We start from the raw sequence: 1,153,433 nt of genomic DNA on the forward strand, positions 1-1,153,433 counted from the left end.
ATTCAGCTGCAACATGCCTACATGAACACTTGCACTTCAAAAATACACAAGTGTCATGCTCCAACACGCGCTATACACAGATAACTGGGAAAGGAAGTAAGGGGGGCTTGATAACTCTTACTTCTACCTGCATTGGCACACCTTGTCAGGAGTGATTGTCAAAGGTATTGCACTTCAGCCAGGCAATGTTAACACCCATCCACACCAAGCCGATTGTTTACGGTCATCCTGGGCCGCATAAACACAGCCCAGTATCAGACCCCTTGGTTGCCAGTGTCGTGAACTACGCAATTCAACTGAACAGGAGGCGTGACCGTGGTTTACACTAGCAGAAGTTTGGGAGTTCAAGACTCCACCTCGGGGGTGGCTGGCTGAATTTGATGGACTAGTTCAAAATGTTCACAGCAACTGCACGTGGGAGAGTGTCAATTACCTGTGCATAGTTGATTCAGATACTCAGTATCATATTAATTGAAATAATCGCTGCAGTTGAAAGTTTCAAGCGTAAGATTCCCTCAATGTCAGCAACTGCTCACATTTTCGGCAATAAAGCTGCCTGGGAAGTCTGGGTGCCGTCACCACAGATTAAACTGAACAGGCAACAGTCTGGCAGGGAAGGAGGAATGTTGAATTTATTGCCTACTTAGCAGTTTGACTATTGCACAGGAGGATGGATGGTGATTCAAGGTACACAGGTGATATGACGTCAATGCAAGATTGTCAGCTTATGCATGGTCGGAGGTTCCGTATCGCCAACCAGAAGGGTGCCAAGTGGCAAAACCAGTAAATATGTTTAAGATATGTGTGTCTCTGGCCTTACGGGGGTGTAGAGCCATTATCATTTAGAGGTACGCCCAGGTGAAAATTGTGTGCTTAAGGTTCTAATGACAAAATTGTGTGCTTAAGGTTCTAATGACCAATGCGGTTTGTGGTATTTTTTCAAGGGGAAGAGATATAAGTTAGGCACTTAATCATTTACAATGTAGCACATTCAGGTGGGCGTTGTTTCTTTGCAAGTTGCAACTGGAAGATTCCCTCATTACGACAGCAGCTGCGGCCAAGACGAGCAGTACGCAGCCTGTGAAGTCAGGGGGGCAAATACCACAGATTCAACTGTAAAGGCAAAATTACTGTACGAAAGGAGGGATAAATCGCAAGTACACGAAGACTCCCTTGCTTAATGTCACATATTTAGGCCTTCCTGTTTTCAGTTTCTATTTTGGGAAAATTCTGGTGGTGTTTATTCAGTGTTTTCCAGTGATTTCCATTCCTTATAAAAACAGTGCTTTTCAGTAGTAACCCATTTTCGCAACATAAAAAACAACTGTTACAGTGTTTTACCGGTGTTTATGGAGCGCTTCGCTTTTATTATTGCTTTTTCCACTTTCTTCAGAAATTGTATTCTGCTCTACATTTCAAAAGTTGATACAGTCATGAAATACTTTCCATTGTCCTTTGATCTGCAGCTCAGATTTAACAAGCATTTGCAATGCAATAGGTCACGCATTTATGCGAGTTTAAGCTATTGGCCTTGTAAATGACAAAGCCTTTTATTTATGTTTTAAAAACGAAAACAAAAATAAAAGGCATTGTTATTTGCAATGTCAACAGCTCAAACTTGCGTAAATGTGAGTCCTATTGCATTGCAAATGCTTGTTTTAAATGAAAGCGTAAATTGGTCACTCAGTGTTTGTCAATAAATATACGTAGAGAAAAAGTCTTCCTCTAGCAAAAAGAAATAATAAGTATTTGGGTCTTAGTTATTGCACTTGATTTATTTTGTCCGACAGTGATGGTAGCTTTTGCTCTTTTGACTGCTCTCCAACAGGATTGTGTAGCAAGTGCTGAAATGCAATAAGGTACTGTTAGGTGCACCATGCCAATAGGTCTCGCCTTTGGGACCTTATTAGTATTTAGTCATGCAGCACAATATCCTTGGTGCAACAACATTAACTGTTGCATGGGAAAACAATTATAAGGTCCCAAAGGCTAGACCTATTGACTATGCCAATGCTGGTTTTTAAACCCATGTTCTTGTTGCTTGCCCAGTCGTTTTCTGACTGCAGATATACACTGAGTGTTATACATGGAGATGTTAGCCAAAGTCAAATGTGATATAACACAACTACATATATTAAAATCCCGCTGCCTACCTCATTTGCTCCTGATGAAGCAAGGTGAAGAACAAGATTTTGTTCAAACTTGTGAAGTTAATCTCCCGTAATAATAATTGAATTAATAAGCATGTGGTGAAATTACTAATCAACTTAGTTTAAGAAATATATTCATCAGTACACGCGGGATAAACTAATGTGCTTTATGTTGCAAATGCAAAGAAAAATAATAAATTAACCTTGTCAATTGTCTTTGTCAGTATTAAATGCGGCGGTTTAACTAATGGCATGTGCTTATTTTGTGTGCTTATGTTATGTCTTTTCTGTGACAAAAGCTCAAGGAGTTCGTGCAGTTCCTTAAGGAGAAGTAAATATAATGCTGCCTGATTGTGCTTTTGCTAGGTAACATAATTAACAGGATTATTTAGTAAAGGGGGTAGGTAACAGAATGGGTCTCAATTCTTTAATTAATTGATGTCTTGTGTTTGTTTAATTATAGTTTCCGAAGTGAGGCCTAAAGGTGGCTCAGAAAACATGGCTGACAGAACTGCAGATGCTAAAAGCTTGTCCAGAGTGGAGCCTTCGCACATGCGTAGCTGTGAAGATTTTACTGCATTGTCATCGTTAATTGAAAAAGCAGTTCTTTGGTCGAGTTGAACGTGCCCAGAAAGAAAAGGCTCAAGGACAGGAACTTAAAGTGTCTGCCAAAGCTAGGAAGTGAAATGTTCAAAACTCGAGGAAAAAGTAACTTTCTTGAGGAAGCTAAATGTTGTGGAAGTGAAAGACAATAGGGCTTATGTGAAGCCTGGACTGGGTCAAGAATCGGAGATGACCTAATCGTGGGCTGACTTCAGACAGCCAATGAAAAGCTCGCATTTGTCCAAAAGAATGTAAAATGTAGAAAGTTTAGTTAGAAAGAAAGGTATAAAACCTGACACCATGAGCAGGGAATTATCGCTGCTCTCTTGCTTTCCGATTCCTGAATGACGTGACATGCTGTTGGACCTTTGGCGCGCGTAAGGACAACAGACTTGAAATGATTTTTCCTTTCTAGGTGAAGTGAGAAATAGACAGGGAAATAGATTTAGGGAATGGAAACTGTTATTCTGCTAATATTTTATGTTTCTGAGCTTGCTTTGATAATGTCAGTTTATTAAATCACTTCCTTATTAAAATGCTGCTTTCTTATTTGCTTATAAAATAAAGATTCTAAAACGTAAATGCTATTCTTCTTTATGAAAAATAAAGTTAATAAAATTAGATTTGTTTATTCATGGTCTAGTTTCCATCAGTTGATCCAATCGCCTTTAGTGGCCTGATTAAATGATAATTGTTAAAACCATGGTAAAAATAGATAAACTGCAGTTGTATATAAATTTGTAATTAATATGTGAATAGTTTTAATTAATCAGACCACATGATTCAGTTGCTCAAAATTGTCTCATAGGTGGTATGGGCCTTTATATGTGTTTCATGATTAATGGTGAGTATTGAGGTGATAGGTAGTGTTTTTGAGACAGTTTTTCAGTCAGAGCGCTGGATCAATTACTTGGTAGCAGAGTTACGGTTTCTATGGTAACTAGCATGTTACATGGTAATACATAGGATAGATGTCTAAAACATGTTGAGTTTGTCCAGTTGTTATATGTAGTCGAAAGGTTTTTTCCAGCAGTGTGAAAATTCCTGGTTTGTGGCGGCATGAGAAGTGTGACAGGTGAAGTTACACAGTGCATTTGTTCTGTTTCAAAATAGTGGTATCGCCGTATATCACAAGTGTTGTTGTCGTACAGCACAAGTTTAGGGATTTTAGGTGTTTAAGGTAAAATGCATAGTGAGGATTGTCTATGAAATCGTAACTTTCGAGTATAGGGACTACTGTCCTGTTTTAAAACTCACTGTGAAAAGAGTAGTAGAATTTATCTAAGCTTGAGTGAAGGGTAAGGAAGCGTCGTCTATCTTACTGGCGAGTGAGGATTTCTACTAGTGGGTTAAAGTCCTACTAAAGATTTATACATGCATGGTTAGGGATTTTTCTGTATGGATGTGCGTACATGGATTTGTAATGAACGATCGAGTTAAACTCTGAATCGTCTAAGGAGGTGTAAAATATCTCTGTATGTGCATTTAGAGAGAAACGAGTTCGTTATTACCTGCTAGAAGGGTAAAGTAGCCTTACTTTATCAACGAATTTAAATATTCTGTGAAAATAGCGTTGTCTATTTCACGTGAAAAGAATACTTGAATGTTTGGGAAAGCTATCACTTTATTTTAGCGAAACAGACAAATGGTTTGTTTTTTGTGGAGTTATTAACTGAATTCAATTGAAAATTTTGTAAATATGGCGCTTTGAATTTTTTTTTTAAAGAAGGTGTTAGTTTAAGGAGTGGAGTGAGGGACATAGAAGCTGCAGCGGTAGCATACGTCACAAGTGTGGCGCTGTGATTGGCTAACATACGTCACGGTGTTCGCGCACAGATTGGTTCATGTGACTACGGCAAGCTTATAGCTGATTGGCTCATCCGAAAAACTAGTAATTCTATTGATTGAGCAAAATAGTGACGAAGCTTAACTTGATTGGTTTGTTGGTGAGTTTCGCGCACGGATTGGTTGGTGTTGCGGAATAACAAGGAAGTTATGATCTTTACCCAAGTAAGGGAAATTGTTTAAAAAGATGGATTATTATTACATGAAGGAGAAAAAGAAACTTTCATGGTTTCAGAAATTGAAAAACATAATTAAACCTGACAAGAAAATTTCAACGCGAGGTGGAAGATTAATTCATAAGTACAAAACACCTGCAGCTTATATGTTGGGTGAATATGGTTATCATACTTGTCTTTGGATTGAGAATTGGATGAAGTATACTGAAAATGATGGTGTATTAGCATGGCCGGAAGATGGATCATTTAATATGGCAGTCTTGAAAAATGTAAGAGAAAAGATGATGAAACTCGTACCAAAGCCCAGACCTACTCAATTTTAAGCTTTAGTTGAATGGGAGGATGAAATGTTTGAATTACAACGAGAGAGTAGAGGAAAATTAAGGGGAACAGGATTAGGTCTTGATAGAGAAACACATGAGGATAGAATGCGTCGATGGAGAAGTGCAGACATGTGTGATGGCTTGTACCCAGTGAGACTAATTGATGAGGTTACTGGACAAAAGAGTACCCAAAAGAGAAATAATAAAAATAGTGAAGAAAGTGATTCAGAAGATGCGGTATTAGAAGAAATTTATAATAGAAAACCGCCACCTTATCAACCAGTTTGTACATGGACTTCTCCAAGTGCCACTCCAAGAGAAATTATTGATGAGACATCTCCTAAATTAATTCCGAATAATAGAAAAACACCTGAAAGAGTAGAAACAAGATGTAGTTCAAATATATCAGGAGAAAATAGAAATTATACTGAAACCCCAGTTCAAAGAAATGAAACCCCAAGAAATGGAAAAAGAACAGAAAGGTGTGAGGAATTACCAAATACCTCAGAATATTTTCGTTCAAAGGATGAATTAATACAGCAGCTAACTAAAAGCATGGAAGCAGTAACAGTACCTGTAACGATTGGACCTGTTCTTCCAGTATTTGATCAAAAAGAAGTTAGGCATTCAGCTTTAACTGTTCCATTAAATTCAGAAATACAGAAAGTGACTGAATTATTTTATTCAGACTTGTCTGAAATACATCGAGAGAAAATAATGATGCCTGATTTAACTTTTAATCAAAGTTTGTCATGTAAAACTCCATCTGGTGCAGTTTATTAAATCACTTCCTTATTAAAATGCTGCTTTCTTATTTGCTTATAACATAAAGATTCTAAAACGTAAATGCTATTCTTCTTTATGAAAAATAAAGTTAATAAAATTAGATTTGTTTATTCATGGTCTAGTTTCCATCAGTTGATCCAATCGCCTTTAGTGGCCTGATTAAATGATAATTGTTAAAACCATGGTGAAAATAGATAAACTGCAGTTGTATATAAATTTGTAAATAATACGTGAATAGTTTTAATTAATCTGACCACATGATTCAGTTGCTCAAAATTGTCTCATATGTGTTATGGGCCTTTATATGTGTTTCATGATTAATGGTGAGTATTGAGGTGATAGGTAGTGTTTTTGAGACAGTTTTTCAGTCAGAGCGCTGGATCAATTACTTGGTAGCAGAGTTACGCTTTCTATGGTAACTAGCATGTTACATGGTAATACATAGGATTGATGTCTAAAACATGTTGAGTTTGTCCAGTTGTTATATGTAGTCGAAAGGTTTTTTCCAGCAGTGTGAAAATTCCTGGTTTGTGGCGGCATGAGAAGTGTGACAGGTGAAGTTACACAGTGCATTTGTTCTGTTTCAAAATAGTGGTATCGCCGTATATCACAAGTGTTGTAGTCGTACAGCACAAGTTTAGGGAAAAGAGCCTGAGTAAAATAGATTTAACACAAACCCCAGAATGTAAATTACTTGATGTTCCAAAATTGAAAGCAGATATAGAGGAATTAAAAATTGGAACAATTGGAACTGACAGTTTGAAGGCATATCAGGATGATGAATTATTATTTATTTGCAAAAGCATAACATGGAAAACGAAAAACAAATATGATCAATTAGAGGATATGGCTGTTGAATTAGATGTAGATTTAAGCAAGCAGAAGAATTTGCAGAAACATTATAAGGTAGATTTCTCAGAAAAAGATATTGAAAATATGAATACCACAGGAAGAATAATTCATATAAAAGACTTAATTGTGATTTTGAGAAAATGGGGTGAATTAAGCAAATGGAGAATAAAATGGGCAAAGAAAAGAGATGAGGACAGAACAAGTTTAGCTTTTCCTATCAGAGAAAAGGAAAATGTTGTAAATGAGTTTCCAATGAGAGAAATACCGGGAGGAGGGTATGTGCATGTTCCATGGACAAGACAGGACATTTTACTGTTCACAAATGATTTTCCTCGATTAAGAGAAAAACCTGTAGAATGGTATCGACAGGTAGCCAGATTTGTGAAAGTTTCAAAAGTGTTGTGGGTTGATCTTGATGGATTCTTTGAAATAGTTGTCCCATCAGATCTATGGACAGAATGTAAAATTACTAAAAATTGGCCTACAGAAGAATTTCCTCGACATAAAGTAACAGGTGCTCCTTCACCAGAGGTAATGAGAAAGTACGAACAGGTAATTGTGTTTTTGAAAAATAAGATTCCCCCAAAAGAGGTAGATTGGGTTAAAATAGATAGAACAACCCAAGAGCCAAAATAATCATTACATTCATTTTATGAAAGATTACTGCTGGTATTTAAACAATACAGTGGTTATGAACATTTAAGTGAAAAAGACATGAGCCATTTTATATACAGATTTGTATATGGCTTGAGACCTGAAATTAGTGAAATGGTAAGAACTGGAATAATTGGTTGGCAGTCAAACACAGTAGATGATATCTTGAGAAAAGCAAAATACTGTAGTGATGAATTAGATGCTAAACAAAAGAAGCTAAAAGAAAAGGCTATGTGGGCACAAGTAAAAGTGGCTGAGCAACAAATAGCAACTTTAGGAAATAAAAATGTTGATCAGAATCAAGGAAAATTTAAAGGTAATTATAATAAACCAAAATTGATGGGAAATATAGAAGAGTTAAAACAGAAACTCCCATGTTTTAATTGCGGCAAAATTGGACACTGGAAGCGTGAATGCAAGAATCCGCCCAGAAATTATTTAAAAAATGCATCATTAAATCCACAGATGCAGAATGAGATAAATCAGCAGCAACAGCTACAGCGGCAGGTAGTGATTCAGCAAAGTCAGATACCACAACCGCCATTGCCAAACTGTGTAAATGTGCAGAGATACAGTGCAGAAACAGGATTCAGCGGAGGTGAACAGGTAAACAGATCGCCAAGAGTGAATGTGTCGAATGTGTCTCAACATTATTGGTTGAAAGAAGATGGAGGGAGTGAATCTGAAGATTACTTCTGACGGTGCCTGAGAGAGGAGGAAGAGTGTGTGCTTGGAGCCACTCTTGAGGTAGATCAATCTGGTCCATTTGTGAATGGTAAAGTGAATGATGTAGAAATTACTTTCCTAGTGGATACAGGTGCTACCCGTTCTACTGTTAGATCAGTGGAAATAGAAAACCTTCCTCTCTCTGGAGATAAAATCCAAGTAGTAGGTGTAGCAAATCAGCAAATAAAAACAGATTTAACTGAAACAGTTGAAGTTGAAATAGGTAAATTTAAAGACATGCATAGATTTGTAGTTTGTGATAGCAGTCCTGTAAATATATTAGGTAGGAATATCCTGTGCAAAATGAATTGCAAAATATATTGCTCACTGGATGGTATAGAGCTTCAAACTCAAGAAGAAGATGGGCTTTACAAATTAACAATGTCAATGGTTGAGGCAGAAGAAAGTAAATTATTTCCTGTGTTTGATAAGAATAATCTACCTGAAGAATTAAAAGACAAGTGAATGTAAAAATTTGGTATTTCACTGGAGATGAAATGGGTTTGATAAAAAAAGTAGACCCAGTAAAAATATCAGTAAAACAAGGAGCAGATTATCCAAACATTCCTCAGTATAAAATGAAAGCAGAAGTGATTGAAGGTGTAACTCCTGTAATAGACAAATTCATAAAACAAGGAGTTCTAAAAGAAATTGAGTAGCCCATGTAATTCACCGATTATGGGAATTAAAAAGCCAAATGGAACTTTCAGGATTGTTCAAGACCTGAGAAAGGTTAATAAAATTGTTGTTCCATGTTGCCCAATTGTACCAAATCCAGCGGTAATTTTATATCAGATTCCGCATGATGCAGAATGGTATACGGTTATTGATTTGTGTAATGCATTCTTTACTGTTCCATTGCATTAGGAAAGCCAGCAAATGTTTGTGTTCCGGTTCAAAGAGCGTATCTTAGCATGGTGTCGAATCCCTCAAGGGTACACTGAAAGTCCATCTATTTTTAATCAGTTGCTAAAGAAATCCTTGGAAAATCTAGATTTACCTGGAAAATCTACGTTAGTGCAGTATATTGATGACCTTCTTGTGGCTGCAAAAACAAGAGATAATTGTGTAACAGATACCATTACTCTTTTAAATCATCTGGCAGATGAGGGACATAAAGTATTTCCTGCAAAATTACAGTTTTGCAAACAAGAAGTAAAATATCTTGGTCACAGAATTGCAAAGGGTGTTAGACAAGTGAGAACAGAAAGAATAAAAATGATTCAAGCAATGCAACCTCCAAAAACACAGAGACAGGTTAGAATGTTTCTAGGAATGGTAGGTTATTGTCGTCAATGGATTAGTGGATTTTCAGTAATCGCAAAGCCACTGCAGAGACTGATAAAAGCAGACATAAAAGACCCGATTAGCCTAACAAATACTGAATTAGAAGCTTTTGAACACTTGAAGAAAAGTTTGTGTGAAGCTCCAGCATTGGGAATGCCTGATTATGAAAAAGAATTTGAGCTGTATTGCAGTGAAAGAGAATGATGTACATTATCAGTTCTGATTCAAAGACATGGAAGACTGAGAAAGCCAATAGCATATTTCTCAGCTGTTCTTGACCCTGTTGCAAAAGCATTACCAGGTTGCTTAAAAGCAGTAGCTGCAACAAGTGTAAGTTTGGAACAAAGTGAAGGAATAATAATGGGATTTCCTGTAAAAGTATATGTACCACATTCAGTTGAAATTCTCCTCACTAGAAGTAGAACACAACATTTGACGAATAATAGGCTAGCAAAATATGAAAAGGTTATCCTTGGTTCGGACAATGTTTCAATTGCGAGATGTGTGAATTTAAATCCTTCCACATTACTACCTGATGGTACTGAAACAGAAATCAGGGATGAAGTTGATCATGAATGCCTGGATGTATTAGAATGTTGTACTAAGCCAACACAGGACATAAAAGATGTCCCATTAGCTGAATCAGATTATGTTTTATTTGTTGATGGTTCATGCTTGAGAACAGATGAAGGTGTTCTGAGTGCAGCATATTCAGTATGTACAGTTGCAGATGTAATTGAAGCCTCCTGTCTCAAAGGAATTCGTTCAGCTCAAGTGACAGAATTAATTGCTTTAATTCGTGCATGTGAAAAGGGAAAAGAGTTGAAAAAAATACCTTAGTGACTGATAGTCAATATGGTTATGGTGTAGTCCATGACTATGGCCAGCTCTGGTCTCAAAGAGGCTATTTAACTTCTGCGGGTTCACCAATAAGAAATGCTCAGTTGATTAAAAGATTGATTGATGGAATTCAGCAACCAGACAACATTGCAGTAGTAAAGTGCACTGCACATAAAAAAGGTGAGGATTACATAACAAAAGGAAACTCATATGCTGACTTAATAGCAACATTCTGTGCAAAACATAATGTGTCCATCAATCGGGAAAAAGAAAATGAACATGTTTTGAACTCACTTATGCTAACATCTGTAGTTGAGACTTGGCAGGGAGTAAAACAGTTGCAAGATGAGGCAAATGATGAGGAGAAAGACACATGGTTAAAAGCAGAATGCAGACTGAGAGAAGAAGATGAGGTTTGGGTTTACAAAGATGACAGACCAGTAATGCCAGATAGTATGATTTCTGACATGGCACGCATGTACCATGGTCCAGGACATATTGGTAGAGATTCAATGATTAGATTATTCAGACAAACATGGTACAATCCAAAATTCAGAATAATTGCAGAATCTTTTTGTCAGAGGTGTCTTATCTGCCAACAGATCAATCCATACAGAAAAACTGTTGTAAGCATGGGAACCATAGGACGGGAGGGTGGTCCATTTACCAGAATACAGCTTGACTTCATTGACATGTCACCTCACAACAAACTCAGATATATCTTGGTGATAATCTGTCTGTTTTCAAGATGGGTAGAAGCATTCCCAACACGTCACAATGATTCAGTTACTGTGGCAAAATTGCTTTAGAGAGAAATCATACCAAGGTATGGATTTCCAGTGACGGTCGAGACAGATCGTGGAACACATTTTGAAAACAGATTGCTAAAATTGATTTGTGAAGCACTGGATATAAAGCAAAAATCACATTGTGCTTACAGACCAGAAGCATCAGGCAAGTGAATGTTACAATAAAAAACAGAATAGCGAAGATGTGCTTAGCAACAGGAATGAAATGGACAGATGCACTTCCACTTGTTTTGATGTCTTTAAGAAGCGTTCCAGATAGAAAAACAGGTTTGAATCCTCATGAGATTCTAATGGGCAGGATCATGAGGCAAGCATGTGTTCCAGTTGATAAACTGTTGAGCATTAATGATAGCGTCATTATGGATTACTGCAAAAATCTATCTGATGTGGTGACTTCTGTGTTCCATCAGGTGGGAACAGAAGTGATTACAAAAGAGAAAGAACAAGCTCATGATCTGTTACCAGGAGACCGAAGAAGAAATTGCCTAGTACCAAGGTGGCAAAAGGCAAGACAGGTGATATTAGTCACAACAAATGCAGTAAAGTGTAGGGGATTGAAGAGATGGATTCATGCTAGCCACACCATACGTGTGCCAGCACCTGAAAATCCTGACGAAGGAGAAACAACAGCTGATTCAGATTCAGAAGAAGAACCTGAAAGAAATCCAGATTCTGAAGATCGACAAGAAAGTCGACATCTGGAAAATTCAAATGAGAATGAAGCATTGAATGAAGAAATTGTGATACAAGATTCTGAAAATGATGAAGATCTGCTAGATCAAGAAGCAGAAAAGGAAATTGAACAAGAAGGGATTCAAGATCAAGATCAGGAGAGTATTGAAAAGCAGATTGGAAGCTCTGGAAGAAGGAACGAAAATTCTGAAACTGGTGAATTGGAAGTAATTGAAGAAAAAGAAGAAGAAGAAGAAATCCCAAGTACCAGCTATAAGGATGATGTTCCTAACAGAGTGAAACTGCCGAGTAAAGAAGTACCTGAATCTAAAGAAGAATCTGATACAGTAAAACTGATTATTAATGAATCAGCTAATAACACAGAAAGTGAAACAGATGAAAGTGGGGATGAATCAAAAGTGAAAAGATCAAGGAAAAGAGCTTGGAGAGTGGAGTATAATTTAGCGGAACCGAAAAGAAAATTATCAAGAAAAGGTGATAATTGGCCAAATGAAAATGAAGGCCTAAAATTCAAATTAGTGAATAATACAAAAGAGCAGGCGAATGAGATCACAAGTCAAAAGGAAGAAGACTCAAATAGAAAAAACAAGCAGGAAAGAAAATAGAAGTGGTAAACAGCAGAGCAAAAAGAGTAAAAGCCAAACCAGAAGTACAAGTCTCCTGAGTGGACCTACATCATAATTCCACCAGTAGTAGAAGTAAATAGTAGTCAAAGAAATTTTGATGATGAAAGTGATAATGATTGATTTTGTTCATTAGGTGACACAAGGTTGAAAAAATTGTGTTCAATCAATCAATCATAGCATTTATATAGCGCGCTACTCACCCAGGGGGTCTCAAGGCGCTTGGGGGAGGGGGGACCGCTACTGCTCGAACAGCCAGGTCTTGAGTTGCTCCTGAAGGAGAGATGGTCTTGGGTCAGGCGGAGGTGGATGGGGAGGGAGTTCCAAGTCTTGGCAGCCAGGTAGGAGAAGGATCATCCTCCCGTGGTGGCTCTTCGGATGCGAGGAACGGTGGCGAGGGCGTGGCTGGTCGATCGAAGCTGGCGGGTGGGGGTGTAGAAGGTCAGGCAGTTGTTGAGGTATCGGGGCCCTGGTTGTGGAGGGCTTTGTGTGCTTGGGTGAGGAGACGGAATGTGATTCTCTTGCTGACGGGGAGCCAGTGCAGGTCTCTCAGGTGTCCGGAGATGTGGTTGTGTCGGGGGATGTCCAGGATGAGTCGCGCGGAGGCGTTCTGGATGTGTTGGAGTCTTTTCTGCAGTTTGGCTGTGGTTCCGGCGTAGAGGGTGTTTCCGTAGTCCAGTCGGCTGGTGACGAGTGCCTGGGTGACCGTCTTTCTGGTTTCGGTGGGGATCAATCGGAAGATCTTACGTAGCATTCGTAGGATGTTGAGGCATGACGAGGAGACGGCGTTGACTTGTCTGGTCATCGAGAGGGAGGAGTCCAGGATGAAGCCCAGTTAGAGATCCACAGTGTGAGGTTGTTGGCAGCTTGGCTGGGGTTCGTTGAGCTGGCGGGAGGGTTCTGGCTCAGAGATGTGATGAGCTGGTCGGTGGTGATCTTGTTCCAGCTCCTGCGGGGAACCTGCTGCGGGTGGTGGTTGGTCGTGGTTCTTTGGAAGCTGATGTGGACGCAGCTGTGGTCCGTCCAGTGAAGTCCGGTGGCGTGGCTGAAGGAGATGTCCTTGCTGGAGGAGAAGACGGGGTCAAGCGTGTGTCCAGCGTAGTGGGTGGGGGTGTTCACCAGTTGCTTGAGTCCGAGGTTGGCGAGGTTGTCCAGCAGGGTGGTGGTGTTGCTGTCATTGTTGTTCTCCAGGTGGAAGTTGAGGTCTCCTAGGAGGATGTAGTCAGCGGAGGGGAGGGCATGCGGGCTGATGAAGTCTGCGATGCCTTCATTGAATTGTGTGCGTGGTCCCGGGGGTCTGTAGATGAGGGTGCCTCTGAGGGTGGGCTTGGGGTCGGTGTGTATCTGGAAGTGCAGGTGTTCGGCGGCGGTGAGGGTGTCGTCGGAGTTGGTTGTGATGCGGATGGTGTTCTTGTGGACGATGGCGATGCCTCCTCCGGTCTGGTTGACGCAGTCCCTCCGGGGGATCTTGTATCCGTCCGGGATGGCAATGGCGATGTCGGGTGCTGAGGAGGCGTTCATCCAGGTTTCCGTGAGGAAGGCGACGCCTGGAGATGTGGTGTCGAGCAGGTTCCAGAGTTCCACGGCGTGTCTGTGGACGGGGCGGGTGTTGAGCAGGATGCATTTCAGGTGGTTGCTGCTGGGGCTCGGCTTGGTGGGTGTAGTGCAGGTCCGGTGGCAGGTGAACTTGCAGGCTTGGCAGGTGAAGGGTCCGTGGGTGCGTCTCGGGGTGGACCGGTAGCAGCCGGGGATCCGGCCGGTGCTGAGTGCGTTGAGAGTGGCGGCGTCATAGGTCCGGCGGGAGGGCTGGCATCTTCGGGGGCAGGGTTCCTGGCGCTGGGCGCGGTCCAGGCGCGGACGGGCGCAGACGGGCTTGCCTTTGGCGCGCCTTCGGCGCACAATCGGCGCACCCGCTGCGTGTCAACGCTGCGCGTGGGCGTGGGCGTCATAAGTAAGGAGCCGCTGGGTGGCGGGAGCGGGGCGGCGAATGGGCTGGCGGGGGCGGGGCCGCAGGGAGGCAGCGGCGGGAAAGTCTGGGGCGGGCGGGCGGCTCAGCGGCGGCTGGGTCGCTCGAGAAGCGGCAGGCAGAGAAAGGCTACAAGCGGCGACAGCGACAACAGGAGCAGGGGGGAGACCAGGCCTTGTTACAGGCACAGTGGTCGCTCCCAAGTGGTGTCCGCGGTCCCCTTAAGGAAGGAGCCGGGAGGGCGGGTCAGCTGGGTGGCGGGAGCGGGGCGGCGAATGGGCTGGCGGGGGCGGGCCGCAGGGAGGAAGCAACGGTAAAGTCTGGGGCGGGCGGGCGGCTCAGCGGCGGCTGGGTCGCTCGAGAAGCGGCAGGCAGGCAGAGAAAGGCTACAAGCGGCAACAGCGGCAACAGGAGCAGGGGGGGGCGACCAGGCCTTGTTACAGGCACAGTCAGAATATAGAAATGTATATAAAAAACATAACTGAATTACATGATGAAGTAGAACCTTTAGAAGACGAACGTTTTTCAGAACGTTTAAGTAAAAGATTTGCAGTAATTAAAAACTGGTTTCAAGAGATTGGTAATTCAATTATAGGTAAAATAGTTTATCCTTTAATAGACATAGCTATAGTGATACTTTTGTTAAAAATTAGTTGCATGATACACAAGAGAAGAAAACATGTAATGGAAAAGAAAATAATTTACAAATTGAGAAAAGAAAAAGAGAAAGAAATAGAATTAGAAGAGTTTCGGAGAACTCAATATGAAAGTTGCAGAAAATTAGATGAATCTAAACTTTAGAAATACTAATATTAAGAAAGTCCAAAAGATGTTCAAGGGTTGAAAATTTATAAATTTTGGGTATTATTTGGTGATTTAGAAATCACCAGATGAGGGAGTTGATGAAGCAAGGTGAAGAACAAGATGTTGTTCAAACTTGTGAAGTTAATCTCCCTCCCGTAATAATAATTGAATTAATAAGCATGTGGTGAAATTACTAATCAACTTAGTTTAAGAAATATATTCATCAGTACACGCGGGATAAACTAATGTGCTTTATGTTGCAAATGCAAAGAAAAATTAACCTTGTCAATTGTCTTTGTCAGTATTAAATGCGGCTGTTTAACTAATGGCACGTGCTTATTTTGTGTGCTTATGTTATGTCTTTTCTGTGACAAAAGCTCAAGGAGTTCGTGCAGTTCCTTAAGGAGAAGTAAATATAATGCTGCCTGATTGTGCTTTTGCTAGGTAACATAATTAACAGGATTATTTAGTAAAGGGGGTGGGTAACAGAATGGGTCTCAATTCTTTAATTAATTGATGTCTTGTGTTTGTTTAATAATAGTTTCCGAAGTGAGGCCTAAAGGTGGCTCAGAAAACATGGCTGACAGAGCTGCAGATGCTAAAAGCTTGTCCAGAGTGGAGCCTTCGCACATGTGTAGCTGTGAAGATTTTACTGCATTGTCATGGTTAATTGAAAAAGCAGTTCTTTGGTCGAGTTGAACGTGCTCAGAAAGAAAAGGCTCAAGGACAGGAACTTAAGGTGTCTGCCAAGGCTAGGAAGTGAAATGTTCAAAACTCGAGGAAAAAGTAACTTTCTCGAGGAAGCTGAATGTTGTAGAAGTGAAAGACAATAGGGCTTATGTGAAGCCTGGACTGGGTCAAGAATCGGAGATGAACTAATCGTGGACTGACTTCGGACAGCCAATGAAAAGCTCGCATTTGTCCAAAAGAATGTAAAATGTAGATAGTTTAGTTAGAAAGAAAGGTATAAAACCTGACACCATCAGCAGGGAATTATCGCTGCTCTCTTGCTTTCCGATTCCTGAATGACGTGACATGCTGTTGGACCTTTGGCGCACGTAAGGACAGCAGACTTTAAATGATTTTTCCTTTCTAGGTGAAGTGAGAAATAGACAGGGAAATACATTTAGGGAATGGAAACAGTTATTCCACTAATATTTCATGTTTGAGCTTGCTTTGATAATGTCAGTTTATTAAATCACTTCCTTATTAAAATGCTGCTTTCTTATTTGCTTATAAAATAAAGATTCTAAAACGTAAATGCTATTCTTCTTTATGAAAAATAAAGTCAATAAAATTAGATTTGAAAAGACAAGCTAGTCTTGTTTATTCATGGTCTAGTTTCCATCAGTTGATCCAATCGCCTTTAGTGGCCTGATTAAATGATACTTGTTAAAACCATGGTGAAAATAGATAAACTGCGGTTGTATATAAATTTGTAAATAATATGTGAATTGTTTTAATTAATCAGACCACATGATTCAGTTGCTCAAAATTGTCTCATAGGTGTTATGGGCCTTTACATGTGTTTCATGATTAATGGTGAGTATTGAGGTGATAGGTAGTGTTTTTGAGACAGTTTTTCAGTCAGAGCGTTGGATCACTCCCCACACTAACCTATCAATAACACATTAATTTGTGATTCTCAGAAAGAAAATAGAAAATAATTTATACCTGTACACAAATAAAACTACTTGAATGTTAAAAAAAAAACACATTGCAATTTACGTGGTGCTTGTTTGTGTAATTAGCCATTTGACTTCGTCCCAGGCCAAAGATTATGGCTCAAGCTCTCACTGTTAGACCTTTCTCCAGACCTTTCTCCGGCCTACTAAGATTTGAATCTGCAATCTGCAGCTTGCACATAGAAGGCTGCGTGCAGCAGAAACAGAAACTAAATGAACTGAGTTTGTATTAAACACTAGGCAGGGCACAGGAATACAGAGCAGGCAAGGACACGAGGAAGGCAATGTACAGGACTACAGGAGGCAGGCATGGCACGGAAACAGGAGGCAGGCACAGCACAGAAAGAGGGGCAGGGATGGAACTGAAAACTGAAAGAGGAGGCAGACACGGATCAGAAAGAGGAGGCAGGTGTGGAACAGGAAGAGGAGGCAGACACAGAACAGAAAGAGGAGGCAGACACAGAACAGAAAGAGGAGGCAGATATGGAACAGAAAGAGGAGGCAGACATGGAACAGAAAGAGGAGGCAGGCGTGGAAGAGAAACAGAAGGCAGGCAATATACAGGACTGACACACCAGAGGTGTAGCAAATGGGGAAGGGAGGGTATGTATCCAGTGCTTAATTTGAGCAGGAGCTTTCAGGTGCTCAGCACCTGCACTTCTTTCACAGAGCTGGGGCTACAATTTCTGACCCTGCAGGTGGTGGTCTCAATATTAATTGTTCAAATTCAAAATAAAAAGAGCAACATACATTGCATGGTTTTTGGCTGGTAAATGTTCATAGACAGGCCAGCATACGCCTGTCCAGGCAGGCATGATTGTGTATCACCAAGTTAGTAATGATGTCATCTCACTGATCACAAATCCAAGAAGTCATCGACCAACTATGACTTGCATTCTATTCCCAGAGTCTGCTGCACCATGCCACTGCCTGAGCCTAAGCCTCCCATTGGATAATTGTAGCTGGGGGCTGGCACAAGACGGAGTTGAGGCAAGGAAGCTGCAAGAGTGCATTTGGAACTCGTGAGTGAGGGCTCTTGAGCAAGAATACACGAAAGTAAGTGTGTACTTTCCACTTGTTGTGTAACCTGATTAGCATATCCTGCAGCCCTGCATTGCTGCTATCCTCAATGTGCTCGATGCGGCTGTGGCCCAACACAACTTTTGTGCGCCATGGCGTCACCTGTAGAGTTTGTATGCTGCACCCCAGCTTGGTAATTGCTGAGCATACGTGAGTCCAGTAGGCACCACAGCCATACTTACCTGCATTGGCAGCATTACGGCTGGGGACAATGCCTGTGCTGTAGCAGGCAGGGTCACAGCAAGCTGAGCAGTGGATGCCAATGCCGTCGCCATCCCAGGACCTACTAATTACGGGCAGCACTAGTAGTGACATCACCTGCTGTGCTCGAGAAAGTACCTGTTCTGCAAATAACCCAGTTCTACTGCACTGATTAATATTTGCAAAAAAAGAATTTTCATTTGGTGTACATTTTGTTTTTGCACTCGGTGTAGGTAAGAAAGTAAAACACATGTCATTTTCCTCTTCTTTAGGAAAGACAACAGAAAAACACAGAGTTCAAAATAGCAGGGACATGTACAGGCTGATGACAGGGGTCACAGTCAGCAGCAGTGTCATAGATGAGAGAGCAGGAGTAAAGAGGAGAAAAAAACAACAGGAGAGAAGAGAGATAAGACGGAGCTAAGTAGAAGTAAAGGAGAGCAAATCAGATACAAAGAGAAAGCAGCCATGATGTGAAGAAGAGAGCATTACGAAGAGAGAAGATAGAATGAAAGGATTTAGAGGACAGGAAAGAAGAAAAAAACAGTAGAATGATAAAACGGAGACACAGCTAATCACTGCTAGAAGAGTGATCGGAAAGAGCCAAGATCGAGGGGAGAGAGAGCAGAGCATGGATAAAAATGAAGAGGAAAAAGGGCAGGGGTAGAATGAATAGAGGGCGAATCAGAAATGCAGGGAATAAGGTAACACACCAGGTGTTACAAAGATGATAGAAAACAATTAGAGAGGTGAGAAGTTAGACTCTTAGAGCAAAGACGTGGGGAACAGACAACAAATCAAGGTTAGAAGATAGAGACTGAGGCAGTGAGAGTGTTGAAAGTGGGGCTCACCAAAGGAAGAAGTGAACTGTGGCCTCCTTATCAACATTTTCAGCACCTGCACTTCTTTTTTTACAAATTAAGCACTGCATATACACCTGGCAAACAGTGCACAGCACTAGCACCAACCAGGAAAAAGACACACTTGGCAGCCAGAGCACAGGACCAAAGGGAAGACTGGCTTTTGTGCACTGATTGAATAGGTTACCAGATGAAGCCATCTCATCAGGTCACGTGATCTGTAGTCCTGCGACTTATCTTATCTTAGCCTTATGGAATCACGTGATGGGGCATCGGGATTATACCTCCAGTGCCTCATCCTTATTGCCAGACAAGCGTGGCACACGCATTCCATGTTTTGTATATATTTTTCCATAAAGGAGGCTAAGTAACCATTATCGTGGCTTCTGTTCACAAGTTAAAACAATAAAGTTTTTCTTTGCTGCATCCGAACGGTTAACGCACTAGTTGTTGTTAATGTCACCAGTGAGACACCAGTGAGACAGGAAGCACGTCACACGTTAACTCACGCTATCATGTGACAGTGCTTCGTGTATTTGTAACAGGAAGTCTCATTGTACGCTAATATTCGGGCCGGAGAGGACCAAACTAGGTCCACAGCAGGGGCGTACATAGTGGGAAGTGAGTATGAGCTTGATTTCGGTCGAGCTTCCCTATCCTTATTTTAAAACCGGAACGGGCTTGCAAAACATTGTTTGCTTTCCATTTCTCAGATACCCGGGTGTGCGTTCTTCCTCCCTTGTGGACCCATGATGTATTCTACGATACGAGCGAATGTAAGCTCCCCTTTTCTCTCCATAGTGTTAGGTTCTGTACTCGTTATGTGTTTTGGTTACCGTCTTACTAGACGGGATTGGGTTGTATGTTTTTTCAACGAACTCCGTTGTAACGCATGCCTTTACCACGCATGCGTTACTACGGAATACTATTTACACGCCTATCTTTCTCCACGTATTTTTGCGTGGTGACGTCATACGTAGGAGAAAAAAACGGCCGTTTCCTTCATCTGCGATGCCGATTGCCTACCATCTCGTCTAAAGGTGAGTGTTTTTTTGGGGGGGGGGAAGCCCCCCCAAACCCCCCTTTTTTATATGTACCCTTTACCACACATGCCTTTACTAGGTACCTCGTAGTAAAAGTATGCGTGGTAAAGGCTGTCGTTGTAACCACGCATGCGTTGTAATGCATGCGTGGTTATGGTTTTCGTTGAAACGGCCTCATTGTAGTGGCCGTTTCCCACGGGATTGCTATAGCGAGTATGTTTGAATGTTGTATCGCTCTTTTTAACTTTTCTGGAGCATTTGTGAAATTGAGCCACTCATCCAAAACTGGATGTTTAAAATCGTTTTTCCGCATCAGCTAACATAAACGCTATACATAACTTTTATCAGATTAGCTAATTAAGCGGAAACCCTATAAAATGTGAACTTTGGACAAAACTCAAATACCAGTTCAGTATGTTTTGGGTTATTCTTTTTGAAAATAGTTGTTCAATTGATTAATGCATTCCTCTGAACATAATTATAGCCTGGGCTTCACCCCATTGTTACAGAATGTTTGCCTGCTACATAGGTTTGCGTTTATTTAATGCTGAATGAGTATTTTTCTTCTTTCTTTTTACTTGCAGGCTCTAATGGTCTAATGAAAACAAGAAATGGCCATACTGGTATAAACCGTATGTTGTTTACCATTTATTGTTCCTCAGGTTAGGGTGCGCCTTAGGGTGGTCATACCGCCGAGGAACCACAGATAGGTCCTGATGAATGCTTAGCGATTTGCAAACAAAAGCAGAAACATGTTGACCAACTTTTCACTTTCAAATCGGGTGAAACTGGTTACTTTATAGATCCAGTCTGTATCCGTCCACCCCTCTTTAATGACGATTGGCCAGCTTTGAATAAAGTAGTGGATAGGCTAGAGCCAGTGGTCTTTTAATCTTCACTTTTCTTACACAAGCAACACCTTTGTTTTTCTGCTCCGCTGTAACAACTAGCGTTGAAGCACACCAGGGAGGCACTAGGCCCTCCTGGTGGAACCCTATGATGAAGCATGTCACCGACTAGGTCAGTGAGTGAGGGTTCTTTTTTTAAAACACCGGTTTGTGCCTTGAGCTGTTTCTGATGTGTCAGAATCTTTAAGCAATAGTCAGAGTGCAGCTGCAGGGGCTCTTAGAAGGGGTGAAACAACAACACTGTCTCATTAATATGCAAATGGTCTTTTAAAGATCTGTGAAGTACTCCAGTACGGCTGTGTGTGTGCCCGGGAAGCTGTCTCATCCCAAGGCTGCCACACAAGACGGGGGTGGGGTGTCTGAAGCCCTTTGAGTCCAATGGGCATTGTGCGCCTGGCACAGAGTAAGCATAGCACAAAACACAGTAGGCGGTTCATTGAACTATAAGACGGGCAGATCAAAAGGTTCAAATGGCTGGAAGAGGACAAGTTGGGTAGACGGACACCAGACAGCCAAGGTACAAGTGTGCTATTATTTGATTTGATTGATTGACTTGATTAGTGCATTTGTAAAGCACACAAATGCCCGAGGGCGTCTTGGCACTAAGACAAGGGCACAGGCACGGAGGGGAAGGTAGGGCATGCGTCCACAAGGAATAGGGTGGGATGTACATTGTTACAGCGCATGCTTTTAGCACGCATGCTGTGACAACGCGGTTTTTATAACGCATTCTTTTACAACGCATAACAGAAAGGGGTGTTGGATAGTGAATATTTTAATTTACTATTCCAACACCAGTCCCCGTTGACACTAGGGAAGGTGTTGGATAGTAAATTAAAAGTATTCCCTATCCTTGAGCGCCCCCAGAGTCATGCGTTGTAATAGAATGCGATTTAAAAACCGCGTTGTAATAGCACTGCGTGCTAAAAGTTGCGTCGTAAACGACGTTCCCCAATAGGGTCAGAGCTTCAACTCACAACGATGAAACTCTTCAATCCTGGGATCGCCTTTGACAAAACATTGTTTCCATTGTGTTAAGCAATAAGCCCATTGATTCAATTGAATGGACCTAGGTCTTTAAGTTACAGAATAAACAGGTGTGTTAAATTAAAGTTTGGGGGTAGAAAAAACACATATCCCGGTTGGCATGGAGTCATCGAGTGACCAGTCGGGGAGGACAGCTGACCAGAGGGCAGGCGGGATGCAGGCACATAAAGCAGGCAGGACAAGAGCATAATTACATAAAAGGAACAAAATATAAAGCAAACTGAGTGACATGTCCAGAAGCACACTGAAAACAGTGAGACGGCGCAGGCACAACATAGAGCAGGCAAGGCTTGGGCACCCCTGGCAAGTAGGATACGGGAAAATCAAGGAGGCAAGCACAGCAGCAAGACTCGGCAGGATTCAACATAGATAACACAGAAGACAATCGAGGAACAGGAAGATGGGCACATCAACATATGCTCCTTGTACTGCGGAAACAGATCCACATCAACCTTACTCTACAATTCTGCGAGCAGGAACTCTGTGGCGTTGCGAACAAACGGCCGCATTATCCTGGCTGCTTGAAAATGTACTTAAACAGAAAAAAATAGCCAGACAGGTTTACTTTTTTGAATTTTATCACATCCAGCCAAACAGTTCTGGGTGATCGACTATTTTATTTGAGTCTTTTTGTCTTTTTTTATAGAAAAGCTTTTTTCATTAAATTTTCATATGTCATCAAAAGAACAGTCATCAAACAATAAAGAATACATGCAGACATAGAAATGTACAATATATGCAAGTGTTCAATATACACAAAATCAATACTGTGAGTTAAGAAACACCAAAAACACACTAATATAATGCCTCAAATGATTTCTTCACTGGGCCCCAGTCCTTCATATTATATACAAGAAGCCAGGGGGACAAAACAGTTCATAGATACTGCCTACCTGTCTTACTAAGCCAGAGAATAAATAAATGCTTCTGGGGTTGCACTCCTAGGGGTCGGAAGTGTGGTACTATTTAATAACCCTAGTTGCACCCTTCTTCTTTTTCCCAGGCTCGGGGTCAATGCGTTTCGAACCACAGTGTAGTTATGGGTTCTCCTCAGGACACGGAGTGTAGATTGCCAAGACTGAAAATAATAATAATAATGGTATTTGGTGTCAGTATTGTATTCACAATTTTAATACTCTCTCAGACTCTATAGGTGGTATGTATAAATACCTGTATGTAGCACTCTAGACCACTTCTGTTGGAAATTGCCGCTCAAGTAAACAGATTCTGCAGTTGGACATATATATTAATAAAGACCTGTCACTGAGGCTCTCTCCACACACTGCCGCAATTGTTGTTACTAACCCCCACAAACATGGAGCCTACCTTAGACCTTGGCGGAGTAGTGTGTTTGAAGGGAGGGGCGCCGGCCGCTCTTCGGTCCGGGACTCTTTTGAACATGTTTTCAATTCAATCAGTTTAATTTCTGGCTAAACCGAAGATACCAGAGATTACATTAGATGTCCCGTCTATTGGGTTTAGTTAGGCTAAATATAAACTTTATAGAACGATTCTGCTTACTTGTTCGTTCAGCTACTCTCTCCGCTTGTTCGCACACGGCGTCTGGCGTTAACACGCCGCGAGCAAGCTTAGATCTTTTAAAGGGACCGCGTGTTTTTGGAACGTACATGCAGCACGGCAAGGAGAGATGGTACTTGTAGTGCATTAACCCTTATAACGAGCTAGCACGGCCATAGCAGAGGCTCGTCACAGACAGTTTCTCACATGATGTTGATTGCTTTTATAACAAACTGAAACCAGCACGGCCATCGCCGATGTCAATCACGGACAATAGCTCACACATAACCTTCAACGATGCTTCACTTCTCATAGGTTACTTAGTTCAGACAGTTCATTCAGCCCAGAGGCAGCTTAATCAAAATTTCAATATCAGGTACGCTTCTTTTTGTGACAAGCGTGTTTATGGGTCACCACCACCACAGACTTTTATCACTGCCAACACAGTCCATTTCAAATCGTTCACCGAGTGATTGTGATGTAGAAAATGCGACACCAATGGTGCTGTCAGGATTTTATTGTTAATACGAGAACGGTGTTGAATGATCCTCTGTCGCACCTCCTGTGTTGTCTTTCCAATGTAGACTTTTTTACATGGACACTGAATCGCATACACTGCATACTTCGTCTTGCAGTTAGTGTGTTCTTCATGACGCCAGAATCTCTTTCCGTCCGTAAACAATGAGCCTTCCATTGTGAGATTACACACGGAACAGGTGCCACATTTCCGATGTCCCTTAACAGGGCTCATTCCAAAGATAGTGCTCTGAGTGTCTCTTTTCCTTGAAGGGCGTGTAGATGTAATTTGCTGCCCAGTACTCCGATTTTTCTTAAGAGCAAACAGGGGTGATCCAACATCAGACATGTGGAGTTGAATTTGTGGAGGGCAATCATTCTAGGGATAACAGAGTGAACTAGGTTTCTAGCTGTAGTGAGCTCCAAGGGTGACGTAATCGAGCTTCAGGTAAGCAAACCTGGCAGACAGAGGAATTTGACACTCTGAACAGGGTGCTGTGACTGCATTTGGGTACGCAATATGAGCATTCCTGGTCACCATGATTTAACAATCAAAAAGGTCTGGTGCAAATGTCTGGTCAACTGCAATGGAGTATGTGCCTGCTCTATAGACAGGTTTTAAGTTGCTTCAGTTAAGCACAATATTTGTTGCCCTGATAGCCTCAGAAGATAGGCTGGTTGGGAAGCGCTCATGTAACAATGGTGCTGCTGTCCCATAATATAGCTATGATGTCTGGATGGGGTTCCCCGGAATGAGATGGAGCAGCTCAAAACAGATCAGAGCAGAGACTGGCTGGAGGGGAAGGTTTTATTAATATCTTGATGATCCACTTAGGAGGCACCAACCTCACTGCCATGGGTAGGGGGGCATTGTTGCAAGCCATGAAGGCTGACTTAGGTGAGATCAGCAAATACATGGGTCAGTGTGAGCTTTGGTGGTCTGAGATTATCCCCCGCAGGCTGTGGCACAGGGCTACGTCAGAGGAGGCTGTTGAACATTCCTGAAAGAGAGTGACAGTTCGATGCTTAAGTTCGCAGATCAGAATGGTCTGGGATTCATCAGACACTAGCTGATTCAGGCCAATGTTAAAGGCTACTTTAATAAAGATGAGTTCCACTTGTCACCTGTGGGAATGGTCCTGTGCCCCTTGGATTTCAAGGAGGCCTTGAAATTGCAGATTGCAGGTGAGAATAGAGCTGTGTTATTGGGGGGGCTCTGGCAACGATGGGGGCCACCTCCAGAGCTGTGGCGGAGTTACAGGGCGGTCTGGAAGCAGATGGGTATGGAAGGGTACCTCTGCACAAGCACAATAGGGGTGCCTGAGCCAAATCCCAGGAGCCACAGGGCAGGTTCCTAGAAAACTGCGATGGAGCCCCGTTAGTCCTTCTGGCAGTTAGGGGTCTGACCAACTGTGGACTTGCCTTGCTACGTTCCGCCCTGAAAGGGGTGTGAGTAATAAGGGACCAAGGTGTCACGTGATCCAGGAAGAGGATCACCCAAAAGGTGTAGCACTGATTGGGTTAACCACAGTGCAGGCTTATTAGGCGGGCAGGGCAGCATAGGTTGGTTACAGCTGCCTGCCCTTGGATCGCCCGTAAGATAACCCACCATATTGCATACTTTTGTATGGAATAAACCTGCAGCAATATTTTCCCATAACAAAAGTTGTTGTGTATTTATTTATTCATGCATGCTCAGACTGTGGGTGGGGATTGTTAAAAATGGGGTCTCTAGTTGGCAATGGCTTGCCACTGTCCAAGTAGGGACCCTTCTTCCTAAGTCAGAGTTAGGGGGATACACCCTTTGATAACCCCTGCTCAACCCTGTGGTAACGTAGCACGAGCAGCTAGGCTTATCTCAGAGGCAGTCTGTGAAGCATTTATGGTCATACATAATAACACAGTGAAGAATACTAAAAAGGGACACCACACAAGTAGTTATAAAACATAAGTATCTTTATATATAGACTTAACACAAGACCAATAATGATAAAAAGCCACAATACTGGAAATTAGGATCAGTCTTGGAAGGCTATAAAAGTAGTTCAAAATGTGCCAATAGGAGTTCAGTTCAAAGCAGTGGTCTCTGCGACCCTTTAATTACAAAGTACCTGGATTCTTGTCAGGGACTGTCCGGGACTATGTGGGGAACACAGTCAGGGACTTGAACAAGGACTGGGAACTGGGTAGAAAACATACAAAGGAAGAGGAGTACAGCGCTGCCCAGGATCATGCAGAGAGTTAGAGGAGAAAGAGGGATCCAAAGGGGAAGCCTGTACAAGTGAACAAAATGGGTAAGACAAGGACAGCAGTAGACTTTGAAACTTCACAACAATCAACAGAACTAAACCTTGGATTTTGTTTACACATGCTATTAGTGGTCTGTGTTTTAATAGGTCTTCTCTCTCTTTTGATAAACTGATCACAGTTTACTTTGAAAGTAGTATTTAACAAGGTTCCTCTAGTATTCGGGACTGTGATTTTTACTGGACTACAAGACTGGGTAACATTATGTGAATGGAAAACAGAGGTTATGAAATGGATCTGCTCTTTCTTTGGTTGTGTGGTTGAACATTGTATTTTACAACCACTGTCAGCAGACATGCGAGAATCAGAATTCTTGTTCAGCAAACTGAGTAAGGTATTATTTTCCTTTTGCAATTCTCACACAGACATTGAATCTGGATCAGAACAGAAGAGCAAGTCAGGATCTGGCAAAGAGGTGTTTGAGAGTCAATGAGTAAAATATTCAGAACGTAAATGCCCATTTTTCATAAGAGGATTAATTGTTTCAGGACTAGGGTGAACATTTTCAAACTGGAAAGCAGATACTAAATGTCTCTCATTGGTGAACACTGGGGAACTGCCCTGAACAAACTTAAATGATGCACTGGTGTGTCTCTTTCTTAAACCTCTCATTATGACACACTTAATATTTGCACACACACATGAAACAGAAAAAGGTAGCTAACTGAATACAAATAAACTTCACAAGTGACCCTGGAAATGTGGGTTGGTCATTCTGTCAGGGACTGTCCGGGACTTTGTGGGGACACAGTCAGGGACATGGACAAGGACTGGGAAGAAAACTTACACAGGAAGAGGAGTACAGCGCTGCCCAGGATCATGCAGAGAGTTAGAGGAGAAAGAGGGATCCAAAGGGGAAGCCTGTACAAGTGAACAAAATGGGTAAGACTAGAAAGGAAGGGCACTCACAAAGCAATTTAGCATTCAGACTAACTACACCCAGGACGGACGTGCAAGACATATATATAATACAACATTAACAATAAAGGGGGGTGTGGGGAAAAGCACTCAGGAGCTCCACATGGTAAGACTGAAGCTCAGTAAGTTTCTTACCCGCAATTGCTGTTACAGATACTGACTGCAAATACCCAAATGTAGGATATGCATGCAAAGGCAGGGTCTGTGGAGCTTATACCTATAGTGATGTTATAAATGTAACTCAAAGACAAAACTCACAGTGAACAAGAAACACCACCTAGGTAGTCAGCTGAGCCCACGGATCCTGGCGATCAAACAGAAACGCGCAAGGCAGTAACAGCAAAGGGGTAGAACTAAACACAAGCACAATAGACAAGGAGCTAGCAAGGAGGAGTGCTTAACAGGAAAGGAAGGAAATGACAGGGCACACTTGGCAGAAAGCAGGTAACAAACATACAAGGTAACATAAGTAAGACAGCAGAATAGAAAGGCAGCAAACTAGAACTGGAACCAAGGAAATGGGAAGCAAGGCAGGAACTGGAAACGGATATACAGAAGGGGAGGCTACAAGGGTATACTAGAATAGTGCAGGTTAAGGAATAAAGAAAACAAAGTAGCATAGAAGGCAGTGCTGGGGCAGGAACAAGAAGTGAGCTAAGGCTCGGGAGTCAAGGTAGCACTGCAGGCAGTGCTAGTTCAGGAACAGGGAAATTACTAGAGCTCAGGAGTCAAGGTAGCACTGCAGGCAATACTGGTTCAAGGAAACAGGACATAGCTACTGCTCAGGAAACAAGGAGTCAAGAGAGCACTGCAAGCAGTGCAAATCAGGAACAAGAAATAGCTAAGCCCAGGAACAAAGAATAACTATAGCTCAGGAACTCAGGAAACAAGGTAGCACTGCAGGCAGTGCTAATTCAGGTACAGGGAATAACTATATCTCAGGAATTCAGGAAACAAGGTAGCACTGCAAGCAGTGCTAATTCAGGAGCAGGGAAACTGCTGCAGTTTAGGAACAAGGGATACTAAGGCTATGGGGTCAGGGTAGCACTCCAGCCAGTGCTAATTCAGGAACAGGGAAAACAGCAGCAGGTCAGGAAAAAGGCATAATTAAAGCTCAGGAAACACTGGAAACAAGAATAGCAAAAGCTCAGGGAACTCTGGAAACAAGGATTGGTCTCACCGGTAAACAGCTACAATGACCAACCTTTGCCTGAATGGAGCTGGGGCTTAAAAGAGCTCACAGTAATCACATGCAGCTGGTGTGAGCAGGCTAGCAGCAGCCAGCCACAGGTGAGCTGAATTCCTCCACCCATCCTTGGCCTGCAGGGGTGGAGACAAAGCAGTGAGCAGGGAATTCTGGGTAATGGAGTTTCAGGCATGAGTAGGCTGGCTTTAAGTCGAAGCAGGCTGGCTTTCACAAAACCCGGCATGGATTGGGAATGGATGTCAATTCCCAAATAGTGTCCAAATGGCTGGAAGTCAAGATATGCATGCTGGGGAGTGTCAGGAAGCATATTAGAACACTGGAGAGTCCCACAGTTCAGCCCCCTGGTGGTGGACACGAGAACACAGGGAGCGAATCGTGACAATTCTGTAGCAAAACAGACAAAATGTCACAAACGAGCAGTAGCAATGATTTTCCTCATGCGAGGCCGGCGATGCGTTGAATCCTGGCCGCAAGGGAGAATGATGCGCCGATCTGCAGATGCGTGCGGGACAAAGCGGCAAACTTCTTCACGCTAGGCCAGCGATGCGTTGAATCCTTGCCGCAATGGAGGGTGATGCACCGAGCCTGTTCCGTGTGCGACCCTGTTGCGATGAGAAGAAATGGCGCTCGCGAGGGAGCGACACTCCGGGCGTGATGCGAGGAAAATGGCGGATGCACAGCGCCCACACTGCGATGTCGTGATGCGATGATCTCGATGCGAGGACCCGGGGTTAGCGAGCACTCGAAAGCCCGCAACGTGCGATGCGATGATCTTCGGGGTTTAGCGAGCACTTGGTGGCCCACAAGCGTGCGATGCAAGGGCTTTTGGTTTGCGAGCTCTCGGCGGCGGCAGCGCAGTGGTTTTCCTTACGCTCTTCGGCTGCGACGGCTCGCAAACAGGCGTTTAGCGACAATTTCAGCACTCTCTTCTCTGTAGTAGCACTAGAGGCCCTGGAACTCATAGAAATCCTTGCTGGTAAGAATCAGGAGGCTGGTGGGGCTGTCAGATGTGCCTGTGACTCCAGCAGGAGGTTAGCTCTCTTCTAGCCCTTGGGTGATTGCTTTAGCAAGTTGAAATAAAAATGGTCTCAAAGTCCTTTTCTCTCTTCTTCCAAGTGCAGGGGAAACTACTGCAGGCCAATCCAAGAAACAGCACACAAGCACAAGGACAGTCCTCTCCTGCAGATTCCTTCAGTGACACTGACAAAGGTTCTTCTTGACATCCAGCAGCAGTACAAAAATCCCCTTCCATCTCGCTTCTCCCCTTCCCTGCAAAAGTCATCAAGAAAACCATCAACAAACAGCTGAGAGCCTTCCTGGAGACGAACGGCTCCTTCGACCCATCGCAGTCCGGATTCCGAGCGAACCACAGCACCGAGACCGCCCTCATCGTGGCCACCGCGACATCCGGACCCTGCTGGTCAACGGAGAAACCGCCACCCTCATCCTGCTCGACCTTTCGGCTGCATTCGACACGGTCTGCCACCGCACCCTGACAACCCGCCTCCGCCACGCCGGGATCCAAGGAAAGGCCCTGGAATGGATCACCTCCTTCCTCTCCAACAAAACCCAAAGAGTCTGTCTCCCGCCCTTCCTTGCAGAAGCCACCAAGATCATCTGCGGCATACCTCAAGGCTCCTCGCTCAGCCCCACCCTCTTCAACATCTACATGAGCCCCCTCGCAGCCATCGCACGCAAGCACAACCTCACCATCATCTCCTACGCCGACGATACCCAACTGATCCTCTCCCTCACCAACCACCCCACCTCCGCCAAAGCCAGCTTCCAGGACGGAATGAAAGACATCGCAGACTGAATGAAGCTCAGCCGCCTGAAACTGAACTCAGATAGGACGGAAGTCCTCATCCTCGGCCCACCCATCTCCGCCTGGGACGACTCCTGGGGGCCCCCTGCTCTGGGCCCCCACCCAAGCCCACGGACCACGCACGCAACCTGGGCTTCATCCTTGACTCCTCCCTCACGATGGCCAGGCAAGTTAACGCCGTTACCTCGTCCTGCTTCAACACACTCCGCATGCTCCGTAATATCTTCCGCAGGATCCCCACTGGAACCAGGAAAACGGTTACCCAGGCCCTCGTCACCAGCCGTCTGGACTACGGGAACGCCCTCTACGCTGGGACCACCGCCAAACTACAGAAAAGACTCCAGCACATCCAGAACGCCTCGTCTTGGACATCCCCCGACACAGCCACATCTCCGCCCACCTGAGGGACCTGCACTGGCTCCCCGTCAGCAAGAGGATCACGTTCAGAGTCCTCACCCACGCACACAAGGCTCTCCACGACTTGGGCCCCGAATACCTCAACAACCGCCTCACGTTCTACACGCCAACCCGCCAGCTCCGCTCCGATAGCCTCGCCCTCGCCACCGTCCCACGGATCCGCAGAACCACCACCGGAGGAAGATCCTTCACCTACCTGGCGGCCAAGACCTGGAACACCCTCCCCACCCACCTACGACTCACCCAGGACCATCTCTCCTTCAGGAAGCAACTCAAGACCTGGCTTTTTGAGCAGTAGCAGTACCCCCCCAGCACCTTGACACCCTAGCGGGTGAGTAGCGCGCTTTACAAATATTCATGATTGATTGATTGATTGGTTTGGGCACAGATATTAATACCCCAAAAGTCTTTGTTCTAAAAAGTCACTAGTCACTGAACCCAGCCAAAACCAGTTCTGCTCAGGCCTGGAGCACTTTGTTTACCAAGCTGCATCATTCCTTTCAGAAAGAGGGGGGTCTGCCATCAGTAGGAGGTGGAGCCAGTGTAGTGTAGCTCCTATTTTCCCAATAGGCTCTGCGCATTGGAATAGTGCCTACAGCAGTAAAGGCCTAGGCCAGACGTTAACTAGGTCTACTACTGTCGATACTAGACTTAATTTTTGGGTTTGCCAGCTAAGCTCAGAGTTCGCTAGAAACTTTCTCGAATGTTCAAGGAAGGATTAACTCCCCTGATTAGACAAGAAGGGATTTAGTTTCTGACAACCATAGAACATGACAACTTTGCTCTCCCCTAATCAAGAGTCAATCTCGAGAGTCGTGTGAGCACAAGGCAATTATTTTACTCAGTCAGTACGTGCATTCTTAGTCTCATCAGAATGTAGAGAAAAGGAAGAGACGGGCGTGTTCAATAAAAGATGTTATTTATTGATCAGTCTCTTTTCTCGTACAAGAGAAATGGATCGATATTATTGCAATACTTATAGTTAAGTAAAGTGCATACATTAGAAGCAATAGTATAAAATAATACTGTAAAAACATTGATATGGTTTCTGAGCCATATGATGTTTAAAATGATTAAAATATATTTACATACACATATACATTTGACTAAACGTACTCAACTGGTGTTTCTAAATACGCCTACCCCGTGTACCTGACCTAAGTCTAATGCGTGGGCGGGAATAGAAAGTTACAGTTTAGTTTAAGTTTGTTTTTGCCAAGTGAATAACTAAAGAATTCTCTAGGAGGGGTTATTCAGTTCTGTACCTGGAATTTAGGATGAATGAGGAATGGTATCTCTTTCTCTGCTCTCGATATTCCAGGCTGCCTGCGAGGGCTGCCCAGAAGCGCCGGTGCTGGGTCTCTCGGCTTGAGATAGCAGCGCGTCTCTCAGCGCGTCAGGAAGGCGGGGCTGCTGCCTGCGGGGTCTGCTTCTGCTCTCGGCTTCGGCAAGTATGGCTGCTCCGTCTTGTCACCACGCGTGTGTTTGCATAGGGCAAGGTCGGCAATATTTATACCTTAAAGGTGCCGAGATTGACGTAAGGATGGACATAGGTACGTCAATAAAGATGTCATACGACTTGCTCGTTAGCACATTCTTTACTAAAGTTCTCTGTGAAATCAAAACAATGGCCGCACGGATTATCCAGGTTGTCATAGGTTTGATTTGTTATGAGAACGTCGTATGCCTTATCAGGGGCTGGAGGAATGTCGCTTGTCTAATTAGATCTCAAGCGTTATGACCTAATCAGATAACACGTTCCTGTGCCGTAGTGTGACTGCGTCAGATAACGGTATCTGCATCATGGGGGTTTTCTTGCCTCATGGGCTGACTGTTAGTTAACTAGCTAGTAAGTTTAACCAGAATAGGGTCAGGAATAGGGGGATCGAATCAGAACCTATAGAAATACACGACACCCACTCCACGCTAACTATGGTCATATCTACTAATCTATGCATAGTATAACATAGTACAACATACTATAGAGTATAGTGTATACCTTACCACCCCAAAATACATAAATGCATTTCGAAATTTTCAAATATACTGAAAAATTGCAGTCATATATATTGTATGCACTTAAGCTATGAATTAAATGCAAAAGTAAACACGCATTGTTATGCATTATTGCTTGTTGGTATATGAGAAATACACATGAAATGGCTCTTAATATGGCTATACAGAAAAAAAGTCGAAACCATTTCATCACATAAAATCTATTGCGAACATACCAGCGGGCAGCTAAAGTCTATAAAGTCTATAAAGTATCTAAAATAGAAATCTTAGTTCTCTAGGAATAGTCTCTTACTTTAAGCAGAAAATCAGTGTCCCGGGAAAAAATATATAGAAAAATATTTTAGGGGCTTGCTGAAAAAAGTTGCTGTCCGTGAACTGGATTGTAATTGTTCATGTGACTTTATTTTTAAAGTTGAAGGCCGAATTCAGGGAACGCCGTGTGCGAGTTTACTCAAAAGTCTCTATTTCTGTTCCGGAGAGAACATCATATCATTCAGGCTTTCGAAAAAACTGTCAACAGCTTCATGGGAAAGTTCCTCTAAGTCGGAAATAGGGGTAACCATGCATTCATGCGCATGATTGTCTCCATTGACATTCTGATTTGCATTGCTGACAGAAGGTCGTACCTGTTCGATGCTGCTTTCATCTTGAACTTCACTACTCTTCAATCGCAGTGGTGAAGATTCCAGGAATGCCGTCATCAGAATTGGCAGCCTTTGAGGGCAGCACAGTGCGTGAACCTTGGTAGGAACCAACAGTGTATCTGCATCCACCGGCGCATCCGATTGTAGCGTCAGACAGGTGTCTAACACGCATTCTTCTCCGCATAGCAGACACCTTAGTACAGGTAAAACACACCTTTGCCACATTGGTCGAAATGATAGAAACCAAGTCATGTTTAGGTCTCTAAGCCGGGATAGTCCCAGGATTTTTGATATCCGGTCCCGGTATCCAATGGCTAGGATCGTATCTTCCATTGTCGCGAGAGTTTGATCTGTGACATGGGTTGCCATAACGAAAAATAAGGACTAGGAATAGGATTCCTGCAATTAGTCCCAGGATCAGGGGAAGTCCGCCAAAAATCGAATGGACGAAATCTGGAAAAATACCCAGTATGGCTTTGAATGGTGTTAATGCCATCGAAAATACTGTCTTAAATACCTTTGAGACCCCTGTGGTATCAGAAATATTTAAGATTTCGCTTAGGATTTCCGCGAAATGTACGGGGGAATTAGTTGATAATAATGTATGTATCTCTGCAGTCGTCCTTGCGACTTGTAGATCATACGTTTCTTTAGATGACGTGAGCCTTGTAGGCGTCTGAAGAAGCACTGTTTTCATTCTGCTTAAAGTATCTATTCGAATAGAAGTAATTTTCAAACCGGGCCATGCCCTTGCCTCCCTGTCTGGAAAGGAGCTGGGAAACAAAGAACGTCCACAGCACTTGACCTTCGCCGTCGTAGTGACGAGATAAGGAGTCCCGGGCATAAGACTACAGCATCTGCGGTCTACAATAAGAATGTAACTCCCATTATAGAGTCTTTGAAAGAATGGTTCTATTTCAGTTGCAGGTGCGCCTTGCTGGTGACATGAAAGGTTGTATGAATTCCCTTCACAGGCTCCGTGCAAACTAATACCGTTACACAGAAGCGTGCCGCTTAGTGACATAGCACAATTGTTGCCACTAAGAAACACTTTCTGTCCTTTGTTACTGACACATGCATGTGAATAGGGCAGGTTCCATGTTGTTTTAAGGTACCCCTTTCCCAATTTCTCGTACATGCCAGCCTGTATATATTTTTGGCAGTATTGAAACCTGAAGGTTGAGATTGGAATATTTATGATTCCGTGGATTATCCATTCACTGACAGGTCGTTCTGACATTGTCAACGGTAATCTTTCTAGTTTTTCAATGCTCAAGATTGTATAATCAGCACCCTTCTGAGCCATACCGATTTGTCTATCAGTAAGGTTAAAGATTTGGAATAGTGACGTTGTGTTGATTAAACGCCAAGGCACATAGCCTGAACGCAGATTTTGTAACGTCCAGCCAAGCTGTACAATAGAACGCAATTGTGACTGACCATGTTGTAATAACAGTAAGTCTTGCGATAATATATCGATTGCTGAAGACACAATGCTGTCCAATGAAAAAATTCTGGAGGACAGAGTCATTAACCCATTGTCCACTACAGAAAGTGATTTTTCCAAATTAATACGGTCAATTTCCCGTATTCTTTCTGCTGTCTCAATTTGAGTAACCTTCCAGGCCTCATTGTATGCTGCATATACAGAGGCTGCTATGAAACGCTTTTGACGCTGTTTGCGTGGTCCCATTATGAAATCACGCAAGTCAGCACCATCAGTAAGTAAAGTTAGGTGTTGCTTAATTTCAGGCAGTGTGGAAGACTGTAGCCATTGAAGGCATAATTTGCCCACACTGTAGGTTGTTATTATCCCTGGGTGATGTCTTTGGGGATATCTAGGGTCTGGCCTGGTCATTTTGAAACCCTGTGTTTTATTCAGGAATCTATCTTGACAGTTATTTGTATCTGTGGGCCAGATCAACCATTGTTTCCAATCAGGATGTGTTCTGTTTTGGTTAAGTATATGGTTTATGTCTATTTCTTCATCTGTATCAGAGTTATTGCTAAACTTTGTTGGCTTTGGAATAGACGGGTTATTTAAATCTTTGATTTTGGCTAAGCCAAGACAGGTGGTTTGTTGAACAGTGTCATTTAAAAATATCATTTGTTCTGGGATCATGCAGGCTCTAGACAAAGCTTCTATACCCTGTACTTGCCATTCTTTTGTACCCCAAACACTTTTCAAATCAACATTTTTGTCCCAATAATCGAATCCAAAAGTATTCATTTTTTCAAAGAAAGAATCTGAATATATCAATTTTGTGTTGGTTATCATGGTTTTCATCCCTGTCTTGTTTGACAATTTGTAATAAAATGTTTCAGCATTAGTTATGTTAAAACCTGAAAAATATGAATATTTGCCATACACGGTTCTAGAGCTCCCTTTTGGAGGTGTAGCACAATGTTCCCATTGATTATAATTTAAAACATTTCTAGGTTGTGCAGATTTATGCAAGAAATGGTTACCATAATGGTTATAGCAGTACATGCTGTCATAATTTGTAGAACCCTGCAAATAATCATGTTTTGTAAATTTAGCAGACATTACTAAGTCAGACATCATATTGTTTATACTTTCAAAGTCCCAATCATCAGCAAATGAGTTTGGTTTTGCAAAGTCACTCAAGGAGATCTTGATTTGGTGTGGATATTTCAGGATCTCGACCGGACCATAAATTTCATAGTCAGTGTTGTCCCAGGCTACCCCACCAGGTATTGGAATTGCTGTGAAGTTGGCTGAAGAAAGTTCTGAAGAAAGTTCTCTTTTCTCGACGTGTGAAGATGTGTGTGGTTTGAGGACCAAGTTGATGTTCTGACTTGCTGTGTCCATTTTAGCATATTTTCCCTCAATGAAGCGTCCCAAGGTAAATACCATGATGAGCCAAAGTATGAGGATAAATGCACCAAAACCCACCCAAAATTCAATCCATGGAGAAACTAGATATGTTTCTTTCAGTTGTTTCAAAAGTTCCTTAGCTTTGTCTTTAAAGGATTTTGATGATGGCTGTGTCTTTTGTTCGCTGAAGCCGTCAGAGGAATCATCGAAGTTGATGAAGTAACCGGATGCAGTTCTGTCAATTGTTCCAATTGGTTCAGGATTTTTGTTTCTCGCATTTTCACTTGGTACTTCTGTATAGATTGGTGTGTCTCTGCTAAATGTCTTTATTTGGGTTTTCAGAGGTCTAAGTCCTATTGCATTGTTGCATAGTCCTTGTTGTTCTTCCGTAGGCGTTTCGAATGTGATGAGCCTCTTTGATAGGACCTCTGTACTGGTAGCAAACCTTGGTGTTCTGCTACTTATTGGGAGTCCACTTGGCCTACTGTTGGTTATCGGCCACATGTTGTGGTTTTACCAGGTCGATGGATACAACTCGGTTCTCCTTTTTTCCAGCAAGTGGCGGTAGTACAACTGATCTTGTCCCGTTGACAGACAATACAGGAACTGCTTTTCTGTAAGAAGGCCCAAATTCCTTCTTTACCGCGATCTTCTCCCTGACTAGATCCCCGACTTTTGGAATCCAGACAGGTCTTGCTGGGACAGGTGGTGATTCTTCAGTGGTCGTTGGCTGTTCTTTCAACTGTATGTTGCTCAGGTCTTTTCTTGTTTTGTTTAAGTCCTGCAAAATAGCCAAACGGTCTTTGACATCAAAGCTTTTTTCTGTTACCACTGAAGTCTGACTATCAAGGTCAGAGATCAACATCCTAGTTCCGAATAATAATTCGTACGGACTGAATCCCTTCAGAGAATTTCTTGGCAAGTTATTAAGACTACGTTGGACACTTATTAGATGTTTGACCCACCCAGCTCCCGAACCTAATATCCTTTCTATTATAGATTGCTTTCTGTCTTGGTTTTTTCTTTACACCATCCCATACCCTCAGGAAGGAAGTGAGAAGATTCCCGCTGGGCTGTGCTCATTTGGCCATTCTTTCCCCCCCAGGCTGGATTGCCTGAGAAAAGTAAATAAAAAAAAATGGTCGAACGTAGCATGCTCTTAGCGTATATGCCATTTAGACTCGCAAATCTTGTATAACAGTCCGGACGTCAGCCGAGTGTTGTGGATCTACATTATAAGTGGGAACTAGCCTGTATATGTTAATCGCAAGCCATTCTTTTTAGTGGTGATGTTATCTGCCTTGATACGACGAGGTATTAAACTGCTTCTCTCCCCACTGCGATCTCTGTTGCAGTTTGGGCAGTTTTTTACAAACATGGTGTAGTGCAGGCTCATGCCTGGCCACCAGTACCGTGATTGTAATTCTTCCAGAGAATCCTTTAATTTAAGGTGTCTGAGACCCTCGCCCATGTGTGCGTCTGCGATTAACAAGTTTCTCCTGTCCATGTTTGGAATCACTCTATCCCCCACTCCAGGGATTCGAGCAAAAGGAATGGAGTTTGCATCTATGATGTATGTGTAATTGAGTGGATAGTTGATCGGTAACGCCGAGCAGTCGCCTTTTGATGACGTTTTTACTGCCAGCAATGTTTCGCCGTCAATGTATTTTAATGTACGCTTTTTTCGATCTACGGGAGCCGGTTTACTGGCTGCCGCTGCGGCTGTTTCAGCCAATGAATTCCCTACAACGTGAACGCCATCACGCTGGTGACTCAGTGAGTGTGTCACGTGAGTCTTTGGTAGTTCTTTTTTCAAAAGAGCTACTTGTTCCCAGAGAAGTCTCTGCTTTATTGGTGCACCTGTGTCATCTTTGTAACCGTTCTGAATCCATGTCTGCAAATCCTTGTTATATGCTTTGACGCAGAAATATGAATCTGACACTATAAGTGTCGGGAATTCGCGATCCGCATTATCTAGCGCCATTTTCAAAGCTAATATTTCAGTTTGTAGTTCTGAATTAGTTTCTACTGAGTGTGATTTTGTTAATAGAGGTCTTAGTTTACCTCCGTGCCACACTTCTTTTGTAATCTCACATGTGGGATTGTATGCATGTTCTCCCCAAACGGAGGGTTGAGCATGTCCGTCTGTATAGATTACACAGGCGTAATGTCGTAGAGGCAGAATGTCGATTGGCAGAGGATACGTTTTTTCATATTTTAGATTTTTTAATTCTTCTAGTTCTGGATCAAAGAAGTAATATACTTTGTCCGTTGTGATTGAATTTACCCATTGTAACCATTCTGGATCCAATGTTGTTGTTGGTAAATTACACGGTGTTGTTAATGCCTCAAAAGCTGATTCTGCTGTTCTGACTGTGATATGTCTACCGTCAGCTATGTCTTTTTCTCTAGCTATTGTGGTTTGAACTGCTTGAACAATTTTTCCTTTGTTGTTGAATCTCTGTTCAGCTTTTGTGTACAAATGTGATTTGAATGCAATTGGTACCTTATCTCCCTCATTAGAGGTTAGGTATGTGAATCCGTATCTCCCTGGGATGACTCGGATCACAAGGTTGCGTGTATTATCACGGGTTTCTAATTTTGTTTTAATTAGCATGTCTGTTTGTAAGGATCTCAAAATTTCTGTGTGTGCTTGAGTCCAACTGGATCTTTTAAAGTCTGGTTTAATTAGATCGTAAAGGGGTTTGACCCTTTCTGCGTAATTTGCAATGTAAGTTCTTCCGAAATTTAGGAAGCCTAGAATTGACTGTAGGTTTTTTAGTGTTTTAGGAGCTTGGATTACGGCACATTTCTCTAGGAAATTGTCTGCCAGGCTTTTGCCTTCACTTGATAACTCATATCCTAAGAATAGGACCGTCAGATGGGCAATTCTGGACTTTTTGAAGTTGAATTTGTAACCCTCTGCAGCGAAACCAAGTATTATGGTGTTCACTCTTTTCAAGTGAGTCTCCAAGTCATCATCTGTTAAGTAAATGTCATCGACATAAGATAATGCTTCATCATCATATAGTTGTAGTAATTCTGTTACTCTTGCTGAGAATACCCCCGGGCTGTTCTTGTACCCCTGGGCTAACCGACAGAATTGTTTTTGAGTGCCATTTACTGAAAATGCAGTTAAATATCTGCTCTCTGGTGCTATGTTTTGACAAAAGAATCCGTTGGAGATGTCCAAGGTTGTTTTGTATTTTTTGCGCACTATGTTATTCATTAGTGCAGCACTGTGTGAGTTTTGCACTGCAAAAGTTTTGCAACATGTGTTAAGGTGTCGGTAATCCAAAACTAGACGGTACGAATTGTCTGGTTTGGAGACCGGAAACAAAGGATTGTTCATTTGTGAGGTGCAAGTTTCAATCACCCCTTGGTATTCTAGCTGATCTAGTATTTCATTTACTTGTTTTTTAGCTTCTTGCTTAATTGGGTACTGCCTTTGTGCAGTAGGTTGTGATTTTAACTGGACTTTGTGAGGAGGAGAATCCTCATCCCATCCTACATGATTTTTATATAAAGCAGGTGCTAAGGCCACTGCCCACTTTCTAGCAAGTGTATATTTTTTATGAATCGGTATTTGATTCGAGAAGGCAGGCATAATTACTTCTTCGCCATGAGGGCACTCCCTGACAAACTCCGGTGGCCAGTCTTTTTCAGCTAGAAGGATGTCATAGCCCTTGGATAGGTTATCCCAAAATAGTCCCCTTATTTTCCTAGTCTTATCTCCCTCTATACGTAATGTTATCTCGTATATTTTGTGGGGCTTGCTAACTCTGGTATCTGCAGTTTCCACTTGAAGGTATTCATTCGTGTCCACTGTCTCCAGATGATTCATAAGGACTTTGCGAGCTATGCTCACCTCTGCTGCGCTGTCTAGCATTGTCTGAGCCCATTCTCCGTTTTTCAGTTGTGTCCTCAGTATTCTCGGCATTGTTAACTACCTTGATACTGGCTACCTTCTTTTTTGGAAATTGTGATTTCTTTTTCAGTTGAGCAGGTTCCTTGTCTTTGGACTTGGCGTGCTCTTCTGATCGTCCTCTTCTTTCCGATTTCTGCGAGGAATTCTGAAAAGATTGAGACGGACGTGTATCAATGTCTTGATATCTATCAGGTTTTTTAATATTATCCCTATTTCTAAGGTTATATCTATTCCCAGAGGGTTCACTCTGAGGTGACCTTTGTCTCGGGTTCGGAGATTTCTCTCTTCGCCTAGGAGACCTTCCTCTGGACTGGAATTTCTTTTCTTTAGGATTGGATTGTTTATTTCCATCCCAGTTCTTTTTTGGTGAATTATTATTAAAAAATATTTTTTCTGGACTTGTAGTCAGTTGCGGTTTTACTGGTATTCCACCTAGACTATCTCTGCCTAGTTCTTCATAGGATTTTTCTATGATTCTGGCAATTTCAGCTGGTTGGTCTGCTATATCTGTCTCTTTTAACCTCTGGCGGATCGCCACGTTTGCTGCTTCACCCTTTATGTTGGCTAGTAATATAGCCGAGACCTGCTTGAAGTCTTTCAGTAATTTCATACCAAGAGTTAAAGCAGGTTCTGGACCGTATTCATCTTGAATTTGTTTTAGCACATCTGGTATCACCGAAATGGATGGAACACCGTGCGTTTTTGTATAGATGGAAGCAAAGACTGTACCCCAAGTGTCACAGTCCTCAATGTGTGGTGCGATTCCCATTGGGAGACATATAGTCAGAATCCTGTGTTTTTCTAATGGGGTGGTGTCAGGAAACACCGCCTCTATTTGGGTAATTTTCTGTGCCAACCAGAATGGTATTTGTTCCCGTTTAGCTGGAACTTTACCTAGGCAGGATTGGATGTTCTGTGGTGTGATTTTATTTGTGTTCCCCTGGTGAGGGGTCAGCTGTGGAATTTTAATCGCTGGCTGAATTGTTGAAGTCCGCATTACATACTGAACTAATTGTCTATGAATTTTTAGTAGTTGTTTTAGCTGTATTAATAGCTCTGCTGCAGGCATTCTTTCGATGTCTGGATGTGGTGTGTATCCGGCTAGGACCGGCCACGTTGCTCCTGGTCTTCCTAAAGGACCGAGTCTTGTAATGTGATTGTTATGTATTAGGGCGCCATCAAATAAGAGCAAATGCTCTTGGAATTTGAGTGGTACTTCCACCTCCTCGAAAGGAGTGTACGTTTCAGGAGGTTCCTCTACTTTGTAATAGTGGAAGTACTTTGTTACAGCATTTGCTGCTGGAAAATGTATCCATGTATAGTATACCTCTGTCTGCCGATATTCGTGTGCCTCAATTACGAATATGACTGTGCCACCTCTAGGTGTCAGTCCATTTTCTATAAGTTTTAAGGTTATAGATCTCCTTTTAATGACCGGAATAAGTATTATATCCGCGTCTGCTGCTTGCATGGTAGCATCAGCATCTGCTATTTCAGTAGCTAATCTAATTGCCTCTCTTTCTCCATCGCTGTCTCCCATTTTACTGACAGGATGGTATTATTTTGTTTGCAGATCAGGTTTCTTTATGGAAACAGAGATTAGGTGCACAATATTTTGGAACTGTTTTATCCTTCAACGTTGACTAGACCAAGAACCATACATAGGAGTTCCCTCCTGCGAGGTTTTGGAGGATATTATAACCTTTCACCCACTCCAGACGTCTTTGGAGTATTTGGGAAAAGGGGTCTGAGTGAGAAAGCACGACTGAGTTACTCTAAATGTCTTACGTTAGTTTTATCGCCCTTTCCAAACGCGTTGGGCGCCATGTAGTGTAGCTCCTATTTTCCCAATAGGCTCTGCGCATTGGAATAGTGCCTACAGCAGTAAAGGCCTAGGCCAGACGTTAACTAGGTCTACTACTGTCGATACTAGACTTAATTTTTGGGTTTGCCAGCTAAGCTCAGAGTTCGCTAGAAACTTTCTCGAATGTTCAAGGAAGGATTAACTCCCCTGATTAGACAAGAAGGGATTTAGTTTCTGACAACCATAGAACATGACAACTTTGCTCTCCCCTAATCAAGAGTCAATCTCGAGAGTCGTGTGAGCACAAGGCAATTATTTTACTCAGTCAGTACGTGCATTCTTAGTCTCATCAGAATGTAGAGAAAAGGAAGAGACGGGCGTGTTCAATAAAAGATGTTATTTATTGATCAGTCTCTTTTCTCGTACAAGAGAAATGGATCGATATTATTGCAATACTTATAGTTAAGTAAAGTGCATACATTAGAAGCAATAGTATAAAATAATACTGTAAAAACATTGATATGGTTTCTGAGCCATATGATGTTTAAAATGATTAAAATATATTTACATACACATATACATTTGACTAAACGTACTCAACTGGTGTTTCTAAATACGCCTACCCCGTGTACCTGACCTAAGTCTAATGCGTGGGCGGGAATAGAAAGTTACAGTTTAGTTTAAGTTTGTTTTTGCCAAGTGAATAACTAAAGAATTCTCTAGGAGGGGTTATTCAGTTCTGTACCTGGAATTTAGGATGAATGAGGAATGGTATCTCTTTCTCTGCTCTCGATATTCCAGGCTGCCTGCGAGGGCTGCCCAGAAGCGCCGGTGCTGGGTCTCTCGGCTTGAGATAGCAGCGCGTCTCTCAGCGCGTCAGGAAGGCGGGGCTGCTGCCTGCGGGGTCTGCTTCTGCTCTCGGCTTCGGCAAGTATGGCTGCTCCGTCTTGTCACCACGCGTGTGTTTGCATAGGGCAAGGTCGGCAATATTTATACCTTAAAGGTGCCGAGATTGACGTAAGGATGGACATAGGTACGTCAATAAAGATGTCATACGACTTGCTCGTTAGCACATTCTTTACTAAAGTTCTCTGTGAAATCAAAACAATAGCCGCACGGATTATCCAGGTTGTCATAGGTTTGATTTGTTATGAGAACGTCGTATGCCTTATCAGGGGCTGGAGGAATGTCGCTTGTCTAATTAGATCTCAAGCGTTATGACCTAATCAGATAACACGTTCCTGTGCCGTAGTGTGACTGCGTCAGATAACGGTATCTGCATCATGGGGGTTTTCTTGCCTCATGGGCTGACTGTTAGTTAACTAGCTAGTAAGTTTAACCAGAATAGGGTCAGGAATAGGGGGATCGAATCAGAACCTATAGAAATACACGACACCAGCATTCACCTTGCCAGGCATAGCCCTATTCAGGTCAAGGAGCTACCCCTCCCCAGTACTCAATGCAGACCTCTCTATTCAACCCAGGTCTGACTCAGCCTGCCTGCCCCTCTAAACCCAGACAGCCAATACACATAACAGCAGAGCACACTGGAAGGCTTAGGCAAGAAAATGCCTACTTTCTAAAAGTGGTATTTTCAAACACAGAATATTAAAACCAACTTCGCTAAAAGATGTATTTTATCATTCTGAGTTCTGGAATACTAAACTTGAATTTCTACTGTGTTTCCTGAGTCAGTTAGGACTATAAGATGTAATAGTCAAACTGCCCATTCTAGCCTATGGAGAACAGGTAGCCTTGCAGTAGTGAAAAACAAAAAGGGGGTAATTCACTACCAGGACATGCAACACATATCAAGCCATGTCCTACCTTACACACACAATGCACCCTACCATAGGGGTGACTGATATGATGCCAAGGGAAGGTTCAGGGGCTGGGAAGTGTGGGCACTTTACAGCCAAGATGGCAGTTCTGGACTGCACACAGACACTGCAGTGGCAGGTCTCAGGTACACTTTACAAGCTGCTTCTGTGGGTGGCGCAAACCAGCCCTGCAGGCCCACCAGCAGCATTTGGGGTACCAGCCCTGGGCACACACAGGCCACACTACTAGGGACTAACAGGTAAACCAAATAAGCCAATCAGGGATATACCAATTCACAGGCATACTTACACAGGGAGCATTCACGCTGTGGCACTGAATGGCAGTGGCACTGCGCCCAGAGCACCTAATACCAGCAAAAACAAAGGACACCACAGATGAAAATGGAAGGGAGACCCACGCCAATGGTGCCAGGTCTAACAGGGATGTTGCCAATAATGGCACTATGTGGCTGCCTGCTGCCCCCACAGGGGGCCACCTAAAAGGGCGACCCTTTAGTGACATTTGGGCACAAACACTACCCCTCTCAGTAGTTGGACTCAGGGAAGGAGTCCCTTTTGCCTTAGCACGCTAGGCGCGGTACTTCCGGTGCACAGAGGTTGGGGGAGGGTACTTATACTCCCCCCGCCTTTCTGGCATCCTCTTTGCACCAGACAAGCCGTTTCCCACCCTACCACTTACCCGGCATGGGGCTGGCAGGCAAAGAACATAGAACGTTGTAATGTTGTATTTTGTCATTGCAGGCGCAGTTACAGGGCGATCTGAAGCAAAAGGGTACAGAAGGGTACTGTCACACTCTGAACAGCTCCTCAGGACTGGAACGATCCTCAATGATTCCACCTCCTGATCTCCCCAATTGCGCGATCCCCGGGTTGATAACTGGGACCGTCTCTACGATGCGTATCCGTCCATCTCTTGTACTGTGACCTGAACTTTCTTGTGTATGCTATGGATTTTCTGAATACTTTTTTTCACTGTCGGTTGCTCTTCAAGATCTGGTGGCATGGTTATAGGAAGGATTTGGGCATTTTATCCATGGTTTGCGTAGAAAGTTGAAACCCCTATGGAAGAATGCCAAGCGTTATTAAAGGCTTCTTCAGCCAACCATAACAATGAAACCCAGGATTACTCCGCTTCTTTGGCATAGCAACATAAATACTTCTTTAATGTTTGATTGAGCCTCTCAGTCTGACCATCGGTCTGAGGATGGAAACTCGTGGACAGATTTGGTGTAACCTGCAAGGCCTTACACCACATTTTCCAAAAACGCAATGAACTGGGGCCCCCTATCTGAAACGATGACATCTGGCAATCCATGGAGAGGCACCACATGTTCCAACAATAGCTGTACTGTTTGACCTGCTGTCGGGAGATTAGAGCAAGGAATGAAATGCCCCATTTTTGTAAGGCTGTCCACTGCGACTAATATGGCAGTATTGCCATGGTTGTTTGGCAGTCCTGTGACAAAATCCAGACTTATGTTCTGCCAGGGTTTTTTTGGAGTAGGCATAGCTATTAAACTTCCTTTAGTTTTCGTTGCCTCACCCTTAGACCTGGCACAGATCTCACATTCAGAAACCCAAGTTTCAATATCTTTGGTTAATGTAGGTCACCAAAAGGATCGTTGTACCAATTGCTTGGTCTTGGTTACTCCTTGGTGATCAGCCAGAACAGAACTGTGACACCATTCGAAAGACTTCAGTTGAATGGCAGCTGAAGGGAATTTGTGATCAAAAAAGGGCAAACCTTGTTGGATACTTCTGCGTTCATGTGTCTTTACCCACTCTTCCCAGGTTTCTGAGGGGTGTGCTTTCTTAACTTCTTCCAAAAAGTTATTGACTGTTAGAGCGCAGATTACCTTGGTAGATGGAATGATCGCTCATTGAGCCCCTTCCTTTTACAACTGTTAATGCCTTGCCTAGATAAAGAGTCTGCCTTTCTGTTTTCGCTTCTTGGCCAAAAGGTAATGATGAAGTTATGGTCAGCAAAGAAAAGCACCCACCTTATCTGTCGCTGTGACAGCTGTCTAGCTGTTTTCATGTATTGTAAGTTTCTGTGATCTGTGTATACGGTTACAGGATGGCCGGAACCCCACAAGTAGTGTCTCCATTCCAAAAAGGCTTGTTTTATTGCTAGTAACTCTTTTTCCGCAATAGTGTAATTTAACTCTGCAGCATTGAGTTTTTTTTACATATATGCCACTGGATACATCTGTCCCGTTTGTTGATCTCTTTGTGAAAGCACTGCCCCTATAGTTACATCCGAAGCATCCGCCTCCACTATAAAGGGGTTCTGAGGTTGAGGATGTGTCAATACAGGGGCTGAAGTGAAAGCCTTCTTTAACTGAACAAAAGCTTCTGTAGCATCACTGGTCCACACAAACGGTTCCTTTTTTCTCTATAGTCTTGTGATAGGGGCTACCAAGTGTGAAAAATGTAGAATGAACCTTCTGTAATAATTAGAGAATCCCAAAAAACTTTGTGCATCATGCACATTCTGAGGGACCGGCCATTCCAAGACAGCTTTCACTTTTCTCTCAGTCATGCTGAACCCCGCTGGGCATAACATTACTCCCAGGAATTCTACCTCACACAGATGGAAGTCGCACTTACTCAATTTACAAAATAGGTGGTTCTCTCTTAATTTCTGTAACACCAACAAAACATGATGTTTGTGTATTGTATTGTTTTCGGAATATATCAAAATATCATCAATATAGACCACTACAAAAGAATCCACATATTCATTCAACACATCGTTCAGGAAATACTGAAATGCCGCCGGGGCATTACATAACCCGAACGGCATAACAGTATATTCATAAAGACCATAACGAGTCTTAAAAGCGGTCTTCCATTCATCCCCCTCTCGTATCCTAACCAAGTGATAGGCACCTCTTAAATCCAGTTTAGTATACACTGAAGCGTCCTTCACTTGATCCAACAGTACAGACACTAGGGGAAGAGCATATCTGTTCCGGACCGTGCTTTTATTCAAAACACGGTAATCAATACACATTCTCTGCTCTCCGTTAGCTTTCGAAATAAAAAGTGGAGCGGCAGCAGGAGAACGTGAGGGACGTATAAACCCTATGTCTAGGTAATGATCAAGATACTTTCGAAGGTGCTTGGTCTCTGGTACAGACAGTGCATACACTCTACAAGAAGGTAATGTGGCCCCTGCCACCAGGTCGATCTGACAGTCATGTATTCTGTGGGGCGGAAGTATTTCAGCCTGTGACTCACTGAACACATCTTGATACGACTGATATTCAGATGGTAACTCAATCATTTTTTCTGCTGCAGTGACTATACAAAACGGATGGGCCAGAGCAGCTGCCTGTGATGGTCAACTTTGCAAACCACCCTTCTGGCACTCTTCTGATAAAAAGTGCACTGTCTTATTTTTCCAATTGATGGTGGGGTTGTGGTGCCACAGCCATGGCATCCCCAAAATGATCTTGTATTGTGGAGCTACTATGATATTTAAGGAAAGTGATTCAACATGGAACTGCGAAGCATCAGGCACCGATAGTTCTATCAACTCTGTCTGTTCTGTCACTGGTCCAGATTTCAAAGGTTTTCCATCAACAGCCAGTACTCTCTCTGGAATTCCTCTGGGGACACGAGACAGGGATAGTTTCTGCACCAATCCTTCGTCTATAAAATTACCCGTGGCCCCTGAATCAATCATCACCATTACCTGATGCGAAAGGCCTGGAGCTTTTAACTCCATTTGAAGCACTATATGGGACTCTGTGTCTCTAACCTCAGATACCAACAAAAAAGGTACTTTTCATTCAATTCCCTCTGTCTCTGATATCTCCATAGCTAATGACCTATGATCTATAGCCCCAGGTCCCTCCTGAAAAACAGTGATTGCCACCTTTTTACCAACATTTAAGGGGTTCTTAGGCTTGGTAGGACAGTCATGTACAAAATGCCCCTTCTTACTACAATACATACATTGTCCATTTATCCTACGTGCATCTCTTTCATCTTTAGAGTGAGGTGATCTCTCTTCACCCCAACTACACTTTCTCCGGCCTGTTAGTCTATCGGCCATTTGGTCCTTCGAACTCGTGGGCATTAGCATTTCCTAACCTTATAGATTCTCTTCTTATGAACTCATGCAACTTTTCAATCTTGGGCGACTTAAACCTACGCCTAGAGGACCCACAAAATTCTACCAGTAGTAATCTGATAGCTGATTTAGCGGCTATGAACATTATACTCTGTAATTCAGGACCTACTCACAGGGCCGGCCATCTTCTTGACACAATTTTTTCCAACATTCCAGATATCTATTGCTCTCCAGCACTTCCTCTGCACTGGTCGGATCATTTTCTATCCAAATTCAGTTTCACCCACCCCATTGTTCCTTTCACCCCCAGCCGTCCCCTGAATGTTTGCAAGAGAGATTGGAAAAAATTAGATATTAATGCTCTCAATCTAGCCCTAGATTTCTATCCCCCCTCAGCATGCTCTAATGCTGGTTCCACTAAGGGTGATATAGAAATGTTATCAGGAAAGGTGGATGTTTGGCTCACGGATGCTATTAACTCCTGTCTCCCCTTGTCACAGAAAAAACAGAAGGTCCACAGAAATCCAGCCCCCTGGTTCGATGAACCACTAAAATCTGTAAAATCCAAATGTAAGCGCCTAGAAAGGAGCTGGAGGAAAGACTACTCCCCAGAATCCAGGGACGCTTACAAGAAAGAACTAAAACAATATCACAAATTATGCAATATGGCTAGAGCTAGCTATGTCGCTAAAACCATCTCTGCGGCTACGAACCAATCCAAAACTCTTTTTGAATTGGTGAAAGAATTAGCTGGTTCTAAAACTACAGTTAAACCACCCACCCTGAATAACAACCAGTGCGAAGAACTTGCCTTATTCTTCACACAAAAAATCGAAACTATTTACCTGGACATAGCCAATCTTCAATCTAATACACCCCAGAACTTTCAGATATCCACTCTGAGCACTAATATTTGCCCTGTTACGCTAAACCTGTCGTGCACCCACGAACACCTGAATTTGTGGCCACTTTTAAACCTGGATGACTTGAGGATGATCTTGGGCAAATTGAAATCTGGCTCACCCAAAGATCCACTTCCCATCCCAATATTAAAACAACTAGATTGCTCTCACCTATCCATGATTTGCAATACCCTTAACCTTTCCCTGCAAGAGTCAACTGTCCCGGCTAGTTGGAAACACGCCATGGTGACACCGCTTTTAAAAAAGCCTACAGCGGAACCTAGCGTTTTTTCCAACTTTCGCCCTATTTCGCTGTTGCCTGCCTTCTCTAAAATTCTTGAGAGGCACATTCATTGCCATCTCGTTCAGTTCACTGAAACGAATCACATCCTCCATCCCTCACAATCTGGTTTTCGTCCTGGTTTCTCTACTGAAACAACACTATTGGGAGTCACGGAGAACCTGCGGCTTCACCTTGATAAAGGAGAAACTGTTGCGCTTATACTACTTGACCTCAGCGCAGCATTCGATACCATCTCTCACACCATTCTCATACAGACCTTAACCTCAATGGGCATTGGTGGTTCTGCACTGAATTGGCTTTCCTCTTTCTTATCTCATCGCACGTTTCAAATTTTCTCCAACACAGCAACTTCCAAAGTTCATTCATCTCCCTATGGTGTTCCGCAGGGCTCTGTGCTCAGCCCCCTCCTCTTCAACTTATATGTTAAACCACTAGCCCTTATCGCAGAACAAGCAGGTCTCACCCTATACACATATGCTGATGACTCCCAGATTACTTTTTCCCTTTCAAACCCGGCCCTGACTCCACATCCCTCTTGCAGTTAGGCTTAGGGAAAATTGCCACCTGGATGAATAACAATCTACTTAAACTGAATGGTTGTAAGACCGAAGTCTTGATCCTGGGTCAAAAACAAGATCTATGGAATGCTAAGCACTGGCCCACCGAGATGGGTCCCCTTCCTATTCCATCAGAACACGTACGAAATCTGTGTTTCACCATTGATAATGCTTTGACCATGCACCATCAGGCTAGCAAGGTCTCGGCCACCTGCTTTACAATCTTGCGGTGGCTGATGAAAATTATCTGGATGCTGCCATACGACACCCAACACACTGTGGTCCATGCCCTTATAACCTCTCGACTGGACTACGGAAATGTCCTCTATCTTGGGGCGAACAAGGCAGTGAAAAGACGATTGCAGCTGGTTCAAAATGCCGCCGCAAGGCTGCTACGTAAAATTCCTAAAACAGCAGATCCTTTGCGTACATTGGACCAACTCTTTGAAATTCTCTCCCCCTGAATATTCGCTTAGAAACCAGCTATATCCGGTTTCGCATAGCCGTCAAGACCTGGCTTTTCAATCAATAACGCTATACCTGTCTGCAATGTTAGGTCACTAAGCACCTTACCTGTTCAGCGCGGGAAACCCTTTTTGGGTAGCTGTCACGCTTAAAAAGCTTAATAAATAAATAAATGATTTAATGGCTCCCACTTCCATTGGCTCAACCACCGAGTCCTGTTCCACTAAAGGCTTTCGAAACCCCCGATCGTATCTAGGACTAAATCTCTCTCCCTTTCGTTTATCTCCTCTGTCTGAGAGACGATGATCTAACCGAAGGGTAAGGTTCATCAAATCAGTGCAGTTAGTAGGTTGTGGGTCTATTTGCGCAAGCACGTCTTTCATGTCATCGCGCAACCCCTGATAATATAATGACATTCTCTTCTCTTCAGGCCATGCTGTTTCTGCTACCAGATGGCATTCCATGTCTGGATTAACAACAGACATAGGGATATAAAATTTTCCATGGAGACAAGTACCACCAAGATGACATTCTTGGACGTAGAGGTCACCTGTGAGGAGGGCAAACTAAAGACGTCCTTACATAAAAAAGCAACTGACAGAAATACCATTTTGCATCACAAAAGCTATCACCCCAGAAGCCTGAAAGCTAACTTACCATATGGGCAAATGTTGCGAATTCGGAGAAATTGCTCAAAGATAGCTGACTATGACCACCATGCCCAGGCGTTCTGTACTGAAATGTCAGACAGAGGCTACCCGCGAAAACTCTTGAAGAATTCCCTCAAAAGGGCCAGGTGTACCCCTCGAGAAACACTACTACAGGTTAAAGAGAAGAAAGAACTAGATAAATTAGTTTGTGTCACAACTTTCGGGCCAGATACGCACAATCTTAGACAGGCGGTGCTCAAGAACTGGCACCTGCTCGAAAATTTGGAATGCCCCTTCCCGCGACCCATCTTCGCGTACAAAAAGAATAAAAGTGTGGGGGAACAAATAGTGAGAGCAGATCTTCCAAAGCCTAAGCCAAAACATGGCCTTCGAGCATTATGGGACATGAAACCATTAGAAGGCCACCACAGATGCGGCAATTGTGTTGCATGTGGAAACACGATCGAAGGGAACGAGTTTCAGCACCAAGGGGTAAAGTGGCGACACACAAGCTTTTCAAATTGCAAAACTAAAAACGTGATTTACGTGATTGTTTGCCCCTGTCAAAAAATTTACATAGGCAAAACCAACCAGCAGGTGAACCTCCGAATAGGACAACACAGGTCTAGAATAAAAAAGAAAATACTTACAGCCCCGATGGTGGAACATTTCGTGGAGATGTCACACAGTGAGACTGACTTCAGGTGGTCTGTCCTCCATACCATGAGCAACATACAACGCCCCGCTGACATTGAAAGGATGCTACTCGAGAAGGAAGCATACCTTATCCTTAAATTCAATTGTACTATGACTGGTTTAAATAATATGACCGAATTGTCAAGAATTTGAGACTTTCCATCATACTGCCCGGTTATTTCCGCAAAGCTTATAACAATATCCTGGTTTAAAAAAATTCTTTTAAAAAATACATTCCTTAAAAGCACTAATGACATGACTTATGTGAATTCTTTTAGTTATATAGGCATCTATCAGGCATCCACGCAATTTGACTCAAGTCCTCCATTTCCAAATACACTACAAATCCCATAATCCAATGAGCACACAAGCAGATCGTTTTTTATAGATTGACAGCATGGCGGTCAGCCACACACTCGAGCTAGCAGCAACCGAAGAGTGGAACAGAAGCAGAGCGCACCGCGCATGCAGGTAATGAAAGCGACGCGCCAGTGCAGAATTCTTTTTCTCCACCCGCGCTGAACGCCATGCGTTTAACAACGCGTATTCTTTTCCGAACAGATCAGGAGATTAGATATCCAAAGCGGAACCCGCCAAGCACTAATCAGAAGGCGAGACCGTTTTTCTGCAGCCCCGGACGGGGCGGTAGACAAGAGGCGAGGGGCGACGCCTTGCGCTACCAAAGACTCAGGTAGGCAGACCCGGCTCTGTAGTTAGGCTGTCACTTATGAAATGTGAAATTTAATGAATTACATGTACTCACAAGTACGTTGCATAAACAGGTAGGCGTGGAGGACCCAAAAGGACAGAAAGAGAACAAAGACCCCTGATTGCCACCAGTACACGAGTTAAAGGTACGAGATGGGTGTGAGAAAATACGTACTGATTTGTCTCAGTGGTCAGTCAAGATTTAGCTAAAAGCAGGTTACATGTCATTTAATTAGGAACCCGTGAATAAGGAACAAGACACTTTCCCGCCCCCCGGTGAGACGCAAGATAGCACAGTCCAAGGTATGACTAATAATTTTTACAAGTAGTAGTAGGTGGCCCTTAAATTTCAGGCACCAGAATGATTGAAGATAGGCAACATGTTGTTTGTTTTACAGACTGTTGCTCGTTGAACATAGAGCACTGCTTGGCAGTTGAGTAAAAGAGTCGTGCCTAGTGATAGAAGTGAAACTACATAGCACCACACAGGTACAATTGTTTTTATCCAAACGGTTAAGTAATTTTATGAATAGAGGCCAATTGGTTGTATTAAAACCACGTTTTTCTGCATCCTAAACAGAATAAAACAAAGCCCTGAAGATGGTTTGGATACTCACGGTCCAAACTTGAAACGCGTCGGCTATTCCAACAAGAGCGAATTATAAATCGTATGCACTAAGGTGTTTTCAGGATAATTGTGATACATTCCTTTACTCTTATTTGAATGTAGTAACTTCTGTTTAGTTTCGAAGTTAGATCATTGATTTGATCTTGTATATTGCAAAATCTCGTACTGCAATTTATATTGAATGTTGGATGTAATATGTGTATCCATTGTTTGACAATTTTGTAAATATGTGTTTGTGCCAATTGTTTACCCAATATGTTTTGTAAGTAATTGTTGGTTTGGTGTATTCTTTTTCTGCCATTTGAAACAGTGTTTGTACAAAAAGAATATAATTAAAAGGTATGAATAAATATACCGGACCGGATTAAAATAAGAGTGTATTTGGTCCTTAATACAAAATAATTTGAGAGGGGGCAATCTGTTGTGTTTTACAATTATATAGGGCCCAGCCCTCCTCAAGCCCCACCAAGGGTCTACCTCCTTTTTGTGTTCATACCAGATGGTTAAAGGCAGTTAAATAAGTCACCAATTCTTTCTTACCCTGTCTTAACTCTAGCAGTTCCTTATCGGCACTAAAAGTAGTAGATCTTCTGTCGAATACCCTTTCTAACTCCCTGCGAAACGCATCCCAATCTTACAAAATTGGGTCATCGTGTTTGACTAACGCCACGGCCCAATTAACGGCATCCCCTATCAAATATGATATGGCAAAAGCCACTCTTGGATGGTTATTGGGGAACGAGGAAGGTTTACAAGAGAAATGTTGCATCACTTGCGTCAAAAATGTTTGAATTTTGTGAGGTTCCCCTGAAAAACGTTCTGGAGTAGCTAAGGGAATGGGTGTTGGAATGTGTACTTGTATTTGTGATGAGGAAGGGTTGACATCAAAAGGATTGCTTATCTGTCTATCTAATCTCTCTATGAGAGCGGCTGTTTTGGCTTTAGATGTGGCTAGTTCTTGCTGGACTAACACCAAAGCCTGTAGGACATCATCTAAAGTGGCCATCCTTGACACAACGGGCCAGCCAGGAGGAGCTAATATCGTGGGTGCGTAATTCTGTCACTCTCTGAACAGCACCTCAGGACTGTAACGTTGCTCAATGATTCCACCTCCTGATCTCCCCAATTCCGCTAGCAAATACACACGGAATAGTGAAGTGATCAAGCGAGGGATAGGGGTTAGGAAGGGTACAGCAGGGAGAAGAACCTGGGAAGAAACAAGAGGATACAATGTGAGTACTAAAACACCACAATTCTAATCTCAGTATATTTCTCGCTAAGTGTTTAGCCATATACCTGTAATAAACATATAGCAGACATTCTCCAGGTTAACCTCAGAGTTACAGTCACTCCTTGTTTGACATTCCTGCATATACCTAACAAAATAAAAGGATACAGGTTATCACTCTTATGCTCTAGTATACACATGCACACATTATACACTGAGTCATGCCATAATCTCACATACGTACCCCTGCTGGCAAATGGAAAGAATAAAGAATAAAGGTTCAATTCTGATAGTGAATATTGATGTGCTTCGGAGGAAAATAGTACTTCAAATATAACCAAATGCTGAGTATATCAAAACAGGAATAATCCAATAAATAATTCAATCGTGCTCATGCACGTCTTCACGTTCACAATGAATGCTAATCCAATTAGAGGGCAAGATCAACAATCACTGAGGCAGAACACCACTTCCTAAATAGAAGTCAAAAATAAGGCCATCCTCCTTGCCTATACAAACTAGAACATATAGACCGTTCAGGAGAATGACTCTTCTCCTCTGTAAATACGGTATGCTGCACTCCAATCCTTCGTGCGCATAAGCATAACAAAAGTACCTTTGGGCTTCCTGTGAGTTGCACCTGACTGTCGCTGAAAGCAGAGAAGACACCCGTCCTTCCTTGAGTGAAAACAGAGCCCTGCTACACTCCTGCAAGTGCGATCTGGATGCGCTGAGACACAAGAACGCCACCGATTCCTTCTTCCAGCTCCCAACTCCAATTCCGGTGAAACAAAGAATTACGCACACCCGCCGGCGTGCGTGCGTGATGTCTAGAAATACCCATGAGCCTCGATCTAGGCCTCATGGGAGTTATAGTTTTCTGTGCCTTTTCCGTTTATAAAGTCAGTAGGCGCCGAGGCCGACCGAACCTGACAGGTACCTCTGCACGAGCACAATAGGGGTGCCAGAGCCAAATCCCAGGAGCCTCAGGGCAGGTTCCTAGAAAACCGCATTGGCGCCCCGTTAGTCCTTCGGGTGGTTGGGGGCCTGACCAACCGGGGGCTTTCCTTGCTACGCTATGCCCTGAAAGGGGCATGAGTAATACGGGACCTATATGTCACGTGATCCAGGAAGAGGATCACCCAAAAGGTGTAGCACTGATTGGGTTACCCACAGTGCTGGCTCATTAGGCAGGCAGGGCAGCATAGGTTGGTTACAGCTGCCTGCCCTTGGATCACCATATTGCATACTTTTGTATGGAATAACCTGCAGCAATATTTTCCCATTACCAAAGTTGTTGTGTATTAATTTATTCATGCATGCTCAGACTGTGGGTGGGGATATTGCCAATAATGGCACTATGCGGCTGCCCGCGGCCACCGCAGGGGGCCATCTATGAGGGTGGCCCTTTAGTGCCATTTGGGCACAAACACCACCCATCTCAGTGGTTGGACTCAGGGAAGGAGTCCTTTCGCCTTCGCATGATAGACGTGTCACTTCCACCACACAGAGGTTGAGGGAGGGTACTTATACGTCCCCCCAAATTTTTGGCGTCCTCTTTGCGCCGTACACACCATCTCCCACCCTACTGCTTAACCGGCGTGGGTCTGACAGGCAAAGTACGTAGAACATTGTAATGTTTTCTTTTGTCATTGCAGGCGTAGTTAAAGGGCGATCTGGAAGCAGATGGGTACAAAAGGGTACCTCTGCACAAGCACATTATTGATGCCAGAGCCAAATCCCAGCATCATCAGGGCAGGTTCCTGGAAAACCACGTCTGCGCCCTGTTAGTCCTTCGGGCTGTTGGGGGCCTGACCAACCGGGGGCTTGTCTTGCTACGCTTGGCCCTGAAAGGGGCGTTAGTAATAAGGGACCAATGTGTCATGTGATCCGGGAAGAGGATCACCCAAAAGGTGTAGCACTGATTGGGTTATCCACAGTGCTGGCTCTTCAGCCGGGCAGGGCAGCATAGGTTGGTTACAGCTGCCTGTCCCTGGATCACCCGTAAGATAACCCACCATAGTTTTATATAGTTTTAATTTTCCGAATGTTTTTATCTCTCTTTTACGATACTTGTATATGAATTCTAGGGCACAAATTATCATCAATAAAACTAACATTGGGTCCTGCGAGGTCACTAGAGGCACGCGACAAGGATGCCCCTTGTCCCCAATTTTATTTGCATTATTTATTGAACCTCTAGCGATCGCCATTAGGAATATCAAAGCTGACACTGCCCCAATTTTAGGAATGACAAATATAAAACTATATGCGGATGATATCGCCCTTTTTTTAGACTCTAAACCCTCAAGTCAATTGAAGATTCTAAAAATCTTCTCTGACTTTCAAAAGCTAGGGGGTTATAAAATCAATGTAAACAAAACGGAAATTATTCTACTCAACTGCACTACAGACACTTTAGCTCCTGAATTCAGGCAGATATACAACACAGATCCAAAGAGATATCTTGGTATATTTATATCGGATAGCCTAGACGACCATTACTTACAAAATTTTCTACCTTTATTAAAAAAAGTGGGCTCACTTTTAGATCGTTGGAATCTACTACCCCTGTCCCTCATAGGGCGGGCATCGCTAATTCGAATGTCGGTATTACCCCTTTTTAATTTTCTTTTTAGTGCGATTCCCTGCGTAATCCAGGCTTCTTATTTTAAAAAACTAGAAGCTCTGATCTCCTCTTTCTTATGGGCAAAAAAATCCCCTAGACTTGCACTGAGCACTTTATATTTATCTTCTACACAAGGAGGGTTGTCCCTCCCAAATATCAAAGAATATTACTTTGCGTCTTTTGCACATTATAGCCACAGTTTTTTTTTTCTAGATTCTCATGAGACAGATAATTTTTTTATGAAAAGGATGTTGTTGGAATTGAAAATCTATGACCCGGTTAGAACTACGAAAGACCCAAAAAAAGTACGATATAAAACTCTGCAGTGGATTTTTAAGGTGAAAACTCAGTTTTTTAAATTTTATGACTTACCCATTTTAAGCAATAAGACGAATTTAATTAATTTTAGCTTGGGAGAAACTGGTTGTATGGACAAAAATATAATAACTCTTTGGAAGGAAAATGGTTATGAGAAAATTGAAGACTTCCTGCTGGGAAATAGGTGGAAATCCTGGGATGAAATTCACAGCCAGTTAATCCACTCGCACTTAACGCTGAACTGGTCCTTTATTAGGATAAATCCAAAGCTTAGAGAACTTAATATAGGAAACTTATCCCACAAAGAAAATATTTCCACTATCCTTAATAACAAAATACAAAAGAAAATGAGTACCTGGATTAAAATATTAAAAGAAAGTAAGGACCAGGACTTCTACAGCAAGATAATTGAAAGATGGAAAAAAGGGAAGGTATTATAATTAATCAACAGGTATGGGACAAAATAAATAAATTCAATAAAACCATCTTTCGAGGAGCAAACTTTAAACGTATTCAATTCTACAATAAATGGTTAATATATAGAACCCCGTCCTTTTTACATAATATCTTCCCCCAAGTAGCCGACAAATGCTTTCGATGTGAAGAAAAAGGCACTTGGAAACACATTGTTTGGGAGTGTCCAAAAATCCAGGTATTATGGAAGGAAATAGAAAAATATCTTTCAATCGTCCTTAAAACAAATATTATATTTAACGACCTAATTCCCCTCCTGGGCTGCTCTTCTACCCACACCCAATATGATGAGCCCCTTTTTTATAGCTTCTCTAATAGCTAAATCCCTTATATTACAGTCCTGGAGAACAGATTCCGTTCCATCCTTCCAGGCATGGAAGGCAAAATTACTGCGCATCCAGGCTAGGGAGAGAAAATATGCCCTTAGATCAGGGGCTCTCAAAAAATATGATAAATATTGGAGTGTGTTTGACGTTTAGATTCATCTTGCTATTACTTAACCTGATTCATATTTTATTGAAAATATTTATTAGTCTATTATGACGGTTTTGTCTCTGCACGCTGCACTTTAGAATTCAGCTTTGTAATATTAACTGTGAAGATGCTTATTACATTTGTATGCTACGTACTCTTTCAATTCTAACAAAATCTTTTGGTTATCTGCATCAGTCTATTAATTGTTTGCTTTTACACAACCTTGCACTTTATAATTTAAATAATTTAAATGTTAAAATGACAAATTGTATGAATGTTTTTCAGTATTCTCCTTCCTCGTACTGTATTAATTGGATTTCAATTGTATTGTATTGCTATATTTGAACTCTCAATAAAAAAAAGATAACCCACCATATTGCATACTTTTGTATGGAATAAAACTGCAGCAATATTTTCCCATAACAAAAGTTGTTGTGTATTTATGTATTCATGCATGCTCAGCCTGTGGGTGGGGATGTTGCCAATAATGGCACTATGCTCTTTGTGCCTTTCTTTAGAAATAACTTTCTTTCAACTTCCCAAAGTGTTGTCAAAGTTTGAGTAAAGCATCCATTGTAGAAATGTGGATACATAACAAAAAAATGGCAGGGTTCCGGCTCAGGAGAATAGACACAACTTTTTATCTTACTGAAGATAGTACCATTGAGAAGGGCAGTAAAGTTGTCTAACCTGCAAGCGTCTACAATCTAGTAATCTTGCGCATTTTATAGATAATACTGCTTTTTTGAGCTTTTCTAAATTAAACGTAGTTCTCCTCATTCTTACTTTGCTTTTATTTTTTGGTTTAGCTTGACAGCACAGCTTCCTGCCTAACGTATTGTTAAGAATTCTTTAAAATGTAGATGGGGTAAGTTTTGGGTCTGCCAAGAGGACTAATACACTTCAGGCTATTGGTTATTTGTTGTGGCTTCCACGGTACGCTTTTATTGGGCAGTACGAGGGACTATACTACATCGGGAAATTACACTGATTCATCGTGTCGTTTTTAGGTCGAGCGACCTATCTCAATGCGCATGCGCATTGAGCGGGAGCTCGATATATTGCGGCTTAAACAGAGCTTACCGACATCAGGCGATTCCCAGGCGATTTCTTCCAGTGCACGTGAAAGCGCGTGCACAATGCCACCAGCCGCTTGCCTCGCATTACCACATCAAAGGCAAGGCGGCCTCGTCTCAGGCCCCTGCTGCTTCACACCCTCATGCCGCTCTCCCCGCTCCGCCCCCTCCCCTGCCCGCCGTGTCCACTTCACTTTGACGGCCGCAGGCCGTCTCTCGTGTTTCTGCTTGTTTCTTTTAACCAACATCCGAGCCTTTCAGAATCGTAAGGTTTATGTGACTTGCCATTATCTAACGCTGTAAACTTTCAGGGACATTTTTTTCTTTTAACCAACATCCGAGCCTTTCAGAATCGTAAGGTTTATGTGACTTGCCATTATCTAACGCTGTAAACTTTCAGGGACATTTTTTTCTTTTAACCAACATCCGAGCCTTTCAGAATCGTATGGTTTATGTGACTTGCCATTATCTAACGCTGTAAACTTTCAGGGACATTTTTTTCTTTTAACCAACATCCGAGCCTTTCAGAATCGTAAGGTTTATGTGACTTGCCATTATCTAACGCTGTACTTTCAGCTCCAGCACCTCCCCTCTCTCCCCGCACACAGCCTTCCTTGGATTTCTCCTCCCCTCCCCAGCCAGCTTCCCCCAGGCCGTGTTCCCTCCCCTGCTACCCCATCCTCACTCATCCCTCGCACCCCCTCCTCCTTCAGGCCCCCACCATTTGCTTTTGCTTGTTTTCCTTTATCGCTGTCTCCGTGCGTGCATTTATTTACCTCCGAGCCTTTCAGAATGTTATCCGAGTTTCACTGACGTGATGGAAGGAGTCCAGCTCCAGTAAACTTTCAGGGACATTTTTTTCTTTAAACCAACATCCGAGCCTTTCAGAATCGTAAGGTTTATGTGACTTGCCATTATCTAACTTTACTTTAACTTTACATGTGATCCTGGCACGTGGCAGACTATCCCTTAGTTTTGCTAGAATTACCACTTGCAACTGTTAATGCTGAAATGCGATAGGTTGCTGTCATAGTCTGCTCCCCTTTCAAATGTAAATTTGACAGTGCCGTCCAGTTGCCCCATACCATATATGGCCTTTTACCCAGCAGGACACTACTTTCTGTAACTTGTAGTTTTACTTATTCCTACCGAACTATGAGCTCCCATGTTTTATCATATGAAGTGTTTATGAAGAAGCCAGTATTTGCTGCAGGTTAAGCACTCAGCTAAGCATTCGTGTAATTGGCTTCTCCCCAGCGCTGCAACCCATTTGAAGGCAGGTTAGTGACAATCATGCATGTAATACATTTACTGGTTGTGTTAATAGCAATATAGGTCTGACATGTACTGGCTACTCGAACACGGGGCTTACTAAAATGTACACAAATGACAAATTTGAGCTTGATTCCGATGCTTAATCCACAGAGTTTTTTTGTGTGTTTCTTTTCAACACGTAAAAAACAAATACTGAAGAGGTCGATTCACATCAGCTACTTCATTTCATGCTTATTTTGTTAATTTACTTGACCAGAAGTTAAGAAATACATTCCATGGTATTAACATTAATGTCTCGATTTATACTTGGGTCCCAGCTACATAAGTGACTTAAGTATACTGTGCTGTTCAAGACTATTCCGCCTACTGGATTGGAGGGGGTATACATCTGGCAGTAAGAACTGACAATATAGAAACCAGATGTTACCTCAACTTTGTAACCAGGATTAAAAATGCATATTAAAATTATCAACCATTTGAACATAATCGGAATGTTACAGTATCGTATGCCCAGCCTAATTGTTGATAGTCAAAGCATGTTTCAAACAATGAGCAAGAACATAAGAAAAACAAGCACTGGCGTTGCCAATAGGTCTCGCAGTAGGAAAGTTGGAGCTATTGGTTTTGTAAATGACAAAGCCCTTTATGTTTTTTAAATGAAAACAAAAATAAAAGGCATTGTTATTTGCAATTGTAATAGCTCCAACTTTCCTAATGCGAGACCTATTGGCAACGCCAGTGCTTGTTCACGTTCTACTCTCTATTTCTAAATACATCCTATACAGAAAGCAATTATTTTTCGTTACTTCCCCCCCCCCCCACCCCCACCCCCCCAGCATTGTCAAATCCAGAAGGGCTGTCTTGAATGTGGTAAACAACATTTGTGTGTGCGTAACATTTGTACAGGCCTGGGTATAAATGTGTACCTGTGCTTGCCACTGTTTAGTACCACTGAGGATAATGGATAGAATCGCCAAAGAAAAACGAATCGTGCGGGGAGAAAAACTTGTAGCAGACGCTCCCGGTTTTCGAATCTCGAAAAGGGGGTGTTAGCTAAGTGGAATGCATAATTGAGACGGCGCATCTCGCTGACACTCCTGCTCTCTAAACACAGCCCTGATTGTACAGGCAAAATGGGGGCCTGCTGCGCACTCTCTGGCTGCCTGTGGGGCCTCCCAGGGGGGGCTTTTGGAACGCTTTGTGATGGTAATGCGAGCCCGGACAGCTGCTGCTGTCGAAGAATGGATCCCGAGGCCGGTTACTTCAATCTGTGTTATTAAAAACAGAGACATGCCAAAAATGCCTCAGGCTCACTGACGTATTCTAAAGTCGTTTTACAACCCCTCTTTAACGTCTAAGTGCATCTGAAGACGAAGGGGGTACGGCTAATGGAGCAAGCGGCGAGCTTCGCCTGCAAGGGACAGTAAATGACAAGCAACGTTCAGTGACCGAATTCCAGCAATTTGCCCGCCGTTGTGAGGAGAAAGCGAACGAGTGGGTTCCTGGAAGTCCCCATTCCTGTGATTTCCTGCTTCTTGAGATGTCTCTGGTATCCACTAGTCCGGCACAAATGTTTTGCTCGGGCCCAGCGACCCGGAATGGACCAGGTCCTCGGCACTAGCGTAAACCGTAACTGAAAGCCAGATAGTTTCAAGTGGGTAAAAAACAGAATGTCAACGCTGGGAAGAGAAAATAAAATAGAATCGACAACACCCCTGCTTGCGTGGGAGATTCATGTTATTTATTTGTCAGGGTTTTAAGCGGGATGAAAAAACTCGGGGGTCTCTCAAAGGGGCGTGACCAATGGAATTTACGGCGTGGCTTAAAAACACGTAAACTAAAAATCTATGCTTAACATAGTGTGACACCCGACTTGTATTTTGCTGTTTCTGTCATTGCATCCAGATGTATGATACAAGTAACGCCATATGTACAACAAGTCAGGACTATTGGCTTTGTCTATGGTTGTTAGTTACCTAAGATCAGGGCTTTAAGTGGGGGAAAACAACTGGGGGTGTTCTAAAAGGGGCAGAGCAAACCTCTTAAAGGGGTGTGGCCTATCCACGTAGGGGCGTGGTCTAAATAAAGGTAACTAGTGTAGCTGTGCCCCCTGCTCTGACAAGCCGTCAGCTCTAGGACTCCTCAGAGGGTCATCAGATTTAGAATTCCCCACTCAGGCTCGCTCTCTCCCCTCCTTATTACAGCAAGGCTGTGTATGGATAATGCCATACACCCTCCCCAAGACCGGTGTCGTCATCCTGGGAAATGCCCAAGCGGACACCTCCTGTATAGGGTGGCTTCACGTGAAGCTGAGTGTACTAGAAGCACTGCTCCCACTAGGCAACGCGACTTCACAGGGGTGAGTTTTAACAAAGCCACCACCCCCTTCAAAACATGCCACAGAGTCCTCTTACAACGCGGTTCACCTGGCATGATGTCATGCTTTGACCTCCACTACTCGGTAGTGAGCAAAATGAGCATGCGCACATCGATGTGCATGCTCTCACTGAAGTCCAAGAAAAAAAAAAGAAAACGGACTATCTCTGCGAGGCCTGAAAATAGAGCCCGATAGAGACTCGTTTGGAGGCCCCCTAAAAATAACTGCCAGTGCTCAGTCCCAGACAGACCCGGCCCACTAAAAGCCCTGAGTTTAGTAGTAGTTAGGGCATATACCGCAAGCAGCAACATAACACCGGCACATAAGACATAAAATGTAGACTACAAGATAATGCAGTGGGGTGAATATACTGTGGAGAGATCTGGGGTTAACCTCCAGGTCACATGGTCAAATCTCTGGACAGCCACTTATCTTTCCACGTTTAATGAATTAAACGGCTGGCAGTCACAGCTGTTATTTAAATAACCTGGTCTGGCTGCTCTCGTGGTGGTAGATTTCCCAGTCAAGCACGCTAAAAAGTGCTCAGGCAGTCATGAGCAAGGCGTAAACGTGTGGGCGCTATAGATATTCTCTTCTGGGTTGCTCGCGTGATGGCTCTGCGTTATGCTGAAAGCAGTGCTGTCTTCACCCGAAAATACTGCCTGCGCCATTTTTCTCCGTGACCTATCTTCACCCTGAATACAAGAGGTCTCATTTATGAAAGCCTTGCGCCACCGATGCGTCACTTTTTCCCATGTTAAAAGTGACGCACCGACGGCGCAAGGCCTTCATAAATAAGGCCCAAGGCTGTGAGCCCTAGGGTCACGTGACCCGGCATGGGGCGACGTTGGAAGTGCAATCCTCCTCCATTCCCGTCACAAAATGTTCCTGCTGTATTGTTTCAGCACCCCCTTTCATTTTTGCGAAGCAGAAGGCTTGTCATGTAGGCAGAAATCCGGCAGTTACCTTTGACGGCCGTGCATTATTTGTGAAAGAAAGGACACACTCTGGTTTGATCATCTCGGAAACCACAAACAGGATCTGCTTTATATTCTGCTCCCCGAGGATGCCAGCATTGAGCTGTGCACATCGATGTGCATGCTTTCACTGAAGTCCAAGTAAAAAAAAAAAGAAAACGGACAGAAAATAGAGCCCGAAAGAGACCCGTTTCGAGGCCCCATAAAAATAACTGCCGGTGCTCAGACCCGGACAGACCCGGCCCACTTAAAGCCCTGCCTAAGATAAATAAGCAGCAACTATGGCTTGTATATTATATTGAGAAAGCTTCAACTTAAAGGCCTGGTGATACTACGGCAACGTTGTTGCACTTGAGTTTTAAAAAGAGAAAGGAAGCCCAGAGAGAAAATTACTCTCTTTAAAGGATTTCCCTTCTCCTACAACTCTCACATGGCATGACATCATGCCATAACTTCACCACTAGTGAGAAGTGAGCAGTGTGAGCACACGCACATCGATGTGCCTGCTGTCACTGAGTCTGGAAAAAACGGACCGCCTGTGCCAGGGCACAAAACAGAGCCCGATAGAGACCGATTTCGAGGCCCCCTTTATAAAACTGCTGGTGCTCAGACTTGGTGAGACCCGGCCCACTTAAAGCCCTGGCTTTAAGAGAGATGCAAAAATGGGAGGGGAATTCCTGTAAGGAGAAGTGCCTATTTAATTAAGGGCGTGGCTTAAGCATATACACAAACATTCCCATAGGGTGCCACCCCACTCACACATTTTCATCTAATCACAACTGCAACTGGCATATGTACCCATTGCACTATGAGGAGAGGCCAAGGGTTGGATACAAATTCTGAATACCTTTTTACCCCACTGGAAGGTATTGAGAGAAACTCATACTGCGCTCAGCTACAACTCGATTGTGCCGCGTTATAAACACCTAGATGCGGCTTAGTCCAAATTATGCCTTAAACAAAAGCAATATTCTGCCAGAAAACAAATCTGCAACACAGCAGTCTGGAAAAAGTAACACTTGCAGTAGGGAATGCACAATTAAGTAAACCACGTGAAATATGGGCAGGAACGACATGGATTACATTCCTGTTTTTACCCTCAATTGTTCAGAAATAGATCAATGTTTATGCTTGGAAAGGTTAAGACATGAATACAGGGCCTAATCGGACTGGTTTCAATGTCCGTTTGAAAGTACTACCTGGATGAATACGGGCTACTTAAAGTACTATCTATTATCGTATGTGGCGCAAACTCCACACAACCAGGTATCAAGGCGCTGCGCCATCGACATTTAAACAAGCGTTTAAACAAACAGCCATTATTAACTTTGATGGCATAGAAATAACCAGTTGCGGCACATATTGTATACAAAAAACAATGTTTCACAGTTTTACAAGGGACAGCAGCTTACTTAGGACCTCATATACAATATGTTGACTCACAGAAGCACAGCAAGCCTTCCTGCTGTGCTGCTGTGCGTCAAAAGATACGGCGCATTCATGTCCTTTTCTTCTGCGCTGGCACACAATGGGCTGCCAACCGCCAATGCAGGCACCCATGCACCATCGTGTAAGGGTGTCTGCGTTGTAGGGGTGACATTATTTTTTGCAGGAAGAGACACCTTCCTGCACAAAAACAATCACTAGAGGTGTTTTCCTCTTTCTATGTGTACTGCAGAATGTAGGACACATAGAAAAAGAAAACAGTTAGTAGAAATGAAGGTAATTCTCCTCATTGTGCCTCCCTTCTGCCTCCCCTCGGGAGGTGTGGGAATTTGACGCATTCCCGGGTTTACAAAATGTTGCAAATCTAGGATAGCGTCAGGTTCCATGGACGTTGAATGGGAGCAGCGACAGCAACACCTATGGAACGCCCCTTTCATGCAGAGTAATACGTGAAAGCGGGCCATGTTTACAAGGCCATGAAAAGCCACACAGGGTGGCTTTAAGTGGCCTTGTAAATATGGGCGAGCACACTGCGCTGCAGGTGCATCAAAACATAAAAACTGGAGTACAATGTTATATAAGTAAAATATCAGTGATATTTGTCTAATAAGGCTCAGCAAAGAGTGCACCACAGATACAACCAGGAGACAGAAAACAAAAGAGAGATAGGCTAGAGAAGTAGAAAATATATATGGGGACAAAGACAGTAGAGAGAGATGTGAGAGTGTGAGGCCGGCTGTCTGTACAGTGAAGGCTCAGGGTTCAAATCTGAATATTAATCATAATATACAATTAATCGCCGCCAAAAACTGGAGTAAACTTTCTCAACATATCTGAACTACTACTCCACTACTGAACTTCCGCAAGAATCTGATGATCTGGCTGTTCAACAAGGAACACTACCGGGCCCAAGCTCCTGCTCCAGTTCCTGGATACCCTATCGGGTAATAAGCTGCACCATACAAACCCAGCTATCATAACATAGCATACCAGAAAAAGAGCTGTATATCAGGCACCATTTAGGGTCCACAGACCCTATTTGTGGATGTGATGAAGCTGAATTCCTCTTGCCTATTTTCTAAGTTTTGATGCTAAGTTTGCCTAATTGTCATGGCTGCTGGCTTTGAAACTGGGGAACCAGGTTCGGGTCCTGGCATGGGCTCAACATCCTGTGCCTCTGAGTAAATTACTTCAAGGTGCCTGCAAACACATACAAATAGTGAGCATGATTTTATGTAATATAATCTGGTGTTCTTGTAAAGCGCTCCTATTCCTTTGGGTCAAGTTTGCACTATATAAAACTGCAAAAAAATAACAAATGACCTGAAAATGGCAAATTTTCTTTGCTGTATATGAGCATCCCCATACTGAACACGTTATTCACAGTGACTAGTTGTTTTCTGAGCTAATTTAATTAGATAATAAGATTTTTTTAAATATTTCAGTGAAGGGGGATGGCTATTTTTCTCCTATATTTATACTTATCATTCAGCAATTACATTTTGCCTCAGATACATTCCGAAGGACAGGATGCTATATTCATATTACAACTGCAAGAATCAGACATCCAAGTGTAGGTGGTCTTGTGGCTGCAAAATTAACGTCTTCCTATTTGGTTGTTAGAAACATGTTACTTTGTACAATACAAATAGACTATATTACAATTCTTACACCTTTTAAAGTACTCTGGTTGTATCTGCATACAAAATATTCGGAAGGTTGTCTAAAATCCTCATAAACCTTTAAAGAGTTTCTCATCTGCGATGTAGAGGTCCTATCAAAATCTGTGACAGAAATCTGAATCTTGGATTGAATAATATTTTGGGTAGATTTGGGGCCTAAATGCGAGTTTGGCGGTCCGAATCTGTGGTGGAGGTGCAGTGGGGACCGGGGACCTCCACACCGGTGGTCCGACCACCACATTATAACTATGGCGGTCGGACCACCATAGGGATGCCTAAACCGCTAGGGATTCACTATCCATGGCGGTGGTGCGGCGGTCTGAGGCCGCAATATGCATGGCAGTGTGACTGTGGCTCTTCCAAGAAAACTACGAGTTTCCTCAAAGTGAGCGTTCTCATGGCGGTGCTCATGCCATGAAAATGTTGGTGGTGAGGATTTTTCTCTGGGCCTGGGAAACATGCAGGGGGGACATTGTCTGCCCCCCTGTGTACATGCACCCCTTTTCCTGCATGACATGGACTGCACAGTCCATGCCGTGCAGGAAAAGGATTTGACGCTCCCATTGCGGTGCCTTTCAAATAGGCACCACTGTTGGACCGCCAAAGGACTGCCTGCCAGAACACAAGCAAACTTGTAATCTGGCGAGCGATCGAGTTTGGTTGTGTGGGAGTGTAGCGCTGTTGTAGCGGCCCGATCCCACACCGCCAAACTCATAATCAGGTACAAAGACTGTGACTGACATACGCTTTTAGAAAAATCTTGTTTCCTGTCCTAAGCGTGATGCCTAAAAAAGGCTATTTCAGCTTATCTTCTGGTCATACTATCAACAGTTAATCCTAAAAGAAAGCCATTCTTCAGGTGCTTGCACTCTTTTCACAGTTACCTAAACAGATGAAATTGCTTAGTCAGAAAATGCATTCGCTGTAGACACCCAAATTAACCCAGTGAAACATATAATCTGTAATTTACATGTCAGGAGCCCATACAACTCTACTAGTAATCACTACACAAAACAAGATATGTTCTGTAGCATTAGGCTAGAGCACAGACCATTATCTTTTCTTGGTCTTTTGCCCTCCTTAAAAATAATGAAGTAGCTTATTTAAGGCAACAGTATTCTTGCATGTTAGTTGTGATTACTGCAGTTGTTAACATCCAAGAAGAATTAATTTATGCACAATAGACAATACTTTTTAAAGGATGCTGCCTTTGCCAAATGCAGCCCTTAAACGTTATATATAAATGCGTATGAAAACTCTACAAGGAACCAGAGTCTGTTAGGTTGTCAGTGCCACTAGATGAAAACTACTGCTGTGGTATTACAAAAATGGCCTACAGAGACTGTCACTGCAAAAAGAGGTTCCAGAAAAACAACTTTTTAAGAATCAATGCAAGTTTGTTGCACTTTCGCATTATACATCATCTACTACATAATATTTGTAGGTTTTATCAAAAATTGTATTCTAGGTAAAACAGATTAAATGTTATTGTCAGTCAGTCATATTCTTTATTTTGATCAACCAAGGATCATAAAAATACAAGTACAAAAACATATTAAAACCATCCGATCCGAGTGGGGAGACACACAAGGGTCCTAGCTCGACACTTGTGGGCGCGTGCTGCCAAAGCGCACATCGCCAATGTTCAGACGGGCGACAGCACACGGGCTACCACTGAAGCGGCTAAAAGCAACGCCTTTTATAAGTATTACTCAGCACTATATGCCAAGGACATGCCACCTCCGGACAGGGTGCAAGCCGTTTTGGACAATTGCCCCATGTCACCGATCAGTCAATACCATGCTCAGTGCTAGAAGAGCCCCTTACCCAAGAGGAACTTGTGAGCGCTCTGAAGGATCTATCCCTCGGGAAAGTGCTGGGCCCGGACGGTCTCCCCCTGTCTTTCTACAGATTCTTCTTACCGCAGCTCCAGATGCATTTATTGCGTCTTTTTAATTCGTTTACTGATACTGAGGAACCGTCCCTCTTCATGGGGCTAGCGGAGATAGCCCTCATCCCCAAACCAGGCAAGAACCCCACATTTTGCTCTTTGTTTGGTCTCATAGCCCTTCAGAATTCAGACCTTAAAATATGCACTAAAATCTTGGCTAAACAGCTTGACCCTCTTCTACCCGGCCTCATCGAACCAGATCAGGTTGGCGTCATTCGCAATTGCTAGGGAGCAGATAATGTGCGCCGTGCTGCACATCTTGTAGGGAAGGCCCACCACTGGAAGATACTTGCATGTTTACTATCGCTCGACGCGGAAAAAGCGTTCGACCGAGTGGACTCAACCTTCCTTCGAGCGGTGCTGCACAAGATCGGGTTGGGTCATGCTCACGATAACCCGGATCATGGCTCCCTATATTTCCCTGCAGGCACGAGTATTGGTAATGGTCAATTCACAAATCCCATATCTATTCACAGAGGCACACGGCAGGGCTGTCCCCTCTCCCCCCTGTTGTTTGCCCTCGTGGTGGAACCTCTGGCCATGATGATCCGGCAAGCCCCTGACGTTCACGGCATTCCTCTTGGGGTCCAACAGCACAAAGTGGCGCTTTATGCCGATGATCTGATTCTTACGCTGTCCCGCCCACACACATCTCTCCCAGAATTACTCTCCTTGTTGCGGTCCTTTGAACTGGCATCCGGCCTTAAAATTAACCACGAGAAGTCCTGGGGCTTGAACCTTACGATCCCAAGGGAGGAAATCCCCACACTTCAATCCCTTGTTCCTTACAAGTGGGCTACTAGCTCCATTCGCTATCTGGGGCTCCAACTGACCCCTTCACTTGACACGCGGTCCCAAGTCAACTGGCGGGAATGCAGGTGGGTGGTTTTGGAGGACATATGCATTTGGAAACCTCTCACCCTCTCTTGGCTTGGCCGCCTGACCACCATCAAAATGTCAGTACCCCCAAAACTTTTATATCTCTTTCAATGTCTCCCCAACCCCATCCCGCAGCACCAGATTCAAGTGTGGGAATTCAAACTCTTCAGCAAAAAATCACAAACTTTATAGGGGGCGGACGCAGACTGCGGTCCTCAAACAAAATTCTCATGCTCCCAAGGGATAGGAGCAGGCTTGCGTGCCCAAACTTATTAGAATACTATTGGGCCTCCCACCTTCGCTTCATCTCTGAGTCGACGGTGAGGAAGAGCGAAAAGGTATGGTTCCCTATGGACAGGGCGGTAACTGGACAAACCATTTGGGACCTCTCCTGGCTCCCCCAGGGCTCCCGCTCCCATAGTGCCTATATTGCCCTTCCCACCAGGACGGTACTGGACATCTGGGACAAGGTGTCTGTTTCTAAAGGACTCACTACCATTCCATCATCCCATACCCCCCTCGCTGGAAATTCACTTTTCCCGCCGGCTGCCAACCCCCAGGTGTTTTCTGCTTGGTTGGAGGGTGGTTGCAGAACGATCCAGGATCTGTTTCTAGGCAACGTCTTCAAAACTTTTGTGCAACGCAAGGAGGAGTTCCAACTCTCGGAAGGAGCAAGACTCCAGTACACGTAACTTCGTCACTGGGTATTCATGTCCTCTCTAACACAGGCCGCCACCCGTGCGTTCACTCCATTTGAACACCTAGTGAGCTCCTTCGATGATTCTAAGGGGCTCATCTCTCGGACTTACCAGGTTCTACAGCATCCCCCACTCGTGAACCTCCATCCATACCAATGTCAATGGCAATCGGCAGCTCCCTCTGCCATCAGCCCCACCCAATGGAGCCACCTGTGGCGAGACATCCCGAAGGTGTACCGCAGCGCCTCTCAATGGGAAACTGCGTATAAGCTTATGACGCACTGGTATTACACTCCCCTTCGACTGCACAAGATGTTTCCTACCTCCTCTTCCCTGTGTTGGAAGCTCCTCAGGAGATTTTATCCATATATGGTGGGCCTGCCCGCTTTTGACTCTATTCTGGAAAGAGGTTCCTAGTCATATTAAGGTGGTGCTTGACTTCCCCCTGTACTCCACTCCAGTTACAATTCTCTTAGGCCTCAAATCTGACAATCTGCATGCACTCACCCGTAGAGATTAGCATATTGCCCTCCACATGCTCGGTGCCGCTAAACAGCTCATAGCCTTGTACTGGAAAAAAACTGAGCCCCCTCCCATTAATATCTGGTTTACACGTTTGTGGCACATAGTAACTATGGAATTACTTACCCCACACTTGCAATCTCGCGACACACACTTCACCAAAATATGACAGCCACTGGTCACCTACCTTGGTAAAATGGAGCACGCACGTCTTTTGCCCCCGAAGCTCCGGGCTCTACACCACTTTGAGGACGTTGTGTACCCACCGGACTCTGACAGAGCTCCTACACAATCAGTCTGGTCCTTTCCCTTGTCTGTTACAACATTCATTGAGGGGCAAGTTGAATGTCCTACACCTCTATCCACCCCCCTCCCCAACCCCGCTGCTCTACCTCTTTTAGATACTGTCTTGGATCATAACTCTTGGACCTCATGATTATTATGGAATCCACCCCTTGCCCCTTCCTACATGTCCTTGACTCCCCCCAGAGAAGCTCCTTTTCGCTTTCTATTCTGTACATCCCCCATACTCTCCCCCCTGCAAACTGCCTCTTCTCTCTTTCTTTTTTCAGGCTTTTCTCTTTTCTTCCTTTTCCATGTTGAATTTGGGTCTTCTTGTTCTCACTGCCTAGAAGCATCTTCACATTTGAGCTCTCATGTGATGCCTCTTATCATACGCTGCCGGCCCGTCATGGGTTGTAAGCGACTTGCTGTGTAACGTCTGCATTGGTAATTAAAATCTGCACTTTATATGCCTACCCTTAACAATGCGGCCGGGTTGTAGGTGATAAGCTGTGTACTGGTAAACCCTACCTCTGGTTTTCACCCCAAAATAAAAACAGACTTAAAACAAAACCATACGATCGATATTCATGAGTGTTCTACAGATCATAAGGTGTCAGAGTGCAAACGTTATTCATTGTGATCCACAATATTTACTGCTAACGCATCATACAGAATCCCCTTGACCCAATAAAACTCCTGCGTAATTTAACTGAGAATATGTTAGTAAGATACATAAAGCCAGCATTGCAGTGTACCTAGGGGCCTGGCAGACTCTCCGGGTAAGAGAGTAGTGCACCATGGGATCAAGGTTCAATAGTACAACATATCCTGCTAGTCCATAGCTCGTCTATGCACAATACAGTAGTGTAATCTGTTCGAATAAAGTACACATTCTTTTAGTACCCACATAAGGTCCTGGTTTATTTGACCTTTTGAACCTGAAAGGGTGTGCAATATTGAAGTGGGCCGCTAGCCTTTAAAGTGCAAATTTTCCATTCAGACACTTCACCGGTGTTTGACACAATACCACTATATTTGAGTTAAACACAATTAAACCATTTTGAAAGTTAAAATCAATATTAAAAATACAGTCACAAACGCATGGAAAGAAGTGCAAAAAGGTTAAAGTGCTAATAGATTATCTACTGGATAACACAGCAATGTTAAATATAAAAGGTAGAAAGCTGATCCGATGCATCCCACATAATTATCGTAGAAGATTCTGTTCACTTGCTTGTCTATACTTTGAACGCCAGATCCAGGCAGCAAAAAGGTATATCGTTACAGTGAATACTGATCCAGCGCTACATTAATCAGTGATCGATACTCATTAACTTTTCTTACAAATGGCACATACACATTCACGAACTCATGAAATCCTCGTTGTGCTGGGGGTCAAGTTTTAATGACGTGAAAAATTATTTCCTTCACAGGTTCATGTGTAACATTTCTAAATACATAACTAGACCTGTATATCAACTCTTTCCTCTGGTAGATGGACAAATTAGTTGAGTAGTTGATAGTAGTAATAGTACTATCTAACTATCTAGTCAGCTAAATAATCACAGACACTCAGTAAGATTAATAAAGTTTATCTCAAATAAATGTGAATAATTAATGCTCCTCGCATACAGGTTACAAATGCAAACAAAGAATCTCATAAGAGGGAATTAAAAACATCAACAAAATGCAAACAGATTGATACTTATCATCAAATGAACGATATGCGTATGAAGGAGTGGATAAATGAAGAGACATAAGTTTCATCAAAAAAACGTGGCTGAATTGGCACATCTACACATAGATGGGTGGGAGAAGTAGCACCTGGGTCTGAATAGGGCTGGGCTCGCCTTCCACAATGCTGGCTCCACCTTCTGTGGTGCGTCTGAGGACCCTGGCCCACAATGACAAAGAAAGAAGGTGCACCCTGGCAGAGTGCACCCCAAACTGGTTTGAACTAGGCCCAGGCCCTTCTGCCTTCAGAACACAAAGGAAATGGTGGTATAAATATTGGGGCCCTTTCCCCAAGACTTTAGATCACGCTAGAATCAAGGAACCTGCCAAGAAGAAGAGCTGGAAGAGCTGCCAGGAGGAGTACTGCCCCTTCGCTGTGTTGTTGCTTTGTTGAATTAGCCTGCAGTTGCTGCTTCTGCCTTGGGAAGTGAAAGGACTGGACTGAACTTTCTCTACTTGTGCTGAGCATCTCCAAGGGCCTGAAACCAAGCTGGCCTCCTGTTAAGAAGTCTCAGGGACTGCAAAGACTTCACCAACCTCTGGGTACCGCTCCTGGAACCGCTGTTTCAGTTGCCACAGAGAAGAGGGAACTGCGACCGACTCCATCAGCCGACTCCATCAGCCGACTCTGTCAGCCGACTCCGCCGTTGGCCTTGTGTCCTGAAGGCACTGCATGCTGCACCGACTCGCCCTGCACCGCACGTCTTGGTCTGACCGACGCCGTCTGCACGATCATCACCAAGCCGTTGCCTGCACCGCATTGAGAGGCACTGCAACCAGCACCGTCTCGCTTCACTTCGCTGGCCTGGTCTCACCGACTTGGTCGCCACTGGCTTGATACCCGTGGCCGCCTCGTCACGTACAGCTGTCCGGCTCGGCCAGCACCGATTCCCGCCAACCGGCTCTGTCACTGCATTGCAACTTGCCAGCACCGAAACAAGCACCATCTCGCCCTGCACCGCCCGCCCTAGTCTCACCGATGCCGTCAGGATGATTGTCACGGAGCCTCTGCTCGCACCGCATCAAGGGACACCGCACCGTGCACCGCTTCCACTTTGCACCATAACCGCGACAGACGCCACAACCGGCTCTGTCACCTGCATCTCAAACTGCCAGCACCGCATTGAGCACTGTCTCGCCCTGCAACGCTCGCCTTGGTCTCACCGACAACTTCTGGACGACCGTCACCAAGTCGCTGCTCGCACCGCATCGAGGGACACCGCACCGTGCACCGCTTACACTTTGCATCGCAACCACAACAGATGCCAAGACCGACTAGCACCTATGTGTGAGCCGCACTAAAAAATTTACTGTTAACGAGTCTGTCCCACTGTTGCTGGCCCGTACCGACGAAGTCAGCTAGAACTGTGAGACTCTTTTTTTTTCAGCATCGCGGTAGAGTCGGACCGAGTTACCGACTCGTACGAACTGTGTTTTCAACGTATTTTTGCCATTTAAAAGACATCTGGTGAAGCAACTACTTTTTTGTTGTCAAGTCTTTTTTTTATTTCACCCCCGTATCCAGGGGCAGCAATGAGGTGACTAATACACAGCGTTAAGCCTACAACCCAACAGGGCCGGCCGCGTGGTGGCATAAGAAAGCGAGGTAAGTTTGACAGTGCTCAATCAGGGATTTATACACAGCGTTTCACCTACAACCCAACAGGGCCGGTCGCGTTATATTCAAACAACAGTCTCCGTGCAGTCACCGTCTAAGATGGCCTGGTCTCAAGACCATCTGGAACAAGTAAACCAATAAGGTAAAACCTACAGGACCAAGAGGGTCCAAACTTCAAGAAGATAACAGGGGAAGAGACATCAGAATAGAGAGGACAGTAGGAAATAGGCAAAAGGAGAGGACTAGAGAAGAGAGGGGTCATAGAGCACCGAGAGGGGGGCAGAGGGGGGAGGAGAGGGACAGGCTCTGCATCAACCAGCTGAGCGGTTGATTTCCTCGGGAGTGGTCAAGGCCTCACACATTTAAGCCTCACGCCAACAGTCTATCTGGGTCAGGGGGAACCACTGCATCCTCCACCAAGCGCAGCGCCCGGAGTTTAGGGGGCATGTGACGCGCGTGCTCTACTGCGCATAGATACTTCACCAAGGGCTGCCACACCGCTTTGAAGCGCGCGTCTCGGGCCTGCAGCCGAGCCGTGAGAAGTTCCATTGTCAGGACATGCCAGAGGCGCACAAACCACGCAGCAATGGGCGGTGCTTCCGGTTTCTTCCAATACAGAGCGATAAGCTGCCTAGCAGCTCCCAGCATTTGAAGCGCCAACGCCCAGTCGCTCCGGGTGAGGGCCCTCAACCCTGTAGGCTTGATACCCAGTAGCAGTGTGCAGGTGGCGTCAGGCAGAGGGAACCCCAGTACCCCCCTGATGTGGCTCAGAACCTCCTTCCAGAAGAGGGTCAGCTGAGGACAGGTCCACCAGATGTGCAAGAAATTGCCAGTCGCTGATCGGCACCTCCAGCATACAGGGGATGAGGTCGGGAACATTTTATGTAGCCGCTGCGGCGTGTAGTACCACTGAGTCATTATTTTATATGCATTCGCCTGCTGTGAGACACTATGGTAAATTTGGGGTATATCACGCCATAATCTGGACCACTGTGCTGGAGTGATATCTACCCCTGAGAGGGAGTGCCAACGTTTCTGGTAGGACTGGGAGGGCGGGGTGCGTGGGTGTTGTAGAATCTGATAAATTTTTGAGATCAGTCCCTTCGTTTCGGTGAAGGAGCGAGCTAACAGCTCAAACGGGGTGAAGGCGCGGGTAGCCGCCTCATATGTGTCGTCTGTCAGCACCCAATGTTTCAGTTGAGCATATTGCAGTCCGGCCTCGGGAGGCACTCAGAATTCCTCCCTGCAGTCCGCAAAGGTCTTAAGAGCACCCCCTGCAAACAGATCCGTGAGTACCCTACAGTTGCCCTGGGGCCACCTGCGGAAGGCCCCTGTCCGATGCGCCGGAGGGAAGCTCGGGTTTCCTTCGATAGGGGTGTGTGGGGACGGAAAGGTCGTAAGGCCCTTGCGCACCGCTATCCTGTCCCAGATCTCCAGCACCGTTTTCGTAGGCACAGCTAAATATGCGCTTGGAGACCGCCCCGCCCTGGGTTTCCACGCCAGGTCCCAGATGGTACGCCCAGTCACGGCTCTATCCATGTGGAGCCATCCCTTCTCGCTCTCTGTCGCACCCCATTCCACGACATATCTAAGGTGCGCAGCCCAGTAGTACTCTACCAAGTTGGGACAGCCTAAGCCCCCCAAATCCCGAGGCACCATCAATAGAGCCTGAGAGAAGCGGGGCCGCTTTCCCCCATATAAAGTTGGTGAGGTCGCGCTGTAGGCCACGTATGCTATGCAGCGGTATAGGGGTAGGAAGGCACTGAAATAAGTACAGGATCTTAGGCAGGATGGACATCTTACCGGCGTTGATTCTGCCCAGCCAGGACAGCACGAGTGGTCTCCACCGCCGTAAGTCCTCGAGGACCAAGCGCCGACACTCTCTCCAGTTGGCTTGCGTCCAACCATCCAACGAGGGGGTGAATTGCAGGCCCAAGTACCGGATGTTCTGAGTCGACCATTTATAAGGGGAATTTCAAGTCGGGAATTTCAGAGTGCGGGATAGTAAGGTTGAGTGCCCAGGACTTGCTATTGTTAATTTTCAGACCAGAGGCACGCTCGAAAAGACATAATGCTTTATGCACTGCCGGTAAGGACTCACTGGGCTGAGCAAGCTCAAGGATGAGGTCGTCCGCAAAGAGCGCTACTTTGTTGTCCTTGCCGCCTAGAGGGATGCCATGAATATTGGGGTCCCTCTGTATCATATCTGCTAGGGGCTCCACTGCCAGCGTGAATAAAAGGGGCGAGAGCGGGCAGCCCTGCCTGGTTCCCCTCACGATGGAGATCAGCTCCGTGAGCTGGCCGTTGACACGTATCCTGGCTCGTGGTGCAAGGTATGGGGCCATGATCCGAGCGACCATCCGTGGGCCGAGTCCCACCCTGCACAGCACTGCCCGTAGGAAGGACCAGTCCACCCGATCGAACGCCTTCTCAGCATCCAGCGAGAGAAGGCAGGCCGGGATCTTCCAATGGTGGGCTTTCCCCACTAGGTGGGCAATCTTGCGGACATTATCTGCCCCCTGGCGTTCGTGGATGAAACCCACTTGATCAGGGTCTATCAGGCCCGGCATGTGAGGGCCCAGTCGCTTCGCTAGCAGCTTGGTGTAGATTTTAAAATCTGTGTTCAGCAGGGCAATCGGGCGGTACGACGCGCACAGTGCAGGGTCTTTCCGAGATTTCAGGATTAAAGCAATTTTGGCCAACCCCATGTCGGACCCCATTTCACTCTGTAAAAGAGTTGAACAGACGCAAGAGGTAGGGCCCGAGCTGCGCCTGAAACATGCGATAGAAGGATAGAGGCAGCCAATCAGGCCCTGGCGTTTTCCCCAGGGGAAGCTCACGGATCGCTGACGTTATCTCCTCCTGCACTATCGGTTCCTCTAGTTCCTTCGCGTAGTGAGGGTGCAATGTCGCTCCCCCATATCGCCCCAGCACCTCCTCCTCCAGTTCCGGAGGCGGTTTCTCCTCCGTGTAATAGTCCCGAAAGGCTCGACACTTATCCTTAGCCGCCATGACTCTAGACCCATCCGTCAGTTGAACATTCGCTATACGTGCTTTTGCGGCACGGGCTCTCAGTCTCCTCGCCAGCAGCTTTCCAACCTTGTCTCCCCCTTCAAAGTACCGTTGCTTCAGTGTCAGGAGGGATTTCTCCGCCCTATTTGCTCGCAACAGCCTGAGCTGCCCTCTAAGGTTCGCGAGCTGACGTCACGATCGCCGAGTAGAGCAACCCTGATCGTGCTTTTCGGCCGTCTTTAGGTCCCCCGTAAGCTTGTCCTCCAGTGCCCGCGCCTCGCGTGCCCACGCAATTGAGAGGGAGGTGATATGCCCCCGCATGGTAGCTTTGAAGGCGTCCCAGACCACCGGGAAGGGCGTCTCAGGGAGATCGTTATTCTCAAAGTAAGAGACAATGGCCCCCCTAATGTCCTCTACATCCGTCGCATCCCGAAGGATACTCGGCGGGAGGCACCATCTCCGTTCCCAAGCAGGACAGGCGGCCGGGTCCTGTAGCAGCAATTCAACGTGAGCATGGTCAGAAAGAGAGATATCAGACATATCAACCCCTAGGGTGTCGTGGAGGAGGTCAGTGGTAGCAAACAAATAATCTATGCGAGAGTAGGATCTGTGGACATGCGAGTCGTACGAGTACTCCCTCTTGTCCGGAGTGAAGTACCGCCAGGCATCAAACAGCCCGAGGTCAGCCAATTGTTTCCGCAGAGCCACCGACATTGCCCCCGCACCGCTGGAGGAGTTCGCACTCCGGTCCATCACCGGATCCCATACCAAGTTAAAGTCCCCCCCTACGATGAGCGATGAGCCGTCCTGCGGCACCCACCCCCCCAGAAGGTCTCGAAGGTAGCGATCCTGTGCCTGATTAGGGGCATACACATTGCACAGCGTGATGCGACGACGCCCGATCTCCACACCCACACGAAGAAAGCGTCCATCACCACCCCGGAAGGGCCTATCGCTCCCCCGCATGATGCCAGCCCTGCAGAAAATTGCCACTCCCGCTGTCTTGGTGTCCGCTGTAGACCAGAACTGAAGTGGGTAGCTAGGGTGTGCCATGCGCGCAGTGTCAGCCTGCAGAAGGTGCGTCTCTTGGAGAAATATGATGTCAGGGTGCTGCCGAAGAAGGTAGTGCCATACCTGCTTACGTTTGTTAGGCGAATTAAGGCCCTTCACGTTAAGCGTCAGGATCTTCAAAGGGCTAGGTGCGTTTACCGCCATTTCAAGATCCTATCGCTGGCCCACCACACTCTCGCCACACACACCCCGCACACCCCATTCGCACCCCATTCACTCAGGCTCACAGTCGCGCCCCAAGTCGTCGCCCCCGCCCCACGCCCTCCAGGGGAGAGAGAAAGGGGAGAGCAGAAAATAGCAAGAAACAAGAAAAGTAGGACAAGGGAAGAGAAAGAAGGAGCAGCCAGAGGGGCCACTCACCGTTAAACAACAACTGCGGCCAACGGGGCCTCGATACACTGTCCCCGGTACAGAGCATCCTGCACCCGCAGGTTTGGACGCGCTCTGGGATGTAACTCCCTGAGGGACAGACTAAGTGGGGTTGTGGCGGTCGTAGAAAGTCAATACCCCAGGAGCTCCCGCATCCACTCTACCCTGCACATCAGGAGCCAGGGTAACAGGAGAGGAGCTGCTGATCCTAGGTGGGGGTCCCCCACCACAAGAGAAGCAGAGGGGACTTGTAATGGCCCGTAGATCAGGGTGTCGGGGAGCGTCCGTCGCGACCTTCTTTATCACCCTCAAGGGAGCGAATATGGGCAATAATGTCTTGCTTGGCCTGCGAAGGCGATCGCTCAGCGTCAGACGATGCGCGATGTTGCCGGCGCACCGTAGTCCAGGACGGTGCAGCCGCTTTCCTTTCCCGCCTAAGCGATGGGGCTGGGCTCGCCGGCGGGGTCGTTGACAGTCGGATAAGTTGTGCCCCTTCTGTGTACGTTTTTATGACTCTACGCTTAGATTCCCACTGGAAGATGAGTGCGAACGGGTGACCCCATTGATAGGCGATGCCCATACTGCGCAGTTTTTCGGTCACCGGCCGGAATGCCCGTCTCCTCTTCAGGGTGTTTGGCGCTAAGTCTTGGAAAATTTAAATGCTGTGACCCTTGTAGCGGAGGTTCGGTTTGTCCCGCGCGGCTTTCCAGATCGCCTCCTTTTCAGTAAAGAAATGGACCCTCGTCAGGATGTCTGGCAGAAGTCCAGATCGGCCAGCCCGGCCGGACACGCGTTGCGCGCTATCTAAAGCCGGAGGGGAAGCGTTCTCATCCCCCCCAGATGTCATGAAGGAGCTGCATCACATATCCCATGATGTCCTCCCCCTCTTCTCCAAGTGGAATTCCCCGAATTCGGAGGTTGTTGCGACGGCTTCTGTTCTCTAAATCTTCTTGCTTCACTTGGAGCTCTATGTTCTGTTCCTCCAGGGCCGCCAGGCGCTGCCATAGATGTTCCTGGTCCTCCGTGCGCACATCCATCGTCCTCTCCAGCCCGTCTACTCGGTCCCCGAGCTCTGTGACCTCCTTCCGTAGTTCCTTCACGCACGTGTGCACTTCATTCCGCAGCGATCCTATCTCCGACTTCAGTTCGGTCATGAAGGTGGACATGAATGCCTGGGTGACCGGCGGAGACTCCTCGGCACTCCGTGAGAGGCCATCCCCAGCGGCCGAGGCCCCCGTCTTCCCCCACATTGCCACGACAGGGTTGTCCTTGGGGGCGGCAGACGACTCGGCTTTGTTCCCTTTGTTGGAGCGTGTCATTGCAAGGTATAGCTGCGCTCAGCCAAGAGACACGGGTGATCCCCAACGCGTCTCAGAGGGCAGATGAGGGCACAGAGGGCAATAGTGAGGTGGAAGCCAGGGTCCGCACCCGCTCCCACTCCCTCTACTACACACTAGGCCGGTAAGACCTCCCCTCCACCCGCAAGGCCCAAGCCCACAACTCACAGTCACCAGCGCCGCTCCCCAAGGTTCAGGGGGAACAGAGTCAGGGGAGGGGCTCAGACAAATGGCACCCCACCAGGTAAGACACCAGCGGTAGCCTCAACGAGGGTGTCCTGGCGGCGATAACCTCCCGCCTATGATTATAGTAAAGGCCCTGCCGCTACGCTTATAGGCGCTCCAGTGCCCAACGCCCAAGCGCCCCACTGGTCAGCCACCCACCTGTGAGGACAGAGGTCTGCAAGCAGGGAATGAGGGACAGCCAAGAGCCACTCCACCCCAAGATGTGCGCTCCCAGCCACCAGTCTCACCGGGCAATCCCCAGTCTCAATGGTAGAAGGTGGGTCACGCCGGCCACTGCCACGCGGTCCCCTGGGTCCACGCTGCTCACCTTTTAGATCGACGCAGTCTCAGGTGGTGCCCAGAGTCAATGACCAGACCTCGCTCGCCTCTTCAGGCCTTTCCACCGTCGATCAGGGCCCCAGGGAGGCGCACACTCTACAGGCCTCCCACGTACCTGCAGAGTCAGCTGCCACACCAGAGGCACCAGGCCACCACCAGCAAGGGCCCACACCACAGGGTAGTGCGACTGCGTCCACACCAGCATCGCTGCAGCGAGCTCTCAGCTCCGCACGTTCTAGGCACCTCTAGACAGCACCACAGCTCGGGGGGAGCGCCTTCCGCACCACAGGGCCCCAAGCGCTCGGGCCCGCACCACAGGAGTTCAAGCTGGCGATATGGCGGGCCGCAACACCCGCTCCCCCTTAAGGAGGCAGCCCACCGGCACCAGGCCCACAATCGCAGGGTGCTAGGTCAGCGCCGCTCACCTGGAGGGTCAACACCTCCTTGCGTGGTCAGAGTCAGCAGTGCAGGTGCGGCAGGGGCCCGGATAGTCGCCCACTCCACAGGCCTGCCAGCAACAGGACCCCTGGATCATGCACCACAGAAGGAGGCCTTAGTCCCCGGGGCCGAGCCAGCAATGTTCCACGCCGCCAGTCTCCTCCAGCAATTCAGCGCCTCCGGTACCTTCCGCCGCACACAGGAGGGCTCCACTCCCTTCACAGGGGCCCCCAAGCGCGCAGGTCTCGGCCGGGTGACCCGCCTCACAAAATGGCGGGTCGCGGCCCTGCCGACTCACTCACCAGCTGGCCACTCAAAGTCAGTTCGGGGGGATGGTTCGGCAGCTGGATCGCCCGGGGCCGCCCCACAATCGCCGTTCCCGCACTTCCACGTCCTGCAGGGGGGGGAGCCGGCCAATCAGGCGCTCCGCTTCGGGCTAACAGGGAGCGGGCACAGGCTGGAGCACCCGCAGCCGTGGCTCCAGTTGCCGCTCCTCACCGCCTCCCAGAGCAAGGGTCCGCAGACACCCCAGAGGCTCTCCAGCAGGAGCCACACCTCCGCGAGGAGCCCCGGGCACCTCACCCGCAAACGGCCCTCTCAGATCGCCACAGCGGTTAGGGGCCAGTACGTTCCGGAGGCGGGAAGAAATGGCGGGCTCCGTCCCAGATCTCCGATGGGGCCCAGCCAGGCATCTGCCGCACCACGGGGGGCCCAGTCCCTCTCGCCTCCCTGCCGCAGGGTCTCCACGGCGAGCGGTCACTTCAGGGGCCAGCCACGTGACTCTCCCGCACTGGACGGATCCCCAGGACCCAGGGCTCAAAATGGCGGCCGCACCGTTCGGGCCGCTGCACCTCCTCACCCCGGCGACCACTGTCACTTCGCAGGGGCCTGGTCACTCCGTCCTCCACAGCCAGGGTATCCACAGGGCACTGACACCTCCCGGATGGCAGGTAAGAACCCTGGCTCCGCAATAATGGCCTATAACAGCGGTGGGGCTGCGGGAGCTCCTCCGGAGCACGTCTCACCGCATCGCTGCCCAAGCCACGCCCATCGAAGCAACTACTTTTAAAGTACTGTATGGTGGATTTTTATTGTATTTGGTCTGTGAGAAGTTGGCCTGGTATATGATGTTCACTATTCTAGTGAGCACCTTGTACCAGTCCAAACAACCCTTATGGTGATGGTTGTAAAGTCAAACTTATAGACCAGCTATCCTAGTGATAGCATGGACAAAGCAGTCTTAGGCTAAACTCAAGAGGGCATGTGAAGCCAGCTGTTTTACCATATGCAATCCATTTAATACCAAATGAAAGGACACCACACAGGTTATATATCAAAATATATATGTATTTATTTCTAACACAATCCTCTGAACTCTTTATGAGGTCAGAGGCACAAGTACACAACAAGATACTCAGTTATAATACAATAAGTTGCACAAAATACAGTAATGCCCTAGGGGCACTTCGAATCATATACTAAAATAGTGGTATAAGAACCACGTCACGAACAAAGGAAAGGCCTAGGGCCTGGAGAATCGCTAGGGCTACACTGTACTACCAAAGGATAGGGAGCAGGAGGCTCAGGGGATGCGCGTGCAGTGTCTTTACACGCACGCGAGTTACCATAGAGTTAGAATGGGAACGAAAGAAATGGAAACTAGTTCTTTTAGGACACTTCCGGATGCACTAGGGAAAAGCTACTTGAAACTAGGACACTAGGATAGTCAATACCCACAGGAGTACCGAAATACTCACGTTACCTCACCCACAGGAAGCTGGTGCATAGGAGTCAAAGTGTGTTGGGTTTCGTCGCCGATTCCTATGGAGCCTTGGAGAAAGATGCTGCAGGCGACCAGGAGATAAGTGTCCAGTTGGATCCAAAGGCGGATCGAGGATGACGAGTACCTGAAAGCAGAGGGGACAGATTCTGGGTCACTAGCCAGTGACCAGGATGGAACCAGGAAGGAACCAGGCGAAGTCGCAAAGCAATCAGGTGATGTCGTGAAGCTTGTCTCTGCAGCCACGTGGACCAGGAGGTGTCAATGACAACCAGGAGCTGGATACAGACTCTCCCACAAAGGCTCTTGCTATCAGCGGTGTTGGCTTCCAGATTGGAGTCAACAAGCCCTGGCAAAGGCAACTCACGCAGGATTCGAAGATGGCTTCTTGGTCAGACCAGCAAGGTCTGAGGGGCTTCTCTTTTTCAGGGAAGCAAGGGCCAGTCTGGAGCAATCAGACCAGTGGTGTAGATTCAAGGTTTTGTTGTCACAGAGGCCACTAGCCAACGGGCAAGTGACCAGACAGACGCGTCGAGCAGGAAAATGCAGAAGGGCCCCACGCAGAACTCGTGGAGAGTGGAGGGCTGATCTTCGGTGCAGTTGGTGCTCGGGGCTGGGGCTTCTCAATCCCCAATGCACAACTTCGAGGGTGCCTCAAAAGTGGCACAGAAAGCAATTTGCTGGCTTTCCAAGATGGCCGGTCCCACGTCTCTCGTCGCCTCCACGGGTCTCAGCTCTGCTGTGACTGTGGATCAGGCTGTTGGATGTCTGGAAGTCTGGGTCTTGTCAGGCTCTGTGCTCGGGCTCCGGCGGGAGCATCGACAAAGCAAACCGTTGATCGCTTGATGATGCCTGCTTGTGCAGGGTGGTACAAAAGGGGGTGGTGATGGACGGACCATCTGAACCAATCAAACACTCACACCCAGTCAACAGATCTGGGTTAAATCCATCACCGTTCTTTAGCCCACTCTGCCACCCCAGTTCAGACATGGCCATATGCAAATCAGTCTGACCCTGTGCCTCATGGGAACAGTCCAGCCCGAACTGCCTAGCCATGCCTTCCCTGGACCGGATTCAAGCTTCCTAGGACCGGTTACTGGCATTACAGCCGTCTTCAGCCAGGCTTGCTTGAATCCAGTGGCAAAGTGAGCAAGGGAATCACGTCTGAGCATGCCCTGCCAACTTATGGCGGCCAAAGCGGTACAAAAGGGGGTGGTGATGGACGGAGCATCTGAACCAATCAAACACTGCTTGTGCAGGGTGGTCACTCCTTGACCACAAGGGAGATTCTTTAGTCGTCTTCTTGCAAAGTAGATCGTCGAAGGTCCAGAGTTTCATTTCAGAGTTTCAGTCAGGATAAATCTAAAGTCTTGAGACTCAGCTCCTACCTATATACCAAATTTAAGGGCTGGATTACCTGCTAGGTCCCTCCTATGGGTGTGACCCAGGAAGGGGGTGGTTACACCCCTTTCCCTTTGTCCAGTTTCGCGCCAGAGCTGGGGCTGGAGTGCCCCAGCACCGGTTTGAACTGGACTGTGCATGGGACACCTTGTGTGCCCCAGGCAGTGTCTCATTTCATTCAGCCCTCCCTGCCCCAGTACACTATGGCCTGTCTTCGGTGGTGCTAGCACCTCCCAAGACGGGAAACCTATTGTCTAAGCCTCCCTCGCTGGAAGGACTCCCAGCAGCAGGAGGTCAGACTTGTGTCTGTGGCAGCAGCATCCATTTTGTGATGCTGAGGCTCTGGTTAACTTTATCCCGGATTAGTAGGAACAACATGTCTTCTCCCTCTAGAAGGGTGGAATGCTACCCCTGTCGCCAGAAATGGCAAGGGGGTAGTATTTCAAAGCATATGACACCTTACACGACATGTTTTGATAAAGCCAAACCAAAGTTAGCATTTAACCGCGAGGTTCATAATGCACTTAAGAGTATATGGTATGGCTATATCCTAGAACAACTATAAGGACATGATTCCAAAAGCTGCAGACAGGCTCAGCTCATCTCACATAAAACCAAGCACTCTGCCTCCAGGATTGTTAAGGCCTGCCATAGGAGTGACTTATAGGTGTATATGTGTCCAGATATAAGGTTAGATATAGATATACTATATCTAAGCAAGGGGTGATTACACGACCTTGCCCCAGCTGAGTGATCAGCCATTTGTGTCAGTTTGGATGGACAGCCAGGGGTGGCAAAAGATATGCTGTAGCCCCTGGTAGGCCTTGGGTGCACCCATGCCCTGGGTACCAATGGTACACTGTACAGGGACTCACAAGAGTGACCCAATTCCCAATTGGTGATGTACCTAAAGTACATGGTGTGAATTTAGAGAGAGAACAGCAGGGCTGTGGGTCTGATTAGCAGGCCCACAGCCACATCTAAGTCGAAAACCAGTGAAGCAAAAAGCAAAAAAGTGGGGTGACCATAGGAAAGCAGACCCTACTCTCCTACATGGTCTTGTTTAAGTATGTAAAAATATTGGACATTTTTCTAAACTGGTGTGGTGTCTTTTTGTAGTGCTTACATTGTATTACTGTTGGTTTTGTGCAAATGCTTTACACACTGCTTCTAGGGTAAGCCTGACTGCTCGTGCCAAGCTACCAAGTGGGTGAGCAGGGGTTATTTTAGGAGTGTAACTCCTTTATCCTGACTAGAGTGGTGGTTTATGCCTGGCTTTGGTGCAAACCTTAGCCAACCAGAAATCCCATTTCTAACATTGGTGAGGATAGGACTTGGGTTTGCACTTGACTTACAGTGATTGGTGTGCACTACACCATATTGCAAACCATTACGTACCACATACAGGTTCTTTTTCTTTTTGGCCTATTTTTTATCTTACCAACTTTGAACTTGCTACTTCAACACGCCTGAAATCATTACATCATCTGTTGCATTAGTAGAAATTGCCTTTGAGGAGGATCGATTGGAAGTCTACAATGTCAAGGAGTTGAAATCGATTTGCAAAAACCTGAAAGTCCAGGTCAGAGGCCTCACCAGGAAGCATGAGCTACAAAAGGCGCTGAGGGCCTAGGTAGCAGCCAGACATGCCAGTGGGCAATCTTGTAATCTCAGTGGAGAGGTGGATGAGCTTGGCCCAAAGGGAGATGTGCTTTTGGGAGGAGGGAAGCCCTCCAAGCCAGGCAGCAGTAGCTTGTCCCCAGAGGAGCTGGAGGACAGGCGTGAAGCAAGAAAGTTTGAATTAGAAAAACACAGGATAGAAAGTGAGAGGGAAGACAAGAGAATAGCCATGGAGGAAAGGAAGATGATACTAGATCATGAGAGCATGATTAAGGAGCTGGAGCTAAAGAGTACAACCGGCTCAGATGGTGGCAGCAACTCTTCAGCACACACAGACAGGATTGTACATATCCACAAGAATGTAGGTAAAGAGTACAAGAAGGGTTATGACATACAAAGGTGGTTTCAAGGGTACGAGTCGTCTATTCATATGAATGGGGTCCCTGAGAGGAACTGGGGAGCGGGGTTGTGGCCTCTCTTTCCAGAGGAAGCTAGGGATACTCTGATAGCTTTGAGTAAGGGGCAGGACCTCACCTATGCTGACATGAAAGACACTCTCCTCACTAGGTATGGACTCATTCCTGTAAAGTACAGGGATCAGTTTAGGTCCAGTAAAAAGTCTGACACCAACACTTGGTTGGAATGTGTGGATATATTCTGTAGGTCGCTCAGTGAAGGGCAGTGATGTAACTGATTTTCAGGGGCTCCACAATTTGATTGCATGGGAGCATTTGTCTAGTCTATGTTTTGCAGATCTGCGCCAGCACCTAGTTGACAGTAAGCTAACTGATCCCAAGAAGCTTGCTATGGAGGCGGACCGCTGGGTGAGTACCCGGGTCCACAAGAAAGCATTTGTGGGAGACTCAGCCAAACGTCGGTAGGGTCCCCAGAAGAAAGGTGGGGGGACAAGAGTAAAGTACAGGACTTCTCTAAAAGGCCCCAAACTAGTACCCAAGGTAAAGGTTCCCAGCCCCTAGGTGATAAGAAGAAAGGGGTCTCTACAGGAAAGCCTGCTGAGACCGGCCTGCAATTGTTATGCATGTGACCAGGTGGGTCACATGAAGGGGGACCCCAAGTACCCAAAGAGGCCGCAGCCACCTACCAGTGGATAGTTCAAGGTGTTGGGTAGTATGGCGCCTGGGGAGGAGGGGTGCCCACAGGAGGGTGGGAATCCAGCAGAAATGACCCTCGTCTCACTAGGGGACAGTGAGATGGTCCCAGGAAACCGGGTGCCCCGTAACACAAAGAAATATAGCACCTGGGTGACCATTGATGGGAAAAGGGTAGAGGCTCTCAGAGATACTGGAGCCAGTGTGACCTCAGTCCGGTGTCACCTGGTCTCTGAGGAGCAGGAAGTCCCAGGGGCATTCCACCATGTAGTTGCTGTAAACAACTCTGAGCGCCAGTGTAGGGTGGCACAGGTTCCCTTTGAATGGGGGGGTCTCAGGTCCCTTGAGGGTGGTTGTGAGCCCTTTCATGCCTGTAGATTGTCTGCTAGGTAACGACCTGGAACAGTCCTTATGGAAGTATGTGGAGTTCAGGTCTCACTTGGAGATGCTTGGGTTGCCAGAGTGGGCATGCATGTCTACTCGGTGAATGGCAGCCAGAAAGGGTGATTAAGAGAACTTGGAGCCTGAAACAGTGGCCCAAGTCCCTACCAAGAGAAAGGGCAGGGGGGGCGGGAAACCGGCCCCCGAAGTTCCCATGGACCGGGAGCAGGCGAACCTCGAGGGGGACACCCCGGTGCCTACAGGGGAGCAGGTAGCCGACTGGGAGACATCTCTGAGCTGACCCATTGGCAGCAAGAAGGGGGTCCCAGCAGGTAGGAATTCTGCCAAGAGCAGAAAGAGTGCCCTCTTCTAGAGGGTCTGTGGTGGCAGGCTGCAGACCAGGTAGCTGGTAATCAGCCCGTTTCACATCTGATCTACTGGGAGAATGGTCTCCTATACAGTGAGCCTAAGGTCGCTAAGCCTGGGTCAGCCTGTGTGCTTGTGGTACCCCAGTGCTTCAGGACCTTCCTACTGGGTTTGGCTCATGACGTACCTTTGGCAGGACATTTGGGGCAGGATAAGACCTTTGACAGACTTGTCGCCCACTTCTTTTGCCCCAAATGCGATGGCAGTCAGATGCGCACTGTAGGTCTTGCCAAACTTGCCAGGCAAATGGTAAAAGTGGGAGGAAGGTCAAAGCTCCTCTCCAACCTTTTCCTGTTGTTGGTACACCCTTTGAAAGGGCAGGGATGGATATTGTGGGGCCACTAGATCCCAACACAGTCATGGACATCAAGTACATCCTGGTCTTGGTGGATCATGCCAGCTGGTACCCGGAAGCAATCCCTCTCAGGACAACGAGTGCACCCGTGGTGGGCCGGGCGTTAATGGGGATCTTTTCCTGAGTGGGATTCCACAGAGAGGTGGTTTTTGACAAGGTGACCAACATCATATCCAAGTATATGACATCCCTGTGGAAGGAGTGTGGTGTAACCTAAAAGTTCACCACTCCTTACCACCTCCAAGCAAACGGTCTGGTGGAGAGATTCAACCAGACATTGAAGGGCATGATCGAGGGTCTATCAGAACCCATGAGGCGAAAGTGGGACGTCTTATTGCCATGCCTGCTCTTTGCATACATGGAGGTGCCTCAGAAGTCTCCTGAGTACAGCCCCTTTGAGCTCCTGTATGGCCACCCTGTCTGAGGACCTCTAAGTTTGATGAAGGAAGGCTGGGAGGCAGCTCCCAGGAAAACTCCCCAGGATGTGTTTAGTTACACGCTGGCCTTCCGAAACCAGACTGCCCGCTTCAGCAAACTCACTCAGGCGAACCTAGAAGCAAGCCAGGAAAAATTGAAGAGGTGGTATGAACAGAATGCCACTCTGGTCAAATTTCAACCTGGGCAAAAAGTGTCAGTCATGGCCCCAGTGGAACCTTGTGCCCTGCAGGACAAGTGCACTAGGCCATATGAGGTGGTGGAGCGCAAAAGTAACGTCACCTACCTTGTGAATTTGCAGACTCCAAGGAACCCTCTGAGGGTGAATTGCCTCAAGCCCCAATTCGAGAGCTTTGAAGTAAGTTTGCTCTTGGCGACAGATGATGAGGCGGAAGAGGACAGTAAGCCTCTCCCTGACCTCCTGTCTACCAAGGAACATGATGAGTCAGTGGAGGGTGTGATCCTCTCTCCTGCACTGACTCGAGAGCAGCAGGGGAACTGTCGCCAGTTGTTGGGACAGTTCTCCCCACTGTTCTCTCTGACCCCAGGTGTTACTCACTGGTGTACCCATGATGTGGACACTGGTGACAGCCTCCTTGTAAAACACAAGATTTACAGGTTGACTGACCGGGTCCAGAGGTGTCTAAGATGTTGGCGTTAGGGGTGATTGAGCCCTCCAGCAGTACTTGGGCCAGCCCAGTGGTCTTGGTCTCAAAGGATGCTACACCCAGGGCCACTGCAGAACTGCGGTTTTGTGTGGACTACCGTGGGCTCAATGCCATCACCAGGACAGACACGCACCCCATCCCCAGAGCTGATGAGCTCATTGATCAGTTGGGAGCTGCCCGGTTCCTCAGCACGTTTGATCTAACGTCTGGGTACTGGCAGATTGCCTTAACCGATGGGGCACGGCGAGATTAGCATTCTCAACCCCAGTAGGTCATTACCAGCTTAGAGTGATGCCCTTTGGGTTGAAGAATGCACCTGACACCTTTCAGATGTTGGTCAATCAGGTGTTGGCTGGACTGGAGAATTTCAGTGCCGCCTACCTGGATGACATTGCTGTGTTCAGTTCGAGCTGGGAAGAACATTTACAGCACCTCCAGAAAGTGTTGAAGGCTCTGCAAGGAGCAGGCCTCACAATCAAGGCCAGTAAGTGCCAGATCGGGCAGGGTTCTGTGGTGTACCTGGGGCACCAGGTAGGAAACGGCCAGGTGGCGACCCTACAACCCAAGATTGACACCATTCTGGCTTGGGAGCCCCCCAAGACCCAGACAGAGGTGAGAGCCTTTTTAGGTCTCACTGGCTACTATAGGAGATTTGTTAAGGAGCATGGCACCATTGTTGCCCCTTAACAGAGCTGACTTCCAAGAAGCAGCCCAGGAAGGTGATCTGGACGGAGTCTTGCCAGAAAGCTTTTGATGCCGTAAAGGCAGCGATGTGCATGGCACCCGTGCTCAAGGCACCCAACTTCTCCAAGGAATTTGTTGTGCAGACGGATGCTTCAGAGCATGGTGTGGGAGCAGTGCTCTCACAACTGAACGAAGAGGGCCTAGATCAGCCTGTAGTCTTCCTTAGCAGGAGACTACTCCCCAGGGAACAGAGGTGGAGTGCCTTAGAAAGGGAAGCTTTTGCTGTGGTCTGGGCACTGAAGAAGCTGAGACCATACCTGTTTGGGACTCACTTCAAGGTTCAGGCAGACCACAGGCCCCTCAGGTGGTTAATGCAAATGAGGGGCGAGAACCCAAAACTGCTGAGGGTGTCCATTCCCCTACTGGGGATGGACTTTACGGTGGAACACCACCCTGGCACAGAACACGCCAAGGCAGATGGTCTGTCCAGGTTCTTCCGCCTTAGTGATGAGAACTCCCAAGAGGGTGGGTAGTTCTCCCTACTTTCAGCTGGAGGGGACATGTGTTAGACTTGGCATCTTTTGGCATGTTCCCCTCACTTTTTGCTTTCTGGCCTCCCGTTTTTTACTCTGTTTTTGCTGGTGTAATGATTCTGCGCACTTTCCTCACTGCTATCCAGTTGTAAAGTGCCAGTGCTCCTGTATAAAATGTGTTATGGATTGGTATTTCCATGATTGGCTCATTTGATTCATGTGTCCCCTAGTAAAGTGCACTGCGAGTGACAGGGCCAATAGATCAAATGCTGTTGGTGAGCTGCAGCACTGGATTGTGCCACCCATGCAAACAACCCGTAAAGTATAACTCTGGCCTGCCATTGTCGAGCCTGTGCGCAGCCTGGGGCTGCCATGTCGACTTGGCAAGTGCACACACTTGCAAGTCCCTAAACCTTCCCTTTTCTACATGTGAGTCACCCCTAAGGTAGGCCCAAGGTACCCCCATGGGCAGGGTGCATTGTATGTGAAAGGTAGGACATGCCCTGGTGTGTGTGACATGTCCTGATAGTGTATTACAGCCTACTTTGTTTTTCACTATTGCAAGGCTACCTGTTCCCCATAGGCCAGAATGGGCAGTTTGATCATTACATCTATGATCCTATGTGACTCAGGGAACATGGTAGAAATTCGAGTTTAGTGTGCCTGAACTCAGAATGATAAAATACATATTTTAGTGAAGTTGGGTTTAACATTCTTGGTTTGAAAATACCACTTTTAGAAAGTAGGTATTTTCTGACCTAACCATCCAGCCCGCCTCTGCTAGCTTGTGTATTGTCTGTTTGGTTTGTGAGTGACAGGGGCTGGGGGAGAAAGGGTGAGTCATCTGGGCTGAATAGGCACATCTACACATAGTTGGGTGGGAGGAGTAGCACCTGGGTCTGAATAGGGCTGGGCTCGCCTTCCACAATGCTGGCTCTACCTCCTGTGGTGCGTCTGAGGACCCTGGCGCACACTGACAAAGAAAGAAGGTGCACCCCAAACTGGTTTGAACTAGGCCCAGGCCCCTCTGCCTTCAGAGGACAAAGGAATTGCTGGTATAAATATTGGGGCCCTGACCCCATGACTTTAGATCTCGCTGGAATCAAGGAACCTGCCAAGAAAAAGAGCTGAAAGAGCTGCCAGGAGGAGTACTGCCCCTTTGCTGTGTTGTTGCTTTGTTGATTGGCCTGCAGCTGCTGCTTCTGCCTTGGGTAGTGAAAGGACTGGACTGAACTTTCTCTACTTGTGCTGAACATCTCCAAGAGCCTGAAATCGAGCTGGCCTCCTGTTAAAAAGTCTCAGGGACTGCAAAGACTTTACCAACCTCTGGGTACTGCTCCTGGAACCGCTGTTTCAGTTGCCACAGAGAAGAGGGAACCGCTACCGACTCCCGCCAGCCAACTCCGTCAACCGACTCCGCCGCTGGCCTTGTGTCCTGAAGGCACCGCAGGCTGCACCGACTAGCCCTGCACTGTATGCCTTGGCCTCACTGACGCCGTCTGCACTATCATCACTGAGCCATTGCCTGCACCGCTTCGAGAGGCACCGCAACCAGCACCCTCTCGCTTCACTTCGCTGGCCTGATCTCACCGACTCGGTCGCCGCTGGCTCGACACATGTGACCGCCTCATCACGTACAGCTGTCCGGCTTGGCCAGCACCGATTCCCGCCAACCGGCCCTGTCGCTGCCTGCAACTTGCCAGCACTGCATCGAGCACCGTCTTGCCCTGCACCACCCGCCTTGGTCTTACCGACGCCGTCTGGACGATCGTCACTGAGCCGTTGATCGCACCGCATCGAGGGACACCGCATCGTGCACCACTTTCACTTTGCACCATAACTGCGATGGACGCCACGACCGGCTCTGTCACCTGCATCGCAACCTGCCAGTACCGCATCGAGCACCGTCTCGCCCTGCACTGCCCGCCTTGGTCTCACAGACGCCATCTGGACGACCGTGACCGAGCCACTGCTCGCACCGCGTCGAGGGACACCGCACCGTACCGCTTCCACTTTGCATCGCAACCGTGACGGATGCCGAGATCGACTCGCACCTCCATGTTGCTGGCCCATACTTACGCGGTCAGCTAGAGCTGTGAGACTCTGTTGTTTTTAGCATCGCGGTAGACTCGGCCCGAGTTACCGACTCGTACGAACTGTGTTTTCAACGTAATTTTGCCATTTAAAAGACATCTGGTGATGAGCAAGGGTTATTTTAGGAGTGTAACTCCCTTATCCTGACTAGGGTGGTGGTTTCTGCCTGGCTTTGGTGCAAACCTTTGCCAACCAGAAATCCCATTTCTAACAGCCTCGATGCGCTGCGATTATCCGGTGCGATACGATAAGATAAGATAAGATGGTGCCCTTGATGCGACAACGTGAAGACGATGCGTGCACGCCTGGAGGCAGTTCGGCAAACTCTGTAGCTCTGGAGCCGCGACAGGCCCTACAAAATGCTTCTCCGGTAATGCGTCGGGTAACAGCTTTGACGAAGGCACGCTACTCTGGGGATGCAGCGGCAACCTCTGCGGTAGAGACACGCTTCTCCGGTGATGCGACAGCAACAGCTGCAACTGCGACACGCTTCTTTTCGATGCATCGCGCTTCCAGCTCCCAGCGACACGCAGGCTTCTGCAGACAGAATTCCCAGCAAGGAAATTCTGAGGGAAGCTGGTGGTGAAGCATTTTGTCCCTGACACTTCAGCAGGAGGCAAGCACAAGTTCAAGCCCTTGGAGTATTATTCTGCAAGATGATGAAAGTTCTTTAAAAGTTCCTTCTCCTTTCCAAAGAAAGAATGAAACCACTGCAGGTCAACCCAGCAGCACAGCACACTGGCAGGGGGACAGTCCAAATTCCTACAGCTTCCTTGGTTCTTCTCCTTGGCAAAGGTTTGTCTTGTTGTTCCAGAAGTGATCTAAAATCTTGGGATCTGGGTCCCCATATTTATACTGGAAAATCATTTGTCCTCTGAAGGCAGAGGGGCCTTTGCCTAGCCCATACCAGTTCTGGTCAGTCTTGGAGCACTTTGTTGACAAGACTCCTTCTTTCCTTTCACAGTGTAGGTCAGGAACATCAGACATACCACAGGAGGTGGAGCCAGCATTGTGGTGGGAAGGCACAGTCCTATTCAGGTCCCAGGTGCAGCTCCTCCCACCCATCTACATGCAGCTCTCTCTATTCAGCCCTGTGCTGACTCACCCTGTCTCCCAGAATCCCCCCGCCCCTGTCACTCAAACTCCAGACAAGGAATACACATCCTAGCAGAGGCAGGCTTGGATAGATAGGCAAGAAAATACAAATTTTCTAAAAGTGGTATTTTCAAACACAGAATGTTAAAACCAACTTGACTAAAATGTTTATTTTATCATTCTGAGTTCAGGTATACTAAATTCAATTTTCTACCATGTTCCCCGAGTCAGTTAGGATGATCAGCAGTTATAATCAAACTGCCCATTCTGGCCTAGGGGGAACAGGTAGCCTTGCAATAGTGAAAAGCTAAAATGGCTGTAATTCACTATTATGACATGCCACACACATCTGGGCATGTCCTACCTTATACTTACAATGCACCCTGCCCTTGGGCCTACCTTAGGGGTGTCTGATATGAAGAAAAGGGTAGGTTTAGGGACTGGCAAGTGGGTGCACTTGCCAAGTCGACATGGCAGTACAAGACTGCACACAGGCTCTGCAATGGCAGGCCTGCGACACACTTTACAAGCTGCTTCTGTGGGTGGCACAACCAGGGCTGCAAGCCCACCAGCAGCATTCCAGGGCACACATGGTGCACTGTCCGAGGGTCTGACAAGTAAATAAAAAAACCCAATCATGGAGTCACTAATCAATACATCAATTTAACAGAGGGAGCACTTGCACTGTGGCACTGAATAGCAGTGGCACAGTAGTGAATAGCAGTGGCACAGTGCCCAAAGTGCCCAAAGCATCTAAACAGCAAGACAGATCAAAAACAGAGGAGGCAATCAGTAAAAATGGAAGGGAGATGCACGCCATGATACCAGGTCTAACAAGCAGATCTGCACTTGTTCTTCCAATGTCCATACTTTCCACGCGCATGACAAGGAAATTTCTTCCTAGCCTCTTCTTTACTCATTTTAATTCTACCTCTACCTCCACCCTCTACCTCCACTGGGTACCTGTCCAATTTGATTCTGATTATTCATCTGATAACCTGCTTGAGAATCATTGTTTACTTCTTGCTGCTCTGCTACCTTCACACATCATTTTCTCTTTTAACTTTTTATGTCTTGATTCAATGTCATCACTATAATACTTCGCATACCCTAAAATTTCATTAATTGTTTTGCTCTACCAACAGATCAAATGCTGCTGTATCATGATACTAATCTCTGGTTTCAAATGATTCACAAAATGTCCCATATCTTTGTCTCCAATATTCTCAAACCCTTTGAATACCTGCAACAATCTTTCATAGTAGGCATGTACTGCCTCTTTTGGTTCTTTGGTTGTCCTGTCTATCTTAACCCAATCTGTGTTCTTAGGGGAAATCTTCCCTTTCAAAAAGGCGATTACCTGATTTTACTTTCTTATCACTTCATCAGATGGTGCACCTGTTTTAGGATCTCTAGGATATTCTTCTTTTGGTCAATCAACAGTGATTTTACACAAAAAGCTGGAACTACAATCTCAAACAAACCATCTAAATCCTTTAACAAAACCTTTGAAACTTTCACAAACCTCTCTACCTGTTTGTACCACTCAACTGATTTCTCCCTTCACCTGTGAAAATCATTCGTAAAGGATAATATATCCTGTCTCATCCTGGGACAGTGAACAATCCACCACATGGAACTTCTCTCATCGGACACGCCCTCTCAACTTGTTCTGTCTCTCTCAACTGAAACAAAGATGCTCCTTTACCAGCTGCCTTTATTTTTCTTTTTTGTCCATCTGCCTTTTCATTGTTCTACATCTCCCCATTTTTTCAAAATATTCATCAACTCCCTTATCTGTAATCTTTTTCCAGACACATTCAAAGTTTCCAAATCCTTATCCGTAAAATCCAACATGTATGTTTTCTGCAACACCTTTGACTTCCCTATGTCTACTTCATATTCACTAGCAGCCTCTGCTATTTTCTCATGAAGATTTCTCGCTCTCCAAGTAATATTTTTACCCAAAAACAACAGCTCTTCATCTCATTAAGTCCCTAGTTCATCTGGACTTATTGTACCAATATTTATCTCTTCCAAATCTACTCTCAATTGACTTACATTTATACTCTGTGGTTGAGGTTTCGTTTTTCCATTCCCTTTATCCAATCCTCTAATTCATATAATGAAGGACCTACTGAGCTCTCTGTCATTGGAGTTACATGTGTCCCTGTTTTCCTCTGGTCCATTTGTGTAATTCTCTTAGGGGTTTCAGTTATCATCTCACAAACCGGAATATCTAACAATGAAGTATTCCTGTTAGCCTGTCCATCCTCATCCGCTACTGTAACCATTTCACTCCTTACACTACTCCTTGGAACTGCCAACGTGTGTACTTTTGATATATTCTGTATATTTTCTCCATACAATGGAATTATGGGACCGATTGTTACCGGTACTGTCAATGCTTCCGCTTAACTGATTTATTTCATCGGTCAGTTCTTCTCTTGACTTATCCACCATGTCTTTGTCACTTTCTCATACAACTCTAGGTATTTTCGGGACTTGTGGAATTAATGGGATTCCCATTAGTGGTACATTTGGAGTCACTTCACCTGAAGTTTCTTGATATGGCAAGGTCTTTTGGTCAAAATGTCATCTAACAACTCATCATCAGAATCGTTTGGGTCATAGCCTAATCTCGAGGTCTCTATATGTTTCTTTTTCTCTTTACATTTACCTCCTGTCTGGTCTTCTGCAACTAAAGCTGGGTACAAACCCTCAGTTACCACAGCTCTCCTTCATGTTTTCATGTTATCTTCTCTTCTCTCAAAAGGATATCTAGTCATTATATCTCTGTATCTCCTGCCGCCTCAATATTTTTCTCTTTTGAAGGCTTCTACTTCCCATTCCTCTAACACTTAATACTCTGTAGGTCTGGGATTCGGCTCAAGGGAATTCATTCGATCCCTCAAATTCTGTAAAATCCTTACATTAAACGAACCATGCTTTGGGAAAGCTTAAACACCATCATCCTTTGTGTATTCCACCCAATTCTCTAACTAAGTACATGTATGGTATCCTCGCTCCAACATCATAAAAGAAGCAGTCGTTCTTGGAGGTTGAATAGGAATTATCTCTCTAGTCACTATTGATTTGTCCTTTTTAAAAAAAATTTATTTTCTTAAGCAACTTCATTTTCTGACTCTACGCTAATGTATCTCAGCAAAACAAAAAAGAAAACCTTTCCGTATTCTACTTATTCTATTTGTCAGTTCTCGTCCTATACCAGTGCGACTCACACCAACCGACCAATAAGAGCTTCACCATGTAAGCAATGTCTCAACCAATACAAATGGAGTACACATAAATCAACGAATCACAGCCCTCTATCTGACCAATGCCAGCGCAGCTTTTTCTGACATCAGTATTACTCCTTCTACTGACCCTCCCTTTACAAAATAATACTGCAATATAATTCTTAATCAAATTCTTGTTAGTGACAACACAAAACAATGCTACTTTGTCTGCTCCACTAAATAAAGAGATAGTTTTTCACTTCGAAATGAGATTCTTTCACTTCAAATAAAACAACGACCAGCGCTATTTCATGTCCAAACAAGCTACTGGTGGACTTAATACTCCTCTAGGGATAAGGCCAAAGTTTCACAAGGGGATTTTATTTAAAGAGGTCTTGTTACTCCCAAGGGGATAAGGCCAGAGTTTTGGAAGTGGACCCTTCGCTAGTTCAGACATGCTACTTACATACAAAATTGTCCCTAAATATAACACCTACCGCCTTCCGCTGTACAGTACTATAACAACAGACAAAGGGTCACATGCATCAAAGTTTGCATTTGTGATTCCTAAATTGCGATTTTTAAGAAATCGCAATGTATTAATCGCAAATGCCTATGCATGTAAGAATCGCAAATAAAATTGCGATTCCTACATTCCCTAATTGCGACTCGCAACTTGCGAATCGCTATTAAGGACTTGCTTCCCATTCATGCCTATAGGCCTAAAGGCCCATAGGAATCAATGGGAATTGCATGCACAATTTGCAAATACCAAATAAGGACTCGCAAATTGTGCATGCAAATTCAAGGGTGCCAAAAGGACACCCTGATGCACCCCTGAAATTGTATTGATATCACATGTTGCACACACACATGCCCCAAAGGCATGTACATGTGCAACATGGAACTTTGAAAAATGCACTTTTGTGCATTTTTCAAAGTTCTCGCAAATTACCATCAACTTGGAATTGATGGTAGTTTGTGTTTCCTAATTGCAAAATCGAAATATTTTTGCTGTTAATGCATTGCATTTAGGGAATCGCAATTTGTGACACCCTAAATGCAATCGCAATTTAAGTGATCGCAAATTTAGCAATTACTTAAATTGCGATTTTTGCATTTGGGATGATGCATCCCAAATGCAAAAATTCTGGTCGCAAAGGGGCAGATTCTACGAATCTGCCCCTTTGCGACCGGTATTATCAATGATGCATGTGCCCAAAGTACTTCTCCAGTGTGATAACTTATCGACACTCTTCTTCTGCCTATTTCAGGCTAAATTTCCATCCCGGGATCTCTCGGGTAATTCTGTACCCATACTAGTCAACTTAGAACAGGACACACATTTTTCATGTTAAGAACATATAATCAATAATCAATCATTATTACCAAACTAATCAATAATTAAATTGTCCTCTGCTACCAGAAAACTGATCCAGCGCTGCACTTTATCAGGAAACGATACTCATGAACTTTTCTTACAAATGGCCCATACACATTCACCCAACTCATGAAATCGCTGTGCGCTGGGGGTCAAGTTTTGATGACGTGAAAAATGGTTTCCTTCACAGGTTCATGTCTAACATTTCTAAATACATAACTAGACCTGTATATCAACTCTCTTTCCTCTGGTCGATGGACCAATTAGTTGAGTAGTTGATGGTAATAATAGTACTATCTAAGTATCTAGTCAGCTAAATAACCAAAGACTCTTGGTAATATCAATAGTGTTTATCTCAAATAAATGTAAATAATTAATGCTCATTGCATACAGGTTACAAATGCAAACAAAGAACCTCATAAGAGGGAGAGAAAAACATCAGCAAAATGCAAACAGTGTCATACTCATCATCAAATGAACGATATGCATATAAAGGAGTGGATAGATGAAGAGACATACGTTTCAGCAAAATAACATGAAACAATATGCATATGACGGAGGGAATAGATGAAGGGACATACATTTCAGAGACAAAAATAAATTTACAAATCATTATGCAAAGTACGAGTCATGAAGACAATACTAACCCAAAGGATCAGTGAAATACCACCCCCCTGGACACGGAGGTAGTGGGGGTCCCCTGAAATAGAGTCAGGGAACAAAGATTTCAGGTTTCAGGAATGGGACAGAGACAGGAACAGCTAGGCCTCTCTGCAAACTGACGGACAGCGACAAATCACCCCTCTCTCCTCTCCAGATGACCTAACTCCTAAACCACACCCCCAAAGGTACCCCAGTTATACCCTAAAACCTACATGTCCAACCCACATTAGTTGAAACAATTTATGAAACGGATTCTCCTATTGGATTGGATGGTTTAGAGGGTGTTCAATCACAACACCATGATCACATTCATAATTCTGCATGCTCATTGTTTTACATCCTTTCACATGACATAATTCTTAACTGGTTCATTCATTTTATTACTTGTAACTTTTTCATTATTTCACATCAGTCTTTCAGCTACATCCACTGAAGAAGTCTTGGGTCCCAAGGCCAGTCTCATCTTTTGGCAGACAAACAATGTTCTCTGTAGCTGATTAACCTTGACTATTTTAGGCACTTCTGCAGCACTCAGCTTTTCTGTCTATTTGTCGAGTTATTCATGGTCTCTCCAGCCCCCATCTATCATGTCAATTTTAGGAAAATGCAGGCCCATTCGGCTCACTATGACAAATAAAACATAAGCATTCATTAATTACATGGAAATGCAATTTTCACTGTTTACCATCCACCTTTGCACTATCCCATGTTAATATTTTTCTTAGCAAAGCTTAAAGCAAAAGCAGCATTATTTCCTATTATTTTTAAAGCGAGATGCAAGATGCTAAATGCGGCCTAGTCATGCATTAATTTTGTTCCTTTCGAAGCACAATGTAAAATGCGACCTAGTTCTTTTTATGCATTAGTTCATATTATTGCACGCATACGCAAAGCGGTTTCCCATGTATTTCATGTGATTTGGATATTAGTTTCCACTGCACACTGTTAGTATGTATTATGGGGGTGTCAGTCCAAGCAGGTTTCTTTTTGCAAAACCCTGCTCCATCAATACCACTGTCCAAGAACGTTCTGCCTTTAAAATCCTAAGTGCCTCCGGATGCCTCCTAGTGCCTGCACATGGGCAATAACCATTTTTTCCGCTAAAGGATGTAAGCAGGACGAAAACATTATATGTGGGGTATGGTCTCTGAAGGCCCTCTACATGCTGGGCACTTGTAGCCCACATATTGTGCATTAGCCCTTTTAGGATTGAAAGCTCTAGTGGGGAGAGACGGGTACTTTCATTGTAAGAACAGTTATCTAGCCAGAGGGGCCATGAATTCATCAATTGTCTTTTCATACACAGGGAGCATTTTCAAGTTGATAAATTCTGCAGTTAACAGGCCTCTACTGCTACAAATGGTTTCAACAGATAGGTACTCCCATTAGGCCGATTTCAAATCCTTTTTGGATATGGAGTTAGATTCCACCGGCCTTGCCCAAAGTTTCTCCAGCCGCACCTTCCTTAGAGTAGTTCTAATGTGAATGAGCCAAGGGATTTTGGGGGCACCAGATGTGACCAAGAGATCCAATAGGGATTCCCTGAAGGCCCCCAAGCCAGATGAGGCCCAGAGTCTATGCCAGTAAAGCAAGGGCCTATACTCAGTTTTCCGATAGATTTTCCTAAATGCCATATTGAGATGCAATGGGATCAGTGGCAAGCTCTAGGGATAAGCAAAAAGGGCCCTAATAAAATTGTTTTCTGTTAATGTCAGACTGTTACAGTTAGAATGACCCTAAATCTCGGAGTTGTATATGATGGGTCCGAATAGCTTCGCATTGTAGATCTCAATGGCTGGGGTGAGTCTCTTTGAGTTTGAACTGGTTTTATTATAGATCTTTAGAAGCCTTGTAGAAGGGTGAAGCAAAGGTCAGTGTGATTCATGCACCTGCATTGACCAATCCAGATTTGGTGTTGATTTTATCCCTAAATAGTCAAAGTTGGGAACCTGTTCTATAGGCTCCTTGCTGGAATACAACTCATATTTTCGATTTGCAGGGTTAAATATCATACATTTCGTTTTAGAGCTATTAAGCTCTAGCCCACACTATTTTCAGAAGTTATTGAAATCATTAAGGAGCTTCTCTAGACCTTTGAGTGATTTAGAAATCAGCAGACTGTCATCTGCAAAAAGTAGAGCTGGCACTCTACTATCTGCCACATTGGGTGCATCACAACCATCTCTGTCCAGCCTCCCAATACGTCATTTATGTATATTGAGAACAACAGGGGGCCAAAACACAACCATGCCTGACCCCACAAGATCATTATGGGGTCAGGAGTTGCCCCCGATGTCCCCACCTGACCCTTGAGTAGTTATCTTTGTGAAGCTGGCAAGAATTGCCAGTAGGTTTCACGGAATGTCTGACTTATCCAGAGTTGAGCAAAGGGTTGCCCTAAGGACTAAATCAAAAGCTGCATGCAAGTCAACCAAGGCTACACATAGTCAATCCCTGTTGACTGCTACAGCCTTCTAGAATAGGCAATTGAATTGGAAGATCTGATCGATCGTGCTTACACCACTTCTGAACTCCACCTGGAGTTCAGATAATACATTATTCTCCTCAATCCAGTTCAGGAGGTGGGCTAAAACCTGCTTACAGAAAATGTTCTGTGAATCATGAATTAAGCTTATTGGGCGATAGGAACTCTGCACACTGTGTTGGCCCATCTTGTGGATTGGAATGATCTCTGCCGTGAGCCAGGTGGTGGGGATCTTCACACCATTTAGGCTAGAGTTTGAAAGTTAATTCATATAGGAGCCCCAAACTTCCAGATGTGAAATGAAAAACTCATTTGGGATCTGGTTAGGACCTGGTGTTTTTGCCAGGGACTCTACCTAATTGCCTCTAGCATCTCCCTGTGCTCAAATTCCATAGTATTTTGGTCTTTTAGCTTGTCTGCCAGCAAAGGGTCGGTACCCACCCATGTTGAATCCTCACTGCGAGAACACAAATAACTAAAATGAGACACTCACTCTTGGGGTTGCACAAAGAATTCTATTTCCTTCTTACCACCATTTTCTCTCAGTGCCAGAGTGGACCAGAACCATACATGGTCCCTGGTGTTCACGACAGAAGACAACTCGTCCCAAAGTATGTTTTTCCAATCCATCTTGGCATTTGTCAGTTCCTTTTTATAATTTGCCCTAAACAGCACAAACTGGTGCCTGTTTTTAGTTTTATCTGCTGACAGAAGCTCTGTTTTAGCCACCCTGAATGCTTTGGTGCACCAGGGAACTTCCTTCTGGCTCCTCGCAGGACGCTTATTATCCTGAGCCAAAAGATCTCTTATACTGGTGAAAAGCACCTCATGGGTCTTTTCCTTCGTCAGGCTACTCTCCTCTGAAGACAGACTATCTAGTATCTCTACTTGCTTCTTAACCAATGACCCCAGGACCTCCGGGTGCTTTTCAACCCATCCCCACCTAATACCTTCGCAACGTTTGAAAGCGCAGCGACCCCATCTTGTGCACACCTTTGGGTACGAGGGACATTGGCTATGGTACTCAGTAACGACAGACAAAGGGCATAAAAGCAGCGCGGTGAGGCGGTGGGGCCGGCTGGGGGGGATTCCGACAGACGACAATGAAGGAAAATTATCGATTTTATTTTCCCTAATGGTCGTCTGTCGGATCCTCCTCCAACCCGGCTCCACAGCTCTTACCTGCGTGGGCCGCAGGAGACAAATGTGTTACATAATTCAAACATGGGGCATAAATATGTTTTTCGCTTTTTACCCTCATAGTTACATCACACCACTGTTGGAGCATCAGAAATAACTACAAGAAGGCACAGGAACTTAAAATCACAGTTTTTAAAGCTTACTTGCCTTCCGAAGTGCCTCCTTGTGAAACACATTCATGGTAAGAATGAAGTGTCATCTGCTCTGCAGGACTGTCTCTTATTGGAAACAATTGCAGCAAATAACAGAGGCACACATTTTATTACAAGAAGTGTGTTCTTGTATGCATGTTTTCTGCTGAGTGAGACATCCTTTTACACAATTTATTTAGCTATGGGAAGGAGACACGGCAGTGTTAATAAAATCCCATGCGTGTGCTTCCAAGCAAGACAAAATCATTAATTGCTGGTGCATAACAGTTTAAATTGCATCGACTGAATGTGCATAGTCGACGTCCTTCAAGTTCAGGCTTGTGTGAAGCTTTGCAATCACCTTTGTATTCACGTTTGCTAAATTGGCAATTTAATTATTTAATAATGCCTCTGAATATGCTGAATCATTATGTTGCACAATTTTCCTTTCTTTGTCCATTAATTGAGCCAGCCCTGACACATCTTCAGGTCTGTAGTTGGTATATAATTCCAGTGGCCTCACAGGGTTAGTTGGATTCATTAAGGATGCCATCTTTACCAAGAGAGTGCTTCTGTCACTCTGCATGCACAGTAAAGCTCCACTTGGGTGTAACTGTGGCAAACTGCTAAGCTTCATGCAAATGGCTACTTCATCTCTTGGAACAAGACTTGCACCATTGCCTGAAACAAGAGACTCTACACTTGTTCCCATTGCTGTCCTGTACTCTGAGGACAGCCATCCGAAGTGACACATACTGGAGGCATGAATGGAGCTGGCTAGGTTTGCAGCCGCTGTCCGTGAAGGTAACAGCGGTGAGCCCCACCGCTGTTACCTGCACGGACGGCTGCTGCACATTTGTGTACCCTTGTGTACTGTGCTTGAAATAGAAAAATAGAAGTGCAGGTACTCTGTAACAGAGTACCTGCTTGTTTCTGAGAAATGGCGGTACTCTCCAATTAAAAGTATAGCATTTCTCTTGAGAAGTGCTGGTACTCTCCCTCTCAAAATAGAAAAGTGCCGATACTCTGTACCGGACAGTACCGGCCCATTTAAAGCACTGCTTGTGTACCCTTTTACCACCTTCTTGCATGTGTAAAATTCTACCATTCACACTCCTACCTATGTCCATTCATCAACCCCAGCTCATTACTATTAGGATCAATTAGGCAAGCTGTGTGCCTCAGAAAACAAAAGTCAGACCAAGTACACAGCAACATCTACTCAGCTGTGTGGCCTAGGAGCATGCAGTGTGCACTAATGCTGGTGACGGTTAATCAATGGGTCTGGGAACCTGCTGCAGAAACCTCCATGTAAACTATAGCCAAACACACTCATTTGCCAGTTGAGCTAACTCAGGCGTTTATGTCTCCTGAGTTGATAACATAACTTCTTTTGAACTGATATCCTAGCAACTACAATAATCTACTGGTCCTCCAGCTACATCACAATAGGACAGTGCAAGTATGAATTATATGAAAATGTGTGTGTTCAACATGATTGTTGAGATTGCCAAATTGCCTTTTAGGGGCTTATCCAAATAGCGCAGTAAAAAAATTCCCATAAAGCCAAACATAAAACTTTGCTCGTCATTGTAGCCACCAAATCCTTAGAACGCTGTACAAGATTGAATGATGTTAAAGTTTTGTACAGCTCTCCCCATGAGTTAATTACTTTACTGATGCTTGATAGATGCAGCCGAGGTCTTTATCTAATTGGATTTGAGAACTGAAGCTGTAATTTTTCCTTCTTTCTCTCGTACATTTTCTGAAGATTTTTATACTTTATTTGAGAAGATCGTATGTAATTGTAACCGTGTATCCAATACTGGCACAAGGTACACCATCAAACCAACAGATACTTTCAGACAGAGGTCGAAGTGGGTGGGATGAGAGGGACCTGTCGGCAGTGTTCGACATGGTGCCACATAGGAGGCTCCTCAATAGACTGGAAAAAATGGGCTTCAGGGGAAGGGCTCTAGCCTGGCTCACTTCCTACATGGAGGAGAGAGAACAGGTTATTTGGATGTTTCCTCTACCATGCCTAGCCTTCAAGTGGGAGTCCTCCAGATCTCCTGCCTTAGCCCAACACTTTTTAACTTACATATGTCCCCCTTAGCAACACTGGTGGAGTCTTATGGTGCAAAGATAATTTCGTATGCTGATGACACTCATCTGATTTTCTCCTGCAACAGGCAATGAGTTTTATGGGGATGTGATTAGATCCTGCCTCACTGACGTCTTCGGGTGGCTGGAGGAAAACCAGCTTTAGTGCAACTCTGGCAGGTCAGAAATTGTTTCTTTCGGCCTGCCTGTGTGCAACGACTGGAGTCAATGGTGGCCGTACGAATTTACCCCTCCAAGTGTGGCATATCCACAGCAAGAAACTTCCTAAATTTTGGCAGAACATACATTTTGGATTACGCAGAAAGAGTAAAACCTTTCTACGACTTTTCAGTTAAACATTGAACACAGGAACATTCAAACATCCTACGTTCATTACAAGAAGACATGATTGCTTCTAAACACTTACAGACACGCATAAATGAACGCAACTTGGTGATCCGTGTTATAGTGGGTCAATACGGGTACACTTATTTACCCTTCAATGAAGGCAAAACAGTACTATCACATACAAAGCACACCTGTGCACAAACGCAGAAATGTGTTTCACTTCAACTGAAAAAATCCTGACAGTAGTTCAAACTGCTGTAGCAAGAGAAAGAGCACTGGCTCAGGGGAAACGCATAATTGTCGTAACCCCAGTACCAGCTTTAGAAGCTGTTACAAAGGCTAGCTTTCCGAATGAAAAAGCCTTACATCCAAGATGGATACAATGGGCTAATTCTCTTTCAGCAATGGACGTTGAATACAGATTTGATCCAAGTTTAAAAACACAGGCATTCCTGCAATACGAACAAGAATATCCTCCACCAAATGAAATATTGCCTCTAGATCAGTATAAATATATTATTTACACTGACGGATCAGCTCAACCGGCCATAGTAAGTAAGCAGTAATACAGCGCAGCATGCGCAATCGTTAAAGGTTACATGTGTGATGGCAAGTTCCCTGGATCCAAGCGAACCGGAAATGACGCCAGCCAAACAAACATACAAGCAACAAATAAATAACTTTTTTCACTTTCTTCAAAAGACATACCTGGTATCACCTTGGGTAGAACTCTGGGTAATTTCTGGGATATTGTTTTTTCTTTTCTGGCTAGGCTTAGTAATAACGTTTAATATGCTTATTAATGGAAGATACCTCCAGCAAAGCTTTACAGCCCAAAAAGTCAACTTGATTTTAAAGCCACATCAATCACACGGTGAACAAAGAGACTTGTCATCAGTGAACATTACAGCAGTTCCTATACCGGATGGTATAGTTTGGGACAAGGTTGATTTTTTCTATATTTTTGGCCTGACTGAGCTTTTAAAGATTCCTCATTTATTTAAAATTTCATTAAGTGAAATCATTACCTCCAGTACTTTTTCTGATGATTGGGACACTGATACTATTAATAATATGTTGTCTGATTTAGAAAAAACTGCTGCTTTTCTGAACACTGAAATGTTAGAAGGTAATTCAGACTAAGACACTTTGTACGGTTATCAATAATATGGTCATCATTATCTACACAAATCAATTTCACCTAGAAATATATTTGAATACCATCAATGGGAGCATTGCCCGACACCACCAAACAGTAGTTCACATACCTTTGCACAGAAATGTTCATATTTTTCAGGGTTTAACAACACTGACCCAACCTCATATTATTATAAGGTTACACCAACATCTGCACTGAAAATTATGCTGACTAACACTAAACAGATTTACTTTGCTTCCTTTATTGCCCAACTGTCTGAACAGGGGTTTGACCTATGGAAAGACACAATAAACTTAAAATCAGTCTGGGTATCTAGGGGCTGACAAGTCCAGGGAACAGAAGCGCTATTTAGAGCATGCCTCATTTCACAGAAGATAATATTTCTAAACGAAACTGTGCAACAGACATCCTGTGTTGGAGTAGTCAAGATGAAGGACCTGAACACACCTCGGTTTCCAACACATCACTGGGGTGGCAAAATTCTACTACAAAGGAAGGGGCAACAGTAGATGACATTTTACAGTACAACTGAACAGACCCTAATTGGAAATAATGGGTGGTTTGGCCCTTAGACACGAACATATATCATAAAAGATTCTTGGGTATCACCGAAGGGTTAAGAATCCACAGGTCAGACCCACGTTATGTACAACGAGAACACCCGGGGGTTGTGACATCCTATAGTGTTGATACGTTGTGCCTTGATTGGCTAGAAACTTCAACACTAACAGAAGTGAAACAACACTTATCTTTACTTTCACAAGACATGGATCTTAGGGATTTTTTTATTAGGTCCCAAAATGACACGTCAGAAACGTTTCATATATGCTGGCATTTACGCAGCCTATAATGAAATCTGGAAAATATCCCAACAAGAGGCCGCAGAGAGAATACGCAAATTAGACCGTATTAACTAGGAAAAATTGTTAGCTGTGGTAGACAATGGGTTAACAACTTTGTCCTCCAGAATATATTCTTTAGGCAACATTGTGTCTTCTGCGCTGGACATCCTAGAACAAGATTTGGCCATATCACAAAACGGGTAATCTCAATTACGTTCTATCATGTTATTGAGCTGGACGCTGCAATCTTTGTGTGCAGGCTTTGTGCCTTGGTGTTTTATAAACAGTACATCTCTGTTGCTGTATGCAAGTATTGTTTCCTCCGACAAATACAGTCAGGGAGGCGACACTATGGCCTTCGCTGAATGTTTCGTTTATACAATTTGATACTTTGAGCAGACAGAAAGCCATGCTTTTACAGTAAACTGTACTCTTAACCTTGGCTCGAGAAACCTTTGATCTTCAAGTAGCAAGGACCTCGACTGAGATACAGGCACTTTTATGTACAAATTGCCCTATTCATTTGGCAGAAATGGTGGGTAGTATCTTCAATATGTCTGATACGAGTGGTATTGTACACCTATTTAAGACCATAGGGTCAGGATTCCTTAGCACCTTTCAGACAATCCTCTGAGTTATTCCAAACTTTATACACTCCGTATTTGGAAGCATTTTTAGAGGTCTGCCTCTGATCCTGCTCTCATTTGCTGGAATCCTGATTGGGCCATCCATTGCGTAGCAGGTAAATAACAATCACCAACGAGATGGCTAAAGCACTCCTTGAGTGGAAATGCAGTGTGTGAATGGTACAACATCTGGGCACACCTCGCCGACGAGAACTAAGTGCTTCTTGGTTCCTATAGTTTAGACCAGTTTGGATGGACTGCATCTTACCTGTTCTTTGAAGCCTGTTTTACGGTGACGAATGCGTGTTCGACCTCTGTATGACACTAGCGACCGACACGCCTGCAGACTTAAACACGAGACTGTATCCCTTGAGGTCCCATACTCTGCAATGTCCCCTGCGTATTCCTATCTTGACAACTGCATTCCTCGAGAACCCGCAGGTGCCTTTTACAACTGGGGTGAGCTTCAGCTCCACCATTAGCACTGAGCTATCGACTACAGCACCGGCTGCCTCTCCACCAGCTGTTGGCAGCACTGAATTTCATCTATGCTCCTTTGACGTGCTCTGCAAGGTGTTACAAGGTCCTTCCCCTGCGGCAGCAAGCAGCTATGATGTTGCGTTTCCCAGCCGGGACATTTAACCCATAATTGGCTCATCGTGTGCTGGGAAAGAATTCAGATTTTCCTTTTCATTTAAAAAAATCTGCTAAAATTGGAACACGTTCTAAAAATTGACACTTTCACTAAAAAAAAGCATTGCCTTCTAAAAATGCTTGTAGTGGTTCAACTTATATAATCAAATTCATTTAGGACAGTGAATTACGGAACAATTAAAAAATATATATATTTCAGAGAAAATTTTTTACCTCTTTTTTAATTGTTTTTAGAACTATTTTATGTTTTTTTAAACATATTTTAAATGGCTCATTGATAATTGCATTCGCTGACACCTAGTAAAATGAGTATCACGTTTGCTTATTATTATTGTTGAGTATTAAGAGGAGTGGGTGTTATGTGTCATATAGGTACCCTAATATAGGTCCATGGAACATCATACCCTTTCACCTACATCATCTCCCCTACATTACACACTAACGAGCCTTTTAAGGATAGAATGCCTTATGAGGATTGAACGCCTTTTATGGACAGAACCTTCTCCCTAGTTCTAGGCCTGGGTGCAGAAGGAGGGTTTTTCCAGAACAATAGTGTTCTATGATTTCATCTTTAGACTGACACTGCACAAATGAATATTCATGAAGCTACTTGGAAACCAGGCAGGGGCTATACACCACCTTCTTACTATCTACGCACAAGGTTCATCTCATACGTCATCCTCATACCCAACAATGGCTAACACAAGGGACAAAGGGACTCTATATACTTTTCTGTATAAATACAGCACCTCTTGCTGTCAGTAGTTAGAGGGAACCAAGACTTCCAGGCTGACACACTGACCAGAGACGCTGAGGCTCCTGCATGCAGACACTCCAGCTGACAGTGGTCTAAACATCCCTTGCGGGGTGTCCAACTCGAGACCAAGAGGGGCTCCAACATTTCTCATGCCTCAGGTAATGGGGTTCAACTAAATCCTAGAAGGATTCCTGGCTTCCACACCTACTCATATGCTAGGTACACTTAGGTACCTCTGGATAGGCATTGTAGGAGTATGCGCACTTTTATCATGCATTTTATATTCATGTATTTATTCATGCTTATTGCAAGATGGTATAACTGTACTATCCTTTCATATTCATAGTACTACTATCATATATCTCTGCTACTGTCTAAAGGTTGTTGAAGCTCATATATTTTACACAAGAATAACATGCAGACACTCCAGCTGACAGTGGTCTAAACATCCCTTGCGGGGTGTCCAACTCGAGACCAAGAGGGGCTCCAACATTTCTCATGCCTCAGGTAATGGGGTTCAACTAAATCCTAGAAGGATTCCTGGCTTCCACACCTACTCATATGCTAGGTACACTTAGGTACATCTAGATAGGCATCGTAGGAGTATGCGCACTTTTATCATGCATTTTATATTCATGTATTTATTCATGCTTATTGCAAGATGGTATAACTGTACTATCCTTTCATATTCATAGTACTACTATCATATATCTCTGCTACTGTCTAAAGGTTGTTGAAGCTCATATATTTTACACAAGAATAACAACCGTTCAATAAATCTTTATCGAAACGCCCAGACTGTTTATTCTGTGTATCTTTGAGACAATGTAAGTGAGCACGAGTGACTGAGCGCAAAGCACTACATTGTTTCTACGATCTTGAGGGGTCAGGGTTGTCAGGGCCTAAGGTTGTCAGAAACAAATCTCTCCCGAAAAGAGGAGAAACTAGTGGCACTGTGAGCTAGCTAATGCGAAAACCGGTTAACATATTCGGTGGGGGTGCTCAGAGTTAGTCTGCCACCAATCCTACAGTTTATGTTATCCAAACACGCAGGTCCTGCAGGGGCACTATAGGAACTACACGACAATCCAGTACCATCCTGATTAGCCACTTCATGAACGATTGGCCCCTGGAAGAAGGGGACACTACAAGTTGAAGGTGTGTCATGACCCGATAGCTGCCAGAGCTGATTCTGGTGACTGGCAGGAGCGGGCGAGTAATTAAAACAAATGGCCACCAACTGAAAACTCCCATGAGCCGCTGAGGAAGCTAGCCCACAGCAGGTGAGCGCTGACTCGGGTTCACCCTGGGGGGGCCCCGATGGTGCAAGAAGAGAGTGGAGGGAAAGAGGAAGACCGGAGTCGGACTGGAGCGAGCAGCAGGGGAACCTGAGGACTGAAGCGTGGGTGGCCACTGGAGACAACGGTGCCCACGGTGTGCACCTGGGACATGCCGGGTGCGCCTCTGCGAGGCATGAAAGACCGGAGGCTTCGGCCTTTCCACTAGACTTGCAGTCAGACTTAGGGAGATACGGCCCACTGCGAGGGTTAGCAACAGTACGAGTGAAGGACTGGATCTCACCACGAACACCCAGAAGGAATCACCTGGGAAGGGAGGATTGCAGAGGCGGACCCTGAGGCCGCTGAGACAAGAGGACGTACAGTAGCTTGAAAACAGAAACCTACTGGGCCAGCCGCTCTCACGTGGATGACGTGCGTGAGCAGAAGGTGCCCTACACAGCTGGCGAAGACCAAAGAATATGGGTGAGCTGACATATCAGATGGACCGAGGGGAAAGACCAGAGAGCTGCACACCTGCCATACAGAGGGGCCTGGAGTAGAGTTCACTGATGGAATTAGGATCAGGGAAGCAGGGTCCCCTGGGAGTGCACAGTTGCCAAAAATGGAAGACTGTTCACTAAGGTGATAAGCGGAGGGCCTGCACAGAGACTTAGACGGTCGGCCACGTACTGGGATCAATGTAATTCAGGAACCAGACCCATATGGGGAAGATACCAAACTATGACCCAGGAGCCACGCAAACACCGGCCACTCATGAAGAGCCTGACCTTCCTGAAAGGCCCCCACAGCCCCATGATTGGGAGAGATCAGGTGATGAAGCAAGCTACGAACCCCGCATGCACTGCTTCCCGCTCTGAGAAGATGAGGAGTGGGGCCATGAATTAGGGGCACAGGGGCTTATAAGGAGATGAAGAGGGCATAAAAGTGAAGAAGAGGAGCTCCACCACGGTGAAGACTACTAGGAGAAGGGACCCAGAACTACAGGACCCCGATAACATGGGGGCCCAGAGACACAAGGGAAAGGACACACAGATCAACAAGAAACCTCCCCCTGGCCCGATGCCCCAGGACATACTCTAAGCCATAGGACTTCAAGGATAGGTGTGGGAAGAAAAATAGACATTCTAATGGAAGACTTGGGACTCACTAAGGCAGACTATCGATGCCTGGCGGAGTGGGTTGCCACTAATGAGAGCGACATCAGTCACATGAAGCTACTGATAACAACCACAACAGACAAGGTAGCAGAAATTGTAAAGCGGGTGCACACCCTGGAGCTCAGAGGGGAGAATGCAGAAAATAGATCACACCGCAACAATCTGAGGAGGGTGGGCCTTCCGGGAAAAATTGTAGGCAATGACATGGTGGCATACCTAAAAAGATGGATCTGAGAAAATGTCACTGAGGAGGACCTCTCCCCCTATTTTGCCTTGGAAGGGGTGCACAGAGTTCCAGTGAGACCGCCCCCGCTGGGGGTCTCCTGCAACCCATGATGGCACCCCTCTGGTTCTATAAAGACCAGGATTATGTGCTCCGCCAGGCAAGACTGAAAGACCGCATAGTGGTGGACAGTAGCACAGTCAGAATATTTCCTGACTTTGCCCGAGAAGTTCAAAAACAACAAGCATGTTTTCTGGTGGCAAAACGAAAACTGTGCCAGAAGGGGATCCAATGCTCAATGATATTCCTGGCTAAGCTGAGAGTGAAGAGCACAGCAGGGGTGCAGTTCTTTACTATGCCACAGGAAGTATGGGACTGGATTAACCACTAAGCGCCCGTCAGGCAAGGCCGGCTTCCAATAGAAAGACAGGAGAAGCCATTTGGACCCACAAAAGAGTAGAGGGGGAATAACCGGAGGGCCCATATGGAAGCAGGAACCCAGCTGGATAGGGACAGAGCGGTGGCAGCGATTGCATCACTGAGTTTGTCAGCCTCTGGAGACACATCCTCACCGACAGGGGTGAGGTTTAGAGACTCGGACTCGGACCATAGCTCCAGAATGGTGGGAGGTCTCAGTCAGGAACTTCCAGATGTGACCCCGGGGATGGCAGATGACATAATTTGAACGGTATCCTGCAAGCAAGTATCAGAGGGGGGAGTGGGGGAAGGCGAGGCTGCTAGAGAGGCTGCACCCAATTTGCTTCTGGTAAGGTCACACACCATGTTTATGTAAAGCACTGTATGGGGAAGGCACAGGAGATCAGGTGGGATTGGCTTACCTTCCTCCTAAGTGACTTCCACAGCCCCTCAAGCATTACTCTTTTTGTTTCATTTGCCCAGTTTGCATAGAGCTTGGATGAGGGAGAAACATTCACATGTCCCGAGGTGTAGGAGTTCAGAGATTATAAATTGTTAGTTGGGAAAACTGCAGGGACCATACATCAACCACTGAGATGTTAGAAATTGGTGAGGGCCACACAGATTTCTGCTGAGGGTATACCTACAGGCGGGAGCAAGGCCAGTCAAGAACTGTACTAATGGATAATACCATGACCTATAAGCTTCTGACCTGGAATGTGAGGGAAATGCACACAAAGAGGAAGCGACATAAAGTTTTCTCCTATTTGAACAGGAGGGTGGTTCATATAGCCCATCTTCAGGAGACGCATCTCCTTGCTCCCGTGGGAGATGTACTACAACGTAGATGGCGGGGACAGGCACATTACACTTCATTCTCTGCATTTGCTAGAGGAGTGCTGATTTGGATATGGGCGGGGGTCCCCTTCCAACACACAGGAGACTGGGCCAACCCGGAGGGCCGATAACTAGTGGTCACTAGAAAACTGGATGGCCAGGATGTGATGATCATCAACCTATATGGACCGAATTAAAACCAAAATACATTCCCAGTCAATACGTCTGGCATGCTGGCACCCTACCTGCTGCATTCTACAGTCCTGGGGGGGAGAATTCAGTTGTGCAGCGGATCCGACACTGGACCGCTTCCACCCTCTGCTTAGGGATGCTCCAACCATAAGGATATTGAGGGCCTTCACAGAATGGTAAACATAATGAGGGTTGGTGAATACATGGAGGAGTGCACACCCGTCGATTAGGGACTATTCTCATTTCTCACATGTACATGGTCTATACGTTCTGCTACTCACCTTCTCGTGCTCCACTGACAAACATACCTTGGTAAAAGGAGTGGACTATTTGACACAACCAAAATCGGATCATAACGCAGTCCTGATGCGACTAATATGGGGCCATGCCGGAAGCCCATTCCTACCTGACGGCTTAAACCGGAGGCGCTGGAGGAGGAACTATTCCTCAAGGATAGTAGAGGCCACTTTTTACACAACTTCTATGTAAATACAGACACAACATCATCAAGACTGACGGAATGGGAAGCCTTTAAGTAAGTGGTCCGAGGTCGGTGCATGGCGACTTTCATGAGGGTGCGTCACACGCTGGTGACAGACGTGAAGAAAGCAGATCGGGCATTACGCAATCTACAGAAACGGAGGCCTGAACATCTGGAGATCCAAAAGGATATCTCCTGGATGCAAAAGAGAACGTAGTCACGCAAGAAGAACGGCTGTGCTGTTTTGACTATAAAAAGTATATGGAACGGACCCTTGCAGAGAGGGACAGTATGGTATCCCTCCTGCCCTAGCTGGCCAACCCCACTCGTATAGGTAGCGCTGATGTGTAAATAGCAGATCAAGCCGGGCGTCACCTGAATAGACAGGAGGAGATAGATGTCAGGTTCATGGAGTATTTTTATTTTTTTTAAATAAAATTTTATTGAAATTAAACAGACATACAAAAAACCCAACAAAACTTCACGAGGCAAAGGCACAGCGGAACATTACCATGAGGTCATGCGAGCAGAGCTCCAAAAGTACAGAAATACATAGTTATCAATGAAGACGGGGATAGGGGCGGACAAGGAAACCAACAGAATCAACAGCAATAAGTGAAGGGTGAATGTCAATTAGGGGGACGAAGACGTATCAATGGTGACATCCTGTGGAGGGGTACATATATTGCCACAATAGGCATTCCATTGGGACCAGATTCTGCCCCACTTCTTGGGCCGTCCCCGGGAAAGGTAGACAGTCTTCTCCCGGAACATGCACCAGTCCATGTTTTCTTTCCACTTGGATAAGGTGGGCGACCTATGTGAACCCCAGAGCTGGGCATTGTCTCGTTTCGCGACCATATTTCCAAGGGTCGCCCATACAATCTGAGCTGAGCTGTAGTCATTCGGCTCCCACACATTCAACAGACAGGACCTGGCCTCGGGTAGCAGGGACACACCCGTGACACCTTCCATAACAGCATGCACTCGGGACCAGAACGCAACCATCTCCGGGCATTCCCACAGAATGTGGAGAAAGGTACCAGACATACCACAGCCACGCTTACATAGCCCATCCAATGAAAACCCCATTCGAACCAGACTAGGCCCGGTGACATACACTCGGTGGAGTATTTTAAGCTGAACGAACCGCAAACGAGCAGGAATGGCGACTTCCTTAGGCGAGGACAGAGCAGCCTGCCATTCCTCGTCATCCAACTCCAGGCTGTCAGCACACCACTAGGCCCTGAGGCGAACCAACAAGTCAGCTCTGTTGTTGATGAGTTTTTTGTAGATCAATGAAATAGTGCTGTCGGGAGGTTCATGGAGTATTAAGTGTCTCTTTAGGGGGAGACGTGAGGAGATGGCTTTGATTGACTTTCTTGATTCGCTCCCCTCCTCACCCGGACAGAAGAAAATGTCGCGGTATTGGGGCGGACATTACTGAGCAGGAAGTGAGGCGAGCTATTAAAGACAAAGCCATGGGCAAAACCCCCGAAATAGACTGGCTTCCTGCCAAATTCTACACTACCTATGTGGAATAGCTAGCCCAAAGATTGGTACAGCTGTATGAGGCAGTGAGAGTGCTCCCAAGCACCACAAGAGAAGCACTTGTAATATCACTGCTTAAACCGGATAAAACACATCTAGACTGTATGGCCTATAGACCATTATCTATTCCTAATTTGGACTTTAAAATATTAAGCAAAATCCTAGCAATGAGACTCCTCTCATTCATGACTACACTAGTTCACCCGGATCAGGCAGGGTTTATCCCTGGTATAAACACAGCTCTCCACATTAGACAATTGTAGTCTATACTGGAGGCAAGCAACTGGGGAAAAAGAGATGGAGCTGTCTTTGCCCTCGATATAGAGAAGGTTTTTGATAGCCTTGAATGGCGATATCTATATGGAGTTTTGGAGCAATTGCGACTGGGCAAGGCTTCCTAAGATGGGTACAGTTGCTAAATATGAAGCCCCTGGCAAGAGTGCGAATGGGGTCATTCGATTTCTGGCAGCATGGAGTGGAGAAGGGGACATGCTAGTGGTGCCCCCTCTACCCCCTACTGTTCACACTGGCCATGAAGCCATTGGCTTACTTGCTCATCGCGGGGAAATACCAAGGCCTGCAGATAGGAGGGCATGCCCATCACATTGCACTATATGCAGATGACCTGCTCCTGTTCTTGAGCGATTTGAGAAGGGAAATGCATGGAGCGCGGGAAATGATGACGGACTTCGCTGTGCTGTCGGGGCGCAAAGTAAATTGTCAGAAGTCTAAACTTTTCCCACTAGTGGGGGGTGGAGAACCACCGGAGGGACTAGGAGAACTTGTGTGGGAACCCACTGCCTACGATATCTGTGTGTTAAGATATACCATTCCCAATCAGATCACCAGGAGGGGAACATGGGCGGGATAGTGCGTTCCTTAAAAGACAGAATGGGATATTGGGGGACACTCCCTCTATCTGTTGCCGGCAGAGTGGTACTACTAAAAATTATAGCCCTCCCGCGCCTATTACACTTGTTTGCCACATTACCCATATGGATACCGAGAGTGCAATTCACTGAGTTAGATACATACCTGGTGTCGTACATCTGGGGGGCGGGCTGTTTGAGAATCGCCCTGGCGACCCTAAAACGGCCAACAGAGGAAGGGTGACTGGCTGTCCCCAACTTTGAATCACCTACTTAGTGGGACAACTGCAATGATTTACACAATGAATAGAGAGGAGGCTGACACAGGGGGAAGTGGTGGGCCTTTCCTCCCTGAGTGAGATATGCTCCTACGGAAGCTACTGAGGGTTGAGGAGCACCACTGGAGTGTAGCAAAGAATTTCAAGTGATACAGCGTTGCTGGGAGAGATGCCTGCAGAGGACACAAACTCGAGTGCCCTACTCGCCATACCTCCCAATGATGGTGCTGCAGGCGCTACCACATGGGGGCCAATGGAGAGGTCTTAAGGACTGGGTACAGGTAGAAGCCACTAAACTGGGGGATCTATATGAAGAAGGCAAGCTCCTGCAGTTTAAGTAATTTCAGGCAGATTGGGACATCCCCTGGGGCAAGTGCCTGTTGCATGGGCAGTAACAACAGCGATCATGGGGCACTGGGGGATGGGTACCATAGAACCCAAAAGCCACGCTACAAGCAGGTATATAGGCACGGCGGGGGCAAGATCAAGGAGGTAACACGCCTATGTAGGGCGATTGGCAGGGACTCTCTCTATATAGGGTGATTGGCAGGGGAGCCCGTAGCTGCTTGGGGGACATTTTCTGCCGCAACTGCCTACCTGCCTCGGTGCCCTGGCGCTCCAGCACCATCCTTTCACGCGACCAAGAACTAAAGGTCCCAGTGGGCCCTGCGGCCGGAACACGACGCCGCATACGCCGATCCAGCGCCCGGTGGCGCATAAGTAGCAGCGAGGGCTCCGGTGGAGCGGGAGCCCTTAGCTGCTTGGGGGACATTTTCTGCCGCAACTCCCTACCTGCCTCGGCGCCCTAGCACCCCAGCACCATCCTTTCACGCAACCAAGGACTACAGATCCCGGCGGGCCCTGCGGCCGGAAGACGTCGCCGCATACGCCGATCCAGCGCCCGGTGGCGCATAAGTAGCAGCGAGGGCTCCCACGTCGCGGGACGCACGCGGGCGGCACCGGGAGAAGGCCGGGACAAGGGCGGGGCCGTCTGCGGCCGTCCAAGGCCAAAGGAGGCCGGGCCACCTCCCTTGGTTCCCAAGTGAAAGACTTGTGATCAACAAGACTAGGTACACTACACTGTTGAGACTGTGTTACCAGCTATTGATTCTTTCTGATTATTAATACCAGCTCTTGCTAGACTAAAAGAGGGGGTGAGAGGATATATTATATTGTGCTGCTCCTGTCGGTAGACTAGCCCAAAGTGTTTCCCCCCTGCTCCTAGTATTGTTCATCCAAGGTGCTACTGATTCATTACTTTTAATGTGTCTATTAATAAGTACTTAGAACAACATGAGTAAGCAGAAATGCCTAGCAGGAACCCTCAATGGCTTTATTTCAAGAGCGGAATCATTATTAAGCCACAAAATTGCTCTCACTGAAAGAAGGCTATCCTTGGATCCATCAAAGTTACAAATATATAGTGATTCTGGCACACCACCCCTCATAGATGTATCTCACAAATCAGTGAGCGCGCACATTACATCTCCTGTGCATACATTAGAGAATCCTAGGGTGGGTCATGCTTCAATTAATGATAGAAATCAGTCGGAGTCAGATGAGTCGCGGAATGTGTCTCCAGCTCCTCCAATGGCAACTAGACAGCGTGGGGCAAGACAAGGGACGCAGGAAAAAAAGTAAATTAAAGTCTTTATCGCAAGGGAAGAGAACCTATAATAGAAAGGGAGGAGTGGGTGGGTCTAAGGCTCGCCCCACAAATCATACAGGATTGATTGATCATACGAACATAGGAAGTAGATCCTTTGGCACCCAAACAGGGATAACCTACTCTCTTCCTTCTAACGGAGCAGACAGTATGGTGGAAATGCTAGAATTTATTGTTGCAGACATTTTTAAGACCACCTTAGAGTCTGTACAGTTGAAAATAAACAATCTTATGACCACTAGATTGAAGGACCTGGACGATAAAATTAATTATATAAACCAGGCTGTTGCTAAGTTATATATTATGATAGAAGAAGGGAGGGAGAATCTTGAGAATTGTACCAAATTACTTGCTGATCAAATAACAAGTTATGGCAAAAGCAAAGAAGTGACCCTAAAAAGGAATCCTTTGACTCAGACGGGTTCAGATACTATGTCTGAAATAGATGTTGTAGAAGGGAGAGTCCAACCACCAAAAGAAAATGAACAACGAAGTAATGCCCACGGCCCAGGTGAAATAAGGACTGACCAGACTATAGGGAGACGAGAACATTCTAGCAATAGTAACCTAGCAGTACCCACATCAAATCTTCACGAACTTAATGTAACTCCCAACAGTGACAACTTAAGACTACCCCCGCCGCATGCCCATATGTTCTAATATTAACCGGCGTACCTGCCTTATGGAGAGACCAATCTGAAACATGGTATAATCTCAGGAACAAGATTGTGGATTGGCTCCAAAAATATAAAGGATTCAGCCCACAAAAAATAAGTGAGATTATCATGGTTCGTAGGGTGGGCTGGGTAGGAGAACAGACGAAAGATATTGATGGGGACTGTATAGTTGTAAATTTTAAACGTCCCAACACAGTCCGCCACCTATTGAGAGTATGTGATGTGACCCAGAAAGGCAATACGAATATCCATGCCCTTCCATTAGGATATTTCTATAGACCCACTAGTGAGAGAAAGTGTAAGAATTTTGAAATTCTTTCTCCTTTCCATACCTTTAATAGATTCCAAGATTTATCAACTCTGGAAATGGTTGACTGACTACTACTAACAACGGTCATAGATGTTGGTTTAGAGCTTGCCCCAAAAGAAATAGGGGAAAAAGAGAAGAGTGTTCTATCAGTAACTTCACCACAAATTTATGTCCAGGAGTTGGAAATTGAAGAATTGGGAGAAGTGGTCACAGAGAGGCAAAATACATCACCAGCTATGGGTGGTGTCGGAACATTATTTAGAGCAAACTTCTGTACAAATGATGTAATTATAGATGACCAACAAATAGATAACAGTGGTGGCACTTCCTTAAACCTAAAATTAATATCATGGAACATAGCGGGCCTATCGAAAAATCTAAGTGACCCAGATTGGTGTAATTATATAGAATCAAGTGATATCTGCTTTTTGCAGGAAACCTGGGCGCTTAGTACACCACACGGAGTAGGATATAAGACCTTTAATATTGATGCAGTCCCCTCTGTTAGAGGCAGGCCCTCTAGGGGACTCACAATATGGGTAAAAATAACACTTAAGGTCCGTATAACAATTTTAGATACTGATTCAGTGGATATACTTGGCCTGAAAGTTATTACGAACGAAGGTAGGGTGCTATATCTATTTAATGTATATAACAGACCCTCCCTTTCGTCCAAAGAGTCAGTGACACTGGAAAAGCTGGATAGCTTTTTAAATAGTATGGAAGAGAAACCAAGCATGATATTAGGTGGAGACTTGAATTGTAACTATGAACCAATCACATGTCTTGGTGATATTTTTGATGAGGAGGATAGGGCTAATAACATTCCTCTATTAGACAATATTGAGCAGGTGCATTGCACCGTACTGGCCATCCAAATTATGAGGTTGACTGCCGCGTACAGCCTGAGGGCATGCAACTGCCGCCTTCCATCAGACCTACTAAAAGCCTAGACCTTTGTAAGGAACAACTCATAAAGTAAAATTGATTACATCCTGGTCTCTGTGGATATTTGGCCCTATTTAACTGACTTAGAGATCATGCCTAGGTTTGAAAGTGACCATTGTCCACTCCAATTGTTATTTGCTCCAAGCTTACTTTTCTGTGTAAGCACTGATAATAAGGTGTCAGACTCCCTAAATACCAACAACGATGTTATATTGGCCAGTAATAACCGTCGATCACTAAAATGGGCACATACACTGGAGTATAGAGAAGTGCTAGCAGGTATTTACTTACTCCTAGCTGACACTTTCTCTAGTTATATAAGTGTACCATTGGAGGGCAACATTTTTATTGATTTACACAATGGGTTTTTTGAATCTTTAATATCGTTGGTAACGAAAATGCCAAAAAAGAAAACACCAAAAGACAAATAATCTATCACACAGTAAACCATGGTATGTTAAGGATTGCCGTTCTGGCAAGGCTAGACTTTTAGTGGCAATAAAAAGTAAATCCCCAGAAGAGATTAAGGTGGCGAGAAAAGAATATAAGCAAATTCAAGAGAGCGCGAGAAGAAACTGGGATGAGGAAAGTTGGTCAGACTTGTTAATGGCAGCCAAAAGTATGGATCAAGCTAGGTTCTGGAGATTGGTGGCGAATGGGAACCACATAGGAAGAGTGGTCAAGGATGTGTACCTTGACGAATTGACCTGGGTTGACCATTTCTCACAATTTTATAAAGCGCCAAAATATACAGGGGCACGGGTCAAGGACATACCTTGGTTTACCCCCTGTGAAAGTATGCTAGAATTTGATATAGAGGAAACTGAGCTAGCTATTAATGCAGTAAAAAATGGCAAGGCACCAGGCTTAGATAAAGTCCCAGGCGATCTTTATAAACATGAAATCAGCATCTGGGCGCCTTATATAAATCTTTTGTGTAATATACTAGCAGCTGGTGCAGATTTTGCGGAGAGTTGGAGGGGTGCGGAAATCGTTTTAATTTTTAACAAGGGCGACAGGACTGAGCCATCCAATTACCGCCCGATTAGTTGAATGGATATTTTACAAAAAATATACGCAAGGCATATTTTAACACGTATGAACTTATGGATGGAAGAAAATTCGGTACTCACCAAGTTCCAATCTGGTTTTAGGTGTAGAGTAAGCTCTATTGATCAAGTTTTTTAGATTTTGCTGTCTTTATTGGAAGTATGTACATATAAGGAAAGGGCACCTTTATGTTGCTTTTGTAGACCTCAGGGCTGCATTTGATTTAGTTGCATGTGATATTTTATGGGAATCTTTATACTCACAAGGGTTACCAGCCTGTTTGCTACAACAGATCATAAGGTTGCATGCAAATAATTTAGCAAAAGTGCGATGGGGACCCAATGGCGAACTTACACAAGCTATTCCGATTGAGCGAGGAGTCCGCCAAGGATGTGTGCTGGCCTCTACGCTATTTTCACTATTCGTCAATGATATCCCATCTCACTTAGAGGGCTGTAATAATGATTCCCCCAAGGTGAATGGTGAAAGGGTTTCTGCCCTTTTATTTGCAGATGATACAATATTAATTTCCCAAACTCCCAGAGGCCTGCAATCCCTTTTACATTAATTCCAATTTTATTGCAATAACAAGGGCCTAGAGATTAATACGAAAAAAACCAAATGCATGGCCATAAACCCCCATAAAACTTTTAGGGGGAACTTGTTATTAAATGCTCACAAATTAGAATTAGTTCAGAACTTTACCTACCTGGGAGTTTCCCTTGACTCAAAATTCTCATGGAAAACTCAAGTAGAGAAGAGTAAAATGATACTTACACAGAACACCATACCGATCTTAAAAAAGCACGGGGCTAGCTTTAGCAAAGCTGTTACCCCGGCATTGGAAGTTTTTAAGTTCAAGGCTCAGTCCGCAGCATTGAATGAGGCCGAAATATGGGGGCCAATGTCTAGGAACGCTTTTACAATTAGCGAAAAAAAATGTATAGGAGCCTCCTGAAGTTGCCAAAAGGTACTCCTCTGATACCCGTAATGTTAGACCTAAACATGAAGCGCACAGATCATTATGCCATCCTATGGCCACTATCTTTTTGGGTGAGGCTCTGGTGTACACCTGAGCTATTAGACTATAGAAATGGATTACAAGAAATAATGAGATTGGATTTGCTTAATACCAATGTTTGGTTAAAACATGTGCGCATTTGGTTAAACAGAATTGGGTTGTCTCAGTTTTGGGAAGATCCGTCAAGTTTGACACAAAGCTCAAAAGAACTGGTGAAAACAACTTTTTGGGGCTATATTACACATAGCTTGATCAATGATCGTACTGGCGGAGCATTGATAAGTAATTTTCTTGATTTTAAGGATACTCCCTGTTTCGAGGACTTCCTAGATGAGGTCCAACCACCTCTGGCTAAACGTTTATACATGAAATTTAGCTATGGATTGTTGAAAACCAACTCAACTTTAGCCAGGTGGTGGTCTAGGACAAGTGAAGCAAGGTCCAGTGAGTTATGCACACTGTGTCAAAATTGTACCAAAGAGGATGAACAACACATCCTCTTCTTCTGTCCAGCTTACAAGATAGCCAGGAAAAAATGGATAAAGCCATTGTGTAACATCTTAAGAGTGTGATCATGCAAAGAGGCGTTGAGGATTATTAAGTCGGATACTAGACAAGTGATCGTATTTGGTGTTAGCAGATTCTTATTTGCAATTAAGCATGGGCGGATTTTGCGGATCCACGATTCACGGATTTGCGTATTCACGGATCGTGGATCCGCAAAATTCGCGTATTTGCGGATTAGCGGATTTGCGGATTTGGGGCGGGGCTTCCATGCGAGTGCACATGCCTCTTGTGTGTATATAAGGTCAGAGACCGATCAGAGCAGCGGATGAAGAAGATACAGAAGCTCCTGGCCACAGGAACAGCACGAGGATTGCGCTCGTGAAAGTCAAGGATGCAAAGGCCTCTGTCCAGCATCACAGCCGATTTTCGATGGTATATTTGGGAAGAGGGCACAGCTGCCCAGCCTTGACAACGCTCACGATTGCTTTTTGGGCCGATGAATGAGTCACTGAATTTAAGCTTCAACTAGGGCACATGCTTAAATGATATCTGTAAGTGCTTCCGGTTGAGGTTTAATTTTTGTGCCAGGACCATCGTGCCAGAATGAACCCTGCCCTTCATATTTATTCAAGAAGACGCCACCGTTTTGTGCCATACCTCGTTGGCTAAATGTATAGTGCTTTCACTACACTACACTACAGCTGCCTAAAGTGTCAGAGAGTTGTCTACAGCGACCAGGTGTGTGTTACTATGCAATAGCGCCGAAGGGCGCAGGGGTCCCTTGAGTGAGCTATAAACGCTACAGTCCCCAGGAACAGCACGAGGATTGCGCTCGTGACAGTCAAGGATGCAAAGGCCTCTGTCCAGCATCACAGCCGATTTTCGATGGTATATTTGGGAAGAGGGCACAGCTGCCTGGCCTGTTAACTATTTTACAATGGCGCCGGCAAGCTGCCAGCGCCATCCTAAAATAGTTACTAAATTAGCTTCAACAGGAAGCTCGAATAGATAAAATAAAGCAGATGCACGAGCGCCTGCTTGATTTTATCTATTAGTGCTTCCTGTTGAAGCTAATTTAGTAACTATTTTACGATGGCGCTGGCAGCTTGCCGGCGCCATCGTAAATTAGTTACAACAACAGGCCAGGAAGGCTTGAACTTTTGGCCTCGGAATCCGCCGCTCGCGGATTGCGAATTTTCGGTAAATTCGCGAGAGTTCGCGGATCGCGGATTTACCGAAAATTCGCAAAATCCGCGAGCGTAGCGGATTTTGCGCTCATGCTTATTTGCAATAAGTTTTGTACGCAATAAGAAGGGATTAAATCTATAAAACCAATTTGAATCTAATGTGCTGTACTCTGATTTTATCAATTGGTTTGTATATACTTATGATTTTTTTTAAAGAATAGTATTTTTGGAAATGGTGAAATTACATTTTATAAATGCCTTTTTTAAATAAATTATAGATTTTATTGATGTTTTCCCAACAGCATCTGTAAAATCATTCTCTCTTCTATGTACAAAACAAATCATGTATTGTTATTTATAAAATGAATCATGTACTGTTGTTTTATGCATCTTTTATGGCCTGAAATTGTGCCGAAATAAAGATTATAAATAAAATGAAATTACTCTCTCCAACCTCTGACTATACTGAGGTACAGATAGGAGAAGGACTTGGGCACTCCAGTGGAAGATAAAGACTGGGTAAACAAGTTTGATAGACCTTATAAGATTTCGAGAAATGCTCAATTTAAACTGATTAATTTTTATGTACTGCATCGGGCCTTCCTCACCCCGGATACTTCCACAGGGAGGATGCGACCTGCCAAGATGTGGAGAAACGGGAGCGGACATGATGCACATGTCCTGGAGCTCCCCAATTGTGCACATATATTGGCGGCTGTGGAGTTTAGAATAATTGAATGAGTGGTTCACTGTGAACAGGCACATGTCCTCCTTAGTCTATTTCCCCAAAATTCTAAATTGAGGTTTACCGATAGATTCCAAAACCTTGCTCTCATACTGGCCAAGCGTGAAATCAGGAGACGCTGGAAGTCACCAGGGGGGCCCTAATTAGTTGGGTGGAAAAGAGAGCTAGGAAGCTGGGCGGGATGTAAAAGTAGGGCACCACTCGGGAATGCACCCAGGAGGATAGGGACAATGGAACGAGCCAGAGCATGGGAGACACTGGTGGAGGGAATGAGAAACCCGGAGTCAGACTCAAGCAGGTCCTCACCTTTGACATGATCACATCAGGGGAGCCCAACACATCAAGATCATGAAGGGGGTATAGAATGAACACACTAAAATTAACGGATACGATTAGGGTGACGTCATGATAATAAGGTCCGAATACCATGGGGGGAGTAAGAAATGTGACCCAATCAGAATTGTGGAAACTCAAATAGCTGAACATTAAATGGAACCTGCAGTAAGGTGACGGGAGTGGGGAGTTAGTAGAGGGATGTTTATGAAAGAAATAAACAGTACTTGGTTGACACAATGGTGATCATGACCGGAAAAAAAAAGTATACTAAAAGAACTGATTATAAAAAATGCGTATGACAAAAGTAGTATAAGTTGGAAAAGCAATACAATCTATTTAGAAAAAAAACAAATCATATGCAATTACATCACAAAAACAATCTTCGTAAAAAATCATCATATGTACCTCACACTGACACACTATCATTCACAGGTATTGCATCCTCAAACAACACACACACTCATACACCATCCTACACACACTGTGACGCACAGGATCATGCATGCACTGAGAGAAGGTTGCACTGCTGCTGCCTTTGCCTTATCTCTTCTGTGTTTGCAAGGGATTTCAGCACTACAGATGTACATGTTGTTCATGTTTTGTGTATGTGTGAAAACACATAGAGGAAGAGAAGGGGGAGGCAGGTGGAGGACAGACTCCTGCTTCTTGTAGTACAACTGTTCTGAGCAGGCTAGGGACGTTTGTTCTGCACCTCCATGTGTTCTACATTGTGTGTGTGTGTGCATGTGAGTGTACTTGTATTATTAACCCATGCTCTGAGGACCGCCCTGATCCTCACAGGGTTGGTAAGCCCTGACAAAATTAGGCAGATATCAAACATACAAAAGGTGATGAAAAGAATGCTCGCAAACAGCCCTACCAATGGCAACCACTCAAGGTAGTTTTTCCAACACTCATCGTTCCTTTGCCCACCATTAGTCTTGACACCCCTCCGATAGAAACAGCCCCAACGCGAACTGCCAGGCCAGGACCTCCTGGATTCCGAACACAGCCACCCAAAAGACGGTGTCACCCTGATTGGGGCTTATCAGTCAGGTGCAGCTTGGTTTCAGTGGCATCGCGAGCACAGCACCCACGTTTGGGCATCCCATTGCCTTTAAAGGGTTACATCAAACACACAAAAGGTGATGGGAGGAATGCTTGCAATAAGTCTAACCACTGGCAATCGCTCGGGGTAGCAGTCCAAGTCATCAACAAACAACATCTCTGAGAGGACTTTGTGGCTACAGGGACCAGTACCCTTAGTGTGTTTACTTACTTTAGTGCAAGTGCATCAAAAAACTAAAAGGACAGTTATATTTGCTTTGGTCCACTCCATAACCAGATAGCAAATACACACTCCATTTAGGTCAATGGCCAACTCATATATAGGTATAACATCTTGGATGTAGGGCTGGGGAGAGTGTGTGTGTGCACTGCTGCAGCACATACTTATTTAAAATTTAAATAATTTGATTAGCATTCAGAGTTTGTATACAGAGAACAAATACAAACAGAACGCATAATATAAATGTATGCAGCATTTAAACAGTAATCAGATTAAAGTAAGAATAAATGCTTAAAATTGTGTTAACAATAGCATAATATGGTTGAAAATCTAAAGGAAGCAAAGGACGATTGATGAAATGGATTGAACAGGCAGAAGAGGAGGGAAAAAGAAAAGGATTATAATCTAAAACGATCGGGGGAATATTTAAATACTCAAACAATAGGATTCTATCAACTGGTGCTTGTATTTTTGTTTGTATTTAGTATTTAATGTGAAATGGGTCTAGTGTCTAATTGCTAGTCTTTGTAGATTACAAAAGCAAGCACTATGTGTTTTTAAAATACCCCTCACACACTATGATTCCCATAGTGTCATGCTTCATCATTGGGGTCTTCCCGTCCCTCTACGGGGAGGGACGTGCTGCGACCTATGAACTACGTGCGAGCACTTTTTATTTTGAAGGTAGGCTATGTGTTGTGTGACAGATGTGAAAGAGGTAGGGGGTGTAGGGATATAAGTGCAAAATATAAAAAATAAAAAAATTCTTGGCTAGTAGAAAAAATAATTTATTCGCTTCTCTTGCTAGAAATATTAAAAAGGGTTTGTGGTAGGGCTACATATTGCGCCCTACTTGGGCGACATGTTTCGTTAGCAGTCCCCTACTGCTAGATGTAATGCCCAGCACAAGTCAGCATTCTAGTGCTGAGCCTGTAACTACACTGAACACCCACCCACCACTGATGTCACTGGTCAGGTGACACAGCTTGAATAAAAGAGGCTGAGCCCACGTGCTCTGGGCCAGTTGCGCCAGACCTCCAGTGTGTCCTGCGTCAGTGTATGTCTGCTTGCCAGCATGAGGGCCTAGGGCCCATCACAGACCCTTTACACTAAACTCATCAGGACCTTTGTTAATCTCTACTGTACTCAATAACCCTAAACCCCCTACCACTTTCACATCTGTCACACAACACATAGCCTACCTTCAAAATAAAAAGTGCTCCCACATAGTTCGTAGGTCGCAGCACGCCCCGCCCCGTAGAGGAACGGGAAGACCCCAATGATGAAGCATGACACTATGGGAATCATAGTGTGTGAGGGGTATTTTAAAAACACATAGTGCTTGCCTTTGTAATCTACAAAGACTAGCAATTAGACACTAGACCCATTTCACATTGAATACTAAATACAAACAAAAATACAAGCACCAGTTGATAGAATCCTATTGTTTGATTAACTAGTTCAGGAGGTTGATTCTATCGTCTATACCTCTACTCTCCCTCCTTTGTTAAATTAATGAATATTTAAATACAACACATTATGTGTTGATCCAGCGGGCTATAGAAAATATATCATAAACTACGCTACCCAACTTCATAACCTATAAACAAAATTCTATACTAAATATGGACCCATTTATGAACCTGATATATTTTGGGCCTACTGAATCAGGTGGTCAGAATAAATCTATATACACATTATTTACAAACTATAAACATTTTATACATTTGCAGCAAGAATATTGTCATTAGAATAAAACTCAACCATTTAAACGACCACCATAGGCGACGTGATCTAGCTAATGGTAACCTATACTTCTAAATAACCAAGACCAGCTTGTTTGTCAAAAGTAAGATTTTATTTTCTAAATTATGGTATATATGTTGTAAGTTTTATAAATGAAATTTATTTGCAATAAAGCAAGCATGATAGTAAGAAATAAGAAAAATACAAATTAAGCAATTGAATCAATTTAAAGAAATTATATAAAGTTTAGCATTTCTAAAACCTATTTCCCTAACTGAGCTAAATAGACAGAAATTAAAGTAAAGTTCTTTGAGGATTCTTACGTGCTCCACGCAAAGTCCAGCAGCACATCACCCTCATCGGAAAGTCAGAAAGCAGCAGCCAGCCCAACCCTAAGGGCATGACTTTTTATACCTTTCTACGCTAACTAAACTAGCAAAGGAAAGTTTTCAGAAATACTCGACGTCCCATTGGCTGAGAGTGACAAGTGACATGTCACCCGATTCTTAAAAAGTTCCACAAAATCATGTCTTTACAAAGACCATTGTCTCTTCCACGTGAAGCCAGAGGCTTCCTGCGATTGCAACTTTGTTTTAAGTCATCCTCGCAGCTTCCATAGTCTTACAGTGCAACTTCCGCGGATGCCAAGTTAAGGACTGACAAAAAGTTCACTTTCGACCTTGGCCATGTCCGACAGAATGATGTCAGCTCATCAGTTTTTGCTTTGTGAATGCAGCTTCAATAAACGTTTTAATTCAGAATGGGCGTCTCGTGACTTTCTGCAGAATTATAGTTCAACTCTCATTTTGCGGCTCAAATAGCTAGGCCTCAAAAGCAGGCAACTTATGATTTCTAGTATAAAACAAACACAAGAAAAGTATTAATGTAAGAAATAAAGTATTTTCTGTATCCACCCCATGGTTTACTAAATAATTAGCCCACCCGATTAATCAAAATGTTACCTAGCCATTGCAAACAAATAAAGCAGCGTTTATATTTACCAGTCTCCGTTTTTCTATGAGACCCATATGCACCTAGAATAGTAGAAATGACATCACACAGACAAGAAAAAGCAAAACAAGCACATGCTTATTTTAAATATGCAGCAGTTAGTAATGACAAAAACGAAAACAATAAATTATTTTATTATTTTGCACGAACAAAAAGATGCAACATTTATGCACGTTTATGAGCACACATGTTAGTCCCCCCACGTGTAAAGTTTAATCTAGGTTGTATTAGCACGACATATCACAAATCATTAATAATTTTATTCATGTTATGGAAATGTGACTTTGCGAGTTTAAACAAAATTTTGTTTTCTATCTCGCTCCATCAACTCCCTCATCTGGTGATTAACAAATCACCACACCAGCACTCAAAATTTTGGTAAATTTAATTTATAAGAAATCGATTCAAATTCATTGTATTAGTAAACCTAAAAGTCTGTTTCAGCATAATCTTTACAATTAACATGACGCTCTCTATGTAACTCCTGCAACTCAATCTCCCTTTCCTCTTCTTTTCTGAGTTTATAGATTCTCTTCTTTTCTCTCATATGCTTCTTTCTTTTATGCAACAGACAACCTACTTTAGTCAAAATAAAAATGAATATAATTATAATCAAAGGTGCCAGAATCTTGCCAAGAATTGAACTTCCGATATTATGAAACCAGTTTTTAATTGCTTGAAACCTATTTGAAAGTTTCCCAGTAAAATCTTCTTCTTCTAAAGGAATTATTTCAGAATGCATTTGTGTAATATTCTTAATATACATTTCAATATTTTTACTTTCATCCGGTATATATGTACAGCAATGTTGGACATGTAAAATGCCACAGACTCCTCCCTCTTTTGCTAGGAGTATGTCTAAAGCAAGACGGTCTTGAATTACCATGGATCTAATTGCAATAACTTCAACATTCACTAATTGAAACCCATCAGCAGTGTCAGTTGATAATCTATCAACTATAGTGGACAATTTTCTGATTCTCCCTGCATTTAGGGTTATACCAACAAAAGGTATTACAGCTTGGAAAATATCTCCCAGAACTTCAGTAAAAGTTTCTCTTTTAGCTCTATTTACATAATTATGAATTTTAAATAATCCTTCTGAATCTCTGTCAACATGAAACACTTTAGGAAAAACAATTCCCACATAACAAGTTCCATACCAATGGTCTGGAAGGTTGTAGTAGGCTTTGTCACCACAAACAAAATAAATTCCAGGAAAGATAGGATCTTTTCCACCTTTAAATCCCCAACCTCCCATAATTTGATAAGTATCTTCACAGTTGCTTACACCTACAAAATAATTATCAAAAAGTGTGTTATCTCTTCTAATGCAAAGCTTTCCACTAACAAGTTTGTCTATGTGAATTGCAATATTTTCAAGCATTTTGCCATTTAGTTTCTCATCCTCTTTTTGCCAGAATGATGACTTAGTCTGCTTGACTAATTCATTTCTCTTATAAATTGCTCTTCTCTCCTCAACCATATTCAGAAATTCCTTCCCTTCAGCACTTAATTTACATGTTAGATTATTCTTGTAAGCATACTCATAAGTGAGTTCGTTAGTAACAAGGAAATATTCTCTCAATTGTTTAGCTTTCTTATGCTTATTTAAAGCATTATCAATTTTAACATTAGCAAAAATCTCATCATAATTTGAATAGTAATATTCTAAACGACCAGTTTGATAAAATAAACTAGTTAATACACTACATGTAACAGCATAAGTGAGAGGAAGCATATTATATGTTACTCCCTCAGAAACAGAAGCGGGTAACTTAACGCACACATAACAATCCTTTGCATCCATTACCTTTACATATTCACTCAAAAGCTTTGTGAAAGTATTGCTTGAAAAATCACCTATTGATTTATCTTGATGAATGTTAGGCTGATGATCAATTACTTTTGCAGATGCACTATGTTTAGTTTGGCTAACCAGAGCTTTGCTTGTTAAGTTAACTTTATGTAATTCTCTATTCATTTCTAAAGGTATAATCACAGCTAGTACCAACCAGAGCAGAACTAAAATGAGCAGACACACCAGAGTCATCTTACAGCATCTTTTAAAAACAGAGCATTTTGAAGTGCTCTCCTTAATGTAAGGCATTTTTAGGTTAGTTTTAGCCTCAAAAAATAAAATAAAAATAAATTTTAAAATTTATATACACCCCCCTTTTAAAATATATTTTTCTTTTATAACCCTAAACAAGATTTCTTCGACCTTATGTCATACATAAGTTTTCTTCTATTAGACAGTTTTCTTCGACCTTGTGTCAACTAACAGGATTTCTTCAGCCTTATGCCAATTTAATAATTCTGTACTTCAATCATTGTCACTAATTTCTTGGATTTCGTTTTCTTCTTCACTACTATCATATATGTCAATAACGGGTGGAATTACTAAGTAAGTCCACTCAGGAGACTTGTATTTCTGGTTTGGTCTAATTATTCTCTTCCCTTTTCTTGATATCACTTCTATTTTCCTTCCAACTCCAACCTCTTTTCCAGGACTCTTTTGACTACTGATTTCTTCAACTTGTTCTATTGGCTTTTTAATCAATCTGACTCTCAATCTTCCACCAGGCCAGTAGTCTGCTTTTCTCACGTACTTTTTCTTTGGTTCAGAATTATTCGATTCAGATTTCCAAGTCCTTTTCTTTCTGCTTTCACTTCCACCTTCCACGTCACTTTCCTCAGTTTCGTAGTCTGAAATTTCAATTGACTCAGGAACTTCTCTATACGGCAATTTCACTCCTTCAGGAACTTCACTTTGTCTTCCATCACTGGTACTCGGTAATTCGTTCTCCTCCTCTTCCTCAATTACCTCTAGCTTCCCAGATTTCGGATTTTTGTTCCTTACTTCAGAGCTTGCTCTCTGCCTTTCGATACTCTCCTGGTCTGAAACTTCTTTCGGTTCAGCTTCTTTGTCTTCAATAGAGACAACTGAATCTTCAGTTATCTTTCCTTTTAACAGATTCTCTTCACCTTCAGAATCTATTTCAATTATTTCTAAGTCTTTTCTTGTCAGATTTCCATTCACTGGCACAGTTTCCAGATGTCGACTTTCTTGTCGATCTTCAGAATCTGGAATTACTTCACCTTCTGTTCTGTCTTCTGCTTCAGAATCAGAGTCATCTGTGGTATCACTTTCAACATCAGAATTCTCAGGAGTTGGTATTGGAATAGTATGACTTGGATGAATCCAGCGCTTCAATCCTCTGCACTTTACAGCATTAGTAGTGATCAAGATTACCTGCCTAGGTTTCTGCCATCTAGGAGATAGACAATTCCTCCTCCGATGTACTTTCGTTCTGACCCAGTCTCCAGGTCTCAGATCATGTGTCAAAACTTTGTCATTTGATTGTGCTTCAGTTCCCACCTGATTAGACACAGAAGTTACCATATCAGATAACCTTTTACAGTAATCCAAAATCGCACTGTCATTTATGCTCAACAGTTTACCTACAGGTACAAAAGCTTGCCTCATAACTCTTCCCATCAAAATTTCATGAGGACTCAAACCTGTCTTTTTATCTGGTGTACTTCTTATTGACATCAAAACAAGTGGAAGAGCATCAGTCCACTTAACTCCTGTCTCTAGACACATTTTTCCAATTCTGTTTTTGATAGTTCCATTTATTTGTTCAACTACACCTGATGCCTCTGGTCTGTATGCACAGTGTATTTTCTGCTCAATACTCATAGCTTCGCAAATTAACTTCAACAGTTTGTTATCAAAATGGCTTCCTCCATCACTCTCAATGGTGACTGGAAAACCGTACCTTGGGATGATTTCTCTGAGCATTAGTTTTGCTACTGTAATTGAATCACAATGTCGTGTAGGAAAAGCCTCTACCCACCTTGAGAACAAGCATACAATTACAAGTACATATTTCAAACAGTTGTGTAAGGGCATTTCAATGAAATCTATTTGTAACCTGGTAAAGGGACCACCCTCTCGACCAATTATTCCTGTCCCCACCACTGATTTTCTGTTTGGATTCATTTGTTGGCATGATAAACACCTTTGACAAAAAGATTCTGCAATGGTTCTAAATTTGGTATTGAACCATGTTTCTTTAAACAGTCTGACCATAGAATCTCTTCCTAAATGTGCAGGACCATGATATAATCTGGCCATGTCAGAAATCATGCAATTTGGTAAAACTACTCTGCCATCTTTGTAAACCCACACTCCATCTTCATCACGTTGTCTACAATCTGATCTTAACCACTGATCTTTTTCTTCATCATCTGCTTCGTTTTGTAAATCTCTAATCTCATTCCATGTTTCTACAATAGTTGTTAGCATTAATGAATTTGAATCAGTTTCTGTACTTCTATTCCGATTGTAAGAATAATTTTTCCTTGCGCAGTACTTTGCTGTTTCATCTGCGAAGGCATTTCCTTTGGAAATATAATCAGTCCCTCTAGTGTGTGCTGCACACTTGACTATGGCAATTTCCTTTGGCAATTGTATTGCTTCAATTAATCTTCTAATGAAAACTGCATTTTTAATTGGTGATCCTGTTGATGTCATGTATCCTCTCTGTGACCAGAGTTGTCCATAATCATGCACAACTCCGTACCCATACTGACTATCAGTAATGATGGTAACTCTTATATCTTTTGATATTTCACATGCACGAATTAAAGCAATCAATTCAGCTACTTGAGCTGAACGAACTCCTTCAAGACATGATGCTTCTTTAATGTTTTCAACTGTACAAACTGAGTATGAAGCTTTCAAGACACCACCTTCGGATCTTAAGCATGAGCCATCTACAAAGTAGACAAAATCCGATTCAGACAAAGGTCTGTCTTTGATGTCTTTTCTGGGTTTAGTGCAGAATTCCATGACATCTAAACATTCATGTTCTGTCTCAATGTCATTAACGATTTCTGAATCAGGCAGTAATGTAGAAGGATTCAGATTCAAACATCTTGAAATCGAAACATTATCTGCTCCTAGTATGATTTTCTCATACTTTGTCAATCTGCTACTTGTTAAATGTTGAGTCTTACCTCTTGTCAGTAATATTTCAACTGAATGAGGCACAAAAACTTTCACAGGAAATCCCATAATGATTCCTTCACTTTGTTCAAGACTGATACTTGTAGCTGCAACTGCTTTCAAACAACCTGGTAATGCTTTTGCAATTGGATCAAGAACTGCAGAGAAATATGCTATAGGTTTCTTTAGGTTTCCATGTCTCTGAATTAACACAGATAATGCACATCCTTCTCTCTCACTGCAATACAGTTCAAAATCTTTCTCATAATTTGGCATACCCAAAGCAGGAGCTTGGCATAAGCTCTTTTTCAAGTTTTCAAAAGATTCCATCTCAACATCATTGAGAATAATTGGATCTTTTACATCTGATTTGGTCAGTCTTTGTAGTGGTTTCGCAATTACTGAAAATCCACTTATCCATTGTCGACAGTAACCTACCATTCCCAGGAACATTCTGACCTGTCTTTGTGTTTTTGGCGGTAACATTGCTTGAATCATTTTTATTCTCTCTATTGTCACTTGTCTTTTTCCCTTTGCAATTCTGTGACCAAGATATTTCACTTCCTGTTTGCAAAACTGTAGTTTTGCTGGGGACACTTTATGTCCTTCTTCTGCAAGGCGATTTAACAGAATTATTGTGTCTGTTACACAATTTTCTCTTGTCTTTGCAGCTATTAACAAATCATCAATATACTGCACCAACGTAGACCTACCTGGTAAGTCTAAATCTTCTAATGATCTTTTTAACAGTTCGTTAAAGATTGAAGGACTTTCTGTATAGCCCTGAGGGATTCTTGTCCATCCAAGGGTCTTACCTTGGAATCTGAAAGCAAAGATTTCATAACTGTCTGGGTGTAGAGGAACAGTAAAGAATGCATTGCAAAGGTCAATGACTGTGTACCATTCAGCATCATATGGAATCTGAAATAGAATCACTGCTGGATTTGGAACCACAGGACAACATGGAATAACAATTTGATTAACCTTTCTCAAATCTTGTACGATCCTAAATGTTCCGTTAGCCTTTTTAACTCCCATAATTGGTGAATTACAAGAGCTACTCTTCATTTCTTCCAATACACCTTGCTTGATTAATTTTTCAATTACAGGTGTAATACCTTCAATTGTCTCTGTTTTCATTTTATATTGTGGAGTGTTTGGAAATTCTATTCCCTGCTTCAATGCAATTTTAACAGGATCTACGTTTTTCATCAGACCCATCTCATTCCCAGTAAAATCCCATATTTCAGATTTCACTGTTTCTTTTAGCTCTTCAGGTAAATCTTTTTCTTCAAATGCAGGAAACAATTTTGTTTCTTCTGCTTCCATCATCATCATTGTCATTCTGTACAAACCATCTTCCTCCATTGTTTGTAATTCAACTCCTTCAGGAGAACAATATATTCTGCAATTCATTTTACATAGGATGTCTCTACCTAATAGATTTACTGGACTACTATTACAAACCACAAATCTGTGTTTGTCTCTGTAATTTCCAATTTCAACTGGTACTGGATCAGTTAGGTCTGTTTTAATTTGCTGATTACTTACTCCGACAACTTGGATGGTATCCCCAGAGAGAGGTAGGTTTTCAATTTCCACTGATCTAACAGTAGAACGGGTAGCACCAGTGTCCACTAGAAAAGTGATGTCTACATCATTAACTTTCCCGTTTACATAAGGACCAGACTGGTCAACCTCAAGAGTGGCTCCAACAACACACTCTTCCTCCTCTCTCGGGCACCGTCAGCAATAATCATCAGAATCACTGTCTTGGCTTTCTGTTAATAAAAATTGTTGTGAAGCATTTTGCATTTGAACCCTTTGCTGCTTTTGCTGTTTTTGTGGTTTTATTACCTGTTCACATCCCTGAAATCCCACGTTTGGATTATATTTTTGAACTCCCCCACAATTCGGAAAAGGTGGTTGTGGCAACTGGTCCTGACGATTATTCACCTGTTGTTGTTGCTGTTGTTGTAATTGTCGCTGAATATTAAATTCATTTAACCCCTGTTGCATCTGTAGCTGTTGCTGCACGTTAACACCATTCTGCATCTGTGGATTCAATAAGGGATTCTTTAAGTTTCTAGGAGGATGAGGACACTCGTCCCTCCAATGTCCAATTTCGCCACAATTAAAACAAGGTAATCTTTGTTTCAGCTCTTCTATCTTTGGGCTAAATTTCTTTTGGAAATTATTACCTTTAAACTTTCCTTGTATCTGGTTCGTATTTCCAGTTTGAACAAAATTAGTGTTCTTATTTCCCATGCTGGCAATCTGTTGCTCAGCCACTTTTACCTGTGCCCACATGGCTTTCTCCTTCAGCTTCTTCTGTTTTACTTCTAATTCATCGCTACAATATTTTGCCTTTCTCAGAATATCATCAATAGATAGTGCTTGCCATCCGACAATACTAGTTCTGATCATTTCTCCAATTTCAGGCTTTAGTCCATAAACAAATCTATAGATAAAATGACTCATGTCTTTCTCATCTAATTTTTCATAACCACTGTATTGTTTAAAGATTAACAGTAGTCTTTCATAAAAAGAATGAACTGATTCTTTTGTTTCCTGCTCTGTTCTTTCTATTTTAACCCAATCAACTTCTTTGGGTGGAATTTTGTTTTTCATCCAAACAATTACTTTCTCATAAAAATCCATTACGAGTGGATTTGGGGCACCTGTTTCTTTGATTCGTTCAGGTTCTGTTTTTGGCCAACTAATAGATATTTTACATTCTGTCCAAAGATCAGATGGAACAACAATGTCAAAAAATCCATCCAAATCAATCCACAGAACTTTTGATACTTTGATAAATCTATCGACTTGCCTGTACCACTCAACAGGTTTCTCTCTTAATTTCGGAAAGTCATTTGTGAATAACAGAATGTCTTGTCTCGACCATGGGACATGAACATATCCTCCACCTGCAACTTCTCTCATTGGAAATTGTTTTGACATTCTTTCTAATCTTTCATCTTCCTTCCTTTTAGTCCATTTCACTCTCCATTTGTTCAGTTCTCCTAGCTTTTTGATATAAACAATTAAATCTTTAATGTGAACTATTCTTCCCATTGAGTTCAAACTCTCAATGTCGCTTTCTGAGAAATCTAATCTGTAATGTTTTGCAAAATTCTTTTGTTTACTCACATCGATTTCAAGTTCTGCAGCTAGATCCTCTAATTGATCATATTTATTTTTCGTTTTCCATTGAATACTTTTGCAAATGAATAATAGTTCATCATCCCGATAGTAATTTAAACTATCTGGGCCAATTGTTCCAATTATTAATTCTTCAATATTTGCTTTTAATTTGGCCACATCAAGCTTTGGTGTAGTTACCCTGACTTCAGGACTTCCTACATCTGACATAGCACCCATTGGTGTTTTTGGAGATAAATCCTCATTAAAGGTTAAATCAGGCATTCTTGATCTAGAAGTGTTTAATTCTGTTAAGTCTGAATAAAATTTTTCAGCAGGCTTTTGAATTTCTGTATTTAAAGGAATAGTTAATCCAGTTTTGTTTGTATTTCTTTGATCAAATACAGGCTGAACAGGACCTATTGTTACTGGAACTGTGACAGCTTCCATGCCTTTTGTCATTCTTTTGATTAATTCTTCTTTAGACCTTAAGTATTCATTATAATCATCATCCTCAACATTTCTTGTTTCTCTTGTATAATCTTTTGGAGGTTCCCTTGTTCTTGGAGTCATTGAAAAATGTCTACCCTCATTTCGAGCATTCTCAAATTCTGGTCTTCTAGGAGTTTCAGTGATTTCACAATTATTTGGATAAAGTTTAGGAGCTTCATTAATTGGAGGTGCACTCGGTGAAGTTTCAGTAGAAACCACCGGAGTAGACCATGATCTAGGAGGTCTCAAAGGCTGATTAGGCTGTTTCTTTCTAGCAGTTGTATATATTTCTTCCATAACTGCATCCTCAGATTCACTTTCCATAGATTTTCCTGTAGGAGAACCCATTACCATTTCATGAATTAAATACAATCCTTCACTCATGTTTCCCTGTCTCCACATTCGTAATCTATCTTCATGAGTTTCTCTTTTCCATGATGGATTTTTAGAAGGTCTTTTAATTCCACTAGCTTCTCTTTGTAACTGATACATTTCATCTTCCCACTCAACTAAAGCTTCAAATTGAGTTGGTCTCGGTTTTGGAACAAGAGCATTCATTTTCTCTCGTAAGTTTCTTAAAACTCTTACATTAAATGAACCATCATCAGGCCAAGCCAAAACACCATCGTTTTTAGTATAACGTTTCCAACTGTCGAACCATAAGACAGTATGATATCCGTATTCACCTTCCATGTACGCTGCAGGTGTTTTATACTTATGAAGTAGTTTACCACCTCGCGTTTCGATTTTCTTGTCAGGTGAAAATAAATTCTTAAATTTCTGAAATAATGTTGTCTTTTTCTCAACATGTTTAAAATGATAACTCATTTTCAAAAGTAAAATTTATTTCACAAAATCGTTCGTAAAATATTTCCGGGATGTTCCGCAAAACAACCAATCTGTGCGCGAAACACACCAACAAGCCAATGGCAGTTGAGCTGCGTCACTTTTCAGCTCGACCAATAATTTTGGAGATTTTCCTAAGGACCAATCAGCTCACAGGCCGTCAGAGACTCAGGAGCCAATCAGAATACAGCTTGTGACGTAGGTCACCCAATCCCAGCGCGGCTCTGTGACGTACACAGCAGCTGCGGTTTCTCGCTTCTCACTCCTGGCGCTTACCCCTCCTTCACAAAATCTTTTCACAGCGCCATTTTAAGAACACTTTTCAGTGTAAATTAATTCTTAACAATGACTTATAAAGACAACATCTGTTCGTTTCACTAATTAGGATAGTTTACATACATTCAAGTATCCACACTTCGGAATAGACGGCGCTATTCACACTAAGGATAATATTCAATTGTCAGTAGAGTAACCTTACCCCACCCTTCAAGCAAGTATAATTATGAACTCGCTTTGCTCTGAACCCACCGCGAAGTGAAAGTTCTAAGAGTTCCACTTGAACATAAAATACAACTCAAACTCGCACTTTTACACGGAAAATTCCCTAAATTCAAACACACACGAAATCCGTACAGGACTCTCACCTGTTTATAGAAATCATGCACCGTTAGCAAAATAACGACGTTATCCGTACAGGGCTCTCACCTGTTTATAGATATGAAACATGTACCCGTACAGGACTCTAACCTGTTTATAGATAATCATGCACCGACGCTAATTTTACCCTTCACTCAAGCTCGGATATAATTAATACTCTCATCACAGTGAGTTTTATGGAAGGCGCTTTGTCCCTATTCTCATGCTGCTTTGATTTCTTAGAAAATCCTCACTATACAAGAATCAGACCTAGCCCTAAAACTGTGCTGCTCGGCGACAACACTATGGTACACGGCGATACCTCTTGTGATACTCGGCGATATCACTACAAACGAACAGATGGCTTGCGTGACTAATTTCTCGCCACACAATCTATACCGGTATAGCTTACAGATAGGCACGAAAAACGAACTTAACAAGTGTTAAAACATTAATCCTATTTTCATACCATGACGCAATCCTTAGCAACCAACATGTTACCTTGGTTACCCCTTAGCAACCATCAATTTCTGCTACCAGATAATTGATCCAGCGGGCTATAGAAAATATATCATAAACTACGCTACCCAACTTCATAACCTATAAACAAAATTCTATACTAAATATGGACCCATTTATGAACCTGATATATTTTGGGCCTACTGAATCAGGTGGTCAGAATAAATCTATATACACATTATTTACAAACTATAAACATTTTATACATTTGCAGCAAGAATATTGTCATTAGAATAAAACTCAACCATTTAAACGACCACCATAGGCGACGTGATCTAGCTAATGGTAACCTATACTTCTAAATAACCAAGACCAGCTTGTTTGTCAAAAGTAAGATTTTATTTTCTAAATTATGGTATATATGTTGTAAGTTTTATAAATGAAATTTATTTGCAATAAAGCAAGCATGATAGTAAGAAATAAGAAAAATACAAATTAAGCAATTGAATCAATTTAAAGAAATTATATAAAGTTTAGCATTTCTAAAACCTATTTCCCTAACTGAGCTAAATAGACAGAAATTAAAGTAAAGTTCTTTGAGGATTCTTACGTGCTCCACGCAAAGTCCAGCAGCACATCACCCTCATCGGAAAGTCAGAAAGCAGCAGCCAGCCCAACCCTAAGGGCATGACTTTTTATACCTTTCTACGCTAACTAAACTAGCAAAGGAAAGTTTTCAGAAATACTCGACGTCCCATTGGCTGAGAGTGACAAGTGACATGTCACCCGATTCTTAAAAAGTTCCACAAAATCATGTCTTTACAAAGACCATTGTCTCTTCCACGTGAAGCCAGAGGCTTCCTGCGATTGCAACTTTGTTTTAAGTCATCCTCGCAGCTTCCATAGTCTTACAGTGCAACTTCCGCGGATGCCAAGTTAAGGACTGACAAAAAGTTCACTTTCGACCTTGGCCATGTCCGACAGAATGATGTCAGCTCATCAGTTTTTGCTTTGTGAATGCAGCTTCAATAAACGTTTTAATTCAGAATGGGCGTCTCGTGACTTTCTGCAGAATTATAGTTCAACTCTCATTTTGCGGCTCAAATAGCTAGGCCTCAAAAGCAGGCAACTTATGATTTCTAGTATAAAACAAACACAAGAAAAGTATTAATGTAAGAAATAAAGTATTTTCTGTATCCACCCCATGGTTTACTAAATAATTAGCCCACCCGATTAATCAAAATGTTACCTAGCCATTGCAAACAAATAAAGCAGCGTTTATATTTACCAGTCTCCGTTTTTCTATGAGACCCATATGCACCTAGAATAGTAGAAATGACATCACACAGACAAGAAAAAGCAAAACAAGCACATGCTTATTTTAAATATGCAGCAGTTAGTAATGACAAAAACGAAAACAATAAATTATTTTATTATTTTGCACGAACAAAAAGATGCAACATTTATGCACGTTTATGAGCACACATGTTAGTCCCCCCACGTGTAAAGTTTAATCTAGGTTGTATTAGCACGACATATCACAAATCATTAATAATTTTATTCATGTTATGGAAATGTGACTTTGCGAGTTTAAACAAAATTTTGTTTTCTATCTCGCTCCATCAGTGTCAGCCATAACAACAAAAAAGGGAAAAATTATTAAAGATGATAGTCTGTTGAACCGCATTCCTACTGGACGGTTAACTATTTAATAAGTATGAAAAGTTGGGCGCTGCACTGCTTCTATCTTTCCACTTGCCTGATCATGCACTCGTGTTACCTTTGTTGCATTTTCGGTGTGTGCATTAGAGTCTAACTACCTTTTCTTACTACTCGTGTACCTGTTCTTCGTGGTAGGCAAACGCTGAGATGGTGTGTTTTGTGGCATTTCAGTATCAAAGGCCAAAATGAAAGGCTTTGTGAGTGTTTTGTTAGCTGTAGCTGAGCTCACTTTCATTTGCCATCGTCATGTGATACCTCTGGCAGCAAAAGACACATTGTGGCTATGCAGTGTATAATGTTTCATAATAACCCAACCCCTGTGAAAGTGCTGGCTGCCATCTGTCGAGCTCATTTGTATAAACCATGTGTGCTTCCGGGGTGAGCAGAAAAACACGTCTCTACTGTATGCTAAAGGTAACATGGGGATTCCGGTCAAAGAGTCAATAGGAACTTTGGCATCTGTTCTCAGAGATAACATCTAATAAATAGGTTCTTAGCATTTCAAAGCTAAAATGTGCCTGAAAAATCACGACACAAAATACAATGAACATGAGAAAATTCTTCATGGATGTTCGACGTGCACTTTAATTCATTATGGCCAAATTTAACATATGAAGTCAATACAAAGAAATCACAGTTTTGGCCTGGGAGTGGCTTTAGGCAGCATGGCATATAAAAAGAAGCAGTTAACATAAAAGCAAACATCTGAGTTGCCCTTTCCATCAAAAAGCAAGTGCCCGTGTGCGGTTCCCAATGGGTTCCTCTGACCACATTAAGAAGGAATGTTCTGTACCTCAGGCCAGCGTCCTACGTCAAAATAATATAGCATATAACCACTTAAGGGATATACTCGGCTCCATGAAAGGAAACAGAAAAGCAGGTGAAAGCCAGCAACCACGGCGGCAACTTATAAACCCAGCCATCTCGTGACCTGCGCTCTTAGTAGTTGAAAGGATGCCTTTCAGGAAATTCAGGTGGATAAGTGGCATCAGCTATAAAAGTGTGGAGCTAGCCTCCCTTATCCCAGCTTTCGGGACTGCAGAAACAGAAAGTACTCCCATGTCTATTTCCTTCTTGGACCCGAAGAAAGCTGATATTTGGGGCTGAATGACATGCCACTCCTGTTGTATATGACTGTGGTGACCTTTAAGGAAACCTGGTCTAAAAACCTGTTTCCTCGTCTTACTGGGGTTTTATATTTGTAATTAAATTGCATTGCCAGGATGTCTAACCCATTTAGTTTGTGACGCTCATATTAGAAAGCAAGTATTTGCAATGCAATAGGTCTCAGATTCGCAAGAGTTTGAGCTATTACAATGCCTTTTATTTATGTGATTTGAAAACCTGCAAGCCGTGCGTAAACACGCACTTTGTACTTATAGTCGTTGCTTAGGAGAAGCAAGGCTGGCAGTAACTGCACCTCATTTACTGCCAGACTTTCTTCTTGTAAGCAAGGGCTGTAAGTACAAATTGTGTGTTTACACACCACTTGCAGGTTTTCAAAACATATAAATAAAAATATTGTTTGTCATTTACAATGCCAATAGCTCAAACTTTCGAAAATGTGAGACCTATTGCATTGCAAATGCTTGCTTAGCCTGTCTCTTCTCTCCGTTTCCCCCATTGTTAATGTTTTTCTTTTCCTCCGTTTCCTTCTCTGTGCACCCCAGCCCACCGCCCTCTGTCATGCTATTCCTTAACAGTGTCATTTATAAGCATTTTGTCTGCAGACAAAAGAGGCCCATAAATAACACATTGGGGGCCAGGGCTACCAGCCCATCACCCAGTGGACCGTAGGCAACTTCGGTGGGGGTTCCATATGCAGTAGGATAAACATCTTCGATATCCTTAGAGACTTTAAACTCAAGCCAGAAGGCCCCTAGGAACAACCTAGCGTGGTGTTTTCTATCCGCCATTTGGGGTGGAGGGTTTGGGGGGGTTGAAATGTGGACTTAGGGTGTCAACCGTAGACCCCAGTGACATCTAATGCCACGTACTGGTGCCGTTTTGATAACAAAATATGAATGTATCCAGCCAGAATTCCTCGCCCTGTGTCTGGTGAGAGCCCTGTGGCGTAAACTTGCATATGTGCCCCTGTTTATCCCTTCCCTGGGCACAAACAACCCCGTCTGTTTAATAAAACTCTCTTATATCTTTAATGTCACAAGGACAGACGTCACTTCCGGCAACCCTTCTAACCATCTCTCAAGGACCCTGTGATAGAGAATTCAGATTCTTGTTTTACTCCTACATGAACGCAGACTTACTTTATTTGCCTATGTGTTCTCTTATGAAGTGCTAACCACACCTGAGCAGGTTTCAGAACGCCTTACTGAGGAACGGTGTGAGAACAGGTAAAGTGAAGCATGCATTGAGTGGCAACATCATAAAACAGGGGGCTGGGCTGCCAGGTGTGAAAGGGGTGTGTAGTGCACTGAGTGCGCACACCGGTGACCAGGTGTGTGTGAGTGTGCAGTGGGAGACAGCGAGTTCAGCACTGCCATGCATGGACACATAGCAGCAGAGCAGGCAAAAAGCAGCCAGTCAGCAACAGAAGGAAGAGAAGGCCAGATAATCAAGTCAAGTCAAGTCAAAAGAAGTCTTTATTCGATTATTCATCATAAAAGACATGCTACACATCCGACATTATATCTCATTTTCTAAAGTGCAAGCATAGTTGTTAAGAAAATAATTTAGTGTGAGGTTAAAAACATACTAAAACAGGATTAAATCATTTTTACACGACTTCATTTAACACGACTTCATTTGCAGATTTAAAAAGTTAAACATAATGGAAAACAGTTATAACAAGATATCGCAGTCTAACTCGAACCTTGTAAACTGTTTAACTAGGACCTTGATGCGAGTTAATCAACCTCAAGCGTAAAGTCCAAGCCCAACCGAGGTATTTAGCAACCCCAATTACTATCAATGACGATAGATCAGATTTTAAAATTCTACAGGCTGTAGATGCTGAACGGGTGCCCAGACTTCTACACAATGGGCGTAGCCACTTTTTTCTAGGGGCAACATACAGGGGGCATACAAAGAGAAAGTGACACACACTTTCAGCCTGCCTGATACACAGTGGACAGTGCTCAGGCCCTCCCTTACCCCAGGATGTAGTTAAGCACCTCAGTGGTAGCGAGCCAACTCTCAGTTGATGGAATAGTTTGCGATCCAGGGGCTTGGTGATGACATCCCAGTACTTTTCAAAAGAAGAAACATCCTTCAGAAGAACAAATGTTATTGTGAGAGAACTTCCTATCAAATCCGAATGTCTTTTACCAACAACCCATTCCCAATAGCGATTTCTCAGCTCTTTTTTGGGAGGAAAGGTGGCCAAGTCAGGGTTATGCCATAATTCAAATAGCATGACCAATTAGGGGTGTACCCATAGGTTTGCGTATTTATTGTATTTATCCTTTTATTTTTGTAGTGTTACATTGCTTTATTCTCATGTTTTGTTTAGACTGATTTTCGTATATAACACTTTTTGACTCCATTTTTGACTGTGTTGTAAATTTAGTATTCTTTCCACCAGTATCCATGTTTTTACGCCCACCTTTTTATTTTACATCTTTTTATTTTACACATTTCACCTTTTTCATTGTATCACGGGATGTTTACATTCTACTTAGGATTGATGCATGCTTCTTTTTCTTCACAAGCCCATCGGGCTATTTTTATACATTTGCACGCCGTTTTGGTCTCTTTTCCATGTTTACTGTCCGACATTCTTTTTCAATGCGCTACTGCGCATGCGTGGCGTCTTCCGGGTTCCTGCTTCGCACGGAGCCGGGTCCTCGCCTACACTTTTGTTACCTGATGCGGTTCCTTTGAACTTTACATTAATCGGGTAAGCTACCGTGGATCTTGCGATTTCTATGCTTATACCATTACGCGAGCTTTTGACACTTTGACGGCTTGATTCAAGTGCATGGGGAAGCACATCTTATGGTTCTGGTAGTCACTATACTTATGGTTTCTTAACTTCGTTTTTTTCTTGAGTCACATACTCGTGTCACTCTTAACTCATAAACAGTCACCACTATGTTTCTTGACCTCTGTTTTTTGTTGTAGTTCTTTTTCGGCGTTTTAAACACTGAGGGCAGTCTCTCTGAGCACATGCATGATTTCCGGTCGGGTTCTGATGTATACCCTTCGTTATTCATTTTTTGATCCATTCACTCTCGTTTTGACTTGACTTAGTTTTTAATCACGCACATTCAGTTGTATTGTACCGCCTCCTGGAAAAATACTAGTGTACCTACTCTTGTCATTTCTATTTATTACAGACCCCCTGAGGAAGCGCACCTTTGTGCGAAATGCATTGGGGAATTTAAAAATTATGTGGATCAGTAACACGTTGTTTGAGATTCAATAATGAAAACGAATTGAAGATGAGAATATTTAATCATATGAATGGAATATGATGATCAACAAATAAATGATCTAAACAAACTCAAACTGGATTGTATTAAAATTCTTAAACTACACTGGATTAACTATGTTCACAAGAGACAGCACTATTGTGAGTTAAGTGTACTTCAGGTTATTCCTACTCGCCGTAGGATTTCCCGCAGCTATAATTCACCAATCCCCATGGCGCAAAGAGTGGATCTTACCCCTTTGAACCATCCTATATTGTCAGAGCCCAGGGAATCCCTTACCTCTAGACAAGCTTTAGCATAAAGAAAAAGCTCTGGAGTAGTCCACAGACGCCGCCAGAATGCTAGGGGTCTGAATCTCGCTAGATCTTCAACTGGTTGGCTCCCTAAATCGTACAGAAGCGGGATACGCGGGGTAGATTTCGGTAATCCGATCGCCGCCCTGAGAAATTTATTTTGGGCTACCTTTAAGGGATCCAGATTGCTGTAGCCCCAAAGCTCTGCTCCATAAAGAACAGAGGGTAAGATTTTTGTGCCATAAATTCATGAGCGGGGACATTGGCCGGGTGTAAGAACTTTTATGTTCTTTGAGGAGGGCTCCACCTATTTGCGCATGTTTTAGTGCCAGGAGCTCGACTTGCGGTTTCCAACTAAGGTTTTCACTAAAAGTGACACCTAAGTATGTGAATAACGTAGTCTGCTCAAGGGTGGTACCACCCATTGTAACCCTGGCAGCAATTGGAGAAGGTCCTCTCAGTACCATGAACTTTGTTTTGGACACATTAACCTCCAGCTCATGCTCGCGGCAGAACAACTCAAATCTAGACAGGGCCTCCTGGAGACCCTGCCTCGTCTTAGATATTAACAGAGTGTCGTCCGCCAACATGAGCAGAGGTACTTTCATCCCCGCCAGTGTAGGAGCATCCGTAGGGTGGTTCACAAAATAATTAGTGACCCCATTATTAAATAGGGAAAACAAGGTAGGGGCCAGAACACACCCTTGTCTAACACCTTTGGCAACTGGAAATCTATCCGTAACCTCCCCAGGCTTGCCCCAACGTACTTGAGCAAAAGTGTGGGCATGTAGATTCACTAAGAGTCGCACAAGAACGGCAGGCATTCCCATTTTCAATAGGCATTTCCACAGCTTGGCCCTAGGAACAAGGTCAAATGCGGACCTTAGGTCCACAAAGGCAGCATATAGCTTGCCCTTGCCAATAGCAACTGTCTTCCAATATAGGAGCACAACACGAAGTGCTTGGTCAAGAGTGCTCACATGGGACCGGAAACCTGCCTGCAAAGGTGTAAGGATATCAAAATCATTAATCCATTCCTGGATCCTACCTAAGACGAGGCGGGCTGTTATTTTTTGCACCACGTCAATGAGGCTGATCGGTCGGTAGTTTGAGGGAACCGAGCGATCGCCTTTCTTGTAAATTGGTAGGATTTCGGCCCCGTACCAGGAATCGGGGACCTTTGTTCCAGTAGCAAGTGCATTTACCAGATGGAAAATATATGGGGCCCAGAGGTCTTGATCCTGCAGAAATACATCGGCAGGAATGCAATCAGGGCCAGGTGCTTTACCTCTCGGAATTGTTTTCATAACATTTCTAACCTCAGGAATAGAAAACGTGAGTAATTCCTCAGGAACAGAGCATGGGAGATCAACCAAAACAACATTGTTACTCCTGAATTGTTCCTCAAAGAAGCTTACCCACTGTTGTTGACCAACAGATGCTGGGCTAGGGTGATCATCCTGGCATTTCCCCCATTTTAGTAGATGCCAAAACTGTTGCATATTTCGATAACCACATGCTTCGGTCAAAGTTAACCACCGATCCTCATCCCAGTTAGTTTTAGCCTTGCGTTTAGCATCATTGTAAGCTTTTCTACAGGACCTGATTCGTCCGTGGTTTTTGGATTTAATTGCTAAAAATAAGTCCCCTTGTGTCCGTCGGCACTCATCATCATACCATGTAACTGCTCTAGACTTCATCATCCTAACCTGTTTGGGGATAATCTTAGTAAACAGCTTTTTGAGGCCCAGAAACAAATCGGTATGTATACTTGTGAGATTTACATTAATCTCGTCCTGCGACCCACAATTATTCAAAAGCCCCAAAGATCTGGACACTAATGTTCTAATCTCCTTTCTCGCCCCTTCATCCACGGCAATTTTAGGCCAGCGCACCCTTCTCATATCATTACTTAAGGTGACCTCAGCTGGGCCTACATTTGTTTCACAACTCATGGTCCTTTGAAAGCTAAAATCCCTTAAAGCCAATACAAGCGGGTCATGATCACTTTCGGGGCGTTTCATGATTTCCATATCAACAACCGCTGCCCACAGCTGTACGTCGAGTAAGATATAGTCGATACGACTACTGTGTCTGCCGTTGTTGAATGTGTGCCTACCCATCCTGTCAGATTTTACCCTACCATTAGTTGCCCTTAGGCCCAAATCTAGGCACAGCCCCTTAATAAATGTGGCTGAGCTAGACCATTTCCCGATCGGTGGTAACTCGAGCTGTGGTATACCCCACGACATATCTTCTTCCTCTGTAAGGGAACCATCTTCTGTACCCAGGGGCTCAAAGCATGTATTAAAATCCCCCAACATGACCTTGTGCCCTTCTTCGGATACACTAGAGAGGAAGTCGTCCAGAAGGAGAAGGGTAGGTGAGACCCTTCCACCCTGGACGCCCCTAACATAAATTTTAACCAAAAGGATATTTAACCCTTTGGAAGATCTAATCCTAATTATCAATATATCTGGACTGTCTATGGCAATTTCCTCAGCCCGTACACCCTCACATTGGCGAACCCATGTTGTCAGCCCTCCAGCGGGGCGCCCTTTTTGTCCTTTTACAGCGGGTTTGCTGAAGTTTAAAAACCCCACCCGAAACACCGGCAGAAGTGCCCAAGTTTCTAGAAAAGACCAAACGTCCCCTTGATCTATAAAATCCGTCCCGTCCGGGATACACAAGCGGGACTCAAGCCCAGCTATATTCCAACCTACACACTTAGTGTAGTCGGAGTCCAACAAATGAGGGTTTAATACTGCAAGCTGGGCTGCCACGGTAGCTGAGGGGATAGGTGCAGTATTGTCTTGTGCCGTTGATGTACTAACACTAATACTGGTTTCAGAGCACTGAGCAATGGATAAAACCTCCATACCTAAATCAACTGGTGTAGAGCCCCTCTTTTCCCCTGTATTACATAAAACCTGCCCCGCAGTGAGTCAATCATTTTCGTCAAGATGAGACAGTGGAGCATATCTCCCAGCGGAAACCAAAGACTCAATGCTTAACAGGTTTGTCCGACCCCGAATAGGGATGTTGTTAGGCCTGGACAGCAAGGGTGTCACATTAGTACTAGGGCGGGCTTTAGGATAAAAGTCAGAGAGCTCCCATATTACAATCGGGCCATCACCACCTTGCGGACACCAGCCTCTAAGGAATGGAATTACATGAACACTCCCAAAGTTGACAATGACCAGATCGCCCGATGTATCTTTAGTCATGTGACCGAGCCACCCCACCCTTCGAACATTTAGAATTCGACCATCTATAGTAGAGGGTAGGGGTCTATTCTTGGAGAGCCAGAAGGCTACTTTATTTTTTAACTCTTGATAGCTCTCTGATTTCCCTTGTTTCAGTTCAGGAACCCCTGAAAGTATGCACACAAAGGGTGCAGCCTCAGGGGGAGGTCGATTCTGGGACTTCTGCTATCATTAAACTCTATGGCAATGGGATCAGGTTTTTTGCAACCAAACGGCCCTTGAGTCACTAAAGGTGTCTGAGTTTGTGTGGGCCTCTCTTTGGTGGAAATTTCCACTCGTTGCAATAAATGTACAGGGCTATTTCCATCCTGATGCTGCCCCTCAACGGGGCTTTATCTGCAACCTTACCCACTTCAACCGGAATAGACTGAGTATTAACAATAGCCATCAGTCTATCAACTTCTAAGGTAAGTGCATCTATTTTATGCAACAGTGGAGTAATAATTTCAACCACTTTTGTCTCTAGTTTAGCCTCAAACGCACCCAGTAAAATTTCAAATTGTTCCATGTTGTTTCTACAGCCTGCAGCAGTATCCGGCAATTCATGTCCCCCATGCTTGCCTTTATTTTTGTGAGGGGAAAGCTTACACTCTACTACCTTTGTTTGCCTCCCACCACCCCTTTTGGTTGAGACTTTCCTGCATGCCCTGACTGCTCTTACTAATTTGGGGCTGTTCTCATCTGGCCCAGATGAGCCAGCAGGACTCGCAGCAATGTCGGGAATTACTTCTAATGGGGGTGGGTGTACCTGGGCGTCCGTCACTACCATTCCCCTACTTCCTGAGTCGGCGTTAGCCTCAAGGGAAATCACTGTTGTATCGGAGAGGGAGCTGGGGAGCAGTAGCCCCGGAGAGCCTGATTTCCCTAGTGAAGCTCTCCGATCACTATTGATCTTGGAGACCACTTTTACCAGGTAGTTGTCAAGTGTAGATACTCCAGGGCCTTTGGTAGAATTTTTACAGTTGGACATAGTTACACAACGTGAATAAGATGTAAACCAAACAGCTAACAGTATTGAATAACAACGATCTACCTGATCGAACACTTCCGGAAGCACAAATAGCCTAACACACTAGTAGGTTACAGGGCGAGGAATCAATGGAACTTTAACCTTATTAAAATCGCGCATAATAAACCTATACACGCCTAAATATGTAATAAAGGAGGTATTTACTTTCCGACCAGAATCCGTTGCCCAGTCCAGTCTCTTTAGGCCTCTGAGGGCCACAGAGGGCCCGCCCTTTGCCCGGGCTTAGCCCGGCGCTGGCCTGCGCGCGGTCCCGCGGCGCGGGGACTGCAGGGATTTTAAATGTCCTCCGGGCGCAGGGATGAGGTCATCAGGCGGCGCCCCAGCAAAGGATCCTGGGCAATGGAGTCCCCCGCTCGGCGGCCGCAGGTGACAGAAAGCGGCAGCGGGGGGACTCTCGAGTCAGCACAAGCACAGGAACCAGGAGTAAAGGGGAAGTACGCTCAGGGCACCACAAGGTAGGCAAAGGAGAACACCACCCGCTCCACCGGGACTGCAGGGATTTTAAATGTCCTCCGGGCGCAGGGATGAGGTCATCAGGCGGCGCCCCAGCAAAGGATCCTGGGCAATGGAGTCCCCCGCTCTGCGGCCGCAGGTGACAGAAAGCGGCAGTGGGGGGACTCTCGAGTCATCACAAGCACAGGAACCAGGAGTAAAGGGGAAGTACGCTCAGGGCACCACAAGGTAGGCAAAGGAGAACACCAGAAGGCCAGATAATATAGGGTTAAGGGACCGGTGTGGAGGAGGCTTTCAGCCGAGGCAGCAGGGCTGGGGTGGGGACAGCAGAGCAGCAGCTGAGACAAACAACAGTCAGTCAGCAACAGAAGGAAGATAGGGCCGTATATTAAGGTTAAGTGTCTGTAGTGGAGAAGGTTTTCAGCAGAGGCATCGGGGCTGGGGCAGAGACAGCAGAATAGCACAAGGGACGGAACTAGGGATAGCGCGGAAAATATGCCAAGTTGTATGTTAGATTCATTTTACATTTATAAAGAGCATGTGCAACCCGTTCACCCCTGACAAAGAACTGGTGCAATTTATGGAAAAAAAATAAACAAACCAGAGGGTCACTGGTGAACTAAAAAATAAAAATATAAACAATCCTAGTGCTAACTAGGGGTCTATGGGAGGGTGCGGGCTCCGGCTGCTGACCGCCAAACGACAGGGAATCTATCTGCACCCCCATCGAAGGGGGGTTGCCAAGAAGCAAAGGTGGACTCTGCAGACTCATCCCCAGCAGTTCTGACCCCCCAGAAAGCTGGGTTAGTTGATAATTGCCACAAGCCCTACGAAGGGCCCAACCATCGAACCCAGCTGGTGAGGGTCTCTAAACCTTCTATTTCTTTAAAATCCAAGAGGGAGGTGACCACGGCTGAGAGACCAGCCCTGTCCTCCTTAGGACTGCTTAAGGCAGCAGCCGCACCACCATCAAGTCTAGAGATTATGCCATCCGCTGAGTTCGTGAAGCAGAAATCTGGCAAGATGGCCGACGGAGCAGGAGCTTGCTAAGAGCTCCCTGTGATGGGGATCCCACTTGTTGGATTTATCCCTGTCAGCACCCACCGCTCCGTGAAACCGACTACATGAGAGTAACAGGATTGTAACCAGCATATTTTTATTTATTTTTGCTCTTTCTACCTCGAACGGCGGAGGGCTGGAGCCAGCTACTAGCCACTCGTCTCTCAGTCCGGATCGACTGGAGACATCACCACCCTCAACGGACTGTCTCGAGCCTACGGAGGGTCGGCAGAGGTTCTGAAGTTCACCCCCTCCCCTGAAGTTCACCCTGCACCGGACTGTGGAGCCTGCACGGAGGGCCAACGGAGGTTCCGAAGCTCGCCCCCTCCCCCCTGCACCGGATTGAGGAGCCTGCATCGGACGGTGGAACCGGCATCGGATTGGGGACATAGTGAAGGACTCCTGCTCTCATTGAGTCTCCCCCCTTCCCCCCCTACACCGGAGTGTGGATACCCTGCAGGGCTCTTGCTCCCGACAAGCCTCGATCCTATGGAGGCTCGGCGGTCGGCTTGGAGTTCATCCCCTCCACCGGACTGTGGATACCTGAAGGGCTCCTGCCCCTGAGGCCGACGACTTCACCCTGGCCCCACCGGCTGCCGGATGCGGGACGACGGCGCCGTCCTCGTCCTTGCCCCACCGGCTGCCCGCCGCTAGCCTCTCGCCTTTCACAGTGCCGCAGTGGAGCGCAAACCATAGAGGCGCCGGACTTGGCATCTTATGACCTCGCTAGGAGTGTTTGCTGAGGGTGTCTCGCGGCGCGGTAAAGCCGCTGCTGAGGGTGACTACCGGCTCTGAAGCTGACCCCCTCCCCCTCCCTTGCACCGGAGTGTGGTGGGCTTGCACCGGAGCTGGTGACACTATATGCAGAGCGGTTGTCCTCGCTCTGCGCAACGAAAAGGACACCGGACCCCTCCCCCACGTTCGACCTGAAGCAGGGACCTCTTCCTGAAGGCAGCGGAGGACGCAGATAGCAGCACCGGGACACGACAACGCAACCCCCCCTCCCGCCCTCATCCAACAGAGGAACGCTAACGGTCTTGAGGGCTGAGAGGGGCCTGGGACGCAGGTTGCTAGCAAACACAGGGGCATCACATTCTCGAGCCGCGGACCCGCGAGAGGAAAGCACAGCTCAACAAACAAAAAAAAAGAAGAACTTTTTTATAGGAGTGAATGAAATGTCACATCTACGAAGCGGAAGGGATCATCATTATCATGGGCTAAACCATTGCTCCTGCATAACTCTACGGGCAAAATTAACAGGCACACAGAAACTTAAGGTATTTACTTCTCCCACCCGCCTGCTCTCTTTTAAAAACTAACTCCTTTTGTTCAAAATGGCTGGAGCCATAAAACTGTAGTAATAAATCCCCCACCTACCTCTGTTGTCCACGAGGCCCCTTAGCTTAACTCCCCCACACAGAGATAAGAATTCCTCCCAGCTAGACTTGAGCCCTGCCTGCTTAAACAGAAGGTGTAATCCCATCCCCGGTGCTCAAAGTAATAGCAGCAGACAGAGGACTAATGTCTCTATCTCCCCTTGCCTGCATGGTTGTGAAGGGAAGCTGCTCTCCCCTGCTATCGAAGCAACAGCAACAAACAGAGGACTACTGTCTCGATCTGTACTACCTGGCGGCCATTTTAGACTAGTCTCTATTGGACTTTAGTATTTTAGACTAGTGTGAAAGATTGTCTACCTATTATTGTAGTATTATACTTCTACCTATATTTTGAACATATGTATCGCGCAGATTGCTACCTCATATATGAAAGAATGTCTGCCTATTATTGCAGTATTACACTCCTAGCTTTATTTTGAACATTTGTAATGCACAGAATGAGAATACTTTTTCTGCATTTGACTTTTGTTTGCAATTGTATTTTGTTACTGACACATGTACCTCACATATTTTTGACTACTCACTACTGTCACTTTCGATTCAGGTATTTTACTGCCTGCCTAGGTATTCTATTTTTATTCCAGTATATTATTTATATTATAGGCTATCACTAGTGACACTCACTAGTGTCTTCCTTGGCCCTGTAACTGGCGGCTGACAGTTTGTACTATCGTCCTAGTTCCTACTTCTAACACCACAGCCTCTCTAAAATGGAGCTCAACGGCAAGCACACTTTTAGAATTACCTACCCCTCCACTCCTCTCTCCAAAAATGCCACTAAACGTTTTAAACACAACTTCTTGAGGTCGCACCCTGAAACACCCTTTGCCGACACTTACTTCTCACTGGGCAATGGAGCCCTGAATACTGATATCATCTTCCACACCTCACGCAGAGCCCAATGGAGAAAAACTTTCCTATCCCTACTCACAGTCTCCACCACCAGGAAAACAACTCATGGCCTAATTCTCACCATCACACCTTCCCACCTCTTCCCGGGCAGGTCTACCATTACTATCTACAATAACGGGATTGTCCTAATCCAATCCACGGACAAGAACCTGGAATTACTAGACAACCTGTTCCCCAAGTTCAAAGAGCACCTCTCCAAGCTGAGGACCCCCACCCAGAACTCCGCCAGCACTATCACCCCTGACGTCGCATCCACCACCTACTACACTTCTACCCCTAGCACCCCAGTAAATGGCCCACCTGCTGTTAACGCCCCCCACTCCCCAAGTACAGTCACAAATAACTCCACCGCACATACTAGCAGCCCCTCTAACATGACCCTTCTTATCCCCACCCATACCCCCTCCATCCCTCCCCCCCCGGACAGAACATCCCCCGCCCACAACACACCACCATCTGAACAAGCCACCGCCCAAAGTTTATCCACCCCCCCTCCCATCCCCCCCACGACAGACACCTCTCCCTCCCCATCTCCCTCCCCACTCCCACCCACGAGTCTCTCACACCTGACACAACAACTCCCACCCACAACACGCCTACATCTGCACACACCATCACTCGGAGTTTATCCACCCATCCCCCCCACGGCAGACAACTCTCCCTTCCCTGCTCCCTCCCCACTCCCACTCACAATTCTATCTCCCTCCCAACAAAAGATACAGAACATACCTCCTCCCTTACCTTAGCATCCCCCTCTCTCCCACCTCCTATTCTCAGCCCTCACTACCCTCCTATCTCCCCCACTGTCTTCAGCCTTCACTCACTCTTCTACTCACCGGCACCGTCTCCCACTGAAGTCACTACCTATGCTTCCCACCCACCGCCTGTCTCACCTACATCACCCACACCCCTCGCCCACAAACACGTTCACACCGTGAATACCATCCCACTCATTAGCACCGCGGAACCCCTCAACAAGGCTAGTATACCCCCCCGATACCCTGCCTGCTCTCCAGCACACTACTCAACCACTCACCAACGGCTCTCTCCACCAACACCTTCCCCAATGACCCTCCTGACCTGACTTTATCCACCCTCCAACAAGTCAAAGAGGAAATCTTACAAATCAAAAAAGACATCCACGCAATCAAAAACCTTCTCTCCTCACAGCCCAGTCTACCTCCCACCATCCCACTACCCTACAAACGACGCACCCTCCCTACATACCCTCGCCCCCGACGACACCAGCAATGGCCTACTATCCCCGTTCGCAATAATTCCCGCCGCCCCTGTCGTGTTCTCAACCCCTTGTCGGACCGCGACCTATGCTCTCTCCTACGCTCTTATGGCCCAGGTCCGGTAAAAGACTTTTCCAACTCACACATCCCCATACCCACAATTCTTACAAACCCTCTAAGGCTCCCAACACTCAACAACAGAGGCTCCGTCCCTAACAACCTCAGAAAAGTTCCCCTCACACTAGAAAGCTCGACCACCCTTCTCTCTCCCAAACTCAAATGCATCCTACTAAACTGCAGATCGGCCCAGAGACATTCCTCCGACATCGCGGATCTCGTCTCAAATAGGGATCTGGACCTAGCCATTCTAACGGAAACGTGGCTCACTGAAGCCTCTACCCCGATTATGGACATACTAGTCCCCCCCAATTATCATATCATTAGGCTGGACAGGTCTCCTGGCAAGACGGGCGGGGGAATTGCATGCATTTTTAGGAGCAACCTCTCCGTTACTCAAGTCACCTCCCCCTCCCCTTCCTCCTGTGAACTACTCTGCCTCGACATCACCAGTGAGGGCAAACAAGTCTGTGCTTTACATCTTATCTATCACCCGCCTGGTGACAATCTCATATTCACCCAACAATTCATGGACCTGATAACTTCCAATGCCGGTCGGCAGACCACTCAAGTCTACCTGGGTGACTTCAATCTCCACTGGAACGATCAGAAAGACACCGTGGTGAATAGTCTCAAAACTTTCCTCAATGCGCTTGACCTCACCCAACTATGCGATAAACCAACACACGACAAAGGCGCGATACTCGATCTCATCATTGCCAAAGAGAACGCTATTCATCTGGAGGCGATTCTACCCTGCGACTGGTCAGATCACCACATTATCACCTTCTTTATCAACGAAAAAGTTAAACCTAACCCTACTCAACCAATCAAAACCAAAACATGGAAAAGGGATTTGAAGAATCTCAACCCCTCTACCCTACCTCCCCACATCGGCAACCTCCTCCTTCCCCCTTCAGGGGCCTCAGATGTTCAATCACTGACTGACCACTACCTTGACTCTATGAATACAATAGTCAATGAAGTCGCCCCTCTGCAACTGAAGAGAGTCTCCACCAAAATTTCTAACCCCTGGTATGATGATAGACTCAATGACGAAAGGCGTAATATGCGAATGGCAGAGCGCACCTGGAGATCGGACCCCTCAGCACTGCATCTCAAAAAGCTTAAGAACAAGAGAAATGCCTACTTTAGGAAAATAAAGCGCACAAAGTCGGAATTCTTCAGCCGCCAGTTGGACCAAGCGAAGAACAGGCCAAGAAAGCTGTTCGAGCTAATCAAGACCCAACAAAGGCACAACCCACACAATCAAACAGCACAACAAATGACACCCCACACTGTGAAGCCTTCTCTGCTTTCTTTAAACTAAAGACTGACAACATAAGAAATGACCTCATCATGGATGTAAGCCGATACCCCAACCACACCAGAATGGCAGACACTCAACCTAAAAACAAGGCATCCTGGCAGCACTTCGATACCTATTCGGAAGAAGCAATACACAAACTGCTCTGCACCTTGAAGCCCTCTAATCACCTCACAGACCCTCTACCTGCTAATGCTGTAAAAGACTTTATCCCCTTGCTCCTCCCTCTCTGGACCAAGATCATCAACAGCTCTTTGCAACAAGGCCACATTCCAGACTCCCTTAAGGTGGGGCAAGTCACGCCTATACTCAAGAAACCTACAGCTGATCCGTCTGACCTAAACAACTATCGGCCCATCACCAATATCCCCACCCTGGCCAAACTGCTGGAGAAATGTGTCCAACTCCAACTAACAAAACACATTGAGCAATATGACCTCCTCAACCCTCATCAATCAGGCTTCAGAGCGAAACATAGCACGGAAACAGCTATGACACACATAATTGATGATGCCCTCCAAATTCTGGATCGCAATGAGTCCTGCCTCCTCATCCTTCTTGACCTCTCGTCAGCATTTGACACGGTCAAACATGAGAACTTGCTAGAGCTGCTAAGTACTAGAATGGGGCTATCGGGAACTGTTCTCAAGTGGTTTTCGTCCTTCCTTCACAATCGGTCTCAGAGGTTCAAGATCGACAATGTGCTATCTACACCTGTACCTGCAGATCTAGGTGTTCCACAAGGATCCACCCTCTCCCCTACACTGTTCAACCTCGTTATGGAACCGCTCGCCACCTTGCTTCAAGCTTCCAATGTTCAATTCCATATGTACGCCGATGACACACAACTCTATCTAACGTTACAATCCCCGGAAGATATCAAACATCTGAATTCCACACTTATTAACACCCAATCTTGGCTGGCCGATAATCACCTCAAACTAAATGCCCTGAAAACTGAGTTCCTACTCATCTCACCCCCGGCGAAAATCTCCACCACCCAAACCTGGCTCAACAACCTAACAGCACTCAATGTCCAACCTACCATCGTGGACTCGGCGAAATCCCTAGGCATCACACTCGACGCCAAGCTCAACATGCAGCAGCACGTCAGCAAAGCCACAAAAGCAGCTAATTTCCAAATTAACACGCTGAGGAAAATTAAACCCTTCCTCCCGGCCAAAGATTTCCAAACTGCTGTACAAGCTTTAGTCATCCCTCGAATAGACTACGGAATTGCGGCCCTCAGCGGTCTCCCGCTATCCACAACAGCACCCTTAAGAGCCTCCCTGAACGCTGCCGCGAGACTCATTACTGGCTCTAGAAAGCATTCGCACATATCCCCAGACTTAAAGTCTCTAAAATGGCTGCCTTTTGAAGCCAGAATACAGCTAAAAATTGCAGTTATGACGCACGCGGCCGTGCACCACAAGGCACCCAACTACCTCGCTCAAAAGCTGTCTATATCAGGAGGTTCGAGATCCAATAGGAGTACAAAAAATCTACTCCTGAAACCTCGTAGATTCCGGAAAGTGAAAACTTACAAGCGCTCCTTCTCAGGAATGGCACCCAGGATCTGGAATGCGCTCCCTCCTGAAACCAGACTGATCTCCTCCACTGCACTCTTCAAGAAAGAGGTGAAAACAATCCTTCTGGCCAAGATCTCCTGATCGTTATAGATGTTGGTTCAGAGACTCTGCATTGCCTTCTACCACTGCTCACCCTATCCCTTGGCACTATACTCTACTTGTTGGGGGCACTACGACGCTACTCTCTCACTACCGACCAAGATATGTTACACGTTGGTTTACTGATCCACCTAAACACCTCTGTAGTGGGATCAATGACTTGTGCTGTCCTATATTACTTCCTTACCTGATTGTATATGGATTGGTTTTATGTATGTTTTTATTATCCATGTTATTACCATGCTATTGACTATTATATTGTTCCCATTATCTCTGTTGACTCCTACTGCCCCTACCCTGTCTTTGTGAAGCGCTCTGATATCTGTAAGGATCCTGTTCGCGCTATATAAAACTTTGAATAAATAAATTAACTCTGCAGGAAACAGGCGCCAATGCTTGTTTCCATCCTATTCACTTTCTTACTATTCATCACCCGATAAAAAATAATCCTGTACCGAGGACCTTCAAATTCAGCCCGACGCTTTGCTGGCTTTGGTGTTAATATAAACAAGCCCGCCAGCTTTCCAGAGGCCCTGCTTGTTACACGTCTTCACTTTGCAGTTCATCTTACAAAGGTCGATAATAGTGCCACTGATTCATAACATAGAAACACCTGGCGCTGCGGCGATATGATGGCAAGTTTATATTTTTAAAAAAGCTAAAACAAAGCGCGATGTCCCTGAAGCGGACGCCACTTTCTTATTAAAAGTACTTTTTTTTTAAAGTGTTGCCATTGCACTGTGGAGGTAGGGGGCAGCTACTTTTAAAGTTAGAGCTGCATAACGCTCCATACAAAGCGGCTGCCATTGTCCTCTGTGGTTCTGCTGCATAAACAACAAAAAGCAGCTGCCATTGCCATTGTTAGTTGGCAATAAACAAAATAGTGCTCACCTACTTATAAGACACAGAGTAACAAGCCAATCACCATGGGAGGTTTGACGCAGCAAGGCTTTCAAATAACACTCACAAACATCTCACTAATCCAGGAGCAACTTATTTTATTTGTCGGTGGGGCCCATAGCACCATGAATCACACACTCTGCCCATGAATCAATGAAAAGTAGACGAGCTGCTGGATAAGCGGGGTACCTTATTAACCTATATTCTAATTTTGTACATTATATACATTAGAATTTCAAATACTCAACAGTCATAAGGAATAAACATTAAGGTACTCCGCTATTTGGCAGATGGACAAACTAGTAGGAATCGGTTGATGGCGATTAAGTCCAGCTCAATCACAATATTCCCATAATTTCTTAACATTAGATTGTCATGACTTTTTATTCTAATAAAAACAGGTTCGAGTTTATATTTTACAGAATTTTATCTAGATTCAATAGGAAAGAAATTTTTATATTGCAAAATTTTATTAGACAAGCACATTATAAAACATTCTTTAATACATTTTAAGCAAGGAAAATTGAAAAATACGCATTAGCAATCTGCCATAAGAAGATGACAGAGCTGCATAGAACAGGTTCCTAAGCTGACTGTCTTTCTAACCTCCTCGATGTCTCCCTTCCAACATAAAATCTCCGCGACAGCTCTCATTTCTTTTCCCCAGTCCAAAATTATTTCCCCAGTCCAAAATTATTTTAAAGTCTCTTGTACCATAGAAATTGTCCAAACCAACAGCATGTCGTGGTGCTAAAAATAAAATTCACTGAACCCTCCTAACCCTCATTCACAAAGGCTCTTTTATTTCCTTTTCACTAACTATCTAGACTCAAATTGAAACTTTTAGGGTCCACACTCATTTCTCATTGGTCCTTTAGCGGGGAGGTGAAGATCATCTCATGTCCTCCTTGCTTAAGCCAGTTCACGAATTTGCAGAGTCACATTAACTTTTTCTCATGACTTAATGTTCATATTCGTACTTGTCTATTATTTCTTCTATCCATTTCAAACATTCAAGTTTCAAAACTTCTTCCTATCCCAGACTTTTAATTGCAGGCAATTTTGGCACAACTTCCGTACAGAGGCCAGGCTGGCCTTCACATCTCTTGCTTCGGGCATAGCCATACACTTGTGACTCGTTATTTCCTTCGCGCATGCGTTGGGGCCATCTTTGGATTTCATTTCCACCATCACGTTTAAACAGCCACTTTCAGACTAGGCCGCGCAGGTCACAAGGGAACTAATGTGAAAACAAACAGACCAGAAATTAGATAGAGAATTTTAGCCATTATGTTTACCTCCCACCATTCTAATTTTCCTATGTTAGGAGTTACCTAGCGAAGCAAACATATAGGCGATATTTTACTTACCATCTGCATTCTTTTTGCCCCAAAAATACCTCTAACATAAGCACAAAACACATGTGTTTACTCTGTTATATCTATGTCATCATAGCTCTATATTAGTTCGACTCATGGTTTTTATTAACGAATTTGGGTTATGCAAAACAGCAGTTAGTTTTTCCCACGTATTGTGTTTAATTCAGGTGCATTTGGTTGATTAGTTTACATGCTTCATACAATGAATATTATTATTGTTATGAGAGTATAATTTTACAAGGGTCCAAAAATGTTTGTCTCTCCCCTGCTCCGTCAGGTTACAAATGAAGACAAGCCGGTACTAAAGAGTGACTAACAAGCCTATGTACGAATCAGAAGCCAGCATTTACGAAGGACAATGACACAAGCCAATGACAAACATGGGCGGGGAGTGAGCGGGGCTGCTATTCCAAACTCCAGTACAACAAGTCTTGCAGAGCAGCGCATGCTCGCTGACTTTAGGCTCGACCTAAAAAGCACTGAAGTACTTTTTCCGTGGGTCACATAGATCCCTTTTTTAATGAGGTAATCCTCCTACCTAACTTGTTCACCTCCCTTTCTGCTCTTCTTCCAAATCCCTCTCTACTCTTTTTTCTTTCTTCTCCCTCAATATACTCCAATCTGTTTGCATCCTTCAACCTGAACTGTTTTATTGTCTTTAATCCTATGAAATACTCCTGCATATACGCATACGAAAGTACCTCTACCCTGAATGGGAAACAGCATTTACAACATTGTCTCCACAACGCTGTACCTTTACAATGCGGTCGTTGTAACGACCGTGTTGTTACCAATGGTACCAATACATTGCAAGTCATTACAACGATTTGCTGTAGGTGGCGCGCTGGTGTTGGATTTACAATCCAACACCTTCCCTGCTGTTGCACGAACTGGAGTAGGAATAGTAAGTAATATTATTCCTAAGTCTAGCGCGCCCCCTACAGCAAGTCGTTGTAATGACTTGCGATGAACTGGTTCACGTGGTAACAACGCAGTCTTGTAACAACTGCATTGTAATGGTTTGCGATGTTTTTGCATGCGTAGTAAACAGTCAAATTCCCCTGAACTACACCTATATACCTTTATTACTGTCTATGCCATAATACCTCGACCACTGTCTATACTCTAATATCATTATTCTTGCCTGCACTTAGTACATCTGGCTCTACCTATAACCTAGTTTCTTTACTCCATCCTATATCTCTGCATACATATGACCTCCACTGCCTAACCTAGCACCTCTGTCCCTGTCTTTATCCTAGAACCGACCCATATCCATACCATACTGCTTCTATCCCTAACTATATCCTAATATCTTTACACTTACCTATACTCTTGAATGTATGACGTTACAACGCATACATTCACAACGCATGCCATCACAATGCAACTTTTACAACGCAAAATCCATTACAACGCATGCCATTACAACGCATGCCATTACAACGCAGATGCTATTACAACGCATGCCATTACAACGTAAGTATCGGTAAGTATTTAGTTTTATTAATATTAATTTAATTTTAATTAAATTACAAACATTGTTTATTAATTTATTTAAATTATTTTTTATTTTTATTTAATATATTTTAATTTACTATTCTCTCCAGGGGGGTGTAATAGTAGGGTAAGTGTTGGATAGTGTAGGGGTTAAAATTACTATTCTAACTCCAGGGGGGTGTAATAGTGGGGTAAGTGTTGGATAGTGTAGGGGTTAAAATTACTATTCTAACTCCAGGGGGGTGTAATAGTAGGGTAAGTGTTGGATAGTGTAGGGGTTGAAATTACTATTCTAACTCCAGGGGGTTTAATTTAAATAACTGAAATTAAAATTAAATTTAAATTAAATTTAATTAAAATGTATTAAAGTAAATTAAATTATAATAAAAAAATATTAAATGTAATTAAAATATTATAATTATTTTAAATAAATTGATTTAATTTAAAAAAAAAATATTAAATAAAAAAATATTTAAATATTTAAATTAATTAAATTAATTTTACTAAATTAAAAGATTAATATTTAAATTAAATACTTACCCATACTTACGTTGTAATAGCATGCGTTGTAATAGCATCTGCGTTGTAATGGCATGCGTTGTAATAGCATGCGTTGTAATGGATCTTGCGTTGTAAAAGTTTCGTTGTAATGGTAGTGCGTTGTGAAAGTTGCGTTGTGATGGTTGTTTCCCATACTCTTTTACTGCTACCCCATCTCTAACATAGCAGCTTTACCCCACTTCAACTATTGCCCATACACAAATACTGATAGCCTTAACTGTAACTGTACTCTTTTTGTGCTACCCCTACTTATACTCAAGTACTTCTACCCGCCCTGTAAATCTTCCCCTATCTATACCCTTCTACCGTTAAAATGAGCACAATTAGAGCAACCTTCCGCTCTCAGCTCGGCCCAAGTACTTCAAATCCTACCTATACCTTGATATACCTTCCCATTTCCATTACTACCAGACCTTTTCCTCCCACCACTTTTCTGTTTTTCCTTCACGTTTTCTTCTCGTTTTACTGGCGTTTTAAAATTAAATTCTTCCATTTTTTGAGAAAACTTAATTCTGCATCTTGGAAATTTACCAAAATGGAGATTCCCTAGCCTGAGTTAGTCAGGTCTATATTCTTAATTTTGGATTTTCTCCTGAATGAATCAAAGCTGCACATTGCACAAAATAGTAGCTTCAAAATAGAAGCTTTCACAGTTTCAGAATGTTTAACTGTTACAATAGAGCCAAAAAGAGTTTCAGTTAATTGTTTTTAATAAAGTTAATGGTTTACCTCTCACAAAAACTCCAAGTTGTTTACAGTACATATGTGTAATTTTGTCACCAAAGTTTAAGAAGTTGATTGGGAACCTTCACGAGATTCACTGAGTTTCAACTTATTTCCCATCTGAAATATCACCCAAAATAATAGGAGATTTGTTAGGCGTCAAAATATTTAGAAAGCTAGATTGTGCAAAGGAGCATGTGTTTCACCAAATCTGTTTGCAGGGGTTAGTTCTCTACAAATGGCCACTGTCAATTGTATTACTAATAGTACTGTTTCTATGTATTTGACTTCTCAAATAGGGCTGTGGAGAACACAATCTGCAAATTTCACATTAGTGTATTTTTATATACAGGGGCGGCTACCCCTTTATAGGGGAGGAGTGTTGCCCCACTGGTCAGTGCACGGATATAAAAAAAATAACATGATAATAAAACTATTTATTATCATTTTATTTTTTGCTGACGCTGCTGACTGACTAGAGTCTGCTATCATCTTTGATGATAGCAGGCTGAGCAGAGAGGAGAAGAGTTGCATACTGTCAGTGCGCATGTCGGTTTGTCCAGCTGTCTTAGGCCGGCAAAACCCACATGCGCACTTGGGTTCCTTCAACCTAACTCAATCGCACAGCTAGGTTGAAGAAATACCATAAGCTCCCAGGCACTGTCAGAGTGACAAACCAGGCCACTCACACCAATCCTGGCGCTGCTTTCATGCTAGGTATAGCATGAGAGGAGCGCCGGATTGGGTGGGGAGACTGGGAGCTTTGGGACAGGCGTGCGAGGTAGAAGCTGTATTCTGGCAATGGCAGGGCCAGGTAAGTACTTTTCTGTTCATTATAGATTATCCCCCCGCCCCTGCCTTGCCCCTTCACTTGGTTTCGGTAGCAGCCACTACTGTGTATATAGCCATACATGAGTTAGGTCTAGTATGGTTGATCATTGCTCACACAGGCCCCATTGTCCTCTTAAGTGGCATTGCTGGGCCAATTCTGGTGCTTGGTCTCAATCTTATTTCAATACCTTGGCTTGACAATTTAATTTTTATACAGATACTCAAAATGTGTTTGCCTTTTTGAATGTGGCATTAGTGAAGACCTTTTTATTGCTAAAATTCTATGTATAATATACTTGTTACAGGGACTTTCAACCAGCCCTCTTCACCCACTGGACTATTATTGTGTCATTCCCACATCATGGGCAAGGTTCATCCCATTTCAGCCATTGACTATTGTCAGAACCGCTTTCATAGGGCCAGTAGGGGTTACTGGGCCCAACTGTGGGATTTGAGGCCTTTTACTCTTGATGTCGCGGGGCCCGACCTACCTTGGATTCTGAGCAACTAGGCCAAGTACATCATCTGCACTTAACTCTCAGCAGTAATGTGGTTGAGCAGTCCAAGACTCCCTCAGGAGGGAGGTGTGGATACAGGAGAGTGAACACAGGCTCACAACTCAAAATGCTCACAGCAGCAGCAATAAATCATTGTCGAGCCAAAAGCTTACTTTTATTAAAAGAGAGAAGTATTTTATTCCTACCACAATCCACACAAAGGTAACATCCACAAACAACTACACAGTCTCACTGAGGTCAGGGCTCTAGTGTTTCATTAAGTGGTTCCCTGGGTCCCACTTCCTCTTCACTTCAAACGGTAGCAGCTATTCCCCATTTACTATAAACAACATCCATGGTAAGCCCCATTGTACTTTTAAAGTCAACAGTGTTCCAGAATCTCAGCACCAAGTAGCAGGAAGCTCCCACGGAGCAAATGGACCCAAAAATAAGTCTTACCCGCACCTCGCATGATTGGAGCAACCAGAGTTTCTGATGGGGCTTTTCCATATGTACAGGAGCAGCAGCACCCGATTCAGGTGAGTTTGCTGAAAGAAGCCCAAGAAGGTTGCAATTAATAGTCAGAGAATCCACACACGCAGTTATGCCTCCACAGCCGCTGCAGGTTCCCGAAGTCTCCTCTTTGAAGGGTAAGTCTCTGGTTCCTCCACCAGTGGCAAAGAGTGGGTGGTGATATGAAGCTCCTGGTGCAAATCATTTGCAGCGGGCAGGTGCGCAGGTCCCACAGCAGGCTCACTCATTACGGCAATGACTCAGATCACTTCACTAGTTTTGCTGGTCCTGGTAACCCAGTCTGGCATACAGGCTGTCTCTGTCTTCATGGTACACGGGCTTCAGCCCGATCACCACTGTGAAGTCCTCGGCGTCTGCCCCTCCTGGCTATGTGCTTACTACCACACATGGGCTATTTATTTTTAGAGGTTTTATATAGCGCTGGCTGGACCCAGAGGTATCAGAGCGCTTTACATGATAATAATAATAATCCACATTTGTAAAGCGCACTATCACCCGTAAGGGTCTCTAGGCGCTGGGGGTCGTCGGGAAGATTAAGCAAGCTATGGCCCAGAGTCACATGGTGCAGGGCTAATCTGCCACCGTCACCGGGGATCGAACCGTGATCTCCAGATTCCAGAGTCAGTCACCCTGGCCGCAGTGCCACACCTCTTCCCAGACCTAGATCGAGCTAGTTAAGGTAAGAGACAAATTACAGCATCAAAGAATAACAAAAACATCAGAGCGCTTTACAAGACTGAGATACATATGGTAAAACAAAATGACATTTACAACATCATTATAGGATAAACAGCAGGTAAGACAGAAAATAACAAAAGGCTTGAGGTTATACATATCTTGTAAACAGATACTCAGAGAAAAGAGCTGAAATACCTATAAGATATGGAAGAGCGAGTTTAAGGCACAGGTAGAGACCCCCAATATTTATCGAGGAGGTGAATTTTCAGATCTTTTTTAAAGCTGGTGTAGGGAGGGTTGCATCGTAGGTCTTTGGGGAAGGCATTCCAGATGTACGGGGCATTTCCGGAAAAGGAGCAGGATTGAGCGGATTTCTTTTTTAGCCAGGGTGGGACAAGGAGGAGAGCGTTAGTGCTTCTTAGGGGTCATGTGCTGCCCGCTTTACATAGTTTATTGGCAAGGTAAGGTGGTGCATTTTGATGGAGGACTTTGTGTGTGATGCATGCGTTTTTGTAGGCGGATCTGCCTTCGATGGGGAGCCATTTTAGAGTTTTGAGAGCTGGGGAAATGTGGTCAAACTGTTTGCAGCCATTGATGAGCCTGGCTGCAAGGTTGATTACAGATTTGAGTGGAGCTAGTTGGACCTTGGGAATTCCGGTGAGGATGGCATTGATGTAATCGATTCTTGAAAGGACCAGGGATTAAACCACTTACTTAAAATCTTCAGTTCGGAGAAAGGGTTAGATTTTCGTGAGATGACGGAGAGTGAAGAGGGCTCCTTTAGCCAAATTTTTGATGTGGACATTGAGGTTTAGCCTGTTATCGATGGAGATACCAAGAGATTTTACTGAGTTGGACAAGGAGAGAGAGCAGTTGAAGGCAATGAGGTCGGAGATCCAAGTTTGAATGGGGAGACGGTTGTTTTGGGGGGAGAAGATGATGATTTAAGTTTTTTGGGGGTTGAGTTTGAGATGATTAAGGTGGAACCAGGATTGGATTTTACTGAGGGTGTTATTAAGGTGTATGATGTCAGCGCGGGTTTTGATCTTGTAATAGAGTTGGGTGTCATCAGCATAAAGATGGTAGTTGACACCAGCTTGATTTAGAATGAGGGTGAGGGGTACCATAAAGAGGTTAAAGAGTGAGGGTGAGAGAATAGATCCCTGGGGGACTCCTAGGTTGACTGGAGTGGGTTTCGATAGCCAGTCTTGAATTTTAATTTGTTGGGTTCGATGTTGAAGATAGGAGACAAACCATTTGTGGGTAGTACCATTGAGGTCAAAGCTATCTTTGAGCACATTAAGTAGGGCAAAGTGGTTAACAGTGTCAAAAGCTGCGGAGAGATCAAGGAGGATAGGGAGACATGTCTCACCATTATCAAGGGAGTGGTGGATGTCATCAACAATGTTTAATATGGCAGTTTCAATGCTGCAGAATTTTCTGAAGCCTGATTATAAGGGGTCCAGAAGGTTGCATTTTTCGATGTGTTTGTCTAATTGGAGCAAGACACATTTTTCAAAGGGCTTTAGAAAGAAGGGGGAGGTTAGTGATGGGGCGGAGGTTATTTAAGTCATTAGGATCAGCATTAGCATTTTTGATAAATGGGGGAGATTTGACCAAGTTGGAGGGAGGTAGGGACACTTCCCCTAGCAAAGGAGGTGTTGATGATTTTGTTCCAGGATGGGACGATGATGTGCTTTAGGTCGTGGACAATGTTAGAAGGGAGGGGGTCTTTGGTATGGGAGGATGGTTTTAGTTTAGTAATAATGCTGTGGACTTCGTGCTTAGTTACAGGGAGGAAATTATGCCAGGAGGCATTGCTTTTTGTTTGTGAGTTTGGGAGGTTGGGTACGAGAGGAGTAGGGGTGGGAAGGTATGGGGTAGTTTAGGGAGGGAATTGGAGAAGGAATGTGTGATGAGGGGTTAGGGTGAGGTGAGGTAGGGGGAGAGTATGAGGGGAGACCTAGGGGTGTCAGGAGGGGAGGGTGGAGTGTGAATTAGAGGAGATGTCAGGAGAAAGTAGGGGGTTGAGTGGAAGGATTGATCTAGTTTGGCAATTTTTTCGGAGAAGAAGTGGTCAATTTCTTCACATCTAGCAGTTGAAGCCGTTGGGTTAGGCAGAGCTGAGGAGGTTTGGTGCCGGATATTGTTGAACAGTTCTCTAGGTCTGTCTTTGGCCTGATCGAGTTGTGTGTGGAAGAAGGATGCCTTTTGGTTAATAATGTGGCTTTTGTATGTAGATCTAGCTGATCTGAGGAGGTTAGAGTGGGAGGGATGCTGCCTCCAGGTTCTTTCCATTAGTCTTAATGATAGTCTTTCATTGTTAAGTTCGAGGTTAAACCAACATTTGGAAGGTATGTTTCTTAGAGTTTTAAGTTTAGGAGGGATCAATTGGTTTAGGACATCCTTTAGGGCTTTATTAAAGTGATCAGTAAGCTCCTTTGCATTTTGTGTGAGAGGAGTGAGGAGCAGTTGAGCTTGTAGTTCGGACTCAAGTTAGCCAGGAGAAGTTTTAGATTTCTGGTCCATTTCATAGGTTTAATTTGTTTCGAGGTGAGGGGAGGTGGCGTGATGGAAATGGTGAACAGTGTGAACAGTATGAGGTGGTGGTCGGACCAGTCAATGGGGATGATGTTGGTCAGGAAGTCTATGTCACTGTTGGTAATCATGGCATCCAGGATGGCTCCTTTGGTGTGGGTGGGGGACTGACAAAGTTGTTTGAGGTCATTGATCTCGAGAAGGTTGGTAGAGAGGGTGGTAGTGGGATCATTGGTGTGATTCAAATGGAGGTTGAGGTCTCCAAGGAAGAGATTTTTTGGGTTGGATCATGAGGAGTGTGTAAACAATTTTATAATCAGAAGGGGGAAAGGATCACTTGTCCTGCTTAAACCTTGGGTTCACAAGTCGAGGAACTGGTATCTCCCAACAAATATGACTCTCATACACGTGTATTCAGATGATCTCTCTTCAGCGGTATATACTGGGTACCCGCTTTTCTACACGTGCGTGCGTAATCATTGAGTCATTTTTTGTATTGTGCACCCTCCACCAGGAGGTTTCGCCTTAGGTTTAAGGCAGTAGTGACCGTGGAAAGTGGGGGGGTATAGTGGTGGTGTCGTTGTTAAAAATCCGGACAGCCAGACTGAGACAATTTTAATAAGTCTGGATTCGGACTGTAAGTAAAAAATTAGGTGCACTTTCTGAATTAGTTAGGGATTCAAGTGCATATTGTATATAGGGTTTAAAAAGAGGTCAACATGTTTCAGCCTTTGGTAGTCAGAGGATCTTAGGCTTTCGTCAGGACCAATGGGGGTGAATAAATAGTGAGAAAAATCGTTGTGAGAAGAAAAAAGGTATATTGACCTGATTCTTCGTGATTCAAGGTTTCATTGTACCTGAAAAATAAAGAAACACACACACAGACAGCAACAAACAGGGAGACGGGGTGCGGGAAAACACATATTATGTACAATAGTACCTTTTTGTTATTAAGGAACTAGAAAATGGCAATACTTTTCTTCATACTCATTTCAGGCGTCAACTCTTCCTTTGTCATACTTCGATGGGCAGGAAAGACTAATACTGTATTGAGGTGCCCATAGTTTTAACATTGTACTCTCTTAGTGCGTGTTCTATAGTGAGAACCGTTGTAATTTGTGGCCGCTTTGTGGTTGCATTCACACTTCAGTCATACAATGCTTACTTTCACATATCATTCAGGTGTGTGATTTTTCGTGCTGAAATGAATTATTCACATGCTTTTTTGACCAGAAATTGTCCGTGGGTCATTATCTGGGGAGTGCGTTATGCGTGACTCGAGTGGTGCCCAATGCACTATATGCGCTTTTGTTCCTCGTGCATACCTTGGTATGTTTTGAAGAATTACTTCCTAGGGGATTAAGGCTGATCGAGAGAGGCCTTACTAGAGGGGTATTAAAGAAAAAATGTTACAGGGCGCGGTCTTGTACTTGCGGTTTGCTCTCGTGCTCGGTGCGCTCGGCTGTCAGCGTTACCTTAGTGCCTTCTTACTCGGTCTTTGCCGCATGTGCTGGCTCTGCCTGTCATCTCCCGGAACTACAGGGCGGTGTAGTTCCGGGTGGATTTAAGCGTAGTGATGCTAGAGATGGAAGAGTTACTTTCCGCTCGTTCTGTTTCACCATTACTACTTGCCCATAATCTACACGGGTAGACATTAATGAAATAAAATAAATAATATTTGGTAGCGATGGGATTACTAAGATTGATTGTGCAAAGGATTATTAGAGGCACCAATTTTAGAAGAGATACTCCACGATCGGTCTAGGTCGATGGTTATTACTATCGTTCGGAATCTCTAATACATTTGTCATTTTGACTTTTTGGGGGGGATAACTAGGTGAAGAATTCTATCTCTAGTAATTATGTTACGAAGGTGTATTGCTGAGTGCAGCCATTTTGTGCCGAGTTTGTGGCCCAAAGTGCACGTATAGGGAATTTTTAAAAAAAAGTATGTTTTAAGTTGGCATTGGATTTACCAAGTCTTGTATGAAGGCACTTAAGTTCTATTATGCTCTCATAAGGCACTGCCAAATAACACGGGTATGTGGTGTGAGCAGGATTAACAGGCCACACGTGTTCTCTACTTGAGGTACAATGTTACAGACGGGCTTGGAGTATTGGTTATCTGTTGAGGGACAACCAAGGAACAGAATCGTTAAGGCCCTGGGTATCTGTTTTGAGCCTGTGGACCCAACGTTGTTCCTTTTCGAACAGTATCTTTGCGGCGTTTCTGTCTACTGTGTCTAGACATTCTAGGATTACCCAGTGCAGGTCATTGGCTGTGTGTTGTTTCTCTTTGTAATGCGATGACATCTTTGTCGTGCTTTTCTTACAGTTCACATTACTCCTGTGTTCACAGAGTCTCTGTTTGGCTTTTCGGCATGTCATCCCAATATATCGCATGTCGCAAGGGCATGTGATCATATACACAACGTGGCTAGTGTTGCAGTTGGTGTGTTTTTTCAGTTTCCATGAAAAGTCTGGAAGTAGCTGCAGTTCTTTTGTTGGTACTGTGGTTGCACACACTACGCAGGTCCCACAGGGGTAGTGTCCAGTGATTGGAGGGTTATTCCATAGGCCTGGTTGTTGTTTTTTCTTTTTCGGAGGTGGTCTTGTGTGGACCAGAAGATCTTTTATATTGCTGCTCCTTTTGTTTGCAAATCTTGGTTTTGACCAGGTCAGGGTGTTGGATGTTATAATCCTCCAGTTACGGTTGATTATTTTTTTCACGTGGTTTGTTATTGGACTATAGGTTGTAACACAGGTAGTCCTGTCATCGGTCTGTTTTGGGTGACTTTCAAGTAGAGATTCTCTTGGTTGATTTCTGGCTCGTTTAGCACAGGAATTGATAATTCTTTTGGGGTAATCTCTAGCCGTTAGTTTTTCACAGAGATCAGTAGCTTGGGATTTGTAGTCTTTTATGGAACTACAATTTCTCCTCAGTCGTAAGAACTGACTGTACGGAAGGTTTTCTCTCAAAGGGCGGGGGTGAAAGCTATTGAAGGATAACAGACTATTCTTGGCAGTAGGCTTGAAGAATGTTCGTGTTTGTAAGGTGTTTCCTTCGGCAAAGATTGTTATGTCCAGGAAATCAAGGCTCTGCGCATTGGATGTATATGTGAAATTGAGGCATTCATCCTGATTGTTCAACCACCTATGGAAATCTGTTAATGATTCTTTGTTTCCTTTCCAAATTAAAAAGATATCGTCAATATATCTCTTCCAGAAGAGTATATGACGAGCGAAGGGGTTGCTTACATTATGGATGTAAGTCTGTTCAAAAGTGCTTACGTAGAGACCTGCCACGCTGGGAGCAAAGGTACTCCCCATAGATGTACCATGTTGCTGGAGATAGAGGGTGTCTTTGTATTGGAAAAAGTTTTCCATGAGGGCCAGTCTGCAGCATTCCAGTACAAAGTGTCTTGGAGTTCGATGGTGCCATTCGATGTTGAACAATATTGATTCGAGAGTCTCTAAAGTTTTCTGTTGTGGAAGGCTTGTGTAGAGGCTCTCGACGTCTAAACCTACTAAGAGCATGCTGTTTTCTGAGTACTAAAAGTTCTCTAACTTATTGATCAGGTCTCGTGTGTCTTTTAGGTAGGTAGGCGTGGTTTGGACCAGTGGTCTCAGGTACTGGTCCGCAAATTGTGACAATGGCTCTAGAATGGAATTGATCCCAGAGACAATTGGTCTTCCTGGTGGGGGCATCCTGTCTTTGTGTGTCTTGGGTAGAGAGTAAAAATATGGCGTGACTGGTTCTTTTGTTACCAGATAGTCCGCCTCTTTTTTAGATAACCAGTTGTTACACTCTGCTTCCTCAATCATCAGGGCTATTGTCCTTTGTAAACGTGGTGTTGGGTCAGTTGTAATCACTTGGTAGAATTTGGTATCTGCTAATAGAATCATACATTGATTATCATATCCTTCCGCTGATAGTAGGACTACACCTCCGCCTTTGTCCGCAGGCTTGATGACTATGTCATGATTATCTTTCAATTCAGTCAGAGCGATTTTTTCCGCTTTTGTTAGGTTCTGGAAAGGTCTCGGGGGATGTTGATTTAGTTCTTCAACTTCCTTCATGATGGCCTGTTCAAAGGTACTAATCTCAATGGGTACTTGCGAGTTAAGTGGGCAGAAGGTGGACTTGTTTCTTAAAGAGGTGTCTCCTTCTTGAGGTTGTTGTTCTCCTTTGAAAAACGCTTTCAGTTTCAGTGTGCGGCAAAAGTTTGCAAGTTCGCACTTTGTTCTGAAAATATCTGTTTTTGGGGTTGGCACGTAGCCTAATCCTTTGTTCAGGACACTTGTCTGGTTCTCTGTCAATTCTAGTCCTGTTAGGTTGACTATTAGATTGTCGGACCTTGTCCTGTGTTGGCTTTGGTGACGCTTCTGGTTTGAACCTGTCGCGTCTGGTCGGACCTTGTTATTCCTTTTTGCCTGGACCTCCGGTTGTTCTGGCCATTCCCTAAAAAAGGACGGCCTTGCTGGTAATTTTGGGCACCTTGTGGGGGCATTTGGTGGTTCATGGGTATCGGGAAGTATGGGTTTGGCCACCCTTGAAACTGGGGGTTAAATGGATGGAATGGTATTCCTTGTCCATTGTTTTGAAAATAAGGGGGGCGCCAGTAGTTGCCACGGCCTCTTTGTTGTCCTCTTTTGTTCCTGAAGTTCCCGCGACCTCGTGGTGTGGTATCATCCCCGCTCTGATTTGAGCTGTTGTCTGATGACATGCTGTTTGTGTCTGAGTTATCATTGAGTTTGTAGTCTTTGCTACTGTAAGGATGAATGCGTTCCAAGGAGAACCTCTTCAATTCTTTTGCAAGTTTCTGCAATTTTGTCTGTGTTAGATATTCTTGACTGTCTTTCATTTCTTTGTTTATCTCGTCTAGACGAGTTTTGTAGATGGTTATGTTGATTGTGTTGTTCAGTTTTGTTTCCAATATCTCGATCTTGATCGCGAGTTCGTCCGTGAGTCTTGTCGCAGTTTTTATTATTAGCACTAGGTAGTCTCTGGTGCACTTCCATGATATTGAAGACCAATCTTTTCTAAACGCTAGATCTTTCAAAAAAATGCGTGGTGCATTCGTCACCCAAAGGCCTTTGGGTGCAGCGTTGACTCGGAGATACTCGGTCATGATTATGCCATGTACTGCTGTTCGTACCTGTTCTTTCTTTACTTCTGTTAACTCGTCCCATTCTGCTGTCGAAGACAGAGTCTGGTTGAGGTCACCTTCCATGAGTAGAGGCGGTCTTGCCAAAATTTCATCGATGTCCTCAGTTGTGTAACTGAGACCAAAGCTTCCTGCCATGATGGCAATGTTCTGTTAGGCAGTATGATATCACAGGCTCTTGTGGGTGCCTATGAGATTTTCTCCCACAGCTGTTCGCTGCTTGACATGTATAATCATGGAAATGGGGGAGGTAGAGTGAAGATCCTTTCAGTCTCCGAGGTTGACTTTTATAATCAGAAGGGGGAAAGGATCACTTGTCCTGCTTAAACCTTGGGTTCACAAGTCGAGGAACTGGTATCTCCCAACAAATATGACTCTCATACACGTGTATTCAGATGATCTCTCTTCAGCGGTATATACTGGGTACCCGCTTTTCTACACGTGCGTGCGTAATCATTGAGTCATTTTTTGTATTGTGCACCCTCCACCAGGAGGTTTCGCCTTAGGTTTAAGGCAGTAGTGACCGTGGAAAGTGGGGGGGTATAGTGGTGGTGTCGTTGTTAAAAATCCGGACAGCCAGACTGAGACAATTTTAATAAGTCTGGATTCGGACTGTAAGTAAAAAATTAGGTGCACTTTCTGAATTTTTTAGGGATTCAAGTGCATATTGTATATAGGGTTTAAAAAGAGGTCAACATGTTTCAGCCTTTGGTAGTCAGAGGATCTTAGGCTTTCGTCAGGACCAATGGGGGTGAATAAATAGTGAGAAAAATCGTTGTGAGAAGAAAAAAGGTATATTGACCTGATTCTTCGTGATTCAAGGTTTCATTGTACCTGAAAAATAAAGAAACACACACACAGACAGCAACAAACAGGGAGACGGGGTGCGGGAAAACACATATTCTGTACAATAGTACCTTTTTGTTATTAAGGAACTAGAAAATGGCAATACTTTTCTTCATACTCATTTCAGGCGTCAACTCTTCCTTTGTCATACTTCGATGGGCAGGAAAGACTAATACTGTATTGAGGTGCCCATAGTTTTAACATTGTACTCTCTTAGTGCGTGTTCTATAGTGAGAACCGTTGTAATTTGTGGCCGCTTTGTGGTTGCATTCACACTTCAGTCATACCATGCTTACTTTCACATATCATTCAGGTGTGTGATTTTTCGTGCTGAAATGAATTATTCACATGCTTTTTTGACCAGAAATTGTCCGTGGGTCATTATCTGGGGAGTGCGTTATGCGTGACTCGAGTGGTGCCCAATGCACTATATGCGCTTTTGTTCCTCGTGCATACCTTGTTATGTTTTGAAGAATTACTTCCTCGGGGATTAAGGCTGATCGAGAGAGGCCTTACTAGAGGGGTATTAAAGAAAATTTTTTACAGGGCGCGGTCTTGTACTTGCGGTTTGCTCTCGTGCTCGGTGCGCTCGGCTGTCAGCGTTACCTTAGTGCCTTCTTACTCGGTCTTTGCCGCATGTGCTGGCTCTGCCTGTCATCTCCCGGAACTACAGGGCGGTGTAGTTCCGGGTGGATTTAAGCGTAGTGATGCTAGAGATGGAAGAGTTACTTTCCGCTCGTTCTGTTTCACCATTACTACTTGCCCATAATCTACACGGGTAGACATTAATGAAATAAAATAAATAATATTTGGTAGCGATTGGATTACTAAGATTGATTGTGCAAAGGATTATTAGAGGCACCAATTTTAGAAGAGATACTCCACGATCGGTCTAGGTCGATGGTTATTACTATCGTTCGGAATCTCTAATACATTTGTCATTTTGACTTTTTGGGGGGGATAACTAGGTGAAGAATTCTATCTCTAGTAATTATGTTACGAAGGTGTATTGCTGAGTGCAGCCATTTTGTGCCGAGTTTGTGGCCCAAAGTGCACGTATAGGGAATTTTTAAAAAAAAGTATGTTTTAAGTTGGCATTGGATTTACCAAGTCTTGTATGAAGGCACTTAAGTTCTATTATGCTCTCATAAGGCACTGCCAAATAACACGGGTATGTGGTGTGAGCAGGATTAACAGGCCACACGTGTTCTCTACTTGAGGTACAATGTTACAGACGGGCTTGGAGTATTGGTTATCTGTTGAGGGACAACCAAGGAACAGAATCGTTAAGGCCCTGGGTATCTGTTTTGAGCCTGTGGACCCAACGTTGTTCCTTTTCGAACAGTATCTTTGCGGCGTTTCTGTCTACTGTGTCTAGACATTCTAGGATTACCCAGTGCAGGTCATTGGCTGTGTGTTGTTTCTCTTTGTAATGCGATGACATCTTTGTCGTGCTTTTCTTACAGTTCACATTACTCCTGTGTTCACAGAGTCTCTGTTTGGCTTTTCGGCATGTCATCCCAATATATCGCATGTCGACATGCGATATATTGGGATGACATGCAGAAAAGCCAAACAGAGACTCTGTGAACACAGGAGTAATGTGAACTGTAAGAAAAGCACGACAAAGATGTCATCGCATTACAAAGAGAAACAACACACAGCCAATGACCTGCACTGGGTAATCCTAGAATGTCTAGACACAGTAGACAGAAACGCCGCAAAGATACTGTTCGAAAAGGAACAACGTTGGGTCCACAGGCTCAAAACAGATACCCAGGGCCTTAACGATTCTGTTCCTTGGTTGTCCCTCAACAGATAACCAATACTCCAAGCCCGTCTGTAACATTGTACCTCAAGTAGAGAACACGTGTGGCCTGTTAATCCTGCTCACACCACATACCCGTGTTATTTGGCAGTGCCTTATGAGAGCATAATAGAACTTAAGTGCCTTCATACAAGACTTGGTAAATCCAATGCCAACTTAAAACATACTTTTTTTTAAAAATTCCCTATACGTGCACTTTGGGCCACAAACTCGGCACAAAATGGCTGCACTCAGCAATACACCTTCGTAACATAATTACTAGAGATAGAATTCTTCACCTAGTTATCCCCCCCAAAAAGTCAAAATGACAAATGTATTAGAGATTCCGAACGATAGTAATAACCATCGACCTAGACCGATCGTGGAGTATCTCTTCTAAAATTGGTGCCTCTAATAATCCTTTGCACAATCAATCTTAGTAATCCAATCGCTACCAAATATTATTTATTTTATTTCATTAATGTCTACCCGTGTAGATTATGGGCAAGTAGTAATGGTGAAACAGAACGAGCGGAAAGTAACTCTTCCATCTCTAGCATCACTACGCTTAAATCCACCCGGAACTACACCGCCCTGTAGTTCCGGGAGATGACAGGCAGAGCCAGCACATGCGGCAAAGACCGAGTAAGAAGGCACTAAGGTAACGCTGACAGCCGAGCGCACCGAGCACGAGAGCAAACCGCAAGTACAAGACCGCGCCCTGTAACATTTTTTCTTTAATACCCCTCTAGTAAGGCCTCTCTCGATCAGCCTTAATCCCCGAGGAAGTAATTCTTCAAAACATAACAAGGTATGCACGAGGAACAAAAGCGCATATAGTGCATTGGGCACCACTCGAGTCACTGTGTCACGGGGTCCAGTCCTGCCCCGTAACGAACTCTGAATCTCGGTTGCAGGAAGGACGCGGGCCCTTTAACAACTGGGAGCCCTGCGAGGAGGATTACCCTCCTCCGATGACGTGGTGGCCGTCCCGCCAATCAGAGAGCGGATCAGGTCCTGAAAAGGGAGAGCCGGAAGACGCCGTGGTGTGGATGGTGCGGAGCTCGCCGGCACCGAAGCCCCGTAGAGGAATCACCCACCAAGAGACCCGGACAACGGAAGGAGGACGAGAGCGAGGTACGGCGGAAGAGGAAGGCAGCGCGAGTACAAGCAGTCGGCTTTCCGACCAGGCGGACGAAGACGGCGCGAGGACACCGGAGAAGCCAGGAGGCCACCGTTCCCACGCACCGCCCAGCCACGCGCAGGAAGACGCGTGGCTACACCAGGTACGTGAACGTTTGCGTACCCTGTTACCCTTTAAACGGGTCGGGAAGGGGCAGCAGCGGGAAGAGGGTGGAAGGCAGGGGCACGGGGATTCCTGAGCACTCACGTGCACTCTTTGCGGTTGGTCTGCTTTCCTTGGTGACGGTAGCCTGTTCTCCCCTCACGCGTGTTGCCCTCACTCCCCTCCCTGACGCTATAATTTTGACTATCAGCTGTGAGCTAACAGCCACCTGTCTTTCTTTTGTTTTGGGGCTGGCGAGAGCGGCAAAGAAGCAGAAGACGGAGACGCGCTGGGAAGACCTTCCTTTTCTTTCATGGACCTGCCGCCTAGACTTTGTTGTGTAGTTGTGACTTATGAGAGACGCTGACTCTGTGTCTAAAATAAATATCCATAGACCCTCACTACCTTTTGGGCTCATTTTCTTCTTGTGCACCCCTAAGGTGACAAGTGGCGAGCCAGATAGGAGTATCCTTCTGACAAGATGGAGACCTTGATAACCCAGATGAGAGAAGGGCAGTCCAAAATGGAGTGGGCTATTGGACAATCTACGGAGCAGGCAGACAGTGACCGTGCCACGTTTACAGCAGCTATTCAGCAACAGGCAGAACAGTTAACAAAGCTAGCAGAGGGTCAGACACAGCTCCTAGCCACGTTGGGCCAACACCGAACGGCTGCACCCCCCGGTGCTGTTGTTCCCCTGCAGAAACATGTGGCCGGTGACGACCCTATCTCGTTTTTTTTGAACTTTGAAAGAGCTGCCAGAGCTAGTGCATGGCCCGGAGAACGGTGGCCTTTCTATTTGGCCCCCCTGCTAACAGGCGAAGCACAGGCTGCTTACCAGCTGGCCAACAAAGATGGGACCGCTACATATGGACACGTCAAACAGATTGTCCTGGATAGGCTTGGGGTGGACGATGAGAGCCATAGGATACGGTTCCGCCAAGAAAGGGGGCAACCTACTGATGTCCCAAAAACCCTCTTTTACAAGATAAAAGACGCAGCAGATCGTTGGTTGAAGCCTCAAGAGGGAAATTTAGTTGAGGTGATGAATAAGATCTATTTGGAACAATTCATAGAAGCCCTACACTTTGGGACACAAAGATGGCTCAGGCAGCATGCCGGACTCACGTTGGAACATGCCGTCGAAATGGCCAATTCCTATGCACGGGCTCAAAGCCGTCCTATGGTTCGAGAACCAGAAAAACTCAACAGCAACAAACTTCCCGTAAAATTAGATAGAAAACCAAACAAGAACCCACCAGAGCCCTTCCTCAAAGCCCGGCCTGTGAGAGTAGACACCCCCCTTCCGACTACTCCTCAGTGCTATGAATGTGGAGAGTGGGGGCATATCGCCCGGTTCTGTCGCAAAAAGAAAGAAAAGGACGAGGAACCCATGGAGGTTGGATACATGCCACGTGCCATCATGTATGCACATGAAACCGGCCCAGCCTTCTATGTAAGTGTTCAACTGGATCACAAGAGCATAAGAGCGTTATTGGACTCAGGGTGTCGTCATTCAGTGGTTAGAGCCGACTCCCTTTCTGACTCTTCCACGATGCTGAATCGCTCAGTTAGGATCAAGTGTGTGCATGGGGACATACGGACGTATCCTTTAGCTCGCGTGACTATCGTCACCGAAAAGGGTACTCAAGTACAGTGCGAAGTAGGTGTACTCCCGAAATTACCTGAAGCCCTCATAATAGGTACCGACAACAAATGGTTCACCACCCTTATGTCAGAAGTCCTAAGCAAGAGTAGTGGGGATCCTGAAAGCAAAAGCGGTCTCTTAGTAGAAGAACCCTGGGCCACTGATAGAAACTTCCATGCGGCTCAACTAAACGATGTCTCTTTGGCCTCAGCATGGAAAAACGCCCAGGACAACCAGGGACGAGACCCACTCCCATATCCCTGTTTTATAGAGAAGGAGGGACTCTTGTACCGAAAAGCAGACGCCCAGGCCACGTACCAGTTGATAGTGCCCACCTCCTTTCGCGACCAAGTCATGTTTTTTGCCCATGCACATCTCCTTGCTGGTCACTCTGGGGCTGAGAAAACCACACAATCCATTACCCAACATTTCTATTGGCCAGGGATATACGCCCAAGTAAAAAAATACTGCCAGGAGTGCAGTATTTGCCAAAAGCGCAATCCTTATGTGCCACCCAGGGTTCCCCTTGTCCCTCTTCCCATCATAGGAAAACCTTTTGAGCGTATAGGGGTAGACATCATCGGCCCTCTTCCTAAGTTCACTCGGGGATACCAGTATGTCATGGTTATCGTAGACTACGCCACCAGGTATCCTGAGGCCTTCCCTTTGCGGGCTGCTACGACAAATGCCATATCCCAAAAGCTTATTGAATTGTTTTCCCGTATGGGGTTCCCCAAAGACATCATAACCGATCAGGGGACCCCTTTTGTCTCTCGACTCATGAAGCAGGTCTGTACTTTGTTACACCTGAAACATCTTCGTACCTCAGTGTATCACCCCCAGACTGATGGGTTGGTCGAACGTTATAACGGCATGATCAAGACCACCCTAAGAAAGTTGTTAACCGGAGACGGGAAGCAATGGGACCAATTACTACCCTTGGTCTTGTTCGTCCTACGGAGCCAGCACCAAAGCAGCATGGGGGCCTCACCCTTTGAACTTCTTTTCGGGAGGAAGCCCCGCACTCTGTTAGAAATAACAAAAGAGAGCTGGGAAAAAGACGGTGCCCAGGATGCCCAAGACTTGTTGGATTATGCTCAACAGTTACGGACCAGGTTACACAAATTACGTACCCTGTCCTTTGATACCCTAGAAAAAGCGCAAAGCAAACAGAAGACCTTTTACGACAAGGGAAAAAAATGGAGAGAATTGTCTGTTGGAGACTGGGCTCTTGTTCTCCTCCCAACCTCCACCCACAAACTACGGAAAGAATGGCAAGGGCCTTTTCTCGTCCTCCGGAAGATAGGGAGAACCACATATGCCCTGAAGTTGTCCCCTAATCGCACCCAGATTTACCACATCAATATCCTTAAGAAGTGGTTGGGGCCTTCCCCTCGGACACCCCCCTCGGTGTCCCTAGTCCGGACGGCCCCGAATACCTCTGATCAGCTGGTGATAAACCCTGACCTTACCAAGGTACAGAGCCAGGAACTGACGGATGTCCTCTCTGAACACCATACGATCTTCTCTGATCAACCCGGGAGAACGACATTAGCTATGCATCACATACCCACTCCAGAAGGTGTGGTAGTAAAACAAAAGCCTTACAGAGTGCCAGAGGCACGACGGTTGCTGCTCAAGACAGAGGTGGAAAAGATGTTAGAAGCCGGCATCATAGTCCCGTCCACCAGCAACTGGTCTTCCCCGGTGGTATTAGTCCCTAAACCCGACGGCAGTACCCGTTTTTGCATTGACTTCCGGGCCGTCAATAGAGTGTCCAAACAAGACGGGTACCCCCTACCTAGGGTTGATGAGTTAATTGAACGCCTTGGTGAGGCTCAATTCATAACAACGATCGACCTCACCAAAGGCTATTGGCAGGTCCCTCTCTCTCCAAAAGACCAAGAAAAGACGGCATTCACCACACCTGAAGGGCTGTTCCACTTCACGGTGTTACCGTTTGGGTTGCACGGCGCCCCTGCGACGTTTCAACGTCTCATGGACACCGTCCTTGCCCCACATACCAAATTTGCGGCTGCTTATTTGGATGACATAGTGGTACATAGCCCAGATTGGGAGACACATATGACACATTTAGACCAGGTGCTGTCGGCCCTGGAGACATCAGGACTACACATAAATGCGAAGAAGTCCCGCATAGCCTTTACCAGGGTCAAATATCTTGGTTATGTCTTGGGGAACGGACAACTGTACCCTCAAGAGGAGAAGGTGAAGGCCATACAAGCACAACCATTTCCTACAACCCGAAGAGATCTACGAGCATTCCTAGGCCTTGTCGGTTACTACCGACGCTTCATACCTCACTTCGCCTCCATGTCAGCTCCTCTAACGGATTTACTGAAGAAGACAGCCAGTTCAGTACAGTTTAGGAGCCCTTCTCCCCAAGTTAGAGCAGCCTTCCAAGACCTAAAGAATGTCCTCTCATCAGCCCCTGTCCTGACCACCCCAGATTTTGTCAAACCCTTCCTCTTGCAGACCGATGCATCTGGAGTTGGTATCGGGGCTGTCCTGTCGCAGTTGGATGAGGAAGGTCGGGAGAAACCCATCCTGTACCTCAGCAGGAAACTCTTTCCTCGTGAGTTAGCTTACCCCACTATAGAGAAAGAGTGCCTAGCTGTTAAGTGGAGCATAGAGAAATTGAGGTACTACCTAGAGGGCCGTAGATTCACACTGGTCACGGACCACGCCCCTTTGACTTGGCTCCACCCGAACAAAGGCCGGAATGACCGCATTCTCAGATGGTTCCTTGCTCTCCAGCCTTTCGATTTCGAGGTCCTACATAGGAAGGGGACCAAGCACACCAATGCGGACTTTCTATCCCGCTATCCTCTTTCCCCCGAACGGGTAAAGTCTGGGGGGAGGATGTGTCACGGGGTCCAGTCCTGCCCCGTAACGAACTCTGAATCTCGGTTGCAGGAAGGACGCGGGCCCTTTAACAACTGGGAGCCCTGCGAGGAGGATTACCCTCCTCCGATGACGTGGTGGCCGTCTCGCCAATCAGAGAGCGGATCAGGTCCTGAAAAGGGAGAGCCGGAAGACGCCGTGGTGTGGATGGTGCGGAGCTCGCCGGCACCGAAGCCCCGTAGAGGAATCACCCACCAAGAGACCCGGACAACGGAAGGAGGACGAGAGCGAGGTACGGCGGAAGAGGAAGGCAGCGCGAGTACAAGCAGTCGGCTTTCCGACCAGGCGGACGAAGACGGCGCGAGGACACCGGAGAAGCCAGGAGGCCACCGTTCCCACGCACCGCCCAGCCACGCGCAGGAAGACGCGTGGCTACACCAGGTACGTGAACGTTTGCGTACCCTGTTACCCTTTAAACGGGTCGGGAAGGGGCAGCAGCGGGAAGAGGGTGGAAGGCAGGGGCACGGGGATTCCTGAGCACTCACGTGCACTCTTTGCGGTTGGTCTGCTTTCCTTGGTGACGGTAGCCTGTTCTCCCCTCACGCGTGTTGCCCTCACTCCCCTCCCTGACGCTATAATTTTGACTATCAGCTGTGAGCTAACAGCCACCTGTCTTTCTTTTGTTTTGGGGCTGGCGAGAGCGGCAAAGAAGCAGAAGACGGAGACGCGCTGGGAAGACCTTCCTTTTCTTTCATGGACCTGCCGCCTAGACTTTGTTGTGTAGTTGTGACTTATGAGAGACGCTGACTCTGTGTCTAAAATAAATATCCATAGACCCTCACTACCTTTTGGGCTCATTTTCTTCTTGTGCACCCCTAAGGTGACACACGCATAACGCACTCCCCAGATAATGACCCACGGACAATTTCTGGTCAAAAAAGCATGTGAATAATTCATTTCAGCACGAAAAATCACACACCTGAATGATATGTGAAAGTAAGCATGGTATGACTGAAGTGTGAATGCAACCACAAAGCGGCCACAAATTACAACGGTTCTCACTATAGAACACGCACTAAGAGAGTACAATGTTAAAACTATGGGCACCTCAATACAGTATTAGTCTTTCCTGCCCATCGAAGTATGACAAAGGAAGAGTTGATGCCTGAAATGAGTATGAAGAAAAGTATTGCCATTTTCTAGTTCCTTAATAACAAAAAGGTACTATTGTACATAATATGTGTTTTCCCGCACCCCGTCTCCCTGTTTGTTGCTGTCTGTGTGTGTGTTTCTTTATTTTTCAGGTACAATGAAACCTTGAATCACGAAGAATCAGGTCAATATACCTTTTTTCTTCTCACAACGATTTTTCTCACTATTTATTCACCCCCATTGGTCCTGACGAAAGCCTAAGATCCTCTGACTACCGAAGGCTGAAACATGTTGACCTCTTTTTAAACCCTATATACAATATGCACTTGAATCCCTAACTAATTCAGAAAGTGCACCTAATTTTTTACTTACAGTCCGAATCCAGACTTATTAAAATTGTCTCAGTCTGGCTGTCCGGATTTTTAACAACGACACCACCACTATACCCCCCCACTTTCCACGGTCACTACTGCCTTAAACCTAAGGCGAAACCTCCTGGTGGAGGGTGCACAATACAAAAAATGACTCAATGATTACGCACGCACGTGTAGAAAAGCGGGTACCCAGTATATACCGCTGAAGAGAGATCATCTGAATACACGTGTATGAGAGTCATATTTGTTGGGAGATACCAGTTCCTCGACTTGTGAACCCAAGGTTTAAGCAGGACAAGTGATCCTTTCCCCCTTCTGATTATAAAAGTCAACCTCGGAGACTGAAAGGATCTTCACTCTACCTCCCCCATTTCCATGATTATACATGTCAAGCAGCGAACAGCTGTGGGAGAAAATCTCATAGGCACCCACAAGAGCCTGTGATATCATACTGCCTAACAGAACATTGCCATCATGGCAGGAAGCTTTGGTCTCAGTTACACAACTGAGGACATCGATGAAATTTTGGCAAGACCGCCTCTACTCATGGAAGGTGACCTCAACCAGACTCTGTCTTCGACAGCAGAATGGGACGAGTTAACAGAAGTAAAGAAAGAACAGGTACGAACAGCAGTACATGGCATAATCATGACCGAGTATCTCCTAATCAACGCTGCACCCAAAGGCCTTTGGGTGACGAATGCACCACGCATTTTTTTGAAAGATCTAGCGTTTAGAAAAGATTGGTCTTCCATATCATGGAAGTGCACCAGAGACTACCTAGTGCTAATAATAAAAACTGCGACAAGACTCACGGACGAACTCGCGATCAAGATCGAGATATTGGAAACAAAACTGAACAACACAATCAACATAACCATCTACAAAACTCGTCTAGACGAGATAAACAAAGAAATGAAAGACAGTCAAGAATATCTAACACAGACAAAATTGCAGAAACTTGCAAAAGAATTGAAGAGGTTCTCCTTGGAACGCATTCATCCTTACAGTAGCAAAGACTACAAACTCAATGATAACTCAGACACAAACAGCATGTCATCAGACAACAGCTCAAATCAGAGCGGGGATGATACCACACCACGAGGTCGCGGGAACTTCAGGAACAAAAGAGGACAACAAAGAGGCCGTGGCAACTACTGGCGCCCCCCTTATTTTCAAAACAATGGACAAGGAATACCATTCCATCCATTTAACCCCCAGTTTCAAGGGTGGCCAAACCCATACTTCCCGATACCCATGAACCACCAAATGCCCCCACAAGGTGCCCAAAATTACCAGCAAGGCCGTCCTTTTTTAGGGAATGGCCAGAACAACCGGAGGTCCAGGCAAAAAGGAATAACATGGTCCGACCAGACGCGACAGGTTCAAACCAGAAGCGTCACCAAAGCCAACACAGGACAAGGTCCGACAATCTAATAGTCAACCTAACAGGACTAGAATTGACAGAGAACCAGACAAGTGTCCTGACCAAAGGATTAGGCTACGTGCCAACCCCAAAAACAGATATTTTCAGAACAAAGTGCGAACTTGCAAACTTTTGCCGCACACTGAAACTGAAAGCGTTTTTCAAAGGAGAACAACAACCTCAAGAAGGAGACACCTCTTTAAGAAACAAGTCCACCTTCTGCCCACTTAACTCGCAAGTACCCATTGAGATTAGTACCTTTGAACAGGCCATCATGAAGGAAGTTGAAGAACTAAATCAACATCCCCCGAGACCTTTCCAGAACCTAACAAAAGCGGAAAAAATCGCTCTGACTGAATTGAAAGATAAGCATGACATAGTCATCAAGCCTGCGGACAAAGGCGGAGGTGTAGTCCTACTATCAGCGGAAGGATATGATAATCAATGTATGATTCTATTAGCAGATACCAAATTCTACCAAGTGATTACAACTGACCCAACACCACGTTTACAAAGGACAATAGCCCTGATGATTGAGGAAGCAGAGTGTAACAACTGGTTATCTAAAAAAGAGGCGGACTATCTGGTAACAAAAGAACCAGTCACGCCATATTTTTACTCTCTACCCAAGACACACAAAGACAGGATGCCCCCACCAGGAAGACCAATTGTCTCTGGGATCAATTCCATTCTAGAGCCATTGTCACAATTTGCGGACCAGTACCTGAGACCACTGGTCCAAACCACGCCTACCTACCTAAAAGACACACGAGACCTGATCAATAAGTTAGAGAACTTTGAGTACTCAGAAAACAGCATGCTCTTAGTAGGTTTAGACGTCGAGAGCCTCTACACAAGCCTTCCACAACAGAAAACTTTAGAGACTCTCGAATCAATATTGTTCAACATCGAATGGCACCATCGAACTCCAAGACACTTTGTACTGGAATGCTGCAGACTGGCCCTCATGGAAAACTTTTTCCAATACAAAGACACCCTCTATCTCCAGCAACATGGTACATCTATGGGGAGTACCTTTGCTCCCAGCGTGGCAGGTCTCTACGTAAGCACTTTTGAACAGACTTACATCCATAATGTAAACAACCCCTTCGCTCGTCATATACTCTTCTGGAAGAGATATATTGACGATATCTTTTTAATTTGGAAAGGAAACAAAGAATCATTAACAGATTTCCATAGGTGGTTGAACAATCAGGATGAATGCCTCAATTTCACATATACATCCAATGCGCAGAGCCTTGATTTCCTGGACATAACAATCTTTGCCGAAGGAAACACCTTACAAACACGAACATTCTTCAAGCCTACTGCCAAGAATAGTCTGTTATCCTTCAATAGCTTTCACCCCCGCCCTTTGAGAGAAAACCTTCCGTACAGTCAGTTCTTACGACTGAGGAGAAATTGTAGTTCCATAAAAGACTACAAATCCCAAGCTACTGATCTCTGTGAAAAACTAACGGCTAGAGATTACCCCAAAAGAATTATCAATTCCTGTGCTAAACGAGCCAGAAATCAACCAAGAGAATCTCTACTTGAAAGTCACCCAAAACAGACCGATGACAGGACTACCTGTGTTACAACCTATAGTCCAATAACAAACCACGTGAAAAAAATAATCAACCGTAACTGGAGGATTATAACATCCAACACCCTGACCTGGTCAAAACCAAGATTTCCACACAAGACCACCCCTGAAAAAGAAAAAACAACAACCAGGCCTATGGAATAACCCTCCAATCACTGGACACTACCCCTGTGGGACCTGCGTAGTGTGTGCAACCACAGTACCAACAAAAGAACTGCAGCTACTTCCAGACTTTTCATGGAAACTGAAAAAACACACCAACTGCAACACTAGCCACGTTGTGTATATGATCACATGCCCTTGCGACATGCGATATATTGGGATGACATGCCGAAAAGCCGAACAGAGACTCTGTGAACACAGGAGTAATGTGAACCGTAAGAAAAGCACGACAAAGATGTCATCGCATTACAAAGAGAAACAACACACAGCCAATGACCTGCACTGGGTAATCCTAGAATGTCTAGACACAGTAGACAGAAACGCCGCAAAGATACTGTTCGAAAAGGAACAACGTTGGGTCCACAGGCTCAAAACAGATACCCAGGGCCTTAACGATTCTGTTCCTTGGTTGTCCCTCAACAGATAACCAATACTCCAAGCCCGTCTGTAACATTGTACCTCAAGTAGAGAACACGTGTGGCCTGTTAATCCTGCTCACACCACATACCCGTGTTATTTGGCAGTGCCTTATGAGAGCATAATAGAACTTAAGTGCCTTCATACAAGACTTGGTAAATCCAATGCCAACTTAAAACATACTTTTTTTTTTTAATTCCCTATACGTGCACTTTGGGCCACAAACTCGGCACAAAATGGCTGCACTCAGCAATACACCTTCGTAACATAATTACTAGAGATAGAATTCTTCACCTAGTTATCCCCCCCAAAAAGTCAAAATGACAAATGTATTAGAGATTCCGAACGATAGTAATAACCATCGACCTAGACCGATCGTGGAGTATCTCTTCTAAAATTGGTGCCTCTAATAATCCTTTGCACAATCAATCTTAGTAATAAATCGCTACCAAATATTATTTATTTTATTTCATTAATGTCTACCCGTGTAGATTATGGGCAAGTAGTAATGGTGAAACAGAACGAGCGGAAAGTAACTCTTCCATCTCTAGCATCACTACGCTTAAATCCACCCGGAACTACACCGCCCTGTAGTTCCGGGAGATGACAGGCAGAGCCAGCACATGCGGCAAAGACCGAGTAAGAAGGCACTAAGGTAACGCTGACAGCCGAGCGCACCGAGCACGAGAGCAAACCGCAAGTACAAGACCGCGCCCTGTAACATTTTTTCTTTAATACCCCTCTAGTAAGGCCTCTCTCGATCAGCCTTAATCCCCGAGGAAGTAATTCTTCAAAACATAACAAGGTATGCACGAGGAACAAAAGCGCATATAGTGCATTGGGCACCACTCGAGTCACGCATAACGCACTCCCCAGATAATGACCCACGGACAATTTCTGGTCAAAAAAGCATGTGAATAATTCATTTCAGCACGAAAAATCACACACCTGAATGATATGTGAAAGTAAGCATGGTATGACTGAAGTGTGAATGCAACCACAAAGCGGCCACAAATTACAACGGTTCTCACTATAGAACACGCACTAAGAGAGTACAATGTTAAAACTATGGGCACCTCAATACAGTATTAGTCTTTCCTGCCCATCGAAGTATGACAAAGGAAGAGTTGACGCCTGAAATGAGTATGAAGAAAAGTATTGCCATTTTCTAGTTCCTTAATAACAAAAAGGTACTATTGTACATAATATGTGTTTTCCCGCACCCCGTCTCCCTGTTTGTTGCTGTCTGTGTGTGTGTTTCTTTATTTTTCAGGTACAATGAAACCTTGAATCACGAAGAATCAGGTCAATATACCTTTTTTCTTCTCACAACGATTTTTCTCACTATTTATTCACCCCCATTGGTCCTGACGAAAGCCTAAGATCCTCTGACTACCAAAGGCTGAAACATGTTGACCTCTTTTTAAACCCTATATACAATATGCACTTGAATCCCTAACTAATTCAGAAAGTGCACCTAATTTTTTACTTACAGTCCGAATCCAGACTTATTAAAATTGTCTCAGTCTGGCTGTCCGGATTTTTAACAACGACACCACCACTATACCCCCCCACTTTCCACGGTCACTACTGCCTTAAACCTAAGGCGAAACCTCCTGGTGGAGGGTGCACAATACAAAAAATGACTCAATGATTACGCACGCACGTGTAGAAAAGCGGGTACCCAGTATATACCGCTGAAGAGAGATCATCTGAATACACGTGTATGAGAGTCATATTTGTTGGGAGATACCAGTTCCTCGACTTGTGAACCCAAGGTTTAAGCAGGACAAGTGATCCTTTCCCCCTTCTGATTATAAAAGTCAACCTCGGAGACTGAAAGGATCTTCACTCTACCTCCCCCATTTCCATGATTATACGAGTGTGTAAACAAGTCAGAAACTTCATCAATAAAGGGGTGTGGATCACCAGGAGGGTGGCAGATAGTATGTAAACGAATAGAGTGGGCACCTAGAATTTTAAGTTCAGCTTCAAGGTATTCGAAGGTGGAGTGGCCAGAGTTGTTAAAAAGGGAGAGGGCTACTGTGCTTACCGCATGGCAGTCTTCTCACAGCTGCCCCACCTTCCATACAGGGTTGCTGCTCCTCACTACACAAGGGCTCCGTCCCGATCAGCACAACAATCCCCACAGCTCAATTTATAGTAGCCCTCCTCTAGCAAACAAGTGTCTCCGGCTTCGTTCTGCACATGGGCAATGACCCGACTGGTGTAGCATCCATCTTATTATACACACAATGGGGCTCCACTCAACAGGACTCCCTGCTGAACCTCGGCCCTTCCAATGCTCTCCACTTCCTCACAGGGCATACTGGTCTTGGCATAAGCAGGCAGGCACTGGTGCTCCAGTCTTCAGGGAGGTCGTCTTGTGTTCCTAGGGTGATGTCCTCCCACCAGCAGGGAAACTAGCAGGCCATAGATCACATTCCTGGTCACAGGCAGAAGTCCTGCAGAGCTTACCCTCCTCACACAGCCCATCTGGCTGCTTAGCAGCTGACAATTTGTGGGGTCTCAAACGTACTGTTATAGTCCAATTCCATACACTTAGGGCCTTATTATGAGTTCCCGCGGTCCTGGAGAAAGCGGCACACCACCGCTTTGCCCCAGGACCACTGAAATTCACTGCTGCCCGCCAGCCCACCATGTTACAAGTAATTTGTTGGTCTGGCAGGCGGACCATTTGGCAGTCCCACAGTGGAGCTGTTTAACAGGTCATTTTGAGCTTTAAACAGCACTGCCACAGGACCACCAGTGCCTGTTCCTACATGGGAAGGAATGCACCATGTAGTATATTCCATTCTGTGCAAGATCTGGAGATGCAAAACTATAGGAAGACACCATGTCCCCCCTGCATGCACCACTCAGCACAGAGGCATAAGGATGCCCTTTAGGGCCCCCTTTGTTGCCTCACCGCCACCCTTTTTATGGCTGTGCTACCACCATGAAAGGTTGGCGGCGAGGCAACTCAAAATATAGTCGGTGGTACCACTGCTGCACTGCCAGCATATTTTGGCATCAAAACACTGCCAGAATGCCGAAAGATCCTTGATCCATGGCGGTAGCAGTGGTTCAGTGACGGTCCAACCGCCACACTTAAAATACTGCAGGTGCTCCCACAGTCTGGTGGTGGTCGGGCAGCCACCACAACTATGGCGGTCCATAGTCAAATTAAGGCCCTAAATGTTATTTAGAGACTGTTGTTGAGGTTTATGTTGGGGGTCTGTTTCTTTTGAAGTGCCCACTCCTCTGCTTTTCCCTTCTTCTTGAAAGTAGTCTGCCACTGCAGGAGGGACTCTAAAGCTGATACCCCCACAACACAGGCACTGGGAGTAACTAAAGTTAATTCTTGGATGTTTGCCACAGTGATATGTGTATCAGTTATGGCCCCAGCCCAGCTCTTTATGATTCTCTTAATAGCCCAATTTCCTTACCAAGATGTACCAAGGCCACCCAGGTCATGTATACAATCTACACACACTGCAAAGCACTGCATCCTTCATGTACTGTACAACTTATAGGCACACATGCATCCAGCAGATACATTTAACATGTACACACTGCACAGCACTATATTCTCCATGTATTGTATCACTCACAGGCACATATACATGCAGCACATACACTCACCATGCAAACAGTTATCAGTACTATATTATCCCTGTATTGTACCCTTCCTAGTCACACATACACCCACGCAGGTACACCACTCTTGCGCTACTCACAACTACACGCCAAACCAAGGAAGTCCAAGAGTGATTTAAGCACACAGTAGCAGTAGTTTAAAAAGGAGTGAGCCTGTAGTACTCACTCCAGTGACTCAGGTTAAAAGGGACTTTTTTAACCCTGCTGATCACTATGCTGCCATCCCCATGCTCCTGCTACTTAACTCCTGGTGAAGGCAGTAGCCTCTAACCAGCATGAAGAGAGCGATTTGGACGCCCCTCCCAGTCCAACAAGACTGCAACCCATGAGACAAGCCTATGTCATGGCACATACTCATGATCTGTGCTTGCCTATGACAACAAAAATCAGCATTAGAGATCCAGACATCAGTGCAGTTGGGCACTAAGGGCAAAGGTGCACATCCATTACCATGTAGAGGCCATTTCCGTCCCAGCAGCCATGTTAACTGTGAATGGTGGCATTCTGCCCTTTCACAATTAGAACATCCACACACCAGGGACTGAGACCAAAACATATTTTTACTTTTAATCGGGGCATTCCAGCTTCTCCAACAAGAAAGTTTAGCAAAAATCATGACAAAATAAAACAAGCATTGACAAAGTGGAAAAGGCAGACAACCACCAGGGTATCTATTGGCTTTGCAATGTTTGTCTGTTAATTGCTTCTAATTATATTTTTGGGGAGCTTGAGTCTTCATAATGATTGTTAGGAGCAACATTTGGAGAATGGATGAGCTGTCTCATTCATCCTGCAGAATACACCCTACTAGACCTAAGGCCATATAAGCTAAAATAACAAAGATGATAGAAAGCATCACTGATGTATAGTTTTTTAGCAAAGGTCTAGTTACCTGTGGAACAATACCGTATACCGAAAGCCAACATGCTCTGAAATGCCTGTCCCTATAAATGTCAAAGTGAGAGCAAAATGTTCAAAAAACAGAACCCACAGGCACAATCGGTGCAAATAGATGTTTTAAAAGACCAGTCAAATAAGCAGGGTCAGTAGACTTTTTCCGTTTCACTTATCCATAAATGATATTTCTAGTTTCCGTGCAGTCTTATTTAGTGAGTGTCTGTGTGTGTTTGTCCCATTCCTGAAATCTCCATACACTTCTGTCTCTGTAAAGTTTTCTTTTCAAAAGAAACTTAAAACAAAATGACGCTTTTTTTCATTTAATGTGAACACTTTTGTTATAAAATACTGTAAAAGTGTTGAGGAATACTAATGGAGCAGCATAATTATAGCTCCACCCTCTTTCATTTTGGCCATATATACGTACACATGGTCTCATGTATTTGTGTGATTTAATATCATTAACGTAATGTGGTGCACTTTAACAGATACAGAAGGTACATTTACTGTAATAATCTCGACATTCATATGACTGTGCATACTAATGTTTTCCTTATAGTGTCACCAAATTGTAGTTCTCATATATGTATATCTGCTTTTGGGTGGTTTGAATAATATTGCTATTTCCAGTAAAATCAGGCGTTCATTTAAATGGTAATCAGTTTTTGTATTATAAGTATACATGTACCCATAACCATGCAGTTACACGTGTACTGAATGATTGCCATGTTAACTTGAACAAAGGCCTTAATCATTTGAATTTTAATGTTTAACCTACAAACTGAAAGCTTGCTTGGTTGCAATGTTTTTCTCTCATCTGCAGGTGCATTCATATGATCTCATGGTTAGTGAAAGGTACATTGTGTTGAGAGATAGTGAGGCTCAAAAGAATTATCATTGGCAACGAACAAAGGGAGGATGACGGTCCATGCTGTATCAGGAGAAGGAAAGAATCCAAGGACATTCTAATATGCGGATCAGAAGAAGGGAGTTTCAAGCGTAGTTGCCAAAGTTTTACCGTGAGAAGGTGGACGAGCCATGAGACACGTGATGCGAGTTTCTCAATGGTTCTTGTGTGTATTTAATTGGTGATCATGTCTTAGCTTTACACTGATTCCTTTTAGACTTTGAGGGGTACAGACATCTTTGCCTTTTCTCTGTTGTCTACCTTTATGCTATATGTTTGCAGATGACACTCTTTTAATTTCCAAAACGCAGCAGGGCCTTCAACGAGCCATCAATGTGTTTGAGGTCTTCTGCAAGGATCACGGACTTGTAGTAAACGTTAGCAAGACCAAGTTTATGGTACTTCACAAGTCCAAACATGTTAGAGGCAATGTGGCATTGAATGGGGTCAGGCTAGAACAGACTCAGGTTTATTCGTACCTGGGCATTACCCTTGCATCCAAACTAGATTGGAAACCACACGTAACACAGTTGGTTACTAAGCATGCTCAGCTAACAGGAGCTTTAATTAAGGAATTATTCCTTTCCCACACAAGGCCAATACCACCCGCATTGAAAATTTATGACGCTAAAATAGCCGCAGCAGTTTTATATGGGGCGGAATTGTGGGGATTCAGCAATTTAGCTCACTTGACTAGGTCCCAAAACAAGTTCTTACGTGGGGTCACGGGCCTTCCAGTATCGACCCTGCTGATTCCCCTCTTCTATGATTTAGGCATCCAGTGCCTGGAGGATAAGGCCCACTAGAGACCAGTGGCGTACTGGAGGAGATTGTGGGTTACCCCAGAACTCTCCCAGTACGCAAGGGCCTTCCTAGATGTTAGAAATGCCGATAAGGCTCACAAAATTCAATGGCTGTGCGAGGTAAAGTCTATCTATTCTGCCATGGGCTTGGTTGGCTTATGGGAGGACCCTACAGCAAATATCTTCCCCCCCAGGTAACCCTTAAGAGATCTTTATTGGAGCCTGGTCACATTGAAGAGATTTGGTTCTACCATCGGTCCGTCATTGACGGCGGATTTTTTGGAACTTAAACACTCACCTGTGCATGAGGGTTACTGGGACTACATTGCTGTCCCGGAGGCTAGAAAGAGATAACACCAATTTAGGGTGGGAACCTTACCAACAAATTCCTTCGCTTCTAAATGGAGAGAAGGACTTGTTCCCACCTGTCCTTTCTGCCCCACTCAAAAGGAGACCACTGGGCACATTTTATTCATTTGCCCTAAGTATAAAGTTCCTAGATGGATATGGTTGAAACCTATCTGCCTACAGCTTAGTCTCCAAACTGACTGTGAGGCACTAAGAATTCTTAAAACTGATACTACCCAGTCTGTGGTTATCGCAGTGGCTAAGTTTTTACATTGGAAATGGAGAATTCGTTTAACCAAAACATGTCCAAGATGATTATTTTAGCCTCCCTCTGTATATATATTCTATCTGTAGTTCTTTTTTAAAATAAAAATGATCTTAACTTTAGTCTAATGTGTATAATAGAAGCTTGAATGTATAATACCTTATACTCAATTGAACTTAAATTATATTTTTAACTTGTGGGACGGATAGTTGTTTTGTTACAAAGCCCTGGGATGTTTTTACCTATATTGGAGTTTGCAATTAATGATTATATATCCTTGATTATATTGATCTTATTTTTAACTTGCTGAAATTTTGTATTACTATTGTTGTCTTTTATGATTCATCATCGAAATAAAGACTTTTGATTGATTGCTATACAATACTTTTGACTTGAAATAGCTTCTACAGAATGTCTCCACAATGTTGACACCTATCTGCTTTATTTCAGCAACTTAGGGTTTCCCCACTGCAGGAAAGTGCCTCTTTTTGACATGGTTAGCCCCCACCTTTTGCCTGCTACCTGATTCCGAACTGTGTGTGCACTGGGTCCCTGTTAAACAGGTTCCCAGTGCCTGATCTCTTTCCTAATCACTGCACCACAATTGGCACAACTTCTGCTACCTCTGTAAGTCCCTAGTAAATGGTACCCCTGGTACCTAGGGCGTGAGTACTAGAGAGGGTCCACTGGGGCAGCAGCATGTTGAATGCCACCCCAAGGACAACTCATCAAGACTATACATACTGCCATTGCAGGCTGCATGTCTTGGTTCAAAGAAATTCGAAGAGTTAACAGGGCACACAGCCCTGTTTGCTATGCCACCCATACACGGCATAAGGTATAGGTAAGTCACCCTTACTGCTGGCCTTAAGACCTGGGGGGATATCAGCATGAGCAGATATGCCCCTTCAATGTCTTTTCTACTTTGAGCTATTGTAAGTAAACAGGGAAGCCATAGTGAACATGCACTGGATACTTGTCAACACAAGTTTACTAGTTCCATGATGGCTTCACCAATTTCTAAGGTGTTTGGTACCAAACATCTTGTGTTAATAAATCATCACTGATGTCAGTGGTGTTCTTTTTATTTCACACAGGAGACCCTTTTAGAGGGTCCCCTGAAAACCTACCAAGCACTGGTGTGGTCTCTGACTTGTTTTCACCAGTCTACCACCATCAGACATGTTTCTGACCTCATGTGTTAAGAGCCAGTGCTTTCAGAGGACAGTGACAAAATCAGCTCCGGGCAGAAGTGATTCACACATTTCCTCCAGGAGAGGAGACCCTTCCTGGGTGGGAACTTCAAAGGCGATGCCACCTTTGAAATTCAACCCAGGAACCTCCAGATAGTGGGGTAGGCGAAGCCCCGTTTCCTGCTCCACTGTTGGAGGGAGGAAAGGTGGAAAAATGTGTTAGATTAGGAGCTAGGTCCACACTTAGCCTGCACTACCCTTAGAGTAGTGCAGGCTAGGCAAGGTGAACCCCTCTCTTGAAATTCTACCATTTTGGGATGGTGAAGAAACAAACTACCAGGGCTAGGTGGTCACTAAAGGGTCTGTGCACCCTAAAGCTACTACCTGTCGCCCCTTGTTATCCCCTAAATTCAGTATTTAGGTGGCACCCTGGGACCTGAACATCAGATTCAACGGATAAGAGAAGGAAAAGGACAAGGAAGAGTGGCTGCCCAAAGACTGATGCCCTCCTACAGAAGAAATTGGCACTAAACCCTGCCTGCTGCATGGAAGAGTCAATAATTGGGGTGTGCTGTCTCATCCTGCAATTGTGAGGCCACCAATAACACTGGACCTCCTCCAGCTTTCGAGATATTGCCAAGAAGCTCCCTTCGAGTTAAGGTTTCACTCCCCTGCACACCTCAAACACCCAATCCATGAAGTATGGGTGGCTAACTTGCTGCTTCACAACAACCTCAATGCAGCGCCAAAGCAAGGAAAGGTACAACAGATTTGGCGGGTCAGATCTGTCTCCTCACCAAGTTTGGAGACACCAGGACATACCCGAGGTGCACCGTACCAATATCCAGGGTACCGGACCCCAAACTTCAAGCCCTGAGAAGAAGTGTCCACTTCGGATTCCAACAAACCAAGAAGCAGGGACCCATTGAGAGATGTTGAGAGCCTGAGACCCACTTCTGGAGTGGCCCAACTGTCCGGAGAACACCTCTTCAAATTGCCTGCTCCTGACCGCGAGGACCTCAAGACGCACAACGCCCGGGTGGCCTATCTACTCTGCACCCGGCCCCACCAGCCCCGGGAATGATGAACCAGCTGTGCTCTCATGGTCCCAAGGCCCTTGTGACCTCCCTCCTCCAAGGAGGCCCACAGCGTACCTGTAAGTCCGCCTGCAGTGTGTTTTCAAGTGGACCCCTTTGTCTTTGCGCACCACCTTCCAAGACCTTCAGCACTCTGCTCTTGGCTGAATCGGGACACTCACAAACTTTTCCTGTTGGAATTTTGGACCTGATCCCGACATCGACCTAAAACGAGAAGGCAAACTTCGTGAAAGCATTGCCTGATTTTATATGCATTTATTTTTTTAGCTTTTTCCTCAATGTCTTCAATGGTGGGTAATTGTGCACTGTGATATATTTTCTGAAATTTGAAAAATCATAACTCTGAAAGTACTTACATTAGATCTGTGTTCTTAGTCTTAAAAATTACATAAAAATTGATATTATTTTTCTAAATTGGTCTCAGATTTACTTTTAACAGTGTGTGTCTCATTTATTGCCTTTGTGAGTATAACAAATGCTTAGGTCTACCCTCTGATAATCCTAACTGTTCGCCCACACAACCACAGAAAGAGCATTAGTATTACCTAATTTAACCTCTGTGTACCAGAAAGGGATCCACTGGACTCTCTGCACAGTATACTTTGTTTTAGTACACCATATATAGAGCCACCTTCCTACACCCAGTCATACTAACTAGATTAAAGTTAGTTAGATATTCTGTCTTAACTCATGCATAGGCAAGGAGAACTTGAATCCTATTCTGATCATCACATTCTTTTCCTAATTTCCGGCATTGCCATTACTAAATGTCGTGTATGATTCTTGTTGTTAAGACTTAATTATGTCAGACGGTTTAGTCTGCCAGGAGTAATTCTGTATTTTTACAGCGTATTCTTAAGACTGGCGTATATCAGCTTGACCCTGAATTTGTATTACAATTATAGTTTGTTAGGTTTGAAATGTTCTTTCCGTAATGCACAGAGTTAAGCTGCTCCCTTTGCCATGTTCTAACCTTTGCCTTGGACTAAAGTTAGCATACATGGTGCAATCTTTATTGACGCCATGTTGTTTTGTGACCAAGATCCAGTGTCTGTCTCAAAATGCTTGCCTCAGCAGGGAGGCTGCCCCAGCACCCTTCAGCTCGTACTTCTCAAGGTTGACGCTCTGCTGTACTAATGAATGAACTATTTACTGTTAAATAACTTTGCTGTGAGATACACTCATTCCCACATCTTTACATGGCAGAGAGCTGCCAAATAACCTTGGACTAGGATGTCTTCCTATGTGCCTTCTTTGTTCTCCTTGACGTGAGCTGAAAAATTCCAGTTTGGGCGGGACCTGAGAGGTGTTGGGAGTGTATAATTTGTACTATCATATGGAGGGAGACCAGACCCCCTCAGCCGTCCCCTCAGGAGACGGGTCAGATTGGGATCCACTGCAGCGTATAATTAATAAACTAACTGGTTTGTATTCTCTACTGTTTGATCGACTCTTCATTTTTAGGAAGGCATAGAGGTGGTCTCACGTGACCCTGGTGGTCCATTTCAGGTCACTTCCTTCATTTGGTGCCCGAACAGGTACTCCTCCATCGGGTGTCTGTAAAGGTCTGGGGCTAGAGCCTATCTCCTTGTCTTGGTACAGTCTTCGGACTGTCTCAGTTTTGGTGAAGTCTGCGGCTGCCTCTTGGTCTTGTCTCGGTATAGTCTCTGGACTGTCTTGGAATTGGTACAGTCTGTGGACAGATTGCTGGGTTGGGGTGTTTTGTCAGACGTTGGTAGTGACTTTGTTTTTTCCTTGTTGCCAAAAATACCTTGTTTTAGCAAGCTTTGCTGTTTTTGATGTAGTTGTTGCTTTGCTGGTACTCGCATAGAGGAAAAGCAGCCTGCGCCACCGGAAGGTACCCCAAACTTTGATATGTACGTAAAATATGGCCTTGGCCCTATTATATTTAGTACATTATGGCACAAGTATAAGAGGGACAACGCTGAGTTGCAATTGCCTTTGACCGGTACTTTTGATAAACAGAAATTGAATTTCAGGATAAATTGTTTCAAAAAAGGAGTAGGCAGTCTGTGTTTGACTATCTTCAGGTATTGTAAAAGGAAGCTAAGGAAAGACGGTTAAGAGCGGAAAAGGAGGCCCGGAGAGGAAAGACACAGACAGTTACGTACAAGGCTATAGCATATGGGAGGGGGAAGCTAGAGAAGGGCATAGAATGTGCTGATCGAAGGTTTAGGCTGCAATGCGATAAGTCTTATGTTGCACATAAAGAAGGCGATCCTTTTGTGGAGGATCTGTTAGACACGCAGCCCCCACCCCCTTATGCTCCACAAAGGGTGCACACCTCAGTCCCGCCAACACCCCACACTGCTGCATCTGGCACCCCTGTCCTTCATTCAGCGGTTGTAGATGGAGCATCCGGCGATTACCCTTTGACTTCAGTGACTGGAACGCTGGAAATTGTGGACCGGCCCACTGTGCTCGTTGTCCCAGACTCTGCCCACTCTTCCCCTCACACACCTTCCCTGCAGACATCACAGTACCCGCCCCCTGTTACACCAGCAAGTGCGCCCTTTCTGTCCTACCTCTTCCCCGCCTTCGCTGTATGTGGGAACGCCACTGAGAGGGGCGAGTGATGGACCACGATAGGCTGCGAAAGAATGGATGGGGCGAGCTTTGATTCGGTCTGATGTGGGTGATGAGGAGAAGAGAATGGTGGCAGACCATGCCTCTCAGTGGGCTCGAAGCCCGATCTATAGTGTGGAGGATGTATGGAGTGTTTTGAAAGACTATGAGCAATTTGTACAGCAGCATGCCCTTAAGCATATGTCGGCTACATTGATCCGGTTATGAGAACAGTGTTTTAATGGTGTTTCCCCTCAAATTATTTATGACATTTGAGATAGTGTGTACACAACTGGCATGGCTCCTAATGATGTTTTCAGTAAGGTTGCTACATTGATTGGATACCGGGGCAGATTAATTCAAAATACTCCGACAACAGTGTCTCAGTTTCCAATGAGAGCGGTGCATCCCATTTACAACCCTAAGATACCGGAGCTGTGAAATGCACAGGACCGAGTGGTCAGAAAGCGAGTGGAAGGCCGTTTTCAGGCACAGTGGGTTTATACCCCTGGAAAAGAGGTGAGGTGTTATCTCTTAAGTCTCAACTGCCTGACCCTTGAAGGAATCCTACTGCCTATTATAAGGAACTGATGAGACTGCGCCGTCAACGGTGATGACGCTAGCTGATGTAGAGATGTGTTTTGATTTGCTGGTGCCTGTTGATATCTGGTGGCAAGTTCATATGCAGGCTACCACTAAAACAAGGGGGCCCTTGAATTTCAACAAATGTGGAGACGCAGGGGAAGGCAAGAAATATAATGTACAATAAATTTGGTCTATTGACTGTTTTCTCTTGGGAGGGAGATTGTATCCTTGGTGACTTTACCAGCACCTTTTTATTTATTTCAGGTGGAGACATCTCTGTACATTATATTAAGTGCATATGCAGGACCCCGCAGTAGAATTGAGTTGCACGTGGAACAAGATTAGGCCATGAGATCAGGAGAGGAAGCCTGGCGACAAACCGAGGGCTGAGATATTGGCTTTGCCCGGCCTTATTATAACGTATATGCACTCTTTGATCCCACAGAGAAGAGTGGATTGGGATAAATTGACAGCATGCCGCCAGAAAAAGGATGAAAGCATGTCTGATTTCTTTACTAGGTTTGAGGGGGTGTTCTTGGATTTTAGCGGTGAGAAATTGTCAATGGAGGGACGTATTCGATTGTTTGTTTACAGATTTGTAATGAACCTGCTTCCCGAGATCGAGTCTTGGTTGCAGGCTTCGGAAAGTACTTGGACTTCTTCCTCCCCATCAGTCATCCTAAGTATGGCTCAGTATTATGAGCACCGGGAGAATGAAGAGAAGGAGAAGGTAGAAAAGAAAAATAAGGATTTAAAGATGAAGGTGTAGATGCAGCAGGTATTGTGGGGTGGCAGAAGAGGAAGAGGGATTGGTCTGGCCCGGCAACTGCCACTCACCAGCCAGAACACCGCACCCGTGGGACCCAACCAATGTGCATACTGTAAAGAGGAGTGGCATTGGCGTAGCAAGTGCCCAATGTTGGTGCAGAATGTTGAGGCTCTGAGTGGGAGGGGGGTCATGAGGGAGAGGCAGAGGAGCAGCTGGATATGGCAGGAACGTGGGAAAGGAGGAGCAGCCACAACGGTCAGAGCAGAATTATTTTGATGATCCAAGGGGGTGCCAGTATTACCAAGATGAATATGATTTTGACGACGTGACAGGACTTAGTCATGGCTAGGACAGCCAGGGACATGGTGGGAGATCAGTTTGGATCCCTGTTGACCAGTGAGAACCCTACATCACCACTGATTTACAGGGCTCAGAGAAGAAGTTATTGGTAGACACAGGCCCAATAAATAGCTCTGTTTCTCATTCACTGGACCCCGGTGGATCCCTTTCTGGCCCAAAAAATATTTTAGTAGGCTTTTCCAGCGTACCAGTTGTGAGCCCCAACTCCGAACCTTTGGTTTTGACTATTTGTCCTTTCACTGTAGACTCCCCTTTCTTATTGACATCAAATTGCGTAGAAAATGTGCTGGGTTTGGATTTGTTCAAAAGGATACACACCGCTATTTTGTGCTCTCCAGATGGTATCTATATGACAGTTGGACCCAATATGGTGAACACTAAGCAATGTTTGTCAGAAGATGAGCCTCTTCCTGCTGAGTTTAAGGGGGTGTCGTCCAGGTTGTGGGCTATGGGTGACACAGCCGTAGGGATGCTGCAGATACCTCCAGTTTCCATCAGAGTCAAGGACCATGCCATCCTGCTTCGCATTCCTCGGTATGAGATGCCACAGGCTGGGGAACAGGCGCTGCTACGGATAATACAGGACTTAGTTGCATCTAGTGTGGTTGAGGAGACGAATGCTAATGTGTGCAATAGCCTTATCCTTCCCATTCTAAAAAGAGCACCTCGAAGACCACATCGATGTTTATCACTTTGCAATTGATCTGCATACTGTGAACAAGATAGTGGTTCTTCAGTTCCCTGTCGTCCCTGACATTACTGCCTTCCTAACAATGATTCCCCCTACTGCCACCTAAATCTCCATTATCGATTTGAAGAATGTCTTCTTTAGCATTCCATACACCCTGACAGTAGACACCTATTTGGGTTCTCCCTGGCTGGCAGAAGCTTGAGGTTCTGTCTAGCTCCTCAAGGCTATACTGAAAGCCCTAGTATCTACAGCCAAGCCTTGAAAGCCCAACTGTACTCCCTCATTCTCTATTCATGTAATTGTTTTCTCCAGTATGTTGACAACCTCCTCATTGCTTCTGACACTGAAAAAGGATGCAGAGAAAGCACAGTTAAATTGCTGAAAAATCTGGCACAGCATGGACATAAAGTGGCCCTCTCAAAATTTAAATATTGTTGACAGGAGGTCACCTATTTAGGTCACCTACTGTCGAAGGAGGGGAGGAGACTAACACCTGAGCGTGTGGCTGCTATAATCAAGATGCCCCTCTCTAAGAAGCAGCTGGATGTGCGAGCGTTCATAGGCATTACTTTGTATTGTTGCAGCTGGATCCTGAACTTACTACTAACAAAGCCCCTACTGCACTTGGTTACTAAAGATGTGCATGAACCTCTGCCTTGGACGCGTGAATGTCAGCATGCTTTCGAGCAATTAAAGGTAGCTCTTTGCTCTGCACCTGTGCTTGGCACTCCGGACTACCGGAAGCTGTTTGTATTATACATACTCAAAACGTCTGGCAGCGCGCTCTCTGTCTTAACACAGGCCTCTTTGGAGGTAAGCAAAGGCTGTGTCCTTACTTTTCTGCTTTGCTAGACAACGTCGCCACAGTTCTCCTGAGCCGCCTGAGAATGGCAGAGGCAGTGGCCATATCTATCTGACAATCGGCAGGGCTCGTCCTTGATACTGATCTCACAGTCATAGTACCGCATGCTGTGGACATACTTTTGAACAGAACAAAGACACAACACCTTACCAGTGCACGCCTGACTAGCTATGAATTGACCCTGTTTGAACCACATGTCACCATCAAAAGATGTGCTACTCTGAACCCAGCCACGTTACTACTCCTCCCTTCTGGAAGTGAGAAGACAGATGTGCACGATTGCATTTATCGTAGGGAGGAGGAGACAAAGGGATGCATAGGCCTGACTGATGTTCCCCTATCTGAACCCCAAGGAGAGCTATATGTCGATGGCTCTTGTTTCAAATTACCGGATGGCACTACGACGGCAGCCTATGCCATGACCACCTTACGCACTATAGTTGATTCATCACGAGTTCCCGACCAATCAGCACAAGCTGCAGAGCTCGTGGCCCTTCTTTGCGCCTGCGAGTTGAGTGGGGGACTGGTTGTGAATATATACACTGACAGCCAGTACGCATTCGGCGTGGCTCATAATTTTGGGCGGCTTTGGGCAGAAAGGGGTCTTGACATCTCATGGCATGAAGATTCAGCATGGCCTCCTAATACATAGTCTCCTGTCGACCTTAGCACTCCCTAAGAGACTAGCAATAGTGAAGTGCAGCGCTCATAAAGCAGTAACTGATGATGTTGAGAGGGGGAATGCATTTGCGGACCAGACAGCAAAAGAGACAGCTCGGACTAAAATGAAGAGGATGTTTGTGGCAGGACCAGCTAGATGGGTGCCTGAGAACGGGATGTTTGAGGATACTCTAGAGAGTGTAAAGGAGATTCAGAGTGAGGCAACAATTGAGGAGTTGGCAATATGGCAAGAGAGCACGGCGAATTTGGATAAGGATTAGTGTTGGACAGACAAGTCCGCGTAGCAGCGATGGATGCTGCCAAATGCAAATGTCCTCCCTGTGGTTACTATGGCACATGGACCTGAGCACATTAGTGCAAGAGGAATTTGCAGACTGTTAGACTCCGTATGGAGAAATTACAACATTCTCAAGGTTGCAACTCATTTGGTAAAGTACTGTATGGTCTGCTTGATGCACAATCCTGGAAAAGGTACTCCTGCGCCTGTTGGCAGCTTTGCCCCTCCTTCCTTCCCTTTCAAGGTCCTCCAGATGGATTACATTGAAATGGAACAAGTCAACAATTTGAAGAATGTTCTGGTGGTGGTCTGTGTGTTCAATAAAGGGGTTGAGGCTTACCCTCAAAAGAGAACACCGCCATGGTGACAACGAAGGTGCTCTTGAAAGAGTTTTTTTCCGCGCTTTGGTTTGCCCGTTTGATCTGGAGTGATAACCACAATCACTTTACTGCCAAGGTTATCCAGTATCCATTTGGTGTGTGATGGGCTCCACATTAGGCAGAAGTTCCATTCGGCTAACCACCCCCAATCAGCCGGCTTGATTGAGAAATATAATGGAACACTCAAGGTGAAAATGGCCAAGATTAAAGAGAGCACAGGATTAAGTTGTCCTGATGCTTTACCCCGTAGCTTTATTGTCTGCAAGGGTCACTGCCCATTCTAGAACAGGATTGTTCCCTTACGAGGTAGTGTTTGGTCGCCCGGCGAATGTCTGGGGCGTCCCGCGATCTAGGACGTTTTCAGAAATAGAATACCCCCTGTTGATCGATTACCTGTATGAGTTGACTAAAGATCTGCAATTCTCTTCACCAACAGATCGCAGACACCCTACAGCAACACTCAGAGACCCCTGGCCACAAGATTCCACCCGGGGATTGGGTCCTGGTAAAGAACTTCCAGAGAAGCAACTTGGAGCCACGCTGGAAGGGCCTCCTTCAGGTCCTTTTGGCCACCAGGACGGCAGTGAAAGTCGACGGTCGAAAGAACATGATACACAGCACCCACTGCAAGCAGGTACCCCTTCCGCTGCCCTATGACCAGTGGGTCGCGGACGGGATAGGGGACTGTGAAGGAGAGCAGGTACCACTGTGTGGCCAAATAGGTTGCACGGTAAATTGAATTGATTCTAACTCCTCTTTATTCTTCAAGTACCTAGAAAGTTCCTTTGCAGGGAGATTCGGTCAAAGTGCTCTAGCACTAGCAACAATTCTAGCAACAAATATTTGGAAGGTGGTGTGACAACATGTTACACTTAACAACCTAACTGACATTGACAATTTTATTGCAGCAGTGATGAGGCATTATGCTTTCCTTAGTTAATCAAGTACATTTTATTGCACCGGAAGTGGCAAATACCTGTGTAGATAAATTCTGTTATATCCCTCAGACGTGAACATGGGGTGGCTTTTATTTACACATGAGATGCTACTGCTTAGGAGGAACAATTGGAGACTCCCTTTTTGATAGGACAAGGGCGCCACGAGCAGGAAACAACAGAAATAGTTGTAGACTGTACTGGAGTTTTTGTTTGCACAGGGGCACTGTACTAGAAAGAGATAAGAGGAGGAGGAGAGGGTCAAATGCTGAGTAATAGACCAGTTCCATTGGCTATACAGCACTAGGACAATCTGACAGTACTCAATGGCTATCCTTCAGCTAGCACTGCACATTGATGGGCACCATATTGGGTTATATGGTGTTCTTTGTTTCGTCATGTGGGTTTGAAAATATTTAGAAATGGTCCAATATATGGTTACATTCCTTTGTAGCTTGTCACTATTTAAGAGTAAATGTTCCTGTTTTTAGAAATATTATATATATATATATATATATATATATATATATATATATATATATATATATATATATATATATATATATATATATATAAAAAGTGGTGCTCATCCCTAATTCATTGTCTTGTATAGTTGCTCAGTACTATGTCAGATATAGTTTGTTTTAGAATTGCCTCATATATGCGGCATATACTAATTCAAATACTAGAGTGACAATAATATTTGGTACACCCTACCTTGCCCACTAAAGCAGTGATTAGCAAAAAAGGTAGTTTAGTCATCAGCATAAAAAAGCAGGCAACTTAACTAACTTCATGATAACTAGAAATGGGGATATCGTGCAGCTCAGCAGGCTGGAAAAATAAGTATGTACAATACTATTTTACAGACTCATAAAAAACATCATCAGAGATGAAATTGTCATTTTATGTTTCCCTGCTGTAGCAGCTTTGTGGGTGGGTGGGGCTGCTCTGCTCACAGAGCAGGACAGGGGAGGAGTGGTTTGGTCTCCCAACCTGTGCATGAAAGTTTGGCCGGCCCACATTCATGCGCACCTTCCCTATTTTCAATGCAGACTGTATTGAGAACATACCCAGTACCCATTCCCTGGCTGAGCGCCAATCCACGGCTCTCAGACCAATCACACTGCTGTTTTTTTTTATTTTACCACCTCTCCATCCTCTCCCCTGACTCTCCATCCCTGCCAGCCGCCACTGCCTTTTTCTAAACTAACCCACTAGTCCCTATGTGCTGGAATGCACTTCTTGTATCATGATGGCTATTCAGTGACACAAAGTCAATGGTTGCATTCTAGCCTCAGCTCTGGCAGGAGCTGCACAGCAACCTCTGTAGAGAAAATTTGAACAGCTTTTAACCCTCTGCCGTTTATGGTTCTCAGCAACACCTTCTACACTATTTCAAAAGTAAAATTGAAATGGAGACAACCAGCTTGATGAGCTGATGAACTTCAAAATTAGGAGACCAAATTTCCATAACCACTTTGAGGAGATTCAATAATAAAACACCACAGAAAAGGAGGCAAGAAAACGGTCCAAGAAAACAGCGAAGGGGGCAAAGGGGCAGGAGTAATGTAGAAAATTAAGGCAGGAGATGTACTCTGATGTAGATTGGTGTGAATGTAGGAAGGTGGATATCTGACTATATGGTTACCCCAACTTTTTGCCTAGTGTTTTGCTGGTATTCGACTTAATTGGCCTGGGATCCTGCTATTCAGGGCCCCAGGCTATCTGCTCTCCCTATAAAATGAACCCATGTACTTTAGGTTCATACTTGATTGGTTATTGGGTCACCTTTGTGAGCCCCTGTATAGTGTACCATAGGTACCCAGGGCATAGGTGCATCCAAGGCCTACCAGGGGCTGCAGCATGTATTATGCCACCCCTGGCTGGCCATCCAAACTGACACCACTGGCTGATCACTCAGCTTGGGTAAGGTGGTGTAATCAACCCCTACTTAGATATAGTATATCTATATCCACCTTATATATAGACACATAGTAACCTATAAGTCACTCCTATGGCAGGCCTTAACAATCCTGGAGGCAGAGTGCTTGGTTTTATGTGAGCGGGTGCCCTAGCATGAGCTGAGCCCCTCTGAAGCTTCTGGAACCATCTCCTTATAGCTGTTCTATGATATAGCCATACCATATACTCTTAAGTGCATTATAATCCTCGCGGTTAATGCTAACTTTGGTTTGGCTTTATCAAAACATGTTGTGTAAGGTGTCAAACACTTTGTAATACTACCCCCCCCCCCACCAATTCTGGCGGCGGGGGTAGCATTCCACCCTTCTAGAGGGAAAAGAAATGTATGTTACTGCTTTACCCGGTTAAAGTTAAACAGAGCCTCAGCATCACAAAATGGATGCTGCTGCCACAGACACGAGTCTGACCTCCTGCAGCTGGGGGAAACTCCAGCAAGGGAGGCCTGAACAATAGGTTTCCTGTCGAGGGAGATGCTAGCACCTCCCCAGACAGCCTACAGTGTATTGGGGCAGGGTGGGTTGAATGGAAAGATGCTTTTCCAGACACTGCCTGGGGCACACAAGGTGCTCCGTGCATAGCCCAGTTCAAACCAGTTGCTGGGGCACTCCAGCCCTGCTCTGGTGCGAAACAAGGGAAAGGGGTGTAACCACCCCCTTCACAGGTCCACCCATAGGAGGGACCTAGCAGGTAATCCAGCCCATTTTCTTAGTATAAAGATAGGTGGTGTGTCCCCAGGTCTTTAGATTATTCTCAAACGAAACTCTGAAACAAAACTCTTGAACCTTCGACGTTCTATTTCCACTAGAAGACTGAAGACATCTCCCTTGTGGTCAAGGAGTGACCACCATGTGCAAACAGGCACCACCGGTAACTTGCCAGTCTGCTTTGTCGACGCTCCCGATGGATCCCGAAGATTCAGCGACTCAGGAACTGGACTCTCAGACTTCTCTAACTCTGACCCACATCCACAGCAAAGCTGAGACTCGTGGCGGACACAAGAGATGTGGGACCGGACAACCTGGACAGCCTGCATTTTCCTAACAGTGCAACTACCAAGGCACCCTCACAGTTGTGCATTGGGGTACGAGAAGCCCCAGACCCGAGCGCCATTTGCACTGAAGCTCGGCCCTCCACACTTCACGAGTGCTGCGTGGGGCTTGCTCTTGCATTTCAGCTCAATGTGTCTTCCCAGTTGCTATCTCGCTGGCTAGTGAGCCCCCTGAAGACAAACTTTTGAAACCAAACTGCTTTCCTGGTTGCTCCAGGCTTGCTCCAGCTTCCCTGAAAAGGAGAAGCTTACCAGATCTTGCTGGTCTGACTCGGAGCCAATCTTCACTTCCTGTGTGGATTGCGTTTGCCTAGGCTTGTTGGGTCCAATCCGGATACCGACACCGCAGTCAACTAGATCATTTGTGGGAAAGCTCGAATCCAGCTCCTGGTTGTCGTTGACACCTCCTGATCCTTGTGGCTGCAGAGACAAGCTTCACCTCTTCACCTGAGATCATCGCGTTATCGCCTGGTTCCTTCCTGGTCACTGGCTAGTGACCCAGACTCTGTCCCCTCTTCTTTCAGGTTCTTCAGTTCTTCGATCCACCCAGACACTCTACCTTTGGCCGCCTGCAGCACTTCTTTTGCAGATCTCCATTGAAAGCATCGATGAAACCCGACACGAATAGACACCTATGCACCCGACTTCCCTGGGTGAGGTAACTCGAGTACTCCGGTGCTCCCGTGGGTATTGACTCTCCAAGTGTCCTAGTTTAAAGTGGTTTTGTCATAGGCCATCCGGAAGTGCCCTAAAACAGTAACTTTGTAACTTCTTCGTTCTCCATTATGTCAATGGTAACTCGCGACTGTGTTCACACAATCCACGCGTCTCCCGTGGGTCTCCTACTTCCTAACCTTTGGTTGTTTAGTTTAGCCCCAGCGATTCCCTCGGCCCTAGGCCTATTCACTATTCCTGAAGTGGTTCTTATACCACTTACTTAGTATATGGTTTGTGAGGCCCCTAGGGCAAAACTGTATTTGTGCAACTTATCGTATGCTAATTGAGTAACTTGAGATGTACTTCGACCTCTGACCTCATAAAGAGTGCAGAGGGGTTGTGTTAGAAATAAATACATATATTTGATATATACCTTGTGTGGTGTCCTTTCATTTGGTATTCAAGGGATTATAATTGGTAAAACAGCTTGCTTTACATGCTCTCTGAAGTCTTAGCCCATGACTGCTGGTCCATGCTACCACTAGGATAGCTTGTCTATAGGGTCGACTTTACAACCACCATCAATAAGAGTCGGTTAGACTGGTGCAAGGTGTCCACTACAATAGTGGACATCATATGCCAGACAAACTTCTCACAGGGAAAGTACTAGGATTAAGTATTGGCACTGTTACTAGGGCTTAGATAGGAGGGACAATGATAGGCTCTAGGTAGTGAAAGAGGTATGAGGATGTAGGAAGGAGTTGCACTATAGGTATGGGAAGAGGTTCCTGGCTATAAATAGGCTAAGGGGTAGATATTGGGGTATAAATGAGGCTATATATTCTAGAGAATAGGTAGTGGTAGAAGTTTTCAGCTATATTCAGAGTGGATGTTTTAGGGCATAAGTACTTGTTAAGGACTAGGGTAGAGGCAGGGTGTATATACTAGAAAATAAGTAAATGAAAAAGTAGGGGTATGCAACTGAGTAGCAGACAGACATGTGGGGGCATATGTAAGACTAGAAATACTGGGGCGTAGACAGGGAATCCATACTGTTGAATAGTTAGGGTTAGAGGTACTATACTACATCCAGATTGTAAATGCTAGCATATAGGTAGATAGAGAATATTGCATTGTATTGTATAGCATTGTACTGTAGTTGAATTTATACAGTGCTTACTACCTATGACAAGGTTTTGTAGCTCTTTAATCTGGGCCACAGAATGCTCCGGAACCAAAGATTAGTGTTTTTTCAGTGTTTTTTAGATTAGTCTTGTGCTCTTAATGTGCCATTCTGTGCATTTACTGTAATTTCTATGTGATTGTTTAATTAATGGGAGTTAGGTGTGATCTTTAGTGGGAAGGGGTATGTGAATTCATGCAAGTGTTTGGCTGAATTAATGGATGAACTACAGAAAATCAGGTATTTTTATGTTACTGAGGTATGACTTTTAAAGGATCAATTGTGATCTGTGAAATGAGGAGTGTGAATAAATGCTGAAATACAACAATAGGGATTAAGGCACGCATGCATGTGAGTTAAAGTAGGCTGTGCTCAGAGAGAGAGGAGGATGCAGAGGATGGAAAGTAAACTTAGGAGAGGTTCATTTGGAAGAAGCAGAGCGGCAACAATTCTAACTTTTAAGTCAAGATCAAATTTGCATGGAAATACAGTAGAGGCTTTGAGATTGCATGCAACAATCTTGTGCAGGCAGTGATAGAGAGCAAGGGTAATAACACTATTTGGGAAGAAAGGACAGAGGACCTGGCATGGATGTAGACAGAGGGTTCAAGAAAGAATGACTGAAAGGAGGGGAAATGTGTGGGATGGGGATACAGAGAGATAAACGGTTAAGGGGGGGTCCGAGGGGAAAAAAATTATTATAGACCTACTGGTACCTAGTCCCCCAACTAGACACTAAAACACACGGAAGGTACAGAAGGTCTCAGAAATACAGAGGGAGAGAAAAGAAAATAGCAAATCTCTCTATTGGGACCTAATAGTGTCCTCTTTACATGCCCAGAATACACAGTTAATCTGGAAACAACCAAGAAAACAAAAACAAGAGAAGATGCACAAGGAGAGGAAAAAGATACCCATCAGCCCACTCATAAGTGGAATCTCGTCATCTGGGTATATGTTGGTAAATGGTGTCCTCTAGGGTCTGCCTTGGAAACAATCCATAGGACTGCCTAGTGATGGACCCAGAACATTTCACCAACAGATGACAGTATATGAGCGGGAGGGGTTGAGGTTGCAGTGCTCAAAGAAAAAGAAGAAGAAAAGGAAAATAATCCAAGTGATTCTAAAAATACCTACGATGATGTCATGAAATACTTTATTAGGGCTGACCATCAAAGTGGTATGGTTAAAAACAGTATGCTGATAGCATGTAAGGAATTGCTACCCACCAATGTTGTTATTCGGTCAACATGTTTCAGCCTCAAGGGCTTTCGTCAGGACCTATGGTGCTACTGCAACACTTACTTAAGTGATGTGAAAGTGGGATCTACATCTGCTTTCCAAACTGAAAAGAGTGTATCTTCTCCTGCATAGACACAATACAAAAGACAGAAACAGAGACATGGACAAATTATGTCAACAAAAAGAAGTGCACAGACTGCAAACTCTCGTTTCTATGGTCTTTATAATATGGCTATGAACACTTGAAAGACACTCACCCTTATTGTGGGGAGAGAAAACCTCACCTCACCTGGCCACTGCTCAGGAAGAAAGGGAGGCCACGCACTGGAAATAAACAGAACACTTAGAAAGTTATAACCAGTGGTAGTAGAAACACAATCTACAGACAAGAAAAACTGGATTCAAAACACATAAATCAGAGACACACATGGTGACACAATGGCCAGACTGGTTTCCTCTTGCATCAGGAAAGTATACCACAAAGCCTCACTGACTGCACTGCTTGCACAAACCTGTAGACCTATAAAGTACAAAGGCCCAGGTAGCCAGCCGCAGTCACTGGGAATAGAGGCGCCTACTCCTGTGCTTTCCACCTAGTACTCAAAGACCAAAGACCAAAGCAATAATGCTATTGACTGTACCACCACCACTGACCTCTCCGTCGTTGCCTCGGAGTGAAAACTGAGCCGAGGGGGAGGCGACGACTGATGGTCACACGCGATGTTAAATACACTGCAGTGGACCTGAAAGGAAACTCCTTTGTTTCAAAATTTGATTGGCTCATGTGTAGGCCAATGGGAATCGGCTCACAGGCAGCCAACCGTGACCTACACTGATAAGCCTGCAGTAAACCTGAAAGGAAATTCCTTTGTTTCAAAATTTGATTGGCTCATGTGTAGGCCAATGGGAATCGGCTCACAGGCAGCTAACCGTGACCTACACTGATAAGCCTGCAGTGGACCTGAAAGGAAACTCCTTTGTTTCAAAATTTGATTGGCTCATGTGTAGGCCAATGGGAATCGGCTCACAGGCAGCCAAACGTGACCTACACTGATAAGCCTGCAGTGGACCTGAAAGGAAACTCCTTTGTTTCAAAATTTGATTGGCTCATGTGTAGGCCAATGGGAACCGGCTCACAGGCAGCCAACCGTGACCAACACTGATAAGCCTCAGCCACATTAACAGGCCGACCGTGAGATATGCACACCAGTCAAATCGTAAGGCAGTAAGATGGTGTGTTGTGTTCTATCCAAAGAAGAGCCATAAGAAGAGCTAGGTGTGTTTATTTATTTATACTGCTAGAGGGCAATGTTTAGAGGTCGCGCGCTAATTTAGCCGTTTGCCAACTTCCAGTCGGATAGTACCGGGGGCTTAAACTGATATAGACACTGGCTACATATATTCAATATATATAGAACATGAGAAGGGGAACCCTACCCAGCGAGGGTGTTAGAGCTCAGTGGAGGTAACCCTTATGCCAAAGGCTGTTAGCACAAGGACTCTGTGTTCGGAAAAACAATCTGCGCAATCACAGCTGCATCCAAGGAATGTCATCATTCAATCCTTCTGTGTCACTATGAAGTTTGAAAACCCACTTCTGTTCTTTCCTCAATAGGAAAAGTGAAACATCCGTGACGTGACTAGGTATGTAAGGTTGTTCTAGAACCAACCATCTCAGTTCATCTGGACTATGTCTCTTGTCAAGGAAGTGAGTGGTGAGCCGTGTTGCCTGTTTTCTGCGTCTCATGGTGCTCATATGTTCCTGCACGCGCAATTTGATTTTTCTTGCGGTCATGCCGATATACCTTAGTCCACAGGGGCAGGTAATCTGGTATATCACTTTCTCACTGTTGCAATTAGTGTGGTGTTTCAATTGCCATGGTCGCGAGGTCCCAATGTCCACTTCAAGTGTTTTGCTGGTCAGTGGGCATACTGAGCAATTCCCGCAGGGATGATGTCCTCGTACCAAACTTCATAGTGACACAGAAGGATTGAATGATGACATTCCTTGGATGCAGCTGTGATTGCGCAGATTGTTTTTCCGAACACAGAGTCCTTGTGCTAACAGCCTTTGGCATAAGGGTTACCTCCACTGAGCTCTAACACCCTCGCTGGGTAGGGTTCCCCTTCTCATGTTCTATATATATTGAATATATGTAGCCAGTGTCTATATCAGTTTAAGCCCCCGGTACTATCCGACTGGAAGTTGGCAAACGGCTAAATTAGCGCGCGACCTCTAAACATTGCCCTCTAGCAGTATAAATAAATAAACACACCTAGCTCTTCTTATGGCTCTTCTTTGGATAGAACACAACACACCATCTTACTGCCTTACGATTTGACTGGTGTGCATATGCGCGTGAGGTATGTCTCACGGTCGGCCTGTTAATGTGGCTGAGGCTTATCAGTGTTGGTCACGGTTGGCTGCCTGTGAGCCGATTCCCATTGGCCTACACATGAGCCAATCAAATTTTGAAACAAAGGAGTTTCCTTTCAGGTCCACTGCAGGCTTATCAGTGTAGGTCACGTTTGGCTGCCTGTGAGCCGATTCCCATTGGCCTACACATGAGCCAATCAAATTTTGAAACAAAGGAGTTTCCTTTCAGGTCCACTGTAGGCTTATTAGTGTAGGTCACGGTTGGCTGCCTGTGAGCCGATTCCCATTGGCCTACACATGAGCCAATCAAATTTTGAAACAAAGGAGTTTCCTTTCAGGTCCACTGCAGGCTTATCAGTGTAGGTCACGGTTGGCTGCCTGTGAGCCGATTCCCATTGGCCTACACATGAGCCAATCAAATTTTGAAACAAAGGAGTTTCCTTTCAGGTCCACTGCAGGCTTATCAGTGTAGGTCACGGTTGGCTGCCTGTGAGCCGATTCCCATTGGCCTACACATGAGCCAATCAAATTTTGAAACAAAGGAATTTCCTTTCAGGTCTACTGCAGGCTTATCAGTGTAGGTCACGGTTGGCTGCCTGTGAGCCGATTCCCATTGGCCTACACATGAGCCAATCAAATTTTGAAACAAAGGAGTTTCCTTTCAGGTCCACTGCAGTGTATTTAACATCGCGTGTGACCATCAGTCGTCGCCTCCCCCTCGGCTCAGTTTTCACTCCGAGGCAACGACGGAGAGGTCAGTGGTGGTGGTACAGTCAATAGCATTATTGCTTTGGTCTTTGGTCTTTGAGTACTAGGTGGAAAGCACAGGAGTAGGCGCCTCTATTCCCAGTGACTGCGGCTGGCTACCTGGGCCTTTGTACTTTATAGGTCTACAGGTTTGTGCAAGCAGTGCAGTCAGTGAGGCTTTGTGGTATACTTTCCTGATGCAAGAGGAAACCAGTCTGGCCATTGTGTCACCATGTGTGTCTCTGATTTATGTGTTTTGAATCCAGTTTTTCTTGTCTGTAGATTGTGTTTCTACTACCACTGGTTATAACTTTCTAAGTGTTCTGTTTATTTCCAGTGCGTGGCCTCCCTTTCTTCCTGAGCAGTGGCCAGGTGAGGTGAGGTTTTCTCTCCCCACAATAAGGGTGAGTGTCTTTCAAGTGTTCATAGCCATATTATAAAGACCATAGAAACGAGAGTTTGCAGTCTGTGCACTTCTTTTTGTTGACATAATTTGTCCATGTCTCTGTTTCTGTCTTTTGTATTGTGTCTATGCAGGAGAAGATACACTCTTTTCAGTTTGGAAAGCAGATGTAGATCCCACTTTCACATCACTTAAGTAAGTGTTGCAGTAGCAACCATAGGTCCTGACGAAAGCCCTTGAGGCTGAAACATGTTGACCGAATAACAACATTGGTGGGTAGCAATTCCTTACATGCTATCAGCATACTGTTTTTAACCATACCACTTTGATGGTCAGCCCTAATAAAGTATTTCATGACATCATCGTAGGTATTTTTAGAATCACTTGGATTATTTTCCTTTTCTTCTTCTTTTTCTTTGAGCACTGCAACCTCAACCCCTCCCGCTCATATACTGTCATCTGTTGGTGAAATGTTCTGGGTCCATCACTAGGCAGTCCTATGGATTGTTTCCAAGGCAGACCCTAGAGGACACCATTTACCAACATATACCCAGATGACAAGATTCCACTTATGAGTGGGCTGATGGGTATCTTTTTCCTCTCCTTGTGCATCTTCTCTTGTTTTTGTTTTCTTGGTTGTTTCCAGATTAACTGTGTATTCTGGGCATGTAAAGAGGACACTATTAGGTCCCAATAGAGAGATTTGCTATTTTCTTTTCTCTCCCTCTGTATTTCTGGGATGGGGATACCCCAATTAAACGCAAGACAAATAAAAGACAGGCAGGGAAAAGGAAGAAGAAGGGAAACGATGGAGGTCATTATTTTAAAAGTGAAACAAGGGAAGTGAACATGGAAAATTACTTTAAGGTAATTGCTCAACATGACGGTCGTTCATTAGGAAGGATCTGATAAACTGTGAATTCTATTCATTTAAAAAAACTAAAATTAGTTGTTGAAGAAAATGTCTCCAGAACAAGTTTCCTTAAAATGTCTGTTCTACAAAATTAAATTCAATCCTAGAGACAACTTAAATGCTCAGGGCAGTAGAAGTCAGCTGAGTGACAGCACTATGAATTTACCAAAATCTTAATCTTTAAAGTTCCACGGTCTAATGGAATGTTTCAACCGAAAATGAAGACTAAAAAGTGTTTGGTGGATTACCGAGAACCCTCGCAGTCCTCTTCCTTGATATGCGCCTGGACATAAAAAGGGACACAGGTTAGCAAAGAAAAAATAGTTACTTGAACACCAGATGTCCTAAGGCATATATATGGATGTATTTGGCCGAGCAAGTGTTGCCAATAGAGTACTGTTTGACTCACAAATAAAAAGGGTTATCAACACTGTAATAGGCCCTTAATACTCTGAGCCCTCCTCTGCAGAGTAATTTGTACACCATACATGTTTCTCTTTTCTATGGTGTTTTTTGTAGGGCTTCTTCAGAAGTAATGGTCTGTTTTTGTAATGTTTATAATTATAAAATTGCTTACCATATTTTTTGAAGGAAATTACCAAAGGTTGGGCCACGTCAAGTCAGATATTAGTTGCATCTGTCTCTCAATTTTCATAAACGGTGTCAGCTTACTGTCAATAATGTGAAATGTAGAATAAAATAAATAAAGCATTTGCATGATTGAAGCAGACTACAATGTAAAGTGTGGTGCAACATGTTTTATTCTTGCCGCAATGCCCACTTGAAGTGTGATGGCAACATCTTTCACCTTAGCCATTGTCCACAGTGCCTATTGCAAGATGCTCAGAAATCAAGGGAGATACTGGGACCGAAAGGAATGACTTGGGCTAGTGTCTCCGTCCCTGAATCCTTCCTTTTGGTAGGAGTTAAGGACCCCAAAATTAGGAATAACATGCGGACAGAGAACCTTGATCCTTAACTCTAAGCTAATTCCCAGTCCCACAAATTATACCACCAACATTTTCCACCTGCTCTTTTTTTTTTTTTATTGAGAATTCATGTAACATAATAACAAAGCAATATGAATAAATTTGACTGAAAAAGACTTGATACAGTATAGACAAACCACAGAAAAATTGACAATAAAGAATAAATAAAACAAAAACATGTTGTGTAGAGGTCGGTTAACGAATTACATTGCTAGTATCTGATTGAAATTGATGGCTGTAAATCATGAAATGTTATTGATATAGATATTGATATTGATATTAATATGCGTATGGTAAACATAGTGCCGGCTACCACATACAGAAAAAGAAAAAGTAAATATAGCAAATAAGAGCATTAAGAGCATTGCCGTAGCCATAATCCTGAAAATCAATAAGTTTGCTACAATCTACTAGTACGCCAAGCAGCCACTGGTGCCCATATCTTCATCCCCAATTCTCTTAATTTTTTACCTTTGAGTTGATACAAAGCAACCTCCACATTATGTATACCCAATAATCTGGATAACCACATTTGGAAGGTTGGGGCCTCAGTATCTTTCCAAGCTGCTGAAATTAAAATTCTGAGTACAGCTGTGGAGATAAAAATTAAAGCTTCAGTCTCAGTATTTAATTTCAATTGACTTTGGCATCCTATAATCATGAGTGTCGGAGACAAGGTTATCTGAGCATCCAGCAGTCATGACCAGAATGATTCGATCTCTATTTTGATTGATTCTAGTTTCTCGCACTGATAAAACATATGGATAATGTCAGCTGGGGCTTTGCAGCATCTGGGACAATTACTGTTCTCCCTCTTGCCCCAATCATAAAGTTTAGAGGGGGTATAATAAAGATTGAATAATGTTTTAAAGTGTTGAGCTCTTAAATTGGAGGAGCGTAGGAATCTTCTATCCATTTCGAGGGCTCTGTCCAGGTCAATATCCGGATCCTCCAGCTTTGAAGCCCAGACTGCCTCGGTTTTGCACATGTTGTCCTGGGATTCCTCCAAAAACAGCCTGTACACACCATTAATTCTAGGTTCACCCACCTTCAGATAGTCCAATATCTTACACCTCTCCCTTAAGATGATTCGGGCCTTATTGATCTGATTGTACTGACCACCTGAGCATATTTATAATCTTGTATACCCTGGAGGGAGTGCCTTTGTCTTAATTCTTCCAGAGTTCTGCACTCATCCCTGACAATAACTTGCCCCAGTGTCAGGATACCTTTTCCTGCCCAGTGTCTCCAGGACCCATCATTACTTAAATTGGGAAAGAGGCCAGAATTCCAGAGTGGGGTGTGGTGATTATATTTGGGGATTGCCAGTGCTTTCTGAGCTGCTGCCCAGACCCCCCATATTCCTTCGAGTGTCTTAAGTCTCGACTTGCTATAATATTTCCTTTCTGTTCTCCTTAATAATACCCCGGTAGCCTCGCTGCCAAATAGTAATTCAAAGATAGATGGAATCGCGTCTTCTCTTCTCGGGGAGTTTGAGCTGCTTCCCACTCGTTCAAATAAAATAGCCATCTGCGTAAGTAGACAGGACCAATGATAGTATCTAACATTTGACATTCCCAGACCACCCCTTTCCTGAGGCAGAGACATATATTTCATGGATCTTCTAACCTTACCATATTGCCACAAGAAGTTCATAAAGATGGATTCTATTTCTTTAATAATTTTCCCCTCTATTTTAAAGGGGATCGACCGAAATTTATATAACACCTTGGGGAACATAGTCATTTTGATAACATTGGCGCGACCAATTATTGAGAGTTGTAGCGTGTCCATTCTCTTCAGATTCTCCCTCATGGATTTCATAAGAGGAATAAAATTGTCTCTAATTATCAACTCCGTTTGTGCGTTGATCGTTATCCCCAGGTAAACCACAGAGTCAACGAATCTGGAGTCTGACGTGTTTATGTTCTTGGAGCAGAGCACCTGTGTCTTACCCACATTTAGACGATAGCCTGATTGTCCGCCAAATTTGCTCGTAGTACCCACTACTTCTCGCATAGCTGCTTCGGGATCAGTAGTAATGACAGCTAGATCATCAGCATATGCCAAACTTTTTGTTTGAAATCCATTCGTAACTACCGGTTTAATTGCTGTGTTGTTGATTATTTGGCGTATTAGAGGATCAATATATAGTGCGAATAGAATGGGTGAGCATGGGCATCCCTGCCTCGTCCCCCACGTGATAAAAATCTTACCTGAACTCTCACCCATCATTTGAATTTCCGTCACTGGGGTGGCATACATGGCCTGAATAGCCTTCATAAACCTTGGTCCAACCCCCCTTTCGGCGAGCACACTCCACAGGAATTCCCATCTGACGCGGTCAAAAGCTTTCTCCGCATCTAGGAGGATCATTGCGACCCCTCCGTCCCCGGCAGCATGGATATCAAACAACGTGATAGCTCGTCTGATATGATCTGTGGTTCCCCTACCAGGAATAAAACCATGCTGCCAGGGAGAGAGCAGGGACCCAATGATCCGTCCCAAGCGGGTTGCCAAGATCTTAGCGTATAATTTATTGTCCGCATTTATTAGAGATATGGGTCTATATGAACCTAGATTTTCCGTGGGCTTGCCTTTTTTATGGAACACCACTATATTGGTGTTTATCCATGACTCAGGGATTAAACCTGTATTTATAACCCTGTTGAAAAGGTCTTTCAGAAGTATAGATGTTTCTTCAAAAAAACATTTGTAGAACTCAATTGGTAAACCATCGGGCCGGCAGCCTTCCCTGCTGCTAATTCTTGTATGGCCTCCGAGAGTTCATCCATAGTAATGGATTGTTCTAGAATTTCTCTATCATTCTGAGCCACTTTGATCCCCAATCCTGTCCACTCAGCCATTGGCTCCTCTGTCACCACATCTTCCTGATACAATGTTTGATAGTATCTTTTGAAGACATCTATAATGTCCTTTGGCTCCTCATAGATCCTGCCCTGCTCTACTATACGTGAAATAATATTTTTCGAGGTCGCTTGTCTAATACGTAGTGCCAATGCTTTCCCAGCTTGTTCCCCCGTCTCATACATATTCCTTCTTTTTGTTTGATATTCAGCAGCAGCTTTTTCGGCTAATTGCTTTTTTATCTCAGCTTTGATAGTGCTCACTCTTTCTAGGCTTATGGTGTCCGGCCTTCTCTCAGATATATCTTTCCTATGCTGTTCCTCCGCTGCTGTTAATTTATTCATTAATTGTTCTCTTTCTAAGTTGAGTCGTTTCCAATTACGAGAGGTGTAGCTGCTGGTTTCTCCCCTTAGGGCAGCTTTATAGCTGTCCCAAACAGAGTTTCGCGATGCGCTCTATCTATTAACATCAAAAAAGGCCTGTGACCAGTTCTTCATATATGCTATATATGTGCTATCTGTTAAGAGCTTCTCATCAAAAGTCCATGGTCTCAATGGTTTAGCTGGTCTATTCGAAGCTATTGTTAATAACAATGGATTTTGGTCTGATATTATCATAGGTAATTTGCTGATTTCTACTGTGCTAATCTCAGTGACATTTTCCACCTGCTCTAAGTAGGTTCAAAATGTTCGCGAATCCCAGTGTTGTTGCATAGGTTGTGAAAATGCACGTAACAAATTAGACTCATTATTTCCAAACCCAGAATTTTAGACGCAGGACAAAGACCCACCCAGGATCGACTCTACACCCGCTTGGCATACTGCGCCAGGAGACTAGAAATACGGGCCTAGGAAACAGCCACAAACAACGCTGATATTTCAGACTTTCGATACAAATTTAAACCTTTGAAAGTATTCAAACACCATCAGTTAAGGTCACTCATCTTAGAACTGTCAAGTAACATTTGACACAGTGAATAATGCTGGGTATTTTCAGTCTGAAATTCTGAACCTTGTTTATAAACTGAGCAACATAAAGCTATTATCTAGGTGACCTCATTGAATAAGCCACTTGGTTCAAACGAGAGACAAGAGACTGTAAGAAGAAACTAGAAAGTTCCATTGATTTGAAATGGTAGTTAACAGAGTGTCCACGGAAATACTAGGTCATTTCCTGTGCTTTTTCCTCCAGATTCTGGGGTGCGATTTTTCACAAAAAGTACCACTGTAATTGAAAACGTTGGCATCTAGGCTTTAAAAATTTGACCTCAGAATGATGTGAACGTTTTCAAAATAAATTGCCAAGTCATAATAACTCGAATTGTCTCTTTTAAATCGATTATCTAACAAATTAATGTGGGGGGAGGGGAAGTAGGATGGCAGGCAGTACAACTGGTTTGCAAACATTTTACTGTCACTTAGGAAATATAGCAGCTCCTCCTTTCTTTCTGACATATCCAGAAGAGCCCTCTGTTAAATGGGCAAAATGGAAAAAGGAGCTCTAAATTATGCCTGTTTATTTGCTATCCTATGATTGAATTTATAGCAGTTTTGTGCAGGCGTGGGCGGCCAAGACCTACAATCTGAGGAGTTTTCTTAATAAAATGAGTGTGAGATGGAATTTGTGAAAACGACAAGGGATATGCAAAGGGCCCCTAACATACAGGGGTTTTATCCTTGGCAGGGATACCATCATGGTTACGGATGCCATTGCCAATTGGTGCAGCTCTGGTGCAGAAGTTTAAAGATTGTGATGATATAGTTGCCTTTCCATCCAGGTTCTTGGGGAAGAGTGACTTTTCTGCGGAGTATAAAGTTCACCGTAACCTTAGGCCTCTGTATAGAATTTTTAGGTCTATGGTTCTGGACTCTGTGTCATTTAGGACTAGGCACTAATTAATTGATCTTCAGGAATTTTGCTTTATAATTGAATATATACCTGGAGTATGCAACAGTGCTGCTGACTGTTTGTCGTGGTTAGTTGAACTGAACATGGAGGATGAGGCAGGGCCTGAACAGGATGATGTCATGAATGTGAGCATTTGTGAGATTACATATGGGTTAGTCACAGAGAGAGGATGACTGGAGAGAGGGAATGGATGGACATACATGTCTGAGGGGGGTAGTAGTAAGTTTGAAGAGTGGTTGCGATGGTAGGGCAAGAAAGGAACAGGGTGGTTTTGGAACGTGTGAGAGGAACTAAGTGAGATATCATGTTTACTTTTCAGAGGAGGAGTCATACGTGCTAGCATACTGAGAGATAAGATTGTGAAGGTGGGGCATACAGGGGCCTGGGTATTGTCAAACCAGGGAAGAGATACAACAGGACATTTGCTGGCCTAATTTTGATTACTGGTGCATGAGTATGCTGAGTGCTGTAATATCTATAAAGATTTGAAAGTAAGGAAGCCTTCCATGGGAAGAAATGCACTCGGCTTGGTGGTTCCTTCACAAAGAAAACATGCCATGCAATATCTCCTTATACCGATAAAACCATTCTCAAAATGGCCAGAGGCAAACTGTGTTAGTGATACCAGTTTGAATTGTGTCATTAAATTAGAAAAGAAGGTTAACCCAAGTCGTTGTTATCTGATTTTGGATTTCAATTTTTTGCTCAAGTGAGGACGGAAATTTCGGGTGCAATTTAACACAATGCAACATATTGATTAGATGAGCGTTTTGACAAGACCCTGAAGGATAATATATGTATAACAAGGGTAAATGGCATCTCTTGGAAGGGCGAACTGAAGAAAATATGTTTTGCTTACAGAATAAGCACCAAGCTGAGAAGTGGCCGATCCCCTTTTGAGTTGTTCAGAGGCAGGAGACCAAGCACATGGATACTCCTTGGTGGATGTCCTGGTCCAAAATAAGTGTTAGTGTGGCTTGTAAGTATGAGTGGAGAAAGAAAAGAAGTAAGGTTTTCAGACTTAAAGGGGAGTGCGAATAAGATACCAGGAATGCTACCGAACCACACCAGTGGGCATGGGTGAACAAGTGAAAACAAGAATGCCTGTGTGGTGTGCCCCCTGGTCCAAGTTATTCCATCCTATGAACGTTGTGAAGTAGTTCAAAAATACTATCAAAATCAATAATATGATTTGGAACTTGAGCCGTATAACCAAGTGTCCAAGACCAGTGGGGAGTTGTGGGACTAGAGAGTCAGGAAACGGGGATGTAATCTGTTCATCACAATCCAGGGTTCTCAAAGGACCAATCTCTACAGAGAGAAGGGTTTGCAAATGTTCTAGATTAATGTGGATGCCAGGTTATCCAAAGGATTCTATGTGATTATCGGCTATACAAATGATGGTAATTTCCAAGCTGGTATATCTTATCTTGCCCTACAGATTTTGAAATCATTTTGGAAGAACTTCTTTATGTTTTCTAGCATTTGTTTCCTACTCCTCTTTATTAACTCTGTTTTCCTCTCCTGGGAGGTTTTATTGTGAAAGGGGAAGAAGCATGATGTCTTAGAGTGTGGGATTGTGACACTGTCTTATGGAGCGCTCATGTTAGTGGAACTCTAGCACTGGGAGTCTCTCTGGGTGGCAATTGGTAGCTTGTAGGCGGGGAGGTCTTATTAAATGAAGTTCTTACCTTTTCATCATTTGACGGTCTCTGTGCTTCATTACAAATAGTTTATGTGTAATGTGTATGTTTAATGCTACGTATGCTGGATGGTGTTTTCTGATTGACTTTGATGTGTGGGATGAGTTGATATTATGACAAGTGTGTGCACGTATATGTGTAGGTTGTGCCATGGTGTTTGCTTCAATGGAATTTAGTATGGGTGTATGTGAGTGAGTGAGAATGAATGAGAGTGTATGTGATACATGCAATGCTTTCTGTATGAAAGCATGTTATCATTTAGCATGTTTGAGGATACCACTAGTAGCAACACACTATATAAATGCTAAATAAAATACAACTACATTACTTCTGCTGAAAGGACACAAACAGTAATAACATAGGGCCATAACTTGATGGTGCAGAGCAAGATGCTTGGTAACTATTCTAGAACATACTGAAATATTATCACAGATTTTGAGTCCTCATCTGTATTGGCCAGGCAGGTGCACAACGTGCAGAATTGTGTGAGAAATACAGAATTTCCTGTGCAATTAGCACAGGGGCAGTTTAAACATGTGAACTTTTTTGAAACTGCATGTTGTTATTGTTAGTGTTATGTATTTTGGTAAAGTGCTCTATCACCTATATGGGTATCTTAGCTTTGAGCAAGTGTGTGGCCTAGCCCAACCTAAGACAGGTTGATTAATTGAAAAGCCAGGTATTCAGCTACTTCCATAATTCAGGAAGAGAGGTGGAGGCTCTGATGTGCAGTGATAGGTCAGTCCAAGCTTTAGGGGCAATGTAAGAAAAAGCTTGTCTCTTGATCTGGTTCTGTGTATGAGTGGGATGTGTGTGGAGCAGAGATGTATGGGTCATTAGGGGAAGAAGCTGTGACTGTTCAGGTAGGGTGGACCTAAGTTCTGTAGTGTCTTGAATGTGTGTGTGAGGAATTTCAAATGAGCGCAATTGTATCGGGGGCCAGTGGAGCTTCCTGAGGTGTGGTGTGATGTGCTGTGAGTTCTGTGTGGGAGGTGGAAGATTAATCTGACTGCAGAGTTTTGGAAGGTTTGTAGTCTTCTGGTGAGCTACATGGTGATACCAGCATAGAGGGTGACCCATAGTCCAACGTGCTTGGGGCCAAGGCACGAGTGACAATTTTGCTGGTATTGCTTGGAAGCCATTTGAAGATCTTCCTCAGCATCTTCAGGCTGAGGAATCAGGATGCAGTGATGGTATTGTCTTGTGTGATCATGGCCAATTTACTGCTGATGATGATTTCGAGGTTCCAGGAGTTGGTTCTGGGTATGGGTCCGAGTCCCATGGCAAGGTGTTCCTGCCAAAGATCACTACATCTGTCTTTTCAGTGTTGATCTTGAGATCATTGGCTTTCATCCAGTTAACACCTTCAGTCATGCAGGCAAGGAACTTGTTTCTTGAGATTAGGGTCTTGCAGAAGAGGGAGAGTATGAGCTGTATGTCAGCGGTGTAGGAGAGGATGTTGAAGTTGTATCTATGGATGGTGTTGGCCAGAGGGATCATGCATAGATATAAGAAGAAGGGGCTGAGCGATAAACCGTAAGACTCATCAGATGAGTTTGCAGGCTTCCAAGGAGTAAGTTGCCAGGGCCACAGCTTGTGCTCTACCCAAGAAGATGGAGCAGATCCAGTGGAGCGCGGGTCACTGGATGCCAGTCTTGTGCAGGCGCCTGCTGAGGATGGGGTGCGAGACCATGTCAAATGCTGCCGAGAGGCCCAGGAGAATAGATCCATCCATGTCTTCTCTCTCAAGGAACAAACATATGTCATCTGTGGGGGCGATGAGTGCTGTTTCTGTACAGTGGTTGGGCCTGAATCCGGACTGTGTGGCGTCAAGCAGCTGGTGGTTGCTGAGGTTATAGGTAAGGCTTCAGCAATAAGTTTCTCTAAGACCTTAGTCTGGTATGGTAGGAGAGAGATGGGACTGTAGTTGGAGGGCTTGGCTATTTAAAGAATGGTTTATTGAGCAGGGGCGTGACAGTGGTGGGTTTCCAGATGTCCAGGAATGTGGCTGAGTCAATGGAGGCATTGAGAATGGCTGCTAGTGCTTCGCCCATCGGTAGGGGTGTCCTTTGGTAAAGGCGACTTGAGTGCAAGGGTCAAATAGGGCCCCTGAGTAGATGGTCTTTATGGTAACGGTGGTTTCCCCAGTGGTGACCATGGACCACAAGTTCAGACTTTGTTCTTTATCCCTGATGGGAAGCTGAATTGTGACAGTGTTAGGGATGGGTTGAGGGTCATAGTTGTGGTATATGCAGGTGAATTTGTTACAGAAGAATTCCGAGAGCTTGTTGCAATAGTCTTGTGAGGGGAGTGTTGCTGGAGGCAGCATGGGGCATGGTGAAATGTTTGATGATGGCAAAGATTTCCTTGCTGCTGTTTGTGCCAGCATGGATGTGTTCTGCATGAGTTGTGTGCTTGGTACTCCGTATCTGCTGGTGGTAGCGCCTTAGTGTGGAATTGATGATGTCTTTATCCCTTGTAACTTTATGTGTTCTCCATTTGTGCTCCAGTTACTTGCAATGGCATTTTGTCAGCCTGAGTTCCTCTGTGTAACAGCTGGCCTGAGATCAGACTGGCTGTCATTGGGTTGCACTGGAGGCATGGGCATCCGCAGAAATTTTTCCAGGGGGGCTAACCTGGCAAATGAAGGGGCATGGCTTGTTGACACCCCCACCCACCTTGCCGGACACACGCTTGACCCTACCTTCACCTCCAGCAAGCACATCTCCTTCGATCACACCACAGCTCTCCATTGGACGGACCACAGCTGCGTTCACTTCAACTACAAAAAGTCCACGACCCACAACCCCCCACAACCTATTTCCCGAAGAAATTGGAACAAAATCACCACCGACCAACTCTTCACATCGCTTCACCAAAACCCCCCGGCCATTTCATCGGACCCTAACCAAGCAGCCACCAACCTCACTCAGTGGATCATCCACAGCGCTGACGAACTAGCACCCTTGAAAAACCATCTAATCAAGCAAGGTAACAAAAAAGCCCCATGGTTCAACGATGACCTTAAAAAATCCAAAAAGTTCTGTCGTACTCTCGAGAAAACCTGGAGAAAAAACCCAACCACTGACAACCTAGCCACTTTCAAAAACGCCACCCGCAAACATCATCAACTGATCCGATCCACCAAGAAATCAGCTTTCAGGGATCGACTTGACAACAATGCCCAAAACAGCAAGGAACTATTCAACATCGTCAAAGAATTCACTAACCCCTCCACCGGCACTAACGACATCACTCCCTCCCAAGACCTCTGCGACTCCCTAGCCTCGTTCTTCCACAACAAAATCGCCGGAATACATAACAGCTTTGAAAACCAGTCCGAAGACCAGTCCACTCCACCCACCTCCGAACCAATACCGCACTCTAACAACCTCTGCGCCTGGAACCCTATCACCACCGAAGACACCATCCGCCTGATGAACTCCATCCACTCAGGATCACCAACCGACCCATGTCCCCACCACATTTTCAACAAAGCAGACTCCATCATCGCACCCCATCTCCGCGATGTCATTAACTGTTCCCTCAACGCCGCTAACTTCCCGGAAAACTGGAAACATGCCGAACTCAGCGCCCTTCTGAAGAAACCCACGGCAGACCCAACCGAACTTAAGAACTACCGCCCCATCTCGCTCCTCCCATTCCCTGCCAAAGTAATCGAAAAAGACGTCAACAGTCAGCTCGCCACCTTCCTCGAATCCAACAAATCCCTCGACCCTTCACAGTCCGGCTTCCGAGCCAAACACAGCCCCGAAACCGCCCTCATCGCTGCAACAGACGACATCCGAACCCTACTGGACAACGGAGAAACAGTCGCTCTCATCTTACTTGACCTCTCCGCAGCCTTCGACACAGTCTGTCATAGCACCCTCATTCAACGCCTCAGCAACGTCGGAATAGAAGGAAAAGCACTGGACTGGATCATCTCGTTCCTCACCGGAAGAACACAGGGAGTCCGCCTCCCCCCTTTCAAATCAGAGGCCACCGAAGTCATCTGCGGCGTACCACAAGGATCATCACTCAGTCCCACCCTCTTCAACGTATATATGAGTCCCCTCACCTCCATCGCACGCCAACACAACCTCAACATCATCTCATACGCAGACGACACCCAGCTGATCCTCTCCCTCACCAAAGACCCAAACACCGCCAAAACCAACTTACACGAAGGAATGAAAGAAGTAGCCGAGTGGATGAAGATCAGCCGTTTAAAACTAAACTCGGACAAAACAGAAGTCCTCATCCTAGGGCCATCCCCCTTTGCCTGGGACGACTCATGGTGGCCTCCAGCCCTCGGAACCGCACCCATACCTACGACCATGCACGGAACCTAGGCTTCATTCTGGACTCCTCCCTCTCGATGACCAGACAAGTCAACGCCGTCTCATCATCCTGCTTCAACATCCTACGAACGCTCAAAAAAATCTTCAGTTGGATCCCCACCGAAACAAGAAAGACGGTCACCCACGCTCTGGTCACAAGCCAACTGGATTACGGAAACACCCTCTACGCCGGAACCACAGCCAAACTACAGAAAAAACTCCAACGCATCCAAAACGCCTCAGCCAGACTCATTCTGGACATCCCTCGGCAAGCTCACATTTCCGGCCACCTGAAAGACCTCCATTGGCTCCCTGTCAACAAGAGAATAACGTTCCGTCTCCTCACCCACGCACACAAAGCCCTTTACGACCTAGGACCCGAATGCCTCAACACGCGTCTGTCCTTCTACACCCCCTCCCGACATCTACGATCGTCCAATCAAGCCCTCGCCACAATTCCGCGCATCCACAAATCCACCATGGGGGGAAGATCCTTCTCCTACTTAGCGGCCAAAACTTGGAACTCTCTCCCCACCCACCTCCGCCTTACACAGAACCACCTCTCCTTCAAAAAGCAACTAAAAACTTGGATATTCGATAAGTAAAAACACCTCCCTCCCCCAAGCGCCTGGAGACCCTCTGGGTGAGTAGTGCGCTATATAAATTTTGGAACTTGAACTTGCTAATGTTAAACAATAGGGGCGGGGCTAAAATGCCAGACAATCAGGATCGGGTGATGCTCAGGCCAAGCTAAGAAAAAAAAAGTGGTGAATTCTGCATTTGAAACTGGACAACAATTAGAGCACACATATGAACCCTAATATTACCCCCTTGGCCCCTTAAAACGTATGCATTCACTAATCCCTAAAATTAGCCCCCTGGCACCCCAAAACCCATAACCCATACCCGTCCTAACCCCTAAAATTGTCCCCTGATACCCCAAAACCCATACCCGCCCTGAACACTAAAATGTCCCCCCCTTGCAACCCAAAACCCATACCCACCCTGAACCCTAAAATTACCGCCCTGGTACCCCAAAACCCATAGCCACCCTGAACCCTAAAATTACCCCTGCCCCCCCAAAACTCATACCTGCCCTGAACCCTAACATTACCCCTGGCACCCCAAAACCCATATCCACCCAGAACCCTAACATTTCCCCTAGCACCCCAAAACCCATACCCGCCCTGAACCCTAAAATTACCCCTGGCACCACAAAACTCATACCCACCTTGAACCCTAAAATTATCCCTTTTTATTTATTTTATTTTCAAGAGTTTTATATAGCGCTGGCTAGACCCGGAGGTATCAGAGCGCTTTACATGTGCATCAGATCATAATAGCAGGTTACATCATAACAAAGGGTACATAGTTCTTAGAGCATGGCCACATAGTTACTGATAAGGTTGAGATAAACAATAAGCAAAAAATACGTAAGGGGAGAAGCAGGCAAGGTGAGAGATTAAGGCGAGGGGGATGGAGCAGGGGAAGTAGATAGATAAAGAAGGCGGAAAGAGGAGGTTAGGGTGAGAGACACAGCATGGAAAGAGGAGGGGAAGGGTGACTGGTACACAAACCGGAAGACGAGTCAAGGCAAACGTCCAAAGTCCAGTAGTCTGTGATCCCAGGGGAAGTGGTATCACTTCCCTATCTCTGTTGCGAGAGGCTCCCTTTGACAGTGGACTCTCTCAGAGAGGTCTCTGAGATTCCAAGGTCTATATACTGGATCCTTCCCCAGAAAGGGGAGAGGGAGCGCTTTGGCAAGGGATGCCATACCATACCTCAAGTGTGAGTGGCTCCCTTGGCGCAGTGGACTCACTCAGTGGGTTCGCTGAGACTCCAGAGTATAAATGTTGGATCTATCCCCAACAAGGGGAGAAGGAGTGCTTAGTCGAAGGGCACAAAGGACAGGGTGTAGGCAGAGTAGCAGGCAAGGGGAGAGAAATTCGGGGGAGAGGGGATAGGAGCTAGAGACGAGACAATGAGGAGAGACGAAAAGAAGTCTGTCTAAAGACCGACTGGGTAGGTGATGACCAAGGAGGGAATCCATGGCCCATCTCCCCTATAGCTAAACTAAGTAGCTCCATCGGGCGTCAGACAGAATAGTTAAGTCTCAATACATTAAGAGAGGGGGGAAGGGGAGACATAAATGGAGGGCGGATGCGGTAGGAGTCGAAAGGAAGTGCAACAATGTGGTTCAACAATATATAGGAAAAAGAGTAAACAAGAAAACATTAAATCAAAACAGGCAGCAATACATTAGGGGAGGAGAGAGGGGAGCGAGAAAGTAGAGGGGGGGAGGGGAGGAGGGAAAGTGAGGTTGGCTAGACCCAAAGGTAGTAGAGCACTATACATGAGGATCAACCATGTATCAGATAAAATCAACACTTACACAATACATCAGAAATAATAGGCAATATATTAGGCGAGGAGAGAAAGGAGAGAGAAAAAACATTGGGGGGGCGGGGGAGGTGGGAAAGGGAGGAAAAGAGAGAAAAGACAACAAGGAGAGACAAGAGGAAGTCTGTCTAAAGACTGACTGGGAAGGTGGCGACCAAGGAAGGAATCCACGGTCCATCTCCCCTATAGCTAAACCAGGTAGCTCAATTGGGGATCAGACAAAATAGTTCCGTCTTAGAACAATTGAGAGAGGAGAGAAGGAGAGATAGAAATAGAGGAAGGATGAGGGAGGAGAAGACACGAGAGGGAGTGGAACAATGTAGATCCGCAATATAATAGAAAAAAAAAGAACAAACAATTAAACATTACATAAAGCAATCAGCAATACATTAGGAGTGGAGAGAAAGGAGAGAGAAACGTAGTGGGGGGTAGGAGGGGTGAGAAAGTGAGGATAAAGGAAGAGACAGTAGGGAGAGACGAAACGAAGTCTGTCTAAAGACCGACTGGGTAGGTGACGACCAAGGAGAGAATCCACATCTCCCCTATAGCTAAACCAGGTAGCTCCATCGGGCCTCAGACAACATAGTTCAGTCTCAATAAAATGGGATAGGAGAGAAGGAGAGTCATAAAATAGAGGGAGGATGTGGGAGGAGGGGATAGGAGAGACGAAAGGAAGTAGAACAATGAGGTTCAATAGTATAACAAAAAGATCGATAGTTTAACATTACATCCGGCAATCAGCAATACATTAGGAGAGGAGAGAAAGGAGAGAGAGAAGTAGTGTAGAAGTAGTAGAAGTAGTCAGATCGATGACCAGTTTTTTTATTGTCCAGGATTTGCAGTATATCGTGATGAGGTCGACTGTGGTGGCCATCTTGTGGTCAGGCATAGTTCATTCTTATTTAGTCAACAGGCTGGTCTGGTTCATCTCAGTAGGTCAGAAACCAATGATAGTTGTTTCAATCAATTTTGCAGTCTTTAGGCTGAGAAAGCAGACAACAGGGCATCCCAAGGTGAGTAATTTAGACTCCTGGTGCCGATCGGCGGCAGGCGCCATTTTGAAGTCAGGCGAGTTTCATAAAGGAAATTTGAGGGATTAGAATTGCTGGTTATGCCCAGAGGGTTATTATAGAAAATAATCAGGAGCCCCCCGCCCCCTAGGTTCATCATTGAGTCCTCCGGTGGTTTTGGCGATGACCAAAAAGCCCTCCAGCTCATCGAACTCTGTTTCGCAGTGGGAGTCAGCAATGGCGGACATTGGCATCCCGGGAGCGGAGTCAGCTCATTTCCAGTCCCGATGGATGCAGGGCCTGTAGCGATCCAGCCCACACCACAATGTCAACACGGCCGTCGCAACGAGAAGTTCCTCCCGCCCTGCGAAGCGAGATCTGGGCCGGGCAGAGGAAACTTACCATGCGGCTCTCCAAAGTGCGTGTGCTACCACCCGCAGCGCCGTTCGCGGGCCGTAGTCAGAGCCCCACTGAATGCACCCGGTTCCCCTTGGCTCCTCGAAAGTTTGTTTCAGGCAGCGCTCACAGGCACCCGCCGCTGACTCGTGGGGACACTGTGCCCACATCCCCATGCATAGGTCGCCCGAGGGGCCGATCCACAGGATCCCGACAAATAGACCCCGCAGCTTCAAACAGGACTGTCGTAGCCGATCCAACTGGCGTTCACCATGCCAATCCGCGCACCTGTACCGAAGTGAATGGAGGCCCAGAATTCCCGGCGATGGCCACAGGTCACAGCGGTCTCCGTCCCGGTCGTCGATTTCAGAGATTCGCCAGGGGAATCTTCACGGCCAGGGAGCAGCTCGGAGCTGCAGAAGTGGAAGAATCTTTTTTTAAGCGATATGGAATAGGGCTGGCCCAGGAAGAGATAGGCATGCATGTATAGTGGGAAAGGAAGCAGCTGTGGCTCCTCGGCTAAGGCGGAGGAGCAACGCCCCACTGCTCTCAGAGCTCCAAGAGCAGTGGAAAAAGTAAAGATAAAATGATAATGACAAAGTTATTATCATTTTATTTTTTGTACCTGCGACAGGGCTATGTTAGGGCAGGGCTGGGCTCACAGGGAGTAGGAGTGCTTTGTGCACCATAAGTGCGCATGACAGTTTGGCGGGCGGTCTTGCGCAGGCCAAACAGTCATGCACATTTAGCATTTCTCCATGTGGCTGTGTTTCTTTTGCCGTCCCTCGGCGGCCGATAGAAGAGCGGGGGAGGGCGACTGCTGCTCCTAGATGGCAGGGAAGAGTGGGGGAGTCTGCCGGCCCTAAAATATGTGCCGCCAGGGGCGCACCGCCTTGATATGCCACTGGACCCTGGGAGAGGGAAAACATGCACACTGGAAGGGGTGACGTGCGCGCACATTGGCACACAGAGACAATGATATGTAAACCGGGACAGAGGAGTCACTGGCATGTATAACTGGTAGAAGGAGACACTGACATATACACCAGGGCATGCAGACACTGACTCACACATGAGAACATAAAAACTGGTATGCTCCATGTACTGGAAATTCCAAAATGCACTATTGGGCAGTTAAACACTATCACACACCCAAAAACCCATACCCACCCTAAACCCTAAAATTACCCCACTGGCATGTCAAAAGCTGAACGCTATGGGGCAGATTTACAAGCCCCTGCGCCACTTTTGCGTCACTTTTAACATGGGAAAAGTGACACAAAAGTGGCCCAATGGGCTTGTAAATCTGCCCCTACAAGCTTACACCACATTTCCATATTCGGATGGGACTGTCCTCCTTGAGGTTTCCATGCATGTAAGTCTAAAACACTGTAACCTAGATATGCAGCCAGTAGGTAATGCTGGCGATGCTGAAGAATGCTTTAAAGTTACTGGAACTTACTTAAAAATTGCTGCCTGCTCTTCTGATACTATTCGGTGGAGTCGGGCTGATCAGCAGCACTGTCGTCGTGGCATCCAGCCCCTCCCGAAGGTCTCACTTTCTAGATAGGTGTGGGTCAAATGTCTCCTGGATTCTCCTTGCCTGGGCCTCCTCTGCTTCTTCGTCTGTGTCCTTGGATGCAAAAAGAGACAGATCCATAGCCCTGTTCACCATTTATCTGGTGAGCAGCGCCATGGATGTGTATTCCATACAAGTGCACAGACAGCAGGGTGGAAGGGATGGCAGTGCAGGTGACGCTTTTCCTTTGTAAAGTCATTCCTGCTGGTGTCATAGCCCAGGGTTTGCTGTCTGTGCACTTGTATGGATACACATCTATATAAGTGCACGGACAGCAAACCCTGGGCTATGATGCCAGCAGAAATTCCTATACAAAAGAAAAGCGTCACCTACACTGGCCATCCCTTTCCCCCTGCTGTGCACATCTTCCCACTCCCACCCCATGACCAGGCAGCTAGAAGTGGTGATTTGTCATTCTGAGGGGTGTGAATGTTATAAGAATGTGTGTGCCCAGCTGAGACAGCTTCCCGGCACACCACTCACACACAGCCGCACCCGAGTACTTCACACAGGTCTTTAAAAGACCATTTACTTGGTAATAAGACTTGGTTGTGTTTTCACCCCTACTTAGAGCCCCTGCATCTCCACTTTGCACATGGCTTTGGCTGGATGAATTAGCCCCCCCTCCCGAAATTTGAGGGAAACGAGTTGACGTGAGGCTTAAAAGAGGGGTGAACAAGGGATTGAAGACACGGAGTGGTGACCGTGATGGGGCAGACATTTAATGCAGTTTCTTTTACAAATGGGTTTATTGTGCAAATCTAATTTGACAGACTCACAGACAGCAAATGCTGCTGCCTTTCCATGGCGTATGAAAGTTTTTTTCAGGAAGTTGGGTCGACGAGCTGATCGGGTTCTTTTCTTCCTTCATGTGGTGGTGATGAGTGGGTTGGAGGGTGCCTGCACTTGCCGCCTCTGTCATTGGTAGCCCCTTGCTTCCATCTGAACGCCAAGGATCACCGCCCCCCCCAACCACCGGCACCTGGAGGGGTCGCTGTGATGTCTAGGGTGAGCAACTGGCATTGGTGCAAATTCAGGAGAGTGAGTGTAAAAATTCAGGACAAAGGGTCAAAATTCAGGACAAAAATTCAAGACAGGAGGTCAAAATTCAGGACAAAAGTTAAGGTTTAAAGACACATCAGAGAAGGGTGCATAATAGTATATAAGTAAGTAAATAGACAACCACTAAAGTACAAGTGAAAATAAGTTTATATTAGGTTGAGACAATTGTGCACTTCATGGGTTGTTAGTATACGTGCAGCTTTAAGCAAATGTGCAGGTCTTTTTATGGTACCAAAACCGCCCCCACCTTTCCAGCTCCCAGAGAAAACGCCTGATGCCCGTTCTGGCCAGTCTAGCCTTGATACCACCCTCCAATGGCGCCCCTCATCTTCACATAGACCCTCTCTCATGCGTATTTAATTTCTTCTATAGTGCTACTCATCCCAAATATGTGGGGCAGAGTTTTGGAGTGCGTTACAACACACACATATTATATAGAGACAATAACTCATATAAATTGGAAAGTCAATATATACGAAATGGTGCTTAAGATAATGGGGCTTACAATGTGTAATCATGCTTTCATCCATCATTCAGTCTTTCACGATTCATTCTGTCCTTCCATCTGTGTGCCCATCCATGTCCATATTCATCCATTTACAAACCTATCCATCATGTTTCCTTCCATCCATCTGTACACTCATCCATCAACTCTTCCACACATCCATCCATTAACTCATCCACCCGTTCAGTCATCCATTTACCCATCCCCCTTCCTCTTTCAATTCCCTTTTCACTTAGCCATCCATCCTTCCATTTACCCACCCATCCATCTACTCATCCACTCACGAATCCATCCATTGAACCTATCATTCATCCATCCTTTCACTCATCCAGCCACCCTTTCACTCCTTCACTCATCTATCCATCCTTTTGTCCATCTACCCGCCCTTTCACTCACTCATCCAGCCTTACATCCACCCTTTCACTCATCCGTCCACCCATTCACTCGCCCGTCATCCACCCTTTCACACATCCATGCATCCATCCATCCATCCATCATTTCACTCATCTATCCAGCCATCCATCCATCCACTCATCCCTTCACTTACTTACTCACCTTTTCACATTAATTATGAGACCCATCAAGAACTCCACCCTCGCTGTAGTTCCTAAAGCAAGGGGTGGGGTGGAGCAGGGTTCACTATGCCCCTGCACATAGGCAATCTGAAAAAGTGGAAGGCATGAGTCATGCATGATGCGCAGGGCCTTGACATGGGGCGACTGTGACATGGTGTTGTTTACAGAGCCTTTAAGTGGGATGAGAAAACTAGGGGGTCTCTTCAAAAGAGTGTTTGATGTAACAAAATCCGTGCCTTAAAACATATAAGCTAAAATTCTGTGCTTAATATAATGTGCCGCCCGACTGGTATTTTTGTTGCTTCTATCATTGCATCCAGATATATAATACAAGTAACGTTACACCTACAACAAGCCAGAACTATTGGCTTTGTCAATGGTTGAATAAAATAAAAAAGCAGCAACCATGGTTGCTATACTAAAACTATAATCCTTTCCTTTCAACGCCTTCCTTTGGCTAACTGGATTCTCACCTAGCAGCAGCATGGGCGATTTTGCACTTTCATGTGACAGAATGCCCTGCCCTGGACCTAGACTGGAGGAGGCCACCACATTCTGTACCAGCCCAGGCTGACCCATTGTCATTCTGTATGTGGCAATCAGCCCCACACAGAAGGACAATGGGCGGGGTGGGGCTGCTCTTTTTTTTTTTTTTGCAGAGTTTTATATAGCGCGAACTAGACCCGAACCGAATCAGGTATCAGAGCGCTTTACATATTTTCCAGTTACGTTACATGAGGACACACTTTCATTTTAGGCACAGGGAGATTAAGTGATTTGCCCAGAATCACAAGAGGTTTTTTTCGGCGTCGTTACCGAGACTCGAACCCAGATCCCCAGGTCCGAGGTTGAGCGCCCTAGCCGTTAGGCCAACTCCTCTCCCCTCTTGTGCTCAGAGGAGTGCGAGGTGCCCCATCAGGGAGCCGAGGCCTTTTGCAGGGGAACAGCTCTGTTCCCTGCAATGCCTAAAAGCCCCAGCGTCAGGCCTTACTCTGGATGCATTTGTACAGATGGGCTTGCGCAGGGGGGGCAAGGAGAGGCGCTCCGGGGGGGCACGCGCCCCTCCTTGCCCCCCCTGCGGACGCCCCTGACTGGAGGGGAGAAAGGGTGTCAGTGCATTTAGTGATCTAGAGGGGCAGAAGCCCAGTCCTCATCTATGATGTTTTCCCAGGTTGGGTCAGGAGGGTCCAGTAGTGGTAGGTTTGTGGTGGTGTGGAATGGCTATGCTGAATCTGATGAGGGCATGGTCTATCCAAGTCATAGATGTTGGCTTGTCTACTTTGATGCTGCTGATTCAGGTGAAAATAAGATGATCTCATAGGTGTCCGGGGGGGGGGCTTTGAGTTCAGTATTATAAGGGCTGTAGATTAAGGATTGATGCGGTCTTCTAGGTGAAAGTTAAGGTCTGGAGGAGGTTGAAGGTGCTGGCACATTGATGATGAGGGGAGTGACCTAGTCTGTGATGTCGCTGGTACAATTGGTGTGAGGTCCTGGCGGTCTGTGTACGAGAAGATGGAGGTGATTTGTATCTTGTACCTGAGGTATCCCATGTAGGTGGTGGAGGTGCCTGAGTGGGTGGTCCAAGTGATGGTGTATTTAGATATATGATAGCAATTCCACCCCTGGGCTTGTGCTGATAGTCTTGCCTGGTCATTTTGTAGCCAGCGAGGATGGCTGTAACAATGTCCAATGTAGAGGTTGGATTTAGCCATGTTTCTGTGAGGAAATGCAGGGCAGGAGGGTTTTCGTACAGTAGGTCCCATATTTATGTGGCGTATTTGATGAGCAAGCAGGTGTTGAGGAGTATGCATACTAGTGTGGCATGGTGCATGGGTGGTGGTCCATTCTGACTACTGTTCTTCTAAAAGTAATATTACAAGGATCTGCAGGTAATTTCAGTATCTGGTAGTTTGTGTCTGTTATCATTCACTCTTCTTTATTGTGCTGCAACTTTGCGATTTTTATGGCGTGCTTTTAAAACACAATTTGCAGAGAAAAAAGCCTACCATAAAAGTTAAAGCGCGTTTCATTTGTTGTCACTAGGCTAAAGGGTCTGTGATCCCACCTCTGCAGTCACAACTTCACTTTTAGCTTTGTTTTTTTTTTCTCTATTGCTTCTGGGTTTCTTTAATTAAAAATATGGGCACAACCCCCTTTTCGTAGATGCCCACTACATTTGTCTCACCTAGAAAAGCATCGCCATGGATCCATTATTTTAGGCCCACTGGACGCACAGCCGGAAAAAGGTCATTTGGGCTGTCCGCTTCCCTTTATTTTCTTCTTAAATGTTGACTTTTGACGATTTTCCTAAAACATTTCTTTTGTTTCCAAACAGTGCTTTCATATTAGAATTCTATTTACAGGTGGGGCCACTTTTTTGTGTGTTTAAAAGAAGAGGAGATGCATAGATTTGATTTATGTCTAACATGATGAATTAAGCCCTTACTTCAGAATGCCTAACAGGCCCTACAGAACCTGACTTCTAGTTAAATGTCTCCCGCATGACGTTGTATTACAGTGTAATCTCGCAGACAGATTATTTTCTTTGAAATCCAATTTGCTGTACTGAGACCAGCGCTAAAACCAAGTCAAATCATCATTGATGAAAGGAGTGGATGGCTTCAGACATCGCTTGCTGCAGAAGATTGTAAACAGTGTTTCAACGCGGTTCTATGAATTTCGTGCACCAGTTCTGCTTCGAGATAAATTGTGTCTGGGTCCCCTGCATGCCAATGCGTGAGGCCTGGCATGAACAAGATGCTTTGAATTCCATGGATTTTCCCACAGCTGTTGTAGTTTTCCTAACCGATTTCATACTTGCCATGGGAACTGCAGTGGGGCCCCTGAAATAGCAGTAGTGCTTTTTAGAAAGCATGGGCGTTTTTGCCAGTGCTTCCTTTAAGTTGTTTATATTGCGAATATTAGAATTTGCGCTATCTAAATGCCTGTAAAATAGCATAACACAACACAGACGAAAACCGCCAGCAAATCCCAGCGAATAGTTGAAATCTGGAGCTCTTGCTAGTAAATAAATAAGCTTGGGCCATATATTTGACATTCAGTGGTTAACGTGATATGAGCTCACGATCTCAGTCCTGCTCTCATGAATTTGGAGGTTCACATATGCACAACATATGCTCGCATGAGAGAGCACAAGTGGATGTAAACGCCCTATTTCCTATATAAAGTTAAATGCCACCCTTCCCCTTTCTAACTCCATGGGGGGCAACCCCTTTTTTATGGCTGTATTTCGTCAATTTCTGGATAAGGGAAGCGGGTCACCTTGAAATGCAATGATTACCACAGTATCAAATACTTTGAGTACTCCTTCTGTCTTCTATTTAATGTCTAAAGCCAGTGTTTTATGTTCTGTTATTCAGTTAATGTTATTCAGTTATTGTTATTACTTGAAGTTCAATAAATACACTTAAATACAACTGACATTATACACACATATTTAGATGTTTGTAGGCATTAAAATTAAATGTGTGCTTTTCTGTTTGTAATGTTTCAAAAGACACTGAAGGGCTTCCTGAAAAACAGTGACAGGGCATGCCTGCCTGAAATCATACTGAAGGAGAAAACTCTCTGGGGACTGCGAGACCTCTTTTTGGGTCTCAGCTGTAGACAGCGCATGTGCTGTCTCAAAGAGACATGCTGTATCTACTTTGTGGGCTTCAACTTGTCCAAAGGCTTCACATTTGCTGACTCCATTGTCACTCTCCTATTTTTTCTCCTCCTCATTTGTCCATGACTCTTCCTGTGTTTACCCCTCCCCTAGCACATGCACCAAGTAAACTATCCCTCCACTATCCCTCATTTTGTGACCAGTTTAGAAACTTCTTTTTTCTTGGTTTACAAGCCCTCCTCAGGAGTGCTAGTGTTTTCACTCGCTCCTAGCGCTGACCACCGTTTTAATTCTTTACCCAATCCTGCTTTTCATGTGCTTCGTCAATCATTGGCTGCACATGGGGAAGGGTGGGGGCAACGGGTCACAGTGGTGGCGTTGTTTTGCCGGACGAGTGTGTCCAACTAAGACAACAAAATTGTGCTGGCGACATAAGTTTATTGTTTCATCGCACCTAGAAACACTACATAAAAAAACAGAAGATGCTGTGTCACTTTCTCCCGAGCCCTGATCTCTATCTGTGTCTGCTCATCGTGTTTGCCGCAGGTGCCGGGATCCCGGAAAGCAGCTTTGGGTTGAGACCAATGCAGTCACTCCATCCCCTGGAGGCTGCCACACACTAGAGTCCTCCACCGCTGCCCCGTGCAGCTCCTCTCCCAGGAAGTCCTGTGGGGTGTCACTTTCTGCTTCTTTCACCGCCTCTGCCACTCTCTGTGATGAGGAAAAGAAAATGGTAGCTGGAAAAGCCAGCAAGCCAGAGGAGGAGGATAACTGCCCCAGCTTGACGGCCTTGGCGTGCAACACTTTGGCCAGCATCAATAGGTGGGTCCAGGATTACCATAACTGGTAAGCAGTGCTCTGGCAGTTGTCTCTATCACTGTGCAACCTTTATTTGCTCCTCCCCCAGGGAGCTGTACCCTTGGCTCCCTGCGCCGCGCTGCAGCCTGAGCCACCTCTAACAGTGTCTCTTTTAAAACCCATTTCTCGTTTGTAGAGAGTAGCACTCACCCTTTACAGTTAAGGGCGCTTCCTGTTGAATATGGAGCGCACTCTCTGCCTGTACCTTGTCTTGGGATATAAACAGTTACACAGGTGTCATGCTTTCAGTTCCTTCTCGATTTGTTCATCAAGGCGAGGAAACCACACTCGGTCTCTGAGGTCTTTCTTGGTGGCTACAATGCCTCTATGTCCTTTGTGTGCCAGTTCAAACACTTGTTGCCTCAAGCTTTCAGGTATGACAATTCTCGAACCTCTTAGTACAAATCTTTCTTGAGTGACGGAAAGTTCTACCTGCACATTTTTTGATTTTTGATACGCAATGTCGTCTGTGAGAGGTCAAGTATGTTTTCTCCATGATTGCTTTGCAATTATATCCTTGAGTGTGAGCATGTCTTGCAGCAATGATCTGCACAATGTATAAAGCTTTAGGGATTCTGGACTTTACTATGAAATTGATATATTCTTTAGCTGCTTTAGACGTTGCATTGTGATGCTGTAACAGCACTCGTGAGAATTAATCGGTTTTGATCCTTCCATGGCTTGTGCACAATAGTGTAATCATACTCTTGCAATTGCAACCCTCACCTCTCAATGCGAGGGGGCATCTTGGCTTTTGGATTCCTGAAAATGATGAGCAATGTCTGGTGGTCAGTGATAAGGGTGAAACGCTTTCCGTAGAGAAGCACAATGAAATGTTCACAAGCCCACACAACAGCCAGGCTCTCTTTTTCTGGCTGAGAATAGGCATGTTGAGTCTGAGATAGACTTCTGTTAGCATAGGCCACAATGTGTCTCTGAGCATTTGGATATCTATTGTGTTGAGCAACGATCGCGCCCAAACTCCCCGGGCTTGCGTCTACTATGAGCTCAGTATGTAACTTTGGATCAAAATAAGCAATTTCAGTGGCATTTTCGATTGTGTGTTTGATTTTCTTGAAACTTTGGTCACATTCAGATGACCACTGGATAGGAATATTCTTCTTTGTCAAATCTCTTAACGGGGCACTTACTGTGGAAAAGTCACAAATGTATCTCGAGCAATATCTGGCTATGCCTAAGAAGGATCGGAGAATCCATCTTGTGGGGACAAGTGAATACAATGCTTGTACTTATTCAGGGTCAAGAGTCATTCTGCCTTGAGAGACAATTTGCTCTAAGAATGTGAGTTTGGTTTTGGGAAACTCACACTTTTTTGCATTTAGTGAGACCTGCATCAGCGAGCAGACAGCGTACTTGTGTAAAAGCTTTGTCATGCTCCTTTTGTGTGGCCCCAAACACTAGTATAGTATCACTGTACTTAAAAGGATGTGTGACAAGTTGAATAACTCAGAAAATTACATGCTGAAAGATTTCCGCAGCGGACAACACACCAAAACTGAGTCTTTTGTATCTGAACAAACCAACATGAGTTGAATAAGTAGTGATGTACCTACAGTTCAAATTAAGCTCGAGTTGATAGTATCCTTTGTTCAACTCAAGACCGCAGACAACCTTGGCACCATTCAGCTGTTTAAATATGTCAGCTAAGTGTGGACCTGGATGACTTTCTCTCTCTATTGCTTTGTTGGGCTGGCACATATCAACACAAATGCACACTGCCCCTCCCCTGTTCTTTTTGGGCACCACCAGTGTAGGTGAAATGCATGGCGTCAGACCAGTGGAGTGCTCAATGATGTCATGCTTTAATAACATTTATAGTTCTTTCTTAACGGCCTCCTGTAAATGAAAAGCAATCCAAAGGTATCATTGTCTTGAATTTCCTTTGTCCATGAAACAACGATGGAAATTGACTTACTATTTCAGAAAGTGCATTGAGGTTGTAGTTGATGAATATCAGTCCCATTCAGCGACAGTGCTGAAACTGAGTAGAAATGCATGCAGCAAAGTTCCCTGGACAACATGAATTGTTGCTTGTACTGTCATTTTCTTATGCCTAATGGCCACTATGAATTACACTTGACTTTGGAATGGCGTAGATGCAGCCCATGTGTACATCTTTGTTTTTTATGGCATTAGGCATAGTATCAAGAATAATTTGTTGTATTTTTCTGCCGGCAAGATATTGATATATGCACCACAGTCTACAATAAAAGTTGTATGGCAGCCATTCACCTTTAGCATGATCTTGGGGCACTGTCCAAATTAGTTTTGTTTCTACATGTGGCAATCTCTCCTTGACTTGTGTTCTTATTTGCAAGCAGCCAATCCTACATGTGAACACCATTCTGCGGTCGACATCACCATTGCACATCCATCTTCTTCACTGTCGCTTGATGATGATGCTGATGTTAAAGAGATTTTGGAAGATGAATTTGATGACGATCAACTTCATTAGGTCTCCATTTGCCTCAATCGATGTTACCGTATGGCCTTGTGGGCATGGCTAGAATGCGCCTGGATCTTTCTTGTGCCCATTTTCTCTTCTCGTCTTGACACACTTAGTTTCTCTTTCACTTTGCAGAGAGTTGTGAAATGGTTTTCTTCTCCACAGCCTCTGCATGTCTTTCCAATCACAGCCATGTACCTTTGCATGGAATTGAAAATTCATTTCATTAACAAAATGTATTTTCCTTTTGAGACATTGTTGCATTGGACTCCACTTTGTGAATGTTTTTTTTTCATTATCAGCGCTGATTCATTCTGGGCTGTTCCAGATCAGCAGCCTTCAGCTTTGCGCTTTCCTCAGCTCTTTCAGCCAGTGTGTACCTTTTCTAGACTGAGTGTCTCTCTCAACATGTTTTGTCTGAACAAATCAGAGGGGCAACCGTTGATGACTCTGAGACATATGGCTCCTCCGTCATTTAATTCACTGCACTTGCAGGGCTTGATGAGGGCATCAAGTCTTTCAACAAGCTCATCCATCATTTCACCAGCTTTCTGTCTTGCCTGGTTGAAAATGTATCTTTTACAGTCGACATTTGGCATTGGATTAAACATGACTTCCAATATTTCTTTGAATTTACTGTATGATACTTCATCAGCTTATGGTATTTTCTTCATTACTTCTTTAACTCCATCACCTGTGAGGTTCTCAAACTATTTGATCTTTTTTTTTTTTTTAATCTTTTTATTAAATCATAAAACACACATACAAACCAATAAAGAAATCTCAGGGGAAGCCAAAACATTACAATACTGTGGTACGAGTGAAAGATACAGAAGTACATGTTCCACATTAAAATCTCAGGGGTCACTGGTGTCGGGTACTACTTCATCAGGGCTGGGCTCCGGCGGGACACAGATATCACCCCTGAAACTGTTCCATGATCCCCAAATCTGCCCCCACTTACGAGGGCACCCCCTGGCCACATATACTGACTTTTCCCGAACCATGCACCAGTCCAGGTCCTCCGCCCACTTGGTGACTCATGGCGTCTGACTGGCACCCCAGAGCTGAGCAATATTGCGCTTGGCAACCATATTCGCCAATGTCACCCATTGTTTCTGAGACTCATTCAAATCAGTCGGTTCCCAAACATTCAACAAACAACGCCGAGCCTCTGGTCTCATCTCGGTGCCCAACGCCCGGCTCATCTCCACATGCACGGTCGACCAAAATTCCTGCACTCGCTCACAATGCCACAATATATGCATTAGGGTACCATCCTCCGCACATCCCCTCCGACACGCACCACTATCAGCACGTCCCATACGAACCAGACGCGGCCCCGTAATATAAGATCTATGCAAGACCTTCAGCTGAACCAACCTCAGCCGCATCTGGATCGCTACATCCTTGGGGGAGGCCACCGCTGCTGTCCAGTCCTCATCATCCAACTCCAATCCATCTGCACACCACTGGGCCCTGATCTTCCGCAGTGGATGCTCTGAATGATTCACCAGCTTACGATAGATCAGGGAGATCGTCTTTTCAGGGATATGGCCATCCAATACTCGGTCCTCCAGAGGGGAAGCCTCCGGAAGAACCGTACCCTTAGGGACATGTGCGGTTAATGCGTGTCTCACCTGTAGGTACCGAAAATATTCATTCTGGTGTAGTTGGTACTGGGCCACCAAGAATTCAAACGTGTGAACTGCGCCCTTCTTCCAGACATCCCCAATCTTTACAATGCCAATCAGATCCCACTTGTCAAAGCCCCTTGACTTCCACATGCTACCCAACTTCTCTGAGTTCAGTAAGGGGGTGGCTAACATAAGTCTACCCTCCCACCCCAAACATTTATTCGCAATGTGCCAGACGCGCACCGCGTGATCAGTGGGGCCCGTCAGTGGGAATCTATGCGGCCTAGAGTATAAAGCCCTCTCCAACGAACCACCCGGCGCCTGGCCTCGATCCATTGCATAACCAGGGTCACCAGGGATCCCGTATATTATATTATTCACTGCAGCTAGCTGAGAGGACCAGTAATATTTGCGAATGTCTGGGAGCCCAATCCCCCCATCATTCCAAGGTAGGGTCAATTTGCAGTAGGCAATTCGGGCCCTACCCCCCCAGAGAAGCTGTCTCTGAAGGAATTCTATCTCCCTGAAATAAGCCGCCGGAACTAAGTCCATCGAGTTCTGCAAAGCATACAGAAACCGAGGGAGCGCCATCATCTTGAACAAAACCGCTCTCCCTAACACAGAGAGCGGAAGGGACCTCCAACGCTCCACATCCGCCCTGCACCTAAGCAACGGAGCGACCAGGTTTCTTTAATATCGCAGCTGCGGGTCTAGTGTCACGTATATGCCAAGGTATCGAAACCCAACGGCTTCCAACCGCACCGGACAAGAACGCGGAATTACCGGAGGATCCCCTGCCACCACAAACATCCCCGATTTATCCCAGTTGATGACCAACCCAGAGTACCTACCAAAAATGGCTAAGACATCCAAAAAGACCCCGAACGACTCCCTAGGTCTAGTGAGATAGAGCAAGATATCGTCTGCATAGAGCGAAATCTTGTCTTCCCACTCCGACGTCCAACGCAGACCCCGAATCGATCTGTCCCAGCGCACCCACGCGGCCAGTGGCTCCAGCGCAAACAGCAGGGGGGACAGCGGACATCCCTGTCTCGTCCCTCTCCCGAGCTGAAAATCTCGAGACTTACAATTGTTAACTATTATCCTGGCTAAGGGCCTGCAGTATAACAAGCAGACCCATCCAATAAGTTCACTGCCGAATCCCAACTTCCTCAGGACCGCAAACAAATACTTCCATTCCACACGATCAAAGGCCATCGACGCATCCAAAGAAACCAACACCATCTGTTCATGTATCTTCGAGGCACCGCCCAGGACCCCCTGCAACCGACGCAGATTCAACGCCGTATTGCGGTGTGGCATAAACCCGGACTGATCCGGGTGAATCAGAGTCGTGATCACCTTGACAAGGCGAGTCGCCAAGAGCTTCGCGAGGATTTTGGGTTCCGCGTTCAACAGCGATATAGGCCAGTACGAAGAGCACGAAGAGGTTTGCCTTCCTTGTATAAGACTACCACATTAGCAATACGTTGATCGTACGGGAGCTCTCCCACATCCCTACTCTCTAGGAACATAGCACGAATATACGGAGCCAGTTTATTAGCATTCAGCTTGAACAATTCAATGGGTATGCCATTCGGACCAGTCGCTTTGCCCAATTTAACCTGTCTAATAGCTTGGGCCACTTCGTCGTCCGTGAACGCTGAGTCAAGGTATTCTCTATGTTCCTCCGACAGGCAAGGCATAACAATATCCCTGACCATGTCACCGTTTTCAGCCTCCGAATAAGTACTCTCCGCCGTATACACCGCCTGATAATAATTGGCGAACTCGTCCACTATCTCTTGAGGGTCCGTTAGCAAGCGTGACGACTTATCTTCCAACTCCGGGACCAACATCGAAGTCCGATCCCCTCTCTCAAGCCAGGCAATTAATTTACCGGCCTTGTCCCCATGTTCATAAATTCTGCTCTGCACCGCCGCTTGAGTAGCAACTGCCTTATTGTGCACTAAGACGCGATATTTCTCCTCACGAAGGCGTACTTGGTGCAGATCCTCCGGAGCCCGTGACTCATTAAATTTCTCCTCTAAAGTCAGGATTTCTGCCTGCAACCGGACCAACTCTGCCTGCACCCTTTTCTTTTTCTCAGCTACCAGGGACAACACTTCCCCTCTCGCCACTGTCTTGTATGCCTCCCACAGTGTCTGCGCCGTCTCAACGGAGCCAGCATTTTCTTGAAAATACCTATCGGACATACGGAGGACATCTTTCCTGATGGCCGGGTCCTTCAGTTGCCACGCGCTGATAGGAGCTACCCTGCCAGCCGCCGGTAGATCCAACCGGATGACCAGCCACAACGGAGAGTGATCAGAAATACCCCTCCCGAGATAACGCGCCTCACAAATCCTAGGCGTCATCCCCGCGAGGATTAATGCATAATCCAACCTAGAGAGACTACCATGAGCCGCTGATACATAAGAATAGTGAACAGACATCGGATGACATGCGCGCCAACCATCAACCAAACCCAGCGACGCAAGGAAGTCCGGCAGCCACCGCTGCGATGGGCGGAGCACCCGAGGAGGGCAGAGATCTAATTCCCCATCCATTACTGAGTTAAAGTCTCCTCCAATTACCAGGTCCCCCAAAGGAAACGAAAGAAAAACATTCCCCGGATCGCAATAGGTTTCAGTCTGCAAGCCCGGCGGCACGTACACAGATAGCAAAGTCACAGTACGGCCCCCAACCAATGCCGAGACCCCAGCGTATGTCCCCCTCTGGTCGACCCAAGTGTGTTGCACTGACAACGGAAAGGAGTTTTTGACCAATATACCCACCCCTCTCGACCCGGTTGTGAAGCCTACATGCACCACCAACTTATAACCCCCTCTGTGAAGAGCCAAACATGTATTCCCTACCAGATGCGTCTCCTGGAGAAGCACTATGTCCGGGCAATGTCTCCGAACTAGCTGGTTCACCATCCCCTTCTTGATCTTGTCCCCCAGGCCATTGACATTCCAACTCAGAACCCTCATTCCAGACCCCTGGGAACTACGTGACCCCGCACCTGCACGGTTCAAAATACAATAGCATGGCAATTCCTGAGATCAAAAAAGAAAAAAGAAAAAAAGGAAAACACACTCTCACCAACACACCCAGACCCTCCCCCCCACCCTGCACCCCTGCACTCGGCCATCGCCAAACCCCAACTCGCAGTGTGCCTGTCGCCCTTCACACAAACTAACCCCTATCTAAATATAGATTTGAGGAGCAGTCCAGTGTCCCGGATCCCCACCATCCCGCCATCTTCAACACTAGTAACCAAGTCTATCAGGATGTTGTAATCGCAACTGTGCCCCCCCCCCCACAGGTCCACATCCCAGCTACCCCAAAAATGTCACTGATTTTCCGTCTCTTCCGTCTCCTTGCCATCACGCTCTTGTGACTCCGCCTGTGTCGATAGTCCATCGGCCCAGTCCAACGCCGCCTCCGGGTTATCAAAGAACCAAGTCTTTCCGTGCACCTCCACTCAAAGTTTTGCTGGATACATCAAGGCATACTTGTACCCCTTAGCTCGCAGTCGTTGTTTGACTCCTTGGAAACACTGCTGCTGCTTCTGCACCTTCTGGGTGAAGTCAGGATAAAAATTCAGTGACGAGTTCTCAAATTGCAGAGGTCCTTGCAACCTCGAGGCCTGGAGGATAGTATCTCTGTCCCTAAAGTTAAGGAGTCGCACGATCATCGGCCGAGGGATAGCACCCGGACACGGTCTCCCTCCTGGGACCCTATGTGCCCTCTCGACCGTGAAAAAGGAACTCAGGCCTTTAGGCTGCAGATGTTTAACGATAATATCCTCCACAAATAAGTCAGGGGTTTGCCCCTCAGCATTCTCCGGTACTCCGGTCAGACGGACATTATTCCTTCGGGCTCTTCCCTCGTACTCATCCAACTGCCGGCCGTGCAACTCTCCAGCCGTTCTTAAGTTACGCACTTTCCGCTGAAGCTCCACCACATTGTCCGTAAGGCTCGCCATCTTTATGTCGATGGACTTCACCTTCTCATTTGTTTTAGTGAGATCCGCCCGGATCAAGTTGACCTCAATGGTCACGGTGTCCAATTTGTGGTCCAAAGACTGTATCTGTCGGCCAAGAGAAGTACGGACCCCCTCGATAGCAGCCATCACGTCGTGCAATGTGGGTTCCAGAGTAGGACTTGGATCTACCACTCCGCCATCTTGGGATCGGCCAGATGTTCCGGGTGAGCCCTTCGTAACAGTGTATCTATCCAATTTGTTGGATTGCACTGTACGACTTGTTCTGGATGATTTCACCTGGGGGTTCTCCACCTCCGGTTTAGTCGCCATCGCTAGAGCCAAGCCCGCTCTAAGGGCGGAATCTCTTTGTCGCCGCTCGGCAAGAAGTACTCGGCCACCACCTCAAGGCCGACGTAGTCGTACACTTTTAACCAGTACACCGGGGGGGGGGGACGTTTCAGCAGGAGGGGGAAGGGGACACCCCAAAGAGGAGGGCACCCTCAAACTATCATCCGCGACCGGAAGTCAAGACGGGGGTTCGGGCCGGCCACTTCCTGTTGATCGATCCGATGTTGTTCAACCTGGGGCCGGGTCACCTCCCATCCAAGACCCCGGTCCCCCTCCAGTTCAGGCCCCGAATTCTCAGGTGACCCAACTTCACTCCCCGTCGTCAGATTCGATCGCGGAAGGTCTCATTCGGCACCTCTGCCACTCAGTCGTCCAGATCCGTGTTGAAAAATCAGGAAATATTACAGGATATTCCCGCCAGTTGCGGGGGTCTCGGGAGCCCCGAGCTCACGCGGCCATCTTGGACGCGCCAAGCTCCTCCCTCTTTGATGATCTTTTTGACATCTACTTTTAAAACACCTATGAATTCATCAAACGTTTTGATCCATGCAGTCGATCTGGTGTCAATATTCTGCTTTTTGGCAGTATCGAAGGGAAGTGGTGGTTTTCCAAAAACACAGCAGCATCATAACTTGTGAGAGGACTTACTGACGTTGAGAGTATATGCTTTCCTCCTCCGACGGTCGCTGCCCACTTGGACCTGCACCTTCTGTAAGCATCAGCTGTGTGCTTACATCTGGGTCATTGCACCTAGGCTGATGTCGTATGGCGCCATCTTCTTTTTTAATGGTAGAAATTTTGTCTTTTGCACTTGTTCATCATCATTCTCAACCTTGTGCATCGTGCCTGGTTGTCGCTGCTTTTAGCGTTTCTTTCTGTATTGATGGTGGCTCTGTGTTACGCTGTGGTACAATATCTCACCTTTCAGCCTTACCGGTAGGCTTCTGGGGGGCTTTCTGACTGCTGCTCTGAGGGCTTTCACCTTATTTAAGGGCATGTAGGAGTGAGAGTGGTGCTTTAACTCCACCTACTCCAACCATAGCCTACTTCTTGGAGTGTACGTGGCACGCACAAGCAGTTTGCTGGACCTCTGTAAACTCTCAGAGAGCAGTCTTGATTCTTTTGGCAATGTATGCCCTATACTCATCACCAGTTGTAGCATCCTCATAGCTCTGGAGCACACAGATGACCATGCCACACATTGAGGTCTGTAACACACATCTTTGTTCTTCGACATTCAACCACCAACTGAAAGCACTACATCATAAACTTTATTGACCACACTCAGACACAGCCAGATACCTTCCAACGGATTATGTTATTTGGAAAGGAGTCTGCAGAGCACCACAAGGCTCCTACTACACATCATTACATGACACTACAACATATTGGAAAAATGCTTGTGAATTGGGCGCTGACTGCAGTACTGTGCAGATGGAAGGGACTGCAGAAATGGGTAGGTCATGTACAGTCTGATAGAACCAGAGCAATGTGTGCGAAAAGGAAGAGGAGCCTGCTGAGCATCAGAAAGCTGAGCCACCAGCCTCTCCAACAAAGGTCTGGGTGCACGACAGCTTGTGCAAATTCATTAGTTACCTTTCTCTCTTTAATCAGCAAAATAGGGCCTTCAAAGCCTCCAGTTTATGTATTTTTCAACTGTCAATGGGTTAACCATCAAGAGAGAAATAATTTAATGGTTGAGCACTTGTGTACAATGGAGCGGTAAGCTACACAGGAGTCAGAACTGACCATCCATGGCTTGCAATTCTACAGTATCAAGTTAGTCTGTCTGTGGTGTAAGAGAACTGTGGGCAAGGCTAGAAAGCCAAGCATTTCCCCAGTGGGCAGAAGCTCTTGGAGGCTGGTTTCGAAAGCCCAGAGCATTCCTGGTCCCTCTGTCACTTTCCCAGCTCCCCAAGCTTAAATGCAGCAGGCACATGGAGGCTTCATAACAGACAGAGAGGAAGGAGAAGGTAGTGGAAAAGCTATCAGAGATGGGCAGGGTCGTATGGGGGAGGGCATATGCCACTGCCTAAGGGCCCTGTGGAAGAGGCCTGCTTATGGGCCATTTTTTTTGTCTGTGGATAACCCAGCTGCGTGTGCCCGGGATGGCTTTCATGATGTCACAGAACTAAATGCTCCTGCAGCATCAGGTAAGTGGTAGCCCGGAAAGCCACAAAGCCGGGCTGAACTTGTGTTTCCCACAGCAGGCCAAGACCATAGGACAGATAAGCAGCCTGGGTGAAATGACAGTTTACTGGTTCTACAAACTGTGCAGTGACTATCATACTGAGATTGAGAGTTTCAGCTCAATGTAATTCCACCATTCCACCCATTTAAACCAGTTGAAACTCAACTTCCCATCACGGCTGATGAACAAACCCCAACAGCAGAGCGTACCATCACCACTGTCAAAATCGCTGCTACCATGAAGACCATCCACTTGGGGAGTCCATCTAACCCTTGTTCCCACCACACCTTTACCAAAGGACTCCTAACAATTAGTGAACACTAACACCCACCTTCAATGTCTCCATCGACTCAGCCGCATTCTCAGACACCTGGAAACATGCCACCATCATGACCCCTTGACCCAGCCACGCTTTCCAATTACAGACCCATCTCCCGCCTTACCATACTCGGCACAGGTCTTAGAGAAACAAATGAACCAACTCCTCACTGACCACCTCAACAACTACCAGCTCCTTGTTGCCACACGGTCTGTCTAGATTCAGGCCCAACCACAGTACAGGAACAGCACTCATTGCCACCAGAGATGACATATGGATGATTCTTGAGAAAGGAGACACAGCAGCCCTCATTCTACTGGATATCTCTGCAGCATTTGCCATGGTCTCACACCCCATCCTCATCAGGGTCCTGCTTGAGACTGGCATCTAAGGACCCATTCTCTGTTGGATCTGTTCCTTCTTAATGGACAGAGCACAAGCTGTCAGCCTGGTACCTTACTCCTTGGAAGCCCTCATACTCATCTGTGGAGTCCCTCAAGGTTCATCGCTCAGCCCCTCAATGTTATACTCAAACATTACATTACAATCCTCTCCTATGCAGATGACACACAACTCATGCTCTTCCTTTCAAACAAGAGCCACAAAAAGAAACAAGTTCACCACCTGCAAGATTGAAATCGTGAACTAGATGAAAGTCAACTGTCTCAAGCTCAACACGGACAAGAACACAAATGGCTCCAAAGCAACACAAGAAACGCCCTAGTCATCAACAAGTTGGGCTATGGGAACACACTCTACACCCTGATCACCAAGCAACTCACTAGAAGATGACAGACCATCCGGAACTTGGTATCCCGACTCACCCTCAAACTCCCACCTAGAACTCACATTACACCACACTTAAGGGAACTACAGTGGCTTCCAACACACAAACGCACTCAATTCAAATTTCTCTCACACACATTTAAGGAACTCCACAACTCAGGCCCCACCTACCAGCCACATCTCCTTCCACCAACCATCCAGATAAGTCCTATCCACAGGACTCGGGCTCGGACTCAGGACTCCTACTTGCCAACATACTAAGCATACACAGAACCAGTTCAGGAGGACGGGCATTCTCTTACATTGCTCCTTAAGCATGGAACGACCTCCACCTCTACATTAGAGCCTTCTCCTTTGTTCTTGAAAAGAAGCTGGATACCCAGCTTTTGAATTAACCAACCTACCATAAGTAGGCCTAGTTACACACATCTATTCCGCGCCCGGATGCCCTTGTGGGTGATAGTGTCCTTTAAAAATGTATTTAACATAGGACATTTGCGAAATAGGGAGGGTGCTGCAGACATATCAGGAGCAATGGAAAGAGAGAAAAAACACTATGGACCTCAAACGTTTTAAATTACTTTACACTTAAAGAAAAATATGAATAGAACCAATAAAAAGAAAGTGCCTCTATTCTTTTTTACAATGTTGCTGTTGTTATGTTATGCTGTTGTACCCACATTATCCTTCCATCCTGGGGAGAAAGTGCAGAGACAAGAGCAGGGGAGGGATACAAAAAAGGAGAGAGACAAAAGAGAATGAGAGACGGGGAGGAGGACATAGAGACAAATGGAGGGGCAAAAGGAAAGATGGAGAAACAACTTAAAAGGAAAAGAGAGGAGTTAATCTCAAAGTGGGGTGAAATTGAGATTCAGGAATAAGGGCATGGGAAGTAGAAAAAGAATGAAAGAGCTTGCAAAGGAAACAGGGGATTTAAACAGTAGATATACAGAAAGGCAGAGAGGGAAAGAGAGAAGAGATAAGGGAAATGAGAAAAATTAGTCAGATTAAGAGAAAGTGAGACAGGGAAAAAGATGAAAACCTAGAGAAGAGAAAAAAGTCACTGGGAGTATAAAAAAATGAAAAGAGTAATATAGATGGGGCAAAGGTGGAGAATGAAAAAGTGTTATTATAGAAGGATCATACATACAGAAACGGAGAAAATCCAATAAATACAACGGGTGAGAGTGGAGATGAAATGAGGCTGTAAAGGGAAGGGGGAAGAGGGATGATTGCCAGAAAGAGGTGAGGAGTGGTCATACATATGAGAGAATGAAAGAGTGAGCAAGGGCATAGATAATATAAAGAAAATTAAAATAAAAAGCTAGTGTTAGACTGATTTCCGATAACATGTTAAGCAGATTCAGATCAGTTCTCTCACAATATAAAAATCATCAAGTACCAAGCTCTGCTACACCTCAGCACATGCAGAGAGGCTTCTGTGTGGCAACTGAAATACTTAGATGTATAAAGCAAGTGTTGCCCGATGTGTAAGAGGGCATTTTCCCACCACTTGAGTGTGGTTAGAAGCCTCGGGGGACTACACAGTAAATAAAAAGAGCTTTCTGGGTATGTAAATGAGGACCAGTTTTAAAGGTCTGACGATGAGCAGGAACCTCAAGGGACTAAGATGAGCAGGAGCTTCATTGACCAATGTCCCTAAGAGGAAATATCTGGGCACCTGAGCAGAGTAAGAAGCTATAAGTAAATGACAGTGAGAAGGATCCTTGGGCGCCTCATGGGGAGCACAAGACATGTGGGCATGCGAAAGCTTTTAAGATCTGAAACTGAGTAAGTCCTTGGGGAAATAAGAAGGAACAGGAATCTCAGGAACCGGAGGGTAAGCGGTGGGCTCAGGGATCTAAATCAAGAATGCCACTGAGGCAAGTGGTCACCCACAATGACCACTGCGATTGAGGGTGAACAGTGACGTCAGGCATCTGGTGATGACTACAAGCCGCATGTCCTTAGAGTGAGCAGAGCAGCAAAGAAACTATGGAAAAATATATGTTTTGCATAATTTCAAGGTGAACTTGGTTCTCAAGGAACTGAATGTATCCTCAAGCTTCCAGTGTAAGAGTGAGCAAGAGCTACTGGGCCTAAGTGTGAAGAGGTTAATCAGGTGACTAGACGTTGAACTGGAATCCAAAATCCCCTGAATGTGAGCTGAAGCCTCGGGAATCAGACCCTTTGCAGGATCCTCAGGGGACTGAAGAGTGGGAATGATCTTAGGTAAGTGGGTAGTTTATGGGCCAAATGATGGTGAGTAAGAGTTTCAAGGGCTTCGGATGAGCAACACACTGGATGATTCAGGGTGAATTGAAGCCTACAGACTTGAGGATAAACAAGTGAGGGTGCCTAAGGTTGACCAGAAGTTTTAGGACCCGATTGTGAACAAAGGATTCAGTAAGCTTACGCTGAGCAGGGGCTTTGGTATCTAAGAGCGAGCAACAGATTCAGGGACCTAAGGGTTAGAACCTTTATTGGTCTTGCAGCTGAAGACCTTTGGGTGAGCATCAATGCCATAATTGTGTTTCCAGTCTGTGATAACATTACTGGCCCTTGAACCCTTCAAAAGCTGAATTTACTCAAGATTAACCCTGATACTAACCAAGTCGTTATTCATTAAAGTTTACAATCCGCAAATGTTGGCCACTTTTTTGGGGGGGGTGCCTGGGTCACTTTGTAGTCCCAATCCGACATTGAGATGGACACGAGTGTGAGGATAGAAGATGAGAGAGAATAGATGACTGGAAAGAGAGGGTTTGCACGAACAAATGCAATGAGTGGTGCCGGTTTGAGCATTTGCGGAGCAGAGAGCAGGGGACTGGGGCTGACACATTGAAGGAAGAGGTGTGGCGCCGCGGCCAGGGCGACTGACGCTGGAATCTGGGGACCACGGTTCGATACCCGGCTCCGGCGGCAGGTTAGCCCCGCACCATGTGACTCTGGGCAATAGCTCGCTTAATCTTCCCGACGGCCCCCAGCGCCTAGAGACCCTTACGGGTGATTGTGCGCTTTACAAATGTGGACTTTACTTTACTTTACTTTACCCAAATAAACAAGTTGTTTAAACCTAACTTTGCGTGTGTGTGTATTTATATATACTTATATTGTTGTATACATATATACAAATGCATACAAAGTTGGATTTAAAGATTTTAAACAAACAACACTGTATTGCAATGACAGATACTTAGACACATTGTTGTGAGTGACAAGGTGCAGTGTCTGTCTTTTTTGTTTGTAAAAAGAACAATTGATGGACAGAATGCAGAACAATGTCATACATTCACCCCAGTACAGAGATCTGGGCCTAAATCCATTGTTTTTTTGCTCACCATGTCATTCCAGTTCGGACCCAGCCGTATGCAAATCAGCATTGACCCGGCGCCCAATGGGAGCAGTCCAGCCCGAACTACCAGGCCAGGTCCTCCCTGGACTGGAAACAAGCATCCTAGGACTGGTTTAGGCTTTCAGTCCTCATCAGCCAGGATAACTTGAATCCAGTGGCATGGAGAGCACGGGACCCACGTCTGGGCATACCCGTCCCACCCGGGGTGACAAATGCAAAAAGAACAATTGATGGACAGAATGCAGAACAATGTCATGCATTCACCCCAGTACAGAGATCTGGGCCTAAATCCATTGTTTTTCTGCTCTCCATGCCATTCCATTTGGACGCAGCCATATATAAATCAGTCTAGTCCCTGTGCCCAATGGGAGCAGTCCAGCCTGAACTGCCAGGCCAGGTCCTCCCTGGACTGGAAACAAGAATTCTAGAACCGGTTTCCGGGCATTCAGCCCTCATCAGCCAGGATAACTTGAATCCAGCAGCATTGAGAGCGCGGGACCCACGTCTGGGCATACCCGTCCCACTCGGGGTGACAAATGCAAAAAGAAAAAATGATGGACAGAATGCAGAACAATGTCATATATTCACCCCAGGACAGAGATCTGGGCCTAAATCCATCGTTTGTGTCACCCCCTGGCATAAAAAGCAGTGTGGTAGTGAGGCACAAGGGGGCTCGGTGCAAATAAGCTGCGACAGGAGGTCCATCTGCCCCCTCCCCATAGAGACGCCACTAGTCTGTTGCAGTACACCCGGACGTGTTGGTAGTGTCGTGCCAGTGAGCTATACTAACACACCCCAATAAAAAGTCCACTTCTGTTCAGCCACACAGCCTGGCCAGAGAAATCACACTGATGTGTGCATGCGTATTAGAAGGTGCACATTTACATGCCAAATCTGAGGATTTGCCAGCTGCGCCGTTTAGCCGTTGTTGAGCTTTCACACTTATAGCTGCTCAAGTGCGCGGAAATAATATTTGAAAGTATGTGGCAAAATTCCATTGGATGTTTATCCCGAGCACAAGTTGGTCACTTCACATGATTTGGGAATTACTGGCTGGAAACGGTTAGTTTTTTTTACAGCAGAACACCGACAGCTGTGCTGCTCCGAAGAAACCGTATATCTTGGCCCTTGATATCCATTTCTTTGAATTCCTGGTTTATGCCCCCTTCTTTCAAAAAGTACACAGCTGTTGCATGCTGTAAAACGGTCTTTCTGGGACGACCGAGGAGGGAGGACAGACCTTGTCAGTGATCCCTGCCTTACAGAGGGGTAGTATAACTTAGGCTCTGGTGCAGTGGCGGCCAGATCCCCACTACATTTACTTCTTTAATTTTTTGGAGGGGAAATGTATCAACAATCTAGCCTTCCCCCCACTAGCTTTTATCACAATGCGAATAATATTCAGGAAAAAAGGGAAGGAGGCAGCAAATCTTCTCTGGTGTGTTCGGTGCATGTCACAAAGGCATAAAGTGCATTCTAGATGTGAATTCCCGTCACGCAGCTTCATATTGTGCATGAAACATAATGCAGGACGGCCACGTTTAGAGTTAGGTACATTTGTATACAAGATTTACTGTTATACAATAGAAAACAAGCCTTGGCAAGCCGACTGCAATTGTTTTTCTATTTTCCTTTTGCAAACATATGCAGTAAACATAATCAGGCACATGCATAAACGATAATTGCATTCGCAAACGGTGCGAATCGCAATTTTCGGCCGTTTGCGGATGCAATTATCAAAATTGGAATGCATCATGTATTTCGCAATTTTAGGAATCGCAATCATGTTGGGAGAACTCCTTTACTCTGCTGGATTCCTGGTCGCTGGAGCGAAGCCTGCATCTCCTAATCTTGGAGCAACGTGCCTACATTGATTTCCTGCAAAGCGCTAGCTGACAGCGCTGGTGAAAAACTGCTCGCGTTTCCCGCTGCGCGGGAAACACTCGTGTGAGGAGTGAAGGCGACGGGCGGTGGCTGGTCAGTGTGAAACTACAAAGCCCACAAACCCATCGGGGCCAAGAACAACTCCCCGCCACGCCCCCCTCACCTGGCTACAATTGTGCAGAGGGTCTGCTGTGGAGCGGAGAACTCCTTTACTCTGCTGGATTCCTGGTCGCTGGAGCGAAGCCTGCATCTCCTAATCTTGGAGCAACGTGCCTACATTGATTTCCTGCAAAGCGCTAGCTGACAGCGCTGGTGAAAAACTGCTCGCGTTTCCCGCTGCGCGGGAAACACTCGTGTGAGGAGTGAAGGCGACGGGCGGTGGCTGGTCAGTGTGAAACTACAAAGCCCACAAACCCATCGGGGCCAAGAACAACTCCCCGCCACGCCCCCCTCACCTGGCTACAATTGTGCAGAGGGTCCGCGCATCGCGGGACGCGCGCGGGCGACGCCGGGCGAAGCCCGGGCAAAGGGCGGGCCCTCTGTGGCCCTCAGTGACCGAGGTAGGCCGGGCCGGGCCCGCTCTCTTATATTTTATATTTTACACTGCTATCATCTATCCGCTTCTGTGTTCATCTGAGTGGGAGGATATTCCCATGCGAGAACTGTGATAGCTACACTGCACCCTGGTCTTACCTGCTTTGCCCGGGTCGGTCCTAATTCCAGACTTTTATACGTTTAATATTGTTATTCATCTATTTTTATATTATTGTGGAAAAATGTCTAAAACTTTACGTTCAGGAAAGGTAGTGGGAGAAAAACCTGTCCGGAAAGTAACTACCATTCGGACAAGAAACAAGTCAGTAAACAACCCACCTTTGAAAGGTCAATGTCAGTTATCTGAACTCTGGGATTTGTCTGGTATAAAAAAACCTCAAGGTACAACTTTACATAATCCAGATATTAAAGCTCCGGAAGTACGCTTACCAGCTACCCCTGAGGTTCGATCTCCCCTGGTTCAGCAGGGGGCTCCCCAAACAATGGTAGGAGGGTCTTCCACCCGGGATCCTACAGATGGGAAGCCGAGGATTATAAGTGAGCCAGTGCACATACCATCGATCCATGAGGTACTCCTGAATGACAGGCCGGAGGTTGACTTGTCTGCATCATTCACTGATTTGGAACTATGGGGTCGCTACGTAAGCCCTGCAAAAATGGAATCTCTGGAGAAATGTAAAGCTCAGGGGGGCGCCACCCCATCAGGGTTAATGCTGTACAGTAGCACCCCGTCGCTAAACAGACATGAATTATCTGACTTACTAAACTCCTCCAAGAGCCCTGACCTCAATCTCCTAGATAATATCTGCACTGCGGAAGCACGAGAAAAGCCGATCTCTGAGTTCATGATCGTGCTGGAACAACTTCTTGCTTCTATCTTGCAGCTTTTGGGGAAATTTGTTGGCAGCTCTGACTGTATCCTTGAATCAGTTACTCAAATCCTAAAGTTACTGCTGCAGAAAATGCCGGATTTGAGTATGCCCTCCCCCCGCGAGTCTGGACTATCTGTACCCGAGGGGAACGGTATTGCTATTAGAAGTGAACTAGTCAAGAAAAATGAAGAGCCTGATATGGTGCCTCTTAAGGAGAGGCCTCATACCGCAGCATCAAACTGCATCAAGAATATAGTCCTGGAGATAGAGGAGGAGGATAAGGTTTCGCCTGGCCTCAAAACGGCTCAGGAGTTATTTCCTATCTTTGTCCCGGATGGCGAAAAAGATCTCCCGGCCAATAAACTTGAGGTCAATGAAGAAAAAAGAAAACATGGTAAACAAAAAAGTACCAAAGCCACTAAGAGGAAGCCAATTCGAAAATATAGAAAAAAGAAGCAACGGAGGATCATCTTCCAAAAATGCACAGAGGCAAGGGAGAATGAAACAAGGAATGGGGAATCCTTATCTACTTCCCTAAAAGTGGACATGGATGTGAACTTAACCACTTCAACCTCAGTGGAGGAGGAAAATGAACAAGACAGCCTGCCCTCTCAGGAAGATCTTCCACAAATTGGGGGCTTTCCCCCAGGCTCACCTTTTCGGAGTGCACTGGGAGGCTTAATTCCCCATCCATCCGGGAATTTAAACCCTTTTGCCCCCCCCTTCGTGGTAACAATTGACTCTGAAAATTCTTGCCCTTTGGCTCCTCCCGTAAGTAGGCCAAAGGCCCCCGTGGATGTGCGTGTACTAGATTTTGTTCCATTATTTGATACTGACCTCTTGTTAAATAGAGCCTGGCTTCTTAAGCGTTTCAGTGAAGTCGAATGTTTCTATCACATTCAGTCTAGAGACATAGACCTGGTGACTCTGCTGGGTGGAAGCCGGGTTTCGAGTATTCGGGTGAAATTTTATTCCCCCATTATATCAAATCTGATATTAGAGCAGGCTGAAAATTTCCAACGCTTGGGTATTGATATTCTCCCTATTTCTACCCTTGGCAAGCCAAACGCTTCTGATAAACAGGGGTTGAGGGGCGGTGAGCAAAATGGGGTTTCCTCTCCTCTGAGAGACCTGAAAATTTGGGTATCCAGAGGAAAACGTTCTGTATCGCACGTGAAGCCTCTTCCACTAGTTGAGAATTCCACACTCAATGATGACAATAACCGGTGGAATTGGCTTCATAGTGCATTATCAACAAAAAATAAGGATAACCCCAAATTGTTCCAACATCTTTAACCCAGCCTTAAACATAATTTCCTGGAACGCGGCCGGTTTCCATAGCAGCCCGGAGAAAATGACCCTATTATCCACTCTGGAGGCTGATATATTGTGTATCCAGGAAACATGGTGCATAGACAGGTTAATGCCATTAAAAGATTATTATGTTTTGGAAATACCGGCTGCGCCCTCTAAGAAAGGGCATGCTAGGGGGGGCCTCGCCTGTTTACTGTCAAATAAGTTTCAATGGAGATTTTCCCATTACATTGATTCCAGTAGACTTTTCCACACAATAACTTTAGAAAATATATTTTTTGATAATGCACAATACCCTTTGGTAATTTTTAATGTGTATATTCCGCCTGAGGAACGCTTTAATGACAACTTGCAGCGGGTTCTCCAGTATATGGATAAGATAAAAAATTCACCTCCTTTTCCCACAATTTTACTTATTGGTGATTTGAACTGTAAAGTATCAAATGCTAGTCTAAAACTCTTCAGGGATAAAGCAAAGGAGGAAGCATATTGCATCCCCCAGACACTTTTCCCGGAAGATTTAAAGACAAATAAAAGGGGGAAGATCCTGTTAAAAGAACTAGCGATCGGGGATGGTATCATCTTAAACGGAAGATTTCCATCTGACGTCCCCGCAAATTATACCCATAAATCCCCCTTTGGGTCATCAATTTTGGACTACGCCATCGCCAGTTATGGTCTGTTTCCCCAGATTCTTGACTTACAGATCATCCCCACGACCCTGAGCGACCATAGTATATTATTAATATCAATCTCACTAAACTCTTTGAATTCGGCACCCTGGTCGCTAAATGGCAAGGAGGTCACCTTCCTCCCAACAACCGGAAGATGCTTCTGGAATTATGCTGCCATTAATGGAGAACAGGAACTACTGACCGATACCCTTAAGGAAATAGAAGAGTGGAACGGAAATGAAATAGTTTGTTTTGAGGAATTCATGTTAAAGATTCTTTTGAATGCTAAAAAAACTGTCCCCCCTAGGAAAAAAGGAGAGGTAGTCCCTCTGACTCTCCGTAATTTAAATAGGGATTTAAACAAACTGATCCGTGCACAGTACGTTGAAAGGGTACCAGAACGAGGGAAAAATATTGCTAGGTTAAGAAGAAAGAGAAGCAGACTCAAGCTAAAAATCAAACGGGACAGGGAGGATGAAGTATGGATCAAACTTAGGGAATCTGCTGCATATGGCAACATTAAAGACTTTTGGGCAATAATCGGGAAAGGATGTGGTACACGCCACGCCCCTATTCCCATAGCTATACCTGAGGATATATGGTCCTCTCATATCCGGGAATTATATGCAGGGAATGGGACCACAAGTACGGATAACATCATGTATGCCACCCCTGATGACTCGGTTTTCTTTCCCTCTGAGAAGGAAATCGAGTTGGCTATAAAAAATATGCGTTCCTCTGGGGCCATGGGACCGGATGAGCTTCCGATGACGGTCCTAAAAAAGGATCCATTAACCTGGAGCAAAATCTTATATCCCCTGTTTAGGGCATGCCATCTCTCCAATCGTGTTCCTGCATCGTGGAGAGGAAGCATTCTGGTCCCTATCTTTAAGAAAGGGGCACGGGACAGCCCCTGCAACTATCGCATGATTGCGCTCCTTGACTCCATCGGAAAGGTCTTTGCGAAATGCCTCCTGAGTTCCCTTTCTGATTGGGTCGAGGAGCGTAATATCTTGCCGTTGGAACAGACTGGCTTCCGAAGGGAACATGGTACTCTGGACAACCTGACTGCTCTTCAGGTTGTCACTGACAAATATGTCGAGGTGAGAGGGGGTGTCGTATACGCCGCCTTTATTGATTTCTCCACAGCGTTCGACAAAGTAGATCGGGGAACGCTGTGGAGAAAATTGGCGTTACTGGGCGTCCCTACTCCCCTGTTGGAATTGGTGCGGGCTCTGCACACTGGGACCTGGTGCAGGGTCTTAATGGGGGGTGAGAGGGGACTTTCGGCCAAAATACCATCCCAGAATGGCCTTAAACAGGGCTGCTTATTGGCGCCCCTGTTGTTCTCCCTATATACTACTGACCTCCCTGCTGTTGTGTCCCACAGTGAGGGGATCGCACCGTTGATAGGAGGGATGCCAATCGCCTGCCTGATGTATGCCGACGATGTGTTATTGCTTGACTTAACTCCCGTAGGTCTGGCAAATCGGCTTCAGGCTCTTCAGGACTTTGCTGGGGAGCATCATATGAAGATTAATATCAATAAAAGTAAGGTGATGTGTATAGCTGGCAGGAAGAAATGCCGCTCGACAAATTTTGGCTGGGCCATTGGAGCTCATAGACTGGAGGTCGTAACTTGTTACACATTTTTAGGGAAAATAGTCTCGGCCAACATGAGCGAGAATCCCCATATAGAGCATTGCTCTCGCAAAGCTCTTGCCCATGGCAATGGATTAAAGTCCCTATACCTGGCAACGGGGAAAAGACATTTCTCTAGCCTTCTTGAAGTATTTAGAGCTAAAATCCCCGCAACCATCTTGTACGGTATAGAAATAATAGAGATAAAACTTTGGGACTTTTGCCACAAGATCGAGGGAAAACTCCTAAGATCCCTCTCGACTTTAAACAATGCCTGTCCTCTGGCCGCCTGCAGGTTGGATTTTGGACTCAGAAGTGCCTGGGTTCAGGGGCTGTGTGCCTTAATAAGGTGGGTAGCCAGTTTGGCCAGAGCAAGAGAGGGAACCCTGCGAGCTTTACTCAAAAATGAACTATTGGGCAATTTTAAGGAATTCTCCAAACTTGTTAGTAATTTTAGAAGGGCTGTCAAAATCCTTAGACTGGATGAAAGTGCGCTCTTCTCCTACTCTCCCATGCTGTTAAAGCAGGTCCTTAAGGAGGCTTCGTGGGAGTATTGTTTTTTATCTGATAAAAAAACAATCGGAGATAAAAGGAATGTGGTGCCACTCATCTCTTCCTATAGATTGAAACAGCCTCAACCGTATGCCCTGTGGAATTTACCACACGGGATTCGTAGGTTTTGGTTTTTGTTACGGTACGACTTAATCCCCCTTAATGTGCTGCTATCCAAATGGCATGGTACTTCACCGTTGTGCAATTTATGTAAATTGAATAACCAGGACTGTATGCATGTACTACTGATTTGTCCTATGTTACGTAGCTTGCGCAATCGATGGCTTAAAGTAATTTGCCTACGCCTCAGCATTGTCACTTTACAAGATTTCCTGAATGCACTTTATTGCCCACCGAATGAAATGTTTTGTGCTCATGTTTTTAACTTTTTTAAAGGATTTTTAGCTATTTATTAATGTTTCTGGAAGATTGTGCCGACCCGGCCTCGTGGGACTGAGGGTCTGTAGTGTTGATGTTACGGTTCGAATATCATGTTTTTATTACTCTTGCACTTGTGATGATTTCTGTTGCTTTGTTTGTACATGTTTTTATGTGGCCCTCTTCGAGAGCCAAAACATAATAAATAAATTTGAATTTGAATTTGCGATTTCTAAAATTGCGATTGCATTTAAGAAATCAGAATTTCAGATTTCTTAAATGCAATGCATGATCATTTTTAAATTGCGAATCGGCAATTAGGAAGTGGTAAATTAGCATGAGGTTGAACCTCATGCTAATTTACCGAAAACCTTCAAACATGCACAAAAATGTATTTTTGAAAGTTGCATTTTACAAACACACATGTCCTTGGGACATGTGTGTGTAAATTGCACTTAAGTTTAATTTCAGGGGTGCAGGGTGGGGTTCTTTGGAGCCCCCTGCACCCTTGAAATTGCATTTTCAATTTGCGATTCGCAAATTGAAAATCGCAAATTGTAAATGCCTTCCCATTGATTCCTATGGGCCTCTTGGCCCATAGGAATCAATGGGAAGGGTTTTCCTTAATTGCGATTCGCAAAATGTGAATCGCAATTAAGGAAAAATAAGAAATCGCTAAAAAAATGCAAATTATTCATGCATTGCCGTTTGCGAATTCTTAATTGCGATTCCTTAATTTTCGCAATTAAGGATTCGCAAACGGCAACATTGATGCATGTGGCCGTAAAAGCGTAAATGCAATTCAAATAAGAAACTGCTGCCCTTTAAAGGTTGACCCAGATTTACAAACACTTTGCGCTGGGTTTTATTTTTTAACCCAAACCCGACGCATAGTGTTGTGATGGAATATACAATCCTACGCAATTCGTGATTCGTGTCAGATTGCAACACAAAGCTAGCAATAAGCTGTCTTTCATCATCAAGGGGGCGTTCCATTGGTGGTGCATGGGCTTTCCCATGCAACAAACCCAGGGGTTTTGAAGCAAATCCCGATCTACAAAGAATTGTGCATAGGGAGGTGAACCAAAATCTGCCAGGGGTAACAAGTAGAAATGTTTTCATTTCTCTTTGTTTTTCCCACTTTGCATGTGTGCTACATTGTACAGCACACATACAAAGTGGGAACACTTCTTAAAACACAGGTTGAGAGCATAACTCAGAAAAAAGTGTGTTTCCCACAATGCAAACACTCATGTACTGTGCTATAAAGTTGTTAATATAGATGTCGCTGTTCTGCTCTAACCTATTCATCCAATGAAACGTAGCAACGTTACTTGCTGCCCTGTGTTGGTGACTTCTATGTATATGTGGGCCGTGGTCTGCATATGTTTGCCAAAAACAAGTAAAAAAACTTGACAGCTTAAAAAGAAATAAATATAAAATATGAACTGATAGCGCAAATGAAAACAGACAATGGCCTAGCAGCCCTGGCACTGAAGTGGATTATTTATTTGCAAGATGCACATGTACAAGAGCAAAGTATTTTATTTATTTGAAAAGTTTTATATAGCGCTGGCCAGACCCGGAGGTATCAGAGCGCTTTACATGAGGAAGGACAATGGTTTCAAAGCATAGTTACACAGTTACATCAGTATGGTCACTCATAATGAAGAGAATAGAATAGCTGGAGCTGGCTGACCCATTGCTCTATGCTGTAGACTGCGGTGGGCTGAAACAAAATGTTACAGACCAATGGATGAAGACGGCTGACAAAAGCCCCTCTATATAGTAATATATGTATGTATTTTTATGCTGATTGTTTTAGAAAACATGAAGTTGGTAAACCACCTACAGCTGTCTCTACACAAGACCTAAAAAAGAAGCTGTCTGTTCCTTATCTTTCCGGGGTTTAAATTCCATTATCTTTCATCGTTCTTTCATATTTTATTTCAAGACGCTGGTGCCACTCAAACACTCTAAATGGCAAAGCAGCCTTTAAGTCTGCTTCATCTGATTACAAAGCGCATATAGGGAAGACTACAAGGAGTTTTATCTGCATTCAAATCACAAGTGCAGGCAATTCTTCCAAAGAGCTCTATAAAATGCTTAATGATTATATCCATCCTCATGCCTGCATTTCAGCCATTCATTCCTTTCAAAACATTTGCAATGCACTAGCTGATTTTTTTAGAGCAAAATTGATGATATTTACAAGAAATTTCCCATCAGTCCATGGTCAATCAAACCCATCTCATCTACGCTGTCTCATAATGGATCTCCTCCGCTTTGGGATAGGTTTGAACCCCTCACACTAAATCATAGTTTAACACTCTGGTCTAAAACCAAATCTTGCTCTACTGCAGATGTCCGTCACCCTAGGGTTTCAGCCACTCTATAAACAACAATAGCTCCAGACATTCTTTCCCTATTTAATCTTTCTCTTGGATCTGCTACATTTGCCTTCAGCTTGGAAGATGGCTTTGGTCTCCTCATCTTAACAAACCTAGCGTGGACCCCAAAAACCTGACTAACTACCATCCCATTTCCCTCCTTCCTTTACTAGGGAAAATGCTCAAAAGCTGCGTGAACATCCAGCTTGTGTCATTCTTAGAGGAGTATGCAATCCTAACCCCCTCTCAATCAGGTTTTAGAGTGGCACACAGCACTAAGACTGCATTGGTTTATGTTGAAGATTCCATCCGTCTTTCTTTGGACGCAGGCACTCCTGCCATGCTTGGGCTGCTCGATCTCCCAGCAGCTTTCAACACCGTTTCTCATGCAATACTGATTAGCAGACGGCATGAGATTGGTGTCACTCTACAACACTCTGCTCCAATCTATGCCCTTCCACTCTATGCCATGCCACTCCACACCATGCCACTCCACTCCTGGACACTCTACTGTAAGACACTCTACGACATGACTCACCACTCCACTCCACACCCCTCTACTCTACGCCCCTCCACTCCATTCTACCCCACTCCACTCCAGTCTACCCCAAACCAGACTACCCAAATCTACTCCAATATACCCCACTCAACTTCACTACAATCAACCCCACTCCACTCCAATATATCATTCCAATCTACCCTACTCTAATCCACTGTGAGGAGGACTGGGACATCACCCCTCCTTTACCGGTTCCGAGCCCTTTAATATAATGAGACAGGTCACCACTACAACAACCACAACTCGGAAAGGGTTAACTCCATTCGCCTTCTCTCCCGTACAGGAATCAGAATGCCCCCTTGAAGACATCGCCCAATCACGTGGGACTACAGATGCGGGGACTCCACTTGAAAACCCGGAAGACGCGGAAGGAAGATTGGTCGAGGGAAGCACAGCGGACGAAGGAGTACAGAGCAGCGCCCAGAGGACAGAGAGCCGTGAGCAACCGGGATGAGAAGCAGACGCGGAAGCTTTCCCAGACGGAGAAAGAGACGCCGCCAAATGGGAGGAGTGGTCCAAAGATTGGTGGACACCCCCTGAGGAAGGCCCAGACGCCGCCACAGTTCAGGAGAACTGCGGCTGACGCGGTACATGAATCGGGAAGGGGCCATTGTAAATAAAGGGAGGCGGGAGGCAAGTCCAAGGGACTTCAGGGACTCGGGGCACAGATGTATGCACCATAGTTTATAAGGCCGCGCACCTACCACTCCCCTCCCTGTTTTTAGCATGTTGTACGGACTTGCACAGCTCTCACCCCTCCACGTTATTCCTGAACGTCTGATTCTTCATTAAAGAGCCATATTAGCCATACGAGCCTCGCAGGGTATTGGCAGATCCATGCCTACTCGAATATAAAGAGGTCGCTTTCATCTGTTACTTTTCCCAAACCGTTTTTTTCTTCTTTTTGTGACCTATTCCTTCTGGTACCGGATATTAGTTTCTATCCCTCACTGAGCTTCTTTTGGGCAACAGGTGGTGGAACGTGAGCTCCCTGTTGAAAACCGTGATCTTGACAGCCTTTTCTCTTCTTTTTCCATGACGTTCCCGGGGTTGTGCCACACACCGAAGCCCTGTGAAAAAGAAGAGGAGCCATCCCCAACCCAAGAGAGGAAGAAGACGCCCAAACGACCTTTCCACCAGACTTTTGTTATACCAATGTTGAATTTTTGGGTACTTTTTCAATAAATGAAGCCATTATTCAGCCCATAAGACCTCCTCACTTTACTTTCCGACCATCCCTCTCACATCCACCCAATCTACTCCACTCCAATGTACCCCATTCAACCCTAATATACCGTGATTTAATTCACTCCCATCTACCCCACTCTATCTCCTCCATTCTATCCCCGTCTCCCCCACAACACTCTACCCTATTCCAATCCACCCAATCTACCCCACTCTACTCCACTCCAATCTGGTTCACTCCACTCTACAGGTAATCAATTGGGGGGGAGTAAGAGATAAGATCCTTTCAAACTCCTGTTAAATTGCATTTCATCAAATGGGGAAAGGATCACTTGTCCTGCGAAAAACTCAGGTCTGCAGGTTGGTAACTGGGTGTCTCCCAATAAAATGACCCTCATACACGTGTGTTTTTTGCTCTTGTTTGCTTTCGTTAGCGGTATATGAGGTGTCCCCGCTTATATCACACGTGCGTGCGTAATCACTGGGTCAATTCATTTGTGTGCACCCTCCACCAGGAGGTTATACCTTAAGTTTTAAGGCAGTAGTGATCGTGGAAATGAAGTGATCAGGATAGTGGTGAGTGATTTTAAAATATAGTCCGGATAGCCAGTGCTTGGGAATTTTATTAAATCTGGATTCGGGCTATTATTAAAAATGGGGAGTTCGTGCTGCTGTGGAATCTGTTATGAATTCTAGCACATTTAAAGGTCTAATAAAATGGTCGACATGTTTCAGCTCTAGTTGACGGGTGGACGGAGGCAGAGACAGCACATGCTGCAGACGAGGACGCGAAGGCGAAAGCGCTACCGTCTTCTTCAGAAAACCTCCCTCCCCTGATGAAGCAACTAGCTACTAATAAGGAGGTACAATGAGACCTCTCATCACTTGAAGAATCAGGTTATAAATTTACCTACTCTTTCACTTATTCTCACCACTTTCACCCCCTGGTCCTGAAGAAAGCTGCCTGACAATTTGTCAACTAGAGCTGAAACATGTCGACCATTTTATTAGACCTTTAAATGTGCTAGAATTCATAACAGATTCCACAGCAGCACGAACTCCCCATTTTTAATAATAGCCCGAATCCAGATTTAATAAAATTCCCAAGCACTGGCTATCCGGACTATATTTTAAAATCACTCACCACTATCCTGATCACTTCATTTCCACGATCACTACTGCCTTAAAACTTAAGGTATAACCTCCTGGTGGAGGGTGCACACAAATGAATTGACCCAGTGATTACGCACGCACGTGTGATTTAAGCGGGGACACCTCATATACCGCTAACGAAAGCAAACAAGAGCAAAAAACACACGTGTATGAGGGTCATTTTATTGGGAGACACCCAGTTACCAACTCACTCCACTCTACCCCAATCTACCACGTTCCACTCTACTCCAATCTATCTCACTCCATTTCACTCCAATCTACCCCACTCCAATCTATCACACTCCACTCCAATCTAACCCACTCCACCCCAAATCTACCTCACTACAGTCTAGTAAAATCTACTCCATTACAGTCTACCTCACTTTAATCTACTGCACTCCACTGTACATCACTTCACTCCACCCACTCCACTCCAATCTACCACACTTCAAACTACCCAACTCCATTCTACCCCAATCTTCCCCACTCCACTCTACCTCAATCTACCCCACTTTAATCCAATCTACCCTACTCTAATACACCCAATCTACCCCACTCCATGTACCCCGCCACACTGCAATCTGCCTCATTCCACCCCACCCAGCTCCACTCCAATCTACATCAATCCACCCCACTCCACTCTTCCCCAATCTATCCCATTTCAATCTACCGCAACATACCTCACTCCAGTCTGTTAGGAATTCAAGCCTCGGGCGCACTAGAAGACCTTGACATGTGTTCTTATCCTCAGGTTCCCCTTATGTCCTTTGCACACGATCCCTACGGCATGACTCCCATTGCATGCAGAGATTTTCAGACGCTCCCTTGTACACGTAAAGAGGCGCGTCGGAACGTAGCCATTGCTTGGCTTACTGTTCCGGTACCACGCCCCCTTCCTTCTTCCTGGTTACGAGAGGCTCCTTCCCACGGCAGTCACTGTTTTGTTCCTGGCTCCTCTCTGTTTCTGGATATTTAGACCTTCCGGTAGTGCTCTGCCATCCTTCGTGATAACGGGTATTTCCCCGCCTCTTCCAAGTTCCTCCAGTCCGGTGAGTGTCACTCTGTGCCGGCTGGAATCTTTTGCCCCGCCCTGTAATCTCTAAGCCATTTGGAGGGCGTTTTTTCCATGCCAGGGATTTGAGCCCTTTCTCTCATTACCAAGTGCTTGGAGGACGCTCTTCCAGGCAGTTATTCCTGAACGTCCAGTTACCTGTACGGAGCCCCTGCTCACAGACAAACAGTCTGGGCTCATCCTTTCTTTTCCCTGGCTGAGAGAGAGCGCTCCGCTTGGAATAGTTTCCCGGGCCAAGTGTCTCTCCTCTTGAGAGTGTAGCTGCTCCGCTTCTTGTTCCCCGAGAGAGCCGGCCAGTGCACCTCAAGTCCTTCCCCTTTTATATTTTCTTGTGTGTATGGTGAGTGTGTGTCCTTTTACGAGTCCTGCCCTTATAGGCCTGGCATCATATTCCTCAGGCCATATTCTTCAGCAAGAACTCACCTTAAGACAACCCGTGGACTTCACTGGGGTAAGTGACATTTGTGGTATAAAAACGCATGTCAATGTATTGATAGGTCGCTTTTTTGAATAAGCGTCTAGTGTATTAGTGCATGTCCTGTTTTCTAACAGCCCGGACTACACCAACCAGAACTGCACCTGCCCTGTTACCTAACCCCTCGTATGGGGAGAGTGGTGGACACTCCTTGGGTTTTTCCCCCATACTTTTAGGGAACAGTTGTCAGGAGTGTGTTCACTGTCGCATTCTTGTTACTGTTTTCTGGAGGTGTTGGGGATTCCTCTTCGTTCCCGTGGAAACTGGCTTGTATCCTTTGAACCCTGACAGAAAGCCAAGCCCACGAATAATTAATTCACCTGAGCAAAGATGAATCCTGACAATACTGTCGTTTCTCTAGAGCAAGGTCTGCAGAACACACTACAAGTACATACTGTAGATGAATTAGCGGCAGCATTAGTAGACCTACAATCAGAAGTAGGGAGGTTACGGATAGAAAACCAGAGACTACAAGCAGAAGTGGTACAGCTAAAAACAGCAGAGGCAGTTGAGCACAGGGAAACAGGAACTATTCCTAAAGCGCGAACAAATTACATTCAACCAGCACGTTTTTCCATGTCATCCCCCATTACTGACGCAGGGGCTAGAGGGGATGCTAATCTACCTGCAGTACAAGTCACCGTTCATACCCTCAGTCCGGTTCCCCTGGCTATGCCTGAAAGATTCTCAGGTGATAGCGCATAATACAACATTTTTATGAACCCATGTCAGCTTCAGTTCTTATGTAAGGCTGCTGCATTTCCAGATGATTCGGCGAAAGTAGCCTTCATCATATCCTACCTTGCAGGGAATGCCGCCGAATGGGCAGTTCCTCTAGTGCAAAACAATGACCCTTTGTTATATAATTTCCCATTGTTCCAGGAAAAAATGAGAAGTTTAGTTGCGAAACACACATATATGCAGGCCAGCGATAATGCCCTTTTAAACCTTAGACAAGGATCCAAAGATCTCCTTTCCTACATAACTAGTTTTAACCGACTAATTGCGGAAACTCATTGGCCTGAGGACAAAGAACCTCCCTGTTTTACAGGGGATTGTGCGATGAATTGAAAGACTTACTTTCCCAAATTGTAAATCCCCCCGAAGACTGTCCCTCTTTCATCGAATTAGCTGTGAAGCTAGATCATAGGCTACACGAGAGAAAAGTAGAGAAGGCTAGGGTAGGTGTACCCAGATACGTTATGCTGCGTACCGAGAAAAAAGACTCTAACGACACTTCTGAACCTATGCAAATTGGGGGTTTAAGAGGGCCCTTATCAGCCGAAGAAAAAGACAAGAGAAGAAATAACAATCTTTGCTTATACTGTGGAAAAGGGGGACATTACGCCAAAGAGTGTCCAGTACGTCCCAAGAACCCGAAGACGGTAGCTAGTGGTATACAAACAAACCCTATGCACACACATCAAGTGTACATTAATACTTGATGTGTGTGCATAGGGTTTGTTTGTATATGTTTTGTTGTGTTGCACCAGCCTGCTGGTTCAACCCAAGAGTGGTTATCAGGTTTATCCACTTACCCAGTTGCACCACCGATTTTGCTCCTTTGTGCATTTATTATAGGCAGTGCGCCCAGTGCTTCACTGACAAGAAAAACCTTTCTCTTTTAGCTATTAAACGGTAGCCAGTGTTACCTTGGTCTTGGAAAACTAGACCGCTTGAAGAACAGAGAGATCAATTCTTCAAGCACGGACAACCAACAGATCTCCCTAAACAAACTCTTGAAGCAAAAAATTGTAAAACATTTTACCTTAAACATCACGCTAGTCTATTCAGTACAAAGTCGACATAACATGTCTATTTTGCTGGATTCAGGGGCTACGGGTAATTTTTTTGATTTACAGCTAGCTAAAAGAATTGGAATCTCCTTTGTCCCTAAAAAACATCCAGAACCTATACGAGCGGCGGATGGTTCTGAATTTTCTTCTGGCCTGATAACCTATCAAACTCCCCCTATGATTATTGTGTTTAGCAATGGGCATTCCGAGAGCATTACCTTTGATTTAATTGATGCCCCCAATTTCGGGGCCATACTGGGTGTCCCCTGGTTACAGGTACACAACCCGCAAATAGACTGGACCCGTAGGACCGTAACTCTGAAATCACAATATTGTCTGCTTCACTGCTATCAGGAGGCCAGAGAACACGACAATCCTTTATATTGTGCTGTCCAAACAGCTGCTGCTGCTTCGTGTGTCCCTGAAATTTATGCAGAGTTTCAGGGGGTTTTCAGTGAAAAAGAAGCCACGAAATTACCACACCATAGAAGCTATGATTGTCGCATTGACCTAATACCCGGTGCTGAGCTGCCTTGCAGCCATATCTATGCCCTGGGCCCTTCCGAAACTGAATATCTAAAAAACTATTTAGAAGACATGATTCAAAAAGGCTTTATAAGACACTCTAGCTCCCCTGTATCATCTCCTTTGTTTTTCATCGATAAAAGAGAAGGGGGCCTCCGAGCGTGCGTGGACTATAGGGCCTTAAATAAGGCAACTATAAAGAATAAATACCAGCTTCCTCTCATTCCTGTTCTTCTTGATCAGATCAAAGGCGCAAAAATATTCACAAAAATAGATCTTCGGGGTGCGTACCATCTCTTACGAATCAAGCAGGGAGATGAGTGGAAGACCGCATTTAGAACCAAGTTTGGTCTCTACGAATATTGTGTCATGCCATTCGGATTTTGCAATGCACCTGCTGCATTCCAATATTTCATTAACGACATTCTGAGGGAATATATTGCCGTCTTTGTTATTGTATACATTGACGATATTCTTATATTTTCTCAAAATGAACAGGACCATATTAGTCATGTCAGAAAGATATTGCAAAAACTACAAGAAAACCAATGGTTTGCCAAGTTAGATAAAAGTACTTTCCACACCAAAGAAATAGATTTCCTAGGATTTATCATCAAACCTCATGGCATTCAAATGGATCCACAGAAAGTAAAAGCATTGATCCAATGGCCTAGTCCTACTTCGGTCAAAGAAATACAGTCTTTCTTAGGCTTCGCCAATTTTTATCGGCGATTCATAGATCACTTTTCTGAGTCTGTCACTCCAATCACAAAGCTGTTAAAGAAAGGAGTGCCCTTTGTATGGTCCGAAGAAGCGGAACAAGCCTTTTGCACACTAAAAAACAAATTCACCACTGCTCCCATCCTCCACCACGCTGACAATACACAGCCGTTCTTTGTGGTAGCCGACGCTTCCCAATATGCAGTTGGAGGAATACTTTCACAAAGAGATAAAGAATCCGGTCACATGCATCCCATAGCCTATTTTTCTAAGACCCTGTTACCTGCCGAACAGAATTACACCATTGGTGAAGGGGAATTGCTAGCAATTAAATTAGCTTTCCAAGAGTGGAGACATCACTTATTAGGGTCTCCACACGTGATCACCATTTATTCAGATCACAAGAACCTACAGTTTTTTAAGTCCGCAAGAGCACTCACGCCTAAACAGATGAGGTGGTCAACTTTTTTTTGTGAATATGACTTCAGTATCACCTATCCTCCAGGACCACAGCAGGGTAAAGCAGATGCATTATCGCGGTTAGGACATCCTACTGAGACAGAGAAAGGCGTGGGAGATAAGGATACAAATTTATTGAGGAATTAAAAGACCAATTTAGTTCTATATCTCAGGAAGAGTGGGCAAAGAATCCCTTAAACACTATCAGAGAAGAGTTGTATTATCATGATATTAAACTGTACTTACCCACTCCTGCTCGTCAACAAAAAATCATGGAGTGGTGTCATGCCAGTGCTTTAGCAGGGCATCCTGGAAGCGGTAAAACCATTGACCTGTGCCACCGGTGGTTTTGGTGGGAAACCATGTCTAAAGATATCGTCTCATTTGTTCAGGCCTGTTCCACTTGTGCGCGACAAAAAACCTTGCATTGTGCCCCTACTGGGCTATTGAAAACCATAGCCATCCCTCCTTCACCATGGCATACCATATGCATGGACTTTATCACTGACCTTCCCTCTTGTTAAGGGTACAACACTATTTATGTGGTAGTGGATATGCTGTCAAAAATGGCCCATTTCGTTTCATTAAGAAAGATACCCACCTCTAAAGAACTGGCTCACATCTTTCTAGACCACGTAGTAAAACTTCATGGGTTACCCTCAGTCATAATATCAGATAGAGATCCCCAATTCGTATCAAAGTTTTGGCGAGGTCTGTGCTCCATTCTAGACATCGATCATAGGCTCTCGACCGCCTACCATCCACAAACAGATGGACAGTCTGAAAGAACCAATCAGACCCTCGAACAATGCCTCCGTTGTTTATTGACTTCTCTCTCATCCACTTGGGTTCAGGCTCTCCCATTAGCAGAATTTGCTTATAACAATTCTCGACACTCAGCTACTGGCATTTCTCCCTTCTTTTTTCTTTACACACAACACCCTAGAATTATATCAATTGTACTTAACAAGAAGGAGATGGACAAACCTGCTCTAGAGGAACACCATGTAAAAATTCAAGAGGTATGGGAGGTTGCTAAAGGAGAGTTAAGCAAGGCAAAAGTAGCCATGAAAACACAGGCAGACAAACATAGAAAAACAGAACCCACATACACCATAGGAGAAAAAGTGTGGCTATCCACCAGAAACCTTAGAATGGAAGGGTCTAGAAAATGTCACCCCGATTCATTGGACCCTTTCCTATAGAAAAGATAATAACTCCTGTTACCTTGAAATTACAGCTACCCCCCCAAATGAATATACACCCTGTATTTCATTGCTCCTTGATCAAGAAGTACATACCCCCAGTTTTACCTGAGGTCCAACCCCCGCCTTTGATAATTAACGGAGAAGAAGAATATGAAGTACATAAAATCCTTGATTCTCGAAGACATAGGGGTAAACTTCAATATCTCATAGATTGGGTGGGCTACCCCCCGGAGGACAGGTCCTGGGAACCAGCTGAGAATATCCATGCAGCTAGATTAGTCAGACAATTTCACAGACTACACCCCACTAAACCAGGTCCAGTTAATAGGCCTTTGGGGAGGGGGACTGTTAGGAATTCAAGGCTCGGGCGCACTAGAAGACCTTGACATGTGTTCTTATCCTCAGGTTCCCCAAATGTCCTTTGCACACGATCCCTACGGCATGACTCCCATTGCATGCAGAGATTTTCAGAAGCTCCCTTGTACACGTAAAGAGGCGCGTCGGAGCGTAGCCATTGCTTGGCTTACTGTTCCGGTACCACGCCCCCATCCTACTTCCTGGTTACGAGAGGCTCCTTCCCACGGCAGTCGCTGTTTTGTTCCTGGCTCCTCTCTGTTTCTGGATAGTCAGATCTTCCGGTAGTGCTCTGCCATCCTTCGTGATAACGGGTATTTGCCCGCTTCTTCCAAATTCCTCCAGTCCAGTGAGCGTCACTCTGTGCCGGCTGGAATCTTTTGCCCCGCCCTGTAATCTCTAAGCCATTCGGAGGGAGTTTTTCCCCTGCCAGGGATTTGAGCCCTTTCTCTCATTACCAAGTGCTTGGAGGACGCTCTTCCAGGCAGTTATTCCTGAACGTCCTGTTACCTGTACGGAGCCCCTGCTCACAGACAAACAGTCTGGGCTCATCCTTTCTTTTCCCCTGCTGAGAGAGAGAGCTCCGCTCGGAATAGTTTCCCGGGCCGGGTGTCTCTCCTCTTGAGAGTGTAGCTGCTCCGCTTCTTGTTCCCCGAGAGAGCCGGCCAGTGCACCTCAAGTCCTTCTCCTTTTATATTTTCTTGTGTGTATGGTGAGTGTGTGTCCTTTCATGAGTCCTGCTCTTTTAGGCCTGGCATCATATTCCTCAGGCCATATTCTTCAGCAAGAACTCACCTTAAGACAACCCGTGGACTTCACTGGGGTAAGTGACCTTTGTGGTATAAAAACGCATGTCAATGTATTGATAGGTCGCTCTTTTGAATAAGCGTCTAGTGTATTAGTGCATGTCCTGTTTTCTTACAGGCGGGACTACACCAACCAGAACTGCACCTGCCCTGTTACCTAGCCCCTCGTATGGGGAGAGTGGTGGACACTCTCCTTGGGTTTTCCCCCATACTTTTAGGGAACAATTGTCAGGAGTGTGTTCACTGTCGCATTCTTGTTTCTGTTTTCTGGAGTTGTTGGGGATTCCTCTTCGTTCCCGTGGAAACTGGCTTGTATCCTTTGAACCCTGACACAGTCTACCCCAATCTAGCACACTTTCATCTAATCTACTTCTATCTACCCCAATCCACACAAATCTACCCCACTGCACTGCAATCTACCCCATCCCATTCTACTCCAATCTATCCCTTTACACTATAATCTACCTCACTCCACTACAATCTACCCCCACCACTCCAATCTGCCACACTATTTTCCACTCAATCTACCCTACTCTACATCACTACAATCTACCCCAATCCCCCACTCCAGTCTACCTCACTCCACCCCAATATACCCCACTATAATCTACCCCACTCAAAACCAATCTACCCTACTCCACTCTAACCCAATATACCCCTCTCTACTGTAAACCAATCTAATCAAAACCATGCTACCCCAATCTACCCCACTCCACGCTACTTTAAACCAATTTACCCCACTCCACCCCTGTCTACCCCACTCTACGTTACTCCAATCTACCCCATTCCACTCTACCCCAATCTAATCTACCCCACATCACACCACTAATGATTAGCCTTGCCGAACAGCAGCTACACAGGTGTAGAACAAGGTTTATACACATTGCCAAAGTGAATAGCTCTTGAATAGGCAAGAACTGTTGACTTTGCCAATGCTTGTTTTTGTGTGGTGCTGCAATTTCCTCTTGAGTTGTCACAGCTGGGCATTATCACATATTGATGTGACCATTGAAATTGGGGTGGCTGCCCAACATTCCCTCATTTCACATCTATCATATTTGGACTCACTGATGTGATGGGAGAGGATGTGGCATAATGGCCTGCACTGCTAACTTTGGAACTGAGGAACCAGGTTCGAGTCGCGGCGTCGGCTCAACAACCTGTGGTTCTGGGCAAATCACTTAATCTTCACAGCCTACAAAAAATAAAAGTGTCCTTGTGTAATGTCATGTGCTGATGCTCATGTAGAGCTCTTCAAAACCTTCAGGTCAAGTTTGTGCTACATAAATACTGCAAAAGAAAATGTTCGGTCTCAATTTGATTAAATAGACCGCTGATTATAGAAAGGTGTTGATGCCATTCAGGAACCAGCCTCTCAGGCCATGCTGTTTTTGCTTCTTCAATCCGAACAACAACAACAGCAGTTTCCAAATCAGCAGGGATTTTGTACATGTGCTTTTCGCAGGCAGGATTGTAGCAAGGGAGTCACGGTTTTGACAAAGCCCGACTCACACAAGTATCTACTGCTCAGCAGCATCCAACAGCCTGACTATGCTGATCATTCTTCATGTCCAGTAGGAGGTAGCTTTTTTCAACTTCTGATCTGTGGTCATTTTGCATTCAGGTTCAGTGGGCTCAACAAAAAATATCAGAGGCACATCAGCTACATTTTCTACATTTCAATTTTGCCCCTCCAGCATCATGGTTAACACACACTCCTCTTTCAGCCTGGATTGGCAGAAGGAAAGTATTGCTGGCAGGGATGGATGTTCTCTCGAAAGAAAAATGTAGTGCTGCTAGTGCCTCTCAATGAAAGCGAGATAGATGGGGATATATTCTATCCTGTCAGTAGATGTTCCTTCCATTTTGGACTTGAAAAGAGGAAACCGATTCTTAGCAACAATGTTATTCAATATGGTATAGCTACAGACAGACATTCCTTGCTGGCCTAAGGCGATTGCCTAACCACTATAGACCTACAGGATACTTGTTTTCACACACCAGCTCTTATCTGGATGACTGCTTAATATGTGCTCCTTCTAAAAGCACAGAAGACCCTGTGTTGGTGTTCACGATTCTCTGATAATGTGGGTTTCTCCTGAATCTAAACAAATCATACCCCAGTCAAGCTCAGAATGACCTTTCCATCGAGGTCCACTTTCTTACGAACCAATCAAAAGTCTTTTTTCTGTTGGGTCATTTCATCACTATTCAATATCACTTGGAGGACTTATTCAAGGAGTGGGAGACAGCAGGAACGATTCTGAAAGTGCAAGGGGCTCAGACCTGCCACTACAGGGGTAGTCCCAGGAGCATAATTACATCTGATGTGCCTTTTTTTCACACCTTCTAATTCATTGGGTCTCAGTCAATCAGGAACTGTATGTTATGGGTCCAGGGTCTCCAAGGCTTCGTGTAGAGATGCCTTGGTGTTTGCCAGACTCACATCTCCCCTCTCCCGCTTCGCCACTGGTCACCATAGATGCAAGAGCCATGGTTTGGGGCCACTCTGAGAGAAAAGAGAGTACAGCTGGAATGGTCAGGGTACAAAGCTCACCGCTCATTGAATTTGTAGGAACTAATGGAAGTGTTCTGAGCTCGGGAGGCCTTTGCTCCACTCCTCAGGGGAATAATGGTCCTCATCAGGTCAGACAACCAGGTGCCAGAAATGCATGCAAACCATCAGTTGGACACTCAGACTCTGGTAAGGGTAGCTCACTAATTCGGTTTACGGCCAGATCATCATTGTCCAGCTTGGTTCTACCTATGCTTGATGTTTAAGCGTATCTGAGAGTTCCTCAGGAGTTAGGCTGCTCAAAAGAGGTGGTGGCCTGCATTCAAGAGAGTCAATGGCCACTCAGAGAAAAGCAAGAAGCTGAAGTCAAGTTGTCCCTTAAGTGTTCTAGAATTCATCAGCTGAAGCCTAGTTGTAGGTCTGAATCTGAATTACTGCTTTTTGTCTCTGAGTATGAGACAGTGGTCATTGATCAAGCACACTACTATTTTAATGGGAGAAACACTTTCAGTCGATTAGGTCTCAATTATGGTCCTGGTGAATTGCCACTGATCCCGGATGATAGGCAAGAAACATGTTGACCCGTTGTTTGTTTTAATGTTAGGAACATTATTTCCCAGATATCCCACCATCAGTAGCGGTCGGCAGTAGGTGTTTCTGCAGGGCGGTGAAGTGGGCAGGGGGAGGGGCAGGGTGGGGGGTAGTAATGTATGGATCACGGAGTTTTACAGGTAAGTAAACATTTAAATAAATAAAACGAATTTCGTTGCGCGCACTGCATCACCAAATGTGATGCAGTGCGCGCAACGAAATTCGTTTTATTTATTTAAATGTTTACTTACCTGTAAAACTCCGTGATCCATACATTACTACCCCCCCACCCTGCCCCTTCCCCTGCCCACGTCACCGCCCTGCAGAAACAACTACTGCCGACCGCTACTGCCCACCATGTTCTTAACTCTTAACAGAGGCCCCTTGAATAAATCAGTTAGGGCGAGGACCTCTAATTAATTTTGTTTAGTCACTCATAAGATCAGTCTAGCCCTGTCCGTAGGAAATAGGCACAATTCCCGTTCTCTTTATATATATGTTGGTAGGACACTGAGTCTTCATAATTTTGTTTGGAAGAATCATAAAGATCTCTGGCAAAGAGACCCTCCACAGTCTGATGGGCATTATAGCACTGGCCCAACGAGGAGCACAGCCCAATGACGAAGCATGCCACCCGTAGGTGGGTAAGGGCTTGGGCTTCCAAAAGAGGACACTTCATATGACATCTGCAGTCTGTGGTACCAAATAGAGGAACCCTGACTTTCCCTATGGAACTGCACACTTGATTATTTCATTGTATATTTACAATCCCCATACCTCTGCTGGTTTTAATGGAAATTGAGCACGCTCATGTTTTGAACTTGCAGTTACTCCCCTGCACAATTGTGCACCTGTTTTTTAAGTACAGCCCACAAGATGGCACATGTGCTCTCTGTTGTGAGGCATATTGTGGCCTACCAAGAAGATACAGGGATTTGGGGCGGCCCATTGCTTAACATTGGCTGGCATTCCTTGTCACTGTCATTGGCCTGCATATTATTCGGGTCCCAGCTAGTCAATCTTGTGTTTGTCCCTGTCAAAGAGCAATGCCTCTTTACAACCTCTTTGATTGGTTGGCATCACAGCTTCCACTGCTTGCTTTTCAAGCACTGCTTTTTTCTTTTGTGTAAAGCACTCTATTAGAGTACATGTGTTTTCGAGCCATCTTCCTCAAATATTCCTTCCTCCCTGCACTCTGTATTGCTCTCTGTTTCCAGCCTACTTCTCCCCGCCCTTCTCCCTCTTGCGCTCACCCGTGTGCTTCTTGCCATTGCTTTCCCCTGCATACCCCTCCAGTTTTCTTTCCCTCTACTGCTATGTTGCTTTCGCTCCCGCCTTCCCCACCTATTGCTTTCACTTTACCCCCATCCCTTCCCCGGTTGCTCTTGTGTACCTTCTCCACCATGTTGCTTTTTAATTCCCCCCTGCCTGTGTTGTTTCTTCTCTTTCCATCGTCCCAGTGTTCCTCCTCTGTTTGACCCTCAGCCCTAAGTGTGTTGCTTTGCCATTCACCAAACCATCTCCTGTGTTGCTTTTGCTGCTGCCCGCCCAATTTAAAAAAACGCCTTTGCCTATTTTACTTTCTTTTTAGTTACCACCCACGTCATTCGGTAGGTGCGAGCAACTACAAAATAATGCCCACGTCAAGAACTTGTGTTGTTTTTTTTTTAACTTTAGCTGTGGTGCTTCCAAGTTGGAGGGGATGACGATGGTCACTTTCTATTTGAAGGGGGCCTAAGGTGTTTGCTAGAGGGTAGGATGTGCTTCGACCAGAGTCCGACTGAGGCAAAAAAGGGAACCAAAATAAAAGTGGCCATCATTTATTATTTGGGAAGTACCAAAAATAGCCCTCATTTGTAAATCAAGCAACACTCAACTTTTTGAAAAGACATGCTGTCATGGTGACCTTGGAGGGGTGGAGAACCACGTGTACCTAGGCTTGCTGTGGGCTATGTGTGTGGTAATACTGGAGGAATCCTACCGTGAAATTCGCCATGTTCCATCACTATCAAAAGATAAAAACATCAACACAGCCCTGCTCTTCTACCCACAAAGTGTGATTGTTTCATCTATGCTTCACAAAGTGAGAAAATAGCATTCACCGCCCACAGTGCTTTTTGCTACTGCCACCTAGTGTTTACAGATGTTTACAACATCAGACTACACACAACCACAAAAGCAGCCCACCACATGACAAAACCAGTCCACAGAGAGCTGCAAAATCATCCCCCACACTTACCTGGCAGACTTGCCCATCTGGGACTGCCACATTGCCCTGTAGGCCGGTCCAACCCAGGCTACTACCAGAAAGGAGTGGCATCTCTGAACGTGTCTACGCTATAGTGCCCACACCGCCATGTGCTCCCCCGCTTGACAATTACACACTTACACTTCCCAATGAAACTCAAGAGACATATTTGTGGGAAAGAACTGCTGCAGGTTTATTTCATACAACACAGGTATGACGTTATGGTGGGTCATCTTACAGGCGATCCAAAGCAGGCAGCCCCTCGCTGTCCCGCATGCCTAAGGAGCCATCTTGCACGGCGAGACGATGCTCTGACGGTGCAGCACATTACCATTTCGTTATACTCCCGCCCCCCCTGTCAGGGCGGAGCGGTGGGGCACACCCCCGGTCGGTTCAGGCCCCCCGACCGCCCGAAGGACTGACGGGGCGCCGTCGCGGTTTCCCGGAACCTCCTTCGGCTCCAGGTCCTTGGCTCAGGCACCCTTACTGTGCCAGGCAGAGGTACCCTTACTGTACCCTTCTGCCGCAGAGGTACCCTTACTGTCCGTCTGCTTCCAGATCGCCCTGTGACTCCGCCTGCAACACAAAACTAGACCATTATAAAATTCAACATTTCGCAACGCCGCTCTGCTGCTGGGTCAGGGATCAGGGTGGGAACAGCGCAGAGCCGAGGGAGAATCCGGCCGGGAGAGAGAGGCCGGGCAATGGCGCTGCAGCGCTAAATACCGGAGGGGCGCCCCTCCTCCCAGGTGAGCCCTCCCCATTGGCTTGTGATAAGGAGGTGGGCACAGAGAGGGGCGCAACAGGATGCTCCGCTCGCCAGTCGTGTGGGACTAGGGCGCTGCCCCGCCCATGCTCCCCTGCGGATCGCGCGGTCAGCGGCATAGTGCCCACACCGCCATGTGCTCCCCCCGATTGACAATTACACACTTACACTTCCCAATGAAACTCAAGAGACATATTTGTGGGAAAGAACTGCTGCAGGTTTATTTCATACAACACAGGTATGACGTTATGGTGGGTCATCTTACAGGCGATCCAAAGCAGGCAGCCACTCGCTGTCCCGCATGCCTAAGGAGCCATCTTGCACGGCGAGACGATGCTCTGACGGTGCAGCACATTACCATTTCGTTATACTCCCGCCCCCCCTGTCAGGGCGGAGCGGTGGGGCACACCCCCGGTCGGTTCAGGCCCCCCGACCGCCCGAAGGACTAACGGGCGCCGTCGCGGTTTCCCGGAACCTCCTTCGGCTCCAGGTCCTTGGCTCAGGCACCCTTACTGTGCCAGGCAGAGGTACCCTTACTGTACCCTTCTGCCGCAGAGGTACCCTTACTGTCCGTCTGCTTCCAGATCGCCCTGTACTCCGCCACAGCTCTGGAGGAGGCCCCCGTCGATGACAGAGCCCCCCACCCAACACGCTACTTACAACCTGCCGCTGACAGAGCCTCTTGTATGTCTAGGAGGAAAACATCCATACCCAACCCAGACAAGTGCACCCCATTGCTCTCGTAATACCCTTCAGTTCCTTCTTGTATGAGTGCATGCCTAATGAACCCCAGGCCCCTCTTCTCCATGAACTTCTGCATGGACCTGTTGACCCTCCTGTGGGACTGCTCTATTGCAACCAGTGATCGTGCGCCCCTCCACACTTTGCGAGGGACAATTTCTGACCACACTAGCACAGTGGCTCCTAGCCTGTTAGTTATCGCTGCCACATCCTTCTGCATGGCCTGAACCAGGCCCTCCCCCCCACCGTGACCAGATCATTCCCTCCTAAATGGATAATGAGAATATAGGGAGGACCGCCCCGTACTACCAGGCACTGTTCCAGCTTGTACTTCAGGTGACCCCATTTCATTCCAGGAAAACCCACCCACAGGATTTGTGTCTTTGCAAAAGCCAAATTCCATCTTTTGGATGTCGCCCATCGTTCCAGCCTGGGAACGTAAGAATGGCCTATCACCCACATGCAACAGTCAGCTGCAAAGAAACAAGACAATGTTGAAGCCACAACTAAAGGAAGGAGAGGACCAAACACTATCACATTAACACTTTGTTTATTGGTGCACCCTGCAAACTCCACTCGAAAGACGTGATGCGACATAAACATTATACGTGAGCACTGCAAACTCCACCTGAAAGACGTGATGCCACATGCATACAGCGACCTGATCACCAAAAGTGTAGCAGGATTTTAAAAGTGTTTGTAACTTGCAATCATTCTAAGGCAATTGCTGGACTACACACGCCTCAAGAATACTAAAACCTATTCTAACCACTTCTTTAGAAGAAAGAAGCCCAGCAATCTAGGACTTAATGATAGGTGCCCAACAACGCCCAATATTCTTCCACTGCTTACTGATGAATAACATTTAGGCAAAGCCCAGAACAGTTTCTGATATTTCATCAACTCTCAGGAAGGCCCCATCTTCCCTTGCCATGAATGACAGAGGGGTGGGTCACGCTAGCTCACTAATTGGTCCTTGACCAAGCAGGAGCACAACCCCCTCCGACGTCCCAAGTTTGTTCCATCTGTGACAAGGCAGCTTTTGGACATGCTGCGAGTGTCCGTGAGAGATATTGGCCCTCCTACGCCTCTTCAAGATATTGGTCATTACTTCAGTATGAAAAACACACGTGGCTTTATTAGGTTTCCAGAAAGGAGCCATAACTGGGACTTTGATTTTCAGCATCTTATCAATATTAATACTATGAACTCCCACAGACAAAAGGTTAAGTAACAAATTCGGTCAATAAACCGGAATAGTCAAATTGGAAAAAGCAAATTAAACACCTTTGAATTGCCAATGAGTGCCAAATTCAGAACAATGCAATGTTATAGTGGTTCTCAAAGCGGCCATGCTAGCACATCCGTTTCCCCCCAATTTTGTCCAAGTGGAGGGTTCAACCGCAGGCAGGGTAGGAAGAAGCTGGTCCACCTTGGCCCTGGTTTTCCCCATCCAGAGCCGAGGGAGAATCCGGCCGGGAGAGAGAGGCCGGGCAATGGCGCTGCAGCGCTAAATACCGGAGGGGCTCCCCTCCTCCCAGGTGAGCCCTCCCCATTGGCTTGTGATAAGGAGGTGGGCACAGGGAGGGGCGCAACAGGATGCTCCGCTTGCCAGTCGTGTGGGACTAGGGCGCTGCCCCGCCCATGCTCCCCTGCGGGTCGCGTGGTCAGCGGCAGATAAACCAGTACCAAAATAAATAATTTCCCTTACGTTCTAGTAGCAGTAAGTGAATCAACTAATGAACTCACCCGATATGGAAGAATATTGTATGACTGAAATTCCATAAATCAAACATCATTAATTTAGCCAAATAAATGCTGCAACAGAATGGGGGCAAAAAGACACCCAACCCTGAATGGATCCACAAGAGGTGTTAACCGCTAACAGGAATACCTATAAAAGGATTTGGAGTAGCAGGTACTCGGATGTTTAGAACGCCAAAGGAAAATATTATCTACCTATGATGCTACAGAATAAAACAAAAGCACTCTCCTCAAAGAGGTGAGTTACTAAAATTAGCAATGGCTGGAGAAGATGGTCTTAAAAGCAGACCCAGCCTGCAAGCAGCTCACAGTGGGTTAATCTGCCGCTATGTGTCCAGCTTTTGGGCTAGGAAACTATGCATGCAGTTAATACATTAAATATGTTGCTTTTCTTGCCTTCAGAACCAGAAAAATACAGGCCCAATGACAAAACCTCAGTTGTATTCCAGAGGGACTAGCTGCACTCACCAGGAACAAACCTCGGAAATGCTCTGCGAGACTCACAAAAAAGCCTCCCTACAGAAACCTCCAAAGACTTGTCAGCTAACTCTCTGGAGTCTCATTTGATAGAGCGCGGGTTCACCTGCTCAGGATTTTATCATACTCACCTGGGCCCATAAAACATACACATTTTTAACAGGTAAACAAATGTTAACCTTTTAGGACCTATACCTTGACTTACCAATCCTAGTCACCGGTACCTAGAGTCCTAAGGGATCAAGGGAATTAGCAAGAAAATAGATAGTAAATAACATTTGCACTCATAAAATAACCACAGACTCTGAAAAGATTTAAACGCTTTATCTAAATAATTTCTTAAATGTCAGAGTCCATACTAAATCAGTCAGAGCTTGATCAATTAGAAAGAATAAAATCAAAGCAAGATGATGCGGTAATATTATGAAACTTTCTTTAAGCATTGAAACATAGAAAGGGTAAGAAAAGAGAAACAGTACAGTGACATACCCACACAACTTTATATTTACCTAAAATGGTGTGAAGACCAACCCTGGCCACGGGCTGGGATAAAGGAAAGTGCAGGTGCCAACAGGATAGAACAGGTGTAGACCAGAATCAGGATAAGTACGGACCAAATTGGATCAGGACAGGACCACTGCAGGTCAGGACCGGCACCCACAGCTAAAGTGTAACGCCAGCGTCGCAACCCTCTCTGCAGCTAACAGTCGGACCCCGATTGGGTTAGCGAATCTTCTCCCTCAGGAACCTCGATTGGGTTATTGAACTCCTCCCCTGAACCCCGATTGGGTTATTGATTCTTCTGACAGAGTGCTCCGCCAGCACCTCTGCTCCCGAATCTTCTGACAGAGTGCTCCGCCAGCACCTCTGCTCTCGATCGCCTATTGAGTGCGTTGGGTCAGTGACAGGTCAGCTATTCGGACAAGTCGGACAATCTAACTAGCTAAACCTACCTAAGTTATACCATTTTCCAGGGCAGTGTACCACCCCCCAATGTTGCAAATGTGTGTATTCCCTCAATTTGATTGGTCAAAAGATGAGGAGAGGTCATCATACCATACCAGTTATGAGGTCATGCTCCTCAATATTCAGATCAATGTTCCCGCCCAATATTATATTTTCCCATGCACTTTTATTCCACCAGGCAATGAATGTTCCAATAGTAAATACAATGTATAATTTAACATCCTCTTGGAGGTTCAGGAGGTCGGGTTCCCATGAACATCTTTTAGCAAGTCAGGAGTTGGCATGAATTCAATGCCATGGCTTGTAGACTCGTGTGAATTTGGCACATGCTCAGTTTCAGGACCCAAGATGGAGCAACATTGTACTTGATTGGTCCCAACACGAGCTAATAGCAAAGTCAAAGAAAAACTGTTTTAGAACAAAGAATAAATGAATGCACTGTATACCACATATCTCTAGTGTTTTCCCATGACTTTATTTTAACTAGAGCAGTAGGGATTAGGCAGAAACAAACAACTTAGTAAAAGCAGCAATGCGAGCGTTAGCTCATGAGAACATAGAACAGCCATCTTTAGCTCTAGTGCGCAGAAGCAAAGATTTCCCGCCATGCTTAAGAATATGTCATGTAACGTGAGTATGACAGACGCATGCGCAGAAAATTTCCCGCGTTGCGTGGCCATTATAAGAAACTCGAGTTATGGTTAGTAAAAAAGCACATAGGAAAGCTTCCCCTAGATACTAGAAATGTCGTGTTTTGCATTGTTAATAAGACGATACATATTGGTTAATACATTACTTATTATTTTGAGAGGGTTGAGTCCAAGCAAGTCGCTTTGCGTGCGAAACCTTGCTCCATCACATTCAATGTACCTAGATCCCAACTCAATTCTCTCTCTCATCATCCTTTCCATAAAGTCTATGGAAAACATCTGCCTCATACACTCATGAAGAAAGCAACCTCACCAAGGACGGGCAGGCTTTTTTATATATATATTTCCTCAGGCACCGTCATTTCTTTCTGCCATTTGGGGAGCAGAGAGGGTCACACAGCCATCCTGACAATTCCCTCACAGCTGAAGATCACATCATCTGGCTCACCCTTACACAACCCTCTCAGGCAACAAAGACACACTCTACCTACTACTTAGTGACTTTGTGCACACGATAGAATCCACAGGTTTTACTGTCATATCCTTAGATATAATGGTGTCAAACCATTGACCACGAGGAAACATAAAAAAATACTCATTGGAATAGGCCACTCCAGTACACTCTCTAAATAGAAAAATGTAAATAAACTGTCAGTTTGATTAATCATCAACTAATCTATAGCCTAGTGGTGTACTCCTCAGAATGAGAATTCACCCACACTAGAACATGGGATATGCACAGGTTGGTGCCGAGAGTATACTAAGACTGTGGCAGGGAAACAATTAAACTACATGACTGGAGGAAATGCCCACTCGGACAGGCAGGCAGCAGTCGAGCTCTCTCTCTCTGGAATATATTGACTCTACGGACCTAAAGATGGCTGTAGGAGAAGTAACACAGCTACTATGGAACACAGATACAGGAGCCCCGTTATGATAGGAGAGTGAACACTAGGAAGAGAAAACGTTTACCCAGGATCAGGTATCAAACCAATTCTGAGACAGAGAAGAACTCTTCAGACTTGGGATTGTGTGGACGCTGACACAAGGACGTGGCTACACACACATACGCTTGGAGAGAGGCCCTCTCTGTCTCTGTCAGTGTATTCCCTGTCTTCTTTCAGTGTGGTCCATGTTCCAATGTGTCAATGTGTACACCTTGAGTTAAGTAGGTATATTCCCAATCAAAGTCTGTCTATACTACATACATTATAAGATCACTTAATTTTACTCTTTTATCTTCTGTCATGCTTGTCTTAATTATTTGATTGATATATGCCTTATTGTTTGTCGCGTCTAGAAGCTGGGCTTCTGGCAGTTGTTTATGTCACGTCAAAATACTTTATTTCCAAGAAATACATTCTTATAGAAATATTAAACACATTACCCAATTCATAAAAAGAGACAATTTTAAGTATCCTAAAACAACAATACATGGTTGGATCCATTCAACCCCACATAATTACAAATTATACAATTACAACCATATAAACATTATAACTTCTCTATACAATGACTCAATAAAATCCACAGCCCAAAATCACACATGCATTTAAAACATTTTTAAAAGAATGGTAGCAGTTCAACCGGTAGCAAACAATTCATTTTACCCCAATAATGTAAGAGAGTGGCTCTGTATATACTGGACCAAAGTAAGGTACAGTGTGCACAGATTCCACAGTCCCCAGAGGTTTGGCAGAGGCTAAAGTTAGATATAACCGTACTCTCTAAAGTGGTAGCTTGGTCGACAAGTAAGGCAGTATCAGAGGAAAGTGTAAAGCATTGGGAGGGAGAAAGGGAGGCAAGCACGACCGACTACCGTTTTGTGTGTGTAAAAAGTCCGCTTTATTGAAACAGGTGCACATCACAATTTTACCAACTGGCTAACCGCCTTACAAAACTAAATCCTCTCTAAACATCGATTTACCTGACCCCCTTTTGTTTTCCCCCCCCCACCCCTACGATCACACATGATAAAATCCCCCCACCCCACAACATAACAATATAACAGCATTATATCCTATTAATAACCAATTTTCTCCCCTATCTCTTAAATTCAAAACCTCCAATACCTACATTCCTATCTGTCCTTGTGCAACTGTAACCAAACTACCCTCTAATGTAACCCCCAAACTGGTTACCCTTTCCCCGCTCCCGTTCCCCAAGTCCCCAAACATAACGACAAAATATCGAACTCCAGCCAAACTTGGCCAACATCCAAAACAAATTCAGCCACCCAGGAAAAGGTGGAGTGTAGGTGAATACACCGCCTCCCCCTTTTCCTGCCCCCCCGCCCATCCCGTGCCTCTAAAAGGAAGAAAGTACCAGTGTCCTACTCTCGGCCCACGCCCAACAGCCGGGCCAACACCTCACGAAGCTCTAGAAAGTATAAATCCTACCGATCCGCGAGAGGTGAACCCCATCCCCCCTGAACAGTTCTGGCGCATCATAATGAATGTCCCGGTGCCAAATCCTCTCAAAACCTAGGTGCCGACAGAAACGCACCATCTCCACGTTTATTTTCCTCCTTGCCTTGTCTACCGCCTGCAGACGACTTGCCCCACGCCAGACCCTACGCGGCACCAGCTCCGTCCATAACACTGAACAACCTGCCCAACCTCTCCGCAATTCCGCCAAGTCCCGCCGCATCGCCCTCATCAACACAAGACCCATCTCCCGCACCATATCTTTCTCCCCCAAGTGGAGAACCAACACGTCCGGGCAACGCCCTCCCTGAACCATGCCATTCAAAGTGGACAGTAACTCCTTCCAGCGCGTGCCCCCCCTCCCCAGCCATACCACTTGAAACAAATCAGGATTAAATCCTAAATTCTCCCCAAAATAGCTATCTTGTGCCTCCAATTTCGCTCTCTTCACAAATGAATGGCCTACGATCCAGATCAACATTCCCTGCTCCACAGGCCCCGCCACTGAACCTGAAACGAAAAACAACTGTAAGTGACAGGTCCCACACCGCCTTTTCGCGCTCCACACCAACTCTGCGCTGCGCACATAACGCCGGTAGCATGCCGAGGACCACCTCCCCAACCGCATAATGGCCCCGCGATCACAACCCCGGCGATGCGCCTCCGACGCTGCCCCAATGCGGAACGAGTGCGTGCCATACTGCTTGGCGTCCATCCCCAACCTACCCAGTGCCTTGCGCAGTACCCCTAACAGTTGTGACCCCGTCGCTCCTTTACCATCCGCATTCCGAAACACCACACCATCCATCTGCCGAAAGCCGTTCCAAGTCCACACCCAACGCACCGGGCACGCCACTCCCTCCGCCGCCCGCAAAGTCACCCAGGCCCCCACACAGCGCTGGTCCGTTTTAGATTGACGCAGCCAAATGCTCACCTCCCGCCGCCCCAGTCGCACATCAGACCATCCCAGGCCCTGGAACCCTCTCCCCCCCACCATTTCAGACACCCGAAAGCCCCCCGCAAACATCCATACCATCAGAGAGGCAAACAAGCAAGCCTCCCGCCCGTCCATACACACCGAATACAACACCTCCACGACTCTCACCAACAGGTCCTCTGACACAGGCCGCTGCCACGCCCCTGCCCGCCCGCATTCCAGGGCCCAGCCCTCCAGCATTCGCGACCCGAGCTCCCCCGCAGAAGGGGCGTACCCCCAGCACAGCTTGCCCAAGAAGGCTATCCCTGCCAGCTTGCCCGCTATGGTCACCCTCCTGAGACCCCTGTCAATCTAAGAGAGCATAAAACGCACCACATCATCCCGCCTGTCCGCTCCCGGGGGCCTCCAATGCGCCCCAGACGCCACAAACTCCCCCCACGCAGCCACATACATTGTCCTGATCGAGTCCGCCAAAGATCCTAGAACCAGTTGTAACATCCGGTGTTGCCCACGCGCCACAGCTGCGTCGGCATGGGCGTCGGGTCCCGTTCCGTGTCCTCCGCTAACCCACGGAATCTCCCCCACTGCGAACGAGACAAGGCATCCGCAATGTCATTGTCGATGCCCGGTACGTGCACCGCGCGAAAAGTAATGTCATGCCGCAAGCACCCTAGCACAAACACCCGCAGCAGCTTCAGCACCTGCTCATCCCTGGCCGATTGACGATTTACCACCTGAACTATGGCCATGTTGTCCACATGGAAAGTCACCCTCCTGTGTGCCAGCACCTCTCCCCACAGCCACACTGCCACCACCAAAGGGAAAAGCTCCAGGAAAGCAATGCTCCTGCCTCCCCCGCGCCACTCCGGGGGCCAACTCTCCGCACACCACTTCCCGTTCCAGTACAAACCGAAACCGTCGCTGCCCGCCGCATCCGAGAAAATCTGCACCTCCCAAACCATGTCCACGTCCCGCTGTAAGGGAACACCGTTGAACTGGTCCAGGAAAAACCGCCACATCCTCAAATCTTCCCGCACACCCGCCGACAAACGCATGTGGTGGTGCGGGGGCCTGTTGCCCACCAGCGCCCTACCCAGGCGCCTACAGAACGTCCGTCCCACTCTGCACGCGAAATTGAGGTGCCCCAACAGCACCTGTATTTCCAGCACTGCCACTTTGTGCTTCACCACCATCACCGACAACAAAGCCAGCATCTTCCGTTTCTTATCCACTGGCAGCCATGCCTCCATCCGCACTGAGTCGAGCTCAATGCCCAAAAATGACAGCGCCGTGCCTGGCCTCACTGTCTTTTCCGGTGCCAAAGGCACCCCAATGTCCTCCATGATCTCCTGAAACCTGCCCAGTGCCACCTGGCAGTCCGTGGAGTCTGGGGACCCGACCAAGAAAAAGTCATCCAGGTAATGCGTAACCCCCTGGTGACCCGTGCGTGCCGTAAAGAGCCACTGTAGGAACGTTCTGAAACGCTCAAAAAGTGCACACGACATCGAGCAGCCCATCGGCAGCGCCTTATCCACATACCAGCGGCCGCAAAACTGGATCCCCAGTAGGCACCAGTCGTCTGGGTGAACCGGCAACAGCCGGAAAGCCGACTTAATGTCGCACTTGGCCATTCTCGCACCTGGGCCAGCCCCCACCACCAGTTCCATGGCCTCCTCCACCGAGGAGTACGACACCGTGGCCTCCTTGTCATCAATGAAGTCGTTCACAGACCCCCCTGTCGGCCATGACAAATGCTGTATAAGGCGGAACTGTCTTTCCTCCTTCTTGGGCACGACCCCAATGGGGGAGACCAGCAAGTGCTCCAGTGGCCAATCCACAAAAGGACCCGCCATGCGGCCCTCCATGACCTCCTTGTCTAATTTGCCCTGCACCACCTCCGGGTGATCCCGCGCTGATCGCAGATTGTCCGCCCAACGCCTCTGTCGTGGCCCCGCGTAACCCAACCGAAAACCCCACCGAAGCCCGTCACGCAAACACTCGGCAGCACCCGCATCCGGGTAGTTATTCAGGGCCACCGTTAACCGATCCAACGAGCCCCAGAGCCCCGACCCCCCCGATTGCCGCCAGACTGCTGGGCACCACCGTGACGCACGCCCCCTCCTGGCGCCTGCTACCCCCCTTGTGGTCGTGAGGGGCCCCAACAGCGGACCGCCGGGTGTCCATACTTCCCGCAGCTGGAGCAGTCGTGCTTAAAACGACATTGCTCCCTAGCACAGACTCCTTTGTTGAAGTCCCAGCAGGCGCCCGCCACTCCGGGCTGGCTCCTGGCCCCTGCCCCCACCCCCCCCCCGCGGGTGGGGCGCCCCTGAAAGGGCTGATACACTATCGGCAAACCACTGGCAGTAAAAACAGCCTTGCCTGAGCCCGCCAGCCCCATCGTGTGCTGCCAAAGATCGCAATCCAGCTCCCCCCACTTGGCCTCCGGATCCCACGCCATCCGAGCACGAAACTCCTCGTCGTATTGTGCCCACGCATATCCGCCCCCAGTGATCTCCGCCTTCCGCACTACGTCCATGTATTTGAACATGGCCACTGAGCGCTCCGGGAATTTCTCACAGTACACACTCGCGAAAATCAAAAATGCCGCCGTCCAATTCTCGATCGTCAAGGGCACCCGCGGTCGCTTCTGCAGCTCGTATTCCTCCTCCTTTGACCCTTCCTTCGACCGTACCTCGCGGTGAAGTAATTTCAACAGTTCCACATACTCCCCCTTCCAAATCTTTTCTTTGGTGGACGCCATTAAATGGGCCCCCAGCGGCTTCGTGACCCCCATGTAAGGGAGCCGCTTGACTTTCAACTCCTTGCTCTCAACCTTTGCCGCCCCGTCATCCCCCACCGCCGCGCTCGCCGCGCCAACCAGGTTCCCAGGCGTCGCCCCGGCCGCCGGCGCCGATCCCCCTTGAGCACTCCCGCCTTCCGGCGCCAGCAACGACTCCTCTGCCCCCACACCCTTATCCGCCACATACTTGCCCTTGCACAACCGATCCTCCCCACACACCCCCCTCCCCACACCTACTGACACCATGCGCGCCGCTCTGCATTTACCTGGCACCAGCACATCCCCGCGCGGCTCCACGCTCCTCCGTTCCAACTCCGACCTGTTGGCTTGTGTCCGGGCCGCCGCAACACCCAGGCCCTGTGACACCTGTAAAAAAGAAGAAACACCATCACCGGCCCCCCAGCCGCCCTTCTCACCATCCCTCAACTCCCCTTCCTCCAGGCTATCCTCATCACCTTCTCGCAAATCCATACCACCCCACCTATACACCTGCCTAGCCAGCGGAGGCGCCGACTGCACCCTACCAGAGGCCCGCGGCCCCTCTCGAGCAACCCCCCATACAAAACAGTCCTCCTCCGTGCTGTTCCACATCCTCCGCTGGTCCCCAAGCCGCAGGGGCCCTGTGGGGGATGGGCTGGCGAGCCCGCCAGGGGCCTTCTTGTGCCAACCATGTTGAGGTCCCTCGCCGCCTCCGGGACTGCCGCGAGAGGCACGGCCCTCCCTTCACCCTGGCGCCGTTCCGCCGCACCCAGCCTGGCCAAGTCAGCAACCCCACGCCGGGCGGCCCCCTGCAAGGCAAACGGTACTGCTGATGTGCTGGGTCCCTGCCACTGCGCGCCCCCCCTTACCTTCCCCCACCTATCCTTCGCCCCCTTCGCCCCAACTACATCTTCCTCCTCACTCCACACGAGCTCCCGAACACCAGGCCCCCCTACCTCCAGGGATCTCCCCACCACCCCCCACTCCCCCGTCCCCTCGCCCGCTCTGCCCCCGGGGCCGCAGCCCCCCCCTGCCTCCAGGTGAAACCTGGGCCTCCCTCAACCCTTCCACCCAGGACTGGAAAACATCTAATCCCCCCAAGTCCTGTTTGCCCTCTTCCGGCTCAAACATTAAGGGGGATACCCAGCCTGGCCCGCCCTGGGCGTCCCTCCCCCCTCCGTGCCCCTGCCTCTCACCCCCCAGCTGTACCCCAGCCGCCCCCCCAATCCACCCCTGCCCCGCTCCCCCTTTGGCGCCCCCACCGCCCCATTGCCTGGCCTCCTTCCTGCCCCGCCCCCCCTCTTGGCCGCCCCCCTGCCTGGCCGGGGATGGACTCCCCTGTCTACCCCGCCGCTGTGGGGCCCCTACCTGCTCCCCCTCCGGAAGCCCTACACTTTTATGGAGCTACTTGCCCCCCCCTCACTGCTCGTCTCCCCTCCCTTCGCATCCCCCCCGCTGCCCCGCCCCCGCTCCCTTCTGCCCGGCCTTCTTAATGACTTTCGCAGCCTTTTCCCGGATCTCCCCGCCGTCAGTAGGCGCGCTGGGGAGATCCTTATTGTGAGAAGCTGGCCTGGTATATGATGCTCACTAGTTCTAGTGATCACCTTGTACCATGCCAAGCAACCCTTATGATGATTGGTTGTAAATCAACCTTATAGACAAGCTATCCTAGGGGTAGCATGGACTAAGCAGTCTTAGGCTAAACTCTGTAAAGGCATGTGAAGCAAGCTGTTTTACCATATACAATCCCCTTGAATACCAAATGAAAGGACACCACACAGATATATATTGAAAATATATATATATTTATTTCTACAAATATCCCCTATACTCTTTATGAGCACAGAAGCAAATGCGTTAAAACAAAACACAGTTTAAATATACAAAAGTTGCACGAATATGGATGAGCCCTAGGGGCCACCTAATCCATATACTAAAATAGTGGTATAAGGACCACTATGGGGAAAGGAAAGAGGCCTAGGGCTGGGGAATCGCTGGAGCTGTTCGGGACTAGCAGTGATGAAGTCGGGAAAGGCCCGCGGGACTCGGGTGCAGCGCTTAAAGCGCACGCATGCACCAATGCAATGTCAATGGTGCGTAAAAGTTACAAAGTTAGTGTTTAAGGAACCTTCCGATGGACCTACAAGGATAAAACTTTAGACACAGGCACTAGAGGTGTATACCAGTGTGGGAACACCGGCGTTGCTGAGTTACCTCACCCACAGGAAGCGGGTGCACAGGTGCGAAGTAGTGTCGGGTTTCGTCACGCAGATCGATGGTGCTTGGAGCTGAAGATGCTGCAGGCGGGTTGTCGAGGAGAGTTCCGGTGGATCCAAGGGTGGATCTGAAGAGGTGAAGACCTGAAAGCAGAGGGGACAATGTTCAAAGTCACTAGCCAGTGACTACCGTGGAACCAGGATGGAACCAGGCGATGTCGGGTGCAAACAGGTGAAGAAGTGAAGATTGTCTCTGCAGCCACGTGGACACGAAGAGGTCAAGGACGTCCAGGCGTTGGTCACGAGCTGTCCCACAAAGGCTCTAGCTGTTGGCGGTGTCGGCTTCTTGATCGGAGCAAACAGGCCTTGGCTAATGCAAGCCATGCAGGAATCGATGCAAGCTTCTCACTCGGACCAGCAAGGTCAGAGCGGGTGCTCCTTTTCAGGGGAGCAAGGGCCAGTCTGGAGCAACCAGACCAGCAGTGTAGTTAGTCGTTTTCGTTGCCAAGATGGCCGCTAGCCACGCGGCAAGTGGCCGGGATGGCGCGTCGAGTGGCAAAGTGCAAAAGGGCCCCGCGCAGATCGTGGAGATGCTGGGGGGCTGATCTTTGGTACAAATGCTGCTCGGTGTCGGGACTTCTCAAACCCCAAAGCACAGCATAGAGAGTGCCTCGGATGCTGCGCAGTCAGCTTCTCGGGGGTCTTCCAAGATGTCCGGTCCCACGTCTCTCGGTGCCTCCACGGGTCTCTTCTTTTCAGGGACTGTGGATCGGGCTCTGAGATGTCTGGGAGTCTGGGTCTTGTCAGGCTCTGGGCTCGGGCTCCGGCGGGAGGCGGCGGCAAAGCAGACGTCGAGTTGCTGGTTGGTGCCTGTATTTACAGGGTGGTCACTCCTTGGCCACAAGGGAGATTCTCTTCAGTCTTCTGTGCAGCAGAATGTCGAAGTCCAGTTTTCTTCTTAGTTTGAAGTCGAGTTCGGGATGATCTGAAGTCCTGGGACACAGCTCCTACTCTTATTCCAATTCTAGGGGCCGGATCACCTACTAGGTCCCTCCTCTGGGTGGGACCAGGAAGGGGGGCGGTTACACCACCTTTCCTTTGTGCAGATTCGCGCCAAGACTGGGGCTGGAGAGCCCCAGCACCGGTTTGAACTGGAAAATGCACCGGGACACCTTGTGTGCCCCAGGCATGTCTGATTCTATTCAGCCCTGTCCTACCCAATACACAAAACCCTGTCTGGGGTGGTTCTAGCACCTCCCAAGGCAGGAAACCCATTGTCCAAGCCTCCCTCGCTGGAAGGACTCCCAGCAGCAGGAGGTCAGACTTGTGTCTGTGGTGGCAGCATCCATTTTGTGATGCTGAGGCTCATGTTTAACTTTACCTGGGTTTCAGGTTATGTACATGTCGTGTCCCTCTAGAAGGGTGGAATGCTACCCCCGTCACCAGAACTGGTGAGGGGGTAGTATTCCAATTTGTATGACACCTTACTCGACATGTTTTGATAAAGCCAAACCAAAGATAGCATTTAACCGCGAGGTTCATAATGCACTTAAGAGTATATGGTATGGCAGTATCATGAAACAGCTGAAGGACATGGTTCCGAAAGCTGCAGATAGGCTCAGCTCATGCCAGAGCACCATCTCACATATTTCCAAGCACTCTGCCTCCAGGATTGATGAGGCCTTCCATAGGAGTGGCTGATAGGAACATATGTGTCCATTTTAAGTTAGATATAGATATACTATACCTAAGTAAGGGGTGGTTACACCGACTTACCCCAGCTGAGTGATCAGCCAGTTGTGTCAAATATGGAGGCCAGGCGAGGGGTGGCACAATACGTGCTGCAGCCCCTGGTAGGCCTTGGAAGCACCTATGCCCTGGGTACCTGGGGTACACTGTTACAGGGGCCAATAAGGCGAACCAGTTCCAATTTCGTAATGCACCTAATGTGCATTGGCATTAATTTAGAGAGAGAACAGCAGGCTGTGGGTCTGATTAGCAGGCCCACAGCCACATTAAGTCATAAACCAGTGAAGCACAAAGCAAAAATTTGGGGTGCCCATAGGATAGCAGACCCTACTCTCCTACACTTATCACTGGCACTCTGCCCCGGCTCTTCCTCCGAGGCCCGCTCCGCACGCGGGACAGGCCTCCGCTGTCCTCCGCCGCCTCTCCGCCCGCTGCGCTCCCGCAGCGCGGCGCCCTTCGCCACGTGCCTCAGCCGTGGAGACCGCCCCGCCCCCCGCCTTTTCCGAAACTCTGTGGGCCGCGCTCCTGGCATCGGCGCGGCCCCCGGAACCCACCTGCAACTTCGCCGTCTTCCTCGGGGGGGAGGATCGCCGCCACCCCGGCCGCGGCACGCCGCGGCGGGCGCGTCGTGCCACCGGGTCCACAAGGAGGTCCATCCACCCCGCTTCGCTCAGCAGGCGGATGGCCTCCAACACACGGTAATCTCCCTGGGCAGCCATCAATGTAACTGCACAACGATCCTAGACACACGCCAGACCACACAAAATCCAAAAATACCTATTACCGCTCCCAGCCACCAGGTTTCAATACCTAAAATGGTGGCTGTGGAAAAGCGGGAGCACCTTTTATCATTGGGCTGGGAAACGTGAAATTGGGCTGCTTTTGGGCTATTCCCAGGCAGCCAAATACCTAAAATGGCCGCGCCCGTGGCAGCCTCCTTCCCCCTCCCAAAACCGCCCGGTGGGCAGGCCTTGCGGCTTGGCTGCTCACCAAGTCCCCCTTTGTTGTACATACTCAGTCAGCAAATGGTCTCACACACTCAAGAACTGAACTCTAGGCCAATTGGTTTGTACAAAAGACAGTTGTTCTATTTAAGAACCAACAAGGTATCAAAATATACTTTCTCTTCATGAGATACTTTTCAAATGGGCAACAGACTTTTTGATTACAATAGTTACAGTTGTTGCAACAGGCAACACAATTTCAAACACAATGCAACTTTGAGCTCAATGGGAATATCAAGTTAAATGCAATTAGTTACTTTGTAGATTACTTTTCTAACCTCAGGACTGGATCCTAGATTCAGTCCTGGGACATGTCCTGTAAACAGTTAAGTAAACACGTTTTGGTTACAGTAGTGATTTTTAAGGAATATTATTGTATTTTAAAAGTTGACAGAAACTTTTTCACATAGAATCACCAATGTTATCCTAAGGAAGGAAATTCACTTAGCAGGTAAGTAGTGTTATGATTACTTTTTCTTACTCAGGGTTGGATCCCGGATCAAGCCCTGGTGCATCTCCTGTAAACAGTTGAAGGAATGCGTTTAAGTCATACAGGCGATTTTTAAGGAATATATTTAGTTTCTGAAAATCAATACTTCGAAACTTTTCTGGTGAAAACCAGACAATGGATCCCTATGAAAGGAAATTCAAGTTACTGGTAAATACGGTTAAAATTACTTTTCAGGTCAGTGTTGGGCTAAAAGATGCAGCACTGGGTTCCCTCCTGATAACAGGTGAGTAAATCAGAATTTATTGTTCAGCTGATTTTAGGTGAATACTTTAAAGTTCCAAAACTCCTCACCTAGAAGAATTTCCAAGTGAAACCAGTCAATGTTAGCCTATGGAAGAAAAGTGAGTTATTGGCTTTTGGGTAAGTACTCAACTGGTAGAGTTAAGGTTCTGGGTATAGACTCAGGGGTCTCCCAGGGTCAGGTAGGTACAGTTGGTACACCCTCAGCGGCACAGGGGCAGCCGGGTGCAGAGGTAGTTAGGGCCAATGTTATCCAATGAGAGGCAGGGGGCCTTAAGTTGGTGGCTGCTGGCAAGCAGGCCAAGCGGCTGTGGGAGCTGGGCTCCTGGTCACTTGCTCAGGGCAAATGGGGAAGTAGGTTAGGATCGAGGTTGCACTGCCAGGAGCACTCAGGCGGCTGGGTGCAGGGTGCTTTTGAGCCGTCAGGCGCTCAATGTTATTCAACGGAGATCTTGGAAAGTGAACAAAGGCTGCAGGCTAGGGGACGGAGATTCTTCAGGAGTGACCAACACTTCGAAGGGTAAGTTGGGATCAAGGAGGATAGGTAGGCACCTCGGAGTTGGGCACAGGGGGCCGTGGGGCGCCGGGTGCAGTGGTGTCTTTTGACATCGGGAAATCTTACCCTCTGCTGGTCGCGGTTGGGGGGTGTCCCTGGTTCTGGGGCTGCAGGCGTCATCTGGGTCATCGAGGAGGGTCCTTTGGCACTGGATTCCAGGTCAGAATCACTGGGGCGCGTCCTCAGGGTCTTTGTCCACTCAGGCACAGGCCGGGCTCAGCGGGTGCAGAGTGTTCTGGATTCGCGGTTCCTGGCTGGCACCAGGGGTATTGCGGTTTGAGCAGAACCACTGCTCATGGGAGTCCCAGTCTCTAAGAAGTTCAAGGCAGGCAGGGCCTCCAGGGTTCTCGAGGTTGCTGTCCGTAAGAGACGCCGGTATTTAGCAGGAGCAGGTTCAAGAATGAACAGGCCGGTAGGGCTGGGGCCAAGTCAGTTGGTGTCGTCCTCTTGTTAGGAGCTGCACGGCAGGTTTTCTTCTTCTTGATCTTCTTTTTTGTTTCGAAATTGGTGTAGGAGAGTAGGATATGCTTTCTATGGTTCCCCCCACTTTTTGCTGTGTTTCACTGATTTATCGACTTTAGTCTGGCTGTGGCCCTGCTAACAAGGACCCCAGCCTAGCTGCCTCCTCTCTAAATTAATTGCATGTACATTAGGTAAACTCCAGATTGGTTATTGGGTCAGCCTTATGAGTCCCTAGTATATGGTACCTTAGGTACCAAGGGCATAGGTACCCCAGAGGCCTACCAAGGGCTGAAGCATGTATTATGCCACCCCTGGGAAGCCTTCCAAAATGACACCACAGGTCTGCTACTGCAGCCTCGGTAAGGTGGTACTTGTACACCTTACTTAGATAAAGTATACCTATATCTACCCATATATATATAGACACATATAAACCGATAAGTCACTCCGCTGGCAGGCCTTGACAATCCTGAAGGCAGACTGCTTGGTTTTGTGTGAGAGGGTGCCCAAGCATGAGCTGAGCCCCTCTGCAGCTTTCAGAAACCCATACTTATAACTGTTCTATGATACAGCCATACCATATACTCTTAAGTGCATTATAACCTCGCTGTAAATGCTAACTTTGGAATGGCTGCAACAAAACATGTCATGTTAGGTGTCAAACACTTTGGAATACTACCCCCCTGCCAGTTCTGGAGGTGGCGGTAGCATTCCACCCTTCTAGAGGGAGAAGATATGTACACACTGGTAAAGCCGGTAGAAGTTAAACAGAGCCCCAGCATCACAAAATGGATGCTGCTGCCACAGACACAAGTCTGACCTCCTGCTGGCTGCTGGTCGAAACTCCGGCAGGGGAGGCTTGGACAATAGGTTTCCTGTCCAGGGAGGTGGCAGCACCTCCCCAGACAGGCTTTAGTGTATTGGGGCAGGGTGGGCTGCATTCAGTGAATGCTTTTCTGACAGTGCCTGGGGCACACAAGGTGTCCCCGTGCATTTCCCAGTTCAAATCGGTTGCTGGGGCACTCAGCCCCAGCTCTGGCGTGAAACTGACAAAGGGGAAGGGGTGTAAGCACCCCCTCCCCAGGTCCTCCCATAGGTGGGACCCTAGAGTTAGTCTAACCCCTAAACTTAGTATAAGTATAGGAACCCAGTCCATAGGACTTTAGATTACCCTGGGCAAAACTCTGAAACAGAAATCTTGGACCTTCGACATTCCATATCGACTGGAAGACGTAAGAAATCTCCCTTGGGGTCAAGGAGTGATTCCCACGTTCAAACAGGCACGAAAGAAGCATCTTGCTAGTCTGCATTTTCGAGGCTCCCGCCGGATCCCGAAGAATCTGCGACACAGGACATGGACTTCCAGACATCTCCGAGGCTGACACAAGTCCCCAGCAAAGCTGAGACCTGTAGCTATCACGAGAGATGTGGCCCGGAACTCCGGGACATCCTGCACATTTGCTAGTGCATCGACTTCTCGAGCTTTCCCGAGGTTGTGCATTGGGCTACTTGTAGTACAAACCCTGAACACCTTTTGCACCGAAGCTTAGAGGCCTACACTCCACGAGTGTTCCCTTGGCCCGCTTCCTGCTTTTCTGCTCGAGGCCCCTTCGCGATCCCTGGTTCGTCAACTGGTGGGTCCCCACAAAGGAATCTACTTTGTTTCTTGGGCTTCCCTGGTTGCTCCAGACGTGCCCTGACTCCCCTCCGAAGGGTGAGTCTCTTAGACCTTGCTGGTCTGCTCCGAAGCCAATCTTGTCATCTTGCATGGGTTGCTGTTGCCAGGGCTTGTTGGGTCAAATCCAGATACCGATGTTGCAGCACTCGACATTCAACGTGGGACAGCTCGAATCCAGCTCCTGGTTGTCATCGACGCCTCCTGGACCTCGTGGTTGAAGAGTCAAGCTTTACCTACATCACTTGAAAGCACCCAACATCGGCTGGCATCTTCTTGTCGCCTTCCTGGTCACTGGCTAGGGACCCAGACTCTGTCCCCTCTGCTTTTAGGTTCTTCAGATCTCCAATCCACCCTTGGATCCATCCGGACACTCTTCACCTGGACGCCTGCATCACTACTTTGCAGCTCTCCATTGGAAACGACGACGAAACCCGACACGAAAAGACACCTATGCACCCAGCTTTCCTGGGTGAGGTAACATGAGTACTTTGGTTTTCCCGTGGGTCTTGACTCTTGAAGTGTCCAGTACTGAAAGGGTTTTACCGTAGTCCAATCCTAAGTGTCTTTATTCTTTAAAATTGTAACCCTAACTTTCTCCGTAGAAGTCAATGGTGATTCGCTGCTGTGTTTAGACACTGCACACGTCCCCGTGGGTCTCCTGCATCCCTACCATGCATGGTTCCTGGTTGCCCCAGCGGTTCTACAGACTCTAGGCCTGGTCTCTATGTTGAGAGCGGCACTTATACCACTTTCTTAGTATATGGTTTGTGAGGCCCCTAGGGCAAAATGTATACTGTGCTTATTTACTGTGTGCTATTTAAGTTATTGTATTGTACTTTTGCCTCTAGCCTCATAAAGAGACTAGAGGGGTGTGTTTAGAATAAATACATATATTTTATATATATACCTGGTGTGGTTCTGCTTTCATTTGATCATTCAAGGGATTATAGACTGGTAAAACAAGCTGCTTTACAATCCTTCAAGACTTAGCCTGAAGGCTGCTCTCCACAGCTACCACTAGAACAGCTTTCTATAAAGGTTGTCTAAACCTACTATCAATAAGGGTCGTTTAGACTTGTGCAAGGTGCCCACTAGAATAGTGGACATCATATACCAGGCCAACTTCTCACAATCGGATCTGAGGAAGGAAGGTTCAGTGTGCCCCTAAATACTAAATTTAGGGGTGTTACAGGTAGGGGAAGGGCAGGGACCAATAGGTCCGTTTCCTGGGGTGAGTACACCCCCTATCCTGCTCCTCTCCTGTGGGAGAGGGGCAGGAGCCTATCTCTGATTGGGCAGGGCTCCCCATCCTCAAGATGGCCAGAGCCTGGAGTTGTGCTTTACCTCGCCTCTCTCACCTGAGGGGTGGAGTTGGCACAGGCTGGCACACCCCCTTTCCGCACATAGGGTTTCCCACCAGAGTGGGGGTCAGAAAAAGGGGGGGGCAGTTGCCGAGTACAGCAAGTGGCCTGGAGAAGCTCACAAAGGCAGTATGCCTTTGAAGCTTCACCCTGTCCATCCTGGGGGAGGAGACCTAGAACCTCGCCCAGGATGTGCATTGTTGCAGGCCCCGGAGAGCGGGGGCTCTCCACCCAGGGGTCCAGAAAAATGTCTGCTGTGTGGCAGCAAAGGCAGCCTTTCAGGCAAGACGTGGAATGTAGGTTAGGTTTCAGGGGGCATCTTACATTAAACCCCACACTGGCATCAATGTGAGTTTAATGTGCTGAGAAGTTTGATATCAAACTTCTCAGTCTTCAGTGTAGCCCTTATGGTGCTGAGGAGTTTGTAATGACAACCTTCCAGCACCATATACTCTTAATGGCATCACTGCACTTACAGTGCCCAGGAATCACCCTGGGTACTGTACTGTAGGGGCACAGGGCTCATGCATCTGTGCCCACACCACTGGCATAGGGTACCCAGCTAGAGGGGTTGCTGATGTATGCCAGGACAGTGGGTTTGTGGGCAAGGCACACAAGGATGTGTGCCATGTCGACTCTTTGTTTAGCTCTGTACCAGGACACTCAGCCTGCAAAGGCAGTGTGTGTGGGTCAGGGTACAGGACCCCTAAGGGTGGCACAATAAGTGCTGCAGCCCTTAGGGGTCTTTTCTGGTCACAATGCTCTGGATATTTAGGGTACCATTTACCAGGGGCTGACATGGGGCCGAGATGCCAATTGGGTTATAGTTTCAACACAGTTGTAGGGAATGAACACAGGCCCTGGGCACTTGGTTGGCAGGAGCCCAGGGCACACTCAGTCAAAGCACATCAGCAGTTCAGCAAAAAGTGGGGGCACACCATGCAAGAAAGATGGCACTTTCTCACAAATAAGCATTATAAAGTGCAGTGTACAAAGTAGCTTATCACAATCTCAGGGAATCTATCTTAATCAAGCTTCTATCAGGGACAGATTTCCCATCTCAAAACATATTCCTATTAGGAGAGGCTGTTATTGCACTTAACATCTACATGCTAAGTAAAAACACACGGGGGGCGTGGCTTAGCGGGCGATCATGGCGGACGTGGCTTGCTAGAGCTCCCGCCGGCCCGATACTTATCCTGCGATTTCTCCTGGCCCCCGGACCCGAATTGTACACCACGTCTGGGGCTACAGCGGCGGACGGCGCAGGGAGTCATCCGGTGCTGCCAGGGACGCGCTGTGACCTCTCTCGGCGGTAGGGCAGCCTGGAGTAGCGGGCGGCCTAGTGCCGGTTGAGCAAGCCGGGGCCTCAATTTTGGCGCATCTGGACTGGAGGTCTCGATCCGGGGCCTGCGGCGCTCTCCTTTGGCCACGACCCCGGGCTGTTGGTTGCCGGCGACCTGCTGTGGGACCCCCTCTGCCTCTTCTCGCCACATCAGCGGTGGGGGCTGGTGCCTGGGGGGCCTCGGACGACCTGCGGCCTGCCTGGCCTTGGTGGAGCCGGGACCTCGAGTTTGGTGGTCCCCGCCTGGAGTCGCCGGCCCGGATCCTTCGGCCGAGTGGGAGTCCCCCGGGACTGGGGTGTCAGTCGGGCGCCTGGCCCGGATACTTGCCCTTCCCCGCCCCTGTGGTCGCCGGGGCGGCGGCCGGACGACTCGTGGACTGGGCTAGAGTGGCCCATATTTGCGCCGTGCCAGTGGGCGCGGGGACGACCTACTACGCCCTGGTGAGACGGCGTTTTTCCTGGGGGCCTGCCCGTTCTGTGGACCAGTGGCGTGGGGATCCCGTGTGGCCTGGTGTGCCCTAGACGCCCCGGCCGAGGCCTGGTTGGTGGACTATCGTGCGGTGCGGCCTCGCTACAGGTGTGTGATACTGGTCTGCCTTCTCTGTGGCAGCCATGACTCGGGGCTCGGCCGCCACTAAGACTGGACCCATTGATAAGTTCACCGGCCCTGGTGGAGGCCCTGGTGCGGCTGGCGGGGGCCAAAATGCTGGACCAGACAACGCGGCGTTGCTGACCGCCATTACACAGTCCCGCGACATGCTGGATGCGAAGATTGGCGCGGTGGGGGCTGACGTGATGCTGCTGCGGCAAGATCTTCGTAATGCGGTCGCCCGCATTACTGAAACCGAGACCAGGGTCACAGCAGTGGAGGGAGATGTTGGGGCCCTTCAGAAGAAGATTGCCGACATGGAACAGACTCAGCGGGGCCTGGCGCTCCGTGTGGAAGATGCCGAAGGGCGGGCGAGGCGGAACAATCTGCGCTTTGTTGGCTTTCCGGAGGACTGCGAGAATGGGCCCATGGACGTTTTTCTGTCCCGGTGGCTGGAGAGCTGGCTGCCCCCGGACTCCCTGTCGCGATGCTTCGTGGTGGAGCGTGCTCACCGCGCCCTGACTCAGAAGCCGCCGGTCGGGGAGCGGCCTCGCCCGATCATCGCCAGGCTCCTCAACTTCCACGACAGGGACGTCATCCTCCGGGAGGCTCGGCTTAAGGACACCCTGCTCTATGATAATCATAAAATTATGATATTCCCGGACTATACCAAACTGGTCCACCGGCAGAGACACTCCTTCCTGGAAGCCAAGGCCAAGCTGCGTGGCTTGAAAATCCAATACTCACTGCTCTACCCGGCCCGCCTCCGTGTGATCTTCAACTCCAAGACCCTCTTCTTCGATACACCGGAGGCCGTCTTCAACTGGACCGATGAGACGGTCAGAGTTCGACCTCATGTCCAACCAGGGCTCCACTCCGGGTCGTCGCGTGCCTCGTCTCAGGACCGGGGCACCACGTCAGGCAGAGGGAAACGTCACCGCAAGTCTCGCTCCCGGCGGAGGTCCCTGTCCCAGGACCCTCTTTTGGGGGACACACAGCCCGATACGGATCACTCTGAACACGGCTCTTGATCACCGTTCACAGGAACTATCTGCTGGATGCCTGTCATATGTCAATCTGTGTGCTGCGGATGCTGAGCTGTGGTTGGTGGGACAGACATTGGCCGGTGCAGTATTGACTTCCTTTTTGGTGCATACCAGGGTCATCCTGGTCTGGTACTTTTCTGTGGTGCTTTGTTTATGACTCGACTGTATATGTTTTTTTTGGGGTTCGGGGCATGTAGTATGGGCTGCCTCCTCCTGTTGGGATTGGGGGGTAGTTCAGGGAGTGTGTCTGGTTAGTTTGGGGGGGAACTAGTTGGGATCCCTTGGTATGGCTGGCTTTGGGCGCTATGTTTTGGGCCTGAAGTACCGTTTACCGCGACAGATGCTTCATTGTTTATTGAGGTATGGGGGTGGGGGTGGGGGGTTTTGGGGTGTTTGGTTGCTTGTGGGTTGGGCTGGGGTTGGTGGGGTAGTGGGGTTTAGGGTAGTGTTCTGGGGGGTGCACGTGTTTCTTATGATGTTGGCAAACAGGGTGTCGTGGGCCGGGGTCGGGTACTGGGGTGGATGGGTACTGGCTCATCGTGACAATGGCTGAAGCTCCACGGCTTGTATCTCCTGGCACTTCCATGCGTGTACTGAGCTGGAACGTCCGGGGGCTCCTAGACAAGATCAAGCGGGGGGCCGTGCTTCGCTGGGCGAAAAGGGACTTGGCAGATGTGCTCTTTCTTCAGGAAACACACATGATGGGTACCAGGGCACTGAGTCTGCAGAGGTTTGGCTTCCACCAGGTGTTTCATGCTGGCTTCACTCGGGGATCGAGGGGCGTGGCCATTCTAGTTCACAGACGGCTGGCTTACACTCATGAGCGTCAATGGCTCGATCCTCAGGGCCGGTTTGTGTTTGTGCAGGGTAGGGTTGGTGTGGAGCCTGTGGTGTTCGGCTGTGTGTATGCCCCTCCCCCGTTGCAGTGGGCCCTTGCGGAGCGACTGTTTGCCTTATGGGCCGAGCTTCCCCGTTCCCTGGCTGTTATTGGAGGCGATTGGAATGATGTGGTGGACATGACCTTAGACAGACAGAGGGGACGAGGGGCCGAGGTTGTAGCCTCCCCTACTCGGCTGAGTGCCATGATTGATGGTCTTGGATGGGTGGATGTGTGGAGACATTTGCATGCCGGGAGGCGGGAATACACGTATGTCTCTGCTGTGCATGGCTCTCTTTCGCGCCTCGATTGTGTGTTTGTACCGGGGGCCTTCCTTGACAGGGTGCAGGGGGCGGCGATCCGGCCTCGCGGGCTCTCGGACCACTCCCCTGTGGCGGTGCAAATAGATCTCTGTAAGGCGCGCCAGCCGTTTCGGTGGCGGATGTCTACGTGGCACCTGCAGCGACCGGATTACTCCCAGCATCTGCGCGGTGCGATCGCCCACTACTGGCAGGATAATCTTACGGTAGGGATGGATGCCATCACAGTGTGGGAGGCCATGAAGCCCGCCTTGAGGGGGGTGGATATAGCCTGGTGCGCGACGGCTCGTCGGACTCGCCAACACAGTATTACTGCGGCCGCGGTGCGGGTGGAGGCGCTGGAGGTGCGGCACAGGGCGGCGGCAGACGATGTGACACTGCGGCTGCTTTTACAGGCGCAACGGTCTTACTCCTCGGTCTTATTAGATGAGGCACGCCAGGCGTGGCTGGCTACGCGTAGTAGGGTGTACCAGTGGGGCGACAAGTCTTGCACAATGCTCCATAGGCTTTGTCAGCAGACTCTGCAGCCGATCACCTTGCCGGGGCTTGTTGACGATACTGGAGTGGCGATTACAGACCCTGTGATCCTTGCGGCGAGCTTTGCGCGCCATTATGAACGTCAGTATGCCCCTCGGGAGAGCCTTTCCTCCGATGGCATTGAGGAATACCTCACAGCGGTCCATCCGCGGGCGGTCTCCGATGATGTTCGTGACGCTCTGGAGATCCCCCTGACGGCGGAGGAATTAGGCGACGCACTGGGTCAATTAAACGCGGGTAAGGCGCCGGGGCCGAGCGGGTTCCCCAGCGAATTCTATCGGACATTCCACCTACAGCTTGGGCCACATTACAGGCGGGCGTTGGAACTGGCGCGGGAGCGTGGCACCCTCCCCCCAGACTGGCGGCATGCCGAGATAGTGGTCTTTCAAAAGCCGGGCAGGCCCCCCGAGCGCCATGAGTCGTACCGTCCCATCTCCCTTATTAATTTTGAAGCCAAGCTCCTGGCCAAGGCGCTTGCGAATCGCCTCCTCCCGCACATCTCAACCCTTGTCCACCCGGATCAGGCGGGCTTTATGCCACGCCGGGCGACGCGGCACAACATTCGGCGGGCCCAGGCCGCGCTGGACGCGATCGGAACCACCGGGGAACAAGCGGCGCTGTTGTTGGCGGACATTGATAGCGCCTTTGACTCGGTCAGCTGGACCTATCTCTTTACTCTCCTACCACTACTGAACTTGGGACCGGTTTTTATTTCCTATGTGAAGCTGCTCTATACAGATGTCACCGCTTCGGTACGTGTCTCTGGGGCGGTCTCTGCGCGGTTCCGTGTGGCCAGGGGCACCCGACAGGGATGTCCCCTCTCCCCGTACCTATTCGCGCTGGCTATGGAACCTATGGCCGCCCGGGTGCGCCAGGACGCGCTTTATCGGGGCTTTGTATGGGGGGCGGATCACACGGACCGCGTTGCCTTATATGCAGACGATGTGCTCTTCTTTATGACTGACTTGCATCGTACGGGCCCTCGCGTTCTTGAGATCATGCATGAGTTTGGTCTGGCGTCGGGGCTTTTTCTTAACCCACATAAGTCGACCTTGTGGGTGCTGGGGAGTGACTCGGTACACTGCCCATGGGCTGCGTCCCTCCGGGTGGTGGTCGAGGGCATGAAGTACCTGGGCGTCTTCCTCTCGGCCTCGGCCGCGGTGGCATGGGATCGGAACGTTCGGCCGGTGTGGGATAGGGTCCAGATGGACGTTAAGGCCTGGACCCGTATGCCCCTTAACATCTATGGGCGGTCGGCGATTTTTAAGATGGTTGCCCTGCCTCGGCTCCTCTACCAACTGCAGAATCATCCCTATAGAATCGACCCACAATGGTTCCGGAGTGTCAACTCGGTGTTGGGTAGGTTCTTGTGGGCCGGGGGCGCCTCTCGGGTGGCGCTACGTACCTGCTTTCTCTCTACATACAGTGGCGGCTTGGCGTCCGCGGACCTCCTGTCTTATTACCAAGCCTCCCACCTCCTCGTGCTCAATGAGTGGTGGTATGGGGACCGTAGTGATCCGGCTTATGCTCTAGAGCACTCGTTGATGGGCGGAGCCACGCTCCACACATTGCTGTACTCGGCCAGGCGGAGGAGGATATTGCCGAGGGTCACTCAGGTGGTCTTCGCGGTCTGGCGGCAAGCTTTGCATCGTATGGGGTGGTGGGGCAGACTGACGGCCGAGACGCCGTTGTGGCATAATGGCCTGCTCCCGGCGCTGGCTTCCCTTTCCGGGTTTGGCGGCTGGGACGCGATCGGGATCTCGTCCCTTGGTCACGTTCTCTCCGGTACTACGCTTAAGTCCTTTCAGGACCTTAGCTCTGAATTCAATATGCCTAAGTCCCAATTCTTCCGGTACCTCCAGTTCCGTCATGCCCTTGGCCCGAGTCTGGTGGGCTTGGAGCAACTCCCTGATTTCAGTCCCATCGAGGCTAAGCTATTTATGGGTGACCTAGGCGACAAAAAGGTTTCTCAGATATATCGCTCCTTGGTTACACACTGTTCCCCTTCCCTCTCGTCGTTGAAGGCCTCCTGGGAGATTGATATTGGTCCCTTGGATGATGATGACTGGCGCGAGGCGCTTGAATCCCCCCGGGGAGCTGCTATAGCTGTCCGTCTCAGATTTATTCAGTTTAAGTACCTTCACAGGGCCTACTATACTAGAGAACAGCTGTGGCGGGCGGGCCTTATAGCCGCCCCGGAGTGTCTGAGGTGTGGTGCTGAGAGGGGGACGCTTCTCCATACTGTGTGGTCCTGCGGGAGGCTGACCAGATTCTGGGCGGGAGTTTGGGACTGTCTTTCGGAGGTGCTGGGGTGGGACCTGCCCCGTACCCCTAGGCTGGGTCTCCTTCATATCCTGGAAAATGTTGGGGGCAATGTCTACAAACGTCACCTGCTGCTTTTGGGACTAGTGGTGGCCAAGCGAGATCTGGCCCAAGCCTGGAAAAGTGTTCGTGCCCCCCCGCTGGGTGCATGGAAAGCGGGACTGGACTTCCTTATGGGCCTGGAATTGCCTGTCTTTGAGGCCAGAGGGTGTCCCCGGAAGCACTACAAAATTTGGAAGAGATGGGCGGAATACAGGGGTCTGCACCTCGACCCCCCCGCGGATCTTGATGATGTGTTGGCTCTGAATGTGGACCCCGTACCTTAGACTGTTGGCTGACTCCACCTTTGTTTTGCATCTTATGTTGCTACGCTGTGAACACGTGCACTGGGTTCGGGAGGGATAAGGGGTGGGTAGTAGGGGGGGGTGTAGTAGGGCGGTTGGGGTTGGGTGGTCTGGGAGGGGACTGGGGTATGTTTTTTTTATAACTCTGGGTTCACTGCTATGCCTTTTTCAATGTCTGTCGTTGACAGTCTCCTCCTGACTGTGGAGGGCTGTATCGATTTATGCATGAACTCTTAATAAATACGGTTGTGAAAAAAAAAAAAAAAAAAAAAACCCATGCCAGCCTAGATCTTATGATTCCAGACAAGTATTGGCCTGTGGCAATAACTACATCCTGGAATCTGAGGCCATAAATCAATTTGAGATTCATTTTCCACAACTGAATCCCATATTTTTTAAATACGAGTCGGAGAACCTTTTTACTTTCCTCAAGGAAAAGTGCACAGTCCATTAGTAGGTGGCTCACTGAATATTTCCTATCTCGCTTTACAGGGGATTGACCATTATTCTTAGCTACTTCTGTTTTTAATCCCTTAATACCCACACAGGGTCAGTTCCCACCATCAAATGCTAGACTTCATTTCGTGAGCACTTATCTGGAATGTTATATAAGTATGGAAAAAGACCTGTGCTCTCCTGTGAGGTTAAGAAAGGAATAACTGAGCTCTTAACTTTAAGGTGGCGCAAGTCCTCTTTTGCAACTAGCTTCGAAGGCACTTTGCCTAAGCGTACTCCTTATCTGGCTAATTCGAACTTATTCCCTTCCTTCGGGGCTCATCTCTGGAACCTCCAAACACTTGAGCATTATTGTCACGGGGTATCTTCTACCAGAGAAAGTTAACAATATCTCTGGTAAAATTTACACTGACAAGTTGTCGCCAGGGACCCCATCTTTAAGAAAAAATAGAAGTGCAAGGCTCTGGCATCTGTCAACACACTCCAGGTTACAGTTCTCAACTCTCTCCTTACAGCTTGAATCATAGCGTTTTAGAGGAGAACAAGAAGCAATTTTAGAGAATTACCTTCTAATCCTTTCCATTAGACCTGTCTATCCAAAGCCAACACCTCTGCTCCATAAAGGGCCTGAGGAATTAACTTCCCCTGTATAACTTTACTTAATGACTCAAAGGTATAGCTACCAAATGTATGGTCAAACCTTTTCAAGCAATTCACTACTGTAGATAGAATAAGTCTCCGGCAAGCCATTTGTTAGTCCCACCTCAAATCATTTGAAAAGGTCAGACCCAGAAACCTATACTCCCTAACCTGCTCTAATTGTACATTACCTAGGAACAATGTAAATTTACTTTTCCTACTAGAAAAAAACATCAAATTTGTCTTGTCAACATTTATAGTTAATTTGATTTCAAGAAAATAGGAATTTAAGACATTTAATTTTCGTTGATACGCTATAGGTGTGAGATCCATCACCACCAGATCGTCTGCGTACATAGGGCAACTAATGTGCCTACCTCCAACCTCTGAAGAATAACTATGCGTATTGCATAACATCTGGGAGAGGTCTGCTATGACCAGCAAGTGCGCTAGCACGAACCGCCATTCTCAACCGGAATTTTCCTAGGCAGGCTTCCAAGCCCATTGAGGTCAATCTGGACACAGTTACCATTATAGAGCTTCATCACAGGGCCCAACAGGGCTCCAGATCTCTTCCACTGCAGTAGTTTGTGCCTGCCCACCCTGCCGAAAGCTTCTCATGAGTCAACGAAGCAGCAGCAAAGGCCACATACCAATTCCATTGACTTCCTCGTGACTACCCACAGAGTGAAATGTTGGTCTATTGTAGAATGTTTCAGCCTAAAGCCTCCTTGCTCCACTGGGATCAATCTGGTGTCAATAGCCCAGGCGGCTAGATGCTTTAATAGTGTTTGATTCAGAAAAGGGGGTGGTGATGAACAGAGTGTCTGAATTAAGCAGACCACTCTTACCCAGTCCAAAGATCAGGGCTTGATCCATCACCGTTATTTAGCTCACTGCCCCATCCCAGCTCAGAACCTGGCTATATGCAAATTAGTCTGTCCCTGGCCCAGTGCATCATGGGAACAGGGCAGACCAAACTACCAAGCCAATTCTTCACCAGAAAGGAGACAAGCTTCCGGGGACCGGTTTCTGCCATTTCAGGCGTCGTCGGCCCGGCTTGCTTGAATCCTGATGGAGCAGTGAGCAAGGGACTCATGTCTGAGTATACCCTTCCACGCTTATGGTGGACAAAATGATTCAGAAAAGGGGGTGGTGATGAACAGAGTGTCTGAATTAAGCAGACCACTCTTACCCAGTCCAAAGATCAGGGCTTGATCCATCACCGTTATTTAGCTCACTGCCCCATCCCAGCTCAGAACCTGGCTATATGCAAATTAGTCTGTCCCTGGCCCAGTGCATCATGGGAACAGGGCAGACCAAACTACCAAGCCAATTCTTCACCAGAAAGGAGACAAGCTTCCGGGGACCGGTTTCTGCCATTTCAGGCGTCGTCGGCCCGGCTTGCTTGAATCCTGATGGAGCAGTGAGCAAGGGACTCATGTCTGAGTATACCCTTCCACGCTTATGGTGGACAAAATGATTCAGAAAAGGGGGTGGTGATGAACAGAGTGTCTGAATTAAGCAGACCACTCTTACCCAGTCCAAAGATCAGGGCTTGATCCATCACCGTTATTTAGCTCACTGCCCCATCCCAGCTCATAACCTGGCTATATGCAAATTAGTCTGTCCCTGGCCCAGTGCATCATGGGAGCAGGGCAGACCAAACTACCAAGCCAATTCTTCACCAGAAAGGAGACAAGCTTCCGGGGACCGGTTTCTGCCATTTCAGGCGTCGTCGGCCCGGCTTGCTTGAATCCTGATGGAGCAGTGAGCAAGGGACTCATGTCTGAGTATACCCTTCCACGCTTATGGTGGACAAAATGATTCAGAAAAGGTTCTGAACTGGGATGGTGCAGTGAGCTAAAAAACGGTGATGGATCAAGCCCTGATCTGTTGACTGGGTAGGAGTGTTCTGCATTAATTCGGAATACTCTGTCCATCACCACCCCCTTTACTGTATCGTTTTGGCCACCATAAGCGTGGTAGGGTATACTCGGATGCGAGTCCCTTGCTCACTGCACCATCAGGATTCAAGCAAGCCGGGCCGAAGACGGCTGTAATGCCAGAAACCGGTCCCCGGAAGCTTGTTTCCTTTCCAGTGAAAGAATTGGCTTGGTAGTTTGGTCTGCCCTGTTCCCATGATGCACTGGGCCAGGGACAGACTAATTTGCATATAGCCAGGTTCTGAACTGGGATGGTGCAGTGAGCTAAAAAACGGTGATGGATCAAGCCCTGATCTGTTGACTGGGTAGGAGTGTTCTGCATTAATTCGGAATACTCTGTCCATCACCACCCCCTTTACTGTATCGTTAATAGTGTTTGAGCATTAAAGTTGGATGGGATCTAAGGGAGGAATCAAATGATAATTAGCAGCCAGGTCCATTTTACCCTTTTTATGAATGGGCTTCACTATAGCTATTTTTCCAGGAATCTGCGAAGAAACCAGTCAAAGTTACCCATTGAAAGAATCTGCTACAAGTGAGTTCCCATTTCCTTAGGGCATTTTTGAATATCACAGCCACAGCCTTTGAGCGCCTGAGTTGATACGCCCCCTACTACTCGAACCACCACGCCGCCGGCACAACAGCCAATTAGTAGGATATTGCCGCAAGGTTAGAAATTATACCAGGCACTTCAGTACGATAGGCACAACAGCCGTTATATTCAACCTGTGATTTTGGATGTAAGGTGGCGGCGTTGCGAGAGCTCTTAGCTCAACTATCCTGAGATATGCGTCTCCAGACTAAAAACAACTGTTAGTAGAATAAGAGCCCTGACGAAGTTCTTTTTCAAAAGAATGAAACCGTTGGCTGCCCGGTGCTTTGTTTCAAACTAAAATGAAGAATAAAGAATCTTGACGCCGTTTAAACCCCAGAGACTCTCCTTAAGGAAGCCGGACCCCTAGGGAGCGAAAGCCTACCTCGCAAACGTTGCTGATCTTCCTTTCTGGAGCCCGGAGCCTGTTGGTCTTGGTCCCCCTCCCGCAGCCGCACTTACCATCCTGAAGCGGCCGCCGAGCGGAGGGGGCCACAGGACTACGTTTCCCGGCCTGCCCCGCAGCGGAAGACGGCGCTGACATCGCGCCAGGCGGCGCATAAGAGCGCGTCACCCCGGTGGAGCGGGTGACGCCGTTTAAACCCCAGAGACTCTCCTTAAGGAAGCCGGACACCTAGGGAGCGAGAGCCTACCTCGCAAACGTTGCTGATCTTCCTTTCTGGAGCCCGGAGCCTGTTGGTCTTGGTCCCCCTCCCGCAGCCGCACTTACCATCCTGAAGCGGCCGCCGAGCGGAGGGGGCCACAGGACTACGTTTCCCGGCCTGCCCCGCAGCGGAAGACGGCGCTGACATCGCGCCAGGCGACGCATAAGAGCGCGTCACCCCCGCGTCGCGGGAGCGCGCGGGAGCGCCCGGGGCTAAGCCCGGGCAAAGGGCGGGCCCTCTGTGGCCCTCAGAGGCCAGAGGAGGCCAGGCTAGGCCACCCCCTTAAAATATAGTACGGCCTGGCTCTGCAAGGAAGTGCCCAGAAAAAGTCTACACATCTTCAGTACAGCAACTAAAAGAAACAAGCATTTACAATGCAATAGGTCTCGCAGCATTAAAGTTTGAGCTATTGGCATTGTATATTACAATGTGTTGCATTAATTTGTTATCAAACTCTGAATTGTTTTATAAAGATTGATTGCAAACTGTCAAATGTTGCTGAATAGTAAGCAACGTTGTGAATAATATTGTTTGCTAGTCATCCTTGGGTACCAGAGTACTTCACTTGAGGCAGAGGTATTATCTTTAGACTACAGGTGCCGGTGCCGCTTGAGCTAGAAACAGGGCCAGCCACTCACTACTCTGCACTCACTACTCACCACTCACTACTCACTACTCTACTCACTACTCACTACTCTACTCACTACTCACTACTCTACTCACTACTCTACTCACTACTCACTACTCTACTCACTACTCACTACTCACTACTCACCACTCTGCACTCACCACTCTGCACTCACCACTCTGCACTCACCACTCTGCACTCACCACTCTGCACTCACCACTCTGCACTCACTACTCTGCACTCACTACTCTGCACTCACTACTCTGCACTCACTACTCTGCACTCACTACTCTGCACTCACTACTCTGCACTCTGCACTCACTACTCTGCACTATGCACTCACTACTCTGCACACTGCACTCACTACTCTGCACTCACTACTCTGCACTCACTACTCTGCACTCACTACTCTGCACTCACCACTCTGCACTCACCACTCTGCACTCACCACTCTGCACTCACTACTCTGCACTCACCACTCTGCACTCACTACTCTGCACTCACTACTCTGCACTCACTACTCTGCACTCACTACTCTGCACTCACCACTCTGCACTCACCACTCTGCACTCACTACACTGCACTGACTACTCTGCACTCACTACACTCACTACTCTGCACTCTGCACTCACTACTCTGCACTCACTACTCTGCACTCACCACTCTGCACTCACCACTCTGCACTCACTACTCTGCACTCACTACTCTGCACTCACTACTCTGCACTCACCACTCTGCACTCACCACTCTGCACTCACCACTCTGCACTCACTACTCTGCACTCACCACTCTGCACTCACTACTCTGCACTCACTACTCTGCACTCACTACTCTGCACTCACCACTCTGCACTCACCACTCTGCACTCACTACACTGCACTCACTACTCTGCACTCACTACACTGCACTCACTACTCTGCACTCTGCACTCACTACTCTGCACTCACTACTCTGCACTCACTACTCTGCACTCACTACTCTGCACTCACTACTCTGCACTCTGCACTCACTACTCTGCACTCACTACTCTGCACTCACCACTCTGCACTCACTACTCTGCACTCACTACTCTGCACTCACCACTCTGCACTCACCACTCTGCACTCACTACACTGCACTCACTACTCTGCACACTCACTCTGCACTCACTACTCTGCACACTCACTCTGCACTCACTACTCTGCACTCACTACTCTGCACTCACTACTCACTCGGCACTCACTACTCTGCACACTCACTCTGCACTCACTACTCTGCACTCACTACTCACCACTCTGCACACTCACTCTGCACTCACTACTCTGCACACTCACTCTGCACTCACTACTCTGCACACTCACTCTGCACTCACTACTCACTACTCTGCACACTCACTCTGCACTCACTACTCTGCACACTCACTCTGCACTCACTACTCTGCACACTCACTCTGCACTCACTACTCACTACTCTGCACACTCACTCTGCACTCACTACTCTGCACACTCACTCTGCACTCACTACTCTGCACACTCACTCTACACTCACTACTCTGCACACTCACTCTGCACTCACTACTCTGCACACTCACTCTACACTCACTACTCTGCACACTCACTCTGCACTCACTACTCTGCACACTCACTCTGCACTCACTACTCTGCACACTCACTCTGCACTCACTACTCTGCACACTCACTCTGCACTCACTACTCTGCACACTCACTACTCTGCACAAGGGTAAGAACACCGCCTTCATTCTTTGAGTCAGGCTAGCCTTAAAACTTTAAGAGCCTGAGCTCCTAACATATCTTCACTAAAGGGTCGGGTGTGGTATATCACAAGCTGAGGTGTTGTACTTTTCTAGCTCGATCTTTTTCAAAAGACACCCAATGTATTTTTTTTATTGAATCTGACCCTCCCCCACTCCCCATTTATTCTTTACGAAATCTGTTTTGAGGAATGGTCCTGTTCACTACCTCTTCAGAAAAGTGGTCAAAGAGTTCACAAATGTAGTCATGACTACTTAAATACAGAGGTATGATTCTTGGCACACTGGAACCCACTGTTCTCTTGTTGTTATCCTCATTAAGGGTTAGCATCGACTGTGCTCCGAGGTATGAATAATCACTACTGTCTGGTTCAATACTCCCAGTACATGCACTACGATTCCTATTGATTGTACCCTCTACAGCAGATCAATTATTGAGGTTGAGTTCGCAAGTATACAGTCTAATCTGGACATGTGCAATCACTACTTGAGGGGTCATTATCCCTTCCCTTGCATTAAGTGTGGAAGCATTTTCGCCACATTCTAGGTTCCAATGGTCAGCTGCATTCTCAGCCCGAAGAAGGTTTTTTTGTGTGTATCTGCGTCTATATTGTGGAACACCTTACCGGCATGCATTTGCAGAGAATCAAATCTACTTCAGTTCAGAAAACAGGTAAAGACATGTCTCATTAATTGCATCAGAGTTAGCATTCATTATTGTAATCTCACTTCGTCATGTTGTCCCTGGGCAACGTTTTATTAACTTACGAGAGTAGCGTCACCAAGTTTTAAAACGTTAATACCCCCAGGGCGAGACGTTTCTACTCCTTCACGCCGACAACTCTTTGGTACCCCGGGGGTGTCAACTACAGCTCACTTCTGTTTTTCGTGAGAAGTCCTGCCTCCTCGTGCTTCTGTCTCGAGCGCGCTCTCGTTTCTCCTCCCTCCTCTCCTTACCTCCTCCCGCAAGCTCGGCCCTGCCTCCCACCGCTTTCCAAGGCAAGCCGCTTGGTGACGCCCCCCTGCAGTCGGTGGAAGCACACTTCAGCTGCCCCACTCCCCGCGCCTCTCGATGTCAGCCTCCCGGCGGAGCTCTCCCGGTTACATTTCCGTTGCTTCAGATCTGAGCGCGTAAAGGTAAAGCCGCAGCCGGAGCTTGGGAGGGAGCTGGGCTGGTGTTCGGGGAGCAGGGAGAGAAGGGTGCTTGGGACCGACCAATGAATGCAGCTTGTATGCGCGTGTGGGTATGTGGGGGGGGGGAAGTCTCTCTGTATGTATGTGGCCGCTTGCGTGTGTTTGCGCATGCGTGTGTGCTTCACAGGAGACAGCGCCTGGCCGCAGAGCTCGTTCGCGTGCGCGTGTCACTTTCAAATCGCCTCCATGCGCGCGGCCAGGACTGTCTCCTGGAAAGCACACATGCCGACAAAAGGGGCTCGGCGGAGACGCGCTTCGCGCGGCTAGCCGAGACCTAAAAAGGAAGAAGAGATAAGCGCCACCGGTTCTGCTATCACAGTAAGATCTTCTTATCTTAAGTGTCCTTTTACTGTTACCTCTATAGACATAAGAAAGAATCTAATTGCTTCACAGTTATGTCTAAAAAGAACATTCCGAAGGCACCGGACACACCTAAGAACACTATGGACAGCTATCTCGTCCAGGTGGTAAGCAAGATAAATAGTGATCGTAGACAATCATTGGGCCTATACCAGTCTCCTCCCCTCCCCTCTATGAGTCCCTCTGCTACCCCACAAACAATCGATGCCATACAACAAGATGCCATTATCCTTACTGGTGAATCAGATTTTACAGGCAATGCAAGTATGGACATAAGTGGGACAAATGGGGCCGTCATGGAGATTCATACAGACACTGATGTGGATATACATACTGACAATGTGATGGAAGAAGCACCGTCTGTAAAGCGGGTAACTAGGGTAGTTAGAGCGTGCCGTAAAATGCAAAAAAATCGCGGGGGGGGAAGGCAAGGGAAGAATAAACCTACCCCATCACCAAAACCTACAAATAAATGCCGGGAGTATGAGGAAAATACTAGGGAGTCATTGGATGAAGTTCTACTGTCCAAAATTTCAGAGATGCTAGAGGTAAAAATACAGACATTTATCAAGCCTCTGATCAGCAAAATTGATAAACTCACTGCAGTTATAAAAAAACTGGGAGGTACTCAAGACACATTAGCTGATGCAATAGGTATTGTTTCAAAGAGTGTTACAAATCAGCTGGTCTGCCAAGAGATACATAATAAGGGTGGGATAGAATCAAATGCATCTCCAACAGAGACTATTCCCCCTGAGAATCAACAAAATGGTCCTACCATCCAAGAACCAGAAAAAGAGGTACCTACAGACCCACCGCCTGCACCAGCTCCCTATAGCCTTGAGAGTGATTCCTCACAATTTGCACTAGAAGCTGCGCCTCTGATTTTAGTATTAGCAAATGTCCCCATTCTACCACCTGACCATACAGAATCAACCTCATCTCTAACAAGCAAGGCACTACATTGGCTCTCCAATAACATGAGGATGGCACAGGGGGGAGAACAGCAGTTAGCTGATGAAGTCAAAACGGCAAGGAGAGTTACTTGGATTGGGAACAATTCCAAAAAATGGAAGGGAGACTGTGGTGTGCTAAATTTCCATAACTCAGCCACGCTTTTGAACATTTTGCCTAACATTCTACCACCCCAACGAAGAAGTGGTGCCATAATCCCCCTTACACTGGAATTTTTCTACAACGACTTGAAAAAAGTATCAAAACAAAATGCTCTAAAGTCACCATGGATGGCGAGAAACAAAAGATGGGGTGGGGGACAAATGCATTTTGATTCTAGCAATAGGGTTGGTACATGGCTAGGCGACCATCAAAAAACGCCCTGTTTGACTACCCAAGGGCCAAATTGGAATATGGTGAATAGACGGGATTTGTACAATCATGTTAATATGTATGCGCCAACACGAAATGACAATTACGTAGGAGGATGGCTAGGTGATCAGCTGAACTTGCCCTACCCTAATACCCCAGTGTCCAGATGGAACCCAGCTATAAATGGATGGGGGTTTGTAGCTCCGTCGTACAACTGTGGAGTTAGTACCACCAATAGGTTTGGGGTTTTGGCTGGCCTTAACGACTGCGACTGACTCATGGTCTGTGGACACTCTAACGAAGAAGGGGATATAACTACTAGGCATAACACCGAAGCTGAGCCCAAAAAAAATGTATTGGTCTGCACGGGAGAATCGATATCCGACTGTTCTTCTACACAAAATGAGGTGATTCGAGCATTGGATAGTGATTCCCCTGAGATTATTAAACAACCCCATGTACAGGCAAACCATGAAATCCTAGAAATAGACAAAATTATTTGCTGGAACATTGCTGGGCTGAGAAAAAATCTATCTGATCCAGATTGGCATCAATATCTCGATAACGGGGACCTCATCCTGTTCCAGGAAACCTGGGGGTTAGAGAATCACTTTAAGGTTGATTATAGGTCCTTTTTCATCCCTGCAACAAATACCAACGGAGGGAGACCATCTGGTGGTTTAACAATATGGGTAAAAATCACAGGGGGGATAAGTTATAAGCAGATAGAAACTAACAACCTTGACCTCCTGATGATTGAACTAAGGAAGCCTAAGGGAGAGATCATCTATGTGATCAATGTCTATAACAGACCCCATCAAGCACACAAAGAATCGCCAGTCATAACCCACCTAGGTAACATCATGGCAGGGTTAGACCAGAATGCAACGGTAATTGTAGGTGGCGATCTTAATAGAGGTTTCGAGCCGATACTAGGTCTCGAAGACATCTATAAAGACGAGGACAGCGCCAATAATATACCCTTGGTTGATACTACATATAAAGTAGCCTGCACCGTGAGTGCCCTACAATTACTGAGCCTAACATTTGAGTATGGGCTGCGTGCATGTAATGGGCGACTGCCCTCAGACTGCCCTAGCAATCCAACATTTATCAGAGGGGATTGCTCTAGCCATCTAGATTACCTCATGATTTCTAAACACCTATGGCCTAGAGTAGTGGACCTGAAGGTGGACGTTCGCATGGAGAGTGACCATTATCCTTTGACCCTTTCTATGCAGAGTCTGCTCACCAACTCTACCAACAAGAAAGTCAGACAAAATTCCCTACCACAAGGGCCTCTAGAAGCAAATAATCGCAGGTCCCTAAAATGGCCAGCAGTCCTAGGAAATGCAAACATTGTTAGCCAGATTTACCATGTCTTTGTCAGACACATGTCCCCCTAACGGAGAATAGGCCTGGAAACCACAACCCCTGCTTGATAGAATCCCATGACCATTTAATTGGCCAGCTTAGTGAGATCTTGACTAGAGTGGTAAAAAGATCAAATACCTCCCTTAAATGTAAAACAGCGGGTAATTCTTGGTACAACCAGGAATGCCGGAGAGCCAAAGCGGAGCTAATTACTGCAGTCAGGGGAAATATATCAGATAATGTTAAAATCAAAAGAGCCCAGTACAAAAGATGTCTACTTTTGGCCAAAAAAGAATGGGACGAGAGGGTATGGTCTGACCTGTTAGATGCTTGTAAGCGCAAGGACCAGACCTCTTTCTGGAGCCTTATTGCCAGTGGCACCAAAGGGGCAATAGACACCAAAGATAGATTTCTCGAAGAGAGTACCTGGGTTAGGCACTTTTCATTATTATATGCTAGCGCCGATTCAGGTGATAGCGAAGACCAGACCAACATGTCTTTAGAGATGGCACTACGTGAACCCCCTCTTGTATTCACTTTGAATGAAACAATTTCAGCAATTAAAGCTGTTAAGCCAGGAAAGGCCCCCGGACCGGATAGAATTCCAGGGGACCTCTGGAAGCACGAGGACTATATCTGGGCTCCCTACATTAATTTACTATCCAACGAAATTGCTAGTGGCGCTCTTGTCCCTGAAACATGGAAGGGGCGGAGATTGTAACACTATTCAAAAAAGGTGATAGGTCGAACCCTGCGCACTATCGTCCTATCAGCTTGATTGACGTGTTGCAAAAAATCTTCGCCCGTCAAGTTCTTAGTAGACTTGCCTCATAGATAGATGATCACTCCATTTTTACGAGGTACCAGACTGGTTTTAGATCTAAAATAAGCACAGTGGACCAGGTTTTTAGATTTTTATGTTTAGTCTGGAAATACACTATGATAAGGAGCTCCCACATATAATAATAATAATAATAATAAAGGGACTTGTAAAGCGCACTGGTGACGCCATCCCGGCGTGTCCCCGCGCTGTGGAGAGAGAGACAGAGCAGACCGAACCGATACTACTGAGTGAACAGGTGGGTTTTTAGAAGCTTCCTGAATACCGTTTCGGTCGGTCGTTTATATGTGGCCTTCGTCGACTTGAAAGCAGCTTTCGACATGGTCCCTAGGGCAGACCTATGGAGGACACTAAATAACATGGGCGTCCCCGGAAACATTCTACAGCTACTAATTAGACTGCATGAGAACAACTATGCACAAGTCAGATGGGGACCTAATGGGGAGCTCAGTGGGAAAATAAATATATCAAAAGGGGTTAGGCAAGGGTGCGTTCTGGCACCCACCCTATTCTCCCTTTATGTTAACGATATCCCTGACACCCTTTTGGGCTGCGAGCATGACTCTCCCAAATTGTGTGGTGAAGCCGTTCCGGCATTGTTATTTGCAGATGACACAATTTTAATCTCTCAGACACCTAGAGGACTTCAGAATCTTTTAAATAAATTTAATTTGTATTGCCATGACAAGAAATTGGAAATGAATTCCTCAAAAACGAAGGTCATGACAATTAATCCCCATAAGGGTTTTAACAAGGTTTTTAAAATAAATGATGAAATTATTGAAGAAATCCCCAATTTTAAATACCTTGGTATCATTTTAGATAGTAAATTAACATGGAAAACACAACTTGAAAATGCTAAATTGAGGCTGACCCAAAACCAGTTTCCGATTGTAAAAAACATAGGAACAGTCACTTTAAAGCTGTCTCTCCGGCCATTGAACTGTTCAAAGGCAAAGTACAATCATCTTGCCTGTACAGGGCGGACCTTTGGGGTTATGCACTGAAGGATACTTTTTTAGTACGCGAGAACTCCTTCATCAGACAGCTCCTAGGTGTACCGGGCTCCACACCATTGACTCCCGCTTTGTGGGACCTAAATTTTCGACGCACTGATGACTATGCCTCCCTTCGCCCGCTGCTCTATTGGGTTCGTTTGTGGTCCATAGAGGAGCTGGTGGATTATAGAGAAGCATTGAGGGAGATAATGGCTATAAAAAATACTACCTATTTGCCATGGTTAGTGTACGTCGAAAAATGGTTTGGGAAATTGGGCCTGAGTAATTTTTGGTTTGACCCTGAATCGCTAACCAATTCTTCAAAAAAACTCCTGAAACAAAGGTATTGGGAGTTTATAAATGATTCTGTGTTAACCAAACCCAACATAGGAACTTTGACCTCAAAATTTTTCGAAATAAAAATGACTATGCAATTGGAGCCTTTTTTGGATGAAATGTATCCCCCGTTTGCCAAGAGTCTATATCTAAAATTCAGGTATGGCATTTCACAAACGAGGGCCATGACAGCCAAATGGCATTGTAATAAGAGTGCAAACGAGAATATTGACTCTAACTTATGTGAGCTCTGTGAAATGGGGTTGAAAGAGGATGAATCCCATGTATTATTTATATGCCCTGCTTATTCTAGCGCAAGGAAAAAATGGTTAAAGCCTATATGCAAACTGTTAGGCTTTCGCCAAGTTGAGGTTGGGCTTAGAGTATTCAAGGGTGATACCTCACAACCAATAGTGTTTAGCTTGAGTCGTTTCCTCTTATGTGTAGCCCTGATTAGAAAGAGAAAAGGTTTTAAAATCTAATTCTATTTACCCTCACATGGATTACTGGTGGCTAGAACAGTACCCGCATGTTAAGCACAGAGGAAAATAGAACTGGTCTTACATTATACGCTAAAGTACTGCTGTTTTTAGTGATCCTGGTGCTTCTTTTTAAACTATATTTATTCCATTATGTTATACTTTTTATTCAATAAGTGATCCCGCTAGATGAGACAGGCCGACTGTAATGTATTGTCTTCCATTTGAAAAACATCCTTGGGACATGTAAATACTTTTTCTTTCTTTCGTGTTACAAGAATCATGTGCTGCTATTTGTCTTCAAATCTAACTGTGATTTTGCATTTGTTGTATTTTTTTAAATGTATTGTATCTTATAAGGTTTTTAACCGAATAAAGATTGAAATTGAATTGAATATCACAGATGGAAGGCAATCTGGGCCACCTGCTCTAGAGGCTTTTATATTGCAAATTATTTCAGACATCATTGCTGCTGTCTGTGCATAAGCAATCACTTCAGTGTCCAGTTCAGAACTGGTCTGCACCACTAGCACATTCACAGGGTTTCCACCCATATATAAAGAGGAGATAAAAGCATACCAATCTTCCTCACCTATTTGGGCCTCAAAAGAGTATTGTGATGAGAAGGTTACAGAGTTCACTAGCCGCCAAAACCATTTACTATCCTTGTCAACCATGGTAGCTAGCATTGCCTACCAATTTAACCTATAGAACTTTCTCTTTTTATGAGTGCATAAATTCCAATAAGCAATTTTCGAGGCCATCATTGATGTTTGTAGACTGGAATCACTTGGATTTAGCTACGAGTGGCAGTGACTCCTGTTTGCCACTCTTCCACCCTCCCGACAATCATCATCGAACCAGGAATTCCTCTTACCTCATAAACTATTAGTTAAGTGGGGACCCCCTTTTGTCAACTTAAACTGGGCTAGTAATTGCTTTGTTAACCAGCAATACCAAATCCGAGCATCTTTGTCTACTTCAATCAATCAATCAATCAATCAATAAATTTATAGAGTGCGCTACTCACCCGTGAGGGTCTCAAGGCACTGGAGGGAGAGGGGGGAGGGTGTCGCTACTGTTCAAAGAGCCAGGTCTTGAGGTGTTTCCTGAAGGTGAGATGGTCTTCTGTCAGTCGTAGGTGTGTGGGGAGGGAGTTCCATGTTTTGGCTGCCAGGTAGGAGAACGATCTTCCTCCGGTGGTGGTTCTCCGGATCCGTGGGACGGTGGCGAGGGCGAGGCTGGCAGAGCATAGCTGGCGGGTGGGGGTGTAGAACGAGAGGCGTTGTTGAGGTATTCGGGCCCATTGTCATGGAGTTCTTTGTGTGAGTGGGTGAGGAGCCTGAACGTGATCCTCTTGCTGACGGGGAGCCAGTGCAGGTTTCTCAGGTGGGAGATATGTGGCTGTGGCGGGGGAGGTCGAGGATGAGTCGTACGGAGGTGATCTGTATGCGCTGGAGTCGTTTCTGAAGTTTGGCTGTGGTTCCTGCGTATAGGGCGTTTCCGTAGTCCAGTCGGCTGGTGACGAGGGCCTGGGTGATGGTTTTTCTGGTTTCGGTGGGGATCCACCGAAAGAACTTATGGAGCATGCGCAGAGTGTTGAAGCAAGATGACGAGATGGCGTTGACTTGCTTGGCCATTGTGAGGGAGGAGTCCAGGATGAATACCAGGTTGCGTGCGTGGTCCGTGGGTTTGGGTGCGGCGCCCAGCGCTGTGGGCCACCAGGAGTCATCCCAGGCGGAAGGGGATTGTCCCAATTCAACCGCAGCCTCAGGCCCATGCTCATCCTGAACACGTTTAAGGACCGTCGGCAGGACAGTCATAGACGGAGTGCCGTAGCACCTCGCATATACTGCCGCAAAGGTCTTACCCATGTCTCACAGTCACCAATCTCTGGGGTCAAGTCTTTTGGCATGCTAATTGTCGGAATCCTGTGTTTTTCACCAGGAGTCATGTTAGGAAATACCGCTTCCAGCTGGTCAAACTTTTCGGCAAGCCAGAAAGGAAAACCATCCTTATCCTGGGGACGCTTGCCCATCACAGGGTTGACCATTACAGCAATAAGCTTCATTCCGCCCTGTCCGTCAGGAAGCGCCGCACCACCTGGGGCCCCGCCCGGGAGATTACGGGTTATGTATTGCACTAATGACCTAATCACGCTAATTGCGACTACATGTAGTCGTCTTAACTCAACAACAGAACATGCTCCATGTTGAGGATGAGGTGTAAATCCAGCCAAAACAGGCCTCGTCGCGCCCGGAATGGACAAAGGACCTAACCTCGGAGCTGTCAAAGAGTGGGGTAGGGCGCCATCAAACCAAACGCGGTGCTGCCAAGCATCAATAGGAACTTCCTGTGCCCTATATGGAGCATATTCCTGTGGCACAGCAGTGGGAGTGTACGTGTCGAACACAGTAGTACTTGCGTTCACAGATGGGAAGGTCACCCACGAGTAGAAAATTTCGTAAGGGTAAGCCACCTCTGCACTCACCACCATTATTACAGCCATGCCATCCACGGGAACATTATAAGTCTGCAAATGATTGCGCACTGCAATGCGACTATGTTGCGGAATGTTCACCGCGGCCATAGTGACACAGAAAGAAAGAGATACAAAGTAAACTCTGTAGCACAACTGGGTAGTAATTCAAGGAAAACCGTTTTGAAAGAATCAAGCTTGAAAAGACCTATGTAAATATAGGTAGGTTTGTCTGACACCACCGTTAACCGGAAACAATAGTGAAGGGGTTAAGGACTGAATGTTGCACTACTCAAGTGTCATGTAATAAGACCACCAACGGTTGGGCGCCATGTCGCAGGGATTCCGTTCTCATACAGAACTGTGCATATAGACTTGGAACCTCAGTTAATTAGGGTGTGCCAAAACTCACCTTAGTACCCAAAATCCCCTACCAGACTAGGTACAGTGTCTCATTGGTTATTACAAGCTCCCAATGTTTAGACAAACCAGAACATGCACTTAGAACACCTCAGGTAACGTGGAACACATGAACACTCTTTCGTTATACAATCATTTCAATCCAGAAGAAGGAGTAAATGAGGACACGTGCACATTTGAAATGTTTATTTTCTAATGCAGTGTTCTCAAGCGCAGTATCTTAGCTAATACAAGCAAACATATTATAAGAACCAAAGTAATCAGCATAGTTACTAGTCCATAGAATACAAAGGGTGAAAGCATATTAAAATGCTAGAGGGAAGAAGGCTACAAGACACCTAATTCTCACCCTCCCTTGCTAGTATATTATATTATATCTAAGAAGGTCTCTTTGGGTTTTAGCAGGGTGGCCCCATACCCCAGATCCTAGTGGTAAGGGATCACATCATCTTCCACCAGCTCTCTGCATGCGAAGCACCATCAAGTGTGTGTGTATGCTCTGTGTAATGCAATATAAAACGTGCCTAAAGCTAGAATTTGGCCGCAGCTGCATGTATGTTATGTCTAGGAACGTGTGAAGATCAGACCTCATAACAACCACTGTGTCGAGATATCCTTGAAGGCTTCAGCACTCACTGTATAGACACAGCTCACCAAGCAAAGCTGATATCAGAGCAATAACATATTATTCTTGTGTGAAGCAAAACATTCTACTAGGCTCAAAGCTAAAGTAACAATTATGTGTTGTGTGCAGAAGAAGCAGGAAAGCTAAAATGGCGTTTAACCTCCTAATAAGCTCATGCTAACTTAACACAGTGTGTAGGCAAAGCATATCTATATGACAGGATGAGGACCTCCGTCTTGTCTGAGTTCAACTTCAGGCGACTGAGTTTCATCCATTCTGTGACGTCTTTCATTACTTCCTGGAGGTTGGTTTTGGCGGTGGCTGGGTCCTTGGTGAGGGAGAGTTTCAGTTGGGTGTCGTCGGCGTAGGAGATGATGTTATGGATGGGGTTATGGAAATAGCCACCAGACAACAACCTGGCTCCCCGATGCGGTGTGAGCTGCAAGGATGGAGGAGCCACTGCAGTGGCCCTCTTCTTAATGTATCTTGAAACTTCAAAGTGCAGCCGAAATGTACTTATGCCGCCTGCTTGCACTGCGGGCAGCAGCTGAGCAGGAGGGCGGACCTGGGATCCTTCCCTGTTCTGTACAGCTCAATCCCTCAACCACCCGAGGCGCCGGTTGTTGGGTGACCAGCCGATCGCAGGATCTCCATTAATAGATAATTTCCTGTGGCACACGCGGTGCGAGCAGTGCTGCCATTGCAACTGCAGGCTGTAACTTTATTTTCCTGAACTGCAGCTGTGCAGCGGGTGGCAGCAGCAGGATGTCCTGTCTCGGAAGATGACCTCCTCAAATGCATCCTCAAAACCAAACCCTCCAACCATTCTTCTGACCCCATCCCTAGTGACATTGCCATGGATTTCTACACCCATACTCTCTCTTACTGGACCAGGCTGGTTAATCTCTTCCTCAGTCAAGGCTCCCTCCCTGTTGCCCTCAAAACAGGACAGAATACCCCTCTTCTAAAAAAAACCTCCGCTGATGCGAATGACCTCAACAACTCTCGCCCCATTACCAACCTCCCTTTTCTTTCGAAAATCACAGAAAAATGTGTTGTGAAACAACTTTCCCTACATATTATGGAAAATAGTCTTCTTGACGTTTTCTAGTCTGGCTTCCTTCAAGATTGCAGCACTGAAACAGCCCTGCTGCAAGTGATTGATGATGCGTTGCATATACTCAATTCTGGGGAATCGTGCCTTCTGATTCTTCTAGACCTCTCTGTAGCTTTTGACACTGTTAATCATAACACCCTCCTTGACACTTTTCAACAGAGAATGGGCCTGGCAGGAATAGTGCTTAAATGGTTTGCCTCATTCCTCTTGGACAGATCCCAAATGATCAAGATAGCGAACAGTCTTTCATCTCCATTGGCGGTAGGTCAAGGTGTCCCTCAAGGTTCTATCCTTGCACCCACTTTCTTTAATCTCTATCTGGAACCATTAGGGAACCTTCTAAGTAAATCTGGGTTCCACTACCTTCTCTATACGGATGACACTCAAATCTACCTCAAGGTGTTTTCCGCACACGATCTCTCACTACTCAACTCTACTCTCAACTCTATTCACAACTAGATGCTAGCTCACCAACTCATTCTAAATCCCTCCAAAACTGAATTCCTCCTCCCATCTACCTCTCTCTCCCCTCCTCCTGTTCAATCTTGGATGAATCAGCTGAATTTACTCAACAATAAACCCATCATTGTCGACAGCGCTAAATCCCTAGGTGTCATACTTGACACAAGACTCAACCTAATCTCCCACATCAACTCTGTTGCTAAGAATGCACATTACCAGCTGCGCCTTCTCTGGGGGACTTGTCGGTTCTTCCCGGAGCAAGACCTAAAAACCTTGGTCCAATCGCTGGTTCTCACTAAACTGGATTATTGCAATTCTCTTTTGAGTGGCCTACCCAAATCCCACCTCTTCCCTCTCAAATGCGTCCTCCATTCAGCAGCTCGCTTTATTTCGGGGTCCAAACGAAGTGACCACATCACTCCTATCCTAACTTTTCTTCGATGGCTTCCCATCAAGGGAAGATCTATTCACAAAACAGCCTGCATCACCCACAAAGCCTTGCACACTTCCTCCCCTTGTACCTGGTGAATAAACTGAAAATGTCTGGGGCTCTAGACCTTCTCGGAATGTGGAAAAGTTTCTGCTTGAGCCCCTCTCCTTCAAAGGGGAAAGATCGATGGCTCAATCCTTCTCAGGTAATGCAGTGAGAATCTGGAACTCGCTTCCTCCATTGCTTCATGCCACATCCTTTACCCGGATCTTCAAAGCCAACCGCAAATCTCTTCTCTTTCAAAGACACTTTCAGAACTAATACTTTCATTCTCAGGCCCCTCAAAAAAGTTTGTTCATCATTATAAATTTGTAATATTTTCTTGTACATTTCTCACCCTAGCTTGCTGCATTTGATAGTGTTTTTGCCTTCTATGGATTTACCCTACCTTTTCTAGTCTCCTGTTTATTTTTGTAACTTCTAATTGGTAATATTTTCCTCATGTAAAGTAACTGATTCTATTGTACAGCGCTCTGACACCTTCAGGTAAAGTCTGCGCTTTATAAAAATGCATTAAATAAGTCAATAAATGAGCAGCGACATTGGGATTTGTGCAGGAGACATGATGTCAAGCTGTGGTTTATGGCTAATGTGGTTTGTTAAACAAGTATCTGTTGATTGGCCGCTGTTCAATTTGTATTCATGAACTGTAAAGGAGAAGCATAACCCGACGCCTCCAAGCCCTTTATAGAATTGAAAATCCTTGATGGTTAGCTAGAATTGATTCATGAGATCTATTGGTGAAACAGCAAACGTTTACTTTACTGTATGGGAAACACGGCAGCCCAATGTAAAGTCAGCGGCCATCTTGTAATTGCACTATTCTTAAACAAAAACACAAGTTGATCAGCAAAAGAGGCATGAATAGTCCGGTTCGGAAAAGGTGTATAGAAATCCGATTAAAAAACGGGTGGAAACAAGTACAGTTTAAAATGCTCTGAACGTTAGAATGCACATTTGTAAGATGTCTTAAACTCATTTTAAGTATGCATAAATTGGGACCAATCGGGACAAGGTAAGCAACGGGTGTTGATGAATTAGAGCGATCGCTATCTAACACAAACGCTTGGCGGGTGTGCATTGAGACAGTGCAGGCTCCATATAGTTCTACTCCGTTACTTTGCTGGTAGCTCCTGTCCACACGGAAAGCCCTCGGTCAGTCACAGCAATGGGAATGTCGAGGCGTGACGCAATGAATGGGACGCACTGCGTGAAGGACCGTAAGGCGCATGCACGAAGCTCTCTTTGGACTGCGTGCGCGCTGCTTCTGCGCGTGAGCTCGACCGAAGAGCTGGGCGCGCGCGTGCGCGTGCGCGTCGGAGGGGAGAGAGGGCGGGGCGGCGGGGGATGCTGTGGAGCGGTGGAGGCTCCTCAGCTGATGTCACAGAGGCGGGGGCGCTGCGGGCCCGGCCTGCCGTCTGCACACCCTGGAGCCTGCGCACCATGAGCGCTCCCTCGGAGGCACCGCGCGCCCGGCGCTGAGACTGCCCGGGAGGAGATCATGGAGGCAGGCGGAGGAGCAGCCACAACTTGATCATTACAGATAACAGAGGTGAGGCGACAGACCCACAGTGATTGGGAGCCTAGTACAGGGGGCATCTGAGGGGGAACAGACAGGAAGTTGGACGTGCCCCAAAGTAGAGGACCATTCAACGTTCCTTCTGAACCTTCGTGTCAGCTCGATCCGGTCGTTGTGCAGCGTTTGATATCTGCAATGTTTACAAATATTTAATGTTTATTATTGTTAGGGTGGCCTTAGCGCTCTCTCGTTCTGGGTCCTTCACGTATTGGTCTGTAGTATTCCGACACATCTGTCCACTCCTTTACTGCACAACCATAGGTAGCTGCCTTCATCACAGCAAATGTTTAATATTTAACTGCGTTTGCCCTCTGTCGCTTAAACTCCTGCCAACCCCATCTCTCGCGTCCTACTCTCAGCGCCCTCCGTGCATGTCCATCAAATGATAGGTCAGCTTCTTTCAACCTTTGCCCGATCCATCTCAGGGCAGTTTATACCTCCTCTCCCTTCCGCTAGCCTCACCTTCACAGTGGCCCCCAAGAGGCGTATTATTGTTCAGTACCTTCTACCGTTAATGCACCCACTGACATACTCCGAAATCGCGTCGGAGAGGGCTGGGAGGATGAGATTGCAGCGGCAAGCCTGCTAACAGGCCCCAAGGATGTGTCATGCTGAAAGCCGTGATCTCAGCCTGGGCTTGGCTGCCTGCACTGCTCTGTGTTTAAGCCCATAATAATGGATTAATGTATGTCCATACATGCGCGTTTATTAGCATCTCGGTTCACCGTTGAGGTAGAATGTGGGCCATCCCCTCCAATTTCCGAACTGCACTATCTTTATCTAAATAAATAACTGATGATTCTTCTAATGTGCATGTTTGTTATTTTTACCTTTTAACAATGATTCTTAGTCTTAATAGTGTGCCAGTTGTTTTGGAAATTTAACGAGTCTCACATTCTTAAGAAAATGGATGAGCACGTCTTCACCGTAGCGCTTCAATAAAATACTTTTTGTGCATTTTAAGTCACAACTGTAAAACTTTTTGCAGCTCTATGGTAGCGGGAATATGAATTGCCTGTACGGGAGCTGCAGTAGACCACGTGTCATTTGTTGTCAGTCAGTGCTTCCTAAAACAGTGATGAATGGATTTCAGTGATTGGAATGTTGTTCTTTAAGCCTCATTAAAGGCAGGGGTAATCTCTGAGGTATTTGATCTGTCTGGTTTCCACGTGACATTTGGCTCTGACGACAAGTTTTGCTTGCCAGTCGGAAAGTGTGGACATGGAAATGGCCTTATGTGTAATCTCACCATTGCCCCATTGTACCCCGCTATGTTTAAAATGCCCAACCTTCATTGGGCAATCTGCTTTGACTTGTACATTTTTCTGCTGTTTACTTGTTAGTGTCTGTGGGTGAAGAAAATGTAGGACCTCCCAAGAGAGGACCCTCGTGTTATAGGTGAATCGTATTCAATTTTTACCGTGAAACTTGAAACAATTTTATTGATGTTTCTATTATGTTAATTGCTGCAGTGATTCATGCATCCTACAACTTGAGAAAAGTTCCACCGTTTGAAGTGGAGATAGTGCTCATTGTTTCGGTGCGGATATTTTGAAAGTACAATGGCTCAGATTCGCTGCTTTTGCGTTCCAGAAACCTTTTATGGCACCAGCATTATAAGATATTATTTTCTGCATTTATCAAGATATAATTCACACCTTCCATATCCCGGAAGCATTCACAATAAAAAAACTCACCCAATAAATACCCAGTAAAAAAAATAATAAAAAAATAATATATTTTTTTCATTTTTATTTTCCACAAGAACAATACAACATAACATACCACTATTACACTTGTATCAGTGTCCGGAGTAAACAAACAGACCCCTCATACTAAGTCACGATACAAGTCTATTGCAACATGACCGGGAGCTAGGTGTCTCCCTTCCCAACCTCCCCTAATCATATCTCGATCCCAAGCTTCCCCTCTCTTCAGCTGTCCCTCCCTTTTCCTGGGGGGACTGCGCAAATCCAGTTCAGGTCGTGGTGTGCCACCATTGTCCCACACTCTTAGAAATTTCCTTGAGCAGCACTTTGTTTCATAGGCCCCTATTTCGACTTCCATACTGCACATCTAACCATTTTCCTACTAGGCCCTTGTAGTAGTGTGGGTGGGGGGCAGGGCTCCCCCGTTTACTGGCTATTTATATTGTGTCTCCACATATGACCAGTACACAGAATATGAGCCGTTGCCCGGGTATTTCAACATCTCCTGGTATTCCAAAAAGTGTAAACTGTGGTATAGATGGGATGTGAGCCTCTACGACCCCCGCCAGATCCGCAACAACTTTATTCTAGTATGTCTGTATATGTGGACAGGACCAGAGAGAGTGAAAGAAGGTGCCCTTTTCCTCCCATCACCTCACACAATTGGGGTTCCCTGCCAGTCCCACAGTTGTGGTCTGGAGAAATATGTCCTGCGCAGGACCTTGAGTTGTGTAATTCTCAAACTAGTTTTTATTGTCACTTCCCATGGATGCATCAGTACGGCCTCACGATCTACGTCTTCCAGGTGATTCAAGTCCTCTTCCCACTTGGCTCTCAGCTGCTGAAGGTTGTCTGGTTTGTTGTTTAGGATAATAGCTTCAGAGTAGGGTCCTCCAAAGTCAGTCCTGGGGCCCCCGATCCATGCCATATTTTTAGCATATACCTAGTTAGATAATCTAGCTCATACCACTGTATACCCTCCACCTGCAGGGCATGACATATTTGAATGGATCGAAAGACTTGGGTGTCGTGGAGGCCGTATTTAGCCCCTAGTGTTTTGTTTTTTTAAAAAGATGAAATACACCCTGAAACACTACACATACTTATGTCCAACGACTATCTAGTGTACGCACTTCCTTTGTACTGTTTTTCTTAAAGTGCCGACATCCAAGAGTTTGTTGGGCATGATGAAAGCTAAAAGTCAGACATGATCTTTCTGGGCATGCGCCCCCCCTGTCTTGCCTCCGTGCCTTGCTGGCCACCACTTTATAAAGAGACATACTTTGACCCATCCTATGCAATCTAGACCTTCAATAGAGGCCCTGCTGCTTCACTCGTATGAGAAAGGGGCATTGTTAAAGTCAAGCTGGTTGAGTCTTGTCTGGTGATAATTGTCTCACCACGAACCAGAGTGGTGTTTTTTAAAAGGCCAATGCACTCAACATGTTCCCTGCACAGTTTAGTAAGTTAAGAGCCCTGATGCAAATAAGACATAACTACACTAAAGACCCATAACCCTAACGTCTGCAGCAGATGTCGTTAACTCTCTGTGTGGATCTCATGATTCAATCTTGAGAGCCTTTAAACTTTAAGTATTTGCTTGGTATGAATACAAAGGTTCATGTGTCGTTGCTCAGGTCCAGTGATTTACCTCAGATTTTAGGACTGAATTTTCCTTCTTTCTGATGACTGTTGTCTTTTTCTTGAGGTTCCAGCATAACGATTTGGATTAATGTTAAAAAAAGTTATTTTGTATCTCAGAAGAGAATAATATCAAATCTTTCTTGGGGAATGCTGTGTCAATCAGTAACAGCATTTAAGCCGAGCGAATCAACCATGTGATGCTGTAGGAGAGAGATGCTAGCGGTTCTTATGTTGCTACTGGCTGGTATTGGATCGTGGATATTCTGTGCGTCTTCTTGCAGTTCATGTTTTTCAGAGCTTGATATGTTGGAATGTCAGTGTTGCAGAAGAATTGTAGTACTAGTTTGACAAATGGCAAATTATACCTGTTGTGTTCATAGCGGTTTCTGCTGAAAACAGTGTGGGGAAAGGGCGTCACCGTGCTCAAGTTTCCTGGTGAGCCCTGTTGGGCGATTTAGGTTTGATGTGTATGTTGCATGTGCCGTTCATTGTGAGTATATTGCATTCTGTACATACTTGTAAGGGACTTTGGTTTATTCTTTGTCTTATCCATGTTTTGTTTACCGCCAAACTTTTTTTTTTTGTATTAGTTATTTTGCATTGTGACAGGCATCTTTGTTTCTTTTATCACCATTCGAATGAGCGTGTCAAACCTGTTGGCTTTGCCAATTCTTGTTCCTAGGTATATTCTCCCTCTGCTTTGGTAATTAATTTGCTTTTAGATGTGTATCCAGTCGTTTTTAAATACACTTTTGATGTGACTTAAAGTAAGGCTTGTGCTTGACAAGGAGGAAATGGAGAGATCTCCTATAAGCAGCTAGGCATTTGTACCCTATCCCCATGCAGTCTTGGTGCAAGCTAAATTATCTTTAAAAACTCTTAAGATAGCTCCTTAAACGAGCTTGTGGTTGTTAGGCAGCGTCAAAACAGTGTGCACCCTAATTCTGTATCTCCGATAGAGTAGAATGAAACTCTGTTTAAGAGCATGCTTTTATATTTACAAACCCTTTTCATAGAGTGCTGTTTATTATACTATTTTTTTATGAAGTTAGCGGTTTCAACCGTATGAGCTAGGGGAGCATTTCCTGAGTAGAGAATGATTTCCTGCCTATTGTCTCTCGTAATTCTTTTTTTTTTTTTACTAACTTATCACTTGAAGTTTGTGTAGGGTGAGCCTTCGTGGAAGAGAATATTATCTTATAAACGTGCATTTTTTGCAGGAAATCCAGTTCCTTTATTTCGTTAAAATGAAAACTGCAACTCTCAGACGTTTGTCTCAACTGTTTGAAAAAAAAATTAAATGTGAAGGTTATACCTGAGAGCCAAGAACTTTTGTATCTCCACTCCGACGGTTCAGAAGATGAACATAAACATTAATTCAACAATCTACTGTTTAAAACAGTCGTATGGCATTTCTGATACAGTTTAAAAATAATGCTCTTCTTCAAAAGCACAGGACTCTGTGTTCCTTTCAATGATTTGAGGCAGATATAACAAGAGATAAAAGGTTTTAGATCAGTTAAGGTATTATTGATCCGGTTAGACAGGGCCTATGTATGCTTTAGAAATTGAAGTCCCGCAGTATTTTGTAACTTTATGAGCCACAGCTTAAAATGCTTAAAAACAAACCATGATTTTACTGAATTATTTTAGTAACTTGATAGACACTTGTCTCAATGTGACTATTGTTATCAAATTGCTGATTATTAGTCGAGAACTGTAGGTTAACATTTTATTTGCCAGACCACTACCTGCAGTGAGTAAACATAATACAATGTGTATTTTTTTCTAATGCTGGAAAACCTTTTGCGCCCTATTGCTTTTATATAGCTTTATGAAGAGAGCCTAGGAGAACAATCTGTACACTCCCCCAGACACCCCTAAGAGCTTTATAGTACTAGGCCTTCTGTTGTTCTGGATGTGGTATGATTCAATAAATCAATGAATTATAATTGACACAAAAATGAACCTTTGTATAGTGGAGAAACAAATGCAGAAAATAACATTTGAAGATTTTGTGGGCCATCGGAATGTGTTTCTGTATTATTTGCATTACCGCTCAAAAAGTCTCACAACTTTTATTTTCTTCTCTTTGCGGTCATTTCTTCCTTTTCTCTCCTAATATAATATTCCTCATTCTCTGGTTCCTCTCTAAGCAAGTATACCATTTCTTCAAAAGCTAAATTTAGTGTTACTCCTGATACTTTCCATCTTATTTCCTTTTTACTTGATACTCCGGATCATCTTATCTAAACTCAACTTCTGACTTGACTCAATGTCCATCCTTATTTGCCCCCTCTTCAGTTAGAATTCTTCTTTTCCATTGGACTGACATGCTCATTTACACTTACAGGCAAATTGAGGACATAACGTCCTTCTCCATACCTGAGAACTAGGCAGTATTTAACTCGTGGGTGCCATTGACCACTTGACTCCCATTCCTTCTGCTGTTTGCAATTCTGTTTACATTTACACTTACAGGCAAATTGAGGACATAACGTCCCTATCCATACCCGAGAACTAGACAGTATTTAACTCGTGGGTGCCATCGACCACTTGACTCCCATTCCTTCTGCTGTTTGCAATTCTGTTAAATATGCCCATGACGCTAGACTTAACTTCTCTTCTGATTTTACTCAGCATACCATTTGATACTATTGTTTACCCTATCCTGCTAAATACCCTCTCTTCCCTTGTTTCTCTTGTTTAGTTTTATCATTGTTTTCCTCTAAGTCTTATTCTACCTTTTGAGCAGTCATCTCGGTGTTTCCAACAGTTCTGTATTAGACCCACTTCTTTCTCTTATGTGCATCACTCGTTTAGCTTCCATCAGTTTTTTAGGTGTTTACTACCTTATGCCATTAATTCTGAAATCTTTATATCCACCCTTTCAACAACTTCATGACGATATGTGTGACTATTTGCTTAGTCATATGCTGAATGTCTTATTTGCTCCATTGGAACCCCAGTAACCCCTCATCTGTGCCTCAAAAAAAGAAAAAAACACGTGTGCTACTTTTTTAAATTAATCAATTCAACTCTGATTGGTACTTAAACTAATAAAAGCACCTGCATTACTTTTGGAGGTGCACGCATGTTATGTGTGGTCCTACAAAACGAGGCGGGTGGGCTCATCATAGTGCCTTTTTTGTTTATTCTTTAACCATGCTGCACAGCATCGCTATAAATCAATGGCAAAGATGAGACCTTTTGGCTTTGCCAGGCTTTGCTTGCGATTTTCACCATCCTACAGGTTTCATCAGTATTTGTTAGACTTAGTAGATCACTGTCAGTAGACCGATAAATCCAGTTCTACATCTTGAAATAGTAGTCACTGCTTCTTGAAATGCCAGAGACAGTATGATGCCTCTTGATTTGATGGAAGCTGAATTAGATTTCTTTACCATTTATAGATCCTTGCGCAGCTGGCTGTCGGAAAAAGGCAGTTTCTAGACTCCTATTGAAAGAGTAAACAAGAATTAGTTCCAGCAATTTTTTGACATTATTTATACACAACCTTTAATACCATTAATGAATGAAAAGTCACTCGTAGGTAAATAGTGGAACACTGATAATGAGAGGAAAAAAAATAAGAGCTGGGTAATGCATCAAAGGGAATTACCCTGAGAGAAGGATGATTGGACAAAGCTGAGAATGATGGTTATGAGTAAGAAAAAAGTAAAGAAGTTGAGATTCAGAAAGAAACGCTAAAGGACACAGCACCGAATAATGCAGAGACCATATGGTATCGGATTGAAACCACCTCTTTAAAACTTCTACCCACCTTAGGCGTCATCATATTTTACTTTGTTAGAGGCCATCTGATGTGCTCTTCCAATTTTTTTTGTGTTGTTTTATTTGTGTTTTTACACTCGCCTCTTTTTACCTTTTCTTCTGTTTGTGCCCATTGATTTATTTCTGTCTCTTAGCCATGGCCTATTCTGATCCCCATACATTTCCCTGAATACATGTTGAAGCTCTGCCTACTCATTTTCGTGCTTCTCCACATTTTCCACATGCCATTCTTATTATAAAAAGGCCTTCCTCTTTTCTTCTGCTTTTTCAAGTCAAAATCTAACTTTTATGACAACGTCTCTGAAATGCTTATTTAAGATCTGTCTCAGATATGCTAATTACTCTGTTCTTTTCATAATGCATCCCTCTCCTGGGGGAACGCTCCAAAACAACTAAAACTTAGCTTCATACCTCCATCACTAAGGTTTATCTATATGTCTCAGTCAGTTTTTTGTGTGAATCATTATTATTTACAGTTGGATACATTTAACAGATTCTAAAGGGGTTGGTGTGACATAAGCATCAGACATTTATTAATATTATCTATTTTTTTTCTTATAGTTGGTGAATGTCAGTGGTGTAGCAGGTCTGTGTCTGATAAGAGGGTCTTCTTGTGTACCGACACTTATTAAAAGCTGTAATGTTTGTATGTCCACTCTATAGAGCTCTTGTTCAAATTGTTGCGGCCCATGAGCCCCATATCTTACTGCATTTGAATGGGCAATCCCACGACTAGTGCCACAGCCTCAGAATACTTGTCCATACCCCACATACATGCCTCTGTCCAGTGTGCAGTTGTGGACAAAAATACTTGACCATATTTCTCTCACCAAGTGGACATCCTGGCTTGATTAATATCTTTGTGCCTCTGGTGAGCTTGTGGTCTCCTACCAGTCTCAATAAGACTGCCTTGTGGTCCAGCATTATACAGCTACACACCACCGCTGATGGTGTACCCAATCTCTTCCCTATGTGATTGTGTCTCTGTGCCTGTCCCTATGGTGTGAAGAAAGTTGCGTACAAGGGAAAAGCATCTTAGACAGTTTAGAAGGATTTTTCCCATGCCCACACCACACAATTTAGGTTCATAAGTATACCCTGTGTAATCAGCTGACCTGGATGAAGTGGAACCTTGAAGAGTGCTATTTCTCATGTTACCATTTTGGCCTCTGTCTACTCTTTCAGTACCATCTCTCCAATGTCTCCCATTTTTCGGTGGAACGAGACATGGGACATTGATAACTTGAGTTTTGGGCTCTTCATCATCCAAGTTGCAGACCGTGGGTTCATCTGTTTGTTGATGATGCTTGATCTCTTGCCTGTTTTTGGTGCCATTGGTCATGGGCACTCCTGTCTATTTTAACTTGATGCATGGGCTTAGGGTGGGTGTTGTAGATTTTTTTTTTTTTTAGTACTCTTGTTTCAGAAATTGGACAGTCCAGCTAGAACTGTACAGATCACCCCTTACGTCTGTTTTGGGGCTGGTGTTTGTAGATTCAGTCTTTTGACTGGTGCCAGTGGGAGATCTCGTAACCAGCTCTAGATGTTCTATTCCTCGTTCTGCTGGTGCCAAATAATAATACCATGAGTTTTGTAGGCTGTCACCTGCCATTAGGCCTGGGCCTCCCGGCGATAGCAGAGGGCAGCGTGGGCTCCAAGTCTTAAATTTGATACTGGGTTATAGTTGAGTTTGACATCAAGATGCCTGTTGTCAGGTTCAGGCAGCAGACAATGTGAAAGCAAGGTCATTGAGCAGACTTGCAACTGTTGCCTGACAAATAAAAGGAAAATTAGTTTACAACGCTATCTTCTGGAAACAAATTGCTTGGAAGTTCACTTTTGTTATCGGATAAATACCCATTTATGGCACTTGTTATCTGCTGCACTACTGAACTTTACTACATATTCTAACCAATAAAAACCGCTTTGAAAGTGATTTGCTTTAAACTGCTTAATTTATGTATCTGCAGCATATTGACTTGTTTTATTCTTCAAACCAGTAAAGATTCAATCTCTTAAATAGTGAGAAAGAGACCAATGATTTTACATATGATAGAGAGGAGGCTTGTGTTTGATCATATATCCTAAAGATAAAATATTCCCCACTGTATGTAACAAGCACTAGCAAAACAAACCGACTTTCCTTGTGTGTTGAACCCTTATTAATTAAAAGAACAAAAATGCCTGCTGCACTAGAAAAAAACTAAACAAACTTTGGCAAAGCCAATGGGTCTTGCCTGTGTGAGAGCTATTGGGTGTGCTGATGTCTTTTAGCCATGTTGTACAGCAGCGTGGCTACTGGTAAGAATGGCTAAAATGAGTTGTGTGGCATTGTGTGGAGTGGCACAGAGTAGTTCAGTTGTGAGTGTAAGTAACTAAAGCGTCAACAGAAACAGCAGGTAGAGTGAAAAGCAACAGAAATGAGAAGCTGTCTTGCTATGTTAGAAGTAGTAAGGCACGTTGCACATCCAGGAAAAATACTGAGACGAATATAAAATAAAAATAGTTATTTGCAAAAAGAGGAGGAAGAACAGAGAATAGGAAGATCTCATGTACCTGGTCCATGCTTCAGGAAGGAGCTAACACAAGAAAGGAAGGGTAGCCTACTGGAGCTAAGCAATTGAAAGATTACAAATGAGGGAGGCAGTGAAAATGAATAATGGTATATTGTGGGCCGGTAGTAAGCCCACTGAATTGTAAACAAAACTTCTCAAAGCACAGTATATGCGCAGTGTAGGCAAGACCTATAAACTGCTATTTTTTGTATACATGTATGTAAGAGATAAAGAATTTAGTATGCAATGGTTCAGGTAGTTTTGAGATAGATGCAGATAAAGTCAGTGAGGAAAGAAACGATGGGGAGAAAGGAATAGACTTAGAGCAAGAAATATGGATGTAAAAGGCAGAGAGGAGGCTGAGAGAAAGACCAGGAAAGACCGGAAGAGTACACAAGACACAGTGACTGATAGATGGATCAAGCATGCGTGCCTCGCAATGAAAGTTAAAAAAAAAAAAAAAAAAAAAAAAAAGGTGTGCAGGCTGCATCAGTAGGGAGGTCAGAGAGGGAGAGAGAGGCGGAGGGGTGCACCCAAGAGTGGAGAGCAGTCTACTAATTTTCAAGCACTGCACTCGTAGCGCACCCCTGCTCGCTCCTGCAAGGTGGATGCCGCTACAAGCCCGGGTGTGTGCTTGGAAATGAGCAGAGGGACGGCTAAAGGCCCTCCTCAGCAGTGCATGTGCGCTGCGTAGGTGAGACTTAAAAAGGCTGCCAGTCAACACCAGACCTATTGGCTCTGACAGTGTTTCTTTGAGATTCTTCAATCTGACCATGGTTTGGGAGTTCTTCCTAATAGAGACTGCATATTACCTTTCAAGTTTATTTTACTTTGCTGCTGAGTATATTTCTCCAATTCAGGACATGGAAGCAGGAATACCGTGATCCATCATGTTCAAAAACTGATAGTATTAAAAGTAACCTACATTCAATTCTATATGTGTTTGTTACCAACAGGTTGCTTAGTGGGTTTGATACATTTTTGTGATGGCAATTCCACATCTAATCTAGATGTCTGCGCCCATTGGTAAATTGCCTCGGTGGAAATGTGGTCCCACATACTTATGGTGTGGGATTGAATTAGGGAGCAGACGTTAGTGAGACTGAAAGTGCCCCACTATTAAAAGAATTTATTGGCCATGTCTACCATTATGGCTTGTGTGTGTTGAAAGCCAGTTAGTAGGCTAGGTTAGAACATATGAGAGTTAGCAGTAGCAAATATTTGCCACTCACAGGAAATCTTTCATTGCTGCTGCACTTGGGCCTGTTTTGAGTTTGTGAGAACTTGCATTGCTGTCTCTTGTTCTGTAACTGTTCTTGGTGTTGAGAGAAGCTTGCACTACTGCTGTCTATGCTGTGTGTTAACGAAGCTTTAAGAATCCCTTCTCAATGTGAGATTGCAGGGAGTTAGAGGTGAGAGAGGGCAGAGGAGGAGCTCATGATGCCGATGTATTTTGCAATCAGAGAATAAGTACAGCAGGTGTGGAACAATGCATTATTCTCACCAAAGTTCACACAGAGTATGTCGGTATATCGTATTTCTATAGCGTAACCCTGGTCCATAGGCAGCACAGCCCTGTAGGTGCCACATGAGCATTATTAGTGTACGCCTTCCTTCCAAATACTAAATAAGTTGTGTGGAAATCGCATCAGTGCAAGCTGAAAACCACAATTGCTTCACCCCCACCCTACTCCAGTGGTACTCTTTGGTCTTCAGTGGTGAATGCTCGAGGAAAACTAGTGTTCAAAGAAACGATTCAAAAAATGGAAAATAAGCTGTTCTTTACTGGACAGTGTCTTTCCAAGCTTGCTCAATGGTTTTGCCCTGCTTTATCGAATCAAATGGTATTCAGCGATTTTAACCAGTGAAAAAGACCATCCGAGTCCTTGGTTTGTGCCATTGGAGTTGGAACTAAGACTAAACTGGTTGATTTTTATCTCGTTAGTCAGAGAAAAATGTGAAAATTACCATCCTAATAGCCTATCCATGAAAATGAAAGGAGTAATCAACTTGATGACTGTTCACTGACTATTGTATTAGAAATCGATTATTCAAGTTATAGACTCGAGCCTAGAATGAGAGAGAGGGTCTTTAACAACGGGTACAACCCAAGGTAGAAGGGCTCAAATGCATTTAGAATCGTACTCACTAAAGACTGATTGTTAAATGAAACAGAAAAAATAAGAAGGCCAAGCTTTGGAATATTAGAGCTACTGGTCGATGCCAGCCGTTATGGACTTTATGCCACTCTATTGCGGTAGTGGGATTTCATTGGTCCCTCCTAAGATGCCCTCAATGACAAAAGTACTTAAACTAGAATGCGAAGTTTCAACACACAATCTAAAATACCTTGTTCATGCCAAAAATACTTTAGACCGTGCTAATTAATAAACATTGATTCCGCAAATGCTACTGAAAGTGCCCCTGAATCGGAGCTTCCATAGATTCACATTACGCAGAAATGTATAAGCTTTAACAACATACCAATGTTTTAAACCCTGCTTGTACTACCTCCACCTTATTTTGCTCTGTTGTCTGGACTACCTTCAAAAGTTACCAACCCAAACCCCTAATTGTCTCACAACGACCTCCCCAACTGTTAATATCACAAAAAGAATGATTGTAAGTTGGGTGACTGTTCAGTACATAAAGTTCAGGTGCAATTTACCAGAAGTTAAATTACCGGATGAGGAGAGTTGACCTCTGTAATATGAAGTTCACTTAAAGCAATGAAGGTGCAGCATAAGTTAAATATAGAAACCTAGGTCCTCACATGATTAATTTTTTTTAAAGCATTGTTTTTTTTTTTTAGTTCCTTTAAGCCTTTGAATTGGTGCCATACATCTGTAGGCAAACTTGAAAAACAGAGTAGAAGTGGTCATGCGTTATATTGTCACTTTGTGTATTTTTCTTCCATTGTAGATGAGGATAAACAGAACATTTATGACACCTACTTTGTCGTTTATGCTCTGTGTAGCGAACTGGCTGCCATGGCCAACAATATAAAGTTACATTCTTGGAAATCATGTCTAGTGCGATGGCTAGTAAATAGGAGGGGGGTATGCGACTTTCTCATGTAGTATGAGGGTTAGTGGCCCTAGAATATTGCTTGTTCACAGATACTGGAACCAACTAAGATGTGATCTTTTTCCGTTGAATGTTGACATATTTCTGTCATGGTTCCTTCAGGGTACCAAGATGATTAACATGGGGAATTAAGTCCTATATGCATGAAGCCCAGCTCTTGCGTGCAAAGTCAATTTCTGTTTTCATACTAAATTAGCATGTTTTGCTCTTTGATACATCTGGCATACCTGACATAGACATTGCTTCATTTGTAAAGAAATGAGTGCCAGGAGGCCATAATACCCCTGCCAGCACTGCTAATGATGGTAGCAACGCAATTGACCATCACACGTACAAGCGTGACAATGCAGACTTATTCCAGGCTTCGCAAAGCTATAAAATGGCATGGGCGGCTGGTATTTGTCATTTTTTTGTCGATATTGAATTAATAACTAACTGTGATTGTGCACATCTCTTAAATTGACAAACCGTGTCACCATGTGGAAGATTATGTGCTGGTGTTGACAGCAACGCGCTGGCGTCAAGCACCGGAAACCACCTGCTCAAATTAAGCACTGAATCTGGAACGTATGCTTCGTACATTTTTCAATTATGTCTCCTCCTGGTTTGGCATGTTTATAATACACAATTCACATCATTGAGTAAATGTGACTTATGAGTTAAAGCTTTTAGTTTGTTAACCCACCATCATGGATAGAAAGAACTACCTTCTCTTAATAGGTAAAGCTTAAGGGCCATTTTATGGATTGTGGTGATAATTCTGCAAACACTTATAAGAACACGGATCACAACATTTGGATTTTGTTTTCCTGAAGGCCACAGTGGAGCTTCTGAAATCTTTTTATTTTGTTTGTTTAGAGGACATGCTCATTTTTTGTCCTCTCCTCAGAAGGCTTGTGGCTACTTAAAATAAAACATGTGAACCTCGTTATGTTAGCCGTCGCCTAATCAAAATATTGTTACTTCAGCTACTGAATTTAACAATCTCTGAGAAAGATTACACTCATCTTTGAACTCAAACTCAACATTGTTTGGTGGCGTGAATCAGAAATGCCTGTTAACCTAAAGCAATAGGGTCTTTTCCTTGGTTGTCTAGCATTTTATTCCAATTGGAAATCTCAAATTTACTTGTAGTGTGGGAGTTATGCTCACATAATGTTCAAAGGTCCTTAACTCGTCCATACACTCTGGTATTTAAAGTGACTTTGCACATTTGTATTAATTTGTGAAGCTTGCCATTGTCCCCATTGCTAACACTAAATTTAAATGAGGTCGTGGAGCTTACTTACCCTCTCTCTAAACATGCGAGAGCCTGCCTTTTAACTAGCTTCAGCGACTGTAAATCAAAAGACTACTTGAAACATGGGCATTTAACTGAAAAGCCAAGCGGGGGGGGGGGGGGCCTTCACTCCTAACTAAAGAAATGCCCTGTACAAACCTGGTATTTTCTCCGCCTCAGAGCACCACTGTGGTTTCTGAGAGAGCTTGGTTGGCTCTGCATCCTTTAAGCAGCGCTGCCTTCTTCCACTTGACACTTCCCAACGTTACTCTCTTGCTCTTTAACTTTCTCTGGCTGTTTCACTTTTTTTCTCACACTCTCATCTGATCTCACACTCAATCTGTCTCTTTCACTCTCACTGCCTGTCTGTCACACGTTCTCTATTCTCTCCCTTTGTCCCTCACTTTTTCTTTCTTTTGCTATCTTTTTTTCTCTCCCTTTTTACTCTTGCTCGCTCGCTACCTTTTACGGTCATGCCCTGACTCTGTTCGCACTACCTTTTTCCCTCTTTGGCTGTTTTCTCTACTTTTTGGTCACTTTTCTTTTTCATATTTTCTTTCATGTTCACACTATTCCCATCGTTCCCCTTTTTAGGGCTCGGGCCTACGTCACCACGAAGTGGGGGCGGAGCTTCCGAGCTCTTATGTATTTGAAAAAAAGAATTCTGAAAGGGGTCCGGGCTGCCACATTCCTTAGTGCGCGCCGCGTTTTTTATGGCATCTGCCTAGTGATTCGTCTTCGCTGTGCTGTCTATTTAGTAGCCTTGACGTGATAGGCTATATTTACTTTTCGTCCGTCATTTATTTCAGTTTCATGGCATATTGTCTGTGGTTACGTGCACGGCAGACTTATTAATCTTAATTAGGAGCTGTCAGGGTGGCCGTGTAATGCATTCCAGATGGTGTGCGCGCGTTCACCATAGAGCAGTGCGGTTTCGGGCGCGCGTCCTCCTCACGTGCACACAGGCATAGCGAATCAGTGTCATAGCGAAAAGACAACATTTTGTCACGTCTATTATGAATTTATGACTTGTAATTTCAGGTAGGTTACATCAGCTCGATTAATGTTTCAACCACGGCCTGTTTCGAATACAAGTTCAGTTGTTATATAGTCCCGAATTCAAAATGGTCTCTCGCAGTAAAGTTTTCTACGAGTTGAATTTAATTCTGACAGGGTCCGTTTTGCATGCATGTGTTTAAATCACAAAGGCGACATGCAAGGGAAGTGTACAATTGATGTGTTTTTTTTTTTTTCGGTTTGTGTTTATTAAATGAGTGCAGTCGGAGGCATGAAAGGGCTCTTGGCAGCAGGCGGTGAAAGCTGGGAGGCGTGATGTGGCCTCTTTGTTTCCGTAGTGCTGGTCGGTGACGGCGCGCTATTCTTCTGCTGCGGTTGATGGATGACCTGCTCAGAGGAGGGCAGATCTGAGGGAACGGCCTGCCGACAACGAAACCTCATCTGTGTGACTGGAGGGTTTTTAAATACTAAAGTTGTGGCCACCAACGAGACTTGCCTCTTCTTCGTAGTTCAAGAACTTGTCTTAAACAAAAACGTCACCGCTTAATAAATCATTATCTCGCTTAAGACCGCTAGCACGCTTTTTAGAAGCAGTTTGCACCCCACACAAGTTTGGGGAAAGTTCTTAACACGCACCACCCCTTGAAGGTGACCGTGACTTCTTATGCTTCGTTTTTCTGTCATCTTTTTTATTTCGGTTAATGGGGAAATATGATCTAGGAACCTACCAATTGGGTAAAGGCGATTGTCAGAAGGCGGCACCATGAGCAGAAGACTTCAGGACAGCCAAGCTACGTATTGCAGTAATACCCTCAGCTGTAAAAAAAAAAAAAAAAAAAATCTGACAAAATGTAAAGCTGTCCGGAACTTACGGTAATGGTTACAGACTACATTAAATGTTCTTTGGGGATAAACCAGCTGCTGCAAACAACTGTCTGACCTGCAAGTCTTGGGGTATAATAGTGGTAAGATGCAACCTGTGGTTATTGCGCTCAAGAGATCTGTGTGTAACCTCTGGCCGTAGGTTTGAATGTTAAAATAGTTCAAATGATTAATATGCCTATTTCAGAATATAGCGTATATTTGTAGATCACATATTTATGTGTAACATAGACTAGTGGGATAGCGAGTTTGTTGCTTTGAGCCTTGTACGACCCGCATGTTTTAGACTACAGGTGAAATAGCTCAGGGAATTATGTCCTAGCTGCAAACTGCAGCATAAAAACAAGAATAACAGGGGAGATAAATAAATACACCTTCTCTTTTTTTTAAATGGATATCCGCTTCAAAGTCAGGACATTATGTATGTTGATGACCTGCGTCTTCGTCAACCACATCTTTAATAATATGGTGAATTTACCTTGCTAGACGTGCACCTTCCAGCGAACAATGAAACCCGGGCTTTTCACACCTTGCTTTTGCCAGCTGCAGGCACTCACTAGGAGAGAACACAGTCTCCCTGCTCGTGCAGAGTGGTCGTGCAGAGTGGTCGTGCAGAGTGGTCGTGCAGAGTGGTCGTGCAGAGTGGTCGTGCAGAGTGGTCGTGCAGAGTGGTCGTGCAGAGTGCAGAGTGCAGAGTGCAGAGTGCAGAGTGCAGATTGAGAGTGCCTAAAACACATTGCCATTTACAATGCCATTATCTCTAACTTAAAACAAACCCGTGGCCTAATGCATTCCTAATGCTTGTTTTTATTGGAAAGTTTTATATAGCATGAACTCGACCCGAAGATATCGGAGCACTTTACATGAACACCAGTTGGGTTACAGACGGACACATTCATTTTTCTTAGGCACAGAGAGATTAAGTGATTTGCCCAGAATCACAGGATGTTGAGCGTTCCTCCCGAGTCTCGAACCAGTTCCCCAGCTTCGTGGTCGACGCTCTAGCCGTTAGGCCACACCCTCTCACTTTCTCTCCTCTTCATCCTTTTTCACTTATGTGCAAATGCAGTCGACAAGCCATCCCTTTAGTATTTTGCCACAAAACGGTGAAGCCACAGCACACTAGAATTTCCCTTCATACTTAAAACACTCAGTTTGAAAATGCAGCGAAATATTCCCTTTCAAAATCTGAAAATCTGCTCACGCTATACATATAAGGTAATTTGTTGAAATGTAGTCTCTCTCTGGTATCTCCATCACATATACGGTGACTTTACGTCTGAAAATGTTACTGTACTCCACAAATACTCCATGAGAAACGGAAAGATTTACCAGTTCATAAATGCTTGATTGGGTTGATTTGCTCATAACGTTTGTGAGTTATTCCATAGGTTGTGACCTTTTTTCTTTCTTGTCTAAATTGGCTTTATTCTCTTGAAGCCTGATTTCCATTAATCAGAAAGCCACTACTCTGTTTGGTTTACTTGTACTGGTTTGTGAATTTTGTGACCTCTTCATCCAGCAGTCTCCAATCTTGGATTTTGTTAAGACAGACCTAGTTCGAATTAATGGTTCTGCTAGCACTGTATCTTTAGCATTTCATGTTTTATCAGATTTAACAACACACATTTTCTCTGTTCTAAAATGCCCCTGAATTTGAAATGCCTTAATACTTGCAGTAGCAGTACACAGTTAAAGTTTGTATAAGTTTGGGTCGGTTGCGATGTGGTTGTAGTATGACTTGGGATGGATGCCGAGTAAAACTCTCATCTGCTTCTTTAACCATCGCGCCAGTTTTTTGCAACTGCTGTATCCACCCCGTCATTTCTGATCTATTTCCTGCCTCTGCGACAGACCGCCTTTCTTAATCAAATAAAAGCTGCGTGTTCTATTCTCTTCAGCTGTAATAATTGAACATCTCTTAATGCCATAACAAAAACAGTTTGTTCCAGTCCAAATGAAAGGTGATTTGAAAGCAATGTTTCTGGGCTTTTCTCTATTGAGGAGTGCCTCAATAAAGGTTTTCGTCCTTTGCAGTCCAACCCCTTTCACCAGGCTTCTAATGTTAATAATGTATGACGCTATAATCTGGCAAAGAACAGAACACAAAGGAAGCAGACCTGTTTAGACCAGTGGATACTTTGCCAGTAGCGATGATTAAACCCCGGGCTCCTATTAACTGTATTAAAGCAAGCAACTATAAAGAAAATTACTAGCGTGCTTTCAAATGTTGTTTCACCCTATTTGATTACATTTGTTTTTGTTTTTCATCTTTCTAAGTGGACTCTGCAGCTGAGAGGTACCTTGAACAAGTTAAGTTTATGATAGAAAATGTCGACTTTGACTGATTTCAAAGTTGTGAATTAAATTGAAAGCTATGATGACAGCATGATCAACACCTGCACGATTATGGTTATATGCTGGGTTTGTTTTTACCTAGGAAGTCTGTGCTTCACAAAGCTTGTTTGAATTGCTTCCAAAGAAACTCGCCTACAGAATATTTCCTGCTTGTCGAACGTGCTTGCACGCATGCAAATCTTGCTACTGTGTGGAACTTGCTCACTGTTGCTATACCCCATTTTATACCCCGTGTTATTGAAAGAAAGTGAGATTCCAAGATCTTGCCAAGCCCATTCACTCATAAACCATTTTATTATAGATTTCATTTAGTCTGCTCTGAAGCACACTACAGCAAAGTGCATTTCTAAAGGTGTTAGTAGTGTAATACTACTAACGCGTGCCAAGGCATAAATTGTATCAGTAGCACTGATGTTTGTCCTTTTAGTGAATTTTTTGATAAAATACATATATTAATATTCTGGAATTGAGAGCCACTACTCTTTCTGAAGGATCTCACACGCCAGCATGATTGATTCCCTAAGTGGGTACTGAGTCAATAACAATCCGCAGTTCCTTCAACTTCACTTCAGCATCTGCGTAGTCTCGCCTTCACCTCCAACCTCACCCTCCTTTCACCTTCCTTTCATCTTCAGCCTCACACATTCTTGTACACACCTCACACATCTCCCTTACTTCCACCCAATGTGGCCTCTACCCAGTGTTGCATCAATCTAAGCATTGTCTTCAACCTAGCCTCATTCTCAACTCATCCTCACCACTTCAGCTCATCTCACCCCTCTTCATCTCTTCATAGTACACTCTCCCCTCATTATCAGAATATCTCCTCATATCAACCTCACCTTCACTTCATTCATGGACACTCCACCTTCCCTCATTTTCCTCTCTTCTCATTCCTCACATTCATACCAGCTACTGTTTAATGATTAAGGCTGCTGCGTGCTTGGGTCTTAACATAACATTTTCTTTCATTGTCCCTCTTCCATATATCAGTTTCCTAAAGCGTTCTAAGTGGGTGTCTTACTTGTTAAGTCCCTGTTTTAACAATTGTGGTGGAATGGAAGTGTGTAAGGGTTTTTTGAGGGGATTGGGGGAAGGCAACTCATGTTTTCAGCCTTAGAGGTCGTTTTTTCCTCGATTTCTGAATCCAGATTAGAAATTGGTGCAAACCCTTTATCACTAGTACCAAGTGTAATGCAACTGGTAAGTTGGAGGACGTCTCGTTGCTCTGTAAAGACTATTAAAACAAACATTTACAATGCAATGGTTTTGCCTTTGTTAAAGTTAGAGCTATTGGCATTGCTCTTGACATTATTTTTATTTATGTTTTTTTAACATAAATGGCATTGTCATTTACAATAGCAAATTCAACCACTCATCTAACCCATCTGAACACCCAGCCACTGATCCACCCGCTCATCTATCTACGCATGCGCTTGCCAATCTCTTCATTCACCCACCCAGCTGCCCACTTGACCATTCCGGTACCCACTCATCTATCAAAGCAGGCGCCCGCCGACCTCATCATACATCCGCTCCCTCGTCCCTCCCTCCAGCTGCCCACCTACTCATCCATCCACTCATCCTTCCACCTATTCATCCATCCGCTCACACATCCATCCGCCCACTCATCAATCTGCTCATCCTTCCACCCGCTCATCCATCCTCTCACTCATCCATCTGCTCATCCTTCCACCTACTCATCCATCCACTCATCCTTCCACCTACTCATCCATCCATCCACCCACTCATCCATCCGCTCATCCTTCCACCTACTCATCCATCCGCCCACTCATCCATCCGCCCACTCATCCATCCGCCCACTCATCCATCCGCTTCTAGGATGGTCAAACAGTTTGGAAAATGTTTGCAAAAACTCACACACTCCTGAGCTTGTATTTTCTCACTGCATGTTGCACGGACGGCCCTCGCAATGCTCCTTTCCTGCGGTGGTAAATGCGCCATTCTGGCAGATTTTCCACTATTGTAAGAGCAATTTATGATCGAGTTTTCTATTGCAATGGCATTTTTTGGGTGCCCACGGTCTGCTTGTTTGACTCTGGCCTTCTAGGTGCCTTCATAACCTGGTCACAACAGCATCTCTGGGTCTCAGCAGCCCTTTAATACTCTAGTGTGCAATGTATCGATGCAGCGCCTGCTCACGCCCTGTGCACTGACGATGATTCAATGCAGTGCCTGCCCACGTTGCTGTGCACATGCAGGGCCTGTCTAGCCCCTGACCTTACATGCCATTGTGTACAGCTTTACAATGTATCAATGCATTGCCTGCCCACACCCCTGTGCACTACCTTCGCATGCTATTGTGCTCTGCCTGACAATGTATCATTGCAGTGCCTCCTCACGGCCCTGTGCACTGCCTTTCCATGCCAATGCAGTGCCTGACATGTATCAATGCAGTGCCTGTCTATCCCCCTGTACCCTGCCTTTACATGCCACTGTGCACTGCCTGATAATGAATCCATCCAGCGCCTGCCTACGCCCCTGTGCACTGTCTTTCTATGCCCCATGCTCTGCCAGTCCGTGCCTCCGTGCCGTACCTGGCCATGCCCCATGCTGTGCCAGTCTGTGCCCCCATGCTGTGTGTGTCCCGTGTTGTGCCAGTGCGTGGCCGAATGCTGTGTCAGTCCGTGCCCCGCGCAGTATCCGGCCATGCCCCCATGCTGTGCCTGTCTGTGCTCCCATGCTGTACCGGTCTGTGCCCCGTGCAGTATCCGGTCATGCCCCTTGCTGTGCCTGTCCGTGCCCCCTGCGTGCCCCCATGCTGTACCGGTCCGTGCCCCCATGCTGTACCGGTCCGTGCCCCCTGCGGTGCCAGTCCGTGCCCCCATGCTGACAGTTCGTGCCCCGTGCAGTATCCGGTCATGCCCCCATGCCGTGCCTGTCTGTGCCCCCTGCGGTGCTCGGGCAGCAGGGCACAGTGTGAGGGGCAGGAACCGAGAACTAGGAAGAGAGTGAGGGACAGTGAGAAGGAGGTCGGTTGGGGCGAAGGAGGGGAGAGTGTGCAGAGCGCCAGGACTGACAGTGAGGAAGGGGCAGACAGGCGGCAGCGAGCAACAAGAAGAGAAGGAAAACGACAGCGCAAGGGTGAGAGGGGCGGGCAGAGAGGGAGTGGTGGAGGGCGGGGAAAGAGAGAGAGGGGCACCGAGGGGAGAAAGAGACAGATAAGAAAAGCATTAAAAAAGAGGAGCGGGAGGGCCTTGGCGAAGGAGAGGAGCGGAGAGGGGCGGCCACAGAGAGACAGGGTGAGGGAAGGGTTAAGACTAAGAGAGTGCGAGGGGACGAGTGAGCCACGGAGAAACACAGAGAAGACAGAGCACGGCGTGTGTATGAGAGAGACAGAGAGACTCGGAGAGCTGCTCTCAGACGGGGGAGTGCGGGGGTCCCACAGCCCCCATCCCTGCGGCCCGGGGCGGAGCTGAAGCCAGCGCCGGAGGAGGAGGACAGAGGGAGTAGTATTCCGAAATGTGGTGTTGATTTAAAGACTTCTCTGTTCCTATTCTCCGGCGAGCCCTGCCAATTACAGAAATCTAACTGGGCCAGAGCTCAACTCCAAAACAGTGCCCCGGAGGCACGGGCCAGGAATGCGCTTGGAGGAGTGTGATGTCAGCACCACATCTGAGGCGCCGTGGCGGGGGTGAAGATCGGAGGTTGCGTGTAACTAAACAGCACTCGTGTAAACAACTCTCAGTCACACCTCAATCCCGTTCCTCCGAACCACTGCTCATCTAACCCAAACCGCACTCATCGAAGCCACTCTCGGCCAAGTCACACTCATGTAAAGCACTCTCAGCTGAACCACAATCGCATTTATCCTTCTCCTGTAACCAGCACTTAATTAAATTACAAACATCTCCTTTGAATCGCTGCTACATTCTCAGCCATACCCCTGTCATCAATACCCCTCTCATTTGAGATACTTTCAATTCAGCCGCAGACCAGGCACTCGTCTAATCCAAACTGCACCAATCTAAATTACTGCCCATAGGGCCCCCTTGGATAGTCCTCAGCCAAGCCCCCTATTTACATTGCTGGAATCAAAGTGCGACCACGAGGGGGGAGAGCGGGAGGGGTGACGGCGGGAGGAGGGACACGGAGAACTTTAAAACTCACCGGACTGCTTAGGCTTTCATTACCAGGCTCCGGGAGGAAGACAAGACCACACGGAGAGCGGGAGGGGGGGAGAGTGGGAGGGGGGACGGCGGGAGGAGGGACACGGAGAACTTTAAAACTCACCGGACTGCTCCCAGGAGGCGGAATTTACCCGAAGGCATCGAACACGGACAGTGGGCGGGCGGGAGAGAGACGGCTAAAAAAAACAAGTCAGGTCCCGGGCCGCGCTGTGATTGGCTGACGTCACGGGGGTGTCCCGGGCTGGCCCAATCTGTGCTTTCAGTATAAAGCTGCGCTGTTTTCGTAGTGCTTTTCACTTAGGTGATCAGATGCCCATTCCGTGCTCAATTTCTCCTGAATATCTGTGCTGCTGCTTCGGTCTTTAAATCTGGATACTAAATTCTACTCTCTGCAGGAAATAAATTAGGATTTGATGTGCAGTGCACACAAAGGGTGCCCTGCTGCCCCATTTCACCTCAGCAACTCCTTCAATTTGTCATTCTTCACATTTAACATATGTATTGAGCAATTTGCTACACTCAAGCTAAACTCTTCTGGTCCCATTGCCTCCACTTTTTAATGCATGTAGAAAATACCCAGAGGAATAGTTTTTGGACATTGGTGGGAATGCTGACACATGGACATCAAGTTTTGCCTCCTGTACTTGGCATATGCCGGGCACCTGCCAATGTGGTGAAATACCTTGCTTTCAAACCTGATTCGGACCTTGGACAGTCCTATAAGATTCCAGTGGTTTCCTCTACTTAATTTTTCCTCTTGAGGCAAATCAGAAAGTTATGCCATACCTCACCCATTAAGGCTTTAGAGCAGTGGCTGTAGTGACTGTCGGTGCATGAATTAATTATGTTAATTCACCCTTTTGGTCAGACCAAATTCTGGCTGACATTCATACTGGTTTTACATAATGGTGCTGCCTGTTTTGTTAAGAGGATCTCTAAAATGTATTCTCATATCCTCCAGAAATACATTTGCTTCCTGTCTTTGCTTGTGTATCTTTATAGCCCAGAGTATTACATCTAAAAGCATCCACAGTAGTTTCATTGTCTTTTTGAGGAAAACGCTGGCAAATTGTATTACGTTCGCCCATGCCTGGTCTGTTAAAGTTCTGCATTTTAAAAACAAAAATAAACAGGTAGTCCTTTTTAGGTCGAGCAAGTGCACATTTGCTGCTCTGCGAGGCTTCTTGTAAACTAATTCTGTGTGGGTCTGACTCGCCCCACTCATTGGGTTGGTTGTTGGCTGCGTCTTTTTGGAATCAAAGCCTGTAAATGGCTAAAGGTGCATGCATGTCCCACCTCTTTCGAAAAGGTTCACTCCCACAGCGTTTTTCTTGTGGGAGCGAGCAGCGGCGCGCACAGCGGCACCTGCTGCAGTGTCTCCTTGGGTGGTAGCTGCATTCTTCGTGGGTCAGGTTACTCTTTCCCAACGTGCTTTCGCTTGTTCATATAATCGGCACGACTGCCACGCACGGAGTCGTGTTTTTGTTTTATTTGCCATCCTCTCCCAGATTGCTCTTTTCCCCTTTGCGTCGGAGTCTGTCCACCACCTCCCCCACGTCGGTCTATTTCGGAGCTTCCTATTTGTTGAACCTTTGACCCCCAACACAGGGAAGTACTTTGGAACATTGTTGGCAATCGCAGCAGAAATTATTTATAATTACAAAACCTCACTGTCACATCAAGCATCTAGAATTACCGTTCCTTTGGCCCCTCTCGCTTACAGATGTGCAAAGCTGCACCCAATTCCCCCGCCCCCTCTACTGAAGAACATGTTTACTCTGTGCAAAGGTGACGTGCTGTGTGCTTAATCACTATCCATTACCGGCAGCTGGTCTCCTCCAAATCAAATGTATAGCTTAATTAGTCCTATTACCAAAAATGGCTGTTGTGTTTTACAAACTTGTCGCTCTTAACCGTGGCTACGGCCGCCGCAGTTCACCTCATCTTCCTGTGCCATTCCCCAGCACCTCCCGCCTCTCCAGCACTCATCTTATAACTGCCTGTGGCTCAGAGGAGGCACTCTCTTTCCGTCCATCATCAGTTCCCTGGCGTGCCTGTTTCCCTGTTCCCAGGAAAGCTTCCTAGTTAGGCCTCGGCCATGAAGATCAAGGAAGCAAAGAGCACTGCACAGGACTCTTTGGCAGAGACCTGTTGAGAGATCAGGAGAGATGTGCACCTGCAGTACGGCTTACGGAAGGTATTTTTCAATGTTCCTTTTTAGGGCGAGGCCTCCGCCCACGTAAGTGGGAGGAGTTTCGAGATCCTAATGTTAAAGAAGAGAAAAAAAAAGTATCTCCTAGGGCTTCGGCGAGACAAATTCCACACATTCCTTAGTGTGTTCTGTCATCTGGCCAGTGATTCGTCTTCGTTGTGGTGTCGTTTTAATAGCCTTGAAGTGATAGGCTAAATGTCGTTTTCGTCGGGCATGTGTAGCATTTTTCGTGCGTGTGCGCGCAAAGAAGTACATTAATTATAATTAGGAGCTGTCAGGGTGCCTCCGTAAGTGAATCCAGATGGCCGGGCGCGTTCACCATTCAGCAGCGCTCAGCGCGCAGCTGCTCCATGCCAGGCCGGGAAAGGGCTTCATTAGTTCAAGAACAAGAGTCTGACGTTCTGTCATGGGCTGTTCTTTTAATCTCAGTTTCATTTTTTTTCTGGAATGGTCCGTGGCCGGTGTGAATGGAATTGTTCTCTCGAGTTTATTATGTGTTTCTTTGCAGCAGCTTTTGTTTTCGGAGCTGAGGTAATGAATAGCAAGCTGGCAGGCAGCGCCTTTTAGAACTGTTTGCTTTCTGTTTGAGACTCTTGACAATGTTTTACAAAATCTTTTTTCTAAAAGCAAGCATCTATCGGAAGTGGGAGATAGGAACCTTTTGACTGGTTTCATATAGTTCAGAGATTCACTTTCATTCCTCTTTAAATATCACTCTTTAGGTGTTCAAGGTTTGTGTATTTTTTTTTTACATATCTTAAGACAATCCAAAAGTATTTTTTCAAGATGAAATGCCAAAGCAGCACAATGCAGAGCAGTGACATACTACAAGTGGCATACTATAATATTTTTTTAATAAGGGGCAAGACGTTGAAAGCCTAATAGCATTCTCAAAGTTTATGTGTAGTGTTCATAAAAGCAGCAAATCTGGGATAAGCTGGGGGGAACTGTCTTTCGCTCTAAAGGCTGTCTGTCAACAGGTTTCCGCTTTCAGAAGTCTAACTGGAATTCTTCAGGACTGTTTATATGGAGTAGTTGCACTATTCTAGCAGACAGTAAAGCATCTGATTACAGTGGTCTTGGGGGCAGAAAACATGACCGCCTTGCTCCTGTCACACTCACATACGTGTATATGACAATTGTGAGAGTGCAGTTTGAGAGTTGAGAGTGCAGATTGAGAGTGCAGATTGAGAGTGCAGATTGAGAGTGCAGATTGAGAGTGCAGATTGAGAGTGCAGATTGAGAGTGCAGATTGAGAGTGCAGATTGAGAGTGCAGATTGAGAGTGCAGTATGAGAGTGCAGTATGAGAGTGCAGTATGAGAGTGCAGTATGAGAGTGCAGATTGAGAGTGGTGTTTGAGAGTGCAGAGTGGAGATTGAGAGTTGAGAGTGCAGAGTGGGGGCGCAGAGTGGGGGCGCAGAGTGGGGGCGCAGAGTGGGGGCGCAGAGTGGGGGCGCAGAGTGGGGGCGCAGAGTGGGGGCGCAGAGTGCAGAGTGGCGGTGCAGAGTGGCGGTGCAGAGTGGCGGTGCAGAGTGCAGAGTGGGGGTGCAGAGTGCAGAGTGGGGGTGCAGAGTGGGGGTGCAGAGTGGGGGTGCAGAGTGCAGAGTGGTGGTGCAGAGTGGTGGTGCAGAGTGGCGGTGCAGAGTGGCGGTGCGGCGGTGCAGAGTGGCGGTGCGGCGGTGCAGAGTGGCGGTGCAGAGTGCAGAGTGGCGGTGCAGAGTGGCGGTGCAGAGTGGCGGTGCAGAGTGGCGGTGCAGAGTGGCGGTGCAGAGTGGCGGTGCAGAGTGGCGGTGCAGAGTGGCGGTGCAGAGTGGCGGTGCAGAGTGGCGGTGCAGAGTGGCGGTGCAGAGTGGCGGTGAGTGCAGAGTGGCGGTGAGTGCAGAGTGGCGGTGAGTGCAGAGTGACGGTGAGTGCAGAGTGACGGTGAGTGCAGAGTGACGGTGAGTGCAGAGTGACGGTGAGTGCAGAGTGACGGTGAGTGCAGAGTGACGGTGAGTGCAGAGTGACGGTGAGTGCAGAGTGACGGTGAGTGCAGAGTGACGGTGAGTGCAGAGTGACGGTGAGTGCAGAGTGACGGTGAGTGCAGAGTGACGGTGAGTGCAGAGTGACGGTGAGTGCAGAGTGACGGTGAGTGCAGAGTGACGGTGAGTGCAGAGTGACGGTGAGTGCAGAGTGACGGTGAGTGCAGAGTGACGGTGAGTGCAGAGTGACGGTGAGTGCAGAGTGACGGTGAGTGCAGAGTGACGGTGAGTGCAGAGTGACGGTGAGTGCAGAGTGACGGTGAGTGCAGAGTGACGGTGAGTGCAGAGTGACGGTGAGTGCAGAGTGACGGTGAGTGCAGAGTGACAGTGAGTGCAGAGACAGTGTGTCAGGGTGCACATTGTGTGAGTGTGCAGAATGAGTGTGCAGGGTAAACAGTGTGTGACTATGCAGGGTGACATTGGGAGTGTGCGGGTGAGCAGTGTGTGAATGTTACGGGGCAGTGTGTGAGTGTGCAGAAAACACCACACACACATACACCACACACACATAACGCACACACAAACCACACACCTCAGTCTCTCAACACCACACACTTGTCACCACTCAACACAACACACTCACCACCACACTCACTCCCCAGGCTCACCCCCACAGACTCACCACCACACACTCACCAGCACACAGAAAACAACACACACAACGACACACCCCCAGCCGTCAATGAATGCTTTCACCATGCACAAACACCAACAACCATCATCCATCTGTGCACGCTTTTACCAAGCACACACCCACCAGCCGTCAGTGCACCCTTCCACCAGGCACACACACCTCCAGCCGGCAGTGCACTTTTCCACCAAGCAATCGCAGTATGGTACACTTTACTTTTAAACATATTCATATAAAGCACAGCATGCCACCATTGGTAAAATTACAATTCAACCAACATACTTCCACTACACACCACATGCACACACTCCATAACACATGGCAAAAAGACATTGGCATTTACAATGCCATTAGCTCAAACTCATATAAATCCGAGCCCGATTGCATTTCTAATGCTTGTTTTTGTTTGTCCCCTCCACACCTTGCAGCTTGCCCTGATCATTGCGTCTCTCCTTCCCTGAGGAGCCAGCCATGCAGCGCAGCAACTTACATTAATAAGGTGAGACCGGTGCATAAACAGGGGAGTAGCACTAGCAGAGAGTTGTAATTAATCTATGCAAGGCTATGTGTATCTTTATTTCTGTACACATACCTGGGTATAATAGGCGTCTGCATATCCGGTACAGAGTTTACTGCCTATCACAATGACATATTGTTTTGTGCCACGGTGTACAGGGGCTTTCCACATTCTTAAAGAAAGTGGCTCAGGCGTATTTTGCTCAACTGGGGCCTTTAAACAAAAAAATCAATCCAGTTCCTTGCACTAAAATATATATTTTGGAATTTGTGTGCGTTATAGCTGGGGGGACTCGAGCCCCAGCCATTCATCTTGTCTCTTAACTTTAATATAGGCCTCGTCTAGCGATGCAGCGCATGTGCTGCCCGCTTGCAAGACTATTGTCGTCGGTTTTGCCTCCGAAGCGGGGTGGAAGCTCCACCCATGCTTTGCTTTGGAACATGTCAAAAATGTGCGCTTTTGATTGGAAGGGAGGCATGTTTGTTCCCTCCTGGTTGCCGTGCCTGCCCGGACAGGAGATGTGCACGCGCACAGCGTCTCTTTTGCTCGTGGCGTTCACTTTCGTTGCGTCTCTTGATCACCACTGCTTTATGACCTGTTTACTTTCTTCACTAAAGAGGAGCGAAAGTAAAAGAAAATGTAAATGTAATGTAAATGTAGTTGAGCTTATATAGCGCACAGCTACCCGCAGTGGGTTTCCCGGCGCTTGCTTAGGGAACCCTTCCTGGTATTCCCCTGTGAGATAGCAGGGTATCCACAAGGTGAAAGTCAGGCATCCCGCCGCGAGGGGCCGTTGTGGAGATTAAGCAAGCTATTGCCCAGAGTCGCAGAGTGTGAACCCGTGAGTCGAGGAGGCACCGGGGCGAGAATTATCGAGTCCGTGGAATTTTTAGCCCAAGACCCGCTGAGGCGGGGAATTAAACCCTGGTCCAGGACCGATCTCAGCTTCCGGGTCTGCTGCCTCTAACCCCTGAGCCACACTTCTCCAGAAAGCCTGAATGCAATGAATACTTTACATTGTGTCAATGTTTTTGTTTTGCCTACGTGTTCTCGGTCTGTCTTAAAGTGGGCCCATGGCCTTGACACTTACAGAAATGCACCAAATTACAAGTCATGCTGTCAGGTTTGAAATGCTCATGTTTAATTTACAAAAACGTGCACGAATGCAGACCTCTGGATAAGATAGATACATCATCATAGACCTATTCGACTTGTATTTTCAAAACACTGCGCAGGCACATTTGTATAAGCTGTCCAAAATGATTGCCTGCCCATCAAATATCAATACACACTAAAGCTAAACATCGTGAACCCTCATGTGTTCTGTAAGGATAGAGCTAAGGGGCTTTCGGCAGCCTTTCACACTATGTGAGAAAGCGATGATTTAAATGTACCCAATTATTCATCTGTCAGTTGTAAAGCCGGTTACCTGCTGAGTGTTCAAGGTGCCTATAAACAGGTGAGTGGGCGCTTGATATGTTTGTTTTGTCGGATGTCAAATGCACTTCAAGGAGATACCCCAGCCATTGATCAACCGCTAGCTCCCCTATCCAACCCCCCCAATAATCAATCCTGCCTCCAAGAGATTAAGTCTAGTGTACGTCTCCCTGTTTGACGCCCAGCTAGTGTAGTGCCCTAACCCTACACCCAGCTAGTGAAGTGCCCTAACCCTACATATTCCATCTGACACTGCAGTTAAAGCAGAGAGGGACATAAAAGCTGTTTCGCTGTGAGAGCATAGCATGGCGAGGCATGTCTGTGAGCGATGACCCTCTAAGTGCTGAACCCCAGGGGACACCCCTATGAGAATGCTGGCGCAGGGACACCTGTGTCTTCCACTGAAGCTCAGGTAATGTATTTGAAGCCCCCAAACCTTACAGCGCTAAGGATATGAAGCGCACACACAGGAGAAGGAAAGAACATGTACTCCTGCCTCAAACACACAATAAGCAATGCGAGGGGAGTGTCTGAGAGCAGCGCGGCTTCTGCAGCTTAACCCCGCCTCGTGAGCCGGACACTGGAATTCCAGCCGCTACCTTCCCCGGCTGTCTCGCCAGGTCAGCGGACTGGTGCGACATGTGCATGTGCATGTGTTATTGTTGTCCTGATGGCTGCTCTTCCTGCTCTCCCTGACCTTTTTCATCCCACTCTTCTCCGCCTTCTCAACTCTCCCTTGCAACTATGGTCCCACTCTACAGGTGTTCCTGTTCGGCATCTCCTTCTTTGTTCCTCTCACCACAGCTCTTCCTGCTTCCACTCTACTCTCACCCGTCTCACCACAGCTTTCCCTGCTTCTTCGCTCCTCTCTCCACAGCTCTCCCTGCTTCCACTCTCCTCTCGCCCATATCCACAGCTTTGCCTGCTTCCACTCTCCTCTCACCCATCTCTACAGCTCTGCCGGCTTCCACTCTCCTCTCACCCATCTCCACAGCTCTGCCGGCTTCCATTCTCCTCTCGCCCATCTCCACAGCTCTGCCTGCTTCCACTCTTCTCTCGCCCATCTCCACAGCTCTGCCTGCTTCCACTCTCCTCTCGCCCATCTCCACAACTCTGCCTGCTTCCACTCTCCTCTCGCCCATCTTCACAGCTCTCCCTGCTTCCACTCTCCTCTCTCTCCTCTCTCCCCTCTCTCCACAGCTCTGCCTGCTTCCACTCTCTCGCCCAGCTCCACAGCTCTGCCTGCTTTCACTCTCCTCTCGCCCATCTCCACAGCTCTGCCTGCTTCCACTCTCCTATCGCCAATCTCCACAGTTCTGCCTGCTTCCACTCTCCTTTAAACACAAACACATGAATACAAGGCATTATCATTTACAATGCCAATAGCTAAAACTCTCGCAAATGCGAGACCTATTGCATTACAAATGCTTGTTTTCTTGCGGTGACGAAGGGCACTCCTCGGAGAGCCAAGGCTTTGGTTGGAGTATGGGGGCAGAGACAGCCTTTAGACTCATTCACCCCCCTGGCCGTCCATCTGCTCATCGCCAAATGAGATCAGTTGACTGGGGATGAGTGTTTGATTTGCTCAAGCGCTCCGTCCATCATCCCCTTTTGTATCGCTTTGTTTGCCCTAAGTTGGCAGGGTATGCTCAGACGTGAGTCCCTTGTTCACTTTGCCACTGGATTCAAGCTAGCCTGGCTGATGATGGCTGTAATGCCAGAAACCGGTCCCAGGATGCTTGTTTCCGGTCCAGGGAAGACATGGATTTGGCAGTTCGGGCTGGACTGTTCCCATGAGGCACAGGCTCAGACTGATCTGCATATGGCCATGTCTGAACTGGGGTGGCTGAGTGAGCTAAAGAATGGGGATGGATTAAACCCAGATCAGTTGACTGGGGGTGAGTAGTTGATTTGCTCAAGCGCTCCGTCCATCATCCCCCTTTTGTATCTCTTTGTTCGCCCTAAGGTGGCAGGGTATGCTCAGACGTGATTCCCTTGCTCACTTTGCCACTGGATTCAAGCTAGCCTGGCTGATGACTGCTGTAATGACAGAAACCGGTCCTAGGATGCTTGTTTCCGGTCCAGGGAAGACATGGCTTTGGCAGTTCGGGCTGGACTGTTCCCATGAGGCACAGGGTCAGACTGATTTGCATATGGTCATGTCTGAACTGAGGTGGCGGAGTGAGCTAAAGAATGGTGATGGATTAAACCCAGATCAGTTGACTGGGGGTCAGTGTTTGATTTGCTCAAGCGCTCCGTCCATCAACCCCTTTTGTATCGCTGAGATAAATAAGCAGCAACTATGGGTTTTATATAGTATTGCTAAACAATATCGACACAAAACAATAGCAAAACTAGTGTCTGTCTCACATCCAAAAGGCGAGACCTCTTGGCTATGCCAATGCTTGTTTTGTCTTGACCTCTGCTTTCAGGCACACTCTACATGCTTTTGCCCTTTTGCCAGAACTACTACTTCCCTTGAAGAAACACCTCAAGAACTTGGTTCTTGTCTTGTGGCTATAACCAGCGATTGGGTCTGGTTTTTCTCTCTACGAAGCCTTCAGCACCAATTAACCCTTTTTTGTCTGAATGTGTGCTTCATAAAAGCTAACCACAAATAAGATATAAAAGCGGTCTTCTTAACTGGACTCCTACCTCTAGGCGTGACCTTCAGCCCTAAACACAGTATGCAGGTGGTGATTTCCAGTTTGGGCCACAGTATATCAGAAGTAGCCTCAAATGTAGGTGCAGTAATTCATGTGAGGCTTCTTGAACTGAACACAATAGCCCAATAGTCTATATAGGGATTAAAGCACTCTGCACAATACACCAGATGTACTTGCCTGAAGTGGAGAGAAAACTCCATCGAGGACAGCCAAAACTGTGCACATAATGCTTTATGTCGTCTTTGAAGCTACAAGGAATATACCATGTGAGGAATTGAGTATCAAATACATTGCTCCATTGGAAATCTTCTGAACAGGACACAGTACTACAAACAAGGCTGTAACATATGTACTCATTACCACTAGAAAACGGGCCTTTTCATATGGTTTACCTACTTTGAAAGTAATCCGGCATGAACACGTAAAGCTACTCAAGAATAAGGGAAGCTTGTACTGCTAGTGGTTTGGGTTTGTGTATGTAGCCTGCATTGATGCTGCAGCTACCTGTGCTGTATTGTTAGGGAAGCTTTCACCCTTTCAGACCATTCCATACCTGTGTGTGAGTGTTGGGGAATATATCTATATTTCCCCTACCTACTCAAGGAAAAATACGATTGACATTAACAAACCAAGGCACAGCACCTACTCAAGGTTAACACTGTTTACTCACCTGAGGGACTACAATTACCAGGATTCCTGGCAGACATCCCAAGAACCACACCCGCTTAGGGCGGCCATATTCAAATAAAAAGAAACTTGTTTGAATTCAGGTGAGAACGCCATGCCTTGGTATTTTGTCCATGAAGAAGGGGCGTTTTTGGCCCCGAAACGCGTCAGACTCTTTTTTAATTTCTATTGGGGTCAAGCTTTGAAGTTGTCGGGAGCCACAAAAAGCTCGATGGCCAGTGGATGTTGTGGTGAGCCCTTCCAATAGTGCAGGGGCGCTTTGCTTTTTCATATCTATATATCTATATATCCAAAATGCGATTACCGCGACTCAGCAGAAATCAGCCGGCACTCCAGAGAGTAAAGTCACTCAATCTTTATTTTGGTGATGATTACATCGACGCTTTTTAACAGATTTGCGCTGCCTTGTTCACTAGACAAATCATCTGTTTCAGTTAAAATAGGCATTTAGAAAGTAGACATGGGCGACAGACTAAACGCAAACACAGAGTAAGTGCTATGCAACAATCGGCGGCCATCTTAAAACATTTGGTTAAAAGATCACCAACATTCAAAATGCTGCATGTTCCAATATTGGAAACTTCCCAACATTTTATAACGCTTATTCAGGAAAATATGTTTACCATAATTACAGCAATAGGAAATAATTATCGCAGGAAAACTAATTCCTTGCATAGTTAATTATATTTCCTTAAATGCCTGCATCAGATTTTAAAAGTGTATCAGAGCATTCATTGCAAAATTTATGTAGTTAATGAATCATTTATGATTAATAAAAGTGCCAGTACTCATTATTATTATTGACAATAATATATAGTGCAAGTGCTTTTTTTCAACGTACAGTACTAGATATTATAAAGTGCTAACGCCTTATCCACATCTCCATTACTATTTTTTTTTCTATGAAAAATTGTCACGGCAAGAAGTGAATGGGGTAACCCCAGAATGGCAGAATAGAACTAATATTCATTTGCAAGTGTTTACTGCAACATGGGCTGGCTCCCTACACTCGCTGTCCGTCTTTGTGCACATTTCCATCCTTCTTTGTGTGGCTGTGCAACAATGTCGAGCCCAGTAATATCCGAAAAATTGGATAAGTCAACGTTTGTTTAAAAGTGTTAATTTTTAATTCATGGTTTATATAGTTTGTTATTTTTATGTTGCTCCAGGCTTAACGTATTGGTACAACAATAAAGCAACGAAAGAGTGTACACAGTTAACACTCTGGGCGTACAACATATTGTATACACACAGGATAAAGACACAATAAAAAGAAAAGCAAAATAATCTGCAGATGTTGACTGTTTTTAGTGACTACCGCTCAGGCATTGCTGTTTGAATCGGAAAGTGAGGAGAAAATGCAAGTGTAAACCAGTTAGTGAAAATGTTGACTGCAAGGAAATCCATATTGATATGTCAGACATATTGTGTAAAGTTTAGGCGATAAATCTTTAGTTTGGATTGCAAATGATAGGTGGGAATTATGTTCCATATTTTTGGAGTATTCCTTCGGATAGTAAGCAAGAGGGGGGTAATTTTTTTAAAGCACTGCGTTGTGACAAGTAGTGTAGAATTGCTTCTTAAACTGGTTTTACCTGACCATTCCACTTTTTATGATAGGTTGCTATGTGTTAGTAAGTGCATGGCCATGTATATCAGATATGCTGTTTCCTAGGTAGGGCAATATTCCAGTTTTAACCATTTGAGGGAGTTCAGAAAGGAAGTCATTTTCTTGAACTTTATTGTTTTGGTAATCAGCCTGGCTGCAAAGTGAAGGAGAGTTTTGAGAGGGGCTAGTCAAGACTTAAGCAGTTCGGCTAGTGCTGCTTTGATAAATCAACTCAGTCGGCCAGGTTTGAGGAGACCCTGGTCTTACACAGCTGTCTGAGTTGAACTTTGGCATTTTTAGTGATTCCTTAATAGTGAAGTAGAATTAGCTGAATTTACAGCCTTGGGGTAGATTGGTCTGGGCAATAGTTTAACAATGCACTCAAGAGGGAGGACTTCAGGCATTTTAGCAATGGCATGATAAACTCTTTTCTGTGGATTAACTTTGACATTAGCCGAAGTATGTTTCAGATGAAACTCAGACACTCATTGGGCAAGAGTGACAATATGAGCTTCATCTGTGTGTGGGTAGTGATTTAATGGTAAACAACTTGAGCAAGTGTAAATCCTGCATAGGGGCAGTCTTGTTAGAGATGCTTCCTGAATGTGTGAGTGGACCAAGCATCTTTAGGATTTTGGATCTCTGAGCAAGTGTTTAACTAGAGTTGATTAGTAGCCCATTGGAAATAAAAAGACCACCAACTCTTCAATTTGCTACAAAACTGTGCCTCGTCATAAAGCACACTGGTCACTGCTTCAACCCATTATATTTATTGTACTCCTTCTTTAATACATTAGTTACAAAGAATGATACTCATGCACCGGCAATACCTTTGATACTTTAGAAATGTTTGCAACCAGCGTTACCACCCTGCAAAGCTGGAAAACATGATGCACGTCTGGTGTGTTTTTTTCCTGCTGTGCACTAGGAATTGAGATTTCGAGATAAATCGGACTCCGTGTGGAAAAGTATCATGTTCTCTAACATTAGGCTATTTTTTGGGGACAACCATCCTGTTATTTTTATGCAAGTTTAAGGATACTGACTGGCATGAGACTCACTCGATCCTTCTGATAAATTGCCACCAAATGTGATTTGGCAGACCAGAGTAGCCTTGGGGTGAGTTTCACCAAATATGTAGTCAGCTGCATTATGTTCGGAAATACAGGTTTCTTTCGGGGTGGGCCAAAGAGTAATTTGAACAATACAATTACTTATAATACTTTTCAGTCTGCCTTACAGAGAACTTGTTTAACGGTGTGAATTAAGACTAGCCAAGATTTGTACATATTGTGTCCTATTCTTGAAAGTAATACCGCATTGGAGTTTACTTGCATGGTAATACATGCTAGAACCTCAGCCATGTAAAATCGTAGCCATCTAAACGACGACTGGCAAGCAATTTAGCAATCTGAGTAGTTTGATTTCACTGAGTTGCCTCTAGTTTAGTCAAATGATATTTTTTTCACTAAATGTGACTGATATTGAAGGCCTGTGGTCTTTAGTTTTTGCATTTGTTCATCCATTTTACTTGAATGTGTCAGCTTGTACCAGCCAACATTTAGTTGAGCTTTCTTCTGCGCCATGAAATCATTTCCTTATGTGACACAGGAAAACGTCTGCTTAGGTTTTGGTGACTTTAAATTGTTCCAGCCCCACTAGAGGACTGATGAATCTTTTTCACTGAAATGAAGATAAGATGCTGACTTGTTTTATGAGCACTGCTAATCTCAGTGCCTTTGTAATAGCACCACACTCTTACCAGAAATTGTTACGTGATGGTTGATATTGTCTAGGAATAATTGTTTCCTCCATTTCACAACATATTTCAGTCCAGATAAAGAGTAACCTTATTGACTGGACTTCAGTATTGGCTTTAAACGTGCCCTCTTACGTTCGTTCCCGAGCTGCATTCCAATATAAATGTGCTTTTCCAATTACTTGAATTTTGTAGGAGTCTTGATATCGGTTTGAGATACTCAGAAGAGTTTGTTAACCTAGCTTGAAAGACCTAGGAATTTCAGGCAAGTACTGCTTGCCTGCATACCGGGTTGACCAGGCTTTTTGAATTTATAGGCAGCATTGGCGTTGACAGAATACTGTTTCCAGATTGTGCTAATTTCAACCAAATAATCCCCATTTAGGAGGAGGTGACTGCATTTTAAGCCCCTTTGCTTATTCCTAATGTGGGAGGAACACCCCAGCCTAGTTTCGGGCTATGAGACATGGAGCTTGGCAGCAAATGTGTTTCTCTTTTGTCGATGCTCCCACCTGATGGTTGCTTGTGGTGGTGCACGGGTCCTGTTTTCACTTCGAGCTATAGGATTAGAAAGAAGAGAGGCTGCAGTGGTGGATATTACACCCAGTATGTCTGAGGACAGAAGCCTCCTACGCCTGCATTGGAGTTTCAAAATGGCAAGTGGCTTGGTGTAGACTGCACAAAGCTCAGACCTTGCTAAGAGAGGAATTGGTAGTGTGCATGCACATCTGAAAAGCCTGAACAACGGATTTGGCTTGCTAAACAGGTATTGTCAGCGTAACTGGGGTCGGTACCCGACTAACGTATCGAGTTGCCTTTGTCTTCAAAGGGGAAGGAGCTTGTGAGTAGGCACTCCCAGCCGGTGCAACATTTGATAATGGCTAGATTGGAGCCCAGTCATTGAGTGACGGAGGTGGTGCAAGCAATACGGATCGCAGTCTAGTAAATAAAACAAGCATTTACAATGCAATGGTTTCGCCTTTGGAAAAGTTAGAGCTATTGGCATTGTAAATGGCAAAATTTGTATTTATGTGTTGGTTTTGAAAACAAATAAATAAATGGCATTGTCATTTACATTGCCATTAGCTTAATCTCTCGCAATTAAATGCATTAATACACGAAGCAATGTCTTTTTTTCTACAAAAGTAGACTGTGCAGATACCTCGTGTGGCTGAATAATGCCAACTGAAAACCTAGGCTCAAATCCCAGCGCCCACGTTTACCCAAATTGTATGATCCTGGGCAGACCACCCTGCAGCGTAGTGCCTTGTGTTTCTTCACTGGCAATTTGGGAACAACAAGAGGTGATTCTCTTCATGTTATGCACTGTAAAAACGTTATTCATATGTGTTTAAAGATATTATGATGTTTTTCAGTATCTAACGAGGCCAGATTGTAGGCTGGGGTTGGCCAGGGACTATGGTGTGCATGTGATTTTTCTAAATTGCCCCACTGTATTTGCACTGTTGTATTTCTAGCACTATGGAAACGTGTCTCTGCCCCTCTCACATCTCTCTGCTTCATGCCATAATACTGCCCACAAACACCCAATAAAACACAGATTGTACCAATCAAGCACAAAAAGATTTAGCGGTTTACACAATTCCCTAGAAAGCGCTCCGAAGCCTCGTTCGTCATAGAAAGCGCTATTGAAAATAAAATGCTAACATGGAATGATAATACTGCACCCCCATGCAGCGCCCAGCACCAGCACACGGTGAGAAGCAGGAGTCCCCGCATCAGCAACTGGGTGGCGAGCCCCCGTATCCGCCCATACCCCTCCATCCTCTGTGGACACTGGGTCTGGCCAGTAGGAGGCAGTCCTGCTTACACCCAGTTCCAGCGCCTCGCTGGAGTTGTGCACGTTGCCGATTACTGAGCCATGTGACTATGGAGTGCCTCGACCTGTACTTCTCGGGAGGGAGGCAGGACAGCAAGCATTAAAAATACTCCCCACAAGCCTGGTGAGCTGGGAGTCTGTTTTCTTTACCAACAAGCTCAGTAAGTATGCTGAACTTTGAAGTGAGATGAGGATTTTACAGTAAATGGTTGTTTTTTCTCACTAAGAGGTTTCTAGAATACGTTGTACTTGGGATTGTGCGATCAATGCGTGTCGCTTATTATGTACTTTGACCAGCCCTACTCGGACATTGGAATAGTAACTGTTGACTAAGAAAGACTTGATTCAACTTGTGTTGCATTTCTTCATGAATAGAAGCCCAAGGGCCTTCAATGTTTCATCACATTCCTTCTCCCTGCGCTGGAGACGGGTGGAAAGATATCGGCTTTGTTGCGGTCAGAGCTGGGAGGGTGGGGGGGGGGGGGGGGGAGAGTATCAGGGAAGTCTCTCTTTAGAGTGCGAGGATGGTCAGCTTTTGTTTACTCGCCGAGCGCTGATGGGAACATTCTTTGCAACACCACGCAGAATTGACGCCCCCTGCGGCAACCAGCCATGACGACCCCTGCAGCAACCAGCCATGACGCCCCTTGCAGCAACCAGCCATGACGCCCCCTGCAGCAACCAGCCATGACGCCCCCTGCAGCAACCAGCCATGACGCCCCCTGCAGCAATGATAGGCAGTACCCAATCCAAAATGCGATCATAAACCTTGAAAGATAGATGTGACTTATGTCTTTAAGCATTTGGAACATATTTGAAAACATCAGCTGCTGAAACATGCCCAAATGGAAAGCAACTTTCCCTATGCAATTACCTTCAAATAGTCTTATAATTCAGCAAGGAGCTAAAATATGTGTCAATTCTGCTATTCAAACACAATCAATGTGACAAAAGACAGATTTTTTTACTTTCATCTACCACATATATCACAAGTGTCCGGTAAATAGAGAATTTTAAAAACAAGAGGGGATTCTAATGATAGCGCAGTGCAAGTGAATCCAGTGAACCAAGAGAAATGGACAACACAGTGTGCAGACAATATGCACAAACGTCACAACCATAAGGACATTAATATTTTGAAATCCAGACAAATGAGCAATCAGATTTACACAGTGTTTGACTTCTTATGAGAGCGGGAAGAACATTTTGTTGACGTTTCAACTGCTTATACGGATTCAAAAAGGGTCCTCATCATGACATAAGAAAACGGTAGCAACCTACAATAAAAAAGAGAACTGTCAGTACCCACAACCAATGTGATGTAGTTACAAGTGATCAGAACTGTGGGTTGCGAGTTGCACACCTAATTTGTTATCCGTCTATGAATTTTACCGATAGCACTTGAAGGCGTGCCTGCCAGGAAAGCACTTCGCCCAATTGCGCTGCAATATGAACCAAAACACACGGGAACCTTTTCAATTCCTTAACCGGCAGCACAGCCATATAACGCGATGAATCCAACTAATTAAATCCTGTTATTATTCTTTATATACTCCTTATTTTAATCCATTTCTTTTCCGTTTCTTTCTTTGTCTTAAATTAATTTTACTCATCATTCACTCGATGACAGATCTTACAAACACAGGAGGCAAGGTGGTTTCCAAATGCCACGTAGTTTATTAGGTGACCCAATGCATTTTGGGACGAATCCCTTCGTCATGGGTCTCTACAATACAAAAATGGATATACATTGACATCAATATTACTCGTCACCTCTATAATGCATATAATGTAATCTGAATAGTTGTAGTGTGCACAGTTTGACCTTAATACTTGTAAAACATACTGAAAACACAACGGTTATTTATAAAACTATGGGGAGAACCAGCTTTGTTTCAAATGCAGCCGCCTGAACTCGACTAACACCTCTACCTTTAAAAAGCAAGCAAGCTATACTAATCATAGAACCCTTTAGTATAACACTGCCTCTGTTGCGCTTACCGTGGCATCTATAGTTCATCATTGAAGGAACAGAAAGGACACGGCCTCGCATACAACCAGCTTATATTTCGTCAAGCACTAAACATGCCCTCTAGACGGGTTTACATTTTGAAAGCGCGAAAACGCACGTCTTTCTCCTCATGGTAGTGTTAATCAACTGCTTCTCAATCATTCGTCTATTTATTGTGGCGCGTCAATTACCTGCAGCTGCTCATGTTTATGCATCACATTACGAAAGATCCTGAGCATTCAGCAACAGACTTCCGGTCATCATAACTGTTGAGCCATTACCCTTTCTACTACATTGCCCAGAATCCCTTGCAATATATTTTCTTTAATCTGCGATTCCCCCAAGACTCATATTGTGTACCCTTAGACTGAGACCTTAAATCTAAACATGCAATTCACCGTCGAATTCTCAAAATGCAACTACTAAAATGCAATGATGCTTGTCTCATTCACGTTTACAACAGTTCATAATAGCAACTGAATGTCTCGTTGATTTCCGAATGATCATGGCTGGAAACCATGTCTCCTGTGTGTATCCCCGCTGTTTCATTCGTCTGGAAGGAAGCTGTATCATAACCGGGCTGACGCATATGAAGGGCCTCTAAAACGCAGTGTCAAAAAACAGAGATGCATAACTCACCACAGCAACAAACTTAGTCAGAAGTGTGCTGTGTTCACGAACAAAAACATAATGACACAAGCAAAGCCTTCAAAGTAAACTTCCCAATAAGTGTGCTCATGTAAAGAACAAGAAACAACGGCACAAACAGGGGGGCAGAGGCTTACCTCATGGCCTCGGTAAACGCTGTTCGGAAAGCACAGCGTCCTGTAGGGATTCGGGGGCGTGCTCTCCCCTTCCCATTGGCTGGAAGGTAAAATTCCAGCCAATGGGAAGAGGAGAGGGCGGGACTTAAAAAAAGACCCAGAAACGCCCCCGAATCGCGTCTAGGCGGGCCCTGAACTGAGTGACGCTCCTCTCCTCCAATGGCTGGCCAGCATTTACGAGGCCAGCCAATGAAGAAGAGGGGCGTGTTCAGGCCCCCATATTACAAACAAAAGATTTCGGCTCCGCCCACTGCTTATAGAGAGAGAGAGTACTCCCAGTTGATTTTAGGTCCAGAGGGGGGAGAGACAAACCAAGCAAAAAATACAAAAACCTCAAATATGGACCTATATTCCTTTTGACATTGAATAAATCTACAAGGTTCTTGGAAGCGGATGCCAAAGAGAGAAACTTCACCGTGTTATCAAAACATATAAATTTATTTATCAATTTTTTTATTTTATAAAGTTATTTCTTTAAAAGGAACATTAGTACATCTATGCATATCCAATCATTTTGTCATCTATAAGAGATTCATAATTTTCACAAACATAGTTGTTTCACAAAAACTCAATGAAAATATAGTGCTAAAATTTTGCCCCCTAGTAATAACTATTCTCACCACTCATACATGCATACTAATATGTCAATCATACCAATCCTATTTGTGTAAAAAGACAAACTATCAACAAAAGCACAGAGACCAAATATAACAAAACATATAACATAAATGACAGCTCTAAGGTGTACTAAGTGGAAAGCTCAAAGAGCCTGGATGGTAACATTTCTGCTGGTGTTGATGGGATTAACCAGTTTATATCCACAACAGGTAGATGTTAGGCCGACGTACGTTTCGGTGAAAGTCACCTTCCTCAGGGCCAAGGACAACGTATACAAAAAATATTACATACGCTAATAAAAGAATCTGGAGGGCATAGTGCAATTTTCTGAAAAATAAACAAAAGGACGTGTTGTAAATATCATTATTACTTTTTCGTTTTTATCTTATTGGCATCAGCTATGTACAAAATTTCTTTAATGACATTAAACCAGTGCTCATAGCTATAAGTGGGACCTTATACCTGTATTAATCAAGGAAGGTCATAAAGTTCTAGTCGAGGAGGAAGAGGAGGAACAGTGAGAGTAGTATAGCTCCATGCAAGTCATTCCCATGAAGATAGCTCACCTAATGTGCTCTAAAGATTTATAAAAAAATAGAAATAAATATAAAAAGAGTTGTTCTCGAAATCTAAAATTTCATGCTTATATACAGGGAGTGAGTTTACCTATGGTGTGAGTACTACAGGTATAAGTAAAGCTGAGGGCAGGAGTTAAACGATCCTCTAGGTTGTGAACTGGAGAGAGACACAGGAGATTATTAGTGGTTGCTTAATCATATAGCACCTAGAATAATATAATGGCAGTCCGAACCACCTATATTACCTCAGTTTCAAAGGTTAGACATGCTCAACAGACTATTTGGTGTAGGTCGTGTCTGGTGTGGGATTCAGGAAACTGCTGTATGCCAGGAATATTTTCTATATAGGCAAAAAGAGTCAGTCATATGGTAAATGTCTATGTGAAACAGAAATTAGAAGTTGAAAGAAAAATTAAACGTACATGGAGGATAATTACCTGATCTTTGATCTTTTGCGATGTAGTGCGCTATAGTAATATTGTGCTACCAGCTTGTGTTATCTGTCAAAAGACACAAAGGGATTTTTTACAAACCCAGGTAGTATTGCTGGGTGATAACACAGGGGACGTTTTTTTTAAAAAAGGTCACGAATACACTGCTGAATTGACTGCAATGCCATGTACATGGGAGGCGCCCCCAAGCACGTGTTATATGCGGGCAAAGGTTTTTGTAGATATATCACTCAGGGCTTAGGGATAGGTTGAGGCTGTTAACTACGTGCGCGGATTCCGCAAGAGACTGTTGTGTTGTCTCACCTGTTTCAGATGTGCTGGCACCGGGACTGGGGGTTCCGGAGGTTCGGCTCGACGTGAAGATTCATGAGAGCGATGCCGGGTATTTAAAAGGTTTCCTTAGGGATGGACATAGAAAGCGTGATCAGTGTACCTAACTATGATTGTAACACCTGACTCGAGGCTAAAATAAGCGGCACTAGTAGGGGATAAAGGGTGACTAAAGCGTAAGGCTGCATGGATGTGGAGGGTTCTTACAGTGCCTTGCAAATTGGGAAACGGAGTTACGCAAGCCAAGCAGCATTAATTAAATGAAAACCGGACGGTGTTATGAGGGAAGTTAAAGAAAAAGCAGAATAACTAAATGGTTGTAGCTCAAGCTAAATTTCAATTAGACAGTAACCATCGTGCAGCTTAGGCGAGCGCTGCAAAATACTAACACATGTGTGCAGCGAATCCTGTAAAACGCGAGCAAAACAAACTATCGTCAAGGTCTTACCTGGTTCTTACTACGCTATCACCGCGACCGGGGGTTCTGGGGACGTGGCCCAAATGCAGGAAGTATTCAGGCGATGGAACACAGTTTAAATACTGCCCATAAACTCGAGGCAGGTGAGAAGTGGGTAAAAATAGAGGTCGGACTCATACTATGGTTCTCTGGAGATGACGGACTAAGGTTGGAAGGCGCCTGACATGGCAGCCATATTGGAGTGTGTTAGATATAATAAGGCAGAATAATTGCGTGCTGTTCTCAGCAGTTGTTAAATATGCTGCGAAAAGGATGTAAATAATGCGACCTAATTTTGTTGGAATGCGCAATATAGTATTATAGATGAGGAAAAAGTACACCAGCCAATGGAGGGTGAGTTTGTTGACATTGCAGAAATGAGGGAATGGAGTGCATTAATGTTCTCATAGCGTTACTATCCACGAAATTTCCTCGTTATGGCCAAATCGGACTGTTTCTAGACGGTGAATCCAAAAGGTTTCACGCTTTTTTCGAAAAGTTGTGGGGTCCTTTCCTGGCGGTGTGTGGACATGCTCCAGAATCTGCCATCGTAGGTCTTTTTCATTGTGGCCATACTGAACAAAGTGGGATACCATAGGGGCGTTTGTTTTTTGCGTTCTGATAGCGGACTTGTGTTCAGAGAGTCTGATACGAACTTCTCTGGATGTCTCACCTACATATCCAATGTCACACGGGCACTTGATAAGGTATATGACATTTGTGGTTCTGCAGTTGGTCATTTCTTTCAGGTTTCCTTGTTTCTGGCCATAGGTCCATTTTTCTCCATGAATAATCTGGTCACATGCATGGCATCCACCACATTTGTGGTTGCCCTTTGGGAGGGGTTTACCATCGATGGTTTTCTGTTTATATTTTTCTGTGTTTTTCCACCTACTATGCACCAGCTTATCACGAAGATTTTGGTTCCTTCTGAAAGCTAAAATTGGTTTTTCTAGTTTGCCTTCTTGGTCATTTGTATTTAGGATCTTCCAGTTATTATGGATCACTTTCCTTATCTTGTTGTTAATAGTGGAGTGATTTAACACACATACAAGTTTCTGTTCCTGGGGTTTTGGTGTTGAATTTAGCAATGCCTCTCTGTCATAATATTTCGCTCTCTTCATAGAGTTGCGTATGAGACGTCTGGGGTATCCTCTGGCTAGCAGGCGTTCTGTTAGTAGATTGGCATGTATCATAAAGTCTTTCATGGATGTGCAGTTTCTTTTAATTCTTAAAAATTCTCCAAATGGGATCGAATCCTTTTGGCAGTTGGGATGGTAGCTGCCATGTGCCAGGATGGTGTTTTTGGCTGTGGGCTTGCGATATAGGTCGACTGTCAGTTCTCCTTCAGTGTGTCGTATCCATATATCCAGGAATTCCACCTTGTTCGAGGAGAAATTATGCGTGAATTTCAAGTTTTTATCTGCTAGATTGAGCCATTCGATGAATTCTTGTAAAAGATCTTCCGTTCCCGTCCAGATAAAAAAGACATCGTCTATAAATCTGTGCCATCTGGAGATATTTTCATAAAAAGGTGCAATTTCATTGAAGATGTTCTTACGTTCAAATTCTCCCATATATATGTTAGCTATGCTAGGGGCACAAGATGCCCCCATGCTTACACCTTTGACTTGATGGAAAATGTCATCTTTGAATTCAAAAAAGTTGTTCTGTAGGACTATTCTTAGACATTCCAAGATAAAAGTGTCAGGTCTGGATCCAGGTGTTCTTGCTAGGAGCGTGGCTACAGATTCTATAGCTTTGTCTTGGGGGATATTCGTGTATAACGATTCTATATCGCAAGTGACAAGAAACTGAGTGGTATTATTGAATGGGGAGTGTTCGAGAACTTTGATCATATGTCCAGTGTCTTTGATGTAAGAGGCATACGTAGTAGTAAGAGGACACAGAAAAGAATCAAGATATTTTGAGAGGGGTTCCGTGCTGGAATTTATGGAAGCAACTATTGGTCTCAAAGGTGGGTCCAATGTGTTCTTATGTGTTTTTGGAACACCATAAATTGCAGGGACCACAGGATTCATGTTAATAAGATAGTCCATTTCTTTTTGGCAAATGTGCCCATCAATAAAGGCGTTGGATACTGTTTCTTTTATCTCTTCTGCTAGGGTGATGAGAGAACGTTTGCTTGCTTTTTTGTAATGCTTGTTTGTTTGTACATGGCATTGCAGTCAATTCAGCAGTGTATTCGTGACCTTTTTTAAAAAAAACGTCCCCTGTGTTATCACCCAGCAATACTACCTGGGTTTGTAAAAAATCCCTTTGTGTCTTTTGACAGATAACACAAGCTGGTAGCACAATATTACTATAGCGCACTACATCGCAAAAGATCAAAGATCAGGTAATTATCCTCCATGTACGTTTAATTTTTCTTTCAACTTCTAATTTCTGTTTCACATAGACATTTACCATATGACTGACTCTTTTTGCCTATATAGAAAATATTCCTGGCATACAGCAGTTTCCTGAATCCCACACCAGACACGACCTACACCAAATAGTCTGTTGAGCATGTCTAACCTTTGAAACTGAGGTAATATAGGTGGTTCGGACTGCCATTATATTATTCTAGGTGCTATATGATTAAGCAACCACTAATAATCTCCTGTGTCTCTCTCCAGTTCACAACCTAGAGGATCGTTTAACTCCTGCCCTCAGCTTTACTTATACCTGTAGTACTCACACCATAGGTAAACTCACTCCCTGTATATAAGCATGAAATTTTAGATTTCGAGAACAACTCTTTTTATATTTATTTCTATTTTTTTATAAATCTTTAGAGCACATTAGGTGAGCTATCTTCATGGGAATGACTTGCATGGAGCTATACTACTCTCACTGTTCCTCCTCTTCCTCCTCGACTAGAACTTTATGACCTTCCTTGATTAATACAGGTATAAGGTCCCACTTATAGCTATGAGCACTGGTTTAATGTCATTAAAGAAATTTTGTACATAGCTGATGCCAATAAGATAAAAACGAAAAAGTAATAATGATATTTACAACACGTCCTTTTGTTTATTTTTCAGAAAATTGCACTATGCCCTCCAGATTCTTTTATTAGCGTATGTAATATTTTTTGTATACGTTGTCCTTGGCCCTGAGGAAGGTGACTTTCACCGAAACGTACGTCGGCCTAACATCTACCTGTTGTGGATATAAACTGGTTAATCCCATCAACACCAGCAGAAATGTTACCATCCAGGCTCTTTGAGCTTTCCACTTAGTACACCTTAGAGCTGTCATTTATGTTATATGTTTTGTTATATTTGGTCTCTGTGCTTTTGTTGATAGTTTGTCTTTTTACACAAATAGGATTGGTATGATTGACATATTAGTATGCATGTATGAGTGGTGAGAATAGTTATTACTAGGGGGCAAAATTTTAGCACTATATTTTCATTGAGTTTTTGTGAAACAACTATGTTTGTGAAAATTATGAATCTCTTATAGATGACAAAATGATTTGATATGCATAGATGTACTAATGTTCCTTTTAAAGAAATAACTTTATAAAATAAAAAAATTAATAAATAAATTTATATGTTTTGATAACACGGTGAAGTTTCTCTCTTTGGCATCCGCTTCCAAGAACCTTGTAGATTTATTCAATGTCAAAAGGAATATAGGTCCATATTTGAGGTTTTTGTATTTTTTGCTTGGTCCGCCCACTGCTTACGCAGTGCGACGGTAGCCGAAACCTAAAAAATGAAACTGGAGAATCTTGACTTTCTTGAACATGTGGTCCATAATAATAAGGGCTCGATAAGTGCTATTCATAGGTTCTCATCTACAGGTGACATAATAATGGAGGGCCAGACTATTGATGGTGACTTTAATGGTGATACTACACAGGATTCAGATGGAGAAAACTATAATGGCATAGAGGGATCAGAAAGTGGTAGAAATGAAGGCTGTGGTGGTGTACTGGAAAGAGTAGGAGCTGAGACAGAATGGCTGCTTATGCACAGGTATAGAGTAGTGCATTGGGTTTCAAGTGAATACTATAGTGATGGTGTTTATACCTGATCAAAGTGTCGAAATACAAGACAGTGCACATAGATCAGCAGAGAGGGTTTTGGGGTCCCCTGCCTTCCCGAGGCCCAGACACTGCTTTGATTTGAGGCTATTTCATTCCTCTTTGTAGGGCAGATTGAACCTGATAACTGTGACACAGCATACTTGTTGAGAATGTAATGAATACAGGTTGCCCTGGCACACCAAATACCGCAAGTATTTGCACAGTCATCGGCACACTGCAATAGGATCTCGGGCACCTAATATTGAAAAAAGCAGTGGTCATAAAATATAACCAGCAGGGTAAACAAATGGCACCTATTCGAGTGCTTATGGTGATGTTAGTTTATTTTTGTTGTAATCTTTGTTCTATTTAGCAAGCACTCTTAAAGGAGCCTAATACAATTCTGATCGATTCGCAACCTAGTTAGAAGTGTGAAGCGCTAAATAAATAATGCACTTAGGCCACCCAAAAGCTTTTTGGGCCCAGCAGGTTGTACGGAAAGCACTGTACAAATACCTATTAAATAGAGTCCCTTCGTTCGTCTTCTGGGAAAAACTCCTCTTTGCTTCATTTCAGTACTCATCCTCATCATGTGAATGGTATAACATCAAAGACCTGTTTTTTTCGAATCTATAAGAGGTTTGTGAACTCTCATCTACAGAACAAATTCATTGCTTTTCACACGAAATGCAAGAGGGTTGCATGGATACATTAAATGGTGTGCTTTACCAGCTTTTACCTTTTAGTTCAACTGTATGAATGTTCTTTTCATAGAGCGTGCGAGTAATCTAGGAAGGAATAGATACACTACATAAAAATGTTGTTGATAGAACAGTTGTGCATTTCTCTCTCCATGAGAATCAAATAGTGGACATGTGTGTTTATACATGGAACATTTATTTTATGTTCCTTAGACGGTGTCCCAACTCAAGAAGAGAATTTCAATGTCTTTGGATAATCAGACCTGAGTAGTAGACTTTATAATAGTGTCCTAAGGGTCTTTGCGGCTTCTATTTATGTTTTCTTATCTTTCCATTAAACTGCTGATTTCCCTTACTTCTACTGGCATGTCCTTTACCTACAAGTTAATTTGATTCAGTCTGGGTATTACCCAGCTTGTTTTTTGTATAAAACCTATGGGCAAAGTGGAAACATGTACAATATGCAATGGTCATTCCACTGAAGTTACAATACTTTGCCTGTCCAGTTGTTCCAAAACTAGACTAAAAAGATGTTTCCATATTATTTTGAAATAGATTAACTCCTGAGTTCAATTGTTAGGTTAGAATGATGGTATTCTGGGTATTATAGTAGGAAATGAATATGATCTAGGCTAAGGGATTGCATTAACCAGTCACAGTACTCTCATTTAAACATGTAGTCCTTCATTGTGAAGTCCCTAGTGCTTGCCTTATTAAACCTAACCTCCATAGTTACAGTTACCGATGTAACGTTACTCCTTAGTGGCAGAGTTAATAGTTGTTGAGGGTGGAACCCTGAGGTTCCCCTGAAAAATGAAGAAATACTATCGGAAATCAAACTCCTGATTGCTCTTCCTGCAATTACTCATTTCACCTCTGTATTTTTAATCTGAGTTTTTGACCGCGTGCAGCAGCTGGAGTCTCTGAATAAAATGTATTAAGTCCACGGATTTACCACGGGTCTGTAATTCCGGATCAGGCTAGTAACACTGTTACCAGCCCCATCTCAGATACTGGAGACTTTGTTCTCTGCCCCTTTAGAGAAGAGCAGATGCAGATTTTGGTTGTGATGATTGTCTTCCAAACTATTATAACGCCCACACTCTGGCTCCTGTGAAACCTGCCATCCTCAATGTTTTATATACTTGTGGAACTACATTCTAGTTCTGACTCTCCAAAAAATTGAAAAATGTACTTCTTCAGTTTACTCGGTTTGTGCAGTTATTCTTTGAATTCCATGCTAGTCAGTTTAGTAGCCATTTATGCATGTATAATCGTCCTTGAGGTGACAATATATGATGTAATAGGAATGTGCATGTGAACATGAAATCTTTTGTACTTTTCTTCACTGGGAAAAAATATTAGTGAAACATAGGTGCTCATGAAGCTCTGATTCAAATGCTCTGTCTTTGCCCGCAAATCCAGTTGCTGATGGCACATCTGACTGGTGCATTTATTCTAATCTTTCTAAGCTTTAAGTTCCTTCCTTAGTTTAATGTTCTATGTTCATACATTTGATAGGATGAGCTTACCTACTTTATAAAGATTTAGTTATACATGTTTTGACTTCCTTCGGCCAGCCTTTGGCTTTATTGTATCAGCCCTCAGGAATATTTTGATCCCACTTTTTAGGTCTCACCTACGCATCATATGTGCTGTTTCTCACTGACACGCTGTATCTATTGTATTGTCTTTCAACAGGCCATTCCGTTTTCATTAGTTCCTTCATGTGCCTTCCGAAATTCCTTTATTTTCGCTGGTGATCAGGTTACATTTGTCCCTCTTTTTTGCTGTTTTGGTCACGCCCTAGAGACTGGCCATGTTACATGGAGCACTACACTAACGACCATATAAGTTAGTTTCGGCGCACTATTTTTTTTTTGCCTGGGCTTATTTGGGTGGCATCAGCACACCCCATCTCCGCATCAGCACAGCCCATCTCCGCATCAGTACAGCACCACCTCCTCATCAATGCAGTACAACCCCCACAACAGCCTCAGCACAGCACCATATCAGCATCCACACCACCAGTGCAACCCCACCTCAGCAGTAATTTAGCACCAAAGCAGCACCACTTCAGCATCAGCTCAGCATGAACCTCGGCACAGTATCAGCTCAGCATGAACCTCGGCACAGCACCAACTAAGCATCACTCTGCATCAACTGAACACCATCTCAGCACCAGTGCAGCACCACCACCGCCCCGCCCCAGCATGACTCTGCACCGCCCCAGCATGACTCTGCACTGCCCCAGCATGACTCTGCACTGCCCCAGCATGACTCTGCACTGCCCCAGCATGACTCTGCACTGCCCCAGCATGACTCTGCACTGCCCCAGCATGACTCTGCACTGCCCCAGCATGACTCTGCACTGCCCCAGCATGACTCTGCACTGCCCCAGCATGACTCTGCACTGCCCCAGCATGACTCTGCACTGCCCCAGCATGACTCTGCACTGCCCCAGCATGACTCTGCTCTGCACTGCCCCAGCATGACTCTGCTCTGCACTGCCCCAGCATGACTCTGCTCTGCACTGCCCCAGCATGACTCTGCACTGCCCCAGCATGACTCTGCACTGCCCCAGCATGACTCTGCACTGCCCCAGCATGACTCTGCACTGCCCCAGCATAACTCAGCACCACTTATGCACCAGGGCAGCACCACCTCCACACCAGTGCAGCAACACCTCCACACCAGGGCAGCACAGCACCACCTCGGCATCAGCACAGCACCACCTGCTCATTAGTGCACCCCCTCAGGCCTAGGGCAGAAGCACCTCAGCATTAGGACAGCACCCTCTCTGCATCAGCACAGCACCACCTCTGCATGAGTGCACCAGCACAACCACACCTCCGCACCAGCGCTGAAACCACAAAGCAAACACTTCAGTGTCCGCGCAAGACCACTTCCGCATCAGTGCATCATAACCTCAGCACAGCACCAACTCTGCTTTACCCGGCACCACCTGAGCACCAGCTCAGCACCACCTGAGCACCAGTGCAGCACCTCTGCCCCGGCATGACTCTGCACCACCCTGGCATATGACTGCACCACCTCGGCACCGCCGCAGCACCACCTCAGCACCGCCGCAGCACCACCTCAGCACCGGCGCAGCACCACCTCAGCACCAACGCATCACCTCCACATTAGCACAGCACCATCTCGGCATCAGCACAACACCTCCTCCTCCTCATCAGTGCACAACCACTAACTAAGCATCAGTGCAGCACCAGCACAGCACCATATCAGCTTACCACCAGCAGCACAACCCCACCTCGGCACCAGTGCCGCCCCACCTCGGCACCAGTGCCGCCCCACCTCGGCACCAGTGCCGCCCCACCTCGGCACCAGTGCCGCCCCACCTCGGCACCAGTGCTGCCCCACCTCAGCACCAGCGCAGCCCCACCTAAACACCAGCACAGACCCACCTCAGCAGCAATTCAGCACCAACTTAGCACCACTTCAGCACTACCTCAGCATCAGTGCAGCATCACTTTGCACCACCTGAGCACCAGCGCGGCATCACCCGAGCACCAGCACAGCACCACCATCTCAAGCATGGCTCACCATCACCAAAGCATCACTCAGCACCACCACAGCACCATATCCTCATCAGTGCACCACCACCAGTGCAGCACCTCCTCAACCCCAGCACAGCACCTTCTCAACCCCAGCACAGCACCTTCTCAACCCCAGCACAGCACCTTCTCAGCCCTACCACCAGCACAGCCCTACCTCTGGATCAGCGCAGCCCTACCTCGGCATCTGGGCAGCACCACCTCAGCGCAGCATCATCCCAGCAAACACCAACTTGACTTTACTCATCACTACCTGAGCACCAGCACAGCTCCACCACCTCAGGATGACTCTGCACCATAACAGCTTCATCCGTACATCATTACTAGGCACCACCACAGCATCACTCGCCACCAGCGCAAAATCTCCTCTGCATACACTAAACACCACCATAGAGCCACATTAGCACAGGACCACCTTCGCATTAGTGCACCACCACCCGTGCATCACCAACTCTGCACCAGCGCTGCCACACCACAGCATCAGCGCACCACCGCCTCGGCACCAGGGCAGCAACTCAGCACCAATGAAGCACCACTTCAACATTAGCACAGCATCGCCTCAGCACTAGCGCATCACAAGCACAGCACCACCAAAGCATCACTCACCACGTCAGTATCACTCAGAACCACCTGCTCACCAGTACCTGTTCACAGCATTAGCTCAGCACCACCACAGCACCATCTCAGCACAGCATCCGCACAGCACCATCTCATCAGTGCATACCAGCACAGCCTTGCCACAGCACTAGTGCAGCACCAAAACAGCACCCCTTCAGCATCACTGCATCACCACAGTATCACTGCATCACCTCAGTATCACTGCATCAGCTCAGCATTACGTGGCTTCACCTGAGCACCAGTGCAACACCACCGCCTCAGCATCACTCGGCCCCGCCTCAGCATCACTCGGCCCCGCCTCAGCATCACTCGGCCCCGCCTCAGCATCACTCGGCCCCGCCTCAGCATCACTCGGCCCCGCCTCAGCATCACTCGGCCCCGCCTCAGCGACACTCGGCCCCGCCTCAGCGAACACTCGGCCCCGCCTCAGCGACACTCGGCCCCGCCTCAGCGACACTCGGCCCCGCCTCAGCGACACTCGGCCCCGCCTCAGCGACACTCGGCCCCGCCTCAGCGACACTCGGCCCCGCCTCAGCATCACTCGGCCCCGCCTCAGCATCACTCGGCCCCGCCTCAGCATCACTCGGCCCCGCCTCAGCATCACTCGGCCCCGCCTCAGCATCACTCGGCCCCGCCTCAGCATCACTCGGCCCCGCCTCAGCATCACTCGGCCCCGCCTCAGCATCACTCGGCCCCGCCTCAGCATCACTCGGCCCCGCCTCAGCATCACTCGGCCCGCCTCAGCATCAGTCGGGACCAGCATATCACTACTTCAGCACCACCTGAGCATCATTTAGCACCACATAGGCATCATCTCAGCACCAGCACAGCACCGCCTGAGGATCATTTAGCACCACCTAGGCATCATCTCAGCACCAGCACAGCACCACCTGAGGATCATTTAGCACCACCTAGGCATCATCTCAGCACCAGCACAGCACCACCTGAGGATCCTTTAGCACCACCTAGGCATCATCTCAGCACAGCACCACCTGAGGATCATTTAGCACCACCTAGGCATCGTCTCAGCACCAGCACAGCACCACCTGAGGATCATTTAGCACCACCTAGGCATCATCTCAGCACCAGCACAGCACCACCTGAGGATCATTTAGCACCACCTAGGCATCCTCTCAGCACCAGCACAGCACCACCTTGAAGGACTGGACTTTTAACAGTACCAGCGGTGCCAGGGAACAACACCTATAACCTTCATGGGATACCTGTTTCGGCGCACAAACTACAGAGACACGGGACACTTCCTTCGGCGTCAAAGATCAGCGTTTATTACTGCAGGGAAACAAGAGTCATAAGAAGTACATAGGCATGTAGGTTCTGCGAGTCTGCTTCAAATTGCATATGTAGGTCGCTCTCTTTTATACAAAATGTTGCCATTGCACAACATGTGGACAAAAGATTACAATTCAGTTCCCACAGTAAAACTTCAAAAGGGTCGCTTTCATGTGTTCAGAATCCCGCAACATAATTACAGTAGCAATGCCGGTTCCCAACTGTAAAAGTACATCTTCCCACCATTAGGCACACCCATTAGAGTTGTAAATGACAAAGAAGAAGAGACAAGAGCAGCTGCAAGGAAGTCAGACATGTGTAGAGAAAAGAGTGTGGGGGTAATATCGGAAACATGATCGTAGGATCAAAGAGTTGGATCCCATCTCCTGCACGGCTGTCACAATAGGCCGGCACGACCAGATTACCCTCAAGCTGGGCCATCTGCCTTTGCTGTGTCATTCCTCCGGCCATAAAGACGCATGAAAGGAATATGCGTCTTCCGCAAGGCTTGAGAAACTAGAGGGTCAAGGAGCGAACAGTTACCTGCTCGCTGACTACGTGAGGGCAAGAAACAAAATGGATGCCGTATCTAAAATGGAACCCGAGGGTTCAGATGAAGAAACCGTAATATTAGACGAACCCTGGCAGGTAGCGTAACGAAAATACACACACTTGCCGAACTCGTCATTTACGGTTCGTAGATACCAAACTCGTCCATATTCGGTAATGCCCAGAGCGTCGTAATAATTTTTACGGAACCTCAACCTGAGGATCATTCAACAGCACCTGAGGATCATTCAACAGCACCTGAGGATCATTCAACAGCACCTGAGGATCATTCAGCAGCAATGACTAAATCTAGTATTGAGCCTTTATCATTTGTGGGGCTGTTACAAATGTTGGTGAGGTCAAGGTCCGAGAGGTAAACGTTGAGGCTATTGACCGCTGAGTCATTAAGGCCATTCCAGGGAAGATAGAGGTCTCCGCGGAATATTTGAGTATTTTGATGTCCAGCATTGGTAGATACAATATCATGAGATGCTCCATGAAGGTGAGATTATCTCCTGGTGTGTGGTAAAAAGTGTGCAGCGAACACACTGGTTTGTTATTACTCGTGATGTCTAGACAGAGGTATTCACAAGAGGATAGTACAGTTGAGAGGGAGCGGTTCACTGAAAGATTGTTCCGATGTATGAAAGCAATACCGCCCCCTGGCCGATCAGTTCGATCAAGTTTGGTGATATCATGGTTAGGGAATACCACTGTGTCGAGGATGGGCGTAGATGACTCATTAAACCACGTTTCGGTCAATATTAGTAGATCAGATTCATGAGTGAGTATGAAGTCAACTATATCAACTGCTTGATTTGAGGTTGATCTACAGTTTAGAAGTATGCATTTAAGACGAGCCTTTCTGGAGGTTGTGCTGGGTTCTTGTGCGAGGGGGACTCGCATAAGGTTGTTGTCAACTATACTTCTTGAGTTGTGTTTTGTAACTCTGTTAGTATTGCAGGGGATGGTGTGGATTAGGGAATGTGTAGGCAGGTTATCTGAGTGCACTGTGTTAAGGGAGAGATGCGGACGATCATAGGAGCGGAGTAAGGAGCGTATATTTTTAGATGATAAATAGTTTTTCCTTCGGATCGGATGGTTACCTCCTAGTTCGATACCTAGTCCCAGGGAAATTATGATGAAATAGTCGGCTGTCAAATCAGCACTTTTGTGGTTATTGTTTGGATTTGCATTGCAATAAACAACTTTATCACACCTGCGACAACGGCATTTCTTGAGAATAAGTTTCTATCAGGCGTTGCCCTGCCGTGTAAACTCATTGCTGTTTGTTGACATCAGCGCTTCAAGTGCCAGTGATATTAAATTATATCAAGCCTGCATTTATGCATCCTGAGAACAGAGCAACATATACCATTTGGGAATTTAAACTTGCTCGTTCGTCAGAGCATCCACTATGAAGTAAAAAAAATGCAATGGGTCTATGTTTTCAGAGCAGTTTGTGAACATCTCAGCAAAGTGGCCTCTTTTAAAAGTGATATGTTGGTGCCGCGATGTTTATTGTAAAACCTGCAACTTCTGACTATGCAGGGTTTTGCTTCCTACCCCAGGGGTCTCAGATTTCTTTTTTTTAATAATATTTAAAAAAATACATTAATTACTAATTGATTAATAAGTAAGGAAATACAGTGAAAAGATGGGGATATGTGCCTCTAAGAAATGTTTATTGGATGTACGCCAACCGCAACACCTGTGAGTTGGGGCGTTGAGTTGGTAGCCTCTGTTTTGTTGAATGGAGCTAAATGCTTTAATAAAACAACAACAAAAAAGAAATGTTAATTGAAGCTAGATTGCAAAGTCCGAAACATATTTTTGTTCATAGGTTGAAGTAGCAGAAAGCACAGTGGCTGTGATAATTAATTTCGAGCTACATAATGGGACATCTTTTAACATGTTTTTATTTTTGCAAGTTAACGATGTACTCCTTAGTATGTAAAAGAAGTAACGTAACAGACACTTCCAGAACCTCCATGAACCATTCCTACTTGAATGAATGAAACATCCCAGAACTTCCACTGCAAATTTTGTATCTTCTGTTTAACACAGGGAATGTTTTGGGAGAAATAAGAGTATTGAATTCAAAGTTGCTGTTACATCACTTTTGCATTGGTAGAAAGTAAGACTGAATACATCTGAGGGAATGGGCAATTAGTGAAGTCAAATGTTTTTAAAAAAATGAGTTGCATTTCAAGATGACTAGGGCCATTCGAGGTAGCTCGTTATTTTTTTCTTTCTGTAATATTTTGTCTTTGGGCTATCTCCTCCAAAGTTCCTAGTAATTGGGGCCTTATATTTCTTGCTACTCCTACTAATGGGTCTCTTTTGGCATGGGGCAGATGATGCTGCAATCGATCCGGCTTTCTAAAAGCCATTATCAACTCATCTCATATGCAGAGTCTTTAAGAGGTAATTTCTCCATGTAATTTGCGTTAGGTTTAGAGTCCTTTCCAGTGCATATAAGTAGACCGGGAAGGACTGGGACAGAACAAAGGGCGTGGGACCTAAATAAAAGTGGCCCCCATGAGATGGCTGAAAAAAAAAACAGTAGCTTCGTTTTTGCAAATTGGGGAAGTTTTGAGTTTGTAAAGACACAATGTATAAGTGGTATGGAAGACTGATTGATTTCAGCTCAAGAAAATCAACAATAAAAATGGACCCAGCAAATTCTAAAGCAGGCCCAAAAACAGCTCATTAAAAAGGCCCGTGCACTGACCAGTCAGATCAACCTGTCAGGCAATGCCTGTGTGCCAGTAGGCCAGCCCGACCCTATAAATAGATATCAAGATAAACTGGACCACCTCCTTCTGTATTTATTTGCCTCCCAAATGATAGGTTGTTTCTTGTGCCTGCTCTGAATTACATTAATCAAACAAAACACAATTGTGTTTTTTTAATGTTCAACCTCAGGAGGGCCAAAGTCAGCCTTCTGCTACTAAGATTTGTAGATTTGTGTTCTGCAGGCGGCACACAGATTTATTTCTTCTTCAGGGTTTTAATTTTTTTCTTGACGAGACCGTTTCATACAGCACAGATCCTGCCGTAGACATTTGACATGCGATAACGTTTTTCCGTGTTTTCTTGACGGGTACGTTTGTTTATTTGTCAAACAAGCACTAAATATCTGTTTTTTTAATATCACAGTCTAATGTAAACATCCTACACTAAAATGAGGGTTGTGTGTGGCACTGAAAGGTAAACTGGGCTTTAATGTAGGGTCTTGAAATTTTAATTGAATTTATATAGCACTTACTACCCCTAACGAGGCGTCAAAGCGCTTTACGCAGTGCAGCACACTGCTCCGGAACCCCAGGTTAATGGGTTTTTTCAGTGTTATTGCTTACTGTCAGTTACTGGGATTAGTTTTGTGTGCTCAAAGTAAATCATTCCAGGCAGCCATTTCAGTTTTCTGTGGTGAATTAAAGTAATAGTGGTTGGGGGTGATCTCAAGCACATGGTTGTAGGGATTAATACAAGAGCTAGAGGAGATTATTTATTGTTTGGTTGCATAAGGATGGCTTTCAGCAGGAGGAGAGATTGTGAACTTGTAAAGAAGTTTGTGGGAAATTTGCTGAAAGAGAGAATAGTTAAACGTGCATGTGTCAGAGTAGGTTGTGCTCGGGGAGCGTAGGCATGCAGCATAGGGAAGGGAAGAAAAGGGATATTTGAAAGAAAGACGAAAATGGAGAGGAGACAAACAGGAGTTTTAATGAAGAGATATTATTTTTATGGGGGATTTTAAGGAATATAGTGAATGTTTTGAGACCGCAATGCAGCTTGGGGATGCAAGAATGTAGAAAGAAAGCAACATTATTTACTTGTGAACAGTGTTCTATAATAGGAATTTTTGTGTGTACTAGAATCTGGGAAACAATCTCTCCACTGTTAGGCTACTTCTAGACCACCGATCCAACCAACTCAATTGATCAGTTCGAGGGCTGAAAGCAGGAAATAATGTCTGGACTTAAGACAAGAAAAACATGGGATATAATGTACACATTAAAAAAGAAATTCTGGTGTTCATCCTCAGATTTGACTTGCTGTATTATTTATACAGCAGAGTGGGATACATTTAGATGCCTCTGGTTTGCATTCACACCAGATGGAAGATAAGGACCCCGTCCAAGACAGTAGAAGTGTATTTGCTGCATTGTTGGAGGGCAGGGGGATGCAAACACTAGTGTGAGTGAGGGGATGGTGAAAGGGCTCCCTGTGCAAATTCAATGAACAGTTTTGCTACCAAGTGGCTGCTGATTAAACTTACTGAAGTACTGCCATTTTTAGGTCTCGCCTAGGCAGCACGCATGCGCTACTCTTGGAGATGACCTTTAGAAATTGGTCAGCTCTTTTCAAGCACTCGTGCTTGTGCTGGCATCTATCTGCGGGAGCGAGCAGGGGCGTGCAAGCTAGTTGTAAACAGATGGCCCCCGCCCGCCGCTACTCGTTCCCACAAGGTGGATGCCAGCACAAGCATGAGTGCTTGTAAACAGCTGTTTTCATTTGGACATATGTTTTGTAATAAGGGAAACACAGCTGAGGGCAAACAACAGCAGCCACAGAAGACGATCTAATACCCGCCATTACAACAGACACCGGGTGCAGCGAGTCCCTTTAGCGCCAAGATGCCTTTGGGTCATTTTCCTCCCTGTGGTTTTGTATTAGTACTTTCATTTATACTCCGCCTGGACATGAGTTTCTGCACTGCCCCCAAACTTAACCCTCACGAACACAAAGACGTGAAAATTTTTAATTTTCTTGTGCTTTAGATGGAGCTGAAATTGTATCAAGTACGGAAGAAAACATGTATTTATCAGACGTTTAATAAATAAATGGCTAAATACACAATTATCAACGGTAATGCAAGTCATTGTGGGTCTTACGACGCCTTCCCAGTATAACACGTTAATAAACAGACACATCCTAATAAATTAAAAATAGGATTCGTTAGTGACTCCCAACGGCTTGCCGCATAACCTGCCATGTGCTAAAATGTTAAAAATTGTTTATTTGTGCACTCGGTGCCGATAGGCTGCTGGATTTTTGGATATGCATCGAGTGTCATGGTGGCTGTTAGTAGGTATTAAACGCCTGTTGGCTTTTTTAAAAATAAAACTTAAAATACACAGCAGTGACCTGTGTGGGAGATGTGTCAACCTCGTAGCGTGTCGACCTAGTCTTTAACTGCACGTTAACGCCCGCGGAGGTAGTCGGTGTATCCAATTCAATAATAATTGCGCTGCGCCTGTGATTTCCCAGCGAGGCATGCGCCCCCTAGCACAATGTGCCCTTTCATGCGCTCAAGCCACAGAAGAGGCCGTCATCTGGAAACGTGCAGATGAAAAGGTCTTGTTTCGCCCAGTCTGACAGTGGTCAAAAGGTGTTACTTTTTATGCTATTTAAAATGTCTTTTTTTTTATTTATTAAAAGGAACTTTTATATATATCTACCCATGTGCATATACATCCTGTGTGAAAAGTTGATTGTGTCAAGTATGAATGTGGTCATGAATTGAGTATAATTCATCTCCTACAGTTTTCACCAAAGGGAACATTTATTTTTAACCTCTGTTTATAGTGTAGGACAGTGAGCTTTTTTCCAAACAAGAGGTCAGGAAGAGAGAATGGGAAGCACACGGACAAAGGAAGGTGGGCCGAGCTGAAGGAGCAAACAGACAAGGGGGCTGTTGAGTGCAGTTGAAAAGTCGACATATAAAATATATAGAATCTGAGACTTCGACACCACTTATTTGGTCAATGAGAGACTGGACAATTGCAATGTTACCTGTCACTATGTGATTTGGTCTAAAGCCTCTTGGACATTTAGAATCACCCTTGACGAGTTTTTCCATTCTTCTAGATGCTCTGAAATGCTGGATACGAAGATCTTCCCCGTAGCGTCCCGCAAGACAATTCAGCGATAGGTATTTGGCAAGAAGCAAGATCCCTTTTTGTGTATTGTGACAACGATACTCCCTGTCCATGAACTAGGTATATACCCAAAGTCCTAGCATGATTCAAAAAGTAGAACTAGGAATTTACTCAAAATTTCCAGGTCATTCTTCATCACTTTTACTGGTATCCCATTCGGACCCATTCCTGCCAATAATCTTGCTTTAATAATTAGAGACATTTGTTTTTAATTTGAGGGTTCAAATGCCTAATATCCATTGTAGATTTTGCCTTGGGTAATAAGGGCAGCTCATGCTGTGCTATGGCTTAGTTTTTTGGCATATAAGAAACTGAGGTAATCTGTCCATTCAGAAAAAGAAATGGGTATTGCGGAGAGGTTGATTTATTGCCTGCATACTTAGCAACTAAATGCCAGAAATACATGTAATTTTTAAACTTCATTGCTGGTTGCAAATCCAGCCAATCAGAATCAATTACCTTTCTATTGAGCTCTGAATGGGTTGTCCTCTTTTTATTCCGTAGTGCTTGTATTTCCTTGCATTGTTTAGTTTACGAGAAAGTTCAGCCTCTTTTAAATCTTTAAAAGAGATTGCCATTTTCTTTATTGGCTGGGATCTTTCTTGACTCTTATATGTCACTTCAGATTCTGTGTCTTCGAAGATTTTAAGAGGATCCCCAGTCGCCATTTTATTTTGATCCACTGTGGAGAAGGTAGTGTATTCAACGATGCTGTGATGGAAGAGCTCCAGTTAAGCTGTCACGGCTTCGAAGCCACCTTTGTCCTACCATATCTATTGTATAGTGACTAAGGTGAGCCAGCTGGCAAGGTGACTCAAAGCTGAGATTGAGTATTGCATGGTCACTGCTGTGATTGAAATTCACTTGGAGTGATGACAATTTATGAAACAAGTCATAACTGGCAATCATGTCAATAATTGCAGCACCAAATATACCCTGCCTCATGAATGACGCCGGAAAGTCCCTGTCCAATCTACCATTTAAAATCACCCCATTTATACCCGCTGCCTGGTCTAGAATGAGACTACTGTGTTTATCTTCTCTTTGATTGGTAGGGAAAATCGCCCCCTGATATACTAAACTGCATCTAAATCCGTATGTTTGTGTGACTTTAACCCCTTCAGCGCTAATGACAAAGCCAGCTCGTCATGGGCGTTACCTGCGCTACGCGGATGACGAGCTGGCTTTGTCAAAAACAGGCCATTTTTAAAATTCCAGCGCACAGCGGGAAAACGCGGTAGGGGTTAATGCCTCAAAAGATAATTTTGCATTATAATCTTCAGTTATGATCGTCTGAGCAGAGTCTTTCGAATGGAAGGTTATTACAATTAGTCTGATAATTTCTCCTACTTCGCTGGGAGGAGAGAGCACGAGGGGGACATAAACATTATATAAAAGTATGGTATCTGTTCAGTTGTGACTTAGATTAAGTAATTTGATCTTGATGCACTGGATGTTGCTGAAAGGGAGTCCTAGTATTTCAAAATTACAGTGAATCTCTTTTGAGAGATGAATAGCGAGGCCCCTCCTAGTGTGGCCTTTCGTTACTTTCTGGGCCAGCAAATCAATGTTATAAAAAGTTTCAGTGCTGAAACAGGATATGGACCAGGTCTTGTGAAGACCTATAATTGATGGATTAGACTATATACACCTTAAGTTTTTATTCTTGTAGACAAGCTAAATTCCAATAAAACTTCCCTAGGCTGTTGCTAAAAAGGGGGCTTAGAGACCTTGTTACATTTATTTTCGTTCAATTTAGAAGAAAGCCAAGACCATGTTGCTTCTGGGTGTTTGTGAGCTGAAGTCAGAGAATCTTGATTTCTCTCAAACCCCCCCCCCCACCCCCCGTGGTCTACATAAATTGACAGAGTATCAGCAAGGCCCTTATTAAACAACCTGTCTCCTAACAGCTAAGTTGGTGAACAAAAGGATAGACTACCCTCATTGTGGTGAAGGAGAAAAAGTTATACCTCCAATGTCAAATCAGTTTTTCTAGTCTTTTGCATTCATGCAGGGCTATAGAGGAATCATATCAGACCAAAACTCTTCGTGTAAAATAGAGCCATGTTTTTTCAGGAAGGAGACCAATTTTATTTCAGCTGAGGCAACCGAGGCAATTTGAAGGATTCTGCAAAGGACCCCTATTAATCTATGTCTGTTCGAATCGGTGTTCACATTTGAAAACAGATAAATAATCTCCAAACCCTTTAGGTGTTGTAAGTAGGTCGTACCTCCTTCCCTCGATCGAAATATACACTTTCTGCTAGCTGGCAGCTAAAAGATGGATGACCTTTCGCCATTATATTTGTATTAAAGAATTCTGGAGCATGCAGGTTTAACATTTCTTGTAGCACATTGATTTGTGTTGGTGAAGGAAGTGATGAAATTCGTACTTGTTGACTAGAGGAGGGTTGTTTGGTTTTCCCATTAACGTCAGAGCTTTGTTTGAAGAACAGTCACTTGTTTCCATTTGTAAATTACATTTTATTCTCTGGGGGCATCTCTTGGTAATTCTGCAAGGTCCTCACATGTGTGATATATATCTTTTTGTTATTATGTTCATTTAGCTGCCCCGCTTTCTGTGGAACACAAACAATGGCAACCTGATCACAATCTCGGCCCGGGCAAGGATGTAAGAATATACCTATATACAAATATGTATAAATGTTTATATATGTGTATGTATGTATGTATGTATATATATATATGAGCATTGAAACACCACTGCGCTTGAGAGGTCACTCGACGGTGCTCTGTTTCCTTCCGGTAATATTAACCTCTTTGCAGCCCGTTCTCTCTGATTCCAGCATTAAACCATGCCCGACTCGTTGCGAGGCAATACACGCCTCCTAATCATGGGCTTTACAGAGGCAGAGACAGTCTCACCTCTTTCAACATCCTTTTTTATTTCGAATGTAGACCGCCCTCAGTGGGCGTGGCTTTCACAGTTAAACCCACAGCATTGTGGTTCAAGTAGTCCAGCAGGTGAGTGTGTGATCCTTGAGTAGGTGCAGTGCCCCTGTATTTTGTGGCAGCATTAATTAAACTCCTTAAGTAGGACGGAATGCTTCGAGTGCAGGCCGTCCTACTTAAGAAGTTTAATTAATGCTGCAACAAAATACAGGGGCACTGCACCTACTCAAGGATCACACACTCACCTGCTGGACTACTTGAACCACAATGCTGTGGGTTTAACTGTGAAAGCCACGCCCACTGAGGGTGGTCTACATTCGAAATAAAAAAGGATGTTGAAACAGGTGAGACTGTCTCTGCCTCTGTAAAGCCCATGATTAGGAGGCGTGTATTGCCTCGAAATGCGTCGGGCATGGTTTAATGCTGGAATCAGAGAGAACGGGCTGCAAAGAGGTTAATATTACTGGAAGGAAACAGAGCACCGTCGAGTGACCTCTCAAGCGCAGTGGTGTTTGTTTGTATGTGTATATATATATATATATATATATATATATATATATATATATATATATATAGATATATAGATATATAGATATATAGATATATATATTCACTGAAAAAAACATAGGTTATAGACCATATATAGTTAGGAATTAGCATTTACAAAACCATGAAAATTCACTGAAAAAAACCATAGGTTATACACCATATATAGTTAGGAATTAGCATTTAAAAAACCTTATTTTACTCACACAAAACCAATGAAATTCCATATATAGTTAGTTGTACTAACTATATATCGCGCACCCGCAATCCACTGCTGATCATGTCACATATTACATCATTCATGACATGGTCAGTGACATCACTGATGACATCACTGATGACATCTCAAATGACATCACTGATGACATCTCAAATGACATCACTGATGACATCACTGATGACATCTCAAATGACATCACTGATGACATCTCATTTGACATCAATGGTCACATCACTGATGATATCATTCATGTGACAATACAATGCATCTCCTCACACTTTAATATAACCTCTGTTACACCCAGTGTTAAATACAGAATATATTTTTTAAAACAATTGACACACCAATACTAGTTACTACATACGCACTCACTGATTCCTACGTCTACACACACATTCACTCATTTACCCATACAATCATTCATACATACAATCACTCATCTTTACAACACTATCATATGCACTCATACACCCTATACAGACACTCACACTCTGCCACTCATCCTTGGAGTTACTCACACACCTAGTCAGTCCTGTAAAGAATCAATCACACTTCCATTTTCTAATCTATACAGTTAAACATAGAGTACCTTACATTTTCAAACATATTCTAACACATACTTACTCTCTTATAAATCATTGATACAAGAACACATTGATCTGCACAGAGTCACACATCTCCCAGCTAGCCACACACACACTCAGTCTCCCATACAAATACTTGGACAATCAATCAATAACTCATATAGTTACTCATATAGCTACTGATCAACACATGCAGCAGTTTACAGAATACCAGACATAATGATGCACAAATTAAGACAGTTTAGTCACTAACCTATGCATTCAGTGAGACACATTTAATCATTCACTCATACAGTCAGTCACACACCTACTAAAACCTTCATTCAGACACTTATACATCCACTCATTCAGTTGTGATGTGATGTCATCAGTGATGTCATTTGAGATGTCATCAGTGATGTCATCAGTGATGTCATTTGAGATGTCATCAGTGATGTCATCAGTGATGTCACTGACCATGTCATGAATGATGTAATATGTGACATGATCAGCAGTGGATTGCGGGTGCGCGATATATAGTTAGTACAACTAACTATATATGGAATTTCATTGGTTTTGTGTGAGTAAAATAAGGTTTTTTAAATGCTAATTCCTAACTATATATGGTGTATAACCTATGGTTTTTTTCAGTGAATTTTCATGGTTTTGTAAATGCTAATTCCTAACTATATATGGTCTATAACCTATGGTTTTTTCAGTGAATTTCATTGGTTTTTTAAAAGCTAATATCTATAGCTGTAAAATGTATTCTTCTTTAAATCCAAAAATATATTTTATATGTTTATTAATAATTTTTTTTAAATATTTTTTTTTGTTTCGCTCCCGGTCCGCGAACCGGAAAGCTTCCCGTTAGCTCAAATTAATGCCGCGACCCGGTCCGCGAACCGGTAAGAAATCAACATCGTGACGGTATCGCGTTGCCGCGTAATGCGTCTTGTGACGTACCGCGTTAGCGCACCCGGAAGTGCCCCGGGGCGCGGACCGAGGCGCGAAACGCAGCTCCCCGGAAGCGATCCGCGGCGCGTCGCGAAAGCGCGACGTATCGCGTTGCCGCGTAATGCGTCTTGTGACGTACCGCGTTAGCGCACCCGGAAGTGCCCCGGGGCGCGGACCGAGGCGCGAAGCGCAGCGACCCGGAAGCTAACCGGGGCGCGTTCCGCAGCGCGTAACATGAGCGTGAGAGGTCATGTGACTTGTTAATAAAACTTTTCATTGGTTCATTTCACTTTTGGTTTCATAATGATGTAAGGCTAGGTCAGGTGACCTAAAAATAACACTTTTCATTGGTTTAGAACTATTTTTTTTCCCAAATGATGAAAGCCCCCACCTTTTTTCTCACTCTGACTTTCAACTTTGAGAAAGGAAGACCTGATCATTTGCTCTGATTAAAAAATGGCTTCAATAGTAGCTTCAGCTTCTGCACCCCCACCACCACCACCACCATCTCCTCATAGGAAGAGAGGACCATCTGCACAGTTTATTGGAGACACAGAGGAGGAAGAGGAAGAACAAGACGGAGAGGAAGAAGAGGGACCACGATTTGTCAAAGAGTTACCCCGGGTATCTCATCGCAAAGTTAGCTTTATCTGGCAATTTTTTTCCATTCCACCAGAAGAGAAAAAAGTCAATGCACGCTATGCTACGTGCCTTATCTGCCAAGAAAAGTTATCCCGGGGCACTAATAAAAAATACAGTTATGGAAATTACACGATGCACCGACATATGCAGAGGTGGCATCCAATCAACTATAGTCGTGCAGAGGTGCGTGAACTACAACAGAACCCCCCAACTTCGGTGACAAGAACATCACCTGATATGTCTCTCACATTTGGAGAGGCCAACGAAACAGCGCCAAATATCCAAAAAAATTTTGTCCATATGAAGGTGACATGCTTATATTGTGGCACTTTAATTTCATGCGCAAACATGAGTCTGAAATTAATTAATTTGGCTTTCGAGAAACACCGATGCTCCAAACGCAGCAAGTTTTAAATTTTTTTTTTGCTCCTGTTGAGCCTTTTTCAATGCCTCTTTCTGTTCCTTCCCTTTGAAAAAAAACAAAAAAAACAAATAAGTGTTCAAAAAATACAAAAAAAACAAATAATGTTCAAAAAAGAAAAAAAAAATATAAAACAACAAAAATATAAAAAAAAAAGTTCTTTTTAGAACTACCTCCCCGTTATTAAAAATTAGCTAGAATGTTTAGCACTCTGGCAAGCTCTATTCTTTTGGTTCGCTTCCCGGTTAGCTTCCCGGTACGCGAACCGGGAGCTAACCCGAAATTAAAAAAAAAAAAAAAATAGAGTAAGTAAGGCCCTTTTAAAACCTCCACATTAAACCTAGGGGGTCATGGAGGATCTAGTATGCCCCCTTATGGTTATTTCCCCCTTTGTTTTGTCCTCCTCTTGTCTCTCAATCCTACCGAGAGACAAGATGGCGGCCGCTCCGGACTGTTTAGAATGTTGACAGACACCGGAGGGCCAATCAGCTTCGCTTCGTGAAGTTCCGTTACGCGTAAGGTCCGCGAACCGGGGCGCTGCCCGGTCCGCTGTTACAGATATATATCTTTTTTTAAACGTTAATTTCTCAAAATCCACTGGAGCACATATATTGAGACCTACAAAAGGCACATCGGGCTACCAGTCCCTACAATTTTGCCAAGTTTCGTGCAAATCCATTCAGCCGTTCGGGCTAAAAGTGAGGCTAACCGCCCTATGGTAAACTCAATGTTAAAAACACGTTTTGGGACCCCCCTTTTTTCTCGGCCCCCCCTTGACGAACCCCCCCCAATTTCCAGGGGCTGCTCAGAAACAAAATGTTCCATTTTCCAGAAAATTTCAGCCAATTCCGTCCACAAACGCCAAAGTTATTAGACATAGAATTTTCAAAAATCCCATAGGGAAAAAATCCTAACTATATATACCTACTGGCGACCGCCAGTAGGTAATGATATATAGATATATATATATATATGATATATAGATATATATATATGATATATCTTCAGCTCATATGTCAAAAGGAAGAGACAGCACTTACGAGAGAGAAAGATACCTCGATTTAATTGAGCGAGTTACAAGTACAACGGACGGTTTTCAGTTTACGCCTTTATCAGCATTCATGTTGATAAAGTCGCAAGCCGATACTCATCCATTGTACTTATAACCCGTTCTGTTAAATCGACTATCTTCCTCTCTCGTGAGTGTCCATCGTGCAATGTAAAACATCCATAAATGTCCAACGTTCTATATAATGTTATTTCTAACACTGCAAATGCTCCCCATTTGTCGACGAAGTGAAAGCATTAGCAGCAAGTATATATTTTTTTTGCTTTGCGGATTATTCTTGTGTAGAGAAACAATTCATAGGATTTCATCTAATGCCCCCAAAGCATGCTCATCCTCTGAGTGTTATATGCAGGCTAAGCTCTGCCTGGCTTTGCACTCGAGTCATTCCGGTCAGTCTGTGACAGCTGCGAGTTAACCAGTTCATGTGTGTAAATTGCACATCTGTTACTGCACTGCCAGTATTTGAACTGGCGAGGGCATGGCTGATTGGGGCTCCTTTGTTCCTTGCATTTTTCGCCATTTGTAATGATTGTAAATTATTGCAGGGTAATGGAATTTTGTAGATTAAGGAGGGGAGTGGGGCTTGCCAACACAGTGAAATATAACCTATTCTGCGTTTCCATGGCTCGGGAACCTGTAGCGAAATAAAGAGAACTGCTGGGCAGTTCATCTCCTCAGATAGAAGGGGCAATAGTTCATCCAGGAAACAGTCTGAGCGCCACACAGCAGTCAGGTGTGACCTTTGGACCTGTGTCATTGTTTACATCCGGCTGGAGGCAGGGATTAGGCGGCACAGAGACCGATCACTGAGAGGGGGTTAGTTACTCGAAAAAAGCATGGTTGGTGGTTACGTGTTTTTTTTTGTCTGGGGTTAGTTTGACTTTTTGATCTCACTAAAATTTTACGTATAATACCATTTTTCGTAAGGGCTATAATCCAGAGGATGGGTATGTGGCGTTACAGCCAGAACTGTCGACTTTGGAAGTGGGGAACCAGGTTCGAGTTTCGGTGTCTCCTTAATACCCTGTATGATGAGTTCATTGTTTCAGTTAATTAAAACAATAATAATTTTACTGATTAAAAACAAAACAATTATGATTTTTCAGTGTTGCGTTATTTGGCACTCATAAAATGTGCAAAACAAAGTTTTTAAATGCAATTATGTTGGCCAATCATTGGTTAAAAACAGAGCCTAGATTTATTCAAAATAAGCAGACATTAAAAAATAGTACTTCGCTGCAGAAAAACAACAAATATTCAGCTTAAATCTTTGCTCGCCTCCTGCCTCTAAGCACTTAAACATTCTTTGATAACAGAGTGCCTGCCGGTCGAGTGTGTGGGCCTTGCTTGAAATGCTGCAATAGTACGGGTTTCTATGCAAGTTGAAAGACCTCCTGCAGCTCTGCCCTCCTTTAATTTTTTACAGCTTCTAGTGGATACTGATTGAACCCTATAATTGGTGTTGGATTCTTGGCCCAGGTTTCTTGCAGTATGAGGATGTCAAAGTTTTGGAGGAAAGTGATGAAATCTCTCCCCGTCTTGCTTCTAAGGCTATTCACGTTCCAGGAGCACACTTTTTAGCAGAGGGTTGAGAGATGCTACTGCAGAGTTTGAATTTAATCATGCAACATCCATTGGTGAGGTGAAGGCTTCTGATTTTGCTGGGAGACTTGTCTCAAATAGCTCAGGGCTCCGGAGCTGCTGTATGAGTGATGTGGAGAGTTTCTTGGTTGCTGGAATAATTTCCTGCTGGTCCTGTTGCGCCCCTGAGGGTCCCCCTTAAGACCATGCCAGTTTTTATTGGGTGGTTCGGTTTTCTCTTTAAGGGGCTAGGGTATCTCTCAGAGTCTATTCTTTTTAGCTCAATGCCCCAGTTTACAAATTGGCCCCTGTGATGCCAAACCTCTGTGGCTGTTTTTAAATTAGACTAGGTGACCACCTTTGATTGTGCCTGTACCAGCTCTGTGGTGGGTTTCAACTTGATGCCTTTAATATCATGTGTGCTTACATAGTTCATGGTTTCTTTTGTATAAATTAGTTTAAAAGTGGCGCTTCTATTCAGTATGTAGTGTCTTCCTCTAGATCTGTAGCTAGGGATCATTACTAATTTCAAAGAGACTATTTCCTCCTTGACTTTTGGGGGATGAGTTGTCCCTGGGCTGCTCTTGGCCCTTGCCAAAGTATGTGCCTCAGTAATACGCAGGCTTGGTTTGGCCGAAGGTGGTGATTTCTTAGTGGAAGGGGCCTTTGCTGGGGACGATCTGTAGTATTCTCATGTCATGGTATTTCTTCTATGTTACCCTTCCCCTAGCCGCTCAGCCTGTGTGTGTGTTCTGCGTGGAATGTTGGTGCCTGGGCTATGTGTAGAATGCCTGGGTGACTGGATGAGGAGTGACAGTTGGTGAGAGGGGCTGAGCAGCTAGCAGGCTGCTCCTGGTGGGCCTGTGATTTACCACCTACAGGACTTATATACTGATGTTATGATGACTTCATGAAGATGTTTACTACCTGTTAACCTACCTGTGAATAAACCTACTTGGTTTACATCATACGAGCATGGCGGGATTACTACATTAATTATGGCGACAAGGATATGCGTTGCACGTTTGTTGCACAGAGTGTGTGGTACATCTGCCATTTTTGGTAGCATCTTATATTAATGGATAACTGTGTTATAGTGTTTGGAACAGTTTCTTTTGATTTCTTTTACATTTTTAAATTGATTTACGCAAATCTTTGTTAACAATGCCCATATTTATATATTAGGTGGGTTTAATAAGCTTTACACAAGGGATGACTCAAGGGTTTTGGTTTCCCTTTCACACATGAATGGGTTTTTGTCCCATATCTACATTTTGTGACATAGTGCCCTTACATGAGGGTGGGCTCTAAGGGTTTTTCCTTTTTGACATGTTGCAAGGATATTTTTTCCCTTGCATGCGTAAGACACCTTGTGCCGCACGTTATTTGTTGTTGCAGGGGTGGGTTCCCTGTGTGCGTAAGACACCTTGTGCCGCATGGTATTTCCAGTGCAAGGTTTAGACCTTGTATGCCTCCTTACATGGAGAGCAAATACGTTTTTACGGTTGTCCCTTGTTAATGGGGGCAGGATATTGGGTTTCAGTCCCTTTATTCCACAATACATTTTGATCTATATTTATTTTCTGTATTTGAGGAGGGGGATGGGTATATTGTATTGAGTCTCCATCTTTCCTTCTTGTCTTTGGTTCCTTTCCCTCTCGTAGTGCGGTGTTCTCGTCATCCCTTGGTCTGGGCTTTTGACTCTGTTTTAAATAGTTAATTTCCTTTTTTATGATGTGGGTGGTGTTCATTTTTTTGGTTTGTGGACTATTTACGTATGATGTACTTTTATGTTTATTGTTTATTGCATGTTTATAGTTTTATACATTTGTTCATTCTAATGTTCATTAGCGAAGAGGTATGTAGTATTCTCATGTCATGGTATTTCTTATATTTACCCTGTCCCTAGCTGCTCAGCCTGTGTGTGTGTTCTGAGTGGAATGTTGGTGTCTGGGCTATGTGTAGAATGCCTGGGTGACTGGATGAGGAGTGACAGTTGGTGAGAGGGGCTGAGCAGCTAGCAGGCTGCTCCTGGTGGGGCTGTGATTTACCACCTACAGGACTTATATGCTGATTTTATGATTACTTGATGAAGACTTTTACTGCCTGTTAACCTATCTGTGAATAAACCCACTTGGTGTACATCATACCAGCGTGGCGTGATTACTACACAATCATGTTCGCTCAGGCTTGTACCTAGTGAACCCCATCGGGGGTGATGTGTTGGCTGATCTTGAATCTAGGTAGATTTTGTGATAATAGTATGTGCGACGTTCTCTTGGCTGAGCCTCGGCCAATTTTGTACCCCTTTCATTTGCTTTGGAAGGATTCGCTCATTTTCAATTGTAATCCATGCAGATGATGTTGGGTGGGTTTGAACTGGCGTGGGAATTTATTAGATATTGCAGTTTTTTGAAAGGTAATCATCTGTGGACTTACTCCAAAAACCAGGTTCATAAGGTGGTTGATTATTTGAGGGAGCTGTTGTATATGAACGCTCTCCCTGTGGAGGTGGTAGCAGCAAAGGGAATGCCATTTGGGTTGCCGTTTCGGGCATGCAGGAGTTTTTGACTTTGTTTTGGCCTGATTCTTTGGTCAATGCAGTGTTTAAAAAAAAAAAATTGGATAGACAGCTGGGCCCAGCTGTTTGGGTCTGTCTGCTCTGTTAGCGTTTGGGTCTTGGGCCGTTTGGAGTAAAGAGGTGTTGGTTGTCTTTCTGGCCTGTTATTTCTTGCTTTTCTGAGGAGTTTACGTTCTCTTTTTTTAGGAACAGTTGGTGCATGGCAAAATCGTCAGGGGAGGCGGAGGGGCTACCACTTTCCAAAGCATTTGTTATTACCAGTTGTAGGTTTTTCTTCACCTGGTTGAGGTTGCCCCCGTTGCCGTGGATGGCTGAGGGGCTGCTCGTGAGTTTTAGAGTCTTTTGCGGAAGGATGAGACCGGATATCCAGATTCAGTGTCGGAGGTGTTTGAAGTGACTGTTTTGAGGATTTAACTTCCGTTAAGATTTCTAGCAGGATGTTTGGCTTTCCCATTGAGTGGTTCATGGTAGAATAACATCAGCAGGAATGGTAAAGTGTGGTGGGATCATTTTGCGCTCGCTTAATTAAGCTGTTTAGGTCCTGCAGGTTGCGTTCAATCCCTGCAACATGGGTTGCCAGGGCATTCAATAAATCGATTTGAATTTCAAGTATTTTTGAGTGTTCTATAAGTGCAGAGGCGATCACCCCCATTGTGTTTATGAAAGGGGTCCATAATGGTGCTGAAGAAGATGGTGTAAGATCGACTGATCTGCCTTGTTCTGTTGGTGAGACAATTTTGCTTGATTGATATTCCTTGTTTTTGGGTGTGTCCTCCAGAGACATTAATGTGGAGCTGAGGCAGTTTTCTAATTTTGTCGTTTTTTGGAGAAAGCATAATATTATACAGTCTTGCGTTGGTCCAGGGTTTACTATTGTGTTTGAATGAGCCTTGTCTTCATCGTCTTTCTCCTCAAAGGGGCTAAGTTGGAGGTCATGCCACTCTGCTGAGGCTTCCAGTGATCTTACTGGGGTTGCAGTGTCATGAGCTCTGTTTGGGGAGTTAAAGAGGTGGTGGGGAGGGGAGTTGTGAGCTTGCAGTCTGGCCCGAGTTGGTTGGTGAAGGTGAGCTGTTCAGTGGGTTCATGGTTTACTGATCGATTTCTGTGGAATTAAATTGCGCGATAACTCTTTTCTGCCTATTTAGTGTTTTGGTGATTTTTAAAAATTCTAGTTGTGTTTTTGGCTGTGGGCTGATCCGGAAGAGGACATTTGGATGTCCCAGGTGTCTCTGGTGTTTTGGTTATTCCAGCTATTGAAGTGCAGTTCTCAGCAGCTGCTTGTGCCGACTGAATGGATTTTGAGTTTGGGGTGCGTTTTTTGGCGCTCCAAGTGTCTCTCAGACCCTGCCTGATCTCATGATGGTAGGGCATTGCTTCAGTTGTGGTTTGGATTATGGCGCTCTGGTTCACACTGGGAGAATCTGCACTCAGACACGAAGTTTGCTGGGGGGAGGGCAGCAGGTCTGTTGCCAATGTTTGATGCCCCCCTCCAACGTGCCCCCCAACGTAACCTCCCCTGTCGGAGGAAACGCCTGGGCTTTTACTCAGGGACGCGTGAGTAACGGGAGCACGTTGCGTGCTGGAGTAGGGTGTAGGGTGTAGGGCGTGCGTTACTTGCTGGGTGCTGTTGGCGGAGACTATTAGGCAGGTATCGATCTGTTACCTATCTAGTACCGGTCTGGAGCAATGTGCTGGCTGGATAGGAGGCTCTGAAGGGTGGGAGGTGCTGAAGGATGGAAGGCACTGTGGGTGGGGAGCTGCGAGCGGGATCTGACTGAGCAACCCACAAGCCAAATCTGGGCCAATGCCTTGCCACTTCCTCGTTCGCACTTGGCTGATGGTGCCTACTACCACTGCCCTCGTGCCCCTTCACTTACCTCCAGGCCCCTTACTTGTCCTGCAGACCCGATGCCCTCTTGCTCTCCTTAATGGGCCGCAGTGCTCGGTGCTGACACGTGGGCTTATTTTTATTTTTTAAAACAAATTTTCTTTGTTTTCAGCAAGTTGTAACACACTCTGTTTGTACAGTATGGTAGAAATCTTATATGGTATGTTAACCAAACTTTAACCATTGAACATTAACATTGCTAAGTATCGGCACAAGTCGTCTTATAGTGTTCATGATAGGACAAGACTTGACATTAGTTACAGTGACCTCTTGATGTCCCTCCTATTATCAGAATATTCAGTTTGAGTGACACTTTAAAATACAATAAGGAACAGACTACTAAATAAACATCCCTCCCTCCCCCTGCTGACTGGCACCAAATGGGTAATTTAGAATTGGCTAATTTGTACGTGTTAGCCGGTTCCTGTGGTTACATGGGCCATGGTCCGTAAGGGGGCTGAGTATTTGGTGGACACCTTTTTGAGAAATATATGCATTGTGCTGAATGTGAATGTGGAGGTGATGACATGTGGCATCCAATAAGTAGTCAGAGGAAAGCCTCCTATCAGTTCTTATGGGGAGACTCCATATTTTGGGTGTGGGGGACCCACGCCTGTTAATGACACTACTGCTGGGAGTTTAATGTGTCCAATGCTTTAAAGGCTTCTAGTAGGGCATCCCATGGCTTTGGCCCTCTTCCAGAGCCCTCTGCGTTCCTCTCTACGAATGGCTAAACTTTTTGCCAAACCCCATTTTACGACTTCTTCCTTCCAGTGTTGTATCTTGGGTGGAGATGATGATTTCAATCTCCTCGTAATAACTCGTTTTGCTAGAAAAAGGGCTAAGTCTACAAATTTGGCCTGCACCTAGTGTCCCTTCCGATGTTGGTAGAGGCCTAATATGCATGTTTCTGCAGTTTGCCATCCTAAATCCCCCACCACCTAACTCACCCAGGGTCGCAGTTACCTTTCTCCAGTATTCTTGTAGCCCATTGCACGACCATAACATGTGGATTAAGTCTGCATCTTGCGCAACACATCTAGGGCAGGCCGCCGTGAAGTTAGAGTAGATAGTGTGTAGCTTGTGTGATGTTGGGTATGCTCTTTGGGTAATCATAAGTTAAATACATTTAAACCATGTATTGTGAGATACTCGTTTGGGATTGTCCAAAATGGTCTTCCACTCTGTCTGAGAGAGGTTTGTTTACCTCTTGTCCCACTTAGTGCATCCCAGGGTCAAAGGAGCTGGTTGGTGAGTACGGAGCCCATGATAAATCCAACGGGTTAAATGTCTACCCGTTCCCATAAGGTGTATTAGATTAGCTATTTTATTTGTGGCAGGTTCCAATACGTAGGGTGTACAGTGTCTCCTAATATATTGTACCAGGTTGGCATGAGTTAAAAATAATGTTCATGTAACCCTGTGCTCGTTTGTGAAGTCTGTATGTGACAGCAGCCTCCCCTCCACGAAGAGGTCTCCAAATGTGGAGACTCCTGCCCTTGTCCAGGAGGCCAGTTTGCGCATAGTGAATGTTACCCTATTGGTTGGGATGCCCAGGAGTGGTATGTTGGGGCGTATGATGGAGTGTTTGCTGTGTATTTTAGTGCCTATTTCCAATATATGATTGCAATCCTAAGTAGCGTTCGAGCGTTCGGTGGGAAAGTGCTGACTGGCCTTAACAACTTATGTAGTGCTTTCACGGGGGCTGATGCAATGGATGAAGCGGGGGCCAGTGGGCGAGAGGCCGAAGCGATTGAGGGCTAGTGAAGAGGCAGGAGAGACGGAGGTGGCATTGCGGAGTTTTTTGGGCCCCTCTGAGCCGCACTTCACCGCCGAGGGTGTTGTGGCTTACCCTGCACTCGCTGTGCCCGATGTACCCGCTGTGCCTTCCCGCCCTCAGGTCCAGGTTCTCTGACTGGCTGTCCTTGCAGGTGTCCTTGCTGGTGAATGAGCTGCAGCTGCCACGCCTCCATAATCTGCAACTGACTCTGCCGCTGCAGCTCTGTGGCTCCGAATCGATTTTTCTGGTCGCATGTGCTGCTCTGTCTTAATACCCTGTAATTCCTCGTCAATCACTTAATCTCCCCGTACTTAAAAAATGAGTTTAACTTTGTGTAATGTAACTGGTGCTCATGTAACACGTTCGAATTCTTTCGGGCAGAGTTCGCGATATCTAAATCTGCAAGAAATAAATAATCCATCAGCTTCATCCATTGGGGTATTGCTGTGTCATTGACATGTTCCTTCCGCCCACTACAGCATGGGGCAGTGGGTCAGCCCACTTCAACCACTGGCTAACTTCTCTGTTACTGACGGCATTTTTTTCTTTCACAAGGAGCACATCTACAAAGTAGTTCCCTTCAAAGCCAGGGTCCATTACGGTAATATATGCTTTTTGAGGAAAACATATTTTAGATTTTAGTCATTGTTTTTGTATTGGCAGGGGCCTGTATCCCTCCCACAAGATTTTACAAAAATCATGACAAAACAAGCATTGTCAAAGACTAAAGGCTGATGGCTGACGCCGGACCCATTGACTTTAAGTGTTTGTTTGTCTGGCGTTATGTAATTCCTTTTGATTTTAGTAAAATTGTAGCTATGATATACTATAGAGGATTTCTATCATCCCTCTTCATCCATTGGTCTGTGGCCGTGGTCAAATTTTTCTTATGCTCACTTGAAATGGGTCAGCCCACTTTAGCCATTGGCTAACTTCACTGTGAGTGAAGGCGCATTCTGCCTTTCCACAACGAGCTCATCCACACAAAAGGTAGCTCGCTGAGTGCTAGGAACATTATGACAATGAGTGCTTTTCCACATTTCATTTTTTTTGTTTGACGAGGGCACAATCCCTGCCCCCACCTGCAGTTTTGCTAAATCCATGACAAAGTAAACATGCAGTGACCAAGCTTGATTTGGGGTTGGACACTTCTAGGTTGGTAGTGCGCATGCACTTTTAGCTGGTTGCATGTTGAAACTGCTTCTTAAAGTATTTTTTGCTTAGACACTCAATTTTCTTAAATGAGAATTTTCAGGTGGTATGATTGATTGTATATTGATGACTTGACTGAACAATGATACCTTAGTGGGGTAAATATTCTCTTTGCTTTAATCTATCTTTCCATCTTGCTTTAGTCTATCAAGAATATTTGCATGTCTTTATAGGGTTTCCAATAATATACTATTACAGTACACCAGGGCCACAGGAATTATGCAGTTCTGTGACTGCAGTATTTTTTGCATAGTAATGAATTTGCTGCATTTGGCACGTAATCTATCATCTGCTGCATAATTTTCAGATTTTAACAAAAAAAGATGTTTCTAGCTCATACAGATGAAAAGGGACAAAAACATCAAGCATCATTTGTTGCTGCGCAGTGGAAAGCACTTTCTGAAGATTGCCTAGTTAATTTTTAGTAGCATATTCCTGTATTTGAATGATAAAGTAGTACTAATGAGGCAAAACCTTTGCTAAAATGTTAACATGAATAAAAATGACTAAATTGTGTAGTAATTCGGTCTCAAAAGATACATTATTCCGCATAATTTGCCTTTCTTGCCACATAATTAGGTAATTTCTGCCACATAATTTGGTCCTCTCCTAAAGAATTCCAGTTTCCCTGCAACATACTTACCAATAATGTAGTGTTCGTTGTTTCTGTCCTAAAATCATCCCTCAATCCATTCCTATTCCCAAAATCATCCCTTAGTCCATTCCTATTCCTAGTCAATCCTTCCTTTGTGACATTAAGGCCTCATATGGGTGCTCACCTATATATTGTTTCTTGATCCAATTTTTCACTTCCCACCTCCCAGTCGTGGATATCTGACCTCCCCACTGCCATCCGCCACTTGATACCTCTTCACTCTCTTGTTGAAGTCTTTTAAAATAGAGAAGCTATTTTCCTACCACTTCCATGTTTGCCTTCCTCCCCAACCCTACCCCCAACCATCCTTACTCCCACCTGACTGCCTGAGTTTTGCAGCCTAGACCAGAAACTGAACCATGATATTTAATTCCAGCATTTGGCTTCAATTATTCTGTAGTCTCGTAGCCATCGGTGACACTTATAAATATCTGCCAGATCAGCCCAGGTATCCCCTTCCATACTGCCAAACAAGTAATTACTGTACTAGCCCTAACCAAACTTGACCACTATGATTGCTTGCCAGGCTGGCTGATCTGCCTCTTCCCCCAGCTATACTTACGTTTGCTTCAAGTGCTCTGTTTAACTCATCACAAATGCTGTTCCCTTGGCCTTTTGCCACAAAGCCAGACTTTTGCTGTTTGTATTAATTAATTCCCTCATTGGCTCCTCTGCAAAAAAATGTAAAAGCTCACATTATATCCCCCACTCAATAACCTCTTACCAAATATTCAGGTGATTTATTGGAATTTCGATCCTTCACTTACTGGACTCCTCCTTGAAACTCTCCTCCAAATAACCTGCTGCTGGCTCCTCATCACTCTAGACTGCATTCATATCACAGATCCACCTACTAAATCCAGTAACTGCTAAGCACCTGCTGACTCCCTCAACTTAGGACCCCTTTTCTTCCTGGCAAACTAATTACTGTAAATATGTAAACCCTGCAAAATGTTGTGTGGACCTATTTTGTCATCCTCATAATCAAACACCAAACCAGGTATTCTCTCGACATGTCCACCCAAACTGACAACGGCCTTCGGATTGTTATCATGTTGCAGTATTCGGCCTTTCTTGTAGAATTTCACGTGTTGCTCAAATTAACGGCAAGAAACACTAATACTTTATCACAGAGAGGATTTTTGTCCCAGAACGTATCTATTAAGATACTTTTTTGTGGAACTACTTGTCAAGCCATGTCCATTGAAAGCGCCAGCTTCGAGAAACACACAAAATGGCTACTTCATTCGCGCAGCAACAACAAGTGATTTCTGTTAGCTGAATATCTTTGCTGTGCATTAGGCCAGTTTCTCTCGAGGCATTCAACGAAACTATGGGGCTCTGTTTACTTGAGGCTTCCTTTATGCTTTGCTTTGTCATACCCCAAACTCTTTATGAATGGGGGCAACATCTCACTTTCTAAAGAACGCTCCAAAAGAGATGCTTTGAAAGAATGACGGATATGTGCAGCAGGGCAACACTTTGCACAGTAAATCAATCTCTTTAGGGCCGTAATTCAAAGTACTTTGCGCTTGATGGATCCACAAAGGCTGATTTGAGGAAAAGAAGTCACAGTGGGAGCTAGCCTGTCAAGGAACGAAATAAAGACGGCGAGAAAGCGCGGCTGCTGATCGCCTCTATATTCTACTCAAAAAATAAAAAAGAAACTGTTTTATTATCAGACATTGTTTAGAAATTGGTCAAAGTTAGGCACGATGTATTTTAAATGTTTAGCCGCTGGCTTAGTATTGGCACATGACACAGGGTGCTATTTAACCAACTTGTTTTAGTAAGCAGATGTTTGCTTTAGAGCTCGAACATAATATGCAAAACTATCCGTAGTTTATCTTCCCATCTACGTATTTCACTTCAAGGGAATTGTCACATTCTTTTGTGTGACGCCATGTTTCACATAAACCCGTTTTGTTTCACGATCAGTGTGAATGTTTTTAGTTTCCCCCTATTTCGTTAAATTGTCCCCCATTTCCTCATCCCGACATTTTACGAGGTTTATTGGGGTAGTTATTCACGAATGTGCTCAAATTTTGGGACTTTTCGGAGAAGTAAAATGAGGCCATTATTTACTTTAGACAAGTTGATGAATGCAAGGTCAGGCATGACTCCGTGGGTGTATCAAACCCCAGATTCAGTGCCAGCTTTGACTGTGCTTGTCCTGGGAGGTTGTGTGGCATTGAACGTAACACACCTTGTAAGAACGTTGGATGGTTTGCTCTATTGTTAGGTTGAGTCTACCAGACCGTGCACGCTGTCTGGTTGCAAAAGACCTATTGTGGGTTTACCATGAATTTACAGAGGATTAAATGCCACCCACTGCTTACTATTGGTTGGCGTCATTGTCACTCATTTGTTTGGTTCTAATTTTATTGCTTTCTCTGTCCATCTTATGCTTCTCCGTTACTGGAATGTAGCCTCTATAAGATTCTCTTGACTAGCTGACATGTGTCCTTCCACTGATCATTTTGTGTGATGTACTTTTTTTAGGTCAAGCATGGACAGTGCATGCACTGCTCTACGATGCATGCTTTATTGAGGTACGCATAGAAGCTCCGCCAATTTACCGCCCATCTTTTCAATTGGCTCCTGTCCTTGGGGAATCGCTGATTTTCATTTGTGAATAGGCTTAGTAGTCCCTCCTTGGTACCGCCTTGTCTGCATTTGTAACCTCCCAAAACCACTGGACATTTTAATTGGGATGTTATACGGTTTGCTTTATAAGTCGGTGAGCACTATTTTCTTTAATCACCCAGGACATGCTTTTCTAAAAGGCGGTAATAGCTGCGGGTTCGCTTTAACAATAGCGGCCACGCTTATTAATGTATTAAATTTGCAACGCGATCCGCTTTTAACTATAGTGGCCACACTTTTTAATTTATTTAATTTTCAGCGTGGTCCGCTTTAAGTATAGTGGACGCACTTTTTTATTTATTTAAATTTCCCACATGGTCCGCTTTAACTTTAGCGGCCGCTCTACAGAACCTTTGTTTATTTATTTTTAATTTTTGAGTGAAAGCACCCCATACCGTGCTTTCACTTTAATGTTGGCCGCAACGCTTTCTTTAGACTCTGCACTCTATAATCTGAATACGGCGAACAGCGTCTAAAGAAAGGGGCGCAGCCTTCATTAAGGAGGTCTTGCATTTGCGAGAATTTGAGCTATTGACATTATAAATAACAATACCCAAAAATGCCACCTGCGTCATTCTGTGGAAGCCCCACAGGTACCAGGGGACAAAGTATGTATGTATACCTTCCTCGCAGGATCAAACTGAATCCAACTGAAAGCTCAGATTGGGAAAATCCTGTGTTATTAGCCTGAGGACAACTCACCCCAGTTGGTTTGCCTTGACCGGTTTGTCCTGGTCCTCCAGAGGACTTTGAAGCCTAAAAGTCCCAGGCTCTCAGGGGTGACGGAGGTTCAGCCAGTCACATCCAGGAGTTGCAAGAACTCAGAAATAGCACTTGAGTCAGGCCTCTCTCACTCCAAGGCCAACAGCCACGTCCAGGGCTGGTTCAGTTGGATCTGATCAGCTGGACATTCGCAGAAAGGCCTCTTGTAGCCTGTTGTGCCCCTGTAGCATAACAAGAGGTCAGTCAGCCTTACGCTCTTTGGTGTCCACTTCTTTGTTGTGGATACAATAAACAGAATATCCAGTCCTTCAGGGCTGTTTTCAGGTCTCAGACAGCAGGTTCAGCCCTCTTCTGATCTCCCTCAGGGCGAGTAGTTTTCTGAAAAGGGTAGATGGATTGCCATGTTTATCCTTGAAGACAGCTTGTGGGTAGGGATGACTCCTAGTTCTTTCGTAGCCAATCGGGAAAACATTTCCGAGAGTTACCCTACCCATGTGTGCAGTGTTGTCTGTGTGCTCTACTGCAAACAATACTACAGTGCCCCTCTCTGCCTTATATGATGAAACTAGTCTCCCTTTGTGCAGAGGCTATGTACCCAACCCAAATATATGGGTAGGCACATGAGCAACTCCTGTAGTCAATTCAAAAGCGTTTTTGGGGCAGCGACGTCTCCACTGTGTTTGGAGACTGGCTGAGCAAATGAAGGGCCCAGTCCTGGTGTAAAAGGAAATCTGCCTGTGGCAGGCTAAGCCCCTTTTAATTTAATTAGGTTCCTAGACGCTGCCTAAATTATCTTCTGCCAGAGGAACAGAAAAACCTCCTCATACCCAGGCCTTTGTCTACTCTCTTAAATTCGTTTTCACACTTTGTTTAGGGATTGAGAACTCGGAGGGCTGCAGCTGGAGGCTAATGCAAATTAGCCTCCAGAGGCTTTAGGCATGGAAAGGGTAACTTTATAAAGGTACTTTTTCCTTAACATTTATTATAACTTTGGGTGACAAGACTGTCAGCTTGCTGGCGCCTGGTCTTAGCTGATGCTCTGGTAATCATGGTAAATGGGGGAAACTCGTAACCCTTTTCCAGGCTCCAGTCCTGCAGGAACGCATCCGTGGCACACGCCTGGAATTTGTGGTGTCCAAATGGAGAACTGGGGGCAGTTGATGGTCCAGTCGGGACACAAAAAGGTCCACTGTGAACGGATCCCACTGGGTTTGGATCGATGAGAATACCTCTGGGTCAGTTTCTGGATACTGGAGTCCCAAAAATGTTGAGACTGCCAATCCGCCACTCATTTCTCGGGGCCAGGAATATACTCCGCTGTGACTGAGATCTGGTTGTCTAAGCAGAAGTTCCAATAACTCAATGCCAGATCCGAGAGAGCCTTAGACCGAGTACCACCTAGGTGGTTTATATACCGAACCGTGGATCTGCTGTCCATCTTGAAGAGAATTCAAAACTGAATCCTGTCTCTGGTCCAGCAACGAACAACTTCTATGCAAATTCTGCTCTTGCAGAGACCACATACAGTCTGTGGAGAACTCTCCACATTGAGCGCCCCAACCTAACCGGCTGGCGTCTGACTCTATAATGAGATCTGCAGCTCAGTCAATGAGCCGATTATATTACGCGGCTAGTCACCTGTATCTGTCTCAAGGGGCTGATTCAAACTGACCCAAAGATTGCTCTTCCATTCCAGACGTCTTTGTAGGAGAGCCACCACTGAATTTCTTCTTGTGCCTCTGGAGACAGTGCGAGTAGGGAAGGCCCCTACCCCAAAGGGCCACCTTGAGGCGCTGCAGAGACAGATAGTGAAGGGGTCCTGGGAAAATTGCCTGAATAGAGGCGAGAGCATCCCCACCGGGCGTGCAAGATGAAGCTGTGACTCTCGCTGGCTGAGCCTTCTGAAGCTCATCTTCGTCACATTACGAGAGGGGAGACTCAAGGACGTTGTCATGGAGTCGATTACAAAGCCCAGAATAGTGACTTTCTGAGAGGGCACAAGGAGAGGTTTTACCTTGTTTATAAAGACTAGGCTCTCTAGCAGATCTATTGTGCCCTGCAGGTGCTTTGTGGGGATCCTGATCCATGAAGAGAACCTCACCCTGGTAGACGATCATGTGCAGGAATTGCACCCTAAGGTGTTCCACTACCGACTTGAGGACTTTTGTGAAACACCACGGAGTGGAGGACAGACTGAAGAGCAGGGTGGGGAACTCAAATACGTGTTGATACCAGATGAACTAGAGGAAGCGCCTGTGTGGGGAAAACACAGGCATGGACAGATAGGCGTTCTTTGGGTCCAGGTGCACCATTCAGTCTGCTGGGCGAAGTATATTGCGAAAGTGGTGAATTCTCTCCATCTTGAAGTGGCGATACACAAGCCGCTCATTGAATTCCCCTAAGTTGATGACTGGATGCTGACCACCATCGGATTTGTTGACCAAAAATATGTTGCTAATAAAGCCGTGAGGATGCAAGTTGGTTGGGCAAATATCCCCTTTGGCCAGAAGAGCAGAAACCTTTATATCCATCGGCGCCATTTCCTGAGCCGAAAACAGAATGGGTCCTGGGCGCACCATCTGCACCAGGTCTCCCAGGAATTCTGTATGAAACCCCAAAACAGTCTGTAGAACCCATGCATTGGTTGTGATTTGCCTCCACACCTGGGAGTAATTTGCCAGACGGCCCGCTACCTTTAGAAGGAAGGATGGAAGGAAGGAAGGAAGGGTGAACACTCACCGGAACTGGCAGTCTGGTCGAGACCTCTGGATCCATGACCTCTGGAGCACCTACACTTTGTCGAGTAGAAGTTACTGAAGCTGGACTGGTCCTGGTACTGTCCTCTTTTGGAGCCTTGCCGTTTAGGTTGGTACTATGTGGAGTATTGGCCGGCCGAGCAACCCCTTCCTCAACCGTCCTCCCGGAATTCCAGAGCGGGACAAACCTTCTTAATAGAGGACTGGGCTTTGCCCAATTATGTGAACATATTCATAAACGTATCCAGTTATTTAATGAAGGGCTCCCCGAAGAGGCCCCCTTGAGCCACTTCATCAGCCTCCAGATCAACAAGATCACCCAGGTTTGGGTCCACTTTTATGGGCAAGGAGTGCTGGTGCTCTGTGGACAGGGTGCAGTTTGCATTGCTCAAAAATATGATTGTCCGTTGAGCCCACCTGGACAGGACTTCTGCCCACCAATATCTATTGAGTCCTTTCTTAAGGTCTTTCATAAACTTGGCTAAGAAGGTGGCCATTCTAGGATCAAACTCTGGTGTAAGAGCCACCTTTCCTTCCAATGAGGGGTGGGTGCATTCGGTTCGCAAGAGGTTACGAGATTCTTTGCCCATAGGGGCCCTGATTCGGGCAGCCATGTACCTGGCCACCTTCGTGTAAGGAGCCCACTCTGAGGAGTGAGGGTGCAAGATCTCCTACGGGTCCAGTAAACCATTAGAATCGTCAGCAGGGGAGTCATGGCCAGGACCCGGAGGCGGAGGGGATGGGCGTCAAGGTCTCGAAGGGCCCGCCGCCTCATCATCATCAAGAGTGTCAGTGGTGGTCTGTGGCGGGGAGGAAGTCCCAGTGTTTGTGACATTTACGTTGGTTGTGGGCTGAGGGTGTTGCGCCAAGAAGGCCTCTCTAAGGCACTCAAATGCATCATAAACTACCCCGCCTCGCAGTGTTGCTTAGCTGGGACCAGGTCCTAGGCTTGTTTAAAGGGGGCGGGGTGTGTGTGTGGGAATTGGGGTCAGAAGGGGGTGAGCTGTAGACTTTTGTGCGCAGGCACAAGCTTTTTGCTGGGACAAGCGTTGCTCCGTGGGCGCCATGGACTCCTCAGTCACCCGGTATATGGATGCATCAACGGCCTGGTAAAACTCATCATCCCAAGGAAGGACAATTATAGGGTCACCTTCGCCCGCCATGTTGTCATACTTCTCAATGGTTACCCAGCGGGAGATCACAGGCACAAAAACGCGGGCAAAGTTTAAGGCTGAGGTCACACAACCTCTGAAGGCGCGCTGTTTTATTTATTTATTTCAAAAGTTTTATATAGCGCTGACTGGACCCGGAGGTATCAGAGCGCTTTACATGAGCATCAGATCATAGTTACAGGTTACATCGTTACAAAGGTTACATAATTCGTAGAGCATGGCCACATAGTTACTTGTAAGGTCGAGATAAACAATAAGCACAAATACGTAAGGGGAAAAGTAGGCAAGGTGAGAGATTCAGGGGAGGGGGGCTTGGAGCAGGGGAAGTAGACAGATAATAAAGGCGGGAAAGAGGAGGGTAGGGTGAGAGACACAGCATGGGAAGAGGAGGGGAAGGGTGACGGGGTCACAAACCGGTAGACGAGTCAAGGCAAACGTCCAAAGTCCAGTAAGCTGTGATCCCAGGGGAAGTGGCATCACTTCCCTATCTCTATTGCGAGAGGCTCCATATTGCGCAGTGGACTCTCTCAGAGGGGTCTCTGAGACTCCAAGGCCTACATACTGGATCCTTCCCCAGAAAGGGGAGAGGGAGTGCTTTGGCAGGGGGTGCCATACCAAACCTCAAGTGTGAGTGGCTCCCTTGGTGCAGTGGACTCACTCAGCGGGTTCGCAGATACTCCAGAGTATAAATATTTGATCTTTGCCCAACAAGGGGAGAAGGAGTGCTTAGTCAAAGGGCACAAAGGACAGGGGGGTAGGCAGAGTAGCAGGCAAGGGGAGATATTCGGGGAGAAGGGATAGGAGCTAGGGACGAGACAATAAGGAGAGACGAAAAGAAGTCTGTCTAAAGACCGACTGGGTAGGTGACGACCAAGGAGGGAATCCACCGCCCACCTCCCCTATAGCTAAACCAAGTAGCTCCATCGGGCATCAGACAAAATAGTTCAGTCTCAATACATTGAGAGAGGAGGGAAGGAGAGACATAAATAGAGGGAGTATGCGGTAGGATTGTTATCAACAATGCACATGTGTTGCAGGGTTTATTTGAAGGCTGGGTGTCAGCTGCAGTTAGGGGTGGGCAAAGCCTCACAATCAGGTGGGTCATAGCCCAGGGACATGGCCCCACTGGCATCAACATTTAAAAGGGGATCCCTCCCTGGGAGTGTGTCCCTAGAAAACACTGGCTTTCACGGCCTAATTTTAATGCAGACCCCTCTGGTGTTATGAAACACACACACTCTTAAGGACCCAGTGTCTGGCGTAGAGAAATGAGCAAAGCCGGCCGCAGCCTGTACCGACCCTGGAGCTTGGGATGTCTCTCTCCAGGAGGGCGAAGCTCGCAGTCTGCAGCTGCTGGAGGAACGGTGTGTGATTCAGAATCGGGCACTGAGGTGATTCTGAAATCGCCTGCCGAATCATAGAGACGCGCTGCTGCCAGGCCCCGTACCTGGTGGAAGACCACACCACACCGAGCTGTACCAGACTAAACGCAGCAGAGGAGAGTGTAGCATTCTGACGGCGGACTGAACACACACACAACAAGCATTTGCAATGCAATAGGTCTCGCAATTACACAAGTTTAAGCTAATGGCATTGTACATAACAAAGCCTTTTATTTATGTTTTAAAAAAGAAAAGGCATTGTCATTTGCAATGTCGATAGCTCAAACTCGCGTCAATGCGAGACCCATTGCTTTGCAAATGCTTGTAGTTTGTGCACTGTCTTTAAGCCCATGGGGTTCACAGGTATGCTACTCTGTATGAATGCGTGTTAGTTTCTTAGTCTAAGGTTGCATGACTGGTTTGTGCCCAGGCGTGCCTTTGACGTTTTACTGTGTGTCAGTGAATGTCTGCAGGTGGGACGCGTGGTGTACATGGATATCTGGGGACAAACTCCTCTGCTTATGCATGCGTGCATGTGTCTGGAGTCGGAGTGCTGTGTTTTCATGCAAGTCAATTATTTGTTTTTTCTGTAGTGGTGGCCAGGAGAACCCAAGGGCAAAACAGGCATAATACATTCCCATGTGTAAGTTAAAGCGGCTTTGCCAAAATGTTCGCCTTTTGACTGATCTCAGGAGTTGCCATATAGCAGCAGGTTGTAGAGCTTCCCACCATCTTGAGGGCACGAGAAGTGTTCATGTGCTATTCCGTGCTGAGGGTTAGCTCCTCCTCTCCCTCCCTAGGATTATACACATCCTCACATTGTCCAGGGGTCGCACTAATGCCTCCACCCAGGGCATTATCACCCAGTGCACAGTAGGTAGGAATGTGAGGAATGTCTCCGCCAATCAGTTCCCCTGAAACTCAGCCATCAATTACCAGTGTGAGCTTGCAGCCTCTGACAGCCGAGAGGCCAAGTGTCCAGACAAGGGCCGGGAATGCCTGGCCGCTAGCACGGCGAAACCATGGTGTGGGCAACGAAACCCACATAGCTTAATCACACCCAGTGCAGTTTGCTGGAAAAACAAGCACTACGTGCACGGAGTAAACTCATCGTGCAGCCCCAGTTCCACAGGGGTCTGCAACACCCAGACTCAGCGACCGCCGCGTGCACAGTGTGCGCACAGACCAGAGCACACGCGCCGTGCAGTCCCTGTACCCACACAAGGCTGTAGCACTCGGACTCGGCGACCACCGCGTGCACAGTCCGTGCTCTGAGGACACTCGCGGTTCAGCCTCTGTGACCACATGGAGCTGCAGCACTCTGTGACCACCACGTTCACAGCCTGTGCACGGAGTACACTCGCTGTGCAGCTTTAGTACCCACACGGGCCTGCAGTACTGCACCTTCTGTACCACCGGTGTAACACAGTATAATTCACCAGGAGTCTCGATGTTTGCGCGGGGCGGTAACAAGATGCATGCCACTCACATACCACAAGGCCCATTAAAAGTGCGTCCTTCACATCTCTCTACGTTGGGCATGCCTCTCTGTCAGTACTGCTCTTTACAGTTCCGCACACCAGGGAAAAGAAATCACAAAAGTAAATGGGCACCCCACTTTCAACACTTCAGCACCCCGTTGGTGCTTGGCGCAGCAGCTCGTGCCCACATGTTTCACAGCCGTGACATGGCAACCACTTGGCAGGATCATGAAGTGCCCACAACGGTCGCCAGTTCGGGCTAAGAATAAAACCGAGACTGAGACCGCCCCAAAACAGCTGGGTTTTCCAAAAACAAATCATCTCGGGAAGCTGCTGGCATTTCACCGCCGCCTGCACCTTTCCATGTCCTTCCCGGCCCCACCCACCACAGACCACACGTCCTAGCCCCATCACTTCACTTACACCTGCTACGCACCCGGGAAAGTTCCAGCCCAGCCTGACAATGTCTTACCAAACTCCCTGTCCACTCCATCTGTTTGAAACACAACCTGCCATTTCGGGCATTTCACTCCCACCACCAGCAGGTGGGTGTGCCCTGTGTTTATTACACCCGTTATTACAGAAATCAGAGGACGGCCAGACTCTGGGGAGGAAGCGGGCACTGCTTGGCCCGACAAACCATGCATGCAAATAGATATTGACACGCAGACATACAGTGGTACCTCCCTACACACGCAGACACACACAGACACTAGTACACACACACAGGCGCACACACACAGACCTAAGGCACACACGGTCCGTCTGTGTGTAGATAGATGTGTAGAGATGCTCTATTGGCCCAGACTGACAGCACAGCCGCGCCTATACACTGCTACTAATATGGAGCAGGTATGCCACGCGAAACGTATTGTATGCAAATCTACATAGATATTTAATACATTTGAATGACTGCATCCCGCTGTAAAGGGAAACATGCGCCTGTTATGGGCTCGCACCAATTCACATTACAAATTGCACAACTGCAGAAGGGTATAAGTGCATCGTTAACAGTGAAAAGACGCCTGTGGCACCGTGCATCCTTTTACCCAGATGACGAGGTATGCAATCCACACGTACGAATGCCACCTGGCTACCGAAATTCCGGCCACTGAGAGCAGCACCCCTTGCCCGGAAGGTGCTGAAGCGGGTCCTTCCCTGCACCCTGTCCGCGATTCATCCGGGACAGAAACCGCCAGTGTGTGTGTTGTCAACTTCCCGCTTCTCTCATGCGAGGAGATATCTTCCAATGAAGCGAAGCCTTGGTACCACTCGATAGACTACGTCAGCGCCGGATAGGTAAGACTGCAAGCTGGGTTCGACGTTCGAACTAAGGTGGGAAGGGTATGTATAGCGGTACGCCGAGAAGGAAAAGGGAACATAAAAACGAGAGAAACAAGTGGGGCCGAAACACAAACAGCAGTGTGTTTATTTTTTCATCGTGCTTTAAACTGAAAGCGGGATGCAAAAATGAACATGCTGCTGCCTCGGCAGTAAAACATAGTCTGGCCGGGACCCCCGTGTCCTCCCTGTGCACCTCCGCGCTCAGTGCCTGCTTCAGGGCTGTACTGAAGACTTTTTTCTTATCTACTTGTTAAAATAAGCAAGTAGATAAGAAAAGTCTTCACGACAGCCTGCCGCAAACCAGGACACAGTGTCTGGAGGGGCTGTCCGAAAAACGGACAGGGTGGCACCCAAAAACACTCCTTTCCATTGGGAAGCCAGCGTTTATCATAAACGCTGACTCTACCCAATGGAAAGGAGGGGCGGGGCTTACAATCCCTTTTAGAAATATTGTATTTACAAGATCTCTCGCAGAGGCGGGGCAGCTTTGCTGCCACGCGAGACCTTAAAACGTGCAATAAAGAGCCAACGTAATGAGACATGTCTAGCCAACAGAGAAACCACACTGTGGTATCTTCCATTCCGCCAGGACAGCCACCGCATGTGTCACCCCTGCCCTTTGCGCCACCTTGGAACGCGCTGCGGTGACATCACTTCGAATGTCACTGCGGACAGTGTTCCAAGGCGAGCGCCGTGAGAGAAACCGGCCGGGCTGGTTATGCTAGTCAGCTGTGGCTGGGGTCTTGATCTTCGTATGTAATTAAATTAATAAACGTTCTTGTTAACCCTCCGTTCATCTCTCTCTATTGTTGGTCATTACTACACTGGCGACGAGGATGGGATTCGAACCCACGCGTGCAAAGCACAATGGATTAGCATTCTAGGAGCATGCTGTGCCAGTGGTAGCGAAGGTGAGAAACCTACCAATATCCATACAAGAAGCAGTCCGAGCGGAACTTGAGAAACTGTGCAACCTAGGAGTGATTGAACCTGTGGAAGCAACGGAGTGGCTGGCGCCGATCGTCGCAGCAAGGAAAAAGGATAACTCGGTCCGCTTATGCATAGACCTCAGGGCACTGAATAAAGAGGTCGTGGTAGACAAGTTCCCGCTACCCAACATCACCCAAATGATGAGCAGATTGGAAGGAGCGAAAGTGTTCTCGACGTTGGATTTAACCTCCGCCTATTTCCAGATCAAACTCCATGAGGATTCCCAAGAGCTCACGGCGTTTGTGACACCCATGGGGGCCTTCAAATACAAGAGGATGCCGTTCGGCCTGGTCTCGGCAGCATCGGTATTCCAAAGACTGATGGGCAACATCCTCAGCGGCATCCCTGGTGTGTTGTGCTACCAAGACGACGTGCTTATCTTTGGCGGAGACAAAAGACAACACGACAACAGATTGAGACTAGTGCTGGCGAGGTTCAAGGAACAGGGCTTAACGGTGAAAAGAGAAAAATGCAAGATTAAGTGCAAGGAGCTCGATTTTTTTGGGACACAAGATAACGTCAAGAGGCATTCAGCCTAAAGTTGAGCTCCAGAACCCCATAATCGGATTGGCCCCACCGAAAAACATGGAGGAAATCAAATCATTTATGGGCATGCTGGAATTTTACAGCAAATTTGAGCAGAATTTTGCAAGCAGGACTTACATATGCCAATTACTGAAAAGAGATGTACAATACATGTGGAATGAGGAATGTCAGAGGGAGTTCGAAGAGGTGAAGAAAGCCCTGGCAGAATCCCCTAGCCTCAAAGCGTTCATACCTAATAGGAAGACGGTTGTAATGACAGATGCGAGCTCAAAGGGACTCGGGCGGTCCTTACCCAGATGGGCGCGTGTGGAGAAGGGACGGTAGCCTTTGCGTCAAGATCGCTCAAGAAGTCCGAGGTGAACTACTCAGTAATAGAGAAGGAGGCCTTAGCAGTATACTGGGCAGTAAACAAATTCCGGGACTTCCTCTGGGGTGCAAAGTTCGATCTGAGGACGGATCACAAACCCCTGGTTGAGGTCTTCAACAAAAAGGGGTTGGACGCGATCTCAAGTAGAATCAGACGTTGGGTGGTGAATCTTCAAGAGTATACGTTTGACGTTGAATATGTTCCTGGGGCAAGGAATTGGGCTGCTGATTGCCTCTCGCGCCTTGTGGGGGGAATGAATGAAGAACAAGTAGGTGAAGAGAACGATGAAGACTAGGACGAGACACTGGCAGAAAAGGTGTGTGTAATCACCCAAGGAGCCGTGGGTGAGGAGGATTGGAAAGAAGCCCTGAGAAATGATGACCTGTTGATGAAGGTGTATGAGAAAGTAAAGGGAAGTTGGAATCACCGAGACAAACAGGATGGCGCTCTAAGGCCGTTCTGGATGATCAAGGATGAACTATCTATCTCCGATGAGTGTCTGTTCCGTGGAACAAGGCTGATCCCTCCCAGTGCGTTAAGGGAGTATCTAACCGATCTCGCCCACGAGGGACACATGGGAATCACCAAAACCAAGCAGAGGATGCGGGAAGACTACTGGTGGCCAAGCATAGACAGCATGATTGAGAGAAAAGTCAGGGACTGTATATCATGCACCACGAGCGATAAAGTCCTTAAACAACACACACCTCCCATGCAATGCAGACCACCACCTGTAGGGCCTTGGGAAGAAGTGGCATTGGACATAATAGGGCCTCTCACAGGTGAACTTCGTACACCCTACATCCTAGTGCTTGTAGACCTGTATTCCAGGTGGCCAGAGGTGAAGATTGTGTCAGAAATAACCACCAAAGTAGTCATTGAGTTCCTACAAGAACTTTTTCTCCGGGAAGGTCTTCCCAGTAGTCTCCTGACGGATAACGGGGTACAGCTATGTTCAAAAGAGATGGGGGACTTCCTCGAGAACAATGGGATTGTGCACAAACGTTACGCACTGTACCACCCCGAGACCAACGGAATGGTCGAACGATTCAATAAAACGCTCAAAGAAAGCATCCAACTTGCAAGAACCAACGGGTTGAACTGGAAAGAGGAGATGAGAAAACGTCTAGAAGCTTACCGCCTGACCCCCCACCAAACAACAGGGATCAACCCCTTCGAACTACTCAGAGCTAGGAAGCCCAACACGAGACTTTCACCAGGTTGGATGGGGTGGCAGAAGGGGTGAACAAGGCACACTAGAGATGTACAAGGGTTGGACAGGCAGCACAAAGCCATGATAGAGAGGAAAGACAGGTTTGACAGGCTACGCTCTGTGAAAGAGGTAGGGTTCAAGGTAGGAGACAATAAAAATCAGAGCACCTACAGGCAGGGCACATTGGTCTGAGTTTACAAAACCTACAAAGATTGTAAAACTGTTCAAAAATGCGGTAAACACCCAGGAGGGGAAGATATGGAACCTAGGAAGAGTGGTAAAGTACCACCTCCCTCCTGAGGTCATTGATGAAGAGGTCACGAGAGAAGAGCCGACTCGGAGGGGGGAAACCTGCCCGCGAGGGTGTGTAGAGGGGAACCCCATGCTTCATGCAGAAGTAGCCAGAGGGTTGTTAGTCGCCCTAAACATCTGGACCAATATGTCACCAAGTAGTTTCTCACCATGTTGGTTTTCTGTTTCGAGTAATGCATGTTCTTAAAGATTGTAGGGTAGGGGGATGTGTGGTATCTTCCATTCCGCCAGGACAGCCACCGCATGTGTCACCCCTGCCCTTTGCGCCACCTTGGAATGCGCTGCGGTGACATCACTTCGAATGTCACTGCGGACAGCGTTCCAAGGCAAGCGCCGTGAGAGAAACCGGCCGGGCTGGTTATGCTAGTCAGCTGTGGCTGGGGTCTTGATCTTCGTATGTAATTAAATTAATAAACGTTCTTGTTAACCCTCCGTTCATCTCTCTCTATTGTTGGTCATTACTACACACACTTACAACTACATTGGAAAAGAGAGCAAAGGGAACTTAATTTGTGGCTGCGAGCAGCAAACAAAGAAGATGCGAGTTTGCAGGAACGTGTTTTTCATGGGAGTGCCGTGTTGCGATTGAACAATGATAAACTGTTGATGCAAAGTTGCCTGTTGATTTCTACTAAAATTCCCTTTGGTTCATCGGAATTGTAGTCTTGTGTGTTTTATAATGAAATGGGTGCTACTGAATAAAGAAGAAAGTGAATGCATAATCCTTGCCTCCAGTCCTTCCATAGAATCCAGAATAGAGGCCGAAGGAGTGTTTGAGCAGTCTTCCACAGGAGTCACCATTCTTACCCATGGAAGACCTCCAAAAAAGAACTCTCCTGGCCGCGGGACTATGAATTCACTCATAAAAGTGAAGAGGGTGTCTTGGAAGCGAACAATAATTTTACAGAGTGTACACAGGTAACGAAAAAACAAACCATCACTAAATATGGGTTTTCCCAACAGACATGGCCTGAGAGATGGCACAGTTAGATGGTGCAGCAGAAATTGCCATGGCCCACAAGGATTTCTAAAGACCGTAGAAAATGACTTTAGTCAATGAATATGTTCTGATTGGATATGTAAATTCATCAGATACATTTAAGTCAAATTCAACCTGGGAAGATTTATAAAAATCGCCACAAAAATATTTTCGATATGTTTGTCAGAAGGGTACAATAAAAAATTAGCTTAAGGAGACTATTGTTCGTTGTTTGTTATAGAGGCCCTTTGAGATGTGGACATCCCAACTGAAGGACCCGTTTGTAAAGCCCACGGCGTACAATGCTATTAAAAATGTGTTGCATAGTGCAGCTCGCTCAGATGAATGATTTGCACATGGCCCTGCTGCTGCTGCTGTTAGTTTGTAAGAACTCTTCAGTCTTTACGACCTACTATTTAAACGTTCTCAGGGTCAGTATGGTCAGAATTATTTTATGTTTTGGATCTCAAAAAACAACGCACACCTCTGATTGAATGCGTTTTTCACAAAACTTGAATGCAAATACTCTATGACGCAACTCACGCTAAAGACGTTCAGTTCTATTTTATTCTCGACATGAGTCAAAGAACCCCATGAATTATGCAGATAGATGTGGCCTTGTTGTCTTACGGAAGAACTGACTTCATTCATTCTCCAATTACTAACTGTCCTGGTGATGCACAAGGTAAGCTATAACCTTTTGAAATGAGGTTGGTGCGTGCTCTCTGCGCTGAATAACAAATGACAGTATCTATTTTCATCTTGATTTATCGAATTTTAATCTCATTTTCCTATTGCGTTTTAACATCCTTGCACACCCTCCTTCCAAGAATATGGAAGATTAACGGAATGTTGATTGGATTACTCACCGAGAGCTATGTGGAATTCGGAGTCCCACAATGTGCTGTCCTATTAGTAAATCGGCCAGAGTGACTTGAAGTCAATACATCGTAAGCAGTCCTATTTACCTACTTAGTAAATAAATTATTCATTTGAGCTTTGGTTTCTTATCCTTTAATAAGAATCATACATGTTATGCCATCCAATTAATATATTTTTGCATACATATTTCTTGAAACCCATTAAACAAAGCTACTTTAATCTTTGTTTTCAGAAGACTTTTATTGGGATTTTTTTTAACAGAGCTGTTCAGTAAAACATACATGGTGTTGCAATGCATCAGAAGCATGAGTAAGTAAATATGAGCATAAGAGAGTACATATCTGTTGGAAATCTGACCTTTCTGGAGCCACTCTGTTTTTTGGCTTTTTTCCTGACCTGACTTTTACTGGCTCTAGAACTCTGTGCCCCTTACCCCTGCTAACCAGTGGTAAAGTGATCTTGCTTCTCCTTCCAACATGTTAAAATTGGTATAATCCCTATTGCCATATTTAATTTACCTAGAGGTCCCTGTTGTACCCAGGGCCTGTAAGTTAAATGTCACAAGTGGGCTGCAGCACCCATTGTCCCATCTGCTACAGTGATAATGTAAACATACTGCCACCAGTAGCCTAGCTGTGCTGGTTTTAACTGGAAATTCTACCTGTTAACCCCTTTTGACAGGGCTAACGCTTATTTTTGAATATTTTTAAGTCACTCTTAATTTTGGTTTATTACCATAAAAGCAGGGCACATTGTATTTAAAAGTAGGACATGTACTAGTTTAATGTTAAACATGTTAATTATGTTCTTACAGGGAAAATATCCTAAAAGCTATTTTCACTGTAGAAGGGGTGGCTCTTCCATAGGAATGTAAAGGTATACAATATTACGTTAAATAATTGTTATTTCCGCCTTGGAAACAGATAGAGAAATATTTCCAGGACCGTCTTCAATAGTTAAAATCCAAATCACAGGTAAGGTTGAATTTTCTGTATTACAGAAACGGTACTTTACAAAAGTAACCTTTTGCCTGCCTAAAGCCTCTGGAGGCCTTTGTGTAAGTATTAAACTGTTACCTGGGAGACTGATAGCTCAACTAAGCTGAGGTGTGAACTGGTCCCAGAATAGGGACAATGGGCCTTGGGTGTGGTGAGACCTTCTCCCCCCTTTGACAGTATGGCCGTGGGCCTGTGCCCAGACCCTTGGTGGCCTCTCCTCTCACAGCCAGATGTAGCTCACACCTGGGTCTGCCTCCCCTTTTGTCCTTCTAGTCAGTCAGGCATCAACCCCAGTGGGAGGGGGAGCTGACCCAGAATTGGTTTAGAGTGATCACCCGGATGGGGCTGTAGCATCCGCATTGGTATTAAAGTGTCAAGTCCTGTTTGATAATCAGTCCTGCTTGAAAGGTCTGCTGTGTTTACATATAACATTTGGTGTGCACTTCAAAGAAGGCCTCAAGAATGGCAAAACACTGTGTGTATCCACTGTCTGTCTGCTGAATGCTCAGCTTTGATTTTACCAGACTTGTGTCTGAGTATGTTGGCTGTAGAGGGACTGTCTCAAACTGTATTTTGGTGTTAAATATAGGGAGTACACCAGGATTACAATAGTCCACTCCCCGCAGACACCAAGCCCTCAGAGCCCAAGTTTAGTGGGCCCTAAGACTTCACCATCTTGGAAATTCCCATTATGGGTAGGGTTAGCCCAAAATCTTTTTCCCCATTGGGCAGGGTGTCCTCAGGGGTCATTCCCACCCACTAGCTTGTGCCGGGCATAAGTGTGGGACATCCATGCACCCACCTCATAACACTTGTGGACAAGTGGAAGATCTGAAGAGGACTAAACCTACTGTCTGAGACCGGAGTATAGCCCTAAAAGATTGGACCTGCTCTCCCTTTTGTATCCAGGACAAATTGGAGACTCTAGGGTCATAAGGTTGACATCCCGTTCAAGCTACAGGGATACAACAAGCTACAAGAGGACTTTCCTGCAGTTGGCCAGCTCATCAATGACAGCTGAAGACTCCAAGTATCTCTCCTGATGTCTTGGGGGGCATTAGAATTGTACTCTGCAGTGAACTGGGACTTAAAGGACTAAAGTCAGGACGTAAAATCTTTGACCAGGCTGTAACTTTTTAGCATGTCCAACCCGCACTCCATTGCGATTAGTGTCAAATTGATCCTAGGTCCTGTTCTACTTTAACATTGGACTTTTATTGGCACTTTGTTCGTCTTGGTGCTATTTCTACTTAATGTTTCCCAATTCATATCTCTACTTCCCCCTTATTGGGTTGTTCTCATTTTGGTGTCATTTTGTTCATTAAAGTGTACTCTATTTTCCTAGTTCTTGTTGGGGATTTATATTGCTATGCATTTCAATTTTCATACTGTTTTAGTACTGCATACATACTTTGCACACTAAGTTAAGCATCTGTGCTCTGTGCCATAGCTACTAGGGGGCTGAACTCTGGTTTATTTAGTGACTTTAGTGGTTCACCCTGACAAGGATTGTGAATATTACTTGAGGTGAGTTCTTAGCCCCTTTAATTAATACCCCAGTTTCCTACAAAATCCAATTGAAGAGAGCCTTTTTTAGCTAACTCAGCAGGAAAGCAGAGAAGATAGAGATGGAAGTGAAGGGAATAGGCGGGTGAGGGGAAGGAGGGTGTGCGTTGGTGAAGAGTCACATTATTTATTTATTTTATTTATTTGCAAAGTTTTATATAGTGCTGGCTAGACCCGGAGGTATCAGAGCGCTTTACACGAGGATCAGCAAGTTACAGGTTACATAATTACTTCAGTTACAGGTTCCAATTATAGACATAGGAGAGAGGTAGAGGGAAGGAAACCTAACTGGGAGACTAGGAAAACCATGTCAGATGTCTGGCTGGGTAGGTGACGGCCGAGGGGGTGAACCAGGGCCAAACTCCTCTATAGCTGCATAGGACGGCTCCACCGGGCATCGGCCAAGGTTGCTGGGACTCCGCGGTGAGATCAGACAGTAGAAAAACGTGAGATTACACAATAACATACGTTATTTGCGTCTTGCATAGCAAAGATAAAATGTCTTATGTGGAATGGAAGGTAGAGGGGGAAAGGTAATCAGGGGAAAGAAATGCAGATAGCGTCAGGCAGACCAGAGGGGGGAAGGGACTACAGGGGAAACAAGCAGTCCAAGTGAAAGACAGACAAAACAGTGAAGCACAGTTAAAAACAATGTCTCATGTCCATCTCCAAAGGCTACTTACTTCAAGCCTGCAAAGGAGATGAGGAAGGGGCAGTCACTTAGGCCCCTCTAGTTTTGGGGAGAGTAGAGGCCATCACCCACACTAGGAACTAAGACCAGTAGGTGAGGCTGCAATCCATCGCGGTCCTCCCCAGTTGCTAATCCGCGCTGCAGCTGATCTCCCTGCAAAGGCAGAGAGCCCCTTACACTGATCCCAAATGATGCAAGATCAAATGAGACTGGCAGTCTCCTCTGCCCTCCCTGGCTCATTCCCGTGATGATTTTTAGGCCAGCACTATGGCTAAAGTTAGCTTACTACTGCCGTCTTGGGCAGGAGTGTGCGGCGGTTGTCCTCCAGCCACCTGCAAGGGTAACCATGCTGTCTTACATCTCCTCGGAGGTCCCCACCTGACCTGTGTCATGGGCTGAACACTCCTTCTATTTGAAACGGCTCATGCAGCAGGGAAGGGAGAAAGCCCGTAGGGGATGCGTAAATCTACCATGCTCTACTCTTCACTGTATGGTGGTTAGTTCTGCCCCCTCCACACCATTTTGTTTTGCCACTGAGAGTCTGCAAAGGCCATCAGTTTTAGTGTAGGCTGTAATATGCTACTTTAATCTTAGGTAGAGCTACATAGGTTACTTCTAATTATTCAGGTGATATGGAAGAAGAGATTCAGTATATAATTTTTTTTCGCGTATTTTTTTTTATTCACTGTTTATCGACCATTGAGAGCGAAGAGCTAGCATGTCTCTTTTCAGGAATTCACGGATCCTGTCAAGCGCTAAGGACCACTGAGCATCAACTCAGTTTGGAGTGCAGGAGCTTAATTGGCCACAATTTTGAATAAGGATGATTAGTTCAAAAAAGTAAGGAGGTCGTACACTGCACATGGACATTTAAGACGGTGCTGAAAACTGAATCAAATAATATCCTTATATTTTATATAATTTGCATTTCATGATGTTTAAATGTTTTCTATAGCGAGCACCACATGCCACGTCCTCCTTTGCCATCTGTTCGAAAACATGCTTTTAAAATTGGTATGTCGGTCCCCAAACTACCATCAGTCCAAAGTTTGGGTATTTCCATCAAATAGCATGGACTACACTGTTGCCCCCTATATTCCTTATAGACAATGTCTCAAATTTGATGCAGTGGAATTTTCTAGAATAGATGTGAAGGTAATGCGTTCTTGGCATGAATGGATGTGTAGTCTCGGTGTGAACCGGTGACTGCCGAACAAAGTTTTGACCCTCAGATGTGCATATTAATTTTTGGTTTTCTGACTCGAGATTCAGCCCAGCATTGTGGCAGAGCGTTTATTATTTTATTTCAGATTGGTTTATCGTTGCAACCCTCCTTTGATTTACTCAGATAACATTTTAACAAAAAGGGCAATCTCTCTTCTTACTTAACGATGCCCTCGACGTAACCTCTGTAGTACGGTCGGTGTGAAGAAACTAATGTAGATGCACATGCGTTTAAATGCAAAAGGATTCATTATTTGAGGATAGCCCATTTCTTTACCGTCATTTGAAATGATTAGATTTTATGTGTATAGACTTGTTAGAAACTAAACCAAACCAGCAATCAAATGTACTGACAAAATTAGCAAAAATAGTAACATACTTTACACTTGGCTGCTAACTGTATCGGCTTTCTCCTTTAGGATTTGGTTCTTCTGTATTTCGAAGAGATGGGCGAACGCCTATCAGCCCAGCACTGCATCTGATGCATTAAGATCAGATTTATTCATCTGTGACCACTAAAAATTGTATTGTACTCTGCAGGTTTCGTAGGCCAGGGCTGAATCCAAATGAGATTTTTTTCCCTTACATTCCACTTCTATAGCAGTTGTATTTCATATTTTCTTTACATTTTGAAAGCTTGAAATAAGCATGATGAGCATTTTCTTTAAAAGAAATATCTCTTCATTGATGCACCTGTAGATGTAAATGTAGTTTAATTGATGTGAAGGAAAAGATTTATATTTTCGTCTGCTATCTCTGATTGATTGCAGTGTACAAGCACCGTAATGATTAGTATGTATGCTCGCTTAATGTTAATACCTTTGTCTCACGAGCGATTAACAAACTGACTTCTATCATATCCCAATTTGTGAATAGGATCGGATGTGAAAAGAATGTGTGGTCACTCTGCTCAATGAGGTGTAGTCTAAGGTTTAGAGACTACTTTTTTAAGTTCCTGCCCCAGTTGGACGCTTGTTTCATATACCTCAGCTGTATCTGAATGTAATCTATTCCCGCAAAACATATTAAACTGCATCTACTATCATAAGGTAACTTTATTCCATGTGAGGTTGGCATGATGCCGATATTTGACCTGTTAATTGCTGGGAGTATTTTCCATACAATACTGTACACTGTAACTCAATTTGGAGGCAAACCTACATGTGCCTTCAGAGGCCGTATCCTCTGTAGTCCATTAACTTCAGTATGCTCACTCCAGGATTCGCTATAGATGAAAAGAATGACAAGTTAAGAGAATGACGTTAACCCTTTCAATAGGTGTGCTGTTGATGTAATGGGTTCCTGATTTACATGCACCCTCTCCGCAAGCCATAGTGTAGGTTTTCTTCAGATTTATTTGAAGTTCTCTGTCCTCCATGAATGCCATGAAGCAATCCATTAGTTGTTGCAGGCCATTAGCGGTCGTCGACAATAGGACGCCATCATCAGCAGATAGGGGATAGGGACCAACTGTCCACCAGTGTTTAAAAATATAGCTAGCTGTGGAAAAATGTAATGAGACCTCTATTGTATTGTAGACCAAAGAGCTGCCGACTTAAGCTTCCGGTTTTGTGACTGGAACATCAAATTGACACTTTTCGTCCGCAGTAACATCACAGCTGTAAAATTACAAACAGTTTGACTCTGAGAAAGTATAACTGTGTGTAATGCCCAGTGTTCATATCATGTAGGTTCTGAAAACAAATTCTAAAAGTGCACTGTTGATTGCTGATCATTATTGTCCAATTTGTCATTAACATAGGAGGACCTGCATCGCAGAACTGTCTGTTTGTTGATTTGTGAGCATTCTGGAATTATTATATGGGCAGTTTTGGGAGTGACGGGCAGGTTTGTGCAGTGCATTGTTGTATTCCTTGTAGATCAGCACAGCTTGTTTAAATCTACAAATCTATTCATATGACGCTTGGTTTAGGAGGAAGCTAGGCCCAGTGGCCAGCAGTGCAGCTGGCACACTCTTATTGCTTATCCACAAAATGGTGTGGAGGGGGCAGAACTAACCACCATACAGTGAAGAGCAGAGCAAGGTAGCTTTACGCACCCCCCCGTTGGAGATACAGGGTGGTATGACTGGCTGCAAGGGTATTTCTCTCGCTCTATATTAAAAAGCAATTATCACTCTGGGAGTAGGACTAAAACAAGACTAGTCTGCTTTTTGAGCTAGTGTTTGATTTTCTGTAATGCATATGTTATGTAACACTAAATACAGTACTTATACTGTTTATAAGTACTAGTAGTAAGACATTTATTGTTATCCAGTTTAATGATACTTAATTTACAGACCTGTGAAGGTTGGACGCCTGAGTGTGCATTGCTTGAATTCAAATTTGTGATCTGCAGATCACTGCATATCTCAGTGTCTGTGTTTAATTAATGGAGTTATTCGGCACGCATTTCTTTCACTTGTGGGTTTTTGAAATTGTGGTAGGAAAGTCGACAATATTGGTTGGGGAGTTGATGGAAGGGATGGAATTTCCTAGTGGTGTGGTTCAGATTTCAACAGTATCGAACGTCATTATAGTATAACGTGTCAAAAGTTCACTCAAAGTGAGACGGTTGCAGACAGATTCCATCATATTATTTATAATAATAGTTCGTTATAAGCACTGGAATATTCCTGCCCATATGCGGGACCCCGGAAACACAATCCTATATGTGACCAACATATATCCATCTATCTATCTATCTATCTACAATAAAAAGCAAATGCAGCCTTACACTAGAGCATGAATAATGCTGTAAGGACTTCCCATTATATCATAAAGAATACATTAGAACAGGGAAAAACAACAGCAGAGCATGTTTAAAAACTGTTTTAATGCTTAGCACTTAGAACAAACTCTCAGATAGGACTGAAAGCATTGACAGCTCCCAGGCTGCATTGCAGAAAACATAGCCTAAAAAGGCTGAAAAGCTAACTCATAGCAACATAGAAATAAACTGGCACCGTGCCTTTAAGGCAGTTATGACCCCCAGCTACCCATCATGCCTCAGGGGTGACCGTTAGGTCAGTTGTGCTTTGCGTTGACTCAATAGCCATAGCACAAAGAGTTGACATTACCGTTAAAAATACAATGATCCTTTGCCCGGTGAGGCGGGAGGGTTGCTTATGACTTTGATGAGGATACCCCTGGAAGAGAACTAGGATTACAGGTAAGTAACTAAGCCTTCTCTTCCAGGGATCCTCCTCAATAGTTATAAGCACTAGAATAGAATCCCCCTGCGGGCAAAGGAAAAAGAACGGCAAATTAACCAACCAGCTCAGATAACTAAGCTCGGACAACCATCTTACTATCCGAATAGATTCCTCAAGGAGCCCTGGCCTACTTGAGTATCCGCCCTGGAATTGGATTCTAGACAATAATGCCTTGTGAAAGTGTGAACCGATTGTGAGAAGTTGGCCTGATACAAGGTGGTCACTAGAACTAGTGAACATCATATATCAGTCCAAACAAGCCTTATGGTGATTGGTTGTAAGTCAACCTTATAGACCAGCTATCCTAATGGTAGCATGGACAAAGCAGTCTTAGGCTAAACTCTTTTGGCATGTGAAGCCAGCTGTTTCACCACAATATAACCCCTTGAATACCAGATGAAAGGACACCACACAGGTTGTTATGAAAATAAACAGTATATTTATTGATAACAACACCTCTGAACTCTTTATGAGGTCAGAGGGCTAAGCACATGACAGTCTCTTACGAAAAATACTACAAGTTGCACAGAATTACAATGGTGCCCTAGGGGCACGACAAACCATAGACTAAGTAAGTGGAATGTGAGAGTCGATTAAAGAAATGGAGCTGTCCAGAGGCTGTAGGATCGATAGGACCACGCTACACTAACTTCAGGTAAGAAATAGGAGGCCCACGGAACGCGTGTGCAGAGTGTGAACTCACACGCGAGATGCGTAACAGTGTCTATGGACAGTACAGTTCAAGTTTAAAGGTAAGTACGGACAATCCTGACTACGTAGGACAACAACGACTGTGGAACTGGACACTAGGAAAGTTAAACTACCCTTGAGCACCGAAATGCTCTTGTTACCTCACCCACGGACTGCGGGTGCACAGGTGTCAAAGTGCGTCGGGTTCTCGCGTTGAAGTCTATGGAGCCTGAAAGAAAAGATGCTGCAGGCGACCAGGAGGAAGATGTCCGGTGCGATCCAAGGGTGGATCGGTGAAGAAGACCTGAAAGCAGAGGGGACAATATTCAGTCACTAGCCAGTGACTGGAGTGGAACCAGGAAGGAACCAGATGTGGTCGTCGCCGCGATCAGGTGAAGAGTGGACGCTTGACTCTGCAGCCACGTGGACCAGGAGGTGTCTTCGATGACCAGGATGGAGGCACGAGCTGTCCCACGCAGGCTCTCGCTATCGGCGGTGTTGGATCCGGAATCGGCGCCAACAGGCCTTGGCAAAGACAACCCACGCGGTGAGTGGAGAAAGCGTCTGGTGCGGACTAGGAGAGTCCGGGGTGCCCCTCTTTTGGAAGGGAGCAAGGGCCAGTCTGGAGCAACCAGACCAGCAGCAAAGATTCAAAGGTTCGTCGTCTAGGAGGCCACTAGCCAGCCGGCAAGTGACCAGACAATGCTCGAGCAGCAAACAAGCAGAAGGGCCCCACGCAGATCTCGTGGATGCTGGAGAGCTGATCTTCGGTGCAGGGGCTGCTCGGGGCTGGGGCTTCTCAGTCCCCAAAGCACTTGGTCGAGTTTACCTCGGGATTCGTGCTGGAAGTGAAGTGCAGGTTCGTTCAAGATGGCCGGTCCCACGTGTCTCGTCGCACCCACGGGTCTCCGCTTTGCTGCAGATGTGAGTTGAGGTCGGAGAGGTCTGGGAATCCGGGTCTCGTTGGGCTCTGAAGTCTGGATCCTCGAGGAAAGACGACAAAGTGAAGCCGCTGGACGCTTGATGGTGCCTGCAGTTGCAGGGTGGACACTCCTTGCCCACAAGGGAGATTCTTCAGTCTTCTGTGGAGCAGATCATCGAAGGCCAGAGTTTCTTCTTGTTGAATAGTTCAGGATAATCTAATCTGGAATGGGACCAGCTCCTACCTTTATCCTGCTAAAGGGGGCTGCACTACTGACTAGGTCCCTCCCCTGGGTGGGACCAGGAAGGGGAGTGGTTACACCCCCTATCCTTTGTCCGGTTTCCCGCCAGAGCTGGGGCAGGGATGCCTCAGCAACTGGTTTGAACCGGTGTATGCACAGGGCACCTTGTGTGCCCCAGGCATGTCTCATTCCTTTCAGGCCTATCCTACCCAATACACAAAACCCTGTCTGGGGGGGTGCTAGCACCTCTCAAGGCAGGAAACCCTTTTCCAAGCCGCCCTCGCTGGAAGGACTCCCAGCAGCAGGAGGTCAGACTTGTGTCTGTGGTGGCAGCATACATTTTGTGATGCTGAGGATCGAGTTAAATTTAACCGGGGTTCACAGTTACATACATGTCGTGTCCCTCTAGAAGGGTGGAATGCTACCCCGTCGCCAGAATTGGCGAGGGGGTAGTATTCCACATCGTATGACACCTTACTCGGCATGTTTTGATAATGTTATACCAGAGTTAGCATTTAACCGCGAGGTTGATAACGCTATACCATATACTCTTAAGTGCATTATCATGGAACAGCTATTAGGACTTGGTTCCGCAAGCTGCAAACGGGCTCAGCTCATGCCAGAGCGCCATCTCACATAATTCCAAGCACTCTGCCTTCAGGATTGATAAGGCCTTCCATAGGAGTGACTGATAGGAATATATGTGTCCATTTTAGGGTTAGATATAGGTATACTATATCTACAGCAAAGGGTGATTACACCACCTTGCCCCAGCTGTCGTGCAGCCAGTTGTGTCAGTTTTAGATGGCCAGCCAGGGGTGGCATAATACATGCTTCAGCCCCTGGTAGGCCCTGGGTACACCTATGCCCTGGGTACAGGGACTGATGAGGTGGCCCAGTACCAATTGGTAAATGCACCTAAGGTACATGGAGTCCATTTTACAGAGAGAGCAGGAAGCCTGGGGCCCTGAATAGCAGGATCCCAGGCCAACTAAGTCAAAAACCAGCAAAACACCAAGCAAAAAGTTGGGGGTAACCATAGTCAGATATCCACCTTCCTACACCGATCTCCTGGTTTCTGCCTTGCAAATCTCTGCCATTGGAACATCATGCAAGAAAGCTATTGTGGCTGCCTTTCCCCTAGTGGAGTGTGCTTTAGGAGACAACAAAAGGGGTTAGTTTGCAAACTGGTAGGCCAATTTTATACAGGACACTATCCATCTTGAAATGGATCTCTTGGAGGCTGGAAAGATAGGTTTCTTCACCCCTCTGCTATGATTTTGCCTCTCATGAAACCTTAATTGCACTGGATTACCTGCTCTTGAACAAATTGCAGGTGCCATGATGTATTTCCTGTTTAGCTTTCATACACTTTTACTATATTGTTCCCCCATCGTTCCTCCAACCACAGGTAGGACGTTTATTGACATATGTATGAAACGTGGATCTGGGTGGCAGCTGCCACACGATATATGTATGTGCACCTGCCTCCCCTTCAGTGAGGTGGCAAAGGTGCAAGACTAGTCGGCATGGAAGTGGACCATTAGAGAGAGCAACACCCAGAATATGACACTGTAACCTAGTAATTTTGGGTTTGATTATATTATCGGGGGGCTTCAATACATTTTAATAACCTCATTAGAATATGATTCGCTATAAATAGTAGAGAGAATATTGGATTTTTTAGTTTACTGTTAACTAGCTTAAAACTGTTGTATTTAGTGCGATTTGAATTCATTTGGCTGCTACATTAAGAACGTTGGTTGTGGTATTGTGTTTCGTTTTTGCTGACGTCCTGAGCTAATCTAATCAATTGTCTACCTTCAATTCTCAGCAAAGATGCAGGATAGGTTTATTTCCTTCAAGCAAAGAATTACAGGAATGCCTTCCCAAGGAGGTTACTTTGCCTGTGTAGTTGATGCTTTCTCAAGCAGTACTTGTGGATACACTGTCTGCCCCTGGAAGTTCTTGACCTAAAGGTGCAGCTGTCGTGTTGTCTTCGGGAAATACCTTTACTTTTATTGCCTCCTGTAAGAAATTAATCATTATTGTGGGTGGGTGAGTCTCTGCTCCAAGTAATAATCACAACCCTTGTCAGGGTGAACCCTCAAAGTGACTAAATTAACCTAAGATCGACCCTCTCTTAGCTATGGTACAGAGCAGACCGGCTCAATTTAAGGCAAAAACGTAAAGTATTTATACAGTACCATAACAGTAATGAAGTAAAAATGAAAACCAATAAAATCCCCAATCTCAATTAGAGTACAATTTAATAAACAAAATGACACCAAAATGACAATTCAAGGGGAACTAGAGATATGAATTTTGAAAGTATTAAGTAGGAATAGCATCACAAAGCAAATATTGTTAATGATAGTCAATGGTCGCGGAAGACCAGGACGAAGGTGCAACTTGATGCTCACCGAGATGGAGAGAGGGTCGGTTACACGAACCAGGTTCGTGCTTGTCAAAAATGTATCTACTGACTTGGTCCATTATGTCCCAGTCCTCCACATGAGTACACTTCTACAGCGCCCCATGTCTTCAGGGGAGGCACTTAAGTTACTTCCAGGTGCCATGCAGAGATAAACAGCAGGGTCCATTGCAGGCCTCCTGTAGGTTGTTATATTCCTGTGGCTTAAACAGGAGGTTAGCATTAAGGGCCCTTGGTGGCCACTTCTTTGTCCTGTGTGCAAGAGGGAGCAAGCGTTCAAGTAAACCCAGCAGACGTGCCAAGCAAGATTTTACACTGTCAAAAAGGATGTTCACACCTCTGCATATTCCATAAGGTTTAGAGGAGTCCTTTCTGCTGTATTCAGGTGAACCTATTGTTTACTACTGGGAACCATTTCACACATTTTTCACACATATTAAAAAGCTAATCACTGGCTGAGGGAAGTTTGAGAGCAAATGTAAATTAGCCGCTCGGAACGACAGGCAAGAATGTGCATATGCTGGACACTCAAGGCTGATCATTCCTTAGATACCTGTTGCTGTGTGTTATGACTCAGTACAAAAGCACTGGCAAAGCCAATCGGTCTTACGCCTTTGTCATAAGAGTGCTCAGATATTGACGTTGCCAATGCTTATTTGCAAAGAACTGTTAAAATGTAAAGGAAAAATAAACTGCAAGACCAGAGGACAACAGAAAAGCGAACACTTATCTGATTAATACAGACTGAACCCCATGTTCAGTTCGTAAAGGTATGATATATTTATCACATTCCACGCAGGAAACTTAGAACAGATTTTAAAATGCCTATTAAATGTGAACTAACTTAAAAACACAGAGGACTAGTGGCACGGATTTAAAAGAAAATAACAGTTGTCAGAGGAAGTGGCAGGATTTAATGGGAAATGCTTGCCATTTACTGTTTACTTTTCAACCATTTCGAAACTAGAATAAATGTTCCAGCCATTTGGTTCCTGAAGCTGCCCGGGGAGCAGATATATGGGACACCCAGGGAGAAAATACCTTTTTCTACTCACTTTTCTGCCTCAAACGCAAGCTGAGTGTAGCAGCCTTCCCCCTCCACCAACGCCTTTATGTGTCAAAGCCTGGGATTTCGTGCCACGTGGAAAGCAGGAGAGAAGAGTATCCCAATTTTATAAAGGCAGCGTGGTAAAAATAGATCTTACTGCGCCTTTATGGATGAGCTGGGATGGGTGGGGAGAAACAGGGTGAATAAGGAGGTGAAGGGGTTGGGAAAGACTCACATGAGGTGGAGTGCAAGAAAACACATGCTCTCTCTTAAAGTGCTCAGACAACAAAAAAGTAATTACTTGATGTGAGCTATAAAATGATACAAGTCCAGCAATCAAAAGCACGTAAAAGAAACTATGCTCCAGAGAAGGGAGAAACAAAAACAAAGAAGGAAAGCTATCACATAAGAAAGCAAATGGGTTGACCAGAAATCGAACAAATGATAAGTAACAGGCTGACCTGTACCCACTCCAAGAAGTGATACTGTTGATACAGACTGCACTGCTCACTCGGCCTGGCTTTGAGACAAAAGGTGGTTTGGTGGACTAAAAAAGGTCTCTTCTCCTGGGCCCATAAATGTGTTCCCTAGGCAGCTGTGAGGACCAAATGTCTAGAGCATGTGTTCCAGTTACTAGTCTTATGTACACTAAGGGCCAGAGGTGCGACCAAAATGCTATGTACAACAGTGTCTGAGACACTGTTTGCGATTCCCAATGGGGTTGCAAATTGCATGCCTCATGAATATTCATGAGGCAGCCGCAATTTGCGACTCATTTGGAATGGCTAGCCCTCCCAGGGATGGTGACCTGCTTGGGTCAGCAGACCACAATATCTGGGACTGCTTTAAAAAAAAAAAAGCAGTTTTTTAAAATGCAGCTCGTTTCCTTAAAGGAAAACTGGATGCATTTAAAAAATAAAAATGACACTTTTCGGTTTCATATTTTTTAACGGCAGGCAGTGCTCACTGGGATCACTGCCTGCCCTTAAAAAATAATTGTGCATGCATTCCCAAAGGGCAAGGGGTCCCCTGGAGACCCCTTCCTGTTTGCAAGTGCCTTACCATCCTTCTGAGAAGGTTGGTAAACTGCAAGTTTTTTGCCACCGCAATTGTGGCCGCAAAACATCCATACATAGGTTTTGGAGTCGCTATTAGGAAGGGATGCCCTGGGAACGCCCCTTCCAAATAGCGAGTTGCTAATTGATTAACGACCTGCAAAATAGGGTTGGTACATGGACCACATGTTTTTTGCGTTCTCAAACGAACCTAAAACCCCTTTGCGACCGCCAAAACGGTTGTACATCTGGCCCTACATTTCCAGCATTTATCTTCAAATTCGGACACTTTTGCAGTTATTATGCCTATCATGTACCTGCAACCAATCTTGTACTATGGCTTTAAGCTGGATCACGTACGCCAGACTTCAAACTCTCTTAAGCGATTCCTCTGAGAAATTTGAAAAATAAACTGCTCTGATTATAAAGATTGAATTTATTGAATTCTAAGTTCAGTTTTAAGATACCTTGAGGAGTGTTTGCTTTACCTTTTGTGTTTTTTAGTTGTCATATTACTTTTTTTTTTTTTACAATGCTTTACAAGCAAGTGTTGGCAAGTCAGTAGCTTATCACTCACATTATAAAGGTGAGGCTTTTTGACTTGGCAAATGCTTGTTAACTCGTAAGTATTTCACTGATGTTGGTACCCCAGGCCCACCTCAACTACACCAGTTTTTCTCCTGTCCAGGCATAGAGCTGGTTTGGTAAGGGAATGCGAGACTGAGGCAAAGACAACCCAGGAGCTATGGAAGGAAGTATGATGGGGGTCCAGTTGTAAAACCGAGCCCCTTGTACATCTCTAGCCTCCTGGCTTGACCCCTCTGCTCCTGCTGTCTCCCTGGTTTGTTAGAGCTGCTGTGCTGTTTAGTCACGTATGTGCAGTAATCTTCACAGCCAGGCACTCCCAGTGAAGTGGCTATGATGCTCCAGCTTCAGACTTTCCCACGCCAAAGTGCCAATTTTGATTGAATGCTTTTTTAATGGTGTTTGTAGGTGTCAAGATAAATAGATAAGTTGTGGTTGTTGCTAGACCAGTAGCTATCTTTACTTTGGTATAACTTATGAAACTAGACATGCAAAGCATACCACAATAAAAAACAGGCTGGTTTTACTGTGGCTCATGTGTAATGCGAATAATGGTCATTGAATGCTACTTATTTATTGTTAGTGTTTTCTGTACATCTACTGGCTTAATTAAATCTAAACTCCCAGAAATACAGTGATAATCTTTGCAGACGAAGGCATTTAACCATTTTTCCAAATGAATAATGTGGCTTTGTGTTGCTTGCTGTGTACTTTTGCAATTTCATGTTTATCATTATTGCATTTTATCTTTGTAGATTGATGACTTCAGTGGACAGATGCCCTTAACATCACATGGAAGAAAAACTCCATGTTCGGCCCTCTCTGGGTTCCAGGTTACCGAAGTTTAGCGGACCAAAATCCAGCCTTCTGCAGCATATGGCGAATGGCTCACCTGTTGGCATTTTGGGGAATTCCAATGGAAATAATGGCAGAGGATGCATGAAACAGAATGGCACTGCTCCAACATCATCCGCTTTTGTTAGCTGTAAGAAAGCAAGTATTCAGTCAACAAATGATCAGAATGCAGTGGCATCTGTTAATCTGCTCTGTAATCAGACGGAGAAAGGCGTTAACAGTAAGAAATATGTACGTCTTGAAGGTGGTGGTGGTGGAAAAGAGGCACCCAGAAAGGTTTTAGAGAACACCTGTTCGGGGGTATCAAAAATGCAACATCCAGCAAACATGTTTGTTTCTCCTCCGGAAGAGCTAAACCAAAAACCTTCTCCTGGGTTATCTCATTCTGCTAAATTTACCAAAGGCACCTTATTAGGAAGGACTTCCTATTCTGTATTGCATCCTCCAAAACCACAAGTGAATGGCTTTTTTGCAAATAGACCTATTGATTTACCGAGACCCAGAGCTAACTCTATGATCGTCAGGAGCAGTTCGAAGGAAGGTTTAGCACAAGCCACAGATTCTATGAAGTCACTTTCCTGTGAACGAATGATAAGATCACAGAGCTTTTCACATTCCATTCAGAACTCCATGATTCCCACTGCATCCCTTACCAGATCACATTCCTTCAACCGGGCGGTGGATCTTACAAAGCCTTATCAAAATCAACACGCAACCATCCGACAATTTCAAAGGACAAATTTGTTATCCAGAAGCGCTAGGCAATCGGAAATACCCACTGCTTCAGAGCTAAATATGAAAATGAACTTAGCACGGACACCGGCTCCTGTTTCTGGTTTGAAAAAGTCCAGGCTGCCCAATGGATCTGGATTGGCAACTCCTTTGGGATACCAAATGACCCGTCCCTCCTTACTGAAACCAAACAGGTCACAGTTTGCTCCCAAGATGGTAATTAATGGCACCATAAGCTCTTCTGTTAATTCATGCATCTTGGAAAAAGCAGAACCTTCACATAGCAATAGGGGTGGAGTAACTGACGAACAGAAAGCCTTATTGGAAAATAGCCATCAGGTCACAGACCACACGCCGTGTGATGATTTGGAAACGCATGACTCTAAGGTCCAGTACTTCAGTGATGATGTAGATGAGATCTCTATATCCTCTTTGTCGTCCTCGGATAAAAATGATCTGAGTGAAGATTTTAGTGATGATTTTCTTGACCTCGAAGATGCAAACACTACTGTAACGAAAGTGCAACATGAGACACAGACTCCACTGGGAGGTATCGATAGTACGGTGGAAAAACCCCAGAGAACCCCTACAAAAGGTGGCCCAGTATCCCACTATAAAACAGAGGAGTGGATAAACAGGAGCATATCTGGTAAACATATATTTGCAATATTTCATTTTCATTGTTAATCATAAAGTATTGCCTTTGCTGATACTTAGTAACATCTACGTTTTTAATCCTTCTCTATTGAACCATTTTTTTTTTTAAATAAAGTTGTATTTGATCATAACAAAAGCCCAGTTGAAAACAGGTTGCTTATGTTATCAAGAAAAGAAAAAAGGTTCAATAAAATCAGCTGCGTATATACATAGCAGATAGGCCTGCCTTTTTCCAAACGTGTGATTTTCTGCTATTACCTTTAACATCCCTAAATTAGATAAATCCACAAAACTGGAACTCTGGCTTGTGTTTCACAAATCATTCCTGTTCACATATATGTAAATAATTCACATAGAGAGTATTTTGCATTCTCTGCTTAAATGTTTGCCAACAGCAGAGTGACATTTACAAGCACAAAAGAATTCATAGGTTTGGGACCATCTCGTTGTATACGACATTCTTAAACATCATCGATGCCCCAAGCAGTCATCAAACATCAAATAACGACAAAGCTCGGTACATTTGTGAAAAACGTAACGCTGATGCCAGTTTAGGAATGTCATCTGTAATGAGTAGGCCTTTTAATACCTGCACTGACAAACGAAAGACGGAAGGGTCTAGATAATGTTTTAAAGTTTGATACTTGACTCGACTCTCAAATAATTATGGTTTTGAGGTAGGCAATATTGAGGAATATATTTCTAAACATAAGTGTTTAGGTTATATAACTCAAGCTATTTGTTTTCTAATGTATTATCCCCTTGGATCCACTTGCCAAGCCGCCGCCTTTGGGCATGTCACTTCTGATGTTACTGATCTTGACAAATTACTATTCCGTGTCGGTGTAAGTTTGGTAGAGATTGGTGTATCGTTGGCACTGTATTTCTTTTATTTTGAGAGTGGTGTTGTGAGTAAAACGGACCTATTTGCTGTGTACCTGATGGAAAGCTATTCTCGCATATTTCCCACATTTGTTGCTGTGTTTATCCTTCTTTTTTTCTCTTCATCAAATTAAGTTCATACCATACAAAACTAGACAGTTCATTCAAAAGCAAATTCTTTTCCCACAAAAAACTACACGTTCTAATTGTATGTCATGCTGGCAGCATGGTAAATAAGAAAGTGGTGTGAAATTTAGCTGTAAACTTAAAAAATAATAATAATCAAGAAAGGTTTTTCAGCATAGAAGTGGTTTCTTGTAACGAGGCATTGATGAATACACGTGGGTACTCGTTTCATGAGGAGTTAAACATTAAAATGAGAAATCTCACTGACTGTATTAAAAAAGAACATTAAACCGCTTAGCTGGCCGAGCACTTTTTTTGTTACAAATTAGACTTGTACCTCTCCTATTGTCCAAAGAGAATTGCATTCTGCTGCATATAAATATGTTCTACATGTACGTTTTAAAGTTATTGTAATTTAAGTTTACTCGCATCAGACTACACAACCCTAAGATCATTTCAAAGAGCAGGGTACCCCTCTTTGGGACTCGGACTATCTGGACCGATCCTACCTAGTGGGCAGCTAGCCATGTGCTCTCTTGAACAATGGCATCTTGAGAGATTACTATTCATCTGGAGCTTGAATGGCTGGGCTGGAAAATAGTTTTACAAAAAAAGGACCTCCACGTTTCATCGACTAAGAACCAGGCGATAACCAAGGAAGAAATCTACACATCTGAAAGAAACACATCTGAAAGAAACACATAGTGATAGATTCCTTACCTTAGAATTACCCCCAGGCGCCAGACTGGATCGGGAAAATTTTTGTCAGCAGTAGCCCTGCGCGTCGGTAGGCGTCGTCGTGCGGCTCCGCGTGCATCGTTGGCTTCGTCGCCGAGATGACGTCGCTGGAGCGACTTTGATGTGCCCACGTCAGTTCTTTCTTTTTCCACACCAGCAAGCGCAGATCCGGGAAGAGCAAGTACCCCCTGTCACTTTTTGACTGAGTTTTTTCGAGGCCTTTTATCTCAATTCTTTTGAGTCTATCGACTCCTGGTGTCGTACGGATGCCTGGCTTTAAGAACTGTGGGGACCGTCACCGCATGATGTCGGTGACAGACACACACCCCATGTGTCTCTACTGCTTGGGGCTCGACCAAGACTCCAAATCATGCCCAGACTGCCGGGCAATGGCAACGAAGACTTTGCGGGAGCGGTCCCGAAAGTTGCTGGAAGTCCGGCAGTCGGCCCCGCGCCACTGAAGCTCCTGGTCCCGTGGGAGGTCGAGGGACTGGTCGCGGTGGCGTCACCATCGTTCTTCTAGATCTAAGTCTTCGCACTCGGCATCAGGTAAGTCGAAGCATTCCAAGAAGAAGTCGAAGAACCCGAAGAAGCGTTGTCGCTCTTAAACTTCCTGTAGCGGCTGAGGGTGCAGGTTGTGCTACCCCCGCTGCCCTGGCAGAGCCTGCGACATCGCTGCTGGCCTACCTGCCCTTTCCGGGTCCGTAGGCGACGCCTTCTCATGTGCAAGAGTTTCTTGCTGCCATGGCCCAACTCTTTGGGCCGTCTGGCCCCGCCGGTGCGCCTACGGGGGTCCTGCCCTTCCATCGCTGGCGGCTTTGGCCCCGGTGCGGCAGGACCCCCTGGATCCGGGCTCGGATCCCGGACGACACCGGTTGACCTCATAACACCTCCACTGGTGTCGACCCCTCCTCCGGTACACCTTCCGATGTCGTCACGTGCCACCGCCGACGTCGGCCCCAGTTTCAGCTCAGACCTGGACACTGTGCCGGATCGGCGTCACAGGACGCCGATACCGACGCCAATGGGGCCTTTTTACCCCTATGTCCGTCCTCCTTATTTTCAGCCTGTTTCGCAGACTTCGGAGGAAGGGGAGGACTGGGAGGGGTCTTAGGGCCCTCTCACACAACAGTGTGATTATGATCCAGACTAGGCAGAGGATTTGGGGGATGCCAGGGGTCTTGATATCTCACCTGACTTGGCATGCTGTCTCCTCCTACCGTGGCTATGGAGGAGGGAGCCAGTTAAGCAGTGGTGTTGCGTAGGGCGGCCGAGGCCCTCCACCTCGAACTCCCTACAGTGGCCATCAGGACTAACCTCCTGACAGAAGTGCTTCAGCCTGCGGCAACCTCTTCGGAGCCCTTGTTGCCTTTTAATGACGCACTTTTGGACGTTCTTTTGGTCACTTGGTCCAGGCCCAACACAGGGGATCCTGTGGACTGGGACGGGGCCCGACGCCATCGCCCAGCTCCAGGCAACCCCCTCTTTCTCTCCCAACACCCCACTCCAGAGAGAGTGGTTGTCCAAGCCTCTGCTTTCCAGAGCGCGTTCCCTTCTGCACCTCCGGATAGGGAATCCAAGAAGCTGGAGCAGCTTGGCAAGAAGCTGTTTTCACCTCCAACTTAGGGCTGCGGTCGGTGAACACTGCATGCCTCTTGGGTCGTTATTCCCACTCTGTGTGGGACACGGTTGCGCTGGTGCCGCCCAACTATCCGGAGGAGGGGCGGACAGTACTCTACCAAGCTATAGCAGCTGGGAGAGACGCAGCAAAGTTCACTATTCGTTGTAGGCTTGATACCGCCGACTCGCTGGGCAGGGCGATTGCCACGACGGTGTCGCTTCGGCGCCACGCGCGGTTGAGGCCAACTGGCTTCTCGGGGGATGTCCAGTACACTCTGATTGACATGCCCTTTGATGGCATTCACCTTTTTGACAATAAAGCAGATAGTGTGTTGGAGCTCTTTAAGCACTCACGGGCTACGGCCAAGTCCTTGGGTCTGTCGGCCACACACCCTCCTCCGCCTTCTGCTTTTCGCTCCTTTCGTGGCCACGAAAGGGGTGGCCCAACACGTTTGTTTCTGAGCCACAGGCCTGCGCAGCAACATCAGCACGGCCGCGAACATGGGAACCGCTGAGGCGGTTCTGGGGGCCAGCGGGCAGGTCAGTCCACCTCCACCCCGCAGCTTCCACTTCAAAATCTTCCTAGTCCGAACTTTCAGGCCCATCAAACACCAGTGGGCAGCAGAATTCGCCATCATATCCCCCACTGGCGCTACATCACCTCGGACAGGTGGGTGCTGCAAATTGTCCGAAGGGGCTGCCCCTCCTGCCATGCCACCTCAGTACAACCTCATGTCGGGGGACCATCTTGTGCTTCTTCAGCAGGATGTCATGGCCCTCTTGACCAAGGGGGCCATAGAGTGCGTTCCTAGGCCAGAAGTAGGTCGTGGTTGTTATTCCCACTACTTTCTGGTCCCCAAGAAGCACAAGGGCCTGTGTCCTATCTTGGACCTCAGGAAAGCCAACCGCTTCCTCCGGAAGGAGAAGTTCAAGATGTTGACGCTAGCTCAGGTCTTGTCTGCCCTAGACCCTGGAGACTGGATGGTAGCGTTGGACTTGCAGGACGCATATTTCCACATCCCCTTCCTGCCGGCCCACCTGCGTTACCTGCAGTTCATGGTAGGCCATGAGCATTTTCAGTTTACCGTGCTCCCCTTCAGCCGTACCAGCGCCCCTCGGGTGTGCGCGAAAGTCATGGCGGTGGTCGCAGCTCATGTGCGCAGATCAGGGGTTCCAGTCTTCCCCTTTCTCGACGACTGGTTGTTGAAGGCGGGTTCGCCCCAGGCAGTCGTTTCCCATCTCCAGACTACGGCCGACCTCCTGCATTTGCTGGGGTTCTCCATCAACGTGCCGAAGTTGCACCGGATTCCCTCTCAGAAGCTCCTCTTCATCGGAGCGGTTCTGGACTCGGCACAGTTTCAGGTTTATCCTCCCTTGCAGCAAGTCTTGGATATTCAGGCTATGTTTCCGATCTTTCAGCCTCTATCCTGGGTTTCGGTCAGGGTGACACTCCGGCCACTGGGCCGGATGGCCTCCTGCCTCCTGCTAGTGGCTCATGCCCGATGGCATATGCGGGCTCTGCAGTGGGACCTTAAGTTCCAGTGGGAACAGCATCAGGGCAACCTGTCCGATCACGTCCAGCTTTCAGAGGGCACTGCACGACAATTGTAGTTGCAGCTCACGAATCGCAAATGGGTCAATGGCAGATCAACCTTCTGGAACTTCGGGCGATCCGTCTTGTACTGAAGGCATTCCTTCACTCTGTCCGGGGAAGAGTAGTGCAGGTGTTCACGGACAACACCGCCGCCATGTGGTACTGCAACAAACAGGGCGGGGAGGGGTCGTGGACCCTATGTCAGGAGGCTTTGCGCCTCTGGACATGGCTGGAACATCAGGGTATTTCCCTGGTGGTTCAACAACAGGCAGGGTCTCTGAACGCCAGGGTGGACAAACTCAGCCGTCGGTGCATGATGGATCATGAATGGCGTCTGAACTCCTACGTGGCGCAAGGTCTCTTTCAGCAGTGGGAAGAGCCATGGTTATATCTATTCGCCACCGAAGAGAACGCGCAATGTCAGCAATTCCGCACGTTGGAATTTTCAAGGGGGCATTCGCCGCGAGTGGAGTTGCGGTCTGTTGTACGCCTTTCCACCTATACCACTTCTGCCCAGAGTGCTGAAGAAGATCAGGCGCGACCGGGCCCAAGTCTGTCTTGTGGCTCCGGATTGGGCACGAAGAGTCTGGTATCCCGAGTTGCTCATCATGGCCATCGATCCTCCGTTCAGACTGCCTCCACGGGAGGATCTTCTGTCTCAGCAGCAGGGGACGGTCCTTCACCTGAACCTGTCCAGTCTCGACCTCCTTGTGTGGAGAGTGAGCGGTGGCAGTTGACTTCTTTCGACCTGCCTCCCGAAGTCTGTGACGTAATCTTGGCAGCCAGGCGTCCCTCCCCTAAGACGGTATACGCCTGCAGGTGGAATACATTTATGGCATGGTGCACAGCAAAGGCTGTGGATTCCCTTTCTGCCTCTCTTCCTGAAGTACTCTTATTTCTTCTCTTTAGCCCAGCAGGTCTCAGCGCTGGGCACTATCAAGGGCTATCTTTCAGCCATCTCTGCTTTCCTTCGGTTACCGGATCAGCCTTCTCTTTTCAAGTCCCCGGTTGTTAACCGTTTCCTAAAAGACTTAACACATCTTTTTCCTCCGATCCCCTTAGTTATGCCTCAGTGGGACTTGAATCTTGTGCTAACATATCTCATGTGTGCTCCCTTTGAGCCACTGCATATCTGTCCTTTACACCTTCTGACTCTCAAAACTTCTTTCCTGGTAGCCATCACTTCTGCTAGAAGAGTGAGTGAGCTCCAGTCTTTCTTCAAAACCCCCTTTCCTCTCTGTTCATCCGGAAAAGGTGGATCTTAGGACCAGTCCATCCTTTCTTCCTAAGGTGGTCACTGCCTGCCACATCGGGCAGACCATTACTTTGCGCACTTTCTTTCCGCATCCACATCCTTCAAAGGAAGAAGAGAGGCTCCACTGTCTGGACCCAAAGCGTGCACTCTCCTTCTATCTGGATCGCACAAAACAGTTCTTAGTGGATGATCAACTTTTTGTTGGCTATGTGGGTGCAAAGAATGGCTGGGTAGTACACACACGCACCATTTCTCGATGGGTCATGGTGTGTATTAAGGCTTCTTATTCTGTGGCTAAAAAGGAGCCTCCAGTCGGGCTACGCGCTCACTACACCAGGGCAAAGGCAGCCACTACTGCCTTGGGAAGAGGAGTGTCTCTGAATGACATATGTCAGGCAGCCACCTGGGCATCGCTGCACACGTTCACTAAACACTACTCTCAGGACAGCCAAGTCCGGAGAGGTGGCTTCTTTGGCCGTTCTGTTCTCCAGGACTTTCTGGTGTGATCTTGGTTCGAAAGAAGCATTAGTTAGTTATAGATTCCTTACTGCCCCACCCATCCCTTCCCGTTCTGCGAACTGATTTCTAGGGTTAAGGACATCCTTTCAGGGCCCTAGTTTTGTGCACCAATGGTCAGTGTCTTGCATGGCTATGTGTTTCTGGCACGGAAAGTCGTGTACAGAACTGACGTCAGCGCGCAAGGGCGGAGTCTAAGTAGCTGCAGCAACGTCATCCCGGCGACCATGACACCGGTCGCGGAGCCGACCAACGCCACCTTCCGACGCGCAGAGGTATTGCTGGCGAAAAAACTTTCCGGATCCAGTCTGCCGCCTGGGGGTAATACTAAGATAAGGAATCTATAACTAACTAATGTTTCTTACAGATATATTGTTACCGAAGGTAAGTAATGTGTGCAACAGGCTGTTATTGTGACAAAGCTAGAGGAATGAAAAGAGGAACAAACGCTATATTGCTTTCGAAAAACAAATTTGTTGGAGTCCATTAGATAGGTACCACTACACATCTTAAACATCCATTCATTTTGTTCACGTGTCTAGTAAGGGCCCTCACTTTGCATCTTAATTTCCCCATCCTAAACCAAACCTTCATTGGAGACCCATACATACATTGCACTTTCAAGCGTTTTCGTGATAGTAGTCATTGGAAAAGTAATTGACTTTCCATGGTGGTTTTGCAGAGAATGGAATGCATGCTCAGCGTGTTTGGGTTGCATGATTTGAGTTGCACTTGACACATGACCATGCTGCAAATTGCTACAGAGAAGTGCCTGCAATCCACCTGAAGCCCCAGCAATCGAAGAGCCAGCGCTGGTTTTGCCAGTGGGTCTGGATTTTAACTGAAAGTGCATTTTGCGTCACTGGTTAGATTAGACATTCGAGCCATCATTTATGCCCTCTGTCACTCATGCTTGCGCCCAGTGACATATAATTGCATTCGTCACGCACTAATCCGGAATAACACAGACACCCAACCTCAACAAGGAGAGACAAGATACATCAAAGTAATGAAATCAATAACATTAATTCTGCCGCATTAAGGTGGCTGGTATATGCTTGCATTAAAATAAGCATTAACAATCTTAGCAGCAGATGTCTATTTTAGCGGTTAGTAACCTGTGGTACGGAGGTCATTGAACTTATTTAAGCCGGGTCCCCGGATTCCAATAATGACTCAGTGGTGTTCCTCGGTTTCCAGTAATGATTCAGTGGATGTTCCACAGAAGTCAAAAGGCTACCACTGGCATAATGTATTAACAGTAAGGCGAAAATCCCCATTCGATGTCTTTTGGCTTTAGCATATGATTTGCATAATAAAGATGTCAACCTTACTGCCTTTATCGTAACATTTTAATAATAAACACATTTGAACTGTGGCATCTGACTTAACTTATACCAATCAATCAATCAATCAATCAATCAATCAGGCCTTTGGCATTGATCTGTGGCCTCTCACCATAACCAATTGAGGCTTACTGGTTTGAGCCTAAGCTTTCCCACAAGGCAAACGTCAGTCATAAGATTACAAGCATGTAAAAAACTACAGTTGAAAAAACAATATTCAGCCCTGCTAAGAGCGCATCAATGGAATTATCACAGTGCGTATCTTCTACATCAAGGTTTACCAGAGGGGGTCGCCAGCACTGAAATCCTTGCCTGCTGCTGTCATCTGTGTGCTTCTATCTGCGAAATAACTGCAGGCTTCAACGCAGTGTAATGTAAATCCACCTTTTTAGGCCTATTGGCTTTGATAAATGCTTTTCATAGTAAAATAAACCCGGCTTACTCCTTTGTTGTACCATGCCTCGATTATTGCCTGTCACCTTAATCAACTCACGCTAACTTTATTGACCAGAAGCTTTGCCAAAACTCAAGTGCAAGACTTCCACACACTTTAAAAAACTTGAGAGTGGAAGATCAACTTGTGGGCGGAGAGTGAGCCTCTTCCTCAGTACTGCTTTCTTAAAACTAGTTTAGGTGATCTAAGGTGTGGTGACCACTGCACTGTTAGAAAAGCTCACATTTACAAAACAAGCATTGGCATATCAAATTTGTCGCACCTTTGGGACCTTAAAAGTATTAAGCCATGCAGCACATTATCCTGGTTGCTACAACATCTACTGTTTTTTAAGGTGGAAGCTTTGACATGAATAGGCACATTATGGTATTGCTTTGAGAAGTCATTATATAAAATGTTATTTTTGTACAACTGGTAGTCTGAACTCGCATAGCTATGCTTCATACACGATAATGAAATAAGAGACAGTTTTCCCTTATGCACTCTGCTTTGGGGTGTAACAATCCCAAAAGTGTCAACGAAGGCACAACAATGCACACCAGCAACATCAACAACAATAAGTGTTGTTCAGTCAAGTTGAGCTGTATGCTTCACTAATTTACAGAGCAATCCGTGTCAACTTACGACTCATGTTAACAGCACTGGTCCATACCTACCACACTTGTATCGATGAATGTGGTCCACTGGTTAGATAGGAGCAGTATAAAATAAGTCTGTGCCTGCAGGCTAAATCTGATTTTTCGCTGAAAGAGCAGCTGCTGTTATAAAAGGTTGCTTTCTCCTCTATTATGTGAACCGAAAACTGTGGCCTCTGTAACCAACCACCCATGAGCCTCCCTCACAGTCCTGCTGGCTTGGCCCGGCCTGTTTACCTTCCACCCTCTGGTTTGAGGCATCAAGGACCGCTGTACAAAGCCTAAACAATGTAACTCATGCAACTCACAGATTATAACACCTGATAAGGCCAGCAAACCCACCCTGCCTTACTATTTGTTGTCCATTCCAGACCGATATATGTCCAATCAATGCGTCTTGGTGCCTGGACTGATAAACATGCAGTTTTTATGCCCACACAGCACATATATACACATATAACTAACTCACTGGCCTATTGCACAGACCGTGTCACACACTAATAATTTTTGCATAGACTAACATCATAAAATCTCAGTGCTCTATAGTGTAAAGACATGCACACAACTATTGTACCACTCTGTGCAAAGATTGGCATGTCCGTGCCTATTGAATGCACACCTGACTGTGAACTAAAGTGCATGCAGCTTGAGACACCTACCGACATGGCCTGGGGATATTAAGTGAACTGGGAGCTGTGCCAAAGCTGAACACTCACCTAAGACACAAGCAATTTGGAGCAGCGACGGGTGCCGACGTTACTCAAGGAACCCAAGGCGGACCCCAAGGACCTCAAGAACTTCCGGCCCAGCTCCCTGCTTCCGTTCCCTGCAAAGTTCATCAAGAAGACCGTCCACTAACAACTGACCCGCTACCTCGAGAACAACATCCTGGACCCTCCCAGTCCGGGTACCACAGCAACCTCAGCACCGAGACTGCTCTTATCGCCACCACCGATGACATCAAGTCCCTGCTGGACAACGGAGAAACGGCGGCCCTCATCCTCCTGGACCTGTCGGCCGCCTTCGACACGGTCTGCCACCACACACTACGAATACGCCTCCACAACGCCGGGATCCAAGAGAAGGCCCTGGACTGGACCACCTCTTTCCTCTCCGGCAGAACACAGAGCATCCGCCTTCCCCCTTCCGCTCCGAAGCCACCAAGATCTGCGGCATACCCCAGGGCTCATCCCAACTCTGTTTAACATCTACATAGAACCGCTCGCCCACGTCGCCTGTCGGCACGACCTCAACATCATCTCCTACACTGATGACACCAAGCTGATCCTCTCCCTCACCAAGGACCCCCACACCGCCAAAACCAACCTTCACAAAGGAATGAAGGCTGTTGCTGAATGGATGAGGAACAGCTGACTGAAGCTGAACTCGGACAAGATGGAGGTCCTCATCCTTGGATCCACCCCTTTGGCCTGGGACGACTCCTGGTGGCCGACCGCACTGGGAACCGCCCAACACCCACCGACCACGCACGCAACCTATGGGTCATCCTCAACTCCATCCTCTCCATGACTAAACAGGTCAACGCCGTCTCCTCCGCCTGCTCCGCAGGATCTACAAGTGGATCCCCACTGAAACGAGAAGAACGGTCACCCAGGCCCTTGTCAGCAGCAGGTTGGACTACGGAAATGCCTTCTACGCAGGAGCCTCAGCCAAACTCCTGAGACTGCTCCACCGCATCCAGAACGCCTCTGCGCGCCAGATCCTCGACATCCCTCGCCGCAGCCACATCACACCCCACCTGAGAGACCTGCACTGACTCCCGGTCAACAAGAGTATAACTATCAAGCTCCTCACCCACGCACACAAGGCACTTCAAATCACCGGACCAACGTACCTCAACAGACGACTCAGCTTCTTCGCCCCCACCCTCCAGCTCCACTCTGCCGACCTCGCCCTCGCCACAGTCCCCCGCTTCCGAAGAGCGACCTTCGGCGGCAGATCTTTCTCCCACCTCACCGCCAAGACCTAGAACACCCTCCCCATCCACCTAAGGCAGACCCAAGACCTGCTGACCTTCAGAAAACTCCTCAAGACCTGGCTTTTCGAGCAGTAGCAGCATTCCCCACTCCATCGCCTTGAGACCCTCACGGGTGAGTAGTGTGCTTTACAAATTATATGATTAATTGATTTACCATGTAAACACAAGCAGGAAACAATGTAAACACACAAACAACTATTGTACCGCTATGTTCTGAAATTGCCGTGCATACCTATCCATCCCTACTCTCAAAGACCAACAGACCTACAGCCAAAACCTTAGCAATTGGTGTCTGAGAAGAGTTAGGAGTTGTACTGTCAGAAATATGCAATGTATTTCAGTCATAAAACAACAAACTACACACAACATTAAACAATGTAGGACTAAGTGCAAAAGGAGCAATCAGGAATGACAAATACATGTTTTATGTTTGTTTCACCTAATTTTGAAATTACAAGTTTGTTGAAACTCACAGAAAACTAGTTTGAGAAATAGAAGTCCACCATCAAAAACACAGAGTAGAGCATACATAGTGTAAAATAGCCATGTATTTGTTTATTTCCATACACGCTAGATGTCGATTGACGTGTCTAATGATAAAATACATGGGAATTTGGGTTCTTTAACTGTGCTAACCTTAACTTTGAAGTTTTCATTTCATGTCCCTGCTTTCATCTGAATGAGTTTTGCTATTGGGCAACAAAAAATAGCAACTATCACAAAAGGTCTTTCATTCTTTTACTCCGTTTAGTTATGTACATTTCTGCTTGCCGACTACCAGATCGATGCAAATAATCACTAATGGCAAAAAAGGTGTAATGAACAGAGGCCTACTTTGAAAATAAAAGGCATTAGCAATTTCTTCAACGTTGCTCTTTTTTAAAGATACTGTCCGTACCAGCACCAGTGGGGAGCCAATGAAATATAACTAATTAGAATCTGAGAAATAAAAATTAAGTTACCATGTCATGAAGCTTGTATTTCTTGTCTATTACAAAACAATCCTACAGACCAATTGCCCTAGTCTGTTCCTGCTTATTGTATAGAATATGTTCCCATCAAATTCGAGAATCCGTTAAGGCCAACGAAAAAGACAAATACAACACTTGTAAAACAGGCAAGGGTACATCTAGTTATCTACGTCAGTGGATTAATTCAGTAATATCCATATTTGCACACACCTACTGCAATCTGGTCTGAACTTGGATGCAAAATATCCATGTGACATGAAGCGAACACATGACCCTTTAGAGTTCTACATATGATTACCGTAAAAACTGCTTGGTAAGCTGCCGTGTGAACTGCAACAGGATTTGGTTGTAGCTGATGAGCGAATATTGAAATACAGGAGAGCCATTTGGAACACGTCAATTCCCCACCCGACCCTCCTCCTATTAAATTAAATGTTTGTCTGCCATGTTGGGAAGTGAAAGTGAGGCCGCCAAGTAGGTTTCAACGACCTGATAAAATCTAGAATTAAACTAGAGGCATCAGTAAGCAGAATAACAAAAATATACACAAGCGAAGCAAGAATGACTTAGAGGCACCGGCCTGGTTGTTAGTCTGAAAAGTAGGCATGTTAAATGCTTCCATGGCTGCCAGGAGTTGGGCCGAGCTACTGTTAAGATGCCTGCCCAGTTCCCATGCCTTTAGCTGTCAAGTAATCGGCCTTTAGCAGACCACATCCCTGAGCTTTAGTTAATCGCAACCGATTCTTGAGTGAATGCTTAAAGTCCTGGTGGTGGAGGGCAGCAATAGAGCACTGAAGCCCATGCCTACTTATGTTAGAACTATTCTTCCAAGAGAATTATTTTTAAATGTACGGAAAAACCAAACCAATAATAAAAACAGGGAGGGAGGAGGAAGGAATGTTAGAGGACAGGAACATCTAAGTCCCCATGGACAAGAAATGAAATAAGGACGTTCTTTACAGGCCTTGGCTGAGTTTGTTTTGTTCGCAAAGCTGAATAGCATGACAATATTAAAACAGAGCCAATGCTAAAGAATCAAGTAGTGAACCGAAAGCACCCTAAATGGCCAGAGGTGAAATCCTGCAAAATAGGGCCAGTAGCCAAGGGCATTTCCGAACTGCACATAAACTAACAAATGAAAAATGGTGGGCGTGCTCAAATCGCATAGAGCAGATACAGCAGGTCTCAAAAGAGACAGCGCATGTGCTGCCTAGGCTCGACCTATAAAAGGGTCAGTCCTCCTGTATGTGCAAAGTTAATACAAGGCTCGTGTCAACCATTTGAAATTGTTGCAGACATAAGAAGCAAAGAAAGTAATGTTGTTTCTTCTAAAGTAATGAGTAATTCCTTGTGAAAGGCTATAAACAAAATGTAGATGTCCACCAAGCTGCTTTCAGGGCAATGATGTGTTAAAAAACATAAAACATTGTAGAATGTATGTTATCCTTAGAAGACCGCAGTTCAACAGTACACCTTAGAATAGCGATCTTGACATGCTTGGGAAGGTAATTTATCTATTGCAGCTTGGCTCTTTGGATGCACATTGTCGCAAATGCGGTATTCCGGTACAAGCGTTCATTTATATAAAAGCAGTTTGTGATGAAAATTGATGTTTTGAATTTTTGAAGAATGTGTTTTTTGTGACCTGCTTCTTAATATATCCTGAACCCAAAATGCCCTTATGTGCCCTCCCTTCTTAGTCTGTATTGGCAGGTATGGATGATGAAAACATGCAAAGTAGTTTGGAGATATGGTGCATCTTAATATCGCTTTAAATTTTGTCCACATAGGAATAAACCTCACATTTAGCAAGGGTCCTTATGGTAATTGCACTTAATCAAGTTAGCAATTTGGTCATTGTTGGTTAAAATATTATAAAACCGAAAAATAAGTTGTTTATGTATTGAGAGTAGTGGTGAGCTGAAAGTGTCATGGTTGGCCAGAGTAGATATATCATGAGTAAGTGACTCTTCTCTCTGTTGCAGCATAAATGAACGTCAACCATGAACTGCATCAGGGCATCTTTATAGTTAATTCTCTCTTATAAGTCGTGCCGTGCAGGGTTATTTGGCAGCCTGTGAATATGCTCAAGTTAGTATTGATTTTATTAGATGCACACCTAAGTCAGTTGACTCATTACCCAATGGTCACTGAAGGGCTACCTAATGGTAATGTATTGGGGGTCATGATATGTTTAGCTGCCGGATTTTGTTCTAAATTTTTAAAGGTACGAGTCTGGAAATATGCATTGATGTATTGAATAATACAGTTTCCACTACATGCATTTTCTTTGAGTTCTTTTTAGAGTAGTCTTACATTAGACAAGAAACCAGTGAATGGTGTATAAATGCAAGTGTCAACAAGCATTTGAAATGCAATAGGTCTCGCATTAGGAAAGTTTGAGCTATTGGTATTGTAAATGACAAATTTTGTATTTATGTGTTGGTTTTGAAAATAGCAAAATTAATAGCTTTGTCATTTACAATGCCAATACTTTTAACTTTCGCAAATATGACACCTATAGCATTTGTAATGCACTATGTGTTGTATTTACGTGACTTAGATGTATTGATCTTACAAATAACAATTTCTTTTAATTTTTTTAATAATTAATACTTAAATAAAAATTATTGTAATTTATAATTGCAATAGCTTAAACTTTTGTAAATAACTTTTGTGAAGCTAATGTTCAGTGTATTTTATTGTGACGAAAATCCAAGAACAGAAGGGAAATATTAACATCTTTTTATGACATTTGTAATAAATCTTGAAACATTGAGAGAACATATTCGAACCAGTTGTTGTTGAATGGTTGCACAGACTGCTGCTGTGGTGGCACTGAGTGATGTGGTGGCGACGAGTGATGCTGTGGTGGTTTTGAGTGATGCTGTGGTGATGCGATAGATAGAGTGTAATTATGTGGCGTGTAACTATGTAGCACTGAGTGGTATTTGGAGTGTATGTTGCATTGAGTGCAGTGTAATTATGTGACGTGTAATTCTGAGGCACTGAGTGGTATTGTGTGGAGTGTATGTTGTATTCAGTAGAGTGTAATTGTGTGGTGTGTAATTGTGTGGCATTGAGTGTTATTGTTTGGAGTGTATGTTGCATTGAGTGCATTGTAATTATGTAGCATATAATTATGTCACACTGAGTGGTATTGTGTGGAGTATGTGTTGCATTCAGTAGAGTGTAATTATGTGGCGTGTAACTATGTGGCACTGAGTGGTATTTGGAGTGCATGTTGCATGGAGTGCAGTCTAATTATGTGGCGTGTAATTATGTGGCACTGAGTGGTATTTGGAGTGTATGTTGCATTGAGTGCAGTGTAATTATGTGGCGTGTAACTATGTGGCACTGAGTGGTATTTGGAGTGTATGTTGCATGGAGTGCAGTGTAATTATGTGACGGGTAATTATGTGGCACTGAGTGGTATTTGGAGTGTATTTTGCATTGAATGCAGTGCAGTGTAATTATGTGGCGGCAGGGGGTGTAAATTAAATGTAAGGGAAAGAAGGGGATTAATTGAGTGTAAAATGGAGCATGAGGCAAGCAAAAACGAATAAAAGCAAATTAGTCTGAATCATTGGAGTCAACTAAGAGGAACGCTGCTGTCAGTAGGACTTTAATGCAGACAGCATCTAGCGCCCGTATAAACAAACAGTGAAGGCTGAGGAATGCACACAGGCCTTCTTTATTGCCGCCATCACTCTTATTATCCTGGTCAGTGCCTACATGCAACAGCCAGACGTTTAGGCTCATGTTTCAGGGAAGTTCTTGCAGCTGAAAATATGGAAAAATCTAACATTCAATGGAAATGGCTCTCGTGAAACATCCATGGAAAGGGCTACATCAATAAAGCCTGGTAGAGCGCTTTATCTAGTGACCAGACTGGACTTGTATATTTGATTGTGAATTAAAAAGCAAAACACGTTTACATGCCGAACATGTTGTTTAGAACCCAGTTGTCGTATGTCATCCCTATTCCAACAAGAAAACGTAAACATGCACACTGTGTTCGAAGAGAGGTCAGGACAGTGGAATCTGGCAGTGTGACAGAACCACAACGAGGGACTAGCGCCAAGAGGCACTACATGGTGGAATCTGAAATATAGGTTCAATCATCATTATTATCATCACGGAGACCAAAATACTTAGCAATGTGTCTAACGGCCTGAACCATGCTGCATGGACGGGTCGAACCTTCTCAGGCAAGTATCCGGGGCAGCGCTGAGAGCCGCTATCCGCTTTGGGTTTCATATTAAGGCGCTATAATCTGGCTTGATCTTCGTGGCTGCTTTAGTAATTCATTGATTTGAGATTGAATTAGTAGAAGTTCGCGGATATCTGAGGTGGGCTGGGGCAGCGATGGAAGTGCTGACAAACAATGCGGAGGAATGTTCAGTAGAGTCGACTCGGCGGGCCACCGTAGCTGGGGAAGCAGGTGGGAGGAATGCGAGGAGCAAGGAATGTGAGAAACCAGCCGTGCATAGGAATTTTGAGCAGCCTGGAGTAGCGGTCGATAGCGGGGAGGCGAGCCACGTCATGAGAGGTCCCGTAATCTCCAAGACAGGAGGCCATGCTTCTAGCTAGAAGAATGTGGCGGATCAGGGGAACCTGTAATCTTATGTGTATTTAATCAGTGCTTAACTTGAGCCCTTGGTTGCAGGTGGGGCTCGCCGGTATTTATATTTGGGGACCAGGAACTATTTTTCATTGACAAGAGTTTACTCCAGAATAAGAGAGAGAAACACAGAAAAGTGCAGAAGAAAGAGGAGCACTGTGACAAAAGGATTAGACGGATGAGAAAGAACCTACAAGAGTCAGATGAAGAGGATGACATTGTAGGATGGCAGATGAAAGGGGTATGAGGTGGGCGGGAACAAAAGGAATTCGCGGCCACATGCTGGCAAATGGTGACCTGCAGAGCGCGTGAATGGGAAGAGCGGCCGGCCGTGGGAGGATTGTTGGGGAAGTAGGAGAGTGCTGGTGTGCGCACGCGGGGGCTGGGAGCGCAGCCTTTGAAGTGTGATGTGAGGCACTGACAGACAAATGGTGGTTTGTAACGTGGCTGGTTTGTGCACGTGCATAGATCACATGAACTGTGCGTGATCCGCCATTGGCAGACTGTTCTTTTGCCCTTACTATAATCTCCGCCAGCAATGCGCAAGCGCATTGGCAGGCCGAGATCTTGGAAGGAATTCATAAAACATGGCAGCGGTTTGGTTAAGAAAGCATGGTACAAACAATGGATTGAGCAAAAATGTGTGGAACCGACTAGGACAGAGTTACAAACTGTAGAAAACACAGTGCCCAACTGAGGGCCGGAGGGAATGGAACAGGAGAGGCCTGGGACATAGAATGTAGTCTCGAACACATTAAAACATACTGTTATTGAGTGTATAGAAACTAGAGGGACCTATAGAAAAGAGCATATTACAAGACTGGAAACTGGGCAATAGTGCATGGAAGCGGCTGCTGAAGAGTGGAAGGGAGCGTGCTGTAAGAAACAGTTTCCATTGCGAGAGTGTTACACAAGGCTGGAGACTGACTGAGAGTGCACGGATCAGAAAGGTGGCTGGCGAAGAGTGCAAGAGAGCCCACGGTAAGAAAGTTTCCATTGCAAGTGTTATACAAGGGTGGAGACTGACTGAGAGTGCACGGAGAGGAGATAGGTCTGGCGAGCAGTACAAGAGATACTACAGTAGGAAACTCAATTTATAACACGAGTGTTATGCAAAGCTCGGACTGGGCTAGAGCGGCTGGCTGTTTAAAACGTTCTTTTTCACTGTATGTATCGCCGACATTACTATAAACATACTTGGCATCTCGGTCTTCCTAGCTCACTGTATGATTGCAGGGAATGAAGGGCACCCAGGGCACTCCTGTGACTGTCTCGGGGGGGGGGGGGGGGGGAGGGGGGGAGGGGGACTACCACGCCCCCAAGCATTTCATTGTCACTGCACGGAGTCATCAAACGCAATCCCCTGGTATGCACCTATTTTACCTTACTGTACCTGTAGTAAAGACACTCGAATTACTGACATCCCGAGGCATTGTACCTACTACGAGGGCCGTGTCCTGGGGTACAACCCCTTCTGCCCCCTCACCTTGCACCCGTGCACCTCCCCCACTGCCCAGCTCACCGGCCGCCAGCTGCATCCAGGCGCACACCTTGTAGACCGTGGCCGAGTTACAGAAGAAGAAGAGGCCGAAGCAGAGCATGGAGCTGACGATCAGGAACATGGAGATGCCCACGAAGAACATGGCGGTCTTGAAGGCCCCGGAGGGGATGCTGGCGAAGTCCAGGGCGCTGCCCTTGCAGATGAGCTCGGAGGTGAGCGCGTTGCCGATGCAGTAGCTGAAGAGGCCGAAGTAGCCGGCCTGCGGGGTGTTGATGCTGTCCCCGATCCAGTAGGGCTGGATGAAGATCACCACCATGATGATGGTGAAGCAGATGGTGACGACGGCCCAGAGCACGCCGATGGCGCGCGCGTTGCGCACGTAGTTGGTGTGGTAGATCTTGGCGGCCTCCTGGGCCGGCAGCATCTTGGTCATGGCGCCCGCGGTCAGTGGCTCGCTTCAGGGCGACGCTGGGGCTGATTCACTTTAAATTGCAGTACCTCATTCACTGTCACCCAGAAAGAGACGCTGTTTTAGGAGGGCGAAACCAGGAAGTCAGGCATCCTTGCCCGTGACATGGGCGGGGCCTGTGACGCGGCCGGAAGAGGCCAGTGATGCTCGTTGTTGCGGGGCTCCCATCATGGAGTGCCCCGCGTGTGGAGATGCGCCGGAAAAGAGCACGGTGAGTGGTGGGGGAGGGGGGTGCGTGCATGCGTGTGTGTGCCTGCCTGCCTGTGTGTATTCCTGGGGGGGGGAGGGGGGTGAGTGTGGGCGCGTGGGAATATGTGTGCGCATGCGTGACTTTGCCTGTGTGTGATTGCGAGAGCATGTGAATGGCAGGCAGGGGATGTGCACAGCGCCGTGCGCGCCCTCGAAGGCAAATCGGAGACGGCAGAGGCTCGTGCATGGACACCATCTCACATTCCCACAGACACGCCAGCAAAAGATGTCTTCGCAGACAAAGCAGGCTTCGCCTGCTTTTTAGGTCTGCTCGACCTAAAAATGCAATACATTGATGAAAAACGGATTTTTACTGCATTTGATTTGTTCAGTCTTTTGTGACCTCTTTGCTCTAATTCAGAATTGTTTTATTGGCATTTAACCTTGATTGTAATTTCTTGCTACAAACTAAACATGACAGCAAAATGTGAACAGTAGACAAAAGTGTAAAATGTAATTTAATTGTACATCTACTCCTCACCACATCCAGACTCATCTGACGTCGTCCATCCCTGCTTGCTGCAGTATCTAGATTGATTGTTTTTGCTCGGCACCCAAACAGTATTAACGTAGACTGTGTGCAGTCACACGTTGACCCAAGCTCTGCCCATACGTTACCTGTTAGTTTTGTTTTTTGCTATTATACATTTTATTATTTTTATTTGATTACCTCAACAAGTTCCAACACTGAGTGGAAAACAGAATGGGTACAACATAACATAGGCACTTTTCTTCTGATGTCCCCTAGTGAAAAGCTCAAAGATGAACGGAAGGCGTTAATAAGGGACTTTGTCTAGAGTGGGTAGGGCTTACCTGCTTCGCTCACCCAATAAGATTAGAGGTGAGGCTCAAAGTTGGGGTTATTTTAATTTTCTGGCTACTACCTTGGACATGACGATTGTACCTAGAAAGGTTGTAAAGTCTTCTGTTTGATACAGTGTGCACAGGCCATGTGAGTAGAAAGAAAATTGCCTTGATATGATATATTCGCTTATAGGTCTAGGAAATTAATGGGTACTACCTTATAAGCATATAAAAACAATAAGATGAAACTGATACAGATTTATTTAGACACAGCATAGATGTAGTTATGCTGCCAGAAACACATTTAGATCAAAATGCACAATTGTCATTCACAAATAAATTTGACCACAAGGACAATTTGCCACATATAATCGCTAATTGCAGAATAATATTTCTATTGTGAAAAACTGCAGACTTTAAACTGGGCCTCACATCAGTTGAACCTGAGGAAAGATTCATTACTAAGGAAGAGGACCAATTTCAGAGTGCAGGCATACTGCAGAGACACAATAATTTTGCTCAACATACTCAACGATAGGAGCGGCTTTGTAAAGTGCTATATAGATGACATTACACTCCATTTCACCGAAATAGGTTTTCTAATACCAAGTGAAATATGGGCAACTGAGGTTGTGACGAATTAGGGACATTAACTCACATACTGCTGGGCCTGCCTAAATCTAGCCCTATAATAGCAATAGGTATAAAGGGAAATTTCTCCATTTTAGAAACTGGCCAAGGAGACATTTTGAAATTGGCTGAGTGATCCATTGGGGACTGGGTGGGCAGACCACATCCTGACATCAGCCTTTAGTGTGTTTATTAGTGGATGGATGTTAGTTTCCCACGCCATGGATGCGGTCAGGCCATTAATTGTAATGGGGTTACCCAGTGTCCCACAGAACCTGGCGGAATGTTATATAACAATAAACTGTTCTGTAGGGAAAATAAAATTGCTTTTTAACTAGGTTATTCTGGCCCCGATTACCCAAGAAGTATCATTAAATGACGTGACATTCTGTACCAATGGTATATCAAATTAATAAACACCTCTGACCATAAAATACTGAAAAATATTCTCTCTGACTTGGTAGAGGTCTGATTCATCCGCTCTGCCTTGTGAACTTGGAACAAGAGAATAATCCTGGATCTCCAAGGTTTCAGCTGCTTGGCAAACCTCTTTGGGGGCTATTTTTATAGCGTCCTTCTAATTGGTCTACATAGCCAGTTTAGTAATTTGATCTTGAGCGATTGTCTTGCTTTTAACCCCTTGCATGCGTTGGACGTCCGGGAGCCGTAGGGCTCATGTGCGTCTGACAGCTCCTGGCCATCCCAGGGCACAGGAAATCCCTCTGGTCCTAGTTTCTCCATCAAACACACAAAGATTATTAGTATTTATTGACTTGCTGTTGCTAGGAAGAGAATGGCGGCCCAGAAGAGGATCTTAATCGTTTGGATTCATCTCTGTATTTAATCATGCTGAGCTCTGGCTAAGGAGCCTTCCAGGAGCGTATTCCATTGGAGCCAAGGCTACCACTGTATCATTGGTGAGAAGTGTTCCGATGTTGGACATCTGCCAGGCTGCTACATCTGTCCTCCCTCCTCCCCTACCCCCTTCCCCCATTATCAGGTAATATTGTCTCTATAATCAAGTCCACAGCGAGTGCCATTGCCCCATTTTTATGCTGCAGGAGATCCTGGGGTAAGTCCACTCCTTAAACACAACCTTTTAGGAAATGCTGCTTTGGTATCTGTTCCAAATGTATCTATGGTTGGATGTATCCATAAGAAGAACAATTTACTTACTTTATCTATTCTCATATTCCTCCCTCCGCCCATGCTCTTTGCTGATCTAAAAGGGTCATCTGAAAGAAATATGTTAATGTTTCTTACAAATAAATCGTTACCGAAGGTAAGTAACTTGTTTATTAGGCATTTAGGCTTCCAAAAGGTCTCAAAAACAGATTTTCCCCACTGTCACAGTGCAATCTGTAGGTCACAGCAGATCTACATTTGATGGTGCAGATGAGTTTCAAGGAAAACTGACTTCAGTGAGCAGGTTTGGCACCTATTTACCGCTCAGTTTCGTTGCTTCTGTGAATAGTGTTGGGTGCAGTGAATAGTGCCACCTTTGAAAAGTTTGATATCCAGTATAGCGCCTAGGGAGGGGCATTCACAAGGGGAGGAGTCTGGCTAGATTGTGCCCACCAGAAAGATCACAACCAATGGTAAGTAACTTACTACTGCACAGTTTATTCTTCCCAAGAGACAGTGTAGTTTTGTATGAAGGGACGTCTATGGAACAAATGAGCTACTACAGGTGAGTAACCGTTCCTGGTTTGTTTGTGGTAGTACTATCTCCACTACAGGCAGGAGGGCATGCACTCCTTTCTTTTGGAGATGAGTTTGACTGCCTGATTAGTCTGAAACGCCTTCAGTTGTTTGTATGTGTTCAATCACCAGCTCAGCCATCCAAGAAATAATCTGTATGTTTAATTTGCTCTTCTTTTGGTGAAAGATTGAGTTTTTTGTTTAACACATCTGTTTTAAACAATGCACAAGACTTCTTTTTAGCCGTTTTGATTATTAGTTTTTTTTAATTTAACAGAAGTAAATGTTTTCCAGTATTTGTATGCACTTTTGAATGTAAACAAAATCAAAAGAACAATCACATGGGACGCTTTTCTCTACAAGAGTTGTATAATTTATTACTTATTTCAGTGCCACCAATGTAATGTTTGTTTTCTCAGTACTACATGTAAATAGTATTGTGTTGTTTACTTCTTGTTATGGTATGGAAAGCTGGCGTTTAAAGTTTATGTACACCACCTGAATCAATTATTTTTGGTTTAAAGTAGCTTAGAAACACAGTTTAGCTGTGGAACTTAATTCATGGACACCTGTGTTGTTGCTTAGATTTTAGCATCGTCCAATCAGATCACAACATGATAGTTTTGCTCCTCCACACAGAGAGGACTATGCAGGCAGGGGATATGGAGGATGGAAAGGCGCAACAGAGTACAAGCTCTTCAGAAGAAACCACTTGTTTGGCCGAGCATGAGGCACTGCGTATAGCGAGTGAGTCCTTTTGCTGCCTCTGTCCTTCCGTTAGTTTTGTCAATTGTTCTGTTTTAACTTAAGCTTAAACTAAATGGTTGTAGTGCTATTTCTTACACGTTTATAGAACATTAAAGTTTAATTGGATCGCTTACTTTAAATATTTTCTGTATATTACCACTTTGTCAACCAAACGTTACTCCAAAAAGAGAAAATCAAAGCCCTCAAAGGTACATTTAGAGTTAACTCAGAATCCCTGATTCTAGGAATATAATGCAGAAATAAATCCAACGCAGTCTTTTTACCATTATCCTCATTCTTTGTACCACTATCCTCATTCTCACCACCTACTACAACCCATATTATTAATCTAGCAGCATTGCATCGTTAAGTTGAAATAAAATGAAACAAAAATATATTTGCATACTTTATATTTAAATGTTGCAGAATGATTATCTGGAGTTTTTAAATTCAGCTCTTAAACATTCCATTTCGCCATCCTTTACTTGAGGTAGGGTGTATGTGGTCTAATTAAACCATTCTATTTGCCGTTCATAAATGGCTATTTATTTGTTTATTTATTTGCAAAGATACATGGTCTGTAGGTTTTCAATAAAAAGTTGTAAACTTTACATTCCAAAACATCTTAAATGCTTATGAGCTCCCTTATTGATGAAATTAAACTGTATCTCTCAGTTCATGCCTCACGCAATATCCATCTCACTCACTGGCTACAGCAGGTGAAGAAACTAATTAAACAGATTTGTTAAATGGAACCTATAATGGATGAGAGCAAGGTAGTCTCACTGCCTTATTTTTAGGATTTGAATTCTGAGACACAGCATAATGTAGCGGACCCATAAAACATATCCCATAAATAGCATTATCATTCAGTTTTTAGCCCTCAAAGTTGCATCGTTTTAATAAAACACCTATTTTATATATTGAAAGTGCTAACATCTAATACACCTGAAAAATCTAAATTACCACACAAAGCCCTCCAATTAAAGAGCAATTTGTTTAATCAGCAAGAAAACAGTCCATTCCCTAAAAATAATAACCTGACAATATCTGTTTTTTCTTTGTTTGTGTTGGTTACCTTTTAGACTTAAATAATGATTAGGTATCTACATACTTGAGTATCAGTATCCGAGGAAATACAGAAACCTTAGGGATGCATCTTTTTAGTCTAGGTGTACCATCCAATAGTCTTCTCTTAGATCTCTCAAAATATAGATATCCTCCATCCTGAAATATCTGTAAAGTAACCAGCTGTTGACGTCTGATTTATCGTGAGCCAGTAGTCTCATTCTTTCTTCTGAACAAGAAAAATATCATTCAAAAAGTCTCCCCCGTTCAGGAAAGAGGCTTGTGCAGCCTGCTTTTGCAGCAGCTTCTAAATAGCTTGACCCACGACAGTCTGCATTGTTTGGAATAGACAAGGTTCTGGGATGTGATGTTGGCTGCGGTGTTTCAAAGAACTTCACATGTTAGCCTGACCTTTTCCAGGATTCGGGGCATCTTGGCAGAGCACGCTCCCATGGTGTAGAAATTCTTTTATCTGTCTGGCCCTGACCCTTTCCCCGGGAGCTTACTGGGAAAAAGTGATATGACTCCCCTTCAAATTTAGGTATGTTAAACCGGTCATTGGAGCTGAAACTTCCCCTGTTGATGTGGTTATCAGTAGCCCTGAATCTTGAAAAGGCTGAAAAGATTGGACCTGCCTGACTCCCTGTTGGTGCAAGCCTTGATGCCTTTTGGGGTCATGGTAAGGGACTTGACTGGAGAGTGGGGCAAAGTGCCCCCAGCTATGCATTTTTCCAGCAGAAAGTGTTTGGCTGAACATTAAGCATTATCCAAACCAGTGAAGGTTTTGACCGATTTATCCAACTTCTTCACAAAAGGATCTCCAAAAAGTAGCCTCTCCTCAGCGGGCCTCGCGAGATGGTGAGTTACCCCAGATTAAGGTACAAAGTATGATGACTCAATACCACTTAGGTGAAATGTCATAATTAGCATTGGCCAGAAGATATACTGACCTCTCGACCCAGCCGGACACTATCAGCATGAGATGCTGCTTCTTCTGCAGCACAAGCCATGTCCAAGATTTGTTTAAACTGCTGAATAATGGATTGCAATATGGCGGTCAGCAGTGGGAACACTGCAACAAGAGCGTAGTAGCGGCTGTGAGCTGCATCTCCCATTTCTTAACAAGCTAAATCATGTCCCTATCCTCCAGCATGACTCTTGCACAATGATTTACACATCAGCATTTTGACATACCTTGCCTGATGCCGCTGCATTTGGCCCCTGCTGATTTGGAGTAGTCTGTGCGGTGTGCCAGATTGTCTGTCCTGCATGACATGATCAGCCTGATTGGGTGCACTGAGGGGACGCAGCTGCGAAGGGTTTCTGATGAGCGCAAGAGGTGAGGCAAGCTGCAGAGACTGAAGCAGATGCTGAGGTCAATCACATGTGCACTGGGGGACAGCGGAGACCCAAAGGCTGCTGTTTTGGCTGCGACCGGCCAGCGTCTTTAGGTTGCGACATATCTCTGCTCATTACCTTCTATGGAGCCTGTGGGAAGCAGTGAGGCTTGAACTGCAGTGTATTTGCAGTGTATTGAGGGACAGAAATATGCGATTTACTTTCGGGTGCTCTAAAGATCCGATCTCGTCTTGACTTAAGCTCTGCTAACTGCGCTGATTTCCGATCGCTGTTATCTGCTACTGGTTGAAAAAAACAAGAGAGAAACTAGGGGGATAAACCAACTTTACTAGTGGCTGCATCAATTTCTGGGCATTGGAATCCCCTGATTCTCCTGTTGACTTCGATATGCCGGCTTGGTTATGCCACAGCAATACTGAGAGTGGATACAAGACATATGGAGAGGAGGCTTTCTTGGGAAACATAACCTTAAGAGCAAATGTGCAGGACAAGCTGATGGGAATACCCTATCTCTGGTTAAGTCGCCGGTTGGCTCTAACCTCTGCTTTAGTACAACTACTTTGATAAAGACAACCAAAGTTCAGATGCACCCTCCCCACCGCCTCTCTGCCTCAAGTATTCCCTTGGGTAAAAATCCTAACTTTGTTAGGTTAACATTCATAATACATAGCCCTGAGAACAGCGTTGCCAGGGCTTTTGAAACCCAGTCCTTCCATCCAAAGGGTGAATGGGGCGCTTCGACTACTTCTAGGCAGGGGACTAAGTGGTGGAATTTTTAGTAATCATGTTGAACCCTCCTGAAACAGAATCTGCACTCAATATCAAACTTTAATCTACATTAGAAGATACTGCACCAATTCTACAGAATAAGCTGCCAACATAGCTGTTGCCTTCCAATAGTACAGGAGGCAGGGAGAGAAGCAAATGCTGGTGTTTGGCACAGCTCATTCAAATGCTCAAAACGTTCACTCATGTAGATTTAACAGCATTGTTCAGCCTTTACTTTCCAGGCGCAGCTTACCTAACATCACAACCCATGCTCTTGTGGAGATAGAGAGCTGCAACCGGAGTACTCAAAGAAAGTTCTACATTTTGGCTTAGGCTAGAACCTAGAAAGCGTATATTCTAAGATGTCATCAAAGGGCAGGACCATTGAATTATAATCTAACTGCTAGCTATGCTCTTATGCATTAAACTCAGCGTTCCCCGGAAAAGCTGTATAAATTGGCAAGGAACCCCATACATCAAAAGCAGAGGAATCTGAGGAAAATTCCATTCACTTCTCAACATCGACGCCTACCATATCCATGCTCAAGACTATGCTAAAAGAAATTTGCTTGGTCAAAAGCAATCACTGCACAGGTTGCTGAATTTGACACAAAGTTATTTTGGTTGAGCAGCAAATCACGAACTTGTCATTACTAATAAAACTATTTAGATTAAGATAGTCTCTGCAGGATGTATTATCTTATGTGAAAAAGAATAAAGAAGCCATTGAAGAACAATTCAGAACTCTTACGCAAGTGTGAGGACTTCGAGAATTGATCCTGCAGATCTAATCTGTGCACTGAGAGAGTGCCAGATGGTTCAGAGTTGGCAGGCGGCACCAATCTCACAGAGTTGGCTTTAAGAGACTTGCCAAGTTCTTTTCTACTCATGTTCATGGCCGTTCTTGAGACAGTGAACAAGGGTCTACTAACTTACTCTTGTTTGCATGAGCACATAGGGTCCGAACAGGCCCATATAAGGCAGGCAGTAGCCCCCCCCCCCCCCCCCGGCCCCCACCCACCATCACCAAGTTTCAGGATTTCAACATTAAAGGAAGAATGCTCACCATTGCTAGAGGGTGTCTGAGATTTACCGTACCAGAGGGATAATATTTCTCTATTTTTCAGGATTTGGTTTGGAAGACTGCTTTTAGGATGCAGGAAATTAGGGTTCAAATTCCCAGGTTTAAGGCTCTTTCCATACCAGTTTCCTTTATAAGTGGCTCCTCCATTTAAAATTAATTGGAAAGGATCCCTGGTCATATTCTTCGAATCCACACAAGCGAGGAGATTCCTGGATGTTGAATGCACTACACACTGATTACGTTTTTGATTACATTTTGATTTGACTATTTTGATTTTGCTGCATGCTAAAGGGGTCTTAATGACAGTAGAAGGGCAAAGGGAATATGTACTAATTTTTTAAGGCTTTTTAATGAGTGGGATATGCTACTCCAGTGTTTCCTGGATTATAGGTGTGACATCTCAGCAGTTTGGGTGGTCTCCATCCTCTAACAGTGCCAGGCTGGGGGCTCCTTGGAGGCCTTTGGGAGGGTTGGGAGGGGGTTGGGAGAGTGGATGAGGAAGGAAAGGAAATGGGGGGTGGTGAATGGGGCTGACCAAAAAAGAGAGTAAATGTATATCTAAAGTCTGGAAATCAGGAAACATCTGATGGATCGTATATACATATATTAACATACGAGTAGCAAGAAATTAGAGACGGGGAATGGTTAGTATTCTATCATAGAAAATCAATGGTCTGAGAAGTGGGAGAAAGAAGACTAAGGTTTTTTCAGAAGCTTGCCGTTTTTTTCAGGAGCTTGCCGATGAAACCCAATATACTAGCCCTGCAGGAGACACATCTCACGAAAAGGAGGCTGATATTCATAATATATCTAAATGCTGCAGAGGTTATACTGTACCCAGAATCTATGATAAAGTTCGCGCTAACTTACTGCTCAGGCCAAAGGGAAGTCTCTATTGTTATTTTCAATTAGACATTTAGAGTTACACAATCTAATTCAGACAAGGGGAGGGTAGGTGGCTAATTGGGGAAACAGGTGATTATGAAAGAAATAGCCACTTTGTTTTAGTTAATGTATATGCACCCAATAATCAGAATCCCCAGGTTTTCACCAATATGTTGCTAGAATTAAGCACTGTTGTTCTACCTATTATTATGATTGGGGGTTATTTTCTGAAATACATATTAGGTTGCTCTGCCTACACACAATATCTACGTACACTAACGCAGGAATTTACATCGATCAGTCGAGGATCAGCTCACCCTTTTCTGGTTTGGGAAACCATGAAAGATTTTATTAGAGGTGAATCAAAGTCATATACTTTATTCGATAGATATATATCATAAAAGTACAAACATTAAAAAAAATACATAAAACAATCCATCCGATAATACTACAATTCCATCCAGAACAGCAAGGGTAAAACAAAGTTAAAAACAGTACATTCTTTCTAAAAAGAGAATTATACATTGCCCAACAACCTTGAGCGAATTAACCAAGCGCCCGCTAGATATTTGGCAACCCCGCAGATGATAAACATGGAGACAGTATTAGTTGAAATAATACGCAGGGCTGATCTATGATCCTTCACTCCCAATTCCCTACATACTGGTTTCAACCATTTAGCTCTAACATGCTTATAAGCTGTACATGCAAACAGAAAGTGGCCAAGGGTTTCCTCTGGACATGGGCAGCCGGGACATTTTAAGTCATGCCCTCCCTTGCTCTTCCACCCCACCATAAATTTTTTAAGAGGTGAATCACAATCTTTCACTTTCCAGCTTCTAAAAGCAGATACCGAAGAATAGAGCTCTGCTAAGATACCGCTTAATAGCAACACCATATCACACAAATTATTTCTCTTTCTGAGGCAGCACATTAAACATACCTAAAAATTATGGGACGGTGAGGCCGCATCACTGCAATTTGTTACCGTCCGGATTAATAGGAAAGCCTTTCAAACGTGAACATGAATCTGTGAGATAGGTGAGAATTCAGAGAAGGTGTTGGCATGCATGAGTTGGTTCGACATTCCAAAAACTGTAATTATGCATTAAGGATTCCAAAGGGGCAATTTCCACTCACTGCTCCGATATTCTGTCTGCTTTCACCCCATACGATTCTGCACTATATCAGGATGAATCGGAGGGCATTCTTGTGTATATTCACAACTTCCTGTGCCCCCTAGACTTGTGTAAATTAGATACTGTGGATAATGACATGCTTAGTGCCGTGTTTTCAGTAAAAGACGTTTTAGGTATTATTTCCAATTTACTGTGGAAAAGCATCAGGACCGGATTATAGTCCATCTGAAATCGACTCTAGCCTCTAGAATCACACCGTTGTTGCTACAGGTGCTAGGAGAAATCCGTAACAAAGGCGCCATTCCATCCTCTTGTAATGAAGCCATAATCACAATATTTTTGAAGAAAGGAAAAGATCCAGCTGAGTGTAGTTCTTATCGGCCTATGTCACTTAACACCGATACTAAGATATTCAAAAAGCTTTTGGCTAACCGGATTAATAGGATTAACTCTGAGCTAACCTGGTTTAATTCCTGGTAAGGATACAACCTCAAATACAAACTTTATTACTACACTGATAGATCGAGCTAAAACCTTGCAAAAACCACTGACTTTTATTCTAATAGATGCTTTGAAAGCATTTGATAGAATGTCTTGGAATTTTCTTTGGAAACTTCGAGGGTAGTTTAATATTAGCGGAAATCGTTTTTTTAAATGGATTCAAGCTATATATCAAGCCCCTAAGGCTTGCCTTAGTATACAACTGGAGCTATCTCCTTATATTGTTGTCGCTTAAGGCACCCTACAAGGCTGCCTGCTGTCTCCCTCCTTGTATGCTTTATACATGGAGCAATACATAAGGCTCTTACACAAGACTATTCTCCAGAGTCTGAACCTACTTTTGGCTTAACCTCTTGCTGCTTATGCAGATACACTGATCTGGCACAACGAGTAATACTGTCTAACAAACCGCCCTTGAGTTTGGAAATATCTCTGGATATAAATTGAATGTTCCCAAGACGCAGCTTATTTTGTTCGAAAAGGCTATTGGGCACAACCTGCATGTGACAGCTAGAGCTCGGTATCACCATTGCTTCCACTATTCAGTCACCCAGGCCCTAGTCAGCAGCAGACTCGACTATGGAAACACCCTCTACGCCGAAGCCCTGACCAAGCTCATCAACAGACTGCAAAGAATCCAGAATGCCTCTGCACGCCTGATCCTCGATGTCCCGCGCCGTGACCACATCACCCCCCACCTGAGGAACCTGCACTGGCTTCCCGTCAACAAAACAATCTCCTTCAAGCTCCTGATCCACGCACACAAGGCACTCCACAAGACCGGCCCAACCTATCTCAACAGTCTACTCTCCTTCTACGTACCCAACGGGAATCTCCGCTCCGCAGACCTCTCCCTGGCCACCGTCCCACGCATCCGTAGAACCACAGCCGGAAGCAGATCCTTCTCCCACCACGCCGCCAAGACCTGGAACACCTTCCCCCTCAACCTACAACAAACCGAAGACCTTTTAACCTTCAGGAGATGACTCAAGACCTGGCTGTTCGACCAGTAGCAACAACACCCCCCCCCCCACTACCCACTCCCCACCCTCAGCGCCTTGAAACCCTTGCGTGTAAGTAGTGCGCTTTACAAATTATTTGATTGATTGATTGACTAATAAATTGTGCTATCAATGCAACTATATTTCGCATTTACAACAGATCAAAGCAGTACTTGCTAGATGGATTCACTTGCCTATTTCCCTAATGGACCAAATTAATTGATTTAAAATGAATATTTTCCCCAAAATTCCATATATTTTGTGCTGCACTACCTCTGTACATTCCTCATAAATATTTTAAGCAATTAGATTCTAATATAACCAATTTATCTGGAAAGGCAAGGAAGAGCGGAGAGCCAAAAGATTTCTGATCCATCCAATATTTACGGGTGGATGGGCACTTCTGGACTGTCGCCTGTATTACTGTGCCAGTATGGCTAATAGTATTAGATGCTTATACAATTTGTTTCCAGATAACTTTCTCTAAGCCATTTCTACTATGAAAAATCCCTGTACTAGCAGGAGTAAATTTAACAGTGAGAGGTTTTTCAAGAAAGTCAGATTGAAGACTATTGCAGCCCTCAAAAAGATCTGGACTAATGTGAGGAAGCTTTTGGGAATTCTGTTTCATCACGTGTACAGAACAATCCCGAATTACCAGATTGTTTCGCCTCTCCATATTTTGGTACCTGGAGCCAAGCTAGAGTCAGATTCTTAGGCGATCTGGTAGATCAGCATGGGGTTAAGCCATTTTTAGGTCTACAGGCGGAATTTGCATTACATCACAATGATTTTTTCAAATATTTACAGATTCGAAATTCTAATCAGTAGGACCATTAGTATAACAACCACTTTGGTCCAGCCTGAATTTGCAAAATTGATCTTTATCAATCGCCAATCTGATATCACTTATAGTAATACATGTTTACTTCAGCACTTCTCAAGTGACTTAGCATTTTGAGCTGGTAAGTGGTCTTCTAGTTTAAATGAGCCTGTAATGGAGCAAGAGTTGATTTGATACCCTGCTCATTTCTACAGGGTATCAAGTTATAGGGACTAACTCACAGGAAAATAGGCTCCTGAGCTTCTCCCCGGTAAATGAGGAGGAGGTAAGGAAACGGTTGCTGAGGCTAAAATCAGGCTCTCCTCTTGACCCCTGCCCAGCTACTATAGCAAAGCTTGCTGCAGCACCGATAGCCTCCATGCTTACATCATTATTTAATAATATGCTGGAAAGTGGGGAATTCCCCTCCCGCTGGAAACAGGCATCAATCCTGCCCCTTTTGAAAAAACCAAATCTGGATATCGACGATTTGAACAACTATCGACCCATTGCCAGACTTCCATTACCGGCCAAGCTTATAGAGGGAATAATGAATTCTCAGTTAAGCTCTTTTCTTGGTGCTGCGCAAGCTCTGGACCCATCTCAACACGGATTCAGGGCGGGGCACAGCACGGAATCGGCCCTAATCAAATCAGCGGAAGACATTAGGAAAGTGATGGACGCTGGAGGAAAAGCCGCATTGATCCTGTTGGACCTGTCCGCGGCCTTTGATACGGTCCACCACATGATACTGGTGGGCCGGCTGAGGGCCTCGGGGATTCAGGGTAAAGCACTTAAGATCTTGAAAGCTTTCCTTTCCAACAGGAGTCAGGTGGTGGCCTTGGATGATCAAGAATCATAGACCATACAAGAGGGTAGTAGCTAACGTGCTAGGATAGCTCCAGGGCATTTAGCTCCCTTCCCACCCCTTTTAAACAAGGAAGTCTACCACAAGAATAAAATAGGTTGTGGACTGACCTACCTTTTTTAACTTTCACCTTTCACATCACGACCACACTCCCCCGCCCTCTCACACGCACGCACCATATGGCCGGAACAAAAGATCTCCGATAAAGAGCCCCGGTTTCGGGAGCCCGTCAGACATTGCAGCGCCAGTCTGACGAGGAGCAGAACCCATATGATGAAGCATGACACCTAGCTTGCTGGGTGTGTGAGGGTTTTAGTTCCAACTAGGGGATTCCCCCCTCTTTCTAGCACACACATCTCTACTCCTTCACTCTTCTCGGGGAACTTTGTACTCTCTTTGCGTTACTGATCAAGAATCAAGTCAGTTCGTGCTCCTTTGTGGGGTTCCCCAGGGCTCATCATGGAGTCCAACTCTTTTTATTGTGTATGTTTCCACCCTAGCACCAGTCATTAGATCCTTCGGTTTTAATTTAACATCATATGCAGACGACACGCAGATTGTGGTGTCGCTGCTACCGGGAGGAGAGGAAGGCACGGCCAGCAGGTTTAAAGACTGCATGCTTGCAGTCAGAGACTGGATGGCAGGGAATTGCCTAAAATTGAACTCTGCTAAGACCGAAGTTCACCAACCTAAAATTAACAGTGAGTCCAAAAACAAACAATGTACCCAAATATACAAGAACAACAGGGAGTAGTTTTAACATAAACGAGTTCCCATCAGTCTACCATCGAGACCGCCCTTCATCATCTGGGATCTCTTGTGCATATATCTATCACATTCAGGGGTAAAAACCTGTGCTGGCAGATGGATACGCCATGCGCAGGAAAAACCACAGTGTTGTTGCAGATGTGAAAAGAATGGCGTGTCTAGTGTAGAACTCAATAGCAGTGCTTAGAAAAAAGTGTGTCTAGTGAAAAGAAAGAGAAGAAGGCTCTAAAATTAGGTAGTGATCGGGAAAACAATTTTAATAAACACCCTCACACTCCTAAATCAATAAAAACAGTGCAAAAGTGGTATAACAAATGACCACTAAAAAGGATGTAAGGTCGACATGTTTCTGCAGACAAACGGAGTCTAGAGATCTCCTGCTGCTTCCTCAGGACCATTAGTGCTACTGCTAGATCAAAATAACGTAAACCATATCACCTGAAAGTGTATGTATAATCATCTTCTCATCCTAAAAGTAGGAGAGAAAAATATGGATATGAGGGTACAGTGTCATGGATACAAGTAAAAGAAAATAACATGCACAATGTGCCAACGTTATTATGTGCTAGTCGTAAGCATTTATTGACCAACACCTAGACCGTCAAGATCGGTCACAAATCACCAGTTCAGTAAATTTGAATTCACTCACCCACGTGATGGGAAGGAACAGCTCCACCTCACCTGGCACGAGCTCAGGTAGTGGATGCACCGCACTATGAAAAAAACAACAATTAAAAAGATGTATCTACATCTATGTATAATCCTAGACTGACCAGTCTAAACATGCGCCACATAAAGCGTCTCAATCCTGCCAGTGCCAGGAAACATCACCTGGTCACGTTAGCTGCTTATTGAAAATAGTTATTAGTGGTTATCGGTCGATAGGCTCAGAAGCCAAAAAAGTAGCCGACCCACATTTCACACACACACACACACTAACTCACCTCTCCGTCGGTGCACCGGTCGTCCCTCTAAGCTCTCTCGTAGGGAGGAACCGACACGGTGCACCGGCGAGGTATAAATGCCTCTCTTACTTCCGCACTCGGCGCGGGGCGTGTTCAGACGCGCTTGGTGCGTGGTGACATCAGACGCGCTCCTCCTGATGGGCGCGCTGTTAGTAACGGGAAGTGTAGTTCCCGGGGACATTGTCTCCCGCGCTGATGCCTCTCTTACTCCCGCACTCGGCGCGGGGCGTATTCCGACGCGCTTAGTGCGTGATGACATCAGACGTGCTTCTACTAATGGGCGCGCTGTTGGTATCGGGAAGTGTAGTTCCCGGGGGACATTGTCTCTCGCGCTGATGGTTCGAATCCTCATAGAGGGACATAAATGACTTGAAAATGTGGTGAAACTTAAAATGTCGCCAGTTAATCATTTTATCACCTCTAATATTCTTTAAATTAATGATATTGTACATAAGGAAAAGATCAATGTCCGCACTCTTATGGCACGAATTGGAGAGGACCGAATGGAGTAAAGATGGACAATATCCCTGCTCCTTCGTTTAACTATTAAGAGACAGTTGGACATGGTAATCACGATACTCTGCTTGTCATCCCTCCAGAAGTGTGTATAGAGACGATATCTTCCTTTGGACACAACCATGGTAAACTCACTATACATGTCAACCCTGATATGTGCTGAAATTAACTACATCATATCTCTGATTAGATATGACTTTTACAGTGGTGACAATCAGGCCACTTATCAAGCACATATCATGTATTATCATAGGGATATAGGTAGGATAAATATGTTAGTAAAACAAAGCTTGCAATTAAAGGGACATCCAAGGGATTTCTTCATTCAGCCCACATTTATCACTTCGAAGACGGTAGACCCATTTTTGTTCACATTTGAACAAGAATTTGGTGGTGTCAGTTACAGACGGAGGAATCCATGGTTGGTCTAATACCGTCCAAAAGATGTCAGTAGGTTGGTGGCCCACCTGCAGAAAACGATTCGTCAATTTAGTGGCTTGTTTACAGCAACAAATCGAACTTTTATGTTCAGAAATTCTGAGCTTTATCTTTCTGGTGGTCATCCCCACGTAGTTCAGTTTGCAAGGACATGTTATCAAATAGATCAGGTTCGAACTATTACAATTAGTGAACCGTCTCAATTGCCATGGTCTGTCGGTGCCTATATCTATGGTGAGTGTTTTGGTCGTTTGGGGACAGGCCGCACAGCTACCACAGGGATGGTGTCCGGTAACTGCGGGCATGTCCCAAAGAGTACTGACAGCCCGTGGAATCGTGGTTTTAGGCCTGGTATGAACCAGCTGGTCTCTCAGATTTTGGCCTCTCCTAAAGGCAAACAGCGGAGGAGGTGTAGAATCAGTGCCTGTCCTGAGGATTTTCCAATGTTTCTTAACAATTTTTTGAACTTTGTTAGAGAGTGTGCTGTATGTGTTTACACAGGTAATTCTCTCTTGTTGGTTTCTGGGGGGTGCTGGTTCCAACAGACATTCCCTGTTATTGTTGGCAGCCCGCTTCTTGGAATGCTTGATGAGACGTTTAGGGTATTTTTTATCTTGTAAATTTCTTTCCAGGGCTTGGGAGTGTGTACCGAAAGCCATTTTAGTGGAACAATTCCTCTGAATACGGAGGAATTGCCCAAAGGGTAGATTATCCCTTAAAGCTTTGGGATGAAAGCTGTCATAGCTTAACAAGGAATTCCTTGCCATTGGCTTTCGGTATAGCTCAGACTGTAGACCCCCTCCTGATGCAGAAATTAACAGGTCCAGGAATGCTAGTTGGTGTCTATCAAACTTCATGGTAAATTTCAGGAATTGATTTCTTTCATTCAACCAAGTATGAAATTGGCGGAGTTCATCTTCCGTACCTCGCCACACGACCAAAATATCGTCTATATACCTTTTCCATACTCGCAGACACTGAAGGTGGGGATTAGTGTCTGCGAGTACGTGTGTTTGTTCAAAGGTATGAACATACAAGTTAGCGAGACTAGGAGCAAAAACACTTCCCATGCTCGTCCCGCTATCTTGTAAGTAGATCGATTCCTCATACTGGAAGAAGTTCTCAGTCATGGCGATGGTCGCCAGAGTCATGATGAAACTGACTGGGGTGATCGAATTCAGATCTCTGGTGGTTAAGAGGGCTTCAATAGCTTCTAGTGTCTCAGTTAAATGACACCAGGGCATACCGCAAACTCGACAGTGATCCGACTGACAGGCTGACCGTGGTCATTGGCCACATTGTTGAGGAAGGCCTTGCAGAAGGATGGATTACAGAAAAGGAATCCCAATATCTACGCACTGTCCATCCCAAAATGCCGTATTTTTACACCCTTCCAAAGGTACACAAGCCACAACGCCCTCCACCCGGTAGACCCATCATATCGGGGATTGGTTCACTATTGGAACCCTTATCTACATTTGTAGATTTCTTCCTGCAGCCAATAGTGCGGGAGATGCCTACTTTCCTGAAGGACACTAAGGATGTTCTAAGGATTTTGCCTGGTATTGAATTTAATGTAGCTCTTGATTTCCTAGTGTCCTTTGATGTGGAGAGCTTATATACATCTATCCCACAAACTGAGACACTAGAAGCTATTGAAGCCCTCTTAACCACCAGAGATCTGAATTCGATCACCCCAGTCAGTTTCATCATGACTCTGGCGACCATCGCCATGACTGAGAACTTCTTCCAGTATGAGGAATCGATCTACTTACAAGTTAGCGGGACGAGCATGGGAAGTGTTTTTGCTCCTAGTCTCGCTAACTTGTATGTTCATACCTTTGAACAAACACACGTACTCGCAGACACTAATCCCCACCTTCAGTGTCTGCGAGTATGGAAAAGGTATATAGACGATATTTTGGTCGTGTGGCGAGGTACGGAAGATGAACTCCGCCAATTTCATACTTGGTTGAATGAAAGAAATCAATTCCTGAAATTTACCATGGAGTTTGATAGACACCAACTAGCATTCCTGGACCTGTTAATTTCTGCATCAGGAGGGGGTCTACAGTCTGAGCTATACCGAAAGCCAATGGCAAGGAATTCCTTGTTAAGCTATGACAGCTTTCATCCCAAAGCTTTAAGGGATAATCTACCCTTTGGGCAATTCCTCCGTATTCAGAGGAATTGTTCCACTAAAATGGCTTTCGGTACACACTCCCAAGCCCTGGAAAGAAATTTACAAGATAAAAAATACCCTAAACGTCTCATCAAGCATTCCAAGAAGCGGGCTGCCAACAATACCAGGGAATGTCTGTTGGAACCAGCACCCCACAGAAACCAACAAGAGAGAATTACCTGTGTAAACACATACAGCACACTCTCTAACAAAGTTCAAAAAATTGTTAAGAAACATTTGAAAATCCTCAGGACAGGCACTGATTCTATACCTCCTCCGCTGTTTGCCTTTAGGAGAGGCCAAAATCTGAGAGACCAGCTGGTTCATACCAGGCCTAAAACCACGATTCCACGGGCTGTCGGTACTCTTTGGGACATGCCCGCAGTTACCGGACACCATCCCTGTGGTAGCTGTGCGGCCTGTCCCCAAACGACCAAAACACTCACCATAGATATAGGCACCGACAGACCATGGCAATTGAGACGGTTCACTAATTGTAATAGTTCGAACCTGATCTATTTGATAACATGTCCTTGCAAACTGAACTACGTGGGGATGACCACCAGAAAGATAAAGCTCAGAATTTCTGAACATAAAAGTTCGATTCGTTGCTGTAAACAAGCCACTAAATTGACGAATCATTTTCTGCAGGTGGGCCACCAACCTACTGACATCTTTTGGACGGTATTAGACCAACCATGGATTCCTCCGTCTGTAACTGACACCACCAAATTCTTGTTCAAATGTGAACAAAAATGGGTCTACCGTCTTCGAAGTGATAAATGTGGGCTGAATGAAGAAATCCCTTGGATGTCCCTTTAATTGCAAGCTTTGTTTTACTAACATATTTATCCTACCTATATCCCTATGATAATACATGATATGTGCTTGATAAGTGGCCTGATTGTCACCACTGTAAAAGTCATATCTAATCAGAGATATGATGTAGTTAATTTCAGCACATATCAGGGTTGACATGTATAGTGAGTTTACCATGGTTGTGTCCAAAGGAAGATATCGTCTCTATACACACTTCTGGAGGGATGACAAGCAGAGTATCGTGATTACCATGTCCAACTGTCTCTTAATAGTTGAACGAAGGAGCAGGGATATTGTCCATCCTTACTCCATTCGGTCCTCTCCAATTCGTGCCATAAGAGTGCGGACATTGATCTTTTCCTTATGTACAATATCATTAATTTAAAGAATATTAGAGGTGATAAAATGATTAACTGGCGACATTTTAAGTTTCACCACATTTTCAAGTCATTTATGTCCCTCTATGAGGATTCGAACCATCAGCGCGAGAGACAATGTCCCCCGGGAACTACACTTCCCGATACCAACAGCGCGCCCATTAGTAGAAGCACGTCTGATGTCATCACGCACTAAGCGCGTCGGAATACGCCCCGCGCCGAGTGCGGGAGTAAGAGAGGCATCAGCGCGGGAGACAATGTCCCCGGGAACTACACTTCCCGTTACTAACAGCGCGCCCATCAGGAGGAGCGCGTCTGATGTCACCACGCACCAAGCGCGTCTGAACACGCCCCGCGCCGAGTGTGGAAGTAAGAGAGGCATTTATACCTCGCCGGTGCACCGTGTCGGTTTCTCCCTACGAGAGAGCTTAGAGGGACGACCGGTGCACCGACTGAGAGGTGAGTTAGTGTGTGTGTGTGTGAAATGTGGGTCGGCTACTTTTTTGGCTTCTGAGCCTATCGACCGATAACCACTAATAACTATTTTCAATAAGCAGCTAACGTGACCAGGTGATGTTTCCTGGCACTGGCAGGATTGAGACGCTTTATGTGGCGCATGTTTAGACTGGTCAGTCTAGGATTATACATAGATGTAGATACATCTTTTTAATTGTTGTTTTTTTCATAGTGCGGTGCATCCACTACCTGAGCTCGTGCCAGGTGAGGTGGAGCTGTTCCTTCCCATCACGTGGGTGAGTGAATTCAAACTTACAAATTTACTGAACTGGTGATTTGTGACCGATCTTGACGGTCTAGGTGTTGGTCAATAAATGCTTACGACTAGCACATAATAACGTTGGCACATTGTGCATGTTATTTTCTTTTACTTGTATCCATGACACTGTACCCTCATATCCATATTTTTCTCTCCTACTTTTAGGATGAGAAGATGATTATACATACACTTTCAGGTGATATGGTTTACTTATTTTGATCTAGCAGTAGCACTAATGGTCCTGAGGAAGCAGCAGGAGATCTCTAGACTCCGTTTGTCTGCAGAAACATGTCAACCTTACATCCTTTTTAGTGGTCATTTGTTATACCACTTTTGCACTGTTTTTATTGATTTAGGAGTGTGAGGGTGTTTATTAAAATTGTTTTCCCGATCACTACCTAATGTTAGAGCCTTCTTCTCTTTCTTTTCACTAGACACACTTTTTTCTAAGCACTGCTATTCAGTTCTCCACTAGACACGCCATTCTTTTCACATCTGCAACAACACTGTGGTTTTTCCTGCGCATGGCGTATCCATCTGCCAGCACAGGTTTTTACCCCTGAATGTGATAGATATATGCACAAGAGATCCCAGATGATGAAGGGCGGTCTCGATGGTAGACTGATTGGAACTCGTTTATGTTAAAACTACTCCCTGTTGTTCTTGTATATTTGGGTACATTGTTTGTTTTTGGACTCACTGTTAATTTTAGGTTGGTGTCAATTCTGTTCAGGGGGCTTAACAGTTAGGGTCGATAAACTTACCCCTGGGACCTCCCTTGTGTTTGGTAAGACCGAAGTTCTCCTCTTTGGGGCTAGAGAGAATTTCTGGTCCCCAAGATGGTGGCCGGAAGAGTTAGGCATCCCTCCCTCACCTGTTACCAAGGTCAAGAACCTTGGGATTCTGATGGACGATAAACTGTCCTTTAGGCCCCAAGTAAATGCGCTGTCTTCAGCCACTTTTTTTGTTCTTAAGACTTTACGCAAGATTCTGCCCTTTCTTCCAGATGAGTACAGAAAAACAGTGGTATCTGGATTGATCCTGTCATGGCTGGATTATTGCAACGGCCTACTGCTCAATGCTCAACGGGGGCTCCTTAATAAATTACAAGTTCTGCAAAATGCAGCGGCCCGCTTGATCACGGGTACTCCCAAATTTGCCTCTGTCGCCCAAGAGCTGGTGAAATTACACTGGTTGCCTGTGCGTAAGCGGATCGCATTCAAAGCATTATGCATAGTCTTCAAGGCACTTAAAGGACTGGGCCCTCAGTGCATGACCCAGTACTTTCAGTGGTACAAACCTGCTAGATCCCTTAGATCAACCAATCAGGGGCTGATAGTGGTCCAAAGAATTAAGAAAGCTCGATGGGCAAGGCAGAAGCTTTTCCTTGGGAGCAGCAAAGGCTTGGAACGCCTTGCCAGCGGACCTCAGACAGGCACCAGATTTTATGTCCTTTCGGAAGGTCCTGAAAACATGGTTCTTTAGACAATAAGCATCAGGGCTAGTCTTCGGAGTGGTCAACCAGCGCCAGGACACCGACTGGTAACAGTGCGCTTTATAAATGCTGCAAATAAATAAATAAATAAATTATTACATCCACTAGACTTCTAGGCCAGGTTTATCGTACCGTATTTGATTTCTCTTTCACTCCTTCCAAACTTTGCAATTAGTGTATTACACCTCCCTATTGCTCACGCTGCTCAGGGGCAGAGGTTGAGAACACTCGCATGTTTTCTACATGCTACAAATGTAAGGAATTGTGGTCTTTCATTTTTGCGCAAATAGCCACTGTGCAATATACAGGGTCGTCGTCATTCAGTTCCAAAAATTATTCTGCTGGGTATAGGAGTAGTAGATTGGGTCTTATACTCTAGCTATTGGAAGGCTGATTATGTTTAGAAAATGAAAATCTTACTGCAACTAAGTATGAGGAATGGTGGAAGGAATTTATGGAAGCATATAAATTGGTACTCCAGGAAGCATATAAATTGGTACTCCAGTTAGCTAAAGCTCGAGGATCAGTTGCTAGATTCTGTTGTATTTGGGGCAATATGAGAGATTACTTGACGCTTTTATTATATGCTGAGTGCACATTGTTATGATTTATTCGATATTGCCATAATTTATAGATTTATAAAATGAATTTATGTTGACATGATTTATCTGATATCGGAATGATAGTTTTTTGATTTGATGTACTTACTCTCAAGAATGAAATTAAAAAAAACATATTAATAAAAGGACGAATAATTCTGAAAAGTTTATCTTGTCAAGCGTTCCAAGATAAGTTTACACTCTTTTTAGGGTCATGGGAAAACAGGCCCCAAGCCATAAACACCTTTGAGTTGACTCCTGGTATTGCAGCCACATGACTCTCTGCAGAGTGACGTTACCCCCTCTGCCCTGGTGATTGGGTGCTTCCGTGTTTCCTGAAATGGGACTAGACATCGGTTGCCACTGCCGGGGATGGAAGCTACTCTGAAGAACAATGTGAAAAACGTCCTTTGACCCAAAACTGAAAGGGAGGCAAGTCCTGGGCTTGAGAGTCACTAGGTGTGCAGCCACCTCCACTCCATCCCTCTTGTTCTTGGTTGAGGAAGAAGAGTGTTAGTCATCTGACTGATCAGAAATATCTGAGTTGGAGTGTCTGTGTTTGTCAGTATTGGCTACTAGAAAATGCTTTGCCTGGGCAGCAGCTTTGCTTGAGTCCTGTGCATTTCTGTGGTTGGGATTTGCCTGAAACAGAAACGTACGTTTTTTGTTTCCTTAGTGTTTAGAGGTTGACTCTTGGAGGTGAATGGTTCTAGCTAAAGCGCTGCGAGGCCTCAGGGTAGTTACGCGCTATATAAGTTTAATTTTCATTTCATTTCAATCATTTCATTTCATTTCAGTGGTTTTCCTGGTAGAAAGGATCTTAGGAGTAGCTAAATACTTTGTGGTTTGCTACTGCAATGGGCTATTGAACAGAATGTTGTATAGGTATCAATTGCAGCTGTTAGGCACTCATCAAGGTATAATCTGCTGCTTCCTTATGGTACTCCTCATAATATGGATGGCGCATAGATTCCTGGAAGCCATTTTGCTAATTAGTCTGAACAAGGTCCCTCTGTCTCCCTTTGCGCTAACCAAAGTCAATATACTTCTCACTTTCGAACACCTGAAGAGAAAACGGGGTATTTTGTCCAACAGTGCTTGAATTGTCTACAGAGGTGGATTGTTCCTGGGCGGGAACACTCACCCGAAAAACATACTGAATACCTTGCCAGAGATAGCGGCTCCAAGGGGTAGAACCTTGTGTAAATGTTTGCAACCCCTAAGAATCGTCTGGTGCTTGGTGTGTATTTTAGCCAGTAGCGTATGTCAGGGTGTTGCTAAAGAGCTGCGATGCAAAGTCAAAGTGCCCAGAGTCATGTTGGTCATGAAATGGCAGTCACTTTAGAAATTGGAGTGTAAGATACATGATCATAATTGTCACTGCAGAAACACTGCTCAGCTAAGGACTTGCTGGCATAAGGGTCCTAGGAGGTAGTGAAAGATCTCTTGTAGACATTCTGAAAGCTTACCTGGGGAATTCATTCCACCCATTGCTTACTATTGGCTTTGCGGTTTGTATCTCACCTTTGCTTGCTTCCTATTTGCTGGCTTAATTTGTTTTTGGCTGTCCAGCATATCTTTGCCCCTCCAATAGAGCATAGCCTGTTTACCACCCGTCTGACTGGCTCCTTCTATTCATCCATGAGGGCTCCCTTTCTGGGAACCTTATTTTCTTTTTCATGAGGTACTCCAGGAGAGTAGATGTGTTTTAATTTGTCTCCTGTATGCTAGTTCACAGCAGCAAACTGCTGAATTCCTTGAAATGGCTTCCTACCTCCTTTTTGCTTGACTGTTTCTACTTATCTCTGTACTAGCAGATGCTTGTGAGGGACAATGCTCAAAGAGCTTGTCTATTTTGTTCAATTTTCTTTACTAATAGAATAACTTAAACCATCCTCTTCCTCAGTTTCTTGCTCATGCCATAGGCACTGGTAGTAGGGGGGTGGGGACTACTGAAGCACCCCCAAAATAGCAATTCTGGTGTTAAGTGAATGAACAATACAAGGCCTTTACATTTTGTTTTTATCTCATTACATTTGCTATGCATTCAAGGGCAGGCCAAATGTTGGGCTCTGTCTCCCTGGGGGCTTGGTGATTATTTTTTTGTCCACTACAAAGTGAGAGGATTTATATTGCCTGTCTTGCTGGAGATGGGAACGTAAAAAGGCTGTAGGCTGGATATTATTTTTTACTAGCACACATTAAAATGTAAATGTCTACAAATGAACTGTACAAATATTTCTGAGTATATCAGAATTAAGAAAGCACAAATGAATTTTTTTTGTAATTCTTAAGTGTGGTGGTAAGATGTTTCTGACGGACACATCTGCCTGTGGATTCCTCACCTTTTGAATTACCCCATGCGCAGCATTCCATGGAAACTTTTCTCCATAGTTCTCCCACTTCGACGAGGATGTGACAATGGAATGGCTCCGCACGTGACTCCGCGTGACTTCATCGGAGCCATAAGAAGACCTTGTCGCATGCTGATGTCCGTTCCCTTTTTACCACGCCGTCGATGCGTAACTTTTTTTTCCAGGGCTCTTTATTTCTGGGAGTTTATTTATTGCACGATATGTTAGTTGTAGCAGTGATCATGGCTACGCAGAAACAGTCCGGTTTTAAGCCCTGCAGGGAATGTGGGGTCCATGTTAATTACTGACCCCCATGAGAATTGTTTATGGTTTCTTTTTGTCAGACAACAATGTCTTGGGGTGTTCGCCATGCAGGCGCATGAACCCGAAGGCTTTAAAGGAGCGGGAGGCAAATCTGTTTATGGCCAAGGCAAAAAAGCAGAAAAAGGGCAGAAGGAGGTCGAGATCCAACTCTGCATACCTCGAAGTCATTGAGGAAGCATAAAAAGAAGCAGCTCTATGGATCTAGACGTCAGTCACCGAAGGATGACACTCCGAAGTCTTGTTCTCTGGTTCTCCAATCTCACCTCAAGGATGAAGTCTCTCCTTCCCCCTTCTCCTCAGGGTCAGTCTCCATCTCCTAGAGTCTCACCAACGCCACAAGAAGGAACAACGCCTTCGCCTTCAGCCACTCTGCCTCCGGCTCCAGGGTCTCTGGTGCTGCAATTAAAACCAAAAAGACTGCCTCCTCAAGCTGTCTCGGAACTGGCTGCACCGGATCCAGGATATCCACCCTTTCTAGCTCCAGGTACGGATCTGTGGCATTTCCTCAATGTGATGTTTGGCATGTTTTCCAGAGCGGCTGAACCTGCTGGTGCGCCGGTTGGCCCCATGGGACCGCTTACCTACCCCCTTGGAGGTCTGCCACCCCACATTTCTCAGGCATCTTTCATGCCCTTTTTACCAATGGCCCCAGGGAGTTGGCCTCCCCCGACGCCAAGGTTCCCTATGCTGGTCCAATCCCTGGAGGGAAGAGTGCCTTTGAACGGTTCTTCTCCGGTCCTGTCTGGCTCAGGTCTGGCACCGACTCGTCCTGCGTCTTCTACAGTTTCTGTGTAGCCTCCATCGATGCCGGTCCCGAAGTCACTAGTGCCGCCGAGGCCGGTCCCAAGGATGAGATCCAGAAGGCAAGCACAATGGCTGCTGGGAGAGGAGGAATATCAAGAGCAGCAGGAGGAGGCTAAAGAGGGTGAGATTGTTGACTAAGTACAATAGTTTGAGGGCCTACCGGAGGCTAGTGGATTGGACATATCACCTGAATGAGAGCTTTTCTCCCCAAATGGCCTTCCAACACAGAAAGTTTCCTCATATCACTCTGTAATAAGGAAGGCGGTGGTTCTGCTGGATTTGCCTTTGCCTACTGCAGAGCTTAAATCTAACATTTTAACGGGGGTGCTTCATTCTCCTTATGTTTAAGAAACATAGCTTCCTGTTAGTGAGGCTTTGACTGAGCCAATCTTGGAGGAGTGGCAGAAGCCAATGACAGCCCTGGAGTGTCCAGATCGGTGGCAAGGAGGTATAAAGTGACTCCGGGAGATCCTGCTTTCCTTTCCATACACCACCTCCTGAGATCTCACCAATACGTTTTCTCCCACTCCCTTTATCATGCTTCAATTGGATTTGAATTTGGTTCTCACTTTCTTGATGGGGTTTCCCTTTGAACCATTGCATAGCTGTCCCTTGAGGTTCTTAACATTTAAGACCAAATTTCTGATTGCAATCACTTCTGCGAGGAGGGCGAGTGAGCTGCAGGCTCTTAGCGCCAAGACTTCATTTACTTCAATTTATGCAGATAAGATGGTTCTTCGGACCAGAGCTGCTTTCCTGCCTTAGGTGGTTACTCCTTACCACCTAGGGAAATCTGTCACTACCCACTTTCTACCCCCCCCCCCTCACCCTTCTAAGGAGGAGGAGAGCATTCACTGCCTAGACCCTAAGAGGGCGATCAGTTTTTACCTGGACAGGACTAAAGACTTCAGGTTGGACGACCAACTCTTCATTGGATAAGTGGGCAACATGAAGGGTAAGGCAGTCCACAGAAGAACGCTGTCCAGGTGTATCATCGTCTGCATCAAGATCTGCTATGCCTTGGACAACATTAGCCTCCTGAAGGTATTCAAGCTCATTCCACCAGTGCAAAGTCTTCTTCTTCTGCTTTAGCTCGAAGTGTCCCTTCTGCAAGACAGCAACTTGGGCTTGTGCTTAGGCATGTGAAGCACTATTGCTTAGACTCTGGGGTGAGGAGGGATGGCCGTTTTAGGTTCTGTGCTGCAGGATTTGTAGGTATAGGTAGGCAGGCACCCTCTGGCCGGAGTGAAACTACTTAGGGATTCAATTCAAAATGTGAGGAATCCGCATGCCGAGGTATCCATCAGAAGAACAGGTTACTTACCTACTGTAACATTTTTTCTGGTGGATACTGTATCTGCCTGTGGATTTCTCACTGACCCACCCGCCTTTCCATTGACTGCCTGTTTATACAGGAAAATGTTTAACATGTAATTTATGTATTTTATTTTTGTAATTATTGGAATATTGTTATGTTGGTCACTAGGAAATCTCTATATTTTAGAATTTTCAGTTATAATTAGTTGTGTATACTTGTGGAAATATTGTTAGTTCACCCGTTGGCTTCGAAGGCCCGGGGAAAATGGGTGGAACTGACATCAGCATGCTGACAAGGTCTTTTTACGGCTCCGATGACGTCACGCGGAGTTACGTATGGAGCTGTTCCATTGTGACGCCCTCATCGACGTGGGAGCTATGGAGAAAAGTTTCAGTTGAATGCTGCGCATGGGGTAATTCAAAAGGTGAGGAATCCACAGGCAGATACTGTATCCACCAGAGAAAGCGTTACTGAAGTTAAGTAACTTGTTCTTTAATTGGATTAAAACAAATCAATACACTAGGTGATGCAACTTCCACACATTGTTTGTGCACTGTATAGTTTTAACAATAAAACAATAAAACTGTATGTTTGTGCAAATGTAATGATCATTTCAATTGAAAATGTGTTTGCTGTGATAGCAGTGAGCTACTACACCATGCATACTCAACACTACTGTACTGTGAGTGCTCTACTTCATTGTACAGCTCCCATTCTATGCCCCACAGTCTACCCCCCTGCACGCTCCTCCCCTCTCCCTCCATGTCACTCCCACCACGCCACACCACTCTACTCAACTCTTCTCTACTATGCTTCACTCCCCCACTACACTGCGCTCCACGACACTCTACTTCGCTCCACACCACTGTACGTCACTCCACTCTATGCCACTACTCCACTCTAACATACCATTCTACTCCACTCTATACACCTCTAGACTCCTCCCCTCTGCGCCCCGCCACTCTGCGCCACTCCTATTATTCCAGTCTACTACACTCTGCGCCACTCCTATTATTCCAGTTTACTCCACTCTGCGCCACTCTTATTATTCCAGTCTACTCCACTCTGCGCCACTCCTATTATTCCAGTGTACTCCACTCTGCACCACTCCTATTATTCCAGTCTACTCCACTCTAGGCCACGCCACTCTCCTCAATGCCAATAAAGGTGCTGAACATCAGTCACGTTGGTGCACAACGTGGCTAAAACACATTGCATATAGGCTGAAACCTCAGTTTGCTGACGTTCCTTCATTTCAGCACTTTTGTATGCGGATCTGGAGCTCCTACTTTTTCTTGTCTGTTAGTGAACTTTTTCTTCTCTTCAGATTCTTTCCAGTGGGCAAGAGAACATTTCCCTCCTAAAACTAGAGGGTTTAAGCCTTGTGGGAACTGTCTTAAACAAATAACTGTGACAGATGCCCATGAGTTGTCTCTTTATTGTTTCTTTATTCTTTCTGGGCATGTCAATACCCAAAAAGAAGCACAAGAAGTCCAAGCGGGCTTCTTCTGAGCCTTATCACTCAGTCTGAGAAGCCAAGAGGATGTGAAGGTGCCCTGTGGGCTTGTTACTGGTCTCTACCGAGGTGCCAATTTCGCAGTTAAATTTGATGAACCACGAATTCCAGAATCCATCAGTAATGTCACAACAAATTGAGGTGTTTCAAGAGGCCATGCTCCACACCTTTGGCACCCTACTGGCTCGCTGTAGCCCACCTACAAGTCCCATCATGAATCTGCAGTCCTTTAATAAAGTTACCAATGGCGGGTCAGACCTCTGCTCGGTCTGTGCATCCTGAATCTGTGTTGGGTTCACGTTTTACTCCTGAGTCGCCTCCATACCCGACACCATGATGTATGTCAGTCCAAGCCCACAGAGACTGCAAATCTCCCATTCCCCAGCCCGTCTGGCAGCTTTAGTTTGCCCTTAGCAGCACATAAGTACTCGGTGTGAGGCAAGATCAGTCATTTTCTCCACAAGTGGAAGACTAAAACATCCATAAGGTGGGTCCTGCTGGCAGTCCATCGGGGCTAATCCCTACCATTCCTTTCCACCCCGTTGCATCTTCTTACTTGACTAGAAAGGCTTTCAGGGATCATTTATCAATTTTTCTGCAGGATGTTCAGGCTTTTTTGGCGAATGGAGCCATAGAGAGGGTCCCGCGCTCTGAGATCGAAAATGGGTTTAACAGCCTTCTTTCCTTGTGCTAAAAAAGTGAAGAGGCCTCCGTCCTATTTTAGATCACCGACCTATTAATTTCTCTCTGTAGAAGGACAAATTCCAGATACTCACATACTGGTCTAAGTTCTAACTGCCTGGGTGCTGGAGAGTGGATGATGGACCTACAGGATGATATCCATATTCCCTGCCCATGCAGACTCCAAGTTGTTAGCTGTGGATCAAGGTCGGCCACAGCATTTTTAGTTTGCTGTGCTTCCTTTTGACCGCCTCTGCAACCTCAGGTGATCACAAAGGTGATGACAGTGCGAGCACCGTACCTTCGGAGGTTGGAAATACTAGTATTTCCCTACTTTTGCAACTGACTTTTGAAGGCGAGCTGGACACAGTAAGTCGAGGACCACCTCCAGGTGACGGCAAGCCTTCTTAAAATACCGGAGTTCATGATCAACGTTAACTGAGGTTCCCTTTAATTGGAGCCATCCTAGATATGGGGCACCCCTGCCCCTTCCCTCTGGATCAGCTTATTCAGGACATTCGTCCCTGTGATGGGGTCCTGTGCAAGTTGACGGTGTGCCTATAGAACTGCCTCAATTGTGAGGGCATTTCCCTTATCGCACACCACCCTGCAGGATCTCTAAATGCCAGCTGGCGACTCCTAGTGGATCATGAAATAGCAGTTAAACCTGGAGGTGGTGCAGTACATGTTCCAGCGTTGAGGAGAACGCTGGATCAATCCATTTGCCAGTGTCTAGAAAGTGCCATGTCAACACTTTTGTGTGTTGGTGTTCCAGAGAAAGCTCAATCTCAAAGACACATTCAACCTATTGTTGAGCACAAAATACCTGTATGTGGAAGAGGTGTGGTGCAGCGGCCAGGGCGTCTGACTCTGGAGTACGGGGGTTCACGGTTCAATCCCCGGCAATGGCAGCAGGTCAGCCCAGCACCATGTGACTGGGCAATAGCTTGCTTAATCTTCCGGACGGCCCCCAGCGCCTTGATGCCTTTGGGCAATTGTTCGCGCTTTACTGGATTTACACTGCTACCTCTCCTACTAAGAGTTTCGAAGTGTATTGGGAACAACCAGGCCCCAGTCATTCTAGTAGCCCTAAATTGAACCAGGACTGTGTGGTACCTGGAGCTTCTGGAAATGAGCATCTGTACTCCAAACAGGCTGTTGCTTTGGGAGCACCTTCTGGTGCAGCAATAAGAACATGTCTTCCATGCATGGAAATTGAGCACAGACAGTTTACTGCATTTGTCCAACCTCCTTATCGGAGGAAGGGTAACTATTTAGGATCAGTCTTCAAGTTCCTTTAGTAAACATATTGTTCTCTTTTGGTAGTGTGAAAAAAGTGGAATAAAGTGCTTTCATTGTATAAGATTATCAGTAAAGTAAGTTTCAGACTCTTTTTAGGGGACCGTATGGCCGATGTGGGCTACTTGACCCCTATCATTGCGGTTAAAGTCATTTGTCACTAGATTCCTGGGGTTTGTTTTGCTATTGATCCGCAATCTGGGCCAAGTACAACCCAGCCTGCACTTTACTTTCAAGGAAGTGTGCAGTTCAGTGTTTCTCAGAGAGGTACTATGAGGGAAAGGGCTGACTACTCAAGTCACCCAACATTCACAATAACATTGTCTATTCTAGGGCTAATCTTTTATATGAAAGAAAGTACTTTCATCTCAAAGAAAAACGAAATACTACCTAGTTCAATAGGAATGATGTTCAGGGTTCTAGTCTAAGACATGTTTATCAGGGAGGCGCTGCACCCACTTTTATGGGATTCTCTCCATGCTATGGTCTGGATCGCATTATTACAGTCCCCAAGACACTGAGCATTTACTGCTGGTGATCCTTGTACCTTTACTGTTGGTAATCATTGCGGTCCTAATGTGAGGCCTGTGTGGTTCTCATCATTGCAGTTCGAGTAGTGTGGCAAAAGTGGTTTGTGATTCAGGCCATCCTGCAATGGCTCCTTCTGTGGGGCCCGTGGTGTCAGCCTTGCATTGAAACAGAAATCACAGGATGCAAATAGAGGGACAGGTCTGCATAACAGCACTCATTATAGTCTCAGGCCTGACAAGAGCTACCAGCTTCAGTCAAGTCAAGTCAAGTCAGGTGATTTATATAGCGCACTACATACCCAGAGGGTCTCAAGGCGCTTAGAAAGGGGAGGAGGATTACTTGTCAAATATCCACGTTTTAAGTTGCTTTCTGAATGCTAGGTGGTTCTGGGTAAGGCGAAGGTAAGCGGGGAGTGAGTTCCATGTTTTAGCAGCCAGGTATGAAAAGGATCTGCCTCCCATGGTGGTCTTGTTGATGCGGGGTACAGTGGCGAGGGCTTGGCTGGAAGAGCGTAGTTGGCGGGAGGGGGTGTAGAAGGACAGTCGTGAGTTGAGGCATTCTGGTCCGATGTCGTAGAGTGATTTGTGTGCGTGGGTTAGCAGTCGGAAAGTGATTCTCTTATTGACGGGTAGCCAGTGGAGGTCTTTAAGGTGACCAGAGATGTGTTCGTTGCGTGGGATGTCTAATATGATCCTGGCTGAGGCGTTTTGGATTCGTTGGAGTTTCTTCTGGAGTTTGGCGGTAGTGCCTGCGTAGAGGGTGTTTCCGTAGTCCAGTCGGCTCGTGACCAGGGCATGGGTGACTGTTTTCCTTGTTTCGGTGGGGATCCAGCGAAATGTTTTTCTGAGCATGCGAAGAATGTTGAAGCAGGAAGAGGATACGGCGCTGACTTGTCTGTTCATTGAGAGTGAAGAATCCAGGATGATGCCTAGGTTCCGTGCGTGGTCTGTCGGGATGGGTGCTTTTCCGAGGGCTTCCGGCCACCAGGAGTCGTCCCATGCAGAGGGGGAGGTACCTAAGATGAGGACTTCTGTTTTGTCTGAGTTCAGTTTCAGACGGCTTTGTTTCATCCATTCGGCAACTTCTTTCATTCCTTCGTGTAGGTTAGTTTTGGCGGTGCTGGGGTCATTGGTGAGAGAAAGGATTAGTTGAGTGTCATCCGCGTAAGAGATGATGTAGAGGTTGTGTTGGCGGGCGATGGCCGCGAGGGGGCTCATGTATACGTTGAAGAGGGTGGGGCTGAGTGAGGATCCTTGTGGTACGCCACAGATGACTTCAGTGGCCTTGGACTTGAATGGTGGGAGGCGGACTCTCTGGGTTCTTCCGGTGAGGAACGAGGTGATCCATTCAAGTGCTTTTCCTTGGATTCCGATGTTATTGAGGCGTTGTAAAAGGGTGCTGTGGCAGACTGTGTCGAATGCTGCAGAGAGGTCGAGGAGGATGAGGGCGACTGTGTCTCCATTGTCCAGTAGAGTTCGAATGTCGTCTGTTGCTGCGATGAGGGCGGTCTCAGTGCTGTGTTTTGCTCGGAAGCCAGATTGTGAGGAGTCGAGGGATTTGTTGGCTTCGAGGAAGGCGGCGAGCTGGTTGTTGACAGCTTTCTCGATGACTTTGGCCGGGAAAAGAAGGAGCGAGATGGGGCGGTAATTTTTGAGTTCGGTGGGGTCCGCTATGGGTTTTTTCAGAAGGGCGGTGAGTTCAGCGTGTTTCCAGTCTTCCGGGAAGGTGGCGGAGTTGAAGGAGCAGTTGATGACGTCTCGGAGGTGCGGTGCTATGACGGAGTCTGCTTTGTTGAAGATGTGGTGAGGACATGGGTCAGTGGGGGATCCTGAGTGGATGGAATTCATCAGGCGGATTGTGTCGTCAGTGGAGATTGGGTTCCAGTCGTTAAGGGTGTTCACGGGGGGAGAATGTTCAGCAAATGGTAGGGTGGGTTGGTTTCCGGGTTGGTTGTCGAAGCTGTTGTGGATGTCTGCAATCTTGTTGTGGAAGAATGAGGCTAGGGAGTCGCAGAGGGCTTGAGAGGGGGTGATGTCGTTGGAGTTGGCCGAGGGATTGGAAAATTCCTTGACGATGTTGAAAAGTTCCTTGCTGTTGTGGGCGTTGTTGTCAAGTCGATCCTTGAATGCTGTTTTCTTGGCCTTACGGATTAGTTGGTGGTGAGTGCGGGTGGCGTTTTTGAAGGCGTCCTTGGTGCTAGTGGTTGGGTCTTTTTTCCAGGCCTTTTCAAGGGAGCGGCAGAGTTTCTTGGACTTCTTAAGATCATCGTTGAACCATGAGGCCTTTTTGCTGCAAGGTTTGCTTTGACGTTTTTTCAGTGGTGCTAAGGTGTCGGCGGTGTTGGATAACCATAGGGTGAGGTTGGCGGCGGCTTCGTTGACGTTAGAAGAGTGGGCTGGGGTGTTTAGAAGGAGCGATGCGGAGATCTGGTCCGTGGTGATTTTGTTCCAGTTTCTTTGCAGAGTTGGTTGGAGGTGGTTGGTGGGTTTCGGCTTGTTGTATGTGAAGTGAACGCAGCTGTGGTCAGTCCAGAGGAGATCCGTAGTGTGGCTGAAGGAGACATGATTGCTGGAGGTGAAGATGGGGTCGAGTGTGTGACCTGCGATGTGGGTGGGGGAAGTGACCAGTTGTTTAAGTCCGAGGTTGGCGAGGTTGTCCAAGAGGGTGGTGGTGTTGCGGTCGTTGTTCTTTTCAAGGTGAAAGTTGAGGTCTCCCAGAAGGATGTACTCTTTGGAGGGGAGCGCGTGTGGGGTGATGAAGTCTGTGATGTCTTCACTGAATTTTGCGCGGGGTCCTGGTGGTCTGTAGAGGAGGGTGCCTCTGAGTGTGGTCTTGGGGTCGATGTGGATCTGGAAGTGAAGGTGTTCAGAGTTAGCGAGGTTGGCGTCCGAGCTGGTTGAGATGCGGATTGATTTCTTATGGACGATAGCGATCCCTCCTTCTGTGTGGCCGGAACGGTCCTTGCGTGTGATCTTATATTCTTCAGGGATGGCAATGGTGATGTCTGGGGCGGAGGAAGCGTTCATCCAAGTTTCTGTTAGGAAGGCGACGTCTGGAGAGATGGTGTCTAGTAGATTCCATAGGTCAATGGCGTGCCTGTGGACTGATCGGGTGTTGAGAAGGATGCATTGTAGGTTGTTGGGGTTGGGAATCTGTGTTGTGGTCGTAGCGGAGATGTTGTCGGTGCCGATGAATTTGCAGGAGTAGCAGGTGAAAGGTCCATGGGTGTGTCCAGGAGCTGCTTGGACGCAGTTGGGGGCGCGACCGGGGTTAAGGGCTAGGAGGGTGGCGGCATCGTAGGTAATGCGGGAGGGCTGGGCAGCGCGAGGGGCAGGGGGTCTGGCGCTGGGCGCGGTCCAGGCGCGGACGGGCGTAGACGGGCTTACCTTTGGCGCACCTTCGGCGAGGCCGTAGCGCGTGGACGCTGCGCGTGGGGACATTGGCCATAAATGGATGTTGGAGGGGGCGGAGCGTGGGAGGGGCAGCAGCTGGGAGGCGGTGGCGGGAGGAGGGGCGGACCAGGGGAAAACAAGCAACAAAATGGAGGGTCAAAGGCTAATGGAGCCAGGGGCAGCAAATACACTACAGCGCCGAGTGTGCAGGACAATTGCGAGTGAATACACAAGCCTCAAGGTAGCACAATCAATCAATTCAGCCAGCCTCAGCAAGGTCGCGCTAGCAATTAATTATTTAAATAGAGAAATGCGGCGCTGCGCGAGCAAAGCGCTTCTAGGCTGCGAGGGTCAGACAAATATGTAAATACAGCTGGAAATGCTAGTTCACACAACGATACCGCCAGGAGATAGAGCGAGGCAGCTGCAGTTCAGCTGGAGCGTGGGGGAGCAACCGGTCTGGAGGAAGGTCCAGGCGATTACCGTAGCAACATAGCTTAGTTTCCCAATATTTGCAGCTCTGGTCTCTCGAGCCCATTCAGGATTGCTGAGCAAACATGGCGGTACTTGGTCTTAAAATATTTTTTTTTATATAATCCTTTTTATTGCAGCGTGCTCCGCAAACAATATGTCAAGAACATATTTCACTATGGATTTCCAATCCATACGGTCTATATATAGTAATCATTACAGCAATCTCTGATCGAGTCATCAATACAATGTAGTAACAATCTCTTCTTATACCTCCTTACAATCCTTGGTAAGCCTGCCAGTTCCCCCAAGTCTATTCCCATTTACGTGGGCACCCCCTGCTCAGGTAAATCGTGTGTTCTGCTTGTCAACACCAGTCCAAATCAGTTTTCCAATCTGCCACCCTCTGTGGGGCGGAATCTCCCCAACTCTTTTCAATGTTAAGTTTTGCTACCACCGCGGCTAAAGTCAGCCACAGTCTTGTGAGTTTGGGCTAAGCCTCCTCTCCAGGGATCAACAAGAAGAACCACTTGGCTTTGACAGAGACCCCTGCTCCGACCACTGTGGCCATAATCCTCCCAATTTCAAGCCAGTATGGTTGTATCACAGGGCAGTCCCATAACTGGTGATAGAAAGTCCCCTCCAGCACACACCCCCTTCGTCACAGTATATTATTAGCATCCCCCAACCGATGTAGCACTGATCTTGAGTAATACATACGATGTAAAATCTTTAACTGGATCAGCAGTAATCTGGAGTGTATCACCACCTCCCTTGGGCCCTGTACCGCCTCTGCCCAGTCTTCGTCATGAAGCGGGCCCAGGCCACCCTCCCATGCAGTCTCAGTGGTCCCAGGGGGTCCGGGTAGTTATTCACTATTTTCCTGTATATTAACAAAATTGCTTTCTCAACTAATGGGTCTGATAGCAATCGGACCTCTAAGGGGGACGCTTATTCTAGTTCTTCCCCCTCGGGGATATGGCCCGAAGCGCATGGCCCACTTGTAGACATTTCAGCCATTCTCCTTTCCCCCTGTCCAATTTTTGCTTTAAGGTGGCAAATGTGATATATGCCTGTTCTCTCCAAACAACGCCAAGTTTCTCCAGGCCCAGCAGCTACCATTTACCAAAACTGCGCAGCTCACTCACCCTGCAAAGTATGTTGCTATCCCAGAGAGGAGTCATCCTTGTTAGTTTCCCCTCCCATGTATTTAGTCGCTGCCCACCACGCCCTCCACCACTGTCTGTGTACCTTGAGACCCTTCACCGCTTTTTTTGCTATATAATAGGGGGAGGTACCCCCTGGCTTCCATAGCAGCTCTGTCTAGCCCTATATGCCGGCTCTACTCGATCACTGAAAATCCAACGAATTCACCGTGACCTGCTAGGAGGCCCAGTAATAGATTTTATTATCAGGAACCGTCAGTCCACCCTCATAGGCCCCCCTCTGTAGTTTGTGTGGTTCTAGGCGTCGTGCACCTCTGCTCCACAGCAGGGTTCGCAGCTCGGCCTCCACCTTATGAAAAAGGGTGGGGGGATTTGATAGGGTGCGGTTTGCAGAACATATAATAGGCGCTGAAGTTTCATCTTAATTAGGCTGCCCGGCCCATTAATGTAAATTGTAATGTTCGCCAGCATTTGGCATCCCCAGTGAGTCTGTCCAGTTGGGCCTCTAAGTTATCCTCTTAATACTCCTGGGGTCCCTTGTCACTTATATCCCTAAGTATTTGAAGTGCTTTGTCTCAATAGGAACCTCACACCTAGACGTCAATCCGGGAACACCTCCCACCAGCGGGAACAACAGGGACTTGTCCCAGTTCATGCAGTACCCTGAGTAATCCCCGAAGATGCAAAAAATCTAATCATCGATGGATTGTCTTGTTCTTCTAATGATCACAGGTTGAAGTCTCCCATTATTGAAGAATTAATTTGTCTAAATCAGTGTATCATGGATCTCTGCTTGCAGTTTCACTGCCATGCTAATAGCAGGTCCTTGACACCAGGGCTGCTGTACTCACTCAGCACCAGCCCCAAGCCACAGTTTCTCTTACCTTAAGGACTTCCCGTTCGCTGCACCCCCACCTGCACACTGTTGTGTCTCAGGTAGTCCACGAAGATGTAGAAAATCTGTAATATTCCATCAATGGACTGTCTTGGTCTTCTAACGTATAGTAGGATATCATCCTCATATAAGGTGATGTGCTCTTCCCATTGCTCTTCCCATTCCTCTCCCACCGTGATCCCCCATATCAGGGTGTCTTGCCGTACCCAAGCCGCAAGGCTATCCAGGGTTAATATAGGGAACAAGGGGCATCCTACCACTTGCTGCTCTGACTGCTCACCAGTCTTCTTGCTTCGATCTGGTCTTCTGGGGCCACGCCTTGGTGCCTTGCTTCCGTTTCAATTACCTGTATGCCAACCCTCCAGCCTCTCCAATGCTTCTTCCTGGGATGTAAAGTGCCAGGTCTTGCCCGCTGCGATTATTCGAAGCTTTTCTGGGAAAATCATCATGTACTTGATGAATCCCTCCCGGAGTTCCCTCTTCACTGCCTCGAAAATCCTCTGCTGGCGTTGCACATGTAGTGTAAAGTTGGCGCAAGAAACGGATCAGGGTGTTCTCGAAGTATATGTCTCCCTTTGCTCTCACCACTTGGAGGATCACATTGCAGTTGCGATAGTTGAAGACTTTTGCTCGATGCGCCCTCTCAATCGAGAAGAATTTGGACAGTCTCTTAGGCTGCAGCGTGTTCAGTATGACATCTTCCAGGACGAGGTCTACGATGAAGCCCTCCACCCCTTCCCCACCACCCTGATGTTATTCCTTCTCCCACTCCCCTCTTGGTCCTCGAGCTTCGCTGCCATGGCCCATGGCCTGCTGAGTCAAGGTTTGTACTTGCGATTCTAGGCGTTTCATCATGGACTGGAGCTGGGCTATTTGGATCTCAGCTGTTGTGACTTTTTGCTTATCTTCTGATAATCTGCTCTGATCAAGTTGACTTCAATGGTTACAGGGTCTATCTTGGGCTCCAGGGTGCCCTTCAAGTCCTTTAGTGGAGCCATGATCGCTCCAAGGAAGGCTCTTCTGTCGCTTCCCCTTCCACTACTAGGGTGTTTTTTTGGATTGTGTAATTATCCATTTTGTTAGTCTGTGGCAAGCCTGGCCCTTTAGGCTTCCCCATTTCGATTCAGTTTGCCCTTGTGGGTACACCAGGACCTCCCCCCTTTGTTAGGTTGGGAGGTGTCTGTCTATGTACCTGGCTCGGCAGGGGCCTTATGTTTCGTTTGTGCCTCACTGTTAGAGGTGACCAGAGTCTGCGATTGGGCCTACTCCCTCACCTCTCTGTGGGGCCCGTTGCCTTCCCCCAACCTCTCTGTTCCCGTTCGGCCACACCCAGGCCTCAGTCCACAATCCAGCCTTGTGCTCACTTGGCTGTCAGACCCGGTGTTGCTGCTATCTGGTATAGGCTCCCCTAGGGCTCCTCATTGCCAAATAGTCTGAACTTTATCCATCGTCCGCTCCTCCTCTCCACCCACGCGTCTGGAACTACCCGCCACCCTGGCTCATGAGCCCTAAAAACTCTTAAAGCTCCTCCCCCATTGGGCCACTGCCGGCCTTGCCTGTGTATCTCTCTGGATGGTTCTTCAGTACTGCAGAGTGCGGAGTTCAGTCCACGGTGCGGCCGAGCTGGCCGGATACAACCCGCTCCTCCACCTCACCATACGGGTCCCCAGGCCACCTATTCACAGGGCACCGGCTTCGTAGGCCGTGACTTCGCCTTCCTCTGCCCATCACGGCCAGGAGCTAATTCGTATACCGGGCGACCTCCCCCCTCATCCTCCGATGACATCAAGCCAGCCAGGCCCGCCCTCCTCCTTTGCCACTTCTCTCGTTGTTGCCCTGGTCGTGGTGGAAAAATTGGTTTTAAGCAACATTTCCTCAAACCTACATAAAAAACACAGAATAAGGTAAAGTGCTGCGTGCTTTGTCTATACACCATCACAGGGACAGGGGGGTCATACTTGTAGCACATTTATTCATATCTGGAAAGGCAACCAGGTGATGAACAGTGTCCAACCACAGTCTTATTATGACAAAACGGTGTGTCCCTTTAGTTACCCAGATCAAATTTGATTGGAAACCCGTCTGCCAGATTGGTTGATAAATGTCATAACTGTTTGCTTCCTGGATTCTTCCTGCATCCTTCACTCCAGTTTATAATTCATAAAGGAGGCCTTGATTACACTCTTCGCAATGGAGAGACTACCTTCATGTCTCTCAGAACAGGTACATAAAAGATTAAAAAAGAATCATTTATGGAACACAACCACAGAATCTTAAGAGCATAGTCTTAGGCAAGGCAGTCTAAGATAGCACACTTTAGTAAAATTGGTTCAGATTTTGCTCAGATTGCCATAATAGTAAAGGTTTTGAAGCTAATATATCCTATAGGTAGCACAGGCCAGTTATGAACTATAAAAGATGATGCGAATCTAGGTACACACAGATGTGTTCCCCTTTATAAAAAGGGGATTATAGTTGAAATAGCTCAGGAGGGAGGAATCGAGCTCTCTACAGCTGCTTTGAGAACCCTAGTAAAAATGGGACCACATAGTTTCACCTCAGCTTTAAAAGCATCTACTGGAACCCCATTCAAACCAAGCTCTTTCCCTCCTGCACTCGTACTTGAGGCAAGAAGACCCTTCTCCAAAGTAATGTGCAGTGGGACCCCGAGACTTATTTAGTGCTCCCTTGTCCTCAATCGGTGAGTTATCCATCAAATGCAAATTGAAAATACCCATGAAGCTGGCCACCTTTGTATCACAAGACACCAGTGAGGTGAATTCAGGCAGAGTGGCCGCTTTTGAAAAAGGGGCATTAACTGTGCACCCAAATAAAGTTGAATCCATAGACTCCGAGGCCTGAGCCAGACTGATCAAACCCACCTCTGGCAGAACGCTCTTCCTGACTGCATGAATCTGCTTGTAGTTCTTCTGTAGGAATCTAATGAGCTATCCTTGGGAGACCCATGGAAAGCCTCTCTAAGAAGTTTTGCTGCTTGAGTGCTTAAATTATCAAACCAGCCCTGTGTTCCTGCCGTACCAGATTTAATGGTTTTTGTAAGCAATAATATTAATGTCCCAGTGATCTTTCCAAAAGCATTCGATACCCCAACACGATCTACCGCCTCTTCCAAACAACTTAATTCATCGGAGTTCAAGATTAGCAATTCTCATAGTACTTTACTTGGGTCGATCCCTACACATTTTAACTGGACTCCTTTATGCCTAACTGGAATAACATTGATGATAATCGCATTGCTTTCGGTATCGTGGGCCATGGTTGAGAGCGAAATTATTAGGGGGTTGTGGTCGCTCACAGCTGTCTTGGATATCTTGACATCCTTATCAATAGCAGCTATCAATGCATGATCAAGGGTGGTATAGGAGCCTCTGCCAATAAATGTAGGTATCGTTACACTGGTACGCACACAGCTGCTTATCAGGAGCATAAGGCCCTACTTTAAAATCAGGGAATTCAAAACGTTCCCATAGTCATCGTGTTAAAAGTGAGGCGTTCCAACCCTCAGGGCATTAATTAAGCCACAAACCTGTCTTGCTAGTAAGGGACATTTCTGAATAGGAAAATCACCCATCCAAAGGATTGTGTACTTAGTGTGGATCATCCGCAAGAACTCCTCCAGGACTACATCTAGGGCATACACCACTGAGCTACAAGATGAATCGAAAATGTTATTATAAAAATGAATCACTACCAAATCAGTCCTGCTTTTAAACGATAACCAAAGTAGTTGTGCACAGGATTGAACTGTTCCACCCCCCCTGGTGGTGACTGATAGTAGACTGTAGAGTAGGATCTGCAACCCCCTTTTGGCCCACCCAAAGATGGATGGTATAGCTCCAAGGAAGAAAAATGTAACCTCTTCAACGTGTATATGTTCCATGAACCAGGTTTCTTGAATACAGATGCCATCAGAATCTAGGGTAATATGACACCAGTCTAGGGAGTTCATATTATATTAAGGAAGTGCACAACCTTGTTTAGCAGCTGTTTGTAGTTTTCAGGGGTACCCGGGTTCATCTGAGGAACCCCTTTAAGACCTAGCACAAACAACGTGGCGGTGGTGCTAGTAACTAGTCCTCGTTTATGAGAGCTACCTTGTGGCTGATCCCTTCTTTGGTGGGGCTCCCGGACTGGGCTTTGTTGGGAGTGCCTGAAGTTGCAAAAAGGGCATAAGAGAATGTAGAAAATCCCTTTGTGTGATGGCAAACCCCCATCTGTTCTAGTATCTACACTTACATCCTTAGTCAGAGGCCTACGGTGATGGGTCATTGTAATTTTTACCCAGAATATGCGCCTCAAGTGAGTCCAGCCTGCCCATTACAGTGTAAATAAACTTCACTAATGTATCCTCTAGACATGTGATTTAACTATGTCCAGCAATGTCATCCCCTGCCCTGCTGTAGCTGGCATAGCCCCCTCACTTATTGGGCAAGCGTCCTGAGTGTATTTTTCTTTCCTGGGGGTGCTTTTTATGGACTGGGGTGACTAACAGTATGAATCCCGGTGGGTTGAGTATTACCGGTACATCATCATGCGCAATATCTTTGGTAGTACATTGATCTGACAGTTACCGTGCACGGGTTTCTCCCCCTAGTGCCTTACTGCAGCAATGGAGTGGTAGAGTTGCCACTCATTTCTGCAGATCACTAGGCTCTTTCAAAATGACTTTTTCAGAAAGAGATTTTATAGCAATACAGAGCTCCTCTTTAACAGAACCAATCTCCATATCAAGTACTCCCATAGCATTTGTTAAGTATGATTCTATGGTACCTGCCCGGGAATTCTCTCTTGCAGTAGTAGATTTTATCTTCTCCATACTGGCGTAATTGCACACTATGCAAAAAGAACAATTGATGGACAGAATGCAGAACAATGTTACACATTCACTCCAGTACAGAGATCTGGGCCTAAATCCATCGTTTTTTTGCTCACCATGCCATTCTAGTTTGGACTCAGCCATGTGCATATCAGTCTTGACCCTGCGCCCAATGGGAACAGTCCAGCCTAAACTGCCAGGCCAGGTCCTACTTGGACTGGAAACAAGCATCCTAGGACTGGCTTCGGGCTTTCAGCCTTCATCAGCCAGGATAGCTTGACTTCGGTGACATGGGGAGCGCGGGACCCAGGTCTGGGCATACCCGTCCCACTCTGGGTGACAAATGCAAAAAGAACAATTGATTAACAGAATGCAGAACAATGTCATACATTCACCCCAGTACAGAGATCTGGGCCTAAATCCATTGTTGTTTTGCTTACCATGCCATTCCAGTTTGGACCCAGCCGTATGCAAATCATTCTTGACCCTTGATCCTTGAACGATGCATTTAACTCCGATCTCTTGACTGGGGATGGATGTATGAATCATTCAGCATTCCGTCCATCATTTGTTTGCGTAGCACTTATTGCCTTATGTGGGATGGGTATGCACAGACGTGGGTCCCTTGCTCACTGTGCCACTGGATTCAATCTAGAGTGGCTGATGAAGGGTGACATACCCTGAAGCCGGTCCCAGGATGCCTGTTTCCGTTCCAGGGAGGACCTGGCTTGGCAGTTCGGTCTGGACTGTTCACTAGAGGCACAGGGTGAAGAATGATTTGCATATGGCTGGGTCTAAACTGGGGTGGCATGGTGAGCAAAAGAACGATGGATTTAACCAAGAACTCTTGACTGGGGGTGGATGTATGATTCATTCAGCATTCCAGCCATCATTTGTTTGCAGTAGCACTTAACTGCACACTAATCAGATAAAAAATACAATGCAGTTGGAGAAGTGCAGAAAGTGGAAAGGATTGCCAAAGGAACTTGCTGCATAACAGGCATGAAATTGAAGACCACGGAGGTGTGGCCCAGCCCAGCTTCTTTCAAGTTCTGACAGGCGTAGGTGGGCCCAATCTTCGGCCGGGCACGTCTCATGCCACGGGAAATGCAAGGTGCTTTTCAGTGCCAGCAGGGCTGTAAGTGAGATGAAAAAACTGGGGGGTCTCTCAAAGGGGCGTGGTCAATGTAATTAAGGGCGTGGCTTAAAAACGCGTGAGCTAAGTGTTGTGTCTGTCACACCTCCTCCCAAGAAAGCTGAGAGGGATGGGGGACATAATCCCATCCCAGCCTGTGCAGGGAAGTCAATAGCGGCATGGAAAAGCAAGGTGCTTCTGAGCACCAGTGCAGCATTTTGGCATCCTCGCCCCATCCGCAAAGGCTGAGAGGGCTGGGGATGTAGACCGAGCCTGTGCAAATAAGTTAATCACGGTGTCCCGCACCGCGGGAAAAGCAAGGTTCTTTTAAGTGCTAATGCGACGTTGTGGTGGCTGCGCCTCCTCCCATGGAAGCGGAGAGGGCTGGGGGACTTAGTCCCACCCCAGCCTGTGCAGGAAGGTCAATAGCGGCGATATGGGCGTAGGAAGTGTGGGGGACGCGGGGGATATATCCCTACCCCCCAGATTTTGCAGTGGGGGGACACGGGGGACAAGAGTGGGGGGGACGATGGGACAAAAGAATTTCCTGTCTCCCTTCTGTGATTCTCAGTGCCATTAGCACGCGAAAGCGCTACTGTTAATGGCCCTGAACTTTACCTGTGATCTGCCTCCAGTCACAGAGGCCACCCGCCCTCTGCCCTTTGTTATGCTGTAGTAAGGCTCGCCCTCTGCCCTTTATTATGCTGCAGTGAGGATCGTCCATTCTGAGACGGGCAGAGAAGGAAACAAATCCTGTCTCTTTTCCTTCCTGCGCAGAGAAGTGTCCATTTCTCCTGCTCTAACTCCGGCAATTGCCCTTCTCACCTTTCTCCTTCTTTATTCCTCCCTCTCTTTCTGGCTCGCTCCTCCTCACTTGCTTATTTTACGAGACATCACGTATCCCCTCTTGCCCCTCCTTTCCTTTATTTGTTCCCCTGTCCAATGGTTCCAAAAAAGAACGAAACACTTAAGATGGAAATGTCATCATTTTCCGACCTTTTTCTATTCCGAAGGACCATCTCGGAATGAAGAGAATAAAGTAAAAAAATACTAACAAAAATTAAATCACTAATTAAAGCAATAAAGACTGGTCACAGACAGGCCGGATTGGTGTTATTTATACTCACGCACATTTCTATTTACCTTCTTTCTTTGAACAACATTGTTTTCCCAGGGTGGGGAAGGGCACCATTCCTAGAGGGGCTGCAATACCTGGTTGATGGGTGGAGTGGGAAACGTTTAATATGATCTTTTTCAACTGTTTTAACTATTTTAGATTATAAAATGTGTACCGCTGCTGTGTTTTTCAGGGATGTCAGGTTATTCTCGCCCTCTGATTCTGCGTCCACAGTTCCCCTACTTTTTTTCCCACTTCAACCACTGCTTCCTGCTTATCGTGTCACAGATCACAGTTGGCTCAGGTGGGAGCTGGGGCTTGAAATTATGAATCACAGACTGCATAGGGCCCTTTCTCATGTGCCTTCCTACTTCACTAAGAAGCCTGGTAAAGGTACCAGATTATACCGTATAAGGAAAAAATGCTATTTTTCCGTCCGCGACTTTCCTTAAATACAATAAGGCATTCTGGGATAGATAGCCTTGCATTACATAAGCTTAACCAAGTGAACGAATACACCTGAGAGCAATGCCAGGAAAAGGGAAAGCTCATGACTTGACCACTGTGTCTCTGATGATATTATGGAGTCCTCTGGTAATATTAAAGGTAAGCCACACTTATTCAGGCAGTATCGCTCTGAACCAGCATAAAAATATGTGGCCCCTTTTTGCAGGCATGCCAAGTGTAACCCAAGTTGCCTCGTTATCAAGTCTGTGTCATTAAAGCCTGACAATGTTCCCAATTTAAAACATAATTTTTCCACTTAGGCCTGATCTTGTGTTTGTGAATCACAAAAAGTGCAAGAGATTTGCTCACAGTATTGCACCAACAATCGAAATGTGAGTAGCTCTTATGACCCCATTGCACCAGTTGGCGCCGCGTCCTCCTTTAGAAATCGCAGGCCTGCTAGGGCATCTTCTTGATAAAATATGTGGCAAGTGCTTTAGCACCACATGCCCTCTGTGCTGTCACTTTGTCTTTGCCTGTGACAGCTGTGGGTCTTCTTAAATAACGGACACTCAAGTGGGCTTTCAAGGAAAAAACTATGCTTTTGGAGACTACAAATTGGATTTTTCGCAGAGTGACTTTACATTTTAAAGCTCCAAGTGGACAAGAATCACAGATGAGGTCATCAGCAAGTCGTGGCTCTTTAGCCAGCAGCTCTTTGCATTCAGGTACTTGTCGTTTTACATTTTCTACTATAGGCATGGACTTTGAAATCCAGGCATGCAAAGTACAGTGGGCCAACAATCCAGAATGGCCTGCAGAGCCTACATATGACATGTGGCCAGTTGGCAGCTAGGAGCATAACTGCTCTAGGCATGAGTCTGGGGCCAGGATGACACAGGGATGATGGCTCTAAAAGTATGCAATCTGTGAAATTCACTTGTCAACAACGTTTAGGCAAGTATGAATACTTCTGGTTTGGATATCGGGGTGCAAACTTAGCAGACAGGTATAAGTTCTGTGAACACCACTGGTGAGGCCTAATCCGCAGTATTAGGCCCAGTCATGCAGGTCAAATCTAACAAACAATGCAAAATTATGCAAAATTATCAATGGGCCAGTCAGGGACATATTCAGACACCCTCATTCATGGGGACAAAGACGTGCAAGAACCAATAAAACAATGAGGAAACAGGCCTACCCCATCAACACACTCGGGAATGCTTGCCAACTGAACTGTGTATAGCTTCTGCTGTTTCTCAATCATTGTTCCCCCCCACGTACCCTCCCACGATATGCAAGAATACAGAGCCTCTACAGGCAGGAGTTGTTGCTTGAACCCCGTGCCATCGAATTCGCATTCAGCCGCGGCCCGTGCTTCAAGTTAGGAAGGAAATGAAGATGCATATCTTTAAAGAACACTACATCCCAACAAAGTATAGTCCTCCTCCCACTGCAGAAGCCAGCATCTCCCATCCAGATTCACTTTCTGGTTGGATCTCTGCTCTTGACCAAGTAAAGCACTCCGTATGCACTTTACAAATACAGTTAATGAGAACAGCCATTGCCCATGCAGGTAAGAGCGGTGGAGCCAGGTGGAGGGGGAATTCGACAGATGACGAGGGAAAATAAATTATTTAATTTTCCCTTGTGGTTGTCTGTTGAATCCCCCCCATCCCCCGACCCGGCCCCACTGCTCTTACCTGCAAGGCCCGTGGCTGAATGCGAATTCGATGGCACAGGGTTCAAGGAACAAGTCCTGCCTGTAGAGGCTCTATATTGTTGGGGGAGGCATGAATGAGAAAACAGCGGAAGCTGTACACAGTTCAGTTGGAAAGCATTCTTTAGTAGTGGAACCCTCTGACATTTACAGACAAGAGACTGCTAGCTGGTGATGCTCTGAAGCAGCATTCGCTCTGATGGACATAGTAATGTAAGTACCCCAGCAGAAGTAACAAGAATAGGAGTAGATATATTAAAATGGGCTCAGATTAACACCAGAGTCAGTTGTGCTGAGTAAGAACAGTTAACTTGGGAGACTGTTTTGGGTAGAAAGGGTGCAGGGACTCGCAGATGAGGTTGACCCTGTGGCTCCTATTTTTGTCATATGTAATATTTCTATGCTATGCCATGGGGAAGGGAGAAGGCTGGGTCCTTGTGTCTTGCAGAAAGGAGAGAAAATGGTGTATCTGCTCGTCGGCCCTGGGCCTGGTTAGACAGAGCCCAGAGTCAGTTACCACCAGTAGCAGTCGGCAAACAGTTGAGGGGGGTGCCCAGTGCAGAGGATCACTTTGCAACACTGGAAAAGCACAAACTCAGAATTTAAAACATAACATCACGGTTGGGGGTTCTCTATAATAATCAGAATTGAATTCCATCCAAATAAACCCATTTTCCAACATTAGGCTAATGAAAGACAGGGGGGAATCATAACAGTCTAATCTATACCTTGCAGTTTTCATGCAGCTCTTTGATGAGGGTTAATAGCTCACTGTTCTACGTTGGGATTTTACCTTATAAACTTCAAGTAACAAAATAATCTCTCAGACAAAAGCAGTAACCCACTGACCTATTTACATTATATGCACTTTGTGATCTGCGTGGCTTCGTTCTTTGCAGCAGGCATATTGACCCACTGTGCCTACCTTACCTTGAGTCAAAACATCCAATAGACACACCTCTGATCCCTCTCAACAAAGAACATTAATCACCAGAGTGAGCTTCACATTTTTATTGTTGCTTGAAAATTGCTGGAGACCAGGAATGCAGCAGCAGGTACTTTTCAAACCACAATGCACTTGCAAACACGACCCCCCACCCAAAGCCAGCGACCTTTGTTTGCTTTTGGCAGGAAGATGCAAGATTCATATACATGTTTTTTAACATTTGCTCTAATTACTCTGGGAATGTAAATAACAATAAAGCTTACTTGCAAACTGTGACTACTGCGTGCCTTTCTCAATATATCACGTCAAAACTCTGCGATTGTATTTGTTTAACGGGTGCACGATCTCACACAACAGGCTTTTTGTATGGGGTCACTGGAAAGTCAACAAGGTTGTCCCTGTCCCCCCCAGAATTGCAGTGATTCCTACGGTTGGGACAGATAGCTCACTTTTAAACATGAATTGTGGATCTACAAATGTCTGTTTCAGCCTGAAGAATGGGAAGAGTTTAAATTGAATATTTGCTGGAAAATTCATATTATTGGTAAAGTGTGCCTTGGAAGAGAAGCTACTTGTCAGTGACAAGATTGGAAGTCCAAGGAGAATTTAAGCTCGCTAGTGATGGGGCAACATCAGATTTAAAACATTGATTGAAAAAGACGGGATATACTGTATTGTTGCAATCGACTCTCAGCAGTGTGTTAACAAAAGGTGAAACTGTGAACATCACAAACCATCCCAACCTACGATTATCATTTTATTGCCTGATTCTTTAAACGTGCATTAAAGAGTTGCAGCATTTTGTCCCAAGTGACAGAAGAGGTTCATTGTATTTTTAGCAATGCCATACATATCTACGAATATTCTAAATTTACAATTATATGCCCCATTGATGTTCTCATCTGTATTTGTCTTTTATGCTTATTTTTGAGTATGTGGGTAGCTTGTGAATCGATTTCTTCTCTGTTTCTTTAAGCAGTCCGGGATAAAAATGAAAGCTCCGAAAGCACATTTGATATCATTCCAATATCCCCAGACATGGATTACAGGGAGGGATCCTCGTTGGAGCTTTCCCCTTCTGACAGCTCAGACGGAACATACATGTGGGATGAAGAGGGCTTGGAACCTATTGGGAGTGTCCACCCTTGTGGAAGCTACGAGTCTTCAGAAATGAACAGCATAGTAAGTACTTGGGTATTATACCTATCCTTAGGAAACACAAATGATTGTATGGATTACATTGCTTAACTCATTCTTTGGCATGTGAATGTAGTGCTAATGTTGCCAACACCTTATTTATTTATAGGCTGACTTAGACAGTGACTGCTATGAACTAGTAATGTAACATAGTTCCATACTCCAGCATTGGATACATCATTCTTTTATCGGTCCTGAAAGTAGACCTGATGTGCTGCTTGATATAAACCAGTAGTAGGTACAAAGAACACCCGCAAGTGTGCTTCATGGTTCTAGAGTAGAATTTCAAAATGGAGGAAAAGTTTTTTTTTTCCATCAGGTTATGGGATAAAGCCATTTCTTGGGCTTTTATAGAAGTTTGAAGATAACAGTAACATGGATGCTTGCTTGTATGTGTCCTGGTGTGATTCTTGTTTTAAAGCAAATGTTTATATACATTAACCCCTTATTTACTGTCTTTCTTCCCGCAAGTGCTGGGCCCTTCTTTGGCTATTTGAGATAGTTCGTGCTTAGGGCTCCATAACATTTTTCTACATAGGGTATCCACGCCAAATGAGCGTCCTTAATTCTTTTTTTACATCATCTTGGGGCTTCTACAGTTACCCAGGGTTTGTGGACTCCCATGGAGGGGAACAGGGAAAATAGGCAATATAACTACATTTAGAGTTTTGGGGGTAAAAGTAGGATAAAAGTGCTCTGGATAAGTGTGTTTTTCACCCCTAAAAACGGCATTAATTAGCTGTTTGCTCTGCTAAAGTCACCATCTTCCCACCTTTCAGGAACAGGTAGTGCTGAATTTAAAAAACAAATCAACACATTTTTTACTTTTGGCATTTACCAAAGAGGTAGCCCATTTTTTCCCTATTGTTGTGCTCTCAACCTCTTTCCAGTTTGTGGTGGAAACCAGTGTAAACCATGGGTGAACCAGGAAAGCCATAGATTTATGAAACGTTGGCAATATTCCAAATTCTGCAAGGGGTCATATTTGTAGATCCCTCAAAGTTTTCCCAAAGAATCTAACTATTGAAATAAAGAAATATTCATTATGAGTAGGAAAAAGCAGTCATTTGAGACTACGTTTTCATCTTTATCTTTTTGTCATGATGGCAGATTTACAAAAACAATATACCATTATGTCCACTAGACCCTTCTAGTTGTGGGGATATATAAGGTTTGTAGGTTTTCCAAGCACCCAAGGTGTACTTCTAGCTGACAACTGAACTGCACCGTACAATGTTTTTTCTTTGTGTACAGAGTAGAGACCAAATTCATATGGTGAAATATGTAGAGTAAAAAATGGGTATCAAGGAAACCTATGCATTTCTGAAATGGGCACAAAATATGGCATTTGGGTATCTGTTCTAGCACAGGATTTAAGGGTATTTTTCAAAATGTATTATTTCTTACACACTGGCTTACGTTTGGAAGGCACAAATGCAGTAAAATCTAATTGGTAATCTCAAGTGTTATCTTATTTTATGCTCCCAAATGTCTACCGATAAAAATGGCACCTCACTTGTCTAGGTAGGCCTAGTGGCTGCGACGGGAAATGGTCCAAAATTCAAAATGAATGCATCACATTTGTCCTCTCAAAAGTGACCTTTTTTTCGAAGTGGTTAGCTGTGGATTTTGGGCCCTAACTCAGGTGGTACATAATGAAGCCTTTCAAACCTTCACATTTTTTAAAACTACACAACTGGTACAATCTAGGGTGGGGTGACTTAAGTTGCTCTTACCATGTGTTTTACCCAGAACCCTTGTAAACCTCAAACTTTAACTAAAAAAACAAATTTCTTCACGTTTGTGATGCAAAGTTTTCAAATCTGCGGGTAGCCACAAATTTCCTTTCACCTTGAGTTGCAACATGTTCCCCGATTAGAACGATACCCCATTTATGTGGGTGAGCACGGAGACCATGACACAAAAGGAGCTAAAGTCCTACATTGATAGATAAGCAATAGGACAAGCTGCGGTATTTGGGTTCGTGCTGTGGCACCACTCGCTCAATCTTACAAACCACAGACATTTTTGAAAACTAGAAAACCAGGGATTCCAGGGTGGAATGCCTTATATGGATCCCATGAGGTTTTCTTACCCACAATGCGTAGCACGCCTCAAACTGTACCTGCAATTCCTAGAATTTATGTGATGGAAACTCCTGGAGTGAGCAGCCCCACCCCTATATTTCTATTTTTTTTTTTTTATTCCTGGTGTCTAGAATGCTCTCTGCCCCCTGTGGTGGCAGATCGAACGTAGTTGCCCCATCCCATAGTGGCAGAAAGATAACGTTTGGAGGAAGTGTGGGGGACCAGGCCCTTGCCTAAGGGGCCGCTCCACCTATCCCTAGTGGGTTAGTAGGTGGATCCCTGCTTGGCGACCGCTATCCTCTGGTGATTCTCAAGCAGTGATCCTGTGGGTAGAGGGACCATTGGAAAGGGGAGATGCACCCCTTTCCAACGATCCAAAAGAATCAATATTTGGGAGGCTGAGATATGCCCCTGAGCACTGATTGAGTGAAAGTGGAAAAAAGCCCTCCAGCTAGTTTTTCTTTCACATTTGGTATGTAATTACATCAGCATGCCCTGCTCGTTTATAGTCATTACATACAAAAAAGAGCTCAGGCTGCTCGGGAAGCTCCAGAGGGGCTGTTCTAACACTCCCCGTTGTCGGCCAGTGGCCAACAGACGAACTCAGCATGGGGTGCGGGTGTCGGCCATTGGCCCACACCCGCACCAAAAGGGTTAATAGCACATTCTCTTTCACGGAATTAAGAATATTGAGAATTCATCTTTCTTAGCAGAATGAGAGCCACTAAATTCACGTAAATGACTAAGACACCTCATTTTTGTGGAATTGCTTTCCCTGTTAATGATTTTGCCACCATAGCACTTGATGTGCTGTGGGTTGTGCTTTGAAAGCTTGTGTGGTGCTTTTTTCAGTCTTTGTGGTTTCCCCATACTAGTTTGAATTTTACTTTAGTTGAATTAATTCTTCAGTGTGTATCCCTTAAGTGTTGTAGAGCATTTGTATGGACAGTCCGCACGTTATGCCACAGAAGTGTTACGAATGGAAGCTTGTCTATCTATCTTGTGGACTTTACGATAAGTACTTTGATAGTGTCCTTTGTTGCAATACCTGTGGGTGAATTTGAAGTTAAAAGGAGTGATAGAATGCTTAAGTATGAGATTATAGTATGGCTAGATAGAGAAGTGTATTATTGCAATGATTGCAGTGTGGTCTGTGTGGGAACTGTGTTGGTGCTCATCTTTGAAAGATATTACTCAAAATGTCCTGTAGCAAACCTATAGCTGGGGTGTAGGGGTATAGGAGAAAGTTTGAGAACAAATAAGGTTGCACATACAGATCTCTACTATATGAGGAATGGTCTACTTTATAAAGTTTAAATAACATTGAATTATAGAGCCTGGTCAGGTGTCTAGTGGGGAAGCAGTTAGACCCGGCTTCCTGGGCACCAGGTCACTCAGGGGTTACTGCGCTCCAATCACTTCAACTGGAGTGTTCCCCACTGGTGCCCTGTGGCCTCAGTGCTAGTGGTCCAAAACTTGATAACCACGTACTCCTCCAGCACTTTACTTTCCCAGGGTCGCGAGACCGAGCAGTCCAAGGCTTACTCAAGGAGGTGAAGTGGGAGTTAGACATTCAGAATACAGTGCTCACCATACTACCAGCTGATTAAATCAATGTCCAGTCAGTGCTTTACTTTTTATAAAAGAAAAGTATTTTAATATTCACAAGAGAATTATACTACACAAAAAAATAGGATAAACCGTGGTGAAAAACAGATATCTCTACAACCCTCTGGGCCAGAGTTCTAACCCCAAGCAGTATTAGAACGCCTAGACACCAAGCACTATAAAAACACAGTGAACCTCAAGACACACAATTAGCATTGCATCTTACAGACCATGTTGCACAGGCTTGCTATCACTCACTAGAGCCTTGATACCAATCTTTGGATTGAAAGGATATAGTTTCAGCCTATGATGTGAAGTCAAAGGTTCTCGATCAGCTCCATAACCCCCACCCAAAGCAATAGAAGTGCCCTTCCATCCTGAGTGAGAACACTGCTGTAGCGGCTTCAGGGATCTGATCACAGGTCCCTGGTGTCTTGGCACAGTTTACTTTAGTCCCACTAGTCCAGTAGTTACTGGCTAGCTGTAAGGAGGGTAGTAATGGACAGAGTGCCAGTTCACCCTGATACCCCCCAGATATCACAAAAAGAAAGGTGGGGGCCGTTTCACTGGCCACTATTCCCCCGCTACTGCTTGTACATGCTCCCACACTACAGGAGAGGGGTCTAGGCAAAGCGATCTCACCTTCAAGGACTGGGATAAAGCTTCCCCTTCTTGAGGTCTCTTGATGTGCTGCAAGCTTCCGTTCCACACAGGCTCCCAGAGCGCAGGGGAGTGGTCTGGGCAAAGTGATCTCACCTTCAAGAACTGGGATCAAGCTTCCCCTTCTTGTGGTCTCTTGATGTGCTGCAAGCTTCCTTTCCACACAGGCTCCCAGAGTGCAGGGGAGTGGTCTGGGCAAAGTGATCTCACCTTCAAGGACTGGGAACAAGCTTTCCCTTCTCTGTCTCCTTTGATGTGCTGCAAGATTCCTTTCCTCCTTCACAGCTGTCTGCAATTTTCTTGTTCAAAGCGTCAGCTCAACATATCTCACAGAAACAACTGGTCCTCTCCCATGCTGATGATGCCCTTGCTCCTCATCGAACTCTTTGCAGCAGAATCCATCAGTCGTAGACAAAACTTACCCAAGTTCCAGACGCAGGAAGCAAGTGTCTTATCTTGCCTTCACACCGCAGGTCGCGGGTGGCTTCCTTCGGAAGGACCTGGCCACCTCTTCAGTCATTGACCAGTCTTGAACAACAGCTGACCACTAAGGCCAGGCTTTTATCACCTGTGATTGATAGGCTGATCCTTTCAGAGGGTCTGCTACTTTTGAAACCTGATTCCAATCGCAAACCATTCATGGTATGTTCACTGCGTGACCAAAGCATGCAGGCACAGGGTGGCCTACTGCCTTCCCTTGTACCAGTCCATGCAATTCCCTAAAGAGTAATTTTAATTAACTACAGACCAGGAGGCACTGACCAGGTGGGGGATGGCCCTCTTTGCAGCGTTAGTGCAGCTAAACCCAGATAAGAGTTGCATGTGGACCCCAACCCACCAGTCCTTTCCAAGGAATTGGGTGGGGCATGGGGGAGTTGGGATGTCCAGCAAAACAACTTGCATTACACACAATGGCTCAGCTCCCCTCCCCCCCGTACATCCACTGGCTCTCAAACACACGTCGGCTAGACAAAGGCAACAGGATCCCAGGCAAGGGAGTGACTGTGCCAGCGGACTTCACAGACTTGGCTAGGAGGTTGGCTAGTGACTCACCCCTCCTGTCCATGGATTTATTGCTGCCACCGCTGTCAGTCTCCCCAGCCTGCGTAGAGAGGGCAGTATCCACTCTGAATAATAGGGGTGCACTAGGCATGCCCCCTCAACCTCTGAGCCAAGCTCTAGGGTCTTAATCCATGTAAACAGGGAGACCTTCATTGGACATGTTTGATTGTCATGCTCACTGAGACCAGGATCTAGACACCATACGGTAGCTTTTAAGTGAATTGTCTGGAGGTCAGCCTATGGCAGGAAAAGCACTCTCTCCAGAGACATGCAGAAGACTTCCTGTCCCAACAGAAGCCTTATATCCTTGGAGGTTTCAGTCTTGAAACAGGAGTTATTACATACGCGGTAATTTCTTTGGGTTACATCATCACACCTCCAGGGTGCACCCAAAGATCCATGTACAAGTGATTTCTGTTTTCCTTGGGTCAGGTCTTGGGTGAACACTGAGACCAAAGTGCCCTACCCTCCTCCTTGAAAGGGTATTCCAGAGGACCTTCCCCCCAGCCCAAGGAACAACCTTGACCGTACCATGCCTTGCCCTCAGTGGTGGAGCCACAGGTAAAAAGACAACTGTCTGCTCTATTTACCATGGTCAAGTCAAGGCAATTTGGTGCCAAAACACTGTTCCAGTCCACAGAGAATTCAAACCTCAGAGGGCACTGATCTGTCTTGATGGCTGAAGCAGGCCTCAACTATTGGCATCGAGGAGAAACTTCGACCTGACCACAGCCAGCGTATCATTAACCTAACTAGTAGAGCACATTCTAGCAATTCCGCCTGCCACAAACTATATCTTAACATTTAAGGAGGCAGTTGCTGGCATTAGGTCCTACTCTAGCCCGAAGAAGTGGACAGAGATGCACCTAAACTAACAGTAGAGGAGGTTAGGTTACACAGACCTGTCTCCTCACTCAATACATAGAGGTTCTGATCTCGACACGAGGGCCAAACCATCGCAATTCTATGGTGATCCTAGTAGGATTGCTGAGCGGACCCTCAAGTTGACCCCACTTGGGAGTTATATCCCATGAAAGCATCCCCATCAGAGGACACATCTGCATATCACGTGGTCATAGTAACGACAGTAGAGAACCACAAGGTCTCATACATGTGGGTAACAGAGAGAGGACTTATAGACAGGGCTGGTCTGGCCATTGCGGGCACCGGGTATTTACCCGGTGGGCCGCTAGGGTAGGTAGGGGCCAGTTTGGGTCCCCCTGGGGTCTGATTTTGTTACCGGGGGCCGGCAATATCGGCCCCCTGTAACAAAATCGGGCTAAACAGGCCATAGCAAACAGCGCACACGCCTCCTCCCCCCTGGAGGCCGACCGAGCAGTTTGCCAGGGTCGATTTCGGTTCTCAGTACGGCCCTGCTTCCAGGCCCTCTCCAAAATAGAGCTCGCTGTACAATTTCTGCCCACGTTATAAACTGTGTTAAAATGTGCAAATGAAAACTTGAAAATGGCATCAGATCTACGGGTCTCGCTCCAAGAATATAAAAGAAATTTACATCCGCACTGCAAGCCCTGCTATAGATACAAGGCCATGTGTCACCTGACTGACTTTTGCTATATCTGGCGAGAAAACGATAGTAATGCAGGGATCAGGGGACTCTTATCCCCTGGACAAGGAAAGCAAGTCCATTGACCTAGCAGGGAAACGTGAGAGTCTAAGGGCCTCAACACAATGGCGCACTGCTAAGCCAGTGTCCCTCCTATCTCGCTACAGAGACTTCAATATGTACCTTAAACTTCAGAGAAAAGGGATAAAGAAATAATTTGGGTGGGGAAATTAATTTCCAATAGATGCGACCTATACTGCCTCATGGCAGGTAACCACTTTTACTGCCATTGTTGCCATAGATGCCTTTGAGAGTCTGGGTTCAGGCGAGAAGCCCAACAACGTCACAGAGGCCTTGATGGACAGCCTCTTTTTGTCTCCCGGCGGACGAAATGTTGGAAACAATAAGAGAAATTCACTCATATTGCTAAAGCCTTTGGCATTTTGAAACATTAGCAACAAAAGCAAGGCTTTCACAGCCCATGGACACCTGCAGCAGCAAAAGCAGCTCCCCCAACTAGACGGCCTCACCTCGCCGTCAATCGGGTCCCACATGGGGTGTGCGCATGCGCGCATCTGTCATCGAACGCTCGTGCTCTATGCGAAAGTCGTGCGGTTTAGAGGGCATTCACTTTAGCTAATTGTCCGACCCGTCGACAGGATGAAAATGGAGGTTCAGTAGGTAGCATTGTGTTAGCACACCCTAAAGTGCTAACAAAAATAAGTTCAACCTTGTGTGTTCACAGCTACTTAAAAACCATCAGACTGACATACCTACAAATAAGTTAATAGGCCATGTTGTTTATTGCACATACCGATTCATTAGCGTACATATTGCTAATTCTTACTTGAAAACAATTGGACAATTATGTTTCCGAAAACCTACAGCGCGATAATCATTTTGAAATATCTGTATATATTTAAATTGGTATCAAAATGTAAATCTGTTCCTGCCTGCTACGTTTTGTTTTCTTATGGTGCCATCTTGTGGCTAACGTGTATAGCTGCTGTTGACAAAGAAACTCAATTCATCATGCCAACACTAATCCAGCCGAAAAGAACAAAACGTCTGTGTACTCAAAAATTAATGTTTTACTGAACACATTAGTCATATGGTTCCTTTTCAGCTAAAGTTTGCGATAGAGAACTCATAAGGAAAATTAAAAGCGTATCGCGTGCCTGCGATGTACAGTATTCAGCAATATCATTTTTTTCACATTGGAAATCGCAAAAACAACTTTTCGACTATGGAGAGGGAGTTGGTTCCATGCCGGAGCTGCAAGATAGGCTGATGACGCCCCTCCTTATTTCTTTTTTGGATCCTTAGCACCGTGAGTAAGTTGGCGTCAGACAAATGGAGAGCTCTAGACGGTTGATGATGCTGTAGCCTCATTGAAAGATAGTGATGACTTGTGCCATAAAATGCTTTATGAGCAAAGACTAGTACTTTAAATTGAATTTTCTCCTTAACAGGAGCTTAAATGCAGCTCTTTCAAGCACAAAGCAATTGATAAACGTTTAGGCACTTTTGAAAGTAGTTTAACTGTTTTTTTTCCCCCTGAACAATCGATCTCTTCAGCACATAGGCAGACGCAGGTCCAGGATATTAGCATAATCTATGTTTGGCGTAATTACAGCATGGATTACTGTCCTCTGCGGCTGGAAAGGAAGCAGTCTCAAAAACTTTTCGAATCTTAAGGCAACACATTACCCAACTACAGAGAGATATGCGATCCCAAGGAGAGATTCGAATCAAAATTAACTCCTAAATTCTGTGCCAGAATGTTGGGAGGAGGATTCGGGTTCAGCCCACTCTGGCCTGCGTTCCTCGTCCTAGTTTGGCGCGGGAGACCCAAATAGCTTGATATCTGTTTTTCCAGTGTAACATTGAAGCTTGCTGGCCCCCATCCACTTAAAAATGGCTGCAGAACAGTTCTTAAAGGCTTCGCAGGACTCCGAGGTATCCTTGTCCATTTTCCGAACGTAAAATTCACATCAGAATTGTTAAAATGTTATGTATCTAAAATGCACTTAAAATGCAACAAAACTGCCTGCAGTGCAACATCGCCGCATTTTCAAGTTTATTAGCGATGCAGAATCATGGTTGTCCTGCAGATGAAGTGAACACCGAGAAACCAGTGTTTTTCCTTGAAATAATGATAATTTTGCAGCGAAGTTCCTACTCTACAATTGATTTTTTAGGTCTTGCCTTAGCGACGCAGCGCATGTGTTGCTTGCCTTGGTGAGACCTATAGTCGCCGCTTTCTCTGCCGAAGGGAGACAGGAGGTGGCACACGCGGACAGGAGCTGTGCACTCTGTACGCGTGCATACCTCTTGTCTGCGCGTGCCACCTCCTGTCTGCGCGTGCCACCTCCTGTCTGCGCGTGCCACCTCCTGTCTTCCTTCAGCAGAGACACCGGCTGCACAGCGCGCGCATCGCGCACTTTCACTTTCCCTCCCTCCCCTTCAAGAACCAGGACATTCCAAGGCCACGGCTTGTCTTTTCTCCTACGTCAATCGCCGAGAACATTTGAGCAGGGGGGGAGAGCTGCTTCGTGAAAGTTGAAGCACAGTTTCCTTTTTTATCGCCAACTGCGCCTTCATCAAGAGTAGGGTTGACTCTGAGACGAAGGCCTACGTGCAAGGCTTCGCCAAGCTTATCTGCCTGAAACCGAGAATCTGCTGCGGGGTGCCAAGGCTGAATGAGCTGACATAATATTTCTAGCTGAAAAAGCATATTTTATACATGGCGCCCGGCTGACAACTCAAAGCCATGTCTACATTTTGTTCTTTAAAGATGGCTTCTAATATGGTCTGACATAACACTACATAAACATTAGTGGGTGATGGTGTAAGCCAGTGCATAGGGCCACAGGGCAGCTTTAAAAAGCACTGACACGAGCAGGCCTAAATGCACGTGTCAAGTGCGTGTACACAGTGATGTTTAGCGATTGCTCTGCGTTTCTCATGTTTATGAGTTTATGGGGTGTATGGTTAGGACTGAGTTTGGAGTGACAGGGACCATCCTATTAGTCAAAGGGTTTGATTGCTAGCTGTCAGTATTGTTCTTTTTATTAAGGGGGTGTGGTGTAACGGCCAGAGCTGCCGACTTTGGAGCTGGGGAACCAGGTTTGAGTTTCGGCATGGATCAGCATCTTGTCATTCTGGGCAAATCACTTAATCTCCCCGTGCCTACCATAAAATTAATGTGTCCTTTTGTAAGGTAACTGGTGCTCATGTAAAGGGCTCTGATACCTTCGGGTCGAGTTTGTGCTATACAAAACTGCAATAAAAAAAAGAGGAGTAGGGTGAAAAAAGTGCTGGTTTTAACCCTGGTGCCCAACACGCACTCATTTGGGACACATCACTGTCCTAGTTTTCAAAGTGTGGCAAGGCAGGTGGAGTAAGACAATAGCACAGGCAGGTGCTAGCCATTCTGGGCTAGTTTAAGTGATGCAATCCCTTTCCCAGCAGCCTGTGCGGTAGGCAGCCAATGAGAGAGCATCTTACTCATGCTTGTGCTGCCCGGTAGTTAGGCAGCTGCAGCACGGGTGGACATCTGGGAATGTAAGATGCAGAAACAGAGAGCCTGTCACTGTCCCGTCACCTATTGGACAGCTATAAATAATTACATGCAGACCGAAAGAAAGTGCTTGTGTGGACTCCTCAGTTTTCAGCACATCTGTTGGAACCAAAGGAGTAGAGGGCACTTACAATGTGCAATATTTGTCACAAATATTTGTATCATCCATGTAAGTAAGATGAGGAAAAGTGGTATAAGGAAAGGCTCGCATAATTTCCCCTCTTTGCTGCAATGAGTTCATTAGCGTAAGACACCGAGGCACAAAGATGATGCTATCTGAAGATGAAGTTGGGAATTGTATCAAAGTAACTGCCCGGAACATGATGATCTACCCCATGTTCTTCTAAGCACCTACAACTTTCAGTTAGGATCTGCAAATTTGCTCCAATTCATCATGAAGCCAGCAGTGTTGTTTTGCAGAAGCAAAACTGAACTTTTATACTTCTCTCTAGAGCCAACATTAACTTTTGCAACAACAAACGTAACCATCCACAACAGAATTAAACGTAGTAACATGACACAATCTTACAATATAGAACTTAATGGAGCTTAATTTCAAGTTCTCTCCATTGTGGTGTTTCACGTAATCTGGCACCTGGTTTCTGGGGTCAGATATAACAAGCATTTGCAATGCAATAGGTCTCACAGTTACGAGAATGTCAGCTATTGTAAATAACAATGCCTTTTATTTATGTTTTAAAAAACAAACAATAATAAAAGGCATTATTATTTGCCATGTCAATAGCTCAAACTCGCGTAAATGGCAATGCTAGATCTATTGCATTGCAAATGCTTGCTTGTTTTCTCCTGTCACTGGCATAAGTGCGTGCCTTGCTACCATTGGAAATAGAAGAGGCTCACGCCATTATTAAATACGAGTGATGGGGAAGCCGTTTGTCCACAGGCAAAACGGGCCTCAGATTCTTTCAATTCCTTCTGCTTTATAAATCTACTCCAAAGGTAGGGGCAAACTTGTGCAGCTTATTTTTTTCCAAAGGATTTTTTAATTGGACACTGTGTGTATTTATCTACATTTCTCGAATGCACAGATCTCTCTTGTAAAAATCTCTTTTAAATTCTTGGCTAATACATTCCTTCATTCATGGTTAGATACCAAAACGAAGTCCAGAGTTTCAGCTGCAAATATTGCGTACACTACTTTAAAAAGTAGTGTTTCGTTTTATTGAAATACATGTGCTGAATATATTAAAACCTATTGGCATTTGGTTCTTCCCGATTGTTATATTGGTCAGTGTTTATAGAGGGTTGCCGCCTTGACTTTCACCAACATGTTTGTTGATCAGACTTTTGTCTCTCAAGTTTATTTGGAGACTTATGTTAAATGGCGAGCGAGATATCCTGTTAGTTCCTCGTGAACATTTTACCCAATTGCGGTCTGACCTGCTTTTTAGGACCCGCTGAGCGAGCGCATGCGCTGCTCTGCGAGACATTTAGTAGGTGAGTTTTCAAAGTGCTACCCCACACTTTGGCTAGCCTAGCTCTTGCGTGCACACGAACGTGCCCGCTCGCAGCCAACATCTGTCTTTCACGGGTCATTAAGTGCATCACTCGGCCGCACGTCTTGTGGCTCTTGCCGTGTCTGCTTTTGACCCAATCGAGCACCACTCGGCCGCACGTCTTATTTTAGTTGCTATTTGTTTTGGATTTCTTATCTTCCGACCCACACCTCTCTCCCTGTCCATTCTGTCATGTTACAGTCCTTACCCTAACCAGCCTTGTAATTGTGCCCTGGGTCACATGCTTGAGGCTAGCTGGCTCTCTGTAGTGTCTCGCCGGTGATAGCTGCCTAAAACACATTTTTGGGCACATGCTTCCAGAGTGGGAATTCCCTAGGGGCAACGGATGCGGGTGTCCCCTGTAAAGTGCATAATCTGTTGCAGGCAGTTTTAAGCACCAAACCTGTGTTCTGCCTAATTCAATCTGACAGCAGGGCTTTGTACGACTGAACCTCCGTCATTCAGCCTGAAGAGGCACCGTCGGAGCCTGTGAAACCACTAGCAGTGCAACGAACGTGCTTTCGCCCTACCTTGTCAGTGCCGTGAAGCTGCATTGTTAGGTGAGTGTGCATTGAACCCCCCCCCCCATCTTCCTTGATGAGTAGTGGTCACCCATAAGAGCCGCATGAAGTGGCCATTGAAAGCTGCCAGGGACCCTGTGAACAGCCCTCGCTCGCCTGCCGGACCCTCGTGATATTGCTGTAGTTGCTCCACGCAGTTATGTGCACGTTTATCCCAGATGTTTGTAGTGCGCGTGTTTTATTTATTTACGTTTTATAAAAAGGCCTCGTAAGGCTGGTAGCGACCCCCCCCCCCCCTTATTAACCTGTTTTGCCGTCATGAAAGGATCTCTGGTGTCAAGAAAGCTGGTAACCACAATACACACCTGTCTCATAAAGGTATCATCCTTTTAGGAGCACTTGCAATTCATTTTATCAAGAAAGAGAGCATTTATATGATGAAGGCCGCACTTTCCTTACTTTCATTCCTAATGTGTTTGAGATCTCTTTGATCCCTCAAATCTGCCATGCTTCTAGATCTGTAGTTCTAGCCAGTTGCACAAGCCCTCTCTAAAATCCTGAACCCCATAGAATGTTTTGACTCAGACTTAATGTTTTTTAGATGTAACTTGTGATATAAAAATATTTTTAAACCAATGTGCCTATTTTGTGGAGCACTGCATGATGGCCCTGTTTAAGCAAAGGGATTTTATTTGGTAGTAGTACTTGATAGGGGTCTTTTGGAAATTAATATGCAGTGGTTGTTTATTGCCACCATTGTGAAACTGTTGTTTTTGGGGGAACACTGTGCAATTGATATATTGTGTGATCAGTGTGCACTGAGGATGTTCTGTATGCAGCGAGTGCGTTGATTGAGGCCACAATAGCTGGATTGGTTTGGGATGAATTACTCAGTTGATCTAAGTTGTTAAATCGTAAGAGGGGCATGCTGGCGTTTCCTGCTAACATGGGTACTATGTGTGATTGTTTGCAGGCTTCTGATGACAGTCCTTAGTGGTTTGTAAAAAAATAATCTCTGAGTGTTGTGTCCGTTGAAAATGCCCTTGGTATGATGTGATACAGGTGGTTTGATTGAAGTTTTTCTGAAATACCCAGTTGCTTTGCTATGCAGATGTATACTATAATCATTCAACAGACACCAAACTAGGCCTGGTGGAGGAGGTGATGCCCACCAAGTACTTATAATTGCTCTGCAGGGCAAGGTGTTTAGGGACGTGGCCACAGCTTCTGGCATAGCCAATAGTTCTTGCCTTTGGAACCTTATAAGTATTTAGTTATGCAGCACAACATTAACTGTTGCATGGCTAAACACTTATAAAGTCCCAAAGGCGAGACCTATTGGCTATGCCAATGCTTGTTTGCCTTTGAGATCCCTGAAGCGCAGGACAAGGCCGACAGGCTGCCGTTAATACGGGTAACTTGAGACTCTCCATAGTTAGTTATATTTACCCTGTCCCATGCCTGATTGTGCGGAGTATAACGCGCGCACTCAAAATTGTGCTGGCAGACTGTTTCCGCCGCCATGCTATTAGAGAAAGGGATGTACAGTACAATGTGATGCATATTAGATGTTTTTCTGAATTATTTAAGGCTGGAGCACAATTCCATCTTGACTTGCTAATTAGGGTGCGTCTTACACGTTGAGAATCCAGGTTATGGTTTTTACATCATGGAAAACCCAAGAACGCTCCCACCCGCTCCCCCCCCAATATGTTTTTGAAGACATTTCAATTATAATTTTAACTATGATTTTAGATTTGGCTTAGTTGCTATTTTTGTTTTGTTTTGAGTATAGTGTTCATAAATTAGGCTTTATATTTTTCTTACAAGCTGTTTTAATGATTTAGAATATAAGAAAGATACTTTTTACAACATATTTTAGTACTATTAAGTATAGTATGTGCTGTTCGAGGCTACAGGAAGATTTTTCAGTGCAGTAGTGTAACAAGGGTAGGGGGAAGTAACCAACAGACTAAGTGGAAATAGCAGACTTGTGTTATAGTTTCGCTCGAGCAAGGCCTGATTGAAGTGGTTGGTGGGTCTACTTGTTTTTATGAGAGCATCTAAAGAGTACTTCAATGTGAAGATATGTAGAAACGTCTTGCCATAGGCAAGAAACTTGAAAATGTAGAGATCTTTCTTGCAGCATTCTGTCAGCAACATTTGTTTTCCTTTTATTTGTAGTCGTATCAGTCTGGTGAGTGTTTCAGGGCTTTCCGTAAAGTTAGGCTGGTAACAGGCGTAATTGAATGGATCTATAGTTTTCCAATGCCGTAGGAACAGGAGAAGTTTTTTTTAGAAGAGTTCAAGTTCAAGTTGAAAATTTGTATAGCGCACTACTCACCCAGTGGGTCTCAAGGCGCTTGAGGTAGGGGGGTTACGTTACTTATCGAATATCCAAGTTTTTAGTTGTTTTCTGAAGCAGAGGTGGTTCTGTGTAAGGCGGAGTTGGGTGGGGAGAGAATTCCAGGTCTTGGCCGCTAAGTAGGAGAAGGATCTTCCCCCCATGGTGGATCTTTGGATGCGTGGAATCGCGGCGAGGGCTTGATTGGACGATCGTAGTTGGCGGGTGGGGGTGTAAAAGGACAGGCGCGTGTTGAGGTATTCGGGTCCTAGTTCGTAAAGGGCTTTGTGTGCGTGGGTGAGGAGACGGAACGTTATTCTCTTGTTGACGGGGAGCCAGTGGAGGTCTTTCAGGTGACCGGAAATGTTAGCTTGGCGGGGGATGTCTAGGATAAGTCTGGCTGAGGCGTTCTGGATGCGTTGGAGTTTTTTCTGTAGTTTGGCTGTGGTTCCGGTGTTTCCGTAGTCCAGTCGGCTTGTGATCAGTGCATGGGTGACCGTCTTTCTTGTTTTGGTGGGGATCCAACGGAAGATTTTTTTGAGCATACGTAGGATGTTGAAGCATGATGATGAGACGGCGTTGACTTGTCTGGACATCGAGAGGGAGGAGTCCAGGATGAAGCCCAGGTTACGTGCGTGGTCCGTTGGTTTGGGTGCATTTCCCAGGGCCGGTGGCCACCATGAGTCGTCCCAGGTGGAGGGGGATGATCCTAAGATGAGGACTTCAGTTTTATCCGAGTTCAGTTTTAGACGGCTGTTCTTCATCCACTCGGCCACTTCTTTCATCCCATCGTGTAGGTTGGTTTTGGCGGTATTTGGGTCTTTGGTGAGGGAGAGGATCAGCTGGGTTTCGTCTGCCTAGGAGATGATGTTGAGGTTGTGTTGGCGCGCGATGGATGCGAGGGGACTCATGTATACGTTGAAGAGGGTGGGACTGAGTGATGATCCTTGTGGAACGCCGCAGATTACTTCAGTGGCTTCCGAATTGAAAGGGGGGAGGCGGACTCTCTGGGTTCTTCCGGCGAGGAACGAGATGATCCAGTTCAATGCTTTTCCTTGAATTCCGACGTTGCTGAGGCGTTGTATGAGGGTGCTATGGCAGACTGTGTCGAAGGCTGCGGAGAGGTCAAGTAGGATGAGGGCAGCTGTTTCTCCGTTGTCTAGTAGAGTTCGAATGTCATCTGTTGCTGCGATGAGGGCGGTCTCGGTGCTGTGTTTGGCTCGGAAGCCGGACTGTGAAGGGTCGAGGGAGCCGTTGGATTCGAGGAAGGCGGCGAGCTGACTGTTGACGGTTTTCTCGATGACTTTGGCAGGGAATGGGAGGAGCGAAATGGGGCGGTAGTTCTTAAGTTCAGTGGGGTCTGCAGTGGGTTTTTTCAGGAGGGCGCTGAGTTCGGCATGTTTCCAGCTTTCCGGGAAGGTAGCGGAGTTGAGGGAGCAGTTGATGACATCTCGGAGATGGGGTGCGATAATGGAGTCTGCTTTGTTGAAAATGTGGTGGGGACATGGGTCGGTTGGCGATCCTGAGTGGATGGAGTTCATCAAGCGGATGGTGTCTTCAGTGGTGATCGGGTTCCAGGCGCAGAGGTTGTTGGAAGGATGTTTTGGTTCGGAGGTGGGTGGGGCGGACTGGTCGCCAAAGCGGTTATGTATGTCAGCGAATTTGTTGTGGAAGAACGAGGCTAGAGAGTCGCAGAGGTCTTGAGAGGGAGTGATGTCGTTGGTGTCGGCGGTGGGGTTGGTAAACTCTTTGACGATGTTGAATAGTTCCTTGCTGTTGTGGGCGTTGTTGTCGAGTCGATCCTTGAATGTTGAATTCTTGGTGGATCGGATCAGTTGGTGGTGTTTGCGGGTGGCGTTCTTGAAGGTGGCCAGGTTGTCAGTGGTTGGGTTTTTTCGCCATGCTTTCTCGAGGGAGCGACAGATCTTCTTGGATTTCTTAAGGTCATCATTGAACCAGGGGGCTTTTTTGCTACCTTGCTTGATTTGATGGTTTTTCAAGGGTGCTAATTCGTCAGCGCTGTGGGTGATCCATTGTGTGAGGTTGATGGCTGCTTGGTTTGGGTCCAATGATTTGGCAGGAGGGTTTTGGTGAAGCGATGTGAAGAGCTGGTCGGTGGTAATTTTGTTCCAGTTTCTGCGGGGAATTGGTTGTGGGTCATGGTCTTTTTGTAGGTGAAGTGCACGCAGCTGTGGTCCGTCCGAAGGAGTCTTGTGGCGTGATTGAAGGAGATGTGCTTGCTGGAGGAGAAGATTGGGTCGAGCGTGTGCCCGGCATAGTGGGTGGGGGTGTCTACAAGTTGTTTGAGTCCGAGATTGGCGAGGTTGTCCAGAAGGGTGGTGGTGTTGCTGTCGTTGTTCTTTTCCAGGTGGAAGTTGAGGTCTCCCAGTAGAATGTAGTCCTCGGAGGGGAGGGCGTGTGGGCTGATGAAGTCAGTGATGTCTTCGCTGAATTGTGTGCGGGGTCCTGGTGGTCTGTAGATGAGGGTGCCTCGGAGTGTGGTCTTGGGGTCGGTGTGGATCTGGAAGTGAAGGTGTTCGGCGGCTGCGAGGTTATCGTCGGAACTGGTCGTGATGCGGATGGTATTCTTATGGACGATGGCGATGCCACCTCCTGTTTGGTTGATGCGGTCCTTTCGGAGGATCTTGTAGTCGTCCGGAATGGCTATGGCGATGTCGGGCACTGATGAGGCGTTCATCCAGGTTTCTGTAAGAAAGGTGGCGTCCGGCGATGGGGTGTCTAGTAGGTTCCATAGTTCAGTTGCGTGTTTGTGAACCGAGCGGGTATTGAGCAGGATACACTTCAGGTGGTTAGTTACGGAACTCTGTTTGGAGTTTGTGGATTTGGTGTGGGTCCTGATGCAGTCGAACTTGCAAGAGTGGCAGGTGAAGGGTCCATGGGTGTGTCCTGGGGCGGCTTGGTAGCAATCTGGGAGTCGGCCGGGGTTGAGTGCTGAGAGGGTTGCGGCGTCGTAAGTTATGCGGGTGGAGTGGATTTTGCGGGGGCCAGAGGGTTTGGCGCTGGGCGCGGTCCAGGCGCGGACGGGCGTAGACAGGCTTACCTTTGGCGCGCCTTCGGCACGCATAGGGCGCATCCGCTGCGCGAATGTTGCTCTGACATAAGTAGGTAGTGGAGGGGGGCGGAGCGAGGGAGGGTCAGCTGGGAGGCGGGAGCGGGGTGGAGAGACGGGCTGGGAGGCACAGCAACAAAATGGCAGCAACAACAAAAAGCGAAACAGGGCGAGATTGGGGCACAAATTAGGAATATCGCTGTGATGTGGGCAGTGGCACCGGCACAATCAGCTCCAAATAATTTAACCAGCAATGCGAACTTTGGCACCAATTATTTTACTAGCAATGCAAAATATGCGATATAGCGCTAAATACAGGCAATGTGGGCTATGCAATATAGCGCTACGCTGTTAATTAGGCACAACTAAAATTCCACACAATGCGAGCAGAGCACAATTAAGTATTGGCGGCAATGAGCAGTAGCGCTACGATACCAGGTGGCCAGGGAGCGTGGGGAGCGACCGCTTCTGAACTCGTCAGGACGGTCACCTAGAGCAATTATTAGTTCTTCTTTCAAAGCTGAAGGGAAAATTTTTTCTCTATCACTTGGTTGCAGAGTTATGTTAGACTATTACTGATGATACCTGGGTACAAGTGTAGAATATGCGTAGACAAGAGTCAGTTGGACCTCTGATATGAAAACCAAGAGCGAGTCCTTGACTAGTGATTCTGACACATTGGAGAACTTCCGAAATACAGTACTCTGGGTTTCACCAGCACTTTTATTCAAAATCTCCATAAATTCAGACAAAATGTTGACTTGGCAACTCCTGATAAATATCCTCAGTTTTGCTTTGGAAGATGTTTGCCACCTGATTACTCATCATTTGGGAGTGGGGATTCATATACCCACTGATAATAGAGATCAGCTTATTGATCACAGCAAACCGCTCCTTAGTGCATTTTTTTGTAACCCGAATCTCATAAGTAAAAAACCTAGATTTCCCCGTAAAAATCTTTGTTTCATATTCTCTTTTAGCTGTTTCGACTTACCTAGACTAAATCACCTATTTCGTCTCCCTATTCAATTGCCTTGTAAACTTGCAAGTTGCGTTGTCTGATGGACCTCTCGGAGAAAATCAGAAATTAATTTCAGATGGTTTACTGTTATAGTAAATGTGGGAGAGAAACTCTTGAGCAGACAATAACCATAGGTATAGAGTGTTCAAATGGTTCATATTTTCTCTCCACATTTTATGAAAAGCATTTGGCTTGGTAGATCCTAGTGGGACCATAGAGGTTTGACATAGAAATCTTTCAGTAGATTGTCCATCTTCTGCTCCCACAATAAAAGTGGTAGATTGAGCCGCTTCCCTCTTCATTTGCCAAATCCTCTTACAAGGAGGATTGAGACAGGAATAGTCTTTTAGTCATCTGTTGTCTACATTGGAATGTTATTCTTGGTCATATACCATGAAAACCTATTACATTTGATATAAATCTACCAAACAGTCTATTTTGCTTTTCCTCCTTTCGATTTGCTAGTCCATATTGGACTAAAAGGAGGAAGACTCATTTGAAAGTTGTCATACCTCTCAGCTGTGTCTCTTTCTTACGACCAAGGAGACAAGTGATCTAGCATTTCCTCAAGGCCACACCTGTAGTTACTAGGGCCTTGACCTCAGTTGTCTTGTCTTCTTTCAAAAATATAAGGAAACATTTGATTTTGTTCTACTGGTTTGGTGAAGGCTGCTTAAAGTACAGATTGCTTAAACTACTATATTTTTATTTTAATCGCGTGGCTTAGTGCTTGCTTTCTTTCCCATAGCACAGCGTTCACAGCTCTCCTTATGTTGCAGGGTGGCAGCACCTATATTACCAAATTACCTCTTTGCAATTACGTCATGCAGTAGGCCATCAATAGGTAATAGTGTCTAATTTGGGTGCATGACATGTCCTAGTGGCGACACATGTAGTGGCCAGGGGTATCAAAAATACAGGTTAAATCTGATCTGCTAGATTTTGGACTTTGACAGCAGATCCCTTTGTATTTGGTTGAGATTCCACAATGCTAAAACGTAAACACTCCTCTAGTTGTCGTTCTAGATTGGTATGTTAAACTTGTTGTCCTCATTGTGTAGTAGATCTGACGAGAACACCATATCCTTCTGAACAGATGCCTTCAGAGGGAAAGGGGTGCCCTGTTAACTGCCTCAAAAATGTTCTGTCATCTTCCAAAGTGTCTCCCTCATGATCATCTGATCATCAACATGACGGAGAGAGAATAAGCGGCGTTCAGTCCTTTAATTGTTATCATACGTATCTATGTTTACTTCCTCTGAATGTGGTTGCACATCTCAGAGACTCTGTAGTTTGTCTGTTGATGCTGTACCTCTTGGGACTGATAATTGTAGAGCCAAAGGGGCAAATAGTCATTCAGGTCAAACTGGACCATTAAGATTCTAGACCTCCCATGGTGCTGAAGATTATGCCAGCCTTGCCACCAGAAATTACTGCTGAGTATAAACGGGGTTTAATATATCTCAGCAGCCTTTACGGAAGCAGCCTTAACAGAATTCTATTTCCTCCTCCCAGGAACTCTGCGACGCCCTTGCCGACCACTTCCACAACAAGATAGCAACCATCTACAGACATTTTGATCCCCAACCCCACGACCTCCACGACATCCCTTCGACCACTACTGCAGACCACCTACTCACTGCATGGGAACAAGTCAGTACACCGAACACAACTGCTCTAATGAACTCCATCCACTTGGGAGTACCCACCAACCCATTCTTCAACCGACTTTTCAACCTCAGAAGAGACAAGAACGTCCTCCAGCTTGCCACCATCCTCAATGCCTCCATAACTGCAGCAACCTTTTCTGATGCCTGGAAGCATGCAGAGGTGAGACCCCTCCTCAAACCCACTGCAGATAAAGCGAGCGCCAGAAAAACCAAAACCATCCCATCTCTTTGCTCCCCCCCCCCCTCCACCCCCAAAAGTCCTGGAAAAGGCCATCAACCTCCAACTCACCCAAAGCCTGGAGAGAAACAACCTCGTTGGCCCTTTCCAATCAGGGTTCAGAGCCACCCACAGCATCAAGACAGCACAGATTGCCTCAACAAATTACATTCACACCCTATTCGACAGAGGAGACTCATTCACCGTGATCGAGCTGTCCACAGCGTTCGACACCGTCTCAGGCCACATACTCCTCGATTGACTACGGCAGATTGGAATCACTGACAATGCACTCAGATGGATGGCATTCTTTCCCATGGTGTGCACCCATAGCCCACTTGCCTCCCTTCACTTCTCAACCCAAGCACACCATCTGTGGCACCCCCTAAGGCTCGTCCCTCAGCCCAACCCTCTTCAACATCTGCATGACACCACTCGCAGACATCGTCAGATCACACAACATCAACATCATAGTACAAGCGAAGATACTCAGCTCGTCCTCACGCTCTCAGACAACCTCACCTCAATGAATACCAACTTCCACAACTGTATGAAGACCGTCTCAGCCTGGTTGAAGAACAAGTGCCTGAAAGTCAACATGGACAAAACTGAAGTTCTTACCTTCGGCAGACAAAACGCCCTCTGGAACGACTAATGGTGGGTCAGAGTGCCGATGGCCACCAGTAGTCATTCCAGAGGGCGTTTTGTCTGCCGAAGATAAGAACTTCAGTTTTGTCCATGTTGAGTTTCAGGCAGTTATTCTTCAACCAGGATGAGACGGCCATTGGCACTCTGACCCACCCCCACTCTGAAAAATCATGCCCGCAACTTGGCATCATCCTGGACAGCGAGCTCTTCATGAAGCGTCAAGTCAATGCTGCATCCTCAGCCTGCTCCACATGCAATCTAAAGAGGGGACATTTTATTTTGGAAGATAGCTACCAAAAAACAAGCATTGGCATAGCCAATAGGTCTCGCTTTTAGGACCTTATAAGTATTTAGTTATGCATCAGAATCTCCTTGGTGCAACAACACCAACTGTTGCATGGCTAAACACTTATAAGGTCCCAAATGCGAGACCTATTGGCTATGCCAATGCTTGTCTCAATTAGCTGTTGTTTTAAGTTGCCCCTTCATCGAGCCCTTGATTTGAAAACGGTTACATTGTTTCATTTGTGTTTCCCTCAGTTCTCTGTAATGGGGCTTCAACTATGTCTTTTGTTAAATTGCAGGTGTGACATGACGTGTATGTATGTAGTTTGTATGCTGTAAAGTCATAACGCTAAAGTGCCAGTACTGGAGTGCTCTTTTGTTTGTTTTTAGGTTGAGCCTAGGCAGTGCATGCATAGTCTCTTTGAGACATGCTGCATGCTCTCTGTGGGCTTACAGCCTGCCCATTGCCTTTTTATTTGCCCCTTCGATTGTCTTTAAAAAATGCTTGTTATTTCATGTTTCAGCAAAATTTGTTCAATTTATGACTTGGAAAAGCAAAGTCTTTCCCATTGGCTCTACTGAAGGTGCATTTGCAAAACAGTAGGTCTGCTTGGCAACTGAAAATGAAAGTCAGACCTATTTTCTTTGCTGTGCTTTTTGAGAAGGGCCTGCATACAGATAGATAGAGGTAGTTTGGAAAGTATTGTATGCGAGTGAAATGAAAAACTTTGCTTGACAGATTCTCATCACATCGAAAACAATACTTAGGCGCCAATAACTCTGATGGTATAAGACGGGATGAAAGATTTTCTACAAGAAAGCGCTACCATAAACCAATGCTTAAGATTGAGGTGAAAAAATGTTAAAAGGAAAACACTCTTGGAGGAGAAAACATTGTATAAAACACGATATATTGTGGCTTGTTAATATAATAAGGGCTTGTTGAGATTTTGATCATCCCAGTATAAAAATGTGTCCCCTTGTTCTTGGTAACCATACGTTCGAATGATAGTATCGGTTGCCCTGTGGACATAAGGTTTAAAATATTGTCCAAAGAACTAAGGGGCTGCTTAGGATGGGGGGGAGTCCACCAGAAACAGGTTGTCAGTGGTGGCCTCGCCGTCATCCTAAGCAGCTTTTCCGCTCGCCAGATATTGATGGCATGCGGTGTGCAAGCGGGTTGAAAGCCCTGCTGCCACAAATCCGAAGGGCTCTTTGAGCCCACCGGTGCGGCGGAGGGCCTCCAAATCCCTACAATGGTGGCAGGCCTGCCAGGCACCTCCGTAGGGATTTCGATGGTCCCACCCTGCCAGCCTTTTCATAGCAGTTCACCCGCCACGAAAAGCCTGGAGGCGATGGACTTTGGGGGCCCATAGCGGGTCCCTCTTCACCCCAGGCCCTTTTCTTTGGGTGTGGGGGGCACCTACGGTGCCCCCAACAGATCCCTGTACCAAGTGACAGGCACCGCATGTTGCTTGTCACGTAGTACAGGGATGTTACACATTCCTTTTTTTCCATTGCTGCGGGTGCTGCAGCCAGCAGCACCCGCCGCAATGGAAAACCCGTACAATGCGACCATCACGGTGGCGGTCCCATTGTAATTTGTCATGTGGGACTCCTGCACTTTGTTCGGCGGTACCCATGTCCGCCCGCCATCCTGATCACCCCCCATCTTCTTCTTGGGAATGGATGCCTTAAAAGTCCGAAGTGATTATATCATTTCAAATCAATTTTTTTAACGTCCACATCTTTTACTTCTGGATTTGGTTGGTGAAAAACAATTAATTTGTGTCTAATACCTCTTAACTCCCTTAAGCATTCAGTGGCATAGCAAGGTTGTATCACGGGGCGGAATACAAGTGAATCTGCCACCTTGACCCCTGGCTGGGTAGTAAGGCGCAGTGAGCCCATCACACCCCTGGCGAGGGCATCTTATGCACTTCTGTTAGCTATGCCTTGGTAAACACCGAGTAAGGTGAAAGCTAACTGTCTGAAGCCAAACTCGTGTGCTGCATACACAGAGCAATGACAAGCCTGCATGAACGGTAGCCTGTTAAGGGATTTAGCGAAACAGACACCATCTTTTTTGTGAGACTTTTTGTAAAAGCTTAAGGCGATTAAGTTATGATGTATACAGTTCCCAGGACTTAAAACTTGTGTTTCTTAAATAATTCAGGATCGCTGGCCCGCACTTAGTTTTGAAACATCAGCTGATGTACTGTTCAGTGTGCAGACAGGTGACTCATTTTCTCTGGCAGGAACTAAAGTGAATCACATGTCTGCTTGGCTGCTCATGTACCCAGAAACAATTCACTCACAAGTTCATCGTGTCCTTTAAATATAGGTTTCTTCACTGACTTCATAAAGGGTAGTGCCCGGTGTCACATGCCAACTCAGTTTTCTTCTGTATTATATCTTGAGAAATGCTTTGCAGCATTTGTATGCAGTTTCTCTTGATTGAAGAGAAGCAGCTCCCTATATTGTTTTTTAGTAATAAAGTAGAGAGACAGCTCATTACTCTTGTTCGTCTGCATCGTCTCACCTATTTGTATTTGGAAGTTTCTTCTGAATGATCAATGGATCACACTGATGGACGCCACGATGACTCAAATCCTGCATAATGGGAAAAGAAGGAAGCAATCAAAGTTCTTTATCATTGTTTAGACGAGTATGTCACATGAGCAAGACAATCAACACATTTGGCATTTCAAACAAATGTACCAGAGTAGAGGTGCATCTTTTGTTGAAGGGACTAGTCTTTTATACCTGTTTGAAAAAATTATTTGAAACTGTGAAAATTATTCCTTGCTATGAAAAGGACTTGATAGAGCAAAATCGTAATATATGTGTGCAAACATAATACAATCCGAAGCATGACAAAATGATGCTTAGCAATGTTAAAAGTAGTAGTTTTAAAAAAAGGATATTTAAATGGCATTCACGAATATAAGCCCGTTGTCCATTTAGATTATTCTGTCTGCAAATCAGTCCACAGAGGTTGTAAAAGCATCGTTGTTGTAGCAAGTTCTAATTCTGATGGCCCCTTGACTTCATTAACACCAAATGCAATATACTAAGCTTATTTTATGTTAGTGAGTTTACAATAGATATGATGTAAAACAGAAATTTCATTTTCAGGAATGGTTGAGCGTCCATCTTTGAATTCACTACTATTTTAAACCCAACTAATTCAGAAAGAGTAATTGGTATAGAAAAGAGGATTTAGGCTCAGTTTTGTAATTCAGCTGTACACCCAAAATAATACGTACTTAATGTTTTTGTTTGTACTTCTTGAGTTTTGTTCTCATGGTTTATATTGCAAATAAAGGCTCACATATTCTGACTGCTCAAAATTCTTTAGTCTTATTTAGCAGCTTAACTGTGGAATTGTAATGGGTAAATATATTTGCCGGAGAACTAGAGACTACATAATATTTACTCTGTTAGTGAAAGAAATTTCGGCTGGGCCAATTGTTTTTTCCACCTTCAAAATGTAACCCTTGGTGTGGTCTTAGGCTTGCTAGATAGGCTGCGGCTATGGAATACTATGGGCAAAATTCCATTTACCTTCATTTTCAGTACAACCACTCCTACTGCAAGCAATCCTGAGAGTGGAGGCAGCACAAAAGGAAAACACTGAAAAATAGAAAATATTAAGAACTTCAGTATTGAAGAAGCACCGTCTGCCCTGCACAGTCTCATATATGGTTAGTCAGGAGTTTGTTCGATAGAATTGTTATTAAAAATACAGAAGTATTGGAATAGAAAAGTCCTCTGCATGGTTAAGTGACGTGTGCCCCTGTCATAAGTGCCTAACTGTTCTGATGTCTGGATCCCTAATGCTGATTTGTTTAGTCATAGGCAAACACTGATCATGCGTGTACGCCATAACATAGGCTTGTTTCACAGATTGCAGTCTTGTTTGGCCGAGAAGGGTGCCCAATGCGCTAACCACATAGTGATGGAAGGCTACTGCCTTCACCAGGAGTTAAGCAGCACAAGCCTGGTGGAGGCAGCATGCTGTGTAAGGATTAGTAGTAATGAACAGGACCTTTTTACCCGGTGTCACTAGAGTGAGGACTAAATGGCTCACTCACCTTTTGAAAGGTTCTGCTGCTGTGTGCTTAAATCACCCTTGGCCTACGTCAGCTAGAAGTGGAGTGCTGCATATCGCAGGATTAGTGACTCTGCATTAGTTGTTGTGTGTGCCAGGGAAGGGTACCCTACAAGGATGGTGCAGTACTATGCAGTGCATTTGTATTATTACATGTACTGGGTGTATGTATGCCTGAGAGGAATATATTACATGAGAGATGTAGTGCTGTGTCGCGCAGTGCACTGAATGTGTGGATAAAGCATGATCCGAGTGTATGTGTTCTTGCATGGAGTACAATATGAAGGTAGCGTGCACGTAGTGAGCATGTGTGCTGACAGTGTGTGTGTGTTTTGTAAACAGCACACTCTGGTTATAAACAGGAAAGCATCAGTGCTGAAAAGTGTGTGCAGATGTGGTGTGGATTGAATGCATGTGTACATGTAAGGATACAATGCATAGAGGTAACAGTGCTGGACCCAAAGTGTGCTCTGAAAGTATGCTCAGTGTGCCTGCAATGGTACATTATATGTAGGACCCGAGTTCCATTTTGGGAAGGCCTGGCCTACCTGGTAAAGACACTGTGAGCTGGGTGGTTACACACTGGATGGAAATGGAAGAGCCTTCCTTTACAGTTCAAACAACTGCTCCTTAGATGCAGTTGTAAAACACGAGAAAGGGGTCTAGACACAGCTCTGGAATGGAGATGGGCTGATAAAATTATAAAGAGTAGGGCAGAGTATCTGGGATTAACCATTTGATGCACATATCACTGTGGCTGACATCCAGATATGAACTCTGTTCACTCCAATGAATTGTGTAGTGGACAATCTGCTTTGGAGTCGTGGCTGCTGTTGCAGATCTCTTTCATGAAGCAAGATGAAAAGGAAAAGTGGCCACCCAACGTAAAACTTCACAGACTCAGACCCTAAATCCCATTTCGTGTCTGGAGAAGGACTATAAGAAGTGGAGGCTGAGTCCCCAAAAATGTGTCATCTGCCAAGCATTCGAAAACAAGTGCTATCACAAAGATTGTGAGAGCATCCCTGTGATCGGCACACCGTGGGTTCTTGAATAAGGCTCCTTAATAATAATAATAATAATAATAATAATAATCCACATTTGTAAAGCGCACAATCACCCGTAAGGGTCTCTAGGCGCTGGGGGCCGTCGGGAAGATTAAGCGAGCTATTGCCCAGAGTCACATGGTGCTGGGCTAACCTGCCGCCGGAGCCGGGGATCGAACCCTGATCCCCAGATTCCAGCGTCAGTCGCCCTGGCCGCGGCGCCACACCTCTTCCACTTAAGAGAACTTTGTCATTAATGTTTATTCAAAAATGTTTAAGTGTCTCTTGATATTTCAATTCATATCAGGCGTTCTGCACTGTTCATTATAATAACATGTAGTATCATAATCCACTTTTCTACATGCTCCGATGCATTTCGGGCATCCTTGCCCTTTATCAAGGAGCGCTGAAAACAAGGATATAACAAGCATCACTCATATGCTGTGTGTTGAGAAGTATTACATAACTCATAGACCATGCTGGGTGCATACCGAATAAACACCAAGCGTTGAATCAAGGAAAGGGTGACATGAAGTAGCAGAACCTTGACCCGGGTGCACGAAGTGCACTATGTGGGTTTCTAGTACGGCGTGACTCGATGTGATGGTATCAGCTGTGATTTAAAAAAACGATTATGGTTTGTGATGTGGCGTGACTTTTAACAAGAACCAAACTAAAAGAGTCAAATGTGGTCAGTTATAAGGGAACAAGCTGCGCGATGCGTTAGAACCAAATTAACATGCCTATATGACAATGGCCAAAGGCTCACATGGTCAAGAGATTTACTGACTGCGTGCTCAAAAGAACTTACTTAATGTCAGGATATGGAGTGCCTCTACGAAGTGTCCGCGGTGACCATTTCGATAAGTGGACCGTTAAAAAATGAGCGTTTCCGCCTGTGTATGTATCGTGTATCGCAACTTCATAGTGAAAATAAACGAAGGACTAATGGTGATAGGCGAAGTGTGGCGGCCATATTAGAATGTGTAAACCAGTGTGGGAAATATAAGGCAACAATATATATATATAAACGATATACAGAATAAATTCAATGTACACCACATTTACAAAGAGCATAAAGCATCAAAAACCCACTAAAAGAGTGGTTAAATAAAACCGCTATATTCCATCCGATCATTGAGCCCAAAGGGCTTCATAGACTGAAGTTTGTAAATCCATGAGATTTCTCGTTGTGGTAAATGTTTAGTATTGTCTCTACCTTCACATTTTTTTATGGTCTCAAGTACCATGAATTTCAGTTGAGAGATGTTGTGTTTATATTCCATAAAATGTAATGCAATGTTCGATTTTTCATTTTTTATTCTTATATTTGATTTATGTTTGTTGATGCGAACTTTTATCTTTCTTTCTGTCTTGCCAATGTAGATTTTGCCACATGGGCATTTCACCAGGTAAATTAAATTAGCTGAGTCACAGGTGGCATTTACTTTAAGTTTGATATCATGACCCTTCATAGGGTGAGTGATTACGTTACTTCTGATGACGTTGTTGCAGTTGCTGCAATTCATGCATGCTTGGGTGCCTTTATTTATTGTTTCTTCTACAGATTCCTTGCTTAAAAGTTCTTTGATGTTTGCATGTCTGGTGTATGCGAAAATAGGTGGGTCCTTAAACATATCTCGGAAGTCTGGCTCATTGCTTAAAATTGACCAATGCTTTAGTATGTTTTTTTTTATAAGTGTTGCTCACAGTAGAATGTCTAGATACTAGTACCAATCTGGTATCTTCCTTTTTGGTCCTTGTTTTTAGAGTGTCCTCTCTTGGGATCAATGCTACTCGAGCTTCAGCCTCTTCCACTATCGAGGCAGGATAGCCTCTTTCTAGGAATCTTGTGCCCATTTCTTTGATGCGTTCAATGGCCATGGTAGGATTCGATGTGATACGTTTCGCACGTAGCATTTGAGAGAAAGGTAAATGTCTTTTTAGTGACCCCTGGTGGAAGCTTGAAAAATGAAGTGTGCTTCGATCAGTTGTTTTTCGATGTAGATCAGTAGTAAAACCCGTAGGGGTTTTGGTAATCATAACATCCAGAAGAGTGATAGATTCCTCATTGATTTCCCATGTTAGTTGAATTCTGTCATCAATGGTATTCAGTTTAATTAACCCCTTGCGTGCGTCGGACGACCGGCGGCCGTCCGACGTCACGGTGGGCGTGTGCGGACGACGGCCGGGGGCCGTCCGAACCACGCCCAGGCAATAAATCACCCGCACCGCGGCGGAATTTCCGCCGCGGTGAAAGAGTTAAGGATTGCTCCAAATTTTTCTCATATCCTTCCAAATAATAAATAATCATCAATATAACGGACACAAAGTTTCACATTTTTTGCCCAGTTTGTGTTTTCAAAAATGTTGTTTTCCTCATAGGTTTTCATATAGATGTTTGCGTATGTGGGTGCCGCGCAATTGCCCATGGACATCCCAGATAGCTGCCGATACCATTCTTGGTTATGTTCAAAGTAACTGTGGTACAGCGTAAATATCATCAATTCCATTAGGAATTGTTGCATAGGAGCTTCAATATTACTGTTCAAGATGGCATTTTCAATGGCCTCCATACCCCCTCCATGGGGGATTGAGGTGTACAATGAACTCACATCAGCAGTACATAAAATCAAGTAATCTTCTGGGTTGATATCGACCTCTGACAACTTTATTAGAAATTCAGTTGTGTCCTTGATGTAACTTCTCATGTTTTTTACCATAGGTTGTAGGTACCTATCCACGAATTTCCCCACCGGTTCATGTAGGGAACCTCTGGTAGATACTATAGGTCTGAACGGTGGATCTTCAAGGTTTTTGTGTATTTTTGGCGTCATGTGTATTGATGGGCTTCTAGGATGTTCTTGAAGCAAATATTTTTTGGTTTTTTCATCAATAGTTCCTGCTTCAAGTGCTTTCATCAAAATCTCATTAAGTTCATCTTTGAACGTTTTAGTGGGATTTCCCTCTAATTTTGTGTAGATTATGTCATCCAAAATATGTTCCATGATCTTCCTATTATACATTTCAGGATTCAAAATCACTAGGGCGCCCCCTTTATCCGCTTTAATACATTTAATGTCTTTATTATTCGCAATTTTTTTTTAACGTGTCTTGATCTTTCTGTGTGATGTTCTTGCGAATCTTCTTTTTAAAGTTAATTTTAGAAATGTCTTGTTTGACTAAATTTTCAAAAAGGTCGATGCATTTGTGGCTACATGGTGCTAGGTAGGAGCTATGTGGTCTTAAGCTCATAAGTTGATCTGGTTTTTGATGAATAGGAGGAGGTAGCACGATGTCAAAAAAGTATCTTAACCTTAATTTCCGAGTAAATTTGAAGGTGCTGATGTCTAGCTCCATGTGGTTGGTTTGGGTTGTCGGTATAAATGATGTGCCTTTTTCTAAAAGTTTCAGTTCATGAGAGTTCAGAATGGTATCAGAAATGTTTATCACGAGGTGTTTTTCTTTTTGTTGTCCTTTAATATGGTGCTTCGTGTGTTTGGGTGAGCTTTCTCTTTTTCTTTTTCTAATGCCCCTCCTGGGTCTCCTCTTGCGTCCGGGCCTAAATCTAAAAAAGGCCCTATGCTTGTTGGATTTTCGTTCAGGTCTGTAGTTGTGTTACTATTGGAAGTAGTTTGATTAGATTTTCCAGATGTTGTGGCAAATTAGTTTTTTTTTTTCTGTTGACGATTTGAAGTTTCACTCCCGGATGAGGACGTGTCGGTTTGTTGATTATATGGCCTATTTCTCCTCCTTTGGGCGTACACCTCCGCCCAGGTGTAAACCTCCCCCAGTTTATAATCCAGGGTGTCCCTCCTGAATTTTCGTATTTTTCTGTCATTAATGTCTCTTGAATGCTTATCTAATTGGACCTTGATATCTTCCAAGATTTTAGACCATTCATCAGATGATGTCGTATCAGCAAGTTCTTTTTCAATATCTTTAATTTCCTTATTTAAATCCATAAGTATTTGTGACAGTTCTTCCACTATAAGAAGGATCAAATCAAGGCTGCATTTATTAAGAATAGCATTCCATTTCTCTTGGAAAACTTTCGAATTTTTGCATAAAGAAGGTTTCAACGCTATCCTGAGTCCTCGAGGAATGCGCGATGCCCTGTGATACTTGACGAGGGTACTCGCGTGGAGTTTTTGGTTAATTTCACGTTTTGAAAGGTATAACAATTGTTTGATGCGTTGCTCTTTGGTGTGGCCTGAGGTTTCATGTGTTATATCCTCGCTGATTAATGCATAAATACGGGATGTCTCTTGATCACTCAAGGCCAGCGTGTTTGCTCTAGCGTCTGTGGATCTCGTGATTTCTTCAAACTGCATAGTTAAATGTGGCGTGCTACCCTTAACCCGGAAGGTTTGTCGGATTAATACTGATAAATGTTACGAGAGGGTGCACAGCAGGCGGGTATCATAGTTTGTATGTAAAATCTTAAAGTTTTAACAAGTTCGGGTGCTCCAGCAGGAGGCGTGTCCATCCATACACGTCAACGAGTATTCGAAAACAAGTGCTATCACAAAGATTGTGAGAGCATCCCTGCGATCGGCACACCGTGGGTTCTTGAATAAGACTCTTTAAGAGAACTTTGTCATTAATGTTTATTCAATAATGTTTAAGTGTCTCTTGATATTTCAATTCATATCCGGCGTTCTGCACTGTTCATTATAATAACATGTAGTATCATAATCCACTTTTCTACATGCTCCGATGCATTTCGTGCATCCTTGCCCTTTATCAAGGAGCGCTGAAAACAAGGATATAACAAGCATCACTCATATGCTGTGTGTTGAGAAGTATTACATAACTCATAGACCATGCTGGGTGCATACCGAATAAACACCAAGTGTTAAATCAAGGAAAGGGTGACATGAAGTAGCAGAACCGTGACCCGGGTGTACGAAGTGCACTATGTGGGTTTCTAGTACGGCGTGACTCGATGTGATAACCGAACGTAGTGGTATCAGCTGTGATTTAAAAAAACGATAATGGTTTGTGATGTAGCGTGACTTTTAACAAGAACCAAACTAAAAGAGTCAAATGTGGTCAGTTATAAGGGAACAAGCTGCGCGACGCGTTAGTACCAAATTAACATGCCTATATGACAATAGTCAAAGGCTCACATGGTGAAGATTTACTGACGGCGTGCTCAAAAGAACTTACTTAGTGTCAGGATATGGAGTGCCTCTACGAAGTGTCCGCTGTGACCATTTCGATAAGTGGACTGTTAAAAAAATGAGCATTTCCGCCTGTGTATGTATCGTGTATTGCAACTACATAGTGAAAATAAACGAAGGACTAATGGTGATAGGCGAAGTGTGGCGGCCATATTAGAATGTGTAAACCAGTGTGGGAAATATAAGGCAACAATATATATATATAAACGATATGCAGAATAAATTCAATGTACACCACATTTACAAAGAGCATAAAGCATCAAAAACCCACTAAAAGAGTGGTTAAATAAAACAGCTATATTCCATCCGATCATTGAGCCCTAAGGGCTTCATAGACTGAAGTTTGTAAATCCATGAGATTTCTCGTTGTAGTAAATGTTTAGTATTGTCTCTACCTTCACATTTTTTATGGTCTCAAGTACCATGAATTTCAGTTGAGAGATGTTGTGTTTATATTCCATAAAATGTGATGCAATGTTCGAATTTGAATTTTTTGTTCTGATATTTGATTTATGTTCGTTGATGCGAACTTTTATCTTTCTTTCCGTCTTGCCAATGTAGATTTTGCCACATGGGCATTTCACCAGGTAAATTAAATTAGCTGAGTCACAGGTGGCATTTACTTTAAGTTTGATATCATGACCCTTCATAGGGTGAGTGATTACGTTACTTCTGATGACGTTGTTGCAGTTGCTGCAATTCATGCATGCGTGCGTGCCTTTATTCATTGTTTCTTCTACAGGTTCCTTGCTTAAAATTTCTTTGATGTTCGCATGTCTGGTGTATGCGAAAATAGGTGGGTCCTTAAACATATCTCGGAAGTCTGGCTCATTCTTAAAATTGACCAATGTTTTAGTATGATTTTTTTATAAGAGTTGCTCACAGTAGAATGTCTAGATACTAGTACCAATCTGGTATCTTCCTTTTTGGTCCTTGTTTTTAGAGTGTCCTCTCTTGGGAACAATGCTACTCGAGCTTCAGCCTCTTCCACTATCGAGGCAGGATAGCCTCTTTCTAGGAATCTTGTGCCCATTTCTTTGATGCGTTCAATGGCCATGGTAGGATTCGATGTGATACGTTTCGCATTTGAGAGAAAGGTAAATGTCTTTTTAGTGACCCCTGGTGGAAGCTTGAAAAATGAAGTGTGTTGTTTCGATCAGTTGTTTTTCGATGTAGATCAGTAGTAAAACCCGTAGGGGTTTTGGTAATCATAACATCCAGAAAAGTGATGGATTCCTCATTGATTTCCCATGTTAGTTGAATTCTGTCATCAATGGTATTCAGTTTAATTAAGGATTGCTCCAAATTTTTTCTCGTATCCTTCCAAATAATAAATAGATCATCAATATAACGGACAAAAAGTTTCAAATTTTTTGCCCAGTTTGTGTTTTCAAAAATGTTGTTTTCCTCATAGGTTTTCATATAGATGTTTGCGTATGTGGGTGCCGCGCAATTGCCCATCGACATCCCAGATAGCTGCAGATACCATTCTTGGTTATGTTCAAAGTAACTGTGGTACAGCGTAAATATCATCAATTCCATTAGGAATTGTTGCATAGGAGCTTCAATATTACTGTTCAAGATGGCATTTTTAATGGACTCCATACCCCCTCCATGGGGGATTGAGGTGTACAATGAACTCACATCAGCAGCACATACAATCAAGTGATCTTCTGGGTTGATATCGACCTCTGACAACTTTATTAGAAATTCAGTTGTGTCCTTGATGTAACTTCTCATGTTTTTCACCATAGGTTGTAGGTACCTATCCACGAATTTCCCCACCGGTTCATGTAGGGAACCTCTGGTAGATACTATAGGTCTGAACGGTGGATCTTCAAGGTTTTTGTGTATTTTTGGCGTCATGTGTATTAATGGGCTTCTAGGATGTTCTTGAAGCAAAAATGTTTTTGTTTTTTCATCAATAGTTCCTGCTTCAAGTGCTTTCATCAAAATCTCATTAAGTTCATCTTTGAACGTTTTAGTGAGATTTCCCTCTAATTTTGTGTAGATTTTGTCATCCAAAATATGTTCCATGATCTTCCTATTATACATTTCAGTATTCAAAATCACTAGGGCGCCCCCTTTATCCGCTTTAATACATTTAATGTCTTTATCATTCGCAATTTTTTTTAACGTGTCTTGATCTTTCTGTGTGATGTTCTTGCGAATCTTCTTTTTAAAGTTAGTTTTAGAAATGTTTTGTTTGACTAAATTTTCAAAAAGGTCGATGCATTTGTGGCTACATGGTGCTAGGTAGGAGCTATGTGGTCTTAAGCCCATAAGTTGATCTGGTTTCGCAGCTTGTTCCCTTATAACTGACCACATTTGACTCTTTTAGTTTGGTTCTTGTTAAAAGTCACGCCACATCACAAACCATTATCGTTTTTTTAAATCACAGCTGATACCACTACGTTCGGTTATCACATCGAGTCACGCCATACTAGAAACCCACATAGTGCACTTCGTACACCCGGGTCACGGTTCTGCTACTTCATGTCACCCTTTCCTTGATTTAACACTTGGTGTTTATTCGGTATGCACGCAGCATGGTCTATGAGTTATGTAATACTTCTCAACACACTGCATATGAGTGATGCTTGTTATATCCTTGTTTTCAGCGCTCCTTGATAAAGGGCAAGGATGCCCGAAATGCATCGGAGCATGTAGAAAAGTGGATTATGATACTACATGTTATTATAATGAGCAGTGCAGAACGCCTGATATGAATTGAAATATCAAGCGACACTTAAACATTATTGAATAAACATTAATGACAAAGTTCTCTTAAGGAGTCTTATTCAAGAACCCACGGTGTGCCGATCGCAGGGATGCTCTCACAATCTTTGTGATAGCACTTGTTTTCGAATACTCGTTGACGTGTATGGATGGACACGCCTCCTGCTGGAGCACCCGAACTTGTTAAAACTTTAAGATTTTACATACAATCTATGATACCCGCCTGCTGTGCACCCTCTCGTAACATTTATCAGTATTCATCTGCCAAGCAGCCAGATTGGCTGTTTGAGGAAGGGAAGCTCTGTGAGACTTCTGCCTTTGACCAGGCTTGTGAGCCAAGACCTGCCCTGGAGCACATTCGCCTGCCTGCTTGCCAAAACTAGTGTGCCTGTGCGTAAGAGAAGTGCATTGGATCAGGCTATGTTAAGTAGGGAGCCCTATTGAGAGGAATCCCTGAGCTAGGTGTGAGGAGAAAAGCTGCGCACCGATTGGCCCGTTGCCCATGTGTAGAAGCAGTCCGACCTCCAGTGGCTGGAGAGAGCCGCCATGAGCTCAGCTGTGTGAAGTGTGCCATGTGGGAAGAACCACACTGCAGTGACCCTGTATGCCAGAAAGGGACACCAGTTAACTTAATTGGGCTGGAGTGTGACATTTTTCTCCCACAATATTGAGGGCGATCACCCTGAAGAGTCTGGGCCGTTTAATGAGCAATGCAGCAACCTTGTATGCCAGAAGGGGCTGCTGGTATCACTGTTGCCAAATGTTCAGGCAATCGCTTTGATGTGATGGTTAGTGTCTGATGCCTCTTGAGGACGTCGCACCCTCTCTGAAACGCAAGTTGGGAGCTGAAAAATGTCCCCCCTCCCCCTTTAAGTAAGAGCATTTACCTTTTGTGTCCACCGAGTGAAAGTAGCTCTGATCACTCGAAACCAATCGGGTGCACTGCACAACAGGAAGAGCCTGCGCTACAGAGTGCTGCTGCATCCATCGCAAGTGGTCTGACTTTGTTTACAGGTTCTGGGGTTGGTTGCTCCTGAGGAGAGAGCACTTGCCTCACCCCTGAACACTGCCATACTGTCGGAGCGGGTAAGACTGAAACTGGCCTTTCGGGCCCAGAGGGACTTGCTGCTAACAGTGCTGCAGCACCATAGACCCTTTTGAATAATTCCTAAAGAATCAATGGGAGAACTCTTGAGGACGCCCTAATAGTTTGCATTCCCTGGATGAGCCCACCATTAAATGGACAATAACCTTAAACACATTACTTGAAGGAGGGTGGGACAGGGATGTGCCTGATCACTCCTAGTGCCCTGACCTCATGGGGGAATTGTGTTGTTGCTTCTGAATATCGTACTCTATTGCTTGTGTAGAGTTAGAAATAAAATACAGATTTTCTTATAAAAGTAAGTATTTTGCTGGACATTGATCTTATTGTGTGTAGTATTTGCTTGTTGAGTTATGAGTCGTTGTCCTGTATCTACACCCCCTCCCCGCTCCAAGGAAGACTTGGATGCTCAATCACAGCTCCTACTGAGAGCCAAGTGCAGAAGGGGTACTTGGCTCAGTTGAGCAGGATCCATAGTAGTTAGGGGCCCCGGACATCAGGACAGTTGGGTCCAGTAACCCCAGCGTGCCTTGTGGCCCTCTGTAAGGGGTTCTTACAGTTGCTGTGATCTAGTGTCACTAGGAAGGCTGGTCACTATGCCAGTGTTCTCCTTAGTGTGAAAAGCTAATTTAAACTCTAAACATAACCTATTAGAAGAAACAGGAAGACATTTATGGACGTTTAAATTGAAGCTTTCTGAGTTTGTGAGAATATCGAGATGGACTTGCTAAAATGATTGTTTTTAATGTAAGGCAATTTTGCTTACAACGTACAAACCTGAAGACTTGATTTGCAATATCTGTTTTATACTTTGAAATAGGGATAGTTTGATGATTTCTCATGTTCATTTGCTAGATAGTACTTCTATAATTGCATCTACAATGGTATCTCTCTGGAGAAGAATTCAGTCAGCTTATGTTGAATGCCTGGTTGTGTATGCTTCTACCACAACATAGGTATTGTCTAAAATACTAACAATAGAATCACCACTTAGAGGCCTGTAACGGAAGCTAAAGCGACTGATTGCTCCAGACCTCTTCCCATGAAAAAAACATGTTCTATTATTGCCCGAGATTCAAATCCCTGATCCAGTAATATCCAAGATAGGTAGTTAACAGCACCAAATCCGGGGAGTTCTGGGTCCTCCAAATATGCCAAATGTGTGTTTACTGTGTTCTTGGAAATTCAAACAGTAATTTTAGTGAGACGTGATGCAAAATCTTCATGTTCAAAATAAGTCTTAGCTGATCTTTCTGAATTTGCTATGATGTAGCTTGTACTGGTTTCAAATTTACCTTTTCTTGCCACTATGAAGAATTGCACGGTGAATATGACCCCTTTGAAGAGTAAGATATACAAATTAAAGAAGCATTGGCAAAGCCTGTAGGTCCAACCTTTGGGTCCTATTAGTTTTGATCGTGATCTTAGCCATGCTGTTCAGCATCATGATGCTAAGAAAATGGCTGGAAACAAGAGAAAAAAGTAATTTCATGCACCTCCAAAAGTACACAGTTGCTTTTTTTTCTTTTCTTTTAACGATCCAAGCTGTTCGATGAATGAAAAAAAAAAGTGTTAGCAAGTCGAGGAAAGCAACACAGCAAGGGTGTTGGAATTATTGAGGGTGGCAAACAGGAGGGTGGGGGAACAACATGGGGAAGGCAGAAGCAACATGGGGTGCGGGTGGGGGAGGGAACCCCAAGGAGTGCGAGAAGAAAGAAGCAAATGAGACGCAGGAACATGGAGGAGGGGACTTAGCTGGATGAGCGAGAACCCAGCGTGGAGTTTGAGTGCAGAAGCACGTGGTCGAAAAAAGCAATGCGGGTGGAGAAGCACTCAAGGACGAGTCATTACTGAGGGTGGCGAGAAGCACCCATCATCAAAGATACCTACACTCATACTGAAAATACAAGGCACATAGACCACCACATGTAAAAGGCAAAACTGAAGTCTGTTTTGCGAAGTCACACTAAGCCCAACATTGTTGGTCATGCCTGTTAATGTCCAAGGGCAGGGGGCAAGAGAGAAGAAGGGGAGGAGAATTACTGATGTAGAATAGCAAGTGAAGGACCCAGGCCATTCGTGTATGTGTGTTTATGACACTGATAAAAGGATCGGGCCTCTGTGCTTGTTCGAAGTGTAAGGTGTTGATCTGTGCAGTGAACATGTTGGGATGAGGTTAGGTTTACCAGGAACCTCATGCATATTGGCATATAATCAGTCCCAAAAGTTCACATTGACGCAAATTGGGCTAGTTTCCATGCCTTTATATAGCACCCAGTGCGTCAGTTTTGATAACATAGCGTGTAATCAGAAGGCATATAATTGTGAGGTATACTGGGTAACGCAATGTAGGTGAAAATACAGAAGGGAAGCTCTTGGCCTGGCAAGCCAAAGAAAAACAGGCTTGTAACAGAATAGATCAGTTAACTGACCCGATCACTAAAATACAAGCTAAGACCACAGCCTCAATTGGTGAATGGTTTGTAAAACATTATGAGGGGGTCTATCAAATAACAGAAGAGGCGGCATCTGATTCAATAGGGGAATTTTTAGGTCAACTTACAATCCCTAAACTAGACGCCGAGGACAAGAAATCCCTCACTGAGATATTCTCAGAGTCTGAATTAAATGAGGTGATTGATTCCCTTCCTAATGGTAAGGCCAACGGAGACGATGGCCTCCCGATTGAATTTTTTTAAAGAAAAGAACTTTTAATTTTAGTAAATAATTTACTACAAGGAGGATCCCTTCCGGATTCTATCCGCTCAGCTGTAGTGATTCGTATCCTAAAAAAAGGAAAGGACAGGGAGAATATAAACTCATATCGACCGATAAGTCTACTAAACACAGACTATTAAATTTTCACAAAGCTTTTAGCAAACCGACTGAATAAAATAGTGGGAGGTCTGGTAGTTAACGATCAGTGCGGTTTTATTGCAGGCAGGCACCTCCATACAAATACAAAGTTCGTATTGGAGGCACTAGATTTTTTTTAAATTAATAAAGTAAAGGCCCAAATATGGTTTTTAGATGCAGAGAAAGCCTTCGATCTAGTGTCCTGGGATTGCCTGTTTGCTATTTTACACAGTTTTAGTTTTCCGAATATTTTTATTTCTCTTTTAAAACAACTATATATGAACTCTAGGGCACCGATTATCATCAACAATTCTAATGTCGGGACATGCCAGGTTACTAGAGGTACCCGACAAGGCTGCCCCCTGTCGCCAATATTATTTGCATTGTTTATCGAACCTTTGGCGATTGCGATTAGGAATATACGAACTAATACAGCCCCGGTAGCTGGCATGACTAACATAAAATTGTACGCTGATGATATTGCCTTTTTTCTAGATTCTAACCCCTTAAGTCAAGTGAAAATTTAAAAAATATTCTCTGACTTTCAAAAATTAGGGGGTTATAAAATTAATGTCAACAAGACGGAAATCATTCTAATAAACTGCACTGTAGACACTTTAATACCAGAATTTAGGCAAACTTACAACCCAATGCCAAAGAGATACATGGGTATATTTATATCGGACACTTTAGACGATTTGTTCTCACTTAATTATTCACTGCTGCTAAAAAAGGTTGAATCCCTCTTAGATCGATGGAACCTATTACCCCTGTCTTTAATAGGTCGAGCAGCATTGATACGAATGACGATTTTACCTCTATTTAATTTTTTATTTAATGCAGCACCCTGTGTTATCCAGGTCTCCTTCTTTAAAAAAGTGGATACCCTGATTTCCTCATTTCTCTGGGCCAGAAAGACCCCTAGGCTCACACTTTATATCTTTCATCAACACAAGGAGGGCTGTCCCTCCCAAATATTAGAGAATACTATTCAGCGTCCTTTGCTCAACACAGTTTTAGATTCTTTTTTCTAGACACTAATGAGACAGACAATTTTTTTATGAAGAAGATGCTGTCTGAAATTAAAATAACTGACCCGATTAGAGTCACTAAAGACCCAAAGAAAATTCATTATAAGTCTCTTCAGTGGATTTTCAGACAGAAAATCCAGTTTTTGAAATTCCACTCCATTCCTAGAATATCTAATACAACGGATTTGAACAATTTTAACATTGGGCAAGAGGGATGTATGGACAGTAAAATAATAAATCTCTGGAAAGACAACGGTTTTGAGAAAATGAAGATTTCCTGGATGGCATAGCTGGAAGTCATGGGACCAAATAGCCAGTCAGGTGCACCATTCTCATTTCATCCTGAATTGGTATTTTCTTATGTTTTATCCAATACTTAGGGATCTAGATATAGGAAATCTTTATTCTAATGAAATCACCTCTACAGCGTCGAATAATAAAACTCAGAAAAAGATGAGCATTTGGATTAAAATACTAAAAGAGGACAAGGAGAAGGAATTTCCTAGTAAGATTATTGAGAGGTGGAAAAAAAGGGAGGATATTGAACTCAATCAACAAGTATGGAACAAAATAAATAAATTCAACAAAACAATCTTCCGCGGTGCAAACTTTAAACACATGCAATTTTATAATAAATGGCTGATTTACAAAACTCCCTCCTATCTCCATAATATCTTTCCCCTCGTCCCTGACAAATGTTTTCGTTGCGAAGAAAAAGGGAATTGGAAGCACATTGTCTGGGAATGTCCCAAAATACAGCCACTCTGGAAGGAAATCGAAAAATACCTCTCCCTTGAGCTTAAAGCTCGTATAATATTTGACAATTTAGTCCCTGTTATAGGCTGCTCAGCGACCAATACCCAATATGACGAATTTCTGTTTATAGCGTCTTTAATAGCTAAATCGCTTGTCCTCCAGTCCTGGAAAACCAACCAAGTACCGACCTTCCAGGTTTGGAAGGCTAAACTATTACGAATCCAGGGCAGGGAAAGAAAATACGCGCTTAGATCAGGGGCGCTTAAGAAATATGAAAAGTTTTGGAGTGTGTTTGATTCATAAAGAATATCTTCATAACCACGAGTCTACTAATACGCACTTTGTAAGCACTTCTGCACTTTATAATTCTTTGTAGCACTTTATAACTGTGTAGTGGATATTTGAATGTCGATTATGAATTAAAATTCTGTTGCCATGTTTTTTACTAAATCTTCTATAAATGTATTCTGCAATGTTGATCTTGTTTTTATGAACTCTCAATAAAAATTTTTTTTAAAAAAAAGTGAAAATACAGATGAGAATTATGCATAGCTGCTAAAATCTGCTCCGTGTCATATATCCTAACATCTGTTGTGACTTTTTAATCATTATAAAATGGTAATCTGGGAGCATTAATTTAACACACACAAAGGATGACAAGTAAACGGCCAGCAGCCTAAGTTTGTTTGCAGTCGTGAGGGGTATGAAAGTAAATCGCTTGCAAGATAACAATGTCCTAGTTTTGTAAGTAAAAAAAAAAATCAAGCAAAAGATGCATAACCTAGGTGGTATACACGTGAGATATTTGCCAACCATGGGCATGGAAAATAAATGAATGCAAGTGAGGGTTAAGTTATGTATATGCAAATGACAGGTATAATTGAAGTGAGAAGGATTGTGCAAGTGATAGGTAAAGAAGAAGTGAATGCAGCAAAAGGTATAGATATAAAGAGATATGATAGGCATGAAATTGAAAGGTAGATAAGTTAGCTGTGTGACCGAAAGGTAATGGAATTGAGAAATAAGCAAAGCAGAGATGCACATTAGAAATGTATTCAAACTGTGGATATCCATCTGAAGGATACACCTCCGCAGAAATGAGAGCCTACGTGCCAAAAAAGATATAGTGATTCGTAGTATTGGCCTGTTACCAGTCCTCTATAGAGATTTAATAATGCTGGGTATTTATTGCTATGCAAAACTAGCAACAGTGCATGGTTTTTTTTCTGAAGTTGTGACGTTGCCTTCATTTTCAGTAGTCTGTTCTGAAACAAGCATGTTATCTGCAGGAATGCAAGGGAGGAGCTGGATGCGGGCAGGAAAGGTTTATTGAGAAGACAAACGCGGAAGCTGAAGCAGCAACAGGGAGTTAAGGGAACACCAGGGGAACTGGGTGGGATGTGGGCTTTCTCAGTCTGAAACTAAACATTGGTGTTGTAAATGACTATGGGTGGGTGTTTGTGGTGTGGAATTATGTTGGTTTGGTTGGAATTGTTAGCTTTTTAATTGTGTGGCACTTACATGAACTATTTGAAGCAAACTTTGTGGATCAATAATGAAGTGTACTATGGGAGGAGCCAAGCAGGCATTCGAAATGGTCGCATAGTCGCCCGGCTCCGCGAGCCCTTTCTCCCCACACGGCTATCCTGCCACATATCCTGGCCCACGGAGACATACTTCGATTGAGGAAGATAACGAGCACCTACCGTTTGCTCCCGGAGCTCCTGCATGCCGTCGTTCCCGGGATTTCTCCCCGAATGCTCTGCGGCCCACGAGATGGAGAGACCGGGGCGTTGATTAGGCGGGGCCTCCGGCCGCAACCACAGCGCCAACGATCGTTGCTGGCGGAGGGGAGCCTTGCCGGTGAGAGCCACTGATCTGAAGAACCGCTGCCTGCGGTGCCTCCCCGCGCCGCTTGACTGAGGCCCCTGAGGGGCGGTGTGGTGGCGAGGGCTCCGAGGGGGCGCTTGGTTCCTGCCCCCTCCCCAAGTCTTGTTGCCCTGGTGTAGCCTGAGACCGCCCCCGACATTGCGGCCGGCTCCCGGGATCCGGCGGGACTTTTAGCCTTCTGGTGACTCTTCCATTCTGGACCCTGTCCCACAATCCGTTTGACCTGAAGACACGTCCTGCGGTGCCCTCGCAATGCGGCCTGGTCCCTGAGTGTGTGCGGGGGGACGGTGTTGATTGGATCAAGATGGCGGCTGGTGCCCTTCTTCATGGCTCAAGTCCGGACTGGGCGGCTGTTCCAGAGATGGGGCCGAAATGCTTGCAACGCGTGACAGAGTTCACACCCCGGGATGTGTTTGAGGCCATAACAAGTTTGCACGAAACCATTGATTGTTAGGCCCTCAATCTAGGCGTACGGATCGACGCCATTTTTGTTTCGCTGTCTGTGGAGGCCGCAGTTCTACTTCAGGGGTTAGCCGCTGAACTTGATACTGTCATCATGGAGGAGGTCTCGGACCTTCGAGTGCCCTTCGGGCCGTTTAGTGACTGGACTCCTGTGCCCGTGCGACTCGTCTCGACTGCTCGTGTGGCTCTATCCCTAGGACGCATCTCCGACTGGCGGTTGGCGGTGGAGAGTCCCTCTTCTCCCTGGACTGGCCTGGATGTATCGCGGCAGTGGCCGGATTGTCTGACTTTCATCTCCTGGATGTTTCTACTCCTTGACAGCTCTTGGAAGTTTATGGGACCGGCATTGTTATTGTCTGATCTTCACTATCTATATTGTGATGGTTTTAGATTATTATGCTTTTTTATGGCCTAGTCCCTTCCGGGCCCGCTCATCCTGTTCAGACCCTGTATACTGTGCTCCGCATTGCATACTGGGAAGGCTTCGGGCTGTGTCGCTGACAGACAGGGCCAGGGATGAGATGGCCTACGGCTTATTTGCTCTATTGCCGTTAAATGATGCAGTGGGTATCTTCACCTGACATTTCATTGAGGGGGTTTTTATGCTCGTGATTTGCATTTTTCCTTGTGGTATTGCTTCCTTCGTGGGATTTCTGTAGTGTTGGGGAACTGGGCGGGGCCGGGCGGCGAGTTATGGGCCCTCCTCCGCTTATGTTTTCTTTCCTTTTCTTCTTCCTTTTCCTATCTTCTATATTACGGGTTCTCTTAGGGCGACGGGCACGCGGCTGGGGGGTAGGCCATGGCCTTCTGCGGGTGTGCAGGGTGGGGGGTAGCCGGTTGGGGACTGGATTAGTATTTGTTTCTATGGCCCTTTAGTTTCCTTCTTCTTCTCTCTTTTTCAGTGTCGCCATTGCACATGTCTTTTGCGGGGTGCTAGAGTGGAGGGGCGGGGTTTCGACTCTTTGCATGTGGGGGTTGTGTTTTCATTTCTCCTGTCATTTGTCTTTTATCCCCTGATGGGGCTCCCCCCCCCCCACCCCCCCCGTATTGTCATTGTTCTCAATATCCTGATTCTTATACCTTCGTGAGAATGGGAGTAACTGTGCGACACCATCTTTCAGTTCTTTATTTGAAAATGAACCTTTGCCATCCTTACCCGAGCTGCTGTGTTTACTTATAACTACTGTGCTGTTTTGATACTACATCCCGTTCTGGTTTGTTGCCACTGTACGTAATGCTTGCAATGTCTGATCTTTTAGCGGCCAGCCGTGATGGTTGTAGGCCCATCCTTGTAATCGTACTTGCTATTAAATACAGGTTCAATAAAAAAAAAAAAAAAAAAAAAATGAAGTGTACTGTTTTACCACTATGCAGTGGGCCGCCGATGTTGGGACTTGGACCACCGCTGCGATTTTCCCGCCCACTTTAGGAAGTAACAGACCCCTACGGCAAGGGATTTTGTCTAATTGTAATTTGTACTCAGAAGTCCTTTATTGTGAGATTGTTTAAAACCCAATAAAATTTGTTTGAAAAAATAAATAAATGGAATAGTGTAATGCGCAGTGGATTTGTGTAGTGGAGTTATGTGGCATGGTTTGCAGTGGAATTAACGTGGATAGTAATTATGTGCTATTGCGTGGGGAGTGTAATTATGTGGATTCGTATTTTGTGTTGTGGAGTGGTATATAGTGGGGTATAATTATGTGGTGTGCTGTTGAATTTTGCGGCATGATGTGGAATTTTGTGGTGTGGTTAGTAAATATGTGGTCTGTTTATGAAATTGTGTTAAGTTGAATTATGTGGTTGGTTGTTTAATTATATGTTGTGGAATAGAAATGTGTGGAGTTGAATTGTGTGGTGTGGAACTGTGTGGCGCTGAGTGAAATTATGCTGATTAAAATTTTGTGCATATTTTGGGGTGTGTTTATGCGGATTGTTGCTATGTGGCATAGAGTTGCTTTTGTGCGGTGTATTAATCTGATATTTAGTAGAGTGTAATTATGTGATATTGAGTGAAGTTGCGTTAAGTGGTAATATGTGTAGTATAATTATGATGGGTGGTGTTCAATTGTACGGCTATGAATTGTGTGGTGTATGTCACACTAAACATCCATGTATGCCACAAGGTACCCAGGCGAGTTGAGCTTTTCTGATTATTTTGCATCGTCTTCTGACTATTCAGATAGTATTCACATTAGTAAAGATTACCGGATTTGCCCAAGATTAAATAATGTAGTCAAGTGAGAGAGTTGGTATTAAAACTTATGTCTACTGGTTCCACATTCAGCTGTTTAAGCTCCAGGTCTTCTCTAAGAAATTGAAGGTGTATATGGCTGATGTGTGCCTTTGTGTATACTTATATGGTTATGTAGTGGCTGCTATTTTGGCATATTATTTGAAAACTTTATTTATATTTCCAAGGTGGCAGATTGGTACTAAAGAATTAAAAAAAGAGTTTGCACAATGCCGCACAAATCTGCTCTTGTAAGCAGCTCTGAAAGCTCGTGGGGCTGAGGCAGAGTGCTTAGCAGAGCAATCTGTGTCTGGAACAACTTTTAAGGAGGATTCCAGAGCTAAAGGGAAAAAAAGAGCAGCAATGTGACACGTCTGTAGTCATCCTACGTGCAATAAGCAATAAACATCCAATTACTAAACGTTAAGGAAATCAAGACAAACCAGTATGCCAACTATTTAATTATTTATTTTATAGTCTTGCAGATCTCACAGCTACACAAAAAGGGTTTCCCGGCGCTTAACTTGATGAAAAAAACAAACTACTTAGAATAGCCATGTCTTCAGTCCTCTGTAAAACACAAGAAGGGAGGTACAGTCCCTAAGAGATTTGGGAAGAGAGTTCTGCAGTTTGGGCCTAGGACTGCAAATCCCTGCCCATCCGGGCCAGTTGGAACCTCGGTGCAGCCCAAAAGGCCGAGTTGGGAGATCTCACGGGACAGGACGGGAAGGGAAGGAAGATGTCACTAGGTCCTGGATGTAGTATGGCCCTGTTCTAGCTTTGGGCTTAAATATATAACAAAGAGCCTTAAATTGGATCAGTTTAGAGACTGTCAGCCAATGCAGTTCAAGAAAGATGTGAGACTGAGGCTTGTTTGGGAAGCCCGTACAGCAGTCTGTCCGCCAAATTCTGAACCATCTGCAGATGCCTCATAGATGCCTGGTCTATTCCCAAGTATAGGACATATAGAGGAGTGTCGTAGAGTGGCCTAGAGTGAATTGGTGTAAAGTACAGTGGTGCAGAGTAGATTGGCAAAAGTGAAGTGGTGTAGAGTGCATTGGGTTCAAGTAAAGTAGTGTAGAGTGCATTGGCGTAGAGTGCAGCAACATAGAGTGGTGTAGAGGAGATTACATTGGTGTGAAGTGTAGTAGTGTAGATTGTTTCACAAAGGGAAGTGGAGTGGTGCAGGGTCGAGTGGAGCGGTGCAGGGTCGAGTGGCATAGAGTGGAGCGGTGCAGGGTAGAGGGACATAGAGTGGAGCGGTGCAGGGTAGAGGGACATAGAGTGGAGCGGTGCAGGGTAGAGTGGCATAGAGTGGAGCGGTGCAGAGTAGAGTGGCATAGAGTGGATCGGTGCAGGGTAGAGTGGCATAGAGTGGAGCGGTGCAGGGTAGAGTGGCATAGAGTGGAGCGGTGCAGAGTAGAGTGGCATAGAGTGGAGCGGTGCAGAGTAGAGTGGCATAGAGTGGAGCTGTGCAGAGAGCAGTGGCATAGAGTGCAGAGTAGAGTGGTGCAGAGAGCCGTGGCATAGAGTGCAGTCTTGCATAGTAGAGTGATGCAGAAAGCACTGGCCTAGAGTAGAGTGGTGCAGAGTAGAATAGAATAGTGTAGAGAGACGTAATATGCAGTGGCGTACAGTGTTGCAGAGAAGAGTATAGTCAAAGAGCCAGGTCTTGAGTGCCTCCCTGAGCGTCTGATGTCGATCGGGAGCTCGTTCCAGGTTTTGGTCGTGGAGAAGCGTGGCTCAATGGTTAGAGCGGCAGACCCTGATGCAGAGGTCTGGCCCAGGACCAGGGTTCAATTCCCGCCTCGGCGGCTCTTGGACTCAATTTCCCCGGACCTGATAATTCTCGCCTCGGTGCCTAGTCTAATCAAGTCAAGTCAAGTCAAATAATTTATATAGCGCGCTACATACCCAGAGGGTCTCAAGGCGCTTGAAGAAGGGTGGGGAGTTACTTGTCGAATATCCAGGTTTTAAGTTGCTTTCTGAATGCTAGGTGGTTCTGAGTGAGGCGAAGGTGAATGGGAAGTGAGTTCCAGGTTTTAGCCGCCAGGTAGGAGAAGGATCTTCCTCCCATGGTGGTTTTGTTGATACGAGGTACAGCGGCAAGGGCTTGGTTGGAAGAGCGTAGCTGGCGGGAGGGGGTGTAGAAGGAAAGTCGTGTGTTGAGGCATTCGGGTCCAAGTTCGTAAAGTGCTTTGTGTGCGTGGGTTAGGAGGCGGAATGTTATCCTCTTATTGACGGGGAGCCAGTGGAGGTTTTTCAGGTGATCAGAAATGTGGTCTTTACGCGGGATGTCTAGTATGAGTCTGGCTGATGCGTTCTGGATGCGTTGGAGTTTTTTCTGAAGTTTTGCGGTGGTACCGGCGTATAGGGTATTTCCGTAGTCCAGGCGGCTTGTAACCAGTGCGTGGGTGACCGTTTTTCTAGTTTCGGTGGGGATCCAGCGAAATGTTTTTTTGAGCATGCGAAGAATGTTGAAGCAAGATGATGAAACGGCGTTGACTTGTCTGGTCATCGAGAGTGAGGAGTCCAGGATGACGCCCAGGTTCCGGGCGTGGTCCGTCGGGATGGGTGCTTTTCCAAGGGCCTCTGGCCACCAAGAGTCGTCCCAGGCGGAGGGGGAGGTACCTAAGATAAGGACTTCTGTTTTGTCTGAATTCAGTTTCAGCCGGCTGTGTTTCATCCACTCTGCAACTTCTTTCATTCTTTCATGTAGGTTGGTTTTGGCGGTGTTAGGGTCTTGGTGAGTGAGAGGATCAGTTGGGTGTCATCAGCGTAGGAGATGATGTTGAGGTTGTGTTGGCGTGCGATGGCCGCGAGGGGGCTCATGTATACGTTGAAGAGGGTGGGGCTGAGTGAAGATCCTTGTGGCACGCCGCAAATGACTTCAGTGGCCTCTGACTTGAATGGTGGGAGGCGGACTCTCTGAGTTCTTCCGGCAAGGAACGAGGTGATCCATTCCAGTGCTTTTCCTTGGATTCCGATGTTTCTGAGGCGTTGTAACAGGGTGCTATGACAGACTGTGTCGAAGGCTGCGGAGAGGTCGAGGAGGATGAGGGCGACTGTGTCTCCATTGTCCAGTAGAGTTCGAATGTCGTCTGTTGCTGCGATGAGGGCGGTCTCGGTGCTGTGTTTGGCTCGGAAGCCGGACTGTGAGGGGTCAAGGGATTTGTTGGTTTCCAGGAAGGCAGCGAGCTGGCTGTTGACGGCTTTCTCAATGACTTTGGCTGGGAATGGAAGGAGCGAGATTGGGCGGTAGTTTTTGAGTTTGGTGGGGGTCAGCTGTGGGTTTTTTCAGAAGGGCGCTGAGTTCGGCGTGTTTCCAGCTTTCCGGGAAGGTGGCGGAGTTGAGGGAGCAGTTGATGACGTCTCGGAGGTGTGGTGCTATGATGGAGTCTGCTTTGTTGAAGATGTGGTGAGGGCATGGGTCTGTGGGGGATCCTGAGTGGATGGAGTTCATCAGGCGGATGGTGTCCTCAGTGGAGATTGGGTTCCAGTGTTTAAGGATGTTCAAGGGGGGTGAAGGTACGTCAGAAGGTTGGGTGGGTTGGACTCCGGGTTGGTTGTCGAAGCTGTTGTGGATGTCTGCGATTTTTGTCGTGGAAGAACGAAGCTAGGGAGTCGCAAAGGGTTTGAGAGGGAGTGATGTCGTTGGAGTTGGCAGTGGGGTTGGTGAACTCTTTGACGATGTTGAATAATTCCTTGCTGTTGTGGGCATTGTTGTCTAGTCGGTCTTTGAATGCGGCTTTCTTGGCAGTCCGGATCAGTTGGTGGTGTTTACGGGTGGCGTTTTTGAAGGCGTCCCTGGTGCTGGTGTTTGGGTCTTTTTTCCAGGCCTTCTCAAGGGAGCGACAGAGTTTCTTGGATTTCTTAAGATCATCGTTGAACCAGGGGGTGTTTTTGCTGCCTAGTTTGATTTGACGTTTTTTCAAAGGTGCTAGGTTGTCGGCGCTGTTGGTTAGCCATTGAGTGAGGTTAATGGCTGCTTGGTTGGGGTTCGAAGAGTGGGCAGGGGGGTTTTGAAGAAGCGATGAGGAGATCTGGTCGATGGTGATTTTGTTCCAGTTTCTTCGCAGAGTAGGTTGAGGATGGTTGTGGGTTGTGGTCTTTTTGTAGATAAAGTGAACGCAGCTGTGGTCCGTCCAATGGAGAGCTGTGGTGTGACTGAAGGAGATATGTTTGCTGGAGGTGAAGATAGGGTCGAGTGTGTGACCTGCGTAGTGAGTGGGGGTATTGACGAGTTGTTTGAGTCCGAGGTTGGCGAGATTGTTCAGAAGGGTGGTGGTGTTGCTGTTGTTGCTCTTTTCCAGGTGAAAATTGAGGTCTCCCAATAGAATGTAGTGCTCGGAGGGGAGGGCGTGTGGGGTGATAAAGTCAGTGATGTCTTCACTGAATTGTGCACGGGGTCCTGGTGGCCTGTAGAGGAGGGTGCCTCTGATTGTGGTCTTGGGGTCGATGTGGATCTGGAAGTGAAGGTGTTCGGCGCTAGCGAGGTTGACGTCTGAGCTGGTTGAGATGCGGATGGAATTCTTATGGACGATAGCGATGCCTCCTCCTGTTTGGTAGGTGCGGTCTTTTGGGATGATCTTGTAGCCTTCTGGGATGGCGATGGTGATGTCTGGGGCTGAGGAGGCGTTCATCCATGTTTCTGTTAGGAAGGCGACGTCCGGAGAGATGGTGTCTAGTAGATTCCAAAGTTCGATGGCTTGTCTGTGGACCGAGCGGGTGTTGAGCAGGATGCATTTTAGGTGGTTGGTGTCAGATCTCTGTTTGGTGTTGGTGGATGAGGAGTTGGTCTTGGTGCCGTCATACTTGCCGGAGTTGCATGTGAAGGGTCCATGGGTGTGTCCAGGTGCGGCTTGGGCGCAGTTGGGGAGGCGGCCGGGGTTTAGGGCTAAGAGGGTGGAGGCGTAGTATGTAATGCGGGTGGGGTGGGTGGTGCGGGGGCCAGGGGGTATGGCGCTGGGCGCGGTCCAGGCGCGGACGGGCGTAGACGGGCTTACCTTTGGCGCACCTTCGGCGCGAATGGGGTGCGACCGCTGCGCGTGAACGCTGCGCGCAAAAGCATCTGTCATAAGTGGGTTGGGAGGGGGGAGGGGCGAGGGAGGAGCAGCTGGGAGGCGGGTGCGTGGTGGAGGGGGCGGGCTCCGGGCACAACAACAACAATAATGGCGGCTGGAATTGAAGCGCCGACCGGGTTGGGGGCAATTGATTAAATGGAATGCGTTGGTCAGCGAGGCCCCTGAGGAGCGGAGCACACAAGCAATGGGTCACAGCAGCAAGTGCCAAGTAAATAAAACGATCGGCAATGCGAGCGAGCACAGGCACTCAAAGTCGGTGAAAACAGTGCAGGCAAATAATACAATACAAGCGCTTTGAACTGATGTAATTAAATAAGTTAATGCAGGCAGGGTAAAGCGCTATGAATGTCAGGAGAGCAGCGCTACGATACCCAAGGTAGAGTAGGTAGAGTGAGCAGGGGCAGAAGGGAGCGACCGCTTCTGACGAAGTCAGGACGGTCACAGAGCTTCGGAGGGTAGGGGGAAGCCTTGCCTCTTAGTGGGAGGGAGGAGCAGCTGGGAGGCGGGTGCGTGGTGGAGGGGGCGGGCTCCGGGCACAACAACAACAATAATGGCGGCTGGAATTGAAGCGCCGACCGGGTTGGGGGCAATTGATTAAATGGAATGCGTTGGTCAGCGAGGCGCCTGAGGAGCGGAGCACACAAGCAATGGGTCACAGCAGCAAGTGACAAGTAAATAAAAAGATCGGCAATGCGAGCGAGCACAGGCACTCAAAGTCGGTGAAAACAGTGCAGGCAAATAATACAATACAAGCGCTTTGAACTGATGTAATTAAATAAGTTAATGCAGGCACGGTAAAGCGCTATGAATGTCAGCAGAGCAGCGCTACGATACCCAAGGTAGAGTAGGTAGAGTGAGCAGGGGCAGAAGGGAGCGACCGCTTCTGACGAAGTCAGGACGGTCACAGAGCTTCGGAGGGTAGGGGGAAGCCTTGCCTCTTAGTGGGAGGGAGGAGCAGCTGGGAGGCGGGTGCGTGGTGGAGGGGGCGGGCTCCGGGCACAACAACAACAATAATGGCGGCTGGAACTGAAGCGCCGACCGGGTTGGGGGCAATTGATTAAATGGAATGCGTTGGTCAGCGAGGCGCCTGAGGAGCTGAGCACACAAGCAATGGGTCACAGCAGCAAGTGACAAGTAAATAAAACGATCGGCAATGCGAGCGAGCACAGGCACTCAAAGTCGGTGAAAACAGTGCAGGCAAATAATACAATACAAGCGCTTTGAACTGGTGTAATTAAATAAGTTAATGCAGGCACGGTAAAGCGCTATGAATGTCAGCAGAGCAGCGCTACGATACCCAAGGTAGAGTAGGTAGAGTGAGCAGGGGCAGAAGGGAGCGACCGCTTCTGACGAAGTCAGAGTGGGATCATGGGTCCCACTCTGTGACTCTGGGCAATAGCTTGCTTAATCTCCACAACGGCCCCAGCAGCGCTTGGATGCCTGGCTTCACCTTGGGGGTGCCCAGGAGTGGACATTTCTCAGGAAAGCCAGGATGGGTTCCACAGCGGTATCAATACAGCGCTACGAGACCTCTGGGTAGAAGTGCGCTATATAAATACAAACACATTTACATTCACACACATTTACATTTACATAGGAGAAAGCTCTTCCACCTGTTCTGTTTCTGTGGATGCGCAGGGTTTCGGCGGATCGGAGGCTTGGCTTGGGTACTTGGAAGGAAATTCTTTTGTTGAGGTATTGGGGTCCGGTGTTGTGGAGGCATTTGTAGGTGTGGGTGAGTAAAGTGAAGGTAACTCTATTCTTGACGGGGAGCCAGTGGAGGTTCTGCAGGTGTTGCGTAATGTGTTTGTGTCGAGGTATACTAAGGACCAGTCTGGCAGTGGTGTTCTGTATGGTCTGAATTTTGTGGAGCAGAGACTTGTTGATCCCGGCGTAGAGGGCGTTTCCGTAGTCCAGTCTGCTGATTATGAGTGCGTGGGAGTCTTTCTTAATTCGGGGGGATCCATTTGAAGGTCTTTCGGAGGATGCTGAGGGTGCTGAAGCAGCTGGGGGTGACGGCGTTGACCTGTCGGGTCATGGAGAGGGAGGAGTTGAGTATGATGCCGAGGTTTCGGACGTGGTCCGTGGGAGTGTGAGCGCGTCCCAGGGCGGTGGGCCACCAGGTGTTGTCCCATGCCGAGGGAGTTTACCACAAATCTTTCTCCCCGCAGGGAATCACAACGCATACCATTACTCCGCAAGTTGGAACAACGACTTGCGGAGGGGGGAGGGAAGGTGTTGGATTTAAAATCCAACACCTTCCCTATTGTCCGCACAGACTGGAGTTGGAATAGTACATTATACTATTCCAACATCCAGCGCCCCCCCCCCCGCAAGTCGTTGTTCCGACTTGCGGAGTAATGGTATGCGGAATCACAACGACCTCGTTATAACGACCTCGTTGTGATTCCCTGCGGGGAGAAATACAGCAGGATAATCACATACATTCCGAGGGAGTGGGCCCGAGGACGAGGACCTCTGTCGTCCCTGAGTTGAATTCCAGGCAGCTGCTGCTCATCCATGATGCAACGTCCTTCATACCTTCCTGAAACTAAGTCTGGTGGTGATCGGGTCCTTGGTGAGGGAGAGGATGAGCTGAGTGTCATCGGCATAGGATATGATGCTGAGTCCGTGCTGTCTGACGATGGCGGCCAAGGGGGCCATGTAGATGTTGAAGAGTGTGGGGCTGAACGAGGATCGTTGGGGTACTTCACAGTTAATTTCCGTGGGTTCGGAGAGGAAGGGTGGCATTCTGATTCATTGGGTTCTGCCAGTGAGGTGAGAGCGGATCCAGTCGAGGGCAGTACCTCCTATGCCGGCGTCATGGAGACTGGCGGTGAGTGTGCGGTGTGAGACTGTCAAATGCTGCAGATAGGTCGAGGAGAATCAGAGCTGCGGTGTGTCCTTGGTCGAGGAGGGTGCGGATGTCGTCTGTGGCGGCGAGTAGGGCAGTCTCGGGGCTGTAGTTGCTGCGGAATCCGGATTGAGAGTGGTCGAGGATGGATTTTTCTTCGATGAATTTTGTTAGCTGGGCGTTGACGGTATTCATGGCAAAGTGTATTGGTTTTGAGTAAAGTGTGGTGTAGAGTGCATTGGCGTTCAGTGCAGTGGTGTAGAGTGCAGTGGCGTAGAACAGAGTGAAGTTGTGCAGGGTAGATTGCAGTGCCATAGAGTGGAGTGGCATAGAGTGGAATGGCGCAGAGTGGAGTGCAGTGGCGGAGAGTAGATTAGAGTGGCTTAGAGTGGATTGACATAGAGTGCAGTAGAGTGGTGCACAGTAGAGTGCAGTGGTGTAGAGAAGAGTCATAGAGTGCACTGTTGCAGGGGACAGAGGCGTGCAGCACATTGGTTTTGAGTAAAATGGTGTGCTATTGCTTAGAGGTCAATGGCATAGAGTGGATTGGTGCAGGGTAGAGTATAGTGGCATGGAGTGTGGCTTAGTGTGCACTGTTGTAGAGTGCAGTGATGTAAAGTGGCATAGAGAGCATTGGCATAGAGTGGTGCAGTAGAGTGGTATAGAAAGCAGTGGTGTAAGGTGCAGTGGTGCAAAGCAGAATAGAGTGGCGTAGAGTACAGTGAGGTAGAGTACAATGGCATAGAGTGCAGTGGTGTATGGGGAGGAGCGCAAGGGGTGAAGTGCAGTGATGCAGTGTAGAGTGCAGAGGCACTGTTTGCAGTGGTGCAGAGTAGATTGTTTCAGAGTAGAGTGGAGTCATGCATGATGGAGTACAGTTGCATAGAGTAGAGTGCAGAGTAGTTTAGAATGGCATTGAGTGCAGTGGCATAGAGTGCAGTGGCTTAGACTATAGTGTTGTGGAGTGGAGCTTGAATCCAGTGGCAACGTGAGCAAGGGACTCACGTTTGAGCATACCCTGCCAACTTATGGCGAACAAAGTGGTACAAAAGGGGGTGGTGATGGATGGAGCATCTGAACCAATCAAACACTCACACCCAGTCAACAGATCTGGGTTTAATCCATCACCGTTCTTTAGCCCACTCTGCCACCCCAGTTCAGACATGGCCATATGCAAATCAGTCTGACCCTGTGCCTCATGGGAACAGTCCTGCCCGAACTGCCAAGCCATGCCTTCGCTGGACCGGAAACAAGCTTCCGAGGACCGGTTTCTGGCATTTCAGCTGTCTTCAGCCCGCCTTGCTTGAATCCAGTGGCAAAGTGAGCAAGGGACTCACGTCTGAGCATACCCTGCCAACTTATGGCGAACAAAGTGGTACAAAAGGGGGTGGTGATGGACGGAGCATCTGAACCAATCAAACACTCACACCCAGTCAACAGATCTGGGTTTAATCCATCACCGTTCTTTAGCCCACTCTGCCACCCCAGTTCAGACATGGCCATATGCAAATCAGTCTAACTCTGTGCCACATGGGAACAGTCCAGCCCGAACTGCCAAGACATGCCTTCCCTGGACCGGAAACATAAAATAGAATACAACATGTCTCGAAGAGACTGCGCAAGTGCTGTCTAGGCTCGACCTAAAATGAAATGTGACCTTCTGCAATGTAACTGGTGCTTGACTGGTGTGCAGGGAACTCAGCACACCTGTTGCCAGACGCTGCAGAAAGAGTTGAGCAGTACGAGGAGGCGAAGGACAGCCGCGCCACTTCTCGCTGCTTACTTGCAGCTTACTTTCAGTTGTATAACGCGGCCGGAGCCGCCGAAAATACCCTTTGCGGCCGGAGCCGCTTCACAGCTTGGTTATTGCGGCCGGAGCTGCCAAACATTACTTTTGGCGGCCGGATCCGCTAAAACTTTGTTTAACGCGGCCGGAGCCGCTTAATAGCTTGGTTAATGTGGCCGGAGCCACCAAACATTACTCTCTACTGCCGGAGCCGTTAAAACTTGTTTAACGCGGCCGGAGACACCAAACATTTCTCTTTGTGGCCGGAGCCACTTAATAGCTTGGTTAATGCGGCTGGAGCCGCCAAACATTACTTTTTGCGGCCGGAGCCGCTAAAACCTTGTTTAACGCGCCCGGAGCCGCCAAACATTTCTCTTTGCGGCCGGAGCCGCTTAATAGCTTGGTCAATACGGCCGGAGCCGCCAAACATTACTCTTTGCGACCAGAGCCGTTAAAACTTTGATTAACGGGGCCGGAGCCGCCAAACATTACTCTTTGCGGCAGGAGCCGCTAAAACTTTGTTTAACGCGGACGGAGCCGCCAATCATTATTCTTAGCGGCCAGAGCCGTTAAAACCTTGTTAATGCGGCCGGAGCCGCCAAACATTTCTCTTTGCTTAAACACGGCCGGAGCATTTGGCGTTTGGTAGCAGACCCTGTGACGTGAGACGGGAGGAACTGAGACCTCTGTTGATGCCATAGTGTGTGCATCGCGCACACGTGCCTTGTGACCCCAACGGCCCTAACGTGTTGTAGACGCCGAACGCTGGAGCTGAAAACCGGAGCGGGAGCAGAGCCTCATGAAAAGTAAGCTATAACCCACAAAGAGAGAAACAAAGGGCACGGGCAAGAGCGCAAGCACAAGAAGAAGGCACAACAGAGGTAAGTGAAACATTAGTCTATTTTAATTTAATATTTTTTGAAATTCGACTCTGTCTAAAGTGTCGAGTGAAACACAGAGGGAGTAAAATGGCGCCACGGAAAAATAAAAGCACATTAGGGAATACAAAGAAGGCAGAACTGAATGGGGGTAATCAACAGGTTGCCCAGGAGAGCCCTTCTCCCGGGAGGGTAAAGGAAAAATCAAAACGCCCCCAAAAATTAAAAGGAAAAACTCCCAAGGCTCCCAAGGAAGTGCAACATGGAGGAAGCAAGGGGAGCATAGCATCTAGTACAATTAAGGAGTTCGTGGGAAAGCACTTTAAACAGGTTTTTTCCCCTGCAAAGACTATAGAAACGGAAGAAGTGGAGGAAACATGGAAAGAGGGATCCTCCCTAATATTTGATGGACATTTGGTAGACTCCATAGATCTGGTTAACCGATCAGTCCTGTCCTTGACAGGGCAGAAGGGGATAATAATGTCACCGAGACTTTCTTCCTCCCCAAGATTAACTCAACAGGTGTCAGAAGAGGAAGAGGAAGACAGTCTGGCCTTTAACCACAGTGACGATTCTGCCCAGAACCCAGACGGTTGTCCAGTTGGATGTGTAAAGAAGGTCTTGGGGGAAGTCAATGACCAGGAAGACCTGGACAAAAGCAGTGACATAAATGGTGAAAACCGGTCACTGGATATAAACTTGGAAGTATCAGAATCCCCGGCAGTTTCAATGTTAGAAATGATGCTAATGGTGCAAAAATCGCTACAAGGATTGTTAGAAATAACAATGCTAAACCACGATGTCCTGAAAAGTAAAAAAACGTACCTCGCAAAAATTGAGGGAGAATTACAGGGCATTAGAGGTCAAATGCCTTCAATGTTGAGACCTGTCTTAGACCCGGTGGTTACAGGTCAAGGGAGGGAGGGAGGGGGATGACAGATTAGCTGATCTCCCAATTGTAAGCCAGGTTGATGAAGCTCACACTGATGGCCATGAAATTTATGTGTCAAGATGGCCAATGTTGGTAAAAAGGAGAGGTGAATATATGCATTATGGCCATTCCAAACAAATAAGAAACACAGGTAGTGATACACAAAGAAAGTTTAATCAAAGAGCGACGAAAAGAAGAAAGGGGAGGAAGGTGTCATTAGAAGAGGTAACATATAAGCTTAAGTCTCAATTGAAGAAAACAACGAGGGATCTGAAAGGTATAGATTCTGAGAAATGGGCCAGCTTCCCAGCAAAAAAAGAGAAGTACAATAGGAAGCAAACCCAACAGGATAATGAGTCATGTAGCCTCAAAACTAGCAAAGACACAGGCCCGGAAGACCCCCATCAAAAACAAAAGTAATGTAACCCGGGAAAGCAGCCCGAAAGTGATACCTAGATCAAACGTACAACACTACCAAGGTGTTACAAAGTCAGAAGAAGTGGTTGAAAGAGAGAATAAGTGGCTTTATTTTGAACACGTAAGGGGTGGCAAAAAAGTTACAAAGAGTGGGTATTTAAACAGAGCACACCTACTCAATGTTTTTGCCCATTGCCCAAATTTAAATGGAATAGGTACTCGAGATCTAAGACAGGTTGGATTCCAAAAAATTGGGGATGGCAAGGAGGTCACCAAGGTACAGCTTTATTCGGACTTGGTGAAGTCCGCAATAGAAAACGCAGTGCAAGAAATCCGTAAAGAGGGGATTCGCCTAGTGCCCAAAGAAGAGTTAGCGCTAGTGTTTATGGTGCCCCAGCAGAAACCTTTCCTAAATAATCATGCGGGGCTAAGCAAGAGGCAGGTGAAGCTCCCAGGGAAGGAAATAGAGGAAGGGAGAGAACATTTTAATATAGTAATAAACAACACAGATATGCTGGGTGCATGGAATATTTGGAGTAACGCCTCCAGCTTAGCAGGACCCTCATATAGTTACAGGGAGGATTCCGTAGTGAATGGGCTTTTAAGTGATGTAGAATAGGCAACGGGGCAGCCACAGAGTACACAATTGGTCTCTTGGAATATAAATGGACTGGGGACACATTTAAAACATGAAGCAGTGAAAGAACTTGCAAAAAAGAACGAAATCATTTGTATACAAGAGACCTGGCTCTGTGGTGTACCCCTAGTAGTTGAAGGGTTTCGACAAGTCCACCGCGCAGCTGTAAAATCGAACTCGGGGCGCCCTGCAGGTGGCTTGTTGACAATGATATCAACAACTTTAACAAGTAAAACCATTTTGATACCTGTAAAGTGTAAATGGCTTTTAGCCTGCAGAATCCAAACCACATTTGCGTATAAGAAATATAAATTTATGCTGATCCTAAATGTGTATATGCAATGGAACTCGAAGAAAGAATATGGGGTCGAATTGTTACATTTTAAGAATGATATGGATGCACTTTGTGATAAGTATGGAAATGACCTGTTTGTGTTAATTGGAGATTTTAACCATAAACTAAATCCAAAATTGTCTGATCAATGGTACTCAGAAATTCTAGAGGCATATGATATAAAAAATGCAGAGTTTATGGTAACAAAAACCTTTGCAGATGCGGTGGAATTGGGTAACTATTTATCAAATAAAAGTTTCTTTTGTCTAAATGTAAGGATAGTCCAAGACCGCCCGGCAAAGAAAACCTTTAAATATGGGGCACATAATTGCCCAATAGACTATGTGTTTATGCCGGCATGGAATTTCAAGTTAGTAAAAGGTTTTAGCATTAATCCCATGGAATGTAGTGATCATAATTTAATAAAGCTAGAATTGGGAATAGCACAACATATGGTTTGTGATAGTGTTATCTGGCAAGAGACAGAGTATCCGAAGCGGATGACCACTAGGTTATCTGAAAAATCTATTGAGAAGTTAGCAAGCCTGCAACACAAGATTCAGTTAGGCAGTTTGAAGGGCCAAGACCTATTCTGGTTTGTGGAAAAAATAAAACAAGTAGTGGAAAGTAGAAGTATAGAATTAACGCCCCGTGCAAATGACAAGAACAAGAAAGGAAATACCCAAAGCAAGAAGGGAACATGGTTTAATCAGGATTGTTTAATGAAAAAAAGAGAAATTAGGAGAGAAGAGCGTAGCCTACGTAAACAATTTTCACGAGCAAAGGCGGAAAAATGTGTAAAAATAAAAAGAGAATATAATATGTTTATCCGCAATGTAAAAAGGAACCATAAAGAATCGTGCTGGGGCAAATTATTGGAAACCATTGAAACTAAGAACCTACGGCAATTCTGGAAGCTGATACAATCAGCTAGGGAACCTTTGATTGCCCCAATGACCTGTGTAGTGGAGGAAGATGCATGGGCTGAGTACATTCAGAAATTGTATGCCCCTGGGAGGTTGTCTGATAATTTGGCACCAAAGTCATGGAGAAATCTAGTAGAGGATCTCAAACATGATTGTTCAGTAATAAATGTCCTTAGGATAATTAGGACTTTAAATTTAACAAGAGCGGCGGGCCCGGATGATATGCCTGCCCTGATATTAAATTCAAACCAGCTCTGGTGGGCGGAATTCTTCTCAAAAATGTTTACGTTAATACTAGAGCAAGGGGTAGTACCTGCAAACTGGAAGGGTGCTATAATAAGGCCACTGCATGAGAAAGGGGATGTATATGCCCCTAAGAACTACAGGCTAATTAACCTACTAGATATAGGAGAAAAGATTTTTGCTAAGATGATACTCGGTAAGCTAAAAGCGTGGGCGGAACTTCGGTCAATCGTGCCAGTGGAACAGGGTGGGTTTAAAGAAGGCCACTCCACGATTGATCACTGTTTTGACCTGTGGGCTTTATCTAGGAAATCGACGGAACAAAACGGCAAATTATGTTGCGGTTTCGTCGACTTCCGAGCGCCCTTTGATTCAGTAGATAGAAGTAGCCTTTGGGAAGTGCTAGAAAACTATGCATTGCCGGAGGGCATATTAAATATTCTAAAAGAATTACATAGTGACAATTGGGCCCAGGTCATTAGAGATTCAAAGGGCTCATTAACGCAGAAAATTCCTGTAAAGAATGGCTTGAGACAAGGGTGCGTCTTGGCACCCTTGCTCTTTTCAATCTTCCTAGCAGATCTTCCTATGGTTTTGGAAGTTGATAAGAGTGCAAGCCCGCGCATGAATAGTAATAAAGTTGCATGCCTTTTATATGCTGATGATCTAGTGATCGTGGACCAAACTGAAATGGGCCTCCAAAGGAAATTAAACGCTTTTAAAACATATTGTGATAAAAAGTTTCTAATGGTAAATATGGAATACAAAGATCTTATGTTTTGGGAAGAGGGTAAAAAATTTTAAATGGTTTTTAGGTTCAGACAAATTAGAGATAGTAAGTGAATATAAATATCTAGGCCTCTGGTTTGACAGTGCATTAAAGTGAAATACCCACGTGGCGGCACAAACTTCAAAGACGTTCACATCGGTCTGTGGATTGAAAAAATGTAATAAGGACTATGGTGACATGTCACACAGACCGTTACTAAAAGCATATGAAGCTATGATACCCCCACAAGTTCTATATGGTGCTGAAGTGCTCTATCTGAGTGGTAAAAGGGGGTGGGACCGGGAGGAAGGAAAGATAATTAAAATGTTGTTGTCCCTACCGAACGGTTCCATGTTGCAAGCAATTAGATTGGAGGTAGGCTTGACAGCATGGGAGGTAAAGGCACAAATGTCATTGCTAAGGTTTTGGAACCGCCAGATGCCAGGTGATGAACAGAAGGTGTCAATTTGGTGCAGAAAGGAAATACAAGCAAGTAGCTTATATTGGGCACGGGAATTGAGGAAAACCCTTCAGCTAGTAACTGCGCAATTAAAGTTGTCCCTCGAACAACCATCATTGGATTTAGTTTTTACTAAGAAAATGCTTAGGGACCAAGGGCACAAACATTCCAGATCACAAGACCTGGAGTACCTAAAGCTAAAAAAATCAGTGAACTGGGTAAGGAATGAATGGGAAAAGGAGGTCCGGTTTCCATATTTGGATGTGCTACCCAGTAAATGGTTAAGGTACGAAATCATGAAGGTCGGGTAGGTTTAAACCCATGGATGATCGATAGTAAATTAAAAGTAGCCCTGATCCAACCTGATGGTATTTGTAAATGTGGCCTAGGTGTAAAGAATGACATTTTACATATACTATTGGACTGTACATTGATTTTAACAGTGCGAAAAATGTTTTTACGTCCAATATTTTTAAAATACAAGGTGAACTCACGATCGGAGGCGGTTGCTCTCCTTACAGAAATGTCGTTTTTAGATATAACAATTGCGTTGGGGAAATTTTTGAAAGCAACAAGAGAAGCTGTAATGGAGGCATCCAAGGAAGTTGGGAAATTTTAAGACATTAAGATTTTAAAATACGGAGAATGTCAATTTAGTGTTTTTATGGTATTAAATGTATATAGAATGTTAAAATGAATTATGATGTAAAATTTCCATTGCTAAAGTGGATCCATGGTCTTGTGTATGGTTTATAGACTATTGTCTAAATAAACTTTGTTTTTTTACTACTGGTGCTCGTGTAAAGTACCTCCGGGCCGAGTTTGTGCTATAGAAAACTGCAAAAAAACAGAAAAATAAACAGCACCTCATGCACAGCGCATGCAGTAGACAGACACTAATTAAGACAAATCAATCTGTACTTGATCCATGCACCACACGAATGAAAGGAAGGGATGGCATCGTATGTGCTGCTGAATGAGAAGGTAGCAAAAAATTGTAATAGCAACAAATGGTAAGTAATAGGTGGGCTAAAAGCCCCTATTTCGAGTAAAAAACAAAAAAAACAATCGCAGTATGTCACCAAGCGACAGCAGTGCATGCACGCTGCCTGCTGGTTCCACTTGAAAAACAGGAAGTGCTACTTTAGGACTTAATGTAAGGAGTGGGACCTGCCGATGAGAAAACCAAATTCCGGCATGAGTTTTTAATTTGGGTTATTCTTTCTGACTTCCGAATAGCTCCCTCCACATTTGGACTTCTCAGCTATATGAACTCAAGAGGCAGCTGAAAATCAAACAGGCACACTAATTGTCAATAAAGGGACAGCCCTTGCCTGGTTGGTTTATAGTAATAGCTGGAAAGCAATGCTTCCGATTACATATCCAACTCGCTGCTTTCTCAGTTATGTATAATTGTATTACACCCACAAGCCAGTTGTCCTTGATGCTAGCCTTGCCAAGTGAATTGATCTAGGTTTTTACATAGTTAATAGCATGCTTATTTCTGCCCACATAGTCCGTTGATTCAATTCTTCTCTGCAGTTCAGGCGAGGTACCAGTGCATGTACCCCATTTAAATACACTTTTAAAATCTTGTCTGGGGTGGGGGGGAATACATTTAGTAGTGGCCATTCCAATTAAATGACTCATCAAGTAATGCTATAGGACAGATATTGACTGAAAGGCTTAACGGATCTAACAAATGATATTCAGAGGACTTGCAGAATGGGATGAGAATAGCCCCTATGTCACTGTCAACAAAGCATATGCATGGCGATGGCAACAAAAAACCCAGCATCCAGGTAACTGTTTCATTATATCCGAAATAACTGCATCAGATGGTTTCCTGGCCATAATCAGTTATGGTCTCTCTTTTAAACAGGACATAAAATATCATGAATGTATGAATCCAGAACGTTTCATGAACAGACATGAAACTATGAGTATTCATGTCTTACCTTATTTTTTTTAAATGCCATGTTTTTCACTGCCAAGCTACTGAGGTCAAATGAAGATAATCCAGGTTTTCCCATTGCTACCTTCCTCCCAAAATGTTATTTCGTCCTTATGTTAAAGGACCTTCTGTATTTCTTTCTGTGTTATTTGGCTTACTATTTTTTTTTCAATTTTTCGCTGTCTATCTAATCTCATGCAAAAATAGTTTAAACGTATAGTTTTGATTTTTGTGTCTTTTTTTTCTACTTGAACAACGTTTACTGCATCTGAAATTCCAACCGAGGAACTGTTTTTCGAATCGGGAGGAGCTTCAACATCAAAACTGGCTAGTCTTCCTAAGTCCGATGACTGCCGCTTCTTTTGGAAACCTAAAGAAACACATTCACTGGCGCCTTCCGCAAAGCCAGGCCTATCTTTTGGAGCTCTCACTGGTTACTGCTTGTGATTTCGTCTTGTAGGAGCGCCTTTATAAACTTTGACCTGCCGAATATTTTTCAGGACCATAATATTTTTTCAAAGCTCAAAGGTGGTATAATGCCTCACCAGAACAAACTGTCAACTTGTATGCGAGTTTACACTTGATGGTTTATCACAAGAGGTGACTACAACCCTGATTAACACCCTGGAGTACAATTTGAAACACATTCCTGCTTTTTATTTTTCCCTTAGAATTTAGTATAATGGGTCTAGTTTAAATTATTTTTTCCATATTGAGAAACCTTTACCTGATTTTCTTTTTTTTTTGTGACATTTATATAATATTTTTCTTTTTTCTTAAATTTATAGAAATTATGCTGCGCTGTCCATCATCTCCTTGTGTTTGCTTTGCTGGTCCATGGAAGGCACTTTGGTTCAGTCAAATAGCCGGGTTTTGAATTCCTTTCTAAAATTGAGGCAGTGACGGTTATTCCTGAGGTGGAAAGGCAGGGTGTTCCAGGTCTTTGCTGCAAAAAAGGAGAAGGATCTTCCTCTGGCTGTGGTCTCGTAGATACATGGGACGGTAACCAAGGCCAGTTGGGCTGAGCAGAGGTCTCTGGTAGGTGCGCGGAATGCGAGGCAGTGGTTGAGGTACGCAGGTCCCGCGTTGTGTAGGGCTTTGTAGGCACGTGTGAGGAGCTTGAATGTGATTGTTTGGTTCACTGGGAGCCAGTGGAGGTCTCTCAGATGGCAGGTGTTGTGGCTGCGGCGGGGATGTTGAGGATGGATCTAGCAGAGGCGTTCTAAATGTTCTGCAGTTTCTTGAGGAGTTTCTGGGTGATGCCGGCGTAGAGTGCATTGCCGTAGTAGTTTCGGCTGCTGTTGAGTGCGTTGGTGACATTCTTTCTGGACTTGGTGGGAATCCACTTCAAGATCTTTTGGAGCAGGCATAATGTGTGGAAGCAGGATGATGAGACTGCCTTGGGCGTGCGGTTCATGGTGAGCGAGGAGTCCAGGATGATGCTGAGGATTCGTGCGTGGTCAGTGGGTGTGGGGAGGGTGTTCCAAGGAGAAGTCCCATGCGGAGGGGGTGGAGCCAATGATGAGAACTTTGGGCTTCTCTGAGTTGAGCTTGAGGCAGCTGTACTTCATTTGGGTGGTGACAGCCTTCATCCCGTCATGGAGTTTGTTCTTGGTGACTGTAGGTTTGTTGGTGAGGGAGAGAATCAGCCAAGTGTCGTCGGCTTAGGTGACTACGTTGAGCCCATGGTTCCTGACAATCGTTACTTGTTGGTCCATGTATATGTTGAAAAGAGTGTGGCTCAGGGCAGAAGCCTGAGGCACTCCACAGCTGATCTTTGTGGGTTCCGAGTGGAACGGTGGTAGTCTGACTGTGTTCTGCCGGTGACGAATAAGCGGATCAATTCCTGGGCTTTGTCGCAAACGGATGCTAGCGCCATGGAGTCTTATTCATAGGGTTCGGATAGAGACTGTATCGATGGTGGCCGAGAGGTCCGGGAGGATGAGGGCTGCAGTTTTGTCTTGGTCAAGGGAGGGTACAGGGTGGCAGCGAGGAGGGTTGTCTTGGTACTGTGGTTGCTTCGGAAACCGGATTGGGGGAGGTCCAGGATGTGATTTGCTTCACTGACCTCAAAGTTAGACATTGATGGCCTTTTCGATGACCTTGGCTAGGAAGGGGAGAAAAGACATGGGTCTGAAGTTCTTGACGTCCGTCTGGTCGGCAGCGGGTTCCTTCAGCAAGGGTTTGATCTCTGCGTGTTTCCAGTCTTCCGGGGAGGTGACGGAGTTGATGGAACAATTGATAGTGTGACAGAGTTCGGGGGTGATGGTGGTGCCGGCTCTGTTGAAGATGTGGTGCGGGCAGGGGTCCGAGGGTGCGCCAGAGTTGATGCTCTTCATGATCTTGAGAGTGTTGTCAGCAGTGAGGGGAGTACAGTAGGGTCTGTTGGGGTCTGGTGTCATAGGGTGCCGTGGCTGTGGGTGCTGTGACACGGTCTTGGGTATTGAGGCTGTCCTATATCGCCTTAATCTTATTGTGGAAGTAAGTGTTGAGGTTGTTGAGGAGGTCTTGGAGAGTGGGATGTCTTCCGTGTCTGTGCTGGTCTGAGGAATTCTTTGACAATAGCGAAAAGTTTTTTACTATTGTGTGCGTTTTTCCTTGACCCTTTCTTGTAGGGCCACTTTCTTAGTTGTTCTGAGGAGATGGTGGTGTGAGGTGACAGCGGTCTTGAGGGCTGAGTTGTCTTCCAGGGTCTTGCTGCTCCTCCATCTCTTCTCGAGCCGTCAACAGGTGTGTCTGGACTCATGTAGAGCAGGAGAGAACCAGCTGGCTTTCTTGGAGTGTCGCTTGCTTGGGGCTTTTGTTCAGAGGAACCAGAGTGTCGGCTCACCCGGCGATCCAACGGTAGAGGTTGCGTGCTGAGGTATTAGCGCCCATGGATGTCGTGGAGAGGTTTTGCTGAGGGAGGTGGTGAGCTGTTCTTCAGTGCCCCTGTTCAAACTTCTGCAAGGGTAGCGGTGGGCGTGGTGATGTACGGTGGGTTTTGTGAAGAAGTGGACGCAGCGGTAGTCAGTCCACAGGAGCTTGGTGGTGTGGCTGAGGGTGATGTCGCTGGGCGAGAAGATTTGTTCAAGCGTGTGTGTCCGGCTGAGTGGGTTTCAAAGGTGACCCATTGTTTGAGTCTGACGGTGGCGAGGTTCTCCAACAGGGATGAGGTGTTTTTATAGTTTGAGTCCTCCACGTGAAAGTTGAGGGCGCCTAGGAGGATGTAGCATATGGAGGCGAGGGCGTGGGGTGCGATGAAGATGATGGAATCGCTGAAGTGTGTGCGGGATCGGAGGGCCTGTAGATGAGGGTGCTGTGGAGGGTGGTGTTTGGGTTGGTCTGGACCTGGAAGTGGAGGTGCTGGATGTTGGTCGCGTGGGGGTCCGCATTGGTGGTGAGGCAAATGGTGCTTTTGTGTATGATGGCGGTGCCTCCCCTGCTTTGTTGATGCATTCCTTGTGAATGATCTTGCAGTGTCTGGTATGGCGGTTGCAATGTCCGTTTCCATGAGGAAGGCGATGTCTGGGTTGACGGAGTCAACCAGGTCATAGATCTCCATAGCGTTTTTGTGGAGGGTACGTGTGTTGAGTAGGATGCAGGTAAGGAAGTCGGGTCCGGTGTTTGTTGGTCCTGGCAGGAAAAAGGGCCCAGAGTATCCTTCAGCGATGCCTGATGGCAGGCAGTATGGCGTCCGATGTTGTGGGCATTGAGGGTACCGATGTAGCTGTGAATGGCCCGAGAACCAGGGTTCATGGCGCTGTACGTGTTGCAAGCACGGACGGACGCAGACAGGCTTGTCTTTGGTGCACCAAAGCAAACCCACTGCACCTCGCGAAGCGGCCACCATAAGCAGTGTGAGGGGAGGGCTGGAAGGCAGGAAAGTGGGAAGCAGTGCTGAAGGGGGGAGGGGCCACAGGGACGTTCAGTGGCAGGTACACGATGGGAAAAAACGCAAAAAGAGTAAAGAGGCTAGAGAAGAGAAGTGAAAAAAGTGCAAAAAACAAAGAAAACTGAAGAAGGGAAAAAGATCAGAAGGCAGAGAGACAGAGTGCAGAGCAGCTGTAGAGCAGAGAAGCTCTCTGCTGGAATACCAGAGATGAGGTGTATGCGGTTGCCTGCGGGTGAAAGAGGGCCTCGAATTCAGACCTGCAAGGGTCCGGGGCAGCAGCTACCTAGGCGGAGCTGTGCTGGTAAGCAGTTCACTGACAAGTAACATTTATTAAACAAAATGACAAAAATCCAATAAGGGGAACCAGAGAGATGAATTTTTAAAGTTTTAAATAGAAATAATTTCAAAAAGCCCAGTGCGTCAATAGTCGTGCCTGGTCATGGTAAACCGGGACCTAGGCGAAATTTGAGACAAAGCAGCTTAGGTCGAATACACCAGATGGGTTCCTCCTGGTGAAAGGTTTTACCTTCTGACTTAGTTCATTAAGTCACAACCAACCGCAGGAGCACACTTTAACTCCCAGGGTGTAAGGAAGAGACCAACAACGGTGTCTAGTCCAGGTCCAGGTACCACTAGTCAACTGCGTACATCCAGTAAAAATCCTCTTATAGTGTGTTATAACCCTGTAATGTACACAGGTCATCGGCCACCTGACATTTGGAGTCCACTTCTTTGTCCTGGGTATAAAAGGGAGCATGTCCAGTCCTCCCTGGCCCCTCTCAGGTCACAGACAGCAGTTCTGGTCCTCTTCTAATCTTATGCAGATCCGGAAAGTGTTCTGAAGTGGGTGACTAGAGGTGCCACATTTATGCTTGGTACTAGCTAGTGAGTAAGAATGATTCCTGAGCATGCCCAAAGGTTCCCGGGGCTCACTCTACCTACTTTGGGTATTTTAAAAATGGCTAAAGTCTTTGTCCACATTAAACTGGGGCTCTCCTGGCTGGGTATATATGTGGAGAGTGTACTATGGTGATCCTAGAGTCCTCCCACATCTAACACTAAAATCCAGTTTGAGGTAGTCTCTGTACCCATAATAAACCAAGAGACAAAAGTCTGATAGGGCAAAAGCACAGTCCTTCAGCAATCAGACGGATTGGCGGATCCACAAGAATTGTCTTGGTATCCTGTGCTCTCCTCTTTCAGATGTGCCCCACGTGTTAAATGTAGACCTGTCAAGTAAGATTTAACACTGACAAACAGGATGCTCAAATCCCCCCCCCACTGCATATTCTGCAGGTTTCAGGGAGTCATTTCTGCCCATTCATGTCAGCTTATTGTTTGCCTCTGGGAGGCATTTCACAGCTTTTCACACCTATTTAAGGCTTATTAACAAATGCAAATTAGCCTCTGGGAAATTAAGGCAGAGATAAAAGGTACATTTCTAAAAGTAACTTTTCCTCATTATTTATTCAAAATCCAACTTAGCCATTACATTGGATTTTAATAACTATTAAAATAGTTGCATGATTATATTTCTAGCTGATTCCATTCCATAGATATAGTATTAGTATTTTAATCTGTAGTCTGGCTTTCTACCTTGGACAACTAGGCCTGCTATAGTGAAAATAGCTTTTTAGGTGCTAGTCACTAAGAACATGTTCATTTTTAAATGTCCTACTTTTAAATACCATACACCCTGCCTACAAGGCCTACATGGGGTGACTTCTTAATATTTAAAGGTAAGGTTTTACCTCTCAAACATGTTTATTTTGACAGTTGCACTGCATGTGTTGCATTGTTACAGTCTGGCTACTATGGTAGGCCTCAAGCCATGTTTGCACTGCCACTAGTGGGTGGCACAATAGGCCACTAGTACCATTTCATTTGCAGGCCAGGGGTACACGTTTTACAATATACTATGGACTATTAGGCAAGTTAAATATCCCAGTAAGGTGGATACAGGGGGAGCTCAGGCACTTTACTACTGGTTAGCATGGGTAAAGTGCACAGAGTTCTAAAGGCAGCAAAAACTATAGCTAGCAAAAGGCGATAAATCGGGAGTGACCACGTGGAAAAGGTGGCTTTCCTGCATTCTTATTTGCCCTAGTGAAGGATATTTAGAAGGGCTTTGTTAAAAATGTGCAAAACTTATTTGAAATGATGGAACCTAATGCTTTAAGCTGGACTGGAAAGCCTTGCGCCAATCTTATGAGCAGAGTAAATATTTGGCTACAGCCAGCCATATCTCCTATTAGTGAAAAATGAAATTTCGACCTTTTGCAGTTTTAGAACTGTTCTCTTTCTTACAGAAGGAGGTATAGCTGTCGCCCACGTTGTAAATAATTCATAACTGTGAGACTATTTTGGAGCACAGAGAATCAAGCAGCCAACAAATACCTATACACATACCCATTATCGACCAAGTATCAGTGAGGGCTATCTGAGAGTTCATCCAATATAGTAGCAGCTGTTCACTATCTGTCCTTGCTGTAATTGAAAATAACCTTTACCTCTTGACTTGCTTTCTCCGGTTAAACGGGACAGATCATTATTTCTTAACTTAATCATACCTGAAGTGAATTTGGTGTTTGTGGATACACTTTTGATACTGTTGGTTGTGGGTCGGTGCAAAAGAATCATTTCATTATGTGTGAAACGTTGGCAGGCCTCGAAAAAGTGTTTAAGACCTCTTCTACCCTCACCACTTCACTCTGGTCTCTCCATTTTTGGTGTTCAACTATGGTTTTCAGGCCTATCTGTGCCTTGCAATTTATTGATTGAAAGTATTCCAACAGCATAAATAATACATTCGTGGCTCACTTACTCCAATCGATGTGTCTCCTGTTACGACTCTGACGACCACGCTGAAATCCTCCAAGGAGTCGTCTTTTTCTTTTAAAAAAAAAAATAGAAACGCAATATACATGGGGTGGCCCCCTACAGCTGAGATCACTTCAGTTCTATTTGAATTATCTGTGCTCTTTTGCCTATGTTGGTTCAGAACCTGCCTTAAAGCTGCATGATGCTAAGCTCAAGAGCAACTGCTGATCTAACTGCAAGCTCCAACTCAAAAGGATGGTAAACATGCTTTCTGCTTTTTCCTAAAGGTACTTTTTTCCCTGAATACATTAGATGTGGTATAGAATGTTAATATTGCATTGTTGTTTTAAGTTAATAAACGGCCGAGAATGGTTTCTAGAAGTTCTTGATTAACAAACCTAACATCTGACTATTGTCCATTAAATCAGGGTGATCGCTTTACAGCTCTTTTAGCAGGAGTGGAGGTGAAGATTGCTTTTTGAAATGTCTGAAACAAACAGCGACTCCAATAAGAGCTGAACCGACCATGTGGTAATATTGGGAGCACAAGTGTCTTGCTTTTTGATGATTGGTCCCTCCATACTTAAACCTGGGTCGAAGGCGCTGTGTGTGTGTTAACGTTAGTAGTTTACATTATTACTTTTCAAATGACTTCTTCCCATCGCACAGGACAAATCTTAAACATTTTCAGCATGAATTGAAATGCAGGATCAGAACGTTCTTTCAGAATGATAAAATCATGCCCAGCAGTTCATGTTAATAAATGCGAGCCTTTGTTTTTCTGTGATGTCTGCTACTGCATGTCATCGGGAAGGCACTCGCAGGCTTTAATATTTCGTCATTGTGGGGGCGAACTGCAAAGAATGGTTTCATTGAGTCTGACCCGAGGTAAACTGCTGCTTGTGGTTCGGCCAGAGAGCGGTTTAAACTAAGCATGGCGCACTTTCTTCTGTAGAAAAGGCCACGCACAACAAAAGCAGTCGTTTGCATGAAGGAAGAGCAGACACTTAAACACGGAAGTGACTGTCAGGATACCCCATTGAGACGCGCAGTTAAATATGAGCCCGAAGCGCACTTAGCGTTTCTACCCCTAGCCCCTCTGTATTCTGACATGCCTAGCACACACAATTTCTGTGACAAACGTATAGTTGCATCAGACGCTGTTCGTGGTAAAAATTGTCGATAGTTTATTCAAATTCTGTTATGCAGTACACAGGTAGGGTTACTTTATGGGTGATTCAACGAGTGCAGTGCCTTTTAAGGAAAACTGCTGAATCCCATCCGGAAACATTCTCAGCCACCTGTAGCCATAGTGCTGTCTTAATATACACCCAGTGCTGTGTATTTTACATTGGGGCTGCAGACCAATATTTTTTATGGTTACTGCACCTATGCTACCACAGAGCGAGGTAAGGTTCAACTCCCAGCTGTCTGGATACCAACGGTCCCTTGTGGAATGACAGGGTCACAGTCGTGTTCTTCTCATGGCAACCTACCGCTACTCTGCCCAACACACTAGAAAGTATACAACGCAACGCCATACAGTCGGAGGCCAACAAAGGTAAACTCAGCTGCTGGGGAGGTTGGCATATCACAAAATAAATGCGTTTAAACAACCACAGAAACCATTAAGTCGCAACCCACACACGGGGCCCTTAGTGCACACAGCATGAAACCCGAAAGGCAGACAAACACGTGGGTAAAATCGAGCAACACCCTTCTTTCTAAAACACTGTTTTTTTTTTGTTTTTTTTTATTGAAGCCAAAAACATAAAACATAAACATGTAACAATTGCATCCTTACAACATGAAAACAAGGAAAATATAAAAAATCTCCTCTAAGGCAATTTACAGAAATTCCTATTACATTAATAATACACACAGCCAGGAAAAAAAACGAGCATTTACACAATCAAAAAGGTTAATAAAATCCGCCTCCAAGCCACAAGAACGACATAAAAACAGTATCCCCCCCTTGTTTTAGTCAAAATAAGTACCCCATATTGTATTACATTTCTTAATACTTCCCATCCGTAGGGCAAAAATGCATTCACTTTTCTTACCAAATTTCATCTTATGACACCACTCTAGAACCGAGGGTATCAAATCCGTACGCCATTTTTGTAATAGCAGCGACCTTGCTACTGCCATTGCTATATACAACAAGCACTGGCGTTGCCAATAGGTTTCTCATTTGGAAAGTTGGAGCTATTGGTTTTGTAAATGACATTTTATATTTATATATCGTTATTGGCATTGTCAATAACCATATATAAATATAAAATGTCATTTACAAAACCAATAGCTCCAACTTTCCAAATGCGAAACCTATTGGCAACGCCAGTGCTTGTCTTTTCTATGCAGTTAAAATTCTAGACGAACCCTTGAAACGTTCTGTACGAGAACCAGTAGGGGAGACGGATTTTTAGACACATACTCATGTTTTTTTTAATTCATGATAGTAATCCAGTTTACTTGTTCCAATCACTGGCAAAGCCAATGGGTGTATCTACCGTTTGGAGTCCTACCTAAACGATTTAAAGCCTACAGCAGGGATAAAAAAATGTTTCTGTATACAACGTGTTCATGAGACATAGATGTAATGTTTTTGGTATACATTGGAGATGTAAAACACTCCCATGTACATTGCAGCGCGAGCTCGCCATAGGAAGCAGGATTTTCCACCAGAATTATTCTGAGCAAATCACTTAATCTCCATGTGCCGAAAAAAATGAATGTGACCTCGTGTAATGCAACAGGCGCTCATGCACCCAATACCATTGGCTCGAGTTTGACTTATATTAAAGTGCACAAATAAAAACATATAAACTCCTGTGACGTGCTCAAGACCACGGTGCCGTGAGAAAGCCGACTTTCATTATCACTCCAGCGGCTATTCCGTTTACCACCACAAGGAGGTGTTCAGGCGCCCGGGGTCAGGTCAGGCTGGCCCTGAGAACCACTGGTAATCGCAGCATAGGAGACGTGCAAATGTGAAACCAAACAGACGGGGTGGGGGAGTCGAGCTGCAGAAACATTTCACGTGAGTGCTAGAATGGCTTAGAATACAGGGGCATCTGCGAGCGGCTGCGGGAGCCACAGACAAGGGGCGTGTGTTCGGCTGTAGTTCACATGCATGGGAGTCCTCGGCGTCCCTAGGTACTTACTGTGAAGAGAGGCTGGCTCACAGTGAAGAAAGGGAAAAGGCACACGAAGGCTGCAAGAAGGAAAGGAAAAAAAAGGGAGGAAACCAAAGGAACGAAAAAAAAACCTTTGAAAAGAAAGAAAGAAAGAATCTTCAAAAGCGCTCCGGCATGTTGTGTCTTGCGTGCTACATTACGTACTGGTGAAAACAGGAGTTGTTAACTGATTCTTTGTTTAATTTGAAGTACATTTTATTTATGTCTAACTTTCGCCTTTGTGTCCATGTAAAGGCAAATGGCCTCGTAATGCTGGCAAATGGCCGGAGGGAAGCCGGATGGGGGCGGGAGAGCCTGGTGGGGGGGCGAGAATGTGAGCGAGGGGAGAAGTGTGGCAGGCGGATTAGGGAGATGCGCGTGCTTGTGTGGTCACGTGACCCGCTTTTGTGGTCACGTGACCCTCACATGCACTGTGGAAAAACCGCAGTGGTTTGACGAGTCGATCGAGCCCTTGAATTTTCGCCTATTACATTCGCAAGCGAATGATAATAGGCGAAACCTAAAAATGTTATCATTGAATCTGTAAAAAAGAGGTCAGGGTCAAAACCAAATAAAATAATTTATCATTTACTTCCAATTGGATGTTACATTCCTGTTCCAAATAGCCAAATACATCTACCCAATATTTATTAACTTTTGGACAGCTCAACATAGTATGCGACCAATTTGCGGTTGGATAATTTATACAACGAAAACATTGAGGGGACTGGTTGGCATACATTTGCGAAAGAGAGTGAGGAGTTAGATACAATAACCATTGCTAAAAAACAGCATCCTACGCCAATTTGCCCCTCTCAGTGAGGTAAAATTAAGTCTATTGATGGTCGACCAGATATGGGGTGACATATCACAATTCTCATGTTCCGCCCATTTTTTAATAGCTTTTAGTAGCTAGGTATTTCTTCCAAGCGCCTGGTTTATTATCCAATGCACCAACTAATAGTTCATCAACCAACTGGCTCTGTTCCATTAGAGAGGAAGCATCTATTTCTGCAAAATATTTATATAAACTACTATATTAATTTATTAAAATAGTCATTTGAAATCAATTGTGTCATTTCAGCCACTGTCACCCAGTTTCCATTTCTCACGAAATGCGAAACTTTAGTGTACCCCGCTACTATCCATTTAGAGACCAGATAAAAAGGTTGTCTGACCCCTGCCAAGGGCAGGATTCCTTCTAACAAAGTGGATGAATTCAATGCAGGAATAGAATACTTCTTTAAAAAAGCCTGTCGTTTTTAAAAAAAACAGAAAAGGCACTTATTGCGTACCAATTTTGGGGATCGAAATATCAACAAGGGGGAGTGAGTTTGGCTGTCTTTACACATTAAATTCATAAAGTTATTACTATAAAAATGTGGTTGCAATTTAAATCTGGACAGATATTGTGCAACATACGCATCGTAGTAATCCCTAAGGTTTGGAAGGGCTAACCCTCCCTGATCCAAATCCTGATATAAAGTGCTGAGTGCTATTCGAGGAGTTTTCTTTGCCCAGAGAAAGGCTGTAAACATGGACTCTACCGGAGAGAAAAAAAGGAACCTGATAAAGTGCATGGTATTGAAGAAAACAAAAAATTAAATATCGGAAGGACAGACATTTTAATTAGGGCGACTCGTCCCAAAATAGACAGAGGGAGCATGCTCCAGCGAGAAAACAAGCCCTGAACTTTCTTAATAAGAGGAGCAAAATTTAGTTGATATAAATCGTTGACAGACTCAGGAGAAAAAAAACCCCACAAATATCTCTTTGGATTAATATTTACAGAATTACGAATATCAGGGTGCAGATCTAAAGCTATCGTCCCACACTGTAACACTTCGGTCTTCCCTTTATTTATACGTTAGCCACCTAATGCTTCAAAGTCTTCAAACAACTGGAAGACTTTGGCTTGTACCTCAATTGTTGGTTTAATTATGAGCATAATGTCATCTGTATACAGTTTTAATTTTGGCATTGATGGAATTAGGGGGCAGATATCAGCACAGTTCCGAATGGCTATTGTCAAGGGCTCGATGAAAAAAGCAAACCGAACTGGCGATAAAGGGCAGCCTTGCCTTGTGCCTCGTTTAATTTTCAACGACCCTGCCACAGCCTAATTGATGACTACATTGGCTACAGTATTCGCATACAAATTCCGAATCATGGATATAATCTGCAGAGGCATACCGAAACGCTGCAAGATCGTAAACAGTGTCTCCCAGACCACAAGGTCAAAAGCCTTCTCGGCATCCAAAAGTAAAACTAAGGCAGGTATCGTCTGTATATCGAAATAATCCAAGGCCTCTGACAAAAAGTGGGTGTTAGTAGCTAATTGTCTGCTGACGATAAACCCATTTTGATCTGTATGGATTAGATTCGCGGCATACTTATTAAACCTAGTGACAAAAGTTTGGTGATAATTTTATAATCAGAATTAAGAAACGTAATTGGGCGATAGGAGTTAGGGTCTCTCCCATTCTTGCCCTTCTTCACAAAACTCACTATATTCCCCTGTCTAAAGGATTCAGGAACTACCCCTCCTTCCAACAAGGAATTAATCAAATGAAGAAAAAATTCTGAATATGAATCAAAGAAGACCTTATAAAATTCAGATGGAAGGCAATGCGTGCCGCAGGCCTTCCCATTGGGTAGGCTCTTCACTACTTCCTCCAGCTCTTTCAAGGCAAAGGGATTAACCATGGACAATTTCTCTATTTCCGAAAGTATTGGTGGCGGGTTCTCATGGAGATATTTTTCTAGTAGATGGCCATCCACCGTCTGAAGCCTGCCATAGATAGTCGCATAATGATTGAGCATTATGTCCCCAAATTTCACTGGGTCCCCTGTACACACAGCCGTCAGGGGACAATTTAATGACTTAATTTGATTCACTGCCGCCTGCTCTCTGGCCTGCCACGCCAGGAGTCTTCCCGTAAAATTGCTTTCCTCATACGTTTTCTGACGAAACAGCTGGTACATAGTTTCACTTTGGGTGTAATACACAGAGCAAAACTCACGCTTGGCCTGTTCAAGCTGGGTTTTAATAGAAGCAGAGGGGCTATGTAGGAATGTTTCATGGATTACTTGGATTTAATATTCAAATTTTGCTTTATCAAACCTAGCTTTCTTTGAAATTGCTGCATCTTTTCCCATTATTAACCCTCGAACAAAAGCCTTGAGTGAGTCCCAGACTACATTAGACGTGGCGGACTCAACATTCTGAATTAAAATGTCTTTAATTTCAGAGCCCAAAGCCTTCACCCACTCTGCATCGTTAAAATATTGTTTATTTAGAATCCATTACTTCGTATGTCTCGTACTAGCCCCCAAATCTATTTCTAGTGCCAACATTGCATGATCTGAAAAAACGTTGTAAAAAATTTTTTGCTGCATAAAATGTAAGCACTGCGAAATCCAGAAAAAATCAATACGAGATGATGAGCAAAACCGGCCTGACCCACATGTGAATTTACTATCTGAAGGAAACGCTGTTCGCCAGGGATCGCACAGATTTAACATTGTTCCGTATTTTTGCAAGACCTTAACATACTTAGGTTTTTTCAGTCTTTCCCCATGTACAGTGGAATCTAAGTGGGGATTCATCAAAATATTGAACCCCCCCCTCCCGATTATATCTCCAGGGACCTGAGTCAGCGATTTACATAACTCCTCGTATGCCTTAGAATTATCCTACAATGGTGCATAAAAACTCACAAATGTCAAAGGGCTGAATCTTGATCTAAAGGAGCATGTAACCCAACACCACCCCCCCCTGTTGATCTTTACCAGAATTAACATAATCTGCTTGTAGATTTCTGTTTAAAAATATGGCAGTCCCTCTATGAGAGGCTGTGGATGATAAAAATGCCCTATAGGCTGCCCAAAATTTAAACATAGAAAATTCAGGGAGTTTTGTAACTGAAATGTGGGTTTCTTGCAGAAGAATCACCCCAGGATTTTCAGTTTTTAACCACATTTCAATGGCACCCATTTTTCTATGATTATTCAGCCCATTAACATTAAATGAAGCAACTTTTAATGCTACCATCTTAGCCATATGCAAAACAGAGTCAATAGACTGATCCCATCCCCCATCTGCCTAGAGTCCCTTAGAAATAGATGCAAATAAACAACATAAACGTGAAAAGTAGCCAGCTTCATTTTTTTCCTTTTTATACTGTAACCCTCCCCCCAGGAAGTGGACCATCCCCCCTCCACCACACCCTCCACTTCTCCCTCCCCCAATTCAACTTGGGTGCCATATTATTACACCCTGGTGATCCTGCCCTCCTCGCCCCAACAATGTGGGCTACACTTCTCTCATAATACCCTAACGGGTCCCGGACAATTAAACATGCTATTTAAACTCCCCGTTCTGAAATCCTAACCGTGAGGGTTAGCAACCCCTTCCTTTCCACTTTAACATTTTACAGGAGATCTATCTTGCCTTACCCCCACACAAAAGATATCGGCGGAGCTAAATCATACTGAATCATACAAAACCTCTAGCCTTTCGGAGCCTGAGAGATCTCTTTTAGAAACTCCTGAGCTTCATCTACATCCGTAAACATAAAGAATTTCTCTTTCACCAGGACTCTCAACTTGGATTGCTGGGTGATTGAAGGTTGTGCCCCCTTTGCCTTAAATAGGTGAAGGATTGTGACAAACTTCTTCCTCTGGCGGGCCGCTACAGCTGTCATGTCCGCAAAAATTTGACACTTAGTTGTCTTGTTCACCTCAAATTGCCGCTGTTTAATAGCTTTTGTTAAGATTGTTTCTTTTATACAGAAATCGGCAAAGTTAATCAGTATAGTACGTGGGAGAGACGAATTAGGGAATGGATGAGCGGGGACACAATGGGCCCTCGTGATTGTAAGGTCCCCTTGAAAGTCAGGAAGAACTCTTTGTTTGATGGTGTTCACCCAGTTCAGGGTTTGGGACCCTTCCACTCCTTCTGGAACACCTGCTATGCGAAGGTTCGATCTTCGAGAATGGCTCTCCAACTCCTCCATTTTATTCAACAGCACCACTAGATGATCAGCCTCCCCCAGCCAAACAGTCTCATGTAGACTAGGTGGACCATGATTCCTTTGCGTGTTTGCACGGGGCGTTTCTGGCCTAAAATCAGTCTCCTACTGTGTCCACTGATCCCAGCCCCCTGCCTAAGGCAGCTCTACCTTCGGTTCCGGTTGAAGGGGCCGGTATAGTACCCATGGGGACACCAACAAGGAGCCCCATCCCTCCAGACCTTGGTGCCCTTCCAGTACACCGAGCCCCAGCTCGTGGAAGATGGATCTGACATTCTGGACTCAGAACAGGTCCTTCACCCTTGCTCGTCCGAATGGGCACCAACCTCAAACGATGTAAATTATGTGGCGCGTAGGATTCGCGCCCCCCATGGGGAAGGAGGCTTATAGTCGCCTCTGGACAGAATTTCCTTGTCCCTCTCTGGACGACAAGGTGGCTCAAACCCCAAAGTTTGACCCCAGGATGGCCATCTTCCTAGCAAAATGTATTAAAGATCCCAAGTAGGGGATCAACAGGTCCTTGTGGATGTGCCCGGATAAACCCGGTCCCAGAGCTCCTAGATATGGCCGAAGAGGCCACAGCATTTGGTGCCCTTATTTCCCCAGGGACCCCCCTCTGGTTGGCCTCAGCGCGCTGTGGTGTTCCCGTGTAATGCCAATTGCACGCACTCTTATTGGAGACGCTCATTTCTTATCAAAGTTGTCCCCAAATTGGGGGACTTGGCAGATTCTGAAGCCGGGACAGTGGCTCAGGGAGGATCTTTTGGGGAGCCGTTTATTAAAGAGCTCGGAAAGTTTGCGAACACTTTCACATCATTAGATAAAGCCTAGTCTTCTATTAAGCGGGTGTTCTCTTCCTAGGTTTTCCACTGGACTGGTTGAGGTAGGGGCTCCTCAACCGGCCATTCCTTCCAAAACTCCAGAGGGCAAGGCTCCAGGCGCAGGCAGTTCCAAGATCAAACTCACTATGGTAATTTCTACCCGACCCTCTGCAGGCTCTCAAGAGGCCTTGGTTTCAGAGGTGCCAACGCTACTTAAAATGTTGGTAATTTTATCTACCTCTTCCCTCCTAAAAGTGGGGGATTGCCTGGCCAATTTTGTCCATCTGTGGGGGACACTCACAAACTGTGCTTGGGTTTTGCAGACTGTACAGGGTTTCCACATAGAGTTCTGCAGGCTTCCTTGGCAAGAGACGCGTCCCAGACCTATTCAGTCTTCAAGGCAAGTAGCAGACTTAGTGGATGCAGAGGCTCCCTCCCTCCTAGAGAAAGGGGCTATTTGTCTTACATCTCCTCGGGGTTTCCTCAGCAATATGTTCTTAGTAAACAAAGCAGACTGGGTCAGAGTCCGGAGTTGAACCTAGTTGAGTTCAACAAATGGTTGGTGTACCACCATTTCAGTTTGGAGGGGACTCATCTCCTGAGGCAAGTCTTTCGCCCAACGGATTCGATGGTTCGTTTGTGTTTGAAGAATTCATATCTCAGCTATCCCAATCTTTCCTGCACACAGGAAGTTCCTGCAGTTAGGTTGTGGAAGAGAGCCCAACACTGAGTCCTTCACAGCCTACTACTTACCGGGGGTAGATCCGTCGTCCCATGGGAAAGCGCCAAGTGTTCAGAGCACGTCCCGAACCTGGGGAAAGGAAGACTGGGAAAGAGTTAAATCATTCCTCCCAACCTCTCCCCTACAGGAAGGAGGAAGAGCCCACCCCAGGGAAAACCAAACCGAGAGCCCGCAAGGAGGAGAAAAGGGCCTCACCCCGGAGTAAGAAGGGCAGAAGTCCGAGAGTCTAGAGGCGGGGCCAGGAAGTGCCGGAGAACGCAGCAGAGGCAAGCCCTAGAGAGGCCGAAAAGCAGAGGTGACGAACTGGAATGAGCTCCCAGAGACAAAGGGAGTCTCCTGACGAGTCAAGTGAGAACTGGTGGAACAGCTGCCACAACTCAGTTGAAGCACAGCCGGTCAGTGACCGGGGACATTTTTTTCTTATTTTAAAGGGGAACTCATATTTGGGAGAAAAGGAGCAGGGTTGGGAAAGGACACTGCACGAGTGTGGTCGGGATTGTACACTGGGGGAGGATTCGAATTAGGAGACCACGACGAGCTGACCGTGACAACATACAAATCCTCCCATTTACCTCTGGTGGCCTGATAGAAAAGGACAGTTTTGTTTGATAACACCAACGGGCACGTTATCCCATTAACTGACACAATATTCCTCTGTCGCTGGACTCTGTCACAATTAGAAAAACCCCTGACCAAACTCCAAGAATCGGAGCACAATTAAGGTATACAGAAGAACCTTAGAGAAGGGTCTTAGAGGATCAACTTGACTGGATTGATAAAGAAACATTTATTTTGTTTACTTTTTCTTTTTGTGTTTTTCCTGGGCCTGTATGTGGAGGCACCCATTGCTATCTATTCTACTTCGATTACCACAGTGTGAGTGAGAGTGGGAAAAAATGACCAAGATAAATCTCCCTTCAGTACTACTCACCTCTCACGTGCCCCTAGAGAGTGTGTGCAGTTTAATTTGTGGCACCTTTGGGTGTTGTGAAGGACATTACCGTAGGCCTAAACATATCTGATAATACCCAAGATATTCACTGTCCTTTTATTTTCTTCTTCCGAGCCTCCTGTGGTTCCTGCCAGGAATCTGCAAAAGCTAAGAAAAAAAGAAAAGAGTGATCAAGCCAAAGAAATCAGGAATACAGAGAAAAAAAACATTAAACAGCTCCTGTGTTAAATCCATTCTGTAAATTAAGAAGCAAAATTGAGAAACCTATAAAGCCTCCTAGCTGCTATTTCCGCCCATCCCTTCCACACTGGCGCACCAAGTCTTCCTTTTCACGACTCTGCCTTCCCGTCGTTCCTCCACTTCTTGTGGCTTCATGAAGGTACTCAAACCAGTCGTGGAGTACCTTCCGGCGCAGGGAGTTCTTGGCAATGTGCTTCCTTCGGCACAAGAGCCTCAACAGTTTATGCAGCAATTACAACAAGGGGTCAACCCCTTGGAGAGCCTAGGCTTTGTCATCAATGTTAAAAAGTCCCTTTATTATGCCTCCTCAGAAGGCAATTTTCCTGGCTTTCGGTATAGACTCCACAAAAATCACCCTCAGCCTTCCTTCTCTGAAGATGTTCAAGATCTGGCACGAGCTGCGCAGAAAATATGCCAAACAGAGGGTGCCCCTCTGGCAGATCGCCTGTCTGGTAGGGCTTTTGTCAACCTCCATTCAGGCCATTTTCCCTGGCCCATTACATTATTGGGCTTTGCAGAGATTGATGGCAGTTCACCTGCGGAGAGGACTCCCTTGTTCTCAGTCTGTGCTCCTCTCCGACGAAGCGCAGGAAGAAATGAGCTGATGGCTCTCCCACATGGAAGCGTGGAGCGAATGAGCTATATTTTGGTCGGCTCCCGACCTGGTAATGGAATCTGACGTCAGCAGGTCAGATTGGGGCGCTCGATATAGAGATTTTTCCACAGGAGGGTCGTGTTCTCTGCAGGAGCAAGTGTTGCACATCAACTGTCTAACACTTCTGGTGGGATCCTTTGCGGTCCGGTGCTGGAACCAGCGACCGAATTCAGTCATGTGTTCTTCTAAAAATGGACAATATTTTGGCTGTCCGGTACATAAGCCACCTGGGCGGGACCCCGTCAAATGTTCTTTCAGAATATAGTGAGAAGGGAGAATGCTGCTGTAAGCTAAGGAGAAAAGATTAGAAGAAAGATGGATTGGGAGCAAGGATGAACGCCAATGAGGAAGTGGAGGAGCCACTGCTGAAGGCTAGGAGAATAGATATACATTAGAGTGTCTGGTAAGAAAGAGGAAGAGTGCAGACTGGAAGGAGGTGGCTGACAGGGTTTACACAACAATAGGCAGGAAAAAGACCGACCATATTGGGAAGAATTCCTGCATTGGGTAAACCAGCGTGGTCATGCCGAAATGAGGCTGGATACGCTGGTCGTAAAGGAATGAGGATGTTATATTGCCTGCTCTTCTCTTTTATTCTTCGCCCACAGCATTCCTGTTCTTTCTCACTGTATTGCAGTTGATCCTTTCTCTTTCATTTTCTGTCCAGGTTATCATCACCTTCACCCTGCTTTTAATTCCATATGTGGATATGATTGCCCCTAGGTATTCAATTCTGTTTGACTTTGTTTTGATTTCTGCGTCTCATGGTTGGGCCTAGACACTTATTCCCTGTCTGGACAGATCTTCAAGTATTCTTTGCTTCATATTGTGGCAACACATTTTCTTTTTTCCCCTCTGTGTATTTCTCTCTATTTCCTACAGATCTCTAGTCAGCATAGGGTTGTATATGCCATACCCAGACTATTTTTTCACGCATGACTTTTTATGTCCTGATGCTGAGCCCAATATTTCACTAAGGATCGATACGTCATCGACTATGGCACCTTGACTCAGTTGTTATAAGTGTTCATTCTTGTACACATAAACATTTGTACTAACAGATTGTGACTTAACCGCTATGTTTGTTTTGTCTCACTTATACGCCTGAGTTTGTAAGTCTTGTATGACTTTCTTGTGTTAATTTTCCCACAGCAAGGTTTTTTTTTCATTAAAGAAATATTGATGGTTTTCCATTGGGATAAAGGTACATAGGTCTCATTGCCTTTCTATGTATATTGATTTTTCGGTATTCTTTCTAAATGGGACCATTGTGCCTATATAAATACTGACATCCCTGTTCCCTTATTATCCATGGCTTTCCCTTGACTCACAGAATCATAGCTCGAGGTAGAGCAGCATTCCTTACTTTTCTTAACGAAACATAGGAATGCGTAGAAGAGTACATAGTGGCGAGGAAAAAGCCTGTCGATACAGTAGCTTTGAAGCAGTGAAAGAAGATATAATAGAGTGGAACTGAACTGCCTTCACAGCGTGAATTATAACCCGAGAGGGCAGCTGTAACAGCTGTGAAAACACATCCGAACAGAAGATGGCCCTTCCTGCAGTATACCACCCTATAATAGGACTATGACAATAAGCATTCCACTCAGAAAGAAACTGAAACGTCATACGTTGCTCCCAGGTCAGCAAATAATTTATAATTTTTCACAAACCCTGCTCCAATGTTCAGCACACTTAACTCGTGAACAACAACTGAACTAAATATCCAAGTAGATGCAACTATGCAACTGAGGGTAATACATAGATATTTAGAGGGTGAGATATGGGGTTGTGGAAAACGGTCAACCCCGTAGACACTTGCCATCAAAGTTAACGGGGGGTATGCTTCTACTGTTGGATTTATTGAATGAGTGACCATCTTCCTACTGTCCTAGGGGGAAGCTTTGTTGGGAACTGTTCACTTTTAATAAGCAAGAGATCTTTTGCCTCATTGGTTGTGTCGATCCTGACCATACGGCTGGACCACAGGTTGGCAGGATTTCATTAGGTAGGAAGAACTCCAATCGCCTGTAGTGAGGACCTCGATCCCAAATACAAGATAATTATTTACAGAATACATATATAGTGGGTTTTTGTACATGGACTGTCAGTCATGTGAATAGAAAAGTTTGATAAAAGCAGTGTCTGTAAAAAGTATCAAATATATTCTAAACTGTAATGGGGCAACGATCATATTCCTATAATAGACCTACCTGACTCAAGCTGGGGGGAATGCATTTTTTTTTTTAAATATGGAGAGGTTAGTTATGTTGTTTTTTCCCTAATTTGAGAGCACTATGATCATAAGAATACCATAAAGCTGCCAGCTTACCAAAAAATAATAAACTGCATACCTCTCTCGCACTGCTTCATTCATTGCACTGCATATGCTGCATTCCATAACAAGATTACCGCTCCTCGGTGGTCATCTCACAAGACTTGGAAAAACTTCCCATATAGGATCAAAACAAAGACCACTCACTTCCAGCCACACACCCTATAAGGTGTGGCCAAGAGCTTTAGCGCCTCACACGATTTGAAAGTGCTATATACATTTTACAGCACAGTCCAGTATCTGCTTAGGATATATTTACAGCCAGTGAATCCAACTGGAAACCTTTTAGTTTCTCAGTGACTACTCTGAATTTTTTCAATAGGGCTAAACATTTGTATGTGATATCCTGATATGATTTTCTAGTAAGTCACTACAAACGTCTTCAATGGCGTTAGATTGGATCTATTTTTTTGGTTAACCTTCACAAGTAATAGTGTACATCTGCGATACTTAACCTGTCACCTGCGGACCCTGGCGGGCCACTGCATCTACTCAGGGGGTTCGCAACTATTGAGAAATTATGGATTATAGGGAGCTTTTAAAGTACAATCACATAACAAATCAAAATATCTAACTGAAATTTGAAATCGGAGGCTAAAAATTAAGCTGATTTCCTTAGTTTTATTTGTGGGAGCAACTCAACTACATTAGTTTAGTGAGTTGGTGTCCTCTAGTGAAGCACTTGTATGCTCTGACATAAAGACAAAGTGATATGCTATAGCCTAGCATGTCTCTTTATCTTTGAGAAATAAAACCGTTTTTTTCAATGCTACAAAGTCCAATTAAAATGTTGATCTTTATATTTTTTCTTATTTGAACGAAAGTCAGTATTTCATTATTTATTTGTTTGATATATACTTTTTTCTGTAGTTTTGTGTATTGTTTTAGGTTCACATCATAGAAATAGTTTAGACTGAGTTCCCAGGTTTCTAACATTAGGTCAAAAAGGTTAAGAGCTGCAGGTGTATGCCCTTTTATGAACACAGGGCTTTTACGATCTATTTCGCTCTAATTCAGCTTGTCCAATTTGAAGACCTGAATATGGATTTCAGATCGTGTAACCAACATGTTTGTATAAAGAGTGGGAAAGGGAATTTGATTCTTAAAAGGAGTAAATCATTCATTCATAGTCATCTAAATTTTACTAATTTTTAAATGCGGATAAAATGTTCAGGAGTATGCGTAGAAATCTTTGTGAATTCTATGTTATGCCTTTCATGTCCAGAATGCCTTGCTTTTTTGCTCCACACCTTGACACACAAGAGCCTGCATGATCCCACACCAAGTGCATGCAAAAATTCCCCTGTTGTCACGTGCAAACACCCAGGTCTATAACATCGCATTCGCAGGCAGTGCTGTTGCCATACAAGAACAGCGCAAGCGCTGTTTTTGCAAACCCCAAAAAATACCAGGATTATAAAAACTAGTTGAAAAGGTGGTGTTTGGTTATTGTCCATAGTTAAGATAAATTAAAATTAACTTTACATTTTTTAAATGAGCACTTGTACAAAATAAGTGAAAGAAACACTCCAAAAGTGAGATTGTTTGGTTGAGATGGGCACGCTTTTTATTTTTATAGATTTCTCTTACAAAGTTTTATCTTATTTAGTACTGCACAATTTATTTATTGCGAAAAAACTTAAACATGAACATACATTCTGAAGCAATAATGAGCATATTGTAAATATTTGCACTGAATTGTCATTGGTATTGTTACGTATGGTTTAGAATTTTTATTTATTTAAACTGTGACATTTCAATTACTGTGTTATAAACTTTTAAGTTTGTATGTTGTAACAAATACTGTATTAAGGCATTGGTTATAAGCCCCAATGCCACTGCATCTGCTACACCATTGAAATCTTGACTCAAGTGCCTGCTAAATAACTACACTTTGGTGGTTTTAAGAATGTGCTGCTGGTGTTCTTTATATTTATAACAACGAAAATACAGTAAGCTGTTTAAATTACTTTGGACAACTCAAACCCTTTTTGGCAACATATAGCTAAAATACAAGGCGTGAAGCCAGCTAAATTAGACAAAGCGTTTGCCTGTTTTAAGAATGTGCAGTTGATGTTTTTTTATATTATATAACAGTGAAAATAAAGGAGGCTGTTATCATTACTTTGGAGAACTCAAACCTTTTTTAGCAAGTATTAAGCTAAAATACCACACGTTAAAAATATGCAAATAAAGATAAATGCATTTTACATCCAGTGAAAGATGAACAGCATAATTTGCCCTGGTGGGAAAATCAATCCTGCTTCAGTTTACAGAGTATTGCTCAATTACCATGTAGCATATTCTTATGGTCAACGGAGAATACAACAAACAATAGCACTCCAATCAATTAATCAATCAAAGTAAGCTTTATTCGATTTCACAAAGTGAATCATAAAAGCTACATAATACATCCATGACAATACTTTAAAATCACCAAAATACAGTATAAAACAAGATACAAAATTCTTCCATATTAAAAGTGAGAAAGCTCAAAGTATTAAAAAAGACTGTCATCACAGAACAATCATATTTTTACTATGTACAACTGCTTCCTGTAGTTGATGACAGCCCATAAGAAATGTGACAAAGCTCAAAGTATTAAAAAAGACTGTCATCGCAGAACAATCATATTTTTACTATGTACAACTGCTTCCTGTAGTTGATGACAGCCCATAAGAAATGTGACATTACCAAACAGATAAAAAAGTTAGGTAGCATTTGCAGATAAATATACGCCGGGTGACAATGTCTGAAACCCAACTGTAATAACAAGGGTTTTATGAGTTTCTGTCTCAACCTTGAACTGTTTACAGAAAAGCATGATATGCATGGTGTTCTGAGGTGAAATATCATCACACGTGCAATTCCCCAGGTCAGGTGACCAGTTGTTGGCCGTAGGAAAGCTAATTAAGTGGTGGAAGATATCCAACCAGAAACGGGTAAGCACAAACCTGTGACGAGGATTATAGACGTTGGTTAGGTATTGTTGCATGTGAAAACAAGTCAAGATCATTTGATTCCTCAACACAGTTGGTTTACAGATTTCAGATGCTAATCTGATTTCTTCCAATAATTGAATGCATTTTAGTTTCAAGGCTTTCCTCTGCACATTGGCCAGGCTCTCGGGAAGAGTAAAATATTCAGGATGGCCAAGGTTTATCAGAAAGTTGTGCACATATTTGAGCCACAGGATGTTAAAAACATTTGGGGATTTTTGGCAGTCGGCATCTATGGCTCGATTTAAAATAGTATGTTCAGATGACCATATTTTGTGCCATAATAGCACTGGCTGGATCCTAATCAGGTCTGCTATGTAGGGGGCACCTTGTTCAGAATGACAGACATAAGTTGGGCTACTTTTCGGCAACGCAAGGAGAGACCTGCGAAAGACATTTTCTTCATGCTGTAATACATCAATCTTTCCATGCCCCCATAGCTCAGCCCCATACATGGCAGAGGATCAACACTTTGCATTATAGATTGTCATCATCTCCTTTGGGTGTTTAAAGCCAAGCTGTCTGGCAAAACTTAATAGGGCCATTGCAGTTTTCATTATATTAGTCACCTTGATTTAATAGCCCCTTGCCAATACCCTGATTGAATAAAAACAATGCCCAAATCTGAAAAAGACTCTATAAACTGAATGGTGGAACCCTCAATAAAAATGTCACAACAGCGAGTGGCCTTCTTCCCGATCTTCATGGCAAAGGTTTTGCCTATGTTGATTGTTAGCCCAAGGTTTTGCATGTACTGAGCGAACTCGTCCACCAGACACTGCAGGGCAATGGGAGTGCGGGGCATTAACACAGCATCGTCGGTGTAAAGTAATGCTGGTATTCGACGATGTCCCACCTGGGGTAGATCCGCACATTTACTTGGCAGTATGTCGTCTACGCTGTTAATATTGAGGTTAAATAAGAAGGGGGCCATTACGCATCCCTGGTGCATCGTCTTCCTATTTTAAATGGCTCACTACAAGTACCATTGAGACCATAAGGTACTCTGACTCTGCCTTGGGCATACAAATCTCTAAGGAAGTTCACAATTGTGGCGTCCATGTTGGCCATGATTGCCCATAACTTATTGTGAGCTACCAAATCAAAAGATAAATCAACAAAAAGTAAAAACAGATTGCCTCCTTTCATGTGCACATATTTGCCAATTAATAAATCTGAGTTTATGGCCTGCTCTACAGTTCCCAGCCCAGCCCTAAACCCTTACTGTAGGTCCAAGAGGATGTTATTTGTTTCATCCCAATCCTGTAGTTGTCCGAAAAGCATGCGACCAGCAACCTTCACCAGGCAATCCAAAAGAGAAATGGGCCTGTATTGCGCTGGATTGTTGCGGTCACCCTTCTTAACAAGCACTGGCGTTGCCAATAGGTTTCGCATTTGGAAAGTTGGAGCTATTGGTTTTGTAAATGACATTTTATATTTATATATTGTTATTGACAATGCCAATAACGATATATAAATATAAAATGTCATTTACAAAACCAATAGCTCCAACTTTCCAAATGTGAAACCTATTGGCAACGCCAGTGCTTGTTTTGTGCTTATGTTCCTGGTTAATTTCTGAAGGGAGCCCTAAAAGCCAATGTGTGGGTACTGTCAAACAACACCATATGATCTGGTGACTGATGATGTTTTTTCCGTTAATCACCATGGAAATAGTTTGGCAGTAATTTGTGGTGTTTTCATGGGGCTGTTTGAAGTAGGCGGGTGTGAAGTTGGTACGTGGTTTTGAGGGAGCTTGTGTGGGTGGGGGGCAATCCTGTTTAATGGAGTTTGCAAGTTACCATGGCATTTCAGGTGTAAGCTGTGATGTTACCAAGTTCCCTAGTGTATCCTGGCATACACAGGCGCTGGCTTAAGCTTCATATTAACAGATGCCCTTAGCGTGAAATAAATTACTGAATAGTGTTTCTGGTTAAGTTTGATTACCTGCTCCACTAAGATGATGCTCCACTAAGATGATGGCACATCCCGCCTTACTTTTACACTTGTGTGTCTTTGGGAAAGTGTGGCATAAATGAAATGCACGTCTGATGGTTACAGCATCAAAGGCTTGCATGCATAGTACTGATTGAGATGCATGACTAGAAGTAGGAAGGTGTAGGAAAGGTGCGGCTATTTAGTCTATGCCGCAGAATCGACTGGTGGGCGGCGTGATTTCTAATGATTGCACTCATATCAAGACGTGATGGAAAGTGTAGTGTAATTGTGGTAGTTTGGTCAGGCATAGGGAAAAACCATAAGCCGTAGTAGGACCCTGGTTTCACATGTGGGGGACTCACGAGCAAGCATATCGATAATCAAGCATACGGCATGCAGAACAATGAGAGGCGTACAACAGAGCGCCCTGTAATAACTTGAGCATCGTGCTAAGGCAATAAATAAGGAGTGACATGGTCAGTCTATAAGCAACGTAATATGCACAATCGGAATGACCTCATACATAATACGACACAATAACGGCAGGTTCATTTCAGCTTGCAATCAAGGTTACCAAGTGCGCGAATTATACGGTATGAATAAATAGTGAGCCATGTGCAGGGGGAACCAATGAACGTTAATATCCAACACGAATTGCAATATAAATTAACCATAGCAGTACTGATATTGAAGGAGGTACCAGAAAAGAATTAGATAAGGCCGCTAGCATTTCTGCTATTCACAAGGGGGGACGGTGTGATAGTGAGAAGGAGGTGGGGGGGAAGCAATTCAGGTCCAATTGCGCAAGTCTTACCGCCAAGTCCGGAATGGGTGAGCTTGGGTGGGGGAGGAGGTAGGTGTCTGGCGGTTCCTAAGTGAGGAAGGAAGGGGTCAATCATGCGTATTATTTGAATCGCGGTGTGGCCGTCTCCTCGTCATGCTTCAACATCCTGCGCATGCTACGTAAGATCTTCCGGTGGATCCCCACCGAGACGAGGAAGACGGTCACCCAAGCCCTCGTCACCAGCCGACTGGACTACGGCAACGCCCTCTACGCCGGAACCACTGCCAAACTCCAGAAGAGACTCCAGCGGATCCAGAACGCCTCGGCGAGACTCATCCTCGACATCCCCCGACGCAGCCACATCTCCGGACACCTGAGAGATCTGCACTGGCTCCCGGTCAACAAGAGAATCACCTTCCGGCTCCTCACCCACGCGCACAAAGCCCTACACGACCAAGGCCCGAGCTACCTCAACAACCGGATCAACTTCTACACTCCCAAGCGCCTCCTCAGATCAACCAACCACGCCCTCGCCGCCGTCCCCCGCATCCGAAGAGCGACAACAGGAGGAAGATCCTTCTCCTACCTGGCCGCCAAGACCTGGAACTCACTTCCGACCAATCTGCGCCTGACCCAAGACCACCTCTCCTTCAGGAAGAAGCTCAAGACCTGGCTGTTCGAGCAGTAACGGCACCCCCCCCCTCCCAGCGCCTTGAGACCCTACGGGTGAGTAGTGCGCTCTACAAATGACCTGATTGATTGATTGATTGATTGATTGATTGACTCACCAGAATTTAGGAATACGGAGTTCAGGGCTGGAGATTATCGAGTCGCTGAAGCGTACTCGTATGGCTCAATCGCCTGCAGATAGGGGAAGGGACGGATGTATGGGTTAGACACAGCTTGCCCTCAGTGCTGGGTCTCCTAAAAGTACGCGCTGACAGTGCTTACCGGTTACAAGGTTAAGTTAGCTGAATAGCGTGTGTGAATATAGGGGAGCCCATTGAACCCGGTGCGTCATATATGGAGGCGGGACTAGAGCTGGATTGGGCAATGAAGGTCAGGTGGTGAAGTCGTGAAGATTAAAGAAGGACTGCTACTCGAGGCCCCTAGCGGAATCAGCAGTACTGAAACCCACACAACGCCCACGTTTTCGGAATTTTAAGCATGTGATGTGAAAAGTGTGCTTACAGGAACTACTCTCAGCTGGATAAACCCTTATATACAGCCTCTCTGGGCAGGTTTTGTGTGAACGTCATCACAGACGTAATGCAGTCAAATGGCCGGAGGGAAGCCGGATGGGGGCGGGAGAGCCTGGTGGGGGGGCGGGAATGCGAGCGAGGGGAGAAGTGTGGCAGGCAGATGCGTGGAGGGAAGCCGGATGGGGGCGGGAGAGCCTGGTGGGGGGGTCGGGAATGCGAGCGAGGAGAGAGAAGTGTGGCCGGCGGATTAGGGAGATGCGCGTACTTGTGTGGTCAAGTGACCCGCTTTTGTGGTCACGTGACTCACATGCACTGGGAAGAAACCGCAGTGGTTTGACGAGTCGGATCAAGCCCTTGAATTTTCGCCTATTACATTCGCAAGCGAATGATAATAGGCGAAACCTAAAAATGGGTACAATAAGCGAGACTGGCCAGGTGGATAAAAAGCTCTGGACTTGGCAAGCTTTAAAAAGCAAAGTTAGGATAGGGCCCCAGAGCGCAATATTACATTTAAACAGATCAATAGGGATCCCGTCTGGCCCTTGGGCTTTACCCCCCTTACTTTCTTTCAGGGCCAGAACAACTTTGTTCAAGGAAAACTCTGGATATCTGGAAACCTTTAACGGGCCGATGGACTTGGGTGCATTAACAAGAAACATGGGCCCGTTATGGGCCAGGGCGCTTGCGGTGGAAGTAACAGAGTCTTCCCTAGGGAATACAGATTAGAAAAGTGAGCTATCCAAGCATCCTCTGTGATCGCTATCTCTGCACGTGGAGAGTCTGGGAGGTTATGGGAAGGAGAATTAATAACACGCCAAAACGCAGTGTTGTCATTGGATAGACTAGCCTCCAGTAACTCGTTCCATGTATCCTCCTTCAAGATTCTTTTCCGTTGTTTAATGGCTGCTTTGTAAGCCAGTCTACACTCCCGGACTTTCCTTACAGTTCTAGGTTGTTCAGCTAGAGCTAATTTCAAATTTCTATGAGCTTTAGTACATGCTGAGTCAAACCAGCCACACACGCCCGACTTTGGTGTTTTCTGTTTTGCAAAAAGGCCCTCGCCCTTTTTTATTTGATTATGTGCTAAAATGAAATTGTGCACCTCTGTAGTTTCATATAAGCAGACTTCAAAGACCTCCCTCTCTTTTCGGATCAATTTTGCAAGGAAGTTAAAAGGATCCACTAGGGACCACTTCAACGCATACCCATTGCGACAAGAGATCATAATTTCCTCTAATGCAGTAACTTTTGGTGTGCCACGTGACTGTCCGGTAAGATCAAAGTTCAACGAGACACTTTGGGGGGAAATGATCGCTGAGCGCTGTCGTGCACAGTAAACTCCAAGACCAGTGTTGAATAATTAGGGAATCTATCACACTATTGTCCCCCCTTCCATTGTAAGTAAGTAAACAATAGCACTTGCTTTTGGTGCTAGAACAATACAATCTGCACAGTAAAGGCCAGTCCGAAAAAAAGCCAGTCTTACCACCTATCTGCTTATTAAGCTAAACACTCGGTGTTAAAGTGGAGAACTCGCAGTAAAGAAGAAAATAACTGTTGTTTTTTTTTTTAAAGTGTTCCAAAATAATAGATACCTTCCAAAAAAAGAAAGCAGCACAAATTCAATGCAGCTCACAAAGACAAGCTTTGACGCAATGTGAAAACAATGCCCAGCAGATGGAATTTTCCAATTCACTGCTCTTGAAACTATACAGCCTCCCTTCCTGGCCAGTAGAAGTAGCAGGCTGCATTCGCAAAACTCAAATACTTTTAGAACAGGCACATGACCGCGTTTACAATCCAAAACTCTGTGGCAATTGTAATGTTATACAGAAACTATCACAACGGATAAAGAAAAACATCTCTTCAGGCACCACCATGGAGCGTGCTCATGTAAAGCGCTGCAATCATTTTCATTTGGGTTTATGCTACATAATGTGCCAACAACAAGCACATGACTCAGGAAAAAAACAATTTTAGGTTTTAGATATATTTTATTGATTTTTGGAAAAGGCAAGTGATACAGATCGACTCACCTACATCCACTGGTCAGTGGTGAAACAGCAACAGTTGGACTATATATGCATCACAGAAAAAGGGGGGAAGAGAATGAAAGACATAGAGGTGTTGCTGGACCCTTTACAAGACAAGCCTCATCAAGAAACGGACCGGTATGAGGAATTGAGTGAGGCCAGTGTATCAGATACCTCTTCAGATTCTCCCCTCCTCTCCTCCGTGGCAATGGAAGAGGGAGCATCATACACTATGCTAGTTCGAAGGGCAGCTGAGGTCCAGGGCCTTCAGCTCCCTTCTGTGGCAATCTAGGTGAATATGTTGACAGAGGTCCTGCAGCCTGGTGTCTCCTCCTCTGAATCTTGCTGCCTTTCAACAAGGCCTTAAGTGATGTCCTCCGGGAGCACAGTGTGGAGCCGTGCACTCCCAGAAAGTTGTATCCAATAAAAGCAATTAAGTCAATTCCTTTGAGAAGTCTTTTTATTTCAAATAACACAAGCTTCAGCCAACGTGTTTTTTCCAATGGCAATTGGACTTCATCAGGGCATGCGGTTGTGGAGTGAATGACGAGGGATCACTATAGTTGGTGTCCCGGCAACTGTTATCTTCAAGGCTTGTCCAGAAATCATGCAGTAGAGCCAAAATGATTGTGGGGTTTAAAAAGTGTAAGCAGTATACAGTGGGCTGTTCCGCATGTGCCTCCTTGATAAGGGCCTGGTCCCAGAGTCTTGATCGGAGTTCGTCCAGCGTGATCCTTCCTGGGTTGAAGCCCATTGCAGGGGCTCCTGTGAATAGGACAGTTGCCTGCTGCCTGCACCGGGTGACCTAAATTTCCTCACCAACCACCTTATCCCGATACCTCCAGATTGAGTTCAGTGTTATGTAGGCGTTGACTAAAGACTGACTGGTCAAACTCGGCCCAACTCCTAGAGAGCGTTGCATGAGCAAACTGCCTTTCTTCGGTACATAACCATTAATAGAAAAAGAAACCTAAACATGGTTCAACCAGCTAAGAGTAAGCAAGTATTCAACGATCGTGCCAGCCAGTAGTGCACCTCCCAATTTTCCTACATTTTGTGGTTTGTATTCTCAACATTTCTTTGTAGTTCATCTTGACAGTTGCTGTCATGTTTTCAGTGCCACTCAGGGTGGAGACATAATTTGATGCTTATGCTACTGAGGTTGAGTTGGGTTGAAGGGCAAACTTTTCACAAGAAAAATAATTTTTAAGTGCGTGCTTGTTCTTGTTGAGCCTCCATAGAGTATTGTAGCATCAGGGGGACCCATATTTTTACTGACCTCATAAAACCTTAGTACTATGACAGAAATTATGATGGCTCAATAGCAGAGAAGGCTACGGTCATTTCTTGGTTCTGATTTACTTTGATTCCTCGCTCAAGAATGATAAACCACTGTAGGCTCAACAAGGATGCGCATGGTATGTAATATTTAGGAAATATTCCATAACGATTTGCATAATAAATGTATGTGTCCTGTTGCTCTTGTTTGGATTTAGAGCAGAGATTGTACTGTTCTTACCTCAAATGTTTGGCGCCACTGGTTTCATGTTAATTTGGATGCCAGCCCCTCTGAGATCTGCCATGCCTCCTTATTTTTAGTCTTCTGGAAACATATGTGGGTAATCGATGTGGTAATCATCAGCAGACCTTTACACAATCAGTGTTTTGTCCCCACATTTCTGATAAAGTTGTCAACAAATGTTCCTGCTTTAGATTGAGGTTAGATACTGTGGGAAGAAATCATGTTACAAGTGGCATTTGAATATTTAGAAGCAGAGATTAGAGATAAAGGAGATGAGATCATCAACGATTTAAAAGCGAAATGGTTTGGAAAGATAGTGGTTTTAGGCTTTGATTGCAACAAGCAATCAGCACTTTTTTGTATGTCATTTTGTTTTGTCATGGTTCTGTCATCGATTGTGCTCGTAAACGTCTCTGTGTGGTTTGCATGTTTTGAAGGGTGGTGGGCATTCTCAACACGGAGAAGGTTGCTGGTAGACCAGTGAGAAGACGCACCGTCTGGTGCAAGGATTCTCTCGACAAAAAAACGAATCAATATTTATACTTACAGTTTCACAATCTCTCATTGACATGACATAAATATTGGCGATGAGTTGGTGAAGAGAAAAAGAACCCCGTCCCAGTTTAGTTCTGCAGTCATTCGTGGCGATACTGTCCGGCCCTCAGTGGAGTGGTTAGCATCTCTACTGTCTTGCCCTCCATGAGGTGTTTGTGGTGTGGGGCTGACAGCATCGTGATTACTGTGCCGTCGATTGACTTCTAGTGTATGCCTTGCTGTTGTCTGCCTTGATTCAAGAGTCACCATGTAGGCAGAGTTGGTGAGCGCATGCACTCTTGTGGTGCGAGATCTTAGCGCATATGCGGTTGGGCTGGTGTGACATGTATGCCTGTGTATCACCTTGTTACTATGCCCAGCGGCCGCCATATTAGATTGGGCAGGAGTCGTCGTGTTCTTAGCAGTACAACGTAACGCTGAGAACTTTGAGGTTTTTAACAGTGGCTTGTTCCTACGGTGACGGCATACATGAAACAGCATTTATGGTGACAGGCACACTTCATTTTAATTCAAGGTACTGTAGCTTATTACATTTACGCCTGCACAAACTGTGACAGTCACACCTTAAGTATTGACATGTTATTGTATTCTTTCAGTTTAACCCCTTAAGCAGTATTTTATGATGATAAGCACATCAGCATTCAGAATTAGGTATCTCTAGGTCATTAAATTGATGCCTGCGCAAGCGGTGACAGGCACACCTAAGGTATTTAGATCGTTTGTTTCTTTGCAACAACTTTTCACAACAACTGTTTCGTTTACTATGTAAACTACTGTGTTGTTTATAACATGGCCTCGCCTCGCCTCGCCTCGGTTAGTAGCACAACCTCAGCCAGTTTCACTGTATACAGGCAAACCTGGTGTAAAACGACATATCTGGTACATGAATTTTGAAAATTATTTGTTAGGATATTTCATCTAGAGAGAAATAAGGCTATTTTGTTAAGCTGTTTAGGTGTCGCTGCTCAATTCTTTTTTGTTAGTCTTCTGGAGGTGGGGCCACCAGAGGATGTCCCCGTGACGATTTCGAGAAACTGTTGCACGATTAAATGCTCAATTTGGTGAACACCCGAATGTAGTTATTGAAAGGTTCAATTTTTTTTCACGAAAGCAAGGTAGTGAGGAAACTATTGATGAGTTTATTGCAAATCTCAGATTTGTAGCAGCATCTTGCAAGTTTGGCATCAGCATGGATACTTATCTTCATGATCAGCTGGTGTTAGGCTGCTGTAGCAAGGATATCCAGTAAATACTCTTAAAGTACATGCAATCATTATTTGTCTGAGTTAATAGAGGTTACTAGAGGAGTTGAGAGATCTATAATTTCTTAGAAGATTTTATCTCCTGGGAGTAGCATAGAAGAATTAAGTGTTGGAGCAGTACGTCTTGAAGTGAAGAAAATGGAAAGTGACAGTAAAGACGGTGTTAAAAGAAGTCACTGTTATCTTTATGGTTCACAAACACATGTTGCAAATGCTCCTATTTGTCCAGCCGTAAAACACAAATGTTTATAATGTGACAAAGTGGGGCACTTTGCGAAGATTTGTAGATCAAAAAATGGTGGGGGAGTAGTGGGAATTAAGAAAAAAATACAAGTGTCTCTAGGATACACGTTGATGAAGAGGAGAGGTTGAGAGTATGCCAGGATTATTTTAAAGATGTCATTTTCACTATCTCCTCTGTCGTTAAATGTGTGGTCAGGGGTCCATTTTGTGTCATGGGCATTAGTATAACAAAGGTATCGGTGATGGCAGATTCAGGCTATACCATCACTATTTTAGATCATTCTATTGTTATGGAAAATCTGTGCCGTGACCACTTGAATGAGTGCACCATTTCACCTAAGGCGTTTGGTGGGTTTGATATTCAAAGGTTTGCCTGGTTCAGGAATGTAGTGTTATTATTATTTTTTTAATCTGTTTTTATTAACGTTTAGGTTACATGTACATGAGAGGCAATGTACTCCTATAAGTAACGATGCAGTAAATCACATATCAATAATGGAAACACATATCTGGTACATGAGGTTGGAGCATTATTAGGGCCATGGGGTGCCCGTTGCACCAGTATACTTGCGAGTCTCGTGATCAGCTCATTTCATGAAAACTACAGGCTGCAGTGCAGTGGAAGCATAGTTTCATTAGTCCAACGCATAAAGTCTTTCAAATGAATCAGTGCGGACTTATGAACAGATATCGAGTAAGTAAAACAGTCAAAACCCAACAACCTCATCCTAGACCGGTGCTGGTGTAGGTATCCCCACCACCCCCTGTTCCCCCCCCCTCCACACTACACTGTACAGCAGTCTGGCTGTTGCTCCCCAACAGTGACAACAGCTGCGTTCACCCTTGGTGCCTGGTCAGATATTTTCATACATGGAACATTACAGCCACACACTGGCATGGCCCACACTACCTACCCTGGATCTGGATCCCTCCCTTTTGGCTGTCCCCCTGAGCATGCTTCCTCTGTTCGCTGAAGTGCCTGGAGCAATCCCTCTCATTGTGCAGCTATGGGATCCTTCCTCAACCCCAGTCTCTTTTCCCTGCGGATGGCGGTTCCCTCTGCTCTGGCCCACGCGGACAGCGAGCTCCTCCATGCCTGCATATGCGATGGGTCCTGCGCTTTCCACCTCTTGGTATTGAGTCACTTAGCGACCATGAGCCCCAAGTTGAGAAACCGGGATGTTACTTTGGTGGCTGGGGTTCTACAGAAGTGGTGCAACAGATAAACAGTCCAGTCAAAGGGTATGTCGCGACCTGTGCTTACGCGCAGTAACTCGCTGATTGTGTGCCAGTATGCATGTAGTCTGCGGCAACTCCACAGCATGTGGACAGTATCAGCCCCGGGTTTGGTACCTCTAGGGCACACTGCATCCGTGCGGTGGAAGTACCTATTGAGCGCCTCGGGTGTGAGGTATGCCCTATTCACAATGAACAACTGTATTTGTCGGAGTCTCATATTTCTGGGTATGCGTACTGGGCTCTTCAATAACTGTTCCCACTCCATGTCCGCTAGTTGTCTCCCTAGCTCTACTTCCCATTTGCGCCGGAGAGGTTTTAGGGTGATCGCCACGTGTGTGCGTAGTGACGCCAAAAACCACCGGATCAGCTGCCTGCCTCGCCCCATAACGTGAAGGTACTGGATGGAAAAGTGTTGGCTGGGTTCTGTGGACATGTCTACCCATTTAGCAGTCAGGGTTGTGATAAATGAGCGGTGAGTTAAGAATTTCCCCGGTGATAATTCACCGTCTTCGCCCAAGGAGTCATATGGGATAAGCGCGCCATCTCGATATAGGTCTCCCAAGGTCTGTATGTCCGCGTCCCGCCAATGTGTGAGTGCGAGGGAGGTAAGTGCTCCTGTCCCGCTAGGGAAGCCTTCCAGTAGTATTGCCAGTGCGTAGGGGACCAAGGCTCTAGTGAGGAACAGGCTCCTACGATAGCATCGATATGCCACCGCGAGGAGGAGCCGAGTCGGCTTTGCAGACTTGGTGGCTGGGTGGAATAGCGCGAATATCTGCTCTAGAGAACGTGGTGGTAGTGTGGATGCAGTGTCCTCCCGACCCTTATCCGCTAGCCAGTGGGCTATCCATTGCAGCTGAGCAGCTAAATAGTGCTCAAAGCAAGGCTCGCCAGCCCCCCTTGGTCCGTGGGGATATAGTTTCGCTAGTGACATCCTGCTCCAGCTGTTCCCCCCGATGAGGTCTCTAAGTAGTTGAGATAATTTATCAAAAAAGGCAGCGGGGCCATATAAGGGCAAGTTAGCAAAGTTATACAGTAACCAGGGGAGAATCTCCATTTTAAACAGCGCTACTCTACCAGTGCCCCAGAAGCGCACCTGTGACTTGATGACCGTGAAGGCCCTGCCCAGGTTATCCTCGAACAGGTCTGCCGGCTGACGGTAAATCTGTAGTCCCAAGTATCGGAATGTGTCTCCCCTCCACTGTACCCTTGTACCATTGAGGGTGTATCCCGGATCCTGCCTCCCCTCTCCGAACGCATAAAGACAGGACTTGCTGGCGTTCACCCGAAGACCCAAGATGGTGGCAAAGTCCTGTAAAGTGCAGGTCAACTGGGCTGGAATATCGTCTATGTCCCTCATGTACACCATCAGGTCGTCGGCGTATAGCATTACTTGGTGTACTGCATCCCCCAGTGGTATGCCATCTCCCAGTGTTGCGCGCAGGGCCGCCGCCAGGGGCTCCATCGCCAACGCGTACAGGAGTGGCGAGAGTGGGCACCCCTGCCTGGTACCCGTGCAGATTGGTATGGCGCCAGAGATGTATGGGCCCAGCCACACCCGAACAGTGAGGTTCTTATATAAGAGGCCCACCATTTGCAGAAAACCCAGTCCCAGATCGTAGCGCATCAACCATGCCGAGAGGTAACGCCACTCCAGGCAATCAAATGCCTTTTCCAGGTCCAACATCAGGCAACCCGCTCGTGGCCACTCCTGTATACTGTCTGAGGCTACCCTGAAAAACCTCCTCAGGTTCAGCGACGTGCTCCGCTTGGGCACGAAGCCGTTCTGATCCCTGTGGACCAGGTCAGAGACCACTGGCGCCAGACGCTTCGGCAGCGCCTTGGCAAGGATCTTACAAAAGTCGTTGAGGAGCGCTAACGGCCTATAAGATCCCAGGTCTGTGGGGTCTCGGTCTGGTTTGGGCAGAGACACCAGGTAGGCCTCGCGCATCTAGGGGGGTAACATGCTGTTCTCTAGCACCGTTACGTAGAGCCTTGTGTAGGTGCAGCACAAGATACTCCCGGTAGGCCTTGTAGAATTCGGTGGGCAGGCCATCCGGACCCGGCGCCTTCCCAGATGCCATGGAGGAGATCGCATCCCCTATTTCCTCCAGGGTGAGGGGGCAATTGAGTGTCTCCTGATGTGTTTCGGAGGCTGTGGGTAATTGGGCCCGCTCAAAGAACCTCTCCAGGTCTTGGCCTGAGCAACGGACTCTTGATCGGTACAGTTGTGTACAGTGGTCTGCCATGACCCTTTGGATCTCCCGTTGCGTATGCACTAGGTCTCCCTCTGGTGTGCGCATAGCTGCAATCGGTGCGCGGTTACTCTCTTGTTTTATGAGCCAGGCGAGCAGACGGACTGCCCTATCCGCCCTGGCGTGTGTGCGGGCTGAATGCACCGCGTAGTTATGACACCTCAAGCGCTCCAGGAGTGCCGCATGCTGTGTCCAAATATCTTCCAAACAGCTCGCGTGCCTGCCACCTCCCTCCCCCTCGCGTTCGTATTGTAGCAATTGGGGTTCAAGGTGGGTGATTGATTGTGCTAACTGCTTTCGTATATTCCATGTGGCGCCTAAGCAGTGACCCCTAAGTGTTGTTTTGAAGGCATCCCATTCCAATAGCGCATTACTCGCTGTGCCTTCGTTGAGATCAAAATGTGTAAGGATAGCTGTCCCTAATGAGGAGCGCAATTCGGGGTCTTCCAGCGCAGTTGGTTGGAGACGCCATGTGGGTATAGGAGGCCGATCGGCATCCCAGCTGTGCTGCAACCACAGGGGGTTATGATCGGAATGTGTCCGCCCCAGGTACTCCGATTTCACAACCAGCGGCAGCAGAGACTGGGGTCCTACCACTCTATCTAGTCTCACATGAAGATGGTGCGTCAATGAATAATAGGAGTAAATGCGTTCAGTGGGGTGGAGGGTCCGCCAGATGGCCGGTATTGCCCAGTGTGAGAACCAGTCCATGAGCGCCTGCACATTGGAGACAGCTGATGTTTTACAAAGAGGGGAGAAGGACCTATCTAGGTGCACGTCAAGCATTGAAATGAAGTCCCCTCCCATCAGCCAGGGGAGCCCAGCGTAGGGGGTCAGTGCCAGTGACAGCTGTGCGAGGAATGGTACCTGGTCGACATTCGGAGCATAGAGCAAACCCAACAATAGGGATTGACCATCGAGTGGACCACGCACTAGGGCATACCTGCCTTCAGGGTCTATTACCACGCCTGTGCTAGCGAACAGAACACCCGCTCAAACCCAGACGAGGGTGCCCCTAGCATGAGCCGAATACGCAGTACCATACACCTGCCCTCCCCAACGCTTACGCAATCTGTCTAATTCTGGCTGTGTCATGTGCGTTTCTTGTAGAAGGGCGATTACGACTGAATGTCTCTGGAGGTAGGCAAAGATGGAGTATCGCCGTGTGGGAGTGTGCATGCCCCGTATATTCCACGTGAGTATGTTAACTTGCGCCATTGCTAGAGTGGATGGTCGTTTGGGGAGCTAGGGGTGGGATGTGTCTTAGTGAGCATGGAATTTGGTTAAGCATGTATGCACCTGGCTGAGGTAACAATAACAATGTATGAACAGTGAAAAATATGACGGCTGGGGCGAACTTTGCGTCTGCGTCCGTCCAAACTTTTTTAACCTTGCGTAGGTAGAAACGAGGTCAGGGTGTGACCTGTAGGGGTGTGTGCGCAGGTAACGGCCTGCTGTGGCTGTCCCCTCCTTACCATATGTGTGCGGTACGCCACTGAGAAATGTCGCCAGAGTAACCCGTGGGGTTAGTAAGGTACAGACCTAGGGACTGTCACGCGCAAGCTAGCTGTTCGTGAAAGGACACAAGAGATGTCTGGCTATATGCTGGGTGGTTACCTGACCGCGCCCAACGGGCATGTTTGGGCGATGACACTGCTGACCCTCCCCCACAGGTCATGAGTAGAGCCATATTGACAAACAGTGAGCTACTTGCGTGTTCTCAGTCCAGGATACCAACGGCAATCTGCGGGGTGACCTCTGGCAGGCAGAGGTCGTCGGAAATTTCAGTTGACGGTGACGAGTAGCCGCTCACCACCAACGTGTGCTGCGCGTAGGATTCCAGGCGATCTTTGGAATTCGCGCTGGCGATTGTTGTAACTGCCTACAGTGCGTTTTGACGTTCTTGTCGCATTTTCTCCGGGCTTGGGGCTACTGTTCTCAGTGTTGTGCCGCGTGAGGTCCTGCATCGTTTGCGGCTTCTGTCTCTCTTGCCCGGTGAGCTGCCCTTTCCCGGATCAGTCGGCCTTGTTCCCGTCCACAGCCCCGACTCCTCAAGCCAGTCCCATGCCTCCGCAGGTGAATCGAAGAAGCAGGTTTTACCCTTCTCGACCATTCGCAGCCTAGCAGGCCACAAGAGCGAGTATGGCAACTCTAGTTACCTGAGCTGGCGTTTCATTGCCATATAGTTGTTTCTGCGGCGTTGCACAAGGGCAGTGTAATCGGGGAAGAACATGACCTAGCTGCCACCCTCGGTGAGGCCGCACAACTTCTGAACCTCTCATAGCACCGCATCCCTGTCTCTATAGTTGAGGAGTTGGAACAGGAATGGGCGCGGTTTGGCTCCCGGCTGAGGCTTCTGTGTGGGCACCCGATGGGCTCTTTCCACTGCAAACTGGGTTGACAGTGTTCCATGTGGCATAAGATCGCGCAGCAAGTTCTCCACATACTGCTCTGAGTTCCGCCTCTCCTCTCCTTCTGGCAATCCCACAGCGTGAATATTGTTGCAGCGGGAACGCCCATCTGCGTCCTCCGCCCTGTCCTCCAGGGCGTGTATGCGATATAACATATCTTGCAGAGCAGCGACATGGCTGTGAGTGACTGGTTGCAGTTCTTTGAGCGTTGGCCCTTTGGCGGCGATTGTGTCCGCTAATTTGCGGTGATCCGCATGCAGTAGGCGTGAAGTCCGAGTTGACTTTGTCCATCCGGTTTTCCAGGGATGTCCTGGTATGGTCTAAGGCGGCCCCTATTTTCTCCACTGCTGCAAGGACAGAGTCCATTTTGGCTGTGAGCACTGTGGACATCGTCTCTGCTTCGCTCTCACCTCTAAAGTGCAACGGGTCGAGGCTGCCCGTGCGTTGCAGTCCTTGCTACATCCTGGCACGCATGCGCTCCATCACCAGCTGTTTCGCCGTGGGCATTTGCAGCCAGCGCCTGGTGGAACGGGTGTGTATACGGTGCAACCGCGTCAACAGCGCATGGGAGAGGTCGATTTACTGATGGGCGTGCGTTTCTCAAATGATGTGCTCAGGCGGAGACATTAAGCACGACCCTGGCTGGGAGGCTCCTGGTGCACCGGGTTCGCGTCTGCTTTGTGGACGGGGTCCCCCACCGGTGGTGGTCAGCCGCGGCCCCCAGTAGCAGATCCCCAGCCGCGTCTGCTTCACACACAGGGCCCAGAGGGACGGGAGAAGACTTGTGCGCCCCTCTCTCCGACGGGTCTGTATCACAGCGGCAGTCTCGGCGTGGGCAGCCGCTGCCTTCTAGGAATCTCCGCCGTGCGGCCTCACCACGCGGGAGCCACACCCGCTCTCCTGTCTGCAGCCGCGGCAGTGGCGATGAAGATGGCTCCAGAAGGTATGGTCTGGCTTCAGCAGCTCTTCCGCTGTCTGACTCCACACGTTACCAGCGTGGATGGCGCACTGGGAGTATAATTATGTCGGATGGAAGGGGATATCGGTCGGAGCGTTAGAAATTTGCATCCGCCATGTTGGCTGGCTAGCCCCCCCCCCCTCCCCTCCTTCAGGAATGTGGCGTTATTCATGGGAAGGAAGATTGTCACAAAGGTCTACGTGGCTTTTAATGGAAAGGACGTATTTGGGTGGTTGGACCTACTTACTGTGTTACGTTCTCTCATTGACACAACACACTTGCTGTTGACATATATGTAATGAAACCATAAAAGCTTTGGCCTATCTATTGGCGACTTGTTTGGAAGTACCTTGAATTGACAAAGCTGAAAACCCAGTGGTTTTAAGCTAGTGTGACATGGTCAAGTGGCAGAGTGCATAGCTTTGGAGCCTTCGAAACCTGGGTTGACATTTGAAGAAAATTGTGATTGTCAGCGACTTCCTTATCCTTTAAGTGAAAGTGTGTAATTAAATGGAAATGTGTTTAATTCAGATATGAAAAACAATAGTACATTGCACTGTTTCACATCATCTCGTATATTGCAGTGATAGGACCCCATACAAATTCTGGTTCCAGCACGCTGGTTGCACCCGGACCCCAAATACAGCTTCATTGCATTTAATGATAGAGGTTATCCAGCAACAATAAAAACATGCTCTCTCTTTAATGCTTCACTGCTTCTAGGGACAATATATGTGCGATATGAAACCACCTGGGTATGTTATTTAATGTGTATTTGTAAAGCGCACTATCCACCATGAGCGTAACTTGATGCTAAGCACATCTGCGTGGCTAGCCATGCCTATGTTAGGTTGGGTAATTGAAAAAACAGGTCTTCAGCTTTCGGAATTCAAGAGGAGGGGAGGAAGCTCTGAAGTGAAGTGGTAGGCCGTACATGTTTTACGAGCGATGTAAGAGAACAACCGTCCTCATGATCTAGTTAGTTTTCTGTATGTGAGGAGTAGACAAAATAAGTTTGTTGGATGTATTATCTTTTCTGAAAGATTTCCTCAGACCTGTAACTCTCTTTGAGAGCAGTGAATAAGTTTCGGTTGCATTCCTTAAACATTCTTTGAATCCACCATCCAAATTGAACAGGTTATTTTAACACTACCTTTTAGTAAAAAAAAAAGCAGTGCCTAAGATTCTGTGCTGTGGTGCTTGGCATTCTTGGCCAGTTGATAAGAAATTTGATTGGAACTTAGTTGCTGATCCGAATAGTTCGTTTGCCTAGCACCCCCAGTAATTCACGTGTTTGAGTCTATCTGGTGAACCAGAATCCTTCACTCACAAATGGCCAGTTTTCTTAACCCCTTCGACGCTCATGACGAGCTGGGCTCGTCATGAGGTAGCCTCCTCGCACGCTCATGACGAGCCCAGCTCGTCATGAATAATGGGCTTTACAAATTGTCAGCGTGCGGGCGGAAATCATGCCGCACGCATGCGGTTAAAGTATTTTTTCTGGATGTGTATAAAGACTGACTTTTGACTAGTACTGTATAAATATGTTGCACTTAAGGTGCCATGTTGCTTAAGAATTTCTTGCATCCCTCATCCTTCGACTTTGGGAGGATATGCCACATGTTATTGATAGACCCTTTACCATTTTTTATCACAAATAAAAATCAGCAGAGTGGACTTGTAAATTAAACAGTTGTAGTTATGTTTGTTGAAAGATGCTTATCCCTTTGAAAAAGATTATGAGCAGAAACAAAGAACATTTTTATATGTAGGTGCTGAACATGACTACAGTATGGCTGAAAAAAAGCACATAGTAGGATAGGTACTTCAAACGTAAGCAGACTACGGCTTCTCATGTTTCGTAATTACTTTGTAGGATGTTTTGAATAACCTCGATTCCTGTGACATAGAAGATGATGACCTTATGTTAGATGTGGATCTTCCTGAAGACGCACCCAGCATCGGTGGTTGGTATAAATATATATACTTTTTTATACAGTTATAAATGTGGTCTGACAGCTCAGCCTAAACCGGAGGTGGGGGGTGGGGTGAATAGTGATTCATGTGCATCCATTTAAGATCTGTGCTTCTTTAAAAAATGCACATCAGTGGCTTTCTAAAACACTGAATGCTAATGACCCTAACTTAGATTTTCATAAATTTGGGAGCTAGCTTGCCCTTACATATTATACTGTGAGTAAAATGATTCTCTATATGACGCTATTTTGACGATGGGATTTAGAAAAGCAGTTGTGTTGTTTCTAATTATGTATTATTGGAGTATTGATCTTTAAATCTGTAATGTGATTTTTTTTTATACAAATAGGTTCAAATGTTTTGCAATTTTATTTCGCAGGATCACTTCATTTTCTTAAGCTTGCCTTACATTTTTTTATTCATCAAACCCATTCTTGTATGATGAGGCAACGTGTCAAATGGGATAGGAATTTATTTTGTGAAAATATTTTTGTAAACAAAAACTGCAGAAAGGGGACAATAATCTGTTGCATGAGGTGGGAAAATATCCCATATGTATTTAGTCCTACTGGGATTGTCTTTTTTTTCCTAAGAACTGATCAAAGAGGAAGTTAATTTGCCAGCTATGGTGGTGTTGAGAGTGCGCAGGTGCATGATTTAGAATCTCTCATCTGATGAATCTTTTTTTAAGTGACTGAGACAGAAAGAGAGTTAACCATATTAAAACAGTTCAACTTTTGTGTAGCCCATTTTGCCCCACAATAAGGACCTGGAATCAGTAATTGAAGCCAAGTAGTTTTATTACTGATTAATATATGCATATCAAGAGTATATTAAAAAGATGCAGAATTACAGCTGCAAGTTAAAATAGCGCAACAGGTGTTGTCCCAGTAGAATCAGATATGAAATAATTACAGCCATAGCAATACAAAAACTGGGAAATAGGAGCAGGTGTTCCTTAAAGAAACTTCGATTCTCTGTCCAAAATATGGATATGTTCAAAAATCATCTATTCGGGGCTCTAAGTTTAGAATAAGGATGATTCGTAGAATAGGGTCTCTAAGAAATCTGGATATGATAGAAGGTGTCAGCATAGTAAAGACTCCAATAGATGTCTTCAGAATTGGAATACGTTTTTAGCATGAAGCTTCACACTTGCAAAAATAAAGGAAGGAGAGATGTCTGTACCCTCAAAGTCTGAGTGAATCTGCCTAAGTTTCTAACAGTGGGAGCATTAATTAAAACCAGTAAAACTTCAACAATGATATCTCTTCCCACACCACCAGGAACCAATCAGTTCTCTTCCTGGGCTGTGCATCTGCCACCTTTGTAGACTTTTACATCCCACAGAGCTTGGACAATTACTGCAACCATGAACTTTCTCCGTTCCCGATGTGCGATTAACAGGAGGCTTCATCTGCTCAGTCTGTATAAGAAAGTAAAACCGTCAGTCATATTAGCTTTATTCGACAATTTTAATCATCAAAGCAGATGTACAAAAGATTTTTTTAAAAGCACATGACCGATAATTAATAGAAGAATGTAAGACTTTCCAATAAAACTATAAAATCCATTAAAAACAGTTAAAAAGCATCAAACAATTAAACACATAGATACTAGTTGAATACATGGTACCTTATGCCACTTATTGTTCAATATACAGAACATTTCATTAATATCAATCTTTACCATGCCATACTATTTCTTGACAGCTGTATAAAGGAATGGGTTTGAAAGTCAAAATGATGACCAAGAACTGGAAGCATGTAATTAACGCACATACAGACCACTACACAACAGAGATTGCTTGAGATTTAATAGTCCATGCCCCACCTAAGAACTTTGCCAGGCAATGACAATAGGTGCCATTGTTTCTGAGGGCAGAAGTCTGAGCGCCATATCATTACTTCTACTTCCCAATGATCTGCAGATTGGAGAGAACCACATGCGAAGCGGGGCTGTATAAGCTAGGCAGGCAAAAAATAGATGGGCCAAAGACTCCGAGTGTGCGTGGCAAACTGGAAAAGAGGTATTAGCTTGCATGTCCCATCTTGCTGAGAAAGACCTTACTGGCAATGAGACAACTCTAAATTGAAAGTATAGATTTCTATCATGTGGCTTGGTTATAATATCCCAGTATGCTTTCAGCTTTTGTAGTGGCTTCACATTTAGAAAGTGCCCCATTAGTGTTGAAGAGTCACTACTTCTGACGATGTTATCGGTCACCCAGCCCCAATATCTTTCCTTCAACAGAGCGTTATCAGGAAATTGGGTACTTTCTGGATAGTCCCATAGTGTAGCCATGCCAATACTTATTAAAATGAGTCTAATTTCCTGCAACCATGTTATTTTTTTTATTTTTTTATACGAATCTGCTCTAATTAAATCCTTAAGGCCCACAGCGTAGGGCGTCAGTTCCGGTGTTGACCAGATTCTCCGCCAATATAGCAAGGGAAGCAATCTGGCTATATCGGCCATTGACTTCCTGCGTAGGTTATGAAGCAGCGGACATACTTGGGTACTTTGTGGAAGGTTAGTAATTTTCCGTAAGAACCTATTTTCCGCTGTAGTTAATTTAGAAAGGTTCTTGAATCCCGAAAGCTCTGCCCCATATAACACGGAACTAACAACTTTCGTAATTTCCCTCATTGACTCTAGCAATGAGAGATAATAATGTGTGGGGCATACCCAGGTCTTGTAGTACTACCCATAATTTGCTGCGGGAGACGAGGTCGAAAGCTGACTTAAGGTTCACAAAGGCAGCATATAAGCTGCCCTTGTCCAATACAGAATTGTAAAGCGGAATATCTGATCGATAGTACTTTTATGTGCCTGAACCCCTCCCTAAAGTGGTGATAGTATGCCCTGCTCATCCACCCAAACCTGCACCTTATTTAGAACAAGTCGTCCCATGACCTTTTGAAGGGAATCTATTAAGCTGATTGGTCTGTAGTTTCCAGGCTGCGATTTGTCCCCCTTTTTGGGTCTCGCCTGGTTTTAGCAGCGCGCATGCACTTCTCTCGCCATGCGAGGAGGTCTTGTAATCGATTTACTTTTAGAAGTGGAGTGTAGGCTCCACCCCTTGTTTTCATTGGCTAGCGTCATACTTCAGGCTAAACTCTGACTTTGTATTGTAAAGGAGGCTTCTTAGTCCCTCATATTTACCACCCTGTCCACTTTTAGCCCCGCCCATCTGGACTGGATCCTTTACTCACGGAGTTACACGGTCTCCGTTATAACCCTGTAAGCACTCTTTCTTTTTCATTTGCAGCGCGGTCCGCTTCGGCCATGCTTGATTATCATTTTCAACTCGGGCTGCTTCAGCCGTGCTTGTTTTTTTTTTTTAAATGCTTGTTATTTATGTGGCGCATTTCATTCTGAACGTAAGCGCCGCATGTTTTCATTGAAATGCTTGTTATTAATGTGGCCTATTTCATTCTAAACGTCAGCGCCACCTGGTGGAGGAGGGGTGTTCAGTTCGGGCACTGGGCTGGGTGTGGGGGAGAGGGCCAAGGGACGATTTTAACTGTCAGCTCGAGTGACCGGAGCTGCTCACTCTAATCTCGCACAGGGGGCGGATTGGTGAGTTGTGTCACACCCACCTCCCTTCAGAGAGACTGCCCCTCCCCTTGTACAGTCCCAGGACCTGTCTCGTTTGCGCACCGCAAAGATCCCTCAATCGGCGCAGTTTCTAGCATCACTTTCACTGAAAGTTGCTTAGGTCGCGAGCCGGTGTTTAAAACCTTCTTGTGAGTGGCTCGCGCGCGCCCACTCACAGCAGAAGCATGCGAGAACTGCTTCCGGGAGAAACATGTTTATCCTTCTCCCTGTCTCGGGCTAGTTTCAATCATTTAGCTGTTTCTCCTGTGGTGGTGTTTAACCCCCTACAAAGATCCCTCAATCGGCGCAGGTTCTCCCTCCACTTTCCCTAAAAGTTGCTTAGGTCCGAGCACAGCAGAGGCATGCGAGAACTGCTTCCGGGAGACACATGTTTATCCTTCTCTCTGTGGATAGGTGAGCTAGTTGCTCTATCTAATCACATGTGAAACAAAGTGCAACTTCAATTGCACTCAGGTGTCTTGGGAGACGTACTCTTCTGCAGGAAAGTATAGTGACAGCGTCGCGGCGAGGCATGTTACTAATATTTGACACTACACTCTCCAGCCTCTTTCTAATGTTTGCACCGGAACCTGATGGCTTGCTTTGGATAGTGTTGTAATACTTTAAAACATCTTGCGAGCAAGCATCGTCCTCATTAAAAGCTGGGGTAATTAATCTTTTTTTGTTTCGTTTTAGCTCATAGTCTTCCTTTCACTACTAGGCCATGTGTTCTTAACTAGAGTTGTCACATAGTTGGAAAAATAGTCCAGCCGTAACTGTCAAAATATCTTATTTCCCACTGTGCTATACAACCAACACTACTTTTGGTGAAAACAATCAAAAAAAGGTTAGAAGGAGATGATATCACTCATGTTGTGGAGGGCACAGTATAGATTAGATTCCATCTCCTCACATAAACACTTAAAGGTAGTCAAATAAAAATAAGGAGTTAAGATGTAATCAGAGGTAGGTACCGCTAGAAAAAAAATCTTATTTTCTTTGTATATGTTCCCGCTTGGAAAAATATTTTCCATAATTTTTAAAGCGCTGTTCGCAGGAATACAGAATACAATTGGTAACTGAAAGTTAAAGGTAGCATCATTTAATTATCCATGTCCAAACTACTATAAAATGTGAATTTTCTTGGATATTATGTGCAGTTTTTGCTAGCATTCAGTTAGTTCACTCCTGTCAGGGCTGAAGTGTTAGGGCACAACAGGTGAAATAACCATTGGGAAATTCTGGCGAGTGGGGTTCAGGCGGTAGACAATGCACATGCTCCGAGGGAACAACATGATCTAAATGTTACCTTTTTGAGGCAACTCACACAAGCTCCTTCCTTGCCAAATTATGTCTTCAAGCAGCTTGCTTGTGAAGTCAGTCTGAAGCACGGAGCCTTTCACAAAATCGAAGAGCTGGGACAGTGACTATTCATTGTTTGTCTCATCAGCTGCCCCGTTAACGGTAGGGCAGCTAAGGTATTCTACTGACACAAAAAACAACGCAATTCCCAAAGCCAGCATTTTAAAATTACTGACATTGCCCCCCAGTAGCTCATTTACCGGTGGTGCCGGTGAAATACAGGCTAGGTGTTAACCTAATGCGTAACCTGTGGTCCACGGACCCCCTTTAGGTAGGTAGTCTGCTACTGTTTAGGAAAATAAATATCAGATTAATAAAGCACATCAACATAAACAGCTAAATGTAAAATTAAACATGTTTTAAATGCTAGGTAAATGTAAGGAATTTGAATGTGGAGGATGAATATGAAGTTGATACCCTAAGCTTAATTTGTAAGGACAGCACAATTGCAGACAGTGATATAGGCAATTGGCTTCAATTGAAACTCTAGCATGCACTAACGAAAATAAAAATCATTCGAAATAAAAAAGACAAAATGATATGCTTAAGTCTAGCATGTTGCTTTATTTTTTAAACCAACCTTTGAAAATCTGCAACCTAAACACCACAATGGAAATTTGGATGTTTGTGTAATTTGTTGGAGAATTAAATGAATGTTTAATAATTGGTGTATTTGTTTGACGTATATTTATTTCTTTGGCTGTTTATTTTTGGAGATGCAAGGCATAGAATTTGCTTAGCCCGTGGTTCCTAGCTTCAAATAGAGAAGTAGTAGGGTTCTACATAAGCCAAACGTTTAAAAACCACTCTTCTAGATGCTAAAGGTGGGGAAGCCAACAAATTAACAGGGCGAGTAGAGCCAGAGCTGAGTCAAGGGTCTGACTTAGCCCGTGCATGAGCCCAACCATGAAAAAGTTTAGCATGTAAATCGTGCAACAGACAGCACATACGAATGTGATAAAATCTCTTCAAAATTCATAAAGGTGTAATTATTCATGGAATTCCCCTAGATACATAGCTATAATACAATACCATTAGCATAGCAAATGGCTTTAACTTAAACAAAGGCGAGACCTATTGCATTTCCAATGCTTGTTAAAAACAGGGATTGCCTTCGCCCCTTTCCATGAGGCCGGGACTGGTGCACCCTTAGCAATTACATTTGCTAGAATCATGATATACTGACTCCATTTAGATTTATTGAAAAGGAATGTGTCCGCTAGGATTCCTTCGGGCCCGGTGCTTTACCTCCCAATACAGCTCCCAGAGCAAGGCTGACACCGGCCTCGTTAAAAGCCGGACCTCGGAAATAAGAATAAGAAAGCTCAGCCATGTCGTACTCCTCTAAACTACGGGCGTATTGGGGTTTGAAATGACTAACCCATTGGTCCTGACGTACATGATTTATTGGTTCTGGCTGCATCTGCTCATTAGGCCTTCACTTTTCTTGCAAATATGTCTCTTCTCAAGGCCTTACTATCAAGAAATTAGTACAGACAATAATACTCCTTTTCTCTAGCTAATGAAACCTTAAAAATGCACCTGCAAAGGAAAATAAATAATTGTCAGAGCTAAATAGATTTCAAAATGAAGGCCTTTAGTCAGGCTAACTTTAATAAGCATTTAAATATGCATTTCAAATTCACGGTTATACTTTAGCACATGTAACTCATAAAGAAATGCAATGTGCAAATAAAATTATACATGATTACACTTTCAAAGGTAACTTTCAAAACATATGAATGATGAATTAAAATGCATGAATGATGAATTAAAATGCAAACGTGACTACAGAATGCATTTTCATAGTAAACTGAACATTAGTGCACACGTTTATAAACCTCTAGTCTCTACAGTGAATGCATTTCATTAATGTGTTTAAATGTTCACATCTTAAAGTTATGACATTCAGTAAATATAGGGTCACATGTGGATGCATAAGGGCATTTATGTGACCTGTAGGGGTGGAGTCTAAGTTGTGTTGCTTAATTATATTTATTGGATTTACCTCCTGTAGTTTTCCAGTTTCAAGCTAGAAGGATTTTTATTAGAGCCATTCTGTTTTTTCTATTAGACTTACTTATGGACTCCTCAAAACCTTTACATTGTGCATCATTCTTTGTTTAGTTTACCTGTCCAAAATTACTCCTCATGTTTTCAGTTGCCTGGAGTTGTTAACCGTTCTTACACTGTTTTTCCCCTTTTCTCTCTGTTCATTTTTCAAAATGTAATCTTGCTTCATTTTGATCAACTTGGAACTCTGTCTGGTAGTTGCACCTGTGAAACCTTGACAGAATGGAAATTAATGTTTGAGGCATGTGAACTGTATATCACATGCTTTGCATAGCCTGCTGTCTAGTCTTGGATCTGGATGTTTGCACTTTGTTTTTGCTCGAAGAAGTCTTTTCCAGTCACGAGGTAGGTGACTCCTCCTTTCGGTGATAGTGCGCATGGGCATCGGCTCCATCGTTAGATTGTTTTTTTTCCGCCATCGGGTTCGGATGTGAATTGCTGCACTTCAGTTCGGCACCGTTTCTCGGGTTCCCTTCGACATGCAATCCACTACCCTTCATTGTATTGTTTCTCGATCGAGTTTCCCATTCTCTTCGTATCGTTTCGACTCAGACCATTAATCGAAAAACTTGCGAAGGGCCGTTGCACCTACCCGCGCTGGGCTCGCTAGCAGTCGATGGAACGTACTCCATTTGAACTCTGTCCCTGGTGTTGCGCCAAGTTTCTGTGTACTGACCTTCACGAAGTGTGCAACCTCTGTCTAGCCCTGGAACATGACGAGAAAGACTGTGACGTGTGCTGATCGTTTCGATCAAAGATGACACTTCGTAACCGTCGGGCTCGACGTCACAAGGTGCAACATCAAGGCGGCTTCGTACAGGACATCTTCAGCGAAGATTCCGATCGAGAAAAACTACAAGCTCAAGGAGCAGAGAAAGCAGAACACATCTCCGTGTCCGAGACCGACTTCGACATGGAAGAAGAGGAGCAAGTTACACAGGGTCAGCGTACAGTGCGTACAGAAGCCCCCTTGCCCCAACAACACAAGACAAAAAAGGCTCCTGTCCTTCCCCTGCCTGTGGGCCAAGGTCAGGACTGAGAAAGTTTCAGTGCCTCGCCCCAGGGCTTAGCGCCAAGACACAAGGGGAAGCCGTCTGGCTTGGGCTCTAGTTGGCCCCACGCTGGCGCTGAAATCCTCGGCGTCGAAATCAAAGCATATTGTGGTCCACATTCCACCTTTGACCAAGACTAAATCTTCGGAGCCGAAACTTTCGACGCTGAATACGGCGAGCAAAGACAAAAAGACACCACCTAAAGAGCCTCGGTCTGACGTTCCACTTTCAGATCTGAAACAGAAAAAGCTGGTTATAAACCCAGACACTGGACATATCCATGCCCAATTGCCTGAAAAAAGGAAGATAGACCAACAGGAATACCACATTCCTTTGAAGAGGAAAAATGTGGGTACTAACCCTTCACCACCTTATATTCAACCACCTTCGCCCCCTTGATCCCAACTCACTCATCACACCCACAAATTCACCATCTCCACTATCACCTGACCCACAGGATGAAGGGGATGGGTATGAGGATAGGCCACAGGATATTGACCCATGGGAGGACTATGACAGACCCACACTCGGAAAATGTCACTGACTTATATCCGTCCTGACACTCACCAACCGACGACAATATAGGATACATTGAGCTACTTAACAGGGCTGCTCATTATCATAGGGTGTAACTGCATGATGAGGTTTTAGAGGAGGATTTCTTATAAAAAGACCCTAAGTTCCTCTAAAATAACTGCCCATACATTGCCAATGCTTAAGGGGATGCTTAAACATGCCGATGAGGTTTTTAAAGATCCTGTAAGGGCAAGAACCATCACACCTAGGGTTGAGAAAAAATATGAACCTGCACCTACTGACCCTGCCTACATAAGGGGTCACCTGCCCTTAGACTCGCTTGTGTTTCCAATACTCACAAGAGAGCTAATTAACAGACCACAGGTGAGGCCCCTCCTCCTGATAAGGAGTCAAGGTTAGTTGATGGCTCTGGCAAAAGGGTAGCATCACAAGTGGCTAATTATTGGCGTATTGTTAATTCTCAGGCTTTGTTAGCCAGATGTGATAGGGCTAATTATGATGAGTTACAAAAACTCATTACATTTCTGCCAGATGAACATAAATCCAAGGCTAATGATCTTATTCAAGAGGGCAAACCAATCACCAACTAATCACTCATGTACTCCCTAGTTGCAGCAGATACAGCAGCGAGCGCAGTAAACACCACTGTACCGCTGCGCAGGCATGCTTGTTTAAGAATTTCAGGTATTAAACCGGAGGTGCAGGCCAATATTCTCAACCAGCCATTTGGTAAAGAACCCTCGTAGGTCCAGTAGTTGACACCTCGCTGAAAAAAATGAAAAAAGATACTGAGGTCGGAAAGTCCATGGGGGTTCCTTTCTTCGCTCCTTTTACAGGGGGGGGGCTCCAAGAATATTTCCACAGAAAATCCCTCTTCCTGTTACAAGGGCAACAATATCCCTCATCAATAGGCTATTTCAGAGGAGGTTTTAGAGAAAACAATAGTAAGGGAAGTGGCAGAGGCAACTCCACACACACTTCCCCCGCACATAACAAGCAGTGACTTCCTTCCACTACCCCTCAATCATTCCACTCCTGTCGGGGAATGTGTCTCCCAATTTCTCCCTGTCAGGAACACAATCACCTCCAACAAATGGGTCCTACAAATAATCCAATATGCTTACTGCCTGGAACTTACAGACACCCCTCCAAATATTCTTCCAAGATCACACGCAATGTCACAAGAACATCTCACCCTTCTAACGCAAGAGGTTTTCTCTCTCTGTTAGAAAAAGAAGCTATAGAACCAGTCCCATTAAAATATCAAGGGGCCGGTGTATACTCCCTGTACTTCTTAATCCACAAGAAAGACGGCTCTCTCAGGCCTATACTAGACATCGGAGAACTAAATATATACATTCAGTTTTATCACTTTCACATGGTCACACTCCAACCAGTGCTCCTGCAACAAGGTGGCTTTCTGTCCACTCTGGACTTAAAGGACACCTATCTCCATATCCCAATACATCCTGCTCACCGCAAATACCCCAGATTTGTACTAGCAGGCCAGCATTATCAGTTCAAGATGCTCCCATTCGGAGTAGCTACCCCACCCAGGGTTTTCACCAAATGTCTGGCAGTAGTTGTAGCTCATCTACAAAGACAACAGATGTGCGTCTTCCCATATTTGGACTACTGGCTCATAAAAGCCAGCTGGCAAAAAAGCTGTCTACGTCACACTCACTAAACGGTGCAGTTCCTCCACGATCTTGAATTCACAGTAAATCTGTCCAAGTCCCATCTCCAACCATCCAAGACACAGGCGTATCTGGGAGCCACAATAGATACACAAAAAGCTTTTGGCCTACCCCAATCCAGCCACAATCCGCAACATGCAGACTCTACTCTGTCAGTTTCAACCTCAACGCACATAGTCAGCTCGAATCTAAATGCAGTTGCTAGGGGTAATGGTGTCTTGCATCCTAACAGTCCCTTACACAAGACTTCAAATGCGTCCCCTTCAGGAGTTCTTAGCATGTCAGTGGAGCCAGGCTCAATGTCTGTTATAGATTTAGTATTGGTGGACGACCGCACCCATCGCTCTCTGCAGTGGCGGAATACACAAAACCTTAAAATAGGACGGCCCTTCATTGACTCGGTTCCACAGATAGTGCTAACAGCAGAAGCATTGCTCACTGGTTGGGGAGCTCATCTCCAGACGCATACAATTCAAGGCATGTAGAGCCTGCAACAGAAGCAGCTCCACATAGATCATCTAGAGCTGCTTGCAATTTTTTTTTAGCGATCAAAGCATTACAAGTTCATCGCTGTCACAACTAGCACAGACCATCGGGAGATGGACTATACGTCACAAAATAGATCTCCTTGCAGAACATCTTCCAGGAGTAAACAATCAGATTGCAGATCTGCTCAGTCGTCAAAGACAACAGATTCATGTATGGGAACTCCACCCTCAAGTTCTCCTCCCATTCTTTCAAATGTGGGGATTTCCAGACTTAGATCTGTTAGCCACAAACCTAAACGCAAAATGCTTTGCATCCAGGCATCCACACCCATTGTCCAAAGGCAATGCGCTATGGATGAATTGGGCAGGAATATTTGCCTATGCTCTTCCGCCTCTCCCACTCATTCCATGAGTGGTTCGGAAACTCAGACAAGCATCCCTGACATTAATCCTAGTTGTTCCCACATGGGCCCGGCAACCCTGGTTCACAACCCTTTTGGAGCTCAGTAGTTCCTCACCAAAAATTATATCTTTCAGTGAATCTCCTCACACTGAGCCATGGAGAGATGAGAAATCTAGATCCAGTCATCTCAACCTTGCGATCTGGCCCCTGAAATCTTAGAGTTTGGCTACCTTCATCTCCCGCCAGACTGCATGAACATCATCAAAGAGGCTGGATGTCCTACCACAAGAGCATGCTATGCAGCAAAGTGGAAGCGGTTTGTGATATACTGTAATAACAATCAAAGCAACCTGTTGGATGCTTCAGTTCAAAACATAATTTTCTATCTATTACATCTGCAGCTTTCCAATTTATCGTACACATCCATGCGCTTGCATCTTGCCGAAATAGCTGCATACCTACAGAATAGACAACATATGTCTCTCTTTAAAGTGCCTTTCATTAAAGCATTTATGGAGGAGCATTTATGATTAAAGAATCATTCCTGCAAGACATCCACCTGCTCCAGTGTGAAATCTCAACATTGTCCTTACCAGACTGATGGGTCCACCTTTTGAGCCATAGTTGTGAACTGTAATTTCTCACTTGGAAGGTAGCTTTCCTCATAGCTATCACATCACTTAGGACAGTAGGTAAAGTTGGCAAGTTCAGGCACTAACCACAGAAGAACCACTTTTACACGTACGACAAAACAAAGTGGTTCTTCGGACCAACCTTAACTTCCTACCAAAGGCTATTTCTGGCTTTCATATAAACCAGTCTGTTGAGTTGCCTGTGTTTTTCTCTCAATCAGATTCTGTGGCAGAACGTGCTTTGCACACTTTAGATGTGAAAAGAGCACTACTTTACTATGTAGAAAGGACAAAATCTTTCCGTAAAACAAAACAACTATTTGTGAGTTTTTTCACCACATAAATGCAATCCTATATCAAAATCAGGTATTGCAATGTGGATAATCAAGTGCATTCAGACATGCTATGCAAAAGCAAAACTAACATTAACGATTCCCCCTAGACCACACTCCACGCGCAAACCAGGGGCTTCTATGGCATTCTTAGGGAATATACCCATAGATGACATCTGAAAAGCTGCAACATTATCTGCACCTCACACATTCACAAAACCCTATTAAGTAGATGTGTTAGCAATACAGCAAGCTAGTGTGGGCCAAGCAGTTTTACGTACACTATTTCCGACGACTGCAACAGCTACATGTTAGCCACCGCTTGGGAGATAACTGCTGTATAGACTATGCAATGCAAAGCTCACATGTCTCAAACGGAAAATGCTACTTACCTTGTATGCATCTGTTCTTGGCACGTAGAGCTGTAGATTCACATGCTCCCACCCTCCTCCTCGGGTACCTATACCTCTTACTTAGATGCATATATACATGGACTTCTCTTACTAACTCCATTATACCCTTCTGCTGCAAACAATCTAACAATGGAGCTGCTGCCCATGCGCACAATCACCGAAAGGAGGAGTCACCTACTTTGTGACTGGAAAATACTTCTTTGAACAAAAACAAAGTGCAAACATCCGGACCCAACACTAGATGGCAGGCTATGCAAAGCATGTGAATCTACAGCTGTACATGCCAAGAACAGATGCATACTGTGTGTTGGAACTGGGGTCACCAGTCCCCTAGGGTAGCATGGCACGAGCGGGTAGGCATCCGAAAGCATATGTGTTAAGCAACCATGCAGCACACGCAACCACTGAGTCAGAAACCTGGGCACGCAATTAGTGACACCACTCCAGTGAGTTTGTGTAAAAACTCAAGTTAACTTTATTAAGATAGAGCAGGATCAGGGTATTAGGAATTCGTTAGAGTAGTTAGCTTAACAGCCTACTTTCCAAATGCATATGTTTCAAACCTCACATTAAATACTGGGTGCATAAATATTAAATATGCCATAAATATTAAAATATTAGATTATTAAATATTTGAAGAACGCAGGCCTGACCTCAGCCTTGCTCTGGGCCAGCACCTGAAAGTAGTACATTAAGGAATTATAACAGGAAGCATGTAAATACATAACAGTAGGCTTTCTAGTAAATTTAGTACGTGGAAGAAAACATTTCATTTATCCCACATTACCCATTTCATCATAAAATTAGCTTCATAGCTCTCTTTCCAGACACCTGTGTGTCAACACTTGGCATTAAACTTCAGTTGCATAAATATTAGGTATTCCATAAATAATAAATATTGGATAAATCCATATTTAGTAAAACTCAGGCCTGACCTATGCCTTGCTCCTGGTCAGCACCTGCATCAGAAACATTAAACGACATTCAGATAACATTGCATCCCATTCAGGATAAGTTTGGCAACAAGGGCATAAATATCTCCTTCAAAGCTTTCCATCAGTACCTTTCAATACTCTTATCTGGAAAGAAATAACATTTCCTAGCTGGAGGAATAAATGGTGCCTTAAATAAGAGTAAAATATCTCCTCAATGGTAGAACATTTCATTTGTGTAGAATATCCTTTTCCTGGGCATAGAACGCTTTAGCCCAGCAACAGTACTCTTTTAGGACCTGCCTAACGCAGGTTTGACCAGCAAATTCCCCTTTTCATTCCTCAGCACTAAGTCTGTAGTAGCTGAAAGTACCTCGGGAACTCTGCACTAGGCAGGAACATCTAACACCTTCCTATGCAGGAGTAACCCACTTTAGGGAAAATCAGGCAACCTCTTATTAGGTAATTATCAACAGGTCATTACTCAATACTCAACATGCCATAAGGCTCTAATTGACAAAGCGTCAAGCAAAGGTGAAACATTCCCTTGCCAGTGAGTAAACATCTCATTTAGTCGGAGTACAACTTTTCATTGGGCAACTACACATCTCCTAATGCATGAATGAGCAGTGTATCACTCCTATGAATCAGGAAAATCTCATGAGGGCAAATGAAAAACATTTATCATCAATGCAGCACATTTAGATAATTATTACACTGCAGGAGTAAAACGTTTTCTTAGCAGAGGTCCCTCGATGGCCTTCAGGGGCCCAGTTACCAATTTTCCCCAGGGAGGGGCGAACTCGGGTCTCATGCGACCTTCCGCCCTCCTCCCCGGGGGTTTACCTGCCTTCTTCGGCCCTTCCCGGGCCCTTGCGTTGATCACAGTCAAAAGGGGAGGGCTCCGCTTGGTTCCGGCCCTCGCTCTGCCTCCGGGGGCCCGGGGTTTATTCAGGGACAACCTCGGGGGAGACCCAACATTTCGGAGGGGGCTCTTGCTCTTTACGAGCTCTGGCGCTGCAGTCTCCCACAGTCTCCGGCTGCAATGACGGGGGCGTGGCCGGTAACACGGCGGCGTTCCCTCGTCACGTGACACGGGATCTCCTCGGCCTCAGGGCCTAACGCGGCCCTCACGGTCTCCGGGGGCCCTCTCCTCACATCGGGGGCTGCCGCAACGAGGCAATTAACAGCAGGAAGGCCCTCCAGTCGAACCGGGCCCGCGGCGGTGATTGCCCAGTCAGCGCCTCAGCAGGGGCTACAGGTAGGCGCTTGGAGGGGACTTCGTAGCGCTTTAAGGGCAGCACTTTACAGGCACTTTACAGCGCTCTGAGGGAGCAGGTTGCAGCACTCCTCCAGCGCTTCAGCAGGGGGTCATCAAAGGAGCGATCAACAACGCTTGGGCAGATTGCTTCACAGCGCTTTACAGGCACTCCACAGCGCTCCGATGGGCCACAGCAGGCGATTACCACAGCGCTCATCAATTACTTCGTAGCGCTCAGTTGGAGGCCCAGCAGGGGTGGTACAGCGCATTTCTCCTCACAGCGCTTTACAAAGTCAATTACAGCTGGCAAGCACTTCCCAGGGGACACAGCAATTCTTCACCAGTCAAGCGCTTGGAAGGGCAATGTAGCGCTTAAGCAGTTCTAGGATAGCGCTTCCTCAGTTGCTTCACGACGCTCCCCACAGGCAGACATCCTAAGCTTAAGCGCTTTATAGACAGCAGGGGGCTGCAGTTCAGGCAAATCTAGCGCTTCAGGATTCTAGCGCTTCACAAGACAGCGCTTCGCCTAGGGCAACCCCATAGGGCAGTCCAGCACTTAGGGCACTTCACAGCGCTCCCACAGGACACAGCAGCGGTAGATTAGCGCAGGGACCCCAGGTGGCGTCAGGGGCACAGGGAGCAACACAGCGCCAATACCTGGGAAGTTCCTCAACAGTCCTGTGGGGATTTAGTTCTCTTCTTGGCGTGATGTTTCTTGCGCCCTTAGTTCAGTTACGTGGTTTCTGGTTCCTTGATTTCTTCTTGGCGCAGCTGTTTCTGGCGCCCTTGTAAATAGCAGTTGGGTTCTTGTTTCCTTGAAGGGGGTTAAGTTGGTGGCTGGTGTTGGATCTCCTCAGCCAATCCCCTCAAGTGGTCCCTGGGGGTTCCCTTCCGCTGGGCTAGGTCAGGGGGGATTTACAGGTGTGCTCAATACTTGAAAGGCAGCACTCAAAGTACTGTCACTTCCAGCATCATAGTCCCTGACTAGGCCCCTCTGCCTAAACTCCTGTGTAGGTTCCTCCCCCAGGTCCTCCCCTCAGCTTCTCTCCTTCTTCTCCCTTCTCTCCTTCTCTCCCTTCTCTCCTTCTCTCCCTTCTCTCCTTCTCTCCTCAGGAAAGTTCCCTCCCTTTCCTTTTATAGAGCCAGTTGACAGTTGGTAGTGTCAGTTGGTGTCAGTTGGTGTCACCTCACCTCTCCCAGAAGGTTCCAGGTGGTTCTAGTAGGTTCCACCATTCTACCTGTGGACAGGCTGGCAGGCTAAGATGGATACATTGCCTGAGGGTTCCAGCCTGCCCCTGGCTACTAGAATGCGCCCTTTAAACCACGCTGCTGCAGCAGAGGTCTGTGGCGGCCATGTTAGGTGTAGAAGGTACCTGCATTTTAACACTAGTTTTAAACTAAACAGGGCATTCTCCACCACCCAAGGCCTATACACTGTTGTTTCCATAGGGGCATCCTAAATTAACAGGGGATAAAAAGCGAAAAATTTCTGGGGAAAGGGCCAAGTCTCACACATCTCCCCCCCAGCCAAAAGCCAGGGTAGACTGGTCATTACCTTGACGGGCTTCCCTGCTTGGGGCGGAAAAAGGTGGACGCAGGCCCAATACCACCATGACATCCTCGCTAATCCAACCACCCCACTGGTGTTCCTAGTGGGATGCGGCCAGGACAGACCTCCAATCCAGATGTCTCTGGCCCTTACTCTCTCTCAGAGTGGGGGGCAGTCGCCCCAGGCCCGTGGTACCTTTTTCCACTCTCCTCCTCAACCTAGGGTCTAAACCCTTAAGTTGAATTGGTGACAGGGGCGAGACCTACCTCTCCCTGCACCCCCTCCCAGGGTTCCGCACCCTCCCACCTGGAGTAGTACCCCTGAGAGTCACAACCGGGGGAACTCTGAATACAGAGATTCCTCTCGCCAGGTCAGGCAACCCCTGAACCTGGCCACCCAACCCAGGATCTTAACCCCGTGGCTGGACTGGTGCCAGAGTCCTTCCTCCCTCTGCACCCCCTCCCAGGGTTCCGCACCCTCCCACCTGGAGTAGTACCCCTGAGAGTCACAACCGGGGGAACTCTGAATACAGAGATTCCTCCCGTCAGGTCAGGCAACCCCTGAACCTGGCCACCCAACCCAGGATCTGAACCCCGTGGCTGGACCGGTGCCAGAGGAGAGTCCATCCTCCCTCTGCACCCCCTCCCAGAGTTCCGCACCCTCCTCCCCGGATAGGTACCCCTGGAAGTCACAACAACTGGGGGGACTCTGAATACAGAAGTTCCTCCCGCCAGGTCAGGCAACCCCTGAACCTGGCCACCCAACCCAGGATCTGCGCCCTGTGGCTGGCCCGGTGCCAGAGGAGAGTCCATCCTCCCTCTGCACCCCCTCCCAGAGTTCCGCACCCTCCTCCCCGGATAGGTACCCCTGGAAGTCACATTGGTAGGGTCCATAGTTACTGGTACCCCACCCTCCAGGTCAGGCAATCCCTGCACCTGAAACCCCAGTCCAGGTTCTACACCCCGTGACTGGTCCAAACCCCGAACCTCGGGTACGCTGCCACCATGGAAGTACCTGGCACACATGATCTCAAGGTCTTCAGCTCTGTCTCTGTTTAGCTGAAGCCTGTGCACCAGCTTCCCTTCCTTCATTGCAAGGCTCACATTCTCCCTCTCATGCTCTAACCTCTCTGACGACGCACACCCCCTCCAAGTGTTCTCTGGTGTGGCCGCCTCCCTGGGTGTGACCTGCCCCTCCTGTCCCCATCCCCTCTCCCCTCTGGGTGGGCTCCTACCCGTGCCCCAAAGTGGTACGGAGTTCCTTCTTCCCTCCGCCCAACAGGCATCCCCATCCCCTGACACAACACTCCAGTGCCAGGTGAGGACTCAGATAATTCAGGAAAAAGGTTCTAGGATGTGGCGACAGAATGAGGTCCAACAGGCCCTGATACACTCACAGGCTAGACAGTGGAGGGGTCAATTCCTAAGGCTTGCACACACAATAATTGTGCAGCCCAATTGCTGTGCACCCTGTCCCAATGGAGGGTGCTGCATGGTCACAGGTCCTGGATCCCACCGCTCGACACCAATATGTTGGAACTGGGGTCACCAGTCCCCTAGGGTAGCATGGCACGAGCGGGTAGGCATCCGAAAGCCTATGTGTTAAGCAACCATGCAGCACACGCAACCACTGAGTCAGAAACCTGGGCACGCAATTAGTGACACCACTCCAGTGAGTTTGTGTAAAAACTCAAGTTAACTTTATTAAGATAGAGCAGGATCAGGGTATTAGGAATTCGTTAGAGTAGTTAGCTTAACAGCCTACTTTCCAAATGCATATGTTTCAAACCTCACATTAAATACTGGGTGCATAAATATTAAATATGCCATAAATATTAAAATATTAGATTATTAAATATTTGAAGGACGCAGGCCTGACCTCAGCCTTGCTCTGGGCCAGCACCTGAAAGTAGTACATTAAGGAATTATAACAGGAAGCATGTAAATACATAACAGTAGGCTTTCTAGTAAATTTAGTACGTGGAAGAAAACATTTCATTTATCCCACATTACCCATTTCATCATAAAATTAGCTTCATAGCTCTCTTTCCAGACACCTGTGTGTCAACACTTGGCATTAAACTTCAGTTGCATAAATATTAGGTATTCCATAAATATTAAATATTGGATAAATCCATATTTAGTAAAACTCAGGCCTGACCTATGCCTTGCTCCTGGTCAGCACCTGCATCAGAAACATTAAACGACATTCAGATAACATTGCATCCCATTCAGGATAAGTTTGGCAACAAGGGCATAAATATCTCCTTCAAAGCTTTCCATCAGTACCTTTCAATACTCTTATCTGGAAAGAAATAACATTTCCTAGCTGGAGGAATAAATGGTGCCTTAAATAAGAGTAAAATATCTCCTCAATGGTAGAACATTTCATTTGTGTAGAATATCCTTTTCCTGGGCATAGAACGCTTTAGCCCAGCAACAGTACTCTTTTAGGACCTGCCTAACGCAGGTTTGACCAGCAAATTCCCCTTTTCATTCCTCAGCACTAAGTCTGTAGTAGCTGAAAGTACCTCGGGAACTCTGCACTAGGCAGGAACATCTAACACCTTCCTATGCAGGAGTAACCCACTTTAGGGAAAATCAGGCAACCTCTTATTAGGTAATTATCAACAGGTCATTACTCAATACTCAACATGCCATAAGGCTCTAATTGACAAAGCGTCAAGCAAAGGTGAAACATTCCCTTGCCAGTGAGTAAACATCTCATTTAGTCGGAGTACAACTTTTCATTGGGCAACTACACATCTCCTAATGCATGAATGACCAGTGTATCACTCCTATGAATCAGGAAAATCTCATGAGGGCAAATGAAAAACATTTATCATCAATGCAGCACATTTAGATAATTATTACACTGCAGGAGTAAAACGTTTTCTTAGCAGAGGTCCCTCGATGGCCTTCAGGGGCCCAGTTACCAATTTTCCCCAGGGAGGGGCGAACTCGGGTCTCATGCGACCTTCCGCCCTCCTCCCCGGGGGTTTACCTGCCTTCTTCGGCCCTTCCCGGGCCCTTGCGTTGATCACAGTCAAAAGGGGAGGGCTCCGCTTGGTTCCGGCCCTCGCTCTGCCTCCGGGGGCCCGGGGTTTATTCAGGGACAACCTCGGGGGAGACCCAACATTTCGGAGGGGGCTCTTGCTCTTTACGAGCTCTGGCGCTGCAGTCTCCCACAGTCTCCGGCTGCAATGACGGGGGCGTGGCCGGTAACACGGCGGCGTTCCCTCGTCACGTGACACGGGATCTCCTCGGCCTCAGGGCCTAACGCGGCCCTCACGGTCTCCGGCGGCCCTCTCCTCACATCGGGGGCTGCCGCAACGAGGCAATTAACAGCAGGAAGGCCCTCCAGTCGAACCGGGCCCGCGGCGGTGATTGCCCAGTCAGCGCCTCAGCAGGGGCTACAGGTAGGCGCTTGGAGGGGACTTCGTAGCGCTTTAAGGGCAGCGCTTTACAGGCACTTTACAGCGCTCTGAGGGAGCAGGTTGCAGCACTCCTCCAGCGCTTCAGCAGGGGGTCATCAAAGGAGCGATCAACAACGCTTGGGCAGATTGCTTCACAGCGCTTTACAGGCACTCCACAGCGCTCCGATGGGCCACAGCAGGCGATTACCACAGCGCTCATCAATTACTTCGTAGCGCTCAGTTGGAGGCCCAGCAGGGGTGGTACAGCGCATTCCTCCTCACAGCGCTTTACAAAGTCAATTACAGCTGGCAAGCACTTCCCAGGGGACACAGCAATTCTTCACCAGTCAAGCGCTTGGAAGGGCAATGTAGCGCTTAAGCAGTTCTAGGATAGCGCTTCCTCAGTTGCTTCACGACGCTCCCCACAGGCAGACATCCTAAGCTTAAGCGCTTTATAGACAGCAGGGGGCTGCAGTTCAGGCAAATCTAGCGCTTCAGGATTCTAGCGCTTCACAAGACAGCGCTTCGCCTAGGGCAACCCCATAGGGCAGTCCAGCACTTAGGACACTTCACAGCGCTCCCACAGGACACAGCAGCGGTAGATTAGCGCAGGGACCCCAGGTGGCGTCAGGGGCACAGGGAGCAACACAGCGCCAATACCTGGGAAGTTCCTCAACAGTCCTGTGGGGATTTAGTTCTCTTCTTGGCGTGATGTTTCTTGCGCCCTTAGTTCAGTTACGTGGTTTCTGGTTCCTTGATTTCTTCTTGGCGCAGCTGTTTCTGGCGCCCTTGTAAATAGCAGTTGGGTTCTTGTTTCCTTGAAGGGGGTTAAGTTGGTGGCTGGTGTTGGATCTCCTCAGCCAATCCCCTCAAGTGGTCCCTGGGGGTTCCCTTCCGCTGGGCTAGGTCAGGGGGGATTTACAGGTGTGCTCAATACTTGAAAGGCAGCACTCAAAGTACTGTCACTTCCAGCATCATAGTCCCTGACTAGGCCCCTCTGCCTAAACTCCTGTGTAGGTTCCTCCCCCAGGTCCTCCCCTCAGCTTCTCTCCTTCTTCTCCCTTCTCTCCTTCTCTCCCTTCTCTCCTTCTCTCCTCAGGAAAGTTCCCTCCCTTTCCTTTTATAGAGCCAGTTGACAGTTGGTAGTGTCAGTTGGTGTCAGTTGGTGTCAGTTGGTGTCACCTCACCTCTCCCAGAAGGTTCCAGGTGGTTCTAGTAGGTTCCACCATTCTACCTGTGGACAGGCTGGCAGGCTAAGATGGATACATTGCCTGAGGGTTCCAGCCTGCCCCTGGCTACTAGAATGCGCCCTTTAAACCACGCTGCTGCAGCAGAGGTCTGTGGCGGCCATGTTAGGTGTAGAAGGTACCTGCATTTTAACACTAGTTTTAAACTAAACAGGGCATTCTCCACCACCCAAGGCCTATACACTGTTGTTTCCATAGGGGCATCCTAAATTAACAGGGGATAAAAAGCGAAAAATTTCTGGGGAAAGGGCCAAGTCTCACACTGTGTAAGAAGCATTTTCCTTCTGTCACCTAGATATCTATACGATGAAGGAGCTGAACGGGTTCTGCAAGGAGAGGCACTGGCTGTGAAAAGGAGATCCCTAAGTCTGTATCTTGAGGAAGCCCTGTTTTCTTGCGCGGAAGCACGCTGGGTAGCAACACTAGCAGATGACTCTGAGGGGAGGGATCTCCAGACAGAGTTCCAAGAGGGCAGTGGCCCTAAGATGGAAGTTGAGGAGAACAGTTATTCTGCAGAGGCTCCAAAGGCAACCCGTGGGCTGTGTGAGCTGTTCCTAATTATATATCGCCAAAGAGGGTAGATGCAAACAATCTGAGTACTGTCTGTTGCCCACCATCCCAGAGATAACATTCTTTACAGTCATATATGTAGTGTGACAGATTTGAAAGCAAAATGCGTTGAACAGTCTGTATGTGTTACAAAGTATACACTGCCTTTAGAAATGGAGATCCAACCCTATCCAATTTTTAAGGCTCTACAATGTATACTTATACAACTTAAAAACTTGAAGCCCACTCTTCCCCAAAACCCAAAATTGCTCCTTCTCTAAATAGATGTAGATTAGCCAGGATGTCCTAGCTTTTGAGTATCTGACCTGGGGATGATGCAGACAACCTCACCTACAAGTCGTAGACAATGTTCCTCCTATTGACAAAATCTGTAAAGTTCTCTGTGTCTTTGGCCATGTAAGTGGGCCAGCATCTCTGGCAAAGATTTCAAGAGTGACCATGTTTCTGTGATCTCCGACTCCATCCCTGCTCTGTGTAAGATTTTTGTCTATCCCCAGCATATGCCATAACCTGTGGTATCGCTCCAGAAATATTTTGTGTTCTACTACTTTCATTGTGCTACTACTGTTTGCTTAGCCGTCGGTCATAGCAGCTTGGTTAGTGTACATGCCTCTCTGGTTGTCCCCAGTCAATCTTTACCGCCTGCTACAAGAGTGCACTCACAGGGTAGGCCTGGGATCTCAGCTCTGTAATCTGAAAAACTCTCCCATGGGCGGCTGCCCCAAAATGTATCTTCAGGCTATGCCATATAGTGTGCATCACTATTTCCCTTTCACTGTGCTCCCTCCAGCAATTCTGAGACTGTTGTGCATCAAAGGTGTGTAACCACGAGAGAGTGCAGTGCCAATCAATATAGAAGTTCGAAGCTAGCTTCAATACAAGTGACATTTTTAGCCCCATTGGTACATGTTGCTCCTTGGACTCGTATAGTCGGAGCTTGTAAGTGGAACAGTGCTGCCGGCAGAACCAGCTATTTTTCAATGCTATACAAGTTAGCTGTGAGAGGTGTATACCATGCCATCATCTTTGCTTCGGTAGAACAGTGGCAGATATTGAGCAGCAAAAAGGTATCTGCTGTGAATAGTGATGTTTTTCCCCAAATATCTGATCAGTCTAATGACCTAAGTAAATAACATGTCACTATGTAGGCTACACAATACAGCAGGATGCTTTAAGGTTAAGGGCCTTGCATTTTGCCAGATTTATCTTGTATCTGAATATATTGCTGAAGTGATCTAGTTCATTTAATGGCATGACAACATTTGCAAAATGAGTAAGTTTAATCTGTACTGGACCTAGCTTATGCCCCATATACCTTGATTGATCCTGACACATTGAGACGATCGCTCAAGATATAGGGCTTAGAAAGCGGGTGCAGCTATCAAATGAGACACTTTCTTGGTGCTGTCTCTCACTCCACGTCCCTCTACAAACCTTGGCTGGTCTGGATTTATCAACTTTGGTTGCACAGCACTCTATCCGTTTGCTAGGATGATATCATAAATGTTTGTTTCTATTGAGGTGCGAAGTAGGTATGTACGACTCGTTTGTTTTTGGCTTGAGCTTAAAATTTTAGCTTCTGTCTTGGTAGGAGTTGTCCTTATTGTCAAGGTAAAGGTGTTGTAGAGTGTCACCTTCAAATCCAATGTCCCAGGCCAAAACGCTTTCTAAAATTGTAGTGTATACTTATTGGGCGACTGAGGCCTTAGGTATCTTAATGTGCTGTGGGTTGGCAAGTTACTCTCTCTGCTGTGTTAGCTTGTCTGGGTTAGCTTACTTTAAGTATCCTGCAATCTGGTCAGGCCAGTGGGGGGGATAGAGGGCCAAACTGTAAAGAATTGTTGATACAAGTCCGAACCTGCATGTGATCTCCCTGTTTTTTTCAGCTTAAGCGTTGATACCTTTTCTAGCGGGTTCGGTGTCGTCGCCCCTTGGCTTAGGAGCCTTGTGCGACTTCCCCTCTTCGGCAACCCTTGGGTGGGTGCCGTGGGTTTCTTTCGGCCGCGGCTGACCTTTGATCACCTTTTTGTTCGGCGTCGGGCTGCCTTGGCTGTTTTTGGTTCCTGGCCCTTCGGTTCCAACGGATCTTTGGTTCTTACCTTGTCCGTCTTTTTCTTCGATTCCTTCACCTTCTTTTCGGCGTCCTTTTCTATAACTTTGACGTTCGATCCTGCATGTGTGGACTCCTCTGTCGCTCGAGAAATCGATCTCGCTCATGGAAGATTTCTTTATTGGCATCGACATCGTGGCATAGTGGGCCTGTTTCTGATTTTGGCGTGCCCAGAGAGTCTTCGGCAGGAACACCTGCACAAGCCTCAGTCAAAGATCAAATAGTACTTTATTCGGTTAAAAAGCAATAACCATAAAAGCAACAGAAAGTCACAGTTCATTTACAATTTTGAATAGTATAGTAATTTACAAGGAAGAAGTTAATATAATACATAGTATTTACACTGGTACGATTCGTTTAAACAAATTGATTTCCGATATTTAAAAACCTGTTTAAAATACTCAGATAGTGAGGCAACAGTAAAAACATTGTCCATTTTTTGCAATTCTAAAAATGCTGGGCGACATCTGTACAAATTCATTTCCTTGAGGATAGGGACGATCAATTTTCTACGGGGCAATGTATAAAATTTACAAAAGAATAGAACATGGATGTTAGATTGTACTGATTTTTCGTCACAAGGGCATACAGGCAATTCATTGGACCACGAGTTCATTTCAGGGAAAGTAAATAATCTAAAAACAATATTAGCTCTGAAACGTGTTAAAAGAAATCTATCATAATTCGGCATATGTAAGCTTAAATATGGCTGTAGTTTGTCTCTGGTTAAAATTAGCTGATGCGAAGTAACAGAATTTTTCGTAGTTTCTTCGAGCAGTCTTTTTTTCTCTAAGGCAGTCCATACACAGTTTTTTCAATGCTTTTCTGGGGATGTGTACCATAGTGGACGGATCGTCATAATATTGTGAACAGTCAATTTCCTTCGGAAATATTCTAATATAGTTTAGCCATTCAACTCCGTTTACTCTACCAAGTTTTAAAACATCCTGTAGTATTGCACGGTTTAGTACACATTCATTCACAGTCCAGACTCTGTGCCATAAGAGAATGGGTTGTACTCTAATTGTTGCAGAAATATACGGCAACCCCAGCTCAGCATGACAAATGAAAGTCGCTGTACTTTCTGGTAATGATAGGATATGCCGTAGAAATTTATTTTCAGCTATTTGGAGTGCCTTTATGTTAGAATATCCCCAGAGTCCAGCTCCGTACAATGCCACAGATACACACGTTGCATTATAAATAGTTAAAATTTCCCTGATCGGTTTCATTCCCAATTTTCTTGTGAAGCTCTTCAGTGCCATAATTGTCTTAGAAAACAAGAGCGTTCTTGCCTTCACCGCACTTGTCCAGGAGCCAGTCTCGTGAAACAAGATTCCAAGATAGGGGAAGGTAGATGTTCTTTCTAAAAGGGCGTTATTGATGTACATCAATTTCATTTGTTTTTTAATGCGTGTGCCACAGTTCATGGAAAAAGTCTTGCTACAATTTATTTTTAGATCAATGCTGAGCATGAACCGGTTAAAAGATGTTATCAATTTTTGCAGGGCCATGGGGTACGAGCCATTAGGACGGCATCATCTGCATACAACAGTGCAGGGATACATCTTTTTCCAATCTTTGGCATATCCCCACACTCTTGCAGCAGATGATTCTCCAAGCCATTTATGTAGATCAGGAATAAGAAGGGCGCCAGGACACACCCCTGGCGCACTCCGCGCCCTATTACAAAAGACCTACTACATTCCCCCCCTTTGCCATAACGCACAGCGGCAGTTGCTCCTGAGTATAACTCCCTTAAAAATTGAATTATCGGCTTTTCCACGCCCAGCCGTGACCTCAGATCCCATAATTTAGAGTGAGACACGCAGTCGAAAGCAGATGTAAGATCAACAAATATAAAATACAAGCGCTCCCTTTTTATCATAGTGTATTTCTGTTGGATCAAAAATAAATTCAGACCCTGCTCTATTGTTCCTATACCCTTTTGGAATCCAAATTGTAAATCACTGATTGCCCCAACCTCCTCTGCCCAATTTTGCAATTTAGCTAAAATCACTCTACCAAGGATCTTTATTGATGAGTCAAGGAGGGATATTGGCCTGTAACAGGCACAGTCTTGTCTGTTTCCCTTCTTATAAATGGGTACGATAATTGATGTAAACCAGGAAGGACTCAGTCCCCTCACCAGAGCTGTACAAGTATCGGGCCCCAGAATTCACTATTTGCCTTGTACAAGTCTGCCGGGATTCCGTCTGGGCCGGCCGCCTTGCTTCCCTTTGTGGCTCCCAGACTTATTAAAATCTCGGGTAATGTAACCTTCAGTTTATTTTCCTCCTCTACTAGTTCGCCTTCCATGTTTGGTCCTGGGTTTTCCACCTCATCTATGGGCGTATACAGGGAAGAAAAATGCGCGACCGAATCCTCCTCATTAATCGCAATTTCTACCCGAGCTTTAGTGGTTTCATATGGAAGCGGGGCATTTACCACCCTCCAGAAGGCAGAAATATCTTTTGCCTCAGTCTTTATCCTGGTGATCCTTGGGTAGGCCGAGGTTGCACACGGTGTGTGGATCCCGCTGTGTGTGTTTGTGATAGCATTTAGGGCAGAATTTTAAGGGGGTCTTATCCATGGCCCCTACCTCGCCATTTGTGGCCTGGGGTGTTCTCTAGTGTAGTAAAAATCCGGGCCGCTGTGCTTCCGTCTACGACTGCGTCGATAATCGGTCTCTACTCGTTGATCCTATCGATGACGATCTTCTTTTCTTGAAGTTTTTTGGGGAAAAACAAACTTTTCTTAGGAGCTTCCCGTCTTGCTTCCAGACCCAACGGCGGTAAAAAGAATCCGAAGGTAGCCACCACGCACGTCGACCTCCAGGATGCAGTCTGACGCCATACAGGGGACGTACCTAACACCAAATGGTGGTCGACAGCGACCAAAACAAGAGAAAAAAAAAAGACCATTCCGGACTCAACCACTAGATGGGGGAATGATGCGACTCAACCACTAGATGGCGGAATGATGCACAGCATGTGAATCCAGAAAACACTTCAAGCTGCAAAACTACTCCTACTGGTAAGTAACCATTTCGTTTTACAACTACTTCTCCCTCAGCCTAAAACCCCAACAACATTCCTTCTTTGTGGCCCCTCTCATTGAATTGCTGCCATAACTTAAGAAAGAAGTATTTTGCTTTAATTTACTTGAGTATCCTGAAGTAGGGATACAGGCTCAGTATGTTGCAGCACAGTCTTTGCAAATATTTTAGAGGTCGTTTTCTGCTGGCTTCAGTCTCCCCCCCCCCCTTATTTTCTGCCACCCACCACCTAGGAGTTAGCTTTAACAGCTTCCCTAATGGTGTACAGTCTGCTGCTCTCTGATACTCTCTATCACTACTGTCTTTCAACCATCCCAGGTTGTACCAATTGTAGTGTCAGCGGTATTGATGAATTTTAGATAGTTGACCTTATCTCCGCTTCCTGGCATCGCTACCCGGTCGCGAAGCAAAGCGTCATTCAGGCATCAGGCTTGTTTGTGCTTCCCTAATTGAATCATCATTTTATCATACATTTTTAAAGTGACTGCTCTTAGATGGATATGACCCTATTCTCCTCCTTTTCATATTTTAGAATATGTGGTCCAGCAATACCATATCTATTTATGCATAAAGTATGTGTGCAGATAAACAATACAAGTGATATGTTTGAGTGGGGTTTTGAGCCTACCCTATGTCTGAGACAGAGATCCTTCATCCATTGTGACCTCTATCTGGACAGTGTCTCTCTGACCCAATATTTGTAACCGTTCTTATCTAATGCCCGATCTATAACCAATTTCCAGTTGCCCCCTATTATCACTCCTCCTTCCCCCGGCCAACAATAGAAGCTAATGAAATCAGGGTTCCCCCCTCCACCATATATATAATGGTAGGCCCTGGTGGATGGAGTCCTCGAGGCTAAAAGTGGCCCGGGGAGGGTAGCCCAAGCCCTCCTCCCACTAAAAAGTGTTCCAGGCCTCGGAAATGGGGTCCCTGGAGCCAAAAGACACTCGGGTGATGGGGCCTGCAGGTTGACTGCCTTTGAGTAAGTGGCCACAGGGACAAACCTCAGACCAGTCCTTGTGTCCAAACCCCCTCCCCCCCCACGGTGTGGGATTGGTTGCATGCGGGGGGTTAGGTGCAGGGCTTGTCTGGGCGTGGCAGCGATTGGATTAACGTATGCCAGTCATATTACTTTTCGTAAAAAAATAGAAATTCACTGAAAAAATAATGGTAACTATGACATTCAATTTATGTTCAGATTTTACACACACAAAAACAATACATTCAGCAGTTCTAGTTAGTTATCTCAAGTAACTATAAGTTGTATCCTAAGGCAACTATAACTCGTGCCCTTGACATGCACTGCTAACTGCCCCGCATAATACACTCTCATTACATCTTCTATGACATCATTGATAATTTCAGTGCAACATTTGCTATAAAATTATTGATAAGAAAAATTAGCATGGCGAGGGCACGAGCTATAGCAAAATAGCACAACCAAAGGGAAATACCACTTATCTTTATTTCGAGCAGCAAACGAAGAGGGTGAAGGGTTAGTGAAACTGGGTGACATTCACCATCAAGGACTATTAATTGCTTGTCAGTTGTACTACTGTTTTCGCAGTGGATATTGAGAAGTGCAGTTGTTTTTGTTTGGGTTTAAAATGAAGTGAAGAAAGATAGCAGTGTTATCCCCTCCAGCCCTAACCTAGAATCTTGTGGGACATTTCTTATATAAAGACCTGTTTTTAAATTTGAGCGCACAGCGTGTAATGGAAAGTAATAAACCAAAAGTTTAAATGTGGTGCTCCAGATGAAACAGGTCGGTTACCACAACCAGAACAGAGTGCTATCAGGATAGCTCAAACAATACAATTATTTTCATCGAGCACTCAAGGTCCACAATATCTTTTTCAAGTACAGTAATTGTTTTTATTTTTATTGATCTTGAGATGTTTCAATTTCCATCTTCATTGAAAACAATCTTCATATACAATCTTCAACAAAAGTGCAGCCATCACGTGTTTCGTCCGGTCTATTCTGACCCAAAACTTCCTCAGGGCTTATGAACAATAAGGAAATCATAATACGGAGAGCAGACAAAGGTGGTAACCTTGTAATACAAAACTCTACAGACTATAACAATGAAGTCCTATCACAACTCAATGATAGACGATACTATGTTAGACTAGAGACTAATCCTATGAAAGATCTAATGGAGACTATCAACAATAGGGTTAAGGAGTGGTATGACCTATCCCTAATAGATCGTGATGAATACCTCTACCTTCAAACTACTTATCCCAAATCACCATGTCTTTATACTTTACCAAAGGTCCACAAATGCCGGGACAGACCGCCAGGCAGGCCGATTGTCTTCGGCATAGGTGGACCTACTGAACACCTTTCAGAATACATAGATACTTTTCTAAGAGAACATGTATATAACTTACCGTCCTTTGTGGAGGACACTAAGTTCATACTGAATATTCTTAATGATATACTATGGGAGGAAGGGATGATACTAGCTACGTTAGACGTAGTATCCCTATACTCCAATATTGATCATGACCAGAGAATCAAAGCATTAGACTAACAACGTGGAGGAATATAGCCCTGAGGAAGTTTTGGGTCAGAATAGACCGGACGAAACACGTGTTGGCTGCACTTTTGTTGAAGATTGTATATGAAGATTGTTTTCAATGAAGATGGAAATTGAAACATCTCAAGATCAATAAAAATAAAAACAATTACTGTACTTGAAAAAGATATTGTGGACCTTGAGTGCTCGATGAAAATAATTGTAGTGAACACATTGTTTGTTGTGTGCTCCATGCTACTCTGCCTCAGTGTCTAAAATGAATTGTGGCTTAATTATCTTATCACTATGTGGATCCATTGTTCTATGTATGGTTTATAGACTATTGTCTAAATAAACTTTATTTATTAATCATTTACTCTGCCTCAGGCTTCTGCCTGGGAAGAGGTTTGAATGAGTGCTCTAAAGCTGCAGAATCAAGCTGTCCATGCGTGTGCCTTCTGTCCTGTACTACTAGTTGTGGGCTCGGAGGAGGAGTTGTGGCCACAGCTGCATTTAGTGTTCAGAGCATTCAACATATGTTTTAACAAGTTTGGCTAGATAAGGGCTAATTTTAGTAGTTAAGTTACAGTGAGATTTTGGTTTAAGTTTCGCAGTCATAATGTGTTCCCTAGTGATCTTAAGCAGGTGCATATAATGTCACTTAAATCCATAGGTATATAGACTGTCTTTATTCTTCCATAATGTCTGAAGTTAGAACTGTTAAAATAAATGTTGGGTTGATTTTGTGTTTTATTACCTGTAGCCCTCATCACCATAATAGTTAAAATTGCAAACTCAGGCATTAAAATATAGCTGACATTCAGTTGTAAAACGGTTATCATTGTAGCAAATTGTTACATGTATTGCGCTATGAAATGCAACTTCATTTTAATCAATACATGAAAGTCGAGTTCTATACTACCATTGACTTTAAAGACAGACTTATTTCAACTCAGAAGCTTTACATAGCTGATGACATTTGAACACCAGGAACAGATGTTTTGGTTCTGTCCTGGTGTACTGTACATTTTGCCCGTAATTTAAAAAAAAGCACAATGTGCATATTAAACACAGAGTTTGAAACTAGCTCTTAGCCAGCAGAAGACCGAGTAAGCTTACTGAAACCAAACGTCCCATGTCCAGTTCCTGAGGCTGGGAGTTGCTGTTATTTTTAGAACCAGCCCTCGTTCGGCAGCTATGCAAGTGTTTTGCATGGTACTGTGGCTGGACGGCGCCTCTTCATAAAAACTAGGCGTGTCTGCCAGTGACACACAGGCAGGGATTTCAGCAGGAAGGAAGGCCTGTTTTCATAAATGCCTTCTGTGCAGCTCAGTCGGAGTAGGCTGAAGAATGACATAATGTTTTCCTCACGCAGATTTACTGTTTGGGCGAGTGGCTGACAATGTCCATGAGAAAGAGAAAACATTGGGTGAGTACTAATAAAAGGTAGTCGTAAAACGTCTAACTTTTTTTCTTTAAAAAAAAAAACACGTTTGCTCCGAACGAAGCAAACTTAGAGTGGTGCGAAGGCTTTTGTTGCCAGTTTATTAAGGCGTTGCCAATTAAGCAAGATGTTTTTGTGGAAAGTTCAGTCGCTTCTCGTTTAAGCGCCCTAAGAATAACTTTGAAAAGATCGCCATCGGCACTGACGACGACGATGATGCAGAGTTTCGACTCAAGATTTGTACACAGAACCTCCACATCTGGAAAGATATTTAAGGGATGCGCGGAGAGCAGTGCAAATTACGAAACTACGGCCATTTCATATTGTTAACATTTGTGCACAGTTAAGGAGATTTAGAGTAGATATCACAATATGGGAGGGGTAGCTCACAAGAGTATTTCAGTGATGTCTGTCAGACTTTGCTCACTTCATTTTTACCTGAAGTATGTCGGAAGACCGAAGCATTATTAATCTGTCTCATCCATGTTCTATTTAAGAGCCAATCTGCAATTTGCAGAATGGCCGTTAAGTTTGGAAATTCTAAGTGTATAATGTGGTTTCTTGTTAGGTTGCTGCTGTCATTAATATACATTTCGTAACAATTAAAGTGAATGCCAGATAATTTTGCCTACTAACAAAATGAACGCCTGTTTATGAGATTATTTAGCTCATTATGTAAAGTGCTGACTGCTGAAATGAGCCTGGGCTGCAGTTTGCCGGTTGGAATGGTGCGTTGAGCGGACTCAACATTTCATCCTTCCAACATCAGATGAGATAACGTGAAAGTCAGTCAGTCGAAATTAATAGAGAGTTGATATTTACAGCGCTGCACACAGAGTGCAATAACTATAATTAAACACGTTTTTAATAAAAAATGGAGAAGACGTTGTAGAAATAATCACCCTCTGCTGTGTCATTGTGTGTATGTTTGAGGGACGATTTCTAGTGCAGTAGTCCTAGCCAGCAATAGTGAATGATCGCAGAATCAATACACAAAAAAGCAACAAAACAGAAATGCCATTTTACACATGCACATCCACCCCTTTCGTCCGTCGGGCAGTAATTCCTCTAGATGTGAGTAAACTGTGCTCTCCAAGCATATAGCCTCCCTCTGCTCATAGGAGGCTGAATCATCACCCAAGATGGAACATCCCTCTTGAGGTTTAACAATGAGTTACACAAATGCCGAGGCACAAAAAGAAGTCCAATACAGTGCAGCTGGCTATTAGCCACTAAAGTAGATAAGAAGTCCATAGAACAGTTTTGATTTTCCTTTATGTATCCTTTAAACGTTTACTTCAGGACCACGCGCGACGAGACTGCCTACCTTTGCAGGTTTACCAAGACCTCCAACCATGTACTGAAGTGTAGTGAGAGAGGATACCTTTGACTGTCTATACTACAGGTGTCACACCTTCAACGCAGGTGGTACGCGTTTTACATGGACAGAGAACTCTTAATTATATAATGGTCCACTTTCGTGTTTAGCCTTCAGAAAGTCCTTTCGGACAAAATGTCGACTGCCTTTTTCGGATGATATGAAAATCGTACTTGGTTTGGAATAAAGGATACATGAAGAAAAATCAAGACTGTTTTTGGACTTCTTATCTACTTGATTGGCTAATAGGCAGCTGCACTGTATTGGACTTCTTTTTGTGCCTCGGCATTTGTGTAACTCAGTGAATGATCGCATGACTGGAAATAAATGTGTACATTTTTTCGGTTTTATTTACACGAAAATCAATGTACACCTTTGTAAATATTTAGATGAACTTTGGTAGAACTATTTACTGCAGGTGATAGTTAATGTTTTTTTAATGTTATTCCTTATTTCTACTTACAGTGGACTGTGAAAATATGAACCATTTTGAGAGGCCTGCGGTACACCCGAGGCAACCTCAACAAGTACTCTGGAAGCGCTCTCAGCAGCAGCAGCAACGTCACCACGGACAAGAACAGTATCGCCTCAGCAGCAGCGATCACTTTCACCACAGCCGAGAACTCAACAGGTAAGACTATAAAAGAAATGAAGGGAACTTTTTCCATTGGAAGCCCTGTGATAATCTAATGGCGTACTGATGTTGATGAACACCAAGGAAATTAAATCTTCCTCTTTGTTGCATTTTGTAAGGTTCCCTAGGACATTTTGGGGCATTTGTTTTCTCAAAGTAACTTTCAAAGTGTTTTGTTCATTTCTTGAAAGAAAAATGTTGACTTTTAATGGTAATGGTATGTAAGATTTGGCATTTTAGCATCATTTTGATGGAATCTGGTTGTCCCCATTAGGCTAGGTTTAATGGAAACCAGAATTGGATTATTTTTAGGTTGAGCATCAGCACACATGTGCTGTCTGCAAAACCTACTGTAATCACTCTACGGAGTGTAATTACACCTGCTACTTACCATTGGTTCATAAATCCACTGCTCTTCTCTTATATCCTGGCTATATGCTGGCCGGTGCCCCTGATACATCACTTCTGTCTTTAAGCCAGGAGCACTGGCCAACTACAGTTCCCTTACACTGGAGGTCTTTATCTATTTCTTTTGGGACACATTGTTTTTTTTTTTACAAGCGCCCCATTCCGCGATTTCACTCTTATGGCGGTTGCGACACTTTCTTTAGACGGGCATCGTCTAAAGAAAGATGCGTGGCTGCTATTTAAGTGAAAGTGCGGCCTGGGTAGCTTTAACAAATAAAACACATTTGTTTGTCAACTGACCGTGACCTTACCTGCCTTTTCCCTTAGCTTCTGGCAGCTGGCATTGTGACGTCAGAACTTAGTACAGTTGTACTAAGTTACAACAGTTGAGTTCTGATGTAGCTTCGTCACAATACATGGGAATCTGTCATCTCCATATACAAGCCAGTGTCTAATTTCTTTATAATCGCCGACTAGTGACGCACTCAGTTGCCGGTTATAAAGAAAAGACCTTAGAACTCAACTATTATAAGTTATTACTTTCGAGTTCTGACATCACAATACCTGCTGCCAGAGCCAGCACCGAGATGAAAGGCAGGTCATGTCACATGATATAGTTAAAGCAGCGGTTTGAAACAACACACAGAAGTTGCTTTTCTTTCTTCTGCTCTGTTTTAATTGCTTATAATGTCAAGCTTAGATTTGCACCTCTTTGATGGAAAAAATCTAGAATATTTCTGCAGGTTTCTACAGTTGCTGAGCTACTGCAGCTTTTTTTGCTTTTAACGCCTTAACCGCGGCGGCAATTCCGCCGCGGTGCGGGCATTCTAATGGGTGGGCGGGGCTGCGACGGCCAACGGTCGTGCGCAGCACCAGGGAGGGAGTGCTCCCGTTGGCCGACGGGAGCACGGAAGGTGTTAAACAGATTTGTATTAAACGGTTTCTATTATGTTTCAACAAATATCTAACAAGTTTTTCATGTGTTTAATTTTGCACTAGAGGTTTTTATTCAAGTTTGCCAACATGCTCGCTCTTTCATATGGAAGAGCTATCACCAAGGTTTTAAGTGGCTTGGGGGAAAACTGATGTCACCATATAGTATATGGGATAAAGTACCCCATAGTGTACATGATAACAATATTATAAGTCACCTCGTAGTTTCATAACCTTAACAAGGAATTAGTCCTTTAGCCTTGTTCCTCTATATGGTTATGGAAATTCTCGGTGAATTGCAATATCCTTATAATGTACGACAGAAGGTACTTTATCCCTTATATAAGCAGTGAATGGGCGCGTTACAATACACCAATTTTAAAGGAATCGAATTCTGTTTTTTATACATGTATTGCAGAATCCTATGTATTTTAAATCCGTTCATTATACAATTATTGCCATTTTAATTGTAACATTAATTGCCATCTTTCTTAGATCCAGTCCTTCAGTTGCACCAAAGGTACTCAAAGAATAACTTATATGTTGTGTTTGTTTTAATGGATCACACTCTGTTGCTTTTCAGCAATCATCAGACGCACTGTCCTATTAGTGTGCTGCTAAAGGCCTAATATTACATTAGCAAAATGATGAGGTTAGTATTTTGAAAGGCTAATTCACTTGCCTTGTTCATATTGGTAATAACAGTATTGATGAAGCTGACAACGCTTACTGTTACTTAGTTATAGTGGACATTAAGGTGATGTGGTCACTCCTGATAGTGATGAAGGGAAGCTACTCTTCCCACAGTTCTGAATATACCTACATTAAAATTCAGTGTGAAGAATTATTAGGTGTCATATTGGAAAGAAAATTCTGTGCAAACATGGTGCTTAGTGGTCCAGATCAAGGTTGTGATTTTTGGGGAAAAAGGCAAGTCTCTCAGGAAGTCTTTTCTATTTGGCCTTGTATTTTACTCTAGTAGCTCTGCCACACTTGCCAAAGGTAGTCTCTTTTACAGACATTTTATATTTTTAACTGCGAGTGTTACTTTGCAGACTCTAGCAGAGTTGACAAACCAACCAAAATGGCAGATGGTATATTTAATTTGATAAATTGGATCACTGGGTTGAGACTTTGTCCTGATAATCAGCCAATAAAATGTACAATTTCCATGTACCTTTTGAGTTCATGCAAAAGACACACAATTGATGGACGGAATGCAGAACAAATCAAAACATTCACCCACAGTCAAGAGATCTGGGTTAAATCCATCATTCTTTTGCTCACCATGCCACCTCAGTTTAGACCTGGCCATATGCAAATCAGTCTTGACCCTGTGCTTCATGGGAACAGTCCAGCCGGAACTGCCAAGCCAGGTTCTCCCTGGACCGGAAACAAGTCCTAGGTCCGGTTTCGGGGTTTCGCCCCTCTTCAGCCAGGATAGGTTGATTCCAGTGGCACAGTGAGCCCAGGAACCACGTGTGGGCATACCTGGCGCACTTGGGGCGAGAAAGCAAAAGACTCACAATTGATGGACGGAATGCAGAACAAATCAAAACATTCACCCCCAGTCAAGAGATCTGGGTTAAATCCATCATTCTTTTGCTCACCATGCCACCTCAGTTTAGACCTGGCCATATGCAAATCAGTCTTGACCCTGTGCCTCATGGGAACAGTCCAGCCCGAACTGCCAAGCCAGGTCCTCCCTGGACCGGAAACAAGCATCCTAGGACCGGTTCTGGGGGTTCACCCCTCTTCAGCCAGTATTGCTTGATTCCAGTGGCACAGTGAGCCCAGGAACCACGTCTGGGCATACCTGGCACACTTGGGGCGAGAAAGCAAAAGACACACAATTGATGGACGGAATGCAGAACAAATCAAAACATTCACCCCCAGTGAAGAGTTCTTGGTTAAATCCATCATTCTTTTGCTCACCACGCCACCCCAGTTTAGACCTAACCATATGCAAATCAGTCTTGACCCTGTGCCTCATGGGAACAGTCCAGCCCGAACTGCCAAGCCAGGTCCTCCTTGGACCGGAAACCAGCATCCTAGGACCGGTTTTGAGGTTTCACCCCTCTTCAGCCAGGATAGCTTGATTCCAGTGGCACAGTGAGCCCAGGACCCACGTCTGGGCATACCTGGCGCACTTAAGGCGAGAAAGCAAAAGACGCACAATTGATGGACGGAATGCAGAACAAATCAAAACATTCACCCCCAGTGAAGAGTTCTTGGTTAAATCCATCATTCTTTTGCTCACCACGCCACCCCAGTTTAGACCTAGCCATATGCAAATCAGTCTTGACCCTGTGCCTCATGGGAACAGTCCAGCCCGAACTGCCAAGCCAGGCCCTCCCTGGACCGGAAACCAGCATCCTAGGACCGGTTTTGAGGTTTCACCCCTCTTCAGCCAGGATAGCTTGATTCCAGTGGCACAGTGAGCCCAGGACCCACGTCTGGGCATACCTGGCGCACTTAAGGCGAGAAAGCAAAAGACGCACAATTGATGGACGGAATTTAGAACAAATCAAAACATTCACCCCCAGCCAAGAGATCTGGGTTAAATCCATCATTCTTTTGCTCACCATGCCACCTCAGTTTAGACCTGGCCATATGCAAATCAGTCTTGACCCTGTGCCTCATGGGAACAGTCCAGCCCGAACTGCCAAGCCAGGTCCTCCCTGGACCGGAAACAAGCATCCTAGGACCGGTTCTGGGGGTTCACCCCTCTTCAGCCAGTATTGCTTGATTCCAGTGGCACAGTGAGCCCAGGAACCACGTCTGGGCATACCTGGCACACTTGGGGCGAGAAAGCAAAAGACACACAATTGATGGACGGAATGCAGAACAAATCAAAACATTCACCCCCAGTGAAGAGTTCTTGGTTAAATCCATCATTCTTTTGCTCACCACGCCACCCCAGTTTAGACCTAACCATATGCAAATCAGTCTTGACCCTGTGCCTCATGGGAACAGTCCAGCCCGAACTGCCAAGCCAGGTCCTCCTTGGACCGGAAACCAGCATCCTAGGACCGGTTTTGAGGTTTCACCCCTCTTCAGCCAGGATAGCTTGATTCCAGTGGCACAGTGAGCCCAGGACCCACGTCTGGGCATACCTGGCGCACTTAAGGCGAGAAAGCAAAAGACGCACAATTGATGGACGGAATGCAGAACAAATCAAAACATTCACCCCCAGTGAAGAGTTCTTGGTTAAATCCATCATTCTTTTGCTCACCACGCCACCCCAGTTTAGACCTAGCCATATGCAAATCAGTCTTGACCCTGTGCCTCATGGGAACAGTCCAGCCCGAACTGCCAAGCCAGGCCCTCCCTGGACCGGAAACCAGCATCCTAGGACCGGTTTTGAGGTTTCACCCCTCTTCAGCCAGGATAGCTTGATTCCAGTGGCACAGTGAGCCCAGGACCCACGTCTGGGCATACCTGGCGCACTTAAGGCGAGAAAGCAAAAGACGCACAATTGATGGACGGAATTTAGAACAAATCAAAACATTCACCCCCAGCCAAGAGATCTGGGTTAAATCCATCATTCTTTTGCTCACCATGCCACCCCAGTTTAGACCTGGCCATATGCAAATCAGTCTTGACCCTGTGCCTCATGGGAACAGTCCAGCCCGAAGTGCCAAGCCAGGTCCTCCCTGGACCGGAAATAAGCATCCTAGGACCGGTTTCGGGGTTTCACCCCTCTTCAGCCAGTATAGCTTGATTCCAGTGGCATAGTGAGCCCAGGACCCACGGGCATACCTGGCACACTTAGGGTTCATGTCAAGGTTTTGAAATCTCAGTTTGGTAAAGGTGATGTACTGGATGCATAAGAGTAAACTAATCATGGCAGTACCAATTAGAAGCAATACGATCCAGAATGCATACACTTATTTATTCTGAAGTTTTATATAGCACTGGCCAGACCCGAGGGTATCGGAGCGCTTTACAACAGGGGTACTGCAAAAGATCACAAAGTACAATAATAGAAAAGAACCACGTGTCTGATATTGAGGGGCATTGCCTGGCATTATGGCTGATGGGGTAGACATGGGTGCAGAATTTGTGGAGTCAGTCAAAACTGTTGCACATCTTAGTTAGCCTCTTTGCTTACTCCTGTGTGACTAGCTGCAGAAACTCGTAATCCCCCGGAAGTTTGCAGCAAATGAATATAACCTGCGCCCTGACAATGGGAATCATAATATTAGCACATTCTGGCAAAAGTGGAAAGTCTTTATCAAAATCAAAAAAATTATAATTTGATTCGATGGGACATTTTGTAGCTTTTGTGAAAATATATATGGAGTAGTATTAAATGTGATTTTAATGCCGGCATAACGAATTGTGTGCTGTTTTTTGGGGGGTTTTGAGCTGATCTAAAGCACAGTGAATAGTAATGTTGTACACAATCTTTTGATTGTCTGTGGTTTACTTAAAGCTCTTTAAACACATTTTTATAATTAAGAACAAAGTAAGATATGAAAATGCAAAAATGCTTCCAACAGTAAAAGAAAATGTCATTTATTAAGCGTTATCTCTTTAAACTCCTAGCTACCCACTGTACTGGCTCTTTATTTAAAGCAGGCCCTCGTTTGAACAACGCTGATGGACTCACAAAGTAGTAAAATCGTGTCGGGCTTTCAAGACCGCTGCATAAGGCAAATGTGCTTATAATGTATTTCAGCAAAGATAATTTGCATATTTTTTGATAATTGTAAAAACGTATCTGGATTTTACAAATGTGTGTCGACATCCGATTCCTAGCTTTTTTCATGTAACCTATTGCTGTTGGATTCCTCCCTTTGCTTTACAAGTTGCTCTACTCCAGGGTCTCTTCGCTAAGAGGTTTCCTTGCCCACTTTGCTGGAACTTTGGTAGGGGTGGCCCATTTCAGAGATCGGCTTCTTTTGAAGTAAGATGCACGGTAGCTTGATGGGCAGCTCTTATGCTTGTGTGTGTGTGGCATCTAGTTTTGTGACCAGCTAGGATTCTGTTGCCATGTGATGATGAGCTGACTAGTATCCAGCACATCATCACTGGAATGTATGATGGTTCCACGGAAAGCAGTTATGAAGAGAGAGCTAGGAGCCGGGAGGCTTTCATGTGGCTGGGGTTTTTGTCCCTGAATACTTAAATAAAGAAGAAATGAAGCGTTTCCGGAGTTATGTACATTTTAACAGTGTGCTTCTCCTCGAGGCTTATGTCAGAACCAACCCGGTAGTAAGTAGCCTGAAGTTCTTGGTAGCTTTTTATTTTCCGAGTTAGTACACATTTCCCTCGCTCTCCGAATGGAGCGTTTTCAGCCTCTAAGTAAGCAAATGGAGTGTACTGTAATTATTAAAGTATTCTTCGTTCACAGCACATGTTCCCCAGCCGATACAGATAGCAAACTGAAGAGTGATCATGAAAGTGACTTGTGTAAGTGACCATGCTTGTATTCATGGACCTAGTGCTAGTTTATGTTCTCCTTGTCAAATGGCTAATGGATAAAGCTTAAAACACGAGTTCAGGAATGTGTAATATGGGAAGTCATTTTTGTAGATCAATCTAATTCAGCCAAGTATATAAAAATGTGTTGTTATTCTTTACAAATGAATTTATAATGGCGTCTGCTGTATAGCCTAAATGTATCAGTTTGTCGCAGAGGTGCAAACTTAATTTTGCACAAGATTGTTAGTTTATAGATGATCCTGAGGCACTTTTTTTTTCAGGGCAAAAGGAATTGTTGACGGATACGGTACTGTAAATCTTTTCCAAGCCCCGAGAGCACCACAAATGATGGGTTTCCATGACAACATTGTTATGCTTGATGAAATGACTTTGCGCCACATGGTGCAGGACTGTACGGCAGTAAAAACCCAGTTACTCAGGCTGAAGCGATTACTTCAGGTAAGCACCTTTTGTTTCATTCAGTTATTTTTTTTAAAAACAAGTTAACTTTGTATTGGTAACGGGAGCTAATATTAATGGCATAGGATTCGTACTAGGCCTTGGAAGCATAGCTTGGCCTTGGGCTATGGCCTCCATCTACTTGCCCTGTCCTCACTACCTATTTTGGCCTTGCAGTGTTTGTGGATTTCAAGAACTAAATCCATGAATAGCACCAACGATTTTGTAGGGATTGCACTCCATTTAAAAGTGGTGGCCGTGCATCCCCATCTTGAAAGGATTGCTATCAAATGTTAACAGACCCGGAAGGACCTGGACATATTTCCAAAAATATACTCCTTGCCATCCCTGGTTCATTGGCCATACTGTCCAGTGTTGAAGACAGATGGCCAGTGTTTGCCAGTAGTGTTCCAGAGCCACCTGGACGATTGCACTCCAGTTGCATAATTTGCGTCTTTTGTACTATTAGCTCTGGGCGGTAGCGTGCAAGTAATCAATTCTTAATGCATGAGGGAGTCGAAGGGGCAGTGGTGGCTCCTCCACTAAGGCGGAGGAGCGGTGCCCCACTGCTCTGCAAGCAGAGTAAAAAGGAAAACTAAAATTATACTAACTATTGTTATCATTTTAGTTGGTGGGCCGGGCTGGCCAGTTAAGGGGGCAGGGGAGGAGTGTAAAGCACACTCTAAAGTGTGGATGACAGTTTGACTGGCCCAAGAGTGCTGGTCATACTGTCATACGCACTTTGCACCTTCCCCACCATTTTGCTTTCACACATCACTGTGAAGTAAATTTAAATCCTTTCGAATAGCAGAAAGTGCTAGTGCGAACATGATGTGCAAGCTAGTTCAATTCAAAACCTTTGTAAATATGAGCAATGCACAAAATGCAATCTTTAAAAATTGCAATAATTTAGAAAAATCCCATGATAAAGTTAAGATCGACAACAAGATATCATAATTGATATATAAATTGGAACCTATGATGTGAGTATATTAACTTAAAACAAATCTCTAAAAATCTTTAAAAACAGGGAGGAAGGGAGTCCATGAGTACACCACCACAATATTCTTTATATATAATTAACATTACTCTCCCGTCTTTGCGTCCCCTAATAGGACCCAGATTCCGGGTGCTATTGCTATATGATAATGAGTAGTAAGATTCTGTATGTGTGAGTGACTATAACTAAAATGCCAGTACATGGAATAGAAGTTGTGACAGTAAAGTACTGTTAGCATAGGCATTTCACTCAATGATTTTAAGACTCCTTAACTCTTAAATTCATTTGTAATTCATCCCCGTAATAGTATATCTCTAGATGAGCAATACATACTGATGTACCTGTGTTATTCAAAATTATTTAAATTCATCAATGGGACTAATTTCTGACTTTGAGCATCTTGATTGCTTCAATAAACATATCAATATTGGTCCTGAAAAACATCAAGAATATATAAAAAAAAATGTAGAAATACACAAATGCAGTCCAGTCACAAGATCACAACCCCAAAATGATCAGTGAGCAGATCTCACGGCACCGTAATGTCTGGAGATTATTTAGTTACTTTAGATGTCTGTGTAGTTCTGCATCCAAATTGTGCCCTCGTGGATTCTCAGTGCCTATCGCCAGAATCAGTTGTGATTCTGCTCGTCTTAGGCTTAGTGTCCTGTCACCACCTCTTTCTTTTTGCTTGATGATTTTGATGCCAGAGTAGATCAATTGGCGGCTATCATTAGAGTGGAAGTCATGAAAATGGTGGGCCATTGGATAGAAGAAGTCCTTATTTTTGATGGCCTGCAGGTGTTGCAGAATTCTCAATTTCAATTTATTCATCCTACTTCCAACATATGACTTTTTACAGGGACAATGTAATATATAAACCACTAATTTGTGCTCTATTTTGCCATTTTGGAGTTGATATATTTTGGTGTTCTTCCTATTAATGCACACTTTGCACTTTAGGCATCGCCAGAAACCAGGAGTGTTGAGCCATGTTGAAACTGTAGGCTGTTGGATCATTAAATGACTGTGTTAAAATGCCACCCAGAATTGCTATTTTTCTATATGTTATACTGGGATATAGGGGAAGAGAGGTTTGTAAGGTTTCATCAAGCAAGAGAATCTTCCAATTCCTTTAATTTCTCTCTGTTCTGTGTTTTGGTTGTTGAAATCGATGATCAGTCGAGTTGTGGTGCCTTAATTTTTGTGATTTGGCTCTGAGCCTACCTGACGTGCTATTAGAAGGTCCTTTCTCATTTTGGATTTCACTTTAGTTCTTGCAGTCTCAATGACTTTCAGAGGATATCCCCTTAACAGGAAATGGTCGCTCATCTCAACCAGTTGTGCTTCCAAGTCAACGGTTTCAGAGCCGTTCCTCTTGGCCCTAAGTATTTCTCCATATGGTATGCTTCATTTTAGGTTTTGTGGATGCCCGCTGTTAGCTTGGAGAATGGTGTTGCATGATGTTGGTTTCCTGTACTTTTTAGTACAAAGTTTTTGATTGTTGATGAAGACTTCTACTTCCAGAAAGATGACATTAGACTCACTGATAGTAGATGTGAAAGAGCGATTGAATGTATTGATAATTCAGGTTTTGGATAAAGTTTTCAAACTCAGTGCAGCTCCCCTCCCATATCACAAAAAGATAGTCTATAAATCTACTCCAAATTTTTATGTAGCGACTAGCTGGCATTTTCATGATTTTAGTTTCCCCTGCTGCCATCACGAGATTAGCATAGTTGGGCGCAAACGATGTTCCCATTGCTGACCCCTGCTTTGGATGGAAGAAGTCGCCTTTAAAAAGAAATATGTTTTGATTAAGACAATATGTCAACATGCCCAACACATCTCTGAATGTTCAAGGTAGCTTACAGATCTCTTATTCAAGAAATGTTTGACAGCAGCAATTCCAACATTATGGACGATAGATGTATAGAGGGAAGTAAAGTCTATTGTTGCCATAATAAAGTGTTCTTTCCATTCGATTTTTTGAATCTTCTTAAGAAAATTCAGAGTCTCTTAGGTAAGATGGCAAGGATGTCAGATAGTTAATTGAAAATATATCAGTGAAGCATGATGTGTTTTCAAGAAGAGAACCCTTGGAGCTGACAATTGGTCTTCCTGGTGTTTTTTCAATGATTTTATGAACTTTCGGTAGAAAGTAAATCGTGGGTACAATGGGGAAGTCAATTTTGAGATACGTGTATTCCTCTTGCCAGCCCAGCAACATTAGATGATATTCCTTAATCCACGTTTCCATTGGATTTTTTTTATTTCTCAAAACGATCCTTATTCCCCAATTGTCTATTGGCCTCTAAAATGTAGTCATTGAAGTTCTGCACTACAATGTTTCCACCTTTGTCAGAGGCTTTTATTATGATCTGTGAATCATCTCGTAGTTTCGCTGTTCTCCAGGTGTTATTAAGTATTCTGCGATTCAGATCTTCCACCATAACTTCTTGGAAGAGGTCCATTTTATTGCCCGGTGGAAGTTGTGGGCAAAAAGTGGATTGAGTTTTTAATTCACTCTCACCTCCTTATTATATTTATTACTGCTCCATATTCACCGCTGCTGCCGAACGCAAGCGGGTGCCTCAAGCAAACAGGACGGTGATATTCACGTAGACCAATTATGGCTCCAAAAAACTGCAGGGCACTCACGTACCATATATTAACACCATTCCCCAGGGCCTGACCCCCCGCCCCCCTTTTTTATATAAAAAAAGGATAGGAGATCCCCCATGCATAATTATCTAAATAGCCCCACGGAGGTGGAGGTCCCCCGAATAAATTATTATTATAGTCCCTGGCCTATCGGGGGGCTTAAAGGAAAGGGAGGACGTGCTTCGTTAAAAAAAAAAAAAGTTCGGCCAGATTCGCAGATCTAACGAGAATCCTGCCGAAAAAAATTGTTTATTTGGCCCTGTGTGTCCCTGTGGGACCTTCTGAGCTGAGCAGGCTTAGAGGGTCAGGGTGTTTCTACTCTGCCCCCTTGTCCTATTATTTTCATGTTTTTTAACCTTTTTTCATGTGACTCGGTTCAACTAAGTCACAAGATTGCTGTCAATATTTACTGGTTTGAAGAGTTAGCAGACAGTCAGATTGCAGGTACGAGATCCGGGAGGGTTCGTGGATCCTCCGCGTCCCCATTTGTATATCTGAGAAATGTTTAAATTTCTCAGGGACTACCGAATGGATTTACAGTATTGAACAAAAAGAGGGCTTTCTGACCCAAGATCTCCCTTTTTTCCAAATTTGGTGTAATTCCGTTATGCAGTTCGTGCTGTAGCCATGTCTAAATTGTCCCATGGTAATTAACATGGAGAAAACGTGTTTTGGGACCCCCTTTTTCTCAGCCTCCGGTTGACGAATCACCCAGACACTTTCAACAAAGCAGCTGACCTGACCGCCCCATTAGACTTAAATTTCGTGAAAATTCGTCAAACGACGCCAAAGATATTTGCAAATTAAACAAGCATAGGCAAAGCCAATATATCTTGCCTTTGGTACCTTATAAGTGTTTAGCGATGCAACACTTGATGTTCTTACACCAAGGATATTGTGCTAGATAACTAAACACGTATAAGGTCCCAAAGGCGAGACCTATTGGCTATGCCAATGCTTTTTAAAAAAAAATTTAAGGACTAGCAGTGCTATCAGGCTCCGGCTGCCACTTAGTCCACCTCATCCCACGTAGACGCTGCAGCCATCTTTGAATGGTTTTAAAGCCAATTTAAACACGGTCGCCAGTGTATGTGAATCCCTATTTCAACTGTGAGACTGTTCTTCTGCTTCCCAATTCTATTAAATACAAATTAAGTAAAAAGAACATCCCTTTTTGAGCTGCACGGCTCATCCTACCCACGTTTCACGCACAGATTTGAAATACTGATGGTTTGGGCTTCCCGGAATGCAACTGGTTGGGTCCTGACTGAGGGGAGCGTATCTATGATAATTTAATTGACTACACAAGAAACGCAGCATTTCACTTAGAACAAAGCACACACAAAAGAACAAACGTCAAACATCAGTGCTTTTATTCCGATTGGTGAAAAAGCTTCAAATGAGTATCTGAGATAAGTGTGTGTCAGAAGACGTGTTTACGGCTGAAAAGCGTGACCAGGACACCGGGGCGAGCCCGAGTAGGCAGGGATGAGATCTGTAGATGGGCGCCTTGCTGTGTAGTGGCCACAAGAACTCCACTACTTCCCCCTAGACTCGGTGCGGTGACAGAGGCATGGGCCTTTTGGTACCCAGGCTCTCTGAGTAGATTTCCCTCACTGCCCCCACTCGTGCCAGCGGAGTCAACGATTGCCCCAATGGTGCTCCGAGTGAAGCATGCAAAGCTGCTTTGGCCAGTCAGAGCGATGACCCTCCGCGCTGACGCACAAGAGGAAGGATTCCTACTTTCACCAGGCAGCGCCAGGGACCTCAGTAAAGAGGTCACAGTTTTCGGCGCTCAATGTTATCAAATGGACAAGTTGCAAAGTGAACAAAGGCTGCAGGCTCGGGGACGAAATTCTTCAGGTGCGACCACCACTTCGATAGGTAAGTTGGGATCTTGTAGAAGAGGTAGGTACCCCAAAGAAAGGCACAGATGACCGTGGGGCGCTGGGTGCAGGGGTGTCTTTTGGCGTCGGGAAATCTTACCCTCAGCCGGTCGCGGTTGGAGGGGTCCCTGGTTCTGAGGCTGTCTGGGTCGTCGAGGAGGGCCTTTGGGCACTGGACCTGGGTCCGAGTCGCTGGGAGAACGTCCTCGTGGTCTTGGATCACTCTGGCACGGGCGGGGCTTGACGGGTGCAGAGTGGGCTGGATGTGCGGTTCCTGGCTGGCACCAGGGGTATTGCTGTTGGAGCAGAGCCTCTGCTCAGGGGAGTCCCAGTCTGTTAAGAGGGTCAAGGCAGGCAGGTCCTCCGGGTTGTCCAAGGTTGCTGTCCGCAGGAGTCGCTGGGATTTAGCAGGAGCAGGTTCCAGGATCTACAGGCCGGCAGGGCTGGGGCCAAGTCAGTTGGAGTCGTCCTCTTGTTAGCAACTGCACGGCGGATCTTCTTCTTCTTGATCTTCTTTCTTGTTTTCATATCGGGATCTGAGGAAGGAAGGGTCAGGGTGCCCCTAAGTACTGAATTTAGGGGTGTTACAGGTAGGGCAAGGGCAGGGACCAATTGGTCCCTGTCCTGGGGTGGGTACACCCCCTAGCCTTCTCCACTTCTGTGGGAGGGGGGCAGGAGCCTAGCTATGATTGGGCAGGGCTCCCCATCTTCTAGATGGCCGGGGTCGTGTTTCACCTCGCCTCTCCCACCTGCTGGGTGGGATGGGCAAAGGCTGGCACCCCCCCTTCCTGACGTAGGGTTTCCCGCCAGAGTGGGGGTCAGGACTGGTGGGGACCAGTTGCTGAGTGCAGCAAGTGGCCTTGAGAAGATCACAAGGGTGGCAGGCCTTTGAAGCTTCCCCCTGCCCATCCTGGGGGAGGAGACCTAGCACCTCGCCCAGGATGTGCATTGTTGCAGGTCCAGGAGAGCCAGCAACATGTCTGCTGTGTGGCAGCCTAGGCAGCCTCTCAGTCCAGACGTGGATTGTAGGTTAGGTTTTCAGGGGGCATCTCTAAGATTCCCTCTGGTGCTTTTTACATTAAATCCCACACTGGCATCAGTGCGGGTTTAATGTGCTGAGAAGTTTGATACCAAACTTGTCAGTCTTCAGTGTAGCCATTATGGTGCTGTGGAGTTCGTTATGACGACCTCCCAGTACCATATACTCTTAATAGCATCACTGCACTTACAGTGCCCATGAATGGCCCTGGGTACTGTAGGGGCACAGGGCTCATGCACCTGTGCCCACACCGCTGGCATAGAGCACCCAGCTAGAGGGGTGACTGAGGTATGCTAGGGCAGTGGGTTTTGTGGGCATGCTATGTCGACTCTCTGTTTAGTTCTGCACTTAGACACTTAGCCTGCAAAGGCAGTGTGTGGGTGTCGGGGTACATGGCCCCTAAGGGTGGCACAATAAGTGCTGCAGCCCTTAGGGGTCTTCTCTGGTCACCATACCCCTGGGTACCTCCACTAACTAGTTCCCTCATTTGGCCTTTTTCCCAAATTTGATTCCTGCCTCGCCTTCATACACTTGGGAATCTTTTGTTACTGCACCTGGGATACCGTGCCAGAATGGAAATGACTCCCAACTACCTGTCACATTACACTATAGAGAAGGTTTTGCAAGGAGAGGGGGTTGGTTGTGGAGAAGCAGTCCCCATTAAGTGTAACCTGCGGGCATGTGGGTGTGGGACACCCCCAGAGGACCAAGAGGGTTAGGGCCCTGAGAAGGATGAGGAAGAGAAAAATGACTTGGCATTGACTCCAGAGGAGAGGGAGGGAGCCCACAGAGATGGAGTCCCCTACTGGATCCAGTGCAGGATGCGGTGTGTCCTCCAACACACCCCGTCTGCTGAGGAGTTGAAGGACAGGCAGGCTGAGAGGGAACTGAGTCTGCAGCTGGCCCAAATGACTGCAGAGGAGAGAATAGATAAGGCTGACACAGCCCTGCAGTGGGCGAGGAGGGTTGAGAGGGTCTTTGCCAAGAGCAAACTGGCCATGCAGTCAGAACAAAAGAAGGCTGGGACAAACTACTACGAGGCAAGATGGCCGCTATGCCACTGTAGAGGACAGTCGCATTTTCTCCTTCTCCCGCCCGAGGAATATGAGGCTGGGATTTTGACTCCGCTATGCTGATTTTCCAGAGGGCCTCCGGCAACAAAAAAAGTATTAGAGTGCTACAGGAGGCGCTGTCAGCCATACGGATTTATTTTGGCAAGTATCTAAGAGGAGCGCTCATACAAGGCATCACAGGCATCACATTCGCCTGTGCGATGTCACAACGTACCGGAGCAATCCCGAAGAATACAGCTATGAGTAAAAGAAGCACTGCAGCGAATACTGCTGCTCAAAGGAGTCTGCCCAAGAGAAGCGAAAAGCTGGATAAAGCTGCCAAAGATAAGGGAAAGGAAAAGGTGGGACCCAAGACAGCGTTGCAAGTGGAGACCCCGGGAGCGAAGGGTCCGCAACAGCAGAGGCGCCTTCACTCTGAGAGCGGAGCACCGAAACACGCAATCATCCTACCTGCTGCCGGTAAGGATCTGAGGCATCCCACTGTTACGGAGGCTTTCGCGGGCAGGACTCAGCCGGCAGTCCCACCGACAAACCAGTCAGCAATCCAGCCAGTCGTCCAACAGGCAGGTCACCCGGCGATCATGATTACCGGCAGCAGCACCGCAGCAGAGACGGAGGCAGACGCGGAAGCCGCTGAAGCCGCTGACCGCGAGGACGCAAGCACGGCGGTTGTTAGGCAACCGGGGCTCCAGGCCTGCACGCCTCACGCGGGAGCCGCGGGAGCCGCGCTGGAGGCAAAGAACGCCGAGGAGGCAGCAGAGCTGCCAAGTATGGATGGAGACGTGGGCGCAATGGCAGCTACGGAGAGCAGCACCAACAAATCAAGTAATGGAGGGCTCAATGAGACAGAAGGAGAGCTGGCAAACATTAACAATGCCTTAATGCTGGAAGCCCTAATGCAGGTAAATCTTGCTCCTACGCCTGGGGACAGTAACATACTAATTCAGTCTAACTGGGGGAGCATGAAAAGCCTGGAGAGCCATACTGCAAGGGGCAGCAAAGGGGGTAAGGGAAAGGGTGGATGCTCCTCAGAGGCAGATAAGTTTTACTCTGTGACGGAGGGCTCTGGTACTGACTCGTCTCCATTGGGCTCAGAGGAAGAGGACATTACTACAGATTTAGTATCAGGAAGTGAGTCAGAAGGGTCCCACTCTAATGAACACGGAGGCAGAAGGAGGCAAGAAAACACAGAGGAAGAAAAGAAGGACTATGATAAGGCGCGATAGAGACACAGATAGGGAAGCAGCAAGTACAAATAGAAAACTGCTCTGGGACTATGGGAGTATTTCCAAAACGTATCAGGAGCATGACTCAGCTGAAGCATCCGACAACCGCCCCACTAATACCTCCCAAAATACAGCTGAAACGTCCCCTCAAGCAACCTTAGATGGAATGTGCGCCATGTTGAGACAAATACAATTGGAGGCCAGACTGGAAAGCAGAAGAGCTAGACTAGACACTAAAAAAATACAAGCAAGCATAAGGAAAATGAACAAAAAGTATGAGGAGGTCGAAGAAAGAGTGGTGCAGGTGGAGGAGAGGACTGGTAGATTGGAGGATGAAGTCACAGTCTGGCAGACGGCTAGGACAGAGCAAGGAAAGGTGATCGAGGACCTGCTGGAGGGGTTCGAAAATCGCCAGAGGCGGAATAATCTGAGACTCTTGGGTCTGGAGGAAGGGGTGGAGGGGAAGAATCCGAGGGAATTTGTGATTAAATTGCTAAAAAGCGCGTACCCAGAGGCACAGTGGCAATGGGAATTAGAGGTCCAAAGGGCGCACAGATTCCCGCTGACTCAGAAAAAAGCAAGAGGGGCTAGCCAAAATGTGTTGCCAAGGGCAATGCTAGTCTTTTTTGGTAATTTCTTGGCCAGGCAGGAAGTTATGGATACTGCCAGACCAGATAAAAAAATGACAACCGAAGGGGTAACGTTCTTTGCTAGGCCGGATTTCTGTCACACAACTGTAGAAAGAAGGTGGAAGCTTAGACAGTTAATTACACCATTTCAGCGCCAGGGATCTGAAGCCTACCTGATGTACCCCTCCAAACTGAAAGTCATCACAGGGGGCCATGTCAGAATGTTTTACTCAGAAATAAAGGCAGGCGAATATCTGACAGAAATAACGGAGATACAGAGGAGTAAAAGGAGTAGAGATACTGAACCAGCATAAGATCCATAACACAGTACTAAGGCAGTACTGGGTATGGTAATACTTTGGGCAGACTGGGTGGGGGAAGGAGGCGACACTACAGCAGCGAGCAGCCACACATAGGTCAGGATTGACCTATTTGCCTGTAGCACAAGGGGGGGGGAGCAAGGGGGGGGGCACCTGGGGGGCGGGCGAGGGGGGGAGGTGGGCTAGGGGTGGGGGTGGAGTAGAATTAGGATTATGTACAGCACAAGGTAACCAGATAGGTAAGAAAGGGAAAGTGGCAGCAATTTTAAAGAGGGTGAAGGTGAATGTGAATGGATTAGTTCCCAAGACTAGATGGCGTTAAGGGTTGCTACCATCAATATATGTGGACTAAATGATAGTGGGAAAAGGCAGAAAGTGGCAGCTATGTGCAGATTACTGAGACTAGATGTCATATGCTTTCAGGAGACACATGTGAAGGGGAAGGACAAATATATTCTGGATCAATTAGGCTATGAAGTCTTAGCATGTACACATCAAGATTCAAAAACAAAAGGTGTGGCTATTTTGGCAAAAAAAGGAATTATCCAGGTAGAGAAGAAAAAGGAAGATGTTGGAGGGAGATGGGTTATGGTAGAAGGGAAAACATCTGGGGGTAGATATACAATTGTATCTGTATATGGCTCTAATGAAGACGATCCTGATCTCTTTGATATGTTAGACGTCGAGTTGGCTTTATGGACAGAACCGATAATCTTTTGTGGGGACTTCAACATTAATGGACTTTCAGGGTTGGGTCTGCTGGGTGGGGGATGCAGGGAGATCGTAAAAAGAGGTCACGGAGGTCTATTGCTAACTTAATGTCTAAGAATGCACTGTCTGATGTTTGGTTAGCACATAATCCTACTGGATCTGGTAGTACCTTTTATTCCGCTCCCCACAAGGTCATTGCTAGACTGGATTATTTCTTAGTCACCAACTCTGTGGTATCAGATGTAAGGATAGAAAGGCTTCCACAGGTCTTTTCGGATCATAACCCTCTAATCTTAACTATCCCACAGAATTTAAGCCCTATCCTCAAAGAATATAACTGGACATTTGAAAGAGGGTTACTGAAAGAGGAAGACTATGTAAATTGGATGAAGACATGGATTAGACAATTTTGGGAGGTGAATAGAGGTACAGCATCGGCAGGAATGGTCTGGGACACCTTTAAGGCAGGGGTAAGAGGCGAAACACTGGCTTATACTCTCCGTAGAAGCAAAAAGGAAAAACTCGAGCTAACTAATAGGCTATATGCCCTAATGGAATTAGAACAACAGCTCATTCAAGCAGTAATGAATCAAGAATCTGTTGAGGGGATCTTATTAGAGATAGAACTCAAAAGAGCAGAAGCCAGCGAAAAATTAGCAAATAAAGCGGCAAGTAATTACTTAATGAAAAAAGAACAATGCTACGAATTCAATGAGAGGGTAGGACATATGTTAGCTGTTCGCATTAGACAAAACTTGGCAGCGGGAGAAATTAAAGAAATTAGGAATAAAAGTGGGAAAGTTGTGACTAAGGTGGATGATGTGAGGGAGGTGTTTAGGGAGTTTTATTCTGATTTATACGACCAAGATCTGGGAAATGTTGAAGCTAAGATAGAGGAATATTTAGCAGGAATTGTACATGAGGACCTGAGTGAGGAGAATAAAGAGGTACTGGAATCACCACTATCACTGGGAGAAGTTCATAAAGCGGTAACCAAACTTCCCTCAGGGAAAGCAGCAGGACCTGACCAAATCCCGGCTGAGTTTTATAAAACTTTTTGGGATACCGTGAGGGTTGACATGCTGGAGACGCTAAGACAAGCGCAGAGGGGGGAAAATGTACCTCAATCTTGGGCTGGAGCAAATATCATCGTAATCTTAAAAAAGGATAAACCACACTTGGATCCGGGCTCATATAGACCAATAACGTTGATGAACGCGGACGCAAAGATTTACTCCAAGGCACTCTCACAGCGACTCAGTAGGGTAATTGAGGGGATGGTATGTACGACACAGCACGGATTTATACCTGGCAAGGGGACAACGCAACACACAAGGCAGATGGTGACCATATTGGACGCTACGGGGGCCACAGGGGACCCTGCCTCGGCCATTTTCTTGGATGCAGAGAAGGGCTTTGACAGGGTCTCCTGGGGGTACCTGTGGAAGACCATGGAATGGTTTGGGATTGGAGTAGGCTATATAAAGGCTATACAGGCACTATATTTAGATCCTACGGCCAAAGTAAGGATAAACAGGGGATATACTGCGCGAATACATATAAGACGTGGAACTCGGCAGGGCTGTCCGGCCTCACCATTGCTATTTGCCCTATACCTTGACCCTCTCCTGCGCAGAGTGGAAGGGAATCCTAACATTTTACCAATAAAGTTACAATCTCATGAATACAAAACACTTGCTTATGCAGACGATGTGGCGGTGGTTACCCCGAATCCAGGGTCGGCTATCTTTGAAATTGAACAAGAGGCTGTAGCCTTTGGGGCAGTGTCGGGCTACTCACTGAATAAAGGGAAAACACAAATTATACAAAATAACTGGGTGCACTTTCATGACATAAGGGTAGCTCCCGAAGTCACCTATCTAGGAATTAAGATCACGGCTGACTTAGACCGGCTCGTTGAAATCAATATGACCCCACTGCTGGGAAAAATTAAATCAAATACGGAAAGGATTAACAATCTGCACTTGACCCTGATGGGCAGAATTAACGTAATAAAAATGACAACATTTCCAAAAGTTTTATTTTTGTTTAGGTCCATTCCATTATTTTTTGATAACATGTGGTTCAATAAGTTGGAAGCAATTTTGAATAAATTTATCTGGGTTAAAGGGAAGACAAGGAGAGCCTATAGACACCTAACAGTATCTAGAGAAAAGGGGGGATGGGGGGCCCCTGACTTTAGGCTCTATTACTGGGCTGCTGTGTTACAGTATTGTCAGGGGTTAATTGGCGGGGGTGATGCAGATCACACAGCGGAAGCTAGGCCAAGGTTAACTAATGTATATACTACACTACTGGGTGAAGGGGCGGAGAATGGGTTTCTAAACACAACCGACTTTACTTATTTTAAACATACACGGTTTAAGACTCTAAAGGCGGCTTATAGGGTTTGGAAAGGATTGACAAAAAAATTTGGATTAGGCAGATTCAATAACTATACGAGATTATACACAAACTGCTCACTTCCAAGGGACATCTTCAGGGATCTTACTATGAGGGTCTGGCACAATAAGGGCATAGTGAAAATAGGGAATTTGCTTGATAATCAGGGGAATATGCTACAGTTTGGGGCGCTACAAACAAAATTCGGGATAGAACACAACAACTTTTACAAATATCTGCACACCAGAAGTTTTTTAATGCAAAAACAAGGCGGCCCGGCAGGGCTGGGACAATGTAAAATTATGGATTACATAGAAACAACTAGTCTGTACGATAAGACAACTGTACGCAGAGCTAAAAGGCAGCAAAACGGATGAAAGAGAGAAATATGCTCAAAAATGGACGGGTAAACTGGGGTCAGGGCTTGAAACTTTTCAGCTATCATTGGATCTTGCTAGGACAGTGTTATGCTCTGCTACCCTGCAATCACAACACTTCAAGACAATATTCTCTCTATACCATACCCCGGCTAGAATCGCCCAGTGGGGCGGCATAACAGGGATAACGTGCCCCCGATGTAATTCAGCGGGAGCAGACATTGTACATATGTTTTCTCAGTGCCCACAATTGTTTACTTTGAAAATGGCTATCGAAGAGTTCTTTGACAAAACACTTAGGATTAAGATTAAAATGACGGATGAACTAATTATTCTGGGGGTTGGGGATACGGTGGATGATATTTCTGTAGAGTTTACCTTTGTTGCACTTGCAGTCTATCGTATTTGTATAGCAAGAAATTGGGTGGACAAGGCTCCCCCTTCATTTCAGGTCTGGATAGCAAGCCTTCTATCTACGTACAACTTAGAAAAAGCAATCTATGCGAGGAAAGGCAAAAGAGCTAAGGTACTAGGTAACAGAATATGGCAACCTATTACTAGGTGGAAAAACAGCAGGTTAAACCTAGGGTAGTGTTCAGAAGGCTGTCAAGTTTTTAATGGGTACATATCTTTGTATTATTGAATATAAATAGGCAATATATAGGTAATATGTTGTCATACACGGACTTGGAGAATTCTGCAAGTTATAATGTACTATAATAATGGAATGGAATGTACAATATAAATTGTAAACTTTTTTGTGCTGTAACATATAAAGGAATGCATGGAAAAATTTGCGGGGAGAAAAAAATAAATAAATAAATAAATAAATAAAATAACAAAAGAAGGCTGAGGCTGTGAGAGCCTTGGAGCTGAGAAATATATTGTTGGCTCATAAACTGAGACTTAAAAAGCAAGACTTGAAGGCCAAACGGCTGGGAATGTCTAGCAGGAATGGTGTTCGAGAAAATACAGTGCTCGGTGAATAGAGGATCTGCATTCTGAGGGACTTGGTGCCTGACTTTGAGATGTGGGGGGGGGGGGGGGTGGAAGGGTGTGTGTCATAGAAAGGTGGTTTGAGGCATTTGAAGTAGCTCTCGAGATGTACAGAATCACTGAGGTAGATTGGGGGGCCGGCCAGTGGAGGCGTATACTTAACGATTGGAGGGATGCCCTACTTGCCCTAGAGAAGAGGGTTAGTATGAGGTATCCCCCATGAAGGAAACCCGTATCAAGAAATATGGATTCATCCCAAAAGAGCACAAGCTACACCACTCTTAGTTGGATTTTAGAGCAGTCACAGTACAGAATCTGCTCTTCTGGGAGCCACAGAATATCTTAGACCGCTCCTGGATGATGGCGAGACAGCATCGCTGATCTTACTAGATCTCAACACTGCTTTCGATACTGTGATACTGTGTTACATGCTCGCTACGCTGTTGGAAAGACTGGTCACCATAGGTTTACAAGTATGGCTTTTTTTGGATGACATCTCTCTTTTGGGAGCAGATAAAGCCTCTCTAAGAAGGCTGCAAGTAGTCCAGAACTCAGCAGCCGGGCTACTCTACATACTTCCAAAAAGTGCTTCTGCTTCCTCTCTCCTGAGGGAGATGCATTGGCTCAAGGTGGAGAAGTGATTCCAATGTAAAACCCTGTGCTTTGTGCACAGAGCTAGATCAGCAGCTGGCCCTCGCTATCTCCATGGACCAGTGAGGCCTTATCTACCAACTTGCCCTTTAGGGCCCAGTGACATTTCCTTATGTGTGGATTTGAGAGTCAAACAGAATTTAATGGGAGAACAGTACTTTGCTTACCAGGGCTCCAAGCTCTGGAACAACCTTCCGTAATCTTTAAGATACTGTACCTCACTATCTTCTTTTCGGAAACTGTTGATGACCTGGTTGTTATGAGTATAAGGTTGAGGCTCAGGGACAATCAGAACTGGCTTACCAGTCCTGGGGAGGTTTTGTGGGTTCCTTGTGTAAGACACTGGCTGGTTGGGTGAAGGGTAGGGAGGTAAACACTTATGAGGTGCTGTACAATTATTTTGCCAAAGAGCATATGTTCAGTCACTGTTTTCCAGAGCTACGCCAACACCTGGTTGACTGCAAGCTTACTGACCACAGGGGGCTTGCAAAACAGGCAGATCTCTGGCGTTTGGGAGTGATCCTAAGATGGGTGGTTCATGCCCCCCCGGACAGAGTGGGGAGGAGGTACACAGTGACCCAGACATGTCTCAGTATAGTGTGTGTGTGTGTGGGGGGGGGGGGGGGGGCCTGGGGGCTCACATATCCCCCTAAGATTAGGGGGGAAGATTTTGGTTTTTGAAGGCCCAAGGTGCCCCATTTCTAACCCCGGTGCTTGGATTTCTCCCTGATGGGTCACAGGTAGGGGGACCTGGTCTGTACCAAGAGACCTTCTCCTGGTGGCAGCTCCATTGTGTCAAGGGTGCAGGGTGGGTCGGCCATTCAAGGTACCCTACCAATTCCATTTTCTGAGGGTACCACTCCACTGCGGGGGTGCTGAGTCCCAGATGTAGGGGCAGAAGGTGGAAACACTCCACAGTGAGAGGATCAGTGGATCAGGAGTTGCCAACTCTGAGAACAGAGGACCCAAAGACTGACCCTTTTGAGGCCAGTTCTGACCTGGGGGTACTCCCAATGCCTTCTCAGGGACTGACGCCGGAGACCTACGCCGGAGACCTACGCCAGGCAGACCTATGCATGACAGTGTCACCCATGAGGAGGCAGTGGTTCCCCCCCTGAAAGACATGGCTCGCCCGACAAATGTTCAGCCTTAGGGTACAGACCCTGGACTGAGTGAGCAGTCTGACTACCACCCCTGAACTGGTGGGAGATAGGGTGGAAATAGGGTGCAAAACACCCGGGGCTACTGCCCCCCCACTCTGAGAAACCTCAGAGGTCAGAGAGACCTGGATGATTTGTAGCTGGGCCCATGACACTGACATCTGTCAGTGGCATGTCCTTATCGGCACTGTTTTTCTTGGGTTGGGACCGAATTTGGATCCAAGGGCAGAAATGGGCCACATCCATGTGTTGACCATGGGGATACTGTGTCCCTACTGAGATGCATCTGTGAGCAAGTTGAGGTTAAGTGCTGCACAGATGGGGTCCACGTATGAGGAGGAGGGTTCCCCATGAGTCAGTTTAGTGGCTCAGTAGAATATAGGCAGATGGGTCCTTCTGAGTTTAGAGAGACGTAGAACTGACAAGTGCCCGTCCATACCAGGGCCTTCGTCCATGTTTTATCGCCTAAGCTGGGAAGCCTATTAAACTATTCATTAGCCTGCCCTGGCTTTTGGCTGGAGAGTTATCATGTTGAACTCTGCCCTTCCTGCAGGGACTGCTCCAGACGTTTTGCCTTCACTATTCCTATTTTTGCTGAATTTGTTATTGTTGTCCCTAGGACTGTGCACTTTACCACACTTTACCAGTGGTGAAGTGCATGCACTCTCTCCTTAAAATGTTCGATTGGCTTATACCCAATTGGCATATCTAAATGTAAGACCCTAGTAAAGTGGTACTAACTATGCCCAGGGTCTGTACATTAAATGCTACTAGTGGGCATGTAGCACTGATTGATTCACTCTTTTGATTAGAATTTTAAACACACCTCAGTCTTTCAATTGCAGCCTATGTATGTAGTTTTAAACTGCCATTTCAACATGACAAAAAGGATGTCTCTGCACTTCCTTTGCTGTGACGTGTGTGGAAAGCATTCAAACTCCACCTCGTTTTTAAATCATTATCAACGTACTGTTGGGGCAGAGTGTAAACAAATCTACCAACAATAACTTTGCCCAAAGGGCATCTTTCAAAAGAATTGACTAATGACATAACAGTGTGCGTTCCATCATTTTCACAAATATAAACATTTTGCCAGGCTCAGACCTTCCTTTTTAATGCATACAAGTCACCTCTAGGGGAGGCCCTTGACAGCCCAGAGGGCAGGGTGCCATGTATTTAAAAAGTAGGGCATGAACGTTTACGTTTTGTATGTCCTGGAAGTGAAAGCCTCTTAAATTCATTTTTCACTACTGCAAGGCCTACTTCTCCCCTCTCCCATAGGATAATATTGGAGATGCCTTATTACATTCTATAAGTGTAACGTCCAAGTGGGAACAGGTAACCAGTTAAAGTTTGGTCTCTGTGGGAACCACATTTAAAATCCTAACTTATGGTGAAGTCCGATTTTCAATTGCACTTCGGAAAATGCCATTTTTAGAAAATTAGCCCTAGCTATTTGGTGCCTGCAGCCTGTCTGTGTGTCACATGACTGGGTGTGGTCGACAGTTGGGCTTTGTGTATTCCTCCTAGACAGCCACACCCAATAGAGAGCTTAGTTGTGACTAAATGGACCATCACTGGCACGATGGGAGGGAGGAGCTGGACCCAGCCTCACTTACACCTGAATAGGCTGTGTTATGTCCCCACACAAAGGGCTGGGAAGTCAGGTCACCTGTGCACTTCAAAGGCATGCCGTTAGAAACTTCTCACCACTTCAAAGGAACTACTTTGTATAAATACTGGACCTCAGACACCACCACTTCAGTAAACCTCTGGACCTGTGGAGTCTGCCAGGAAGAAGGACTGCTGTGCTGCTGCAAGGACTGCCACTCTGCTGGACTGCTGCTCTGAAAGAACTGCTGCCCTGTTGTGCTGACCCTCTGCTCTCTTGCCTGGGATGAACAACTGGACCTTCAACTTCATTTTGGACCCCGGACCCACCCTTAGGGACATAGAAGGCTCCCCAACATCCTGCTCTAGCTCCTGGATCCTGGTGACTGAATCAGACCTGCACTCTATTGCAGTCGGCCTGAAAGTGTGACTTTGACTCGTTCAGCACGGCCAGATATCCTAAGTTGGAGCTTGGTGCTTTTTGGTGCTATATTCACTAAATTCTTTAAAAATGCATATCTCTGTTTCTGCTGATTTGATTTTAGTTTTTTTGGTCTTGTTTTTATTTATTAAATGTTGCTCTATTTTCCTACCCTGGTTTAGTCTCTTTTAGGTTTCGCCTACGCATCGCGCATGCGCTGCATAGGAGGACCTTTAGCCATCGCACTGGTCATTTTCAAGAACACACTCGTGCTTGTGGCGGCATCCACCTTGCGGGAGCATGCAGGGGCATTCCACAAGCATGAGTGCAGTGCTTGAAAATGAGCAGTCTGCGCACGCACACACCACTCCCGGGCTTGTTACCCTTTCCTTTGTCGTTCCTTTCTTTCCAGCTCTTTCTCTTGTTATGTTTTCCCCCGTCCTACCTAAGCTCTTTCTTACAACCAGTTGGTTCATTCCGTCCACCCCTGCTCCCTGACCCTTGTGGTATTGCCCGCTGTGAAGCTTGTTGTAGAATGTTGGGAATGTTCTCCAGTGAGGAGAGTGGATGGCCAATAAATGAGTTGTACTTCCTCCAGCTGTGTCCTAATTCTTTCACTACTACTCATCTTCCAACACTGGCGTCGGACCTGTGCAGGGGGCAGTTGTGGCCATCTCCCCTTTGTGTGCTCTCTCCACACGGAAAAGAATTTTAAGTAAGAAGGCAAGAGAAATGAGATTGCTCCTATGGTGAATGAAAATGACTTTCGTTTGGTTTTGGTGATACGGTGGGAGAAGTAGCTGGTTGAAATCAAAGGAGCCGTTTTACTGTGTGGAGCGCTGGAAATCAGGACGAGTAGCGCCTCTAAAGTCCTGTTGTTCAACGTACCTTTTGGTGAAGGGAGCTGTGGTGAACTTATCGACGGAAGACAGAGGAGGTTGTGGTTGTCACCGCCTCAGTTATCGGCGAGAGTCCGTCTTGGGCTCCTTTTCAAATCCGAGTCGCATTTACAGCATACTGCGGCGTCGGTGAGTAACAAATCCTGCCCCTGAGCTGCGCCTGGGAATAGCGGGGTCCACGTTTGAATAATTATCCTGGTGGACGATTCCGGAGAAGTGTTGGTGTGAGGAGTCTTGCTGGGGAAGCAGTGTCTTAGCTCTGCGGCGCCTCAGCGAACTTAACCCGCCCTCGTATCCGGATAAGTGTTGGTGTGAGGAGTCCTGCCTGAGAAGCAGTGTCTTAGCTCCGCGGCGCCTCAGTGAACTTAAACCCGCCCTTTTTCCTGTCAGTTCTTTATTAGCCACCTGCATCCGGGGGTGGCAGTGTCTCCCTACAGCTCTTGCGTATCCTTCTCTTTCCCTGTCTGAGGAAAGGAAATAGTGTCTGGGTGCCTGTTTCCGTCAGGGAAGCTTTGCCGGCGCACCGCAGCAAAGGGCCGGTTTTTTTCTTTCATGACAACCCTGCGTTATCCTTCACATTGGATGCTAGCTTCTGCCATAGAACTCGGAGAAGAATACAAGCTACGTGGAAGTGAACAATAGTAAGAGCTGCGCAGCGCTGGAATATTTGTCTGACTGTGGGTGTTCGCTTCATTTTCGAATAAACGTCTGGCTGAAGGTTTCTATAGCTGGTGAACCCACACCAATCTTTCCTATATCCTTTTATATTGCAGTGACTTCCTGTTCACGTTTGGTCATATCTATAAAGGGGCTGTGTTCATTTCCCAGGGTGTATATTAACTTTTAGTTCTAGAGATTGGGTTTAACTGTCCTACCCACCATGGCAGCAGCAAGCATGAATCAACCCCCGCCTTTCCTAAATGACATAGGGGAACCTGAGATAAGCTGGATGGAATGGGTGAAGCTTTTTGAGTCTTACCTTATAGCAATTGGGGGACAAAGGTTCAACTCTATAAGGAAACAACATATACTACTCCACAATCTGGGTGTGCAAGGGCGTAAAGTAGATGAGAATTTACCTGTACCTGAGCAGGATGCTAATGCAGTGGGGGAAGTGGATGTGTTTGTGCAGACCATGGAGAAATTAGAGAAACATTTTGGGGATAGAATCAATGTGGTCCTGGAGCGTCATAAATTCTTTAAAAGGTGTCAAGGGAAACAGGAGTCAGTACAGAATTATATTGCAGTTCTGTGGGGACTGACTCAACTATGTGAATTTGGGGATCTCACCGACTCCCTAATAAGAGATCAATTGGTGAGGTGTACCAATAATCCACGAATCCAGGAGAAGTTGTTGGCTAAGAATCCAGGGCTTAAAGAAGCTGTTGAAATAGCAAAGTCAGTGGAGCATACAGCAAGATGTGTCAAAGAGATGAGGCCAGAAGGGGAGGTAGTGGCTACCATAAGTGGTTCTGAAGAGAGTTTAGATGTGTACAAAATGAAGTTTAAAGAAAACGCTAGTACCAAGATAGAGCACAGAGAGAAGAGCCCCAAGTGTTACCGGTGTGGCAGTAACAACCACTTTGCCACCTATTTCCAATGTCCTGCCAGGTATGTCACTTGCAAGAAATGCAATAGAAGGGGGCACTTTGCCAGGGTGTGCCGTGATGGCGAGTTACACTCAAGAGAAAACGAAAGAGGAACTGAAAGGGGTGCTAATAGAGAAGTAAAATGTATTGAACAGAAAATGGAAAAGTTTATTTTGCAGGTAAAGGACATTGATGACACCGTGAATTCCATTTATCCTAAATGTGATGTATTAGTTAATGATGAATGCATTGAAATGTTCGCTGATTCCTGTTCTCCTTTCACCTTGATTAATAAGGATGACTATGTTTCCATGGGGGAAAATAAGATTAGTGACCTTAAGAATCCTGATATTTCTCCTTCAGGTTACAATAAGGGCAATATACCCCTGTTGGGAATGAAGGATGTGCAGATTCAATTCAAAGATAGGAAAACCTATGGGACAATATATGTAGTCAAGTCTGGTTCAAACCTTTTGGGATGGGTTCACCAAAAGGAGTTGGGAATCATATTGGACCCCAATAGTCCAGAACAAGTTTTACTTACTGAAAATTTTCCGGGAAGTGAAAAGATCTGTGATGAATTCTACCCACTTTTCAAAGAGGAGCTAGGATGCCTGCACAATTTCCAGCATAGGATTAAGCTAAAAATAAATGCCAAACCCGTGGTGCATGGGCTGCGCACTGTGCCCCTCAAACTGAAAGAACCACTAGAAAAAGAACTCCGCAAGTTGTGTGATTTGGACATTATTCAACCTGTGAGTTGTTCTGAGTGGTTGGCCCCTATTGTTCTTGCAGCCAAATCCAATGGGGAAGGAATCCGCCTCTGTGTGGATTTGCGCAGTTTAAATGACTGTATCTGGGTGGAGAGACACCCTTTGCCAGTCATAAATGAGATGCTAAGCACCATGGGCCCTGCAAAATATTTCAGTGTTATAGATTTATCCATGGCGTACCACCAGATTGAATTACATCCGGACTCAAGGCCACTCACGGCGTTTATTACGCCGTTTGGAGCTTTTATGTTCAAAAGAATGCCGTTTGGCCTTGCGTCAGCGGCAGCCATTTTCCAAAGAGTCATGCAGAAGATCCTTGAAGGGGTAGAACACACCATGTGTTTTCAAGATGACATTTTGGTTTATGGTAAAGACTCAGAAGAACACGATGATGTCCTAAGGCAGGTTTTCAGGAAACTCATGGATGCAGGGCTAACTGTAAAAAGGATAAGTGCAGGATCAAGGTGAAACAAGTTGAATACCTGGGCCATTCCATCACGGAACAAGGTTTCAGGCCAAAAGGAAGCTTAATTCGTGCAGTGAAGGAGGCTCCGAGTCCACGTAACAAAGAAGAACTTAAATCCTTTTTAGGGCTCATGGAGTACATGTCTAAATATGTGGACAATTTTGCAACAAAGTGTGAGCCAATGAGGGAGATGTTAAAAAAAGACAAGGACTTTGTGTGGAGTGAGAAGCAAGAGGCTGTAGCTAATGCTCTAAAGGAGGATCTAATCAACTCCCCAGCGCTTGGTACTTTTGATCCAACCAAAAAAACCATTCTTGCAACAGATGCATCAAACTACGGGTTGGGTGCCACTTTAGTGCAGAAGGATGGTAGTGAAGAAAAGGTAATTGCCTATGCGTCCAGGAGCCTTTCTTCCCCGGAGAAAAACTACTCTGTGATTGAACGAGAAGCCCTGGCGTGCTTTTGGGCGGTCAGACATTTCAAGTTTTTTTTATGGGGGGTGAGGTTCACGATACGAACGGATCACAAGCCCCTCATATATGTATTTTCGGTGAAAGGCCTGGAAAATTGTACCCCACGCATCAGCAGGTGGATTCTGGGATTAGAGCACTATAATTTCAAGGTCGAACATGTGCCAGGCAAAGAAAATACAATTGCTGATTTCCTCTTGAGATGACCGCTACCAGAGGAAGAAGAACCTGAGGAGGTTCTAGACAGCCCAATAATGATGATGAATTTTCCTGCCATCACAGAGAAAGAGTGGGAAGACAGTATGAGGAAAGACGAAGAACTCAAGGTGCTTATAGAGCAGATCAAAGGAGGATGGCCAAAAAAGAAAAGGGACGTTGGTGCAGAGCTAGAAGAGTTCTGGGAAGTACGGAATGAATTGAGTGTCATCGGAGGGAAAGTGTACCGAAATAACAGAGTAATTCCGCCCAGGGAATTACGGAAGAGAGTCATAGACTTGGCGCACGAAGGCCACCTTGGGCGTAGTGCCACTAAAGCCAGAGTGAGAACAAATTTCTGGTTTCCCAAAATGGACAACATGACTGAGGAAGCTGTGAAGGAATGTGGAGCATGCGCCAAGAGCGACAAGTCTAAAACTATACACAAGGCCCCACTTTCTCCAGTAGGTGTCCCAACCAAGCCATGGAGCAAGTTGGCATTAGACATCATTGGACCCATGCAAATTCTAGGCGTGCAAAAAAAGTTCATGTTGGTTCTGATTGACTACACCTCTCACTGGGTGGAGCAAAAATTTGTGCACAACATCAACACCAGAGCAGTAATTCAATTCCTGAAAGAAGTGTTTTGTGAAGAAGGTATACCCTCTACATTAGTTACTGACAATGGGGTACAATTCACCTCTGAGGAAATGCAGAGTTTTCTGGAGATTTCAGGAATCAGACATGAGACCACAGCTCTCTACTGCCCCAAAGCTAATGGCATGGTGGAGAGAGCAAATAGGGTCATCAAAGAGAATATCCAGCTGGCCATTGTTAATGGACAAGATGTTGAGAATTGCTTGAGAGAATGTCTGTGGGCTTACCACACGGCGCCCAATAAAATAACTGGGGTCTCTCCTTTTGTGTCTTTACGTGGAAGGGAGCCTAGTACCAAGTTTAACCCCTGTTGGTTAAATGGGGGCGATGTCATGGATGTAGATTGGGAGGAGGCAGGAGAGAAAGTTAAACAACATCAAACTAAGTACAAACAGTGGTACGATAAGAAACATGGTGTGAAGTTTCAAAGGTGGGAAGTGGGGGACATGGCGCAAGCCAGAAGGAACATCAAATTAGGAACTGACATCAGCAAATTCTACTCCCCCAGTAAGATTGTTAAAGTGTTAAAAATTGTTGTACAGTTTGAAAATGGTCAATGGTGGAGTTTTGACCACATTGTAAAAGTGCAGCCATAATACCTTTTCCTTTGCAGGAACTTTGTTTTAGTTTCCTTCTGAGAGCCGATCTACGTGTGCCAACTTTTCTTGTTTGTATGCCCCGTTGGGTACTCATTATAAGGAAGGGAGATGTGTTACAACCAGTTGGTTCATTCCGTCCACCCCTGCTCCCTGACCCTTGTGGTATTGCCCGCTGTGAAGCTTGTTGTAGAATGTTGGGAATGTTCTCCAGTGAGGAGAGTGGATGGCCAATAAATGAGTTGTACTTCCTCCAGCTGTGTCCTAATTCTTTCAGTACTACTCATCTTCCAACACTCTTCCCTTTTTGTCTATATCTCTCATGTTTTTTCTCGTCCCTTCTTTCTGCTCATCCTTTCTTCCTCTTTGGCCTCCCCATTGCTCTCCTCTCCTACTTTTCCCTACTCTATTTTTCACCTGTCCCTATCTTATATGCCCGTTCTTTCTTTTTCTCTTCCAGCCCCGCTCTCCTTTCATTCTATTTCAGCCACTCTTCTCACAGTTTCTCATGGCTCCTCTTTCTTTATCTCCCTTGCTCACTCTCATCTTATAAGTGTTTCATGCACAGTCACACCCTTCCATAATTTTCTGAAACATGAGATTCTAGGTCAAGGCGGGTATCTTCCCCCTCGAGCGCCTTCTCATACTTGCGAGTTTCTTGGCGCACTCTCATTTTCTCTTGGTGGTGTATGATCTAGATTTTCCAGGGTCTGCCCGTGCCAGATTTTTTTCTCCCTCATCAGTGGCCGATCAAACCTGGTTCCCTTTCTCTAGGAGCCCCGACGGCTTTGGTCTGTTTTCCTCTTTAGTGGAGTCACTTTACAGAGGAATCAAAAACATCTCAGGGCTTAATCCCGATGAAATGGGTTGGGGGCTCCCCCACCCATCTGAAAGCGAGGAATCAGAAGTACTCTGGTGTATATTTTTTTCTTCTTCGTTCAGCACTCCCTGGGAGTGTGCGTTTTAATGCTCTATCCTTTGTCTCCTCCTCCTACACTCAAATCAGGGTCCCCTATGCTGTGTTGATGCCCTGACCCTAAACTGGTCCATTACTTCACCCACCTCGCCCAATCCAGTTTGTTTATTTATATATATATATATATATATATATTAATTTAACACCCTTCGACCAGCTTCTCTAATGTAAACTTGGCTGCTGCAGCTGCTCATTCACATTTAATTAAACCTACACTGCCCGCCCCAAATTACAACAATCATTTGCAATCCAATAGGTCTCGCAATTGCGAGAGTTTAAGCTATTGACATTGTAAATGACAATGCTTTTTATTTATGTTTTAAAAACCAACACGTAAATAAAAGGCATTGCCATTTACAATGCCAATAGATCAAACTCTCACAACTGTGAGACCTATTGCATTGCAAATGCTTAAGTGTTTCTACTGTATTGCTGTTTGAAGTGTTGCACAAATACTTTACACATTGCCTCTTTGCTACGCCTGACATTTCTGTGGCAAACTACCAGGGGGTTGAGCACAGGTTAATCTGGTGTTTGCTTGTACCTTACCCTGATGAGGATGGAGGTTGCTTCTTGACCCAGTCAACCAACAACTCAATTTCTCAAACTATTCAAACCGATGATTAAAGAATATGGTTACCTAAAACAAAAGAGTATGAAAAATATGCTTTGTGTAATGTAGAGCGACCAGCAGAAAGAATGCAAAAAAATAGGGACAGTTAAGTGTAAAATAGATTCTAAAATGAGAGGTTTTAAATACAAAGTAAAAAGGTGACTTAAATGTATTCACAATATATGTAGTTGGGTATTCTTTTTTAGTGGGATCGTTATTCCTTGAAAAGATTGAAGTCTAAAATATTTACATCATTCATCGTGCTTCTTGCTTGTTAATTTGAACTGGGATTCTTGTTTACTACCAAGTAATCTAACTTATTTTTGTACCTCTTATTGCAGAGTGAGGAGACTGAGTCGCTGCTAGATTTAGAACTCACGTCACCATTGACCCCTGAGCCACATAATGCAGAAACCACTTTGAGGGTAAGCCTCCGATGTGTATTGAACTAGAAAGTTGGTTTGCACACAACTCAAATACGGACACAATGTGTTAATGCTAATCTTTCACTTACGATTTACTGTTGGTTTTCCATGTTGTGAGACCACAACTACAGTTGGTACTTGATTGCGGACTTCTAACAGTATAATAACAAACTGTGGTGAGAGGGTCAAAGGGATACGCAGTTTAAAGACCCTAGGCTTCTTCGAATCCCCAGCTGCAACATATGGACAACAAATGAGAACACAGGGGGTCTGTTAGCCAAGTGTTATAGCTAGACTGACTGTAAAGGCCAACAGATCCAGAAGGTACCCAAATCACCTCTGAATAGCCTTACAACGGGAACCAACTAATAATTCATAGAAAGACGGATCACTTAACAGACAATAAATATACTCAAAGTTGGTTTGCAAAATCCATACCATCTAATAGTGGATTACCATCAAAAAGACTTGTGTGATCAGTCATATCATCTGGCCATCCAGTTTGAAAATAGGCTGATCCCTTGATCATAGGGACTTATAGCCACCAGATAGATTGATAGTCTTGGATTGAGTCCACCATTGAGTATGAACCGCCTTCCGATAACCAATCTTTGATGGTTAAGAGATTGTGAGAAAAGAACTCAGTGCAACATAAACCACAAAGGTGGTGAGTTTAAAATAGGATGATATAGCCTCAACAACAACTTTATTCAACAGCTGACCACATCCCCTAATTAAAAACCAGAACAGTGCAAAAAGGACAGTATCATCAAATATCTGTCCACAAAAGGGCCAACATGTTTCTGCCTAACGGGCAAGTAATCCCTTGGCTTTCATCAGGGCCTCTGCTCGATAGATGTTGCAACTGCTACCAAATATTAATGTGAACAAATCAAAAAAACAACTTAACCCCTTCCATGCTTATGACGAGCTCAGCTCGTCATGCAGTACAATGCTCCTGTGCTCATGACGAGCTGAGCTCGTCATGACCACACCCGTTTTTATTGCTGTCCAGCACAGCAGGGGAATCGCTCTAGCAGCGATGCGGTTAATCAAAAAGGGTTGGAAAACAATACAACCTGTACCAACCGTGCTATACTAATCCTCCACGTCAATGGATTTATTGAATCCAAATGTTATGTTATGTTATGTTAATAACACTTCTATAGCGCACAGCTGCCCCAGCCAAGGGGCGTCCCGGCGCTTCAGACAGAGTACCCAAACACAACACAGCAGAGCAAAGACAGCCGCGCACAGGACAAAGAACTAAGATGGAGGAGGGAACAAGTACGTTTTTATCGCCCTCCTAAACTTCAGGAGCTCATCAAGTTCACGAATGTGGGACGGGAGAGAGTTCCACAATTTAGCGGCCAGAACTCGAAAGGATCGACCTCCCGCCCTGCACAGCCTGAACCGAGGGACCACGACCAAGTTTTGACCCGAGGATCTTAGAGAGCGCGAAGGCACATAAGGCACCAGAAGGTTATCGAGGATCTGAGGAGAGGCCAGCTTAAGGATCTTAAAAGCTAGGCACAAGGTTTTAAAATGGATCCTCTGTGCCATAGGTAGCCAGTGCAAAGAACGGATGGTATTTTCCGCAGAGCAGAACCTCGGTAAACCCACCAGTGCTCTGGCTGCGGCGTTCTGAACACGTTGCATCCGGGCGATTTCGGCCTGGTTGGCCCCCGTCTGCAAAAAGTTAGAGCGACTTTGGAGGGCGGATTATTGCAGTTTGGCGAGGGCTCGCTATAAAGCTGCCATCCGCGCTTTTCATAAATCTATAAAATCTGCAAGGAAACTTTTTATTTCCACCTCCATTCGACAAGCAGAGCACTCTAGCAAAGAAGTGTTCAAGATAGTGCAGTCCTTTTTTAAACCTAGATGTATTGAGCTGGACGTGACTCCGTCAGACAAACTTTGTGACAATATTTCTGAATATTTTGAGAATAAAATTCTGAAAGTGTCTGACTCTTTTAGCCCTGCAGCTTGCACGGTAAAATCAGATGTAATGAAGCATAGAGTTCCTCAATTGACCTTAGGCCAATTTCAACCAGTTACACTGGATGTCGTTATGCAGGAAATAAACAGATGCAAATCAGAATCTCCTGACGATCCCTGCCCACCAAAACTTTGGAGTTTGATGGCGGAATTTGTTGCACCGACTCTCCAACAGATATGGAATACGTCCATCTTTTCCGGAGTGTTCCCGGAGTGCTGGAAGCACGCCACCATACTCCCTTTGAAAAAAAAGCCAAATGGGGCCCCAGAAGATTTACGTAATCTCCGTCCCATCTCTTTACTGGCAGCTCCGGGCAAAATGCTTGAAAAATTCATCCAGCGGCAACTAAATAAATTCACGGAAGATAGTAATGCTCTCCATGAAACACAATCAGGTTTTAGAGCCGGTTTGAGTACCGAGACCGTCCTGATCGAGGTTGCCGAGTCAGTCAGATGGTCGCTAGATTCAGGAGCGTCAGCAATGCTGGTGCTCCTGGATCTATCGGCCGCCTTTGATACGGTGGATCACGACAGGCTATTACAACGCCTGGCTGAGATCCGCCTCCAAGCCCAGGCACTGGGATGGCTCCACTCTTATTTTTCCAACAGATCGCAGAAGGTAGCTCTAGGCGCCTTCTCCTCAGGTCCCACAGGGCTCAGCCCTGAGCCCGTTGCTTTTTAACATTTATTTGGCCCCGCTGTTCACACTGATTGCCAATTGGGGAGTCACCGCAATCTCCTACGCTGATGACACCCAGTTGGTTTTTCCGTTGTCTGAGTTTTCTGAGGCAGCCTTTTCCAACTTTAAGGGCTGCCTTCGAGATGTGGCCTGCTGGATGAACACTAACAAACTGAAATTAAACGCGGGCAAAACGGAGGTGATCTTTTTTGGCACAGGCGCCCACCCCCCCCGCTGAGTTCTGGTGGCCGGACGAGATGGGTCCCGCACCAACTCCCAGCATAAAGGCAAAAAATTTGGGGGTAACATGGGATGATGGCCTGTCTTTTGCCCCCCAGATACAGCAGGTCGTTGGAGGCTGCATAGGTAAACTGAGGAGCCTACGCAGATTTCTTCGACTGCTCCCGGTGGGCTGCCGTAAAACGGTTATTCATGCCATGATCACCTCAAGGCTTGATTATGCCAACAGCCTTTAGTTAGGCCTCCCGAAATTTCTGCTGCAAAGGGTGCAAACCGTTCAGAATTCGGCGGCAAGGCTACTAAGGCATGTCCCTTTCAGACACCATATTTCTCCTCACTTGCGTATGTTACACTGGCTACCTGTGGTCAGTCGAATAAAATTTAAGGCGCTCACCCTGGCCTACAGAGCCTTGTATGGGACTTGCCCAAACTACTTAAAAAAACGTCTGCGGGGGCGTGGCCGAGACAGCGATGTGAGAAGACGTGTCTCGAGCGAGCTCCGTTACCCCGCTGCTTTCTTGAGCCTGTATAAGCGGAGTTGTCGGGGGGCACTCACTCCTGGTGACCCTCTGTGTACCGCTGGACCTGTTGAGGTCCCTCCCTGGTGGCGATCTACGGCTGGGAGCCCACACGCGGCAGCGGCATCAAAATCCGGAGCACCTAAGACCGGCCGTTGGCCGCCATCTTGCAACAGGGCCTGCTGCCGGGCCGCTTGGATCGTCTCCCACGGCAACGACCAACACTGTGGTCCGGGTGAGGCACCGGTGCACCTCTGACCCCTCCTGTGGCTCCACTGCAACGGAGCCGGCCCGACGCCATAGGGGACGTGCCGGTACTGTCGGGGCCGGACTGCCGAAGGCGGGACGCGCAGCAGCTGCCCGGGCACTGAGACCACGCGAGTCCCCGGCTTGAGCCGGAGCACGAGGCCCGACCCAGAGGGATCGCCGGAGACCTCCCGCCTGCGGGCCCTGGCCGCGGCCCCCCCCGCCCACCATCGGACTCCTCCGGCGGCCATCATCTCCCGGGAACCCGGGGACATCGAGGCCCGGCCGCGGGCCTGCCCGCCAATCTGCCTTCTTGGTGGGGGACTGGCCCCAGCACACGGAAGATCCCTGCCGGGGTGGATGGACTGAACGGAGCTCCCGCCGCTGCACACCGGTAAGGCCTGCGCCCTGGGGGCCCTCAGCACAGCCGCCCTTGTCCCCTGGCTCCCTCTTCGACGCGGCCTGCCCCTGCCGGTCCTTGTGGGCTGCTGACTTGGCGACCCTACTGCGCGCCCACGGGGACTCCGGGGGCCTCCACCGTCACCCGCCTCTGCTCCTGGGACTCTTGCAGCTGGGGTGATTCCCGGGGGCCTTCATTGACACGGCCAACTGGGCACCGAGCCCGGCCCAACGTGGGACGCCTGCCGCCATCGACCCCCAGACGCCTCTCCGGCCTATTAGCTGCAACACCCCCCTGGCTGCACTGCCTGCCCCCGCTCACGCGCCTGGCCTGGCGCCCGGGGGGAGGCCCGACCCTGCGTCCCGGGTGAGACTCCGGAACACACCTGCTCCCACCCGTGGGGCTCCCTGCACCAGCGGAGCCAGCCTGTCGCCGGCGGAGTCGCGTCGGAGCTGTTGAGGCCTGGACGCCGCGCCTGCGCGAGCCCCCGGCTTCGGCGGGAAGAACAGGCCCAGACCTGAGGACTTGCCAGCGGACCCTGCCCACGAGCCCTTGCTCCATCGCCCGTCGCTGGACCCACCCGGTGAGCTGCAGCGCGCTGACCTCCTTTCCCCCCCCTGCTGCCTTCCCGGGGGGCCCGGCGGTGGCGGGGCTTGGCGGTTGGCCTACCCGCCATTTTCCCCCTTGGCTGAGGGCTGATCCCGCTGTCGGACGATCCTTGCTGGAGTGCCCCCGGCTGCCCTGGGCTCACTGGCGGTGTACAAGCGGACCCTGAGCCTTGGTGAACCCCGTATCTTCTGCCCAAATCCTCTGACCACCTCCCTGCTAAGGCCCCGCCAAAGCCTGGTGGGCCGCAGACTGGGCACACCTGCCGCGGTCACGCGGGGGCCCCGGGGGCCTTTGCCTTCTGCTTTCCCCGGCGCTGGACTTCCCGCAGCTAGGGAGCTGTGACGCCTGGGGTGCCTTCCTGGATAATCCTCGACTGTTGTGGAGGGGCTGGCTAGACGCTGCTCTGGGAACAGGCCCTGACCTTGGTGGAACGAGGGGACTGAGCCTGGCTGAGACTCTTTGGGAGGCCCCCGCCTGTGGGCCCCGGACGCGGTCTGCTAAGGGACACCTGTAGTCATCGCGCCTATCCTGCCTCATTGCTACCTTGCCTCCCAGGTCGCTGCTCCCGCCCCGGCGGCCCCACCACATTCTGGACTCCTTTAACTTGAGTGCACCCCACACCTTCCTAGAGGACGGACCTGGCTACAGGCAACGTGGGCAGCGGCACGCATTGCCATCTCCTGCATCGTGACCTTGGGCCCTAGATCGTGGGACCCGGGCAGCTACACCGCAGGGCATCAGTGCATCCTCCCTCGAAGCAACCTCCACCTCGACCCGGCGACTGTGTGTGGAAGCCGATCCTGTCCCCCACTGCCCCGTGCCGCCGTGCGTGGACCATGACTCGCGGCAAGGGGACCAAGCTGGAACCCCCGCCCACGACGACCAGAGGGGCATCAGTAGCTTCTATGTGGGGCAGGGCGGGCTCCCCGCCGTCTTCCGGAGGCCCCTCATCGGCGTCAGGGGGAAGACCCCCGCCACCGTCCGACTCTCCACCGGTGACGCAGGCCTTCATGACCTCCTTCATGGCCGATCTGAAGACGGAGATTGGATCCCTCAGGACGGAGGTCCACACCTGCGTCAAAGAATTGCGCAGGGAAGTCACTGACCTTGGAGATCGAGTCGACGGCCTGGAGAAAACGGTCGACTCCCGCACCGAAGATCTGGAGCAGATCTGGCAGAGAGTGGCGACCCTTGAGGAACAACACATCCAGCTTCAGATTAAGCAGGAGGACCTGGAAAACAGGGGAAGACGCAACAACCTCCGCATACGGGGCGTGCCACTTGGAGAAGAGGGGACTAATACCATGGCCTATGTGGCCCTACTCTTGCAAGCGGTGTGGGGCGAGGAGGACGCCCCCCCGCCGCGCCTCGACCGTGCACACCGGGTCTTTGGAGCGGGAGGAAAGGCGGGCCTCATACCTGACATCGTCACTAGACTCCACTACTTTACTGAGAAGGAGGCCATTCTGAAGGTAGCTAGGGACAATCCGGACCTGCGGTACGAAGGCCACAAAATCCAGATCTACCAAGACTTGGCCCCCACAACACTCCACAGGAGAAAGGTCTTTCGCCCGATCACCGAGAGGCTCCGGACCCTCAACATCCCCTACCAGTGGGGCCACCCTTTTGCTCTCATCTTCAAGTGGGAGGGCAAGCGTAGGGCCCTCCGGTCCTACCGAGAAGCGGCGCAACTGCTAAGCCTGCCGGAGTCCCCGGACCACAGCCCGACTCGCCCCCCCCGCTCGGAGAGGGGCCCCCCGCGCCCAGATTGGTCCACTGTGCGCCCCCGACGAAGGTCCCCTCCAGTGGACGCGCTCTCTACTTCTCAGTCCAAGCAGGACATTATCGCACACATCCGCTCCCTTGAGGGCGACCGCGAGGGACAGGCCTCCCAGCTCCTCGCTCCTGGCTCGGAGGGTGGGGATCGCCCCTCAACGCCGGATGGCTGCTGATCGCTGCTGTTGTATTACATGCTACCCTGGGCGTTCGCTTGCCAGCTGGGCGCCTGGTCTTGCCCTTTTTCATCACGATGGCCTGATCCCAATGCTCTAGAAATGGACAACACTCTTTGCTTCTCCCAGGCCGAGCACTGCACCGCTGAGCTCCAAACTGAGTCGAATGGACCCCATGGCCCGGCACACCCCCCCGAACTACCTTGATGCAGCGGGGTAGACGGGCTCCGAGACGACTTGTTTGAACGCTACTTTCCCAGATCTCCGCTCCCTCCCTTTGTCCCGTAGGAAGTGACATTCCTGAGTTCATCCTAACCCTCGGGTAGTGGATGTCCGGTACCTGGGACACTGTACACTGGGCCCGTTGGCCTGTTTTGGTTCTCTTCCCCCTCTGCGCCTTTTCTTCTTTCTTTCTCTCCTCTCTTCCTACTTCCCCCTTACACACCCCCCTCCTTCTGTTCCTTCCCTGCGCTTGCGGAGGGGTGGCATGGTGGGTCCTGCGGGAGTTACCGCGCTGGCGACGAGTTGACGCTTCTGCTGTCCCGCTCGCGGGGAGGTCTGCTAGGCCGGGATCTGTGCGACTCCAAACCCCCTTAGCGCTATGACAGCTAACATCCCTACACCCTTGAAGGTCCTTTCTCTTAACGTCAAGGGGCTCAACTCTCCCAACAAGCGAAGGCAGGTATGGCGCTATCTCCTACACCACTCCCCCGACATTGTTCTCCTCCAGGAGACGCACCTCCTCAGGAGAGACATCAAACGCATGACACACCCTAGGTACCCCACACAGTTCTGGGCATCCTCTGACACCAAGACGGCGGGGGTGGCAATCCTCTGTAGGGCTGGCATTAGGCGGGGACCCGTGAAACCCTTTAAGAGCGCTGACGGGCGCTTCCTCCGAACCACGGTACAGATAGGCTGTGCACAGTTCACTCTAGGGTGTGTGTATGCACCCAACCAGTCGCAGGACAAGTACCTCCAGGCATTACTGCGGGAACACTTCCCAATGGGCGACGCTAATACAATCCTGGGCGGTGACTTCAATCTTGTTTGGGACCCCGAGCTAGACCGCGCGGGCGCCCCCTTTAACGGCGCGGGAGCGATGTCTTCCACCCTCAAGACGCAGCTTACGGACCTGGGTCTCGTGGACATATGGCGCTACCATAACCCGGGGTCCCGAGATTACTCCTTCTACTCGCATTCCCACCGGACATACTCCCGTATCGACTATCTGTTTACCTCTCTTGAACTGACCCGAGACTCCTTAGCTGTTGCTATATCCGACATCTCCCTGTCAGACCACGCCCACGTGGAGCTGTTACTGCAGGACCCCCAGGCTCGTGCCACCCGCGAACGCAGGTGGGTGCTCCCGCCGGGAGTCCTTCGAGACCCGGATGACGTTGCCAGCATCCGTGACGCCATAGACTCGTATTTCACCATTAACGACACCCCTGACATGCCCTTTCACACGGTGTGGGACGCCTTCAAGGCCACCATTCGGGGCCACATCACTTCCTTGGCGGCGGCGCGGAGGAAAGAGGTGTTCAAGTTGGAGACTGACCTGGCCAGCGAGATCAAGCTGGCGGAGGCCCAGGATCGGGACGCCCCCACTCGGGCGACAAAGAGAGCCCTTGCCAATCTCAGGGGACAACTTCGCGCCCTGCGCACTAACAAGGCGGAACTCTCCCTGCTGGCGCTCAAGCAACGGTATTATGAGGGAGGGGACAAAGTGGGTCGCCTACTGGCAGGCAGACTGCGGGCGCGCGCCGCTAGGGCCCACATCGCTAATGTCACGCGGCAGGATGGCACCCGTGCCACCTCTGAGAGGGCCAAACAGGCTGCGTTCCTTGAGTATTACTCCTCTCTATACGCCGAGGAGCCCACTTCTGCGGAGGCGCGGGAGGCCGTGCTCGCGAACTTTGAGGGATCCCCGCTGTCCCCGGCGTGTGCAGCCACGCTGGAGGACCCCCTGCGGGAGGAGGAAGTGACAGAGGCTATAGGGAACCTCCCCGTGGGGAAAACCCCGGGGCCGGATGGCCTGCCATTGGCCTTCTATCGCCTGTTCCTGACCCAGCTCCGCCTGCATCTACTGCGCCTCTATGGATCCTTTTCTGACACTATCGGCCCGTCCCCCGATATGGGCATGGCGGAAATAGCCTTAATCCCCAAACCTGGGAAGGACCCCGACTTGTGTGCTTCCTATCGCCCCATCGCCCTTCTTAACACCGATCTTAAGATTTACACTAAGATCCTGGCCAAACGGCTGGACCCACATATGCCGGGTCTGGTGAACCCGGACCAGGTGGGTTTTATACGAGACCGCCAGGGGGCCGATAATGTTCGCAGGTTGGCGCACTTGGTGGGAAAGGTACACCATTGGAAAATCCCGGCCTGCCTCCTCTCGCTAGACGCGGAAAAGGCCTTCGATCGGGTCGACTGGACCTTCCTGAGGGCGGTCCTTGAGAAGCTGGGTCTTGGCCCTACCATGATCTCCAGGTGCATGGCCCCTTACATTGGACCACAGGCTAGAATCCGGGTCAACGGCCAACTGACACCGCCGCTTTCGATCCACAGGGGTACGAGGCAGGGATGCCCGCTCTCGCCGCTCCTGTTCGCCCTGGCGGTCGAGCCGCTGGCGGAGTTGATTAGGCGTACCCCTGACATCCATGGCATCCCCCACGGGGGGCGTGCTAACAAAGTAGCGCTGTTCGCGGACGACCTGATCCTTACTCTCACGAACCCTCGAGTCTCACTCCCAGCGGTACACGACGCCCTCACGCTGTTCGAGCGGGCGGCTGGCCTTAAAATTAACCACACCAAATCTTGGGCGCTTAACCTCACCGTCCCCGAGGAGGAGGTCTGCCTGCTGAGGGAGGTCACGCCCTACCGTTGGGCAGATGAACACATCAAATACCTGGGTCTGGACCTCACTCCTCACCTCGACTCGTGGTCCTCGAAAAATTGGGCCGCTTGCCGAAAGGATGTCCTGGCGGACCTGCGAAAATGGAAACCCCTGATGATTTCCTGGTTAGGGCGGCTCAACGCAGTCAAGATGTCGATCCTCCCCCGCATTCTATATGTCTTCCAGTGCCTCCCCACCCCGATACCGATTCACTGCATCAAGACCCTCCAACGCGACCTCACGTCTTTCATATGGGGAGGCAAACGACCCCGGTTCTCACAGAAAGTCCTCATGGAGCCGAGGGACAGGGGCGGCCTAGCCTGCCCGAATCTTCTCCACTACTACTGGGCGGCACATCTCCGGTTCGTGATAGAATGGGGTGCACGCGAAAGCGACAAGCACTGGTTCCACATGGACCGAGTGGTTACGGGGCGCACCATATGGGACCTGCCTTGGTTACCGCGGGTGGCGCGCTCCAGAAGTGCATACATGGCGGTCCCCACGAGGACGGTTCTTGAAGTATGGGACAGAGTGGCAGTGTCCAAAGGTCTGACCACGTTCCCCTCTCCGCATACCCCCATTGCCGGCAACCCGCACTTTCCCCCTGCTGCTCAGACCCGGGCGTTCGAGAGCTGGACTCAAGGAGACTGCAGGGTTGCAGGAGATCTTTTTCTTTGTGGGTCGCCTAAATCGTGGCTGGACTGCAAAGAGGAGTTCAACCTCCCCTCGACTGCTAGCTTGCAGTATGCACAGCTGCGCCACTGGACCTTGGGAGATGACATGTGTCAGGCCGCTTCCAGGGCGCACACTCCATTTGAAAAGTTGGCACGCTCCCTCGGGGGACTGAAACGACTCATCTCCCAAATCTACAACATCTTGCAGCATCCCGCCACTCTGCCTGCGCATCCCTACCAAAGGCAGTGGCAGACGGCAACTGGCACTGAGATCACGCCGTCTCAGTGGTCTAAGCTCTGGAACGACATCCCCAAAACTTACCGCAGCATTCCGCAGAGGGAAAATGCATACAAGATGTTAACACAATGGTACTACACCCCCCTGCGACTAAGCAAAATGTTCCCTGCCTCCTCACCGCTGTGCTGGAGATGTGGCACTGCGACTGGCGACTTCATACACATCTGGTGGTCGTGCCCTGCCCTGGCTGTCTTTTGGAAGGAGGTCCTCAGTCACATTAAAGAGGTGTTGGGTTTTCCCCTCCCTGAGGAGGTTTACACACTATTACTGGGTATACGACCCCCCACACTTAAAGCACTCACGCGCAGCGACTGGAACCTCACCCTCCACATGCTAGGCGCTGCCAAGCAACTCATTGCACTATACTGGAAGCGGACTGAGGCACCGCCGATAACTTCCTGGTTCGTGCGCCTCTGGCAGGTCCTGACCATGGAGCTGCTCACGGCACGGTTACAATCAAGAGGGGTGCGATTCAAGGCAGTGTGGGAACCCCTCGTGCGTCACCTGTGCTCCATAAGCTATGCCCGTCACATGCCTCCCAGGCTCCACGCTTTGCAATTGTTCGAGGACGCCCTCATCCCTGCTGACCCAAGCAGACTAGGCTCATAGCCACTTCCCTCAAAGCTGGTTTGCGTCTTATGCCTCCTGTGGGTGACCGCAGATACACCTCCATGGCCCCTCTCCACCCCACCCCTGCTCTTTCTCTTCCGACTTTCTCTTTTTCCTTGCCTTGCCACTCTGGCTTTCGCCCCCCTTTTGGGGCAGTTTGGCCCCTGTTGGGCCTTTGTTAATGTGACACCGCTGCTCTCCTTCCCATACGCGCCTCCCCCGTACTATGGCACATTGCCAGCAAATGGCCACCTCTTGCTTTCCACTCCCTTAGGCCACGCGGCCGGCCCCCCTGGGGGTTGTAGGCAGGGCGCTGTGTTTAAGGATTCCACCCCACCTGGTTACCTGCTCTTATTATTGATTTCTATCTGCGCGGCCGGCCCCGATGAGGGGTTGTAGGCTTATCGCTGTGTTCACAATAAAAACAGATTTGAACAAAAAAAAACGTCTGCCTAGATATTCTCAGGCCAGACTCCTAAGGTCTAACTATAAGGTCCATCTTCACGTCCCTCGAGTGAAAAGGGCGCGCTTGGGTGGCAGAACTTTTTCCGCAAGTACGGCAGTGCTTTGGAACACCTTGCCGCAGGAAATCCAACAAGCACCTTCTGAACCCTGTTTTAGGAGTTTACTGAAAACCTGGCTTTTCACACAATAATTCGAACTTCTTCGCACTGTGACTTTCACTGCTCACCCTAGCGCCGGGACACTTCCTCCGGAGGTAGCTGTTTGCGCTTTATAAAATACAGTATTATTTATTATTATTAACAGGAGCGAGCTGGCGTAACGAGCCGAGATAATATGGATGCCTGTATAACCAGCTGCCTGGTGGAGGCATCAAAGAACCTCAAAATAGGTCTCAATCCTCGAGACCAAAGCAGGTGGCCGCCACTTTCTTAGTATGGGCACAAAAACTCAGGGCAGGATCTAGCCAAACCCCCACGTTTTTTACCTCTGGGACTGGAATAGGAGTTACGCCCAGTTCAGGGGGCCACCAGGTATCACCCCAGAGATCAGTCCTCTTGCCCACAATCATGACCTCAGTTTTTTTAGCATTGAGCTGGAGGCAGTTGGCATTCATCCAGCTAGCTGCTGCCAGAAGTCCGCCCCGGAATCTGGGGGCGTCAAGGTCGGAGCTCCCACTTAGGATGACCCCTAGCTGCGTGTCGTCAGCATAGGAGACCATAGTCATGCCCCACTGCTTGACGACAGCCGCCAGCGGTCTCACATAAAGATTGAATAATGTGGGACTCAACGATGAGCCTTGAGGCACACCAAGCTCCAGATGATAAGACTTGGACTCACAAGGCGGGGTGACAACTTTGAAGGTCCGATCGGCAAGAAAGGAACTGAACCAGTTGAGTGCAGTGCCCGAGACACCAAGACGTTGGAGTAGGATCCTGTGTGAGACCGTATCAAATGCGGCACTAAGGTCGAGTAATACTAGTGCCGCAGTTTGACCAGAGTCCAACACAGATCGAAGATGTTCAGTTATAGAGAGCAAGGCTGTCTCAGTGCTGTGGCCAGCACGGAAGCCATTCTGGGAGGGGTCTAGAGTCCCTGCCCTCACAAAATGCTCAGACAAAACCCCATTTACATAGGCCTCAGTAATTTAGCAGCCCAAGGGAGGAGAGAGATCGGACGATAGCTCTCAAGTTTAAGGGGGTCCATAGAGGCCTTTTTCAATATGGGTGTTACAACAGCCTGTTTCCACTTAATAGGGACAACACCCGAGGCAAGCGAAAGATTAATGAGATGGCAAACTGGAGGAAGGACAATAGCAGCAGAGTTTCTGAACTGAGCTGGTCTCAAAGGATCCGCTGGTGAGCCAGATTTTATCTTGGAGGCCAGCGTAAGAAAAGTCTCCATCAACAGACTAGGAAGAGAAGTTAAGGTCTCACCAGTAGTCAATGTTAAGCTAGTGGGTTCCGCTCCCGGCACAATGATGGAAAAAGCACGATAGCTTGAATTTTTTCAGTAATAAAAGCTGCCAGATCTTCGCAGTGAGCCACTGAACATATTTCCGCTGCAGGAGCTATTTTGGCCGTCAGGTCCTTAAGGACCTTGAAAATTACCTTGGACGGATTGAGGCTGTTTTTAAATTCCTGAGAATAGTAGGCTGCACGGGCTCTACAGACAGCTCTGTGGTATGTTTTAATTTTAGAGAAGTACAGAATTTTTTTCCCAGTCTCATAAGATTTCCGCCAGTCCCTTTCTGCCAGTTTACACGCAAATTGCTCCCCCAAGTCTCAGGATTGAGCTTGAGGTACCGACGGACAGAGCGGGGCCTCGTAGACCTGAGCACGGTCCAGGTGAGGTGAGGTCCTTTCCCCTGTCAATTTGGATTCAATAAATCCATTGACGTGGAGGATTAGTATAGCACGGTTTCAAACCCTTTTTGATTAAGTTGTTTTTTTGATTTGTTCGCATTAATATTTGGTAGCAGTTGCAACATCTATAGAGCAGAGGCCCTGATGAAAGCCAAGGGATTACTTGCCCGTTAGGCAGAAACATGTTGGCCCTTTTATGGACAGATATTTGCTGATACTGTCCTTTTTGCACTGTTCTGGTTTTTAATTAGGGGCTGTGGTCGGCTGTTTAATAAAGTTGTTGTTGAGGCTATATCATCCTATTTTAAACTCACCATCTTTTTGGTTTATGTTGCACTGAGTTCTTTTCTAACAATCTCTTAACCATCAAAGATTGGCTATCGGAAGGCGGTTCATACTCAATGGTGGACTCAATCCAAGACTATCAATCTATCTGGTGGCTATAAGTCCCTATGATCAAGGGATCAGCCTATTTTCAAACTGGATGGCCAGATGATATGACTGATCACACAAGTCTTTTTGATGGTAATCCACTATTAGATGGTATGGATTTTGCAAACCAACTTTGAGTATATTTATTGTCTGTTAAGTGATCCGTCTTTCTATGAATTATTAGTTGGTTCCCGTTGTAAGGCTATTCAGAGGTGATTTGGGTACCTTATGGATCTGTTGGCCTTTACAGTCAGTCTAGCTATAACACTTGGCTAACAGACCCCCTGTGTTCTCATTTGTTGTTCAGACTTCTAACAGTGCCATTGCATTAACCTCTCACTTTTGTATATTTCATATTTTGAATGCGATACCCTTGTTAGCTAGTTTGAGGGTATTTGATGTCAGTATTGCAGGGTGTGAATCAGCCTCTATTTTGTGAATGGAATGGAGTAGCCATCCATGCAGCTGTGTAATGACTTGTGTGAATATAAGGCATGTTAGATCAAAGAGCTGGTTTCTTTGCTGATTTTGCGGAGCGTTTTTTTTATATAGCGCGAACTTGACCCGAACGGAATCGGGTATCAGAGCGCTTTACATAGCACCAGTTACGTTACATGAGGACACACATTCATTTTTTTTGTTAGGCACGTTGTAGTTGGGGCAGATTGATAACTTGCACTGGGTGACATTTCCTATCCACCCACGAGTGAGTGACCCCTGCAGAGACCACTAGGAACTCACCCCATTGAGGCATTAGCTAAACAAGCATTTACAATGCAATGGTCTCGGCATTATTAAAGGTAGAGCTATTGGCATTGCTTATGACATTTTTTTTCTTTTTTTTTTTAAAAAACATAAATGGTATTTTCATTTACAATGGCAATAGGTGAGCATTAGAGAGTATTCGTGGACACAGAGCCACACACACAGAAAGCCACACACATACAGAGTCACACACACACACAGACCCACACACACACACACACAGAGCCCCCCCCACACACACACACACACAGAGCCCCCCCACACACACAGAGCCCCCACACACACACAGAGCCCCCCACACACACAGAGCCCCCCCACACACACAGAGCCCCCCCATACACACAGAGCCCCCCACACACACAGAGCCCCCCCACACACACAGAGCCCCCCCCACACACACAGAGCCCCCCCACACACACAGAGCCCCACACACACACACAGAGCCCCACACACACACACACAGAGCCCCACACACACACACACACACACACAGAGCCCCCCCCACACACAGAGCCCCACACACACACACAGAGCCCCCCCACACACACAGAGCCCCACACACACACACAGAGCCCCACACACACAGAGAGCTCCACACACACACACACACACACAGAGCTCCACACACACACACACACACACAGAGCTCCACACACACACACAGAGCTCCACACACACAGCGAGCCACACACACACACACACACACACACACACAGAGCCCCCCCACACACACAGAGCCCCCCACCCACACACAGAGCCCCACCCACACACAGAGACCCCCCCACACACACACAGAGCACCACACACACAGTGAGCCACACACACACAGCGAGCCCCACACACACAGCGAGCCCCACACACACAGAGCCCCACACACACAGAGCCCCACACACACACACACAGAGCGCCACACACACACACGGAGCGCCACACACACAAGGGAGCAGCACACCCCAGTGACTGCGAAATGGCAGCTTTGCATACGACAAACAAAGTACTCAGAAAGCTCAGGGTTTTAGCGTTTCTTAACTACCTAAACACGTGTGATTTCTTTGTAGTGACTGAAAACCAAAGCCGTAAAATAACACGTATCCTCTCCTGAGCATCTACTACCCTCTTCCACTGCCTCGTGCATCCACTAAAATAAGGGGCTCTTCAAGAAGCCGATTTTGTTGTTCTTACATACATAGGCTGCTTTGTCAAAACTCAACAGAGAAGCGCAGACTCCACCGCCTCTCAAAAATTGCTGTCTATAGCCAGCTGATATGGTTTGTTTACTTTCCTTGGCACTTGAAAGGAATAGCAAAGTAAGCGAGCGCCACTACCGCAAGGACGAGCAGTCCCTTACCTGCCTGCGGCCCCTGCAATCCTCTCCGAAGATGGCGGCAGCCCGTCTAAGTAGTTCCTGGGGTGGAGCAGAGCAAGAGACCGCCACCAACAACCGGAACATCGCGCAAGCGCATCACAGAAGGTTAAGGTGCGTGCGACATCGGAGCCTACCAATACACACCCAGCATTCTGACTACCCACGTGACCGGAAACGAACCGTGCATCTGTCATCCTTGGCATTCACGTGACATTGCATGGGACTACACTTCCCAGCAGATATGTGATAAGAAGTGGAATGCAGAAATACGACTGTATAGTGTTTGGTTCCCAGATAGCGAAGCAACTTTTCGGCGTTCTTCGCAGCAACGCGTCCTGACGGCACAGGCAAAGTTTGTATTCCATTGAGTAATTGCGGCTCGATTTGCAAGCTACCGTTTTGGAGTGTGCCCGGCAGTGTGTACACTACAGACTATTCAAATTTAACTTAAAATGAAGAAGAATGGCCAACTAAGCAAGCGGATGGATGCAAGGGCCGGACGCGGTTGGGCAGAAATGGCTGCTGCAAAGCTCTGACATTTTCGCGATTCGGGGGCGTGTTTTTTGTTGAGTGACGGATGACGTCACAGATATAAAAAACGCAAAAAACACGCCCCCGAATCACAAAAAGACGGGGCTTAAAGGGAGTGACGCCCCTCTCCTCCAAAGGGGCGGGTTAATGCCCCACTCTAGGAGACATTAATTCTCTGACCGAGACTGCGCAAGCGCAGCCTACGGTCCTCGACCTAAAAATATTCCTGAGTCCTTCCTTTCTCGATCTGCGTGGCAACCATTTCTGTTGGTAGATATTTGAATAATTGGCAGTAGGTTGGTTTCTTTCCAATTTTGCTACTTCTTATTTATTTCTTATTGTATGAAGATTTTCTCGTGTCCTTTTTATTTCCTGACAGATTTTTATGTAATCCCCTACTGTATCCTGTCTAGTGGTAGAACGTGTTGCTTTGTTTTTATTTTTACATTATTTATAATATATGTCATGTTAGAATAAAGCCATGCTGCTGTAGAACATATCTGACTCCGTCACCATTTCAGGTGTCGTTCCACACGGTCAAGACCAGTTGTTAAGGAATAACACCTGGTCGATCATGTGCCACAAAGTGCCCTCAAAACAAAATTGTTTAATTATGTTAAATAGGGCATTAAACTAAATAGAACCCCACCAGATATGGAATGCATTCGGTAAAAATGGAAGTCTAATTTATTGATCGAAAAACCTGGTTTAGTCCTGAACTTCAAAAGCTGACATCTCAGACAAGAGAAGCATTGGCAAATTCAAAGAATTTAATTGCAAAACTATTTAAAATCGTTACAATCTTGACTTAAGAACGGAATACAGTTATGTCCCTTGCACTGTAGACTCCAGCAACCACAGCTTTCCAAACTTATCATGTTGGGGACACACTCTTTGGAGCTGCATCATTTTGGGACACAGTAAGGCAGTGTAGCAAGCGAGTGTAGCGTAGCGAGCCCGAACCACCTAGGGGGAGTTTGGGGGGGTTTCCACTTACTCTGTCTGTCTCCCTCTCTCTCTCTCTCTCTCTCTCCCTCTCTCCCTCTCTCTCTCCAACTGTCTCCCTCTCTCGGTCTCCCTCCCTCTCTCTCCCTCTGTCTCCCTCCCTCTCTCTCCCTCCCTCTCTCTCCCTCCCTCTCTCTCCCTCTCTCTGTCTGTCTACCTCCCTCTGTCTCTCTCTGTCTGTCTCGCTCCATCTGTCTCTCTCCCTCTGTTGCCCTCCTCCCTCTGTCTGACAACCCTCTGTCTGACAACCCTCTGTCTGTCTACCTCCCTCTGTCTGTCGCCCTCTGTCTCCCGCTCTCCCGCTCTCTGTCTTCCTTTGTTTCTGTCCCTCTGTCTCCCTCCCTCTGTCTCCGTTCTTCTGTCTCCCTCCCTCTGTCTGTCTCCCTCCCTCCCTCTATCCCTCCCTCTGTCTCCCTCCCTCTGTCTCCCTCTTTCTCTGTATCCCTCTCTCTCTGTATCCCCCTCTCTCTGTCTCCCTCTCTGTCTCCCTCTCTCTCTGTCTCCCTCTCTCTGTCCCCCTCTCTGTCTCCCTCTGTCTCCCTGCCTCTCCTTCCCTCTGTCTCCCCTGACTGTCTCCCTCTGACTCCCTCCTTCTGTCTCCCTCTGTCTCCTTCTCGCTCTGTCTCCCTCCCTCTGTCACCCTCTGTCACCCTCTGTCACCCTCTGTCACCCTCTGTCACCCTCTGTCACCCTCTGTCTCCTTCTCTCTCTCTCTCCCTGTCTCTCCCTCTCTCTCCCTCTCTCTCCCTCTGTCTCCCTCTGTCTCCCTCTCCGTCTCCCTCTCTGCCTCTCTGTTTGTCTCAGTCTCTGACTCTGTCCGTCCCTGTCTCTGTCTGTCCCTGTCTCCCTCCCTCTGTCTCCCTCTCTGTCACTGTCTGTCTCTGCCTCTATCTGTCTGCCCCTGTCTCTGCCTCTATTTGTCTCTGTCTTTCCCTGTCTCTGTCTCCCTCCTTCTCTGTCTCCCTCCTTCTCTGTCTCCCTCCTTCTCTGTCTCCCTCCTTCTCTGTCTCCCTCCTTCTCTCTGTCTCCCTCCTTCTGTCTCCCTCCCTCTTTCGCTGTCTTGCTCCCTCTATCTCTCTTCCTCTCTCTCCCTCCCTCTGTCTCCCTGTCTCACTCCCTCTGTCTCCCTCTCTCGCTCTCTGTCTACCTCTCTCTGTCTCCCCCCCCCCTCTCTCTCTCTGTCCAACTCTCTCTGTCTCCCTCCCTCCCTCTCTCTCCCTCTCCCTCCCTCTCTCTCCCTCTTGTCTGTCTCCCTCCATCTGTCTCCCTCTGTGCTGGGACATAACACTGTCTTCACACTAAACGGACAGATTCGTTTTCATTCGAACAAGAGGGTTGAATGGAGCTCCCGTTGCACTTCCTAGCAGGGCTGTTGTAGTTTACTTTAGACAATATTGCTAATTGATTATCAGGCCTGCTCTGCATTTAAGGGGGCATTACCTGCACTGCATAGCAGTGCTGCTGCACCTTCAGTGGGACAGTTTCCTCTCTTCTCAGCAAAATCCTATGTGTTAATGAGATAGTTTTGGTTTGTGAAAGCAGCGCTGACATACCTTTAGTGAGGCATTGCCAGCACTCCTTGGCTGTGCTGCAATAACATGAATCGGGAAAGTTTCTTATTAGGAGGGTTGACAACCCAACCACCCATCTCTCCCTCTGCACTTACCTTCACTTTATTTGATTTTGGACTACACTTTCTCGTCACCTACACCTTACACCAGCACAGTGTTATGTTAGTGTTTATATTACTAAGAAGCAGGAGTGCAGAAAGTGTGACTTGTCTCACAGCTTGGCACCAGTTTGCAGTGACCGCACCACATTGACAAATTGGTTTCCATTAAATCTATGTTAATAACAATTGTTTGAAGGGCCGTGGCCATAACGGAGGTCCCCCCAAACCCTGCGTTTTAAACGAAGTGTGATTAAGGGCAATCCTCGCAGGCCACAGTAAAGTCACAGGGACATAAAAGCAATTCTGTCTGCCTGATAGCGGGTGTCTGCAGCTCTCAGCACTGCTCTCTGCCTGGTATCTTGCTCGCCCACATACACGCCAGCCCCCCTTCCACTCTTTTTACTTGTTAATGGGGCTTTGGTGTGAATCGCCCGACCCCCATAGAGCAGAGTGTCTCGGAGTCCGCGCTGCTGTGGCTGACTCCGAGACACTCTTATATTCATGGTAGATGCAGGGAGTGTAGGCATAGATTGCACAGTTGTGTGCTTTGTACATTTCAACACACTTGACTGTAATTTTGCAACTGCTAAAACACCCACAATGTAAGGTAAATCTCCAAGGATGACCATTTTGTGTTCTAAAAACCTCAATTTAAATGATAAATGAAAAGCAACGTTTGACCCAGTCTTTCCCAAATGAGTTACATAGTAATAAGGTTACGTCCTTTGTATCTTTAGGCCTATATGCAACCAGCATCACTCAAATAAGGTAGCATGTAAAAAGAATGCAATATTACTGTGCTGTATGTTGTCATAGGTGCAGAGGCAGACTTGTACGATTGCACACTCTCCAAGTGCATCCCATTCTCTGATGCCCAAGCAACAAAGACCCCTGCCATGCCTCACCCCATTTTTGGGCCTTATGAGGTGCTGCTTCCTGGCCTAGCTTATCTTTACTTGCTTAAGTCATCTGTCAACTCTCAGCGCTGCCCTCAGCCTGGTATCCTGCTCGCCCACATACACGCCAGCCCCCTTCCACTCTTTTTACTTGTTAATAGGGCTTTGGTGTGAATCGCCCGACCCCCATAGAGCAGAGTGTCTTGGAGTCCGCGCTGCTGTGGCTAACTCCAAGACACTCTTTCAAAGAATGCCTCTTAATTAGCAGCAATTATGAGCTAAGTGCCGGCGACACACCCACCATTCCCAGGCGACACAGCACTGTGTCGGGACACACAGTTTGGAAAGCTCTGCAACAGTATTCGCATGTAGCTCTGGATAGTCCGGCGATAGGCCACATTTATGTCTTAAATTTCTGTCCCGGCTTAAACCCATATATCCCGTGACCCTCTTTTACTATTTAAACAGGGATGCTCCCGGTTCTGACCCATAGTGTAAATATAAAGTCTTGTATTCTCTATGACTAATCATTGATCCAATGTCACTCCATGCTAGTAACTCACCCTGTTTATTCGCTTTGCCAGTGAAGCTCCCAATTAGGGCCTAAATTGTACTAAAGGTCTGAGTGATTAATGTGATTGTTTCTCCGGTGTCCCTCTAGGTTTCTAGAGTTTAAAGTACTGGTAGTTTTCCATAGTTATTTGTTCAACCAGCGATGCTTCCAGTTGGAGCCGAAAATGTGCATTGAATCCTCTATTAATTGTAAGGTGCTTAGTTGCATGCAGTCATAGCTTTTAGTCAGTGTGTTGTGCTGCTGACACGTGATGGTGGTGAGACCTATTAGCAAGGTTTTGTAGCCATGCTTGACAGCGGTCCGGATGCTTTGCAGTGTGGCTTTTGTTAAAAGTGCATGCTGGATGCATCATGGTCTTTTAAAAAACAAATTATAGTAGCCAGGCTGCACACCATCGACCCTATTATGCAGCTAAGCTGCATATCATTGCCAACGTTGTCAATGCCATGCTGTACAGCAGGAACAAAAGTCAATGACAGAGCCAATAGTCTCAAAGGCGAGACCTATTGGCTTTTCTAATAATGCTCGTTAGGGCTCAGCGAAACACACTAGCGATTCTGAGCAACTCAGTTGATATCCAGATGCGTGAAAAAAAAGGTAATTTGGCCAAATAAATCCTATCCCATAATGAAAGCAATTGCACCCATGCCCGTATCTCAGTGAAAATACATGTGGAAACAGATAACATCTGTTATCACAATCAAAGAAAATCACATCTGTTGTCACAATAAACATCTATTTCAAAGAAAAAAAGGGCTTCTTTAAGTGCGTGTGGCATAGTAAAACAAAGCCACCAATTGCAAGAGGTTCGACAAGGCTGACAGGCATGAAGAAAAATAAAAGTAGAACTTCAACCACAGCATGATCAGTGGAAGGACAGCAATCAAGCTGAAGTACTCTATACTTGATTGATGCTCCAGCCGAAAGAAGAGGAAGTGAAGCCAGCACATGCTGGCCAACTAAAAGGCAGAATATAAGAGTGGCAATGAAGCCAACAAACTGTAAGCAATGGGCGGGATGCAAGGCCCTTGTTATAAACAATCGGTCTCCCAAACGAAAGCACATGCAATGCATGCCCCATTGCAGATGGGACCTAAAAATGCAACATTTCCAATTTTCTTAAGAGTACTATTCAGAATTGGCTCTAAACCTGCAAACCTAGCCTCTCCCCTCGTACCGTCTAAAGGCTGGTGCATCAATTTGCAAAAATATGGTCTTTAAACAGTCCAGATTCAACCTATATTGGACTACAATAAAGTCCTCTTTGAAGCATATTCAAAAGTCATATTAATCTCATATGCATTCATTAAGATATTGATAAAGAAGCATCTTAATACCTTGTTTGCATGGTTTTGTGAAAATGGCAGTTATTTATTTCAACTGTTTTTCTATCTATATGCACAAGTTAACTAGGTGACTAGGAACTTGGTGTAAGCCTACTTTTTTTTTTCTTTCCGGAGTTTTATAAAGCGCAAACGTGAGGAAAGTATTAGAGCACTTTACATGAGCACCAGTTGCATTGCAGAAAGCACATTCATTTTGTTAGGCACGGGGAGATCAAGTGATTTTGCACAGAATCACAGGATGTTGACCATCCCTTGCCGAGACTCAAGCCCGGTTCCCCAGATTCCAGGGTGACTGCTCGAGCCATTGGGCTACATCCTCTATCTGTGCGTTTGTTTTCCAATGCCACCATGATTTGTGAACTTTGCACAACGTATCATTATTTTTTATATTATTTTTTTTTACTTTTCTGAGATGTATCATCATTATATTAGAGGGTTATTACATCATGTAGATTGCAATGCATGAAACTGGATTCTTACAGAATTATGTTGACCTTTTAGTATATCTTCTCTTTTCTTACTTTATTTCTCAAGAACAATATAAAGATGAAATGCTAATAATGGAAATTAAAATTATTTTTGAGAGACTCCTGATCGAGTCAAATTTCCATGGACAGTGTTGATGGCCACAACATTACATTTTGGAAAAAATTAAGCTGAGTTTCTGAGGGGGCTGTTGGTTGTGTTATACTAGGGGCAGTTAATCATATATATTGTTATATACATAGAGATGTGTGTATATATATATTAAATGTAAGGCATGTAAAAACAGCAGGAAGGTGACTAGTTACCAGATACCAGGGATAAAGGAGCCCAAAAAGATCACTAGTTTAATGAACTGTAACACAAGCCACACGTTGTACTGTCTTGTATGTCCGTGCGGCTTGCGTTATATTGGGAGTACAACTCACCCAACGAAAATCAGGATCTTAGAACACTTGAGGGCCATACAAAATAAAGATCCCACTTATCCAGTGGCGAGGCACTTTGAAGTGTCTCACCAAAGCAACCGAGAACTCCTTAGCTTTTTCTGCATGGACCAAGTACTGGCAGACATAAGGGGAGGAAACAGGCTGCTTCAGCTACGCAGGCTAGAGTCTCGACATATTATTGAGAACCAGACCAAGAAACCGGGTGGCCTGAATGCTGGGGAGGAGCTAGCGGTCCATTTATGAGTCTCATATTGTGTTTTTTCTGCATTGTTGATGATTTTCTAATGTTTAAATTTGTGAGTTGATTGTATTTATCTATACATATATTTTTGTGGAATGCCCATTCAGGGCTGAATTTGTAAAATAATTCCTATTTGTGCGTTCATGCCCATCCAGGGCGCAATTTTGTCAGTGATTTAACTGAATGTATACCACTCAGAAATGGTGGTCAGAATGCACTATACATGTCCTTTCTTTATTTTGTTGATTGGCTGTATATATACTTTGCCTAAGGGTGGCGCCGGCCTCTAATTGAGAAAGGCGGTGGCCGAAACGCGTCTTAGTGTTTGTCCAATAAATCATACTGGACAGTCCCCCGCGAGTGCTGTGTGCTTCTTGCAACTGAGCTGAGTCTGTGGTAGTGACTGGCGTGGTACCGTCTCCCGCCATTAAAAGCACCCGGTCGCGAGTTAAGGAGAGCAGACGGAGAGTGAGCCTTGAGATTATTCTCCTTCACCGCCCGCACTGAATTTGTGTTGCACGAAGCTACGTGTAAAAGCTAACTGACCACCGTGTTATCTGGCAGCGTCGTCAATATCTACATGCCTGAAAAGCAGACGTAGCGTTTAAAAGTCACCCGGCTGGAGAAAGAAGTAAACGGAAAGCTGTGACGCATTTGAAATACATTGTTGCAATCTCGGGACGGAGCAGCCCTTTGAAGTGAAGCGGCAGCGAGGTGAAACGCGGTAATGATTTTCTCGCGTTTCTGATGTACAGGCCGGTTTTGCAAAGCGAAGTGCGCTCAATTCAGTGACTGGGCAGACCGAGGGGGACAAAACTCGATACAATACCGAACCAAGAAATAAACATTCATAACGGGGAAATGTTCGATGAGGAGGCACGGCGAGAGGCAGCCACAGAAATATTTAAAGGTGCAGGAACACAATCTCGCAAGGAAAAGAATGTTGCAGATAAGCAAAAAGCAAGCAGTGATCCATTGAAAGATCTCTTTCCTAAACTTGAAAGATTATGCTAGCGGGAGACCCGTAAGTGGTGGGAGGCAACTTCACTCCAGAATTATGTTGAGTGTAGCCGAGTCCCACGGGGTTTGAGAATATATACTGTCCCCGCCTACGAGAATCCCAATCCGCAATTGCTGAAGGAATGGGCAGAATTGTCTGCTCATTCATCAAAAGGAATGCTGATGCTGCTGATAAAATTCGCGTGGAGTGACAGAGATCTAACTCTACGCGAGATATCGGATTTGGAGGATGTAATCGCACAAAATGAAGATAAAGAGAGACAAAATGAACTACGAGAGGCAATTAAGAAACGCCTTTTGACGTATGAACAAAAGATCAAACGGCGAAAACAGGAAAAGTTTGAGAGGGACGAGAGGGATTATTTACATGGACGGATTCTCACATTTGCAAAAAAATACGATCAACCCAGGAAAAGGATTTTGAGCAATAAAATCACGGAACCAGCAGTAATCTCGGAATCTGAGGTTACCGAAACCGAATTTAGTGAGGAGGAAGGCAGCTCGTCCAGTTCCAGCTGAAATGTGGCACCAGTCTCCACGGAGGCCTCTACATCGGTCCCTTTTTTAGACGAGTTTCAGGTCATAAGGGAAACACGGACTATAGGGGGAAGGGGCAAACCAGTGGAATCAAGGGCACAAAGGAAAAAGAAAGCAAACGTAGGACAAGGCGCGGCGGGTGGAGCAAACGCCGGCGACGCATCTCCAAGAGTGACCAGGAGCAAGAAGTTCTGGAACAGACGATAGATGCCCAGAATCTAACCCGTTGTCAACCTCACGCCTAGAAAACTATCAGAGAACGAAGAACAGGTTCTACAACTGGGATTAAACTTCTGTCCTGATAAGAACTCAGAATATACTCAACTAAGGATTGACCTCTTTAAATTCTGTAGAAAGATAAAATTGCTCAAATACTTTAAAGGCAAGACACGCCTTGATAGACCTATATCTCCTGCTGAGGACATTTAAGCTCTAACCGCGGGCGATATTGAAGCAATTGCGGTCATGAATGATCTCGCTGAAGAAGGAGATCCCATGGCAATCATACCATCACAGAGTAGGATGTGGGCTGGGGTGACGCAAATTAAGCCTGAGAGTCCTTTCAGACCGAAATCACGATTCTGTCCTATGATGCCGGCTGATGCGATCGACACTTTCTCAGAAGTGATGATTAAAGACCTTTGGAGCCATTGCAATGAATGAAGAAAGAAGAAATTCAGCAATGGAAATATAACACAGCAACAAAGGAAAGCAATATTGGATCTGAGCAAGGATGATAAAATTGTGTGCAAACCTTCCGACAAAGGCGGAAATGTCGTTTTGATGACCAGGGATTTCTATGTTAAGGAAGCCTTATCCCAACTGGAGGACCAAAGAAACTACATCAGAGTAACTAGAAAGACATTTGATGAAAGTGTCCTCGCGTATCGTTCCCTACTCAACAAGTGGTATCATAAGGGGATGCTAAGTAAAGAGGAATTTGCTTTCCTGGAATGTAAGCAACCGAAAGTACCAACTTTCTACCATTTGCCCAAGCTACTCAAGCATGCAACATGTCCGCCAGGACGTCCGATTGTTTCGTCTGTGGGGAGCCTGACGGAGCATTTGTCGAGGTTCGTGGACTACTTTCTTTACGATTTTGTGAAAATGTTGAGATCATATTTGAAGGACACAACTGACTTTCTCCGTAAAATTGACAATTTAAACTGGACTAGTGATTTGGTAATGATGACACTCGATATCTCGAGCCTCTACACCAGTATTAATCATCTCCAAGGGGCTGAGGCTGTTAAATGGTACTTTGAGACACGGCCCATAAACCTAACGGCACATAACCAAATGTTACTTGAATTTACATCATTTTGTTTAAGTAATAACATTTTTCTGTTCCAGGATCAACTCTACAAACAGATCTGTGGTACCGCGATGGGCACCTGCTTCACCCCCAGCTACGCAAATCTTTTCGTCGGCTGGTGGGAGGAGCAGGTGGCCTGGGCGGCTGAAAATGCCGCATGGGCAGAGAGGGTAGTATCCTGGTACAGATATATAGACGATCTGTTTATCGTCTTTAAAGGTTCTGTTGAATGTGCCATGGAGTATGCCAAGGTACTAAATGAGAACAACCTTAATCTCAGATTTAGTGGAGAGATTAGCACAGAAACCGTGAATTTTTTGGACCTTAAAGTGTTCATAGCTGAAGGAAAGGTGTGTACAGCATTGCATAGAAAACAGACAGCTGGCAATTCTGTGCTCCACGCAACAAGTTGCCATTCAGGGAAAACTATATCGAGTATACCCTATGGTGAACTTTTGAGAATTAAGAGGAACTGTACAAGACAAGATGATTTTGAAAAGGCGGCTAGTGAAAGCTTGTCGAGGTTCAGAATGAGAGGATACACCAGGGAGGTATTACAGGAGGCCAAATTAAAAGCTGATAAGAAATTGAGATCTGATCTAATCTCAAAGGACAGCTCAATGTCACTCAAGAGACAAGACAGTAATGAGAATAGTATGAGGATGATCATGAACTATTCAACAGATGCCCAGGGCATAAGAAAAAAGTGTGTGAAAAACTGGCACATACTTAAATCTGATCCGGTCATCGGTAAGGACTTACCTAAGTCCCCGTTAATAACGTTCGGACGAGCTAGGTCATTGGGATCAAACATTGTACAAAGTCACTGTAAGAAAGAAGAAAAACCTCCACCATTTGGGAAAGTGACAGGATTTTATCCTTGCCTTAAATGTAAGGCATGTAAAAACAGCAGGAAGGTGACTAGTTACCAGATACCAGGGATCAAGGAGCCCAAAAAGATCACTAGTTTAATGAACTGTAACACAAGCCACACGGTGTACTGTCTTGTATGTCCGTGCGGCTTGCGTTATATTGGGAGTACAACTCACCCAACGAAAATCAGGATCTTAGAACACTTGAGGGCCATACAAAATAAAGATCCCACTTATCCAGTGGCGAGGCACTTTTAAGTGTCTCACCAAAGCAACCGAGAACTCCTTAGCTTTTTCTGCATGGACCAAGTACCGGCAGACATAAGGGGAGGAAACAGGCTGCTCCAGCTACGCAGGCTAGAGTCTCGACATATTATTGAGAACCAGACCAAGAAACCGGGTGGCCTGAATGCTGGGGAGGAGCTAGCGGTCCATTTATGAGTCTCATATTGTGTTTTTTCTGCATTGTTAATGATTTTCTAATGTTTAAATTTGTGAGTTGATTGTATTTATCTATACATATATTTTTGTGGAATGCCCATTCAGGGCTGAATTTGTAAAATAATTCCTATTTGTGCGTTCATTGCCCATCCAGGGTGCAATTTTGTCAGTGATTTAACTGAATGTATACCACTTAGAAATGGTGGTCAGAATGCACTATACATGTCCTTTCTTTATTTTGTTGATTGGCTGTATATATACTTTGCCTAAGGGTGGCGCCGGCCTCTAATTGAGAAAGGCGGTGGCCGAAACGCGTCTTAGAGTGTTTGTCCAATAAATCATACTGGACAGTCCCCCGCGAGTGCTGTGTGCTTCTTGCAACTGAGCTGAGTCTGTGGTAGTGACTGGCGTGGTACCGTCTCCCGCCATTAAAAGCACCCGGTCGCGAGTTAAGGAGAGCAGACGGAGAGTGAGCCTATATATATATATATATATATATATATATATATATATATATATATATGCACTCGAGTGCATCTTGAGAAGCTTCGGCCTTTGTTGGAGAAAAAAATATATATGTATATATATATATATATACTAAAAAAGAGGGTTTTTGAGTTAAATCTGAATGATGAATTTCTATAGTTTTGTGTGTATATACTGTGAAGCTAACTAAGGATCCGCAGATTCATGAAAAAAGCCAATCAAATAGGGGTTTTTGGCAGGAAACGTGGAAAGAGTTTAAGAAATACTGACCATTTAGAAGGGGTATTAAAAAAAAGATAGATGAAAGGAAGCCTGTGATTTGTTAACTAGAGCAGTAGAAGTAAGAGCACATGGTGAGGGGTAGCTGTTTTATCTGCTTCCCTACTGAGAGAGGAGGTGGTTTACAAGAGTTCTAACTGGAGATTTCAAATGAAAACAATGCTACCGGACATAGAAATAAAAATGATAGAACATCAAAGACCGTTTACAGATATTTTAATTTGGTTCTAGTACTTAAAAGTATATTTAGAAAACAAAAATAGTGAGTGTATTTAAGGTGAAAGAAAATGTGTAGCTTCTAGACAGTATACTAGAATGGAAAATAGAAGGCTGCTTATATGGGAATATTAACTAACAATGCAGTGAGCAGGTACGGAGAAACAGGAATAGCTATAATGAATGTATATTAATTTTCTTATGCTAGTATGAATGAATATGTTTGAAATTAGGGTGGGCGTTTTCTTTTAGTATTTAATTTAATAGTATTTTTGTGCACACGCTCACAGAGTCAGGGAGGCACTTTCAGACCCAGTTACACTCTCACAAAAGCAGTTCTGTACCCATCACTCATATAGCCAGGCAGTGACTGACAAACTCACTCACACGACGAGAGTTGGAGATATTTTAGGAGGTGAGCCTTCCTTGATGAAAGTTTGACTACAGGGGGTCACTCCCAACACCTTGCTAATTGGAGCAATTTGCTTGCTGAAACTCGATTATTTAGAGTGTGAAGTAGGCATAACCGATATGGAAAGTATATATTCCATAGATACCTGAACCAGGATCAAAGGGTGGTACATTTTGGGTTCCGGAGGGTCCTGATGAATGCCGAAGTGACCCAACACTGTGGGCACAACAGAAACAGCAGAAATATGTCAGCACATTGGCAGTAAGGAGGGGTGTAGAAATCCTAATTTACTTCTATCACCACCGTCCTTCACGTTTTTTAAACCTAGCCGGATGGCCCACGAATAAAATTGCGAGAGGGGACACATCCAAGCTAGTTTTAACTTTCACTGGCTGCACTTTTCTTCTGTGATCCAAAATGTTAATGTTTGTATTGTCTTCCCTTCCCCTTTGCTCCACCACAGGCATTGGTCTGCGCAGGGGTGTTAGTAAGCAAGCCAATGATGAAGCATGTCACAATTTTATGAGGAAGGGCAGTTTTATCTCACTGAGCACATGCTTCTTTTTAAAGACACTGTCCTACTCCTTTCAGTGTGTTATAGTTATTGATTGGGGAGGTCAGAGTAGAGATGTTACTTCTTTCCCCCCTTCTGTTTGTGTCATTTACACTCACACAACCATAAGACCATTCACACACCCATTTACTCATTTGTGCAGCCACGTTTGAGTACATCTGCAGAATGCAACCTGCACCACAAGAAGAATTCTAAAAGGACTGCTTCACCGCTCTTGAGAATGGAAACCCTGATTGTAGTTGACCTACATGAAAGGACCAAAGGGTAGTGGGTTTCAGAAGGAAGGAGGGAGAGGAGTGGAGAAATGAGTGACTAAAGTCTCCAGAGGAAAGAGGGGATTCCCCAGAGAGAGTCTTCTAGAGAGTGTCTTCTCAATTGGATACGGTGCAGAAAGTACTGTCATATCCAATCCCAGTCCCCTGAGTACAAGAACAGACAGGTTGAGTGGGACGCGAGGCTACAGCTGGTCCAGTTGGATGCAGAGGATTTGTAAAGGTGAGGTTAAGGGAGCCTTGGCGGATAAAAGGGACTTTCTGGCTGGAGTGTCAAGGAGGTGCACATGAAGGCCAAATAGCTGTTAGAGTGTAACATTAATGGCATGAGCAGAAGAAAGAATTAATATATTCAGAGATTTGGTGCCTGATATTAAGTAGGGGCTTTATATAGACAGGTTTTTTTCACGCATAAGAAGTAGCTGTAGTGGTACAGAGGATCTTTGAGAATGAGTACTATTCGTGGTGATGGTAGGGCCAAAATACTGGCACTAGAGAAAGGAAAGAGGATGAGGTATCCCACTATAAAGGACATCGTTGTCAGTACTGCTGGGAGGATTTCGTGGGGTTCTTTTAAAATGTTTGTTAAAAGTACTGTTGTTTTTTATGAAGGTGTTTCTAACCGTTTTTTTAACCGCATGCGTGCGGGCGGAATTCCGCCCGTACGCTGGGTTTTGCGAAAGCGCATGTTACGTGACGAGCTGGGCTCGTCATGAGCGTGCGAGGAGGCTACGCCATGACGAGCCCAGCTCGTCATGAGCGTCGAAGGGGTTAAAGAGAACTGAGAGGCAGCAATTTGAAGAACTTTTCTCCAGACACTCATTAGCGTTCTTTTGCTTGTTTCGTCTGTTACAGTTTAATGGAATTCCCCATAATCTCTTTTGAATGTAGTGAATGGATACTGTAATGCTCTTATATTTCTTCATATCTAGGTCTATCCACTGTTTCAAATTGTCCACTTGAAAGAAACATTTCTTCCTCCATGCAACTTCCATGTTAGACAACATTTACATATTTATAGTTCAGATTATTGTCTTAAAAATACTGTGTAGCTTTTTTCACCTTATTTACATTCACTACTTCTTGACACATTTTTTTGTTTTTCATGGGCACACAATTTACTAGAATAAAAGCGGTTCTTCAACATCTCTCTCTACTCCCTCCGCTTCAATATTGTTTGCCATCTAAAGGAAAATACACAACTGTACCTTGAAGCTCAATGAATGATACCTTTAATGTTAGTTTGCTTGTCTCAGAAAGTAATGTAAGTGACCCCTTGGATATTCTGCACAACTTGTAGTGTAGTTCGTATATTCCCAATAGGCTCTGCGCATTGAAATAACATAAACGATAGTTTAGACGTAGAACTCAGGTTGACTATGTCTCTATTGAATATGTTAGACTTAATTATGAATGCCAGCTAGCTCAGAGGTCACTAGAAACTTTCTCGAATTCACAAGAAGGGATTAGTTTCTGACTACCGCATAAACATGACAACTTTGCTCCCCCAAGAATAAGGAGTACATCTCCAGAGTCACGGAAACAATAGATAGCTATTTCACTCAGTCAATCGTGCATGCTTAGTTTCACCAGAAGTGCAGAGAAATAGAGAGACAGGAGTTTTCAATAAAGGTGGATATTTATTGAGCAGTCTTCTTTCTCATGCAAGAGAAGTGAATTGCTACAATTGAAATACTTGTCATAAAGTAAAGTGCGTACAGTAAAAAGAGTATTATGAAATAATACTGTAAACGCATTTATATGGTTTCTAAGCCATAAGATACTTAAAATGGATAAAATACATACAATGATAAAATATGACTAAACGTACTCAACTGGTGCTTGATACGCCTACCCCGGTGTACCTAACCTAAGCCTAGTACATGGGAAGGAGTAAGTGAGATACAGTTTGAGTTAAGATAGTTTCTGCCAAGAATCTAAATCAAGAATTCTCGAATGGTCTAATCAGCTCCGTACCTTGGTTATAGAATGAAGGAGGTCTTGTATCGCTCTCTCAGGACTCGATCTCCCAGCAACCCGCAAGGGTGACAGGGAAACAATGGAGCTGGATTTCTCGGCAGGAGAAAAGACAGCGTCTCTCTCAGTGCGTCAATGGGAGGGTCGGCTTCCTTCGGCACTCGCTACAGCAAGGCGTCGGGCAAGTAGATAGCCGATCTGCTCCAAACCACCGTGTGTTTTGCTAGGGCAGATGCTGGTATATTTATACCTGGAAGGTGCCGAGTTTGACGTAAGGTTGGACATAAGACGTCACTAAGAACTCGCATTTTTTTCAGGACTCCAGGAGTTCTAGGACAAATTAATACAGAAGCAGGGGGAATCCCCGGGCTGCTGGAGGCTTGGTTTGTTTAAGAACGCGTTGTGCTTTCTAGGAGTCTATGGGAGTAGCCTTGCCGTATTTGGACTGCATTGGCTATGTCTTAATATGGGTATGATTCTTATTCCTATATTAGGATATGATTTGATATAACCACATAAGGGCATAAATCGGGAATATTAACTAGAGTCCTAGATTCGTCTACAACAAACTCCGGGTTAGAAACCCAGTTGGTGTTACTAAATTTCACAACATGCACTTAAGCTCAACATGACGACGATACCATTACTCATTTGTCCAAATATTTGCAGAGGTAAAGTAAATAGCAGCACTGCAAGTACATGGGTGGGTTCCTACTGTATCAATTTATTCCTGTCAAATAATAAACAGGAGCATGTCTATGCCTTCCTTGTACCTCTTAAGCTATCTATTCCTCTACTTTTCTAGGAATCATCTCTTCTTTTACAATGGGACTACTGTCTTTTACTTCATAACATAGGCCAGTTCTTTCAACTGCATACACAAATTAATTTTCTTGTAAGTAGCTTTCTTTATTAAAGTAAGGCTCAATAGTAGACATGCGCTTTCATTTTCCTCTGCAAATTTTGCAAAAGTTACTTTTATTAATAAGCCTTTTTTTCTTCATAAACACTGTTTTATCCAGAGTTTTCATTCTGATTATCAGTGTAAAAATAAATCGTTTGTGCTTCAGAGGAAACACTTTATCAACCACACTCTCAGTAAAATATTTTAGTTTGACTGCTGCTCTTCTCTTCTTGATGTCCCTCATTTTTTGTACCAAATCTGTATTACTCTTTCTAAACATTCTTATTTGTATTTCTTTAAATTCTTTCTTCCTCCTTATCAAATTACATGTTTTTATCCAAACATAATTACTTTTAATCTGACTTATTCCTGCTCAGTTACAAATTTAGAGGTAAATTACATAAACAGCAGCAACGGAAGTATATGGATGAGTTCCTACAGTAGTTAGTCAAAAATTCAAGTTTCAGTGTGTTTCTGCGTTTGTAAATAGTTAGATAAATTGTGTTTTTTTTTTTGTTTTTTTTTTTTTATTAAAGCAAGACTTTATTCACATTGTTTGGTCACGTTACATTCAAGTGTTTCCTAATGGAAAAGCCAGATACATTAATCAGTACAGTGAGAAAAGCATTCATAAACTCCAAACCAAGCTGTCCATTTGTTACGTTCAGTATACGAGGCATGAAGACCATTCCGAAACCATTTGGGATCATACATAACTTTCGCTTGCATTTTGTATTTTTTGAAATAACAAATCTACGAACTAAACATATGGCTCAACATCTATCAGCACACCTATAATCATTGAATACCAAGGGAAGTGGCTGGTGACAAGCGCCAATTCCGAGTTCAACACACCTCGCCCTCCTGTAGTGTATCCACCCACCCACAGTTGCCTGCACCACAATGCATCCCGTGCGGGGCCCCCGCTTATAGCTGGAACCGCACCCCCTCAATTAGTCCGTATCAGTGTCATCAGAGCTCTCACTATCATTCTCTGGCAACGGATCACAAATATCCCCTCTGTAGGAGTTCCATTGTAGCCAGACTCCATTCCACTTTCGAGGATTATCTCTCATCTTATATACTGCCCTCTCCGTTATCATGAGCGTGTCCATGTTCCTGAGCCACTGCGCCAGCGTGGGGAGCTCAGCCGCACCCCATTTTTGTGCAATGTCGCGTTTAGCCACCATGCAGCCTATCGTAACCCACAATTTGCCATAGTGTGTTAGATCAGTAGGACCCCAGACATTCAACAGACACACCCTGGGATCTTGAGGTATGGTGGAATTCAGTGTTTGTGCGATGGTACGGAGCACCCGCTGCCAATAGCTCAATATGTATGTGCAGCTCCAGAGGGTATGCAGGAGCGTACCCTTCCCCCCACACCCACGCAGACAGAGCGAGTCATCCGCCCTCTGCAATTTGTGCAATGTCACTCGAGTGTAGTAGATTCTATGGAGGACCTTCAGTTGTATGAGGCGGAACCTAGCCGAGATACCGGCTTCTCGCGGGGATGACAGAGCTGCATTCCATTCGGATTCATCGAAATCCCCAAGGTCTTCCATCCACTTGTCCTTAAGTTTACCCAGTGGCTCAGGCATGTTATTAAGCAATTTCCGGTACGTTAGGGAAGTCGCACCCTCCAGCACACAGTCCGTGAGCAGATGGTCTTCCAGCGGGGAGGACTCCGGAGGCGTGGTGTCCGGCGGAATCGCCGCTAGGAGGGCATGTCTGATTTGCATGTACCTGAATCGTTCCGTGTCTCTTAATTCATATTGTTGCTGGAGGGAAGTGAACGAGACCACCCCCTCCCTGGACCACATGTCTCCCACAGTCGAAATCCCAATGGCATCCCACTGGTCGAAACCCTTAGTGCGTCTCAGATGGCCCAGTGCTTTAGTGTCCCACAATGGTGTCAGTTTTGTAATTATCCCCGCCCAGCGGAGTTTCGATTGTGCCTTATACCATAGTTGCACCGTGTGCTTGGTGGGCCCTAACAGTTTCGACGCAATGCCCTTGTGGTATAAAGGCGCCAACATGCTGTTGGTACCCAGTTGGGCCCGATCCGCCTTAAAGGCTGGGTCATCCTGTGGTGCGTGTATCCACCTATTGAGAACTTTGAGTTGTGCCGCCCAGTAGTACAACAGCACGTTAGGCAGTGCAATTCCACCATCATACCAGCTCCTATTAAGTTTTGCGTGTGCAATTCTCGCCGGCCGATTCCCCCACAGTAGACCCGATATCAGTGCTGTCACCTTTTGAAAATAGCTGGGGGGGATGAGTGTCGGAGCGTTTTCGAGGACGTATAGAAAGCGTGGCAGTGCCATCATTTTGAACAGAGCTGCTCTGCCCAAGAGCGTCAGCGGGAGCGCCTGCCAGTGTTGTACATCATGTCGCAATCGGAGGAGAGGAGGCTGTAGATTGCGAACAGAGAATTCCGCCGCATCTCGGGTAATGTGTATTCCCAGGTATTTAAAGGACGTGACTGCAACTTCTAGCGTGCATGCGTCTGGTAAGGTCGGGAGAGGACCCCTGAGAGTGTAGATGACAGATTTCGACCAGTTGATGGTGTAGCCTGACACTCGGCCATGGGAGGTGCAGATGGCTAGAAGGTTAGGGATGCTGTCATCCAGGTCAGTGAGATAGATCAACATGTCGTCAACATACAATGACACCCTGTCCTCCCAGCTCGAATCCCACGTAATGCCCCTCAGCAGTGGCGTATTCCGTATAGTGATCGCGAGAGGCTCTAAGACTAACGCGAACAGGACGGGTGAGAGAGGGCATCCCTGCCGGGTTCCCCGCCCCAGTTGTATCTCTCGGGATATGTGGCCATTTGCCACTACACGTGCAATCGGATCCTTATACAGCAGCCGGATCCAGGCAAGAAAGTTAGGACCGAACCCCATAGAGGAGAGGACCGCGAAGAGGTAGTTCCACTCCACCATATCGAACGCCATCTTGGCGTCTAGTGACAGGATGGCCGCCGGTTCCGTCAGCAGCGGAGTTCTTGCCATGACTCCCTGCACCCTACGGAGGTTCAGGGCCGTACTTCTGCGCGGCATGAATCCAGATTGATCCGGATGGATCAACTGACCTAAATGGGGCATGAGTCTGGTCGCCAGCAGTTTCGCCAGAATTTTAGCCTCGGGGTTCAATAGTGAGATAGGTCTATAGGATGTGCACTCGTTAAGCGGTTTACCCGGTTTCGGTATGGCTACAATAGTCGCCATCCGCTGGTCTGGTGGTAACGTGCCACTTTCCCTACTGTCCACGTACATCCGTAAGAGGGGCGGACTCAAAGACTCAGACATTGTTTTGAACCACTCGATGGGTACCCCGTTGGGGCCCAGAGCCCTCCCCGGATGGAGAGCGCCAATTGCCAATTGAATTTCATCCGCAGTGATGTCAGAATCTAATTCCCTCATCGCATCGTCAGTCAATTTGGGTACTGCCACGCGGCTCAGGGCATCCCGGGCCTCATCCTCCGTGACAGTCACCGTCGGTGTGTACACCGCACTGAAGTGATCGGCTAGGACATCTACTATGTCCCCTGGTCGAGTGTGTACCCTCCCAAGTGTATCCTTAAGTTGCAGTATGTTCCTGTTGCCTCCCTGTTTTTTATCCAGCCAAGCTAGGAGTTTACTGGCCTTGTCCCCGATATCATACACCCTGTGTTTAGTGGCTGCAATGTCTGCCATGGTCAGGCGTCGCACATGGTCCGTGAGAAGTCGTTGACGTAGCTGTAGGGAATGGAGGTTAGCACAGGTGGGATCTGCCATATGAGCTGTGTTGGCTTCGTCGAGCTGCAGTTCCAACTCAGACGTCACCTCTCCCTGTCGTTTCTTGTAGTGTGAGATCGCTGCTATCGCCTGCCCCCTAAAAACAGCCTTGTAGGCCTCCCAGAGTATTGAGGGCGAGCTCACTGAAGCTTGATTTTCTGCAAAGTAGTGTTTGGTAGTGTTCTGCAGGTCTTTACGAATGGCCGGGACCTTGAGGTAGCCAGGATATATCGGGTATAGCCTCCTGCGGGTGGCTGCATGGCTGGATAGTGTCAGGGTAATAGGCGAGTGATCGGAGACACCCCGTGGCTTTATTTGTGTGTCTTCGATGGTGAGACAACCAGTCCCTAATGTGAGGAAATAATCGATTCTGGACAGACTGGTGTGTGTTGCAGAGTAGTACGTGTATTGTAATTGATCCGGGTGTAGTGTGCGCCAGACATCCACTAGGCCCTGTGCTTCCAGAAACCCGCCAAATTTATTGGTGCCAGGTGAGTGCGAGCGCCCGGGAAATCTATCACGTGTGTCGTGAAGTACCGCATTGAAATCCCCCCCAATAATCAAATCCCCTTCCGGGAGTTCTAAGAGGAACCTACCAAGGTCGGGCAGTGCCACAGTGTGTAGTGCTGGAGGGATGTATACCGATACAACGGACAGAGCTCTGCCCTCCCATTGGCCGGACACCGCCGCGAAGCGGCCCTGATCATCTGTTTTGGTGGATGTGATAATGTATCGCGAGGATTTGTGCATTAGTATGCCCGTCCCCCGTGACCCCGGAGTGAATTCCGCATGTGTAACCATGTGGTAGCCCCGTCTATCCATGGCCCGTGTGGTAGTGCCCATCATGTGTGTCTCCTGCAACAAGACCAGGGCAGGACCCACCCTCCTAATTCCCTGAAGAACCAGGCCTCGTTTGATTTTATCGCCTAAGCCTCTGACGTTCCACGACATAATGTGTAGTGGGGCCGTCAGAACGGAATCATCTAGTCCGGCCATGGCAGTGGGGTGTGTTTGCGTCCCTCTATTACTGTCGGGTGCATGTCTTGTCGTATCCTGCGCGGGGCACTCCCTCGAAGGTGAGCCCACCGTTCCGAGGTCGCGCCACCCCGTTCCACTAGAGGAAGCACCCACGGGGCAACAACAAGGGCATCAGTGTGAGAAACCCAACGGGTCAAGTCGTGTCGTGCATTGTTCATGACGTGGTGTGACACATAGTTCCGAGCCAAACCAAGAACCTGTAGAACCAAACCGGTTACAAAAATAAACACCCCCCCTCTCCCAACTACCCCCCTCCCTGCTTCCCTGCTATACGGACGTGAACCTGCCCGCCTCCCCAACTTAGCAGAGTGCATTACCCCAAACCCAACCAGTGTACTTGCGCGTTGGGGTGAAGGAGTCTCCGAGGCCAGCGGCCCCTCAATCTTCTCCCCGGAGGCCCCTCGCCCAGTGTCCAAGAGCGTGCCTCAGGTGCTCAGCACAGTAAGTCCAAAAACATTGCTAAGCCGGAAATCATTGTTCATCGTTGTGGCCTCCATCTGCGGCCTCGCTGTGGGGTGATCCCTCGCTCTCTCCATTACCTCTCGAAGTCTGGGAAGCCGGGAGGCTGCCGGTCGCACGATCTTTCTGCTGCCGATGAGGCCGTCGAGGGTGCGCGTTCGTTCTCCAGCCGGCCAGCCAGTCCCTTGCGGATTCCGGGTTGTCGAAGAACCAGGTTTTGTTTTCAGTGACCACTCGCAGTCTCGCGGGGAAGAGCATGGAGTATGGGATCTCTCTCGCCCTGAGTTCTTTCTTGACCTCGAAGAACGTCCGTCGTCTGCGGGCCACCTCCGCCGTGTAGTCAGGGAAGAACGCCACCGTAGAGTTTTGGATTCTTATCGGAGGGGACGTTCGGGCTGCCTGTAGCGTGACGTCTCTGTCCCTGAAATTGAACAGCCGGGCAACAATGGGTCTCGGAGGCGCTCCAGGTTTCGGTTGGCCCCCCGGCACACGGTGCGCTCTCTCTACCGAAAAGAAGGTGGACAGTCCCTTAGGTCGCAGTTCATTGGTGATTAGGCCCTCCACGTACAAATCCATGGCTCTCGTCCCCTCCGTCTCCGGCACGCCGAGTATGCGGATGTTGTTCCGCCTGGAGCGCCCTTCTTGGTCGTCGAGCTTCTCACGCAGCACCTTATTGTCCGTAGTTAGCTTTTCGACCGCCAGTTGGAGTTCGGAGACGTCTTCCACCAAGGACTTACCACTTCCATGGCGTTGACCTTTTCTGTCATCTTGTGGAAATCAGCCCTGATCAGCGTAATGTCCGTGGAGATCGTGCCCACTGTTGTTTGTAAATGTGCCAGGGCCTGCATCACGTCATCTAGGGTCGCTTTTTTTGCCCCCTGTACCTCCAGGGATTTACCAGCCGTCTCCTTCCCTGCGATCGGGGACACTGCAAGCCTGTCACTGGCGTAGCGGTCTATCCGAGTTTGCGTGGGGCCAATCTTCAGGCCTCTCCCCGCCATGTCGCCAGTATCCGCGGCCCCCGGGCTGACCAGCGACGGGGGACCGCGCCTGCCCCTTCTGCGGCGTATGATGTAGGCTAAGTTCGTGGCAGGCCGGGGGTGCAGCAGCTGGCCTGGGATTTCTCGTCACGATGCCCAGCCGGGAGTGCGGAGAGGAGAACGAATGACGGGGCCTAGATCCCGCGTCTCTGGTAGGTGCTGTCGCTGTATTTCGCGCCCGCAGACAAGGGGGCGAAAGCCGGTCTCTTGGGGCTCCCCCAGGCGCCGGCACCGCTCAGCAGGTGTCGCGGAGATGAGCGACTGGGCGCAGGTGAAGGACGCGTCTGTACCTTGTAGGGCTTCGTGTTCCGCAGTGCCAGGCGTCGTAAGAGTAGTCCCCCGCTGTCCTGTGGGGTAGTTCCAGCCCCAGGCTAATCAGGAGGAAAGGATCACACAGCGCCCCAAACGTTGTACCGGTGATGGTAGGACCGCCCAAGCAGGCCTCCGGCGAATAGGACACACATTCCCTGCCGCTCAGAAAGTGGGTATGGCGGTGAGGCGGAGAGCGGGTTTACCGCCGCCGGTGGTGCGGCGGGCAGGGTCCGGATCTCAGCCGGGCTCGGCAGAGCAGCGCCGGCTCTCCACAAAATGGCGGCAAGCTGCCGCGAGTCAGTCAGGGCGGCCGCCCACTGGCGGTCTCAGCAGACGGGGGAGTGAGGCAGCACCTACCCGGCTCCGTCCCAGTGTTTCCGGCCGCTTCCGAGCCCGGATCAGCCCGCACTCACCCCGCGAGCCGGCGCCCGGCCGCAGAGTTGACAGGCAGCGGGCACTTCCAGTGCGGGTCCCCCCGGGCAGTCGCACTTCCCGGCAGGCCGGAGAGCGAAGGCAGTCCCCGGCTGCGCCGCGCTGCAGAGGCCCCTCCGTCACCTGGGTGGATGTCGGCTTTTGGACGTCAGGCAGGCACCGTACTTGCACCCTTCGGCACCGCTCGGTTCCGGGCTCAGGGTGTCTCCTCCTGGGGTAAAATATATTACGGATGGTGTGCAGGATTACTGGAGAGGCCGCCTCGACCGCGGAGCTACTCCTCTATGCTGCCGCCATCGTTGGCTGCTAGCCACGCCCCCCCATAAATTGTGTTTTTTAATTGTTTGGTTTAAATTGTATTCTACTATGTTAACCCTTTCGCTGCTAGGTCCCCCCCCCCACCTCCTCCCATGTGCTAAGCCTTTTTCTGAGCTATTTGGGGTAGTTCGCGCTTAGGCCCCTGTAACCTTTTGTCCACATAAGGTATCCATGCCAAATTTGGGTCCTTTTCTAATTTTCTGGGGGGACGGAGAAATGTGAAAAAAGTGCTGCAGAAGAAAGTGTCTGCTTTTTTTCCTGCAAATCGTATCAACAAAGGGTTTGTGGTGCTGGAATCACCATCTTCCCAGCTTTCAGGGACAGTTAGACTTTTGTCAGAAATCCAAACTTTTCAGCACAGTTTTGTCATTTTACTGTATCATAGCCTATTTTTGCTACTTGTTATGCTTTCAACCTCCTTCCAGTTAGTGGTAGAAATGGGTGTGAAAGAAGTAATGGATCGCAAAATATATAGATTTCTGCAAAGTAGACAACATTCTGAATTCAGCAAGGGTTCATTTGTGTAGGTCCTTTAAAGTTTTTTTTTTTTTAGAAACTAACAGTTGAAAATAAGACATATTGAAAAGAAGTTTTAAAAAACAGCCGTTTGTGCCAACATTTTCACCTGGAACAACTTCTAACTATGGCAGATTTTTTAAAAACAATATACTGTTACATCTGCTGGCCACTTCTGGTTGTGGGGATATATAGGACTTGTAGGTTCACCAAGAACCAGAGTGACCCAGAGCCAATAACTGAGCTGCGTCTTGTAATGATTTTTCATTGTGTACCGAGTATATAGCAATTCATTTGGTAAAATATCAAGAGTGAAAAATAGGTATCACGGACACCTATGCATTTCTGAAATGTCAACAAACTATAGAGTTTAGAAGCAGTAGTTATTTGCACATCTCCGAAATTGTGGGTGCCCATACTAGCATGTGAATTATAGGACATTTTTTGCATTGTCTTACATTTGGAAGACAGAAATACACAGAAAGTCAATAGGTAATATCTGATGTTCTACATTTTTGGGTTCCCCAAAGTCTCTTCATAAAAATGGTACCCTACTTGTATGGGTAAGCCTAGTGCATGCGAAAGGAAACGGCCCAAAACGCAACATGGACACATCATGTTTTTCCAGTGAAAACTGACCTTTTTTTTTTCAATGTGCCTAGCTGCAGATGTGAACCCTAGCTCAGCCTGCACCTAGCAAACCTATACATTTTTGAAAACTAGACACCCAGGGGAATCCAGAATGGGGTGACCTGTGTGACTCGTTATCCAAAATCCCTTGCAAAGCTCAAACTTTAGAGAAAAAAACATTTCTTAACGTTTCTGAGATGGAAATTTCTTGAATCTGTGTTTATTCACAAACTTCTATGCACCCAGCATTCCTCAAAGTACCCCGATAACAATGGTACTTGGTTCTAGGGCATTGTAAAGAATGATGGCATGCTATAAAAGAAAAGAAGCACATTTCTCTTCTGCTTGTGCAAAGATCTTAAATTCATTTATTTTGTTTTAGGATGAACAGTTTGAAGAGTTCAACACGGATCTTGGCTCACAAGCCTGTGAAACATTCTCAAACAGTTCTGAACCTGTGATACCAAATGGCAATAGCAGTTCTTTTAGGGTAAGTAGTGATTATCCAGTTTATTTAAAATAACAATATGGCTGAATTGCCAGAGTAAACTGGGTATACACTTTAACAAGTTGTTTGGAGACTTTTGTTAGCTGGATGCAAGGTTATATTGTAACAGTATTGTATTAAATACAATGGCATCCTTTGAAAACAGAGCATACAATTAAAATGAATGATATTTTTCTATCATTTATCTGCATGCTCCAGCCTAGAACTTCTTTTAGGAAAAATTATTTGAGTGTTAAATATAATAAAAATTAAAATAGCTTGGTTGATTATATATGTCCGCCTCCTAGTAGCGGCAATTCTTTTTTAGCTCAGTTGTAACTTATCACCTTCAGAATCACACCCCAAGTACAGTCAGTCAGTCATTCTGTTTCTTGAGACCAAAGGTCTTTAACCGCATGCGTGCGGTTGGAATTCTGCTGCTGCGCTGACTTTTTCAAAAGCGCACTTTACATGACGAGCTGGGCTCGTCATGAGCGTGCGAGGAGGCTACCTCATGACGAGCCCAGCTCGTCATGAGCGTCGAAGGGGTTAAAACAATAAAGCAGCCATTCATAAAAATACAATAAAACAGCCACATGTAAAAATGCATATTTTCTGATAAATATCACAATAATATAATAAAACATCAACTCCTGAACTATACTATTTCATAGGTTATAAAAGTTTAACTGTAATATCTCCTCGTTTAAAATTTCTCTGACAGACCTTCCGATTGCACTACTCTCATGTAATTACTTCATTTCTGTCACCAGCTCAGCTTCTATTTTCCACTCACAAATCCCATATTTAAGAAAAATTGTTTTAAAAAATATTTTACGTGCTGCCAAAAAGCCCAAACAATCTAATAAAATGTGTACGCACCCACACTTTATATTAAGACCACAAGTACATTTTCCATTGTCATCTAGGGCAATGGTCCTCACAGGAGAGTTTTCAAAATATGATTTTAAGCCAGATCTCAAATTCAATACAGATCTAAACAGCAAAACAGCATGTCTTAGCGAATGGTTTGCAATTCATCAACATGCAGAAACCTTTTTCATGCAATGTACAGAAATATTGCCATTAATGTACTGCATACCCTCTACCCTATCTCCGCTTTTAGACAAACTACATAGCTCCTTTTTAGAGATATTAATTTCAAGGGTATCAGCCTCTAGGTTTTAGGTTCATCTTCTACATAATTCACCAACCATTTTCTTTCCTCTTTTGCCCAACTTCATTTGCTCTGTCCATTCTTATGGCCTGTAAAATTGTTGATAGAGGCAGGGATAGCAGTCTATTTACACACCTACAGTCCTCAATATTCGAATCTAATTTTCCATTTAAATACATCAGTTCTGCTTAATAATGGAGTTGAGGACTGATAATAGCAATGTAGGCTGAAAGGATAGGACGAAAAGAGGGACCACCATGGTCTTTATTAAACTTTCTAAATCCACAAACCGAGGACGGAGGTTGCTTTTAGGGGTTCTAGAGGACGATTCCATTTTAAATTCTCACCTAATCTCATTCCTAAATATTTATACTTTGCCTATTTCTATTTTATTTTCTTCTAATACCCATTTGTAGTTTGTCCTTGTTCCCAAAAAGCAGCACTTTGCTTTTATCCAATGTTGAACCTTAATTTCTCAAAAACTACTGAATGGATTTGAACCAAATCCCAAAATGCACAATTTCTGGGTAAAGATCTAACTTTTTGCTAAGTTTGGTTGAATTCCTTTCATCTGTTTTTGCTGTCTCGCTGTTTATTTTCCTATGGAAAAATGAATTGCGAAATCAAGTTCTGTGGTCCCCCAAACATGTTCTGGGCATCACCCAAACCTGGTTCTAACTATAATTACGCAGAGGTTACATATATTTGAATTTATTTAAGGAAATTAAAACCTTTATAATGCATTTCTGACATATATATATATATTCTAAAAAAGGATTATTCAGGCCTTGTGGGAAGAACAGGCTACATTTTGAGTATACCCACAAGGAATGTATTTATGTACCCTCTTCATAAGGCAAATGACTGTAGGATCTGCAGGACTTTTTCTTCCAAGACCTTAAAAGACAGGAAAGGCAGATTACTTATTTGGCTGGAAAGGCTGAAATCAAAGACCTCTGTTGTGTCTGATGAGGAAGGCAGTATTGGTTCCCAGGTGTCAATCCATCTGGCTAAGAAAACGGGCAGATCTGAGGAATCCCTGAGGGACACAACAAATCTTCAAGAAAGACCCATCGTGAGTCTAAACATATTTATACTGCCTCTAACAAAGGGAAGTTGCCATTCCCTGCTGAAGAGAAATTTGTGATAAAAGCTGCCTCAAAAACGGCCTCTAAGACTGCCTTTAAACAACCTCAGACTCAGAGTCTGTTAAGACCTCCTCCTCGTCGAAAAAGACATAGTCGACGACTAAGCCACCTTTGGATTTGGCACCTCAGCATTCCTCTTTGGTGTTTGCATCATCGACAAAACCCCCTATGAATACTAGGCCACCGTCGACGATAAGTCCTTCGCCGTCTGCGCCTACACCATTGACAAAGCCTCCAACGACAACAACTTCACCTGTCGACGCCTCTTCCGTCAACAACACTCCCGTCGGCGGTGCCTCCATTGTCGAAGCCCCCTCCGTCGACAGCGACCACTTTGTCAGTGACAATAGTTCTACTGTCAACGGCATTGACAATAACGACACCGTCGTTGACAACAGTTATTTCAGCATCAACGGTGTCTGTTTCACCATTAACAAAGATCTTGTCGACGCCGCAGCAAAGGAGACCCTCTTCATAGCAATTCACTCCATTTTGTCATCCAGGTTCTTGTCAACTATCCAGTCGACGAGAGGTTTCTATCAGGACCCTTCTTGCATCTCTCCTTTGCTCCTAGTCAATTTGTGGAGGATTTGGAGGATGACGGGTTGTTCAGTCCGTCCAGCAGCCCCTCTCAACTTTGCTTCACGTAAAATTTAAAGAGGAGGAGGATGAAGATGAATATTATGTCACACACTACAATCAACCTATGGAAATGTCACAGGTGTTGATGCTTCACCAAGAGCCTATGATTCAGATGCCTATGGTGTTAGTACAGGATTTAACAGCTATGCTGCAGGACAATCACACTCTTCCCACAGCAGCAGGTTCTGTTGAGAAACAAAGGTCTCCTCCGCCTGCTTTAGACTCCGCAACAGCATCAGCACCCACAACGGAGGCTCGGGATTCTGTGCGTGTGCCACAAGATCAGATGCCACAGGATGAGGAGGATGTCGCTGAGGAAGACGCCAAAGTGCTAAGATGCCTACTACATAGAAGAGTGGGAAGACTACCTAATACCAACACCTTCCCTGCTGGCTCTTCAAGCAATTGATTGTCCTCCTGAGGATATTGGGGGCTTCCATGCTATTATGGAGAGAGTGGCAACTCTTTTCCACCTGCCAATGCCTATGCAGCGAAGATCACTGAATCCATCGGTACCCACTATTGCACCACCTGATAAGGATGGAAGGCGCTTGGACAAAATTGGGAAGAGATTCACCACTATGGCTGGGGCTTCAGTGCGTGCTGCAAATTCCCTTCTAATTCTAGGGAGATACAACCGCCAAATGTGGTCTGATGTTGCGCCATACCTCCAATTTATATTTTTTAAATTTTTTTGCCGGACGACAAAAAGCAAGAAAGATTCTGCTTGAAGGGGAAAGGTCAGCATCGGAAATCATAGACATTTCTATGAATTGGGCCTCTAGGTTTTAAGCAACTAGCTTGGAGCAGCAGTTCTCAGTAGCCAAGGATGGCTCACGACTACCACCTTTCATCCTGAGGTGCAAAGTAAGATCTTATACATTCCATTTGATGGGCAAACACATTGACAATGTCTTACAGGAAATAAAGACACAGACACAGCTAAAGCTTTGGGAACTCTCCAGTATAGGAAGACACCCTTTCGGAGGGCCCTTGGCAAAGGATCATATTCCTTTCGAGGGAACTATCAAACATACCAGCCACAGACATGCCAATATAGATATGGTTATCGACAACAACAGTCGTAGAGAGCCCCTTTAGCTGCTGCTTACTCCAGACAGCAAAATAGAAGATAACAACCCACTCAGGCCAGGAAAAATGCTAGAACACAGTGACACCTCCCCTGCAACAATTCGGCCCGTTCCACTCCCAATACTGCAAATATTTCCTTACAGTTCGACCAGTGGAGCAAAATCACTTTGGACTAGTGGGTTCTGGACATAGTATATTATGATCATACCCTAGAATTCGTAAAGATCCCACCACCTCATCCACCTCTGAAGAGGCTTCCACCTCATCTCAAACTTCTCAGGAAAGAAGCCATGATTATGCTCCTGAAAGAAGCTATAGAAAGAGTGTGTCATTCTCACGGTGGGTAAAGGTTTTTATTCCAGTTTATTTCTGATAAAAAAGAAGTTGGTAGAGTGGAGGCCAATTCTAGAGATCAGGAAATTAAACAAATATCTGCAGAAGAAGTCCTTCCGCATGGTCACCCTTCAGGAGCTACTACAGCTTCTCAATAACACGGATTTTCTGACATTAGATTTGCAGGAATCATATTTCTACTTCCCTATTCATCCCAAGCATTGAAAGGTTCTCCGTTTCACTGTGGCAGGTGCTCATTTTCAGTTCATAGTCAGTCAGTCAGTCAAAGTACTTTTATTCGATTTAAAAAAAAAATCATAAAAAGGCATTACATACGAATTTCATTTATGCATTTTACGGTTATTTCCAGTACATCATGTAAAAAAGGGATTAAAACACATGACCAAGACTTTAAGATAGAACCTTTAAAAACTTTCAGATGTATAGAGGTAGCCAGAATAAAGCAATGCAGAAATAGACGATTTAATCAACAGCAAACTAAAGTCCTTGTATTCTGTTATTGGATGCGTGGTCAGCTTTAATACGCGCTGCTGCAGCCAAGAAGCTTCCCATACAAAAAATTGTACGGATAGAACTCATCGACTGTAAGTATAAAAGTGCAGGTTTAACTTGTCGGAAACCCGCTTCTCTGAGAATTGGAAGCAAATATTTCTTTCGAGGCTCCGCGAACAATGTACAAAACAAAGTGAGTGGTATCCTGAATTGAATAATCGTCACAGGAACACAACGAGGCTGACTCTGGTTTAGCCCAGGATGGATAATCTCCCAATAAGTAAGGGATCAGGTTTAGTCTGAATTTTGTCAAGAGGAACCTATGGAAAGGTCTTGTGCATATAATGAGATACGGTTCCATGGCAATAGCGCTTTTTGTTAAATAATGAGACCTAAGCGAGGGCTTCTGCAGTTCTTTTTCCTCTCGGTTTGATCTTGCCAGGGACAAAAACTGCCTCTTGATCAAAAGTACATCCTTGTTTGTAATACTTCTGGGAGATTCAAAGAGTTCCAGTCTTCCTAGCTGGTGAAATGACCTCCTCAGATAATCCAACCAAGGAATCCTTTTATAGTGCTCCAGTGACATAACGTCCTCCATGATCGAATGATTCAGGGTTACCTCGTTATTGAGCCACGTCTTTAACCAATAAATCAGGGGGGCCAGCTGCAGCCTATCAGTTATATAGTCTATGCCCACCTCCGAATGGATGGAATAAGTTGGGGTAGATGGTGGGACTGACAGTAGTGAGCGTAAAAACCTGTTCTCTGCTTTCTGGATTGGTTCAGTTTGTGCATAACCCCAGATTGGGGCGCCATACATGGCTATTGACAGGCATTTCGAGGTGTAAACCTTCAGTAGGGCCTCCATTGGTCTAGCGCCCAGCTTTTTAGAGAAGGCCATAAGGGCAGCCGATGACCTGGTCACCGATAAGGTTTTTGCCCTAACCTGTGGACCCCATGCTCCCCTCTCGTCAAAGAGCACCCCCAGGTAGGGAAAGACTACTGTTCTTGAGACCTTCTGACCCTTACAACTGAAGGATTTAATCATTCTTTTATGCCTGTGTGCTCCTACTATCATTGTGTGAGATTTACCCACATTAACCTTCATATCTAGGTCATCCATGAAGGCGCCAAATGCGTCAAGCAAACTCTGTAGGGCATTACCAGTACGCGCAATAAGGACTGCGTCGTCCGCGTATAGGAGTGCAGGGATCTTAGCTGCTCCTACACGCGGAACGTCATCCCCTGTCTTCTCTAGGCACTTCCCTAGCCCATTGATGTAAATAGTGAACAGGAGGGGAGCTAATATACATCCCTGCCTTACCCCCCCCCCCCCCCCCGCCTGGAGTCAAATCCGGCGCTGCATCTTCCCTCCCTAGTGACCCTAACCTTAGCGGACAAATCCTGATGTAGTGAGGACATGAAGCCAACCAGGGCCTCATCTATCCCAATCTTCCGTAACATGGCCCAAAGCTTGGTTCTGTTCGCCAAGTCGAAAGCCGAGGAGAGGTCCATGAATGCTAGAAATATGGACCCCTCCTTGGCGACCGTATACTTGGCGAGCAGAAGATGTAAATTTGAGCACTGTTCCACTGTACCCCTCTTTTCCCTGAAGCCGTATTGTATTTCGGCTAGCCCTCCATGGGTCTCTATACTCTTCCTCAGCTTGGTTAACAAGACTCTGCCTAGGATTTTAACGGCAGAGTCCAGGAGAGATATAGGCCTATAACAACCTGGGTCGTCCCGATTGCCTTTCTTAAAGATTAGGATGATGATGGAAGTGGCCCAGGAAGATGGGTAGCAGCTACTAGTTGCCGCGTTGAATACATTTGTCAAAACAGCTGCCCATGTACCGGGGGAAGATTTATATAAATCGTCCGGCACCCCACCCGGGCCTGGTGCTTTGTTCTTTGAGGTATTGTGGATGGCTTTTTCCACCTCGCCTATATTAAAACTTAGAGCGTAGGACTCCGGGACAGCGGATGGATGGGGGGTACTGTCTATGCTCTCACCGCCTTACACTGCGCTAAAATGACTGATCCATTTTTCGTCCGGAATCACACAATCCATGACTGAATTTGGTGCGTCCGTAAAAAGGGCTGATTAATTACCTTCCAAAATTCTTTGCTGTCCCTTAAGATATTTACATTCAATAGATTATCCCAAGCAGTTGACTTGATTGTTTCTTTCCTTAGTTTAATGGCCAACTTATATTGCTTCCTCAGGTAGGCTATATTCCACGTGTCCCTTTTGGGTTGCTTTAAGGCAAGCATCAACAGCCTATGGGCCTTGGAGCAATTTGAATCGAACCATCGATGGGGTTTGCTGGTTCCCCGCCTCATGTTGGCCGCGAGGTCCAACAAAATTTGGTTACAGATTGCTTCAAAGGCCCCCTTAATTTCCTCGGGCGGGGACAAATTGTTTTGGCAGACCTCAAGGTGGCAGTTGATTTTGGGTAGGAGCTCTGCATGGAAACTGTTGGGTACTACGTTAGCCCACTTGAGCCTTCTCCCCTGGTCAGTTGGGCGTACTGAGTTATAGGCCTCTAGTGTTTGGGGCATAGGTCCCATATGCTGGCCCCAGGCTACCTCTGCTACAACCGGGTTGTGGTCGCTATGTACCGACACCTGCGTGTTGTATGACTTTACCCTGTTCAGGATCCCTGGGGCCACAAATATATAGTCAATAGTGGACCCTGGGGTAGTGCCTTTATAGGTATGAGATCTAATGATGCCTTCGGGTGGATTAGGTTCATAAAGATTATGATGAGCCACTAAATCTTCTAATTCTGCTCCCTCGGTAGAATGCTCAAAATGAGGCACTGCTAGCCCTTCGGAATCTGCCCCCATCATTAATCCGCACGGACCGTTACATGGATGGATATTAAAATCTCCTAGAAGAATAATCTCATGACTAAAATGTGTGTTTTGACTGACTGAGACTAAAAAAGAATTTAGGCTAGCGATACTATTATTGCTAGTATCCTTGTTCTTTGAATTATAAAAATTAATGTAAAAGGTGCTCATGGAAGGGGAAACTTGTCTTTCAACTATTAGCAGGTTTGGGCAAGGATTGTTAACCAGTTTTAACGAGCCTTTGAGTTTCAAAGTAAAAAGGGTTATGAGGCCACCCCTGGCTCTGCCTGAGCTGCTTGGGGATGCGGCCCCAACAAAGCTAGTAAAGCCGTCCAGGAAGAAGCTATCTGATGTTCATATTCCTCCCTTTTGGTCTGCGGTCAGCCCCAAGAGTATTCACCAAGTATCTAGCTCCAGTTGCTGCTCATCTCAGGCTTCAGGGCCTGCAGGTGTTCCCTTACCTAGACGACTGGTTAGTGAAAGCACCGTCTTTTCAACCAGCTTCAAAAGCAAAGTCAATCTACCTACAAATGTTTTATTCCTGGGCCTAACTTCATTTTCAGAATTCAGTTCTGCAACTGTCTCAAAAGATGCTTTTTCTAGGAGTAGTCCTCGACACTATCCAAGACAAGGCATTCTTGTCCACAGAAAGGCAGGCACACCTTATTTCTCTAGCGACAAGGCTAAAGGGGTAAAAAGTTTGCTTCTGTGAGACTGATAAAATCTCTAGTGGACATGAGGACTTCTGCAGTTCTGGTGGTACCTTGCGCTAGTCTCCGAATGAGACCAATAAGGAGGGACTAGACAATCAATGGCTTCAGGTGACCGGATCGTTCGACTTAGTGTGAATAACTCCGGTCATGAAGACAGCTCTGCTCTATTGGCAGTGCTCCTCCAGGAATCTCTAAATAGGGCTTACTTTCCTTTCTCGAATGCCGGATTTAGTCCTTACTACGGATACTTCACTAGAAGAATGTGGGGCCCAACTTCAGGACCTCCAGATAAGAGGCAAATGGTCCAAAGCGCTTTCAAAGATGCACATCAACTTTCTGGAGCTCTGAGCCATTTTTCTAGCCTTAGTCTTTCCTCCCAAGGATTCAAGGGGCCTCGGTTCTTGTAAGGACAGACAATACCACATGTATGCATTACCTGAAGAAACACGGAGACACACGCTCCCACATCCTATCTCAGGAAATCTGGAAGTGGATTCTCTCTCACCACATCTCTATCAAGGTGGAACAGCTCCCAGAAGTGAAGAACAGTCTGGCGAATACTTTGAGCAGGACTTCCAACTCTTGCCACGAATGGGAGCTAGATCAGAAGGTTCTTGAGTCCATCTTCCAGATGTGGGGCAAGCCCAGCTTGCATCTCTTAGCTTCCAGAATGAACCGGAAATGTAAATTCTTTGCCAGCTGGGAGCCAGAAAAAGGTTCATGTGGAAACTCTTTTCTGAGAAGGTGGACAGGGATCGTCGCCTACGTGTCCCCTCCTTTTCCAATAATTCCAAGGCTTCTGATGAAACTGAAAAGAGAGCCATGCCAAATGATTCTCATTGCTCCACGTTGGCCACACCAGCATTGGTTCACAGAGCTTCTCCTGCTCTCAGAATGCTGATCTTATCGCCTTCCAGTATCATCAACACTTTTAACAATGAGCAGGGGCCAGATTCTCCATCCACGTCTAACCCCACTGCAGCTACATACGTGGTTACTGAACTCGCTGAGTTCAAGGACTTGGATCTGCTGCAAGACTGTAGAGATATCCTTTCTAAAGCAAGGGTACCCACGATTAAAAGTTACACTCTCAAACTGAAACGTTTCTGTTTATGGTGCCTTCATAACAGTGTGCTCCCACTTGAGTCTTCTCCAGATAAAATTTTACCCAATCTGCTCTCCTTGGCTAAATCTGGCCTTATCTATTAAGTTACATCTGGCCGCCATCTCTACTCACAGGCGATCCTCTGGAGGTTTATCTCTTTATTCATGTTGACTGGTAAACAGTTTATGAAAGGATTTTTCAGAGTGTACCCTCCTGTAAGAGCTCCTCCTCCGGAATGGAGACTTAATCTGGTTCTGGCACAATTTATGAAACAACCTTTTGAGCCTATACTCAGAGCTAAGCTCAAATACATTTCCTCGAAAGTTCCTTTATTGTTTGCTCTTACTTCTGCCAGGAGAGTCAGCAAAATTCAAGCCTTCACAGTTAAGGAGCCTTACCTTCATCTTATGAGGATATCTATTAGTCATTCATATGATACCCACCATCCTCTAACATTACAATTGTATAACTGCAATATTCTGATTCAAGCATGTGAATCTATGAATGTTCCACTACTGGATGAGAAAATGAGTTACTTAACTGTTACTTCAGTTATCCAGTATTGGTATCTTTCATAGATTCACATGCAACCCACTCTCCTCCCCGGAGAGGCTTCCCTTTTACTGATATCACTCTTGTCACTTGTGCTAGAAAATCTGAGGGACTTGGCTCTCTGTGGAGTGTTCTAGAGGGTGCTAGAGCCTGATTGGCTGTGTTTCAACTTTGGTTCCTTTTTACAAAAGGACAGGGATGGTTTACTGCAGTGATTGAGCAGTGCATTATAGCATATTATATGTGTTACTAGTATTGTATATCTGTTTATTTTTACTGTGAGACTCCCACCTTGACGCCTTGGATGATTCAAGCATGTGAATCTATGAAAGATACCAATACTTGATAACTGAAGTTACAGGCAAGTAACTTGTTTTCTTCTTTGTAGCAGGCACATTAACTCTTTGCACTGTGGGTGACAGGAGTGCCCATGTGAGTGGGTGGGGGGTGATGGGGGGCGGGGAACTGAAGCCCTTTCAGTCCTATGGGCATTGCGCGCCTGGTTACAGGTCATGTCTCATGCACGCTGACCTTCCACTTTTCTAGTGAAACAATAGCAGAGAAAAACATACGTTTACACTTTTCCATTTCTGGTTTGAAAATGCCACCAGACTTCTCCAGGAAAAACAACTAGTGGAATGAGCAGAGCCCCCGAGCTCCTGGAAGCTGAATGTGTGAGAGGACGGGTCCAAATGGGCACAGTGGAAAGGAAAAAGGTTTCGGAAGTTCATGGTAAAATACGGCGCGTCTCTTCACGGAGGCGAGCAAAGCTGTCTGAAAAAGTGACTCCTTGCTTAGAAGACTAGGACAGAGAGGCTCTGGATAGGTCTGTGGTCGGCACACTGGTCTCCACAGGGCCTTCCACCCGCCCCTCCTGAAATCTGGAACTAATTCCTCGTAATTTGTGCCGTTTACGTGATAGCGCTCCTGCCTCCTGCTTCAGGGAATGTGTGTATATGTTTGCCTAAGTGTATATATGTTCGTGTATGTCTGTGTGCATGCCTGCAGATGCCTATGTGGCTGTGAATGTGTGTATGTTTGAGTATTCCTGTGTCTCCATCTGTAAGCTTGTGTTTGTGCATGTGTTAGGGTGACCAGATGGTGAAAACCAAAAACTGGGACACTTGGCAAACATAGAAGAAGGATAACACTTTTCCATGAGCCGAAGGACACAAAATAACTCAAATGACAGCAAGCACCAACATATAAACACGGACAGTGAGGCACTAAATAACTAAATTAAAAGCAACTTTTAAACCCAGCCACATGTGAGTTCTTTAGATTGTGCCCTCAAAAGAGCTGCACACTCGTCCCTCTTTTGAGCACATAAAAACCTCCCTCTCTATGTTTTCAGTTAATCTTCTGTAAACTTTAAAAAAAACAGTACAGGAGATAAATTACTCATAATCCACCAGGACAGCTAGTGACAAACTGGGACTGTCCTGGGAATTCCAGGACACCTGGTCGCCCTAGCATCTGTGTCTGTCAGTGTGTGCATGCCTGTCTGTGTGATTGTTTGTGTTGGTCGGTGCACATTTGTGTGAGTGTGACTGTGTGCTTGTCTTAAGAGTGTGTGCCGGTTTGTCTGTGTGATTGCGTTTGTATACGTATCTGTGTGAGCATGTATCTGTCTGTCGGTCTGTCTGTCTGTGTGTGCCTGTAAGTGTGTGTGCATGTGCTTGTCAAAGTGATTGTGTGTCCATGCTGGTAAATGAATTGATCTCTGTAGGATTGTGTGTTTTGTCTGCTACAGTGTGAGTGCATTTCTGTGTGTATGTAAGTGCCTGCGTGTTTGTATGAATTATGTGTAAGTGTCTGTGTCTTTATGAGGGCATGTTTGTTTGCTTCAGTTTGTGTCTACGTCTGCGGAGCTGAATTTGTGTCTAGATCTGTCAGTGTGTCCATGTCGGTGTGTCTATGTTTTTGTGGGTGTACATGTGGCTGCATCATCATGTGTCTCGTGTCAATGATCCTGTTTTTGCATGTTGGGGTGGGTCATTCAGCAACAGCTGGCATCTTTGTGTGGTGCTTACATGTGAAAAAATGTGGTGAGTTTAGATAGTTAGTTTTTTATCTCGGAGGCGTGTGTGATGCATGGGGGAACATCCTTGCCAATGTCTGAAGTGCTAAATTCTGGATGTTTGAAAAATGCGTCAGTGCGATATCTCAGTCCGTTGACATGCACAAATTAATGAGATTTTAATTAGGTCCAAAGTGGGAACACAAATCGGGCAAACAAGACGTCTCTCGCGGCAATAAAGGTACTTCTCAAGTGTAGACTTACTAGCAAGGCCTTCAAGTGACGGCATGCAGCTCATTATAAGAGCATGAATATTAAGCAAATTTCCTGTTACCTATCTGTGGTTCGTATGCAGACAGGCAGGAAGTGTGCACTGAAATCCAGAAGACCTCACTTAGCTGCCTCCCTTGACATGTCTTTCCTCACATTATTTTTTTGTCTAAGCACAGTAGCATTCTTCCTCTTAATCAAAGACTTTTGACGTCCTGAGAGAGTTTCCACCTGTCCTAATTTGCATCAGACAGTCGCTACTTTTTCTGAAAAACAACACAGTTATGTTTGCCTTGTTCACACATTTTACCCCATACCTGCGTTTAACAGCATTTGAGACTTGTATAACATGCCCTATTTGACTCGGAAGATCATCGTAGTCACTATTTTTTTTTCAGTGCTTTGAGTATATAGCATGATGTTACGTAGCATGCAAAGTCTGAGGGCACTCTGCTCTACGCTTACTGGTCCATACTTCAAAGACTGCTGCAATCACTTTAAATGTAAAGCATCAAGATATGCAAGATCAGTTGTGGCCTTGATTTACATTAATATATATCTATCTACATTCACTGTAAACGCCGGGTCACTGTTTGCTTTACTGCTTTCCCCGCCTCACTACTTGCCTCTACCCAAGGCCTCCGTTGAAAAAATCGGAAGCCCGGCCCAGTTCTGGGGCACAGAGTGACGTGAGCATGCATAGACACAGCACGATGAAGTAGCAGCGGGGGAGCCTCAGTGGTTTTGGCATGCCCTGCGGACACTGCATCAACGGAAAAGCACCGCATATCATTGCTCCCTGTATCCAGCTTCCTGCTACTAGACTTGCTCCAAAAGAGTTGTGCAGTGTGGTCCAGATCTGCCAGCTATTGTCCGCCTGCCTGGCCTAACAGCATACCGACGCTCCGATCCCATGGTTAGGATGCTAGCTAAAGAAAGCACGGACAACTTAAATCAATAGCAAGACAGGATGAGTACCGATCGCCCCTCAATCTACCGTAACTACAGAGTCTTTGCTCTTCCTATCCTTATCTTCAATCCAGCCTGTCTGTCAGACTGCTGGCCCTCTGATGACAATTTTAAAGGTGCTTATATAAAGGCAAGGAGCAGTGAACTGTGACCACTCAGCGATATATAGCGCCATGTAAGCAATGCCACATAAACCCTGCAGAGTGCTGCAGTCAAGCGGGCAAGAGACACAGTTTCATTTGGCGGTGGACATGGTCGCTGGGGTAGAGCCCCACTGCCCTCGGGTTGAGCCGGAGTGGTGCGGGGTGAGCCAGGCTAGGCCTCGGTGCAGCTTGCAGCACTCGGCGTGCTCCCCTGCCCCTCATATCTTTCTTGCGGAGTGTCCACTGTTCCTTCAACAGTCACAGCTCCAACGGCGCAGCACTTAGATAGAGACAGAAGCTGTCATTGAGCAGCTCTTACTGCATCAATCAGTACCAGAACAAATAATGCCATCAAAGACTTCTGGCAACTGCTCCGTAATGAGGTCGGATAGAACGAGGTGTGACCCCCCCCCCAAACCCCCCCCGCCCTCCACCCCCCGGTCCTGGTCTAGATTCCCAAATGGCCAAACTCAACCGAGTTCTCTATCCACCATGGTTGGCACTTTAGAATCGCCGTTTACTCCATCTTTGTCCAATACATGTGCCTCATGGCCAAGACTACAACCTGTCAAAGTTCTCGTTCACAAAAGATGAAGGCATAGCTCTATATTCATCCATGAGAAGGTAAATGGAGTGTTTCTAACATTACAGCCCCCAATAAAGCCCCTGTTTGGTCTGCAAGGTATGGGAGTAGCCGCAGACCAGAGAGAACTAGGCAATTTGATGGACCAGCCCATCAGGTCCAACCCCATTAATATAATTGCAATCTCGTCCCAGAGCAGGAAATGGTTTGTCTATACTGGTCCCACTAACACAAAAAGAAAATTTCCAACTAGATACCCTACTTGCACAATTTGAAGTCTAGCTCGACCTTATCAAATGTCACATTGCACAACACAAACAATTATTCATAGCGATGATGCGTTCAGGCAACAACAAGCTCCACAGCTCGAACAGGATACTCCACTAACAATCTTAAGCTCGATTACAGGTGCTGAGACAGTGGTGAACAATGAACCAGACCGGGGTAATCAGGTCACTCCTCCGTCTGTCAGTATTAGTGTTGATACCTCAGATGTTCATGAATCAAAGTTTATGGCAACGTTCGAGTTGTCTTCCCCAGCCATGATTTCATAAGCAACCCTTCTTTGGATATTAAGACCTGGCAGCAATTAATCAATACATTAGATACTACTGCTGAAGCTTTGGAATACCAGTCCAACAAGTTTGATATTCAAATTTCTTTATTAGAGATACTAGCTCAATTCACATCAACCATTAATTATTCTTATGAACGTCTTAATGCCACCATAAGTAGCTTACTTCTAAGTCTCCATAATCCATCTACTCATAATCCAGCTCTCATTTGCTCCTAACATACAAGAGTGTGTTTGTGTTCTCCTTATGGACAAGCTGCTTGCTCTACCTTCTATAATGGGCGACCCACTGCAGGTAGTAAAAATGCTTGGCAAAGCACAATCCTCGCACGACAAATCTCAAATCACATACCCACCCGCAGCTTTGCCAGGCTTTTCTGAACAACCACCACCATCGACCATTCCAATAAGATCATCTTTGAAATATAGTACAGTTTCCGACCAGGGCGGTCCAGCTTGGCCCAGTGCCTTAACCTGTATATGATCCTGGGAAAGTACACAATCGCCCGCCAAGGTAAAATCTACATGGCCTTCATGGATCTTTCCTCTGCTTTCGATTGTGTTAATCGGGGGAAATTGTGGCAATCCATGAGAGCCATGGGGGTGGAGGCTAATTTGGTTGATTTCCTGGAGGATCTACATAGCGACACCAAGGCCAACATTAGATTTGCCAAGGATCTTCGAGTATCCAGGGATTTTAAAATAGAGAGGGGAGTTAGGCAGGGTTGCATCCTGGCTCCCTTCCTATTTAACTTCTACATCAATGACCTGGAAAAAACTCTGGTAAATACAGGGGCCGAATTCCCTTACGTGAGGCGATGAGGTCTGCCCGTTCTGCTATACGTGGACGACGCGGTCCTGGTCGCCAGGACGGCAAGGGGACTACAGACCCTACTTGATACATTCCGGAGTTTTATGGAAGATCGTGACCTTGCAGTTAACAACTCTAAATCCTATATAATGCAGGTCGGGATTCGCCCGAAGAAACAGTACCCTTTTAAAGTGGGTAATAAGAATGTCCCAGTGACCTCGTTATTCTCTTACCTGGGTGTCGTGGTAGATGATCGGTTAAGCTGGGGGCCCCTGATTAAGAGGAAAAAAGGGGAGGTAACAAGGGCGAACGCTGTGATTTTTAACTTTGCTGCGAAGATGGGTAAGCGCCCAATAGCGGCAATGGTGAAAATATATCAGGCTAAAAGTGTTGCAATTGCCAGCTATGGTAGTGAAATTTGGGGGCGCATATCAACTGACGCTTTGTAGGTGGCTGAGAATGTTTTTCTTAAACGTCTTCTAGTGTAGTGTAGTTCCTATATTCCCAATAGGCTCTGCGCATTGGAATAATATATCCTATAGATGTGACGTAGGACTTAGGTCGACTAGGTCTCTATCGAATATATTAGACTTAATTGTGAGTGCCAGCTAGCTCAGAGGTCACTAGAAACTCTCTCGAATAAACAAGAAGGGATTAGTTTCTGACAACTGCATAAACATGACAACTTTGTTTCCCCAAGATAAAACGTATCTTCAGAGTCGTGGAAACAATAGATAGCTATTTCACTCAGTCAATCGTGCATACTTCGTTTCACCAGAGGTGCAGAGAAATGGAGAGACGGGCGTTTTTAATAAAAGTATTTATTGAACAGTCTTCTTTCTCATGCAGAAGAAATGAACTGCTACAATCGTAATACTGGCTGTAAAGTATAATGTATACAGCAAGAAGAGTATTATAAAATAATACTGTAAAAGCATGGTATGGTTTCTAAGCCATAAAATACATACATAAATAAATAAAGACTAAAAGTACTCAACTGGTGCTTCTAAAATACGCTTACCCCAATGTACCTAACCTAAGTCTAGTATGAGGGAAGAAGTAAATGAGGTGTAGCATAAGTTTAGTATTCTTTGCCAAGAATCTATCAAAGATTTCTCTTATGGTTTAATCAGCTCCGTACCTTGGTTTAGATGAAGGAGGTCTGGTATCTCTTTGTCTCTGACTCTATTTCCCAACACCCCGCAAGGGGAGCTTGAAAACACTGGCGCTGGATTTCTCGGCAAGAGAAAAGACAGCGTCTCTCTGTGTGTCTGCTGGAGGGTCGGCTTCCTTCGGCACTTGCTGTAGCGAGATGCGTCTGGCAAGTAGATAGTCGAACTGCTCCAAACCACCGTGTGTTTGCTAGGGCAAGTATGGGCATATTTATACCTTGAAGGTGCCGAGTTTGACGTAAAGTTGGACATAATAATGTCATCAAAGAGTCGCAGTTCTTTGAAAACTCCATGAGTTCTTGGACAAATCAATATTGAAGCAAGGGGAAGTCCCTAACTGCTGAAGCTGAGTTTTCCAAGAAATCGTTGTGGCTTTTCGGAACTAGTGGAAGTATCCATGCCTGTATTTGGACTGCATGGGCTATGTCTAATTATTGTTATGATTTCTATGCCTATATAAGGACAAGGTGATTTATACCTATATAAGGGCATGAATCGGGAAAATTACACTAGGGCCCTAAAATGCTATACAACACTAGGAGTGCCTAGCGGAACATCAAATCTGGTGGTACACGAAGAATTGGGGTTGCCATTTATAGGGGATATTTTGGCTATGCGCCCAATGTTGTTCTGGCTTAAATGCTGGTTAAATAAAGATCTAGCTCTCAATCACCAGATCTTAAGAGAAATTATCAGCCTTGACCATATGACACGCATTCCATGGTTAAAATATGTTAAGGTCTGCTTTGAGGAGTTGGGGCGGCTGGACCTTTTTACAAACCCTGACTCTATTACATCGAAGGATGTGGAATTTGTAAAGTACACTTTCACCTCCTTAAAAAGGTTTGGTAGTGATGATACAGAAATAGGAAAATCTAGTGTCCGTAAACACATGGTCCTCAAAACATCTCCATCTATTGAGCCCTATCTTTTGTGGCCACTTTCATCTAATGAACGTTTTTTATTGATCAGGCTTCGATTGGATTATTTTCATTTGTTGCTTGCTGCCCCAAAAGGGAGCTGCAGAGGTCAGGTGTTAGCATCCTGTGGTTGCGACAGAGTGTCTCCTCAGGATTTGCTACACTTTGTGTTTTTTGTAAATTTTATGAGGTACCTCGCAGATATTTTTTAACACCTCTTTTAAAAAAGCTGAATTTTATCCAGGTCAGCACAGCTCTTTTTTATTTACAATTGTTGAAACCAGAATGTGTATCTTTTATAGTAGGCTTTCTGAAATCTTCATTGAGATCTAGGATCTGTATGGAGAGCTAGTAATTCTTTAATGTTGGTAGGCTCCCTTCAATATATCCGTCTGATTAATTTTTTGCACAATATGTATATACTGCTGCTTTTTCTATAGGATTAGCTCCCTCTATTTTTATTGTCTTTTATTGCATTGTACGGAACTGTGTAACTTTTATGGTTTTAACTTTAAAGCCGAATAAAGTATCCTTTGACTTTGACCGTTCCAGTGGATTCTCCCAAAAAAGCTCAGTCACTGAACAACATTGTGGAACTCTGTGTAAAAATACACCCCACATCTCACAATCTTGGAACATTATACGGTTATGAAATAAATACAACTAGAGTTGATAATCCCAGGCAACCTAATATTGCAACAAACCCACTTACAATTTCTGATAATGCAACAACTGCCACTTGTAACACATCGCTCGTACAATTATCGAGATACAAGAAGCTCAGAAAACTGAATAATAACAGTATAAGATCATGAGAGCCGCAAAACAGGCTGCCTCTTTTGAATATTTCTTTCACACTGTACGAGACCTCGGCTGAGCGGTTTGTCGCTGAAATCGGAAGTATTAAGGAATCTGATCTTAAAGCTCTCTCTCAGGACTAAAGTACTCTGTTAATTCCACAAAAACCTATCAGCGCACAAGGAATTATACTTCCTGGTACTGAAAACTCAACTGAAACCAACCTACTGCCTTCAGTAGTACAAGAAGCACAATCCAACCCATATTTTATTCACCTCTCATCAAGAAATTTGGTAACTAGGCACCATCAAAACCATGGCCTAATAAAAATATCAAAATATTTTAATTGAGTGCACAACTCAAATCAGAGCTAAAAGATTCATCAACAAATCCTGTAGCAATAAGAAATCCACACAACATAGGCACCTTCTACGTCTCAGGGCAGGTCCACTGTGACGCAACACTGAGTAGTGAAAACTTAAGTGAATATTAAACTATCTCGATAGCTAACTCGACCATGCAACCCACAGCAGTGTTTAGTCATGTCAAGACAGATGAAATGAGAGTAATAAATACCAACTTGCCAAGCCCCTCTACATCATCAATGCCGTTCCCTAACGTCGTGGATTCTTCAGCTCATCATTCGACCAATAGAGTCCCTGGGCGCACCTTTTCACCTTCTCTAGGAACAGGGAAACCTAATACACAAGTTTATGGATTGATAAAAACTTTGACTCCTTCGGTTATGTAAATACCATGTAATAAAATATCCCAAGATGCTTTAGCTTTAACGACAATCAGACACCCTGCCCCGGTCTGACGCGGTAGCTAGTACCGTTGCGCGGAGGGCGGGTCAGGGAGAGCCAGGCACTTGCTGTCTACCACTGGAGCGGTTAGCGCTCTAGTGGTTGCATTTTCCCTGGGCTATTTAGCCCTCGCCCCCCTCGAGCGCGCAGGGGAGCCGAAGATACGCCGAAGAGTAGCCAAAGAGTCGCCCGTTTGCGCCCGTCCGAGACAGGATGAGGCTAGGGGCTATGGACTCTGTCCCAGGTAGCACAGATGCCATTAGGAAGCAATGTCTCAGGTATACAGCCAAAACTTTAAAAGATCTGCAGCCCTTGTTATTGGGGGGTTGTGCTCGCGATTACTGGCCATGCCCAGAGGGTCCTTTTGCGTGCATTCATTGCCGTTTCCAGGCCTCATACATCACTAATACACTTGGTTGTAATAGAGAGGAAACCACAGTGCAAAAGGGCCTCAAAAGCTTTCTCCTGAATATTCGCTCCTTACCTAAACACCACCTTGAATTCTGGGATCTTGTTACATCGATAAAACCATGTAATAACAAAAAGGAGCCAAGAGGGAAAAGAAACGGTACAACAAGGGGATGGCCCTCCACTCAAGTAAATTCAATATCAAAAAATCCCCGTACCGTTGATCATAGCTAGCATACGTCACATAAGCATAAGTATACACAAATCTGAAAACTTCTACTATCTGATTCCAGAACCTCCCCCTTATCATTTGCGGTGAGATATGTGTTCTCTTATAACTGCTAATCCTCTACAAACCATTGTTTGATACTTCAAACCAGGAGAATCCGGGTTAAAATTCAACTCGACAAGTCCAATGATGTCTGACCCAATAAGGCAGTACAACCACCCACACTTAAACAAATAGTCAATGAAAAAATGTGTGGTGGAAATGAAGGCACCTCACGGGCGAACAACCCTCGGGGAACTTGGCTGATATTACCAATTCAATGCCCCTTTCTCATCATCGGTTACCAGTCCTATTCCAAGAAAGAAAATAAAGCAAGAAAGTGCGTGCAAAGAAAAGTGCTCAGCGAGAAGCTAATCCGATAGCTCCCTGATGTGACCAACATAAAAAGTGATATAAAATCAACAGCCACACTCACTGTCTAACTTTATTATTCGTGCTAGTGTGAACTGGTGAATTAAAAAGGCTGGTAGCTTAATGTCGCATACCAATACCTGACACCGACATGTTTCACTACCCAGTTACTTTATGGCAGATTCATCAGGGTATTACCACTCGGTCACCGCACCACTGTCGGACATCTTTTCAGGACACTGTCGAGTTGAAGAAAACCAATAAAACTTTTTAAAAAAACCAAAACTTTAGCCGAACCACTCCAACTTCCTTCTTTTATAACATGGTGGCATAAGCAATTATTGTGGTCTTTATTAGAAAGTCCCGTTGGACGAAGGTAATATATGGCAGCATTACCGAGTGGGGTCACTCGACCGGAGAGAGATGTATATGCCTTCTGTAAAGAAGTTAGGATGACCGGAATCTCGTGGCTATTTGGGATCAGATGCCCTTAGTTATATGTGAAAGAGAAATGACTTTGATCAGGGTGGCTTGTGCCGAGGGCTTAGTAGAAATAGTGGCCACGCATAGATATATTTGTATATGCCAGACAGCAGTGCAGAGCATTCCTTGCTAGTTCTAACTACATACCTGTGTATTTTTAGATTGATGCTACAATCGACTAACGGGTGGATTTTTGCCTGATCAGCCGGTATGAGAGGACATGGCTGATTGAGGGTAATATTTTCCGCTTGGATGTTAATACTTTATAAAAGAAGGAAGTTGGAGTGGTTCGGCTAAAGTTTTGTTTTTAAAAAAAAGTTTTATTGGTTTTCTTCAACTCGACAGTGTCCTGAAAAGATGTCCGACAGTGGTGTGGTGACCGAGTGGTAATACCCTGATGAATCTGCCATAAAGTAACTGGGCAGTGAAACATGTCGGTGTCAGGTATTGGTATGCGACATTAAGCTACCAGCCTTTTTAATTCACCAGTTCACACTAGCACGAATAATAAAGTTAGACAGTAAGTGTGGCTGTTGATTTTATATCACTTTTTATGTTGGTCACATCAGGGAGCTATCGGATTAGCTTCTCGCTGAGCACTTTTCTTTACACGCCCTTTCTTGCTTTATTTTCTTTCTTGGATTAGGACTGGTAACCGATGATGAGAAAGGGGCATTGAATTGGTAATATCAGCCAAGTTCCCCGAGGGTTGTTCGCCCGTGAGGTGCCTTCCTTTCCACCACACATTTTTTCATTGACTATTTGTTTGAGTGTGGGTGGTTATACTGCCTTATTGGGGCAGACATCATTGGACTTGTCGAGTTGAATTTTAACCCGGTTTCTCCTGGTTTGAAGTATCAAACAATGGTTTGTAGAGGATTAGCAGTTATAAGAGAACACATATCTCACCGCAAATGATAAGGGGGAGGTTCTGGAATCAGATAGTAGAAGTATCCAGATTTGTGTATACTTATGCTTATGTGACATATGCTAGCTATGATCCACGGTACAGGGATTTTTTTATATTGAATTTACATCGGTAAAACCAGACATCTGTTTTTTAACGGAAACCTGGTTAAAACCACATACGGTCCCTGCTATTACTTTAGGGGTCCCTATGGGATATAAGATTCTCAAACTTGACCGTCCGCTTAAAGTTGGTGGCGGCATTGCCATAGTATATAAAGAAGGACTGAAGATTTCCATCATTGATCAAAGAAGTTGTCCTCAAATGGAAATAATGATCTTCAAAATTAGTTTGACATCTAAGGCCCATTGGAAGGCCGCATTGGTTTATCGCCCACCCGGGCCTAGCACGGGTTTTACACTATCTTTGACTGAACTACTGGCCCCGCATTTTAAAGCCAGGGAAGACTTTATTCTTCTGGGGGATTTTAATATCCATGTAGATACTCCTGATCATACCGATACGCTTTCCCTGCTCTCTGATCTCTCTTTATTAGGGCTGGAAATACATAATAGTGGTCCTACACACATAGGAGGCCACACTTTAGACTTAGTATTTTCTAACCGTCCTAAAATACAGCGTCGACCTATGACCCAAGTAAGTTGGTCAGACCACTTTATGGTGGAATTTTCTCTCCTTGGTCTGGATAAACCTAATCAAAGGTCTCCCCTCCCTTCTCTATGGCGGAGGCAATGGCACAAGGTGACATTGGACGAACTACGGAGGGTATGGAGAGAATCCATCATTCTGGCTGCAGATAATGTTGAGTCTGCCCTATCTAAGTTTAACACTGCCCTCTTAAAGGCGGTTGAATTGTTGGCTCCCATGAAATTACATAAACAATACTCCACCTCCAAACAGGAGGTGTGGTATACTGAACAACTCAGATTGGAGAAACAGGGATGTAGAAAACCTGAAAAAATTTGGAGAAAAACTCATAATGAGGAGAGCAGTATAAAGTACTCAGATGCCCTGTCCACCTATCACAAAAGTATTCGGTTGGCCAGGAGGAACAGTCTTATTTTACAGTTGGAAGAAGCGGGCAACTCATCAAAAGAACTCTATAGGATTCTTCAGACTTTCACGAAACAGGTAACCTGTGAGAGTCCTGATGACTTCTCCCAAACTTTGTGTGACGCCATCTCTCTCTTTTTTGAAAATAAAATAGAGTTGATTTATGGAAAAATCACACACGCCGTTAGATCTAAAAGTAATGTCATTAGTGCCCCCTCACTGTCTTCAACACATAATAATGGTACACTGACTGTCTTTCCGGAGGTCAGCTGCTCTGACATTTGTTCCCTGATCAGCCATATTAAAACAGGGTCCCCTATGGATTTTCTCCCTGCTAAAATGATCCCTTCCTTATGTAACTTGCTTGGTCCCATGTTTCAGACAGTGATGAATCTCTCCCTTAAGGAAGGGCAGGTACCCCAAGATTGGAAGAAAGCTGTAGTGAACCCTATCCGTAAGAACTCTGCCTTACCATGGACAGACTTATCTAACCTCCGCCCCATTTCCCTTCTGCCCTATTTAAGCAAGATGACCGAGAAGCATGTGAATACCCATCTGTCTAATTTCATCGAGGCATCGGAGGGTCTTGATTACACTCAATCTGGGTTTAGACCCAACTACAGCACCGAATCAGCTCTCCTCTCCGTGACAGATACCATCAGGATGGCACAGGATAGAGGAGGCTCCATGATTTTGGTGCTGTTAGACCTGTCCGCTGCCTTTGACACGGTATCACATGAAATTCTTCTCGGTCGTCTGCAGAAGGTGGGGATAGGAGGTTTGGCTCTGTCCTGGCTTGAGAGCTTTCTATCAGGCCGCTCACAAAGTGTCAGATTGGGCTCTCATCATTCCATCTTTAGGGAGCTCACCAAGGGGGTTCCACAAGGCTCATGTTTAAGCCCTACGCTATTTAATGTGTATGTGGCCCCCTTAGCTGACATTGTGAGAGCATATGTGTTCACTCCAGTGTCGTATGCTGATGACACCCAGCTATTGTTTCCATTCCAGACCCTCACTCCTGCAATTAAACATTCCTTTGCCGAAGGTATGAGAGCGGTGTCTGATTGGATGGCCTCCAATTGCCTACAATGTAATGTGGGCAAAACCGAGGTCATACTTTTTGGGGAAGCCTCCCTCCTATGGTCACCGGAATGGTGGCCACCGGAGTTAGGACCAGTTCCATGTCCCAGGCAGACTGTGAAGAATCTAGGCGTGCGGCTGGACCAGTTACTAGTGTTAAAAGAACACGCGAATCAGGTGACTGGGTCATGTTTTCGGGTCATCGGACTCCTGAGATGCGTGTTTCCATTTCTGCCTGACAGTTACAGAAAGACTCTTGTCCAGGCTCTTGTAATCAGCCGGTTGGATTATTGTAATGGCCTTCTTATATCTGCCAATGAAAATCAGCTTGGCAGACTGCAAGTGGCACAAAATACTGCGGCAAGACTGGTCCTCAATGCCCCGCCTAGATCACCCTCACGTCCCCTACTGAAGAATCTTCACTGGCTGCCCATTCGCCAGCGGGTTAAATTTAAAATCTGTTGTGTTATACACAAATGCCTTTTTGGCTCGGGCCCTAAATATCTGGCTGAAAAATGTAATATCTATAAGCCCGGACGCCTCCTGCGGTCTAGTAACCAACTGTTGCTTCAGATTCCCCTAATTAGGAAGGTCAGACCGGGTGGCTGAGCACTCTCATACAAGGGCCCCACCCTCTGGAACACACTCCCGCTTACTATGAGGCAAAATACCAACTACCTGACCTTTAGAAAATCTTTGAAGACTCATCTATTTATGACGGTCTAATTCTTGTGCTCTTTCTTGATTCAGTTTTCAGGCATCCTTGGTGAACTAAGCGCGGAGATATCCCTTCGGGGGTCGAGTCCGGCGCTATATAAGCATACAAATAAATAAATAAATATATATCACAAGGTAAGTGATGCTCTGAATTGGGGTAACATAGCTAAACTCTTGGCTTCACACCCAGACCACTACCATATAAATATTAACAGTTTTGCTGCAAAAAAACGTACACCCTCAAATATTTTAGCGCACAAGAAAGCCACTGAAGTGACCTGGTGAACCTAATCCGCAGTTAATACAATCTGTGAAAATCGGGAAATCCTCGAACATTTGAAAATACTGATAACCCTTACTACAATGCCTCGGCACCCAACCGCTTTTCTGAATAAGGAATAGGATCAAGCCTCCAGCCAGCCCCCACTTAGCCATGATAGAACTCACAGCCAACTGGGCATTGAGCAGTTTCAAAGACCATTACTTCTTAAGAAATGCAGCTGGACTGCTTCAGTCAATACTGCCTACCATACTTCAATCATTAATTGTATCCACGCACAATCAGGTTGGTAGAAATGCCAAGTTTACCGCACCATTAGTAGAAAAACCCCAGTGAGCCATCCCCAGTCCCCCAGGATTCAGGGATGGCTCACTTTCACCTTAGGAAAGGAGCTATTGTCTCAGATTAGTAAGAGTACTAGCTCAAGGCGTCATCCAGAAGATGGTTAACCCTGTGTTAGCAAAATGAATACCTATGTTGGATTCCCATCAATATCATGTATGATCAATATTCTCATGTGGTCCTCCGTCCTCGGTCCAGTGTCTCTAGATCATTGAGACAAAGTGGTACCATCTGCGGACACATGGTTTACACATGCCAACACAAGGACAACCATAAGAATCTGATAAGACGGGTAGGTGCAGTGCAAAAAGAAAAGTGTGTGAAAAGTTAAAATAGGATAGAGAATATCATTCCAACTTTATTCTACCAAGACCTCTTCCTAATTAAAAACAAGGAACAGCGCAAAACAATACTCCTGCAGTTTAACAAATATCTGCATAGGGGCCCCTAACACAGGGTTAACCATCTTCTGGATGACGCCTTGAGCTAGTACTCTTACTAATCTGAGACAATAGCTCCTTTCCTGATACATGATTCAGATGTTAGACCCATAGGTTTTCTAGGTTGATCGGATTCTGGTACAAGGGGGATACAACCTATGTAGGTCTTTAAATATCCCTTAGGCCCTCCCCAATGATGTGTTTATATATATCACTTTCACCTTAGCCACGCCCCAATCAAGCTGACTTGTATAAAAAGTTCATAATAATCTAAACCCAAGCATGAAGAACAATTCAGTAACCATGTCTTTCATCTCCTTGAATGTAGCAGAACTGGAAAATATTCTAACAGACTCTGACACAATGTATTTTTTAACATCCTATAACATTGTATGTATCCAGGAATCCTGGCGTGATATGGAAACGCCGATAGAAGGTTAATGTGACTTTGTTTCTCCTGCCACCAGATTGCTTACAAAGGGTCAGACAATGGGTGGTCTTTCCATCTTCTTGACAACTTGCTGAGATTTTGCAGTCTCTGAGTGCACCACCGGTCATAAATATCTTTTATGCGTTGCGATAAAAAATTGGAGCTATAATTCCACAAACTGTAAACTTTTTCTACTAAATGTGTATGTTAGATTTGGGGGTCTCTAGTTGGCACATGTAGATAATTGTGACAAATAGGGACCGTTGCCTCTAGTCAGAATAAGGGGATTACACTCCTAAAATAACCCCTGCTCACCCCCTTGGTAGCTTGGCACGAGCAGACAGGCTTTATCTCAGAGGCGTTGTGTGTTAAGCATTTGTGACCACATACAGTAACCCAGTGACAACACTACAAATGGACACCACACAGGCTTTATATGAAAAATAAGTAGACTTTATATAGAGTTACCACAAGACCATGAACGACAAAAATACACAATACTGTTACTTTAAGATGGTAGATTAAGCTTAGTTCATTTCAGTTCTTAGATGCCACACTTTGCGTCAATGTACCTTAGGTTGCGTTGCGCTTCCACGACATCCAATGTCACAGCAAGGAAAATGCGGCAAAGTTCAGGTGCAAAGAAATAAAGACGTGAAGATCTTCCAGATGTGGCACTCTTCTCGGGGATGCGAAGAGTTCTCGGTTTAATGCGTGGACTGCAGCGGCGACACCCTTGTTCTGCGATGTGACGGCAGCAGCTCCAGTGGCGACACTCTCCCACGATGCGTGAAGCTTCCGCACGATGCGAGAACTACAGCGGCGACATCCACGATGCGACGGCAGCAGCTCCGATGGCGGCGCGCTTCTCAGGGATGCGAGGTGCTCTTCTTCGATGCGGTGCAGTGCGCCAGTTCCAGCGGTGACACCCGCCTACGGAGTTGCGACGGCAGGCACAGCGACAGTGACACACTCCGACTTCGTTGCAAGATTCTTCTCTTGATGCGGTGCAATGCGACAGCTCCAGCGGCGACACCCTCCTTCGGAGTTGTGACGGTAAGCACAGCGATGGCGACACGCTTCTTCTCATTGAGTCGCGCTTCCAGCTCCTCGCGACACGCAGTTCCTCAGAAGGCCCAAAACAGCAGCAGGCACTTCCAAAGAACTCTGGGGAGCGGGGGGTTGAAGTCTGTTGTCCCTGAGACTTCAGCAGGAGGCAAGCTCTTTTCCAAGCCCTTGGAGATCCTTCACAAGTTGAAAGCAGAGTACACAAAGTTCCTTTCTCATTCCTTTGGCATAAAGCAACCACTGCAGGCCAATCCCCCAAGTAGCACTTCAGCTTGGGAATAGTCTCCCCTCAGTTTCTTCAGGTTCCTCTCCTCAGTAAAGGTTTCTTCTTGTAGTCCAAAAGTGATCTAATTTCTTGGGATCAGGATCCCAATATTTATACCCCCAAAATCCTCTGTTCTCTGAGGGGAGAGGGGGCCTTTGCCCAGTCCAAACCAGTTCCGAAGCACTCTGTCTACCAGACTTCTCCTTTCCTTTCACCATGCCAGCATTGTGGAAGGCAAGTACAGTCCTGGAGCACTTTGTTTACAGGACTCCTTCTCTTCTTTCAGTGTGCAGGGCAGAGACATCAGCCGCTCCCCAAGGGGGTGGAGCCAGCATTGTGAAAGACGGGCACAGCCCTATTCAAGGTTTAGGTGCAACTCCTCCCTCCCATCTAGATGCAGATCTCTCTATTCCCCACTGGGTGACTCAGCCTGTCTCTTGGAATCCCCCAGCCCTGTCACTCACAAAATCAGACAAAGGAATACACAACCTATCAGAGGAAGGCTTGAAAGGTTAGACAAGCAACTACCTACTTTCTAAAAGTGGTATTTGCAAACACAGAATGTTAGAACCAACTTCACTAAAAGATGCATTTTATCATTCTGAGTCCAGGCATACTAAACTCGAATTTCTACCCTGCTCTCTGAGTCAGTTAGGATTATAAAATGTAATACTTCTAACGGCCCATTCTGGCCTATGGAGAACAGGTAGCCTTGCAATAGTGAAAAACGAAAATTACTGAAATTCACTATTAGGACATGCCACACACACCAGGGCATGTCCTACCTTATACTTCAATGCACGCTGCCCTTGGGCCTACCATAGGGGTGACTGATGTGAAGAAAAGGGAAGGTTTAGGGACTGGCAAGTAGGTGCACTTTCCCAGTCAGCATGACCGTACCAGACTGCACGCAGGCTCTGCAATGGCAGACCTCAGACACATTTTACAAGGCTGCTTCTGTGGGTGGCACAACCAGTGCTGCAAGCCCACCAGCAGCATTTGGATTTACACGCCCTGGGCACACTCGGTGCACTAGACTAGGGTCTGACAAGTAAACCAAATAGACAAACATGGAACCACTGATTAATACATCAATTTACAATAGGGAGCACTTGTACAGTGGCACAAACTGTAAACTTTTTCTGCTAAATGTGTACATTAATCCAGCGTCCTCAGGGGAAAATAAATCAGAAGGTGAAGGTGCTGGAGCATTTAATCTCGAACAACAGACATAGGCATGCTAATGCCCTTCTTTTCCTGACTGGAGACTTCAATCTAAATCTGCTCTGCACGGCTGCCGGACTGGGAGCGCGTGAACTACCGAAATGGCCGCCGCATGGGGTTACGTATGCGCAGCAGCAGACCAGAAAGGTCAAAGTGCAGCGATCCCCACGCGGCAACGCTTCGCTTTCCAGTCCTTGGAGTTTAGAGCTTACCTTCCGGGTCTTCACGTCACTTCCAGGGCGTAGGGAATTCCTCTGTGTGGTGCTGTTCTTCGTCCTGGTGCTCCCTCCCCCTGGTGTTCCTGATTTCAGCACCCTCTGCATCCTGCTTCCGTGTGATGCTGTTCTTCGTCCTGGCGCTCTCTCCCCCCTGTGTTCCTGATTTCAGTGCGCCACCTCTGCCTACGGATATCTGTCCTCCTCCTTTCTGTGCACACCTGAAGGAAAGATAAGAAAAACAGAAGGCTGCATTACTGCCACACGACGGTATCAGTGCTTTGCGCTGTTATTTATTCTAATTAATCTCTCCCCTGCAAACTTTTATGATCTGGTCATTCTTGTGCTGTGGACATTCGTTCCTTCTCTCTCTTTGGGAAATTGTAACTGGAGAATGAAAGATATATTAGATTATTGCCTGGAAATTGAGGCCTATTTTGTTTTGCTGTTAGACACTTTATTTTGTGAAGGATAATTTTCTACAGGAGTTTGGTGAAGGATATTTTCCTACAGGAGTTTGGTGAATAAGGTGGGTTCTAGCTTAGGGCCTTTTATTATCCATGCCCTTATTTTAGTCTCCCCCAACTAATAGTTCCCTATTGGTTTTTTTCCCTACCAGAACCAGACACTTGCTTGACAACCATAGCCATTTAATATACTGCGAAGAAGGGAAACCTTAAGGTACTAAACATACGATTAGAGAGATTTAGAGAGAGAGATATCCTACTACATACTTACCTGTTCTTTTCTCTTGTCTACAGATGTTGTGCCTCGTTTTTTTACCTGGTGCTATCTCGGCCTGGATTTCGACACGTGACCCTTATCCTTCCTTGTTTTGTTTCCCTCTTCCCCATGTTACCATTGCCACTCTGACCTTTTTGTGTGCAATAGGTGATTTGGCGAAGTTGTGGAGCTTCCTTCATGTACATGATGTTCCTGCAGAAACATAGGTGAGACCTTGACACTATCGTAGCATCCCAGAAAAAACAGCCAACTCCTAATGGCTGATTCCACTGCAGGTAACAGTGCTACAAAGAATAGACCCTATTGGTCGCACTCTGCTAGCTGTCTTAGAGGGATTTTCCTTGTGAGCTCTGAACAGGTCTTTTATGAAAGAACAACCTTTCGATCCTACTGATTTCGCCCCGAAAAAAATCAGCTTTTTTAGATTACGCGTTCTGCTCAGTCACGCTGTTCAGTGCCATCAACTCATACTCCATTTGTTTGCACTGTGAAAGTGTTCACATGACTCTGTAAAAAATTGGATTAAAGCACACACTTTCTTAAGTTCCATCGGATCAAACAATGGCCATCGTAACTGGAAACTGGTCAAGTGGAGCTCGAAAGTGCAGTAAAGTATAGCATCTGAAAAGCAATGTTTTCCAATCGGAATAGTAATTCAACTTATACAACCAATGACTAGAAACTCCTTGTGCAAAAGCTATCTTTGGCTCTTGTCAGCAGTCAACGAGCAAAGCTAATAATAAGTTCTTCCAGATCCACCTCGTCAAAACCGTGGTTTACAAAAGATCTCATGACCCAGAAAAATACTCTTAGCAACAAGTTAAGATCACTTCGATCATGGTCAGATTACTCCTCACTCGCAAAAATTAACACCTTATGCTGACAGTATAAAAAACAAAAAATTGGGCTAGCAAAAGAAAAGTACAAGGAAGCAATTCAGACTGAGATTTTTTGGCCGTTGGAATAAAAACCCAAAAGATTTTTGGATCATCATAAACAGTCTCAGTAGGGGGCTAGAAACCGTCAGTATAAACGGAAACAAAGTCACCCCTGAAAATTGGATCCAACATGTCAACTCTTTGTACTGTGTTTCAACAAAATTTTCCAATCAACAACTCCGCTCCAGCAAGCAAACATTTGTGCAAGGAAAATCTGTGGCAAAAGAAGACCAATGCTGCTAATATGCGATAACTTTTACGGGCGCAAGAATAGTAAACTTGATTCAGAAAAGCAGAGCCAGCAGAGTCCCCGGCCCAATGGCATCCCTGCATCAGTATTCAAACATGATTCAGAGTTTTGGTCTTCCTCCCTGCAAAATCTGTTCAAAACTTTTATGATCACCGAATCCATCCCTTCGTCTTGGCAAGTCTCGATTCTTCACCTCATTTATAAACAAGCATTGGCATAGCCTAGAGGTCTCGCTTTTAGGACCTTATACGTATTTAATTAAGCAGCACCATATCCTTGGTGCAACAATATCAACTGTTGCATGGCTAAACACTTATAAGGTCCCAAAAGCGAGACCTATTGGCTATGCCAATGCTTGTTCTAATCTTACTCGAAGTCCTGCGTGGCCTGACCATCGTTCAATTTGACCAAACGAGGCAAACACTTCCCCCAAACTCCCATACTATTTTCCGAAGTTACCGACAATCACCGCCTTGACTACTCCACTCTCCAGAATCGGGCGTAGTAGTCGCAGAACGCTTCTTGGGTCAGTCCGGCTCAAATTTTACAGCCTAGCAGGTGACTTTTTCAGGTCCGCTCTTCAGCCAGCAAGATATGCCCAGATACGTATTCGCTACTACAGCCCCACCTGTCACTAGGACAAGTCGGTGTGAGTATTAAGAGAATTGTAAGAGAATTGTAAAGGCACATGTTGATTCCACCTCCAATGAGCACGTCGGAATTCTGTGCAAACCACTGGGGTTGGCTGAGGTGCTCACAATGCCCCAATGCAAGCCAACCTTACGTATTACCAGTTCTTCACATCACTGACGACTGCCAGAACATGTTTAAACTATGGTATTGGCTATAGTGAGACCCGGAAGCACTGAAATTATGGCTAAATGTAGATAATGAGATACTCTATAGCGGACAATAGAGGTTGGGCTGAATTTACAGACAGTCACTGTAAGTAGTCACCAAGTAGTGAAGCAGGAAGCTGTAGAGGAACACCGAGAGCATATTTTGCGTGTACAGAAAAAGAGCCAGCTGGAGAATACAGTCGCTATGCATGCAGAGCAGGAGAAGCACAACCTAAGATTGTATATTAATAGGAAGGGAAAACCGGATTCTCTCATTTATGGAGCCAAACACTGATGAGGCTACAAAAAATGATCAACATTTTACACAATCGTGGCAGCTCAAATGGCGACAAACTACAGAAAAATTAATAATGTGATTTTCAGCAGAAAAAAGAAAAAAAAACTGTGCTTGGTATCTAAATAATTGTTGTCTGACCATATGGAACAAATAAAGATATTTAGGGTGCTGGCTGGATGACAAGGGAGGTCACTTAACACATCTTAATTCATTAAAAACAAAATCTTTCTGGTTCCAATTCACCTTTCAAACCATATATTCAATACTAAACTTGTCCTGACATTGGCATACAGCACAGAGGCATTTACAGGAAAGCTCAGTGTTTTAAAAAAAAAAAATTTAAACAATGCACAGAGTGCCGTGTTCAGGTCACTGTTCAAGCTCCTGCATAATACCGCACCATCCCAGATCAGGATGGAATTCAAGATGAGCGACCAACTCCTCATACAGAGAACCAGTCTCTTGAAGTACATGCAGTCAGCATGAGCTGCCTAAAAAAGGCTCTTTGAAAAATCTCATCTGGTTAGAAGCCACACTCACAAATAGCCCATGACCTTATTGTTTTCCTCTCAATATATTTAAGTTTGAGAAAACAAAAATATTACAATCCAGGCAGTCAAAAATTCTAATGGAGAGAGGAGGGTGTTATAGAAAGGTAGCTTTCATGAAATGTTGGCAAAATTGATCGATAACACAAGCTTTTATTTTCTTACAATAACATGCCGAACATTTAAATCAGAGTGGTGATTTGACATTCAAAAATAAGTTAGTACAAGCGCTCTAACAACAAGCTGTCTCCGTGGAGCCGACGGGGGGACTTAAAGTGAGAGCGAGCGATGCCTGCGCTGTGTGCTTGCAGAGAGGATACGCCATGCGCGTGCACATCGCTTGTCTGTGCGCGCACATGGTTTGGCTCCCTTCTCAAACCAAAGCGACGACAATAGAGTCTCACCAAGGCAAAGCAGCGCATGCACTGCATTCGCTAGGCGAGACCTAAAAAGGCCCAGACACGAACAGTGTGGCCATGCAGCTTGTAGATGATAGTCGCCTCTTTATGACTCTAACTCAAGATTACCAATTGGCCAGCTATCACATTTAAAATGTCAATATAACTTATTGAACTGCTTAACCGCATCCATGCGGTGCATTTTCCCGCTGTGCGCTGGAAAATTAAAAAACCCATTGTTCATGACGAGCTCACCTTGTCATGAGTGTACCAGAGGTACACCTCATGACGAGCTGAGCTCGTCATGAGCGTCGAAGGGGTTAAAGGGGCATAACTGTTAAAGATGGTTTACTGCATGATTATATTCTTGGCTCTCTGAGTAGGTCAACGGCAAATGTGATTTAGCACTGTGTTCTCTTGAGTGCTGTTTAACAAAGCCTATTTAGATCACTCCTTTTGTACTTGTATAGTCACTTCCTGCAAAATTGTAGCTGATGTGGGAACAAAGGGGGAAGACTGCTAGGTGTAGGTAGTCGTTTTTATATGGGTTTATTTGAGTTTGTTACAGGACTTTGATGACCCGTGATGAACCTAACCTATCCTGCCGGCTTAGGAAATCCTAGTTTAGAGCTGGCTTGTGATATAATCTTCAGTGTATCCTTAGTGAACATCTAGTATTTTGATGCCCTTAGTAACTGGAATTGCTTAACTACGCACTTTAGTAATAACTCTTGGGTTTAGACGTACGTGTTTTACTTTGCAGACGCACCAACTGTAATAAAATTCCATAAATCTTTTCCTCGGAAGTTTTAAATCATAAACAATTTTAAAAAATGTAAACCGATTAGCTTATGCTAAGACACACACATCCTATGTGATAATTTGAAGCTTTTGGTACGTACATACGCAGCCTCGCCCAAGCTCAGTCCCAACACTTGGCAAATTCTCAGTGTTAAATGTCTATGGCACTAGCTCGTCATATTTTAAAGATAGTATGTCATAAGTTTAATCTGTTTTACACTTAATGATATGCTGCTTATTTGCTTAAATTTCATTTGAACCTATCTATGCTCCCACAATTCTCGGTTTCTTGTACTTGACACTGTAATGGACTTGATTGTCTTAAAGTATTTTCAAATAAAAAAAAATGTCTGTAACCTTTGTTTTTTTGAGTGAATATGTGTATACACACACATCCACCCATCCACCCATCCACCCACCCACCTATATATAAACCATCAAATGGCAGTCGCCACTGGGTAGTTCTACTTCGGAAAGTTTTCGGGTGATCCGTCTGCTTGGGGGAAAGAAATAGAAGTCCCTAAATGTGTTTTCCCCATTTATCTTTCCATCCGTTAAATCTGTTCAGCAGTTTTCGAAAAATTAAGGTTCAAAATCTTTGAATATATATCACATAGCGGTAGATCCACGGATGTAAACCAAGATGTGGCGACAGCCATTTTAGTACTCTGTGTCTTAGTCCTTTGTCCTACTAAAAAATATGAATAAAACATATTAGGGGCAGTTTATAGATACCTTGCCCCCCTAGAGACCCAGGATGATCAACAAACTATTCACCTGGGATGAGCGCTGGCAGGTGAGCTGTTGGGCTGCTGGGGGCCTTAGGGATCTATGCCGCAGCCCCCAACGTAAAAAAATGCTATGGGATGCCCTAGGTAGGTACTGGGGCACCCCATTGTTTAAAAATAAAATGTGTCTGGGTCCTGCACAGACCCATACACTGGAGTTGCTGCCAGGAATCTGGAGGGTTACAATTGAAGGGTTGACCCAAAAGTACTGGGACCTGGGTAACAATTGGTACATAGGTAGGGGTCCCAAACTATGTAGAATTTGCATGCACAGAAACTTTTTCTTAACTTTCGATACATATGACTCGTACCATGGTTTCAAGACGGATGTTGTTTATTCACATCCTCTTACTCATACATCTTATGTAACACATGTATTCAATCTTCACATATGTGCCCGTAGAATAAAAGAAGAAGGAAAAGGGGGGTTGGTGTCGTGAGGGAAGGTTTTGTGCAGATACAGGTAGTGGACAGACCATTTAGAAAAATAACATGTGATATAACAATATTCAATATGTTTAAATCACAAGGGTGCTAAGTTCAGTCACCACACATATTGATGAACAGCAAATTGTTCCTATCCCATATACAATGATTACACAGTAATTAATCCATTGTTGTAAAATTGTGTAGGTCACATGTAAAAATAGTCGACGTTTCGACCCCTGACGTGTGTAGGTTGATTCCACCTTACAATGGGGTCTTCATCAGCACGTGATGTGATAGGGGGGCACCGCTCATTTGGTAGAATGAATTCATTAAAGGGCCAGCCGGCTCCTCTGGAAGGTGAGCGTGGGGTAATATTAAAGAAGGTTCTTGATAACCATTCCTTTTGAAAACTATGTAGTCAGGGCAATATGATCACCAGGTTATGCTCTTAGCTCAGATAAGTTCACGTAGTAGTAAAAAAGTGTCATCAATCAAGTTGGTTTCTCTCAAAAACGACGAAGGCGAGCTGCGTGTTTACAAACTTCTAGTATCTCTATCTCAGCGAGCTGGGGGCTTCAATATAATCTTTTGTTTCTTAAGAGTAGGTGCTCGGAGCCATCACGGAGCCTCTATTATCAGTCCACACCATTCAGTATCAATTGATACCACATGTTATTTTTCTAAATGGTCTGTCCACTACCTGTATCTGCACAAAACCTTCCCTCACGACACCAACCCCCCTTTTCCTTCTTCTTTTATTCTATGGGCACATATGTGAAGATTGAATACATGTGTTACATAAGATGTATGAGTAAGAGGAGGTGAATAAACAACATCCGTCTTGAAACCATGGTACGAGTCATATGTATCGAAAGTTAAGAAAAAGTTTCTGTGCATGCAAATTCTACATAGTTTGGGACCCCTACCTATGTAGGAATCTGGAGGGGCAGTGGGGGCCCTGGTCTTACCCATATGGTCCCCTACAAAAAAAGAGGTATCAAGTGCCCCAGATGGGCACCCGGAGGTAAAAATTATTCTTAAAATGCTGTTGCCGGATGCTGCGTGTCTCCATTGAATGTGGCTGCATCTCAGGGTCCACAGTTGCCTTGGGACTCCCTTGTGGCCCAAACATTTTTTTTAAAGTTGTAGGGTCCCCGGGGACCCAGGCACCCAAAATCCCATTAAAAAAGGAATAAAAGAGCAATACAAACTACTCATTTATTATTCACTGGACCAGACATGGAGCGGGTTCCAATATGACTTGCAAGGGCTAATCTAATTATCGACTTCTAGCTGCAGATTCCATACCTTATAATTTCGCAGGCGTCTATCTGGATCCAGAACATTTTGCTCGAGCAATACCCCTTGCACGTGGCATCCAGTGGCTCCTTTCGGCTCCGTGTGACTTTTTCTGCGACGTTAGCATTGGTTATGACGTCCCAGTCACCTAAATAGGTACCACACAGGCGTGCAGACAGTTATTTTCTTTCTGCTCCAGTTATGCGCCGATCCGGGAAGAGCTACCCCTCTATCCCTTTTTGACAGGTTTTTTTGACTTAGTAAACTATGTTGTTTTTCCCATCGGGTGTTGAAGGATGTCTTAGAGGGAACTAGGTTCTAAACCGTGTGGCGCCTGTCACCGTGCCATGTTGGTTACCTAGCCCCGCCTCATCTGCCTTCGGTGTCTTGAGCACGACCACTACTCAAAGTTGTGCTCGGACTGTCGGGCCACTGCCCGAAGACCTTGCGGGAGAAGGCTATGAAGCTCCTTGCGGTCTGGCAGTCAACACCATCCAGCGAGCCTCTGTGGAGATCCTGGTCCCGATCGAAGAAGAGGAGGTCGTGGGACTGCTCCTGGAGCCCCAAGTGCTCTTCATCCCACTCGAGGTCCTTTGGAGATTCGAAGAAGAGGCACAGGAAGAAATTGTTCAAGCGGACTTCTTCACCTTGACTGTGGTCCTTCGACGAAACAGGTAAGGAACACTGATGCTCTAGGCAAGGTTCTGCGGAGCTGGAGCCAGGTTCGACTCCACACCTTCCTCCATTTCCGGGATCCGGAGTGACCCCCGCTCAAATTAAAGAGTTTTACGAGGCCATGCGCCACCCATTTAAGTGGGCCAACCCCTTTGCGGAGCTTTCGGGCCCGTGGGGTCAGCAATGGGCCCATCGGATTCAACGTTGTTGGCTCCTGTCAAAGTGCCGATTGGGCCTCAGGATCCGTATCCAGGATGACGCTGGTCGTGTCAACGCAAACTTACTCGGCGTCTGTCCCGAAGTCGGTGCCTACGGAGCTGCCGGTCCCCTCTGATGATTTAATCCCAATCCTAATCTCTGTTGACACTGAGTCGGATCTGTGTCGCTTGACACAGATTCTGGCTCCAGTAGAATGTGTTGACATTATAGCACGTCAGCAAGCGTTAGTTGGCCAATAAGTCCTAAGACCAGTCTTTCAAATATCTGCATTTACTATCTGAGCACCGCTTTGGAGAGGCACCACTTTATAATGTATGCAAAGCATGTGTATCGAGAGCCCACATGCAACGAATGGAAAATGTTTCTTACCAGGTAGCCAACTGTTCATAGCGTGTAGTACTTTAGATTCACCCGTGCCCACCCTATGCCCTGGAAGCCAGCGATGGTCATAGATGTTTCTAATCCATTTTAGCCCCTTCGCTATACACTGCATCTACTGTCTTGCACACTGTATCCACTTTAAAGTAAAGTAAAGTCCACATTTGTAAAGCGCACAATCACCCGTAAGGGTCTCTAGGCGCTGGGGGCCGTCGGGAAGATTAAGCGAGCTATTGCCCAGAGTCACATGGTGCTGGGCTAACCTGCCGCCGGAGCCGGGGATCGAACCGTGGTCCCCAGGTTCCAGCGTCAGTCGCCCGGCCGCGGCGCCACACCTCTCACTTTCACTACTCGCCTGCAGAACGGAACACAACCTGAGGTGGAGCTTGTGTGCTGGTATATTGTGGACTAAGAGTGGAGTCACAGCAGGTTTTGTGACTTAAATAAGTTACTGACTTCCTGCCCCAACCTTAGATGGGGGAGATGCGGAACATGAATATGCTACAAACAGATGGTTACACAGTAGGTAACATTTTCCAAGTATATATAAAAAAAATCCCTACCATTGTGTCCATTGTCAACTTTTCACGTACACAAAGTCTTTTCAGGCTCTATTTAAAAAGATATTCAAAATATTCAGCAGAACACGATGTAGTAAAATACATGAACCAGTTTGTCTTTTTCTCTTTTAACCTGTTACTTTCAGTATTTCCCTGTTTAGGGACTTAAACATTTTTTTAAAACATGATGAACTGCACGGTAGAATATATTTTAAAAAAATTTGGATTCTTTCACATCATACACCAGTAATGCAGAACGTGTGTCCACTGAGAGACCCCAAATTGATATATCGCTGCAGGAATGCAGATTCGGTGGCAGTTTTTCTCACTCTGGACAAAAAGGCCCCTTTTCAGACAACGCAGCTGAGGACAAACTCCTTAGCTACAGAGGATTGAAAAATGCCTTTGTTGGGGATGTTGAGATTACTCCTTTAGCAGTAATGGTCCATCTCAGTGATTCCCTGGTGATTTGCTTAATTTTTTCACCCTTGTATATGATTTAAAAATACATTGTTTTGGATTTTCAAAATAGGACATGAAACAACAAGGGTTCGGGGTGAGTCCTGTGTTATATGTTATCTTGACTTCTATGCTCTGTTTTCCTTTGCATCAGTCTTCAGGTGATAAAGATGTAGACTGTTGCTAGGGTGTTCACAGCAGAAAAGTAGGCGTCTGTGATTGAGGGAAAAGCCGCCTTTGATCAAGGAGGCCAGGCCTCTTTACAGACAGAATGAAATACATTTACTTTTACCCACACCCATCTTCCAAGTGCCGCTATGATACAGCAATTTAAAAAAAAGTGAATTGAACCTATCAACTTCAAATTGGACATTCTGTCCTCTTATTCTAATCTTACTCTCCGCCCTTCTACATGTGTTTTGTGGTATTGTCACCTATGTGCATGTTTCAGGAACAATCCTTGATATTTGATGTATGTTTTTGTTGTGGGACTTGAACGTATTTTTTTGATTCCACATTTCTTGGGAGTTTGTGATCATTAATATTCATCTACTCCAAGCTCTTGGTATAGGTTTCTACTACACACTGCCAATTTTGTGTTGTTTTTACTTCAGGCTGACGATCTGCTCAATGAGATCAGACAGCTTAAAGCGGAAGCGAAGATAAAAGATGACAGAATCAGACAATTAGAGAACCAGCTTGTAAGTACGATCTTATCGTTGTCAAAAGGAATTATTCCACAGACACTTGTATTTAGGTTGATGAAAAATCCCACCGCTAAAGATATTCTCAAAATAACATTTGTTCCCTGTTCTTAAAGTGACAGTATAGCAAATCTTCCCTCTTTGCACTGTCCCAGAATCAGAGGCTCCAAGTGTAGCACATTGTCCTTTGTTTACATAAAGTACATGTTATCCATCTGTACAATCTCGCTATAGAGCATTTTCTTAGTTCACACACATTCCAGATTAGTACAATACGAATAAAGTGATGTTATGTTCCAGTTTGCATGTATAGCATAATAGTTAAAACACCAGTATAGCAGATATTTAGTTTGCACAATCATTGAATGTATTGCAGATGTTCTCAATTTGCACTTGCAAACCCTCTCTTCTCACTCTAATGTGCCCCCCGCCCCTCCAAAACAAATCCTCCATATGAGAGAAGGCGAGCTCCATCCACAGCAAACCATTTTTTGGCCTCCTCGAAGACTGCTTGCCCAAGCACTCTAGTTGGAGGCCCCACTTCCATGAGTCAGTCCTGCAGTACTTCACCTAGGGCCTCTTAACACTTGAAAGTTGAGGAAAACCCACGTCCAACTTTCAGATGGCATCCAATGCCAGAAGGAGCACAATTTGCCCCCAAATGGCCCCATGCAAGTGAATCAAGATTTGTTGATCTCTTTGGTGTTGGGCCAAAGATTTTGCCTTCCAACATTTTTAATGTCTGCTCAGGCTATTAATTTCCCATATCTTCTAATCAAGGGGCCTAGAAAACAAAGACGCTGTTGTAACTGGCAGCAGTATAACTAATTCCACTAGCGGAGGTCGGTTAAGATTACTACATGAAGCTTCACAGGGGAGGATTTTAAATATTTTTTCAGCATACTAGCCTCTATAATAGCGATAGTAGTAATAATAATAATCTTACTTGTTTGACACTTTTTATCCAAAGCTCTTCACAGAGCATTTATATATATATATTGTTACTCAGTTAAAGCTTTTCTCATTATACTAACCTCAAAAGGTTGAGAGGCTGAACTGGTCTTTCCGTGGGCTCACTCAGACATTTCAACAATGAGCACTTAACTCACAGAGCTGTCCTATTAAGTTGCTTCCCATATTTAACTGTTTTAAAATGGTTACTGATCTTGAAAACATTACAGCAAGGAATTTCAAGTACCCTTACCACACTACTCTTTAGATCACGCCTACAGAGTGCAAGCTGTCTAGTTCCAAAAGACCAATAGTGAGCTTAGAGTGCGTGTGTGCAAGTTTTCCCATTGCTTACCGTCGGCTGGCTTTATTGCTACTATTTTTTGCTTGTTTCTATTTCGATGTCTTGCCTTCCTTTTCTTGTATTTGTCCCTCTCCTGAAAAATAGCTTCTTTACGATTCTTTTGATTGGCTAACTTGTGTCCTTCCACTGATCACATTTATGGTATTGCTTTTTTGGCCTTGCCTGCCTACAAAACTTGAACTGTCCGCTGGGAGGGGTATTGTTTACTGTAAAGGGCTTAAAGATTGCCCATTGCTTACCATTTTTAGAATTATTGTCACTACTTAGTGGCCTCCTAGTGGTCCAGTATTTTCTATGTGTGGAGTATGAACCAGGCACAGATTGTTTCATCTTAATTAGTGTCCATCCACTACTTGCACTGGGATTCTGGTACTATTTTTTTCACTGCTGCATTTTTTATATGCATCTTTTTGAATTTTTTTTTTATATTGCTTATCACTATACACGTACGTGTTTCATCTCACTTCCTATGTTTACACTTTTTGTGAATCTTTCTCCAGTCTTTCTACTTACGCTTTTTTTAACTGCTTCACTTTTATGTACAGCTTTTTTGTATGTTTTTATACTGCTTATTACCATACACATACAGATTTCAAGACACCTCTGTTTCCAGTTCTCGTGTTGGATTCTCCATTCGTTCTGTTTTCAAAGATAGTTTTGACTGTACTGCTCTACAACACCCTACTCTATTTTACTCCACTGTAAGCTTCCACACTAAACGCCACTCTCGCCACTTCATGCCACTCCATGCCACTCCATGCCACCCTACACCTACCTACTCCACTCTATGCCACTTTACACCACTCCACTTTACACCACTCCACACCACTTCCCTCTACACCCCTTCCCCCTACACCCCTTCCCCCTACACCCCTTCCCCCTACACCCCTTCCCCCTACACCACTCCTCTCTACTCCACTCCACTCTACACCACTCCACTCTACTCCACTCCACTCTACACAACTCCACTCTACACCACTCCACTTCACTCTTCTCCACTTTATACCGCTCCACTCTACCCCACTTCATTCTGCACAACTGCATTTCACTCTGCCACTCACCTCGATCCACTCTCTGGCACTCCACTTCATGGCACTCCACGGCACTCTACAGCACTCCACGACACAGTAAGGCACTCCATGCACTTTTCCCCACTCCACTCTACACCACTCCACTCTACCCCACTCCACTCTACCCCACTCCACTCTGCACCACTCCACTCTCCACCACTCCACTCTGCACCACTCCACTCTGCACCACTCCACTCTGCACCACTCCACTCTACCCCACTCCTCTCCACCCTACGCCACTCCACCCTACGCCACTCCACCCTACGCCACTCCACCCTACGCCACTCCACTCCACTCTACGCCACTCCACTCCACTCTACGCCACTCCACTCTACGCCGCTCCATTCTACGCCACTCCACTCTACGCTGCTGCATTCCACTCCACGCCACTCTGTTCCACTCTGTTCCACTCTACGCCACTCTACGCCACTCTGTTCCACTCTACGCCACTCTGTTCCACTCTACGCCACTCTGTTCCACTCTACGCCACTCTGTTCCACTCTACGCCACTCTGTTCCACTCTACGCCACTCTGTTCCACTCTACGCCACTCTACGCCACTCTGTTCCACTCTCTGTTCCACTCTACGCCACTCTGTTCCACTCCACGCCACTCTGTTCCACTCCACGCCACTCTGTTCCACTCCACGCCACTCTGTTCCACTCTCTGTTCCACTCTACGCCACTCTGTTCCACTCCACGCCACTCTGTTCCACTCCACGCCACTCTGTTCCACTCCACGCCACTCTGTTCCACTCCACGCCACTCTGTTCCACTCCACGCCACTCTGTTCCACTCTACGCCACTCTACGCCACTCTGTTCCACTCTACGCCACTCTTTTCCACTCTACGCCACTCTGTTCCACTCTACGCCACTCTGTTCCACTCTACGCCACTCTGTTCCACTCTACGCCACTCTGTTCCACTCTACGCCACTCTGTTCCACTCTACGCCACTCTGTTCCACTCTCTGTTCCACTCTACGCCACTCTGTTCCACTCCACGCCACTCTGTTCCACTCCACGCCACTCCACGCCACTCTGTTCCACTCTGTTCCACTCTACGCCACTCTGTTCCACTCTGTTCCACTCTACGCCACTCTGTTCCACTCTACGCCACTCTGTTCCACTCTACGCCACTCTGTTCCACTCTACGCCACTCTGTTCCACTCTATGCCACTCTGTTCCACTCTACGCCACTCTGTTCCACTCTACGCCACTCTGTTCCACTCTACGCCACTCTGTTCCACTCTACGCCACTCTGTTCCACTCTACGCCACTCTGTTCCACTCTACGCCACTCTACGCCACTCTGTTCCACTCTCTGTTCCACTCTACGCCACTCTGTTCCACTCCACGCCACTCTGTTCCACTCCACGCCACTCTGTTCCACTCTCTGTTCCACTCTACGCCACTCTGTTCCACTCTACGCCACTCTGTCACACTCTACGCCACTCTGTTCCACTCTACGCCACTCTGTTCCACTCTCTGTTCCACTCTACGCCACTCTGTTCCACTCTACGCCACTCTGTTCCACTCTACGCCACTCTGTTCCACTCCACGCCACTCTGTTCCACTCCACGCCACTCTGTTCCACTGCACGCCACTCTGTTCCACTGCACGCCACTCTGTTCCACTGCACGCCACTCTGTTCCACTGCACGCCACTCTGTTCCACTGCACGCCACTCTGTTCCACTGCACGCCACTCTGTTCCACTGCACGCCACTCCACTCTACACCACTCCACTCTACTCCACTCCACTCTACACAACTCCACTCTACACCACTCCACTTCACTCTTCTCCACTTTATACCGCTCCACTCTACCCCACTTCATTCTGCACAACTGCATTTCACTCTGCCACTCACCTCGATCCACTCTCTGGCACTCCACTTCATGGCACTCCACGGCACTCTACAGCACTCCACGACACAGTAAGGCACTCCATGCACTTTTCCCCACTCCACTCTACACCACTCCACTCTACCCCACTCCACTCTACCCCACTCCACTCTGCACCACTCCACTCTCCACCACTCCACTCTGCACCACTCCACTCTGCACCACTCCACTCTGCACCACTCCACTCTACCCCACTCCTCTCCACCCTACGCCACTCCACCCTACGCCACTCCACCCTACGCCACTCCACCCTACGCCACTCCACTCCACTCTACGCCACTCCACTCCACTCTACGCCACTCCACTCCACTCTACGCCACTCCACTCTACGCCGCTCCATTCTACGCCACTCCACTCTACGCTGCTGCATTCCACTCCACACCACTCTGTTCCACTCTGTTCCACTCTACGCCACTCTGTTCCACTCTACGCCACTCTGTTCCACTCTACGCCACTCTGTTCCACTCTACGCCACTCTGTTCCACTCTACGCCACTCTGTTCCACTCTACGCCACTCTACGCCACTCTGTTCCACTCTCTGTTCCACTGCACGCCACTCTGTTCCACTGCACGCCACTCTGTTCCACTGCACGCCACTCTGTTCCACTGCACGCCACTCTGTTCCACTGCACGCCACTCTGCTCCACTGCACGCCACTCTGTTCCACTGCACGCCACTCTGTTCCACTCCACGCCACTCTGTTCCACTCCACGCCACTCTGTTCCACTCCACTCTGTTCCACTCCACGCCACTCTGTTCCACTCCACGCCACTGTTCCACTCCACGCCACTCTGTTCCACTCCACGCCACTCTGTTCCACTCCACGCCACTCTGTTCCACTCCACGCCACTCTGTTCCACTCTACGCCACTCTGTTCCACTCTACGCCACTCTATGCAAATCCACTCCACTCTGGTTAAGGAGTAGGTAGGGGCAAAGGGAGGTAATGCGGTGTAGGGGTGGGTAAGGGCTTTGAGCAGTAAGGTTACAAAAAGGAGGAAGGGGTGGGTAACGGATTTCCCCCCAAAAAGCAAATATTTATTTTTTCTAAATGGCAAAAAGGGGGTGCATGGGGGTCTCCCCCAATAAAAAATTACATGAGTAAAATATATGGGGGCTGCGCTGTTGACTTTGTTTCTGGGGCCAGTTTTCACTTGCATGCGGCTAAAACTTTGAGGGGACCTGCTCTGCTGTACTTAAGACCTCTGGGGAGAGCCACAGCGGGCGCTACTGCCGCCGCTGGAGACTGCATGTCACATAATCTGCCTCGCTCATAATCACCTGTGCTTTATTCACTTGTGATACTTACGGCGCGCTCAGTCCTGCTGCGCTTGGGCCTGGGCTAAGGGCGGGCCCATCAGAGCCTGGAGGAGGCTGGGCGTATGCCCCCCCGCTTGAGTATCAAGCTACGTAAAGGTACTGTGCCTCCATTACATCTTGATGATAAGGCCAGGTTATTTTGCATGTGTGTATTCTAGTGCTTGACTGCATGGTGTTTCCTCTCAATCGCGTTGGTACAAACTCTACTAGCTTCATTTGACTTGGAGACTGGGGCACATTGTGTTATTTTTGACATTGCTTCATACTATTGTATGAATTTCCTTCAGGCAAGAAAGGACTAGCTTTTGGTGTCATGGACAAATGAAAGGCTATGGACCAGGCCCAATTCCTCCACGGTCCCGCCGGCTCCCCGCCTCCTGTAGGAGCCGGCATTGCTTTTCCACACGGGGAGCTGCTGACATGCAGCTCCCCATGTGGAAAAGCAATCTGAATTGGGTTTTGGAAGAGAGAGGCTCTCTCTTCCAAAAACCAAACCAGAGTTTGCTATGACAGGATGGGAGCCGAGAGCCATAGCAAACTGCAGTGTCCCGGGGTGGGCCCCCCGGGGCACTGCAGGTGCTGGCCCTGGGGGGTGGCGGTCCCCAGGGCCATCACTGGCTCCCGGAGGGGAGCTGCACTGCCCCCCACCCAACATTGTCAAAGCCCCGGGGGGATGGTGGTCCCTGGGGCTCGGTGGTCTGTTAGGGAACCCCACATTTAAATATTAGTGCCCCAGGAAGGTGGCGGTCCTGGGGCGTGTGGGGGCGGCGAGCCCTCCCACACAGGTCTATTTAGGGAAAAAAAAGAAGCCCCTGGGGTGGCGGGGTGGCAATGTGCCCCCTCGATTATAATTAATGAGAGCCCCGGGGGGGGTTGGCGTTCCCCGGGGCTTGGGGGGGCCTTAGAGGCCTCCCAAACTTTAAAAAAACAAGCTCGAGAGGTGGTGGTCCCTGGGGCTGCGGGGGGCCGTCTGCCCCCCACAAATATTTATACAAGATCCCGAGGGTGGCGGTCCCCGGGACCTGGCCCACCCGCGGGCTTCAATTAACCGAAGCGCAGGAGCCCAAGCTTTGTTTGTTTTAATTTTCTCGGTCGGATTCGCGCACCCAGCGCAAATTCGGCCGATTAAAAATAAAAATGCATTTTTGGGCCCTGGGGGTCCTTGTGGGATCCCCATAGCAGGCCTAGGGGGTCTGGGTGTTTCTACCCTGCCCCCTTTTCTTGTTTTGCGTGTTTGTTATTCTCTTTTTTTGTGCCTCGGTTCAACCGAGGCACAAGATGGCTGCCAACACTTCCTGGTTTGAAATGTTGACAGCCAATTAGAATGCAGGGTGAGTGGATCCACCGCACCTCTATATATCGAAACTTTGATTTTTGCATTTTCTCAGCAACTATTGAACGGATTTACACCATTTAAGAAAAAGAGTTCTTTATGAAACAAGGGCCACCTTTGTGCCAAATTTGGTGTAATTCCGTTCAGCAGTTCGAGCTGTAGCTGTGTCTAAAGTTTCCTATGGCAAATGCATTTTTCGACCTCTTTTTTTTTTTTTTATTTCTCAGGAACTACTGAACGGATGTACACCATTTAACCAAGAGAGTTCTTTCTGAACTAAGGGCTACCTTTTTTGCCAAATTTGGTGTAATTCCGTTCAGCAGTTCGGGCTGTAGCTGTAAGTTTCCTACGGGAGTGAACATGGAGAAAACACGTTTTGGGACCCCCCCCCTTTTTCTCGGCCCCAGCTTGCCGAATCACCCCGAAACTTTCAAGATAGGAGTGGACCGGAGCGCCCCACTAGTTTTGAAAATTTTGTGAAGATTCATCAACCGGCGCCAAAGTTATTAGGAAAAGAAAAAACGATTTTTGAATAGAAACATGGTCCGGTAAGCGTTTACTCTGGTCATGTTGGATTTGTTGTTCCCTTCTTTCGTATTATGAAGAAATGATGTCTTGGCACTGGCCTTCATAAACAGCAGGTTCGTTACGTGCCTCTGCATGTCTCCAGTAAGGCCTTGTGATCCATGTGTGATTGCGGTCTTTTTATTTCGCTGCAGAATTTGGCCACTGCCTGCCCGGGGATTCGGAGGACGGGGAGCAATAAATGTCAGAGGTATGCAGCAGTCAGAAAGAGACATTGCTTTTCCTCCACCTCCTTCCACACTATAGGAACGGCCTTAAGGAGAGTTTATGGGCGTCTGCCCTGATTCGCTAAATATTAGTTCAGTTTTTATCTGTTGTTAACCAGGATATGCAAAGCTTCTAAAACTAAAGATTGTGTGCAAATCTGGCAAGCGCTCACAAATCCTTTCAAAAGCATAACCTATTCAAACGCTCCAATGGTCTTCGAATTTGTGAATAAAGGGGTGTGTATTTTTGTATAGTAGAGTAGCCTAGTTTCTGTTAACAGCAAAAACCTAGAGGAAATGTTGGAAGAACTGGTAACTGGGTTAGGTGAGTCTTTACTTGTGTAGCCAAGCTAAATATAAATGTTAGAGGCATGCGAGCTGTAGATCACAATCTTTGCATAATCCTGCCATCTAATTTTGGGTCCGTATGTTTTCACTTTGTTTTTCTTCGAAGAAGTCTTTCCAGTCACAGGGTAGGTGACTCCTCCTTTCGGAGATAGTGTGCATAGACATCGGCTCCATTGTTAGATTGTTTTTTTCCGCCATCAGGTTCAGACCTGTATTGCCGTGCTCTGGTTCTACACTGATTCTCAGGTTCCCCTCGGTACACAATCCACTTACCTTCAACGGTATTGTTATTCGATTGCGTTTTCCATTCTCCGCATATCGAATAGTTCATAAAAATCTCTTTCGATCGGAATATTTGTGGAAGACCGTAGGGCCTAGCCGCGTTGGGCCAGCTAGCAGTCGATGGAACGTACTCCATTTGAATTCTGTCCTTGGTACCACGCCAAGTACCCGCGCTCCGAATCGCATAAAGTGTGCCACTTTTGCCTCTCCCCAGCGCACAACGAAAAAGACTGCAAGGCTTGCAGATCCTTTTGATCCAAGAAGACGCTCCGTGACCGTCGTGCATTCGACGTTACAAAATGCAACAACAACACAGAGGCTACGCTCCGGATCTCTCCGGAAAAGAGTCCGAACACGATGTCTTCGACGCTCATGCAGCCGAGGAACAAGAACACATTTCTGTGTCAGAAGTCGACTCCGACATGGACAAAGACATCCCACAGGGTCAGCGTACCGTGAGTACCGATCCTACCCTGCCCCAAACTCAACCTCTGCCCAAGAAAAAGGCTCTGGTCCCTCCTCTGCCTTTGGGCCAAGGTCTGCACCGAGACCATGGTTAAAACACCCGCCTTTGGGCCCGGCACTGAAACAAATATTAAAGGCTTACGGCGTGGGATCAAGTCGGCCGCATTCGGGCACCGAGCTGAAACAATCTGCACCGACACCAAAGCACGTTTTGGTAACAATCCCTTTAGTACCGAAATAATCTTCAGATCCAAACACTTTGATGCCGAAAACATTGGCTCCAAAGATATTGGCACCGAAAGAAAAAAACAGCTCCTACTCCATAAAGGAGCATTGGGGTAACGTCCCACCTTCAAACCCGGGCCCGAAACAAAAGGAACTGGTCCTCAATCACAAAATTGGACATATTCACACAAAATTGCCATTAAAACGTAAACCCGAAACAGAGGACGCTTACCACATTCCTCTTAAGAGAAAACATGTTGGTAATAATCCCTCTCCTCCATCCCCTTCTTCCTCACCTAACCCAAATTTGATGACACCCACAAATTCACCACCACCACAATCATCTGACAACCAGGATGATGGGGATAGGATATACATTAAGAGTCCTGATCCATGGGACGATTATAATACAGATCCAAACACAAATAACAATCCAGACTTATACTCTACCAACCCCTCTCCACCTGATGATAATGTAGGGTGCGTAGAGTTAATAAATAGGGCGGCTGAATATCATGGAGTTCAGCTTTATGCTAAAACATGCGGACAACATTTTTAAAGATCCCGTTCATGCAAGAATTCTTACACCAATGGTAGATAAGAAGTATAAATCTGCACCAACTGATCCAGTTTATATCAAGGGTCAATTACCATTAGATTCCCTAGTAGTTTCTAATGCCCATTAACGGGCAAACTCACTTTCCTCGGGGGATGCCCTTCCTCCAGACAAGGAATCTAAACTAATAGATGCCTCTGGAAAAAGAATAGCTGCACAGGCAGCCATACCCAGGCTCTCATAGCTAGATATGACAGAGTGCACTATGATGAATTGGAGCAATTGCTCCAATTTCTACCTGATAAACATAAGGTTAAGAACATGAAAACTAAGACAACCTGCCCTAGACAGACTCTGCACTACCTCGGTTCACTCCTGCCGAGTGAAAACTGTTTTTAGCACAATTTAATAAATCAATCAAAATAACATTTAACAAATGTGCAGTTCGTGCAAAGATGCAGTCAGTTTAATGAACAATTTATGAAAAGACGATTCGTCCAACGGGGTACATTGCTTCTTTTATTCAAAAATGCTGTTGCTTGAACTTCATAAATTTCATGTAGCGTGGATTACAAGCTTGTCAGTGGCAAATCCCAATGCATTTCGGGTGCTGTTTGCACCCTTCTTCAAGGGAAATCTAAAAAACATATAACGAAATCAATACTGATCCTACATATCAATGTAAGGACCTATTAATCGTCCCGGGGGATTTTTTAACATGCGTGGTCCATGTGAGATACAGCTAACAAATTGGAGTGACAGGAAGCTTGTCAGAATCAGAGGTTGAATCATGGCCATGTGAAGTGTAAAGCAAATGTCTAGAGAAGTGAACAGACAGGAAACCGATTCTAAAGTGCTCTGTGACGACACCAAACCAATGTGTGGTTGTTAATATGGGCGGTCTCATCATGCGTGTCCTTTCAAGAACTTAGAAGTCAGCAGTATTTATAAAATACCTGAAACATGTGGCTGAACAAAACTTCCAAGCTTGTGTGCTTGTGTGCTAAATAAAACTCTGATATGTAAGAGTAACAAACTATGAAACCTTGAGAAAGACTTAATTACCATTGATCTAACAATGAAACGTCCTGTGTTTACTCTCACCTATAATGTAATTAACTCTGCTGCAGCCTCAGTCACCCAGAAGAGCCTGCTGATGCAGGTGTAATGTTGCAGGTATTCGCAGGTATTCGCTAAAAACATGGTCCTGTGGCAGACACTTCCTTAGAGAAGATGACGAAGGACACAGACGTTGCAAAATCTATGGGAGCCCTACAGTCCCCATCCAATCGGGGTTCTTTTTGTCACACCTTCTACAGGGGGGGCTCCAAAAGCAGATCTACAGACAACACCTCAACATCATATAGAGGCAACAGTCAGTCACCCTCTTCGAGAGGGTACTTTCGAGGTGGATTTAGAGGCAATAATGACAAGGGAAGAGATAAAGGTTCCACACCCGCACCTCCCCCTCAACAAACAAACAGTGACTTGCCTCCTCTTCCCCCGATCATTCCACACCTGTCGGGGGACGTCTCTCTCAATTCCTCACTGGCTGGCATACAATAACTTCAGACAGATGGGTCCTAGAAATTATCCAATCTGGTTATTGCCTGGAGCTTGCCAACAATCCGCCAAACATTCTTCCACGTTCTCAAAAAAAGTCACCAGAGCATTTGCATTTCCTCAAGCAGGAGGTTCACTCTCTTCTGCAAAAGGGTGCTATAGAGCCTGTACCTTCACAATATTAAGGATCCGGCGTGTACTCCCTATACTTTCTAATACCCAAAAAGGATGGCTCTCTCAGGCCTATAATGGCCCTTAGAGTTAAAACAATATATTAATTCAGATCACTTTCACATGGTGACACCTCAACTAGTTCTCCCACTCCTACAGCAAAGCGACTCTGTCTACTCTAGACTTAAAGGACGCATACTTCCATATACCATTACATCGCGCTCATCGCAAATATCTCAGGTTTGTGGTAGCGGGAGACCATTGCCAGTTCAAAGTGCTTCCATTCGGAGTTACCACTGCTCCCAGAGTATTCACTAAATGCCTGGCAGTAGTCACTGCTCACATGCGAAGACAACATATTCATGTCTTCCCATACTTTGACGATTGGTTCATCAAAGCTAGTTCTTACTCCGTGTCTCCAGTACACTCAACTAACAGTATAGATACTGCACGATCTCAGGTTCACAGTAAATGTGTTGAAGTCCCATCTCCAACACGGAAACATAATTAGGAGCCACTCTCAATATTCAAAAAGCTCTAGCCTGTCCCAATGCAGCCAGAATCTGCAATATTCAGGCTCTAATTTCACAGTTTAATCCCAACCAGTCATTACCAGCTTAAGTATATATGCAACTACTGGGAATGATGGCGTCTTGCATCATAATAGTTCCCTATGCACGACTTCAACTGAGTCCCCTTAGGAATGCTTAGCACGTCAGTGGAATCAGTCACATGGTCAATTGTCAGATCTAATTGTGGTAGACGGCCGCACCCATCGCGTTCTGCAGTGGTGAAATCCACAAAACCTATACAAAGGGCTTCCCTTCATCGACCCAGTTCCACAGACCGTACTATCAGCAGACGCATCGCTCAATGGTTGGGGAGCTCATCTCCTGACTCACACATTCAGGGTTTGTGGAGTCAAAAGCAACTTCATATAAATCATCTAGAGCTGCTAGCAGTATTTCTAGTGCTCCAAGCCTTCCAGACTCATCTTACAGGCAAATCTGTCCTGATACGCACCGACAACATGACAGCCATGTATACAATATAGAAACAGGGGGGGGGGGACACTCCCTCTCCTGCTGTCAAGTCTTGCACAAGCCAATTGGAGGTGGGCCATACATCACAAAATGTATCTCCTGGCAGAACACCTCCCAGGAGTACACAATCAGATTGCAGATCTTCTCAGCAGGCAGAGACAACAGAGTAACAAGTGGGAACTTTACCCTCAAGTTCTCCTTCCATTCTTTCAAATGTGGGATTTTCCACTGATAGATCTCTTCCCAACACACCAAAACGCTAAATGCCCAAACTTTACCTTCAGGTATCCACACCCATTGTCCAAAGGCAATTCACTATGGATGAACTGGTCAGGGATATTTGTCTACACTTTTCCGCCTCTCCCACTCATTCCACTAGTGGTTCCGAAGCTCAGACAAACATCCCTCACACTGATCCTAATAGCTCCCACATGGGCCTGTCAACCTCTGTTCACTACCCTGATGGAGCTCGCAGTAGTTCCCCGTCAAAAAGGCATGCACATCCTGAAGATCTCAACCTTGCACTCTGACACCTGAAATCATAGAGTTTGGCTATCTGAACCTTCCATCAGACTGTATGAATATCATTAGAGAGGCCAGAAGGCCTACTACAAGGGTTTGCTACGCAGCTGAATGGAAGCGCTTTGTTTTATATTGTAATAACAACCATATCAACCCGTTAGATGCTTCCATCTAAAATATCACTTGTTATTTACTACACTTACAGCAGTCAGGATTAGCTTACGCATCTATACACTTACATCTTGCTGCAATAGCTGCATACCTTCAAAATAGACAGCATCTGCCCCTTTCCCAAGTACCAGTTATCAAGGCTTTTATGAAAGGACTCGAGTTATTCCACAATTCTTCCACCTGCTCCAGTGTGGAATTTTAACATTATCCATACCAGACGAATGGGTCCACCCCTTGAGCCATTGCACACATGTGAACTGCAATTTCTCACTTGGAAAGTTGCTTTCCTCATTGCTATTACATCACTAAGGAGAGTGGGTGAGCTTCAGGCACTAACCATAGAGGAACCATTTTGTCAAGTCCACCTAAACAAAGTGGTCCTTCGCACTAACCCCAATTTCCTACCCAAAGTGGTATCTGCCTTTCACATCAATCAATCTGTTCAGTTGCTTGTGTCCTTTCCTCAACCAGATACAGTGACAGAACGAGCTCTGCACACATTAGATGTTAAACGAGCATTATTGTATTACATAGAAAGAACAAAACCATTTCGTAAAACTAAACAGCTCTTTGTGGCTTTTGCTCCTCAGACAAAGGCAATCCTATTTCTAAATCGGGTATTGCCTGGTGGATAGGTAAATTTATTCAAACATGCTATGCAAAAGCAAAGAGGACTTTAAAAATACCCCATAGGGAGCATTCCACCAGCAAACTAGGGGCTACATGGCTTTCTTAGGAAACATCCCCATAGCTGACATCTGTAAAGGTGCAACATGGTCTACACCACAAACATTCAACAAGCATTATTATGTAGATGTGTTAGTGAGACAACAAGCTAATGTAGGCCAAGCAGTCATTGGAAAACTCTTTCAGATAACTGCAACCGCTACAGGTTAGCAACCGTTTTTGGAGAATACTGCTGTATAGTCTATGCAAAGCTTGTGATCTACTGCTCACATGCCTCGAATGGGTAATGTTACTTACCCAGTAAGCTTCTGTTCTTGGCATGTAGAGCTGTAACATGTGTAAGTAACATTATCCTTATGATATGTCTGTAGTTGAAAATGTGCATGCTTGTAACACTACTAAAAAGAAAAAAAAATGCCTACCCTATGGCTGATGTAAAAAAATAACCACTTACCTCTCAGGACCTGCATATGACAGGCACACTGTGAACACCGGCTTAAAGGTGCAGATAATGAAAATGATGAACTAATGTTTGTTTTTATCTGAGACTCATTGTGCCCCACAATTTGAAGTAGAATCTATTAAAGTATACAAGAATGCTTGAATTAATCTCAGCCACCGGTAATCACAGCATCCCAATCCTTAATTATTTTGCCCACCATGCCACCTAAGCTTAGACCCAGCCATATACAAATCAGTTGTGACCCTGCTCCAATGGGAACAGTCCAGCCCAAACTACCGGACGAGGTCCTCTCTGAACCCAGAGCACAAGCAATCCAGGACCGGTTTCACTCTATTTAGGGCTCATCAGCAAGGTATAGCTTGGTTCCAGTGACACAGAGGATGTGGCCCAAAGGCTAGGGCCGTCGATCTTTAATATGGGGAACCGGATTCGAATCTCTGCAATGACGCTCAACATCCTGTGATCCTGTGATTCTGGATAAATCACTCAATCTCCCTATGCCTGACAAAAATGAATATGTCCTTGTGTAACACAACTGGTGCTCATGTAAAGCGCTCTGATACCTGATACTTTCGGGTCAAGTTTGGGCTATATAAAACTCTGGAGAAACAAACAGTGTAGACTGGGACCATGTCTGGGCATACCTGTCTCACTTAGGGTGACTCACTAAAGTAAACAAAAAAATGTTGGATGGAATGCTTGAATGAATCTCTGCCGCGGGTAATCACTTGAGCCTCATCCAAATCAATTGTTATTTTATGTACCACGCCACCTTCAGTTTGGATCCAGCCATATGCAAATCAGTCTTAACTCTGCTCTAATGGAAGCAGTCTAGCCCAGACTGCTGGCCCTTCTTGACCCGGAATGCAAGCAACCCAATTCTGGTTTCATCCTAGTTGGTACTAACCAGCCAGGTATAGCTTGGTTCCGGTGTGAAACTGGTCCTGGGTTGCTTGTGTTCCGGTTCAGGGATGACCCGGCCTGGCAGTTCAAGATCCGGTGGCATGGGTCGCAAAATCACGATGTACTGGTGTGGGTTAAAAATGGACAGGACCACCACTCCATGCTGCAATATCCTTGGGGTGGTTGGGGTGTTGGGGAAGGGCGCAATAAAAATATACCTTGTGCATCAGGATTGTCAAATGCTGATCCGAAATGTATTCAGGTAGGGGGGATGATGGGGTGGGGAGGAAATGAAGGGTAGGGCATAGTCCATTTGAACAGTCTGCATGGCCCATTTGTCTGGCATAATGAATCTCCAGCTGAGGAGAAAATATTGAATCCTGCATACCACTGACCTACCATGAGCATATGAGAACAAACTGAAGAGGGTAGGTAGCCGCTGCATTGGGCGGGGAGGAAATAGGAACTGTTCACCCTCCTGCCCATTGCAGTGTCTGCCGATGCCAACTCTGTGGTCCTGAAAGAACTGGACATGTGCTGAACCACAGGATGGGAAGTCTGAAGTTGCCTACAGGCCAGCCCCCTCAACTAGCCTCTTGATTTCCTAAATTAATCAGGAAACTGTTTCTCTGCAATCAGCAATCCCAAAGAGTATGCAGTAGCTTGACTGTCTTTAACTCTCTCTCGATTTTATTTGCCCAATTAATCTGGACCCATTGAAGGACAGCTGCACATCGCCCAAAAATCCAGTTAGCATAATCCATACATGCCTTCAAAGCATGACAATGGTGCTACGAGCCCAGCCAAGACTTTCAGCAGTATCCAGGCCTAGATGAAGGATGTACTATGCCTCATCCTGTCCTTCACATAAATATGGTCTAAGCCAGGCAAGCTCTAAGGCTCTCCGGGACTGCCAACAAGATATTGCTGGTCATGTCTCAAAAAGCATGTGTGTACCTGCCTAGCAGACCAACCACAGTTATTGCTTAGGAGACAGGTTTGTGAACAAGAACATTCTCTTGCCAAAACTGTCAATACGTTTGTATTTCCTAACTGGAGGAATATTCAAGAAAGAATTGGGAATGACCTTACTAGTAGAGGCCTAGACAACAAAGTTCTTTGATGCAGGTTGTCCAGATCACCAGGCACAGGCCTATGTCAACGAACTAGTGGTTGACTCACAGATGGGCAAGAATAGGGATAAGCTTACTGCCCTCCTGTGCATTCGTGTTTGCATCATTAAAAGGTAGCAAGGGCTCCTAAAACGCCTGACCTGGTTGAAGAATTTGTCAGAAGTTTGTTTTGCCTCAGTAGGGGGCAACTGTAGAACTAGCACCTCAACTGCCCTCCAGAACACCACTGCAAACTAAGCACTTTCTTCCATGGTGAATCACCACCTCAGAAGAGGTATCCAGCCCACTGCTGTTTCATAAATTTAAATGTGAAAGAGACACGTTAGTGATAGATTCCTTACCTTAGAATATCCCCAGGCGTCAGACTGGATCCGGAAAATTTTGAGTAGCAATACCCCTGCGCGCCGGCAGGCGTCGTCCACGGCTTCGCGTCAGTCGTCGGCATCGTTAGCGCCGGAATGACGTTGTCGGAGTACTTAGACGCCGCCCTCGCGCGCTGACGTCAGTTCTTCTTTTTTCCGTGCCAGCTAGTGCAGATCCGGAGAAGCTCTACCCCTAGTCATTTTTTGACTAATCTTTTTGATCATTTTTCTACTCGAGTCTTCGACTCCTACGGTGCCGGTAGGGATGCCCGGGTTCAAACCCTGCTCCAAGTGCAGCCGACTGATGTCGGTTACCGACCCCCATCGCCGGTGTCTTCAATGTCTAGGCCTCGACCACGACGACCGCACCTTCTCCGACTGCCGGGCCCTGACGTCCAAGGCTAGGCGGGAGCGACTGGAGCTTCGGCAGTCGGCCCGCGCAGCACCAGATCCCGGTCCCGCAGGAGGTCGAGGGACCGGTCGCGTGGTCGGAGCCCTCGTAGCTCCGGGAGTCGGCATCGGTCTTCGGGATCCTCCTCAGGTAAGAGGCACGAGAGGTCGGAGAGCATCATCGATCTCCCGACCTACCCCGACGCTCTCACGATGCGGCCGGGGTTTCGGGTGACACCACCCACATGGCTCCGACAGAGTCGCGGACGTCGCCACCTGCCCCACATCTTCCGGTCCCTGGGCACGGTGCGACGCAAGAGAAGGTTGAGCGGTACCTCATGGCCATGAGGTCCCTCCCTCCTCTGCCGGGTTCCGTGGCGCCTCCAGGCCCGACGGTCCCGGCTGGAAGGCCTAGCGGGTCAGGCGCTTCGGCTCCGACGCCGTCTGGTGCTTCAGCGCCGCCGGCGACTTCGGTCCCGGAGCCGCAGGCCCTCGCTGGATCCGGTTCCGGGTCGTCGCCGGTCGACCTCACCTCACCGGCGCAGGCCCTGCGGGTGTCGCCCCCGGCGCCGCCTTCGGGTGCCGCCGTCCCCACTCCTACCCTTGATTCGGTTCCGACACTGGAGCCGCGCCGCTGGGCGCCTCTCTTGACGTCGTATGGCAATTTCTATTTCCACTAACCGGCACCATCTGTTGACCCTGAACTACAGGAGATGGGTGACGAGGGTGATTGGGAGGGGTCTGTGGACCCTCTGGCACAGGAGTGCCAGTCTCAACAGGACTGGACATGTGAGCTTGGGGAGGCCAGTGGAATTGACACTTCACCAGACACTGGATTTGTCTCCCCTCCCACCGTGGCTACGGAGGAGGGGGCTGCCTACAGTGTAGTGTTGACGTGGGCAGCCAAGGCCTTGGGCCGGACGATCCCCGTCGCGGCCGTGAGGACTAACCTCCTCACTGAGGTTCTTAAACTGCAAGCATGCTCCAATGAACCTCTGCTGCCGTTTAATGAGGCCTTGTGTGAAGTTCTTGTGGGCACTTGGTCCAATCCCGCCACAGGTCAGCCTGTGGATAGGAACGTGGCCAGACGCTACCGCCCGGCCCCGGGCGACCCTTGCTTTTTGTCCACCCATCCCACCCCCGAGAGCCTGGTCATCCAGGCCTCCACTTCCCAGACCGCATTCCCGACGGCTCCGCCCGATCGGGAATCCAAGAGGTACGAGCAATTCGGAAAGAAAGTGTTCTCGTCCCTGAGTTTGGGACTGCGGTCAGTCAATACCGCATGCCTCTTGGGCCGCTACACCCACACTCTGTGGGACACGGTCGCGGACGTGCTGCCACAATGCCCGGAGGAGGCCCCGGCTAAACTCGCCCAAGCCCTTGCGGAGGGTCGAGATGCAGCGCAATATTCCATCCGGTGTGGGCTGTATACCACGGACTCACTGGGCAGAGCGATGGCAACGACGGTGGCGGTTCGACGCCACGCCTGGTTGAGGTCCGCCAACTTTTCAGCCGATGTCCAGTCCACACTTCTGGATATGCCGTTTGATGGCCGTTGCCTTTTTGGCGACAAAGCAGACCATGCGCTTGAGCGTTTTAAGGACTCCAGGGCTACAGCCAAGTCCTTGTGCCCCTCGGCCCCACGCCAGCAAACGGGTGCCTTTCGCTCCTTTCGTGGCCAAGGAAGGGGCGCTCTCACACGTGCTGCCAGCCACGCACCGCAGACTGCTACCCAGCGTGGTGGCGGCCGTGGAAACCGCCGTGCCGGCGGTCGGGGACAACGGCGAGGCCAGTCCACACCTTCCCCTGCAGCATCCGCCTCAAAACCCTCCTAGTCCGTGCTTTCAGGCCCATGTGATGCCAGTGAGGGGCAGGGTTCGCCATCACCTCTTCCACTTGCGCACTGTCACGTCGGACAGGTGGGAGCTGCAAATCGTCCGAAGAGGCTACTCCCTCCCCATCGAGACGACCCCTCCAGCCATGCCACCGCAATTCCACCGCGTGTCGGGGGATCACTTGCAACTTCTGCAAGGGGAAGTTACTGTCCTCTTGGCTAAGGGGGCCATCGAGCGAGTTCCTGGGCCAGAAGTAGGGTGTGGTTTTTACTCCCACTACTTTCTGGTACCCAAGAAGGACAAAGGGGGCCTACGCCCTATCTTGGACCTACGGAACGTCAACGGCTTCCTCCGGAAGGAGAAGTTCAAGATGCTGACTTTGGCTCAGGTCTTAGCTGCCCTGGACCACGGAGACTGGATGGTAGCGTTGGACTTGCAGGAAGCTTATTTTCACATCCCCGTCCTGCTGGCCCACCGGCGTTACCTGCGGTTCACGGTAGGCCACAAGCACTTTCAGTTTACCGTGCTCCCCTTCGGCCTTACCAGCGCCCCACGGGTTTTCACAAAGGTGATGGTGGTGGTCGCAGCCCATCTGCGCAGGTTAGGGGTTTCAGTCTTCCCCTAAGTCGACAACTGGTTGTTGAAGGCGGGCTCGCCCCAGACAGTCGTCAGCCACCTCCAGACTACGGCCGACCTCCTGCATCTGCTGGGGTTCACCATCAATGTGCCGAAATCACACATGTGTCCCTCTCAGAAGCTCCTCTTCATCGGAGCGGTTCTAGACTCGGCGCAGTTTCGGGTTTATCCTCCCGACAAGCGTGTTCGGGATATTCAGGCTCTGATTCCGATCTTTCAGCCTTTATCCCGAGTTTCTGTCAGGTTGACACTGCGGCTTTCGGGGCTGATGGCCTCCTGCATCCTTCTGGTGCATCACGGCTGGTGGCGGATGCGGGCTCTGCAGTGGGACCTGAAGTTTCAGTGGGCCCAGCATCAGGGCAACTTGTCCGACCATGTCTTGATCTCGGAGGGCACTGCGAGACAGTTGCAGTGGTGGCTCACGGACCGCGATTGGGTCAGTGGCATATCCATCTCCCTACCCCAACCGGAGCACGTAGTTGTGACGGACGCGTCCCTGCAAGGCTGGGGGGGTCACATGGGAGAGGGGGAGATCAGAGGCCTCTGGTCTCCGGCGGAGTCCCAGCTCCACATCAACCTTCTGGAGCTGCGGGCGATCCGACTTGCACTGAAGGCATTCCTCCCCTCTGTCCGGGGGAGTGTAGTGCAGGTGTTCACGGACAACACCACCGCCATGTGGTACTGCAAAAAACAAGGCTGGGTGGGGTCGTGGACCCAATGCCAGGAGGCTCTGCGTCTCTGGCAGTGGCTGGAACATCAGGGCGTGACCCTGGTGGTTCAACACCTGCCAGGTTCTCTGACTGCCAGGGCGGACGAACTCAGGCGTCGGTGAATGATGGATCACGAATGGCGTCTGAACTCGGACGTGGCGCAAGGTCTCTTTCAGCAGTGGGGAGAGCCCTGGTTAGATCTATTCGCCACAGAAGAGAAAGCGCAATGTCATCAGTTCTGCGCATTGGAGTTTCCAAGGCGGCACTCGCTCGGAGACGCTTTTCGTCGCGAGTGGAGCTGCGGTCTATTGTACGCCTTTCCGCCTATACCACTTCTGCCCAGAGTGCTGAAGAAGATCAGGCGCGACCGGGCCCAGGTTATCCTTGTGGCTCTGGGCTGAGCATGTCTGTCGATCCCCCGATTCGTCTGCCTCTTCAGTAGGGCCTTCTGTCGCAGCAGCAGGGGACGGTCCTCCACCCGAACCTGTCCAGTCTCCACCTCCATGCTTGGGAATTGAGCGGCGACAGTTGAGGCCATTTGACTTGCCTCCTGAAGTCTGTAATGTCATTCTGGCAGCCAGGCGTCCCTCCACAAAGTCGGTATACGCCTGCAGGTGGAACAGATTTGTGGCATGGTGCACAGCAAAGGCTGTAGATCCACTCTCTGCCCCCCTTTCTGAGGTTCTCCTCTTCCTTCTTTCTCTTGCCCAGCAGGGCTCTGCTCTGAGCACTATCAAGGGCTACCTTTCTGCCCTTTCCGCCTTCGTAAGGCTACCTGATCAGCCATCTTTGTTCAAGTCCCCAATTGTAAATAGGTTTTTGAAGGGCATCACACACGTTTCCTCCTGTTCCTTTCGTGATGCCCCAGTGAGACTTGAACCTTGTACTTACTTACCTGATGTGTGCTCCCTTTTAGCCGCTCCATAACTGTCCTGACTGCTTTCCTGGTTGCCATCACCTCTGCCAGGAGAGTGAGTGAGCTCCAGGCTCTTTCTTCCACACCTCCTTTCCTCTCTGTCCATCCGGACAAGGACGAGACCCTCTTTCCTGCCCAAGGTTGTCACGGCCTTCCACATCGGGCAGTCCATCACCTTGCCCACCTTCTTTCCGCCTCCGCATCCCTCGAAAGAGGAAGAGAGGCTCCACCGTCTGGACCCAAAACGTGCACTCTCTTACTATCTAGATCGCACACGCCAGTTCCAGGTGGTTGACCAACTCTTTGTTGGTTACGTGGGTGCTAAGAAGGGACGGGCGGTGCACAAGCGGACCATCTCTCGGTGGATCATCTTGTGCATCCAGGCGTGTTACTCCTTGGCTAAGAAGGAACCCCCTGTTGGGCTGAGGGCTCATTCTACTCGGGCCACGGCGACTACAACTGCCCTGGGCCGAGGAGTGCCCTTGCAGGACATTTTTCAGGCTGCTACGTGGGCCTCGCTGCACACGTTTGCGAGACACTACTGCCTGGACAGCCAAGTCCGGAGGGATGGCTTCTTTGGCCGTTCCGTCCTCCAGGACTTTCTGGTGTGATTATTGGTTCGCAGACCCACCACCGGGGTTGGTATTGCTGGGGTATCTATTCTAAGGTAAGGAATCGATCACTAACGTGTCTCTTTCAGATGCACAAGTTAATACTTGTGTATAGATATCTCTGTAAGAGACATTAGTTAGTGATAGATTCCTTACCGACCCACCCATCCTCCCCGTTCTGTGAACCGATATCTAGGGTTAAGGTCATCCCCTTTCAGGGCCCCAGTTTCATGGCACCAGTGTTGGTTCTATCATGGCTCTGCGTATCTGGCGTGGAAAAGCTGTGTATCAGAACTGACGTCAGGGCGCGAGGGCGCCGTCTAAGTACTCCAATGGCGTCATTTCGGCGCTAACGACGCCGACGACGGACGCGGAGCCACGGACGACGCCTGCTGGCTCGCAGGGCTATTGCTACGCAAAATTTTCCGGATCCAGTCTGACGTCTGGGGATATTCTAAGGTAAGAATCTATCACTAACTAATGTCTCTTACAGATATATCGTTACACAAGTAGTAACTTGTGCGTATAGTGCATCATCAGTATAGAGTGGGGGTGGGGTAAGCCATCTGCTGAAAGCTGCATCACATCAGAGGCATTCGATTCTAGTGAAGTTGCACAATAACTGGTTGCTCTATGGTGATCTTGTAGTGCCCTATCAGACAAGCTTGTGCTTACAGAAGGTTTGTGGTGCAGCATGGGAGTGAGCATTTGTGTTGGTGCAAATGGGCTGGTGTGGAAGTCTCTACTGAAGTCGGTACAGGCCTGTTAAAGGTCATCAGAAGGCGACCGGTAAAGACCGATCACCAGATATACAATTGGAGGCCCTTGTAGCTTCATGGAGCTTGAAGGCACGCCAGAGATATTCTGGATCACACTAAAGGTATGCAGCATGGCTTTCTTGACTGTTGCAATCTGTTGTGGTCGAAGCCTGGCCAGAGAATACAGGGTGTGTCTGGACCAGGTGGCAAATCTACTGTTTCAAAACTGGGGATTTCAAAGGACCGTCAAAATAAACAAAAGATATCCTGCAGTCGACAACTATTAAGACAAAAAAGGGACCGTGCAAATCCATATACTGATAGGCCAAAAATACGCAAAATTTGTACGGATTCCCATCACTCACCGAGCCCGGTGACATGCTTCATCATCTGGGTCTCCTTTGAAGGGCTACAACTCCACCCTAATGATGGAGGAGCCCAAGGATGTTTTTATGAGGTATGGTATGCTGCAGATGTGAGCGAGTATAGAAAACAACAGGTATGGGAAATAAATGCGGTGCAAAAAATAAGTGGTGTGAGTTTAAAATTGAAGCAGAATCCGACTATAATTTTATTCTTGTCGGACCCTGAACAAATATTAAAAACAGTGCAAGGACGGATTTCAACAAATAATCGTCCATTAACAAGAATCGGTCAACATGTTTCAGCACCTATAGGTCAAAAAATAACCAAGTGCTTTCATCAGGACCTCTTGGATATAGAATGCTACTGCAAATAAGTGATGTGATCAAATAAAAGGATACACTGCGAGCTTAACTTCTCACAGATTCCGCTCCTCGCGCCTCTTGGACAAATCTCAAGAGATTGGAGGAAAAACATCACCCCACCTGCCGTTGGGCTGAGAAGCACGCCTGAGGTACCGACGGTTAGAGCGGTGCCTCCTTCTGTCCTGAGCTGTTGCCAGGTGGGGTGAGGTTTTTCCTCCAATCTCTTAAGATTTGTCCGAGAGGCGCGAGGAACGGAATCTGTGAGAAGTTAAGCTCGCAGTGTATCCTTTTATTTGATCACATCACTTATTTGCAGTAGCATTCTATATCCAAGAGGTCCTGATGAAAGCACTAGGTTATTTTTTGACCTATAGGTGCTGAAACATGTTGACCGATTCTTGTTAATGGACGATTATTTGTTGAAATCCGTCCTTGCACTGTTTTTAATATTTGTTCAGGGTCAGACAAGAAAAAAATTATAGTCTGATTCTGCTTCAATTTTAAACTCACACCACGTATTTTTTGCACTGCATTTATTTCCCATACCTGTTGTTTTCTATACTCGCTCACATCTGAAGGATACCATACCTCATAAAAACATCCTTGGGCTCCTCCATCATTAGGGTGGAGTTGTAGCCCTTCAAACGAGACTCAGATGATGAAGCATGTCACCGGGCTCGGTGAGTGATGGGAATCCGTACAAATTTTGCGTATTGTTGGCCTATCAGTATATGGATTTGCACGGTCCCTTTTTTGTCTTAATAGTTGTCGACTGCAGGATATCTTTTGTTTATTTTGACGGTAATTTGGCGCTATATATCCTGTGGAGTCGTTAAGCCTAGGCCTCTGACCCTTTCTTACTGCTCAATGTGCCTCGATTTCAAAGGACTGCAATGTTCATTTTGATACCCTGTCTCTTTCAAGATAGAGGGGTTTCAAGGGGTTCCACTTTATTGTTTTATGTTTTCATTTGAACTTCAACTGAGCGTGAAGAGGATCGTTCGTGGGAAATGCACTGCATCTGAATCCATTACATGGGTAATGTGCGAGACTTTTGCTCCTGCCCTCTACTGTCAGTTGTGCTTCCATTATCTGCCCAGTCAGATTGCTGCCCCTACCCTTCTCACCCCTGCCCTCCTTTGTCCGTCTGTATGCCCTGCCCCTCCCGCCTGCCGACCCAGGTCCAATGTCCTGCCACCTGCCCTACCTGGTCAAGTTGGTATCCCTGCCCCACTTACTCTGAGAGCACTGTGAGAAGTTGCAGTGGCAAACTGGGAAGTTAACTGACACACTGCTACAGGTGGTAATATTACAAGTTTCAGTGTGCATGTCGGGATGTTCTAGTAACATGAATAAGAAATACATTTGAGAACTCATTGAAAATGTATCCTCATTTTAGCTTTCTAGATTACTAACCATTATTTCTATGACAAAATGACCCCCCTATTTTTGTTGATTTCCTAAGGAAATGCTTTAAGTTTTGAATCTATTCAAAATGGCTCCAGGTGTGCCACACGTTTGTTATAATTATCGATGGTTAGCGCTCTAGTTGTTCATTAGTTCAATCTGTGGGAAGCTGCAGTAGAACACTGGGAAAACAGCCAGGCTGTTGCTGGTTTTAGAAGTATTTGTTTTACTCAAAATATCAGACTTTATTCTCACATGGCTGAGGATGATAGTGTCAATTTATAGAATATGTGCTTTCATGTTACCTTCTGGAGGACCTTCAAAACCTCTATGAGAAAATAGTGTTATAAAACAGTTTTCTTTGAAACATGATCTATCAAATCCCAGCAGAGATCCGCATTTTACACTTCGAACAACCACCTTAGAATACACCAAAATTCCTATAATTGGTATGGTACTACCAACAAATGATTCATATTGTGACCAAAATATTTTAGCACCCTTTATGTGCTCCTTTTTGTGACCCTCATAAACTGCAATTCACTACAATGCATTTCAATGGGGACCATGGTGTTGAGTCCTGTAATGGCTGCTACAACGCGTTGTCCATGCTGTGGCCAGCCAATCAAGGGGAGTTCCATATGGGAACCCTGTACATGCCCCTTGGGGTCAGGGTGCGCTCACCCTTTTAGTGTCCTTTCCGGTCTGGATACTGAGCAATGACTACACCACACACAGCTTAATATAACACTTCTTTATTCTTCTGCGTAGAACCGTGAGCACAGCATTCTAAACCTGCATTCACGTTACTAAGCTCTAATGCTTATGTCACAGTGCTACAGAGTCCACCAGGAGTCGCAAGGGTTCCCTTCATTTTTCCTACAAATATATACATAACCATAGCTCTTCAATTAGGCTTTTTGGTGCTTTGATCGCACGTCCCAACTGTGTCTTCAGAAACTGGGAACAGGAAGTAGAAGTGTCCATGACCGGCATTGGTGATGTTTAACCCGCAGCAGTCGAGGTGTTTTCACCTGTCCTTTCAGACCCAATCTCTACATTAAGATCAGTGCCTGAGGTGCGATGAGCCACATGTCGGAAATGCGAGGAACCTTTCGTGTTGGGCTTTCAAGGACGTTGGGCGGTCACCATGTATCCTTTACTGGTCACAACACGAAATGGTTCAGCATCGAAAGGAACATCAGACTTTCGTTTTCTGTGCTGACAAACAAGAACTTTATCTCCTCTATTGAACGTAACCTCTTTTGCACGTTGACGCCTGTCTGCATAGGCCTTCATTTTCCTCCAAGTTTTTTATGCGTGTCTGTTCCTCAGTGGATGTTCTTCTGTTGATCCACTGAGGTAACTTGGTCGTTATTGCTCTCCCGAACATGGTTGCAGGGCATTCACCTGTGGGAGAGTAAGGGGTCAAACCATCTTAACGTCTAACTTTTCTAGAACAGCACGCTGGACAGCTTTCTTAAGAGTACTCATGAAGCGTTCAACAAGGCAATTGGCCTAGGGCCAGAGGTGTGCTCTTCTGATGCTTCACATTAAGATGACTGAGAAAGTCTCATAATTCTTGACTGTTGAAATGTGGGACATCATCAGATTTAAGATGTGCCGTCTAATCTCTCAATGACTTGTTCTTGAGTGATAGATGAGAGATCTTCTATAAAGGAAAAACTGGAATATTCATCAACAATCACCATCAGGTGATGTCTGTTTTCAAGAAAAAGCAATTTGTCTTGGGCAATCGGACATCCTCATTAATGTGTATTTGGACTTTCATAGTCTTGAGTTATTCCAACTCCTGAAACAACAAAAAGAATTCACTTCATATTTCGTGATGAGAAGTCACATAAGCCTGCGAATGCCTGTCCTGAACATCTGTCAGACAGCCATGTGGACTTCGGTACACACCTTCATGAAGCACTACTGCCTCGAAAGTCGTGCCCTTCAAGAGGGGTATTTTGCCTGTTCAGTCTTGTATGACTTTTCGGTCTGAGCCCGTTCAGACCCTTTACCTTGTCAGGTACTCCTCTTGGTATCTATTCACAAGGCGAAGACTCTGAAGTATCCATCATAAGACCAAGTTATTTACTTTTGGTTACTTACCTCCTACCTCCCTGCTCTGTGAATTGGTCTCTTTTTCCATCTGAAAAGGTCCCAATATGGAGATCTGCACACAGTTTGCAGATGGACTCCGCATCTGAGGGTGTGGACAGCCTAGAAAGTAGCTGATATTAGTGCATGAGTGGCGCATATATGCAAATCAATAAGTCACTCTGGAGTGGAACATCAGCGCATAGCAACATGGTGCCACCTACCAGAGTGCACAGGTACTGCTGAAATGTGTCCAGATCTAGTCTGACGACTGGAGTAGTATTCACTGAGAGGAATCTGGATATAGATCGGGTATCCACCAGAAAGATTGTTACAGAAGGGTAAGTAACTTGTTCTTCAACTCCATTCCCTACTTGAACCACCCACTGCACTAGTTTTATTACTACGAGGGTGATCTTTCTATGTGGAGCACTAGGATGGGAGTAACTTTGTAGCAACAAGCACTCTATGAGTAGAGTGACTTAGAGTGAAATGGAAAGCAATAGAATGGGGTGGCATAGAAGTACAATGGCCAAGAGTGGCGTAGAGTGGAATGGAGTGGTGAAATGTTGCATGGAGTCCAGTGTTGTAGAGTGGCGTTGTGTGGCATGCTGTAGAGTGGGTTGGAGTAGAGTGAAGTGGTGTAGCATAGAGTGGAGTGGCAAGAGTTGTGTAGATTAGATTGGATTGGTGGAGTTGAGTGTGATTGTGATAGGGAGTAGAGTGTCATAGAGTAGAGTGGAATGGAGGGCATTAGAGTAGCGTGGGGCAGAGTTTTAGGATTAGAGTGGCATAGGTTGGAGTGGTGTAGAGTGACATAGAGTAGTACAGGTGTGTGTGTGTAAGTAACTAAAGTGTCAATAGCGACTGTAAATAAGATGAAAGTGTTAGACCTGTCAGCCTTTGGGTGGTCTCCCCCTATTTTTTATCTCTTTTTGCCTCACATTTTTTTTCCACCAATTATTTTGTGTGGCCCTAGGTCTCCGGGCGCCTCGCCACTGCTAATCAGTCCTGATGCGCAGGTGCGCCTTTCTAAAATGGTGGAATAGGTGAGCTTCATAAAATGGTCGCCTGTCAGAAATTACCTCAGAGCTCTAGCCCATAGGACAGCATTAGGGGGTTCCAGAACCTTCTGGACCACTCTAGTGACCTGGGCCCAGGTTATATAAGGGAGGGTACTGGGCGGCCATTTTGTCACACTGCTGGGTTGGCTGGAGTGCGGAGTGCGGCGTCAGGGGGGTTGTGTCACAGGCTGAACTGACTGCTCCCAAGGGGCTGCGGTTTGGTCTGAGGGTGCTGGCCTCCTACCTGTTGATCTGGTCCTATCTTAAAGAAGAACAGAGAGAACAACGCCCCAGTGTTTCCACGTGTAAAGCGACTGCTCCTCTTGGTCATCTGGTGAGAGAGACCTTGAACCGGCCCCAGGAACCTAGGAGGGGTGGCACTGGCTGTGTGCTGTTATTTCCCTGCATTACTGCCGCCAGTCTAGTGTCCTGAAAGCGCACCTTATTGCTAGCGCCTCTCTGATTAGCTTTCCCCCCCCCCTCCTGAGCGCTGAAGCGCTGAATCTGTTGGTAGTCGGTCCAACTGCCCCCCCGCCAGTTCCTGAGGGCAGGATAAAAAGCGAGAGGAGACCCACAGGCGGTGGGACCTCCGTTTACAGCGGCGTCACGGCTTCACTACAGGCCCCTACCCCCACCCCAGGCGAAGTGCTGTGAGGCCTGAGCGGGAGGAAGGGGAACATTTATGCTTCAGTTTCCCGACCCGAGGAGGTTAACAGAAGCGCCGGACGGGCGCAAAGGTATCGGGGAAGGCCTGAGTTAGGGTGGTGTTGGTGAAGCTGAGTTCCCCAAAGGGAAGGGGGAACTGCTATGAACGGGGTTCCTAGGAACTGAGCCCCTAAGTCGGTCCTGCCTCCCCCAGGACCCCGTGGCCAGATCCTATAAAGAGAGTGAGTACCTGTCCCCTGGAATTAAGCATATTTGAGCACTTTCTTGAGCAGGAGCTGGGTCAAGACAGCGCACCCCGACTAGGGTACTACTAACGATCTACGGTGTACTTACCTGCTAATTGCCTATTTAACGTGTTTAACTACCTATTTTTTTTAACTACTGCGAGGTAATGCAATGTACTGTTTAATTGATGCAGATCCAATAATGAAATGCCCGAAGTCCTAATTTATTAACTTTTGAAAACTTCAACCCTATTTAATGCAAAAGGATAAAGCATCTATATTTTCTTTTTAACTAAGACGGTGTAGTGTCATTTATGGTGGGTTTGCGCTTGGGTGTTGAAGGGTGTGCTGCGCTACCCTAAGGCCGGTGGTCCCGGATCCAACAGAAAGCAACATAAATAAGAAGGTGTATACCTGTGTTAAAAGTAGAAAAGAACATTGCACTTCCAGGAGTAATATCGAAACACATATATTAAATAAAATAGCGTGTAGCAAACAGACGGGGAAGAGCAAAGATGAAGAAGGACAAATGTATTTGGTCCATGCTCCAGGGAGTAGCTAACACAAGAAATGAAGATAAGCCTTCAGGAGCCAAGCAATCGAAAGATTGCAGATGAGTGACATTGAAAACAACTAATGGTATAATGCAGGCTGCTTGTGAGCTCACTTAATTGTAAACAATACGTATGTGCTATGTAGGGGGACCTAAAAAATACTGACTCAGTGACAGAGGATGGTGAGAAAAGCCAGCCAACAGTAAGTGGTGGCCAGCCAACAGTAAGTTGTGGAGAAGTGTGGCTCACTGGTTAGAGGAGGCAGACCTGGAAGCAGAGGTCAGCCTGGGACCAGGGTTCAATTCCCGGCTCGGCTGGGTCTTGAGTCCTAAAATATCCATGGACTCGACAATTCTCGCTCCGGTGCCTACTCGATTCACGGGTTCACACTCTGCGACTCTGGGCAATAGCTTGCTTAATCTCCACAACGGCCCCTCGCGGCGGGATGCCTGGCTTTCACCTTGCGGATACCCTGCCGGGGTTATCTCACAGGGGAATACCAGGACGGGTTCCCTAAGCAAGCGCTTAGAAACCGCTTGGTGATTTGCGCTATATAAATTCCTGTACATAAGTGACAACCGTCCAAAACATTTTCTTAGCACTATGGGTATCAATTATTCATTTTAGTACAAAAATATATAGAATATTTTGTCCTTTCGGATAAAAAATGTAGCAGAAGTCGAATATAATATCACTTCCTCTCTTTTAGTTTATGTCTATTTATGTACTGCTGGAATGATCTGTGTACTTTATATCTGTTGAATTATAATGCCAGTAGAAGTGTTCTACATGAGCATGTTCTCGGTCTCTGACATTGTTGTTATTTGGAGATTGTCAATGCCTATTTTAGACTAAGCAGGTATGTTCAACATTGGTTAGTGGTCTTAAGTCATGTTTACTTTCTAGGTAAGTAAATGTAACTGCTGCAAAGAAGGTCACCAACCACCAGGAGAGGATCGCTTGCTTTGTGACAAATTTACACAGACACCCTGGAGGAAAAGTTCTGTGAGTAATTTATAGACTATTTTAGCATATACGGTTGTATTCTCTGTTAACTTTGACGTGATTTACTTCTCTCTTCTTTTGATTCTTCCCTAAGTCACTTTGAATTTGAATATTTGTGTTTACCGTTTTTACTTCTGATAACTGAATAACTGAATGTTAAGAGGGCATGTTAAGGTCCTGTCTGCCAGACTGCACAAGCTGTATGTTAGCAAAAAGACCCATTGCCAGCTTTCAGTGGACCTAGGGCCTTCCCATTGCTTACCACTGGTTGGCTGCATTCCTCATTTGCTTGCTTTTTATTTGTCGGCTTGTGTAGACTTCACTTCCTCTTGTGTTTGTCCCTTTGCTGGAGCATGGCCACATTTCTTGTGTCTTTCTACTGCTTTCTTTTGAAACACTAATTTTTGTTTGAGCACTCCACAAGTTTGCATGTGTTTTCCGGCTGTCTTCCTAATGTACTGCTCTTACCCACTCTGCTGCTCTTTGTTTTGACCTCTCCTGTGTGCTTCTCCCATCCATGTTGCTTTCTTACCTGTGTGCTTTCCCCAACAGCTCTGTGTTCTTCTCTCTAGACTATTTACTTCTCTCCTCACTCCATGTTCCTCTGTCTCACCAATGTTGCTTTCTCCCTTCCCTCCGCATTGCTTCCCACTCCCTCCTATTGACTACCCATGCCCCCCTTGTTGCTTCCACGCCCCTGCTCTTCGTGTTGGTTCCCCCATGTATTACTTCCACTCACCAGTGCCTGAGAAAAAGAAAAATACTTGTGCACTATTTGTAATTTTTATTTATCTATACCAGCTTGGATCAGTAAATACAAAAAATTACTGCACGAGAAAGAGTCGAGTGGACGTATTATACCAACTTTTTGGTTTGTTCGTTTACTCTTTAGCTATGCTGCACTACATCAGGGATGATGTACAGCATCGCTATGAACCATTGTAACAGGGGGGACATTTTGGCCTTGGCAGTGCTTGTTGTACTATTGCAATGCACATACATTTAGACACTGCAGTCATTTAGAAGCCAAAACAATTTTAATTGCGGTGTGGGAGTAAGATATCATACAAGTCCATTTTCAATAAGGGGACTGCAGATTAAGAATGGTGAATGACTGCTATGGGAAATAAAATATGAGTATATTTATGAATTCTAAGATTCAGTGCTGGACTATTGTGCCACTAAGCAACTATTAGCACGTATCATTTTCCTTTTGCTTGTCTCCATTATTGTGACAACCTATGAGAAAACCTTGTTAGAGACTTTGGAGATTAACCATCTCATTAAATCTTAAGCAGTTTAATTTAGCCAAGGATGTTGAGGTTCAATCTGTCTCCTCCACAGTGTTTGCTCTGGGTCCAAGGGTTCAATCTGTCTCCTCCACAGTGTTTGCTCTGGGTCCAAGTTTCAAGTCTCAATGTGGGTCTGGCCCTGCTCCATGCAAACTGTGCCACATCCCAGGGGTACCCTAAGCTGCACTGCTGGCCTCTGAACACAGACATTTCTTCTTTAAGGGGTCATTTGCACACCGTTGCTACCTGACACCAGGGGGCACCACTGCTGCCTCGTCTTCAGCTTTAATCTTGAAATCCTGAGGGCTGGGACCTGAAGTCAGCAGCGGTCTAACTAGTAGAGTTTTCCTCCCTTCAGACCTGCTCCCTATTTACATCTGGTCCTGCTATGTGATACTGCAGGAAGCACTAGCTGCTGAGGGGTCCTGGACTAGGACTCGGAATTGGTTTCTTTCACTCCTGTGAGTGCATTTGTTGATTTGTGGAGGGTACACTGCTTGTCAGGATGGTAATCTAACCACACAAACCACAACAAAAGTGATCAAAAATGGAGTATGCTTCAAATATTAAACCAATGACAACACTTCATCTAAGCTTACTCGGGGTGAAAATGTAATACATTTATTTTTTATTTTTAAAAAGGCTTCAAACTGACCTTGTGGTCCTTTTGCGTTAGTGGTCCCCACCAATAGCTGGCTTACTCTTAATTTACCTTCACAGCTTGATTGCATATTTGCCATCGGAATATTGGTTGCTTTTAATCAAGTGCTATAAATGTTCTTTCCTATTATTCAAATCAAGAAAAATGTAAATCATGTTTTAAAAAAATTCAAACTTTAATAAACATTAATGTATATTAATGTGTAAACAACTTATTGTGACTCTTAAACCAAAAAGGGTAGAAACATAATTTGGGCCGAACTAAAATCATTAGTTTCAAGTATGTTCAGTTTCACATCATTTTATCTAAATGTTTTAGGGTCAATGTTAGTTGTTTCATGCCTTCGAGTTTTCTTAGTGAAAACCTTCGTCTCCTCTACAGTTTGCCCTGCCTTGCATTCCCCCAACCCTCACCCTATACTTTAGGTCTCACCTGAGACAGCTCATGTGCGGACTCATGTGAGACACTTGGTTACTTCCAGAGATCTTGGAGCCTGCCCATTACTTACCATTGGCTTCCTTCATCTTCACTCTCATTCCCTTCCTTCTCTTCAATCAGCAAGTTCTAGTTTTAATTACATATCATGTATTCGTACCCACCCTGGGGCATGGACCAAGTACTAGTTCCCATGCCCATGATCCTTTCACTGCTCGCTGCTTTCAGAGGTATTTCTTTTCCTTTTTACTTTCTCCCTCCTTGTGAGAAGTTGGCCTGGTGTATGATGTCCACTATTCTAGTGGGCACCTTGCACCAATCCAATCGACCCTTATTGATGGTAGGTTATAAAGTCAACCTTATAGAAAGCCATCCTAGTGGTAGCTGTGGAGAGCAGCCTTCAGGCTAAGACTTGGAGACGAGTTAAGCAAGTTGTTTTACCATTTATAATCCCTTGAGTACCAAATGAAAGCATACCACACAAGGTATATATCAAATATATATGTATTTATTCTAAGCACAACCCCTCTGTATTCCTTATGAGGTCAGAGGTAAAAGTACAATACAAGGACCTTAATTAGCATACGATAAGTTGCACAGTGTACGTTTTGCCCTAGGGGCCTCACAAACCATATACTAAAATAGTGGTATAAGAACCACGTGAGAGAAAGCAGGCCTGTGGCCTGTGGAGTCGCTGGGGTTTCTAGGAACAACCAAAGGTTAGGATATAGAAGACCCACGGGAGACGCGTGCAGTGTCTAAACACAGCCGCGGGGGGCGTGGCCAAGATGGCGAGCTAGGAGGACGCAACCCTCGTGAGCTCCTGAAGCCCCGGAGCCCGCGCGCCGCCCGTTACCGCTGATCTCCCCCGGATCAGGCGGAATCAGGCACCAGGCGCACTCGGAGACGCAGCAACGCCGTCTGTGGAACCCCGGGGCCCCCCGGTGACCATCGGGAGTGTGCCAGACGTTCCCAGGCAGCGAGGCCTGCTGCTGCGACGAGAGCCCGGGCGGTCCGCCCGACGGAGCAGACCAGCGGGACATACAGGGGCACTAGCGGGACCACCGGGACGCCCGAGGGGGCAGCGCTCCTCGCCTCGAGCTCCCTGAAGAGCGGCGGAGGGATACGCCGCGCCGGGCTCGCGGCCCGCCAGCCGAACTGCGGAGTGCCAGACCCGGGGTGCGAGACTACGCGACCCCGGGGATTTGAGGAGTGGTGGGGCCTACCCCGGAACCCGGACTTCCGAAACCCGCCACAGCGCCTCGCCCTGAAGGGGGGGTTGGCGCGACGGGCTGCCGGGACTCTACGCTGCCCTGGACTGCTTGGACGGCCTGTGGGGGCCTAGGCGCCGTTCCCCCCTCCTGGAGACTGCCGGTGGGCCTTCGGGGGCGCGGCGGCGCCCGGCCTCGGAGCCTTGCAGGCGGAGGGGCCCTCCCTCCTTCACTAAACCCCGCGACGGTCCAGAGCTGGGGCCTCCGGGCGCAGACACACGTGGTGTGGGGTTGTTGGCCTAGGTGGTCAGTGACGCAGTTGCGGTGAGGTGCCTACCTGCGGATCACGGACTGGTGTCGCCTTAGCAGCGGAGCGGCGAGGGGCCACCCGGGCCCTTCCGAACAGGCTTCCTCCCTTTGGGCGCTGCAGGACCGACGTGACGGTGAGGCCTGCCTACCATCCTCCCCCGCCACACTCTTCCTCGTGTTAGCTCCAGGGGATACTTCACGCTCGAGGCGAGTGCTGCCGCCCTCCTAGAGGCGAAGACGTGGAGGTGGACCCACGGCTGCACCCGGCCCACGGCCTACAGCAACGAGAGGAGCTGACGGACACCTCTTTACCCGCCCTTCACGGTACCTTCTGTGTCGCGATCTGTGCCTGTCACTACGATGTCGGGCAACCGTGGGGGAAAGAAAGGTGAACGCACCCTTCCTGACATGCTGAGCAGAGCCGCTCCCCGGCAAGATAGGACCCAGCCTGCCCCGAGTTCCCCGTCTGGCTCCCGGGGGGCCGAGGGAGGGGAACCTCCGGTGACCCGTTCATTTCTGGAGTCGTTGTTCAGCACCCTCAGGGAAGACTTCCAGGCACTGAAGCAGGAGGTGGCGGGTGAGGTCCGCGAGGTACGGCGAGAGGTCGATTCCCTGGGAGAGAGAGTGACCGTCGTGGAAGAATCAAGCCAGGCTCGAGATGAAGAAATAACGCACCTGCAGCAGGAGGTCCTGCGACTCAGGGACCAACAGATTGACCTCCAGGCCCACGCAGAAGACCTTGAGAACAGGTCCAGGCGCAACAACATCAGGGTTCGTGGCGTTCCATCTGGAGAGGAAGGGGAAGACGTGGCTGCATACCTGGGCGACATGTTCCGCGCGATTTTGGAAGAGCCTGGGGACTTCCAAGTGAGAATTGACAGAGCGCACAGAGTGGGACCGCGTCGCCGGGCCTCCGCACCGGCCCCTGATATCTTGGCCTTCCTGCCGGACTTCCCCTTGAAGGAGCGAATCCTGCGCGAGGCTCGACGTCGGCAGCCGCTCACTTTCCGAGATCATCCAGTGGCGCTGTTTCAGGACTTGTCGACTATCACCCTTCAAAAGCGCAAATCCTTCAAGATAGCCACGGACTTCTTGAGAGAAGATGGCACGCAGTACTCCTGGGGTCACCCCTTTCGGCTCATCTTTCGCTGGAACGGCACCCTGCATCAGCTCCGATCCCTTCAGGACACCTGCGAGGTATTGGGGATCACGACGGCTGACAACGACACTCCTGCGCCGTCCCAGCGACGCGTCACCAGAGATGGGTGGCAAACTGTCCGCCGACGCCGGTCCTCTGCTTTACCTGCACGGCCAGCCTCGCCGACGGCCAGAGCTGAGAGAGACAGCGCGGTCCTGGCGGTTACCGGAGCTACGGCGCCTGGTGACACGGCCCTGACGGCCTGAGAACACTCCGGGGGGAGATCCAGATGGCCTCATCTTCATAGCAGGTGCGGGGGTTCCGGGTGGGAAGGGGCGGTGGGGGGGTGCTGAAGGTGGCTGGACGTCCACACGAACACACTACCACAGACTTGTCCAATAGGGACTGGACTGGGACAATGTTCTTCGTTCTAGGGGGGTTGGGATGTTGGGGATGTTGGGGTACCGGGTGGGGTGAGGATGGGAGTGTGTTGAGTTTGGAGGGAGGGGTTTGAGAACGCCACGGATCCAGAGGTTTGGGGTGGAGTGGCCGGGTGATGGTTCGGTTAGGGGCTGGTTGGAGGGGGCTCTGGGGGTTGTGCCGGGGTGTCATATTTTCTTGCTATTCCTCCTGTTGCTTTGCGCCAGGTGCACTGGGTTGTGGTTCCGATGCTGCTTGGCTTCTGCCTTTATTTGGCCTTCTGCCACTGCTTCCCACGACAATCGTTACTGACATGGCCTCGTTGATTGCTGCTCTTGTGCCGCCCGTTAATGGCCCTTAAAGTAGTCACGCTAAACGTGAAGGGTCTTAACAACCCGGTTAAGCGCAGAGCGATTTTGTCCCTCCTTGAGAATGCCCAGGCAGACATCTGCCTATTGCAGGAGACTCACCTCTTGGCGCGAGATTGCATTAGAATGAGATCACCGAAGTTCCCAGTACAGCTTTTCTCCTTGGGGTCCACTAAAACACGGGAGTTGCTATCCTGGTCTCCAGTAAATTTAAGGGGGAGGTCCTGCACAAGGTAGCGGAGCAGAAGGGTAGGCTCCTGGCTTATAGAGTCAAGCTGGGGGGATTGTTGTTCACAGTAGGTTCAGTTTACAGCCCGAATGACCGCCAGGACACATTCTTACACACAGCCCTCGAACACATAGCGACTACACCAGACAGGCACATACTCATCGGGGGGGACTTGAACATGGTTTTTGATTCGCTCCTGGACAGATCTGCGCAACGCCGCCCGCACACCGGGGAATTCTCGCAGCTGAGTCGTTCCCGCCTCGGGGATCTCGACATGCACGACCTGTGGAGACATCTGCACCCCACTACCCGGGCCTATTCTTACTACTCCCATGCACACAGGACGTATGCAAGGCTGGATCACATTCTAGTTACGGGGCCGATGGCTGCGCTGGCGACGGCTTCCGACATTGGAGTGCTCTCTTTGTCGGATCATGCCCCGGTTTCGGGTTCCTTCCAGCTGCCGCCGGTAACGCCCTCTCGAGGGGTTTGGCGCCTTAGAGACACACTGCTCCATAGGTCAGCAGTGGTGCAGCGGATCCGCACCGCGATATCGGACTACCGATCCCATAACGATAATGGGGATACGTCCTGCGCGACGCAGTGGGCAGCCTTAAAGACAGTGCTCCGAGGGGAGTTCATCTCCATCTCGTCTGCAGAGAATAGGGACCGACGGCAGAAACGGGAGGAGCTTACGACCCGGGTGCGGGAGCTGGAACAGATGCATCAGAGAACTGGGGCCCCCCGGGTTTGGAGGCAACTTAAGGCGACGCGGAAATTGCTCTCCGCGCTCGATATGGATAGGGCGGAATATGCGGCGCTCCGCCTGAAGCATGCATACTACACTGGGGGCGATCGCTGTGGCCGTCTCCTAGCAAGCAAGCTTCGTATGAAGCATCAACGCATGCGGGTTGCGGAACTCTCCACTCCGAGTGGAGTGGGTGCTACGGAGGACCCTCAGATTGCGGAGGGATTCCGCCGATTCTACGCCGACCTATACGCAGGTGAGCCCCCATCGGTGCTCGCGGAAACTGAATATCTGGATTCAATTGACCTCCCCGCTCTCACCTCAGAGCAAGCGGAGTATCTGGAGCGAGATATTCGCCCGGAAGAGGTGATTGCGGCTATCTCCCGGCTTAAGCAGGGGAAGGCCCCGGGCCCCGACGGTTACTCCCCGCTTTTCTACAAGACGTTCTGTCCGGAGCTGGTCCCTCTGTTGACGAAGCTCTTTAACACCTTCGCGGAACCAGGAGCTATCCCTCCGGACTTGCTCAGTGCGACGGTGTCGGATATTCCCAAACCTGGGAAGGATCAGACGGAATGCGGCTCTTACAGGCCGATCTCATTGCTGAACGTGGATCTCAAGCTTTATACGGGGATCCTGGCGACTAGCCTGGCGCAATACCTACCGGGACTGGTAGACCCGGACCAGGCGGGGTTTATCCCCGGTCGACAAACAGTGGACAACACTAAGAGGGTGGTGCATGTCCTGGAGAAGGCCTCCCGCGTCCCGGGGGAGCGTATGCTATTGTCTGTGGACGCGGAAAAGGCATTCGACCGAGTGCGCTGGTCTTACCTTGAAGGGGTGTTACGCAAAGTGGGGATTGGGGAGAAATTCTGTACGCTGGTCTTTAACTGTTACAAACACCCGACCGCGGTGGTGCGGGTCAACGGGTGTAGCTCCGACCGCTTTGAGATTGAACGAGGGACCAGGCAGGGGTGCCCACTGTCCCCGCTTCTTTTTGCTCTTTATATGGAGCCGTTCGCCCAGAGGGTCAGACAGAACCCGAGAGTGACTGGCATCCGGATGGGAGGCTATGTTCACACCATCGGCCTGTACGCGGATGACGTGATCCTTCTGCTTGAAAACCCAAGAGAGGCACTCCCAGCCTGCGTCGCCGAGTTGGATGCCTTCGCCAGGGTAGCGGGTTTTAAAATGAACATGGGGAAATCGTCGGCCCTGGACCTCTCGCTTTCTACCGCGACGCGACTCGACTTACAGGGGCGCTTCCCCATGAGCTGGTCTAAAGACCTAATCCCCTATTTAGGTGTCTTATTGGCGCCTTCCCTGCCCGCTATGGTGGCGGCGAACTACACGGCATTGAGCAGTAAGATGAAAGAGGAGTTGTCCCGCTGGAGCAAAGGCACGTTGTCGCTGCTGGGTCGGGTGGCCGCCGTCAAGATGACTCTTCTACCACAAGTCCTGTACTTGTTTCGGGCGCTACCGCTTCAACCACCGAAGGGATGGCTCCGTCAAGCGCAGGCAGATATAGCCCGCTTCGTCTGGCAGGGTCGCAAACCCAGGCTTAAGAGAACCTTGCCTACTCTGGCTCCGGAATCTGGCGGCCTTGGTATCCCCGATCTCCAAAAGTACTTTCAGGCGGCGCAATTGCGGTTCTTGGTGGAATGGAGCAAGTGGGAATCTGACAGGCACTGGCTTTTTCAAGACCAGGCAGTGGCCGGCAGGACTTTGCAGGAGATACCCTTCATGCGCAGAGCGCACAGGCCCCCTAACCTCTACGCGTCCTTGGTCACCCGGGTCCCGCTTAGAGTGTGGGACGCAGTGAACATCACACGGGAACTTACTACCTTCCCGTCGCCGCTTACGCCGTTGATCGGGAATCCTGACTTCCAACCTGGGATGGAGCCTGGCGCGTTCGCACACTGGCAGGCAGCCAGGTGCTGCGCTTTGTTTCACATGTATGGCCCAGACGGGATCGTGTCGTTTCAGGACCTCAGACGGGATTACCGCCTACCTGAGACTGAACGTATGCGATATTTCCAGGTTCGTCACTGGGCACTGCAGCCGCAGGTGAGGGAACTGGCAGACCGGAAACTTACGCCTTATGAGATGTGGTTGGCGACTCGCTCCTCGGATGTCAAGCTCGTCTCCGACCTTTATAAGCTTTTGCAACCCCCGCCTTCCACATCCATAACCCGGGGAGGGAACGCTGGGAACGCGAACTGGGGAGAGCACTGAGCCACAGGGAATGGGACGACATATCTTATCGCGCACGTCACTCAGCGTACCACACCGGGCTCACTGAGACTTTCACTAAAATAACTACATATTGGTACTACACACCTCAGCGACTACACGACATGAATCATGGTCTCCCCGACACCTGCTGGCGCGAATGCGGACAGACCGGTACCCTCACACACATCTTATGGGACTGTCCGTTGCTAGGCCCCTACTGGAAAGACATCCTAGATGAGATCGACCAATGTTTCGACATCGAACTGCCTCGCCTGCCGGCCTATGTCCTATTGGGGCTGCCCAACGGGTTGATGTACCCCCTGAGATCCAAGAAAGGTAGACAGATCGCAATTGCTCTAGGCTCGGCGATACAGAACATACTCATATTCTGTCGCACCACCACCATTCCCGACATTACAGGTTGGCTACATAGGCTATGGCATGTTCTGGGTATGGAGAAGCTGTCCCTTACGGTGGCGGGGGAGGTAGATAAATTTGAGGAGCTGTGGCACCCCTTTCTCACTCTGTTGCAGTCGGAGTTCAAGGAGATTACTTGTCCCAGGTACCTCAGGCTCCTGCGTTTGACATCCCTGCCTGGTCCGCAATCTTAATCGCCCTAGTGATTATCTGTACAACAGGAGGCGGGTCTACTGCACTGTTAATGAGGGCATGTGACGTTGTCCTGGCACATCACCACCCGGGGGGGGGGGGAGGGGATTCCAAGGGGGGCAGGGGGGCAGTTTTGTTGAGGGGGGGGGTGTTTTTGGGGTCAGTCGTCACCGCTTTGGGCCCTAGCTTGTGACCCTGCCGCTTGTTATGAATGTACAGTTTGCATTTTTGATGGCGCTCGTGCTGTGGGGTCCCTGAATGGCATCTTTGTGACGCTGAGTTTCTGTTGTATGTCTTGTTTTATATTTCTGCAATAAAATGCTTTAAACCTAAACACAGCCGCGGGTTACCATTGACTTTCTATGGGAAACGAACAAGTTACAATTTTAAAGATTAAGGGTGCATAGGTGTCTTTTTGTGTCGGGTTTTGTCATCGATTTCAATGGACAGCTGCGAAGAAGTGCTGCAGGCGACCAGAGGAAAAGTGTCCGGGTGGATCCAAGGGTGGATCAGAGATGTAAAGAACCTGAAAGCAGAGGAGACAGAGTCTGGGCCACTAGCCAGTGACCAGGGCGGCGATAGGAAGATGCCACCAGATGTCGGGTAATTTCAGGTGAAAAGGTGAAGTTTGTCTCTTCAGCCACGAGGTCCAGGAGGCGTCGACGATGACCAGGAGCTGGATTCGAGCTGTCCCACGAAGGATCTAGTTGACTGCGGTGTCGGTATCCGGATTGGAGCCAACAAACCTTGGCAAATGCAACCCACGCAGGATGTCGAGATTGGCTTTGGTGCAGACCAGGAAGGTCTGAGGAACTTCTCTTTTGCAGGGAAGTTGGAGCAAGCCTGGAGCAACCAGGAAAGCAAGTTAAATCAAAGATTAGTCTTCTTGAGGGCTCACTAGCCAACGGACTAGGAACCGCGAAGACGCGTCGGGCTGAAATGCACAAAGCGGGCGGGCCCACAGGACACTCGTTGAGTATGGGCCTCTGAGCTTCGGTGCAAAAGGTGCTCGGGCTAGGGCTTCAAGCACCCCAATGCACAACTTCGGGATACCTCTGGAAGTCGATGCAGGTAGCAAAAGGCAGAATGTCCAGGAGTTTCGGTCACACGTCTCTTGTGTCCGCCACATGTCTCAGCTTTGCTGGAAACGCAGGTCAGCGTCAAAGATGTCTGGAAGTCCGTGTCCGGTGTTGCAGATTCTTCAGGATCCGGCGGGATCCTCGAAAATGCAGACCGACAAAGATGCTGTTGGTGCCTGTTTGGACAGGGTGATCACTCCTTAACCACAAGGGAGATTTCTTCCGTCTTCCAGTCGAAATAGAATGTCGAAGGTCCAGGATATATGTTGCAGAGTTTCGTCCAGGGTTATCTAAAGTCCAAGGGACTGTGGTTCTATACTTATAGTAAGTTTAGGGATTGGACTAACTCTAAGGTCCCTCCTATGGGTGGAACTGGGGAGGGGGGTGGTTATACCCCTTCCTCCAGTTTCGCACCAGAGCTGGGGCTGAGCGCCCCAGCAACCGGTTTGAACTGGGAAATGCATGGAGCACCTAGGGTGCCCCAGGCAGTGTCTGAAAAGCATTCACTGAATGCAACCCTCCCTGCCCCAATACACTAAAGCCATTTTGTGATGCTGGGGCTCTGTTTAACTTTAACCGGGTTTACCAGTCACTACATGTCTTCTCCCTCTAGAAAGGTGCTACCCCCTCCGCCAGAACTGGCGGGGGGGGGGTAGTATTCCAAAGTGTTGACACCTTACACGACATGTTTTGATAAAGCCAAACCAAAGTTAGCATTAACCACGAGGATTATATTACGCTTAAAAGTATATGGCATGGCCATATCATAGAACAGCTATAAGGAGATGGTTCCGAAAGCTGCAGAGGGGCTCAGCTCATGCTAGGGCACCCTCTCACATAAAACCAAGCACTCTACCTCCAGGATTGTCGAGGTCTGCCATAGGAGTGGCATATAGGTTCATATGTGTCTATATAGATATAGGTATACTATATCTAAGTAAGGGGTGAATACACCACCTTACCCAGGCTGTAAGAACAGACCTTTGGTGTCTGTTTGGAAGGCTAACCAGGGGTGGCACAATACATGCTGCAGCCCCTGGTAGGCCTAGGGTGCACCTATGCCCTGGGTACCTACGGTACACTATACAGGGGTTCACAAGGGTGGCCCAGTACCTAATCTGCTATGTACCTAAAGTACATGGTATCAATTTAGAGTGAGAACAGCTGGGCTGTGGGCCTGATTAGCAGGACCACAGCCACACTAAAGTCGAAAAACCAGAGAATCACAGCAAAAAGTTGGGGTACCATAGGCAGCAGACCCTACTCTCCTACACTCCCCTCTTGTTGCCTATGCTATACCCCCCTCCTGCGTTGTTACTTGCCTGGTCCGCCCCTGCCACGTTATTGCTTGCTCCATCCTCTACCTTTGTGGCATGCCTCTGCCCATCCTGCCAGAAAAATAACAAGCATTTACAATGCAATGGTTTTGCCTTTGTTAAAGTTAGAGCTATTGGCATTGCTCTTGACACTCTGAAGCTCCACTCTGAAGCTCCACTCTGCACTCTGAAGCTCCACTCTGCACTCTGAAGCTCCACTCTGCACTCTGAAGCTCCACTCTGCACTCTGAAGCTCCACTCTGCACTCTGAAGCTCCACTCTGCACTCTGAAGCTCCACTCTGCACTCTGAAGCTGCACTCTGAAGCTCCACTCTGCACTCTGAAGCTGCACTCTGAAGCTCCACTCTGCACTCTGAAGCTCCACTCTGAAGCTCCACTTTGAAGCTCCACTCTGAAGCTCCACTCTGAAGCTCCACTCTGAAGCTCCACTCTGAAGCTCCACTCTGAAGCTCCACTCTGAAGCTCCACTCTGAAGCTCCACTCTGAAGCTCCACTCTGAAGCTCCACTCTGAAGCTCCACTCTGAAGCTCCACTCTGCACTCTGAAGCTCCACTCTGAAGCTCCACTCTGAAGCTCCACTCTGCACTCTGAAGCTCCACTCTGAAGCTCCACTCTGAAGCTCCACTCTGAAGCTCCACTCTGAAGCTCCACTCTGAAGCTCCACTCTGAAGCTCCACTCTGAAGCTCCACTCTGAAGCTCCACTCTGAAGCTCCACTCTGAAGCTCCACTCTGAAGCTCCACTCTGAAGCTCCACTCTGAAGCTCCACTCTGAAGCTCCACTCTGAAGCTCCACTCTGAAGCTCCACTCTGAAGCTCCACTCTGAAGCTCCACTCTGAAGCTCCACTCTGAAGCTCCACTCTGAAGCTCCACTCTGCACTCTGAAGCTCCACTCTGAAGCTCCACTCTGAAGCTCCACTCTGCACTCTGAAGCTCCACTCTGAAGCTCCACTCTGAAGCTCCACTCTGAAGCTCCACTCTGAAGCTCCACTCTGAAGCTCCACTCTGAAGCTCCACTCTGAAGCTCCACTCTGAAGCTCCACTCTGAAGCTCCACTCTGCACTCTGAAGCTCCACTCTGAAGCTCCACTCTGAAGCTCCACTCTGAAGCTCCACTCTGAAGCTCCACTCTGAAGCTCCACTCTGAAGCTCCACTCTGAAGCTCCACTCTGAAGCTCCACTCTGAAGCTCCACTCTGAAGCTCCACTCTGAAGCTCCACTCTGCACTCTGAAGCTCCACTCTGCACTCTGAAGCTCCACTCTGCACTCTGAAGCTCCACTCTGCACTCTGAAGCTCCACTCTGAAGCTCCACTCTGAAGCTCCACTCTGAAGCTCCACTCTGAAGCTCCACTCTGAAGCTCCACTCTGCACTCTGAAGCTCCACTCTGAAGCTCCACTCTGCACTCTGAAGCTCCACTCTGAAGCTCCACTCTGCACTCTGAAGCTCCACTCTGCACTCTGAAGCTCCACTCTGAAGCTCCACTCTGAAGCTCCACTCTGCACTCTGAAGCTCCACTCTGCACTCTGAAGCTCCACTCTGAAGCTCCACTCTGAAGCTCCACTCTGCACTCTGAAGCTCCACTCTGAAGCTCCACTCTGAAGCTCCACTCTGCACTCTGAAGCTCCACTCTGAAGCTCCACTCTGCACTCTGAAGCTCCACTCTGAAGCTCCACTCTGAAGCTCCACTCTGCACTCTGAAGCTCCACTCTGAAGCTCCACTCTGAAGCTCCACTCTGAAGCTCCACTCTGAAGCTCCACTCTGAAGCTCCACTCTGAAGCTCCACTCTGAAGCTCCACTCTGAAGCTCCACTCTGAAGCTCCACTCTGAAGCTCCACTCTGAAGCTCCACTCTGCACTCTGAAGCTCCACTCTGAAGCTCCACTCTGAAGCTCCACTCTGAAGCTCCACTCTGAAGCTCCACTCTGAAGCTCCACTCTGAAGCTCCACTCTGAAGCTCCACTCTGCACTCTGAAGCTCCACTCTGCACTCTGAAGCTCCACTCTGCACTCTGAAGCTCCACTCTGCACTCTGAAGCTCCACTCTGCACTCTGAAGCTCCACTCTGCACTCTGAAGCTCCACTCTGAAGCTCCACTCTGAAGCTCCACTCTGAAGCTCCACTCTGAAGCTCCACTCTGAAGCTCCACTCTGAAGCTCCACTCTGAAGCTCCACTCTGAAGCTCCACTCTGCACTCTGAAGCTCCACTCTGCACTCTGAAGCTCCACTCTGCACTCTGAAGCTCCACTCTGCACTCTGAAGCTCCACTCTGCACTCTGAAGCTCCACTCTGAATCTGCACTCTGAAGCTCCACTCTGCACTCTGAAGCTCCACTCTGAAGCTCCACTCTGCACTCTGAAGCTCCACTCTGAAGCTCCACTCTGCACTCTGAAGCTCCACTCTGAAGCTCCACTCTGAAGCTCCACTCTGCACTCTGAAGCTCCACTCTGAAGCTCCACTCTGCACTCTGAAGCTCCACTCTGAAGCTCCACTCTGCACTCTGAAGCTCCACTCTGAAGCTCCACTCTGAAGCTCCACTCTGCACTCTGAAGCTCCACTCTGAAGCTCCACTCTGAAGCTCCACTCTGAAGCTCCACTCTGCACTCTGAAGCTCCACTCTGAAGCTCCACTCTGAAGCTCCACTCTGAAGCTCCACTCTGCACTCTGAAGCTCCACTCTGAAGCTCCACTCTGAAGCTCCACTCTGAAGCTCCACTCTGAAGCTCCACTCTGAAGCTCCACTCTGAAGCTCCACTCTGCACTCTGAAGCTCCACTCTGAAGCTCCACTCTGAAGCTCCACTCTGAAGCTCCACTCTGCAGCTCCACTCTGCACTCTGAAGCTCCACTCTGAAGCTCCACTCTGAAGCTCCACTCTGCACTCTGAAGCTCCACTCTGAAGCTCCACTCTGAAGCTCCACTCTGAAGCTCCACTCTGCACTCTGAAGCTCCACTCTGAAGCTCCACTCTGAAGCTCCACTCTGCACTCTGAAGCTCCACTCTGAAGCTCCACTCTGAAGCTCCACTCTGCACTCTGAAGCTCCACTCTGAAGCTCCACTCTGAAGCTCCACTCTGAAGCTCCACTCTGAAGCTCCACTCTGCACTCTGAAGCTCCACTCTGCACTCTGAAGCTCCACTCTGAAGCTCCACTCTGAAGCTCCACTCTGAAGCTCCACTCTGAAGCTCCACTCTGAAGCTCCACTCTGAAGCTCCACTCTGAAGCTCCACTCTGAAGCTCCACTCTGAAGCTCCACTCTGAAGCTCCACTCTGAAGCTCCACTCTGAAGCTCCACTCTGCACTCTGAAGCTCCACTCTGCACTCTGAAGCTCCACTCTGCACTCTGAAGCTCCACTCTGCAGCTCCACTCTGCAGCTCCACTCTGAAGCTCCACTCTGAAGCTCCACTCTGAAGCTCCACTCTGAAGCTCCACTCTGAAGCTCCACTCTGAAGCTCCACAGCTCCACTCTGAAGCTCCACTCTGAAGCTCCACTCTGAAGCTCCACTCTGAAGCTCCACTCTGAAGCTCCACTCTGAAGCTCCACTCTGAAGCTCCACTCTGAAGCTCCACTCTGAAGCTCCACTCTGAAGCTCCACTCTGAAGCTCCACTCTGAAGCTCCACTCTGAAGCTCCACTCTGCACTCTGAAGCTCCACTCTGCACTCTGAAGCTCCACTCTGAAGCTCCACTCTGAAGCTCCACTCTGAAGCTCCACTCTGAAGCTCCACTCTGCACTCTGAAGCTCCACTCTGCACTCTGAAGCTCCACTCTGCACTCTGAAGCTCCACTCTGCACTCTGAAGCTCCACTCTGCACTCTGAAGCTCCACTCTGCACTCTGAAGCTCCACTCTGAAGCTCCACTCTGAAGCTCCACTCTGAAGCTCCACTCTGAAGCTCCACTCTGAAGCTCCACTCTGAAGCTCCACTCTGAAGCTCCACTCTGAAGCTCCACTCTGAAGCTCCACTCTGAAGCTCCACTCTGAAGCTCCACTCTGCACTCTGAAGCTCCACTCTGAAGCTCCACTCTGAAGCTCCACTCTGAAGCTCCACTCTGAAGCTCCACTCTGAAGCTCCACTCTGAAGCTCCACTCTGAAGCTCCACTCTGAAGCTCCACTCTGAAGCTCCACTCTGAAGCTCCACTCTGAAGCTCCACTCTGAAGCTCCACTCTGAAGCTCCACTCTGAAGCTCCACTCTGAAGCTCCACTCTGAAGCTCCACTCTGAAGCTCCACTCTGAAGCTCCACTCTGCACTCTGAAGCTCCACTCTGAAGCTCCACTCTGCACTCTGAAGCTCCACTCTGAATCTGCACTCTGAAGCTCCACTCTGCACTCTGAAGCTCCACTCTGAAGCTCCACTCTGAAGCTCCACTCTGAAGCTCCACTCTGAAGCTCCACTCTGAAGCTCCACTCTGAAGCTCCACTCTGAAGCTCCACTCTGAAGCTCCACTCTGCACTCTGAAGCTCCACTGAAGCTACACACCGCGCAGGGCAGCTCTGGATGCTGATGCGAGAGGCCAGCTGGGAGGCGCGCTGCTCGTCTTCCTGCTCGTGCTGACTCGGAGAGAAAACTTGTTTTCATTGGGAGAGCGGCCTTCAAAGACCCGGTCACTGCGCCTCTCCGAGTGTTTAGCTTGGGATAAAATGGGCGCAGTGTTGTGGTGATGACAGTAGAGCAAGGGAGGTGCCGGCAATGCCGGACCAGACTCGGGGGCGTTCCCGGCGTCGCGTGACGTCGGCAAAAGGCAAAGAATGTCAGGAACGCCCCCGTGTCTGGTCCGGCATTGACGGACAGGCCCCTCGTCCAATGGCAAGGCTCCGTTTACGGAGCCAGCCAATCAATGACGAGGGCCGACCCAAAGCACCCTACAGTTCTCAACAGGATTTCGCCTGCGCGAAAAGCTGCGCAGAGCGCAGCTTTCGCTAGGCAAAACCTAAAAAGGCCCAAAAGCTATGCCAGCGGGTTTCAATATGCTACAAAGATACAGACGGTGCTGCGCTCCCTGCTGTACATGGTCTTTTTGGGTCTATCTTCATGCGAGGCCAACAAGGCAAACTTCACTTTGGACTCAAGATAATGAAACTTTGTTAATGAAGATCGAGAATAATCCCTTACTGCGAAAATGTATCACTGCCCCTCGCTGTCAGCACTGGTTACATCATAGCCCTTTTTTAATGCTACTTTTAAGCTGTGCTACTGTACAATATGGCTAAACGAAATTGACAAAGCCAATAGCTCTCCCATAGGTGAAACCTATTGGCTTAGCCAATGCTTGCTAGTGTTGTAATCAAAACTGCAGGTTACACTTTTTTCCTTCTCACATTACCCTTTAACAAATCGCCATTACTGTTGTTGGTTTCATTTTCTCTGAGTTAATATGAATTTCTGCCTGTGAACATATGCCGTTTTAATTACACATTTGATATGGTTTAGGTGTGTTATTCTTACGGAAGAAATGATACTATTGTATGTAAATGATTTTGCACCGTACTAGAATGATATGCAGGCTGATTACCAATGGCATTTAGCTTGTCCTCTTTAAATATGTAAGTATTGCACTGCAGTAGGACCATATGTAAATGTATGAAAAGTAAAAAGCCTTTTTCTAAGGTGTTTTACATTACACAGTTGTCCTTCTGTTCGAATTGCTATCCTTGTTCTCTAGCACTGTAACATCTGATAAGATTGTATTGAGGAGATGGCTATTATGACAAGTGTTGCTCACACGCCTGTTGACCACATTTTCTGTGCCATTAGGAACTCAGCCCCAAATCTAAATGATGGAAATTGTTCTCTCTTTTATAATTTCACATCTGAGGGAGTTGCTTTCTCGTCTGGTTTTTCATCGGCCTCTCTGGGCCTCCCCTATTGGCAGCAGTTCACTGTAATTGTATTTTAACACAAATCAGCCTTCGTAAGACTGACATTTTGAAAGGCCTGAAGTGTGTACCATTGTTCAAGCTGAACCTCAGCCTCTTCTTGTTGCTTTACAAAAGATGACAATGTGGAAAAACACAGAGATAACTAAAATGGATTTGAGAATCGGTTAAACTGTTAACCCACTTTTCGTTTCTGTGGACCCATCTAATATGTGGAGCCTTTTAGGCAATGAAAAGATATTTCATGACAGCCTATCTTTGACTCTATCGATAAACCCCCATTATTACAAATCTTTCTTTCTGCATACCATCACTCCGCGTACTTTTATTTCTCATCCACCATGACTCCGCAATGCCATTATAACGCATGGCATCACATTTTATATGCTTTTACCACGCATACTTTTACAACAAAAGCGGGTTAGTAAAATTTGTAAGTGCTTACTAATTGGCTTTATTTATTATAACCTTCAGGAGTTCTAAACGATGAGAAAAACCAAATCTTTGGAAACATAGAAAAAAGCACTACATTCGCCATTCTTGGCTAATTCTAATAGTTTAAGCTGGACAACTATTAAAATCAATATGTTGCCTTCAATCTCTAATGTATTGATGTAGAAGAAATTGTTGATTTTCAAAATAATGCAGATAATAAATACCCTCCTTTTAGGAGAATAATGTATCAAATTTAAATAAAATGTACAGAGATTTCACTGATGTATAGATGCAGTTATAAAAGTCCAGATTCTAAAATTACGTTTTTTTGTGTACTTGCAAGATCCTGTGTGCTGGGTTTATTTATTTATTTTTAAGTTCCAAATCCATTTTCAAAACGTGCAAATGGATAAAATAAATCTACTGAAGGACCGAGATTGCTCATTTCTTCTCTAACACAGTGCATTTGTCCAGTCTTTGTAAATGAGAGCTTCATCATGAACTTCTTGTTTTAGAAGCAGGTTTATCAGAAGTAAGTGCATCAGTCTTTGCTAGCTTCTCAGAATCTAATCTGTACCTGGTAGGATTGAGCAGTGTCATCTATATCAGTGTGTGGGTTACTGAAATGTAATAGGCAAAATAACAATCGTTTTGCAATAGTTTTTTCTGCTGCGTTAATTTTCCCTGTGGCTACTTAGGAATGGCATATACATCATTTATGTGGGCTTGTTAAACAGTATTTAATGTTGAGTTCCAAATAATTGTTTCATTCTGAGAATGTGTTATAAATAACAATAGGGTAAATCTATAATACATATTATAGTATGCTTTTATGAAGTGTTAAAAAATGTGCCTCTAATGGAGATATCCAGCCGCAGATTCCTTACCGTTGAACTTCCAGGAGTCAGGCTGGATCCGAAAGGTTTTTGATAGCAGCACCTCTGCGCGCTGACAGGTGGCGTCAGTCGACTGCGCATGTCGCGCCTGTCACCGCACCATTCCGTTCACGGACCCCCATTTGTTGTGTCTCTGGTGCCTGGAGTGCCTCCACGACACAAAGTTGTTCTCCAATTGCCGGACCATGGCGCCTAAGGCTTTGAGGGAGCTGTCCTAAAGCTAATTGAGGCCCGGTGTCAGCGCCACAGAGTTTGCCTCGTTGATTTCTCTCCCAGTTGAGGGGGAAGGTCCAAGCACTTCTCTGGGTGGGGTCAAAGTCTTCTTCCTTGAAGACGTCGCGGTCAGGTAAAAAGTACCATAAAAAGCACAAGAAGTCAAAGCATGCTTCGACTTCACCCTGTCCGTCGCGAGAGTAGACTGAGCAGCCTCGGTGTTTGAGGCCTCACTCTGTGGAGCAGGTACCTAGGTAGGCTCCTTGTTTTCCTCCCTTTCTGGGGCTGGGAGTGACACCCACCCAACTAAAATAATTTTTTGACACAATATGCTCCATATTTGGGCAGTCTAACCCTGTTGGTGTGTCTTCAGGTCCTGCAGGGTCAGCTTAAGGAGATCCCGTCGGTTCTGTGCCCCCGGATCTGTCCACAGCCTCCTCTTGGATCTGTCCCTGGATACGGACCAGTGCCGGTCGTACCTCTAAGACCTGCCCCAGCGCTAAGTCCAACGTCAAGACCCTCTGCATCACCGGCGCCCACCGGTGGAGCCCCCCACATTGTCATTCCAGATAACATGTCGCAGGTCTGGCATTCACCGACGCCGAGACCGGCGTAGACGGAGCCTTACGGCTCCATGCCCTTCAACCTGCTCTATTCTGAAGGGTTAGGAATGGATGATGATGATTGGGAGGGGCAGCGGGATCCCTTAGAAATCCCTCAACCCAATCAAGTCCTGGACTGGTATGAGGACCTGGGTGATGCCAATGGCCTGGACACTTCTCCAGATTCTGGCATGCTGTCTCCCCCTAACCTGGCTACGGAGGAGGGAGTCTCATTTGCAATGGTGTTGCGTAGGGCTGCAGAGGTCTTGGTACTGCAGTTTCCTACAGTGACAGTCAAGGCTAAAGGCTTGTCGGAGGTCCTGTAGCCGGATGTCTCCTCCTCGGAACCCTTGCTGCCTTTCAATTAGGCTATGACAGATATTCTACTGGGCACCTGGTCTAAGCCCAGCACAGGGGCTTCTGCGAATAGAACTTATGCCTGCCGAAAACGCCCTGCACGGGGCGACCCAGCTTTCCTCCCCACCCATCCCATCCCATCCCACTCCACAGAGATTGGTGGTTCAAGCATCCACTTCCCGTGGCGACTTCCCTTCTGTTCCCCCGGATAAGAAATCCAAAAGGCTGGCAAGAAGATCTTTTTTTCTGCCAGCCTGGTGTTGCGGTCGGTAAACAAAGCATGCCTCTTGGGCTGTTCTTCCCATTCAATATGGGATACGGTTGCGCAGGTGCTGCCAAGAGTCTCTGAGGAAGACCGGGCTCTCCTCTCCCAAGCTACTTCAGACGGGAGAGATGCAGCAAAGTTTGCCATACGCTGTGGCTTAGACATAAAAGACTTGCTAGGAAGAGCAATTTCCTCGACGGTGGCGGAAAGGCGCCACGCCTGGCTGAGGACATATAGTTTTTCAGAGGATGTCCAAGCTAATCTATTGAGCATGCCCTTTGGTGTCTCTTATCTCTTTTGGAGACCACGCAAACGCAGCGCTTGAGCGGTTTGAGGACTCACTGGCTACAGCCAAGTCCATAGGCCTCACTACATCATGGAAGGGGTTTCCAAGCGCTCCAACCCTATTCCAACCAGAGGGCCCAGCAAGTTCAGCAACCTTTGCGGGCAGAATACTCGGTTCACCCTGACCCTATGGGTCTGGTGGCCAGAACTCGAGTCAAGCCACAAACCCCTCCTCCACCGCAAAGTCTTCCTAGTCCGATCCTTCCGGGTCATGGACGTCCAGTTTGTGTCAGGATGCACCATCACCTCCACCACAGGCAAGATATCACCTCGGACAGGTGGGTGCTGCAAATAGTCCAAGGGACTACTCCCTCCCCTTCAAGACTATCCCTCCCTCCATGCCTTAAATTTACGATCGACTGACGGAGGATCACCTTGCCTTACATCACGAGGATGTCAAGACTCTCTTGGCCAAGCGAGCTATAGAGACCAGAAATAGGCAGTGGTTGCTTTTGCCCCTATTTTCTGGTTCCTAAGAAGGTTGGAGGCCTTCATCCTATCCTAGACTTCAGGGCACTCAACTGTTTCCTCAGAAAGGAGACGTTCATGATGCTCACCCTTGCTCAGGTCCTGTCTGCTATGGACCCGGGAGACTGGATGGTAGCATTGGACTTTCAGGACACCTATTTCTATATTCCCATCCTGCCAGCCCATCATCGCTATCTGGGGTTACAGTGGACCACAAGCACTTTGTTTACCATGCTCCCCTTTGGCTTAACCAATGCCCCTCGGGTGATGGCAGTGGTCTTAGCCCATCTGCGGAGATCAGGGGCCCCAGTCTTCCCCCTATCTCAATGACTGGTTGTGGAATTCGGGCTTGTCCCAAGCAGTCGTCTCCCACCTCTAGACTACGGCAAACATTTTGCATTTGCTGAAGTACATTATCAACTTGCCAAAGTCACACTTGACTCCTTCTCAGATGCTCCCTTTCATCGGAGCAGTTCTGGACACGGTGCAGTTTCAGGATTATCCTCATGAGCGGCGAGTCCAGGATAATCAGGCGATGATACCGAAATTTCAGCCTCTATCCTGGATTTTGGTGAGAATGACTCTGAGGCTGTTGGACCCCATGGCCTCCTGCATCCTGCTAGTGGACCATGCCAGATGGCACATGCTGGCTCTGCAGTGGGACCTGAAGTTCCAATGGGCACAGCATCAGGGAAATCTCACTTACCTAGTTCAGATGTTGCGGGTAACCACGAAAGACCTGCGGTGGTGGTTGACAAACCGCAATTGGGTCAGTGGCTGACCCCTCTCCCTTTCCCACCCAGATTTTACAAGCCATATGGGAGAGGTGGAGATCAGAGGACTCTGTTCTCTGGCGGAAGCCAAGCTAAATATCATCCTGTTCGAGTTTCGTGCGATCCGGTTGGCACTCAAAGCCTTTTTACCTTTCCTCAAGGGAAGGCTAGTTCAGGTGTTCACAGACAACACTACTGCCATGTGGTACTGCAACAAACAGGGCAGTGTGTGGTTGTGGACCCTCTGTCAAGAGGCCCCGTACCCCTGGACATGGCTGGAACAGCAGGGCATTTCCCTGGTGGTTCAGCGTCTGGCCGGTTATCAGTATGGCAGCTTGTACAAATGTAGCCGCCGGTGCCCTGCAGATCACTAGTGACGTCTCCATCCGGAGGTGGTGCAAGGTCTCTCTAATCAATGGGGAGAGCCTTGGTTAGATCTGTTCGCCTCGTTTAGATCTGTTCGCCTCGTTTAGATCTGTTCGCCTCGTTTAGATCTGTTCGCCTCTGAAGAGAATGTTTAATGTCAGTAGGTTTAAGCATTGGAGTTTCCAAGGCGACTATCGCTCAGCAACGCTTTTCATCACAAGTGGAGCGTAGACCTGTACGCCTTTCAACCCATACCACTCCTGCCCAGACGGCTCAAGAACAGGGAGCGACCAGGCCCAAGTAATCCTTGTGGTTCCGGACTGGGCACGGAGAGTCTGGTATCCAAAGCTTCTGGAAATGAGTATCGATCCTCCGGTCAGGCTACCTCTTCGGGAGGATCTTCTGGTAGCAATGCATCTCTTCACGAAGTCAGTATACGCCTTCTGATGGCAAACATTTTGAAAATACTGTACAGAATGGTCTGTTGACCCTTCTTCTGCCTCTCTATAAGATGTTCTTCTTTTCATCCTCTCCATGGCCCAGCATGGTTCTGGCTGTGTACCCTGAAGGGCTACCTTTTGGCCCTATCTGCTTTTCATCGGCTGCCAGATCAGCCATCACTTTTTATATCACCTTTGGTACTGAGATTTTTGATGGGGCTTACCCATCTCTCCCCCCCACCTCCCTTCCCCTTTTATTATTATGCCCCAATGGGACCTTAATTTGGTCCTTAAATTTTTAATGTGGCACAGTTTCAACCTCTGCACAATTTTCCCCTCCGGTTGCTCACTATCAAAACAGCCTTTTAAGGGGCAATAACTTCGGCCAGGAGGGTGAGAGAACTGAAGTCACGGTCTTCTCAGCCTCCTAACCCGATTGTCTTTCCGAACAAAGTAGTGCTCTGCCCTAGGGCATATTTTCTTCCTAAGGTAGTAACACCTTTTTCATGTGGCTCAATCTGTTACACTGACCATATTCTATGCACCTTCGCATCCTTTCAAGGAAGAGGAGCGTCTCCACCCTCAGGACCCAAAATGAGCATTATCCTTCTACCTTGCTTGCGCTAAAGATTCCCGGGTGACTAACCTTTCATAGGGTATGTTGGAGCAAAGAAGGGGCGAGCAGTCCAGAAAGGACAATTTCACGCTGGGTCATCCTCTGCATAAAACTATATTACGCCTTTGCGAAGAAACAAACTTCTGAAGGCCTTAGGGCCCATTCTACTGGAGCGGAGGCAACCACTACGGCTCTTCAGCTTGGTGTCCCCGTTTCTGACATCTGCCAAGCTGCCACATGGGCATCTCTGCACACGTTCGCCAGGAGCTACTGCCTGGATTCTCAAGTCCTCAGGGAGGGCCTCTTTGGCCGCTCTGTCTTGCAGGACTTCTTAGTCTGAAACCTTTCAGCAGTCCCTCCTCTGGGTACGATATTGCTTGGGTATCTGATCTAAGGTAAGGATTCTGCCGCTAGATGTCTCTATCAGGTAGACAAGTTACTTACCTTCAGTAACGCCTTATCTGGTAGAGACATGATTTAGCCGTAGATTCCTTACCGACCCATCCTTCCTGTACTGCGGATTGATTTAGTGTCAGGGCTGTTTCCCTTCAGGGCCCTAGTTGTGTTTTGGCACATCATGGTCAGTCACTTCATGGCTTCGTGCTTCTGCTGTGGAAAGTCGTGAAAAGTACTGACGTCAGCGTGCCGGGTGGCACATATATGGACTCGGACATCACCATGACGACGAACCCGGGGTACTGCGATCATAAATCTTCCGGATCCAGCCTGAAGCCTGGAAGTTACAAGGTAAGGAATCTGCGACTAGATCATGTCTCTAACAGATAAGGTGTTACCGAAGGTAAGTAACTTCTCCATTGAATACATTCTCTTTTGTAGAATTGTGCTGTCTGTGCAACTCACTATTTATGTGTGAAACATCATAGTCTAGACTTTTGGTACTCAACATTTTATTTTAATAGACTCACTAGGGTTTAGAGGCTCAGCTTTCCCCTACTATATATTCATATGTACTTTGTTAATCTGATATGTTTCTAATTTTGGTTTCAGAGGAAAGCACAGTATTTTCTTTCAAACTGTTTTCTGTTCTGTTCTGTTCTCTTTGAGTACGCAGCTTGAAATATTTGAATGTACTGATTAGCTAGTAATCAGTTAATTAGATTTTTCTGTTATGCAGAAAACTGTATGAAGTCCAAGATGTCCAATAAATTGTATTTAATTCTATGTTTTGAGAAATACTGTTAGTCTTTTCTTTTAAATAATAGCTCTTTTACCAACAGTTTTTTCCTTATTTCAGAAGAAAGGCAATTGTATAGCTTGGGATTCTTACATTTTTCTTATTCTCTCTGTTTTATTATACTTTGTCCCCTCTTGTTTTCTGCACAGGGTAGCTATTCTGCTCCCTACCCCTGGCAGGGCTCATACCTTGGAATCCCTCGGACTGGTCCACCTCAACGCAGGCAGAGTGAGTCTGTGCATCTCTGACTCATCCCTTCTTACCCTTTTGTCTCCACTCCCCTAAAATTTCACCTTGCATGAACATTCCCTCATACTTCAGCCCTCCCTCCCAGGTTCAGACATTTACAGCCATACGAAACCCTTGCTGGTGCCTAACCCAACTGCTTCTTTTGTGGTAAAGTAAGCGTCTGCAATTTACGCAATACCTCCAACTTGTAAAAGCTGACTTACCACCACAGCTTTCCGCTTTAAGTCCCTACTTAACCATCCCTTCAACAGTTTTCCATACATGTATGTGCATGGTACATTTCCCTTTCTTTGGCTTGGAGATAATATAAACAACACTATTTATAAATTAAGTTTGCACGCTTTCTAACAAATAAGTGTGTATTTATGTATATTTAGGGAAGTATATGGATATATGATTGTACATAACTGTTTTTGTCAAACACTTATTGATCTTTTCATGTGTGTGAAAGGTGCTCGATTGGCATCACATGGAAATCACACACCCCATCTGTAAATAAAACATGCCGCTTCCTCATGGCACAATGTTGTATGGCAAATTCAGCCATTGGTCGCATTTTTCTTAGTAGCACTTTACATGCCAGTGACGTCTGAGCAGGCAGATTGTTGTAGGTGAAAAAGCCATAACTATCTGATACTGTCGAACATGACATGGGTCAGCCTGGAACCTGTGCCTCATTCTGGGTATCGACGAATAACTGAATTATGCTATGGTTGGGCCGTTCGTGAGGGTAGTTAGTTACGTTTACAGACCAGTTCTGTTTGTGAGGCTTTATTGCTAAAGCATGACAAATGGATGACTAATATTTTAGAGGTGATTTGAACAGAAACATTTCAGTGGCTGTGATGTAGGTAGATGCCTATGGAAAGGTGAACTGCTCCGCAGCTTATCTCACATTGAAGTCTGAGCATTTGCTTCCTGGAAGCCTCGGTATGTCTGTGCTAGCAATGTCTCCTTTCTAGCTTGCTTGTGGGTCAAGTTAACAATGTCTGACAGAAACTACAAAGGCCCTGAAAATTCAAGTTACACATCATTGTTGAGAAGAGGTTTTACTACATTTAGCTTCCCAAGCATTATATTAAACTATATAAAGCTGTACATTTGTGCCAAGCCCTTGATAGGAGGCGATGTCTTGAACAATTTTAAGTAAGTTAACGTTAAATGTTGGCCAAAAATCAGATCCTTCTTGATTACCTAAATAAAATGAAAATATAATGGTCTAATGAAGTGTGACTTGTATGAGAGTAGAGTGATATTGTCAAAATGTACAATCATGTTCACGTGGTTCTCTCAAAAGGCATGTTGTCTAGGTTCAGTGTTTTTTGAAGATGTTATAGTCTGGAAATGATTGTTTAACGTGCATTTTGAAGGTAGAGAGGGCATCCTGAAATCTGGTGGAACTGAGCTTGATGATCCGTTTTTGCGCAATCTGGTGCCTAAAATGGTATCCTGCATGTGCGAACATTTTGACACTAACTGTAAGTGGTGCTCATATTGTGAAGGAAAGTAACTCTGGTCGATAGTTGAATGCCGTTTTTTCATGGTGGTGTTTGAATACCTTCCGAATGTCTGTACTTGGTTTTTGATCATTTTTTTATTATGCATTGGGAGACAACCAAGAACAAAATGTTCTGGCCATTCAGTAAGAACATGTGATAGTTCAATGTTTCCCAAGGAAATTAATCATTAGTCTATCAAGATGGACATTAAAACTCAAAAACATTGTGGTAGTAGAAGGGGATGGAGCTGGCCTATTCCTTTCAGTTATTTATTTGAGGTAGCTTGTGCATAATTGTGAGGGCTTCTTGGTGTGAACGTTGTAGAGTTTGGATTTATGTATGCCCACAGTTGTTGTGCACCTACAATGCATAACATACTCCTCTTTGAATACAAAACGGAGAATAATTGACAGGAGTGTGCTACTGATTTGGTCACTTCATTTTCTTTTTCTTTGCTCTTTTTGCCAGTAATCCTTCCTGTGGAACTGCCTACAAACGTGTTTCACCAAGTTGGCACAACAATTGGACAGATTATTACTGTAGCAGTTCTATTATATGCTCTTATATCCATGTTTTTTACATTGATGTGTACATTAACGTATATGATGTAAGTCAGTAAGTAAACATTGGTTCTTTTAACTCCTGTTGTGATCCTGCTGCTGAACGCATTTACATATAACAGAACTACTAGAACAGAAGTGTTTTTTGCTAGTGATAGCAAAAACAGGTCATACACTTTTACTGAATTATAGTCCAGAGCCATGCAAGGCTTATGTTGACTGGAATTGGGAATTTATATGCAAGATTTCCTGCTAAAAACTTTAAGAATGCATGATGAAAGTCCTTTTTTTTTTTAGAAAAGATGTTTATGTTGCATTAAAAACATGCATGAAAAACTCTCAAACTGGTTTAGAGAGTTATAGTGCCTCATCTGCAAGTAGTATTTTAGAAGTTAAAATTCAGATTTCCATGACCTTATACTGAAAATGTCCCATGCTGCTTATGTTTGGATTCTTGGAAACGGCTTCCTGCTGAAAATGCTGTCTCCATATACGGTGAGCTATAGTATGCTTACTCAGGCTGGACACTAGACATCAGTTTGCTTACTGAAGCAATTTCTTGCTGTCTCTCCGCAATCCTTCGTGCTTGAAACAACAAAAGTGCCCACCTATACATTTTCAAGTTGGACACAGAGCAGTACCCTCCTGATCGTGGATCAGAAGATATCGCTCCCAATAGCTATTTGTAGAAGCATCACTTCGGTCTTTTGGCTACTGTAGCATCGTACCCAGCCTGAGTACTCGCCAATGACTATGCCACAGCTTAGAAGAACAAGTCTTTATTCTTCTTCGTGTAACACCGAACTCAACATTCTAAACCTGCATTCACTTTGCTAGGCTCTATTGCTGACGTTACAGCTCTACAGAGTCCATTAGGAGCCAAAATGGTTCCGTCATTACAAACTCACACGACACTACATCACCCCCTCTGCTAAATAAATTAAATAATAACATTTTTTACAAATATGTACAATAGGAGCTCTTCAATGAGTCTTTGTGGTGCTTGGATCACATGTCCCCGTCTGTGTCTTCGGAAACTGGGGACAGACAGTAGAAATGTCCATGACTCATATTGCTGATGAAGAAACAGCAGCAGTCAAGTGTTCTTTACTTGTCCTTTCAGACCCAGTATCTACAATGACATCCGTGCCTGATGAGCCACATGTAGGAAATGTGGGGATTCTCACAATATGCACTTCCCAGGACGTTGGGCAGTCACCCTGTGTCCCTTGCTGGTCTGGACATGAAATGGTTCAGCATCAAAAGTAGCATGAGACTTGAGTTTGCTATGCAGACGAACAAACACTTGATCTCTGCTAGTGGACGTGACCTCTTTTGCATGTCGGTAGTTGTCTACATAGGCCTTAATTTTCCTCTTACAATCCTAGACTTTAATGCATTTTTCTTCCTCTGTATTTGCCCTTCTGTTGGTCCATTGAGGAAACTTAATCGCCATGGCAAGGTGGCAGGTCTTTCACGTGTAGTCGAGTTAGGAGTCAAGCCGTGAGCTCGAAGAGTGGAAATAAAGACCGCTTAGGGTCAAGCTTTTCGAGTAAGGCACACTGGACGGCTTTCTTTAGAGTATTTTAACTATTCAAAAAGGCCATTGGCCTGTTGCCAGAGAGGGTTGCTCTTATGATGCTTCAATTTAAGATGATTGAGAAAGTCTCTGAATTCTTGACTGAAAGGTGGGGTATTGTCAGACTTTCAAAATCGCAGGAACACTCCAGGTTGCGAAGATGCCGTCTAATCTTGAGTGATAGATGAGAGATCTTCGATCAATGGAAAACAGGAATATTCATCAACAATCATCATCAGGTGATGTCGGTTGTCATGAAGACCAGAGAAGTCCACTGCAATTACTTCCAGTGCATGCATTGGCAACTCTTGACATGTTTAACAGTGTTAAGTGGTTTTCGATGACAGGCAATTGCACAGATGGCTGACCTTTAATTCCCTTTCAACTCTCTCGTCGAGATGTGGAAACAGTCTCGGCCTCACAGAGACCGTTTGGTAGCAACAATTCCACTTCATCCTGCATGGGCCACTTTAATTACCTGTTGTCGCGGACTCTCTGGAATGACAATTTTGAACCTCTTAGAATAATACCTTCCTGAAAACTGAGGGTTCATCTTTGATATTCTGAAAGGGGGAAAACTTCACGTTGATTCTGAAATTCTTAGTTGAGGGTTTTTTAAGCTTTGTGTGGAAGAATGAACTAAATAATCCTTAATGTTCTTGCCACGTTTGAAGGCAAACATGGGTTTCTCGAGTGGATCTATTCTTTCAATCAGGTGGCAGTTTTTTAATATTAGACTGCGAATTTTATTCGTGTGGGTGCGAAAAGTAGTTACACACACCATTTTCTCTATAGAGGTCTTGTTTTTTGGAGTGATGCGTTTTTCCCTGGGGCAATCCCAGGCCCGTTTGAGATAGTTTTAAAAAAAATATTTTGGGTAGAATTTTCGGTTTTGCTATATAAATGAAATATTTACAATTGTAATTTAGACATGAAATTAATTCTAGTTTTTCCTCTTAAATTTTTTTTTTTAATAAAGTGTCCATCTGGGCCTCATGTGAGTATTATATGCTCCTTAATCCTCACTTTAGTGGTGTGCATTCCACCAAACTTTGCCTGAGATTTATCAGGTATGCTTTGACCTTCATTGTTTCTACACATGCTTAATTGCTTTCCCTTTTTCTCTGCTTGAGTAATTCCTCTATTTATTTGCTTTCTCTTTAGGTGTCCTTTATCTTTTGGTTCTGATGAAACCACACATCCTGTTTCTGGGGTCGAAACGTTGTCGGCTCACCTTATGAATAAAGATGTATCAGCCTTTTTTTCAAAAATAATATAATGGCCGCTTTATAGATATTATTACGAGGTCATTTTCATGTATTAAGAAAGCTTGGTATTTTTCTCAAAAGGTCACTATGTGTATGTGGTTTCTATTGTTTCACTTGGGACACTGAGCGCTGTTGATATTTCACCTTCGATAAATACAATACTATTTTGTGAAAACAGTATATGGTTTCTGAAGTATGTTTTTCCTACAACATCCTAATTCCACTGATTGATTGCTATTATGCTTTGTCCTTGTTAATCATTCATACATTGTCTACAGGAACCGTTCTTTCCTTTGATATAAATTGTATTCCCTGGTTCAGTGTAAGTAGGGTGGCCCTTGTTTCCTTGTAATAACAATTGGATCAAAATATGCCACTTCAGTAGTGTACTCAATAGCTTGTTTGATTTTCTGTAAGCTTAGCTCGCATTCATGTGACCAAAGAAAATAAATAATATTTTTTGTCAATTATTTAATGGCACAATGGCAGTGGCAAAGTCTTGTATCTGTCTAGAGCAATAGCTGGCCATTGTAAGGACTGAACGCAAGATGGAAACATCTTGTGGGGTACTGGCAGTTGACAGTGTTTACACCCTAGCTGAATCAGGCGTCATGCTCCCATCACAAAAGATATTTGCATAAGAATTTTAACTTTGTCTTTTGCAACTCGTATTTCTCGGCATTCAAGTTTAAACCGGCATGAGCGAGCAGCTGACACATTTGCATGAGAGCTTTGTCATGCTTCTTCTGTGTAGCTCCAATAACCTGTATGTCTTCACTGTAATTGGAAGCATTAATGGCAGGCCGCACCATGCCTAGTGTATTTGATCCTAGCAACAATGTGCTGGCTGGTGTGTAAATGCTTGCCCTTTGGCTGGAGTTTTCATAGTCGTTGTAATTGCTGCCCTTAAAATGAGGCCAGAATCTCATCCTCAGTGTTGCCCAGCTAATGAGCGTCTTTTTTTAATAGTACATTTTTATTGGTGTTCATTAACAGTATAACAATTGTTTTAGCAACAACGAGAACAAAATGCCTATAACATCATTTTGTCATGTGGGGAATGTAGAAACAATCATACAATTTACAGTGCTTGTCTGCTGATCTGTCCACTGGGTTCCTAAACATTCTCAATAGTCTTCGTACTGCTGCCTAGCAATAAGAAAATATTTGTAGGGTCTCTCTAGTTTCTAAAGGTATTTTTTTTTTGCTTTAGTTATATTTTGACTCCTAGGTTAATAAATAAAAAAAACACCCCTGTATCGTGTACATAATTTCCACGTCCAACTGTATCAGAAAAGGGAAGAAAAAAAAGCCACAGGTAAGTTAATTTATTAGGTCATCACCACGAAATTAGATGATTGCACCCAAAGATTCTTATGGAAACCTTGTTACTCTCATCTATCTGTTAGTTCCCGCGTTATGTAAACTTTTACTTGATCTAGTTCCTCTCCCTCACTCATCCTTTCGCTCCCCCTTCATCTCTTTCCTTTTTCAACAGCAACCAATAAACACCGATTACAGGAAAGGGTTTGTTAAAGTTCTGTTGGACATCTGTTAAGCATAGCACATCATTCAAGTCACACCATTGAATTTTCATATGGACTTGCGCCATTAGTTTGCTATTGTGGTGTTTTTCAGTGTCTTAGTAGACCACAAACCCTGTCAAAAATGAATAGGTGGTCATTCAGTTTATTGATTATTTGTTCATTGCTATTTGAAACATCTGTTGTAACCAGTCCTCAACTGTTGGTATGTGGGGCATCTTACAGTGGTGTAACACACAATTTGTCAACTGCAAAGGATGTGGCAGACCAGTGGCACATCTGGGGTATAATTTCCAGGTATGGCAGTAAATGCAAAAGCATTGTTGACCCAGCCAATTCTCCAGTCATTGTTGAGGTATTTTTAAATTTCATCCAAATGTCCTCTTAAGAAGGACTTAGGTTTTGACATACCCATAGTATATAGACCATGTCTCTGTCTTGTTGCTTACATCTCCAGAATACTAAATCTGTAGCAATCCCTGCTTTTGTCAGTCTGTGGGCAGTCCAGTGCTATCTATGAATGAATTTGAAATACCCAAATTTCAGCCTAGCTTCTGACAGGTATTTGTCATGGTTCTGGAAGTTTTCGGACCATTCTTCTGTATATTCCAGCTCGAGTCCAGCTTGAGTCTGTCGACCACCATCTTTTTAGTTGGGTCATTATTGGGTCTGGAAAGGCACTATTGAACATTTGTATAATCCCGCCCCTGTGTCTTTTTTAAGTTGCCCAATCCATTAAGTATTGCAGCAGTTGGGACTTCTGGAGGTTAATGGGTGTAGAGTGGATAACCGTTTGAAGACCATGTAAATAATAAAAAATAATATGTAGCTTATAGAGCGCACGGCTACACCCAACGGGTGTCCCGGCTCTGATCGTGGAGATAAGTGGAGCAGGAGGTCGGCACAGTGGGGCCCACGTGAATCTACGGGAGACTAAAGAGCCATGTCTTTAGTAGCTTACGGAAGCTAGGCTCCGAGGAGGCCTTTCTGATTTGTATGGGTAGGGCATTCCAGAGAACCGGTGTTTTGACGGAGAATGAGCGTCTGCTCATTCTGGCTTTGGCAAAGCGAGGGGTGACGAGAAGTTTTAGGTGATTAGACCTTAGATTTGGTGTGATTTTATAAATTCTTTTTCTTAGATAGTAGGGGCCAGCTCCCTTTATTGCTCTGTAAGCAAGGGTGAGTGCCTTGAATTCTGTTCGTTTTCTTACCGGTAGCCAGTGTAAGATACGTAGATGTGGTGAGATATGATGACATTTCATATGAGCCTTTCAGCTGCGTTCTGTATTGTTTGCAGCCTTCTGAACAGATAGGCTGGTAAGCCCAGATATAGACTGTTAGCATAGTCTAATTGTGATGTCACTAATGCATGGACAATAGTTTTTCTGCAATCCATTGGTAGGAGGTGGAAGAATTTCCGAAGTGCCTTTAGTTTCCAAAAGCATGTAGAGGAGACATGTCCTACCTGGGTATTGCACGACGGTGTATTGTCGAATTTGAATCCCAAATTCCTTGCCGATGAGACAGGGCATGGGGGGGATTGAGCTTTGGAGGCCACCAAAGGTCGGGTCGGGGGGCCGGTGATTGATTAAAAAACAATACTGTTTTATCGGCGTTAAGCCGCGAGCAGTTTATGGTCATCCAGGTAGAGATATCTGTCAGACAGTGCTTGAATTTCGTAAAAGCTGCATCTGAATGATCTCTAAAAGAAAACATCAGCTGTGTGTCATCAGCTTATGTGATGACACTAACGTCATGTTGCTCAATGAGTGGCGCAAGGGGGGCAAGGTAAATATTAAAAAGGGTGGGGCTGAGGGCCGAGCCCTGTGGGAATCCACAAACCTGGGAGCGGGACGACTAGACGTGTGGTTGCAGTCTTATTCTTTGGACTCGTCCCTCAAGAAAGGAGTTACACCAGGCCAATACAGACCCAGTAATCACTAGTAGCCTGAGCCTGTCGGGGAGGATCTTATGGGACACTGTATCGAACGCCGCCGATAGGTTGAGCAGCACTAGCGTTGCGCAGCAACCTTTGTCCATGGTTTCTCGGATAGTTTCAGCTACTTCAAGCAGTGCTATCTCAGTGCTGTAACCAGCTCTGAATCCGGACTGTGTATCGTGCAACAGCTGGTTGGCTTCTAAAAAGTTGGATAGCTGTTTCTGTACCTCTTTCTCCAGAACGTTGGCTGGTGCTGGCAGTAAGGAGAGAGGTCTAAAACATTTTAGTGTAGCAGGATCTGCATTCTCTTTTTGAGAATAGTTTTTTGAGAATAGTTTGAATGAGTGCCATTTTCCAAACGGACGGGTAGGTGCCCGTTTTCAAGGATGCGTTCCATAGCGTATTTAACGGAGGGTTAATCAGATGGGCCAGTAGTTTGAAAAACCTTGCCAGGAGGGGATCCAAGAGGAAGCCGGATTACATTTTTTGCAGTAGATTAATGGAGGATTCAGGGCTGATCGGGCTAAAGTCTGACCATGTTTCTGTGGGTGGGGATAAAGGTGTTTTCGGGATCTCAGTCTCAGTGAACAAGTGATATATATCTTCGATTTCTTTCTTGGAAAAAGATCTAAAGATTTTCAGAGAATATCAGACTGGGTGATGTGACTTTTCTTTGTCTCTGATTTCATGAAGTTTTGGACAATTTAAAAAACTTCTTTAGTGGAGTTATCTGATAATTTAATTTTGGTTAGCTATATGATTTTTTATGGCGGTATGTTTTAGTTTATGAAATTGGTTCACTGCTTTCCTGTAGATGTTTTTAATTTCGATGCTATAGGTTTTGCGCAATGTCCGCTCAAGCTTTTTGCAGCATTTTTTTCTGTTTGTAATTCCTGCGTGAACCAAGGTGCGGATGGTTTTTGCCTGGCTGATTTCATGACTTTCATGGGGGCGATGGTGTCTAAAGCAGAGGCAGCCAAGTGATTGACGGTTGCTGCATCACAATTCGGTTCACCGGTAAGTAGCAATGGCGTGTTATGTAGTGCAGGACCAATGGTTTCAGGAGTGACTTTCCTCCATGTTCTTCGGACTTTGTGCTTATTTTCCCTGTAGCCTAGGTTTGTTGTGAAGGTTAGGTTGAATGGTATCAGGTGGTGATCCGACCATGCAAGAGGGCTGGATTTCTCTGCTGATAATAGTTTAAATCTCTACAAATGCGTTCTATTAAGTTTGAAGGCTGTTTGAGCTTAAACAAATAACATTATTCTGAAGTCTACTAATAATTTATCCAGATTGGAGATCTCTTTATTTATAAACTGCCCATATGGGTTTACATTGTCCAATCCGGATCTTACCATTATTCTAGAGAAGGACCTCTATGTGTAGTGCTCTGTCCGTCCATAGGAGGCAGTGTGCCTTTTGCCACGATTAAGGTGTGGTGTGTAGAGTGGGATGAGCGCAGATGATGCTGCCTTTGTCCCCTGAGTACTGTGCACTGAAGCCGCCTAAGATCTTGTTCTCTATCTGTACCCATCTCAATGTTTCTAGAGTGCAACTAGTACCGGAATGGGCAAACTGAAAAGAAGTCCTAAATAGTTGTAGATGGGGCAGTCTCAGTCCTCAATTTTCTGTAGTGGCATGTCATTTGTCTAGTTTAAGTTGTGCTCCTCCAACCTCACATAAAAAGCTTTCTTATGCAAGAAAGGTGTGCAATAATAGCTCTATAAATACCCATTGAAATACTAACAAAGGTGTGATTCACCTTAAGTGTGAGGTTCTATTTTATTGCTCGTGTCTTACCCAGAAGGACAGGTGTAAAGCCAGCCAATGAGCCTCCTGAGGTATCTCAAAGAACAATTGGGTACATAGCACCTCCCTGGAAGAGTTAAAGTTCAGCTCTTGTTCTGTCGGGCATTTCTGTTGCGTTACTAAGAAGCAGAGGGGGCATATTTTGAATGGAAGCATGTGTATCTGAGGGCGAAGCCATTAAAAGGGTGCCATCATCTTAACAGTGACTCTAAAGGTTATGGGTTGGGGCTCCATGTTGGACTCAAGACAGTCATTTTGCATAATTTTCTCAATAGCTTTTCGCAACAACTTTTTACTTAATGGCTATAAACGCGTGATTTTATATTTGTGCTTTTGCTTTGGATTTTACGAAAGTTAAATCCATTGAAAAGTGCCTTTGACTGCAGGTCTTCGTGGTTTCTTTTTTTTTAGTTCAGAATAATTGTATTACATTTTCAAAAAGTGACATAAAAAGACAATACAAAAATACATGAAATAGCAATAAAACCTAATCAATTGAATAATACAAATTATTAACAAATTATAATAGGTCATTAGATTACAATAAAATAATAATCAGGGGAAAAATAAAATCATGGTAAGGAGAAGGGAAAGGGGGAAGAGGAAGAGGGTACATATTATATAATCTTATATGGAACGTAGAGTTACTATTAACATATAAATATTGATTATACACAAATTGTGAATTTAAAACCGAATAATAGTGAAAACTATTGTCATAACAATAAGTATGAATCTATAGGTGACCAGAAGGATTGATAAGAAAGCAGATTATGATTAACTCCATGTAGTGATAATTGGGCACCTCTTCTTGTAAAAATGATCCAAGACCACCAAGCATGAACAGATAGAGAAAAAGCATCTTTCCAACAAAAAGTGATTGATTTTAAGGCAGCCGAAATTGAGAAATTAAACAATTTTGCTTCAGAATCATTAACAGGATGTACAAGCACAACTAATTTACAAATTAACAATTTATAAGAAAGAACATCTTGAATAGGTAATATTTTCAATATAACGTCCCAAACTTCAGACAAAAATTTTGAAATTATAGGGCAATCAAATAACATGTGATGTAAGGACCCCGGATGTAAATTACAGTGCCAACAAATATCAGATGGAAGTAATTTAGCACGATGCAGACGTAGTGGTGTCCATACGGAATTAAACAAAATATATGCATTTGGCTGATAAAGAGACACCGGTAACCAACCAGAAATGCTATTAAGCCAAATAACTTTCCAAGAGTCATTAGATATAGAAATGGAAAGTTCAGTGTTCCAAAATGTTGAAATTATATTAATATTGGTACCTATTGAAGTAGCAATTTTTTATACAAAATAGATACTGCGTTTGAAGATGTAGAAACAGCGTGAAGATACATTATCAAATCAGTTGTAACAGTAGAAGGAATACCATTCGGGAATGAATCTAAAATTGAGTTGCATAGAGATTGATATTTTACCAAATCAGTATTAGGTAACTTGAATTGTGATTGTAAATTGTCAAAAGGAATAAAAGCATTATCACAAAATATATCTTTAAGATAAAATATGCCCGGCTTTATCCACGAATTCCAGAAATTCATATTTCTGTTCAGTTTAATAAAAGCACTATGCCATAGTGATAAAGCCGTAGTAGAACTTAAGGAAGAAGCAAAATTTAAATCTAAATCATTAAATATTAGTCTTGAAGATTTGATTATGGATGAATGGTGCACAACAGTAGATTTATGAGACATTGTAAGCCAGGAGGGTAATGGAAAAGGATCAACAAGTGATTTTTCTATATCAAACCAAATAGGAGGTTTGACTACAGGGGAAGCATTAAACCATAAGGAGCTTTGTTTCAGTATGAATGCTTTATGATAAAGAAAAAAGTCAGGAAGGCCAAATCCTGCATGACATTTAGGTACTTTTAATTTTTTGTAAGCAATTCGAGGAGGCTTATTGTTCCAGAGAAATTTGGATAACAATTTATCAATATCTTTATAGAATTTTAGTGGAAATTGAGTGGGGATCATTGCAAGGGAGTAAAAAATGTTAGGAGCAATATTCATTTTTAAAGATTCCATTCTCCCCCAGCAAGTGAGATGAAGGGAAGACCATCTAGAAGTTTTATTTTTAATGTAATCAAATATAAAATTACTATTTAATTTTAACGTTGATGGTAAGGAGGATGAAAATAAAATACCCAGATATTTCAGTTTGTTTTTTTGCCAAATAATATCTGTCACAGGTAACATATCAGAGGTACAAAGAATATTTAAAGGGAAAAATTCTGTTTTACTAACATTGTTTGTATCCCGAGACTGCAGAATATTTGGTAATAATGTCTAATAATGATGGGACAGAGGAAATTGGATTACTAATAAACAATAACACATCATCCGCATAGGCTAAAGTTTTAATAGTAACATCTTTAATTGTAATACCTTGAATATCATCACAATTACGTATATAATTAAGAAAAGGTTCAATTCCCAACAGAAATAAAAGTTGTGAAAAGGGACAACCCTGTTGTGTCCCTCTAAAAAGGGAAAATTGAGTAGAAATGTGGCCATTGATAAATAAACGAGCAGTGGCAGCATAATATAAGGCAGAAATCATACGAATAAAAGAGGGACCAAAATTAAAGGACTGTAAAGTTCTAAATAAAAATTGCTAATGAATTTTATCGAAGGCTTTTTCTACGTCTAAAGCCATAACCCCAGGGGGAACAAGAAGGGTAGGACTCTGTTCAATAACATGTAATAGGGTTCTTGTATTATTAGCGGAGTATCTATATTTCATGAATCCTGATTGATCGGGGTGGACAATAGAATGGAGTACAGGAGCTAATCTAGAGGCAAGGACTTTAGCATATAATGTACAGTCTTGATTTATTAAGGATATAGGACGATAATTTGAAACTAGGGTAGGATCTTTATCAGGCTTGGGGAGTACAATAATTAAAGCATCATCAAAAGAGCCTGAAATGGTCCCAGAAGAGCCAAAATATGAAAAAAGTTGAAATAAATAAGGTAAAAGATGAGGTTGGAATTCTTTATCAAATTGAGCAGGGATACCATCAGGGCCTGGAGACTTATTTTTTTGAAGTGATTTAATGGCTTTCAGAATTTCATCATTAGTAATGGGCAAATGTAATCCAAGTCTATCTGAGCAAGAAATTTTAAATGCATCAATTAATGAACTGTCATAAAGATCTGGTTTGTTATATAAGTTTGAATAAAAATCTAGAAATTCTTTAACAATATCATTCTGGGACAACGCAATCTTGCCTTGAGGACCATGGATAGAGGCAATCTGTGTTTTATCTCTTTTAATGCGCAAGTAATTCGCAAGGAGTTTCCAAGACCTATTGGAATTGAAACGAAATCTAGCATTTGATTTAGCAAGTTGAACGCCAGCTCTTTTACTGAGGATAGAATTGAATTCATATCGAAGTTTTTGTAGTTTAATTTTGTAATGGGGATTATTGGATGTAATAAATATTCGCTCAAATTTTGCTATTTGTTTCTCAAGGTTTTTAATATTAGCGTTAAACAATGTATTCTCATGAGCCATAATAGAGATTGTAGCACCTCTAATGTAAGCTTTAAATGCGTCCCATCTAATGATTACAGAAGTAGAATTTTCCGGATTAAACAAAAAATTGTCTTGAATAGCTTGTAATAATGTAGGTTTATTATGCTCATTGAGGGCAATACCAGTATTCATGCGCCATCTGGTTAGACGAAATATTTAAAACAAAAGAAATTAAAGCGTGATCTGATATATCAATATTACCAATGACCGGAGTAGTTGCAGCTTGGATAAGAGTTGGGGAAATTAAAAAATAATCAATTCTAGAATGGGAATTATGGGGGTTGGAGAAAAAGGTAAAACATTTTTCAGTAGGGAAGTGTAGCGGCCAAATGTCAGCTAATTTGGTAGTTTGAGCAAAAGATTTAAAGGCATGAAACACCTTAGGGGGAAGAAATCTAGTTGTGGACAACCTATCCAACAATGGGTCTGCAACACCATTAAAATCACCCCCAACAATCATCGGAACTTTACCCAACTTTAAAACTTCAGTAGTGATATTAGACCAAAAAGTGGGATCATCTGCTGTAGGACCATAAATATTTAGCAAAAATAAGGTAGAGTCATGAATTTTAATTTTAGCTATTATATATCCACCCTCAGAATCTGAAATGTTATTTAAAACCTGACAATGTAGTCTTTTCGCGAAGAAAATAGTAACCCCATTTTTCTTTCCATTAGCAGGAGAAGATACAATAGTGTCAACCCATTTTTTATTCATATAATGTAATATATTATCTTCAATATGAGTCTCCTGAAAAAAACAAATATCAGCTTTAGAACTACCTAAATAATCCAACATTTTTGCACGTTTAACTGGGTGTCTCAAACCTTTCACATTAAGAGAAATAACTTTAATATTGTGAAAAGTAGCCATTATGAATAAGAAAACAAGGAAAAAAAGATACTGAAACAAGAAGAGATGAAGAAAAGCATAATTGAAAAATAGATGAAAATAGCAACTCTATATTTAAGAACAGAATAGGAGGAAAAGAAAATAAGGAGAGAAGGACAAACAAGATACATAAATAGAAACATAGAAACGCACACACGTTCTACAAGCATGGCCAGAACCGTTGAAGCCCATAAATATAAAGATTAGTCATAGATGTGTCATTTAATTTCTGACTAGAAGGAGTCAAGTGTTAGGGTCATGAGTATCCATTGAAAGTGGAACTTGTTGGTCAAGAAAGTTCCTCAATTCTTCAGGACGTTGAAAGGATTTGGAAAAGTTATCTTTCCATACGCGCATTGTAGAAGGATCAAAAGTCTATATTTGAAACCAAGGCTTCTGAGCTGTGGACGACAGGCAGAGAACTCTTTGCGTATAGCAACAGTTTCTTTGGCAAAGTCTTGGTGAATAAAAATGTTGTTACCATTAACCATTAGTGTGGGAATGTCTCTTGCAGCTTTCCTTATCAAGACAAGATGGTGATGACGCAGTACACTGAATACCATTTGCCTAGGTTTAGTACGGCTAGGGTTACGACGAGAAAGGGATTCTATGGGCTTTATCCACTTCAAATTTTTCTGGAAACTTGATATTCAAAAGACCAGGAAGCAGAGATTCCAAATATAATCGACAATTAGAACCCTCAACTTCTTCAGACAAATTAAAAATGCGAAGGTTGTACTGCCTATTTCGATTTTCTATATCCAAAAGTTGAACATGCATAGGAAGTATTTTAGCCACTAAAGGTGTGAAAGCGTCCACTTTGTTTTTATTATTTTGTATTTTTATGGAATTATCAGAAATTTTCATTGACAGAGAAGCCATATCTTTACGCACACTTTTAACTTCTGAGGCAATAGTGTCAGTATTAATACGTAATGCTTGAATTTCTTCCAAAATTAAGGAGAGAGAAGGTTCAGATGACTCCACCGCCGTAGACTTAACTGGAGGAGGAGAAACTTGCTGTCTCCTTTTATTGTTGAATGGATTTTTATTTTCCATTTTGAGGTGAAAAAATCCACAATTAGTCGTAAATAACACACAAATGTGGAATAAATGAGTTAATAAGTGAAGAGAACAATGAAAAACTCTTCACAACCACTGGTGCAGCAACTATATTGGACTGTGGGCGTGGCTAGTCCCAAGCCAGGCCCTTTCCTGAGAAGCACTCCTCCCCCTGAGCAGGCAGTACCTTCTTGAGAGGCTGGGAGCAGGAACCAGGAGGCAGGAAACAAGGCTTCCAATGAGCAAAACTGCTTGAAAATCGCAGACGAGGTAAAAATCCACTTCAGCAGGCAAGCGCCCTCATTTGTGTATAAATTTTGCCCAAAAATCGTCGTTTTTATAAGAAACGGGCCGACGATTCCACGGAGCTTAAACGGCGACGGCCATCTTGTTTGACTCGTCGCGCGTCTCAGTCTTCGTGGTTTCTAATGCACCCTTCCTAGCTAAGACTTTTTGATTTGACTAAAAATATATGTATGATATACTTACTTATAGGGGCTTTCAGCTATTCTCTCATCAACCATTGATCTGTTTGTTGCGGCATTCACTTTTTCCCTCTATCAGCTAGAGAATACAGAATGCGGCAGTGGTTCGGTCCACTTTATCCATTGGTTAACTTCACAGTGAGTGACGATACTTCTGCTCTTTTGCAGTGGACACATACGTATACACAAAGTCGTTTACTTCAATGCCAAGAATTATTATAGTTGTATGCTTAAGAGACCAAATAATATTTTTGTTTTAAATCATTTTTTTATATATTATATTGTCAAGGGCCTAGGAGCTCCTCCAAACAATAGATTTACAAAACCATAACAAAATAAAAACAATCATTGACAAAGCCAAAAGGCTGACAGACAGCTCATGCCAGGCTTCATAGGCTTTGCCAATGCTTAATCTTCTATTGTACTGTTAAGTTCTTTGGCATGACAGAGGCTGCTGCTGGTGTCGAGCACACTGACATTTTTTATTGTTTCCCTGTAGTACATGTTGAACATCACAGAAACTGGAGGCTGCTTCTGTAGGATAATAGTTTAGTTTAATGCTGGTTTTCTTTCCCTGCATATTAGTCCATGTTAATTATTGTAAGGCGTGCTAGCCTAGTTATGTATGCTCCGCTTCATATTGCAGCATACTTCGGTTCATTTTCTATTGAAGATTAATATTGTAGGTGTAATTTTCATCCTACCCAAGCAATAATTTGTTTCGAGTTTGATTAATTTTAGAAATATTCGTTACAATATTATAACATATTATAACGTAACATGCTCAACTTGCTACCACTTCAAGGGCTTGCTCCTGTGATTGTTTGCATATTGGCTTGACTAAGTGTTCGGTCTGAAATAGGATCTTCCTTTATCAAATTCTTGAACGTTTTCTATCTTATGCTGACAATGGCCAAGGGTAATTTGCAAAGCTTTGGTGTTTTTTTTATTTTTTTCTCTGGACAGAGGAGTTTTATGCTTGGTTGTAGGATTATATGTTATATTGTTTTTAAGTAGCAATGAATTCCCTTTTAACTAAGCAGACGTCATGGATTTGGCTAATTCAGGGGTATTTCGGATTTATAATATCTGGGCTGACTTATAAATCCGATCTAGACTGAGGGGTTTCAATTAAGTATTTTCATTATATCCATTCACATTCTTTGTGTGCCTTCCACTGCCAGATCAATGTTCGCTTCATCAGTGTCTATTTAGACGCTGCCCATGCACGCTGAATTCAGTTCTTTCTTTTTCCGTGACAGACTAGCGCAGATCCAGAGAGAGCTTGCCCCTTAGCCACTTTTTCACTAACCATTTTTTGACTTTTTGTTGACACCTTTTTTGAGTCTTCGACTGCTGGTGCTCGAGGAATGTCCCTTTGCCGAACTGGATTCAAGGCTTGTGACTCCTGTCACAAGCTGATGTCCATCACGGATCAGCACCTCGTGTACTTCTGGTGCCTGGAGCACTACCACGACAAGCTCCGACTGTCGGGCCTTGAACCCGAAGCCTTGGTGAGAGCGGTCCCGAAACCTTCTGGAGGCCCGGCAGTCAGTTCCGCGCCACTCAAGATCCTGGTTGAGAGGAAAGTTGTGGGACTGCTCGCGAAGCCACCATCACCATTTGTCTTCCAAGTCTTTGTATTCGAGTAAGTCGAAGCACAAAAAGAAGGCGAAGAAGCACCGTCGCTCTTTGCCCTGTCCATCAGCTGACGTGACGTGGGACCCGAAGCCTCGTTGCTCTCCGGCTTTGCCCTGGGAGCCTGCTTCTGGTATGGCTCCGCGCTTCCCTCCTTTTCTCAGACCGGATCGTCCCCTGCCCAGCTTCCAGCATTTTATGAAGCGCTTCACAACATCTTTGGGCAGCCCACGTACCTTCGGGCCCCGCAGACTCGGCTGAGGGCCCTGGGCCTTCGATGCCGGCAGCTCATGCGCCAGACGGCCCGAGGATCCAGCCCTGGATCCGGATAGACTTCGGTCGACCTCACGGTAACTTACCCAGCGCCGATTCCAGTGACGATGCCCCAACATAGTTTGTACCCCCAACCGGCATCGACCCCAGCCTCACCCCTGACTTCGACACAGCGCTGGACCAACGCCTCTCGACATCGGTACCAGTGCCTGAAGGTACTTTTGTACGGCTGTTCATCCCCGATGTTCCTTTCCGCCCTGAGTGGCAACCAGAGGATGTTAAGGAGGGCTGGGAGGGATCTGTGGACCCTTTTGCTGACCAGCTTGATGAGTCGGACTGGCGAGAGGAACTGGGTGATGCCAGTGGTTTGGATAACTCCCCAGACCTTGGCATGGTCTCCCTGCCTACAGTGGCTACGGAGGAGGGAGCTTCCTACCCAGTGGTGCTGCCTAGGGCGGCTGCTGCGGCCTTGGGCCTTGAGCTTCCTACGGTGGCAGTCAGGACTAACCTCCTGATTGAGGTGCTGCAACCGGCAGCGGCCTCTTCTGCGCCCCTTCTGCCTTTTATTGAGGCCCTCACCCACATCCTTCTGGGCGCTTGGTCCAAGCCCAGCACAGGGGCTCCAGTGGACAGGATGATTGCCTGCCACCACCACCCAGACCCAGTATTTACTCAAATATCATGCTTCATAAATCTACTTGTTCTATAACAAAATGCTTGTGTCCCTTTTGTGCCATGTAATGCGGCAACTTATTACCTTAAGTGCAGACAATGCCCTTACATAATCCATAATGTGTTTCTGTAAACTGGCAGCCAAAGTGTTTGTGCTATAGGCATGGAGTCTACTTGTCCCAAGGACAAAATGCACCAAACAATATGTCCTGGGTGTCGGGCTATAGGAATTCTACACCCCTGCCCGGGTGACCCATTTTTCCTCTCCCAACACCTGATGCCTGTGAGCTTGGTGGTCCAAGCCTCGTCCTCTAAGGGCGCATTCCTTCTGCTCTCCCAGATAGGGAATCCAAGAAGCTGGACCACCTTAGGAAGAAGATGATTTCTTCTGCCAGCGTAGCACTGCGGTCGTGAACACCACATGCCTCTTGGGCTGTTATACCCATATGGTGTGGGATACAGTTGTGCAAGTGCTGCCACAGTACCCGGAGGAGGCCCGGACTGTTCTCTCCCGCTCAGTGGCAGAGGGTAGAGACGCAGCGAAGTTCAACATAAGGTGTGAGCTGGATACCGCGACTCTGTTTGGCTATGGAAGGGTGCCCCACGACGCTCAACGCAGTTCAGCCATCGTTCCATGTTACCCAGCCTCTGCATGGCCGCAGATGTGGGACCCACCAACGCCGGTCTGGGGGCCAGCAGGCGGGCCATTCCACCCATAAACCCCCTGTAGCAGCCTCCAAGCCCTCCTAGTGTGACTTTCAGGGCCACCAGGGGGCAGCAGGATTCGCCATCACCTCCCCCACTTGCAAAAAATCACGTAGAACAGGTGGGTTTTGCACATCGTCCGAAGTTGCTACTCCCTCCCCTTTAGACTACCCCTCCCTCCATGCCACTATCCTTCCATCACATGTCGGAGGATCACTCGGCCCTTCTCCACCAGGAAGTAGCAGCTCTCTTGGCCAAGGGAGCCAACAAAGGGTCCCTGTGCCAGAAGTAGGTTGTGGTTGCTATTCCCACTACTTTCCGGTCCCCAAGAAGAACCAAGGCCTGCGTCCTATCTTAGACCTCGGGCCATAAATCGCTTCCTGTCTGCCCTTAACCCCGGAGACTGGTTGGTAGCATTGGACTTGCAGTACGCATATTTTCATATCCCCAAGTCCTGCCAGCCCACAGACATTACCTGCGGTATATGGTAGTCCACGTGCATTTTCAGTTTACCGTGCTCCCCTTTAGCCTTACCAGAGACCCTCGGGTGATCAAGAAAGTGATGGTGGTAGTCGCAGCACATCTGCGCAGATCAGGGACTCCAGTCTTCCCCTACCTCGACGAATGGCTGTTGAAGGCGGGAAAGCCCCAGGCTGTCGTCTCCCACCTCGAGACTACAGCGGACCTCCTGCACTCTCTGGGGTTCACTATCAGCGTGCCGAAGTCACACCTGATTACCTCTTAGTAGATCCTTTTCATTGGAGCAGTTCTGGATACAGCGCAGTTTTTGGCTTATCCTCTCAATCAGTGAGTCTGGGATATTCGCGCTATGATTCCGATGTTTAAGCCTCTATCCTGAATTTCAGTGAGAATGACCCTGAGGCTCCTTGGCCTCATGCCCTCCTGCATCCTGCTGGTGGATCATGCCAGATAGCATATGCAGGCTCTGTAGTGGGACCTGAAGTTCCAGTGGGCTCAGCATCAGGGTAATCTTTCCAATGTTGTTCAGATCTCGGAGGGGACTGCTCTATAACTACAGTGGTGGCTAACAAACTAAACTTGGGTCAGAGGCAGATCCCTTTTCCTTCCCCAACCAGACCTCACAGTGGTGACAGATGCGTCACTTCTGGGATGGGGCGGTCATTTGGGAAAGGCGTAAATCAGAGGTGTCTGGTCTCAGGCGTCCGGGCTCCATATTAACCTGCTGGAGCTCTGGGCGATTTGTCTGGCACTGAATGCATTCCTTCCTGCTCTCAAAGGGAAGGTGGTGCAGGTGTTGTCGGACAACACCACCGTCCTGTGGTACTGCAACAAGCAGGGCGGGTGGGGTCATGGACCCTATGTCAAGAGGCTCTTCGTCTGTGGACCTGGCTGAAACATCAAGGCATATCCCTGGTGGTTAAACACTGAGCAGGTTCTCTGAACGCCAGGGCGGACAAACTCAGCCGCTGGGGCCCTGTGGATCACGAATGGTGCCTTCACTCGGAGGTGGTGCAAGGTCTCATTCAGCGGTGGGGAGTGCTTGGTTAGATCAGTTTGCCACCAAAGAGAATGCACAATGTCAGCAATTCTGCATGCTGGAATTTCCAAGGCGGCACTCGCTCAACAACGCTTTTCGTCGCGAGTGGAACTGCGGCCTCCTGTACGCCTTTCTGTCTGCACCACTTCTTCCCAGAGTGCTGAAGAAGATCAAGTGCGACCGGGCCCAAGTCATTCTTGTGGCTCCGGACTGGGCACGAAGAGTCTGGTACCCAGAGCTCTTGAGCATGGCCATCGATCATCCGATCAGACTGCCTCTTAGGGAGGATCTTCTGTCGCAGTAGCAGGGAACAGTCCTCCCCTCGAACCTGTCCAGCCTCCACCTCCTTGCGTGGAGATTGCGCGGCGGCTGTTGGCCGATTTTGACCTTCTTCCGGAAGTCTGTAATGTCATCTTGGCAGCCAGGCGTCCCTTCACTAGGACGGTATAGGCCTGCAGATTGAATGAATTTGTGGCACGGTGCACAGCAAAGGCTGTGGATCCCCTTCCTGCCCCTCTTTCGGAGGTTCTCTTGTATATACTTCCTTTGGCCCAGCAGGGCTATGTCCTGGGCACTCTTAAAGGCTACCATCCGGCCATATCTGCTATTCTTTGCCTTCCTGATCAACCTTCTCTTTTCAAGTCCTCTATTGTACATAGATTTCTAAAGGGCTGTACACGTCTCTTTCCTCCTTCTTCATTCATAATGCCCCAGAGGCACTTTAACCTGGTCTTAACCTATCTTATGTGCGCTCCCTTCGAGGCTCTTCACAGCTGTCCTCTCAGAATCCTCACTCTAAAGACAGCTTTCCTTATTGCCATCACCTCTGCTCGCAGAGTGAGCGAGCTTCAAGCTTTATCTTCCAAACCTCCTTTTCTTGCTGTTCATCCTTACAAAGTAGTCCTTCGCACGCAGCCCTCTTTTCTTCCCAAAGTGGTTACCTCTTTCCATATAGGACAGACCATACTTTGCCCACCTTCTTCCCACCTCCGCACCGTTCCAAGGTGGAGGAGATACTCCACCGTCTGGACCCAAAACGTGCGCTGTCTTTCTAGCTCGACCACACAAAAGAATTCCGGGTGGACGATCAACTCTTTGTTGGATATGTGGGGGCCAAGAAAGGTCGGGCTGTGCAAAAACGCACTATCGATGGGTTGTCCTATGCATTAAAATCTGCTATTCTTTGGTAAAGAAGGAAGCCTTAGCCGGACTGCGTGCCCACTCCACCAGGGCAACGGCTGCTACTACTGCCTTGGGGCGGGGAGTCCCACTCCTTGACATCTGTCAGGCGGCCATGTGGGCATCTCTACACACTTTTCCCAAACATTATTGCATAGACAGCCAAGTCCGGAGAGACGGCTACTTCGGCTGCTCTGTTCTTCAGGACTTTCTGGTGTGAACTTGGTTTGCAGACCCACCTCCGGGCTTGGCGTTGCTGGGGTATCTATTCTAAAGGTAAGGAATCTATAACTACAGTCTATTTCAGATGAACAAGTTACTTACCTTCGGTAACGATGTATCTGTAAGAGATGTATGTAGTTATAGATTCCTTACCGACCTACCCATCTTCCCTATTCTACGAACTGAGATAGGGACTCCATTCCAGGGCCCTAGTTATGTGCACCAGTGGACAGTGTCTTCCATGGCTCTGCGCTTCTGGCGTGAAAAGTCGTGTAAGAACTGATGTCAGCGTGCAGGTGTTGTCTAAATTCATCCTGGCTAACACAACGCCGACTATGGACGCGAAGTTGACTGACGCCACCTACCGACGCGTAGGGGTATTGCTGAAGAAAAAATCTCCAGATCCAGTCTGACGCCTAGGGGTAATTCTAATTCTAAAGGTAAAATATCCATAACTACGTCTGTCTCTTACACATACATTGTTGCCGATGGTAAGTAACTTGTTCGATAGCCCTCTTCATCCTTCTGCCTTGTAGCTCTTGCTCACTCTAACCTGGACCATTAAGGGCTGTGTGGTTCAATGAGTTTCCTGTTTACCCTCTGCTCCAGTGGTGCTCTAGTCACTACATTCCCCTGAGGCACCCACTCGCCACTAGACCTTCAAAGCTCCTGCTCAACCCCAGGTCCCATGGGCTCCTACTCGAGCACAAGGTCCCCAGCAAGGTACATGCTCAATTTAAATTTTACGAGCTGCTGCTCAAATCCAATTCCTTGAGGATCATGCTGACCCTCATGTATTTTCTGCTTATTCTTAGGGTTCCGGAACTCATACAAGGTCAGAGTTGTGTTTTGAAGACTGAATAGCAATGGCGAAGGCTGCTTGTACATCTTAACTGAACTTTACTGAGGTGCACTGGTTAGGTTGTGTGTGAACAGTATACTTTACAGGTTGAGAATGCGGTACACTGGTAGTGAAAGATGTACATGTTGGGAATAGTGTATATTGAATGAATTGAGCGTGCATAGGGTACAAACAGATCATGATTGAGGTGTACTGGTAGAGCTGTGTGTATGCACAGGTCACATTTGAGGAGCAGTAGTAGAGCTTTGGGTTCAAATGGTATGTGGAGACCAGGGTTGAGGCCTGTGGACAGAGCTTTGTGTGCACATTGTACATGTATATCAAGGTTAAGATGCAGAGCTGGATTAACACCGGTAATGTGCTGGTCTATGTTGCTGTACACTGGCACAGCCGTCTATACCCAGGATTGGTGCTGGTCATGGATGAGGTAGACTAGCAGAGCTTTGTAAGCACAAAGATGTTACATGTCAGCCGGGAAGTGGACTGACAAAGCTGAGTGTACTTGGCTCTGACTGGAGGCCATGTGCAAAGGCTAGTTAGAGTTTAGGGGTCCAGGAAAATATCAATTTAGGAGAATTAATGCCAACGTTGCAGTTTTTAAATATTATTTGCTCAAAATCATCAATGAAAACTAATTATGTTAGAAAAAACCTCTAAAGAGAACATGATCATAATGCTTGTAATTGGTACACAACACTGCTAACTCCCTGCGTGCCTCATAATCAGGGTTGTCAGTAAATGTTTGCACTTCACTTAACACTTTGTTTCATTGTATAGCTGTCCATACCATTTATTTCATTTCCCCCCAAAAAAGGAATTAAATCTATTTTTAATTAAGAGAACATTTTCACAAAAAGTAATACATTTCCGAAGATTGCTGTAATATTTCTATAGAGCTTTCATACCACTTGTTGAGGCTCAAAGCGCTTGTCACATGGTGCATTAAAGTCCTTGGACGTGAGAAGGATGTTTATAGTAGTCAGATCTCTATGGAGTTTTGTCTTGTGTGAGGGCCAATGTGCGTGCTGTAGCTCTTAGTGTTGGACTCCAGGGACATCTAGTAATTAACTAAGGTACTACAGCCTTCTGCCGCAAGCCTGTGTGTCTGACTTGAGGGGTCTCTATAACTTACAGAGGTCTGCAGCTTGGAACAGCAAAGTGCTGGATTCAGCTTTGGTAAGACATGGATATGTGCTCTCCAAAAATGGAGAGAGACCCTTTGGTTTGTCAATACTGGTTATAATATGGGTCTAGTTCTCCACTCATCAGTTCTAATTAGCAAATGTAAGGAGAAAACAGCCACCCATTCACCAAATACCAGTTTTGGACTTTTTTGTAAATAGTTGTCAGCGAATGGAACATAACTTATCTGAAGTTTAGCATACTGTTGATGTTGCACGCTAACACAGTATCAATGCAGACAGGTCCTAAAAATGTAAACTCTGTAAAAGATACTAAACTTAGGCTCATTACTTGTTTTGGAAGAGTGCATCTTTGTTGATGTGGCTAAAGCATGGAGAGGGTATGGCTGACCATCATAACTAACATACAGTGTCAAGTGTGTTGCTACGAAAATGTGCTCTTAAATATTGAACAGGGTACCAAGCACCACTTGTCTTAATTGTAGCGATATTAATTTCTGCTTCTCTTTGTCCTGCTTTGTAGGCTACTTTTCCTATGCCTTGATTTTAATTAATATTCAATATATATTATTGTTGCCATTATTTTTTTCCTTTCCTTGAACTTATTTTGAAGTCATTCTGCATTTTGTGCTGTGGATGCAATTTTTCTTTAGTTATCTCTCTCTTATTAAGGACTACCTGTGACATGCTGTTCAGTCAACATAGATCAGTTCCTACCCAATATATTTTCGTGAACCTTTTTTGCCATTGTCTGTCAATCAATATATTTTTCGCATTGCTTTTAGGGCTGGTGCCAGTCTTGAAAGCAATATTACACTCTAGAACCTGCTTTATATGTTCCAGTCTCTTCAGATAGTTTGTATAGGATTATTGTGTCTTGATATTGGGTGAAGAATAGTAGTAATATTTTTAATTATGAAATGTAATTGCAGTTATTCATGTGATGATGCGTTCCTTAGTCTGTTAAAACCCTCTTGAATGAAATAAATGTCCTTCTTTGGATAAAAAGGCAAATAGTATTATTCCTGCAACACAACAGGTCCTCTATGCTTTTTTTCTTTAAATAGCTCTGACATTATGTAGTGCTGCTAAATTTACCGTGTGTTGTTTACAGACTTCTAAGGGCCATATTTAGGAAGGTTAATACCGGTCGGTAACGGCCGAAAATCTGTAAATTTGCCGTTACTGACCGGTATTTAGCTTTTTCTAATGTAGGTGGCTTGATTTTAGGATTCGGTAATTTACCGATTCGGTAATTTAAGGATTCGGTAAATTACTGATTCCTTAAAATACCCAATACTAAAATCATATGTAGGGAGCACTCAAAGTGAGTGCATTTTTGATTTAAGGATTCGTTATTTACCACCAACTACAAGTTGGTGGTGAATATCCAAAACATTTAAAAAAGCAATTTTGTGCTTTTTTAAAAGTGTCATGTGACAGACATACATGCCCTTGGGGCATGTATGTGTGCCACATGTGCACACATGCACGATTCAGGGGTGCAACAGGGTGTCAATGTGACACCCTGCTACCCTTGAATATGTTCCCCCTATTACCGATTCGGTAAAGAGCCGCATTTAAAAGAGGCAGACTCTTGTTGGCTCATGCCCTTTATTTATTCTGAATGTTCTTTTATGGAACCTTTTAACTATGATGTATGCGGCTGCTTAGAGACTGCATTAAAAGTTTATGTATAATGTAGCCTCCGTTCTTGTAATGAAATTACCGAATCGGAAATACCAATTTGTAAATACAGACTATTACCGATTCGGTAAAATTTACCTAATTTTTACCTACATACTATTTACCGATTTCTTAAATACCGAATCGGTAAAATTCGGTTTTTAAGAATGGGTAAATAGAGGTTACCTACATGTGGCCCTAAGTGTTTTATAGTTTTTTTTACATATCATCAATATGGTATGCACCATGGAGTTCTTTCACCGGTATGTTATATATGATAATTTTGCATACAGAGTTCCCTGTAACTAGCAACTGTAGTGTTTTGAGATATTAGTGTGCTCTGTTGCACAAAAGTAAATTACATATGCGTAGTTTCGACCTAGGAAGTTTTGTTACAGAGCAAATTTAAAATTTCATTTCAAATTCTAATACCAGAGGCTTTGCAGATTATGAAGAACTATTTTGTTAATAAAATAATAGTGGCATGAACAGGTCAGTCTATTCAGTAGGGTTAAAGAGGCTGTTATTGATAAGAGCTCGCACCATAAACGAATCAAGCATTTACATTTGTTGTTCAGCCAGGGCATCATTTGTGCAAGTGTTGTGCAGTCTGTAATAAACCTGTAGTGCTAGATATGTAAAGAAGACATTGGCAATGAGGTTTTTTCGTAGTAGTGACGCAGAAGTGATTGCCCATTTGCAACATAGACTACATAATGGAAACCGTTCATTGGGATTGAAGATTCACACAAGATCACAGTATCGAAATATAGAAACATTTTTTTTACATGTTTGTACATCGTTACATTTCCTTGCATATTATCCCCACCTATATGTCTTGTTCTAGCATTTACAATTGTATTCAGTTCATGATGGCAACCAGGCACTAAATGCTCTGTGAGAAACTCATGGTCTGCTAATTCATTCTGATTTGCACCAAAAATACAGCACTCAATTAACAAATCTGAGCTGAACCATCCATTGGTAGGCTGAATGTAGTGCTCACTATTGAACTGACTCTTCAAAGTGCCCTGCAATCCGTTACTCCTTACCGTTCTAATTTCTTCCTGAAGCTGTTTTCTGTTAGTCTCTCATTCTTCTGTTGCTTGTAGTCCGCAACCTCTGGGAGAGATGGTGATAACTTTACACGTCACCTTGAAAGTCTTGATCTTCCTCTGGTTTCAAATATGAAAATTACCTGGAGTTTGCTAAAAAAGATCTGTAAGAAAACAATAGGATAGGCTCCTACCAGAAGCTTGCATAACTGAATTAACAATAATTGCTAATTTCCATCCGAGTGAGACTTCCATATCCACTATGTAGAATCACAACCGGTTTGATGTATTCCAGTGTTTAAACCCAGTTTGTCAATGTGCATGCTCTTCCATCATTACACATGCCACTGAAGCTGTGGTGTCTGCATTGCTATGAAATGATGAAAGCAGATACAGAAGTTTAAGATAAACCAGAGAATATGCTTTCCTGAATCTGTGGAAAGTACAAACCGTGTCCAGAATTTGAAAAAAAATGAAGCCCCAGATGTACCATCAAGGTCAGGACCAGTTAGATGCATTCATATTTTCCTGCATCATCTTCTATTGAATAGCTAAGTAGATCATGTCTGATCTGGTTAAAATCAGAATGATGTCTGTCAGCATATTAAAACAAGTATTTGCAATGCAATAGGTCTCGCATTTGCGAAAGTTTGAGCTATTGGCATTGTAAATGACAATGCCTTTTATTTATGCCTTACAAAACCTGCCAGTTGTGCATAAACAAGCACTTTGTACTTGTAGTCAATGCTTATGAGAAGCAAGACTGACAGGCTCTTTAACTGCCAGCCTTGCTTCTCGTAAGCAAGGACTATATGTTCAAAGTGCGTGTTTATGCACCGATTGCAGGTTTTAAAAACAAATTAATAAAAGGCATTGTCATTAAAATGCCAACAGCTCCAACTCTCGCAAACGTGAGACCTATTGCATTGCAAATGCTTGTTGTTATATGGAATGGTATAAAATGTTTCTGCGCTGTATTACAGAAGTAGTACAACCGTGAGAAGAAAAGTATTTTGTACCGGAAAAATTATTATATGGTATGCATGGAGATTGCACTTGCACTGCAAGAACTATCGTTAAGAATCCAATTGATATTGCACTAAAATACACCACAGCCTCACTAATGAGATTCGTGAATGTCATCCTTGTCCCTGAAACAATTGAATACGAACCGAGATCTGATGTCATCATCTTCACGTCATTTGAACAACTAAAGGAAGGCATGGGCATGAAAACAAAAGAAAGACGTGGTGAATATATAAACAAAAGCGAACGAGTCAACTATTGTTCTTTGGAACTCTCCCTACCTGTCTTATAACAAACTGTAAGCGATATAACTGGAATCAAATTTGAAAACAAAGTCCGTCTGTGGAGGATCTTGATACAAAAATACATTCCACTTGCAAATTGTGTAATATAGTAAGCCTACCTCGACGAACAATAACAACAGGAAATGGAAGTCTAATGTACGCTGCTGAACATAAACACATCATTTAGTAAAAGGCAAATGCTCTTTCAAATAAATAATTTTGTTGAAATTAAATAAGAAAGGCTCCTTTCTAAGATGTCCGCCGGAAGTCCCGTCACTTGCACCCCACCTGTGTCTGCTTTCTCTCCTGACGCCTGCACTGGCTGCCAAGCAAGCGCAGGGAAGGCATCCAGGAGTCTAGCAGTGACTGAGGGTGACCTATGAGTACAGAGCAAGGGCTCATTGACTACTGCTGCGCGCGTCTATCTCGCAAGTTTTACCTGTGCCCCCCAGCTATTCCTTATTTATGCGGGGGAGCCCCGCCTTAGGGACGTAGACTGTGCAGGGGGTGGTGGCTCCTGGTTTGGACCTGATCTTGACGGTTGCTGCTGCAAAGGGGGACGATGCTGAGGAGCCCCCGGGCTGAAGCTTGGTGCCGACCTCCTCCTGCTTCAATGGACCGCAGTTGCAGAACGGCTTCTGCACCCCGACCGGACCAGTGCAGCAGCGCCTTAGGCGGAGCTCCAGGGGAGCGGGGGACTTAGCACCACCCGCAGAGTCATGATTCCCCAGCTAAGAAGTGCAGGCTCCGTAGGAGGCTAGACTCTGCCAGGAAAAACCGACCACGTAAGTCTGTCTCCCTGCAGTCTTCATCCCCAAGCTCAAAGTTACAGGAACATTAAAGTTAGCAAATAGAAACCAAAAATCTTAGTAATTCACTGGGGAAAACAAGAAAAGCTCTACTCTAAAGATTAACTGGTGGAAGGGTGTAGAGACAAAGACATAAAAGAAGGACTAGACAAAGGTAAACGACGCACTGTGCAGTTAAAATGATAGCGGACTAGAGAGGGAGCATGTCTGAAAGGAGTTCTGCCTCCTGATTGTGGTGCGCGCGCACCACAGAGGAGCCGACGCGGGAATCGAAACTAGTGGTGCGCGCGCACCAGAGGAGCAGGGGCAAGGGAGCGCGAAGACGCCGAGACGAGGTAGGAGATGTGTGTGTAAGCGCCGGGGGTTCTCTGTGTATGTGTGCGCGTGCGTGTGTGTATGCTTGGGGGGGGGGCTCTGTATGTATGTATGTGTGTGTGTATGCGTGGGGGGGGGCTGTATGTGTGTTGTGAAGAGCCTGCCGGAATCGGAGCGCGTGTTGACGCGCGCAACCTGATCCCGGCAGGCTGCTGCGTGTGTGCACGTGCCAGTCTCTTGTCCTCTCCCTTTCAGTCCTTGAAAGCCAGAATGATTACAATAGTCTCGCTCTGCGACAGCAGGCCTTCGGCCTGCAATCGCAGGGCGAGACCTAAAAATGACATTTATGTAGACCAAGTGTAGAAAGCGTCCGTTGCTAAAAAAATAAATATTGAAATCTAATAAAATTTCAGGAACCTACGTATAGTTGCTGATTTCAGCCTACTGGAAGAAACACTATCTTTCTGGAACCTGGAAAGTACAATTGCTAAGATGCAATGGGTGAAAACAACTGACGTACCTAGCAGAACAACTTCTGAGTTAAAGTAGACATGTTAAAATATTGTGGTGTCTTTAGCTTACATTTAATGTTTCTGCTGAACAAAAAAGGATGTGAAGACTGAAGGACACTTACTTTAACATGGCTACATACTGGTACAATTAAATCAGCACAAATCTAGTTCATGACAAAATACGGCTTGGTGTATAAAAAACGGTACTTGGGAGAAATAATTAATGTCCAATGCAACATCTTTCATAGAACTGGATGAAGAAAGAGTTAGCACCTAGAAGGATTTGACTGTGATGAAAATCAGTTATTTGGTTCTGATTTACCAAACTCGCCTCTCAAGCACATTTAATGTGTTTGGCACTTTTCGCTTGTGATACAAGTTTAACTATAATGGATACACTGCTCGACATCAGTGGGCCCAAATCTGGGAGAAATATAGCTCACAGTACTACCAGTCTCGTTGTATAAATTGGCTTAATGCATTGGTTCATAGGACCAGATTTACACTCCCTCCTTGTCCCTAGAGATTGATGTCTAATCAGGAAAAAACAATCGCTGACTTTCCTCTTGAGCTACCCGATTGCCAGCCCGTCTTCAATGCCCATTAAAATTGTTTAAAGAGTGGCCCTAGGACAGATTCAGCAATATTGGGGAATACTGTCTGTGTGTTGGGGGGGGGGGGGGCATGGGGGTGATAAACTCAGTCTGTCTACTTTTTGTTCAGGGGATATTTTCATTCCCATCTATTGCATTTGCAGTTGTCTGCCGATAACTCGGAAATCAACATCTGGCTAAAGATCTAATCATCACTGATTGTTGGGCATCTTTGAAAATGGTTTGTTATGAACACCCCCTGAATTGTGCAAAGTAACTAAACCATACATCCCTCAGAATGAAAAAAGGGACCGTAGGGGAAGTTTCTCCCTTTGAACATTTTTTTAAAATTTTGGAGCAAATAGCTCAATTTACCACAATCATTTTCTCATATATTTGCTTAAATACATGTGAACTATAGAGACATGCAAGACATTTTCAATTAGTTTTATTGGTGCCAACCAAAATTGTCCATGTCCCAGGGGGTGTACAACCATCACCCCTCCAAGCCTCAAACAAAAATTTGAATAACGGTGGCAAAACAGTCTTGATATCCATAGGTGTTACAGGCAGTTCAGAAAGTGCACTTTCACATGGCTCTTCGTTTGTCATAGCATGTTTTCTTCATTTATTTTCCATTTCTTTGAATTTTTCCCTCCTCTATCTCTGTTCCTTGGAGATTCCCTGTTATATATTACTAACGAAAATCTAATTGGAATGACATGTGGAGAAAGTGAAAAAAAAAATAGACAAATACCACAACCTCTAGCTATATTCGGCCAAGCAAGATAGATATTATAGGTTCATACAGCAGTGAATTTGCCCAAGTTACAGAGAAGGTACCAATTTATACTCAACAAGTTACATCAATCTTACTGGCTATGGCTTTGGACACCAGTAGTCATTGTCATTCAAGTATTGGCTTTAAATATGTTTTTGGAAATATAATAAGTCTCTCCCCTGCCCCGAAATACCAGTTTTCAGTTTATGCCCATATGCTGTTATCAAACACAATCTTTTAATTTGGGGAAAACACTGAATTTCCCAAACAAACGCTTATTTTTTAATAAATGAAGCACATTTGTAATTGAAGTACCAACTTTTCATGTTTAAGAAACGCATGTGTCCAAAAATGGATTTGTTTTTTAGGTCAAATGCCAGGTCGAAGTATATATGGAGGGTTGGGGAGGCTGGGTCAGTAGGGCGTCATTCTATTGACTTGGCTCTGCCTACCTTTTTACAGAAAATCGAGAAACTGGAAATAATTTTTGTAGCCATATTTTATTTTGAACTGATTAAAGAATTTTACATTTACACAGTATCCAGTGACGACATATCACCAGCCCTTCATACCTCACATTTGCTCTAGATATACATGTTGCCATCAAGTGCATCATGATGCAGACCCCTTATTTCGATATTATTTTCCCACTCTTTCAAATTGCCATTCATTTGGGCTAATAAGAGCGTTGGTAATAGTGAGCCTGCACTACTGTAATTTGCCTGTAGTATTTTTTTTCAGTAAACTTCATTAGTTTTAATGGTTTTTGAACATACAGTTAACAAATCGGATCATCAATATAGCAATAAAACAGTGAATAGGGCACATGTATCCAGTCATGCATGGCACTATGCAGATAAATATGTAGTGTTTATTTCTAGATCAGTTGTAACAGAAGTGAGTAAGGATACAATAGGGCTGGGGCAGGGTTGGAGTAGCGGTGGGGTGGTAAGGGGAAGGCACGGGGGATGGGAAGTAAGAATGGAGAGACAATGAACCGTATTATTGAAAGGAGTAAGTCCTTGTATTCGGAGGCTTAGGTGATAGTCTTCTTTGATAAGCGAGACCACATAGTAAAAGTGTTTAGTCAATATTGTTCAGGCTTATCTTTCAACCATCTGTACCAGTGCAGTCTGAGATTAAAGATTTGACGTTTGGTATTACTATAACTGTGGAGGGTAGGCATTTAAAGCAGATTTGGCCAGAGTGATTGGGGGACCAACTTACTTGCCTTTAGAATGATGGAGGAAGCAAGTAGCTGAGAGTATGCTGGAGCAGTATGAGTGAATGTTTGTCGTTGGCAGCCTCCCCACAGCATCCATAAGGGTTCACTTAAAGGTCAGAAAGTGTCGAAGAAGCTGCATTTTTTTCAGTGAATTTTGTAGTTGATCATTAAGTTTGAACCATCTCGTGGGTGACCTTCCATTTTCTTAGAATGCAGATCTTAGTGGGGAAGTATCAAGCCATTGTTTATTGCGATCATCGGAAAGAAACACATAGTGATAGATTCCTTACCTTAGAATTACCCCCAGGCGTCAGACTGGAATTGGAAAGATTTTTTGTCAGCAGTACCCCTGCGCGTCGGTAGGCGTCGTCGTGCGTCGTTGGTGCCAGGATGACGTCGCTGGAGCTACTTAGACGCGCCCATGCGCACTGACATCAGTTCTTTCTTTTTCTGCACTTCTGCGAAGAGCTAGTATCCCCAGTCAATTTTTGATGGAGTTTTTCGAGGCCTTTTACCCCATCTTTTCGAGTCGATAGACTCCTGGTGTCGTATGGATGCCCGGTTTCAAGAACTGTGGGGACTGTCATTGCATGATGTCGGTGATGGACCCCCACTGCATGTGTCTCTACTGCCTGGGGTGCGACCACGACCCCAAGTCGTGCTCCGACTGCCTGGCCATGGCGCCAAAGACTTTGTTGGAGCGGTCCCGAAAGTTGTTTGAATTTCGGCAGTTGGCTCCACGCCACTCGAGGTCCCGGTCCCGTGGGAAGTTAAGGGACCGGTCGTGGAGTCGTCATCACCATTCTTCTGGATCTAAGTCTTCGCACTCGGGGTCAGGTAAGTCGAAGCATTCCAAAAAGAAGTCGAAGAAGCATCGTCACTCTTCTACTTCCCGTCGCGTGACGCGGGCGAGGTTGGTGGAGCCTGCGACGTCGCCTCCAGTCTACCCACCCTTTCCGGGTGTGGGGGCGATGCTTGCTTAGGTGCAAGAGTTTCTTGATGCCATGGCCCGACACCTTTGGCAGTTTGGCTCCGCCGGTGTGCCTGCGGGCCTCGTGGGCCCGACAGGGCGTCCTGCTTTGCCATCTCCGCCTGCTCCGGCCCTGGTGTCCCCGGCGGCTCCGGCCCGACACTGCAGGCCTCCCAGGGATCCGTGATCGGACTCCGATCGACGCCGGTTGACCTAGTGACATCTCCACCGGCGCCGATCTCCCCGGCACCGCTTTTGCCGTCACCCGCTCTTCGGGACAACGACTTTCCCAGGTTCGGCCCTGACCCAGACACAGTGCCGGATTGACGTCGCCCGACGCTGATGGGGCCTTTTGTGCCCTACGTCCGTCCTCCTTATTTTGAGCCTGTTCCACAGACTTTGGAGGAAGGGGAGGACTGGGAGGGGTCTGAGGACCGTCTAGCACAGGATTGTGCTTATGATGCGGACTGGGCAGAGGATTTGGGGGAGGCCAGTGGTCTTGACATCTCATCTGACCTTGGCATGCTGACTCCTCCTACAGTGGCTACGGAGGAGGGAGTCAGTTACGCAGTGTTGTTGCCTAGGGCAGCCGAGGATCTTCACCTCGAACTCCCTACAGTGGACGTCAGGACTAACATCCTGACAGAAATGCTCCAACCGGCGGCTACCTCTTCGGAGCTCTTGCTGCCTTTTGACAAAGCACTTTCTGATGTTCTTTTGGGCACCTTGTCCAGGCCCAACACAGGGGCTCCTGTGGTTATGAACGTGGCCCGAAGCCATCGCCTGGCTTCGAGCGACCCCCTCTTCCTCACCCAACACCCCAACCCTGAGAGCTTGGTTGTCCAAGCCTCAACTTCCCAGAGCGTGTTCCCTACCGCACTTCTAGATAGGGAATCCAAGAAGTTGGATCAGCTTGGCAAAAAGCTGTTTTCATCTGCCAGCTTAGGGCTGCGGTTGGTGAACACCGCAAGCCTCTTGGCCCGTCATACCCACTCTCTGTGGGACACGGTTGCGCAGGTGCTGCCCAACTACCCGGAGGAGACCCAGGCAGTTCTTTCCCAGGCGATTGCAGCCGGGAGAGATGCAGCGAACTTCACCATACGTTGTGAGCTGGATACCGCCGACTCACTGGGCAGGTCAATTTCCACAACAGTGGCGCTTCGGCGCCACACCTGGTTGAGGACAACTGGCTTCTCAGGGGATGTCCCGAACACCTTGATGGACATGCCCTTTGATGGCATTCGCCTTTTTGTCAACAAGGCAGACAGTGTGTTGGAGCGCTTTAAGGACTCACGGGCTACGGCCAAGTCTTTGGCCTGTCGGCCGCTCGCCCTCCTTCGCCTTCTGCTTTTCGCTCCTTTCGTGGCCACAGAAGGGGTGCCCGACAGCGTTCGCAGAGCCACAGACCACTGAAACAACAACCTCAGCTTGGCCGCGGACATGGGAACCGTCGAGGCGGTTCAGGGGACCAGCAGGCGGGCCAGTCCACCACTATCCCCCAGCATCCTCTTCCAAGCCTTCCTAGTCTGACCTTTCAGGCCCATCAGACGACAGTGGGTGGGCGCATTCGCCATCATCTCCACCACTGGCGCAAAATCACTTCAGACAAGTGGGTGCTGCAAGTTGTCAGAAGAGGCTACTCCCTCCCCTTTGAGACAACCCCTCCAGCCATGCCACCTTAGTACCACCGCATGTCGGGGGATCACTTGGCAATTCTCCAGCAGGAAGTTGCGGCCCTCTGGGCCAAGGGGGCCATCGATTGGGTTCCGACCCCTTAAGTAGGTCGTGGTTGTTATTCCTACTACTTTCTGGTCGCAAAGAAGGACAAGGGCCTTCGTCCTATCTTAGAACTTCGGAACGTCAATCGCTTCCCCCGGAAGGAGAAGTTCAAGATGCTCACACTTGCTCAGGTCTTCTCTGCCCTGGACCCGCAAGACTGGATGGTGGCGTTGGACTTGCAGGACGCCTACTTTCATATTCCTGTCCTGCCTGCTCACAGGTGCTTCCTGCGATTCACAGTAGGCCACAAGCATTTTCAGTTTACTGTGCTCCCCTTTGGCCTTACCAGCACCCCTCGGGTGTTCACTAAAGTGATGGCGGTGGTCGCAGCTCATCTGCACAGATCAGGGGTTTGTCTTCCCCTATCTCGACGACTGGCTGTTGAAGGCGGGCTCGCCCCAGGCAGTTCTCTCCCACCTCCAGACTACGGCCGACCTCCTGCATTTGCTTGGCTTCTCCATCAATGTGCCGAAGTCGCACCCGATTCCCTTGCAGAAGCTCCTTTTCATCGGAGCGGGTCTGGACTGGGCACAGTTTCGGGTTTATCCTCCCGAACAGCAAGGCCGTGACATTCGGGCTATGATTCCGATCTTTCAGCCTCTGTCCCGGGTTTTGGTCAGGATGACCCTTCGGCTGCTGGGCTTGATGGCCTCCTGCATCCTGCTAGTGGATCATGCCAGTTGGCATATGTGGGCTCGTCAGTGGGACCTGAAGTGCCAGTGGGCACAGCATCAGGGCAAACTTTCCGATCACGTCCAGATCTCAGAGGGCACTGCACGGCAATTGCAGTGGTGGTTCACGAATCGTGATTGGGTCAATGGCAGATCCCTCTCCCTTCCCCAACCGGAACATACAGTTGTGACGGACGCGTCCCTTCTGGGATGGGGCGGCCACATGGGAGAGGCGGAGATCAGAGGCCTCTGGTCTCCGACGGAGTCCAGGCTCCACATCAACCTGCTGGAGCTTCGGGCGATCTGACTTGCACTGAAGGCATTCCTCCCCTCTGTCATGGGGAGAGTAGTGCAGGTGTTAACAGACAACACCACCGCCATGTTCGTTGTGGATCCTATGCCAAGAGGCTCTGCTTCTCGGGGCTTAACTAGAACATCAGGGCGTTTCCCTGGTGGTTCAACACCTGGCAGGTTCTCTGAACGCCAGGGCGAACGAACTCAGCTGCCGGTGAATGATGGATCACGAATGGCATCTGACCTCGGACGTGGCGCAAGGTCTCTTTCAGCAGTGGGGAGAGCCTTGGTTAGATCTATTCGCTACCTAAGAGAACGCGCAATGTAATCAGTTCTGCGTGTTGGAATTTCCAAGGCAGCACTCGCTCGGCAAAGTAAAGGATATCAAAAGGGGGAGTGAAGAGGTGGTGCCGCACGGCACCGAGGTGGGCAAATCCTCCTCTTATGAAGTACAAATAATCAACAAAGACCACCTCATGCGAAGTCAGTATATATTCCGGTGTTGATGGAATACACTCGGTGTGTTAAAATACCCCTCACACACCAAAAGGGCCCTTGGTGTCATGCTTCATCATGTGGGTCTTCCCGCCCCAGCTGCGGGACGGGGCAGTGCTGCGACAAACGACTACGCTGGAGCACCTTTTGTTTGATGTGATTATCACGGAAGCCGCTGACGAAGGAGGAAGCACCGAGGTGCTGGGGGTTGATTGGACCCCCAATTACCCTACGCCCAGCCTTGGCTCATGGGGCATTGACTCCCTATTTTCAAAAGCTTACCACATCAGAATTTCTGAGTGAGCTACAACACGTATATTTATATAATTTATAAAATATATTTATACACATTGATAACAATAGCATTAATTCACTCCCATTAATTGTGGCATAACATTAGTGAGTGACAGGGGGATCTATACCCAGTCCTGACGAAGGGGCATGCCGCCCCAAAACATGTTGACCCACACAGGAGAGTAAGCCTAGTAACTTGCTTTACCTCTCCGCATCACCCTTTTAACAATACCAGCCAGTGCTTATTAAAACGTTTTTTCTACCACTAGGACAGGTATTTTTTAACTTCACCTTGTTCATCACTCCTGACCCCACTGACACTCACTCCTATTCACTCACATAGTATCCACATCAAACAAAAGGTGCCCCAGCGTAGTCGCTTGTCGCAGCACTGCCCCGTCCCGCAGCGGGGGCGGGAAGACCCCGATGATGAAGCATGACACCAAGGGCCCTTTTGGTGTGTGAGGGGTATTTTAACACACCGAAATGTATTCCATCAACACCGGAATATATACTGACTTTGCATGAGGTGGTCTTTGTTGATTATTAGCACTCGCTCGGCGACACTTTTCGTCGCGAGTGGAGTTGCGGTCTGTTGTACGCCTTTCCGCCTATACCACTTCTGCCCAGAGTGCTGAAGATCAGGCGCGACCGGGCCCAAGTTATTCTTGTGGCTCCGGACTGGGCTCGAAGAGTATGGTATCCCGAGCTACTCAGTATGAGCATCGATCTCCCGATCCGTTGGCCTCTTCGGGAGGATCTTCTGTCGCAGCAGCAGGGGAACCTGTCCAGACTCCCCCTCCTTGTGTGGAGATCGAGCGGTGGCAGTTGACGTCTTTCGACCTGCCCCCCGAAGTCTGTAATGTTATCTTGGCAGCCAGGTGTCCCTCCACTAAGACAGTATACGCCAGCAGGTGGAATAAGTTTGTGGGATGGTGCACAGCAAAGGCTGTGGATCCCCTTTTTTGGGCCCAGCAGGGCTCTGATCTGGGCACTGTCAGAGGCTATCTCTCGGCCATTTCCGCCTTTTTAAGGCTCCCAGACCAGCCTTCCCTTTTCAAGTCCCCTGTTGTAAATAGATTCTTGAAATGCATCACGCACATGTTTCCTCCTGTTCCTTTTCATGATGCCTCAGTGGGACTTGAATCTAGTTCTTACTTTTCTGATGTGCGCTGCCTTTGAGCCACTTCATAATTGTCCTCTTCGTCTTCACACTCTAAAGACTGCTTTCCTGGTTGCCATCACCTCTGCCAGAAGACTGAGTGAGCTCCAGGCTCTTTCTTCTAAGCCTCCTTTTCTCTCTGTCATTCCGTTACAAGCTTTTTGTAGCTGCTCCAGCTTGATAAGTATCTGTGCAGTGAAATGATGAGGGAATTGCATTGCCTATTGCAAGTATATAGTACACAATGTCGTAATTGGTGGTGTTGCCAATATAGATTTTTGTGGAGACAGAATTCCTGTCACAGTTGTGTTAATGTTTTATACTGGCAACTATAATTATATCTCCTAATAATCAAATGCATATCGGGATCCAGTGTAGCCAGTGAATGTGACTTTGGGCTATGAGTGTAGTAAAGTTCTCATAGAGGGCCTGTAGGTGGAGCTGACCATCAGAAACTAATTTCCTGTGGATGCTGTTCCAAGTGTCCATTCAACTGAGGAGGATGGGATTCTGCAGGTCTTCAGGGTCTTTGTGGTTTTGTAAATTATATGTGACCAGTTGGCATTTCAGGCATGGGATTCTATCAGATGCCAGTCGGGGAGTTCAAGTTCCTTGGTAAAGTAATACGCTATTTGCAACAACTGGTTGCAGCATGATATAGCACAATGTTCAGTATTCGGAAACCCCCCAATGTCTTAGCTGAATGAAGTTAGGCTGGCACAATCTTTGTCTTTATTGCATAGTCAGTGCTCTGGAGTTGTCACAGGTATCTTCAGAGGGATCAAGTGGAAGACAAAGTTCAGTCTGTGGCCTACTATCTTCTTAACTGATTAGACCCACCTCCACAATGATCATTTGCACTATATCCCAATGGCGAAAGTCTGTGCGCATTTGCTCCATTAGGGATGAAATACTGTCAGGAATCATATGGGAAACATCTCTGCTTACTAGTGTGTCTAATATGTCTGATAAACTCTAATAACTGCAGATTCCGTACCATAGAATATTCCCTAGGCGTCAGCCTAGATCCTTACTCTTTATGTGAGCCGTACATCTGCATGCCGGTAGGGGGCGTCATTCGGCTACGGGCAGCATCTGCACCAGAAAGGATGTTCATGGTGCCTTCATAGGCGCTCTGGAGTCAGTTCTTTTCTTTCTGTGCCAGCCAGCGCAGATCCAGAAAGTGCTACCCCTTATTTACTTTTTAACTAGGTTTTCTTAACATTTTGTTGAAGTCTTTTTTGACATTTACCTCCTGGTGTGGCAGGTGTGTCTTTGAGGAAGGCCTGCTTAAAGCCCTGAGAAGCCTGTCACTGACTAACCTGCATCTTGTATGCCTTTGGTCCCTCGAGCAGGATCACAACCCTAAGACCTGCTGCGCCATGCACCCGTAGGCCTTGAGGTAGCGATGCCTCAAGCTGATGGCGGATGGACGTCCAGCACCATGACGCTCCCGGTCAACAGGAAGGTCCTGGGAGCAGTCGCGGTTCTTGAGGTTGTCGTCACATTCTAAGTTGTTGAGCCATTCGGATAAGTAAAATTCCCACAAAAAGAAGAATAAGTTGAAGGGTGCTTTGATTTCGCCTCGTCTGTCAACCAACAAGGGAACATCACCTCGCGCGGCCTGGCTCTGCATTTGAGCCAGTATTTGGGTCAGCCCTGCGCTACACTGAGTTTCCCGGAGCCGGAGACCCCCTACCAGTTACGCAAATTTTATGAGGTCATGCACCTCAACTTTGGACGACCCATTCCTTCCGCCGCTCCCTCCGACCCCGAGAGTTCGGGAGGGATCCCGACTGAAACCATTCTGGTGGCTCCGGTCCAACGCCAGTTGGGCCTCAGGGACCCACAGATGGATCCAGATCGGTGTCAGTCATTCCACCTTAACCTTCCCAAATGCCAATCCCAAGGCTGACGCTGCCAGACCCGTTCTCATCACTGACTCCGACATGGAGCCGGTGGGGTATATTACTCCTCTAGCTCGGGTGCCGACCAGAACAATGCCTTCCAGGCCGTAGGCTGAGCCCTCTTCTTAAGGGCTAGGACTCTGGGAAGAATGGGAGGGCTCGTTGGACCCTGAAGGATATCAGCTTTATGAGGAACGACTGGACTGAGGATCTGGGTGAAGCCAGTGGACTGGATACTTCTCATGCTGGCATGTTTTGCCCCGCCTACTGTGGCTACGGAGGAGGGAGCTTCTTTTGCAGTGGTGATGCAGAGGGCAGCTGAAGTCCTGGACTTTTTCTTGCCCTCGGTGGTAGTCAAGATTAATATCTTGACAGAAGTGCTGCATCGGGTTATGTCCCCTTCAGAACCACTTGTCCCCTTCAATGAGCCTCTTACTGATGTATTGCTTGGAATTTGGTCCAAGCCCAACACAGGCGCACCTATGAACAGGACAGTTGCAGACCACCTAGTGGGGGCCAGAGTTTCCTCACACAACACCCTACACCGGAGAGCTTGGTTATCCAAGTCTCAACGTCCAAACTAAATCTTTGCGCCTTGCACTGCGGTCTGTGAACACTGCTGGCCTTTTGGGCCGCTGTTCCCATGTGCTGTGGGATACGGTTGCACAGGTACTTCCAACAGTCCTGAAGGAAAACCGGGCTGTGCTCCCAAATGCGGTTGCCATTGGGAGAGATGCAGCAAAGTTTACCATCCATTGGGGACTTGACACCACCGACTCACTAGGCTGAGCGGTTTTTTCGACAGTGGTCCTGAGATGTCACTTCTGGTTGAGGATAACAGTCTTTTCTGGGAATGTCCAGTCCTCACTCATATATTTGATGGCTCCTGTCTCCTCGGAGAAAAGGCGGATTTGCCGATGGGGCGTTTTAAGGACAGCTGGGCTACAGCCAGGTCCGTGGGCCTTTCTATGGCACCTCGTTTGCATCATTTTTAGTTTGCGGCCAAGGAAGAGGCAGGTAACCACCTATTTACCTTTCCATTTTCTGCAGTGCGCAAAGTCCCCAGCCTCTGCGTGTCTGCAGACGTGGTTCTTACTGCCCTCGCGAGTTGTGTGGCCAGCAGTCGGTTCAGTCCACCAGCCCCCTTGCTGCCACAGCCTCCAAGCCCTCTTAGTCTGCTCACGTATCAGCATCGGCACACCGTCTATGGCAGAAATCGCCATCTCCTGCCCTGCTGGTGATCCATAACATCAGACAGGTGGGTTTTGCATAATATTCGAAGAAGCTGTTCCCTCCGCTTCAAGACTACCCCTCCCTCCATGCCACCCAATTGCAACAGGCTGACGGAGGATCATCTATTTTTTCTCTGCCAGGAAGTGTTGCCTCTTTTGGCCCAAGAACTTAGAGGGTGTGCTGGCGCCAGACCTAGATCGTGGCTGCTACTCCCGCTACTTTTTGGTGACCTTGAAAGACTGATGCTTTGATCCTCTATCTAGGCTCTTTCAATATATATCTTCCTCAAGAAGGAGAAATTCAGTATGCTCCCTCTGGCTCAGGTCCGGTCTTTCCTGGACCCTGGGGAGTGGATGTTAGCATTGGACTTGTGGCACACTGGCCCACTACATTTTCAGTTTGCTGTGCTCCCTTTTGGCTTCACCGGCGCTCCTTAGGTGTTCACCAAGGTGAATGTTGGTGGTTGCAGCTCATCTGCAGGGGTCAGAGGTGCCAGTCTCCCCCTATTTCAACATCTGGCTGTTGGAGGAGGGCTTGTCCGAGGCTGTTGCCTCCCACCACCAGACTACGGCAGATCGCCTGCATTCGCTGGGCTTCACTATCAACATGCGGAAGTCGCACCGGACTCCCTCTCAGACATTCCCTTTCATCTGAGCCATTCGGACATGGTGCAGGTTCGGCACTATCCTCCCGAACAGCACATTCAGGCTATTCGGGTTATTATACCGATGTTTCAAAGTCTATCGTTGATTTCGGTGAGACTGACTCTAAGGCTGCTGGGCCTCATGACCTCCTGCCTTCTACTTGTGACACATGCCAGATGGCATATGCAGGGTTGATAGTGGGACCTTAAGTTCCAGTTGGTACAGCATCAGGGGAATCTCCAACATGGATCAGTTCTCGTAGGGATCTGCAAAGGACTAGCAGTGGTGGCTCATGAACCGCGATTAGGTTAGAGGCAGACCCATGCCTTCCCAAGCCAACCAAATCATATATGCCTCTCCTGGGATTAGGCGGCCATCTGGGAGAAGTGGAGATCAGAGGACTCTGGTCTCCAGAGGAATTCGGTCTACTCGTAAACCTGATGGAGCTCCAAGTGATCCGACTGGCATTTTAAAGCCTTTGTACCTTTCATCAAGGTAAGGCTAGTACAAGTGTTCTTGAATAAAACCACCACTATGTGTATTGAAACAAACAGGGCAGGGTGGAGTCATGGACCCTTTGTCCAGAGGCCCTGCGTCTATGGACATGGCTGAAACAGCAGGATATTTCCCTGGTAGTTCAACACATCTCGGGTTCCCTGAAAGCCAAGGTGGACAAACTCTTCAGTTGATGCATAGCGGATCACGAATGGCATCTCCACTTGGTTAGTACTCTTTAAACAGTGGGGAGGGCCTTGGTTAGATCTGTTAGCCTCCTCTGAGAACGTGCAATGTCAGCAGTTTTGCACTATGGAGTTTCCAAGGCGGCTCTCCCTCGGAGACGCTTTTCGTCTCAAGTGAAGCTCAGGCCTCCTGTACGCCTTTCTGCCCATACCACTCCTGCTCAGAGTTCTCAAGAAGATCGGGAACGACCGGGCCTATTTGATCTTCGGAATTGTCATGGAGAGCCTAGTATCCTGAGTTTATGAACATGAGCATCTATCCGCCCATCAGGCTGCCCCTTCAGCAGGATCTTCTGTCCCAGCAGCTGGTGAGGGTCCTCCACCCAAACCTGTCAACTCTTCGCCTTCTTGTGTGGAGATTGAGGGCGGCAGTTGATGGCTTTTTGATCTTCCTCTCGAAGTCTGTAATGTTTCTATAAAGAAGAGGAGCGACTCCACCGTCTGGACCTAAAAAGAGCGTTGTCGTTCTACCATGACAAGAGTTCCGGGTATGTTGGTGCAAAGAAAGGTTAAGTGGTGCAGAAACAGACCATCTCTCAATGGGTCGTTTTCTGTTTAAAGATTATGCTAAGCACTGGCAAGGAAGCAGCCTCCTGAAGGCTTAAGAGCTCATTCCACCAGCACTGAGGCTCGGACCACTGTGTTAGCCCTTGGGGTTCCATTCCTGGACATGTCAGGCAGCAATGTAGGCATCCCTGCACACCTTCACCAAGCATTACTGCCGGGAAACTCCGGTTCCAAAGGACTGGCAGTTTGCCAGTTCGGTCCTTGAGGACTTCCTAGACTAAATTTGTTTGCAGGCCCTACTCTGGGGATGGTGTTGCTTGGGTATCTATTCAAAGATAAAGAATCTGCGCCTATATGTCTCTACCAGACGAGCTTGTTACTTACCTTTGGTAGTACCTTATCTGGTAGAGACCATATCTAGCTGCAGGCTCCTTATCGACCCACCTATCATCCCCGTCTGCGGACATATTTCTTGGGCCAGGATGGATCCCTTTCCGTGCCCTAGTTTGAAAACACCAGTGTCAGTGCACCTCATGCCTCTGCGCTTCTGGGGTGGAAAGTCGGGAAACGTAACTGATGTCGGCACGCCGAGGGCTCTTATATAAGTGGCGCAGCTGTCACTTCCTGCGCGTACGACTCTACGTGGAGCCGACCAATGCCACCTACCGGTGCACAGGGGGTGCTGCTCACGAAAAATCTACTGGATTCAGTCTGATGCATGGGGAAATTCAAAGGTATTGAATCTGCAGCTAGATATTGTCTCTACCAGATGAGGCATTACTGAAGGTAAATTACATGTTTGTCAAGAAGCATAGTGTTGTGCATCATAAATATTTTGAACATAACATGCTGAGGTTTGAGAGCCAATCATGAAACAACTAATTTACCAGGCCTGTGGAGAGTTACTTTTAACATCTCAAGCAGGAGAAGTATCGTTGCTTGTCTATATCTGTGTGTTTTTTTCTAATTTGGCATCACAATTTGGGCACCACCTCAGGAGAACACATTCATACACAAAATGGTTATGGCCGCCTCAGGCTGGTCTTTTGATGAGTTTGACAAAGTGACAAAATATCCATACTGAAGATGTTCATACATTTCATTTGTGACTATATTGAAGTTCCCCATGCTGCAATTCCATTGTTAAAACCATTATATTCATACCAGTGTAACTCTTGGCTACATACGTTGCAAATCACAATTGTCTAATATTCATTAGCCCAAAAGTGTTTGGACATCATTTTGATTGAATCACTTAATTACGGGTGAATATTGTTGTCTCCTTGAGGTTGTGAAAAAGGACTTTAGTTTGTTTTTACTTGTGATTCTTGGTTAATCCCAAGTTCTCAAAAAATAAAATGCGTCTTGCATGACAAAATCAAATTTACCAGAGACTAATCAATGTTGAGCCATAACAATGCTCATTTTTCATGTTGCACTGACACCATGTTGCTTGTCTTTTTCTGTCTCTGTTCTTTCATAATGCCATTGGCAAGGAGTTGAGGAGTTAGTCCATTACTTCTGTGATACCGCGTGGTACAGTACAATTTCAGATTTCTTCCTACCTTCTCCCACATCATGGCTGTGCTATACTCCCTGCATGATGCATGTATGTTAAGTAAATTGCATGCAATTCAGTCATGCTTCCTATACACGTTGAAATTCTAGACACGTCTTTATGTTGAGTTGAGTTCATTATCTTTTTCAGGAAGTTATTAGAGCTTGAATCTTGAATTGTGTTTTAGAATGTTGCTTTGTGTGCCATGATATGCTCTGAGAGGCAGTGGTGGAACTATACTGAAACAGATAGAATTATGGGTCCATACGGGCAAAGTCTAAAAGTCTTTGTGCATTATTGATCCCAGGAATTTTATTTGTACTGCCTACATACTTGGTTTATAATTCTCTGCAAGAAATAGGCGTTTTTATTCTTGAAACCCTTCATCTCACTCAGAAAGTAACTATTGCACTATCTCAGTGCACACAGTGGAAATTACTGACCATTTACTTCCACACTCTAAACGAGCCAATGTCAAAGCAAGCTGCATAAGTGTTGCAAACCATGCAGCTCCATTAAATGCTAATCTTTATAGAGTGCTCCGTGGTAGTAGCCGCAATACTGTGCTGCTCCCGTGACATATGCTAGAGTTGTTTTTGCTGTCCATTTCAAATAGTGCTGGACTGAAGACTGCTGGAAGTGATATGTTTTCTGTAATTAGTTAGGCAGATTAAGGTGAACGGACTTCATGCTTTAGAGACTATCTTTCCTACGCTTTGGCACTGCCCTACAATTACTGATTCTTTAAGTTACAACTCAAGACAAACCAATGTTTTGTACTTATTCTATGTTACTATCCTATGTATCTCATATATGGCCACAACAGTACAGGTTACCTGCGTATATCCCATTTTGAGGTGGTTGTGTTAGCAAAACAGTCTGGCCTCTGAGGTAGCTGAGAAGCAGTTTTCTGGGAAATGTGCCTCCATGATTCTCAAGCAATCAGTCAATTAATTAGGGAATTGTAAGCGCGCCTCACACCCGTGAGGGTCTCAAGGTGCTGGGGGGGTAGGGGGGGGGGGGATGCCTAAGCATCTCCGTTCAGCCGAAGAACCAGGTCTCAGGTCTCGAGGGTCTCCTGAAGGTGTTCAGGGAGGGGGCACGTCTGATGTCTGCCGGTAGCTTGTTCCAGGTCTTGGCTGCGATGTGGGAGAAAGATCTTCCAACCGATCTGGCCCTGCGGATGCGAGGGGTTTCGGCCAGTGCGAGGTTGGATGATCGCAGGTTTCTTTTGGGTACGTGGAAGTTTATTATGTCATTAAGGTATTTGGGTCTGTTGTTGTGCAGGCATTTGTAGGCGTGAGTGAGGATCTTGAAGTTGACTCACTTCTCCACGGGGAGCCAGTGCAGTCGCCACAGGTGTCGGCTGATGTGTTTGTGCCGGGGGATGCCGAGGACGAGTCTGGCCGCAGTGTTCTGTACTGTTTGTACTTTGCGGAGTAGGGACTTGTTGATGCCGGCGTAGAGTGCATTGCCATAGTAGAGTTTGCTGGTGATCAGTGCGTGGGTGACTGTTTTCCTCGATTCATGGGGGGATCTATTTGAAGGTCTTTCGGAGGATGTGGAGGGTGTTGAAGCAGCTGGAGGTGATGGCGTTAACCTGTCAGTTCATGGCGAGTGATGAGTTGAGTACGATGCTGAGGTTCTTGGCGTGGTCTGAGGGCGGTGGGCCACCAGGTGTTGTCCCATGCTGAAGGAGTGATTCTGAGGACTTCTGTCTTCTCTGCATTGAGTTTAAGGCAGCTGTTGGTCATCCAGACTGCCACTTCTTGCATTCCCCTCTGGAAGTTGAGTTTTGCGGGGTTGGGTCTAAGGTGAGGGAGAGGATGAGCTGGGTGTCGTTGGCGTAGGATATGATGTTGAGGCCGTGTTGTCGGACGATGTTTGCGAGGGGAGCCATGTAGATGTTGAAGAAGGTCGGGCTCAGAGATGACCACTGTGGGACTCTGCTGGGGATGTCAGTGGGGGCGAAGAGGAAGGGCGGTAGTCTGATCCTTTGGCTTTTTCCGGTAAGGAACGAGCGGATCCAATCTAGGGCAGTACCTTGTATTCCAGCGTTCTGTAGTCTGGTGATTAGAGTGCGGTGGGAGACGGAGTCGAAGGCTGCAGACAGGTCGAGGAGGATGAGGGCCACAGAGTGGCCCTGGTCCAGGAGGGTGTGGATGTTGTCTGTGGCGGTTAGTAGGGTGGTCTCGGTGCTGTGGTTGGCTCGGAATTCGGATTGGGACTGGTCGAGGATCGCGTGCTCTTCGATGAATCGTGTCAATTCCCTGTTGACTGTTTTCTCTGCGAAGGGAACAAGCGAGATGGGCCGGTGGCGTCGGCCATGGGCTTCTTGACCAGGGACCTGACTTTGGCTCGCTTTCAGTCGTCTGGGAAGGTCCCTGTTTTGAAGGTGGTGTTGATGGTGTGTTGCAGTTGGGGCGCGATGGTGTTTGCAGCTCTGTAGTAGATGTGCGAGTGGCGGGGGTCGGTGGGGGCCCGAGTGGATGCCTTTCATGGCCGCGGCGGGGTCAAAGGTCGTGATAGGTATCCAGTTGGAGATGGTGGGCTGGATGGCATCCTTGGGAGGCGGGGGGCTGGCAGAGGTGTCTTGTGGGTGGTCGGTGAAGTTGTTGTACAGTGTTCTGATCTTGAGGTGGAAGTAGGTTCCGAGCTTTTCACAGAGGTCTTGGGACGAGTTGATGTCTGCGGTGGTTGATGAATTCCTGGATGACGTTGAAGAGTTCCTTGGAGTTGCAGAGGATTTTGTTGTGGATGAAGTTCCTTTTGGTTGTTCTGATTTGGTGTAGTCCGTCATGGCATCCTTGTAGTAGAAGTAGCTGTTGGTTGTCTTGTTATACCTCCAGATCTTTTCCAGGCGTCTGCAGGTGCGCCTGGCTTTTTGGAGGTCGGTGGTGAACCAGGCGGAGTTTCTGTGGCGTTGTTTTCTGGGTTGCTTAGTGGGGCAAGCTCATCTGCGCAGTTGGAGATCCACGTGTGGAGTTCTCTGGCTGTGGTGTTTGCGTCGGATGCCCAGGTGTGGTTGTCGCAATTCTTGCTTGCTTCCCCTGGTGCCTTTTGGGATGACTACAGGAAAACGGTGAGCTTATTGGTAATTAGATCTGGAGCAGTATGGTATGGACAAGTAAAATCCATTTAACGAAATTCTCCATTACTTGAGTACAGGATAGCAAAGAAGTAATTGAACATCATCTTTTTCTTGGTGCATTTGATTTTGTGTTGTGTGTTTCCTACTTCTCAATGTTTTCAACCAAGTCATTAGGTTAACCATTCCCAGTTTCTGAACTCTGAAGGCCACCTGTTTCACTCCACTACACGATCCCTGCACCAAGCACGTTACTTCATCATTCTTAATCTGCATTCTCCAGTGGTAACACTTCAGCACATCGTTTCTTTACCCACACAGTTCTTTGCCTGTTTTCATATTTTCTTCTTAAACCTGGGGCGCAGAGGAAGTCTTGAAATCTTAATGGGCTATGTATTGGAGACGTAAAAGCTACAGTGTATGATCCATCCAGTTGTTAATGATGCCATAGTGTTCTCTTTTAGACAAATCCATCTGCTTAGTGAAAAATGCATCCCTGCAGAAAACTGGATTTTTAGACCACACACCTCATATTTCACAAAAAAATAAATTATCAAACAAGAAACTTAAAAAATACTGATTGTTATATGGTTACTGTAAAAAGTGCTGTTTACAGGAACATTAGCTTATTCAGCAAAGCAGGAACATTGAAATGAATGTTTTCCAGAAAATGACTGTGCGGCTAACTTGCAAATAGTGTTTTATACTGAAATGGTTACCATTGCTTTGGTCAGATTTTTTTTATGCATTCTACTTGAGCACTATTTGGGTTATTGGCTAGGACACTGGGTCCCATCATCAGGTTGTAATCCACAAAAGTGTTCCATCCATTTGCCAATCAGTCAAGGAAAATGTAAGCTTGCCCACCTTCCATAAAATTTGAGTCTTTTAAAGGAGAACCCATGGTTTCCTTTTCCAGAACTACGCAGACAGAGCTCCTGAATCCATCCTCTTCAGGTATATACAAAGCCTGACCTGCCCGTATGACTTAGTGGCTGGCTTTTAGGACAGTCTTCTAGAGTCTTCTCTAACCACAGCTTGTGATGTTCTTAGAAGCCGCCTTCAAACACTGCAGCTGTGCTCCTGTCACCTACATTTATTTTACTACAGGCCAGTTTAAATGTCTGGTTTAACTATTACTAAAAATAATCAAAGTTATAAAATCAGTTTATCAATTTTCATTTTCAAATTTCTCAGATAAATTCCAGATATTTGCTTTCAGGAAAGTACAATTTTGTTTATTTAAAGAGGCTATTGGTAACTCCTGGTGTAACATTACGTTCACCAGGCTGTTTTCTATGTTCCATAAATTTTGAAAAGAGAGGTAAGTGTAGTTGTGACATGTAACTTTTCATTTTCAACATGACAGTAGACCTGAACCTGCTAAGCCTGCCTTAAACACGATTTAGCTTTTCAAGGGATCCAAACTCATGTTAAATCTTTTTAATCTTTGATCTCCTTACTGCTAATACTAAAGCAGCTTATGCAGTGTGAAAGGTAATTACATCCTGGAAGTATTTTTTTTACTTACTGAAGTGTTTTAATAAAATAAAAAAAAGTGTTTTTAGATCATTCAAATGAATGTTCATAGCAAGTGTTCGTTGGATAAGGGCTCACACTGTATAAGAAAGAAGTACAACAAAGTCTGTGTGTGATGATGCTAGTAAGTCAATGGTACATAGATATTACTAGTTGCTGTTTGTCCCTTTAGAACGAAGCAGCCTTCTATATTAATACAGCAAACTCAGTATCTGAAAGAAACACATAGTGATCGATTCCTTAACTTAGAATTACCCCCAGGTGTCAGACTGGATCCGGAAAGGTTTTGTCAGCAGTACCCCTGCTCCTCGAAAGGTAACGTTGTGTGGCTCTTCAGTTCTTTCTTTTTCCGTGCCAGCAAGCGCAGATCCGGAGACAGCGGTACCCCTAGTCACTTTTTGACTGAGTTTTTTTAGGCCTTATTGCCTCTTCTTTTCCGGTCGATCAACTCCTGGTGCCGTAGGGATGCCCGGTTTCAAGTCCTGCTTGGATCGTCATCGAATGATGTCGGTGATGGACCAGCACCGCGTGTGTCTCTACTGCCTGGGGCGTGATCACGACCCCAAGTCGTGCCCCGACTGCCGGGCCATGGCGCAGAAGATTTTGCGGGAGCGGTCTGGGAAGTTGCTTGAAGTCCGGCAGTCAGCTCCGTGCCGCACAAGGTCCCGGTCCCGTGGGAGGTTGAGGGACCTGTCGAGGAGCCATCACCATCGTTCTTTGGGATCGAAGTCTTCACACTCGGGTCAGGTAAAATGAAGCATCACAAGAAATCGAAGAAGCGCCCTCGCTCACCGACTTCCCCTCGCCCGTCTAGCGACGTGGCTGAGTGTGCAGGTGGGTCATCCCCCGTGGCTGCAGCAGAGCCTACGGTATCGCCGTTGGCCAACCTGCCATTTCCGGGTCCGTCGGCGACTCTGGCCCAGCTGCAGAAATTTCTGCCAGTTATGGCCCGCCTCTTTGTGCCGTCAGACCCCGCAGGCGCGTCTTCAGGCACCGCGGGCCTGACTGGGTGTCCTCGCCCTGTACTGTCGGCAGCTCCGGCATCACATGTCTGCTTCGGCCCCAGCGCCTCAGGGCCCCCAAGGATCCAGGCCTGGATCTCGGTTGACCTTGTGACACCTCCACCGACCCCGCCCATTCCCCCGGACGAAATCATCCCCTGGTTCATCCCTGAAGTGGACACGGCGCCGGAACGGCGTCGCTCCACGACAATCCTGATGGGACCTTTCTACCCCTATGTCTACCAGTCTCCGTATTTTCGGCCTGTTCCACAGCCTTCAGAGGAAGGGGAGGACTGGGAGGGGCCTGATGACCCTCTCACTGCACAGTGTGAGTTTAACCCGGACTGGGTTGAGGATTTGGTGGATGCCAGTGGTCTTGGCACCTCTCCTGACATTGGCATGCTTACTCATCCTACCGTGGCTACGGAGGAGGGTGCAAGTTATGCAGTTATGTTGTGTAGGGCGGCCGAGTCTCTGCACCTTGAACTCCCTACAGTGGCCGTCAGGACTAACCTCCTCACAGAAGTGCTTCAGCCGGCGGCTACCTCTGCGGAGACACTGGTGCCCTTTAATGATGCACTTTCAGATGTTCTTTTGGGCACCTGGTCCAGGCCCAACACAAGGGCTCCTGTGGATAGGAACGTGGCCCGACGCCATCGCCCGGCCCCTGCTACCCCCTCTTTCTCGCCCAACAGCCCACTCCTGAGAGCTTGGTTGTCCAAGCCTCTACGTCCCAAAGCGCCTTACCTACCGCACCTCCGGATACGGAATCTCAGAGACTGGAACAGTTTGGGAAAAATATTTTTTCTTCTGCCAGTTCAGGGCTGCGGTCTGTGAACACTGCATGCCTCTTGGGCCGTTATTTCCACTCTGTGTTGGATACGGTGGCGCAGGTGCTGCCTCAGTGTCCGGAGGAATCCCGGACAGTGCTCCCCCAAAGCTATTGCTGAAGGGAGAGATGCGGCAAAGTTCACAATACGATGTGGCCTTGACACAGCAGACTCGCTGGGCAGGGCGATTTCCACGACAGTGACGTTCCGCTGAAACGCCTAGATTTCCAGAACACACTGATGGACATGCCCTTTGATGGCATTTGCTTTTTTAGCAACAAGGCAGATAGTGCGCTGGAGCGTTTTAAGGACTCGCGGGCTACGGCCAAGTCCTTGGGCCTTTCGCCCACTCGCCCTCCTCAGCCTTCTTCTTTTCAACCCTTTCGTGGCCACAGAAGGGGCGCCCCAACAAGTTTGCTCCAGTGCCACATGCCGCAGCAGCAACAGTCTCAGTGCGGACGTGGGACCTGCAGAGGCGGGTCAGGGGGCCAGCGGGCAGGTCAGTCAACCTCCACCCCGGCCACCACTGCCTCCAAACCTTCCTAGTCCGGTTTTTCAAGCCCATGAAACGCCAGTGGGCGGCAGCATTTACCATCACCTCCCCCACTGGTGCACCATCACTACGGACAGGTGGATTTTACAAATAGTCCGAAGGGGCTACTCCCTCCCCTTCGAGACTACCCCTCAAGCCATGCCACCCCAGTACCACCGCAGGTTGGGGGATCACTAGGCACTTCTTCAACAGGAAGTTGTGGCCCTCTTGGCCAAGGGGGCCATTGAGCGCGTTCCTACATCAGAAGTAGGTCGTGGTTGTTATTCCCACTACTTTCTGGTGCCCAAGAAGGAAAAGGGCCTGAGTCCTATCTTAGACCTCCGGAACGTCAATCACTTCCTCCGGAAGGAGAAGTTCAAGATGTTAACTCTGGCTCAGTTCTTGTCTGCCCTCGATTCTGAAGACTGAACGGTAGCGTTGGATCTGCAGGACGCATATTTCCATATTCCCGTCCTGCTGGCCCACCGGCGTTACCTGCGGTTTACGGTAGGCCACAAGCCCTATCAGTTTACCGTGCTCACCTTTGGCCTTACTAGCGCACCTCGGGTGTTCACGAAAGTGATGGCGGTGGTTGCAGTTCATCAGCGCAGATCACGGGTTCCAGTCTTCCCCTATCTCTACGGCTGGCTTTGAAGGCGGGATTGCCCCAGGCAGTCGTCTCCCACCTCCAGATTAAGGCCGACCTCCTGCATTTGCTGGGGTTCTCCATCAATGTGCCAAAGTCGCACCTGGTTCCCTCTCAGAAGCTCCTCTTCATCGGAGCAGTTATGGATACAACGCTCTTTCGGGTCTTTCCTCCCGTAAAACGAGTCCAAGATATTCATGCTCTGATTCTGGTCTTCCGGCCTCTAAACTGGGTTTCGTTCAGGCTGACCCTTAGTGGATGCCTCCTGCATCCTGCTGGTCGATCATGCCATATGGCATATGCGGGCTCTGCAGTGGGACCTGAAGTTCCAGTGGGCGCAGCATCAGGGAAGCCTGTCCAGGTACTTCCAGATCTCAGAGGACCCTGCCAAACAGTTGCAGTGGTGGCTCACAAACCGGCATTGGGTCAATGGCAGATCCCTCTCCCTTCCTTAACCAGAGCACACAGTGGTGACGGACGCGTCCCTCCTAAGATGGGGGGGGATATGGGAGAGGCGGAGATCCAAGGCCTCTGGTCTCCGGAGGAGTCCTTGCTCCATATCAACCTTCTGGAGCTTCGGGCAATCCGGCTTGCACTGAAGGCATTCTTTCCCTCTGTCAAGGGTAGAGTAGTACAGGTTTTCACAGACAACACCACCACCATGTGGTACTGCAACAAACAGGGTGGGGTCGGGTTGTGACCCCTATGTCAGGAGGCTCTGCACCTCTGGACATGGCTGGAGCATCAGGGCATTTCCCTGGTGGTTCAACACCTGGCAGGTTCACTGAACGCCAGGGCGGACGAACGCAGCCGCAGTTGCATGATCATGAATGGCGTCTTCACTCTGACGTGGTGCTAGGTCTCTTTCAGCATTGGGGAGAGCCTTGGTTAGATCTGTTCGCCACCGAAGAGAATGTGCAATGTCAGCAGTTCTGCGCGTTGGAATTTCCAAGGCGGCACTCCCTAGGCAACGCTTTTCATTGCGAGTGGAGTTGCGGGCTGTTGTGCGCCTTTCCGCCTCTACCACTTCTACCCAGAATGCTATAGAAGATCAGGCGCGACCAGGCACAATTCTTTCTTGTGGCTCCGGACTGGGCTCGAAGAGTATGGTATCCTGAGCTACTCAGTATGACCATTGATCCCCCGATCCCACTGCGTCTTCAGAAGGATCTTCTGTTGCAGCAGCAGGGGACAGTCCCCCCACCCGAACCTGTCCAGTCCAGATTGAGCGGCTGCAGTTGAATCCTTTTGACTTGCCTCCTGAAGTTTGTAATGTTATTCTGGCAGACAGGCGGCCCTCCACTAAGTTGGTATACGCCTGCAGGTGGAACAAATTTGTGGCACGGTGCACAGCAAAGGCTGTGGATCCCCTTTCTGCCCCTCTTTCTGAAGTCCTTTTGTTTCTTCCTTCTTTGGCCCATCAGGGCTCTGCTGTGGGCACGATCAAGGGCTACCTTGCTGCTATTTCGGACTTTCTCAGGCTCTCTGATCAGCCCTCTCTCTTCAAGACCTCTGTTGTAAATAGATTCCTCAAAGGCTTACTCCCCTTTTCCCTCCTATTCCTTTTGTGATGCCACGGTGGGACCTGAATTTGGTTCTTACATATTTGATGTGCACTCCCTGTGAGCCTCTTCACATCCCTCCTCTACGTCTCTTGACTCTAAAAACGGCATTCCTGGTTGCCATCACCTCTGCTAGGCGAGTGAGTGAGCTCCAGGCTCTTTCTTGTAAACCTCCTTTTCTGTCTGTCCACCCAGACAAGGTTGTACTCAGAAGCCGTCCATCTTTTCTGCCAAAAGTTGTCACTGCTTTTCACATCGGGCAAACCATCACTTTGCCTACTTTCTTTCCACCTCTGCATCCTTCTAGAGAGGAAGAGATGCTCTACCGTCTGGACCCAAAACGTGCGCTCTCCTTTCACCTCAGTCGCACACAACAGTTCCGGGTGGATGACCAGCTCTTTGTTGGCTACTTTGGTGCCAAGAAATGTTGGGCCGTACACAAGCGAAGGATATCTCGGTGGGTCTTCTTGTGTATTCTACCAGGGCGACCGCTTCCACTACGGCGTTGGGTTGTGGTGTCCCCTTACAAGACATCTGTCAGGCTGCTATGTGGGTCTCGCTGCACACTTTCACTAAGCATTACTGCCTGGACAGCCAAGTCCAGAGAGACGGCTTCTTTGGCCATTCTGTTCTCCGAGACTTCCTGTTGTGATCTTGGCTCGCTGACCCTCCACCGGGGTTGGTATTGCTGGGGTATCTATTCTAAGGTAAGGAACTATCAATTTGTTTCTTCCAGATATACAAGCTACTTACTTTCGGTAACAATATATCTGTAAAAAACATTAGTAGTGATAGATTCCTTACCGCCCCACCTATCCTCCCCGTTCTGCAAACTTATTTCTAGGGTTAAGGTCATCCCTTTCAGGGCCCTAGTTTCACTGCACCAGTGGTCAGTATCTTACATGGCTCTGCGTTCCTGGCGCGGAAAGTACAGAACTGAGGTCCGCGCACAAGGGCGGCATCTAAGAAGCTGCCGCGACGTCATCTCGGCTTCCACAACGCCAACGACGGACACGGAGCCGCACGATGCCACCTTCCGACGTGCAGGGATACTGCTGACGAAAACTTTCCGGATCCAGTCTGACGCCTAGGGGTAATTCTAAGGTAAGGAATCTATCACTACTAATGTTTATTGAAGATATATCATTACCGAAGGTAAGTAACTTGTTCGATTGGTAAGCAAAGTCTCTTTGCCGGAATGGCATTAACAATGGCTCCACCCATTAACATTTACGATCATCAGGACAATAAAAGTTGCAGATGAGTGTTTCTGTAATGGAATAGTATATTCCACAAGGACAGTTTCTTTCGGATCTCGCCTCAATAGCGGCAAATCTTGCAGTCAGCTCTGCCAACTTTACTATCTTAGGCGATCTCAACAACCACCTAGACGACCCAAATGACTCTATAGCCAGAGAACATTCCTCTAGCCTAATCGCCCTCGAATTACACCAACGCGTTACTGGGCCCACCCACCAAAAAGGACACCTTTTAGACCCGGTCTTTAGCAACTGCAAAAACCTCCATGTTGGAATTCCCTCCCCCCTTCCTTGGTCTGACCACTTCCTCATCCCACTCACCTGGACCCTGCCCCTTCACCTCCTCCCCAAACCCCGACAACTCAACGCTCCCACAACTGGTCCAAACTCCTTTTAACTGAGTGGCAGGATCTCCTTCAAGGCACTAAACCCATTAACACCTCCGCTCCCACTCTAGACAATGAGAACTACAACAACTGGATCAGCAGTGCCCTAGACACAGTACTACCACTAAAAAACTCCCATCCTAAAAGGGGCAATCCTACAGCCCCGTGGTATACGAGTGATCTACGTGAGGCCAAACGTGTCTGTAAACGACTCGAGAGGAAGTGGCGCCTCAGTTACCTTCCAGCAGACAAAGCAAGCTATCGAACGGCAATCAAAAACTACAAAGCAAATATCCATCTAGCTCAGGCTAAATACTTTGAACTCAAGATCGAGAAGGCAGCCTCCAAACCTAGGGAGATTTATCAGATAGCAAAATCCCTTTTGCAACTTCCTGAGGCCCCAAAACATCACAATAACACTCAGACCCACTGCGAGGAAATAGCTGAGTATTTCCACCAAAAGATAGAAACCATCAACTCCTCTTTTCCCCCCACCATTACCCTGATCTCAGACTCCGTCAACATAGACCACATGACGGCTCCCTCCTGCGTTCTCAATAGCTTTCCCCCACTAGAACTTACCAAACTGGAAAAACTCATGAGCCAGATTAAATCTGGATCACCCATCGACCCAGCTCCTCCCAGCGCTCTCACCCAGATAACCCATCTGATCTCGCCCACCATACAAGACCTGCTCAACTCATCCCTCCAGACTGGTACTGTTCCACCTCCATGGAAAAGGGCAATGGTTAGAGCTCTATTAAAAAAGCCCAATCTGGATCAATCCAACCCCGCTAACTATAGACCTATATCCCTTCTGCCATGGCTTAGCAAACTTCTCGAGAAGCATGTAAACATCATTCTCACTGACTTCCTGGAAGCCAACAACATACTAGACCTCTCTCAGACCGGCTTCAGGCCCCGTCATGGTACGGAGACTGCACTTATTGCAGTGACGGAGGAGGCACGGAGGATCTTGGACGATGGCGGGTCCACAGCCATCGTCCTACTCGACCTAAGTGCCGCCTTCGACACTGTCAATCATAACATCCTACTTCACCAGCTTAACAAAATAGGAGTGTCAGGCACAGCACTCATTTGGCTGAGGTCTTTCCTTACGGATAGATCCTTCCAGGTCTCTGAAAGGGACTTCACCTCAGCCAGTAAACCCCTCACTTGTGGAGTGCCTCAGGGCTCCTCCCTGAGCCCTACCCTTTTTAATGTCTACCTACGCCCCCTAGCTGATGTCGTCCGCCCATTCGGGGTGAAAATTGTCACCTACGCGGACGACACGCAGCTAGTGGTAGCACTGGACCCCCCCCTGAACTCTCATCACAGATTACATATCTGCCTTGAAGCCGTCGCTGCTTGGATGTCTAGCTCTTGTCCCAAACTTAACGGGGACAAAACAGAGATAATGCTCCTTGGAAATAACATCTCGAAATCCATCAATCCCATCTGGCCTCTCTGCTTAGGAAGCCCCCCGCAACCCAAGGAGCAAATCAAGAGCTTAGGCATCTGGCTCGACCACACTCTAACCTTCAACTACCAAGCCACCAAGCTTGCTGCCACCTGCTTCGGGCTGATGAGACTTCTCCGCAAAATTCTCCCCCTCCTTCCGTTCCATTCAAGACGGATTATGGTTCAAGGCCTGATCCTCTCCAGTCTCGATTGTGGAAACGCCCTATATCTGGGGGCCCCACAATCTACACTTAACAGACTCCAGGTCATTCAAAACTGTGCGGCAAGAATCCTCCTGGATATCCCCCGCCGAACTTCAGTCAGAGCCAGACTGAAGGATCTTCACTGGCTCCCGGTGAGATCCAGAATTGAATTTAAGAGCATGTGCATCGCACACCGATCCTACTGGGGTACAGGTCCCTCTATTAACTCCCCCCTGATGAAAGCCTATCTACCCTCCCGCCCACTCAGGTCTACAACCTCCCACCTCGCCTCAGTACCACGCATTAGGAAGGCCAGATGTGGAGGCCGCTCGCTTTCTTACAACCTGGCTAGGATCTGGAACTCCCTTCCCCTCCCCATCAGATCAGAACCTAACCTTCTCACCTTCTGTAAACTATTAAAAACTTGGCTCTTCAGCAAAATTCCAATCTAACTTTTCACTCAGCTTCTCTTACTCCAGCCTCTCCAGCCCACCTCACTCTTTTCTATAGCGCTGGGACGCCCCTGGGTAGCCAACGCGCTTTACAAATCATCAATACATACAATACAATAGTATATATTGAAAGGTGTATTATCTCTGTAGATTGAATGACCATGTCAGAAAATGTGTAAAATAGTATATACTCACTGATGTGCCTGTGTATAGCATGTTCTACAAGTAGAGAAATAGAGGTAGTGTATGAATATAGTTGTGAGAAGTTGGCCTGATATATGATGTTCACTAGTTCTAGTGATCACCTTGTATCAGTCCAAACAACCCTTATGGTGATTGGTTGTAAGTCAACCTTATAGACCAGCTATCCTAATGGTAGCATGGACAAAGCAGTCTTAGGCTAAACTCTTTTGGCATGTGAAGCCAGCTGTTTTACCGCAATATAACCCCTTGAATACCAGATGAAAGGACACCACACAGGTTGTTATGAAAATAAACAGTATATTTATTAATAACAACACCTCTGAACTCTTTATGAGGCCAGAGGGCTAAGCACATGACAATTTCTTAAGAAAAATACGATAAGTTGCACTAAATTACAATGGTGCCCTAGGGGCACGACAAACCATATACTAAGTAAGTGGAATGTGAAAGTCAATAGAAGGAATGGAGCTGTCCAGAGGCTGTAGGATCGATGGGACCACGCTACACTAACTCTAGGTATGTAATAGGAGGCCCACGGAACGCGTGTGCAGAGTGTGAACTCACACGCGAGATGCGTAACAACGTCTATGGACAGTACAGTTCAAGTTAAAGGTGAGTACGGAAAATCCTGACTAGGTAGGACTAAAATGACTGTGGAACTGGACACTAGGACAGTTAAACTACCCTTGAGCACCGAAATGCTCTCGTTACCTCACCCACGGGCCGCGGGTGCATAGGTGCCAAAGTGTGTGGGGTTCTCGCGTTGAAGTCAATGGAGCCTGAAAGAAAAGATGCTGCAGGCGACCAGGAGGAAGATGTCCGGTGCGATCCAAGGGTGGATCGGTGAAGAAGAGGACCTGAAAGCAGAGGGGACAATGTTCAAAGTCACTAGCCAGTGACTGGAGTGGAACCAGGAAGGAACCAGATGTCGTCGTCGCGATCAGGTGAAGCGTGGACGCTTGACTCTGCAGCCACGTGGACTAGGAGGTGTCTTCGACGACCAGGATGGAGGCACGAGCTGTCCCACGCAGGATCTCGCTGTCGGCGGTGTTGGATCCGGAATCGGCGTCAACAGGCCTTGGCAAAGGCAACCCACGCGGTGAGGAGGAAAAGCGTCTGGTGCGGACTAGGAGAGTCCGAGGTGCCCCTCTTTTGGAAGGGAGCAAGGGCCAGTCTGGAGCAACCAGACCAGCAGCAAAGATTTCAAAGTTCGTCGTCTAGGAGGCCACTAGCCAGCCGGCAAGTGACCAGACAACGCGTCGAGCAGCAACAAAGCAGAAGGGCCCCACGCTGATCTCGTGGATGCTGGAGGGCTGATTTTCGGTGCAGGGGCTGCTCGGGGATGGGGCTTCTCAGTCCCCAGAGCACTTGGTCGAGTTTACCTCGGGAGTCGTGCTGGAAGCGAAGTGCAGTTTCTTCCAAGATGGCCGGTCCCACGTGTCTCGTCGCACCCACGGGTCTCAGCTTTGCTGTAGAGGTGAGTTGAGGTCGGAGAGGTCTGGGAATCCGGTTCTCGTCGGGCTCTGAAGTCTGGATCCTCGAGGGAAGACGACAAAGTGAAGCCGCTGGACGCTTGATGGTGCCAGCTTGTGCAGGGTGGACACTCCTTGCCCACAAGGGAGATTTCTTCAGTCTTCTGTGGAGCAGAACGTCGAAGTCCAGAGTTTCTTCTTGTAGAGTAGTTCAGGATTAATCTAACTTGGAATGGGACCAGCTCCTACCTTTATCCTGCTAAAGGGGGCTGCACTACTGACTAGGTCCCTCCCCTGGGTGGGACCAGGAAGGGGGGTGGCTACACCCCTTATCCTTTGTCCAGTTTCCCGCCAGAGCTGGGGCAGGGATGCCCCAGCAACTGGTATGAACCGGTGTATGCACAGGACACCTTGTGTGTCCCGGGCATGTCTCATTCCTTTCAGGCCTATCCTACCCAATACACAAAATCCTGTCTGGGGTGGTGCTAGCACCTCCCAAGGCAGGAAACCCTTTGTCCAAGCCTCCCTCTCTGGAAGGACTCCCAGCAGCAGGAGGTCAGACTTGTGTCTGTGGTGGCAGCATCCATTTTGTGATGCCAAGGCTCGAGTTAACTGTAACCGGGGTTGTCAGTTACATACATGTCGTGTCCCTCTGGAAGGGTGGAATGCTACCCCCGTCGCCAGAATTGGCGAGGGGGTAGTATTCCAATTCGTATGACACCTTACTCAACATGTTTTGATAATGTTATACCAGAGGTAGCATTTAACCGCGACGATTATAATGCACTTAAGAGTATATGGTATAGCGTTATCATGAAACAGCTATTAGGACTTGGTTCCGCAAGCTGCAAACGGGCTCAGCTCATGCCAGAGCACCATCTCACATAATTCCAAGCACTCTGCCTTCAGGATTGATAAGGCCTTCCATAGGAGTGACTGATAGGAATATATGTGTCCATTTTAGGTTTTAGATATAGGTAACTCTATCTATAGCAAAGAGTGGTTACACCTCCTTGCCCCAGCTGTCATGCAGCCAGTTGTGTCTATTTTAGATGGCCAGCCAGGGGTGGCATAATACATGCTTCAGCCCCTGGTAGGCCCTGGGTACACCTATGCCCTGGATACCTAAGGTATACTGTACGGGGACTGATAAGGTGGCCCAGTACCAATTGGTAAATGCACCTAGGGTACATGGTTGTCAATTTAGAGAGAGAACAGCTAGGCTGTGGGTCTGATTAGCAGGCCCACAGCCAGGGAAAGTTGTAAACCAGTGAAGCAAAAAGCAAAAAAATCTGGGGTGACCGAAGGATTGCAGACCCCACTCTCCTACAGTAGTCATATAGAGAATTATGCAACCAGAGTGCCATCACCACAATTCAGAAATTGTGACTTGCAGTTAATGTGTAGACTGTCACTTACATGAAAAGTGAAGGAAAAATGACAAAAACGTTTTAGCAAGGGTGATACAAGTTAAAAATAGAAATAGGAGGATATTATAGTTACCAGTATTTGGCCAAGGGTGGTCTCTGAATGAAAGTTGGCTGGCAGTACTGTACCACAACTACATCTAAATATGATCGTAAAATAATTCATCCTTCGAGAGGTTTCAGTCTTCAAATGTTTCCAGAAGGTGAGAGATGAACAATTTCTCACCATGTAGTTGAGATGTCTTCCAGGATTACTCAGTTCCCCTCTGGTGTCAGCCAAGAGTAAATCAAAAAGAAGGCAGAGTAGAACTGCAAGACATTCCCAAGGTTATGTTGGAGCGTGAGAGAGTCCCACAAACAGGCATGAAAAGTAGCTTGAAAGGAACAGGGGGAAATTAGTAAATCAACCGAAAGAAAGAAAGAAATTCTCAAGGACAGAGCAGCACTGATGGTGTCAGTGTGCACCAGAGCTAAGAGATACTGGAGATGAGCGTGGGTGTGCTCATCACCTGTATATCAAGGGTAATGCAAGTAATTACACAGGATTTGGCACCATATTTCCAAAGCAAATCTTTCACTCTAGAAACTGCCCATCACCCCTGAAGCTTCTAGTGGTTACCCTTTCAAAAAACCTAGACACCTCTATACAGCTGAACTATAGGTCCATCATTTATGCTGGTGCCAGAATCCCAGAATATCTCACAAACCAGTAAGTTCAAGTATTTAGATAACACTGTACTAGATTAAACTCGGTATGGTTTCTGTCTGATTATATATAGCTCTAAATCCACCCACCTGCCCATCCAAAAAGAAATCCACTGTGAGCAGGATCCCACTCAACTATCTGTTATGGTCATCCTTGATTTGTTAGCTGCTTTACCTCCTTAAATCACCACATCCTGCTCACCAGGCTCCTCGTTTACTTTGGGATACCAGATGCGGTCTTAAAATAGTTTGATTGCTTCCATGAAAATCATGCTCAAAAGCTCAAACTCTTGGTCTGCCCTGCCTGCTGAATAGTTTACAACTTTGGCCTTTTTCTATTTACTAAGAACCCTCCCATATATAATCCTCAACCCCAGTTTTATTTTATTGTACTGTTTAAGTTCATCAATATTAAAATCTGTCTTAAAGAAATCTGCATTTGGAAGCAGACTAACAACTAGATTATCTTTATTATTGATTATTATAACCCAAGTACGCTACTGCTTGATTCACTGCAATGCTTCCGACACTGAACCACACATCGTTCAGCTTTAAATCACCCAACAATCATTTGCAATGAGGAGCTCCTTTTCCAGAGAATTTAACACAGTCCTCAAAGGAGTGAAATACTAAATTCAAATGTCAGACGATTTGGCCCTTTAATTCACCTTACATGCCTAGAACCGTCTCATCTAGGTATTAAAGATCACAAACCAGAATTACGGCAATTGCACCTACATGGGTACTGCAATCAATCTCCACAACAAGTTTCAAATAGCTTAAATTCGACTAGCATGATGATCTTTACACTCAAACCTTCCCACATTTTAATCTGGCCTCATCACCTTACACTGGCTCACAAGGTGGCAAGAGAAAGGGTGGATTGTTCTTATAGGAGCGGAATCAAGTCTGAGCTGCAAGAACAGTCTGATTTGCATATATCTGTTGTCTCGAGTCGCATAGTGGGTATTAAACGATGGTCTGAAATGCAGACGTAATACTTCCCAGTGACTGAGATGAACTCAGGCATTCCATCCATTACTTTTTAGTTTTTAAGTTTTGTCCAATGTAGTGTACTTGTTGTATCTAATGATCTATCGCAACCAAATGCATCGGATAGTGGGATTTTGCAGGCACACGTGTCTTCTGTGGAAGTGCCTAAACTATCCCAAATGAGGCTTCCAGTAAGTACATTGTTGGCATTAAATATACCAGTTGCTGGTCTGTCAATAAAGACTCAAACATATTGTGTAAAGGTGCAGAAGTCTGTGTCTGAGTCTCCTGTGATCGTGTCATTAGAATTACATAAGACTCCACCAACAGTGACTACTCCTAAAACGCTAAAGTCACCTGTAGCAAGTCCAACATTAAATTCACCATCCGCTAATACAATTATGTTGAGGTTGCCAACACCTAGTCCAACAGCACTGAAGTCATCAGCTGCTGGTCGTACTTTGTGGAATCCACCTATAGCATACTTGTCAAGTAAAGTTGTCTACTTGTAAATCATTGTTGAAGAATTTGGGCCATATGTATGAACACATTTTCCCATAGACACAGAACGGGTAAACACCTTTGCTCCTTTTGATACATCTGGCCCTTTCTCATCTGTAAGTTCAACATTGTAGAAGTTGCCAGCAACTAGTCCATCCAGTCAACAATCTTTTGATGCAAGTTTTTGCAAGTTAAATCCGCAACTGGTAATCCAACTCGAGCACAGCGGATGGCCTCTAATTCCTCACATCCCTAAGCAAGCAGAGCCCGAGATATTCCAAACTCCACCGCCAAGGATTTTTCTCTCGAACTTCATTTAATTGAGCAGCAAGAAACATCACTTTGCTGACACTCCTGTGCACACACATCTTCTCTCTTTCACATATAGAGATTTGTTAGTTTGTGTTACACAATGATTGGGCTCTTCAAGGAAAATTAATACATGCATTTGACCCTTCTTTAATATTAGTAATACATAATAATTAGAGGTGTTCTGACACATTTTTAATACTTGAGAGAAATCATGCAAATATTTGATATTTTCATAAAAACCACTGACATCGGAGATCTACCAAAGAATGGTTTCCTTTTGGGAAGACCATTGAAAGCGCTACCACTCTGACATATGTTCCTAGAATGATAAGCAAATATTATTGAAAACTAGAATTCTCAAATTAGATACCACGCTAACTTTAAAGGTGCATCTCTGGTGATGATTGGAGTAGTGAGGAGCTGGAGGTAGGAAGTGCAATAGAGTGACCTGCTTAAACCCAAAGCTAAAGAAAAACAGTCACCTCTGTTGGCATTTTTGGAACTAATACTGTACTGATGTAAGCAACATAATCTGTAATATCTTCTCTATACAATTTACATTTTTATTCCATTACAATGGCACCAGAAGGTCTTTGCAAGGGAGTTGTAGCTTTTTTTGTACGGTAATGAAAAATCAATTGGTGATTGCTTGGTGTAGGCTGATACCGAATTTTCAGCCTGGTGGCAGGAATTCTAAACTGTCCCAAAATAAGATGTGCATGTTTCAGTTGAGCACTCTGCAACCACATCAAAGTGTTGGTTGTTCATATACCGTCCCATCAGAGTTAAATATATGCCATTCATGAGAATACACTACACATGATTCTATTGTTGAAGTACTCTTACCAAAATGTCTGTGTGTATGTATATATGCTGTGGATACCAACCAAGTCAGAACACAGATTGTTTGAATACAAATCTGCAATAAGAACAAGTAAAATGAAACCACATATTTCAATGTGTATTTGGAGGAAAAACATTTGTTTCATGTATATACTTTTATTTGTGATAGATACTTCTGCCTGCGATTACTCAGCCTTTGAATCCCCACCCTAATTTCTATTTCAGACCAGAATACTTTGCAATAGCTCTCAATGCCACTTGGAGGCCCAATTGGACTGATCCCTCCTCTTAATATGAAAATAGACGACCATATGAGGCACCACCCTACATTCAGATTCCAGTTGCTTTTTTAGGTGTTCACTTTCACATGTGTATGAAGCTCCCACTTAAGTATTTTATATATCATCATCTTCCAAATTTGACAGCTTGGCTGTGTATTTAGAGTCATGTAACTCCTAAAGTGTACAGGTTTGCTTACCTTTGAACTTACTTCACATAGATGTCAATATCTGATCCCCACACATCTGCTTTGGTGCTTAGGCCTCAAGCATGACTCTAATTCCTTTGATGAAATGTGGCCCAATGCACTCCTGTCTTAGTTCTTAGTAAAATCCTCCTGTCTTAGTTCTCAGTAAAATCCTCCTATATGAAGCATTAAAAAAGTCACAAACGGGAATCCTCCTTGCCCAGTCATAACTCCCTTTTCAGGAACGGATTGGCATCAACATTGTCCTCAGAGATTGTTTCTATTCTTGAAAAGTTGCTCCTAGAGATTTTGTCACTGTAGGCTGACCCAAAGTATTCCATTCATAAATTGTTCTTTTTGAATTTGTCACCCCAATTGGGACGGGTATGCCCAGACGTGAGTTGCCATGCCATTGGAGTCAAGCTAGCCTGGTTGATTGAGTGAAACCTCAAAACCGGTCCCAGGATGCTTGCTTCTGTCTAGGGAGGTCCTGGCCTGGTTGTTCAGGGTGAGCTATTCGTTTAAGGAGCAGGGTCAAGACTGATTTGCATATGGCAGGAACGGCATGGTGAACAAAAAACAATGGATTTAGTCACAAATTAGGACCAAATCTCTGTACTAGGGGTGAATGTTTGACATTGTTCAGCATTCCGTCTATCAATTGTTCTTTTTGCATTTGGTACCAAAAGGATTGGCAGCCTTTATTCAGGCCTTTATAGGTCAATTCCTTGATGGTTCCATGGTTCCAGTTCGATCTCTTAGGGCACCGTCACAAAGCTATTAGGGGGCTCAGGACAACATCAACTACCCTGCCAAAAGCCTCACAAGTTGTCCCAGCAATGACGCAACATTTGTTACTGCAGGTGCTGATCATGTTTGTGATTCCTTCTGCATCTCAAACTTGAGTCATTTTGGCTCAGGGAAGGGAGAAAGTCATGGTTTCCTTTACGGTTAAACCTCTCAGGTGATGAGCCTTTGCCATGCATACAGCTATTAATCAGGTTTGAGGCCCTCTTTGGCCCAGATTCTAACATCCTCCTATTGCCATGCATAGTACCTCACTCTGAGGGTGATGAGTGAGGGGGATCCCTCTGACCCCATCCCCCGGACACTAAACAGATGAGCATCTTTAGATCTCTAAAATGTTCGCTGCCTGGACACATCCTCTGAACTTTAGCTGGAGTGCCAGGCCAGCCATCCTCTAGTTGATCTAGAAAGTGATGTACTGTAACCTGCTCTCCTGGACGAAGAAATTAATGCTGATGTTGGTTTACAGCTAGTCAGTTTCTCCTCATCATCTTCTCTTATTTAGTCAGGATGTTTTTGTCCCATTACATGTGGTTTGGGGCAAGTGCTTTTCACCTTCATTTGTGAAACGTCATCTTGTTGGGCACCATCAACCCTAGCCAGGTCCATTGTTGATTTATTCACATGCAGAAAATCAGTCCAGTGAACTTGCTGTATATGATGATCTATCACAACCAAAAGTATTGGATATTACACAAGTTTCTACTTTGGCAGAGCCTGAACTATCCCAGATAATGCTTTCATCAAGTACACCATTGAAATTAAATACACCAGTTTCTAGTCTGTCAACAAAGACTGAACCTGGTTCGTTCCTTTCAGCCCACCCTTCCCCATAAAGTTTAGTGGTGCAGCGTCTTTCTGCAAACAAAGCCCCAGTGCTTTTCCTTCCACTCCCCCTGAGAGGAGGTCCAAATCTATTCAACAATGGATGCGCCACTTTCTGTTGGCATTGGGTAACCGTTTTACCACTCCATTTAATATTGTGTTTTACTGCTCCTCACATTTATCACCGCTAGTTTTGTTTTTTAGAAGTACAGAGGGGTGCATAATAAGCCCCATACCCCTTACCTGCGAACAACGTATTCCTTGTTAAGCACCTATTACCTCTTTATGCTTCATTGCCTGTGGGCCAGGCCCGTAATTGCAAGGTAGTCTGTTTAGCAAGTGTTATTGCCACCATTTGAGGACAATCCTTAATTTTACTGGTTACATTATCTTAGTTTTGTTTTCATTATTGTATATAAATGCGTATAAACGGTTAGCTAACATATTTTCTACACGGCGGCAGTATCAGATCTAGGGGAAACCACGTGATCAATTGGTCCTAGTTCAAATATGTATGAGTGATTGTGTGATCTTTGCCTAATGTCTCATCCTTGGCTGTTGTCACTTAAAACACATTACAAAAAACAAGTATTGACTAAAATCGACTACTGATCACAGCTTTTTCGTATTGTGATAGACTCTTAATCTGAATATAAGGGACAAACCGATTATATTGCTCCATTCCAGTTTATCTCTGCATATACATAATACAATTTTGCAAGAACCTAAAACTATTTCTGTTCTTAGTCCCTTCTTGCGATCTTCAAAACCTTTCTTTTTAATGTATGTTTTACAATCCTAACTATTTTGTGTAGAGAGAGCAGTCAACCTAACCGTTGAGTCTCAGAATGGCTAAAACACATTACATTAAAGATTATATGCATTCGTACAGGAAACCTTGCATGCTATAGAAGCTGATCTGAAGGGCACTTGCCTGAAATTGGCAGTATTCATTAAGAAGTGGGTCTGATTTCACAGAAATGTCAGTAATTGAACATTTCAAATTACTAAAACTATCTTATGTTATTCTCATGTACTGCATTTTTAATTTTCATGTGAACCAATATATATTGTCCTTTCATTTTTCTGCATAACACTAGACTTTGGAACTTAAGGCCAGGATGTACTAAGAATCCGTTAGCAGAGAGTGATTGCAAGTTGTACACCTGCATTTTTCTAAATTGATCCTGATTTTGTGAACTGACCTATGCACTGATAGGTCTGTTTGGAAAAATAGAGAGGTTTGCAAACATGAATATTAATGAGATAGGTAGCAATTTGCGATTGGTGGCCTCCTCACAGGGATAGTGACCTGCTTGAGTCAGCAGGCCAGCGTGTCTGTGATTAAATTTAAATAAAACATTTTTTTCCTTAAAGCTCTTGAATTTCCTATTTACCCCAAAACTTTTTTTTAATTTTAACATTCACAAAAGTGTGTTTTAAATATTTCGGTCGCACACCATTGATACATCGGAATCACAGGAAGTGACCCCCTAAACAGGCCTCTTCCAAATGCGGTTCGATATCCATTTTCAAATCCATTTCGCGATTTGGCCAGATCACAGGGTTTGCGACTTCAAAATGGCTTAGTACATCTGGCCCATAGTTTCTTTTTCTAGGCCTGTATATACATTTTTTTGCTTTGTTTAATTATATAATATTGCCACTGTATTTTGAACCTGCTTGTTTGCTTAATGATTTTGAATCTGAGTGAAGAAAGGAAATAATTCTCAACACTAGAAATGCACAACACAAAAATAGTTGATCCTCTTCTGTCACTGCCATGTTATGATCTGCATCCGCACCAAAACAATTTAATAAAACTTGCCAAGTTCAGTATTTGTTGCCAATTCTGTGAAAATTGTGTGCATTTAGCTTTTGTGCTTTGTCCCTCTGACTCTGAAATGACTATTCTGATCTGGTTTCTTCAGCTTCTTTGGCATTGTGCACTTGCTGTTCATGAAAGTGCTGCTTGGGGAGTAGAGAGAGAAATAGAGAGAGAAGGGGTTGTCCAAGCAAAGACTCTGAGAGGAGGGTAGCACAGTCCAAATACCATTAAAAAAAAAAAAAAAAAAAAGCCTGCTTAACATGTACTTTTCTTTTCTTCAAATAATTAATTTAATTGGCAAGAACACTGGTTTAAGGTAGGCTGTGAAACCAGTTTTCAATTGGTAGACTCCCATGTGGTATGTTCTCAAACATGGGTTTTTAAAACATTGAACACTTATGTAAAATACTTTTAAAAGGAAACAATAATACTCAACTATGCCTTACCCAGTGATTGCTGTGCTGCTTTTTAGGGGTTATTTTCTGCAGGCATTATGAATGACCACAGAAAATGTCAGAGGCCAAACTTTATATTGTGTTTCATAATAGAATCCACAAGCTCTTGCTCATTTTCTGTAGCAAATACTGTATTGTACAACCTCGGCCGCAGTGGCTAAATGTCACTGTTGAACAGTACGGTGGCCATACATTGCTAATGCTTTTTTTGTGTTTTCCTTTTTGATAGCCTCAAGTACTACAACCTTCCAGCAGCATCCCCAGTACAACAGACCACTCCCAGGGAAGATTAGCAAGACCACCACTTATAGAGGGCCCCAGTAAAGATGGCATTGAGCCACTGTATGAAGAGATCAGCCTTCGAGTCCAGATTGAGAGCTGTGCTGAAACAACTGAGAATGATCCTAGTGAACTTAGTGATTTACTGAGTACACAGTTGCAAATTAAGGATTTTGAAGTGGGGCAACCAGAAGGGGGATGCTTGCAGATGCAAAGTAAGTTGCAGGTATGTGGACCGAATTCTTCAAATGACGCTTTACAGCTGCAAACTCATACCTCCTTTGTGGAAGTGAATTCGGCACCTGAAAAAAGAGAGGAATTGCTTGCTAAATTATCCACCGATTTGTGTAAGAAAGTATCTGCTCTAGAGAATCAATGCCCAAAAACATTGCAGCAGTTCAAGTCTGGAGAAGAGACTTCTGTAGTCAATCATGTATATTCTCCTTCTGAACCATTGCAGATCCAGTCCCAAACAAGCAACAGTCAGCAACTTCAGACAATGGATAAGTTAGCCAAGATGCTAGTAACCAATGATGTTCATTCGGATTTGCAGCTACCTAGTGCTAGTCCACCACAGATCCATCCATCAACTTCAGATCTACAGGAGCTGCATGTTACTGTTTCCAGGCCATCACAACTGCATTTTACATTGTCTAGCTCATCAAAGTTAAAGCCGGCAAATGAGGAATTGTCCCATCCATCATTAACTAGTTTGTCAGAGTTACCATTGGAAAATCCCTCACTGCAGAATCCACTCGTATCTAATCCTTCACAAATGACAATCCCATTAGATAGTCCATTGTTGATTTATTCACATGCAGAAAATCAGTCCGGTGAACTTGCTGTATATGATGATTTAGCACAACCAAAATTATTGGATATTACACAAGTTTCTACTTTGGCAGAGCCTGAACTATCCCAGATAATGCTTTCATCAAGTACACCATTGAAATTAAATACACCAGTTTCTAGTCTGTCAACAAAGACTGAAACTGGTTATGTAAAGGTGCAGAAATCTGAGTCTCCAGTGATTAAGTCATTAGCATTAGATTTGAATCCACCACCAGTGACTACTCCTAGAACGCTAAAGTCATCAGCAACAAGTCCAACAAAGTCCCCATCAGTTAATACGATGTTGTTAAGGTCACCAACACCTAGTCCAACAGCACTGAAGTCACCAACGGCTGGTCAAAGTGTGTTGAAGCCACCTACAGCAAACTCGTCCACAGTAAAATTGTCTACTGCTAAATCATTGGTAAAGAATTTGTCATCAGTAAGTTCAACATTGCAGAAGTTGCCAGCGGCTAGTCCATTCAGTCAACAACCTCCTGATGCAAGTCTGCTACAAGTTAAATGCCCAACTGTTAATCCAACTCCGGTACAGCGGCCAACCTCTAATTCCTCAGCATCCCTAAGCAAGCAGAGCCCTAGAAATTCAAAGCTCCGCCCACCAAGCATTTTTCTCTCCAAATCCAAACAAATTACCAATCCTGATAAATCTCTATTGGGAGTACTTGATCCTCCAAAGTCTCCAGTGAAGTCTCCAGCATCTAACATCCCACGGCCCTTGTCTCAAAAGAAAGAAATGCATGTTGGGGATAGCACAACTGTTAACCGCCTGCCCCGCTTCTCAAAACCAAAGACACAATAAGTGTGTGACCGCCAAATGTGCATAAATATTGACTGATCCTAATTGTTCACTGGGCATCAAATCACAGCAGTGCAGACTTCTTTCAGCAAAGCCTTGAAGTTTTGTTATGCAAACTTGACACAGTCATGCATTTTCTTTATCCCATTCAGACCCTCGGATCAAAATCTGTTAACAGAATTATTATTGAATTGTGCGTCAAACTGCTTACCTTAGTTTTTCAACCTGTTCCCCTCACAGGGATAACTGTTTCGCTAGCAACTTCTTCATTCATCTAAGGAAGGATTGCTTGCAGAACTTTTTTAGAAACATTAATATTTGAATTGCTGAGCATTGCAATCACTATTCATTAGCTGAGTTATGACTGCAAGTTATATAATACTTTATTAACTCTATAAAGAAAAAAATAGAAACTGACTGCACAAATTACTGACCCTGATACTGATTATTCTATCACAAATGCAATTGCAAGGATGTTCTATTTATTGGATGACATTTTCTTAAGATGTTAATGAAATATATTTAATGTAATTTATTTAATCTTGAATTTTTCTCCCCTTAGTTTACAAAAGCTGCTTTGTTTGCTCCTGGGAAGAGATATTGGTAGCCACCTCCCCTCTGTCATTGAGTGGAAGATCAATTTCACAAAGTGAAATGGAATTTGAAAATATAGGAATATGTGTGCCCCTATGCATTCTTGTGAAATGTTGGCATGTCTTCCTGCTGTGCAGTTCTCATAATTGTGTTGGTTTGCAACTGTCGATACATGCACAAATCAGCTATGATTTAAGTCTTGGTATATAGTTCTATACAAAAACCCTATATGTATCTACAAATCGGATATACCTATTTGTACTGCAACAAAACACATTTTCAAAACGGTTTACCAAATTTATTTTTCTAGTTTTTGGCACTATTTATCTTACTTCAATTCATAATTAAACCGGATAATTGGGAGTTAAACACTTTTTGTTTGAGCCTTAGTGTGTTTAAATAATTTTCAAAGAAAATAATGGGTTTGAATTCTATTACTCAATAGGCATTTCTTTCAAATCTTGCAAGAAGTTTTCTGTGTATTTTTTATTTTGTCGTACTGTAAAAAGATCATTTTACAGTAAGTTATTTATTATTATTTTGGATTTTTCTTCATGCAAAATGTTTTCAGTCCTTGGAAAAACCAAGACTTCCCCTTAACCCCACTCATCTTAATGGAAATTATATTGAGCACTTCAGTAACAAACCTGAGGAAGTTGCTGCTTAATGGCTGTATTTTATACTGATGGCTACTAAGCCAAGTTGGTTTCCTCATCTAAAAAAATGTTGCCTTCATTCTGCACATCTCATTTTCACAAAACTGATTCACGTCATTCAAAGTCCTTGGGTTCTAAATCAGTATTTATGACGCAACGTAGTTGTAAACCTCAATTTCTTTTCCAACAATGATTGTGAAAGTAGGGCTGCAGCAGAACTACATTATTAAAAGCTGAAAATATTGAGCTTGGTGAGATAATCCCTTTTTTCAAATGCATGTCTTGCTTGCTGACATCTGTTATTTAAAAGAGGCATTTTTCTTCCTATAACTTTTATCTCACATGATATAGGTAACGCACACCTTGCATTTTTACAATGTGGTCAGGGCAATAAATCAAAATGTTCTGCTACTGAAATTCTTAGTCTGCGTCAGCTGAAGGACCAGGGCGGGAAAGGATGCCCCGATGAATACAAACAGTGGGCTGCGACTAAAATATGGAGAAAGAAAGGTCAAATTGAATAAATAGGTAGCTGAGTCCCAAATAATCTCATGGAATTTATTTACGTGCGGTGCTTGGTCAAGTTAATGGTTATGTAACTTTGTTGAAGATCAAAGGTTATTTCATTCTCATAATATGAAAATTAGCCTGCTAAAAACTCTAGTTATAAAAACATGATTGGCGCATGTATCAGTCATTTAACTTCAATCTACAGGAAAACAAATCAATTCATTTATTGCATTGTTTCAGATATTTACTTTCAACAGCCCATCATTATTTTTTCTGGAATTTACCAGTTTTAATTGAGAATGCATAGAATTTGTTTTTTTAATACCTGTGTAGACCATATTGTTGTCAAGCTCTAATAATTTCTTGGTTTAAAGCCAGTATACTTTTCACTTGAAGCAGGAAACAAGACCTTGTGTGATAGGCATGCAAGTTTCATTGCTGCTGGGAAAGAGAAGCACATATCTCTTAAATCCTATCAGGATATGGCAAGCAACTTTCCAGAATTAATCTTAGTCGGCCCGGATGTAAATAGAAGAATTTGCTATTATTTCAGATTTGTGGGCCTGATAATGGTTGTTACTTGCCAAAGTTTAAGTGGAGAATGTGGATGTTATTTTGAAATGATATTGCTAGCACAGTGGCACTAAAAGATCAGGATTAAATGAAAGTGTGATCAAACTCCTTAGTGACACTTTACTCATATCACATGAGTTGTCAGAAAATGTAGACTTTGTCTCTAAATCAGTTAGGCAGTCATTGGATGGATTTTCTGCCTTGTCTTTTGCTATTTCTTTCTCTTAGGTGCAAACAATCCCCCACTAGCTTTTCTCAAATTAATAATCATTTGTTAAGTTAAAAAAATGAATGAAAGGAATAAATCACCATGGAATAGAAACATTTTGCTGACTTGCTCTGCTGCTTTTTGTCCTACCATTTTAATAGCTGAAATGGGTGCTTTTAGGTCGATTATTTTAAACACTTCCCTTTAGGTCGGTGTGTAGCCTGACTCGTACAGGTTTTTAGTGGCAGTTTCAATGTAAGTAGTATTTGCACTTTTACAGATTGCCAAGTAGAACTTTATCAAGAGATTTCATATTTAACAGTAATCGGTGAAGTATATTTATTTACTGTAGTAGGGATGGCAAAGCAAAATAATATTTACTAGATTTTATCAAATTATTTGCATGGAACAACTTTGCATGGAAAATTATTTTTGACAGTGTGGTACAGCTGGACGGAGTAAAATGTTCGAATATTGTTGGACTGCATCTCATTAATAAGTGAGGTATTTTGCTTACCACAAATATTAATCATTTGAACTTGTAAAAATAAGTTAAGACTAACTATCCTGGCTATTAGTCCATTACGTTTACCAGTTTGGAGTTTTTCTTTCAACCTTCCTTTAGGGAAAAATGTAAATTCCTTTGTTGAGAATAGGATATTCACCAAAATGAATAATCGTTTTGGGTGAGTATTCCAACTATTTAAGGAATACAAGAACTAATTTTTTTAGAATCCTAATTGCCAAGAAATACAACAACATAAAAGTATCTGTACATTGATAAAACTGTTGAAAATCTCAAAGAAATATTTCTTCTCCCTTGTATGTCCTAAACAAAACCTGTAGTATTTCCGTGCTAGCATTTACCGGCTTGTCCATGTCCTTCTGGAATCAAACCCTTTGCTCATTATATCTATGACTTAATCTCACTTATAAGCTATTGTCCTAAAATAATGTGACCCTATAAGCAATGAAAGGCCATTGACCTGCATAAAGAAGCAAATGTTCCCCTTTTAAAAAACAAATATTGGAGTCCATGTATCAATTACAATATTTATAATGTAAACAACAAGGACCCCCTGTTAGAAACTGAATTCGTAATACAGGGAAATAACAGTGTGAGAAAAATAAACAATTGATAATACATGCGGGGAGGAGCAATGTAGATAACAGAAACCCAAATAAGAGAAACAAACTTGCATTTATTGCTAAGTGTACATATTCATATTAAAAACATTTGATGCGAGAACATAAAAACCAGGTAATCATATAAACAATCGATCATATACAGATACTGTATTTATAACACAATTGCACAAAAATTGTTAAAACAGTGGCGAACAATATTAGTCATCAAGATGACTAATATTGTTCGCCACTGTTTTAACAATTTTTGTGCAATTGTGTTATAAATACAGTATCTGTATATGATCGATTGTTTATATGATTACCTGGTTTTTATGTTCTCCCATCAAATGTTTTTAATATGAATATGTACACTTAGCAATAAATGCAAGTTTGTTTCTCTTATTTGGGTTTCTGTTATCTACATTGCTCCTCCCCGCATGTATTATCAATTGTTTATTTTTCTCACACAATTACAATATTTGTCACACATGCTTCCTGTTAGTTACTGCTCATGTGGGTTTCAAATAGTTTCTTTATACCAATTATTCTAACCTTGTCTTTTGAATGCAGATACTTGTTTAGTTTTATTGCACTTTATGTAACAGTCAAACATAGTGCTAGCAAAATTTAAAGAAGTCCGAAGTAAAAACCAAAACTTTTTAACTTGTATGATCATAGTTCTAGTCTACAAAATAAACTTGACTCGTTGTTTTTCTAATAGCATCAGTGATGGTGAGCTTTTCAGTAAAATGTCCACTGACATTCCCGAGGCACAGATAGATAATAGCCAGTTTAGTTCAAATTCATATTGCTCTACATCTTGACTGTTACACATGCATTCTCTATCACAAACATTTATGCAGAGGTCTTCAGGCATGAACCTTGTTTCCAACCCGTTAAGTAACTCAACACTGTGTCCCACAAAATCTGTTCACCTTAAATTAATGAGAATAACTGAATTCATGTAATACATGTTTATTCGCTCTTAAAGACTGCATCATTGTATACAGCATTTAGCAGCATGCATCGGTAAACCTGTTCAGACTGTACGCTAGCTGCAGTTCTAAAATAGAACTCTAGTTTTTTCTCCACATAACGTTAGCAGAAGTCAAGTTAATCTCCCAGCTAGTAACAACTGTTCACGGTGTCTCATAACCCATTTGCCTTTTCCTAAAACCAGACAACTTACAGGTCGTTGTCATTGAAGATATTCTTTTTGCATATACACATACATATATATATATTTATAACCAAGTTGCCCGAGCCAGTTCAATGTGCATAGCTGATTTCATTTGCATCTGTGGTACCTTTACTTGACAATCTGACATTTTGAGTTTCAGATGAAAGTAAGTTAGTCCTCCATTGTAGTTCATTTCCGCAGAGGTCAAAATCCCATATTGGACAATCCAACACTGCTTTTTACACCAGTCTTCTGGATTCTGATCTCATCTGCAGTGGTGTTTATGAGCTAAATAAATGAGTTGATGACTTAAACAATGTTTAGGATTTTACTGTTATTACTACTCACTTGAATGATCTCCTGTTTAGATCTGTCATATATGTTTTGTGCAATATCTTTAGAAATGATTATGAAACTAATGTACAGTCTGTGTATATAGGAATAGTATAATTAGTAGATTTGTTTTCAGAAGAGAAATAAATGAAAAAGCAAACAATTGCACTTTAAAATGAGCTGAATTGCTTGGAGTTGTGCCTAAAATGATGTCTATGCCTCCTGTCCTGTGCTGCTTTTTATAAAGAGAAAAAGTGACAGTATTTGCTGGAATTGTCGATCATTTCCGAGGTCTCTATACAGCACTGTGTGTATATATAAGCTGCCTTGTACTAGCATGATAAAGAGATCCAGTGCACTGGGATTTTTTTTGCACAGTTTTCCATGGTCTTTTTTACACAGATTGCTGTATTTAACACTAACATTATCCTGTTTCCTTCTGTGTTTCAAGGGGCTATTTGCAGGACTAGTTACTGTCTTTGTGTATGACCTTGTTTCCCAATATTGCTTCACCTGATATTGTACATTGTCTTGATTTGATTTAACTAGAATTCTGCCTCATGATGTTAAAGTCTGACTTTAATGTAAAAATATCATCACATCCTAGTTTAGAATACTAATCAGCCTGATACACCAGTAAAATCAAGTATGTTCTTAAATGATCCTGCATGAGTTTTGTTTGCATCATTTCATTTTTATACTAGTTCTCAAAACTCAGTTTCTGCTACTTCAGTTGAGGCGAATGCATGCCATTTGTATTCTTTGTATCCTGTAAGTTCACTTTAAAGGTTTATTTTCTGTATTTAATATTCAAATGTGCCCATATGGTTTTATTGGCACATACATCTTAAAGAAGAAGCACAACTTAATTCTACGTGATTTTTGATGGAGTGTGTATGTTGTTAAATTATTACTACGACTAATTTTCCACTTTCTCCTGCCTGAGAGCCACAGAGTTAGCATGGCATGCCTCTTTTGTTACCTAAATTGGTTGGTAAATTACTATTTTAAGAAGCCAATGTTTCAAGTGGACTAAAGTAATATGCCTCCTATCTAGAAAAATGTATTAATTTAGTTTTAAAAGAAAATGTATCTGTGTAACCAGTCAGTTATATTTTAATGCTTCTTTCTAGTGGGTCGTTTTTCTTTCTTTTCTTCTTTTAGTAAGTAAATTGGTGTCATTTCAGCTGTGAGTTGTTTGGCTACCTTTGGATGAAACAAATTAGTTGGTTCCTTTGACTCATTTTCATCTTCAAAAACGATTTGGCTATTCAAATCTGGAGACATCAGCAGACCCTACAGTCCCCTTACAACAACAACAAAAAAAATAGTAGTTACATGTGCAAAACTTATCTAAATTATCGATTTCTTCGCGTTTTTCAGTTCTGGTTCATAAGTATGCCCATTAATTTGCAAATTATTAATCGATCCGTAAAAGGTTTACTGGTTCCGTTTAATTGTGTCTTTAATGTATAACATCTGGCAAACCTTAACTAGATGGGCATCATCACATATCAACACATTCTTTTCATTTAATGGGGATTCAGTTGTTGTAACACATTGCAAGGAATTGAGATAGGCTAAGAATACAAAAGTGAATTTATGTGTATTATGTCTTTTCTTTCTTTAACCTGACTAGATGTAATCTTTTGGATAAACATGTTGCTTTTATACAGTCCTGCAGATGTTTAAAAGATGGGATTTTATTTGTATAATAATAAACCTATAACATCAGTCCTGTCGTCTTTCTCGTAGAAGTCATGTTACTGGTTTGGTTTATTTTACTAGATTAGTGTCAGTTTATTTACCTTAAACTTCCATCAGCAAAGATAGCCCGTCACAATTTGATTTTATGGGGAAACATCTAAATTATACATTTTCTTATCTGTCGGAAAAATTAAAGTATTTGCTTTCACTAAAAAGAATGAACTTTTTGGGTTGTAAATTAATGTGCTTTCTTTTTTACTAAAGAAATTGTGTTTGAAATTGAAAATGTCATATTGCCTTAAAATCAAACATGTTTACTAAAGTACAGTAGATGCTTTAAACCCTGAACAATGTTTTTTTCCCCTTATTATTTTCTCTGGCACCAGAAGTGTGCAATGAGGTCTGCTGGCCATTTGTATACATTACATTTTGGTGGTGCATGGAAATACAGTCTTATGGAAGTTTGGGGTACATAATCTAAAATGTAGAACGTTCCCTGTTTTAGCACTTTCCTAAAGATCTGTAGTGCTACTCAATTCCCACATAATATTTCACAAACAGATTAGTCTTGAATATAATAAATCCTTAATGTTGAACATTTCCTGTTCATAAAGATTACTGTAGAGAACTGATTCATGTAACTTTGTAACATTTTGTGTCAGTGAAAGACAAAATGTCATGTCAAAGACAATATGTTTGAGAACCATATATGCCTACTATTTACAAGAAGCAATGGTATCCCACAACATGCGGTTTCAAGTCCAGTAACATACTGTTTGACTATCAGGCATCAGTGAAAAACAAGGCATTATGTTATCTCTAGTTAATGTCTAACGGTCAGTATTAATTATCTATACGCAGATAACTAAACATTGTTTTGTTGTTTCAGTTAAAAGTAAATAATGTACATTTGAGTTCCTTTGTAAAATAGTCTAAATTAACTGTATGTATGTATACAAATATCTCATTGTTAATCTAGTGGAAATAAATTAAAGTTTATTATTCTGAAATAAAGTGTCCATGACATGGGTTTCTAGCTTGTCCAAACCTAATGGAAAAAAAGGTTTGCATTGTGATTAAACCATACCCAAAAAATTGCTCAATTGTCATTTGCAAACCCAGCAGTCAAATTCTCAATGTCATTAGTGGTTTCTGATGGATACTTCGAACTGCAGATGTTTCACCTTCTAAATTTCCCCAGTACCTGATTTGACCCAGAAATTTTCCTGCAGTTGCTCATGTGCACAAATAGTCAGGCCCTACGGTGGCCTAATACGCCTCCAGAAGTGATGTTGCAGAGCTATAAAAAAAGTGCCATGTTTGAATGCTGATGTCAGTTACTTCTTTTCCGTGCCCTCGATATAGATATAAAATATTTTTGCTGATGACACGTCCCTATATTATCTCCCCTATTTGAAGACTACCGGCTGTAAGCAGTGCTAAACCTACAAGAAGCAGATGTGGATCAAGAATCCTTAAGACATCCTTTCTTCGTGTCTTGGATGCAAGCATGATTCAAAGTCAGGCGATTAATGCTCTGTGGATCATTCAAAAGCAATCAGGAAGTGATAAGTATGTTCTATGTCACTGATCATAAGAAACCAGTCTGTAGCACTCCAATCACAGGACTTTTCCTGCTCCAAGTACCTGTCCAGGTCTCCGTACTTGGTCAAGTCTAAGAAATTGTCCAAGAACAAGTGTCTGGACAAACACAAGAAGCCCTGGCATGAGTCTTCTCCCATCACTTCCACTTGAGGGAGAGATCACACTATTGGCACCTTGGGCCTGATTCTGTTGCAGTCGACAGACTCTGGCCCATTACACAACTAGATCCAATATGTCCTGATTTACCAGACTATTCCCGGCTGCTTACATCAAAAGGGGGTGTCCACGTTTTAATATCATTAATGGGACCCACCATAACAACCCAATTGGTTTGCTTTTAGGGCTGTTGCCCACTGTGTTCTCATTCCTATGACATGCTTCATCATAGAGTCCCTCACCACAGATATTATAATCCTGTCTGGGCAGGCTCAACCTTGTGAGTTCAAGGGATCTCTATGAGTGGTAACGGGATTGGACTGTTAACATTGCCTTATGGTACCCCCAGTCACATACAGAGTTTTTTTTATTCTTTTGACCCCTAGATAAGATTAAAAACAAATGATTGATGCTTCCAGAGGCATTATTATATACGCTGCATCAAATTGTGCCCGATATGTTCCTAGAGGTGCCCTTATTAGGTCACTTGGCTTTACTCTGGACCAGACTCTAAGATCCCCAAATAGTGTTACTATTGGATAGAAGAATTGCCTTTTACTACAGAATATCATCTGGTACATAACTTAATCATTTTTTAATTCTTGCATGCCGCACACTTACATAACGTGCTGAGGTTTGACAGTCTGCTACTTGTGGGTAAGAGAAAGACATAACCATGCTGTGATCATTCATGTCCACCTCAATGATTATCTGAGGCATATTCTTCGCACCTGTGATTCTCCGGCTGTGAAACAGACCGTGCTTATGATCTCACATTAATTTTCAGCTCACTGTGGGGAAAAACACTATTGCAGTGAATGAAAATTAGCCTAGTCTTGGAGAAGGTAAGTTTCAATTATATTAAGGATACAGAGGCAAGGATTATGCTTTATCCTTCTTCGCTTTAATAAAAAAAATTCAAACAGCAGTCATTACGATAAACTACATTTCCCATGAACACCAGGGAAAAAAACTCAGTAACAAATTTCATTAGTCCTTCGTTAGTGTCCGTGTTCCAGTATCCACAACCTTCCTTGACACTTCCTGTTTTCCCTCTTTCTTTGCGCAAGTCATCCCACTCCATTCTTTTAATGCATCTTGTTTCAACCCATCATTTCCTGGAAAGACATTATGCGTCAGAATCAGCAAGACAAAGGTCCGCTTGTTACACATCGGAGAGAAATACATGCACAGCAATTGTTAAACATCACAAAACTGTATTGTAGGACATGTAAACAATGAAAAAGACAGCTTACTTACTCCCTTACGGGAAGGTCTGCATCCTTCCTGGTTTCTGGGCGGGATACTCCTCACCTTTGTGTCCTTAATAGAATTGAGACTTACCTTCTCCAAGGCTAGGAAAACTTTCATTCTATGTCTGGACCGGAGGCGAGGATTATGGTCCTTCAAAGCTTATTCACCACCACCACCTGGCCCGCATTCAGCACTGGTTTGAAAAAAACCTCTTAAACATGGAGTCTGAAGACCAGTCTGCCGCTCTCATGAGGTCTTCTAAACGAGAACCCAGACTGAATGCTTTAGAAGCCATCGCTCCTCGTGCTGAATGGGCCCCAAATACCTTAGTGTTGATGCCCACCTCCTGCATTACCCACCTGACCCAGCGGACTATCGTGGGTGAAGAGACCACCGGTTTTCTGAGTGCTATCAGGAGTTGACGTTCACCACACAGAGTTGCAGGGAATCAGCGAAACCTGGATAAGAAATTGGGCAGGTATTCAACTTGGTATGTCTACTCACTGTGATTGTCACCCCGTCCGTAAAGCTTGCACATCAGAGACTCTCCTGCAAGGTATGAAGCACAACAACATCACCAGCTTTGCTGAAATCGCTTTCCGAGATGGGAATCGATTAGGTTGCCATGATGAGAAAAGGGTCAATACCAGATTGGCGTCCCAAAGGACCAAGTACCGAGGTTCCGGAGGAAGAGACATGCAGATCCCTCTCAGTGATCTGCAGATAAATGGGTACTCGTCCCCCAGTGACCCTTCCACCGTAGAATGCCCCACCGAAATGGCAGACCAGACGGAATTTATTGACCGATATGCCAAATCCTCTTCTGCTAAACTTGCCAAGTAGTTGAGTATGTGAATCAAATCTGAACGCACTGGATTCGCTTCCCATCGCATCCAAGCGGCACGTAACACTTGGTTGTACTGTCAGCCCAGGTGCTGGACAGCAAGACCTCAGCGTGTCGCAAAAGGCCAGGGAATTTACACCTTTGCCTGTAATCCGCCATGCCGTGAGGTGTAACGAGCCTTCCTCCACCAGATGGTGAGACTCGCCGTCCAGATTCATCAGAATGCGAGGAAAGTGGGGGAGTCGGGTTGGAGAAGCCCAAGAAAGTTCCAAACCACACTTGCGGCCACCAGAGCAGTGTTATTAGCACCACCATTGATCTCTGCCTGCGGACCAGGGCTGCCGTCCGAGTGATCATCGAGAATGGGAAAAAGTTTAACGGTTCTCCTGACTCCAATCTTGGACGAATGCATCCATCGCTTCCACCAGCGGGTCCGGTCTCCAACTAAAGATTTGCGGTAGCTGGTGGTTGAGGCAGCACGAAAACAGGTCGATAGAGAAAGGGCCCCATCTATCGACCAGCAGGCAAAAAACCTGCGGGTCCAGCTTCCAGACACTGGTGTCCCGAAGATGGCGGGAATGCCAATCTGCTACCTGGTTTTCTTGGCCGGGAAGGTATTCCACGGTCACCGAAACGTGGTTGTGCAGGCAGAAGTTCCAGAATTCCTTGACCATGTTCGCCAAGGCTCGGGACCTGGTACTTCCCAGGTGATTGATATATCTCACCGCCAAGACATTGTCAATCTTTAATACCAAGGGCTGGATCTGATCCTTGGTCCAGCAACGGACCGCGAACTACCCTGCTAAAAGCTCCAAGCAGTTTATGTGCAGGTGTTGTGTAGGAATCTAGGACCCTAGTGTAATTTTGGACTACAGACACAAACGCTTGTTGCAAAACTTTTGCAGTACAAAACGTGCACAGTGCAGCACTGATGAATAACAACGTGCGTAAAAAATATAAAACCACATTAGATATTTCAAATGGGGTTTTCTGTCAAAACATTGCACCTGAAAGCAGGCACTTGACCGCTTTCTCAATCATGAGGACACTGACAATTTTGCCGTCTCCCCCAGGGATTCAAGAATAGTCCAGGGTTATTTTCAGCTAGAGTAACTGAGTTACTACAAATGTACGATGATGAGGCATTATCTTATGTCTCTGACATCTATCTTACAGACGATGATTTGGGCGTGCACTTGAAAAGAGTGAACACCATAATACTTGGGTTCGCTTCTGAAGGGTATAAATTCAATTTTAAGAAATCACGAATTGCCCACCTAAACGTCCTATTCTTAGGATACGAGTTATCAAGTGAAGGCAAGAGCCTGGCAGCAAACTTCCTAGAGAAATGTGCACTGCTCCAACCTCCGAAAACACTGAAAAATGTACAATCAATTTTAGGTTTCCTGAATTTCGGAAGAACTTATGTTCTAAATTACGCAGGAAGGGTTAAACCTCTCTACGAACTAATCAAACCTGAATCAAACCAACAAATTGGACTCAAAACCATACAGAAATTTTGCGTTCAGTGCAAACAGATATGTTAGCAAAAACAGTTAGAAACACGCGATAATGCGCGTAATCTTGTGATCCGAATCATCCCAGGGAGATGCGGATTCACATACCTGACCTTTAATGAAGGTGAAAAGGTACCAATAGCATACAAATCACACATGTACACACAAGCAGAAATAAAATTCACTTGTACAGAAAAAGTTCTGACAGCAGTTCAAACTGCAGTAGCAAAAAAGCTCTCGCGCAGGGTAAACGCATAATGATCGTTACACCTGTACCTGCCTTAGAGGCAGTGACGAAATGAAGCATTCCCAATGCTAAGGCTTTACATCCGAGATGGATACAATGGGTTAATTCTCTTGCTGCAACAGACGTTGAATACGTTTTTGACCCCTACTTGAAGACACAAGAATTCCTACAATACGAACACGAATGTCCTCTGCCGACCGAAATTCTGCCTCTAGAACATTAAGGATGTATAATCTATACAGACGGATCAGCACAGCCCCCAATTGGGGATAAACAAGCCTATAGTGCTGCGTGCCCGATTGTTAAAGGTCGCTGGCGCGAAGTTAAATTTAGACCTATGGTCACTAAAACTCAATAACTCGGAGACTGTACAGCTCAGCGAGCTGAACTACAGGCTTTCAAGATGGCGCTTGAAAATACCGATCACGAATTCCCCACACTCATAGTGTGCGATTCGTATTACTTCGTCCAGTCTTACAATGAATATCTGCAGAACTGGGTTCGAAACGGTTTCAAAAATGCAAAAGGTGACACAATTAAGCATAAAATGCTTTGGGAACAAGTAGTTCTATTACAGAAAGAGCTACAAAAGACTCACGTGATACATACACTGAGTCTTCAGCGTGATGGCGTTCACATTGTAGGTGAAGCCGCAAAGGCAGCTATGCAGTTTCCGTAGGTACAATCGCTTGCTCGAAAAAAGTAATAGACGGTGAAACGTTACTAGCAGTAAAAGCCTCCATGCAAGGCAGCTATGCAGCGTTACCTCTAAACTATCCACTCACGTATACATACATGATTGATGCAAACTCCGTTCCTTTTGCTCGAATCCCTGGAGTGGGGGACAGAGTAATTCCAAACAGGAACAGGAGAGGTGCTTTGGTTCAAAAAGCACATATGGGAGAGGGTCTGAGACATCGAGGGATCTTAAAATCTCTAATAGAATTAGAAGAGATGTACTGGTGGCAGGGAATGAGCGGCAAAGTTTACAAATTCGGAATTAACTGTGACACCTGTTACAAAGATCATAGCTTCGAAAACCACCAGGTACCTGACTACAGTATAGCCAGCCCAGTTCAGACACCATTGTTAGACAGCATTAGACTATCTACATGCAGACTTTACCATGGACAGATGCGGTCCCACAACTACTAGGACAAGATTTATTTGGATGTGGCCCCAGCGCTCGGCTGACGCCAGAACTGTTATACAGGATCTGCAAGTCTTTATCGGCACATACGCAATCGGCACGCTACATTCTGACCAGGGTTCTGCGTTTAGCTCTCGAGCTTACAAAGAGGCCATGGCTAGCTTGGGCGTTGCATTGCGGTATTCTAGTCCCTTCCATCCTGAGGGTAATGCGGTAGTGGAAAGAAAAAAACGTGACATAAAGCAATCCATAACAGCTAAGGTATCAGGTTCGGGTGATGGGTGGGTCAAACATCTAGTAAGTGTCCAACGTAGTCTTAATAATCTGCCAAGAAATTCTCTGGGTGGAATCACTCCATATGAATTACTGTTTGGTACTAGAATGATAATAGAAGACCTCGATTGTCAAACTTCAGTGGTGGAACAAAAACCCTTTGATGTCAAAGATCGTTTGGCTGTTTTACAGGACTTAAATAAAACAAGAAGAAGTCTGAGTAACACATTACAGAGGCAAACGACCAATGAAGAAAAACCACCTGTCCCAGCAAAACCTGTGTGGATTCCAAAGATTGAGGATCTAGTCAGGGAAAAGATCGCGGTAAAGAAGGAATTTGGGCCTTCTTACAGAAAAGCAGTACCTGTCTTAGCTATCCACGGAACAAGATCAGTAATACTACCGCTCCTTGCTGGTAAAAGGGAGAACAGAGTTGTTTCCATCGACCTGGTCAAACCACATCATGTGGCCGATAATAAGTAGTAGGCCCAGTGGACTCCCAAGAAGTAGCAGGCGATCAAATCTTGCTACAATCCAAGATGTTCAAACTGAAAGACTTATCACCTTTGATAAACCTGCAGTAAGAAAAGGACTATGCAGCAAAGCCATGGAACGTGTGCCTCTGGATACCCAAATAACAGTTCGTCAAGAAAATCCTGTCTACAATGATATAGCATCTGACTATACCAACATGGCATAAGAAGAAACAGCTCCAGCGATTTCAAGTAATCCGGATGCAATTCCAACAATTGACAGAACTGCCTCTGGCTATTTTATCAACTTTGATACAATTTCTGAGGATCCCAGTGAACCTGAAAATACGCCAGCAAATAAAAACTTTCAAAGAAAAAATAACAACTCTTTCATCAACTTGAAAAAACATATCTGGTTTCACCATGGGTTGAGAATTTTGGATTATGTTAGGTGTACTTATCTTCATGCTCTGGCTCATACTGATGTTAAGTTTGGGAAGGATGATAGATGGAAAATATAGTACAATGGACAGCAAGTAAGAAAATCAACTTGGTCCTGAAACTTCACAAATCATCTCATTGTGAAAGAAGAGACCTTTCATCAGTAAACATCACAGCCGTTCCTATACCTGTGGTATAGCATGGGACAGAACTGATTATGACATTTATGGCCCGGTGGAACTGCTGAAGATTCCACACCAGTTTAAGGTTTCTTTGAGTGACTTTGTCGCACCCAGCACATTTTCTGATGATTGGGACTTTGAAACTGTTAACAACATGATGACAGATTTAGAAATGTCAGCTAAATTTACAGAACATGAATACCTAGAAGGTTCATCAGATTATGAACAAATGTATTATTTTAATCATTATGGTCACCATTATTTGCATAAATCTGCAAACCCTAGAAATGTTTTTACTTATCAATGGGAACATTGTCCAACGCCACCAAGGGGTAGTTCAAAAACATTTTATGAAACTTTTTCGTACTTGTCAGGGTTTAATGTTACAAATCCAGTAACGTTTTATTTTAAAAATATAAATAAGACAGGAATGAAAAAAATGTTGACCAATAATAAACAAATTTATTCTGCAAACTTTTATGCTCAGCTGTCTACTTTAGGTTTTGACTTTTGGAAAGACAACATTGAGACAAAAACTGTCTGGGGGCACAAAAGATTGGCAGGTGCAATGTTTAGAAGCTTTATTCAGAGCCTGCATCATCCCAGAACAAATAATGTTTTTAAATGACCATGTTCAACAAACATCTTGTCTTGGCCTGGCTAAGATAAAAGATTTAAACAAACCGTCTATACCTAAGCCCACATCTGTCAGTAATGACACTACAGAAGAGGAGGTAGACGTACCCTATATTTTTAAACAAAACAGAACTAATCCTGATTGGAAAAAATGGTTAATCTGGCCCACAGACACGAATAACTGTCAAGATAGATTTCTGAACAAAACACAAGGGTTCACAGTGAATAAGCCAGATCCAAGATATTCCCAGAGACAACATCCAGGGATAGTAACTACTTACAGTGTAGGAAAGCTATGCCTTGAGTGGCTACATAAATCTACACTTCCAGAAATCAAACAACACGTATCTTTACTTAAAGAAGGCAAAGATGTTCGAGATTTTTTAATGGGGCCTCGCAAACTATGTCAAAAACGCTTCATATACGGCGGTATATACGCTGCTTACAATGAAGCATGGAAAATAACGCAAATGGAAACTGCAGAAAGAATACGCAAAATTGATTGTATTAATTTAGAGTAAAGCCTCTCTGTAGTGGACAATGGGTTAACGACTCTGTCCTCCAGAATTTATACTTTGGACAGCATCCTATCATCTGTAATTGACATAATAGAGCAATACTTGCTAATGTTACAACTTGGCCAGTCTCAATTACGTACTATAATGATGCTAGGCTGGACTTTACAAAATCTCCGTTCGGGCTACGTGCCATGGCGTCTAATCAATACCACGTCATTATTTACTGTGTTTAACCTTACAGATAAACAAATCTCTTTGGCACAAAGAGGAGCAGACTATACGGTGCTGAGCATTGAGAAACTGGAAAGATTACCATCGACAGTTTCTGAGAAGCCTGTCATTGAATGGATAATACATGACACCATCACAATACCAGTGACGATTTTCCAATTTCATTTTTGCCTACAGCATATACCAGCGGACCTGTATGAAAGGTTGGGTAAAGAATGCATTGTCGACCTGGAATTTACCCTACACACACAAATGTTGGAATGGGGTAAAGGAGGTATTCCTTAGTGGTAAAAATTGTAAGAGCTCACTAAGTGGTACACTTTTGTGCCAAGGTATTCATTTACACGAAACATCAAACGGAAATACCTCAATTTAAGGATGGGTAGCCTACCAACAAATGCTGAGTCACCAAAATGGAAGCCCCATGAACGTGACGGATGTTGCTTATGTGGCGCAGGAAGACAAGACTTTATCCATCTGATCTGTATTTGCCCGGCCCTGATCCAGGAACGTCGGAGTTGGTTAAAGACCAAGTTTAAGGAATATGGAACACGCACCTGCCGATCTGCGATCATGCTAATCCTATGCTCAGTAGATCCGCAACTCATTTGCAGGGCAGTCAAATTCATTGACAATTTCGATAAAAAACAAAAAACACTGGTAAAGTCCTGAACCCTGAACACTTTTACCTTCCTAACCTGAAAGGCGTTCACCTTTTATATCATTTTTTATTCACTCAGCAGTGTAAATTTTCGTGTGTTTTAATATTGCCGTATTCACATTTTGTAATGGTTTTTACTAGCTATACAATAAATATTGTTACTGTCATTAATTTACACGGAGCCTGCGAAGGTTCTGCAAATAACCTCTCTTGCCACCTGCACGGTTCACCCTCCACAGTGATAGAACCAATTTTCAGGCAGCTATCCAATGGCAGCTACGTTATGCTCAATGACCAAATCTGTTGCATGTTGCCAGGAAGAGCGTATCTAGTTAGTGTGTCATCCAGGGTCACTTGTTGTATGCAAGTATTGTATCCAAAAAGTAAGACAGAAAGGGAGACGGCGTTATGGCCTTCACTGAATATCTCTTCTATACGAAATGATACTTTAAGCAGTGTCAGGTTCCACACGTTACTCCTCGGGGCTGCGTTGAACGTCCTTGCTCCACACCCCCGCGACCACCCCGTGGCCCGATAATATATATCACAGACCACCGGGATAATCCCGAGAGCGCGGGGAAGGAAGGGAACAGCGGGGAGGGAGATCTGTAAAGACAAGAACAAGAGGTTTAGGATTACACCCCTCCCTATCTTTAACAGGTGCTTAACACAACTATGACTGATCACTAGTTCCTCCTAACATTTCAATAACATACCTGTAAAGGAAAATACACAGGCTTGATCTACAGGAGAGGGAGGTGAGGTCCTATCAATGGCGAGGAATGATTCTAAAGAACAAAAGAATGACTTTAGATATTGTAACAGTTTGCTACAGAACTCAAGCTAACCTTACACCACACCTACCACTTATTGTGTACCCTCTGTTGTATGCCATTCTTTCTTCGCATTCAGGTACCCCCCATTGGTCTCTCCTGTATTATAATACAAAGCAAAACACAGGTTGTCTTCAAAATCAACTACGTTGTAAGGAGTACTAGTTTCCAGGCACCTTCAAGTCCAGGTGTACCCTAGCATTCACAGTTCAATTATGTACAATATAGTTCGTGTCTCTGCACCTCCTGATCCAGATAACTGTAAGGCTTAATCCAGGAAAACAGAAGGGGTTTTTATGTCACCACATAAAACCCCAAAGCCATGCATCCAATTCACATCATTGGATAAAATGTCACGTTGGAAACGATAAACAATAACAGGTTGTATTACCGTTTTCCCCGCACGAGAAAGCAGCCGCTTTTCTCTCCAGGCAACAGGGAAAACAAACGCAGGTTTCAAAGTCACTCGATACACACACAGCCGTGCATGTATCACAAACGGGCTCACCCGCAGCCTCGCAGAGCGCGGGTCCGTGTGTCACCAGCCGGTGAACACACACTCAGAAGGTTTACTCACGGTCACCTCGGTTCAAACCAAAGCCTCTCCTTAACTTCACTCGAACGCGGCAAAATTATCGGCTCTGATCCTGCCGGGTTCCGGGTTTAAATGTCCGGATCTGCGCGTCTGACATCACGCGCTATGTGCCCCATTGCCCTCTGGGGATTGTGGTTCGGCATTGTTTTGGGTGCCGTTTCACACGCATTGCGCGGACGGCGGCCCACAAGATCGGGTTCCTGACAAGCAGAATGAAAGTCATTCTTTTACAAAAAAATGTGCCACTGACCTCGTCTAGAGAAACGTATAATCTGCACGTTGCAAGGACTTCCGCAGAGATACATGCATTATTATCAACAAACTGCCCAGTACATTTCGCAGGAAATGCTAAGTCAAATCTTAAACATGTCTGATACCAGTGGCATCGCACATGTATTTAAGACGCTTTTTCGGGACTGTTAGCACCATTTGAAGCAGTGCTCGGCATTTTTCCAAATTTTTTGTACTCTGTGTTCGGCGGCCTGCCTCTCATCTTGGGACTCGTAGCAGGAATTCTGTTTTTATTCCTTCGGCTCCGATATGGCAAGTCCAGTGACCAGCGATGCCCAGACTACCATGGAAGAAGCCCTCCTTGCCATAAGGTATCGTGAGAGAATTACACAGATTCTTGGCTTGGCTTGTTTAAGGGATCTGAACACAACTTGGTTCCTTTCGTTCAGACCAATCTGGCAAGATTGCATCTTACCTGTTCTGAGATGCCTGCTTTGCGGAGAAGAATGCGTGTTGGACGTTTGTCTTACACTCCCATCAGTCCTGCCATCGGATGTTGACGCTTTGCTAGGTCCGATAACGACTCATGCATCGTGTTGCCCCCAACGGCTGCCCATTCTGATGATGGCATTCGTTGAGGTCTCACCGGCAAGTCTAACTGAGGGTGAGATATGTGACATTACAGGCACACAGGTACCACCTACTGCGGACATTGCTAATGCATCAAACGCTGACGGCGATGATCCTCATCTATGCACATTTGACCTGCTAACTGAAATGGTTCCACTTTTGCCTACTATGGTAGACGGTTTCTTTACCAGCCTAGACGATCTGATGTTTTCTCCTGACACCGAGAATAACTTTTGACTAATTCACACAGCGTTCCCTGAACTCTGAAATTCGGCCTTTGTTTTTTCAAAACAAACCGTCTAACAAATTTGAACTTTTTCCAAAATAGAACTTGTTGGCACAGAGTAATCTGCTTAAAGTAGAACTATTCTTAGAGAACAAGATTTCTTTTGAAAAATTCCTAATGACAATATTTTGGCCTTGTCCTAAAAAATTAAACAGTTTAATTATTATGCTATGGGATAGTCTCAATTTTTTTTTCTGTACCTTAAAGAGACATTTCATGAATGTAATTTCGTCTTTCATAAATGTTAGAATGTATGCTCTCATACTATGCTTCATATCGGTTGAGACCTATTTTTTCATACAGTTTATGCTCATTTCATGTGAACAAACCTTTCAAATGCAATTTGTATTTTGGGTGGGATTGTAAACACTTGCCTTAGATATGTTCAGTGCTTATACATTTAGTTTAATTGAACTTAATATCGTGGAGTGGGTGTTGTGTAGGAATCTAGGACCCTAGTGTAATTTTCCCGATTCATGTCCATATATATGTATAAATTACCCGTTCCTTATATAGGCATAGAAATCATTACCATATTTAGACTGAGCCTATGCAGCCCAAATATGGCATGGCTACTTCCACTAAGTTCCGAGAATCGACAACGATTTCTTAGAAAAACCCGCCTTCAGCAGCTAGGGACTTCCCCTTGCCCGAATACTAATTTATCTAGGAAATCATGGAGTTTTCAAAGAACTGAGTCTTTGATGACATTATTATGTCCAATCATACGTCAAACTCGGCACCTTCAAGGTATAAATATGCCTACATTTGCCCAGACAAACACACGGTGGTACTGGAGCAGTTCGACTATCTACTTGCCCGACCTGCCCTGCAGCAGCAAGTGCCGAAGGAAGCTGACCCTCCAGCTGACGCACTGAGAGATGCTGTCTTTTCTCCTGCTGAGAAATCCAGCTCCAGTGTTTCCAGGCTACCCTTGCGAGTTGCTGGGAAATAGAGTCCTGAGAGAGGGATACAAGACCTCCTTCATTCTAAAAGTAAGGAAGGGAGCTGATTAGACCCTTAGAGAATTCTTGGAATAGATTCTTGGCAAATAATACTAAACTTAAACTACACCTCACTTACTTCTTCCCTTGTAATAGACTCAGGTTAGGTACGCCGGGGTAGGCGTATTTTAGAAGCACCAGTTGAGTACTTTTAGTCATTATTTTATCACTGTATGTATTATATGTTATTTTATATGGCTTAGAAACCATACCATGCTTTTACAGTACTACTTTATAATACTTTTCGTATTATATGCCTTGTACTTTATAACCAGTATTATGATTGTAGCAGACCATTTCTTATGCTTGAGAAATAAGACTGTTCAATAAATACTTTTTATTGAAAACGCCCGTCGCTCTATTTCTCAGCACCTCTGGTGAAACGAAGCATGCACGATTGACTGAGTAAAATAGCTATCTATTGTTTCCGCGACTCTAAAGATAAACTACAGGATATATTATTCCAATGCGCAGAGTGTCAGATTTGCTCCACAGGATCCAGTTGTTGAATAGTGGTTCCACCTCCAAATGTCACCAACACCCTGATAGTACAAACAAGGTGTTCGAGCCATTAGGTGAGGGGAAAATATAAAAGAAAAGAAAAGGGAAGGGAAAGGAAGGGGTCAGCAGGGAAGGGAGACCTGAAACGACAAAAGGACATCTACATGAACACCTCATATGTAAATAAGTCTACACTCATATATTCTCGGTAATGGGAACCAAATATACCTGCTTAAAGAAAATGAACCAGACCCTTCGTGAGTATAACAACCTTCACTCACCACAATTGTCTCATTTACTCCTAAGGGAAACATAAATGGGAATCATGCAGTCACAGACATTTATGGAATTCAAAGAACACATGAATGAGACTATCCCTGTCTAAGGACCTACCACTGGACAGATAGTAGGAAAGAGTCATAAGGGAATCAGTAAAAACGAATGAATTCAGAAATGCTCGTAGATAGGTTAGAAAGAACTGGACACGGTAGTGTGTAGGAAGCAAGAACCACAACACTCCGCTCCAAACAGTCCATAAGGTAAATCACTAGTACAAAGTAGGCAAATACAGTTTATCATAAACAATAAGGGACAGTACAGCAACGCGCAGTTGCGTCCACTACAGCGTTCTGTTCCCTTTCCTCCCAAAAACACAATGTTCAGTAAAACACGGCAGCGCGTAGTTCCAGTCACCACAGTGCTCCGCTTTTACTATCATAAAACCTCCAACGAATGAAATGTCCCAGTAACAACACTGCAGCGTGTGGTTCCTTGCACACTGCGCTCCGCTACTGTTCTAACAGCTTTCACGACTCCCAAGTCGTAATTCAGAAAAGGAACCAAAGAACAAAGGAAAAACTTCCTCCGCCTCTTCGCAACAGAAGCGGAGCAGTGATCTCAACAACACGGACACCCGCGGAGGCTAGTTGCAATGTTTGTATCTTACCGGCGGTACTCTGAAATTGAAGCCTGAGCCGGCACCCCCGGCAGAACGTCCAGAAAGGCTATCACGGAGAGAGAATCCGAATGAGGCAGCCCCGAAGAGCTAGCAGGAATCGACGTGCAGAGGGAAACGCTCCCACGTCCAGAAACAGGAAACAGGAACCAGAATAACACGCACTGGGCAGCGTGTTCCTAACCTTAAAGTAACTTCCTGGCAACACCGCCAAGGATCATGGGTACTGTAGTTCGTTCAGGTTTATTGCGCAAGGCAGGCGCTGTTGAGGCAGAACCTGACAGTATGTCCCCCTTCCTAGCGCCTCCTAGGCCCAGGCCGCAAAGGAAAACGGTTATGGTAAGAGCTAATAGCAGCAAGAGCATGCACATTCCCCACAGGCTCCCATGAATCGTCCTCTGCCGAGTAGCCCTTCCAGGAGACCAGGTACTACAAAACACCCCTTCTCATCCGCTAGTCCTTTATACTCCTGACCTCGTATTCAGACCCAGCATCACAGATCACCGGTGGAGGTGCACGCCTTCTGGCAGAATGAGCAGGTTTCAAAAGGCTGCAATGAAACACAGGATGTATCCTGAGAGTACCTGGCAATTTCAGTTTGTAAGCCACGGGGTTTATCTGTTTCACTATGGTGTAGGGCCCTATGTACCTGGGGTGGAATACACTGCGTAACTTGAACCTGATGTTGCGGGTTGATAACCACACTCTGTCTCCCACTTGATAAACCGGACCCTTAATCCGGTGTTTATCCTCCCACTTCTTGTATTCGTTTTTTGCCTGTATCAGATGGACCCGGATCCTCTTGTGTATTTTGTGAAGTGTTGTCATCTGACCCAGTACTGTGGGTTGTCTAGACACCTCCTCAGGGATACGAACTGGAAGGATTCGTGCATCAAAACCATAGGTAGCAAGGAAAGGAGAAACCCCCTACAGAACAATGCCACGCGTTGTTATAAGCGACTTCTGCCATCCATAACATAGAAACCCATGAATCCTGGGCATCTGTAGCGTAACAACGAAGATACTTTTTTAGTGTCTGATTCAGACGTTCTGTCTGACCGTCCGTCTGTGGATGAAAGCTGGTGGATAGCGAGGATTGGACCTGTAAAGCCTGACACCATGACTTCCAAAGCCTGGCAACAAATTGTGGGCCCCTATCCGAAACAATAACCTCAGGTACTCCATGTAGTCGGATGACGTTGATCATTAGCAATTAAGCAGTCTGATCTAGTTTCGTGAGACTGTCTATGACCACAAGGATGGCTGACTTACCCTGATCAGGGGGTAGTCCAGTGACAAAGTCTAGACTGATGTTCTGCCAAGGTCTTCTTGGTGAAGGCATAGGCATCAATAGTCCTTTCTTTCTTCCAGGCACAATTTTTGCTCGTGCACAGGCCTCACACTGCTCAATCCATTTGGTTACATCGGTCTTTTCAGTTTCCCACCAAAAATGGCGTTTCATTAGCTGTAAGGTCTTTTGTACCCCTTGGTGGCCTGCCAACGGGGAGTCATGGCACCAAGCGAATGCCTTCTTTTGCAGAGCTGTAGTTGGGAGATACAGACAGTTGTCCTGAAAAGGCAAACCTTGTTTCAACGAGCTGTTGCTGCCATGTGTAGCCCAAAGCACCCAGGCATTCAGGTCCTTTGTCTTGCGAACAGTCTCCATAAAAGAGTCTGCCTGAATAGCGCAAACCACCTTTCCTGGATCGACGATGGCCACCTTGGCATCGTTTTTCTTTTTCCTCAACCTGGTCTCTTCGAGAGAGGGAATCTGCTTTCTGATTATCCACTCCTGGTCGGTAAGTGATGGTGAAATTATACTCAGAGAAGAACAGCATCCATCTCATCTGTCTCTGCGTGAGATGACGGGCAGTTTTCATAAACTGAAGGTTTCTATGGTTGGTGTAGACTGTAACTGGGAAACTAGCCCCCCATAGGTACTGACGCCATTCTTGGAATGCCCTTTTAATGGCTAGCAGCTCCTTCTCGGCTATAATATAATTTTTTTCGGGCTGACTCAATTTTTTAGAGAGGTAAGCTACAGGATGGAGTTGTCCTGTGTCTTTATCCCTCTGGGACAGGATGGCCCCTATGGCCTCATCCGATGCGTCTGCTTCTACAATGTAGGGATGTTCTGGTTTTGGGTGGGCAAGAATAGGAGCGGTGGTAAAAGCTTTCTTCAAATACTCAAAAGCTTCCGCTGCTTCTGTTGACCAATGGAATGAAACCCCTTTCCGAAGCAACCTTGTCAGGGGTACAGCCACCTGTGAGAACCGCAGAATAAATCTGCGATAATAATTGGCAAAGCCTAACAAGCTCTGTACTTCTTTCACACAGCCGGGGGTAGACCATTCCTGAACCGCTTGTATCTTTCTGTCAGACATTTGCAATCCCTCCTGACTCAGCATAACACCCAAGAATTCAACAGTGGACACACTGAATTCGCATTTACTGATTTTGCAAAACAATTTGTTTTCTCTTAGCTTCTGCAGTACTTCTACCACGTGTTGGTGATGCAGGGAGGTGTCCTCAGAATAGATCAGAATATCGTCTATGTACACCACTGCACTGACGTCTATAAACTCTTTCAAAACGTCATTCAAGAAATACTGGAATGCCGCCGGCGCATTACACAGTCCGAACGGCATTACGGTATTCTCAAACAAACCGTATCTGGTCTTAAAGGTAATAAATAATAATAATAATCCACATTTATATAGCGCACAATCACCCGTTAGGGTCTCTAGGCGCTGGGGGGCCGTCGGGAAGATTAAGCAAGCTATTGCCCAGAGTCGCATGGTGCTGGGCTGACCTGCCGCCGGAGCCGGGGATCGAACCCTGATCCCCAGATTCCAGCGTCAGTCGCCCTGGCCGCGGCGCCACACCTCTCCCACAAAGGTGGTCTTCCATTCGTCCCCCTCTCTTATGCGAACCAAATGGTACGCGCCTCTCAGATCCAGCCTGGTGAACACTTTGGCATACCGCACTTGGTCCAACAAAACAGATATAAGGGGTAATCGCGTTTTTATTTAGCATGTGATAGTCCACACAGGCTCTTAGTTCCCCATTAGCCTTTTTGATGAAAAACAGGGGGGAAGCGGCAGGAGATCTGGAAGGCCTGATAAAGCCTATGTCCACATAATGATCTAGATAGTCTTTTAGGTGTGTTGTCTCTGGAACGGACAATGCATAGACTCTGCAAGAAGGAATGGTGGCCCCCTCTATTAGATCTATTCGGCAGTCATATAGCCGATGCGGCGGGAGCTGCTCAGCCTTGCTCTCGCTAAAAACATCCCGAAAACTGTGATACTCAACAGGCAAACACACCGTTTTCTCAGCTGCTGTGGATACCAACAAAGGGAGCAGCATAGGTAATGACATAGCAGTCACATGCCCCTCCATATGTGATTTACACTCCATGGACAAGAACTGTACCTTCTTTTCTTTCCAGTTTATCGTAGGGTTGTGGTGACTAAGCCAAGGCATCACTAGGATCACCTCATACTGAGGGGCTTCAATTATATTTAATGACAACTCTTCCCTGTGTCTGCCTTCTTTTCCCTCCACAGACAATGTTATCTTTTCGGTTTGTTCAGTAATGAGACCTGAAGTTAAGGGTTTTCCGTCTACTGCTAGTACTTCTTCCGGTGTATCTCGGGGTACTCTGTCCAAGGATACGGTAGACACCAACCCACTATCAATAAAGTTGCCTGTGGCCCCTGAATTAATCATGGCCATTACTGAATGGACCTGCAGTTGACACTCTAACCTTATGGGCAACAAAATGTGTGACTCTGATTCCAACAATACCAGCATAATGAGAGAAGGTACTTTCCAGGGTTGGACTTCACCCTGACTGGTCTTATACATTCCATCCACCTCATCCTGTGCCCCAACCACAGTGGTGGCTACTCGTTTATTTCTATTCCATCCCCCCGTAGATTTAGGTTTAGAGGGACATTCTTGAACATAGTGACCCTTCTTGCCACAATACATGCACAGCCCTGCCACCCTATGGCTTTCCTTTTCTTCTCTGGTGAGAGGAGCTCTAACCGCACCTATCTCCATGGGCTCGGAGATATTTTCAGAGGAAGGCAAGGCACTGCGGGGAGTCCACTCAGGTCTAGAAGAGCCCCTGTCCCATCTTCTCCTATCACCGCTTCTATCAGCCATTCGTCCATCCAATCTTAGAGTCAAATTAACCATATCAATGCAGGTGGTAGGTTGGGGATCAATCTGGGCTATCACGTCTTTCAAACCATCTCGTAATCCCTGATAAAGAGACATTCTTTTCTCCTCAGGCCATGAGGTCTCAGCCACCAATCTGTTAAACTTGGTAAGATAAGAAATCAAATCCCATCTGCCCTGCCTCAGTTCTAACAGTTCCCTATCTGCGCTCATGGTAATGGCCCGTCGGTCGAACACCTTTTTAAATTCTGTGCGGAAAGCCAACCAGTTAGAAAGCACAGGATCGTCATTTCTCACTAAAGGTACTGCCCAATTGGCGGCATCTCCAGTAAGATATGAAATGGCAAATGCCACACGAGAATGGTTATTGGGGAAGGAAGCCGGTTTACAAGAAAAATGAAGCAGGACTTGAGTCAGGAATACTTGCGTTTTGGCGGGGTCTCCTGAATACCTCTCTGGATTAGCCAGAGGAATAGGTGGAGGGACTGTGACCTGTATCTGGGGTGAGGAGGCATCAAAAGGGTTCCTGGACAATCTGTCTACCTTATCCCGTAAGGCCGCTGTTTCTGTTTTAGAGGAGGCTAGCTCCTGTTGTACCAGAACCAGTGCCTGCATTACATCCTCCATGGTAGCCATATTCCAACAACTGAATCAGGTAGAGCACCTTTCGTGGGTGTGTTATTCTGTCAGATTTGCTCCACAGGATCCAGTTGTTGAATAGTGGTTCCACCTCCAAATGTCACCAACACCCTGATAGTACAAACAAGGTGTTCGAGCCATTAGGTGAGGGAAAATATGAAAGAAAAGGGAAGGGAAAGGAAGGGGTCAGCAGGGAAGGGAGACCTGAAATGACAAAAGGACATCTACATGAACACCTCATATGTAAATAAGTCTACACTCATATATTCTCGCTAATGGGAACCAAATATACCTGCTTAAAGAAAATGAACCAGACCCTTCGTGAGTATAACAACCTTCACTCTCCACAATTGTCTCAGTTACTCCTAAGGGAATCATAAATGGGAATCATGCAGTCACAGACATTTATGACATTCAAAGAAAACATGAATGAGACTATCCCTGTCTAAGGACCTACCACTGGACAGATTGTAGGAAAGAGTCATAAGGGAATCAGTAGAAACGAATTAATTCAGAAATGCTCGTAGATAGGTTAGAAAGAACTGGACACAGTAGTGTGTAGGAAGCAAGAACCACAACACTCCGCTCCAGTTCCAGTCACCACAGCGCTCCGCTTTTACTATCATAAAACCTCCAACGAATGAAATGTCCCAGTAACAACACTGCAGCGCGTGGTTCCTTGCACACTGCGCTCCGCTACTGTTCTAACAGCTTTCACGACTCCCAAGTCGTAATTCAGAAAAGGAACAAAAGAACAAAGGAAAAACTTCCTCCGCCTCTTCGCAACAGAAGCGGAGCAGTGATCTCAACAACACGGACACCCGCGGAGGCTAAGGGACAAGTCCGTGTCGTTGCAATGTTTGTATCTTACCGGCGGTACTCTGAAATAGAAGCCTGAGCCGGCACCCCCGACAGAACGTCCAGAAAGGCGATCACGGAGAGAGAATCTGAATCAGGCATCCCCGAAGAGCACAGTGGGAGAGGTGTGGCGCCGCGGCCAGGGCGACTGACGCTGGAATCTGGGGATCAGGGTTCGATCCCCGGCTCCGGCGGCAGGTTAGCCCAGCACCATGCGACTCTGGGCAATAGCTTGCTTAATCTTCCCGACGGCCCCCAGCGCCTAGAGACCCTAACGGGTGATTGTGCGCTATACAAATGTGGATTATTATTATTACACGCTACTGGAGCCGGTAATGTAACAGGCCGGAAAAGATCTGTTGGATCGAGGCTGAGAGCAGGCCCATGAGGCACGCAAACTGCCTCAGCGAGGTCCGCTGTCTGGCCAGGGTCTGGCGAATCTCGTGTTGAATATTTGCGATCTTCTTCGAGGGAAGGCTCAGAGAGGATGAGGTGGAGTCTATTACGAAACCTAAAAACACTGCTTTTTGTGTCGGAACGAGGAGTGACTAATGTTCGCTGATCACAAAACCCAATCCTTTCAAAAGGTCTACTGCTATCTGAAGGTGCACCCTCAGTCTCGAGGGGCATTGCGCAAGGATGAGCATGTCGTCCAGATAAATAATTAGCCGGACTCCTTGAGCATGCAAAAACACCACCGGTTTGAGGATCTTGGTAAAGCACCATGGGGCAGACGAAAGGCCGAAGGGCAGAGTTCGAAACTCGTAGGCCTGGTTGCACCACAGAAATTGGAGAAAAAGTCGGTTTGGAGGGAAGATCAGAACTGTCATGTATGTATCCTTCAGGTCCATCCAATCGGATCGAAGCAGCATGTCCCTGAGGATACCGTCTGGAGAACCCAAGCGTCCCCTGTAATAGTCTCCCAAGCGGGGAGAAACAATGGCAGCCGACACCTCCCCCTACCCGCAGCTGCGCTGAGGGCAAAACACTCACCATGGGAACTGTCGCTGTTGCCGCCTTTGTATCCTCCGCAGCCCTTAAAACGCTACCCTCTTGTCGGGTAGAAGTTGGTAAATCGTGGGTTAGCCTGATACTACCCATGTCCGGAGCCTTGCCCCCAGGGATGGGGGTTTTGGGATGAGAAACAGCCGGTTGAGTGGCCCCTGCCTCGACCGGCCCCTTGGAACAACAAAATGTGTTCATCTGGGCCTTGTCCAGAGACGTAAACATTGCCACAAACTTGCCCAACTCCTTGACGAAAGGCTTTGCAAAAAAAACCTGCACTACTGCTCCCGCCTCCGAGTAGGCCAGGTCGCCCAACTTCGGGTCCACTTTAATCAACAAAGATCAACGCTGTTCCGTCGACAGGGCTTAGTTAGCGTTTCCCATAAAACAAATGGCGCATTGCGCCCAGGCTGAAAGTACGTCCGGCACAATCAAGGAACCGCACAGCTGAGCTCCCTCAGCCATTTCCAGAATCTTGGTCATGGGACCAATTGCATCCAGGGGCTTGTCCTGGCAAACCCGCTAGGAACGATCGATTCCCTTTTTGGGATCCTTAACAAATTTTGCCAGAAACTTGACCATCTTAGCATCGATATCTGGGGTAAGCGCCACCTTCTCCTCTAGCATGGGGCGAGCTTATTCCGCTCTGAGTCTACTGCGGGCTTCATTCTCTAATGGCTTCGTAAGGTGAGCTGCCACTTACTTGCCCACTTTATCTGCTGCTGTCCACTGAGCTGACCTCGGGTGGACAATGTCATCCGGGTCGTGCATATCTGACATGCCCTCCTTCGGAGGTTCCTGAGGACCCGCTGGCTGCCAAGATCTAGAGAAACCCGCTTCCGCATCAGACTCTTCAGGGGAGTCCTCATCCTGGCGCTAGGGCTAATCTGGCTGGGGGGGGTGGGGGAGAACTGGCTCAGGAGTGGGATGGTCCTGAAGGGGCTCCGCAAGAGAGGTTTTAGCTAGGAAGACCTTTTTGAGAGGCATGAAGGCGTCCTTAACTACCCCTTGCTTGCACTGTCTCTTATGGGGTGTAGCCCATCATTAGTGCCCTACTCGGGGAGGCCCGGCGTTGCGCCTGTGCCCAACTGTGCCATTTTAGCGCACTCTTGCGCTATCCTGTCTGCTAACCTCTGCTCCATGGGCGTCATCAGGTCATTGACTGCCTGGTTCCTGAAAATTATCGTCCCACTGGAGGTAGGCTAAGGAGTCGTCCTCCTCATAGTAACACTGCTTCTTTCTTTAAGGTTAGGTATCAAATCAATATGGGTTACAAGAGACTGAGGCGTCTCTAAAGGAGCAATCACTCACAGTGCGTGAATGTTTGGGCTGCGGGGTCACCCCAGAAGAATATCGGTGGGCAGCGGCTCACAATTTAACGAGGCGCGTGCCTCAGGACACCTAGCACCCTCTGGATTAACAGGGTATTGCTGCTCGGTTCACTTGACCTAGCTCCAATACTGACCCTATTTTATTTTCAAAGGGCGTCTCAAAGCCTCGTGCACCGCACCACTACCGGCCCAGACGGGCGTCTTAAACAATTGTTGGGGAAAATACAGATCCAGAAGCACTGGGCGATTCCAGGCAGCCGGAGGACGACAGCAGTAGCAGGCTGAACGGAGCGCGTTTTGAAATTCCTTCACGGGAAGCACGCTCTGCAGCTAACACGCCGCAGACACCCCGCAGTGCCCTCTAGTGGCCAGAGGACCGCACTGCGGCCTCGTTAGGGGGATCACATCTCATAAGGAGCGCAAATGTGGTATCGCAAAAGCATAGGGAATCTGAGAGGAAAACCAACATGTTAGGGTTGCACCTCCGTGCACGGCGCGGCTCCAATAATGCAAAACCCAATTACTTCAAGAGAAATGAAATTTGTACTTAATTAGCTGCCGAGCAGCAAAGAAAGAGCAAATACAGGAAGTGCCAAGGAAGGGTATGGGTACTGGAACACGGACACTAACGAAGGACTAATTAAATTTGTTAGTTTTTTTCCCCTGGTGTTCATGGGAAATGTAGTTTATCGTGATGACTGCTGTTTGAAGAGAATGTTATTAAAGTGAAGAAGGATAAAGCATAATCCTTGCCTCTGGTCCCGACATAGAATCTATAATCATTTAATTTATTGAATTCCAACCCCACGTATAGTTTAAAAATAATCCGCAGGAAAGTAGTAATGAATGCCAAAGCATGCACTGTGCTGATACATGGCTCATGTTGACATACTTTCTACATTTCTGATATTTGCCAAATTGGTGACAGAGGATGGTCCGCCTTCTAGTCATACTCTCAAAATAAAATACATTTTCAGAGCTCTCACAGGTTTGTGTTAAGCTTTCCAAAGCTTTTTTAAATGCTAATTTCTAACTATAACATCTCTGTAACCTTTGTTTTTTTCAGTGAATTTCAAAGGTTTTTTTAAATGCAAATTTTTAAGTGTAAAAGTAGTAATACCTATTTTTTTGTACTGATTTTCTACAGTTTTTAACTGTTTATTTATAAATATTTTTTTCATTGAATAACATTATATATTTTTTATAAAAATTGCAATTTTTTTTTTAAATCAAACTGAAATATTGTTTTATTTTTTTGTTTTAATATATTTATAGTATTTTCTTAAAAATAAATCCAATTGTTTTTCAGAGTCGTGCACCCAAAGCGTACACATCACGGTGGGTGCGTAGATTCTAGCTGCCATTTTAGAAACGTTGTGAAGGATCCGTGTACGGTGTGCGACTGCTGTGTGTTTTTCAGTTACATTGCATATATTTAATATTACGTGATGTGCGCGATTGGTATGCGACCAGTCCGCGACTCCTGCTCCCGCGCATTCGCAACACACATTACTGTACGCGACGCTTGACTCAAGTGGCATTGAGAGCACGGGACCCACGTCTGGGAGACTTATTTGTTATGAAGTTTCCTAATTTCCTCATTTAATACAGTCTCCTTAGTAGGAAATACTTTCAGTTTTTTTACTTAGTTCCATCAAGAAGGCATTCAGATGGGCCACACATTTGCCATGAATTCTGAATGTGAGCACTATAATTGCTCATTAGATCACTGTAGTAAAGCTACTGCTCACCAGGGAAGTCACTCAAAATGTGCCCTAATTTTCTTTATGCAGCACTAATCATCATTCTTTGCAATTTGCATTTTTTGCAAATTAAATGTTTTAAGTTTTACCACTTTATTTCAATCAAGATGGCTTCAGGTGTGCCATACTTGTGTCATAAGTAAGATTGTTAGCGCTCTAGTTGTTCTTTAGAACACTCTGGGACATTCTGTCATTGGGCTATACTTGGGCTACATCTGGGTGATATTTGTGCTACATTTGGGCTCTTTTGTCTCTGGTGGCCATCTTGGGAGATTTATTTGTTATGAAGATTCCTAATTTCCTCATTTACTGCAGTCTCCTCAGTAGGAAATGCTTTCAGTTTTTTACTTTGATTCCATCAAGAAGGTATTCAGATATGTCACACATTTACCATAAATTCTGAATGTTAGCACTCTAGTTGCTCATTGGATCACTGTAGTAAAGCTACTGCTCACCAGGGAAGTCTGCTGCTGGTATTCAAAGTGCATGTTTCAGTCTGCATGTTGGAATGTTTTAATGAAATAGAAAAGGATTTGAGAAGTCAAAATGTGCCCTCATTTTTCTTTCTGCAGCACTAATCCTAATTTCTATGGCAAAATGAAGCCCTTCATTTTGTTCCTTTGCAAATTAAATGTTTTAAGTGTTACCACTTTATTCCAATCAAGATGGCTTCAGGTGTGCTATTCTTTTGTCATAAGTAAGGCTGTTAGCACTCTAGTTTTTTTTAACACTCTAGGAAGCTGCAGTAGAACACAAAGGAATCAACTGACAGACTCTGCCCTTGTTAGAAAGATAATAAGAATTTACAGAAAATATGCTCTCAGTTTAGCTTGTAGATCACCTTTCAAACCTCTGTGGGAAAAGCATGAGAAAATAGTTTCCTCTCAAACATGATTCATGATATCCCAGCAGATGGCTTTTTCACATGGTAAAAGAACACACCACAATTCCTAAAAATGAGTATGGTGCCATCAACAAATGATTTGTAATGTAACTAAAGTCTTAAAACCTTCCATTAACTGCAATGCTTTTTAATGATGTGCTATCATGTATATTGGTCCCAAGATAGCTGCCAACACTTCTTGGATGAAGTGCTGACAGCCAATCAAATCTCACGATGAGATGTGTCGTTAGGCTCCGCCCAGATATATATATATATATTTTTCCTTTAATATCTAAAAACTACTGAACAGATTTACACCATTTAACAAAAAGGCAACCCCAATGAGGGTGCTCTATACAGGAGCTGCCTTCCACTTAAACTTGGGAGCTACCCAGAGTTAAACCAAAGGTGGTAATGGACGGAGCGTTGACAATACAAACACTCACCCCCAGTCAACTGATCTGGGTTTAATCCATCACCGTTCTTTAGCTCACTCCGCCACCCCAGTTCAGACATGGCAATATGCAAATCAGTCTGACCCTGTGCCTCATGGGAACAGTACAGCCCGAACTGCCAAGCCATGTCTTCCCTGGACCGGAATCAAGCTTCCCAGGACCGGTTTCTGGCATTACAGCCGTCTTCAGCCGGGCTTGCTTGACTCCAGTGGCAAAGTGAGCATGGGACTCACGTCTGAGCATACCCTGCCAACTTAGGGCGAACAAAGAAAAACCAAAGGTGGTAATGGACGGAGTGTTGACAATACAAACACTCACCCCCAGTCAACTGATCTGGGTTTAATCCATCACCGTACTTTAGCTCACTCCGCCACCTCAGTTCAGACATGGCCATATGCAAATCAGTCTGACCCTGTGCCTCAAGGGAACAGTACAGCCCGAACTGCCAAGCCATGTCTTCCCTGGACCGGAATCAAGCTTCCCAGGACCGGTTTCTGGCATTACAGCCGTCTTCAGCCGGGCTTGCTTGACTCCAGTGGCAAAGTGAGCAAGGGACTCACGTCTGAGCATACCCTGCCAACTTAGGGCGAACAAAGAAAAACCAAAGGTGGTAATGGACGGAGCGTTGACAATACAAACACTCACCCCCAGTCAACTGATCTGGGTTTAATCCATCACCGTTCTTTAGCTCACTCCGCCACCCCAGTTCAGACATGGCCATATGCAAATCAGTCTGACCCTGTGCCTCATGGGAACAGTACAGCCCGAACTGCCATGCCATGTCTTCCCTGGACCGGAATCAAGCTTCCCAGGACCGGTTTCTGGCATTACAGCAGTCTTCAGCCGGGCTTGCTTGACTCCAGTGGCAAAGTGAGCAAGGGACTCACGTCTGAGCATACCCTGCCAACTTAGGGCGAACAAAGAAAAACCAAAGGTGGTAATGGACGGAGCGTTGACAATACAAACACTCACCCCCAGTCAACTGATCTGGGTTTAATCCATCACCGTTCTTTAGCTCACTCCGCCACCCCAGTTCAGACATGGCCATATGCAAATCAGTCTGACCCTGTGCCTCATGGGAACAGTACAGCCCGAACTGCCAAGCCATGTCTTCCCTGGACCGAAATCAAGCTTCCCGGGATCGGTTTCTGGCATTACAGCCGTCTTCAGCCGGGCTTGCTTGACTCCAGTGGCAAAGTGAGCAAGGGACTCACGTCTGAGCATACCCTGCCAACTTAGGGCGAACAAAGAAAAACCAAAGGTGGTAATGGACGGACCGTTGACAATACAAACACTCACCCCCAGTCAACTGATCTGGGTTTAATCCATCACCGTACTTTAGCTCACTCCGCCACCTCAGTTCAGACATGGCCATATGCAAATCAGTCTGACCCTGTGCCTCATGGGAACAGTACAGCCCGAACTGCCAAGCCATGTCTTCCCTGGACCGGAATCAAGCTTCCCAGGACCGGTTTCTGGCATTACAGCCGTCTTCAGCTGGGCTTGCTTGACTCCAGTGGCAAAGTGAGCAAGGGACTCACGTCTGAGCATACCCTGCCAACTTAGGGCGAACAAAGAAAAACCAAAGGTGGTAATGGACGGAGCGTTGACAATACAAACACTCACCCCCAGTCAACTGATCTGGGTTTAATCCATCACCGTTCTTTAGCTCACTCCGCCACCCCAGTTCAGACATGGCCATATGCAAATCAGTCTGACCCTGTGCCTCATGGGAACAGTACAGCCCGAACTTCCATGCCATGTCTTCCCTGGACCGGAATCAAGCTTCCCAGGACCGGTTTCTGGCATTACAGCAGTCTTCAGCCGGGCTTGCTTGACTCCAGTGGCAAAGTGAGCAAGGGACTCACGTCTGAGCATACCCTGCCAACTTAGGGCGAACAAAGAAAAACCAAAGGTGGTAATGGACGGAGCGTTGACAATACAAACACTCACCCCCAGTCAACTGATCTGGGTTTAATCCATCACCGTTCTTTAGCTCACTCCGCCACCCCAGTTCAGACATGGCCATATGCAAATCAGTCTGACCCTGTGCCTCATGGGAACAGTACAGCCCGAACTGCCAAGCCATGTCTTCCCTGGACCGAAATCAAGCTTCCCGGGATCGGTTTCTGGCATTACAGCCGTCTTCAGCCGGGCTTGCTTGACTCCAGTGGCAAAGTGAGCAAGGGACTCACGTCTGAGCATACCCTGCCAACTTAGGGCGAACAAAGAAAAACCAAAGGTGGTAATGGACGGAGCGTTGACAATACAAACACTCACCCCCAGTCAACTGATCTGGGTTTAATCCATCACCGTACTTTAGCTCACTCCGCCACCTCAGTTCAGACATGGCCATATGCAAATCAGTCTGACCCTGTGCCTCATGGGAACAGTACAGCCCGAACTGCCAAGCCATGTCTTCCCTGGACCGGAATCAAGCTTCCCAGGACCGGTTTCTGGCATTACAGCCGTCTTCAGCTGGGCTTGCTTGACTCCAGTGGCAAAGTGAGCAAGGGACTCACGTCTGAGCATACCCTGCCAACTTAGGGCGAACAAAGAAAAACCAAAGGTGGTAATGGACGGAGCGTTGACAATACAAACACTCACCCCCAGTCAACTGATCTGGGTTTAATCCATCACCGTTCTTTAGCTCACTCCGCCACCCCAGTTCAGACATGGCCATATGCAAATCAGTCTGACCCTGTGCCTCATGGGAACAGTACAGCCCGAACTGCCAAGCCATGTCTTCCCTGGACCGGAATCAAGCTTCCCAGGACCGGTTTCTGGCATTACAGCCGTCTTCAGCCGGGCTTGCTTGACTCCAGTGGCAAAGTGAGCAAGGGACTCACGTCTGAGCATACCCTGCCAACTTAGGGCGAACAAAGAAAAACCAAAGGTGGTAATGGACGGAGCGTTGACAATACAAACACTCACCCCTAGTCAACTGATCTGGGTTTAATCCATCACCGTTCTTTAGCTCACTCCGCCACCCCAGTTCAGACATGGCCATATGCAAATCAGTCTGACCCTGTGCCTCATGGGAACAGTACAGCCCGAACTGCCAAGCCATGTCTTCCCTGGACCGGAATCAAGCTTCCCAGGACCGGTTTCTGGCATTACAGCCGTCTTCAGCCGGGCTTGCTTGACTCCAGTGGCAAAGTGAGCAAGGGACTCACGTCTGAGCATACCCTGCCAACTTAGGGCGAACAAATGATTCATGATATCCCAGCAGATGGCGTTTTCACATGGTAAAAGAACACACCACAATTCTTAAAAATTAGTATGGTGCCATCAACAAATGATTTGTAATGTAACTAAAGTCTTAAAACCTTCCATTAACTGCAATGCTTTTTAATGATGTGCTATCATGTATATTGGTCCCAAGATAGTTGCCAGCACTTCTTGGATGAAGTGCTGACAGCCAATCAAATCTCATGATGAGATGTGTCGTTAGGCTCCGCCCAGATATATATATATATTTTTCCTTTAATATCTAAAAACTACTGAACAGATTTACACCATTTAACAAAAAGGCAACCCCAATGAGGGTGCTCTATACAGGAGCTGCCTTCCACTTAAACTTGGGAACTACCCAGAGTTCTCTTCTTCTTTTTTGCATAATTTAGGCGTCACTCTATGCCTGCAAGGGTATTGTTTTGATTTATACTGGGTGCTCCCTTGTGTCTGGACAAACCTAAACCTCTCTGAAGAGCTGTAATGACAGCAAAACATGTGTCAGGGGTTGCTTTTATTCATTTCAGGTTGGCTTGGATGGTATTTTACCAATCCAAAGCTGTAATATTATGCCTGGAGTGGTAAATGGCTTTTGCCATTTTACAGCTCGGTGTGGATAGCACTGTGCTAATCCTATGCTTAAAGACTTTGCTGTACAAATGGCAAAATACTTTGTCCATTTCTATCTCGGCGTGGATAGCACTGTGCTAATCCTATGCTTAAACACTTTGATAGAAAAGCAGACATTGGAGGTGAGCAAATTTCGAGTGTCGCTGGTGTTGAGGGTGCTCTACACAGGAGCTGCCTTCCACCTAAACTTGGGAACTACCCAGAGTTCTCTTCTTCTCTTTTGCATAATTTATGTGTCACTCTATGCCTGCAAGGGTATTGTTTTGATTTTATATATATATATATATTCACTGAAAAAACCATAGGTTATAGACCATATATAGTTAGGAATTAGCATTTACAAAACCTTGAAAATTCACTGAAAAAACCATAGGTTATAGACCATATATAGTTAGGGATTAGCATTTACAAAACCTTATTTTACTCACACAAAACCATTGAAATTCCATATATAGTTAGTTGTACTAACTATATATCGCGCACCCGCAATCCACTGCTGATCATGTCACATATTACATCATTCATGACATGGTCAGTGACATCACTGATGACATCACTGATGACATCTCAAATGACATCACTGATGACATCTCAATGACATGACTGATGACATCACTGATGACATCTCAAATGACATCACTGATGACATCTCAAATGTCTTACATATTGAAGAATGAGTGGATGTATAAGTGTCTGGATGAAGGATTTAGTAGGTGTGTGACTGACTGTATGAGTGAGTGATTAAATGTGTGTCACTGAGTGCATGGGTTAGTCAGTAAACTGTCTTAATTTGTGCATCATTATGTCTGTTGTTCTGTAAACTGCTGCATGTGTTGATCAGTAGCTATATGAGTAAGTATATGGGTTATTGATTGGTTGCCCAAGTATTTGTATGGGAGACTGAGTGTGTGTGTGGGTGGCTGGGAGGTGTATGACTCTGTGCATAGATGTGTAAGCAGTTGATTCACTAGATATATGGATTCAAAAGTGCATGTGGAAACAGGTGTATGGGCGGTTGACTGAGTGCATTGGTGAGTGAATGGATATCTGAGTGCTACATGTCAAAGTAAGAACATATGTAAAACACAGTACATGTGAGAGTTGACATATATAAATAACTGTGCATAAGAGTCCGTGAATGTGTGAGTGGCTGTATTGATCATTGTGAACTTGTATCAGGGATTGTAAAAGAGAGTAAATATGTGTTAGTATATGTTTGAATAAGTAAGGTATGTATAACTGTATAGTTGAGGAAATGGAGGTGTAATTGATTCTTTGCATGACTGAGTAGGTGTGTGAGTAACTCCATGGATGAGTGACAGTCTGTGAGTGTCTGTTTACACTGAGTGTATCTAAGGTTATTTTAGAGTCTGAAGAAGTTCATCGTATTATCACATGAATGATGTCATCAGTGATGTCATCAGTAATGTCAAATGAGATGTCATCAGTGATGTCATCAGTGATGTCATTTGAGATGTCATCAGTGATGTCATCAGTCATGTCATTGAGATGTCATCAGTGATGTCATCAGTGATGTCATTTGAGATGTCATCAGTGATGTCATCAGTGATGTCACTGACCATGTCATGAATGATGTAATATGTGACATGATCAGCAGTGGATTGCGGGTGCGCGATATATAGTTAGTACAACTAACTATATATGGAATTTCAATGGTTTTGTGTGAGTAAAATAAGGTTTTGTAAATGCTAATCCCTAACTATATATGGTCTATAACCTATGGTTTTTTCAGTGAATTTTCAAGGTTTTGTAAATGCTAATTCCTAACTATATATGGTCTATAACCTATGGTTTTTTCAGTGAATTTCAATGGTTTTTTAATAGCAAATATCAAAACCTTTACAATGTATTCTTCTTTAAATCGAAAAATATTTTTTACATGTTTTTAATACAATTTTTTTTAAATTATTTTTATTGTTTCGCTCCCGGTACGCGAACCGGTTAGCTTCCCGTTAGCTCAATTCGGAGCCGCGACCCGGTCCGCGAACCGGTAAACGTTCCGTTTGCGCACCTCTCGCGTTAGAAAACAACATCGTGACGCGTCGCGTCAGCATAACGTTTCGCGTTCTCGCGTGATACGTCATATGACGTGCTACGTTCGCGTACCCGGAAGCGCAGCGGTACGCAAACCGGAAGCGATCCGCGGCGCCGACCGCGTAACGTAAACACAGCAGGTCATGTGACTCGGTAATAACACTTTTCATTGGTTCATTTCACTTTTGGTTTCCTAATGATGTAATACTAGGTCATGTGATCTAAAATGAACACTTTTCATTGGTTTAGAACTTTTGCTTTTCCCAAATGATGAAAACCCCTCCTTCTTTCCTCACTCTGACTTTCATCTTGGTGAGAGAAAGACCCTTTATTTACACTTTGACATGGCTTCATTAGTAGCTTCAGCTGGTTCTAACCCACCACCTCCACCAAATCCAAAGAAGAGAGGACCACCTGCTGAAGTAATTTTGCAAGAAGAGGAAGAACAGGAAGAGGAGGAAGAGGAGGAAGAGCCAAGGTTTTTGCCAGAGGAGCCCAGGAGGTACAATCGAAAAGAGAATTACATTTGGCAATTCTATAGATTTCCTGAGGGGCAAAAAAAAGTGAATGCACGCTACGTGTTTTGCCGTATATGCGGTGATAGATTGTCAAGGGGAACTGAAAAAAAATACAGTTACGGCAATCACACTATGCATCGGCATATGAGTAGGTGGCACCCAAATAATTATAGTGCTGCCCAGCTACGTGATGAGCAACAAAATCCCCTCCCAATGGCAAGAAGATCGGTTGTTCCAGAGGTGTCGGGACCAGAGGCGAGGGAGATGATCCCAAACATTCAAATGTTGTTTGGGCACGTGAAGCAAGTGTGCGTGCACTGCGGCGATTTCATCTGCTACAGGGAAAGTAGCATCATTTTGATTATGAGAGCTATTCAGAATCATGTTAATGTTTGTCCGAGACGCCCCAAAAAATAAATTCTTTTTTTTTTGTTGCTCCTGTTGAGCCCTTTACAATGGATCGTTTTTGTTTCCCCCCCCCCCAAAAAAAACCAAAAAAAATATAAAAACGTTCAGAAAATACAAAAAATGTAAAAAAATGTTCAAAAAATACTAAAAAAAATATAAAACAACAAAAACATTAAAAAAAAAGTTCTTTTCAGAACTACCTCCCCGTTATAAAAAAATTGGTAGAATATTTGGAACTCTGCCAACCTCTATTTCTCTTAGTTCGCTCCCCGGAGCGCTACCCGGTACGCGTACCGGAAGCTAACCAAAAAAAATATTTTTAAAAAAAAAGAACAGTAAGTATAAGGTAAGCAAACAGACAGTTATGTGAAAAGAAAGACAGCTCTAGGGAGTAAACAAGAGATACTGTTACCTACAATCCACTGCTGATGATGTCACATATTACATCATTCATGACATGGTCAGTAACATCATCAGCAGTGGATTGCGGGTAACAGTATCCTTAGTTTACTCCCTATAGCTGTCTTTCTTTTAACATAACTGTCTGTTTCCTTCCCTTATAGTTACTGTTCTTTTTTTTAAATTTTTTTTTTGATCAGTCAGAAACAGTGACATTAATAGAAACAGAGAGAGTGAACAAGAGTGAAGAACTATGGTCCTCCTCAGCCACCCTCAGAAAACCAAGGGGGTCAAGATACATCTACCGTGCCCCCTTCTACCCATTCTGAACATTATTTGCCCTCCATCTTGTATCTTGATTCGACCGAAACACAAAATGGTGGACTCCCGTAACGCTGCTGGTTTGCGAACCGGGCCACTTCCCGGGAAGCGGTCCAAAAAAAAGGTGGGAAAGTAATTCACAGACACTAAGAGTAATAGAGACGGAGTGAGTGAACAAGACTGAGGAACTATGAGAACAGAGGGACTGAGAAAACGAGTGGAAGGAGTTGAGTAAGTAGGTAATAGAGAAAGGAATGAGGAAAGTAGCAAAGGCAGGAAACTGAGGGTTAAAGAAGTGAAGCAGTGGATCTAATAGTAGGTGAATGTGATAGAAATGTAACGAAAAGAGTACAACTATTTACCTTATAATTGCCGTTAAATTACTCACTTTTTATTTTTATACTTTCAATCTGTGAAAGAGAGAACCAACATTTGAAAAATATTAAAACATGTATTTAAAAATTACAAAAGACAAGGGAAAAGATTGAAGGACAAATAGTTTTTCAACAACTTTGACACTGACAGAAGCTTCTGCTTCTCCAGGTCCCCTACACAGTCCTAAAGATATACATTTTAAACTAACAGTATCTTGATACAGATGAAGTGAGGCCTATCTTAAAACATGGTGCATCTTTTGCATTGCTCTTGTTTCAGAAAAGTGTCGCTTCAGGATGCCAATAACATGTCTCCTATCCAGAGGTTTGTTTGAGGTGAGGCCTACTCAGAGTTCAAGATGAGATTTACACTTGTTGAAGTGTACAGAGGAGATAATATCTGTGAAAGTCTACCAATGAAGTGAGTCATGTCCACTGCACTCTTCAACAAAGTAGAAACCTCCTATGTTTCCCTGGACAGACCTAAACTTGATCTGCACAATGTGATTCGTAATGATAGGAAACACAGGTGATGTAATTGAAATACGTGCAATTTATTTTGCTCATTTCTCAATCACATCACTTGCGTTTCCTTTGCTTAGGTATCTCATTGTGCAGATGTAGTCTAGCATATGAAAGAATACGCAGAAGTGCAGCACTGCATGCAACAACTTTGACACTTACAGAAGCCTCACCTTCTCCATGCCTCCTACTCAGTTCTACATATACATCATAAATGCAAACAGTACAGAATTAATTATACATGTTAAATGGTTTATTTTTGCTGTTCTCAGAATGTATAAAAATTCACTAAAAACAGTGACTTGAAGGTATTCATCATGTAACAGCGGGGGAAAAAAAACACAATCAAAATGATTGTGTTTAAAAAACCCATACAACATCAGAAATCAAAATTCAGAACTCCTTAAAGTTAACTTACTTTCCATGACGTCCAAGGATGTCCTATGAACAGCTTACACTCTTTTGTGCTGTTATTACTTTCAGCCCGCCACTTTCTGAAAGAAAATCTCCATCGTTTTTAAAAACACGTTACATGCAATAAATGACTTCTTGCTCTCTACCACAATTTTCCACAAGGCCAAATCTTGTCAGAGCCATTGATAACTCTTGGATTTCTTGTAAGCCAATCCCGTCATTTGGCATTTCCGCAACTTTCAGAATTAAAATGTTGAAGATCATTTTCACAATCCTGGAATAGTAATATCTTCCCCTTCTTGCTCAGTCATGTTCTACTTTTCCTATGACACTGATACAAGCAGACTTACACTACCCCTATGACTACTACAATTATTTAATTCTCTACATCACTTTTAATCACAAAGCAATGTAAAACAGTAGACAGCATTGCAGACTTACATTCCCTCTACTCCATGTTTTGATTGGCTGCTTCAATTAGTTTATAAAAAGAAACAGTTTTTCTGAACTCATTCAAAGTGCACGTATTTCTCCATAATGTCCAGTCCTATGGTTAGAAGTTATGTCTCTGAACTACACTTATCCTCAAGGCCAAATTGTGTAGGAGCCATTAGAACTTCTTGAAATTCCACAGAGCACATCCCGAGATTCTTTCCCTAAAATTTTGGTTTTAAAAACACCAGGTAAGAGTTTTTAAGTTCATACGGCAATTTTGTTTTTGAAAATTAAAACAGAATCATTGCAGAATGACCAGCCATTTCTAGACTTTAAATAAGCTGTGTAATGTCCTGATGTTATTGAAGGGCCGTCATGATATATAATTGCTGCAGTTACAAAAGTCCTTCCTGATATTGACAACTGCGAAGCTACAAAATTTTTAATTAAAGTTGTCAATTTTGTTCCATCAGGCCTACATCGTTGGAACATTAAAATGACATACTGGCCATATGTTCGTATAAATAATGTGGACATCATTTCAGATTTACATTGGCTACACTCCATGTTGTGATCAGCTGCTTTTACTAGCTTATTAAAGGAGACTGATTTACTGTCTGGCAAAGTTAAATATATAAATCTTTCTGAGTCTACACTAGTAGTACTTGATACCATACAGTTCTCGCAGTCATGCTGCCATTGATAAGAAAGCCCAAACAGCTGATCTACATCTACACCTTCAGCATGTAATACATCAAGCATATACATTAAAAACTCCTGACAATCTTGCTGAATATTTTGAGAGAATTGTGTTTGGCCTGAACATCTGTCTAACAGATTTCGAATTTCAGACACACTTTCTATGTTTCTTCTATCAGTGGTACATTTCTCTAACACAGAATTTAACAAACTGCAAAATCTTTGATCAGAATTGACCACAATCTCTTCTTTTACATTTTTTAGAGAAAATAAAACATTAACCACTACATTAGCATAGCAGTTGACACCAGAACTGTTTTCAAACTGAAAACCAACAACATCTTCAACAGAATCCTTTTTGTTTCTGCTTGTAATTTTAGGTTCATTGACTTTTTGTCTTTTTGCTACAACCTCCCCAGTATTGTTCTCATTTCTTTGTTTCCGGCCTACCACACGTTTCTCAAACAAAGGATACTGAGGCAAATGTGGCGCATACTCTCTTCTTAACCTATTGTATTCCTTAACACAATCTAGATCCGCACAAATGTTTGTGACATCACACTCAATCAAGTACAATCCCGATAAAGTTCTAACTCGTGACAATGCCACATATGCCATACCCTCCTTGAACACAGAACTGCCAATATTCACCAATGCACTGTCTACGCTTAAACCTTGCGATTTATGAATTGTCACCGCATATGCCAAGCAAACAGGAAACTGCTTACGGCGAACATATAAGTCTTTTACAAGCAAAAATCTAGCAGAACAACGAGCAATTAGCTGTACTTCCTCAATGCCATCAAATTTAATTTTTAAAAATTCAATTCCATCTCTATTTCTGTATTTCACAAAATCAACAACAATACCCATTGATCCATTTACCAGACCTCTTTCAACATGTAAATTCCTTCTTAAAATTATACGGCAGTTCAAGCACACATTCAGAGTCTTTTCAAAACCTGCAGTTTTAGATATACTCTTCTCTAATTAATCCAATTTTGTTTTCAGATTCTCAGACAAAATAATTGTTGATCCCATATGCTCTACTCTATCAATAGCTTCCAGTTTCACAATCTCTTGCTTTTCTAAATGCAACATTTTGTTGTTAAATTTGGCACATTCTGCAAGAGTTGGCATCAAACATATTCCAGATTTCTTCTCAGTAATTTTCTGAAAAATATTCTCAGGCACAACATCTTGTTCTGGATATAAATTTGACAGTAATCGTGCATGTAAAGCTTCTTTCCCATGCTCGGTCACTTTTCCAATTCTAACATCTTGTAGAATAGTCTTGTAAACTTCATCCTTCGCCTGACGCATATTTTCATGCAGTTCAGCATAATTGAAGTTTAACCATATATTGACGTTGCCAATGCTGCCTAGGCACTTCCTGGTATCTTCATGCGTGAGCATTTTGAACACAGGTTGCCCTTTCACTGGTGTCAGCTGCAAAAGATCTCCGAAAACAATGATGTGTTTGCCACCAAATAACACATCATACTCTGTTTTGAGAACTTCTTGCATCCTCAAATGCACAAAAGCAAGCATGACATTGGAAACCATGCTTACTTCGTCAATGATAAGAAGTTTCATTTTCCTCAAGATTCTTGAAACTTCAAAACAAGCATCTCCAGATAGCTTGTGATATTGTAATTTGTTGTCATGCTCCACTGGCAGCATCAGTAAACGATGTAAAGTAATCCCTTTAATATTATGTGCTGCCAGTCCAGTTGGAGCAGTGACAACACAAGACAGCGATGACTCTGTCCTTTCCTGCAAATAGCATGAAATTGCTTTAATGAGGAAACTTTTTCCAGTTCCCGCTTCTCCACTCACGTACAGTCGGACAGGCTTCAACGACGTACATGAGCACTCTTTCTTATCATGACTTAATCCATGATCAATTTGCATGGTAACTTCGTCATATATTTTCCTCTGCTCAACGTTAAGTTGTCTTTCCAACTCTTCTAAGTTAACCGCATCCTCCTGAGCATGTGCCATGGCTCTTTCCACTTCATTCATAGCAGTGGCAGCTTCATTTTCAATAACAGGTCCTCCTAGTGGATCCTGACTCAATGAAGCAGAACTCTGACTGTCCTGAGAACTGTCTCTGGCAATCTCGGCTGCAATCGTTGCTTCCTGCTCAATTTCCGCATTCAACATTTCTACATATTTGGGAAAAGCAGGACATTCTATGGTCTCCTTGGCGGCATTGAAAGAGTCTTCGTAACAGAGGAAATCTCCAAGCAGTTCCTCTTCTGCACGCCAAGGCTTGAAAAGTTGCAAAAGTGCTAAATAGAAAAACTCCTTTTTTTCAGGAGATTCGCCACTCAATTTTCGATGGTTTACCAAGTGGCATTTTCTTTGCTTGACCAGACATCCCTCACTTCCTATTACAGCATACACTCCTTTCTCAGTATCTTCTTTGATGTTCCTCTTGAATATGTAATTTTGCAGAACCTCATACAGACAAACATTCTCGAGGTGACTGCTTCGATTTGGATAATATGTATCCAACATGTTTGTCTTCAAAATGTCGGTACTGTTTGGCTCCTTTTCCGCCAAATACTCAATTTCCCGCACAGGTTTGAGAACTCGATTACGCGTTGCAGCAAGACCAAGACTCGCCCAAACGATACTCCTGGACTTGGCATAGAGACTTGCTGAAGACAACCGGTCAGAACATTCGTACGCTCCGATTTCTCGATGCGACAACATCTTCAGACTGAAACTGTACAACTTCTTGCTGAGGCTCTTTTCATGGGAAATGTCCTCCCACATATCCTTCAATTCTGTCTTCTCTTTTTTGGTGATGTAAGACGTCACATACCGAGCCACAGCCATACAGTTATCAGCCACAAACTGTATATCCATGTTAGCATTCCACATGGACAAAATCACCGGGTTGTAGTCGTTGATGTACTTGGACTCTTCGTTCCTCTTCAAATTGTAAGTGTTTTTAGGTGATTTCTTCATGACATTGTGTCGCAGCGAAGACATCAAACTGTTTACTCTTCCTTTATAAATCACCGGTCGTGGAAAGCCGAAACGACATTTAGTGTAGAACTTGTCCTTGTTTCGGAATTTACGACGGCAGTACTTTCCACATCGATGGCTTTGGAAACGCAGAACTTTTTCTCTTAGGCTTTTCTTCTCCTTTGCGTTTGGAACAGCACACGTAGAATACTGTTGGATGAAACTCATCACTGAGTCTTCTGGATCCGTTCCAAATTTAGGTGCATCCTTGATCCACAGCAACATATGTATATGAGGAGCACCTCTTGCTTGGTACTCTTTTCTCCAGAAGAAATCCAACACCTCTCCAAGAGGTGGATTCTTCTTATTCATGATGAAAGACATCATAGCTTCAAATCTATGATTGAAGTACCTACATACATTGACTGGATCCAAAGAGCACAGTTCTCCGGGTGTCTTGAATTCGATGTTATCTACGTTAGCATTTGCCTCTCGTAGAAATTCAAGTAAGTCTTCCCAGCCATACTCGGCACAGCTCAGAGTGAGGAACCATGTGGGAGTACCTAAGTTCCTCAGCATACATTTTAAATCACCATGACGACGGTACCAGTACTCATTAGTACCACGCTGACACGCCATGAGATTAATCAGGTGAGAATCCAAAATACTGTCTTGGACATTGACTTTATCCATAAAGTCACTTGCCGAGATGTTTTGCATGTGTATACCACTTTTCAAGATGTGGTTCACTGCATATGACAGTCCAGACAGATCGCTTTCAAACAGGAGATGAAACAAATAAGGAATGCATTGTCGAAACCTAGCATCTCCTGCATACAATCGCAAAGTCCGGTATTCAGAAGCAGGAATTTGATGAGGTCGCTCATCATATCTTCCTCCCTGACCTGTTGGAAAAAGCTGTGGGAAACACCGAGCTTCCAAACTTTCCTCCCAAACACTAATGGGACTCCCTTTGGCTTGTTTCATTTGAAACAACTCAATAGCATTCCCCATGACTTCCTTGGAATGCAAAGGATGAACACTATAATGTTCATATATTTCTTCACTAGTAGAGGGTTCTACTTTCTCAATTTGACCAGCACACAAATCGCTATCCTCTTCCTCACTTACTTCCTCTTCTGCAACATATACATTCTTATAGTATTTATTATTTTTTTTCAAATACAATGTTGCCTTTTTAACTTTCCTAACATCTACTAAATCTTGCCATATTTTCTTATTCTTTGTCGGAACCCCATTAACTAAGATAACCAGAGGTTCCTCTTCCACTTTTTCTACTCCAATTATGTTAATGTTTTTCTTCAAATCTAGAGGCAAATAAACAACTCTTCCCTTTAATCCTCTCTGTAAATCTGATGGAGGCAATTTCCCTGTCTTTGGCTCCATTCTTACAATAGCCTGAAAGGGATGGATACTTTGAATCAAAATAGATTCATAAGTATTTAAATCCTTCAATTCAGAAGGAATCTCAACCAATTCCAGATTATTATGAACTGCTCTAGCAGGCATCTGGTTTTGATTTAATTTGCAAGAACAATAAGTACACACACGTTGATCCAATCCCAAATCAAAACAATTTTCTACCATCAAGTATGTTGCAAAATCCTTCCATTCACTATTATTTTCCCTTTCACTTTTTGCATATAAATCCACTAACTTAGTCTGATTCTTATAATAAGTGCGTCGACAACACACACAAGTGAAATTCGGCCTCTCACTTGATTTCACCTCAAACGTCGCAATTTCCCTCTGGAAATTATCTGTACTGGAAACCTGTACACTATCTTCCACAAGACCCTCTTCTTCTTGGTCAATTTCAACATTCTCCTCTTTACTTCCAAAGTAACAAAACTCAATTTCTTCACATATATTCTTCACATCTATTTCAGAACCATGCAAAAGAGCAGCGCATAATTGTTTAAGCATAATTGCTGGACTCTTAGCATAATACAACATTCTAACTAATTTCCTCACTTTGTTATGATGCACTGCTAGCATCCTGAAATGATGAAAAACACTCTGGCATACTCTCCTGGAAAGACAAGCCAGTGAATGTCCATGCAAACCTGTCACTTCTCTTACTCTGCAAGGATCTAATTCTTGCAACAACATCATTTTCTGCTTCAAACTTTTCTTATTAAATGACCGTACAAAATCACAAAGCAAATTGATGGAATCCTGTCGCACACTGCAAATACTACTACACTTCCAGGTGTACACAGGACCCTTAGCACGTCTTCCTAAAACCTCATTACCTAACACCTCTTCTGCCTCTGTTGTCACAAGTTTTTCTTTTTCAACTGGACAACCATCTTTCACTTCATAAGCACGACCACTGGTGTCAACTGCATGCACCAAATCATTATCCTGGAAATAACTCTCCTCATTAAAAAATGCCTCACAGCTTGAACTATGCATCCATTCTCCAGAAAAAACTTCACAAAAATTACTACGATTAACTATTCTCTTCCATCTACTATTTCTTTTGAAATCAAAAATTGCCTTGTTTAGCTTCCTAATTCTATTGATTATCAAAATAAATAACTTACGTTTAATTTCAAATGCCTGATCAATAACTTTCTCAACTTTTTTTTTTGTCTTATAAAAAACTAGTTTATGTTGACCTTTCTTAATATTTTTTAACAAATTGCCAATTATCCTGTTCCGGAACATTCGTTTACGAATCTCCCTAAACTGTTGTTTCCTTCTACTATCATGCACAGAGTTATCTCTTGCTCTAGCAGTAACATTTTTCATTGGCCTTTCTTTTCCATTTGATTTCCTTCTCGTTTTATGGACTGAAACATTTTCTGTAGTAATATTTTTTTTATTACACATATTTCTTATAAAGTGTTTTGTGCTCTTACCCGGTGCTTTCTTCGTGACTTGACAAATCTTTTTGTTAGAGGACTGCTGCGTATTATTTTTCACCTGCTGTCTTTGACGTTTTGCAGCCTTTCTCTGTCTTTCTATTGTAGGCATGGTGAAATCTTGAAATGATCTGCAGTTGAATCTGTGGAAAAATATAATAAATAATGTTATTAACCATTATTACCAAACAGTAAATCAGTAACAGTGATAAAAAACTTAACACACTACTTGACATTTTAATTAGAAGATTTTTTTAGTCGTTGGCAAATTTACAATACAGAAATACCAGAAAAGAAATGACATTTATATTTATGTTACCTATGCTATTTTATATGTGAATCTGATCTAATTTTATGAGCATATTTTAATATTTTATTGAAGACACTACACATAACCTGCTTTTGAAGGTGTCTTTATTTTTAAATTAAACGGTTTCCTTTTTACTTTTTATTAATTATAAATTTTAAAAATAAATGTTTATATTTCCAAAGGCTCAAGCAGGTCAGCTTCCCATCCTATATCATATAATTCGGACAAATCTGCATCCTCATCACGCTCTTCTTCATCCTCAGGATTTAAATCATCCAATGGATCAACATCCACTGATGTTTCAATTACAAGTTCAATGATGAGGTCAAAATCAACTGATTGCAGATTGTCGCTTATGTTGAGGTTGTCTTTATCTTTAAAGAAAGATAACAACAATGAGATGTTGCAGAGTAAGAGACAAATCTCACAGATTATAATAGTAAAATTGTTTAACAAGAGTAACATTTTGCAGCTATTATTTAGCCATGTCCAGCGATGCTGAGCAGGTGAAGCCTATGTCTAATTTTTCACTGAACAGGACTCATCTGTTCTTAACCTTGGATAAGCCTCACCGACTCTGTGTCCCCTGCACATACTTAAATGTAAAGGGGCAGATTTATGTTAAATGTCACATCCCCAGGCATGCACCAGTTAACGTGCACCACTGCTCTGCCACCCATGGTGTGCCGCATTTACAATCAGATAGGAGAAACATGTGTCAAAACCCTGCACCTGCTTGAAGCAGGCATAGGTCTTGACGCAACATTGTGGAGATGGTGCACCCCTGAGCCTTGCTGGAGCTGCATCGCACTTGCGATACAACTCCAGCAATGCGCCACCTTAACGGCACAGATGCGTCAAGCATCTGTGCCGTTTTTGCCCCATGCTGCGCCGCATTGTAAATGCAGCACACCATGGGTGGCGGAACAGCGGCGCAAGATGACTGGCACATCCCTGGTGATGCACCAGTCATCATAAATCTATCCCTAAGCTTCTTATCTTGTTAGATATGAACTGCCATATGTATCATCAAAATATTTTGCATTTCCTAAATAGCGAATTTTAAGGAATAAATAGCGATTCTTTACCATTCCTAATTTGCGATGAGCAAATTGCTAATTGCAAGTTACCCATTCATTTCCATGGGCTAGGAGGCTCATAGGAATGAAGGTTTAATTTGCGATTAGCAATTTGCTCATCACAAATTAGGAATTTTTCCAAGGGTGCAGGGGTGTCTCAAGAACACCCTGCTGCACCCCTGAAAAAGAAATTTGGGGGCATATGGCACACATACATGCCCTAAGGGCATGTGTTGGCGTCATATGGGACCTTTTGTTTTTTTAAAAAAAAGCTTTTTGAAAAGAATTCACAAATTACCACCAATTTACCACAATAGTTTCCAAATCCTTAATGTCATTTTTTACATATTTTTTGTTTGATACATTGCATTTAAGTAGTCACAAAATTTGCAAATCCTTCAGTGCAATTGCAAAATAAGGAATAGCAAATTTTGCTACTCCTTATTTTGCATCAAACTTGTTTGATACATACCATTTGTCTAATTAACATTCGCAAAGGCCAAAATTCGTAGAATTTTGATCTTTGCGAATGCTAATTAGCTTGATACATATGGCCCCAAGTGAGGCCTGTCTTACGACATGGTGCATCTTTTGCATCACTGCTGCATCGGTTTCATGTGGTACGTTTTTTTTACACCATGACATATCTGCCTAAATGCATCAATTTGTAATGTTGTCGCCTCATAGCAAATCTTTTGCACCACCGCTGCATCATAAAAGTGACGCACAGTGGCACAAAAGAGGCATACACCTATCATAAATCTGTCCCTAGCATTTTAAATGATTAATCCAGGATGACGATAAAGTGTGGCCTATCCAGAGGTTTGTTTAAGGTGAGGCCTACTCAGGATTGCAGATTAAAGTTACGCTTGATGAAGAATACAGAGGAGATAATACATGTAAAGGCCTACCAATGAAGTAAGTAATGTGCACTTTATTGCGCCTGTCATCATAAATGTATCCCTAAGCTTCTTATCTTGTTACAGATCAACCACCATATCTACCATCAAACTATTTTGCATTTCCTAAATAGCAAATTTTAAGGAATAAATAGGAATTCTTTACTATTCCTAATTTGCAATGAGCAAATTGCTAATTGCAAATTACCCATTCATTTCCATGGGCTAGGAGGCTCATAGGAATGAAGGTTGCAATTTGCGATTAGCAATTAGCTCATCACAAAATAGGAATTTTTTCAAGCGTGCAGGGGTATCTCAAGAACACCCTGCTGCACCCCTGAAAAATAAATTTGGGGGCATATGGCACACCTACATGCCCTAAGGGCATGTATGGGCGTCATATGGGACCTTTTGTTTTTTGGAAAAAAATGCTTTTTGAAAAGAATTCGCAAATTACCACAAACTAGAAGTTGGTGGTAGTTTCCAAATCCTTAATATCATTTTTTACATATTTTTTGTTTGATACATTGCATTTAAGGAATCGCACATTTTGAATTAAGGACATTTTAAGTCATTTCCACATGTGCAGTGTTTTCAAATTATGATTTGAAAATCGTTTTTGGGGAAAAGTAATGGTTTGCAAATTTATGACAAGGACATAATGGTGTATGCTTCTCTATAAGGCATTTCAGTGTCTCTGATGTCATTTTTCCCATATTACATTATAAGACCTTTCCCCATGGAGCACATTCCTTGTAAATATGCTCCCACCTGTGCATGGCGAATTTAGATTTTGACTGTTTGAGTCACATAGCCATGTTAAAAGTGACCCAAAAAAATTGCAAACGTTTTAAAAAAACACATTCATGTGTCTTAAGGACATTTTAAGTCATTTCCCCATGGACAATGTTTTCTAAGTGGCGCAAAAGAGGCATACACCTATCATAAATCTGTCCCTAGCATTTTAAATGATTAAATCAAGATAACAATAAGATGTGGCCTATCCAGAGGTTTGTTTAAAGTGAGGCCTACTCAGGATTGCAGATTAAAGTTACGCTTGATGAAGAATAAAGAGGAGATAATACATGTAAAGCTCTACCAATGAAGTAAGTGATTTCTACTTCATTGCGCCAGTCATCATAAATGTATGCCTAAGCTTCTTATCTTGTTAGACATCAACCGCCATATGTATCATATAACTATATTGCATTTCCAAAAAAGCGAATTTTAAGGAATAAATAGCGATTCTTTACCATTCCAAATTTGCGATGAGAAAATTGCTAATTGCAAATTACCCATTCATTTCCATGGGCTAGGAGGCTCATATAAATGAAGGTGCAATTTGCGATTAACAATGTGCTCATCACAAATTAGGAATTTTTCCAAAGCTGCAGGGGTGTCTCAATAACACCCTGCTGCACCCCTGAAAAATAAATTTGGGGGCATATGGCGCACATAAATTTTAACAACATTCCTTTACCTCAAAAACGATTTTCAAATCATAATTTCAAAACACTACACATGGGAAAATTACTTAAAATGTCCTTAAGACACATAAAAGCGTTTTTTGATTGCCTTTCCTGCATGGTTGGGTCACTTTTAACATGGCTATGTAACACAAACATTCAAAATCTAAATTTTCCATGCACATGTGTGAGCATGTTTACAAGCAATTTGCGCCACAGAGAAAGGTCTTACACTAAAATGAGAAAAATAACATCAGGGACAGTCAATTGCCTTATAAAGAAGCATACACCATTATGTCCTTGTCATGAATTTAAAAACAATTCCTTTACCCCAAAAACGATTTTCAAATCATAATTTCAAAACACTGCACATGGGAAAATGACTTAAAATGTCATTAAGACACATGAAAGCGTTTTTTGATTGCCTTTCCAGCATGGTTGGGTCACTTTTAACATGGCTATGTAACACAAACATTTAAAATTTAAAATTACCATGCACAGGTGGGAGCATATTTACAAGCAATTTGCGCCACAGAGAAAAGTCTTACATTAAAATGGGAAAAATAACATCAGGGACAGTCAATTGCCTTATAAAGAAGCATACACCATTATGTCCTTGTCATAAATTTAAAAACAATTCCTTTACCTCAAAAACGATTTTCAATTCATAATTTCAAAACACTGCACATGGGAAAATTACTTAAAATGTCCTTAAGACACATAAAAGCGTTTTTTGATTGCCTTTCCTGCATGGTTGGGTCACTTTTAACATGGCTATGTAACACAAACATTCAAAATCTAAATTTTCCATGCACAGGTGGGAGCATATTTACAATCAATTTGCGCCACATAATTCATAATTTTCTCCTTAAAGCACACTATTCTCTATCTAAATTAAAGAAATATTTTCTCACCTTAGCAAATACTTTGAGTTTGAAAACAGTCTCAGAAACACACCAATTTGTCTTCAGCAGAGCAAAAGGTATGCACTCCAGAGTCTGCAGCTATCAAAAGCACAGAAATGCTGTAATTCTTCACACATATTTCTCATGTCACCCAATCAAAACTCTTCCCTCACTTTTTTTCAAATGAAAACCCTTCCCCCCTCTGCCCTTTCTGTCTTTTCTGCATGGCAACCACCTCTTGGAAGACTTCTGGTGTTTGCAAGTTCACACAACTTTGTTGCAATTGAACTCTGAACTCTCAGTGCACCTGCATATCCAGTGCATTCTTTCATTTAATGATTTTTTATTGACCATTCAAAATACATCTTTCAAAGAACACATCCGTGCACCCTAACTTTCTGTTTTCAGCAATCAAAATCCACCAATCACTGTTACTGCTTCATGAACACAGAAACTCCACAGTTTTTTTTTCATTTTAAACTCTCATTTTTTCAACTGCCATTTCATTGCCACACTTCATCTGACTGCAGGAGAACCTTCTCTCACCATGTTTTCTGTCTGGATTGTTGGACATAGTTATATTCACTGGGCTCAAAGGTACGTTGAAAACAGGAAATTACCTAACCTCAATTTACAAGATGTGGAAATTAAGTGGTTTGGCCACAGAGGATTAAAATGTCACCAATTGATACCATTGGTGAAAACCTTTATGCATTTGCCCAAACCTGACCTGTTAATTGTGCACTGTGGAGGTAATGACTTGGGCACTTTGACTGGTGTAGGTCTGGAAATGCTTTTAAAGGACACCTTTGAGCAATTAATGGCACTTTTTCCTCAGACTGCCTTGGTATATTCAAATATATGCCAAAGACAGAAATGGAGGTGGTCAAACCAATTTTGTCCACAAATTGAGAAGTCGAGGAAGCATGTAAACAAATCTGTTTCAGCTTACATGAGAGACCATGGAATGGGCTCCCTGTACAACAATAACTTGCGTTACTACATGCAAGATATCTACAGAGGAGATGGAGTTCACTTCTCAGATGAGGGCAACAGAGTTTTCACTCTGAATTTAAGAATGTGCATTGGTACCTACTTATAAGTACCTAAATGTACCATAAACCCAAAAGCTCTTCTCAGAGCTACCCTACATCTAATCACTCACAATTATTATTTTACTCTAACATTTTTCACTAATTTTCAACAAAGTATGCTCCCCGGGGCGCTACCCGGTACGCGAACCGGGAGCTAACCTCGCGAAATTTTTAAAAAAAATTATTTTTTTTCGCACATATGGGCCTCCTCAGCCACCCTCACAAAACCTAGGGGGTCAAGATAAGTCTACCGTGCCCCCTTCTACCCATTCTGAACATTATTTGCCCTCCATCTTGTATCTAAATTCGACCGAAACACAAAATGGTGGACTCCCGGGGCGCTCAACGGTTCGCGTACCGGGTCGCTCCCTGGGAAGCGCACCATCAAAAAAGGTGGGAAAGTAGTTCACAGAAAAGCCACTGGAGACAATTTCACCAAATATAGATTAGCTCATACTACATACCAATCCCTACCATTTTCACAAATTTGATTGGAATTCCATTTAGTCATTTAGCCTGTAGACCTCTCTAAATACCCTGAGGTAAATTACTTCACAAAACACATCTGAAGTGTTGGAATTGACAACCAATGAAAATGTTACTTTCATTTTCTATTTTTTTTACCTGACATTTCATTGGTTATATACCTGAATATATATAAAGGAAGAGAAGAAAACACAGCCATTTTGACTACTACTTCTTGCTGTACATTTCAATAGTATTTTCACTAATTCCTTCAACTTCTTTCTAAAGGTAAGTTTTTATTTTTAAAACTGAAGTATATTGTGCACTATAAGTTAATATGGTAAACTTTTTCTGATAGATATATACTATCCCTCTGTAGTAGTTATAGATTTAGAGAGACTTCTCTGTTATAGTTAATGATGGAGTTAGGCTTCTCTTGTATAATTATGAATTTACTTACGTTAAATCACATACACATTTTTATATTCCTACTTCCACTCTGATACTATACACTGCCCAAAGATAAATTCACTGATAAAAAATGCCTATCTAAAATTATTCCCAACATTGCCCTATCTCTACTAATATATATTTTTTTAATTCAAATTTCAGGCAAAATGGAAGGCGAAAACCAAGTTTCTTTTGAAATGGACCTGCAAGACAGCAGCCAAGAATTGATTGATACAATTGATCAAATTGACATTGAATTTTTCGATGAAACTTGGGACAATGAACTACTGCAATGTGTACAAGCAGTAGATAACCTCCTTGCAAATGAGGACATTTTACACCCTCAGAGACTACAATGTATATTCCATGATAATTATGAAATTTCTGACAATGAAATGTTAGAAAGTTTAATAAATTATGAAACACAATCACATTAAAAAAAATGCTTAAAAAATAAAGAAAATAAAAAATAATCAACAAAAACAACAATCAATTAACATACAGCATTTGAAAAGTCTATCATTCATTTTTCATTGCAGTACGCTGCCCAGAACGCTTCCCGGTTCGCGGACCGGGCGCTCCCCACGCAAAAAAAATAATAATTTTTTTTTTGTTTTTTTTGCCCCGCGGGGCCCTTTTAAAACCTCCACATTAAACCTAGGGGGTCAGGGAGGTTCTAGTATGCCCCCTTATGGTCATTTTCGCCTTTGTTTTGGCCTCCTCTTGTCTCTCAATCCTACCGAGAGACAAGATGGCGGCCGCTCCGGACTGTTTGGAATGTTGACAGACACCGGAGAGCCAATCAGCTTAGCTACGCGAAGTTTTGGTACGCTTAAGGTCCGCGGACCGGAGCGCTGCCCGGAGCGCGCTTACAGATATATATCTTTTTTTAAACGTTAATTTCTCAAAATCCACTGGAGCACATATATTGAGACCTAGAAAAGGCACATCGGGCTACCAGTCCCTACAATTTTGCCAAGTTTCGTGCAAATCCATTCAGCCGTTCGGGCTAAAAGTGAGGCCAACCGCCCTATGGAAAACTCAATGTTAAAAACACGTTTTGGGACCCCCCTTTTTTCTCGGCCCCCCCTGGACGAACCCCCCCCCAAATTTTCAGGGGCTGCTCAGAAACAAAATGTTCCATTTTCCAGAAAATTTCAGCCAATTCCATCCACAAACGCCAAAGTTATTCAACATAGAATTTTCAAAAATCCCATAGGGAAAAAATCCTAACTATATATACCTACTGGCGACCGCCAGTAGGTAATATATATATATCACATATATATATAACATCACAGGCAGTCGTGCACTGCCCCAGAAGGTAAGGAAATACTGGCCCAATAAAAGAATTGCTATATTGCTTTACACCCAGGAGAATTGCGGATATTTCTTTGACTGTCTTTTTTTGTTTACATACTGTGGCACTATGAAACTGTACAAGTCAGTGATGTATACTGTGGCAATGTGGCAGAGCCATAACATAAGGCCCCACATCCCACACTATACAGAACAGACCTAAGTCACCGAGTCCTGCTGAGGAGGCCCTCAGTCTGGGTTGATGTGGGCGGACCTTCCACATATTTTTCCGGGGCATCCCGAGATTGGGTTACGCCTCTAGAGTTTTATATGAACTAGAAAAAATGCTGTCTGTTCTGCAGAAATAAGGACCTAGATATGGTGCCCTAATTACATACTGGGTATGTGCTAGCTAAATTATTGTCCTTTGTATGGGCAGGCAATTTAGAAACTTGACAAATTGCGTTCCTTTACACATTATACCCAAAGTGCCATTTTTGTGATGCTTTACCAACTCAAGAAGTATATGTCATTTTACATATTAGGACTGTATTGAAACTGGCCAAACTGTGGTGTTCAACAGACTGTGGAAACAATGGCCTGAATATGGTGCTTTACATAGGAGAGATGCTGACCTGGTTATGGTGTTGTTCATTCTGGCACATTGTGGAAATTTGTCTGATTATGGTGTTGCTTCATATACTCTATGAACATATATTGTTATGGAGATTTACATGCTGAAGTTGGAAACTCCAATGTTATGGCACTCAATACTAGCACACAGGGCCTGGGACCTTTGGGGATTAATTGTGAGAGCCCTGCATCACTTTTGCACAATGTAAAGTGGTACATGCATGACACAGGGCTGTCATAAAGATTTATGAAGGCACACAAAGCCATCCTGCGTGGATTTGAGTGGCCTCATAAATCATGAGTAAGGCGATGCAGCACATATCTTTGCATCACCTTACTCTGTGCCCCAGTGGCATTACATGGGTGTTGCAGTAGGTTTTCCCATGCATCAGCCATGAAATTTGACCGTGCCCCAAAAGTGATATAAACCCTAGGAAAGCGCCAAATCCACATGCCTCCTGATTTGAGGTGTAAGAAGGAGACTAATCTCTATTTCTTCTTGTTTTTCTTCTTGCTTTTCCTTTTCCCATGTCTGCTGTATTTTGCAGCACTCATAGAAAGAGGAACATGCCTCTTTGGATTGTTTTTGTGCAGGAAGATGCCCCTTTCTGCATAAAAAAGTCCTGAGTGCAGTGGAAGCACCTGTGCACTGTGGTGCAATGGTGCCAAATTTTGCCCTAGGCTGCTGAGACTTTGCCATTGCAGGCCGAAAGGAAAAGACTGCGCTGTATTGCTTAAATGCAATGCATTCCTGACCTTTCATTTAGCTGTAGGGCTGCTCAGTAAGGTGCCTTGGTGCCCTGCCGTACCCCAAAATGTTACAAATGAGGCACTAAGGGTCCGCCCACCATCGCAACCAGATTTACCCCCGCCATATTATAATGGTGGGGGTTTTGCGGCGGATACAAAGTGCGTCCGCTGCTTTTCCGCCAGTCAGCAATCATTACGAATGCCGCTGGGTGGACTTGGGTCACAATATAGTGGTGGTGCCCAGCAGGCACCGCCATCCATAATAGGATGACTGGCTCTTGATGCCGCCATGGAAAAGCTGGCAGGAATTTCAATTGGGGGCCCTTTGTGGGCCCCCTTTGGCTGCACTTGGGCGGTACCATCATTGCTGTGCACAAGGTAGCAGGCACTGCGCGGTGCATGCCACGTTGTGCATGGCAATGCACAACATGGCATCTTCATTGCAGCGAAGGGATGCAGCCAGCAGCACCCGCTGCAATGTTGAAGATGCCTGATGCGACCGCTGCGGTGGCGGTCGCATCCTGATTGGGGTGGCGGGACCGATGCATGGCTGGTGGGCGGTCCGTGATCGCTAGGGTGGCAAGCGGACTGAAGTCTGCCCACCATGATAATCACTCCCCATGTCTATCAGACTAGGTTGTGAGTGTACTAAAAACCAAAAACGATATGAGCAATAGGCTGGCACCCTGAACAACTGCTAGGCAGAGGGAGCCACCCAAGAGCAATCCCCAATGGTGTGATTTCTCATTGTATAAGATTTGAATGGTGTGTATCCCAGTGGGCTATATTGCATTAGATTGCCACTACTTTATCTGCAACACAAATATGTCTGATTGTGAATCCAGTGATTTGTAATAGCTATTTAGTTCCATTAAAGGCACATATATGATTTACTGCAGTAGGAAAATATTTCTCTTAGGTTCTGTAGCAGGTCCTGAAGTATGGGCATATTTCATTAGTTGCCTTTTAGAGATTCATATAAAATCTACAGCTTTTTAGCTTCTGCCTGCACAGCGCTTGCAATGTGCTTGTGAAATTGTATTAAATAGATCTTAAAAGGTACTTGCATCCCGCCTCCACTTCTTAATGGTCTTTATGCTTGTCACTTTACTTTTCTTCCTTTCTATTGGTTGTAGGCGTTCTATTTCCTGTTCTTACTGGTGTGTTTCTCTTATTACTTTCACATTAACAAACTACTGTGTTTATCCACTTTGGTGGAACTTATGAAGCATTGATTGGGCAAACAAAAGAGCAACACCCTTGCTTTAAGGTTACAGCACTTCCCAAGTCCTGTGGGCTCAGCCTGCTGTTATTATCGCTGGGGAGCTCCTCCGACCTCCCTTTTGTTCCTTCACTATGCTCGGGGCAAAGCACATGACCTACTGCCCTCAGGGCACTAGCCACGACCCACTTGAGTGTATTCCTCATCATGTACACTCCAAAGTACCCCGGGGCACAAGCAGGCATAGACCTCCGTGCTTGCTTTTTTAAAGTCTTTACCAGCTTTGTCTCTGGCTCTTCGTGCTACGGTAAGTTCTCCAAGTGTGCAGCCATGCAATTGCGGTAAATAGCGCCACAAACCTCATTCTGATGTGCACTTCCTTCTTGGAATGTGTATCAAGCGTGGTAATGAGATGCCCATTTGTTTGAGCATCAAATAATACTGGTGATACTAAAGGGCGGGTAATGAATAAAACCAACTGGAACCTACGAAAGGGCTTTTTCTCACCAGCTTTGTTTGCTCTGATGATAAAGAGGCTTTTTTTGTTTCAGCTGTGGGTTGCCGACTGGCACCCTTCGGAGAATTCCTTGAATGTGTGATAAACAGGCGGCCTAATAAGTGTCACCTGCATACTGTATTGTCACGAAGCCCATAGAATTAATACATTATGCTTGCTATTTTCTGATGGATACATCTGCACATGGATTCCTCACCTTGTGAATATCCCCTGCGCCAGCAGCATTTGGAAATTTTTTGTAGCTCTCCACGCCGACGAGGATGACGTCATAGAACCATGGCTCCGCTCGTGACTCCGCTGATGTCACTGGAGCCATAAAGGAGCCTCGTCGGCGTGATGACGTCAAGTTCTCTTTGTTCCGCGCCGTCAACGCTAACGGTTTTTCTAGGACTCTCCGTAGTTTCGCTTGATACTTTGTGTTTCTGGCTGTATTCCTGTGCTTCTTGTTTCCTTTCAAGGATGTCGTTGAGGAAGTCCGGGTTCAAGCCTTGCAGGGAGTGCGGAGGACATATGCCCATTACTGATCCACATAAAGACTGCGTTTGGTGTCTGTCATCGGATCACGACGTCGAGGGATGTGCCTGTTGCAGAGAAATGAATCCGAAGGCTTTGAAAGAAAGGGAGGCGAAGCTCTTCATGGCTAAAATGAAAGAAAAAAGAGGAAGAAGGTCGAGGTCTCGCTTCAGGTCGAGGTCAGGCTCGAGATAGACGTCGGGGCATGCTTCGAGAGCCAAGAAGCATAAAAACAAGAGGCACTCTTGGAAGCGTCATTCTGATAGAGAGCCGGCGCCGAAGTTGGCTTCTACAGTCCATTGACGCCGTAAGTACTTCGTATCTCCTTCTTCCTCGAATCCAGCTTCCCCTTCGAATCCAGCTTCTCCGGAGAAATCGGCTTCACCTGCAGTTTCTCATGTTAGATCTCCAATGTCGCTTCCATCACCGACTTCGGTACATTCTCCGGCTCTGGTAGAAGAGGTTCCTGTGCTGGATGAGCAGGCGATTCCATCGGATCCGCTGTCGGTACCGGCTGGCCCGAACACGGTAACGCCTGTTTCGGAGTCTGTCCCTGGGCCCTATCCTCCTTTTCCAAGCCTGGGACAAGATCCTTTGCATTATATAAATGTGATGTATGGAGTATTCCATAGGGCTGTGTACCCCTCTAGAGCACCTTCAGGTCCTATGGGTCCATTAGCTTTTAATTTAGGAGTTCCTCAGGCTTATGCCCCGGCTCCGTTAATGCCATTCCTTCCGGCAGCGCAGTCTTGGCATTTCAACCTCGATCTGTGCAGGCTGTGCCGACGGATCCGTGTTCGATGCCTGCTCCAGGTCCTTCGGAGTCGGTCTCAGCACCACCGGCGTCGGTGCCTAGAATACGATCTAGGAGAGAAGCTCAGAGAGTTTTGGAGGAGCAGAGATTTCGTATGGAGGAAGGTGAGGTTGAGGACTCTGATGACTGTTTTATGGAGTTAAAAGAGGCAAGTGGCCTTGATATGTCTCCTGAGTGGGAGCTTTCTCCTGTTTCGGATGCTCCATCAAAGGATGTTGCCCCCTACCATACAGTTATTAAAAAGGCAGCAGAACTTTTGGACCTTCAGCTTCCTTCTGTTGAATTTAAATCTAATATACTGACGGAAGTTCTCCACTCTCCTACTTCTGTTGTAGAGCCTCTGCTACCATTTAATGAGGCAATTACCGAGCCTGTGTTGGAGGTCTGGCGCAAACCATTCTCTGCTCCAGCAGTTAAAACAATTGCCAGGTGATATAGGGTGGTTCCAGGGGAACCTGAATTTTTATCATCACACCCTTCTCCTGAGAGTCTAGTAGTCCAGGCAGCATGTTCAAAGAATTTTTTGGGTGCCTTTCCACAGGTTCCGGAGTACAGAGAGTAAAAGAAGCTCGACCAGCCTGCTAAGAAGGTGTTTTCTTCGGCTAGCATGGCCCTTAAGTCAACTAATGCCACCTGTCTTATGGGTTCGCTATATCCTTATGGATTCGGCGAAATAGCTTGCCCCAAAATTGTCCGAAGATGATAGAATTTTGTTTAATGAGGTGTTCGAGGACACTCAAGCGGCTACTCGTCAGGTGATACAGAGTGGTTTGAACACGGCGGACTCTGTCGCCAGGATCATAGGGTCTTCTGTGGCTGCAAGAAGAAGTGCCTGGCTTAAATCTTCAGAGTTCTCCCCAGATGTACAGGCAACACTTTTGGACTTATCTTTCGATGGCTCTGGTCTCTTTGGCAAGAAAGCAGATGTGGCCCTGGAAAGGTTTAAATATAGTAAGGCAAAGGCCAAATCTCTAGGCCTTCAGACTCAGCCTAGGAGTTCAATGTTTAGGAGGTATAGAGGGTTTGGTAGATAGTCCTTTTCACGCCCACAAACAACCCCAGCAGCAGCAGCAGAATACCTTGTATAGATCCTACAGGGGCAAGAATAGAGGTTGCCCCCTCCTATTACCACAGCAAAGCAGCCCTAGATCCGCCATTCAGGATTATGTCGGTCCTGAAGGGGGTCGGCTTACTTATTTTCTGCAAGATTGGGAATCGGTCACTACAGACCTTTGGGTTCTCAAACTTGTGGAGAATGGGTATGCTCTTCCCTTTTGGGTATTCCCTCCAAATTACCCTCCTTGCCAAGGGATTTGCTCAGAGGACCACCTTCTTCTCCTGCAGGAGGAAGTCCTAACATTACTGAAAAAAGGTGCGATAGAGGTGGTTCCGGAGCAGGAAAGGGGTCAGGGTTGCTACTCCCGGTATTTCCTGATACCCAAAAAGGACGGCAGGTTACGTCCTATTCTGGATCTCAGGATCTTGAACCTTTTTCTGAAGCAGGAAAAGTTCAAGATGCTCACCCTTGTGCAGGTTCTTCAAGCGCTGCATCAGGAGGATCGGATGGTGTCGATCTACTTGCAGGACGCCTATTTTCATATCCCAATCCTGAAGTCGCACAGGAAGTACCTCCGTTTCACGTTAGGATTGCAACATTATCAGTTTACGGTCCTTCCGTTTGGTCTTACTACGAGTCTTCAAAAAGGTGATGGCAGTGGTGGCAGCCCATCTCAGAAGGTCGAGGGTTTTGGTTTTCCCTTATCCGGACGACTAGCTGATCATAGCAAGGTCACCGGAGAAGGTGTCACCATCTGCAAGTGACAACGCAGCTGTTGTACAGATTGGGTTTTTCGATAAACGTGCCCAAATCTCACCTAGTGCCCTCTCAGCGCAACCTGTTTGGAGGGGCGGTACTGGACACTACTGTCTGTCGTTCATTCCCTCCTCCTCAAAGGATTCTCGACATTCAGGAAATGATTCCTCTGTTTTACAATGGAGCGGTCGTACGAGTCCTGAAGGTTCTTCGCCTGCTCGGTCTGTTTGCTTTCTGCATTCTTTTGGTCAATCATGCACTCTGGCGCATGAGGGCGCTCCAGTGGTGCCTCCGCAGGAAGTGGTATCAGCTCAACGGGGATCTCAGGGAGTCCGTGAGGATCTCCAGAGAAGCTGTGGTGGATCTGTCTTGGTGGAGAGTGGAAGGCAATCTGTCTCAAGGAAAGCCCCTCCATCGGTGGCCACAGTGATAACGGATGCATCCACTCTAGGGTGGGGTGCTCATCTGGGGGACCTGGAGATCAAGGGTCTTTGGTCTCCAGAGGAAAGGTTGCTTCACATCAACCTTCTGGAGTTACTGGTGATACGTTTAGCGCTCAAGGCCTTTCTCCCTTCCCTTCGCGGTCAGTCGGTTCAAGTCCTAACGGACAACACTACCGCGATGTGGTATGTCAACAAACAGGGAGGAGTAGGGTCTCATTGTCTTTGCAGAGAGGCTCTGGGTCTATGGTCCTGGGTTTAGGACCATCAGATTTGTCTGATGGTAAATCATCTGGCTGGAGTTCTAAACGTGCGTGCAGACAGTCTCAGTCGGCAGTTCTCGGCCGACCACGAGTGGAGGCTTCATCCGGAAGTGGTTCATCACGTCTTCCGGACATGGGGAACTCCACGGTGGACAAGTTTGCCACTCACGAGAATGCTCACGGCCCGTCATTCTACAGTCTCCAGTATCTGATGCAGGGAGCTTTGGGGGACGTGTTCCAGTTGAGTTGAGACTCGCAACTCCTTTACGCGTTTCTTCCCATACCCTTGATTCCTCGAGTTCTGAGGAAGATTCACCAAGTCACATTGATCGCCCTGGATTGGCCAAGAAGGGTGTGGCATACAGATCTTCTCCACCTCTCCTCGTGCCTTCCGCTCCGTCTCCCTCCCAGGGCAGACCTCCTCTCGCGGACCCAGGGGCAGGTTCTACAACCCCACCTTCAGACCTTACACCTTCATGCCTGGAGATTGAAAAGGGCAACCTGAATTATTTTTCTCTTCCTTCTGACATAGTGGACGTTATTTTGTCCACCAGATGTCTCTCCACCAAGTCTATGTATTCATATAGGTGGTCCAAATTTGGTCATTGGTGTGGGGAGAAGTCTGTTGACCCTTTAAGGGCTAGTTTATTTGACATTCTTCAGTTTGCTCTGTCTCTGGCACAGCAGTGTTTTGCTGTGGCTATTGTGAAAGGCTATTTATCGGCTTTGTCGGCGTTCCTTTGCTTGCCGGACCAGCTGTCCTTGTTTAAATCACCTATTGTGTTACGATTCATTAAGGGCCTCACCAACAAATATCCGCCCACTCCTTTTATTGTGCCTTAATGGGACTTAAATCTTGTTTTAACCTACTTGATGGGTTCTCCCTACGTGCCCTTACACAAGTGTCCCTTGAGGTTATTGTCGTTAAAAACTGTGTTTCTTGTTGCCATTACCTCGGCAAGGAGGGTAAGTGAGCTTCAAGCTCTGAGTTCAAAACCCCCATTCTTGACTATTCATGTTGATAGAATGGTTCTCAGGACCAGGGCTGGTTTTCTGCCTAAGGTGGTAACTGTCAGGACTGGCCAATCCATTGTGACAAGATTATCAAGGAGCTTAAAGTACCTCACTGCTGTCTATTTAATTCAGCATAATCGCTGTTTTAATCCTGGTTATTACCGTTCGCTCCGTTGTTCTTCCCTCCTTCTAGAGAAACAGTTGAATCATTTGCGGCGATTTTCCAAGATGGCCACTCGGCGCCACTGTTAGGTTGCCGGTCTAGTGTTCTGGAGATTTCAGTGCACAGCTGTGTTCGCGCTACTCTGCGAAACGAAACTGGAATTACGGAGGAAACGGTCGCTTATTTCCAGCGGCGTTTTCTTTGCGAGTCAATTGGGCCGTGAGTACTATTTGAACTTTCGCTTACCCCTAGTCGGTGAGTGGAATTGCTGAGAAGTCCTTCTACCGTGGTTGCGGTAAGTCATTCTGATTTTTGGATTCCCGAGTTTCGGTAGTGATAAGTTGAGTTAAAGGCTAATTTTGGCTAGGTGCATTTAGACAAGTAGGTGCACAGCATTTCGGTACCATACAGAGCAGTATTTTGGAGAGATAAGAGCCTGTATAAAGGGCTAGTGACAGGATTTTGGACTTTTTTCTTATTTCAGCAAGGAGACTTTTAGTAAATAGTGACAGGAGCTAGTATCATAAGTCACAGGCATCTTATTCTGGAACCAGCACAAGACTTTTCTGCAGTCAGTTCAAAAGAAGTATTGCTATACTTATTCATCAAGTAGGTGTATTTATGTGTATATATATATATATATATATATATATATATATATATATATAAAAAAGGATACTTACCACCTTTAGTGAAGTCCTTTTCTTCGACATTGGAAACTCTTCTTCAGTTGAAGGAAGGTCCACCTAGGATTAGGAAAAGAAGGGATTACTCATACAAGAATAATATAAGGTAATAGGAAGGCTCAAGAACATAGATATATTCATTCAAACAAGAGAGAGAGGAAATAGCAGAATTAATACTGTATTTGCATTTCCGTAGCTCTGCTTCTTCAGTGGAACATCACTTAGCAGACACCCTTCAGAACACAATACGAGAGAGAAGTTAGACACTGAGCTGAGACAGGTATATTCCTAAACAGTAAGAGTATAGTGCAGGATTGTTAAGGTGGAAATTGCTAGAGTTTCTTGTCTTTTCAGGATGAAGATATTATAACATTGGATGTAAGTCCAGCAAAAAGAAAAAGACGTGGCGAATCTCTCTCTTTACTCCCACTCCCCTTTCCCCATCTTTGCTGCCAGGATCTATACAAACTTGGTATCTTAGTTTGGGAATTGTGGAATTAGCATTGCCTCCTGCAGAAGCTAGAAGTTCTGGAGTACAGGTACTTGACAGTAACTCCCTTCCATCTGGGACAGTCCATTACCCTTCCTTCCTTCTATCGACCCCCACACCCTTCCAAGGAGGAGGAGCGGCTTCAACGCTTGGACCCTAAGAGGGCGGTGAGTTTTTACCTTGATAGAACTAAAGACTATCGTGTGGATGGCCAGCTCTTCATGGGATTTGCTGGCTGCAGGAAAGGCAGAGCAGTGCACAAGCGCACACTTTCCAGATGGATTGTCTTGTGTATCAAGATTTGTTATTGTTTGGCCGATAAGGAACCTCCAGAGGGTTTAAGAGCTCATTCTAACAGGGCAAAGTCTTCTACATCTGCCTTATCTAGAGGTGTTCTGTTGAGGACATTTGTAGTTTGGCCCTCCCTCCACACTTTCGCGAAGCATTACTGCTCAGATTCCGAAGTGAGGAGGGACGGTCACTTTGCACGTTCTGTCCTTCAAGATTTTCTGGTTTAAAAGGGTGGACACCCTCCTCCGGGAGTGGGGACTGCTGTGGGACTGTATTCACAAGGTGAGGAATCCACTGGCAAATGTATCCATCAGAAGAACAAGTTACTTACCTTCGGTAACGCTTTTCTAGTGGATACAGTATCTGCCTGTGGATTCCTCACTGACCCACCGGCCTCCCTGTTGTCCACCCTTGTATACCTACAATGTTGATATTGTCTATTTTATTTGAATGGAAGTGTTTTACAGCATTGTTTTCACACTGTGTGTTTTGATTGAATCCTGTGTACTATGTATACTATATATATATTAATGTCGGTCCGTCCGTGTGCCACGAAGGCACAGAAAAAAGGGCGGAACTGACGTCATCACGCCGACGAGGCTCCTTTATGGCTCCAGTGACGTCAGCGGAGTCGCGAGCGGAGCCATGGTTCTACGACGTCGTCCTCGGCATGGAGAGCTACAAAAAACTTCCGAATGCTGCTGGCTCAGGGGATATTCACAATGTGAGGAATCCACAGGCAGATACTGTATCCACAAGAAAAAGCGTTACCGAAGGTAAGTAACTTTTTCTACTCTCAGCACTTCGATACTCTACACAGTCATGTTATCTGTCAACCATGAGTTTAATGTGCGTTTATAGAATTTTTTTTTACAGATTGGTTTAACTACATATCCCAAGCTCCCCCATATCCCAAGCTCCCCCTCTCCTTCCTCCTCTTTCACTTTACCCTGATTGGTGGCAGTGTATAAATTACGTCACCGGCTTCACTTCCGCACTCCCGCTGAGCACCCTTTAGTGGTTGCCTGCAGTGGATTTGAAGGTACCTGAAGTGGGGGTTATACTTTTTTTATTAGGTCTCGCCTACCCAGTGCACATGTGCTGCATATATGAAAAAGACCTTCAGTAATGGATTCAGGTTTGGCACCAAAAACGTGCACGTGTGGCATTGCTTTCAATGGCAACACGTGCAAGTTTGGCGATTCCCTTGCAGGAGCGAGCTTTGAAACCATCCGTTTGTAATTAACAAATGGTTTCAAAGCTCGCTCCCGCAAGGGAAACAGGCGCATGCCCCCTCCTCTCTCCCCTGCCGCCTCTCGTCAAACTTGTGCGCGCTTGTTTAAAGACTTGTGGCGATTACGTGATTAGCCAAGAATCATGGGATGTTGAGCAGATGCCTGGAATCCAAGAGCCAACAGTTCCTCTATTGTTTTCCTCTGTATTATTACTTCTCTCTACATTCATGTTTTTCAATCGGTTTACATTGGCGCCTGAAAAACAGCATTCTAATAGTGCAGGAATTATTAATTCTGCTGTGAAGAAGCTTGCACTGCTACGTTTTTCACTGGCGCCCGTGCCGAGTGTAGTAATTCTTGTAAACTGTATAAGCAAAACGGATTAATTTGTAAATGCTTGTCCCCGTTTGACAGCAGGTTATGAACTTTTATCTTACAAACACCTTCGCAAATACATTTAAAAGGGCAAACGTTCATTTTCCGAACTTTCGTGCAGAATAAATGACAAATAGCGCCATCTAGCGGTAATTCTTATTGTTGCCCATAACTCACTATATAAAATCCAAGTCCTTTTTCCTAGAAGTATAACTCTTCTATATCGACATTAACCACTGTACATCAAAGTAATATAAATATATATTTTTTTCAGTTAAATAAATATAGAGATGTTTCTTACTGATTCCTGTTCTCCCAAAAAGATTTTAATCAGCCATTTAGCTGAAAGACGTAAATGAAATGTGACAATGTGTGTTGACCAATAACACCTTTTATAGACAAAGCTGCTCCACTGTAGCATTACTGAAATATGTGTGCGATTTAGCAGTAGAGTTCACTAGTTAAAAATGTTGCGAAACGCATTTTGCCCACGTCACCCCTCTCACTAATAACTCCGTCTGTCATCTCAGTTCAAACACTTTGATCTACTGGTGGTCCCTTTCCACTGCACCTGTCCCTGTAATATTTGGGCCAGACTGTCACTTCATGCACTCAAGTACCTCTTAAAGGTATATAACACAGTGGTGATCGCCACTCTGTAGCTATTTAGGATCTCGTTACCATAGGAAAAAACGTGTTTTGATTTGCTTATCACTTTCGCGCCAATTCAGCAATTGTCATGAAACTTTTCAAAACAAAAGTTAATCCACCTCCAGATCTTCCTTCAAAATATTGGGGTGATTCATCAAGCTGGGAGAGGGAAGAAAAAATGAGGGGTCCCAAAATGACATTTCCCCAGGCAATTTCCATAGAGATTTCTTAACAGTCCTACAGACAGCTTAAACAGATTTGCACCAAATTTGTCTGAAAGTGTTCGTTTTGTGATTTGGAGAAAATCTGTTAATCAGTTTTTGAGAAATTAAGGTTACTTAAAATAACTATAACTGGTGAATTTCAGTGTTTTTTTAAAATTTAAACTGACATCACCTAAACATAAAGTCACCTTAACCTTTGATTTTTTTTTCTATGAATACTAATATAAACCGGGAATGGCTTGGGTTGAAGTAATAAGATAAGCTAACATAAGGCATAACACACCTCAATAAATACAAAATAAACAGGTGTATTTCTAGAGCACAAAGTTCACCCCTGGGTAGTCTGCTGGTGCTATTAGCAGATTACAGATGACACTTTTACTGGCATAAATTGAAGCATATGCTTGCAACTGTCTCTAGGGAGTTTTAAAAAAAAACATTTTTACGATGGCTTGACCTGTGCTGCAAGGGCTGGTGGTTTAAGTGTTACATTAGCAAATGTGGTAAAGGCAATTGAAATGTTAATGTTAATGTTAATGTTAATGTTAATTGGGCTCTTCTATAGCGCAACGGCTACTCGCAATGGAGTGTCCCGGCGCTTTAGCGAAGAGGGCCTTTATTGGAAAGGAAACATAACTGAAATTAAATAGCCTTAACATATGTAGTCCAGGTATGGAAAGGAGAAGAATCAAACATTTATGTTATCGACTTTGACTTGATGCTTGGCCAGTAGTGATTTCAGGTTTTACTCTCACAGGGCTGTTTATAGTAAGCCTCACAAGCCTGTAGTATACATTTCAGAGGCAGAGAAGTTGAGATGCCTATGTCTACGATCTTGTGTTTCCATCAGGAAGGGTGATTTTAAATTTGTGGTAAAGTGGCCGCCGCACTTCACCAGGAAGCGTCAGACTTATGGATACAGCAGGTGAAGTACTTGGCTGATAAACTGCACATAGAAGGGATTCAAGGGATTTAGGGTGGTGTTGCAGGATGAAACTATTGATGAAGAGGAAAGGAAGAGGGTTTCCAATGGGATAAGGCAATGAAAATGGTCATCTAGCTTGGGGGCAAAGATGGCTGAAAAATGTAATCAGGAAATAGGATGTGTAGGAAAGCTACAAGGTTCATTTAAAGCGGTTTGTTTAGGACTCGCCTATGCAGCGCGCATGCGCTGCTTAGGAGGGCCTTTAGCCGTCGCTCTTCACTTTTTCAAGCACTGCACTCGTGCTTGTGGTGGCATCCACCTTGCGGGAGCGCACAGCGACACGCCACAAGCACGAGTCCAGTGCTTGAAAAACTGAAGACTGCTCTCGCTGCTGTGCGTCTTGTTTTACTTTGCACCCACTTTATGGCCACTCTGAGTGCCTTTCCCTTGCTTCAATGCTCCTCCCCCCACCATAGATGGCGTCTACGGAAGATGCAACTTACATAATTCAAACTGGCATGAAGGAAAGCTCCCAGTCACGCTGGAAAAATAGAACACACACGTCTCCACAGCAGATGAATTAAAACTAACCCTCACTCACCACCAAATCACCCCTAAAGTTTACGCGGCTCGACCATGAGAGCAAACGCTGCTACTTCTTGGTCTTTGCTCATGTTAGATTTTGACAACTTTAGCTGTACGTGGAGAACCTCTAATGTCCTTCATTTATGTTACCTAATTACACTCATGTTGCCTTCCTGTCTCTTTGTAGCTGTCCCACTGGTAGGTGGCGCAAGCTGAGGCAGTCTCTGCCCTGTGCGGCTGATAGAAACCCGACCCTCACACCGCAGCGATGCCAGCACTGCCCTCCCACTTCGATCCCACACAGAAACGGGCTGTTAGATTTGGGGGTCTCTAATTGGCACAGGTAGGTACTTGTGACAAATAGGGACCCTTGCCTCTAGTCAGGGTAAGGGGGTTCACTCCTAAAATAACCCCTGCTCACCCCCTTGGTAGCTTGGCACAAGCAGACAGGCTTATCTCAGAGGCAGTGTGTAAATCATTTGTGACCACATACAGTAATCAAGTGACAACACTACAGATGGACACCACACAGGTTTTATATAAAAAATAAGTATTCTTTATATAGACTTATCACAAGACCTCAAAAGAAAAAAATCCACAATCCTGTACCTAAAACGGTAGGTTTAGCTTAGTTCTCTTTTGTTCTTAAAATGCGACACTTTGAGTCAATGTACCTTACGATGCGTTACTATTCCACAACAAAAGTGTTGCAACGATGGAAATGCGGCAAAGTTCCGGTGCAAAGAAATAGAGCGCTTCTCTGACGATGCGAGAAGTCTCGATTCGATGCATCAGCTGCAGCGGCGACACCCTTGTTCCGCGATGCGACGACAACAGCTTTGGCTGCCACACTCTTCTCCGATGTTCCGAGACGCTTCTGCACAATGCGACAACTGCAGCAGGGAGACCTTTGTTCCGTGATTTGACGGCAGCAGCTCCGACGGCGGCACGCTTCTCCGTGGATGCGAGGTGCTTTTCTTGGTGCGGAGCAATATGACAGCTACAGCAACGACATCCAAGATGCGATGGCAGCAGCAGCGACGGCGACACGCTTCTCCTTCATTGCGAGACGCATCTCTTGATGCGGTGCAATACGACAGCTACAGCTGCGACATCCAAGATGCGACGGCAGCAGCAGCGACGGCAACAGGCTTCCTCTTCATTGCGAGATGCTTCTCTTGATGTGGTGCAATACGACAGCTACAGCGGCGACATCCAAGATGCGACGGCGACACGCTTCTTTCTCTTGAGTCACGCTTCCAGCTCTTTGTGACACACAGTCCCTCAGAAGGCCGAAAACTGCAGCAGGCACTTCCCAAGGAATGCTGGGGAGCTGGGGGTGAAGTCTGTTGTCCCTGAAACTTCAGCAGGAGGCAAGCTCTGTTCCAAGCCCTTGGAGATCCTTACAAGTTGATGAAAGTACGCAGCTCCGTCACCTCCCTCCCACCTCCAGTGATGCCCTTAAAGCCCACACATCGGCCAGTATCATCACAGCAAGGTTGGCTGAGGGTGAGGAGGTTTGTGGAGGGCTGGGGCACAGGCTGTGAAAAAGGGCAGACTTTCTATGACGTTACTCCCACTGAGTGAGAAGCTAGACTCCTGCCTTTTACCAATTTTAGTATAACAAGTGCTTTAAGTGGGTTGGAAAACTGGGGGGTCTCTCAAAGGTGAGTGGCCGATATAATTAGGCCGTGGCATAAAACACCTACGCTACAAATCTGTGCTGAGCATAGTGAGCCGCTGGACTACTATTTTGCTGCTTCTGTCATTGCAGCCAGATCCATAATACAACACGTAACATTTATAACACTTATAAGGTCCCAATGGCAAGACCTATTGGCTATGCCAGTGCTTGTTCTAATGTGCCCTATTTATATAGCAGTTTTTTCCCAAAACCACGAAGGACGTCATTGCTCTTTGTTCTTTGCATTTACATATTAGACAAGTGGTAGGGAAAAGGTAAAAGAGAGATATAGGTCATTTTCATCCTATATTGTTTCTGATCCTCACAGGAAACTGCTGCCTAGAATGATAACACAAATTTCTTTCCAACTGCCCCCTTCCATCCCCTCCCGCATGCCATGTCTGTGTGCCTGGTGTGACTCTAAGGTCTAACCACCGCTCTGCTGTCATCCTGGGATTGTGGACTGTGGACTACCCTTTCATTTGTTGCCAGGCACACTGCCATTAGTTACCCACTGACAGGTGGAGACCAGTGCACACAGTTCTGTATATGCCAATAGTGGGGTTAGATCTTTATTTTAGTCAACCTATTCCTAGGTCGGACACGTCCCAGGACTACAAATACCAAACTTCCCCTCCCCTTCCTCCTTCACTTTGCACAGATCATGGACAGGCTTTACTTCCCACTGCGATGCTCCTGTGATCATAATGTGCCTTGTAGTACCACTTCATTTCAGAATACAGATATTAACTGAAGGCGGCGTATAATCTCTTACTTTTTTTTTTTAGACTGAGTCCAGATACAATTATTTGAGGTTGTGGACTGGTTCTACCCCTGTTTCCCCTGCATGCTCTAGTATGTTGACTTTTACAGCATCCATTGCAGACGAATGTGTGCAGCTGTCTTTATTGGCGTCCAAACTTGGCTGTTCAGGTATCACATTTGCTGGTAGTATCTGTAATACATTACCAGTCGGGTTGGTACTACTTGGCAACTCTTTTTTTGGTGTATGCTGCCTCTATTATGGTGTGCAGACAGTATATAGAATCAAAAATATTGAGTTGCACAAATATTGAGTAAAAAATATTGCGGTTCAGAAATATCGACTGCAAGAATATCGTGGTCAAGAATATCGACTTAAGGTAAGTAATATTGACTTTAAAAATATCACAGTGTCTAATATCGTTTGCAAAAACATAGTCGTTAAAAATATCATTTTTTAAATTAATGTTATGTATTTTAGTATATGTATGTGATGTATGTTTTTGTATAAGAATTGTTTGTATTTTAATATATGTGTTACATTTTTAGTAGTTATGAATTTTTTGTGTGCAGAATTTGGGGTTTTTAGTTCTGTAGTGAGTTGTGGGTTTACAGGGGAATAGGGTGGGAAGTAATTTAATTATATTAAATTAATTGATTAATCTTTATTACAATTTGTTTAGTTGTGATTTTATAGTTTTCAATGTGTAAAGTCATATCTGCACTCTGCGCCACTCTGCTGTACGCCACTGCACTCTTCACCTCTGCGCTCTACTGTGCAACACTTTAATCTACGCCACTGCATTCTATGATGCTGAATTGTGGGCTGCTGAATCCTATGCCACTGCAATGGCAGCAGGCCCAAAAGTTGTCAGAACTCCTCTAAATACATAACATTGCTATTGCAACAATTAATTCAATTTCCCACTTGAATTTTCTTTTTTACATTTCCCTATTACTTACCCGCACTATGCCACTAGTAACTGCACAACATATTGCCTTTTCATACATAAACAAGTCATAACACTTTAAATTTCTTTACATTATTTTACAACTATTCAGCAAGCTGCAACTTACAAAAAAACCAGCTTATTATTAATCACATAGGCGAAATGTATTGCATTTACCATTGCGTGTTAACCGATGTGGTTAATAAAAACGTGTAGTTAGAAACATACTGTTTTTCTAAAATGTACTTAAGGAGTGACCTACTCTCCTCATTTCTCTCCCAGGTAGGTGCACTCCCTACGTTAAAAATTTACAATTTGGCTGGGATTAAAACTTTGTCCAGAACATTCCGGGTATCCAGCTCAGCCCTGCATACATGGCTCCATGCCTCTGAGGTCCAGCTCTGGAAGGAAATCACAACTTATTGCTGTCAGGCATTGATCTCTTCATTTTTCCAACAATTTTGGCTGAGCTGACTTATTCCTGTCAGTCACCACGGTTCGCAGCAGAAATCCCAAATGCCTGAAGCTGCTCTGTGATAAGGGCTTGAACATGAGACAGGAGAGTGTGACCTATGTGGAAAGTCTTTGGTGTGTTTAATGCTCGGCAGTGAGCACGCTTATCGTGTTATTACGATTGTGTATCTTCACTTATTTGTAGAGTGGGGAAATGTACGTTTGAGATAAAGGTATACATAGTTATACCTACCATACCTGTAGCAGATTTAGTCCAGTTATAGGTAGGTATGATACTGAAGACCACTGAACGACACAGGACTCTGATTCCTTTGGTTGGTACGATCCTTAATCTATTGGGGGAAGAGTCAGTTCTGCACTGCCCTCTTAATTTTCAGGTTGTCATGAATGTTTCTAGCCTTTGCCGGAACTGCCTGACATAATTTCACTACCTGGCTGAGAAAGAGGTTACAGGCAGAAGTCTCTAAACATAAGAAGGAATGGTAGGGGAGGTTCTGCTCTACAACCTTTGACTTGGGTGAAGATTGGAACTTCGAAGTTAAACAAAGGTGTAGGAGCTGTCTTGTTGTGGCATTCAGTGTGCTTTGGAGTTTTCAGAGTAGTGCAGTAAAGATAATTACACCATACAGGACTCTTGTCTAGTCCAATTTTTGGAGCATCCTGCCTAAACGAGGAACCACAGGATAAATGCTCAGAGAGAACTCCTGAGTTTCAAACTCTATTCAAATAGCAACACTCCTAACAGGCCGTTCCTAGAACATTGGTCATGCATTGTGTAGGAGAGTAGGATCTGCTTACTATGATTACCCCCACTTTTCTACTGGTGTTTCACTGTTGTTCGACTTTAGTCTGGCTCGGACCTTGCTATCCAGGACCCCAGCATAGCAGCTTTCTCTTTAAATTGATTGCATGCACTATAGGTACACTCCAGTTTGGTTATTGGGGTACCCGTGTGAGGCCCTAGTATATGGTACACTAGGTGCTATGTTAGAAAAGGTGTGACGCGCGATGTGCGAATCACCTAAGAGTTGCACAACCTTTTTTACATTTGTGATCCACATTATACACGTACTCAAAAGTATTCAATAAAGTTCAACTAGTTTATTCATTTTTCAATTGTAGTCTGTCACGTCAAAGGTACGAGGTTCCATAATTTCATGATTTTTATTTGCTCTGGACTTGCCCATCCGGGCCTAATTACAGGCACGTTTTAAAAAACTCGAGTCCTCCAGTTACATTTAAGTTCACCCAATGCATTTCGATCATAATTGATCTTCGTCAGGGGTATCTGCAATAGTTAATAAGTAAATATCAGCCAACCGAAATAGTTCTTATGCAGCAGCAATAAATGAAAACCCCTTTCCTTCAAACAAAACATTTCAGTGTTACCAAAATGAATACAGTCTTCTATTTTATTTATTTATTTATTTTATTTATTATGCATCTTGTATTGCGCGAACTAAACCCGGAGGTGTCAAGGCGCCTAACAAAAAGATCGAAATGCAGGGCACATCTACTCATACGCTTGTGCAAAAAGACGTGTTTTAGGAGCAGCTCTAAAAGTCTGAAGGGAGGGGAAGGACCTTAGCTCTAATGGAAGATCGTTCCAATATTTGGGAGCCAGATGGGAGAAAGCTCTACCGCCCCATCTGGTTTTCCGAATGCGCGGAGAAAGAGATGATTAGAGGAGCGGAGGTTCCTGCCAGGGATGTAGTAAGCCAGGATGGAGCCAATTCCTGTAGGGCTACTTTTCGCCAGAGCCTTATAGACCATACACATGGTCTTAAAGACTATCCGCTCCTTAATCGGAAGCCAGTGAAGCTGCTTTCTGGCCAGCGTAACCAAGGAGCGACGGGGAAGGTCAAGGACAAATCTGGCTGCAGCATTCTGGACTACCTGCAAGCGCTGCAGCTGACTCTTATTCAGTCCGGCATACAGCGCATTGCAGTAGTCCAGACGAGAACCCAGAAGAGCGACAGCCAGTTGCCTTCTTGCCTGCAGGGAAAGGTAGTTCCTATTTTTCCTGAGGATATGGATTATGCCCCAACAGGTAGATATCGTCCTGTTGACCTGTAGGCGCATACCGAGGGTGGGGTCAATCATAACCCCGAGATTTTTAGCCGAGGGGGTGGGTTTAGGGCAAGCACCCAATGAATCAGGCCACCACTCCATGGACCAAATGTCTTCCTTTCCACCGAACACCATCACCTCGGTCTTCTCCCCATTCAATTTCAGTGAGTTGTAAATCATCCACTGGCTGACAGCCTCCATACAAGATCTAAAACTGGAGGCTGTCAGCTCGGTTGACTGGGAGAAGGACACGAGGATCTGGGTGTCATCCGCGTAGGAGACTACCTCCATCCCAAAGGATCTAATAAGTCTGGCAAGGGGGGTCACATAGATGTTAAAAAGGGTGGGGCTAAGCGCCGACCCCTGAGGGACCCCACATTGCACAGACAGGGATGGAGATAGAAATTTTCCCAGCATTACCCTCTGCTCTCTCTGATCGAGAAAAGAGGAGAGCAGCCCCAGGGCTGCCCCCCGGACCCCAATCTCACCCAGTCGAGATGTTAGGACCCGGGGAGACAGGGTATCGAAGGCAGCTGTGAGGTCCAGAAGGATCAGGAGGGATGACCGACCCCCATCCACGCTCATACGGATGGAGTCGAGCACCAGGGTGAGGGCGGACTCGGTGCTATGTTCCCTCCTGAAACCATGCTGGGAGGGATCCAGGCAGCCCGAGTTCTCTACGAAGGCAGCGAGATGCCCATTTAAATGGGCCTCAAGCATCTTCGCGGGGGCCGGGAGCAGCGAGATGGGGCGAAAGTTCTTTAACACCCCTGGATCTAGAGAGGGTTTCTTAAGCAGAGGTTTTACCACCGCATATTTCCACTGCTGAGGAAAGACACCCTCCCTCATTGCCCCATTCATGATGTCAAGCAAAGGGGGTAAGAGAGATCCTCTACACTGCTTCAGGATCTTAAGAGGGCAGGCATCCAGCAGAGACCCTGACTTCCTTTTGTCAAGCAGCGTCTCCAGATCTTGTAGAGACAGCGGAGGAAAGGATTCCAGACAGCCGACCGGAGGAAGCTCAGCCAAATCAACATCCAAGGCCACTGTGACCGGAGGCTCAACCGTTGATAGCCTCTGTGACTCCAAAGAGGTGTAGATGTCCGATATTTTGGACTGAAAGAAGAGAGCTATGTCATTGCAGAGCTCCTGAGATGAAGTGACAGGATCGGGGACCTGAAGAGATGTAAGAGAGTCCACGATCCTGAAGAGCTCTTTGGGAGATGACAGGGAAGAAGTCAGGGCCATAAAGTAATCTTGTTTGGTCCCAATCACTTCCGCCTTATATCTTTTGAGCAGGGTTTTATGGGCTTCCCTGTCTTTTAGATCCCAACTAGCATGCCATCGACGCTCCTGCCTCCTTACTTCCTGTCTTAGGAGTCTTAGTTGTTCCGAGAACCAGGGAGCTGAAGGTCTCTTTCTGGCAGAATAACAAGACCGAGCCGGAGCCAGTTCGTCCAAAGCCTCTGTGAGAATTTTCTCATAATGCGGCACCGCCAGAGAAAGATCCATCTCCCGAATAGAAGACAAACTAGGAATCCACGGGTCAAAGGAATGGTCCCCGATGTTTTTAAGATTCCTACGTACTTCAAAAGTACTCGGAACTTTCCTAAGAATTTCCTGGCTAGGAAAAGCCACATTAAAAGGGACGGCCAGGTGGTCAGACCAGGAGAGAAAGAAGGGATCCGTTACTGACAGTCTCTGATCGTTAGAGAAGATCCCATCGAGCGTGTGCCCCGCTCGGTGGGTGGGTCCTTTCACCAATTGGGTAAGTCCACATGCTGTCAGTGCATCCAGCAGCGCAGAGGTGTCATGAGTCTCCAACAACTCTAAGTGAAAATTAAAATCACCCAGAATCGTTAGATTCTCACGGCCAAAATAAGGGTCCAGAAACTGAAGCAGTTTTAGGCTAAAATCTGCTCTGGGACCAGGCGGACGATAGACCAGAATCCCATTAAAAGGCGAGATAGAGGAATCATATAATGAAAAATACATCACCTGAGTGGCGTCCTTAGGGTCAGATAAAAGCATAGTATGACATTTAAATCTGTCTCTATGCAGGATAGCTAATCCGCCACCGACCCGGCCTATTCTGTCCTGCCGAGTCAAGCAATACCCATCTGGGACTGCTTCGATAAGGTCTGGGCCCGATGAGTCCTTAGCCCACGTTTCCGTGATAAAGACCCATATCGGGTTCTTCTCAAGAACAAGCTCCTTAAAAACAATATTGTTTTTAATGAGTGAGCGCGCATTGAGAAGCAGGCAATTTACACTCAGTTCGCTAGGTGCCACTAGGAGCTCTCGGGGAGGAGCGGGGGGGGGGCAGAGATCAGGCCCACCAGGCCTGTCTGAAAGCACCGACATCCCATGGGCCGGAGTAGGTCTTCGGGAGTACTTCTATGGAAGCACGGTACAGTAGTAGGACGGAGGCGTAAGACATCCTGTAGAGAATATTTAAATACACCGCGCCCCCCTATTGCCGACCTGTAGGTCCAGCCGTCCTCAGCGCGGACGGGCGCAGACGGGCTGGACTCTGGCGTGACTCCGGCGTGGCTGCGGCGATCACGCTGCGCGCACACGCTGCGCGCCATGTTAACCAGTTTAAGTAGTGCTCTAGGCAGTCCACCTGACTGCTAGAGCGCGCCTCAATGCAGCGCGTCCCAACACCCACCCAAGATGGCGCCCACCTGACGCAGGAACGCGAGGGACCGGCCCGCCAGAAATAGCGGTGGAGGCACAGTTTAAGGTGAGGCAGTGCGATCAGGGATAAAAACAGGGACTAACTGTGACTAAAATAAATAAATGAGAGACAAAACGGGAAGTTTTGAAAGTGCGCTTAAAAGCTTTCTAATAGTTCCACATGCTAGCGTGATAGCAGCGATGTAGCGTCTGATTCTATTTATGTGTTCAGAGCCAATCACCTCCCATCCTCCATTTATCAACCAAAACCCAATACATAATGCCCCCATAGCCTAAAGTTCAAACCCAAATGTTAAAATGTTAAGTGCAACATTACAATCATTTTGCTAATAAAACAAGATGTAAATCATGAATCACAAATGCTCCCTCTAAACATCCTCCCCGATTTACAACTACCGAATTTACTACCTACAAACGTTTTAGTCCCCAGTTCCCACCTGCGGTAATCCTTGCATGTTACAAACAACGTGTCTTCCTTCTATCTACTCGAACACAGTTCTAATCGCCCTGCGCAACTGCTTCTAACATCCTGCATAACGTTCCCCAGATGTAAACCATCCTTATAACCCAATCCTATGCTCCACCCTAAAAAACTCTCCCACCAACCCAACTACAACAACCACAATCCCTCTGCCGTGAAATACCCATTATCATAAAGCCCGTGTCTGCGTGCACTTTTAAACAACTAAACATCAAAATTAAATACATAGCCCATTCCCCCGGTCACTACATCAAACAACCCAAAAATAACCTAAAAATAAGACGTGTCCCTAAAATTCAAACTTGTGAATGGTGCCCGAAATAATATGCTGACATGCGAATACTTCTTGTTCTTAATGTTCTTCCAGTCAGAAACGGATTTCACCGGCCTTGGACGTGAAGGGATGTTGGTTTTTGTGATTCATACTTTCATTTTCCAATCTGGGTGCTTAACAGGGCCCGGAACGGAAGCTAAACAAGTCTCTGAAAATATCCTGAAGCACACCCATGTTTTTTTCAAAAATCTTTCTCCATTATTATTATTTCTCCAGTTTGGTGTGCATGCACTCTTTTGTGCCCCGTCCCGAGTGCACATATATACATACTCAGAAAAGGTGTGACACGCGATGTGCGAATACCTAAGAGTTGCACAACCTTTTTTACATTTGTGATCCACATTACACACGTACTCAAAAGTATTCAATAAAGTTCAACTAGTTTATTCGTTTTTCAATTGTACTCTGTCACGTCAAAGGTACGAGGTTCCATAATTTCATGAGTTTTATTTGCTCTGGACTTGCCCATCCGGGCCTCATCACAGGCACGTTTTAAGAAACTCGAGTCCTCCATTTACATTTAAGTTCACCCAATGCATTTCGATCATAATTGATCTTCGTCAGGGGTATCCTCCATTTATCAACCAAATACCCAATTCATAAGGATGGGAGGTGATTGGCACTGAATACATAAATAGAAGATTGTATTAATTTTGGTAACACTGAAATGTTTTGTTTGAAGGAAAGGGGTTTTCATTTATTGCTGCTGCATAAGAACTATTTAGGTTGGCTGATATTTACGTATTAACTATTGCAGATACCCCTGACGAAGATCAATTATGATCGAAATGCATTGGGTGAACTTAAATGTAACTGGAGGACTCGAGTTTTTTAAAACGTGCCTGTAATTAGGCCCGGATGGGCAAGTCCAGAGCAAATAAAACTCATGAAATTATGGAACCTCGTACCTTTGACGTGACAGACTACAATTGAAAAATGAATAAACTAGTTGAACTTTATTGAATACTTTTGAGTACGTGTATAATGTGGATCACAAATGTAAAAAAGGTTGTGCAACTCTTAGGTGATTCGCACATCGCGTGTCACACCTTTTCTTAGTATGTATACATGTGCACTCGGGACGGGGCACAAAAGAATGCATGCACGCCAAACTGGAGAAATAATAATAATGGAGAAAGATTTTTGAAATAAACATGGGTGTGCTTCAGGATATTTTCAGACACTAGGTACTAAGGGCATAGGTAACCCAGGGGCTGCAGCATGTATTATGCCACCCCTGGGAAGCCTTCCAAAATGACACCACAGTTCTGCTAGTGCAGCCTGGGTAAGGTGGTGCATGCACCCCTTACTAAGATATAGGTTACCTATAGCTACCTTAAATCACTGCACATAGAAACCTATCAGTCACCCCTATGGCAGGCCTTATCAATCCTGAGGGCAGGGTGCTTGGTTTTGTGTGAGAGGGTGCCCATGCATGAGCAGGACTCCTCTACAGCTTTCGGAATCTATTATCTGAGGCTGTTCTGTGATGCAGCCAGACCATATACTCTTAAGTTCATTATAACCTCGCTGTAAATGCTAACTTTGGAATGGCTGCATGGAAACATGTTGTGTTTGGTGTCAAACACTTTGGAATCCTACTCCCCCGCCAGTCCTGCTGACAGGGGTAGAAGTCCACCCTTCTAGAGGGACAGACATGTACACACTGGTCTACCCGGTAAAAGTTTAAACAAGCCCTGGCATCACAAAATAGATGCTGGAGCCACAGATACGAGTCTGGCCTCCTGCTGCCGACCGAAACTCCGGCAGGGAAGGCCTGGGCTATAGGTTTCCTGTCACAGGGAGGTGTAACCACCTCCCAGAAAGGCTTTAGTGTATTGGGTCTGGGTGGGTGCACTTCATGAGTGCTTTGAAAGTCTGCACTGGGGGCACATTTGGTGTCCCTGTGCATAGCCCAGTTCAAAGAGGTTGCAGGGGCTACCAGCCCATGCTCTGGTGCAAAACTGGACAAAGGAAATGGGTGTAGCCACCCCTCTTTCCAAACCCTCCCATAGGTGGGTCCCCAGAGTTTGTCCCACCCTTTTCATGGGCCTAAAGTAGGAACCCTGGACTACAGGTCTTTAGAATTACCTTGATGAAACTCTGATACTGAATCCTGGAACTTCGACGATCTACAAGGCGCTAGATGACTGAAGGATCTCCCTTGGAGTAAAGGACTTACTCCCCGGCGTGGCAGGCACCAAAGACGCATCTGACCGGTTTGCGTCTCCGAAGCTCCCCCCGGACTCCGAAGAATTTGCAACATAGGAGGTGGGACCCCAGACTTCCCAGAGGCTGACCCGAGCTCCCAGCAAAGCTGAGACCTGTAGCCCTCGAGGGGACTGTGGAACTGGAACCTCTGGACACCGTGCACATTTGCAAGTGCATATGCTTCTCGATAATCCTTGAGGCTGTGCATAGGGTTACTGATAGCCCAGACCCCGAGCAGCATTTCCACTGAAGACTGCCGGCCTACAGTCCACAAGTGTTCCGTGAGTCGTCCCTTTGTGTTTTCTCTCGAGGTATCTTTGCGATCACTGGTCGGTCAACCTGTGGGTCCCTGAGAAGGCAACTCTAACTTTCCGTGGGCTTCCCTGGTTGCTACAGATGTGCCCTGACTCCCCACCACGTGGTGAGTCCCTCAGACCTTGCTGGTCTGCACCACAGTATTTCTTTGATTCTTGCAAGGTTGCTGTTGCCAAGGCTTGTTGGGTCCATTCTGAGCACCGACACCGAAGCACTCTAATTCCTTTGTGGGACAGCTTGAATCCAGATCCTGGTCATCGTCGACGCCTCCTTGTCCTCGTGGCTGAAGAGTCAAGCTTCACCTTCTTCACCCGAAATCACCCGACATCGGTGGGCATTCGACTATCGTGCCCCTGGTCACTGGTAAGTGACCCAGACTCTGTCCCCTCTGCTTTCAGGTTCTTCTCATCTTCGATCCAGGCTTGGATCACTCTGGACACTTTCCTCGACGGCGGCAGCACTTTGAAGCAGATCGCCATTGGAAACGACAACGATTCCCGACACCAAAAGGCACCTATGCACCCGGCTTTCCAGGGTGAGGTAGCTCAAGTACGCCGGTGCGCCCATGGCTGTTGGCTCTAGAACCCCTTAAGTCTAAAGGGGTTTGCTCAAAGTCCTCTACTGATTGTCCTTTATCTTTAAATTTCCAACCGCGACTTTCCCCATTGAAGTTAACAGCAACCCGATGCTGTGTTCAGACAATGCACGCATTCCCTGTGGGTCCACTGTGTCACTACCTTGGGTGGTTCCTGGTGGCCCCAGCACTTCTACAGGCTCTAGGCCTTGTATCTGGTCAAGTCATGGTTCTTATACCACTTTCTTAACATATGGTTTGGTACGCCCCTAGGGCTCAATGTATATTGTGCTAATTTACTGTGTGCTATTGAGTTTTCCTTATGTACTTTTGCCACTAGCCTCATAAAGAGACTAGTGGGATGTGTTTAGAATAAATACATATATTTTATATATATATATATACCTTGTGTGGTTCTCCTTTCATTTGGTCATTCACGAGAATGTAGACTGGTAAAACAAGCTGCTTTACATTCCTCAAAGACTTAGCCTGAAGGCTGCTCTCCACAGCTACCACTGGGATAGCTTTCTATAAAGGCTGTCTTTAATCTACCATCAATGAGGGGTCGTTTGGACTGGTGCAAGGTGCCCACTAGAATAGTGGACAGCATATGCCAGGCCAACTTATCACACATTGGAAAATAAGAATCAGAGCACTCCAATATTCCAACACGTAGAATAAAGACATAACTACTACAAGTAGTAAGAGTAAAGGAAATTTCCATTTGTTTAGTCTACATAAGGCTCCGCAAGGAATGATGGTTGCACGTAGTTACTGTGGGCAACCTAGCCGAGGACAAATGCATCAGAGATTTTGCCTGATGTAGAAAGCGCCTCTTGTCATTAGGTTCACCTGTGACAGGCAAAAAGCTTGTCTCCCAATTCTTCTCCAAGCTAAAATCAGAAAAAGATTTACACAGGTCAGAGCACACAAACGTGTTTTTACTGGGGCTTCACCTATGAATGACTTTGTCCCAACCCTAGTAGACACCGCTCCATCAGGCCATACCAGATTTCAATGTTTTGTAATACTCATAGACAGTGTTCAAAATACAAAAGGGCTTACATCTTTTTTTTGTATCCATCACCTATATGTGTAGTTTCTCCGAGGGGAGAGCGGGTGAGGTCTAGAGGCCCCTATGGATCTATGGTCCCGTCTGGCACAATACCGGATCAGACGGGTACCAGGGAGATCTGAAAGGGAATGCTCTGGGAGGGAGGCATCCCTGAGGGAGTGCCGCGGTGGGCTGGGGGATCGGAGGCCTGGACAGGAGTATTTTGATTGGGTGAACTGTGTGATTGCCATTGTTCACATCTAGATAGTATTGATCCAGATGGCAATGGCCTGAATAATAGTGTTGTAATGTCAGTGTAGGCATTTCTCTAATGACAGCTTCATACTTGTACCAGTATCCATGTTCCTCGTGCAACTGTTCGTATGTCTTTATCCCTTTGTGGCTGTCACTCTCTTACTGCAATATCTAATATTAATTGAAAAACCACAGTTTTAATAAGTTGATATTGTACTGGGTGAAGACAAACATTGAACGAAAAATGTAGTCCTGAAAATAAGTCGAATTATTTTCAATGATGTTAATGTCATGAAATGATGTCAATGTCATGAAATGCATTAAGAGCAAAAAATATCCTATTGTTATGAATTTCCCATCTAGTAGGTCAAGCTAGAAACGCCCTGTTGTAAACGAAGCCTAAATAAACGAATTGCATTACTATGCCCGATGCCCCCCGCAAATAATTTCATTTCGATTTACTGCAGAATTTAAAATGTTCTGATATGGGCGTTTACGTGTCATAACATCGACTTTGTGGTTTAATAACCGCGTTTGTGAGAAACCACTATACAACAGAAGAGGCGTTAAAACCACACCATTTCACACTTGCTGTAAAGAAATATGTCCCAAATGTCACAACTAATAAAATTAGCACTTAAACTCAATAATAATATCATTCTACTATGTGTACTCAAACGTTTATCCTTTTCAATCACACTTATAAACGGCAGGGGGCACTGTTCTACAAGCTATAACCAAGCTAATATTAAAATACTTCTTTTCTCCGGTTTTGAATTATGTCATGACAGTTTCCAGAACATACGATAAGACTAAAACTTCAGAATATATAAATATATATATATATATATATATATTCACTGAAAAAACCATAGGTTATAGACCATATATAGTTAGGAATTAGCATTTACAAAACCTTGAAAATTCACTGAAAAAACCATAGGTTATAGACCATATATAGTTAGGAATTAGCATTTACAAAACCTTGAAAATTCACTGAAAAAACCATAGGTTATAGACCATATATAGTTAGGAATTAGCATTTAAAAAACCTTATTTTACTCACACAAAACCATTGAAATTCCATATATAGTTAGTTGCACTAACTATATATCGCGCACCTGCAATCCACTGCTGATGATGTCACATATTACATCATTCATGACATGGTCAGTGACATCACTGATGACATCACTGATGACATCTCAAATGACATCACTGATGACATCACTGATGACATCTCATTTGACATCAATGACCACATCACTGATGATATCATTCATGTGACAATACAATGCATCTCCTCACATTTTAATATAACCTCTGTTTCACCCAGTGTTAAATACAGAATATAATTTTTGAAACCATTGACACACCAATACTAGTTACTACATACGCACTCACTGATTCCTACGTCTACACACACCTTCACTCATTCACCCATACTATCATTCATACATACAATCACTCATCTTTACAACACTATCATATGCACTCATACACCTATACAGACACTCACAGTCTGCCACTCATCCATGGAGTTACTCACACACCTAGTCAGTCCTGTAAAGAATCAATGACACTTCCATTTTCTTGTCTATACAGTTAAACATAGAGCACCTTACATTTTCAAACATATACTAACACATACTTACCTTGTTATACAATCATTGATACAAGTACACATTGATCTGCACAGAGTCACACACCTCCCAGCCAGCCACACACACACTCAGTCTCCCATACAAATACTTGGACAATCAATCAGTAACCCATATAGTTAATCATATAGCTACTGATCAAAACATGCAGCAGTTTACAGAACAACAGACATAATGATGCACAAATTAAGACACTTTAGTCACTAACCCATGCACTCAGTGAGACACATTTAATCACTCACTCATGCATTCAGTCATGCACCTACTAAATCCTTTGTCCAGACACTTATACTTCCACTCATTCTTCAATATGTAAGACACATTTTAACTTTACAGAAACATACAGTCACTGGATGTTGTCATCAGTGATGTCATCAGTGATGTCATTTGAGATGTCATCAGTGATGTCATCAGTGATGTCACTGACCATGTCATGAATGATGTAATATGTGACATCATCAGCAGTGGATTGCAGGTGCGCGATATATAGTTAGTGCAACTAACTATATATGGAATTTCAATGGTTTTGTGTGAGTAAAATAAGGTTTTTTAAATGCTAATTCCTAACTATATATGGTCTATAACCTATGGTTTTTTCAGTGAATTTTCAAGGTTTTGTAAATGCTAATTCCTAACTATATATGGTCTATAACCTATGGTTTTTTCAGTGAATTTTCAAGGTTTTGTAAATGCTAATTCCTAACTATATATGGTCTATAACCTATGGTTTTTTCAGTGAATTTCAATGGTTTTTTAATAGCAAATATCATAAGCTGTCGAATGTCAAGTACGTGGTAAGTGAAAACATTTTCGTGTTTATGCACACTGATCTGCTTTGAATGGTGCCCCCCCCCCTCATTTCTATTAGGAGTACTCTCTCTCTGCAGATAGTGAAAGGTAGTTAACGCAGGTCTTTGCCCCCATTGTAATCCGTCGTGCCTGCTTCTCTCTCCATTTGATTCATTGTTATCCAAGTATTTACTGTTTTAGAATTAGTTCTCTTTGGTTCATTCTCTATTTACAAACAAACACAGAGTCGCAATACTCTGTTTAGTCTTTGCAGATAACGAAAAATCGTGTAAAAAAAAAGAAAAGGAATCGAGCAAAATCAGTAGGCCACTAATGGGATCTCTTTTTGACCTCGCTAAAATAGAAACATTAGGAACAACCCCTCATGACAAATACAAAACTAGTGAGATGAACTGAACTCCACACAATGATGGCTGCAAAACAGCTCTGCTCCGCCACCCACCCCGCCCAAAATAACGATAAAGAACGGTTGCCATGATTGGTTGCGGAATGACCACGACGGAGCTACGAAATGGTGCTGCTCTCATGCTAACCCCAGCTTCAGTCTGAAACATCCAGAAACACTGTAGACTACCAATTCGATCAGTTCCGGTAGCGCCCCAATGTAACCCGGTAGAGAAGAACTAGCCCTCCCCTCTTTGACTGATGGTTCTTGTTGCCTGTCCCTTCTGTTGTCATTTAACAGAACTATTTAGCCTGCTGAAAGGGGTTGTGTTCCGACCGCTGGTTGGTGGAGACATTTTGACTATATTCTGTACCTGCGTTGTCGCGTAATGCGTCATATGACGCGCCGCGTTAGCGCATCCGGAAGTCATCCGGGGCGCGCAGCGCGTAACGTAAGCATAACAAGTCATGTGACTTGTTAATAAAACTTTTCATTGGTTCATTTTACTTTTCTTATTGTAATGATGAAAGGCTTGGTCATATGACCTAAAAATTACGCTTTTCATTACTTCCTAACATTATTTTTTCTTAAATATATGTTATAATGTTCCAGGCTAATGTACTTTCCCGGAAATTTTACAACTGTCCTGCAAGTAAAATATATTCTTTTTTCGAGAAAAAGAGCGTTTCTTCGTCCCATGACGGAGCCGTTGAGCAAAAGAGGGTCGACCTGCTGTCTTAGTCGCCGATACGCCTGAATATGAGATTCTTATCGATCACTTTATGTTGCAGGAATAGAAAACACAACAGCCCTTGACCATTTATCTTTACTGCGTTCCTTCGTATTATACCTTTTACCCTTCATGTAATTGGTCTGCTTTATTTCACTTGCCTTTTAATGATTCTAAAACAGTGACTATTATTAAAAACTTTACCAATGTATATACTACTACCATGTTTTCTTTTAAAAACCTTTATTGTGAAAATTTCATTATACAAATACGAGCCTATAACCACGTGGGCCGGCCACGGAGCAAACTGTAATCGTATATGATAAATAGACATTTACACTGTAGAGGAACGTAACGGGCGGGCCATTAGGTTGCAAGAACTAAGGTGTCTAACAGTTACGGAATCGGTGGACGTACATTTTATAATTAAAATACGACAGGGCCAGTTACAATAAAATTATCTAGATATACATTTGCGGGCAAGTACCATGGGTGACGTTAATTCGAACTTTCAACAGTACAGTAATCAATAACACATCAGAACTTAATATCAATAGGGATGTCGAAATATTCAATCAATTCTCGTCCCCGCCCGCCATGTGCTTCAAAACTGCATACGTATCTCGTGATTTCAAGGTTCTGCAACCAGTACACAACAAGGAGTTACGAGTCCCATTTATTCTGGCGCCATTTTGGGCGAGGACGGGCAGGTCCAGGATATAGTCAAAATGTCTCTACCAACCATCGACTATGATGATGTTCATATGCTGTATTTATTAGAGTAACACTCAGATGTCCACATGAAATAAATTTGCCACAATCTAAACATGTCATTTTAATCTTTCCAAAGTTCTTCTAAATATTTGGGACCGTTTCCCTTGCCTCTGAAGCTCTCAGTGCCACTTCTTTGATGAATGTACTAGCAGGTCAGGGGTTCTCCTCCAAATCTCTCTTTTATGCAGCACTATAATTAATTGGTGCCACCTCTCCATATGACGATGCATGGTATAGTTACCACAACTATATTTTTTTTCGGTTCCTCTAGAGAGTTCATCGTGGCAGATGAAGCGTGTAACGTACCGGGCATTTACCTTTTTTTGCATGTACAGGAAAGGAAAAAAAAATCGAGCGTCCGAGTTCTAAGGTGTCCCAGGGCCATTTTAGTGGACCAGGCCCAAATCCAAAGAACAGGCCGCCATTTTGAGAGTCCTGTTGCAGCCGCCTGTCGCTGTAGCATCAAGAGCAGCCGAAACTCAGCTGAATGGCAACTGAAACGGTAAAGGGGCGCCCCACTACAGCAGACGAGCCAGGCCCAAATCCAAAGAACTGCTATCTCACAGGCTAATGGGGCGACCCACGCCGAGTTTCAGCATTGTAGGATGACCACACAAGTACAGCAACTTGCTAGACATCACCTCGGTGCCATCCGGATCTCGGCGCCCCACTGCAGATGAAGTGCCTCTCAACTATGAAACCACCACGGTGACATCCGGATCTTGGCGCGTTGTGCTGCCTTCGGCCTATTCGCACATCGGTCCGCTACTGACGCCATCTCACAGGCTAATGGGGCGACCCACGCCGAGTTTCAGCATTGTAGGATGACCACACCAGTACAGCAACTTGCTAGACATCACCTCGGTGCCATCCGGATCTCGGCGCCCCACTGCAGATGAAGTGCCTCTCAACTATGAAACCACCACGGTGACATCCGGATCTTGGCGCGTTGTGCTGCCTTCGGCCTATTCGCACATCGGTCCGCTACTGACGCCATCTCACAGGCTAATGGGGCGACCCACGCCGAGTTTCAGCATTGTAGGATGACCACACCAGTACAGCAACTTGCTAGACATCACCTCGGTGCCATCCGGATCTCGGCGCCCCACTGCAGATGAAGTGCCTCTCAACTATGAAACCACCACGGTGACATCCGGATCTTGGCGCGTTGTGCTGCCTTCGGCCTATTCGCACATCGGTCCGCTACTGACGCCATCTCACAGGCTAATGGGGTGACCCACGCCGAGTTTCAGCATTGTAGGATGACCACACCAACTTGCTAGACATCACCTCAGTGCCATCCGAATCTTGGCATCTCAACGCCTAGTGGTATCTTCCATACAAAAAATATTGTTACGCTGCCTTTGGCCCCATTCGCACATCAGTCCGCAACTTAGACATCACCTCGGTGCCATCCGGATCTTGGCATCTCAGCGCCTTGTGGTGTCAGTCAGAAAATATTGTTGTGCTGCCTTCGGCCTATTCGCACATCGGTCCGCTACTGACGCCATCTCACAGGCCAACGGGGCGCCCCACGCCGACTTTCAGCATTGTAGGATGGCCACACCAGTACCACAACTTGCAAGACACCACCTCGGTGCCATCCGGATCTTGGCATCTCAGCGCCTTGTGGTCTCTTCTACACCGGAAATATAGTAGAAAATATTGTTGCGCTGCCTTTGGCCCCATTCACACATCAGTCCGCTACTGACACCATCTCACAGGCCAACGGGGCGCCCCACGCCGACTTTCAACATTGTAGGATGGCCACAGAAGTGCGACAACTTACTAGACACCACCTCGGTGCCATCCGGATCTTGGCGCGTTGTGCTGCCTTCGGCCTATTCGCACATCGGTCCGCTACTGACGCAAACTCACAGGCCAACGGGGCGCCCCACGCCGACTTTCAGCATTGTAGGATGGCCACACCAGTGCGGCAACTTCCTACACACCACCTCGGTGCCATCCGGATCTTGGCGCGTAGTGAAGCTGCAGCAGCTGCAAATAAGCTTCAGACAGTGTTACAACCGCTGCTCAGAACTCTCAACTATGACACCACCTCGATGCCATCCGGATCTTGGCGCGTTGTATTGCCTTCGGCCTATTCGCACATCTGTCCGCTACTGACGCCGCCTCACGTGCCAACGTATTTTCTCCGCATTTTATACCCTATGCCGCATAACAGGTCATGTGACTTGTTTATAAAACTTTTCATTGGTTCATTTTACTTTTGGTTTCCTAATGATGGAAGGCTTGATCATATGACCTAAAAACAACACTTTTCATTGGATGAAAACTTTTTTTTTCCCCCAAACGATGAAAGCCCCACCTTGTTTCTGGATGTTTCAGACTGAAGCTGGCGTCACCATGAGAGCACCACCATCTCGTAGCTCCGTCGTGGTCATTCCGCGAGCAATCATGGCAGCCGCTCCCCACCAGAAGCCTGCAGGAGTCGGGGCCCCCAAAACTTTTGATGAATTCTCAAGGCGGAGGGGACGCTTTCGAGAATGGGGTCCAAGACCTAGCAGACAAGCGTCCGATTTCCAAGGTGTCCCAGGGCCATTTCAGTGGACCAGGCCCAAAAAGGAAACAGCCTGCCGCCATTTTGAGAGTCCTGTGACAGCCGCCTATCGCTGCACCGCAAGAGTGGGCGCAACTCAGCTGAATGGCGGATTTTGACACAGTGGACCAAAAGCGGACGGAATGGCAACTGAAACGGTAAAGGGGCGCCCCACTACAACAGACGAGACTCCACCTGGAGAGGCCCGTTCACGCCGCCTCCCCCGGGGCGCTCCACGCCGTTATTCGGAGCAGCATTGTAGGATACCAAAACCAGTGCGGCAACTTACTGGACATCACCTTGGTGCCATCGTTCTGCTGCCTTGGAACTATTCGCACAACAGTTTGCTACTGATGACCCACCCCCCGCGACGCCCCACGCCGTTATTTGCTGGGTGGCAACTTACTAGACATCACTTTTGTGTCATCTAGATTTCGGCGCGTTCTGCTGCCTTGGAACTATTCGCACAACAGTTTGCTACTGATCACCCACCCCCCGCGACGCCCCACGCCGGAAATCTGGACGTTGTGCTGCGTTGGGACTATTCGCACAGCCGACCGCTACTTCGTTGTTTTTCTCTAAAAATGTTTATATGTTATTACTATTTTTGTTTTCTTGTATATATTTATAAATTATTAAAGTTTTATAATCTTACTACTTTGTCGGAGTGCTATATATTTTTAATGTGACACATAATTGTAAAAACTTTGATGTACAAAGAGTCATCCCTGGAATCTTCCGCTTCACGCTCGGTCCCCTCCCCAATCACAATACAGAATGGTTTTCAGATAATAGCAACGCTTCTGCTGTGACGGATCTCATCGAGTGTGGGCCTTGATCTACTATAACTCCTTTGAAGACGGGTGATTCTTTACAGCTGTGGCCATAAACTACATCTGCAGGGCTAGCTGATAGCCTAGGACCGGCCTGGACAATCGGACACAGAGGAAAAGGAGTGTCAGAGGGTGCGGTAGTGAATAGGGCGAAAGGGAGGTGTCGGGCGGGCACAGGGTGTGATTCTCAGGGAAGAACAGCGCAGATGGGGGGAGGTTTATTACCCATGCATAAAACAGAGAGCGGGGGTGACCACTGCCTGGGGGAGATGCTTGCGAGGGTGGGGAGCCATGCTAAGGATCGACAGCGTTCACAGAGTGGATCTGGTCAAGGCATCTAAAATGGCTGCCGTGCACGACAAAAGTGTGGCATTTGAAAAAAGACAAGATGGCGCACACAATGTTTTTCAACAATTCCTGATTTCCTTCGAATCGAACGTTAACAGACGTTGGGGCATATTACCAAAGTTAAGCGATATTTATCCCTAACGATGCATTGCAAAGATTTTTTTACCGTCAGAAATTATCGCAGATAAACCTTGCTATTATCAAGGTTTATCGCAAATACGATAAAAAACGAGCGCAATGCATTAATGTCGCTGAAAACTCCGCGATATTCATGCATTACCGAGCTAATGCTCTTAGCCATGTTATCCACCTCCCATTGGATAACATGGCTAAGAACTGCTCAGGGCAGCTGTTACTTTTTGGAGATATTCGCGCTTATCTCGAATATTTCCAAAAGTTGATAATAGGAGATAGCGATGTTAGCGACTGTTTCCAGTCGCTAACATCTTGGCATGCCCACTTTGCATGTCATTAGTGATAAATATCACTCACATGCAAAGTGGGACCCAAGATGGTCGCTATCTCCTACTAGCCGTCGCTAACTGGTGTTAGCAACAGCTAGGTAATACACATATAATTTTATCTCCGCGAAGCGGAGCGCTGTTACAGATATATATCTTGTTTTTGAACGTTAATTTCTCAAAATGCACTGAAGCACATATATTGAGACATAGCAAAGGCACATCGGGCTACCAGTCCCTAATATTTTACCAAGTTTCGTGCAAATCCATTCAGCCGTTCGATTATTATTATTATTATTTTTTTTTGCCCCGCGGGGCCCTTTTAAAACCTCCACATCAAACCTAGGGGGTCAGCGAGGATCTACTATGCCCCCTTATGGTCATCAGCCGTTCGATTATTATTATTATTATTTTTTTTGCCCCGCGGGGCCCTTTTAAAACCTCCACATCAAACCTAGGGGGTCAGCGAGGATCTACTATGCCCCCTTATGGTCATTTGCCCCTTCGCTTTGGCCTCCTCTTGTCTCTCGATCCTACCGAGAGACAAGATGGCGGCCGCTACGTACTGTTTGGAATGTTTACAGACACCGGAGAGCCAATCAGCTTCGCTTCGCAAAGCTCCGTAACGCGAAAAGTACGCGAAGCGGTGCGCTGTTACAGATATATATCTTTTTTTGAACGTTAATTTCTCAAAATCCACTGAAGCACATATATTGAGACCTAGCAAAGGCACATCGGGCTACCAGTCCCTACAATTTTGCCAAGTTTCGTGCAAATCCATTCAGCCGTTCGATTATTATTATTATTATTTTTTTTTGCCCCGCGGGGCCCTTTTAAAACCTCCACATCAAACCTAGGGGGTCAGCGAGGATCTACTATGCCCCCTTATAGTTATTTCCCCCTTTGTTTTGACCTCCTCTTGTCTCTCGATCCTACCGAGAGACAAGATGGCGGCCGCTACGGACTGTTTGGAATGTTGACAGACGCCGGAGAACCAATCAGCTTCGCTTCACAAAGCTCCGTTGCGCGAAAAGTCCGCGAACCAGAGCGCTAACCGGTCCGCTGTTACAGATATATATCTTTTTTTAAACGTTAATTTCTCAAAATCCACTGGAGCACATATATTGAGACCTACAAAAGGCACATCGGGCTACCAGTCCCTACAATTTTGCCAAGTTTCGTGCAAATCCATTCAGCCGTTCGGGCTAAAAGTGAGGCCAACCGCCCTATGGAAAACTCAATGTTAAAAACACGTTTTGGGACCCCCCTTTTTTCTCGGCCCCCACTGGACGAACCCCCCCCAAATTTTCAAAGGCTGCTCAGAAACAAAATGTGCCATTTTCCTGAAAATTTCAGCCGATTCCGTCCACAAACGCCAAAGTTATTAGACATAGAATTTTCAAAAAACCCATAGAGAAAAAATCCTAACTATATATACCTACTGGCGACCGCCAGTAGGTAATATATATATATATAGATCGTATCTTTTTAGTCACTAGATTCCAGTGATGCAGATATTTCGCACACTTAATTCAATATTCCCGAATTAACCTCGTGAAATGCTCGGGCAATTTTAACAAGTTCCGCTGCCCACTAAATTATAATACTTTCTTATAATCAGATTTACATACTGTGATGTGTTTCATAGAAAAGAAGCATAAAGGCATATACTCTCACCTTTCTACATCTATTTAATGGAAATATGTTCTACTTAATATGTACTATGATATATACATGTAATGCAAAATGTATACATTTGATATTGTATAGTACAATATATATATATGTATATTACCTACTGGCAGTCGCCAGTAGGTATATATAGTTAGGATTTTTTCTCTATGGGTTTTTTGAAAATTCTATGTCTAATAACTTTGGCGTTTGTGGACGGAATTGGCTGAAATTTTCAGGAAAATGGCACATTTTGTTTCTGAGCAGCCCTTGAAAATTTGGGGGGGGTTCGTCCAGTGGGGGCCGAGAAAAAAGGGGGGTCCCAAAACGTGTTTTTAACATTGAGTTTTCCATAGGGCGGTTGGCCTCACTTTTAGCCCGAACGGCTGAATGGATTTGCACGAAACTTGGCAAAATTGTAGGGACTGGTAGCCCGATGTGCCTTTTGTAGGTCTCAATATATGTGCTCCAGTGGATTTTGAGAAATTAACGTTTAAAAAAAGATATATATCTGTAACAGCGGACCGGTTAGCGCTCTGGTTCGCGGACTTTTCGCGCAACGGAGCTTTGTGAAGCGAAGCTGATTGGTTCTCCGGCGTCTGTCAACATTCCAAACAGTCCGTAGCGGCCGCCATCTTGTCTCTCGGTAGGATCGAGAGACAAGAGGAGGTCAAAACAAAGGGGGAAATAACTATAAGGGGGCATAGTAGATCCTCGCTGACCCCCTAGGTTTGATGTGGAGGTTTTAAAAGGGCCCCGCGGGGCAAAAAAAAATAATAAAAATAATAATTGAACGGCTGAATGGATTTGCACGAAACTTGGCAAAATATTAGGGACTGGTAGCCCGATGTGCCTTTGCTAGGTCTCAATATATGTGCTCCAGTGGATTTTGAGAAATTAACGTTCAAAAAAAGATATATATCTGTAACAGCGCTCCGCTTCGCGTAACGGAGGTTTGCGAAGCTGATTGGTCATTCTGTCACTGGGCTATAGTTGGGCTACATCTGGCTGATATTTGGGCTACATTTGTTTTTTTGTGTGTCTGGCGGCCATCTTTGGGCTACATTGGGCTACATTGGGCTTCATTGGGCTACATTCGGCTAATTAGCAAATAGCTCATCGCAAACTAGGAATGGTAAAGAATCGCTATTTATTCCTTAAAGTTCGCTATTTAGGAAATGCAAATAACTTTGATGATACATATGGCGGTTCATCTCTAACAAGATAAGAAGCATAGGGATAGATTTATGATGACTGGCGCATCACCAGGGATGTGTTAGTCATTCTGTGCCGCTGTTCCGTCACCTATGGTGTGCTGCATTTACAATGCGGCGCATCACGGGGCAAAAACAGCACAGATGCGTGATGTATCTGTGCCGTAAAGGTGGCGCATTGCTGGAGTTGTATCGCAAGTGTGATGAAGCTCCAGCAAGGGTCGGGGGTGCCCCTGTCGCAGGGTTTCTGTTCTCACACAGAACTGTGGACAGAGGATTGGAACCTCGGCGAATTAGGGTGTCCCAAAACTCACGTTAGTAATCAAAAACTATTTAGCAAGCTAGGTATAGTGTCACATTGGATATAACAAACTCTCAATGTTTAGACAATCCAGAATATGAACTTATAGTACCTCAGGATACGTGGAACTCATGAACAGTCGGTCGTTATATATTTCTTAGAAACCAGAACATGGAGTTAAGAAGAACACATGTGTATTTGAAATGTTTATTTACTAATGCCGTCTTCTCAGGCGTAGTACCTTAGATAATAAAAGTACACATATTATCAGTAGCAAAATTACCAGCATAGTTACTAGTACATAAAAAGTGAATGGTGATAGTATGTTAACATGCTGTAAATGAATAAGAGTTAGCAACACTTATAAGCAGCCGCGGGCCGTGGAGGGAGTTACGGTGAGGCAGGGAGGCGGGGAGGGGGAGAAGCAGGGTGGAGAATACAAGTACACATATTATCAGTAGCAAAATTACCAGCATAGTTACTAGTACATAAAAAGCGAATGGTGACAGTATGTTAACATGCTGTAAATGAATAAGAGTTAGCAACACTTATAAGCAGCCGCGGGCCGTGGAGGGAGTTACGGTGGGGCAGGGAGGCGGGGAGGGGGAGGGGCAAGGTAGAGAGGGCTCCACCCTGCTTCTCCCCCTCCCCGCCTCCCTGCCTCACCGTAACTCCCTCCACGGCCCGCGGCTGCTTATATCTCACCCTCCCTAATACACATATTATATTATTTGCTAAGAAGGTCTCTTTGTGTTGGTTTAGGGCGTGCCCATACTTTAGTGTCTTAGATTTGAAGGAATCACATCAGCATACACCAGCTCTCTCTTCATGTGAACCGCATCAACTGTTGTGTATGTGTGTTCGGCAAAGCAATATAAAACCCGCCTCATGCCCAGAATTGGCAGAAGTTGCACTTATGTTATGAGTATGAAGTCGTGGAGATCAGACCTCATAACAATTCTGTACCGTGTTGTTCTTGAAACTTTAGCACTCGCTGTACAGATATAGTTTAACAAGTAAAGCAGATAGTAGACCAATAACATATTATTCTCATGTAAACCACGATGAACTACTAGGTGGAAAGCTAAAGCAACAACTAAATGTCGTGTGCAGAAGTTGCAAAAAAGGAAAAATGGCGTTTAAACCGGTAATGAGCCCATGCTAACTTAACACGGTGTAAAGATATCCAGGACCTAGATGACACCTCCTCATGATCCGGAAACGAACTGAATAAGATAATAGAAGTGCCATCTCATGAGAGCAGATTGCAAGTTTATATGTGGACGGTCCGCAAGGTAAAGCATTAAAAACTAGGAAAATTCAATGCTAAAGGAAAATAAAACAGCCAAGTACTTTATCGAGTCTTAAGCCAATAGGCAAGGTAAATAATAAAAACTTGACAATTAAGTCAATGAATTGTCAATGAAATGCTAGTACTCAGCATATGAAACATGAAAAAGGTCTATGACATAACTGTGTATGCAAAATAAGCTGCAACAGCCTCCAACAGGAAGTCACCGTCTTCATCCGAAAACAGTTCAGCCATCCAATTTAAAAGCGGAAAAGAACATACGTGCTCTCCCAGCACCGGATCCTCTATCACCATCAGAGGACAGCTCGGTGGGTTTTCAAGAAAGCTGTGTTCCAAGAAAGACTGTGCTGCCGCCAGTAAATTCCAGGGACCAAGTAGTCCATGCATCAATGCCACAGCCATAATCCTTTCGCCAGGACAAATCAACTCGTGAGTAATGATAGGAGTCATCAGCTGATTAAAGTCGACGTCAGGAGAAACCGGTCCGCAGAGACACAAATCAATGGCCCAATCGAAATCACAGGTCAGGCAGTGAAATACAGGCTGGACACAGGTGAAGTAGGAGAACCGAAAAGATAATCCATATGCCGTGCTTAATATCGCCAACGGCATTGTGCCATAATATTCTAGCATGCGATTGCGGAACAGTGTCAGCAGCTGCAGGGTCGGAGGTTGCATAGGAGGGACATCCATATTTAAAAATGTAAAAAAGTACAAGAGCGTCCGCTGGTAATGCAAGTAAAAATGCAATCCACGAACCAGAGTGGAGAAAATGGAATGAAAGGGAGCAGGGATGACTCCAAAGATTTTCTCAAATGAAGTCACGAGACCACTGGTAACAACTTTAAAAAAGTGTGCCAGGGATTTTGTGGAGGATGCGTTAAAGATAGTCGGAAACATGTTGCTGAAATTGAAAGGCAAACCTGTGTACGGGTGTTCGCTATGTGAAGTACGAAAGTTTCACGGGCCGAACTCAAGGCCACCTCTCTCTGAGACAAAAGAGCTCTTATTCTTGTCATGCCGTTGAAACGTGTCCCAAGGTTGGTATTTGTGGCCAGATTGAAAACTCCCTATGTTCATGTGTGGGAGGAAATAGAACATTTCTGCAGCAAATAACCCGTTCACTTACTGTTACGATAAAAGGAATACTTTTAATTAACTCAGAACAATCTTCATTATTGAGCATCAAATAACTACCATTTTCCAACAACTTGAACGTGGGGATGATAGCAGGAACTGGCGTGCCTTGCATCACGCAAGCCATATTTGGTCGCTGTTTGTTGCATGAATCGTGTAACTGTATGTGCCTACACATTAGTGAATGATCTGGCGTCTCAGTGCATTCCTCTCCATTCAGATAAACTTCTTGATCATCTTTGAAACATCTGTATGTGTATGGAAGCGACCAGACCTCATGAACAAAAGCACTACCTAAAGGTTCATAAAGACCTATTGGTATATATTTCATACAATTTGAAAACTTATATAAAGCAAAAGGCAGCGTTATTAAACCGTCGATAAGGCATGTTGCCAAAAAACCCGCAATCCTCTGCTGATGATGTCACTGAGCATGTCATGAATGATGTAATATGTGACATCATCAGTAGTGGATTATGGGTAATAGTATCTCTAGTTTACTCCCCTATAGCTGTCTTTCTTTTAACATAAGTGTGTGTTTCCTTCCCTTATTCTTACTGTTTTTGGTTCGCTTCCAGTTCGCGTACCAGCGAGCGAACTAGGAAGCGAACTAAGAGAAATAGAGGTTGGCACAGTTCCAAATATTGTACCAATTTTTTAATAACGGGGAGGTAGTTCTGAAAAGAACTTTTTTTTTTATTTTTCTGAACATTTTTTTACTGTAAGGTTCCCGATTCGCGAAGCGGGAACGAAGAAAAAAAAATATTTAAAAAAATAATTATTCATAAACATATAAAATATATTTTTGGATTTAAAGAAGAATAAATTTTACAGCTACAGATATTAGCTGTTAAAAAACCAATGAAATTCACTGAAAAAACCATAGGTTATAGACCATATATAGTTAGGAATTAGCATTTACAAAACCTTGAAAATTCACTGAAAAAACCATAGGTTATAGACCATATATAGTTAGGAATTAGCATTTACTAAACCTTATTTTACTCACACAAAACCATTGAAATTCCATATATAGTTAGTTGCACTAACTATATATGGCGCACCCGCAATCCACTGCTGATCATGTCACATATTACATCATTCATGACATGGTCAGTGACATCACTGATGACATCACTGATGACATCTCAAATGACATCACTGATGACATCACTGATGACATCTCATTTGACATCATTCTTGTGCTAATACGATAAACCTCTTCAGACTCTAATATAACCTTAGATACACTCAGTGTATACAGACACTCACACACTGCCACTCATCCATGGAGTTACTCACACACCCAGTCAGTCATGCAAAGAAACAATCTCACCTCCATTTCTTCAACTATACAGTTAAACACACCTTACTTATTGAAACATATACTAACACATATTTACTCTCTTATACAATCCCTGATACAAGTTCACAATGATCGATACAACCACTCACTCATTCAGTGGCTCTCATGCACAGTTATTTATATATGCCAACTCTCACATGTACTGTGTTTTACATATGTACTTACTATGACATGTAGCATTGAGATATCCATTCACTCATCAATACACTCATGCACACAGTCAACTGCCCATGTAGCTGTTTCCACATGCACTCTTGAACTCATACACCTAGTGAATAAACTGCTCACACATCTATGCATAGAGTCTCACACCTTCCAGCCACCCCCACACAAACTCAATCTCCCATAGAAATACTTGGGCAACCAATTAATAACACATATAGCCTCTCGTATAGCTAATGATCAACACATGCAGCAGTTTACAGAACAACAGACATAATGATGCACAAATTAAGACAGTTTAGTCACTAACCCATGCATTCAGTGAGACACATTTAATCACTCACTCATACAGTCAGTCATGCACCTACTAAATCCTTCATCCAGACACTTATACATCCACTCAAGACATATTTTAACTTTACAGAAAAATACAGTCACTGGATGTTGTCATCAGTGATGTCATCAGTGATGTCATTTGAGATGTCATCAGTGATGTCATCAGTGATGTCACTGACCATGTCATGAATGATGTAATATGTGACATGATCAGCAGTGGATTGCGGGTGCGCCATATATAGTTAGTGCAACTAACTATATATGGAATTTCAATGGTTTTGTGTGAGTAAAATAAGGTTTAGTAAATGCTAATTCCTAACTATATATGGTCTATAACCTATGGTTTTTTCAGTGAATATATATATAAATATATATAGCACTCATATAGGTTTTATACCTACTATCATTGAGTATAACAAAGAAAACGCTAGTTCTGCATCCAACGTGTACATGCTTGCATTAGCAGTTACATGTTGTACATATACATACACTGTACTGTTTTTTTATTATATATATTTTTTAATTTATTTACTTTTTTGTATGGCAAAATATATTGTCATAAACTTCTATTACAGTTACTTTTCACTCTAGTACTGTTCACGTACTCTACTCTCAATCAATCAATCATTTATAAAGCGCCTGTGACTCACTTGCTAGGGTCTCAAGGCGCTGGAGATGTTGGCTGCTGCATAGAGGTCTGCTCAATCACACATCCAGGGTTTTAGTTCCCTTCTGAATTGCTGGAGCGACGGAGCAGTCCTGAGGTGCAGAGGGAGCTTGTTCCAAGCCTTGGCTGCTAGGTGCGAGAAGGAGTGTCCTCTGCTGTTGGCTCTGCGGATCCGTGGGGTGTCTGTGAGGGAGAGGGAGGCTGATTGACTGTGTCTAGATGGTTTGTAGAAGGTCAGGTGTTTGTTGATGTATGGTGGTCCTTCATTGTGCAGGGCCTTGTAGGAGTTGGTCAGCATCTTGAACTGGCATCTCTTCTGAATCGGGAGCCAGTGTAGCTTTTTGAGATGGGATGTGATGTGGGTCCTTCTGAGTAGGTTCAGTATGAGTCTGTGTTCCTGTAGTCCACCCTGCTGGTGATGAGGGCCTGTGTGATGGTCCTCCTGGTATTGACAGGGAGCCACCTGAAGATCCTGCGGAGCATGCAAAGGTTATGGAAGTAGGTGAATGAAGCTGTGTTGATTTTTTCTTCATGGATAACCTGCTATCCAGGATGATGCCAAGGTTGTGGGTTTGGTCTGTTGGGATGGTAGGCTTGCTGAGTTCCGCAAGCCACCATGTGTCACTCCATGGTGAGGTGTTGTTCCTAAAGATGAGGACTTGTGTCTTTAGTTTGAGACAGTTGTCCTTCATCCAGTTTGCAATGTTTATAAAGCATCTGTGGCATTTAGCTTTTGAGGTGGAGGTATCTTCGGACAGTGAGAGGCTGAGCTGTGTGTCATCGGCATTGGAGATGATGTTGAGTCCGTGCAATCAGATTATATTGGACACGGGGGCCATGTAGGTTTTGAAGAGGGTCGAGCTGAGGGTCGATCCTTCGGGTACTCCACAGATGATTTTCTTGGGCTTTGAGACGAACAATGAGAGACAGAATGTTTCGGTTCTGCAGGTGAGGTACGAGGCGATCCATTTGAAGGTGTTTCCTTGGATCCCGATGTGGTGGAGTCTGTTGATCAGGATGTGATGGGAGATTGTGTAAAAGGCTGCAAAAAGCCCTAGTCTCTCATAGCCAGCAAAACCTCTAGCACTAATTTGTAGTAGCTAACAAGTCAGTCATAATGAGAAATGAAGTGCAGAAGCTGCATTCCTGCTGCTAAGAGAAAGCCTACCCAAGCAGACAGACAACAGCCTGGTGTAACCTGTGTTAGTGAGATGTTCTGGAGGTATCTTCTCTGGTACGAATGACACCCCTCTACTCAAGACAGGGTATGGTGTTCTGAATTGCAAATTGCACTGGAAGCTTGAGAAGTTGTCCATGTGGTACTTAGATATGGTGAGAAGAAGAACCCAAACAGTACTACAGTTTTAGACGAACTTATGGGTGCAAAAGAAATTAAAGGTCCTAAAAATAATTAGAAACTGTGGTTTTGAAAATATCATGGAAAAACCATATGATTCTTAATTGCCAGTGAACATGAACAATAACTAACTCTGAATAGCTGTGTATAGTTTGTGTCTTCAGGAGTAAAACCACATAAACCAATACTAAACAGTGTATTGGATCTAGAGAAGGGGAGCAGAAAGGATTCATATTAACAAGGGAAGAGAATAGACGCATGGGTCAAATAAGGAAATAGGTGTTTCCACACCATTTAATTGACCCATAGTTACATGGCACCAAGCCATCATAAAAAAACACTAAAAGAATGGTAGTTTTCACATTATCCAATTGGCTCACAGGCTACATGGCACCAAGCCATCACCAAAACTCTATTACAAGAATGATAGGATATAATGGGAGCCATTTGGTTAATGAGACCAATAGAGATAAGGATATAAAGAGGCATTAAGGGCCAGATGTAGGTCGCTAATTACCGGTCGGTAATGGCCGATTTCGGCCGTTATCGACCGGTAATTGGTTTTTGAGATGTAGGGGGCCCGAATTTTACGGAATCTGTAAATTTACCGATTCGGTAAATTTACAGATTCGGTAAAATACCGACTCTGTATATTTACCGAATCGGTAATTCCAGATGTAGGTGGCACATAAAATAGTGCCACAGGCCCTTAAGAATTCGTAATTTACCATGAAATACTATCTCATGGTAAATAACGAATTCCTGTGTACATGCACACCTGTGCATGTACACCTGTGCCATGTGGCACACATACATGCCCTAAGGGCATGTATGTGTGTCACATTGCACACAAGCCAGAGAATCAGGGGTGCCACAGGGTGTCAAAGTGACACCCTGTCCCCCTTGTAAATTCGGTAATTTTACCGAATCGGTATTTACCGATTCGGTAATTGACATTGATTCCTATGGGCCTCAAGGCCCATAGGAATCAATGGCAATTACCGAATCGGTAAATACCGATTCGGTAATTGATTCGGTAAATATACCTACATCCCGATTGCCAGTTCTTAACCCCTTCACTGCGGCGGCTATTCCGCCGCAGTGCTAAGGGGGCGGGGCGGAAGAGTGGCTGGCGCATGCTGGTGACGGAACCGCTCCATCACCAGCGTCGGTTGCGCTGTGCTTATGACGGAGCGGTTCCGTCATGGCCCGCCTAGCTCAATAGAACGCTCAGCGCAGGCGTGGAATCCGCGCCGCGCAGGCGGGCCGAGCGGGCCATGACAGAATCGCTCCGTCATCAGCACAGGGCGGCCGCAGCTGATGACGGAGCCGTTCCGTCATCAGCAGGGGAGGGGTTAAATACCGAATCGGTATGATTCGGTATTTAAGAATCGGTAATCGGGATTACCTACATCTGGCCCTTAGTCATGTATGTAGCGAATACTATCCCCTGTAAATATAGGTTATACTGTGGAGTAAAGTTTCATCAGATTAAATAAACAATAGCAACTATTTAAATATCCCATATTTAAAAAATCATATATGTGCATAATACATTGAGAAAGAGTTTACCTGACAATATAGTGTGATTAATGAGGAATAAGAGACAAATAATGACAATGAACTCTAAAGCAATTTTATGTAATTTTTGTATTCTATATACAAACTACTAATCCCATAATGCCACATAATGGTTGTAAATGGGAGAGACTACAAATTGTAGAGAGAGACAAGGGGCTCACATTACTGTGAGCAAGACCTTTCTGGTTGAAATGAGTAGGTGATGGTGATATTTGTAGTTGGTGAATAAACCTTTTCTGGAGAAACTTCATATGTAACAGTACATTTATGCTTATACATTACATCCTTCACTATCTCATTGTATTTTGAAAATAAATATGTAGATAAGCTTCCACATATAGGTTTTTGCTGCTTTCTAGGCTAGTTCATATACATCAGATTATACCTGCGTGGTGAGGACCTGCTCACGACGCAGGACACTATTTCCATCATGAACTCCGTGCACTCAGGAGCACTCACCGACCCATGCTCCCACCAGCTTTTCAACCTCTGAAGCAAGACAATCGGCGACGAGTTCAGGAAGGTCTGGAACACCTCCATCACTACAGCCTCCCTCCCTGAGGACTCGAAACATGCTAAATTGAGGCCTCTCTTGACCAAAACATCTGTTGACCCAGCCAAACTAAAGAAATACCGGCCCATATCTCTGCTCCCCTATCTAGCAAATGTCCTTGAGAACGTGATCGCCCAGCAATTTACCAAACACCTAGAAGTCCACATCCTCCTGAAACCCTCCCAATCCAAATTTGCCCTCTTATTCTCTGTTTTGCCTTTCTGCTCATTTTCTGTCTGGTTTTCCTTTCTGCTCTTTTTGCCCTTTGTTTTGCCCTTACTGCTCATTTTTCTGCTGTCTGCTTTGTCCTCTTCTGCTCTGTTTTGTCTTTTCTGCCCTTTGTTTTGCCTTTTCAGATAATTTTTCTGCCCTCTGATTGGCCTTTTCTGCTAGTTTTTCTGTCCTCTGTTTTGCCCTCTTCTGCTCTATTTTTCCTTTTTCTTGACGTTTTTCTGCCCTCTGTTTGGGCCTTTTCTGCTTGCTCATTTTTCTGTGCTCTCTTTGCCTTTTTCTGCTTGTATCTTCCCTCTTCTTGCTGTTTCCTCAAGACCTGGCTTTTCGACAAAGACTTTGCTCCCCAGTGCCCAGACACCCCATGGCTGACAGTGTTCAGCTCTATAAATGCTTATTGATTGAAGGTACTTTCAAAGTTGTGAACAACCTTATTTTTACATATATGTCTCTCCTAATTTATCCCCTGGGTGCCCAAGGGGCAGGGTGCCTTGTAACTATAATTAGGGACATTTTAAAATATGATTATATAAACTGGTAAAGGAAAAACTGCCAATTTAATTTTTCCCCCTTGTAGGACATTTTCTCCATAGGCTAAGATGAGAATACTTTAATAAAGCTTAACTATTGATATAAGTGAGCTAAAATTATACTTCAACGTATTAAAATGATAGAATAAATCCAACAACTTGCCAAGGTAACATTTATTATGACTATCACAGAAAAGAAGTTATAGAATTTGCTTTTCTGATGAGTTAAAATCCAGCCTTCCAGCAGCCGCGCCTGATTGATCAGCTTTTGACAGATGGAGCCAAACTGCTCTGATGAGGTGTGAAGTGGCTTGCATAGAGACGAAGGACATCTGGTGGTAGGAGATGTGCAACTGCATAGCAAAAGGCAGGATGGGCGGGAGTAGCCAAATTGGTCTTCAAAGAGGGAATGACAGGACAAAACACAAGCTCACCCTCACATCCTTCATCCCCAGCCAGACGGGAGTCCCAGTAATTGAATTAGCAGAGGGGCTGTAAGGGGTGTGTTAGGGGAACTCAGCCACACAAGTGGGTTGGCTTAGCCAGATTTTAACCTCAAAGGAGAGTTTCTCCATTTTGGATTTCAAAAAATTGTGTTTTCTTGTGCAAGAATATGCTACACTTTGGATGAAGTTGTCATCCTGGAGGGTGGGACCCTGCAACCCTTTGGTCAGGGTGTCGCCCTGCTGGTCACCCCAGACACATAGATAAAAATGGGAGACCTGCCCAGCAACTCAGATCCATGCCTTAAAACTACAAGAAGAATGACTGCCCTGCTGGACCCTTGGACTGAACAATAGCGGACTACACCCACAAGGACTGAACCTGCTGCACACTTTGATCTTCAGCCCAAAAAGGACTTTGCCTGGCTTTGAAAGTTGAAGGAGTGGACTCCCTGAAAGCGACAGATTAAAAGAGGTCCACCTGCATCATCTCCACCAAGAAAAACCTAGCTGGACAGCTTCAGTGGACGTTTAGGGATTTGGCCAAGTGCATTGTAGGTCTTGTAGTCCCAACTTCCCAAGGAGCAACTCAGAGATTATGGAACCTTGGATTAGTATTTTCAACCCTCAAAGACCCAAAAGAAACATCTGGAGAAGAAGGACTGCCCTGCTTGAAACTAGGACTGTACAAGAGAGGACTGCACTCATAAGGACTGCACCTGCTGCACTCACAAGGCTTCACAACAAAAGGACATTGCCTGTCTTAATGGATAAAGAGTAGACTCCCTGATCAGCAAAAGGTAGAAAAGTGCTGGAAGGGCTACCTGCAACATCAACGATGAGGACAAATCCAGCTGTCAAGTTTTACTTGGATTGACCGGGTGCATTGTGGGAGTTATAGTCCCAGACCCTAAGACGAAAACCAAAAACTTCTAAATGCTTGACTGGTGCTGCAGACCCCTTTCCTGCATCAAGATACGCTTCTAGAAGTAAGTGTAAAAGTGTTACATCATGGAGTGGACTGAACTATTGACTTTGTCCCGGTCCAGCATGACCTTTACTTTTAATCTTGAAAAATTCATATCTTTGGTTCCCCTCATTGGATTTTGTTCATTTGTGTGTAATTGTAGTCATAAAAATATTTCCTATTTTAGACAGTGGTTTTGCATTTTTATTGTGTGTGTTGTGGCTTACTTATTTAATGTATTGGTGTTTTAAATGCTTTACCCACCTGTCTTCTAAGTTAAGCCCACCTGCTCACAGCCACCTACCAAGGGTTGAGCAAGGGGATCATTTATTGGGACCTTGAGTGGACATTATATTGCAATTATGGCCTTATTACTAGTGGTAGGTACCTACTTAAACTTACAAATAATCCACATTGCATAACAAGTAATCGTAATATGTAGCCTTGTTCATTCTGTAAACATTTTATATTTTTATTCTTCCTACAGTAAGTTTTTTTTCAGCTACTATTGTTTTGCCTATATTCGGTACTGTGTTGGTTTGTGTGCTGGCTTAGGAGAAAGTGTCAAGGAACAAATCTATAGCCTGTTTGTTTCTGGGGTGACTGTTCCATTCCAAATTGGATCCTTCTTCAATTATGTGCGTGTATTTATTCACTTTCTCCACATTTTGTAGTAGGTTGGAATACATTTGTTATCTGATGGCCAGAAAAATCTACCATATGTTAGCAGGTCTTCTTATTCGTGCAATAGGTTAGTCTGAACTAGGCTGGATGATTTGCAATCTGATGAAGTCAGCACCACAGTGGTCAGAATCTCACCATTATGAGTGTCCTGGTTGAGCGCTTGCAGTGTATGACCTGACATTGGGTGAACAACATTCTCTTCAGTAAGTGGTGGTCAACTTTTTTTGGACATGAGAGTGTTATGTTATCTGGTATTTATAAAGCACACAGCTATTCCCAAGAGTGTCCCGGCGCTAAGAGAAAAGACCACATCGCAGCACACAGAATATCACTCCACTGCAGAAATCGATCAAATCCTACTGTCGGAAAAGCCAGGTCCTAAGCTTCCTCCAGAAAGTTAGGAGGTCTGGTACCTGTCTCAAAGAGAGAGGTAGGCCGTTCCAAAGCAGCTCGGCCACCACAAGATTTTCCTCCTATACTGGAGAGCAGGAATTTTGGTGTAGAGGTCAAAAGTTGATCAGAAGACGTCAAGGTACGTTGAGGTATATAGGGTTGAAATCTTTCCCTAAGGTAGGGGGCTCCAATTTTGTGAAAAGCTTTGAAGACCAGGACCAGTGCCTTAAAAGGAATTCTCTTCAGCACCAGAAGCCAATGGAGGGAAGACAGAAGGAAGGTCGTGTGAGTCCTAGGTCCTGTCAGAAAGATAGCCCTGGCGGCCACATTCTGGATCCCCTGCAATTGGCCAAGAAGGTAATCAGGGACGCCCAGGTTCAGGGAGTTAACATAGTCAAGTCTTGTGACCACCAGGGCCTGGACCACTGTTTTCCTATATGAGACGGGGAGCAGGGAGAGAAAGTTCCTCAACTTTCTCAACACCCTGAAACAAGTCCCTGCAACTGATTGGACTTGAGCCTTCATAGAGAGTGCCGAATCCAATTTGACCCCGAGGTGGTGGACATGTCCGAAGGCCATTAAGAATGCCAGGCTTTGCATGGCCGTGAACCGAAGGAAATAATCTCTGTTTTTTCAGAGTTGCATTTCAATTGTTTCAATCTAAGCCAAGAGAATACCTCGGAGAGGGAGGTGTTAATCACATCACCTTTAAACTCTGCACACTTCTCGCACTTGAACAACAATGGAGTGTCGTCCGCGTACAACACTATCTTTACACTGTGTTTCTCGGAAAGGGTAGCAAGAGGGGCCATGTATAGATTAAATAACATTGGGCTCAGGATTGAGCCCTGTGGGACCCCAGCATTCATGGGGGCATTTTCTGTGGCAACAGGCTGAGACCAAATTGTTTGTAAACGGTTGTTTAAAAAAGAGGGGAACCAGCTCAGTACCATGCCTCCGACACCGCACTTCCCAAGTCTTCACAATAATCTATTGCACTTGACCAACTATTTTGTTAACCTAATACAGATGGCCAAATGTAAACATCCACATGATTCTGTAAGTTGAAACAAAACAAAACGTGCACATCAAAAAAGCAATGGCTGAAGGGGATTCTCCGAAAGCCCTGTCACTGTTCATGCATAAATATTGAACTGAAAATAGATATTGGCACTCCCATCATGAAAATATATAACCATTCCCTTCTGAAGATTGGCAAAGAGTATGCAGGGAGAATAAGGGAGATCTGCAGGAGCCCCCAGATCCTTGCCTGGAATATCTGAAGAAGAACTTCCCTGCTAGACCCTTGGATTGAACACAGAGGGCTTGCTCTCAAAGGACCGCATTTGCTGCACTCTCAAGGCTCCACCAAGAAAGGACTGTGTCTGATTCAAGGAAAAGGAGTGGAATCTCTGAGCAGCAACCCGTAGAAATGTGCTGGAAGAAGTCACCTGCAGCATACAAAGAGAGGACTACTCAAGCTGACCAGCTATAACTGGATTTTCCTGAATTGCCTAGGTGCACTGTGGGAGATTGAGTACCAGACCTCAAAGAGGCAGTCCAGAGCTTCTGAACTCTTGGCTGGTGCTGCTGGACACTTCCACTCAAAGGAAACAACCCAGAGGAAGTTCTGAAAGTTTGGAAATTTTCTACAAAGTCCACCATCGTCGACTTGAGAATCGGCCTAACCACACTGGTTTATCCAAGGGAAAGCTCAGGAGCTGCTCGCCATCGACACTGAGGACAAAGACTTCTCACTGAGACATCGGTCTGCAGCAGGCTACTCTGCTTCAGAGGATTAAAATACCCTTTGCGCCCAGCTTTGTTCCCCATGATAACAGTTCCAGTCATCTTCATAAAGTTCAGTTCAGTTCATAATCTTTATTTCGATTGCCAAGATCACAAAAGATATTCACAACAATACATACTGCATTCCAATTGGGGGTACATCCACCCTATGAGCATAATAAATGGTCTAATACATAGTTATTTACAATCAGAATTTGAGGGCTTCAAGGCCAAATGTAAATAAAAAGATTCAGAACTAGTCATAAAACCATTATATCTAATTTATAAAACATTAATATAAAAAACTTTCAAATTCTTATTTCATAAAAATATCATAAAAACGACCTGTTAAAAAAGAGATCAAAAAAAGACAAAAGAGTATGCGACAGTCAATGGCCATAAAAATGTGCAAGGAAACAGTCAAATATAAAGCAATAAATACAGCACTAGAATGGGAATGAAATTCTAAATCTATGACAATGATTATTCCGGACAGAAGTTTACTAGTCGGCAACCAATGACATTTGCCTAACCATTTTAAACATCAACTCTATAATTTTTTCACAAATTAATCACATCCAACCTAGAAATGTGGCAGTTGCTATTAAACATGATTCATTTGTGTTGGTCAGCAGTATTCTCATTGCATTAGTGCTGCACCTAGTACTCCTATTTCTGCATAAAGGTTCCAACCATTTATTCCAGGGGTCCTTATAGGCCGGGCAAACAAAGAAAATATGAGAATAATTTACGGCAGCAGCCACAAGAGATTAAGGGTACGGGAAGTGCTCTATGCGCACAGGCGACGCACTGTTGATATGGGGTCTGAAATGCAATATTATGCTATAGTTTTGCTATGATTACTTACAAGGACGGGGGTTGTTGCACTATGCATGCAGATTTTCCTTTGCACTCACCTATTTTGAGTGTGAGTGACCAGTTCCCCCCTAGACCTGCTGATGTGTGATTAACACCGTTGCGGGCAGTGGGTTCCATGTCTCCGGCGTAGTGCGACTTAGCACTGTTTGCTGACAACATGTCAACCTCGGCCCCAGCGCTTAATGCTCTTATTTGACTCTCACGAGTTGGAACCGGTTGGGGAGGGAAAGAGAGGGAGGGGGGATGGAATAGGGTTCGGCAAGATCAAGTTTTGCGAAGTCTGCTGTGGGAGGGGGGAGGTAACTGATGGTTATTGTTATTTTGAGGGGAGAATTTATTGTTTGCGCACACCGCCTGCCCTGGGCTTAAGCATCTCACTGCCACCTATGTTTCACGTGCTCCTGAGAGATAGCGAATTCATTGTTGGGGTCTCACGACACTGTCTGCCACTCAACCCACACCTCACACGACCTGATGTTGGGTGCACCTAACTCGAACACACACGACTCACCTGCTAAGCTTCGGGCCCTTACGTGGAACGTACGTGGCCTCAATGACTATCGGAAGCTTAGGAAGGTGGTGAGCTACTTGCAGCGACAGAGGATAGACTTAGCACTCTTGCAAGAGACACACCTACCACTCACAAGCAATATTTTACAGAGCAGGGGTCTGGTGGGCTGTATAGCGGCGGCAGGATTCACGTCGCACTCCAGGGGAGTGTTAACCTGGGTCAACCCTAGATCGAAGCTGACACTGACGCCACTACAAGCAGACAGGGAGGGCCGGTATGTGATCACACGGTGCACAGGGATAGGGCTTGATTTACTAGTCATTAATAATAATAATAATAATAATAATAATAAATATAATAATAATAATAATCAAGTTTGTAAAGCGCCTGGTTACACTAGTGACAGTGTGTCTCCGTGCTGTGTAGACTCATAGGATCCGGCTCATACATCTAGCAAATAGAGATAGCCGCACGCAACACCAGAACAGTCCTAATATTTAGGGAAAAGAAGCGTTTTTAGTTTCAGCCTAAATCTCATCTCTGATGGCTCCATCCGGAGTTCCAGAGGCAGCTCATTCCAGTACTTACTGGTCAAGTACCTAAAAGAGCGCCCCTCCATCCTTACTCGATGGATTCGGGGCACCTGGAAGAGCATACATCCAAGAGACCTTAGCTGACGTTTAGGCTGGTACAAGGATAGCAAGTTTTGGAGGTAGACAGGGCCCTTCCCCTGTGCAATGCGGTGGGCTAAGCAGAGAGTTTTGAACCTGACGCGTTCACGGACCGGAAGCCAGGGAAGTTTAGCTAAAGCACGGCTCCCGGAAGACTTTCTTGAAAGATTCAGAGCTAATCTGGCCCCCACATTTTGAACACATTGCAAGCGGTGGAGCCCCTTTTGATTCAGGCCCACATACAATGAGTTGCCATAGTCAAGATGGGGTGTGACCAGAGTATGGATCAGGATTTTCCTGCTGGTCGATGGAAGAAGATCCAGCGTTTTGCGCTGGCATTTTAAAATGCCATAGCATTTGCCTGCTACCCCTCTAGTGTGGCATTGGAAAGAGAGGTTAGCATCAAGTCTAACCCCCAGGTTCTTCACCTGCTCCGCGGGGCACAGGGAGGGCCCTAATTCCGGTGGCCACCATCCCGGGGACCAAATGGAGGGAGCCTTTCCAACCACGAGGAGTTCCGTTTTATTAGCGTTAAGGCGCAGGCAGTTATTTTTCATCCATTCAGCCAATTTCCCCAAGCACGCCGAGAAATTAGTTGCCGCCTCTTCGGGGGGTTGAGACAGTGTCACCACCAGTTGGGTATCGTCCGCGTAGGACACTATCTCCACCCCGAACGCTTCTACTAACGTGGCCAAGGCCTCCATGTACAGCTTAAATAAGGTCGGGCTCACTGTAGAGCCCTGAGGGACCCCTTGCTTTAGTGCCCGTACTTCTGATTTGTAGGGCGGGCAGTGTACGTGGAATTTTCTGTCAGTGAGAAACGCCTTCACCCATTTGTAGGCCGACCCTATAATCCCTGCCTCCCTGAGGCGGGAGAGCAACATGGGGTGCGAGACGGTATCAAATGCCGCACTGAGATCTAATAGCAGTAGTGCGGCCATCCATCCCTCGTCCACTCTCTTGCGTAATAGTTCGGTCGAGAAGAGCAGAGCCGATTCCGTTGAATGGTTCGCTCTAAAACCCGATTGAGATGGGTGAAGGAGTTGGAAGTCCTCCATGAATTTCACCAGTTGTGCAATAACAATTTTCGCTACCACTTTCGCAAAGAAGGGGAGGAGCGAAATGGGTCGGAAATTGTCCAAATGCTCTATGCCCAGGTTGGCTTTCTTCTTGATGGGTATGACCTGAGAAGTATTCCAATCTTGTGGTACATAGCAGGCCTTAAACGACAGCCCAGCCATATGACTAATATGGTTTATGAGGAGTTCCGCTGAATTCCTAAAGATCTTCGGTTGTGCCGCGTCTCTAGGAGAGCCGGACTTAATACTCTGGACTATTTTCATCATCTCAGGGTTGCTCGGGACTGCAAACTGGCCTAGGCCAGGGTTACCTATCCCTCTCCCCTCCCTCCTTTGTTCGATGGCAGGTCCAATGGGTCCTATTACAAAGGAATTATATATAATTTCTACTTTTTGGACGAAAAAGTCTACTATCGCCTCACAGGTCTCTCTCATGTGGGCTTCTGTAGCTGATGTCCTCTCCAGAGATGTTAGTTCCTTGTATATTTCAAAGAGCTCCTTAGTCGAGTTCTCTGCTGTCACAATTCTATTATTCAGAAAGCCCCTTTTGGTCTTCCTAAGTAACCGGTGATATTCTTTCATACCATTCTTGTATATTTGTTTAGCTGTTTCCTCATAATTTTTCCGCCAGGCCGTTGTAAGCCTTTGCACAAGGATTTGGCTGCTTTTAACTCAGCATTAAACCAATCCGCCGACTTAGCACTCCTAAAAGGGTCCTTGGTTGTCCATGGAGCGGTTTTGTCAAGAGCTCATGTCAGCCAGTTCTCATAGTCTGCCCAAGCCATGTCCAGATTGCCTCTCAATGGTGGACTGCTTGTTCTCAAAGCAAGATCTAAATCAACTTGTTTAAGTTTACCCCATTGCCTGCGCTTATGTGACCTAGGCTTGTTAGGAGGGAGCTTTTTAGTCAGGCCTGATATCGTAAATTGGACCAGATGGTGGTCTGACCAGGTCACCGGCCTTGGGCACTGAACCTCTATCTCCTCCCAATTTGCAAAAATAGGGTCTAGAAGGTGGCCCGCCTGGTGAGTCGGCAGCCGTGATTGCAGCTTCAGCTCGAGTAGTTCTAGGGAGGTGAGAGCGGCCAAGGCCTCCCTGTTATCTTCCTCCTCTAAATGTAGATTAGGATCTCCTGAGATGAGGAGCCTGCTGTAGCATAGTGCTGGCTGAGTGATCACCTCCATCAGGCTCCCCACAAATTCCGAGGGCGGCCCTGGTGGACGGTATATCAAGTAGCCATTAATGGTCACATTCGGCCCCCATTTGATTGAAAAAGAGCCTGCTTCGCAGTCTTTGATATTAGTTGCTTCTAAGGTGCATTTAAGCTCTAATTTGTGCACCAGAGCAATCCCCCCTCCACGCTGCCTTCCGCGGTCTAGCCTTATCATTCCGTATTCAGTTGGAAGAGCCTGCAGAATGTCTGGTGCAGACTCTTCGTCTAGCCAGGTCTCTGTAAGAAAGAGTACCCCTGGCTGATGGTACGTTAGGAGGTCATATATTTATAGCCTGTGTTTCCTAAGGGATCGGCAGTTGATCTGGATCATATTCATAGACTCTCCTCTATGTGTGTGCCCACCCTCCCCCCTGGGGTCGAATTGACAGGCCTTACAGGTCAGGGGCTGCCTATCCGCTCCCATAGCATATGAGTAAGTCTTCGCTGTCGGCGGACGTAATTGTTCCAGTCGCTCTTTCGAGTATACAATTCTTCCATCGTGTTCAGAGGATATTTGAGCAGGGGTCCGTGCCCCTGCCCCCGACCGGCCACGGACGTGCGCAGACAGGCTTGCCTTTGGCGCGCCCGCTGCGCGGCCACTGACCAGGCCTCATTAAATGGGGGAAGAACGGCGAACGACTGGAGCGCTACCCCTCTTTCCAGGCAAGCCGGAAGTGTAGGGATTCCTCAGCCCTCCGCAACAAACGCCCACAATGGGCGAGGCGAACGGGGCGAGAGAAGTGCAAGTTTACAGCAGTACAATGCAGGTAATCGCTTTTAACCCCTTCCACACTCATGACGAGCTGGGCTCGTCATGAAGTAGCCTCCTCGCACGCTCATGACGAGCCCAGCTCGTCATGAATAATGGGATTTACAAATTCTCAGCACAGGAGGGGAATATGCTGAGCAGCGAAGTGGTTAAAAACCATGTGCCAAAACAATTCAACTGTGGTACAAGTGAGAAAGTTAAAAATTCAATACAGGAGCCTCCAGCGCTTCCGCGCTACCTCTCAGAGCGTCGTAGTGCAAGTAGTTAGTATATAGTGCTCCTATCTGTCCCTGCCACAGACAGACGGGTCTACACGTCGGAGCCGCTGTTCTCCCCACCCTAAGTAGGGGAAGGACGGCGAACTACTGGAGCGCTACCCCTCTTTCCAGGCAAGCCGGAAGTGTAGGGATTCCTCAGCCCTCCTCAACAAACGCCCACAATGGGCGCGGCGGAACGGGGCGGGAAATGTGCAAGTTTACAGCAGTACAATGCAGGCAATCGTTTTTATAAACCAAGTGCTAAAACAATTTAACTGTGGTACAAGTGATAAAGTTAAAAATTCAATACAGGAGCCTCCAGCGCTTCCGCGCTACCTCTCAGAGCGTCGTAGGTCAAGTAGTTAGTATACAGTGCTCCTGTCTGTCCCTGCCACAGACAGACGGGTCTTAATGTATATGACCCTAACTACGACTCTCAGGAGTTCTACCGTAACTTGGCCGGTGTGGCTCGCACCTTTCCCACGTCGCAGTCGCTGTGGGGGGGGAGACTTCAACTTAATACTAGACCCGGCTCTGGATAGATCAGCTGGCCCACCACGTAGACCTTCCGCTGCAGCGCAGGCGCTGCAAGCTGAAATGATCAGCCATGATGTGGAAGATGTATGGAGGTATAAACACAAAACACAGGGTGGATTTACGCACTACTCTGCCTACCATGACATCCACACGCGAATAGACTACTGGCTGGCAAGTTCCTGTTTGCTGCGGCGTGTCAGTGCTTACACTGTTCTGGCGCGCACTCTCTCAGACCACTCTCCGCTTCTACTGGAGTTAGAGTCCCCTAAAAAGGCGATTTCCCCCCGTTCACCTGGCGCTTCCACCCGTTTTCGCTTCTAGACCCACAGTTCCAAGGTGAGCTTGCGGAAGAGATCGATGTCTTTTTTGAGGCTAACATAGGGTCTGTAGACAATTTCCAATCTATCTGGGAGGCCTTTAAAGTATACATTGGGGGCATAGCTATGTCCAAGCACTCGAGCGTCCTTAAATCCATCCGGCAAAGACTGTCATTGTTAGAAAAGAAACTAGCTATATTGGAGGAACGACAAAGGAACACCACGGACTCAGCGATAGTTGAGGAAATTAAAGCACTTATAATCGAATACAACGAGGAGGCGGACAGAGAGGTACAACACATGGGCAAATATGCCACTGCACGAACGTATGGAGAGGGAGATCGTCCTAGCTCACTCCTAGCTAGAATACTGAAGGGCAACAGGGGGAGGTCTCAGATTTAGGAGTTGAAGTCGACAGATGGAGAAGTAATTACAGACGAGAGGGAGATAGCTACTGAGTTTAGGAACTACTATACTGACCTGTACTCCTCCAGAGGCGGAAACCGATCGGATGAAATCTCAGAATATCTTGAACACATATCGTTGCCCATGCTCACTAACGCGCATCGGGAGTTCCTCATGCAGCCCATAGAGAAAGATGAAATAGTTGAGGCCCTTTCGGGTATGCGCTCTGGCAGTGCTCCGGGAGCGGATGGACTCACAGTGGGATTTCATAAAGCATTCCAGGAAAAGCTAATCCCGCACTTGTTTACACTGTTTGACGACATCTGCGTGGAGGGGAGCATGCCACGATCAATGAGAGAAGCGCTAATAGTCACAATTCTTAAACCCGGAAAGGCTCCCAATGAGTGCAGCTCCTACAGGCCACTTTCGTTATTAAATGTTGACGCTAAGCTATATGTGAAGGTATTAGCTGGTCGCCTCGCACTTCTGGCCCCCGAGCTGGTCGCTCCGGAGCAGGCGTGTTTTATTCCGGAGAGAAATTTGACCTATAATATACGAACAGTACTAGGTACTATGCAACACATCAGGCAGGACACTAAGGCCACCGCGGTCTTTCTCGACATGGAGAAGGCCTTCGACTCCGTCGAGTGGCCATTCTTAAGTAGAGTATTGCGACGAATGGGACTGGGCGAGACATTTCTCTAAATGCTAGGCGCTCTATATCAAAAACCAACGGCCAGGCTCCTACTGGGAGATCTGGTGACAGACTCGCTCCCCATTAGCAGGGGTACTAGGCATGGCTGCCCATTGTCTCCCCTGTTATACGTGCTGGTGGCAGAGCCTCTTGCCTGTGCGCTCCGGGAATACCATGGGAATGAAGGAGTTAACTTTCCAACATATTAGATAGTTGTGTCGACATACGCAGACGATACGCTGCTGTATGTTCGTGACCCAGAAAATAATTTGTCATCAATGTTGAGAGAAGTGGTACGTTTTGGCGCTCTATCGGGTCTTAGAGTCAATTGGACGAAATCAGTAGCATTTCCCCTCACCCCAGTGACCTATAGGTTTGATATGGAATATCCATTACAGTGGTCCACAGACCCAGTTCGATACTTAGGAGTCAAGCTGCACACGGATTCGGAAATATTACTATGAGAAAACTACGGGGTGGCATATGGTAGGCTGTAGGATGATGTAGAAGCGTGGTGCAAGCTCCCGCTCTCCCTACTAGGATGTATAGCCATCATGAAAATGGTGGTCCTCCCCAGATTCCTCTTCTTGTTTAGCGCCATTCCAATGGTACTCTCTAAAACCTTCTTCCAGACCATGACACAACTCATGATTAAGCTAGCGTGGGGAGGCAAACAACCCAGAGCGAGGTGGACTCTGCTTACGCTGCCGTGCGACATGGGGGGTCTGGGTGTCCCTGATCTAGAGATATATTACAGAGTGGCACAGGCATCCCACCTTCACACGTGGATAACGCCGTTGAGAGAAAAAGGCGTGGTGCAAGCGTTAAACAAACTGCACATCAAGACGGCGGGAGACTTATTCGCGGATGGGACAGTGAAAACAAGCGAGCAAATAACAATGGAGGGAGTTGAGGCACCCCTGCTATATCGCTTCCAATACCATAGGGTGCGTAGTGCATTAACAGACCTGTTAGGTCCTGACGTGGCGGAAGCGCCGGAGGTCCCGGAACTCACATGTGTGATCAGAGCAGAGACCCCCCGGAAATTGATCACCGAGCTGTATAAACTTGCTTTGGAGCACAAAGGACCTCAATTCACGAAAGCGAGAACGGCATGGCAAACTGACCTGCAAGTCGAAATCAATGATGACATGTGGAGGTACTGTTGTGCGAACACTAAGAAGGTGTCGCTGAACGGTAGGCATAGGTTGGTGCATTTCAAGTTTCTCCAGAGGGTTTACTACACCCTGGAGCGTCTGCACAGATATGGTCTGAGACAATCTGCTGAATGTGAAAGATGCCACGAGCCGGTCGCAGATTTTATGCACCTAGCGTGGTATTGCCCAGGGGTACTGCAATATTGGGACAATATCTTCACAGCTATAAACATGATCCTGGACCTTCAGCTAACCCCAGACCCGGCGCTAGTGCTGCTAGGATATTCCAGAGACTTGCCGGTAGCAGTCAGACGACTCACAGATATGGGTATGTTAATGGCCAGGAGAGTGGTGACAATGTGCTGGATGAGGGGGCCACTACTAACAGCCAAAAGATGGGCTAATGACATGCTGTATGCCCCATGTTTGTATTTACACTAACTGGATTCAGATAGGGCAGCCTCCACGCTACTAGTCTCCACTTTTCTTTCAATCATAAACTTGATTGATTTAGCACCCTTTCTATTTTTCCAACAATGGATAGAGCCAAGGCAGCTGCAGAACTTTTTGAAAACCTAGCTAAGGGTATGCCCACACATACAGCATCAGCTAGTACAGGTCCACCACGCAAAGAAGGACTGAAGGATACATTTCTCAGACTAGAGAAACTTAAGAGACAGGAGAATTCCAGATGGTGGGATGGAACCACCTTGAAACAATACATTCGGCTAAAACAAATACCAAGGGGACTACGTTCCCAAGTCTTCCCGACTTACGACGACTTGGATACAGACTTAATGACCAAATGGGAAGAATCTCTCAACAACAACTCCATGGTATTAATGGATATCTTAATTGAAAGTGCTGAGCATAAAACCACGAAACTACAGGCAGAGATCTCCGTGCTAGAACAGGAAATAAAAGACCTCAATTTACCGGAGGCAACAGTTAAAAACTACACCATATTAGATGACATCTTGCTAAAACATCAAGCTGATATTAAGAACAGAAAGGCACGGCAGATAAAAAGAGATGAAGCAGACTATAGGGATGGTAGGGTCTTTACATATGCGCGCAAATATGACTCCATGATTCCCAAAGCCAAACAAAACAACAAAACAGGTAGATCCACTACGGATAATAGCTCGGCCACCTCTAGCAACACCTCCTTAAGCACAACTGGACTCAGTGAGCCAGAGACCGAGACAGTAGACAGCAGTGGAGCAAGTACCTCGGCTTTTTTAGTCGAGATGCAGCGCATAAGGCATCAGGGCAGTACCACCGAGAGGCATACCAGACCCAAAACCCACAGGGGCAGGAGGGGCAAACACCGAAGATTACCACAGGAAACTGAGGTCAGGGACCATGAGGAACTAAATATTACCGATCAAGAAGTGCAGGTTATCAACCTTTCCTCTTTCCCACTGAACAGTGACATGATGTCCCTACTCAGTAGAGGCCTTAATTTCAATCCCTATGCTACAGGTGACATTTGCCAAACAAAGTTTGATTTGTTTAAATTTGTCCGCAATCTGAAATTGAAAAAACACTTTTCTGGTTTAAATAGCAGCAGTAGACAATCCAAAAATATTCCTATTCTGTGTGACACTGAACAATTGTCAATAAAGGATGTACAATCAACGTATTTGCTTATTTTCCTTGGCTGACCGCGAAGAGAGTCCTTACGATATGGAGAGGCTTCTAGAGGAGCTTGATATTGAGACAGACTATGGGGTGGCCAGTGGCTTGAAGTCAAAATCCAAATGGACTCCTACTTTACACGGTGGCAATGCCATAGATAACTTCCACAGACACAAATATCGTAAATGTAGGTGTTGCGTTCTAGTCTTCCAGTATTCCCGCTGTCAATCATTTGACACTGATACTGATAGCTGAGTGTGCTTCCGGTCACATGCCCGTAGTTTTGAACACGGCGAGCCGGGAACCTTAGGAGGAGGGATCCATAATACTAAGTAAGTGCTTCTCTCTCCGAATCTGACAAGGTGTCGTCTTTTAGCTTCCAATAACAAACACGAGCTGATATTATCACCGACCTCATTTTCGGCTTTGCCCCCACAGATACTGCCGGATATTCACAGCGCACACGCGTGTTACGGCTATCACAAAAATCCCCTCCCGGCTGCGGCTGCAAGCGCTCAATAAACAAGGTAACCAGCAATGCCACTATTGTTTACAGTTAAAACGGAACTCAAGGGAGAGAGGACATTGACTTTCTCCCTCCTGATAAGTTCTTTTATATGTTATATACTAGCTCCTAATGACTGATTGTGCTTAAATGGACATTCGTTTTTTTATTACTGTTTCCCTAGCGCTGCAACCTTCTCTAAGAGGCCTTACGACATACTCTGACTCTTGCTCGTGAAATATACCTGTCTTGAAGACACACATCTCACTACATTTTTGGAACTGACTTTACGGTATGTTATTTTAAAGCGACGAAACCACCTTAATATAGCTAATGCATATATAGACATAGATTAGAGGGGATAGACATAAAGAGGTGTCTTTGGTGACACGTATATGTCGTCTCCTTCACTTTTATACAGGATCTTTCCTACCTGAAGCCATTGTATACTTCAACAGCATCTTGAACCTCAACACGTACCCGGCTGGGACGTGTAGGACCATTAACTTTACGGTGAGCTGCTCCATTTTGTTCCATTCCAAAGTGCGAATATGAATAAACAGAGGCTTCTTTTTGTACTCAAAGACGCCCTATTGTGTAACTTAAGGGTTACATCTTGAGGACAACATTAATTAACCGCTTCAGCGCTACCGCGAATTCCCGCCGTGCGCTGAAATTTCAAAAATGGCTTGTTTGTGACAAAGCCAGCTCGTCATGCGCGCAGCGCAGGTAACGCCCATGACGAGCTGGCTTTGTCACCCGCGCTGAAGGGGTTAATTGTTGTTTCCTGTTTCTTTTTCATTTGTTTTATAACCCCCCCTCCCTCCGCCTTTTATTCTTCCTCCTTTCTTATTCTCCACTTTGTCTCCATCATCCCCTGGTCTCAGCTGTCTGACTTTGATGTCATACAACATACAGACCTATAAAAGTTTAGGTCTTTAAACAGGTATGAATGGACTACATGTCCTAGAGCTATCTTGCACTTGTTTAGCTGGATTGGGGGTGCATGCGCTCGACGAATACACGAGTCACTTGTCTTGCACCATAATGTGCATGCCACAATTTTCACCAGGCATAAGTGTGGTGGCCCTATCTCTTTTCTCTACCTTCACAGATTTTGCTCCACCACAAATTCCTTTTGTTTTTAAACCAGACGATGTAAATTGTTTCACCGACGTGCTTGTACATGATCTAGGCCTTCCTCATCCGTGCTCCCTGACACCATTATATTTTTTTTTTTTCACCATCACTTTAGTTCACACGGTTGGAAGTTTCCTTGGACTTTGTATTCTGGTATCTAGTTGGTTCTGATATCTTATGCACTGGACATACCCACCATAGTGAAAAGTGCATGACATTGTATTAACTTATGAACATGCACAATGTTGAACTAAGCATTCTATATATATATATTCTTGTGCTTCTTTCCCAGCCCTGAGGAGTCGCAGTGTTTTTGTTCCCACGCGACGAAACACGTGTCGGCTGGTTGTGGAACCAATAAACCACTACAATTTCCTGTATAATTGGACATAATTGCAATAGTCTTACTTATTGGCTCGGTGCACGGATTATAATTACTATTGAAACTACAATTGATTTACTGTAACTGCTGTGTGCAAAGGCATTGTTGCTTTTATGCTGTATTGTTGTACACAATCTGAGGTTTATAGCGACCTTCTCCCTCCCACGTCCCGACCCAAGAACTTCTGGGGCCTGTATCTGACGCACTTTAGGGCTGGGGATGGTAGCGATGATGCGCGTATAGCCCAGAACGGGGAGGGACAGATTCCTGATGTACACACACTGGGGATGCACAACACACCAATGCTACGGGGTAACGTACTTGAGGCGACACATGGGAGCAATTCGCAGATAGGGGGTGGTGGTTTTCAGCAACTCGGAGAGGCAGACTAAGACCAACAGGTCATGATCACATTTAAGAGAAATGAGTTAGCTTGTGCTACACTGTGCGGCACAGTCGGACTGCAGACATAAGTGAGAATGCTACTTGATTACCCAGCCAGCACATGGATGTCTGGGGGCACTTGGACTCCAATCCTAAATGGAAAGTCTATAGGGAGGGGGCAGATTAGCGCAGGGCAGTTGGGGTGGGAGGGGATAGTTAATACATGCTACAAAGTTTGCTCTAGACGGGAACATTACATGAATGCAATAGCACCTAGTGGGGATAGACACATACGCACTGGGGGATAAATCCAGTGTGGCACAAGATTAACAGAGGGGTGGAGATGCCCCATTACTTTTGCAAAGTCAGCAGAGACTTGATTTCTGAATGAACAGTTTGTCGCCGGACCCCAGGGTTGTCGGTTAAATGGCTGTGTCATGCTACTGTAAAGTTTCTTGTTTCGGATTCGAGATACTCTGCCACCGGCCCCTTGGGTTGTAGGCTACAGGCTGTGTACATCCATTGAACGAGAGCAATAAATGTTGTTTAAATTTTTTTTTTTTAAATATGAGAATAGGTCTCCTCGGATTCTACACACAATTGGCACTTACGATCATTTAAATTATGCCACTTGCACGTAAAAGAGTTCACTGGTAGTGACCCCACCCGGAACTGAAAATAGAGTTGTCTGTCTCTGGGCCTAGATATAACATCCCAGAAGGGTTCATGCGGAGGACGTGGCTTTAAACTCTAAATTTTACCTGAATTTATCTGGTATTGTGGTATTACCGGAAGTCTGGTTACTATTTGTTACAACCATAGACCAGTAGAGCTCTTTCATTTCTTTTTTTAAGGAAACTGTTGACCCTCTGGATCATCCCATAGATGTCGCACTCCCATGTTGACCAATGCGTTTTTCACCCTTTGCAACCAAATAATTTGACAAGAGGTATCGGCTTTCCAGACATCTTTAAGGGCAGCAGCATAATATGATAGCCATGGAGTGGTCCATAATCTTTGCCAAAAAGCTATCAGGAGCGAAACCTTACTATCTCATTCAATCTTTTGCAGCCCAGGTCATAATATAGAGGCTCAAGTAGGGTGCTCTGAGGTAATCCATAGTTGGAATCTGGGGTTTCCAATTATTTTCAAGCGTGATTCCTAAATGATTAAAAAACATCAGTTTAGTCAAGATATTAATTATTTAGGGATACCCTCCTCTTGATGACCCAGTTTTTGTGAAGAACCATAAATTTAGTTTTGCTTGTGTTAATCACAAGACCACGGGCATCACAAAATTCTTCAAACCTCACTAGCGCCCGTTGCAGGCCACTCTGTGTTTTCGAGATGACAAGTGTGTCATCTGCAAACATGAGTATGGGTGTTTTTATACTTGCATGAGTGGGCGCATAAGTTGGGAAGGTGGTAAAATAATTAACAACTCCATTGATGAATAATGAAAATAATGTTGGAGCCATAACACACCCTTGAAGGACCCCTTTGGATACAGGGAAGCGATTGGTAATATTACCCTGTGTACCCCACCGGACCTGTGTGAAGTTTTCCTCGTGTAATCGCACCACCACAGATAAAAGTTCTAGTGGCATCCCAAGATCCTAAAGGACCCCCGAAAGTTGATTACGGGGGACCAAGTCAAATGTGGATTTTAAATCCAACAAGGCAGCATATGTGGTACCTCCCGCCAATACTACAACGCACCAGTATTTTAATACAAAAAGAAAAACCTGGTCCACCATACTCGCATGAGTGTGAAATCCTGCCTGTAATGATGACAATGTATCATTGTCTATGACCTATTCCTGGATTCTGTTTAGTACCATGCTTGCCATTATTTTTTGTATAGCATCAATAAGGCTTATTGGCCTATAGCTACTGGGGCTTGAACAATCACCTTTCTTATAAATTTGCAAGATCTCCGCGCCCCTCCATGAGACAGGTTTGAGACTCCACTGGCTATTTAATTTATTAACAGTAATATGTACTCATGCCAGATGACCCTATCCTATAAAAACAGATTTGCAGGAATACTATCCGGGCCCAGACTCTTCCTCTAGTTACTGCACTCAAAGCTATTTCAACCTCCTCTATATCAAAGTGCAATGCAACATCACACCACGGAATTTGGAATAGGTCTACGGTTTCACTCGTTTCCTGTACAGGAAATTGCTTAGCAAAATGTGAAACCCACTTTTCAGGAGCTACATAATTTTGTGGTTGTGGTGCTTGCCCACCTCTCCCCCATTTGACCAGCTGCCAGAAGTGTTGAAGATTTTTCCCTAGGCTGGCCTGATAAAGATCATACCATCCCAGTTCATCCCAGTCTTTTTTTGATTTGTGTTTAATAGATTTATACTTCTAGCAGGTTGCTTTGAAGGTGACCAAACCTTTCTGTTTAATGGCCACCTCCAAAGACTTGTACGCTTCTATAAGGCCTTATTGTACCAGGTTGTTTGTTTCTCCTCTCATTTAGTCGGGTGGCTGAGAGGCTTTATAAAATATTTAGTAATTTTGCCAATTAGGTCTTCATGGGCCCTAGTTATATTTTCATTTAACTGTGTCTGGGTGGTGCAGGTTCGTAACTCTGTCAATGTGTAAATGAAATCTGCCCTTATAGCTGTGAGGGTTTCTTCACTTTCCACTATTTTGTTCCATTTTACCCTCCTCAGATCATTACAGAGCACAACATTGTTGGTGGTACAGTATATTATTGATGTTGGGAACTTTCCTGGAGATTTCATTTTTACTGATATGGGGTTGTGATCACTTTCTACTCTCTCCTAGACCTCCCTGTCAATGAGGGAGGCCCAGTATTCCAGATTTATGAGTATATAGTCAAGGGGACTCTTACTCACACCATTATTAAAAGTATTCAAACCTAGCTTGTCTGCCCATTTTCTGACCTGAGGCCCCTCCTCATACATAATGCTTTAAGTTGTAACGCTGCCTCCGTCCATCTCTTAATTGGGAGCACCTCTAAAGAAGGGATGCTCCAGTGCGCATCTTCTTCTTCTGTGAGTTTGCTATCGTTTTGATCAAGGGGCTCAAAGGTGGTGTGGAAGTCCCATGCAATTACAAAGTTTGGAGTACCAGTTGTCCTTTCCAGAAAGTCCTCTAAAATTGCTACTGTATTGGACAGTCTTCCACCTGTAAGACCGCTAGCACAAACATTAAGCACTATTACCTTGTTTTTGGGGTAGATCTGTAGACAGATGGCCATAATGTCAGGGCTATCGATGTGAACTTCCTGAATTTTAAAGCATAGATCCTGTTTTACCCAAATAGTCATCCCACCTGATGGTCTACCTCTCTGCCCTTGGAATGCCGGTTTATAAAAATGTATGATAGCCTGGATGATGTAATGAGTTAAGGGACCATCTTTCTTGGACCACGCAGATGTCATGACTCTCAAAAAGTTCAAGCCAATCCCAGAACTCTAATTTTGACTGCAAACCCTCAAGGTTCCACGAAATATATGTAATCTGGGCAGATTTTGATGGAGATGCTAGATCTATGCTACCTTTTGGTTTGCAGGGGGTAGCATTCTTACTTACTTTGTCTATAAAGGGAGTTAAATGGTTGACTAGCCCATTGTTACTTGGATAAGCCCAGTGGACTTTAGAATGAGGTCAATCACACTGCACCAGATCACTTAGAGGGGCAAATCTATTCTCCAGGGTTACCCCTGAATTGGCTATATTGCATGATTCTTCGTCCGTCCTCCCCCCTCCTTCCATAGGAGCTCTTGTTTCACTAACCAGTATTTGGGGGTGCCTGTAGAAGAATGCATACGGTAGTGCTCTGATGTGTGTGCCTTTGGGAGGGTCCCAATGTAGATGATCTAATAAGGCATTTGTAACATGATGGTTTTGAAGTTTATAATCACCCTCCATTGTTTTCTTAGTTAGACTCAACCACTCCACCCTTCTAGCCATTATAATTTGGTTTGTCAATGGAACCCCCTTTTTTCCCCCACTAGATGTTTGGTGAGTTAACCAATCCAGAGATTTATCCATTAATTGGGTGGTAGTTTCTGACTGCTCAGCCCTCAAGATCAGGACATTATCCAGAATCAGTACTAGAGGGGATGAGGCCTGTGGGAGGTGTAGAGACGGATGTGCACTGGGAGGGCTCGCCAGATTTAGTCTACGCTGCTTTGGGTGGGGCTCCCTCTTTCCAGCCCTCTGAAAGATTGATTGTGTATTGGAAGCAGGTCTGAGGGGATAGTAGGATGCAACTGGAGATTTGAAACTCCAGCTAGCTACGAAGGATACCCCATTGAGCAGGAAGGTGTCAATTGATTGGTATGACGAGGGGTAGCCGCTGAGTTATGTGCATTGCTGTCCATACTGGCAAGCTGCCCTTCATTGTTACACTCCTTTGGGCGACCCCCCCCCCCTCTCCCCCACCCAGGGATGCTGGTGGTCCCTCTGCTGCTCCAAAACATGAGCATGGGCAAGAACAAGCACCTTTGTTGTGCGTCGGTCTACCCAGCCTTTCAAGGAGCAACAACCTGTCCTCAATTTGGGATAACTTGGTTAATAGTGGACTCAGGAGGATAATACCCAATCTCTCAAGTCTTTTCCATAGTTCATCATCACTCCCCTGGGTCAGCGAAGTAAGAGTGTCATCAACAGCCATAGGACACGAATTTGAACTTGAGCCAGGTTCAATGTTTCTGGGTCCTCTCTGCTCGATGGCGTACGGCTTCTGCTTTGGCTTATGCTTTAGAAGGGCACCACCCCTTCTTCTTTTTACAGGTGGCTCACTGATAGAATCAGGTGGGGGGGGGGGGGGGTTGCGACTTTGCCCCTTGTAGCTGTTTTAGATCTTGTTGAAGCTTCGACTGGGGATTTAACGGAGCCAGGAATTAATACATCTGACAACACGGGGCCACTGGCGCTGCAGCTACAGGCATGGGCACTTGGGAGGAAAGAATAAGAGTACTATCCACAGATTGATTGACAAGGGAGCAGTGCTTCTGAGTGGCTAGAGAGTCCAGAGAAAGACGCCTCTCTGTTTGTTCGATTTGGTGGGTCAGAACCGACTTTGCCCTCGTTAGGAGGGTGTCTGAAGTCTCTGATATTCCAACCCCAATGATCAATAGTCCCCTTACGCTTAACAATTCTACGTACGATATGCTTATATATAAAAAAAAAAAGAAAAAGTCCGTTTATTTTTTCAAAAGCCTGTACCTCAGTGTGATGATCGTTGGAATCCACAGTCATTATGTCAGAGAATGGGACCAGCCGAGCCTCCTCCGGGCTCCGCCGGTTGTGGACGGGCCCGCCCTTAGCCCAGGCTTTGCCTGGGCACGCCCTGGACACGCCCAAGTGCGTCCCGTGCTGCAGGAGCCGCAAAGTGCTTTTAAGCGCCTCCAGTCGCGAAAAGGGCAGCCTCTACGCCTCCTGGCGCTTGGAATTGTGGGGCTTGCAGACCCCCTCACAGGAGTAATGGCACAGGAGTTGGCAGGACTTTATAAAGATAAATGAATTAATTGCATTACATCAGATTTACTGTCTAGGTCCAATCGAATCACATTACAATGAGATCAACAGCTTTGGTGCATGGAGAGATTTCCATCGTATGGTAATTCGTCATCTAGCCAGGATGAAGACTGGGTCAGCAAATCTGCTGTAGGCTTTGTTGTATCTTTGTCTGGGCAACTCGCACTGTAGCTTTCCCAGTGATTTAAGAGAATATAGCACCGAGTTCTTCTAGTGTTTCCTGGTCTGTGGGCAGTCTCGGACCATGGGAAAAAAGTCAGCTTCTCCAACTGTGCACCAGTGATGTGTGCCGTTTGCTCCTTGGTTCATTTTTGGGATTTACTTGTGGCTTAACATGAGTATGTCATTCATTTTCTTTCATAATTACCACCATAAACCCACTCCATGTGATTTACCGAAAGAGTTACCACTGTCAATGATACAGAACATCATATCTATTTGTGTGAAGTGTTAGAGGTAAGATAGTGTCATCTTACGGAAGCCAAAAATCAATCCATATCCATGGGCCATGAAGGTTTTGTTCAAAGTACCTAGGCTCCCCCCCCCCGAAAAAAGGCAGCGAATCCTATCACAATGATTGTGGCCCGGCAACCTGGAAATAAATCACGTTTCTGCATTTCATTAGTGCAGCCTTCCCATCAACAAACCCATTACATTAAGCTACCTCCTCCGGTCTCCTAGCAGAAGGGATAAAGGGTTATTTAACTACAATTTTTGCTGGATTCACATTGGCTGCTATGTCTTGTGTGTACTACCATGGGGACTGGAGAAGATAGTGTCGAAGACCATTTGTCATGGAAACCAGTTATGAACTTGAATGCCATGCCTTCGGTGTGCTACAGTCCTTGGGGGGATATCATCATGGCGTTGGCATTTTATGAGCTCTAGCAGAGATCATATTCTGGTGGTTGAGAAACATGGACAGTGCCATGATTTGTATGTAACATGCGCATGTTATCAGAAATAGCTGTACCGCATATGTCACCCTGTCTTGTGCAGTGGTTAACAGATAACCCCTGCCTTGTATTTATATTTATAATAAATAATGACGTGAATTGGATTAATAAGACATACAAATTCAACTAAGTACGTAATTTTCCCTTTGTGTAAGTAATATATTTGTTTTGTAATGGAAAGGCTCTACGAACGAAGTATTAGCCCAGTGGGTGTTGCATTTGTTCTCATTGATCAGATTATTTTGTTTTATGGTATTCATTTTCAGTGGGTATGGAAAGTGCTGAGTTTCAATCTCCATAAATCTCCTGCAAGCTAACTCTTTTTCAGAAGCACTTGAATCTTCAAGAGACTATGCACTTTTTGGAGGCAAACCCAGTTTTTCAGTTTTGACTTGCCCACACTTTGAGCCTCCCCTTCAGTCTGTTTAGTTTGTTTCTTTCTACACCATTAAGAACACAAACAATGTATTGCACCCATTATTAAGATTTTGCCAATGCTGCAAAAAAGTTCAAAAACATATACCGTAGTTCGGTGAAGCTGACCCTAATGTTACTTTCTCCAACCCGAACACACTTTTCTGCTGTTTTATGTGCTGCCGTGCTTATTGTGGTAGGCACACAAAATACTGTTTCTAATCCCTCGATTAATTAACATGGTTACATTGTTTCTAATACCTATTATTCTCTTTGTACTGTGTGTAACCTGAGCTGCACAATACACACTTATTGATTTTCACACTAAATCTTATTTTGATAACAAAACAAAGATGCTTGTCAATTTATTAAGATTTGAATACACTAGTTTGTTTGTGTTTGGCCAACATAATGTAGAAATCGCTTCTTGTGCTGACCGATGTAGTATATAACCACAATATTGAATCGGCTCATTCATAGTCACTAAGTATGTCGTTCCTTTATTAAGGGAGCAACAATTGACTCTGAACTTCACGATATAAGAACTATTTTTTCATTGTTTCTCATTTTTTCTGAAATTTTTGTTTGTTGTGATACCTGTAATTTAAAAATATGTTTTCCTTCACTGCTGAGATACATTTTTTTAAGTTCCATTATTAATTCAATGTTTGCATTTCATTTTCAAGTAATGGTCTTTTCTGTGATCAGTTGCACAATCAGTGGTGGATTCAGAAGTTGTACTGGTATTTCGTACATGATAGGCCACATTATACAGTGTTTCTGTGTCTACTAAGACCATCCTTGTTCTATTTCTTCCAGATAAGTGATCATTTCACAGTTCTTCTTCCTTTCATTACCAGCAGTAGTACAGGATCTCAATACATCAGGCTGAACCCTTCTTCAATCCCAATCCCTGTGCTATAAGTTCTCTAACCTTTGGAAGTCAGCCAGCCATGGTATAAGGCGTTCGAGCTGGTGTTTGCCTTGTATTATCTTAGATGTGCTACAACTCCTGCCACAAAGTGAGATGTGATTGATCATGCGGATCCTCCCATCCTGGAAGTTCCAGTGCATAGATTTTGGCTATAAAAAGCATCCGATAACAGGACCTGTTGAATAAGACACCTCTTGCCATATTACCCAATGCTTCCTGTGTGCCCGACAGATTTTAGACCCATTACCCACCATTGTCTAAGACCATTGCAGTCAAGGCTTGCTTTAATGTGCCATTAACTTTCTTCACAACGCTGTTGGCCTAGAAGGGTGCACAAATTGGAGACTAACTTCAACTTAGTGATTCTGCTAATGCTCTAGAGGTAAAAACTGACCTTTGGACAGAATTAATTGTATGAATTTTACCCAGTGCTACTAAACCTAGCAAATCTTTCATGTCTGTGTGTGTTATAAGCTGGCATTGTAGCTGCACCCTCAAAAATCAGGTGCAATTGAGTCTATTGCTACCAGTATGTATTTAAACCTATCTACTGATTGTATTTGACATTGTAACATTGTAATATTGCAATTATTCTTGCAGAAACTACTCCACGGCTATTTTTATACCCCTATCGGACAAAGCTGAATTGAGTTTCTCAGAAGGTAAAGGTCATTAAATCATATGACTTTGTGCAAATAACATTGCATTTGCTATGTCTGGGGTTGATTTATTTTTTGCATGTTAATTGCATAATTTGTCCAGAGGTATGTGCACTTTGTACTGCATATGTTTTGCAATGTGATTTTAAATTGCGATAATCTAATACAATTCTCCAAGCTTTATCTAGTTTCAGGATTGGTTAAACAGGTGTGTTTATTGTTGATGAACTAAGAACTACTATTCCTTGGCATTGTAGCTCACCTATGATTCATTTAAGATCTTTGCACCTATACTTTTATTTGGTATTTGTTTTGGATCTGTCCTTCATCAGGAATTAAATAGGTGGTCGCACTTTTATCTATTAGAGCTTGATTTTTGTAGAGTACTCAAGATAGTTTTAACGCACATTTTGTAGTGTACCAGTCGTTAAGTGACTAGAGCATTATAGAGACAACCTTTCATTATAAACTACTCCCTTAATGTAGCCACAATTATAACTTGAGAAGGCATGTCTTCTTCTGGTAGTATTTTGTCATAAAATCAATCCAGTGACCTAAAAAAATTATGAAATTATTAATTCAATATCTCTTTCAATTGGGAATCCAAATCTGCGAATTAATTCCTGTTCCTTTAAACACCCATATGCTGTTTCAGTTTTTACATAATCAATAGTCACCTCCACATTCAGGAGGGGTTTGAGTTTCTAATGACCTCTAGGTATTTTCACTGTACGGTCTAGTACAGCCTCTAGCCATGTTCTGTTCCACAATATAACCCTTTTTCTGTGAGGCATTTTGTTTCCTTGCTCTGGATACTATTCCTTCTGTAAAGCTGGTTCTAAAGGTTCTGGCTCTTGACTGTCTCCTCTTCAATGCTGATAGGTTGGTCCTTTGTCAGGTCTTGGGGAAGGGCATGCGCATTTACCATACTCTGTCCTCTTATCACCATGATCCTTTGAAGAATAATGATAGCACTCATCAGAGGATTGATATTTATCTGAAGCCCTTATTTTCTTCTGTCTCTTGGGTCATAGCCTCCCTGCTCTTCATCTTCAAAATTCAATTGTAGCTTCTTTTTAAATCCACCCCGAAATGTCATACTCCTCACACTAGGTTTTTTGCAGTCTCACCTCTCAAGTAACTCTCTTCATAGTGATGTAGACTTGAGAACTCATTTTTGACAACCCCACTTCTTGTTAATCTTGCAAAGTGGCAGCCTATTTTTGACATTGCTGTATCACTTTTAATAGTGCCAAGAAAGATCTTATTTACTATGTCTAAATCTATATTCCCTATATGTTTCATTTTTAAGTCCACTGCAGGTGAAGGCACATGCTCATTTTGAATTTGTTCCGATACTTTTGTCAACACTACAATTGAAGGCATTCCAGGCATAGCCATGTATAGGGTAGCAAACGCACTTCCCTATGACTAACACTGTACTACATTCACTACCATTGGTAAACACATTTTTAATATTCTATATTTATTTTGTGGAGTAGAATGAGGAACCACCACTGCTAACTAGTAGGTTGTTCTGGCTAACCAAAATAAGGTGTCATTCCATTTAGTTGATTTAAGAAAGTTCCCTATTTTTGCATGGAGGCCCCCACTTGTTGTCAAACTATTGATGTACTTTTACTGAGTGTGCCCTGGGTTCCTGCCAATCGGGTACCCAGGGCCTATGTTCTTTCCTTAAAACTGCATTAAGACAACACCCAATTGGCACTCTTTGGCCACATGTCAGTTCCTTGTAAATGGTACCATAGGTACCAAGGGCACTGTGGCCAGGGAACTCCTCTAAGGGCTGCAATACTTATTGTGCCACCTTTAGAGGCCCTGTACATTTACACACACACACACACACACACACACACACACACACACACACACACACTGCCATTGCAGGATGCGTGTTTTGGTGCAGAACAAAGTGAAGAGTCGACATGGCACCCATCCCTGTGTGCCATGCCTATGAACCACTGCCCTGGCATAGGTAAGCCACCCCTCTACCTGGGCGCACTATACCAGTGGTGAGGGTACAGGTGCACAAGCCCTGTACCCCTACAGTGTCTAAGCCAATTCTAAGACCTTGTCAGTGCAGTAATGCCATTAAGAGTATATGGTGCTGGGAGTTTGTCATTACGAACTCCACAGAACCATAATGGCTTTACTGAAAAGTGGGAAGGTTGATATCAAACTTCTCAGCACATTAAACCCACACTGATAAAATCAGTGTGGGATTTAATGAAAAATGTGGGATTTCATGAAAAATGTGTGGGATTTAATGAAAAATGCACTCAGAGGGCATCTTAGAGATGCCCCCTGAAAAATGACCCAACTCCAGTGTCGTAGCTGAGTGACTGCTCGCCAGCTGCCACCACCAGACATGTTTCTGGACCCCTTGGTTGAGAGCCTGCTGATCTTGGGGGTCTGAAACAATGCACATCCTCGGGGTGCCAAGGCAGGGTCCATGAAGGGGAAGCTTCAAAGGCCTGCCGCCTTTGTGAGCATTCCAGGCCTTTGCTGCTGCCAGCAACAGACCCTCACCAGTTTTGACCCCCAATTTTGGCTGGAGAATTGGTGGGAAAACTAAGTGAGGAAGGGAGGTGTGCCCTCCTTTGCAAACCCCACCCCTCAGGTGGAGGAGGCAAGGTGAAACACAACTCTCAGTCCCCGCCATCTTGCAGATGGGGGGACCCAACCAGCCAATCAATCAAGGGTTGGTAAAGCACACTACTCACCCGTGAGGGACTCAAGGTGCTAGGGTTGGGGGGAAGCAGCTCCGGATCAGTCAAAGTTTCGGTTCAGTCGAAGAGCCAAGCCTTGAGGTCCTTCCTAAAGGTGAGCAGGGTTTGGGAGCATCTGATGTGCACAAGGAGTTTGTTCCTGGTTTTGGTTGAGATGTAGGAGAAGGCTCTCCTGCCTGTTCTTGTTCTGTGGATGCAGGGGACCTCAGCCAGCGCGAGGTCTGCAAGGCAGAGGTTCCTTTTGGGTACGTGGAAGGAAACTCTCTCGTTGAGATACTTGGGTCCGATGTTGTTGAGGGATTTGTAGGCATGGATGAGGAGTTTGAAGGTGACCCTCTTCTCTACGGGGAGCCAGTGGAGGTCTTGCAGGTGTTGGGTCATGTGTTTGTGGCGCAGAGTCCCGAGGATGAGTCTGGTGGTGGCGTTCTGGATCGTCTGGAGTCTGTGTAGTAGAGTTCTGTTGATTCCGGCGTATAAGGCATTGCTGTAGTCCAGTCTGCTGGTTTTGAGTGAGTGGGTGACGGTCGTTCTGCAGTGGGGTGGGATCCATTTGAGGGTCTTGCGCAGGCAGTTGAAACTAGTAGAAGCGACGGCGTTGAGCTGGCAACTCATGGGGAGGGAGGAGTCGAGGATGATGCCGAGGTTTCGTGCATGGTCAGTAGGGGTGGGATAAATCCAGAGGGCGGAGGGCCACCAGGTTTTGTCCCAGGTGGACCTGCAGGGTCCGAGGATGAGGACCTCGGTCTTCTCTGAGTTAAGCTTCAAACAGCTGTCTTTAATCCAGGCTGCCAGGTTCTGCATTCCTTCCTGGAAACAGAGTCTGGTGTCTTCCGGTTTCTTCATGAGTGAGAGGATGAGCTGGGTTTCATTGGCGTAGGTTTCAATGCTGAGCCCATGTTGTCTTACAAAGGTGGCGTGGGGGCCATGTAGATGTTGAAGAGCGTGGGGCTGAGTGAGGAACCCTGGGGTACTCCGCAGTCGATATCGGCGGGTTTGGAGATGAAGGGAAGGAGTCTGATCCTCTGGGTTCTACCGGTGAGAAAGGATTGGATCCAGACGAGGGTGGTTCCTTGTATCCCCGCATTGTGAAGTCTAGCTGCTAGTGTGCGGTGGGAAACGGTGTCCAAGGCTGCGGAGAGGTCTAGAAGGATGAGAGCCATGGTGTGGTCCTGGTAGAGTAGCAAGCGGATGTCGTCTGTGGCAGCGAGGAGGGCGGTCTCGGTGCTGTGGTTGCTGAGGAATCCAGATGGAGTGCTCTTTAATGAAGGTGGTCAGCTCAGAGTTCACGAGACTCTTGGTGACTTTGGCAGCAAAAGGGAGGAGAGAGATGGGTCGGTAGTTTTTCAAGTCTGTTGGGTCGGCCAGAGAGAAGCATATGCTCCCCTCCCACTGGAGGGTGGCATAATAACAGGTGTACCCATTCCAAGGAAGCGACCCATTGGTCCCAGCCTTTACTTACCTGTAACGCCCCTAAATCAAGTAGTTAGTTGCAACCCTGAACCTTGCCTCCTCAGATAAGAATGAACTAGAAGAAGAGAAGAATAAGGACTGAAAAGACTGTGCTGAACTTAGAAGAGGAGGGCGCCCACTGATGTGTCCTGCCGCCAGCAGCCCACAAGAACCAGAAGGACCTGCCCTGCCTTCCAAACCCAAGACTTTGTCTCCCGTGAGCACTGGATTCACTCATCCACAGACTCTGGCTCGGCCAAATCTGCGAGTCTGCACCACTCTACACCTGACCCTCAGGTCCGAGTTCGAGTGGCCCAACACCCTGAGGAGGTCTCCCCGGCAACCCTGACCTGAGATCTAGTGATCTCTGACCTGCCTTGAATCTCCCAGCGAGGCCTCCAGCCCCTTCCTGGAGGATCCCCCAGACTGCGACGGGAGGAGGTAAGACATCCCGACACCTAAAGACACCTCTGAACCCGACATCCCATGGCCTTGGGAGGCCCAATCGACGGTGTCCCAGGATCCCCAGGCATCCCAACTTACCTCTCCAACTGGTGGTCACCTCCAGAAGATCTTCGTCCCTGAGCCTGCAGTCTTTGTTGCAACCAGGGAATTCCCGTTGAAAACAACAGGGCACCCGACACCAAAACAGCACCCAGCTGCAACTGCACCACTGTGTAAGTATTTTGGCTGGTAACTCAGATTCCCCTTTGCCATGAGCCTAACACCAGGAGCTATGCACCCACAGCCTTGTGGCCTGCTCGTGAGCAGCCACCACCCGGAGGCCCCATATCCCCTATTGGAAAACATTGGTCCTCAGCACTCTGCACCCGGCCGCCCTAGTACCGCTGAGGGTGTTAAGAAAGTGCATCCGTGACCCTGGGGAAACCCTGGTTCTAACCCCAGAAATACCAACTCTCACAAATAACTAGTTACCTGTAAACCGACAACTCTATTTCCTCCCATACGATTGCATTGACTGCTTTTCTTGAAATTTGTTTCAGGTGTGGAGTTGGTTTGTATGAAATATTGAAAAACTGCATATGTACTAAAAGTAAATTACTTACTTTTTGTCTAGGAGATGCCTCAGTGTGATATTTAGGCATTTCACACTGATTAATAAAAGTAATCTGAAAAGTAACATACATAGTAATCTGTAAAGTAACTAAAAAGTAATTCCGAACTGTTGGCTTACCTGTAATTCAACCAACTACATTTGAACTGGCATTCAACTGTAAAATACTGCATAAGATTTTCAAAACATTTATTTTACTTACTTGCACCAGGCTTGGCTTGGTTCTAGAAATAAAATAACGAAATAATATTTTTGATACAAACAAATTGGTCTGAGTTCAATCTTTGAGTGTGTGACATCATTTGTTGCCTAGGTGTGCACAAGAAATGCTTAACACTACCCTCAGATAAAGCCTTACTGCTCGCCCACACTACCATAAATAGAGAGTAAGGTGCTCTCTACTTTTACCTAGGCCTTCCTTTGGGGTTCCACTGGACTCTGTGCACACTCTACTTCATTTTGTTATAGTATATACAGAGCCAGCTTCCTACAGTTGGGCACAGCCCGGCTATTGAACTTATTGTCTGTGGATTAATAGTTGCAGTTTGTGCCTGTGTAGATGTTTGCACAGCCCCTATTACCTTAGTACAAAAATATTGTAAATCATACTCCCTAAATTGTCTGTATATATTTATAGTTTCTTTTCTCACTTATGGGTATGTGGTCTTGCTCTCAGTGTCTATGTAGCTAAAACTGGCAAAGTTTGCCTGGCTTTGTAAGCGATCCTAAGCATACTCTTTGCAGTACATGAGGAAGTTATCCCTGAAGCAGCGTTAAAGTTCAATGTATGTTAAAAGCACTTCTCAGTAAACTGATGGATCATATTGAAACGAAGGGTCATTTTATGCATACTTTGTGAATAGCACTGCTGCATCTGCATATTTTAATTCAATATAATAGTAAAATACCTGTGGAGTATAAACCGCTTCGACTATTAGAACTGCTTCACCTCCATCCAATGTGAATCCAAAAAGCTGTAAAATAAGCAGCAGGAGCTAGATGAATTCTCTGGAATTTCTACCTCCTGTAAATCAGTTTCTTCTGGCTACCCAACCATTGTTCACAAAAACGTAAACTCTTTTTTAACGATAAGGGCTAATCCTTCATATCTGTTAGGTGTTGCAGAAACCTCAGTTGTAGTAGAGTACACCTCTCCTAATTCAGATGAGGATCAGAAAACACCAGTTGACGTCTCTGGATAACATCTGTATATAAACTCCTTCAGGGTCTCAAGTCTTTAAAAGTTTACCTTGTTGTGAACCCATCCAAATTGAAAGTCATACCTGAAAATATTTCCTTAGCCCTAAGGGGAATTTGCTTATTGTTCCATCTGTGGAGCAAAGTAAAACGGACAGATGCCTCCCACTCTTCTCTATAATGACATTAGGCTCATCCAGATCTAGAGTGTTATGAGTTAGATAACCATGCCAATCAATCAATCAATCATCAGGAGTTTGCATAGCATGGCTACTCACCTATAAGAGTCTCAAGGCACTGAGGGGGGGGGGGGCTGCTTATCCATCTGTGCATAGAGGTTCAGTCAAAGAGCCAGGTCTTGACATCCTTCCTCAAGTGGGACAGCAATGGGGATTGCCTGAGTTAGAGGGGTAGGGTGTTCCAGATCTTGGTGCGAAGTAGGATAAGGAACTTCCTCCGGTTGTGGTCTTGCAAATCCATGAAACTTGGCCAGGGCAAGTTGGGCGGAGTGAAGTTGCCTGGTGGTTACATGGAATGAGAGGCGTTAGTGCAGAAATGCTGGTCCTGCATCGTGGACAGATTTGTAGGCATGTGTGAGTAGCTTGAAAGTGATTCTCCTGTTTACTGGGAGCAGGTGGAGTTTTCAGAGGTGTTGTGTGATGTGGCTGCTGCAGGAGATGTCAAGAAGCTTTTATGTGCAATGGTTATTTATAGTTGTGTGGATGAACCCTTACTCTGACCATTGAAAGCAGTAACTAGACACATTAGTTGGTGTGTGTCTTGATTGGTAAATTATTGTGTATAATCCTCACCCAAAGTTAGTGTATCAGAATGCTGAAAAGTATTATTTTAATCTCAGAAGCCATAGCATAGCTCATGAATATAAGAGAAACCAAAACCATTTGATATCTAACATTCCTACTATCTTTATTAATTAGTCTGTCTACCTAACCCTAAATCTACATTGTTATCATTCTCCTAATTATAGTATTGATTGATTGATTAGTACATTCCCCTCACTATCCTATGCCAACCCATGTATTGTCAGAGTATGCAAGTATAGTTATTTCCAAATTGACTAACCTGTGTCCACTGGCCCAGCGAGAGCGTTGCATGAAGATTTGCTGCCAATACCCTTTAGCAACTTCCAGAGTGAGCGAAATGTACACTTGGTCTAAGAAACCACCATTGGGAAGAGGGACATGGAATTTCAGAGAAAACCAGAAAGACAGGACTTGGTGCCTCACACTGAATGAGTCTGGCGTGTTACTTAACAGTGGTTCACCTCAGTTTACTTTACTCTGGGGAATGTCCTGTTCAGAATTGTTGTATTTCTGTAGGTTTAAAAATAGCATTCATTAACACTCAAGCAGCACTCAATGAATCTCCAGATTTTAGATAATTTGTTCAAACCTTTGTTGTATCCTCTCGGAAACCTATAAACCTATAGGTTAGTGTTAATGTCTCTGAATATGCAAACACCGAGTCCTAATTATTCTCATCAATAATTATCTGGTCGTTCAAAATTTTAATTTCTCTTCCAGTGTCTCTCTTGAAGAGTATGTTACAAGTAAGTAGTGAGGCTTGAAATGACTAGGAACTTTCTCTTTCAACCTTAACACAATCTGCAAAGCCGATTCTTTCAAGTAAATCATTAAAACTAATTTAGTCAAACAATTTCATTCGTGCAAAGTGTAATGTCTTTACTCGTCTGAATGTTTGGTTAGTTGTCTTTTCTTTTCTTTTCCAGGAGCTGCTGAGAAGTGGGACTTTGCGGTACTTCACACTGAAGTCAATGCAGGATCAACTGCCAGGAATTCAGGACCTTTTGTCAGGTAGGTTCGGGAGTTGGTATTGATGCCTCCCTTCTTGCATGAGACCAGGCAAGGGCTGGCACTCTGGGAGTGTCCTTTATAATTTCTGAATCCAAAATGAAAGCTGAGATTGTGTGACCTTGCATGGAGGTTTTCAGGCCTTGAAACCTAGGCTGGAAAGGTGCCTTCACCAAGTATCCTTTCAAGAAATGTTCTTGACGTGCCACCTCATAAGCTTGCTGAAAGTAAATGTTATACCAAGTGGCATCTTGTTTTTTTGATTATTGTAATCTTTCGAAACCCATTTCTATATAATCTCACGGTTTTCTCAAATATCATGGTTTTCTACATTGTGCCTTTTCCTGGAACGTCTTCTCCATACTCAAACTTTCTTGGCCCAATTTAGGAGGACGCAATCTTCCCTCCCAAGGGTCTTTTTCATTTACAGGATTTTAAGGAGACCATGGCATGTTATATTCGTGCATACCTCTTAGAAACTCTCAGGCCTGCATTTCGGTATTGACTTTTAGGCATTCTCTTCAAGCAACTAGTCTTCATGTCTGCTCCTCCCAAATTCTTAGGTCCCTTTATATCTTTCTCCCCAATGATTCCACATGGAGAGGTGAGGAATAGTTACTGTAGATTTTTTTGTATCTGAAACAATGTGTGAACAATGCCTCGGTTAAAGATATATCCAAAAGTTAGGCAACTGTATCGAAGCATGCTTCTTTCCACATTAGCTTAGTTCCCAGCTGCATGGCCATGCAATGTTGCTCAATAGACATAACTTCCTGAACAGCAAAATTGAATTTTCCCGTTTGCTGCATTTCTGTTATTTTTGTTTGTGTAACTAATGTCAGCCTTACTATGATGTGGTGATCTCTCAAACTCTGTTAGCTATTATCATATTTAAAATATTCATTTTGTAGTATCTAAGCCTTTCACATACATCCTCTAAATAATGAGAGCAGTCATGGTTATCATGGAATTAGGCCTGATTTGTACGCAACATGCACATATCATCAGACAAAGTGCCTACTCTGAAATAAAGCCCCAACACACACACACCAGCAGTTTCCATAGTCCTCCTACCGTGTAGGTACTTCAAGTGATACGAGCAGAGGCCTAGGATCCATCAATCCACCTTCTCCAGACTGTCCTTTTTGGGTGCTTCTTGGGCATCTTCCAAGCCATCTGCCTCCTCTAGCATGTCTCCCTACTTTAAAGTCACTTTCAGCCAGACGTTCACAGGCTCCTGATGTGGTGATCCCACTGAGCACAGCTTCTTGCTTTTACACATTGGATCCTAGGTCCCTGATGTCCTTTTAGGTAGCATGCTGTCAGTGAAGCTGGATTTAAAGTGAAAACTTCCTCAAGTCAGGAGTTTCAAGGAAGGTCATGGTACAGTTCTGGTAGACCCCTTATTGCCTTTTTCCCATTTGTTTTCTAAATCTGTGATCTATTTCTTCTCCTCTTCCTTTTCTATACTCTTGACTCACTTCCATTATAGCCTTTCTTTGATACAAATCTATTTTCACTTTCTCTAATTGTCCTCCGCCCAGCTGTTGTCTCTAGAGACCATCGTCAGATAGCGTTGCTGTCACCTGGTAAATCTTCCTCACACACCTTCCCCCTGAAAAGGTATCCATTATCTTCCTTCATGATTGCCACAAATTATGAAATGTGCATATCATCGGGTGATATTTTTGACTGTATATATTTTCCGCTTAAATTTTATGTACTGAGCGGACGGGAGAGGGGAGGGTAGAGAAAAAGTGCTTGACAGCTTACAATAGTGCATTTCTTCAGTTACTAACCTTGAAGAAGGTGTTTCAAGTTCACTTGGTTTTGTGATTTGTGATGTTCTCTTTTCAGATTTTGTGTGATGAAATGTAAGTTGCAAAGCTGAGTTTTGTACTGGATTTGTGCCAGTTGCTCTTGAATGGGCAGATCATTTTTGTTTTATTTATATTTAGTGCCGGGTGTATTATCAGGTTAATAGTTTAGGTTTTCTGTTTTGCTATGTGTGGGGTGCAAATGTTTGTGAGGGTCTTCAGTATACTGTTCAGATAAAGAAGTTTATGTCAGAGGGGTCTAGAGACCTAGAAATAGCCATTTTATATCCATGTGGCTTTGAAGTTCATCTTAAATGAGATTCTACCCTTCATTTTAATATATTAATGGAATATGCCCTTCTTTGTGTCTCAAAATTAAACATTTGCCATCATGCTATTGTAAGAATGTATATATATATATATATTCACTGAAAAAACCATAGGTTATAGACCATATATAGTTAGGAATTAGCATTTAAAAAACCTTATTTTACTCACACAAAACCATTGAAATTCCATATATAGTTAGTTGCACTAACTATATATCGCGCACCCGCAATCCACTGCTGATGATGTCACATATTACATCATTCATGACATGGTCAGTGACATCACTGATGACATCACTGATGACATCTCAAATGACATCACTGATGACATCATCCAGTGACTGTGTGTTTCTGTAAAGTTTAAATATGTTTTACATATTGAAGAATGAGTAGATGTAGAAGTGTCTGGATGAAGGATTTAGTAGGTGCGTGACTGACTGTATGAGTGAGTGATTAAATGTGTCTCACTGAGTGCATGGGTTAGTGACTAAACTGTCTTAATTTGTGCATCATTATGTCTGTTGTTCTGTAAACTGCTGCATGTGTTGATCAGTAGCTATATGAGTAACTATATGGGTTATTGATTGATTGCCCAAGTATTTGTATGGGAGACTGAGTGTGTGTGTGGCTGGCTGGGAGGTGTGTGACTCTGTGCAGATCAATGTGTACTTGTATCAATGATTGTATAAGAGAGTAATTATGTGTTAGTATATGTTTCAAAATGTAAGGTGCTCTATGTTTAACTGTATAGATTAGAAAATGGAAGTGTGATTGATTCTTTACAGGACTGACTAGGTGTGTGAGTAACTCCATGGATGAGTGACAGAGTGTGAGAGTCTGTATAGGTGTATGAGTGCATATGATAGTGTTGTAAAGATGAGTGATTGTATGTATGAATGATTGTATGGGTAAATGAGTGAATGTGTGTGTAAACATAGGAATCACTGAGTGCGTATGTAGTAACTAGTATTGGTGTGTCAATGGTTTCAAAAATTATACTCTGTATTTAACACTGGGTGTAACAGAGGTTATATTAAAGTGTGAGGAGATGCATTGTATTGTCACATGAATGATATCATCAGTGATGTGGTCATTGATGTCAAATGAGATGTCATCAGTGATGTCATCAGTGATGTCATTTGAGATGTCATCAGTGATGTCATCAGTGATGTCACTGACCATGTCATGAATGATGTAATATGTGACATCATCAGCAGTGGATTGCGGGTGCGCGATATATAGTTAGTGCAACTAACTATATATGGAATTTCAATGGTTTTGTGTGAGTAAAATAAGGTTTTTTAAATGCTAATTCCTAACTATATATGGTCTATAACCTATGGTTTTTTCAGTGAATTTTCAAGGTTTTGTAAATGCTAATTCCTAACTATATATGGTCTATAACCTATGGTTTTTTCAGTGAATTTTCAAGGTTTTGTAAATGCTAATTCCTAACTATATATGGTCTATAACCTATGGTTTTTTCAGTGAATTTCAATGGTTTTTTAATAGCAAATATCATAAGCTGTCGAATGTCAAGTACGTGGTAAGTAAAAACATTTTTGTGTTTATGCACACTGATCTGCTTTGATTGCTGCCCCCCACCCCTCATTTCTATTAGGAGTACTCTCTCTTTGCAGATAGTGAAGGGTAGTTAACGCAGCCCTTTGCCCCCTTTGTAATCCGTCGTGCCTGCTTCTCTCTCCATTTGATTGATTGTTCTCTTTGGTTCATTCTCTATTTACAAACAAGCACAGAGTCGCAATACTCTGTTTAGTCTTTGCAGATAGCGAAAAATCGTGTAAAAAAACAAAAGGAATCGAGCAAAATCAGTAGGCCACTAATGGGATCTCTTTTGACCTCGCTAAAATAGAAACATTAGGAACAACCTGTTGAAAATAGCAATGCGTATGTATATAAGCGGCGTTCATTTGTGTTCACAGTACCCCTTGTTGATTGTTTCAATCGAGCATTGAATTGTTCGAAGTTAATTCTCTTAAGGATCTTCTCTACCTGCAAACGAGGAAGAATAGGAATATTCTATCTCCCTTTGAAGATAGTGAAGGGTAGGTAACGCAAGCCTTTAACACGTCGTACCTATTTCATTCCTCATTGATTGATTGATTGTCCGAACATTGACTGTTTGGAATTAGTTCTTTTTGGAGGTATTCCCTGTTTGCAAATAAACGTAGGAAAATCTTTGCAAGTAGTGAAAGGGTACGTAATGCGGACCGTTCTCCCCCGTTGTAATCTGTCATGCCTATCTACTCCCCACTGATTGATGCACCTTTTTCACCCGGACCATTTACTAGAGATACGTCATCTGGCCCGACCAGAGAGCACCCCTAGTGAAAAGGACATATGCAATAATAACGAAGTGATCACTGTATCCTGTTAACAGAAACTTTACCATGAAACAACCTGGAAAGAAAAAAATAGGAAAACGAAAATCAGTAGGCCACTGATGAACATGAACTTTTATTAAACAACGAACAAAGAAACGATAACATACCGTAATGATAAAACCTATTAATGTCCTAGAAACAAGAAAACGTTAAAATATGCCAGTGGTGAGAGACCAGAAAAACAGTAAGAGAAACCAAATCACCCCTCGCTGTCCCACCGCCTGCCACGCCAAAAAACTTCGATAGACTAGGGAAAATGCAAGTCAGTAGAACATCCACCCCCACTCTGGAAACTTCCAAGGTGGGGCAGGGTTCCGGCTACGCCCAGCCGGGAGCAGCCCATATAAGGCAGGTCCTGCTGCCACGCCTCGGCCAGGAGATCCTAACGTAGGGTGTAGCCGAAGGAGAGGCCGAGGCCAGCGGGACCCGGCCAGGGGATTGCCTTTACAACGCTGAACAGTTGCAGGGGGGGGGAATGTCTCCTCGACCCTCCCCTCTCTCTCCCAGTCCGGCCGCGGTGGCCCTTGAGAGTTGCAGGTAGTCCCGCCACATGCTCTTCCGGTCCGACCACCAACGGTCGGGGGGCCGAGGCCGACGGGATCCGGCTGCAGCCGATAAACCAAGAAACCCGTTCATGGGGCCAGAGCCAGGGGCGTCCGGCCGACATCCACCGGAAGCCCGGCCCGAAGACGGACGGGACACTTCTTTCTTTTATAATGGCTGCGACAACACTGGGGGGGGGTGTCTTGCACATGCCTCCGACCCCCCCCTCGTCCTCATCGCCTGGTCCGGCCATAACAAATCTCAAGCGAGACGCCGTGGGGTGCACTGGGAGGGAGAGACGGTGCGAACAGGCCTCTCCCGCCTCCCCAGGTGGAGACTTCCCAGCTGCACCCTCAGCGCTCCAGGCGCCCGGAAAACGGTTCTTCCACTGTGGCCATGCTGCAACGTCTCGCCCGGCAGGGTGGAGCCCGTCCGCTCATGTGACCCCGCGATCGCCGGTAGCTGCCGAACTCTCAAAATGGCGGTCGACCTGGCAAGAGCGGGCCCAGCATAAAGAAATGGCCCGGTCACTGGTTGACTCCACCACCGTAGTCCTCCACGACCTTGAAGATTCTAGAGGAGCCGCGGGAGTCTCCGACCCCCGATGGGGAATGACTGCCATGATCGCCCGTGGAGTGACGAAACTGTATCCGCGGGACGTCGGCGCTCCCATGCTGGCGCCAGCCTCACTTTGAATTACTAGAATCCTGCAGACCTCACTTCCGGTGAAAGCACAGTGTGACCCGGTAGGAAAAATTATTGCACCCCCTCCCCTTTTTGACTGATAGTTCAAACCACCGATCCTTTCCTTTGCCCTTTTAACGGAACTTTGGACTGCCTCCCCCTCTTTTACATTTTCTAGAGAAAACAAAACATTAACCACTACATTAGCATAGCAGTTGACACCAGAACTGTTTTCAAATTGAAAACCAACAACATCTTCAACAGAATCCTTTTTGTTTCTGCTGTGACCCTGCTACAGCACAGGCATTGTCCCCAGCAGTAATTCTGCAATGCCGGTAAGAATAGCTGTGGTGCCTACTGGACTCACTCACCCCCGCGGCGCCCCACGCCGTTTTTTGCTGGGCGGCAACTTACTAGACATCACTTTCGTGCCATCTAGATTTCAGCGCGTTCTGCTGCCTTGGAACTATTCGCACAACAGACCGCTACTGACAAGAATATTTCATTATTGGTGCTGTCAATTTCAATAAATCTATTGGATAATTAAAAAGAAATTGCCACGGTCTCTTCGTTGTTTAAATGTTTTTACTGTTTTTGTTTTGTTGTATATATTTATATGTTATTAAAGTTTTATATTCCTACTACTTTGTTGGAGTGCTATATATTTTTAATGTGACACATAATTGTAAAAACTTTGATGTACAAAGAGTCATTCCTGGAATCTTCCGCTTCAGGCTCGGTCCCCTCCCCAATCACAATACAGGATGGTTTTCAGATAGTAGGAACACGTGTGGTGTGACGGATCTCATCGAGTGTGGGCCTTGATCTACTATAACTCCTTTGAAGAGGGGTGATTCTTTACAGCTGGGGCCATAAACTACATCTGCAGGGCTAGCTGATAGCCTGGACAATCGGACACAGAGAAAGAGGAGTGTCAGAGGGTGCGGTAGTGAATAGGGCGAAAGGGAGGTGTCGGGCGGGCACAGAGTGTGATTCTCAGGGAAGAGCAGCGCAGATGGGGGGAGGTTTATTGCCCATGCATAAGACAGAGAGCGGTGGTGACCAGTGCCTAGGGAAGATGCTTGCGTGGGTGAGGAGCCATGCTACGAATCGACAGCGTGCAGAGAGTGGGTCTGGTCAAGACACCTAAAATGGCTGCCGTGCACGACAAAAGTGTGGCATTTCAAAAAAGGCAAGATGGCGCAGACAATGTTTTTCAACACTTCCTCATTTCCTTCGAATCGAACGTTAACAGACGTTGGGGCATATTACCAAAGTTAAGCGATATTTATCGCTAACGATGCTTACCAACCAATTTTTTACCACTAAGCATCGTCAGAAATTATCGAAGATAAACCTTACTATTATCAAGGTTTATCGCAAATGCGATAATAAACGGCCGCAATGCATGAATATCGCTAAAAACTCAGCGATATTCATGCATTACCGAGCTAATGCTCTTAGCCATGTTATCCACCTCCCATTGGATAACATGGCTAAGAACTGCTCAGGGCAGGTGTTACTTTTTGGAGATATTCGCGCTTAGCGCGAATATCTCCAAAAGTTGGTAATAGGAGATAGATATCTTGCATGTTGTAATGCAAGTTATTGTGGTATATGGAACTCATACCATAATCTCTCAGGAAAGCAGAAACTGATCCTTTTGGGACCGCCTAAAAAGGCCTAGGGGGTGAGGAGTACTCTACTTTGCCCCCTTTTCACGTTCCGAACTATTTTATTTTACTCTCTTCTGTAATTACACAAAATACCAGCGATAAGATGCATCGGAGACACACAGTGAGAGAAAGGAGGCCGGAGATGAAGAAGACATGTCAAATACACATTGGAGATAATATAGTGGCAGAAGGGAAGTAAATATGAGTAAACTTACCATGTAACATAAAAATGTTGCACTCTATACTATAAGTCTCATTTTATACTACAATCACTTCGCTACAACCTCATAAATTAAAAATAAAAATGAATAATGTCTCAAACAATTTTTGATTTCTAAATATAAATTTATTCTTCAGAATTTTCTAAATTTGAAAGAACTAGTAACATGTCCTCATCAGCAATGTCCTCATTAAAAGTCTCCAATGATGATTCTTGTAACTCTATGGTCTCCAAACACTCGATAAATTCGCCATCAAGAGATTGATCAAAAAAATCATTCAAGTCATCTCCTCCTTGTGACAATATTTCATTATTGGTGCTGTCAATTTCAATCAATGTAGTGGAATCATTCAAGTCATCTCCTCGTGACAATATTTCATTATTGGTGCTCTCAATTTCAATCAATGTAGTGGAATCATTCAAGTCATCTCCTCCTTGTGACAATATTTCATTATTGGTGCTGTCCATTTCAATCAATCTAATGGAATCATACAAGCCATCTCCTCCTTGTGACAATATTTCATTATTGGTGCTCTCAATTTCAATCAATGTAGTGGAATCATTCAAGTCATCTCCTCCTTGTGACAATATTTCATTATTGGTGCTGTCCATTTCAATCAATCTAATGGAATCATACAAGCCATCTCCTCCTTGTGACAATATTTCATTATTGGTGCTCTCAATTTCAATCAATGTAGTGGAATCATTCAAGTCATCTCCTTGTGACAATATTTCATTCTTGGTGCTGTCCATTTCAATCAATCTAATGGAATCATACAAGTCATGTCCTCCTTGTGACAATATTTCATTATTGGTGCTCTCAATTTCAATCAATGTGTTGGACAATTCAAAAGAAATTGCCACGGTCTCTTCATTGTGAGCCATTTTATTTTGAAATTGCTTGCTGTAAATTGCAGAAAAAAATAATCACTTTCATTTATCGTTTTTAGTAATACATAATATAAAACTAACTTTATCAAGTATTTAGTATAACAGAAGGACTGCAAATAAATAACAGAAAACATTTTTCAAATTATCTTCAAGTGTACAACATAGTTCCCCTTACAAATTAACAACTCACCTTTTTAAAAGTAGCAGAAGTGTTAGTACTGTGTAAATCAAACACCAGAAATTCACCACCAAAAATTCCTCACAAATGTACCTCAGACAGTAGTATCACAAAATGGCTGTGGTTTCCTCTCATTTGACATATATACATAACCAATTAACTTTCATCACACACAAATACAAAACCAAAGTAACATTTTAATTGGTTCTAAATTTCAACACTTTCAAATGTGTTTTCCCCATGCAATTTTCCATAGGACATTTACATACGTCTACAGCCTGAATGGCTGAACGGAATTACACCAAACTTGGCAAAATGGTACATCAAACCTAAGAGGTCAGGAAGGATCTACTATGCCCCCTTATGGTCATTTCCCCCTTCGCTTTGGCCTCCTCTTGTCTCTCAATCCTACCGAGGGACAAGATGGCGGCCGCTACGGACTGTTTGGAATGTTGACAGACGCCGGAGAACCAATCAGCTTCGCAAAGCTCCGTAACGCGAAAAGTACGCGAAGCGGAGCGCTGTTACAGATATATATCTATTTTTGAACGTTAATTTCTCAAAATCCACTGGAGCACATATATTGAGACCTAGCAAAGGCACATCGGGCTACCAGTCCCTAATATTTTGCCAAGTTTCGTGCAAATCCATTCAGCCGTTCGATTATTATTATTTTGTTTTTTTTTTGCCCCGCGGGGCCCTTTTAAAACCTCCACATCAAAACTAGGGGGTCAGCGAGGATCTACTATGCCCCCTTATAGTTATTTCCCCCTTTGTTTTGACCTCCTCTTGTCTCTCGATCCTACCGAGAGACAAGATGGCGGCCGCTACGGACTGTTTGGAATGTTGACAGACGCCGGAGAACCAATCAGCTTCGCTTCACAAAGCTCCGTTGCGCGAAAAGTCCGCGAACCAGTGCGCTGCCCGGTCCGCTGTTACAGATATATATCTTTTTTTAAACGTTAATTTCTCAAAATACACTGGAGCACATATATTGAGACCTACAAAAGGCACATCGGGCTACCAGTCCCTACAATTTTGCCAAGTTTCGTGCAAATCCATTCAGCCGTTCGGGCTAAAAGTGAGGCCAACCGCCCTATGGAAAACTCAATGTTAAAAACACGTTTTGGGACCCCCCTTTTTTCTCGGCCCCCCCTTGACGAACCCCCCCCAAATTTTCAAGGGCTGCTCAGAAACAAAATGTGCCATTTTCCTGAAAATTTCAGCCAATTCCGTCCACAAACGCCAAAGTTATTAGACATAGAATTTTCAAAAAACCCATAGAGAAAAAATCCTAACTATATATACCTACTGGCGACCGCCAGTAGGTAATATATATATATATATATATATATATATATATATATATATATATATATAAAAATAGTACGTGTTACCTCTGATGAGATGTTGAAGCGCTTTACACCAAGTAGAATTCTTCTCCAGGACGCAAGGTTAGTGATTAATAAACTGGTTGTTGGCATTAGCCATGTTCTGTCAGGCACCCATTCCATACATTTACTCCTAAATCTTTTTAGTTGATTAAATTAATAGGAGTTATGTGTGATTGTTAGGGTTCTGTGGATTCATATAATAGTTGGTGAGATAAGTAGATTGGCTAGCAGAGGTGAAGTATTGATATGTTGTAGAGATAGGCTTTTCAAGAAGGCAAACTTGTGACCTAAGAAATTAGGTGTAAGGCATTTGTAGAAACACAGTAAGATAGATTTAGGCAGACAGGCATGCAACAGAGAGAACGCTTAGGGAGGTAAGAAAGGGTCACTGAGGAAAGGAAGAAGAGGAAGAAGTCTACATTTGTAAGTTAAGGTCAATTTTTAAGCACGGTTTAAAGAAAATTGCAGGAGGGCTATTTCTGAAAAAGAAGGCAACCTGACGATGTAAAGCTGTAGAAAGAAGCAAGATTAAGTTGTTTTCTATATAAATTACAGATTGCTTAAACATGCGAGTCCGAGTATGCAGATCATTTAAACATTAAGGGCCAGATGTATCAAGTGTATTCCCATTCGCAAACGGGACGATTTGCAGAATCGGCCCGTTTATGAACAGGAAAAAGCTTTATGGGATGCATCATTTCAAAAGGCAATCGCAAACTAGGGAATCGCAATTTTTGCAATTACCTATTTTGCGAATGCATTTAGAGAATTGCAACTTGCGATGGTCTGAATGCAATGCAGGAAGCACTTTTTAAAATGTAACCCTGCTTTAAGGAATCGAAATTTACCACCAACTTCAAGTTGGTGGTAAATTGCAAATCCTTAGAAAATACAAAATTTTGCATTTTTCTAAGTGCCATGTGGCGCACATATGCATATTTCAGGGGTGCATCAGGGTGGCCTATTGGCCCCCTTGCACCCTTGAAATTGCATGCGCAATATGCGAGTACTCGCAAATTGTGCATGCAATTCCCATTCATTCCTATGGGCCTCTAGACCTATAGAAATGAATGGAAAGCCATTTCTTATTTGCGACTCGCAATTTGCGAGTCTCAAATAAGGAATGTGTATGAATCACAAAAAATTTGCTGAAACCTACATACATTGCATTTTGCGAGTCCATAATAGCGGATCGGTAAAATTCGCTATTATAGACTTGCAAAATCCAATTTTGATACATCTGGCCCTAAGAGCCTGAGGGCCATATGTATCATCATCACCATTTGCGATTTCTAAATAGAGATTTTTAAGGAATCGCTATTTAGAAATCGCAAAATGGTATGTATGTAGAAAATCGCTATATTTTAGCAATTTCCAATTATTCCTTATTTGCGAATTCGCAACTTGCGAATTCGCAAATAAGGAATAATTACCCATTCATTCCTATGGGCCAGGAGGCCCATAGGAATGCATGTGAAATGCATTCTATTTTGCGGATCGCAATTTGTGAATTCGCAGAATGAGATTGATTTCAAGGGTGCAGGGGTGTCGCAAGGACACCCTGCTGCAACCCTGAAATCAGCATGTGTGTGCATATGGCGCACATACATGCCCTATGGGCATGTATGTGCGTCACATGCCACATTTAAAAATGTCAATTTGTGCATTTTTATGAGAAATCGCTATTTACCACCAATTGAAAGTTGGTGGTAAATTGCGATTTCTTAAGCTAAAATCGCTATTGAAAATTGCATCATACATAGCATTTAACCACTTCCACGCTAGCGGTTTTCCCGCTGTGCGCTGGATTTCAAAATCAACATGTTGAGTGACGAGTTCACCTTGTCATCCGCACAGGGCAGGTAAAGCTGATGACGAGCTGAGCTCGTCATCAGCATGGAAGGGGTTAAGGAATCGCAAATTTGCGATTCCTTAAATGCTACAGCAAAATAAGGAATCGCACATTTTTTGCGATTCCTTATGATGCGATTTTTACAAATTTCGGCCTTTGCGAATCCAAAAAGGCTTGATACATATGGCCTGAGTCTGTTGTGTGCCAAGCCGATAGAAGACTTTTAACGATGTCTGGAGTATCTCAAACTAGCAACTAAGTCTGTATACAGCACAGGGTGATAGTACAGAAGGCTTATTTAGTTAAAATACTCATTAAATGATTTTTCCTCTATTTTCTAACATCACTGATCAAAAAGGTTGATTTTACTCCCTAAAAAGGAGTTATATGGCTCTGGCTGAGACCATCTTGCAAACGTGCAGAAAAATGTGTAGTTCATGTTTCCTATTCACATTCTAAGTTATTGTTTACAACAGAGGATCGGCAGAAACAAAGGCACCTACGGCTAAAGAGCCCAAGTGGTATATGCACTGTGTGCATATGTGCCGCACAGAGTAATGGAAGACTGTTAGTTTCATTAGAATCCTCCGGCTTGTTCTTGTGCATATGATGGAGTTAGGGTTCTTTTACCAGACAGTGGGCATGTATTGCTGATATTCCGGAGTTGGAGGGAGGAGACCTAGACATTGAAGTGACAGCAGAGGAGTCAAATGCTTCTCTAAAAATTCAAATGTACCTTTTACTAAGAGGAACTAATAACTAGACTTCCTGCAGCAATTCCATTTGGAGATTGCAGGAGGAGAAAGGTTAGCCACAACAGCAGATATGCCCATAGTGGGATACCATGTTGCTGCCTATGGCACTTGCTCTAAGGCAGCAGCCCCAGGCATACAATATCTCTAATCATCAGAGAGCAGGTTACCTGCCTAAACAATGCATATGAGTCAGGTTCTCAGATACCAGTCTGTAATTGAAACCCCATGTTTGCATATTGAAGCATATCTAGGCAGCAGCATCCCTAAGTGGCCATTTTAATGGCAGATGGTGTGTTCTACGAATATCAACTACGTAAGAGTCAGGCTGTAAGCCTAGGAAAGAAACTTTGAAGATTTGAAAAGACCTCGACTACAGACTATCCCTTGATTGTGGAGGGTGATAATTAAAAGTAAAGAAGGGTGACAAGGAGGTGAGATGTGAGAAGGTGTTGCAATCATAAACTCAATGGGCTTATTCTAATATTTGTGGAGTTTGCCCACGATTTGCATAGATTTACACATTTCAGTTATTACACAGAAGCCAAATAAATAGGCCATATAAATCTGTGAACATTTTAGATTTGCGGGCATAGCTGCGGCCCACTTGTACCAGAGAACTGCTTGCTAGGTAGACAATCTGTTGTAATATTCCATGAAATACTGCAATTTTCCTATTAGATTTGCACTTATGAAAGGGACTCCCTTCCCCCTCTTCAATCCAGCGTTTATGTCACTCAGAGGATGATGCCCTTGAATCGCAAACAAACCACCATGTACTTCTACCCTTCACACCATCACTAATGAAAACCAAAATAAAACATCTGCCTATGCCTCAAGCGCACTAGGTTTTAGACTGCACCATTGTACTGTTATGACCATGCCTACATTAAGCATATCATTTGACCATCTACTGATACAAACTATTTGTGTTATTGTCCCAGACTTCTGCTATTGCCAAGAGCTATAAATAAAACAAATTGTTATTATCCAATTGAAACTTACTTTATGCACCTAGAAAGAAAGACAAGTCAGCCTACTGGAGCTTGAACTTGTGATGTGTAAATCACGTCTTGTTTCAACAGCAATTTGTCAATTTACTGACCCACTTTTCATGCTATGTTATTCTTGATGTCTTTGGTAGGGACACAACAAAATAAGCATTGGCAGTGGCAATATGTCTCGCCGTATATTGGAGTTTAGTATATAAAAAGTATTAAAGAGCAGTGGTAACAAAACAGAAAACAAACCCCAACAACTTCAACAGAAAAGGAAAAAATAAATGATCTACCATATTTTGTAATAATACTCAATGCTTAATATTAGTAAGATAAAATGCTCCTTGTTTTTTTAATATTATTTTTAAGTTTGACTGTTTGGTATAGTTGTATTTACCACACTAAAAGTCACAGCTTTAATTGGGCCGGGTCCTGCCGGGGCTCACCATTGTTAGCTCTAAAAAGCTGGCGCAGAAACAAATGCATATGCACTGCGATTTACTTCCAGCCACACCTTCCATGATTCCGGCATTTCTGCCATGTCCTCTGGCAAAACGGAAAACAAACCCCGACAACTTGAACAGAAAAGGAAAAACAAATCATCTACAGTATTTTTTAATCACACGCAATGCTTAATATTACTAAAATAAAATGCTCTGTGTTTTTTTATATCATTTTTAAGTTTGTCTATTTCATATAGTTGTATTAATGAGCCCAAGAGAACCAGCTTTAATTGGCATGGGTCCTGCCAGTGCTCACCATCGTTAGCTCTAAAAAGCTGGTGCCGAAACGAGTGCATATGCACCGCGATGTACTTCCAGCCATACCTTACATGACTCCAGCATTTCTGCCCATGTCTGCTTGCAAAACTGAACACAAACCCTGACAACATTCACAGAAAAGGAAACTAAAAATGCTCTACCGTATTTTTTAATAACACCAGCTTTAATTGGCCCAGGTCCTGCCGGTGCTCCCCATTGTTAGCTCTAAAAAGCTGGTGCCGAAACAAGTCCATATGCACTGCGATTTACTTCTAGCCACACCTTACATGACTCCAGCATCTCTGACCATGTCCACAGGCAAAACAGAAAACAAACCCTGACAATGTCAACAGAAAAGTAAACTAAAAATGCTCTACCATATTTTTTAATAACACCAGCTTTAATTGGCCCGGGTCCTGCCGGTGCTCTCCATCGTTAGCTCTAAAAAGTGCATAGGTACTGTGATTTACTTCCAGCCACACCTTACATGACTCCAACATCTCTATCCATGTCTGCTGGCAAAACGGAAAACAAACCCCGACAACGTCAACAGAAAAAGAAACTAAAAATGCTCTAACTTATTTTTTAATAACACCAGCTTTAATTGGCCCGGGTCCTGCTGGTGCTCACCATTGTTAGCTCTAAAAAGCTGGAGCCTAAACAAGTGCATATACACTGCAATTTACTTCCAGCCACCTCTTACATGACTCAAGCATCTCTGCCCATGTCCTCTGGCAAAACGGAAAACAAACCCCAACAACTTCAACAGAAAAGAAAACAAAAAATGCTCTACTGTATCATTTAATTAATAACTCACAATGTTAAATATTAGTAAAATAAAATGCTCTGTGGTTTTTTAATATCATTTTTGAGTTTGACTGTTGGAATAAAAGTCATACTGCAGTTACCATCAGGATAATTCATAACAGATGCACGTTAAAACATAAACAGAGGCACAGGGCTTTTTTAGGTCATAATTGAAGTGAAACTACAGTTAGGATAAGATAATTGCTAACAGATGCACGCTGAAACAGAAACAAAGCCACAGAGCTTCTTTAGGTCAGAATGGAAGTCAGACTGCAGTTACGATAAGGGTAATTGCTAACAGATGCACGTCTCAGCGGGTGCAGTGATAAGTGAAATCGCCAGAGGGAGGGACTTTTACAACCCAATACCAATACAAAGGCTACATTTTTGAATGGCACAGGCAACTTCCAATAGAAAGCAGTTAATTTTTTAATATATGCAAGGGTAGAAGCCCAGACCAAAAACATAAGGTCTGACTAAAAACAGGTAAAAAGACACAACATAAGGAAACAAGCATTTACAATGCAATAGGTCTCCCAGTATTAAAGTTTGAGCTATTGGCATTGTATATTACAATGTGTTACATTAATTTGTTATCAAACTCTGAATTGTTGTATAAAGATGATTTGTGTCACGTGACTTCCCTACCATCTCCTGCATGGCCTGCTGCCTGCAATGTCGTAATGCAAGAGGATGTTCCTGAAAGAACTTTACAATCTACTTCAGCAAATGTGACTTTGCCTATTCACTGGATCAACAGGTGTGAATGAAAAACTCCGACTCATAGCTTCACAATAAAGTTAACCGTAACGCCAGGGCTGTAGCAAGCACCCCCACCTGCAGAGACACGCTTTGAAGTGGTGGGCGGCGGGCAGCTGGCTCTCAGTCACTCACGCCTTCTCTATGAAACTGGCTGACAAGTGACCCAGACTTTGTTATTTCTCACGAGACGTCTTATTTCCTTTTTGCACAAATTACACAGAGTGCCGAGGAGTAATGGTATTAAAGAAAACAGGAAGCGGAACATCTGAGCAGCTGCTTACACCAAGAGAGTTCCTCTACAGATGTTCCAAATGTTTTCAACGTAATCCCTTCTAAACAGTTCCCTTGGGAATTGTTTTATGCAGCTCATGCAAAATGTGTACTCTGCCAGCGGCAGAAAAAGTGAAAAATACATGCATGGGCGCTGTTAAATGTCATCTCATCTGGGGCCGAGTCTTGAAGGTGTGCGCTAGGGACGGACGCAGCTGGGCGCCTCATTTAAGCCCTTTCACTGTCATGTGTACCTTTAACTCGGAATTTCTCAAAGATTGTGGATAAGCTGCATTGCCCACAGTTCGGAAACAGTGAGCATTATTGCTTCTCTGTTTCCCAGCGTTGCTGCCTGCAGCTTGTGTACTGTGAGAAACTCATAGTTAAATGCATGTACCTTGGAGAACGGAACAGCAGCCCTCGCCGTGCTCTGCTCCATCGCTGCTGTTCATGCTACCTGCCTATCTTGAATACCACTTTTCTTTCAATTGTGTTCACCCCTTGCGTCTCTCTCTGCACCAGTCACACATACAGTAGTGTCGGTGTCACACATACAGTAGTGTCGGCCCCGTCTCTCAGTATACTGTCATACATTTTTTCAGGCTGTCTCCATAAGCATTGCCTCGCTTACTGTCTCTGTCTATTTTAGCCTCGCTCAGCATTCTCCCTTCTCTGTCCATCCCCCCCGTTGTCTAGCTGCCTCTCTTCTCTCTTTGTGTCTCTTTGTATGTCTGCCCATCTTCCTCTAGCCTTTCCTGCCTCCCGTTGTCTCCACTACACCCTTGTTGTCTCTATGGTCACAGCTGTATGACGTTATGTTTTATATGTCCCTGTCAGCTTGCGTGCCTCACCCTGTCCTTGCCACTGCCCAGGTAAATCAAACCTTCCAAAATAAACGAAACCGTGTGTTTCCTGTCCCCCCTGCAATGGGACATATTCTATGTGTCTCCGTCCGAGCCCTAAGTCCTCCCCCGTTTTTGGGCGCTGCCTCTCCTGTGTGGTAGATTTTCCTGGGTAATTTGTGCTGGCATGGTTTGAATGAGTCTGGGTGAGCGGAAACACAAGCTGCGTTTTCTTTGCAGTGCATAAAATTATGAAACGTACCACATTTATTAACAACAGAGCGGTGTCATGCAGGGCAGCCCTGGTGAAAAGCAAAACATGCTAGAGGGTACTTTAAATCAATCATAGCCCTTTCATTCCTAGTCGGCACAAGTGTGCACATTTGCAATACGCTGGAGAGCAGACCGTTCCAACTTTTGAATGTAAGAATTGGGGCATAGCACATTAGTTGCACTTGTTTTCCCCACATTCCAACTCGAGCAAACTCGGTTTTTACACCGTCTGCCCACGTAATTTGCGCCAGGTTTACCAGTGAGAATCATGGCGGCAAAGCCTGCAGGCACGCAGAGTTGGTTTCTTGATCTGGGTACACATGACTTGTTGCACTGAATCAGCAATTGTGCCGGACTAGGAATGAGGGCCTCTTCACGGAGTAAAATGATGATAATACGGAAAATGGATGGGCACATTATCTGACTTCTGTTTTAGCGCAGTTCGAGAAAGGCTGCATGGATTACATTACCTAACGTGGAGGTGAAGAACACTGGTTCTGATCCATTCCCAACATATGACCTACCACCAGCAGATATTGGCCGCCCAGCCAGCACTTCATCTCAGCGAACCTGCTCCTGTACTCCCCAGCTGGTCGTGTGCGCGTGAGGAAAACTACCGTGGGGCGGGACTTCCGTTTCCTGCTGGAAGCCGCGCCCACGCAGTGCCTGCCCAGGAGAGGAGCGGTGGCGGCTGAAGTCCGGAGTGGCGGTAAGTGGGGGCGGGGGGGCGCTCGGTGCACTTGTGGGTGTGTGTGTGCACGCGTGTGTGTATGCGACAGCGGGGGTAGGTTCTCTGTATGTGTGGGTGCGTGCGTGCATGGGCGCTTGTGTGTGTGTGTGTGTGTGTGTCTGTGTATGCGCCTGTGTATGCGCATGCGTGTTTGGTGAAAGAGCTTCCCGGGAGACAGCAGCTGAGCGCGTTCGCGAGCGCGTGCCCCGCTCAAATAGCCTCCTTGAAGAGGCAATGCGCGCGGCCAGCCCTGTCTCCTGGGAAGCATAGTCACTGACAAAAGATCTCCTGGCGGACACAGCGCTGACGCGCTGTTAAACGCCAGGAGACCTAAAAAGGGACTCAAAAGAGAGTATTATATGATAAAGTAGAAAATTTAATTATATTAATAAAAATTGATATGAACATATTCTTTGATACACATAATTAAAACAGAAAGGATAAAAAGTTGATTTTTCTAAAATAAGCTATTGCTACCAAGAAATATACATAGATCACGAAATTATTGCCAACATAATGATAGTGCCAAAAAATTATTGAGGATGCTGATTTCTGTCGACGCGTTTCGACACACCCTTTTGTGTCTTCCTCAGGAGAATATCAGCAAAAATCTATGATTTAAACAAACAAAGAGTCACAACATCTCCTTATGTCAGTCACAATTAATGCCTTATTGATAAATACAGTGAATTTACCATCTGTCGTCAGACATCAAAAGAAAATCTACACACATATATTTAGAACATGATACATCGCTGTGAAGACCGTTTGGACACATATTTTCCTATATTAATATATTTCTATATACATATATACATATATTTACATAAAAATTAGCTAAAAACATTCGTGTAAACAAAACGATAACTTATTTCCACTACGTTTTTAGGCTAGAGAGAGGAAAAAGAGGGGAAGGAAAGATAAAGAAAAACAGCAAAGAAGAAAAGGAAAGTGTGGGAGGGGGAAGGGGAGGGGAGTTAATTTTTTAATACACATAGAATACAATACAACATGTCTTGCAGACAGTGCAAGCGCTGTCTAGGCTCGACCAGAAAAGACAATGTTATTGTATTTTAAGAGCCAACACTTATTTCTGTGTTAAAACTGGAGGGCAGACTTATTATGGTATTGCTTTGCCCTTGCACCACGCAAGGATGTACAAGGATGAAGCAAAACCTAGCATGACATTTACCAAGTCACACAAGGCCATCATGCGTGGCCCTGCATTGCTTGGTAATTGAGCAGTAGCGCAAGGAAGTGCAACTCAGGACCTTGTATTACTCTGCCCCACAAAGGCGTTTCATGGGTGGAGTGTGGGTGTTTCCACAGATCCATCCATGGAGTTTAGCACATTCCCAGATTTACCATTAGTGGTGGATGTGAGAATGTGTCAAAATGCTAAGTGTCCCGAGGGAGATGTAACAAGAAAACATAGGTTTTTTTCAGCACACGTAGACAGAGGAAAGTGATGCGGGGGAAGATGGCGGCCGCGCTGTGCGGCTGAGCAGCAGCGGTTCGTGAGCGGGGACATGGAGCGATGAATGGATCTGCCTCAGAGCTGCCGCATAACAATCTTTACATTTGCGGGAGCAAATGATAACTTACCGGCTGACGCTATCACCCGCTGTGCTTCGAGGGCTTGCAGCGACGGGTGCCTCAGTATGCCTGGAGTCGGAGTTGGAGTCAGGCAACAGCGGAGTTCGCGGAGTTAGTGGGCGGAGTGAACCCGGCGTGCTCACGGTCGTCCTCAGTGGAAGAGGGACGCCTTGCCGACCCGCGAGAATCAAGCAGGGGAAGGTGTTTTGTTTCGGGATCGGACATCGAGGTGACAGGATGGCCCTTAAAGTCAATATCGGCAGAAAGGCATCCAAGAAAAAGAATGTGGGCGAAATTGTGAGCGCTCCCGCTGCAATTAATGACTGCAACTCCGGACGCAGTGAGGAGCCGGCGGTGATAACAAAGGACTCAACACCGGTGCGAACTCAACCCCCGGCGAAGGAAATCAAGCCAGCAGCAGTCAGGACCCGCCAAAACACCGCTACCACTGCAACTGTCAGCATAGCAGAGATGCTCGTCCATGGTGGTAAGGAGAAAGGGGGGAAAGTGCCTGTAATTTTGGCTGAAGCAGAAGCTGGAGTACCTGGGGGCAAGACAATGTTGGAGGCTCAAAATGACCTCGGGGGCAATGAAGTCAACTCAATAGACCGAAAAGGTACTGATGGGTCTGGTGCAACGGATTCTATTGTCATAAACTCAACAATGGCTATGGCGGTGGGCGCCTCTGACATGCTCACAGATGTCCCTCCAGATCAGAGCAATACCCAGGTAGATACTGTCACTGTTACCCCTGGTCCAGCATCTGTAATAGTAATGGAACAACAGGAGGTCATGGGAAGCAGTGCTATTAAAAACTATGATACAATTAAGGTTAATCCCATTGTAGCCAGTACTTTGATCAATGATATTATCCCAACTGAGGGGACGGAGGCAACGAGCAACACTGAGAGTGAGAAGACCTCTAGTGAATGTTTCCACTCAGTGGCCGAAGAAGCAGATTGGTCAGAAGATGAGGGGGGGAACAGTTCAGATATAGACGGCAGTAACTTAGAGTCAGACACTGATCCGGAGGAGGATATCCCTGCAACTGCGGTGAAACCAGGAGTTTCTTTAAAAAAAAACGAGCAGAAGGGGCTGGCTTGGGACCATTCTCCTACTACTTTGCTTCAGGGGTCGCCGAATCAAACTCAGGATTTTGAGTCCGCCCAACGGTCTATGTTAGAGGCAATCCATCAGGAAATAATTGCACATCGTGAAGAGACCAGGCAGGATAATCGCAAGTCCCAAGCGGCTATGAGGAGATAAAGACTGTTGTGAGGAAACTTTTAAAGACCTGCGCGACGGTGGACGATAGAGTGTCAAACCTTGAAGAAAGAGTGGTTTCTACTGAGGCTGAATCTGCTGCTGCTACTAGCAAGGTGGAATCGTATGGGGCACAAGCCCAGGACATACAGTTGAAGATGGAGGACCTTGAAAATAGGCTTAGGAGAAACAATCTAAGGGTCTTGGGGATTCCAGAAGGCTCGTAGGGGGGGATGTGAGAGCCTTTATTGTAAAATTATTTGCTAAAGCATTTCCTGAAATGGATAGCTGGTGTTGGGAGTCAGAAATTCAGCGGGCGTACAGAACCCCGTTCAAGATAAATCGAAACTCCAGGGAAGGAGATAAACCCAGGGCAATTTTGATTTTTCTGGAGAATTTCATTTTGCGCCAGGCTATAGCGGAAAAGGCTAGACCGGATGCTAAGAGAACAATTGAGGGGTTCTCATTTTTTGTTAGACCCGATTTCTGCCATGTGACGGTAGAAAGGCGTTGGAGGTTGCGCCAAATGATTAAGCCTTTCCAGGACAAGAAAGTTCAAGTCTATCTTATAAACCCAGCACAGCTCAAAATAATCCATCATGGGAAGACTTTATATTTTCCATCAGAAATTAAGGCGAAGGAATTTCTGAACTCTATATAATCTCATTTTTTGAATTATTGCTTTCTCAAGGAGGGTTTGGGTGTGCAGATAGACAGATATCAGAATGTACCAGCAGATACTTATATACATGAAGGGATATGATGCTATTGGTAGTGCATAGCAAAAGATGGCGGTATCGGAAGGATCGGAAGGATGTTTTTTTTTTTTTTTTAAGGTCTAGGCAATGAATGGAATTGTAAACCTTGCTATTCTGCTACTTTCTGCTACTATTTGTTTGGTCACAGTAAATATGAACTCTGAGGCTAAGGCCATCAAGGCCAGTAAGCAGTATGTATTGTGTCCCCGCTGCAACGCTGCTCCCATCACATGCACAGACCTAGTCTGAGCACCCCACAGAGGTGGGCGAGTGGCCGTGGGGCCAGTAAGGGGGGGGGGGCGGGTGTAAGGGTGGAGTGGGAGGGGGGAGGGTCGGGATGCGGGGGGTAAACACAAAAGAAAAGAGAGCTTGTGTCACTAATTCACACATAAATTCAATTCTAAAAATACGAAAAAAGAGGTGTTGCAATTATATATCTAATATGTGATTTTGTCGTATGAGAAGTTGGCAATGTCTGATTCAGGAATATGCCTAAACTTAAGATTGGCTCCATAAATATTAATGGTTTGAACAACTGGAAGAAGAGGGGTAGATTTGAGGAATATCTCAAAATAATAGATATAGACATCCTGGGGATACAAGAGACTCACTTGCCATGGAAGAAAAAGCATTGGCTTAAGTTAAAAGGGTTCGAGATTCTGTCTTGCTCCTCTCAAACGTCTACCACAAGGGGGGTAGCTATCATTAGGAAGGCGGGCCTGGGAGGCATTAAGCGTTGTAAGGCAGATGCCCTTGGTAGGTGGGCCGTATGCGAAATGAACTTGGGATTTACTGTCTGTTCAATTTATGGAGCCAATTCGGATGATCCGGAGACCTTCGACTTTATCGAGAAGGAATTGATAGACTGGCCAGCCCCAATAGTAGTTTGTGGGGATTGCAATATATCGGCTGATTTTACTAATGAAATCCCATATACTGGACGTAAACCCAGGGTATATAGAGCCATATCCGCGTTGTTGCAGTCATATGGGTTGAGAGATGTTTGGGGTAATAAAGAAGCAGTGGATACTGGGTTCACTTACTTCTCACATCCCTCCAATAAATACTGCAAATTAGATTACTTTTTCGTATCAGCTACTGAAATGAATAAGGTTAAAATCTCCAAACTTCCAATGATAATGTCTGACCATAACCCCCTGGTAATAACAATGGATGTTAATCGACCTACGAAAGGACTCAGACCATGGACCTTTGATAGGAAACTACTAACCGACAGCGTCTACGTAGAATATATTAAAAACTGGTCAAAGGCCTTTTTTGATGCCAATAGATATAGTGCTTCCCGGGGGGTAGTATGGGACAGTTATAAGGCAGGGTTAAGAGGGGAGACCATTAGCTACACCAGCAGACAATGGAAAAGGATCAAGTTGGAAAGGGAGCAATTAATGAATAGTTTGAGTGAGGCAGAAGTGCAGCATCAAAGGGATATATGTCAGGGGCGGCAAGGATTGGAAAGTCTAGAGAGGATCAATACTATCAAAGCGGGACTACAGAGTCAACTGGCTAAAAAATCAGCGGCAGAATACCATACACAGAGAACCAGGTTGTATGAGACAGGGGAACAGGCCGGGAGGGCACTAGCGCTTCGTATCAAACAGGTCACGTCAAAAAATATAATTACAAAAATAGAGGAACAAGGGAGAGTATATGAGGAACCAGCCGAAATCTTAGAGGTCTTCAGAAGGTATTATCAAGACCTATATCAGGAGGCGGTGGTGACAGAGGCCCCAAGTAACAGCTGGGAAAGTATAGGTGTAAGACTGGGTCAGCAAGAGAGGGACGATCTTGAACAGGCTATAACCATGGAGGAGGTAATAGGAGGATTGCAAAGTCTGGCATTAGGTAAGGATGTGGGCCCGGATGGGCTACCACTTGAAATATATAAGTGTCTGCGGGAGGAAATATCCCCTCTTCTCCTAGATCTATTTAACGGGATCATGATAACTGGCAAGATACCGAGTCATGAATGAGTACCAACATCGTGGTGTTCCACAAAAAGGGCAAGCCCAAAGAAAATCCAGGGTCCTATAGGCCTATCTCCCTAGTCAATGCCGACAACAAGCTGTATGCCAAGATCTTGGCCACCCGCTTCGGGAGGATCATCGCGGCTCTAGTCTCGCCCTGGCAGCATGGGTTCATCCCAGGAAGAGGCACGACGGATCATATTAGAAGAGCGATTACCGTGTTTGACATCTGTGCTGCTGGGGGGGAGGGGGCCGCGATGGTACTCCTCGATGCGGAAAAGGCATTTGACCGGGTAAGGTGGTCTTTTTTGTGGAAAGTACTGGAGGAGAGGGGGTTCTGACCAAGGTTCCGACAGGCCATACAGGCAATGTACTCTACTCCCTCAGCTAGGATTCAGCTGATGGGGGGGAGCTCTGGAAAAATCAGTATAACGAGGGGTACTCGGCAGGGCTGCCCCTGCTCCCCTATTTTATTTGCGTTGTACATCGACCCATTAATAACACAAATAATGTCTAACATGGTGATAAAACCGGTAGTTATAAAAGGATTTCAAACAAAACTGCTAGCATATGCGGATGATTTAGCTGTTATTACGAACGACCCGGAGTCCGCTATGAGGGAAATAGTGACCATGACAAATATGTTTGGGAAATGTTCAGGATACCGATTAAATGAAGCCAAGACCCAAATTCTGTGCTCCAAGAATATAATTAAACGGGATGCTAGGTATGTTAATTCGGTGGTGTACCTTGGTATAACACTCAATTCACAACCAGGGAATATAATTGGAGATAATTTTACACCACTTTTGAAATAAATGGAACAAGATTTAAAGAGGATGGATACACTACATCTATCGATAATAGGTAAGGCTCATGTCATTAAAATGACTATGTTTCCCAAGATCTTGTATAAACTTAGATCTATCCCATTTAAAATAGAGGATAAACTAATAAAGGAAATCGAAGCCATTTTTATGAAATTCCTATGGCAATACGGCAAGATCAGAAGATCAAACAGGTTTATGTCTTTACCCCAGGAAAGGGGAGGGCTAGGTATGCCTAATATTAGGAATTATCATTGGTCCTGCCTTCTCACAGAAATGGCAATACTCTTTGATCAGGAGGGGGCGGGACAGGAAAGGGGCCATGATGTTATCCCATCCATATTTCAGTTGGCACTGGGTAACAAAGTATTTGGGGTACTCTTGAGAAGAACGGAAAGAATGTATTATAAGAAAACACGGTACAAATTGCTCGAAGGTATAGTGGGGGTTTGGGCATCAGTGCAGAAAGTAATGGGAATTCCAAGGTATAATCATCATACTCCTCTATGGAATTCTGGACTTTTCCCAAACTTATGTATGGATGGATTATGGAGACATTGGGAGCATCAAGGCATTGTAACACTCGGGCAAATAATGGTGAAAGATGTTTGTAGATCACTGGAGGACCTAAGGCTGCGATATTCATTACAGGAAGGGCAAGAATATAAATATCTTCAGGTGGTAAACACAATTAGAGCAGTAAGACCCCGAATAATTTTGGAAAAAAGGAGTACTCTTCTGGATTATCTGAAGGGTGGGGGGCGCAGAATTAATGGACTGTACAAAATTCTTATGGAAAGCTCCTCAGATGATATGCTTAAGACTGAGGCAGCCTGGGCTTTAAAATTGGGGGACCCAGAGACTGATCTGGATAGAGCCCTTACATTTGATAAAAGATTTCTGCGTTCCTCCAATCTTAGAGCTCAACATTTCAAAACTTTATTTAATTTGTACTATACCCCATCCAAGCTGTTTGATTGGGGGAAGAGGGTTGATAGCGATTGCCCTAGATGTGGCAAAGGACCTGCAGATATTGTACATATGTTTCATGGGTGCGAGAAACTGGAACTAATTAAAACGGAGATAACGGCCTTCTTAGAGGGGCTGCTAGAAGTCAAAATAAGTTTATCTCCAACATTATTGATTATTGGATGTGATATTAAATTAAAATTAAGGATTGAGGAAGAAGCCTTAGTCTTCATAGCGGCAGCAGTACTCCGAATATTAATATCAGCCGCCTGGAAAGATATAGAGGCTCCAACATTTCAAATGTGGCTATGTAGGTTTCTTGGTATCCACAACATTGAGGGTGCCCTATATGAACTTAAGGGCTTAAAAACAAGAGAGATGGGGCTACGGCTTTGGGCACCAGTGGCTAGTTGGAGAACGGCAAGGATGAGGGGTCAGCTGAACGGGAACTAAAGTTTCTTGCTTTAGGCCTTATCTTTGTATAGTCTCTCCTAACCTAGAATGCCGTGAGCAGAGATATGAAATGTAAGAATGGCTAAGATTTAATTATTTTCTTTCTCATTTCTCGTTTTTCCTCTATATTCATATATGTCTATAATCTGTTTATGATCTGTTGGCTCGGCTTATCGCATTTTTGCATCTGGAATGAACTGTATTTTGTTATGTGATATGTATACACGAACTCTCAATAAAAATAAATTAAAAAAATATATATAAAAAAAAAAAGAAAGAGGAAAGTTCCTCTGAGTTTTGTTTTTGTGCAAGAAAGTGTCCCTTCTTGAACAAAAACAATCCTGTCTGCAACACAGGTTCTTGCATTGGTGCTAGGGAGCAGTTAGTGCACCAGCGCAGAAAGAGAGCAGGAATGCACAGTATAATGTTAAATATGACACATTCGTGCCCTATCCCTTTCAATCAGCGCATCAAGATGGCTTGCAGCGATGCGTTGGGTGAATATTTGTTAATATGCCCTTGGGTGTGAGGAGTACCAGAAGTCAGTGGTTCCACAAGTCACAAAACACAAACATAACTGATACATATTTGTAATTGCCTTAGTTATAAAATGTATTAAAAAATTGAGGGGATGCTTGAATTAATCTCAGCCACTGGTAATTTCTCTGGGCCACAATCCAGTCCATTGCTCTTTCGCACACCACACCAATTCAGTTTGGACCCAGTCCTATGCAAATCAATGTTGACCCTACTTCAATAGGACCATTCCAGGCAGAACCGCCATTATAACTATACTTTAGTTATCAAAAATATAATACAATGAACAATCATAATGCAGCACTTAAAATCAGAAGTAGACAAAGGAAATGTAGCACAATAGCTCCAATTGTTGATCCAATCCAGAAGTGTTTGGAAAAAAACAACTAAAAGAACCGACAAAAACATATAGCAACAACTACATGCAGCAAACTGTGGCTGTATGGTGTACTATCTGAGTTAATAATCTAATTAGCAAGACAAAGTCCTGTGAAAAGAATGATGCGATTATAGAAAGGAGTCAGGACACAAACATGTTTAACTGGGATCTTTTGGGTCACGAGTTGCCAATTAACAGCATCTCGAAGCTGTCTGGTGTAATTCACTGAGACACTAAGTCACACCCTAGATCATCTGGCCAAGCACACAATTCACTAGCTGTGCCGTCTGACTCTCGGAACCGACAGAGCAGTACAGCCATCGCCCCGTGTCACTGGGCGGCCAAGCTCGTCGGAGGCTTGGGGACCCGTCCCATGGTCCTTCTGAGGTCTGGTGGGGGTGACATAGGGGTGGCACCCGCAGTAGTGTCTGAACACAGCCACACAGTCTGAAGGGAACACGTTTGACTGAGAATCGCAATTTACTACAAAGGGACACGGTGGTAGGGCATATGGGGGCATTATTATACTTTCACATAGGGAAAGGAAGGGTGGCATAGAAGGGTGTTTACTTTTTGTTCATCGTTGTTATGATTGGGATGTGGGGTATATACCTCTTTAAGGGATTTGTCTGATATATCCGTATCATGGCAAAGGGCCCTCTGCAGAGGCTCAGGCATTGGGAGGGGGTCCAGGGCGTTCAGAGGATTTAACAGCGGGTGCAGTGATAAGGCACAGGTACCTTTAAAGGGTCCCCAGAAGTGGTGTCAGGACTAGTGCAACCCTTTAAGGTGCAGCAAATGGTGATGGGCACAAAGGCATAGTTCCCTTTGCAGTGCTCTGGCAACAGGAGGGGCTCTACGGCCTATCGGGGCTTTAGTTGAGGGAGAGGTGACAGGTCACTTGTGCCCTTTGAGGGGTTATAGAAGGTAGGGGGAGAGAGGCATGGCATGAGACCATCTGCAGATGCTCTAACACTGACTAAAAGGAGAGGTCGGCCATGCAAGAGCATCAGCAGCGGGTGCCGTCACAGGGCACATGTGCTACTTTGGGGTCAGTAGAAGTGGTGCCAACTGCCAAGCAGGGACGGATTGGCACAGCAGGCAGTCGGGCATTGGCCGAAGGGCAGGTGTCTCAGTGCCCTCTGTGGGCCGGGTTTTATTTTCTTTCTCAGCCCACAGAGGGCACTGGGCAGGAAGAGTAAAGCAGTCTTGCTGGGGGGGGGGGCGTAATATGGCCCTTTTGTGAGGATCAGTGGTGGCATTTCCTTGACCCCCTGACTTGCCAAGCAATCTCCCTAAAGGGGGGCTGGGGAGCGGGTGATTGCGTGGGGAAAATCAGCCTTCCTGGTGGCCAGGTGTTGCTCAGGCCATTGCACCATTCTCACCTCTCCCCCCCTGTGTCCAACACAGCCCAGAAACAGTGTTCTATTTGACACCTCACCCATGGTCCTTCTCATTCAGGGAGGGCCTTGGTTGTGCCTGGTACCACAAACTTTCTTGGCGCCCATTGACCTCCTTCTGCACAGATTCTCTCACTAATAGCCATTGATTTTTACGAGTGCTTAGTGTGGAAAAACACAAACTCCGGGTTTTAGAAGTAACACAGTGGTTGGGGTTGTATATGGTAATAAGAGTGTATCGCTATCTAAGGATACAGTTTTTTAGCAACCCTAGAATGGTATGTTCCAAGTTGCGCCTTTCAGAAGGCACATTAAACTTCTATGTTAAGATGAATGAACAGTACATTAATCCCCAAAGTTATTTTGCCATTATTATGCTCTGAGAACTGCTGGGCACGCACAAATCTCCCCAGCATGTGCCTTAACACTGCAAGATATCTTAAAATGTAGCATCTTTGTGACCCGCTTAATTAAAGTCAGCAAATATATTGCCTAAGAAACTATTCTTCCTAAACTTCCATCCTTCTAATGTTAATAAAATGAAGTCCCCTGGGTAATAAATGGCCCTATTTCAAAATCAATGACACACAGTCTTTATAAACCTGTTTATTATTCTGTTACCTTGCCACAGAGGGTGGTCCGTGTTATTTGTACCAGGCATGGATGGTCTCGATGCAAGTTGTTCCTGATGCAAGATGCAGTGGTGCTACAATGCTCCTCTGTTATCCAGTCCAGAGGTATGGATTATAATTTAGGGTGGGAGTGGAATGACGGGAAATGGGACTTATTTTTATTCATGAAAGAAGCTCCGGCTTAAAAGCTAAAAAGGATCCGGACAAAATATAATTGTATCAAGGAATCTGTTTGAAAATGTTGAGAAATCGCCTATGGTCTTTTTTTTTTCCAATCAGCAACTCATAAATTTGCAAGCTTGCATGCAGTTATTCTACCCCGCTCTGTGGGCACTGCCTTTTTGCTGCACCTGGTTGATACACCAGCTTCATAGCCCTCTTGCTTGAATCGAAATTGTCTTTTGGAAGTTTAGCAGTCATTGTTTACCAATAGAAGTGCATTCCTTTTGTCAAGATCTGAAGACTTAAAGCTGAGAAAAACCCTGTGCGACGTGCATCGACAGAGCTTGAGCAGCATTGTTTGTCTTTTATTGCCACGACGTTGTGAAAATAAAATATGGCAATGACACGCAGTTCAAGCAAAGTGCAAATGGCGCCCACCGAACTTGATGCCCAGTGCGACGGCACCGATCGCACAGTGGTAAAGCCGGCACTGCATGCAGGGCATGGTGGATTGGAGAGGGTGGATTTATGCTGGAGCCTCGCTTTGGAGGACAGGTGATGTTGTGACTTGGGTTCTCTTCACCTCAACCCCTGCCCTATGGATGGCCCAGCAGCTGTATTTTATGCTTAATCCCTTCCCCGCCGGGCCACTGACCTGAGGCTTTAGAGGGCTGGGGAGGGCTTGAGTAATTTAGTAATAGAAGTGGCCTGGCAGTTGTTCTGTTGCTCAAGTAATGGAGGGGTAGTGAGGGGTTGAGTAATTTAGTAAGCGAAGGGGCCTCACTGTTCTTCTATTGCTCCCACTTCCCACTTCCATGCCTTGCGTGTGCATAGGCACATGTGGCCTAAAGGTCAGTGTTGCAGAGATGGGAGAACAGGTTTGAGTCCAGGCGTCTGCTCCCAACATCCTGTGATTCTGGGCAAATCACTTCATCTCCCAGACCCATAAATAAAAAAAATCTGTTCTTGTGCACTGTAATTGGTGCTCATAAATAGTGCTCAAATAGACTTTGCCTTGGGCTAAGTTCACATTATATAAAACTGTCAAAAGGAAGAACAACAATAAAAAAACAAGCATTGGCAATGCCAATAGGTCTCGCATTTGCGAGAGTTAGAGCTATTGGCGTTGTAAATGACAATGTGTTTTACCCATGTGTTGGGGAGTGGAGGTATGTGGTGTGGAGTGGAATTATGTGGGTTGGACTGGAATTGTTAGTTGTGGAATCGTGTGGCTGAGAATTATGTGACGAGGTGTGCAGTGGATTAGTGTGGATAGTAATTATGTGGTTTTGAGTGTACTGGAATTATGTAGAGTGGGATTGTGTGCCAAGGAGTGTAATTATGTGGAATGTAATTTTATGTCATGTAGTGGCATGTTGTGCAGTTTAATTAAGTGGTGTGTTGTTAAATTTTGGAGCATGAGGTGGTATTGGGTGGTGTGGATTGAATGTATGTGGTTTGCTTCATAAATGTGTTGTTGCATTGAATTATGTGGTGTGTTGCTGAATTGTGTGGAATGATAATGATGTACTATCCTGCAAAATTTGCATCTACAAAGGGTGCTTCTGGGAGCTACAATACACTCCAAGCATTGCAGGGGTGCAGGGATGCCATTCAGGTGCACCCCATGAGAGCATTATTCTGGGCTGCAGTGCTGTCTTCTGTATGTATACCATGAAGGGATATGTACTAAGAAATCAGTAGTGTTTTGCACAAGTGCCATTTCATCCACATTGGAAGAATGAAACATTTTGCAGACCAACCTCCGCTAAGTGTGGTTAGCCCACTGAGCAATCGTCCAAAGTGAGGTGAATGGGTGGAATAAAAAAGTATATACATAAATTAGTAAATACATTAAAATAAATGAAATTCCATGTAGTGGGAATCACTTTTTATAAGGTTGAGCTGCTGTTGGCAATTGCTACCACGCTCTCCTAAATAGATGAATGAAAGATCATGGGGGTGCAGCAGAGTTGGGTGTGTTTAGTAGGAGGGAGGAAACAACAGGTAGTGTGTGAGGGGAGATAAACAACTAAAAATAAACAAGAAGCTTCCAAAGACACGCCCTCACAGCTGTATTGTTAGACTTAGATTGTTTGGCGTGGTTTCCCCTGACTTTTTGCCTCTGTATTTTGTGATGCTGTGCTGGATTTCGTTTTTGCTTGCTTAGATGCTTTGGGCACTTTCTGGGTGAGGGAAGGTCTGTAGGATGGGAGACCAGGGGAATGGTCCAGAGAGAGGTTTGGTGGTAGACAGATTTAGTCTGTGTGAGCAGTGACAAAGACTCCAGGAAAGGGGGGCAAGAACGGGACGTGGTAGGGTTCAGGAAAGACTTCTGGTCAGGGTCTGAACAAGGCACAAGGGGCAGAGAGAGGCCTGGACAAATAGGTGTATGGTTTGTGTATGAATGCATAGTTTTTGATTTGCCTAAGTACTGTGTGCTTCAAATGTGTGTGCAGCAGTTGTGGTGCATGACACGGTTCTTCTGTAACACTGCTGACCTGCTTGGGTAGAAGACACTGCCTGCTCAGTACACAAACAGGCAACACAATACCCAGCTGCAGCACCTGACACAATGCCGTGAAAACAGCCACACCACATGTGCTCCATGCAGAGCTGCGTACTCACTACCTGCCTACAGTTGCTTACTGCCTTCGTTGATGTGGCTCGCCTGACTGTGGCTTTACCGCCATGGAATTTACACGGGCAGCTGCTGAGCCTCAGAGAAGGGCAGGGACGGGAGCATGTTGAAGCAATGCAGCAGCTAACCTCAGGCGCCGTGTAGTGCTTGCCCAACATGCTGCATGCTCAAGGGGTCCCACTCCCGGGCTGGCATCAGTAGCTGAGAGGGAAATGGGTGTCAAGGCTTGGTGGGGAGGTCATTCAGGCCACACCTGCCCCCCACACACCGGGTGACAGGCGGGAACAGAGGCGCTTGATAGCAGGAAAAGGGGTGATCACAACAGCATCGTTCCTGGCTCATCCATCCAACTGCTGACACACAGAGTGCGGGAGTAAAGCAATACTCAAAGTCATATTTAGTGCTCCTCAATTGCGGTCCCACCACATCCAGAAAATCCTGCACTAGACTCAGTGCAGTTGGTCTACCTCAAAGCTTTACTGACTTATCACATCCAGCATCCAGAAATGCAGTGTGTTGCTAGCAGATCCCTTCCTCTATAGCAAGAAGGAACAGGTAGGAACCATTTTTATGGATTTATTTTTCCACGTTTTTGGACAATTAAACTGATTGTTTGTCTACCAGTCAACCTTTTAGCTCTATTTTTAAAGGACGTATCCAAAATGCAGACAAGGGACGTATTTCTCCATATGTGAGGAATATTAATTAGTAATTTTTGGTTAGTTTGCGCAGTAGTCTGTAGGTCATTCTGACTGAACTCTGTTTTTGGTCCTGAGCCAGAATGTGGCAACATGTGTGTGTGTATGTTAATTTCAGGACATGTTTAAGACTGTGAAATGTGCTTCCTCAAAAGAGAACTGTTTGAGCCTCATTTTAAGCTAGCCAATGCTTGAGGCCTAAGCAAAATTTGCACATTTGATGCTTCTCTGTGCAGCAGGATTGTCTTTTCTAGCATGTTTAGGTAATATGTCCTTTTTGATGATTTTTCAGGGTTATTGCCATTCTTAGAGGAACATTTCTGTGAGATAATTGCCTCGGGTCTATTTAAGGGCTAAGGGCCTGTTATGCCCAAACACATGGATTTTTTCTGCCTGGAAGAGGAGGGCCATTTGGCATTGCACAACTTTTTCTCGTTGGTTGTTTTTTATTATCATGCATGTGGTCCACAGAACGTGCTTCAGATTTGGTACTACAGCATGCGTCTTACACATGGAGGTGCATGTGAACAATTGTGAGTGATTGTTACACAGATCGAATATTCAAACCAATATCACTAGTTGTCTGTAGGTCACTTGAACCATGATTCTGAGCACAGAGGGGGTTGATTGCTTCTTCTGAGTGCTGTGTGGCATTTGATATCTATTCTCTTGGAAAAGTGAAGAAGGTTCACTTTGCAGGTTTACATGTGATTTACTATGACCATAAAGTATTACCTCTACCTCTTATACTCAGTATCTATTTACCTCTTCCTCTTTCTATACCTTTGTACCTTTTCTTCTGGCTACCCGATCATACGGTCTTAACCTTATGTTTCTCCCCAACACACCTCTCACTACCTGATTTCTAGTTCCACTTCACCTCTCTCATCATACTGTCTCTTTATCTCTCAGTTTTCCTCCTCTTTTCCCCCAGCACTCGCAGCAGAACTGGGATCACTGTCTAACTAGAGTAGTGAACACAAAGAGAGAAAGAGAGGTAGGACAAGGTGGCAAAAGGTACTTATGTTCAGGGAACAGTGCAAAATTTGTGAGGGAGCTAGAAGATTTAATTCTTTTGAGTATTTTGCAAAATGATAGAGGTTCTATTCTCCAAAGGCAGAAGTTCAGACCTGCTCTTCCTCCTACTTTTGTTATTACATGTTCTATTCCCAGAGATTCCAGTGTTACCCTTTCCCCTTGACTTTGTACTAGATTTCTGATTTATGTGAAGATCAGAGTCAAGGACATAGCTGGTTGGGAAAGTGTATCTAACAACATTGCGCAGGGCGTTAAGACTGAAAGTAAGTATTCAGATTGCAGAACTTCAGTGCTCCTAGTCTTTACCGATTTTACTGGTTCTATAAGCTTTAAAATGCTTCATTTACCAAGCATTTCTCTACAAATGAGACCTCTGGAAGTAACCAAATTGTGTTTTATGGAAGTGCACGCCCCGCGAATGTGGGCCCCTTTTTGGCAGTGCTGGGCCAAATTGTGATCCCAATCCAACCTTGCTGCCAAGACATGTGTGGGCCCCTTGAGTGACTCTAGGAGCTGCACGGATGCCACAACACAGTAACCACTTAAAATGTTCTCGTCTTGTGAGGGGACCCGCGCTCATGCAGGGCATGTGGCAGAGGCACTAGTGACGAGGTCTGTGCACGCTTCTGGGGCTGCAGCAGTGAGAGGGGACATCTCATCACTATTTGCTACGCGGGTTTCAGCACTGGGAAGGTTGTCGGGCATGTTTATCCCTGCAAGGACTCTGTCGATGGAGAGGCCTCGGGAAACGTGTAGCCATGAAAGTGCCTTGGGGGCGAGGACATGCATAGGGGCCCTAAAGTAGGAGGGGTGTCATGAAATAGGTCCCATTTCTTGGGGAACTAGCCAATGGCAGCATGCCAGCATACTGGGTGCCAGAAGAGAGCATGCATCATTATGCCTATTTGCATTTACACTTTGTTTTCCGACATATTGTTCGAGCAAAACTGAAAGCACATAGAAAATGCTGTTCCTTTAGTGTGTGCTAGGCAGTGCTTTACTCTGTCATTTGGCACTGTCTTTGCCACGACTGTGACGTACGTCTAATTGTTTATTTGACAGCTCCACATATGCAACACGAAAGGCACCACTAGCTGAAAAATAGAAAAATACAACCTAGTCCAAACTAAATAAAGAAATGCACACTTTATGCTGAGATACAATTCAATATTTAAATGTATTCACGTAGTTGTTAGCTGAAACTTTAGCTGTGCATGCATCAAACCCTTTTTGTGCGGAAGCACTCGGGCCTTCCTGATTTGTTCCAGCAAACCTCCTATTAGGGTGGAATGCACAAAAGCATTAAACAGCTAATATGTATTCAGAACCTCTCAAGGCCTACGCGGCATGCAACTCTTCTCACTGAGCCACCACGGTGGCTGAGCTCAATCAAACTGAAAAGGTAATCATTATCATTACAATAAAAGGCACTTTAATTTTCAAGCGAGGTTCATTCATGTGTGGGGATCTGATTGCTGGTGCGAAGCAGCCTAAAATTAGGTTATGTGTAACCTCCCCATACTTTTTATATTTGGTGAGAAGTAGCACTGCTTTGGATGCGCAGCACTCTCTGTGAGAAAAAACGGGTGCTCCCTACAGCAACATCGATATAAATATTTTGTTTCAGCGCCTGCACCAACAACAATGTGATGGATGGAATGTTCAAGTTATTTTCAGCCACTGGCAATTGCTAGTGGCTGCATTCCAGTCCATCATTTTATGCACACCATGCCTCTCTAGACAAAGGTCCGGTTTATGAACATGAGTACCAACTCTTCTCCTCATGGGAACAATCTGTCCCGAACTAAAAGGAACGGCCCACTACATAAGGGTCCACTAGTAACACTAGACAACATTTTCCCCTCTTGGGGCTCAGCAGTAGGATGAGTCTTATGGCATAGTGAGCTCAGGAAGCACATCTGGGTATACCTGTCTCACTGAGGGTGTCAAATGAAACAACAACGTGATGGATGGAATGCTCAAATTAATCTCAGCCACTGGAAATTGCTTATGGCCACATTCCAGTCCATCATTCTATGCCTAACATGCCTCTCTAGACAAAGGGTCCCTTATGTAATCAGTACCAACCCTGCTCCTTAGGACCAGTCTGACGCGAACTGCATGAATATGCCTGGATCCATACTGAGGTGGCATGGGGTGCGAAATAATGATGGACTGTGATACAGCTCGAATAATTACCAGTGGCTGAGATGAATTTAGCATTCCATTCGTAACTTTTTTGTATACTTCAGAGAGACGGCCCAAGTGCCGGGGGTAGGCCAGACATGGGTTCCCTCCTGGCTATGCCACTGGAACCAAGTTGCATCCAATTGACAAGCCCCAATCAGGTTGAAACCGTTCTTGGTGTGCCTGTGTTCAGGGAGGACCTGGCCTGGAAGTTCAGCCTGGACTGTTCATATTTGAGCAGGGTCAAGACAAATTTCTATATGGCTAAGTTCAAACTGAAATCTCATGGTGTGTTAAGTTATGATTGACTGGGATATGTCCCAAGTAATGAGCAGTGGCTGAGATTGATTCAATCATTCCGCCCTTTACTTTTTTGTATACTTCAGTGTGATGCCCTAAGTGCAGCGGGTATGCTCAGGTGTGGGTATTGTGCTACAGGAACCAAGCTGCATTTGACTGAAGAGTCACATTCTGAGCCACTTTCAGGGAGAACTATTATTGGGCTGCTTGTGTTCTGGTTCAGGAGGCCCTTTTAAATCTTGTCATTAAGAAGGCTGCATTGGTCCCATGTGGTGCTATGGAAACTACTTGATGGAATGTATGTGAATATGCAGCACTTCAAATAATTGAGACTTTGGAGATACACAGTTCCATTCAGTGCAACTGTGGTATCCATCTTGTTTTGGGTTCTGTTTTGTGACACTCATTAGGAATCTGCAGTCAATGGGAATCTGCAGAACATACAAAGGCCTGCTGGCCTGTAACTGAAATAAAAATTAAAAAAAAGAAATATATATATATATATATATATATATATATATATATATATATATATATATATATATATATATATATTCACTGAAAAAACCATAGGTTATAGACCATATATAGTTAGGAATTAGCATTTACAAAACCTTGAAAATTCACTGAAAAAACCATAGGTTATAGACCATATATAGTTAGGAATTAGCATTTAAAAAACCTTATTTTACTCACACAAAACCATTGAAATTCCATATATAGTTAGTTGTACTAACTATATATCGCGCACCCGCAATCCACTGCTGATCATGTCACATATTACATCATTCATGACATGGTCAGTGACATCACTGATGACATCACTGATGACATCTCAAATGACATCACTGATGACATCACTGATGACATCTCAAATGACATCACTGATGACATCACTGATGACTACATCCAGTGGCTGTATGTTTCTGTAAAGTTAAAATATGTCTTACATATTGAAGAATGAGTGAATTTATAAGTGTCTGGATGAAGGATTTAGTAGGTGCATGACTGACTGTATGAGTGACTGATTAAATGTGTCTCACTGAGTGCATGGGTTAGTGACTAAACTGTCTTAATTTGTGCATCATTATGTCTGTTGTTCTGTAAACTGCTGCATGTGTTGATCAGTAGCTATATGATTAACTATATGGGTTATTGATTGGTTGCCCAAGCATTTTTATGGGAGACTGAGTGTGTGTGTGGGTGGCTGGGAGGTGTATGACTCTGTGCATAGATGTGTGAGCAGTTGATTCACTAGATGTATGGGTTCAAAAGTGCATGTGGAAACAGCTGTATGGGCGGTTGACTGTGTGCATGAGTGTATTGGTGAGTGAATGGCTATCTCAGTGCTACATGTCAAAGTAAGTACATATGTAAAATACAGTACATGTGAGAGTTGACATATATAAATAACTGTGCATAAGAGCCAGTGAATGTGTGAGTGGCTGTATGGATCATTGTGAACTTGTATCCAGGATTGTATAAGTGAGTAAATATGTTTTAGTATATGTTTGAATAAGTAAGGTGTGTATAACTGTATAGTTGAGGAAATGGAGGTGTGATTGATTCTTTGCATGACTGACTATGTGTGTGAGTAACTCCATGGATGAGTGACAGTCTGTGAGTGTCTGTTTATACTGAGTGTATCTAAGGTTATATAAGAGTCTGAAGAGGTTCATCATAATATCACATGAATGATGTCATCAGTGATGTGATCAGTAATGTCAAATGAGATGTCATCAGTGATGTCATTTGAGATGTCATTTGAGATGTCATCAGTGATGTCATCAGTGATGTCATTTGAGATGTCATCAGTGATGTCATCAGTGATGTCACTGACCATGTCATGAATGATGTAATATGTGACATGATCAGCAGTGGATTGCGGGTGCGCGATATATAGTTAGTACAACTAACTATATATGGAATTTCAATGGTTTTGTGTGAGTAAAATAAGGTTTTCTAAATGCTAATTCCTAACTATATATGGTCTATAACCTATGGTTTTTTCAGTGAATTTTCAAGGTTTTGTAAATGCTAATTCCTAACTATATATGGTCTATAACCTATGGTTTTTTCAGTGAATTTCATTGGTTTTTTAAAAGCTAATATATATAGCTATAAAATGTATTCTTCTTCTTTAAATCCAAAAATATATTTTATATGTTTATTAATCATTTTTTTTAAATATTTTTTTTGTTTCGCTCCCGGTCCGCGAACCGGGAAGCTTCCCGTTAGCTCAATTTGATTCCGCGACCCGGTCCGCGAACCAGTAAGAAATCAACATAGTGACGGTATCGCGTTGCCGCGTAATGCGTCTTATGACGTACTGCGTTAGCGCACCCGGAAGTGCCCCGGGGCGCGGACCGAGGCGCGAAACGCAGCTCCCCGGAAGCGATCCGCGGCGCGAAAGCGCGACGTATCGCGTTGCCGCGAAATGCTTCTTGTGACGTATCGCGTTAGCGCACCCGGAAGTGTCCCGGGGCGCGGACCGAGGCGCGAAGCGGAGCGACCCGGAAGCTAACCAGGGAGCGTTCCGCAGCGCGTAACATGAGCGTGAGAGGTCATGTGACTTGTTAATAAAACTTTTCATTGGTTCATTTCACTTTTAGTTTCATAATGATGGAAGGCTAGGTCAGGTGACCTAAAAATAACACTTTTCATTGGTTGAGAAGTATTGTTTTTCCCAAATGATGAAAACCCCTCCTTCTTTCCTCACTCTGACTTTCATCATTGTGAGAGGAAGACCTATTTTGCTTGTTGGAAGACCTATTTTGCTTGTGTGAAAATGGCTTCATTGGTTGCTTCAGCTGGTGCACCCCCACCACCACCACCACCTCCTCATGGGAAGAGAGGACCACCTCCCCAGGTCCTTACCAACACTGAGGAGGAAGAGGAAGAAATGGATGAGGAGGGAGAAGAACCACAATTTTTAGAAGAGTTGCCCCGGGTTTCCAGAAAGAAAGCCAGTTTCATCTGGCAGTTTTTTTCAATGCCTCGTGGCCAAAAAAAGGTCAACGCAAGGTATGTCACCTGCCTGATATGCAAGGAACAATTGTCCAGAGGGACGGACAAAAAATATAGCTTTGGCAATCACACAATGCACAGGCACATGACGAGGAAACATCCCCTAAATTACAGCCGGGCGGAATTAAGGGATATGCACGACAATCCCAGACCAACTCCTGTGGCCAGACCAACAATACCGGTTTCTCTAACACCAGAAGAGGCACGGGAAACTGTGCCAAATATTCAACAAAATTTTGGGCACATGATCCACTTATGTATGCACTGTCGTGCATTATTAGCTTGTGGCAACATGAGCATCAATGCACTGAACCTGGCGTATGAACACCATGATTGCCCTAACCGCCCCCAGTAATTTTTTTTTGCTCCTGTTGAGCCCTTTTCAACGCCTGTTTTTTGTTGTTTCCCCCCCCCCAAAAAAAACCAAAAAATATATAAAATCGTTCAAAAAATACAAAAAAAACAAAAAATGTTAAAAAAATAAAAAAAAAATATAAAACAACAAAAATATTTTAAAAAAAGTTCTTTTCAGAACTACCTTCCCTTTCCCAAAAAATTGCTAGAATGTTTAGCACTCTGGCAAGCTCTATTTCTTTTGGTTCGCTTTCGGGTTAGCTTCCCGGTACGCGGACCGGGAGCTAACCAAAAATTTTTTTTTTTTTTAAAAGTGTAAGTATAAGGAAAGGAAACAGAGAGTGATGTTAAAAGAAAGACAGCTATAGGGAGTAAAGAAGAGATACTGTTTAATAGATCTATTTACCGAAGAAAAGACAGAAGAGGGTATAATTGTGAAAAACAAAATAGATAACGAAGTGAAAGAAAAAAAAGAGAGTATAACATTAACAAAGAAGAGTTTCTTGGAGAATGTGAGTGAATGTTCAAAATAAGATTAAAACATGAGGAATAACAGAGAGAAAAAATAGAAAACAGAAAACAAAAAATAACAGAAAAAGATTAATTGAAACAGCAAAGAAATGTAATTAACATAGAGCCATATCATCAACATAGGCAATAAAAGTTTTGCAGCTTTTATTGGCAGAAATGTGTCGCTAAAGCTGCTTTTGTGGCAGAAAACTGCCACTAAAACCACTTTTGCACCAGTTTTCTGCCAATAAAAAGAGCAATAATTTTATTGGCTGTGTTCATACTATTCCCCTTAGTGTGCTTCAACTACACAGAGAAAGCATTATGAACAAGTAGTGATAGAGTGATCAGTCAAAGACACTAAGAGTAATAGAGACGCAGTGAGTGAACAAAAGTGAGGAACTATGAGAAGAGAGGGACTGAGAAAAAGAGTGGAAGGAGTTGAGTAAGTAGGTAATAGAGAAAGGAATGAAGGAAGTAGCAAAGGCAGGAAACTGAGGGTTAAAGAAATGAAGCAGTGGAACTAATAGTAGTTAAATGTGATAGAAATGTAACGAAAACAGTACAAAATATTTACCTTATAATTGTCGTTAAATTACTCACTTTTTGTTTTTATACTTTCAATCTGTGAAAGAGTGAACAAACATTTGAAAAATATTAAAAAATGTATTTAAAAATTAGAAAAGACAAGGGAAAAGATTGAAGGACAAACAGTTTTTCAACAACTTTGACACTTACAGAAGCTTCTGCTTCTCCAGGCCCCCTACACAGTCCTAAAGATATACATTTTAAACTAACAGTATCTTGATGCAGATGAAGTGAGGCCTATCTTAAAACATGGTGCATCTTTTGCATTGCTGTTGTTTCAGAAAAGTGTCGCAAGACACTAAAATTTTAAATAATTGCTTCAGGATGCCAATAAGATGTCTACTATCCAGAGGTTTGTTTCAGGTGAGGCCTACTCAGGGTTGCAGATGAGATTTACACTTGTTGAAGAGTACAGAGGAGATAATACATGTGAAGGTCTACCAATGAAGTGAGTCATGTCCACTGCACTCTTCAACAAAGTCCAAATCTCCTATGTTTCCCTGGACAGACCTAAACTTGATCTGCACAATGTGATTCATAATGATAGGAAACACAGGTGATGTAATTGAAATACGTGCAATTTATTTTGCTCATTTCACAATCACATCACTTGTGTTTCCTTTGCTTAGGTATCTCATTGTGCAGATGTAGTCTAGCATATGAAAGAATACGCAGAAGTGCAGCACTGCATGCAACAACTTTGACACTTACAGAAGCCTCACCTTCTCCATGCCTCCTACACAGTTCTACATATACATCATAAATGCAAACAGTACAGAATTAATTATACATGTTAAATGGTTTATTTTTGCTGTTCTCAGAATGTATCAAATTTCACTAAAAACAGTGACTTGAAGGTATTCATCATGTAACAGCGGGGAAAAAAAAACACAATCAAAATGATTGTGTTTAAAAAACCCATACAACATCAGAAATCAAAATTCAGAACTCCTTAAAGTTAACTTACTTTCCATGACGTCCAAGGATGTCCTATGAACAGCTTACACTCTTTTGTGCTGTTATTACTTTCAGCCCGCCACTTTCTGAAAGAAAATCTCCATCGTTTTTAAAAACACGTTACATGCAATAAATGACTTCTTGCTCTCTACCACAATTTTCCACAAGGCCAAATCTGGTCAGAGCCATTTATAACTCTTGGATTTCTTGTAAGCCAATCCCGTCATTTGGCATTTCCGCAACTTTCAGAATTAAAATGTTGAAGATAATTTTCACAATCCTGGAATAGTAATATCTTCCCCTTCTTGCTCAGTCATGTTCTACATTTCCTATGACACTGATACTGCTTACTATGAAGCAGACTTACACTACCTCTATGACTACTACAATTATTTAATTCTCTACATCACTTTTAATCACAAAGCAATGTAAAACAGTAGACAGCATTGCAGACTTACATTCCCTCTACTCCATGTTTTGATTGGCTGCTTCAATTAGCTTATAAAAAGAAACAGTTTTTCTGAACTCATTGAAAGTGCACATATTTCTTCATGACGTCCAGTCCTATGGTTAGAAGTTATGTCTCTGAACTACACTTATCCTCAAGGCCAAATTGTGTAGGAGCCATTAGAACTTCTTGAAATTCCACAGAGCACATCCCGAGATTATTTCCCTAAAATTTTGGTTTTAAAAACACCAGGTAAGAGTTTTTAAGGTCATACGGCAATTTTTTTTTGAAAATTAAAACAGAATCATTGCAGAATGACCAGCCATTTCTACACTTTAAATAAGCTGTGTAATGTCCTGATGTTATTGAAGGGCCGTCATGATATATAATTGCTGCAGTTACAAAAGTCCTTCCTGATATTGACAACTGCGAAGCTACAAAATTTTTAATTAAAGTTGTCAATTTTGTTCCATCAGGCCTACATCGTTGGAACATTAAAATGACATACTGGCCATATGTTCGTATAAATAATGTGGACATCATTTCAGATTTACATTGGCTACACTCCATGTTGTGATCAGCTGCTTTTACTAGCTTATTAAAGGAGACTGATTTACTGTCTGGCAAAGTTAAATATATAAATCTTTCTGAGTCTACACTAGTAGTACTTGATACCATACAGTTCTCGCAGTCATGCTGCCATTGATAAGAAAGCCCAAACAGGTGATCTACATCTACACCTTCAGCATGCAATACATCAAGAATATACATTAAAAACTCCTGACAATCTTGCTGAATATTTTGAGAGAATTGTGTTTGGCCTGAACATCTGTCTAACAGATTTCGAATTTCAGACACACTTTCTATGTTTCTTCTATCAGTGCTACATTTCTCTAACACAGAATTTAACAAACTGCAAAATCTTTGATCAGAATTGACCACAATCTCTTCTTTTACATTTTTTAGAGAAAACAAAACATTAACCACTACATTAGCATAGCAGTTGACACCAGAACTGTTTTCAAACTGAAAACCAACAACATCTTCAACAGAATCCTTTTTGTTTCTGCTTGTAATTTTAGGTTCATTGACTTTTTGTCTTTTTGCTACAACCTCCCCAGTATTGTTCTCATTTCTTCGTTTCCGGCCTACCACACGTTTCTCAAACAAAGGATACTGAGGCAAATGTGGCGCATACTCTCTTCTTAACCTATTGTATTCCTTAACACAATCTAGATCCGCACAAATGTTTGTGACATCACACTCAATCAAGTACAATCCCGATAAAGTTCTAACTCGTGACAATGCCACATATGCCATACCCTCCTTGAACACAGAACTGCCACTATTCACCAATGCACTGTCTACACTTAAACCTTGCGATTTATGGATTGTCACCGCATATGCCAAGCAAACAGGAAACTGCTTACGGCGAACATATAAGTCTTTTACAAGCAAAAATCTAGCAGAACAACAAGCAATTAGCTGTACTTCCTCAATGCCATCAAATTTAATTTTTAAAAATTCAATTCCATCTCTATTTCTGTATTTCACAAAATCAACAACATTACCCATTGATCCATTTACCAGACCTCTTTCAACATGTAAATTCCTTCTTAAAATTATACGGCAGTTCAAGCACACATTCAGAGTCTTTTCAAAACCTGCAGTTTTAGATATACTCTTCTCTAATGAATCCAATTTTGTTTTCAGATTCTCAGACAAAATAATTGTTGATCCCATATGCTCTACTCTATCAATAGCTTCCAGTTTCACAATCTCTTGCTTTTCTAAATGCAACATTTTGTTGTTAAATTTGGCACATTCTGCAAGAGTTGGCATCAAACATATTCCAGATTTCTTCTCAGTAATTTTCTGAAAAATATTCTCAGGCACAACATCTTGTTCTGGATATAAATTTGACAGTAATCGTGCATGTAAAGCTTCTTTCCCATGCTCGGTCACTTTTCCAATTCTAACATCTTGTAGAATAGTCTTGTAAACTTCATCCTTCGCCTGACGCATATTTTCATGCAGTTCAGCATAATTGAAGTTTAACCATATATTGACGTTGCCAATGCTGCCTAGGCACTTCCTGGTATCTTCATGCGTGAGCATTTTGAACACAGGTTGCCCTTTCACTGGTGTCAGCTGCAGAAGATCTCCGAAAACAATGATGTGTTTGCCACCAAATAACACATCATACTCTGTTTTGAGAACTTCTTGCATCCTCAAATGCACAAAGGCAAGCATGACATTGGAAACCATGCTTACTTCGTCAATGATAAGAAGTTTCATTTTCCTCAAGATTCTTGAAACTTCAAAACAAGCATCTCCAGATAGCTTGTGATATTGTAATTTGTTGTCATGCTCCACTGGCAGCATCAGTAAACGATGTAAAGTAATCCCTTTAATATTATGTGCTGCCAGTCCAGTTGGAGCAGTGACAACACAAGACAGCGATGACTCTGTCCTTTCCTGCAAATAGCATGAAATTGCTTTAATGAGGAAACTTTTTCCAGTTCCCGCTTCTCCACTCACGTACAGTCGGACAGGCTTCAACGACGTACATGAGCACTCTTTCTTGTCATGACTTAATGCATGATCAATTTGCATGGTAACTTCGTCATATATTTTCCTCTGCTCAACGTTGAGTTGTCTTTCCAACTCTTCTAAGTTAACCGCATCCTCTTGAGCATGTGCCATGGCTCTTTCCACTTCATTCATAGCAGTGGCAGCTTCATTTTCGATAACAGGTCCTCCTAGTGGATCCTGACTCAATGAAGCAGAACTCTGACTGTCCTGAGAACTGTCTCTGGCAATCTCGGCTGCAATCGTTGCTTCCTGCTCAATTTCCGCATTCAACATTTCTACATATTTGGGAAAAGCAGGACATTCTATGGTCTCCTTGGCGGCATTGAAAGAGTCTTCGTAACAGAGGAAATCTCCAAGCAGTTCCTCTTCTGCACGCCAAGGCTTGAAAAGTTGCAAAAGTGCTAAATAGAAAAACTCCTTTTTTTCAGGAGATTCGCCACTCAATTTTCGATGGTTTACCAAGTGGCATTTTCTTTGCTTGACCAGACATCCCTCACTTCCTATTACAGCATACACTCCTTTCTCAGTATCTTCTTTGATGTTCCTCTTGAATATGTAATTTTGCAGAACCTCATACAGACAAACATTGTCGAGGTGAATGCTTCGATTTGGATAATATGTATCCAACATGTTTGTCTTCAAAATGTCGGTACTGTTTGGCTCCTTTTCCGCCAAATACTCAATTTCCCGCACAGGTTTGAGAACTCGATTACGCGTTGCAGCAAGACCAAGACTCGCCCAAATGATACTCCTGGACTTGGCATAGAGACTTGCTGAAGACAACCGGTCAGAACATTCGTACGCTCCGATTTCTCGATGCGACAACATCTTCAGACTGAAACTGTACAACTTCTTGCTGAGGCTCTTTTCATGGGAAATGTCCTCCCACATATCCTTCAATTCTGTCTTCTCTTTTTTGGTGATGTAAGACGTCACATACCGAGCCACAGCCATACAGTTATCAGCCACAAACTGTATATCCATGTTAGCATTCCACATGGACAAAATCACCGGGTTGTAGTCGTTGATGTACTTGGACTCTTCGTTCCTCTTCAAATTGTAAGTGTTTTTAGGTGATTTCTTCATGACATTGTGTCGCAGCGAAGACATCAAACTGTTTACTCTTCCTTTAGAAATCACCGGTCGTGGAAAGCCGAAACGACATTTAGTGTAGAACTTGTCCTTGTTTCGGAATTTACGACGGCAGTACTTTCCACATCGATGGCTTTGGAAACGCAGAACTTTTTCTCTTAGGCTTTTCTTCTCCTTTGCGTTTGGAACAGCACACGTAGAATACTGTTGGATGAAACTCATCACTGAGTCTTCTGGATCCGTTCCAAATTTAGGTGCATCCTTGATCCACAGCAACATATGTATATGAGGAGCACCTCTTGCTTGGTACTCCTTTCTCCAGAAGAAATCCAACACCTCTCCAAGAGGTGGATTCTTCTTATTCATGATGAAAGACATCATAGCTTCAAATCTATGATTGAAGTACCTACATACATTGACTGGATCCAAAGAGCACAGTTCTCCGGGTGTCTTGAATTCGATGTTATCTACGTTAGCATTTGCCTCTCGTAGAAATTCAAGTAAGTCTTCCCAGCCATACTCGGCACAGCTCAAAGTGAGGAACCATGTGGGAGTACCTAAGTTCCTCAGCATACATTTTAAATCACCATGACGACGGTACCAGTACTCATTAGTACCACGCTGACACGCCATGAGATTAATTAGGTGAGAATCCAAAATACTGTCTTGGACATTGACTTTATCCATAAAGTCACTTGCCGAGATGTTTTGCATGTGTATACCACTTTTCAAGATGTGGTTCACTGCATATGACAGTCCAGACAGATCGCTTTCAAACAGGAGATGAAACAAATAAGGAATGCATTGTCGAAACCTAGCATCTCCTGCATACAATCGCAAAGTCCGGTATTCAGAAGCAGGAATTTGATGAGGTCGCTCATCATATCTTCCTCCCTGACCTGTTGGAAAAAGCTGTGGGAAACACCGAGCTTCCAAACTTTCCTCCCAAACACTAATGGGACTCCCTTTGGCTTGTTTCATTTGAAACAACTCAATAGCATTCCCCATGACTTCCTTGGAATGCAAAGGATGAACACTATAATGTTCATATATTTCTTCACTAGTAGAGGGTTCTACTTTCTCAATTTGACCAGCACACAAATCGCTATCCTCTTCCTCACTTACTACCTCTTCTGCAACATATACATTCTTATAGTATTTATTATTTTTTTTCAAATACAATGTTGCCTTTTTAACTTTCCTAACATCTACTAAATCTTGCCATATTTTCTTATTCTTTGTCGGAACCCCATTAACTAAGATAACCAGAGGTTCCTCTTCCACTTTTTCTACTCCAATTGTGTTAATGTTTTTCTTCAAATCTAGAGGCAAATAAACAACTCTTCCCTTTAATCCTCTCTGTAAATCTGATGGCGGCAATTTCCCTGTCTTTGGCTCCATTCTTACAATAGCCTGAAAGGGATGGATACTTTGAATCAAAATAGATTCATAAGTATTTAAATCCTTCAATTCAGAAGGAATCTCAACCAATTCCAGATTATTATGAACTGCTCTAGCAGGCATCTGGTTTTGATTTAATTTGCAACAACAATAACTACACACACGTTGATCCAATCCCAAATCAAAACAATTTTCTACCATCAAGTATGTTGCGAAATCCTTCCATTCACTATTATTTTCCCTTTCACTTTTTGCATATAAATCCACTAACTTAGTCTGATTCTTATAATAAGTGCGTCGACAACACACACAAGTGAAATTAGGCCTCTCACTTGATTTCACCTCAAACGTCACAATTTCCCTCTGGAAATTATCTGTACTGGAAACCTGTACACTATCTTCCACATGACCCTCTTCTTCTTGCTCAATTTCAACATTCTCCTCTTTACTTCCAAAGGAACAAAACTCAATTTCTTCACATATATTCTTCACATCTATTTCAGAACCATGCAAAAGAGCAGCGCATAATTTTTTAAGCATAATTGCTGGACTCTTAGCATAATACAACATTCTAACTAATTTCCTCACTTTGTTATGATGCACTGCTAGCATCCTGAAATGATGAAAAACACTCTGGCATACTCTCCTGGAAAGACAAGCCAGTGAATGACCATGCAAACCTGTCACTTCTCTTACTCTGCAAGGATCTAATTCTTGCAACAACCTTATTTTCTGCTTCAAACTTTTCTTATTAAATGACCGTACAAAATCACAAAGCAAATTGATGGAATCCTGTCGCACACTGCAAATACTACTACACTTCCAGGTGTACACAGGACCCTTAGCACGTCTTCCTAAAACCTCATTACCTAACACCTCTTCTGCCTCTGTTGTCACAAGTTTTTCTTTTTCAACTGGACAACCATCTTTCACTTCATAAGCACGACCACTGGTGTCAACTGCATGCACCAAATCATTATCCTGGAAATAACTCTCCTCATTAAAAAATGCCTCACAGCTTGAACTATGCATCCATTCTCCAGAAAAAACTTCACAAAAATTACTACGATTAACTATTCTCTTCCATCTACTATTTCTTTTGAAATCATAAATTGCCTTGTTTAGCCCCCTAATTCTATTGATTATCAAAATAAATAACTTACGTTTAATTTCAAATGCCTGATCAATAACTTTCTCAACTTTTTTTTTCTCTTATAAAAAACCAGTTTCTGTTGACGTTTCTTAATATTTTTTAACAAATTGCCAATTATCCTGTTGCGGAACATTCGTTTACGAATCTCCCTAAACTGTTGTTTCCTTCTACTATCATGCACAGAGTTATCTCTTGCTCTAGCAGTAACATTTTTCATTGGTCTTTCCTTTCCATTTGATTTCCTTCTCGTTTTATGGACTGAAACATTTTCTGTAGTAATATTTTTTTTACTACACATATTTCTTATGAATTGTTTTGTGCTCTTACCCGGTGCTTTCTTCGTGACTTGACAAATCTTTTTGTTAGAGGACTGCTGCTTATTTTTTTTCACCTGCTGTCTTTGACGTTTTGCAGCCTTTCTCTGTCTTTCTATTGTAGGCATGGTGAAATCTTGAATTAATCTGCAGTTGAATCTGTGGTAAAATATATTAAAAAATGTTATTAACCATTATTACCAAACAGTAAAACAATAACAGTGATCTTCAAAATATTTTGCATTTCCTAAATAGCGAATTTTAAGGAATAAATAGCGATTCTTTACCATTCCTAATTTGCAATGACCAAATTGCTAATTGCAAGTTACCCATTCATTTCCATGGGCTAGGAGGCTCATAGGAATGAAGGTTTAATTTGCGATTAGCAATTTGCTCATCACAAATTAGGAATTTTTCCAAGGGTGCAGGGGTATCTCAAGAACACCCTGCTGCACCCCTGAAAAAGAAATTTGGGGGCATGTGGCACACATACATGCCCTAAGGGCATGTGTTGGCGTCATATGGGACCTTTTGTTTTTTAAAAAAAAAGCTTTTTGAAAAGAATTCACAAATTACCACCAATTTACCACAATAGTTTCCAAGGCCCACATGCATCATTGTGTCTTTTTGCATTTCTTAATTTGCGAAAAATAAGGAATCGCAAATTAAGAAATGCAAAATGATATGCATCAATATTTTCGGTATTCTTGTGGGATTCGGTAAAAATCGCATTTTTTACCGAATCCCAAAGAAATACCGATTTCTTAACTTAATTTTCGCAATTTCCATTGATTCCTATGGGCCAAAAGGCCCATAGGAGTCAATGGAAATTGCGAGTGGCACTTAGAAAATTTCATGGGTGCAGGGGGGGGTCCAAAGGACCCCCCCATGCACCCCTGAAATGTACTTTTCAGCATAAGTTACATACACACATGTCCTAAGGACATGTGTGTGTGTAACTTTACAGTTTAAAAAATGCATTTTTGTGCATATTTAATCAATTTCGCAATTTACCACGAAGTTGAACTTCGTGGTAATTTGCACTTCCAATTTTAAAAAAATAATATTTTTCTACAATGATGCATAGCATTTAAGAAATCGCACAATTGCGATTTCTTAAATGCTAATGCAATTTTAGAAATCGTAAAAAAGATGCGACTTCTAAAATGGCATGATGCATCCCAACAAGCACTTTTGCATTCGCAAACGGCCGATTTTAAGGAATCGCACCGTCTGCGACTGCAAAAATGCTTGATGCATGTGGGCCCAAATCCTTAATGTCATTTTTACATATTTTTTGTTTGATACATTGCATTTAAGTAGTCACAAAATTTGCAAATCCTTCAGTGCAATTGCAAAATAAGGAATAGCAAAATTTGCTACTCCTTATTTTGCATCAAACTTGTTTGATACATACCATTTGTCTAATTTACATTTGCAAAGGCCGAAATTTGTAGAATTTTGATCTTTGCGAATGCTAATTAGCTTGATACATATGGCCCCAAGTGAGGCCTGTCTTGCGACATGGTGCATCTTTTGCATCACTGCTGCATTGGTTTCATGTGGTACGTTTTTTTTACACCATGACACATCTGCCTAAATGCATCAATTTGTAATTTTGTCGCCTCATAGCAAATCTTTTGCACCGCCGCTGCATCATAAAAGTGACGCACAGTGGCACAAAAGAGGCATACACCTATCATAAATCTGTCCCTAGCATTTTAAATGATTAATCCAGGATGACGATAAGGTGTGGCCTATCCAGAGGTTTGTTTAAGGTGAGGCCTACTCAGGATTGCAGATTAAAGTTACGCTTGATGAAGAATACAGAGGAGATAATGCATGTAAAGGCCTACCAATGAAGTAAGTAATGTCCACTTTATTGCGCCAGTCATCATAAATGTATCCCTAAGCTTCTTATCTTGTTACAGATGAACCACCATATGTACCATCAAACTATTTTTCATTTCCTAAATAGCAAATTTTAAGCAATAAATAGCAATTCTTTACCATTCCTAATTTGCAATGAGCAAATTGCTAATTGCAAATTACCCATTCATTTCCATGGCCTAGGAGGCTCATAGGAATGAAGGTTGCAATTTGCGATTAGCAATTAGCTCATCACAAAATAGGAATTTTTTCAAGCGTGCAGGGGTATCTCAAGAACACCCTGCTGCACCCCTGAAAAAGAAATTTGGGGGCATATGGCACACATACATGCCCTAAGGGCATGTATGGGCGTCATATGGTACCTTTTGTTTTTGAGAAAAAAATGCTTTTTGAAAAGAATTCGCAAATTACCACAAAGTAGAAGTTGGTGGTAGTTTCCAAATCCTTAATATCATTTTTTACATATTTTTTGTTTGATACATTGCATTTAAGGAATCGCAAAATTTGCAAATCCTTCAGTGCAATTGCAAAATAAGGAATAGCAAATTTTGAATTAAGGACATTTTAAGTCATTTCCACATGTGCAGTGTTTTCAAATTATGATTTGAAAATCGTTTTTGGGGAAAAGTAATGGTTTGCAAATTTATGACAAGGACATAATGGTGTATGCTTCTCTATAAGGCATTTCAGTGTCTCTGATGTCATTTTTCCCATATTACATTATAAGACCTTTCCCCATGGAGCACATTCCTTGTAAATATGCTCCCACCTGTGCATGGCGAATTTAGATTTTGACTGTTTCAGTCACATAGCCATGTTAAAAGTGACCCAAAAAAATTGCAAACATTTTAAAAAAACACATTCATGTGTCTTAAGGACATTTTAAGTCATTTCCCCATGGACAGTGTTTTCTAAGTGGCGCAAAAGAGGCATACACCTATCATAAATCTGTCCCTAGCATTTTAAATGATTAATTCAGGATGACAATAAGATGTGGCCTATCCAGAGGTTTGTTTAAGGTGAGGCCTACTCAGGATTGCAGATTAAAGTTACGCTTGATGAAGAATACAGAGGAGATAATACATGTAAAGCTCTACCAATGAAGTAAGTGATGTCCACTTCATTGCGCCAGTCATCATAAATGTATCCCTAAGCTTCTTATCTTGTTAGACATCAACCGCCATATGTATCATATAACTATTTTCCATTTCCAAAATAGCGAATTTTAAGGAATAAATAGCGATTCTTTACCATTCCAAATTTGCGATGAGCAAATTGCTAATTGCAAATTACCCATTCATTTCCATGGGCTAGGACGCTCATAGGAATGTAGGTTGCAATTTGCGATTAGCAATTAGCTCATCACAAAATAGGAATTTTTCCAAAGGTGCAGGGGTGTCTCAATAACACCCTGCTGCACCGCTGAAAAAGAAATTTGGGGGCATATGGCGCACATAAATTTTAACAACATTCCTTTACCTCAAAAACGATTTTCAAATCATAATTTCAAAACACTGCACATGGGAAAATTACTTAAAATGTCCTTAAGACACATAAAAGCGTTTTTTGATTGCCTTTGCAGCATGTTTGTATCACTTTTAACATGGCTATGTAACATAAACATTCAAAATCTAAATTTGCCATGCACAGATGGGAGCATATTTACAAGCAATTTGCGCCACAGAGAAAGGTCTTACATTAAAATGGGAATAATACCATCAGGGACAGTCAATTGCCTTATAAAGAAGCATACACCATTATGTCCTTCTCATAAATTTAAAAACAATTCATTTTCCCCAAAAACGATTTTCAAATCATAATTTCAAAACACTGCCCATGGGAAAATTACTTAAAATGTCCTTAAGACACATGAAAGCGTTTTTTGATTACCTTTCCAGCATGGTTGGGTCACTTTTAACATGGCTATGTAACACAAACATTTAAAATCTAAATTTACCATGCACAGGTGGGAGCATATTTACAAGCAATTTGCGCCACAGAGAAAGGTCTTACATTAAAATGGGAAAAATAACATCAGGGACAGTCAATTGCCTTATAAAGAAGCATACACCATTATGTCCTTGTCATAAATTTAAAAACAATTCCTTTTCCCCAAAAACGATTTTCAAATCATAATTTCAAAACACTGCACATGGGAAAATGACTTAAAATGTCCTTAAGACACATGAAAGCGTTTTTTGATTGCCTTTGCAGCATGTTTGTATCACTTTTAACATGGCTATGTAACACAAACATTCAAAATCTAAATTTTCCATGCACAGGTGGGAGCATATTTACAAGCAATTTGCGCCACATAATTCATAATTTTCTCCTTAAAGCACACTGTTCTCTATCTAAATTAAAGAAATATTTTCTCACCTTAGCAAATACTTTGAGTTTGAAAACAGTCTCAGAAACACACCAATTTGTCTTCAGCAGAGCAAAAGGTATGCACTCCAGAGTCTGCAGCTATCAAAAGCACAGAAATGCTGTAATTCTTCACACATATCTCTCATGTCACCCAATCAAAAGTCTTCCCTCACTTTTTTCAAATGAAAACCCATCCCCCCTCTGCCATTTCTGCCTTATCTGCATGGCAACCACCTCTTGGAAGACCTCTGTTGTTTGCAAGTTCACACAACAATGTTGCAATTGAACTCTGAACTCTCAGTGCACCTGCATATCCAGTGCATTCTTTCATTTAATGATTTTTTATTGACCACTCAAAATACATCTTTCAAAGAACACATCTGTGCACCCTAACTTTCTGTTTTCAGCAATCAAAATCCACCAATCACTGTTACTGCTTCATGAACACAGAAACTCCACAGTTTTTTTTTCATTTTACACTCTCATTTTTTCAACTGCCATTTCATTGCCACACTTCATCTGACTGCAGGAGAACCTTCTCTCACCATGTTTTCTGTCTGGATTGTTGGACATAGTTATATTCACTGGGCTCAAAGGTACGTTGAAAACAGGAATTTACCTAACCTCAATTTACAAGATGTGGAAATTAAGTGGTTTGGCCACAGAGGATTAAAATGTCACCAATTGATACCATTGGTGAAAACCTTTATGCATTTGCCCAAACCTGACCTGTTAATTGTGCACTGTGGAGGTAATGACTTGGGCACTTTGACTGGTGTAGGTCTGGAAATGCTTTTAAAGGACACCTTTGAGCAATTAATGGCACTTTTTCCTCAGACTGCCTTGGTATATTCAAATATATGCCAAAGACAGAAATGGAGGTGGTCCAAGCAATTTTGTCCACAAATTGAGAAGTCGAGGAAGCATGTAAACAAATCTGTTTCAGCTTACATGAGAGACCATGGAATGGGCTCCCTGTACAACAATAACTTGCGTTACTACATGCAAGATATCTACAGAGGAGATGGAGTTCACTTCTCAGATGAGGGCAACAGAATTTTCACTCTGAATTTAAGAATGTGCATTGGTACCTACTTATAAGTACCTAAATGTTTCATAAACCCAAAAGCTCTTCTCAGAGCTACCCTACATCTAATCACTCACAATTATTATTTTACTCTAACATTTTTCACTAATTTTCAACAAAGTACGCTCCCTGGGGCGCTACCCGGTACGCGAACCAGGAGCTAACCTCGCGAAATTTTTTAAAAAAATGTTTTTTTTTCGCACATATAAGCCTCCTCAGCCACCCTCACAAAACCTAGGGGGTCAAGATAACTCTACCGTGCCCCCTTCTACCCATTCTGAACATTATTTGCCCTCCATCTTGTATCTTAATTCGACCGAAACACAAAATGGTGGACTCCCGGAACGCTTAAGGTCCGCGAACCGAGGCGCTCAACGGTTCGCGTACCGGGTCGCTCCCTGGGAAGCGCACCATCAAAAAAGGTGGGAAAGTAGTTCACAGAAAAGTCACTGGAGACAATTTCACCAAATATAGATTAGCTCATACTACATACAAATCCCTACCATTTTCACAAATTTGATTGGAATTCCATTTAGTCATTTAGCCTGTAGACCTCTCTAAATACCCTGAGGTAAATTACTTCACAAAACACATCTGAAGTGTTGGAATTGACAACCAATGAAAATTTTACTTTCATTTTCTACTTTTTTTACCTGACATTTCATTGGTTATGTACCTGAATATATATAAAGGAAGAGAGAGAAACACAGCCATTTTGACTACTACTTCCTGAACTACATTGCAAGATCATTTTCACTCACAACTTAAACTTGTTTTTAGAAGGTGAGATATTATTTTATAAATTTGAAAACATTTTCAGATAGTTATATACTATCCCTCTGTAAGAGTTAGACATTGAGAAAGGCTTCTTTATTTTAATTATGGATTGATTTAGGTTTCTGTGGTATAATTATGAATTTACTTAGGCTTCTTCACAGGCACTTTTTAATAGTACTACTTCACGCCTGAAACCATACAGTGCCCATAGATTACTTCTCTGTTATAAACTCACAAGTACCTGTCTGAACTTAAACCCAACAGTGCCCTATCTCTACTGATATATTTATTTTTTATGCAAATTACAGCAATAAAATGGAAGGTGAGCAGAATGTTTCCTTCGAAATTGTTCTGGAGAACAACACAGAAAAAGATATTGAGGACAATGATGACTCAGATTTCATGGATGAATCACGGGACCATGAATTAGTTCAATGTGTAGAATCTGTGGATCATTTACTTCATTATGATGACGGTCAAATGTGGGAACTTATGTTCACTCAACAAGAGGACATACCGGACAGTCAAATGCTAGACGTTCTATTAAATTTTGAAAAACAATCCGAAAAATAAAATTGTATGTAATATTAAAAAATTGTTTGAGTCTTTAATCATTTTTATACGTAATTCATTAACTAGTTAAATGTTAGAAATGTTATTACATTTTCAAACACAATCACAATAATAAATAATTGCTTAAAAAATAAAAAAAATTAAAAATAATCAACAAAACCAACAATCAATTAACATACTGCATTTGAAAAGTCTCTCATTCATTTTTCATTGCAGTACGCTGCCCAGAACACTTCCCGGATCGCGGACCGGGCGCTACCCACGAAAAAAAACAAAAAAAAATATTGTTTTTTTTGCCCCGCGGGGCCCTTTTAAAGCCTCCACATTAAACCTAGGGGGTCAGGGAGGATCTACTATGCCCCCTTATGATCATTTCCCCCTTTGTTTTGGCCTCCTCTTGTCTCTCAATCCTACCGAGAGACAAGATGGCGGCCGCTCCGGACTGTTTAGAATGTTGACAGACACCGGAGAGCCAATCAGCTTCGCTACGCGAAGTTCTGGTACGCGCCCCGGTCCGCGAACCGGGGAGCTGCCCGGTCCGCTGTTACAGATATATATCTTTTTTTAAACGTTAATTTCTCAAAATCCACTGGAGCACATATATTGAGCCCTACAAAAGGCACATCGGGCTACCAGTCCCTACAATTTTGCCAAGTTTCGTGCAAATCCATTCAGCCGTTCGGGCTAAAAGTGAGGCCAACCGCCCTATGGAAAACTCAATGTTAAAAACACGTTTTGGGACCCCCCTTTTTTCTCAGCCCCCCCTTGACGAAACCCCCCCCAATTTTCAGGGGCTGCTCAGAAACAAAATGTTCCATTTTCCAGAAAATTTCAGCCAATTCCGTCCACAAACGCCAAAGTTATTAGACATAGAATTTTCAAAAATCCCATAGGGAAAAAATCCTAACTATATATACCTACTGGCGACCGCCAGTAGGTAATATATATATATATATATATATATATATATATATATATATATATATATATATATATATATATATATATATATATATATATATTTCATTTAAAAAAAATACACATATGTAACAGTTTGAACGGAGTGGGGAGATCCATTATTCAAGTATGATATCGATCTTGTAGCAATACGGGACAAGTCTGCAAAATGGTGGCACAGCAGTACATTTTTATGTTTGGGAGTGCCCAGCCACCTCTTTCCCTAGGCAGAGATGGATATTTTAGAGCCCTTCTTGGCTCCGAACATGCCCATACAAACTGTGGAAAGAGGCTATCAAATTTTTTCAACATTGAATTAGTAAATTCAAAGGGAATTGCTCTAAAGAAGAATAACATTTCAGGGGAAAAAAACATTGCAAGTACATTGCAATGGCAAACTATGGACAGATGTAAATTATTTAGCTGATGCAATGCCTTCTTCATCTCCATGGCTAGCGGGACAAGGTTTTCTGCGACTATCAAATCAGTATCGGCTACAATGTTCACCCCCAGATATCTTGCTTTGGTGACGAATCAATGATCTATCCAATTAATTTTGTTGTTCACGATAATCTGGGTTTTCCCTTATTTAATGCATAACCTGAAACCTCCCCAAAGTTTTGGGCCTCTAGTTCTATTACTTCTATTGCCTTGCCAGGGTCCGAGGTCACAAATGCCAGATCGTCGGCATACGTCATAAATTTTGTTTCAAATCCATGTCTCATTACTGCGGGGATCTCCTGGTTGTTTTGCAGCTTCTTAATAAAAGGATTGATGCACATTGCAAAGAGCAGTGGGGGAACAGGGACAACCCTGACGTGCCCCACGTGTAATTACAATTTTTTCTGATAATATATCCGTTTATCATTACTTAGTCTGTAGGATTTATGTACAGGGCTTTAATAGCCTGAATGAACCCGGGCCCAAGTCCCATTCTCTGCATGATACTCCACAAAAATAGCCAGGAGACCTGATCAAAGGCTTTTTCGTCATCAAGAAGTATTAGAGCCATCGGGTCTCCTGAAGACTGTGCCACATCAAACAAAGTGATGGGTCTCCTAATATGATCAGTGGTACTTTTCTTGGGAATAAATCTGTGTTGCCATTTTGAAATGAGTTTTTCAATGACAACCGATAGTCGCGAGGCAAAGATCTTTGAATACATTTTTAGAGTCTCCATTGATTAGTGTTATAGGGTGATAGGAGCCCACTTCCAGGGGGGGGTTGTCTTTTTTTAGGAAAGATGATAATTTAGCTGATGACCAAGAGGAAGGAGGAGTAGTGCCATTAAAGATTTGTTCCAGAAGAGATTTAAAAATATCTTTCATCTGACTAGAGAAAATCTTATAGAATTCCACTGGTATAAGATCCAAACCAGCTGCCTTTCCATCTGGCAAGCTAGATATCGCCATAGCAATCTCCTCCTAAGAAGGGGAGGCTTCTATATATTCACGATCCTCCGAGTTAAGACTAGATATTAATATCGGATCTAAGAAATTGTCTATTCCTTTTTGTCTAGCGGCAAGGGAGCCAGCACCTTCCTCAGTATACAGATTTTGATATAACTGGCGGAAGGCAGTTTGAATTTTTTCCGGCTCAGTGGTTATCCTGGAAGAAGGAACCCAGATAGAATAAATGCCATTGTTTGTAAGATATTGCCTAGTTCGCAGGGCTAGCTGGTGGCCAATTTGTTAGCTAAATTCATAGACTTTTTCCTGAGCAGTGACCCATTTGGCAGCAGATTTTTCAGCCAACATTGCGCCAATATCTGCTCTTGCTGCTGCGACCTCTAGTTGTGCCAGCTCGATTTCCACGCCCCTCTGGACAGCCCCAATAAACTTTCCCTCAGCCCTTTCCAATTTTTTGGGGGGTCCCTGCATCTGCAGTTTTTCCCTTTTATTCTTTCTCAGAGAAAATGGTATGGTCTCACCCTGTATACAAGCCTTTAGGGCTTCCCATACCACACCAACTGGAGCAGAGCCAATATTTATTTCAAGAATTTCCTGGATCCAGCCTTTCATGTGATCTTGGTATACCTTATCAAACAAGAGAGCCCTCTCGAAGCTTCAGGACGAGGCTTCTTTACTAAAGGAAATTCAATTGACCCCTAAAACTAGGGGATTATGATCTGTACTAGCATCCTGGATCAAAGAGGAAGAAACAAAAAAAATAATGTAATCTGGCATGTGATTGGTTAGGTGCAGAATAATAGGTATACCCCAAATGATTCAGCCTCAGACGATTCCAGACATCAATCAGCCCATGTACCTGAAATAAATTCCTCAGGGCCTGTAGAACTTTGGGTTTTTGACTTGAATAGTGCCTCTGGGTGCCCATATCCCAATCACACAATATATTCAGGTCCCCGCATATAAGAATGGGGAGACACCAATGAGCCAATTCCCCAGTGAGCCAATTGATTATCACAGGGTCGTCAGCTGTACTCTCATAGATTGAGCATAAGGTAAAGGAAGATTTGGATGGCGACCTACATTCTGCTAAGACCCATCTCCCATGGGGTTCAACTTTGGTTCGATTTGTTTGGAACTGACTTCAGCGCCGGGTCAAAATAGCCATCCCCTAATGCACGCACCCTGTGATGTCCCTCCAATCAAGGTATATCCCAATGTGTTTAGGAGACTAGTCTGTGATCCTTCAATATGAGTTTCCTGGAGGCAGACTATATCTGCCCCCAGGAGGCGTAAGCCCTGCGAGACCTCTGCCTCTTCGGGCCATCATTTAGCCCCCAAACATTAATAGAATCAATTCGGAACCGCCTTAAATTCAGCATATTATTTCAACATCAATTCCATTCCGCTATAGCAATATGCATATCAATAAAAAAACATAAACAAGAAAGAAGAGGCAAGTGAATGCAAAAGAAAAAAGCGAGGAAACAGCAGAAAACCACGAATCTAGGATACAATAGTGGAGGATTTCTACACAAGCTAAGCCAGCAAAACAGAAGCACATTCTTGAGGTGATATACAGAAAAAGAAAAACGTGTAGGATCCTGCGCAACCCACCCCCTCCCCACTCCCCTAGCTCCAACAACACCCCCCACCACCCTCCCCCTGCAAAATAGAGTAATCAGGACTATCCTGAGTGATAACCACCAGAAAATGTTCACACCACCCAACCCCGCCAATTGATCTAACAAACAATAGTGCCCCATAGGCCATGGAAACAGAGAATAGACACAAGCTCAATCCTGAAGAGGAACCGGCTACGGCCAAGACCGCCACTCCTACCCCCCTCTACGCTCCCTTGGAAAACACCTGTTTTATACCCTCAGGACAAAAGAAGAGGATTAGAGAGACCCAATTCTAGCCAGGGTGTCTTTAGGATACAGTATGGTTATGCCCCTTCTTAGCCTTGATTTGATTAAGGTATTCCTGGGCTTTGATTTCAGAAGTAAAACTTCAAGAAGAGCTATTTCAATTGATTCTGAATTTAGCGAGGTTCATAAGAAAAACCTGTGCTCCCAACTGCTGAAAAGGGGAAAACAATTAGCGAAGATGCATTCTACGTTCAACCGTAGCGTGACAGAAATCAGGCTTAGCAAAATAAGAAACCCCCTCAAACATTTTCTGTGAGTTTGGCCGGGCATGTTCATAGATCAATTGTCTAAGCAAAAAATTGCGGGAAAAAACCCAAAAAGGCTCTGGTTTCTCACCGCCATTAGACTGCTGCTTCTTTAGCATGAAGGGGAAGTGATGGGCCCACTGTATTTCCTGATCCCAGTTCCAGTACGAATGTTCAGGGAAGGCACCGATCAGAAGCTTCACAATGTATTGACGGGGATACTCTCCTTCTGCTCCTTCGGGAATTCCAAGCAGGCGAAGATTGTTTCGGCGCTGCCGGTTCTCCTGATCCTCCAATTTCCACTTGAGATATGCTCTCTCAGGGAGGTAACCTCTGTTTCCGGACATTCAGCACGACTTTCGATCATCGTGACAAGTTCCACAATGTCTGAGCAAGTTTTATTCAGCTTTCATAGGCCACCTTGCAGCTTTGTGCTGCCCCTTTAGCTTGCCTGTTGTTGATCCGTACCTCTTCTCGGAAAAGCTTGATGGAAGACAGGACAGCAGCCAAGGAGGGTTCTTCAGCTGAGTCTGTTGGTGCCCTAGTTCTTTCTGGTCCAAAAACCCTGCGTAATTCTTCGCCGTGAGAAGAGGTAAGCTGTGAGCTGGAGTAGTCCCATTTCAGCTGGTTATGACTATCAGGTTGTTTCCCCTTTCATTTGTTGGATATAGACTTTCGATGTTGCATTGTGCCCATTTCGTTGGTAGAGCGGCCGCAGTTTGAATCTGTCTGATCTTCGTCGCTAGAGGAGGGAGAGCTCCCCAAAGCAGAGGAATCTGAACCATCAGTGACCGAGAAGAAGTGATCCCCTGTCAGCTCAGGGGACCGAATCAAATGAGAGAGCTGACCTTCAACAGCCTTTTCAGTGGTGGTCACATTGGGGGTATGTTTTCCCTGTTTATTCGAACTCGGTGATTCCCCATCTTGAACATTAGCGACTGTTGCATCAGTGTTGAAAGGTATCATAGGGTTAAGAGCTACTTCTGGATTGCCAGGGGCCAAAGAAGCTGCAATGTCCTCGGGTAAAGTCCCCCACCTTTCTCGCTCAGCTGTTGGAAGCAAATTTTATTGGTCCTCCATATCAGAGTGGGAGGATGAGGGACACAGGTCAGACTGTTGTACTGAGATGGCAAGCTTGGGATTGTCTCCAATGGTTTCTGGGGGCTCAGAAGCGACCCGCTCTGTCAGGGTTTGTCTTTCCGCTCCCCTTAGGGCCCAGGGAGATGATGGCAGGAAACAGGCTCGCTATAGAGAAAGCCCATACCATCTTTAGGCATGGCCCCCCCCACCGGCCTTTGATATTTCCTTCTTGCTGCCCCCACCGGCCTCCCATTTACCTCTAGCACAGGAGTCCAGGTCAGGAGTCACTGCAGCTGCGCTGATTGCCCCAGAGTTCATGGAAGCCCATTTTGCCTTGGTCCTCCTCACAACGCGAGCAGCCATGATCAGGCCTTGTACTCGGCCTTTCCCACACAGCTGAACAAGCTGAAGGTGAAAAAGACCCGCAAACTGCAGGAGGGAGAGTGTGGCGGAAGACAGAAGGCAGTCTACGGAGAGCCTAGAGCAAAAGCCTGAGGCAAATTTGGTGACGTGGGGGCAGCGACGGCGTCTTTCTGACGCGAGCAGCTGCGAGTTGCGGCTCCGCAGCAGGAATTCAGTATGCATAGCTGCTGGCCAAGAAATCAACACACGGCGCGGGTGGCGGTGACGCAGAGATCTACTCGGCAATCACCTTTCTCACGCCAATAGCCTGTAACTGAACTTGCTGTATACTTGCTGTAACCGCAAGGCTTTGAAAAATGACAAAGGACCTGATTTAGATCTTGGTGGATCTGGTCCTGCTGTCACTTTTCCAATGGTTTCACCATTCACCTACTTGGTGGTCTGCCCTGCTCCATTTAGATGCTGGCAGGTCTATGGATGATAGTCCGTCCCAGTACCGCCATAGCCCTGCCAACATTTTCCTCCAGTGTTAATAGCGTTATAGGCAAATGTGGCTGTGCGAGGGAGTCCAGCCAGGATTTCCACTGGACCAATGACGATGTGCCTTTCTGTCGAGTAAACTGTGGTGGGTACTCCCCAAAACCTTGAGTTGGGGGAATCGAAGGCAATGAGGTAGAAACATACCTTTTTTCCATTTTCAAATTGCATTTCCATCTTGTCCCCCATTGTCTAGATCCCGCCTTTGCTGCTGCTACTACTTGACCACGAAGCTTATCAACTCCATTGGATCTAAGGTAAGCTTTTTCAATTTTTTTTATTATGAATCATGCATTAACATTTGCTTTGGCCTTGTATATTTTTACATTGCTCTTACATGCAATTTGTTTCATATGTGTAATGCAGTGATGTTCACAGTGCAACTTACCAATGTAAAAGGAACGCATTCTGTATTAACACTTAAAACATATTTGTTTGTTGTGTTGGTTGTGGGTGTTGTGCTGTGGTGCCTGTGGTTGTACATTCAATGGTGTGTGTATGTTGTTTTTGTGCTATGCTATATGTAATAAAAGTGGCATAACACATTACCTACATATATTTTTGAAGCAAACACAACATCTATGTGTACGGACACTTTAATAAGTAGTACTTCCCAGTCTCCACTCCACCAGGGTCTCACTCCATCAAGAATCCACTGCTAAAACAATACCAGCACGACAGAGAAATCTAAATAGGTTTGGCGCAAACCTGCTTGCCTGATGGTTACTTAGAACTGTCAGACATTGGAGGAGTCCGCCACGTTGACGGAGGTGTGCCACTTACTCTACGATAAACAGTCTGTTGATGCAGATGGCGGTTCAACCAGCGATATCTAAATAAGGCGACCTGGACTCCATCAGCATGATGGGATACTTGTAACTGCCGCCATGGAGAGACTGCATTAGTCCTGCCAAGATCTAAAACAGTCCCATAGTCACAAGTGTACATGACAAACTGTTGCTATGCTTCTTTGGCTGATTGATAAGTCAGCACTCTTATAAAGCTTTATTGTTGATTAAAGATTGGAGAAATGTTTGGCACTGCGCTGCCCAGATTTGCTGTGGATCTTTTTGCAACATGTACTGTAAGCTATAAAATCCCATGCAAACTTCTGTATTCCCAACTAGTACTGAATGTGAATGGCACTACTCTTCATGCCACTGCATTAAATAGAGTTATACTTCGATGTCTTACAGCCTTTTTATTTGATCAAATGTTAGACTCTGACATAATGAATCCAAAACAATTAGAACTGAGCTGTTTGTTCCAGAACTGTTCTAACTTTTTGGATGTTCGTTGGGAAAGATTTGAAAAATGTGACATATTCGATATATGAAATGAAATTTTGATATTGTGCAAGTAGGTGTCAGAATAAGAACTGTGCAAGAGCGTCCTTTTGTACAGAATTGAAATAGTTTCTTCTGTTAAAATATAAAGCTAGAATTAGTCCAGTAAGATGTACAATACAGTACTAGGAAATATGTGTTTCGTTGTTTAAAGGACCCTTTACAAGGGTACAACATAGTAAATTCTATATTTTCAGACAGTCATCATGGTGTCAGTTTCCTCGTGTTGTATAGCTTATAGGATTAACTCTGTCACTAAACAGGTGTTAAGAGAATGTATTTTCAGACATTTATCATGGTGTCTGTTATCTCGTGTTGTACATCTTATAGGACTCATTCTAGCATTAAAGCGGTGGTGGAGAAGATGTTAAGACACAATGTCCAATTCCTCAGGTAGCTTCTGGCGATCATGGAGCCCTATGTTCCTGCTTCACAGGTGATGATTTAGTCCAGTGATTCTCAAAGTACGGGCTAGGGGCTGTATGCAGCTCTTCTGACCTTTAAATGCACCGTCCGTAGGCAACAGCAGCACTGGGCTGCTGTTTATTTGACTCAGCACTACCATTAAAAAAATGTGAAATAAACAGAATCTTTTTTTTAAAGGTTAATTGCAGTTAAAGAAAGGAAGGGACTTGTGTGTACTGCACCCTTTTTTAGGAACACCTTCCTTTTATGTAAATCAGAATATAGCAGCAAATACAAAAGTATTTTTATTTAAGTGATAGTTTTTAAACATGAATTTAGAAATGTTCATGCTTCTCCCCTACCCCCCCAACAATCCCATTAGTGATTACATTCAAACACAGAAGAAAGTATTGTACTGCACGCCTCCTGAAGTCATGTATTTCGAGGTTCTTTTATATGTGATAATGAAAGAAAAGGCGGGAAAATGAAATAACACATATGCCCCGGATCACACAATGTGTTTAAATGAGAAATCCGGGATTCAGCTCAGGTATTCTGGCTTCCCATTATGCAATTCAGATCAGCCATTAAACTTACATGCTTCACTTCTGCTACTGCCACTTTACTCCCCTACACCACCACCCTGCTGGCATCCTTGGCCACAACAAAGACCAAACTTTTCAGCCCCCGGGGAAATTTTTCCAAATACCCATGATTTAGTGCACAAAAGTTATATACAGACATCTCTTCCATATCTGATTTTCTATATGGAACACAACTCAATATTGATATATTCCCAGTTGGCACTAACTTCTATAAGGCTATTCCTTCAATTCTCCAGTTTACAACAGTGCTGTCATTACACGGTTACATAATTTTTTTTAATATATATTTTTATTAATTTTAACACAAGAGTAAAATGTACATATCGGGTGTCAGTTGACAAGACATAGTACATCCGCGGGCGGGCAGGTGGACTAGGGAAATACATTACGGTCAAAATCATCAGAAAGACATCAATACCAGCTTAGAGCTGAGGCAAAACAATACAATACAGATGACCATAAGCAAACCCCATCAGTACCCGCCCACCAGGAATAAGGATATGCGAATTAAACAGTCGACACCCAGGTATGAGGAACAAAAAGGAACAGGAGAATATGCAATAGCTCTTTTGAAGAAGGAAAAGGGAAATAGAAAGGTCATAGAACAAAATAAAGGAAAAATAAACCCCCCCTACACCCCCCACCCTGCACCCCTGCAGATGGCTACGACCTAACCCCACTAGCAGCGTGCCTGTCGCCCCCTAAACTACACCCAAGGAAGGGAAAAGCTGGAGGAGGAGAATTATTACAAAATGATACGGGCTCCCGGACTCCCTTCCCCCCGCCAAAAGCAGACATCCCCTACCGTAGTATTAAGCAGATTATGACAGACCAAGAGACAAAGCAATAGGGGAGCCACAGACCGGAGAAAGGGACCCTCCCGCACGGCCCCCGGCACTACAGAGGCCGCAAATCCCTTTTCGAGCACGGAAGTAGCACCAAACCCAGACAATCAGAATCCCATCTGGCCCTCGCGCCCACAGACACAACCCAGCAGAGCCAAAATAAAGTCACTGCACTAAATTCAAGTAACATTCAGCCCTGGCCACACGATCCATTACACAGACCCTATTCATTATAACCAGGCTGCAACGATTCTTCATGCGAGCCCTGGCCAGTCGAACCGCCAGCATAACAAGAATATCCAGTAATAGAATAGTGTCAAAGTCAACACGAAAGGAGTGATACCAGGATAGACAGTCACAAAGTCGAAATGTCAAATCAAGTTCACAGCCCACCAGCAAGAAGTCAGCAAAGCGTTTTTGATCACTCGGAAAGAAAAGAGGCGAGGCAATAATCCGACATTCACTGGAGAAGTCACACTGAAGTACAGGGATAGTCACATCCAGCTCGGGCGATATCGACACGGGGCAAACCACACAGCCAGTACTTTCGGGCTCGCTCGCCGCCATCTTAGGGTCGCAAAAATTTTCCAAGTCCGATTCCAACACAGGGTCCTCGGTAGCGATCGGAGCTCGCTCCGCGGGTGAGGCATCTTGGCTCACAACCAACAAAGGGTCGGAGTCCGGTCTCCGGCAAATGTGATCAACCGTTACTCCCAACTTCTGGACAGTGGCGATGACGCAGTCGTGGAGCTCCCAAATGGCGGCCATTATTGTGCGTAGCGACGGTGTACTTTCAGCCCGCTCCATTGCCCCTCAGTGAGCGACCGGGCGGGTATCCGAACCCCGGAGGTCGACTACTCCGGGGCACCAGGCAAAGGCAATGCAGATGACAACTGTTAGCACTTCTGAAGCACAATCTCAGCACCGTCGCCGCCAGCGAGGAACCAAGCCCATCGACCCCGGGAGCTCAACGGGGCCTCCGGGCGGCGGATCCCCGACCAAAACAGTTTTTAAGGCTAGCCGCCGTAGTCGCAGGATACAGCTGCCACCGGACACCATCCAAAACGGAAAGGAAACAAAACGCCACTTCGGGAGACCGGAACCACCCAAGTCCAGCGGCCGATGTTGTTCAACTTCAACCCAGGTTAGCACTCGAGGCCCCGGGTTAGGCCGAGAATGGCGCACGGCGTATCTCCCTCAGTGGAGCAGCCAGAAATTCCGGGATTGAACCTTTCGAGTCAGGCGCACGTCAGCTGCACGGGAGTTCAGCGGGGAGTCAGGATGGAAGACAGGATGTATGAGCCTCCGGCGGAGGTCGGCGGAGCCGGGAGCTTATGCGGCCATCTTGGTTGCTAGCGTAGCTCCTCCCACGGTTACATAATTGACTACTTTTATCTTGATTGGTGACCTCTGACCCTCCTGGTAGGTCGCTCCCCCTCCAGCAGGCTCCGACTGTGTGCCCCTGCTGCCGCTGCCACTGCCGCTAGTAAGTGTCCTCCGTCCTTTTTTCTTTCTGTGCTACTGTCTCCTCCTATTGTGCCTCGTTTTCTGCCCTCTGTTACATCCGTTTTTCCTTCGTTTTTTGTGCCTTTCTGACCTCTGTTCCACCCGTTTTTCCCTCGTTTTTTGTGCCTTTCTGCCCTCTGTTCCACTCGTTTTTCCTTCGTTTTTTGTGCCCTTCTGCCCACTGTTCCACTCGTTTTTTGTGCCCTTATGCCCTCTGTTCCACTCGTTTTTTGTGCCCTTCTGCCCTCTGTGCCACTGGTTTTTACCTCGTTTTTTGTGCCCTTCTGCCCTCTTTTCCACTCGTTTTTTGTGCCCCTCTTGTCTTCTGTTGCACTTGTTTCCCCCTCCGCTGTGCCCCCTACAGCCCTGCCCCCCTGACTGCCCACTGCCCAATCGCTGCTCCCGCCTCCCAGCTGCTCCTCCCTCCCACCTCCCCCTACATGCCAGATGCTGTGCGGTGAGGTGAGCGACCCCTGACCCTCCTGATAGGTTGATCCCCCTCCATGCCGCTCCGACTGTGTGCCCCTGCTGCCGCTGCCACTGCCGCTGGTAAGTGTCCTCCGTCCTTTTTGCTTTCTGTGCCACTGTCTCCCCCTCTTGTGCCTCGTTTTCTGCTCTGTGCCACTCGTTTCCCCCCTTGTGCCTCATTTTGCCTTCTCTACCACTGTTTCCCCCTCTTCGTGCCTCTTTTTCTGCTCTGTGCCACTCGTCCCTCCCCTTGTGCCCCATTTTGCTTTCTGTACCACTGTTTCCCCGCCGCTGTGCCCCCTGCGGCCCCGCCCCCGCCCCGTGCCCACTCGCTGCTCCCGCCTCCCAGCTGCTCCTCCCTCCCACCTCCCCATATATGCCGGACGCTGCACAGCCGTGCAGCGGACGCACATAGCGGGCATGCCGCTGGCACGCCGAAGGCACGCCTAAGGCAAGCCCGTCTGCGCCCGACCGCGCCTGGAATGCGCCCAGGCCAGAACCCCTGGACCCCGCGAACGCCACGACACCAGACTCCACTACGACGCCAGCAACCTCCGTGCACTCAACGCTGGCCGAAACCACATCTGCTTCCAGTCCTCCCCGAAACGGACCCATGGACCCTTCTCCTGCCGCACCTGCAGCTTCACCTGCGACAGAGCCACCAAACCTCCAAGGACTGGACCCAACCACCTCCGCTGCATACTCCTCAACACCGCTCCGCACGCAAACACACTGTCGAGCCCTGTGATCTGCTCAACACCTCCGCCCCAGACGTGGCCTTCCTGACTGAGACCTGGTGGAACGACTCCTCGGCGCCCGACATCGCCATAGCCATCCCGGACGGCTACAAGATCACCCACAGGGATCGCGCCAACGGAATCGGAGGACGAATAGCCATCGTCCACAAGTCCACCCTCAAGGTCGCCACCCACGCAGATGACACCCTGAACACCGCCGAACACCTCCACTTCCGGATCCACACCGACCTCAACACCACCCTCAGAGGAACACTCATCTACAGACCATCGCAGACCTCGACAGAACCCTTTCACTCGCCTGCACGGACTACATCCTCCTCGGGGACCTGAACTTCCACCTCAAGAACAACAACGACGCCAACTCCGCCACCCTGATCGACAACCTCGCCAACCTTGGTCTCAGACAACTCATCACCGCACCCACCCACGCCGCCGGCCACACGCTGGACCCCGTCTTCTCCACAGGCCCCCACGTCGCCTTCGACCACACCACTGAACTCCGCTGGACCGACCACCGCTGCATCCATTTCACCTTCAAGAAACCAACCATGCACCACCGCACCCAACAGCTGCCTCGCCGCCGCTGGAGCAAAGTCACCAAAGACCAGCTGATCTCCACCCTCGCCCAGAACCCACCCGCCAACCCCACCAACCCAGACGCCGCAGCCTGCAACCTCAGACAGTGGATCGACGACTGCGCCAACATCCTCGCCTCGCTCAAGAAACCCTCCAACAGCCACGCCAACAAGAGAGCCACCTGGTTTACCAACGAGCTCCAGACCTCCAAACGCGCATGCCGGAAACTGGAGAAGATATGGCTCCACAAACGCACACCTGACAACCACGCAGCCCACAAGGATGCCACCCGCAGACATCACCACCTCATCAGATTAGCCAAGAGATCCTCCTTCAAAGACCGCTTGGATAACAACGCACACTACAGCAAGGAGCTCTTCAGCATCGTAAAGGAACTCTCCAACCCCAGCGCTAACGCCAATGACATCCCGCCCTCACAAGAACTGTGCGACTCACTAGCTATCTTCTTCCACCGCAAGATAACTGACATCCACGACAGCTTGAACATCACGACCACCCCGACTACGCCAGACTCCACCTCCCCTGTCAACTCTATCAGCGCCAATCGCCTGACCTCCTGGTCCAACGTCAACGACGACGAGACACGCAAGGTCATGAACTCCATCCACTCAGGATCTCCGTCAGACCCGTGTCCACACCACGTATTCAACAAAGCAGACGCAGCCATCGCACCCCAACTAAGGAAAGGTCATCAACTTCTCCTTTGAAACAGCGACATTCCCGGAAAGCTGGAAGCACGCCGAAATCAACACCCTCCTCAAGAAGTCCAAGGCGGACCCCAAGGACCTCAAGAACTTCCGGCCCATCTCCCTGCTCCCGTTCCCAGCAAAGGTCATCGAGAAAATAGTCAACATGCAATTGGCCCGCCACTTGAAAGACAACAACATCTTGGACCCGTCCCAGTCCGGATTCAGACAAAACTACAGCACCGAGACAGCCCTCATCGCTGCCACAGACGACATCAGGTGCCAACTAGACAACGGCAAAACATCAGCCCTCATCCTCCTGGACCTGTCAGCCGCCTTCGACACGGTCTGCCACCGCACTCTAAAGACATGCCTCCTAGAAGCCGGAATCCAAGAGAAGGCCCTTGACTGGACTTCGTCCTTCTTCTTCGGCAGAATCCAGAGCGTCCGCCTCCCTCCCTTCCGATCCGAAGCCACCGACATCATCTGCGGCGTCCCCCAGGGCTCATCTCTCAGCCCGACGCTGTTCAACGTCTACATGGCCCCCCTCGCACAAGTGGCCCGCCATCACAACCTCAACATCATCTCCTACGCTGACGAAACCCAGCTCATCCTCTCTCTCACCAAGGACCCACGCCGCCAAAACCAACCTCCAGGAGGGAATGAAGGCCGTCGCCAACTGGATGAGGAGCAGCTGTCTGAAGCTGAACTCGGACAAGACGGAGGTCCTGATCCTCGGACCCACCCCCTCAGCCTGGGACGACTCCTGGTGGCCGACCACACTGGGAACAGCACCAACACCCACTGACCATGCACGCAACCTAGGATTCATCCTCGACTCCTCTCCCTCTCCATGTCTAAGCAGGTCAACGACGTGTCCTCCTCCTGCTACAACACCCTCCGCATGCTCCGCAGGATCTACAAGTGGATCCCGACCGAAACAAGAAGAACTGTGACACAGGCCCTCGTCAACACATGACTAAACTACGGCAAAGCACTCTACGCAGGAATCCCAGCCATACACCTACGACGACTACAACGCATCCAAACCGCCTCCGCCCGAATGATCATCAACGTCCTCCGCCGAATCAACATCAACATCACCCCCCACCTGAGAGACCTACACTGGCTCCCCGTCGATAAGAGGATCACCTTCAAGCTCCTCACCCACGCACACAAAGCACTCCACAACGCCGGACCTGCCTACCTGAACAGCAGACTCTGCTTCTACACCCCCACCCGCCAGCTCCGCTCCGCCAGCCTCGCCCTCGCCGCTGTCCCCCGCATCCAACGAACGATCTCCGGCGGCAGATCCTTCTCCTCCCTCGCCAAGACCAGGACCACCCTCCCTACCCACATACGGTAGACCCAAGACCTACTCGCCTTCAGAAGACTCCTCAAGACCTGGCTCTTTGAGCAGTGGCAGCACCCCCCACCCTCCCCATAGCGCCTTGAGACACTCACGGGTAAGTAGCACGCTTTACAAGTACTCTGATTGATTGATTGATTGATTGATGGTGGATGCGTAAATGTGTTGTGGTAATATGTGACAAATTTAAAAATTATTGTAAAACGTTTTTACGATTTTCAATTTTTGTTTTGTCTTTTTTACAAGCTTTGATATGACTAAAGTGCATTTTCATATCATTTTGGTTGCTTTTCTTTTCTTTTTGTGAAACTGTTGGGTAAAAGGACCGTTTTATCCATCGATTCACACAGCCTTTCTCTCTGCATGCATCTATCAATTCATCCATCCAACCTTTGATTCATCCATCCATCCTTCGACCCATCCATCCATCAATAAAACCTTTCAATCCATTATTTGATTCTTGTGCCCATTCACCCATCCACCCTTCCATACTTCCACTTTTCCATTTACTCTGCCATCCATTCATCCTTTCACCTGTACATCCACAAATCTGTTCAACTATCCTTTCAACATTTTTTATCCATTCTTCCTTCCTATCACTCATAATAACTGTTTCACCCTTCCTTCTATTTCTGTTCTATTTGCATATTTTCCTTTCTCCCTCACTCCTGCTTGTCTTCCATTTTTTCACATGCATCTTTTTCCCCCATTTTCTTCATTTATATTTCTCTGTCCCCTTTACTGTATTTATTCCATTTTAAAGGCCATGGGCCGATCCTTATATTCCATTATAGCTTTAATTATAAGCTTTGTCTACGGAGTTCCAGTTAGAAGAGGCCCTAAAACCACCCAGATCTGTAGTTATTGAAGTGGGGGTTCACAATACCCCTCCATACAATCGCCAAATTTGACTTTGAGAATAATTTGGTCTGTCACGCACATCATACAGGTTCAAGTTGACAGAGAATTGTAGTAGGGCAGCAGGAGAGATCTAAATATGTCAGGTGTTGGGCAACAAGGGTTTTGATAGCTTGATCCTTCAGTACCATTCAGAATGATGTGCATGCCTCCCGCAGTGGGACTCTGCAGGAAATGCATGAGGCAGGCAGGGATAAAGTGTCATGTTACTGTATCCAAGGATCTTCACCTACATAAGGCCCACTGACACCACAGTCTTGGTGATCTGGGCTAAGCATGGGTGGATTTTGCGAAATGGCAATCCGCGAACTTGCGTATTTACGGATTCGCAATCCGCAAAATCCGCGAACTCAATTTGCGGATTTTTTTTGTTTTTTGTGTTCGCAAGGATTTCTGCCAGTTCGCGAGGGTTCTGTACCAGTTCGCAATTGCGAACTTACTTGTCGGCTCGCAACGGCCGCGACTATGTTATTTCACATCTGGTTCATCATCACAGGTTCACAGCACCCTCTGTTTCACCACTGCCACCCTCTGGTACACCCATGCCACCCTCTGGTACATCACTGCCACCCTCTGGTTGGTTTATCACTGTAGATTATGGGGGTGAAAAAAAGCAAGCACACCTGCCCTGCTTCAACTGACATGAATTAATTTGGGGTTGATTAATGTGTCACTTAATTAAAATTTCCAGTCTGGCTGGCACCTGCTTCCTTATCTGTAATTTGCTTTCTGTTGCAGTGCAATTTTTTTTCACAGGACCTTTGTGGCCTATAGTTGCAAGTAGGCAACTGAACTCTGAAGGGGCCCCTCAGGAAGCACTACAGGGAATGGTTACTAATGATAAGATTGAACTTTTGCACCTGCTGAGTGCTTTCAGTTTTGTCTGTAATTGCTTTCTGTTGCAGTGTAATTTTTTTAACAGGACCTTTGTTGTATACTTGTAGCTATTCTCTGAGCCTGCTGTGAGGGTCAGAGCAGGGTCATAGAATAGTTGCAAGTAGGCAAATGAACTCTGAAGGGGCCCCTCAGGAAGCACTACAGGGGATGGTTACTAATGATAAGATTGAACTTTTGCACCTGCTGAGTGCTTTCAGTTTTGCAAAAATCCAAATATCCAGCAGCATCCACAAAAAGTAATCCTTCCAGGTCAAGATCCAAATCAAAGTGACCAGCACATGAAGAAAGCACTGGGAGGAGCCTGGTGGACAGGAACAGGAAGTTGGAGACTGTGGGGCACTTCCTTCCTCCCACCCCCACCCCCCAAAATGGACTCCTTGCAAAGAAAAAGTGCAGGCAAATGTCAACCTGAGGAGTTATTCTGATAAAAATCATAATTTTCAAGGTTTATGCTGCCTGCTGGTGGATTTCTTGTGCGAAATTGCAAATTTTGCAATCTCGCAATTGCGAGATTGTCGCTGCCCGCCGCATCTACGTGTTCGCAAGTGTTTACTCCCGCGAAATTGTATAGTATTCTAGTTGGCAAGTGCGACCAAGCAAAAAATCCGCTTCGCACGGATTTTACGAATTTTCGGCAAGTTTGCGAGAGTTCGCGGATTGCGAATTTACCGAAAATCCGCAAAATCCGCGAGCGGAACGGATTTTACGCCCATGCTTAATCTGGGCACTTTAAAAGGAATGTGGATCCACTTGCTGAAGTCTAAAATTCTCTTTACCAGTGGTGTATGTGGCTTGGCATGATTTTGTAAGTGGTAACGCATTTGAAAGCAATACAAAAGATAATTTCCGCGACACACACGGACCGAGAATTGGCAACGACATACTGGCTGCGTGTATGAGGAGCAGAATCACTGCGCTCCTTTACCTGGTACTTACCAGTCTGAGAATTAATCTTTGGTAGCAACATTGCCTGAACTTAACCACAGGGGCGGGAGTAAAACCGGCGGAGAGTATTTTGCGACGTCTGTGACTAAGCTGCCCGTTAGAGCCCTGAAGAAATCTTGGGTAATTCCCCGACGAAACACGTGTTGGCTGGGCACCTGGAATAAACCTAAACTGAAAGAATACATCTATCAACATCTCTCATTGTATATTGTTGTGTTGTTCCATAACTACTTACAGCACTTATACTGTGACGATAAGACGTGTGCACAGATCTTTTGCATTACTTGTGTGTGGACTTTGGTCTGCTTTGGAGGATGTGGGTTTTCCTCTTTTCTGTAGCACTGTCCAATTAAGTTGCTCTACCGATATTCAGGGTATACTTTGGAGGCACCACCACTGACAGAAACAATAATAACCCTTTCTCTGTCTAACGCATTTGACAGCAAACCATTCCCATTATCTACAATGAATCATGTATGTCCATGAATTGACACTCAAGCTTAATTACTTTTTAATCCTAAATTTATGTTGTGGTAAACTGCTGTTATGTTATCACTTTTCAGACCATAGTACGCTATTTTATCTATAACTTAAATAAAACATACCTGATGGTGGATATACTATATTCAAGTTTATAGCAACACAAAAAGATGATGAAGGGAATGTTGAATATCGTCAAACAGTCACCCCCAGTCACAGATATGAGTCAAATTCCTCTCTTTATGCTAACCATGCCAACCCAGTTTGGACCCAGCCACATGCAAATCAGTCTTGACCCTGCTACCCATGGGAACATGCCAGCGTGAACTGCCAGGCCAGTTCCTCCGTGGACTGGACACAAGCATCCTGGGACCGGTTTTGGGGTATTACTCCTCATCAGTCAGGCTAGCTTGAATCCAGTGGTACAGTGAGCACCGGACCCACTTCTGAGCGTACCCATCCCACTTAGTGTGACTATAGCAACACAAAAAGGTGATGAACGGAATGCTGAGCATTGTCAAACATTCCCCCAGTCACAGATCTGTTTTAAATCCATTGTTTTTGGATCACCATGCCACTCCAGTTTGGACCCAGCCATATGCAAATCAGTCTTGAACCTATTCCCCTGGTAACCGTCCACCCCGAATTGCCAGGCCAGGTCCTCTATGGACTAGAAACAAGCATCCTGGGACCTGTTTTATGGTATCACCTCATCAGCCAGGCTAGCTTGAATCCAGTGGTACAGTGAGCACGGGACCCACGTCTGGGTATACCCTTCCCACTTAGAGCGACTACAGCAACACAAAAAGATGATGAAGAGAATGCTTAACATTGTCAAACATTCATCCCCAGTCACAGATCTGGGTTAAATCCATCTTTTTTTTGTTCACTGTGCCAACCCAGTTTGAACACAGCCAAATGCAAATCAGTTTTGACCCTGCTCCCATGGGAACAGTCCAGCCCGAACTGCCAGGCCATGTCCTTCCTGGACCGGAAAAAAGCATTTTGAGACAAGTTTCTGAGTATCACCTCTCATCAGCCAAGCTAGCTTGAATCCCGTGGCACAGTGAGCATGGGACCCACATTTTGGTTTACCCTTCCCACTTAGGGCGAGTATAGCAACAAAAAAAGATGATGAACAGGAAGATGAAAATTATCAAATATTCACCCCTAATCACATTTCTGGGTTAAATTCATTGTTATTTTACTCTCTGTGCCACCCCAGTTAGGACCCAGCCATATGCAAATCTGTGTTGGCCCTGCTCCCTAAGGGAGCAGTGAAGCCCAAACTGTCCGGCCACGTCCTCCCAGGACCTGAAACAAGCATCCTGGGACTGGTTTCGGGGTTTCACCCCTCATCAGCCAGACTCGCTTAAATCCAGTGGCACACTGGGGGGGCATGGAGAGCAAAAGAAAGATAGATTCAACCCAGAGCTGTGACTGGGGTGAGTGTTTGATTTGTTCAGCACTATGTCCATTATCTTGTTTGTTGCTATATTCAAGTTTGGCTCTTTATGACTTGTTTTTCTAATGATTCAAAGCAGCTTTGAAGTATCGAAATCCTCTGAAATGTTCTAATAAGATTAAAAGTGTGTTTCTCTGTCAGTGGGTGAGAGATTCGGGCTTAAATGTATTCTTGGTCTCCCAGGCAGGGTGGATTGGGTGTGGCTGAAATTGTGTACATCTCCTTCTTTCAAGAAAGATCATTCTCACCTCCAAAGGTGGAGTAAGCACACCAACATGAATAAAGTGAAAACGCAATACAAGAAAAATACCACACCAATTTAGAAAAATAAAGTACATTTCATTTTACATCAAAGCATTAAAAATTCAATGGGTAGACCCAGAGTTATATACATTTTCAAAATTGAAGTTAAAAAAAGAGCTCCTAAAAGATCAAAGCTCCAACGTGGACATCTGGTTGTATGAGACTGGGATAAAGTGGAAAGATATGTCAAGCGCGATGCAGTGTGGTTTGGATACATAACGTGGATTTGGCGTGGTCTCTGCTTACCTTCGTACTTAGAAGCAATTTCAAGATTAAGAAGTTTGAGAAGGTATATTTAAGTAGGGCAGTGAAGATTAATTCGTTCTGACATAGCCTTTTTTGGAAGTCAGAAATCTCCAGTGGGATGAAGCTGCAGGCTGTAGCTGACTAGGGCTCCATGAGGCTGAATACTCCTCCTACGAGGAGCCACTAAACAGGATTTTTAGTTGCAGAAAAGAACATAGTAGGAGCTGCCACAAAGTCAGGTCAGTTGGCTGGTTATGCAGCTTGGGCAGATTGGCGATGAGTCTCATCTCGGTTCCCTGAACACTTTTTAGACAATTTTTTTTTAGGTCCCAGGTCTTGTATTTGGGCTACCTGGGCTTCTTCAGAAACACTTTCAAGGGTTAAGAACTAGAGAAACGAGGCACCACTTGAAGTGCAAAGGCTCACTCAGGCAGGGTCCAGGTGCAAGTTCTAGATGGCTGAAGCCATTTCTGTTCCTGAGGCTCTGATCAGGAAGGTAGCCAACTAGCCCTTGGAGTCACTGCTGTAAGTCCCGGGTTCAGGGATAAGAGCAGAGCTCAAACAACAGTGCAAACATCTAGGGCTCAGGGCACGTTTCATGTAACAGAGCAGTCCTTCTTGGTGCTTGTGGCTTGATATCTAACTTTACCATTGAAGAGGATTTTAAAAAATTACAGTTCCTCAGACACAAACTTGACTTTCCTACTTACTTCCAATCAAAAGTTAGCACTTATAAAATGTAACAATGTAACCCAATGTTATCCTATTGGAGAGGTAGACCCCACAGCAGTAAAAGACGAATTTGTGAGTCTTACATGGCCAAGACATGTAAAACTTGAAGTACATGTCAAACCTTTCAATTTCAATACACCACTGCCCAGTGGGCTGTTAAGGGCCTATCTTAGGGGTGACGTAAGTATTACAAAGTGAGTTTTAGGCTTGGTAAAGGGGTTATTCCGCAAAGTCGAAATGGCAGTTTAAAAGTATTGGTAGTCTTCAATGGCAAGCCTGGGACATGTGTTAAAGGCTACTTAGGTGGGCGGTACAATAAGTACTACAGGCCAATAGTAGCAATTAATTTACATGCCTGGGTATATGGTATCCCACTTTGCTAGGGACTTGTAAGTAAACTAAATACGTCTAGCAGGTGTAAGCCAATTTTACAATGTTTAAGGGGGTGTGCACCATCGCTTTAGCACTGGTTAGCAGTGGCAAAGTGCACAGAGTCCTAAAGCCAACGAAAATCAATTCAGAAAAAAGAAGGGTGAACGATTCGAAAACCTTAATATCGCCTTGCCCTTAGCTATTCCATGATTTCTGCTATTGATTTCTCCTTGTCTATAATCACCAAGATTTGTATAGCCCCATGCACCATCCTACTACTTTCATATTGTTCTCCTCACTCTTCTCTCTCCATTGTGAATGATGGTTTTCCAATACTCCACTGCTTGCCTCTTTACTATTCTTCAATAGGCAAAAAAATTATCCTATTTTGTGCTCACTCTGATTCCCTCATTGCCTTAATCATAAAACCTTTATCGTACCTCTCGCTCTGTCACCTTCTTTTTTTTTTGCAAATCACTCTGACCATGCACTTCTTGTCTCTACTTAAATCCAGGTTTGGCTATTCCTCTGCATGGAAAAATCCTTGGAAGACCTTGTTGTATTTTCAAAAATCTCTCAGACTTGCTTTCACTTTCCTCCATCCACCCATATTGAATCTCCTCACTTTCTTCTCTTCCTCCTCAACATATCTCTTCCCTCATCATTCTTTTCACAAACGTTTCCAAAATGATCAGAAAATAATGTCAAACTGTGAAAAATATATGTATGTATATGATACCTCTATATTGCAAACCTAGTGACAAGGATGTACAGCTCTATACAGTGTTTTGCCAGGATCATAGCAAGGTCTTCAAATCCCCATAAATGTTTTGTCTTTTTCAAATGGGTTGTCAAACTCAGCAAGGTTCCTTAGGTATACGTTTGCTGGTGATGTCGGGCAGGTTCTGAATTACCTCATCCCAAAATCAGGGTATTCCGGTGTATCACCAGGCCAAATGGAGGAAGTCATCGTCTGCCTCTGGACATCGTGGACAGTTGGATAATGCACCCTGGTACATAGCCCTCTGTGCCATGGAGTCAGATATCTATGGAATTGGTAGTTAAATATGTGAAATTCAGTATCACATTTTGGAGACTGTTTTAATGCTTCAGAGACATTTCAGCCACTAATTGTGTGGCAAATCCAATTGTATGCGGTCTATGCACCAATACAGCCAATATGTCCCTCAGCAGTAGCAGGACATTGTACAAGACGTTCTTGGCTTTGCAGGTGCACCCATGTGTCATCAGAACCTTCAACCCCATGATAACCATTGGCTTCTAGTGTGTGGTGCCCTATATCTGGTTCAATTGGCCCTGTAGCATGTTATGTTGCAGGAAGCTGCCAGGCCCTGTGTCAAACCTTCCCAGAAGTCCTCTAATTGAATCCATCGTCCATCACTGAATAGATCTCTCAAGTATATCCCTGCCTACCTGCTAAGGCCAAGTATCATGGTAGTGTGTGAGTAGATAGCAGTCAGCGAGGGCACACAGCAAAAGCTGTACTGCGTAGGAGCCTGTTCTAGTGCTCAGTCAGATACAAGTATCAAATGACTTGTATAGAGAGGATATTATTCTCTGGGGCTCCTATATAAATTTGCTTACCAACTACATTACATCTGGTGCTACAATCCCCCTTTCGTGGAAAACAGCAGGAATAATTCCCATCTACAAGAAGGTGGATAGAGCTAAGTTGGCTAGTTATAGGCCAATGAGCCTCATTGACTCCCTACAGAACATATTTTGCAAACAGATCCTAGAGTCCCGAATCTTGAGTTTTCAAAAACCAGTACCTTGGATAAGGCCTTCTGTCTTCTTTGATTCTATTGGAGGGAAGTTGCTATTAAGGGAGGGAAGCTTTATGTGGCTTTTGTGGATTAACGGTCTGCGTTTGATTTTGTTCCCAGATCCAGTTTATGGAGAGTTTTAAAAGAGATGGGTATACCTGGAAATCTGTTATATATATATATGAATCCAACTGCATTCATCAAGCACAACTCAAGTTAGGTGGGGGAATAACAATCAAGTAACAGATAATTTCCCAATTCAATGTGGAGTGAGACATGGATGTGTGTTAGCTCCCACACTCTTAATGCTTTTTATAAATGGGGTTGTTGAGTTTATAGATCGTGATGGGTGTGTTGCTCCCAAAATCAGCGCAAGAAGAGCAACTGCTCCTCTCTTCCCCGACGACACACTTTTAATTTCTAAATCCCCCAAGGTCTCCAACAACTCCTGAATGATTTCATGCAGTTCTGCGATGAGCGGGCCTGATATTAAATGAGACCAAAACAAAATATACGACTTTCACAAAAATAAATGAATGAACCATCTGCTAAACCATCTAAAAAACGTGTGTTTGTAGGAATCAATGATTTGGAGCAAGTTGTTGTTTTTGATTATCTGTGTATTCGTGTGACCCCAAATATGCACTGGGCTCTCCACATTGAGAAAGTGACACTGTTAATTACTCAGCAGACCGCTCACATTAGTGACATTCATAGACATACACTGTCTAGGCAACTGGCCCCAACCCTGGAAATCTACAAATTTAAAGTCCTTGGGTGGGCTCTTTGTAGAGCAGAACTCTGGGGCACTGGTAACACAAATTGTTTGTCTAGGATAGAAAATCGCTTTCTGAGATCTTTGTTAGACCTACCCCTCAGCACCCTTCTGACTCCTCTATATTTGGATTCTGCTCATAGCCAGTTGGCCGACAAGTTAGACTATAAATCACTCATGTCCTGGTATTGGTTATGGACTGTTGAAGAGCTTACACCCTACCCGAGGCTCTGACCAGTCTTTTTAAACTCCCCCAGGTAACCTCGATTTCATAGTTTAGCTCATTGAGGGACCTCTTGCGGAGGCTTGGGCTGGAGGAGTTTTGGTCCATTCCGGAAAGTCTGGTTTCTTTTCTGAGGGCCAGGATTAAAGTGATGTTCTGGGAAAGAACAGCTGAGAAGGAGTTGATAAAACCAGAGGGTAGTTTGACCCAGGAGTTTGTTAATTTTAAATGTGTTCCCTACTATGAGGACACTATTGATGAAATTGTTCCCCCTCTGGCTCGCAAACTTTTTTTTACAGTTTTGTTACAAGACTTTGGCAACAAAATTGTTTTGCAATAAGTGGCATTGTATTGTTTTTAAGGATGATCTCTGTCCCTCATGCAAAGCCAGCCCAGAATCCATTGTGCATTTTCTATTCTTTTGTCCACATTACATATCTCTGAGGAAAAAGTGGATGAATCCGTTATGCAGATTCGTTGGTCCCGGCCACTACCTAGAGGTATTGAGTACTTGCATACAGATACATGTAGGGTAATAGTTTATGGCCTTGCTAAATATTGGTATGCACTTTGGATCAAGCACTCCAAATGTATTGTATGAAGTACTGTATTTTTTACTCGGTTTCACTCCTGTTTTTTTTAAAGCTTTCTTATTTTTATTTGAAAGTATACAAGATGAGAAAAATTATTCATGAATACAAATAAATAAAGTCTTTGCTAATATCTGTTTTCAAAATGTCATACAATTTCCATATTCCATATATATATATACACGACACCTAGAATCTACGGTCAATCCATACAAATAATATAAAACAGAGGAGCAATAAAAAGAGAAATAGAAAGTATAAAAGACCAGGAAGGCAGAAGAGTACTGCCTAATTCCATGAGTTCTCCAGCCTAGGCCATCTAGTCCCTCCCTGCGCTATGCCTTGTGAGCCATTTTTTCATTGAGCCCAGATTTTCCTGCCTCTCCTCCTAGCGCGCCGGCCTTTAAAATTATACAATGACCTTTCAAGATTATATATCAATCAATCAATCAATCAAGATATTTATATAGCGCGCTACTCACCCGGAGGGTCTCAAGGCGCTTGGGGGAGGGGGGGTCCGCTACTGCTCGATCAGCCAGGTCTTGAGTTGCTTCCTGAAGGAGAGGTGGTCTTGGGTCAGACGGAGGTGGATGGGGAGGGAGTTCCAAGTCTTGGCTGCCAGGTAGGAGAAGGATCTTCCTCCCATGGTGGCTCTTCAAATGCGTGGCTGGTCGATTGTAGCTGGCGGGTGGGAGTGTAGAAGGTCAGGCGGTTGTTGAGGTACCTGGGGCCTAGGTTGTGGAGGGCCTTGTGTGCGTGGGTGAGGAGTTATGGCCAACAGATGACCCAGCCAGGTGTAATACGTAGGTGGATCAACATCCTTCCATTGTGTAGCAATAAGTAGCCGAGCCACAGCTACTGTAACAAAAACATACTTATTCTTCTGTATATTGTATCCTAATATCATCAATGTAGGGGTTATACGGACTATGTCCCCTAGTGCTGCTGAAAGAAATTCCTCAATTCCCTCTTTTAAAGGTCCTAATTCCTCACATCCATAAAACATGTGTATTATGTCCACTAACCCTTAATCATATAAAGGACATTTGTGATAGCCTATTTTTCCCTACCAGCAAAGCTTTGCAGGAGTAAAATAGAGATCTAAGATGGTGTAATAAAGTTGGGCTTTTAAATTGACTTAGAGAAATGTCCTCCTACCTAATGCGACTGACTGGTAAAGATCAGCATCAGAGTTTCCCAATTTGTTGGCCCATTTGGTTTCTACAGCTTCCAGATCGTCTGGAAGTGTATCTAATAATATTTTATGTATAAATGTTTAATTCTTATCTGGGAGTGAGACATGGTCTTCATTAGAGGAATTCTGTTTGTGGAGATCTTTTCCCTGCTTATTTGATTAAAAAAACTGGTGATCTGCTTATATTTAAAATATGTCCCAACCAGTATGCCATATCTTTGCTGCAGATCAATGAATGAGAGCCTCTGATCTATTGAAAATAAATCGCCAATCTTAGAAATACCCATTTCCTGCCATTTCCTACCTGATACATTGTTGTGGGAAATATGGAGGATCGCCACACAGTGTGTATCTATTCTACTTCTGAAATTGCACAAGTCTTACCATTTTGCTCCAGATTGCTATTATTACCTTAAACCGCGTCTTCTTGTAATAGCTGGCTTCCACTTATCGAAGGAGTACTCCCTGCACTGCCTTCCCTATGGCCAAATTGTATATGGAGGGAATGCCCATGTTTCCCCCTTGGTTCCTAGCTGTCATATGTCCGTTTCCTAATGAGGCTACAAATGTCATCTGTTGCAAGAAGGTGGCGAAGTAATAAAGTCTAAGATTAGGGGCTGACCAGCCACCACAATCTTGTGGTAGTGTTAAAAATTTGAGGGATCGTCGAATTTTCGTGTATCTCCAGATAAAGTTACTAAAAATAGAGTCCAGTTTCTTTAAAAGTAGGTCTTCAATTTGTAACGGGATAGATCTGAACATATTTAGAATCTTACGAAAGATGGCCATTTTGTGTACATTACATCTTCCTATAAGTGAAAGATGAAGTCTATCTATAAATTCTAGATCCTTGCTGATCTTATTTATCATGGACGACATATTTATTTTCCAAATAGAATCTACATTGCTACTTATTTTTTTTAATTTATTTTAAAGATTTTATATAAGCGCTGGCTAGACCCGGAGGTATCTTTAAATGAGCATCAGATCATAGCTACAGGTTACATTGTTACAAAGGTTACACAGGTATTAGAGCATGGCAACATAGTTACTTGTAAGGTAGTGATAAACAATAGGCACAAATACGTAAGGGGAAAAGCAGGAAGGGGGAAAGATTCAGGGGAGGGGGAAGGAGCTGGGGAAGTAGACAGGTAATGAAGGCGGGAAAGAGGAGGGGAGGGTGAAGTACAACGCGTGGAAAGAGGAGGCGAAGGGTGACGGGGACACAAACCGGTAGATGAGTCAAAGCAACGTCGAAAGTCCAGTAAGCTGTGATCCCAGGGGAAGTGGTATCACTTCCCTATCTCAGTTGCGGGAGGCTCCCTTTACGCAGTGGATTCTCAGAGGGGTCTCTGAGACTCCAAGGCCTACATACTAGATCCTTCCCCAAAAAGGGGAGAGGGAGTACTTTGGCAAGGGGTACCATACCATACCTCAGCTGTGAGTGGCTCCCTTGGTGCAGTGGACTCTCTCAGCGGGTTCTCTGAGACTCCAGAGTATAAATATTGGATCTTTCCCCAACAAGGGGAGAAGGAGTGCTTAGACAAAGGGCACAAAAGGAAAGGGGTCTAGGCAGACTAGCAAGCAAGATGAGAGTTTCAGGGGAGAGGGGCTAGAAGCTAGGAGCTAGAGAGGTAGACAAAGAGAGAAAGAGTACTAAATGGGAAAATTTAATGAATGAATTATTATATAGCGCTGGCTAGACCCAAAGGAATCAGAGTGCCTTACATGAGGAACAATAATTTAGCAATTTACATCAGTTAAAAGTTACATAAGTATCAAGAAAAACATTTAAAGAACATAGGGGACAAGGTGAATTAGGAAAGGAAGGGTAAGAGAATAGGTTAAAGGGGTAGGAGGAAGATAGGACATAGAGACAAGGGGAAAATCTGCCCAAGGCCCAGCTGGGTAGGTGATGGCAGGGGGGGGGAGTCCACAACCCATCTCCTCTTTAGCTATATAGTAGCTCCACCGGGCATCAGTCAAATCGCTAGGTCTCCACAGTCTGGGGTAAGTTCCGCAGGTTCCAAGTCCTGAGTGTTGTCCCAGGGAAGTAAAACAACGTGGGGCCACTATGGAAACCATCTTGGGGTCAGAAAGGGGACTGTACTGTACATTGGTACACTGGTGGCCATCCTAAGGTCAGGCATCTGGCAGTTAAAGTCAATATCCAGGACAGCGGCCGCCAGAGAATAACTAATCCAGCGTGCACACCATCGCATGCACAGACATGCACAAGCACACACAAATGAGAGCAAACACTCTCATATGCGCACTGACGCACACACACAAGCACATGGACAGAAAACATCCAAGAACACAAGCACAGATAAAATCCCATGCACTAATACAAAAACACCCAAATACATGCACACGCAAACATTGTCACATGCGCAAGCACACACAAATACGCTCACACTCTCATACACGCAGACACACACAAGCACACATACAGAAACTATCAAAAACACAGGCACACATACAATCACATGCTCCAGAACAAAAATACCCAAGGACGTACACACAAATACATGCACACACACACACACACCATCATACGCACAGACATGCACAAGCACACACAAATGTGCGCACACACTCTCATATGCAAACAGAGGGCGCATACAAGCATGCATACAGAAACATCTACACGCACAAGCACACATACAATCCCATGCTCTAATACAAAGATACTCAAAAACATGCACACATCATCACACGCACAGACATAAGCCCACGTACAGAAACATCTGCTCGCATAAACAAAAGCACACATAGAATCACATGCTCAAATACAAAAACACCCAAATACATGTCCACACCATCACACGCACAGACATGCACAAGCACACACAAATGTGAACATAGTCTTTCATACCCGCACAGGCGCACACACACACACACACGTGCGTCCACACACACCCCCCCTCATACATGCACAGACGCACACACAAAAGCACTCCCATGACACATTTTCCCATGACTGCCGCAGCATTGATGGCAAACAATGGCAGGATTGGAAAGACTAATGAAAGAAGGCTAGTTGTACACGCAGGAATCGGTCGAGGCCAACAATATGGTGGGCCCAGAGTAAGAGTCACAGCAACCTCGGCATAAAATGGCAGCCCCCAGATCAACAGAAAATGCAAGCCAAAGAACACCTCCAAACTCCCCCACAAGCAGAAAGATCATCAGTTTAACAGGTAAGAGCGGGTGTTATAAGGTGGGAGCTATCGCTAGAGTGCTCCCCAGTTAAGTGGACATCGTGACGGGAGAATCCCGTGAGGCTAGCGCTCCTCACCTATTGTTGCCGCACCAGCCTCTCTTTCTCTGTATCGGCCGCTTAGCCACGATATCACCGATAACAGAGGGCCGCACCTCTTTGGCAGGCAGTTACTGGCAGCAAGGTGGGCAGTGAGTTGCATTCCACCCTGCTAGTAGCGATGAGGGCGTTATGCAGTTCACGCCCGTGGGGGCCTCTATAATGCTTCCCCTCTTCCGGGGTAAATGGTCGTTGCAGCAGGAGGGCCTCTAAGCGGGGGAACTCGCATCGCGTGGCAGCCGCTCTCCACCGTGCCCGCGCGGCCTGCCCCGGTCACTCTCACCTTTGGCTACTACATCCTGTCTTCGGGGTTCATTACAGGGAGTTTTAGAGTTACATATAATCTGCGTTTTACCCGTGTTTAGTATGTAGCCTGATTTCCGGACATATTCGCTGGCCAGTTTCTGTATTTGAATTATTGCTTTTTCTGGTTCTGTGGTCACTATGGACCAGGCGTCGGCATACGCCATTATCTTAGATTCAAAACCCTTACAACAGACTGGTGTAATCGTCTGGTCTTAAAGATTTTGTAGGTTAAAAATATCAATATATAGGGCAAATAGAATGGAAGAGCAAGGACAGCCCTGACTTGTCCCCCTAGCAACATCAATATTACTTGACTCTCACCCCATTATATGTAGTCTCGCATACGGTCTAAAATACATTGCCTGTATAGATGTTATGAAGCCTGGTCCAAACCCTCTCTGTGCCATAATAGTCCATAAATAATGCCATGAGACTCTGCACATTCGGTGAGCATCCTGGTAAACTCCGCTCCGCTAGTGGTTGATGGAGCTTATTTTACTGAGCTCCGCAGTCAAAGCGAGGCGTAGTGGGGCAAAATTCTGCAAACTCTGGCGGTGGAGAAGAGTTTTCAGACCACCCTAAATCAAGACTACAGACACATGAACAGGAGGCAGGCTGCTCATACTTCCCCTATAATCTTTCGAATATGCTCAACGGGGGCAAGCGGTCAAGGAGGAATTAACAGTTGGAGAGAGGAGAAGTCTCACGCTTTGGTCACACTTTGGAGCTCCTTGAACTGGCGTGAGCTAACTCATTTGCTATACCATGGAGACAAAGATTCTGGTGGCCACAGCTCACTCCAAGTTGGATCACTTTCCACCACTTTGCAAAGCATTCTTAATTCTGCAGTCAACAATGTGCCACACCCACATTCATCTGAATCGTCTGACACCTATACCATCCTCCAGGCTATCTAAGCTTCATGGGAAGTGGTTGAGAGGAAGACGTGAGACATGAAAACTGATATGACCTTCCTCCTCCAGGATTGCCAAAACATAGCTGGCTGAGTCTCTGAGGCCAAGGGGAGAGCAATCTCATTGGATGATGAGGTGACCTCCCTTGAAACAACTGTCTCAAAACTTGTCTCCTCCGTTGAAGTACCTGGAAGCAAGAGTGGAAAATGCCAAAAATCACTCCAGCCATAATAATCTTAGACTAGTGGGTATTCTGGAAGGAGTGGAAGCCGCTACTACGGACACTTTCCTGGAGGTAGAACTCCAAGCCTACTTCAATATCAACCACAGTCATGTTGAGGGCAGCTGGGAAGATGACGATTAGAGGGATTGCTAAAGACTTCATCCCCAAAAGACAAAGGGAGAAATTAGTCCTCATGCCCAAGCTAGAAACAGAAAAGAGCACACGAATGGACGTACCAGCTCGTTCCATCAGTGACGCTTCAGTGGAAATTAATCCTAGTTAGAGAATCATTGCTTCACCTAGCCCTGGAAGAGAACTGTTGATGCTGGAGGGCTTCCCTATGCAGAGTGTGTGACTATGGTGTTAAGTCTAGTAAATTGCTCTATTGGCTTGCCACCCAGTAATGACTTCCTGGAATGTACATAGTATTCTTGATATCCGACGGATAACACACACACTCACCTCGGACATGGGAGAGATGTTTGCCACATACTATCGGGACCTTTACTCCACACGTCTTCTTCCAAGTAGGGATGGGAACTGATCCATCCCACTAACTTCTCTCTTGTGACAGATCAAGAGGTCTTAGACTTACCCATGGTTGCTATGTAATCAGGGAAGCTCTCTCTTAGTTGAAATCTGGGAGGACTCCGGGCCCAGATGGGTTTCCCGTGGAGAATTACAGTAAATGTTGGAATCCATTGACTCTCTCTCTCTTTGCACCCTAAAATGAAGGAGGGGATGTTTCCTTCTGAGTTAGATCGAGCTACTATAGTGGTTCTCCACAAACTAGGATGCCCCCCTGATCGTTGCTCCTCCTGTAGGTCTATATCATTGATTAATATAGACTTAAAAATCTTTGCAAAAGAACTTGCCCATAGGTTAGTCTTAGTACTCCTTTATTTGGTCCACCAAGACCAATGCAGGTTTATCCTGGGGCATAGCATTAGACATCGCATCAGGCATCTCCATGTTGCGCTAGCTCATGCGCAGACCACCCAGAACTTTAGGGACTTTGAAAAGATCTTTGATTCTACTGACTGGTCCTTTCTTGACAAGGTGCTGGAATGTATGGGGTCTGTTCCACAACTTCACCAATATGTGAATCTTTTATATAGGACACCCTCATCACAGTTACGTATTAATGGTGAACTCTCTAACCCCTTTCCGATTTGTAAGGGTATTAGACAGGGTTGTACGTTGTTACCCCTTATTTTTGCCCAAGCAGTGGAAACTTTGGCTGGACTTGTTAAATATGACTCTCAAATCTGTGCCCTATCCAAGGATGATGTCCTATTATAGTTATCTAATCACCAATGGTCAGGGCCACAGATACTACACATTCTGGCCCTTGATGGAAAACATTTTGACAGGCAGGTGAACTGGACGAAGTTGCTGTTGATTCCGATCCAAAGGATGCATCAGTGGCTAACTAGCAAACAAATTCCTACACAGAAGCCAGTTTTCACAACTGAGGCATTTATATTGCACTAGAATCCAAACTTACCTGCAGTAGTAATCTTTCTCCCAGTGACCCAAATGAAACAAGATTTCCAGAACTGGACAAACTTCACCTGAAAAAACTTTTAAGAGTGGCGCTTTTCAAGATGCTGGTTCTCCCAAGATTCCTACACATCTTGCAAAACTTTCCACTGCCATTTTCGATGCCATTGCTTTGTGACCTCACAAAGATGATGCTGACCTTCCTTTGGGGGATAGGGGGGTCACCCCACATGTATTAACCTAGCCAAATGCTAGAATTCAGCTGTGGTATGGGCATGGCTGACATCGCCTTTATTTTTGGGTGTTACAACTCTTAGTAAACAATGATTGGCTGAGTGGCAGCCGGCGAGACCCAACCTATAGGCTAGAATTTACACTGTTAAATCTCTACATTATTTTGTACATTTATACGGTAGTCCCATTCCCCATTGACTCCCCAAGCCCGCACATATGGTTTTTCTGACCTGGCGCATGGCACACTGCTTTACCTCCCAGCACTGTTCACCCCTTAGCATTTTGATAAACACAGTCCATTTTAAATGCTTACTTGAGTTTTTTCTGAAGTGTTTCACCAAAGTTGGTGCAGGTTAGTGCTGTCAATCTCTAGAGACATGGGTGTCTGGATATTATCCTTTATCGGTAGAGATAAAAAAACGAAATTTATATAGGGTTGCTGAGCAAGCTGCCACAATCCTTTCAGGTCTCAGTACCTCTCTCTGGTGCACATGTCCAAAAGCTCATCAGCTCAATGTTTCAAGGGAGCCTTTTCAAACAGAAGGGGGATAAAAGCACACTGATTCACCTCCTAGTACAGTTCACCCCTTATGGAAGGGATGGTTGCTACAACACTCAGCTAACCCTGGGGGTAGGACTACGCTACGGTCGCGGAGTGTGCGTAGTTTTCGCTACTACGCGCTATGTGAATTGCACGTAGCACTGTGCAAAAACGCATAGCAGGCATTTTTTCCTTGCTCGCGGTCCTCAACATCAAGTCGGCGGCCGCAAGCGGGCAAAATCAACATCCCGGCGAGACTTATTTCTCGTCCGTGATCAGCAACATCAAGTTGCCGATTGCGAGCGTGGAAAATATACCTCCCGGCGAGATTCTCAACGCGGTGAGGTCAGGTTTCTCATTGCGAGTGGTCACGTATGCTTGCGACCGCTCGCAATGAGAAACTACCAGTCCGCGTTGAGAAAGCTGCCGCTTGAGTACAAATCTACTCGAGTGGCAGAAAACGACCGCTTGCACTGTGCAAGGTGCTGTTTGAAATGAATGCACAGTGCGGACAAGCATCCGGCACTATGCAATCTGTGCGAACAGCATTTTTCCTACCACACTACGCAGTTCGTGTAGCTGCGTGTAGCTCACATAGTGCGAAGTGCACTTCGCATAGCTACGAGTAGCACTACTACGTAAACTACATCCAGGGTTACACTCAGCCTATCTAGAAGGATTCGGGAAATGGTACAGAATGGGGTGCGTATGAAAATGGAAATCGATAAAATCATTCCAAGCGTTGCAATCTCAGTTTGCTCTTTCCACCACCCAGTTCCATAAATATCTCAAATTGCGCCATGCATTAACTGGCCACCAATTGGAGATAGTACCACTGCCAGAGTTCAATCTCTTAGAAGCTAAACTCCCAATAGTAACATTGGGGAAGAACAGGACATCCCAAATTTATAAATCCTTTGTAATTGGCATACCAGGCAGGTTTCAAGCACTTAAATAGAAATGGAAAACATGGGTGGGACAGCTAGATGAAGTAGACTGGTGGGATGCACAAATGTCCCTCCACACCTTGGCAATGTCATCCAACTTAACTACCTTCCCACTATTTACCTTACAACTCGTAGATTGTGCCAAGCACATAGATGAGTCTCCCCAAATTGTTTCCCAGGCCCTGATGGTCAGGGAGATTTTTACCACATGGTGTGGCCATGCCCTATTGTCAGGACTTTTTTGGAGCTCCATAGAGTCTTTACTCCCCTAGTACTGCTGCATCCTGTGGCACTGACTCAGAAAATCGCCTTACAGGGAATCCTGTAAGATGTGGGAGGTCCATTGTGAGATCATGCTTTTTGTGGAGAAGTGTGGCTCACTGGTTAGAAGCGGCAGACCCTGAAGCAGAAGTCAGGCCCGGGACCAGGGTTCAATTCCCGACGCGGCAGGGTCTTGGGCTCAATGTCCGCAGACTCGATAATTCTCGCCTCGGTGCCTAATCTAATCATGGGTCCCACTCTGCAACTCTGGGCAATAGCTTGCTTAATCTCCACAACGGCCCCAACAGCCCTGGTATGCCTGGCTTCACCTTGGGGTTGCCCTGGAGGGGGCATCCCACAGGGAAAGCCAGGATGGGTTCCACAGCGGTATACAGCGCCAGGATGCCCCGAGATGGGGCGGCAGTGCGCTTTACAAGTATACACACATTTAGTAGGTTTAGCCACTTTGTTGGCTAAAAGAGACATGGCTCGTAATTGAAATTCTGACTGCTCCATAATCTCAGATATGTAAAGCTGCCATGGGCTGGTGCACTAAAATTAAAGTGCTGATTTACCATGCCCTCGGCTGCCCACGCAAACGTCCCACAATATGAGGTCATTGATGGGATTATTTTGGATTTAGTAAATCCGAATATGTAGGTCTAGAGATGTTGTTGATTTTGAGTACATGCATTACTATGTAATTGTGTTTGTCAGATTAGTGGGGCACTTGATATATGTTGTCATGATACAACTGTGTTGTATTTTATTTATGGAAAAATAAAGAAGATTTGGTTATAAAAAAAAGTCCACCCACTTAATTATCCCTGTAAACATGTCTCAAGTCTGCCATTGTAGCCTGCAAGTTGCCAGACCCAAATCTTACTTTTTATTACATATATGTGACCCCTTATGTAGTACCTAGACTGCCCAGAGGGCAGGGTAGTGTGTATTAAAAAAGTTGGACATGCACTTTTAGGTTTTACATGTCCTGTTAAATTCTTTCTCTTAAATTAATTTTTCACTACTGCAAGGCCTACCTCTCCAAAGGCTAAAATTACCTTATTATATTTATTAAGTGGTATTCTTCAAATTGGAGCAGGTAACCAGTTCATGTTTGGTGACTTTGGAACTATAATGAAAAATCCTCTCTAATGGTGAAGTTAGATTTTACGTTACAATTGTTAAAATGCTATTTGTAGGAAGTTGGCATGTTCCTGCCTTAATCATTTAGTGCCTGAGCCTGTCTCCGGGTCACATGACTGGGTGTAGCTGACAGCTTGTCTTTGTGTATTCCACTAGATATCCCAACACATTAGAAAGCTTGGGTGTGCTTGGATGGGCAATCACTGGCAGGATGGGAGGGCAGAGCTAGCGCCCATCCCCACTTATACTTGAAGAGGCTGTGTCCTGTCGCCACACAAGGGGCTGCATACCCCCTGTACTTAGTGTGGAGCCAAGACAGAGACTCCCGGAAACCTGTGCACTTCAAAGTGAATTTCTAGAAGCTTTTCCCATGTTTCAGAGGAACGGAGCCAGGTATAAATATTAGCTTCACACCTACACCCCCCAGCGGGGGCTGGTCTGAGGAAATTGCCACGGCTGCTTTGGGTTTCCAGTCTTTCCCTGATCAGAACTGTCACCTCGGTGAACCTTTCCTTGCATCACAAATCTCTCATTGACTACAGTCTCAACAATAATGCATATTTTCACAACGCAGCTCCACATTTCCTCAGAACTGACAAATCTTCTTGACTGTGTAACACATCCCTGACACCGGATTTCACATTGCACACCTCTGTTGATGGGATCCTCAACGACACAGGACCTCATATCACAGCTTTGTAGATCCTCGGTATGACACATCTCCAAGGCTGCATGACGAATCCTCGCGGTAAGACCCCACAACACTGCGTACACCAGGATTCAAGGTACTCTGGGTTAAGCGGGCTTCACCAGGTCCCACTAGCCGGGTGTGCTCCATCATGGTAGGCCTGAACTTGGGGCTGTCTTGATCTGGTGCAACCAGATATCCACAGTTGGTGCTTTCTGCTTTTTCATGCTATATTTACTGACATCTTTGAACCTGCATACCCAGCTCTACTTATTAGATATATGCCATTTTGGTCTTGTAATCAATTTTTCTAAGTCTGGTGTGGAATCCATTTGTGGTGTGTTTTCAATATGTTACTGTTTGAAAGGTTGCACACATACTTTTACATTGCCTCTAAGTTAAGCCTGACTGCTCTGTGCCAAGCTACCAGGGGTTGAGCGCAGGTTAGTTTGGAGGTTTGCATGAGACTTCATCCTAACACAATTTATGGTTGCTGACTTCTTGAGTACAGCTTTATCCCCACCAGTTACCCAATATCCTACAACAATGCAACTAAATGCACATTTTGCTCATTCGTATGCGATGGTGCATGTTGTATTTAGAGATAATGTAATAGAATGGACTGGTAGGATAGAAGGTTGGAATGCAAGGGGAGAGTGTATTCTAGGGGATGGCAGTTTTTGCTGGGAAAGGAGAGCTGGAGGATGTACTTGTATTCTGCTGAAATAAATATATATTCACTTACCATAACAAGGAAGATGTGATTTAATAGTGCAAACTATCTGCAAAATAGAGGAAATACGATTCAAACATGTTACACCTACAATTTGAATTAGTATCTCTTTCTAGTTTATTTTTTTCTTGGAATAATTGATTGGATCCCTTCAATGCACACATTTCATATTGTGCCATATAAATTATTTATGTGTAGAAACTGCTCTGTGTGTTGTATTGTACTGTTGTATTTGTTTATCACTTTTCTTCCCAATGTGAGACTTCACAGTGCTTTCTGAAAGGTTAATTACTTTCTTGTGTGCCTGATTGGAAGAGTCCGTTGATTTGCACCCTGTGAGTGGTATATTTTGGTGCTGTGGATAGGCTTATTGATCTTTGCTCATGATAAGCTTTCAGGTGGCATTGGCCAGTCAAGAAGCCCATTCTGAGGCAGTAGAAACATTCTCTAGGGTCTGGCTGCTGAGAGCCGTCCTACCCTCTTTTGGGCCTGGGCTCTCTGGGATTCAGCGGGGTAGTCCCTTTTGAGACCGGTGTCATCTGCACACTTGTACTAAGGTGTGTGTCATGTCCTGACAGTGAAATAATCTCCATTTCGTTTTTTCACTGTTGAAAGGCCATGTTGCCTTTAGGACAGAATGGGAAAGTGATACGAACTGGGGAATGTCTTGGCCCAGGGGAGAAGGTGGGGCAGTAACAGGCTGACCTGTATCTGGAGTGTGTGGGGGTGGGGGGAGTCCCTAAGGGTGAAGATGCCTGGGTTGCTGCTATAAAACAATTGGCTCATCTCCTGATGAGTGGTTGAGAATCCAGAACCCCACTAATCCAAGGAAGAAAGGTGTCAGTGGCAGGGAGGCACCCAGAACTGGGCTGAACAAGAGTCAGTGCCCCCTGAAGCACAAAGACGTCAAAGCCATTGAGGGGTATACCTTTGAGAGCTGAAGCCCCTGAACTTTGGAGAATGGCTTGATCAAGTGTGAACAAGACTGGATCTACTTCATGGTCTAGAGGACCTTTGCTAAGGAAGAACAACCTCTAGAGACTGAAGGGTAGGACTGACCTTTGCTGTGTGATCTGGGGCTGGCCTGCAGTGTTCTGTTTCAATCAAGGAAAGGCTAAAGGGACTTTGCTGTGTCCCCCTGCCTGAAGTACTTTGCTGTGTGCTGTGTCCTGAAGTAATGTATCCCCAAGGGCTTGAGGTGAGCTGGCACCCTGGTCGGAAACACATGAACACAAAAGTTTCCAGGAGAGTCTCAGCGGTACTGTGTGTGTGTGCTTGTTGCAGCCTGAGACCTGCGTAAGAAATGCCCTGTGATCGTAGGCGCCTGGCGTCTAAGTGAGTCTCAGCGATGCTGTGTGCGTGTGCTTTGTGCAGCCTGAAACCCTTTGTGAGGATTGCCCAGTGATCGTGTGCACGGGAATCTAAGTGAGTCTCATCGACACTGTGTGCAGGTGCTTTGTGCACTGTGAGACCTTTGTGAGGATTTGCCTTGTTATCGTCTGCACCGGAATTCAAGTAAGTCTCATCGCCACTATGTGCGAGTGCGTTGTGCGCCGTGAAACCTTTGTGAGGATTTGCCTTGTTATCGTGTGCACTGGAATCCAAGTGAATCTCGTGTGCACCTTAGTAAAGTGAGTCTCCCCGATGCTGCGTACATTATCTTCGTGCAGCCTGAGGCTTGTGTGAGGAGTGCCTAGTGATCATGCACCCGGAGTGAAGAAAGACTCAGTGACACTGTGTACGATTGCTTTGTGTCAGCCTGAGATGTTCGTAATTGAAGCGGCCCAGTCCGGCAGTCCCGGAGGAGCTGAGTTGCTAGCCAGAGCCACCGTTGCCATTTCACAAAGCGGATTTGGAAGCCCACCCGCTGGATGAAGAGAGCGCGTGGGCGAAGAGAGGAGAGCGAGTTTGTGCCCGCCATCTGTCGACTCCTGGGGTGGGGCACGGGCTCGGAGGGAGACTCTCTCGGCCTCTCTCTCGTGTTGGCAGCGCAAGCCTCTGCTTTGGCTCGTACCGTGGCCCGTATTGCCAAGGCAGTGGCAGTACAGGGGCCGGAGTGTGAAGCTGCACTTTGGGATAACATCGTACTGTGTTGGGGGAAACTGTGAGAGGCTGACTGCAAGTCACATGGAGAGGCGGAGAGACCGCCTAGGAGCCGGTGATTGGAGCTTGAGTGTATTACACATTATTCCATTTATGCAGAACGGAGTATCTGACTGTCGTATTACACATTGCATCACTTCTACATAACGGAGTACCTGATTAGAGTATTAGGCATTGCATTATTCCTGCATGACGAACTACCTGATTAGTGTATGACGCATGGCATTTGTATCTGCATAACGAACTACCTGATTGTCGTATCACGCATTGCTTTGTTTCTGCATAATGAACTGCCTGATTAGCGTATTGCACATTGCATTATTTCTGCATAACCAATTACCTGATTAGTGTATACGCATTGCCAACTGTATAACATGATATTAGGAGTACAGGAGAATGTTTGACATTGACATCACCACAACTTACAAGGGCTGGCTGGCGTAACAACCAGCCAGGAGAAATATTACCCAAACTCATATGTTGGTATTATATTGTGTGGTTTATCTTTTTTCATAATGTTTATACTCGTTCTATAAAACTCGTGTGGAGTCTATTTGTGGTGTCATCATTGGATTATTGTGAATGTGGTTGTGAATACTTTACACATTTGCCTTGAAGAGAAGCCTGGCTGCTCATGCCAAGCTACCAAGGGGGTGTGCGGGGCTATCTAAGAAGGTGAACTTCCTTTCCCTGATGTTGGAATGTAAGTCCCTACTTGGCCTAAGGTACCTAACTCAGCCAACCAGGGATCCCGGGTCTAACACAGCCAATGCGGCCCGCTTGTGGGTGGTTTTACTCAGTTTGTGGGGTTAGTGGAGTTTTTCTGGGCTTGCTCTTGGTTTTGGCCCTTCCTAGTGGGCTATTGTGTGGGAGGTGCATGTGTTCGCCTGCCCCCATCCGTCTTTGGGACTTCCCCCATGTGGCCAGTGCGGGACCTTCCTTGGGGAGGTGTATCATTTGCTAGGTGTGCTGAGTTCCTTCCAATAGTCACTTGCTTGGGCACTGTATTCGGCAGCAGGTAGGGGACTTCAGGCACAAGGCTGTACCTCATAGTGCCCAGCAACTTTGTCTGCTACACTTCCTCACTTGCGGAGGTGACAGAGTGGCAACAGAGTCTGAGTTTAGTAATCCTGGTGGTGCGTGCAGTCTGTTTCTCACGGCCACGGATTCAGTAGACATGCACAAGTCGTAGTCTCAAATCTGTTGCTCCTTGTGTACCTTACTGGTTGACAACGTTTTTGTCTTTTTTCGCAGTTTCCACTAAGAGGTGGTGTGGGCAACATGCTCACCACTGAGCTAATTCACATAGCTCGAGGAGATTTCCTGTATTCTCCAGAACCGCCCCGTGCAGGGGGTCTCACTGGCTGCGGCCACCCTGGATGGTGTCCATAGTGCGTGGGATTGCATTGCTGGTTGGTGTCTTGAGGGGGAAACCCCAGAGGAAGTGCAGGTTATAGCCCCAACCTCAGCAGACTGGTTTTACGTTTTCAGTTTGGCCATAAGGTCCTGTCTCAAGATATTTGTCAAGGCAGAGGGAAAGTATAACAACTGTTCCCTCACACTTTTCTCCCCTATCTTCAGCCTAAGGGGTTCTGTGAATCCTTTCTACCATGCTGGAGACCACTTGTAGGGTTGCATTGCTCTTGTATAGGGGGGGGACTGTCGACTCCCGTAGGCAGAACCTTGTCACCTCCATGTCTAACAGAAAGTCGTAAGGTGTCCTGTTTATCAGCACCGTGACCACGCGGTCTTCCTCAGGGCAGCCTGGGGCGGGCAGTAGTGGGTGTGTGTCTTTGGGTGTCCTGTCGGTCTCTGTTGCGACAATTCCTGCATCCTCACCCTTGCTGTTGGATGCTGGAAGACTGGTGTCCTCTTCCTAGCTATCACTAGTTGTTTTATTGTTTAGACCCGCTATGAGGTTCCTGGCCGCTCGAGGAGTGTATATTTTGTGGGCTACACACAGCTGATTGGGGTCAAGCTTTGTGGGAATCTAGCACTGAGCTGAGTTTCAGCTGGAATCGCCGAGTTTGTTGTTCTGGCAGTCGCCCAATCCTAGATCTGGTGGCTAACTGCCGGGTGGAGGGCCCCGACCCCTAGACTGGCAGGTTGGTGTAACCTATTGCAGGAACAACTAAAATGGTTGCCATCAGAGAAAGCACCTACGTGCTGGTGTATGGTGGGGGAAGTACGGTCGCATGCTTGCAAATTTGGGGACCGAATTGTAGGTCGATCCACCTTGAAGATGGCCCACAGTTCTAACAGTGCCTCTCTTCTGGTCCTTTTCTGTCCTATATATTTGGTCTGAATGTGCGTCCTTGTGTGTTTGATTATGTTGGTGTCAAGTTTTTTCCCCTCTGGCCAAGGGAAAATGTGTGTCTTAGTGTGTGCATGCTACTCACTGCTCTATTTATCTAGCTTTTTAGCCTGCGTGGGGAATCTAGTTTGTATGTGGTTTAAAGGCGACACCTCGATGGGTTGGAAACGTATTTTTAAGGATATAGTGCACTTTTACACTTCTCTGTTATTTTTTTTTTTTTTGTAAAAGTAGATTTTATTAATTTTTCAAAGAAGAACAAGAGTAAGACAGACAGAGAAAACAAGCGGCAAAGTTACAGCAGTATAGACAGGAGCTCTGGAAAAGCCTCAGGGGCAACCGTGGAAGCCTCACACAGCAGCAAATACCATGATGCAAAGTCCGTAATGACGGCGCTGAGAGGGCTCCCACCAACAGGCGCCACTCAGTGTTCCTGTCGTAAGTTCCCTGAGGAGGGGAAGCTGCACATGAAATGTCACAAAGTATACCTTAAGCGTGTAAAGTCCATCCTCAGCGCTGCAGTGCCGCGATAAAGAAAACAAAATCCCCCCAACTTCACCCCCAACCCCCCTTCCCCAAGTCCCCCCCCCCCCAGGTGATAGCGCCAACCTGTATCACATCTCACATCATATATCCAGCATTCGTGCGATTAGATTTGGAAGAGGTGAAGTGCCCTCAGGGCCGGTGGACGGACAGCAGACGGCAGACCTTTCGACAAAAATCTAACCAAGGGTCCCCAGCGGAACATAAAGTTCTTAAAATTGCCCATAAAGATGTCCGCCATTCTCTCCATGCTCATCAGTCTCCACAACCTTGCATGCCATAATGAGATTGCCGGGGCCATCGGTTTCTTCCAAGCCGAAGCTAGCGTTAATTTAGCTGCCCCCAAGCACAGCCACATAATTCTTTTATCTGCGGTCGTCTGGTGGTCCAACATCGGATCTCGAAGACCCAGTACCACAAAGGACAATGAATCTGGAATCGGGTACCCCAACATATCCTTGATGTGAGATAGAATTTCGGCCCAGAACGGTGTAATAATCGGACAATCCCACCAGATGTGGCGAAAGTCACCCAGAAGACCGCAGCCCCTCCAGCAGCGATCCGTGGTCTCCGGAAATATGCGATGAAGTTTTGAGGGGTAGAGATACCAGTCAAACATGGTTTTGAAATGGGCATCTCGCAGGTCCGCCGAGTGGTTGAGAGACTGAATGTCTCGCCAGAGAGCCCTCCATTCTGTCTCCGCTATGTCTCTACCCAACTGGTTCTCCCAGTGTTCCATATAGCGGGGACGAGGAGAGATCACAGTGTCAAGCAAAAGTTTATATAAGAAGGAGATCGTTCCCTTCATTGCGGTAGTCCGCAGTAAAAAGGCTTCGAACTGCGAAGGTGGTCTCGTAGCCGCCTCTCTCAGCCCAGGTGAAGTTGCCCAGTGGATCAGTTGGACATACCGATAGCGTTCCGCGGGCTGCAGGCCGTAATCCCGCATGCAATTGGCGAAGGTGAGGGGCTCCGTGCCATAAAAGAGATGCGTAAGGGCCCTACAGCCTCCCTCCCTCCATGGCCGGAAGGGTCCCTCCTGGAGCGCCGGCGGGAAGGCCGGATTGAAGTGCAAAGGAGTGAAGGGGGAGGGGAACGACGTCCAGCGTTCGTCCCCTGTTACCGTGTCCCATACTTTTAGGACCGTGCTCGTGGGGGTGCTGATGTACGCATTCCTAGGTCTATCGGATTTGGGCTTGCATGCCAGATCCCAAATCGCCCGCCCAGCCACACTCCTGTCCATGTGCAGCCAGTGTTTTTCAGATTCTTGCTGTGACCACTCCACCAAGACCCTTAGCTGCGCCGCTTTATAGTACAGGTGCAGGTCCGGGAGGCCCACACCTCCTTTCTCCCTTGGGCGCCTCAGAGTCGCGTAGGAGAGGCGCGCTCGCCCGCCCTGCCAGATGAATTTCAGGAGGAGGGTCTTCAGTCGTTTGAAGAAATCCACCTCCATTGGTATTGGGAGGGCCTGGAAAAGGTACAGGAATCGCGGGAGGAGGACCATTTTGACAGCGTGGATCCGACCCAACCAAGTTATGTATTTCGGCTTCCATTCGTTCAATTCCCCCCGCACAGCTTGTAACATGGGCGGAAAGTTCTCTGCGAAAAGGGAGCCTACAGAAGGTGTCAGGCGAACCCCCAGATATAGCAGAGAGGTCGTCGCCCACGTCAATGGCGTAAGCGACCACAGGCCCACGGCCTCAGCCGGGGGGAGCGTCAGGTTTAGTATATAGGACTTATTAAAGTTGACTTTGAATCCAGCCACCGCTTCATATTCAGATAGCAGAGTTTGTTTGTGCGGTAGGGAGTGTGCTGGATCCCCAACTGAGAGGAGCACGTCATCTGCAAAGAGGGAGATTTTATGTTGCTCCTCCGAAAAGGGGAGACCCTGTATCTGCTCCTGTTCTCGCAGCGCGATGGCAAGAGGCTCAATGCTTAAGGCAAAGAGAAGCGGCGAGAGGGGGCAACCCTGTCTTGTACCCCTGGTATGAGCGAAACTAGCGGAGCGATGGCCATTTACCATTACCCTGGAGCAAGGGTTGCTATAATTCGCGCGTATCATGGTGAGAAAGTGGTGCGAAAAACCAAAGGCCTCCAAAGTGCGGAACAGGAAAGACCAGTCCACCCGATCGAAGGCCTTCTCCGCATCCAACCCCACCAACACCGCCGGGAGGCGAAACCTCGTAGCTTTCTCAATGAGGTGAATCACCCTCCGCAAATTATCGTGTGTTTGACGCCCCTTGATAAACCCAGATTGGTCCGGGTGGATGATGGCCGGCATCAGATCTCGAAGCCTACGCGCAAGGATTGCGGAATATAGCTTGGCATCCACGTTGAGGAGCGCTATCGGGCGATAGGACGAGCAGCAGGACGGGTCCTTCCCTGGTTTAGGAATTACTGAGATCCTGGCTTCGGCCATGGATTCCGAAGAACGTCCCGAGGCTGCCATCTCGTTAAAGAGGGGTACCAAAAACTCGCAGAGCTCTGTAGCAAAAGACTTACAAAATAGCGCCGTGTAGCCATCTGGTCCAAGAGCTTTGTGAAGCTTAAGTTCCCCGATGACTTCCAGCACCTCCTCTCTAGTGATAGGGGCCGCTAGTAACTCATTCCATTCTTTCGACACCGTCGGGATGGGGAGGTCCGCTAAGAAGCGATCCTGCGCCGCTTGGTCCAGGGAGTCACCCCTGTATAGCGCCTCATAGAACCGTCCAAAAAGGCGCGCCTTGTCAGCATCACCATGGTGAAGCGTTCCGGAGGGGTCCATGATGCCACCCACATATTCCCTTTCCCGCTTATCACGCAATTGGCGCGCCAGATGACTACCTATCTTATTTCCCTGAGAGTAGGAAGTGCGTTGCAGCCGGAGCAGCGTAAGTTCAGCACGGTTAGCATAGTGCGCCTTCAATTTACCCCTAACCGCCGTCAATGGTCTCAGAGTGAGCCTAGATGAAGTGGCTTTGTGGGCTTGCTCCAATGTGGCCAGCTCCGCTTCAAGGGCCTCCCGTTCCTTCCTCCGCAACCGATTAAGGTTGGCGTTAAGGTGCAGGCACGTGCCCCTTATGGAGGCCTTGCACGCGTCCCAGGTGTTAAAGAGGGAGGTATCTGAGACCGGATTGAGGGTTTGAAACTCCCTCAGAGCCTTACGCAGTTCCTTACAGGAGACATCATCCCGGACGAGAGCCGACGGAAAATACCAATTCTTCACGCCATCTCCCCCGGATGGCCAGAGCAGCGTCAGAACCAATAAGCTGTGATCCGAGACAGATAGTGGGAAAACACTAGATGCTCGGAGTTCCCCTCGAAGCGCCTGGCTCGCAAAAATATGGTCAAGTCTGGAGTAGGAGTGATGGACATGTGAGAAAAACGTGTAATCGCGAGATTGGGGATGCAGGGCTCTCCAGCCATCAATGTTATTTTTTAAATAAACTTAAATACTACTCTATTTTTGGGGAAAGAATATGCACATGGGGTTATGCTGGCAATAATTACTTGTACTATGAGCTCAGCTTAGGAAAAAGATGGATCAAACAGACTTTATACATAAAACAAATCATAGGAAGAAAACAACTCTAAGAAAGCACAATGGTTAATTTAGAACAATAGTTTTTTAGCAATGGAATAGTCAAATGTGAATAAATTATGACTTTTTCATACACACATAGAATCATTAACTGGACATAACATTCAACATAGAACAAAGTTGCAATAATTTATTAGCACAACAACATCAAGAAAAAATGCATGAATAAAAAACCATAAAAGAAAAAGTGGCAGAAAAAAAAGTGATGACTTTGTCAAAAAACCCTTAGCCCGCTCTTAGAGCATGCTGCCCGATGACAAGGGGAGGCTCTGCACGGTATACAACACTAAGGGAGCCCAGTAAACTGTCAATATTGTCTCTGGGACAAAGATAGCAAACATTTATTCAGATAAGAAGGAATAACTCGACAACTATAGGCCCTCTTTTGCCAAGCACTAGCTACACCTTAATCTCCAAAGTCCAAATGTTTCCATAGTGTCTGAATCGCACCCTTTTTTACACCCAGGAGCTTAGCGTACCACCTGTGTCACCCCCAGAGGTCCAAGCAAATAACACCTCTCACTTCTTTCAGATACCTCCGGTGTTAAGAAACCAATAACAAGAAACTTCCTTTAGACAAAAAAATTAAGATCGAGATGCTGGCTCTATATCACACCCAGAGCCTATGCGTGCCATCTGTGTCACAACCAGTGATCCAAGCTCTGAGCCCTCACCTCTGTACCGCACCCAGGGATCATGCATACCATCCATGTCTCGCCCAGTGGTCCAAGCAGTCCCTGTATCACACCCTGAGATAAGCGTACCATCTGTGTCACACCAATGGTCCAATCTTTCCCTTTATCATACCCAGACACAAGCGTCTAAACAACCCTCACCTTTCTTTGCATGCTGACTATAGAAAAAAGGTAACCTCTGTGGGATCGCCTCCGAAGCCTCCCTGTAACTACTCAGCTTGGACACATAAAATTAACAATCTGTCAGGTTTCAGTTTGTGGCACGGTGCTCAGGTTAGGTTTTGCACTTCTTCCTACTTTGCCATACATCAAATGATGGGACTAAGAGTCAGATGAAGTCTCGTACCCACTGATGGCGGCTCCGGGATGGACCTCCACCCTGCGGATTCAACAGAAGTTCCAATGAATTGCGGCTTCTGCTCACCATTCTTGGTTTGCAGATGTGAGTCTGTATGGACATATTCCCGTTCCTTTGGCTGCAGTTGGGCTCGAAGAGCAAATCTCTCCTGGCTGGCTCTCCAAGATGTTGCTCGAATGTGAATTTACCTTGAAAAAATTCAAGACAAGAGGTGTTTGGCAAAATAGGAACAACTGATTAAATTAAACCCAGAGGAGGGGAGAGCAGGCAACAGAGACTGAAGACTGTCTCAAAGCACATTAGTTTTGGCCGTCATTGTATACATTAAATGAATCATCATAAAGTAACTTGTACATTCCTTTGGAGATAGAAATCTGGGCCTGGTCACCAGCCATAAATCTGGCCATTTGATAAGAAGTGCAGGTGGTTCTCGAGTTTGTGTGGACACAATGTGTGGCCAGTGGGTATTTGTCCTAATGGCCAGCATTGCGTGGGCGTGATCACTGTGTGTAGTGGGCATGCTGTGTTCTGATTGGCAAAGTGTTCTTAACTTAGTGTGGCATCTGACTTCAAGGTGCTTTAGGAACATGCACCCCTCCGGCCTAATGTGTTTTATTGGGGCCAATCTCCTAAGACCATTGTGGTGTTGCTGCCTATCTGTGAGATAGATTTGGGTTTTCCTGTTTACGCACTTGTCTAAAGGTTACGTGACACCCCCCCCTGTGATCAGTCCATCAGTTGCTTCAGGCGTAGGTCACATGGCCTTCTGACTCGGGGTTGAGGGGAGCGGTATATCGGGTGATTTAAAAAACGGTGATGTAAGTTTATTATTAAACGTGCATATATCATGACGTGCATTGATATAGTATTTTCCAATATTAACTCATGCTCAGGCTCTATGTTTCAGTTTATAATACAGAACAATGCCAAATCGATGTGATAATACAAAGGAGCCTATATTGCCTGCCATGCCTGTATCCCTGAGTTCCAAGATTTTTCAACCACTAGACGGGCTTGAGAAATTAATGAGTCATTCAAAACAGAATCTGCAAAAACTATAAACCTTTTTTTCCTTCTCCTGCAAACTATTTCATAAACAGGTAATTTGTTGTTTAAACATTTTCAAGCAATGCCTAATGTGAGAAAGTGGATTATTAGTTTGGGTGGGTTGTAGTCCACCTCAAGTAAAAATGTTACTATTCTTGCTAGGTCAAGTAGTGGCTTTCCAAAATTGAACCTCAGCTCAACTCCTGATAGCTTTTTCACAGAGCAGGTAGACTTCACACAACACAATTAAAATCTGACTCCAATTTATTAAAATAGAAAATAATTTAATGAACAAAATGACATCAAATCGACAAAACCCCTACAAGGGGAAACTGAGATAGGAATTTTTAAACATTTAAATGTGCCGAAGCGTCAAGCGTCAAGCGTCAAGCGTGGCCATCTGCTTAGATGTCACTTTTACCTGGGTGCAAATTAAGGCTGACCGCAAGTTTCTTCTTATTCGTGAGTGTTACCTTCGGACTTAAGGTCTAATTTCATTTTTGTCAATAAGGATACTCCATTGCCATTACAACGGAGTATACTTACCACCACAAATGCAGTACACAAGCCAAATTTAATTGTGAGTGTACTTTATGCCTAATCAGGGCAGAGACTTCTCTGTTTCTGCCATTAATAACCCCTCCGATGGCCCTGTGGCGTAAGGGTCATTGGAGTTTGACATGTCATTCCACCCACCTAATTTAGATGATTGGAATGACATTTTAGTTTTCACTTCCCATAACCTCCAGGAATACCCTGGTGGTGAAGGGTAGTGAAAACTGCTAAATGCTCACCTTGCGATAGGTTTTTATAAAATAAAAAATATCCAGTATTGGTATCATGTTTTTGAAAATAAAAAAGGAGCCTGTTTGGTATAGGGCTCAGTCCCGCTGATGGAGCCCTGCACCAAACAGGAAAATGCATTGACGGGAACTGCATTGATGGGGGTTCCTGTCAATGCATTATTTATAGATTTGGTGGGCAGACGTAAAGTCTTCCGCCTGGCCAACAGAGATTACTTTATCAACCAAAATCTAAATCGGGCCCTTAGTAGCTGAAATAGATATAAAACATCCTCAGTGGGGCAAAGCAGCAGGCTGTGGCCCAGATGGGCTCCACTAGGCTGGATAGCTGTTGGGCAAAGTAGTGGTGAAGCACTTGACTTTTGGCGGGAAAGCTACGAGTGGGAGAAATGTAAAACTTGTGCCCAGGGAAGGTCCCTCGCTAGCCAAATACATTTAGCGCCTTCGCCTGGTGATGATTTCTACCTTTCAGAGCTCCGATTCATCCTGCAGAGCAAGGCTGAAAGCGATAGCCAAACAAGGCTCAAGAGTGTCAATACCTTCTCTGCTACATTCTGCTGAAACAGATTTGCCACTGCAGAAAAGATCAGAGCAGGAACAAGCTGAGTCCTCGGCCCAGCCTAAACGCATCTCCATCAGATTGACTTGGCAGGTTTGACTTAGACCTCTGGAGGTTTTTTGGGACCACAGAGGTTCAGGTATCTCTGGATGTTAGGCAGAGTACATTTTGATACAGACAAGGATCCAAGGACATTAGGAACAGCACTTGGGGGTCAAGGGTCACTCCAGCAGAAGCCACCAGCAGAGTCCAAAGCAGGTCCAGTTGGAATTGGTCTGCTGGGCTCTTCACAAAAGCGCTTCTAGCAGCTCGTTGTGTCACTGTAGCTTAACTGGGAATAAGCCAAGTGATCCTTGGCTTCTTTTTCCTGGAAGCAGGTCCAGCCCTTTTAGGTTTCCTCACATGTGTTAACTACGAGGAAGTCCATCTGTCTTCAACAGATCCAGTAAAGTTCTGAAGTAGGTACATTTATGCCAGTCACTAGACTGTGGAGGGGAGTGACGTCTTGCACTTCCATAACAAATAGGCAAAAGGTTCCCAGAGGTAACCCTACCCATTTTTGCAGCAGTTCCTTTGTGGCATACTGCAAACAATTCCACAGTGCTCCTATTCTCCAAACCCTACATAACAGAACCGGTCTTCCCCTGTGTGGAGTTCCTGTATTCACCCCAGAGTTGTGGCCAATGAAACAAGTTATCCATCCTCTTTGGTCACTCAGAACCAGTCCTGCAGGCAGATGCTCTCCTACTAGTATTGGTGACTGGCTCACTAGGGGAACACAGGAGGGGGAAGGCTACATCTACATGTGACAGGGTAGGCCTCTTTGGAGTTAATTAGGTTCCTTGGTACAGCTCAGATGATCTTCCTCCCAAAGACATAGAATACCTCACCACACCTAAGACCATTGTCTCAGCTCTGGGAGAAAGTTCACACCTCATCAAGGAGCTATTAGGCTTCCGGAAGACAGATGGAAACTCAATGTAAATGGGCTTGCAAAGGTTTTAGGCAGTTAAAAGGTAAATTTATAAAATGTACGTTTTGCTAAATATTGTTAACACATCAGACTTTACTAATGGATTAGGCTTGCAATCCTCCTGCCAGCTCCTCTGTGCTGCTGTGGTCTTGCCCGTTCTCCAGCCATCATTTTGTTCTTTCTGTAATTCTGCTTATTGTTAATAGTAGTGTCTCCACTTACTTCTGTTGCTAATTAATCACTTTCACCACTATTGTTTAGCTCCTCATAGTCCTTATTTCACAGTATTTGTGCTTTTTAAGTTTATTGTTATACTTTTGTATTTTGTTGCTATTTATTGTTATTGTATCTATTTTGCTATTGTTGCACTTCCTGTGTTTTTCTGCTGCTCCAGCCACCCGCTCACTTTTTCTCGCCATTTTTGCCCGCTCCTTCATTCCCGCTCCCCACCTCTAATCTGCTCTGTCCACCACCTCCCAGCACACCTCCCTCCTCTCAGGACCTAAATATGGATGCCACAATACAGCCCCATTGACCAGGTCGTCATGTCATATCCTCCATGCTACTTTGGTCTCACCAGTTCTGCAGTCAATGTTTTATTCTTGCTGTAATTCTGCTTGTTGTTAGCATTAGTGTATCCCCTGCATAGTAATTATCACTTGGTATTTTATTGTATTCTCTGTTGCTTCTATTGCTATAAATTGCAAAAAACATAGTTGATGGACAGAATGTAGAACAATGTCATACATTCACCCCAGTACAAGGATCTGGGCCTAAATCCATCGTTTTTTGCACTCCACACCACCCTGGGTTAGACACTGGCTATATGCAAATCAGCTCTGACCCTGTGCCTCATGGGAACAGTCCAGTCCGAACTACCAAGCCATGTCTTTCCCAGACCGGAATCAAGCATCCAAGGACCGGTTTCTGGCTATCAGCCTTCATCAGCCTGGATAGCTTGACTCCAGTGGTGTGGAGAGCCTGGGACTCACGTCTGAGCATCCCCAGCACACTCGGGGTGAAAATGGCAAATAACACAGTTGATGTACAGAATGTAGAACAATGTCATACATTCACCCCAGTACAAGGATCTGGGCCTAAATCCATCGTTTTTTTGCACTCCACACCACCCTGGGTTAGACACTGGCTATATGCAAATCAGCTCTGACCCTGTGCCTCTATTGCTATAAAATCACGTTAACTTCTATTGTTTGCTCCACATAGTTTCTATTTCACACTATCCATGATATTTAAGTTGTTATACTTTTGTGATAATGTTGTTATTTTCTGTTACTGTATTTGTTTTGCTATTGTTGCTGTTCCTGTGCTTTTTCCGCTGCTCCCCTGTCACCTGCTCACTTTTTAGGGCTGTTTTTGGTCACTCCTTCCCTCCCATTTCCTGCCTCTAGCCAGCCCCACGACTGCCTCCCAGCACACCTCCCTCCTCCTAGGATCTACGTTTGGAGGCTGCAATGTGGCTGCATGCAGCAGGAACACTGTTGGGACACCAAATTCAAAAACGCCTGCACCTGTCCGCACCTGGACCATGCCCAGCACCAGGAACCCTGGTTCTCCCGCCATCCAAAGCTACTCAACCTGCAAGCTCTGAACCCTTGACCTAGGACTCAGCAACAACAACTACTTCTGTACCTTTCTCTGATCCTTGGTAGGACCTTTCACTTGCTGGCAGTGCTTCTTCTCCTGCGACACCGGAGCACCAGCATGCACAGCAACCACTACCACACCAACCACAACCACCCTAGACCATCTCTACTGCCTCCTACTCAATGCACGATCTCTCTACAAGCATGCCACAGAGATGAGGGGCACCATCAACTCCCTCGCCCCAGATGCCATCTTCCACACCGAGCCCTGGCTCAACCCCACATTCGTGCTCAACATCGCCTCAGCTACACCCAATGGTGATAATATAGCACCCTAAGACCACATACACAAACACGGAAGTGGAATCGCCATCATCCACAAGGAAACCATCCACTGCAACACCACCACAGACGATGCCACCCCGATTATGGAACACATCAATTCCAAACTCCAAACTGATGGCAAACACATCATCAGAGGAACCCTTGCCTGCAGAACTCCAAGACCTCACCCAATGCTTCTGTGATGCCATTCCTCATTTCATTGCACTGCTCGCCATTAACTCTAAACATTACATCTCAGCTACCTAGATTTTCACCTTGAAGACCTCAACAATACCAACTACGTTGAGCATAAACAACATCGGCCTCATCCAACTTGTCACCAACCCCTGACACATGATAGGACACATACATAAACCCATCTTCATGGCCAGCGACAGAGTCAAGTTACAGCCTTGTCACCGAGCTCACCTGGACAGATCGTGCCATCGTCTACTTCACCATCTCAGTATCACCCAGCGCTGCCACCAAAGCTGCCCAGCACTTCACACCACAGCTGGAACAATGTCTCAGAGAGCGAATGGACTAACAACCTCAAGACCTCCTGCCCACAAACCCACAGCCAACCCAGAACAGGCTGTCAAGAACTTCTCCACCAGGACCACTGACTGCGCCAACAGAGTCCCCCTCATTAACCACTTGTGCGCACATGACGGAACCATGCCATCATGGGCCATGGACGGCGTGTGCTCATAATGGCGTAGTTCCATCATGCAGCTGCTGCTCCTCCCACGCAGCATTTAATTCTCCGCCTGTGCGGGCGAATTAATGAGCGGGCGGGGCCGTGTTGGAACCACACCGTCATGAGCACATGCTGCCTGTGTCTCATGACGGCGTGGTTCCGTCACGAGCACAGAAGCGCTGCGCTCATCCCCACCCCCACGCCGTGGCAACATTCGTGCCGCAGCGAAGGGGTTAAACCCACCAAGCTCCAATGTTCCTCCAAACAAATCAGATGTTACACCACAGAACTAAGAACCATGAACCACCACTGCAAACAACTTGAAAGTAAATGGTGCACTAGCACTAGACCACTAACAGTGCCACTTGCAAGACATTCCTCAACCAATACCACCAAATCCTAGAAGAGAAAAGGAATGCCCTTGCTGACCGCATAGAAGCAAGTTCCAACCACTGCAAAGAACTCTTTAACATCATTAGAGAGTTCCCCAACCCCTCAGCCACCGACAATATCATCACCCTTCCCAGAAACTCTGAGAAACCCCTGTAGACTTCTTACATAAGAAGAGCTCCACCATCTACAGAAACCTTAAACCCTAGCCCACCACCACTGACATCCTCAGCCTTCTAGCCGCCACAAATTAAAAACATGACCACTTGCTCTCTGTCAGAGATTTACGATTCTTACCTTATGCTTGGGGAGTGATCCTGCAGATGTGATATGAACAACCCCTACCTTCCCTTACTTCTCTTCTGTATATGTTCAGTAACTAAGACCAGGATGAAGGTTGGGGCCGGGAGAAGAAATCCAAGATGGTGTGGTCTGTAATACAACCTTAAAACAAGATGGATAGAAATCAGAACTACTTTAGTGAGGCAAGAATGTGCAACCCTTCCCACCCCTGGCAGTAGGTATATACCTGAACATGAACTATCAGCCGTAGTGAGATGGAAGGAATCCAATGGATGAGGATATAGGAAGACACCAGGAAAGCATCTAGGGCAGGGATCTTCAATCTGTGGGGCGCGACCCCCAGGGGGCGTGGAGACATTCAAAGGGGGTCGCGCATTCCCGGTCGCACTCCTGCATGGAACTGCTTAGATCTGGACTCCAAAATGTTTGCTCTTCATTTTGGATTCAGAATAGTGTGTCTCAATGTGCTCTCTGATTGGAGGACATCGTAAAAGAATACGTCATCCACGAATGTCCTCCAATCAGAGAAACTGCAGGATGAACATCAGAAAATGCTGAGCCGGGAACTAAGGCCATAAATATGTAGCTGTGAAATGCACTGGACTGCTTCAATATTATTTTGTACCCCTTCCTTGCACTCCGTCCTGTTGCCTTGCCTGGTCTATTTTGTTGCTGCTGCTGTGGTTTTTTAGTTGGTGTCCTTTTCGTGCTTCTTCCTCGTGGCTGCCTTTGCCTCTCTAGGCTGTTTCCATGTTGCCAAGGCAACCGAAGCTTCGTAGAATTTGTAAGTAAGCTGCCTCCTCCACCATGCCCTGGCTTTTCACTCCACAGACAGACACACAAACATACATGCACACATATTCTCATCTATAAGAATTTTCCTGCCTGAAACTGATTCCCACAATACTCTCTTCCTCCTTGAAGATCCTCTCATTTATGTTTTTTTGATAAGGTAGAATATTACGTTGGCCAGGCAAAAAGGGCTGTTTTAATAAGGCATGTGTATATTAGCTGTGTGCTTGTTTTCATTGCTAAATTTTAAAGCCTCTCATATTATTTTGTATATTTTTTTGAAGCGCAGTTAAGGCTCCGACGAGTGTCAGAGAGCTGCATGAGGAGACACACAGAGGCAAACATGGAGCAAGACTTTGTAATTTATATTCAGCTTTTTTGCTTATATTGTATCCTATGAACCATAACAACAAAAAACCTTGAGGACAATCTGGATTAAAGGGTTACTTTACCAAAAACCTGCAAAGTGCCCCTCAAACTTTGCATAAGGAGCTGGAGAAAAATAAGGGCAAATACTTGGAAGATGATGTATAATGATGAAATAAGAATAAACAGACAGCTAAAATAGAAAACCAAACATAATGTGCCTATGCAGAAGAAATATTGGTGCACAACACGTACCATAATATGTTATGAATGCGAATGGGAGTCGGGTCTATGCTAGGCTGACTGGAAGGCAAGGAGACTGAAGAGAAGTGGTGGATGATGTGAGTGAAGTGAGCAGACGCAAGGTGAGAGACGTGAAAGAGTGAGAGGAGACAGCCAAGAGAGGTGACGAGGGCAGCAAGGGAGGGAGAGAATTCGATTTAAGGGGTCATGGATGAGGAGAATTGTGAAGTGGCGAAGGAAGTGCAGAAACGCAAGATGAGAGGTGAGGGCAGAGAGGAGGGCTACTGTTGAAGGGTGAGAGAAGATAGTTAAGAGGTTATCTATGAGGTAAAAAGAAAATTTGATGCGACATGGGTGAGGGAGAGCAGCGATAGGTGAAGAGAGGGAACACTGTGGTGGGTGCTGGGTCAAGAAGGTGTGGGAGATCAAAGAGGACATATGAAAGATGAATTGGTCGACTGGAGAGGTGTAAGATACAAATAGAAATTTGAAGGGAGATATTTAAGGTGAATCAGAAGTGCTGAGGGGTGAAAGAGGTGAGAGGGCCAGTGAGGCCCTGAGATAAATGCGAGAGACGGTTAGAGATGAGATGTGTAGAAAGACAGAACAGCAAGAGGTGATTAAAGGTGAACTGAGAGGAATAGGGAGAGTTCAGAAGATGTAAAAAGGGGTGAAAGAAAATGGCCTGCAAAGTGATTCGGGGTTGGGAGAGGTGAGAGGGATAGAAGGATGGAGGTGGGAGGAAAGAGGCATGGGTGAACTGCTTAACTCATCACAGTGCCACCAGGGTTTTAAGGGGGACCCCAGCTGCTCCCAAACCAGGGCCAGGTGAGATTCGGATATTTCTTCTCCAAAGTGTAAATCTGCAGCACCTCCGGGTCACCGGGTAACCCCGTGTCAGGATTTCCTTTTTGGCATGGACATTGATGCCAGCGGAAACAAGAGAGGTGCTTGTGCGTCTCACCCCTTCCCATGGTTGAGTGGGCATTTGTGCTCTGTCTTAGTTCAGCGTGCCGCTCTCTCTTAATCAGTGGACTCTTTCATACCACTCTCTCGTGACTGTCATCAATCTCTATCTCACACGCTCTCTTTTTAAATATTTTGTCCAAATATTTGTCCTTTTCCTTCTCTTTAGAAAGTCTGGACCAGAAACCAGTTTCACATAATATTCATTCCAAAAACACAGATTTTCCGTGTTATCTGAAATATAAAATCATGGAATCATTTGAAATGTATTTTCTATCTATGGAAGAGAATATATGTGGTTTGTAGAATATTATTCAGAAAGCAAATTTATTTATTTTTGTTTATCCACCATTTATTAAAAACATTTTCTATGAAAAAGATATAAGAATATTAAAAAGAAAATAATAAACAATTTATATTGTGTATGAGTATTGTTGTTTCCGCTATAGATATATCAATTTAGTCTGGAGTTAAGATGCCATTCTAAGGTAATATACACTGTGCCCGGTGTTCTTCATTTTCCAAAGAAGTAATTTCCCTGCCTGGGTTGAGTATCAGATTTGCAGGGGCCCCTTCCTTTTCCCAATTATACCCACACATTAGTTCAGAAATGTGTTATTATCCAAATAAGTTGTGCCAAATTATGTTGTGTTTGGGAAAAATAAAGTACCGTTGTGTGTTTTTGGGTAATTCTTTTTGGAGACATTTTCTTTGAACTGTGTAGTAAGCCTCCGACTCCAAACCACAGGCACCCACAAAACCTTGATTTGCTAAACCCCGTTTAATAATATTTCCCCACAGTAAAAATATTTTGCCTTGGGAACTGGGAGTGTTTATGGTTGTGGATGATGAAGAGTACCAAGTCTGACATTTTTGTCAGGAGGGGGTCCTTACACCTGCAAATTTTGACAGGGGGGTCGGCATCCAAAAATCTGAAGAACTCTGGTCTATGTTAATGGAACCTAGGGTCAGAAAACCTGTTTACTTTCGCTTCTTGGTCCTTTCATGTGTTTGATGTAACACCCAAAGTGGCGAGGGGGTATACCCAGACATGGGTCCCTTGTTCACTGCACCTCTAGAGCCAAGCTACTTCCGGCTGAAAAGCCCCAATCTGGATGAAACAGGTCTTGGGTTGTTCATGTTCCAGTTCGGGGAGGACTTGGCTTTGCAGTTTGAGCTGGACTGGTCTTTTTGGCGCACAGTTAATAGTGATTTGCACAAGGCTGAGCCCAAATGGAGGTGGAATGGTGAGCAATAGGAGGATGGGGTGGAATGTTGCTGGTGGTTAGACTTATTGTATGCATTCCTTCCATCACATTTTGCGTGTTCAGATTCCATAGAACACTCATGCTGGGGTTTGTAAGGTGTGCATTTTGTGGTCTGTACTTCTATCATTCATTGGTTTCTGTAATGTTAAAAATTAAATGTGTGCTTCCCATGCTTCACTCTTAATGGACTGCATAAAGCACTGACATTGGAGTTATAGGTCGTGCATTTTATGAGTTGCTCCTTTGTCACTCCCAAATGGACTCTAAAGATATAACCTGATCTCTGTAATCTGTGAATTCTGTGGTTTGCTCCATTGTTGATCCTGGATGACCTCCATATTACCTATCCTCTGGTGGGATAAACAATGCCTTCCTCTGGGCTGCTTTTTTTGTCACTAGCAGGTAATTACCTATGACTCCATACTTATTTGTAAGCCTCTTCCCCATGTCTGTACAATAAGTCACTTCTGGGTAGATTCTACTGATCCACATCAAAGGGGGTTGAAAGTTACACCTAAAATAACACTATTATTGTGTGTCAAATGACAAACCCGCATCTCTAGTCCATAGGCACATATGTGGAACTTTAGGTCTTACATCATGCCTCTTCTACTTCTTGTAATACAGAAAGAGTGATCACAGTGGAAGCACACATTTCAACAAAACACATCAGCCTGAATAACCACATTAATCAATTAGAGTTCAAATTCAAAAGGAAATGTTATCATCATTTAACATGAAATGAGTAATCAATATAATTTGCATGAAAGGTGCTCCGATGAAAAGTGAAAGAATTGTGAAGGGAGATGTGCTTATGTGAGGGTAGGAGAACTGTTCTTTTTCCACTTTAAACTATGTTTAAGCCTGATTCTGAGCCGTAGTGGCCTCTGATTATACCCTTGTCTCCTCTTTTCAGATTAAATAACTCCTGCATACTGACGGATTCCAAATGATAAGAATTATGTCCCTGCCGATGCTGATAGGATCATTCATTTAATGGATGACCATTTTTGATGTGTGAGTGCATTTTAGTAGTCGCAACTTTAGAAATCATTCCCCCCTTTTTTGCTATAGACTGATGTGCTTTTTGTTACTTTCAGCATGCACCATTAACACTCAAACAATCCTTGAGACAACTCGTCCCTCTGCAATAAAAATAGTTTGATCTTTTTCACAGACATCTTCCCTGTGGAATATAGTGAACATTAATTGACCTCATGTATTCTACATATCACATGGCACATGTCACCCTTATTAATTTTGCAATTGTTCAACTCATTTCACCTATAGGTGGCTCCCCCCTGTCCTGATGAAGACCTAGGTCTAAGTACTGAATGCTCCTCTACATTTGGGGTTGAAACATCGACTATTATCTAAATACCTGTAGTAGATTTGTACCTACAGTTAGATAACAGTGATTGATTGACTTTATCTCCTTAATACTGTGTATCTCTACTCTGATTATTGTAATGACCATACATGTCCCGTAAATAGATTGTATATATTGTACAATTCTCCTACCATCACCTGGGAATTACTCCTTGCATAATTCTTTCACTTTTCCTCCGAGCACCTTTCATGCAAATTATGTTGATTACTGGTTTCATGTTAAATGATAATAACATTTCCTTTAGAATTTGAACTCTAACAGATTAATGTGGTTATTCTGGGTGATGTGTTTTGATGAAATGTATGCTTCCACTGTGATCACTCCTTCTGTACTATAATTGACCCAGGTCCAGTGATTTTGGGGTTTCCCCCCCGTTATTATGTAACTCTTCTACTTCTTGGCAACAGTAACAGCCACAGCCAGCAACACATGTGTCTCCTGGAATCTGAACTCCAGCCTGCAGCCCAGCATTGGAGGGATCCCCTTTCTTAAAGCTGAACTCTTCTCTTAAATGACTACGGTGTAATGGTTCTATCTCCTAGCAGTGCAGCTCCTACTACTTTTGGCTAGAAACACGTTTTACCAATTCATTTTATTGAACTTCTTTGCAACCACACCTGCCTTAAAAGCTAACGTTTCCGAGAAGTTGAGCCCCCCCAGCTCCAATTCCAATAACATGTACCATGAAGTTCCATTGGATTGAACCAATTAACTACACTCAATAGGGTCACGGCAGCTGAGTTCTCGCCACCCCATGGTTGGGCAGTGCTATAAGAACACACTTTACATTAGTGATGCTGATTGCACTGTGACAACATGAATGAGAATTGATAAGTACATTAGGTTTCCCCTGTGTGATCAATAATAGTTTGTTTTCTGCTGTAAGTTGTAGCTTAATGAATGGTTGTGTGATATAAGTTAACGAAAGTCTTTTCAAGAGTTTTTTTTTTATAAAAGCAATATTTCAGTTTACAAGAAAGAAACTAAACAAAATATAGAAACAAAATGAATTTCAGAACCAACATTCCAAATGAAAAAGTTAATTGACTATATAGTTTACCAGAGGAATTATCTGCTACAGGCTGACACATTTGTCAAGAGAGAGAAGACCATTAAATGCATAGGTAAAACACTTGAAGCTAAGATGCACGCCACACACATATTACAAATAAGCATAGTACAAGCCATTTAGTGTAGTACAGAAGGCTTTTTGATACTAAAAAGTCAATGGGGTGTCTAAGAAGCAGTAACAACTTTGACCCCAATAACATGGGAATACAATTCAGTTTGGGAGAGGACCTTAAGGTGAACATGCTGCATCAGCCACTGGTGGAGTCAATATGGTCATCTGCTGAAGTTTTATAAGATGAAAGTGCTGATGTGTCAAGGCAAACAATGAAACAATTGGCAGAAATGGGTATTTTAGTTTCAGTGCAAATTATCAATGATGGACATAACTTTTCATAACTTATCTCTTCTTTCTATTTACACATATAGCATGCAACGCCAAGTCTTGCTTTTGTAATATGATTTCACTTGGACTACGCTGACAACATGTATTTTAAAGTTGCAAGAGTCCGAGCTGGCAGAGCACAACCAACAAGATATTTACATTGTACAAATGCAGAAGTTAGAGCACAAAGAACCTTAAAAATTCTACATCACTGGAGAGGGAAATCAAAATATAAACAAGCAGACAGGCTGCCTGCAGCTAATCTAAATAAACACTAAGGATATGCTGTTGCAGATCCCAATTAAATCCAAGTCTTTCCCACTATACGTCACCTGTATTGTGGGATGTGAGCTTTTTTTTCGACCCTGGGAATTGCACAGACCTCCTTTAAAATGACCAGTGTGTTTCCTGGTGTGTGAAAGGCTCAGACTTTCAGACAATATGAGAGAAACGATGGAGCAGGAAAGTCAACACTGCCTGTGATTAATGGTGTGACTCTAGAACAATCCCTGACAGAAGACCATTTTTAGTAAGTGAGGGAATTTATGGTGGGGCTGAACTGCCTCTTCTGCAGAATGTTGTAAGTAGTTCAAGGCAAGCTGAAACTAGGGTCGCTCCTACTAAAGCAGGGGGGAAACTTCTTACTCGCTACTATAGTAATATATATTGTTTAATCCAGTCTAACCGAGATACAGGGACTATAGTAAAAGAAAAACTGTTCTACTATGTCTGAGGTTACATTTGCATATAAGGATTGAATGGAGACATCACAGAGCACATAAACATTTGACATTTGACTCTAGACAACATAAAAGGCTGTAGAAATAGGAAAGACAGTGGGCTGATAATGAAAAGTGGGATTGCATGACAATATCGGCATCAACCTAATTTCTCACTTAACAGAAAACCTAACTGTATCTAAAAGCATAACTGTAACAACTAGGCTAAATCCAGATCCAACCTTTCATTGTACAAATGTGGGCAATATACTAATGCTTTCCGGACAACCAAAGGTAGCTCAGGTAGCGTAAGCAGGGTATTACTAGTATTAGATAACCTCAAGATAAAATAAAACTTTTGAAAACGCTTTGCAGGCCACATTTATAACCTAAGAGGTCTGGTACCCAGAAGGAAAGCCATGTCAAGCAGGCGAGAGAAAGAGCTCACAAGCAAAGACATCATGTAGTTCATCAGCAACAGTGACTGTTCCCATAGGAGACCCGCCACCTGGACTATTCCATGTATAACAAGATTACAACAGGGAAGCCACCTCACTTACCTAGATGTCCAAAAGACGCAAACTGGGTCTTACAGGTCCAAGGGTCTGTCACAAAGACAGGAGCATTCAAGGGAGATAGGCCACATCACACTGAGTTAAATTCTAGATCCGGTTCAGGTAGCTGAACGCGGATGGAGTAATAACACAAAGAAACCTTGGCTGCAGGCCTCCAACGTAATACCTGTGGATCGAGGCGGCAACATAACAATAGAAAAGAGACCATGTCCTTCCTGCCTGCAAGATAAAACTAAATCCCTATTATGGAACGGTTGAACTCGTAGTGGACCAATTGCCAGCAATAGCCAACAAAAAGACACCCTGTGCGACATTCAAACCACATAGTACCAAAGTATGGAGCCACCAAATCAAAAACACAATGAACATACCTCATGTAAGAAATAAAGTTTACAGCGCAAGTGAAACAGAAAACAGATAAACTAATGAAAGACACTGGATCAAGATGTCAAAGTTTTGAGAAATTAATTAAGCCTCCGAACAGAAATGCCAGCACTTTAAAAATAAAAACCTTAAAAAAATAGTTCCACAAAAGTGATTGGAGACCATACTTAGAAACTGGTAAACTGATAAGAGCACATGAGGAAAACACGAGGAACAACAGGAAATAGTATGTGACTGGCTAATAGAAATGGAGGAAATGTAAATGGCATGCACAGTAACCAATGAAAAGCAACAAAAGCAAGGGAATGGGATGTAAGCCCCGCTTAAGATTTATATTAAATGCAATAGATTTCACAAGCACAGTGCAAGCGCTGTGTAGGCGAAACCTTCAAACTACTGTGCTCTCGCTCTCCCCCAAAGCCCCCAGCAGCTGGCCTGTTACTGAGATAACAAAATCAGGGAGGTTAACAGTTTGCATCAGAAGAGCACTTTAAATTAGTATATTAAGTGGTGTTTAGTAACTCATACTGAAAGATGGAGCTGTGCGACTAATGAAGGGCACACTCTCATGCCGCCGGATTGGTACTCATCCAGAGTTATAAAAAAGCAGCATGTTAAGCACCCTCAGAGTAAATAGCTTAATTGCAATGCCATAAAAAGCATATCCAGAGATGTCCAGTTCTGATGTTTTTTATTTTTCATGGTGAACAACTTCACATGTGAGTACTTACACTTTAAATAGCAAATATGAGAAGCATCCACCTCCATATGGACCTAACGCAATTTCAACCGCAGGAGTGGGTCTTTCGAGACACGAGGGATCCCTGACTTGCAAAATGTGGTTTTCCCTGGCATGGCGAGCGTCTTTTGGCTCCTTTTTAGATAATTACGATCGGCGCGTTTCCCTCGAAGGGCTCACGCCGGCCATCTTGATTTATTCTCCGCAACAAACGTTTTTATTCTCCTCATGAGTAACTAATTCTTGGTGACATTTTTGCTGCCCTTCAACGTTTTTTGCATGTATATCTTGTTGCATATGGACATTGCTTGCTGAGGAGATGTGGTGGAAGGCAGTTTTCAACAGAACTGTTTATCGGCAGCATTCTTTGACAAGAAATCATATGGCATGTTTATTCATTGGTCTTTATCCAGTGCAGTAAATTATAACACCATTGTTCTCACAATCCTCAGTTACTTATGAACTGCCATTTTCTTTGAGGAGTCATTACATGTTCTGTCATTCAAATTACTTGGATAATATGAATTGGGCATAATTTATTTTTTGTGTGCGATATCCGCCTTTCTCAAACTATAGCGGGGTTGCATGAAGTATGTCTACCTCACCCCAGTTATATTTTCCTCTTGACATATGTTTCGTTCAAGTGCTGTCTCAAGTTTTTTGGTATTTTTCATGAAATTGTATTTTCTTTTACAAATACCACATCAGTGCATGTTTTCTCTCAAGCTCAATTGCCTCCCCTACTGCTAAATGATTTAAGTGTAGGCAGACCTCTATCACTTCACACAATCTTGTTGAAGTGACATTTTTCTGTCCGTTTGTGGGGTGAACAAAGTCAGTGAGATACACTTCCACTCTACCTACTTCGTCATCTCAACCAGAGGATTATAACCCTTTCAAGTTCTTTATTCTGACATGGAGGAGAGGCCTTGTAATACCTTGCCCCCTGCAGTGGGTACAACGACAACACCACCTAATATCCTTCTTCCAACTACTAATGCCCAAGTCAACAGTCTCCTCTACTCTCTCATCTGGTAAACATCTTAAAAAGAATCCCACATCTCCGGTCACCTCTCCTCCACCCACTTCTTTGGATTTGCTTCTTGAGGAGATTTGAGCTCTTCGCCCTTACATGGAGGAGACTAATACTCATTTGCAATCTTTAGATGATAGATGGTCATGTACGGAGAATAAAGTTGTCCAAGTGGAATAGCGTGTTGATGCTATACAAGTTGTGGTAAACCGGATTACCACTATGCAATAAGAAATTACATCTCTTAAAAAGCTAATTGAAAATCTTCAAAACCGCAACAGACGCAACAACTTACATATATATTGTCTGATGGAAGGTCTGGAAGGTTCAGATCCTATTTCATTTTTCAAGTCATTTCTTCTGAAAATTCTTGGTATTCCTTACACTCCAATACTCAATATTCAAGGAGCACACTGCTTAGGCCATAGCCCATGTTCTACTGCTTCATCTGCCAAACCAAGAGGTGTTATAATTTATTTCTTATAATATACTGACTTACTGAAAGTTCTACAAGCAGCCAATGGCTTAATGATCGAATATCCTGGCAGGGCTCTAATCTCTTCTTTTCACAGGACTGGGCTGAAGAAACAGCGGATAGGAGAAAGACGTTTTTGGATATGAGACCAGCACTGCGGAATCTTAATGCCAGATTTGGCCTGTTTCATCCATGTCTGATTAAAGTAACATATAAGAACGAAACTACAAATTATGAAGACCCTGTTTTGCTACAGCGTTTTATAGACAATTGTAGAAAAGAAGACATGGATGTTACCAGGCTTTCTAATGATTGCACGTTATGATGTGTTTTACCTGTTTCCTCTTTCAGATCTTTATTATAATCACATTTTCTAGCTGGTAATAAACTTGGATAGTTTACTTTTCATGCTCCCTTATTTTTCTATGTTAGATGCAGCTTCTCGTTTTTGACCCCTGTGATCCCTGGTCCATTCGGATGGAATGGCCTCCCCCCACAACCCACCCTAAGTTGTCTGGTCAGTTGTGTTATCTTCCTTATGTGGCTTCAACACCCTCATATTTGCAATGTCTTTTTGATGTTTTTGTTTGTCTTTTATGTGTGTGGTCTTTGCTTCTCTTATTTTCCTCCTCCTTTTATTTCCTCTTTTATCTATTTCCTTTCCGGCAATCTCTTCTCTTTATTATATCATTGTCTTTGCTTCATCTTTTTCTACTCATACTTGATTTTATATTGGCTTTATATATACTCTTTTTTTACAATCACATACTTTTCTCAATATGTTAATCAGTTTCGGCAAATATATTTATTTTTGTACTTGCATTATGTATATGACTCAGCTATATTTCATTATTGTTAATATTTATCTTAATTGTTTACTATGTATACTCTAATATAGATGGCTTTACAAATTATTTCTTGGAATGTTAAAGGTTTAGGTTCTCCTATAAAATGTCAGAGAGTACTAGCTCATGTATTAATTCAAAATGCATATATGAAAGGTAACAACCTAGGCAATTAATACTGGCTTGTAATAAATATTAGTAGAGAGGAAAAGAACTAATCATAATTACAATCTCATCTTTATTAACATAATCAAGAAAAGTACATATTTCATAAAATGAATAATTAAAACCGTTCACATAAGTAATGAACAAAACAACATTACATATACATAAAAATTAATTTAAGAAGTGGCAAAATAAACAGTATCTATACATAAAAATTAGTTTAAAAAGTGGCAAAAATAAACAGTATCAACGCGCGTTTTGGCGACCAGCGCCTTCCTCAGGAATAGCCACGTACTACCTATAAAAAACATAATATACAATAAATATAATTTAACTAATAATACAATATTCATACAAATTCCAGATTTAGACATTAACACAATGGGATGTCTTATCATCACCTTTTTATCATCATTTACTTAACCTCTCTTTACGACAAGCCTAAACACATTTATAATAGCCAAGCTTAATTACATCTTTATTTCATTGCTCATTTATAGTTTCAAAATTCACTTCAAATTGAAAACGCTGTATGGGATATAGGGTACTCATTGATATCATGTAGGTTACGATACTTACACGATCAAATGAAAATTGGAAGCTCAGCCAAATCTTTAATTGAAAAATGCGACATTGCTTTATTACAGGAAATTAATGTTTTGGATAAAGAAATGGCTAAACCTAAACGACAATAGAAGGGCCATGTTTTTGCTTCCCCAGGTGATGGGAAATGTAATGGTGTTGCCATTCTGTGTCATAAGCGCTTAGATACGCAGATCTATCACAGGATACAGATGACTTAGTTTGATGGTTTTCTGTTTCTCTCTAATTAACAAAATACCTATTACTCCTTTTAATCTTTACGTACCTATCTTCCCTAACAATTTATTTTGGCCTGAAATATTGTCTGAATTGATGACTTATAAAGATGATTACCTATTGGTAGGTGGTGATGGTTATATGGTCATTGACTCCATAATTGACTGTAATTCCGAATCCAAATGTAATCCTTCTCTCCTACGCATTTCCAATTTATATCTACTATCAAGCACCAATCTTTAGTGGATGCGTGGAGGCTATGTAACCCTACTCTTTTAAAATATACCTTTTACTCCCCTGTACATTGTTCTCAATACAGATTAGATTACCTATTTCTCTCTCAGCCCCTTGCACTACACATTTCACACTCAGGTATAGGTCCCATACTAATTTCAGATCATGCCCCTTGGTATTAGAAGGTGGAGATTTAATAATTCTATTCTTCTAGATCACAATTTTACTCAAAGTTTTGAAACCTTTGCTACTACCTTCTTCCTTGAAAATGAACAACCACTTATCTCGCCACAAGTTATATGGGATTCTTTTAAAGCTGTGTCTAGATACTTCATTATTTCTTTCGTATCTCGCAAAAGGAAAGCCTTCTTGAGTACTTTGAAATCCCTCACAGGACGCTTTAAACAATTAGAACACACATACTATCGCACAAATTCTAAATCCTGCCTGGAAGATCTTATTAAATTAAATGTACTTTTAATAAATTGTCCACGGACAATGCCAACTAATTTTTCTTAACAACAATTGGTTCTGTCGGGTTACACAATTCCTTTGAAAGATTAAGTCAATTATTCTATAATTTGGTTTAAAAAAATAAATCTTTTCAGTTCTTGTTTGCCTCCAACTAAATTTGGCATACTTGCAGAATAATTGATTTAATGTTACAAATGAATTGTGTAACCCGACAGAACCAATTGTTGTTGATATAACTTAGGCACAGGTCCTGAGGGATACTGGGGTACCCCTTTCATTTTTACTTAAAGCATGGGCTAAGTACTATGGAGGTCAAAACAAATTTGGGAAACTCTTAGCTAATTATCTTAAGGGTATAGACGGTGCAATAACCACCTTCATCAGACAGCTTTACTCTTCAGCATCGGCAACTGTGTGCTACAGAAACTAGGGGGAGTGCTCCAGGTCATTCCCAATCCTGATGGGAGTCGGTCAGGGGTGTGTTCTTGCCTCCTTCCCTTTCTCCATCTAAACCAATGGGGTAGAAGCACCCCTGTTGAATTCCACCCCGGACGACCCATTAATTTAGAATGTACGTACCCCAATTCTGCTATATGCAGATGATGCTGACTTGATTGCTTGCACTGGCCAAGCCTTACAACAACTATTAGGGATTCATGTAAACTATATGAGTAGCCTAGACCTAAACACAAATTAGGCAAAGTCTCTTGTTTTAATAACTGGACGCAGAGAGAAGAGGCCTCCACATTCTTGTATAGAAGGACGTGAATTGGCACATACTGACACCTTTTTGTACCTCAGAATAACCTTAGAAAGACAACTATCTTGGTCCAACATGATCATAACAAGAGGCCTAGCACTGGAAAAAAGTATTATAGCACTTAATTCCTTTACAAAGAAATTAGGTGCAAAGCCTCTTGATATGACCAAAATGGTTTATTCTGCAAAATCAATATAGGTGGCAACTTATTGGGCAGCAATATGGGGATATACCAATGCCCATTCTCTCCAGACTATCAAAAATTCATTTTGGAAAAGACTCATTGGCCTACCAGCGAATTTTCTATTTTTTTATGCCACACTGAGCTGGATGTCCCTTGTATCGACAGCACAATTAGGTTGGCACCCATATTGTTGTGGCATTCCATCTGGAGAAGAGTACACCTCACCCAGAGACTAATAGAAGATTGTCTCACTTTGGAACATGTGCTACAGATCCTGTGGTTATTATATATTAAAAATAGCCTCACCTCTCTCGGGTTAGGCCATCTATTTACATCTCCTTCAACTTGTATCACAGTCTGAAAAAAAGAAATGAATTGAATTGAATGATCTTTATTCGGATAAAAAAAGTATCCATAAAAGTACAATTCATCACCCCCAAACAGATATGATAAGATTCAAAACATATAAATATACAATACTGTCCAATATAAATACAAATACACATTACGACAATATAACATTAGTAGTATAAATGACATTTGTGCAAAATTTGTGCAGATGAAAAACTTGAACAGTTTGTGCAAATCAGCAGATATAATAAAGTGCAAAGGTAGCGTTGAGGCTTCATAATACAAATGGGTCTGTGCAACAGCAGCAATAATTTACATTGGAAATACAAATAAGAAAACTTAAAAGGGCCCATAAAAACGATTATATGATCATACGCGAAAGATAGAGTGCATTAGATTGAGTACAGTAAAAAAGAAATAAAAAGATCTTTTTTAAATCATAGGAAACTGGAGCAATCTAAGGTAAATTGCTCAAAAGCGCTTGTAAAATGATATTTAGAGAGCCCAATTGAACAGGACGGCGCCCGGGATACTTATTTTTTGTGACCAACCCACGCCATTGATTTAGCCTTGTAAAGGTTCATTTGAACTTCATTCCTTGTATGCTTCCTTTCCCAGCTGGTGTTTACTCTATAGCATATCTTCCACCCTGTCCGTGTGATGGCTCTTCTCCTCAATCAAATTTACAAATCCTTTTTGTCAGTACATTTTATAAGACACACTGCAAAAGAGTCATTTGGCCGCTTATGTGCAAATATAATTTTACTCAGTTTCGTCGGGCCCTGTATTTTTTACAATCATTATCTAATGAATTAGTATGTTTTACTAAGGCCTCATATCTCCTCTTTTCATGGAAGACTAGGCGGCTGGACCATTTTGTCCTATGAATTATGAAATTAATCCTGTTTTTAAACCTACTGTCCTAAACAAGTCATTGTAACCATTAGAATCATGAAACCTGTATATTTTATATTGTACTTTCTGTACTTTTATGATCTTAATAATTTTAAGTATCGGATAAAGTGATTTGACTGACTGACTGACTGACCAACTTAAGATACAAAAGGAACGTACCAAAATCAATTCAATTGTAACACGTGATATACAAAAATAAAGACATATTAGCAGAATTTACCCTTTTTTACCACAAACGTTATACACCTGATTCTCCCACATTTCAAAATGATATTCTGTAGTATTTATCCTCTATTAATCCTCCCTCCTACCTTAATTTAGATTACTCACTACTAGGTAAGGAGATTCAATTTCAGGATATTCTTAATGTGATCCATACCATTAAACGTGGTAAAGTGCCAGGTCCTGATGGTTTAACTGTATAGGTTTTTTTTGCATTTTTCTCATTTACTTCTTCCCAAGGTACATTGATTATTTCTATTCTTTATATGTATTGCGACTTATATAGCGCACGTATCACCCGAAGGTATCAAGGCGCTTGCTTAGGGAACCCGTCCTGGTATTCCCCTGTGAGATCCCCCGGCAGGGTATCCACAAGGTGAAAGCCAGGCATCCCGCCGCGAGGGGCCGTAGTGGAGATTAAGCAAGCTATTGCCCAGAGTCGCAGAGTGTGACCCCGTGAGTCGAGTAGGCACCGGAGCGAGAATTGTCGAGTCCGTGGGAATTTTTTAGCCCAAGACCCGCCGAGGCGGGGAATCGAACCCTGGTCCACGGCCGATCTCAGCTTCCGGGTCTGCCGCCTCTAACCACTGAGCCACGCTTCTCCAAATCTTCCCAAACCTCTTGTGGCTCTTTTCAGGATGCTCTAATTTGTCTTCTCCCCAAGAAAATATAGATCCCACACATTGTAAAAATTATAGACCAATTTCTTTGAGCAATTTGGAATTTACAACCTGTGCAAAAATACTGGTCCTTTGTTTAGAATCCTTAATGCCTCAATTAACTGGGGGGGGGAACAATGTGGTTTTATTTATCAGATTATTTTTAAATGTCCTTAGCAAATCCAAATCATGCAAACAATCTTTGGCAGCTATTTCTCTAGATGCCAACAAAGCATTTGACATTGTAAGTTGACCCTTTACCTCCTCTAACCTTCCTGGTTTGGCTATGGTACTACTTTTTTAATTATGTCTCCTTGTTATATTCTTCCCCTGCATCTTCTGTTTTAGCTAATGGCCTACTTTCTTCTTCATTTCCCCTACATTGTAGTATCAAACAAGGTTACCCTCTTTCTCCCTGCCTTTTCTTTCTCGCTCTTGAACCCTTTTTGATAAAAATTTGTACAAACTCACAGATTACCGGCTTTCAGTATGGTGATAATTAATTAAAAGTTGTTGTCTTTGCTGATGATATTTTGCTTTTTCTTTTGCAACCACAGACCTCACTATTAGCTTTCTTATTGGAAGTGCATCTTTTTGCTTTGGTGTTCAGATATAAATTAAATACTGACAAGTTTGAAATTCTTCTCCTAAATAAACTTTGTTTCCCTACAGGTTATATCTCTTCTGATTTTCGTTGGAAGCAAGATAAAATTAAATACCTTGGTGTATGGTTTATACCTACTATTAAAGAAACTGTGTCACTTAATTTAAAAGAGTTACAATTATCTTTGAAAACTCATACTTCCAGATGGAATCCCTTGTTTTTTATTTTCGTGGGGTCACCTGGACGTTAAAAAATGATGCTGGTTCCTATAATACTCTTTTACATTTCCAATCTTCATATAAATATACCTCTTTCCCAATGCAAGGCAATATACTCCATCTTATCTAAATTATTATGGAACAATAAAAAGCCTGTATATGTCTTCCTAAACTCAAAAGAGTAAAACATATGGGAGGCGTTACCTTCCCATACTTTCTATCTTATCATACTGCATTTTTCCTCAAGCAATCATCTTTGTTATTACAGAAATACAATGTTTCAAACGTACTTCTATTTTTTTTAATTATTTTTCAAAAAGAAGACATGTTAAACAGCCCAGGGGGCAGTGCAAATGATCAAAAGATACAAACAAATCCAGTGCAGCTAACCCCTACTTACAGTCTTAAGGCCCATCAACCCCATCCAGTATGAGTTCCTCCTGTCAGGAAGATAACATGTGCACACTTCCACCACCCCGCCCCCTCCCTATGCTTAACGTCATATGTAACACAGCACACCCCATCATAAAGAGTGCTTCATCAGGATTCTTCATAGCATTGTCACCCAACTCCCCCCCCAATTCCCATTGAAAACTCCCGCCGCCCACCCCACCCCTCAGGCATGCAGCAGATTCATAAAATATTCCCATTCACGCACATCAGATGCACTCATCATGCTCCGTGTTCCCTATGCCCTGAATCCCAGGAGGTAATATCATGGAAAGGAGTGACAGAAGCCCTCAGCCAAACCTTCCCAGACCCTGCAGTGATCATAGGATGATCAAGAACCTCCAGGTTCAGTCGCCCGGTGTATCGCCCCTCTCCTCAAGCGTTCCATTGGCGTCCTTGCTCGGGCGTTTCACTAGATGCACCAATGCCATCCATGCTTGCGCTATGTCCATAGACGTTTCATTCTCAGTATGTGTAGCCATGCGCTGTATGCAGTCCCCCTCACTCTCTGCACATTTCCTAGTTCCCTATTCCATCGCAACAGACTGGGACCATTTTTTGTTTTCCAATGAATGGTGAGCTCCCTCTTTGCCAACACCAACCCCAGATCTATGAACTTACTAGTAATTTTGGTCTTGGCAGTGTGCGGAAACCAATGTAACAAGCAACAGCCAGGTGTCAAGGTTATCTCTCTTTCCGTCACTGTCGCCGGTACAGCCGTCACCCCTCTCCAATACTCCCCCAGATGTGGGCATTCCCAAAACATGTGGAGAAACCCTGCTCCCTCCAGGTTACACCTCTGGCAGGTGGATGAGATCCCAAAATAATCATTAATCTTGCCCAGGGTTGGGTATGCCCTATGTAACACATAGAAGTGAATAAATTGAAAACGTGCATTCCTAGTACTCTTCCAAGCCCGTTCTACAAGCTCTCCCCATGGTTTTTCCTCAGTGGCTTCACCCAAGTCTGCTTCCCATTTAAGATGCAAGGCTGACAGGGGTTGTCGCAAGGCTTGCGTGATCTGCTCATATAGGCAAGTGACCGCTGTAATAGTCCCCGCTGCCATCACCACATACTGACAGGCCAGGAACATATTAGGTTCCACCATCCCCTCTTGCCAGTGTTTTCTAATGACTGCTGTCAGAGCGGCATGGAAAAGGAAGTCGCCCCGTGGAAGGTCATGTCGCTCCAGTAGAATATTAAAGGGGAGGAGGTTGCAGTCCTCAAACAAATCTCCGATAGTAATGAGCCCTGCTTCTTCCCACATGCGCAACTTGCTCAAATTGCCCCAGTGGCGGGCAGCTCCACACACATCCGTAATGGAATCTCCAGCGCATAAGGAGTTCGTATCCATGTCCATCGAGCCAGACGGTTTCAACACTGCCACACCACACCATGTGCAAGTCAGGGGGCATTGGTCCATCTCTCATAAGCAATCGCAGCAATACCTGAGACAGCAAATTCAAACTCGGGTCTGGCCCACCCAGGTCTTCCGTCTGTCAGAGTCATCTCGCCACCCACTGCGTTAACCAATGAAGCTGTGCGGCATGTTAGTGGGTCTCAAGGTTAGGTAAAGCAAAGCCCCCTTCTGCCCTATGTCTCTGCATAGTGACAAGGGCCACTCTCCGCCACCTGTTGCCCCATAAGAACCCAGTAATCAATGTGTTGAGCTGTGCACAGATATTGGGCGGGATCCAAATGGGAAGCGTCCCAAAGAAGTAGAGAAGCCTGCGTAATGTAACCATCTTCACCAGTGCAACTCTGCCTGCCACAGACAATGGGTGTGTCCCCCCAAAATCAAAGCAGCTCTTAACACCGCACACCCTACGTTACCCTCCAGAGATCCACAGGGCCGTGGTAAATCCGGGTCCCAAGATAAGGCAAGCATCTAGTCTCCCTGGGAACCTTTCCGCGATCTGCGTACCATCCCCACCAGGACTGTCGCGTAACAGGCACGATTTGGTCCAGTTCACACGGAGCCGCATAATCCTCCCTAACGTGCCTAGCAATTCCTTTGCTCCCCGGAGCACGTCTCCCGAGTTAGCCAGGAACAAACGCAGGTCATCCGCATAGAGCGATATATGCTGCAATTGTTCCTCTACTAGAGGCCCTGGATAGTACCGACCCGTACTGGCATGGACAGCCAGAGTCTCCATCACCAGGGCAAACAACAAAGGGGACAGGGGGCATCCCTGCCTCGTGCCTCGTCCCACGTCACAGGCATCAGAAATCGGTCCCCCCGTACTGACCCTGGCAGTGGAATTATTATACAAAATCGCCGTCCATTCCACAAAGTGGTTCCACAAAGCCGAACACCCTCAGGACTTTAAAAAGGTACGGCCATTCCAGGCTATCAAAGGCCTTCTCAATATCGTCCGTAAAGATACAGGCGTCCTCCCTGCAATAAGCGTCCACCCACAGGATACGCAAAAGTTTACGAATGTTCATTGCTGTGTTCCGAGACGGAATAAATCCGGCTGGTCCCCGTGAGCTAAGGTCAGCATATGGGCCAGCATTGACTCGCTAATATATGACTCAGTATCTTGTAATCTAAGATGAGCATGGCAAGTGGCCTATAGGAGGTTCCATCCCTGGCAGGTTTGCCCGGTTTCGAGGGGGGCAATTACCGCCCCTCTCGTGGAGGCAGGGAGGGAACCCTCTTGTCTCAAGCTATTATCCAATTCTATAAAGCCCGGGACCAGGGTGTCCGTGCACGCAGAGTAAAATTCCACTGGGAGTCCATCGGTCCCTGGTGTTTTCTTCTTAGCCATGTGTTTGAGGGCGCCACTTACCCCTGCCTCGATATCTCTGCCAAGTTCCTCTGCCGCCTCCACCTCCATCTTGGGAAGTTCCACTTCAGTGAAGAAGCCTTCATCACTGGGATCCCCTGTGCCAAGCTTACTCTGGTAAAGCACTGAGTAATACTGAAGGAATTGCTCATTAATGTCGCGCTGCCCATGGAATATGCCATCTCCTTGCCCCCTTAGCTCTAATATCGACGTCCCTCTACACGCTCGGTTGGCCAACCATGCCAGCAACGCTCCAGTTTGTCCTGTTCAGCATGCGCCCTAACAGTGTAAGCTTTATAATCAAAACAGCCGCGAGGAGGTCATCCTGCTTATCAGGTCGTTCCGGTCTCGCTTTCTCTGCATCCCTAAGTGTATGCTCTGCACTTTACCTCCTGCAGCAATACCCTTCACACTCCCTCCACCTCCTCTATGCAACGCCCTCTGATCACCGACTTGAAAGCGCTCCATTCAACAAGTGGGCTCGCCGCTGTCCCAGTATTGTCCCTAAAATAATCCTCAATCGCAGTGCCTATCGTATCCCGGAACACTAATCTTTCATTGCCTCCGGCCTTAGTCGCCAAGTGGGAATGGCGGGACAACCCCGTAGCCAATTCAACGACACCAACAACGGATAGTTGTCCAATAATGTTCTAGCTAAATATTCACTATGCACGATCACTCCATACAAGTCTGATGAACAGAGAATCGAATTCAGGTGAACATGCAAGTCATGCAGTGGAGGAAAACAAGAGTAGTCCCTATCCCTTGGGTGATGAGCCCGCCAAGAGTCCGTGAGTCCCCATTGGTGCTGCCGGGCCCGTCTCGCCCCTGTCAGTCTGTTCACTGGGGCATCCACAAAGGGAGGGTGAGAGCGGTCCAGGTCAACGTCTGCGATGCAGTTGAGTCTCCCCCAGTAACACCGACCCCGTCAACATGGCTGCCAGCTTCCCTGACAGATGCGCTAAAAATGCAGCTTGATCTATGTTGGGGGTATACAGGCTTCCCAATACAATGTCCTTACTGTCTAGATGCCCCGCCACCACCACATACCTGCCGTCTGCATCAACCAGCGGCCCAGTGCTCTGAAATGGAACCCCCGCTCGGACCCATATCAATGTGCCCCTAGCAAAGGCCGAATACGCTGTGTAAAACACCTGCCCCCACCATCTACGCTGTAATGCCACCCCATCCAGTTTTGTTA

The 1,153,433-nt window shown here is 45.2% G+C and overlaps 1 protein-coding gene and 1 pseudogene across 17 annotated transcripts; one reads left to right on the forward strand and one right to left on the reverse strand.

Moving 5' to 3' along the window:
- The first annotated feature begins 329,356 nt into the window (after window positions 1–329,356).
- CCSER2 (coiled-coil serine rich protein 2) lies at window positions 329,357–886,204 on the forward strand. Of its 17 annotated transcripts, none has more exons than XM_078643271.1 (14): window positions 329,408–329,607; window positions 357,405–357,475; window positions 438,726–440,206; window positions 462,968–463,075; window positions 507,438–507,640; window positions 612,129–612,219; window positions 642,863–642,916; window positions 644,775–644,940; window positions 651,996–652,173; window positions 677,916–677,999; window positions 719,426–719,533; window positions 758,537–758,623; window positions 788,758–788,856; window positions 883,017–886,204. In XM_078643271.1, exons 3-14 carry the CDS (start codon window positions 438,763–438,765, stop codon window positions 884,715–884,717), a joined length of 4,323 nt encoding a protein of 1,440 aa, XP_078499397.1. In that variant the 5' UTR covers window positions 329,408–329,607; window positions 357,405–357,475; window positions 438,726–438,762; the 3' UTR covers window positions 884,718–886,204. The 17 variants fall into 17 exon arrangements, with proteins under 17 accessions (XP_078499406.1, XP_078499414.1, XP_078499399.1 ...); XM_078643286.1 differs by lacking the exons at window positions 357,405–357,475; window positions 642,863–642,916 and adding exons at window positions 813,915–813,993; window positions 858,929–858,968 and having other exon boundaries at window positions 329,439–329,607; window positions 883,017–883,214; XM_078643288.1 differs by lacking the exons at window positions 357,405–357,475; window positions 462,968–463,075 and adding an exon at window positions 813,915–813,993 and having other exon boundaries at window positions 329,374–329,607; window positions 507,435–507,640.
- Window positions 458,354–458,908, reverse strand: LOC144756472 (LHFPL tetraspan subfamily member 5 protein pseudogene; annotated as a pseudogene).
- Window positions 886,205–1,153,433: the final 267,229 nt, after the last annotated feature.

This window comes from Lissotriton helveticus, chromosome 5_1, assembly GCF_964261635.1.
Source record: "Lissotriton helveticus chromosome 5_1, aLisHel1.1, whole genome shotgun sequence".
NCBI classification, from domain to species: Eukaryota; Metazoa; Chordata; class Amphibia; order Caudata; family Salamandridae; genus Lissotriton; species Lissotriton helveticus.

What these genes read in the sequence shown, in the direction of transcription:
- CCSER2 (XM_078643271.1), top strand. Translation starts at nt 438,763, where the DNA reads ATGGAAGAAAAACTCCATGTTCGGCCCTCTCTGGGTTCCAGGTTACCG. An exon ending in AGACGCACCCAGCATCGGTG is followed by an intron (nt 612,220 to 642,862) that starts GTTGGTATAAAT and finishes TTCCTCACGCAG; the next exon opens with ATTTACTGTTTGGGCGAGTG. An exon ending in GCAATAGCAGTTCTTTTAGG is followed by an intron (nt 719,534 to 758,536) that starts GTAAGTAGTGAT and finishes TTTTTACTTCAG; the next exon opens with GCTGACGATCTGCTCAATGA.